This window comes from Ursus arctos, unplaced genomic scaffold (assembly GCF_023065955.2).
Source record: "Ursus arctos isolate Adak ecotype North America unplaced genomic scaffold, UrsArc2.0 scaffold_4, whole genome shotgun sequence".
In the NCBI taxonomy this organism is placed as follows: Eukaryota; Metazoa; Chordata; class Mammalia; order Carnivora; family Ursidae; genus Ursus; species Ursus arctos.
The window spans coordinates 37,109,942-38,106,627 of record NW_026623056.1 but is presented as its reverse complement, the minus strand read 5'-3'; the positions used below and the strand labels follow the sequence as shown (position 1 = coordinate 38,106,627).

General features: G+C 38.3%; 4 protein-coding genes across 54 annotated transcripts; 1 reads left to right on the top strand and 3 right to left on the bottom strand.

Annotated features, from left to right (window-relative positions):
• Window positions 1-14,623: 14,623 nt before the first annotated feature.
• Window positions 14,624-47,395, bottom strand: DRD3 (dopamine receptor D3). Of its 2 annotated transcripts, XM_026500295.3 has the most exons (7): window positions 47,126-47,395; window positions 36,940-37,052; window positions 27,733-27,875; window positions 20,206-20,402; window positions 16,105-16,240; window positions 15,958-16,005; window positions 14,624-14,820 (listed from the first exon to the last, which is right to left on the bottom strand). In XM_026500295.3, the coding sequence occupies exons 1-7, from the start codon at window positions 47,393-47,395 to the stop codon at window positions 14,624-14,626; spliced, it is 1,104 nt and encodes a 367-aa protein (XP_026356080.2). The 2 variants fall into 2 exon arrangements, with proteins under 2 accessions (XP_026356080.2, XP_026356070.2); XM_026500285.3 differs by having other exon boundaries at window positions 15,958-16,240.
• Window positions 47,396-101,715: 54,320 nt separating this feature from the next.
• On the bottom strand, window positions 101,716-102,455 carry ZNF80 (zinc finger protein 80). The gene is given in 5 exon segments (XM_026479794.3): window positions 101,716-101,825; window positions 101,828-102,213; window positions 102,215-102,279; window positions 102,281-102,338; window positions 102,340-102,455. Coding segments are annotated over 5 exon segments (735 nt in total).
• Window positions 102,456-125,243: 22,788 nt separating this feature from the next.
• TIGIT (T cell immunoreceptor with Ig and ITIM domains) lies at window positions 125,244-139,752 on the top strand. Its single transcript, XM_026493708.4, has 4 exons — window positions 125,244-125,380; window positions 126,387-126,716; window positions 128,818-128,924; window positions 137,708-139,752. Exons 1-4 carry the CDS (start codon window positions 125,317-125,319, stop codon window positions 137,942-137,944), a joined length of 738 nt encoding a protein of 245 aa, XP_026349493.3. The 5' UTR covers window positions 125,244-125,316; the 3' UTR covers window positions 137,945-139,752.
• A 5,410-nt stretch (window positions 139,753-145,162) lies between these two features.
• ZBTB20 (zinc finger and BTB domain containing 20) lies at window positions 145,163-926,095 on the bottom strand. Of its 50 annotated transcripts, XM_048215024.2 has the most exons (15): window positions 925,982-926,095; window positions 845,996-846,088; window positions 771,872-771,923; window positions 721,587-721,671; window positions 718,470-718,515; window positions 623,123-623,196; window positions 516,569-516,616; window positions 400,572-400,671; window positions 358,121-358,236; window positions 326,217-326,256; window positions 216,848-216,948; window positions 208,741-208,904; window positions 208,182-208,369; window positions 178,801-180,405; window positions 145,163-168,156 (listed from the first exon to the last, which is right to left on the bottom strand). In XM_048215024.2, exons 12-15 carry the CDS (start codon window positions 208,749-208,751, stop codon window positions 167,735-167,737), a joined length of 2,226 nt encoding a protein of 741 aa, XP_048070981.2. In that variant the 5' UTR covers window positions 208,752-208,904; window positions 216,848-216,948; window positions 326,217-326,256; window positions 358,121-358,236; window positions 400,572-400,671; window positions 516,569-516,616; window positions 623,123-623,196; window positions 718,470-718,515; window positions 721,587-721,671; window positions 771,872-771,923; window positions 845,996-846,088; window positions 925,982-926,095; the 3' UTR covers window positions 145,163-167,734. The 50 variants fall into 50 exon arrangements, 49 of the variants coding, with proteins under 49 accessions (XP_048070981.2, XP_057162637.1, XP_048070980.2 ...); XM_057306654.1 differs by lacking the exons at window positions 358,121-358,236; window positions 400,572-400,671 and adding an exon at window positions 923,867-923,961 and having other exon boundaries at window positions 925,982-926,085; XM_048215023.2 differs by lacking the exons at window positions 400,572-400,671; window positions 721,587-721,671 and adding an exon at window positions 923,867-923,961 and having other exon boundaries at window positions 925,982-926,085.
• Between the last annotated feature and the right edge of the window lie 70,591 nt (window positions 926,096-996,686).

Here is a 996,686-nt window from a genome sequence, read left to right as displayed (position 1 = left end):
TTACACCTCAAGAAGCTGACGCATAGAAAGATTTACTCTTTAGAGTTTGTCAGCAGAAGAAGGTGGACTTTGATTGAAGTTTATAGAAGCAGGTCAGTGAGGAAATGGAAATCCCCAGTTGTCAGGGGTTACAGAGATAGCCACTTCCTTCTAGAAGGGCTTTCTTCCCTTGGCTCCACTCATGAACTTCTCCGGAGGCAATGGCAGGTGAGTTTGCCTGGTACCAACAAAAGCTTGCTCCAGTATATGAAACGGAAAGTATTAAAGCCCAGGGGGCTTACGAGCATCCTGGAAGGAAGTAGGAAAACAACCAGAGGGGAAAAGGACAAGAGGACAGTGGGAGGGGGAAGGAGAATAAGTGACAGAGGAGGAGAAAGGTGCTAAATAATTTGCTCCTAATTGGTCCTTATGAAAATTTGATATATGAAAATTCCTACTTGAAAACGAGATAAATAAAGAGGTAATTATTTGCATTACAAATTAACTCTTCACTTCAAAAGAGTATTTACCACAGGTGTGATTCTGTGATGTGAGAATTTAGAAAGGAATATGACTTGGGGGAGGGAGGAGATTTAAACAATAAAATGCTGATTATATAATATAATAGGAAGTAATCCACAGAAAAAGGGGGAGACATCTAAAGAAAGAGGTGGTTGTACAGGGAGCTCTCTGCAGAGCTCAGGTTTTTTAAAAGGTACATGAACAAAAGACAGAGAGAGGGGATTATAGATAAGCTTGAACACAAAAGGCTATCATGCACCTTCAAGAACAAAATAAAGGAGGCTAAAGTCAGGAATAAACCAAGCTTTACAAAAAGTGCTAAAGACTGCCATAGGATGTAAAAGCTTTGCTTAGAGTCGAGAGAACAAACGTGGGGCAACTTGCTCTTTGAGTAAGTGAGGTGGTGCAGTGTTAACAGAAGTTAGGTAGTTCTTATGTTTTTCTATTATTTATTTTGCTTCTGTCTTTTCCAAGGTGCAAAAAAGAGAGGAAATTGGATTTTTCTTAGAGAGATAGCGTGGAAGGAGTGTATTGATATTAGCCCACCTGGGCAAGGAATGGAGATTCGCAGGGTCTGGGCATCAAGGACAGGAGAAGATGTGGGGCCCCAAGGCCAGATTTGGGAGAAAGGTGGTGAGAAGGCATAGGAGAGGGATAAAGCCAGGAGAACGGTGATCTGCCCCTTCCCTCTTCCACAGTCTGCTCAGATCTTGAGTAAATTCCACTAAAACTTAATTGCTTAGTGTAAGTCAATTTGTTATGGAAATAGAAGATGAAACTCAGCTTGGCTCCCAAGGGGACCTGGGGAAAATGAAAACCAACTTTCAGATACTGGGGCCAGAGGAAAGGGACGGCGGGATATACCACCTTCGATTTTGAAAGGAAGGTGCAGTGAGAATTGAAGTCCCACATGGGTGAGAAAGTAAGAAAACAGGGAACCTCTCTGAATGGATTTAAGTTTCTAGCGCTGGAGGAATTAAATGCCAGGAAATTGAAGTCACGTGCAGCACAGAGGGATTCTCAGAGCCTTTATCAGTAATCTATTGGTGATTACAGCTAATGGAAGAAGTGCCTTAAGGCTGAAGGCTTTTCACAAAGGGGAACAGGTTAGATTCTACCAACTGTGGATGGGTAAGCCCTGACATCCACTCCACTGCAGGTGATTAATGTAAATTTAAGCCAATTGTGGTATTCCATTCCCTTTGCCAGGATGGATTTTAGAGCGCAACAGTGACTTACTCCTTGTTCATGATTCATAAGCAGAAGTCTGCAAGGGGTAACAGGCAAAGAAATGACGCGAAGAGGAGGGGAGTGGGTCTGCTGCTGGTGGACATCGTTGGGTGGGATAGGACTCCTGGAACCACCCCATCATGACCTCGCACTATTGGAGGTGGGGGTGAGGAGCCAGCTTGAGCTCAAAGCCAATACAAGATTCCCCCAGGATCTGAAAGTGGACTATTCCTAAGAAGTCTTTTATAAGCCGACGTGGAGTAATTACCATTAATTTATATAAAAACATTTTGAGCGTTCCCTAACCCCCAAAATAATCTCCCGGGGGGCCCTTTCTGATACCTTAGGACACATCTTGCTAACAGATGCACGAAAGAGATCAAGATAAAACACAGACGCTCACAGGCACCATTCAAAGCTCTGCCGGCTGGATGCTGAGATGCGGCGCAGAGTTCCTGGGGAAGGGGCTTGGCGGGGCCATTCCGGCGGCCCTGAGGGCGTGCAGCCTCTGTAATGGCTGGCTGCAATGCTGTTTCCACTTTTCACCTTTTTTTGTATAAGAGAAAATCTTCTTTGGGTTTTTTTGATTAGCAAAAATATGTACTAACGTAGGTCTTTGTGAAAGCAAAGTGGTGTAACTTGAAGTTTCAAAAAGAGGGGGATACCTGCACTCTGAGGTGAGCAGAGAGGTGAGCTAGAAAGAGCCTAGATCCATGACAACATTGATAAGCCTCTGAATCTGCCAACCTGAAGCTCATACTATTTATAGTGTTCTTCGTAAGTGATAATAGTAAACTTTCTCCTTAAGGCAATTTGTGATAGAGTTTTCTGCCATCTGCGGCAAAGAAATCCCAACTGGTACAATGGTATATATTGAATTCAAGAAAACATTTTACAGATATTTTCACAGCATCCTTGACAGAAAACTAACTTGGGGCTAGACAACAACGGCAGGTGTATTTGTGGATGGCCGTAAGAGTGGTGATAACCTGTGCATATCCTACAAATATTGTTTGAGTCTGAGCATTTGAGCCTCGATGTTTTATCAATAACTTGACCACATTCCCTCTGATATCTTCTTCCATTTGGAGATAATTCAAATTTCAAATCCAGTCTAAGGCAGATGATAGAGTTACAATTCCAAGTGACTTTGCAAGCTGGAATGCTAGGATACAACCAACAAGTTGAATAGATGACAAATACAAGATCCAGCACAGGCTCTAAAAACCTAGGACACATCTTAGGACACAGGAGTTCAAGATGAGGGAGACTTGGTTTAGTAGAACTTTAATGGAAGACATCTAGGAACTTTAGGTGAGTACGGATCGTGGATGTTATTGTCTGCTGTCTAGATTTCTCTTTTAAAACTAAGGCAACAATTCCCGCAGCTGTGGATGTATTGGTGGCTAATGGCCAGTGGCTCTCAGCTGAGTGTCTTTCCGGGCACAGTCCTCAGCTGAGGAGAGCCATGCTCCACAGTCCCCAAGTTGGGCCTCCTCCTTGGAGATAGCTCCTTTTCATACTTGATCAATATGGGTGTATAAAGGCCTGGTCCATGTACTTAAGTGTGGGAGAAGTCTGAAGGGCCGTCTCAGATCCAGAGAACTCTGTATGTGATCTGCTAAAGTCCTTGTTACAATTGAATCAGAGTGACTTGGTTCATATGACCTGGGGAACTCTATGATATAGGAAATATCACTGATACGAAAAATGCCCTATAGATTTTATGGTAAGCCTCAACAGGAAAACCCAAATAGACCTCTAGGATTCAGAAGTGAGGCCAGCTACCTGTAGCAGGGAACTATATACCTTTTGAAAAATAGCTCCTGGGACCCTACTGGTTCTTGACAGAATCAGAGAAACTGACCATGTGATACCAAGCGTTCATGCAGCCAGAACTGCCCACCATAAGTTCTCAGACCCCCAGCAACAATCAAAAGGAAAGAAAGTCGTACGTCTGGGGTCAGGTATGAGCAGAGCCAGAGAGCGATAACAAGCTGCATGGTAGGTGGCCCGGACTTCCATGTCATTCACCACTCTTCACTAATGCTTCATGCTTAGCTCATACTTACGGCTACCTGGGGTGAGGGGAAAAGCTGCATTCGGTTTATGAGTAGGTAAGCTCAGTATGTGGTTGAAACCAAAAGTAGCCTATTGCTGTCCTTCACAGGTGCAGCTCTACTCAGGGATGTCTCTGAAAGATGGGGATGAGGGAGATTCTTTCTAATGGACAAAGCCTGTCAAGAGAGATATTTGAAGTAAGAATGTATACCACTTGTGGGCAGTAGTGAATGACTTGTCCAGTTAACTCTACACAACCTAGGAAACGGAATGTCTTAGCTAGTTGATACCAGCCAACTTCTATCGGTGCTGACATAGTAGGGACATTAAGGGAGAAATGGAGTCACCATCCTAGCAAGGTTAATTGACCTGGATCATCAAGAGAAGGTAGTTCTGCTCTTACATAACAGAGACAGAAAAGAATACTCCCTTGCCCAATTTTGATGGTAAGGGACAAATACAACAAACATGGCCTGAGAAATGGTGACAAGGATGGAGGCTATGTGTGGCCCAAAAATATGGGCTCCTGCTTGCTAAGGCTGATCTAATTACTACTACTGTTGAATATCCAGCCTCCTAGCAACAGACACTTGCACTGGGCTCCCAGTATGGCTCCCGCTCTTGAAAGATCAACCAGCTTCTTAATGGCAAGTTAATTACAACGGGTGCTTCCATATTGTGATTCATCTTGATAAGAATTGACTGGAACTGGCTAATATTCCAATATGGACTTGCCCTTCCTACTCATACAATCTCAGCCAGACAGTGCTTATGTAACATTTGATCCACTGGAATAGAATCCTGCCAGCCATTGCATCAGACCAAGGTAATTGCTTATGTCAATGGAGGTATGGCCATGAGCACATGACCATGAGCTCTACTGCTTCTATTACATGTTACACCTCCCAGAAGCTGCTAGCCTGATGGAATGTGCATCAGCTTTTTGGATGCACAATGGAGGCATCAACTTGGAGATGATACTCTGATGATGCAGCACCAGCCTTTAGACACAGGATACACTCTAAATCAAAGACCATTAATGGTGCTTACGCCATCAGTAGAGCACATGGATCTAGGAAACAAGAAATGGAAGTAGAAGTGCCCCTGCTTAACATTATTTTCCCTGACCCACTTGAGGAATTTTGAACTTCTTGTCTCTGTGCTTTTGGACTCTGCAGATTTAGAGGTCCTTGCTTTTTTTATTTTTTAAATAACTTCATTGAGGCATATTTTACATAGCATATAATTCACCAACTTGAAGTATATAATTCAACGATTTTTAGCTAAGTTTACCAAGTTGTGCAACCAGTTTTTAAAATGTTTGTATTATCCCAATAATATCCTCATGCCCATTCACTGTTAATCCCCATTCCCACCCTCTGCCCTAGGCAACCACTAATCTACTCTCTGTATAAATTTGCCTTTTCTGGACATTTCACATAAATGGCATAATGCAATATATAGTCTCTGGTAGCTTGCTTCTTTCACTTAGTAAAAGTTTCTGAGATTTATCTATGTCATAGTATGTATCATTAATTTGTTACTTTTCATTGTTGAATAGTTTGTTATATGAATACACCACATTTTGTCTATCTGTTCACCAACTGATGGACGTTTGGGCTGCTTCCAACTTTTGGCTATTGTGAATAATGCTATAAAGAATATTAACGTACAAGTCTTTGGGTGGATATTTGTTTTCACTTCTTTTGGGTAGATGCCCAGGATCAGAATCACTGGATGATATGGTAAATCTATTTTTAACTTTCCAAGAGACTGTCAAACCATTTTCCAAAGTGACTGCACCATTTTGCGTTCTTACCAGCAATGTGTGAAGATTCCCATTTCGCTACCCACTTTCTAACATTTGTTATTCTCTGTCTTAAAAAAGAATTTTTTTTAGCCATTCTTGGATTACTAATGATGTTGATCATGTTTTTTATGTGTTTATAAGTGATTTTTATATCTTCTTTACTAAAATGTCCATTAAAATATTTTGCCTTTTTTCGGATTGGGTGATTGGGTTGTTTTGTTATTATTGAATTGTAAATGTTATTTGTATATTCTGTTCTATCTTTTCTTTTTTAAAGATTTTTTATTTATTCATTTGACAGAGAGAGAGACAGCCAGAGAGAGAGGGAACACAAGCAGGGGGAGTGGGAGAGGAAGAAGCAGGCTCCCCGCAGAGCAGGGACCCCAATGTAGTACTCGATCCCAGGGCTCCAGGATCGCGCCCTGAGCCGAAGGGAGACACTTAATGACTGAGCCACCCAGGCGCCCCCCCCCCCTTTCTTAAGTAAGCTCTATGCCCCAGCATGGGGCTTGAATTCATGACTCTGAGATCAAGAATTGCATGTTCTACCGATTGAGCCAGCTAGGCACCCCCTATGTATTCTGGATGCAGTCTTTTATCAGATATGTGTTTTGCAAATATTTTACAAGCTAGTCTTTTGTTTCTAAATGGTGTCTTTTGACATGCAAAATTTTGAGTTTTCATAAGGTCCAATTTATCTTTTCTTTCTTTTTTTATGGTGCTTGTAGTGTCATATCTAAGAAATCTTTGCCTATGTTAAGGTCTCAAAGATTTTCACTTAAGTTTTCTTTTAAAAGTTTTATTGTTTAGCTCTTGTATTTAATTCTATGTTCCATTTTGAGTTAATTTTGGGGTATGGCATGAGGTGGGGTCTAAATTTGTGTTTCTGCATACGAATATTTAATTGTCCTAGCATCATTTATTTAAAAAGCTTTCCTTTCCTCGATTGATTGCCTTTGTTGAAAATCAATTGACTATAGATACAAGGATTTGTTTCTAGACTTTCAGTTCTGTTCCATTGATCTATATATCTATCCTATGCCAATACCATACTCTTGATAACTGTAGCTTTATAGTAAGTTTTGAAATTGGGAAGTAAACGTTCTCCAACTTTGTTCTTCTTTTAAAAACTTATTTTGGCTATTCTGGATTGTTTTCATTTCCATATAAATTTCACAATCTGCCTGTAAGTTTCTGGATGAGGGAGGATCTGTTGGAATTTTGAAAAGGATTTCATTACATATACAGATCAATTTCAAGAGATTTACCATCTTAACAATACTGAGTCTTCCGATCAGAAAACATGGAACCTCTAGGTCCTATTCTTTTTTATTTCTTTTTAAAGTTAAAAAAAATATTAAGGCCAAATTCATATAACATAAAATTAACCATTTTAAAGTGAGCAATTCAGTGGCATTTAGTATCTCTATTATGAGACCACTACCTCTATCTAGTTCCAAACATTTTCATCACCCCCAAAGAAATCATACACCTATTAAGCAGTTACTTTCCATACCCTCCTCTCCTATCTTTGAAAACTACCAATTTACTTTTATCTCTATGGATTTAACTATTCTAGGTATTTCATGTAAATGACATCATACAATCTGTGACATTTTGTGTCTGGCTCCTTACACTTAGCATAATGTTTTTGAGGTTCATCCACATTGTAGCATGTATCAGTACTCCATTCCTTTTTAGGGCCAAATAATATTCCACTGTATGGATATACCACAATTTGTTTATGCATTCATGTGCTGATGGCCTTTTGGATTCTTTCCAAACTTTGGGCTATTATGAATAGTGCTGCTATGAACATTTCTATGCAAGTGGTTTTGTTTTTGTTTTTGAATCCTTGTTTCCAATTATTTGGGATATACACCTAGGGGTGGAATTGTTGGATCATGAAGTAATGCTAGGTTTAACTTTTTGAGATAAAGATCCTTGTTCTTCAAGGAGGAATATATATGTAGTAGGGCGTGAAAACCCCATTAAGCTTTAAGTTATGACTTTCACCTAGTCATTTGGAACTCCTCGTGCCAGGAGACCAACAGATAAGTGATGGAGCCTCCTGGCAAGGATAATTGAATCCTGATAATCAGGAGAAGTTAAGGATGTTGTTACACAATGGGGACGGGGAAGAATACATTTGGTGCCCAGATGATCCACTGAAGTGTCTCTTTTTTATTCCTTTTTTAATTTTACCAGTACATGGATAAGTATAACAGCCAAGGCCTGAGAAGGGCACCATATCCCTCAGGGTCACTTCATCAGATTTGCCCCTTGACCAGGAGAGTGCTAATCAGTAGTGAAAGGAATCTAGAATAGATGACAGAAGAAGGCAATGAAGAGAATTATTTTGGCATTGAGACCAGTTGCTTTGACAGAGATTATAATCCATCCCACTCAACTTCCACAGGAAGAGAGACCAACAAGATTCCTGATGAAGCTGTTTCTAGAATTTATTATAGTAGGACAGTGGAGCCAAATGGCATATGTGGTGTGCACCCAGATCCTCCCTTCAGAATTGAGGAATTTGTTCCCTCCAGTTGCCAGGAGAGTTGACAGTGAAAACTTTCAACTGCACAGAGCTTCCTTGCCTAAGGCACGACACCTTCCCAGGGGTAGTCCACCTCCATTTACTGGCTGGGGCCATAAAAGGCCCCGCCCCCTGAGAAATGCCAGTGAGATTGTCTGAGTTCCTTGTGTGACTACATCACAGTTCAACTCCTCCCTCTGCTGAATCCTATTTCCTTCACACAGAGGGGCCGATTCCTAAGGTTTATCCCATTAAAATTACCCATTCAGTGTGCAAATCTCCTTCTTAGGATTTCAATATGAGCCCTAAGAGTCTGTGTAATTTGTTGGGTCATTAAAAATTGAATATTCCAATCATGCAGAAATGAGTCCATGGTACTCTGAACTGGTTAAACAAACAACGTTTAGAAGATTATATTCTATCTGGGGCCTCATATTTTAAGAGAAACACTAACAACATGGCTACATCCAGAAGAAATCAACAAAAATGGAGAGTGTAAGAAAATGTTACTTGGCGTAAAGAAAGAGGAATTGAGACTTTGGCAAACTGTCTTAATCCCACAAAGGCTGTCATTGGGGAGATGGAATGGAAGTTTCTGTGCTGGAGGAGAGAATAGGGGCGCAAAGGTAGATTTTATAAGAAGGCAGATTTTGGCTGAAAGGAGGGAGGGATTTTCTAAAGGATAACCTGTCACAAGTCTTGGGAAGATGTAATCCAGTTTTTTCATACAGCTGGATGATGATCATGGGTCAGGGATGTTAGAATCTCTGCAATGACATGGAGACTGGGCTAAAGTCCCTTCCAGCTTTCAAATCCCATGATTTCAGGTTGTGATAAATTGCAAGCTTTTCAAGGATCTTTAATATGCAGGATATGGAATCTGCTCAAAGCATAATGCAAGTCTCCATTACGTAAGTTTTTCTTAAAGACAAAACACCATCCTTCACCTTTGCCCGTCTGGAGTGATGCTACTTGAAGTAGGGGAACTATATGATAATTCCTCAGCTCCAATGAGTTTGCTGTTGAGTTCCATTTTATTTTATTTTATTTTATTTTATTTTATTTTATTTTATTTTTTTAAGACAGAAACAACTAAGAATGGTCTTTGAACAGTTCTGACTCTATTAATAAGCATGCTTGTAGGTTTTTAGGGCTCAGAAGATAATTTATGTCCTTCTAGAATTATTTTTAGGTTGTCTTATCATAGCTTAAGAATTCAGACTTATCACTTTTACTGATGAGAAAGTTGAGGGCCAGGAAGTTTGCACACTTAACTCAAACCACTAAAAAGACTACATGCCAAGTCTGGAATCTGACCTCTTACATTCTGAATGACAGAAGTTTTGTGCATTTTCCCATGTCATCCAATTTCCAAGTCCTCTTGCCTTCCAGATTGCTTTCACCATACTTTATGGACTGATTTGTGTCCCCCCAAAAGTTATGTTGAAGTCCTAACCCCCAGAATCTGTAAATGTAAACCTATTTTGAAATAGAGTCTTTGCAGTTGTAATTAAATTAAGATGAGGTCACGGTAGATCAGGGCAGGTTTTAATCTGATGATTTATAAGAACAGGGAAACTTGGACACACACACACAATGGGGGAATACCATGTGCAGATGGAGGAGAGATTGGCGTTATGCCACCCCACTTAGGGACACCAAAGATTGCTGGCAACCACCAGAAGCTAGGAAAGAGGCAAAGAAAGATCTTCCCCTACAGCCTTCAGAGAGAGCATGGCCCTGCCAACACCTTGATTTTGGACTTGGAACTTCCAAAACTAGGAGAGAAGTCTCTAATGTGTTAAGCACACAGTTTGTGGCCGTTTGATACCACAACCCTAGGAAATGAATTCACTATATCCTGTGCCCTTCTCTCAGGAGCAAGAGGAAAGGTGTTAGGCTCAGACATCATGAGGAACAAAGACAGAAAGTCTTGAGGAGTACGTGCATTCTGCTCCCCATTCCCTGGCCAGGAGAGGAACAGAGACCCCCAGGTCCCTGGGGAACAGGTCACCCTTAGCAAGCACACATCTGCCATCAGCCTGGCCTCGGATCATGTTATATTTGGGCACGTGGCTGGGGGAGCAGGGAAGGGGTGTGCTGTTAGGGACTAGCCATTTGCCTAACAACTTCACTACAAATTCAGCCAAGCATCCTGGGCACATGTAGGGAATAAAAGACAAGAGAAAAATCAGATTTCATGTGGGAGGCTGAACAGATTGTGCCTGATAACATGAGACAATTAGAGAATCAGCAAAGAGAAAGAAAGATGGGCTGTGAACCAGATAGGAATAAAAATAGCTGCTTAGGGGGATGATGATGATGATGATGGTGATGATATCAATGATAACAATCTCGCACATTTGCTAGAACTTTATAGTTGGCAAAGCACTTCTAATTCATGACGTCGTCTCATTTTTGTCTAGTGAGGAAGGCCACTGGGGTGTGTGGGTTAAGAGGTCCTGGGACTTGTGCTTGCCACCGACTCCCAGGTTCTGCCTCTGTCAGTGTGTGCGACAGAAGGGAGCTGACACTGGCATCACCCTCCACTGAGTCTCCGTGTCAGGAGGTAGTCATGGAAACCCACTCCCTTCCTAAGCTGATGAGGAGAGAATTAGGTAGAAAGGAGGAATCAAGTTAATTGCCTGTCATCCCCTCTCTGCTCTTTGTGTGTTGATTCAAATTAAGCTTTTTCAGTTTTCTGATGTCAGCAGATACCGAAGTATGAGAGCATAGGCCTGGGAGTCAGGACCTGCAGGAAAGAGCCAGTTCCGAGCAAATCCCTGAGCCTTTCTGCTTCTCTGTTTAGCTCTGACCCAAGCATTCAGGAAAACAAATCTCTTTGACTGACTCCCCCCACCCCTCGATTTCTGACCTAAACTCTCTGCACTGCCTTCATTTTAACCGTTTCTGACTCTACATCCATTCAGCCAGCCATTCCTCCTCTGGCAGAGAAAAGAGCAAAGAATTCAAATTGAATTCTGCATTTATTGAAATTCACTGTAGCTCAGAGGGAACTAATTAAATAAGTCAGTTAAGTAAGTCGTCTGTGATATGTGTTGCCCACATGGAGGGAAGCGGAGGAAAGATCTAGAGGTTTTCTGCAAGTGGTATCACCTCTAGGTCAGTTGTTACGTGAGCAGAGCTGGAGGAGGTCTCCAAAGATGAGGCCCTTTCCTTTGCTGTCCTATGGTCTCTTGTCTACAGCCAGATAGAATTATTTGAGATTCCTTGCACGCTCCTCGCTTGTTCACATCTTCAGCTCTTCAAAGGTTTTCTCTGTCCGGAGCATCCTTCCTACTTTTTAATTATGTCTTAACCCTGACAATACTTGTCTGGGAAGCCCTCTCAGGGCTGAATGTAGGACTTCCAAAAACCATGAATTCCCTTTACTATAGACAAAAAGCAGGTCATCAGTGTACACACAAATTCAACCTCCCCACTGTACCACAAGCTTTGGGGGCAGGGACCCTGTCTCCCTCGATGATGTTTCTCAGCACTAAGTACCATGCCTGGCGCATAGAAGGTGGTAAATCAATATTTATTGAATAAGTGGTTGATTCAGTAAATTGTCGATGAAAGGAGTTTTAGAGGATGGTGTTCTGGAAGAAGGAAATATTTACTCATGATCTAGAGTTGAATGTTGGGTGTAATCTCTCTGGATTTCCATACTACTTGCATTTCACTCAAATAGTATGGTCAGCTCTGAGGCTTCTTTAGGCCCCAGAACAGGTTTGCCCCAAGAACTCCGCCCTGCTTCATTCCTGCCAATGTCTCTCCTGGAAGTTTTGGCCATGCTGGCTCTGAAAGTAGCAAGCTCTGAGGTTAAGTGCTGATTCATGGTGGGAATTACGGAGGTAGAGATGACAGAATGAAGAATTCCAGGATGAAAAGGCTGAAGATAGTGTTTGGAATTCCTCTAGAAAGTTCTTTCTGGATCAGAAGAAAATTCTGGGAAGGGGATGTTGTCTCAGATTAGGGATAAGAGGCTCCTGTCTAGGGAAAAGATCCCTCTCAGTTTAATGGTGAAGGTGACTGGATGACTTTCTCCTCGTATCTATCTGGAGTTTATAGTTTTTATAGAAGAGGTCAGTATATTGGCACGCTTGTCTGTCGAGCGCCGATGGGGACAATAGTAATGGACTTCAGTTTCCTTTTATGTAAATGAAGGAGAGAGTAGAACCAAATACTCTCTAAATTCTGTTGCATGATTCTATACAAACAGATTATGAATTTGCTGTGTGATTCTTCTAGAAGTTGAACATGGCAGAAGAATGAGAGCAGGGCCTTGGGCTGTCTGCTTTAGAAAGTTTAGCGGCAGAGGCAGGTCAAGTAGGCTGAGGCTCTTCCAGGAACCTTGGCTCTGTTTTTTTCTCCCCATCTTTTTCTCCCACCGCTTCCCCTCTCTGGTGGAAGGCAGTGTGTCATGGACGGTTAGTTGCACGGGCTTGTGAATCAGATAGACGTACACTCGAATTTCTGCTCTGCCACTTACTGACTGGGTGTGACCTGGGCCAAATTTCTTGACCTCCCTTAGCCTGTTTCCTCATCTTGAAAACTGAGTTTATCTTCTTAAGGTTATGCTAAGGTTTTAATGATTTGATGTAAAGGAAGGATACACAATATTTGCTATCCTTCCTCCTCATAAATATATTAATACTGGCGCTGTCTATGTTTTTATTTTTAGAACTCTCATTTTGACATGGAATTTTATTAATTTTAACCCACTGTCCTACTGGTTTTCTGTTTATTTTGCATGGAAAAACCTAGGAATCATGTACTTTTACTTCTTCAGATATGTAACAGTCTCAGTCCCCAGTTCTGCTTGCCCTATAAACCTCTTGAGCTAGATGGCATTAGGTACAAGAACTAGTAGGCACACAGGATTTTTCCACTAGAATTACAATATAAATACTGTTCTAGGCAATAAAATTTTTAAAATGCTGGCATTTAAAGCATTCAGGAGTAGCAGGTAACGAAATTGCTGGGCGTATATATTTCCTTCTTACACACTAAAGGGTTAGAGGAGTAAAGATGGGGCAAAGCAGCCTTGGATTCTTCATAAAGTTCTTGTGCACTTTAAATTTTATCAGCATCGCAGTGGGCTTCTGTCACACCTATGCACTAACAGCTCTTAACAGTAAATTTATTGAAGTTCAGGATGATAACACTTCATAAATTATCCATAAATTATATCTGGATTCTCTAGTCAATGAGAAATAGCTTCTGTAGGTAAAAAGGGAAGGGGTGAGAATATTCAAGTTCCTTCTAAATGCAATTTTGAATGACATCAGCACATTATTTTTATTTTGTCTTTCATTTCAGTTGTTGGAGTGGTCCTGTTCGGGTTCTGCGCTAGGCCTTTATGAAGACTGTCCATGCGATGTCTTTGGACAGCAGCTCTGCCTGGTGCCCTCAGTTCTGAGGTCCTCTGGCAGTCTAGGGGAGTCTCTCCCACCCTTACAAGTAAAGGAACAAACACAGGAGCGGGTGGTGGGCTCCTTGAGGGCAGGAGCTATCTTCTTCATTGTCATCAGTCTAGAGACTGGGAGGTGACTGGCACTTTGTAGACACCAAAGACTTAATGGGTTTAGGGTCTGAAAGTATTGGGTCTCTGTGAAGCAGGAGATGAAGGTTCCTGGGTAGGAAAACCTTGCCACGTTATGAAAAGCGTGTCTAAGGCATGTTATGAACCATACGGTTTAAAGTGATACTACAGTGGGAGCCGCCATTCCTTTTTCCCTTAACATTCTCATCCTGAATTACTCTGGAGTTGAGTCTCCGAGAACATGGGAATGGAGCCAGAGTGCCTTCTTAGTGAGAGCTACAACACAGGGGTAGCAAGGTTTGAAAGGAAGCCCAGGTCCCAATGTGGGACCATGTCTCCCTCAGGGTGAGGAATTTCCCTCACCAATTGCAGCCAGATTCAACAGAGAGGTAGAAGCATGGGCCGTGCCTTTACAATTCAGCAGAGCGTGAACAAAAGGAATGACCAAAAGGGCCCACAACAGTACAAGGTCAGCCTGATAGTTTAATTAGAAGCTTGAAGGAAGAGAGACTGGCTATTCTGCAAGACAGTTTACCGGCTGAGATTCCAAGGACCCCGGCGAGTTGACAGTTATGAGATCTGTTCATTTTTCCTTCACTGTGATGAATCATGCCTCTGATGACAACTTTGCGTGTGTGTGTGTAGAGTCATGTTTTATCAGCTTCTTTCTGAATTATTGCTTGTCACTCGGGGACCTCCCAACCACTTGAAGACTGCCAGGATGAAGTCAGATTTTAGCTGGGGGGCTGGGTAGAGCATTCTGTTTAGGAAGAAGCAGTTGGTTACACCTGCTCCTCGGGGAGGTCCTGGCTCCAGGAGTCTTCTTCCTACCCCACGCCAGAGAACACAGCACAGTCGTTCTGAGCAGGCCCTGGCCAGTGGCTCAATGGCCTGGCAGCTAAGGGTGGGCACAGGGAGTATGCTTCCCTCTCCTTCAGCAAGACAGGATCTTGAGGAAGGCCTTACGGAACTCGACATTGAAGGTGGTATAGATCACGGGGTTGAGGGCGCTGTTCACGTAGCCCAGCCACGTGGTGGCGCTGTAAAGCTCTGGGGACACGTGGCAGGCTCCACAGTGGGTATTGAGAACGTGGGTCAAAAAGAAGGGCAGCCAGCAGACAATGAAGGCTCCTGGGTTGCAAAGGAAGAGAGAAACTGGATAAAGGGTTTGCTTACTCCTTTTGTTGTAACATGAAAATGACTCACTGTTGTTTGCTTTGTGCCAGCCGCCATGCTGGAATTTTACAGACCCATTTAATTTTTACACCAACCCTACGAAGTAGGTGTGATTAGCCACTTTTTTTTCCTTTTTCTTTTTGGATGAGAAAATTACATGCTTACATCTTTGATTCATCTCAGGCCTTTGTTCCTAAATCGATTTTCTAGTTTGATATTTAGGTAGCTCTTTACTAGTCTTTTCTACTTCTCAATTCAATTCAAATATTTACTTAATGTCTAGCTGTGCAAGACATGATCCTAGGCACCATTGGGAAGAAGACCTTAAAGACATGACTGACAGTTCCTCCTGTTGAGATTACATCCAGGTGTTCTCATAAAGTCCCTGAGATACAAGAGCGCGAGGTTTGCCAGTGGCAGTGAACAGGAGGAATTGCCTTCACTAACTCTATATGCTCTCTATGACTTATCAATTTTTTTCTTTATTTAAATAAATTTTCTCTTTTTCTACTATAAAACTAACCCTGACTTTGTACATTATGGAAAACTTGGGAAATGCAAGAAAGTAGAAAGAAGAAAAATAACCACCCACCACTCAAAGACAATCACTTTTGACATCTTGGTGAATTAATTTTCATGTTTTTCTTTCTCTGTATTTGAAATAATCTAGATGTTATCACACCATATGACAGCAGTTTTTTGCATCCTTATTTTTTCACTTAATATTTTTGAATAAGTAAGCCTTTATTACATATCCAATATGTGCCAGACACTTTTATTTAATTATTATCTTATTTATTATTTGATTTATCCATTATACTTTCACGTGATAGACAACAAACACAATGGATAAACGCAATTCACTTAGGTCACTTGTCCAATTTTATATTTCATAATTTCAGCCCAGGTCTTTTGAATTTTCACCAGAGTTAACATGCATATGCAAACCCTTCTCAACTGAATCGCAAACATTTATAAATATCACAGTTATTGGATTTCCATTTCTGCCAGCTGCACCAAACTCAACCTAACCCAACCAAATTCAACCCAACTCAACCCAACTCAACCCAACTCAACATGACCCAAACTCACCAAGCACAATGGCCAGCATCTGGGTTGCCTTCTTCTCCCGAAGTGGCACTCCACGAGGCTGCAAGGGCCCCAGCTTTAGAGATGTTGACAACCTGCCATTACTGAGTTTTCGAACCTCTAAGCTGAGCTTGGGTGCCATGGTGGGGCTGAGGGAGTTCCGAGTCCTCCCTTCCCTTTTCAACTCTCCTCCAGCTTCTTGGAAGCCTGGTCGCCCCAATGCAGTATCTTGGCAGATGCTGTAGTAGCGTTTCAGCTCCACGTGTGCCTGGCTAGGGGAGAGTGGCTGCAGGTGGGACAAGAGGGGGTCCTGACATTTCTGGGGATACTGTTTATCTTCCGAATGCTCCTGAAAAGGAAAGAGCATGCAAAGAAGTTTGAGGAAATCATCATTTTGTGAAATCTACTGAGGGCACATCTGAGAGTAAGGGGATCAGGAAAAGTTAAGGTACGTGAAATCTGCTTCTGTCTTCAAAACTAAAAAACACCTACCAGATATAGAACAGTTGAGAATCACAGTAATCCCTTCAGGAGGGTAGTATACGATTATAGCCTGGCCTTTTAGACTTAGAATGAGCTGGATATAGAGAGGAACACGTGAGATGATTCTACTAAGATATAAATCACAAAATCTGGAATGTGGGAAACTCTGTAAGACAAATGACTCAGTTTTTTCCAACAAATAGATTGCGACAACAACAACAATCCCATTTACCAGCTGCAAAGTATGGGTCTTATTTGAATTTTGATTCATATAACCAACTATGAAAAACTTACAAGACAATTGGGATAATGTGAACATTGATTGGATATGTAATGATATTAGGGAGTTATTTATTTGCTTAGGGTGATGTATTGTGATTATACAATTTATGAAGAGTCTTCCTTAGAGAGCGTCACAGAAATATTTTTGCTGAAATGTTATGATGTTTGGGATTTGCTTCATACGAATCCAGTAGGCATGGATGAGGGTAGGTGGGAGTGCAGATGAAATGAAATAAGATTGGCCACAAGTTAATCGCTGAAGCTGGCTCACGGCTACTGAAGGATTTGTTATATTTGTCTTTCTACTTTTTTATTTTTGAAATTTTCCATAATAAAAAGTAAAAGAAAGAAAGGAAAGGAAAGGAAAGGAAAGGAAAGGAAAGGAAAGGAAAGGAAAGGAAAGGAGAGGAAAGGAAAGGAAAAGAAAACCCAGGATTTCCACCTCAACTTTCCTACTTATTAGATGGATCCTTGGACAAGTTAATTAAATATCTTTGAGCCTCATTTGTAAAACAGAAGTTGGGAAAAGAAGAAGTTGGGAAAAATAGGTTTAGGATGAGTGGACCCTGTGAGTATGTGGACGTTTCTGGTATTTGGTGGGGATGTGTGGGTGCTCAACACCTGAACTTCTTTCCATGTTTGAAGAATCAGACACTGTGTCAATCCTGAGTAGCAGGCAGGACCCCTTAGCTCCTATTACTGAAGTCATAAAAGCCATATATTCACTCTCTGCACATCCCCACCAGTCATCTAGAGCTCTGGCACATAAACCAAGCCTAGCCCATTGGAGATTTGCACCTAAGACCTTGAATTGGAGCTGGTGAAGCCTGGACACTTCAGAATTTGTCTAGCAGTGATGGTAGGTCTTCCAACCAGATTCTTCCTTAGGCATGAACAACTTCATCTGAAGTTATTCTCCAGCCTTCTGACTGAGTCTGAGCTACTTGGTACCCTTCCAGTAAATTCCTTTGTCTATATGTTAGTGTCAACAACCAAGAATGCTCACTACTCTCTCCTTAGTTCCAGGAATCACAGTGCTAGTGCACCCTGCACACTCAGAAACACTGTTGAATGAATCAAAGCAATGGGCCTTTTAAAACGATATGACATTTTTAAAATACCATATGCTCTACAGAGGTATTCATTGGGATTCTAGTATAATATAATTTAAAAAATTTTTTTCATTTTGATGGGGTTTTTAAATAATTAATACAAGCATATTGTGTTTTACATGAATGGCCATTTATAACCAAGATTATGATTGTGCTGGCATCTAGTAATCTTCTAAAAGTGTTGATATTTAACTTCAAATGCATTCTTTCGGAAACTAAGGGACTGGAGACAAATTCTTGACTGTCCTTACGAAATCTCAGGTTTAAGAACATTGATCTAGTATAACTTGTCTCTATTTTACAGATGTGGAAATTCAATCCTAAAGAAGAAAATTGATCCTTCCCAGACTATACATTTGTGAGTGTATTTTTCAGCTCTCTGCAAACCTTCATCACTACCTCCATGACTGGCATGAAGAAACACTGGATTCTTTTGGGTCTGGCTGGCAGAGCCCTCCAGTCCCAGATGGTAGGACAGAACCTATTTCTCCAAACTCCTGGCTATGCCAGTCTCTTGCTTCTCTATTCTCTCTTTAGTAGTCTCCACTTTTTTCCTTTTGGCCTCTGCTATAGGCAACTCGAAAATTCTTGCCTATTAAAAAAATTATTTACAGTAAGAATCTCGAACTGCTATAGTGGGCCTGTGTAAAAAGTGGTTAATTAGCTATACAGAGATTGGAAAAAGCTCAGACCTTCATGAGTTCTTAAAATGTTATTCCTAACATTTTCTTGGAGTTCAGGGAGAAGAATATTGATCTTCTAACACTTCCATTCTGCACTCAGCTTGCTTGGGGATGCAGGGCTGGCTTGAATTGAAAGGACAAGGATAAGGGTGACCATGACTTTTTTTTTGGTTTTCCTTCATATATAGTGGGAAATAGAGCACTTGAAAGTCTCACATTAGCCTCTATTCTCTGCTTTTCTTGGCTCTCCCATGTGTGTTCCATTGACACCCTGTTCCCTCTAGGCAAGTGATTCTGGATGGCACCCTCACACCATGTCTAAGAGTCACTGGCTCCAGTCGTTGGGATCTAGCTCAATAGTGATATGCTTTCTGCATATCATTTGGTGATTCCTATTCTGAAGCTCAAATCAGGATCTCACATTTGTTATATACAATAGATACAAGTAAGGGATTGGGGCCATTGCATTTTGGGGTAGAAGTGGAAGCAAGTCAAGTCAGAGTGTTGAGAAAAGTTATCTTATTTTTTTCCTATAATCAAAGATGGCTTACTTACCATTTGCCCCGTGGCATCTGAAGGAAATCTGTCCCTTATTGAAAACTGCCGAATGGGGTGCAGCCTCAGACAGGAAGACTAGGGTGGGTTGAAGGAGAAACAGTGGTAGGTTAAGGTCTACATGGAGGAACCATACAGATGCCAATGTTTTGAATATCCTCAATGTTTGTTCATAACCTCAGTTTCAGGTCCTTACCTCCTGTTTCATGGGAACCAATATTCTAGTTGTACCCAAACCGTGGGACTTCAACTTTGAGAGACTGACTCTCACTCAGGTCATTATAAATTAATCTAGCCATCCAAACTAGACCTGCCTTCAAGATCAAATTCAGTTCTTACTCTGTCCGTGAAGCCCTTTCCTGAGCATATTGACCTCTTCTCTCATAACCTCTATGGCACTTCTATTTCGGTGCTTAATTGTCTTCATCTTATTTCACAAACATCCTGGGGCTGTGAGTTAACTTTGGGTAGAGGGCTGCTTTATCTGCCTGTCTAGATTCTCAACGCCATGAAGGCAGAGGCTGTATAATACTCCTGCTGTCCCTTCCCTAGCAGATTGCAAGCATGTGCCAGACACAGACTTTCCAGCCCAAGCAAAGGGAAGATTGGTGCTGAGGCAGCTCTCCTTCTCAGAGCCTCGAAAGGCCCAAGAACATGCATCATCAGCATTCCATTTCATAAGCTGGTCAGCACTTTGACACAGGGGCAGACCTAGTAAGGAAAAGAGCTTTCCATGGACCCCAGTGATTCTTGGAATAAGTGGTCTCCTAAAAAGCTAATCCTGGGGACCTATCAGCAGTGCATGGTACAGCTGCCACCCTAAAACTGCAAATCCGGTGTGATATTTGTACCGTCGGCCCTTTGGGGGCAATGAAAAACTTTGCTGGAAAGCAGAAGAAGTCCAGAAACTATCCTATCATCTTGCCAAGCAACGTGAGCTCTAGGGAAGACTCACGATGCACCTTTTGGATTTGATTTCCTACTCTGAAGCATAGCCACTATGAGCAGATTAGAAGGTGCGTGTGAGATGTGTGTGTCCAGTGTGGCAGCATGAGCGAAAGCAGGTGCTCTGGACACAAGGTTGGGAAGCTCCAGGGTTGGGCACTGTTTTCCCTCTGCCCCGCCGAGGTGCTTACTTGTTGAGGGAAGCCGGGTCTGACACTGATGCACTGACTGTTCTGTCGAGTGAGGATCCGTTTCCGTCTCCTCTGTCTCAACACCACGTAGATCCTGGCATAGACGAGGACAGTCACGCCAAAGGGCAGGTAGAAGGACACCACTGAAGAGTAGATGACAAAGTCAGGGTTGGAGATGGAGCAGACAGTGGGGTCTCCTGTGAATGAGAGAAAAAGAGAAAGCCAAGCAGGACACATCAGTGGGGAGCACACAATATGGCCCCACACCATGTGTGGTGTCTCCACCATTTAATCCACATGGAGCTTCAGGAAGCAAGAGTTCTGGGTCCCCCTCCCCCCTCCTTGTGTCTCAGTCCACATGCTGTCTCATTGGTGGAGGCTTCTACCAGCTCCTCAGTCAGAAGTGACTCTTGCGTCCCCTGTGCCCCTCCACCCTTGCTTGCCTCCTCAGTGTTGCTAGCACACACGGCTGATTGTTAAGTTGTGGGGATGCAGGATATTATGTTGTCAGTGTCAGTACCCTGAGGGGAGGAGGTCCACTTCATCCTTGTGTTGCTCACAGTTCCCTTAAAAAGAAAATTATGCAGTGATTACATGCCAGACGCTGCTCTACACTGGGCTGCAAACACGTCTGCCCTTGAAGGGCTCAGTCTAGACAGACAGGCTATCTTCCTGAATGCTGCGTTAAGTGTCACAGAGGAATGTGGCCTGGAAGCTGGAGAAGCATCAGACTTAACAGGCCAGAGGCTCCTGGGAGCGAGGCAGCCCCCACAAAAGGGCCTGCTGGTGTGGAGGCATTAAAGGGTTGTTGAAGGCAAAGAGAGGAAGGCTTCTTTGTTGAGAATGCCGGGTCTCCAGTTTGAATCTGAGGTGCAGGGCTGGTGGTGGTGGCTGAATGCAGGCAATTCTGTTTTTTAGGGAATCTCAGGACTGGACAGGGTAGGATGGGGAGAGGGCTGTTAAGGATACTGCCACTGTGGACAATGTGAAATGAGGAGCACCTTTGTCCCTGCTTTATGACCTGAAATGCACCTGTCGCTACACTTTAGAGTCCCTGTGGTTTTGCCTTTTTTGCTAGCAGATGTTGAAACTCCTTTCTTCCCAGAATAGGGCCTGTAACCTGCCTCATCTAGAAGAGAAAAGGGAAGAAAGCTGATATCTTCCAGATGGTGTGCCAAGGACTTTATACACATCATCTTACCTAATCATTGTGGCAACGTTATGCGGCACGGGAGCCATTACTGACTCTATTCTCAAGTGAGCAGACTAAGGCTCAGAGAGGTTCAGTAAGTGGCCCAGCATCCCATAGCTTGAAAGAGGCAGAGCCTGGATATGTTTCTCCAGTTACTGTGACCTTACAACCAATGTTCTTTCTGTGATTTTGACTCGCCTCCCTCTACCACTTTGACTAACCCCCCTCTACCACTGGGAATGGCAAATTTACACTTTGCCCAGCGCTGTCAGCAACGGCTGTTGGCACACCCAACCAATCTTCATAAAGGGCAGGAGATTCTCAACAACCCCAAATCTGGCCTCAGGAGATACAGCCACAGGTGTGAGCTAGCGGGGAGAGGGCGGCAGCCAGCCATATGGGCCCCTCACTGGAGGTAGACAGAGGCCAGGCCTGGGGTGTGAGACCCAGGTCTGCCATTTACTACCTGTGAACCTGGGCACATTCAAGCCTCAGCTTCATTATCTGAAAAGAAGGATAAAAATAAGGTCTCGTGTAGTGGTTGTGAGACTAACTGAGGATAAGCGGTAGCTATTATTATCACTATTTATTCTTTACTATTATTATTTATTATATACCTCCTCTGAGCTGTTTGAACTTAAAAGGCACGGTATCATTTGGAATGGAAACCTGTAGAGAGTTACAAAGAACAGTACCTCTGGGGGAGGGAGAGGAGCAACAGCTAATAGTTAAAAAGAAAAAAAAGCGTACTCCGTTCTCAGCAAGGCATTATAATGACACGAGGGTCTTTAGGAGCTGCTCCCAAAGTTTTTGATTGTCTTGGGAGGAGGGTAAAATTCAGGTAAAATTAATGTCTTCTCACCAAGTCTGCGTCAGCCTCCTTTAGGAGATGGCTTATAAAACTTCGAGCAGTGGTCACCAGGTGGGCATTCTCTGGTGTTCTGGGGGAGATGGGGTTGGAGGTAGGTTAGGGTGGCAGCTGCTGCTCTTTCTGCATCTATAAGGAGTCATGCAGGCAGTGATCGGCCCTCTTCCTGAAATCAGCTCCCCTGTTGTCAGCATCTGACCACGATTTAGACGCCTCCTGTGAGGAGCTGTCTGAGCACGTTTTGCTGGTGAGAAGGGGGCCAGGACGGTGGCAGGGAGAGATACCCGCTGTTCATCTGGTTACCTCTGCTGGTGTGCGAGGTACACCCCCGTCTTCCTCCAGATACACCTTCTGCCCTTCTCTCCTCTCCTCTGGGTCCTGGGAAGCTGACCTCTAGATCTTATATATTAACTCTGACTTTTTTTTTCAAGTTTTTATTTAAATTCCAGTTAGTTAAGGTCCAGTGTAATATTAGCTTCAGGTGTAGAGTTTAGTGACTCATCACTGACATACGACACTGACATACGACACCCAGTGCTCATCCCGACAAGGGCGCTCCTTCATACCCAAGGGTATTAACTCCTACTCTTAAAAAGCCAGGAGCAGAAGTGGGTATAATATGCTTCTACTCATGTAAAAAGTAGCTACACCCACACATGCACACATACTTGTTTCAAGCATTATCTCTAAGATTATCAGTGTTTGCTTCCAGGGACGGTCACGGGGCAGCTCGCGATCTATGGTAGAAGGGAGACCTGCATTTATGTGTGTCTAGATAACCCCTTATACCTTATGTTTTACGGGCAAGTCTTTATTTTTCCTTTAAAATATGGAAAGTGTACACCCAAGAAAGAGCGAAGAGAGAACACAGAGCTATTCCAGAATTGCTGGCCACGAAGGCCCTCCGTGTACCATCACTGAGCCTGTGCAGTCATCCCTGCCTTCCTCTCTTATCCGAGTAAACTGCTGCCCATTCTTAGATTGAGCTCTGTGGCCTCTCCCACAATTTCTCCAGGCCGCGAAGTCCTGCGAGGACTGTCAGCGGGTAAAGTGGCACTGGAGGCTGGTGGCCAGTGAGTGAGGCCCTGTCCTGGATCCCACTGGGCTTGGTCTGGGTATGTGTCCTATTGGTGGGGCAGGAGTTCCAGAAGCTTCTTTCTGCTGTGTCCCAGATGAGGTGGTGAGGGTAGTGAGCACCCCCCCGCCAGGAGATGAGCTGCCTTGTCTTGACTATTTAACCAGAACAGTCCTGTGCTATTAGTACAGTAGTTACTGGATGAATACATGAAGGACGAATACTTGAGGGAAGTGGACAAATGAGCATTTTACATAAGCACATAAGCAGTCACTGGCTGGAAGATAATGGGGGAAACCAGGGGTTTATGCCTCATTCTCTGATATCGAGGATGTTTACCCCAACTAATTTCAACACTTAAGGAAGAAAAGATGATAAGAAGAACTCATCCACTTATTCATTCAACAAAAGTTTATGGAGTACTTAGTCTGTTCCAGGCACCATGCTGGGTGACAAAAACACTAAATAGCTCCGTAAAGGGTTGGAAGAGGCTTTTGTGGGCTAGCCTGGGAACTTGAGTCCCACAGTGATATGAAGGGTAAGACCAAAAGCAGGTTGACTTGACAGGTTCATGAACTAAAACTCATGGAAGGATTTATCTTCCCCTTGTTTGCGAAGACAGGAGAGCCTGATGCATCCGGATTTAGGATGAGCCTGTTATTCTTTTAACGATGTGTTTCTCGACCAGGCTTCCACCAGCTCCGGTGTTCTGAAAGCCAGGTGAGGGATTCTGTTGCTCACATCTAGATAGTACTCCTCCATTTCCTTGTTTCAAAGGAAAACTTAGACTATTAGTCTTGTATCTGTGAAATGAAAGGATTGGGCTGCCCATTCAGGGATTCTTGAGTTTCCTCTAGTACCAATACTCCATGCTGTCAATGAGGGGGTATTTAGCTAGACTGCTGGGCCCCAGCTGGCAGCTGGGGCAACACTGATCAGCCAGGTCCCCCAACCTTGGAACTCTCTGTGACCCAAGGTCCTGCCTTATGTGCATATCCAGAAATGCATGTTGCCCTTTTCTCGGACAATAAGAACAATGCCGAGATGAAGGAAACTGAAGTTCAACTTTTTTTCTGCCTTATGTTGTCTGGCAGCCCACAATCCCACATGGCAGCTCATTTCATTAAAAAGAACTCTGCCAGAAAGTTCCCCTGTGTGGCACTGCTTAGTGAAAATCCATCCACTTCCGCTATCAGGTGTCACTGGTGGTATCCTGCCCTTTTCTCCTCTGTTTTTCTCAGGGTGAGTACAAACAAATGGCTGAGTGAAGTCATTTATATTGGGCTTTCGAATGAACTTGGGAGCTTCCTTATAGATGGAAGAGGTGCTAGAGGAACCCACATCCATCAAGATAATGAAGCTGTACTGTGAAGGTCAGACCGAGGCAGAGAAGGACGACTGGGCTTCCTTGCCTCGAGTTCTGCTCACTAATTCCCTGAACTGTGTCCTAGGATGAGGGGACTGATCTCTATAACCACCAGCAGAACTACTGCTGCTCAGATTTTCTTTGGAGTGGGTGCATAGTTCAATTTTGATGCACAGAAGCCTTTTCTAACACACGGCGATAACAACAATAGCAGTAGCTGATATTCACGGGCCTTTATAATGGACCTGAGACTTGGATGCTAAGACTATAGTCTTATTAATAAACTTAAAAGTAAGAGAGAGAGGGGCACCTGGCTGGCTCAGTCAGAAGAACATGATCTTGGGGTGGTGAGTTCGAGCCCCACGTTGGATGTAGAGATTACTGCAGTCAATCAATCAATCAATCAATCAATCAATGACTTAAAAAAAGTTGCAACAGAATAAATCATGTACATCTTTAAAGTAAGAGACAGACTGAAAGAGATGAGAGAGCAACCAGAGTGTACACGCTGAGCCACGGGCAGTTTTTGCCTTCTCAATTCTATATTTGAAAATGTTTTTGGAGAGACAGTTTTCTGAGTTTTGTTTCTGGAATAATAATGATCTCACTGGTGGCAACAACACTGCAATTAGCTCATCATTCATCTGCACTTTGATGTTGACATTAACTGGGAACTCTGTCTAATGTCAGATTTTGAGACTGTTTTTAACTGTTACTAGGGTGTGTGTGTGCTTGTGTCTGTGAGAATGAGTAGAACAGCCCCCACCAACCTCCCAGAATGAATATGAAGAGCCACGAGGCAGACTGAATGTTGGTGGGGGTTTGCTGCCGGCCACGGGCCAGCAGTGCCTTGGTCTCCCGGGGTAGTGAGTTCCCATACTGCAGATTCCAACTTAGAATAATGTATTTTTGTATAGAAACTAAGATTTAGGGGCGCCTGGGTGGCGTAGTCGTTAAGCGTCTGCCTTCGGCTCAGGGCGTGATCCCGGCATTCCGGGATCGAGCCCCACATTGGGCTCCTCCGCTGGGAGCCTGCTTCTTCCTCTCCCACTCCCCCTGCTTGTGTTCCCTCTCTCGCTGGCTGTCTCTATCTCTGTCCAATAAATAAATAAAATCTTAAAAAAAAAAAAAAGAGAAACTAAGATTTAGAACATGGCTTAGTTAACAGACGGACCCAAAGAGCATATTTAACACTCATCAAAAATAGTATTTTAACGCCAGGCAGCCTCTTAGAGTTGTGTTAGGGAATGTTGCTTTGGGGGGAGTATGTGTGTGTCCATGACCATGTTTGTGTATATAAAGTATCGTTCAGTGAAAACAACAAAGTAACTAAGGGTAATGAGTAATGCAAACATGCTAGTAATATCATATTTTAGGAACACCCTGAGTTAACTAGGCAAATATTCGTTGGATGACTCAGCTACTTAACCCTCAATGTAGCAGACAAAGAAACCCGACCTTGAGCGTGTGGTGTGTGTTTGGCGGGTCTACATATGTTATTCCAATTTAATCCTCACTTAATCATAAAAAAGCTCTATGAAGCAAGTACAGTGGAATTATATCATATGTAGTGTCAGATTCTAAAGTCGGTGATTAAAGTGAACATTACCTAGAGCTGAAATTTGCTTGGAAAAATCTCCTGAAGCACATACAAAGATACACATGGTTTTATTACAGCCCCAAAGAGTAGTAAGTAAAGATGTAGGATACATACATTATTATGTCACGTATCATAAAGAGTTCAAACACAACATGCAGCTTCAGAAATGAAGTTGACGGGCTTATGTGTAGGTGGGGCCATATAAAAAAATAAATGCTGGAAAGTTTCCAACTAAATATATAGACCCAGTCTATATATTTAAATTTGCTCAAGTGTATGCTTCAGTGTATTATTATCCTAAATTTGTCAATAAGAAAACTTAGAAAAGTCAAGTAGCTTGTTCAAGGAGCACGGCTGGTAAGTCGCAGAGCTGAAGTTTGAAGGTAGGTTTTTTTCACTCCAGAGCCTCTATCTGTCTTCCTAAATGTGTTTTGACTTTTATATCATTGGCCAGCAAAGGACTCTTTGATGACTATTCATAAGTTAGGATTTGCCTGTTTTTATATGCAGTATGCTATGTATAATATCTGCATACATATAAATACACAGCTATGTGACTTGTACACATACACCAGCAACTAATGAACTTGGAAGATAGTAGGAATTAAACAAATCCAGGTGAACACTAGAACATGACTCATTTAGTTCTCAGCAAATGCTCAGTGTTTATTGTCAATACCTGTAACTTTATTATATGTGCTAGTAGTTTTCATTCAATGCCTGAAATGTATATGGAACAGCCCAAGAAGGCAGTGATCCATACGAGGTGTAAATCTGGATCAGTGTCTTATGTCTAAAAACCAAACATCTCAGATATTCACATTGTTAATGAATCCATATGTCCATCCATCCATCCAACCATCCGTCCATCCGTCCATCCATCCATCCATCCGTCCAATAGACGATGCACCATGTGCCAACCATCACGGCCAGAATTTTTGTATATTAAGATATAAGAAATATACTCTCCAATAACTTAGGGATCTATACTAGCTCCCAAATGCCAGAAATGGTTTTTGTTTAGTATAAAATCAGAAATATAGATCCCATTTGAGGGCTTTTATAGTATTATTTGCACTGTAAGTCCATTATGAACTGTCATCTTTTCATTAGCAAATCTCACCTGAATTATTAATTTAGCTTAATTTTTTAACTGGCACATCGCTTCCCATGAATACAATGACATTTCTTTCAAAATAAAGGTAGGCCAGACTTTTCACTAACTGGGAAGAACTTCATGCACCAGTAATTGATGAGGTTCCGCTTTGACCTTGAATCAAAACCCAAAGCTTTGCAGTCTATGGCATCCTTATTTGATTCTGAAGTATGCTGATCAGGGTCAGAAATTTCCAGTCTAAGCACCACTCAGAGCCACTCATGCGTGCCGTGAATCACATGGGTGTCGTCAGAGGGCCATCATCGTTACCTGTGGTGTTGAAGCCGAAGAGGAGAGGGCAGGACACGGCAAAGGCCAGTACCCAGACGGCTGTGATCATGAGGGCCACGCGCCGACAGGAGCTCTGTCCTGTGCCATGCTGGTAGTGAACTGGCATGACCACCGCGGTGTACCTGCGAAAGGAAGGGGAGACGGATGGGTATGAAGCGAAGGGATGGGGGAATGGTTCCAATAGTGGACAGAGGTTCCTAGAGAACTAATCTAGGTGATACATGTGGCAGGAAAAAAGAGTTTGGTTGGAGAAAGAGAGAAAAGGTATTTGAGTGAAAATGTAGAAAGGTTGAGCTGAGAGAGATGAAGAACTCCCTGAGCAGGGAAAGGGTGAAAAAACAAAATTAGTAAAGCCACAACCTGGGCCGCTGGCGGGCTTCTCAGCCAGTGGTGGTTGAGGCCCAGCGTGCCTGAAACTTGTACTCGCATACCCGAACCCCCAAGAGTCTGGGTGCTGGCCTGTGTGCCTTTACTCTCTCCCACAGTTTTTCAGATAATGATAGAACTGTGCCCAAAGAGGATGTTTACCCCTGCTTGTATCCTAATATAAATTCTAACCCTCCTGGTGACAACTATTCCAAGTGGTGGAGATTATTTTATTTTATTTTATTTTATTTTATTTATTTACTTATTTTTTTAAGATTTTATTTATTTATGTGACGGAGAGACAGCCAGCGAGAGAGGGAACACAGCAGGGGAGTGGGAGAGGAAGAAGCAGGCTCCCAGCGGAGGAGCCCAACATGGGACTCGATCCTGGAGCGCCACGATCATGCCCTGAGCCGAAGGTCAAGTGGCAGAGATTTTAAAAATAGAGATGAGTAATATCTAGTGAAGGCTTATTTCCAAATCCAGTTTTCATGCTCTCTTCGTCCATTCAGGCTTCTGTATCAAAAACAGCAGAGACTTGGTGGCTTAAACACAAACGTTTACTTCTCACAGTTTAGAAGCTGCGAGGTCCAAGACCAAGGCCCTGGCAGATTCGGTGTCTCGTGAGGGTCTGCTTCCTCGATCATAGATGGCTACTTTCTCACGGTGCCCTCACGGGGCAGAAGGGGTGAAGGAACTCCCCAGGGTCTCCTTTCTAAGGGCACTGATCTCATTCACGAGCGCTTCACCCTCATGCCCTCGTCATCACCCGAAGGTCCCACCTCCTAATACCATCACTTTGGAGGGTAGGATTTCAACATACGAATTGGGGGAGCCACAAACATTTTGTCTATAGCACATGCTCTTGCACGGTCAACGCACAGTTGTGTTATGGGACATTGTCTTTTCTGTGGCAACTCCTCTCACGCATTGCCAGCCACCGAGCAGAAAGATAGCCGGTCCTGTACATTTACTTATGATGTCTTCCCCATTTACCCATGCATCTCTTTCCTACCGGCTGCTCTCCGTGATGGCCACGGCCTCCTGGCTGGTCCCGGATGCCAGGCTCCAAAAGTAGGTATCATCATGTCCTTTCCATCCTGGACCCCCCAGCTGGAAACTGCTTGAGAAAGGCAGATTCTAAGATGGCCTCCAAGTTGCTTGCCCTGTACTATCCCCCACACTGAATGGAGGCTGAACTTGAGAATACCACGTGATGGTACTGCTGTGATTAGATTACTAATCAATAGACTGAATTAATCAAAAGGGGGATTATCCTGGGTGGGCCTGGTTTAACCAGGAACTGGGCAAGTTCAATAATGAGGCAACTGCATGCCTCATGGCCGCAGAGACATAGCTCCCGTACGATTTGTTACTTGATAAATCATGTTGTAGCCTTGGTATTCCTCAGAGGTCCTTCACCACACAAGTAGTAAGAAGCTGTTGATTGCTTGCCTCGTGCATCCCGAAAGCCTTCCACCTAAGAGGACAATTCGAATCCTAGCCAAGCTCAAGGAATCTAGTGTGTATAGCTGTGTCTACACAGGCTCAAGCTTTCTTTGTCTTCTCCGTGTCCGGGGAAGCTAGAGGCCAGATTCAGAGCAGGCTCCTCCTCAGCTCCTCTTGTGTCCCTCAAGGCTTGGCGCTGAGGAAGGGAAGCACAGACCCTGGGCTGGAGCGGGTGGGGCACACACGCCTGCCTAAAGCATCACCTCTTGTGCATCTGGCCCTCAAGTTCATATGTTAGCATTCGTATTCCCACAAGGGCAGCTTCAGAATCAGCTCTGAGCGCCGAGATGGAGGCCGACTCTGCAAGACTTGGCCTTGGTACCATGACGTGTGACGTGGCTTCTTTCTCAAGAGCGAGAAATAGAGATCTTTAATAAGGTCAGATTAAGATCCCATCACCCACCCCAACGGAGGCCCGTGAGACCTCAGTTCCCCTCTTCTGATGCACGTATGTTATAAATCCTCTCTTGAGTCGCTAACTTGGTGATCAAGGAGCAGGCGAGTAGCACCTGGTGTTCCTCTAGGCTTGTCACTCTCCTCAGGACTTCGGACTCTGCTGGGGCAGTGGGCTGGGGCTTTGAGTCAAGGATGTCTGGCCCCTCCCAGTGATACCTGAGGCACCTTGGAAGAGAGGCTGAGCCTGGAACCCACAGGGCTATGGCGACCAAACAGCTGTTGGGAGATGGGGAGGAAAGGTATGACCCACTTCCTTCTCTCCAGACCTAGCGTTGTGCCCCAGCCTTCGATTTACATAATGTCCTTTGGTGAGAAAGAGCCTGACCGCCCCATACATTCCGCCGCGTCCTGCTGAAAGCTGAGAACTGGCTCTCCAGGGGAAAACAGTCCTGATTGGTACCATTTGTCGATTTTCATGGTATAAATACTCCCACCATTGCCCATTTCAAGCTACAAGCACGCCGCTGAGCCCGTCGTTCTAGGTCCGCTTTACTGTTCATCACCTCCTCCCACGCTCCTGTTAACTCAGTACGTGTAAGCACCGCGGGCTGCACTTGACAGAGCAGGAATTGGAGACAGAGCGAGGTTACGTGATGAACCCAAGGTCCCGCAGCTGGTGGTGGAAGAGCCAGGTCTCCCACCTCCAAGGCCAGTGTCTGTCCTGTGTGCCCCACGCCCTCTCCGGGGCACTGTGAAGTCTCTGAGGCCTTGTGGAGACAAGGGCTTCCTCAGGACAGCTGGCATTCAAGGGTGGTGTCTATTTGAGAGCACTTTGGATTCCCAGAATGTTCCCCAATTAGTTCGATTCTATTAATTACGGGGGGGGGGGGGGGCGTCGTCCTGTGAAAATACAGATTTCCAGGCCACGCCTCTGGCTATTCTAATTAGATACTTCCTGAGTGGACCCCAGAAATGTGCGTCTTACAATCCCGCAAATTTGAGAAACTCTGCATTTAGGAAAATTTTGTCAGAAATTCTTGTTAACGTGGGTAAAAAGTGGAAGATGAAACTACATTTACGTTTGATTTTTTTCGTATTGTTTGATTACTGTTACGTTTGATTTTTTTCGTATTGTTTTCTGAACAAGATTAAACTCTTGGAATAAACGAGGCCCCCGAATTCGCCCACCCGCCTGCCCGCCCGCAGGGTTCTACTGCCTGGGAGCCAGCGGCGGGGGTCGGAGACGTAGGTGCCGTTCCCGAACTAGCCAGCGGAGGGCACCCTAATGCAGCGAGAGCTGCCAGCGCGGCCGGGTGAGAAGTTCACCGCTCACCTGCTGGTTCCCCGGGCCCCGTGGGGAGGCAGGGAGGGAAGGCTCGGCCCGGCGGAGTCCCGGAGGCCTGCGGGGACCCTGACTCCTCACCCCGGCAGGCTGCTCCGCCTCTGGTCTCCTCCCGAATGTTCGGCCGCAGGTGACCGGCCGCAGCCAGGGCAGGGCTGGGCGTGGACGCGCGCCGGAGGCTAGCCTGGGGCGTCTGCGGCCGGCCGCTGCGCTCACCGCGCTGTTCCACTCTGCGCGCACCCCTCTCTCTCCCTCGTCTCCTCTCCTGGGAGCTCCTAGTTCGCCGGGTTCCGTCTGGCGTGGCCAGAACACCGGCAGCGTGCAAGGTAGCTAAGTCCGTGGCGGTTGGAAACAGACTGATTAGCGTCTGAATCCCAGTTCTTCCCTTTAGCTGCAATGGCCCTGGGCCAGAGTTTGGCCACCCGGAGACTCAATTTCCTTATCTGTACATTGGGGGTAATGATGCAGCCGGATAGGGCTGTTATGAACGTTAAATAAGATTATCTCTGTGAAGTCTTTTAGCACGACGCCTGGTACCTATTAAGCATTCCAAAAAACGGTGTTATTACTATTGTCATATTATTGTGCTAGCCCGAGGGATCTGTGATTATCCCTATCAGTGTCTGCATGGGTATCTGCCCCTTGTTGCTGGGAACATGAAGAGGAAGATTAAATGTATTTATTTACCAAACAAACAAGTATATAACACTTTCTATAGGCCAGGCAGCTGTTTGAAGTGCTTTACAAATATTAACTCATTTCATCCTTGTAATAACTCAGTTGCTATGATCTCCACTAAACAGTTAAGGGAACCGAGGCCCAGAGTGGTTCACTGACTTGCCAGAAGTCACATTGCTATTAGGTGGTAGAGCCGGGTTTTATAGCCAGGCTGTGGGGGGTTCAGAGCTAGGGGCCCAGGCTGTGGGAGGCGCCCTTGCGTCAGGTCACACGCCATAGAAGAAAGAGGGTGATGGGATTCTTACTCCTGTACCTACCAGTGGTGTGATCTGGGCAAGCTACACGGTCCAGCCTCAGACTCTTCACTGGAAAATGAGCACAATACCCCTATCTTGCTGGGATGCTGTAAGGGTTAGCAAGAATTAAAAGTTCTTAGCTTGGTCATGGTACGTGCTACAGAAATGGTAGCTATTTGATGGTTGCTGCTTTTAGACTCATGCAAGTTCAGATTAGCTCGCAGGAGCCATGGCACTGAAGACATAGGAAATACGCCTTTTTTACTCCAAGGAAACAGCACCAAGAGTGGTGGGCTGCTGGCATGGCCAGGGGCTCGTTCTTGGTGCCCCATCCCTACTTCCACCATGGGGGAGTCAGGGGACTCCGGTTCCAGTCCCAGACCTGTGTCAGAGGCTGTGGGAGCCCCTACAGCATGTGACATTTCTGCACAAATGAGTTAAGCTCTGATGCCCCTTCTGACCCCCAGTTCTGTGACTGGGGGGTTGCAGGCTTGTCTCTCTACTGAGCGTCTCGGGATCCTGGCGGGATGTGACCTCCACCTGAAGCCCTGTCCTAGGCTGGGAGGTGTGTGTGTGGGACTGATGTGGGTGCCCCCGCGGGAAGCTGGCGGTGGGGGAGGAAAGAGCCTGGCCTGGGCGGGAGGGCCTGAGTCTAACTCCCTGCCTGGGTTTAATGAGCCCCAGAGCCCTGTGAGGGCTGCTTTTCACCACCTTTTATTTGGTCAGACAGGGGGCTCAATAAATCTTTAGTTCTGTGGACTCCCCTAGTGGAATTGTTGGAGGATAAAGCTTTTTGCAAATGACTGGAAAGCCCTTTGCAAATATAAAGTGCTTATTTAGATGCAAACTAAAAATCCAAGGTGCCTGTGACTCATCTGGTACCTATTGTGCTGCTGCAAAGACGGGAGGCTTGCCTGTGTGATGGGTGCCATTTGAGAGCCACTTAAAGAACTCCCTGGTGAATGAATTTGGTTGCATTATTCCCGGGCCCCTAGCGGAGGACTCTAATTCTCACCGCTCAGAACGTGTCCTCCTCCTCTGACACTTTCTCAGCCCTCTCCGTGAGCTCGTTCTGACCCAGGATGCTGTGGGAGGGGGCTGGCCCCCTGGGGAGGCAAGGAGCCAAAGGGGTGGGGGTGGGGGGAGTAGGGGCTTGTGCTTTTTAAAGAAGAAAAGGCAGCATTAATTCAGGCATCCCGGGCTATGCCTAAGAATCTAATGACAATAGTATTACTTGCTTTTTTTCAAAACGTCCTTTCCTAGCTCTTACTACCCTGTTACTACATAGCAAGGCTTCACGGCCAAGAAATGCTTGAATCCATTTGGTCAAGTTTGTCAGACTGGCGAGTAGCATTGTGTGCAGACCAAAGGTCTGTGTGAATGATTGCATTTTTAATGAGTTGACCAGCGATTTGGCATCCCATGAACAGAATTTAATGCTGTGCACTGCTCACTGCCCTGAAGGATGGTGGAGACAGCTTTTCCAAGGCCGATTTTCATTCCTGGAACAGAGAAGAGGCTACATCTGAGGTTTGGTGAGGATGGGTTCATGTCGATGTACAAGCCAAGAAGAAAGCATCCTTCTTGACGGGGGTCTAAAGCTTGGCATGTTCCTCAGATTTCAGGTAGTGAGGGCAATGCATTCTGGGGCTTTTCCTCTATGGGACAGAAGCCAATTCAAGGTTTATTCTTGTTGGTTGTGGAAGTGTATGTCAAGCGTGGCTGTGCCCGGTCCAGGGTGCTCTTGTGCAGTTGGAAAGAGGCACCCTCTCCTGGCCAACTCAAGGTTCGCAAAGCTACGCTGGCTGAATCCAGTTCTCAAACGCTTGTGCGGGCACGACCTCACCTGCCAGCTCCACGCGTGTGAATGTGTGTGGGTGGAGTGTGTGGGCACCATCTCAAGCGGGTAGAGTAGGGCTGGGAGCCAGGAGGCAAGGAGGGGGCTGCCCCAGAACCTCTCCTAGTAGCTCTTTATACAGTTCTTGGCTCCCTGCTCCAAGGCTGATCTCACCCACTCGCTCATGTTCTTGCTGAATGTACATAGTTGTACTAGAAACACTGGCTTCCTTCAGGCAAGGACCACTCAGTTCGGGTGATACGCTCTGTTCAACGTCTGTAACAGGCACAGCAGGGAGACGCACAGGTGAAAAGGAGCTAGGACTACTGTACGGGTCTGGGGTGGTCAAGGTGGTGATGAGCAAACCAGAGGCAGTCTGTTTCTTACGTCACTTATATATTTAGGTACTAAGTGTCCAGAAATCACACAAAAGACTTACATGTTCTGAGCAGAGTTCTATTCTCAGAGAGCTAAATATATTATAAAATCCCTAACTATCCCTTCATTTTAAAACAGCTTTATCAAGATATAATTCGCATATCGTACAACTCATTTACTTAAAGTGTACAATTCAGTGTTTTGGGGAGTATTTATAGAATTATGTGACTATCTCCCTTTATTTTTAAACACGTTCTTTAACGGTATAAGTCCCAGTCTTATGGACACGTTCTTTAATTCTCCTTCTCAGTAATAAAAGTCAAAAGACTATCCAGTTGACTGGCTGGTCTGCAGTGGGGGTTAGTCTGCACTAGAAGGTGGGGTTGCAAGTCCATTCTTTGGTTATTGTTCAAGATTCCCATCTCAGCACACAAAAGGGAATTTAGGCTGTTGATAGAGAGGGCACAGCCCTGGGTTGTGCAAACGTCAAACACTGGGAAAGGAGGACCTACTTTAGGACTTCTAGCTAGAGGCAGGCTGGACATGCCTTGAGGTAGTTACAGAGAAAGCACTGTGAGAGTTGAGGGGTGACTGAACCAAGTTGTAGAAAATTTTACAAGGGCTTCGAGGGGCAGGGGGCAGGTGTGGTAGACCTTGAGGCAAGGGAGGAATATGGGGCAACCCAGAAAGAGATGAGATTGAGAAGATGGATGGAGGCCAAAATGCAGAAAACTTTGACTCCTAGGCTGTGAAGGTCATTCTGACATTTATCCTGCAGGCCAAGGAGACACTGATTCTGAGAGTGGCGTGTAGGACCCAGTTAGGAGGCTGTGGCAGAAGTCTGGTGACAGGTCCTAGGGACCTAAAATAAGCAGGCACAGTAAGAAAGGAAAGATGGGGCAAATCTGGGGGGGAAATGGCAAAAAATGGAGTCTATAAGCCTTGGCTACTTCAATGTGGGAGATGAGGAAGAGGAAGGGGACAAAACCTGAGATTATAAGGCAGTGATGTTCCCCATAAGGGATGAGCAAGTCAAGATGGGTTGGTGCTTTGATGGTTTGGCTTTTAATGTTTTGAGGAGCCAATGAGCTATCTAGGTGGTAATATGGTCTGAAACTCAGGGGAGATCTTAAGGGTGTAGCTGGAGATTTGAGGGGGCATAGCGCAAAACCCAAGATTATGAACTTAGAGTCAGAGAGACATGAATTCCAATGCTGGCACTGCTCCATACAAGGCCTGTGACTTTAGGCCAATTCCTTAGTTCCCCTGAGAGCTGGACATGAAGATAACAGTAGCGGCTGAGTTGTGAAGATGGAACGAGCGAGCGCGTGTCAAAGCCTCAGCACAGCGGATAAGTTCTCAGTGATTGCAGACCTTGTTTGGGCTCCCCTGTTCGAGCTAAGGAGAGGGTGGATGGCACTGCTAGGGGGAAGGGCGGAGGAGAGAGAAGAGGTGGACAGTGGAGGGGAGGGAGGCAGGAGGGGACTCAGAGAAGGGAAGGTGGAAGGCTCTTGAGTAGCAAGAGAGGCCTCGGGCTGGAGAGCAAACTCCTTTCCCCAGGGCTCTCTGTGGGCTGGGAAATGTCCAGGGGAGCCATGGGCGAGTCCAAGGCCCAGGCAGGGGAAAGGGGGAAAGAGGTGAGGAAACAAAACAAGAGGGGAAATGAGAAACAGAGGCGCCCATGGCCAGGGCAGCCCGCTCTTCGGGGTGGAACGTCTGCGGATCTGAGTCACAATCACAGAGATCCACTCCAGCAACCGAAAAGCAATTCTAAAGAGACATCATTGTTTACTTGTTTGCCTTAAACTCTATGAAGGCAATAAATAAATAAAGAGATCACAGCCATACTTCCTAAAATTGCCCTTTTCCCCATTCACTTCTCTCCTCTCTCCCTTCCTTGCAAATCCTCCCAAGCTTTTCTCTCTCCTCTCCCTCTTCCTCTTTTCCCTCCTTTCTTCCCCCACATTACCAAAAACAACAAAATAACAGGAAGATTTCCTCCCAACTCTTGTCAGCTCCCCTTCTGTCCTTGTCCATTGGGCCCCCTTTGCTCCCAGTGAGGAATCACAAAAGCCCCGAAAGGATGGTGAAAAGACAAAACCAGAATCCTCTCTAGCGGCCTGGGAGGAAGGAAAGGCTAGGAAACTTATGGGATGATTGCTTATCTTCTGCCGTAGGGGTTTCTTCTCTACTGCAGACCATAGTTAAAAAAAAAGAGAGAGACAGAGAAGAAGATGTCCTCGTGGTTAAGTTCCACTTGGCCGAGACCCCCGTGCCCTCAAATGCAAAGCCTGGGCGCCCGGTATAGCAGGAACAGCTTCCCCACGCTGGTTTCCCACACCACCTGGCTGCCTAGACCTGCCGGCAGGGAAACCCAGCCCTACCTGTCGATGCTGATGGCACAGAGGTTCAGGATGCTGGCGGTACACATCATGACATCCAGGGTGACAAAAACATCGCAGCAAACGCGGCTAAAGTTCCAGACTCCACCCGTCACCTGGGCGGCAGAGACAGGCTGTCAGTGTTTCCCACCCGCGACCCAGTCAGCTCTGCTGTCCTCCCGGGGCTCCCCTGCACATGCGACGTACCCTCCCTGTGGTTGGCACCGTTGTCGCCAAGGGCAGGCAGACACTGGGGGACTGCTGGGCTGCTCAAGATGGTCACCCAAGAAAGGACAAATTTGCGGAATTTCCATTAGAGCTGAAATTCGTCCAGCGTTCTCAAAGTTTCTCAAATGCATCCACAGTGGGGTGCTCATTAAAGATACACCTTTCTGAACGCTTCCCTGGGCCTACTGAGTCAGAATCTCTGAATCTGGAGGGGATGAATTTTCATTTGTAAATACCCCCTCCAGGCCCCCTGCCCCCATGCCCGTACGCCAGGGCCTGAGAATTACAGATCTAGCTCCAACTCAGGGGGCAGCTAGAGCGCCTCGCGGTTAAGTGATAGGCCCACAGACATTCAGCTGGTAGTGGAAGGGCCCGGCTGAGGGACAGTTGTGTGCCCTGTGCCAAAACCGCCTTTCTGAAGCCCTCCGCACAGTGAAGAGCTCACTTATACCCAGGGAATAGCAGAGGACACGTTTTTCATGAAACTTACCTCTAAAATGAAAATCTATCTGGCTTCTGGTTTTAAACTGGGAAGCATTCTGGAACGGTATCTGTAAGAACCTATGTGAAATGAGTCTGTGCCAGCCTGCCTGCCTTGGGCACCCTGGTTTCAGTCACCAGGAGGTGGGGGGAAAGGTGGGTGCAGGGGATTGGAAAGGGGCGCAGGTGCTCTCTACCACTCACAGCACCAAGGAGGACTGTCCCGACCTCACGCATTTACATGTGGGTTCCAAGCTCTGAAGCTTCCTTCCGCTAATGCTTACCGAGCCTCAGGAATTGAAGTAATTTAATTTAGATTCTAGCACATTTCTATTTTATTTTAAAATTTTTTACATAACCTAATCAAACCAGAGAGATGTGTCGGGGAGATTGTCACTTTCAGAGTGTCCATAGACTCCATCCTTGGGTCCCGAGGCTGTAGGGCATTTGCCAGCTTTCTGTGTGTGGGGCCCATGGTTTCAAGGAGAGACCGTGAAGCTCAGTGCCCCTGCGGCAGCTGGGTGCGCGTGATATCCCTGCTGGGCAGGCCCAATGGCTGCTTAAGAGGAAGGGGAGTGAAAAACAGGTACAGTAGCCTCTAACGTAGCTTCTCAAGGGAAAAACAGATGTGGTCCAAATGGGCGATCGCGTAGAGATGGTGGTGTGGCTCCGGTTTGTTTTTGTCCCCCAAGATTCTTGCTACCTGGCCGGGTCCCTTTCCTACTCATTCCTGACTTACTCCACTGAAGAAAGGTTTGGAAAGCCTCTCTTCCCTAATCACTTCTTTCCCCTTCGATTTGTTTCTTTTCGGCATCCGATTTTATCCCTGTGTTTGGTCATCTCCAGGCTCTATTTTGAGAAACCCTGACCAAAGATATTTTGTCTAAAAGCAACAATGCAAAGTTCAAACTAGTGAAGAAGTCATTGTTTTTGTCCATTAGGTTGTGGATTTAATTTCTTTTAGTTCAACCATTTGGCTTTATAGAAATAAGGCCTAATATGAATTTATAGGAATTCTGGGGATGAGAAACTCATAAAAAGGGAGCTGTACTGTCATAAAAGCACACTGATTTAAGGAAACCAGGACGGTTTTCTCGGTACAGAGGATAGTTGTATGCTGCAAAACCCTCTTGCAGAAGCTTTGAATTTTGTATATTAAATCCCATTTTGTTTGTTTGTTTGTTTATTTATTTTAAAGATTTTATTTATTTATTTGTGTGTGAGAGAGAGAGCACCAGCAGAAGGAGCGGCAGGCAGAGGGAGAAGCAGACTCCCTGCTGAGCAGGGAGCCCGACACTGGACTCGGTCCCAGGACCCTGGGATCATGACCTGAGCCGAAGGCAGCTGCTTAACTGACTGAGCCACCCGGGCGCCCCTTAAATCTCATTTTAACATATGTCTGCTATGCAATATGCATCTTAAATTGGGTAAAACCCACTTTTTGTTTTGTAAAACTGTGAATGCCTGTGTCTGTGAGCTGGGGTGAAAATGTAGGGGAGAGAGGATAGTTACAACAACAGCAAACTCCAGTGCTTGCTGGCTGTTTATTTGCTCATTCATTCATTCATTCATTCATAAAGTAAGTAGTTGTGAAGACCCTAATAGTTCATAGAAGGAGGATTTGTTATGTGTTTTAAGAGGTTTTAAGAATGTACTTTGGGCCCTGTCCTTGAAGAACTTATATGATAACTGAGGAGCAAGGCATTCTTAAATAAAACAGCCAGAGATCATCATGAGATCCTAACATTGTTAATTCAATCTAACGTTTATTGAGAACTTGCTTTACATGGGTCACTGGCCCACATGACCCATTTCGGGAATTTCTACAGCTTTGAAACTTCAGATTCTGAAAACTGAATTTGTTTTTTACTGTCCGTGCTCTTAAAGCTCTTTGGGGACAAATTATACACTTATTTGATAGGAACGTAGAGGACTGTTACTTAATTCTACAGGAGCAGGGACTTTGACGTGCTTGCAGCTGCATTCCCGGCTCCTAGAGCTGGGCCCAGCACGCAAATACATTCTGGAAGAGTGAATGGTCTCTGATGTACTCTGTATTAATACTGATAGCTAACATTTATTGAATGCTTACTAAGTCTTGATGTTCTGCAAAGCACTTCACATACCTGGCCTCTATTGTTGCTTATAATCCTATGAGAGGTGGCTACTGTTTTCACAGCAGAGAAAGGGACAAAAACTGGGAAGGGTCAGCACCCCACCCAGGGTGGCCCAGCCAGCAGAGGCAGACAGCGCATAGGAATGTAGGTCACCGCCTGCCCTGCTCTAGGGGTGCATCAAGTCGGGAGGGGCAGGTGTTGGAAAAGGATGGGAATGGACGGACACAAGGGGAAGGGAGGAAACCATGTGCTCATCAAGGATTTTTGTGTGACAAACGGCATCACTTCTCTTCCAGGAAATAAAGCACGCTCTCTCTGATCGCCTCTATCACAGGGTTCCAAAAATAGTGCAAAAGACTGGGGTGGCTGCTGGCCTCGGGGTCTAGTGAAAGCACATATCCAGCAGTTTTTTGGTACCCTGGTTCTTAAGCCCCTCACGACCAAAGCCCTTCAAGCTGTCCCCCTGGCTTCTCATGTGCCCCCCCCCCCCCTTTCTGGCTGTCCTCTTCTCCTGTCTGTAATTCTGCCATCAAAATCCCCATTCTCCTTGATCTCAGCTAAGTGTCAAAAACAAAACAGTCTGGTCAGCGGATTGGAGTAACTCCCACTGCGGGGTGTCACTTAGCCTTCCCTGGCCCTTACTCCTTAATATAAGTCTCTAACTGGTGGGATGTATAATGAAAATACTTATTTTATTTTTTTACTGGAGTCCACATCAAGTCAATATGAGTAAGCAATCAATACAGCTGCAAAGGGCCATGCCCAGGCCTAACTAACTCTCACAGTTGTCTCATAGTAACCCGATGAGATAAATATTATTTCTAATTTATCAGTAAAGAAATGGAGACCGAGAATGGTTGTGTGATTTGCCCAAGGACACAGAGCTAGTAAAAGACGCTGGAATTTCAAACCCTTAATATTAACGATTACTCTATTTTGCCTCTCACAGGTTAGCACCTTGCCGTACCCCTCCTGGGAGGCATACAAGTCCACTCCATTCTACCATTGTAGGAGGGAGGGCAGCTGGCACTGGCCCGTCCATCCACCACACAGCCCGTACTTATTGAGGGCCTGACACTTTGCTTGGGCGAGTATACTGAAATGAGTGAAACCCGTTTTTGTCCCCAGGGCCTCAGCATACAGTGAGCACATTAGAGGGACGCATATGTGAGTGGGTGTGGGTGAACTGAGGGCCCAGGAGAGAGACACCAAGAAATAACTATGATACGATGGGAAAAGGGCTGATGGTAAGGTAAGGACAAAGTGTGGGGGAGCATAAAAGGGAAAGGGAGTTTTGAAATTAGAGCAAAACCAAAAAAAGCAAAACCAAAATCTGATGGATTTAAGGCTCTTTAGAGACATGATTCTACCTTTCTCCTAAATTCTAATGAATAACTCACTATAGGATTCTGCAGCAGCCAGGTGGTGTTACTCTCACTTGCTAGGAATGTAACTAACTCCCGTTGGCAATGCAGAAGGTGGGCGTAAGCAAGAAAGTGTCTTCAGGTGCTGCAGGTGGCTATTGATTTCCAACACACCCAGCCTAAGGCAGCATTTCCCAAATTTACTGATTATAAGGCAGCATTTCCCAAATCACCTGAGGCTCTCGTTAAACAAAATGATTCTCAGGCCCCACTCAGAATAATAAGTCCCTGCAGTGATTCTCTACTGCCTGGGAGGTTTGGGAAATGCTGGTCCGGGGAAATGGGGGTCGAGGTAGGGGGCACGACATTGTCTTCAGAAATGGTCGGGGCTCCTTGACCATTCTGTGTCCCATGGATCCCATGGGACATGGGATAAAATACATGTTCCATGTATTTTAATATACATGCTTCTGTAATAACACATTCAATAACAAAGCCTGGTGGCAGGTCCAATATTCCTGTAATTTCTAAGTACTTGTGAGCGTAAATGGTATTTCAAGGTGTCCACAACAACTGTAATGCTATTTGAAAACATAAAAATCTAAGATTTCTATTGGGGACACTAAGGATTTCTTCTGTTGTGGGTTGATGCCTACATTCATAATTGAAGAAAATGCTAAGTTTTCGTCTAGTGAAAATAAAGAAGTAATTTTATTTACATCCAAGTTGATGGACTCCCCTAAGAATTCCTGCTCTAAGGGATGGATTTTTAGTTGTTTGGGGAGATATCCAAGGTGCAAGAATGGAATTACTTCTCTAGCCTCTGCATTCCATTTTTGTTTGCCACCATTTGGAATCTTTTTAGGGTGCAGGGGTATTGCTGTGAGACAAGACAGGGGATCCAATTATCTGAATCCCAATTTCTTCATCTGTGAAATGGGGGGCAGTTTACAGATTAGTGGTTCCCGAATGTCAGTTTGTAGCAGGTGGCCAGCTGCCTGCACAAATTACCCAAGGTAGGAGTGAAGCTGGTGCAGGGGGGCTGGTACAGTTACTGCAGACATCCAGGGCCACCCCTGGAAGTTCTGGTTTGGTAGATCTGGGGTAGACCCAATAATCTGTGTTTTGAACAAGCAGCTCTCTATAAAAAAGATTTAGCTCAGAACTGCTCAAAGTTTAGATGCCTGAGAGTCATGGAAGAACCCATTGAAAATGCAGACTCTCCTTTATTTTTATAATCAACGTCATTACAAGGGTCAAAGATTCCTCTGTTTCAAAACAGTCATGCTCTTTCCCATCATCACTATGTGACCTTGATCACTGTCTGTGGTGGGTTTCCCTGCCTGAACCATGTCCCTCCCCCACTCTTTTTTGCTTGGTGTATATTACTCAATTCTCATGTCTTTTTTTCCTGTCCACACTGGGACCCAAGCAGTCTGAGTTAGTATTCTAAAGGTTCCTCTGGCTGCTTATGTTGCCTTTCTACCCTGATATAAGTGCATTAAACTTCACAAAAGGTGCTTAACCGAGTGGAACAAAATGGGATGTTTGTGCTTGGAGAGGGAGCTCCACACGGACTGCAGCTTCTAAAGCAGGAAATTAAAAACTTGAGAGGGAATCAGAGATAGAACTATTTGTTATGGCACAGAAAAGAGTTTTCAAGAAAATGCTGCAAACTGAATGAAAGAGACAGCCAGGCCAGAGCCCTCTGAAATATAACCTACTCTGAGATCACCTGCATGATTTTTATCCTCAACTTCTCTGCTAGGGTTGAAGACAAAGAAAACTGAAGAAGATCGTTGACTAGCCCCTGTTTGTCCCCCTGCCCAAGCCCAGGCTCCTCTGTGCCTTAATGATGAGGCCGGTGCCGTGCAAGCCACTGTGGGGTGTACGTGCTGGCTGTCCTCTGCCTTCGTTCCAATAGTCCTTGGATTCCCCTGGGAGTGCATGAAATTCCTAAGCAGAACTTTGATGTGTGCCATGGAAGGACATCATCTCTGCTCAACCGATGCTTCTTTCCAGTGACTGGTTCAGAGAAAATCATGTGCCTGGAGCCAGTCCAATCAAAGTACACCTTAACACTTCTACTGGAAATTCTGGGGCACAGATTTTTCCTCTTGGTGTGAATGGTGTGGTGTACACATGTGAGGCCTATAGCCTACCCTATGCTGTGGATAAGGCCAATACATAGAAGAGAGCTGAGAGAACTGGAGAGAAAAGGAGCTGGAGCTCTGTTCAAACTGTGCCTGCAGCCCACCCTACTATAGGACTTTTAAAGTTCCTGGTGTGGAAGGAAAAGTGCATTCTGTTTATTGCTTAAGTCAATTGGAATTAAGTTTTCTTTTACTTACTACTAAAAGTGTCTTCACCGAGATATTTATAGTTCACACTTTTTAGTTATCAAAGCACTTTCTCAATTGATGACAGTTGAGCTTAACATCAAGCCTATGAGATAGGAACAGTATACTTGTCACCCCCATTTTAGTCACTTGATTCCAGGTCTTCTGACTCCCAGTTCTGAGTCTTTCTCATTGCATAACCCTGTGAAGGAATGAGCTTCATCCCGGTGAATTCCAGAAGCACAATGTTCTGTGACATTTTATTTGCCTATCTCACAACAATTCCTTATACTGCATCTTCTTTTTAAATAAAACCCACATCTTCACTTTCTTTTCTATCCTCCCCTGTATCCTTCCCTTATGATCCAATTTTGGCTAATTACACTTAAATAAAGTCCCTTAGGAGATGCTTTGAGGCACTCCAGGGAAAGGGCTGTTTTCTCTCTTTCTCTGCTGTCCCCACCCATCCTATTTTGGAATACGGGCAAGATGCTGAGGGCCATGGCAGCCATCCTGTGAGCAGCAGTAGGAAATAAGCCAGTTTGCCAAGGATGGAAGAGATTGGTCCTTGATGACACCATGGGGCAGCTGAATCAACACCAATAATCCCCTTCCTCCAGAATTCTGGTCGTGTGAGAAAAGTAACTCCTATTTTTTTAAGCCACAGTGAGTAAAGTTTTCCAATATTTACAGCATACATACTGGCGCCTGGCAAAATTAGGCAATTTTCTTTTGAAGGAAGGTATTTAGCCAGTATGAGCCAATATTTCCTTCAAAGAAGATAGATGTATTCAAATCAAAGCACAGGAAGCTGTGAATTTGGCCACCACACGGTGTTCTTCTCATTTCTGTGCTGTCCTCTTGGGGGCCCTTAAGCCTACAGCAGTCTCTATGCTATGGTCAACACTGCATCCTTTCCTCTTTCCAAGGGAGCCCTTACGTATAATTATGTAATTACTAGACCAGTTACTCAAACTGTCCCACCATTAGGACAAGTTAGTGAGAATAATGCTTTGCTCTTCTCTCTGAGACACATGGACTTACATATTCACAGTCCCTTTAAGGGCTCAAAGTACTCTTTTCTCTCATTGAAATATCCTGTCTGCTTCTGAGGTCCACAGAAAGCAGGCAGGTATTTAAGATGAAGAAAAGTATATACTGAGGTGGGTTAGGGAGACCCTGTCCTTTCGATTATAACCTTCTAATATCTTAACTGGTTTTCTCTTAATTATGGCTGCTTTGAGTCATGTTCTTTTATTGAGACCCTTAGTGGACTGTTGGCAAAAGTGGTACAGAAATATTAAGTTGCATTGACTAGAGCTTTAAAGCAAGTAGGGAAGACCAAAAAGAAGTCCCAAAGCCCATTTCCCAGTGGGGAGATGTCTCCCGAATCTTCTTTATATGATTGTAGACTTATTTGACCATGCTCTTGATTACTGAACACTTGCACCAAATAACCTGTTGGACATAATGCCTATTGGTTTTTATGAGGGGGAAACCAAGAGCTTCACCAGAGCTCATCTCATAGGGGAGACCTCATAGATGCGACCTGCAGAAAGTCCAGTAAGCCTTTGGCAAGATGTCATGCTGGCTCTCTGTGGGCTCAGTTGCTCTTCTATGCTCAGCAGAAGGGGGTCATCATCAATTTTGGCAGTGTGGCTAGCAGGGGATGCCATGGATGTCTAGTGTGGAAAAATCACAATGTCAATATCCTACACCAGTATCTACAGAGATTTTCCAATATGGTCTATCCAGAGTCCTGGAAACAACCCCAAATGGACAGTTGAGGAGGGATCTTGAGTGGCTTTGTTACAGATACCAGCAGACTGGTTTTATCTCAGAGGCAATTAAATGAAAATGTTTATTAGAGTGAAGGTTCTCATCCTATATTTCTTTCTGACATTCAGCCTTCTGAAAGACTTAAGAATCCTTGTAATGTGTAGGGGTGGACAGAAACACTTTGAGGTGCGGGATGGGTGGTGTTATGAATCATTAACTAATTCATACGGGTTTGTAGCACTTTAAATCTGCCTTACTCTTGAGCAGAAATATCATATGTGTCTAACTCCTTTTCAGTCTCATTATTATTGAATGTAAAAAAAATAAACAGTTCATTGAAACAATAGACGTGACTGCAGATGGTATAAGCAGGAATTGCCCATCTAATGCATACATTTCAGAAAAGATCATTTAATCATTCATATAGCAAATATTTATTTAGCACATATTATGTGCCAGGTAGTGTGTTTGGACTACAGGGAAAAAAAAAAAAAAGAACAAAGACATAACTTCTGACTTCAAGGTTGTCTCAGTCAGTTTGGGTTGACAGAAAAGTCAAGATAATTACAAGATCTTTTGCCATAAGGATTATCCTAACTGGGAAAAATTAATGCTTGTTTTTTTTTCTCCAACTCTTCCCTTAGTTTAGCCTTTACATCTATCCCAATCAGCCTAGATGTTTCTCTGCTTTTCCTTTCCTTTTCTATTTTCTTGATTTCTTTCCTTTATGTTTCCCCTTTGAGAGCGTAAGTCTAATTTTAGTTCCCAGTTATTCTTTAATAGGGGTATCAGCCTAGGCAGTCTATGTTTGAGGTTTTTGCTCTCCTGTGATATGTCATACTTAATTAACTGTCACCTTCACTATTAATATTAACTGAGATATTAATTTGATGAATTTTAATTTCTCTTAATCATAGCATCATTTGGATCCTTCACTGGATACCTCTTGAAAATGATACATGATATACAATGCAGGAGAGACGTATTAATAGTACATTAGAGTGTTTTTAAAAAAACTCTTTAGTAATTGCATGTTTTCCTGGGAAGAATATCTGTTTCTTGAACAGGTGTAGGCACCCTGATTCCTTTGTTAGCAAATGGATGTTTTGTCTTGATCACCTCCTGACTCTGTTTTGCACTTTCAAATGAAAATACTTTCAAATTTAAGAAATGTTTCTCTCCAGAAGAATTCTCCAGGGCCTGCTGCATTATCTGACTGGCGAGGGCTCTCTACTATTAATGGAGGCATCAAAAATATAAATGTGAAACTTTGGTCTGTTTGGTAGCAGAGTCTGTAGAGAGCTGGTACCCAGGAGAAAAGAGCTGAGTCCAAGGGTAACTAAACTATCAAAAGAAGTCTGATCTATTTGCAGACTGTTTTTTTTTCTCTTTTCCTCTTATTCATTAAAGAAATTTTTTTTTTTGGTTTTTCTATGATTCCTTCTGCATCGCCCTCCACCCTCACTGTTGTCCTGCATCCTTCTAGCACATTCCCACACCTCTAGATACATTGAAACACCGATGAAGATGCCCACGGACTGCCTCCCTCCACCCCCCACATCTTTGAGACACGATTGGCACAGAGATGATACCTGATGCATTTTTAGGATGAGTTGCATCACTCAAGCCCAGTCATCTGGATGCTGGAGACCCAGGAACACAATCATTCCTGGCTCCTTGGTTCTGATGTGGGTGAGTGATGTCAGATAATGGCTGCTCTCAGGGCTTCAGTTCCCTCAGGAAAGGGAGAATGACAGGAGCTCTCCTTCCTTTCTAGTCCCAGATCGTGGCAGGGAGCATTTTGAGCTCAGAAGGCCAGGAACTCAGGGAAGACAAAGACAAGTACGGTCACACAGGTAGCCTGCAGCTGGGGCTCACTCACCTCCAGGTACACCACCCAGGGCATCACCAAGGTGGCCACCAGCAGGTCTGCCACAGCCAGGCTCACCACCAGGTAGTTGGTGGTGGTCTGCAAAGCCCGTTCCTTCAGCACTGCCACACACACCAGACCATTGCCGAAGACGATGGCCAGGATGAGCGCACAGTAGGAGAGTGCGTAGTAGGTGTGTGGGTGGGCCCGGCTGGCGCCTGTGGAGTTCTCCGCCCCACAGGTGGAGTTGATCTGGCCACTCAGCAGGCTCAGAGGCGCCATAGCCCAGAGGGAGAAGAGTGACCCCAGTGGGTTTCCTGGGAGGAAATAGAAAACAATGTTGGTAAAACTGGACTCTTCTGAGCTTGGCTGCTTGGGTACATTTTTATGTATTGCTTCAACAAATATTTATTGAGCATTTCCTATATGCTTGGTACTGTTCTAAGCACTGGAAATACAGCAATGAGCAAAAGGGATACACATTCCTGCTCTCGTGTTGGAGCCCACTGGGGGAAGAGAATACAGTAAGAAATAAGATAAATAAAGGATGTAGTATGTTTGATAATGATATGCATTTTGGAGAACAATAAATCAGAGAAGGGGTAAGGAGATGGGGAGGATTATGTGTGTGTGCATAGGGTGTCTGAGGGCAATTTTTATTCCGGGTAATCAGGAGGCATTTGTGGAGAAGGTGATAACTGAGTCAAAACCTGGAGGACATGAGGAAGTCAACCATGCAGATATCTGCAGGAAGAGTGGTCCAAGCAGGAGGGATAGCAGGTACAAAGGCAGGACAGGCTGGTGTGCGGAAGGCAGCAGGGAGACCAGAGTTGTTGGACCCAAGTGAGGCAGGTACAGAGTGGAAGGGTGTGATATCGAGAGGCTGTGCAGGACCATTGAAAGAGCAGTGCTTGGACTCTGAGTGAGATGGAGAGCTGTTGCAGGATTAGAATCCCAGGTCTGCCACTTCCTACTGGTGGGCCTTGGGCATGTTACTGCATCTCTCTGAGCTCTATTTTCTTTCTCTGTAAAGTGGAGCAAACAATGGAATCCACCCCATAGGGTTTTTATGAAGATTAATTGATCTATTAAATATGTAGGACATTGAAAGCTATGATACCTAGAAAACTATATAAGTGTGAGCTCTTTTTCTCTTACTGGTCTGTTTCTCCTAGTTTCCCATCCCCCTTTCCTTGTTTTCTCTCTATCCTCCTCTGTTGCCACCATTTGCCTTTTCTCCTGCCTTCCTCTGTCTCTTCCTTTAGTTTCCCATCTCTCTCTTGTATCTTGCATGGGGCATGTTGGGTGTGGGATGCTGGCTTGTGGAAGAAAAACTCAAGAGTAATCGAGTATAGAGACAATGCAGTGGTTTTTATACTTAGGAAAAATCCATGTGTGGAATTTTATTTGAAACCTCCTAATTTTAAAAGGTAGGTTACCAATTGAAAAAATGTGTAAGCCCTATGAAGTCTCTTCTCCCCCCACCCCCAGAATTCCACATCCATGGGCCAATGACCCATGACCGTAAATTTTCAACCTCTGATGTGGTCCAAAGCCCTCACTTTTCAAACAGGGAAATTGAGACCCAGAGAGATGAGTAACACGTCTTAAGTCATAAAGCTTATCAGTGGCAGAACTAGCGTGCAGGCTTTCTGATTCTTCCAAAACTCCGTTTTGGCATCTGAAAGCCATACAACTGTCATGTCATCATTCCACTGGGATGAACTAGTTCTCAAACTGTGGGGACTTTGGACTTAGGGTAGGAAAGGCATCAGAACCCATCAGCTGCCCCTGTGACACCAGCCTGTTGGGGCAGCCCTAAAGAAGGGACTCTGGACTCTCATAGCCAGGTTTGTGTGTGTCCAGGGGGGAGGTGGGGGTGGGGAAGGAAGGAGAAAAAAATCACCATGTTCTGTAGAAAAATATGGAAATGCCTATGCATTAAAGCATTGTGTGCTGGAAGAGGGACTTCTGTCCTGGGATCTGTGCTTTAAAGGGTCCCACTCTGGACCCCCTCTGTTATATCCTTCCCACGGGATGAGGTCATACCCTCCCACAGCGCCAAGGAACAGGTCCACCAAGAATCCACGCTCTCATTCTCAATCACACTCTGGGCACGAAGATCACAGAATTCTCTGCCCAAACTGCATTGAGGCTGTTTCCAAAGCATAGGCCCTATTCTGGATCTATCACCCTGAGGGTAGACCGTGTCATGTATATCTGGGGCCCCTGAGCTCTAGAGGTAGCTCTTTGGGGGAGCTCAGTTGAGTAGCTTGGGTACAGCCTGAAGTGGGGAGAGAAGAGGATGGAGTCCCTGGGGCAGGATTTGGGGTGGAAGGCAGCTTCTCCTACCCTCTCACAATTTATTTTGAACTCATAAGGACCTAGGAATCCTAAATTCAAACCTGGCCTTCCAGATGGTTATGGATGTATATTTTTCAAGGCAGGAGTATTAAACATTTTATTCACTGGTTCGTTGGTTATAACTAAAATACTTAGACATGGAGTATATGGGCCTCCATGGGAACACTTGCTCCCGGCCCTGGCAGGGGTAGAGGCTGGCTTGGTGGCCAGACTTTGCTCTCAGTCCTGGTATCTGCAGCTCTCCGCTGATGAGGGAATTGGCCTAATCATGTATGTCATTTTTGTGCCTCATTTTGAAATGTTTCATCCTGGAATGTGCAAGTGTTAAAATGAACAAATGATTGTAAGGGGCCGACTTGGAATGAATTCAGAGAATTGTTTTAAAGAAAATTGTTCTTTATCTTGGCACACTGTTTGTACTCAATATATTTTAAAACATAATAATAGTTTTTGATAATAATTATAATTTTCTCATTATTTGGAAAGGGCAGCTGCTACCCTGGAGATAGCAAAGCTGCTGCCAAGAGCTTTTTGAAAAATACAATGCTTTCTGATTGTTCACAGATATTTCTACCTTTGAGGCCAGCTCAGACCCAGAACACTTTTCCTTCTGCAACTAGACCAGTTGGGAAAACAGTGGCCAGAAATCAGTCTTTCATGGAGTCTGTAGTTGGCTAATGATGTCTTAGCCTCATCTCACCTGTCAGGTAAGATCGAAGCAGAAAACCTTGGGATATTTGTTACCTCTTGGACTTTTTACTCTGTTGAGGTTTGACAGCTACTTAAAAATAGTACAGCTGAGTGTCAATGGCTAATTAAACAAAAGGAAACCCTCAACTCTGAAAATCGATTGTGAGCCTGATGTTGGAATCATAATTGCATGGATTTCCAATTTATTATTATTATTGCATTGTACCGTATCTGGTCTTAGGTTCTGTGTAGTAGTAGGTGGGTGTAGGCAGTTCCTGAAGAATTGGTGTGGGGGATGGAAGCAGAAGGTGAGTGAGAGGCTAGATTCCTCCCCACCTCTCAGCTAGTTGTTTCAACTCTATCCCTGCTTAGAGCTTTCTTTCGTCTTCTTTTTTTCCTCCTTTAAACCAGCATTGCTTATATAACATAGAGCTGGGTTAGGATTTTTCCTTTATTTTTCCCTCTAATAAATATATTACCAGATAGCAAACTAGTTTTAGGTAGGAAGAAGCAGGAAGTGTGAAGAATTTGTTAACTTAATAATCACTCTTTAAGTAATTCATTCTGATAGCCTGGTCTCCTCGCCAGCAAAATGTGGATATCATACCCACTCCATAGGGTTATTGTGAACATCAAATAATATTATATATGTAAAATCTTGGCACTACTGACAACTGGGCCTGGATAATTCTTTTGTGGGGGGTCATTGTCTTGTGCATTACAGGGTGTTTACTAGCATCCCTGACTTGTACATACTAGTACCAGCAGCACTCCCCTTCCCCAGGTTGTGACAACCAAAAATGTTTCCAGACATGGTCAAATATGCCTTGGGGGACAAAATTGTTCTCTCAGTTGAGAATCATGGCTCTAGCATAAGGTCTGGCACAAGCACTTGAAGTACTGTGGCTTTTATTGTTAAAGGGGAAGTGGGAATAAGTGAAGGGGTCAAGTAAGCTACAGTTGCAGACTGGCTAATGGACTTGGAAATTAGAAGATTACTGGTGACCTCAGCAAAGAGTGTTAGTAGTTAAGGATGGATAAGCGGTGAGAATGTGGAGAAGGCGAGGAGTAGAAGATTATGGCTGGTCTTACTCTTTTAAGATTCATTATACATAACACTACTCACAAATTTTAATGAGCCTTTGAACTTCTTTCAAAGTATTGATTTATCTTGGTCTTTATAGTTTATTCTAGCATCTCTGATAGTGAGTGCATAATTTATTTTAAAAAGCACAGGGACAGACAGTAGTCAGCTCCCCATCATCTATGACATACATCCTGCTTCACTGATATTCAGTCCCTCAGTGCTGAGCTACATTCTGTCTGGAACGTTTGTGGGGTGCCTTGTTGGTACTCGGTTCCCTACTAGGCATGTTAGGAAGATACTCATTAAGGTTTACCAGGTTTTAATTATTTGTTCCCTTTTTGTAAGAATATTGAATTAGGCAAAAAACAAACACAATAAAAACAAAAACACTTGAGTTCTCAATCTCCTTCTGAAGACAGTCGTCACCATCTCTTCTGTTTACTACTGTGTGCCAGACACTAGTGCTTTACATATATCATTTCATTCTAGTATTGATAGCAGCCCTGAAGGTGGATATTGATATCCTCTTTTTATAGATTAAAAAAACCGAGTCAAAGAGAGGTTCCATAAATTTCTCAAGATTATATAATATGTAAGGGGCTGTATTGAGCCTAGCTTTGATCTTGGGTCTTCTTAAATATCAAACACAACTTATTTAATGTGTCTGTACTGGGGGTGGACATTGATGTATGGAGTCGTTTCCAATTAGAAGTGGTTTTTCCTAAACCCAGAACAGAACACCGTAATAGCAGGGTTCTGTGACTAAATCTTCACTTGCATCATAGATCCCTGTGTTTTGCCATCAGTTACATCCTGACCTCTAGTCTGCAAAACTTTTCTGGTTCTGGGCTTCAATTCAGACTTGTTATATTGTCTGAAAAAGTGAATAATTATGGCTGAAATTTATAACTATTATTATATTTAAACCTCACGACAACCTGATAAAGGAAGTAGGTCCTATTATTAAACCCATTTTGCAGATGAAGAAAGTAAGTAATAGAAAGGTTCATTATCTTGCTGGGGTCATACAGCAATAAATGATGGAGTTGATTCAACCCAAGATCTATCTGTTTCTAGACCTTATGTTCTTAACTACTTCACTGTTGGGGTGAGGGAGACAAACTTGAAATGGAGACTCATTTTAAAACCTTGCTTTTTCAGAGCACGTGACCAAGCTCAGTGAAGTCAATGCAGGTGCACACTGCACAGAGAAACAGTGGGAGTTACATTGTCATTATTATTAGAGGTAGTCTTTAGCATTTCTATGGCACTTTATTCTTGAAAATTGCTGTCTAGTGTACTTTCCTAATGAAGATTCACAACTGCATTAAAATACATAGCATATTTATATAGTTGGCATATTTACATTTTTGGCAAATGTACAGAGAAAAACCATAGCTGGCCAATGAGATCCAGTAGCTAAGGTTATATACATTTTTTCCTTTAATTAAACCTGCCCCGTAAAGCAGAGAATCCCCACTTTCCATAACAAGTTTGAATCACCAAGCATTTTATCATTTTAATCAGAGATAAAATGGGAACTCAATGGATCAATCAATAAGCAAATATTAATCAGTGGAAAACTTCAGTGCATTAGATATTGAATTTAATATTGAGTAAGATCTGTTTGGTATTTGCTTTAATTCATATTCCATAAAAAGCAGATTTCTGTATAGATGCTTTAATATCAGGCATTCATTCGGATACTGTCAGTGTTTTCCTTGCTTGACACTCCTGCTCACTGCTAGCCATGCAGACCTTTGAAAATGTTCAACTAAAAATAAACAAGTGTCTGAGCAAGGATCTTTTTCATATCATATTTGCTTCTCTTTGGCTACAAGAGATCCAATGGTGTGTTAAGCAGCGATTCTTCACTCACACCCAAGGACAGACATCTCACTGACCTTTTAGTATCAGTAAGCAAAGGGCTTCCCCTATAAAGTGCAAACAGGCATGCAGAATGAGTTTAGAATCCAAGTTCCACTTTGCTATTGCTGCTTTATTATTTGTGCGTGCATTTTGATAGTATTCGATTAAACTAAATGCACGGACTGGAACAAATGCCTAATTGCAATGACTTCCGTTGACCCAATAAGCTACAAGAAGTAATGAAAGTCCAACAGTTAAAAAACAACAATATCCTCAAAATCATATGCTGTCATTAAAGAAAACATACACAATCATCATCTCAAGTACTGCATATCTCTGTTGGGAATAATTGGATTCTGACTTGGAAACAGCCTGACTTTAAATAGACCATTGAAAACAGTGCCTCTCCAAACCCTCAGCCCTGGATTACCAGGATGCTAAATTGGGGAGTTTAAAATAACGGACCCTTACAATTAAGTAAGACCCTTAAGGGGAATACAATCAACTTCCATACAAATCCCAGGGATAGTAACAGCTTTTTATTTTCCATCTTTTAATTCTGCCTTGATATAGCTTCTAGAGCCCATGAGGATCTAATTTTGGGGGAAAAAGAGAAAGAGAACAGGTTTCTATTGTCAAAAAATGAGGAAAAAATGAAAACAGTTTCCTTAGGGTTTCAGGTTTTTAAATAAGAGAGGGTACAGAGTTTTAATGCATATTCTTAGAGAACCACAGAACCCCAAGCTGGTTAAATAACCTTCCAGGAAAATGCTGTGTATTAAATTAGAAACAAAAAGAAAAATTACTTACCCTGAAAATTTCTTCTGGTTTCTGGAGACTGTGGAGTTTAGCACCTCAGCTCCTGCAGTCATTTACTGACAGCAGACATGCCCAAGCAAAGCAAACTTTGCCTTTCCAAGGACACAGAAACTGTGGAAATGAACAGAAAGAAAATCACCCATTTTTGCCTCTAAGGTGAAATCACTTGTGGGCTGCTCTTACAGCTTTCCTATTAGACCTTACTGCATGCTTCATAGCTGCTTTCAAATTCATAACGTTTTCTCTAAAGGATTTGGGAGGGACCCTAAACTGATCGGTGCTTGGGTCAGCCCTTCAGAGGCTCTGTCCTTGGTGCTGAAAGCGAGGTGTAGCAGGCAGAAGCAGGATCCGTTTTCTATCTCGCTCTCCTCTTTTCCCTCTGAGCATCTATCTGCTGCGTGCTATGCTTTTTTAGTACATGTGTGTTTTCCCCTCAGTGCTCTTTTTCATCCCAGTTATTCCACTGTCTTTCCTTCTATGCTTTAATTTCTCTTGAAATTACCTTCCTCAGCTTAATTGCCAGGGCAGCTTTTGGTGGGTGTAAAGATGATTGGTACAGAAGAAGCAACAGATCAACACATTGATACCACAAGTGGTTAATATAAATCAGTATAATTTAAAACACAATTGACAGAATAATTGAACTTGGAGGTGTAAGCCTGTCTGGGAAAAGAAGGTTAAAGGAAATATATTACAGTGGCAGCAAAACTGAGGCATGGACTATAACTGGTGATAAAAAGATGAGATAAGCGTAATACTGTGAGAAATGTTAAATATTTGTTTAACAGCACTCCTTGCCTTCAGAGAACTCTACAAAAACATTTGCCAGTTCATTCTCACTGCTCTTCTGAGGTATATGTGAGTAAGTTTTCTTAACTCAACTTTAGAACTAGCTGAAGTGGGTTGCAATTAAGGGCCATGTCAGTAAGTCTCTGAAGCAGCATTAGAACTTAATCTTACTATGGTCACTTGTTCATATAACTAACATCTTACCATGGAATCTTAACTATTCCCTCTTCTCTTGTTTTTGAGCTCTTCTTCCTTCAGACAGGGTGGCAATCCTTTCACTCTCTCTCTGCCAATCATGAATGTGCTTGGCAGCTGCAGTGCAGACTGTCATGGGGAAGCTAGTCCTAGTTGGACTCTGATGGAGACCTCTGCTGGCTGAGAAAGAAGCAGCAGCAACAAGGTTTAAATATGGCTATTGCTAACAACCACATTAATTGAGCATATACTATTAATCAGTCACTTTGATGCACTCTCTTTTTTAATCCTTTCAACAATTCCAAAAAGTAGATATTATTTTTACATCCCCAATTTACATATAGGAAAACTGAGGCTTAGAGAGGATAAAATAATTCCTGAAAGTCGCACAGCTAACAAATAGTGGAGCCCGGATTTGGATCCAGACATCTTAATTCTGGAGCATGTTCTCTTAACCACCGTGCTGTAATTCTTCAAAAGGTGAAAATTTTAGATTTCCCAGGAGACTGACAATATGTCACAGAGAATAATAATTATAATGACAAAAATGATGATATCAATGATACAATATTTGTGTGGTGACTTACAATTTATAAAGCATTTTCTCATTCATGTTCTTGTCTGCATCTTACATAAATCCTTATGATGTCCATTTTTACAGAGGCTGTTATGGATTGAATTGTATCCCTCCACCCCCCATTCCCACCCCAAATTCATATATTAAAATCCTTAACTTCAGAACATGACTATATTTAGAGATAAAATCTTAAAAGAGGTGACTAAGTTAAAATGTTGTCCTTAATCCAATCTGACTGGTGTCCTTATAAGAAGTCAAAGAGATACCGGGGAGTCACACAAAGAGAAAAAGCCACAGCAAGAAGGCAGCCATCTGAAAGCCAAGGAAAGAGGCCTCAGGAGAAACCAAACCAGCTGACATGTTGAACTTGGACTTCTAGCCTCCAGAACTGTGAAAAAATTAATTTATGTTGTTTAAGCCAACCAATCTGTGGTATTTTGTTATGTCATCCCTAGGAAACTAATACAGAGGCTTAGAGAGAGTAGACCCCATATTGAAGGTTGCTTTTGATTTATAGGGTATACATACATTGTTATGTGGCATAATGGTATTGAAAGTGCCATAAAACTGGAACTCCCAGCTTGAATGTGAACCCTTAGTCTCTTCCTCTGTGGGTTAGGGGATCAAGAGAATATGTTTTGTCCAGGGTTGGCATGTCTGATACATAAAATCAGAGAGAGTGTGCGAGTAGATTGAAGCAGCAGTGTATTAAAAGTTCAAGGTCTTGGGTGCCTGGGTGGCTCAGTTAGTTAGGCATCTAATTTCTGCTCAGGTCATGATCTCGGGGTCCTGGGATTGAATCACACGTCGGGCTCCCTGCTCAGCGGGTAGTCTGCTTGTCCCTCTGTCTCTTTCCCTCCAACCCTCCCCCCACTTGTGCTCACTCTTTCTCTCTCTGTCAAATAAATAAATAAAACTCATTTTTTAAAAAAAAAAGACTTTAAGGTCTTAACTGCTCATTTTCAGTACCATGGTTCCACCTTTGAGTATCCTATGTTTATTTTCTTTAACATTTGAATTTATTATGTCTAATGATACTGCTGCTCTGATAATGCATGAATGTAGCAGGGAAGGCCACATTTCTAAACTTTTTGTGTTGGGATCCCATGGTGTATCCTCACAGGGCAGCCATAAATGTTGCTGACAAAATTTCCCTCAGCATTTTCGTAATGCCTTTTTTGGGCAAAGTTCAAAGGAAGATAACGAGGGACAACCGTTCTTATTCTAATTCTATATAGGAGCAATGGATAGAGGAGTTAACTGCCATGCCGAAAGTCACAGATCTAGGCAGTCACCTCAGGCTGGAACATGCTGCGGCTTGCTGGTAGACTCCCTGACTGACTGCCTTGGTGAATAGAAGGGGTTTGGTGTAGGAAATGAAAGGGGGTGGTGAGTGAGGCAGTCCTTTCTCTCAGGACATCCGTGTAGGTGAAGATCAGCAATTGCTCCTTTTAATCTGGCACTTTTCATTCATACAACATTGAACAAGTTTAATTATTTTAAGTAAATGGAACTCTTATTCATGATTGGCACTGAAGATTTTGAGATCTGCCTTCTGGGAAGAACTCCAGGACGCCTACAGAACAGACATGCTTGGGCAAAAATCAAGAAAAAAGCAGATCATTTTCCTCGTCTTCCTTCCAGGAACCCATCTCAATAGCATGACTGGAACTTTCTCACGTACCAGCCAACAGTGCTTCATGAGGGAAGGTTTTATCTTCTGAACCTGCAATGGGAGGTTTAGACTAAGAGTTAAGAGGCGGTAGGTTTCTGATATATAGGCGTGCTCAGGGGTTTTGTTTCAAAGGGAATTGGTGTGAAATTTGTGGTAGAAATATTCCCTTCTCATTTTTGCAGTGCTGTTCCAGGCTAATAATTGTTTGGTTTCATCATTGGAATCTTACTTTCAGCACCAAAGATCGAGTGCAACATGGCTTTTTTGCACCACTTTAAACTTGCACGGAGCTCACACTCAGCAAGATAGTGTGGAGACCAAATGTGGAGATGTGAGGAGCCAATTTAGAAGGCCTTGCATGAACAGAAGAACATTTTGTCTCCATGTCTCAACACAAGTAGCATTTCTCACTGTGAACTGGAAGATTTGATTATGATGATCTTAAACTGCGTGAGTACCTATCCAGCCCCTTGGTGTGTTTTTCACTGGAATCAGACCTCATGTTGTAGAGTGCAAATGTAAGTTGGCAAATGCAGTAAGTGGTCTAGACAGTATGGTTGCTTCTTCCTGATCCCAACCCTTATTCCTCTCTAATGACACTGTGGTCTTGCCATAAATGAGAACTGTCTGAGAAAGACTTAGGTCTTACGTTTGAATTCACTCTGCTGCTGCCATAAATTATTTGTAAGAGAAAAATAGCTCAATTCATTTATTACTGGCCAGTATGAGGCTCCAATCTTGATTCCTTTCAACCAGAGAATGGCAGTAAATAACATATTAGGCTTCCCAACCAATCAGATTGGTATCCACTCCACTCTTTTACAGATAGCAGAGTGAGGGTAGGGAAGAAAATGATAGTTTTTTTATATTCAGATCTACTGTTCTATGTGCTTGCATCCTACTTCCTTTTTTATATACACCCGTCTTCACTTTTCCAACTATTTTCTTCCTGTTTTTTTCTTCCGTATATCAGATAATCTTTTATTCTTCCAGCTTTTCCTCAATTTCTTCCAATGTATTCTATACTTCTTTTCTTCTTCCCCCAAAATACATATAAATGGGAATGGAGTTGGGCTAGAATTAGAAAATTTGTATCATGATTAACTTATCATTTGTTCAAAAAGGATTTGGGGTTGATGAGTATGGCAGATTATATTTCCCAAAGATGACCACAATTGTATCTCCCATCCCTCATGCTCTTCTGGAATTTTGTCACTTCACCATCAAAAGGTGCAGTCTCATGTCTCTCTTCTTGAACCTGGCAGGCCTTTGTAACTCCCTTAACTAATAAAGTATGGCAAAGGGACAATTTGTTATTTCTGAGGCCAGGCCATGAAAATGTCATACACTTCCATTTTATTTTCCTGAGACACTTGCTTTTGGAACTCAGTCATGATGCTATGAGAAAGCCCAAGCAGCCCATGGAGGGGCCTACATGGAGAGGAACCAAGATGGTTGTCCTACAGACCTGGCAGAGCTTCCAGCTGAAAGCCAGCTCCAATCTGCCACCCATAAGAGTGAGTCGTTTTGAAAGTGTCTCCTCCAATCTCCAACTGAACTGTCCCAGTTGAGGGCATGTGGAACAGAGACAAGCTGTCATGGCAAAACTCTGCCCAAGTTTCAGGTTCATGAGCAAAATAAATGTTTGATATGGTTTTAATAATTTTATTGTGTAGCAGTAGGTAATAGATACACCAAGACTCCATCTTTCCAGAACTTGTTGATTTAGTGTTCAGGAAACCACATCTCAAATTCTCTCAAATCCCATCACATTTTGAAACAATTACCATTTTGTTATTTAGTGTGTTTTGTTTGAATCTCAGATGCTGTTTCTCTTAGAAGTTTTATAAAACCTTGTTACTCACAGTGTGGACCATGGACCAGGACCAGCAACATCAGCTTCACTTTGGAAGCTGCTAGAAATGGAGAATCTTGGGCCCCACATCAGCCTTACTGAATCCAGAATCTTCATCTTAACAAGATGCCCAGGATATTCATTAAAGTTTGAGAAACACTGGTATAAAGAACAAGCTTGTAAAACAGGTGCAGGTATAGACACTAGACTATTTATTATTTGCTTTTATTGCTACCCTGGAAGTCAGGAGGCTGTAAGTGTGGGAGGTGGGGGATGAAGGAGATGGAGGACAAATGTTACAGCAGAAGTAGAAATGGCTGGGAAAGTGAGGACTTGGCAGCCCAAAAGGGGCCTTGAGACTCTAGACTGTGTGAGCCATGTTTCAATTGTTTTACTCTTGGGGGTTTGGGACTTTATGGGGAAAAAGATGGAGGGATAGGAGAGGTACTTTACTTTTTTCATAATTGACAGCATTCTATTATAGAATAGACTGTGCTTTTCTTGAAAATAATATATACGTTTATTTTGTAAAAATAGTTTTAAAGCCCTTTAGGAATTTCCAGGAGGAAATGTTCTCTGAGATTGGAAATAGACTATTATTATTGTTGCCATAAGTTGGGGTTTGAGTGTTCACACACCATGCCTCTCTTGGATAAGTGACTTTCTAATGGTTTGATCCCTGCCCCAGAGTACAAAGGAGCCCCTTTATCTTCATATCTGATTTTTCAAGATACTCAGCATGTATAAAGTATATCTATAGTTCATTCTCTACAGGTTACATTTTCTAATCCTCAAAAGTTTAGTTCTCACCAGCAGACAGGACTTGTAGAACTTTGTATGTTAATGACAATAATCTTGCATTCAGTGGTAGCTTTTATTCCCTCCACAGCCCCTTAGCAAACTTGTCATTGAGGTCCAGATACTTACTGCACTGCTATGATTGAAATATGGTCACTTCCAGAGAAAAATGACAGACAATTAAAAATTGTCTGGCTTAAAAAAGGACAAATACAACCATCAAAACAAAGGTATTTGGTGTTGTTAGAGCTCTTGAGGGAGTTAAAAACTCAAATTTATTGGGATGGTATCCTTATTCCCGGAAATGGCTATTTCCTCTTCTTTCCTATGTTATTTTCTCTTACGAGAAGATTTTTCTCTTTTAAACTGGTTCCAACTCTTTTGTCATAAATATGCCATATCAAAGGGCTGCTGGTCATCAGGCTCTGATTATATTAGGATACTTAGTAGAACCATAACTGGTAGCTTAGGGAAGTGGATTGTGCTTATATCCATCCTGACCACACCTCTGAAATGAGATGCTAGACAATTTCAATGTAGTCATGCTGCCTATGCCTTAGGAATAGAAAAGGAAAGGAAAATATGCAAGTATATTCTCCTACTCATAAAGGTATCCAAGTGTGCTTTCCAATATACAAAGGGAAGAATCAAGTTTATTATTTTGGCTGAAACTTCGGCAAATAACAGAAAATCCCCCTCTCAACTGAACTAAATGATAAGAAGTTGTTTATCTCACAGAAGAAGTTCAGAGGTAGGTGACTTAACACCAATTCATCAGGAATCATTTCTTTCCTTCTCTTCTGCCAATCTTAGCATATAGGTGTTGTCATACTGGCTTGCCGCATGGTCACAAGATGGCTGCATGAGCTCTAGGTCTTCATATTCTTGCACAACTTCCAGAGGTAGAGAAAAAGACCTGCTTATAGATTGAAGACACATGGGTGGCTCAGTTCAGTTAAGCATCCAACTCTTGATTTCTGCTCAGGTCATGATCTCAGGGTTGTGAGATCCAGCCTGTGTCAGGTTCTGTGCTGGGCAAGGAGCCTGCTTGAGAGTCTCTCTCTCCCTCTGCCCCTCCCCACACTGCACTCACTCTCTTTCTCAAATCTCTCCATAAATAAGTAAATAAATAAATATTAACCAAAAAAAAGATGGAAGAAGCCCTGTCCCAGAAGTTCCTCAGCAAATTCTCTTTGTGTTTCATTTGTCAGGTGTACATCATATGCCCATGCTTGACCCAGTTACTAGCAAAGGGATGAGAACACTGCTATTGATAGATTTATCAGGTCATTCCTGAGTCACAGGGGAAAAGATGGGTACCTGAACAAAACATGATGTTTTGCTAGCGAACAAAAGGGTGGGATGTGGTGAATGGCTACCTTTGAAATTAGAATGGCCCCCTAGCACTGTTGTTAAAGAGAATCACCTAAAATGCTATAAAGAATATTATAGTAGCATTAAAATGATTTTAAAAAGAACAATCATGCCACTCTAATTAATTTCTTTATGCAAATTTCATTCTAGTCTTTGTCCATATGTTGTATACTTTTACATTGTTGAAATCTTAATTTTATAGTCTGTTTACCATGCAAATTATTGTGAATAATATTTGTACACATTTTGCATTATTGTTATCACCTTTAAAGGACTAAATTCTCTTTTATTGAGTTTATTTTAATCCAGACTCTATCATTTGAATGTTTTATTATCATTAATACAACTTTCAGAAACCTTTAAAGGGAATATTTGTATTAAACGAACATGAAGCGTGGGGTTGTTATCAGCACATTAGAAAGAGCAAAGGCAAGTAGCTGAGAGATCATCAGCCTTGGAGTCTGAAATGAGAGTTTTGTCCCAAGCCTGCTACATGTTGGCTGTGACTGGCTTATTAATTTTGTGGGCCTCAGTTTCCTTTCTTGGAAAAAATGAATTTGGAATAAATAACATCTAAGATCATTTCCAGCTCCGGTTGTCCATAATTTTATGAATTCTAAGATCCTCTGAAAAGCCTGAGTGCTTGCGCCTCAGGCTAGAATACTGACATAGTAGAGTCATCAAGATCGAACACTGGTGACCACCTTATGCCTGCAGAAAGCTTGAGTTCAGCCAGCTCATTTTTATGTAAAGTGGATGAAAGTACTTTTTGGTTAGAACGTGCACTATCCATTTAGACCACAGTGTTCTCTGCTGTTGTTTTACATAAGGATGCTTCATAGTCTCATAGTCCTTGTCTTGCCCCTGAAGGGCTTTGAGTTTGCAACCCCTGGAAGAAGGTGAGACTGGTGATTCAATGAGTCACCCACCTGCGCTCAGCACCTAGCTTTCCACGGAAGTTTTCCTTTGGAGTATTGTTGAAAGGCAGCCTTATTTGTTCGCAAGATCAAGTGATGGTTTCCATGTTATGCACATAAACACCTTGTCAGGCACCAGAGACAGGTTGGAGAGGATGATTGATGGGAGTGGGCTTGTGAAATCACACCTGCTGTCACAGCAGATGGGGAAAAAAGCCGGAGTAACCTGTAGAATTGCTGATACTTTTTGAAAATTCACTCCTAAAAACATTATTTTAGTTCTTTTACATACTTTAGAAAGAGCCAGTATCACAAACCAGGCTCTAGGGGAGTGACTACTCTATGAGTTTTCAGGAGTATAATTTTAATAAAATAACAAGAAGCCTTCAACAACCAGGTGAACTGGTGTTTGAGCTCTGAGGTGGTGAGGCAACTCTTTTCTTTGCCAGGCAAAAAAAAAAAAAAAAATCATTCAAACTGCAATTTCTGGCTGGCTGCCCACAGGGCATATAAGCCTATCCTCAGTGAATGTTATCCCCGTCCACCCATAGCAATGCCTTTGGAGCACAGAATGCATCTGAGAGAGAGAGAGAGAGAGAGAGAGAGAGAGATGAAATTGACTTTGTGCAGAGCAAACCAATGAATGGGCAATGGGAAACATAGCTATTTATGCTAACGGGGAATCCATGTGGACCCAAGGAAGTGCTCTGAGGTCACCGTTTTAACTTCATTACGGTTGGCTCTGTCCTGCACAACTTAGCATTATGTTATCCTAATTTTACCTGATAGGCATTAAAAAAATTTATCCAACAAACTAGTTGAGTCTCCACTATATTTACTACACTTTTTATGGAAGGTACAAAGAAGTGCATTTGGGTGGGGAGATTATGCACACGTGCTAAGCTAAGAAGCAAGGGATGAGCTGATCAGGACTAGGCAGCAGGCTGCAAGGGAGAGGCATCAAGGTGGGATGTGATTAAATCCAAAAGAATCTTACAGACAGAGCTGTATGTGAAGAAGGAAAGGCCCATCTTCTGAGTGGAATAAGACTTTCCAGAGAAGTTGGGAATTGATTTGAGTGTTACAGTGCCTAGGAGTAAGGTTTGAGCTAGGGTGCAGTAAGGGAGAAGAGTTTCACATACCAGACTCCAAAGTCTCAGGCAGTTCAATTATTCACTTCCTCAGTCATGCATGCAGATATTCATTCATTTGTTCAACAAATACTCATTAAGCATCAGTTCAATGCCAGGCCTGTTTTAGGATAGGGGATACAGTGGGTAATCATGACAGACAAATCCTGCTCTGATAAGGGAGATAGAGAATAAAACCAGCGAACAAAGGAAAGTTTCAGGTAGTGATTAGCATTATGCAGAGAGAGGTAGAACTGGGTGATGTGACAGTGATTGGGTGACTACAACAGAGTAGGTGCTTTCTTTGCTTCTCTGAAGAGATGATGGCTAACGACAGAAAGCAGCCAGCCGTGCAAAGGTCAGGGTGAAGAGCATTCCTGGCAGAGGGAACAGCTGGTGCAGAGGCCCTGAGATGGGAACATGTTTGGCACATTTGAGGAGGCCAGTGTCACTGGAGTGTAGTGGATGACAGGAGGGGTGGAACAAGGTGGGACTGGAGAGGGAATATGCCAGATGGTATAGGAGTTTGGATTTTATTCTAAGTGGGATGGAAGACATTTGAAGGCTTAAACAGAGAAATGACATATTTAATATGCAGATCCCTCTGGCTGCTATATATGAGAATGGGTCACAAGAGGAAGAAGAGAGGAAGCCAGTGAAGGGGCCAGTGTGGCAATTCAGAAGCACGTTGGAGTTGTTTGGACTCCAGTGGTGATATTGGAGATGGGGAGAAATGACTACATTTGGGTTGTTTTGGATATAGAGTCGACAGGACTTAACCGGATGTGGCCATGAGGGAAATGGATTTACCAAGATAGTGACAGAATTGGACTCACTTATTAAGAATGTTCTGGTTTCTCTGAAATGCTTGTGGAAGCTCTAGCACAGCATCGAGCTCTCCATACAGATGTAAGTATGTTGTGGAAATAAAGACCAAACAAATGAGAAAACCAAAGGTTATTTATTCAGAGCTCTCTAACAGCAAGGGAGTCAGCCACTGTCACTAGTTGTGGCAGAGACTCAAAAGCAGACAGCTTGATAGCGAAAGAAGGGAAGGCTTTAGGTATGCCCTGATCGGAGGTTGTTGATCTGGAGAAGGTCTACATGGGCTGGAGCGGGGTGTCCTGTGTGAATGGTTAGGGGTGCATATTTGGCTTTCTGTGGTTTGTCCTAAGTTGGAAGTGGGGAAAATCATTAGGGAAGTTGAGAGGCCAGTACTAAAATAACTGGAATGAGAAGAGGAATAAAGAGGATACAAACAGTTAATCCTGCCCTGTAGGGTTGGAAACTGGCTGAGCTGACGGAGGAGGGGCTACTTCTCCATCCTGGAAGTCTCCTTCTCCCTACCTCTCAGGAGGGCTCCTGAGTCAACTGAGCCTACACTGGGCTTCTGTTTCTCAAGCTCTACCAACACAGAGCAGCCCTACTGTGTATGAGAGTCTCTTCTGGCTTGGCGGGGGAAGTGAGGTGGGGGAGAGGCAGGAGAGGAACACTCCTTCCTTGTATCCTAATGAGTCATTCTCAAAAACTTGCACCTCCTGTTCTTGGGGTTTGTATGTATCTAATCCTTAGAGTCCTTTACACAAGACATAGAGGGATACAATATCAAAGTCTAGAAAAAAATCTTAAAATAAGCATCTTAAATTTCATTTATTCAGTCTTTCTGTGGATAAATGAATACACACACATAGTATGAATGTTTGAAAAAGTTAGCTTTTTTGTTGAGTTCACTAAGTAGATATAACTTAGATTGTCTTTTTGCCCTATTCCTCTGCCACCATACTCTCAGTCAGTTCTAATTTAAAATATTCTATCCCATAAGTAAATTCATATCTGTCAGATAATGTATTCTGATTTTTGATTTGTAGAATATGGTCAAGGTGTCAATCGGCTTCCATCCCTGTTCACCTCAGTAACTGAGGTAGCATGCCCTAAATGACATCCCAAAATGACACAGTGTGACTTTTTGTCTTCTCCAAGTCCGTGTTTTAGACTCAGTTTCCTCATTGTATTTCCATCTAAATGGTGGTTTTCCTGTCAAGTTGTGTTTCAGAAGGCATGCCCTGGCAGGTTCCCCTAAATCCTGAATCCATTGTACTTTCTGCCCTCCACACCTTCGAAGACGTACCAGAAATGCCAGCATTTCTGATCTTACAAAACTATGGTGCATTGTCATCAGCTTTCCATGAGATGACCTTCGAGTGACTGACTACCTGCTTTTCTCTGTTCCTTTGAAGGAAAGCATGTTGTGTTGTTTCACAAAAGTCACTTCTAATCTTGCTTCCTTCCACCAAAAAGACTAATGTAGTCTTGGAACATAACATATTGCAAAGACATTTTTTTTCTTTTGAGCGTGTGTGTGTGTGTGTGTGTGTGTTTAAATGGGCTCCATGCCCAGTGTGGAGCCCAATGCAGGGCTTGAACTCATGACCCCGAGACAAAGACATGAGCTGAGATCAAGAGTCAGGTTCTCAACAGACTGAGTCACCCAGGTGCCCAGCTCCTGCTTTTTTTCTTTGGAAATCAGTCAAGTAAAACAAAGTCTCCTCTTGCTTTCAAGTCATTTGCCACTAATGTTCAGAGCAAATGATCTGCTTCTTCAAGGACGAACAACTTTCCTAAGATTTGGGGAAGCGTGTCTGCTCTCAATTCTTAGGAAATTCCCCCAGGCAGGTATCTCCAATCAGCTCTGATCTACTCATCAGAGATTTTTCTTCTAAAGGAACCACTTGAGGCCGAGCCAGAGGCTTGTCAAGTGCTTTAGGCCTTTTGGGGAGCATGGAGGAAGGGAAAGAGGGTGGGTGAAGAAGAGGGGCGATGGAGGGGTTTATGAATCTGCTTATAAATACCAGTAAAACCTTTTCTGGAAGAAGACTCCCTGAATTCTAAGAAGGAGAATGTTATTTTATGTAACTTACTTTTGTTTTATTTTTGTCTTGTTTTCAATAACAGGTAAACACATTCCGAAACCTCTGTAAAATGAAGGCCAAGTACATACAGCCCTAGTCTAGTTAAGGGATGCCAAGCTAACATGTCCAAGGGTGATGATGTACCCTAGTAAAAACATGGACATCGAAATGAGGCAGTGTTAAATGTTTGCAATCACATAGTCAGTAAAATGTACATTATGGAAAGACTTCAATTATTTACAAGTTGGCTAAGCAAAGTAACTAAATTCCATACCAGTCTTTATTACTCATGTGGTAAAAGAAACTGGCAAAGAGAGACAATAAGACATAAAGTACTTTTAAAAGTTATTGGCCTTGTGGTTGAAAATCTAGATAGTTTTGCTTTCCAGTTTGAAGTTAATTCAAAGTGGGGACGGGTAGCTAGTATATTGCAATGTTGGTTATTGCAGTTAAGACTCAAAGAATTAAATAGAAAGCATTTCTATTTATACTATAAAACAGTTTAAAATAATAAAATGTCTTAGTTGCATATAAAATATCAATTTATCTAAGTAGAAGATCTGACTTGACCCTACTTATGGGACTAAGACTTTGTGGAGAATGGTTGATGGATCTTAAATTGAAAAAGATTTAGCTGTCTGATTAAAGTAAAGGAAATTCCACAAAACTTCAAAACTATGTGACCTTAGGCTGTATAAGGAAAAGTTTACAAAACCAGGGAGAGAATGTTCTCTTTGTGCTCCAGACTGTCCAGGTAACCTTTGAAGGGTGCAGCCAGAGCACATTTTGAGCAAAATGGTCCTGTTGGTGGGGCTATTCATGATGGAGGACTGACTCCCACAGTGTCTCTCATACTAACTACGCTTCGTGATTACCCCTAATTTTTTTAAAAATTGGAGTATAATTGATGAACTGCCCATATTTGAAGTATGCAGTTTGTTCAGTTTTAACATAAATGTGGCACCCCTGCAAACATTACTATGAAAGATAGTGAACGAATTCATCACCCACAGAGTTTCCTTGTGCCCATTTGTAGTCCTGCCCAACTATCCCCTTCTGAATCCAACCTCCATTCCCAGGCAACCATGTCTATGTTTTCTATCACTACAAAGTATTTTGCATTGTTAAGAATTCTCTTTAAATAGAATCATACAGCATGCATTCTTTTTTGCCTTTCACTCGGCATGGTTATTTTGTACTCATTCGTGTTGTGTGTGTATGAATAATTCATTTCTTTTTAACACCATATAGTATCCCATTATTTATCCATTTCCAGTTTTTTATTATTACAAACAAAGCAGCTATGATCATACGCATACAAGTCTTTGTGTGGGTATGTACTTTATTTCTTACGGATAAATACCGAGGAAGAGTAGAATGGCTGGATTGTGTGGTAGGTGTAAAAGGGTACCATGGTGTCGTCCAGAGCGGCGGTACTATTTTACATTCCCACTGACAGTGTATGAAAGTTCTAGCTCTGCAACATCCTTCCTGATCCTTGTATGGCCACTCTTTTTATTTCAGTCATATCAGTTGATGTGAGGTGATAACTCATTGTGGTTTTAACTTGTGTTTTCTTAGTAAATAATGATGTTGAGCATATTTTCATGTACCTATTTACCATCTGTACGTCTTCATGTCAGCGAAGTGTCCCTTCAAATCTTTTCTTCATTTTATACATTTTATTTTCTGATTTATTGAGTTTTGAAAGTTCTTTATACATTTTGGATACAAGTATTTTACCTGAGGTTTGCTTTGTAATATGTTTTACAGTCTGTGTCTGTTTTTCATTTTTTTTAACAGTGTCTTTTGAAGAGCAAAAGTTAAAAATTTTGATGAAGTCCAATTTATCAATATTCTCTTTTCAGTGGATTGTATTTTGGTGTCTTATATAAGAAATTTTGCTTAACCCAGGTCACAAAGATTTTCTTTTTCTTTTTTTTTTTTCTAGAAGTTTCATAATATTAGGTTGTATAGTTAGGTCTATGATTCTTTTGAGTTAATTTTTGTTTATGGTACAAGACATGGATTGGAGTTCATATTTTTTCTACTACGGTTGTTGAAAAGCTATTTTTTTCTCCATTGAGTTGTTCTTGCCCCTTTGTCAAAAATGAGTCTGTGTGTGTGTGTGTGTGTGTGTGTGTGTGTGTGTGTGTGTTTCTGGATTGTCTGTAATTCCATTAATCTACTTGTTTATCTTGACACCAGGACCACACTGTCTTGATTACCGTAGCTGTATCAGGCTTGAGATCAGGTAGCATCAGACCTCTCTGACTGCTCTTAGTTTTCAAAGTTGTTTGGCTATACGAGGTACTTTGCATTTCCATACAAAGTTTAAAACCAGCGTTCACTTTTTACCAGGCAAGTCTGCAGGGATTTTGATTGTAATTATACATACTCCATAGATCAATTTGGGGTCTTCTTTACAAATCAATATTGAAATTTTCAACACATGAATAAAGATATAGCTCTTCATTTATTTAGGTCTTGTTTATCACAACAATATTTTGTAGTTTTTAGTGTATAGATCTTTCATTTTTGTCAGATGTATCTCTAGGTATTTTATATTCTTAATGCTATTGGCAACGATATTCTATAATTTCAATTTCCAGTTGTTTGTTGGTAATATATAGAAATAGAATTGTTTTTTATATATTGATCTTGTGTCCTGCAGCCCTGAACTTACTAGGTCTAGTACTTTTTAAATGTAGATTCGTTTGGATTTAATAAATAGATGATTGTGTCATTTGAAAATAATGACAGTTTTATTTTTTTCTAATCTGGCTGACTTTTATTTCTCTCTCTCTCTCTAAATAAATAAATAAATATTCATACTGTGTTTCTGTTTTTAATGTCAAGTTTACTAATCTTTTCTTCTGTGATGTCTAATCTGCCATTAATCCCATTCAATACACTTTTTTATCCCCAAATTTGTAGTTTTCATGTCTAGAAATTCAATTTTTTTCCTTTGCATGCCTGTACTTTACTTTCTGAATATCAAGAATGCAGTTGTAATAATGCTTTTAATGTCCTTATCTGCCAAATTTAATATCTGGATCAGTTCTGGGTCATTTTTTATTGATTTTTCCCTCCTTCATTATAGGGAGTTAATAACTATTGGAACTAACCCCTGAGTGACATTTAAAAATTTCCTGGTTTAACAACTGATTAACAGGCCAAAAATTAAACAGTCCAAATTATAATGTAAATCGGAAGAGCCACGAAGAATGTCTTTAAAGAGAGGCATATACATTATGAATTGATTGTTAGGAACCCGGAAGAACAGTATGTTACTGATGAGAAGAAGGTGATGAATGAGAAATGACAAGAGCAGCAAAGACAGAGAAATACAATTAGAAATTCAGAGAAAACTAAGTGCACATGAGAAAGTCATGCTATAACAATGAAGTAAATTACACTGTATGATTTGAGCAATTGATGGAAATGGAAAAGCAGCATTTTCTGAAATAATGGAGCAAAATCTCAGATATTTCAGGAAGATGAAGAGGACCAACTGATGTTTTGTATTCATATGTAGTTTCTTTGGGCTTGTCATAATTACTAGATTTAATAATATTCTGATGATGTGTTTAGTTTTTCCTCTTGAAACTAATTTGTCTTTTTTATAAGCTATGTTTTCTTTCAGAACAACCTGTCCCTATTAATTTCCTCCAAAGTTTCAAGCTTTGTTCTCTTTTTAAATAAAAAAATATTTTTGTTCTTGCTGCTTAATATTAGCGGTATCTTCAGATGCTTAAGAGACATTTGATGAAGTGTTATTTCTGGGAAACTTAAACTCATGCCCATTAAGAAACACATATTGAAAAACTCTCACACAACCACTTAACCCTTTTAATGTTTTTCTCTTAATTTTTTTTTAACATTAAAGAAAAAATTTTTGGATGGAATAGTTCTTGTTTTAAAGAAGTTGGTTTCTGAAGTTCAGTGACGCCTAAGTTTCCTTTTACGTCATTTTTTGTTGTCACTTTGAAATAAAATTATATCGTAGAGCTTTTATTTAAGAAGAAAAGACATATCTATTGACAACTTTTGTGTTGGGTGAGAAATTTATCATTCTTTTGTTTCTTTCCTGTCTCCTCTCCCAAGTCCTAGATTTTATTAATAAAATTGGACATCTTATGTTCAGATTATTTTGTTATCTTTTAGATTATTTATTATCTTTCTGACTAAAGAATTACATTTGACATTACTATTACTTCTAAAAACAGTGAATACCATTCTTTTTTATTAGTACTGTAGGTGGTTTTCCCTGGGAAGCAGACATGGAGATATGGTACAGTTCAACTTGTCCCTCTGCCCAATCCTGCTTTCCAGGACCCTTGTTCCTAGGGAGGATTTCCTACATCTTTCCTTTTATGCTTCTCCCCCAGATGCCACCACGATCGCTGTTGCTTGTAATTGAAATGTTTTCAATTTTGTCTTTCAGCTTTCTGCAATATTCAATCTGTTATTCATTTGTTTTTATGACTGTTTTTAATTCTCACAATCACGGCTTGCTTGTTTTAAGTCTCCATGAAATCTTTCCTTCTTTTATATTCGTTTCTCTTTATTATTATTGATTTTAGTTTCATAAATAAAATGTTCTTTCTCAAGAATTCTAAAAGAAACAAGAAAAAAAAAAAAGAAACAAGAACATTTGGGGGAAATTTCTCCTTCAAAGAAGACTTATTTCCCCTTCCATTTGAGTGATCTTTTTCCTTGGGATTATTTATACATGTTTTAGAATTGCATTTTAATTTTTTATTGGCTTTTAGCAACATGTATTTGTATTGCATTGTATTGGTTGTTTATACATTGGTTTATACACCTGTAACTTTTCATTTTCTGTCTACAATTAATATTAACATGAATAATATTCACTTCACATGAAATGTAAAAATATTTCAACCATAAAGGTCCATTTATTTCCACCCGTATTCCTTAGGCTATGTTTGTTATATGTATTTTCATCTACATACATTATAAACTCCAACAAGGTAATGCTATTGTTTTTGCTTTAAACAATTTGATGTATTTTAAGGAAATGAGAGGAATAAGTAGTCCTGTATATTTACCAGATATTAACAATTTCTAACGCTCTTCATTCCTTGCTGAAGATTTTTATTTCCATTTGGTTTCATTTGCCTTTAGCCTGAAGAACTTGTTTATACTTCCTGATAGCTAACCTCTACTGCAGATTAATTCTTTTAACGTTCTTTATTTTGTCTTCTTTTTTTGAAGGATAATTTTGCTGGATATAGAATCCTGGATTGCGTTTTTTTTTTCTTTCAGTACTTTAAAGTGATTGATTCTGTCTTTATCTTTGATAGTCAGCAGTTTGACTATAATACTGCTACCTATGGTTTTCCTTGTGTTTATTCTGCTTAGAGGTGAATGTGCCTAAAGGTGAGTTTGTAAATTTACATTTTCCACTAACATTGGGAACCTTTAGGCCATTATTTTTTCAAATATTTTTTATTATCCCTTTTCACACTTTCCTCCTTCAGAGACACTAATTATATTTGTGTTAGATTTTTTGATATTGTCCTATGGGTCTCTGAAAGCTCTGTTTATTTTTTTCTTCCAATACTTTTTCTTACGTCTTCAGATAGGATAATTTCTATTCTTACCTTTATTTTTTCCTTTGTCATCTCCATTCTGTTGTTAGGTCCATGCAGTGATTAAAAAAATGTTTTAATCTTTCCGTTCTTAAATTTACATTTGGTTTTTTAAATATAGTTTTTATATGTGTGGTGAGACTTCCTATCATTTTTTTCATTGCAGGCATGGTTTTATTTAACTCATCAAGCGTAGTCATCATAGCTGCTAATCCAACAGTTGGGTCATTTTATAGTTGCTCTTCATTTATTTTTCTCTTGAGAAAAAGTCACATTTTCCAAGGTCTGTGTGTGTTGAGTAACTTCATCCTTGACATTGTGAATGGTAAGTATGGATTCTGTCATATTCTTCTATAAATTTATTTTGCTGGTATTATTTAATTAGGCAAGTGATCTGATTGTACTAAAAATGCAAGTTCTGTCTTTTAGGTGGCAACTCAAATCTTAATTCATTTCTTTTATCTTTAGTTGGAGTTTGCCCCACACATGCGTGGTTCAGGAGTGAACCAGAGATTTAGACTGAATTTACACACAGGCTATGGGCTTCTTCCACTCTGGCTTCTTTTTTTCTGGGATTCATCCCTCAGTTTCCAGTGGCTGTGGTTCTCCAACACTGTCATCTGGTTCTTCAGACCAGACAGATTATTAATTTCTATTGGAGTTTTAGCTGCTCTGAGCAGTTACTCACTGCAGTCTGCCTTCAAGTTAAATACCAAGAAGAGGGGGAAATTTGACATGTACTCATTCCTTTTTATATTCCTTTAACACTCCTCCAGAATCTGCCTGCTTTGTTCATTCTTTGGTGCCTTCAGGTAGTTTACTTTTTGTATTTTGTGCAAAGTTTATAGCTGTCATCTGCAAGAGAATCAGGCTGGTTGGAACTTACTTTGTCATAACCAGAATTGGAACCAAATTCTTTTCTTTTGAATCACAGAATCTTTATAAAGACAGTAATTTTCCTGTGCTTACTCATCTTTAGGAAGTCAATTTATGTTTGACATTTATTAGCTTACTGTAAAGCAATAGTTAGAATGGCTTCTTTAAGAGGTTGATGTGGTCAGTTTCTCAACCCTACCTGCAAAATGAAGAAAAATGTTTAAAGTGAAAGTTGACTTATTTTGTAAATCTGCTCTTAGTGTAGAGATGCTGAAGGCTTAAGGGAGTGAAGACGTAGCTGGAGCCAGGAGCAAACGCTACAGGGAATTTTGCTTCTGTGACAAAGGGTTTCTCTTTTGTGTTTGGTATGGGATAACCTTAGCAGCGTTTCTGATTTTTTGCCTGAGGGCAACCTATACCAGATATTATGTTGGAACATGAGCCTCGCCTATGCCCAGCTCAGAATATGAATTAACTTTCTAACAATTAGAGCTTGCCAGTACTGAGTTTGATCCCACATAGTGAGTTGTTTATCACTGGAATGATTCAAATGGAAGCTTGATGATCATTCATTCTTTCTTACTATGACCTCTACTTTTATTATGAGGGGTGGTGAAAGGATATGTTACTGCGTTCTCCCTGGCACATAGTAGGCACTCAATAACTAAAGGTTGCATAAACAAATAATTATTGAATTCATTGTATGAATGAATTAACAGAGAGGTTTTTTTTCCTTGCCATATGGGTAGGTATTTTACATTTTGAAGAGCAAGGATTGAAGAATGAGGGTAAAAATTGTCTACGTTGTCTAATGTCTTTAGAATATTTTGGTGGATGGGGGCATGAATAGGGTATTAGAACATTTTTTTAAAAAGCAATTATTTGATTACAATCAGTCATTTGAAACAATCAGCATAATATCTGTTTTAAAATAATTTGAAATTATCCCTGTAGGAGCAATTTGAACTGTGATGGGATGGCTCATGGCATGCTCTCAGCACCTAGAAGGGTTCATATGCTCAACTCTTCATCTTTCTTTTGCTAGTTCTTTACGTTCTTAAAGAAAAAGCTGGCTGTTGGAGTGTTACACAATTTGAACACTCAAACAGGTGTTCCTTGCCTTCTGGTCTAGCTATCAGATAATCATCATAAACGGTACCAAAATGAGTCTTATTTCCTATCAAGAAAGGTTAGAACAGACTTGGTGTTCATAATTAGTCATACTCAGGAAGCAGTGTGTTTTATCTAAAGATGCTGGCACAGTCATATTGAGTTTTTAAAAATATTTGTAAGCATAAGGTGATTTGGACACTAGAAACTACCTAGAAGATTTTAATTGCTTTGGGGATTTCATCTAATTCTTACAGTTACTCCAGTCATGGCTATTACTCAATTCATACCTCCCTCTCTTCCCTGTCCCCACTTACTTAGTTGAACAAAGCCAGATTGCATAATAGTACAATAGAAGGCCATTCACATAGTAAGTGTCCATTAAATATTTGCATGGAAAAATGAATGGTCTATTTTATTCATCAGGTACCTGGAAACTAAAGTTAAAGAATTCTTCCCTCATTTAAAGTTGCACAGACAGATGCTTACAAGCTTTGGTAGGAAACTAATAGTGCTCTAAAATAATATTAGCTGCCATTTAATGTACACTTTGATATGTGCCAGGCCCCTTCCTAAATAATTTATATGCATAATTTCATTTATACTTTATAATGCCTTATGGGCTAGGCATTAGAGAGATTGAACAACCAGCTCATAATCACACTATCAAGAAGCAGGAGAGCCAGGATTTGAACCCCAGGACACCTGGCTTCACATTTGAGCCCTTAACCACTGATTTAGATTGCCGTAGGAAAGAAGCCACGGTAGCCGAGCAACTTTAGAACACTGTGGAATGACTTCAAATCCTGAGGGGAAACTGTGATGAAAAGAGGATGATCTAATGAAGGCAAATTTGCTTTTGTATAAATTTTGCCTACCCCCTGAGTTATTGTAGGCAATATGGTAGTCTCTTCCTTAATTCCTTCCCAGATTATTAGAGTTGAGAATTTGTGGAAAATACAGTGCTCCAAAAATGGCCACCAAGGGAATAGCTGTTGGTGGAAGCAAATCTGCCCTCCCCCTTACAATCTCTTTCACATTGCAGATCCATCAGGACCATAGTCCAAGGCATCCGATCTATTGCCTGTATGGCCTCTGCTGATGGTTAAGTATTTAATTCTATAATTTGTTGAGCCGCTACAGTACTATACTGTATTTATTTTTTCTTAAGTTGTGGTAAAATAGATATAACATAAAATTTGCCATTTTAATCAGTTTTAAGTGTATAATTCAATGGTTTTAATTACATTTGTAATGCCATGCAACCATCACCACTCTCTGTTTCTAAAAATCCTTTCATCATCCCACACAAAAACTCTGTACCCCTTGAGCAGTAACTCCCCATTCCTCCCTTCCCCTAGTCCTTGGTAACCTTGAATATACTTTCTGTCTGTATGAATTTGCCTATTCTGTACAAAGGTTCTCATTTCTCCACATCCTTACCAAGATTTATTTCCCTTTTTAAAAAGCGATAGCCAGCTTAGTAGGTATGAAATGGTATCTCATTTTGGTTTTGATTTGCATTTCCCCAATGACTAATGATGTCGAGCATCTTTTTGTGTGCTTATTGGCAACTTGTGTATCTTCTTTGGAGAAACACTTAGTCAAGTGCTTTTGCCCATTTTTAATGGGGTTGTCATCTTTTTGTTGTTGAGCTGTAGGAGTTACATTCTGTATCTTTAATCTTCATCACAGCCCTGCAAATTAGGCGTTATGACTCTAACTTCAAAAAGGAGAAGACCAAGGCTGAGAGAGGTTGGGTTTTTGCCTGAAATTCTACAATAAGTGGCAGAGCCAGAATTTGAACCCATGTGTGGTAGGCAGTCTCAGGATGGCTCCCCATGATGTCCTCCTCCTGGTTATTTATGCCCTTGTGTAATCCTTTCCCCTTGAGTGCAGGCAGATGTTAATGGCTTGTTTCTACTGGAATACAGCAAAAGAGATGGGATGTCCCCTCTGAGATTAGATTGCAGAAAAGTGTGACTTCCACCTTCTCTTTCATTCTCTTGCTTGTTTGCTCTGAGGGAAGCTAATTGCCATGTTGTGAGCTATGTGATACAGAGACTTACGTGGCAAGGAGCTGAGGGAAGCCTAGGGATGATGCCTACAGTCCAGAATACTGTGAGGAACTGAATTCTCACAACAAATGTATGAAGTGCTTAGAAGTGGATCTTCCTTCAGTCAAGCCTTCAGATGAGACCGCAGTCCTAGCCAGCATGTTGATTGCAGTCTTGTGAGAGACCTTGAGATACAGGCTTCTGGCTAATCTATGCGCACATTCTTTTTTTTTTTAAGATTTTATTTATTTATTTGACAGAGAGAGAGAGCAAGAGTGTGCACAAGTAGGGGGAGTGGCAGGCAGAGGGGAGGGAGAAGTAGGCCCCCTGTTGAGCAGGGAGCCTGATGCAGGGCTCAATTCCAGGACCCTGGGATCATGATCTGAGCTGAAGGCAGACGCTTAACTAACTGAGCCACCCAGGTGCCCCTGTGCCCACATTCTTGATCCACAAAAACTATGAGATAGTAAATGTTTGGTGTTTTAAGCTGCTAAATTTTGGAGTAATTACTTATACAGCAATCTATAACTAACATACCATGCTTACTGCTCTTTTCGTAAGGACCTGAAATTGGTTTAAATGCCAGGCAAAGATACTTTAAAGAAAATAATGAGGCAAGTAGTCTCTGTGGACCTGTTTGGGCACAACATCCAGGGCCAACCTAAAGAAGAGCTAAATTGGAAAGTGGGAGTAGTTGAGCTCTCTATGGTCGTGGATAATATACAGAAATATTTTTGTGTATTTATCTCTGATGGTTCAGGTTCAGCCTACACTCTAATCTCCCTAGAAGCACAGAAGAGCTGTCTTCTGAAATATCTTTACCAACTTCTCTGGCGTCTCTTTGTTCTGCCATTGGGTGGAAAGGTACTAAGGAGAGAGATAAGTGGGCTATGATTTCTTCCTACTTTAGAGCTTGTTAGATTGCAACCACGATGTTTATTTACTAGAGTTGTTCAGGCTTTGGGAAGACTGAATTATGCAAGAAGTCAATCCATCATCATCATCATCATCATCATCAACATCAGTAACAACTATTGATGGTGATTAGTATTATGAACCTGTAGTTCTTGAATGAACTATAGGGGGTTCAAAGAAGCCCTTGAAATTTTAAACATGATGGTGTATGTTTGTACAAATGTACATTTTTCTGCAGAGAGGAGCCATAACTTTCACAGATTCTCAAAGGGGTGTGGGATCCTGAAACAGTGAAGAAACACTGCTTGAGTTTCTTATTGGCATGCCTGCTCCTGTCTTGAATCTCAGATCAGGGTGGACTTTTTATGCTGTCTAGAGCCTCCTGTTGTTGTTTTTCAGATCACCAGACTAGACTGTTTGGATACTGACAGCAACCCACCTTGGTCCAATGTAGCCACAGTCTCTCAAGATACTGTGCCTGAGATGGCCAGACACCCTCCTAATAGGACTCCAGGGAATCTAAATCCTTCTCCCTGCTGTAAGTCCCCTTAGTGTTGTTGCTTCTCTTTCTAAATTAATTTACTCTTAAATATACCTGATAATTCCAAGAAAAGACTCTGGCAAATGTGCATCTTTTGTCTAGTGTCAGAATGATAAACAACATTGAATGTAGAAGGCCTCTAGTCCATCATCTCTATTATCTTATCACAATCCCCTTATCACTTTCCAATGTTGAGGAGTTTCTCTCACCAATAGAAAAAGCCTATTCCATTGTTGGACAACTTTTGTTGGAAATGCATTTTTTTTTTTTTTTTAACTTTCAGGTTCTCTGTGTTTTCTGTGACTAACACCCATTGGTATTTGTTCTCTCCCTGGGACAATCCTAGTATTGTTCTTTTTTTTTCTCCCACATTGGCAACCATTTTAATAATTGAAGAACACACTCAAGCTACTTTAAGAATTTGTTTATGTCATGTTTTTGGGCTCCTTCATCTCATCCAACCTGAGAGTGTCTGATTCTCTACAGTTAAGGGGAGTGTTTTTCACTTTATGCTTCTTGAAATGAGTGGCATCCATTAAGTCTCCCTTTCTATCAGTTTGTACTGTGACTTGTCAGTGAGGGGCTTTAGATGCTGGAGAAGATGTTGCTACCATTATATTTACACATATGTGTATATACATGTTCACATATGGTATGTTTATGCACGCACATATGTATACCATTACCAACAAATGTTAACATCTAATTTCCCCTCCCTGTAAAGAGAAGCCAGCACTGTGATAAAGTCCTACTCTACCATCTTATTCTACCATCTCCGTAGAGAGAGCAAAGAACATAGTACATAATTAATCTGAGGGTATCAGAAGGCAGTGTTTATGCTGGGAGTTGATCAGGGTACCCCCAAACTGATTGAAAGTAAACTTCCTGCTTCTCAGGCCAGTGAAAGCTTGGGATAGATTGCACGATTAAAGAAATAAGGAGTTATAACATTATTTAACGACTGGGTGCTGTGGAGTACTTCATACCACCATTTATAATTATTTAGTTGTATCTTTGTTTATGGAAGTTCTTGTACTATATTGTCCAGTTGGAGTTTTGACACTACACCAAGGAGCTTGTCCATTTCAGGCAGGTGTTTAAACAATGATAATCTTTTTGAGAGAGTGTACATTCTGTATTTCCGCAGCTCTTCCCAGCTTATGAAACATTTTTTGTTTCCTCCAATATTCATACAGCACAGGCAGGGATCATTACCCTCTATTGTACAGATGAAGAAGCAGAGCCTCGGAGAGATCAAGGCACTTTCCAAAAGTCATAGGCTTGGTGAGTGGTGGTAGAGGTGGGTGGCGGGGGCTTCTGATGCAGGCTTTAGACTCCAAGTCCTGGGTACCATCTACCAATGCACATAGTGGCGTATAGTGAGCTAGGAATGGAACTTCTGGGCTGCCCTTTTCCAGCTGGTACCAGAAAGATAGGTTGGAGATAAGGAGTATCAAAATTGTCCCTATATTGGCTTCCTGTAAGAGAAACAGAATAGCTTTTTTATAATGAAAGTATAATTTACATACAGTGAAATGCACAGACGCTAAGTGTACAATTTGATCAGTTTTGACAAATGCAGATGTTCATGAAACCCACATGCAATCAAGATGTAGAATATTTCCATCACTCCAGAAACATTTCCATCACTTCAGATCCTTCTCAATCAATCTCCCCCTCCTTCGCCACCAGTCCCCTCAATCACATCCTCCAGCCAAATAACCTCAGTTCTGATCTCTGTCCCACAGATTTGGAGAACTGATTTATGATGGTTCCCTTTTGGTCACCTATGGGAAGAGCTGGACAGGCAGCAATGACTGTGTCATCTCTTTTGGTTGCCATGGTCAATCTGGAACCAGGCTACATGTGAGCCACTTGGATAGGTCTGCCAACTTAATCACTGAACAGAGGCATTGTTTCTGTGACAACAACTCCCTTCTGCATTTACCAGGCAGTGAGTGACATTTAAACAGCTTTGAGACCTTGCCTGAGGCTTTCTTTGGCTCGTATATAACATACCACTGGAATCCAGTTAATGTTGAGACCAAATAAAATATTACATCATCCCATTCCACCTCTGGGGGGGGGGTGGGCTATAAGCACATAGATATTTACTTGGGGGTTCCTCCTCGAGGCACAGACTCTCCCTTGCATAGGGGGATGGGAAGATGAGTTATTCCCTAATGTCCATTAGCCATCATCGTTCTCCTCAGTGACAACCTCCACTACTCCCATTTATTAGTGGTGACTCTGTGCTGATTCTGTCTAGGGTGACATGCATGGGGGGGGGGCACTCCCTTGTGGGAAAGGAAATAGGTTTGAGAAATTGGACAATAGCCAGAAGGTGGCAAGTAAGTGACTGGACCAGACTTAGGAGGTGCTTCTAAGGAGGGATGCCTGGCTTCCCAGTACAATGTCCCATACCTCAGGCTCATTTCTAGCCAGGGAAGCTCGTTGAGAGGGTAGGGTCAGCCAGGATATTTTCCCTCCACCCCAAAACTGTCTTTCTTGCCATTCCTTGAAAGGATATCCTTTGCCTCCTCCACCCACACAGTTAGAGTGAGGCCATTTTGTACTTGGAGCAAGTACTAGCTCATGGTTTTCCCATTCTAGAAGGAGCTCACTCCCTGCCGTCTTAGGAGAGACTGGGTTGTGGAGGACACTGTCCAGCCAAGATGGGGGCAGCAGCAGGAGAGAGCCTTTTTTTTTTTTTTTTTTGAAAATGTTCACTACGTGATCTTCTTGGTCATGCCAGTGAAGTGCAGGGGTGGGGACCAGTTCACCTACACATTCCTGGGCATGAAGGAGAGAATGGATCCAGACGGTGACTTGTTTTCATTTGTCATTGCCTATCTTTGCCTCCAACTGGCAAGCTAGAATGGAGTTGGCACTTGGGCAACAGCAGCAGGGAGTCATAGCCTTTTCACACATGCGTGGAGAAACAAGGCATCAGCAGGTACAGGGCACAACGGCTCTGGTAGGGCACAGGGATTTCATGGCTTTAAAAAAAGATTCTAGATTCTTCTTTTCCCCTGGCTAACTGATAGTTGATTTTCCCAGTTTCTTCTCTGTTGGCCCCCCCACTTATTCAAAACTGCACAATTTCAAATAATCCCACTTCATCTAGACAAAAACATAAAAGGAAAAGACAGTCAATCAAGAATCTGCTTGATTAATGTCTCGGGAGAAAGCTAACACGAGTCTTCAGGGATGAAAATAAATGGCTCTGAGCCTGGGCTGTGGTCATAAGGCTGACCTTGTCACTGCCTAAGCGTGGAAGGCAAAGGAGGGAATTAGAGCTGCCGTCCCAGTGTGATTACAGTTGTACCCTTAACAGGACATGGCGGTGTTTTTTGGCATTCAATTATGTTTGCTATGCGTGCGTGCATACACTCACACACTCACACACACGGAGCTGGAATTGAAATCATCTCAAGTGAGAATTCTTGTGATGCATTTAAGGGCCTGCATTTGACAGGTTGCTACCTAGTTATGGACTAAAATCTCACCAGGCACCCCCATAGCTTATCGCCTGTCATTTCAAAACAAAGACATCCTGCTTCCCCTTTCTGTGTCACATCTCATCGACTCATTCTCGGCAGAATCTTACTTTCATTACAAGCTTGGTGCCACCTCCCTGACTTTCATCAGATGAGAACTTGAAAAAAAAAAAAGAATAAAGAAAAAAAAATCCCGTTCCATGTTTTGACTTGGACTCTAGGTGTTATTCTCTCAGTCCAGCTTGAAAGAAAAGAGCCCACCCCACGAGGGGGCAGGCCCGCTTCCCTGTCTTCTGCCACCACACAGTCTCTGAAGTGTGTGAAGAAGAGAGGAAGAGACAATTAACGCTCAGCACCAATCTGCATTTCCTTTTTAGCTGCCATTTACACGCCGCTCAGGTTTTGAAAACCAGCATTTCATGCTACTCCCCAGAGAGCCCGCACCAGCTTCAGCAGGATCCATCTGCACGGAGCCACATTGCTGAAATCTTCAGCCAGCCCAGAATTCATTTATTTATTTTTTGAAAAATGAAAGAGAGGAAGAGAGCGAGAGCGCGAGCCAGTGAGCCGGGTGAAAAGAATAGATTCGAATCTGGTCCTATTTAACGCACATGCTTGACCAATCCCCGTGCTGGGCTAGGCAGGGGTGAGTCAGTGGAGTCTTTCTTTGATCATCTTCTCGATTAGTGTGAGCAGCGAGTGAATGAGCAAGAGCCGCGTGGCAACAGAGGCTGGCAGGCTGTGAGGGTGGAGGCAGGAAGGACACACTCGATAAGTTTCGGCGCCGCTCATGAGCCTGCGTGTCAGCAGCTCTTGCTGATGGCGAACAGCAGGGAGGAGAGCCGTACTGGGAAGTCACGGCTGGTGTGGGACAAGTTACAGGAGGCTTCTGGAGTGGGGAAATGTGTGTCATCAACTCCTCAGGTCTGGCCCACTTGCTTTATTTCCTCCTGCCCCCGAAGGGTTGGGAATGGAAGCATAATAGCTTTGATAACCTTTGTTATTTTATCATTATTATTTTTTAAACTGAGTTCAGCACCGCAGGAGGTCACAGAGTCAATGGTCACAGCTGGCTTTTAAAAAGGGGTTGAGTCATTTTGTGATTGGTAAACAGAGACTCAGCCTGAGATGAGGGCAATCAAATTTCCTGCTTCGAGGCATCGGTTGATCACTACAGGGGTCAGAAAGAAGTGTTTTTCTCACGCAAGTCCTGGCATGAATATCTAGGTGAATGGGGGGGGGGGTTAGCTTTTTTTTTTTTTTTTGAAGAGGGAGCAGGGCTGAAAAATTGAAAAATCCATCCTTATTTCAGTAGACCAATGAGTTTTCCGATTCCATCTAGCTCTGCTCAAATGACAGTTGTGATGATAGTGTTACAGATGCATTTGCCATCTAAGCAGGGCAAGATGTCCCCGTCTGCATGGGCGCGGATGTATCCGTGGACGCGCACAGGTGTGCTCAGATGGGGACGAAGACCTCAGGGCAGGTTGGAGGTGGAGTGAACATATGGCAGCTGGAATGGAAACTGCTGAGTTAAAAAAAAAAAAGAAAAAAGGCTCAGAAGAAACCCACAGTGATCTATGGATGTAGTTACATGTCAGGTCAAATGATGTTCTCAGGATACAAGGGTGTTTTGAATCTCTCATAATACCAGAGATATGTAACTTGGGTTTCTCAGCCTGCCAGACAGGGCAAAAATAAGGTTATAATAAATAGCTTTTGTTCTTTTGGCTCTTTGGCTTTTGATTGGAGGTGGAACCTCCAATCCTTCATGTTCTCTAACAGTTCTTGGAGGCCCTGGTGCCAAGGATGTCCCTCTTCTACTGTTTTGACCCAGTGCCACTGGAGGTAGACTGCGTGGGTTCCAATCCCAAATCCCATCATTCACAATACACTTGAAAGGAGTGCCCATTATGAACCAGATACTATTCTAGATGCTAAGGAAAAAGCAGTCCAAGCTCTTTTTGTAATTTGGGTTCCAGTGAAAGGAGACAAATATAAATAAATAAGCAACTGAATATATAAGATTCCAGATAGGGATAAACGCTATGGAGAAAAACACATTGGTGTGGGGGCTAGGGAGAACAGGTGGTGAAGGTAATGGTGGTTCAATGTTAGATCAATTAGGCGGTGAAGGGCTCACTTCTTTTTTTTTTAATTGAAGTATAATTGACATACAATATCCTATTAGTTTCAGGTGTACATCACAGTGATTCAATATTTTTATACATTATGAAATGATCCCCACGATAAGTCTAGTTACCATCTGTCACCATACGAAGTTATTACAATATTACTGACTATATTCCCTATGCTGTGCATTACATCCTCGTGACTTATTTATTTTATAACTGGAAATTTACACCTCTTAATCCCCTTAGTTATTTCACCAGGCCCCCAACTCCCCCCTGCCCTGGGAGCCAACAGTTTGTTCCCTGGATCTGTGAGTCTGTTTCTGTTTGGTTAGTTCATTTGTTTTGTTTTTTAGATTCCACGTGGAAGTGAGATCATACGGTATTTGTCTTTCTCCATCTGACTTATTTCACGTAGCATAATACCCTCCAGGGTTGTCTATCCTTGTTGTTACAAATACAAAGCTCACCTCTGCGGTGATTCTTCAGTAGACACTGAAAGGGACAAGCTCTCTGGGGGCCGAATCAAAGAAGAGAGAACAGTAGACACAAAGCCACGGGGGCGGGAGTGTGCTCGGTGTGTCCCAGGAACAGCGAGGAGACCGGTTGACTACATGGGTCTGGATGGCAACGGACAGGTCTAGGCTGGACCTGTCACCTGAGGGATGATTGCAGCTAGAGGAGGGAAAGATCTGAAAACCTAGGAGATGGCAACATCTAACTGTTGAGGGTGACCCTGAGGAATAAGCACAGGAGACTTGGGTGGTCAACGGGTGAGAGCGGTGTCCCGGAACGGAAGGGAAACAAGCATCTTAAGGAAGGTGTGAACACCTGAGTCAAATACTGCTGGCAGTTCAAGTTAGAAGCAGAATTTATCATTGCACTCCGCAATGGGAGGTCATGGGTGCCTTTGACAAGAGCTGTTCCAGGTGAAGGGAGGGAGCACAAGCCTCCTTGGGATGTGTTCAGGAAAAGACAGAAGAAAAGAAGGGGAGAGAGGGCATAAAGACAACCATCTGAAGGAGTTTGTAAAGGGGAACAGAAATGGAGCAGCAGTTTGGCTTAGATGTGGAGTCAGAGGGAGTTGTTTGTTTGTGTTTTTGATTGAAGAAGTAACGTCATGTTTACATGGGGGTTCCAAGGGGAGGAAGCTGGTACTAAAGCTGTATCCTTGGGTGGGCGTGAGGGGGTGGGATCGAGTGCTAAATGGAAGAGTTGGCTTTAGATAGCAGACGGACAGTCCACCCAGAGCAACGAGGGGGCAGGGAAAGCGCATGGGCAGAAATGCAGAAAGACGGGCAGGTGTGACGGTAGAAACTTGTTCGAATTCTTCTGATTGCTCCAGTTTCTCAGTGATGTGGGAGGTGAAGTTATTAGCTGTGAGCTCCTGAGGGGAGAGAGAAGTTGTTGGAGGTTTGGAGGGAGAAGAGGTGGAAGAGTCCTGGGAAGGTGAGTGGACATGGGTAATACTGTAGGCTGCCGGGCGGCACGGGGTCCCCTTGAGGTTTGTGGTAACAACTAAAGGGAGCCCAGTCAGTGTGGTCATTTTCTTCAGTCGTGCTCAGCTGCCTGCATATAGGCACGGAGTAAGGGGGGAGCTGGCTTGAACTCAGCTTAGGGATTTACCCGCTGAGCACGATGAAGGGAGAGTGGGTTGAGACAGGTATACATAAGGAGTAACGCCATGCTCGCCCAGGGAAGTTGGGTTAGGAGTGCAGGAGGTTGTGAAGGGGTGAGGGACAATAAAAGGGTACCAGGAGCCGTGGTTCGTAGGTCCTGGTGTGGTCCAAGAACGGCTGGAGCTGCGACACTGGAAAAGATGAGCCGGAAAGAGAAGAGGCCCTGGTCCGAGAGGGAGATCTGAAGCAGAGCACAGTCGCAGTTGTAGTTGGTGGTGATGTCTAGGCAGCAGATGAATGGGGGGCCAGCTGAGTGGGGTAGAACCAAATCAACTTCCTGTTGTAGTTTACACGGTGGTGTTCCCTGAAGCCCAACTCTGTGAAGTCTCGTTGGATGTGGAAAGCACCAAGAATTGTGATGGAAGTGGCTTTGGAAAGAGTCCAACTAAAGTAGAATCTTCAAAGGGTAAGTGGGAGGGATGCAGAGGCGAGGAATAAGGAGGGAGAGGGACAGCAAAGAGGAAGTCCAGCTCACCGCCGGGCTTGAGAGATGCTTGAGAGAAATGGAAGTGAGGAGGACTCCCTCTGGGGGGAAGCTGGTCCTCCATTTGTTAGTTATGCGGCTCGGGGGAGAGTGACTTCACCTCGTTGCGCCTTAGTTTTTTCAAATGTAAAATGGAGACAGTAACTGCACCTCCCTCACAGGGTTGTTCTGAGGCTTCGATGAGAACGTACGACCTGTGCTTATCACAGATGCCGGCCGGCGCGGGTTTGTGTCTTTGCTCTCAATTGAAGCAGTTTTATCCGCTTCAACCCCGGTCACCAGAGCTCCTGTTTCTTTGAAGGGACAGAGTGAGTCCTCGGCAGGTGCTGAGGAGCTTCTCAGGGAAGGTGAGGTGCGGGCCGAGACGGGGGCCGAGACCAGACTGAGGTGCCGACTGAGCCGCGAGAGGCGCGGTTCAGACAGCAGCGTGAGCGGCGCAGGCCTGCAGCCAAGACGGAGCAATTAAATATGGAGAGGGCTGAGAGGCTTGACAGAAGAAATGGAAGTAAAACATGTTTCTAATCAGAGCCATGACGAGGGCTGCCTGGAGGCTCTATTGGTAATTGATGTGCCTCTGACAATAATTAGAAACAATTTCTGGGGACTTACAGGATCGAGTCACCTAGTGATATTATTTACCATGGAGAGTAGTGTCTGCAGTGGAAATGGATGTTATTGTTTCCTCAGAACACATTAGAAGGTGACTTCATGGTGAATAGATTTTTCAAGATATTTGACATTCACTGACTTTCTATTTAACTCGTCTTAGTCACAGAGGCCATTACCGTAATGACAATACCTGGATTTATCTCTGCTAATGGCAGAAGACATGTGGGAGATAAATCCTCCCTGTGTGGGCCCCCGACTCCCTGAGCTGCTGAGACACCTGAGGGATTCTGGGAGTGCAGGGGCCCAGAGCACAGCCTCAGTCCAAGAGTGACTCACCCACGAAGGCCGAGGGGCGGGATTAGCACAAACCACATTGCCTTTCTCTCATGTGAGCTGTATTTCATGCTGCTTGGGATTAAGAGCAATAATGTCTGTAAAGTGCCAGAGCTTGGCACAGAGCAAGCTCAGAAAGCGTTGGCTCATTAATTATTATTTTCTTGGGCTCCTGTGATAAGACTTAGAGGCCGTTCATATTTGGCATACTTCAAGCCCTGGGGATGGGGGCAGAGAGAGTGGAGAGAGAATCGGTGGCATTATAGGGCTGTGGAACTAGTGGGTTATATTTCCCTGGGGACACCCAAGGTTCAGTGGCTGGGGTTTTTCCTTGAGTTGACTTTTTTAAGCCTGTAGGCAGGATGCCAAATGGCAGCTCACCAGCAAGGGTATGACATGGGGGTTTGAAGTACAAACTTTATAGATCAGACAATATGCTTTTGCCTTCTGCCCCCTCTGAGCTGGTAGCCCAGTGAGCACTTTTGTGGTGCCCAGAGAAGGAGGCACGGAGTGGGGGATCTAGAACTCTAACCCAGCCTCCAGGCTAAAGGGGTAACCCTGACGGCTTACCCCACACGCCCACTAGTTCACCGGGATGGGAAACAATAATAATGCCTTATTGTGGTCCAAGCCCTACAGATGGTTCTCAAGAGGAGTGTTACTGGCATTTGGGGGGGTGGTGACAATTCTTCACTGGGTGGGACTGTCCCAAGCAATGCAGGTTACATGGTACCTGGGGCATGAGCCTCAGTGATGTCAGTAGAGCGTTTTCCCTCGCAGGTGCAGCAGTAACCAAAAGCTTTCTTAACCCCCCCAGGTTGGGGACGACAGTAGGAGGAACTCCAAGCCTGGAGTACACTTTCTGCAGATATGTCTACACACCAGCTAGCTGGCCGGCCGCCTGACCTCAGCTCCGTCACTCTCTGATCCTGTTTTTTTTTTTTTTCTTTTTTTAAAAGATTTTATTTGTCAGAAAGAGAGAGCAAGCAAGAATAAGCAGGGGGAGCAGCAGGCAGAGGGAGAAGCATGTTCTCCACAGAGCAGGGAGCCTGATGCGGGACTTGATTCCAGGACCCTGGGATCATGACCTGAGCCAACGGCAGAGGCTTAACTGACTGAGCCACCCAGTCGTCGCTCCCTGATCCTGGTTCTGAAATGGGGAAGGCTGGCTGAGTGAGTCTCATAGTTGAATGAGTATGTAAAGCTTGCAGGTCCTGACCGTCCCTCCTTGGAGCTGTGACCGTCTCGGAAGGGGCTATATTTGTCACACGACTCCAGCCGTGCAGAAGGGTCCCACCTCATTACGTACCACCAGCCGAGCGGGGCTGGATCCAAGGCTAATGGAGCTTAAGATTCGGAACCTCTTTCAAGGCTCGTGTATGAAAGAAGCTTGATAAGATTCCTAAATCTGAAACAATCCTAAAATTTACGATGACGTTACCAGTAACGCGTCACTTGAGAAGCTTGGCTGTGGGATGATATTAAGAATAGCTACAGGTTATTATGTCTGTGTGCGCCAGGCATGCTGCACCAGGTGCTCTCAACGGTTCTGTGCCTTCTTTTCATTACCCCTACTTTATAATTGAGGAAATCCAGGCACAGAGAGGGTAAGTGCCTTGCTTAAGATCACACAGCCAACAGGGTTAAGAGTCAGGATTCAAACCCCCAACTTTCTGATTCCAGGGTCCCACATGCTCTGCATTTGGCTACACGGCCTTTCAGGCAGGGGGGCTATCTAATACCGGGAGCTGTGTGTCTAGTGAAGGGGTTAGTGTTTATCTGAAGAGTGGGTGTCCCGGCTTGGGCTGACAGCAGAGGGTCCCGAGGAGGTGGGCTTTTGGTGGGCAGGCTGGGGAGTGCGAGCAGGTTAGGGTAGCAGCCACTCAGGAGGGAACTTGGAGAGTCTGAACAGGTCCAACTCAATCTGAAGTTACTCTTTCTGAGAGAACAGTGACCTTGCCCTTCTCTCACTGATCAGAGGCCACGAGTCCTCAGATTCGACAGCTCGGGAGCAGACACGCAGGCCAGGCAGACAAGCAGCGGAATTGGTGGTGAGCTTTCTCTGAGGGAATTGCAGGGAGCAGACATTTGAGGGGATCTGTTGGCAAAGATTTGGTATTTGAAGTAGATGTAGGGAAAGCATAGGTACCAAGAATGTGCATTTTCAGAAAAGAGTATATAAAGTCACATACACCAGATGGGACACACCTCAGTGTGGGCTCACGTGGGGCAGAAGCAGTGGCCAGCAGAGAGAATTCCAGAGAGGCCAGAAAGAGACACATGCTCTTACCCACAGCAAGAGAAGGCATTTCTCCAACGGTTTCTTAGGAAGCGCTTGAAATGTACAAGAGGAGCCCCTTTCATATCACTCATTCAGTGTCATTTACAATGCTTCCTAAGCTATGTGTGATTCTTATTACATAATGCATGTAGCTTCATTCCCAACAATCCCCTCTTTGCCATCATAAAGTAAAGAATTAAAGATCCACTGGGTAATCTGACAATTAGCAAGAAGAAAAATGCACATGCTCTGGGAGCCACTTGTGGGAGTGTGTCTTATAGAACCGCTAGCAAGGGTACATAAAGATATACGGACAAAGATATTTATTGTAGGTCTGGTTGAATAAATTATGGGTCAGCAGACAGTGGATTACTATGCAATCACTAAAAAAAGGCTTGAATAGATGTTGTATTAAGTGGGGGGAAAAAGCAACAGGCAGAATAATCTTATTGCATAATGTGCAAACAAAGGCTTATTATTATTTAAAAATTGCTGCAGGTGTATGTATATACCTACACATATTTGTGTAAACATTAAAGAAGAAAGTCTGGAAAGACAGTGGATACCTTTGAGAGCTAAAGTTAGAGATAAGAAGGAATTTTCAGTTTTTAATTTATACCATTCCCCAAAAGGTAAAAGTAGTGGGGTTGTGGATGACTTTTATTTCCTTTTTGTACCTTTTTGATATTTTTCCAAATTTCCCACAATGGACCTGTGTTGCTTTCATGAGCAAGCTTCGTTTCTGCCGGGGAAGCAGCATGCCACATGTAGGAGCTTGACCACACGTAGAAGCTAAGCATATGGTCGTGGAGTCACAACACCTGAGTTCACAGCCCCGCTCTGCTGCTGTGCAGGGACTGATGACTGTGGATGGATGACGTCACCTCTCTGCATCATAGTTTCCTCTTTTGTAGCACAGAGATAGTAACAGTTTGGACCTCATGAGATTGTTGGGAGGATTCAGGGAGGCCCTTCATGCAGAGGGTCTGGTCAGGATTTAGGAATTGTTGAGTGTGGACCTCCTTATGGGAAAGATCCAGCTCAGGGGCATAAGAGGATGGGTTGGTGTTGAGCAAAGGACTATGTTTCGCTGACTCCATTGAAGATTGGAGGGACAGGACCCCCCTGGAGGCAGAAACATGCCAGTGAGGAGGAGAAAATAGTGTCAGGACACTGCTCAGGGTGCTTTTCCCCTCCCGGTGGAATCACAGGGAAAAGGTCCAGAATAAACCTTCGATTTGAGTCTTTCCCACCTTTCTTGTGGTGTAGTGAGATTTTTCCTTCCTCCTACAGACATCACTTCTGCCTGAGTTCCTGGGACTGAAGTCTGAATGTTGTAGGAGGGGACCTGCTTCACCTTCCTCCGCTGGGAGGCAGGGAGAAAGGGAGCCCACCCTTTCCACCAAGATCTACAGTGCCCTCAGCAACTCTGGTCAGGCCGCACCTGCTACCCAGCCTTACCTCAACTTTCTTCATTCTGAAGCTTGAACAAATGATCAGTCCCGGGAGCTGGGCTCTGCCCATGGTGGAAACTGGTTTCTCAGAACGTACTGTTGGGCCCTAAAACCATGGACACCAAAAATAACTCATGGCCACTGTTGTGATTCCTTTTCAGATAAATCATAAGCCAGACACACCTAGTATGGTTGAAAGTCACAGTGGCCACCGCAGATCTCAGCATATGGAGGCTCTCTGACTTGACTGGTTAATGTAACAGGCCTCCAAGTAAATGCAAAGGTCACTTGGAGGCCGCATAAGGCCAACAGCACACTGAAAACCCCCGAGCACGTGGAAGCTCTGTGTCTGAGAGCACCCTGTTGGTAGGTGAGAGGGCAGCTATGCCAGTTTGCCTCTTGAGATCCCTAACAGCTCTGAGAATACAGAGGAAAGCACAGATGGCCAAGATGCCTTGCAGTCTGGCCCCACTCATTACAGCAAGCCTCACCTCCTACCAATCTCCCTTCCCCGCACTCTGCCCTCTGCCTCCTAGGCTATCTTGAGAGACCTGCTCATCTCTGACACCCAAGCCAGCTCACATTCTCCCATCCACAGTGTTTTTGTGTTGCTTCTCTGATTGGCTAATTCCAGGGCATTCTGAATGACCCATTCTACTATAATCTGCTCTAAATGTCTTTCTGGAGCCTTCTGCGTAGAATTGATTGCCTCCACCTTGGTGTTTCCTAAGCCTTTGTTCATACCTACCTGTCTTCTTTTCTTTTTTATTTTAGTAACGTTTTAAAACTTATTTATTATTTGCTTTTATTATCTATACTTACTTCTCTTATCATGGTGAGTTATATACTTACTCAGTAGCCCTCAAACCTCAGTGGGCAAAAGAATTTAAAAGCAGCAGCAACAATTTATTAAATACCTATAATGTGCAGGCCCAGGTTTGGTAAAACAGTGGACTACCCAAGAGACTGGTCTCAGAATGGATTTTATGCTATTGTGTTCCCTCTTCCGGATGGGACCTCTGATTCTGTAGCTCCACTGTGGAGTGTGGGAATCTGCATGTACTATTTACAACCGTGGGTGATTCTGATTCAAGTGGCTGAGACACACTCTTTGGGGAACAGTGTATAAGCCTAAAGCTTATACAAATATAATGAATATCATTTATAATATTGCTGTAGAATAAATTTGAATCCAAGTGCTTTGAGCCTGGTGTGTGAGAACTAGCCACTTAGTTAGTGAGTAAAGCTAATTAACCACCTAGGACCCTCATCTCAATGATAGTTTGTGGTTCTCTTCCAGTCTTTGAATAAATGGTATAACATTTCCTTAACAAGTATACTGGTGAACCTAATTCTGCAATACATGGGAAAATGTGCTAGGTGCTATAATTGCAAAGTAAAGAAAGTGCTATTGGGCAACAGAAGAGGGAGAAATTAATTTTGACTGGGATAATTAATTTATAGCTAGCAGTTGAATGAAATGCCAAAAGCAAACAAACACACACAGGTGTTCGGGATTGTTTTTCTGACACTATGCGCTATTCATTTGTGTGTTGCTTGCCATGAGCAGGAACACGGGTGTGACTGGAGATCTGTGAATGCCAATCTTCAAGACAAGGAGCTGCCAAGGAGGGCTTTGATATGGCCAAAGAATTTTATTTTGCATTTCAGAAATCTCATTACAATTATGCCTTAATAGACAATAGTGAAATATATTCAGTTCCCAGCCCAGGAAAATCATAACACAGAGAAAAGGCTCTGCAGAGGTTACACAATAACTTACCTTCATGGAATTTTGACATCTCCCAGAGGAAGCATGAAGTTATGCAATTTTTATATGATTGATAGATTCCAGAATTGTCTATTTGTCCAAGTAGTGGACTTTTGGCAATTCTCTCTCTCCCTGTAGTAGTGCTTTGTTGATTGGCTGAGGATTTAGAGAACTGGGGAAAGACCCTGGAGTTTAGCAAGAAACACCGCATTAGGGGCACCTGGGTGGCACAGCAGTTAAGCGTCTGCCTTCGGCTCAGGGCGTGATCCCGGCGTCATGGGATCGAGCCCCACGTCAGGCTCCTCTGCTGTGAGCCTGCTTCTTCCTCTCCCACTCCCCCTGCTTGTGTTCCCTCTCTCGCTGGCTGTCTCTATCTCTGTCGAATAAATAAATAAAAAAAATCTTAAAAAAAAAAAAAAAAGAAACACTGCATTAACATCACATGCTCATGTATTCATTAACAACTTCTAGAACTATTTGTTGAGCATTTACTACATGTCAAACATGCTGTTTAGCACTAGGAGTCAATACTCCGTGAAACAGGCCCTGACCTCACTCTAATGTAGAAACAGTCTAGTGGGAGTGACAGAGAAGTGAAACAGGTAATTATAACACAATGTGACAAACTCCACCTTGGAGTGGACACAGAGAGCTGTGGGCATGGAAGAGGGATATTGATTTAGATTTGAAGGGATTGTTTAAAGTAGTTTAAGACTTTGTTTCATGGCTTAAGAAGCAGGGGTAACAAGGAGTTCGTTGGGAGGGTCCATAAGCTGACTCATGGGGCAAACAAAAAGTGCAGAGTCCATAAATAGGGACAGCAAAAAAGGCCATTGGAGGCAGCAGTTTAAGGCCTGGCCTCTGGGTGATCATTCCCGGGAATGATCCTTTAGTCTGGTGTAAGGCTGGACATGGGCTTGCTGTGTGGCATGGGTGCTGCCCGCGGACTTTAAGGACTCTTAACGGTGCTGACCAGGGACTGATGTTCACAGATGGGAAACTGCCTGGCCCTGGATCACGGTTGAGTAGACCGAACAAGTCTGTGCCTGGTGGCCCAAGGGCGTGCAGTCACTCTGAGCTTTGTATTGGTGAACTCAGCTTCATACAACAGAAACCACTCTAGTGAATTGAAGCAGAAATATTACCGAGACTAATATTACCAGATATTGGCTAGAAGATCTGGTTCTAGGATGAGCTTCCAAGAATGCTTCCAGGCTCCCAAGTCATATAAACATCAGCCATAATCCAAGCAGCTGCATTTCTGCGACAGCAGGCCACTGAATTAGGGCGCTGCTGACTCCAGAAAATGCTGCCTCTGCCTCAGTCCCGGCTGACAAACGGATGGGTGCTTTCTGTCTGCTTCCTTTCAAGTTTATGTGGTGAAACTGGAGTCTTTCTGGAATCCTAGCTGCAAGGGAGCCTGGGAAATACAGTTTTTGGCTTTCTGGACTCTTCAGCACAGGAAAGCATACTGGGAGGAGGTTGGAATAAATCTGGAGCAAGCTAATTACAGTATCTGGTACAGGTGTGTATCCCTCCCAGGTCTAATCAGGTACAACTGGGAGATTTGAAGCCAAAGAACATATTCAACTCCCATTGTTTTAATTAACAGGATGAGGGTCTTGGGGATGGAAACTTAGATCCTTCTGGCCCTGCAGGGTCAGGGATTTGGGTACTTTTTCAAAGGTTGTGGGACCTGGACAAGGACAAGGAGCTGATGAGGATGTGACGGGAAAGGCCAGCCACAGCCAACAGAGAATACTCTGGAGTGCAGTGGGAGATGAGAGAGGAGTACTGTAAGTACAGAATTCAGAGCGGTGGCTGAGCCTCAGAGGCCAGAGAAAGCAGCTGAGATTTCAAGAGCAAGAACTCAGGAATGGCTCACCAGGTTGTTCTAATTGTGCTGGAAGTTATGATGTTGACCAATTACTGAGTTAATTAGGGGTGTGTGTGCATACCACCCAGTGTCTTCCCAACTTTCTGGTAACTCAGTGGTTGATTTTAGCTTCGAGATTTCCTGAGAGACGCAGATCACTCCACCTGATTACCTCACCGAGCAGCTTTCCTCCGAGATGGGCTTTGTCTTTCCCAGTGGGATTGGATTATGAGATCCACCTGCAGGCTCAGTCTGAGCCAGATCCTGAGTCAACTGTGGCAGAGGCAGGAGGTGAAAGAATTCCAGCATCACCATTCAGGAGGATTCAGAGTGAAAACTAGATACCAAGAGACCTGGCATGTGGACAACCGTGGGTTTGTTCCCTTTATTCACTCACTTAACCATACCTGTTGAACTCCTGTCGTGCAGCAGGCGTGTGCACGGCCTGCATGGTGATATAAGGGCAAGCAGTCGTAGGATGGGTCAGCCTCCACTAGGTGAAGTGATGGAAGAGCACATCGTGCAAGAGAGAACAGGATGTGCAAAAGCCTTGTCGCTGAAGTGGAAGTAACGAAAGACAGCGTGGCTGGGAAGATGGGCAGGGGCTGGACAGGCATGGCTTTATTTGCTCCACTAGAGACTTTTGCCTTCTCCTAAGCATATAGGGAAGCCATTGAAAAGGGTTTTAGGTGGGAAGATGGACATGATTAGATGATGCTTTATTATCAGTCCCCTGCTTTCTTTCTTGAGGGATTGAAAAGATGGGGAGGAGCTAAAGTGGGTACAGGGAGATCAGGTAGAAAGCCTCGCAGTAGTAGTGAAGGTAAGAAACGATAATCGGATAGAGGATGGTGGTGGTAAAGAAGAGATATTTAGATATTTAGAGGAGGAAGAAAACAATATAAGAAAGGAGCAGTTTTTGTTCTTTTCTCTCTAGTCATTTCAAACACTATTTTCATTTTTAGACTTGGTTTTCTTTTTTTGTATTTATCTTTTCAACTTATATACTAGCATAAGAAAATCAAAAGGAATGGTTATATTTAAGAAAAGTCACATCACAATATGGATATGCTTACATATAACCCATGCCAAAGACTCTGAAGTCGTGTACAGTCTGTATTATATATAGCACCATGGTTAAGAGCACAGATTTTGTAGTCAGAGTATTATCTATGTGACCCCAGGTGAGCTATTTCACCTTTCCAAGCTTCAGATTCTGTGTCTATAAAATGAGGATTAATAGCACCAAACTCAGTGGGTTGCTCTGAGAATTAAATGAGATAATTCATATAAAGGCATTAGCATAGAGCCTGGCATAATGAAAATGCTCGATGAATGTTAACTAGTATTGTTATTCATGGATATTATCTGACCATCCTCTACCCAGTTGGTTGATGGTCTTGCAGGGCTTCAGAGCCACCACAGAGCACCATACACAACAGTTATTGCAAGACAGCCTTGTGCACAGAATGCAAGGACTCTAAAAGGGTGGCGTAGGATATTCTTTGATTCTGCCTTTTCTCCTAAAGCCTGGTTCTGTCTCTGGGACTGTAGAACGTGTTGGAGAAGCACTGCATGGTAGGAAGGATGGGGAGGAGGGAGACTATGAAGTGGGACACAGGATTTCTGCTCCTGTTGGGTAATGTTGGTAATAATTTCACTGGGGCTCATTTTGTTGTAAAGCTCTGATCTGGTTTCTTATTCCTCACTCACTGAACATTCACAGTGTGCCAAGCACTGTTACAGGTATTCGGGATATCGCCATGAACAAAGTCTCAGCTTCTGTAGAGCTTAAATTTTGGAGGGGTTATCTTTCTTGTCAGCAAATTTTCTTCTCCTGGAAGTCTTAGTTCACCCTAATTTCTTCCTTCGTGATAGGAATGAAAAGATCCAATGAAACACACTTCCTGTTCTAGATCCATAATGGAAAGAGTTTTCTTGTGCGGAGTTTGGTGTTTATTCCTTTTGAGGGAATTCAGTTTGTATTTTGGAAGGGAGGGCCATAATAGAGAAGTTAATCACTCCAGAGAACACTCCTCTTATCAGTCTTCAAAATATCCGCAGATGAAGACAATGAGGCTGAGAGCTAAAGTGAGTTTCCCAAGAGGAGGAGGGACTCAAGATTCAGACTTCACATCCTATGTTTATTTCTGTTTTTCATAAGCTGGGAGTTATTTGCTCAACTGCAAACGAATAAATTTAATGGCATTAGCCCAGTTGCCAGTTGGCTTGATGTTGGTGGTTGGAGTTTCTGGTTAATAGATTTTACGGTGAGTACACTTTCAGATAAAGTAGTTTTCATGGCATCTGACATTGCTTAGTGGTTCCCAATTGCTAAGCCCATGGACCAATGATGGTCTATGACAAAGTTGTCACCAATCTCAGCAAAATGCAAAATAAATTTAAGTTAAAAGCTGTTTCTCTCATAATGTCTTCTCAACTTTTTGTTACGAGATGATGATGAAAGTAAGTGGTAGTTAGGCATTTGTTTGTTTTTAAATTATTATTTTACAAAATAAAAAGTTGGCAAGCTTATGTCTGTCAATTCTTTTTTTGTAACAATTTACTGTTTGGTAAATTCAAAAGGTTGGAGAAACCTGCTGCAGCTAGTGAAAAGAAAATTAGAAGTTCTGTTTCTGGCAATATGGAATACTAGGTGTTAAAAAAAGGTTCCTCTAGTGCAAAATGCCTAAAAAGAAAGTAAAATTGGAAAAAAATTGTATATTAAAAAAATGAATAGTTGTATTGGCAAGAAAGGAAAGTTCTCAACGGACCAAAAATGACAAGAAAGCACGAATCAGAGAAAACTACATTTAGGAAAGACAAGACAAATCTCAAGGTGTGAGCAATGTGGGAGATAGGATCAAAGACTTTTGCCTAAAGCTAGTGCTCCCAAAAGGTGATATCCTTGGTGAAAAGAGGAAGTAGGAAAAAAGTGCCCCTGAGAGGAAGCCCAGTAAATACAATTGCCCGTCTTACTCTTGGGATGCTAAGAAGGATAAATTTCTCCAGAGAAATTCATAACCATGAGTCACTCTCATTGGATTTAAGGTTAGAATTCCCATTACTAATATGAGCTGGAAAATCCCAAGCTGAGAATCCAAAATAGTCTGAGTTGGGTAGTGTCTCCAGGTGCCTGTTAGAAGCAAGTAAATTTTCCCTGAAGGCGTGCTTCTTGATTTCCGGCCTTAAAGAATTCCTACAGATATAATACCAATGAACATTAGCTCAAAATTAAAAATCACAAAATATATGAGGAAATAAGATGTCATGGCTTGAAATCAAGAGAAACCTCAAGACTCGAAATCAGAAGTTTAAAAATTTCAGATATTAGAAATATTGGATACAAAATATAAAAAGAGCTATTAAAAGGGTAAGAAATTACCCAGTATATATATTTTTAAAAGAACCAATTAGTACTTGTATAAATGAAAAATATAACCACTGGCATTTAAAAATTTCACTTATACAGGTAAAGTGAGACTTAATGAACTGGAAGATAGATATGAAATAACTACTCTGAAAGCATAGAAGAACGAGGTTGAAAATATAGGAGGTAGGGTAAGAGGAAAGATAGAGTGAGAAGGTACAATATACATTTAAGTAGAATTACGGAAAATAATAGTAGAGATAATGAAGGAGATGCATGCCCAAAGTTATAATGAAGGAAAAATTTCCAGAACTGTTGAAGTAGAGGAATCTTTAGATTCAGAAATCCTTATGAATACCAAATGCGATAAATTGGAAAGCCACACCTAGACACACTCTAATGAAGTTATAGAATATAAAGATAAACACATCTTGAAAAAGCTACAGAGAAAAGAAAAATAAGCTATGAAGGAATGCTAATAAGTTGATAGCCGACTTAGCAGCAACTATGGAAATTAAGGGAGAGATATACATTCAAAATCCTTCATTGAAAAATAGGTAACGAGCCAAATGTAGTATTTAATGGATTAGCTCTTCAAAAGGCTTGCATAGTGTTAGCCTTAAGAAAACACCTTTTTACCTAAAACTGAAATGAATTGGCCCACAGACTTGAAATACGGAACTTTCCCCCTATATTTTCATGTAGCCACTTGATCACTCTTACGTCCCACGTGCTTCATTATCGTGAAGCTCAGTGTCTTGCTTTTTGGGTTCCCATTCCCCTTAAATTAAATTGTCTAAGGACACTGGGTACTTACTCCAAAGTGGATTAGCCCTCTTCTAATGCCAGATGTAGAGGGAAATGAAATTTGGTCAGTTGATACCACCCCGTGCAGTTACTTTTTCACTGCCCCATGTATTGCAGTTACATTTGGCCTTGAAGAGTTCTGTGGATATTTGTCCGTTACAAGGACCTTTTTATGAGTTTGCATCATTGCATAACCACTTTCACTTATAACTTGAGTGACAGTCATAACCTCCTGGAGAACACTGGGTCGCACTGACTGCCACCACCACCAGCACCATTCTCAGATGCAAAGCTACTCTCCTTATTTCTCAGGGCGGTCACCTTCCTTCTCAGGGTGGAGGCAGAGTTTTAAAACCATAAGAAATACCAAAGATCTTGTATTCATCTCTCCCAGGGCCTGACACCTGTTAGTCTACACTTATATGACCAGGGGGAACTACTCGATAACCCTCATGGGATCTTCTGTAGATGATCATTTCTCCTCTGCTATAGACTGAACATTTGTGTCCCCTCAAAATCCATGTTGAACTCTAATCCCCAGTGTGATGGTATTGGGAAGTGAGGACTTTGGGAGGTAATTAGGTCATGGGGGCGGAAGCCTCATGAATGGGATTGGTGCCCTTGTAAAAGATATCCAAGGAGGCTCCCTTGTTGCTTTCACCATGAGGTCACAGTGAGAAGACAATTGTCTGTGAACCAGGGAGTGGTTCTCACCAGACACCCAATCTGCCGAGGCTTGAATCTTGGACTTGCCAGCTTCCAGAACTGTGAGAAATAAATTTCTGCTGCTTATAAGCCATTCAGCTTATGGTATTTTGTTATAATAACCTGGACTAAGACATTCTTCTAAGCTGGAAGGTCTTTTCACTTCTCCTTCACAGTCCGCTCTCAGCAACTGACCCCAAATGGGCAGAATCTACGTATATGATGACACAGCTGCCAACTTCTCCTGCTAAAGGAGAACAAAACTCACACCGTCAGTTTCTTGTGGGACCATTCTACCAGGCGAACTGCTGCAACTGAAATGCCTGAACAGACTTGTACCTGTGGGTTACAGGTACACTTGTGTGAAAATCTCACTCCTTGCCTATTTCCAAATTGGGAAAGCGTGTCGGAGGGTACGTGATTCCCAGTGCATGATGTTAACAAATATTCACGTGTATTGTGAGGGAGGGTGCAGGCAAATCTTAAGGTATGATCAGTAGATACTCACTTGTTTTCCTTTTTGGAAAAAAGTCTGATTGCTTGGCATGAATATTATGGTAGAAAGAAGCAGCCACACTTCTCTCCATTCAGAACACGGACCCGTATCACGAGGACTGAAAGTAGATCCAGTATACCTAACCACAGTCCCTCTGCGGCAAACATCTAGAAATCAGCTGTGGCCAGCGAACGTGTTTACATTCGTGTGTATATATGTGTGTGTGTACACAAGATACATTGACATTCCTTGCAAGTACTCAGAGTACTTCCCTTGTGATCACCTCCAAGGAGCTAAAAACCCGACACCTAAAATCTAACCACTCGCAAAAGGGCATTTACAAGTTACTAGGATTTTAAAGGAAAATGAATGTTCATTGGAGAGCAGCCTATGCTGAGCTCTTGGTTTTTTTACATGTGTTTTTCTTTTCTTTTCTTTTTTTTTTAAGATTTTATTTATTTATTCGACAGAGATAGAGACAGCCAGCGAGAAAGGGAACACAAGCAGGGGGAGTGGGAGAGGAAGAAGCAGGCTCACAGCAGAGGAGCCTGATGTGGGGCTCGATCCCATAATGCCGGGATCACGCCCTGAGCCAAAGGCAGACACTCAACCGCTGTGCCACCCAGGCGCCCCTTACATGTGTTTTTCTACATGTATGTTGGCTCAATGTTTTTAAGCTACCTTATCATTTATTAAATGTGGTTAAGTAGCTCTGGATCCTTGATCTCAAGGTTTGTTTTTTAAGGCATAATAACACCAGGATTTTGAAAAATCCTGTAGAATCCATGCTTCATAAGAAATAATAGGAGTCAGTTTCTTTCCAAGGGGCCATTTTTATTAAAATATTTGAAACACTTATTACAAAAATAATACATGCTCTTTACTTAAAACTTGCAAATAATATTGAATATGTAAAGTAAAAACTGAAAGTTCCCTACACCCCGGATCCATCCCATTTCTGAGAGCCACTGTTAACAGTATTATGTTTCTCCCTTCAGATCTAGTTTTATTTCTTGCATCCTACTTTTTTACCCAATGCTGTATCTGGGAGATATTTTAACCTCAGTGCACACAGAGATATTTTATCCTTCCACGGTATTTCATAGAACAGATGTGCTGTAATTTATTTCTTTACCAATAGACATTTAGGTTGTTTTCACTGCTTCATATATAAAAACACATTTTTGGCAATTATTTCTGTACACATATCTCTGCACATTTGTCAGTATATTTCTTTTACTAGATTTCTAGAAATTGCATTAATATGTCAAAGGATCTCCAGGTTTTACATTTTAAGACATTGTATTCATTTTTAAAGTTTTTAAATTTTTTCCTGAGTTTTTCATTAGATTAAGTTAGCTCTGTTTTTTTGTTTGGTTGGTTTAGCTCCAGTTCAACCTCTAGAAAACTGCTGACATGGTTTTGGAGAAGCCCCTAGAGAGGACTAAAGAAGCTGAGAAACCCGGTTGGGGGAAGAGGTCAAGCTCACCTGCAAAAGCCACACAGCTCAGGGACCATCCTCGCATCCCTGAGAAAATGAATCAAAACAGGTAGACAGAAGTCAAGAAAAATGGAGAGGGCTGGGTGTTCAAAACCACATGAAGAAAGATTTTTTAAAAAATTAAAACCTTTTTTTTTTTTTAAGATTTTATTTATTTATTTGACAGAGAGAGACAGCCAGTGAGAGAGGGAACACAAGCAGGGGGAGTGGGAGAGAAAGAAGCAGGCTCCCAGTAGAAGAGCCTGATGTGGGGCTCGATCCCAGAACTCCAGGATCACGCCCTGAGCCGAAGGCAGACGCTTAACAACTGAGCCACCCAGGCGCACCTAAAAATTAAAACCTTTTTAAAAAAGATTTTTTATTTGTTTATTTTTGTGAGGGAGAGAAGAGAAAGCATGAGTGAGAGGAGGGGCAGAGGGAGAAGCAGACTCCTGGCTAAGCAGGGAGCCAGATGCAGGACTCGATCCCAGGACCCTGGGATCATGACCTGAGCTGAAGGCAGATGCTTAACCGACTGAGCCACCCAGGCGCCCAAAACCTTCAATAGTCTTAAATGATGCAGGAAGATGTGCTTATTCATACATAGATCCGCATCTCCTTAAATATGAAATGATCTTACGTGGCAGTATTTTTAATATTCTAGCTTCTCACAAACTTCAAGTATTTCATGACTTTAGCCTTCATATTTCTCACAAAGACTTCTGCTCATCAAGACTAGAGACAATGTTTTGCCATAAAGGGTGCTTTCAACAAATCTTTGTAGAGTTGCTCTCCACTGTCCAACTCTCCTGTCACTAGACTTAAGTGAATACAGAGATAAAGGACGAAGAAGGGGCAAGGCCCTGTTAACTTTCAGAGGGCCGCAAAGAAAGAAACATATGCACATTTTCATATGCATGGTTTTCAGAGACATCTAAGAGATGCTGTGCACCCATTTCCTTTTCTTTTCTCTTCTACAGCTCCCTCCAGCTTGTTCTTTGAAATAATCCTGAGACAGCTGAGTGACGCAGCCTATGGGCAGATGTGTGGCTGACCTTTCTTCTAAGTGCGCAATAGCTGAGCTCTCTCTTCTACAGGAATTCTCAGACGCCAAGTACGATGTTTCCTGTGACCTAATGATTTTCCGTAGTTGTTATATTCAAGAGGTCTTTTCCCTGTATAAGGTCTTGGATGTTGACTGAGGTAAGCAGGTGCAAAAGGTCTTCCCACTATCTTACGCTCAAGGTGTTTCTCTCCGGCATGGATTCTTCAATGCTGAGTGAGCGCTGAGCGCAGCTTAAGGCTTTCCTCTACTCACTGCGTTCAGAGTGCTTCTCCCCAGCACCACTCCTCAAGCGTCTAGGGAAAGAAAAGCTGTCACAAAGGCTTTCCCACACTATTTGCACTCAACGTTTCCTTTCTCTAATGTGTATCGTCGTATGCTGGATGAAAGCAAAGTGCTAGGCAAAGGCCTTTCCACACTCACTGCACTCATAGGGCTTCTCTCCAGTGTGACTTATGGTGTGTTGAGTGAGGGAGAAGCTGTAGGAAAAACCTTGCCCACATTCTTACACTCATAGGGCTTTTGTGCTGTGACGGTCTTACCGTGTCAGATAAAGTCAGAGCAGAAGGGGGTCTTTCCACATTTGCTGCCTGTGTAGGGCTTCTCTCTGGTGTGAATCCTCCTGTGTTGAGTTAAGGAAGAGTTGTAGTGAAAGGCTTTCCCACACTCGAAGGGTTTTTCACCATCGCGGGTCATGTTACGCTGGACAAAAACAGAGTGATAGTTGAAGGTCTTTCTACATTCACTGCACTTAGAGGGCTTCCTGCCAGTGTGGATCTGGTGGTGGTGCGTGAGGTGTGGCCTCTGGTTAAAGACCTCCCCACACTCTGTGCATTTATAGAGCTTCTCCCTGGTGTGATTCTTCCTGTGTCGAGCAAAATCTACCTTTTCACATGTGGCAATCCTAAGGCTTCACTCCAGTGTGAACCCGCAGATGTCAAACAAGGTGGCAATTCTCGTTTGAACACTTTCCCGCGTTCTTTGCATTTGTAGAGGGTCTTCCCTGCATGAACCAGTGTCTTTACTTGGTCCCCGTGAGTCACAGTCATGGATAGCATCTCCTGCAGCGTCTTGCTTCTGGAAAACCCTTGAGTGCAGACTCTCATCTGTCCCCAGCCTGTTGTGTTCAAGGCTCATCTTCTCCAGGAGGGTCTCCCTGTGGGAGACTGTAGCTGGTCTCAAGTGCCCTTCCTGCTCTCCAACAACCCTTCCTGATCTCTGGTTTGCCCCAACCTGGAGGACCTGCTGGCTTCCCGAGTCTTCCCTGAAGCAGGCCTTCTAAGACAAAGCGGACTGGTCTTGGGTTTAACCTGTTGCCTGGATGGATGCTTCAGCAAAGACCTCTCTCTGTCTCTTACTGGCGCTTCAAGCTGTTAGGTCTACTCTGGTTTGGGAATTGCATGCTCCAGTGGGACCAGGGGTCTGCAGTCTCCAGTGGTATTTCTCAGAATAGGGTCCGCTGGGCCTGGTCCGGCTGCCCTCAGTCGTTCCAAGTGAAGGTCGTGGACAGGTGCAAACACTGCTCCCCAGAATACCGCCACCATCTAACAAGACAAAAGGTGCACACGGCAGCACTTTCACCAGTGCAGAGCGTGCCTGCGACTACAGATACCAGAGTGCACTGCGCGCAGCCACAGCATTGGGACTACAAGTCCCAGGGGGCTTCAGTTTCACTTTTTTTACTTCTGGGAATTGAATCCTCACTTACCCTGGAGGGAAGATCATTCGAGCGGGAGGAGGTGCCCTCCAGTTGGGTCAGGGAGAACCTCCAAACATGCACTCAAATATGCATGTGAACATGCACGCGAGGAATTTGGTGACACAGGGAATGCTGCTTTATTCTCTGCACTGACCCACGTAAAACTGTACACAGGGGCTGGGTATTAAAGTCAGTCCAGTCCAAATACCGGCTATTGAAGAAGGCATGAAAATTCAAGATCTGTTTTATGTGGTGTATGGTTTTGTCATTATTAGTAAAACTACTTTGAAAAAGTTTGGCTTTGCTTCCTACCAGTCTTTCCAAAGAGAAGTTTTTCCATGCGTGCCACAGGAGACGTGTACAAGAATGTTTACAACAGCAAACACCTGGAGGGAGTCCAGGAAAGAGGATGGGTAAACGGCTTCTCCACAGAATAGAACATTACTTAGCAGTCCAAGAATGTTCTAGCCTAGGCTGTAGCAGGGAATTGGAAGCATCACAGTTGACATTACAGAATCTTGGAAAGTTAAGCGCCCAGCAGTGCCAAGTCCCTCTGGAACTGGTGAGGAGTGGAGGCCACTGTGGGGAGGATGGTGAGAGCAGTTTGAGCAGGACCCTGATCCACTGTCCTCCCCTGCCCAAGCTGGAACTGGTTATGACCGTGAAGAGAGGATCTTGGAATGAGAGAAGGAGAGGCTAATTTGAAGGTTCTGGTAAGATAGAAAGAAGAGGACTGATGGTCATTGACACTCTGAGTGTTGGGACCTCTGCCCATTGTTGCTCTTCTTGCTGTTTGGAATGGTCTTCTCTCAGAGTATGACCAGCTCAAGACAAGAGAGCTAAAGATACTACCATTTTAGGACCCCCAGTGAAATGGCTTGACAGGGTGACCTTCAGCCAATACGTAAACTTTGTTTTATTTTTCTATCTTCTGTGCTGGCCAGAACCTCCATCTACAATGTTGAAGAGAAGGGGGATAGCAGATGCTCTTTTCATTTTCCTGATGTCAAAAAGTAAAATCTAATATTTCATAATTGAGATTGTGTTTAGTATGGATTTTTGTTGATACCACCTGCTTGATCACTTTCATAACATATGTAAATATTAGGGTTGGAGAAATGAAGGACTGGACAAACACATCTCCTGGGGAAAGCCAATAATGTTTTCTCATCCATAGGATTTGTTGGAAGTCAGAGCAGTGACGATATAAGGCAGAGGGGTCAGCTGTATTTTCTAGACAGCGGGACTCTCTCTAGAATGGGAGGCCATAGTGGATGGCCATGATAAAGGCAGCTAGGCACGAGCTGGTCTGCACAGGTGCTGGACTCTCTTGCCCAGGACGGGTGACCCCATCAGTCTCGGGAGGCTGCACACTTGAGACAGAGTTCTTTCCAGAAGTAGTTCTCCAAGTGTGGTCCTTGGTGTCGGTTGTATCCACTTCTAAGAGTTCAAGAAATGCTGACCTCTAAATACTAACATCATAACCATGATAGTGTGGGCAACTACAAAATGAGTTAGCTTTGCTTCTTGAAAAAGTCTATGTTTTTTCTTTAGTGAATCTGCCTTTCAGTATATGGTTTCAATGATACAGAACAGTTTCTGAAATGATTAATACTTGCAGTCATTTGAGCCATCAGTAGCAATGCTTTTAAGTAGCCTGAGTATCTTAGTCGGGACTTGGTACAAATTAGGTCACATCAGAAGCCATGCTGTACTCAAAGTCAGCTACCAGCAGTTCTCAAGGGCTTCTCACGAGGCTGTTTGTCAGCCGGGGCTACTCCAGTCGACAACCATTGTGAGTGCAGACTGTCACCTGTACGTTTGGGTCCTTGGACACGCCCATGGGGAGTGTGTCCACCACTACGCCTCTGTCTCCCTTTGGCACTGTAGTCCACACATGAATATAGACTTTTTCTCTGATATCAGACCAGTCTGTGAGTGTAATAAGACTCTGCTGAAGGCTGGGGATTGCAAGGGGCTTCCACGCAAAGAGTAACTTGTAACTGACCACTAGCTATGGTTGTTCTTAAAGCCCTCAGTTCCTAATCCGTCCTCCTGGGGCCTCCATAGGACTGTATTCTGTTCAGAGCACATTCTTCCCCCTTAAAGAAGAATCCATATTTTCTCTAATACCCCAGAACACCTCAAACATGCCTTAATTCCCCAGAGTCTAGGCCCAAGTCAAGGTGCAGGGAGAGGAAGGAGTTTTCTCTGAATTCCATCTTAGTCCTGTCTTCCCCATTTTCTGTTCCTGTCTTTCGCTTTTAAGGAGAACGGATTGGTGTAGTATCTACTTCTGTTAGTGGAGACTGTGCCCACATTCACACAATAGTACCTGCCTCCATTAGTACCTCCTTTTAGGACAAAATAGAGCACTATTTATATAGAAAATACATACTTACTGTTACAGGTTGATTGCATCTCCTGCAAAAGATGCTGAAATTCTAACCCCCAGTACATGTGAATGTGATTTATTTGGAAATAGGATCTTGGCAAACGATCAAGTTAAGGTTGAGGTCATTAGGGTAGGTCCTAGCCTAATTTGACTTGTCCTTATAAAAAACTGTTAGAAAAAAGAGCTGCTTTTATTAAAAAGAATGATTATAATGGGAAAGAATAATGTTTTCAACAAATGGTACTGGGACAACTGGATCCATGTGCAAAAGAAAGAACCTGGGTTCTTATCTCACATTATATGCAAAAATTTACTCAAGATGGATAGTAGACCAAATGTACAAGCTAAAACAATTAGTCTTAGAAGAAAACGTAGGTGTAAATTTCTGCAATCTTGGTTTAGGTAATGGCTTCTTAGACACGACACTGAAAGCATGAGCAACAAAAGAAAGCATAGATAAATTGGGTTTCATTCAAATTAAGAACTTCTATGCTTCAAAGGACACCACTGATAAAGTGAAAAGACGACCCATAGAATAGGAACAAATATTTACAAATTGTATATTGACGGTTGTATAACTTTTACAACTTAATCATCAAAAGACAAAAAGCCCAATTAAAATGGGCAAAAAATTTGAAAAGCTATTTCTTCACAAAGGATATACAAATAACCAATAGCACGTGAAGAGATGCTCGATGTCATTAGCCATTAAGAAAATGAAAATCAAAACCACAATGAGATACTATTTCACATGTAGTGGGATGACTCAATTGAAAATAACAAGTATTGGTGAGGAGATGGAGCAATTGGAAACCTCATCACTGCTGGTGGGAATGTGAAATGGTGCAGGCATTCTGGAAAATAGTCGTTCCTCAAAAATTGAAACGTGGAGTTACCATTTCAACTTTCCCAAAGGCTAAGTTATTTTGTTTTATTTATCTATTTTTAAATTTTTTTTAAAAAGATTTTATTTATTTAGTTGACAGAGGGAGAGACAGCGAGAGAGGAAAAACAAGCGGGGGCAGGGGGGAGTGGGAGAGGGAGAAGCAGGCTCACTGAGCAGGGAGCCAGACACAGGGCTCGATCCCAGGACCCTGGGATCATGACCTGAGCCGAAAGCAGATGCTTAACAGCTGAGCCACCCAGGCGCCCTGGTTATTTTGTTTTAAATAACACCTGATATAGGACATCCACAGTGTCATCCAGGCTGCATTTCCACAAGCTCTGTGGGGATCTCCTTCCAGAAGCCCTGAGTGAGTGGAGATCATCAGGCTTGCAACTCTTTGAAGAGTCTAAATCCATCCTCAGAAGGGACACATTTCTGCAGACAGTGTCTGCTGAGGTCCCTGTTTGTCTGTTATGCAGATGAAGTTCCATAGCACCACACAGAACATTTAGCTTCTTGGAACCACAGCAGTTCCGTGACCTCTACTTCTCTGTGGTGTCCACTTCTTCTAGAAGGTGTTTCCATATGATGAACTTTCCCTGGTGAACACTGTGTTTCACCTGTTCTAGAAAATACATGTTTTAGTTTTCAGATCTGTTCTGTTGCCAGTTAGCAGAAATAGAAATATTCCCATCATTTCAATTTAGAATCTGATTCCCGGGTCCAGGGCGAGCAGCAAAAGATGGCAGTTCCTTCCCTAAGAAGACCCGGAGCGGGTTCTTTCCACCTGGAAAGTCCCTGAATACGGCAGGATGCCCTTCCACTTCTTTCCATCAGCACCAGCTCCTTCATAGGTTCATCTGTGCTGCTAAGCCTCGAGTCTTCTCCAAATTTATCCTATTCAAATGTGGATGTCAGAAGGATCTGCCTTCACCTCATCAGATCTGTCTACCATGGTTCTGCAGAAAACACAGAGGAGGAGGAGGAGGAAGAGGAACTTAGTGTGAAAACATCCAGGGCCTTGCCGTGGTGCCAAACCTCCTCTCTCCTTTTCACTGTGTGCTGGTTGAGACGAGGGGAGCGGAGGGGCGAGGAATAGGCCTGGGAGATGGAAGAGAACCAGAAGGCTCCCAGCCCTGCTCAGAGCCTCCCTCAGCCGCGGCTAACCCTACACACCCCATGGCCGGGTGGGGCACCCACACCTGCCCTCAGACACACCCACAGATTCCTTGAATGCCCCGAAGTCCCACCCCTCCCACCACAGCAAGCCTGCCTTGCTGCCCTTTCATTGCTTCAGTAAGGAGATGGGCAAGAGCAACTCAAAAAGCTCACGGCATCTGAGCTCTTAGCAACAAGGTCTCCCGACCTGCAGGCAGGAAAATGAAAACCAGAACAGTGACTTTTAAAGAGACTGACACGAGTGATATATTTCACTGCTGGCACGTATTTTGCCTCCAGAAGAAAAGTCCAATGGAAAAGAAAGGTCTCAAATTTTTTTTTTAATAAAAATTTTTTATTATGTTAGTCACCATACAATACATCCTTAGTTTTTGATGTAAAGTTCTGATTCATTATGCTCCATGCTGTATGTGCCCTCCTTAATACCCATCACCGGCCTATCCCAATCCCCCTCGAAATGTTTTTAGAGGTGAGTTCAAACAGCATGAAGCGCTGGGGGTCTTTTGATTGCTCCCCTCCCCCAGCCCAGGCTCCTAGAGGAGGGAAGCCAGGGGAGCTTAAGACTCTTTTTAAAGCAAAAGGAAACAAAGAAACAACTAAATCTCCCCAGGCTCTTCTGGTGGCCAGCCAGATTCTAGAAACTTGTTAACTCAATTTTCTTCTTCCTCCTGTTAGAAAGTACTCATCCTTTCCAGGCTCACATGTGATTTCTTCCTTCACCTCTTTACCTGTGCCTTGTCCCTGCCTGGCAAGTTTCTAGTCCTAAACGTGCGAGGCCCCCCGAAAATGCCCTTCCTCTAAAAACGTGGATTCTCTCTGATTCTCCCCATTAGGAATAAACTCTCCTTTGTATGTCCCTAGTCCTTCAGGCTCTATCTCATGTCACTTTTCACCTTCTGCCTGGTGATGCGGCTCACGTGCTCAGCCTGACCCTCCCCACGACCCCCGGCTCGCCTGAGCAGGCCTCCTGTTGAACTCACCTTTCTAGCTCCTGGAGTAGGAAGCACAGTGCCTGGCACACGGTCCTTGAGTGATTACACGGCGTGTCGAATTTGATTCCTTCTGTAATTCAGAAAAAGGTGTTTTATACCCCTTTTTTCCTGAAGTGTAGTTGTCATGCAATATCCTATTCGTTTCAGGGGCACATCACAGTGATTTGATACTTTCCTACATTACGAAATGTTCCCCACAAAAGTCTCCTGACCATCTGTCACTATAGCAAGCTATTGCGGTATTACCGTCATGCTCCGGAGGCCCAAAGAGGACAATGACCTGCCCACATAGAAGTCTTTCACTACTGCTTACTGCTTCAGGCGATATTCAGTCCCACAGACAACAAAGAAAAATACCAAAACTTAAAACTCAGTAAAGCATAGCCATTGGTTATTTGTCTGGGAAGCCAACTTCCCTTTGTGTGGGATGCTCGGTTTCCGCCTCACCAGGGAGCCCCCCACTTCCAATGCAAGAGCCAATTGTTACTGGTGCCACAGTTGGGACCAGCTCCTCCTTCCCTGCTGTGGGAGTTGCCTCTGGGCCCCGGAGCTGCAGCAGCGAGCTGAACACCTGCCTCTCAGACGCCCAGTGAATTCTGCAGTCCCTCCCCATGGTGGTCGCCGTAGGGAAGGATGAGTTTCTGTTTTCCTCAGAAAATATTCTTTCTGACTGGAGGTTTCCCATGTGCTTCTTGTCTGTTCTACTTGTCTACCATTTGCTGACAGGTTGCCCGACTCCTCAATTATTCATATACGTATATATAAATAAATAAAATTTATTTATTTCTTCATTGGCATGTTTCCCCATTACCAGGCCAACAGCAAATCCTTCACAGGTTGTCATGAGATGTCAAAGTCTCCCTCTGTAATATCCTGCTGAAAAGATTCAGGACTAGGAAACCAGAGAGAAAGCTTTACTGTTTCTTGGTCTAGGAAGGTTTGACAACTCCAAATGGGGAGGTCTAGGTTTGAGATAGGTTGGACTTGCTGGATAACCTCGGGAAATTCACTTCACCCGTCAGTTTCTTCATTTGGAAAATGAGGGATTAGCTCGAATTATCTGGATCTATGAATTTCTCCCTCACCAGTTTTAGGTTATCTCAGTCTTCAGTGAGACTTTGGGATATGGGACATAATGGATCCAAGGGTCAAAAAAATGCATATATCTCAGAATAGGAAGGAGATATTAAAGAGAAAATGCCATCAGAAGCAGAATTCATGAATTCATAAAACCATAACTACATTTATAACTCCAATTTGGGATTTAAAGAACAAATATCCCATGGACCACTGTGTTCTATTTTAATTCAATATATCTCAGGATTCCCCACCTCAAAACTCTCAAAGTCCTTTGCCAAAAAGTCTGGTCCAGTCTTGCCATTTCTAAGTGTCTGCATGGATTATCATTCCACCCTTAAGAACTCATTAACTAACTCCTCCCATTCCCATCCTTCCCAAGCCATCATTCCCAGCCACAGGAGGTGGGCTAGGATAAGGAGGGAGGGATTCTGAATACAGTCTTTACTAAAGCCTAAATGGGGGATTTCCCAAACCATGCTTTCCCAGTCTCGGCTGTCCTAGGCTTCTTGTTTTCTTAGCCATTAAAGGCTGCCCCATACAGTTGCCCAAAGCTGCCAACTTGAAGTCTCTTCTATCAGCAACCGGACAGATGTGGCTGTTACTAGTTGAGACCTTCAACTGTCTTGAAGATTTTTTGGCTTCCCTTTCACAATGGGAGTAAATGGAACTCATCTGGGAATGTCCTAGAACTGTTTTGACCTTTGGTAGAGATAGGACTGATTACCGTGGTGCTGTTCTCTGGAATTAGCCTGATACAAGACAGCCTGATTTATTCCAGCCCACTGTCTCTCTAGAGTCTTCATAAGACAGTGCTCAGTTTCATAGGTTTTTATTTATTGTGCTCACAGTTTGAAATTCTTCCCTAAGAGTTGATAGAGAGTAGCACACTCTAACATTCAGAGTACATCCCAGAGCCCAGACCAGCACTTCCCTGGGGAATCCCCTCTTCAACATTTCCCATAATAGAAAGAGCATAATCCTTCGAAATGCCCAACCGGTGCAGTCTCTAAATATTTCTCAAGAAGTGTCTTTGATTTATTCATTAAAGCTTAATTGATGGACTCTGGTTCTGGCCAAGAAAGGATAGCTCCATTTCTCACTGGGTTTCCCTCTGATAAAAAATTCCTCACATAACACAACACACCCACAGAGACCCTGAAAGGTAAAAGGAAAAGATGTGTTGCCTTGAAACTCAAGACTTGAGAAATGACACAATGGTGAGCTCCCTGGGTTTGTTTGTTTGATTTTGCCTCCAATATATCCCAAACTGCAGGGTGCTGAAGTCTTCAACCTGAAATCCCAACAGGCAACCAAACCAAACCAACCCAATAAACAAACACAAAACCCAAGAAAATTCTTTTTTTAGCCGAAAGAAGAGCCTAATAATATAGAAAATCTTTTTGATGCCACCTGGCTTACTCCAATTAATAAATAGCCAATATGCTGGAAAAAGAACAATCAACTTGAGGTAGTAGGTGTAAAAAGTACAAGAGTGAATGAAGAGAGGTAGACTGCAGATGTCATCAGGACCTACTCACGTGGGGGAGTTGAGTGCTAGATGAAACACCTTTGCTGAAAATCTTTGGACTCTATTTTGTAGATTAAGAGGCACTGCAGACACGATTTAAGGAAATAACAACAGGTTCGTACTGAGTTTTAGGTGGATCAAACCAAGGGCTAACGAGAGGCAACTGAAGTATTCCAAGTGAGAGATGATGAAAGCTTCCATTTTGGCAGGGACATGAGAGATGTGGAAGTGGGGGAAGATTCCAAAAATTTAAGGACTTGGTAATTGGATGTTGGGTAGTGGTAAAGAAAAACCAGGTGTCAAGAATGACTTCTAGGTTCTAACGTGGATGACCGTTTAGATGGATGCCACCAACTAAGAGAGCACAGAAATGAGTGTGTTGGGGTGGAAATGTTGCATTCAGCTTGGAGCATGGTGAGTTTTAGGTGCCTATGGGTCACCCAGGTAGAGAATTCCCCCCCATATCATCAGGTGTCCAGGTCAGAAGTGGGTCTTAAAGTAGGAAGGGAAATAGATCTTTGTATTTATTTTAAGTCTTCTCTCTCACCAGGATCCAGGATCCAGGATCCAGATTATGTCTAAGGGTTCGGAGCCAGGATGGATCCAAGTGGCACATGCCATTTAAGAACTGATAGGAGCGGAGATTCTGATAACTGAGGCTTTGTTCCTAAATCAGACTGCCCGTGCCTTATGCTGTCTTCTCATATGGAGTCTTGTCTCCTGGGCATTCCAGTCTTTTCAGCAAATTTTCTAGTCTTTCTTGGAAGACCTTCCCCACCTGGGTCAGACATACACAAATGCCAATTTTTACAATAAAAAGAAGGGGCTGAGATGGGAGCAGGACAAGTGGCATTCAAGACAGAAAATTGGTAGCTCTGAGATACAGGAGTGACAGGTCAGTGTCCAGTAAAATAGCTCAAAAAGGAAACAGAGGGCATCACAAAATATCTTCCAGACATGATGAAGAGATGGGGTGGGTGTGGAGACTATAGGAAGTCAGGCCTTCCTATGACCTTGCACAGCAGTCAAATTAGCGAACAAGGATCCACTATGCAAAAGTTCGAGTGTTTCGACCACTAGGAAAGATTCTGAAGAATTAATGAGATCAGATGGTAGGTGGGGCCAGAAAGGGACCATTTGGTTCTTATAAACCCTGGTCACCTTCATTAGCCCTCAAGAAGCAGAGAAGAACCCACAAGACTGAAAATAACTATGATGTTTATTGAGCTCTTTTCATTTGTGTCAAGATGACTGAGTGGTAGGAAACTTTATAGATGGTATGGATGAACTATAAATAACTTACAGCAATTTAAAAAATGACCCAACATTCTTTGAGACTCCTTCCATTGAGAGGCGGGGTCTATGTCTCCTCCTCTCAAATCTGGGCAAGTTTGAGACTACTTTGGCCAAAGAGGTAGTGCTCTGTAACTTCTGAGGCTAGGTCATAAAAAGTCATGCCCGGTCCTCTTGAGGTACTAGCATCCGTGTAAAATATCTGACCACCCCGAGATGGCCAGGGTGAGTATGTCAAGCTTGATCTCTGGTCAACAGGCACAGCTGAGCTCAGCCTTCCAGCCGTCCTCACCAAGGCACCAGACATGCAATTGAAGCCATTTTGGACCCTCCAGACCCTCCCATCTGCCAACTGAGTTCCAAGGAATGACATCAGTGATGCACCAGAAGCAAAAAACTTACTGTGATGGCCCAAATTGTATGCCCCTGCCAAATTCAGATGGTGAAATCCTAACCACCATACTTCAGAATGTACCTTAGAATGTGCCTATATTTGGAAAGAGGGTCTTTAAAGTGGAGATAAAGGTAAAATGAGGTTACGTGAGTGGGCCATAATCCAATACGACTGGTGTTCTTTTAAGAAGAGGAGATTAGGATGCAGACACATACAGAGGGAAGGCTATGTGAAGGCCCATGGAGAAGATGGCCACTTACAAGGCAGGAAGAGAGGCCTGTTAAAGAGAATATTTTCAACAGCCAATTTATTGGTCTAGTAGGCTTTTATTCAACGGTTTGTGAATCAGGCAGCATCTAGTCTATAAGCTAGAAAGGAGCTCCAAAGAGTTGTGCAAACGGAGAGGGTTTTTAAAGACCATTGTGAGCAGGAACAAGGACGTTATACTGGGCATTTGCTGACTGGTCAAAACAGAGTTGCTTTCCTTACACGGAGCAAAGATAAATCTTAGAGCCAGGTTGGGTAACTTGTGCTGATTGGTTGATCTAGGCCTTCCTTTTCTGGGAGAGCCTAACAGAAACTTAGTGAAGTTTTGGTTTGCTGATGTGGGGCTTAGCATGAGTGACGCCATCTTGGACCTAACCTGGTTACTTTAATAGGCCTCAGAAAAATATCCACCTTGCCTGACAATACCTTAGTCTTAGACTTCTAGCCTTCAGAATTGTGAGAAAATTAGTTTCGGTTGTTTAAACCACCCACTCTGTGGGACTTTGTTACGGGAGCCCTAGCAAACTAATATACTCACCAGCTATGGATTTCTCACCTTAGAAAAATGGCTGCTGTTTTAAGTCACTGAGTTTTCAGGTAGTTTATCCCACAGCAGTGGGAATAGAAAAAAGTTTGGACTTCTAAAGTTCCTCTTCCTCTAGGGATATCTAGCTTCTAACCACATTGTTCGTTTAGGATGGACCACAGCGGGCAGCCTTCAAAAATTGATACTACCAGAGAGAGAGGATGGGGTGAAAGGTCAGAGCTCAGACTTACGGCTTCAGTGGCATGTGAGAACCAGGAACTTTTAAACAGAGGTCTAAAAATATTTTTTTCATTAGTCTGAGAAAAGTGAAAAACACTGTGCCTAAACTGCAACTTCATATAGCTGTTCTATGGCTCTGTCCTTTGGTCAGGTGGGATTCCTTGGGAGAGGGAATTACAGCACCAGATTGCAGGCCGAGGGCCCCGTCTGACCTAGATTCTGATTTTTTAAAAGAGTGATTATAGCTCTGGAGGCAGGGGTTAAGTCTCATGGTCTCCACCAGGAAGCATTTTTCTTAGCCGTGGGGGATATTACATTACAGCTAATTACAGGCTGTCTGCTAAGATTTTCTAATTACTTCACTTACATTAGTCTTGCTTTCTTAGGGATCCTGTAAGCTTTTGGAAGGCGTCTTGAGGACAGGGGCACACTGCTCTGGGTTTTCTACCCTCTTCAGTACCAGCTACTCCAAAGACACCGGATAGCAGAGGTGGACAGTAAATATGAGTCACTGTAAGCATGGGCTCTGGGGTCAGCCTCGTTGGGTTCAAATCCAAATTTTACTTCTTCTTAGCTTTGTAGCTTCATTCACATTAATAAGATCTCACATTAATAATTATTTTTTAGGGGCACTTGGGTGGCTCTGTCGATTAAGCTCCTGACTCTTGATTTTGGCTCAGGTCATGATCTCAGGGTCGTGGGATCAAGCCCCAGGTAGGACTCTGAGCTGGAAGTGGAGCCTGCTTAAGATTCTTTCTCTCTCTCTCCCTCTGCCCCTCCCCTGCATGCGTGTGTGCGTTCACATGGGCTCATGTGTGTGTGTGCAAATTCTCTCTAAAAATTATACATTTTTTACTTCCATTTGGTTCTAAAAGTTCAAGAGCTTCCACCTCCTCGCTGCTGTCAGGTTTGGGGTTTGCACACGGGGAGGGGAACAGAGCGCAGAAGCAATTGCAGTTCAAGAGTACGGGATTGGGAGGAATCCGAGCTACAGCCTCCCCCTGTATAGGCTGGGCGAATCTGCATTAGCCCATGTCTTCGACATAGGGTCACATGGCAAGGATCCAAGGCATGGCTGTCACTGTTTCTCTCACCCACTGCTCTCATCCCCCAGTGGACAAATCCCAGGTGGCCATCTGCTCCTGTGGCGGGTGAGGGGGTCCCCACCAGAGCCAGAAGGACTGATCTACCGCGGCCGTAGCTGAGGCTTTGAAAAATTAAAAGGGAGCGTGTTAATTAGAGAATGCTTAATTAGGAAACCAGTTCCCTAGAAGAAAGGGAATTAATTGAAAAATAGACCTTCACCAAGAAGTTTTGGGCACAAAAATCCAGCACGGGAGCTGGCTTGTACTGGCTTGTTCGAGACGCTTGGGCACTTTTCAAACTTCACCTTCAGTGACATCATGCTGGCAGCTTGAAATCACCACCGTGGGAGTATTTACACCCGTACCGTTGGCAAAGGCTACAAACCTGGGACTGTTTCTAGGAGCACTGTTGGTTACTATATACTAAGACACAACTGCAAAAGTCTAGCTTGTATTCCTGGTCAGAGGGCCCACGTGTCTCTGGGTCTAGAAACTTGTGGAAGCACGGCCCTTGCAATGTCTCAATTCCTGCAAAGCTGATGTCTGCAACATAATTTGTACAAAATGAGTCACTGCGGTACATAAAGATCTCACATTTGTTATTTCCATATTTTTATGTAACATCTATTTTTTTCTGTTCTCAGGTTTTGTTTTATAATGTATAAAGTATATTACTACGGCCCTATGTGTACATACTTCATATACATTTGGAAGGTCATTGCTTAATTTTTTTTTAACTGATTAAAAGCAAAAACTGTGGAGACCATTGTTTCAGAGTAAAAGGAAAGAGAACTGGTTCTAAGAAATTCAGACAGGATGATGTAGGAGTAGTGTGTTTATGTCGCGGTGGTGGTGGTGGCATTAGAAGTTAGAGCTGAATATCAAAAGCAGAAGAGGTGACCTCATTGCTTTTTAGGGTGGGATATGTTGATGAGCATGCAAGAAGGAAGGTGGGCCGCTGCAGCGATCAAGGCGGTGAGACAGGCTGCTCTCGGATCTGGGAGGACAGTCCATGCAGGAGGATTTCACAACCCGGAGGCCTTGTTACCTGGAGGACTGCTGGTCCCAGCCCCAGAGACTGGGATTCAGTGGGACTGGGCTGGGGCCTGAGAATTTGCATTTCTTCCAAGTTTCAAGCAATGTGCTGCTGCTGGACTAGGCTCACACCCTGAAAACAAGTGACTTAAAGAACCCCTTTTGAGGGTAAAAGGGATCTTTCTGATGACAATCCACGAGACCCAGACGGCAGAATAGAAGCGTTTGGAGTGGGGTGGGCAGGAAGGGTGGGAAATTGGTTCAGATGAAACCCTTAAAGAAAGAAGAGCCCAAGTTACAAGCATTGACCTAGGAGCCTCGGACTTCTGGTGCTGGTTCAGAGAAGCAGGAATATAACAAGCCTTGCTGGGCTTAGCCCTGTCTGCAGTCTTATGATCTTCCCAGCAGATCGTTCTGGTGAGGCAGGAGGTGGTCTGGCTTGGTGGAAGGGCTGGGGAGGGTCCTACCGAAAGCCAAATGGAGCTCTGGAGGCCACACCTCAGTTGTGACCGTTTTCCCCCATGTGGCAGAATTCTACTTGGTTATTCATTCCTCAGATCACGTCTCTCCTTTCTTTTGAAGTCTTCTCGACACTCTGGAAAGGTGGTTTCGATTCCACAAGGCCAAGAGAATGTGCTCCTGTTTTGAGTCACGGTCTGACTCTTCCACTCACCCTCCAGCCCCACGGGAGGCACCGTGTCCCCAGCGCCTTTTAAAGGAGCATCGGGCATCTGTGTTTCCCACTTGCCCTGTTTGCCCAAGGGAGCAGGCCCTGCACAGCGGCCCCTGTGAGATCAGGTGGCACCCTTACGAACCAGTAGTCCCCACTTGTACTGAGACTTCGATCGTATCTTCCCTTGAGCCGGGACACCAGCCACGTCCATGCTGTTTTGTTTGTCCTAGTGTGTGTTTGTAAACATTCAGTCGAAGCATGCCCGAGGGTCCCATCATGTTTCTAAGTGTTGCCTCGGAGCCCACGAGTCTGGGTATGTGAATTAACACTGTCATCGCGACTCTGTCCAGGCATTGGCCGCCTGCCAACACTTGTTACTGCTTCCGCCTGTGCTTTTGTATCATTTAGACGTATCTCCTCGCTCCAAGAGTAGATAGCCTTGCTGCAACCGCACAACTACCTTTTTCCTTTTCTACCCAATACAAATGACTATCCTCTCAGTCTACTTTGCTGGTCTCCACCGTTCGTTCGCACGTAGGGTCAGTCCACCTGCTATTTTACGTTATGTTTGTTTGGGTCTAAGACTTTCTACTAAGACTCCTTAGATAAACTTTTTCTTTTTTGTATCAACCATAATGCCTAGCATAGCAGTTTTGCAAAGTGAGTGCTCAATATTTGTTGATTGATTGACATGCAGAAATGTGTTCGGGCTGCTAGATTTGTTGTGACAGAGAATCAGGCAGCCTTAGCTCAGACTAGGAACTGCCTATCCAATATGAGGAATTTGGCTAAATCCTGAAAAGCTCCTTTACTTATTATGACATTTTAAATTAATTATATATTTCCAACTGTATTTTTCAGTTTCATGCATAATTATTATTATGCTAAATGGTATTTATACTTAAATGTTTGGTAGTTAATGTAAGCGACTGAGATTAGTAATGTTTTACAGCCAAACCAAATTCATTTTTAGTTGTTCTCTTCTCCCAGCCTTCCTATTGGCAATTCCCCTGACTCCATGCACACTTGAATTCTAATCACCCTGTATCACGTACAGGTGGGTTAAAAGACAGAGGCCCCAGGGCTCAATCCTGAAATAGGTGGGGGCTTCCTCATAAGGGGTCTGCCTTCCCTCCCTCCCCAGTACCAACTCTTCGTCCTTGTCCTTGGGCTTCCCCATCCTGCCTGGGCATCCTTCCTGGTGCCCCAGCTACCTTCTCCCGGCTGTACCTGAATGTTACCTGTCCTTCAATTTTGACTTTTTACTATGAATTTTGAATTTATAGAGAAGTAGAAAGATAATACTTAATACCCATATTCCTATCACCTATATTCAACGATCAACATTGTGTACCTTTTTTTAAAAATTATTTTTTAAGGATTTAAAAATCACAGACATTAGGACATTTCACACTTAAAAACTTCAGTAAAAACCTCTAAAAAATTTTCCTATGTAACCACAATGTCATTATCACCCTGTATTAGTTTGCTAGGGCTCGTATAACACCCACAGATACCACGACTGGACGGCTTAAGCAACAGAAATTTATTTTCTCATGGCTCTGGAGGCTAGAAGTCTAAGATCAAGGTGGGGGCAGGTTTGGTTTCTTCTGAGGCTTCTCACTCTGGCTTTCAGGAGATGATCTAAAAGAATATATATATTTGGTTAAATATATGATTTAAAAGAATATATTATATGCATTGACTCCAGAACTCATTCATTCAAGAAAATATATATATTCATATATTATGTATATATGGAAATCATGTATTGATTTAAAATCAACTGTATTGATAGTTCAAATTCGAATTTAACACTACAGGGTTTTATTTGAATTTATACTTCTATTTCCTCTATGCTGAAAATCTTTGTTTCTCACAACATCAATATAATTACTTACTTGTTATGTTGTTTTTTCAAAATAATAAGAAAACTGAATGACCAGAATATATTTGTTTGTCCTAGAATATATCCCACCAAGGAAATACAAAATACTAAGTTTTAAACTCAGTTGACTGTTTTCTCTGTGTGGTTCTGCTATTAATTTTTAATGCGTTAGGTTAATTTGTTTCTTTTTTTCCTTCAATTTTAGGAATGGCCTTTTGTTTTTATTTTTACATAATCTGTATTTTTTTTAGTTATGTAAAACATTTACATCCTAGAAGTTAAAAGCTATACCCAAAGAAGTTTCTCTTCCATCTCAGTCCCCTCCCTCCTCACCCCCTCTTCTGCCATCTGTTAACTAATTAAAAAAAAACTGAGTTCTGATTAATTCTTACAGTGTTTCTTATTACAAACATAGGCAAAATTGTGCTCATATTCTTATTCCCCTTTACCTTTTCCCATGAGAGTTGCATATTATACACGCCTTTTCATTGTGGACCATGCCTTTTCATTTCACACGTCTGCAGATCCCTCCACATTAATACATGGAGACTACTCTCATTCTTTTCACGGTTGCCTCGTTGTGCTTCACATGAGGATGCCATAGGGACTGGGGTCACAGTTTATTCAACTAGACTCTGGTGGACATTTGAGCCATTTCATGTTTATTTGCAAGTACGCATAATGCCTCAGTGAATAACATTGTGCATATGGCATTTTGTATTTGTGAAGTTATAGCCTTAGAATAGATTTCCAGAAGTGGGACTCCTGGGTCAAAGGGTAAACACAGCTGTGACCTTGGTAGATACTGATGAACTCTCCCCCAAAGGAATGATGTCCTTTCGTATTCCCAGCAACATCCTATGGCACTACTCGCTTCTCCACAGCCTCAGGAGTAAAGTGTATTGTTACAATTCTGACTTCACCCAATCCAGTGGGGGATGGAGAGACATGGTATCACAGTGTAGTTTATTTTGTTTTATTTTATTCTTATTTTGGGGGGGGCACACAAGGGGTGAGGGTCAGAGGGAGAGGGAGAGAGAGAATCTCAGTCAGACTCCCCGCTGAGCACAGAGCCCCATGAGGGGATGGAGGGGACCGATCTCAGGACCCTGAGATCATGACCTGAGCCGAAATCGAGAGTCAGACACAGTGACTGAGCCACCCAGGCGCCTCCCAAGTGTAGTTTTAATGCTCATCTCTCCTTTTACAACTGAAGTTGAGGAATTTTCCATCTGTTTAAGGAACATTTGTATTTCTTTTTCTATAAACCGTCGGTTCGTGTATTTTGGCATGTTCAGGGTTGTTGGTCTTTTTTGATTTCTGGGAATTCTTTATGTTAAGGAGATGAGTCATTTGGCTGTGAAATAAGTTCCAAATATTTGTTCCTACTCTGTCATTTGTCTTTTCACCTTTATGATTTTTTTAATGCAAAAGCCTTTTTTTTAAAAAAAATAATTATGTAGTCAAATTCCTCACCAAACCGTATTTATTGATCCTAGATTTTGAGTCACAGTTAAAAAGGTTGTCCTCACTTTCAGGTTTTAAAGGTATTCACCCATGTTTTCTTTTAGTATTTTTATGGTTTAATTTAAAAGTATGTTTGAATATCTCATTCATTTAGGAAGGTTTTTTTTTAGTGTGGTTTTTGTGCATTTCTTGTTAAATTTATTAAATTTATTCCTAAGTATCTTTTTTTTTTTTTTTTTTTTTGCTGCTATTGTGAATGAGGGTTCTTTTCCAAATATCTTCTTAACTGGTTGATAATCATCATCCAGGACGTAGGAAGACTATTTATTTATATTGATTTTATATTTTGCCAATTTGACATGGATAACTAGAGTTTTTATATCTTTATTTTGAATTCTTATGCCTCTAATTTCTCCTCTTATTTAATCAAATTGACTAATACTTTTTTAAAAAGATTTATTTTATTTGTCAGAGGGAGAGGAGAGAGCACAAGCAGGGGGAGTGTCAGGCAGAAGGAGAAGCACGCTCCCTGCTGAGCAGGGGCTGGACCCCAGGACCCTGGCATCATGACCAGAGCCAAAGGCAGACACTCAACCAACTGAGCCATCCGGGCGTTCCTGGCTCATACTTCTGATAAGTGGTTAACTTGTTGCAGTAAGAGTAAGTACCTTGTCTTATTCCTGACTTCAGTGGGAATACCTCTGGTGTCTTCCCATCAAAAAATATGTTGGCTTTGGGGCTGGTGTGTGTGTGTGTGTGTGTGTGTGTGTGTGTAATTACATTAAGAAATAATTTATCGATTTTTATTTTGCTGACTGGTGTTTTTTGTTTTGTTTTGTTTTTTTCTCAGTCAGGGGACTGAATTTTCTTTTCAGCATCAAAGGAAATGACAATTTGCTCTTTCTATGTAGATATAGTACTTAATGTGAATGAATTTTTAGTATTGAATCATCTTTGCAATCATGGAATAGACTGTACCTGGTCCTGTGTATTTTGCTCAATATACTATTGGCATCCGTGAGACAATTTTTATTTAGAATTTTTCCTTCAATATTTATGAGAGATTAGGATCTGATTTTCTTGTATTGTGTGCAATCTTAATCATTTGTCGATCAATTGGAAATTCACTTCAAAACACCTAATTTGGAAGTTTTCTTTCGTGTTGTATGTCTGTATATTTTAAGTAACATTGAAACGATCTGCTCTCGTTTAGGCCTGGCATTCTTTTCAGTGGGGGAGGGAGAGTCCTCGATGGTTAGGAGCTTCTCTGAGTACTGTGTTTTCTTGTATTTCTATTCCCCATCCTCGTTGTCTGGGATGCCGGGGGCTCCCGGTAGCAGGAAGTAGGGGGTAAGGCTCCGGGGGTAGAGGGTACCTTTCTCAAGGCAGACGGGGCCTAGGGCTGGATTGATGGTATGATCACCTCTAGGATGGAGAAGGGACAAGAGGGCAGTGGTGTGGGTGGGTCGGTGGGTGGGTGGGCTGTGAATATATGCCCAGAGGCCCAAGCTGAGGCTAGATCAGCTGCTTCTTCCCAAAGATTTTTTCTTCTGACTCTGCATTCCAGCCTCTCCTGGGGGGTCTCTGTCCTATTTTCACAGCTGAGAAGGCAAAGGAAATTTCCCACCGTTCACTGAACTCCTTGGCAGCCTCTGTGGGGGAGGTCCTCAGAGTCAGCTCACCTGAGGGAGCTTAGACTAACGGTCAGCAATCCCACTCCCCAAATCTCCTCATCTGCACTTGTCCTGAGCCAGTTCAGCCAACAAGCCCTGTGGCTCACAGACTTATTAAAAATCCTGAAGTCACAGACATTCTTTTTATGTTGAATCTCTGATTTTCTGAGGTAGCTCTCTCTGCAGGGGCTCTGGAACGACCACTCCTCTGCTCAGATAGCTCTGCTGTGAGGTGGCTTTGCTATGGCAAATGCTGGAGGGCCTCGGCTCTTCCAGGTGCCCCGAGTGTCCACGCCCCTTTCTTCCCCCCCCCCCCCCCCCCCCGCCCCGCTTCCTGTTTCCCTGCTCCCTCAGCCCTCTGTGCACCTGCAGGAGGCAGGGGTCTCCGTGCCGCCACCCCCTCTCCACAATAGAGCCTACCGCCAGGAGGCGCTAGTCTGTGAGGAAGAGAGTGGGCGCCCCTGGCTAACAAGGTCCCCTCTTCTGCAGCTGCAGGATGTTGCACTTGATTAAAGGCAGGGAAGGGGAGGGAGAGGAACCTGTGGTATCCCTGGAGCTCCCCACCACTTCTGAGCTGGAGGGAAGCCTTCGGAGAGGCTGAAGCTCAAAAGCACCCCTGGGAGATTGTTCTGTGCCCCAGGTGGTGTTTCCTGTGTACAAGCTGTGGGCCTTGAGGAAAGTGGGGCCAGTCTCAGCCCCCTCACCCAGTACGGTGATCCTGCCAGGCCTCTAGGGGGAGCAGGTAGAGCTGGCAGGGGGCTTGCAGGGCGAGGGGAAGGCTGGGCCCTGAGAGCGCTTGGGGCATCTGGGGAATGTTCTACGTTCTAGGCCAGCACTTCTTCCCCCTTTAGATGCAAATGGAGTCCCTTTCCAGCACCTGTACAATTGTACCAGGGCTAACCAAGCTGTGCGGCCCACAACTGTCAAAGTCAGTGGAGAAAAACTATGGTGACTCGTTTCAGAACTTTCGTTTAGAGATGTGAGATAGCATCCGAATGACCACAGAGGTTCACGCCCTGTTACAGGCGCTGGGCTGCAGGGACGGACGACTGGCTCCAAAGGCTCAGGGTGGCCCTGGGAGCTCTCGGCCCAGACCTGTTTCTCACCCCTGGCCGGCTCAGCTCTGGCTGTGGCCGCTGCTGAGTGAGTGGCCATACCGGCTATGTGTCCAGATGAGCCCCGGTAGGAGGTCCAGGAGGGACTTCTGGAAGGTTTCCTGGAGAGACTCTTCTGTCATTCACATTCCTCCAAGGTCTTCTCATGGTCGGCTTGGTATAGTGGCCGTTTTTCTGCAGGCATATTTTATCCTCATATTGGTATATTGTTTGCATATGACAGAATGAAGAGGTTAGGTGGCCTGGCTTTGGGATCCAGAGACCAGGGCTTTATTCCTGCCCAAATGCATGACAGAGAAGAGGGATAGTCTCCCCCAATTTTCGTTTTACTTTAATTAATATTATTATCAATACTATTACTGATATATTGAACCCTTCCTATGTTCCAGGTGCTGTTCTAAACAGCTTGCCAAACAAATGAGTTCCCTGAATCCTCATAAGCCTACAGGGTTTGGCTGGGGGGCAGTGGGCACTATCGTTCTTGTTTACAGAGGAGGAAACTGCGGCTTAAGGAGATTGAGCAATTTTCTAAAGGTCACAAAACCAAACTGAATTTGGACCTATGTATTTTTTTTTTCACCATAAGCTATTACTCATCACCTTCAAATATCTCTGGAAAGCATGACTGGTCAAAATGGGCTTGACTATGTTCCTCTTCAGATGGATTGCTTAGAAACAAATAGAGAAATTCTTTAACCATTTTTTTTAACTTAGTCTAAGTTTCTTGGAATTTCTCATTATATAAGACAGGTCCTGCCTCTATGGCCTTCACCCACCTATACAGACTATGGAAATGTAGGCTGTCGATCTGTTATGGCCTAAACCCCAGTGTCCCTCTCTTCGTGCTCTATTTCCACGAGCCGCTCTCGGCTGTCCCACCCCTGGCTCCTCTGCCTGGCCAGCCAGTTTTGGAAACACTGTGCTGTTCAACCCATATACCCTCCCTGGGACACATAGAAGGGATTACAACTTCTCCCGCTGCGGGCCCCGGGACTATTGGAAGGAGGTGGACGAGATGTCTCTTTTTTTTTTTTTTTTAAAGATTTTATTTATTCATTTGACAGAGATAGAGACAGCCAGCGAGAGAGGGAACACAAGCAGGGGGAGTGGGAGAGGAAGAAGCAGGCTCCCAGCGGAGGAGCCTGATGTGGGGCTCGATCCCAGAACGCTGGGATCACGCCCTGAGCCGAAGGCAGATGCTTAACCACTGAGCCACCCAGGCGCCCCGAGATGTCTCTTGATGTGAGACTTGAGGGACAGGCAGACTGAGGGCAGAGAGAGGTCGGTGAGGCGTATGCTGTCTAAGAGGCTGGAGGTGGGCTGGAGGTGGGTGCATGGGTTATGATGTCCAGTTGGGAATGGGGGGAACCCAGGGAGGAGAGGAAACTGGTGTGAGATGGAGCATCCTACAGGGGGAGGGGGAGGAGGCCCGAAGCCCGGACAGTGTGCTTGCCTGGAATGGAGGCTTTACGTGTTCCCCTGGTACAGCAGCCGAGTTTCAGGACATACACCATGAGACATGCCCACGGTAGCAGAGGCAAGCCCTAGAGGCAGACGAAGAGAGACCCTCCACGTTCTTTCCTCAGAGTGTACTTTACCAGAGAGCAAGTTTTGACTGTCTGATGGCAGGGTCCATGATTATTTACCTTGTCTCCCCAGAGCCTGGTGCTGAATCTGGTGATTTGCAGGCCCTTGGGACTTTCAAATAAATGCAGGAACAGACAGAGGGAGGGAAGGAAGAAGGATGGCTCAGCAGTAGGACTTGATCAGGAGCTGGGGACTCCAGACAAGTGTCAACCAACCCCTTTCCAGGGTCAGGTAACTGGGGCTCACGCTTCTCCGCATGGCTGATTTTCATGGGGGTAACCAGTCACAAGAAAACTCACTCCTCTGGTCTCCTCGGATTCCACTGGGTTAGAGAAACTAAGCCGGAGTTCAATGAAGTCTCAGTCTGGATAAACAAGACAGAAGAAATCCGATTCAAGAAGAGGACCTCATTCAAAGGGAAGTTGCCCTATTTTCCAAGACTTTTTGTCCTGCCTACATCTTGTCTCTGAAGTAAACGCCTCTGGTTCATGGTTCATTAGATTTCAAGCACGGGTCCTGGTCTGTGAGTGTGCCAACTTAGGTTTCTTTTACAGGTGCAGATTCCTTAGCTGGATGAAGCTGGGGGAGCTGAGTGAACTCCATCACTAACCGGTTCTTCAGAATCTCGGGCATTACACAGACACACAGAGCCCTTGAGCTCCTGACACAAAGGCTGATAAAAAACAAGTGCATTAACACAGAACTTAAAAACAGTAGATTGACTAATAGTAACCCAAAGACCAATGTGCCTCTAACCACATTTTTGTTTATTTTTTAGTGTGTTTCCTTCATGGTCTTTCTTGTGGCTCACCCTATGCAGTTTGTGTACTTGTTGAGAGCTTTTTTTCTGTCTCTGACATTGTTTTTGCTGAACTCAGTGTTTCCGAGACCCTCTCTCCTCACAGGCTCAGTTTTGGCCTGCCATCTGCAGTCCTCCAGTTTCAGTGGCAGAAGAGGCCTAGGCTGCTTCCTGTGGGCCCCCAGTTGGGCAGAAGCATGCGGTGGTATCTGCTCCTGATCTGGGTCCAGGGCCTGAGGCAGGCTCCACCCCCAGCCTCAGGTAAGGCCCAACAATCCAGCTTGGACCTGGAGGAAGTGGAGGAGGAAAGGGAGGCTGGGAGTGGAAGGGGGAGTGATGGAAGGAAACGCATGGTTTTCAGAGTCTTGTGTCTCCTCGTGTGAGAAAAGCCAGCCTGTGGGAAGGAGGTCCAGTTCTGTTTTGGGTGGCAGATGAAGTCCTTGGGGTTGGGGTGCCTGACTGGCCAACCCAAGAAAGGAAACAGGGGGAAAGAAAGGGACAAGGAGGAGGGATGATCAGTTTGTTTGTAGAAGTTCACTCGTACTCCATCGTTCTGGTTTCTGTCCCTGAGGAAACTTCTAGAAAGGCGTTGTCTGTTTTCTGTGGATCAAAAATGTCTTCTTCACAGATTCTAGAGATACTACCATTATAGACTGGATTTATGTTAGATATGTTTCCTTCTGTATTAAAAATCATGGACAAGTGCTTCTGAGGTGGCACAAATGCTGAGAAATTATAGTATAATTTAATTATGTTGTTTTTTTGAACCATTTGAGGGTTGAGCTGTGCCCAGGGTGCTGGGGGTGGTCAGCGCTGAGGAGGGTGGTTTTGTCTGGGAGAAACAGTTTCTCTCCAACCCTCCTTTCCTTTGGATTTTGTGGCTTTCCTGAAGGTTTTTCCAGGCACCCCCAAATGGCAGTCAACCAAACAGTCAGGTTTCATTTCAAAGGCTACTGTGCCCAGCACAGAACTGGCTGCTGGAAGATAAAGTGCAACAGAAGTGGTGACTGACAGGGCTTATGCTGCAGGTAGGGAGACAAAATAAGCCCATGGAAATAATCGATGAGCTAGATTGCAGCAGAATATCCTGAGTGGGGCAGGGCCCTGCTGTGCCGCAGTCACAGTCTATGCGGGGAGTGACAGGATGGCAGGAGGGTCTGTCATTCCAGAAGCCAATCCTAGCCTCAAAGCCCTTCGGGACTTCTGTGGGAAGTTTCACGGACAGCTGTTGACCCAGGACTCAGTCACGCTCTCTCCCCTTCCCTAGGAGCTGCATCAGGCAGAATAGTAACAACGGGGAACGTTTCTGCAGAGGAAGGTGGCTCTGTCACCTTGCAATGTCACCTCTCCTCCACCACTGCCAAAGTGACTCAGGTCAACTGGCAGCAGCAGGACCAGCTTCTGGCCGTTCGCCATGCTAACTTGGGGTGGCACATCTACCCAGCCTTCAGGGAGCGAGTGGCCCCCGGCCCCGACCTGGGCCTCACCCTGCAGTCGCTGACCAGGAATGACACCGGGGAGTACTTCTGCACCTATCACACCTACCCTGATGGGATTTACAGGGGGACGCTCTTTCTGGAGGTCCTGCAAAGCTCAGGTATGCCCTCTGGAGCAGGGTGGCTGAGGGACTTCATCCTCCAGAACAGGAAACGGGTTCCTGCCGAACGCTCTGCACGAGCAGGGCCCCTCGCCCTCGGCTCACATTCGAGTCACCAGGGAGCTCTAACGATACTGATGCTGGTGCCCCATCGCAGACCAACTTCATCAGAATCTCCAGGGGCAAAGTTGGGAGGTGGTGGGTTCTAAAAGCCTGGTGATTCAAATGTGCAGCCAGAATTGAGAACCGCTGTTTTGGGTGAGAAGTGCATCTTACGTGGGTTCGTTGGGAAGAAGTCATTAAGGTCATTTGGGGAAGGTTCTCATTTATTAGTTTAGTATCAATCATGCAAATTAGAATTAGCGTCTAAGTTTTATAAAGGATTAAAACACAGTGTGTGCTAAGTGTCAATATACAGTAATTTACATTTGTATGGTACTTCACAGTTTCCAGAATGCTCTCACATTCATTATCTGCCTGAACACTTAAAGCAGTTCTCTGGAAAGTGAGAAAGGATTATTGCATCTAAGAGACAGTATAGCCGAGAGCTCACGAGCTCAAGCTCTGACACCAGCCAGCCTGGGTCCAAATCCTGGTGCTGCTGTTGACTTCAGACAAGATGACTTAGCTTCTCTGTGTATCAGTTTTCTCATCTGAGAAATGAAAATTGATGTCACCTTGTGAGGCGCTACCATAGGATTGAATTCCTGACTATAAGAAAATGCCCTTAAACGGCCTGGGCCGAGGTGAGCCCCAAGCAAGCATCCGCTGTGAACGCCAGCCACTCCCATACCTAATGAGGCAGGGGCTGAGCTCTGCAGCCGCTCCGGGCACGAGATGCTCTGGTTTCACTACCCTACACCCTCCGAACTTCTATCTGCTGCCATCAGTTGTGCTGGAGATGAAGTTTTATGACTGAGCAAAATATGTGTAGAAGGAGAAGATAAAAGGCTATTTGAGTTTCTTTTCAAATGCTTCTTTTTGGCTGGCTCTGACATAGGTCAGTGCCGCATGCGGGTAAGAGCCCATATCTGGTTCTACAGACAGCCCACCGCAGCCCTTCTGCCCCTCGAAGCTGTGTTCTCCATGACCACCTTGCTCCCCATCTGCCCTCTTCCCCCACCTGCGACCAAAGCAAGAGGCTGAGTCTGCAGGGCAGGAGGAACTTGTTCTGGACTGCTCGGGCTCCCTCCCCCTCGTACCCTATGCTACTGGGAGCACTGCCTTGCCCGAGTGACTGCACTCTTTAGACACCTTTCCCACCGTGTAAAGCCTTAGAGGGAAGAGGGCCCAGCCTCTGCTATCCCCTTCTTTCAGGACCTCCCTGGACAGCTGGGATCCACCTGAGCTCCTGGAAAGGAGGCGGGGATGGGACGCGGCAGCCTGGAAACCCTTCTGCCCGGGGCACAGCTCACATCTGGGCCCTTGTCCTGTTTCTCTCACACTCTCCTTGGAGGAGCTATCCCACTTCTCTTCATAACTCCCTTTCTGCTTCTCCTCCTTACATTTTACATCTTGAAAGAAGTTCATTTGTTCATGCTTTAGTTCATACCACAAATATTATTAAGCACCTGCTATGCGCCAGGTGCTGAGAAAAAAAGGATAAAGCTGGAATAATGTGATAGGCTTACGGGGAAAGGTTATATGCTTTTTGCCCCCTTTTTTGTTATTTAATTTAATATTAACTTTATTTTAATTTTTAATTAAACTTTTTTTCTAGTATGATTATAAACATGAAATTTAATAAAAGAAAATGTTCACTTTCTGTTTTTTTTTTTTTTTTTCCTGGGTGTCATTGTTTGTTTCATTTCATGATGATTATAGAAAGCGATTTTGTCGACTAGAGGAAGAGAGTGTTAACCAGGGTCTGCTCTGGGGTCAAATGTGCGAGGTGCACACCGCTCAAGAGCTCAGCCGTTGATTCCACGGCAGGCCAGGCAGGTGCTCTGCCGTCCGGAGGGCTGGGCTTCATGACCCCAGAACTCAGAGGAAGGCCTGGGCAGCCCCCACCTCTGTGCCCTGACACGGAGGCTTCGCGGTGTAATGGTTGCCGTTTGCTTCTGGCTTTCACCCCCTCGTCTTCATTTTGTCACCCCTCCAGTGGCTGAACGCAGTGCTGTGTTCCAGATCCCACTGCTGGGAGCCATGGCCACAGTGCTGGCAGTCATCTGCGCAGCAGTCATCATGGTGGTCACATTGACCAGAAAGGTAATGACTCTGGCTGCACATCTCAGTCATGGGCACCCCCCACCCCCACGTCGTCCTTTCATGTCCCCGTCCTGTCCAGAGAAAGACCAAGATGTGGTCTCCCCTCCTGTGTTTCGTGCTTTTTTATGGTCCTTGCTCTGCCTTTTTGTCAAGTTGTTTATGCTCTTCTGTCCCCTTCCTGGTGTGGGAACCCCACCCAGAAAGGCTGGACCTGTATGCTTCCCATCTTGCTGTCACCTACAGTTCCTAGCTCCTGCCTGTCCCCGAAGCCACTCCCTGGAGAGACTGATTTATCTGTTGTGAGTCTGACGCGTCCGGGGCATCTCCTCTGCGGAGGGAGCTGTGTACGTTAGCCTATTGAATTTTAACCACCTTTCCGTAGGATGAGAAATAAACGCTCCCCAAATTTAGGAGTTAAAGGGACACGGCAAGATCAGTAGGCTGTAAGTCCTCTGTTACTCTAGCTTAAGAGGTCGCGGGCTGAGCACGCGCCGGATGGGGAAGTGGAGGACGTGGTTTCTAGTGTCAGCACTGAGTGATCGCAGGGAAGGTGGCGCATCTCCACGGCCTCCATTTCCTCATATGGCAAGCGCGGATGACGGCGATTCGGCCGGCTCTCCATCACACAGTTGTGCTGAGCAGGTGGCCGTTGCCTGTGAACGCTTTGTAAGCAGTGACGAAAAATATTAATGTGCTTGTGTTGTAGACTGGTAGCTACTGATTAGTGAAAGAATTTCCACCACTTGTTTTGTCTGCCCTTTTGGACTTTTTAAGACATCCCAGGTCACCTTAATTCCACTCACCAAACATTTTGGGGAAGGCAAGATTGGGATTGCCAACATTATTTTCCACCTCATCCTAGACCCCCCTCCCTAGTTCCTGATTCACTTTCCCCCCAACTCTGGTTCCACTCAGTTAACAGCCCGGCTCTTCATCCCCGACTTTTCCTTGTCTGGACAGCGCACTTCCTGCTGTTATTACTGATGTAAGTGGGTTTACAGCCACTGTCTTATTTTCTTCATATTTGTTTTGCCTGTTTTTTCCCCTATTCTTTCTTGCTGTCTTTTGAATTAAGTACTTATTATTATTAAAAAGATCTATTTGGTAGCGACATTTTTTGCTCTTCTTTTAGTGGTCACACTGGAGATGACAAAATATACCCCTGACTTCTTAAAGTCTAGTACAAATTAGTGCTTTTATCATTTCTTGGATTATGCAAGAATCTTAGGACACGGTGACTCTTTTTACTTTCTTTCCCAACTTATTGCTATTATCCTCATGTATTTTAATTTTAAATTTCTTTTAAACCCTGAAAGAAATTACTCTTGAGAGCCAGTACTCACTTAGGTTTACCCTTTCTGTCGCTCTTCCCTTCTTCCTGCATCTCCTTTCTTGTAACCAGGACCACTTTCCTTCTGTCTGAAGAATATTATTTAGTATTTCCTTTTGTGCAGGTGATGCATTATCCTGGTTTTTGTTTGTCTGAAAATATCTTTATTTTTCCTTAACTTAAAAGGGATGTATCTGTTTTGTGCTGTCTACACTTCTGTGTTGGCAAGTGTTTTCTTTCAGCACACGGAGAACATTTTTCCATCGTCTCTGGTTTCTTATATTTCTGTTGAGAAATTATGTGAATCTTATTTTTGCTCCTTTGCAGATAGGGCTTTTTCTCATGGTTCTTTTAAAATTTTCTTTCTCTTTGATTTTCAGCAACCGTACAGTGATATAATTAGGTATAGCAGGGAACGCAGTGCTCTCAAGGTGGGTAGGTTAAGGGCAGTTTAAGACAGACATTTACAAAGGACTGGGCAGCACATAAGGAAACCATTAGGGGAAGTGGAGCAGCGTGTTGGTGTCACCCCTAGTCTTCAGGGGAAAGGAGAGGATGATTATTAGAACCCGGAGAGAGAGAGGTTTGTGGAGGGGACCACCTTGAGAAGTACTGTAATCTTTGAGGGAAGGCTGCAGCCAGTCCAAGGCCACCCTTGGCAGAGAGAATGCCACGGGAGTATAGACCCTCACCTCCCTCTCCTTGCCTCCATTCCCGTACTGTTGCTGCACATTGGCCGAACCCAAACTCAAGCCCGAGGGCAAGGGAGCTCACTGATGCAGGATCTATGGTTCAGTCTCCTTTGGAAACAATCGGGAGAGAAGCAACCAGAAGGCTGGGTGGAGAGTGGAGTTGAGGGGTGAATGGAGATGGTATCCACCCTAGTGCTGCTCACAGACCCGGAAACTGGGCAAGAGACCTTGACATTCCAGGGGGTGCTGGCCTCAGCCTTCTCTCATGTATTCGTGATCTCTTGATTACGTGTACAAGTAACGCCCCTGCTGGCTGTCCATCTCTATTTCTCTTAGGAACACAGCTTTATTAGCCATCTTAATATCCCTGTGGGTCAGGCCTCCCTGGCTGCCATTGCAGTAATTACATCCCCTTTGTTTCTTGAGTTCTGCCATCTGCCCCTGTATTATTTTGGGGTCTCTCATCCGTGTTGCTACCAGGGATCCAGTTCTATAAAAGCATTCCGCCCCAGCACACAGAGGAGAGATACCACCAAGCCTCCTAATGATGCTGATGCTCTCTTCGCTAGCACATTCCTTTCTACCTTTGTAAAAGAGTGCCCCCTGGATCTTCCCTAGAACCGTAATCAGCTATTGGGTTTTCAAAATTATGTAGTACAGGGATTGGCCACGTTTCTCTGTAAAGGGCCAGGTAGTAAATCTTTGAGGCTTCGTGGGCTATGCGGTCTCTGTTGCAACAATTCAACTCTGCCACTGTAGCATGAAAGCCCCACAGACAATATGCAAATGGATGAGTATGGCTGTGTTCCAACAAACTTTTATTTATAAACACTGAAATTTGAATTTCATATAATTTTCATGTGTCATGAAATATTATTCTTCTTTTGAATTTGTTTTCAACCACTTAAAAATATAAAAATCATTTTTAGCTCCCGGGCAGTACAAAAATCTGTGGTGGGCCAGATTTGAGCCATGGGCCTTAGTTTGCCAGTCCCTGATTTAGTAGGTTATATTGGGGAAAACTCTGCTTTTTTCCTCTACTCTTAACACTGCACAGAACACTTCTAAACACCAGATGGGTGGGTTTATTCCCACACTGACCAATTCTTCTACACCATCTGGGTGTCCTACAATCAATGCAATTCTGACACTATCTACTTGGAATTAACATCAGAACCCACAAATTAAGGGCTCAGTCCTACAAGATTGCCCTCCCTGCAGACACCAGCTGCAAGTCCCAGATTGTCACCTGTACTTCTGACTGACCGGCTCTAAACTGAAGTTCCTCCAACCCCCTCCTTGGATTTGTTGAGTTGCTGACAGCTCACAGAGCTCAGAGGAACACTTACTTATATTTCCTAGTTTATTATATAATAAAGATGATGATAAAGGATACAGATGAACAGCCAGACGAAGGAGATACACAGGATGAGGTCAAGAAGGGTCTCAAGCACAGGAGCTTCTGTCCCTGAAGAGTTGGGGTGTGTACCCTCCTGGCATGTGGAGGTTTTCAGCAAACTGGAGGCTCCTAGAACCCCATACGTGGGGGATGTTTGTGGAGACTTCATTGTGTAAGCATGATTGATTATTAACTCATTTTCCAGCCCCTCTCCTCTCTCTGGAGAATGGGAGTGGGGTGAGGCTGAATGTTCCAAGTTTCTAATCACGGCTTGGTCTTTCTGGTCACCAACCTCCATCCAGGAGCCCGCCCAACGTTGCCTCATTGGAACAAAAGACACTTCTGTCACCAGAAGATTCCAAGAGATTTAGAAGCCTTGTGTAAGACATTCCTAGTATTCAGGAAATTATAAGGGTTTAAGGAGCATTGTGTCAGGAACCAGGGTTAAAGACTAAACACTAGTAGAAACTGAGGGTAGAGACCAATATATATATATCCCTTATGATTTCACATACATGCATTATAGCATCCCCACTTCTCTGAGCATTTTGTTTTTTTCTTGCATAATTTGCCAAAGCAGTGTTAGCATCTCTCTCGACAGCAGAGTATCAGCCTTCTTTTCTGGGGTCCTTGTGAGAGTGTTACGTCTTAAGTCATGGATGGGTCCCAATATTGACACGTTACCCCTCGTCCAGTCTCTACTTGCCCAGCCCAGCCCATCACTCTGAGGATTCACTCCCAGACACGTCCTCCCGTTGTTGCCACATCCTTTAGGCACAGCCTCTCTCCCCCCTCAGCATTCCCGGCACTCCCTCAGCTAGTGCAGGCTGTGCTCTTGCCCTAAATACAGGGCTGATGGCTACAGGGGAGGTGGAGACAGGTCCTAACAGGGCCCTAACCTCCATCAAGGGAAAGTGGGCCATTTTTGCCTCTCCACATGTTACAAGAGAAGCAGGCGGCTCCCCAGTGCATCTACCCAGGGAGCCTCCTCCCAGGTCATAGAGGCCCCTCCTTTTCTAGACACAGGAGACTTGCCCAAGCTTGGAATCCTGCCTGTTTGGAAGTTCTGTGTCTCTTACGGTTAGGTCCTGTGCCTGGTCTTCCGTGCTGGAGATGGGTGTTTCTTGAAATGCTGCCAAGTGCTGCTTGCTTCCAGGTGCTGATAGATCTGAGCCTGTCGTGTTCTCTCCTCAGTGCGTCGGGGGGAATGGAGTAAAAGCTACTCGATCCCACGGTTCTTTTTTTTTTTTTTTTTAAGATTTTATTTATTTATTCGACAGAGATAGAGACAGCCAGCGAGAGAGGGAACACAAGCAGGAGGAGTGGGAGAGGAAGAAGCAGGCTCATAGCAGAGGAGCCTGATGTGGGGCTCGATCCCATAACGCCAGGATCACGCCCTGAGCCGAAGGCAGACGCTTAACAGCTGTGCCATCCAGGCGCCCCCGATCCCACAGTTCTAATAATCACTCTTTTCCCGTACTTCTCAAACATCAGAGACATGGCACCAGCTCGGAGTCCCCTTCCATCTGTGTCCCATCCCATCTCACGACCAGTGGGGGGCTTCATATTCCCAACCAGCTGGGGAGGGGTTCCCCTCCACAATCCCATCCCGTTTCTGTTTCTAGGGCCCCTTCCAGGAGCAACTGATTTCTGGAGATCAGGTCCTCAGGAATAGAGCCTGACATGTGAATTCTGGTGAGAGTGATTTATTGGGATGGATTATCAGGGAAGTGTAGTGAGGAGAGCAGGATAGGGCTGAGGGAAGAAAGCTCATCTTGACGTGGTCTCAGCTGGAGACTTGGCTGCAGTAAGAATTGTATGCAGACTTGGTTGTACCTTGAGGTAGGGAGCTGGGTTTTTGAACGCTCAACTCAGTCTTCACCGACCGGCTGCTCACCAGAGAGGGCCCAAGAGCAATTCTCCAGAGAAGGGGCAGCTGTGAGCCACCCGCAACCCATAATCCCAGCATCTGGGGAATGGGAGCACTGGGCAGGTAGGGAGGATCTGAGCGGGGTACCAACAGCATTCCCTACAGACCTGGAGAGCCTGTTGACCGCATTATTTAGGAGCACGGACTTGGCAATCAGACAGACCTAGCTTTGGCTCTACTATTTGAGTTACTATGGTGGTATCTGTAAAGCGGGAATAATTATGATGCTGCATTCCATAGGCTTGTGGGAAAACTCGAGTCAAATAATTCATGTAAGGCACTTGGCATTTTTCCAGGCATATAGTAATAAGTATTGGTTATGAAGTTCCTGTAATTATTATGAATTTTATTTACCGTAACACTTCATAATACGTGGTACTCAAAAATGTTGATACTGCATGGTTGATTACAACTAAGTGAATGGATATTGTTTGCTAAGCAGCTATTGGAAAAGTTCCCCTAGGGGGCCTTCTGTGAGGGAGAGGAGAGATGGGTGTGTCCAGCTCCGTAACCGTGACCACCAACTGTCCGTCCTCCTCCCATTCTCCCGGGGGCAATGTTTGTCCTCCTAGGACCCAGCTGCAACCTCTGTAGCTCCCCTTGGTCCTTCAGGACAACATCAGCCCCGGCTTGTGTCCTATCCTGACAATCACAGAGTCCCCTATGCGGGATGAAATGAAAACTGAACAGCTGAGAGACGCAGCTCAGGCATGTTTACATTTCCCAGAAGACCTTGGAAGCCAAAATGGTTTTAAGATTGCAGGGCAAGGGTGGCCTGTTGAAGAGTGGGAACGAGAACACATCAGCACCAAAGGTCACAGTCTGTTCTTTGAGAAGGAATTGGGTATCTGTTTTTCTTAAATGGACTGGGTTACATCGAGGGATGTAGCACTCTTTTAAGTCCAGCATCCGCATGATCCCTGATGACCACGCTTTTTCTGCATACCGATGGGAAGGGGGCAGCCATTGCTATTGCAAAGGAATGAGCGAAACAGTGGGTGGGGAGAGGCACCTGACTCCTGTGTGTGTGCTTTCGAGGCCACGCCTCTCCGTGGGCCCAGCGCCCCAGGGCCTGCAGGGTGGCGCCGGCCCTAAGTTTGGTATTTGCTCATGACGTACATCCATGCAGCCCCCAGCCCTTGGTCTATACTCGGGCACCGCTGAGCTTGACGCTAGCCAGGCCTGATGCTGATCCTACCCCGGAAGCCACGGCCGCGGGAGTGGTGGGAAGAATATTTGGGCTGTGTTTGTTGTGATTTTCCAAGCCTGCGTGTGGCTTTTTGGGATTCTGTCATCCAGACCTACGGTGGGGGTGAGTGGCATGTTGAGAGCGGTCTCCAGTAAGACCGAGAGGGGTCACCTTTGCATTGGGTGTCATTAGGCATTTCTTCTGCCGTCCTGCCTGTGCCTACTGGTCTTTGAGTTCCTCGGCTTAGCACAACCTGCACCCGCGATGCTCTCCTATGGGGGTAATGGCTGACTTCATACACTCCATGTTCCCAAACAGATTTTGCTGTCTGTCCTATTTTCCCATAAGAGCAATGGTAGTTATCTGACCATGAGTCCCTATTCGGGTTTGGAAAATTCTGTTCTTTGAGGTATGGGGCTGAGGAAGAATGTGTGTACATACATATTTCAGTCCTAAGACATATATTGAATGTCTGCTATGGGCTGTGAGGTTGTAAAGAGGAATACAGCAGCGATCCTACCCTCAGGGAGCTCAGTCTGGGGCCTGAAGAGGTGAGAGGGGTAACAATAAGTTCTGGACAGCATTGAATGTTACACCAGAGAATGTCCAGGAACATATTCTTGCATCCAAGGAGAACGTCACTCCCCCAGAAGGGTCAGAGAAGGCTTCTTGGACAATGTGCTATGGGTCTGAGTCTGGAGAAAGAGTAGACAACTTTTTGGGGAACTACAAGGAGTGGACAGTGGGAGTAGCACATACAGAAGAGGGGAGGTGGGAAATGGTGCATGGCATTTGAGAAGCTGTACGATGAGAGGCAGCCCAGCTGAAGAGAAAGAGCATGGCCTGGCCTCAAGTCAGAACCAGGTCCAGGGAAAGTGGTTTCACCTGTTGGCACCTATTAGCTCATTCAAAAGTAGAAACTTCAATAAGGTTGTTGCTGAGATTACATAAAGGAGCTAGCCCATGCATGCTCAAGCCGCTTCTCCATAAATCGTGTCTCTCTGGCACCCAGGCCCTGTACCAGAAGTTGGGGTGTTGGGTGGGGAAGTACTGCAGGAGATGCCGCTGGAAAGGTGCGTGTGCCCAAATCACAAAATGCGTTTTGGGGGGCATCACACACAGTCTCCTGCGGGGAACGGAGCGAAATTATGGGCTGACTTGTGGGGTTTTACGAACCCCTTGACATCCACCTGTGGCTCCTATAGGAGAGGAAGCACCCTTCGGTAGACAAGGGGAGCCATCGCAGGGCTTGAGGCAGAAGCACGGCATGATCCAACTCCCCGTTCTGAACTGTCGCCATGCTGGTGGCCATGTGGAAGTCAGAGGAGAAGAAAGAGGGCATCCAGAGGCAGGCAGGTGTAGAAGCATGGGGGGAGATGAGACATGGGGGTAGGAACAGAGAGGAAGGGAGCGATTTTAGAGCGAGTAAAATTGGACTATTTGAGGAGTAAAATAGGATGGGATTTTATGGCTGATCGGAATTGAACATTGGGCTTCCGGTTTCTGGCCAGCTGGTGCCACGGACCAGGACAGAGAATGCAGGGACAGGAGCAGTTTGTGGGGGAGGGAACACGATGCTCTCATTTGAGACATGGTGAGTCTGGGCTTGCTGTGATGGCCTAGGTCTGGAGCTCGGGGCAGAGGTTTGGGGGCTTAGTTTGGGCAGAGATCTGGGAATCTTCGGAGGGCAGAGGGTGCTTGCAAGAGGGACATATGGATGAAGTGACTCAGAGAGAGTGTTGAGTGTGAGGAAACAGAGGGCAGAGCTCTGGGGAGCCCCTTTATTTGGGGAGCTCCTGTGGGGGCCCAGCTGAAGGGGAAGGTGTGGGTTCACAGGAAGAGGAGAACCGAGAGAGTGATGCCATGGAGGCCAGGGAAGGAGAACATTGCAAAAAGGCAGGAGTCAATGGTGTCAGATGCAGTAAAGAGAGCAAGAGAGCTGAGGCGAAAGCTGCTTCCCTGGGCTTAGTGAGTCGTGAATAGTAAAGGGTGCAGGGCTCACTGCTCGTGCAGCGAGTGTAGGCTTACCGGAGTGGTTAGTCCCGGAATCTAGTCGTGATGAGGTTGAGCAAATAAGGGTTAGGAGATTGGTGTGGGTAAGAACACAACCTTGTGTGTGTGTGTGTGTGTGTGTGTGTGTGTAAGAAAGGAAGAGAGAGATCATTGTAACCATATGTTAATGTTGGGGAATAACTTCTGAATAACATCCCCACATCCTCACTTAGTCGTTTGTTTGTTTTTAGAAGAAATCTCGCAGAGCCCATTGCGCAGACAGCGGCGTCAGGACAGTGGCGCGTGAGCAGGAGGAGTGGAACCCCCGCACTCTGTCATCCGCCGGCAGCGGCAGCCACGCAGAGACGGCGCCCGTGGGCTTCTACGCAGAGCAGAGAGGGGATGACTACACCGAGCCACATGACTACTTCAACGTCCTGAGTTACAGGAGCCTTGGAAGCTTCGGCTTCCTGGCCGAGACTAGTTAGCGGCCAGAGGCCTCGCCTGGCAGACGCGGTCCTGTCTCTGCCGTTACAGGCGGATGTGGAAGGGTCTGCGGCCTCGTCCCTGCTGTGCATGCGAGTCTATGTTCAGCTGAGTGAATGAATGTCATCCTCTTCTCGTCATTTCCTCTGCCCCTTCCCTTCCCTTGCATTGTGGCAGACCCGGAGCGAGCAGCTTGTATCTTGATTATGAATGCAAAGTTAAAAAAATGATTTGGTTTTGAATGTAGCGGTTGGAGCAGACCCGGGGGTCCTGAGAAATGCCTTCCCCTAGTAGCGCTGGGCGGGGCTTTGGTGGGCGGGGCACTGGCAGAGTTTTGCGGATGATGATGATGAAGATGATGACGACGGCGATGATGGTATGACTCACCTCATTTCTCATGGTCATTTTCATCAACATTCACACATTCAAGGCATTTTATGAACAAGGCATGGTACCGGCTTCCACGACTCGAGCATGACTCAACCGTGCTTTCGGGTCTCAGCCCTTTTAGACCTTACAGTTAAGTGGGATAATGACATTTCCATTAGAGGGAGTAAGAAGACAGGGATACGAGACCCAGGCCTTTGGGAAGAGACGCTGGTGCAGGCCCAGGTGGTCAGGATAGGCTTTGGGGCGAGGTGGCCTGGGAGGACGGAGGGAACAGTGAGCCTAGTGTGGTGAGAGCAGGAATTTTGTCTAGGGAGGGCCGAGAGACTGAACAGAACTGCTGAAATTCCCACACGGAAGATCCCGGCACCGAGGGAGCCAGCAGGCCTTCGGATTTATTCCTCGGGCACAGAGTTCGAGCGTCCTTCTGTTGGGTGTGCTCCGAGTCCGGGGATGGCCAGCTGCAGGGGACCCGAGGCCTTCCAGACGCCCGCCGGGGCCGTGCGCGGGAGTGTGGGGCCCGCTGTGGGAGCTGCCTCCTAGCCCCCGGCCAGGACCCACCTGTTCTCTGTCAACCCACCATTAAGCCCGTGAGAAAAGAATCTGTGTCCCACCAAAAGGAAAACCTTGGATTTTAAAAATAGGGACTCTTCCTGGAGGGGGAGAAAGAGGGTGATAGAGAGTTTAAAGATGGACGCCCTCTCCCTGGCTGTTCAGAACCCTTAAGGTCACCCCCTGAGCTCTTCGCGCTGGGGTTTGGGTGGCATCTAAGCGCTGGTCTCTGTTTAACTGGCATTCAGGCCTTTATTCTACCACTCCCTCTCCTACAGGAGTGGGAAGGGAGGCTGGGCTCCCAGGGGACAGGAGTTCTTTCCTGGGCAGAGGACTTGAGTGAGAATGTGAAGCAAGGCTGTCGTTTGCCAATGGCTGGAATCAAGCACTGCTCGGCTCCCTAAGAAGGAGGCAGGCTGAGCAAGAAGACATTTCAATTCCTACGCCCTGGATTGTGATTTTTTTTTTTCTCACTTCTCTACCAAATGGGTACGTGGTCAGGAGCAATGAGCTGCAATCTGTCCCGAGCGCTAAGTCCTTTGGAAGACAGGTAGATGCGTGTAAAATGCTCTTCTGTGCCACAGCGGTTCACCGCACTCTTGCAGAACTCGTGCCAAGCGCTTGGGGGTAGAACACAATTCATGGATTGGAGATGAACTAAAATGTTCAAAAATGGGAGTGGCAGTTTGATTGGGAGGAGAAGTCCACTGGGTCAAGGCTAGACTGAGAGTTACAGTGTTATTTAATGCGATAATAGTAACAGGGAAGCGTCTACAAATACCATTTGGATGGTGATAAAAGTACAAAAGGACCCACAGATGTGGTAAATGGGTCAGGTACTAAAATGAGATTGAATTAGACAGAAAATAAATTTTAAAGTGGAATTCACCGAACTGGATTTTCCATGGACAACCAGAGAAGACAGGCCCCTAAAAGCCAGGTTCCTGGACACGTGTCCCGTCCAGCCATTCTGCACGTGGAACGGTCTAGTGTGCGAGATGTGGTTAGTCTGCATTGAGATGCACTGTGCTAGACGCGTAACATAAGGGCCAGATTTTGAAGGCTGATTGTGAGTAATATGAAAGTAAACTATCAAGTTAGTAATTTAAAAATATCGATATGTTGAGATGATAGTATTTGGGATATATTGGGTTCAACAAAAATGTTATTAAAATTAATTTCACCTGTTTCTTTTTACTTTCTTAATGCGGCTACTGGAAAATCTAAAATTGCATACGTGGCTCCCATTATATTCTTCTTGGACCATGCAGCACTAGACCCTAAACCCAAGCCAAGCTGGCATCAGGGAAGGGCATCTCTCTGACTGGTAGTCTCTCTCTTTTTCTCTGATTCAAAGTAGGGTTTGAGGAGGCTTTTCCCTCTTACCACGTCTTTTGAAAAACACATAGAAAAGGATTACAGGGTAGAAGATGGTGGGAGATTGGTAAGTGCACACAGGGGGCGATCCTAAGCTCTCTTGGATCCCTTTGGGATTTCATGATAGGAGAAGGGGGTGAATGAATGAAGGCATGAATGAGAATTTGGGGAGGAATAAATATACTGACCCCCACCCTTTATTACCCCACATTCTAAGCCCGAGCCTATACAGTCTGATCTATACTCCAGAGAATTACCCTGAACAAATATGAGAAATTTTGAGTCATGGAGCTTTGAGCTAGATGATCTTCGTGAGGAGACAGGATTTTCCCATGCGATTTTATTTCACAGCTCGTTCCTTCTCACCTGTGAGCCCGTGGAGACGCATCGCCACACACTCAGGTTCATACAGATTCCGTCAGAGCTGAGCTGGACGGGCAGGGTGGCTACGTGTGCTGCATACACGGGGCGGCATTCTGGTGGGCACGCCGCACCCACAAAGAGGAGGGACTCCGCAGCATGGCTGTGGGGGGTGAATTTTATTCCATCTTCTGGTTCTTCCCAGGCCTGCTTCATGGCTGTAACTAGCAAACTTCCACATCCCCTCCAAGGTACACCTGCCAAGAGGCCCAGAGGAGTCTTATGTGTGCAAGAGCCTGAGCTTTCAGGAATTCAGAATTAGGTGTTTTGATGTTTGATGGAATTTCTTTTGCAGAAGGTAGAGTCTAGGACAATAGTATCCAATAGAAGTTTCTGTGATGATAGAAATATTTTGTATCTGTGCCATTAAATACGGCAGCTGCTAGCCACGTGTGGCTATTGAGCACTTAAAATGTGGCTAATGTGACTAAGGAATGGAATTTTAGATTTCATTTCATTTTAATTAACTTAAATGTAAATAATGACATGGCTGGTGTATTAGACATCACAATTCTAGTAATTCCCTTGCATATGGAGAAAACACAGAAGAGGTATGTTTACAAGCCACTGGATGGGTCTACGGATGCTGTGCACTTGGAAGGGCTACCATCAGAAATAAACACGGAGATCCTGTTCTATTTTCCTATGTCCTTTTTTTTTTTCCGTGTTCTTCCTTTAATCAAAACAGAGCATGAGGCCAAAAGCACACTGCGCATTTATTTCAGACTCCTCCCAAAAGCTATCTGAGGTAGCTAAGGGATCCAGTTCATGGAAACAAGATCACTGTTGTCAAGAGGTTTGCAAGTCGTAGGTGTTATGCAAGACCATTTGCCCTGGACTATAGTCATTCTGACTTCATGTGAAGCTTCTTCCTCTGGTGCTAAAAGTCTAATTGATTTTGCAGAGATCCAAAGAGAAGTTGCTAGGATGTGTTGTGGACGGAGAGGATACTTGGTTAAGTGCTAAGTGCTGCTATTTAGCTTTACGGCATCGGATAAGCCACTTAACCTCGTGATCCTCATTATTAATGTGTCCTCATTTGTAAAATGGTGATAATAATATCTACTACTTAAGGTTCTTGGGAAGATGAAGAAAATGTGGTGGAGTCTTTGTAAGCTATAAAATACAGAATTAATGTTCTCATTATTGCGGCTGGCGCTGCTGCTGATGCCACAGAGGTCCCCGAGGGGGCATCAGACCTTGTTGGGAGCAACCTGGGTATCTGGAATTACCAAACTCTTAAAACCTGGGATGCAAGGAATGCTAAAGTTGCAGATATATCGTTGGGGTCTGCAAGTTCTCTGTATTTTAAAATTTTGTGTTTTGAGATAAACTTTTAAGCACACATATCCTGGATATTGATGACTTTTTAAAACAGGGTATTGTCCTTGCCTTCAGTCTCCATATTTGTGTTTACAATTGAGTTGATTTCAAGACATGGAAGTTTAACTAGCAGGTGATTTCTTTGGAATAGTGGAAGGTGGACTAGCGGAAGATTTTGCGATAGTTGAAGTAGTAGGAAAGTGCTAGGACAGCAGAGGTGTCTTTACTTTGCACCCTATGGGGATGCCATCCTCAGAAGGACAAGGGCCAAAGCAGTCCACCTTACTTTGTGAGCAGCAAAGCATCATCTGAATATGGAATTGTTATTTTAAATTATTAAAATAAATAACTCATCAAGATGCTGTTCGAGTTCACAAAAATCAAATATGGGCAAACTGTGCATCGTGAAATGTTTGTTTTTTTATTTTCTACTTCCTAGAGTATCAGGAGAACTTGGGAGTTCAGTGACTGAGTTGCAACAAGTCAATATTTAAATTCAAGGGGTCACCTTTCAGCCCAGAGTTCTCCTTAAGATTCTCCCCATCCCAAGTCCTTGCCTAGGCATTGGTGCTCCTCACACCCTGGTGGGAATGTCCATCCACACTCCCCTCCTCCCACCCAAGGCCTGCAAGTCCTTGGGAGTCCCCAAACTCAACTGCTTATTCCTTGGACCTTTCTCTGACGTACCCTGCCCATATAGCTCTCTGTTTATGAACTGCCATGGCACCAACGGTCTGAGTGGAACAACCTTGCTCTTGATCTTATAGGAATCTTTATTCTGAATTGTTAGATTTCAAGGCTTACCAGGGTTAAAGTAATTTTCTTCATTCCCCTGACAAACTGCACAATGTTGAGTGAAATATAGGTGCTTACTGAAGACTTGGTGAATTTACTTCAGTCGGGTTGACTGCCCTAGGGACAAAGAAGATGTATGTTCTCTCCTATACGCCAGTAATTCCTGTGAAGATCATGAGATTAGAGAGGTCTTATGGGTGGCGATGCATATGAGAAAGGGACTATGGAGCAGATAGGAGCCTCTTGGGGGTCCCCAAAGTCATCAAATGGGGATGTATTTTGAGCCATGAGCTTTCCTTGGATACAAGAGTAGAAGGGCGTAGTGTCACACAGTTATTTCCACAGGAGGCAAATAGATACTAATTTGCACATGGGAAGGGAAAAAAAAGTGAGTCAATCTAGACAGCAGTAAATGAACCACATGATCACATGTGAGTTTTGGACAGGAGGAGGAAAATGCCCAAATTTGCGATTCTGGGATTCTTATGTCTTATACCAAGAGGACTGATGTGTTGAGAATTTCTCTGGCCTTTTCGGTACAATCCTCAATTTGGATAATCTCCACCTCGACCTGGATCACAGGGTATGAGAAAATGTGAAGGACCACCTGAAACAGAAACCCTGCCACAATATAAAGAAGACGCAATAGAAAACCCAGGGAAGAGTTTTTTTTTTTTTTAATTATTCCTTCATATTCAAACTTCACAAACAGTGTGAACTTGTACAATACCTCGGAAAGTGAAACTTACAAAAAAAGTGCTGGTAACATTTAAAAAAAAAACAACAAAAACCCCAAAAAACAAACATCATTCTTAGCAACATCAATTACTCTTCCACACAAAACAGAAACCTTGTAAAATTTATTTTCGTATTTTTAAGGCGTAATACTTCCGTATAAAGTATATGCAAGAGATAAAACTTCACAGTATTCCAAAATGTCACAATAATAATAATAATATAATAGTATAATGAAGCGCTACAGTTAATTTTTCTTTTTTTGAATGTTTTTTTTCCTGTTTAAATAACAAATACAAGTCACAGGTAAATATACGTGAGAAAAATACGAGGCTAATATTAAATGGCAGGTAAGGATACTGTCACTGTAAGAAAAAACTGGCAGGATGTGTGTATTTAGTCTATATTTTAAAGCACTTGATAGAAAAGGCGTATGCAAGGTTTTTCAAAACAATTTTTTGTTTGTTTGATAACTGACAACAATTTAAGAGTATAATGAGGAAAAAAAAAGGAACAAACTCCCTCTCAAAACTATTGACCTGCTCGTCCCAAACCACGTATATACTGATGGATGGATGGATGTGTGTGTTTGTGTATACATGGGTTTATAGGGTACACAGATTGATAAAAGCAGTGTTCCATGCCCACCTGCAAAGATTGGAGGGTATAGTCTCTGCAGTCATCGAGCCCCAGCTCCTGTTGGGAAATTATTCTTTCAACTTAAAGCTTGCTCTTTCCTTGACTTTCCCTCTTTCCAAACTCTTCCCCAGTTCCCAGGTCTTCAGTCTGAAAAGACAATCTGGTTAGAAAAGTTGCCCTCCGTTCAAAGTTCATTGGGAAATAGATACTGCATGAACAGTACACCCACGGACGTTGAAGAGACCACTTGGACGAATGAGGAGGTGCGTGTGCGTACAGTAGCGATTGCAAAAAAGGGACCATATTCCTTTCCATACTAAGATACAATGTGATAAGAAACATTTCTGTGCAGGGAATAGGGTTTCTTTGAATCTTATCACAACACTGTGGCGGGAAAATCAGGAAATGGGTTCACCTTTCGGCAGTCACCACAGTAAACTTCATTGAGGACGCACATGCCCAGACATCTGGTCTGCGCACATGTGTGTGTTAACGGCTAGCCATTCAGCCAACAGGTAACAGAAAGACAGCAGATAGCAAAACACGTCAATAAGGTGCTCAAAGAAAAAAGTGGCACCCACTCCTCGAATGGATGGCCACATTAAGGTGCTTCAAAAAAGTTTTTTGTTTTTTTCAGTTTTTATTTCAAACATTAAGAGAGTACTGATTTGCACATGGTAGTTCTGAGCCAGGCCAAGGGTTTTGAGATTTCTGACATCTTCCATTGAAAAGGGCTTTCACTGTAGTTTTATTCAGTTTGTTGTGGGTCACTTGAGTCTAAAGAATTTTTTTGAATGGCCAAAAACTGAAATCAAATCAACATGACTAAAAGAAATAACAGATGAAATGGTATAGAACATTACTGCATTCCCATTGGATCGAGATGGTTGCGCCCATTTTTCCTCTTTCGCTAACACTGTTCCTTTTTTTTCTTTGTTACAATCCATTCCTTGTGAACATACAGAAGTAACCAAAATCACTGCAAGTGGCTGTTTTTATTTTTTGTGATCTGTTGCAAGAGTCCAACCTTGTTTCCTCTGCTGCTGTTTGTGTAGCATCTGTAATGAGCATCTGGATTTGTTATGTGCATGTGTGTATATATGCACATATACACACCTATACATGTATAATATATACACTATATATATGTGGATATATATAGGAAGTGTGTATACATTTATACATAATATAGTGTATATTGTTTCAACTGGAGATAAACTGAACTGGGTTCAGACACTAGCACATGTTTATCTTTCCCCTGCTCCCTCTGTACATTTTAAACAGTCTGGAGCTTTTATTTATTTTTTAAAGTGCATTTTCAATGCAGAATGACTGTAATCCACTGATTCCTTGGAAAACATTTTTGATGAGAAAAATCTGACAGTTCTCAGCCCCGAGCAAGAGAAACCTGGGTTTGGTCGTGCCGGGGGCTGACGTGGCAGTGCCAGGCTTGTGCCTGAGTGATTACTGGGCATTCTGGACTCCGGGCACCTAGCAGCAGCAGCAGCAGCACCTTTGCGAGAAGGCGGAGATCAAAGAGGAAGAAGGAAGGAAAGCTCAGATGAGGAAGGGTGGGTTTGCGGTGTGTTTGCAGGTCGGAATTGTTCACTTTGTGTGGGTTTGTGCAGTTCCTGCTTGGCTTCGGCTAAGAGATGCCATCTAGTCCCTTCCCAGCCAACTGACACCAACCTCCCAACGCCCCCCGCGCCCACACACTCGAGCATCGCTCTGCTCGAGGGTCCCCACTCCCCAGGCTGACTTCTGTGTCCGTTCCCTGTGGGTATGTGAGTGCCAGCATCAAGTAGGAATAAGGCACCAGAGAAATCAAAATGTTACAAAAAGATGCAAAACCCCGTTTCAAAGAGCCTCTCCCATTGCTCCATTAAAATATTGCATGTGATACCATTCACTTGTGTGTACTTAAAGTGTGTCAAATGCAGTCTCTGGAAGGAACTCGAGGCCCTTCAGCACCAGAGATCTATAGGAATGCACCCTTTATCGAAACACACCCACTCCCCCACCCCCAGGCCCACCCCATGCCACACGCAAAAGCACCAGATCCGGAGAACAAGGCTGCTTGCCATTGCTCACCTCATTTGTGGTAAAAATGAAAGAAGTGTATGAAAGAGAATTGTCAGGAATTGCTCTAAAGTCAAATGGGTTCAGGCTGTCACATATCTGGTTAGGTAATGCTCTAAATGGCCAAAGAGCATCCTGAAGGGGCTGACGTGTCTGTGTTCATATTTAGGGGGAATGTGTTAAATGAAAATTACTTCGCAAGCGATGCCCAAGTCCCACTAACACTTCAACCTCCCCTATTTTTTTTAAGCACTGTAAAAAGGAAGAGGTTCATCTAACTATAAAAGGAAAAAATGAAGGCACATGATTTTATTCGGTCCCACAATCCTTAAGAAAAATGGTATTTTGCAAGTGTGTGTGTGTGCGCGCACGTGTGCACACACGCATGAAATGGGAGTCCAAGGGCCATTGGGGCAGTAGTCCAAGGGAAGTTGGAAAAGGAGAACGAGAGAGAATTTTGAGACAGAGAGAAGAAAGGAGAAAGGAGGAAATGGAGGCCTCTCTTCAGCTTTCTGTCATTGACAGTCTCAAGATTTGGCTGCTTTAGGGTCCAGAACGGAATTCGTTTGTCTTGGTCTAGAAAGTGCCCCCAGTTAAATATCTCCAGTTAATCATGTTACAGCTTTTGGTGTTTCCCTTTTCCCTTCCCTCCAGCCAAATGATTTAAAAAAAAAATCACAGTTTTTAAAAATTATTTTTTCAATGTTGAAAAAATACAGAAAGCTATTGAACAGCCGTAGGGCACTCTGCCTCTCCGTCTTCACAGTGAGCAGATGGGTGGACGATCCACAGAATCAAAGCTGAGGCGGACAAGATCCCTCGTGCTAGAGGGTCCCTTGTCCTACCTTCCCCATTTCTTTCAACTGGATCCTTCCTCCCCCCAGCCCGTCCGTGGAATGCGGGCTGCTGAGAAAGGCAAAGCCATTCTGGAGAGCGACGGTAACAGAAGGGCCTTAGAAGCGGAGGGTGGAGGCGTGGGCAGCCTCTCTCCTCCTCCGGCAGTGGGGCAGCCTGGCCACAGGCCGGGGAAGCCTGGTTGCCCGCTGAGAGGCTGAAGTCCCACTCACATCTGCTCCAGGAGACCTCAACCCTCAGGCTCACCACCTTTCTGCTTCTCTTTGTGTCACAGCTGGCCCCCTGTCCTGAAGAAGGCAATGATCCAAGACGGAGAGGCAGAGCCGACTGGCTGTGTCCTACAAAAAAGGGCCACGGACAGTGGGGTTTCAGAAACAAATTGAACTTTGGTTTTCTGACTTTTTGAACCGTAAAAATTAAAGCAGGGCTTCAGTGGTGTGCATCATCTGAGAGCTGTTCTATTTTTTTCTCATTTGGCAAGGCTAAGGCGGGGGGGAAGAGAAAAGGGGTTTCCCATAATTGGTCGAAGACACAGGGTGGTAAAATGCTTCCACACTTAAACTCACAGTCCAGTGTTTTTGACATTTCATAAATAGCTTTTTTTCTCTAAAAAAAGAATAAAACAAGAACAATCCCTTTACTTACTCATCTGAAACAAAATAAACAGCAGTGGGTACAAACTTCTTCTTGTAACAATTACAAAAAACAACAATATAATCCCAACTTTTAACACGCATCTTGAATCAGTTATTTTTTTTTTTTTAACCTCAAAACTGCAGCATATCCTTAAGGGCAAACTTTTCGATTAGTTTTTTTCTTTTTTTTTTTAAATAATGTCTTCACCAAAAAAACAGTCTTGTACCAATAAAATGCATTCAAAAATAGAAAATATTACACAACAAAAATATGTATCCTTCCTTTCCAAAAAAGATTCTTCACAAAAAAATGTAGAAAAAATTCCAACAATTTTTTTCCTCTCCTAAACATTAACTTTCAGTCTAGGGCACAATTAGTTATTGATTTAAATGTCTGTTTTTGCATAAAACATGGAAGATGCAAAACAATTACTGTATTAGGATTGTGTACTTACATCCACTCCCACCCCGACTCCAAAACAGAACCAAACCAGAAAAACCCAGCAAACGTTAAACAAATGATACAGCCGCTCCGCTACGCAAATTCTGTCTCCCTCTCACTGTGCGTTTGTACGGGTTGACTGGCTCTGCTGGTACCGGGAATGCTGAAGAAGGGGGTGGGCTTGCAGTCAAGAGGTTCTTTAGCATTGGCTGATGTTCTAACGAGTCATGAACGGTCTCTCCCATGTTTCGGGCCCGTCCGCTGAAATCCTCACGGAGAAAAGAAACACGTGAGGTAGTTGGTGGACAGAGACCTGAACTGCGTGCGGCTGTGGACTGTACCCATACCTCCATACAAGCCACCTTCTCAACCATAGCACATCTTCCCCCCGCACCCCCAATGGAGCCCAAGCATAGGATAAAACGGTGATAGTTCCAGAAATGCTGGGTTTATTTCCTCCATAGTTGCCTCTCCCACATTTAACCCCTTTGGCAGTCACTGGAACCAGGGTGAGATCTCAGATCTCAAAGGAATGCCCCATGTCTCCCATCCCCACTGAGCCCAGCTGTCTTCTTTCCAGCATTGTAACTTCTAGGACTTATATTTCTTGTTTGATGATATTTCTCTTTTGTGTGAGATAGATTTTATATGTGTATTCGGTAGGAATAGGTGGTTTTTTCATAGCTTTTTTTTTTTCTGTTGCTTATTTGGTTGCTGGTTTTTTCTTTGTGGTTTTTGTTCTGTTTTGGTTTTGAATTTTTGAACAGTGAAATGTGTCCAATTTTATTTCCAGTGCATTAAACAAATTTTAAATTAAAAAAAAAAGAAATAAAACTTTTCCCCCCATCCTTCTAAAGGAAATGACTGATAAAAGTACAATATAATAAAATCAGGCATCGCCAAAAATAGCATGATGTGCAACCTCAATTACATCAAAGAAAAACAGACAAACAAAAATTATAGAACATAAGCATGAAGGAGCCAAGACTATATAATCCCAACTATGGTATGACTGGCAAGCACTGGTTAAAAATAGGTAAGGCTACTCTTAGATTTCTAACTCAACATAGTTAACCACTGCTCTTCTGTCTTTCCTTCAACTCTTCATCTTTAACTCACTAGTTCTTTATATCTTTAAAATGAGCAAATTTGTTTTTATATTTTTGGTCTACAGTAGAATTACATATTAATAATATAATAAAAAGATATTTCATTAACAGGTTGGTACTGCATCCATGTGGGGAAAATAGAAAAAAAGTACTCAAATAGACATAGCAAATGGACTCTATTCTTATAAAAATAACCGCAAATATAATAGAAATTATAATCAGGGCAACAGATTCAACAGAAAAACAGGCGTAGAAAGCTATATTTTGGATAATACAAACTCTTGACAAGCTATGCCCTAGAATTGCAGCCTCTAAACCTTTTCTGTGATTTCCACCTTCCCATAAGATCACTCAGAATTCAAATGGAAATGAAAACAAAATGAAAATAAAGTGACAGGTGGTTGAGCCAGCCAAAGCTTCCGAGTTATCTTAGTTGACTGGGTCAAGACCAGGTGGACAGCATTTGAGAAACTGGTAGGCTACAGGGGAGCCACTGATGGTACCTGTTTCTGATTTTGGAAGAGTTCCCAGACCACTGATAAAGAGAAAAACCAAGGAACCAAATAATTCTTCTGGTAACATAAATACAAAGATGAAATACAATTCTGAGAGAGGACAAGGGGGTGAGGTGGGAAAGAGGAGAGAGAGGGGAAACAGGCAAACTGTGGACACCACCTTCCTTGTTTTTCTTCAACACGTGGGTTTCCTTCTCTTTCTAAGCATTCGTTGGGATTAATTACAGGCTCCAATGTCCTCTGGACAAATATGTGTCAGCTCAGCTCTCCATAGGAAATCTCTGCTTTTCACCCGTCCTAAGGGCTGGTGGCTCTGGAGGAGCCTCGCCGTCCCCCCCCCTCCCCCCACTGCCTCATGCCCTTGATGACGCAGAGGACGGGTGCAAAGTTGTAATGACAGACGCCCTTTACACTAACCATGCCTACCTGATGGCGAATTCACACTGAAGGTTCAGTGTGGGGAAAAAATAGGAAGGAAAAGAATTGGTTCGAGTTGAGCTTGGTAATCAGCAGGTATGAAGTTCCCTTCCAGGGAAAAGAAGAAGAAGGAGAAGAACAAGAGTAAGGAGAAGAAAAAGAAGAGGCATCAGTTAGAAAATACTGCTTTTGGTTTCTTTTAACATTGAACCATCCTTGGTTTTTCTCTATTCAGTTGCTCCAGTTTAAAGTAGAGTTTAGAATCTAGTGCAAATATCATCAAATCACATCATCCCAGGAGCAATATCCTGTCCCTTCATCCTAAGTGAACACTATCCCTTCAGACCTCCTCAGAAGACTGGGGGTAATGGTCCAGAAAAGCCTAACTGAACAAATTATTCACCGAGTACTTGCTACAAGAAAGGCACTATCACAACAGGGCAGCCTCAGCACTGTCCTTGCCATGGGCTCCGCCAACCACAGCGAAACCCAGAGCGCGGCTGTTTCAATACTTGAATTCACTTGCCAGTTGTCTGACTCGCCCCCGGCCGTTGCTGTGGGTCTGGCCACAAAGAGCAGCGATCCGCTCTGTTGTTTACACTGCCCCACATTTCACCAACGATCCTTGTTTAGTTCTATGTGATTTAGCTCACTCTCTTCCCTGGAAGTTTCTTTCTCTCCATCAGTCTTCAGGTCATGACTCTATTAAAGACTAGTTTACAGTGTCAAGGTACTATTGTTTATTTTTCACCTATCTCTTTAAACCTCTGGCCAAACCCTAAGTCATGAAGACAGTTCGGTAGCTCCTCTAATAACGAGTGTCCTGTAAATATCACCGTGAATACAGTGAAAACCAAAGTGTCATCCCTTGACCACCAAAGCATACCCCTTGAGCCTGTCATATTATTTTTATCTGGGAGAGAGGAGATTAGGCTCCGGTGATTAAAATCTTTGGTGACAAAACTGGAATGGGTATGCAAGTTTCACAAAAGAAGTTGTTTCCCCAAAGCCTCAAGAGAAGTATCCTAGGACAGTTAATGTGAATGTATCTTAAAAGGTCAATTATTTCTTTCTATACCTTTGGTTTGGTGCAGTCAATACCGTCTTAGTGCTTACGCAATACACATCTCTAAGTACCTGTTAATAGCTCTGAATTTAGAGTTTCCTATTTAAAACTGAGATAATGCTTTGAGTGCTTAAGGGATTGCTTACGTTAGTTCTGAAAGCCCTAAGTGGTGTTTTTTTCTGACTCACAAGGCTGACAGTTCCCTTACAAATTTTTTACCTTGTAATAGTAGACTTGGATGGATGCTAAGGAGGAGAGAGAGAGAGAGAAGGAGAGAGAGAGAAGTATCAATATTGTAATCTTAGGAAAGAGACCTCAACTGACAGTTTTCCAAATTGATGTCCCCACATGTGATAGTGTTCAGAGAAATTCAACATTACCCATGTATATGTGTTGTGACCCTTTCTCACAGAACCAGAATCTTCCAAGCTGTCGCCTTGGATTCTGGGAGAGCTCTTCAGCATCTCCACTCTGGTGTTATTGTGCCCTACACAATTGATTGTTTTTCCTGTGGTGCAAGATTCTTTTATTAATAGTCACTGAAGAGCTGTCACACGCTAATTACTTCTCAGGTTTGAAAAGGCAATAAAAAGAAATCCAATAAAAAATTGAAAAAGTTCAGCAACTTCCAAACTAAACTTTTAGGCACTGTTAAGGTCTTCTGCTTAATAAAGGATAGTCTACGATGGAGCAGCTAGTAAGTAGGTTCTGATCAATTCTCCAACCCTTCCTTCAGTTTCAAAGTTGGCCTACCTTGTTTCAAAATAAACCCTTCACCTCACTGGTTTTCAGTGTTTATTGCACTGTTCCCTTACTGCCATCTTAAAGGATTTAACCCCGTGCACGGCCTTCCTCTTTGGTTAGGCTCATCTAGGTCTCACCCAGGGATGGAAAAGCATGCGCAGGCTGAAAGGATGTCTCCAATACAGACAAGGCTGTCTTTTTGTTTTTTGTTTTGTTTTGTTTTGAAAGCAGGACACGCCACCGCCCTCTGCCACACTGGAATGTGGGTCAGCAAGGGGTTTTGTGGTGGAGGCCAAGGTGAAGGCTTCAACCTCACCTCGGCTGGCTCCCTCACCCATTGCAACTCTTACCAGAAGCATAGTTGGAGACAACACTGGGCAAACTTTTCCTTAAACATCTCCAATTTACTGTACCAGCCCAGCTTTTTGACCATAAGACAACAGATCCTATCAGCATGGCAGTTTCTGGGCCTGATCAAGAGTTAGCAGATTCCACAGATTCTCACCAACCCTGCTAAGACCAAGCACGGCGGAAAGAATTCTCCGTTTTTGTGATGCTTCCTGTTTCATAACTGCCTCTTTCTCCCCCATACCTCACACACTCTCTCCCAGCACAAGTAAATACATTTCAGTAGTGCAATGCAGTGCAGTCATATTTAGTGCAAAAAAAAAAAACCAAAACAAAACCCAAAACAAAAAAACAAAACAACCCCCCCCCAAAAAAAAGCCCTAATATAGACCCAAGGTCAACCCTAAACAGTTCTTGCTAAAGGTTACCAGTGCCACACAAGTGGGAAATTCAGTCTTGACCTCACTCTTCAGTGAGTCATTTCTTGTTGCCCCTGTTTGTTTCAGCTCAAAGGAGAGGAACAACTAGCATGCGCCTCTGTATTCTTCTGTAAAATGTTAAAATCAATAGGCAGAAAATAAAGGGAAGTAGATGAGTTGAAACCAGGGCTAGTATTTAGAAGAGGAAAACAGCTATTTAATGCAAAGGTCAGTAGTGGTTTTTACTGAATGGTTTTCATCATGTCAAACGGCTCTGATGCTAAAGAGAATGGGTACAGAAAAAGATAAAACTTTCCTGTTTCCCAAAACATGGTTCTAAATTTAACAGTGCTGGGCTCTTATTTTAGAATAGTGCAATCAACTCTTCCTGGAGGGCTTCTGGCAGCAGCCACCTGACCTAACAGAAATAGGGACACTAGGAGCAGTCCCTTCTTCACATTGACCACCTTCTCCCTCCCCTCGTTCTTCCCCCGTTCATTTTGTTTTTCTGACAACACATAAATACAGATCTACACACACATATGCAGAAATTGCAGAAATTCTCAAGGCCCCTCTCAGGATGACAGATTGAAAATTGGTACTAATAGCTCAACGACACACTCACACAAACAGTACAACTATTAAATATAAAAGTGAATTATAATTACACCCAAATTAAGAATCTGCTTTGTACCTCTTCTTGTATTATTCTGTAAGAAAAAACATTCATAGTAGGATATCTTATGGAGCTTACTTCTCACTTAAGATTAGTCTGGAATTGGTTTGGGATACGGCAGAACTGAGTGATTCTGGAGAAATGATTTGTATTTGATACTCGTGAGAGTTGATGCTTTTGGCTTGTCTGGGTCTCCATTCTCCAAATGGAAACCTGTGTGTCTGCTCAAACGACACACGCGTGCTGGAAGTCTCAGGAGAATCAATCCATAGTTGAGAACAGATTGTAGAAACAAAGGCGTTTGGCATAGTGGGGTCAGCACAGTCAGATTGCTTAAAAACATAAAAGTTCATCATAGGTTTTTCTCTAGCCTATCAGCTTCTTGCCTTTGTGTGCCATGATGAGGATTACTAAGAAATTCTGCTTTCATTTTTCCTGAAAACCACAATCCTTTCAACAAATAGGGCAAAAAGCCAATTTTCATTCAATATACGGAAGTTACCTTTGATTTCTACCTCAGTAGGGCTCCTCAGGAAAACTGAGGTTCAACTCAATGGGATTAAGGAAGGAGCTGAACTGCTGACGATGCTTTTGAGAATTTTCTCCTACGAATCTATTGTAGAGAGGGTTCCAAGTCAAAGTTTGTCCCAAGGACAGCAGGAGCAGAGAAACTGGCCTTATTTTTCAACGAACCCCTTGGCAGTGAACATACACAAAGCACTTGAGACCATGTCTGAGTCTTGTATCAAATTTGAGCCCACACTTCGGTTCCCGGCATCTCTCCGCACGCGCCCTGGAGGAAGCTCAGGCAGAGGTGCCGTCAGGGGTTTGTACCATTTCTCTCAATGTGGGTTTGACAGTAATAAGAAAAGTCTTCAATCATAAGGAAGTGAGGTTTTCTGACCAACTTTTAAGACTCTAATAGTAAGGATGGGCAAGAATGGTAAGGGTGAGTGGTGTTAGCTTTCCCTGGTAACCCTGAGAACTGGCCTTATGAATCCAGAACTGTATCAGATTTAGCCCCATCACATTGCCCTGTCTCCCCTCTTTGCTTTTCCTCTGTTCACTTAATTGAAATTGCAATTATTTTAAAGATTGAGCTAAAAATGCAAATTATAGCACAAAAGACAGGTTATAAAAAGGTTGTCAGGCTATCTGTAAATTGAGTTAAAAACAGTATTCTTTCAAATGAAGCACTACAATTTCCCTTTTTTTTTTTTTCAAAAAAAGTTTCTAATTTGGTTTTTCCTTATCTTGTGGTGGTGGTGGGGTACAGATGGGTGGAGGGCTGGCGATGCGGCACCGGTCTCCCTTGTGACTCTCCCCTCCAGTGCCAGGTGGGGGAGATGAGGAACAATGGAGAAGCGGATGTTTCTCTAGTGAAGACCTCATGGACACATATTTTTGAAATGAGTAGAAGAGAAATCTGAATAATTATAGAAATCTATGGACTGATTGTGCATTTAAGCAGCACCCTTTCTTTGTCTTTTCTGGGTATTCTGCATTAGATATTAGTAAGAAACATCCAAAGCAGATTTTCATTCAGTTATTCCCAGCCTTACTCCAAAAACTGGAGGAGGCAATAAAGATTTGTAGTGTAAAATACAAGACCTTCATCTGCAATCAATTCCCATTCTTTGGCCTCAGACCTGTTAGTTTGGGTAAATGGGGTTTATCTCAAGAAATAGTTTTTATTTTAACGATTCTACCCTCAAAGTGCAGAGAGAATCCCTCTCCTCAAAGCTCTCTCATGCTAACTGTAAAGGAAGATAAGGTTTTCAAGGAGAAAAGACTCTTTAATGGCAGGAAGGAAGGCTCTCATTCTAAAAGGAAAAGCGTATGGTAAGGGTGGGCATTATTTGACTGATACCTATGGCCAGGGACAGTATCAAATTAAAGAATCAAAATCTTTCACTATCTCGAGAAGAAAGAGATAAAGGGAAACAAATAAACTGACAACAAACTTTACTAAAATACACATTCCTCCAGTTTCAGGTTTCTAAAAATAATAATTATGCCTAAGTCAAGGTTTACAGAGAGCAAACAACTGTTTTAATGTGTCAAAGTATTATCCCTTTGCTTTACTATATCAGTTTCACTTTCTTTGAAGGAATTGTATCTGTGCACACTTGTCCTAAAGTCCAGTGCAGAAAATAAACTGGTTCGCTACCAGCTTCAATCTCAGAACATTTCCTAAGCTATATTTGCGAATCCTAAAACTACATATCTGTAAAATGAGATGCAGGCTTTCTGAAATGCATGGTGGTGGTGGGGCGGGGAAGCAAGTTTTTTATGGGGGAAAAGAAGAATGAAATCTCTTCCTATCCTCCCTATTATGTACTATAATGTTTCTGACCATCGTGTTGCTGCATTAGTGACTGGTAGGGCTCTTGCTGCTCCTGACAGATGTCAGTTTCGAAAAGCAGGGGGCTCCTAAGCAATAAGAGAGTCACATCCTGGAGTCTCTAGAATGCTAGCAGGATTTGCACATTAACCTAGACTAATGCAGAGGTTGTGGGGAGAAATCCTGGTCTCAGGGTTAGAGCTCTTCTCGGGGAACCAGAAGGAACAATGTCAAAGAGGCATCCTGGAGAAATCCTTGCGATTAACTGGACCAAACGGGACGTGGCAGAACTGAATCCTCTCCTACGCCACATTACACCTTAAACATTAGTCATTAGGATTTAAAAGAGAGTCTTCTACTGTTTCAGAAGCCAAAGCCTGGGGAGAAGAGTACTTTAGATGAAGAGTCCTTCTACAGAAGAGATAGAGGGAGAACGGACAAAGGAGGAGAGGAAGATGGGATTGACGGGGAAAACGTGCCAAGTGAAGATCGCCACCGTAGGCAACATAAATACTGGCTTGAAGAAACGCTGGGGTCCTACTAGATGTGTAACTCAGGAAGGTTCTGAACTCTCTCTTTATTTCATTGCTTTCTGTGGTGTGAGTTGATGTTATAAATTGGTTTAATTAAGGCAGGAGAGATGGGTCAAGCCTCTCGTCACGTTAGGAATACATTTCTGATACTACATGTTGATTCTGTTTGTCAGTGGGTAAAGCAAGAAATAAAACAGCGCATGTCTGTGCACTCAGAACCAGGTAGTACTCTAAATGCCGCAGAATTTGTCTTCCTGAGAGCCAAGAGGCACTGTAGGAGCATGGCAAGAGTCATGGACTGGAAGTGAGGAAAGCGGGTATTACATTATGAACATTCTGTAACGGACAGATCCAGAACAGTATCAGTCTTTTGGGCAACATTTTGCCAACCAGACAATTATGACTCACTGAAAGGAGATCTAGCATGATGACTAAATTATATGCTGAGTGTTTAGGTACTGGGGAGTACATTACATGGCCCTTCAAGTATCCAGTCAGATATATATATATATATATATATACATATATATATGTATATATATGTATATATATATATATCTAAAAAAAACTGTTTGTAAAATAGACACTTTAGACACTTTACGGATCTTTTCATCCCTCAGTAAATTACTGCTTGAAGTTCCAAATCAATCAACAATTATTTGTTTTTCAAAAAGATAACAAATGAAAAAATTCTTCCTAATTGTTTCCTCCTACTTCAGTGGAAGTGGCTTTACTTGTTTTGAAAGAGTTTACTAAGGCTTGAGCAGTTATCAAAATTATCTTACAATGTTACCTCTTTCTTCAGATTTCTGTAAATCTAGTATGGGGTAAATATGTCATCTGGCTAAATATTAGCAGGACTTGAAACAGCCAACATTGATGATTTTTTTTTCCTCTCAGAAATGGTCTACTCATATCAGAAATTTGAACGCTGTGATATTTAAAGAAAAAAAACCCAGAAAGTATATTTTTTTTCTTTACCTTTGGCCAAATGTGAAGGTGAAAGGAATTAATGACCTCACTAGTACAGCTGACATTTAAAACTGTGACTCAGGTCCTCCCACTCTCAAAAGAATATTGATAACTTTTAAAATTTGAAGGTACAGTGAAGACATTCTTCTTCTTCACTCTGCCTACGAGTCTCAAGTTGATGAGCTGACTCCTGTCAATGCTCTTTAACTGCATAAAACTTAGAGAAGGACATTCGGGAAGGGGGTGGGGGGAAAGGAGGGAAATGAGCACTCAGGGGTCATAATTACTCGAGTTCCTCAGGTGATGAGGAGAAGAAAAGGTAATTTAAAGTAGTCCTAAAGAGAAACAAGAAATAAAAGAACGTGGTTAGGAAAAGGAAAGAGGAAAATAATGAAACTGATACAGTTTGGGTATTATGTGATCACCGGAAAAGGAGCAGCCTCACTGACTCCCAAATCACAATTATGTCCGTCCTGTAGAAATATATTTAGTTGAAAACCATGGAGAAACAGATTCATAATTTTGCTACTAGACTCAATGTTGCCCTTTTGAAGTAGGCTGAAGTAGGTCTGCCAGGCTTCACAAGTGGGGGGCACTGCTGGGAGCTTGAATAAGGGGAGGTTGGGAAAGACTTGTTTCAGGGCTGCGGTTGGGGGAGCACAGCAGAATGGGATGGGATTTGGAAATAAAAATCTATTAGGAGAGACGAAAGGAAGGAATTGGTGTTATAGTCATACTGAGAGGCTTTACTATTGGTCCAGTATGGGAAGGGCTTTCATACTGAGTATCAAAAACTGCTGTCATTTTGTCCTGAATGGAGAACTGAGAGAATGAATCCGGCTCTAGGTCTCCAGGATGGATGTAAAGTTTACCCAACAGTGGAGTTTTCCAGGCACTGGGTTGAGTAGCTAAGAGAAGCCGAAGAAGCTCTTTATCTGAAAATACTACTTAGAAAATATTTCTTGCTAGGAAGACAGGATGCCTCATTCCTGAAGTTTCCATGATGACCTGGCTGGAGAAGAAAGGCACCAAATCCCCACTTTCACAGACGAATGGCGATACGGAGGGCCAGACACCCAAGAGCCACCATTTTATGGATTCTGTGGGCTAAAAAATGAGCTATTTCTCGGTTCTATTTCTATCGGCCTCTGTCATGAAAACGTTCCTCAAATTCTGGTTTTATTTAAGAAAGAAAATCTCCTAGGAAAATGAATGTTATATTGTCAAGCTGCCTCCAGGGGAGCATTGAAGACTAGGTAAAATAATCGTAAAGCACACTGAAAACAAACAGTAGTCCGTAAAGAAGCAGTATGGAAATCAAGGTTTGGAAATCCAGTTGGGACGCTAGGCATTTCATTCCCTTATGAGCAGCCCTTTGAACGGCAGCCTGTAACTGTTGGTCAGATCATACGGAGGTTAAGCAGCCCCTTGGTCATATTTTCTAAAGCAAATATAGACAGTGACAGTCCTCAAAGGGAAAATCACAGATACATTCATATGCACTTCTTTTGTTCTTCAGATATTGAGAGGGTCAGCTAAACAAGACCACTTCGAATATGAACCTCTTTGTATCGGCCACACTGAAAAAAACAAAGTTTTCTTAAAAAAATGTTTTCACTTTCCTACATTTGCTAAGTCTGAGCTTAAAAAAATTCTAAAATCCTGTAAAGACAATACTGAAGCTGATAATATAAAAAGCAAACTAGAGCAGTCGTGATTATTATTAAATGCACCAGATTAACTGCAGCAGGTTGGTGATGGGTGATAAATGCGAAGAAATAATATGTCAATCAACTCATGATCATAGGCGGATTCAAAAGTTAAAATGAATATAATGTAATATATATTTCAATATAGAGTTGTTATATATAATGTGTATGTTCTAGCTTTCAGAAATACTGCAACGTAGTGTACTGTACTTAAGTAAGCATACCTAAATGTAACTCACGTTCTTTCACAGAGTCACTAGTACTGTGAATTAAAAACAACAAAAAAAACCTCATTTTTTTTTTCCAGTAAAAAGAAATACCTATGGTTACAGTCACAGACTTCTTTTGGATATAGAAAGACAATATACATTTTAAAAAATAATAACAATGAAAAGATTCTAACTGTAAGTAGCCTTACTTAATGGGGTAGGGGAAAAGTCACCAAAGTAGAAGAGGAAAGAAAACGTCCTCTGAATTCTGTAAATTAGCAGAAATCATCTACATGTCACAAAAAAAATAATAAGCCACCTACTAAAAGAAGGGCATGGGAGGGAGCAAACTGAATCCGACTGTTTCCAGGCCGTTCTCTAAGGTCAGCTACGAGAGCCAGGTCCATTTGTTCAGAATAGTGTGCAAGAATGGCGTTCTACTTTAATGTGTGAGATGGGCCAGAGCCATCAACTCTTAGAGATTACCAAAAATGATTCCCCCGAGAGTCTACTGGTTTGCTAGACATGGTAAACAACCCACTCCTGGAAAGACTTGGGCAAAGGCCACGTTGGTTTCCGGAGACACAGTTTGGAATTAGGATGACGTCCTGCAGATACAGGCAGGGTCAGGAAGCTTCCGTTTGGGAGTGAGACTTAACAGCCGAGCAGTGTTTGTGGGCACACGCTGGGCTGCACAGAGGAGAGCAATGGAGGCCTTTCAGCCATGGACGGCTCAGATCACAGTTTGTGCGGGTCTTGCCTCCCTGGCCTCGGTGTTCCTCCCTCCCAGAAGACCCGGAGAGGTGCCCCAGACTGCTGCTCTCTGTGTCTGCTCGCCACTTGAGTACTTCTGTTCTACCTTCTTCTGGAGGAAAACAGCCTGTCACCGTAGGATTGCTGTGGATCCAACAAGCTGCCTTTGTTTCTCCCAACTCTGAAACACTCTGAAAAGCAACAGAGTGGGCAGGTGACTGCTTCCCGGGAAGGGAGCCACAAGTCTGGAGCACAACGGTAGGCAGAGGCAACTGCATCTACGCACCAGGACCTGGGCCTGTGTGTGCTTCCTCTGACAGGCACACACACTCCCAGACTACACGTACACACGCAAACCACACGTCCACGCACGCCAGTCAATCCAGTGCAAGTGCGGAGTTCATTAAGAGCGCCCTCCTCCACATGGCATAGTCAAGTTTCTCATGAAACAGGTACATAGAAATTACTGCTGGTTGAGCTCCTTCAGAATGCCCCAGAACCTCATCACAGAGAACGGACGGCACCGGTGCACCCAAAGAAGGCAGAGCAGAAGCAGAGAGGAGATCTGTGAGAGCCCGGACTAGCTCCAAGTTCCAGAATCTATCTTGTCCCTGGGCAATACGAGCGTGGAACAGCTCTGTACTGAGAGCACCTCACCCTGCGTGTGTACGTGCAGAACGTGTGCTCATTTACGGACATTCTGCACAGCAGCTGTGACATAGTAGCTGGGTTAGGTCCTTTTCATTGCTGGAATCTACATATAAATTACAATGATTTTGCTGGGCAATAACAAACTTCTGTTGTAACAGGAGTAGAAACAGATGTCTCTGATGGGGTTAATTTTTTTTTTTTTTCTATTCTAGGTGTATCAGAATCTCATGGAGGCATCTGAACCAAGGAAAGCCCTGAATTTGAAAGAGGGCTAGTAGCAACTTTTTCTACCCTAATTAAGTATCTCAAAAGCCAGGACTCCTGCAAACGTGGCTAGATTTCCTCTATGATCTGCAGATTATGCTCCTTCCTTGAAGATTTGAAAGTCGTGAGTTTGCACTTAAACAAAGAACCACCAGATAAAGCAGATGCTTATGAAAAGTGAGGAAAACCGAGTTTAGAAATATATACCGTACAGGGAAAGAAAGCTTTTGTAGAGACTGTTCTCCCTATGAAGGAAATGAAGAAAACTGACATCCCAGGCACCTGTGACCATGTCTTATGGGATTTGCTCTTTGACTAAGATGATGCCTATTTTACACCCAGCCCAGACCTCTGTCACTGAAATAGGATATGAAAAAAGAGCAACCACTTCCCAAGAACCATCAGTTCCGGACAAGTGTGATGCGTCCCTGCAAAGCCACTGTTTCCATCATCTTCAATCATGAAGAGCGCTCATTCTGATGACGATGCAACCATTAAAAACAAGAAATGTCTATGTCTTCACACACTTCCGACCCCTCTGTCCTCTGTTCTCTTCCCTGGGCTTTCTGATTTAAGGCAATAATTCTACACTGTAAGTGGTGTCTGGTGAAAATCCCTCAACTGAGGTCACTTCAGATCAGATTTTAGTCCGAAGGGTTTCAGTTTATGGAGCACTAGGCTGGGCCTGAGGAACCACCAGAATCCAGGGGTTGCAGTCACTTGCTTCAACCCGGGGCATTTGTACCGCTTTTTCAGTGAAATACACAGTTCTGAAAAAGAACCCGTGTGGTACAACCCTCATCCTCTACGTCTTCATCCTGAAAAGAACTGGAAATAAACCCTGGTGTTCCAAACCATTGTCTGGGATCTGTCAATGTACACCGCTGACCACTGTGGATTCGGGGTTCAAGGGGAAAAAATGTATTCGGAGACTTAGACAAATCTTTGGGGAATTTTGGTTAGGTTAATCAGCTTAATCCCTAGCGCTAGAAACGATGCTTTGGGTTAGCAATTTCCACGTTTTGTGTTTATATGAACACTGAGTCACCACAACTTTTCCTCTTGTGGAGGTTTAAACGGTCTTAGAAATGGCAACTCCACACGGAGAGCCCTTGGGGATACGAGAATATTCTCACTCAAGAGCAAGGGCTCTTCTGTGTCCCTTTTCTTCTCACCATATGCTGCCGGAGCACCAGGGTAGAGATAGCTTTTGAAAGTTTGCCCCATGCAATCTATTTCCTGGGCACCTAAGAGAACAGTCCTTTTCTTCATGTCAACAAGAAGAGAAAGGGGCTGCCGCCAACCCAATGGGGAAGTTATGTGGAGCCCCAGAAAGCCCCGGGGGGCGGGGTCGGCGCAAGCACTCTCTTCAAGCACTGCAGATGGAGAGGCGTTGGGTTGCCTTGCTTTTTCTATGGAATTAGGGACTCTATTGAAATTCTAGTGCACCCTTCCTTTTGTTTGTTACCGGGTCACATGGTTCTGTCTTTAGTGTCCTATTTTTATTTTATTTTTTTTAAATTTCTTTTTCTGGGGGATAAAATTGGCCATTTAAAGAAAGTTCTTTTCTAGTGAGTAAAGAGGTTTCTCAGAGCCAGAAATCACTCAAAAGAAAGTCTGTCGACCCTACTACCCATGGAAAGCCCAGAGATTTCTCTAAATACTTCTTGCCAAACTTCCTAGTGTTGTGATTGGATGTTTTTTGGTTTCGCATTATTGGGTGCTGAATACACTTTGCAGTCCTTTTGTTCTCTTCCCCAGGGCTTCCATTACCCTGGACTTCAACTCATTACTAAATTAAAGAATTCTTTCAGGAGATTTCTTTTAAGAGTCAGGTCACAACAGAAAGGGCACCCTCCCTTCTCCCAAATCCCAAGGGCATCTCAGGTTGTGTCTGCTCTTACATTGTACCTTCATTTTGTTTCTTTCTGCATAGCAGAGGCAGATCTGATTTGGTTATCTGATAACTTTGCTGCAGAATCACGTACCCTCTGCTCCCAGCCTCAGCTAATTAAATAACATCTTCCATAACAGCAGAGGAGGGCTCCTGAATGGGCATGTTGGGTGTGAATCCCAGCCAGATCTAGCTCACTGCCCCCTTTCCTAGGGGCAACAGGTGTTGGGAGCATTATGGAGGAAGCACATGGAGGAAGCGACATGAACCTTTATTATGTTCTGTCAGGGACCTGAGGGATTTTATAAGGGGCACGATTCATTTGATGGAACTGCTGAGGGAAAACAGATTTGGGGTACGTATGGGCTGGCCACACACTGTTGGCGTGCTTATATGATGGAGGTACACGTAGGTCAAGGCATTAGGACTTACTTGCAACACACACGCCCAGAGGAAATCTTGTTCTTCTCCTATCAGAATGCACAAATTCTAACTATTCATGGGTTAAAGGGTTTTCTTGGTCCTTAAAGAATATTGGGATGATACAAAATAAAACCCATGACTTTTCAACAAAGCAAATCCAAGTCTTTTCTTCTAAGGCTGGGAGCTACCGTGACCTCCAAAATGCCTATGAAGAAGGAACGGACTAAAGCTGGAACACGAGAAGGAAGTTATCCACCACACTTACTCATGGCACAAACAGTTTCAGAGAGTTAGGAGTTTGGGCAGGAAAAAGTCTATAAACTATTGTCAGGAGCTGAAGTTTACAACTCAATTAAAATATATAGTAAAAACCGTTTTGCTATCAAGACTTTCATTTCAAATTATCTTTGCCTGGCTTGTTTCTTAATCTTTTCCCATGTGTAGATTTGTATCAGATCCATCTGTTCCAATTCCTTTCTTTTTGAGGGCCATATTTTACCACTTGGGTTCTGTTTTTTTGTTTTTTTAGTATAAATATTTGCATTTATTATAGTAATAGGGGGAAAGTTACCTTCCATGCTGAGATGCTACCAATGTTTTCAGAGCTGGGAAATTTCATTTTTCTTACACTGTATCTAAATGTCTGGACATAAATATTCCCCTTTGACTTTTTTCCTTTCCCTTGTTCAGCTAATCCACTTTTAAATCATAAATTACTAAAAAAAAGTTCTTTTCCAAACTAGTTCTTGTTCCCTGTATTCATCCTAAGAGGTCTTAAATCTGGAACATTTGCTTCCATTTTATCTATTTTTTCCTCTGACTACTGAAAAAAAAATTTTTTTTAGCACTCATAGCATCCTAGCATGAAGTTCTAAATGTAAGAAGATTGTTGGATTTGAAACTAAAAAATAAAAGGATTCATGTTCATCCTCTATTCCTGAAGCAAAATATGTTTCCCCATTTCCTAAGATGTTGGTAATTATTTAATTTAAAAGTAAGGATTGGCAATCTAAAAGCATCTCTATCCTTTAGAAATCGGTCCAGTCTGGTTTAGATCCATGGGGAAAGTTGCCCTTTAAGGAGGTCAGAACATATTGTAATAACCCCACAGCAAGTTCACTGCTCCCCAGATTAGACCTTCCACTGCAGTCTAGCTTCTCCCTCTCTCCAGAGTACAAGTCTGTCAACTATTTTAGACTATGAGTGTTTGAGAGGAATAGACATACGGTAGGAAAAAGTCTACTGCTATGCAAACCTGGAGAGTCCATGTGGTTATAATGACTGCATCACCTCACCACGAATTCTCTGGGAGTTCTCCAACATTTTTTAAAAAGAGATACTTCATTTGAAGGGAAAGGATGAATATTAGTGCTTCAAACCCAACTGGAATTTTTTCCCTCTGTATGTTCTATAACAAAATATGGATTTCGTTTTAACCCAACTGCTTCACTTTTCACATGGCAAATCAACATTAAGGCAAACGGGTTTCCCTCTGATTTGAGAAGCAGATAGCTAAATGGGGCCCAAAATGGCACCCAAGATCAATTTTTTTAGAGGTACTATAAATTCTGCTTACTTTGCGAAGGTTGGAATAAGGACACTATCTTAAATCAGCTACTGTCAAATAATTGAAAATATTTTTAAGTGTCTTTTAGCTCATTTGTATAGTATGCTGAGAGAGTTTATGTCATTTATCCCTCTAGATTGAACAACTTTTTTCCTTAATGTTAATTTTTTCTTTTTTATATATTGGGTTGAATGACTTGTTTTTCAAGATATCAAAACAATCCCAGGACGTGGTTAATTAAGTAACGCCCCCTCTGTTGGTAGTAAGTGGAAATATTAAAGTCTTCCACACTGCTATTTTAAAAAGCAAAATCAGCAAGAGAAAAATGGACTTTTTCTTAGTTTTGAAGCTGTTTCCCACTAACTTCTAAAACAGGTCAATTTTGGACACACCGTTCTTGATATGACTCCTTTTAGAAATCACGATGAGTGACACCCAATAATCAGTTAACCATCCAAGTCTACATTAAACTTCTAGTAAAATATTTACCGAATTGAGGACCGGAGGACCAAATAAAACCCACATGTACTCCAGTTGCACTAACCCTACTAAACATCACCAAGAACGTATGGAAAAGATCCAAGTTAACCAATATCTAAAATATATGAGTAAAACCAATTTAGTCATTATAGAGTTTCTTCCCTTGGAAGATGTCTCCTCATTTGATGCACAGTTTTTGCAAATAAGTTGCTGACAGGAAAATTAAAATGCAAAGTAATTTTGAAACTAAAATTCTGTCTTTGCTTCTTTTTTAAAATTACAGTTTGGTGTTTCTGCTTTGTTTAAAGATTTACTCTTCCCCTTTAAGAGTGTTAAAATATGCCCAGCAATAAAATCACCTTTGGAGTTTTTGTTAAGTGTAAGAATTCTCATAATTGAGTCGGAATCCCTTCAGGACACTGTCTATAATGGAAAAATCCCTATTACAATACTTTGATCAGGACCGAGGAGAGAAATCCCAACTAGGAAGAGAGAGTGGCATCCAGGATGATGCAATGAACTGGTGGCCTTTTGAATGATGGATGTTGGTATCTGAGAAATTTTTGTTAATTTCCTTAAAATCTTTCCAAAAAGCAAGGGTTACTACATCCTCTGAAGGAGGATCATCTCATTAGCCCTCTCAACCACGGTGGAAATAGTCAGAAGGTGATATCTGAAAGGAGGAGAGTAATTTTGGCATCAAGCATCCTGATCTGTACCAGGCTTCTGCTCTCTGCAGCTGTGAAGGGTGAGGAGGCATGAACTCCTCCTCCTGGCTGACCACAGAAGGAAAACCCATTTGTCACGACCTCTAGACTACTAGTGTTTCATTCAAGAAAAGAAGTCAAGTCAAGAGACATTCTAGAATCATAAGACCTCAGTGAACTTTTAGAGAAGCAGGAAATCTGTTTCTGAAAGATAAAGTCCTCCCATGAAAAAGAACAGAATTCTAGATGGATCAGTTGGAAGAAAAAAAAAAGTCAGTGGAGCAACTTAAGCTTGCTAAAAGTCAAAGAACTACATATCAAAATACAAAGCAGCAGTTCAAATTACAGCAGGGATGGGCTGGCCACAGAGGCCCTCATCAACCCAGGCAATACTTAAAATAATAAAAATTAAGAAAAAATAAAAAAAATATGAAGAAAATATCCTTCCTCTCTTTCAAATATAACTTTAATTGCCTTTTATTCTTTCTATCTGGAAGCAGTATCGCTAACCTTAACAGTCTTGACTTACCAAAAAATATATATATGTGTGTGAAATAAAATAAGAGAAGGGATTGGTGGCAGTGTATGCAAAATCAAAACGAAAGAAAATTACTTTTAACAATCTCACTTTTTTTTGTTTTTTTTTTACACAAATACTGTTGTAAATATATTAAAAAAATCAGCATTCTATCTGGTAAACGTCACTTTTGCCCCTCTATAAAATTTTGAATTAAAAAAGCCTCAAGAACTTTTTATTATACCCCCCACCCTCCATTTCTCTTTCTTTTTCTCTTCCACAAGAATATATCCTGACACTTTTTTTTTGTTTTTGTTTTTTGCAAAGATTGTGGGAAATAATCCTTCTCTTGTACCTAGAAACGTAGGTGCAAACCTCTGATATCTTTGTTTTATCTGCATTCCTGCCCTTCATGAAAGTCCCTCTTGATTGTGCTGAGGCTGTGGCTCAGCGAAGACACTGAATAAATACGATAGCCACTGTTGCTTGATGCTTGTCCAAGTCTTCCTGGCTTCTGCTGAAAGGGGGAGACACGGAGGAGGTGGGCCAGGGTGTGTGGACGCGAGCAGAAATCTGGGGGAGAAGCCTGCCATTCGCCTTCCCCACACCACCGGACCCACTGCCCCTTCCCAACCCCCCCAGCCCTTTTATGAAATCAGAAAATGTGGTAGGTGGAAAACAGCAGGGCCTTCCCTCTGGGTTTTCAACCAGAAGTGATATTCCACAGTTTTAACTGGTTACTGTGAAGTCCAAGCGGCCAGAATTGTGAAAATGTCCACTGAAACACTGCAAGCGGTGTACTTAAAGACAGTAGGCCTTTTAGATTTTGTTATATATTTTTGTAGTGCTCTTCACAAGTGAAAAAAAAATTTTTTTTTTTACTTTTTTTTAAGATTTTTTTTTTTTGTTTTTTTTTGTTTTTTGTTTTTTGTAAAGAAGGGTTGTATTTAGAGGCCAGTAGCTAGAGATCCAACCAGTGGACCTCTTGAAGCACTACCAGGCCTTAAGGCCACCATCCGAGGGAGGCTGGGAAAACTATCATTCACCCGAGCCTCCGGAAATGTAATGTACCAGCAGGCAAAAACAGTTCTTCATGTAGTACAAAATGAAACGAAACAAAAACAAAAACAAAGTAAAAACGAAACCAAAACATTTCTTAAATTCTAGTGCCATAGCTTTTGTTTGTTTGTTTCTTTTCTGTCGTTTTTGTTCATAAGAAAGAGAGAAAGGTACTACTTATCCATCAGACACATGCATCCTCATGTGGTCGTTGAACTGCTCGATTTGGTCAAACTTTGCTGGACAGACGGAGCAGACGTAAGTGGTCCCCTCCGTGCAGGCCACCACCCCTGGGGGGCCAGCGCGGGCACCTGGGGGTGTACCCGCGGGAGGGGTCCCGTTGCTGGCACTGTGCAGGGCCACGTGCCGCTCCAGGAGGGTCTTGTGGGAGAACTTCTTTTTGCAGATGTAGCACTCGTAGGACTTCTCCCCGCGGTGGAGGCGCATGTGCACGTTGAGCGAGCTCTTCTGGGTGAAGCGCTTGTTGCAGATGCTGCACTGGTACGCCCTCACTCCCGTGTGCGTCACCATGTGCTTGATAAGGTAATCTTTCAAGGAGAAGGAGCGCCAACAGATGCTGCATTGGTGGGGCTTCTCACCTGTCGAGGGGGGAAGAGACAGCAAGCGGAACAGAGCGAGACACAGCAAGGGAGGGACAATGAGAGACAGAGAAACAAGACGACAAAAAACAAAAACAAAAACATTAAAAAAAAACCCGGTTGGTTCACCCTTGATCGGAAAGATCCAGTCCTTCCTGGCCTCTCATGTCCTGAGAAACCTCGCTTTCGGGTGATGCCAGGACGGGCTCGTCTTCCACCTCCCCATGCCAGAAAATGGCTCTCTTGGAAAGCTACAAGAGACTCCCCACCACAGGTTTGCAAAGGTCATTCTGTGGACAAAAAGGAAGGGCTACGTTTAGGGGGTCATTTTCGTCATCATCATTAATGTGTGGATTTAACTGTGTGTTTCCCACTGATTTTATCAAACACATGTAAGAAATAAGAGACAGGAAAGATCTCCGAAGCATTCAGGCTCTTGAGAATCTTTAGAAACTAAGGTCAGTGGTTACATAGCTTGGCTCTTTGGGGATAGTTTCCATTTCCAGTATTCTGTCTAGTAAATGCAATTTGCCCTGATCGGTCTGGAGGATATTGGCCAACACAGGAGCAAGTCGTTCTGAAGAGCTACACTTTCAATTTTATTTATTTTAGACAGAAATCCTCCTGAAATGTAACCTTAGAGTTGATTGGCTATTCCGTCCTGACTGCCCTGAGCTGCGGACTGGCCTTGTCTGGTGTGGAGGCTGAGTAGCTGGTGGACAACACAATGATCTCAGAGTCAAATGGTCCTGTTCAAATCTGGGCGCCAACCCTCGGCATGGCACTCTGACAAATCTCCAAATGCCTCTGAGGTATATAGTCCTACTTACCTCAGTGTGCTGGTGTTGACATAAATACATATGAAATCACTTTGCAGACCACCAAGGGTGGTGTGGGAATACTTACATGGTATTCTTAGTATAAAACTATCCTCTCCCCCCGCCCCAATTAAATGGTTCCATACGCATTTTTGAACTCTTGGGTCAATTTAAAAAATAGTTTTCTCTTTCTTTGTTCTCAGTCTGTTGGCTGAAACCCTCTTTCTCCTCAATTTACTGCTTTGGTTTGCTGTTGGCTTAGAAACCAAACGTTCAAGTTTGTGAAGAAGAGTAAGGCAAATAAAAATATTTTTACTAACTGACCATATGAAGTATTCCTCTGTAAGTAATGTCCATGGGCCTGTGACATCTCTTTGGGTAAACAGAGCCTTGTTTTGGTTGGTGTTGTTAGTTCTCAGCTCTGCTCTTGACAGGTGAGATGAGATATATTAGGGTGCTTCCATCTGTCCCACCTCATTACTGATTGCCTAGTGGAGGCACCCACCTTGGAGAAGAAAGTCCTTCTCTGTACTCTTCCATAACCCAGCGTAAAGCCCCAAGCCTTTGAAACTCTCTAGGGTCATTGTTCAACATCTGGACTATGTCTCGGGGTAGGAAATCTATTTCTTAAAATTGAGTTAACTTCCAATTAAAATATGGGCCTTGACCGTTTCCCTTTTTCCCATAATGAAGCAGAAGAGGTCCGAGGTGTCATGGTAATAATGGCAATGAAAACAATTGGTGCGTATTCGGTGCTGAGTATGTGTCAGGCTCAGTGCTTCACGTTCATGACCGTTTTATGAACCTTTACCTCACCAGAAACCTTTTTTCACTGTGTTTGTAAACATAAAAGGACATGTTTTGAAGCACATGATGGTTAAGAAATGGCTGTTTTGTTCAGGAATCCCTCCACAAATTCCTTAACCAATGTCATTGGTCTTTGAACTCTTTTTCCCTTAGTTATTCACAAACGTTTTGGCCTAGCTCCCTCTCTTCTCAGCTCTTCTCTGATTTCTTTCCCTTCATTCTCACGGACAGGACAGTATGGTCGGTAGGATCACAGGGTTAGAAGAGAAGGAGTTCACTTCTGGACAAATGGGTGAATTTAGGGCAGCCTCATTCCCAAATGATGCATTTAGGCCAAGCATGGTGTTTATGTAGGCACATTCTTTGGAAATGAGAGATTCCCTAAGAGAGATAGTCATACGTGGTATTTGTAGCTGGAACGTTTCTGTCAGCTGTGAACAGGCTTGGCCTCAGGCTGGTCTTTGCCATCCATGCGCTTTGAATACACTTTGGAGAGGCTATGACAGGCCGGTCAACTAGCTTTTAAAATGTATCCGCCTGTCACCTTTAATGGGCAGCTTGCTTTCTTAAGTTCCAGATGGTATTTTGGCTGCTAGGAAGTTGAAACTTTATGTTAAAATGTTCTTGCTGTTTGAAACTTTCACCTTCTTGCAGTGTGTTTTTCCTCTAGGCAAGGTCATTCTGAAGGCTTTTCGCTTTCACAACCTTCTAATCTGACTAGAAATTGATTCTTCACAGCTGTTATCTTTCCCTTCATAGCATACATCTGTATGTTGTTTGCATGTATGTCGTATTGGTTCAGCTGTTAATTATCTGTGTGACCCTGGGCTTTCTAAGTCTCCCTGGGTTCGTTTCCCCTTCTCCAAGTGAGGAGCTGGACCAAGCACTTGCCACGGCCCTTTGCAGATTTAGTGGCCTTCTGCCCATCCTGACCCCAAACCCCTGAGCACTCTAGTCTAGGCCTTGTCAGCACATGACCTGAGGGCAACCTGCTTCAATCACTCACCGCATTAGCAGTCCCACATTTTAAATAGGACAAAGTACCTTGTTGCCTTCCGTGCCACAGAATATGGTATGATAGTTAATGAGGAAAAAGGTTTGCAAAGCACTTGGGAGCTCCTTAAAGGAAAACGCTCTCTATAATTATTAAGGTGCTGTGTTGGTAGAGCATAGGTATTCCAACAACTGATGAATCAGGCAGCCACAATGTTCACTTATTTATATATGTGTGGATTTGAAACAATATCACTCCGTAGAAATGTTAACATTTTTCTTTCTTGTTATTTTCCTCCATATTGCTAATAGGGACCCCAAAAGGGCTTTCAACATTATACATGAAACAGATGAGGTCTGCTAATTGTTGCTTCCAATGTGGAGAAATGAAGAGTTAAGATGAGTGAAAGGGGATGGCTTTTCAGGTCTGAGCCTACAGCCAGGAATGGCAAGTCCATCGTTGCGTTAGGAAGAGACACAAAGTCCAAAGCAGACACTAGAATTATAACATTAGGGAGAAGCTCATATAAGCCCCTTCACTTTAAACTGCTCCATTTTGGGCTATACAGATGTGGGAGTCAGATATGAATTCCATTTCCTTGGCTGAGTGACTTGGGTATGTTACTTAACCTCTATAAGCCTCAGTTTCCTTATCTGTAACTCAAGAATAATACAATAAGTACCTGTCTTGTGAAGGTATTTTGAAAATTAAAAAGATAAAGCACTTAGCACAGAGTACGTGATCATTTGAAGGAAAAAAAAAATCAACCGTTCTTTTCAGTAGAAAGGAACTGATGATAAATGAAACCAATTGAGAAAACCAATTGCATGACATGGGGAAGCCAACTCAGGATTTAAAAAAAAAACAACAAACCTTTCAGATAATCAATAATTACAAAGCAAGCGATTATATTGCAGCTGCGTGATTCAGCGTTAAGGGTATAGTCTGCTCTCAGTTACACATGCTAATCAAAGCAGTGGTACCGTGAATAAAATGACACAGAGGTCCTGAGCAGAGGGCAACTGAGCTCTGGAGCCTAAGAAACCGCACAGCAAGGGGAAGAACCGAAGGGGTGGCAGTGTCCTTTCCAATGCCAACGGTGTGTGGGGGTGGCCCACGCATATACTTTTCTCCAGTTTTTGATGCCTGTTCTCTAAAGAGCCTCTTTTATTAAACTTCTTCTTGTGGACCAGCACTGACACTCTACCAACACTGACAAGTGAGGAAGAAAAAAAGGAAGAGACAGCCTGTTCGGTTCGTAGATACAGAGGGTCTGCCCAAAGTTCAAGTAAAAGATATCTGACTGGGCTGAGACACCCCAATTCTGAATAGTGACTTCTGTAGTGGGGGCTCAGCAGGAACCCATTATTCTGCTGATTCTTTCTCCTTCTAACCAGGCTCCTCCTAGCTTGCAGAAAGTACAGTGAATGCTGTTACCGGGATGCTTTTCAGAAGCCCTGTTCCCACCTGTCTCTCCCACTCTCTTGGCCTCTGTACCATCTGCTCTAGCACAACACCCTCCTGTTCAGGTGAGTCTGGTGCGGGGCCAGAAGACTAAGACTGGGAGCTTGCGGGGAGGGCAGGTGGCAGGGAAGGAAGAGGAGAGTATGGGTAGGGGAAGGTGGTCACCGGCGAGGAAAGCAGGAGTCCCTGAATGAAGAACATCAAGGTTGGAACAGAAAATGGGAAAGTTTCGGTGGCAAGAATGGAAGGGTGGTCAGACAGGGTCACACGCAGCTTTCACTGGCTGAAGAGTCTGCTCTCCACCAGAGAGGTCTAGTTGAAGGGAGGCCTACACCCCTGCGATACAGCTGGTGTGACTGTCTGCCAGCCTTTCTCCAGTTTTGAGGGTGCGATCCTGGGGCCAGCTTGGACTGTGAGGCTGACTGGGGGAAGGGACTGCCTACTGGGGGACATGCTGCATTCACAAAACATCTGTGGCTTCAGGGACAACTAACATATTTTGGTGTGAGGCAGAATTTTGAAGATCTCAGGGAACTTCATCTATGTTACTTAATTTTTCTCACAACTTTATGAGTGGGGTAGCCATTAATGTCCCCAGAAGATGGTATCTCCATTAGAGAGGTCATCCGACGAGTCAGTAACAGATGAGAGGATGATACCAGCCTAGCCGGATTATCACCTCCTCCTCCCGTTAGCGATTTCCTGCTCTTTCGATTATGCTGCAAGATGTACGATGTTACTATAACATGTATGTTCTTAAATGGCTTTGATAATTTTACAGTATTTATGGGTAAGTGCTTTCACAGAAATAATGTTATCTGATTCTTAGAGCAACCACATAAAGTATTATGAAGATCTACATATTTTGTGGCAAAAACATTAAGGCTCAGATTGACTGCAGAGCTGGTATAAGGTCACTCAGAGGGTGGTAAAACCAAGACTTTCTTACTTCAAATCATATACCTGTTCAGTACTCTACTGGCTTGATATAAATAATAGCCCAAATTCTGTATGAGAATTACCGCATCATTACCTTGATCCCAGTATTTTTACACTCTTTCTGACATTGTTATGTTACTACTATTCCTGTGTCTGTTTATATCAAATTCATGGCTGAAATAGCTGAGCTTCTTAAAGTAACAAACAAAATTATCATCTATGCAGAGGACACTAATGGACCCAAAACAGTCACCAATAAATGCGCTGTTGATAGTATGATTCAGAAAAAAACCCAAACATCTATCATTGTTAGTGAAGAAAACACAAGTAGAAATGCAGATACAATAAATTTTCCAGCAAGAAAAAGAAAGAGAAATTTAAGTCTTGCTAGAAAATAATGCATTTATGTATAAGTCCCTTGAATTAAATTCTCCTGGAAAGCATGCCCACATTTCTGAACATTCATTCACTTACTCAAAAAGTATTTGCTAAGCAACTACCTATGCTAGCCTATATTCATATACAGATTTTATTTATTTATTTATTTATTTATTTATTTATTTATTTTTGGTTTTTTTGTTTTTTAGGTAGACTCCACGCTGGGCACGGAGCCCAAGTGGGGCTTGAACTCATGACCCTGAGATCAAGACCTGAGCTGAGATCGAGAGTTGGATGCTTAACCAACTGAGCCACTCAGGCACCCCCATATATAGATTTTAAAGCAAAAAGTCCTAAGATTGGGTCTTAAAAGAGAGTTCTACCTGGGTAGTATTGCGAGATAAAATGTATGACACCCAGTTAAATCTGACTTTCAGAAAAGCAATGAATAGTGTTTTAGTCTACGCACGTCACAAATACTGCATGAGACATACTTAAGATAAAAATACACTTGTTCTTTATCCACAATTCAAATTTCACTGGACATCCTGTATTTTTGTTTGCTAAATTTGGTAAGCCTATACCTGGTGGTAAATAAATCCTCAAATGCCATCCTGGTTATTTGATTCATTCACTGATGAAATATTTATTGAATGTTTATTATGTGTAAGGTATATCTTTATCTCTATCTATCTATCTACCTATCAATTATTTCTGGCTCACACAGTTCACATTATAATGGGAAGGTGTTGCAACAACCACATAATGATAATACATGTCCGTACTTTAAAGTGCCAGAAGGTGAACATTTGCTGTGGTACTTGTGCAGTTTGAGAGACTTAGCTCACCTTTTGTTCATGAGGTATTTGCCTCATAATATAATTTATCCATTATAAAATCAAGCTGTTATTTTCAACTGGTTTACTTTTTCCAAATGCATAGGTTCTTATGAGTGGAATTTTAGAGAACAATGTTATGTAACAAAAGCAACCTGATGCCACCCTTGTCATCGCCCAGCCTTCTAGGGAAATGATTCCCAACCTACTGTGAATCAGGACTGACTGAAACAACAGAATGCTGGGTTCCATCACAGTGTTTCTGCTTCAGGGCTGGAAGGGCCTGAGAATTTGTATGCTGCTGGTATGGGGATCACACCGTGAGGACCACTGCTCCAGGGTTATCTTCGAATGTTCCCTACTGCTTGCCTTCATATCCACATTGACACCAAAGCTTGTCCTTCTCTGTCCTCTGTCTTTCCCTTCCATTCCCATTCCTTTGACTTTTGTCTTTTCTCTTGAGGGGAGGGGACATAGAGGAGCCTGATTGGTTCCATGACAGGATGGTTTGTGTTATCTGTTTTTCTCTGATTCTCTTATTTTCAAATACGTCCTTAACTCTTGCTTTCATATCTCACAACTTCTATGGAGCTGTAGTAAAGTGAACTTGAGACACTCCTAGGAGAAATGGAGTACCACTGTGGCTTGGTTGGGAGTAGAGTGGTTAGGTGAGGGATTTTTCTTTTACTCTTAAAAAAATCATTAAGAAGTGAAAAAAAAAATGCTGATGTTCAGGGGAAACCCAAGAAGTATCACGTGGCTTCAGTGTTTGAATTCCATAGAGGAAGGAAATCTGTCAAGAGCTTATTATTCAGAGATATGAGATAGCAAAGAAAGGGGACTCGGGTAATAATGACGATGGGTTTTTTTTAAACATTAACTAGTACTTTACCTTTTATGAAAAGCTCTTAAATGCACCATACCTTTACAGCTACTTAAAAGGCAGGAAAATTATGACTTCCAATTATAAACGCAAAGAAACTGAGGGTTATAAAATTAAGTGACTTGCTTAAGGCCACACAGCCAATTAAAGGGACCAAAACTGAACCCAAATAATCGAATTCAACAACTTATGTCGTCACTCTAAGTTTCAGTGTTATAATCATTATGGAATATGCTTTACAGCCAAGGGCTTTCTGGTTCTCTACCGCAGAGCTTAGCTCCAAAGTCAGACTACTCATTTCTTCTCAAACACTTCCTTTCAATGAATATGTGGATCATTAATATAGAGCTTCACAGAATTTTGTCTGGAGCCCATGTCTCAGAATAGATTCTCGGCAATTGTGGATAGTAAGTACTATCGACATTAAAGTTGGAGCAACTGAAATGCAAATCCAGGGAGCAGGCATAATAGTCATGTTGCAGAGAACCCAAATCTCTTTCCTTTCAGCTCTGCCAAGCTATTCTTTATTAGTGAGATTCTTTTAGATTAGAGGTAAGAATACTGAAACCGTCCCTACTCTTCCAAGTATCCCTAGTACTTTCTAGAATCTTTTTAGACTGACATTTAGATTTTTTGCTCTGGATTTTTATCATTTCCACTGGGCTCTTGTGAAGTTGGGAGGCCCTGTTTTTTTTTTTTTTATGTTTTCCCAAGAAATTGGAGAGAACTTTGTTTTGAAATGGAGGCTGCAATGAATCCAGGTTCTGAATTACTTCCATATGCTCAGGCTGTCTTGCCTTTTGAAAAATCTAGACCAATTGTACTTTAACTTTGTAAGGTTATGGACTCCTTCAGCTAGACAAAAGTCTTGATAGACATACGGCCCTTCTAAACTGCCACTGCCAAATAATTCAGGGTGAATGGGAAGAGTTTCACTTCTTTTAAATGAGGTGCTCAAGTGATATCTATAATTAATTGTTCCCAGATGTGGCCATTTTATACATTTCAATACAAAAACTTCATAATTTACTGAGGACCTTCATAGTCTACTAGAGATCTGAAGGCTACACTTTGAGCATAACGCAGATTTATGACTTTACTTGTAACTTTTGTATCTATGATGTCTAAATGTACAAACCCATTGCTGGTTTTCTCATGGACAAATCCAGTTATTTGGATTAACCACAGAATCCTTTAGTGAATCCACTGGACGAATGCGTTTATATGGCAAAAAGACAATTTTTGATAGTGCACTGCAAATCTTATGTTGCAAATTTAAAGCCTTATTTCAATATGCGATCTAATAGAATATGGGAATTTTCCATCCACTAGGTCTACTGGAAGAGATGCATGGGGGCAGGGGGAGGGAGAGTAGAAACAGTTATGGATCCAAGACTAGCAAAGTGAACTTGGGTAAGGAGACACTTCCACAAATGGTCTCTTTTTCCTCCCTAATCTTTAATTTGATGTTTTATATGACAACTATTCAGAAGACGAAAGGACTAACTATGTGAGAGCACTCTGTAAACCATAAAGTGCCACACAACTAGGAATATTACTATTTGATCAGTTTACCAAATAATGATGACATCCATATCACATGGAAAATTGCCCTTGATTGATCTCAGGTTATCAGTGCATTCACATTTACCCTAAATAAACTTAGTGACTTACCACTACCTGATTTTCTTTCTAAATTCAGTAGTGAGTTACTATGTTAATTTGGAGTTGTGCAAACTGTCATCCTTAAGAATAACTGATTCACACAAAGGCACATACACAGATGTACCTAATGTCTTGACTTAAGTTGACTGCGAAGAAGGCAAAGTTCATCATAAGTAACGTTCTGTTTTAGTTGTTCACTTTCCTATTGGGTACCTTGTCTCAGTGTCTGTTATTTTCCTTCCTTTCTATTTACCAAGTTAAATTTATCTGCCTTATGTCCTATCCCCTAGATTCCCGCTAGCTGATCTGAGAAGCAAGGCTGCTCAGAGGAACGAATTTGTTTTTGTGTATTGTAACTCACGATAGGCATTTCAAATATGGTGATCATCACTGGGGCGGGTATTTTCAGATATGAGAGAATCTATGTGAAATCATATTGCATATGTGGTCACTTATATGGAGGAGCATCTGTGAAATTCTCACTTCTATGTCTGTCCCATTACTGAGCTGGAAAAGGCACTAGCTGGGCAGTCAGGAGATCCTAGCTCTAGAATCACAGAATCCGGAGGTGAAACACCATCTCACCCAACTACTCACCAAATGACTGAGGCCCCTCTGCAACATCCCTATGAAATGATCATCCATTCTCTCCTTGAACACCTCTAATTATAGAAACTCAGTCCCTTGGGAGGCTGTCTATCCCATCTTAGAGCAGCTCAGACTGCTAACAAACCTTTTATTTAGTTGAAAGGATCTCCTTTATAGCTTCCAATCATTGGTCCAGTTCTACCTTTTGAAGCCAAACAGAACAAGCTTAATGTCTCTCTCCTCCCAACCATTTAAATAAAGCTCCCAGTGCTAATGTTAGCTACCATTTATAGAGTGCTGATTATGCGCCAGGAACTGTTTTAAGAGTTTCACATATTAATTTCCTTAATCCTGAAATGACACTCTGAGAAAGATATATTACTGTTATCCCCATTAGATAGACAAGGAAACAAGTGTAGAAAGATTAAGTAATTTTCCCAAGGTGACAAAGTTCAGTAGTGGCTAAGTCTGGTTAGACCTGGGCAGTGCGGTTCCAGAGCTCCAGCTGAACTGCTACATTATGCTGCCCTGAAGCTCAGATACTTGGATGTTATATGATGCCTGAGTTTTCTTTTTTGCAGGTCGAACAGCCCTCAGACCTTCAACCGTGCTATGCCATGGCTTTGCATCCCTTCATCATCCTAATTATATTCCTCTGAATGTGTCCCAGTCTATCGTCTTTTTAAAAGGTAGTGCCCAGACCAGACTGTGGGCTCTAGATGCTGAAAATAGAGAATAAGCCATAGAAAATAGAATGAGTCTATCACTTCTCCATTTCAGGGACCATATATGCAGCACAAGCGTGCAACAGCCTTGCTGTGGCCTCTTCAAGCTGATGGCTCATACAGAACTCACTACAGACTAAAACTCTCATCCCTGCTCTGCCTCTATGACTTTGGTCTGTAAAATGAAGTGACTGGAGTATATAATCCCCAAGGACATTTCCAGTTCTAAACACCTGGACCCAGAGAATGTATTACAAAGTTCAAGGTATTTAAGGGATATTGTGCCTGCAAATGCTTTGTCAGACTTTCTCCCGTTTGGCCCTTCTCCATAGGGTTTCTGTGATTTTGTATTTCGGCAGCAGACGCTTCATGCCTACGATGGGGGTACTGCTGGTGTTTCTAGAAGGTGGCTGACAGTGGGGTCTCCGTCAGATCTGAAAGATGACTCCAAACCATCCCCTGCACTTGCTGTCCTGCCCCTCCCTTCCGACAGCCCCCTCACACCCACGGCCTATTTCCAGGCCTCCAGAGGGGCCTGCACACTCACCTGTGTGTACGAACATGTGCTTGACGTAGTTCTGTTTGGCGGTGAAAGTCTTGTTGCAGAGAGTGCACTCGTAAGGCTTTTTTTCGCCCTGCCCACTGGCTGTGCTGTGGCCTGCGGATGGGGCCAGGGGCTGTGGCGCTGGCAGCTGTGCAGTAAAGGTTGACAGGCCAGGCTGGGACACTGTCACAAACTGGGTCTGCTGGCCTGCCAGGGGCTGTGGCAGGCTGAAGAGGAAAGGCTTGGGGCCACTGCCCGCGGGCTGGGTGGTGAAGAGGGCCGGCAGGTAGGTGTTGCCGGCTGTGCCAATGACCTGTGTGTTGCTGGTCAAGGTCAGAGGCATCCTCAAGTTGCTGGTGAGGGTTTCTGTCTGGCGTAAGTAGAGCTGGGTACTTGGCAATGGCTGCCCGATGGACGTGTTCACCGAAGGCTGCTGCAGGACGCTCTTGTCGGAGCTGTTGCTGACAGTGATGACCGTGTTGTCCATCTCCACCTCGTTGCTTCTTTCCGGGGAGGAGGCACCTGTCTCTAGCTGGTGCGGCTGTGGGCCGCCCTCGGCAGGCGCTTCTGCGGCCTGCTCGGCTTGGGCAGGTTCGGCCTGGCCATCCCGCGCCGCCCCGGGCCCGAACTGCTGCTCCACCGAGTCAGGCTCGGTGCCTATGGAGGAACTGACGCCCGAGTCGAAGCTTTCGCCCTTGGGCTCACTCTCAGTGCCCTCCGCCTGGTCGGTGTCTTCCGTGCACTCCTCGGATTCGTTGCGCTCCAGGATCTGCACCCTTTGCTGCCCATAGTAGTCGTAATCGTCCTCCATCTCCTGCTTAATGTGGATGTTGCCCACCAGGGTCTGGATGCGCACAGGCCGGGGCTGCTTGCGGCAGTGCGTGGTCTCGGGGGTGGTGGACAGGTAGCGCTCCATCTGCTGCGAGCGCTCGTGGATGCGCGTGATCCAGCTGGGGTCTTCCATGTGGTGGTCACGGGGCAGGCCGAGTGCAGTCTCGTGGTGGCTGACCACCGCACCGCTGTAGAAGGAGCGCTCCCCGCTGCCGTTCTGCATGGAGCATGCGTAGAGCGCCGAGTAGATCCTGTCCACGCTGTGCTGCGGGTGGCTCTGCAGGTAGCCCGACTCGGTGTCGCTGCTCTGGCCCGATGTGCCTGACTCGGGAGTGCCCCGTGGCGTGTCCTGGCCCGAGTCCTGGATCCCCGGGAACACATCGCCCACGTTCTGCGACACAATGCGCGTGCACTCATCGATGACTGTTTTGATCTGCAGGATGCTGGCGGCCGTGAGGATCTGCAGGGCTTCCGACTGCGAGACGCGCAGCACGCCGCTGTACATGAAGTCAATGAGCTTTTGCACCGACTGCACCGACACCACGGACGGGATCTCGATGTCGCTGTAGCCCAGCAGCAGCTTGTCCTGGAAGAAGGGGCTGCCGGCCGCCAGCACGCAGCGGTGTGCGCGCAGCATGCTCCCGTGGATGCGCACCGTCACGTCACAGAAGTGGCCACGGTTGCGCTGCTCGTTGAGGGTCTCGAGCACGGAATTGCTGAAGTTGTGAAGGTTGATGCTGTGAATGCGCTCGGTCATCCCCTTGCAACTGATGTCACCTGCACGGTGGCAAGACAGACACAAGACAGGGTGTGTGGGTGAGAGCTAGCTGACTGCATTCCTAACACCCAGGTCTCAGGTGGGTCACGCTCATGGCTCTTGGAAGCACCCCCCACCCCCGACCTTGCAGACACAAGCGGGCTCAGTGGCGAGATGGACACGCTTTGCACAGGGATAGGGCTGTGGGTATGATGGTCTATGGGAACGAGGCCTTGAATTTGGCTCCAACAATACCCCAGCTATTTTGGGTATTGAATTCCTATCAATGCCCTAGAGCTTCAGCCAGGGTTGCCAGTTGAAGTAGGACAGCCTAATAAACAGATGGGTCATTTGCCCGCTCTTCCTACAACTTTAGCACATAAAACCTGAGAAACAAATGGAAGATTGGTTCTCATGGAATGCTTTACCTCTACTTTACACAGGTCTAAGCCGAGGTCCTTTGGGAAAGCTTACATTTTCTCCAATTTTTCAAAGTTCCTGATTTTATTCATAGACAGCAACAATCTTCATAGTTAAAAAAATAAACTCCCTTCCTATTTATATGTATATTTCTTTTTTTTTTTTTTAAGATTTTATTTATTTATTTGACAGGATAGAGACAGCCAGCGAGAGAGGGAACACAAGCATGGGGAGTGGGAGAGGAAGAGGGAGGCTCATAGCGGAGGAGCCTGATGTGGGGCTCGATCCCATAACGCCGGGATCACGCCCTGAGCCGAAGGCAGACGCTTAACTGCTGTGCCACCCAGGCGCCCCTATATGTATATTTCTGAGTCCATACCATGTATGCAAAAACCCTTGGAAAATCCAGTCCAGACTAAGATACCCACCAAACAATTGCCACCATGTTTTCCACTTAAGGGACAGGCTTTAGGGTGCAGTCTGCTAGCTAGAGGGGCGCTCACCCACTGCTTCTATATCTATACTGTCTTCTTGTCATCTCCGACAACCCATCTGAGGACCTTCTAAAGTGGTTGTATGTGACATGGGTCGTTTTCTGCATTTCCTGAAGCTTAACGAGGAAGGAATGATAAAAAAGGTCGGAGATGGCAGCACTGACCTGGGAGACTGTAATATACTAGGTGATCATATTTAGTGTTCAAACTGGGCACTTCTGAGAGTGAAAGGGAGCACTGTTAATAATTAGGTGAGGACAGCAGGAGTAAGCCAGGAATGGGCGGTGTGATCACCCTAGGCAATACCGTGTTCTGTGCACTTGCTACAGGGAAGTATCAAACGTCTCCCAGTGGGAAGGCAGCAGTCAGCTACGTGGAGGCTGTCCATAGCCTGACCCATGGCCACCCTTAAACCCCGGGCTCTGCAGACACGTGATAATGGTTACATTTGGATCACCGATGGAGAATTAAAATGGATATAGCTATAACACTAAGGCTTAGGGCTTTCCCGTTTTTTGACCTCACTTCTCAAACAGCTCTAAAGAATCCCTCTCTCCGAACCATTCTTCATTTATATTCTCCATCCTTGCCTTCACAACTGAACAATCAGCTTGAGAGAGGCCAACTAAGTGGGCTTTGACAACCAGGTGGCGCAAGCACTGCTGGCCTGTGACCAGGATTCCTGCGTCTTGTGAGAAGTAGCCCCCGGAGGTAATGACCTGCGGACGGGAGGAATGCCCACCTCCTAGGCTCTCTCTCCTCTGCCTCAGGAGTCTGAGCTCCACGAGCTCTAAACTCCATCTCCTCATGCTGTCTGAGCTCAGTCGGTGTGACCGCATCCTTTTGTATGCTCATTTATGTCCTTTGTTCCCATCTTTCCATTTAGTCAGACTCACATATATCCAGTTAACTTAATACACACCTAGAGGCTCTATTTCAGTCATACGATTTGCACTGATTTTTACATAAGAGATTTCGTTCTTGTTCTGACTTCCATTGGGTCTGTGATGTGCCGAAAATATTGCACTGGGCTACAGTTTCTATTTTTTTTCACTGTTGTAAAAACAAATTGTCATTGCCAGATTAAAGAATCATGGTGAATCCTCTCTAACTGTGCTAATACAAAGTATAGCCCCAGAGGAAGGCCCCAATAAGCCAGGAAGATGTTCAGGAAATCAGTCAGCAGACCGAATTCTAAGTTCTTGCTGAGCCCCCATGTACAGAGAGCATGATAACAACATGAGCAAACATTCCTTTTTTTAACGCTTACCATGTATTACCAGATTATTTCATTTAATCATCACAGCAACCCTTATCGTGTAGGTAGTATTATTAGCCCCCATTTTTCAAACGAGGAAGCTGAGGCCATAGCAAATTAAGAAACTCACTCAAGGCCACATAGGCAATGGGTGATAGAGCTGGCATTTGAACCCAGGCTGTCTGGCTCTAGAGTTTTCACTCCTACCTGCTTCATTGTATTGCATGCTTTGCCCTAAATGAAGTCTGGCCCTTGGGTGTCCATAAATCCACTGTAAAGCTGTGTGAAAACGTCTGTTCAGTATGTTCTCCAGCTGCTTCTACACCTACCCTTGAATTAGCATGGTGTTCACGTTTCTAGGCCTTGGGACGTCAACATAGTCTCAGTAAATCTAACTTAAAGACATCTTTTTTTTTCTTTTTTAAGTTTATAAATGGAACAATGCAAGAGATAAAACAACTTGTCCTGGCACTAAAATGTACAGTTTTCTATATACAGTTTTACTATCACTAAAGTCTTTTTTATTTAAGTAAAACGGTAAGCACTAACACTGGATGAGTCTGATAAAATCACCACCTCTGAGGAGGATAGATTTATTAAGTAACTTTTTTCCACACAGGTGAAAACACTCTTTAGACACACAATTGCTCTTAGCATGAGGCACAGCAACATCACTAGATTTGTCATGATGAAGAGTTGTCTCCTTTCTGATAATTCTGGGGAGAAACTCTATGACAGTTATCCTAATAATCGATATTCATGTAGTATTTCACGGTGTACAAAACTCTTTCACATACAGCATCTTAGTCTTTCCTTAAAACCATCCTATATGTTCTCAGGACAAGTCCTATTATTATTATTTGATGTAAAAAAAGGTTGAGGCTACCAAAGTGTTTAAATGACTTACCCTAAGTTTTATACAACTAGTAAGAGGCAGGGTTGGGATTAGAACCCACACCCCTGGATCCTTTTTCTCAGTCCGTAACACTGGATCATTGAAGAATGAAACTCAGATTGCCTAAAGATCTAAGGCCATCCTAATCCTCAGGACATAGAAGAAAAGATAAAAACACTGTAAGTGATGATGGAGGTTGCTTTAGAGGGAAATGGTCAACAGCAAAAGCTGTCCTCATACTACACACACTCATACACAGACACACACACTCAAAATCTCATGCGAAAAATTCAAAGTGCTTGTTTGACTGAACTGGTTGAGTCTATCTAAACAATCAGGTAACCCTATAGAGATAATCACAAAAAAATTGTGAAATAGTCTGAATTATGATTGTTGCAGTCATGTCACCAACTTCATTAAAAACCACAGAGACAATCTCAAACCTGTACACACGTACAACCTGGCCCGACAAGCCTAGTTGGATTTTTATGGACACAAGTTTTAAACATCTCCCTGAGTACACTGGTCCCACACTGCAGCGAGCAGCCATGAAAGGCTGAATGGGCTTTGCTAATACGAGTACAGATGCGATGGGGGACCCTGCCTCTCCATTCAGGCACGCCTGGTCCCTCCCGCACACAATGCTGAAGCAATTCTTTCCCAGGCTTTCTTTTATATTTAACACTAATACAGTGGGAAAAAGTTTCTGCCACAGCGAGGCAATGTCCAGGCTTTTGTGAAGCAGGTCCTTTCATCCAATGGGCATTAATGTATAGATTCCAATGGAATAAATCTGAAATACTCTACTGTAGAAGATTTGTTCCCCATTGAAAACAAATCTTGATTAGATGGTTATTCAGGGACTGTATAGGAAGGAATGGTGTGAAAATGCTAACTCCATTCTTTCCTAGATTGGCACTGAATAGGCATTTGGGCTATTCAAAAAAAAAAGAAAGAAAGAAAGAAAGAAAGAAAGAAAAAAAAAAAGAAAATACCAACCACCCTCTCAACTCTACAAAACCATACAACTTTACAAAGATTATGTATATTTGGGGATGCCACCTCCCCCAAAAAATACCCCCACGGTGGTGTGAACGTAGAACCAATAGGGTAAAATGAAAAGAGTGATAAAAATGGTTCTCTGTGTGTTTAAAAATAATAACCGACCTCCTTTCCACTAGAGTAAAAATGTAGAGTCAGCCTGAGATGGCATTCACTAGAAACACGCAAGGAATCCTACCACTGAGAGTGGTCATGTATTCTGAATGACTGTGTTCTGTGAGCGAGCACAATACAGATGGGGCTGCAGCGGGGTGAGGACTGAAGGGAAAATCGACTCGTGGTGAAAGAGGTGATGGAGGGCCTGGCTCTGCGTTGTAGGAACCCAGCTCCTGCCTGTCTCTTAAACTGCGGGTGTCCAGGGATAGGACTTAGCATGAGAATAAAAAACTGCTTGTGCGTGAGGGAAAATGAACAAGAAAGGAAACAGCAGGCAATACAATCTCCTTTAATTAGGTGTGAAATTCAGTCCTTTCTCAGCCCGGATATATAAAATGAGACCAGTGCAAGGGTGAGGTGCTACGGAGGGAGATGGGAATTTGAAGTCGCTGTGATTTGGGAGGAAACACCAGCTCTCAAATTAAAACCCACATGAATTTCGGTCAAGTCAACACATCTAAGTCAAATGGCAGGGCCGAAAAGCCCCTGAGCTTTCAATCTGGGCCACCAGGCTCACATGAGGTAAGTGGGTCAGCTCATGAACCAGGGCTGGGGCGGCCAGGCCTCCACAGCCCAGTCTCTCCTATCGCACTCTTTCCCACGTTGCACGTTGATACCTTTACTGTGTTGAGGCTGCCCTTTCACGTATCAGGTGATCAGTGATGGTCCTAGGCTACCGTGTGTTGGTGCTACTTGCCAAGTTGGTCACGCTAGGAAAGACCCATTCCTCTCCGGAGCAAGCAGGGATGCATGTGGCGACGCAGGTCCCTTCCTTCCCAAATCTAAAGCTGTTGCCCCTGCCAGTGCCAAGACCTCGGTCATGCCCACTTCACCTTTATGCCGGCGTGGGGGGCAACTGCTGAGCCTCCGCACGACAGGAGGCTAGAGCTTGCTCGCTCACGGCTTTCACCGTTTGAAGCACATGGCCCTACACGTGCTTTCTACCTCACTGGCATCTTCACAATCTCTGTGAGACAGGGAAACTGAAGGACTCCATAAAAACCTGCTTTTTGCTCCGTTTCCTGCTTCTATTCTTGCTAGGACCTGCACCCCTGCCCTACGCGTGGCTTAATGTATGCCCCCCTTATAAGGGACAAGGAGTTAATGATTTCTTTGGAGTCTCTCAGCACAATAGATAACATCTAAGGAGTGACCAGGCCAGGCCATCGTGTGCGTATTCCAGACCACTGGCACTAGACATCTCGACGCCAAGACCCCCTGGCTCCAGGGAATAAGTGGCTTATGACGGACACCCGGACTCTGTCCTTGTTCTGACCAGTTCCTGGATGCCTGAGAGGACATGTGCATCAGACCACAGTTGTCAGTAAAAAACCCCAGGCCCCAAGCAAAGACAAGACTCCCTCCTTTCCTTTCTGAGTCTCCCAGACACTCTGTACCTGCACTGTCTCTATACCTTCAGTTAACTCTGCTTTTACCTCCTGCTGGCTGGCATTTGATTTCTACCCTGAGCGCAGCCAGGGACCCTCTTGGCTGATCCAAGACTCAGCCCGCTGGCATCATTTGGAGGGCGGCAGGGGGCACTGGGGAAATCACTTACACAAGCGGAGGGTGGCAGGCAGAACAAGACTCTTCCTCTCACCCTGGCTCCACACACCTAGCATAGCCCACTGGAGATGAACCACAGAGGGTCACCAGCCTGCGGGAAGGACAGCTGCACTGCCTTACGCACCCACTCCTGGGTGTAAAGGGGGTGTGTGGGCTGTCTCCCGGTGGTGAGACTTCACCTCTATCATCTATGCCCAAGGTACAGGAATCATTCGAAGCTGCTTTCTTTGTTTTCCTTCTTTTCTCTCTAAGCATTGGTAACAGAATTATTCTCATAAAACATAAATCAGTTGTTCAACTTTCAGAAATTTGACTTTCAAACATATTTTCTGGAAGACACCACCTATGAATGTGGGGAACAGTCTGTATATACTTTTAGTCACTGCTTATTATTTTAGGTGGACAGAAATAGTCAACTTCCTACCTTGCTTCAAGTGTTTATAACACCATTCCTATTTATGATCTCAGTACTGTAGTTGGGCATGACTTTCCTATTCCTTGAACTTTCATTCATACATTTAATGAATTTTCACTCAATCTGGAGTACAGTTTAAGTATCGAAAGGTCCTTAGGAAGTGTATGTATGGGCTTTAGGGGTATCCCCATTTTTTCATGAATGGGCATGTTTCTACTTTCACAGGGATAAGGTCAGTGACTTTCGTTAGAATCTCAAAGAGGTCTGTGTTCCTCCCCAAATTAAGCGCCATGAATTGAGAATCCAGTATCTCTCCTTAGGCTGCTCTTAGCTACTTGGAGTAATCAGAGCCTCTGAAACCAATGCTGCCTTCATGCCTGCATCTGGTAGCAGGCCAGGCTGCCTGACGCTTCCCATTTACTTAAATTATGAGATCAACTCAACAGTCCTAGCCTAACTGACAGCAGTTAGCTTTCTGAAGAGGACTTAAAAATAAAAAGAGGATTGAAAAGGAAGAGGGAAAAACGAGAACAGAAATGATATAGTACTATGCTAGTTGAGATCTGGAGGAATGTAACAGAGCTAGATAGTTTGACAGTTGGTGACGCCAAACACAGGTTTTTATCAGGGTGTATCCCCTTTGACGGGTAACACAAATGCATGGAAGAACTAGGAACATCCTTTAATGTTTTTTGACGGTGAAAAATGAGATATTGTGGTATAAATAAATAAATACAAACTTAACATGACTTCCTTCCTTCCTCTCTCCCTCCCTCCCTTTTTCTTTTCTTTTCGTTTCATTTCTTTTCCTTTTTTTTTTTTTTAAAGTTAATATGTACTTCTAATCTAGCCAACAAGATAGACTTCACCTGCAAGCTCTGTAGTACCTCAAACTGGCGGTTGGCTTTTTCTTTCTTTGTTTTTCTCTCTCCCTCCCTTCTTTCATTCCTCTCTCCTTCCCTCCTTCCCTCCCTTCCTTCCTCTCCTTCCTTCCTTCCTTCCTTCCTTCCTTCCTTCCTTCCTTCCTTCCTTCCTCTTTCCTCCTCTCCATTCCCTCTCTTCCTCTCTCCCTTCTTTCCTTCCGCTACACCATTAAGTTTTCCTAAGCTTCAAGTATGGGGAACAAGGGGGCAAAATTGTGAAGCAGGAACACATTTGCCCTGTGATCTTCAGGCCCATCCCCAAATCTGGACCAAGCCTCTATTCCTGTCATCCTTTCCCTCTCTTCCCTCTACCAAAAAGTAAGAGCCTTACATTTTGTCCGAAGGATAGGAAGAGACTGATGATACTGGTGGGATTTTCAGGGCCAAAGGAAAGTCCCAGGGAAGCCCTTTTACTCGGCTCTGGAGGCTCTCACAGTCTCCCTCAGACAGCCCAGTCCTTTGGTTTGCTTGATTCCACATTCATTCTGCTGTTACCTCCAAGAAGAGACTGAGAAATGCCTGACTATGCATCTAACATTGCAAATACAACGGACTGACATATGAAGTTGTTTGGGTCATTTGAATTTTCACCAATTCATGAGTGAAACATTTACTGAGAATACCCTCATGTAAAGGGATCCGTAAGGCCATAGATGATCTGAAATCTCAAACAGTGGAAGAAATTCATCCATAAGGACCTTTGATATTTGAAATGTACATTAATCAATCAGCTTCTCTCAGACCCCAGTGCCCAGGAGAAGCTGGGTCTATTTTTATCTTTGGGGACCCTGTGAAAATCATACCTGGAGCTCAGAATCAAAATTTAGACGGCATTTCCGCAATGATATGGGACCTCATGGTATGCCTTTCTAAGTAAAATTTACCCCCTAGCCTCATTTGAGTGTCAATTCCTTATTTTACTTCAACGCTGATTTCTTTTTTATCATTATGTATATTTTCCTACGTATTTACTAATATATTGGACTTCCTTTTAGGCCAACTGAAATCCCTTTAGTCATGAGGTGAGGATATAATCAAACAATCAAGAAGTAATTGAACATCAACGTTATGGAACCCATTCTAAGTATAAGTTAAAACTTCAGCTTCGGGTATTATCAAGCTACATGCTTCATGAATTTCTATACTTTGAGCATCTGATTCCAGTGAAACACTGAATGTTCAAACACCTTCTTTATTCTCTTACAGTACAGATTGTGAAAGCTAAGTTTTAACTCTGGGAACAAAGGCATTGGACAGCTATAATTCTAGACAACATTCTGAAAGACACCTATGCCCTCATTCCAAAGCTGAAATGAAATGGCTTCTTCTTGAGGAGGGAGGACCTGCTGGGACTAAGGAGGAAAGTCAATGAAATCTGAGGTTGATGCCTTTAAATCCTCTTATATCATAAACCTTTTGAGACACCTTTTAGGAGTTTGATTTTTTTTATAAAGCTCTTTCCTTACAAATTTAGCTGCTGCCCTATTGTAACCTTTTCTTTTGTTCACTAAATCTGGGGAACAAAAACACAGAGATGCTGCATCCGTGGGCGGGATACAAAAATGAACAAAGGGATCTGCTTAAATTCACAGTGAAAGTATGCCGTTTGAACTTGGCTTTGGATAGGCCTTAGAGAAGGATCTTTATATTCAAATGTACAGCTAATAAGTTTGGTTCTTTTTTTTTTTTTCTGCTTGAAAAGAATCTATAAATTTAAAAAGTGTTTATATAAAAACCAGCACCTTCTTACTTACTAATCTGTTCTTCTTTTGATCTCTATAGCACCATATGGTCATTTTAAATGAAAAATAAAGTTTTATCTTTAGTGAGTTCAAAGATCCAGTGTAACTCCCAGGAATGGCATTCCTTTGGAAAATATCAACTGGTTTTAAAGTATACTTATATAAGAAATTAATTTTTTGACTTTGGGAAAACTTTTATCTGAACTTCAACGAGTGAGAAAACAGAATCCCATAGTGTCATTTTTAAAAAGCTGTTTTACTAAAATAATCACAGAGCTTCCCAAGCCACAGAACTTCCTTTGGTCCTCTGTTGCTGCACTGTTTTGAAACTGCTTTTGAAGCAGATCTTGGGATTTATGCTCAAACGTTCTCTTTACTTATGTCTTCCTAGAAAAAATAAGTTAGTTCCAATGTGACAACTGGTTTTCAAGCATAGTTTGTTGGTAGAAGGGGGCTACACTATATGTCTACAGAGGGCGTGGGCTTGAGCCATGATAGATTGTTTCACTGAGAGAAATGAAGGTCTTCTACCTCAAAGCAATAAGGAAAAGCAAGGACAATTTACCAGGGAAAAAGTAAACTTGTTTCGCTGGATTACTAGTTAAGTGAGAAGCACAGAGGTTGTTTGATGTGCGCTAGTTTAAGACAAGTAGCTGAAACTACATCTCAACAGCCCATCTAGGGTGATCCAGTATAAAACCAGGCACAGGATTTCCTTAAGAAAGAATAAGATGTAAGTCCTTTTGGCTCATGCTAAGATGAAGGAAAAAGAGCCTACATAAATGTCGTCGGAACTCAAAGCCTTGGGGGACACTGGTAAGTAAATGAAGTAGAAGGCATACTTCATAATTATTCTGATAAGGAATAAGATATTTCATTTTTATTGTATTCTTTATATGTTCTTTCATATAATGTTTTTATATTATTTACATGTCATACGAGAAAAGATATTAAGCTGTAAGAGAGTCCTCTACAGCTATAGGTAACATTCTAATCATCTCATCTTACTTCACTGGTTTGATCTTATTTTCTCATTTTCCCAAATAAAATCTCTGCACTGATATAAGAAGTTGGACATTTCGCCATCCCTTACATGTATTGCATTTGTTCTTAATCCTGGTCTTCCACTGAATTTGTCCTGAGTTCTGAAATATTGTGCTTTCTCTACTTACTAAGCCTTATGTACCATTTGAGAGCCCTATTCAAAGTTCTTCCTTCTCTGTGGAGCCTGCTTTGATTGCTGGAGTCCATCCTGAGTTCTTTTCTTAGTTCCAACTGGTTGGTGAGATAATAGAGTGAAACATTAATTTGTTTTGGTCTTTTTCCCCCCACTAAATGAGAAAACTTTCATAAAAATAAGGCAATTAAGAATGGCTAAGTTTGCATATGGTTCTGGGCTCCCTTGCCTCAGGAAGTTGTGGCCTCAGAGTTCGGATCAGAAGTTAAGCCTTAAAGACGAAGCCCCAAGACAGAGGGCTTTGTTTTTGGAATCTAGGCCTTCTAAGGGGAATTAAGCTAAGGCCCTTTCTAGTGTGAGGAGGGGCAGGCTGGTGCTTTGGAGTTAGACTGAGGTGATCTGATGGGAGAAAAAGAATCACCTACCTCTCAAATGGGGACAGTGGTAAAGTTTGAAGTCTCTGCTTACATACAACTCTAGTTGGGGGTAATTTCTTGGTATACTTCTGGAGGCTGGACCTAAAAAGTCACTGCCTTGAGAGGTACAGTGATGATCTTGGGGCAAGGACCACTGTGAGGGGCATCTCGAAACCCAGCTAATGCAGTAGAGCCCGGCAGTCAGATGGACCTGGGTCTTTGTCCGGTAGCGATGTGGATGAAGGAGACCCCAGTGCACTTCGGATCTGACTTCACTCAATTTCACGAGTCCTGTCCAAGTCTGGGGAAGGGAGTGGAGCCCTGAAACTTCACAGAATTTCTTACTAACTTCTTATAGGAGCCTCAGGTTTAATTTGCTTTAGAAATTTAAGGAAATGTTTCTTGCACCTGAATGCTGAGGAAAAAATCTGAGCTTCTTACACACGTACCACATAATTTAGTACATTACTGATTATTGTCTCATTCTCATTCATGCTCATCTATGTCTACAAGAAGACTCCAAGCTTCCTGCAGGCTAGTACTTTACCTTGTTATAACTATAGCTACAAATACAAATTATTGGACCCTTCACACTGCCTAACACATTTCTTTACGTTGAGCAGGTCCTAACTGAGTATTTGTTAGGTCAGGTCTCCACTGAACTTCCCAAACGTGCTGTCAATGTAGCTGGAACTTCCGGTGGCACCTTTTCTCTGAGGTATGTCTGCATGTGATAGTCCCAGGGGGTCTTTCTGACTCTGAAGTTCTGTGTAATGTTCTTCTTTCTCTCCTTTAATATCTACTGCCTCTCATCAGGGAATAGCCATAGTTCTATTTTCAGTATGCATTTAAGGTCTAAGGCAGTTGGTTTTTTATGTGTTCACTGAGTCTCTCACAAACTGTGTTCCTTCATTTATGGTTTCTGACACAGGCCTTGTGTCCCCATCTCCTGGATTCCATTTCTCCCAAGAGACTGCTCATTAGGTCCTCCTGTTAGCCGAGGAGTCAGTGGAGCTCAAAGCAGAGCCAATACCCTATAACCCAAAGTGAGAAGAAACAACCAAGGTCTGATGTGATATAAACATGATCAGGCCAAACTCCCACCACTCTTGCCTAACTTAGGGGAGCTAAACTGCTTGCTCACAGATGTTACAGAGGTATCTGTCAATCAGCTTTGATAACTGGGTATGTATTTTTGCATGAACAGTGTCGGAGATTGTTTAGAATATTTTCACTTGGTGGCCACTGGGTGTCCTCATTTACAAAGTAAATAAGTAAATACACACTATTTACTGTAGGTCACCAAAGGGAATAAAAGACAGTAGGTTTTTCTTTGGCCTTTCACATGCTGGGTATAAATTTATCATTGGACTTAGAGCCAAGTCTGATATCGGTACTGTTTATAAACACTCAGGTAAAACTGGTAAGGTTTATAATCAAAGTAACTTTTGCAGGTTGTAGACAGAATTTACAAGGCCATTTCCTCAACAGAGGGGACTGTGATCCAGCTATTAGAATGAGCTCTTATTTGTTTGAAAATTGGCATGGGATTTTGAATATCTGCTTAGAGAGCCAGGAGAGAGGAGCAGAGAAGGTCTTAATTTATTATTGAAAAGAAAAGAGAACACCAAATTTCTCCATGGGATATTTGTTAGATTCTGTTTTTATCCCAACTTCTCTGAAAACCAATTAAAAATAATAATGAGAAAGATAAAATATGTCCTTTTCCTGGAAACCTAAAATAATGAGGAAAAACAGTATACTGAGCAGGGTCATATAATGATTATGAATCATTTCAAATATAAAGACAAAGAATTAAATGATCTCTTTGTGGACCAGTTATCCCACCTGTAAAATGAAGATGGTTTTGCTTCATAGGGATGTGGTAGGGGAAATAAAACAAAATATGGAGGCATGTAGGGTTCCTAGTAAAAGAAACTGTATACCTGATAGATTTTAGGGCTTTACTAATATTCTAATTGTCGTTGAGTCACAGTTGTGTGTCTCGTCCCTGACGGTAGACGGCAGCAAGTCAAGGCCAGAGCACATGCAGCCAACAAATGTTTACTGACTGAACCACTCTAAAGCACCAGTGTGATACCCTGCTGGGCCATCACTTTGCTCTGTAAAGTGATTTGTGCCTGCCTAGGATTGTCAGTGCTTCTAAACTTCTATTACATATATTTCTGATGAGATTCTTTCCTTGCAAGGCCAAAAGGATTTCCATCTCCCTACCCTGTAAATTTCTCAAACTCGAGATACAGAATTACTGATAAACATAAAACAGTATTTGCCTTCAGATGTTGTACTTAACCAACTAGCTAACCTTTTTCAAAAGCAAAGTTAACTTTGTTGCAATCATTTTCTCCTCTGGTGTATATTCTCAGCTTAATTATTATTCTCTGGCTGTCGTTTTGGTATAGAAATCATCCATACGAGTCTGCGCCATAACCAACAATTTGTACAGATAAGATCAGGGAAACTAGGAAGCTCTGTGAACTACTTGCTGCCTTTCAGAGATGTTCTCTGGTCTTACTGAGCTTTGCTTTAAGCTTTTTTTCTGTTTTTAAAAGACCACCTGCCCACCCCTCTAGTATAGCTGTCTGTAACTCTCAATCAACCATTTAAATGCGCAGCAATGCACAACAGCCAGGTCACTTGCACCCTGAGATTCTACTAAAGGATCACAATGTCCTCAGAGTGTATGGAGTAGTATCTCATTTCTTCTAAAGATCCTTAAATTCATGGGATTTCTAGCATTTTCCAACTCTTTAATTAGTAGATTCATTTTTGAACTACTGTAACCCCAAAGACACATATCTGCAGAGCCCTCCTGATTGTGTTTTTCCCTAAGCCTTTACTCCTTTCAGTTTCCCCAGTTTGCTCCTTTAATTTCGCTTTCAGAACTTCTTGAGGCTCAGTGGCTGAACACCACACAGCGCAGGTTTTATCTGATGTACTGGCGCCTGGTGTGGTCTAAGACACACTGGTGTTTTGTTCTTGAAGTACAGGACTGAAGTTCGGAAACCTAGACTCCAACACAAAGGAGATCATTAGCTCGTTTTAAGTGTCTCTTTTCTTCCCTCCTGGCCCCCTCCTACTCACCCCAGTGCTTCCTTAGTCCTAGGCACTGGCCACAGATGGCAACCATATTCCAAAGCTGAGTATATACAAAATCGTGCCATGGAGAACAGAGAGGCTTCAAAGTTAGCTTTCTATTCAAGTGGGATGGTGGAGACTCTGGAGGAGTGAACTCATCTCTCATTCATTTAATCCTCTATTCACTCAGCCAGGAGTTTGTTTTCCTACACATTCTTCTAGTGTCCAGCCAGTTGAGGGAGGATGGGCGTGAAGAACTCTCTCGAGGGCCCTTCCAGCAGGAGGGCACTGGGATTCTAAGCCAAGCTCTTGTTTTCCTGGGCCAGCTCTGCCTGCTGCTGATCAAATCAGTCCCGTGAAAGGAGCTGGGGAGCACCACGTGGGGGGTGGATTTCCCAAGAGCTGCCTCCTTGCTAGACTGACAGCACATGCTGTGTCCCCTAGACAAGGATTAGACCAGAGAAAAGGGTGAAACAAGGAGGAGGGTGTGGGGTTGCAGAAAACTCTGCAGGATGGTAAAGTAAGGGGAGGTGGGAGTGGGAAAACCTTTCCTTTTTCTTGTTTCAAGGTTTGCTGGAGCTTTCGCCTAATCATCTGTTTGAGCATCTTGAAAATAAGTATCTATTTTCATGATATCTATCAAAAACAGGCACCAGATTATACTACAAAGTTGACCTTAACCCTGCCATATTGTTACTAGAATCAAAACATGTAGCAGCCTACATCCAACAGAAAACCATTCTGTTTTCCCAGCATAAAAACCAGAGGGTATCTCTGATGCACTTTGTTTTGTAGGTCCGCTGAAGGAAAAAAAATCCAGTAAAAAATCCCTACCTGGACTTATACAAATGGGCATAATGCTCAGAAACACGCTCTACCCTTCTCTTTGCTCCTCTTCCCCATCACATTCATTCATTCATTCATTCATTCATTCATTCAACAAATATTTGCTGAGCACTGCTACGGCCAAATACTCTGCTAGGTGCTAATGATCCAGCAGTGAACAAGATAGGATTTCTGCCCTCACAAGTTCTTCTGCCTGGTCCAAATCAGCATTTAATAATTTAAGTGCCAGCACGTTATTTGAGGAACAGGGATGGTTTGTCTTACCTAGAATTTCTTCTGAATCTTTCTCAAACATATTTCTTGAAAGTCCAGACTCCTTCAGCTGAGATGTTCTGTCTTGAATCTCTCTTCTTCTATTGTTATATTCATTCCTTTCTTGGCTACAGTGTTGAGAGTTCAGAGTGCAACTGCTACCTTTTTTCCTTTTCTTTCGGTGGGACTGCAGCCCTGAGGGATTGTTACTTTCTAAGCTACACATATATTTTCTCTGTAAATATTGTACCATCTAATTTGTGTCTTTGGATTCTGCTGATTAGGTGTCAACATGTGATTTAAGGAATACTGCGTATGAGAGGCAGAAATTACAATTCAGTACGTCATTGTTTTAAAACTCTGACTTGGGATTTATACGGACTTCATACAACCTAGGTTAGCCTTTGATCTGCACCTCTTAGTAAGAGACTTATAGCTCAAGGTCTATACCCACGTGTCCCTGGAATGCTATACTCAGCTGCGAAAATGCTCTGGAGTTGAGAGAAGCAAATGTCCAAAACGATCTCCATTACCAAAAACTATGTGGGCACCACAGGACAGGAAAGGCTTACTTGGTACAATGAGCCAATAAGTCTTACTGAATTTCTTAAGATTATATATATATTTTTTCAACTCCTGCAAACTGCTTCGGAATAGAAGAAGGTAAGTGAGCTGGGTGATTCGGAGCAATCCTTCTCTGCAGTGAAACACATTTACTCTTCCAACTTTGCCTCTATTTTCAATTATTTCAAAATACTCTGAAGCCATCAGGCAGACTGTCTTTCAAAAAGATGAAAGATGAGTTTCTTTAGTTGTAAGTAGGTCTCTTTGGAGAGGGCCCTGGGATGTGGTAGCATAGCTGTTTGCCTGTTCTAAGGACCTGCTGTTTTGGCCTTTTCAGCTATCAGTGCTGGGAGGTGGCTCCCGTGGAAGGAGGCTGCACCGCAGGGCTGGGTCCAGCTTCTATGACCACGTATCCTGAGCTAAGACAGCACATAGATCTCTTTCCTATAATTTGAAAGTCCCTCATTGACTGGAACGCACTTGAGGACAAGAAGAAACTTAATAGGTCAATACTATCCTATTGTCCCATCATTTAGTAATATTCTAAACCTTCCCTATACCAAGAAGAAAATGCTCAGAAAGGTTTTTTAACTTGTTTGAGCTGCAGTTTCCTTATCTCTAAAATGGAACGTTTTATAAGAAGGATAGCACTTGACACACAGTGGATGCTTAGTAAATATGAGTCCTCTCCAAATTTTAGAACAAAAACCCACACCGAGACAAAGGAGGGAATGAATGAAGGCAAAAAGATAATGGAGAGGCTTCTCAGTCTACCTGGGCCTGAATCCCAGAAGGGACAAGGAGAGAGGTGCTGGCCTTTTCCTGAGGTAAGGAGGGTCACTGTCCCACGTGCTCTCCTACAGATCTGGGCCTCTTCTCAGTCACTCTCAGGGGGAAGGATGCGGGCCCTGCTGCTATGACATCATCATTTACAGTGCATCAATTTTAGTACATATTTACTTAATAATTTAAAACATTTATACTAGAGCTAATGCTTAAATTCACTGAGTGTTGGCTGTCTTTCTGGTGCTGTTTTAGGAACTTTCCATATAGCATTCCATCTAATCCTTATAATAACCCCAGGAGACAGATACTATTTGCATTCTCATTATGCACAGGAGAAAACGGAGATATAGGGAGGTTAGGTAAAGACACATAAAATGCATTCATAGGGTGAAGTTCAAGTTAAAAAGAGCACATACATAGACCGTGGGGGTGAGAACCCATTTTCTGAGCAACACATGGTCCAAATCTATTCCATTGTCAGATCCTGAAGAAATAGCTCTGGAAATCTGTTATGCCTTCCTCTGCCCCGCAGGCATCTCAAAGGGACTTGAAAGAGCTTTAGGAGCCAGTCCACATTTCGATGTTCACATTGGACTTGCTTTTTAGTTTACTTTTGGGGGCCAGGTTTGAGCATGCAGATTCTGTTTGGAATATATCCTGGGGAAGGTGGCTTTTTCTTTCCTCTTGTTCTTTGACCCCAGCCGAAAGAAAGTGATACACTGTGTCTCAGAACAGTACGCACATAGGCATGTGTGCATATATTCTTAGGAGGTTCATAGACTTGGAGAGGGAGGCCCAGTCATGGTACTTAATACCAGGACTCCAGGTCAACATTTCCTCTTCTACAGGAGTCCTTTGCCTGGAGGGAGAGGGTAGCCTCTGTATGAAGCTTCTTCCTATATCACTGCCCAAGGACAGTGCCCAGGTCTGCTTAGAGGGCCTCTCAGCATGTTAACCCAGGATTAATGTCTACTTCAGAAGCCCAGGACCCAACCAAGCCTCTGGGAACCTTAGGTCAGGAATAAAATGGAATAAACCAGATTTCTGGGTGCTTCCTTAAAATTGGGGAGGGGGGAATCCTAATCATCCGATCCTGCATGCAAAAACCTAAGTATCCCCCTGAGGAAAGGCTATGCATCCTTTCCCCTGGAGTTAACATCTAATGGTTGAAGTTCAGAATTTGTATGTGTATTTTCAGTGAGACATGGAATTATGCTCTGTAGCTCAAATGCATATATACCTTTCTTCTATTGTCTCCTTTATATCTAAGTACCCAGTTGAGATATGAGGCAAAGAGACAATAAGTGAAAAGGAAAAGAAAATGATTACAAAGAAAGTAATGATAAAGTTAATTTCACTACTTGCAATTCTTCATGTGGTGTTCTTCATGCCATGCCAAGCACTCTTAAAAATTATGTATGCCTGGCTGAATACTGCATGAGATCTTGGTATAAAACCGATAACATGAACCACTGAAGATAAATGAGCAGGAAGAAATTCTTTTTTGGAGTTGGAGAGTAAAGGGGAAACTCAAGGTCCATTTTGGCATCAACTAGGAATTTGTTCTTCCTTGTGAAATGACAAGACTCATATTCACAGTTCTTCCATGTGGTTGTTTATATAATTTCAAGTAGTGATAAAATAATTTTCTTATTTGTTTTAGAAGTAATTTAATAGCAGAGGAAAGTAACATTTGATTTAGTTGGTTCCAGAACACTGTCTTGAAGTAGAAGTAATTGCAGATACTGTGTGTCCAGGTGACAGTGGCCTTAGGCATGTCTGCAGCCATCAAAGAGAAGGATACAGACCAAGTAAAAAGTTTAAAAAATCCTCCACAAAATAGTGAACGTGAGGATGTCTTGTGACAATGAAGAAGTACATGAGAACAACACGTAAGTTTGTTGTTAGTCATACAGAGCTACTTGAACTGAACCTATCATAAAAGAATTTCTCAGAATGTGACATTTTCAAAAAGATTATGCTTTAAGAGAACTTGTTTTAAAAATTTTTGGGAAAATTTTAGTGCTCAAAGTATGTGGTCCCTGCCCTCTGGCTAATGCTTAGAGATTACTAAGGATGAGTGACTATCTGTGAAGGCATCCGAAGAAGACATGTACAATTCGTACAGAGCATTCATTCTTATTAGCTAAAAGGAAGAGAAAGCCATGCTTGAAAGGTGTGGGGAAAGAACTAATATAATACAATTACTGTTTTGTTGGGCTTGGGTAGTGACTTCACATTTCTTTTTCATATATTTATCATTCCAAATGCCGTGTACACGGAAGATTTAATTCTCTCTCACCTCGCCTATTTAATTGCAGAGTCTCCCTTAACACTGGTTTTTATTCTTTAGTCTATAAATGGGCTTGAGACTCTTGTCTCATAAAAATATTCCCTACCTGCTTTTGTATTATCTGTTCATTATTTCTTTGTAAAGTACTAAACTTCTTTAAAAAGTAGTGCCAAGTTGCTGCTTTCTCATCCATCTTCTCTCTGCCCTTGAACCCCCTCTTACAGTGTTTTTGGGTTGCATCTGACTCTGCTCTCTTAGCAGCCACCAGGAAGCTACCAATCCTTGGTGTCTGCAGGACCCAGCACTGCTGACCCTTCTCCTGAGGGTCTTTCTGGACTATCCTGATGTTTCTCCTACATCTCAGGCCTTCTTTTCTCCTCCTTGCTGGTTCCACATTCTCTTTCTTATCACTCACTGTAAGTACTCTATGTTTCTTTTCTCTCTCAACAAAGCCTTCTTTGAATTTACTCCCATATTCATGGTGTCAAGATTGGCTTCTTGGTGAAAGCATTCGCTAGCCCTAATTTCAAATCTTCCTGCTGGACTCCACTATTCTATTTGTGCGTTATTTGTCTCTATTGGGTCTATGTTAATTGTCTCCATTGGGTCTACCCCTGGTGTCTCATTCTCTGGCGTTGTTTAAAACTGAACCGTATTCTACTCCTCTAAACATTTCCTTTTGTCTCCTCTTTTTGATATCTTGGAGTTAGCACTGATGATCTCCTCTCTCTTAACCAACATTCGATCAGTTGCTAGAGCTGTCCACCCTCATCCACAAAGTCTGCTGAACCTGGCGCATCTCTAGCCGCCTTCTGGTTACCCAAAGTCTGAACTACTGACAAAGCTTCCCAGGCTCTCTCCTCCCCCCAGCTACCCCTTCTCACATCCACGCACCCTCCACACACTTGCTGCTAAATTAGAGCTTCCTACAGCAAAGTCTTGAGCATGGCAGCCCCTACTTGAAACCTATCCATAGCCTTACACCAAAATGCAGACTCCTTATCCCTTACCCTCGTGCCTTACTTCTGAAGAAATTCTATTTGTTTTTCAAGACAGCTCGAATGGAACCTTTCCTGATCAACTGAACTGGATATTACTATAAACTGGATTATAATGTATTTTATGACTTTTCTAACTTCTATCTCAGATAATGGTGATTTAAGTTTGAAGATTCTTGGTGGCAAGGTCTGGCTGTCTCTACCTTTGTATCCCCATAGATGCCTGTGTAGGTCCAGGCACATAAGATGTACCCTACACACGCTTGCCAGTGAATGAGTCAAGGCTGTGGTGCATCCAGGCGTGTGGGACAGATCTTGAACCACTCTGCAAGGTACTTGTTTGTGAAGGTATCTGATCTTGTCTATGAGATTCCAAATCTCTGTACATAGGGCTCTGGTTTATAAAACTGCATCCTACATAATACATAGGCTCGGTCCTCCACATGGAAAGCATTCAGTAAATTGACAGATGAACAGTCCTGACTCTCTGTTCAGGAAATGTAAGTTCTCCTTGAAGCCAACTGGGTAGCAGGCAGCACAGTATGGTGGGAGAAGGAGTAGGGTTCTGTTTTTGGCTCTTCAACTCATTATGTGGAAACCTTCTGGTAGGACACTTGCCCTCTGTGGGCCTCAGTTTCCTCATCTGAATAATACTGGATTTAGATCAGGTCCTTTCATCCCTTCCAGTGCTGATAAAAAGGACTCACTGGTACACATTCCCTGGAGAGAACAAAGGATACAGAGGCAGGAGAAAAGCGAAAAGTGCTTATTCAGCCGATGAGTTAACCGGGGGCGGGGGGGGGGGGGGTTGACTGTGGTACTTGATGTGAAGTGATTGGTGGAAGGATTTGACTTGAAATTTCTTAAAGCAAGGAATTCCGAGACTCTTCAATGCATGCTCTCAACTGATCCTAAACGATCCTTCTCTGAGGGCAATTTTTGTTTTTTAAGTCAGGATGTGAGAATCCCTGACAGATACGGAGAGACACTAATTTTATATAATGAAATTTGCCACACGTGGAGGAAGCACATATGAAACTGTCACTAGCTGCTGCAGATAAGAATTACAGATGTATTCTAGCAAGATATGGGATGGCAAAATGAAGAACAGAGCCCTGAAAACCAGCAGTAAGTCTTAATAATTATATGTGGACAATTAAAGGCACCTTCATGCAATATTTGGGAGAGCAATATGGCGTGGAGTAGCTTGCGGCAATGGGTCATGAGACCAGACTTGCCAGGGGAACTGGGAGGATTTCAAAAGAGGACAGAGACAGATTGCTAGAACCTGGGGAGACTGCAAGTCATTGACAGAGTTCCAGTGTGACACTTACAGGTAACTCTGTGGCCAAGGATGAACCTTCCTCAAAAAAAAGTTATTTTAAAATCTGTTCATCAATAAATTATTACCAGGTCCCTCAATACTTTCTTATATCCACTGACTAAATCAATTTATAAGTGGGTGTCTTGCTTTATTTTTTAATTGGGAAGGAAATGTCTCTAGAAAAGATATGCAATTCAGCCCAGCTGAATTTTAATGACAGGCAATGTTACCCAAATGTAAAGGGCCCCATGGGTTTATAGTAAAATGAGGTGAAGCCTAAGAAGGTCTCAGTATCATAACTGAACCGCTTTGTTTTCTGAAAACACACTGCCTTTTTTTTTTTTTTTTTTTGTCTCTGTGGCTTTGCTTCTGTTCCTCCCACCTGGAATGCCGTTCCCTCCCTGTTTCACCTTACACACACCTATTCTTTCACGATCCAGGTCTAATGCCCCCTTCCCACTGCTTCAGGCCCCCTCCTCAGGAACACTTTAATACTGCATTTGCACATCCCCCTTTACAGGTTTCTAGTTTTAGCCAGGCGTGTGGGAACACTGAGCTCCTAAAGTGGGGGGACGGCACCTTGTTGGTGTCTTCACCCCAGCCCTCACTGAGGACTTGCCACAGAAGCAGGGGCTCAGTAGCATTTGCTGAATGACTAAAGGAAGGAATGCGTGCATGAATGAGGGACAGGACTATTAGAAATCATTGCATTAAGTGACCACGGAAGACATCTAGTTAAATGAGCAGTGTAGGGACAGAACAAGTTTTATTAAAAGGAAGGACAATTTTATAAAAAGAGGTAGACTATGACATGAAACTTCAAGAAAAAGACTTTTAACAATAAATGTGTCCCCAGACGTGCTAAGTAGTGACTCTAGGAATTACAGCAAATAAAAACATTAACTGGTCTTCCGATGCCCAAGTGCTGGACTAGGCACTGAAACCTCTAAATAAGAGGGCATCAATGGCAATGAAAGTAATTCCAAAGAGGTTATGTATCAATTAACTCAGAGGCAGAAAGGTGACTGTGGATAAAGGGCAAGACTATCTTTAAAGAAATGAATCCACACTTAATAGGTAAGGGGTTTATTTGACTAACGACACAGCAGAAAGATAGTTGAAACCGTTAGCTATGAAAAGGTAAATATGTCATTCTTTATAGGAAGTAGAATACAGAGGGACGCAGGGCACTCTGGGGACAATGAGAACACCAAAGATACTCTATTTACTGTTGAACCGATATGGAATCTACTAGAAAATGAATAGCAAAGCCATAGGATAATAGCTATCTGTGGTTGCTCATTTCAGCCCATTTTGATTATATTTCTTCTGCAAATTAGTGTGACCCCAAAATGTTTTCAGGATTGTCCAACTTGTCCTAAATTCCATAAATAAACTCTTTCAGAGGATGCTGTTTTTTGCCATGTCTCTATTACGGTTCTTCACAGATGGACCATTTTTGTCCTTTCAAAGCCTAAGAATAACTCTCTCAGTTATCAAGACATACCCAAATCCAGTTCAGCTGCTCCTGTGGGATTCCAGTTAGTTTAGACACATCTGCTGAGATACACGCATTTGAATCCAAATGAAGCTTTTGTTTGATTATACATTTTGAACATTTATGGAGGTTTTTTGGGGGCCAAAATGTTTTTCATTTTTTGGCACTCCAAACAGAGATCTTCGGTTATAAACACTGCCTTCGGAGCACCTCCAGCAGAAATCCAATCTTTTCATGTGAACAGGTGCCTCAGGAAGTTTTTGGAAGGTTTTACACGGCATCAGCTTTCTGATTGGAAACTTTCTGAATGCACAGTCAGATTTGCCAAGGAGACCTTCAAACTTGCTTGAGCAGTTTTCACTCACACAGACATACATTCACACATACAGACAGCCCCAGTGAAAGCAAATCAGAGCGCTGTAAAACTGCAGGATCCTTCTTAAAGGTTAAATACCACACGCCACCAAACGGAACAAAAACGGATGTGTGACAGGAGAGAGAACGAACTAATAGCAAGAACAGGGGTGCAAATTCTTCACGAGTGTGATGCTCCCCTTAGGGCATTACTGGACAGTTCAAGCGTCACATCCTCTCGGTAAAACGCTATCTCGCCCAGTTTCGAACGCGTGCCCAAGCATTTGTGATTTTAAACACTGTACCTTCAGCGTCTTGCTACCCATTCCTTTTACTCACAAACTTGTTCAAGCATTTAGTTTGAAACACGTTCTTCTCCAGCACAAACGGGCCAACCAGGTTCAAATCCAGGAAGAGACGATACTATGCTCTAAATCGGGTGCTTCGGCAAAGCCTGTATTTTACCTGATTCCCCACAATGTTTCTTTGCCAGTTTGAATATAAACTGAAGAGTGCAGACAGAGTAAAATAACTTTTCAGCCTGAAGCCTGAAAAGTTATTACCGAGTAAACTTACTCCCCCATTGGGCATGCCCGGAATTCAGGGGGAAATCTGCTTTCAAGTTGTTCCTATAGCCCTGGACCAGATGCTCTAAGGTGGCCAGAAACCTTTGTCTACACCCACTTAGCAGATTTCTGGCTCTTTATCAGGGACTAAGAGGTTTATTTGCAGAAATGAATCATTTCCTTCAAAATATCCTTTACCCTATTTACATGCTTGCATATTCCTTCCATTTTGTTTTCCCCCTACAGCTTTACTAAGGGAATTAATTATCTCGAAGAACAGGAACATACAGTAGGTACATCTGAAATCCAGGATGAGGCGCAGTATGTCATCTATTAGGCCTGGCTAAGACCAGCAGCTGATGCTAAATGGGAAGGAACATGCACCAAATGTTTTTTAATCACAAAGTTAGTAATTAATTGCTCTTTAAAATACATTTTATGCTTCTTTCTGTCTGTGTACATGAAATGCACATTTATTACATGCCAAAAATTACAACATTATGGTTTAAATGTGACTGGCACGGAAGTCCGGAAATCAGAGTTAATGTTCCCACGGCAACTTTAATTCTGTCCGTGTGCACATGTAGGGCCATAACAGTCTTCCGCTCCAGGATAATACGTATAGATGGTCTGGGGAGGGAAGCTAAAGACCCATATCCTCAACTGTAGTTACAGGAAAGAGACAAAGGGTAAAAACCGTGCTCCTTTCCACATACGTGGAGACAAAACAACGTCCCCACGCCCGGCGTTGTGTAATCGGGCAATGAAAGAGGCTGCTGTGGGGCTGGCACTCAAGGGGACAGTTTCTGTTGCTGTGGGAACCTGAACTTTGCATTTCCTGACTTTGGGGTAATTAAAATGTCAGCCTTAATGTGGCATTAATGGAGTTTGCCATAAAAAATCCTTTTTGTTTTGTTCTCTTAAAAAAATTGCTTAAAAGTTCAAACTGAACCAAGTGTACTAAGAATTTTAATCTTGGGGACTTAGCCTGGTGATGGGGGCGGGGGAAAGCGAAGGGTTGGGAGGGGGCGACCGACGAATGTAGAAGGCCAGAGAGAGAAAGGAAGGGCCCGCAGTCTCCTCAGACAGTGCTCAGCCCCTGCAGAGTCACGCTACCTACAGAGCTAAAGTTAAACCCACCCACACAACAGTTTGGTGATGTGTAAAGGTTAAATTAAAAATAAATAAAAACTGTTAATGCATAAGTGCATCTTGGCGAGGACACAAAAAATGAGACAGCCTGCTGAGGCCAGTGCAGAACACCGAAGGTAAGTCACCGCGGCTGTCAGCTTCCAACCGCACAAAGACATCAGAATAGGTGGGTCTAGGGCCGACGGTGGGGAGCACCGCCGAGGGGGGAGAAGCGCTTCTCCCTCCGATGGGAGCCTGATTTGGGGGAAAACAAAGTGGAAGAAGCAGGCAAGTCGTAGTTCTGGTCGAGTCTGTCACATGTACACGACTGTGACGTGCCACAGCTTGATAGTTGTCAAGCTAGGGAGGGCTTCATCTGCTCTGCTGACTTGGTTTGGGCCTGTTTACGAGTCTGAAGAGAGCTTGGCTCGGCTCTTCCTCAGCCTGTTCCCCGGCAGGGAACTGTTCTGTCAAACACCTAGGGCTTTGTACCCTTCGCATTCCAAAACGCATCTCAACGCCTCGCGTTCTCGTCGTGGGAGTTTGTTCACCACTGGACTTTTAGAAATGGTGAAGGGGCCACCAGCTAGGAGGTCACAGGGGATGTCGCTAAGCGGTCACTGTTAGCGGGTGTGCCGTGAAGCGGCACACAATTCCGTAGCAGCATCTACCTCGCCATCTCACAAGGGGAAGCACTCCTCAACCCCATTCCTTCTTGTTTTGGACACTTCTGGGATCTCTGGCAAAATCTGAAGTGGCTCGGCAGGTTAAGTAGACGGATGAGAATTCTAGGGGTCAGGCTTGTCTAAAACATTGGCCTGTGTCCTTCAGCTGTGACAGCGCTATGTCTCACCCACCCTTACCGGTTCGCAGGCAGCAGAGCCGACTCTTCCTTTGTGGGGACGCTGATCTACTGTGTCTTAGAACTCCGTCATCAGTATGAGTGGTTGCACATTTTCAAGAATGCCACTTATGGGCTTGGAACCGAGAATTCAGGCTGCTCACAGGGAGAGCGAATCCATAAACATCCTGCAGTATCTGAACGGGTTAACTCCCGAGCAAGTCATTCATCTACTGAAGTGTCAATTTTCTCAGTTTTCTCATCCATAAATTGGGAAGAATTATCATGACTGACAGGAAATGGGCATTAGAGCATGACTAAGAATAATTTTGCTAAACACATAACAAATAAAAAGGTGCTATAAAAATTCAGGCACTTGTGAAAGCTTGGAACACCACACACTGGTGGAATGTTTCTGAAGTTAAAGAGACTAACAAGTCAAGGGCACTATTTTTAAATGCCCCAAATCTGTTAGTTCTAAATAGGAACAGAATATTTTACCTTAAAGAAATTAGGCTTTTAAATTAATCTATGGTAAGAATGACATTTGAAAGTTAAAAAAAAAAAAATCTTCTTGAATGCAAGAAGAGCATCCAAAAAATTTAACAGCTTAAAATAAACCTCTTTCCTGTCTTCTCTCAAGCAATCTCCAAATGGACAGATTTCTGTGAATCTTTCCTAAAAACAATTTTCTTCTAAGTGTAGGCTCAAATCAGGACAAACTACAATCCAAATATATTTGGAGAAAAGTATAATCGATTTCAACAACAGGTTAGGACAGAGAGGACGTACATAGCTTAATGGCAAAATCAGAATGACTTGCTACGCAGCCGGAGATGAGGTGTCTCCTCCCTATCTGTTCTCCTTCCAACTGCATTCAGACACCTCACTGTGAGCTCTGATCTCCTGGCTCCCTCTGGGTCACGTCTGAGCTGTGTGGCAGCATCACGCTCATACAGTTTCTGGTTCGTATTCCAGGCTAATGCCGAGACCTGGCTGGAGGATGCTTATGGTAAAGTACAATAAATGAAGCTGGTGCCTTCTCTATTCAGCAGAACATTCATTTTGCTGCAACAGGGGATTTCTGGGCTAAGGCCATTCTATGTAATCTTCCCCATAAGGTGTGGCAGAAAGCCAGGTGATGAAGGTGTGTGTGCAGGAGCTCCAGGCCCTTCTCCACAGGAACGGGCTACCTTCCTGGTAGGTAGGGACAGCGCGCACATGCCTGCGGGCGCCGTGCCATGCTATTTTCCAATTCTTCCTGTAATTACTATTAGGCTGGAGACTGCCAGGCAAGAAGGGCCAAGGATGTTACTATTACAACCGTCCACAGAACATAGTCTTTGCTCCTATCCCCAGGTTCTCTACAGAAGCAGCAACTTAGTACAAATCACACGGGCTCTCGACAGTCGGATCCCGTTCTTTCTCGTTTCACTTTCTAGTGACAGCTGGAGCAGGGTCTCAGCCCCGCCACCACAAGAACAAGCTCCTTTCACCCCAGCCTCAACCCCTGGGCTTTGTCCCTTTATTTAAGGCATTATGATGATGAAGCAAGTAGGGAATGGAATCTCCCAGACGCATCCACTTCTTGCCCACTTTGCAGAGTTTTACATTTGTTTTGTCATAAAAATAACAATAGGAGATCTAGACTCTCATTTCCTAATTAATAATGCTTGTGTTCGTGGACAGGATAAAGGGAGTCCCTTTTTGAAAACAAAACTATCTCGATCTTATTCTTCCTCCTTCTAAAGAAGAACATGCCAGCTCTTTGCCTGTTACTAGACAGGCATGTATGGAAATCAGTTCAGAATACTTGTTGGGTATCTTCAGACCAAAAGAAATATTCTTTCAGATCGGACCCCAAAATTATTCCATTCCTTTCCATTGTCACCACACATGTTCCTTTCTCTTTGAAGTATTGGGTTACACTTCAAAAAGAGAAAAGCTCCCAAACATGATTTATCAACTTTCCTAAAATAGAATTTGAAGAAGTGACTCCCAGATTAGTGGGAAGACAGCAAAAATAAACAGCAATGGAGTGATTTCAATGGCGACGATCTCATTAAGCTGCCCATTTCCAAATTTAGCCCGTAGGCAGTTTTTTTAATTAAAAAATATTTTTAACCTGAATTCTTATTGGCTACGTGAAGTCTGGGTGGATTCTGAATTCTTGGAAGCCATTCTCTTTTCTTCTGTAAATTTATGCTATCCTTTAACCACTTCAAAATAAATTAAAAACTGGAAGGACGGAAATTCAGCCAAGCCAAATGAGACTCCAAAAACTAATGCAAAGCTGACTTGTATTATGTAATTTCAAAATGGATGTTTCCTGTGTCTAACTCGCTTTTTGAGGTCCATATTTGGTGGTTCAGTTTAGTCATGGTGGAAGTGCTGTTATTCAGATCGTGGGGACAAAAGAATAATTAGAAAACAGTAACCCAACTTTTTTTTTTTTTTTTTTGAGTGAACATTATGAAAGAAAATGTGGTTCATGTAATGAATCAGGCTTTTGAGGCCAAGTGGCTGGACACCTGGTTTCAAAATACACTCTAGCTTTGAAAATATAGACGTTGGCTGAATCAAAATGGAGGCAGTTCCTTTTGACTACTCTACAAGACTAAACGGAAACGGCTTGTTCGAAACGCAAAAAAAGCCAGAACCCAGGGGAGAAGCACGCTCCAAGCGCCGCGAAGACACCATCACCTTACTGGTGTACTCACAATCAGATGACCCGGTGTGAGCGTGAGAGTTTGTCAGTGAATGTGTTGAGTGGATGAGGGCTGGGTCTGGAGACAAAACAGCTTCAAAGTTCAGGCAGGGAAGGCCCGGCTTGGCGCTGGATCCACCCGGCTGAGTAATCTCATTCTCCTCAGATGCCTTCTGGTTTTCAGCTGTCTTGGGTTTCTTCCTGAAAATAAACAAAGGGCCCTTTGAAGGAACTGACTGCATATTTGGGAAAAGGCATTTTTAGAATCTGTTAAAGATAACTTGATTTTTTTTTTCTGAGGGGGGATGGGAGGGAGTCCAGTATGTCCCTTGTTTTAAAACAAGCTGATTCTTGTTTTTTTCCCTCCAGTAATGGCCTAACTGGGAACACATGAAAGCATATGGGCCAAGCAAACAGCACCACATTTGGACTCTGTTGGCTGCATAAAAAGACCCTGTCCCAGAACTTTAGACAGATTGAGCTACGTATGGCTGACATTATCCAAGAAAGCATCCTTTTTTTCCCCCTTAAGAGTTTTAACATGGTCTGGAAAAATACTAGTGGAGGTTTACCGTTCTAGCATTTGTCAGGAAGCTTAGACACAGGACCCGTGGAGTAATGGGAGGAGCACTGGACTGGGAGTCAGGAGACTTGAGCTATGGTACTAGCTGTGCCTCTAACTTGCTGTGTGGCCTTGGGCACCTCACTTCACCTCTCTGGGCTTCAGTTTCCTCATCTGTAAAATAAAGGGCTTGGATTAGAAGGCCTTAAAGGTTCCTTCCAGCTTGAAGTTTCTATTCATGGAACGCATTATGGAACAATCAACTTTCTTGCTGTTATTAGATTTTACTTTAGATTAACACATAATTTCCAATCACAATCTAAATTTGCAGGCTGTATAGATGAGAGGGTAGTGATAGAGGTTTTTGTTAAAGTAGCAAATGAAAAGTGAAAAAATGAGCTTAGCTTCTAGCAGGTAAAGCGGTCAGGTGTCACAAGGAGATCCTCTATTCCAACTCTTTACTCATCCAAAGCTGAAGATTCCCTTTGTTTGTTGATTTAGTACATGACTCTGGAGTATGGGAGTGTGACTGTGTGTTTGCTGGGGGGGGGGGGGGAGGAAGAGATGGGTGAAGGGAACTAGAATGTAATTACTGCCCACTGCTGCTTGGGGTCAGGAACAGGAAGCAAAAGAGCTTGGGTATGGCTCGGCTCTGGCGTCCTTCCCCTCTGGGACGATGAAACTGACATAAACACAGAAATACTTAGCTTACACTGCATGTACCCTAGGTCCCAGCCAAACTGGGTTATTCGTCATACCCTGAACATGCCCTCCAATTTCCTTGGCTTTGTGCCTCTTTCTATCATTATGTGGATGGTGACCAGAGAAATTATTTTATTTTTTAGTGGAAGACTGTGTGTGCAACAGAATTTGTTGTAAGTAGCTTTGTTTCCATGTTTTTCTTGTTTCTATAAGCCTGGCAATGGACTTGTCATACGGAATATTTTGTATTGGAATTTGTTGTACGGGGTAGTTAAATCTGCCCTCGCAGAATATGGTGTTATGATTAGCATGCTGTGTTTCTGGTCCAACAGGTTGTGAAATCAAATCTGCTTTTTCAGAGGGCAGGAGGCAGAGATGGCATGGTAAAGATGAAGAGAGAGGGGAAGCTTGCAGACACATTTTTCAGTATGGAGGAAGCCAATATAAGAGAAGCAACAAATTGCAGTGCTTTACCAACTGTTTGTTGGATGGGTGACTATGGAACCAACCCCCAAGTCTTGAGTGTCTACATGGACCTCCAAGGGCCTGGTTTCTGGTGTTCAGTTTAAGAAAATATCCAAGATCAACGTCTCCAGAGCTCAACTCTTTTTTAACCTTGGAAACTGGTGCCCCCTCTCAGGCCCCTCCCTATTTCCATCACTGTTGTCTGTCACCAGCTTTGTCATCAGGTTGGAAACTGTAGGTGAGCAACACCTTCCCCTGCCTTAAAGCCAATTCACCAAGTCCTGACAATTCTGTTTCCTTCATATTTTTTCACATCCATGTTTCCTTTCCATTTCCACCACTCTCACCTTAACACTTTTATTTAGACTGTTGTTTATTTACTGGCTCCCTATCCTCCTTGACCCCTCTGAGAAAACCAAGTTAGTCCAGCACTGCAACTGATTCTATATATGCCCTAGCTAAGCTCACACGCCCTATATGTTGGCTGCACAGGACTCTCAAAGTTCTTGAAAATTCCCATAACGTCTTGGGGTATCTACATCCTTGGCTCTACATCTTTGTTTGAGTTAGTTCCCTTGCTTTGAATGTCCCTTTTATAACTCTGCTGAAATGATATTTATCCTTCTTACTTATTGAAGGTTGTCTCCATCTTGTAACTGTCTTGACTTACCTCTACCAGATAGAATGTCTCTCTCTGAAATTCAACTCCGTCCCACCTTTTTCTGAAATTCCAGAAAAATTTTTACTTCTCCCTATTTTACTCACTAAATTTTGTTTCAATAATAGTTATTTATGTGGTTATCCCTCCCATGAGACTGTAAACTCTCTGAGAAAAAATGTCTTAGTTATTTTTTAATTCCCTGTGTTCATCCTTTCTTTCCTTCCTTCTTCCCTCCCACCATTCATCTAGTCACATATTCATCTTAAAATACGATGCACCTATGATGCGCTAGCGTAGGGTAGGGAACACAGCAAACCTGGCTGCTCTCCACCCCGAGTTTGTTCTCTAGTGCGCACTGTTAAGCAGAGTAGCTTAGACAAAGCTGTCATTCAATATTTGTTTGTGGATGGAGTGAAGCGGAATTGAAATCAAGGTATATTTTGAGAATAGTCATAGTCTAAATCCCAATTAAGTTTCCCTACTCTTTTTGTTTCATTTTTATTTATTAGAGAGAGAGAGAGAGAGGGAGAGAGAACAGACAGAGAGTGAGAGGGAGAAGCAGACTCCCCACTGAGCAGAGAGCCTGATGTGGGGCTCAGTCCCAGGACCCTGGGATCGCGACCTGAGCTGAAGGCAGACACTTAACTGACTGAGTCATCCAAGCACCTAAGGTTCCCTACTCTTTATGCAGCAGTGAAATCTACCTTGACTGGCTGCTTTTCCTTTGAATCCATGAAGGGCATTTGATAAGAGTAGGACCATTTTGATAAACAAAGCTGGGCTGGTCCTCATGAGTCCTTTAAATATCAGGATGAAATACTAATGGTAGATATCACTTAACAGAAAAACGATTTCTTTCTTTTTAAAAAAAAAAATATTTATTTCTGATGCTTATAGACAAGGCCTCGGCTAGTTTTGGATTTCTGTTTCAGGAAATTGAAAAAGCCCTCTTTCAAACATGAGTACATGACCAAACAACCAACATGACTCTTTTAACACTGCAACAATGGTACTGTTCTTCCCTAGATTTGATCCTGCTTCCTCCCTGGCATCTTACACCACACTCTCCTGTTTGCTGTCTCAAGGATCACCTATGGAGAACACTCGCAGGACAGAGGCATTGGGAGCCACCTCCACAAAATGAAAATATTAAAAATGCGACCTTCCACCTTACTCCCTCATTTGCTTATCCTGATACCACTGGGCTTTTCCCAACTGCACAGATAACAGAGAGCCACTCACTGTCCTTAGAAGCAATTCATTTCCCATCTCACCCTCTCTGATAGTTTTGTTGGACTCCTTTTTCTGGAGCCAAGAAACACTGAAATGTAGCAGCAGTCTGTCTAGACACGCACAGGTGCTGTTATGTTGACGCCGTTTTTGCAGTTCATAGTTTATTAAGGAGGAAAAAGCAAGTCCTGTCGTAATTAATTGAAAATACTTTCTTTGGTTGTGCAAAAAGAATTATATAAACATGGCACATCTGAGGGCAAGTCTGTCCAAGCCTCTGTGGCTATGCATTATTCCCTGGAGCCTTTAGAGGGCAGCAGCACACAGGCTACTCGGGGCAGCACGGCAGAGAGGCAAACTCCCGACCAGACCAGAACCTTCCTCCCGGTCACCATGCCAAAGGTTGGTTTGCCAAGCTCTGGCCGCTCAGCCTCTTTCTTTCTTTTCAGTTCTCATTCTCTCTCTCTCTCTCTGTCTCTGTCTCTCTCTCTTCTCCCTCTCTCTCTCCTCCCTCCCTCCCTCAATGTTAAAATTATACACTCTGATGAAGTCGCCCCTCAACCGGAAAATGAAAGCTCCAATGAAAAAGTTAGACAAGCCAACAACAACAAAGAAAGAAATCGGGAGAAAGGGGAAAGGGGGCTGGTGAGGGGGAAGGATCTAAGAACAAGAAAAGGGCAGATGTTTCGTAAATATATGCAAAGCAAAACTGGGTGTACCCTGAACACTTCCACAGAGAAACAGACCAATCATTGTGCACTTCCTCCCACCACACTGGTGGAGCCCTGCATTCAAAAAAAAAAAAAAAAAAAAGTGTGTCTGCAGGCACCTGCCTTTCAACGGTCAGTTCTGACATTCTCACTGAATATCTCCCAATTGTCCGAAGAGAACAAAAACATTTTCATCTCCCCACTGCAACACTGCAAACACTTCTCTTATGAGAAAAAGGGCTGCTTCAAGAACTGGAAAGGCGTTTTAAGGTGACTGGTGGCTGGTTTTTAACTCTCATTGTGCTGGTCCTGGCAACAAGTTTTGGGCTGAAACATAGCAGTGAGTGAGGTTGTGGCTGATGTTGGCTCTTTCCTTACTAGACATATTGCATGTGGAAAGAAATTTGCATTGAAACATATTGATGAGATGGTAGGTATTAGGCATGTTAAATGCATGGAAATTAACCAGATCGGTGGCATTTGATGTATATATTTCACACTTCTTTGCACATATTGCACACATACAGTGATGGCAAAGCTTTCTGCAACATATGGAAAATAAATATTTTATCTGTGTGAGCTCTTATCAGGCTCCTGGGGCTGTTGAGAGGAGAGTGCTCTCTTCTATCTCCCTCTCCTAATTTTCTCTCTTCGTTGCCCCCCCCGACCCCCCCCCCCCCCGGCTCTCCTGCACATTAACATGCCTTCCACTTATCAGCCTGTTGGATAGAAAAGAATGAGTCAGAACCTCCTTTTGATAAATAATTACTCAGTCGTTGAATCATGACAATTTAGACCCACGATGCCTTCCCCCCTATTTTTTTATTTTTTATTTTTGAATGGTAACCATTTCTTTATTCTCTTTCCCAACACAACATTGAAAAGGCTCAGGAGAGTGTTTGGTGAGAGAGGAAGAGAGCAGAGGTGTAACACCACCTCCAGTGGAACCCAGCTCTACCATCAAGTAGTCTGTGGCTTGGCAGATGACTGTGCATCTCTGGGTCTCAGTGGAAATAATGGGGTAACAACACCTACCTCCTTGGGCTGGTGTGAGAATTCAATGAGATAATTCATGTCAAGTGACTGGCAGAGCAATGACACATGGTCAGTGCTCAATGATGGTAGCTCTGAGAGAGCATCAGTTCCACGGTTTTCATCAGCGATAAGGAGGCACTTCCTCGACCTTAGTAATCTTTTCTAATGTCTAGACTTTGGCAGGGGCAAATGGCGGTCATTGTAGCAAAGGCCGAAAAGCATGTAAGGATAAGCAGTCTCTTCTTCAGCACCTTGATCTTACCATATCACTGTATCACCCTCCTGACACTGTCTTTCTACTCACGTGTTTGTCATTGCTGCTGCTACACCAAGAGCCCCTCTCGAACTTGAGGGTCAAGCAAGCTACACTTGGGCCATCAAAGCCCACGAAACCTGGGCACCATGGCCTGTGCGTCAAAGCCAACGTTGGCACTCACGCTTATCATGTCTCCTTACAATTTATCCTTTTACTACTTGGTCTAATGTTCTCAGATCAATTTAAGATGTTTTCGTAATTAAAACATTTTATTCTCTCAATTTTTTTAACCTTCTTGGCAAGGCCGATTTATAATGTTTTTCAGTGTATTTCTCCCTCGCTGTATCAGTCAGGATCCTGGCAAGAAACAGCTGGCACGCTCAAAGGTTTTAGCTGGAGAGAGTTTAATGTAAGGACTGTGTAGTGAGGTACAGAGGAGGTAGCGGGGTGCTCAAGGGAGGGCGAAGCACCAGGGCTAGCAGCGGTGCAAAGCTGTGAATGTCAGCTTTCAACTGTTAAACCCAAGGGGCAAGGAAGGCGTGGCATTCTCTGAGTCTAGTCAGAAGGGCAGTTGGGGGCGGGGGCTGGACGAATCAACACCCTGCCCTCACTCTCCTTCTAGGCGCACAACCTTCGCTGATGTTCCTTTAGGCCAAATTCAAAGCGGTAGAGAGCCTGGGAGTGCAGTCCAGAGAGGCCGGCCTCCTGGGCCACATAACAGGGCAGAGAAGGGCTCCGGGGTTTTGTGTGCGTGTAGAGGGGAGACTAATCAGTGGACCTCTTCTTTCCCTTCTCTGTTTCTGTCACCCTTCCCTCTCAATTTTACTTTCCGGAAAGAAAGACACAGCAAAATAAAGTGAAGTCAGTTCTCTCAGCGTCCATGTACCCATTTTGTCTATTTGCCATTTATGCAGGAAGAAAGCTGAATGTGGGCTCCGTGAGAGCAGGGATTTTGTGTGTTTTGTTTGCGGCCACATCCCTAGTCCGCAGAACAGTGTACACATAGTAAATTGCCCAGTGAATCTCAGTCGGTCGAGTAAATGCATTCACTTCTGCTGTGCCGGACATGATACGCGTATTATCTATTTAATTAGCACAACAATCCAGGTAAGTAGGCAGGGCTGCTGACTGTGGTTGTGCAAGTGGTGTGGCAGTGGGTAGGTTTCAAAATCTAACAGTTGTCCCCTCCCTACCTGCCCCCAAGCTTTGAGACCTGGTCCAGGGCACTGGCAACCCAGAGGAAGGGCACATTTTTGTAACTAGTGCACATTTTTATAGTTTATTCACCTTATTGGTTTGGTACCTACCAGATGCATAAACTTTATTGTTGTTTCTTCTTTATATATGAGAAAGCTGAGTTTCTGAAAAGCAGAGCCTGCAAAGATTAGAGCCCAATCTGTCCCTGGTAGGACCTGTGAAGCATGAAAGCAGGCACTGGTGTTGGGCACAGGTAAAATGCTTCCTAGGGCAGAAACAGATGCTCACTGGTGGGCCTCCCTGATTTTCAGGAAACTGTAGGTGCTGATTCCTGGGTCTGGATTTGAGTTCTCTGCAGGAAGGTAGGAGTGGTGAAGACACTTTCCTCTTCCAAAGGCTACAGATCCTGGGGACCCTGGCTACACCCTAGCACAACTGTGCTACTTGCCGCAGCATAGTTAACCTGTAATGCAGAGAAACCCAGAAAACCATCCAGACATGGGAATTTCTAAGGCACTCCTTCCACTTCAACTTGAGGAAGAATGAAGGTGTCTATACAAGCAAGTTCCTTGCATGGGTATGGAGAAACTATTTTTGATCTTCCATCATGTCTTTAGTCCCCAGTCCCTTGAATCCAATAGTACTGCAGATCACTCTGGTGGTCCCCATCTCCATGCTGGCCAGGCAAACCTGCCTGTCACCTACACACCCACTGCCACTAATTACAATCCAGGTGACTAAAAGCATTAAAGGGGAACAGCAATGCAAAACAAAACAAAACAAAGACTCCAGCTTTGTCCCTTTGGGTATGATTTATGCCTGAATAGCTAAAGACATAGAAAATACGAATATGAAAATCCTACCCGAAGGCCTAACAGGGATGTTATTCTCCCAGGGTTAGCGTTTTCCAGCAACAGAGATGTCTATAAAACACCATCCCATGACCCGCCTCATACCATATACAGGAAAACTTGAGAATACAACTAGAACGAGGTTTTGTCTTAAAATGTATAATTAAGTTATTTTGCATGCATAGCCTCTAAATAATTTAACTTTCTGGCTTTCTCAGTAAAAAAAAAAAAAAAAAAAAAAAAGGCATCTCTTCATCTGTTACTTCTAGCAATGGTTAATGAATACTTGATATCAATCTTTCATAAGTCTTGTCCTGTAGGCATCATGCCCCTTAGCCCAACCTATCTGTGCACCTTGCCTTGTAAGGACTGTACTTCTCACACATAAATGCCTGATATTGAGGGAACTCAACCACACGCACAGAGCCGTGCATCCAGAGGGCAGGGCTGAGCTGGAAGCAATGGCTGAGAGATGTGGCTGAAGGAGCCCCACGTCCCCAGGGAGGGTCTTGGCCCCCTAGCAAGGGAGCAAGAGCACTGGCTGAGATGCAACTCAGACAACAGGGAGATGCCGAGGAGGACAGCTGGCCCCGGACATGACCGGGTGCATGAAATGACAAGTAGCAGTGAGATTCAACAGAGTGGCACAGCAGGTGACAACGGGCCAAGAGATGGGGGGGGGGGGGGGCTGTGACTACTTCCGGTGAGGGTGCCGATAACCAAGCAGAACAGCACCAGTCCCTGCAAAGTACACCCGGATCCGGCCCCACCATTGTCTGGCAAGGAGGGCACGCTGCTGCTCCGGGCCGGCGCTGCAGGCTGGCAACCGAGGGCCACGATGGGCACCTCAGCACTGAGTCTCGTGACCTCGCTGCGCTCAAGACATGAGGCCGTCTAAAATTGCATCTGCATTTACGACTGTGTGAGGTGGGGGTTGTTGTGTTGTTGTTGTTGTTTTAATTAAACTAAGTGAACTGAGAAGCCTTTCATTGGGGGCTTAATGTACTCACAGTAGTTTCCAAAGAAATGGTGTCACTCTTCAGGTAAATCACTCCAAGGCTTGGGCGCAGTGCAGATGTTCATTGGGGCAGGGGACAGAGAGCGGCTGCATCTAGAGCAGACAAGGAAGAAAGAGAAGGCGTTAAATGACAGGTGATGGTGACGTTGACGGAGACAGAACCGCGGGACTTGGGCGACGGTCCGGTCCTGCACCTTTGCACCAGACAGCGGCCCACCAGGGGACGCCGAGGCAGAAGAGAGGATGTCGCCTGGCTCCATTCTCAGTCTGTGCACCTGAGGGCGGGGGTGGCATGAGATCTTCAACAGCACCCTGTCTGTGCGGACCGAGTGGATTTCGTGGTGGGGAGATGGGAGCCGAGGTGGAGGGTGGGGGTGGGGGGCAGTGTCCCCAACCTTGCCACAGCCAACGCTTCTGCTGATGTTCTTGACTCCACTGTTGTCTCTCCTGCTTTAGCACCTAGTTCTTACCTGCTCTGAAAACACCGCTGACCTGGCCGAGTTCTGCGCTCCCGCTGGGCCTCTGCCTCTCACTACAAAGTCTCCGCCATCTCCTGTGTCCTCTAACAGTGGCTCCCAGCCTTAGGGGCCGCACGGCTGACCGCTGTCTGTCTCCAGCCTCATACCCAGAGGTCCTCACCCAGGCCTTTCCCTTTTGGCCACGCCAAGCCCCGATGACCACGTTATTCCCAAAACTGTCCTCCCTTCTCACTGGGACCCTGCATTATCTGACTTTCCTTCCACCTCAGCTCTCTCTTCTGCCTCCTTTACTGGCTCATCCTCATTCTCCTATTCCCTAAATGTAGATATTCCTCAAGATTCTCTTCTCAGTCTTTGCCTACACCCACCCTGCATGACCTCAACAATTACTTCTCCATAGAGAACACCCACATGGCTATCTTTAGCGCCTCTTTGTCTGCAGAGCTCCAGATCCACATTCTTAAAAACCTCTGGTTATTGGTTCATTCATTCATCAGCTCATTCATTCATTCATTCATTCAGTGTTTGCACTGCATCTATCAGGCACCTGGAAAAGATGCGTAAGACAGGGCCTCTATCTCTGAGAAGCTCACACCTCCATCAAATGCCTCACAGGCACTTCTAATTTAGAAAGTTTAAAACAGAAATCATTGTCTCTCCCTCAAAATATGTTCCCATTTCCTGCCATGGCCCATTTCTCACCATCTTCACCCAGTTATTTGGTCCTACCATGGAGGAGTCATCTTCAATTCCTCCTTTTCCTTTGCTTCTCATATCCAATCAGCTGCCAAGAGACTGGAGGCTGTGCTTCCTCAATCAGTACCTACTTTCTCTCCCAGCACCTACTTATCCCCTTTGTCACCTGTGCCAGGACTTTCGTGAGAGCCTCCCCATGGTTTCCCTTCTTCCAGGGTTCTTTTTACCTTCAGCTCATCCCTCACCTCAATATCACATTAATTTTTCTTAAGTACCATTCTAAATATATCATTTCTTTGCTCTTTGCCTACTGGACTAAATTCAAACTTCTCAGTTTGGCATTCAAAGCCCCTACGATATAGACACAGTCTAATTTCCACTCTTTACAGTCCATTCCACATTGCAGCAAAGTCCCACTCTTTTCCATCCAAATGCCACATCATTTATGAAGCCTCTCCCAAAGGAAAGTGCCCTGGTTGAGTCCTCCAGCACTTTCTGCACTACTCCCTTGGCCTGTTCTATGGACTCTAACGATCATTTGTGTAATCTGGCTCCCCTCTCCATAAGCCCCTAGGAAGCGGAGACAATGTTTACTTTGTGTGCCCTATAGTATGCAATGCCTTGCACAGAGATTTGTGCTTGGCTGATGTCTCCTGAACCAAAGTTAAAAGGAATCAAGATTCTTGCTTAGAGTCATGGAAACTGAGACTGAATTGGAAAGACCTGAAAGCTCATCGCCTCTCATTTTTCAGATGAGATTAAGGGAACTGACTCGCTCAAGGCCACATCCTTGCTCCTGGCCAAGCAGCAATAACTGATAGAAAAGGTCACAGATCTTTAAATATCCATCAGTGCTTGCTTGACACCAACAGACCCAGCAGACCATCCACGGTGACCAGGCCAAAGAGAATAAGGGGTTCATGGGGTACACAGCCAGCAAGGATACACTGGGGTCAAAAGATAGAGAAATTTGTTTCACTTATTCACTTCAATAAACTGAAATAATAACTATCCTTTTGTAGATAAATAATGTTAAAAAATGAAGGTGGATTTAAAAAACAAGGAGGCAAAAACCTTTCTAACACTGTCAGCAGAAACAATTATGACAATATTGCAAATACCACTGGGGTGATAAACTCAGGGTGAAAACCAGGATGAAGGAATTTCTCATGCTTTAGGAAAGCAGTGGGTTCAGCTGAAGTTCTTGGTGGAAACACGCCACAGCAATTCTATGGTGAAATTCTGACTCTTGGAAGCATAAGCCATTGGTGGTCCTGCTATGATGCGACCCATGTCTGTGCATCTTCTCCACGTAGTTTTGCCTGGGATTGATCCTATAAGTTTGTTTAAATTTTCACTGATTCTTCTTTCACTGTATCACCAATTTACTTGAGGAAATGCATAGACGAGTGCTCCCAAGTCTCTTCCCTTTTCTTCTCTTCTTTACCTCTCATGATAGAGGTGTTCATTGTTAAATCTCCTTTCTATCCTCATCCTCAAACAGAATCCTTTCCTCTCGCCCAGAGATGAAAAGCTCCCCCCCCCCGCAAAAAAAAAAAAACATGTGGGGATAACGGCGTTTACCTAGGTGAGAAAACCAGACTTTTCTAGGGAATCTCAGTAGTGTTTACTTGGCTAGAAAAGCTCAGTTCTTAAATGTTAGCCTACAGTACGACAAGACTTCATCTGCTTTTCCCAGGCGAGTACTTACTTACTGTTACTCACCAGAGGAAAGACTTGGTACTACCAATCAGATTCTTTTTGGCCAGTGTGGAGGAGCCATGCTATGCACTGAGACATCCATTCAATAGCAACACCCCAGTAGCCACATAAACAGCAAATTGGGCTCAAGAACTCTCTATAGTTCTTGCTAAACCATCTTATGGCTGGACAGGTTATCAACACTTCACCAGACACAGCTTCCTTCTCTTTTCTCCCCCTGGCAACTCCATTAAAATGATAAAGGATATCACTGACCGATATGTCTAGTACATTGCAATGAAAAATCACCGGGAAGCATACAAATCCATTGTGTAATTACGGAAGTGTACATTTTAAATATGCCTAACATTTGGTTTAAATTGTGCATTTTATAATTAAATGGAGACATAATCTTTCTGTCCTTTAATCAAACTCCTCCTTCCCAGCCCCACATCCCACTGCTATAATCTTCCTTTCATTTTTTGGCAAACGGTCCCCTCTCCCCTCTCCTTACTTCCCCGCACGCCTCAGCACACACCTAGGGGTCTATTAATCAGAACTACTGCCTAGTGTGTCACGTTTTATTGCTTAAAGGGTGGGTATGCTCTAAAAAAGACTCCGTGAAAATGACTTCATGAGGTTTCATATTTATTCTACTGCAATGACTCCCATATCCAATGTACACAGTTTTTAAGTCAAAAGATAATTCTGAGAGGCTGCTGGGGCTACACATTCTTCCCAGAGTCTGGAAATCCAGCTGTTCTCCCTGCCTCTTACATCATCACTGTAATAAAGAATCTGCTCTTGGAACCCAGCTGGCAACGTTCTTGATGGTGTCAGAGGCAGAGGAGACAGTGGGTCATTTCCATTCCAGTCTGTTTTATTGTTGACGTCTCTGCAGCTCTCTCTTGGAAGCCCTCAGAGAGCAGAGCTGTTATGTAACACACTGCCACACATCACCGCAAGGAATTTTCTGTGGAGGTCTCATTTCAGTGTGGCTCTTTTCATTCTTTGGAAATCACACCAAATCATTCTAAAATGACAGATGGGGCTTTCGTGACGAACGCTTACAAAAAAGGTAATAGTAACAATCATAGCTACCATTTGTTAGATGTCTACATTTTGTCAGGGACTGCATGGGGGAATTTTTACGTGTAAATACATTCTCACTGAATCCTCAGAGCAATGTCAGAGCAAAATTAGCATGCCCATTTTACAGATGAGGAAAAGTGAGATAAAGACAGCTCAAGTATCCATTTTGTGGATAGTGAGGTCAGAATTCAAGGTCAGATCTGAGCCAGATCTCTCTGACTTTAAGTCTGCGGTGGGGGGGTGTTGTTTTTTGTTTGTTTGTTTGTTTGTTTGTTTCTAACTATACAACCACTGTTCCAACACAGCACGACACATTCCTAGTTCCCACTGTGACCTCAGCACAAGAAAGACGCTTATGCTATTCCCATGATGATTCAGACTGGGAGCACAGACCTCAGGTGAAGGAACTCTTTCAGAATCAGGAAGTAGAGCTCCTTTCTAACTCCTTTCTATTTGAAGATAAGAACATCTTTTATCGGTCTTCTCAGACTCTAACGAACAAATGAATCATGCAGGATTTCTGATTCAGCATGTCTGGGATTGAGTCTGTGATTCTGCATTTCTAGAAAGCTCCCAGGTGATACTGATGACACTGGGCTGGGTACCACAGGTCTTATGTCTGACACTCGCCTTCCTACTGTTTTCGAAGGAGCATTTCTGTTGAATAACTTGGCTAACAGCTCACACGGCACGACTGGCTTCTGATTCTGGGCCAGTTTGTCAGGTCATCAGGCATTAGACAGAATTCAAGGAGTTTCTGGCATAGAGCACATTATGGAAAAAAATATGTTCCTAGATCCCCCAGGGCTCTACTAACCCCCACTGGAAATTAAAATGATAATGTCTCTAACATGCAAAGTTCCTATTTTTTACATTATTGTTATTTTTAACAATAATTATCTGGTAATAATTCAAATAACACCTTTCCTCTGAGAGATTCAATGAGCTTTACTAACCTTAATTGTCTAACAGCAATTCCCAGGTGTAGATAAAGCTGTCTCAAAGATCACAGTAAATTTAAAATTGTTCCACTTTCCTCCTTTCTTTGCCCCAAATGTAGTGACGAATTAGTGGCAAAGGTTTACTAATTGGCAAAGACTCACTGTCTCATAATCTGAGGCATTGGAAATTTTGTAAAGGCAGGGTGAGTCTAAGACATAATCAGCAGAGAGGTAGTGGTAGGGCACAAAATATTGGTGAGAGAAAAAAGGAGGGAGAGTTAAGGGGAATAAGAGGATGAAAAGAGAAAGTGATAGAACTAGCTGGATGACCTTGGATGAGACATTTAACCTCTATGTGGCTTAGCTATCCCATCTGTAAGAAAATGTGGATTTTATTATTTTTAAGGGCCCTTAAAACTCTAACAGTCCCCCGAGAAGAAAGACGTGGGAATTAAGTAGCTCATCAACCTGTTAAACCATTACACCGGTAAAGAAATCTATTTGACTTTTAACTTTTTAACTAATTACCTGAAATGAATTCCCAAGTCTACATCACTAACACCACCTCTCTGGAAAGTGGTGAGAAAAACCATTTAATGAAGAAGGCACCAAAGACATCATGGCCAGACAAGCTAATCATCAACCCCATCTTCAGCTTTCCAATGCTATAAGAAATGTTTTACTTTAAAATATTCTAGCTCCTTTAAAAAAATTTAGCTCTTTAATTAACCACTAGTTAATACCCATGTCCAGAAGAAATACCTCTGATGGCTTGAAGACCCCTGGGATGGCCCTGCCAATAGAAGGTCCTGCTGTTTGTCACATTAAATCTATGTTAATTTTCTCCATAGAGACCTCTTGGTTTCTCTTTGACAATTCACAAACCGTTAATAACACTTGCATGTCCCAGGAGACTTAGAGCTATCAGGTACAGTTGATTCTTGTTTTTAAAATAAGAGATCTTTGGCATCAGGTGAGAGATATCTATTTCAATACATACATACATATCATATACACATATGTAGACATACATATACTGATGGTAATAATTTTTCTGGCTTTAATGAATAACTGGTGATGGGAACTCCTTCTCTAAGTCACTTGACACTGGAATCTTCCTGATCACAAAGCCTGCCACAGGTCCTGGTTATAAGGTCATTTTAAACTATGTAATGAGGATTCCAACATGGACACGATTTATGGTACAGCACGTTGTGTTATATCAAAGTTATCTATTCCTTGCTTCTTGCACCGAGTGTGTTTTCTGGACTAGCCATTATTGTTTGTGGCTAAATGGAGAAACAGGTACCAAGAAACATCAAAATGACATTACCCTGGAGAGCACACCGCCACTGTCTCCAAGGTAAACATCATTCTCCTTTTCCTGCTTCTATCACCTCCACAGGACCATTCACTAAATGCTCACTGGGTGGCAGGTATTGTACATGGCACTTGCCATACATTGTTTAACTTTCTTCCTTCCTTCTCTCTCTCTCTCCCTCCCTTCCTTCCTTCCTTCCTTCCTTCCTTCCTTCCTTCCTTCCTTCCTTCCTTCCTTCTTCTTTAAAGATTTTATTTATTTGAGAGAGACAGACAGAGATAGCAACAGAGCGAGAGAATACAAGTGAGGAGGAGAGGGAGAAGCAGGCAGGGAGCAGGGAGCCCAACGCGGGGTTCAATCCCAGGATCCGGGATCGTGACTGGAGCTGAGGGCAGACGCTTCACCAAACGAGCCACCCAGCCGCCCCTGTTTAAGTTTATTTCTTATAAACACCCATTAGGGGGTCGGAATTTTAATCTGATTTTATAGATGAGAAAACTGACATTTAGGAAAGGTAAAAATATTTACCGTAGATCATAAAGCCAGGGGGCAGCAAAGCAAGGCTTTAAGGCCAGGTTTTAAGCACGGTGCTCTATGTCTTAACCTACACCTAGCTTGCGCTCTCCTGCCTGCACCCCACCCCTACTCAGCGAGGTCCTCGCTAGAGGTTTGTGCTAAACTCTCCATCACGGTCCTCTGCTGCCTTCTTGAACCTGTTTTTAACTTTCTCCAAAACCTTCTACATTTGATTTATTTTTTCCTCTCTACGTTGATTGATGCTTCAATATAAAACTCCATTTTCTCCATAGATCTTTACTACTATCCTCTCCAGCTACTTTGTAGCCCTCATCTTCATTCCAATGTACTCTTTCCAAGCTTCACATTTGAGATCAAGTATTCCAGTCACAGCTTGAGAACTCCCCTTCCTCAGTGCCTAAGGAATCCCCTCTTTTCTCCTGGCCCATTAGTTGGCTCCTGCTGGCTTCATTGGATGTCTTTGTCCAGCCTGACCTTACTCCATGATCAACCACTTCAACACTGTTCTCAATAACCCTCCAGATTTCCTTGCTCCCTGACCTTCTGTATACAGGGTCTTTTCTCATGTTCTTCAACCATGAATCCATATCACCACTTAACATTCTCTCCCACTCTCAGTACAAAACCTGACACATGTATGTCATCTGGACCCTCACTTCTGCTTAGGGTTGCTTCTAAATACAAGCCTATGGTAGTTTTTCTTAGTATGTCCTACTTTGTCAAGTAGATATTCATTCTCCATTCTCCAAGTATCCATTCTCTATTCTCTTCTTCAGTTCATGACCTTGCCTCCTACATTGGTAAGACGATCTAGACCACCAAGTGTGGTAAGCTTACTGGCCCTCATCTCCTTGCCCAATATCTCTGAGCTTTCATCATTTTGTTTCCTTGATGTATCTATACCTCTTTCCACATTCTCTTCCTATCTTGGAGGTTACCCTCTTTACTTCTGATCTTTCTCCTTCCCTTGGTTCCATTAATGATATCTTCTCTGTAGTCGATGACATATCCATTCATAATAGTACTAGATTAATCATCACATAGAGTGCTTTGCCCTGCCTTCAACTCCTGCCCTTCAAAATATGGAGTCAAGGCAGCTTGGCTACCAGCAGCACAACATGCGACCCCCCAAACAATGAATTCCATCTTTCCCATAAACTTCTTTTACTGCCACAGCACATAAGAGCACACAGTAACTATCCACCCCAGGCAAGTGCACATTAACCAGATATTAAAGGGCTTTGAGTTTTTCAGATTAGATGTTATCTGAGGTTGGGTCTGAACAGGTTCCCTAAGAGTGAGTTCATAGTGAGGCTAGGACTAGAAATTTTGTCTCTTGATGCCTAGTCAGGGAGTTCTATTATGTGAGAGAAGATAGTACGGCTTTCTTCCTTTAAACTGCAGCAACAAATGATTTTCATGTTTTAGCAAAAGAGGAAATGCATTTAATTAAAGTACAGTCTGGGAAGTATTTTGCTACCTTCCTGGGTAAAAAGTGTTATACAAACAAAAGATTTAGTTAAAAACTATTTATAAATGAGAATGTTTACTTATGTTTACTTTACAATAGGTAGAGACTGTATTATGTAATGTGTGAAAATAGTAGGATAATGGTAAAAATTCTGTACGAGAAAATTCTGTGTTGGTCCTTAGTTAAAATTCCTAAGAATGTATTAGAGTATTTATTAGTAGTAGTAATCAATAAAGGAATATTTTTAAAGCTGGAATTTTTATTGCGGGAGTTAATTGGGTCGGTGAAGCTATATGGCTTTGATATTTTCTGCCATGCTCCTGTTTAGAGTTGTCTTTCTGGACAATTTACACCTTCGAGAGTGAAAATGAATGGTGGGCTGCCTTTTGGGTGTGTGACAGGCCACCGGGTCAAGGCTGCTGTTTTCTGAGAGCCGTGGACAGTTTCTACAGTAAAATATCTTAGTTTCTTCTTTTTGTAGTACAAAAAGGTGTTTACTTTAATGTTCTGGGTCCAGTCTGAGATCTCTGCATCTCTCCCCAGGATGTCACCTGTGGCAGAGACAGGGGGATACTATTGGCCGTGCATTACATTGATTTTGACACATGAAAGGTTATGCGGTATTTTCATACTTTCATGGACACTCTCTGAAAATGAGCTCCCCCCATCATGAGTCACATAGATGGGAAGATTAAAGTGGGGGAGAAAGATTTAAGTGGCCCCGACAATGAGCAGTAAAGCTTACTCTGAAACCTAGGTTTTCAGAAGAAAATCCCCCCCCCTTTTTCCGCTAAAAATACCATGGCTGCCAAAGAGATCTGTGGCAAATCTGAGGAGCAGAGAACTAGGTGCAGAATCAGAAGATCTTGCCTCGTCTTCTGGATCTGATAAGAACTAGCCAGCCGTGTGACCATGGTCAAGTCAATTTTTCTGAACCTTATAAAATCAAGAGCAAGGAATCAATGAATGGCGTAATTACCTTCCAGCTGTAAAACCTCTCACCTGTAAAACAGTATTGATTAAAAATGTGTGCTCTGCCTATCTTATAAAGTTGTGAGGCTAAAGTAAGCTGAGCATGTGGAAGTACTTTGCATTCTGTGAAGTACTGAATCATTGTAGTCTCAAAGAATGAGTACTGGAAGAATTAGGAATGGGTCCCCTGGGTGTGTGGGAGCTGACAGCCTGGTCCATTTCCATTCAGGTTTTGGGAGAAGCTGTCATAAATCAGTCAAATGCCACTCTGTCCCCTCCTCTCCCAGCCCGCTGCAGAGCGTCACTCGAGCAAAGTTACTTGAGTGGGTGAGCCAAACCTCCAAGTTCCAGAGGTTTCTGAGCCAGTGCAGATGACAATCCCTGTTCCTCCAGGTGTATCTGAAACACTGGGGAGACCCTGGGGACAGTATGTCCAGGGAGCTGGGGAGGAAGTTCAGACAGCTCTGCTCCCAAGGCCCGGTTTTCTCTTGCATGCCTCTCCAGCCCACATGATTTTACCTGGCAGCCCCAGGAGACAGGAAAGACCCAGAATGAGCAGGCGCCTCCTCTCCTGATAACCTAAGTGCTGCTCTGATTGAAAGGCAGAGGGTATCAGCAGAATGGCTGTACCGAGTCGGCATTGATTTCTCCAGCCTTTGTCTGCGTCTGGTTTCTGTCTCGTTCGGAGGTGGTTACTGTTACTACAAGCGGCATGAATCATGTCTCTGTTAAAAAACAGAGCTTCAATTGTCTTACATAACCCCTGGTAACTGAACGTCTAATAATAGCAAACCATTTACAGGTAGGGAGTCTGTCTTCCTCCCAGACACACACACACACACACACACACACACACACACACACACACACTCTACTCCCAGTGCCTCACAGTAAAGTGAGACAGACAGGGACGAGGCAGAGGGAGAAAGGGGACAGCACAATTGATTTTTTTTTTTTAAATACACCGAGTAATCATGCATCACAGGGCTTGATGACTGGTATGTTTAACCGAGCTAGTTTAATAAACTGAAGGAAACAAGCATTCTTCTTCAAAGAATTTGAAATAGCAAGAAGCCCTAAACACACCAGACAGATACCTTCTCTACCACTCTACGACTGTATAAAAGCCCCCAAACCCCAAGATAAAGGCAGGGTCTAAGGGGTAGGAGGTGGGCCAGAAGTCTCACTGGATTGGCTACTAGCTAGCACCAGCTAGGTTTAATTTTCAAAGGACTTTTTCTCGTATCCTTTTTGCTTGACCAGAGAGAGATATTCCAAAGGTTCTTGGCTACAGTCATTGCATAAAATTCCAGAGAGTGAAAAGCAACTGGAAACCCAGCTGCAGCGGCCCACTATGGAGGTGATACAGTGTCAGACACTGTAACCTGAGCCGCTTGCTTTGGAGAGAGAACCCTGCATCTGAAGGCTTGTATTTTTCCCATGAGCATGATCTCTGCCTTGTAAGACACGATGAGGTCTTTTCATACACGATCCCCACTCAGCCACCCGTTAAGGTGATTACCAAAAAGCAAGTAATAGGACAGGCTGAAAAAAATGACTCGAAAATTATAAAGGTGAGTTTTCCTTTAAACCACCCATGTCAGGAAAAAAAAAGATTAGGCTCCAGAGAGCAAGTGAAAAGTGCATGAGGGAAAATCATATAAATTTGCAACATGCATGTCTTCAGTTCCTCACTGCCTCATCATGGCCAACCTAAGAACAATCATCCCAGGCATTATTTTTTGAGTGTGCATTCCCAGGAGCCCCATAACTCTAGATATCACGTAAATTGGACCAAGGGAGGACTTCACAGAAAATTACAGATGGTGGCTACATCCTGCCCCTCACTTGGGCCAGGACTACAGAAGGAAAACTTTCTTCTCTGTTTTGATTGTTTGATAACATGAAGCGGTGGACGAGGCTGGTTCAAACCAAAGAATGTCCTTGGAAACACCACTTTGAAGACCAGGGCCTGGCTCTTCTGCTGCTCATCAGTTGTTTAGCGATATAAAAAAGGCATATGGATATAGTTATAGGTCAAAATGGTGTGTCTTCCCTCCAAATAGGAATTACTCTGCCTATTTTCCTTTTAGAATACTTTCTAAGTTCCATAAGCAAAAGAGTTTTAAATAGAAGAAAGAAGAGAAAGAAGAAAAAAGAAGACAAGAGAGAGGAAGAAGAAGGAAAATTACTAATGGTTTCTTATCCCCACTTGCAAACCGGGCTGCAGGGCATAATGAAACCTGCACCGCTGTTCTCTGATGGTCTTTGCTATGCGCCATATGCATGTGGCTTCTGGAGGAAATGAGTTCTAGGTTTTTCTCACAAATACACAAATGCAGAACAACAGAAGGGATCTTCACCACTAAATCACCTCACATAACAACAGGACCACATGGTGGGATGTGGCCGATGGGGCTCGAATCTTCTGCTTATTTCATTCACAATTTACTGAAGTCAATTGATCTTAGAGTTGGTACACGGTTGACTAAATGTTTTAATAAAGACAGCCATGAGACACCACTGTTTTCTTCGTAAAAGTCTTCCCCCTCTAACTACTGTGACTATATCACTGAACGAGTCCTGCTTCTGGAAGAGCCGGGTGTTTGCCTCTTCTCCCCTTGGCCTCACAAACCAGCCTCTCCTACGTGTTTGTGAGGTGATTACACGTACCTGAAATTTCAGGGCACTACGTCAGCCAGTGCCTTCACAGTGGTGTGTTTGGCACTTGAGCAATGACTCGGTGGGCCAGACACATTTAACATGTACAAATGGATTATTATATTGTTTGCATTGCAATAATAAGAGTATTTCTGGATTGTTGCTGACAACTAGATCATAATAACCATATGTGGTGCAATAAACCACATGACATTGTATCAGAAGCTTAGAGTTCATATCTTCAAATGATCTAGAGTTTTTCTTTTTTTTTAAAGAGAAAGGGTGGATGCTCCCCCCACCCCCTTTCATGACGCATTTATTGAATACCTATTGTCAGCGATGTATTCTTTATTCACAGACGGGAGCTGAGCTATGCCAGGCTCTCACCATGCTCTTTCGCCTCTAACACTGAATGAAGTATCAGTAAAACCAAGCATAGCTTTTTTTTTTTTTTTTTTTTTGAACCTGATAGGCAGTCAGTATGCAGTGACTGGCCATGCTGCTGATGGTAGGCGCTGGTGATACCGATGGCAGTGGGGATGACGTCCTTATAAAGGCACAGCAGTTTAAGAACATCTCAGGGACAATTCGGAGGGGGTAAATGAGCAGATCTGGTCTGCTTTACGTACTCCGACAAATGTCTGGAACTCCAGAAACTTTTTAAAATAATATGATCACGCCATGTTTACAGGAATGCTAAGATTCTTATGAAAAAGAGTCATAGATGTTTATCTAGTGAGCTTCTCCCTATTTGTAGAATACTGAGAATACTTCTGAGAACCCATCTTAATTTTTAGAATCATTTATAAGAATCCAACAGTCCATTATTATAAAGTCAACTTCAGTCCAAAGCAATTATCCGAGATGCTCGTTGACAATTAAGAGACACAAAGCAACATTGGTGGGATAAGGCAAAGTTAGAATTCTCTAAACCAGTTTCAGAGAAACTGAAGAAATGGCAGAGTGGCTCAGCTGGAAGACATCTGACTATAAATTAGAGGACCTAGGTCCCCAGCCATGTTTGTCAACTGCTGCATGATCTTACAAGACATGAAACGTCTCTTGAGCCTCACCTCACCTTCCTCATCCGTAAAATGGGAGTGTTGGATTAGATGGTTCTTTAAGTTTCTTTCCAGTTTAACATTTGCTGATTTTTAAGTAAGGCAAGATGACAGAGTGTCCCCCTCCTCTCATTGTGGTGAGCACGTTGCTTTCTCCCGATCTGTGTCTATGTGGTTTGGTTTTGGTTTAGGTTCCTGGGTTCTAGGTGTCACTTTTTTCCTTGTATATGTGGGAAAATGACAGGGGAATAATTCTCCCTTTTTTTCTATGTCAATATCTCTTCTCAGTCAGTTTTACACACTGAATAAAAACATGATCGTCCTGGCTGTGAGGAATGTTCTTCCTCATCCTCATCACAGGCCCTCACTCATGCTCATGCAAGCTTATCTGATTGGGTTATTTCTATATTTATGTCCTGGCTATTTTTTTCTCTTTCAACTTGTTGAAATCCCTGGTAAGCATAAAGCTGCAAAAACAAAAACAAACAAATAAAACAAAACAGCTCTGTTTGAATAATTTACTTCAGTTAAAGCAATGTAAGAAAACACTGTTATACTCAGGGAAAAAGAAAAGCTTTTTAAAATACTCCTGTATCTTAGAAAAGACCAAATAAAATGTTATATCAATGATAGTTTCATCTGTTGTTACTGTTTTTCATTCTCAAAGCGAATGCTACATATTGGGTTTATAGTCTGTGTACAGACGTGGCTATTTCTCCCAATATTCCTCAGGCCACTGCAGCCTGGATGCCAAGGAGGCCCAGAGCTTGCTGAGCCAGCTTTACATAGACAAAGGAGCCACACAGAAAACCCAATACCTGGAGTTTATATCATATCCTGACTAGGCACTGCAGTTACTCATGACTCGCTCTTTTCCATCTCTCTCCTGTTCTTCTGCTGGTCTAATTCCTGTCACCTAGAATGCCCTCCGTTTGCCTCCTTCCCTGCCCAAGATTCCTCCTATCTTTCACGACCCACCTAGCTCATGCCCCATTTCCAAGAAGCAACTTAGGTTGACTCAACTTGGGACCCAGAGATAACTTTCATGGCTGGCGAGTGATAAGTAGCCCACATGATGACTGGAGTTACTGAGGACACCTATCTAGAAAGTGCTCAGAGAACACCAGAGAAAAAGATTGTTTAAAGCTGCAAGGTCCTCATAAAAGGAAAAAGGGCTTTAGGAACAAGTCCAATATAGGAGCCGTGGTACATAAGAAAAAAGTTGTAGCCTTGTAAATAAAAGTTGTGGCCTTGTAAAGGGAAGTTGTAGCCTTGTACAGAAGAGATTGTTTTTGAATGGCCTGACCCTTCTTTTTCCTATTCTTTTTTCTTTTCTTTTCTTTATAAAATAAAATAAAAGAAATACTCTTTCTTAAAAGAAGGAGTTAAGACATTGCATATAGCAACATATAGTGTCATAAAGTTTGACTGTACTAATTATGAAGCTAAAATGTCAAGATTTTAATGGGGAGACTACGGGGCACAGTGAAAATAGGCAGGCAGAGGTATGTGTATAGAATCCGAATTTCATCTGCCCCCAAACCCCCTTGGTCCGATGGCCACGCCATGAATTACGATAAACTCTGACAGTGCCTAGCTGGGCTTAAGTGATGGGCCATGATATATTCTGATAGTAAAAGATAGAATGAAGCTCAGAAATGCTGGATGCTGTTATATATGTATATGATTTTATTTATGTGTGTATTTTTATATCTATATATACAAACATATATATTTGTATGATGTTTGGCAACCTCACTCATGGTATTCCTGTGAAGTAGGCATGTGGTAAACATAATTAGCCCATTAAACAGATGGTAGGGCTCTGGCATATCTCACCATATTCTAAAATGGTGGAGCTGTGAGCAGGAACTGAAGAGAGTGCAGTTTGATGCACGGTTCACTGCAAATCTCTGTGAATTGCTACTTTCCTAAAGACAATCTGGGTAGGCTGTGTTTGGCTGAGAACTGGGGATGGTTTGGGAAGCTTTAAAAATATACAAGGGGACAACTTTTCACATTCATTCAGATATAGTATCTTCATTTTTACTTACTAGGGACATTTTTTGAAAAACAGCTTTTTATCTTAACTCATCTGTGTTCCAAGCAAACTCCCAAATTGCTGAGCAGATTAAAAAAAACAAAAAACCACCCACATGCCAAGTAGAAACACTGGGTAAATGTGTGTGTGTGTGTGTGTGTGTGTGTGTGTGTGTGTGTGTGTGTGTGGTTTTAATTGTCTTTACAAAGTGCACTATTGGAAAGGATAAAGTTGAAAAGAGGTTTGGTCCCATAAACATAAACACACGGCCATCACTGTAGCACAGTGACTACATGCGTGCCAAAGCACGTGTGATCGACGCTTACTTAGCTGATGTATGCGGCCGTGGCATTGCCACGCCACGGTACAGCTGGCTTCAGAGAGCCTGTAATTAAATATTCCAGCCCAATTCTTTGTCCATTGAAACAGGGGCTAGCAGAAGTGAAAGGGTTACTGGAAGTTAAGACTTGAATTTACAAATGTATTTGAACTGGCTTCAAGAAGACATGAAACATCAATACATCTGGAGAATAGAACTTGCACTTGACTGTTCTTTACCATCTGGTCTCAAGAACATTTTCTGCTTGGAAGTTGCATAAGCAATGAAAAAACACACAAACAACTTCCTGTACCATGTTTTTGGTCACTTATAATGACGCATTACAAAGTAAACCAGCTGAATAGGAGCAACTGTGCCTAACTCCAGATGACACCGTACATTATACAACCAAGATCAATGACAGCGAACATCTTTATTTTAAAAGGTCTGGACTTGAAAAAATGTTCAAGAATAAACAGCCTTCCTTCTAAGGTGTTTTTCTTGAGTAGTTCTGGCTAGATTCTAGGCTTTTAATGTCACCGCAAAACTCAATCTTTTTCAAATTGAAAAAAAAAAAAAAGAACAACAACAACAACAACAAACCATACTGGGGAATGAAATGTCCCATATATATATATTTTTTAATGACATAAACTTACCTCTTTAAGCAATAAACCATATTTTATACTTTTTTTCCATGGAAAACTTTTATACATACCTGTTTTTATAAACAGAGATGCTGATATCATTTACATTTTTTCATATGATACAGGGTCATCCTTGTGAATACTCTTTGCTCCTGTTTCTCAGTAATACACCTTCATTTTTCTTGAGAATTGGACCCATCTCTTATTGTTCAGTCTAACGGCCATAGGCTAAGCTGCAGCCCACTGTCCACTGCTGTAGCTCACTGGCGTCACCACCTCCATTTTTAAGAACCTTCTCCTTTCAAACGTCTATGCTAGATATACTTTCTAGTCTACTTTGGGTTGGAATGCCAGGTAAATGAGTGCTACAGAGACAATATTGCTTGAAAGCAGGGTTTGGTCAGAGACTTTGGGACACTCACTTGGGTGTTTGGAGGTCTTTATTTACTGCTTTGTTAAGGGCTGTAATTCAGGAGTCTGAACTGCCAGAAATCAAACTTGGAGGTGTTATTGTGTAACAAGAGTGTGACATTTATGCTCTTTTATTGCAAGCGTTCTTATTTTCAAAGAAGTTGCTCAGTTGGGGTGCCTGGGTGGTTCAGTCGCTTGGGTGACAGACTCTTGGTTTCGGCTCAGGTCATGATCTCAGGGGTGTGGGATCGAGCCCTGTTTTGGGCTCCACACTCCATGGGGAGTGTGGCAAGATTCTCTCTCCTTCTCCCTCTGCCCCTCTCGGCCTCGCGCACTCTCTCTCTCTCAAATAAATAAATAAATCTTAAAAAAAAAAAAAACCCAACAAAGTAATTGTTCAGTAATCCGTTCTTTTTTTATTTTATTTTATTATTTTTTTGAGAGAGAGAGAAGGGGGAGGGGCAAAGGGAGAGGGAGAATCTCAAGCAGGCTCCACGCCGAGCAAGGAGCCCCATGTGGGGCTCGATCTCATTACCCTGAGATCAGAACAAGGCTCAATCTCATGCCCCTGAGTTCATGACCTGAGCTGAAATCAAGAGTCGGCTGCTTAACCAACTGAGCCACCCAGGGGCCCCTCAGTAATCAGTTCTTGTTTACTTTACTTGTAGGTTTCTGATCCATTCCACTTCACTCACTTGATTTATGTAGGCAATGTGACTAACATGATAACTTTGAGAAGTAAAGAGATGTTACACTTTTTATGGCAAGGTGAGAGTCTTGGAAATTCATCATAGGGATGGAAGCAAAAATAAATCATCAAATTAAAACATTTCTCTGGACTTCCAGTTTTTCCATAGATTTTGAACAGGACTCTGGCCTTATTGAATCCCATGAAAAGATTTAAAAAAATTGTGAAGCTATTTATATTAATTTAAGTGTTCAGAAAAGTAACATCTGATCATCTTTTCTCCCTTTCCCCCAAGGGCAAATCAGCATAATTCACAATCTGTGATAGTTAGGATAGGGATTGTGTTGAAATTTACCTTTTCCCTATCTCTGAAAATAGAGATTTTTAAGCAATAGAGATTTTTAGTTCTCTAAGAAAACAGTGTTAAGATTGTTGGGGAAGGAGGGCACCTGGGTGGCTCAGTCCGTTAAGTGTCTGCCTTCAGCTCAGGTCATGATCTCAGGGCCCTGGGATCCAGCCCGGAATCAGGCTCCCTTCTCAGTGGGGAGACTGCTTCTCCCTCTGCCTGCTTGTGCTCTCGCTCTCTCGGTCTCTCTCTCAAATAAATAAATAAAATCTTAAAAAAAAAAAAAAGATAGTTGGGGAAGGAAAAGGGAGAACCATGTTTAACTTATAAGAGGGGGGGAAACTTTTTAAATATTTTAAAATACACATTACTGATAAGCTACTGATAATTCTTATTTTGAAGTCAGTTCTCAAGAGACTCTGTTAACACTTTGAAATCTCAGTTCAGACTACATAAAAGTACTCCACGAGGATTCATACTTTCAGCGAATTCAGATGAGTTGTCTATTTCCTAGTGGGTCTGAACTGGTGAAGTTTTACAAAATAAATATCTTTAGCTTTCTAGAGTTACATTTTTTACTTGTTTGATTTGTTAATTTTTGTAACATGTTTATACAATTAAAAATACTATGTAAGACCTAGGGCTACATGTTACAGATTATTTTTGGATAAAGACAGTTTGCAAGAAAGTGTCTATTTTACAGCAGTCAAGGTTACTGCAGACTAAAGTAGAAATTCAGGCATAAACTGGTCTTCTACCAGTTTTCCACAACATCATCTGAGGACATGGTTAATGAGTTCCAAAATTCATTCACAACATTGTTAATCTTTTAGGAATCTCATAACCTTGCCTGACCTTTCCATAATCGTGAGAGAAAAACCTTGACAAAATTAGAACCAGTTGTCATGTCCTGCCTTCTTCCTTTCTTCTAGTTATTTTTTCTTTCTTTCTTTTCTTTCTTTCTTTCTTTCTTTCTTTCTTTCTTTCTTTCTTTCTTTCTTTTCTTTCTCTTCCTTCCTCCCTCCCTCCCTCCCTCCCTCCCTCCCTCTCTCTCTCTCTCTCTCTCTCTTTCTTTCTTTCTTTCTTTCTTTCTTTCTTTCTTTCTTTCTTTCTTTCTCTCTCTCTCCATCAAAAGACTCCATGTTTTCAAATTCCATAGAAGACTAATGATTGAATAATTTTCTCACATCTCTGTTTGCACTTTCGCAGTCTGGTTGCATTGATTTGTGTCTCATAAGTAGACATTTCCTTTGTTGGTTACAAATCAATGCTATAGAACAAATCTGCCAGCACATTCCCACCTCCCCCGCCCCCCCTTGCAGTTTGAAAAACAAAGCCGTTTTCTTTTTAAAAATTAATTTCATTGGTTAGTAATATACTAAAAGAAGAGAAAGCCCCAGAGTTTAAAAACAAAAAAACACAACAATCCGTGGGAAAAAGAGCTCCTCCCAAGCTGGTCTCTGCTTCTTTCTCACTGCCTAAAGCAGAGAACTGCCTAGTGGGAGAGCAGCGCTCGGCTGCCATGGCTCCTGGTGTGCTCTGTTAACCCAATTAAGGTCCTTGCCTTCATACATCACAGGGCTGCCCAAAGCAACACACTGTGATGTCACAGTCAGATATGATTTCATGGCAGGAAAAAAACAAAAAGGCAGAAAAGGTTGAATGTATTCTGTTTTTATTCAAATCTTCTAAGGGCAAAAGGGAAGATAATTTTTTTTTCCAAGAGAAAAAGAGCACAAGCTTTCTCATGTGAATGTGAAGACTCAGTTCTGAAGATACCTGGTGCTTTTACCCCAAGTGGGTAAGTATGAATAAAGAAGCACAAAGAAGTACTATCATCAATTTGAATGCGCTTGCCTACACTTAGCTACAGGTGGGAAGCAGGCAGGCACGATCTGATTTACCTAGATTAAAAGAGCAATTTTCTGTCCTTTTTTTTTTTTTGCCTTTTAAAAATAGCCAATCGATTTTGGCCTCGGTATTGCTGACTGTACCAGGTCCATTTAAATACACCACTGATTAAATGGTGTGTTCATGGCTGAAGGCACTACAGCAGGCACAAGCAGAAGGGGCCGAAGGAATGGAGACGGGAAAGCAAGCCCACAGCTCCAGAAAGCTGCCAGGCTTACACTATGTCCAGTCCTCCGTGAAGGCCACAAGCACTAGCCCTCCACCAGTGGACTGCAGATAGCATGCTGTAGACTTGAACCAGCTGAAATATGATTCTGGGGGTTGGAAACCTGGAATTCATTTAAGCTTTTTAATTCTGACCTTAGGAATTAAAGGAAAAAAAAAAATCAAAGTCCTTTGATTTTTTAAAAATACGGATGGGGGAATATAATATTGTGTCTTAAGTTCCTTCATTGGAAATGAAGGTGGAAATTGGCTTCGCAGGAACTGGCCCATTAAACTGTACTATGAAAAAGTTAAATTTTCGTTAAGTTACAGAGTTAGGGTCATCTACCCGAAGGGGATCTAGTTAAGAGACCCTGGTTGGTGAAACTGCATGAAAAAGAAGCAAAGAAAGAACACAGGACTTTTATGTAGGGTGACTACTTGATGGGATTCACAGGGCAGCCCACAGAAAAGTGAGAAGATCTCCACTAGTTCTGGGCAATAACCATCTGAATTATTATGAGAAAGTACAACCTTAACCAAAGTGTGTGGCTGGAAAAATATGCTAGGGAGGGACTCCTCTAGGTCACTCTTAAAGAGACCTAATAGTCACAGATGTTTCTTCAGAAAACGCCAAGTCCACCTGACAGGTGAGGCTGCAGTTCCGCAATGGAGACTAGGACACAGGAATTGGATCTGAGAATTTATGAAATCCAGTGTCAAAAAGTGAACCTACTTTTTTTTCTCTCCTTGTGCCTACTGCTTCCTCCCTCCCCCTGCCTCTTTTTTTCTCTCCCATTATTGTTTACTTAATTTGAATCCTGGCCTTAATGGAGACTGAAATGTATTCAGAGGTACTATTAAGATAAGAAATTTCAGGAAGAAAGATTTAATGAGGGGCTTAGGAGTTTTGGGAGGAGGAATAGAAAATTATTTAGAGAGAAATGAGGGAAAAACTAAGTTAAATATCAGAATCAGCACGATGGCTGTCGACTGGCTTGTGAGAGACACAGATGGTCTGCATTCTCCAGAACAAAAACAAACAGGAAGTAACAGGGCCAGAGCCCCCTCTCCCCTTCATTCCTCCCTCTCAGGGAAACTGGAAAAATAAAAACCAAAAACCAAAAAACAAACCCGAAATGTGTTCAGATCAAAGAGTTTTTCCTTTAAACACTGGAAAGTGACCAAAGTAAAAGAAATATGATAGAGCCAGTTCTAGCAGGTAAAATGTCAAAGGGACATCAGATCTGGGGGGGAAGAGAAATCGGGGATTAAACCTGCACGCTTTGGAGGAAAGTCAGACTCGGTAGCTAACTAATGTAGTAGACAGGTGGCAAATGTGAGTTGTGGAGGAGAGGAAGGGCTTCATTTGGCGCAGTCCTGTCTTCTGAAGAAGGGTTGGGAGGTGCTGGGGCAAATGACTACTCCTGGGCTGCAAGGGGGACAAAAGTGACTTGGAGGAGAGCAGCAGAGGTAGTAAACTGGGGAGCTGTCTGGGGCACACTGAGTCTGTTAGGCTTTCAGTTTGGATGGTAACAAGCTCTCAGGACATGGCTGTGACTCCTTGAAAAACTGTCTCTGGAACGGATGGCTATTTGCAGGGTTAAAAACTTCAAGCTCTTCCGTTCCTGAATCTGAATGTCCAAGTTCTGCCTAAAGCAGCAAGCGTGTACACACAGAACAAAACGATCACAAAACGATCGGGGCCAGAGAGGAGGTTCGTGAAACGCACCCGCCACCTCCTTGCCTGCTCACCCGCCCGCAGCCCCGGACAGCAAAGAGCTCTGGCAGGGTAACTGCCAGTGAAACCGGAGATTTACAAGCCTTCCTACAGAGATAAACCACCCCAGGTCCCCTATGACTCCAGGCAGCAGTGAGGACAGTTTTCATGTTCCAAAACTAATTGGACAGTAAGGAGTGTCTGTCCGAGTAAAAGGGGGTGGGAGTGGAGAATGGAAATAAAAGGGGAAAAAAAGTGTCCTTGTTGAAAGTTTTAAATTACAGGCTCAGTAAAAAACTGGCATTCCACCACATCCGGTCTAGTTACCAAATGGAAAAATAGGGTCATTAACATGTTTATTTGAATTACATTAGTCCTTCTCTTTCATATTTAATTTATTCTGTTAGAAAAAAAAAAACACAACACTCTGCATGTTGGTGAAAGGCGGGAGTGTAATGGATCTGAGAGCTGAAACGCAATGATCTTTACCCATTATCTACCCCGCTATGGCTTTTCAGAACTTACTAGTATCATTCAGAGATTCTGCTCCTTAGGAAGAAGGGAAGGGCACAGAAAGATGGAAGGTACAGATGCCTTTCAGTTATTAAAATAACACTGGAACATGTTTGAAGGAGTGGGAGTGGGATCTGACTATGGAAAGGAAGTCAGGAAAAGAAGAAAAGGACTTCCTCTCTGGATTGAATGTCCACACAGAAAGTTGATCCTGGGCTTACTGGATGTTCTCCACAGGGTGTGGATGTTGCAGAACTCAGGGAAATCTCTGTGTTATTGCTATTCTGGGTATTAAACGGTCCCATCTTCAGGATGATCGCATGAGCCTTACCATTGTCCCAAACAGTTCAGATCAAATTTGGTAGAAGCAAGGATAATATGATACATTCAGGGGAAAGTGGAAGAAAGTCTATTGTTGGTGTCCAGAGATGACCTGGTTATCATGTGGTGGTGAAATGAAAAGGACATAAAACTTAGTATTGTGAGATCATCCTTGCACTATGATTTCCTGGCTACACTGGTACACAGAGTTTAATTTAATCAGTTTTCCTCATCCATAAAATGGGCACGTGAACAGAGTTGGGCACATGATCTATGTAAGAGTGTCCTCTAAAGCACTGTACACCTGTAAGACATTCCTATTTCCTGAAGACTATGGTGCCTGGTACAGGCCAAACAGTTTACCAAATATGCTTAGAAACAGGATTGGAAACAAAGCAGAAAAGGCTCTGACAAAGCTCAGGGGGATTCGGATCTCCTTATCTCAGTGCTGACTGGTTGAATGACTTGCTACCAGCAGGGATTTCTCACCGGGGATGTTGACCTTGGGTTCACAGACTGCCTCCACAGTAGGCTGCCGCCCACTCACAATGAGTCACATAAAGTTCAAATCTTACTTCGTGCTAGTGATGCTAATGGAGAGGTAGTTGTAGGGTTTTTAGTGGCAGATTTCTGCTGGCATTGTGGAAATGGTAGCCCCAGCCTCTCCCTGCAACACAGTTCAGCTAGAACCAACCGAACCTTGGTTCTGGGCCCCTGAGAGTGCCAAGTCCAGCTTCCAGTTCCAGTGGGACAAACTGGCGAGGCAAGCATTGCCTTGTAGCTCTTCCTTAGGATCTCCAAAATGAGTGACAATTTCGGTCTCTACCTTTTCCTTAAAGTGAGTTTCTCACTTTGCTACAGACAGAATCACATTTCCTGTTACCATTCTTCCTTTCGGTCATGTTGATTGAACATTTTGCCAGCTGCTTGTAAGCTGAACCTTGGCCCAAATATAATTGCATTCACATCAAGATAATTCTGGTTAGAGCCCAAAGCCTCCTTACGATATAATTTTGACAGAGGAAGGGGAGAGTTAAGTCACAACAGCTCTGGAAGAAGCCAGTGGCAGCCCATTGTGGGACAACGTTTCTGGACGGAGTGCCTCAGTGCGTGCATACACACATACACACGGACAGGAGAAAGCTCAGAATCAATGAGATAACCATGATATAAGACAATGATTTCCATTCCTAATGATCAAATCCAGAAACGGATATGGTACATGTCTATAAGGAAATGAAAGGCTTGGGTAAAGTGAATATAGATTTGTTTATCCAGTTCTAAATATGTGAATTAGAGGTCATCTTATTCCTCTTTAAAAGAAAGCGTTTAAAACGAAGTAAAAAACTACGTGACACAGTAGGCAGAAAACTTATAAAAGTCATTAAAGGTTGATCACAGACACAATATCACAAAGGTTTAGCTAAACTCATGGATAATAATAAGTTGAGAGTGGTTTACTCATGGAAACTAGGATGTCTGGAGGAAAGTCACTCTAATTCTTGAAGTTAGCAACAAGGATAATTGTGTCTTACATCACAAGTTCCTAGGCCTGTAATCAGAAGGTGAATGTTGAGCTGAAAAGTTCAGGGGACTGACCCTGTGGGGGCTTTTCTTACAACCATATGGTCAGAAGAAATTAGGGGCCAACTGAGGTGGGTGCTGACATGCTGGGCCCAGAAGTGCCACAAATTCTTGCACCTACAGCCCCACATGTCATACTGCCTAAGTCACGCCACTCCCTCTCTGTAGCAATTGTGATTATCTCCATGTTACAGATGAGAAAACGAAGGATCAGAGAAGTTCAGACAGGAAAAGTAATTTGACAAAAGTCACACAGCTTCCAAGTAGCAGACCTGGGATTTGAACTCAGGACTATCTGTTTCCAAAATTATGCTACCATACTGCTTCTGTTTTCGTCCCAGGAGCCTGAATAACCTATTAAAGCTATATGAAGTCTTGGTCTTCATTTCCCCCAGTATCTGAACAGTGTGTGCAGTAGCTTCTTGCTAAGAAACCACGTAAACATCTACAGCTTTACCTTAAGCTGTCTCCAGCTCTCACTAAGAGGGAACAAGAGAATCAAGCAGGTCATGAGAAGGTAAAAACATGTAGCTAGCAACACGTGCAGCTGTGGATTGCCATAGAGGACCACAGACTACAACGTAAATGAATAGCTACGTTCTCTGTCAACTCATCTAGAGATTCATTCTTAGTTTTCCTAATCTAAACTCATGTATTTCAGTGAAAGTAACATCCAGGAAGTGAGTACCATGGATCCAAAAACCTCCTTAATTGATGAGTTCTAATGTTGAATGAATTATCAAAATGGAAGACGAAAAGTGCAAGAAATGTCTGGGTGGTGAGGAGAAGCATTGGGAGGAGAAGAGAAATTAGAGAAAAATCCAGAATTTACTTTCCCTGACTCTGGGTGATTTAATCTTCCTGAACTTGGTTTTCTCCATATTTTGAAGAATTGAAATTTAGTTGCAGGAGGTTTTCTGATGCAGGAGTGTTGCTAGCCTAAAGGGTGTGATAACATATTTAAGGAGATTTCTGTCCCTCATAACAAAAATAAAAAGCCTTTCAAAATTATTTATCCCTTTGAATATGTTTGTGAATACTTGTCTCTTAAATTCTGTCCTTGTAAAATGAGGCCATTTTAAAAAATATATTCAAAATTATGGTATATGTTTACAATGAAGCTATTTATGTGTATTATGGAGCTATTTATGTGTATTATGAAAAATTCAGGTAAAAGTAAAGGCATCTGTAATCTTTTTGCAGGGTTCTCTTCCTTTTCCTTCTTTACATTTCTGCTCCCTTTCTTTTCTTCCCCTCACCCCACCCCCACCCCTAGCCCCAGGATTTTAGCACAGGTGGAACAGGTTTCTGTATCACTGACTGGCAACTCATTGCTTTCACCAATTTTCCCTTGGAGCTGGGCTCTCCAAATAGTGACGATCACTGGTCAACGAACAATCAGTGTGGTTTGATATTATTTAGAAAGGACTGAAATAATTCTCTGAGCAGAAATTCTTTCATTCTTTAAAAACACTTCCTACTTGAAGACTTACTTCCCCTCAAACAAACCTGACACTCTCACTACAAGTGAGGCCCGGGATTGTGGCATTACAGAGCCTGGCCAGGCTATGTCATGATGTCACTGCTTAACTGAACTAAAGGAACTGATCAGTGCCAAAGAAGAAAGAGAGTATGAGGAAAATGTCAGGGGTTATTGTCTAGACCCAGAAAAAAACTCCCCAATGAAGGCCTTAAGTGTATTAAAAGGCTCACGACATCATGTACTGATTGGACTCCCTTCTACTTCCAGGCAGCAGTCTTGACTATAATACTTAATTTTCGTAGCCTCTTCCTAATGAGAAAACCCCAATGAAGACTGGTTAGCTCAGACCCTTGGATTGAATCCTGAAAACGCTAAGTTGCTGGGGTTGGTCTCTGCTTAGCTCATGTCCTTTGACTCGGGGGAGGAGGGGTGTCCAGTGGACAGAGCATCAGACTGATGACCAGCAGCTCTGAGCTCTGGGTCTGGCTCTTGATGCTAATTAGATGTGTTGGGCAAAATGGACAAAATGACTGAACTGTCTTGGCTAAATCCTTTCCTCTGCAAAGTGAAGGACTCCTTTCAAATCTAAAGTTCTGATTTTGTGAGTCTTGTCTGGCTGGTTTTCTTGGTTAGAACGTGGGTTTCATGAGGTTAACATCATAAATTCAGTTCTCTTACAAATAAGATGGCCCTGTATAGTGCTTCACACATAGTACTGGCTCAATAGATATCTGTTCAATGAATAAATGTCTTGGTATAAAGAAAAACTCTATTTCATAGTCAAAGATTCTAATTTAGGTTAAAATGGAGAGCTGTCAAGAGAGACCCTAGGGCTTGGTACCAATGCATCTGAGCGCCTGGGGAAAAGAATTCAAAACATGGGTCTCACTGATGTCCAGCCAGTGGTACTGCTATAGCTGGCTGCGGTATAAGAACAAGGTTACCATTTGTTACTCCTCAGATCAGCTGAGAGTATACTTCCCAAAACCCTCTTCTAAAAAGATAGTAATCCAAGACAATTCCCTGAATTTGAGATTACGCGAACAGCTCATCAATTCCTCAAAATGTTCAGCTGACGTGTGCAAATTACAGATACTTTCCTCTCCATTCCTCTCGTGGGAAAAGAGAAGGCTGTTTCCACTGCAGGTCACCTTAGTTACCTACAGACGTGGGAAACAAGTCAACCAGTATTAAAGCTCTACCTCTCTGTAAAATACTTAAGCATAGACTTTGCCTGTGTTCAGGATCCCCAATGGTGGAGGCAGCGATCACGTGCCTCAGCTACTGAGAATCATGTCATAAAAGGACACGCAAACATATACATTAACGGAGACAGTAGTATCAACCACCTGACCAGTGTGGTCAGATATATCATAATTTGAGTTCTTTGGCAATACTTTAAAAACTAACTAAAAAGAATAATTAGAACCGGAAAGATGAAAACTCAAGCATTAGAACAAGTAACCTGGGGTCATAAATGTTCTTTGACATCTTCAGTTTGCTTCCAACAACTAGGGTTTTGTTTGTTTTCTTTTGTTTTGGGTTCCATGAGTGGATTGTGTTCCTCTTCTCTTCTCCTTCCAGAACCTGGCCAAGTATAGACGTGGAGAGTGAAAGCCAGACGCATGGTGCTGACAGAGCTCCTCTCATGGCCTACAGAACAGATCTACTGAGTCTCCCATCTCCTGGTCAGCAGTGACAAGTAAACACTGGCTTTATTTTAGTAGCTCTGCTGTACTTCCGCGGGCAGCTGTCCTTACTGCACACAAGCAGTCCCTCTTCTCAGGGGGTTGTAACTCAACCATCAAAATACCAAAATACGCTCTGGTTTGAAACTTGGTGCACAGAGTCCCAAGCCCCAGAATGACTGTGGTTTGCTTCCAAATTTAAGAAAATATTGAGTTTTGTAGGTTATTTATTTACTGTTTTCAAATATGTTTGAAGAGTCTTTTAAACTTTCCATAGGAAAATGTACTAAAAAAGACATGCCATTTTAATACCTTTAATGATTCATTCTGAATTTCAGCACACCACTGAAAGGACCAAGTGGTGGGGGAAAAAAAAAGAGTTTATTTGTTTTATTTTCTTACCAAATACAGATGTTTTGACCATTTGGGTCCTCATCAGTGTTCAAAATATTGGTGTGTTGTAACATAATAAAATAAAGGCGTTAACTTCTTTGTTTTGTTCCTTTTGGAGATGTGCAGAATGGATTAATGAGTTCTTGTTTTTGGCCCCTGTATAACTCAAAAACTCATTTCAACTTAAATAAATTAAGTAAGTAATTAGTTCATAATATGGCCTAATCACCTCTGGTATTTTGAAACAAACAAAAACACAAAAATGGCTGTTGCACATTTGTACTTAATTACTTCCATATAAAATACCCGCGTGGATTTTATTACAGGTGACATAAATTTCAAGTCTAAGCTCTGTTTGCTATAGAAACCTGGGCTATGGGATTGTGTAGACACTCTACCCTTCCCTATTATTTTCCTAAAGAAAGACAGTCTATGGAACTGCATTCTTGCTTTCTTAATTGGCAAAGGAAAGCACTTTATTTCAAAAACTCTGGAGAATAGGTTACTTCGTACAGAGGCTCAAAGGATGTTAATAGAAAATAGTATCATTTCTAGAATTTTTGCAATGTTCAATTTTTGCTCTTAGAATCTGAACAGTTCTTGTTTGCATACATGTCTATCTGGGGATTGCTCTTGGTGATCGGGAGAGCTTATGGAAATCCTTCCAGATGAATATACCCAATAGAGCAAAAAATTGTGCTATGTCTCTAATGTAAGGGGGAAAAAAGACTTTTTAACAACTGTGTAATTGTGAGTTCTAGCCTTAAAGGAACTTTCTTGGCTTAGATTACTTCCAACCTCCCTCTCAGATACTTAATAATCAAAGTATATGCCAAGAAACTAATGATGCAAACCAGAGTATTGCACATGAACTTGGACCTCTTTTCCATTGTGTAGTGTGTACAGTGTGACTAAGATTGGATCCAGAAAGTCAATGACAGAGAAGAGAGAATACAACATGATATACAGCAAGGTGCCACTATCTTGGGGGAGATTCAAAGGCCCATTTCCTATCCTTCATAAATGGGGATAAAGAGCCCCAATATAGATTCTGAAGTTTCTAGGCTAATCTGACAACCAGCTGCAAAAGGAAGAAGGATCAAGCCTTCATGAGTAAACATCCAGGTCATTTGCTTGGCATGAATCCACTGCCATGTCAGCTGCACACCTCACAGTTCTCTAGGTGATATCGGCTATTATCATGCATTTGTAATGCCTTTGGAGTTCTGACGCAGGAACTTAAGTACAAATAAAAATTCTTTCAAGCTGTAACAGCTTTATGGATGTCACTCATTTTAGAATTCAGACCAACTTTCCTTTGGATGTTTAACCTGGGTAAGCTTCTCCTTTGGCTCTCTGACTCATGCAAATCCATCCAATGCAGTGCTGCAACCTTGGTTAATTGTAGCCATTCATTCACTTAGTGATGCCTTATATATAGTAGAAGCTCGATAAACACTTGCTTTCCAGAATAGAACTAGCTTTATTGTAAAGGAAAGGGGAGTGATACTAGAGTTCTAGATGAACTTGAAGGAGGACTAATAGATGTTGAGTATATTAAAAAAAAAAAAATCAAGCAGTGAAAACAATTGGGTTTTGATACAACTTCCCAGGGGAAGTAGTGGAAGTTTCATTATTCCGGGCATTTTAAACTAGAATAGACAAAACACTAGTGGGGTATGTTGAAATAAAATATGCGTAGTCCGTCTGTGAATTAGTGTTTACTTTCAATATAATTATAAGTGAAGCAACACTGTAATGGGAATTTTTCATACACACGAAAGCTATGGCTACTATGTTTCCACATCGACCATATGTTGCACATATTGGTTGGTGTGGATGTGTATCCCTACTGCCCTCTAGTGGATGAAATGTAAGACCTACCTGATCAGACCGATCTAACAATCTACTATGGCTTGGGGGTATATCAATTCTTAATCATTTAGGGTAGAAAGAAAATAGCTGTGTTGATGCATTTTCCATCAAATTATAAAATTGAAGGGCATTAAAAACAACAGAGTCAAACTCTGTAATTAAGACTGCCATTTAATGTTTGTTCGCACACGGTATTCATTTCTGTGTATCCCTGCCAAAGATCCATTGTGTAATGTTGTCCTCACATGACATTAAAAACACCAGTTCCCTGGAAAATGTAAAAAAGAAACCGTGCTGCCTTGAAATACATGGAGCTTACTTTTGGAAACAGAAAATTAATACAGATGCAGTAAGATAATTTGGAACACAAATAATGGCTAGAAGAAACTTGAATATCAGGACTGCTCCTTAAATCTAAGCAAGCATATTAGCAATCTATGGGTGTGCTGGCTGATACTCAGAAGAGGGCAGGCAAAACAGGCTTCAGAACAGGGAAGCTGATTTGAAAAGGACTGACTAAACACACTCTTATCTATAGTAATGGGGCAGGAAAATAAGTCTAAACACACATTTGGTCCTGGGGTATATATTTAATGCTATCATATGTAGGCTGCTTTTCAGGTATAGAATCCAGAAGTTCTACTCCAGTGAAGAAAGATACGGATCTGTATAGTTCTGCGGCATTTTGTCATTAAGTCACAGGATAAATCTGAAGGCCGATCTCTTTGTATAATAGTGATTATTTTGAAGGATTTAGATTTTGATCACTAAATTTAAGTCTCAAACTTAGCACAGGAAATAATTCTCCTAAAATACTGAGAGGACACAATTGTACAATCTGAGCTGTGAAAACAACTGATATACCGGGTCGAGTAAACGAAATCTGAACAAAGAGAAATATACCCCATACATGCTGAGTGCAGCAAGCCAATGGCCACTACTGTGAATGTGGAGGAAAGAGATGGACTAATTATTTAAATATCATAAATTATTAGAAGCTGGTGATGTGGGGCTAGATGTATAGTTGAGGGGAGGTGAATCTAGTTGGGCATGGAGCCAGATTGCTCCCTTTGAGTGAGTGACAGTTTTCACAGTACATGATCTCGTAAAGAGTGATGGTTTAGCTATCAAAAGTAGATTTCAAAGGACTTCTCCTTTTCAACTTAAAAAAAAAAAAAACAAAACAGACCTACCTAGATAAGGGTGAAAAACAACAGGAAATCTCTCATTACCTGAGTGACCTAGAAGAAAATCTGACCCAATAAATATCCTGGAAGCTTGGTTTTCATCTCAACCAGATTTCCATACAGCAATTAGCGTCTCTATAGACAGGTGACTGGAAGACCCAGGAGAGTTGGGGGTAAGCAATATGGACCACAGGGAAGAGATACAGCCCATTTCCTACTTAGCACCACGGACAGAGCTGTCAGCGGAAAGAAACATCTTTGGAGTTAGACATCTACCCAAAGACATCAGTGCTGCATTTTAAAGATGCTTCTTCTCCCCAGTATGACTGGTTTGTGGAATTGTGTTCCGCTGCCTCCCTGTAGTGCAGGTGTTGGAGCTGAACAGGGTTAGTTCTAAATAAAAAGATGGTCTGCCCACCTGTACACATGGATGAAGGCAAGGCTGACATAGGAGAATGATGTCTCCTCGACCTTTCCCTGTCACTTTCTGGTTTTTGAAAAATCACAGTCTCAAATCATAGTCTCTGAGGAATAATATCCAAGCTTTTCCATGACAAGATGAGGCCACATGCATTTCAGCCTTCAGATCTCTAGGGCACAGAGATTGCTATGAGGCAGAACTAAGGGAGAGAGTAAGTACAGACAACTTTAAAGGAAGTCAAGAGCCTCTGTTCCATCTCTTGTCATGGAAGACCACAAATCAGACCCTTTTTTCCCTCTCAGTTCTGGTCTGGACAGGGTGAAAGGACTGTTTGATTCTGTAACTGAAGAACAGAATCGGGGAAATTAATCCCTCTCACACATGAGCAGTGAGTGGGTCTCCTTTTCTGCCCCTCTGCCCCTTGAGGTAGAGACCTCGTGTTATGAAAGAAAGCATCCTGGCACAAGCTGTCTGGCACTAAATCTCACTGTCACTTGCTGAGGATTTGGAGTCAAAGCTTTTCCCATTTGATTGTTAATCAGAAACTTACTATTTCTGAAAGAATCTGATGGTAGGAAACTTCTGGGTTGCAGTTTTCATATATTTTTTTAGGGTTTTCTTTTCCATCTTTTGCGTCTTAGTCCTTTATGTCCACAAGGAAGCTTATGGAAGGTGTAAAGGGAGTTGGAAACTGGAATATCCGTCAGCTTACTACACGTGTTCACCAAATGGTAAAGTCCTTACTTTAAACCCCAGCAAGACAAGATAAACTCTGTCTGCCCAGCAGCCTTTCAGAGGCATTAAGGGTAAGAGAGAAGGTAAGTAATTCACTATGCGTCCCCATTTCTATAATGGGGAAGGACGTCTTGATACATTTACAATACTCCTCTGGGGATATTTCATCAGTTATACCTAAACTCTAATGGACAATAATTGATTTGAACTTTCCACTTAGCACAGAGCTGTAAACAGCTTCACTGCAGCCGGCAGCAATGAGCCGACGTTTTGTAAAGTGGAGAGAGATTCAGAAAACTTTTGTACTGGGTCAGGCCATAGCCTAACAGCTTTTGTATCCAGGGAAGAAACAGTTTGTCCTCCTGGTTTTAATAGCTGGGCTAATCGAGTTTCAAGCCTGCAGTAGGTATAGGTTATCTTTTGAAGGCGTTCCATTTTAACCCCTCACTATTATGATGGGTTTACAATCCAGCCATAAAAATGCACTCGTGATTTAGACATACATCAAGACACACTCAGAAACATAACTCTCAGAATGCTAATTTCCTGATGAAGGGGGAAAATAAGACATTATAGTCATTTTAAGACTGCAGTTGTTGTTTTTTAAACTCTCTGCGGTTGGTGAACCTCTCAAGGAAAATATTCCCTCTCCCTCAATGTCCCTCATCTGGTTGACATCTGTCTCTTCTCCTCCACCCCCACCCCCACCCCCACTATGCTTCTGCCCGTATCATCATGCACTTTCTCACAGAATGACCCGAAGAACCATCTGCTACAAGGAATGGACCGAGCATGAGTGTATCTCTCTCCCACAGCTTCTGCAGCCCCCTCCCCAGCCCTGTTGAACAGAGAAGTGGACAAAGTTTGGAGGAGTTCTTGCTCTTTTTAAATCAGTTTTCTCTCTCCCTCAGGCATGACAGCAGGGTAAAAAGTGAAGAGAAATAGAAGACTAACTACATTTTGCTTAGGCCACTGTATCTTCTGCTTGAACTGTGGCTTTCCTACCTTGTCCTGGGGATTTCTCACAATGGGATTCAAAGGACACCGCGCAGCTGCTCTAAGACAACAAAGGGCAGAGGCCCCTTTGGAGTTGTTGCTGCCACCTCTCTGGGGTTGAAGATCTACAAACCTCATGGTAGTGAAGTAGGATCTCATACAATCACCAGTGAGGGCTCTGTGAGAGCCATTTTAGTCTGACGTGTGAGGAACCCACAGCAAGAAGGTACATTTTGTGAATATATCATTCTCTGTCATCACCTTATGTGAGTTTGACACACAATAGGAATTTTTTGGTAATGCTGCTGATGAGATTATAAGAGCAAAAACACTTCATTGTCAGAAAATAGGTTTACCCTCTACCCCCAGTTGTAGCTCCCTTTCTAGAAATCTACAGGAAATACAGGGTACAGTCAGACATTTTATAAGATAATGTGCAGATTCTGAAGTGGATTAAAATCCAACTACACATAACTTGCTCCACCTGGCCCTGAAAACAAGGCTCTGTAGATTCTAGACACCAAGCCTGGTTCTGGTCTTCATTTTACTCTTAATTATACAGGTAACAGTAAACAAGGAACTTAACCTGGAGGAGCCTTAGCTTTCCTATTTCACATTTGGGGAGCATGATATCTGTCCATTCATATTCACATACTGATGAAATGAATGAAATTATATGATAGCTACTGGATAAAAAGTTGTTATATATATTTAAGGTCAGTCACAGAGTGTTGTGACCAATGACTGACCAATGACTGGTCAAAGTTCACTGCCATTTCATCCTCTGTTCGGTAGAAATGACGTTTCCTATCTGTCGGCTGCAAGCACCTGGCCCTACCCATAAGGTAAACCCTTTTCTTCCGTGGTCAAAGGGTGACATTTTAATATTCGATTTTTGAATCAAAACTGGCATTTTCAAATTTGGTTTTACCAATGTTTAAAGCTTACTTAGCTTTCAGTTATGTTACCAAGACCCTCTTTCAACATTGAGCTTCCATGGAACGTTCTTGAACCATAAAATTTCATAAATGGTACCCAGTGACTTCGAATTATTTTCTCAATGATTAACAGCTTAACAATTATTAGTTTGTGAGGTGTTTATATTAAAGACCACCACTGTATCAGGTTCAGCTCTCCTAAATTTCACTAATCATAAAATGTGCTTTATAAATACAGTGATGACAAAAGTTAACAAGAAATGGAAAACTTAAATTCACCCTATGTTTTACATCAACCTTGGGATTCAAAGTTCTATAATTAATGGAAATGGGAAGAGCTTAGATAGGGTTCAGGGCAAAGGTCAAAGAACTTTCCCTCCTTCCTTGCCCAAAATATTTTAAGAGGTGATTTGATAATGGTTATCAGTAAGATGATGTGTTAATAGATGTTCTTTATCTATAATTCTGATTAGACATTTAAAAAGGGGGCTTAAGAAGCATTGGGGATTTGGTTTAGCTATAAAATTCTAACATATTTCAGGAGATGTTAAATCCTTATATGAAATATTGTGATGTCCTATTATAAGTTTTATGAAATACATTTTGTCTCCTTTTGTTTGTGACAATTTAGGTAAAGTGTTGCTAGAAGGCAGGGCAGCTGAACCAAATGAGTTCTAGACTTTAAAAATGAGTCGTAGAGCTTATCTTGAAATATTCTTTCACGAAAAGCATATGTGGGACACAATGACTGAAACAGCCTGTATGCTAAGTTTACTACTGTCACAGGGAACCAATCTCATATGAACAGTTTTGATTCCATTATCGATCAGTCTTTATAAATGCTTGGCAGAGGTCAAGGAAACAAATTTAATACCTATAAAACAAATAAGAGATTTCCTTGTTTGCTTTAAAAAATGACATTTACTGATTTTTTCCCCTTTATAGTAATCAGCTGTATGCAGCCATATTATAATTGTCATACAATAACCTTAATTCAGGGGCACATCTTTTAAAACAATGTATTATTCAGCAACCTCAGGTAAACATGTAATTGAGGAGTAGAAAAGATGCACACAGAGACAAGTAATCATAGATACAAAGCATGGTGAATTTCTGTGCCATGCACTTCACACCCCAACTCATTTTGCGGGGAAACTAGAGAAGGGGCAGAACCGTGTCTATTATGATAATTCACAAAGGGAGGCCATATAGATATGCATGCAGAGTCTCTCCCCACCTCCCCACGTACATGCCAGGATTTCAACTCTGCGACACTGAGTCCCTTCATTTAGCCAATTAGTCTTTCCAGCTTCATGTAATGCACGCCAAGAAGAAGGAGAAATAGAAGTGCTGACGTTCACTGCTTTGAAAGTTGCTATTCTAATGCCAAAGCTGCCTCTTGAGCAATTTCCAGAATGTATTAACATGGGAGCAAAGCTCTATTCCTAAAGACATAGATCACATTATGCAGGGGAGCCCCCTTCAAGGTGTCACAGTGGCGCAGCATCTCCTCCATCCCTTGGAAGACCTTAACAGTTGGAGTTAGCATGGCTCGAGTTTATGGTCCTTCCTCAGGCAAAACCTAGGAGGTCTTCCTGAAGAAAAGGGGCCAATTTAAAAATATTTAGCAAGCAAAGCATGTTTTCTGAATTATACATTGGCCGAGCCTTTGCACGGCTGGACTGAAGAAAGCCAGTCAAGGTCCAAAGCAAACCAGTTTCTCAGTTTAAGTTCGAGTGAAGGCTTCTTCAGTGTCTGTCATTTTTGTTTTGTTTTGTTTTAACCAACTAAGTCGGGTTCAATTTTAACTATTCTAACTCAAGCAACCCCTAGAATCTTCCCTCACTATTAAGGACCAAGTTGAAGAGTGATAGTTAGATAAAATGTAAATACGCCTCTGCGCTTGCAAAGCTGGGTCTCTGTGATTCTCTAAGTGCCCTCTTACACACGTGGTATGGATACTTAGCGGGGAATGAGAAGTTGCTCTGAAATACTCTAAAGGATTCATTCCCCTCTTCTGGTGACCATCCTGGCCACAGCTGAGATAGTGACAGAGATTTTAAGATCGCTTTCTCCTTTTCTCTCATCAATGGATATACACAAGTCATTTTGTGTTAGCCCGGCCCCCTACAGATTCAGCCTTTCTTCGTTTCACTCCTGACACTCACGAGAGGTGAGTGGACAAGTCCTTTCCTGAGGCAGCTGAGCACAGTGGCAGGAGACCCTGACCACGATCGGAGACCTCTGTGCCCAAGTCCTGGTTCTTCTACAAGTTACAAATTCTTACACTTCTCTCTCCTAGGCCCCCTTTTCCCCAGACACAGAATATGGGCATTGGCTAAGGTAATCCTGTAAGATTCCTTCAAGCTTGTTTTTCCCCTAAAAAGCTTCTCAAAACGGTTTCTTTTTTTTTGTCTTTGGTTCTATAGTTTAAAATCTTGGCTCAATCTTCAATTATTCCCTCACTCTTCCTCTACTGTCTCCTAAATATACTGTCCCACAACGAGCTCCCACAGCCACAGTATTTTCTTTTGACAGTCATGCATTTGAGGGGTTGGCACACTCCTCTGTCATTTCGTATAGCCTATGTCTATTAGTTAGGGTTAAGTGAATTTGTTAATGCTTCCTCTTCAGAATATCTCTGATCACATCTTCTGCTAACAACTTGAATTCCATCTACAGCATTCTCTCTCTCCTTTGAAATCATTTTACAATCTAAATTCTATATAACCACAGTCTATGACATGATCTAGTGCCCCAAGCTTCTGCTAAACTTACACATTTTAAAATATTTTACTCCTCATATATTAGACAATTGTCAAATACAGAAAATTTCTTTTTTTAAAAGATTTTATATATTCACTTTTTTGAGAGAGAGCCCAAGCGAGAGCAGGGGGAGGGGCAAAGGGAGAAGGACAAGCAGACTCCATGCTGAGCGTGGAGCCGGACATGGGGCTTGATCTCATGACCCTGAGATCATGACCTGAGCTGAAATCAAGAGTCGGATGCTTAACCAACTCAGCCACCCAGGTGCCCCTAGAAAATTTCTTATAATGATGTTAACTCAAATATACATTTTAAAATATCCTTGGGCAGCTTCTGATGACACTGTATCTAAGATGTGAAAATTGCTTCCTCCCGACAGACATATTCTCAGTGGTTTGACTAGCATAGTTCCCTCTTCAGTCCTCCAGTGGATTTCCATCCCACTTCAGATCAATTGTGAATTCTAAACTCCCAGCACTGAAAGCCCTCTCTAGGTTTGCTCATCTGATCTGTCAGAAAATGGTGCCACGAAAGCCCACTTACATTCACGAAGCAAATCTCCTTTGCCTTCTGGCTTCTTGCCACTGAGACTCTTCCCTTTATGTGGGGAAAGTTCATCTCTGAACCTTTCCCCCAAAGCCTGCATCTGTGGCATAATCCCTCATGCACTGAAGAACATCTTTCCTTCCTTCAAATTATAACTTAAACCCTGCTTCTCCTAGAAAGACTTCAAGATTACTTACCAGCCAATGAAAACAAAGTAAAACTGACTCCACCCACCTTATCATACTTAAAAAACTTACTGTATTTTAAATGTATATTGTAGTTGCTTATAAATTCCACTGACAAAGGAAAAATACTATGGGTACTCAACCAATAGTTATGATTAATTTATTGCCTTGCAGCCTTAGGTCTTGATTTCAAAGAGCTATATATAAAAAACCCCAACTGTCCTGTTTTGTTACTTTAAGACCTATGAAGCCATTTAAATCTCCTGATTTTTGAGAACTGTCAACTGCTATGTATGTGGTAGGTATCAGTAAACACTTGATGAATTGGATTGAGGAAGAATCGTCTTAAACAGTTTACTCATGAAGGAAGGAGTAATCAGAAGAAGACTATTAACATAAATATTCCATAACAACATCTAAGTGTAATGAAAAATAATACCCAAATAAGAGTTTCTCAAATTTCTCTTATCCTCTTGATTATTTGATATTATATTGATAAAAATACACTTTTAAAAATAGCTTTGAATTTGAAACACTAAATTTACACACCAAGAATTAGACACTAGCAAAAACTCATAGTCTGATTTATTTCTCTGTAATATATCTGTCTTGAGAACATCAGCAGGAATACACTAAAGAAATATGCCCCTCACGGGATCAACTATATAAAAAGACAGAACACATCATCAGCACAAAAATCATTATCCATCTAATTTCTCCCATTCTCGATGGCTCCGGTGAGCCCCTCCATCATTACTGACTAGGGTTAAGATAGACCTTAATGGATTAATTAAACCAAAGCAGGACTGCATTGCAGGCCAAAGAGGAGGAGATCCTGACACAGACGAGGCAGGAACCCTGTTCTTTCATTCAAATGTGCAAGACTTAGGTACTCCCTAGTGCTGTACATTTATATTATAAAGCAGTCTCCAAAAATAAGATTGGGTGTCTGTTGTCTGGGTCTTCTCCTTGGCAGTCATCAAAATCGAAGACTTGGGTGCTTATCAAAACTTCTCATGGAAGAAATTAAATGTTAAGACTTTCTTTTTCTTCAGGAATGTAGGGAGCATTTGGAAAAGAGATAAATCAATAGAGATGGCATGGTCACTTTGGTAATCAAGAAGCATCAGCGAGGGGAGAAGTTATTGTTTGAATGCCAGTGTGTCTCTGAGAGGGCCAGGACACAGAATATTCACGAAGAGCTGAAAGGAAGATGTGTCCACAACCATAAAGTCACCAGGGACACATCCAAAGGCAACTGTTGGAATGGAAACCTTGAGAATTGTTCATCTAAAGAGGTTTTTGAAATGCAAATGCACAAGGAGAAGCCGATAATCCAAAGGGCACAATTTAGGATTTTTTTCTTTTAGTGAAAGGAAGAGAAAAAAAGGAGAGGGAGGAAAAAAAAAAAAAAAAAAAAAAAAGAAGTGTTACACCATACAGGGCAGTTTGCTGTCTCTTTAATGAGCCAAATCAGTGTATTAATGACATGAAAACCTACCTGCCTGATGAGGACAATCAGGCTCTATCATACACAACATTAAATACACAGGTATTAATAGGAAAAAACCCCACCAGAAACACCCCACTCTGGAAATGGTGGGGCTGACTAAGGCAGACTGTGTCGTTAATGTCAAGCACCAAGCACACCCTGTGAGCCTAGAAAAGCATCTATGAATCTACACTGAAACTGGCAGACCTCACTCCCACCAGTGAGGAGGTGCACTTAAAGGTTCCAGAAGGGGGATCTGGAAGCTTTCTGTCTCCTTTTCGGAATGGCAGAAACAGGGCAGGCTCCCCTGGGGGTCAGGCTGACCGCACCATGTTGAGTCCGTATCTAAATGATAAGCAATTGAAATGAAAAGACAGCTATCTCAATGGCCGCCCTGAATTTTAAAAGCAAGTGTGTTTCCAGCCTCCTAGTAGATTTCATTTGTGATTCTTGCATTAGGGGAAAAACTTGCACAAAGTTCAACAACAGCACATCTCTCAAAAACACATGACATTTCTCACTAGAGAGAAGGAACAGAATTATGGAGTTGGAAGGCTTTCCTACCTTTGTGATTATTTAATCTAATCATCTTGTAAATAAGGAAACTGAGGACTTGCCAATGGTCACAGAGTTAATTATGTAGCTGGCAATTTTATCAGTAATGAGCCCACAGATGGATTCAGGACTATCAGTGATCCAGTGGAATTGGGTCCCTTAAGGTCTTTTATTTAAACAAACAACACACACACACACACACACACACACACACACACACCCCAAGAGGGGGAGAGATCTATAGATATAGATATGTGTGTATAAAATATATTGCTGGGCAGTAAAAATAGGATCCTATACTGTAACATTGTCATTATTGTGGTCAAGAAGCCAGTAGCTAGATTAATTTATTCATTAGACAAACATTTATTGAGCTCCAATTATGTGCAAGTATTATGAAAGTGAAAAGTATATGATTAGGCATGGTTTGTGCTGTTTCAAAGAGTTTTACATCTGCAACACAACCACCTAAAATAATCGAGCAGCCATTCTGGATGAATATAAAACATAATCATTGATTTCTGAATCAGGAGAAAAGGCAAAAACTCTGCATTATACTTTAGGCAGAGACTGGAAATAATTTGGAATGTTTCTAACCCCACAAATCTAGAGGTTGAGCCATTGATTTCAGCTGTTCCCAGCATTTGGCCATGATTTTCCCTTTAGAATCTACCAAATTCACTGCCCTTCGTAGCTTGGAAACAGGGCTCTTTAGGCCTTGCTGCTCTGCTGCTGCCTGGTCTCTGAGAGGGTATTTAGGTCAAGGATGAGGGTGGAACTGGGATGAAGCAAGGAACCTGGCAGAGCCTGCGTCTGTCAGCCCTAGCACACTACCTAAGCTCTAAGCCATCTCACCTACAGCTATATTTTAGCGTACGGCAGAGCACAGTGATTTCCTTTGAGATCAACAGAAACTGAGTGGCTAAAACCTGATGAATATGCTGGGCTGAAGTAATCTGGTTATGGAGAAAAATCACTAATAGTAAGCTTAAGACCAATGAAATGATCATGTCACCCAGGCATTCCTCTTAAAAAGAAGGGAGGAGAGCAATAACATTTGCCTACCATGTTCAGAGCCTATGCTAGGGGATTTACGCATATCATCTCATTTAATCCTAATAAAAACCTTCCAGAGTACAGATTAACATCCCCATTTCTTCAGGGAAAGAAACTGAGGCTCAGCGACATTGCAGTTTGATCAGACTCAAAACGCAGAATGCAATTTATAGCGCTCACGTGTGGATCCCAGTTGTCCGTCTATAAAGCCCGCGTTCTTTGCCAAAGTTTACTAATAGAGGGAAACCCAGAGATGAAACAACTGTGAGTGCCACTGGCAGTATTTTTAGTGCGTGTCTGCTATATGGTGCTAAATTGTGTGCAGACGTTTATAAAATATAAACACACATTTTCTGCCACCTTGACATTTAAATATGCTAACACGAACAAACGGACATTGGACCCACCAAAAAGAATATTAATGTGGAAAATTCAAATGACTCATGTACAAAAGGGTATTTTTTGTTTCATTTATAAAGACAGTCTACCTGGTATTGCAAAGCTTTTGTGCAACTAATGCTTAAAAACATAAACAAACAAAACCCCCCAAATCTTTCAACACCAGAAAGACATGCACAATCCGCACAAAAATCTAGCACAGTCAGTTCTTCATTAATTGCCAATAGATAGGGATTTATCGTCAAAAATATTTAAAGGTGAGCCTATAGTTTGTACTTAAGGCTTCATGTTCAGTCCAGGGTTGACATGATCGCTGCCTCTGCTTACCTTGTCATTTGTAAAGCGTGGAAAGGAAAAGTTTGGGTTTTTCTTCCACATAATAAAGGTTTAGCTGTGGGGAAAGGTTGTTTAAATGAAAACACTGAGTTTCTTTCCTAGTGGTAAGCTGGGGTATTGGGAGATCCCCCTCCAGCCTGGCCCCCTCCACACACACAAGGTTCCTTGCCTCATTTCATGCAGGGTAAAGAAAGAAAGGAAAGGAAAGAAAAGGATGAAAGGTGTAAAAGAGGGAGAAAGAGGAAGGGATAGAGTCATGGGAAGTGGTGGTGATCTCCAGAGGGCTGCAGGAAGTGAAAGTACAAAAAGAGTGAGCTGAGGCAGCAGGGCACCTCCCAGCTCGTTTGAGGGGGAGGGGGGATGGCTGCCTCCATCAGCTCCAGAACTAAAGCCCTCTGTGGCCAGGATGCCACAGAAAGAAGGCAGGCACTGGACAAGAGGATGGAGAGTGCTGCTACAGTTTTCCAGCCCCTCCTATACCACATATAAAAATAATTATTCCGGAAATACTGTAACTTTCTAGAATATCTTCAAATGCAAGAAAAAGGTGCACTCTAAGATGAAATGTGACGTGAGAATAATTTATTATTTATTATGTTACAATCCTTTATTTATAATTATTATCTAACTACGACACTGCAGGCTTTCTCTGCCCCTTGGTAATCAAGAGTTGACAACATACCACTCTCACTGCCTTGTTAAAGAAATAAAAAAGAGCAGTTGAGGTAGACAGAAATTAACTGTATCGCAAGAATAAGAACACATGACCACCAATACTCCAAAATCAACAACAAAAATGTCAATAGCGAGGTCCTAAAACCCTGGGTCTTTGTTTAGTTTTTCCACAGTCAGAGCCAAAGGTGAAATTTAGGTTGTAACAGGCCCTCAAAAGATAGCACTGACGGGCTACTGCACATAAGCCTTTTCTGAATAAAATTTGTGGCTGGGGTTCCAAAGATTCACCCATGCTGGAAACAGCACTCACATTAGCTTAGCACGTGAGCCACATGTGGGAAGGAAAGGGTAGAAAAGGAAGCATTAGCACCAAAAATCTCTAGTCATCTTCGACCATCTTGACACGGGTTAGCTGAAGGCCATGGAGAATAACGGATGTGCAGTCGTCTCTTTCTTACACAGACAGCAGAGGTGGGGGGAAACCACACACTTGTATTTTGCTAATGTAAAAGTCCCAGTGGAAACATTAGCACTCAAAGACATTAATGTGGATTTAGGACACTCCCTGAAGGATTTTGATTCCATTAGAAAAAAAAAAAAAGACGGTGACAGATATAATCCTGCTTTGATATGTTTAATGCCATTTAAAGAGAAACTGCACCCATTTACCTCAGGCCGGGACACCAAGAGTTCAAAAAGTGAAATATCATTTCTCAGTGCAAAGAAAAAGCTTGGAAAATATTATGTGAAAATTAATTTGGCATGCTTCTTTGAAATTTTAGATTTCTGGGATGAGCAAATGGGTACAGTTTTCTTTTAACTGTTTTTGAACACCATGTGTTGAGAAGAAAACAACAGAATGGCAATTGCTCATCCAAAATGCTAACTTGTGGCATGGCACAGTCAAGATGGCCTGCCACAGCCAAAAAGCAGGTGTGCGCTATGCCTCTCACTTCAGTAGCGTGCACGCCACATGGCCCTGCATTCGGCAACCTCTCGCATTTGCTTTTGGAACCTTTCTGAGGGGGACAGTAAACATGACTCAACAGAATGTCTAGCCTAGGAGGGACTGGCTCCCCCGGCTTTCTGTGAGACAGATTCTCTGAGGAAGAACCAAGGAAAAACTGGAATAATTTGTATCTATTTTGGAATTCTTTGCCATATCACGTCCTGTGACCTAGCATGAAAGTGACTGGTGTCAGACCATTTTGTGTGGATGAAATTATGTTTTGATCAAGTTAGGAGAGTAATGGTGATGCTTTTGTGTGGCTGGAGAGAACCTATTAAATCAGCCGTCTCGTTTGGGCTGAGGACACAATTAATGTGGCTGGTACAGATCATATGAACCTAACCTGATAGCTTAGAGTGATAAGCCCCTCACCCCTAAGGTCCATGAAAATGTTCAAAACATAGGATGTATAAAATCATTTGATGTGCTGGGATGCCAAAGCTTCCTCAATCTAATATTATGAATCTATCACGTTTGTTCCAGGAATTAAAAGATTTTTTATACAGACATAGGTTTCATTAAATTATTTCACAGCTCTATGAGGAAGAGGAGACAGGAAAAAAAAAAAAGGAATTTCTTCTGCCCTGTAAGAGGCTTGAGAAAAAGGCCAAACTGAAGCTCATGACCGTTCTTAAGCCTATGCCAGGTACCACTTAGAATGAAATCTCAGGACGTTTGCATTGTGGGGGTTGACAGGGTCTGAACATAAAGATGTAGATGGGGGTCAAAACGATTATTTTAACATAAAGAAATGGGAAGTTGCTGCTTTATTCTATGATTTAAATTAATCAGTCAATAATCACTTATTAAAAACCTACTATGTGCAAATACTGCCAGCCAAGAGGAGGGAAGAATGAAACCTATAAATACTACCTTGGAAAAAAAAATCCTTAAGCTTTACAGATACAGTTGAGTGCTGTTCTCTGTAGGCTAGCTTCTGCGCAGGCATTTACGGAGTTCAAAAAGAGTTTGCTGCCAAATACTTATATGCTATTGTTAATTTGACTCATTAAAATTACTGTATTTACTATGTACCTTTTAATTCTGCTGGTACTTTCTAGGTGTTGGAGGGGATACAAACTGTGTATAAACACAATCTCTGTATTTATGAAGCTTACTGTGCAGTGGTAGGAGGAATGAGACACATATAAACATACTCTAGTAGAGAACAGTATGTAATCAGTGCCACATGAGACATATAAATAAGTGCTTTAACAGTTGGGAAGAAGTAAGACCTTCTGGCTATGGAACAACCCTTCCACAGGCTTACTAAAATGGCTCAGTGCACAAAAAGGAAGGGACCTGGACCAAGCTTCAAGTTAACTAGCCATCAGTGCGCGTAGGGATTTAACTAGGCTGCGAGGGGAGGGCTATGTACTCTTTGTCCGCAACACCTCTCACGCTGAATTGCCCTATAACTAATGTTTACCAAAAGCATGCGTGGATGAAGGAGTCCATATGGATGATAGGCCAGGTCAGTGGTCCTGCATCAGTCCTAGATATTAATGATTATTAATACCCTATTAGAAGTTGGCATTGTAATGACGTGATTTTCTTCCCCTACTAGTGTGAAAACTTTAGTCCCGTATCCACTCTAGAGTGATGGAAGGTACGAGTTGGGGTTTCATCCTGCCAAGTGAGGAAATGCTTTGCCCATGGTACAGGTATCCCAGTTCTGTCAGGACAGCAACAAAGGAGTCCCTGCCAGCCCCTCAGGAGGATGAGTCAGAACGCATGTGCTCTAGAAATAATGACAGTGGAACTGGGGCATGGCATACATGCGGTGGTCCATACAAGAAGGCAGGGCCCATGCAGGAGGAAACAGAATTTGGATGTCCTGGCTTCTAGGTCTAGGTTCTATCTATAGAATCACCTTCTTTTTCAATTTTTCTTCTTCTTGGATACCCTAGCCCTTTGCATCATGAATAGTGGCCTTCCGCAGATGGCGTGTATGTGTGTATATGTGCGCGTGTGTCTATTTAAGGGGGAGGATGGCATGACTGATGTGCTTTTGTAAAGGATTCAAGGTTGTCTGGCTCCTCGAAGAATGCAACTGAAAAAAAAAACCGTTTCTTCAATTCAATGGTGCTTACATTTGGGCAGAGTTTTCTTTTTCCATCTTCAGATACAGTATTTGAGACAATCTACCCACAATGGAAAGCTTTTAGAGCTTCAAAAGTGTAGGCGAACCAAATCAGAATTAATCTCTGTGAAAACAGAGACTTGGGCACATGGAAAAAGTTTAGAAAAGAATCCAGGCAAGAGGCAATCCCACAGAAGGGTGTCTGACATCTTTCCTAATTCCAGGTGAGCTAGAGTAGGACAGGTAAGGAAGTGGCATGGAGAGGTCCAGCCGCTCACATGATCCATTGTCTCACCTGCACCCATAGAACTGGGGTATCTGTTAGCAGAGGGTCCAGCTGATTTACCTCATATATGGCCCATGGCCTGACTGTGTGAACCCAGAGAAGGCTAACTAAGGGAAGTCTAGGCTAACTGGGGCCAAGATAAAGTGGCCAACAGCTATTCACTCAAAAAGAGCTGACCAGATCAGTCTGTAGGATACCTGCATCAGTGTTTGCTTTCTAAAAAAAAAAAAAAAAAAAAAAAAAAAAAAAAAAAAAAGATTTTATCTATGTGAGAGAGAGAGAGAGAAATAGAGCATGAGCAGGGGGGAGGGGCAGAGGAAGAGGGAGACTCCCTGCTGAGCAGGAAGCCCAATCAGGACTGGATCCCAGGACCCTGGGATCATGACCTGAGCCAAAGGCAGATGCTTAACTAACTGAGGCACCCAGGCACCCCTTCGCTTTTATTATCATATTAAAAGCTATGCATTTTACTGAGAAAAAAAAAACTCTTAAAAAAAAAAGGCCTTGCAAACCACAGAAGCAAACATATTAGAAGGGAACAATGATTACCTTTGAATACTCGGGACATGCCCAGCAGTTTTTTTATATGTGGATTTCTCTACATATGCTCTCTATTTGATTCTCATGCGAACTAGGAAAGGTTTAAACTTTGCCCATTTTCTCTGTAAGGAGCGCAGGGTTCAGAGAGGTTAGGTGACTCTCCTCCAGCCACACAGTTAGCAGGGGCTAAGCTGGGATTCCAATCTGAGCAGAGCAGTGGGACACAAAGCCTGTGCTCTTCGCCGTGCCTTGTGCTTTTTGTGGCATGGAATCAGTGTTGGGGGAACTCTGCCCAGCATCTCTGGTTAGCAGAGTGAATCGCTTTTATCATTTGCCAACATGTCATCGAAAAAAAGCAAAACAACAAAAAAATTAAAACTCCCGGCTCTAGGAGATTTCCTCTGCACCACCTGAAGTTTGGCTTCATTTTGTATTATTTGAATATCTGACGATCTTATAGAAAGTCTAACAAGAATAAAGAATTTTTCATTTATGCCAGTTCTTACATTAGTTAAAAAATCTCCTCTTCCTATATAACATTGTGCCTGGGGAACTCTCTCACTGCCAGAAACTCATCTGAAAATGCTGCAAAGTCAGAATTTGGGGCCCATCCGTGGACTAATGTTACCAGCTGTGAGTCGGCTTGAACATCAGTAATATGATATTTCCCGCTACAACTTGATTTGGTTAAAATGTGTTTGAAGTTCACCCTTTTATTAACTAGAATTACCACCTCCTGTAACTGGAGGGCCCCTGAGAGCAGGCTGCTAGTGCAATCCAACCTCCCACCTGCCATCAGCACATTTCCTGGCAACAAATACTATTAAATTGATAACTACAGAAATAGGTCAAAATGTCTTTTCAATAGTTGCTAATGTTCTCCTAATGCTCCATCGCCTGCCTTTGATTCTCCTGCTAACATTTTCTCTCACATCACAGCAGCAACAACTAGTGAAGAGAGAAGACTAGAATGTGGAGAGGCTCACGGAGGCAGAGGGAGGTGCTCTCAGGAGCTCCCCCAAAGGTTGGATAGAAGAGCTACATCTTCCTCGTGGCTGAGGGCCCCAAACTCAGCTCTGCGTGTGAGTTGGGTGACCAGGGGGAAAAAGCCATGTCCCATCTAAGCCTTAATACCCATGCCTGCAAAAGAGGAAACTCAAGGTGACTGATTATTCAAATCTGCAAAATGCTCTGAGTTCACAGGAGGTAGGAGCCTTGATTTATCACAAAGCAGTCAGTTTTAAACTTATTTACTCTACTTTCATAACCATACCCATTAGGGCCTTGACTATCCAAGATAGAAACTTATTTTCATATCAAAAAAAAATGTTACTGTGGCATATTTTTGTAACAGAGACCCTCTGCAATCATCTGGGGTTTGATTATTCACTGTGTAAACCTACATTTCTTTCCCCTCTCTCTCTCCCAGGAAGAGTTTGCTTTTCTGAGTTCACATCACATATGTGACCAAAGATAAAGATGGGGGTGGGTGGGTACAGTTGTATCAGGACGTGGCGGATTCTAGGCAGAGGAGTTTGGCTCAGAAGGGACAGCCACCTACAGTAAGCAAGGAGCACACGCCCCCTTGTTAATGAGGTGCATTTCAATTTCCAACACCTCTTCCGCAATGCAAGCACCCTGTAGGGGGTTAAGCCATTCATGCCTCCTGCTCTAAGCATTTCAACCCCAAGAGGGCTACCTTGGTTTAAAGTAGCTCTGAGCTGGAGCTAGGGGAAGGGATGGGGAGGTAGAAGAAGGAAGTCAGATTAACACAAGGACTTTGGGCCCTGGAGGCAGAGGAAAGGAGGAAGGGAGTGGCAATGACTGAAAAGGACTCAATTTCCTTTGCCATTTTTGCCCTGGGCCTTGTCTGGAGATGCCTTGGTTGATGAGTGAAGCTTTCGGCTTTCTGCTGTGCCATGGCTGTGCTGGTGCTAGACAGAGATCAGCGTTGATTTAAAAACTTGCAAACTTCGGCCCACCTGGTTCAGGCAAGGATGGGTTATTCTAATCTACAGCTTAAACTCGCAAAGACTACACAGTCTAGGACCTCTCCACCAGATTCCTCCCACTCTCCTTCCTTTCACAGGAAGGGAGAATAGACCTGGAGAAAAGAGGGTGGGGGAAGGAGCAGGGAGAGGTGCGGGAAGCTAACCCTCCCAGAGTTTCTGCTCTAAGTGGGGCTTTGCGTTAAGTGAACCTCTCTCTGGATTATCCCAACAACTCTGGAGGCATCATTAGTGGTAGGAAGGATTTTTATAGGTTCAGAGAAGCCAGGAAGCTTCAGGTGACCAGTCAGGTTCTTTTTCACATGTAACTCCCCCTGCACCTAGTTCCTCCTGCACATTTCTTCCTCCTCCTGCTTATGGGCACTTAGAAATTGGTTTGTGGGCCAGTCATTTAGAATAGATCTTTTAGGAACGTTGAGGATGCCCTGAGTCGTCAAAAGCATACCTGGCTAGGAGTCCGGAGACTTGGATTCTTCTGGTGAAAGCCTGGTTCTAAGAAACTGTCACTGTGGACAGGCCCATGCATCTCCATGGGGTCTAATCCAGACCCATCTTACAATTCTGCCATTCACACTCTTCAAGGTGGTAGCAGGGGTTAGTGTGTATGTACAGAATTTAGCAAGAATCACTCTTATAAGCTGCCATTATTAGACTAAAGAGAGGAACTTCATCCTCCTGATGCCAGTTCGGAGTAAGAAGGATGAAGGGATTGCTATGGGCTGAAGGCAGGAGAAGGGAGGAGGGCAGAGGACACAGAGCTATGGTGGCCAGCAGTGGTGGCAGTCTAAGAGACACAAGCCCAGGGCCAGAGCTGCGAGAGTGACCACAAGTATTTTAGAATTCTCTGGTGTGTTTGATCGCACAATGCTTGGGAAGTCCTAGTCTAAGGTAACCTGAATGTTCAATGTTCTTTTCTCAATCTGAATGTAATGGTTGAAGCCTATTTTCATCATCTAATAAAGGGCAAAGTCTTCTCCACCACAACTATTTCTTCCAAGTATCAACCTTTAGCAAAAAGATACTTGGCTGAGACAACTACTACTGAGCTTCTGATTACAAGACAAGACCATCTTGATTATAATCATCTCAAGTTGTCTGGAGGATGGAAGGAGCGATGGGTTCTTCGGAACCACATTATATGGACAGAAATCTTCCAAGTTTAACACAGGAATTAGCTTCTGATGAATCAAAAGAGGATAACTTTCAGTAAGAAAAGACATGTGCCTGTTACCTTCAGTGGGCATGCCAGGAAAATTTAAATTCCAGATAGGACCAGCTACACAATTTGTAGGGCTCGAGGCAAAATAAAAATGTGGGGTCCCTTATTTAAAAATCATTAAGAATTTCAAGACAGCAACAGCAGAGCATTAAACCAAGCACACGGCCCTCCTAATCATGGGACCGTGAGCAACTGTGCGGCTTGCACCTCCCAGGAAGGTGGTCCTCATTCCAGTTACTGTTTTCACTAAGCCATGCCGGTCCCATAGTTACTAAGACTAAAATTAAGAAAGGTGCACCACTGCTCTCAAAACTCTCAGTGAATCCTCTCTTCCTAGGGTAAGGACGCAACTGAATCCTGCAGCAAGGATCAGAAAAATCTGGGGGCTGCCAACATGTTTGATAGATTACAACTGCACTGGCTTCTGCTACATTTGTCACAGGCACTAATCCCCACTTCTGTCACAACCCAAAGATGCCCAGGATATCAATGTCTGGGAATTGAAACATATTTTCTAAAAACACAAATTTCCCTGAAAACACACACACACACACACACACACAAACAAAACAAGCAGAAGTTACTAAAGAGAAGAGGAGTTTCCTGGCTGTAAGTCCTGTCCCTGAGTTCTTTCTGGCCTTACCTTGAGCAGTCCTTGGACAAGTGTACACAGGCTCAAGGCACAGGTGAATTACCACAATGACTCTTTTCAGTTTGGGGAAAAAGAGAGGAAACAGGAGAACCTGGTCATAGCCGGTAGAAACTCCTTGTTTCACTAACAGTATGTTTGCTCCCTCTCTCTCTCCTTATTATGCTAAGTTGGAACTGTGACTTCACTTTCCATGGAAGCCAATTTCTCTTTCCTGGGTGCTTGCAGTGGCCCAGAGAAAAGCTAGTAGAGGGTACCCGTCACGTTGAAAACATCACATTTATTTATCTTCACCTGCCCCCCTCATGTCATTGCCATTCCACTGAGGTCTGCATATAGAAAGCAGAGATGGAACAAGAAGCAAAATGAACACCAAAAAAAAAAAAAAAAAATAGTAGCAGTACAAAATAGATGAAAGTGGCCCCTCTTCCAGTGATCTCAGGGGCTTTATCTATACTGAGTCTGATTCTCATTGGGACAAACCCGTAGCCTGGGCAGATGGCTAGAATGTTCGTATAGGTTGAAGCTTATCCTCTCCTTATCTTTGTCCCGTTTCCTAAAAAATAACTGTCTAATATAGAGGACCAGTGCATTCCTACACTCAGAAATGTGCTTTGATTCTACATCTTGATTAAGAATTTTTTTATTTTTTTACAGTATCTATTGGCAAAGCTAATCCTTTATTTTGCTTTGTAGGCTTGTACTGCCTTTAGTAAGGCCACATGGGTCCATGAGTAGATAGACATGTGTTTGAATCTCTATAATCATGCTTAGATTTCCAAAAGTCTTCCATTTCACAGAGGTGATAGAGGCTCAGTCATCATTTGCAAGTGTTTTAACAATTGGTAATTAGCTAAGCAGGTCTTAAAAAAAAGTGATTGACCTTCACAACAGCTGCATATATGAAATCCCGATTTGTTTATTTTTAAATCATTCTCTCCTGCTGTAAATAGATAGCTATAATATATATATTTATATACATGTGTACAATCAGCCTTAGCAATACCGCTGTGAGGGAGATGAGGATAGATGGCTTTCTATTTATTTGACAAATGCACTATTACATAGCTGGGTTAAGTGATTTGTCCTGTAAGGAAGGGTGGAGCTGGGGAAAAAAACCCTGTCACATCTGCTCTCAGGTTATACCACTCTGGAATCGGGCAGCCACTATTGTTCTCTGGCTACCTGATTGAAAGGTTGGGCAAGGCAATTTTCTGAAAAAAGTTTAACTCTTTCTTCTCTTTCTCATACTTCCTCGCTCTCTCCTCCCTCTGAGATTATTATAAACTATTGATAAACGTGGCTGCTCTATGTTTACCCCTGCTCTTCATGGGCTCTGATGGGTTTTAGCTCTTGATAGGGCATAAGAAAAAAATCACCTCCAAAATGTTATAAAGATAAATAAAGCTGGGATGGTTAGGCTGAGTTTAATGCCCCTCATGAAAGTTGGTATTGGTACAAGTGAGGTCTTGGACTCTCCTTTCACAAGAGCTAGTCCGTGGCTCTGAAGGGTTACAACAGGAGCAAAGGCTTCTCGGAGGCAGGATTTGCTCATCGATACACTCCTGTTCTCTTGGGATCTCGGATGAGGGTCAGAGTTTTGGCTCTTTTTGCTTCAACTTGCAACTGCTTTCTACTGTACATTAGGGCTGCATCCTCTAAGTCCCTGACCTTAGACAGTCTTTCTCTATTTTGGTACATATTTGCATGTCACTTCCAGTGTTATATTTGATTTTAAAAAATGGGCCTGACTGTTATTTGGTCAGAGAAAGGCTATTTCGGTATTCTTTTTTAACTCATTATCTCTTTTGTTGATTATTTGTGGGAATCAAAATATCTTAGGTTTCTTGCCTCTTCTCATGCTTCTGGTTAATGTTTCCCAATGTTATCTGGTACATGCGTAGGGAATACAGTTTTATTTTAATACATTCTAAACAAAACATAATTGTGAAAGAAAACCGAGAGAGAAGAACATAGATAATGAATTTTGAAGCTAGATGTAATAAGTTACTTAATTCTGAAATATCTGCCATTCTCACTTGTTCATGTCATCAGAATGTAACACCGCTGACAAAGTAGTTATCCATATGAAGGTTTTTTTGTTTTTGTTTTTAACGAAGGGACAGAATTATAAGTTTCCTTTCTGGTGATAAGAGCTCTAACCCCTGCAGCACACTAGGCCCTGAGCACCATCTGCTGCGTGAAGCCAGCTTCGGGGACTCCTCCGGGAGGACACCGTACTATCAACATGTTCAAGAAAGCTGCTTCTGTTTAGGACCCAGACTCCAAGAAGGGCGTCCCCGGTCCCCTCAGAACCTCGGCTGGCTGTCATCCCATCAGGTACCCAGTCTGCACTTGCCACTCAGACGCGGAGAGCGTGTGCTGGGACGACACACAATGGGCCAGGAAGGGACACAGTGCTCTGTCGTACCAGTGCATTTATTGTAAGGAACCAGTTACGCTGCAACGGCTTTGCTCTTTTGTATTCCAGGCAACACGCCGGTGAATATAATTCATAATGAACATATTCAACATTTTTCCATCAGTTCAATACATTATTCATAAATATTAGAGATGGAAAAGACCTAGTAGATTACTGAGTCCAAACTGCCTTTCTGCACCTCCATTTCCCCCAACTGTTGATGCTAAGCTCCGAACAACAGCAACAACAACATATCACACAGGGAAAGTAACAAATTCACAGTTTGTACAAGTAAAAAGGAAAGCTCCAAAGAAGAGCCTGTATGGAGAGGGTGGGGAGGTCCGAGGCTTTCCCTTCCTGCTGGTGTGGCTCACTGAGGACTAGGATTCTGGGCGGCTCTCTATGGGGAAGGCCGGCGGAGGGAGGGAAATGCCCGTTTCTCCTCTTGAGAATCCGAATTCAAGGTAAAGTCCAAGAGGCAATACCGTGTCCTGGGCTAAGTGTTTACTATCTGTCTCTACAACCCGGTGTGCACTCAGGCGCTCTTCTCTCCAGTTAAAACTTGAGATACTGACAAGAATGATGAAAAGAAAATGTATAAATAAATAGAAAGTTAAAACTACTAGAGAATGCTCCCTGGGATTATCTGTACTATCAAGATAGGAAAACTTTGCAGATGCTACTGTCTCTCTAGAGGAATAAATGCTTGCATTTTAATATTCTCAGCAGCTGGTTCCTGTTGAATACCATCAGGATGATTCAGCCACCCACCAGGAACACCAGTAACAGCAAGTGCACACACAGAAATCTGCAAAACTTTCTTCTCTTGATGCCAACACCATTACTCTGGCAAAGTCAGAACCTTTATTGAACTACCAGTTCTCCTAAATGCGACCCTTTCCCCTGCTGAATACCAGCACACTCGCAAAGAAATGAAACTTTGGCTGTGTAAGATGCAACATTCTTTCTGACTTGAGCATACCCTGCTGTCAGTCTTGCCTGGGCCATGGTCACGTGATCTGCTCCTTCAAAACGTTCTCATGATTCGCTATAACCTCAAAGGACCAGTAAGTCCGTACACACCTGGGGTCCACCTTGCATGCCGGGCACTACAGCCGAACCTGTGCGTTTAATGCTGGGTCTCTACCCTGACCTGCCTCAAGTTTTTTTCTCACTTCCATTTTTCAGAAGTTTCCCCTTTCCAAAGAATGTGGTTGCATGCCAGGACAAACAGAAACATGTAGATGAACTGCGCTGACCATAGCCATCCACACAGAATTACCATGCCATACTCAAGTTAGATAAAAAGCCCTGTATGTGCCCTCTTCTTCAAACAGACCAGAATAGACATAAAGGGAAAAAATGCCAAAGATGATAGCTAGCTATCAAAATTGTCTCACTGCCTCATTTTCAGGTCCCCAAAGTAAAATCTAAGGACATTCAACACAGATTCAGGTGCTCTCAACAGCCATGAAAATATATGGCTGGAGAGGGAATCTATAAATGTAATGAATACACAATTGGCTTATAACAGATGCAACTAAAATTAAATTCGATATCTTGACCTGCTCTCCAAAGTGAAAGTTTCTAGTTCAGGCTACAGACAGAAGTATAACAATCTCATTAATCACATGAACTAGAACTATAAGCTGACACTTCTGGGGATGCTGCGAAGAGCAATCCTAAGTGTGTGTGTGGGGGGGTCTGTGGGGAACCTGAAAGAGAATGCGGCACTGGCCACAAGCAGCCACTATTCTAAACTCCCAGGAAACAATGTAAGGATCTCCGTAAGGAAGTAATAGACCCTATGAACTTGCACAAGAAAGTTCAATATATTTTTATTCAGTTCCTATTACGGAAAAGTCATTGTGTTTGTGTTTGTTGCTTGAGGAGATAATGAACTCAATGAGATCAGCCTATGACCCCAAGAAGAATGTTGTTGGGAAAGAACTACAGACAAGGGAATATTAATAATAGTAGCAGTAACAACAACAAGGATATTGAATGATGGCCACATGCTAGTCTTTGTGCCAAGCACGTTATACACTCCATTTCATGAAATTCTTACAATATTTCAGCAAGGTAGTTACCATTTTCCTATTTACAGATGTGGATAGTGAGGCCCAGTGAAATTAAGTGCAGTGCCCCAAATTACATAGACCTGTTCCCTCCCTTACAGATAAATACACAGATGACTAATCTATAAGACAGAATATGAGAACAGCCATTAAAAGATAGAGTATTGTAGAAATAAAGAACACCAGGAGAAAAGAAACAGGGATGTGAAAATGTGGTGTGTGCTTAGGAAACAAGGAGTAGCCTGGTCTGTAATCCGTTTAAACTGGTTGACTCAGCAGCCTCTGATTAGAACTCAGACTCTATAAGATAGTAAGATACACCCATTTGTACAAAAAGATTTCTAGGAAGAAGGACTTCTTTCCAAAAAATCTGACTGCAATTTCTCAATTTTTTCCTTTCTCTTTCTTTTCTTCTCCCTTCTCTTCTTCTTTTCTGCTCTTTTCCCTCCCTTCCTTCCTTCTCTTCCTGCCTTCCGTTCCCCTTCCTTCCTTCCGTTCCCCTTCCTTCCCTTCCTCTCCATCCCTCCCTTTTTCTTTCTTTCTTTCTTTCTTTCTTTCTTTCTTTCTTTCTTTCTTTCTTTGTTTCTTTCTTCTTTCTTTTTCGTCTTTCCCCCCCTCTCTCTTTTGGTGGGGGCAGACGGAAGAAGAGAAATGAAATACGAAGTTACCCTGAGTTACCCCGGAGGAGATATGAGTGTGAGGAGAACAGTGTTAACAGCAGAGGGTGTCCAAGGAGTGCAAGATCTGGGTACATTTTCTTTTATTCCCCAGAATGCCTGATCCTTAGCATTCATATTTGCCCCTCCCTGCCCCATTAAGGTAAGATTATTGGTACAGCAGTAGGAACCCGAAAGGCTGAGTTCCTTTGTTCTTTTCCTCAATTACTTCTGGAATATCATCTACTTTTTATTTTTATAAAACTTGTGTTAGGGGTCAGGATGTGGTATAGGAACAGTAGCTAGAAAGCCTGAGTTCTAATACAATTTACCTTTCTCATCTTGAGAAAGTTTTGTCACTTCTCTGTTTAAATTTTCTCATCAGCAAAGTAAATGGTTTCAGCTCAAATAGCATTTCTTAATCTGTTAACCCCCCTGTCCCTTTTGATGAAAATAAAACCTTATGCTTTTCTGAATTTGTTTTCACTCTCCTCTAGTTAGACCCCTGGCTCACAGAATGCACTGTACAGCACCACTAGTCAAGATGAATTTGTGGAGCTACCCTTTCTCGATTTTCTTAAGCTTTCCTTTTCAATTGTTTTCCAAATATAAGTCATTGTAATACATAAAATTTTTTTTCCTCAAATTCTACAGGGTGCTGCAACCAGGTATTCGGTATTTTTTTCTGGAGAGTTTGCTAACCCACTCACCCACATTGAGATATCTAAGTCTCCTTCAAGCTCTAAGATGCAATGATTATGATTCTATGATGCTGACATTTGCTTTGTCGACACTTAAGGCAGAGCTTTTCAACTTCAAACAATAGCATAACAAGTTGCTATAACAATTACACTTATATGAATCTTTAAGCAGACGTGCACAACAGCTCTTTACAACTAGTAACACACCGGACAGCCAAAGCTTTAGGAGGTTGTTAAAATTCTCAGCAAAGGTGAATTCTTCAGTTAATTATATGCTATAGGAGAAAGTATTGCCTTCCTATCTACTTATAAAAGTGACCGACTCTTTTTTTTCGGGATGTTAATTTTCCAGCCAGCCACAGGCTAGAAACATCTCCAGTAACTTTAATCACTAGTGCCCACTCTGTCACAGTTCCTGTGTCTCACCCTCCTAACCCTGCCCGTTGAGTTCATCCTTACTGATGTAATCACACATGCTTCTTTGTAGTGACATTCGTCACAGTGCTCATTTAGAATTATCGTCATTTCTACTGCACCCTAGGTCAGCGGGATTAAACGTGCTTATGCAATTTGTTGTCATTTTAATTTTTTCAGCTAGGGCTTCTTCATCCAGAAGGACAATTTATTTTATCTGATCAATATATAACTAGCCAGTCAAATAACTCTGGAAAATTGGTAGAAAATCACTCAGTGGGGCAAAATCTTATATTTAGAAAGGTTTTTGTAAACCTGGACAGTGGCATTTCACTGACCTTGAATCCACAGGTCCAAAATTTATTAGTGTGAACTTAGTCTTTCAGTCTATTAAAGCACATAAAATATGCATGATTTGTATTTATGTGTGTGTTGAATTTAATAAACTCGTCGAGAGTCAGGTATTCTTAAATCTCTAGCTTGTTCCACATTGACTAATTCACCGATTTTTAGATAGAGCTGAAAATATTGTTTTTTGCTGTGGCTTACACTTTTTTTTAAAAAATAAATAGAGTACATAGACTGTGAAGAAGCAATGTGGCTCACTACGACATTCTACATATTCCTCAACTTTGCTCTTTCTACGGTCAGGGGTCAGGGTATGCACAAATAAATAAATCCACAATAGTTTAAATCTAGGAATTTGGCTGAACTCTGAAAACATAGCCTAATAGACTTGAAAGCTTGGCATCTCATCATTGCTTTATATTATAAGGCTGACAATGCCACCTTATAAAACATATATTCGTTTATTTTCATGTTCGATCAAAAGTGAGGGTTTCAGGAATGGCAATGGATTACAGATCGTTCTCTCCTGGTTATTTTTGGCTTTAAGTATATTGATCATTTTATCATTTTCTTGTTTTAAACTGCTTTAAACACAGCACAAATGTTATTCTCATCATGCCAGAAATGGGTTTGGAATTGATTTTGAGTTTCCATCAATTTTACTCTTTGCTCTCTGTGAGAAGTTTTTCACTTGCTTAAATTCAAAAGGATAGTTCTGTTCAAAAGACGTCAGAGTACAACCTGGAGAGATCCTTAGCTGGACGAGAAAGCTCACATTTTCTACTGTACAAAAGACTAAAAATTGTGAGTTTATTACCATGGACTTTATTGAAATTAGTGAGGAATCATTCATACGAATGCAATTTCAAGGGCTTCCTCCCTCTTTCTCTTCATGTAAGTGTTCGACAAAAGCGTGCATCTTCTGAGAAGCCGGCCTGATTGGTCCAGGTTGGCACTGTTTCAGTGTTTGGCCTACGGCGGCTGCTTAGGAATAATTTTGTCTCATCCTCTCTATTTTCCTGGACCGTATCGGACTCAGACACGTGGTATGCAAAGGAAATCCAAGTCCCTTAAAAATGCTAGTTCTTTGGGTACTAAAGCCAAGCCTAGTTCTACTTTGGCCAAATGATCTTATCAAGATTTAACAAGAGATATGCAGTAATATCTCCAATCTGTGAGCAGGCATTCACTAAGGAAGATCATTTACTACATACAGAATACAGATCTGGAAGCAGGGAGGGACACGATCGAACTTATTCTATTGGTGCTGAGAATAACAACACCGACACGGATTTTATGGCAATTATTCATTTCAGTTAATTTAGAAAGAAATAAACAAGTAGTTCTTTCCATATTAAAGCAGATACTGGAGATCTATTTTCAGTGATTGCTGAAAATATTTTGGCTTCCATAAAGGCACCTTACTAACACAGCTGCTTTGCCCTCCTCTGCGCTGTCACAATTCAGAATTTGTAACATTTCAGCCAGGTTCTCTAGACTAATTGGATGAAACAATTGCATTACAGTGTTAAGATTCCTTTGCAGAATCTAATGAGAGGAGATCTGCACAGTTCAGATAGCCTGGAAGATCTGTAACGAACACGGCCCAAATCCTACATGTTCCATACATTTTTCTGCATTTAAAGGAATAATCACTCGTATAATAAGTGTTAGGATTTAACCCCACACTTAGGACTATCAACAAAGATAGGGAGAAATTTAGATATGTAAACTTCATTTCCCACCCCAGTCTTACTTCTTGCCTGCATTGTGTTTTGTGTTTCAGAACAAATGCTTCATCTCTTTTGAAAAGTGCCAGGAAATCTCTTCTCCAGCTCTCTGGGCCCTTGATTTTACATGTGTAGTAAAGACACACCTTGAAACAGAGAGCCCCACAAACTAGAGTGGGACGTTAATTTAAATACAGACTTAGGGGGAAGAGCTCCATCTACTGCATCAGTTAGCTCATAGTTTGCACCCTACAGTTATCCCATTCACTACTTTCAACCTCTTAGAGGCTCTCAAGAGGATGAAAAAGTTACAGCCCCCAAACCGCTTTGACTCCGAGGCCATTTTGAGTATTTCCCAGATATTCTGAGCCCCTTTCCTTCACCCTTCCCAATCTCCCAAGCTTTCTATGTTTCAGTATGAAAGAAAAATGGGATGCTTTGCTATACAAACCATCCTTGGAAAGAGGCAGGAAGCCATTGATTACTGAAGGAAAAGCCCTAGATAGCTAAGGGGAAAGCAATAGAAAGAAAATCGCTCTACCTGGCCCACGGAGCAGCCCAGGTAAAAAGCAAAGAGAAGTATAGCCTACTTACTCCTCCTGCCTTGCATCATTGCTGAGGAAGTCTGCAGCCACCCAGGATCAGGGCTTCTGGGCTCTCCCCAGCTGCACAGTGTTGTTGTGGCATTGGGAATTTGCTGTGGCTTCGTAAGATTATGGGGATATGCTTCAGCAAGCCAAAAAAGTCACAAACAAAATTCAGGAGAGAAAAAAAAAAAAGTACAAAAACAGCTGATCTTACTGGAGGAGCTCCTGGCATTTGCCTACATATGCCACAATTTTCTTTGGTATTTCCTGGTTCTGTGATCAGAAAAATTATCATATCATGTTTATTATTGTGGTTTTTTTCAGTGTTGCTGGTGGTGAGGGGCGGTACAGGGAAGGCAAACACTGTAGGAGTTTTGGGGAGTAACAAGGTAAAGATTACTTCTCCCACTTGTTTGAAGGCTTTCCAGGACATCACAAGGTTAGAAAGTTTCTTCTTCAGAATACTGAAGATACATAGAAATCATATATAGGGAAAAATGGCCATAGTCTTTCTAGATTGGGAAAGTGAAAAACTTTTTAAAATGGTAACAGATATGGAACAAAGCAAACCACATCTGAATAAACTCGAATGTTAATATAGCTGCATAAAATTCAAGTGTGAAAGACTTATAAAAATACTCTATAAATTAAGATGCCTTATTAGAATACAAATAGACATTAATAAGTATATACATATGTTAAATAATCAGAGGGAGGCAACAGCTAACTGGATTTCTAAATTATAAAAAATGGACTATAATAAATTAATAAAAGTTTGCATTACTGCTAATCCTCTTTGATGTAAAAATAAAATTAATATAAATATAAAGTGGAGTTGTGTCTCTGTGTGTGTATGTGTGTATATGTATGTATATCTGCACAAAGTATTACTGACTGACATTGAAAGGTGATATGCTGCATAGAAATCAAAACTTTGAATTATTTTAAATTGGGCATTTAAAATACCAGCATTAACCTGGCAGTTTTTTTTCTCTTTTTTTTATACATTTAATTTTCAGGTTCTGTTTTAAAACATGAAAAGAAAGACAAATTGGAAAAACATTGCACATCAGTATGTATTTTGTAAAATAATCCTTCTGCATTTATTAAAATATTTAGTTCTCAAAAAAAACCCCAACAAAACGGCTAATTTTTTTTTAAGCCTTTCCAAGACAAGTTCAGTACTGAGTCAAGAACAAGTATGAGAAATTTCACCTCAAAATGAAATTTGTTTGACTAGTTACAAAGGCCTGAAAAACGAGATTATCTCCAGCATAACTATAACAAACAGCTAATGAATAAATATATTCTGGCAAGAATCGATCAGAATTGCAAAGCTTGGGAGGGTCATCGCAGACTTGAGAAAGGTAACCAAGTGAAGAAACATCAAACGGAGTTAATGGAGATAAAGCCCTTCTGAAAAATGGAAAGTGTTAACAATCACTGACAGGAAAGAATATACTTCAACAGCAGTGGCAACAACAAAACAAAACAAAACAGCCCCAAACAACTGGAAACACATATCTCCAGAAACAAAATATGACTGCTTATTAAGCAAGAGGAGAATCTACTTCTTTGTCATTCCCTTTGGAAGCCTGGCTTTAAAAAAAAAAAGGGAAAGAAAAAAAAGGTTGCACAAAAGATACATGTGTTCCTTTTCTGGTATTATTACAGGCCCACCTAGATTTAGCTTTCGATTCCAGATGAGATCAGGCATGTTCAGACTAGCACATCTTTGCTCTGTAAGCACAGAGCTGCTATCATTTTACTGGCAAATTCTCGTATCCCCAAATTTATGCACAATAGATGCCCTTAAAAATCTGCAAATTTCCTCCTTCAGTCAAATACCTCATTGAATAAATTTTCTCCTCATTTACTTTGCTACTATTAAGCCGAAAAGTTAAGGCAAGCGACTCCTATAAGAAAGGAAAGTTGAATAGTACTTACCCTAAGTATAATGTGCAAGCCTTATTGGGGGAATCTACTTTTGCTCTATGATTTTTAGAAGGGAGTCCAGGTCTAAACTCAGCTCTCGCCCTTTTCCCTTCTGGAAAACTGAGTAGACTCACTGAAGGTACCTCTGAGAAAGATCATACCAATCAACAGCCTTACCTGTGGCCATTCAGAAGACTGCACTTTGGTGTGTGTTTAAAACTATGAATAAAGTCAGATACAGCGCATGCTCAGCAGGCGATTTAAAAATATTTATAACATTGTTGTTTCAAAAACAAATTTCCTCAAACAAAGCAAAACTCACATTTCTTATCCATGCCAAGTTTAACGTTCTGAGACAAAGCTGTTTTGGAGTTTTCCGCTGGGGAAAAAAAGGCTTCTAAAATTTTTTGTTGAACGAAAAATAGTTCTCCCTTCCCTTTTGGGTACTCTTAAAGGGGTGGAATAAATTTCCCTCCAAGTTTCAACAGAACTCACCTCTGGCTGAGATTAGCATCAGAAATGTAAGGTCTGTGAAAAATCATTTTAGAGAAAGTAACAAGGAAATAAGAACTATGGGTTTAAAGAATGTAATGGTCATCTGAACGTTCAGAGCAGTCTCCTTGTTACCATATAAAAAAAAATCCTGATACAAACAGGATATATCATGTCATGTACAGATAAGGTACGTCATGATGAGAATAACGTATAGGCAACCAACCGTTTACACACCTAGAGAAGTTACGTTTTTCTTTTGCTAACTAAAATCTGAACTCTCCAAAACTGAAAAAGAAATACATCAAAAATTTAGGAGAAATCCTGTAATAATGTTATTTTAATTCCTCTGTTTTATACAGGAAACATGGGAGGGAAGACAACGCATATCGATTGGCTAAACTGCAAGTCACACAAAATAAAAATTTGATTCACTATGATTCTCAAAGTACTCCATGCAGCAGGAATGCATGTGTTACCCCTGCCTGGGGATTTCTCTCTTTCTCCTTCTTGAGGGTCCCCAAGTATTCCATTTCACCATCTATCACCAAACCCTGCACAGCCCACAGACCTCACAGATCTTATTGAAATCTCCCACTTAATTCTGAAGTCTCTGAATGACTTTCAGACCCTGCTCTACTTTCCAGGGGTGCTCAGCTGACCTCACAAAAGCTCCACAGAAACATCGTTCAAGATCTCTGATGCTTTCAAACTCAACAGAGGGTGCCAAAAAAAAAAAAAAAAAAAAAAAAAAAGCCAACGATTAAAAAAAAGTTTATTAAAGTGAAACTAGGAGTACAGATTTGAAGAAGTTGCTTCTACTTTTATTTCCCTCTGAACTCAGCACAGGTGTTTCCTAACTCACACTGCCGTGCATGCTGATGAAGGGAGGGTTAAGTGAAGGTGAGGGAGTGGGCCAAGGGCCGACCAGCAGGCATTTAGGATCTCTAGCCTCCTGTGTTAATGGACGCGTTTAAAAATGGACCCCCCAAAAAGCCTAGAATGAGGTTTCTTTTTGGCAAATGATTAAACCAGTATACTGACATAATTAAAGCTTTGTCCTTAAATAAAGCATCAGATCAACAGAACAAAAACAAAGATAAAAATTGCACACACATATGCATGCACGCACACACACTCTCTCTCACACACACAGATACACAGAACTAGCGGGTGAGGGGAGAGGGAAATTAAATAAAAGAAAACAAACAGAGTCCTAACAGGCCATTCTCCGAAAAGGAATCTAAATAAAAAGTCATATGATATCTGATAGTGCAGGACACGTCGCCAAGAACTGGAGCGGATTACCTACAGGAAGAAAGGGCCAGTGTATTCCAGCTCAAAGAGCTTTTCTTTCCTCCTCCTCTATTTTTTTTCCCTTTTCTCCTCGACTGTGAATGTGTTACTCTCAGGTCAGATCCACGAAGAATCCCAGAATGACAGCTATCACCTTTCACTGTACTCTTGGCGGCACAACTAGCTGATAGGAGCTGCCTGAGTTGGGATCAAGAGGGGCTAGTGCAGCTTTCAGTAACAGCCTCTTACCATACCCCTTCTGCCCTTTCCATAGACCCCCTTGGTCACATAAAAAAAATAGAGCAAAAAAAAAAAAAAAAAAAAAAAAAAGCAAAAAAAACCCAAAACAAAACAAAAACGAAAAATGTAAGCACAACAGCCCACAGCAACAAAAGAGTTCAGGGGAAAAAAATCAGAAACGAGCCAAAAGGGGGGGAAAAAAAGCTCTTGCCTTCAATATAAAACTTTTTAAAGACTGAGTTTCTTTTATTTTGATGACTTTCTTTTTAAAGATCCTTTTCTCCTGAAGCACTATTAGAAGCATTAAAAATCTTTACAAAAAGATAGAAAAGTCTGGAGGCAATACAAGAATTTTCCCGAAGAAAACACACAACTATAAGAAGGGAGCTACCCTAAAAAATTTTGGATTTGTCAAAAGTTCCCCTAAATCTAACGTCTTTCAGCGAGTTCAAGTGGCCACCTAGCTCTTGTTTTTTCTCTGAGGGTCATTACTGAGGCAACACATACACAGTAAGGTTTCCCGAAAAGACTCCTTGTTATCAAGTTACTTCAAACATAAGGCGCTCACACCTCCCAGCCAGAAGGGTTTACTGACTAGTAGACATCACACTCTGCCCTGATATGTGTTACACTCTTAAGAAGCAGTTACATAAATGCATTCTAAAAATATGGAAAATGTATATATCTATATTTTCCCTACAGTTTTTCTCCCCAGGGCCAGGAATAGATTATATTTTCAGTGAATGGAAAAAAAGAAAAGAAAAGAAAGAAAAGAGTTCCTGAATTTTGAAACAACTGCTGTAGCTCATTTTTACTTAGTAAAATAGTTATCTGTACTTAGGTACTGTACATAATATATATTTAAGCATTTTTCTGGAGCTTTTGCATTTTTCCCCTCGTTCAGTTTTATGTCTATTATGTACCTTAAGATTTCCAAATGACAATCGAGATACAAATGCAGTAGGGGGAGAACTTTTAGAAAGAAAACATTTTCTTGAGTTTATAATTCAAGAATATTAGAATAAAGATATAAATCCATTTATAAATGATGGAATTGTTTAGTACATTTTGCACATACAGTTCACATGCTGATTTCTTTTTCCTTTTGTCAGAGCATTAATTTGAAAATGATAAGCATTCTGGAATGTTTGCTACAAACACAAATTCATGGTAAAAATATACAAGCATAGGCAAAAAATCAAGTGGAGAACACAAAGCTACATGGCAATCAGAATCATAGAAAAATCTCTGTCTAGACTACATTTCGCTTGAACTAGTGTATCATGGTTAGGGCAAGTAATCTCTCTGGGGTTTTTTGTCATTTACGTAATTAGATGGAAACAAAAATAAAATACAAGTATCTGCTCCCTTAGTACCTTTTCTTAATAACTGACAAGTGACACAGGCGGTACCTTTTAAACAGATGGATGCAAGAACTTGGGAGGCTGGATGAACTAATGCACCCCATTGGTATTTGGGGAGCCCAAATTCCTTAATTAACTTTTTACCCAAGTGGCAAAAGTAGAAGATGTTCTCGCCACGACAGTGATTATTTGATGTACTCTCATTCTTTCCTGCCCAGGATTTTGGGGACCCAGAAGATGCATCCGGAGCAACTTTTATTGTGAGTAGAAAAAAATAGCATTGAGTGAGCATAAGAACAGTTGGATTTAGAAAGATTAAAAGAGGAGAAAAGAGCAACATATCCAACTTCATTAGTCTTTTTCCTTTTTCTTTTTTATGTATATATATTGGGGTGATGGGGAGAAAAGATAACTGGATTTCTTTTGAATGTCTTTGTGTCTTTATAGAGTGAATGTTCTGTTCCTGTCTCTTTCTTTTTAGGCGAAAAACTAATAAAAATAGAAAAACATATATCAGACATTAAGCTCACTTCCCCCCCCCCCCTTCCCTTTGTAAAGAACTCTTTGTTCTCTAGTGAAAATGCTGAAAAATCCCCGGGCAGCTACTCCCTGAAACAAGTGCAAAACACTTAGAGGCTTTTGGGCTGGCTGGGAGCCAGGAACCCTCCCGCTGTCTGGTTAGAAGAGGAAAAAAAGAAGAGAGAGGGAGAGGGAGAGAGGGGAAGAGAGATGGGGGGGCAGAGGGAGAGAGAGAGAGAGGGAGAGAGGGGGGGAGAGAGAGAGAAGGGAAGAGAGAGAGAGAGAGAGAGAGAGAGAGAGAGAAATTGGAGCTTCCTTTAATAGACATAGGAAGCAACGTTTTTTTTCTTTTTCTTTTTTTTCAAAACTGGCGGTCAAGCGTTAAGTAACTCCCGTCCAAATCCACCTGCTAGAAATGAACTTGGGTAACCCCCCAGGGGTGCACAAAGACAGGGAAGACAGTAACATACTCCATACTCTTTCCCACCCCCCCGTTGTACTGCTTCCATTCTTTCTGCTCCCATACACAAATGCCCACAGATCTCACGCCACCCCCCTTGCCCCCCAACAACAAACACAGCGAAATACATGCTCCCTCAGTCTCCTTAAAAAAAAAAAAAAGGCTTTTCCATCTCGGTTGCGACACAGTGATAAGGGGTAGCGAACATCTCATACCTGGTGTGAATGCTAATCAGTCAGGAGTTCTCCTTTTCCCAAGACAGGGAACTGTTTCCTTCCAAATTTATTAGAACCTCCTCCACTGCCTCTTTGAAAAACCTTCTTTGTCACCCTCTCCCAAGTCCCGATACTTCTTTAAAAAAAAAATGGCTTCGGAGCTCCTTCTATTCTTGATATTGATTCTCTCTCTCTCCCCCCACCCCTCCTCCTCTCTCCTGTCTGTGTCTCTTCTGAGTGGTCTATTGATAAGTCCCTGGAGGCACTGGGTCAGCCTGCCCGTAGGAAACCAGACACAATGCACAAATCTCCGAGTGCCATTCTGCCATCAGCAAGCAGACCACGTTTAGGAGAGAGAGAGAGGAAAAAAAAAAAACAGTAGAGCAAGAGACAGAGAGAGAGAGAGAGAGAGAGAGACCAACCGAAGGAGGGAGAGAGAGACTGAGAGAGGAAGAGAGAGGGGGGAGAGAGGGAGGGGGGGGAGAGAGAGAGAGGAAGAGAGAGAGAGACACGGAAGGAGAGAGAGAGAGTGTGAGAAAAAGACTGATTGGAACAGGAGGGAGGGAGAGAGAGAAAGGGAGAGGGAGAGAGAGCGCGAGGGAGAGCGACACTGCCAGTCAGGTTAATCATCCCGACTGTAATTAGCTGTTCGGCTTAGACATAAAACAATTGAATTTGAATGATCTGTCAGCAGGCTCGGCTGAACCAAAGGGGAAAAGCGAATATTACAAAAAGACTGTTGGTGTGTTCTGATAAGCAATACTGCTCGTACTGACAAATCCTCAAAGGGGGAACTATTAAAACTTACAACTAAACAAAAAGTGCAAATACAAATGGCACTAGATAGAGGTCTTTTAAAAAATGGAGTTTTCCCCCCAGTTTTATGAACGGTAGATATTTATGTTCAGGTGCCAACATATTAGGGTCTGCGTGTAATATGTGAAAGTTTATTAACGATGGTCTAGGAGTGTAGCAGACAGATGCTGCAGAGAACAAGACAGGTACAGTCAGATGCCGAGTCTAGATCTTGGAGGGGGATGGATGCTGGAAGAAGAGGCACCGTGGCAAGAGATCAGCACAGACAAAGTCAGTGGGCAGACAGGCAGACAGATTTTAGGCACGGCACGATCTCTCGTCTAAAAAGGCAAAAGTTCTGATGCAATAATAGGTGCAAAACAATCCATCCATCCTCTCTCCCGGGAGCACTCTAAGGTACAGTTAAAATGGATTAATCTTTGTGACAAACAGAGCTGGCAAGGCAGACTATGGCAGACACCGAAGGCGATTCGCAGACCCAGAGAATACCAGAGCCGGAAAAAGCCACGGAGATCAATCTCCCCAACGCCCTCATTTAGCAGACGAGGAAACTGAGGCCCAGAGACTCAGGCTAATAAATCACAAAGGCAGTAGCAAAGTCGACACTGGAACCCAGGGCCCCAGAGGCCCACCAGGCTGGTGCTCTTTCTGTTCTACCAGCTAACCTCCAGCTTTCTTCACAGACCCTGGCCCAACAGGTATGGCTATCACCCTGTACCTGGAACAGGATTCCTTCCATCACTATAGTTCGTGCACAAACCTCCAGTTTTTAAGAGGTCTAAACAGCTACGTGGAAATATATTCTGGTCCATTTTGAATTTTAGGGATAGGGATTTAAGTCTTAATTCAGTCTCAGAGCAAAGCAGAAAAATACAGCATTGTAGAGGCCCTGTCTCAGCAACGTAGAGCTGGTCCTGCCACATTCCAAGCTAAAGAAGGCCAGTGGATCCGTCTACAAAGACCTCTCCTGGAGTTCGGGATTCGCTCTCTGTTTATCATCTGCTATACATCACCATGTAGGAAGATGTCGTTCTGTCCCACAACTCATTTTTAAAATATAGGCACACTGTGGGTGAAAGGGATTGAGGCTTTCAGCCTACAATGCCCTTCTATCTAAATCACTGATTATATTTGCTACCTGGGCGATGAGCTGTGGGCAACTTTTCCTGTATATTGCAATTGAAATGAGCTTCTAAAATAGGAAATTTGGGGAAACGGTATTATCTGCCCACATATCCAATGCTATCTTTTTTGGGGGGACATGTATGATCATATTCAGTCAGGATTTCCCTCTTGACAACAGATACTTGAAGGTACATTTTTTTTTAAAGGGGGGAAGAGGTGCTTATGAAGAGAGCAACGCCATCAGATATTACTAGAGAGATTAAGTCTCTTGTCCTGAAACAAGAATCATGGTGTATATAAAAGCGAAAACTCCCTCTCAGTCACACTTCAGTGACGATGTCGCTACTTAGGGTGGAAGAAGAAAACTGAAAGAAATGTCAGGCACCTGGGAGCCCACTGGAGGGCCAGTAAACTGAGAGAAGCCATAGCCAGAGTCGTTTAGCTTATTTGCACATCAACTGCTTTAACAATGGCTGCTGTGACCTGTCTAAAACACATGGTCCACAGTCAGTCAATTTAGGGGGAGGAGGGACAACTGCTTTTGACATTGGTGGGTCCTCCTGCTCAAAGCACCCCATAGGCAAGAGCCAAGAGCAGAGCAGTGAGGCGCTCAGTAAAATTCGTGCTGGGTGAACTGGGTGAAAAAGGGAATGAGCTTTGGAGTGAAACAGACCTTTATAACATTGCAGAAGTCATGGCCACTCTCAGAACCTCAGTTTCCCTATCTGTAAAAGGGGATAATATTAATCCCATAAGGTTTTTTTTTGAGCATGACATGAGCTAACAGATGTAAAGTCCACGGATGATATTACATGGTAATTCCTATTGAGGCAGGCATAAAATGAGGGTGTAAATAAATAGAAGTGCATACTATGGATGTGTCGAGTGTGTCATATTCAAAGCATGTAGGTTCAGGACAGGAATACTCATAGCAAAGCAAGGATCTAATATACAGATTTCTATTAAAAGGGTTGGCAGCAGAGATTATCAAGTTTAGACTCCCAAAGTTCTAGAACTTAAACTTCAAAGATCATCTGAGGATTGTCTGATCTCTTTCTACCCAGACATCAGTGTATTTCCCAGCTCATAATAATAACCAACATATTACCGAGTACCCGATTTGTGTGAAGCACTCTGCTAGGTACTTTACATTTGTGTCCTACTCTGGTGTCACAGCAACCCAAAGAATTAGGCACTAGGAAGCCTCACTTTATAGAAAAGGAAACTGAGGAATAGAAGGGTCAGGTCATGTGCTCAAGAGCTCACAGCTAGTAAGTGTGGAGCTGGGGAGGAAATCCAGGCAATCTGACTCTGAAGCCTGTATCCTCAGCCACGATGCTGGGCGGGGATACGGTAGGTCTCACTCAGTAAATACGTGTTGAATAAATGAGCTAGTGTATAGAACACCAGTGTTTTGATTTCATTAAAAAATAAGTGGAAATCTGGGCACAATCACTGGACAGAATCTAGTGCTCGGATTATACAGTCCGTACCTGTACCTCTTCGGCAGCTCACTTGAGGTGGCAGCCCTGCCTCGGGAGCCAGGGTGAGCCAGGTCCCTGTGTGGTGTTGAGAATGCATGAGGTGACGATTGCTGCCTATGACCACCCTGGGCATTTAAATATCTGACGGCATTTTCAGCACTTTGAGGGTAGTGTTAGCACACGGGTTATTAATTGGCTTAATTCCAGTTCGGATAATTACATCGTGTCTCTTTAATTTTTCCCCGACTATGCCATTCTTCATTTCCTGTCACAAATGTGCTCTTTAAAAAAGCATATGAACACACAAAAACATATAGTTATATTTGAGGTTTGCAGAGCAATAGAGCATGTTCTTTTTTTCCCTAAATGATTACTGTATAGTGGTCATGTAATAAATGAATGAATGGGCAAAAGAACTGAAGTCATTGCAAAATAAAGATAACTAGCTGAAGCTAACATTTGAAATAAACAGATTTTTAAACCATTTCTTTGGTGACAGGATTCCAATCATATTTTTTTTTCTCATGGGCAGATATTTCAAGAGCTGATGACCTGTTCATGATAAGCTGATTTCCTTATACTATATAGTTTCTAGCATAAAAAAAAAAGCAATAAAAATGGATCTTTAAAGTACAAAGTAACACTAGGTTCTGAATGGTATAGTATACTGAACTCATGGGTTTTAGAATAGTCATTAATACAGTTATTAGACCCTGACTTCTTTGGCAGGTTTTTTTCTTCACCAAACATATTACTAGAATAATCTTCAAATTATAGAAGGAAAGGACAAAGGATCTCAACTTAATAAGCTTAGGAAAGTTTGACAGTCATAAACACACACAGCCCTTCTTTTTTTCCCAAAGAATTATTGGTCTTTGAAACACCGACTGTGTCTACATGAGACCGAAGAAAATCTCCTGCAGGCATGTATTTGAATCATGTGCACAAATACTTGAATGTACCCGTGGTAGAGCAAGGTTTATTAGTCCTTTTCAGTGTACATTTGTATGAACAACTCACCAAATATGGGGAACGTAGAAAGTAAGAGACTAAAGGGTTAATTTATTTACTATGCATGAGAGTTTCTAGACCTTTGCTTCTTCGGCTTTTAGTTCAAAATTCCATGCATACTCTGCACATAATAATAAATGCCATAATTCAATGTATGCCATAATTTGATTTACTTTCAAGCACCTTTTCTGGTTCAGCTCTCAAAGCTTTCCTTCCTATAAACTTCCTCCAAATTATTCTTCGTGGCCCTCCGTAAATCATCATTTAAAATGGGTGTTTGTGGGATGACTCTAATGCTGTAGATAGATTTCTATCAAACTAGCCCTATTTCCTTTTGAGAATCAGTGGTCACGTTCCATGCCCTTATCTGAGAAGAAGACAAATTTAAAAAAGTAAAATAAAACCCCAGCCCTTTGCCATCTCTTTGGCCCCTGTAATGATGACAGCAGTCACTCAGTGACTGTCCTCTGGTTTGTCATACATGCCCTGAGACCCACATCTCTGGAACAAGGTCTTTACACTCTGCTTGGCTTATTTAACGTATTGCCCAGGATCGCACCTGCCCATGGTGGTAGACGGTATCTCAGGAGAGCTGGCAGCAACCACTGTTCTCTCTTAGCTCTTTATGTGCAATTACAATGTATTCTTTCTGTGCTTCACGTGTCCAGTATGTACAAGACTGGTGATTTGGTGCTTAGACTAAAGTAATACTATTGGCTAAGGATATTTAAGAATTAACTAGCAAAAAGCACTTGCATTGGTGATTTTGCTAGCCTCGCTACGATTTTTACAGCAAGAAGTCCTCAGATAGCACATTCTAAATTCCAAATTTAAGTGAATTTTGAATTCAAAAGAAAAGTGAACAAGATTTATTTTGAATATTAGAGATGGTAAGCAAGCTTTTGCCTTTAAATTGAAATATCATCTAGAAACAGGTGGATAGATTTAAGAAAGCATAGAAGCTTAGACATAGGAAGTATTTAGGAGATTCTCTGGTTCTGTCAGTTTACAGAGAAGAGCTGAAATATTCTCCAGAGACATTTTGTCATACGAGCTTAAGGTCACACAACTTGGTGGAAGCAAAACTAGTACTAGAACGCAGTTCTTCTGTTTCCTGGTATCATGCCTTCTTCTTTGTTAAAGAACCTCTTCAATACTCATGCTGAGAAAGAAGTACCATATTCTTAATGCAGTCCGAGAAACACATCATGAAGGGATTATGGTAGGCTGAATAATGACCCCACAAAAAAATATCCATGTACTAAACCCCAGAAACTATGACTGTTACCTTATATGGCAAAGGGGTCTTGCAGATGCGGTTAAATTAAGGATACTTAGATGGGGAGATTATCCTGTATTATCTAGGTAGGCTCTAAATGTAATCACAGGGGTTAATATAAGAGAGGGGCAGGAGGATGAGAGCTACTTGTAGGAGATATGATGACGGAGACAAGAGGCTGGCATTACTTGTGGAAGGGGTCACGAGCCAAGGAGTACAGATGGCCTCCAGAAGCTAGAAAAGGCAAGCTTATTCTTTTTTATTTTTAAATATATATTTATATATTTTACATATAATATATATTTTAATATATATATTTAGCAGATGATAAATATATATTTATATTTATATATTTAGCAGATGATAAATATATATATTTATATATTTAGCAGATGTATTACCTTGTTGACTCAAACTGAGCCTGTGATATAAGGACTTCTCACCAGCCATCAGAAAAATATTGCCTAGGATAGGTCAAGAATGGGTTTCTCTCTCTCTTGCCATTAAGAACATCCTTCCAGGTTGACATGGAGAAATCCATCCAAAGATTGTTGATTAATGGATCAGCTGTCTACAGATCCATCTAATCACATTTGTCCACGTCCAGTTTTATAGTGGCTCCTCATTGCTGGGTTGGCAATCATACCTTCAAGTTAATCTTTACAATAGTAGGTTCTAGTTAGAAGCAAACTGAAATGTTTTGCTGTTCAATTCTTTCCTTTTTTTTTTTTTAACGATTTTATTTATTCATTCGACAGAGAGAGAGAGACAGCCAGCGAGAGAGGGAACACAAGCAGGGGGAGTGGGAGAGGAAGAAGCAGGCTCTCAACAGAGGAGCCTGACGTGGGGCTCGATCCCAGAACGCCGGGATCACACCCTGAGCTGAAGGCAGAAGCTTAATGATTGAGCCACCCAGGCGCCCCTGCTGTTCAATTCTTAAGTGCCAGAAGATTTAAACTCATTCTATACAGTGAGGTACATTTTACCAGCTCCTCTCCCCCCATTTCTTCTGCTCTTTCCCAGTGGAGTCAGAAATGGAGAAAAGAATGAGGTGTGAGGCAGCATCATGCAAAATAAACTTCCTTCATATAAGACTCTCTTGCCTTAATGTATCATTGCCTTTCAGTTACTGTATACACTCGGTAGAACAGCACTCCTAAAACAGTGCTCCTTGGCAACATCAGCATTGCCTAGAACATTGTTGGAAAAATAAATTCTTGGGCGAATCAGACACTCAGAAGTGGATATGTCAGTACCTATGTTTTAAAGATCTCTTTAGGTAATTTTAAAGCCTGGCTAAGAACCACTGTCATGGGGCAAATCTATGAGCCTTGGCAAGCCTGGTGAAAAACATGTGCTATGAGTGAGGTCACCTGCTCGCCTGGGTATAACTGTGGCTCTGTCACCCGCGATGTGACCACAGATCATGTTCTTAGTCTGTTTATCTACTCATCTACAAAATGGGAATGATGATGTTGATAATAATAATAATAGCCCTCCTGTCCATGCATAAGGTTACTGTAAGACTTAATAAGATCAGGAATATGAAAACATGTTATAACTGCAGGACTATCATTATGGAAGAAACATTAATTTGGATCGTGAGTGTCCGGAGACCAAGATATTGGGGATATTGCCTTGCTTTTTTGCATTAGCTGGGCTCCGAAGTAATAATAGTAAAAATTCAAGAAGCTCAAGATGCCAGGTCTAATTCTGCAAGCCAAAATGAAGGCTGGAAGTCTGCAGACTTGTAAAGGATGCGGTATTGAATGGAGGAACCACTGACGTTATTAGTTTCTGGAACTAAGTGCTGAATTTCTTGATTTGAAACTCCACCTTTCTATTCATCAGGTAGCAAAATTTAGTGACAGCTCTGAATTCTATATTGCCAATGAAGGCTTGTGGCTTCTGGGATTCAGAACCACACTTCTTTATCAATTCCCAGTGACATTCAGTTTTAGTAAAGTGGCCCAAGATCTCCATCATTTCCATACCATATTTTTAAATAAGTAAGACGCTCCAGGAAGCCAGCTCAAAGACAACTGACTTTATTCACAAAGTTTTCAACAGAAAAGACATAATTTCTGACAGGTGGGAAGGACTATCTAGATCAGAATTTAAACTTTTTTTTAGGGGTGCCTGGGTGGCTCAGGCAGTTAAGCATCTGCCTTTGGCTCAGGTCATGATCCTGGGGTTCTGGGATTGAGCCCCAGGTCAGGCTCTCTGCTCAGTGGAGAGCCTGCTTCTCCCTCTCCCTCTGCCACTACCCCTGCTTATGCTTTCTCTCTCTCTCTCTCTCTAATAAATAAAAATAAAATCTTAAAAAAAAGAGACTTTTTAAAGATATCGAATCCTAAGCTCTTAGGGGGCTGGAAAAAACTGACACAACTAGATCAGACACAACCACGATTTTCGTGGAAAATCACCAGGATTTTATCCATTCAGTAAGTATGAAAATTCTCAGAATTTACCAAGGACTCTGTATAAGGTGGGGGGAAAAAACTCACTTTATAGAAGACAGCTAACCATCTTTTTTCCTTCTCCCATGAAATCACAGCAGGTATGCCTTTTGGCCAGAGAGCTCCTCCATCCTCTGAAGATTTAAGTCTATAGGTTGCACACTGGCAACTCCTGTGTACTTTGCAGGACAGTTGTGGTGAGGCAAAGACTCTGTCTGGGTTGCTGTCTCCTCCGAGCCAGTCAATGGGAGCATCAGAAGCAGCTGTACCTTTTAAGATCTCTGTGTCCTTTAGGAAGTCACTTGTCCTTTTAAACTTCATAGATTTTCTGTTTGTAAAATGTGGATAATACGTGCCTTGCCAATCTCACAGGTTGTTGAGATCACACACTGAGGATCACAAGAGATGATGTATCCAGAATGCTTTGTAAACTAAGGATCCCATTTGCTTGGCATTACTGATGTTATTATTATTTACACTTCAGGTAGAGAAACGTTGGGCATGGTCGTTTGCATATTTCTAGATCATGCATACCTCCACGGTTTTCCCCCCCGAACTTACATGAATCTCTTTGTCAGGTTATGACTAAAGTGGTAACTAATGACGTTATTTCCTTTAAATCCCTGTATGATCTCTGGGTTGATTATGACCACTTATACATTAAATAGAAACTGCTGCAGAATTTATTATGATTGTGTTCTGGCCAACTCTACTTTGAACATATTCCGAGTGAGAACAAATTCAGTATTATAAAACTGAAGAAAGCATGGCATCCAAAGCTGGTATGGAGTAGTGAAAATCTCTTCAAAGGCCATTCCTTGGTCTCTTTAACATCAAACATCTACTTAGAAATATCTGTAGTTCAACCAGCATTCCTGAAGGAAAATTTGTAATAAAGCTACCAGGCGTTCAACATTTAAAAGGACGGGGACAGGGGGCGCCTGGGTAGTGCAGTCGTTAAGCGTCTGCCTTCGGCTCAGGGCATGATCCTGGCGGTCTGGGATCGAGCCCCACATCGGGCTCCTCCGCTAGGAGCCTGCTTCTTCCTCTCCCACTCCCCCTGCTTGTGTTCCCTCTCTCGCTGGCTGTCTCTCTCTCTGTCACATAAATAAATAAAATCTTAAAAAAAAAAAAAAAAAGGACGGGGACATGTATTCTGCCACAAGGCAAATCTGAATTTCCAAATTGTCCAAATTTTGTTTAAACAAATCTGTCACTCAAGTTCGGATGAAGAGCTCATGGATTGTTGTTATTTTGGTGGCTATAGGGATAGATGCTACCCAATCAGTGAGTCCTTCCATTGGAACAGAAATCAACTGTGTGGTATATTTTAATATAAATTATAAATATAATTGTGCCAAAACCATGTGAATACCCTGAACTGTTACTGAAATCTTCAGTTGTTGTGTGCAATTCCACTTTTTCTGTCATGTATCCTTAACTAGACGATCAGCTGCCTGAGGATAAACCCTGCCTTCTACTTCTCTGAAGTTCCAACTGCCTCCAGTACCAGTGGTTTATACGTAGCATTTGCTTCCAACATATCTGCTGTTTAATTGGGTTCACTTCTTATTGGTTTTCCTGGGGGCAATTAAGACACATAAAATGCCCGTAGATTTATCCATAGATAAATGCATCATTATCATTGAGGTAAAAGTTGTGATTCTTATTTTTTTTAATTATGCATTGGGCCACTTATTTTTCCCATGTGACACTTGACCTAATTATGTAAGCAAATAGAAAAACATGATTCTCTTTTAAAGTGCTCACTTTCTGGGGTGCCTGGGTGGCTTAGTCGTTAATCGTCTGCCTTCGGCTCAGGGCGTGATCCTGGCGTTATGGGATCCCACATCAGGCTCCTCCGCTATGAGTCTGCTTCTTCCTCTCCCACTCCCCCTGCCTATGTTCCCTCTCTCTGTCTCTCTCTCTCTGTCAAATAAATAAATAAATAAAATCTTTAAAAAAAAATAAAATAAAGTGCTCATTTTCTGTGCGACGGTTTTAGGAATTCAGCTAATATGTCAAGGAGAGTCATTTGGGGGATGCCTGGGTGGCTCAGTCGGTTGAGCATCTGCCTTTGGCTCAGGTCATGATCCCAGAGTCATGGGATCAAGTCCTGCATTTGGCTTCTTGCTCAGTGGGGAGCCTGCTTCTCCCTCTGCCTGCTGCTCCCCCTGCTTGTGCTCTCTCTTTTTCTCTGACAAATAAATAAAAAAATCTTAAAAAAAAAAAAGCAAAAAAAAAAAAAAAAAAAGGAGAGTCATTTGGTACAACGCTGGTGATGGTGAGGCTCTAAGTACCACAGTTTTGATGGAAAATTTTTTAAATAAAAGCAAGCTACCCATTAACTTACGCAAACATAAATATGCGCTCTCCCACAAACACACACTTGCACATCCTTAAACTTAAAATAATGCAAAGAAAAGATATATTCTTTTGTTGTAGTGGAATACAAATGATGAAGACTAATAAAGGAATAAATAAAGCACCGGGTAACCAAATCAATGTCGGCTCAATTCTGGTCAAGGAGGTGAAGTGAGGTTTCCCTTTGAGTCAGAGAATGTAGTGGATAAAAAGGACGTGAATAGCTGGGGGGATTTCCTGAGGCCATCGCAGACCAGCTCACACACTGTTAAGAGGCTCATTTTCATGAGACTTTTGGTTGCATTTGTAACACTTGCTCTAGGTCCCCCAGAGCATTAAGTGCCACATCACAGCACTACAAGAACAGGACTAAATGTGAGAAGGTACATTATAAGGTTCTTTTTCTTTCAGATCCAAATATCCAGGAGTTTGTAGGTATTTTCATGACCGTTTTTTTCTCCTTTGTTTTTCCTTCTCCCCAACCCCCCTCTGACCCCCACACACTCCTTTCAAGCAGGACTGCATGGAAGGGACTTTTTGTTTTTCAGTGAAAATCTAAATTCTTGTACTTTTAAAAAATGACCAACTGTAAAACCCGTGGACTAGTACAGTTAATTATTTCCATAGGTAGAACATACTTTATTAAAACAAACAAACAAACCTGGTTGGACTGCTAAATTTGTTCTAGGTTAAGGATATAGCCACAATTTGGTTCTCTATTAGGCTTGGTGCATATTAATTGGTACATATTTTAACATTTCACTACTGCATTAAATTATTAATAATTTGAAATTATTAGCTAGTACTGCCACCGTTTCCCCAAAGCAACGCTACCCATTTCTTCTAAGCTTGGTCCAAAGCACGAAGTCTGGAATCTGATTTGTCAAGGAAATAAATGTGAAATTCAGAAAAAGGATAGGAATCACCAAAAGAATGAGATTCAATCTCAAAATGATTAGGGAGAACAAAAGCTCACTTAATCCTCAAAGTGAATGTTAAAGATAGGCGTTCAGATTTTGTAGATGAAAAATCTGAGGCTCAGAGACGTTAAGTAACTTCCTTAATGTGCACAGTTCAGAGGTGGCAGAGTTGTGTGTCAAACCCTCATCTGTCTGACAAAGCCTGTTCTCCCTCTTTTTTTTTTTTTTTAAGATTTTATTTATTTATTTAAAGAGAGAGAGAGCAGGGGTAAGAACTGGATATTTCCACTGGAGCAGCAGGTAGAGGGAGCAGCAGGCAGAGGGAGAAGCAGGCTCCCCACTGAGGAAGGAGCCAGATGTGGGACTCAATCCCAGGACCCTGGGATCATGACCTGAGCCAAAGGCAGACCCTTAACCAACTGAGCCACCCAGGTGTCCCTGTTCTCCTTTCTTTTAAATGTTCCATTCCCAGATACTTAAGGTCTCTGGCTATTTAGGAGTTTCTTTGGCATCTGCCATTGGGTACATGGGGTGAAATAATAATTGAAACAATTATAATATTTGTTAAATATGTATGTATATGTATTATCCATTAAGTATACGAATATATACTTACTATGCATATGATCATGCAGGCTATGTATATACCATATATATGAACACTTAAGAGCCAACACTTATTAGCACTTACAGTGTGCCAGATATTATTCTAAGTACTTTGTTGTTTAGTATTTAGTTCTATTAGTTCTTGGAACATCTCTATAAGTAGAAATCATTATTATCGTCCAGTTTTACAGATGAGAAAACTAAGGCATACAACTAGTAAGTGGCACAGCCCAGGGTACTTTCCATTACCCCCACCTTTCTCGGACGCCTTTACTTATCTGTTACCTCCTTGAGAACATACCTGACATCTGGTCTATTCTTTTAAGACTTTGTTTCCTTTTAGGTGATAATGAGTGAATCTTAGAAGGTAGGGGAACTCAAGTATTAACTAGTTAATAGTTTATTGCTAGGGAACAAAAAGACACAACATAGTGGAAAATCCCCATTTGTAGAAGAGAAAGTCCCTAAAGCAAGATATCATGGCTCAGAAAGTAGAGGAGACATTGGATGGATGGACTTTCTGGGTCTTTCAAATTATAACACTTGTACAGCCATTAATACATAAACACAATTTAATTTATTACACAAAACCAATTTAATAGTTAATGAGGACCTGCTATGAGCCAAGGACTCTGCTAGGATCTAAGCTCCAGAAAATAGCTCCAAAGATAAATAAGAAACCATAAACCCAATATTTAAAATCCAGAAGAAAATAAGCACCACATAACTAAAATACAATATAAAATAAAGCAAATACCATAAAAGGTTGCTAACAGAAATCTGTAGGTTTAGTCGCTTAAGGAATACTGTTGGATGATGGACACTGAAGTAAGTTATCTGGAGAAGGCAGTATTTGAGATAGACTTTGGAATATGGGGAAAATTCCAACAGTTAGAATTTGGAAAGAGAGGTGTTAGGCAAGGGACACAGAATAAAAGCATGGGGATAGGAAAGAACAAGGTGTATTTGGGGTTGTTTTGACTACTTCTAGAATACTCAAAGGATAGCAGCAGGAGTTTGAAATGTTGTGGGTGGCACATCCAGTGGCAGCTGGAAACCCATCTTTGTAGTACTAGAATTGACAGATTAGAACTAGATACTCGGATCTTTAGGGAGGTGATATGAATGTCTGGTTGCAGCTGTATGGGTTCCATGAAACTGCTCACAGACTTTAAGAATGCAGTCAGGGAAGAAAGAAGGGCACACTTACATTGTGTGGGCACATGAAGGGAGACTGGATAAAGGAGCAAGAAGGATCATTCATGTGAGTAAGAGAATTATGAAAACAGATGCGGTGGAGCCCAAAGGGAAAGAACGCTCTAGAGAAGTGGAGATAGATGGACGAAACATCCAAATCAGAAACAGTAAAGCCAGCACTGCCAGGAGGGAGAGGTATATTTAAGAGGTGGAGTCTTCATTGCTGCACCCATCCTTGAAAGGACCACCTCTTATTCCTTTATACTTTTTCCCCAAACTCATACACATGTACTCAACCACACACATAAACAAACATTTCCCTTTTCTGGAAAAAAAAGTTATGACATTATTAACTCAAACTATATTTGGAAGTTTTATGAGTGAAGTCCGAATTTTTTTGCTCAAGTTTTATTTAAAAGGTGACTGAGTTTTTGACATGTGGGTCAATTGTTCCTTGGTGGGAGTGCAAATTTATTCATATTTTATTCAACAAATACTTTTTCAGGCTTTTTGATTTGCCAGGCACTGTGCTAAGTGCTGGCATCAGAAGAATTTCCATAAATGTGTAGACAGCTTTTACTTGCGAGCTTTGCTTCCTATGGGTAGCCGAATGCTACAAAATTGATGACTTTGTGATGATGAGTTTCAGTTCCGGCCCCCTAAGAGTTCTTATGTTCATGTTATTAAGTGCATATTTATGTGTATTTTTCTGTTCCAAGACCTTTTTAAAAATTTTTGAATAACTTTTGGTATTAGCAAAAGATTCCATAGAAGAACAAACCCACTCCAGGCCAACACAGGAACTGGTTCTCTTGCTTTACCATGATGATAGTTTAGTATGTGGTCAAGCCAAGTATTTAAAGTAACTATGGAAATCTTATTCTTGATCGTATCCTCTAAAGTATAAAGGCAAAACAAAAATCAGCTTTACAAAGAAAATTGAAAAATAGCTCCATATATGTTCCAACTGTTGGGTCAAAATGGAATAAGGAAGCCTTGGGGAAGGGAATCTATAAAAGCTACCTTTGCGGCTTATTTATTAGCTTATTTGCATATGTATATATTTTTCTAATACTGCCCTGAGACATCACTTTAACCCTTTTCTTACATGCAAAATTTTTTCCTATAAAATAGGAATCTTGCTGTAGACATTGTTTTGTAACCTGCATTCTTTTAAGACATGTATTTTTAAGTCTTGCATAGTATTCCATCCTATAGATACATCAACATATATTTAAGCAATTCCCTAATTTTGGACACTTTGGTTACATTCCAATTTTTATCATTTTCAATAATGCTTTGTTGATTACCATTGTGCATAGCATTTGCAACACTATTATTTGCTGGAAACAAATTTTTGGAAGCTTTAAATCTCAATACCACAAGCAAAGAAAGCAAAGAACTTGCTTACATATCCACCATAAACAAAGAAAGAAAAGTCAAGCGCTTCTAGGAGCCAGGGTGATAGAGTAAATGAATAAAGTGGGTATGGCATAAAATATGGGGTGATAGGGACTTTGTCAAACTGAAAAGGACATGGCTTGTCTGCAGGGAGCAGCCCTTGCTCGGGTCCAGATATTGGTGTCATGAAAGAATGTAGATCTAATACTGCCAGATCTCCAAATTATCAGAAGTTGAAAAAAAGCTGGATTTTTTTGGGTAAGATCTGTTGATCTTTAAAAGGTTGGCTCAAACTCTCAGATTATTTTAAGATACTCGATACCAGTCCCCCTCCCCCCGCCCTAGTCTATGGGCTAGCTAGATGCAGCTCCCAGGCCCCTGGTTTATAACCTTCAAATTAAAGAAAGGGAAACATGGTGTTTGGAAAACATTTCTATATAGGGAGTGTATCGGGAGTTAAGCAAATGAAGTTTTGCTTCAAGTTTTTCCAGTAACAAGGGATGCAATGTGGAGAAACTGAACCTCAATTTGCAAATCTTGGAAGATGTGTAAATATTGCTTCCCATTAACTAGAAGCTTCTAAAATGTTTCAAACTTCTCGAGGAAACATGCTTTAATTACACAAAACTTTAACCCAGTGCTCTGTATTATCACATCTAATGCTAATTTCCCTTCATTTTCCATCTGAACAAACATTTCCCATTAACATCCACCTGCACTACTGCCTTTCGTAAAGAGGAGGTGGTATTTGGCTCTGCTCTGGTTCTGATTCATGAGAAATCAGCCCAAGCCCAACATTTCTGTTCTTAACAGATTTTGGTTTTTAAATCTGTAGAACACAATGTTTCCCTGGGCTGAGTTCTAGCATGCCAAGTTTTGGCTGGCCACAGACTTTGACATCTGAGTGAAAAATCTTTCAACAATGGCATTTAAACTGAAGAATCAACAGACCTTTAATTCTAACACTGCCTGTAATCCCCCTCCCACTTTATCATGATGTTCAAATTGCCTCAACTCACTAACTGCACGGACAGCATGTTATTCATTTGCCATTGGAAATATCATAATTTGGAAACTCTGTGACTTGAGATTGTGTATTAATTTTTGAAAAATCGGTATGACTTTATTCACCATAAATTAAAGAGGCATATAGAAGGCAAGTCAAAATTACTGATTCATTAGAAATAAAAAACAAAACTACTCAGCATACAATTTCTCAACTTATCTAAAATGTTCAAGATTTATTTAGATAAGAGTAATATTTCTACTTGGAAATTAGGCATTAAATATATCGAAATACAGAGTTTCTTCTTTGTGAGGTTTCACTAAGTGCCTCCATATTTCTCCATAAAATGTTAACTGACCATTTTTTATGGCTTTTTTATGACACAGCTTCAGATCACCCTATGTTTCCCTTATATACAAAAGATACTTCTGTACTGCTGACGTACACCAGGAATCCTTTGAAAACTTTCTTTTTAGAAGTCAATGTTGCAAAATACTTAGTTTATATTCAACCTGTCTATCTGAATACATTTATTGGGCAAATTGAGATCGAAAATGTAAATGTGGAAAACATTTATTTCCATTTTAGTTAAACCCTACATAAGTTAAGTTTTCGTTTGTTTTTCAATACAGAGCCTGGCTATATGGAATGTGGGCATAATTTCAGTCCCTTTTCATCTTGAAGAGAAACCCGGCTCTAGATTTCCAGAAAACGTATTTATTTAGACCAAACAACATGCCAAGCTTTTATACATAATTTCTAATCTTCATAATATGTGTGCAAGATGGATATCATTAATCTTGGTCAAAATTATTTGATTTATCAGAGCCTCAGTTTCTTTATCAGTAGCAGATTAATGATAGGAGGCGTGGAATCTTTTTCTTCCATAGATTTTAAGCTGGTGGAGTTTTGAGGCAGCCCCAGATCTGACTTCAAAGCCTCTGCTTTCTCTTTTGGTGGAAGAAGTGTCTCCCTGAAATGTAGACACTTTTCCGTGTGTAATCGACCTTGCTTTCTTGATATGAAAAGTTATCAGAGAGGTCACATTCTTAATTATAGCACTACCTTGTGATTCTGAAATTCATCTTCGTCCAGAGTATAACATTCATATTCCAAGAAAAGATGCAGAAGCCATAAGTCTCTGATTTCCTGCACAGACCTGGTTTCAAATCCTACCTTTTATTATACCCACAGATTTGTTTATACTTATAAAATTATGTCCTGTCTACGTTCAGAAAATAAGGTCTCTCATCATCTACTTTGTGTGTAAAGCCAAAAAGGTCCAGAAAACTAGTTCTGACCAGTACAGAACACTAAAGAATTGGATCCTCCAAGGTAGAACCAGTAGAGGGAATCCAAATCAAAGTTGTTGAGGGGAGTGGAGATGATAAATAATATTAATAGTAGTAACAACATGTACTGGAGACTTAACAAAATGTTGCTGAACCTATGTATCATATTTAATCTTCACAATATGCCCATTTTACATATGAGAAAACAGAGGCTTAGATGATGATAATTAACTTGCTTATATTCATGTGCCTAGTGAGTAGCATCTGCCTCCAGTGTTTAAGCCTCACTTATTTTCTAAACTATCTCCCAAAGCAGGAGAACAAGATTTAAAAAGGTAAATTGAAAGAGCAGTTGTAAGATTATAAATAGGAGATGGAGCATGACTCGGGATTCATAGTGGGGACACAGTAGGAACGAAGGTGGTGATTCCAGCATGGTGGAGGTCAGCAGGTGTCTGATGTAGGTAGGTCATGAGGGCAGATAAAGGGGTGTCACGTGACATTAAAAGTATAGCAACACGCAGAGGAGAGAGGGAAGGAGAGAGAACAGGTGGTGGTGGTAGATAAGATAAATTGGGATGCGTGGCTGATTGCCTATGTTGTTCTCTTTTACAAATGTAAGTAAAGATTTGTGTGTTGGGGGACAGAAGGCAAAGAGGATGTATCCGAGAGACAGACTCAGAAACATCTCTTTTCACGTGTCACTGACTGGAGGGGGAAGAAACCCAGCTGTCTAAGGAGCTTCTTTTTTAAAATACAAATTTCTCCAAGAGGGTCAAATGTCACTCACACCTTGGAGTAAACTACTTTAATGAGGTTACCAGACCACCTGAGTGTAATTAAAGTCTCGAAGCCAGTTTGGGGAGAGGTAAGAGGTAAGGATAACTAGACCTAAGCATGGAAGAAGGGTCTGGGCAGTGATACAAATGAGAAGGATTTCCCTAGGGGAATGTGAGGGCACCACATATAATTCAGTGCAAATACTGTTAAGATCTATGTAAAGTACTAGCACCATTATCATTATTTCTACTCTGTACTTATGTTTAGAAGTTTGGTAGCATCCAGTGCGAAATCAAAATCACAATCAGTTGCTGATTTCTGATGTAAATACCGAGCAGAATGCCCTAGTTGTATCGGTTCCTCAGTAAATAATTGTTGAGCAAATGGGATGTCCCAATTAGTCTGGAAGCTGGAAGCTCCCAAATTCCAACCCGTTCCTCCAGTCTGGGTTAACCTGGCCCAATCTGTCAGGTGCAGCAATCTGTTTCCTCAGTGGGAGGAAGGGAGAAAGAATATAGAAAGTGGAGAAAGAATTGATACCTCAGCCCTCCTTCTTTCCACCTCTGTGGCCTAGTACGGCATGCTCGAGATTTTGTGGGACTTCAGAATGTAGCGCCTATGAATGCCGAGGCAATGCTGTAATAACAGGGCTACGTAAAAGTTAAATTGTGAGGTGTATGATGAAAACCAAACAAAGGGATACATTAAAGACAAGCCCATTAATGAGAAAGCTCATCTGCCCCCGTGAGAATTTTATTATGCTCCTCTATTCCAGTCTGGACATGTGCTGGGCCCGGACTACGGCGTGCATGTTTGAGTCCCCCCAAATTCACATGATGGAAACCTGATCCCCCGTGTCATGGTGTTAGGAAGTGAGGCCTTTGGAAGGTGCTCAGGTCACGAGGGCAGAACTCTCCTGAACGGGATTCATGTTCTTACCAAAGAGGCCCCACAGACCTCCCTAGCCCTTTCTGCCAGCTGAGGATACAAACAGAAGTCTTCCACCCAGAAGAGGGCCATCACCAGACCTTGCTGGCACCCTGATCTCAGACTCGCAGCCTCTGTAACTGTGAGAATTCTATACATTTCTGTTTTCATCAGCCACCCAGTCTGAGCTCTTTTGTTACAGCAGCCTGCACGACTAAGTCCGCACAGGGACTTCAGAAGTGCATATATATATGATCTGACAGGTACGATCAGAGGCAGCACAGGGACCCCACGCTTCAACAAGCACAGCGGGAGCATTAAAACCAACTCCTGAGCATGGGCAGACTTGAATTCTGGGTATGTGCATGATCCCCGGATGTGGCCGCGGGCGAGCGCGCTGTGCCTGCGCACGGTCGTATCCTCCTTGGTTTTCTTCCCCGTCCATCTTCCCATACACACAGCTTTCACATTTTATAACATCACAGGAGACTTCTAAATTCAGTGCTTTTCAAATACACTTTATATTTTACTCCTAACTTAAAGGGGAGAGGGGGAGTATTTTGTTATAGATGAACTGAATCTGACAGTAAATTTGTTATTTTGGATTCTTATTTGTGAGTTGTGGCTAAAAAAGCACACTCAGTCTAAATATTGAGAACACTTGAGAATGTAAGAGCTGAGAAGCCTAGCTCAGTGCTTACCAACCCAGGCTGTGTATTAGAACCATCGAGGGAGGCTTAAAAAATACAGATCCTGAGTCTTGGCCTCCTCCCCTCTCTTCTCCAAGTGATTCTGATATAATGTCAGTTTTGGCAGCTGGCAGCCAGTTATGGGGACTGAGGATCTTCGTCAACCTTTTCATTTAACTGACGAGGGATCTGAGACCCAGAGAAGAACAGTGACTTCTCTAAGGTCACACAGGAATATATTATGTATGAAGATAAAAGACTGCGGCTAATGTGAAACTGACCCCATTAGCTATATTGCAAATTACTTCCTTACTTTAGATTATATTTTGTATGTTTTTACGTATAATGCAGCAATTCCTTCATACGCAAGACATTTATGTGGCATTCCAAATCTGGTTAAGAGGAAGGATGTGAAAAGACCCACAAGCAGCCCAAAGTGGCATAAGGGAAATCACACAGAAAACCTCACGTGTCTCTGATGGGCTCTGCCTCTTATGTCTTTGTCCTCTTTGTCTTTGAGACAGAGATGGCTCAACAACTCCATCTCCGAGCCTGACTTTCTGCTGCCCTGTAGTCTCGTGTCTCCAAAAGCCCAGAGGATCTCTCATGGATCCCCAGTCAGTACCTTCACTCAGTGTGCTCAAAATTAAACTTGCGTCTTCCTCTCCCATACCTGCCCCTGCTCCGTAGCCCTCTGCTTCTGTTTATGGTCCCACTCTGGCTCAAAATCATAGCCATGTCTTCGGTGCTTTCCTCCCTCTTGCTCCCCACATATGATGCATTAATCGTCTTTGTGCCATGTCTCATAAATCAGCTCACCAGCTCTGTTCACTCCCTCTGCCTCTGCCCTAGTTAGGGCCCTCACTGCCTTTTCCTGGACTGCTGTGATGATCTCCTACCTGACCTGTGTCCTCTGGTCACTCCCTACTCAGATCCACTTTATTCACTCTTGCCAGATTAATCTTTCTGAGACACAGCTCTGATTATGTTACTCTCCTGCTAAAAACTTTCAATAGCTCCCCGTTGTCTACTGAATAAGTCCAAATTCCTTGGCCTACTAATCAAGCCCTCTCACTTACTGGTCTTGATCTGCTTTCACCACTTTATTTCCCACTACTCGCCTCTACACGCGACATGCTCTAGTTAAACTCAACCACTTCTCTGCAGAATCTTTCCCCTCTGATTCTTCCAGGCATTGCTCATGATTTCAGAAATGTTCTTTTTCTCTGTCTTTGTGTGCTCAAATCCTCCTTGCCTTTCAAGACCCAAATCCAGTATCAGCTCTTCTGGTAGAGCCCAGCACCTACCACTATGGATGCTAGCAAAGTAGGCCCATGTCTCACCTTTGCTGCTAGATTAAAGCTCACTGAGGGCAGGGTCGATGTCTTGTTTGTCTGTGTATCCTTTCCATTGCTGAAGACATAGTGCCCTGCTCACAAATATTTGTCCAGTAAAGGAGTGAATGCACGGGCTTTACATGCAACCTAAACAATGTTGGTTGGTTGTTTCCCTAGACCAAACCGAATTAGAAGTAGTGCATTCCAGAAGGAATGAGGATCTTAGAGGCTTGAACAACAAGAAGTAACTTAATAGCTAAAGAAGATAAATAAAAACTATTAAAAGAAGAGACGAGGACTAAAAATATTATAGCAGTCTGGGGGTAAATAAACACAGAAGCAAATAATCTTATACACTAAGGACCAATGGTTAATGCCACGTGGAACTGCTTGGAAACCACAAAACAGTAGTCAAATATACAGCATTATTTTTGTACTTCCACGTTCCCATTAGCACCAGTAGACACACAACACAATTATTGTTTAAAATGATGACCCTAAAGATAAATTAAAAATAAATAAATAAATAAATAAATAAATAAATAAATAAAATGATGACCCTGAGTCATTAAGAAATGTTTGAATTATGATAAGCATATGATCATAAAGCTGGATATGCACGTAAATTTAAGACACTACACATCAAATCCTAACAGTAAAAGTAGAAAAAAATTTTTTGACAACTAAGAGGAGATAAACTTCTGTTTAGCGGTTACATGGAATATTCTGTACATAAACTGATTTCCATAGTGAAGTCAGATAAGTAATCTCTCTCTTTACACATGAGTACACCTATATTTTCCTGAATATTGGAGAAATAATTTTTGTATTAAAAATGAAATATGTCCATGATAGGTAATTTCAGAAATGTCAGAAAGTAGTAAGACAAAACAAAAAATCTTAGGTTTCCAAGATCCACAATCTATTATTTAAAATAAGTAGTTGGATTATACAATATGTAAATTATGTATGTCATCTTTTCATTAAAATGTAGCATAAAAAGTCCAGTTATTATAAGCTCTTTATCAACATTTTAATGGCTCAAAAAATTCTATCTAGTGGATACGTCATAATACATCTAACCAGTTTCCTAGAGTTGAATATATAGTTTATTTCCAGTTTTATAATATAGATCTATCTAACAAGATTCACTGTGTGCTGCTAAATTGTGGAAGCTGAGCGAGGAACTCATGAGGGGTCACTATGATGTTCCTCCTACTTGGGTAAATGTTTGAAATGTCTACAATAAGAAGGTAAAAAATATATTTATCTATGATAAGCATCTGGTTTCTGTTTATTTATAATTATTTTCTTAGAGTTTTTACTAGCTGGCTGGTTCAAAGTCTGACTCCACTATTGTGTAGTTGTGAAACTGTGGCAGGCGGCTAATGCCTTCTCAACTTCAGCTCCCCCATCTGCAAAATGGGTACAGTAATGGTAACTGAGAAGACTGTTGTAAGCATCACATGAGATGGTATGCATCGAATGGCTTCACAGTGCCTGGCACGCTGTTAGTGGGTAATGAATATCACCTTGAAAAGACAAAACGCTGGTTGCGTCATGGTATGTGTGGTGGTAATAAAAAAAATCATCATGTATAAACTGAGAAACATAGTAGAAACAACTAAAGTGTGCATCACCTCCGCGACCAGGTGAGGCACTTACTCCAAAGATACTGTCAAGGCTAAAATAATCTGGATGAATAATGACCCTTACGGAACATGTTCTGTGTAGCTGATTCTGGACTAAATGCTTCACAAGGATCATCTCATTTAATCTTCACAGGAGTTTTGTGAAGGAATTACTATTACTCTTCTTATTTTATAGCTCAGGGAATTGAGGTTTAAAGATTAATCGGCTTGTCCCGAAGGACACAGGGACAGGCAGGGCCTGTTGTCAAACACAACTCCGAGCCCCTGGAATTTGTCCCTGAGCTATTGGAAATGCCCTTTGGACCTTGGGCTCTTTTGCACAGACCTCAGCGTTTCTACTCGGTATCCTTTAGAGGCCAGATTTGAATTTGGGACAACATTTTGGCCCCATTTTGGAAGTTAAACTGGATCTGTGGTCGGAGTACATTTTTCCTTCCTTTCACTTTAATCAGTATTATTTGTTTTAAAAATTTTATTCTAGAAAATAATTTTAGAGAAAAAAAAGGGGTACTCCATAAAATAAGCTGCCCTTTCAAGAATGTGAATCTCATGGTCCAGAAAGATTACTGTCCATCTTGGTTTTGAACCATGATTTCCCATCGGCCTGATTATCTTATGTTCATTGTAAAATAGTTCGTTACCCAACACACACCTATACGTGCTCTTTAGGAAACCTCTCAAGTGGTCCGTATTGACACATTTCACTTTCAATATGTAGTCTGTAAATGTGCGTGCTTATGTGTGTCTAAGACAAAGACAGTGAAAGTCTGAATTTTGAAGATGCTGTGAAAGTCTGAAAAAGGTTGTTTCCTACAAAGACGATGAAAATGAAGTCACAGGTCGTAATTAAAAAAAAAAAAAACACAGTCCAAGTCTTTTATTCTGGGTCGGGGGAGGCTACTCCTGCGCAATATACTCTAGACAAGAAACACCAGAGGGGCTGCTGCCGCCCCTCTGCCTCAGACAGCACATTTCTGCATCTGTATTATAAAAAATGTGCCAGCTCTAGCAAGCTCACAGTACTGAGCAAAGTGCCACCGTTACAGCTGGGGATTTGTCTTTCAGGGCTGGCTCTATTTACTGGTTGTTTTTTACTGGTCTGTTCCTCCTGGGGGGCCGCAGTGGGGGTGTTTTTGGTGGGGTGGGGGCTTGAAAGAGGGAGTTTTTGTGAGTTCTATTTTGGATTTTGGTGAATAAGAAAGCAGGGAATTTGCCAGCCTGTTACTCAGTTATATTGAAACATGATACAAACTGCCTCAATTTGGAGCACAGAAGGTGCTGAAAAATTTTTCTGAGGAGGTCTTGAAATATCGAAGCCTGTCTTCAAGGAAGGACTTGTTTCTCTCAAAAAATCACCCCGTCAATAATAGAGGTGTGCTGTCGTCTCCTCTCCATCCCTGGTCCCCGAAGTCACTACCCCAGGTACCACAATCTAAAGGTAGCCAATATGCTATGAAAAAAAAAATCACATTGTGTTCTTTATTCTCCGGGGGAGTAATAAAGGGGTGATGCTTGAATGGGGGCCTTCTTTACAAAGTCACTTCTCCGGGAGGTGCTTAGAAGCAGGGGCTGCACGTGTTTGAACAAGCTGTACTTGCTAGGTGTGCACGGTCCACTCTGTTTTCTTGTTTGCTATTTGCCTGAATCTGCCTGAACAGAGATGTCCAGTATAAACCTACGATTGCGTGGACACGTCTGTGTGTGTTTCCAATTCCATACTATCTTGAAAATGGTTCAGCTTTCTAGAAACACAGCCATGTGATTTGTTCTGACTTGAAACACTGCTCAGCAACTGCATGCTGGTCATCACGGCAGGTACCAGACCATTTGTCGCCGGGCTGAAACAAATAGAAAACAAAGTCCTGGACAGCATCACAGAGTGGAACTTCCTTGTGAGATCCTCTTGGCTAAAGAAAGATCGCCTGAGACAATAACGAAACAGAGACGTGTAGGCTTTTCAAACAGTAACAACCAGCTCAGGGTTAGCAGCCTTTCTAGGCCTTGATGGTCAATGATATTCTCAACCTTCGCTTTCAGACACTGGATTGCTGCTTAAGTAGCCTTTATCATCCCCCCCCCCCGCCCCCCACCTAAGTTTTGGTGAGGATGCCCTTGAAATTAGATCATATTTGTTCCTGACAAAGCATATGCATATTGTGGTATCACTCTAAAACCAACGATTGGTTTTAGCTCTATGAAGAAAAAAAATATTCCAACAACCTTTCATGCTGAGATTTCTCATGTTAGTTCTCAGCACAGAAGTGATTTTTTTTTTTTTAAGTTGCATAAAGCCTAGCAAGGTTTAAGTTTTCCCAGCAAGGAGAAAGTGTTTTTCAGCTGTTAAATTTTTCAGATGCTTTTTTTGAATTTGGATAAAACTCAAAAACATGTTTGTTTTAAAATGTAAACCTTTTTATGTACAGAGGTTTGCATATAGAGAAATGCCATTACTATGTTTAAAGGTACTTGCTTTTGAAATAAAGAAGTCACAGGCATTTAAATATAATAAACTGTATGTTGCATTAAGAACATCTCCTTGAGCGCTAACATAAATACGATGTTCCAGAGGACCGCTGATACATGCTCGCTGACAGGATCACGTATAATCCTGCTAGGGAATGTATTTCTGTGTGAGAGCAAAGGGTGGCCAGGTTTGAACTGAAGAGCATCTTTATAGTCAGTATGCTTTTGAAAGACCTTTCACTCCAGTTGCATGAGACTTCTTGGCCCCAAACCTGCTTGCTTCTTCAGCTTCTTGACTGGGCCAAAGTTGGTACAACATATGGTATTTCAAGCACAAAAACGATGAAGAAACACATTGAGGTATAGCAGCAAGGCAGAGATGAGGGTAAATCATCAGAAGGCCTGCCACCTGCCATTTTTAATGGGCCTAGTTGCTCTTCAATTTTAAACAAAATTGTAGATAGCTGAATGGGAAAAGATATGATCTGCCTATTTTTTTTTGAAACATTATTATTGTAGGTTTTACACTGTGATCCACTGATTGTTTATACACATACATGGATATCTATCTATCTATCTATCTATCTATCTATCTATCTATCTATCCATCCATCCATCCATCCATCCATCCATCCATCTAGATCTATCTCATTAAAACAAGGATGTATGTATGTACGTATGTACGTATGTATGTATGTATGTATGTATGTGTGTGTGTATGTGTTTCAGAGGCAGAAAGTAACTGATCTACTCAAATTTTAAATCTTAAAAGATTCATCATAATTCTACTGAGTATTTTATTGTTTGGAGAGTTAAATATCAAAGTCTAAAAATTCAGCACACATCAAACTTCTGATCAAGGACTTTCCAAAATTAAGACAAGTATCTGATCTTCTGGTTTAATCTTTGAAATGCCAACAAATTCATTTTTTCCCTATTCATTCATAATTTATTAATTTATTTATTTTCCAAACATTTACTGATAGCCAACTATATGCCTCACACTACATACCTGCAACATATTTCTAGCCCAGTTACTCTAACAGTTGCTTTAGGAATTATGGCAGGGTTGGCCAGATGGTTCTTGAAAAGGAAAATCTTCCTGAGTAAAACAACCTGTTCACAGTGTTTCCTATCTAGCAACCAAGAGCCCTGGTAGCATCTCTTCTAACCTCTTACTATGGTTCTAGTATAAAATCAGAAGTCTAGTTATATTTACTTTGCATATTTAAGCTTAATTAAAAGTACTGAGTGCAATCATGAGTTTTTACTGTCAGAATATTCAAAAACAACTTTCCCATAAGGTCTTCCTCACATATGATATATAGAGAAAATTTATACAATTTTTTTTTGTGCTACAGAAATGCAGAAAATTGACCATTACCTCTTTTACAGTGATTTTGAAAATAAATGAGCAAAAGCATGTCAAGTTCTAAGAAGTAAATAAACAGATCATGCTAGTGCCATCAGACAGTGTGTCTGCTCCCCTCTTGATGAGGACAGTATGTATACAGTAAGAAGACAGGTCCTAAATATTTATTACTACACCTTCTTTAGGTGGCCATGCCCTCCTATTCCAGTATAGTATACGGTGAGAGCCCAATTCAATTATTTACATGGCCTTTCCAGAAAATGGTTAATGCTACAGACTAAAGACAGAAAATGTAGAAGACTGAACAATACATAAGTGGGTGATACATTCATTTCTCTCTTCATGATGTAGGTCATGGTTCAAGGTCATGGAATTAATAGTAGGAGTTGCTACTTTTGAAGAGTGAAATGCTTTGAGGCATTTAGGGGAATTTATTTATTTTTAAAGACAATTTATTTATTTTAGAGAGAGAGAAAGAGAGAGACAGTGAGCGAGAGGGGCAGAGGGTAAGGGAGAGAGAGAGAATCTCAAACAGACTCCATGCTGAGCACAGAGCCCAATGTGGGGCTCGATCCCACGACCCTGAGACCATGACCTGAGCCGAAACCAAGAGTCAGATGCTCAACTGCCTGCACCACCCAGGCACCTCTTTTAAGGGAATTTTAAGTAAATTAACTTTATGTTTTGGAAATTATGATTTGAGCATTATTAAAGTATTATAATTGGACATGGGTTCATAAACATAATTACAGGCCACCTTTTCAGAAGACCTTCTTAATAATTCTTTCAATTTTTTTATGGGTATAGTTAGTTGTCTTTCTAAAGTTATTCCATTTTCCAAAGCTTCTTACTGTCTGCGCAATTGACAAATTGGCACGCGCACACTGGCACAGGGAAAGAAGTAACTGCTAAGGTCACATAAGTAGGGATATGACAGGCTTCAAGCACTGGAGGCCAAAGGCATCAGAAACATGGGCAGACAGCTTAAAATTGTCCTTTCTCATGTTTGTGCATTGTTTCTATATGGAAAATTACATTTCTCTGAGAGTATATGTGTAAATATGCATCTGCTAGTGTTTTGGCAACTCTAAGTTACCTAAATTAGTTTTGATCAACACTGTCGGATTTTTAAACCCACCAACGTAATAAAAGCAAGTTTAAAAAAACACAAACAAACCCTACAGTACATTGTGTGCTCTGCTGTTCCAAGCCTCAGCTTCAAGACAAAAGGAGAGTGAGACTTTGTCATTTGCTGGCTGTTAATAATCAAGAGAAGATCTGCCAGACAAGCTCTTCGAGGGCTCTGTCTGTCTGGACCAGGTATATACTGCAACACACAAAGGGCTTTGCAGGGGGAGAAAAATGAGTGTTCATGGACAATGATGCAGCTTTCTTAATTAAGATTTTCATTACTGATACATACATTAAGTTCTGCAACTGCAAGAGCCAAAGCACTGTCATGTGCAGGTAGATGTCCCTGATTCCATCTTCAGGCAGTAAAGCTAAAACATATTAAATGTGCACCCAGCAAACGTTGTGGGAGCCAGGAGAGATCCAGAAATATTTCTGTTGGAATGCAGAGAGGCCCCATTAAAAGCAAATTTGTAATGCATCTAATAGGCAGGAGAAAAGCTCATATCAGTAGACAGGGTGTGTGTGTGTCTGTGTGTGTGCCTGTGTTCCTGTATGGGACTGCTTGGAGGTCCTGAGCCACAGAAAAAGGTAGTTGCAGCTGACCTAGAAATAGTCTCTATATAAATACATCAATAGCTCAGGCCTTAAAAGGAACTTTGATCTTTAAGTTTTCCAATGCCTATTGTTGGGAAAGGAAATAAATGGCTGATTTTGGGTAGGTTTTGGAAGATGGTGAAGACTCCTGTCCACAGCTGGCCCCGACTCTGTCCCTCTGGGTCACTCAGTCTATTTTCCCTGGATCCTCAGGCTGGTCCACAAGTCAGTGTGGTCTGCCAATGGGTGTACTGTTCCCATGAAATAATCTGACTGTGGTGTGGGGAAATCTTTCTTCTTAGATCAAGTTATTTTTACAAAAAGAATTTTGCTAAGAGTTGAGAAGAAACGAAACTCTGCACAAGCCTCGAAACGGATGAATATCTAGAGTTCATGTTTTTTATTCCACCTTAACTAAAGCCCAATTCATTTTAGGGTTGCTGGTGCTATTAACGTGCACACAGTGCTCTGTTGTTTTTCTGGTTTCTAGTTGCATCCCTTCCTGTTTTAAAGTTCACATGCATTTGGGGAGCTACCCTCTCTGTCTCCTCTCTAAAGAAGACCTTCATCCCTTCATCTCTTGGTCATCCAAGAGTAGAGATGGGTGTTAGATGCTGTACTTCATGAAAGATCATTTTATTACAACAGTCAAAAATTACACATCCGTTTCTTATTAGGTAAAAACATTTATCTGGAATTTAAATGTAATCCCCCATTTTCTAAGAAGGCATAAACCAGAATCCAACACCAAAATGGCTCAAAAGGAATTCTTCTAAGTATTTTGGCTGTAGTTCCTTGTTGTTTGGGTAAAAGGGAAAAATTCCAAATAATAGTGGCCAAGAAGATTTCTCTTGGATTCCTGCACCAAGATTCAGATCTCTGAAGTAGTTTTCTGGATGTTAGCGTACATTTCTGAAACTCTCCTAGGTATATTACAAAGCTAGGGCAGAGTGGTAAACACACAGCCTACTACAAAGTGGCATGCCTCACCTATTCTAGATGAGTGATGTTAATGACTGGTGGTAATAAGATGATGAAGAAATTGATTCTTTATGCATACAGGGATAGTACGCAGACATCCTGTTAACAGATACTTCATGCATTTTGGGAAAAGTAAACAGTATTAAGATTCTTTCTAATGTTTACTGAAATGTACTGTTATAAAACTGGTTAGAGGAATATGTGGAAGCTATTAGTGAAGAACCAATGTAGTGGACATTATTCAAGCCCTGCGATGATGGAAACAAGAAAGGGAAACAAATCCCAGGAGAGGATCTTATTTTATTTTTTAAAGATTCATTTATTTATTTGAGGGGGGAGGGGCAGAGGGAGAATGAGAAAGAGAATCTTAAACATACTCTCGGCTGAGCATGGAGCCTGATGTGGGGCTCAATCCCATGACCCCGAGATCACGACCTGAGTCAAAACCAAAAGTCAGATGCCTACCCGACTGTGCCCCCGGGCACCCCCAGAAGAGGATTTTAACTGGAGATTTCCTATTACTTCTCTTACACATCCTTGCCTTGCTTGTGAAGACCAGACCAAAGGACGTTATTAAAGGATTTAGGCGTACCTTTTATTCAAATTCTGTCATAAGACACATGCTTCTCTTCCCAAAATACAGGGTTAATTTTAAGTTAGAGGTGATAATTATTTTCCACATACCAAAAGCCTAGAAATTTACAAGGAGGAACTAAAGGTGGAATCCATTTTAGCCTACCAAAGTGTGCGGGGTATGGTGGCCCATTCTAAATAAATACCTGGAAATGATTCTCTGGGATAAGGATGTTATGCCTGATTTGTCTTCAGTATCCCCACATTATGAGAAATGAGGAATTACAAACAGACTAGAGAAAGAATGCATAAATGAAAAAAAAATCTTAATTTTATCACCACAAAGATCTCTTATACAAGATGCCTCTGCAAGTGCCCTAGTAGACAGCTTCTTTGAATAAGTAGGTTGTGTAGGTACCATCTATATATGTAATATCTATCTATCTATCTATCTATCTATCTATCTATCTATCTATTCATCCCTCCCCAGGTTTGAGCCGGCAGCCATGATGTTTGGGAAGGAAAAGAGAACGGTGATAAACACCAAGAGGAATACTCATAATGTTATTTAATAGCATTCAACATTATTCAACATTAATCATCATTACTGTGTCCCCATTTGGCCTCTGAGTATAAGCTATTTATAGAGGCAGGTGTATAATAGGTGAAGTTTCCTAAGAGCACAAGAAAGCCAGACATTCAGTACTCTGAGCCCTGGGTACACTGAGCCAGCTGGATGGCCTCTAACTGCACCAGGCACCACTGACACCTGGCTCTTAACCACATCCTCACACTTCCTAGGGAGTTTGACTGTTCAGGTAGAGAACAAGCTGTTGACTAGGCCTGGCTCCCACTGTTCACCTTCGTCTGTGGTTGGCCTAAAGGGGCTTCCATATAATCTTTAACATGTTTTGCCTCCCTTCCTTCTTTCTGGACACTGTCTAAGGATTTAAGGCACACACAACTTTCTTGTACACAGTTTTTTTTGCCGAAGATGGAGAAAGAATGCCCTGGAGCACATGTCATCCCTTATCATCTGCAAATGAACTTCTCGTGCTGAAAGAATGCTCCAGTTACCACTCAGAACAGCTTTGCACAACTCCTGCTCCTCTGAAAGACTCAGGGAACTCACTCCAAGAACCCAGACGCTCCCTATCCCAAAACACAGGGAAGACGCCTTGTCACAGTTTGTACTGTGGAGGCAAGGGCTGATGCTGTCAGTGTGGCATTTCTGCCTCTCCAGCGTCTTTCACTTTCCCTGAAGTTGCTGAAAAATATTCCATGTCATTAAATATGTAGTAATACACATGGGAGTCAGAAAGAGAGAGGGAAAGGTGGAGGACATTGATGACATGGCCTCTAGCACTTTATTTATGAGAACATCCAGAAATCTCTATCTACATCTGGTAGAAGAATAGTGTCAATTCTGCCCTGGAGACATGGATCAGGCAATGTTGCCAGTGTGTATTTTTCCCTTCCCGATAATTTACTGATTTTGGAGTCTGATGGCAGAGCTCAGATGATCATTTTTACACTCATGTGAGTGAACAATTAGCTTGCCTCTTTGGAGGATGATGATGTCAAATAAATATAAATATATGTAATCAAGGGAAGTACTAACTGTCCCCCGCCCAGAGATCCTCAGGTCCCCTGACTGGTGCTTTGCTCCCCACCATATTTCCCAGGGGGGCAGTGAGGGTGGGTGATGCCACCAGGGCATAGCAAACAGCACTGGAGGTGCCCTCATAGGACTTCAGGGAGCACTGATTTTGCAGTAAAGAATTAGACTAAGCAGCTAAACATGTGTTAGATTGCTTGTTTGCCCTTCCACATTTCTATTGTGTCATTCACCTTTTCATTGCTGATTTATAACCACTCTTAAAATATTAGGGATATGTCACAATTTTTTTCCCAGTTAAAAAAATTTTTTTCTACCACAGTCATTTTTATTTTCATATAATAAAATTTAACATATTTTCTTTAAGATTTTAGACTTTGGGGTGCCTGGGTGGCTCAGTTGGTTAAGTATCTGGCTCTTGATTTTGGCTCAGGTCATGATCTCAGGGTTGTGAGATTGAGCCCCATGTTGGGCTCCACGATGGGCATGGAGTCTGCATAAGATCTGTTCTCTCCCTCTCCCTGAGCCCCTCCCCCTCTAAAAAATAAATTAAATAAATAATAGATTTTAGACTTTGGTTTCATGCTTGGAAAAAGCATCCCGTACCCCCAACATGAAAATATTCACTTACATGCAAAAATTATAAAAACTGGCATTTACAAAATTAGTGAAGATGCAGGGAAATGGGAAATCTCTTTTTTCACTGGGGGGGGGGTATAATTTGATATAAGTTTACTGGAGGACAGTTTAGCAATAGATAAATTTTACTTTGACAGTTCCACTACTAGAAATTTATCCTAAGGAGATAATTAGGAAAGAGCATTTAAAAAATGTATATGTGTATAAAAATAGTTATTGTAGCCTTGTTTAGTTAGGAAAAAACATCCAAATATCCTAAATGTCCATCAATAAGTGACTGACTCAATAAATTATCCATAAACTGGAGTACAATGTAGCTATCAAAAAGATAATATACCAATGTTTATAGCAGCAATGTCCACAATAGCCATACTATGGAAAGAGCCTAGATGTCCATCAACAGATGAATGGATAAAGAAGATGTGGTATATATATACACATATATACAATGGAATATTATGCAGCCCTCAAAAAATGAAATCTCGCCATTTGCAATGACATGGATGGGACTAGAGGCTATTATGCTAAGCGAAATAAGTCAATCAGAGAAAGACAATTATCATATGATCTCACTGATATGTGGAATTTGAGAAACAAGGCAGAGGATCATTGGGGAAGAGAGGAAAAAAATGAAACAAGATGAAACCAGAGAGGGAGACAAACCTTAAGAGACTCTTAATCTCAGGAAACAAACTGAGGGTTGCTGGAGTGGAGGGGGATGGGAGGGATGGGGTGGCTGGGTGATGGACTTTGGAGAGGGTATGTGCTATGGTGAGTGCTGTGAATTGTGTAAAACTGATGAATCACAGACCTGTACCCCTGAAACAAATAATATATTATAATATGTTAATAAAAATAAATTATTAAAAAATTAAAAAAAGACAATGTAGATAATATACCTATGAAATGGAAAATGCCTATTATGATGTTGAATAAAATTCAGGCAGATTACCAGACAGCAAGCAACTCCGCCTTTCATTTTGGATAGAGAAAGACAAAGAGAAAGAAAAAGAGACAGATGGATAGATAAGTATGGAAATATATTTCCCAAAGCGTTAATAGTGGTTCTCTCTGGGCAGTGAGATTTTGAATGGATTTTACGTTCTTCTTTTTATATCATCCTTGTAACAAATTCAAACAAAACTAAGTGTGTACTCTTTAGAAATAAAAGTCAGAACTTTTACTTTGGGGAGAAAAGAGCTTAGATAAACCCTGCAACGGCTACTTAAAAATTCAAATATGAGTTTATTGTCATTAGCAATTAGTAACTCTCTTAATAGGATGGCATCACTGCCTGACCATTTTCCTGATGGGTGACATCACTGCCTGCCTCAACTTTCCTCCAGGTTGGACAACTGCAGGTGAGACACTGTAGTTCCTGCCTAATAGGACTTTAAAACTGAAATACTGGAAATAACCCATATATCTATATCGAGGGCACAGTTCAGTAAATTCTAGGGGGTTATATGATTGCTAAAAATTTTTTCAGGTATTTCAGTGGCATTTAAAAAAAGAGTTCGTAATTACACCAAAAGCACTTGTATAATATTTAATTTAAAAATAGGATACAGCTCTATACATACAATGTATGCCCAATTATGTTAAAATCCAGAGAAGGTGATCTAAAAAATTGTCAATAATAGTTGTTTCTGTATAGTGGCATTATAGATGTTTTCTCTGTACTCTATAGTTTCTTAATATTTTGCAGTATGTGTGAATTATAGAGTCATGAAAGAAGTAAATATTAAAAAAAATACAGCTGCTTTGCTCAACAGCTGCCAAGTCCTACCCCAGATGTATCTGCAATTTAGTTTTGAGTCAAATGGCCCTAATGTCATTTCCTAAAGGAATCTAGCAGAAAGGAATGTGTTCAAATAAAGGAAAGCCACCATTGCCACCACCTATTTCTCTTACCATTTCTTAATGCTTAGAATAAATCTGAGTAAGCAAAATCCTACTTCTACTGGAAATTAGGAATTTCCACGTTCTTCAGGTCTTCTTCATATCTTGTGTTATGTTGCCAGATGCTGGAATTTAATTATTCTATAGTTTTCTGGTATGTCCCCATGTCTGAAAGTTGTTTTGGGAGGTTGACGGTGTAGGTCAACACTAGAAATGGAGGCTCAATTATTCATTTCAAATGGGAGTTCTTTGAAAAACAAGGATGGTTTGCTACATAAGATCTTCTGTAGTTAATTAGTTTTTTCTTCTTTCCTTCACTGCCTTCCCTCTTCCTTCCTTCCCTCTTTCTGTCCTTTGTCAACTTACCTACCCACTCTCCCCTCCCTCCCTCTTTTAAATAAACAGCCTTTCTGTACAGTTAGATGCCACGTCTTAAAATTTAGAGGAAATTGACGCAGTACCAATACCATACTTCAAATAGATCATCTAATTGTTCCTAAATGATCATATTTTAGGCAAATGAAGATGGGAGAAGTCAGAATTGTCACTGATATGTATACGATGCATGTTAGAAGCTTGGCAATAAGGCAGGCAGTAGATAGTTTTTGAGAAAGCAAGAACGTAACTAGGTAATGCCAGGATGGGAGGAAAGAGCAGGCAGAAGAAAGAAGGATCAATGTGGGTTTCTGTGTCTTTTGACAAAAGTTGTCTAACCACATGTTCCTGGCCTTTTGGATCAAATGGCAACCTTCAAACTTTGCATTACTACGAGCTACTTGAGGGCAGGGATGGTACCTCTTTCACCTCTGTTTTTTCTCTATGCAACACAGTGGCTGGTGTAATGTAGGGCTCACTAGCTATCTGGAGAATTGAACTGAACCTTTTTACTGCCTTTTATTTTAGCCTTGGCTAAAAAAAAAAAAAAAGAAAAAAAGAAAAAGAAAAAGAAAAAAAAGACAGACAGACAGAAAGAAAGAAAGAAAAAGAAAACAAAAGAAAAAAAAAGAAAAGGAACTAAAACCCCCTAATGTCTTTTCACACATTTTGGATAAAACCCCATTTTAATTTTCTGAGCTTTCACCTTGGTCACTGAACTGCTGGAAAAAATCACCCAATGCAGATGGGTATCAACATTAACCCACCAGATTCACCCAGGGCTTCCATATTGCCAAGGAGAATCTCTGGTCAACTTGCTTCTCATTTGTCCAAAGAACTATTTTAAACTTTCACTTTCCTCAAATCATCACCTCACTTATTCTTAGCAGGACCCTGTCCCCTAGGAGCTATCATTTGGGAAACCACTCAACCTCTCAGTGTGTGGTGTGTATCTGCCTCCATCCTTCCATCTTCTTTCTTGTAACAATGGGAGATGTCCCTCCTGCAATACCTCCATTTATGCTCAGGATTCCAAGTCTCTAGCCTTACCAGGAATCTTACACTACTAATCATCCCAAACCTCTTTTCTCTTCCATAAACCAAATCTCTCCTTGCTACTGTATGCTTCCCAAATGCATACAAAAACACCAATATTTCCATTTTTCTCAAACAGTCATTTGACCTCACGCCCTCATTCCCAAGTCATTACACTAGCTCATTCCCCTTTTCTCTACAGGAAAACTTCTAAGAGTTATCCATAATTGTGGTCTCTATTTTTTCACCTCTCACTCTTTCCCCATACCATTACAAACAGGTTATTGCTTCTACCACTTCAACAAAACGGCTTTTGCCAAAGTCAACAACAACCTCCACATTAATATATTAAATGCATTTTCTCAGTTCCTGACTGACTTGACTTCTCAGCAGCACGTCTCACTACTGACTACCGTCTTTGAAACACTCTCTTCTCTTGGCTTCTGTGCCAGTGTGTTCTGGTTTTCCTCCTACCCCCTTAGCTGTTCCTTCTGAAGCTATTTCACAGCCCCAGTCTTTGCTCCCAGCTGATTAAATAGTAAGAGTTCCTTATTTCAGTTTGGGCCTTCTCCTCAAGCTACCCCTAGCCCTAGGCAGTATCATCCATGACAAAAGCCTCATTTGCTTTCACTTTACTTCTGATTTCCAATTGTATATATTCAACTGCCTAGTCAATATGCTCACTTATCTTTATCAAAAACACCTTGCACTAAACATCTCAAAAATAGATCTTGTAATCTTCCCTCAATTCCCATTCTCCTTCGGTATTTCATATAACTGTGAATGGCACTAACCTCCATACAGTTTTATGAGTATAAAACCAGCAGTCACAGTTGCTGTTTCTCTCTCCTCCATCTCTCACAGCCAGTCCATGAGAATATCCTGTATATCTTGTTTCTGTATTATCTCTCGGTTCCAGTTCTTTTTCTTCCATTCTAGGTCATTAGCCTAGTCTATGTCTTACCTGCTAAGCTACAATAGCTTCCTTACTTTAGCCCTGCAAAACCACTCACCACAATGGACTACTCGATCTTTTTTGTTTTTAACATTTAATTTTTAAGATTATTGCAGATTAGCATGCAGTTGTAAGAGCTAATACAGAGAGATCTGGTATACCCTTTGCCCAGTTTCACCCAATAGGAATATCTTATATAACCATAGTAGAATATCACAACCAGGAAACTGACCTTGGTTTTACAATGGTACAATCCATCCACCTTATTCAGCTTTCACCAGTTTTATACGCACGTGTGTGTGTGTGTGCACGCATATGTATATTTAGTTCTATGCAACTGTATCACCTATATAGATTTGCATCATCACCACCACAGTCAAGATACAGAATAGTGGCATCATAAGGCTATCTCGTGCTATCCTTGATAGCCATAGGGAGCTCCATCTCTCCCCTGCTCCATAACCTTTGTCAACCACTAATCTATTCCTCATCTTTATAGTTTTGTTATTTCAAGAATGCCATATAAATAGAATCATAAAGTATGTAATCTTGAGATTGGCATTTTTCACTCAGCATAATACCTTTGTGATTAATCCAAATTATATGTATCGAGGGTTACTCTTTAATGCTGAGAAGTATTCCATGGTATGGATATACCACAGTTTGTTTAACCACTCACTCATTGAAGGTAATTTGGGTTGTTTCCAGTGTGGGGATATTATGAAAAAAGCTGTTATAAACACTGGTGTACAGGTTTTTGTGTGGATGTTTCCATCTGTCTGTGATAAATGTGCAAGAGTAGCATGATCTTTTTAGAATACAAAGTTGAGGGGCGCCTGGGTGGCACAGCGGTTAAGCGTCTGCCTTCGGCTCAGGGCGTGATCCCGGCGTTGTGGGATCGAGCCCCACATCAGGCTCCTCTGCTGTGAGCCTGCTTCTTCCTCTCCCACTCCCCCTGCTTGTGTTCCCTCTCTCGCTGGCTGTCTCTATCTCTGTTGAATAAATAAATAAAATCTTAAAAAAAAAAAAAAGAATACAAAGTTGATTATGCTACCTTTCTTCTTAAGTTTGCTTTCCCATCGTCCTTAAGAAGGTCTTTAATGTGGCCTATAAAGATCCTGACATCATCATATACCTTTTCAACCTCAATCTGGGCTGCTCTTCACCAAATTCTCCCCATCCAGCTATATTTGATGCCTTCAGCTATGCTGTACCCTCTGCTTAGAAACCTCTACCACCACCTAATCTCATTTCTTGTTTTTCATCTTCAGACGTTAGCTCAAATATCACTTCCCAGGAAGCTCCTCGCAAACTTCTAGACTCACTTAGATTCCCCCCTTAAATTTGCTCCTAGAGTTCCTGGAACTTTTATTTCATGGCAGCAAGTACAGTTTGTAATTGTAAGTTCTCTTGTGCGTCCATTTGATTAATATGTCTTCCACCCCCCAGGTTGTAAATCGAGTAGGGCAGAGACCATACCTGTCTTGCTTGCCATCATATCTTTGGCATTTAGTAGACATTCACTTTGTGTTTGATGAAATTTGGCCGAGGCTTTTAAGACAGATAGTTTTGGATTCGGGTTCTGTATTAATTACTAGGCATCCTTGAAAAAATGACTCAAACATGCTTAATCTCTGTTTCGTCTTCAAAAATGGGATTACAATAGCATCTACTGAATAAGAGTAGTTTTTTTTTATTATGTTATGTTAGTTACCATACGGTACTTCATTAGTTTTTGATGTAGTGTTCCATGCTTCATTGTTTGCGTATAACACCCAGTGCTCATTGTAATATGCGCTCTCCTTAATACCCATCACCATGTTTTTTTTTTTAAAGATTTTATTTATTTATGTGACAGAGAGACAGCCAGCGAGAGAGGGAACACAGCAGGGGGAGTGGGAGAGGAAGAAGCAGGCTCATAGCGGAGGAGCCTGATGTGGGACTCGATCCCGGAACGCCAGGATCACGCCCTGAGCTGAAGGCAGACGCTTAACGACTGCGCTACCCAGGCGCCCCTACCCATCACCATGTTAACCCATTCCTCCCCTCCCCTCTGAAATCCTCAGTTTGTTTCCTGGAGTCCATAGTCTCTCATGGTTCATCTACCCCTCTGATTTCCCCCCCTTCATTTTTCCCTTCCTTCTCCTGATGTCCTCCATGCTATTCCTTATGTTCCACATATAAATGAAACCAGATGATAATTATCTTTCTCTGCTTGACTTACTGCCACTTTGGAAAACAGTATGGAGGTTCCTCAGAAAGTTAAAAATAGAGCTACCCTATGACCCGGCAATTGCACTACTGGGTATTTACCCCAAAGATACAGAGGTTGTGAAAAGAAGGGGCATATGCATCCCAATGTTCATAGCAGCAATGTCCACGATAGCTAAACTGTGGAAGGAGCCAAGATGCCCTTCAACAGATGAATGGATAAAGAAGATGCGGTCCATATATACAATGGAATATTACTCAGCCATCAGAAAGGATGAATACCCACCATTTGCACTGCCATGGATGGAACTGGAGGGGATTATGCTTAGTGAAATAAGAGTAGTTTTAAAGGTTAAATCAGGTAGCTGTTAAAAGTATTTTGTCCAGTGCCTCAAGCAAGGCAAGCACTCAACACATGCTATTTCTTATTGTGATTATTAGTTTAACCAAAGATAAGAGTTTTTGTATTTTTTCCCAATGAGGTTTTAGTCCATTATCTTAATTTCTTGCCTGTTCCCTGGGGTTCTAATTCGGGTAATTCTGAAAGTCAGAAAAGAAACCCTCAATTTAGGTCTCCAATAATTCTATGACTACAGGTTCCAACCTCAGATATGTCTCCTTAGATGAGTACCTTGTTTGGCCTCTTGGCTATGGTTCTCATTTTCATCTCACTCAGTACTTCCTCTTCTTGTTTTCCAGCCTGTGGATCAGAAGACTGGTAGGAATGCCTCTTCCCGACTTCTAGTTTCCAGAAAGAAGTTTTCTAAACACAACTTGTCTCTGTCTCATTCCTTATACTTTCCCATGGAGGTGAATCATCCTATTGATATGACAGCCCTTGTTCCATGTCTCTTAATTAGGGGAATGGATCTATTGAGGTTTGCAAGGGCGGGAGGTTAGTCTCTTTCTCCTTCTTTTCCTACTTAGACAAGTGTGAGTTAGTGACCTAGAAGAGCAATGCTCTTATGCAGATCCAAATTTTCCCTTGGGAGGGCTTTTCTAAAGTTTAGATAGAAGGGAAGGGAGTCAATGAGCCCATTTTACCTCTCATACATCCTTCAACCAAGCCTTATCAAAAATTTTTGTTCCCCAGCTATCAGTTCTTTTGTCTTATTTTTCAATGGGTTTAGAACTTGAGTGGGAAAAAAGAGTGCCATTTATTGGAGCCCCTCAAAGATTCTAACACTTAAGTTTACGCCTTTGCTTGGGATATCATTCTTTTGCTCTTCATCTTTTTAATATTCTAGCCATTTTTCAAGACCCAGCTAAATCACATTTTCATGAAGCTTTCCAGCCCTCAAGGTTCTCTTTCATGAATGAAATCCTGTAGTACTTACTGGACTGTATCATTCCTTTTGGAATTGTTACTTATTGTCTCATATGCATATGGAATACTCAACAGTATAACTTCTTTTCCTAATCTAATTTTGAGTTCCTTAAGAGCAAGCGAGGGCAATGTCCTAGATTTATCTTTTAGCTCCCTACTAAACACGATTCCTTTTGTGTAGTAAGTGCTTAATAATATCTTATGGGATGATTGTGCCTGAGGCTGGCCCACTGATCAGGCTGTGATTTGAAGGATCAACTTACAATTAATATGGTTTAGTGGTTGGATGGTTTCTGAAGGAGTGGTGGCAGTGGCCAAAGGAAAAAAAAAAGGTTATTACCAGTATGTCCCTGAGCTGTGTACAAGCACAGTCTGGATACATATAGGTAGTGAAGCTTAATCCTATTATGTGCTGAGTTTCCATCCTGGTAATATACTCCCCCATTTTCCTTTATGAAAAGCATATGGAACGCATGGTCTGATAGGCAGAAAGGCTAAAGGAAATGCAAGCAGAGGGAGGTAATGCTCTTAGGTGTGGTAGGCTGGTCTGCAGAGTGTTTTGATTCTCTGAATTAGTCAAAAGATTGAAAAAAAAATAGCCACTACTACCAAAGGAAAAAAATTAGAAGGAAGGGTCCTGAAAATGGTATCTGAGCAATGAAAGACAGTGAATATTTTAAAGATCACTGAATTTAATTTATTCAACCTACATGCATAAAAGTACAGGTGGGGACATTATTTATGCAGGTATATGCAAATCACTTTATAAAATAGGCAAAGCCCTTCTGCTTTTTATAAGTTGCCAAGGTGGTTCCTGATATTTTAAAAGCTATGCACCTTTAATGTAATTTCCTAAGAGTTGGAATCCCTCTCTTGGAATCACAGTCATTGTCAGAGCAAGTTTATTTTTTTTTCTTTCCTCTGGGACTTCTACAAGGCTCTCATAACCATCACAAAAAGGGTGGTTTCCACAGAGATATGACTAGAAAAATCACTTGGAAATCACTGAGGAGCAAGTCACAATGTTCAAAGCAGAGAACAGGGGCTTTGAAAACATGAACCCATCTGACCTCTTGAATTTAGTACAGTGAATTCCTGAGCTCTGAAACATGGGGCCCGGCTGTGCATGCCATATTGGTGCTATAAGACTGGCAGTAGGTTGGCTGTGGCATGGTCTATTTCAAACTCCTTCACAGTGCCCAGTGTTGCATGTTCCCAGATGACATTTGGTTGGCAGAAGCTGGGCTTCCAAAGCTGGCAGTCTGGAATGCAGCCCACTATGTTTTGACAAACACATAATTGACCATCTGATCACCAGCCTACAGTCTGCATTCAGGTCAGTGGGGGGACCTGGGCTTTCAATAGGTCCCTACTCCTCATCTTGTTCATCTTCTCAAACCTTTCTCCAGAAAGCAATATAGAGAAGACTTAAACACACCCACACATACCCTCCCCTTTACAAAAGAGAATATGGTCCATGAAATATAAGCTATTGAAAATATCCTTTAAATTGTCCTGGCAGCCCAAAGTGAACAAGAGAAAAGCACATTTATGGTGAACTCTAATTCAGAAAGAAGTAAGAGACATACTGAACTGTTGCAACACCAGTGGTATATACGTTGCCATTCAACTCAATGGCTTGGAACTTCTTAGAAAAAGACAGCATAGGGAGATGACAGAAAATTGGGTATTGCTTGACTTTAGGGGGATATTATTAAGAAATATTTCAATTTCATGTGAAATAAATGAAAAGCAGGACTTGGAAATGGCTTCTTCCTTACCTTCCTGATGGTCCCCCAAATCTACTGAGGAGTCACACCTCTCTGGAGACCTGCAGGCAGCAGCTCAGAATGAGGTCAGATTCAAATTCTGGTCCCCTGTAAAGCTCTTGTAAAGAGTGTTTTGGTCTGAAATTTGGCCCTACACAACACAGCAACCTTTCTCCTAGAAGGCAAGGATTGTGCACTAGGCCAAGATATGCTGGCATCACACAGATGTCAGTGTCTATGTCAACACAACCAGAGAGCGTCTCCTCTCCACTCCCACCCCCACTGCACAGTCCAAGCTCTTGGTTTTTACTTTTGACCTGGTGTCCCTTTTCTCAATCATTCATCTCTACATGGCCAGAGTGCTCCTTTTGTTCCTTTTCTAAAACATAAATCTGCCTAAAATTCTTCAAAGCCTCCTCAAACCTGCCACATCACATCCAAACTCCCTCGCGTGACTTCCAAGACGCTCCACAATCTACCTCCTACCTACTTTCCAGCCTCATCTCCCAGGCTCCCCTTTCAACCACCATGCTCCAGCCACGCAGAACTACTGTCCTCCAGAGCTGGCTGATGCTCGACACCTCCTGACTTTGAAAATATTCTTGCTTTTTTCATATTATGATCCCCTTTTCTTTCCCTTCCCCTACATTGACTCGGTAAATTTCAATACTTTCTGTAGACTTTTAGACCTAGCTTGCAGGTGGGCACTCCTTTCTTGTTCCTCTTGCTACATCTTGTTTATGCCTCCATTCCAGTGTCCATCACATCCTAAAGCCTTTATTTACTATTTATCACCCCTACCAGACTATGAGATTCTTAGCAACAGGGAGCATTTCTTATTTATCTTGGAGTTCCAGGAACCAAGCATAGTGACTAGCTTTCCGTAAATGTTTGTTGACTGAAAACCGAATAAAGAGCTGTGCATGATAATTAATCAAAACTAAGCCAAGCAGTAGCATTAGCTTCTACAAGCTAAGCATGGAGCCTATTAGCAATCTAATGAAGGCAGAAGATCGCAGCAGTAAGGCACTTTCTGACGGTTATCACGGGGTGAAAGGAAGAGTGAGGGATAGAGGATGTGATGGAGGAATGTCTTGTTAGCAGAGGATGTCACTGAGGCCATGAATTTTCAGCTTTTTCAATACTGAGTTTTCAATACTGAAAGGTATCGTTCTGAGAATGAATCTGAGCCTGAACTGTAGAGAGGTCTAATTTACAATAACTTGGTTTCTCAAACAGGCTAAGTCTGTGCTACCTGCTTTAAGGCAGTGTGGCAGGCTACAGTGGGCTCCTCTTTGTTTCTGCTAAAGAGTAATGGGATGGAAAACTCTTGGGGGGAACATCTGGAAGCTATTCAGTTCCCAGTGAAATCTGTGTCAAATCCAGGTTGGGACTTTGGACTAAATGCAGTGCCAGGGAGAGAAGGCAGAATTCTGCACCTGTCTGGAGAAGGCCATTGAAGAGGCACTAGGAGCTAGAAACACTGGGGAGATAATGTTCTGATCTGTTCCCAAGAAACTTTTCTTTCCCTTTGATAGGTATCTGGGGCACCACCCCTGGAGCCATCAGCTGTGTCTGTGGGGCACTTGAGGACAGCAGGACTGTCACAGGCCCTGTCACCCTTGAAACGAAAGTAGCCTCAGGATTTGGAACAACCCGAGCAAGCATGAAGGCTGGCCCGGGGGTGGGACAAGGTTAGTGGGCATAGGAATGGGCTGTCAGCCCATTACAGGTCATTCTCAGCCCTGTCTCTGGTTCAAAACTAGGATCTCTCTAGAAGCTGCCTGATTAATGGTTGATGTAGCATAGAATCAGTTTCACATTTTCCTATGAGCCAGAAACAGCCTTTCAATTATGTTTTTATCTCAAAGGTCTCCCCCTTGATTTCTAATCTGTGACACAGGTCTCCAGTCCCCTGTACTGCTTGTCTGAGGCTTGCCCTACAGTGCTGACGTCATAATAGCTGAGCCGTGCGGGCAGGAGTGCACTGTGCTGACTCATCCCCGGTGATGTGAGGATTAATGCCTTGTCTAACACGGAGCTATTATGTGAACTGTTTTTACACAAAAGAACTGTAACGAAAATGATTTGCCAGTCGGAGGACGAGAAATACGCAGTGCTAGGTAACTGAAGTAGGGACGCGGAAACGTAGAGTGGTAACCATAAGCATGCACACTGACACCCTCCAAAGCATTGACAGACCCGCGCTATCAACACAGAGAATACGGAATAACAAGACTTGTCAGGGGCAGGCAGGATCCACCCCTGCTGTATAAATGCATTACACACAGTCCCTGCCGTCTTTGGGGAGTTTCACCAATCTCCTTTCTCTGTCAAATGGCTGTCACTTTGGACTTTAGCCTTACGGTCCATCCTTTGGGGGATTCTGCTCCCCTGAATATATTTGCAACTAGCTTCTAGGAATGTTAGTGGAAGCCCCACACATGCAAGCGAACCAGGGGAACCCCCTTTCTGTGTAAATGATTACCACACAAGAAATACCTCAGACTGAGAAGTCGCTGAAGTAAGACATGTTGCGAGTAAGGGACAGCATCCACCAGAGAGCTCAAAGCAGCTGGGAAGATGCTGGTGATTATTTATCACAGAAGGTGACCGCCCCTACCTGTAGTATGTCTCGGGCGGTGTCTCATGCGGTGAGCCACTATGATTATTTGGGGTCATTGCTGCAGAATCTCTTACAAGCAGCCTGAGGTAAAACTTATCCAACCCGTTCCGTGCAGCCTGGTTTGGGCTTTAAACAACAAATATTCTCTCTTTTCATCTAAAATCAAGTTTTCCCTCTCTTTTTATTCTCCCTTTTCACATGACTTCCCATCTTTTCTAAAAAAGGACAGTACCTTCTAGAAACCTCTTGGCACACATAATCCCGGATTTCTCTCTTTCTCCCTCTTTTTTTTTTTTTTCCTGGACTTGCGATGACAGACAAAATTTTATCCTAAGTGGATCAAGCCTTATAGTCCACGCTCGTACTTCTTGAGTAAAAGGGTATTGGAAATTTTGTCCATAAATGAAAGCTCTGACCCAGAAGTTGAAATTAAAAACTATTGGACCTAGAGATGGGTGTGTAACTGAAGAATAAATAATTGCCCATTGACTGACTGTGGAGCAGAAGCCCGACTGTTGCGGGTGTCCGGCTGAAGAACGTAAGCTCTACTGGAGAGGAGCAGTGACTCCCGCAAACAGCAGCTGCGGCTGAGTAAACGGCGGTCTTTATAGGAGTCCAGTGCCTGAGGCCCCGCTCTTCTCAGGCCCCCTCATGGATGGCAACGACTACCACCACCACCAACACTGATTCCAAACCCAAAGGAAGCTAAGATGTAGCAAAGAAGTACTGGAAACCACAACAAAGTCAACGAGAAAACATGCCAACAAAGATCCAAATTTCCCAAATACGACGCCTTCTTGAAAAGTAAAGAAACCACTCTTACTTACATAAAGAGAAGGGTCAGGCCACAGACTGATGGTCACGGAACTGAAAAACAAAAACAAGGAATTAAAAATAAACCCAGTGATACTATAGGGAGAAGGAAAACCAATCTAAGGTATAGACAGAACTGTTTGCTCCTGAGGATGGGCAGTAGGGGCCTGTTTTATTACCTGTAGCCTGAGGGGAAAAAAAGAGATCAGTCCCATAAAATTTTCCAAAGGTGCGACTCCTGCTATATGACCAACACAGTATTTCCAGGCACAAGGAGTGCCAACCTCTTTCTTTGTTAACGTCATTCTGATCCGAATGGTATAGGTATTTTCTAGAGCTGTGCTCTTTAATACAATAGCCACTATCTATACTTATCTATTTCAATTAGTTAAACTTGAATAAAAAAACAGGAACGTTCAGTTCCTTAGTCACACTAGCCACATTTCAAGGGCTCAAGAGCCACCTGCAGCTGGTGGCCGCCTTAGAGGTAGAACATTCCCTATCACTGCATAGACATCTACTGGGCAGCATTGACCAGAACAGGTCAAGGCTCTACTGTGTAGTACAGGGCAAATTTTAACTAATTTTGACAAAGATGAATAAAACTCTGATAAACTTTGGCTCTTCTAAGGGTAAATTCAGTATGTTTAACGCCCAGAAGATCCTCTGGACAGCCGTAACACCCACATGCATCATCGCCCCTCAGCTGACAACCTGACGCGAGGCAGCCTCGTGTTGGCTTGGTGCAGACTGAGGACCATATACCGCTTTCTCTGCCCCTTGTCTCCAGCCTAGGAGTGTCCCCTCTGACAAAATGATTTCAAAGGAAAACATCTGTCTCCCAAAACACATCTCTAACGATGAAAACCTCAGGTTTGTGGGGAGTTGATCTTAACAGTTTCTCCTGTATTTCAACTCAGGTAATTCTCCTTTGTAATCCTCAACTCACAAGCCAAATGAGCTATGATGTCACTGGCCTGCTCACCACTGTTTTGACAGCTTCTCTTACAGAAAAATAAAACTGAAGTAGCAGAAGAGCCGTGAGAGATTAATAAACCAAATGGGGACACTGAAAGAACAAAGCATGTCTCTCTACCCACACCCCACTCAAATATATCAAGGACTATTAATATATGCTGATCGAATTCTTGCCTCTCTGACACCATGATTTTAACTGCTTCATAGGAGGCCTCCAGAAGTGTGCAAAACAAATCCTACTAAAAGAGATCAAGTGGAGGGATCTGATTATATAACTTAGCATAGAATAAGCCTAAAGCAAACACAAACAAACCCGTCGATTAAAGAGATTTCACTTCTCAACAAGTTTTCTAGACAAGCGCACATTCATAGAGGTTCCTCCAAAGGAAGAGTTTCCTCTTCATGGCACGTGTAAGTGTGAGGGATGGTGTTCCCCCCCTTGAACAATAAGAGTTAAGATGAAAATCTGCAGCCTGGATCATAATGTATGCTAACGCAAGAGAAGCTGGAAGCTTTCAAGTTATTTCACAAAATTGATGAGTTTAATGAAAACTTTAAGCAAGATAATGAGATTATGTATGATTCATTGGAAGTACACACAAACTTGAAATATAAAGATTGACTAGTCTTCAAAGACTTTAAAGTTCTAAGTTTTGCTACGTTCTAGTCCCTTCTACAAGCCAGGATCCTAGACCACTGCACCAGTCTATTTTTTAAATCTCCTTCTTTCCTCCCTCCCTGCTCCCTCCCTTCTTTTTTTCCCTCCTAACTTTTTTGAGCTTGCTTTTCCCCCCAAACTTCGGGAGAAAGGAGAAAAATGTGATTAGTGGTTATCTATGAAATATGCTCACTTATCATTTCTCTGTTGCACGTTATAAACCCAATAACTCTCAATAAGACATTATGCTTTTTAAAAACTATACCTAGCATTTGTGTTCTTATATCTGAGCACATAACTTTCCATTTCAAATTTTAAGGAGCATTTATTCATAAAAGTTAATCAGTCAAAGTTAAATTCTTGATGTGATCAAAAGAGATCAATGTAAATTGTACCCAGATTGACTAATACACGCAAGGTCTGGAATGAAGAAGAAATATCCTTCCCCGATGTCAAGTGACACACAGGCTGTCAATGACAGGAATCCAAGATAGGGAGAAAAATCACAGTGTGTATGTCACAGTCTAAGACAAATTAAAGCCAAGTTAAATTGAAGATTTTATTGGATATAATTGTCGTCCTTATATATTAATGAAAAACAATAATACCTATCCCAAATGTAATACTAAGGCTAAAAATTTAATCTCAGAGTTCTTATACAATTTATAAATGTTCATAAACGTCAAAAGGCCCCTACTTCTTGATTGAATTACAATCTGCAATTTTGAGAATATGTATTAATCTACATAGGTTTATTCCTGTTCAGTTCAAATTGTTATTTTATTGATATGTGTGCTCTTTCCGCCTAAGTGATATTCACCTTATATGTCTGTAAGTTGTTTTCATCTGAAATGCAAAGAATTATCTACGATAGTTTTGCATATGATGAAAAACATTTGCATTAAGCATTCTAGGCTCAAAGCATAAATACCTAGCAAAGAATATATAACTGTAAAGCCCAAAAGAATCAGGACCTTAAAACATGGCAGGGGAAGCAAGAGTAGAAGGGGGAAAAGGGGTGGTTTATGGTGAAGTCTAATTGTGTTCTGTGATTTCCCAGTAGAAATTATTGTATAGTGTCAACCTCTAAAGAACTAAACGTGTTATTAATTAAATGTATTATTAATAAAGATTAGTCAATTCTGATTTCAGTTTATGTAATGTTCAAGGGCAATGGTTTCCAACATTTTGAGGTGATACGGATCCCTATGAGAATCCCTCCCCCAAAAAACTCCTTAAAAACACCAAGTTTCAAGAATCTTCCAGACTCCATGAAGGTCATTCATGAATTCCAGTTTAGCCACCCTTAGCCTAGGGGAGAGGGGAGAAAATGCCCGTGTGATCCCACTGCTTATCAGCTCCAGGAAGCTGAACAAGTCCCTGTAAGCTGGAGCCAGGAGCAAACAAAACATATAGGAAATAGAGCTCTACATGGACACGTGTGGCTAGTGACACACAGACTCCTCTAAAGGCCTCCCAGACTCTGGTTTACCTAGTTCTTTACAATTTCTTTTTTTAAAAAAGTCCACAGAGGCTTAGGAACAGTGACGTAGAGGAGTAGTGAGCAGAGAAACGAGAGGAGTCGCTATTTAGTCAGCACCTTCTGTGGCTGCAGGCATCCTGCTCAGTAAATGCTTCTCCAATTTGAAGGTGGGCATACCCAGGGATGTGGAGCAACGTAACAGGAGCGCACCAGGCCACGGAATAAATCATAAAGATATGGCTGTCTTCTTGGAGAGTCAGTTGTCCTTGTGGCTAAGTAGTTTAAACTCTTATTTGTGCATACGTTTATTTATCTGATAACTATTTCTTGGATGTTACAGAAGAAATAAAACAGCCCCTGTTCTTGTCCTTGTGGAACTTCTGGTTCAGTGAAACAAATAAGAACATGTTGAGGAGGTGAATGCAAAATATGCATGTATCTGCAGGATGAACGCTGAGACCTCTGAAAAGTCTCACGTGTGGCAGACTGCTTCCGGCAACGGCCCGCACCCTGAGGACTGACTGGATCACTCACTCTAACCTGAGGATCACCTATGCAGAAGAGTTTGAAAAGCGTCATTAGCACTAGATTATTTCACCCTGACTAGAAGAGCAAATACTGTTAACTCCAATTTACTACAGAACCAGGGAGATTTGAGAAATTAGGAAACTTACCCCAAATCCCACAGCTGTTGGGATCTGAATAAGTTTGTACCATTCCAAAGTCTACATATTTTTAACCACTAAATTACACTACATCTAGGTATTTCCCATTTTATGTTTCCCCTTGAAATCTGGGCTCATTCAGGATTTTGTAGGCTAGTTTAAGCTTCTCCTTTGGAAGGAGACAGGTTTGGCTTGATTTGTATTCTAAATATTTCACAGTGGTAAGGGAAAGCTATTATTATACCCATTTTATGGTGCGGAAGCTGAGCCACTTGCCAGCTGAGGTATCTGGCTGGGTTAAAAACGGAATCGGGTTGTCAGTCTTTCATTCCTCTCCACTGACTGAAGCCTAGGCAGCAGTACTGTCCAAAGGCTTTTCTGTACATGGGATTCACACTGGCGGAGAGAGTGAGAGAAACTTTGCAAAGGGAAAATAATAGCGCAATACAAAAATGGAAAATAAGTAATCATAACTCACTCACAAAAATTGGTTACTTTTAGCACTGTGAATAGAAAAGAGAGAGCTTATTCATCACAAATGAATCAGAAAATTAGAATGTGTCACAGCATTGATGATAGGGCTGAGGAATTCAGATGAACTGAAGCTCAACACCTATCCTTCTATCTGAAGAGGGTAAACGGTGTGACAACAGGGCAGAAATGACCTCTTACATGTGCCTTTAATCTTTCCAATCTTTTCAACCCTCTCTCTAGAAGTTAGGTGGGTTTGTATCTTTGTTTTCTATGGGTAGAGATAACATTTTAACATCCTTTTAATGTTCTAGAAGTATTGTGTTAATTAATTCTTATGTGGGAGTCATTCCAAATAGTAGGATGAAGATTTTTACCTTATTGATTTTTCTAATACCTTTCTGGCTTCCGTGTTTTCAAAGGCTGAGGCACTATTGGATTTTTAGATTCATATGTCTCTCAGAATAAGTGCCAGCTTCATAGGTTCCTGTCAATTGATATTCCATCTTCTCTATGGATACATGATTTCCTTTATCTGACAGATTCAAGAAATTTTATGCTAGATTTAATGACATTTCATGCGCCCTGAATTCAGAGGTTTTTAATTCTCTATTTTCGATCTGGCAAAAGGTTTACAAGTCAAAGTCAGATGGAAGGGTTATTCGGATGTGCATACAGAGCATGTGCAATCTCCCACTAGCTAGATTTTGGGGTCTCCTGAAGACAAGTCTCTTGAAGTATTTTCATTCCTCTTGGTCAGTCTTAAGAAGGCTATAAATGCCACAAATCATTCATATCTTAGGGTCTGCTTTTCAAGACCACCCATTTTTTTGGATCCACCTTGAGGAGAGTGATAAGGAAATCAATGATGCCTTACCTCTCCTTAATATGCTATGTTCAATCTGAAAAATGTCTACCTTAAAAAATTTAGATGATGAAATAATGATCAATAAAAAGAGAGAATTCAAAAGCGAAAGTTCAGCATTTAGGTCTAGGACTGTTTCTAGGTCTGAGACATTGCTAAGACAACTTGACACTCCACCCCACCCCATACAAATCCTCCCGAGTCTTCCTGATTCTTACAGGTATAGGACCTGAAAGATAAGAATGAAATAAAAGCTGGAGAGCTGGGCGGGTGGCAGGGCAGGGCAGGAGATAGTGTCAGGCACTGAATTTGTTTAATACGTTCAGGATGATTTCTTACAGCTCCTGAATTAGATCTAACTCTGTTATGAAGACAGTTAAGAGCTCTCTACAATCTGATCCCAAACAACTTTTCCTTCTATATCCCAAACTCCTGAAACTGTAGCTTCATGGGTTTCAAACAGATTGGTATACCAGGACCTTTTACTATAGTACACTGATATCCTTTAGGGGATGCTAAAAAGGTCTGGCATTGTTATCATGTGGTCCAATCAATTAGAAATACCTGGTCATAATGTTGCTCACAGACCACCATTAATGCCATTTAGCAAAAAGGTTGTGTCTGTTATAAGGGAAACTCATCCTGAGATTCCTCAGTGTGTAAACACAGAAAGTGACATGTTAGTGGTACAGAGGGCTTTGGAATAAATACGGGCACAGCAGGAGAAAGAAAGATCCAGATCAGTGTGAACAGAAGGCTGTCTTTACTCAAATGGTTCCCTCAAATGTTTTTTTCTTTTTAATTCAAAGGGAAAAATCATGACATAAAATTTATACCAAAGGATATAAATTAAGCAGGTACTTATACCCAGTGATCTGTTAGATACTAAACCAAGAACACAGCATGGGCACAGTATGTGTTTTAAAGACTTGGAAAGAGCTTTCCACAGTATAGATTGAAAAATGTTACTTTTGTCCTTGTCACCATCAACTATTTGCTTAAGAGAATCCAAGATCTTTCACAATCTGGCCCCAATCCACCTCTCTTGGTGTTTGTTTGTTTGTTTGTTTGTTTCTTTGTTTCGGGCTTCTCTCCCCACCCCCAGCACCGCTTCCTTATATTCTGTGACAGGCTATTGGCTCCTCCCTGAACATGCCTAGGACATCTTTGTCTTTGAGTCTTTGCTAACAGTTCACACTTGAATCTCCCAAGCCTAGCATAGTGTCCTAAACACAGCATGACACTCCAACATTTGTTGAATAAATGCTGTCTGTCTATTTTAGGAGACAAAGATGATAGAAAAAAGTTGTTAAATCAGTAAATAAATAGCACAAGAGAGAGGTCAAGGAAAAGTTAATTTTAGTGCGTTTTAGGAGTGGGGGCAAGATGAGCTTTAAGATTAGGAAAACTGATGCTCTTTATTCTTGGGTCTAGCCAATGCTATGAGTCAGTTACTTTTTTGGGAACAAGTTTCAACCTCAAGGTTAAATGAACACAAACGCTCTGTCCATCAGCATATAATGAAAAAGCTGTGGCTATTTCCACATCAGCACAGAGAAATTAAAATATGCAGTGTCTTTCTCAGAGGCATCATATATGACAGAACTTTTTAAAATAGTCCCCTTTGCCACTCTCATACAGAAAGAGCTATAAAAATAAAAGTAAATGTTTAAAAAAACACTGAGATAATTTTGCTTCAGAATGAAAAAGTTGAGGTATATTTTCATGGTTTTCTGACTGTAAGAGTTGTTATAAAGAAGATAATGATCGACATTTTTGTCCTAGGGCATAACGATATTAAACTGTCCAGTGAAGAATTTAAGTTAAGACTTAAAGATGAACATCCTAAATGTGCAAGTGGTAAATAATCAAATAGATTGCTAAGAGCAGTTATGAAATTTCTATCTTCATGGCTATTTAAAAATAGGAAAGATCTTCATCTATTTTGGATGGAATAAATGCAGCTCTGCCTCCAGTCAGGAGATGCATTCAATAACTTCTCTCATCGTGATTAGCTCTTTATGACTACAAAATCCTATAACATGTTGATCCTAAAAATTGTACAGAATCACAACACAGTTGAGTAAAATACATTCTACAGTTTGAAGAGGATTAGGCAACACAAAAAAAAAAAATCTGTAAGTTACTAAATTCAAAATCGGATCTATAATGTTTACGTCTCAATTCAATTTGCCAAGTGTATATGTCACAAATAGAATTGAGGAAAAATGTACTTGAACGTACTGTAGTTTAAACATATGATTAGCTAGAGTAAAACATTCTAACAATTAATTCTTTCATGTCTAAGAAATTTAGCTGAATATTTAATAAACCTGGTATGAATATGCATATAAACCCAATCTCCAATTTAAAGAAAGTTAGAAAAGACCAGAAAAATAATATAAGAACTCACTATTATTATTCCCAGGACAATCTTCAAAGACATCAGGAGAACCAGTGAACAAGCCCTTTTAAATGACCAACATGGGCCCCATATGATTAAGAATGTAAATCTAATAACAGACTTAGAGAAAGCTCTCACAGGGATGGCAAGTTACTGGCTTTCTTGTCTATTTACCTTGCAGTTTTGGAGCTCAGCAGTAGTGTCCATTACATACAGCACACAGGGTTAGATGAAGAGTTCCAACGACCTTGTCTGAACCAACTTCATTTAAAGCAGTTTGCTACATTTCTTAAATAGAAGATGAGCCTATTCTATCTATGGCCCACATTTGGACTGGATCACTGAACTATTGCCCAACTCTTATAAGCAAAGCACTAACATGTACCAATCAACAGGCAGCCCATAGCAGAGACATCAGGAAGGTCAAAATACACACACATAAGAAATTGGCAGTACATTATAGAAGAAAGCTATTTCTAAAGATGGACTTTGGCTACTAAAGCCTTTGAGTGTTATTCAACCTTTGTTAGGAAAAAAATCAGTCCAAATGTAACTTGTAATAATCTGGTTAAAAAAAAAAGATTGGGAGAAAGAAATATAGTTTTATTTTGCAACACATTATTTTCATAACAACATGAATCAAAGAGATAAACTATGCCAATTTCTTCATAGCTAACTCATTATAGGATATTGTTCTAATCTTCACTAATGACTTTTTATGAGGTTAGTTATGCTGTGATCAGAACTTGGAAGAATAGAGGCCTAAGACCTTTCAAAAGAAATGTTTCAAAAATGTTTCAAAAAATGTTTCAAAAGAAACATTTTTGTTGTTGTTGTTGTTCAGTATCACTACCAAAAAAAAAAAAAAAAAAAAGCATTAAGCTGACTTTGACAACCTAACTAGGCTAATGGTTGCTTCATGTAGTCGTTGCTTATGCTGTTTTAAATGACAGGAATGAACTGAACAGCCAAGGTGTCAAGCTAACCATCAACTTGAATTTTGAAAAGTTACGGTACAATAAGCATTAACATCAGTTGTTAGAATTCATAAAACTTACACCAAAACTTATGGACACAGCAAAAGCAGTTCTGTTAGAAAAGTTCACAGTGATAAATGCCTACCTCAAGAAATAAGAAAAATCTCAAACAAGAAAAATCTCAAATAAATGACCTAACTTTAAGGGACTAGAAAAAGAACAAACAGAGCCTCAAGTTAGTAGAAGAAAGGAAATAGCAAAGATCAAAACAGAAATAAATGAAATAGAGACAAAAAGAAAACATAGAAAAGATCAATACAACCAAGAGCTGGTTCTTTGAAAAGATAAACAAAGTTGACAATCTTTACTTAGATTCACTAAGAAAAAAGAGAGAGGGCTCAAATAAAATCAGAAAGGAAAGAGGAGACAGTAAAACTGATACCACAGAAATACAAAGGACCTAGGTGGCTACTATGAACACTTATATGCCAACAAGTTGGACAACCTAGAAAAAATGGATAAATTTCTGGAAATATACAACCTGAATCATGAAGAAATAGAAAATCCAAACAGACCAATTACTAGTAAGGAGATTAAATCAGTAATTTAAAAACTCCCTACAAACAAAAGTCCACAACCAAACAGTATCACTGGTGAATTCTACCAAACATTCAAAGAAAAATTAATACTGGTTCTTCTCAAACTCTTTCAAAAAATAGAAAAGGAGGGAACATTTCAAAACTCATTTTATGAGGCCAACATTACCCTGATATCAAAACCAGACAAAGATACCACAAGAAAAGAAAATTACAGGCCAATATACCTGATGAACATAGACTAAAAATTCCTCAACAAAATGTTAGCAAACCTAATTCAACAATATATTAAAAGGTTCATTCACCATAACCAGGTAGGATTTATTTCAGGGATGCAAGGATGGTTCAATATCTGCAAATCAATCAGTGTGATACACCATATTAACAAAATAAAGGATAAAAATTGTATGATCATCTCAATAGATGCAGCTGAAAGCTTTTCTTCTAGAATGAGGAACAAAACAAGGATGTGACACTTTTATTCAACATAGTATTGGAAATTCTAGCCAGAGCAATCAGTCAAGAAAAAGAAATAAAAGGCAACTATATTGGAGAAGAAGAAGTAAAACTGTCACTATTTGCAGATGACATGATACTATACATAGAAAATCCTAAAGACTCCACTAGAAAACAAAACAAAAAAACTATTAGAACTAATAGTGAATTCAGTAAAGTTGCAGGATATAAAATCAGTACACAGAAATCAGTTGCATTTCTATACACTAAAAACAAACTATCAGAGAAAGTAAGGAAACAATCCCATTTATAGTTGCATTAAAAAGAATAAAACACCCAGGAATAAATTTAACCAAGAAAGTGAAAGACCTGTACACTGAAAACCAAAAGATATTGATGAAAGAAATTGAAGACACAAATAATGGTAAGATATTCTGTGCTTGTGGATTATAATAATTAATATTGTTAAAATGTCCATACTACCCAAAGCAATCTACAGATTCAATGCAATCTCATAAAATCTGCAATGGAATTTTTCACAGAAATAGAAGAAAGACTTCTGAAATTTGTATGGAAATATGAAGACTCCCAACAACCAAAGAAATCTGGAGAAAGAAGAACAAAGTCGGAGGCATCAAGGTTCTTGATTTCAAACTCTATTACAAAGCTATAATAATCAAAACAGTATGGTATTGGCATTAAAAGAGACAAATAGATTAACAGAACAGAATAGAGAGCCCAGAAATAAACTCACCCACATATGGTCAATTAATTTATGACAAAGGAGCCAAGAATATGCAATGGGGAAAGGACAGTCACTTCAATAGATGGTGTTGGGCAAACTGGATAGCCACACACAACAGAATGAAGCTAGACTACTATCTTATACCATATACAAAAATTAATTCAAAATAGACTAAAGACTTGAATTTAGAAGAAAACATAGGTGGTAAGCTCCTTGACATTGGTCTTGGCGATGACTTTTTGAATTTGATACCGAAAGCAAAGGCAACAGAAGCTAAAATAAACAAGTGGGACTATGTCAAACTAAAAATACTCTGCACAGCAAAGAAAACCATCAAGAAAATGAAAAGGCAACTTACTGAATGGCAGAAAATATTTGCCAATTATATATCCGATCTGATAAGGGGTTGATATCCAAAATATATAAAGAACTAATATAATTTAATAGTAAAGAAATCTGATTTAAAAAATGGGCAGAGGATTTGAACAGACATTTATCTTTTTCTCTTTTTTAAAAGATATTATTTATTTGAGAGAGAGGAGGAGAGAGTGTGTGTGCACAGGTGTAGGCGTGAGGGGGAGGGGCAGAGGGGGACTGAAAGAATCTCAAGGGGACTTCATGCTGAGCGCAGGACCCAACACGGGGCTCAATCTCATGACTCTGAGATCATGACCTGAGCTGAAACCAAGAGTCAGACACTTAACCAACTGAGCCACCCAGGCTCCCCGAATAGACATTTTTTTCTAAAGAAGACATGCAGATGGCCAATAGGATACAAAGAAATGATGCTCAATGTCACTAATCATCAAGAAAATGCAAATCAAAACCACAATTAAATATCACCTCACATCTGTTAGAATGGTAATTTATCAAAATGATAAGAAATAAGTGTTGGCATAGATGTGGGGAAAAGGGAACCATTGTGCACTGTTGGTGGGAATGCAAATTAGAATAGTCATTATGGAAACTAGCATGAAGTTTCCTCAAAAAATTAAAAATAGGACTACTATATGATCAGCAATTCTACTTCTGGGTATTTATCTGAAGAAAATGAAAATACTAACTCAAAAATATATATGTATGCCCAAGTTCAATGCAGTATTTTTTTACAACAGCCAAGATATGAAAACAACCTGAGTGTCCATCAGTGGATGAATGAATAAAGAAGATGTGGTATATTTTCACAATGGAATATTATTCAGTCATCTCAAAAATTGACATTTGTGACAACATAGATGAACCTTGAGGGCTTTATGCTAAGTGAAATAAAACAAATAAGAAAAGGACAAATACCGTATGATCTCACTTACATGTGGTATTCAAAAAACAAAAAACAAAAACAAAACAAAAATCAAGCTCATAAATACAAAGAACAGATTGGTGATTGCCAGAGGGCAAAATGGGTGCAGGTAGTCAAAAGGTACACTGTTCCATTTATACAATAAATAAGTGATAGGGATATAATGAATAGCATGGTAACTATAGTTAATCATACTCTACTGAATATTTGGAAGTTGCTAAGAGAGTAAATCTTAAAAGTTCTTATCTTAAAAAAAAATTTGTAACTACACATGGTGACAGGTGTTAACTAAACTTGTGGTGATCATTTTGCAATATATATATATATATATATATATATATATATATATATATATATATATATATACACAAACATTGAATCACCATGTTGTATACCTGAAACCAATATATTATTCTAATATAATGTATGTCAATTAATCCTCAATAAAAGAAAAAGAATTCATAGAATTTACTCATGGCCTGTCTCCCTCCATCTCTTCTTATTTCCACATCCATATTTTCACCTCTACATGCCTATCATATCAGGCAGTTGAAGAAAAAGAAATAAATGTGACTGGGACTGCCTCTGTGGGGACACTCTCAGTCAGCTGTCTTCCAGAAGTCCAACTTGCTCTCGGTTATCTGAAAAATCTATTTATTTAATTCAATACTTCCTCTCCAGGGAATCTGCATTTTCTTAACTGTCTTTACAAGATCTAGATTCAGGTTTTTCCACAGGCCATGGAGGAAGTATGGCAATTATGTTTGTATGTGGTGGTGGTGGTGGTGGTCGTGGTGGATTCTGCTTTAGACTTTTCAAATTTTTCAATTTTACTGCTTCTCCAACTCAAGAAGCAAATGTTGCTTATACTTTAAATGCAAGTAAAGATATATACATACGTGTGCACGAACCACATATATTTATTTTTCTCTCAAAAGTTATAATACATATTTGGGGATTTTTCTGTCCATACACTCCATGAATGGTTGTTCCTACTGATGTTAGAGTGGTTTAGGCAGAAGCAGAAGAAAACAGGACTGTTTTGCACTGACACTTCACTAGCATATTCTTCAGCAGTGATCTCCTCACAGTAATCTCCACTGGCTTCCGGCCCTTGGTTAGCATAGGCTCAAGGAGTCTTTTTTACAATCTCTCTCTTCCCTAGAAAACCCTGCCTGTGAAATTTCCTTATAAATACCTAAATTCTCAGATTTACCTATTAACGATCTAGGCACCGAGGATGTTTCCTGCCTGCTCTTTCACCTCCTACTTCAGGAAGGACTTAAGACTGTAAATAAGCTAGTAGGGATCCTCTAGGCCATGGTGGAGCTGATCTCAGTAGCCAGGGAACCTGTGGCAGTCTGTGAAATACAATCAGGAAAACAGAAAGGATTCGCCCATACTTTCAGGAAGAAAGTATGTTGTTTCCAAGATGAGACCCAGAAAATAAGGCATATCAAAGAAAGCGAGCAAGATAATACGATTTTAAAGAGTCCAGCAGAGGTCAATTGCAAAAAGTACAGATTTGCCAAGATTTTCTCAACTGCAGCTTCATTTGCAGTGCCCAACAGTGGCCTACACCAGACACTTTGAGGGAAGTCCATTCTTTTTTGACCAGTGAAGCCTTAAATACTCGTTGTGCAAAAGGGTTTCTTTCGTGTCTCCAAAAGCAATCAATTTGTGCCCCCAGAGTCTGAGGGTTCATAGCTTTCTTTTAATTTTACAAGTCTGCACGTGCATGGTTCCTCCTGCATGATTTGGTCCTGAGGAAGTGACCCACCCACAACTCCACAGAGCTAATTAACCCCATACTGAGTGGTTTTTTCCCCTCATTTCACACATCCACTCAATGCTTTAAATGACCCAGCAGTAGCATGATCAGATGATTTTTTTTTTCTTCTCAGTGAGGAAAGCACAGTAATGGGAGAGCTAGGATATATCTGCTGTAATTCAAAACGGCAGTGTAACCCAAAAGTACTACCAAATAACATTTTATCAGAGGGTGCAGAAATGCTCAAAAATGCTTGAATTAAACACTTTCATGTTACTCATTCAATGTACTGAGGTTTCTATTTTAAATAACAAATAATATATAGTAAATACTGAGGTAGAGAAGTTTGATCTATAGCCACAATTTTTTTTAACATCTCATTTTACTAGAAAAGATAAAAAAGATCCAGCCTCCCTCCTTGTCTTTAACAGCTTCAAGAAAAGGGCCAATGAGAAGAATGATACAACCATCTTTTTTTTTTTTTCACTTTAAGGAATAGGCTCAGGTTTTTCCAGATTTATTTTTGCCTAAGTGAATGCCTTGAAAACTCCAATATGATCACTGGTTTCTAACTTTTCAAAAAAGAAAAAAGTGAACATGATGGTGGTGGGTGATTTAATGGAATCAGCTTGTCAATGTGATGAAACTGAAAACGCTTTTACAGAATATGTCCACATGCTAAAATAAAAAAAAGTCTTTAACATAATGTATATAGCGTAGAGTTTTTGTCATGGCAAAAGATAGGAGTATCATTAATTTAGACAGTAAATGTAAGGTTCTGCTAGAGACCCTCATGGATAAATCTCGGAAATACTTCTTGGGCAGACAAATGGAGCCAGACAAGTCCCAGTTCTTTTAGAAGCTATCGAAAGAGCCATCGGATTTTGTCTGTCATCTCTGCTACATGATAAGAAAAATTCTGGGGTATTTCCTTCACTTATACTAGTCTATGGCTTCAGAATTTTAAAGATTTATACATAAATGGACAAGAAAATGACCTCCCCTGAACGACCCATCTTAGGCAAACTATCAGCTCTTTCACATTCTCAAAAGCACGTGTGCCAAATTGGCTCATTCTGATATGACTTGGTCATAGAGCATGCACGTCTTGTGTGAACTTTCAACCTCTCTTTCCTCTGCAAAGTGATTTATGCACACACTAGTAAATGCCCAAGAATTCCATAGTTCTTAGCACAGCAGACAGTCAGTACAAGGGGAAACCTATCTAATATTTAAAATTCTTGTTTGAAGTGTCTTAAAAACTGTGCTTTGGAACCAAAGACCTTATGAAAGTTCTAAAACACATTCCCTATCACTCCCTAAGCTTTTCGTAGGTATGGCTGTCAACCGGGAGTGTTAGGTGGGTTAAACTGATTCAGTAGGCAAAGAAGGGGGTCCAATGAGGCACAGCTTGTTTTATTTTATCTACAGTGGTCAGAAATTTTATATTTGACATGTAGCCTAAATCAAGCTCTTACATGTGTGGCTCCAGACTTTGGCTGAAACTGCTTCATCTGGTAATCCTACAATTGGGTTGTTGTGATTTCAGAGACTCCCATCAGACTTTTCCAGCCTCACTGATAGCTTGGGATTCTGAAGCCCTTACCATGGCCTATGAAGCCCAACCCCTCACTACCTTTCTGAATTCATTTCCCATTACTTTTCATGCAAAATTGGTCCAACTACCAATAGAATGTGGTTACCTAGGTGGGTGAACAAGAACAGGAATGTGAATGGGATTAAAATGAATAAATCAATAAAAATTAGTGACTTTATTCCCTTGTTAAAATTCAACTATCTCACTGGAGAACCTAACAAAGTTTTTGAACTTTTCTTGAGAATTGGTTGGATAAGAGAGACTACGCAAAGAACTGCCCAGATGGAGTCATGTATTAATTCATTAATTTAACAAATGTTTTTTCAGAGTCTATTATTAATCACTCTGCTAACTGGACTCTACACCTGCTCTCAAGGACCTTTCATTCTAACGTATGTTTTAGAAAGTTATGCCTCCATTATCACTGACAGGTTATCAGCCCACTTAGGTAATTTATCATAAACATAACAACCTCTCTTCTTGTTCCTTATTCATTTTTTCCAATTGCTCTGTGATATCCACGAAGGCCTCATGAATGACCTCTTTATGGTCTATATTATCAACTCTGCTAATTCCTACTTAAGAAAGAAACCCCTTCCCCACCACCAAGTACATTTTCTTTCTCAAACAGCTGAGAAAACATTATAAAAATCTGCCTAGAACTATTTAAGTGTTAGAAATTGGTCCTTACAAACTTATTTGAAACATTTTTTTTTCTTTTTTGGAACAATTAATGGGGCCTCAGCCCCTAGGAAGCATATCTTGAGTTACAGGCAAATTACGAGTCAGGTCTGCCAGACACAGCACTCACGACTCTCCAGGGTAGGACATTTCAGCACCCAAAAGAGGATCCTAGTCTTATTCAAGTAATCTCAATCTCAGAGAGGATTTAATGGAGCACATGTCTCTGGTCTCTATGCTCCTTATAAGGAGGCATCCCTCCATCATATTTTAGTCTTTTCTAAACTTAGCAATCTTAGGTCAGTGTCAGTGAACATGATATAAAGAACACTAACTCCTCCTCAACTTATTAAAATTTTTCCTCCTCATACGCCTTTTAAACAAAATTGGAAGAATTTAATATATGTACAGTGCAGCAAGTGTTCTCTCCCCTCTTCTTTTCAGATATTTCCTTTTTATTATAAACAGTGCTGATGGAATTATACATACCATTGTTTTACCTCCATGTTAATACTCATTATCTTGCATAAACAGAAGTGAACAAATGCGTACATGACACCAATCAATCCCTTCTTTAAAAATGCAGTTTTCATCTTTCTAAATAGTAGAGGAAGAATTAATGAATTCAACTTGTAGTTTACCTGTTTATATTTTGAATGTTAATAAAGTAAAACCAAATTATTGTCGAGTTCTTTTCAGATTTACATCAGCCATTAACACTCTCCATGCCAGGACAGGATAGGGGGAGGGAGGAACTAATGACAATGGGTCCAAGTCCCCAAAGTCAGCAGGTAAGGGGCTGGAGGGGCTGGAAAGAATGTTAAGCTGCTAGAGCAGGAGATTCGACCTATTGGGTAGGTAGGAGATATTTGCTGGCAGTGAAAAGATTATTTTTGCAGAACAAATGGCTAGGAGGAGGTCATTTGGGGCATCAGGCAAGAGGAATATCAAAACCAAACATAAAAGCACTATTAGGGGATTAGGGAAAAGGGAAATCAATAGTGTTCCATCTCTTCATTGGTTTTCCTTCTTCCCTAGTGTGCTTTCTCTTTCCATCACTACATACTCTCTCCCCTCCATTCTTCAAGTTCTTTCCTTTACCTCTTTATAACAGAGAAACACGTAGGGACAATTTTAGAGACAGTAAAACCAAAAAAAGAATTTAGAAAAGACTTGTGACAATATACATTATATATACAAGCAAATATAACCTATATTTGATTGACCAAGAACTAGAAGCTGGGACTTTTGAGATTTAAAAAATTCATGGTATGTCTGGTCATATTAATCTCTAGACCAGCTGGTTTTTAGCAGTGCTGGAAAGAGCTTTAATAGAGTCATGAGTAGGGGAAAAAATGGAATTTTATAGGGATTTATATTTGTAAGGAAAAAAGGAACTTCTTTGGGGTTATTTATTGAAATTCCCCCAAAGTTATTTTTTGAACTTATAGATAGACAATATCAAGAGAAGGAGCTTAAAAATTCTCACAGGGTTTCGGAAACTACTAAACCCAGTGTATTATGTTCATGACAGTCACTCAAGCAAGTAGAGGATAACTAGAGCATGGTATCTCACAGTGAATAACATGGTTGGCTACTTTGCCAGTCTGACATATAGAGACTAAGTCCACAGGAACAGGGCTCTCCTTTGGAATACCATAGAGAGATACCTAAGTCATCTGAATGCATATGGCATGAGGGTTTAGCTGTACAGTGTCATCTGGGAGGTACCTAAGAGTATTCTCTAACCAAGCACCAACTTTTTAGCCCTGTCTTCTTGGAAAAAAAAAATACAATCCAAAGCTTATGAGAATACTTTATTTGGTCACTGGGTGGGGAGAATGCTGTTGAGACAAACCACCACATTCAATGTGTAAAGGCAGGAAGAAACAAGGAAAAAGAGACACAAAAAGGGAGAAGTGAGTGCCAAAGGAGTGAGTGCCAGCTCTGGAGACCTACTAACAGAATAAACAGAGAATCTTAGAATGAGAGAAATAAACAAGTGTGCTTTGAGGGAAATATCAGTACACTTTTGGAATCTGAGGCAAAAAGTTAAACATATTTGCCTCTTGTCAATTATCACCATTGACCCATTTATTCTACTTTTATATACACAAGTAACACCCTTTTCCTAAGGATCTGCAAACTGCAACAATGGTAGTAATGATGGCAAAGTCATTAAGTTACATGAAATTAAGTTATTCGGCAGAGTTAGGAATGAAATCCTAACCTGCAGGCCTTTTCTGGGTCTAGTCTATGCCCTCCAAAGTGTTCAGTCTACTTTCTGTGATTTCTTTCAGATCGGTGTCAAAAGACATGTGTGGTAGGGACAGGCTTCCTTATTGGGATATACATGGCTCCAGAAAAAAGTACTCTACCTTCTTACCAAAATCTTTCTGACTTTCACTTTCTCCCTCTTCTTTTCCCCCAGACTATCAATCTCCAACTTCTTCTCTACCATCCAGGACCCCAAGGTTGTAAACTTTAAAGACATCTACTAGCTTCATTAATTCCCTCATCTACGGTTCTCAAGTGTACCTAGCTAGTTCTTGAGCCCAGATGAACGCACTCATGCGTGTTGTCCTCAGCTCCCCGGCTGCTGAACAATGCTGGACTTCCCGAACTGTACAGCGTGGGGCCTCTCCAGAATCCTGGTTTCTCGCTGGTGTTTCAGAACTACTTTACAGTTCTTTTATTGTTCCCAGTCATTTTCCTTTTTTATCCCCCATCTTCCATTTATCACTCTAACTCCTTCTAACTTACCTTCTACTATTCATTCTCAACTAACCTGTCTCTCTCTTCACAGAGAAACAGAGATCATCAAATAGCATCTCCTCCCTTCACCTCTGTCAGACCCACCCATCACATCTCAGAGACCTTTCTCTCTAGTACTGATGATGATCTGCTCCAGGGTCTTATTATATCAATTACTCCTTTCTTCTGTCTTTACTTTTTTTTTTTTTTTTTTTAGTGCCTGCCAACATGACCTCATTTAAAACAAACAATAGCAACCATAACAAATTAATGAATAACAAACCGTCTTCCGTGGACCTGATCTTTCCCTCCTTTGTACCTTCTTCAAGCTTCCTAAAACCCAGATTTAGGGGCGCCTGGGTGGCTCAGTCACTAAGCGTCTGCCTTCGGCCCAGGGCGTGATCCCAGGGTCCTGGGATCAAGCCCCACATCGGGCTCCCTGCTCCCCTGGGAGCCTGCTTCTTCCTCTCTCACTCCCCCTGCTTGTGTTCCCTCTCTTGCTGGCTGTCTCTCTCTCTCTGTCAGATAAATAAATAAAATCTTTAAAAAAAAAATAAATAAATAAATAAATAAATAAACCCCAGATTTATTCATCAATGCATTAAAATCTGGTTTCTCTAGCTGTTTCTAATTAAACTGCCAAGGTCACCAAAAACCTCTGAACTGCTAGTTCCCAAGATCCATTCTTCAACCTCATCATTTTACTTCTTTCTTTTTAAAGTCAGGTTCCTTGATGAATAATTTACAAATGATTCACCCTTTTTATACCCTTCCATAGTTCAATAAGTTTTGAATTCTGTGCTGGTTCCTTGATGTCTGTAAAATAAAGACCAAATGCCTTTGATTCATATACAGTTTCCTTCAGAATCTTTAGCAGTCTTCCCCATAAAACTGATTGTTGGTCACACATTATTCAACAAAATGTGCTATGAACATTCATGCCTCTTGGACTTTCTTCATGTTCCCTCTTTATATTATAAACATACAAGTTTTTGTGTAATATAGTAGATGCTATTAATATCATTATACCAATTTCCATACAGACTCATGAAACTAGATGTTATTTTGATAAGCTGATGTTTTCAAAATAGAAATTAATCATCAAAATAATACTATCCGAAGATTTGTTATTTTAGTGTTACTGGGTTGAATTGTGTCCTCCCCAAATTCATATATTGAAGTTCTAGTCCTAGTACCACAGAACATGATTATATTTGGGAATAAGGTCATTGCATATGTGACTAATAAAGTTAAGATCGGGTAATACTGGCGTGGGGTGGGCCCCTAATCAAATATGTGGGGTCCTTATAAAAAGGGAAATTTGGACTTGAACATGAACATAGGGAGAACACTATGTGAAGGTGAAGGGAGAGATCAGGGTGCTGCTTCTATAAGCCAAAAAATATCAAGATTGCCAGCAAACCACAAGAAGTTAGGAGAGAGGCATGGGCAGATTCTTCTTAGAGCCCTCAGAAGGAACCAACCCTGTGGATACTTTGATCTTGGGTGTCTAGCTCTAGAACTGTGAGACATAATTTTCTGTTGTTTAAGCCACCAGTTTATGGCACTTTGTCATAGCAGCCCTAGTAAATGGACACACTTAGTAAATGAACCATCTTTGAGTATATGTGAATATTCATTACCTCATTCACTTATCAAATACTGAATGCCTACTATGTGTTAGACACTCTTCTAGATGTTAGGATGCATGGCATCAAAATATATTTGTTGAATGAATGAATAAGGACTTGATGGTGTTCCTGCATTTTTGATGCAGTAATAAGCAATTAATCTACCAATCAACATAGGATTGATTTAATGAATGCTTACACTTATTCCTTCAACAAATATTTACTGAATACTTATTATGTGTCAAATACCATTCTGGGCACAGAGAATAAAGTTATTGAGAGGACAAGTCCTCCACCTTCATGGAGCTTAAAATCTAGTGAGAGAAACAGATATCAACCAAGAAAACTAGTAAATAAATCACATTAATTTCTGTCTGGGCAATTATACACACTTATCCTCTAAACCCTGTAATTCTAAAAAAACAATAAAAAAAATAAACCCTGTAATTCTTGAGCAATGTGCAGGGCATCAGTAATACTTTAAAATACTCCTAAATACCATGCCCTGCTCTTTCCCTTACATTCCTACAATCTCTAAATAAGCCTGAAATATCCCTAAGATTAATGAATTTAAGCTGTTCTTTAGACTTTTTGATATAAGCGTGATTGTAGGAATTTACACGTTACTTTAGGGTCTATAAGCTAATGATCAACACGATAAAGTCTGATAGTGGGGGTAGGGTAATCCACAGGCAGTGCATGGGATAAGTGTATGGGCAGGACATCGCAAAAGCTGAGTTTCTCAGTCAGTCAACACGTATTTCTTAAGCTCTTGCTGTGTGCCAGCCCCTGTGCTGAAGACAGTAGAACTGTGGGTAGAACAAGCAACATGCTGAGCCACACTGAACTTATAGTCGACAGGGAAACAACTGAACAACTAATTTCACAGTCCGTTCCTTAATTTTGATTATGATAAAGATACATGAAGAGTGTTAGGAGAACAACTGGGGTGGAGGACTTTGCCATGAGGGTTTTGTGAGAAGGCTTCCTTGAGGAAGTGATGCCTGAACACTGCTTAGGGGCTGGGGTAGGGGTATTTGTTTGATCAGGGATCACGAAGTCTTAATGTTTCTTCTTCCTCATCTCCTTTCATCCACGTGCACACATTTCAAACACTTAAAAGCATTCTTCAAATGCTAAGACTAAGAACACCAAAACTAAACACAAGAGAAGGACTCTCCAGAGGAAAGAGGCCAAAAATAGAAGGAAAAAAACCCCTAATCTCACCATTTGTTTTGAAAACACCCAAAATGATTAAAACATATTATAAACTAAAACATATGAACTAATCACTTGCCAAGTTTCATTTTTAAATCAGTGCCGTTTTTGAGGTTCATAAACTGAGAAAGAGTCTTCAAATATGAACTTGGTTTTTCTTTTGCTGGCCCTCAGTTGGCTTGAAGCATTTGCTGTTAGGCTGTGTCGAGGCAAAGGGTTCTGCTGGTTAGGAGCACGTGGCTCGCATCCACTAGAATGTAAGCTCCAGGAGATCAGGGCTTTCTTTGTTCATCATTGCATCCCTGATACACAAAAGAGCGCCTGGAAGGTAGTCAAGATTCAGCAAGTATGTGCTAAGTATCCACTGAACGAATATTCGGGGCCTTTGAAGGAATTCTCACATCTTGTTTTAGGTTTGTACCCTGGGGCAATTTTTGCCCCCACCAGGGGAAATCTGGCAGCGTCTAGAGACATTTGGGTCATCAAGACTGAAGAAGTTGCTACTGGCGTTTAGTGGGTAGAGGTCAGAGATGCTGCTATACAACTTACAATGTACAGGACGGTCCTGCCCCACAAAGATTTACCTGGCTCCAAATGTCAACAGGGCCAAGGTTGTAAAATGCTGCTTTAGGCCTTTGTTTCTATTAGGTTGTACCTGGGAGTCCAATTCTGCACATATTTGAGAGGAAGCTGAGTCGTAGAGGAAGAAACCAAAAGAGCTTTCTTGCTTCGTTCTCCTTCCTTCTTCCCAACAGAACTGCCTCCACCCTAAGGGATATTGGGAGACAGCCATTTTGCCTTTCGCTCCCACTGGGTCAATATGCAGTTGTTGGGGGAAATCACCTGAAAAAGTCTGCCTCTACAATGATAGTGAATAATTTTTATAGCTTACTGGTAAAATTTCCCTGAGTTTACCTAAGAATATATCCTAATTTCAGTAAAATTAGCTTGTTTACAGTCTAGTCACATATCTCTAAGAATAAGGAATACCATCCTCCCCAAACTCAACCAGTTTATCCATGTCTGGTCAGAAGCTATGCACCAGTCTAGCTGTATTTATGAAAAATAAGATCAACTTCAGAAATTCCAACAAAACCCAATAACGTGCCTGTAGAAAGACTGGGTTCATAGCATTTCCTCTGCCCCCTTCCTTGCCCTGCATATTAAAATAGTACTATCTGATTCCAGTTTCAATGGGGAAACCTCCATAGTGCCAAAGGAGTGCATGTGCCGATTTCCCCACTATGATGGTTGCTCCAGTAATCTTGGTATTGTGGAATGTGTCCCAGTTACCATAGAGACTGCATACACTAACAGTGTAGCATTAAGACTGGTGGGGAAGACACATTTCACAGAAGCTTTTTTGGAGGGATAAAGATAAGACACAAGAAAGAAAGTGAGAGTGCCAATAAAGAGGCACAGAAAAGAGGAGTCCCTGACAATCACAGATTCTAGAAATTCGGGACAACAGAGATTACAACTACTACTCTAAAACCAACATACACTTTCCATTCAAAGGCTGCCTCTGTCAAGAAAATTTCAAGTATGAGGGGAAAGAACAGATACAAAATATTCTAAAATAAAAAGGTAAATAAATGAACCTACCAAGGTATAGAGGTGACAAAAGTGGTATGGCCAGAAAACATATTTAAATAATTCAAGGCAAGGAAAAAATAAGTAATCTAGGAGCACAATAAAACTGGAAGTTATATTTCCGTAGGATGGCTGACTTACAGGGACACTGGCCCTCAGAGAGTAACTTCAGTTCTGAATGCCTCTGTTTCCTTCACTGCAAGTGGAAAGAAAAAAAGTAAAGATTATCTCCCTCTCATTTGTTAACAGAGGTCTTCTTAAATATCCCAATGGTTTGTATTATGACAGATGAATATGATCCATGCCAGTCAAAGAAAATCTGACAAAAACTCAGCGAATATATAAATTAGGGGACATTGTTCATGAGGCAAATAGGCTTACTCCATAGTTTCTTAAAATAATGAGAGCTTAGAGTTCACTAATGGTGTGATCTTATGTATGTTCTTTTTCTCTGCATTCACCTTTGAGGTATCCTGTTGTTACAGAGATCAGGCATGGATGCAAAGTAAAGGGTTCAGGTGTTGAAATGTAGATGTTTTTAAATAAAAAGAAGGTTGGGGATAGGATGTGGGCTGGTGTAGGGGAGGCGTGGGAGTGCATTTAAGAGGAAATTAGTCTAGGAAAATGTCAGATACGTGATTAGAAGTTCCTTCATGTCCAGATCACATCTGGCAATGTTTTATTACACATACTTCACACTACTATGTCCACTGCCCACTGGATACCCATGATTCCCAGTTTTAATTATCATCAATATGTTAATATCTCTCAAATCTGTATCTTGAGCCATTAGTTCTCTCCTGACCTCTAGTCCTCTATATCAAAAGACCTACGGACAACTCCAGTTGGATATCTCAACATGTCCAAAGCTGAATCATCTTCTCCTTCCAAGTTTCTCTTCTTATGTTCCTTATGTGAGCAAATAGCATCACCATTCACCCATCTGCCCAAGCCCCATACCTGGGAACCATCTGTTGCTTTTTCATCACCCCTCAAATAATCACCAGATTTGTAATTCTAATGTAATTTCTTTTAATAACTGAGGGAGGATTTTGTGCATAGAAAGCGATATTTACAGTTAATTGGGTTTAAAACTATTGTGTGTGTACCTCTCTGTACACATATACATTACTCTATGGGTCTAGTAATATCAGTATAAAATAAGAAAAAAAAAACTTTCAGGAAGGGTGAGGTCACTAAGTAGAAAATTTAGAACCTCAAACTATTTCAACTGTCAGTCAGGGGGTTGGAAGAATGAGAGTTAGGGCCTACTCTGGGAATACCTTCTGGAATGATTCTAACAAGGTCACCAATGAACATAACTGAATATTTTTGTAGTAACTGTAACAATGAGGGATTCTAAGTCTATATCCTACAAAAGGACTTTTACAACTCATGTCTTCTAAGTTCAAGTTCCACTCTTACCTACTTCTTTCACAATCACTTTCCACTTTATAGCCTGGTAAAGATAGGCAGCATTTTGTTTTCCCCATCAAACAGGTTTCTCCATTCTAGGGACCTTTTACTTACTGATGTTTCTCACATTTCTAGGTCTCTTGTTCCCATTGCACCACATTAGCTCAGGCCTCCATTATCTGTCACTTGTGATATTGTAACAGTCCATTGTACTATATTCTCTTATGTTTCTGAGCCTTTGCACGTGTGACTACCTGTGTCTAGAATGCTCATATTCCCTGATAAACATTTACCACATGAAAAAAATAATAAGTACTTTAGATGTTGCTGCTTTGGGCGCTAAACAGAAATAGTGGCCTATCTAATATTCTGGATAAACCTGCACAAAGTGCACTTACTTTCAAAATTAATTTTGAAGAATCTGAAAATTTTGCCATGGAGAATCAGGGGGCCCATGCCACAATATTAAGTTTTGCATTTAACAAAAACACCTGCAAACTCCGGGAAAGAAACACTCATTCTTTCTTCATTCATCCAGCAAATATTTACTGAGGACCTTTATACACTAAGGAATGTTCTAGACACTAGGAGGATTTCTTAAATTACAAAACAGACAAAAACCCTGAAAACGATACAACAAAACCCTGCAATCATTAGACTTATATTCCATCATAGGGGGAAGTAAATATGTAAATAAAACATATATCTGAAGGGAGTTAAGTGCTGTGAAGAGAAATGAAGCAAAGTGGGGGGGAGAGTATAATTTTAAATATGGTAGTTATGAAAGCCTTACTTAGAAATGAAAATTGAGGTGGCTCGGTTGGTTAAGTGTCTGCTTTCAGCTCAGGTCATGGGTCCTGGGGATCTAGCCAGCATAGGGCTCTCTACTCAGCGGGGAGCCTGCTTTTCCTTCTACCCCTCCCCCCCGTTAATACTCTCTCTCTCTCTCTCTCTCTCTCAAATAAATGAACAAAATCTTAAAAAAAAAATGAAAATTGAGCAAAGACCTGAGGGTGGTGAGCAAACAAAAATCTTCTGGGAAAAGCATTATGGGCAGTGAAAAAAGCCAGTGCAAAGGCCCTGAGGTGAAATCACATACAGTAGGTATGGAAGCCAAAGAAGTCAATGAAGCTTGAGAGGAGTGAGTGAGGGATCAAGTGCTAAAGAAAGACACAGAAGTTAACAGGGGAAACACTATGTAGGGCCTTTTGGAACACCATAAAGACTTTGGCTTTTCCTTTGAGTAGATGGGGACTATTAGAGAGTTCTGAGCAGAGGAGTGAGACAGTATGACTTATATTACATTACATACATTACAAAGAATCACTCTGGCTACTGTTTTGTGAATAAACTGTAAGTGGCAAGGTCAGAAGCAGGGAAGATAATTAGGAGGCTACTCCAATAATCCAGGCAAGAGATGGTAGTAGCTTGAATCGGGATAGTAGCGGTGATAAGGATAAGAAGTGGTAAGATTCTGAATGTATTTTGGAGGTAGAACTGCAAAATTCATTGATAAGTTGAATTTGTGACTGAAATAAAAAGCTGGGAGAGAAATAAACTTTTGACTTGAGCAACTCTGAGGATGGAGGTGCTATTTACTAAGGTGGGGAAAACCATATTCTCTGAATACAATAAGGAATTCCACTGGGGGATGCTGGGTCCCCAATGTCCTTTAGGCTCATAGTGGAGATGTTGAGTAGGCAGACCTAGACATGTGAACCTGGAACCTGTGAACCTGGGATTCAGGGTAAAGGCCTGGACCAGAGGTGCAAGCTTGAACCATAAGCTGGGGTGTGACTCTGAAGGAAGTGAATGGAGATAAAGAGGAGAGGAGGTTCAAGAATTGAGCTCTAGGACCTCCTGGTGTTTACATGGTACAGAGATAAGAGTACACTAGCAAAGGAGACTGAGAAAGAATGGTCTGGGAGGTGGGGGAAAAAAATCAAGCGAATGTGGGGGGACTGAAAGCCAACCAAGGAAAGAAAGTGTTTTAATGGTGAAAGAAGAAGGAGCCATGGAAAACAATGCTGGCAGATGGGGAAAGATGAAGACTGAATTAGTTAATGGATTTGGCAACTTGGAAGTTACTGGTGAATCTTAATGGTGGGTGCAGATGCTAATTAGAGAAGGACCAAGAGAGAATTAGGAAGTAGAAGTAGAGAGTGTTTGTAGTGAGTACAGGCATTTCTTCAGAACCTTGGCTACAGTGGGAATCCAAGAAATGGGTTAGTAGCTGGCAGGGAGTGTGGGGTTAGAAAAGGGTTTTTTTTGGATTAAGAGAATTTACAACATGTTTGTATTTGGAAGATAGGGAAAAATTGGTAAAGTAAGAGAAAGACGGGAGATTCTGCAGGAGCACTGTGTACGAGTGTGTGAACGGGGTGGGACTGACTGAAGGCACAGTGAGGGGTGGGCTGAGACAGGAACACACAGGGTTTATCCATAGTTATAGGGGAGAAGGCAGTGTGTGGGCATGCATGCAGATGGGAGGGTAGGTGTGCTGGAGAGCCAGTGCTCATGCAAATTCTTTTTTGACTGTTTCTATTTTCTCTGTGAAGTAGGAAGGAGGGTCATAAGTTGAGAGTAAGAATAGGGAAGGAGATGTTGGAAGTTTGAGAGAGGGAAACATATGAAATCCTCTTGTGGATATATGGGGAAGTGAATGGACAGGGAAGCACAACATTATTGCAGGGCAGCACTGAGAACCTCTTGGAGTGATCAGGAGTTTACAGTATGAGTCATCAGTTTACTTGTGTGTTTTTCTCCATCCACAGTCAGCTGGCATGTAGGCTACAGCAGGCATGGAGTTGCATATGATCATGATGGTTGGGATCTGCCAGGAAAGGTCAGTGAGGCAAAAGATGGTCAAGGAAGATAAGGGTGTGTGAAAGAAAAAGATTACAATCATTGTCCAAGGAATCTAAACTATATAAGGAAGTGAGAATATGAGGGACTAAGGGTAGAACTGATGAATGAGAGGTCCCAGTAGGTTCTGGAGTTGTTGCAATAAGGGAACTGCAAAAATACAACGTGGTGGTTAAAGAGTGGGATGCTTGAAATTGAGATTATGGAAAAGTGATTATTTGTAATGACAAGGTCAAAAGTGTAACCATAGAAGTGAATAGTTATGTTAGGGTGGAGGACAGATCATGAGACAGTCAAGGAATTGAGACCCAAGGTGTTGGGAGGATTATATATTTTAACACAGAAATGACCAGGAATTGTGATGAGGGAAAAACAAAAAGAGTGCTAGCGAGTCAGTGGCTAAAATCTGTAAGAAACTGGAGGTGGCAACCAAGGCTTAGTGGATCACCGTAAGAAGGAGGGACTATGGGAGCAGGGAGTTTTTCCTCCCTTACTTTCTATCTTCCCAGTTTATATGACTGGCATTAGCAAACTTCTATTTTCCCGACCTGGATAGCTATAATCACCTGTGTAAATCACCCTTTGTAATTTCTCTTTTAATTATATCCAGGTCCTAAGAATTTTCACTTTCAAATATTTACTCTTTTCTCGCCATTTTGGGCCATCACGACTCTTGCCAGTCATGCTCTTTTCTATCACTCACTTTAATGTTTTTCATGGCACTAATCACTCTCTGAAATTATCTTGTTCATTTATTTGTTCACTTTTTGCTGGAGGGGGTTCTATTTTCCTTCATTAGAATGTAAGCTCCCTAAGGGGAAGAGCCTTCTCTATTTTGTGCTTGAAACACAATATACCCTGGATAAATGTTTCTAGAATGAATTTATCGGTGGCCCCATCACATTCTGAGGAATCCTCATTGTCTCAGGTTCACACACTGGCCCGACTTTACCATCCTACCTGTTTCTCCTTACTGTCCTGCTCAAACCATCCATCTCACTCGGCAGGGGTATATTACAGCCCCCTCCCCCAAACACCCTGTTGATATCCACCCAGACAATTTCATCATGTTTCTCTCTGTTTTTAATGTCAGTTCCACATACACTGATTTTTCAAGTCTCAGCTTGGGTCTCATCTCCTGGATGGCTTTTCCATGATTACTCTAAGGCCGGCTGATTTCTCTCTTCCAGAAAATTCTGCTATGCCTAGTAACATCAGCAGCCTTATCTTTTCTAATTGCTGAAGGTGTGTCAATCTTATCTTTTCACTTTGAACATAGGTTTATTTTTGGCTCAGGGGTCCTGACTTACATCTATAGTACACTCCCAAATAACTAACATAATGTAGGACAGATAAGGAATGTTCAAAAAAATACCATAGCTTCACTGGATAGTTTCACTGACTTCTGTCTTCCTCAACAGTCTGACAAACTTGACTTCTGTTCCACCTTTTACTTCTGCATTTAGCTAAATCTGACTGTTCTTCCTGCTACATAGATACAGTGTTCAAGACCCAGCCCTCCATCCATCACACAGAATTCTACACCCTTGCATTGCAGTTTCCCTAACTAAATCATTGTCTTTGCCATTATTGTTCCTGGAGCCTCTTGGCAATTTTAGTATATTCAGGACAGAGCTGCCAAGATCATCTTTCTTCTTGGTTGATTCTTTCTTAAAAAAAAAAACTAAACAAAACAAAAAAAACCCTTGCAATTCTTTTTCATCAAACTTTATGTATCCCCTTGGGGTTTATTTTTCCTTGGCTCCATCCTTGGTCTGGTTCTCCTCCACTTTTTCTAACTATGTTCGGTCCCTGCTTTTCACTCGATTGCCCTTTGTCTCATTTGAAGGAATCAGCTTTCACACCTTCCTTCAAACCACCCTGTATATTTAGAATAGTTTCTCAAATAATATAAAATTTATAATATTTATGAATAAATGACACAATGCCAAGATATTCTGTCTCTTCTTTCAAATAACATCTGAAGAGGCACCTGCACCACTGAGTTCTATATTTAAGATATTGAATAAGTATCATTCATCCATCTGTTTTCATTCTGTCTTGCATTTTTCAGGACCTGCTTAAGAGTTGTATTGTGAGGTCTTTGGGGCTAGAGACTGTCTGGCATAGTTCACAAACTGGCCTTTGCTCTGTATATGCATGTTTCTTTGACAAATAATAAATAATAATAATAGCCCACTGCGCATTTTTACATTCCACTCCTAAGTCCCTGGAAAAAGGAAAACTAATAAACAGGGATTATAATAGAAACACTGAGACAAAACTAACCTCTTACCAGGTTTTGCTACAGTAACATAGACTTCTATAGACCGATATTCTAATAAATAATTACCTACTTAAGTCATTTGTAAATTGTTCCTTTGCCAACATTATGTATCATATCAAATGCCTATGTGGTTTATAGGACAGGGAAAAACAAGTAGAACATTACAGCTATGTGGGGGATCAGAGCAAAAGCAGCAAAATAAGAGGTTTACTCTGCTGGGTGCACAGTTTGTAAGAATTAGTCTCACAAGTAGAACTACTTGACAGAAAATGTGCCTGCTCTCCAGCTTCCCCTCTCCCCTCCCCTTCCCTTCAGCACTCCACAGTTCTTTTCAATAATAAAAGACTTCTTCCTTCCTTCCACCCTCCCTCCCTCCCTTCCTTCCTCCCCTCCCTTCCTTCCTTCCTCTCCTCTCTCCCTTCCTTCCTTCCTTCCTCTCCTCTCTCCCTTCCTTCCTTCCTCCCTCCCTCCCTTCTTTCCTCCCTCTCTCCCTTCCCTCCCTTCCCTTCCCTCCCCTCCCTTTCCCTCCCTCTCTCTTTCCCTTCCTTCCCCCTCCTTCCCCTCTCCTTCTCTCTCTTCTCTTTCTCTCTCTTGATCTCTTCTTTCTTAAATTTCAGGTGGGAAGTATAAAATTTTGTGTGAAAAATCTGTTTTCCTGTGAATATAACAAATGTTCTGCTTGAAGATGCTCTGTTAAAATGGCAGTATGTCTGACAAAAAAAGAGGGGACTCTGCCTAATGGCTGGAGAGCCTCCCTATTTATCTGCAGGTGAGCCACATTTAAACTCCAGTCTACAAGTGAAGACCAAAATGTGCCGATTGCCTTGTTACTGCAGTGGCCACTAGATGGCAGGCCCAAAAATCTGACTGGGGCCTCACAGGAGGGCAATTCTTACATGAGAAATAGAAAGTTCCGGCACTCAATGTGGTATTGGTTTATCAATAAGCCTCTTCTCTTTGCCAAAACATTGGGTGGATAAGACAATATCCACATTACTTCACAGGGAAGCGTTTTAACAGCAAGGTCTGTAGGAGCACTGTCATCATAATACTCACATATCCAGATGCAGCTGGGTCTTGAGACTTCCATCAACAAACACTCTCAGATCTGGTGTTTATAAATGTTAAGCTGTATTTCATTATCTAATGGTCTTTGCAATACCTTGCCATAATCTCAGAGGTATAAAAAGTAGTTGTCTAATCTGCCTCCGTAGAAACACATGGAGAAGACTCTCAAAAAGGCTGGGGGGCACACATAGCTGGACTCTGTACCACTTAATGTATATCTACAAGTAGGTCCAATTGAGTATTTTATATCTCTGTATATACCTATCTAGATCTGTACCTGTATCTATATCTCTTTTTTTCTCTAAAGATTTTATTTATTTATTTATTTGAGAGAGAATGAGAATGATCAGGAGGGAGAGAGAATCTTAAGCAGACTCCATGCTGAGTACAGAGCCGCACGTGGGGCTCCATCCCATGACAGCGAGATCATGACCTGAGCAGAAACCAAAAGTCGGACGCTTAACTGAGCCACCCAGGCGTTGCTATGTATATATTTTCTATACCAGTGGCTGACCATATATTCGCCTTGTTTTGGAAAAGAGAATGTTTATAAATGAGACCTATTATTTAATAGAAAAAAAAATAACTAAGCCTCATGACTGAAACTGACATGAGTAAATTTAGGACAAATTCTTTGTTGTACCCAGTATCATTGCCAATTTTTTTTGCACTGAAAGGCAGTCTTCGAAAAGTGGATCTTATGAGACCATAAAAGAAGTCATTCTGAGGTGAATTATTATGAAGATAGATTGAATCCCTCCCTTCATAATTTTTTTTCTTTATCTTTTTTTTTTTTTTTTGGTTAGCAGATTATCCTGATACAAGTGATTTGACTACATGGGCACTGAGCACTTAATTAAAGAACTGACCTTATGATTTTTAAAAGTAAAGAATCACAAGTTCTGAGATAATTTATCATTATCACTTAAGAAAATATGTTCTAACGTCAATTGTATTTTTGTACAAAAGTTGTGACGTGCATTCTGATATACATTTAAGCATTGATGCCAATTAAAATTTTATAACAATGTAAGCAGCACAAACTCAATTATAGCCATCCAACTCACTCACCACTGACCTCTGGTTCCCTCTTCCCTTTAAAATTGAGGTAAAAGACTAACATTAAACATGCTGATTTCATCTACGCTGGTTCTGTATATTTGCACATGAGACATGAGAAGAGGAGGACATAAACACTGGCCTTCAGATTAAAAAAACAAGATTTTTTTCCCCATAAGAAGTACATATGGACTATCCTGATGACCACAGAAGAGATTTTACATCAGCACTAGCTCACTTCCTTTAGTTTGGCAGTGGAATTTAAAATATGATGACAGAAACAATTTATGATGAAGCTCCATGGTTATTTCTACATAATTGTGGTGATTGGAATTTAACCCTTGCCCCTCCCCTACAAAGATGCTACAGCTTGTACCTACCTTATAGAAAGAGCTCTGGAACGGCAGCTGAGGCCTGAGTTCTACTCTGGTTTCGACAGTGCCTCACAGGATGAGACCCAGGGGGCATGGGCTCTCTGGACTCTTTTTCCTTACCTCTGAAATGAATTTTAAGGAGAAAGCCTATGATTCCTTTGGCTTTAACATTTAATATCAGTGAAGTAAATTAGTATGCACTGCAGATTTTTCTCTGAAATAGACGAATTCTCTCAGATGAGAGAACGATGTTGTCAAGGAGCTTATATTGAAAGCTAACATGTCCCTACTGCCATTGTGACCCTACCTATGTAGGTCTAAATCTTACCTTAGGACCCTCCCTGAGCCCAGGCAGTCACTGGCTAATATGAAAAAAAGCCCTTTACTTTTCCTCTTGGGCACATAGCTCAACTCCATTTCCCAGCCCTCTGTGCAGATGGCTACAGCCTTGTGACCAAATTCTGGCCAGTGGGATGTCAGCAGACATGACACAAGCTGCTCCTGCCCTGGACCAAAAAACATTCCTTTGTAATTATTGCTCTTTCTCTTTAACAGTTTTCTGACTGGAAATCACACACAAGGTGACCTTGGAGGCTATGTGCTGAAGATGACGGAACCTCTGCCAACCTGGATCCTTGGCCAGTCTTCACATGAGCAAAAGAGACACTTCTATTATATTAAGCCACTAAGATTTGGAGGTTTAGGTCTCATAAAAAACAATATTAGCTTAACTAAGTACTCCCCTAAACCAGAGATTGGCTCTCTCTCCAAGATACTTTATTTATGTTTCTTTGACCACGTTGTCACCATGTAATGAATTCTTTACTGGTGTGTAAGATTTTCGAGGACAGTACATGTTTTATTCACTTTCTCACCCTCCATAGAACACTAGTTGAAAAAATGTTGACTAGAACATAACTGGTTTGGAAATTATAGAAGGTGGTAAAAAAAAATCCCAGCTTTTTCTCTTGTTCCATTTAGGTAGAAGATAGGGATAATGGGTTTTTCTGGTGTAGAAATGTTATTACGATATCCACAGCCTTTTAATATACTTTGTGGACTACCTTCCTAAGAACTGTGTTCCCCAAATAAAGTCCACATTAAATATTTTGAAAAGTTAAAACAATACCAAAGGGAGGGATAAGTGAAGAGGTAAACTGAGGAATATGAGAACTAAGGGATTATAAAAAAATGTCATGAGTTCTATGGGACATCTACCACCACTACTACTAATGAAATTATCGCTATAAACTATTATCTCAAATAGAGCGCTGCACTTTTGGTACCTTATACTCAGTGTCAGTATTAACCTCTTTTGAGCCAAATTCCTTAGACATTTTCTGTTTTATTTTTAGTTGGCCTTACCACAACCCCTCCCTGCAACACCTCACCCTTGGTTTCCTCAATACTGGCCTCGTTTTCCCACTCTCTGTCACTAACAGTCCTCTCTTGTCTTTTCTTTGGCTCCACTTTCTTGTCCACTCCTTGAATACTGGAATTTCCTTGTATCCTGCACTGGGTTTTCTCCTCACAACTTCTAGAATCATGTCATCCAGTCTTATATGGTTTCACCTACCACTTCCTGACAAGTAACTCTTGAATCTTTACCTCTAGCCCAGCATTTTCTCTGGAGCTCCAGATCTGAATTGTCTATGGTTCCTGGATAGTTTGAGAAAATCTAAACATCTTGCAGCAACCTTAAACACAAGTCCCAAATCAAAAGCATTACTTGCTTTTCTTGGCAAACCCTTCTTTTTCCTCCCATGTTACCTCTCTTGGCAGCTGACATCAAGTTAGACACTTTAAACTTTCCTTATCCTCCTCTTCTGTCCCTTATCTAAATTAGCTAATTAAGTTCTAAATCCTAATAAGTGTCTTTATAGTTCTTTTGAGACTTTTAGCCTCGGTTTGAAGACTGGAGAGTTGAAGGCCAATTAAAAATAGGACTTCCTTTACCACAGTGTCAGAGACTTACTACTATAAATTTCTTCACACAAACATATAAAAAAGGCAAGAAGTATGGAACGACAAAAAGAAGATTTTCATACCCTTCCATCACAACTGAGTTACACTATAAACCAGCAGAGAACCATGAGAGTGAACATGCTCACATTCCATTTCCCAAAATTGGGACTGTTTTAAAACAAAATTGAATCAACGAAAGGAAGAATTTTTGCAGAGGTGATGGGATCTGTGCTCATCGTCATTCCTTTGGTAACCTTTGCAAAAAAGATTTAAAGGAATGTCTCTAATGACTAAACCTACAGAACCTCTAGGCCCATGGTTTTCATTCATTCTTGGATCTATAAAGGCTCACATTTATTTTAAGTGTTATGTTTTCCATTGACATTCAAATGAGATTTCCCTTCACCTAATCAGTTGCTTTGATTTCTTGGTCCTAAAATTCATTCTTCAATGTTTTCCACAATTCTTCAACATTAGTAATAACTTCCTATAGCAACTGCAGCCCTTTTTCTTTCCTTGGTGATACATTTATCATCTATTACACAAACCTCCTCTTTGCTTCCTCCCTTTGCACCACCAGCTCTAACATCTTAAATTTTCATTTGACATACTGCTTACCTAAATTATTTCATGTGTGTTCCCATCCATGGAAATTCATTTTTGTGTGACATAAATCCCTACCCTATTCTATTTCACAGTAATAAAACTTTATACTGAATTGCCAAAGAGATAGGTAACCAAGCACGCAGTTTAAATTAAGTGCAAGATACACATGTTTGAATATTCTGCTCTCTGTCTAAGATGTGTAGAGACAGGTCCTGTTTGTGTCTGAGCATTCTGTCATCTGACTCAAACTGTTGGAGTTAAATCATGTAAAAACAGTTTTCTTACTTTGACTCAATAGTAACTTCTGCTATGGGAAAAAAAAAAAGCAGCACAGTAAGGAAATAATATGTATATTAAAAAATCTCTTCTAAATAATGATTACAGTTGAATTCAGTCTATGAAAGGTGCTCCATGACTCAAGCTCATGCCAGTGAGATTAAAACTCTTCCAGGATTGGCATTCTCATTGATTGTTGGCCTTCAGTACCTTTAATGGTTTCTAGTCCTTGTCCATGCTAACCTTTGCTAGTTGTTGTAGCCATGGTAAATATCCTATTTATTGGATTTTATTAGCATTTCAAATTTTGACATTTGGAAAAGCACAGTCCTCCTTCTTTTTCATCCTGTCATTTTTAATGTATAAGTGTCCAGGCTTTTTCCACTTTCAAGTTTCTCTTTCCTAGCTTCAGAAGATTGTAATTTTGGCAAGTCAGAATTACTTTGTTAGTCTCTGGCCCAGACATTACAATTCCATACAAGAACATTTCAGTCAGAGGCATTATTCATGTGATTTAAGCATCAATGTTTACTTCTGCCACAATTATTTGGCATTTTGGGTGAAATAAGTTTTGGTTGAATCACCTATTGAATTATGTTGATTCTCTACCATTTTTGGTGATATGATAGTTATAACTTAACTAGACATTTACATAGCACCGTAAAGTTTTCAAAGTGCTGCCACAGACATAGTTCTGATTTGACTCTCAGTATACATTGTGGCACAAACAATCAAACAGTACACCCATTTTATAGATAAAGAAACACAGGAAGAGAATATTACTCTGGAGCATGCATGGTAAGTAGCCAAGGCCAGAACGAACTCCTATTCCAGCATTCTTTCCTCTACATCATGTTAATATTGTTTACTTATTTTTGCGTTTCAAATATCCTACCATTAGGCCCTCCTCCTCTGCACTGCACTGATATCATTCCTGTCATACGTACTTGATCTCTTTCTAGATTGCGTCCACCCTTCTGGTTCACACAGCTCTCACTAGAGCTACTCAAGGACAATGTTTCATCCATGTTTGTACCTTGAAGCCTCTGGTGAGGTCCTACTACGTGTTTGCCCAGTGACTCTGGCTATAAGTGTTCATCTTCTCTCAATTATAAACTGTTTTTGACCCATGCTTTTTAAGAATATGTTATAAACGTTCATATTATTAGAGGGGAAGACATTTTATCCATGTCACAAGTAGAAGAAGTGGAAAATCAGGACAGTGAACAGCTTATCTGAGAGTATCAAGTGAATCAGTGACAGAGACCTGAAGAAGCAAAAAACGTAGCCAGGGATCCTCATGTTCAGGCTGCCTCTGTGCCACACGGTCAGCAGTACTGGAACTCAGCAGCCTGTGAGGGCTGTGTGAGCGGCGTGGACAGTGCTGCCACATCCCTTGCGCAGGCTACAATTATTTGAAAGAACTGTGGCAAACTGGACATTTTGTTCCCTTCTACTTTATCTGTGTTCCTGTAGCCGTGTCTCCACTTCTAAACACTAATCACTTCTCTAGGTGAGCTTAAGTACCTAATTATTAAGAGCCCTCCAAATTTCTAGTGCCATCTTCAATACAGTTAGTGCCCTTTCTGTCCCATTTGCCCCCTGTGCTTGGTACTGAATCAGAACAGCAAATATCCCTAATGAGGAATCATGATACAGGATTAAATTTACAAATTAAGCAATTCCTTTAGTTTTTTTTAATGTCAATTCCTTTCATCTTGGAATCCCCACCCTCCATTTGCTTAAAATACATCCCACTGTGAAACTAAAAAAAAATGATGCTGTTATGACAATTCAAAGAGAAATACTGAAAGCTAGAAGAGACTCTTGTCACCTGTAAGCTCTGGCATATAGCATCAGATAACCTAGGCTCCCAGGGAATGGTAGGACAATACATTAGCAGATTTAACATTAATCTCCAGAATCCCAGATTTATTTCCTGTCCAGGTTAAGTGCTCTTTTGGTTATTATAGCAAAAAATAATACAAAAAATCGATTACAACCATTAATGGAGGCTTAAAATATTAACTTCCATAGCTTTAACCCAATATCTATAATTAAATGCAAAAAAGCTAAGTTAATGCAATGTGAAGGTTGAGCTTCTAATTGCACAAAAGTCATGAAATTTAAAATTAAGGTTTCTAGTGCCACTCTCTGTCAGTTCTACAACATTCCTCACATGATTTTTTACAATATATGTTTAACTAAAATGTGTCAGTGATGGAGTTCCTTGGAAAGAATATACAACACAATAGATTAGGATTGAACTTGTAGATGTCTGCTTAGAGTTTTATGTAACCAACAACACTGGGAAAGTGCAATTATTTTTAAATTATGATGCCCCATTTGAGTGATTACCATACTCCTGTTTAGGAATTTACCAATTTCCCCTATAAATCCTTTAACGTTAGCTTCTGATTACAAACTAGGCATCCCTGGGAGAAGGAAAGAGAATTTATATTTAAAAAAATAAAGAAAACAACCTGTAGGCTGTGATAGTACATGTGGGCCAGTTCTTTCAACAATGACAAAAGGTATTCATGGGGGACTATTACTCAAGAAGAATAAGTAACTCAGACTATTGAGGTTTATGGGTACATCTAATAGAATAAGCCAAGGCTCTAGAGATGGGTAGATAGGGATTCAAATCCTTCTAATGCTAATTACCAGCCAAGGTGACTTTGAGCAAATTACTTGCCAGCCAAGGTGACTTTGAGCAAGTTACAAGAGTAATCATACCCACTTTGTAGAGTGGGTATGAAGATGAAATGAAGTAATATATGTGAGACAGGCTTTGCAAAGTTCTCTTGGAGTTTATAGCACCATATGGCTATTACCACTAAAGAATGAATAACCATAATTTAACTATCATGTAGCTATCCACAGGTACTTCTGAAACCCAAAACAATGATCACTGAAAATTCATTTTATTAAAAGGTACACAGATTTTTTTCATAATAGTTTCCTAAGGTTAGGTGTGTGTCTATGGCTTATTATTGACTGTCCAGATATGTTCAATACATAATGCATTGAGGTACATCAGCTACTTCCGAAGGCAGGTGAATGAAATGAATTCTTGAATATTGGGCTGCCGGTCCAACATTTTCTTCAGATTTTAGGTAGCATATTTGTCTAAACAGAGAATATGCTGGGGAAATTCTAGTCCAACATGCAATTTCGACAGAAAGTTATAAATCATAAATATAAGGGCTTAAAGCTAAAGTGCCACCTCAACCAAAACAATAATAAAAACTCCTAAGTGCATTCTGGCAGGAATAAATACAAGCAGCCAAGCCTGTTGTGGACGATGCAGAGCCCAGGAAGGTAACCAAGTGAGTAAACAGCTAAGGCAGGATTATCCTCATTTGGGAGGAATCCATTCCAGACAGGAATTAAAGGGGAGGGGGTTCAGGAGGGAGAAAGGAGGTTGGGGGGAAGGGCTTTTGCATCTGAAAGCGGCTAAGTTATCCCGTGGAATGAAAAGGAAATTTGTTTTTCCCTGTCAACAGTAATCTTGTTTGAGGTCTAGCAGACTGGTACACAAAAGATACATGTGTTCCACCTACTTGGTTTTTCTCCTTTGGCAGTGAGGTACACAGGCTGGGTTCAGGTGAATCAGACCCACTCAGAATAACACAGCCAAATTCCCTTCCAAATGTATAAATACTGATTCCTCAATAGCTTTATTCAATAGACAGATAACTTATTGCTTAGTTCCTGGCACATTCACAGCCAGGATTTGCTCCTGGGTACAGTGCAAAAAAAAAGGGGGGGGGGTGCTTAAATGAAAGGCAGAGATATCTATACTGAAACCATGAATCACTACTGATAACAATGACTGAAACCAAAAAATCTCACACACATTTAATACCCAGAAAAACATAAATAATCAATAATTTCTGAGTCCTATTGGCTTTTCCTATCTTAAATAAATGGTGTAGAGGAGATTTTGAACAGAGGAACAGGGGGAAGAATTGGATCGGTGAGGTCAGCATCACGTATCATCTCTTGACTACCTATGATATAGACCAAGGTGCCTACTTTCTTGACACTTCATTTTCTAAACAACATGTAGTGAATTACTATAAAACCTTTAGGTGATATAAATTCTATTAGAAAATGGGCTGTTTCCAGAATAAACCAAGGACTACAGCTGTCTACACCCAAAGACTTATATTTCCCAAGCTTTTTAACAACATCTGCATTTATTTATAATAAACAGTTTACACGTTTAAGACCAAGAAAAAAAGGTAAGGTTTCAATGGTCATAAAAACAAAAATGAAAGTAACAACTATTTTCTAAGAAAGGAAAGAGTTCTCTTTTTATAATAGCTTAACTCAAAAGTCTTTTGAAGTCTTCTTTAAAGATTTTCATGCAAAATTTACTTTTGAGAGCAAGTATGAAAAGTCTCAGAAAATAGATATTGTTAATTTAAACACTTCCCTCCTCACTCTAGGAAACCTTACAAAACTAAATGACAAACAAATTAGAAGCGATTCATTCATTCATTCATTCATTCATTCATTCAGCAACTGTTCATTGAGCACCTACTATGTCTGGCACCAGGCAAGGCAGTGAACAAGAAGGTCCAGGTTTCCGCTTTCACAGAGAGTATACGATACAATCTCCTACCATCACTGGGGGAAGACTAGCCATAGTTAGGCTTATTGAGTTTGGTCATAGAGATAAATGAAGTTCAAAACAGTAAGCATTTATGTTTCACCTCATTAAAGAATTTTTGAAATAATAGTTTACTTATATCATTTTAAGTGTTTGTTTACAAATTATCTTCTCACTAATATTCTGAGCATTAATGAATAGAGCCATTTTTGAAATAATGAAAGTAAATCAATTAAAAAAAAAACAATGATTTGGGGGGAAGAAATCTACTTTATAAAAAAGGCACATTACCTAAGGCCAATAAAATTATGTGATGTGCTCTTAAAAACTAGATTTTCAAATGTGAAGGGTATCTTCCAACTATGTTAAAAACTGTGACTCATTCATTCAATCTGTGTTTACTTAGTATCTAGAACATGGGAGATAGTATCTCTAGGAGCTAATTTTATCCAACCATAAATTTAGAAGAACTACTACCTATTTCATGCGGCTATCATGAAGAAATCCTGTCAGAAAACTAAAATGAAATGGCTCATGAAGTTGATGCATATATTAAAATACAAGAATTCTGCTCACACCTGTTCTTTCTCCTTGGGATGGCATTATCCATAAGTGTCCCTGTATACAAAGGAGGGAAAACCGATTTTGGATTATACTCCTTGCTAGGCTAGTCAAAAAGGAATAGGAATTCTGTTGTTACTGGATGGTCTGGATGCCACAGAAGACAACTTATGGCCTTTTGTATATAACCAAAAGGGCTGCTAGTATCTTTAAACTGTTCAGAATAGAAGCCACTTATAAAAGCTCTTTTCAGGCTAATTTGGAAATTGTCCTCAGGACGTTAAGTCTCCTACATAAACTACCATTTGTATGCCACTTTATAGCTTGTAAAATGCTTTCATGTTCATTGTGTTGTTTAATTGGAAGGCAGGAGTGTGGGGATTCAGAGCACTGGCATTGGCACCAGAGAGATCAGGGTATTTATCAAAGACACCTACATACTTGTATACCGTGTGTAAGCCACTTGACCGCTTTGAGCCCTGATTTTCTTATTTATTAGTTGGGGACAATAATACCTACCTTCCAGTGAAGCAGAAGTTAGATATGGTATAAAGTGTTATTATCACTGATAATCCATACCATGGGCACCAAGGTTTTCTCAAGAGTCTGCTTTTCTTCATCAGGTTGGAGGAAGGTGATCTTTGTCATTACTTAATACATAATCCAAACCTCTAGTTAAGATAATGGTCTCTTCAAATCTTAGATCTGAACCATCTTCCGAAAATGGCTCTTTAACTCATGGCCAAAAAGGCCTTTCCATATACTCTCAGAAAGACAGTTTTTTTTGGGGGGGGGAGCAAGATATAAAATTTAACTCTAGTTCTTCTTTAACCTTAAAACTATGTTCCCTGAAGCAATCCATGCACTGCCATCAGCTTTTATTAGGTGGGCTAAAACAGAGTCAGAAGGAGATTTCCTTACATAACAGTTGTCCCCATGGGACCTCCAGGAAGTCTGTTAAAATCTTCTAATGAAGAATGTTTGAGATACGTAATATTGATGGCCTCTCTCCTTTCCTGATTCATTGATAAATCTCAAACACTGGGCTGGCACAACGAGAGCAAAATAGTACATTTTGCACAGTGTAAAGTGGTGGGTGTGGATGTTTTGGGAGCCAGTCAGTCTCTGGCAGCTGACTGAGTCACACTTGTGCTTTGTTGCCCACTTACATCTTCAGAGAGCAGCTTGGGTGGGGATGCTCGTCAGATGTGCTCATTTAAGGAGAAACCCATCTGAATATGATCGCAACGTTTGGCAAGCTTCCTCTACCAAATAGTGAACCTGCCCCACTGCCTCTGAGCACTATTGCTTGTCCAGGAAACATAGGACCTTTGAAGTTCTTCACAGAGTAGAACACATTCAAGGCCCTCCAACTCAATACCCTGCCTAAGAGTCCTGAATGCTTTACCTGTTCCTCAAACATTTTTAAGCTCCTGGTCTGAACCAATAGGTTATGGATGTACTGAGTCCTTACGTAACATACAACTATTTTTTAATCACAACTGAAGAATCCAATGTCTCATTGAGACCTAATGGTCACATATTTCATTAAGAAGTCAGCAGCAAACATTTACTGAAGTTTTTTTATGCAGAGTTCTGTATCACACTTAAGAAAATGCTCTCTACTCCCTTAAGAGACTTATAATCTTGCTGGGAGTGAGGAAATAACATAATTTATACAGGCAAAACTGCCTAACACTTCCAGAGCAACACAAAAGTGAGTGCACACAGAATATATTAAGTCTTTAGGGTAATAAATAGGATAAAAAATGTGGAAGGAGTGGTGGATATATGTTTTCTGAAGTGAAAGACAAGAGCATCATGGAGTGGAGAGACAGCATTAACAAGGACAGGGAAGTGAGAAAGGGTGAGTCCCCCAACTTGGCTAAAGCAGGGTAACGAGAAACAGGAGCGTCACTGCAGGTGCATGGAGCTATATGAGGGACTGGCTCATGCTCACAATGACTACCACGATGTCCAACTGAAGCCCTTGTTCATTCTACTTTAGAGGAAACAGAAGTTGATGAGGACCTTGGAGTTTGGGAAGAAAAAGAGGCCAAGGAGAATAACTCATAATAGAGGAACATTAGAGCCAGATGAGGAATTTGGATTTTAATTTCCAGGTAGAATGAAGCAGTGTATTCCTAGGTCAAGAAATGAGATGAGGAAAATGCTGGTGGGAACAATTACTCTAGATGCTTAAAGGTTTTATGAAAACATCCTGAAGGAAGGGTGGCCTATTTCTAAATTCAGAAAGGGATAAGGGCCACCCTTTCCAAGGCCCACTCGGATGTGCTGGAAATGAAAAGGAAGAGGCCAATTGAAAAGATATTGTTGAGGGAGAACTGGCAGAATTTAGTAATCGACTGAATGGGAAGTGAGGGGCGAGAGAAGAGACTTCTAAAATAATCCTAGTGCTAGGGCCTAAGGAAAGGGTCTCATGGACAGTAACTGGGAAAGAAAATGGATGGCTGAAGTGGCAGATGCTTGGGGCAGTGATGGGATATTCAAATGATTAGGGACACGTGTGTGTATGTGTGTGTGTGTAAACTATAGACATGCAGGTCAGATTTAGGGCTAATACCTCCTCTTCCCTAATGTTATGTAACAGCTTACAGCTTTCATTAAATTACCTAATTCTTTATTAAACAAGCATTTATTAAGTACATATACTTTATGTAAGGTTTACAAGAAGATGATGTTTAAGGCTTACAATAAGGAGATACAAAAATTCCACCACTAAGTGGAAAATGTTACCTATTGCAACATTATTTAAAAGGTGCATTTTCATTTTTTATATTATTTTCTATTGTTTGTAATTCTTAAGCCAAAGATATAGTAGTGCTTTCATCAATGATAGATGTGCCATCTCAGGACAATTTATAATCTAGTAATTTTTCTTAGGGTACTTGGATATCTTCTTTTTTTCCTCAAATAGCATTTATGCATTTACATGAAACCAGTGAAGAAGGTGCCTCTACAGCAGGTTTAAATTTACACGCAGATCAGTCCTGATCAAAAACCATGTGGTTCCCTGGAAGCGATACATGTGTATGTGTATATTCTATGCCTTACTCAGGTTTTGGGCTTATTGCCATGGAATCAGAACTACTGTTGATTATATTGGGGATTCCTGCTTATTTGGGGGTGAGAGGCAAAAGGAAAATTCATGCTCATTTTGCACAAAGCACTGTGCAGGAATCCAATGGCTGTAGCTTCCGTTCATTCTTTATCAGGTACGATGAAAACTTGTGGGAAGTCTGCCTGCAGTATTGATCTCTTACATCATCTCACTTTTCTCATGCAATTGATATCTAAGGAACGAGAGAGGTGCAGGAGATCAGTTAGTCTCAAAATTCAGTTCATCTACAAGTGCACCAAGAGGAAACCAAGTTTTAAAAACATGGCTGTATTATTTCTTAAACAATAATATAAAGCAAAAGAAGCACAGAAAATGTTTGCAGGAATCTAATTTCTTCCTAATTATTAAGACCTGAAACCTACTTCGAAGAAAATCAGTCATGGATAAGAAAATCACTTCTTCATAGTGGTTAAAGGAAAAAGTACCCAAAGAAAGAAAGAAACATATGAAAGCCTCTTAATATACCAAAGCATTATTATATTTATTTCTGACCTTTGGCTACTGAGAAAACACAGGGGATGACAATTCTATAGCTATTCTATATAATGGCAGATGTTCCTCTTATTCAAGGAAACAAAATCCTTTGAAGAATTTTCACTAAATATTTATCCAACCAAAGAGAATTTTGTGCTCATTTTAGATAGTCTTGTTCACCAGTCCTTGTAACTACAAATAATACCTTTTCTTAAGCAGGCCATGTTGTGTGTTAGTGTTAATTTTGTAGCATATGACCTAGTAGAGTGGGACAATTATATGCAACAATTCTTCTATCAGTCCTATATTTCTACCTACTTTACCAGAATATTATGAAATTAATGGCAAATCCTGTTAAATGTTCAATATATAGCTTCGCTGCTGAATTTTTTCACCATGGTAGTATTACTAGTACCACGATGGCTCTTCATATCTTGAATCCATGCAGTACAATCCATTCTCTACTACAGTATCATTTTCTTTTTGTAAACATAAATTTGGCTTTCACACAGCAATTTCCACCAAACTATAAAAGTGCTAATGATGCCCGATTTAGGACATAAACAATTTACTGCTGTCCTCCTTTGAGCCTTCTCTTTTTTTCATTTCTCTAATCATCATACTAAGAATATTCTTTCCTAGAAAGCTGTGGGCAGGGTTGATTCCATAACGAGTTATAAGTTGATTATTTTTAATTTTTTTTTCACTGATGCTGGTATTCGACTTTGGTGAACCTGTAAGTTAAGCAGTGTACCTCAAATCTGATATTTTTCTTGTTTGAGTGATGGACCCCAACCACTCCGTTTCTACTATTTTGCTTTTATCCGTGTGCTTCCTCAATTTTCCCTCCATAAAATATTCTTTCTACTTCTATATAACTATATCTTCTTTAATTATTTTTCCCTCACTTATCACATTCAATCTTATTTTTCTTATGCAATTAAAGTATTTCCTGGGTACATTTTGGTTCAGTGGTTTGTTGTATTTACATCACTATTCCATAGTTTGGTTGAAATCTTGCATAGAACATATACATTTATCAAACTGATTCACATTCACTGCAAATGGATTGAAATCCAAACTGCAAGTCACTTTGTCCATAGCTTTGTGTAGGCATGATACCAGACAAGTCTGCCATTCTTCAGTTTTATTTCTTCTTCATTTATGGAGAAAGCCTTGAAGACAAGTAGGTTGTTTTAGCTTTCTAGTTTTTCTTTTTCTTTTCATCTTTCTTTCTTTCTTTCTTTCTTTCTTTCTTTCTTTTTTCTTTCTTTTTCTTTCTTTCTTTCTTTTTCTTTCTTTCTTTTTCTTTGTGTGTGTGTGTGTTGTTGTTGTTGTTGTCTTTAAGGATTTTCATTCGCCCTTCAGGAAGAAAATTATGATTTCTTATTTTCTGGTCCTATTCTTAATCTCTTAATTTTCTTCCAGTTTGTGTACTTGTTATCTTTTTTAAGAGTCATAATTTATGAGTTATCTTTTGAACATATGGGGTCTTAAGATGATTTTTTAAAAGAGGATCTGGAGTAAAAGATGCCTGAGCATCTGAAACAAAGGGAGCTTGTAGACTCATAAGGATTAAAAATTATTTTTATTGTCTAATTTTGAATTTAAAGATGTTTTTATTTATCAGTCTGTCTTATAAGTAGTATTGGAAATTCTCAAGAAAAATTTCTGTTTCCAATGAAAGAGATTCAATTTGAGTTATAATATTTATTGGGAATCTCCTCTAAGACTTTATAGCAAGTAAAGTTATTTCACTTGAGGAATCATACTTCATAGGGGGATTAGACAAATTACAGATGATGATGCAAATTAAGTATTAAGTTTCATAGAAGAAAATTTCACCAAAATTTTGTTGGGGGGCATTTGTAGGAAGAATGACTTTTGCTACAGAGAGAGGTGAAGAGAAGGAGGTAGAAAGGTTTCATAAAAGGAGTGGCATTTGAAATGGGTCGGAAGGATAGCTAACATTTGATAGAGAGAAATGAAGATAGACGTTTATACAAACAACCTAGTAAAGAGTGTTAGATCACAAGTGGGCTATTCAGGGGGGAAAAATGCTCTTCTATGGAAACCATAGATAATATTTTGGATTTTATTCTTACAAATTATCCTAAGCAAAGTTGCCACTCATCCCATGGTATTCAATGTAAAATATTCTTCCAGCCTATAATGGCATTACGTTTGAAGTCAGAAAGGACGTAAGTAGATGTAACAATGTGACTAGACAAACCCTGATTGTGTCCAGATGTTTTTGTAAACTTTTCAATATGGTCTTCAAGGAAATACGGCTTACAGAACTTTTATTGTTTTAGAACATTATTTTTCAAGATTTTATTTATTTATTTGACAGAGAGAGAGACAGCGAGAGAAGGAACCTAAGCAGGGGGAGTGGGAGAGGGAGAAGGAGAAGCAGGCTTCCCACTGAGCAGGGAGCCCGATGCAAGGCTCGATCCCAGGACCCTGGGATCACGACCTGAGCTGAAGGCAGACGCTTAACAACTGAGCCACCCAGGTGCCCTAGAACACTTTTAATTCATAAATAAATGGAAACTCATCTGCTCCTAAAAACATGGACATTCTAGATACCTGGGTATCTATTTACTATTACAGCTTAACCATATCTCTTTATTATTTTGTCCGTAGTTAAAGTTCTCTGGGAATGGACATCAAGGATTATCAAATCTAATCCAAAAAGATCATGAAGTCAAGGACAGTGGTACCTTTTTGAAGTTTCACTTGACTCCTCCTGGTTTTTTATCTCTTTTAGTCATTCACTAATCAATTCTACATTAGAACCACTGAAATAATAGAAAAGTTACAGAGACTCAAATAAATATTCCTATGGCCAGTTTCCAAACAGCCCCAAATTAATGGAGGAAATGGTTAAAGTCAAAAGAGCTTTTTCTGAACGTGGATTTCTAAACAATGTAATTATGGATCACTCCATGGTTATGAACTTTAGGAGCTCCCACAAAAAAGACTTTGCTGCAGATGTGGCCGCTGGCTGCTCTATCAGGCAATTTGATCCATGTTTGTAGTTGTTTTAAAGCACACACACACACACATACACACTCACATACAATCTTCTTGTGTTTGATAGAGTAAGACAAAGCTAGGCGCAAAGGTCAGGTATTCCAATATCGTCTCTCTCTACTTGCTCTCAAGGCAGAAGCTTAGAAGTTTGATACATATGAACATGGTGCCTATTACTTTGTATTAGATTTTTGCCCTCAGAATTATTGTTTTCAATAACACTATTTAATAGAAACACAGAAAGTAAGTCCAAATCGGACTACCAATATTGGGTCACTTAAAGGTATGTTCTTTTTTTAAATTAATTAATTAATTAATTAATTAGACAGAGATAGACAGCCAGCAAGAGAGGGAACACAAGCAGGGGGAGTGGGAGAGGAAGAAGCAGGCTCCCAGCGGAGGGGCCCGATGTGGGACTCGATCCCAGAATGCCGGGATCACACCCTGAGCCGAAGGCAGACGCCTAACGACTGCGCTACCCAGGCGCCCCACTTAAAGGTATGTTCTTAAGGTAGTTTCAAAAATTTACCTTCTCCAAATTATTTCATGAGACAGTTATATGGTATCTTGCCAATAAAACAACTGGGAGTAATGCCTCATGTTCAATTCATTTAGACTTGAGAAGCAATCCAGTCCAAGACCTTACCATAGGACTGCCAAAACAAATGGATATTAGTAACACATAAAAGACTTTAAGAGCTCCACTACGCTGTATTCTATATAGATGTATGATGTGGTATGCAAAGTGTTAATCAACACTTTATGAGTACAGTAGCTCAACTTTTATCAATTTCTGGCATGTACATTAAGTTATTTTGTAGGAAAAATATAACAGATTAAAGCATAATTTAACTTTACTTTTCCCAAACACATAACCTCTTCTTACCATCCTTCTTAAAGTATTTCTTTGATCTTTGGCATTTCAGGGAAAACAGAATTTTGTGTTTGATTACGTGTACATTTACTACAGATACGGACTTCCTTTTTCTGATGCTATTAGAAATGGATTCTAGCTTTCCTAACCCAAACTTACTATTTAGGCTGGTCCAATTTATTATTTAAAATGAACACCATAAATTCACGGCATAACTTATCTGGTACATTCCTTCTACCTGTAGTTTGAAAATGTGCTGTTCAGGACTGAAATGACTCAAATATAAAAAGATTTTATTTCGAGAGAAGCAAAGACTCCATCATCAGTTAACTTTGCCCTAATGGAATTAATACAGTATACAAGTTCAGGAATGGGTAGATGATAAGAGGAAGGGAGAATGAAACTTACTCACTCCCTTCCTAGGTTCTGCAAAATAGCTTCCTTATTCCCACAATGTGACATTTCTCTTCCTTATTTCTAGCACAAAGTCAGTAGCTTTAAAAATCTACATAGAGGTTTGTGACTTCCCCTCTTTATAAAAACATAAAGATGAGCTTGCGAAAAAAGATGTCTCCTGCGAAACCGTAGTATCAGATTGAACAGTTACCAAGCACAGTTTTGAGGAGGTAGTCATAACTTTGTAGTACCTTTCTATCTTTGTCTGCTTCACAGATTTGAGGATGGGGGTCACAGCTAGCTTATCCCTTTGGGTTAGAAAGCCTTTCCAGATGAGGTCATCATTTTCATTACTCTGTTTCTTTCTCTCTCACTAGAGTGTCTTTCTAGAGGCAACTGAGGACCTCTTTAGTGAAATATTGAAGGCAGGGGATGCCTGGAATGATTAAAAGAAACAAAGCTTTCCCATAGCACTTGTCCTTTTCTCTGTAAGGAGATGAGGTAATATATAATCTCCTTCCTATATTACTACCACAAGGGCAATTTGTGGGAGGAAGAGATGGATTTCTGGGAGTGAAATCCTACTGCATAGCCAGGGCTATTTTCAGAAGGGCTTATCTTCAATACCCTCATTTCAGAATTGGTCTCTTTGCTCAGAGCAGTACCTTGAGCAGCACCGAGAAACCCTATCCTCAAAGTAAGAATGAAAGTCATTTCCTTGCTGTTGGAATATCTGATGAAGAAAAAGGAAGATGAAAAAAAAAAAACCAAGAGATTCTGCTAATAAAAGGTGATGCATATGAATAAATGTCAAATCTTTCCTCTATTTCTCACGTGGTTTGTGGGTAACACCTCTATTTGATCTTTTGCTCTGCAGTTCCCACCACCTGACCACCCGCACATGTAATCTGGACAGACAGCTAGTTTGCTTATATGAGAAGTAAACAGCCTCAAGTGCCAGTAGACCTCTGCATCTTTTTAATACCCCCATAACTGCTTCAAGTAGGAACAGTTACAGAGAACCTTACTGTAGGACATGGAATTCACACTTGCCAAAGAAATCACTGCACGTGTAAATTAGAAACTAATCATCACTTCCTCTCTGGATACAGTGGCAGCTTTGCCTCAGAGTTTATGTTGAAATATACATTTTTATGAAATATTTCTCACTGTAGTCAGCATCAATTTAGGAGTATCAAACACTGAGTCCCAGTTCTAGCACACCAGAAAACCAGAGAGGGAACAACTGAAAAAACGCAATTGACAAAGGCCTGGACTTTTCTTACACTTTAAGAAGCTAATTGTATTTGTAAATGCCTGGTTAAAAACCTGACAATTGTCAGTGACAACTGTCACTGCCAGGCTATTCCTGGGTTTCTTCATCATATATTTTTCCCCAAAGTCTCTCATAGAACTGAAGGGCTTCCAGAGATGAAAATGAACTTGACAATCATGTTGCAACTCAAACAGATACTGATTCTTTTCGTCACTTTTTAATTCATTGCAGATGGTGTAAATAGGATGTTTACTGGCTGGCAGGTAATGAGTCTTGTTGTAGATAATAGTGATGGACGGAATCTCATGCCTGTTGACAGCCTAGCATCTCAGCAGCTGTATGTGGCTATCACCCATTGCGTGGCAGCACATACAATATCGTGACAGGATGCAAAGTCAAGTCCATTTCCCCCAACAGAAATGATGATTGGTACACCTGAATCTCACTGGGTCACATACGAGTTGCTCTGATTTCATCCTCACTGTCCACATGGGTAGACAGTCTAAGATGTGATCTAATGTCTACTGCTCTAAAAGGAAAATGTAATCTGTTTAAACATCCAAACACTCCTCTTCCCAGGTACCGCCATTCATCACAACTGTCAGTGCTTCTGTGGAAGAGTAATGACCCTCAGGCATGGGATAATGCTCCATAGGGGCCTTATGAATGCCACTGCCAAGCACAGAAATTGATCGGTTTTCAGAGGGGCTGGTATGTGCATCATGAAAGACCTGCACTCACTCACTAAATTACAAGTGGCTGTTTACCCCTTATACAATAAAGCCTGGGTTAGGGAGCCACAGACCCTGCTGATTTTAATTGTCCAAAACATGTGAGCACTAGATTTGGACCCGTCAGTGAGATAGATTTAAACAGCTTGAAACTGAAGTTAGATCAGAGTCATTCAAAAATACGTTGGAAGATAACACAGGTATTGTTGCCTTCCACTCCTTCTGCTTTTCCTTTTTTTATCCTCTCTCAATGGAAGGTAACAACATCCCACCATCCAATATAAACATAATTTTTTTTTAAAGACCAGAATAAGCATGCCAGAGAGAAGTTAACTGTTTCCTTCCTGTGGGCTTTCCTCCACCTCTGGATTTGTTCACACATCGTTTCTACAAAGTAGGATAAAGATGAACAGTTATGTAATATGAACTCATGATTTTCAAAGTATCTCCCACAGGTCTGTTTCCTCATCTAACCTATGTTGACCTTTTTCTTTCAATCCTTCCTACCCTCCTAATCTCAACTGCATTTATTATTAAATCTTGTTGGGAGATAGGCTATCTTGCACTCTATAGACTATTTGTACCTTGGTAAATGCTCTATCATTATGAAAGTTTCATGCAAAATATAGCTCCTCCTCAGCTCTCAGACATCCTTCTGAAAGTTGGATATTCTCTTGTGATCTCTCTTTTGATCCCATCTCCCTTAGTTCTAGTAGTAGTACTATATCTTCAGGGCTTTTAGATTCTAGAAAGGGCACCATATTTTTCATATTTCTGTGATGTGATTTCCTAATATATTTTTGACTTCTAATCCCAGTCCAATCTTTTTTGTTAACAACTTTGATAGTATTAAACACTCAATGACTACAGTTTAATTTTTAGTAAATAAATTTTGAAAATCCTGTTATTTTATTAGATCATAATATTTTTATGCTTTTCCTTTTTTAGGGGGTAAAATAGAGACAGCCAAAACTGAAGAGAAAATAAACGATACTTAGCATCTATATTAACACACAAAACATTAGTTGGTCTTGCCTGGGGAATTATTTTCCAACCTGTATGAATGGAATGGCTCAACATAAATAAATGAAGGAAACCGAATCTTTTACTCACATTGATTCATTCCATTTTTAATAAAATTTACTAAGTAATGAATCACCCTTACGAAATCATTACAGTTCAAAGAGGTTTTTTACTTGGGAGATCTCTGTTCCCTTGGCAGTTCAGAGTTATGCCCAACTTAACTATACTTTGGGTGTTCACAAAATTCAGCTTATTAATATCTCTAATGATGAGACTCAGACACTTTCTTGGGAAGAGAAACTTACAATTAGAGAGATCTTAATAATTAATGAAATATACCAACGAGATAATGAAATTGGGAACTCTCAGTATACCGCCAGGGATGAAGAAATCTTTTTGAGAATTAGGAATATGCTAGAAGACAATAAAAAAGATCAGATAGTGAACTGAGCAAAATGACCTTTGATGTAAAGCGTCAGCTAGAAATGTCAATCCAATTCAGGATTGGATACAAAGGGACATTGTGTTGCTGAGCAGAGAGGTATTAAGTTACCTGATTATCTTCTCTGGAAGAATGCATTATGGTTTAGACACTTTTATTACCTGAAAGATGTAGACAAATCAGGGAAGATTAACAACCAGTTTTATTAGGAGGTAGCAGATGAGCTGGCATGAATAGTACTGGTTGTTAAGAGTTCTGTATTCTCTTCTCAGCTTTGATATTCTCTCACACGGGAATAGTCATTCTCAAAATTTAGATAGGATAATTTATATTCTGTTCCCCAGAGAAAGGGCAGTTTGGGAACTGGAGGGAGGGAAAGGTTTAAAACAGCATAAATACCTGAGGTGGCAAAAGGGCAGGAAATTCTATTATAATACTTCAGCTTTAATTTAAACAACAACAACCAACAACAGTAATAACCATTTGTTAAGCCTTCACTTAACGTAATCTCCATGCATGTTGTATTTGCAACAGGTCTTTCATATATAGTACCTAATTGTTTTTGGTCCATGGACTATGGCTATTCCATAATACTATACTATCACACTCATATTTCCCTGGAAATATAATTTGCATTTTTTCATTCTAGGAACTCTGATTATGAAATTCAACAGCACTTTCAGTTGGTTCCCCTTCACTCTAGGGCAGTTTTCTCACACTGAACCCTGAAGCTGTAACTTACAGTCTCATAGGAATGTCAGTTGGAAAAGGCTCCTGCCCCTTGTCTTTTGAATGATTTTCTAAATATCTTTTTATATATAGTTGCATATTTTACCAATTTGCATTACTTATGAATGTCATTGAGCAATGAATTATATAATTTTCTAACTTATTAGTGAAAATAAGTTGTCCATAAGCTAACACTACATCACTATTTTTATATAGGTCATTATTCCTGGGGGTATCTATCACAGTTCGCCATTTATTAAAGGATTTCAATTGGTTGACAAAGTATAATTGAACTATACTTCTTTCAGGTAATGTCGGTGACTCACTAAAGCCCCAATACATTGCACAAATATCTAATTCTATTGGGAAACTCAAGAACAACGGAATTTCTTCCTTTCCTGACGTTCATTCAAGTCACATTACATTTGCCCCTAATCCCTGTAGTGATCTTCTCTGTAGACTACTTTGAGGGGTAGATGGTGGTGAGAAGCAGGACATTTAAATCTATATTTATTTTATTTTATTTTAAGATTTTATTTATTTGTTTGTTTGTTTATAGACCACAAGCAGGCGGAGGGGCAGAGGGAGAGGAAGAGAGAGAATCTCAAGCAGATTCCATGCTGAGGGTGGAGCCTGATGTGGGGCTTGATCTCAGGACCCAGAGATCATGATCTGAGCTGAAATCAAGAGTCTGATGCTTAACTGACAGAGCCACCCAGGTGCCCCTAAACCCATATTTAAAAGGGGCAGAAGAGAGTTCAGAAGACTTGTGATCTTAAGCTCATCTCAGGAAAACAGAAGAAGCAGACTTGTAAGGAACCTTAGTGAAATGGGCCCAAACCCTCAATAACACCCTTATCTATTGAGGTTCCTGGTTGCTGGTGACTTTCTCAGTTACCTCAACAATCCTCTCCCCACCAAGTAACTGCTTCATTTGCCAATATCATTAGACTGTTGTGCTCAGATTTCCTTTTCCTCTTCCTCTCAGGAAGAACATTTTTAGGCCAAAACAATCCTTTAATAGACCAAAAACATAAGAGATGCTATACTTCATAAATCAGTTTCTGCTCTCTTGGCTTCTCAACATGAGACATCTCAAATCTTCTATGAGGTAATAATATATTATGTGGCCATGAGGCTACTTGCTATCTTCAGCTTTGGGCATCTTCTTAACTATTAGTTGGGTTTACTTCTCTTCTTGCTCCTTTATACTCCTTTCTCTATACAGCAATGATAATGATTTCTTTGTATGTGTAATCAGACCCTTCCATATCAATCTCTGATGACTGCCCTTTGCAACTAGAATAAAATCTGAACTGTTCAGCATGAAGCCTGTATAATCTGGATCCTGACTCTTCTCTGATCACCTTTCTAATATACTTCTATGCACTGACCTTCTTTCATAATTCACATGCTTAGCTCATTTTAATTTCAGAGTCTTTATAGTTGCTATTCCACTCTACCTGAAATGCTTTTCCTCCAGATTTTCAAGTGGCTGGTTTTTAACATCATTCAAGTCTCAGCCACATGCCACCTGCTTACATGCTATTTCTTTTTTTATTTTTTTTATTTTTTATTATGTTGTGTTAGTCACCATATAGTACATCATTAGTTTTTGATGTAGTGTTCCAGAATTCATTGTTTGCATATAACACCCAGTGCTCCATGCAATACGTGCCCTCCTTAATACCCATCACCGACCTATCCCAATCCCCCACCTACCTCCCCTCTGAAGCCCTCAGTTTGTTTCCCAGAGTCCATAGTCTTTCGTGGTTCATTCCCCCTTCTGTTTAACCCCCTTCATTCTTCCCTTCCTTCTCCTACCGATCTTCCTGCTATTTCTTTTACATGCTATTTCTATTAGGTTATACTCTTGTTTTCTTCTTTTCATCCATTGGTGTGTGTTAGTATAGTATTTACATATTTATTAAGTATTTTCTCTATCTAGAATGTTCCCTGAGGAAAGAGGACCTTGTGAGTCCTGCTCACTATCATATTCCCAGTACCTATAAACAGTAAGGGCTCAATAAACACTTGCAGAATGAATGAATAAATAAATGACTAAATGATAAAAGAATGGACAGCAAGCAAGAGCAATACCAGTGTTTTTCAGGTGGTCTTTAAATGCACCTCAAATGTTTTAAAAACAAAAATGTACTTTCCTAGCACATTAGCACCAGAAGTACTAATTTTACTAATTAAAAGCCTGGACCTTGGTGTACATTGATGACTGGTCCAAAATCATGTGGTAAATAAGTATCACATAATTCTGGTCTTAAATCATGTCAGACCAGTCAGTCCCACAGTGTTTTTCTTGGAACACAATTGTAAACCAAGGGTAATTAATCTGAGGTCCATCAATAGGCTTGAGAGGGCCTGTGAATCCTTTGACAAGATGCTGTCCTTTTGTGGGGAGAGGGTTCACAGCTTTCATGAGATTATTGGTGGAAGCCTTAAAGCAAAGAAGCTAGAAATCCTTTAAGCAATACCATTCTAAAGTACTTGCTAGGCTATCTTCCTCTGTGGTAGTATATGCTCTTTTGAATACACAGATGCTAGGTAGCAAGTTTCAATCATTGTCTTTGTCTATTTGGGTTATGCTCACTTTACCCTACAGCTTTCTCATGACTCAAGCTGTCACTTTGTGGAATAGCACGGGAGACACATGTCTGCATCCTCAACTCTGCAAAAAACACCTCTGGCCAGTTGGGATTTAATCTCATTTTTACCTGAATGTTGCACATAAGCATTTTATTAGCCCGACATAACTCTGACATTTATTAATTTTATAATCTTGGAAGAAATTTTTAATTTTAGTCCTAGAAGGTTTAAATGAGATAACACTGGGTATGTGGGACCACATGAAATTGCCATTTCTGGAGGTGGAAATTGACAAAGAGAAATGATTCAACCTGTGGTTATGTGTTCAAATGTTAACTGCTGTTTTTGGGGAAATTATTTTCACCTTATAGTCTTCCCTTCCTGTAAATATTTCTACTCATGTGGAATGTATTATTGGAGGGTGGGCGGGGTTGAATTTGCCCATGATTTTAATTTATAATACATAGGCAGGTACCTCCAAGTGACACCACAGAGACAGCCTGGAGAATGGGCTTTAGGAGATGAAATTCATAGAGGCTGGTTGTTTTTCTCATCCCCAGATGCACTTTTAGCTAGACTACTTTTACATGGAGATGAAATCCACAGAGCAGATTCACAGGTTCTATATTGGTTTCCTATTCTGCTCATGGCCTACAAAACAGGAATGATTACAGTTCTGGAAGTCAGAAGTCCTTAAATAAAGGTGCAGGACTGCATTTGTTTTGGAGACTCCAGAGGAGACTCCCCTTCTTGTCTCCAGCTTCTAGACACAGCCTGCATTCCTTGGCTCGTGGCTGTTTCCCCATTTGCAGAGGCAACAGTACCACATCTTTTGTCTCATTTTCTCTGAGATTCTGCTTCACTGTCACATCTTCTCTGACTCTGACCCTACTGCTTCCTTCTTCCTCTTATAAGGATTGTTGTGATTAATTAGGACCACCCAGATAATCTAGGATCATCTTCCCATCTCAAGATCCTTAACTAACATCTGCAAAGTCTCTTTTGTCATGTAAGGCAACACATTCACAGGTTCTGAGGATTAGGATGGGGAAGGGGTTATCATTCTGTGTACCACAGGGATCGAAATCTTCCAGGTACCCAAATTTCAAATAGCAAGCAAGAGAGTATTTTATTTCTTTAAAGCTCATATCACGGTAAACTGCATAGAAGTATTCGCACATACCCTCACATAATTTTTAGGAGATAGCAATTTACAACTCCCCAGCTTCCCTTTTGGCCCATGCGTATGGAAATCATAGTCTTAGTTTTGGTTTGCAGAATCTTATTTTGCTCCTTTACCCAGTTTTAGTTAATCCTTCTTATATTCCAACTTGTCCTTTTCGCAGAATTCATACTGCTATCCCCAGCCAAAGAATGATTAGTATGGCAAATTCTCTCAGCACTACCTTCTACCAACTTCAGGAATAAAAGGTCCAGGTTTTCAGCCAAAAGCCAACCAGGACAGAGTTCCAATACAGCTTATCATACCTTTCTTGTGCCCTTCCCTCAGGCACGATGTCTATACGACCTGCTCCATAGGCTCACCAGCATTTTCGGGTGTTAACACAAATGACTACACCATAAGAAATCCCCTTTCAGTTCCTTGTTTGGATAAATGTAACTCAAACGTCTTCCTTCTCCTCTCACCTAAAATATCTGCTTCCCTGACCTACATCTCCCCTGTCCACTACCTCCTGTGAATATGAGCCCTCCAACACTGAAGCCTCGGCAGCACAGGCCCATCGTGACAGCCTAACATCCTTGTCCTGCTGGAAACTATTCAGCATCCAGAGGACCATCTTTATGCTGATAACACTAAAATATAAAATAATGCCAACAGCTGGTGCTACAAATGGCTTTTAAAAACGATGTTCATTCACTAAAATTCCTCTTGCTACTTTTGACATGAAACACGCAGTCTCTAATTATTCTGATCAAGACGGTGAAATACAAAAACAAACTTTAATTGTGTTTAACAGATATTTAATCAGGACTCACTGAACTACAGATTAAAGCTGAAATTCATAAACCATAATTACCCGATTGTCGCAATCTTTTGGTCCACATTCTCCTTCCGTCTGGGCGTCTGGCACCTTGCCCCGAATTTCTTTTACTGTCTTCTCAGCTTCGTTACTGTTCATGTTTTCCAGCAGAGATTTAGCACAGATTACAAAATATCTGTTCTTGGCAACTTTCTTCATTAGCTTTTTTTCCCCCTTGCAAAAAAGTTTATTTTTTTTTTTTTCCTACCAGAGTAGCTGGAACAGGCATACGTTTAGGGTGCTTTTGTGACACAAACTAATTATATAGTTATCAGGAGATAATACGGTAGTGATAACTAGAGTTACTATAGTTATCACGTAGGTATCATGCAATTTCTCCAGTATGCCATGCGGTGTGTCCCAGTCACCATGTAATTACCTCATGTCACTACTGCATTGTTTTATGGAAAATGCTTTTCTCTCCCTAACAAAACCTTTCCACCACATTTGAAAAAAAAAAAAAAAGAAGTGGAATTCTTAGTTCTCATTTCTAGTACTGCTTTTTCCCAGTAAGATGTCATGTGAATTAAGAGAAACACCTGTCCTCTCTTAAAATTTGGTTAAGGAGCAAATGGAGCAATTCTGTTTTCTTTTGCTTCATTCCACCCAGGTGAGGAAGTAATTACCAACAATACATTTTCTTTCTTTCTTTTTTCTTTCTTTTTTTTTCTAAAAAGGCAAAGTAACAAACAAACAAAAAAATACCAAAAAAAAAAAAAACCACACACACACAAAAAAACACCCACCACCCCACCCCACCCCACCCTATTTACTTAGGATTCGTTTAGTCTGGCACTTCCCCCCTACTCTTCCCTTTCAAATCTCAGTCACTCACATTTGTTTTTTCCTCGAATTATGGTGTAAATCATTCTTAACAAGCTAGCTTGAAACTTGTCTCACTCAGTAGAAACATATAACGCCACTGTAATTGAAACATGGAACTGCAAGCTTGAAACTCTTTCTAACTATTTTTTGGGGCCAGTCTTCAGAAGGACACACAGAGCTTCCCTTGCAGTGCGTGACCCCTGTGTCACACAGTGAAGATAACATCACAGACCAAGGCAAGAGGATAAAGAGAAGGCTCTGGCAAGAGAAGAGGTGGGTGGTTCCTTTATTCCCCCCAGTTGGGCAGAAAACCCTCTGAAGCAAGGACTGTAGTTCCTACTTATTTATCTCCAGTTGATGGCTTGAAGTCTGACCTCACGAAGACCTCTGGGTATGATATCCCACCTGAGAGTTCCAGTTTAGAACAGGATGGAGGGGCTTACTTTGCAGCACAGATGAAAGCCGTTTCCAATGTGGCTTTTATTAGTCACCTCCCAATCTGATAGCTGCCCCTGCAGTTGTACACTTAACTCAAGTTGGGGTAAAAGTCACCCCCAGGTTTCGAAGGGCTGGAAAAATTGCTATTCCATCCTAGAGCATTGTTCTTCAATCACAGAGTTCCTCTAAATACAGCTGACAGCCTTTGAGATGCAAAATGCATCACTTTAATGTAGTAGAGGTCCCCTTCACTGCATTGCCAAATCTATTTAGCAGAATCTTCTTGGAATAATCTGTCCCTAGACCTGAGGATGCGCAGCGATTTTAAGCATTTTAAGCTAACGATAATGGTTAGTGCTGAGAACAGATGTACCTGGCTGTGATGTGATCTCTTCCAGTAGGCTTTTATGAGCTGTTCATTCCTATTGACTTAGCATTTTATGTCTGTGCTTTTGCCTGGTGTGATGGTTGCATAGGGGTGTCATGTGTGTATTTTCCTGATGTGTGATGGCTGCACAGGGGGCTGTGTGTATTTTCTCAGTGCAATGGCTACACAGGGTGTTGTGTGTGTGTTTGCCTAGAGTTATAGCTGCACGTGTTATTGTGTGACTCCTACCCCCGTCTGATGCCTGCTTGCAGGGTCCTATGTGTATCTTTTTCCTAGTGTGATGGTTGCACTCGTTGCTCTGCTAATGATGGACATTTCTAGCAATTATCTATCTACAGGGTCCTGGGGAAAGAACTGCAGTAAAATCAATAAACAGTGCTAGACAGGCCCTTGTAAACATGAAATGACACCCCTGCATAAATGCCTTTTCCTACCATAGCATGTTAAAATCCAAGTGCTGTTACCTTATTGGCATTGGGATAAAATGTCTATTGGTCTCTCCATTTCTTTCATATATTGCGGTCATTTGGGGGAGTTTGAGATTACTGCTGTTTGGAGGGCTTTTATACATGAATCCATCTAATGACACTTTTCACTACATTGTCCTACACATCACCTCTTTTACTCCACCCTGACTTGCTCCAGTACAATAGCTGATGTTCTGAAAGTGAATATGCCTTTCATTTATTCCTGCAGTCTCACCAAGCCCTCCCCACATGCCCCCTACATCACGCGCACACTACCCCCTCCCTCGCCTCTCTGTAGTCTCTGTATCCCTCCTGTGTTCACCAAATGGAACTGACAAAGGAGAGAACCAATGAGGTTAAAGTCTTTTGAAACCCCTGGAATACAGATGAGCTGGGAGGCATCTGGAAACAAAACCAGACACTTGAAATCAAAGAGACAAGTAAATTACTATCCTAATCTAGGAAGAATAACTAAAGGTGTCAGTGGGGTTCCATTGATAGCACTTGGCCCTGGGCCAGAATGCCAAGGGTTCAAACTCCACACCAGCTTTGGGCTCGGGCCCAAGACTTGCCACTGCAGGGCGCAGCAGCATGTGCGGCAGTGTTAAAGGTGTCAGCCTTCTGCAGAGAGGTTAAGTCCAAGTCCTTCTGCCTGCTTGTCATTACGCCCCAGAGGGATGCCGAGATAACCCTAGCTTCCTCTCCAGTGCCTTTCTCAACAGGACGGGCTGTGGAGGAGCTAGTACTCAGCAGCAGTATTTGCTAATATCACTGTTGTATACTCAGTGGAACGCCCCTTTTCTCATGAGGCTGCCTGGAGAAATAAAGTATGTGCAAGAAAATCCAACTCCCCACCAGAAAACCTGATGTCTGGCCTAAAGATTCTTCCATCAATGCAAAGAGCTAAGTTTGGAAACCTAAAACCACGTGTCTAAATGAAAGGAAATGTTTTCATTGGAACAGCTTACATGTCTGGTACACTTGCATAAAAACTATTGCATAGCATTTTGGAGCTAAAATTGCTATAAAATGCTTAATACAGTAAGAATAATTATGAGATTTTGCACGCACAGCTGGTATACAACTAAAGTCTCAGCTACAGATTCAATGGAGCATGGGAAAACCATTTATAAAAATTCCTGGTATGCCAGTTTAACTCACCAACAGCCCATCAACACTTCCTCCATTCTTTAGGTGGAAGGGGAAGATATTTACCTATTAAATGCTTTATTTCTTCTTTCATGGATGTCGTTAATAATTGATTCAAGGAATTCTAGTTATTGCTTGACAGTAGCAATATAAATTATATCAGGACACGAATGACCTGAACCCAAGGTTTCCTTCCCCACTGAGCACAAGGGTTACAAACACAGTAAATAATGAAGCAAAAGACCAAATTATGAAGTCTACCTGCAGCACCCACCCCCCCCCCTTTTACTTCTTCTTTCTATCCCTTCACCTCTTCTTCTCTCCCCTGTTCTCTGAGATTCAAATCTCTCAGTGACTTGCTGAGTACTCTGGATCTCCTCTCCCCCATCACAGCCTACCCAGCCTTGCCTTGACCTAGTTAACATCTCAAGGACAGAACTCTTCCTTCTCTTTCTCCAGTCAAATTATAATGGTTCTTTCTTCTCCATTCCTTTTAGCTCCAATTAATCACTTGAAAGGAGCTAAAGTAGTTTGAATGAGCTTTTTATGGTTAATAATAATTTAATATAGATTATTTCTTGATTAAAAAAATGAATTTAAGAGTCAAAGGAAGAATCTCTTTATTGAAGCCTCTTAGGCTCTAAGGAAAATGCCAGACAAGGTGAGAAGATTCTAATCAGAGGCATTGCTGGATGTCCCATTGCACTGTCTTGTCAAAAGAAGAGAAGCCACTTCAGATATATGGGAACCTCCAGGGGGACAGTCTGCTAACACAAAGGCAATATGGTACAATATAAACTGAATTGGACCAGAATCAGGAAACCGAAGTTTGAGTATCAATAAACTTTGTCACCAAATGTTTGGGGAAATCATTCATTTCCTTCAGCTGGGAAGTGAGGACCCTGTATTAACAAATCTCTATGGTTCTTGCAGCTCTATGAAGGTCAGGTCATGGCTCTCTGACTGAGGATCAGTTGGCTCTTCTGGTTTTGCTGCTTTCTCCAGAGAAAATTAGAGGCTCTGAATAAAAATGACTACCAGTAGTTCCACACGGAGCCCTCCTAACTAAAGGAGTATTGACACCCCTCAGTAAGTTTTAAGCTCTCTGCTTACTATCTGCATACACCTCTTTTGAGCTGGCTCCTTTATGCTATACGGATATTTTCTTAGCATTTTGTTCCTCCCCATGTATTAATTCAACAATCATTTATTGAACACTTTCTATATATGAAACATAGAGCTCATCACTGACGATAGGACTGAACAAGATAGCTTCTCTGCTTCCTAAGAAGCACAAATGAATCTACTGTTCTTGTCCATTCTCTCTCTCTCCCCTTCACTTCTATGCATAAACACATATACTTCTAAAACTACAAGGTTAGTATAGAAAAAATAAGAGGAACTGGATTTATGTAATCTGTACCCAGGCCAAAGTACTGTTTATCTTCAACAAAAGAATATGATAATAATTTGTATTAGAAAATTATAGTCATTCAAATATGCACTTCAAAAGTATAAATGGTATTTCTCAACATGTGTTTTGAGGTCACTGATTTACATTAAGGACAACAATTTGGGTGGCAAGAAAATTATAAAGGTAAAACTCTCTCTTCTGCAGATAAAATTCTGGGATAAAATCCGAGATGCCTGTAAATAGCCTCTGAGAATGTGAAAATACAGAATATTTTTGTTTGGTCTTTTTTCCTCAGCAGATTTAGGGTTCTTATCCCTTCAAACTTTCTTTCTTAATAATAATAAATGTCTTTTGTTGAGTACATACTAAATTCCAGACACTTCCAATACATCATTGAATGTTAAGAAAGCAATGCTGCAATGTAGATATTATTACCCTCACTTTACAGATGTGAAAACTGAGGCTCAGGGAGGTGAAATAATTTGTCAAAGATCATACAGACAGTATGCAGGGTTGGGATTTAAACTCAGGTCTGTCTTTGTGCAAATAGCTCCATAAGCATTTCTTGGTTCTATCAAGTCTAACTTTATTTAAAAAAAAATCCTGCTTGAATGCTTTGTTAGCAAACAAGGAAAACACCCTTTATATTCTTTCTTCACATTCATTCATTGCATTACATATACCACAATGAAAATAGGAGATGGTTAAGATTTTTCTAAGAAGGTCTGGCTACCTTTTCATATTTATTTGGACTGAGATGAATAATTAAATTTGGGGCTCTCAATCAAAGGAAAAGAATGAGCTATCTGCTATCTGAATGTGTATTTGTTATTAATTGATCAGACATGGATAAGGTGTATTATTACGACTATATTTGTGAGCTATGATTTATGTTGTTCTACTGCATATTACTCTGTGCTGTTTTTCATTTTCCTGCACTTTGGACTTTTTGTTTTGTTTTTATGAATTTAGTCACAGTTGGTTGTGTTTTGAACTTTGTAAAAATGTAATACTCAGAAAATTTAAAAAAGAAAAAGAAAATATTTTCAAAATGATGTCAAAATCAAATCTACCCTCACTAATTTGATTTGTAGGAAATAGAGAACAAAGTATTGCAAGCAGAATGCTTTTAAATACATCCTAATTACTTCAATGTGCAAATGCATCGACTACATCAAAGCATGCATTTAACACTTTGCACTTCAATTGTGCTTATTCATCTAAGTTCTATAGATAGCAATTCCACAAAAAAAACAAAAAACAAACAAACAAAAAAAACAAAAAAACAAACCCAGGAGGTAAACTTCACTACAGCCAATTATTTTACAGTTATTGGAGGAAAACTATTGTTTGAAAGTTCAAGCTTACCTGTCACATCAGCTCAGTTTTGGACTAATGCAAAAGACCATTAGTCCAACTAATACAAAATAAATAATTTACTGCAGCTACTCAAGTTCTCCTGACTGACTTTGTCTTTCCTATTCTTACCTTCCACTTTCAATGGGATAGGACCACGAAGGAGTGGGGGCAGCAAAGCCACGTAAGTATTCATCAGGGTAAGTCCTGGGGAATGATGCTATAGGGCTGGAGGTGATATGCAACTGAGTCTGGGATGGAGTCATGATGGCAGGGTTACCTAGAGTTTGGTCTGGGACCAGCTATACAAGAATCACCTGAGGAGGATGTTAAAAAGACATATATCAGGGTCACACCCCAGAGCAAATCAACTGAATTAGTATGTCTTGAGGTGGAACTCAACGATCTACCTTTTAAATGCACTTCCCAAGTAATTCTTAGGCTCTAAAGCCTGAAATGCACTGGCATAGGCACTTAAGCTCTCTGATTCCAGTGTGAGCCCTACTGGTATACCTACCCTCTGTCCCAGTGGTCAAGATACATGTGCAAGTAAAACCAGCTGTCCTGGGAGGAATTAATTCTAGTAATAATAGCCCAAGGGCTTAGCCAGGCATGATGCTATCTGATATGCAAGATCTCATCCAGTCTCCAGAGCAAGGGCTATACGGTAAGCATTATTACTATTCCCATCTTTCAGATGAAGAAATTGAGTTTCAGAGATTGAGTAGCTTATTGTGGGTTTCATACCAGTCATTGCAAGAGCTCTTAAAAACTACACTACTTTAACTCTTAGTCTAATGCCTTGCAGAAAAATACATGTTTGTTTGTTTTTTTTAAGATTTGCTTATTTATTTTGGTGGGGGGGGGGAGAGGGAGAGAAATCCTTAAGGAGGACTCTGAGTGTAGAGCCCGATGCGGGGCTCGATCCCAGGACCGTGAGATCTTGACCTGAGCCAAAATCAAGAGTCAGCCCCTTAACTGATCACTTAACCAGAAGCCACATTGCAAGATGTTTACTCCCAAAGATGTTCCTGATTTGGTCATAGTATCACTGTAAAAGAACTTGCCTAAATGCTAGTGAGATTGGTTATATAATAATACATAGGGTGCGAACATTTGAAACCAAATTAACTTTTCCTTCATTTATCTTTATAGATACTAAAATCATCTAAAGTAAGCTGCCAATCTTTCATTAGTTCATTCAACAATCATGCACTTTGCCAGAACCTGAGGTAACAAAGGTAAATAGGACATAACTTCTACTTTCACTGGAATTACTGTTCTGAAAAAGAGATGAACTTGCGTATAAATAGTTCTATGTTAACTTGTAGTCAGTGGAGGCCTGAGCTGGAGAAAGAGTGGTTCATTCTCCTGGCAGAAGGGAAAGAGGGTGCGGTCTGGAAATGTTTAGTTACTCCAGTACTTTGCCATTGGCTAGTGTAAGGAATTTAGATTTTAAAAAAGATTACATTTTTACTTAAGCAGTTTTGTTAGAAAAGGAGTGGACTAAGTTACTTGTGTATTTTGAGCCAATAAAACTTTATCTGGTTCATTCTTTCTGGCATCTAACTGGGTTTCTTTTTTGGCTAAGTTCTGTGTACAGAGCTAAGTAAGTTGTTATGTTTATTCATTCTTACACAGAGTAGCCAAGATTCTATTCTTGAGATGGGTGCCTGATAAATTTTATCGGTAGTAGTTTATTCTACCAATAAAAGTGACTTTATACTGACATATTGGCTGTGTCCTTTACTTCATTTTCATGTGTCTCAATTACTCAAAAAGCTATTATTATTAGATTATGAAACTTTTACAGGATGAGAAATTTAGAAGTTAAAACAATTGAAAACATAAAGAGTGATCTAGATTTCTTCCCTTATAATAATTTTGTATACATGTGCATGTGCTTTGAGTGTATTAATGTCAGAACTGACTGATGGACTAAAGAAAATGAGGTTCTAGAATGTCAGAGCACAAGCTGATAACCTGAGGCAAATGTACAAGGATCCAAAAAAACAAAACACAAAAAAGCAAAACAGATACTCTGAGAAGCACTGGGCACAACAGAAACAACGTTGTCTGATTCAGAAAATACATGCCATATCATATTCAATATGATATGGTTCCAAAAATCTGTATCACAGATATTTCAAAAGCTTAATAAATTGGAAAAGCAAAACATTTAATTCCATTAAGGGGTGATAAATACATGATAAACATGTATTCATCTCTTGAATTATCATCAAATTTGGAATTAATATTATTTACCTTATTTGCTGTTTGCTTAAAATTTTTATTTTTCTAATTATTATAGTATTTTTAGAACATTTAGAAAGTTTAAGAAAAAGGAGAAATATCACTTAATTATACCATACAGATGTTTTTCACATTTTAAGGTATTTCCTTCAATTATAACCATATATTTTAATGTTTCAAATTTAGGATCATGTTAGGTGTACAAGTTTCTTTCTGTTGCATTATTTCATGAGCATTTCCCAGTAAAAGAATTTTTAAAAATATCTTTAATAAGTATACATGCAATGATATCTATGGATGTCCCACAATTTGTTTAATAATCTCTCCAAATAAATATTTAGGATTGTTTTTCTCTTTTTCCACTTTTGTAAATGAACATTGTGATGAACATCTTTATACATAAATCTCAGTCTCGAGTTTCTATTCTGGATAGATAGATTCCTATTAGTAAAATTACTGAGCCAAAAAGATACATTTTTAAAGAAAGTTTCTTGATAATATAATGCCATTTTACATTGTGGAATTTTGTGTCAATACATATCCTCACCATCATTATATGAGTGCCAGTTTTACTGCACACCTACTAGCATTGAGAAGTATTATTTTTATAAATAATGCCTTGAAGTGCTAGCGAGTTATAATACCTTTTCATATGTTCGTTAGACATTCGTATTTCCTCTTTTATGATTTTCCTTTTCATAATCTTTTTAGATTTTTTTAAGCAAATATTTATCTCAGTATCTTCATATCTTTTGCTTCTACTCTATGTCTGATGTTATCACTACATTCTGGACTCTCCTTATGTCATCCTGAACCATGGCATCATTCTGCTGGTCTCTATTCCAGATTTCTTCCATTCTAATCCATTCTATACATTGCTGCCTAACAGTACTTTTGAAAATATCATGCTGCTTTTATCCAGATCAAGAACCTACTGTAGCTTCCAGTTATTTATTCATCAGCTAAATTTAACTGCTTTATTCAGGAGAAAATTAATCCTATTCTTGGATATTTCTTTATGAATTCTGTTGAATAACTTAGGTTGTTGATGTACGGAACCTATATGCAGTTAAGTTTTTATATGTGGATATTTATACATAATAGAGAGAGATACAGACAGATACAATGCTGAATATTAGACATGAAAACTGGAAGGGGCTTTACAGAGCATCAGGTCCAATTCTTTATATTTATAAATAAAAAAACTGGCTCAAAGAATTCAATAAATTACTCAAGAGAATAGAGCTAGTTAAATGACAGAACTGGGACCAGAAACTAAGTCTCCTGATTCCCAGATCAGTGACTTTTAAATAGAGAATAATAAAAGTCATTTTTACAATTTAAAGAATAGAAACAGCCAGGAAGACAGTTTAATTTCAATCTGTTCTTACATATAAAAGATTGTTAAAATCATGCCACATAGGAAGCTTGAGTGTTCTTATAAACACAAATATGCACTTCTTATAAATTGATCAAATGTGCCATAAAATTTCCATAAAATTTGCACATCAGCAATGACCCAGTTTACACAAGTTTGCTTTTTTCTTGTTAATCTACATTGTTCTATTTAATATACTTTGCTACAATAGAAGCATCATATTTTTTTAGCATGTTACAGATCATCATTAAGTTTCTTGTTAATATCTAGTGGTATTCAAAGGAAAATCCAATTTTCTTAGCATCTTCTACAAAGAATTTCCTTTGACTATAATTGGAGATTTTAAGAACTATCCTTAAAAAATAAAGCAATAAGAACTACTTCAAAATGCTTCTATTTAAAGAGTAAACAACATGAAGTATTCTGGAAGAACATGGGCTATTAGCAATTGAATATGATACAATTATTGATATTTAATCACTATTTCCCATTCAAGAATCACACAGTATCTGGCAAATGAAAACTTAAGAGTAGTTGCTGATGTGAGAATGGAAGTTGCCAGGTATCTTTATTATTTGTAGGGGTAGGATGGGATAGAAGGGGCAAAGATGGAACTAGCTATGAGTGGGACTAACTTGGATAGAGGCACATTGATTGCAAAGGGTTGTTTCACAAAGCATGTGTTTGCCTAACAAAAGAATTGAAAGAAAGAGTACTTATTAAATCATATGGTGGCCCAACAGTTTATAAAATCCAAAGTTTAAATGAATAGGTGGGTCATCTAGAAGTAGAGGGATACTCTAATGACATTTCAGCTGTTTTCTTTCTCTGTATGCACGTGTATATACATAAAAAAGGTACATTCATTTCATACTCAATACATATTTGGTTAAGTACCTACTTTGTGTTAGAAGCTCTCTGTTACCCAAATAAGTGATTTAGCTTTTTGTGATTATCCTCTCTTACAGCTGTATTGTAAAACTAATAATAATCTATAACTGACATAATGTATTATAACAAAAAATGGGAAACTGAATAGGAGGAGAAATGAAGAAACAGCATCCTAAATTTCTCATTTCATACAGCATACAATTTCATTAATGATGATAATTAAAGAAAACAGGACTGGATTTTAAAAAATAATAGTAATCATTATTAGAAAAATAGACTATGCTTTATAACTTCTAAATTGCTAGATTAATAACAAATAGAGCCATCATATATCAAAAGAGGAAGAAAAGAGAGAGAGGGAGAGAAGAAAAGAGGGGGACAGAGACATGACCAAGGATGTATAAAAACACAAACAATATAAAATAAATTTTTTGAGGTAGGACCAGACATATTTTTACAAAAATAAATAATAGTTAATTTATTAAAAATAAAAAACAAACACCATAGCATAGTTTTTTTTTTTTAAACACAAAATCTATCTATAGAATACTATTTTAAGAGCACTAGTTTTGGTAGTGGAGAAACTTGAGTTCAAATCTTACTTCTGCCATTTACTAGTTATAACCTCTTTCCTACGGGGGAGTTTATTTAGCCTATTTGCCTCAATTTTCTAGTTTATACAGTGGTAATAAAAATAACTGATTATAGAGAGGATTGAATAAGATAATTATCTATAAAGTTCAGTGTCTAGTCCAGCTAAACATTCAATAATAACTTTTATTTATAATATTTGTTTTAAAATGATATATCTAAATAAAAGAGAGGTGAAAACCAAAGGAGTGTCACTTAAGAGATACTATTAACTAAAAAAATTAATACAGTATAAAATGAGAAAACTGAAGAAGCAGAGTGAAATTTAAAAAAGAAAGTGACTATATTTACAAAGAAACTAAAAGCAGCAAAGGGGGCTGAAGCCATAAGCCTGCTAAAATCTGGACCCAGAAACACACAGAGGTGGGTGGAAGTCTAGCTCTTGGAGTAATGAGGATAAAAGGCTCCGTATGATATGATGGACCTGAGCTTAGCTCACTACTTCAGCAAGAGGCTGCAAAAAATTTGGCGAACTGCTACTTGGTGCAATAGCTTATAGAGCTGTAGGCACTGAGAGATGGAAGGATAAAGACACAGCCTCATGATCAAATACCCTTAAAGAGAAAAAGCTGAAAGCTACCACTACAACATTTGGATTGGGACTAGGAGCTGAGGAATCCCAATAGAGGCAACTGTAAAACCACTAGTCAAGGATGTATGAACAAAGAAAAAGAGAGGAAGAAAGAAAACCCAGAGACAAGTCAAAAAAATACTTATGACCCACATTAACCTGCAAAACAAAATTCTAAAACATAGTAAGAAATCTAATGATAAGAAAAACAACCAACAAAATTAATAATTATAATATTCACTGCAGGTGAATTTGATTTTATAGAATTGTCTGACAATGACCTCAACATGAATATGTTTGTAATGCTCAAGATAAAAAATCATACTTATAAGAGAATAAGAAATTATTAAATAACAACAGAGAGCAGTAAGATAAGAATAGGTAAATAAAGAACCAATCAGAAATCTTAAAAATGAAAAACAGGTTCATTGACATTAAAAATGCAATAGATAGGGTGATTTAAGATTGGGCAGTTTCAAGGAGAGCATTAGTGAGTTGGAAGGTAATATTAAGGAATGCACTTAGAAAAAGAATCACAGAAAGTAAAATATATTTTTAGAAAATGAAAGAGCAATTGAGATATGTAAATTGACTAGGAAACACCAATATATATCTTATAAGAATCCCTGAAGAAAATGGAGGTAATAACAAAGAAACAATAAAGGAAAAGATAATAACTGAGAATTTTCTAGCATTACAGTCCTGAGATTAGAAAGTATACCCTGAGTTCATGACTGATAATTCAAAATAAATCCATATCTAGACACATTTGAGAGAAACTATAAGACATCAAGGATATAGAAAAACTTTTAAAAGTCACCAGAGGGAAAAGGCAGACTACCTACAAAGAGATGAAAACTAGATTGATAGCAGATTTCTCTTAAGTAATGATAGTTGAAGAACAATTGGGTAAGATTAATTGAGTAATATCCTCAACTGCTGAACAAAAATACCCAGATAAATTGCTATTTAAGATAAAAGATAAAATAAAAACATTTTTAGATATATAAAAAGAGTATACTCCCCAGGGCTCTCCTAAAAGATGTAATTCAACACGAAGAAAAGTGAACCCAGAAAGGAAGCCACATCATCCAAGAATAATGGTGGACACAGCAATAGCTAAAATATATGAGTAAATATAATTAGGCATTAACTATAAAAATCAATGATAACCATTTTTGCATATATTTAAAACAAACAGGTAAAACTAAAACTTCATTCAATAATTATAACAGATTGATAATTAGTAAGTAGGTAAAACATGCTAGTCACCTTTTTTTTTACATTAAGGAGAAAGCCAGAAATACTAAAAGACGGATTATTTTTTATTAGAAAAATATATAGTTAGGTATACAAACAAATATTTTAATATGAGCACTGCAGAAACCAAAAAGCCACCTACATATTTCAAGTCAGCAGTAAAATCCATGTCCCAGGTCACAAAAAAAGCTAAAAAATTTTTTTAATTGAACGCATATAAAACACATCCTCTCATTATAATGCAATTGTATTCTGAATCAGTAATAAAAATAGAGTAAATTTATGTTTAGAAAGTAAAAACATACACTTTCAAGTAATCAAAGGGTTAAAAATAAATCAAGCAGACATTACAAAATATTTAAAATTGAACAAAAGTACATATCAAAGCAAGCTATGCAGCTAATTAAAACCTTGGAAGAAAACTTAGTAAAATTCATTTTTGAAAATAAGAAAAACCATCAAAATTAAATGAGTAAAAATTTAACACAGGAATCTAGAAAAAGAAAAAAACGATCTTGTATTTCTATAAGACAGTAGCCTCAAGAAAATAATGTTGATAAAAGCACAAAGTAATGATATAGAATACAAAGACACAATAAAGTAGATTAACAAAATCAAAAGACAGGTTTTAAAAAAAGTAAATGACACAGAAGAATGTCTAACAATGAGTAAGAAAAAAGACTCAGCTAAATAATATTAGGAATAAGAGGGGGACATATTAAAGATAAAATTAAAAATCATGACACCATTATGCCAATAAGTTTGAAAGTGTAGATTAACCATTCATTGTATATTTTTCTAAAAAAACTTACTAAAATTGACTTAAGATGAAATAGAACACTTGAATAAACCAATAACCATGGAAGAAAGTGAACTGATAATTAGAAATCCACCCTAATCTATCTTCCCACTACGGACAGAAGATACCAGGTCTAGATGATTTTTCAGGCAAGTTTAACAACATTTTCAGAATAGGTAATCCCTATTAATATGACAACTATTTCAGAAATAGAAAAAAAAAAGAGAAAGAAATGAATGTTGCTCAATTTATTTTATGAGCTAATATCACCATGACACCAAAACTCTACAATAACAGTTTAAGAAAGGAAAATTAAAGACTAATCTCCCTGTACAAACATATTACATAAAATACCAGCAAATTAAACTCAACAGTGGATTAAAAAAACACATCAGGGGGCGCCTGGGTGGCTCAGTTGTTAAGCATCTGCCTTCAGCTCAGGTCATGATCCCAGGTTCCTGGGATCGATCCCCGCATGGGCTCCCTGCTCAGCAGGAAGCCTGCTTCTCCCTCTCCCACTCCCCCTGCTGGTGTTCCCTCTCTTGCTGTGTCTCTGTCCGATAAATAAGTAAAATCTTTAAAAGAAAATAAATAAATAAATAACACACCAGGACCAAATAAAGTTTTTTTCCAGGAATGTAAGAAATGTTTAATATCAGGAAAGGTATTAATATATAAAATATTAACATTTTTAAAAATATTTAATTATTTATTTGACTGAGAGAGAGAGAGATAGCCAGCAAGAGAGGGAACACAAGCAGAGGGAGTGGGAGAGGAAGAAGCAGGCTCATAGCACAGGAGCCTGATGTGGGGCTCGATCCCACAACACCGGGATCACGCCCTGAGCCGAACGCAGACGCTTAACCGCTGTGCCACCCAGGCGCCCCTAAAATATTAACATATTAATGGGCAACTATATCATATTATTATACAGAAAAAGAATTCGATAAAATTTGACTAGTATTCCTGATTAAAAGTGCATTGCAAACTATAAATAGATGGTGGAAACTTCTTTAACATAATGATTTCAATTTATCAAAATGCTAAGCAGATGTCACATTCCCCAAATTACCATTAAAGTAAGAAACAGAACAGATATTCATATCATTGCTTTTATTCAATACTCTATAGAGGGCTTAGTCATGCAATATGACAGGAAAAAGAAATTGAACACTTAAGAATTAGAATTTAAGAGAAAAGCTGTCATTATCTACATATGATATACATGCCTATGTAAAAAATCTAGGAGAATTTTCAGTTTAGTCATTAGAACTAATAAGAGAGTTCAGCAAAGTTGCTGAATATATACCAATAATAACCAATAAACAATGAAATGGAAAACAGACTCTATACATAAAAGAACAAAAATCTAAGTAATACAAGAAGAAATCTAACAAAATAGGTTCTAGCAAAACCTTTATGGTAAAACTTATAAAACATTACTAAAGAACATGAGGAAGATCTGATTTAGTAGAGGAATATAGTCTGTTAATGGGTAGAGAGACACAATTTTATAAAAATGTCAATTCTCCCCCAGATTATTCTCTCAAGTTAATGTAATTACAAATAAAAATCAACAAGTCTTTTGTAAAACTTGACCAACTAATCCTAAAATTTATATTGAATAGCAAAAGGCAAGGGGAGCCAAGAGAATTTTATAAAACAATGTAGAGAGATTTGCCTTACCAGATAGCAAGAATATTAGAAAGCTATGATAATTAAGGCACTGTGGTATTAGCACAAGAATAGAGAAACAGTTCACTAGTTGAAGTAAAGACCCTAAAAAACATTTAATGTAAGCAAGAGATGGCATTACAAATTAGTGGGTAAGGATGGCTAACTTGTTAAATGGTGCTGGGATAATTGGGTTATCCATGGAAAAAGAATAAAATAGGGTTCATGTAAGATATCACATACAAAAATAAATGCCAAGAAGTTTAGAGATCTAAATGTAAAAGGCCAAACTTTTAAACTGTTAGAAGAAAATAAAGGAATGAAGAAAATAAAGGAAAGTTGTCCTATGGAAGGATTTCTTAAGTGACATAAAAGCACTATCTCTATCTATCTATCTATCTATCTATCTATCTATCTATCTATCCATCTATCTATCTATCATCTATCCATTTTTTAAGTAGGTTCCATACACAGCATGGGGCTTGAACTCACTACCCTGAGATCAAGAGTTGCATGCTCTGCTGACTGAACCAGTCAGGTGCCCTAGCACAAACTATAACGGTTAAAATATCAATAACCTAGCTGCATTAAAATTAGAAACTTTTCAAAATAAGCTACTACAGACACAGATTAGGAAAATATATTTGTAATCTCTATTGCCCAAAGGATGAGAATCCAGAATACTACAAACAAAACCAAAACCAAAACCGGTCCAAATAACAATAGCAAAACAAATAACCTAATAGAATGATGGCTAAGGATATAAACAGGCAACACACACAAGAAAATCCCAACGGTTTATAAGTAAAAAAATTTTAAATGAGATACTATTTAATACCTATCAAATTGACAAAACATTTGAAAGTCTAGCCATCCCAAATGTTATGAAGTATGTGGAGATGTTCTCACAGATGGCTAATGAGAATATAAATTACTACTACAACTTTGGAGAGAAATTTTACATTCCTAGTGAAACTGAAAATGCATGTTTCTTATAGTTAAGCAATTCCTCCTCCATGTAAAAACATGTATAAAAATGTTAACTGCAGTATTAGTTATGATTGGGAAATACCAGAAATAACATCTAACAATGAGAGACTCAACAAACAAATTTTCGTGATATCTACAGTAGAATACATTTTATATAGGCCACACTACGGCTTGTGGCTTATGTAAAACTAATGATAATGATAGAGGGTCAGAACAGTTTTGCTTGTTTTTTTTTTTTTAAAGATTTTATTTATTTATTTGACAGAGATAGAGACAGCCAGCGAGAGAGGGAACACAAGCAGGGGGAGTGGGAGAGGAAGAAGCAGGCTCATAGCGGAGGAGCCTGATGTGGGGCTCGATCCCACAGCGCCGGGATCACGCCCTGAGCCGAAGGCAGACGCTTAACCGCTGTGCCACCCAGGAGCCCCAGTGTTGCTTGTTTTTAACCTTTTGTTAAAGGTTTGGAGGATATCACACTCAAGAGGGCACAAAGAACTCTTCCTAGGTATTGTGAATATTTTGTACCTTGGATTGGATATTGTCATACCTACATAAAAGCTCATCAAGCTACATACTTAATTTGTGCACATCGTTTTATGTAACTTAGAATAATAAAAGACAAAAAACAGGTTTAGAAATAAGAGTGCCAAAGATTTGTTTAATTTGGGTGTGGACTCTTGCGTGTTCACATTACTCTTTATATTTTTATGTGCTTGAAGTATTTTACTTTAAAATAATTGATAAGACAGAGACTACTGCTTTTCCCAACTAGAATTAATCCAGGTGAGAGAAAGCTCTACTGCCACCTTCTTTTCACTGTCCCTGACAATAGATCCCGATACTCCAGGAATCAGCAAACACTTCACAGCCTAACATACTTACAAAGGGTTCGTTTTGTCAAAGCAAAAGCAAAACTTTCAATTCATCTCTTAACTATGTGTAGAGTCTAGGCTTTCTTAAGTGACTGACCAGCAGCACATGCTGTTGATATGATGCTACCAACGCACAGAGATCATCTAGTCAGGTTTTCAAATGACTAAGTGGGGGGTGCCTTGCCAAGGACTATTCTGATATGAATCAACAGGTGGTTTGGCACCAACATTGCTATTTACTCGTGCGTTTCACCTCTGGTTTCAGAAAAGAAAAAAGAGACGATACCTTTTCAATGCTGTATTTCAAGTCGACCATATGGAAGGCAAGGTTTTATTCCAGCCAATTCTCTTTCTCTCAAAGCGTGGAGGAAAAGTGCCAGCCACTGCTACTCTCGCCACGGTACAGATGTTTGGAAAATGCAAAAACGGAGAAATGAAACAAAAAGAAAACCCTCAAAAATAAAGTTTTGCATAAATGAAAAATAGAGTATATAATTATCATGGCTGCAAAAAGGTAAATGCATTTTTTATTTTCCCCTTGTGCTAAACTAAAAGAACCAAAACACACAAAAACATTGATGTTTTAACTTAATCAGTGTTTTGTTCAAACTGACAATTAACAAGGACCACCTCAAACATGGCTAAAAGTGGGAATAAAAACCAGATTTCTTTTAATCTGATAAAAGATTTTTTATCTCCAAGAATGTTAGAATATGACCTACTTAAATGAATACTTATTAAAGGAACAGACCCATTTAAAAATATATGTTTTCAGAGGCGCCTGGGTGGCTCAGTGGTTAAGCGTCTGCCTTCGGCCCAGGGCGTGATCCCGGCGTTCTGGGATCGAGCCCCACATCAGGCTCCACTGCTGGGAGCCTGCTTCTTCCTCTACCACTCCCTCTGCTTGTGTTCCCTCTCTCGCTGGCCGTCTCTCTCTCTGTCAAATAAATAAATAAAATCATTAAAAAAAAGAATTAAAAAAATTATATATATGTTTTCAGCTGCCAAAATGGGAATGGGGAAAGTGTTTCTTTGAAATCTTATAAGAGAAAAAATTTAATTGAAATTGTAATGGTTCCTTACGTGACTCAGGTAAAATACAGCTTAGGAAGAAATGTCGCCAAACTATTCAAATATATATCCCTAAATTGGCTTAGCCAGGACACAACCCCAGTTATTCCAAAAACGAAAGCCCTATTAGACTTAAGTACATCAATGTGAATTATTCAAATGAGACTGTTTGTTAAAAAGAAATTTTTAGGCCTAGCTCTGCTACAATCTTGTGTATCTTTGTTCACGTTATTAAACATCTTTGGGTCTCAGTATCCACATATCCAAGCGCGAGTGTGATACAAAGTCAGAGACTATCATCGAGTTCCTTTCCAGTCCTAAAACCCTATGAATCTGATGAGATTACTCCAGCATAAGAATTTTTATTTTCTCTCTTCCTTCCTTTCTTAAAATAAATAGACAAATAAGCAAGCAAATAAGTAAATACATATTAAAAACACATACACATACACTAATCAGCTATCCCTCAGACTATGAAGAGAGAACATTTTTTATTGTTGGTGCCATTATCTATTCCCTGATGTGTATTTAAAAAGAGAGTTCCCATAAAAAAAAGACTTTGTTTTTTTCCTGAATCAAAAATAGCATATTATTTCTTTGCCATTTAAGTTCTATTAAAAAAATAAAACACAAAGTCATTACAGAAATCCTATTAGGAACTTTAAAAAGAAAGAAAAAGTCACTAGAACTCCATTTAAAATTCAAGTAGTTCATTCACATGTGTTCTTTTACAGAAAATATAAGTGCCCTGCCTCAAACTACCTCCACCTCCTTTTCCAGAGGTAATATCCTTAACTGTGAAAAACACAGGACCCTCTCTCATACCCTTCCCACCTGTCTTCTGAGGTAACAAAGCAGAGGTATAGATTGCAGTGTGAGATATTTGGGATGGGAGTAGCACATTTCATTTGGGAGACAGTACTGTGCTCAGTTCACCAAATCTAAGAGAAATGTAAGCCCCATCACTACTTTGTCAAGAAATATGGGTTCTCATGGCTGAACGATGATAACCACTTTTACACAAGACTTTCAAAAATGAAAGCACCTAAGCCAACAGCAGAAAATAAGTCTGAGAATGCAAGTTTTTCTCGTCGATATTTAAACCAGACAAAACAATACCAATGCACCTTTAACCAAGGGTCTAAAAATAATACCGGGCACCTGACACCTTGATGAGTAAGAGACGCTCAGCTTTATGAAAAGGCTTAGGGCGAAGGCTCCATTGTTCCCAGTGCTGATACGCCCAAGGCACCAGCAGAGGCAGAACACTCTGGCACAACAGGCCAGGCTCCTGTTACAGGCTCCAGATCAGGTCTGTATGCTGATAAGCCTGGGACCCCCACACTGCACACCCAAGGAACACCAAGGGTGGATCCCCCAAGGGAGGAGGGCTACTCAAACAGCAAGGCAAGAACTGGAAGTTGCACAGCGTATGAGCACTCCCTGCTGGCAGCTGAGGTTGGAGATGAAGCGGTGGTGTGTTAGAGAGGGCTGTTGAAGGTTTCTGTGAGGAGGCTAATGGACTTACCTGACTTTTCAGGGACAAGAGCATCGCTCTGACTAGGTCTAGAGAGTTCCAGATGCTATCCTGAATGAGGAGGACGTTAGGAGAAAGGCTACTGATGGGAGGAACTCCAAGAACTGGCAAAAACTAGGTTTGAAGCAGGTATACACTTTTCATTAACTTTCCCAGCTTTATAAAGTATATACGGGTCCCCCAATGTATGTGGGGGATGGAGGAGGTGCAGTAGGGAATAATTTCTGTGCAGCTCCCTTTATTCCAGCAAGAGAATCCTTGGGACAGTGCAGTGTGTTTGCAACGCTTATGTTTTCCAGGGAAATGCTATCCATAACCTGAATAGAATTGCCTGGTGTGTCCCTTATACCGCTGCGCCTAAGTTCCAAATAGGTGGTCCTTGTTTATCTGTATAGCCTGGGGCAACAATACTGCTATCTCCCCAGTGCTCTGCTCTGCTGGGGTTCTCCTATAGTAGAAGACGAAGGTCAAGATGGCAGCCCGCTAAAAGCAGCAGTATTTCAGCTGCAGGAATAACTTGCTTGTCATCAACTTGTTAATGCAATAGTCAAACATTTCTTTGACATGTACAGTATCAGCTAACTTCAGCAGATAAAGGGTCTAGAACGGGAAGATGCTGCAGATGCTTTAGCTCCGAGGAAGGCTTAGCAGAGCCAAAACGTCAGCAGGGCCTGTTTGTTCCATCCTTTCCATCGGGCTCTGTGAAAGAAATGTTAGATTACTGCAATGACAAGTTTGTGACAAGCAAGTCATTTGTGCAACTGGTGCGCTCCTGTTTTTATCTGTTTACCATTCAGACTTGTGAATGCCATTTCAAGCACTTACAGGATTTCTGGCTCCCATTAAGGGGAAATGGTTCCTCCATGTTTAGAATTTTCTGCCTCAAAGAGAATTACTAAGCAATTATTTATTCCTGTGGTCACAGTGTCACACAAAAGCACTCTTGAGTTGTTTAGTTGGACTCTGAATCATGAAATGGAGTCCTGCAGACTGGATAGCTTGGAGCATCAGAAATTTCTCGTCTAGTTTATTGGAATGACTACAAAGCAGGCCTGTGAGAGTCAATAAAATTGTGGCCAGCTTGAAATACCTTGCTCTTTTGCTCTGGGATCATATATCAAGGCCATATGCTTCAAGGCACATAAATTCACTTGTAATGAGTGGATCCTGAGAAGCCAAGGCCTGACTATGTCACAGACACTGACATGTGATCTAACATATGATAGTTTTGGTGACAAGGACTGCTTTAACTGTTGAGAAGGAAACTTACACTGCTTTCTCCCTCTATTCTGTGGGTAATCAGAGGGCCAGTCCAAATCCAGAAAACATTTTAAGCATGTAGTAAAAAAAAAAAAAAAGTAATATCATAATATAAAATTTACTGGGGATCATCCTCTCTCGGCTGACTTTTTCTCAGTAAATGGAGACCCTGGCAGATTTTAGATCAAGATTTCCAGACTGATTCATTGGATTCCTCATCTGAGATCACTGAGCGACTTTTGCTGAGTCATTTTAACCTCCTGGGAAGAGGGTATAAAATAATACCTTGTTCACTCAACATGAATTGGGCCCAGGGTCAATATTATCAGAGATGAAGAGTGCCTTCAGAGCTCAAGAACAAGAAGAGTATTTCCTAAAAGCACGTATTTTTTATGATTTAAAATATTTGCACACTGTTAGTACTGAATTTACAAATAATTGCAGGTAGACCTTTCAAAGGACACAGGAGCATGAAGTTTTGAAGCAGAGAGATATCATAGTATCTGGGGAAGTAGGTCAAAGCTGAAACAGTGTGGAATGTCAAGGACCAGACAGAAAGTAATGACGTAAAATGAAGCAGAGCTTGGTATGGGTGACCAGACGTTATGGAAATGGATGACAATCCTCACTGAATAAAAATTTCATTATCAATAATTATTTGCCAAAACTACATGTGTTACACAGTTTACATGTGTAATAGAGTCTCTACAGGAGCTCAATGGTGTATGCATTATCATTTTTTTAACATGTGGAAATTAAAACTTAGAGAAATTTAAATATGTTACCATAAATCTGTTAAGTAGCCGAGATTTGAAACTAGCTTTCCTCACTCTTAAGCCCTTATATTCTTAACCACTGGAGAACTAAAGTCATTTCCACTGCTTTCAGAAGACTTTTCTCTCTCTGGTGTACTGGAAAACATTTTAATCTGTAAATGTAGATATTCACGATTTCATATAAAAGGACCAGTGAGAATATTCTGGTTCTAGCTGTACTGCCACCTTTCTTAGGCCCCTGGGAAAGCTGAGCCTCGTCAAGATGCCATTCCTTTTGCCCCAACCTGACCTATTCCTACTTGCATACCCTGGGGAAGAGGTGAAAGTGATTCTAACCTAATCACGTATCTCTGCTGTGAATGCAGAGTGTTTGGCCACATGTCCTGTGTCCATGCCAACCCCTTTCTCTCTCTTCGTGTGTACAGTCTTTAGTTCCCCTACTCCTTGCTCCTGGTGTTACCTCCAGGGAGCCTCCTTTTGTCACTTTCTGTTATTCTTTTTAGGTGGGGGAAGGGGTGGACGCCTTTCTTACCATGACAAGGCTCACCGAGACAGTATAAACTTCAAACTTTGCACAGAATGTATCCTTTGTTCAATCTTCTGCTTTGTATCTCTTTAATGATAGCTTTGCCACCAGTCCCATTCCTACGTAACTTGGAACTATGCAAATCAAACTGGTAAGCAAGACTTCTCTGCAACTTAGTCTTCAAATGAGTATGTGTCCAAGAGGTAGGGACCTCTGAGGGAGATGTGTCTTCTGAATATGTGTTTAGTAGCTCCTTTCCTTGTAATAAGAGTGGCAAAGAATAAGCTCTACGAGATCTATATTGACATTCCCTGGTCTCTTTTTAGTGTATGTCCAGAGTGGGTCACAAGAGCATTTAGCTCATACAAACTGTGTTTTGTTTGTTCTATTTGTTTTTCATGATATTTCTACCTTTTGTTTTTTTCTTGTTTTGTTTTGTTTTTTTAGCGTCTAGGCATTTTCCCAAGCATAGGATTCTTACTTAAAAGCTACTCAAAAAGACCCCATGCATAATGTAAAATCATAGGATCGGCAATGTGTACAGAACCCTAAATAATCAGCGGCCCGAGTTTTGACCTTGTGACTGAGTTTGCTCATGGGCCATTCAGCCTTTGCTGCACATCAACAGGGGCATAGGGCTCCCAGCCTCACGGGCAACTCAATCCTGCTTTCGAACCCTTCTGTACAAAATTTGGCACCAAATAAGATTCCTTATGTTGAACCTTAAGCTGTCTTTCTAAAATTTCCTCCATGGCTTCTAGTCTTTACTCACACCACCTTTCAATCCTGAGAGCTTTAGGGGATCCATAATTTAATGGCTTATTTAAAGACACCCCTTGTGCATATCATATACCAATAAGTGGGTTTCGATTGTCCTGTTTTGCCCTTCTCCCCTCACCGCACATGAGTTAAAATCCCACTCTATTCCTCTGACAATGCTGGAAGAAATGAAAGTCAGCCAGTCTACTAAGTTTTTCATTTCCATTTGGATGTAGACAACCTGTGTGGCAAAGAATTCTTAATCTCTTTGATTTTCTGTCCTAATCTGTGGAAAATCTTGCTAGACAACCCCAGGCAGATTTGATGGTTATAGCTATTTATAGGGTAACCATATAATTTGTTGTCCAAACCAGGACATATTTTGTGAAAGGCCCCTGTGAATAATTATACCAAGACCATAGGCACGAGCCAGAATTGTCCCAGGCAAATCTGTATAGTACCTTGCACATGCCTTTACTCCAATGCATATCTCTTTGTACCAGAGTTACCTATTTACTTGTCCGCTTCCCTCACTATGAGCACTCTTTACTGATGGAAACTTATTTACTTGTGTATCTCCAGTTCCTGGATGAGTGCAGGGCAAGTAGAAAGAGTATGGAAGATTTTTTTTTTTTTCCTAATTGAGGATGTCTTTTCCCTAATTGTATTCTGTGGGCCCCTGCCCTTTTTTATAGCAAATACCACCAACACTTACTGGGGGATGAATCAAAAACACTTCATTTAGTATAGTAGCAAGGGAATGGTGTAAGTTTAATGGTAATGGGTTTGGCTTTGAGTACTGACAGCAACAAGCAGAGGGTGAAATGTGATAACTTTTCCACTAAAAGTTTATAACTTTTTACAGAACACTGAACGATATGCTCTAATCTCTTTGTTCACAAGCAAATTTTTTTCAGCAGCTATACCCACCGTTCCAAGTTTGTAGTAAATCAGTTGTTATAGGAAATGACCAGAACACAGTGTGATGGATACATATGTGACTATATGTAACAAAGGGTAACATCCTGTGATTCCTGAGAATTGTCCACTAAAACCTTGGTGGCACTGCTATGGCTTTAACATATGCCAAGCATATTTAGAAGTCCCTGTAGCTTCCAGCAGTTTTTGCCTTTGAATAATAACAGCGACTTTAAAAAGAGAGAGAAGTTGGGGCGCCTGGATGGCTCAGTCAGTTAAGCTTCTGACTCTTAATTTTGGCTCGGGTCATGATCTCAGGGTTGTGAGATCGAGCCCCACCCAGTGTGGAGCCTGCATAAGATTCCTCCTGAGAAATCATTCCTTCTCTTCTCCCTGACACATGTTTGAGGAAGACGTGAATCTATCCAGTTTAAGCTAAAGAGCTTCACAGAAGACAGTCCCACAACTTCCCTTTCAGTATTCAGAAGCCTCATTATCAAGAACCTACCTCATTATCAAACCTATACATTTTCTGTCACAGGATAAGTGTATTTTATTACTATGGGTCCTCAGTGAAGAAAAGAGAGAAAGTCTCATTTCTTATTTCCCTTAACTTGCCTAAAAACTGGTATTAGCTCAGCGTCTCAACCTTCCTTTTTCTAAGATGAGTAAAAAAGTCTCAATGTCTTTGACTTTTCCTTAAAGAATTCTTTTTCTCAAAATGTTACATTTAAATTTTATTGGGAGGGGTTTTATAACTCTCTCTGTAAGATGCTCATTCAAATTTTAGTGAACTCAGAACAAGCATGATTAAGTGTCTGATCTATGCTCAGAGGAAATAGTAGAAATGTCTATATTCTGCATGCTTCTTACACATTTCACTATTACAGCTATTTTTAAATTTCTGTTTTACCTTTCACACTCTTGGTTAACTTTCTATGCTCTACTTCTAGATGTTATTTTGCCCACAGAGCTAGTCATTCTTTATTTTCAGTCCATCAGTGACATTTACCAAACCATCATCAGTAATGGAAAACACAAGACTTAGAAGAAGATTCAGAAGAAACACAGTTATATGTCTTCCCTTGCAGACTCTTTAATTTGTGAAGAGAGAAGAAATGTCCCACATAGAGTAAGCAACATGGATATATGCGTTCAGGTGTGTGGTATTAGTTTAGCAGTTATTAACATATGCAAGCTAGTGCAGTTATTATGAAATTCTGTCTTTATATATATCTATATGTGCTGAGGGAGTAGAGGAATGAACTGCCCCTTGGGAGGTTTGCTTTCCCTCCTGTGAAGAATGCTGATATTAATCGTTATTTAATGACATTCTGTTTATTTACTGTTTTACTGAGTGTTTATTTTAAATGATTGTCCTCTATCTGAAGTCTCAAATTATTGCTATTTGGCCACTGTGCATAAAAGCACTATACTTTGAAAGCACACATTCCCTGTTCTCGACATCTAAAATAGTGATTTACAACCATTTAGAATCTCTGGTGTCCTGTTGTTAATGTGATTTTGCATCACTTTCCCTGCTTACTCCTTCTTAAAATATAATTTTAAATAAAATGGATTTTGTTTTGACATATTGAGATGCTGCTACCACTAATTTAGACCACACTGAGTTTGTTCGTATTGGAAACCATGTGTCTAAATAATCAAGGTAATCAAGGACCAGAATCCAGGACAGACACCAATGGCATACCACTTCTCCATATTGACTGGTCCCCTAACAAACATTTCTTCAGAATTCTGACGTGCTTGGTACCAAATAAATAGATTAGAAATTTGATTGATTGATTGTCATTTGAGACAAAATTTAAAGCTCTGCTAGTTAAGTGGAGTGAGATCATAACTCTAGCTTTGCCTTCGTTCACCAGAACTCTCATTGTGCCAAGAAACAAAACATATTAGGACGGCATTGTGTTGGTTATTACCTGGTGCCCTAGCATTGTCAGGACTGGCAAATCAGTTTACCAGGGTTTACCTGGGATATTTCCTTGCATGGAGGTTACATTCGATGTCAGATAGAAGTATTAAAATGGTTGTTTTCAGGCACAGTTTCCCAAATAGTGAATTTCATTTTGGCAGAGAAGAGACAATGAAGGTAGATGTGAAAGTACCATCTCCCACAAGCTGAGCTAGAGCATAACTGCAGCCTTCCTGGGTGATCAGCCACAGAGCACCACTTATGGCCAAGAGTTTGAATTTCTATATTGATCTTATTTTTAAACTACATTAAATATAAATATAACAATGTTTTTAATAAGCAGCTCATTTATTAAATTTCTAGAGAATCTTCCTCTAAAATACTTAGTCCTATCTATTCCTTTATCCAAACTATTCTCAATTTTTGACTAGCCTATTGTTTTTATAGAATTTTATTCTATAGAAGTCTATAGTGTATATTTTCTAAAGGTACAATCTATTCTTATAACCGTTATAATTTACTTAATCTATTAATCTAAACCCTAATCTAGTCTATTCCCAGTGTACAATTCTTTTTTTTTTTTTAAAGATTTTATTTATTTATTCGACAGGATAGAGACAGCCAGCGAGAGAGGGAACACAAGCAGGGGGAGTGGGAGAGGAAGAAGCAGGCTCACAGCAGAGGAGCCCGATGTGGGGCTTGATCCCGTAACGCCAGGATCACGCCCTGAGCCGAAAGCAGACGCTTAACCGCTGTGCCACCCAGGCGCCCCCCCCAGTGTACAATTCTAAGAGATTCACCTACAAAACTGAATATTCGTTACTTCTAGATACATAAATGGTCACTGGATCCATGACTGCTAGTTAAGCACGTAGCTTTTAAGTCACTATTACATGAGTAGAAACTGAGAAGTATATACTTTACAATTATTGGGGAAAAGAGGGCATAGGTTATAGAGAACCATATAGTTATTTCAAAAGCTCATTTTTTTTTCTAAAAGAACAAAGGCAATGGCCCCCATTCTGTTGTATGTATATTCAAAATTCAGTATTTGCTTTTTCTTTACACTAGATCTGGAGGTGAGTCCTAAAAAGCACTCCTTTAGTAATAAAACACTTCTTACTTGGGGTCCTTTTAAGTTGAAAGTTGGCAAATAGACTTCTTAGGAAGGTCAAGGTAGTAATCATTATATAAATCATTCAATCATTCATAAACTGAGAGTAACAATTTATTGCCCAAAAAATAAAGGGAGACAGATTTCTGAGCAAAGATATCCCTCAGATGGGATCATAACAAAACTAAAACTAGATAGGCCATTTACCTCTTGTGCCATTTGGGGTGGGGGTTGTGGGTCTGTCTTTGACTGATATCTATCACCAACATGCCTCATCTCCATAACAATGATAGATTTCACTTTATGTTAAGATAGACCTTGTAAACAACCCCTTCAAGTATTCTGTTGCTTATTAGCCATCCAGTCAGGCAGCTATTTCTTTTCTGCCATGGGTAGCCAATGCTGAAGAGTCAATTTATGCACCTTCCCTGATGAGGTGGGATCAGAGGTATTTTCTCAGCACTTCTGTCCCACTGTCCTCATTTCTGTCGCTTCATTCTGTTATCAGAAGACAAAATATACACCAGCGAAGAAAGAGCTGAAGAAGTTGCTAGGATTTCTAAGGAAGAAGAATCCAAATCTTTCCTGCTTTAGGCAAGAAAACATTTTAGTATTAATGGAAAGAGATGGTTAAATTGCAGCCCATCAAATTTCAACTACAGTTCCAAAGTGTGTCTAAAGTAATCCAAAAGAAAACAAAATTCCTTCTGTCCTTAGCTATAAATTCTGCAGGATGATTCTATGTTCTCATCTTATTCTGCTTTCTTCCCCGGCCCCAGAAAGGATTAGTGTCTAACATTAAACAAACAGTATATAATAAAGAACAGATATAATGTATATTCATAAAATTCTGAATCCACAGCAAGAGGAGGTTAAGATCTTAGCCTAGCAGATAAGTCTTACTGATAGTAATAGAGATGTTTCTAATTCGTTCATGGAAGGTGCTGAAAATGTTCTCTATTAAATCTTGAAGTTTTGGTATAAAAATCTTCTGATTACTGCCATATATTGTATTTTTCCCTTCCTCTGTGAGACCACAAAAACAATCTCAGTATAGACAGAGGCAGGAGGGCATTTTATTTCTTATACTGGATCCGTACATGTTACTATATTTTTTGGTAAATGAATTATGAAGAAAAATACTAAATTCCTTGACGCAGGCCATGTTACAAACTCATGCACACCTATGCTTTCCTTTTTCCTCTTCTCTCAATCCTTGTGCCTATGTTTTCCTTTTTGAATTCAAGACCTGCACTAAAGTGTCAGATGATTTTTGGTGGTTGGAATCCTTGTAACATTTCTTTGTCCATCCATGCTGTCTAGTTTAATACGACACTCCCAAGAGGCCTTCATCCTATCAAAGATGATGACTGATTGGACTTAAACAACGATTTACATATTATGACATAAAATCTGGAGGCAGCATTTATAGCTGATCAAGGGAACTTTTAGCCTTACATATGATTTATAATTCTGAGGCAAATAAATATGTGTATTTCCTTTTCTGAAATATAAGTAAAGGCCCTAGAAGGCCTGAGTTTGTGATAAGTTGTACTGAAACTGCATTAATACTGTTCATTAGGTACTTTTTTTTTTTAGTCCTAACAAGAAAATTTGCCATGGTATATAGCAGATCCTATATGAATGCAAGTACTCATATGTTAGGGACCTGAATAGAAGATCCAGAATGGGAAAGATCCTTGAATGAAATGAAGCTTGGGTGAATTCATTCAACTCAGGAGTTATTACTGGTCCAACGAGTCCAAGGAAGCAGCAGTTAATAATTCTATCCAGGGGCATTAATAGTTCCAGAATAGTCTCTTGGATATAGGAAACCTGGATTATTTAATCTGAGCATGACCTAAAGCTTGCAAATCCTTCTGTACTTATCCTAGGTTGGATGCAGATCCTCAAGGTAAGACTGGTTGCTGGTAAACTCTCATCTTCCATGTTCCTTTCTTTAAAGTCCAGATTCCTGACATATTCTTATTATAGGATATGGTCATGAGTACACATGGGTTGAGAGCACACAATATTTCAGTAACTAAAATGTTGCCCTGCTATTGGTCTCTCTCACAAACCTTGAAAGGCCAATATGCTATTATCTAGACATTTCATGGGAAAGTTGACATAATAATGCTTTAATGATTTAACTTATAAATGGGCCATTTCACTGATGAGTAGAAAGGATAACTGAGAAATGTTTGAAAATATAAATTGTTTTTGTTTCAGAGAATAATCTTCTCTCTCCAACCTAATAATATTTCTTCTGTATGTAGCTAAATCTCTATCACATGAGACTCATACATAAACTATGGAGACTTCACCTATAAAGTCTCAACATATATATTTCTACCATAAAATAGCAACAACTATTTTGGTCCAAATATAACCCAAACAAGAAAGAAATACCTAGAATATAATAAAGACTGTATTGCCTATGCATATAGCTATATACTATAAAACCCACCTAATCATGATTGTACAATGATGCCATTTATTTCAGTTTCATAATAGCATGTTTTAGAGATTCCTATTTTTGTACATAGAGGGGGAAATGACATCATATAAATGAAGCACACAAACACAAAGGTGCAGCAGGCAAATGCAAGATGCCCATATACTGTCAACAAAGTCTTGCCAGTTGTAAAAGAAGTTGACATGCTAATATCCATTCGTTCGGACTCGTTACTGAGACACCAGGAGAGTGATGGCTGGCAGGCAATGCATTTAAGTGCGGTTATTGAGGCCCCCAAATATTGACAGAGTGCCAGATTCCAAGAAACTATTGATGTACACAGCCAGCCACAGCTCCAGACACCTCTCAGACAGAGTCTTTAAATGTCACAGATAAATGAATTTTCATGAAACTGGGAGAGAGAAAGGAAGAGCAAGAAGAGAAAAAGAACACAGAATGAGAGGCAGGATAAGAAAGAAGAAAAAAGAAAATCTCTTCCATACCACTGGCATGAAAGCATGTGGCATCTCATCTCTAAAGCGCCTGCAAACGATGTGAGATCAAACTTTGTGAATGCGTTGTGTGTTACCGAAGCACTCAAATGCCTTTAATAATTTCATTGCGTATTTAAAAAGTTAAGGTGGATACTTGTTTTAGAATAGCTTCAACAAACTGTTTCTGAACAAAATAGGATTCAAATATAAATACTGCAAAGCTCAATCTTAGAAAAAAATCAAAATAAAGGAACCACAGGCACAAATAAACACGAGAAAGTCTCCTAAGCAGTTCTCCATGTATTTTAGAGGCTAAAAGTCAAGGTGCCATGAAATCTAATTTTTGCCAAGACACAGACATGTCCTCTGACAGTTTCCTTTCCAGAGTCCCACTGAAAGCAGTGACACCTAGTGGGTTTGTAACAAGATATTAAGGAATACCTTCCTCCACCTCTTTCTCCCTACCTTTCCACAGAAAACACCTCCCAGGGAAGCATATGCGGTGAGTCAGTTACTTGATGCATGATTACAGAAATGAACCATGGCTATAACTAGAACAACCAAGTGTTCCTCAGAAATCATGTGAAACGCAATGTATTTTAAATGTAAATGAAGCTTTTTCACTTTGAAAGTCTTCCATCTGCTGAGGGCACCTTCTCTTGACCTTGATGCACTGTGTCATTAAAAGCAACCACATATTCAAGGTTAGAATATGGCTTGCTTGCGCATTTTCTCTTCTGTACTAGAGTTGTGCAATCTCCACATTTTACATAGAGCAATCATGCCAATGCCCACAAACAAAATTCTTCCTTTTATTCAAAAGCACACAGGTTATTTTTTTTTCAACCTGCAGCAATATGGTTTCAAAAAGCTTCAACTGCCTTTTTACTGGCCTTACAATAAGTCTTGGTATGAATTATTTTCCTGCATCTGGCTCCGTCTTGGGTATCTGGGACCTTAGCAAGTACTTGGAGAATAAAGTTATGTAGCTTATACATTCAAAAGGGGTTTTGTTTTTGCATCAACTTTTTAATGATTTCTTAGTAGTTTTCTTTGTTTATGTTAGGAGATAAAATGAAAGGAATTACTTCCTGTCATGGGAATAAAATTATTTTCTGTTTTTAGAGACTTATTTATTTATTTTTCTTGAGATATAATTGGCATACATTATTATATTAGTTTTAGGTGTACAACATGGTGATTTGACATCTCTATACATTGGAAATGTTCACCACAATAAGTCTAGTTACCATCTGTCACCATACAAAATTAATACAATGTTATTGACTATATTCTCTATGCTTTACATTACATCCCCATGCCATTTAATTTATAACTAGAAGTTTGTACTTCTTGATCCCCTTCACCCACACCTTCTGGCAACCACCAACCTGTGCTCTGTATCTATAGACTGAGTTTTGTTTAGTTTGTTTTGCTTTTTGGATTCTACATTCAAGGGAAATCTTGTGATATCTGTCTTTCTCTGACTGACTTCTTCCACTTGGCATAATACCCTCAAGGTCCATCCATGCTGTTGCAAATGGTAAGATTTTATTTTTTTATGGTTGAGTAGTATTCCATCATGTATCCCTACCACATCTTCTTTACTCATTTATCTATGGATGGACGCAGGTTGCTTCCATGTTCAGCTATTATAAATAATGCTGCAATAAACATAATGGTGCTTGTATCTCTTTGTGTTACTGTTTTTGTTTTCTTCAGAGAGATACTTTGGATAGATAGTATATATGCTGGATCATATAGTAACTCTATTTTTAATTTTTTGAGGAAACTTCATATTGTTTTCCATAGTGGCTGTACCAATTTACATTCCCACCAACATTGCACGAGGGTTCCATTTTCTCCATATTCTAGCCAACACTTGTTATTTCTTATCCTTTTTATAATTGCCATTCTAATAGATGTAAGGTGATATTTTGTGGTTTTGATTTGCATCTCCCTGATGATTAGCGATTGAATATCTTTTCATTCACCTGTTGTCCATCTGTATATCTTCTTTAGAAAATATCTATTTAGGTCCTCTGCCCATTTTTAAATTATATTTTTTATTTTATTGTTATTGAGATGTATGAGTTCTTTATATATTTTGGACACTAACCCCTTATTGGACATATGATTTGCAAACATCTCCCATTCAGTAAGTTGCCTTTTATTGTTGATGGTTTCTTTACTCTGCAGAAGCTTTTTAGTTTGATATAGTCCCATTTGTTTCCTTTGCCTTTGGAGTCAGATCCAAAAAACCATCACTAGGACCAATGTCAAGGAACTTACTGCCTATGTTTTCCTCTAGAAATTTTATGGTTTCAGGTCTTAGATTCAAGTCTTTAATCCATTTTAACTTTTGTATATAGTGTAAGATAATGGTCCAGTTTCATTTGTTTGCATGTAGCTGTCCAGTTTTCCTAACACCATTTATTGAACAAACCATCCTTTCCCTGTTGTATATTCTTGCCTCCTTTATTGTAGATTAATTGACCATATACATGTGGGTTTATTTTTGGGCTCTCTTATTCTGTTTCATTGATTTATGTGTCTGTTTTTATGCCAATATCATATCGCTTTGTTCTTCTTTCTCAAGATTTCTTTGGTTATTCAGGGTCTTTTGTGGTTCCATATGAATTTTAGAATTATTTGTTCTAGTTCTGTGAAAAAACGCCTTGGAAATTTTAATAGGGATTGCACTGAATCTGTAGATTGCTTTGAATAGTATGCACATTTTAACAATATTAATTTTCTCAATCCACAAGCACAGAATATCTTTCCATTTATTTGTGTCTCTTTCAATTTCTTTCATCAGTGTTTTACAGTTTTCAATGTATAGGTCTTTCATCTCCTTGGTTAAATTTATGCCTAGGTATTTATTCTTTTTGATGAGATTTTGAATGGTATTGTTCTCTTGATTTTGGTTTCTGGTATTTCATTATTAGTGTATAGAAATACAACAATTTTGTATATTGATTTTGTATCCTGCAATCTGACTGAATTCATTCATTAGTTCTAATAGTTTTTTTTTTTTTTTTAAAGATTTACTTATTTACTTTGGAGAGAGAGAAAGAGAGAGTGCAAGCAGGGGGAGGAGCAAAGGGGGAGGGAGGAGCGGGAGGGGTTAAGAATCCCAAGTAGACTCCTTGCTGAGCACTGAGCACTCAATCTCACGACCCTGAGATCATGACCTGAGCTGAAACCAAGAGTTGGATGATTAACTGACTGAACCACCCAGGTGCCCCATAGGTTTTTTTGTTTGTTTGTTGTTTGTTTAGTTTTTGGTGGAGTCTTTAGGATTTTCTATATATAGCAAAGAAATTTGCACACTGGCAATTTTACTTCTTCCTTTCTAAATTGGATACCTTTTATTTCTTTTTCTTGCCTAATTTCTCTGACTAGGACTTGCCATAGTATATTCAATAAAAGTAAGGAGAATAGGCATCTTTGTCTTGTTCCTGTTCTTAGAGGATAAGTATTTATCTTCTTACCATTGAGTATAACATTAGTTGTGGGCTTGTCATATAAGGTTTTATGTTGAGGTATGTTCTGTCTATAACCACTTTGTAGAGGGTTTTTACCACAAATGAATGTTGAATTTTGTTAAATGCAATCTCTGCATGTACTGAGATGATCATATGATTTTTATCCTTCATTTTGTTAAAGTGTTGTATCATGTTGATTGATTTGTAGGTGTTGAACCATCCTTGCATCCTTGGAATAAATCCCACTTGATCATGATGTATGTATGATCTCTTTAATGCATTATTGAATTTGGTTTGCTAATATTTTATTCAGGATTTCTGCATCTATTGTTAATCAGGGATATTCACCTCTAACTTTCTTCCTTTTCCTTTTTCTCTCCTCTCCCCTCTCCTTTTCTTTTTCTTCTTCCTTTTTTTTTTTTTTTTTTTTTTTTTTTTTTGATATCCCTGTCTGCTTTTGGTTTCAGGGTAATGGGGCCTCAAAAAATGAGTTTGGAAATGTTTGCTCTTATTCTCTTTTTTGGGGAGAGTTTGAGAAAAATCAGTATTAATTATTCTTTGAATGTTTCATAGAATTCCCAGTGAAACTGTCTAGTCTTGAACTTTTGTTTTTTGGAAGGCTTTTTACTACTAATTCAATCTCTTAACTAATAATTAGTCTGTTCAGATTTTCTACTTCTTCATGATTCAGTCTGAGAAGACTAAGTTTCTAGGAATTTATCCATTTCTCCTAGGTCATGCAAATTGTTTGCTTATAGTTGTTTACAGTAGTCTTATGATCCTTTGTATTTCTCTGATATCAGTTGTAATGTCTCCTCTATAACTTGATTTTATTTATTTGCACCTTCTCTCTTTTTCTTGGTGAGTCTAGTGAAAGATTGTCACTTTTGTTTATCTTTTCAGAGAACCAGCTCTTAGTTTTGGTGATCTTTTCTATTCCCCTTTTTGTCTTTATTTCATTTATTTCTATACCAACTAATTATTTCCTTCCCTCTATTAACTCTGGGCTTTATTTGTTCTTTTTATAGTGCCTTTAGGTGTGAAAAATTATTTATTTAAAATTTTTCTTATTTCTGAAAGTAGGATTGTGTTGTTAAGAACTTCCCTCATAGAACCACTTTTGCTGCATCACATAGATTTTAGTGTGTCTGTTTAGTATTTCCGTTTTCATTTGTTTCTAGATATGTTTTGATTTCTTCTATGACCCCATAGTTGTAGTTGTTCTTGTTAAACAAACAACATGTTGTTTAGTCTCCATGTACTTGTAGTTTCTTTAGTTTTCCTGTAACTGATATCATTGTGGTCCAAAAAGATTTCTGACATGATTTCAATCTTCTTTAATTTAATGAGGCTTGTTTTGTGGCCTGACATATGATCTATCCTTGAGAATATTCCATGTGCAATTAAGAAGAGTGTGTATTCTGTTGCTTTTGGATAGAATGTTCTGTATATATGTATTAAGTCTATCTGGTCTAATGTGTTATTTAAGGCCAATGTTTCCCTATTGATTTTCTGTCTGGATAATCTATTAATTGATGTAGGTGGGGATGTTAAAGTACCCTACTATTATTGTATTACTGCCAAATTCTCCCTTTAGGTCTGTTAATATTTGATTTATATATTTTGTTGTTCCTATGTTAGGTTCATATACACATTTGATGGGTTTATAAGCTGGGTTGACCCCTTTGTTTTTCATTATGTACCACCCTGCCACTCTTTGTCTTTGATTACAGTCTTTGTTTTAAAGTCCATCCTGTCTGATATGGGTATAGAAATACCAGCTCTCTTTTAATTTTTATTTGCATGGAATATCTTTTTCCATTGTCAGTCTGTGTGTGTCTTTACACTGAAGTGAGTCTCTTGTAGGCACATACAGATGGGTCTTTTTTTTTTTTAATTCATTAATCCATTTTTTGTCTTCCGATTGGAGAATTTAGTCCATTTACATTTAAAGTAATTATTTATAGGTATATCCTTATTGCCATCTTGTTAAATTTTTCTGGTTGTTTTATAGTTCTTCTGTTCCTTTCTTCTCTTGCTCTCTTCCTTTGTGGTTTGATGACTTTCTTTGGTGGTATGCGTAGATTCTTTTCTCATAATCTTTTGTGTATCTACTATAAATCTTTGCTTTGTGGTTACCATGAAGCTTACAGAAACAACCTATATGTGTAACAGTCTACTTAAAGTTTAACAACTTAAGTTTAAACACATTCTAAAGTTCTGTATTTTTATATCCCACCATTTCATATTTTTGATGTTACATTTTATATCATTTTATTTATGTCTTCCCTAACTAATTATTATAATTTTAATTTTACTATTTTGTCCTCTAACTTTCATAGTCTCTTTGTAAGGGATTAACCCACTACTTCACTATATATTTGTCTTTTCCAGTGAGATTTTTACTTTCATAGATTTTCTTGTTATTAATTAGTGCCATTTCATTGTAGCTTAAAGTCCCTTTAACCTTGCTAGTAAGGCCAGTTTAGTAGTGGCAAACTCCTTTAGCTTTTGCTTATCTCTTTATCTCTCTTTTGCTTCTCAATGATAGTCACGCTGGGTAGAGTATTCTCGGTTGGAAATGTTTTCCTTTCAGCACTTTGAGAATATGTTATTCCAGTCTACAGCCATACCACCCTGAACGTGCCTGATCTCGTCTGAGAATATGTTATTCCACTCTCTTCTGATGTGCAAAATTTCTACTAAGAAATCTGGCAATAGCCTTATGGGGTTTCCCTTGTATGTTACTGTTTTTCTCTTGCTGCTTTTAAGATTCTCTTTATCATTAACTTCTGACATTTTATTTATAATGTGTTGGTGTGACTCTTTTTGGGTTCTCTTATTTTGAACTCCCTGGGCTTCCTCGACCTGGATGTCTGTTTCTTCCCTAGGTTAGGGAAATTTTCAACCATTATTTCTTCAAATAAGTTTTCTGTCCCTTTCTCTCCTCTTTCTGGGACCCCTATAATGCACATGTTATTCTGCTTGATGTTGTCCTGTAGGCCCCTTAAGTTGTCATAATTTATTTTTTTTTTCTTTTTGCTGCTCAGTTTGGGTGATTCCATGCTTTGTCTTTTACCTCACTGATCCATTCTTCTGTTTCATCCAGTCTGCTGTTGAATCCCTATAGTGTATTTTTCAGTTCAGCTTTTGTATTCTTGAGCTCTGTGACTTCTGTTTGGTACTTTCTTATATTTTTTATATCTTTGTTAAAGTTCTCAGTATGTTCATCCAGTCTTTCCCCATTTGGTAAGCATCTTTATGACCATTACTTTGAATTCTTTATCAGGTAGATTACTTATCTACCTTCATTAAGGTCTCTTTCTGGGGTTTTGTATTGCTCTTTCATTGAAATACTTTCTCTGTTACTTCATTTTGGTTGACTCTCTGTGCTTGTTTTTATGTATAGGCAAAACAGCTATCTCCCTCAGTCTTGAAGGAGTGGCCTATGTGGATAATGAACTTTATTGTTCAACTTTACCCTAGTTCTTGGTTGTCCTTCAAACATTTGTGATTATCTAAACCACTTGATTTTCTTGATATGTTCCCATTGTTGAAAGAATGCCAAGACCTGTGAGTGTTCCAAGGGGAGGAATTTAACTGAGCACTTAGTTTCAGGATGACTGAAAGCCAGACCCTCAGGCAGTAGCTTTTAAAGTATATAAACATGTGCAGTCCTTTGGCTCTGCAATCATAATCCCTGCTGGCCTCCAGACCAGGAGTTCTGGAGGTGTCTTCTGGGCAACAGTTGCAAAATTGGGGATCCAAATGTGTGCACAGGCTCCTTTCTGGGGTCTTGTCAATCTGTAGTGAGGCCAAGGGGGTGTACAAGGATGGTGCTTTCCTGCTTACATTCCCTGGAAGCACCATATTAGTTTCTAGATGTGGAGGAAAACTAAAGCCTATCCTTAGGCTGAAGCTCCAGGCTAAGTATATAGGCCTTTTACACAGGAAGACTGGGACTGTGTTTTAGTCTGTCTATTCAGTGCCCTGGCGGTGGTGGACCATCAAGAACTGTCTTTCTGAATCCATGGAGCTCAAGAATGCCAGCACCCTTGGCCTCCAGGGCCAGGCCATTAAGGGGCATCCCCTGTGTGGATTGGTACATCCACTGGCTTTAGTTAGGCAGCTGCAGAGTGTAAGGGCAGGGCATACTTGCCAGCTTCAGAGAGGCAGCAGATAAATGTCCTGACTGGGTCCACCCATGGCCTCAATAATGCAGTGGAGCAGTGTCTTGTCTGTGTGCCAACTTTAGGCTGAGAGTATATTGCAACTGTGCTCACCAGCCCCAGCCTGGGAGTGAGGTAGTCCTGCAACCACCCGCACTCTTCTGCTTCAGCAAGGCAGCAGAATAGTGCTGTGACCACTTGCCTTGCCTGTCTTATCAAGATGGTTGGAGGATGCCACGTCGGAGCTCACCTGCCTGTGCCACAGGGTAGGTGGAAAGTGTAAAAATAGTATCTACCAGGGCCTCCAACAGGCCGTGTTTCAAGTGACCCCCACTGCTCTAGCATAGGATTTTAAGTTAGCAAATAAATGTCCTTTACTTATAGTCCAGGTGCTTTTCAAACTGCTGTTTTTCCTCTGGATCTCAGGGCAAGTGAGACAGCATGGGAACCCTTTAAAAGGGTCAGCCTTGTTGGTTTTCTAAGCCAGAAATGTTGGGGACTCATCTCTCTGGTACAGATCCCAGGGGCTGGAGCATCTGATGTGGGGAACCAACCCCTCACTCCTCCAGGAGAAGTTCCAGACCGGTGAGATCCCTCTGGGTTGCTACACCAGCAGTGGGGTTTTGGGTGAGACTATGCCTCTGCCTCTCTTATCCATCTCAATGTGGCCCTTTTATCCTTTTTTGTAGAGAACAGTTAATACAATCTTCAGACCTTTTTCAGAGGGAAATGATCCACATAAAGCTGTGGATTTGATGTGCCCATAGGAGGAAGTGAGTTCAGGATCTTCCTACACTGCCATCTTGCAGAAGTCCAAAGACTTGTTTTGAAGACAAAATGAGTTTTAACTCAATGGAAATTGCAGTAAAATCTCAGCCACTGTAATCAGTGACTGCATTAAAACTCTCTAGAAGTATGCCAACTTCCATGTGAAGCCACAATTCAGCCAGGATTACAAAGAAACATTATCCACTTTGCCTGTGGCCATTCTGACATCTTATACTATAAAATTATTAGATCAAGGCAATCATCTCTAATATCTTACACACATACATACATACATACATACACATACAGTGATTTTTCTCCTGTGACCATATAATAAATAGAAAGGTTTTAGTTTACTCTAGGATAAGGTCTAGCAAACACATAAAAAAAGCATATTAAGTTTTTCTGATCATAAATGTAATAGTGTTCACCAAATATTCAGTGACTGGTTAAACAACTGTGGTACACCCCTATAAGGAATACTATGAAGTTGCCAAAAAAGAATAAGATAAATTTATATGTTATGTGATAAGATATATGACATATATAATAAATCCGCTTGCATGAATAAAATGAAGACATCTGTGTATATATACCGGCATATACATGAAAATTTTTTTCATGGAGAACACACAAGACACTTTTGATTGGAGGGACAAGGAGATATTTACTTTTGATTACACATATTTTTTCTATTCTGTTTGAATTTCCAATTATATGCTTAAAAAATAATGCCAGTAAGAATATTTGAATGGCAAGGTTATGAGGAATTTTATTTTTCCTCTGCATTAAAAAACTTATATGATATTTTAAAATGAATCACCTCTAAAATAGATTATATAAAAGTAATTCATGTTATAAAAAAATTGAAAGCACTAAAAAGAGCCTTTAAAAAAGCCTTGTAATTCTCTGGCTCAACAATAACCACTGTTGAATTTTTGGTGGGTTATGTCCAGTTTGTGAAGTCTTTTCTCCCCTCAACTTTGGGGAAAGTAAAAAGATTCTTTACATTCTTTTAGGTGGAGGGGCCCAAAACAGCATTATGAGCTGTTCTGCTATATATCTTCCTGGACACCCTCCATCAGCACACTGATTTTGATTGCTAGGACGCTGTTGGAGCAGCACAGGCTATATGTGGCACTTCTCAAAATTAGATAGGTCTTCCTTCCTGGTATTCTCCCTGAAATGCATGATCTCTGCACCATTTCAGAATAGTATCTGGAATCTCTATATAGAGATCTTGTGATCTCCATGGAGTTGGAAGCAAAAGTAGCCTCATGATGCTCTACAATTATTATAGTGCTTGCACCAGAATAGTTTCTGGAGGGCTCAGAAATGCTCTGTTTTTCTGAACATATAGAGATGCTTCCCTGCAAGGTACTTGTGCCTTAGAATTTCTTCAAAGCTAAGGAAGTTGAAAGAAGAACATAGAGAGGTGATATACTTGGTATTATTTCTTAGGTAATTGACTTATAGATTATAACACCTTTCAATACTTTATTTGTTGAGGATTATTTTCTGAGGTAGGGTATTGACTCTTTCTTCCATGCAAACACCTGGGTGTTACCAGTCATCTTTTAAGTACCTTTCCTCTTTTCAACAAATTTAAGAATTTTCCCACCTTTGTTGCTGCTGTTTTTGAAAATAAGATAATAATGATAATCATTATTTTTATTTTGGCTAACGTTCATTGACTGATTTTATGGGTTGGGCAGTTTACTTACACTATTTGTATTTAATTCTTAAAATACCACTATTGTTGTTGTTCTTATTGTTATTTTTATGTATGAGAAAACCAAGACTTAGAAATGCTGAAAAACTTGTCAAATGACACAAATTCATTAACAGGCAGATAAGACTCAGATTTACCTTGGACTTATTGAAACCTCCCTTAAGATAATTTTTAAGAGTAGGTTTACAGGAGTTCTTACTCAGAAGTGCAAACCATGCCCAGAGCTTCCTTTTTGCTTTCTTATCTATTATTGCGTGTGTGTGCGTGTGTGTGTGTGTGTGTGTGTGTGTGTATGAAAGAGAACTCCAAATAAAATGTTATAAAATTTCTTTCTCTAGGACTCCATTTTCCTCACCTCTTAAATGGATAGTACCTATCTCAGAGATTTATTACGGGGACCAAATGAGATAATATACATGAAAGCACTTAGTACACCTAAAATAAAACATTATCATTATTGCCATACATGTTTCCCTCCTTTGCATAATGGATGTGTTCTGGAGAAGGTGATTATGGAAATATATAGGCTTAACTTCTATTATCAAATCACAGAGCAATTACATTATAAAATCATAGAAAAAGATTCCTAACAGATTGTGATGAAGACTTGATGTAAGGCAGGGGTTCAGGTGAAGGTTGTGCCTATGTGTTATACTAGAAGCAGTCTGTGTGTTGGCATCACTTTCTAGAACCTCTTGTCTCCCTCTCCTCAGCCTCCTTGTTCTGGTAATTCCTAAATGTAATCCATCAGTTTCCAGAGATTATTTCATTCTTTTCTTTTCGCTGGTTATGCGGTCCAGTGGAATTTGTATGAAACAATAATACTTCACCTGATGGCCTATCCCACACATGATACAGAACAGAAAATTCCTTTGAGATTTCCAATTAGATAAATTAATTAGTAACCTACTTACTTTGTATGTTTGGTTATAAGTTTCAGTAATATGTATTACTAATATATATATTAATATGTATTAATAATACTTGTAGTAGATTCATCATATTCATTATATTGAAAGGCTTCTGGAACCACGTCTTCTACTTTCTTGGAAACCCTATACTTACTAATGAGTCCTATAAATAAAATGAAACTTTAAATAGTACTGACTTCACCTTCAACTCATAACTAAACCTGACTCTGGGCTTGAAGTGCTATTTTCTCTCTCTAGTCTCATCAGACATGAGTGTGTTATGTTCCTGACTGAGGCCAAGCTATATGCTCCCACAAGGCACTTCTTTCTAACAACCAGCTGCATCTTGGTGCTTGCTTTTTCATGAAGAACTGGGACTCATGTTTAAATTAATGTCTCAATTCTTCTTCTCTCAGGACATCCTTTATTTGTGGAAAATATTCAGAAAGAATGGAATTTTAAAAATAAACCATCTGTTGCTCAGATCCTGAGAAAAGCAGCAATGTTTGAAAACACTAGATTCAACTAATCAGGAGCACAAAGCCTTATTAAATGTATGAGCTTTCTTATGTTTAGAGCTCAGGTAGGAAATAAGATCCAACCTTAGCATGCCAACAGGTATCAAGTGAGAGAGGTCAGCAGAGTCTATACCCTTATGAGGTAGCTTAGACATATCAGCTAGAAGTATACTTTATAAATTTTAAGAGGAAACCTTGTTCCAGATTATTTTACACAAGACAGCAGCATGGGAAACCACTAGATAGCCTCCCTGGTTCTAGACCAATTCAAACAAGGTACATTTACATTTTATTTAATATTTAATACATTACATTTCATTTAATATTTTCTCATAACCAGACTATAGGATCTACTCAAGATCACCTTTAATTACTACTCATTCATATTTCCATAGCTGTCCTCTATCTCCATTTCACCATTCATCCATTTATTCATTATACAATAAATACCAAGTACCTTAGGAGAATGAGTAGATAGACATATGATAGATGGTTGATAAACAGATTGATAGATGGGTAAATAGATAAATAATAGCTAACTAGATTAAATATGTATTAATCATGACCTTAAGAAATGGCTAAGGAAGGAAATTCCAGATGCAGAAGTACTGAAGAATAGACGGGATTTCAAAATATGGAAAGGAAAGAGAAAGCATTTCAAGCAGAATAAACCACATGAACAAAAAGGTCATCATGCATTGGGTAAAGCAAATAATTTAGTTTGTGAAAGGGAGTAGCAAGAAATAAAATTGATAATTTTTAGGTAAATTAGGACTAGATAACAGGGGAACTTAAGTGCCAACCAAAGAACATTACTCTGTCAAGAATATAAATCTAAAGAAAGTTCAGTAAACAACTTACTAGCATCATAATTTCAGTAGAGAGTAACCTGTCACAGCCTCTGAGGTTTTGGACTTCATAGGGAGATGCTACATTAGTGGTAGAGAAAAGGTCTTCACATCTAATGAGTCTTATTCCAGCTGAGATTATTGTGCTCCATCTACTGAGGTTAATCACATCACATGACTTAAACAAGACTCTCATCAGTGCCTAATCACGTCAGCATCGGTCCTTTGTTCTCAGTAACAAATCCTATAGAGTTGCTTAAGGGCTGATGGTGAGTCTGGCTCAGACGAGAGAGATGGTATCTGTGTACTTGTAAAATATTTGTAGAAAAGTTTGATGTAAGCTGTCATCTGACCTTATATATTCATTAACGATTGGTTACTTACCTATATTTAGTTCTGGTTCTCCCTATGATGCAATCATTTCAGTGTATTTGGAACCCTGAGATGTCCTTTAAGGCCCACTGCTAAATGTGTAGAATTCTTTGGTTCTAGATATCATAGAAATATCTCTTTCACAACACTTCCCATCTCCTTCCCTCTTTATTGCTCACTATTGCATTTATTGACTTCTAATATACTTAATATTTTATGTATTTGTTTATTTTCTGCCCTTCCCCTCCAGATCCTAGCACCTTGAAAATCATGACTTTTTTTGTATTTGTCTAATTTGTTTACCCCAGAACCTAGAACAGATACTTTTTGGAAGACTACTTTTGAAAATGAAAGCAAAATATAGAAGACAGTAAGCAAATATTAACTGGAGTATGGGGGAAAAAAGCTTTCTAACTAAAACCTCCTTCCAAAAATTCATATATCATATAATTTGAAAATATCAACTAATAACTTCATGAACTAATTTTCTGTAGAACTCAAAGCACTTTCTAAAATGCACCTATTTGCTTTCTTACTGTTATTGAAATAATGATCTCATTCTTTCCATTTTATACAGATGGAAATCATGGCAAAGAGACATGTTCTGGTATACAGCAAATGAATTCAGGGCCTCTGGCTCCAAGGGCTAGGTTCTATAACTATTTTATACCAGTTTGTATTTTACAAGCAATAGGGGTTTAGAGCTAAATTGCATAATATACTAGAATTTGAAACCAATAAATAATGCCATTAGCTTATGGCCTCTCTCCTAGTAGACCGCCTTCTCACAGAAATGATGAAACAAAGAATAAAACAAAGAGCAATATAGAAAAAGAAGAAAGGTGAACACCTCAAAAGGCTAAACATGGTCATTTTTAAGTTTAATTTTAAAATCCAGATAGTTCTTTTTCATCATAATTATATTGTATCTTATTGGCAGAAAGGAATGAGATTTAGTATACTATGCAAACGATAGTAGGTCAGCCACAGCTCAGTAAGCTCTGGGTACATTATGGCTTCTCTTTCCTCAGAGCCTCCTTTATCCTGAAAATATCTTCTGGATTAAAAATCTCATTAAATAAATCATATTTTTCAATATAAAAATCCGAACTATCAAAGTACTAAAAGAAAACATTGGTAAATCCCTTCATAATCTTGGCATGGGGAAGGGTTTTTTACCTATGGCTTAATATCTAGAAGTCATAATAGAAAAGATTGCATTAAAAAAAACCTCCGGTATGGCAAAAATATATGCACCATAAACAGAGAAGTTTTTTAAAAAGTAAACTAGGAAAGATATTTGCAAAATTTTCATGTAGATAAAGGAATTTTCAATATTCACATAGGTGACCGGATTATCTCCTTAATGTATAAATAGCAAGAAATCAATAAGAAAAAGACTAAGAATCCAACAGAAAGAAGTAAAGGAAATAAACAGACACATTATAGAAAAATAAACACCCAAATTATCAAACACATTAAAAGATGCTCAGAATCAATCATAATACGGAAAATGCAAATTAAACATATAGTGAGATATCATCTTTTACCTATACAACTGGCAAAAATCCAGTCTAAAAGACACTATTTTGTTGAGACTGGGGGTAAAAGGATACTTCCACATATTAGCATTGGGACTGCTCATTTATATGACCCTTCTGGAAATCAATGTGGCAAAATTTCTCAAAATTTAAGATGAATGTAACCCTTTGAACCAGCAATTTTACTTCTGAGAATTTATCCTGCTGAAAACCAACACATCTACAAAATGATTAATGTACAAAGTTTTTCACTGGAGCATTGTTTACAATCATGAAAACTGTTTCTAAGTAGGGACTGGTACAATAAACTATGACACATTTATGTAATGGAATACTGTGCAGCTGAATAAAAAGTTAAGGTAGCTCTCCCTGTTTTGATATGGAAAGATCTCCACGATACACTGGAGAACGTAAGATTGAGAACTGTATTGAAAAATGTGAGATTGACCAATTCAAGAATAATCTCATATGAAATTAAAATGAAAGTTTCATGGCAATGATAAAATGGTTCCTGAGCTCCCCCATCTTGTAGCCACTGGTGCAACCAATATTTCAGCCGATGTGGTAAACCAGTATTTGGCTTCCTTGGGACTCTATCACCTTGAACCATAAAATGCTTCAGGTTCTTCCCTCTCTAGCTCAATAGCATTCTTATGATGTTATTAAATAGCTACTCCTTTCTAGACCCAATGGAGTTACTAGTCAAATCTAAAATGACATTAAAATGTTGCAATCATGGCACTATTAACAATAGCCAAATTATGGAAAGAACCCAAATGTCCATCGACTAATGAATGGATAAAGAAGATGTAGTCAGCCATCAAGATGAATGAGATCTTGCCATTTCCAATAATGTGGATAGAGCTAGACTGTATTATGCTAAGTGAAATAAGTCAGCCAGAGAAAGACAAATACCATGATTCTTCCCATAACATGGAATTTAAGAAACAAAACAGATGAACATAGGGGAAGGGCAAAAAAAAAAAAAAAAAAAAAAAAAGAGAGAGAGAGAGAGAGGGAGGGAGGCAAACCATAAGAGACTCTTAACTATAAAGAACAAACTGAGGGTTTCTGGAGGGGAGAGGGACAGGGGATGGGCTAAGTGGGTGACGGGGATTAAGGAGAGAACTTGTGATGAGCACTGGGTGTTGTATGTATGTGATGAATCACTAAATTTTATTCTTAAAACCGATATTACACTATATGTTAGCTAGCTAGAATAAAAAAAAAAATAAATAAAATGTAATCATGAACTTGTTGGGATAAATTCCATTTAAAAGCCCACGGTGAGGGGCGCCTGGGAGACTCAGTTGGTTAAGGGGCTGACTTTTGATTTTAGTTCAGATCATGGTCTCATGGATCATGAGATCACTGATCATGCTCAGTGCTCAGAGGGAAGTCTGCTTGAAGATTCTCTCCCTCTGCCTTTCCCCCCTGCTCGCACTCTCCCCCTTCAAATAAATAAATAAATAAATAAATAAATAAATCTTTAAAAAGAAAAAGCCTGGGGTGATTCTCCATATGATCTACTTTCCATGTGTTGAATGGAGATCTGGTTACCTACCTGTTGCTGTATAAGAAGAAAACACATTTCTGTAGGAGTTTAAATGTATGAGACTATTAAAAATAATGAGTATAATATATTCATTGCTAGATAATATTTATCAAGATTCTAAGGTACTCAGGTGGTATATTCAGTATGTATAAGATTATTAACATGAGGCAAAATACAGCATCAGGCTGATGATTATGTTGAATACATGGGGGTTCCTAATGGAGAAGCCTATATAAACAGTATATTATAATTAATTGTAAGTTTAATAACAGCAGCCTAATTTTTGTATAATAAGCAACACATTTATTCACTGGTCAGAAATTATAGCCTTAGCCCAACAAGCTGTTTCCCCAGAGGTTTCCTCATTTACAGCCAGAGTGTTATCTGGAACAATCTATAAAATCTCTTAAATTTGATTCCCCATTTCTTTTGTCCCATTAATTTTTTGGTAAACAGGTAACTGATGAGTTATCCATTCTGTGTAAGAATTTCTTCTTCTGGGTTGTTACTTATTTCAGGCAGTCATTTTAAAACATGGAGAAAAAAAATAAAACATGGAGGAACATAGGAAGGAAGTATTGATTGATTGATTCTTTATTAATAAACATCCAAAATGTTCTGGGTATTTTGCTAGCATTAAAAATACAGAGATAAGGAAACATAGTCCCTGCCCTCAAATATTTCAGTCTTTTGGGAAGAAAGGAAAGTAAATCCAACTAATTATGACATAGGATGATAGCTGCTATACTTGAATTCAGCATAAATAGCTATGTGAGAACAAGGCATGGGACCCTAACCTTTAATGAGAAGGCTCATTAAGTGTAGAGGAGATGATGCCTGAGCTGAAACTTGTACGATGGGAGGAACTGATCTGGCAAAGACCAGAGAGGATGGAAAGAGATACCAGGTAATAGTAAGAGCAAAAGTACAAAATATAAAACATAAAATTAATTTTTTTTTAAATTACAGAGAAAGGCAGAGTATAATCCATTCAAGGAACTACAGGTGGTTCCCGACAGAGTACTAGGTGATATTTGGGAATAGCAGGAAATGAGCTTCCAGAAGTGGGTAGGGCCCACCCAGGTTGTGATGGAAGCACCACTTTAGATAAGATGGTCAGGGAGGGCTGAGACCTAGGTGAAGAGAAAGAGCCAGCTATGCAAAGCTCAGGGAGAAGAGCATTCCCAGCAGAGAAGAGCACTCAGTATATAGATAAGTCTATTCCAAAGAGTGGTTAAAGAGCTAGGGGCACTGATTCCTGGGTGTCAGAGATGAGCAGAACAATTCCAAATACTATTCCCCTGACTATTATCTAATCTCTTTTGTTGTCTCTGGAACCATGGCTCTTTCCCATCAATGAATTCATTCAGTCCCTGTAATCAACTCTGATTAGTGTTGTTTAACATCAATCTTTTCTACTTTTTTTCAAAGAAAGATACCAATCAGTTCTGCACACCCCTGCTTGTTAAAAGCAGCACCTCTCCTGCTGACTTACCGTTCTCTTAATCAAAAGGGCAGGAGGAAGCAGTTGGGATTCACTTTTCTTTTTTTTTCTTTCAAAGTACACAAATGTCAACTTCCTCAAGGATGTTTGGCATAGCTGAGTTCAGTCATGTAATGTACAAAGTCAGCTGCATCAAAAGGCTGCAGGCTGCCCACTGCTAAAATGGAGGGAGAAAAGGAAACCAAGGGCTTCTCTGAAGTGTGAATGAGTGCATAGGCCACTGTCACATGTGTATTTACACTGAGGACATGCTGAGCTGACAAGGGAGTTTAGGAAACGTAAACCTCTACCACTACACTTCTCTGTTTTCACCTTCAGAACTCTGGAGCAGCATTTTCTCCCTTTCCTATTTTTTACAGTTGCACCCAGCCACACAGTTTTCATATGGCTTTGTAACAATCCCAAGCCTTGGCCATTTATATGTATTTAAAAATTATTGTCACTACCAATCCTCCAACATTTAGCTGAAGGATCTAATTCTCCATACCTCTATAGACTTGAAAGTGTTAGCTCCTAGAAGAGGCACCTGCACCAGGTTGTTCGTTCATTTTTCTTTCTTTCTTTCTTTCTTTCTTTCTTTCTTTCTTTCTTTCTTTCTTTCTTTCTTTCTTTCTTTCTTTCTTTCAATTCTCTTACTCTCTTAACATATCACTAACCATCATGTGGCTTCAATATGACAAGCCCTTGTCAATAATTCCCCCTGGAAGATACTTCTAACAGTTAGAAGCAGAATGTAAGTTTTCCAAAGAGTTTATTATCTTATTTTTTTAAAGATTTACTTATTTATTTTAGAGAGAGAGAGTGTGTGTGCATGAGTGGGGGCAGGGGCAGAGAGAGAGCAAGACAAGCAGACTCCCTGCTGAGCAGGGAGCCTGATGTGGGGCTGGAGTCCAGGTCCTGAGATCATGACCTGAGCCAAAACCAAGAGTCAAATGCTTAACCAACTGAGCCACCCAGGCACCCAAGTTTATTATCTTAAACTGTAATTTAACTTAGGTTCAGAAATAGGTAAAAAGTGGAAATAATATTTACACATGTCTAAACCTGAACACACATTTCCATCAAGCACAAAAATCGTCATTTATGGTTATGGTCCCTAAACAAAGTTACAACTTTGTTGTTATTTATTATTTGTAACAATGTCAAGGTGGTAATCGTTCACAAATAACATTTTGTGCAACCTCATCATTGTTCTAATGTGAACACTTAAGTTATGCAGAGGTATAGGTCACATAGCTCAGAGTTTCAGCCAGAACTAGAATTCAAGCTCCAAATTCCTAATCTAGGAACTTCTATTTTACATGATGATCATTTATTAGGTAGGGATGAGGAGTAGAAAGGAGGGGGATACAAAGTCTTAGGGTCACTAATATGGAGGGACAAGGAGAGATATGAGATGCTATAAGAAAACAAAACAAAACAAAACAAAACCCTGGCCTAGAGAAACACTCACTTGAAATGCCTCTGAATTCCTGAGAAGAACACAGGAGAAAGGTATATAGGGATCACTTTAATATCGAATAAATTGATACGTCATTCCCTTTTTCCATGTGTCTTAAAAAAATCTCTTAGAGTAGTGTTTCCCAAACTTCCCTGATCCTACTGATTGACTAGGTTTTTTATGTCAGATACAAATACCAAGACTGTTCCATGTAAGTTTCCGATTCTCTGTCTGAGGTGGGATCCACAAATGTGCATATTTCACAGGTAACCCCGATGATTCTGAGGATCAAGGACACACTTGGGAAACACTGTCCCAGAGAAACCTTTGCGACAGCAGCTAAAAAATTCTTCATTCCTAATGAATCATTCCATTTCAACATGTTAAGCAGGTGCAGACTGTTAGAGCAAAGCTACAAACTCATATGCTCCTTTAAAATAACGTAAGACATATTTCTGAGTTGTAGGACTTTTAGCAAAAGCAAAAAGCCAAATGGGGCTCTTAACTAGCTCACTCCCACTGAAGCATCAACTTCTAACTCCCAAATATCAATCTCTAATTAATTTAAAAAAAAGCCTGTGCTCAGTAAACATCCTTAATTGTAAACAGAGTTTCTTTTTTTTGTTTTGTTTTGTTTTTATTTAATTGTCTGTCAATCTGGTGGATCAAATTACTAATTTCTATCCTTTTGGAGGTGATCTTCAGAAAAATCAGTCTGCTTTTGTTACATCCCAGACATATTAACAATAGTAATAAGAAGAAAACAAACCAAACAAAAATAACTCAGAATAGAAACCTCTACATTGGAGCCCAGTGCCCTTCCTGCTCAGTGAAACATCTGTCTTTCACCTTTTTGACACTCAGAAATAAGCCCTTTACATCATCTCACCTCTCTCTGATGAGTTATTCTCTTTCCTTCCAAATTCTGGCTGAGACAAAACTCTTCTGCTCTTCCAACTACCTTTTGGTAAAAGGCACAGTCAGAAAACACTCTCTAAGATGAGCTCCCTTCCTTGTGTCTTTCAGTCAGACTCTTACTAAATGGATACCAAGCAAACCAACCAAAAAACAAAAATACTCCTGTCACTTCTTTTGCAATAATTCCACAATCTTGAGGAAAATTGAATTTTGGGGAAAAGAATGGTCCATGCCCTCTTATAAGCTTGAGAGGGAGGGGCAATGACTGTAAAGAATGTCCTTTAATTGTGGTTGTACTGTAGTTATATTAAGAATTGCACAATTAATTCCCACTATCAAATTAAACTGGTAAACGGGCCTAGATTAAAAACACAAGTTTGCTCTGCTTATTTTCCTCAGTTATATACAAAGTAATAATAAATTCAGTTTGCCATCACGACTATGTTGTTACTTCGGAGGAAAAAAGTATTTTTCTGTTTCTTAGTATTGCGTATTGAGATGATCAAGACCACGCTCACTGATGTATGTATTTGCAGGGGTGTGGCTGCTTCTTAAATAAGCACCTAGTTCAGTAGACTATTTCCCTTAGAAACTTGAAACGCAATAATTTTTTCCAACTGCGAGAGGGTGTGTCTCGAAGTAGAGGCTAAGAGACAGAGAGTGGCACAGCCTGCAGCAGGAAATGCACTTGACTCAGAACCCGGGAGGATCAGACAGCATCAGAACAGCATTAGAGACAGTGCCTGGAGGTAGCAGTGAGGTAGGGACTCTCGAGGCACAACTGAAAGATTATAGATGGTAGGTGGCCATAGCTTTAAGAGTCCATCTCCACTTGTCCAATATTGGCAGTCAACATTTGCAAGGTCTCTTTAATTATGACAGTGACCAGAGCTGGCCTCTCAGATTAGGCTAGAATGACAACTGACAAGCTGCCCCTAGCCTCCTTTGGGACTCCAATGATAGAGCCACAGCAGCAGCAGGAGCAGCAGAAGTAGCAGCAGCAGCAGCAGCAGCAGCAGCAGCAGCAGCAAGAGCAAGAGCACAGCTTTGACCTGCAGTTCTTGCCCATCAAAGAGCTTGCCCTGTCTGCTCCCACTGACAGGCAGATAAATACAGAGATCTGTCAGCAAGTACATATTTATGTATATCTACGGCTCCTTCATACAGACCTACAGAGAATGCATAACAACTTCCAGTGGTGTAACACATTCACCCACTAATGGGGTGAGACCCATTACTCACAAATGGGTGAAAAGAAGCATCAATATTCAGGTCTTAACCCCAGTTTGTGGGCAGAAACCTGTCATTCCATTGCAGGCCGATAGGTCTCCTATTCAGACAGTCCTTGTTTAATTTTCTAAACACCCTTCCTCTAAATGGTGCTACTCTACACTGTGCAGACAGACAGGTTTGACAAGCAGAGTCATCGATTTCGCATTCCCTATGCCAACTGCTGGGAAAAATTAGACCTAGTATGTATCTGGGACTGCTGGCTGGGGAGGCAAGAGAGTTTGATACTTAGGAGGTATTTTCTACATTAGAGACTCAAAACTTCATGGAGGGTTGTCCCTGTTCAAAATATGAAATCAGGACACCTGGCTGGCTCACTCAGTAGAGCATGAGACTTGATCTTGGGGTTGTGAGTTTAAGCCCCACGCTGGGTATAGAGTTTACTTTAAAAAATGCATGAAATCCGGAGTGTCCAAGAATGTACACTGGTGGTCTACCATGGGGCATACATTATGCTAAACCCAAAAGGCAGAAAAATAAGGCATGGTCTTACCTGAAAGGAGCTCTGAGTAGGCAAGAAAATACTCAAATAACTATAGTATAAAATGGGGCCCTTACTTTAAGAATAGAACATAGCAATGCATACACACAATTTTTGGTCAACGGAAAGTTGAATATAGATGTGATATACTGGCCAAATTGTTACTCTTCAAGAAGTGTCAGAACCGTCCAAAGAAAGGCCAACTGGGAACATGATTGATAATGATGGGTGAACTAGGCACACAGTAAAGGACAAGTTAAAGAGAATTGTTTCTCAAAACAAAGTATGAGAATACCCTTGGGATCTCTGAGATTGCTTCCAGGGTGAAGACAATGCTTGCAATTGTCTTGAGATTTCTGCTAGCATACAGTCTTTTGGTATTGATCTGGTTGAACTGAAGAAGGAAGGGAGAAAAATGGAGGAAAATGTTTCTATTGTTATTTAGGAGTCAGGCAGTGAGAGCTGGGAACTATATAGAACCTTCCCCCTTGGGGGGCAGGGGGAGCATAGAGATGGATAGAACAGAAACAAAACAAAACAAAACCACCACCACCACAACAAAAAAAACCCAAAAGAACCTTCCTCCTGAACCCCCCAAGCATGTCAGAACTTTATGATATTTGAGATTTCCTGCAGAGTTGTGCACATCCAGGACTCACAAATGGGAACCCAGAGGAATTTGTGTGTTTCCTGAGTTTATTCCCTGAGCAGTCAAACGTTGAGAGCATATTATGTTGTTCAGGGATATAATAAAGCCCTCACTGGTCAGAGGCTTGAGTGACCCTGAGGGTCCATTCCCCAATCTGGTTCTGCCTTATAAGTAGTAACCAAATTCACTAAAATCAAACCAAAAGGTAAGGAGGACCCCACATTTAGGAGATATTTTCCAGTTAAAGTTATGGTTAGGTGAGACTAGAGTTAGGGCTGGCAGGGAAGAGACAACGAGAGTGCTGTTAATGTGTTTTTGAAATATCTATCTCCCCCCTTTAAAAAAAAAATCTCCACAGTCATGACTACATTTGAGTTTTGATTGCTCTACATCTGAGTGACTGCAATTTTCTCCCAGCTGGCATCTCTGACTAGACCCATCCCTCTCAAAGCACTCTGCACACGATAGCCAGGTCAACTTCTAAAACACTGCTTTCATTATTTTTGCTTGCTCAATTATTCAGCAAACCCTTACTGAGTTTTAATTGTACAACTGTATGTTCTCATCACCCACAAAGATTCTGGATTCCATCTGCCTTTCCAAATTCATATCTTAATTTTCACCAACATGGATCTCATCTCTAATTTCATTACTTCCTGTGCACACCAACTTCATTCCCACTGCCATGCTTTCTCCTTGTTTGAAAGTTTTCTTCATTCTCACTACTTCTCTGTTTTCTGATATCACACCATGGCAGTCCATCTTTCCTTCTCCCCAAAAGACCCTTTTCCCTCCATTCTTCAATGCTCAGCTTTTATATCTACAACTACGTCTACCTCTACATACACAGCTAAAGCTCTCCCTCTACTATGAAGCCTTCCATGTGCTAGTAGAGGCCACCCCGACGTGAATTTTTGTAGCATTGACTACCTTTCTTCATTGTCCATTTTGGTGCATAATAATAGACTAGTAATTTCCACTTAATTAGTTTTAGGATCTAATTACTAATCTCTGCAACGAGCCTATACAAACTATAAGCTCCTTGTGAGCAGCTATTGTATCTTGGATAGTCAGTAACACTGTTAACTACTGTGACAGGTACTAATTAAGATTATCATCATAATTGTTTCTAAATTTAAACTGTACCTCTTCCCCTTTTTTTAAGAGTCAAAAAAATAGTGACAATAAAGGGAACACAATAAATATATCAACATACCATGGTAAATGGTCTTTACTGGCTGCAACAATGTTGCATTTTGCTGTTAGTTCTTTTCCTTCTCACATGTGATATTTACTATTGGACACACTTTACACTAATGCCAACATCGCCCAATTAAATTCTACATTAATTAATATTTGGATGTTTTTAGCACCAGCCTAGAGGTAGAGCAGCCATAGAGCAACTGAGACCAAGTTCAAGATACACAATCTCTGAAAATTCATCAAGGAGCTAAGATAAGGACCACTGTGGGAAGCATAGCAAATGGTACAACACTCAGTCTGCCAAGGTTGTTGAATGCTATTTCTTACAGATAGGGCTTGATATCAGCGTTCACTTACTTATTATTGATATAAGCATATTTTTCTCAAAATATAATAAATACAGAAAGGGGTATGTGAACAACATGATATGAAGATCAAAATCAAGGTTAGAACTAAGGACATCAGATTAAAATGTGAATGGAAAATGAATCACTTGTAAGATTAAAATTCAAATTTCAAATGGGAAAAAGGCACAGAGAGAGGCATAAAGAACACAATTCTAAAGATGGTGTTCATGGCTCCATGAAGGAAAAAATGAAGCAGATAGAGGGGTAGGCCTATTATATTTTTTGGATATGAGTATTCAGAGTTTTAAATCAGGCAAGAAGACAAAATAACTAGGAGAGTCTGGACTGGAAGACTGAGAATAATAGTTAGGGATAGTGAATACAGTGACCTAGGTAGACAATGAGGTCAGCAGTTAGAACATCGGGTAGCCAGGACTAGGACCTAAGTGAAAAGGCTGTAAGTAGAATATTCATTCATTCATTCATTCATTCATTCATTCATCCTACAATTATTGACTGAGCTGATACAATAATTTATTGAGCTATAATGGTGAACTGATCAAGAGATCAGGACTAGACTGTGCTTAACAGAATCTATAGTTTAGAAAGGACTTAAGTGATAGATGAGAGGAACTGGAGGGAGTAGGTAATAGGAGTCCAGCATCTAAGTAATTCTGCATCAAGTACTTGAAACCAGTGTTAAGGCTAAACTTAGACCCAAACCCTCTGCATCCAAGGTATGAGTTCCTCATTATATTCTCCACTTAAGAAGACATTGAGCTTAACATGAAGGTGAAGCTTAAGCCCACAGCTGGGGTAAGCAAGCCTTCCTAGGAGGATGGGGTGTGTGCATGTGTATTTGTATATGTGGGCAGGCACACACTTGTGTAGGTTTTTTCCTAACAGGTATTAACCATGACTTTACAGGAAAGGAATAAATGATGAGGAGGATGATAATGGTGATTATAACAACAGCTAATGTTTATTGAGTGCTTCCTGTATACCAGATATTGGTTGAAATATTTTACATTCATTAGATCATTTACTCCCCACAATAATTTTATGATGATGGTATCATTATCCCCATTTTACAGAATAAGAAACTGAGGTACTGAGAATTAGTTTTTCCAAGCTCACATAGCTAGTGAATGGTAGAACCCAGGCAGTCTGTCCTCTTAATCACTCTGCTATGCTGCCTAAATCCAGAGGAGCAATAGAAGGATTGTACTATCTCAGGTCAGAGCTTGTCTATGCCTACATAATATCTTTTTATACTCCTATAAATGATCTGAGGGTACTCTTACTAGAGCAGTAGCCCTGCTCAGGAATGTTTAACAATGGCATATTATGTTGTTCAAGAATATAATGAAAGTATAGTGGTAACAGATGAGAGAGATTTGGCTCTCAAAGACTTTAATTTTTATTATACTATTTAAACAATAAAGAAATACTGCACTGAGGTGGTAGAACAATAGGCCAGTTGATATGGAAAGTGACAATTTTAGTTTCAGTCAGCCACTATGTGTGGGTCCAGCTCTCCACCTCCTCATCCTCCACTTCTCTACAGGGTGACATAAGGGTTAATAAGATGACTATAGAACACATTTACCTTACAAGGAATCATAAGTTCTATTCTTACCATGATTTTCTTAGCCATGATAATTCTGCAGGAATTTCTTATTAAGACGGCATGATGAATCCCAACCCCAGGAATGAGAGTGACCAAATAAAATACCAGCACCATACTGGCTGAAGAAGTTTGAACTCCAGTGTCCAATTTTGTAGTGTCTACTCTTGACAAAGTTGACTGTTAGCGTAGGGTTATGAACATGAAATTTTCATTAAAAAACAAACAAACAAAAATCCATACTTAGCTCTGACTTTTTCTTTTTTTGGTCTCCTGGAATCAATTCTAAAGCATCATAGACATTCAAGTCAATTATTACGGCTTCTAACTTTCAGCTTGATTATATCTCAAGACAAAAAATGTCCCCTTTAGACATCTAGGGAATCACTTCCATGGGGTACTATATAACCTGTATCTTCCTGGGTATAAGACTATTCAGTACTATTATTTTCATAAGTGATCTGCGTCAAAACAGAGAGGGGGAAAAAGTAAACCAAGGACCTATTGGCTGTAAACCCAGCTGTATGCATAAGTCTATAATCCCTACTTTCTGGCCTCAACATACTAGAAGACCGTGACCTTAAATTTGGTAGAGAATATCTTGTAAGCAAGATAAACAGGAACCCCCAATCCCTGAACTCATCAGGGGTTTCTGGCCCCTTTTAGCATTTGACCTTCAACGAATAATATAGCTGCTTTTGGCCCTTAGCCTGTATTAGCTACAAAGGTGACTGATACCTGCCATATTTTAGGACAGCTTATCACTTCAGCCCCTGGAGTGATTGAGTATTTATAGACACAAAGATAGAAATATAAAGCACATATGTATAGGCAGGAGTCCCCTGGAGGTGGCGATTAGGACCAGGCAGTAATTTTAGCTTGAAGTTCCTATGACTTAAATAGCCACTTGAGCTCTGCTCTTGCAGTTTACGATGTCAATAGAACCCCTAAATGAAATTACAGCCTTCTGATACGCAGCAGGATATCCTTTCTTTGCCATGCAATATACACGGCCAGGAGAAATTGCTCTGTATATGGAGTTTCACTAAAGCAGAATTTATCATAAGGCTGCTCTGCTAAAATATCATTATGCTGTTATTCACTGGATAACACATCTAATGACTCGGGGTGCACTTGATAGCCATGTTTCAGTGAACACAGACGCACGCCCTGATGTGAACTGGGCACTCCAGTGCTTCAAAGCGCTATCGATTTCAATTCTACCATAATTTACACCTGGCTTGTTTTGCCAATAGCTTGAACCCATGCTAACAGTGGAACATACACATATGAGTATTAGAGAAATCAGGAATGAACTGTATAGCAAAAATGCATGCAGCAAACATTCTCGGATTCTGCCTTTATAATAATCTCCTTTGATGCTAATTAAGTATTCCGCACAACTTTCTCTGGGGATTTGGGAAATGGGCATTTCCTCTGCTAGCACTGTCCCAGGCTGCTGGTGATAGTAAGGATAACCTCTTCCATTTGTACAAACTGTGGGTGCCAGTCATCTTGGTTCCCCCACCATTTGGCACAACGACTGGCTTATGATAGCTGCTCATAATAATAATCTTCTCTAAGGATCCTCTTCCTCTCTCTGTTCATAAATGTAGTATACTCTAAGGATCTGCTCCCTTTGCTTTCTGTCAATAAATTTTCCTTGAGAAAAGTCCACTCCATAATTTTAACTGCTACTGTGATGCTGACAATTCAGATGGCTGCCCAACTTCTGTCTCTCACTGACCTGTCCTCAGCTTTCCTGACTAAATCCAGCAGCCTACCAGAAGTCTGGATGCCCCCCCCATCTCAAAATAAACACATTCAAAAGCAAATCTATCATCTTCCCCTGTCTACAAAACCTGCTCCTTCTCCTCAGAGCTTTCCTCGCTTAGTTGTGTAAGGCAGAAACCTGGGAGCAATCCAAAATGCCTTCTTCTCTCGATACCCAGCCCAAAGGTTATTAGATTGTGCTCATTCTGCTTCTTATCTCTTGAACATGTCTCCTTCTCTCTATTCCCACAGTTACTGTCCTAGTTCAGGGCTTCATTGTTTCCTGTCTGACAATTTCAGTTGCCTCCTAACTCATTTTCCTGCCTCCACTCTCCCATCCCTCCAATCCATCCTCCAGCCTGCTGCCAGGGCGAGCTTCCATAACACAATTTGATCATTAACCTTCCCTACTTAAAACTTTCAATGGCTCCCCAAATGCCACAAGATGAAGTTAAAACTTCTTTGCATGGTGATCGGGGCCCAACATGATTGTTCCCTGACTACCTCTACAGCATCATTTCTCCCCCCCTCCCTGCTCTGCTAAACATCAGTGACACGGATCCCCAACTCGCCACGCAATTTCCTCTTGAAGTGCCTTTGCCCCTGCAGCCTTTCCTCTCTCTGACCATCTTGGAAAATCCCTCAAGGCCCAGCACGGATTCATTAGCTCTTCTGTGAGGCTTTCCCTGACCCTGGGCCCCAAGGTACATTCAGCTGAACACACTCTCTTGCGCCTCCAAAGTTCCTTGAACATCATTCAATTATGATACTTAGCATATAGCATCATCCCAACTTGTTTGCCTATCTGTCTCCCCTGTGGAGCAACTTGAGGTCATGTCTTATTCATGTTTGTATTGTCACTGACGAAGTCAAAACCCTCACGACAGCATATAAAGGCCTACATGCTCGGGCCCCACTGCCTGCCCTACAGTATCCCCAACCACGTTTTCCTTGCCTACCCTGATCCTGCCACAAAGACTACTCGGTTATCACTCAAACTTGCCAGATACATTCTTGTCCAGGACCTTTGCATTTGGTGCCACTGTCAAAAATGCTCTTGCCTAGATATCTATAAATTTTGCTTTCTCTCTTTTCTCAAATGTTGCCCCCTCAATGAGGCATTCCCTCTCTCCAGTTTAAAATTGCAACCTCACCCCTCACACACATACTCTCACTCTCTTTCCTCCTTCACTTTTCTCCGTAGCAGTTATCACTATCCAACATGATATATTTGACATATGTACTTGCTTATCATTTTTCTCCCCTGACTAAAAAGTAAGCATTACAAAAACAGAGACTTCTTTTTGTTTTGTTTACTGTAGTATCCCCAGCCCTTGCAAAAGCTCTGGGTGTACAGTATGTGCTCCCCTATAAATACTTGTTAATAAATGCATCAATCTTTAGTTTCTAGAATAATACCTGACACAGAGTAGGGGTTCAAAATGTTTCTTGAATTAATAAATAAACGAGTGAGTGAATGAATTAATGTTAAATCCATGCTTTATGAATGTGTTGAAGAACAGTCTTTGTAATCTGATCCTCATAACAACACCAGTAAGTAAGTTGAGTGGGTAGTATTATTCTCGTTAGACAAATGAAGCAACTGAAAGTTTAGGAGCCTAAATTAAGACTGCATGGGTAGTTTAAGGTTTGCTACTCTTTTCATTTCAGTATTAAAAGGTAAAGACAATTCTCTGAACTCTGCTCATGATGTAGCTTTAACATTTATTACACTATTTTGGTTCCTCTTGACTAAGAAGGCAATTAACTGGAGGTGCAAGGTGCTAATACCTTTTATTACAATTTGTGTCTTTCCTTATTAGGTGCCTTTCATAAAACAGATCCTTTTCTTTCATTTTCAAAAGTGGATTAGGCACTCATACAATTTTGCCCCTCAGAGTGGTTTGTACATGGCTACCCAAGAGGACATCAGGCTACAAATCCTGCCAGAATTAACTGGAAGGTGAGTGTGGCATTTGTATCTTGAGGATGAACAGGTTGTTTGATGCCACGTTTGTGCTAACGGAGGTGTCCTTAATGTGTTAACACCCAAAGGAGGGCAAATTCAACAACAAAACATTTCAGTTTTTGGCATGTCTATGGAGAGTTAACTTTCCATTGTTCAAGGGTTAATTATCCATTATGTGAACCACTTCTCTTTCTCCCTCTGGCTGCTTACATCTAGGAATTCAGTTTACTAAAGGATAAGTAGGGAAAATAGATGGAAATGAAACTAGTACATTTCATTTATATATATTTGAAGATCTGGAAAAGAATTCAGTGTAGAAGACAGAATTAAATGTAGTTTGAGGACGGCCAAGGTGACTGATCACTGACAACAGACTAAAGCACATTTTATACAGTATCTTGGTTTCTTTCAGTTATTGTTTATCAGGGTTGGTTTATAGTATATGAAGTTACTCCCTAAATGTAATTCATGTCAGCCACTTGCCATGTAAGGTGCTGGAATTTCTCTTCTTTGATGCCCCAGAGCACTAACGGTGCCTTAGTGTCCTGTGGCTTAATGACTGAAGCAGCACCAAGAGATCCCACCAATTTCTCTACTCATCCATGAGAAACAATTGCACTTAGCTATTTTCAGCTATTATTTCCCTAAAAAGGGGCACTTAATTAGTGCCTGTTAAAATAGGGCGAATGATTTGGCTGCCTGTCCTTTTGCCCCTGTCTTTATTGTGCTGTCTGTCTTCCCCTCACCCCCACTACTGTCTAGTTCACAGGGCATTCAGAGGCAGTCTTGACATCAGCCTATCCACATCTGACATCAGGCGGAGCTCCTTAGATGTTGGCTCTGAGGAAAGGAAGAACCACTGATTGACTGAGTTACTGGCAAGCTGGAGAGGCCTTTGGTCAATATGATAAATTCTAGGTGAGTCTGGTCCTGTCAGACTGTGTGAGCGCAACAAGCTGGGTATGTGGCCCCCTCAAGAGTCCTGGAAAATGAATGGAACGACTGCAAGCTCAAGACCCCATGTTCTGTCAGGAATATCCTGTGCGTTGTGGAAATTTGAGAAGGCACCTCTGTAGATAGTGGCAGGTGCCGTCAGTGAGTCCGAAGATCTGATATGGGAATTTAAGGGGTTCAGATAGAGAAGAATCTATTGATTTGCTTTCTGGACATACTCCTTTTGTTATGATAAGTAAAACATATACACTGAATGCGCTGACATACAGATATTCCTTAATCACCTACTCACTGATCTTCCACTCAGACTGAGCAGTTTGACACTGGTTGGGAGGGAGACAAACATGAAATGCACTACCTGCCTTCTAACCACCTGTAGTTTCATACCTACAAAAAACTTCAGTTCAAAGCAGTATATGATAAGTGCCAACTGAAACCTAGAGATTTTTAAAATGCTATCCATGTCAGAAGGGGAAGTTAACTTTTAGTTTGGGTTATCATAAACAACTTCAGAGAAACAAGTGTGACTGGGCAAGGATATGATCTGGTGGGGTGTCTTGAAAAGGTGTCTGGAAAATTATAGTTGCTGATGCTGATATGTAAATACAGCATCAAAGTATTTAGCATACACCTAAGTAACTGAGAAACTGGAATAAATTGGGAATTTGTACATAAATTCATTCTTACAAAATAAAGCAAATTCATTAAATATAGCCTCAATTTTAAGATAATTAATAGCAATTTAATTACTTTCTACTTATTTTAACTACTTTATACATATAGCGATTATTATTTTGAGACTGTGCATAATAGAATTTACATTTATAATCTAACATGTATATTTGATGAAGGATAATTACTAATCTTATTGGCTAACCAAATCTCACCTTTTATAGATACTGTTCATAAATATTTGTACAAAATTTCTGTGTTGTCAGTGCGATAAAATGTCAACTACACTTCATTTAAGGTCAATTTGTAAAACATCTGGTTGAATTCAAAGGCAAGTAAACCTAGGTAGTAGTCAGTCATATTTTCAATAGTTGAGTATAGGTATGCCATAATGCAAGTATATATGCACTTACAAGCTAACATACATACACAGTCACACATGATACAATGAATCAACTTCTTTTTAACTTTCAAAAATATGTATCTTTTTAAAGGAATCATAAATATCAAAAAGCATTTTTATATAAATAAGAAAGAATAATTTCTTATTGGTGTAATCATAATTCTGTTATTTAGTGATGTCATTTTTGTCTAATTCTGACTGCCTAATTAAATGAATGTAACATGCAGGAAGCACTAATAGCTAAAATGTGCATGCAGGAAAGTATACATTCTACAGCATGCATCCTCTGAAATGACATTACAAATTTTTGAGATGAGCCTGAAAAACTGAATTAATGATAGTACACTATTAAGGTTTATAACACAGGTATTGAAACAAAATCAGGTATTAATACAATTTAAGCAGAAAGAAACACATCATTATCTTGCCTTCCAGAGATGTACTGATCATATTCAGATGTATATACTCCAACTTTGCCGTTGAATTCTTCCATAGCCATGTGGACCTCCAGATCTTGCCAATAATAAGGAAAATCTCTCTGGCAGGTTATATTTTTAAAATGTCATCTCTTGGGATATACTCTGAGATATTCATATTTACCTATTCTCTGCTTACAGATGCTCAGAAAGTTTTATATATTAGATGTAGGAGATTTCAACATCAAAATGTTTTTGAAGTGTTGGAGATCCAGCCTGCCTTTGGTATAGCCCTAATAGACATCCTTACAGATAATTCTCCTGGGAGTCTACAGCCTGAGTGTTAACTGAGTGAAGCACAACCTCCTACGTAGGTCTTGGTGGTAATGGGCTAAAAGCTAGTTACATTTTTATACCATATTTTTAAAATTTTAACACCATTTTCCTATTCAACCTCTTTCTTTAGAAAACAAGAGACTAATGGAAAATCCCCAAGAGACATTATAACATACAAATAGTATGGCCATAACTAGCATGCCTAACTGAAATAGGCAAACTTTACTGTTATATATCACTGAAATGTTTATCATACTCATCCTAATAAAACGTGGAGACCGCTTCCTGTCATGATGACAGGTGAGGAATTTGATGTGCCTCACAAATTATAGGTATCATGATACAAGCCTGATTCTGTTGTAGAGGTCATGACAGACCTTGATGAGGCTGTAGCAGGGGTCAGTCTCTGCAGAGAACTTGGGATATTTGAGCATGTGTGAGTTCTCTGGTTAAGAATCTGAATCGTCCAGAGTAGCAAACAAAATTTCAAAGCTAAGTATCAGTGTAATGTGTTGGATGACTGCACCAGCTTGGACAAGAGTGCACACAACAGGCACACACAATACACATCTGGTTCAACATAAAATCAACTATTGCTAAAGCATTTTTGACTTTTAGGAGGAATCTATTGGCAATGTGTTAACAGCAAGGACAACTAAAACAATAAAATAGCATCTCTTTCCAAATATTTAAGAACATCTAGTAAGTGCCCCTTAGGCTGGATTGTGGTTCTTGAAAGTTTTAGCGTATGAGAACCATATTGGGGACATCAAAGACTCCTCCCTCTTTCCAAAGAGCAATTTACTTCAGATGCTGCCACACACTCAAATGCTTTTATGGCTACCATGTTTTTTTGTTTGTTTGTTTGTTTGTTTTTTGTTTTTTCCACTTTAAATATTTTGGAATATGCCAGATTCTTGAAATTGGAAGGAAGACAAGAAAACATGGTAAGATCAAATACCTTTGTAAGAGCAGTTTAGTAGTCACCTGATGGCAAAGGGCAAATATACATTTCAGCTGAAATTCCACTTCCGGGGAGAGTGTGAGTTATCAGTAAGGACATGGAAGGCACACATTGGCTCTGAAAGCTCGTCTGTTGACTCCTCTGCTAGTCTCATATCAAACAGGATGCAACCACCCCCATTCCATTCCTTCGACAACTTCCCAGAGCACACTCAATCAGAGTCTTTTATATTGAGGGCAATACTATATTTGGGTTTAATACTGTGAGGACAGTCATCTAGTTTTCCTATGTCAGGATGATAAATTTCCCTGGAACCAAATAAGGATTCTCACTGCATTCTTCTATTCGATACCATGAATGCAGAAGAATAAAGAAGAGGGTGTGACAAATAATATTTTCCAAAGGTCGGGTGAGGGGAGTTTCCCTCACATTTAAAAGCAACCAGTTCTTAGCAAAGTGATCTTTAGAAAAACAGTATTAACAATATTCCTTTGGTATGCATCTACTTTTCTTTCCCGTTTAGCTGGGGACGTTAAATATTCTGAGCAGAATGTAAATGTCCAGAATAGCGATGCGTGAAGTTGGTAGAGAGAAACTCCAAATGAACGAAGAGTCCCACTTTCATTTCCCCCTCTTACCACCCCGAAAGCTACCTCCCTGCCCTCACACACTCACCTACCTTCCTCCTCCCACAAGCATGTTTGCTAGGCATGTCAAGGCTGACATCCATCGGTGGCAGCATGAAACCTATGCCTGCAGGATCCTCCTGAGAACGGACTCAAGGCTCTGCCATTGTCCATAGAGTGCTCTCAGCTGTGAACACTAAAATCTTCATCATTCCGTTGGATTGTTTGGTAGCGTTTTAAAAAAATTGTATTTTTTTTTAAACACCCTTTATTTCCTGACTGCCTCAGAGACACCAAGAATAGAATCCTTGACACATCAAATTCTGGAACCTCACCACTCACCAGGACTGTGGTTCCTGATCCAAGGAGTGTCGACTGAGAATCAGCACAGTCTCTTGAGAGTGTCCAGGCCTGGCTGCTAAGCTCCCTGCTCTGATTAGTTTGTCGAGTTCACAGTGTTCCAGAGTGCTGAAGCACAGAAATTAGGGAGGGGAGGTGGAAGGAAAATCACTGGAGCCTCTTACGATCTAACTTCCACTAACTGAGAGGAAATGTCTTATAAATAAACAACAGCAAGAGAAACAAAAAAAACCCCATCCCGTTCTGCCAGAGGAATGTACATTATTGTCTCCCGACGGAAAACTTTACACCACACCAGAATGCAGCCATGTCTCCTGAAACTACCTCCCTCAAAACAGAAAGAAAAAGAGAATCAAGAAGGGAAAAAAAACAACAACAACACCACCAAAAATGATTTTTTTCATCCCCTTGAATTCTGTTGGGAAGTTCATGTGAGTTCCCAGTAGACAAGCTAAACGAAGCAGTTTCAACAGTGTCACTGTTCCAGGATTTCTTGCAGAGGCTGCCTATTAGCAAAATTTCATTTCTGCCCAGATCATTGCTGTGCCATCCGGACATTTTCAGAAGGGAAGTTCAGGGAAGCGGGGGAGGGTACGATCGTGGAGGAGAGGAAGAAGAGAGGACAAAGGAACACTCCTGATGAACCGGAATGCCCTGGCCACGGCCATGAGAAAGCCGGCCCCCACCCACCACCCCACCACTGCTTGTTGAGGACTTGGTGATGCAGTGTGTGTGATCTACTTACTCTTTCTGCTCGGGAGGCTGAGGTTCCTACATTTCCAGCTCATGCTGGACTGTACCGTAAGCAACAAGTGAAATGAGTTCAGTGATCTCATTCTAGTCCTTCGACTCCTGTCCACATCGCTAAGCGACTGCACAGCTTGGCACAGGCCAGGATGAGTCAGCAGTCTCTGGTCATGAGAGGCCAGGCCTGGAATAGCAGGGGGGTTTAGGTCAGGAGCAAAATGAAGCAGAAAGGCAGTCTAGATGGCAGCGCTCGGCTCTGCAATACACGGAGATACTGCAGGTCAAAATGAAAGAGCCTCCACGGCTGGGGGGTGAAGACTGTAGGATTGCAGAAAAAGGAGCAGCCGGGGAAAAACTTCGAACAGCTGCCTACCAAACATAACAAGAACAAATCAGAGTACCACAGGCAGGAAAAAAGGGCACTGTGAGAGCCCTGGAGGAGAATAGAGGTTCATTAAGATTTCTGGAATACTTTTTTTTTTCCATGTGCTTCTGCACTTGATTTAAGAAACAGTGGTTACCTATATACTATCCTGGCATTTTGGTATTGCTTTCCCAATTTGGTAAGTAGCAAAACAAACATATAAAAGCAAAGCACTGCTGTTAAATAACAAGAAGCCTCCTACTCCATAAAAGAATGCAATTATAAATAAAAGACATATCTCAAAGATGTACATTTGAGTCAATAGTGTCTTTGTATAACCTGCAAAATACTGATCACAAAATGGCTAAAGAGAAGTACTCCTTAAGTCGAGCTTGAGTGGAGGTAGAGAAGAGCTGAGAGAAAAGAGAGGGCCAAGTTCAATGGTGAAACGCAAAGGACATATGATATGGTGTCCGTACATATACTCAATGGGGTCAGCATAGATGTCCATCAGAAATAGAGGCTTCCCACCAACAGACTTTCCAACATCTCTCCCTCTGCAGTGTTGCCGTAATACAGCAAGAGGAGAGGGAAAATAAAATATCAGAGGGAAAAACAAGGTTCAACATAACAAATCAGTCAGAGGCAAATTGCCCTATGAGCCAATGGATAAGGAAAAATCTTAATATCTGAAACAACCTTAGAGGAACCGTATCTGGATAAGGAGACTGAGGTGGAGACTGAGAATTATCAGCAAATAATAGTGATGACCTCATAAAAAGGAAGAAAGCAATCTCACGTCAGATAGTGTGCAGCAAGAATGGCATGGAAAGAGAGTAAGATCTGCAGAGCTCGGAAACACTAGTAAAAGACTTCTTTAGACAGGGAATAATAAGGACCCACTATACATTACTAATTGGTATCTCTTAGAGATGCATACGTATGTAAGATATGTCAGAACATGGAGAGTAAATTTTATTTAGTTTTCATTCCAGAGTGTACTAAATTATTTCAACACATCTTTATTAAATACTCAGCCTTAGGCAGATGAACTCTCTAGCCTCGATTGTCTTGTCTTTGAAATGGAGTATTATCACCCTTGTTGAAATATTTATAAGGACTGAATCAGTGTTTGTCAGTCCTTATCAGAGCAGTGTCTGTCACATGGTGAGCACTCAATAAATTGCTGTTGTTTTTATTTGATTATCATATCTTCCTAAGTGCCCACTGAAAGAGTCATTTCCAGTGTTGTTCCCCTGGATTGAGTAGAACCCGTACGAAGGCTCCAGTAAAATGAGTTGAGTAACACTCCTCAGAGACGCTGCTTTAAAAAGCTCATTTCTGTCTGGGTGTGTTAGACATTATACTTGAACACAGAGGATGCTGAGAATCTATTATGTTAAAGTCCCAATTTGGGGTATCTATATTGTCAAAGCAGCTTGAAGCTTAACAGTGTCCAGTAACTAGGAGCCTAAAAAAGAAAAGAGGGATTTTTAGAAGGTTCTCCAAAAGCAACAGGATAAAAGTGCTATTGGCCTTGACCACATGATGAGGGTTTTTTACCAAAGGGGAAAACTTAGTCCAGTTGATCATCCCAGCCTAATTGATTAATTGTGGGTCTGACCATCTGGCTGATGAATGCTGACACCCAGCAGTGATTACTGTGTAACACAAATCCGGATGTGCTCTCCCTGATGCCTCCCACAATAATGGCAACTCTGAACTTAAGGTTAGTTTATTCAGGCCTCTTGGCTCAATCTCTTCATGGAACAGTGGTTGTGGCAGGGAATATTTTACTAGACCTGGTCAAGCATTATCTTCTCTTATTTCAGTTACCCCCTCCTTCCCAACTCCACGCCTACCCTGTCCTGAGCCCTCTCTTGTCTATAATCACTTTTCATGCAAAGCATTCCATCTGTAGTTTTCATCATACTGTCTGATTCTCTCATTTCCGGTTGCTCTATTCTGAAAAATATTTGGTTTAAAAGACCTGTACTGCTATTTCACAGGGAATCCTATTGAGACATTTTTATTGTATCTTCTTTGCTACTCTTTTGCTTTAAATTAATCTGTGCTTCCAAATTCTACATATATATACATATATATATATGTATGTGTGTGTATATATATATATATATATTTTTTTTTTCACCTAACTCATGAGCCTGATTAAAAGGCCCATATATTGCTCAAGTTCTCCATGTGGTTAACAGAACACAAGGGTTAATAGAAGACAGTTCTTCTATCTTGAACTTACATCTGATTCTCAGTTCGGAGTGTCCTATGGAGAAGACTCTGGAACATATTTCACTGCTAGAGAAGGAAAGTTGGGCTCCTGTAAATCACAGGGATCAATAGCACTGCCATCAATCCATACCTGGAGATAACCTGCACGCAGGACAGTTTCCCAAGGAAATCAAATCTGAATGCATAAATATAAACCCTGGAGGATTATAACCGAAGGTTTTATTATTTTTTGTGGGAAGGCACGGGGGAGTAAACGGACACAAAATGTCTTGCACAAGCTTGGCCAATGAGTCACAACCAAGCAGGATCATCCATTTCCCCTCTCTTTTTCCCAGACTGATTTCCATCTCAAAATTCATCATGTTTCTTGTTCCATACAGATGCTGAATTCTTCTATGTTCCAGGCTGGGTTAGTGTTAATTTTCAGTAGAGGATGGCAATAGCACGCTGAACTGCAGAGTTCCAGACTGGGAACTGGGAAATGTTTTTGGCCTGACTGTCAGTAAACAACTATGTGTCTAGGGCAAGTCAAGTCCCTTAACTCCCCATGTCTCAGTCTCTTCATTGAAAAATGATAGGGTAGGACCACATGAACTCCATAGTCTCTGCCAACACTAAGATTCTATGGTCCTATAGCTCATTTCCTTTTTCTCTCTGGCATCAACTGCTCAACCACTCTGCTTATAGTCCTTTCTCTGCTCCCAGTTACTGATGGAAAAATATCTCCCTCATTTCCTATCCAGTATTTTGTATTTGTAACCCCCCCTCTTTTTATTTTTTTTTCTTTTGGTGCTAGATATTTGGAGTCAGAAACATGAACCTAACCAGATAGATGCTTTAAATGTGAAGGCGTTTGAGGAGAATAGCTTTCCCATTGTAGAGCATTTAGTGTAGCTCGGCCTGGAGGAAGCCAGCCATCCAAAAGTGGAGCAAAGGGGCCAATTCACAAATGAGAGGAAGCCTTTCATAATAAGAGTCTCCAGACTCTTCAGTTTCGATAAAGCTAAATGCTACCACATTCTAACTACTTTTCCAATCAATCTCAGACATCATCACAGACACTTAGGACTACAAATTTGAGGCCCAGCACTGGCAGTGATGCAGTTCTTATTTCACCTCCACCATGTATTGCCAAGTAGGATTTAGGATGGCATAGTAATAAGAGCCAAGAGGACAATCTGTCATTTATTTTCCTCCAAACTTTTCGAAATTTCCCATTTGGGCTCTGTTTCCCAGTTTTAATTTGGTAACTGCCATTTTTCAGCATTTCTTTTAACAGGTTACTAATAATTTCTGATACAGGATCTCATATTTCATTTTGTGCTGCTAGAACTGCTGTTAATATTTCATCTGCCTTCACTTCGGCTCTGAATAAAGGCTGCTAGGTTTTTGATACACTGTTAACACTTTGATTCTGGGGGATTGGATCACCAGTGTTCCTCCAGTTTTGTCCATATCTTGTTGAGTACAAGTGAGAGATTACCTGTCTCAGAAATAGCTCAAAGCGTGGCGTACATTCTAGGGATACTTCAGAGTTTTGTTTTGTTTTTTTTTCCTGGATATTTGATGAAAACAAGAAAAGCAAGTTTTTGTGTTTGTTCTCCCGGGTAACTTGCTATCTGCTTCAGTGGTAGTGTTCTAGAAGCAAAGGGCAGTGGTTAAGAACCAGGGCTCGCAGGAAAATCTAGGTTCAAATCCTAGCTCTGAAGCTTACCACACATATCATGTTAGGCCAGTTCCTTAACCTTTCCAAGCCTGTTTTCCCCCTGGTAAAATGGGGATAATAATAGTGCCCACCTCTATTGCTATGAAGATTCCATAAATTAATGTAAAGTGCTAAGGACTTTCTGAGTTCTCAGGAACTGATGGGTATCATTATTATCCTAGCATTAATAATCTACCAATTCACATCATAGTGTTATTTTGCAACATCTTTTCAAGGTCAATGAATTACTTTTGAGTCTAGACCTTTGCGGTTTGCTTTATTATAGTTCACATATAAGAAATCCTCAGTGAAATCTAGTAAAATATTTTTAAAATGGTCCTTAAAACAATGCATAGTTAAAAATAGTATATAACATCATATTATTACATCATCTTTCAATCTAGCACCAGATTCTCAAAAGTTTATTTTTTTAAGATTCTATTTCTTTATTTGACAGAGAGAGAGCGAGCACAAGTTGGGGGAGTGGCAGAAAGAGAGGGAGAAGTAGGCTTCCTACCACCCAGGCACCCTCTCAAAAGTTTTTGTTCATCTAATAGCCAGGCCTAGATAAGGTGCCCTGTACCAATGCTAATCCATTCCATAAAGAGATGGCTTATCGTATTTACTTTTCCATATTCCCAAAGAATATAGATTATTCTAATATTCTTTGGGTATGTATTAGTCAGGGTCCATTAGGAGAGAGAAACCACACAGCAATTTGAACAGGAAAAGTTTAATATAAAGAATTATTAACTATAACAGCGGATTGCAGTAATGAGGGAGTAGCTAGTAAGAAGTAAAGAGAATTCTAAATTATATAAGAATAGCAAATATAAGGAGCAACCATTACTTGTAGGGCTGAGATACAGTGCCCAAGGAAGAGTCCCCTCCAGCCCTGGAGTGGGATCCAGATCTTGGACCAGGCACAGATATTGATGAATGAACAGCAGGGAAATTGCTAGAGAGCTGCATTAGCAGATCTTGCTGGAAATCTGCACTCTAGGGAGCAGGGAGGCTGTTCATAGGGAGGTGTCTCATCGGAGGCACTCCACTACACAAACCACCCAATGTGTGTGTGTGAGCGCATGTGTACATGCATGTGCGTGCATACATGTGTGGTGGGTCCTGGGGGAGGCTGCTGGTCGCTGGGCCCTGGAGAAGCTACATGTTCTCCAGCTGCTGGACACCAAAGCAGCTGCGTGTGCTGCAGCAGCCAGGCCCTGGAGAAACTATGCATACTGCTGGAATCTGCCAAAGGAATACCCAGGAACCAGCAAGAAAAACCTCTTCTTCCTGTAATGTCTCTCCGAACCCCCTACTGACAAAGTGCACTCACACCAGCTTGGAAAATAAATATATTTAAAGGACTCAGATACGTTTTTGTAGAGAAGGTAAAGAAAGGTAAATCTGGACTGGAGTGGCAATGCGTTGATAACTCAAAGTTATCATTATGTGCTCACATACTTTATAAAAATACCCACTTTGCTGATTATAATCCAATGTTCTCAACTTAACTATAATACTGTTCACCTTTACTAATAAATTGACTCTGCATAGCTAAATAAATACTGCTAGAATTAAGGAAAATAAGATTCTATTAAAAGTAGCAATACTTGGGGCGCCTGGTTGGCTCAGTCAGTTAAGCATCTGCCTTGGGCTCAGGTCATGATCTCAGGGTCCTGGGATTGAGCCCTGCATCAGGCTCCCTGCTCCTCGGGGAGTCTGTTTCTCCCTCTCCCTCTGCCCCTCCACGCACTACTCTCTCTCTGTCTCAAATAAATAAATAAAATCTTTTTTTAAAAAGTAATAATACTAGTATTTGTATAATAACCTTTTTCCCTCAAGTGCTGCCCATGTGTGTTTTGTTTATAATTTACAGATTAAGAAAAAGATGTACAGAAATACTAAACTATTTTTTTATATTTTTATCTTTATTTGATTTTATTTTTAAAAAATTTTTTATTACACAGAAATACCAAACTATTAACCCAAATTAATGCATCAGTGATCCCAGTCCAGAATTTCAGCTAAACGGATAATCAGAGAGTCATTACTAATGACCCACAACTTCAAGGGAGGTAAAAATTGTCTTAATTACCATTTTTTTTCCTTTTCTTTTTATGACTCCAGAATCCATGTTTACTGTTGACTCATTTTTTGGGGGGGGGCTGTTAAGTATAGGTTGCTATTTTTCAGAAAAATGTATCATATATTTAGTAGGAAATTTTTCCTATGGTTCCTATCTTATATTGTTATATCCTTAATATCAAACAGAGAAACATCAGGAAATGACCAATTTGGTACATTCCTCAAGGTATACAGTGATCACTCTCAGAACTGGTTTTACATATAGACAAGGAGGTATCTTGCAGAAATACTGACCCTGGTTTACCTAATTCCTTAATTCCTTTAAAAAGAGGCCTGGGGGCACCTGGGGTGGCTCAGTTGGTTAAGGGTTTGATTCTTGGTTTCAGCTCAGGTCATGATCTCAGGGTCCTGGGATGGAGCCCTGCATCAGGTTCCCTGCTCAGCTGGGAGTCTCCCTCTCCCTCTGCCCCTCCCCTCCGCAGCCTCCCCACCCCCATTTGCATGCTCGCTCTCTCTCTCAAATAAACACATAAATCTTTAAAAAATAATAATAAAAATAAAAAGAGGTCTGAACCTTTTATTCTCTAATCAGAGGTAGGTTTTTAAAACACAAACTGTTGACATTAGGAAAGGTTGTGTTAGTGAGAGGCCAAAAGCACAGAAAGCAGTTCTGTGAGAAGAGGGTCCTCTGGAGAGGAGACTATCTCTAGGCTAAGGCCACAAAGTCTGCATCTCACTCATTTACCCAGTTTTCCCCATGCCTGGCCAAAAGTAGTACTGTCTGTGCTTGATGTTATGGAAAGGACCTGCTTGCTTCCTCACGGTTGCGTTTTCTGAAAACCAGTGGTTCATGGAGCAAAGCAAGCCTCGTCAGCCTGTCTCACAATCACTGGCGGCATCGCTGCCAGCTGCAGGCAGTTGTCTTTGGGATGTTCGTCCTTTGTGTTGTGTGTAAGGACTGAGGATAAGCCTAATGACCCTACATACGTTTGAGCCCTACCTCCCCAACAAACACAGACACACACCTCTCCCTGGTGATTCCCGAGTCCAGAGGGGGATGATGACAAAGGAGAGCCGTGAGCCCATGTGAGTCAGGCAGGCGAGTCCGTTTTATTTTAGTTTGCCCTTCTGTTCAGCAGGCTTTTCTGCTCTGACCCACTATACTTACCCTGTCGGCTGCTCTTACTAGCAACATGCCTTTTTAATCAGCCTTCCTGGGGTCTGCATTTGATTACAGCATTTGTGTTCTATTTTGATTCTTTTGTACTGTGCCCTGTGGTGTTAGCTTGAAAGGTGTTATTTATAAAATGAAATTCTATTGTATTGCCACTTGGATTCAAAGAGGACATATAATATTAATGCAGAATGTATTTAATAATATCTTGAATCTATTAAATCAATTTCTTCATGAGAACACAGAAATGGGGGGAGGCAAGTTGGTTAGTAACCAGGTAATAAGATTTAAGAATTACCTGAACTTTCCTTTACAAGCACTTGTAAAAGTCGACACAAGAATCATTCTCTTAACGTCAGGGTTTCCAGAAGGAGGAGACTACCTTTCCTCAGCCAGCCTAGTGCGGTGTGCACCTGTTTAAACATTGAATTGTGAAGGCCAAACATTTTCCTAGGCCTTAGATGCAAATTTTTTGACTAAGGAAACCATGAGAAGAAACATGGATATGACTTTTTTACTACCTAGGAAGATTTAGGTAAAGAAGGAAATATAATCACCTGTTTCCAAGGAGCTGCTTGCAAGATTTGTTTAAAAAAAAAAAAAAGGAAATTTCTTACGTAGAGTTTTCAGGATGGAATGTTTAGAATGATGTTCTCACTTAGCGTAAGTATAGGTTTCTTTATGGCTGCTGGGCCTCTGTAGTCTGATTAGAGTGATGAAGGAGTGCCCAACTTCTTTTCACTCCTAATTTTATTTTATTTTTAAAAAAGATTTTATTTGAGAGAGAGGGAGAGTGTGCACCAGCAGGGGGCAGGGGCAGGGGGAGAGAGAGAAGTAGACTCCCCGCTGAGCAGGGAGCCCAATGAGAAGCTGATCCCAGGACCCTGGGATCATGACCTGAGGACCCTGAGACACTTAACTGACTGAGCCACCCAGGCATCCCCTTTTCACTTCTAATTTTAATGTACACCCAACACTGAAACATTATATCATGGTATCACTGCTTGCTTATCACAAGTGTTGCTGCACACAGCCATTCTTCCCTTAAACTTTTTTTCCCCCTGTTGATACAACTGAAATCATCAATGGCTAAGCTGCTGTTTGAACAGGGACTAAGGAAGGATCTGGTGTGGAGGACAATGTAGCCGTCAGGCCCTACAGAACTTGCTAAAAGAAACTGTCGCACCCAAGTGAAGTTGGCTGTGCAGGCCTGAATGACAGCGCCTAAATAATCATGTGTTCTCACTCACTGGCTCAGTACAGAACTCCAGGAAACCCTGGATCCAGGTTCTAATCACAAAAATGGGAATAACTATATTTATCCTTTTCTACATGCATTGGGCTTCTTTAGGGACAGATGAGATAATAGTTCTGAAATGCTCTAAATTCTCTGAAGTAAAGGTGGGATACAAATGCACGATATTATTAACATGATAGTTCAGACCCTTTTTTCGGTTCTTCAAATCTAGATATGAGAAACATTGACAGATGACTAAATTTGCACCCCTTTGGGAATAAATTATATACCCTTGTTCATAAATGACATCTCAAACATAAGGAGCTAGGATGTGTTGGGAAATAGACACCTCAACCTTGAATGCATCAAATTGTAAGATACTTACATAAAAAGATCATGTTATTCACCTCTGTATCCATCTAGATTCCACCATATTGGTTTGCATTATGTAAGTGTTCCACTAATATTTCTTGAATTGAACGGAAGAATGAGGTCATACAATTTTAGAGCCAAAAGTAGCTAGAAATCGCAGAAGTCCAGTTAACTCATTTGGCAGATGATAAAACTGATGCCCAGATTAATTAAGTAACTTATTCAAGTACAATATTAGCAATGTTACAAGACTTTAGAGGAGTTGTTAAAGATCTGCCACTGAAAATATATCACTCAATCAATTAAAACAAAATAGATGTTCCTTTGTCAAATAAGAAGTACTCTTCAGCTCAAATAAATCTGAAGTCTTCTAATCTAAACAGGGAGGCTGAAGCTTAAAGTAACAAGTAAACTTCATTAAATGGCCATAGACCATAAGTGTGCTAGAAATGCCAAGTAACTAAGGCTGCCTATTTTAATACTATACCTATCGCCCAATCTGTTGGCATATTTCTCAGGTAAAATCAAGGTTGTACAAACGAAAGGTAATGTCAAATCTTTGAAATTATGTGGGATTCATGAAGGTGCAATTCAAAAATGAAATTATTTTTATCTATTATTTCAGTCTACTATTAAGCCATATTGTAGATTGTAAAGTAGATTTAAATTCTACATTGTTAAATTAAAAAAAAAAAAAAGGCAGGCCTATAGTGAGAAAGGCAATTTCCCTTTGGTGGAAGTTACTTGTATAGTATTTGCAGAAACAAGTTTGTTTAACTCTTGGCTCAGATGTTTGGTTAAATTAGCACAATAACAATAAAAGCCAGTCAAATTATCCTTTTGATTGATTTGATTTCTTCTTTCTTGGGGGGCAGTATTAAAATTTTTTTCCTTTCTTTTATCTTAAATCAATCAAAACATTTAAATTATTAATTAGAATGTAAACAATTTGTAGTCAGGGTTATTTTCATAATCTCCTAAAAACTGCAGCAGGGTGACTGGCATACAACAGACACCGAATAAATGTAAAATTTCTATTGTTGTAGAGTAGTCATCTAGGAAATCTCCAATGAGCTACTTTTCATTTTTCCAAAGCTCCTAGTGCACTGGAAATCCCTGAAGGTCACAGAGAGCAGAACTTGGAGCAAAAGGAGTAAACGACAGCAGCAGGCTTGGTGCTTCTAACGCATGGAGGGCCTGGCGGGCACTGCTGTTTGTGTATTACCAAAATTGGATTCCACAAACATAATCAGGCTTTCACAGATCAAGTTCAATTTATTAACTTGGCATTTCGCCTCCACTTCTTGCTCTACCTTGCTTAGGCATCCCAGGTTCAAATCCTTCCCAACAAGTATTCTAAAGTATAGCCGGACTGTATTAGTGTTTGCCTTTATCCTGGTATTGTCAAGGGAGTCCTAAATTTTAAATTTTCTTTTCTGTTATCTCCATAATTTGTGAAGTCATGTCTGGACTTCTGGGTTGGAATATTACGCATTCATTTACTATGATTCAATAAGCATCTACTGTGTGTGAGACACTAGGAAATAAATGGAAATAAGGCTTACTTCCTGCCTTCAAAGAACTAAGGAATTCACAATGCAGTGGTTACTTCGCAAATATAGCATATATGTTCCTGCTTTTAAGCTTTTGTTCTTCCCTTAGTTGGAGTGTCCTATTGTTATTCTTTATTGATCTAATTGCTTTAGTTATCCTGTGTTCTACCTCCATATAAATCATTTTGTAGTTTTTGTGGTCCACATTAACTTTCCTTTTGTTTTGCCTACACAGCTAGAGTTGACACTCTTGCCTACCCAATACCCATTCCCCCAGTTCTTCCTAGCTACAGACCCCTATTTTGTTCAGAATGGCAATGTGCCCAGTCCGGCATGATGCGTTATGATATTTCTGAGCCAATTATGACAAATCTGTTCCCTGATTTCCTTGCCTCCCTAGCAACCAAGGGTGGCTTTGGGACCCGGTTCTACTAAGATCTATGTGGCAATCTGCTGGCTTCTGAGAAAGCGTTTTCTTTTTTGATAAAGATAGAGGTAAAAGGCCAATCCTTTGGCATCTCCCTTCTTCCCTCTTTTTTTTTTTTAAGTTGGTATTTAAGTTCCAGTTAGTTGACACACAGTGTAATATTAGTTCCAGGTGTACGATCTAGTGATTCAACACTTCCTTACAACACCTGATACCCCTACCCCTCTTCCTTCTTTGACCATAGACATGATGCTTGGAGTTGCAGCAACTATTTGGTGATACTAAAGCAACAAGCATGAACAAAAGGCAAAGAGAACCCCAGAGATGTTGGCCCTGACTTTATCACACACCAGTGACCCCCTACCTCTGGACTTCCTGTTCTGTGAGAAACACAAACCACTATTTGTTTAAGCCACTCAACTCAGGATTTCTGCTACTGAACATTTTTCTTTTTTTTTTTTTTAAAGAATTTATTTATTTATTCGACAGAGATAGAGACAGCCAGCGAGAGAGGGAACACAAGCAGGGGGAGTGGGAGAGGAAGAAGCAGGTTCACAGCGGAGGAGCCTGATGTGGGGCTCGATCCCATAACGCTGGGATCACGCCCTGAGCCGAAGGCAGACGCTTAACCGCTGTGCCACCCAGGCGCCCCTGAACATTTTTCTAACCAAGAAATAACTTTCATAATTTAAATTATCCAAACTATTCTTCTTAACCAAATGGCAAACATCGGTTACATTCTTGGCATTTAATAAATACTCATTTGCTTCACATCTTGATTATATATACTACACATTCAATACATGTAATGAAATTCTCACTCTGAAAGCAAATGGGAAAATTGTAATTGTACTAAGAAAAGAGAATTAAACCAGGTCAAAAAAGAAAAAAAATCCAGTCTAAAGAAGTTCTATGAGAAGAATTTGTTACAACCTAGTTCAGTTACTCATATAATAAAAGAAACTTTTAAAAGTTTTCCAAAATTAGTAGAAATTTATTTTAAGTAAGAAATAAAACATTAGAATAGCCCCAAAGGGATAGATGTTTTAAAGAAGAGATCATATAAACAAGATTTCTATTAAATACAAAGAACACAATGCAATGCAGTTCCAGCTGCATCAAAACTGAGGAACCAGCCCTTATTAAATATCACTTGCAAGGAGACACTTTCTCTGTCCCTCAGGTAGCATGAATGTGACTCACCCAGATACTCAAGTCCTTAGCATGCTAATTAGCTTCCAAAATCTTTCACCTGAGGTTTAACCCATGAGTGAGGAAATTGTTATAGAACTTGCTTTTGGAGAAAAGACTACAGAAGTTGGGACAGAAGCTATTTTCAAGCCTTCCAAATATTACAAGTAATGGGGAACTGTTGAAAGAAACAAGTAGCTTTGAGTCATTTTAGGTCAGTGACCTTAAATATAAGGTGTGATTTAATAAGAAGCCAGAATAATCATAGCAGGAGGTGAGGAGAGAGACTCCGAACTGCCTGGAGTTAGGGAGGACTTTGGTGGCTGTTTTCAGCTGGAGCTCAAACTGCAGGATTCTGTCAGAGGCTCCACAAACAAAGGGCTGCATTATGTAATGCATCTTGTATTCCTTTGTGAACTATTCCACAACAAAGTTTCATTAGTCCCCCCCCCCCCCCGATATTTTACCACTTCCAGGCTGCAATATGTCCAGAAGGGAAACTTTCTACCTCAAATAAATTTTAAAGTGCAAGGAAAAAAAAAAAAAGACTTTTTTTTTCAGGAACCAAATGAAATTAATTTGAACTTTATACGGACTGGGAAAATACTTCTTAAACTAGGTGAAGAAAATTAATCTCATTTGAAAAACTTCCAAATAGTTCAGCAACAATTAGCAATAATTCAAACTCTCTCTCTTGATCTATCATTTTCTGGTAGTCTTACCCTGTTGATGGTACCACTCTCTGAGGGTCACCTTTCAATACAGCATTTTATAGGCAAAGAAGACTGTTACACTGATGATGCATAACAATACATTCTCATAAATAGTGTCTTTTTTCAAATTAAAATTTATTTTTGTTCCTGTTACAAAGATGTTCTAAGATTAAACACAGTTCTATGCTACTGTATTTAGTTTTGGTATATAAAAATCTACTTTTTAGCAGTATAATTATTTTTATTAATTATTAACTTAAGACCCTTCCATTATATAATCTTATTTTGATCAGCTGTAAAAATGATTAAACGGCTGAATAGATTTTCCCTTTTAACATTTCAAATGTTGGTTTAATGTTTGTCACTTAGACTCCCATAAAAGTGGCTAAAGTTTTCTGAGGAATACTGCATAGAACATGTCTTTTGATCTGAGAGTCTGGGTTATGCATAGTCAAAGCTTAGATGGGAGCCCCCAGCTCCTGAGTGGTATAAAAAAATTAGGGTTTGAGTCTCAGCAGGTGATACTTTTCCTTCTGACTTGGTCTTAAACGGATGCAACAATCCATCACCTCTTGGGCAGAACATGAGACTGAAGTGTTGGGTAGTGCTTACTAAGAACCAACTTCAGGGGAGCTGGAAATCAAGACAAGTTATAGGTCAGATACAAGATTTTCATTCTGTGGTCTTTTTTCACTCAAAACACATCACTCTCAGACTCAGGATTATGTCTTGTTAAGTTGGGTAACCATATCTCCCAGTTTACTCAGAATAATTCTAGTTCCAACTGTTCAAGTACAATTATTAGTAGTGGTCACTTTTACTCTCAAAAGTGCCCAGTTTGGATGATAAATTATGGGGCTATCCTACAAAGAAGTTTTAAGAGAAGTTATTTATAGCACCATTTGCAGTGATAATCACTCTCTTTAGGGCAAATTAAAATAATCACTATTGGTCAAGTTCTGTAAAGAGAGAAATAACTAAGAGTTTATTACTTTAATCCCAATGATTCAGCCAGAGAGATTTTGCCATCTAAAAGTTTATTGTAAGATGAGAGTAATTTTGGGAAATCATATTTCAATGAATTATTTAGGATTCCTAATTTTAGGTAGTATTGGCTTTTTTGTTAGCCCTATTTCAAACAAGAAGGCTTATTTCCCCTTAAAATTTGTTATAATAAAAAAAGCACAAGATCTGAAATGAAATTCTTTGAATCTTGGATTTAAATCCTAACTCAACTATTTGCTCAATTGGCAAATTCAAATAATCTCTGTGAACATCATTATTATTAACCCCTTCCAAATGGTCTTTAAGGACATTTTAGAAACCAGAAGTGAAAGAGCTATAAATACTGTAAAAAGGTAACCTATTTTCAACAGTTACTATTTTTCTTAAATAATAAAACCAGCTTTTCCCTTTGCAACTTCTAGGACACTTGTATGACTGAAGAAAAACTGCCAACAGTAGCTAATATTGAGCCACAGGTGAGAGGGCAGGGGTCTTTGGTTGGACTCTCTGCTGACATAGTTTCATCACATTTCTGGGTGACCCCTGTACTGTGCACGGACATTGATGGCCCACAAAGATCAAAGGAGAAAAGACTAAGGACCTTATGTACTGAGGCCAGAAAATGAAAGGCTGAACTTTACTTTCTTTAAAAGATTTTATTTGAGAGAGAGAGAGAGAGAGAGAGAGAGAAGGCACAGAGGGAGAATGAGGGGAGAAGCAGACTGCCCACTGAGCAGGGAGCCCAATGTGGGGCTCGATCTCAGGCTGAACTTGAAAACACAGGACTCTGGTCAAAAGTTGTACTACATGTTTCATGAGTTTCTGACATAGATAATCTTTTCTCAAAAGAAAAGGGAAACGTGGCAGTAAGAGGGGCTGGAGGAGAAAGGCTAGTTCATGGAGCAGAGAGCTTTTCTTATTAGCTGGCACATTTTTCTAAGATATTCCTGGATCTCTGTACATAACACTCCTCTTTCTTCTAAGATGTTCATGTTCTGCTCTTTCTTCTCTGAAACTCTAAATTCTCTGGCCCAGCAAAACATTTGGGTGTTCTGACTTAATTCCTTTAATCTACCTGACATAAAAAATTATATGGGGAGTGTTTTTAGTTTTTCAGTTAGTTTTTAGTTTTTCATCTATATGAATGTAATCAATGATTTTATTTTTTAAAAAACTCTCTGAGTTTCCCCCACCTTGCCACTGACTAGAAGAGATTTCTTTAGAGCTTTCAGTAATTGCAGGAAAAGTTCTTACGAATTATTCTTCAGCCCAATAATTAAACAGGTAAATACCCTAAAAGGGGAGCTAATCCGATAATGCAGGGCATTTTTGCATGTTTAAACTGACTCCTATGAGATTGGGGCTCTTGTACCTAATTTGAGGCCTCAAAGATCTTTTGGTTTGTACAAGGTTCTATCAATTAACCCTCTAACCAATGAGTCTCAATTTTAAATATACTCTGCTTGCAAAGGTAGTAGGACAAAAAGAGGAGTGAATGGCAAGAGACTGCAGAGAGGAATAGGTATCCCTGGGCTAAAAAAGAGCTCTAGATATCTTCCCCCACCCCTTGGAGAGAAAGATCTCTCTCACACATTCTATCTATTAGAAGTTCATTTGTGTTTAACAAGACCCTCTTTTAAAATGCAAATCTGCCTTGTGAACCTGTAAACCTCCTTCACACCTTATTGTTAATTACTCTGATTTTCTAGAATATGATCAACACTTAACTGATATTGGCAATCCAGGAATGAACAAATAGCTCAGAGTGGAAAAGGGAAATTTTGGTGGAGTGGGACTGAAGGCAGCAGCGTAAGGATTTCATCTGTGAGCAACAGGGCACCCTGATATTTTGTAGTTTTCATCTAGGAGAGTGGCAGTAATTGGAGTACCACAAAAGGAACATTTTTCTTGATTGCCAATGTCTGGCTGAGATCAGAGCAGGTTGGAAAACTGCAAACTTCAGGTTTTAAATACTTAGCCAAGCAAGTTAATTGAGTTTAGTCTTTATTCTAGAAACCTTTCTAGCTAATTTTTACTATCTCTTAAAACTTGGCAACCCTGGGTTCTAAAACTCTTCTGGTTCAACCTCCCAGATTTGAAGGTCACCAGATAAATGAATTCCAAAAATAAGTGAATGTGGGCCAGTCCTTTTTCATTGTCTTCTTAGTCATTCACTTCTTTGGAGATTACGGTATGTAATCCTAGAACATACTGTAAACAATTTCAGAAGAATTTAAGATATGTTATTTCCATATCTGTTTTAGTAAGTGGTACTTGATCTGATACCAAAAGGCTACAAAATTCGAATTAGACTTCAAGTGACTTAAGGTACAAGTCTTAGCTAAGAAAAAATTCAAGGAAAAATATTTTATGACATCTTACAACATCATTAATCATCTCTCCATTTATATGAAAAATAAATATGCTAAAATCTTCACTGTTAAGAAAAGGGGTCATCTTTCCCGCCAAAATGGCTATTTTTAGTTTTCATGTGGTTGGATACATTTATAAACGATTACATAAAAACATATGGTTGGAACATGCTTATTCCTTCATGAGTATTCCTCTTTTGAGGCTACAGAATTTTCTTAGTTGTTCCATGTGCTTTTTTGTTGTGCTGATGGCTTCTTGTTCTGAATAATTTTCTTCCTATTCTATTGTTAATGAAATGAATTCTAATAAGGAAAAAAAGAAACCCTTTAATGAAAACCCCTTTCTTCATAGATGTGGGCTGGAAGGGATATAGGACACTGGGGGACAATAAATACATTGCACGTTCTTCAATTGATCCCTCTGTGGTTTATTCACCTGAATGCATTGTGAAAAGCGTGAAGCAATAGTGGGAGAGGGACTCTTTGTGTGGCTAATTTCAGTTACTGAAAAAGTACTAGACAAGTTTGTCTTGTTATCAAACATAAATATACACACATTTTTATGTTCCATCAGATCACTGAACCCCCATTTTAAGGTATTTCACCCATAAGGAGGAGTGAAAAGTCCCAGAGGTATTAAAATTTCACAAAGCCTGAACCTGGAGTTTTGTTACATGATTCACAGTTGACCTTTAAGTGTGACAGTCAACTACTGAATTGGCATGGTTGAAGTATAGTTCTTTCAAATAGTTCTTACAAATCCTCAAAAAGGATAGTAAAACAACTGAGAATCTTTCCAGCTATTTAATTTGATTTTTTACTTTATATTTTGCCCTTACTTTCCCTTGTAACACTCCACCTCTTTTCCCTACATATTTTCACTCCCATACATTCCCAATTCTGCTTGACAGTGAGACTAGTTTTGGCACATGATGGGTTCTCTACAAATGTGTATTGAATGCATGGAAAACCACCTGGGTAAATGTTATGAAGTGAACAGTAGGAAACTTTTAATTAGGCAAATTAATACATCTATAGTTTGAAGGGACATCCATGATAACAGCAAAATGATTAATAATTCTAAGGATATTTAGGAAAGATGTAACCTAGAAGGTTAAAAATGAGAAATTCTAGAATTGGAAAAGAAAAAAATAATAATAGCGCAACATAATTGAAAGCACATGCAGAAGAAACCTACTATATTGTTTATTAAAACATTAAATGGAAAGACTGAAATGAGAATGCTAGCTGGTATTATTATATCAAAGCAGAAAGTTATTTCTTGTTGCTATAACTCTGGAGAGAATAAATTCTCCAAAGCCACCAAGAACAGAATAGGAGAAATGTTTGGAATTTAAGAGTTGCAGTAGATAAAAAAGCTAGATATTCAAGGTTTGATTTGTGTGGTAGCCAGCTTCCAAGATCACCCCCTCTGATCCCTGCCTCCTGGCATTCACACGCTTGCATATTTTGCCTAATTGTACCAGGTTGGCCCGAGTAACCAATATAATGTGGTAAGAGTGGTGGTATGTGACTCTCAGTGCTGGGTCAGAAAAACCATTACTGTGTCTTCCTAGTTGTTTCGATCATTCACTCTGGAGAAGCCAACCCCTAATGTCATGATCCTATAGAAAGGTTCACATGGTAAGGAACTGAGCCCAACAGTCAACATTAACTTATGAGCCTTGTGAGTGAGTCACCATGGAAGCGGATCCTTTAGCCCCATTCTAGCCTTCAGATGACTACAACCCTTGCTGACATCTTGCCTGCAACATCATGAAAGGTTTGAAACCAGTACCACTTCACTAAGCTACTTTTGAATTCCTGATAATGAGAGATAATACATGCTTATTACTCGAAGTCACTAGGTTTTGAGTTTTTTTTTTGTTTGTTTGTTTTTTTTGTAGCAACAGATAACTAATGGAGTGATTATGGCTTCCCCCCACCCCCACCCCTCAGGTGCACAGAATTGGATTGATCATAATCCTTGGCACATGACGCATACTCATTATTGGTCCATGCTGGCCTACTTTAATTCATATAGTTGGCTATTTTTTTTTAATGAATTAATAAACACCAGCAAACTAAGTCCCTAAAAGAAAAACTAGGAGCTTTATAATAACCTTTCCATCTTTCCATACAGTTTGCCCCATCTCATATTCTTGCCTCTCGCACCTAAGATAACCATTATCCTGATTCTTATGTTTACTATTTATTTGTTTTCCTTTCCATATAGTTTTATCATGTCTACAGGTATGCCTAAATTTATGTTTGTGTATATACATATATCTATATATAATATGTATCTAATATGTATACATTTTGATTGCTTTTAACTTTATAAAATGCTATTATGCTGCATATAATGCTTTGAGATTTAATTATTTTTACTAATATTATATTGTTAAGGTTTATCCACATTGTTGCATATCACTGCAGTTCATTTTGTGTCTAATTATTGATGTTGCCAAGGTAGTTAGTAATACAGAAAAACAAGACTAATAAGGCTTTACATCACAGAATTATGTAGTTGTGGGTGGGCAGGATAAAGCATATTTAGGATATAATTTAAATAAATTCATGAGCTCTAAGCATAAAAAAACAACCCAGAAAATTACTTTAGAAGTTAAAAAATTCTTTCCTTATGGATAATAGCATGCTTTAGTAATGTATACACATTCATTTCAAATATAATACAATTTATTACACACACACATACAAGCTATGGATTCTAAAGATGTTTGTTGAAGTGAATTTTTTTTTAAGATTTTATTTATTTATTTGAGCGAGAGAGTGAGAGAGGGCGTGCCCTTGTGTACAGGAACGGTGGGGGAAGGGCAGAAAGAGAGGGAGAAGGTGTAGAGGGAGAGGGAGAAGCAGGCTCCCCACTGAGCAAGGATCCTCATGCGGGGCTCGATCCCTGGGATCATGACCTGAGCCAAAGGCAGACACTTAACTGACTGAGCCACACAGGCGCCCCATGTTGAAGTGAATATTATAAAGTTCAAAGACCTATGAAAATATCGTAAGAGTTGCCTATATAAAAATAAAATGCTAGTGTTCCAAAGGACTCATTGCTAGAGACTACACTGGTGAGTGAATACCAAAGATGATCTATCTTTTCTTTAAGAATTCATATAATACATTTGTATGTAAATAATATTTATGTACAGGAATTTTCTTTACTACCAACTATTCTCAAACACACATACATTATCAAAGAATTCTAAATATGATTACTTAATGTCTACCTCAAATCTTTACAAATACAATTTAAAATATTACTGACAAATCTAATTAATTATATATCCAAATGGTGAGGGTCCCTCAATCTCACCTCTTAGCTTCTTGCCAGTCATTCAAAGAGCATATTCCTTTGTCTTGGCAGCACTATCCAGAAATGAGCCTTATTTTTTAATTCCAGAAACAAGTATATTTGTGTTAGCCAACTATTTTCTGGTATCTTTCTGGCTGACATCAGTTTACAATGGATAGTATTGTTGAATGTCAAAGTTATTTTATTTTAGTATTATCATTAGTACTCCTGCATCCCCCACCCCTGCCACCGGTGCCCCATGGAGGTATGTTGATTCATGGAGATTTAATAAGTCTCCTTAAGCTAAACAGACTTCCAGTACAAGTAAACCTTTGCTATATAGTAGCCAAATTAACTTTATCCATTAAATCAGGATCACTTTAGCCATTTGGCTTCAGCAAACGGACACACTTTTCTCTGACTTCACACAATTACTAAGAATGTATGTGAAAACTATCCATAAAGCAAGAGATATTTCATTCTCAGTTCTTTACTAGCAAATGATGTAGCTTTAAGGAATAGAAGGAAAAGAAATATTGATGAAATAGAACACTCAACTCTAGCACAAAGTCCAAAGCATGGAGCAAGTCAGAAAAGAATGCAGAGGATTAGCAGAATTACTGAAGGTGATCAGAAGTGCTGACAGAGAAGAGCCACCATTTTTTCCTTATTCATTTCCTTAAGACCCTTTATAAAAAAAAAAAAAAGGGGGCATACACATTTTAAGAATACATTTTTCTAACTGGGGATGTACTTTACGGTGACTAATATAACAAAATAAAAATTATTTTTAAAAAAAGAATACATTTTTCTCAAATTTCTCAGTTTTCCAAAATCTCTACACAAGAAAGGAGGACTATTTGAAAACCAGCTAAGTGGGAGGATGATAGCAGTCTGTAGGCCACAAAGGAGGCTACCCGAACCAGCTCTTGCCTTGATGCCTTCCCTCAGTAGGCTTGTGGTAGATGGGAGAAATTTGGAAAATTTTCATGAGGGAATGAAAACAAGTGGAAGCCCTGATTCAAAGACAGTGAAAGACGTATCTTTTCTTCCTTGTACTAGAGTTTGTATTTGGCGGAGGAAAAGTCTACTTCCTTCTAATGAAAACTTCTTCCTAATGAACACTCAACTGAGAACATTTGCAAATAGCCAAGGCACAAGGCAACAGCCAATGGCAATGGGAAAGAGAGACCAGGTTTAAGATTTGCTTTGGAGGTCGATGTGGTAAAAATAAGCTATATTGTACAATAAGCCAAAAAAGAGAATAATCTCTTTCTTCAAGTCTATTGTATAATTGAGAGTTTGTTGACTTTTATACTGTAAATGTAAAAAACCCCAAAAGTTTCATTCATCCTCTTGTAATGACACCAATCTAATTTGCTATTAAATTTCCTTTCAAATGCTCTATTTTGTTTAGTTATAAGGGATTTGATCCCCTTAAACTTTCCCAGAAAGTTTGTATGGAAGTCAGTTGCTAAGGACATTCTTAGGGGAACCTACAAAATGTTGCAAGATAAATAACCTCAGTACAATATGAAGATTAAGTAAAAGGGAAGGTTTAAGAGTTACCTTGGAAAGGAAAAGAAAAGATTTAGAATTCTGGACTAGAACTGCTAGTCAATCACTGATGGAAAGGAGCTTAGTCAAGACAGTTTTACACTTTCCAGGAAGGGAGGACTTCTACATTTTTCCTCTTGGGAATAAAGGTAAGAGTTTTATCATGGAGAGGAAGTCAGAGAGGAATGTTCATCATCTCTCTCCCCAACGCTACCTCCAAAAACACATACACACAGACACACACACGCACACACACCCTTCCTTTTCTTCTTCCTTCCACTTCCACAGCTCTTCCTTTGGTGACCGAAAGATAAAAGACCTTAAAATAATAAGCCATAGGGGACAACTGGGAAGTCTCAGTAGTCTAACGTGAAGTTTAACGTCTGGAAAAGGCTTTTGGCAATTTACTTTGGTTGAGTGAAAAAGCAACATGATAGGAAAAGCATAGATTTAGGATCAGGCTGCCATGAGTTTGAAGCCGTGAGTTTAAACTTCAGTTTAGTCATCTCTAAAATGATGATTACCTATGGAATCTGTGTTCCATATACCATGCAGGTACTCAGTCAGTACTCAGTATTTCTCTAGTAGCTCTCCAAACTGCATCTGGAGTAAGGAGCTAGTAAACAACACATTTATGTGGAAGAAAGGAAAGAGATTTAATCCTGAGAGCATTCGCTGTCTGTAACAGTCATTTGATGATTGACTAGATGGTACTTTGTTGACATCTCTTCATTTACTAATTGATGAAATGTTAGGAGTGGAAGAAAAAAGATTAATCTCTAATTTCTATCAATTGAAAAAAACTAACGATCAGAACTAAGAAACAGAAGACAATAGTAGATTATTTTTAAGGGTAATCCTTCAGAGATTTTTCACAAACATATGGTGTTTAGTGTTCTCACATTACAGAAGATATTCTCTACTTATACTTTGATCTGGTTGTCCACCAGAAGAGTAAAAAGTATATTAAGTGTAAATTTTAACTAAATTTTGTGTTATGTTTTGATTAGTTGTTTTACCTGTACTATTGGATTCGCTATGACATTCCCTCCATTATTATCTTAATAAAAAATGTACCAAGGCACCTATTAATTAACATAATTAATATTTGTTATTTATTATATACTAGATATTGTACTCATCACACTATTAGTATTTTTAATATAATTAAGAGCTATACATATATTATGTATAATAATAATAGGAACTATTTATCTAATGCTTATTGTGCACCACATTTTGCTAAGCATTTTGTATACATTTTCAGTTAATACTGTGAAAGACCTAATGAGCTAAGTAGAAGCAAATAAATGAAGAGACATGACAATCTTTTCTTGTTAAAGGAAAACTCACCATATCCAGTCTTTCAAGCACTGATAGAATAGAATGGTAATATCTTAAATTTAGAAAGTGTCATTCATAAAAGTGTACTGTTAACTACTTTACTAGCTTGTGCTATATGCAATAATAATCTTACATTACACAGGACTGAAAGGCTGCTCCTAAAAGATAGCATTTGATAAATTGTACACAAGAATCCATTAGAATAACAGCTTAATAGAGGAACGAAATTCCATCTGAAATATAGAATTTAGAAAAACCAAATACTTTAGGTTAACTGAAATTTGTCCCAATCTACTTCAGAGTTCATAAATATAACAGGCAAAGATCATTGACATTGTCAGGGGATTATCATTAAGTTTCAACCCAAAGGCAACAAGCTGAAGTAATGCAGACATAGAAAGTAGTGCCTCCTAAAATAAAAGTAAAGCAAATATCATGACTTATTCCAGCTCTTACTCTTTTGACTAATCGGCAGGCTCAGAAATTAAATATTTAAAGATTTAAAAATAATACAACTTTAAGAAGTTGACCAATATGTTACTAAATAAAATAATCCTCATTACATCTGAAGTGCCTTACAGTTCAAAAATTTAACCTATACTCATCCATTTCCTATCTCCCCAAATAATATAAGAACTTGATTATTCCATGGTGTAATCTGGCAGAGGAATCAAAGAAAATATGATATTCTTTCATTGTTACTTTACATTAGGGTAAGGAAAACAACATAAACTTTATGGAAAATCTGGGGTGTGTGTGTGTGTGTGTGTGTGTGTGTGTGTGTGTGTGTGTGTTCACCACCATGCTTGTATAAGTAACTCTCTTGCTAACTGAATACAAAATGTTACCATTCAATCACATGAGTCTCCATGAAGTTAGTAACATTCAAGTGAAATTTATAAAATAAAGAAGATAAATAGACATCAGAATTTCCAGTTCTTGAGAAGCTGAATATACACAAAGGACTATTAAAAGTGAAAGGGTTAAAAAAAAGTGAAAGGGTTAGTAGAAAATCTTCTGAGCCCATTTAATAAGAGAATGTGCAATTCCATGAGATTCTTTTCTAAAGAAACCACTAACAATGCTGTACATCTACAAAACCTACAAGAGTACACAATGGACTTGAGCCCCTGCTTTGTGACTCATGAGTATACTTCAGCAGGATGTACTTCCTCTTTTTGAGGGTCATATAGGTGAATAAGCCGACAAAGCCTACAGAGAAAGAAATTCCACATGTGTCATAGGGAGAAAATGTATTTGATCTCAAGTTCCATATACTTATAAAAAAACAAATTCTGATCCAAACCTTAATGAATTCAATACCATTGTTGGTCTTTTTTTTTCTGCCTCTAGACTATAACTCAAATTTATTAAACTTTAACACTAGGTAAAAAATAGATAAAAGTAAGTTTACACTAGGTAGATTGCATATTTCTCAAATCTTTTTTTTAATTTTAATTTTTAAATTTTTATTTTTTTCTCAAATCTTTTATAAAAAAGATATGCTAAATGAGATAACTTCTAAAGGACAGTCGAAGATTTCCTTTTGAAAGTAGTAATAATAACAACAATACTAATACAGTAATAATGAATAACTGAATACATACCACATATCAGGTACTTTGCTGAGAGTTTTACATGCATTAATAAATTAATACAGCAATCAATGCTTTTGAGAACCTACTCCAGACTAGGCACCATACAAAATGTGTCATTATACACACACCCACAAAAGACAGAAGCAATTTTAATTATATAACAGAGCTAGAAAATATAATGGATAAGAATATCACGGGGGATTTTTGGTAAAACTGAATAGATCTTTTCATATTTCTCTGTTTGAATCTCTCCAAATATCTCTAATGTCTGCTTTTAAAAAGAAAAAACTATAATAATTTTGAAAAAAGTATTCACAAAGAAAACTGCCACTCTTATATAAAAGCAATGATGGTTAACTTTTTAAGACACACAATATTCTCTACCATTTCTGAAAAATCATTGACAAGTAGCCATAAAAACCTAAATAATAACTGAAAATATTCTTCAGAGATCAATAGGCCAGGAAGAATTCTTATAATATGCATTGGCTTCCACCCAAATTTCTCAATGTCATATACTTTTATCCATCAAAAATTTCTTCTGTTATTTTTCATATCCCTAGATTAAGGAATATCAGTATTTATTTACAGAAATATCCTGAGAGTGTGCCTACAAATGCATATTCCTATGAACCCAAGAAAACAAGAAGAAAGCATGAAAGTTAAAGTATTCTGATGTCCTTTTATTTTTTCTTCTTTTTCTTATTACCATTTTTAGGCCTATCGCCTATTTCTAATAGGCTGCATCTTTCATTAGACCCGAAATACAAGTCTCTTTATTTAGGAGTTGGACATAAATATCAATTGCTCAGTTGTTATTTTCATGATCATTTTTTAAGTTATTTCAACCATAAATGCTTTAATTCCCTGAATATCCCAAAGCTGTCTAAGTACAAATATACTCCCACCACATTCCTCTGTGCTAATATAGCAATGCAGTTGGAGTAAAGTTTCATTAAAATATATGAGGGAAATTGGTACTTCATTAACATTTAAAAATTAAACAATATACAAGATAGTTACAGGACATAAGATATAGTCAGGTCTTCAGAACTTCTGATGCATCATTTTAAAACATCATTTATCATTTTGATAAAGCTGAGGTCAAGTTTCTAAAATGCAACTTGTTAAAAGCAGGAATAAATGAATGAGGGATGAGTCAGCTCATTTGACGGAAAGGGTAAAAAAAATACTTCAAAAGCATACCACATGACTTGGTAAATATTCAGTGTATCAAAATGTAGTTGCCATCTGGCGTTGATAGACTGGGCTAGAATATGTGTTAAAAAAAAAAAAAAGAAAAGAAAGGACATAACTCAGCCAGGTTAATGTGCTCTTGTCTACATTTCATAATTCAGGTACTAAGTGCTTTAATAAATATTCACTACCAAAGAAAGGCTGCATTACAAGTCAGACTTGGACATTGTTTGTTAAAGACATTCATAGATTTGTTGGGGTGGGTGGAGAAGAGTAAAATCAGACAAGACCTGATGACACCTATAGAAGCTGAAAACAAAAAAGGGTTTTAGGTAAAGCAGAATTCTCAAGTATGATGATACTGCCAGAATACCAGCTTCACAGTTAAACACAGGGAAGTGGTAAGCCTACATTTGGAGGAAAAAACCTGAAATCTTGTTTATTGTCAGTTTTGAATATTCAATTATTCTTTTCTTTGACTATGACTATTTTAAAGTATAGAGTAAACCAGGGAATAAACAAAACTAATGGTTGGATAGTAGAAAGAAGGAAAAATTTGAAAACCCTGACATTCTTTGAAGTTTTTAAGCTAGAGTTTGCTATTAACTTTGCAATATGTTCAAACAAAAAGTAAATGTGAAGGACTTTATTCTTCTTGCTCAAGAAATGAATGAGGCACATTTAGAAAACAATATCGTCTGCAAGGGGGAAAAAAAAAACTGAACATGAGCAGTGAAAACTTGCCTGAAGTAGCAATGCCTGTCCAAATCCATGTCTGGGTTTGTTATTAGATACTTCTTTCCTTAACCCTGAACATTCCCTGGGTTTCCACATCTTGACAATTTATGTTCTACCCACATCTCTTGCATTCAAGGCAGTAGGCAGAAAATAAAAGTTTTCATATACCTTTGCAGGTCAGTTAAAACAGGGTCCAGGAAAACTGTTAGCAAAATGGATGAAATACTTTCAGGAGAAAGCTGTTTAGGGTCAAGCATTGGGGGTTTTGTTTTGTTTTTAAATGAGGTAAAATTTATATAAAACAACATTCACAGATTTTAAAGTGTATAACACAGAATTCTGATAAATGTATACACCTGTATAATCACCATCCTAACAAAGATTTAGAAAGTTCCTTTGTGCCCACTTCAGGTCAACTCCCATCTCTCATAAACAACCAACATTCTCATTTTTAATACCATAGATTAGTTTTGCCTTCATACAATAAAATCATATAATGTGTAGTTTTTTGGGTCCTGGCTTCTTCTGCACAACATGTTTCTGAAATTTATCCACATTGTCTGTATTATATTTTGTTTTGTTTGCTTATTAGTATTCTGTTCTATGAATACACCACAATTTGTATGTCCATTTTCTACATTGGGGTGTTTCCCTTTTTAGGCAATTATGAAAAAAGTTAATATAAACATTCTTGTATAAGTCTTTTTGAGGGCACAGTTTTCATTTCCTTTTGTTAAATACTCAGGAACACAATACCCAAATCATACGGTAGATATATGCATTTAATTTTATAAGATTATTTACCCAGTTTTCCAAATTGGAACTTTCCCCACTAGCAAATGTAATAAGAATGCCAAGTATTCTACATCTTTGCCAACACTTTAATGTGTCAGTCTTTTTTCTTCCAGTCATTCTGGTAAGCATGAACTATAATCTTCCTGTGCTTTTGATCTGAATTTCCCTGATGATTAATGATATTGAGCACCTTTCTTTATGAGTTTAATGGCCATGCCTAGATCTTCTATTATGAAGTGCCTATTTAGGTCATTTGCCCATTCTTAAACTTTGTCTATTTGTTATTGACGTGTAGGCATTCCTTACATATTCTAGATATGAGTCTTTTGTTGATATATTTTACAAATATTTTCACCTAGTCTGTTGTTTGCCTTTTCATTTTCTTTTTTCTCTTTCTTTCTTTCTTTTTCTTTCTTTCTTTCTTTCTTTCTTTCTTTCTTTCTTTCTTTCTTTCTTTCTTTTCTTTCTTTCTCTTTCTTTCTTTCTTTCTTTCTTTCTTTCTTTCTTTCTTTCTCTCTTTTTTAAAGATTTTATATATTTGAGAGAGAGAGAGAGCACAAGTGGGGTGAGGGGCAGAGAGAGAAGCAGACTCCCCACTGAGCAGAGAGCACCGTGGGGCTCAATCCCAGGACTCCAGGACCATGACCTGAGCCAAAGGCAGACATTTAACCGACTGAGCCACCCAGGCACCTCACGCTTTCATTTTCTTAACAGTGTTTTTTGATAACCAGAAGTTTTTAATTTGGATAAGATCTGACTTAATATTTTTTTTCTTTTATGTTTAGGGCTTCCTGTGTCCTCTAAACAATTTTTACCTATCCCAAACTCATGACATTTTGTTCCCTATGCATCATTCTAGAAGCATTATCTTAGTTCTTGCAGGTTTAATACATATCAAATTATAGTGTGTAGTGTGAGACAGAGGCCAAGTTTTAATTTTTTCCCATATTTTTTTCCAGTTGTTCAAGCACCATTTGTTGAAAAGATTTTGCTTCTCCCAATTAAATTATGTTGTCACCTTTGTTGATTATCAATTGACTACATACTTAGAGCCGATACCTGGGGGGAAGTTGGTATAATCTGTCTTTATTACTACATATTTATAGAAAGTCTTGAAATTAGACAGTGTGAGCACTCCAACTTTGTTCTTGTTTTTCTAGGTTATTTGCAATTTCACATGAATTTAAAAATCAACTTAACAGCTTTTCCAAAAATTAGGGGAAAAAAACACCCATTGAGATCTTGACTCAGACTGTATTCACCCCTAAGATCAATTTAGAGAGAAATGACACTTTAACAACCTGAGTGCTCATCCAAGAACAATGGATATTTCTCTAAGGCCTTTTTAGTTTTGAGAGTATAGGCCTTTTGAAGGCCTATAGGCCTAAGTATTTTATGTTTTTTGCTACTGTAAATTGACTTTAAAAATTCATATTCAGATTATTTGTCACTACTGTATAAAAATATAATCAATTTTTAAAAATCCTGTGACCTTGCTAAATGCACTTATTAGCTCCAGTAGTTGTTTTGTATATTCTTTAAGATTTCTAATGTAAACAATTATGGTATATGTGCATACAGACAGTTTTACTTCCTTTCCTATCCTTACACCTTTCATTTATTTTTCTTGCTTTATTACCTTGGATAGGTTCTTCAGTACAATGTTGAACAGAAATAGTAAAAATAGATATCCTTGCCTTATACTAAATCTTAAGTGGAAAGCATTCATTTAGTCTTTCATCATTAAGTATGATATTAATTGTAGGTTTTCACAGAAGCTCTTCATCAGATTGAGGAAGTTTCTATCTCATCTAGTTTCCTGAAAGTTTTTATTATGAATGCCTATTAAATTATTTCAAATGCTTTTTCAAAAAAGATCATATTTTTCTTTTTTATTCTAGTAATATGGTGAATTTACATTGATTTACTTTCAAATGTTACACTAAACTTGAATACCTGAGATAAAGTCCAGTTGGTTATGAGTTATTATCCATTTTGCATATTGCTGGACTTTACTTGCTAATTTTTTAAAAGATTATTGTGTCCAGATAGATGAGGAATACCGGCCTGTAATTTTCTGATAGTATCTTTTTCAGGTTTTGCTAATAGGATTATTCTGGCCTCATAAAACATTTCAGTAAGTGTTTTCTCCTACCATATTTTCTTAAAGAATTTGTGTAGGATTAATATTATTTCCTCCTTTAATGTTTTATACAATTCTCCATTGAAACTATCTGGGCCTGGGGTTTTCTTTTTAGGAGTGATTTTGATAACAAATTCAATTTCTTTAATAAATATAGTGGTATTCAAATTTTCTGTGTTTCTTGTGTCAGTTTTGGCAACATGTTTTTCAAGGAACTTACCTATTTCATTAAAGTTGCTGAAATTACTGGCATAATGTTTCCATAAATTCCCTTCAATATCTGTGTGATATGTAATGCTATCTATCCCTTCTTTCATTACTGATATTGGTTTTTTATATCTTTTCTTCTTGGTCATTTTTGCTAGAGGTTATCAGTTTTATTTATCTTTTCAAAGAATAAAGTTTTGCCTTTGTAAATCTTTATTGTTTGTTTTTAATTTTCTGGATTTTTGCCTTTACTATTTCTTTTCTTCTACTACTTTAGAGTTTAACACAATTATATATATATACATTTTACTTAACTAAAGTGGAAACCTACATGGTTGATTTTAAACCTTTCTTTCTTCTGATTTGGGAATAAAAACTCTAGATTTCTACTAAGCCCTTCTTTAACCCATACTGAATTTTCAATATAACTTGGCTTAAAATATTTTATAATTCCTCTCATTACTTTATCCATGCAAGCATTTAGAACTCATTTATTCAATTTCCAAATGGTCTTTTCTAGATACTTTATTGTTTTTTATTTCTAGTTTAATTGCATTCTGATCAAGGAACACATTTTATAGTATCTCATTCTTTTGAAAAATATTTGAAACTCATTTGATGGCCAAGATTTTATCTACCCTAATGAAAGTTTCATGTGTAGGGGAGTCTGGGTGGCTCAGTCAGTTAAGCATCTGCCTTCAGCTCAGGTTATCATCCCAGGGTCCTGGGATTGAGCCCTGGCACTGGCTCCCTGATTAGCAGGGAGCCTTCTCTTCCCTCTGCCAGCTTCTTCTCCCCCTGCTTTTGCTCTCACTCTGTCAAATAAATAAATAAATAAAATCTTTAAAAAAATAAAAAGAAAGTTCCATGTGTAGAGAATGTACATTATAAAGAAGGTATATCTTTGTATATTTTGTAAATGTACAAAATAATGTATATTTTGCAAGTGGGAATAATTGTCTATAAACATCAAAAGTCAAGGTGTTTATGGTGTTTTTATTTGTTTTTTATTTTTTAATTTTTTTTAAAGATTTTATTTATTTATTTGAGAGAGGGAGAATGAGAGAGAGAGAGCATGAGATGCGGGAAGGTAAGAGTGAGAAGCAGAGTCCCTGCTGAGCAGGGAGCCCAACACAGGACTGGATCCTGGGACTCCAGGATTATAACCTGAGCCAAAGTCAGTCACTTAACCAACTGAGCCACCCAGGTGCCCCTATGGTGTTTTTAATATCTTGTATATCTTTCTTGATTTTCTGTCTATTATTTATTCAAGTATTGGGAGAAGGATGTTAAAATCTCCAATAGTTATTATGGATTTCTCTATTTCTCTTTTCCTGACAGTTTCGGTATACATGCTTATTACTCGTGTCTTCATGATAATTTAACACATATCATTATAAAATATCCCTCTTTAGGGCCACCTGGGTGGCTCAGTCATCAAGGGTCTGCCTTCGGCTCATGTCATGATCCCAGGGTCCTGGAATTGAGCCCCCACATCGGGCTCCCTGCTCAGTGGGAAGCCTGCTTCTCCCTCTCACACTCCCCCTGCTGGTGTTCCCTCTCTCGCTGTGTCTCTCTGTCCAATAAATAAAAAAATTTTTTTTTAAAAATAGAATAAAATAAAACCCTCGTTAACTTGAATAATACTCCTTGTTTTAAAGTTTACTCTAATATTAATGTAGCCAATCCAGCCTTCATATGTGTACTATTTATATTGTATATAGCTCCACATCATTGCACTCTCAAGATATTTTATATCTTTATACTTTAAGTGCATTACTTGTAGATAGTATATAGTTGAGTTTTACTTTTTAAATTCAGTCTGACAGTCTCTGCCTTTTAATTGTTGTGTTTATACCATTTACATTGAATGACATTATTGCTATGGTTGAGTTTAAATTTTCCATCTCATTATTTACTTTTTCTTTCTTTTCTCTTTTTTCTTTTCTCTTCTTTCTTTCTTTCTTTCTTTCTTTCTTTCTTTCTTTCTTTCTTTCTTTCTTTCTTTCTTCCTTCCTTCCTTCCTTCCTTCCTTCCTTCCTCCCTCCCTCCCTCCCTTCCTCCCTTCTTTCCTTTCTTTCTTTCTTTCTTTCTTTCTTTCTTTCTTTCTTTCTTTCTTTCTTTCTTTCTTTCTTTCTTTCTTTCTTTCTTGTTCCTTGGCTTTTCTTTCCTCTTTTAATGGATTAAAATTTAATATTCTGTTCAAAATCCACTACTGGCTTGTTAGCTATATCTTTTGTAGTAGTTTGAAACAGTTGTTCTAGGGATTACACTAGGCTTCTTTATCACTGTGTACTCAGAATTAATATCGTACTGCTTCTGGTAAACATGTGAGTCTTACAATTGTATAATTCTATTTACCACCACTCTGTCTTTTGTAGTATTTTCTTATATATTTTAAATCTATAAATATTATAGACCCATGATAAAATGTTATAATTTATGCATTAAATGGTCAATTAAAATATTAACAGAATAAAAAAGGATATTGTTTTACATGTACTTAGATTGACAATTTTTAGTGCTTTTTATTCTTTAAAAAAAAAAAAACTTTTGCCATCTGATTCTATTTCCCTTCAGCCTGAAGAACTTCCTTTCACATTCCTTATAAGAGTTTTGCTGACAGGGGCGCCTGGGTGGCACAGTCGTTAAGCGTCTGCCTTGGGCTCAGGGCATGATCCCAGCGCTCTGGGATTGAGCCCCACGTCAGGCTCCTCTGCTGAGAGCCTGCTTCTTCCTCTCCCATTCCCCCTGCTTGTGTTCCCTCTCTCCCTGGCTGTCTCTCTCTCTGTCAAATAAATAAATAAATAAATAAATAAATAAATAAATAAATAAAATCTTTAAAAAAAAGAGTTTTGCTGACAAAGTTTGGTTCATATGAAAATTCTTTTTTCATTATTGGAAGATATCTTTGCTATATATAGAATTCTGGGTTGACAGTTTTTTAAATATTTTTTTTAAATGGCATTCCATTGTTTCTAGCCTCCATCATTTATGATGAGGAATCAGTTGACATTTACTTAATTATTCCTCTATAGGCAATCTACTCCCCATATCTTTTTCATGATTTTTCTTTTTATCTTCGGCTTATAGAAGTTTGAAAACAATGTCTGCATGTGATTTTTCTTGTATACTTTTGCTTTTTTACCAAATTTTGGATATTTGCAACTATCTTTTCTTTATCATTTTTGTTCCATTCTCTCTTCTACCATCTCCAATCTGCTACTGAGTCTTCTCAATGAATTATTTTTATTTCAACACTCATACTTTAACCCTTCGGTTCTTTTTAATAATTTCATTCATTTTACATTCTTCTGAGGTATTCCAAGAATAGTAGACTCTGATATCATTCTATAGATCATTAACAGCACATTTTTTTAGTTTTTTTTCTTTCTGTTCTTTAATAATTTCCATTGATCTGTAGTCAAATTTATTGATATTTTCTTCTGTCATCTCCAATATGTTGTTAAGCCCCTCTAATTATTTTTGTTTATTTCAAATATTATACCTTAACTTTTTGACTCTTTTTAATAACTTCCATTTCTCTGCTTATTTTCTCATCTGTTCCCTCATTATAATCATATTTTCATTTAGGTCCTGAATACATTTATAACTTTTGCTTTATAGTCCTTGTCTGTTAATTTGAACATCTGGATAATCCAGGGATTTGTTTCTATTAACTGTTTTTTTTTTTTTTAAGTTAGAGGTTACATTTTCCTGTTTCCATGTCCAGTTATTATTCAATTGCATTTGGGCCTTGTGTGTGATATGTTGTAGAAGACTCTCTGTTCTGTTATATTTCCCTAAATAATGTATTTTTATTCTAGCAAACAATTAAATTAGTGGTTGACCACTTTGACATTCTGGTGGCTTAGTTTTATGCTTTGTTAGAGCCTTTCAATGTTGCAATTTCATCCTTTCTTCTTGAATTTATTTCTTAGCCCTGAGTAATCATCTATATTCCTAAGGCATGGCCCTTCTGGATTTTAAGTAAAGCCTTAGACATTTACCAAATCCTTCTACCTTAGTAAAACTCAAACTCCTAGTTTTGTCTCCGTTCATCAGATATATTTGCTCAGCTCTTTCAGCCTTCCAGGTGTTCCTTTTCTCCAGGTTCTTATAGCCTCCCCTCTACATGCACAGTTCACAAATCAAACAAGACATTAGAAGAGTTTATTTGCAGATTTATAGGTAACCTCCCTCTGTGGCTCCATTCTTTCCAAGATTTCCTCCCTCCATTTCAGTTACTCTGTCAACTCTAAACTCAATCTTCTGGCACCTCAAATCAATAAGATTGTAAGTTGCTTCTCAAATTCTAACTGCCCCACATCACACAGACTGGAAAGTTTCTTGGAGGAAAAGCTGTGAGAAATGTGGATTCCACCCAGAACAGTTTACTCCAGATTTTGTCTGCCTTTGGTCCCTCTCCAATGCCTTCAAATAATTCTTTGTTCGTTTTTAATTGCAATGTAGTTGTTTTTAAAGAATCATAACCAGGGTTTGGTATTGCTATCTGAGGAAATGTTTGTCCTGGAATAGTACAAGTTATTCCTCCATTACCAAAAACAGAACTATGAAAATAATTGTTTTATGGTAGATAGTATTTTGAAGTTGATTTGGAAAATTGCACTAAAATCAGTGTCAATAGGATTTCCTCTACTAATAGACTGCTTTTTGAGCAAATTCTATTTTGAGTATTTTCTCAAAATACTCAAAGAGAGTATTACTATTGAGAAAATACTATTTATATGTTTCCACTTACTAAGTAAGGCCAATGAATATCTTTATAGTTAAATTAAACAGAATAATCTAGATAAGTGAAATGAAATAGAGTTACAAGTAAAGAAAATCACCTTAAGGAACATGCTTGGGAGATTAATGGTATGTGATATTTCTGGTTATAACAGAGAATCTGAAAAATGTGGTATACCTATCCAGGGAAAATGGGTAACTCTATCCTCACCATTTTTAAAGCCTTATTCTAAGACAGGCATTTGTTAAGTAATTTGTATAGATGAACTTCTAAAGTAGCCCAGGTAGTCAGACTCCAAATTAAATTCTAACCATTCCCTCTTCTTGCCTACTCAGAATTAAGATCAAACTCATTCACAACACTCATCGCTAGTTCTGACAATATGTATCTCCTATTAATATTCTTCCCATCTCCTATGCTAGCAACTTGCATCCCCTGTCATGCAAACTTGCTCTTCATCCTTTCTGTACAATTCTTGCTCATTTCATGAAGCAGCAGTACAATGGAGATCTCAGATTGAAGCAGTGAGTGGTTTTCAATGAACCTGAAACACCTTGTCTAGCTCTGCCCACCTCTCCTGTCCTTTAGAATCAGTTTGGAATTCATCTCTTCCAGAGAGCCTCCAGTGTTTAGCCTGGAACCACCTACCACTCCATCTGACCAATTACCCTGGCAAATTGATATCACAGGGCAATTATTAATTGTTTAATTTTATTATTTTTATTTTTTTAAAAAGATTTTATTTATTTATTCGACAGAGATAGAGACAGCCAGCGAGAGAGGGAACACAAGTAGGGGGAGTGGGAGAGGAAGAAGCAGGCTCATAGCAGAGGAGCCTGATGTGGGGCTCGATCCCATAATGCCGGGATCACGCCCTAAGCCGAAGGCAGACGCTTAACCGCTGTGCCACCCAGGCGCCCCTAATTGTTTAATTTTATGTTTCAACAATATTCAAGGTGCTGTGTGGAAAACAAATGAAGAACAAGACAAAGTCCTTAGCTATGAGCACAATATACTTTGGTTAGGAAAATTTTATTCATCACCTACAGTGTAAATTTCATCTGACTTATTTTATCAGTCTCTATGTATACATATATTCCAATATGTCGTTTTACTTCTCTTCCTTCTTTGTAATGATTTCATGCAAGCTATTCATTTCAAGAACCTCACTGACTTCCTATTGGTACCCAACCCTTTAACCCTAAGGACTGAGGGAAAAATGGAGACATGTGACTCCTACCAGGTCTCTGCTGCAACTAGTCCTTGCTGCCTCATCCAACCTTCCTCACTCAGCTTGTAATCAACTTAACTTTTAAAGTCTTTGTACACATTAGGTAATATTTGTCCTCTGTACTCCCAGGGGACTGTGGTCACTGCCCAGCTAGGAAGCCCTACCCTTCATTATTCAGCAACAGCTTGAAGAGTATTCTAATTCTAACCTTCCGCCCTCTGACGGACCAGCTGCATCAAAGGCTGTGTTCCCTTGTTTGTTTGTTTTTTCCCTGAAGCAGAATCACGATTTCAAACTAAGTCATATATTAGAAGAGTAAAGAGTCTGGGTCCAGATTTTCAAAACATGGCTCTTCTCTGAACCACAGCAAATCCAAACTGGATTATGCCTTATGTTAGAGTCAGAACTCATGTGGTCCCCTTTTCTCTGCCCCTCTGGATCCCTGCATGCTGTTCAGGGGAAGTTGCTGGCTTTTGAACTGACAGTTTGGAAATGAAGGCATTTTTCTTTTAGGGAGAATAGTCCTTCAGTGATTCAAACAACGAGCCTTGTGATCAAAATAATTCATAAAGGAAAAGATTTATGAAGTGACTTCACTAGCACACAATGCATTTTTTAAACTTTGTTTTTAAAATAAATCTGTCAGTACACAAGCCAAGACAACACATCTGAATGCAATATCAGTGGACACACCCTGAATCTCTTCTTTGCTTGTCCAAGACTGTGGCAGGAAAGGAAAATGCTTCTCTTTGTCTTTTTAAATTTAATATTAGTTTTTTAATTAAAAAATGCTAATTCAATGAAAAGACTTAAAAATTGTGCATACTATCATTTCCTACATAAAACCTGCCTTAAAAAAGTGTATTTTCCATCTACTACTGAGCTTGTTTTAAAAAAAATAATAAATAAATAAATAAAAAAGTCCGACTTATAATGAATTCCTCTGGCATAAGGAAATCTGTTCTAATCTCCCTTTATCAGGTTTGATTGATAGTTCTGCTCAACGAGTATTGACAGGGCCGTCCTGTTTCTCAGGCTTTCGTTTTCCTCAGTTGGAGAAGGATACAGTGCATTTTCACATTCTCAGAGTCTGCAGTTGTTTTTATATAAGAAGCAATTTGCTTGGGTCACGTCAGGTCGAATGGGATGCCTGCCCAGCTCTTGGTTTTAAAGGAAAAACATACAGAAAGACACAAAAACACAGCAGTTTCCTTCATTAAATTCCACTCTACCTGCCATGGGCTTCTAGCCACAATGGAATTTCCCACCCTGGCCTAGTCTAGCCTAACTTTTATTTTTAGGTTTTTTTTTTTTTCCCCTTAAACCTTATGAGTTTTCTTTCAAGTGAACTTTGAGGTAAGGATTATTAAATGATAGAGTAATTGCCTGGTTTAAAAAGAATCAGACATAAGAGACAAATGCCTGGTGACCTTCCATAATATTGTTGGATAACCACCCTCTAGATGTCAGCCTTTCAAAAAACTGTTCATAATCAGCACAAGATAGGTAATGTAATTCAAAATCAAAACCTGAATCATGAAGTGAAGTAGGAAACAGCACCTTCTCAGTAATACCCTCTACTTACCGTTATATTAGATAGAATTTTAGAGGAAAAAATGGAACTGAGTAACTGAAAAACAAGGAAATATACAGATAAAGAAGAGAGAAGAAAGTAGAGGAGAGAGAGAGAAATAGAGAGAGAAGGAGAGAGGGAGAGGGGGGTGCAGAGGGAGAGGGAGAAAGAAAGAGAGAGACACATATAGAGACAGGCTTTAGGACCATTTTCTCCTAAAAACCATTTATGCTTTTGTCCATAGCCTGGGGGTAACTGATTTAATCAGGATTGTTCACATGGATTATCTAAACTATGAAAAGCAACAAGGAGAACTTCCCAAGAAATCCAGGCTGGGTCTGGTGCAAAATACTTGGGTTGGGGCCTGGAGCTAAGCAGACTGTTCACATTGTATTCAGGGTCCTAAGGAAAGTGGCTCAATGCCTCTATAATTCTTTGTCCCTTTGATCTACCTCACCATTTGGTGTCTCTTGGCATTGTGAATGCTCTCAAAAATGACCCTGCCTAGTTAACTGATTTACAGTCTGGGAACAAAAAAAGGAAAGAAAGAAAAAGAAGTCTGGTAATGAGGGAGGAAAATACACCTTCTTCCTATCTTTGCTCAGCATAAATAAAAATTGAAAGATGTGATTTTGGGGGATGTGAACTCCACTCTCTCCACATTTAGCAATAGCACTGTCAGAGCCAAATTGACGCCTTCTCTCAACTAACTCTCTTTAAAACATACCAAGTTGGCCTTCTCGTTCACTATTTTCAAGCTGTGTTTTACATAATCTTTCTTCGAATGATGAAGTTTACATTTCAGGCATGTCATTTGCTGTTAGCATTGTTGTTCTTTACCCGTTGCTTCTTACCCTCCAACCCCTGATTTCTTGTTAAAGTTGATTGTTAATGTAGCCATTCTTTAGCATCACAGCACATTTATAAACCAAAGATGAGTTCGCGCTCTCTGATTTCCAAAGCCATTTGCTGCTGGAGACCATTTCATGAGTTTGTCTACTCGTGTGAATAAACAAAATGTGTCCATAATGTGAATTTGGAAAAGGACGGAACAAGAGTCTCCAGAGGCCAAAATTACTGCCACAGGTTTCATGGATGCTGCCCTGGCATGTGCTATTCCACATTAACTCTATCTTAGATTTTAGAGTTTTGCTTCTTAATCGATGCCATTTTCCTCCAATAAAACCATGTGGTTTACCCTGACATTTAATAGTGATTTAGTGATTTTAGAGTTTCTTCTAACTCAAAAGTAAATGTTCATGAGACTCATGAACTTGAATCTAGGCAATTAATCTGAACATTTTAGCAGTTCCCTGAGGCTGCATATAATCTCCCACAATCCCTTGCAAAACCTGAGATTTTGAACCACTGTCTAGTTTGTGGTTGCACTGCCAAGGAATAAAGCAAAATCATTACTTATGGCGACTCCCTCTCAAGCACTGCAGTGAACTGAAGCACAAGGAAACCTTTACTATACTTTAGACAGAACATTAGGATTGATGCTAAACACCAAGTAACTAAGAGCCTAAAAATATACCAACTTCAAGAAGAAGAAATTAAACAATACTGGAGTTTAGAAACAAACGTACTGAATCAATATATTACTATGCAGCCCATCATTACAACAAAACTAACCAAAGGACAGCCTCAGCACCGATGGAGGAACACTTGTGTATAATTCTTGAAGCACTACTTAAACTGGATTTGTGGGAAACAATTCTCAGAGGTTTACTACTCACCCTTCTTCCGAACACGCACGTGCATGCACACACACACACACAAATGCACCCATCCACACGCATCCACATATAGTACTAGACTAGGCTTGTGGCTCCTGAGTTAAATTTATGTCTGTGAGCCACTAAGCAGCTGCTTTATATATACACTGAGAAGGTCAAAGTGAGAAAAGTGGTGTCACCATGGTTTTGTATAATATTGCAAGGAAACAAAATAAGCTTAGAGCAAGTTAAAGGTAAATGGACAATGGTGAACATAGAGAACAAGTTACAATTCCTTAGGAATTGGTAATAGGTCTAACCTTGCTTAACGCATTTATAAATGACTTGGTCACCCCAGCATCTCATATTTTGCCTGGCATATAGTGGAAACTCAATTAAGTTTTGCTGAATGCATGGATGAATAATCTGGAACAAGAAGTCCACAATAAATTATCCAAGTATGGATATACTTGGACAGAATTGAACTTCCCTTGGCAGAAAAAAGGTAAGCTGAGGGGGCACAGTACTTGTCCAAGTGTGCAGAAAGGTAGCAGTGTGAACACAGACAACCAAAATATCCAAATATATAAAAGGGATAGCTGTAAGTCTTAACTAGGAAAGGGACTTGAAGGCCACTGAGCTCTTTCAGGCAAAAAGGCCTTGAAAATTTTAGTCACTGTTAAGAGAAGTAAAGAAAATAAAAGTTATACTTCCTTTATATAAAACCCTCTGCTCTTAGAGTACCATGATCCTATGACATAACATTCCAGAGCTTCTTACACAGGGCAGTCATTAAAGAATTCAAATTGGATTGATATAAGCTGGTAGAGAACAAGTTATTTTGCCACATTTTTTTTTAAAAGATTTTATTTATTTATTTATTTGACAGAGATAGAGACAGCCAGCGAGAGAGGGAACACAAGCAGGGGGAGTGGGAGAGGAAGAAGCAGGCTCATAGCGGAGGAGCCTGACGTGGGGCTCAATCCCGTAACGCCGGGATCACGCCCTGAGCCGGGGGCAGACGCTCAACCACTGTGCCACCCAGGCGCCCCTATTTTGCCACATTATAACAATTTATTGATTACAAGAAACATGCAAATGATGTGGTTGTTAATAAAAGTTATTTAGCAGATGTCATATTGACATTTCTTAATAATTGGCTACCATGGCATCTTCTTAGTAAGTCTGATTTTCTCCATTATCTGGGTTTATGGACTAGTGATCTTGCAGCTTTGGGTGTTTATGTTTATTAACCCACTCAACAAACTTTTATTGAGTTCTTCCTACAGCTGTACCAGCCGGAGGAGATCAGACTGGATCCTTTAGATATTGTCACTATCCTAAATGGACCTCATGCCTCCTTTGTCCCTTAAATTCCCTGATTTTTACTTGTGGTAATCTATCATGATTACACATCCAGATCCTTGATTTCTTTCCCACTTATTTTCCTTGATTTATTTCCTTTTACCCTATGTCTCTCTTCCTATGAGAAGTAGAGAGGCTGTCTAGTTCTTAGCAGGGGTCATAATGCTATCTAGAGTGGACTTCCATAAGCCCCAAACACATTGCCTTGTTGAAGAGATACAATATACTTTCCGCAGTCAAGAATGATTGATTTCCTCTGCCTCGGTAGATATATTACAAATTAACAGTGGTTCTCCTGTTATAAACCACAATAGCAATCTACTCACCAACATCGGTTACTAAATTGTATCCTGATAGAATTCCAAAATACCCATTAGACTTTTTTTCTACAAGTTCCCTATTTCTTCTGGATATAGTTAATTCACCTAACAAGGATTAATTAGCCACTTCTTTCTGTAGGCAGACAGAAAGAAGTACGATTTTCTTTGCTTATAAAAACTTCTGGTAAGTGGTGATAGGTTTCAAAACCCTCCTCTTATTTGGCAACCATGGCTCAATTATCAGGAACTCCGAGTTCAGAATCTGAGAACAGTGATTCTGTTCTGTGATTTTACACATGCTAGGGATTGGTAAATTGCTGAAGACTTCTTAAATAAAAGAGGAGACAATGTTCTCTTCATCTGCAAGGAACAAGCAGGCATCTTAAATGGGGTTTTAGAGTATCTGGAATACATGATAAACTCTTGGCTTTCTTTTTAAAAACTATCCATGAGGTTCTCTTTAGAAATAGGACAGACTCTGGTGAGTACGGTATCTCACTCATTTCCATGGGTAGAAATCCCATCTGTAACAATGCTTTACAAAGAGACATACTAGCAATACCTTTTCCAGTGAGATACAAATACTAAAAACAGATATAAGATGGGCAAGATAATTTAAAAATATAGGTAGAAAATAATCAAAGCTACTGTGATAGCTTAGATTACCTATGAAATATATGAAAGAATAAAATGAAAAGTTCTTTATTGTTTTAAGCTACATCAGAATTTCCCTCCTGCACGATAATCACGTCTCTTAAATTTATCAAAAGTAACTTTGCTAGGTTCATGAAGAATGGCCTTGATAAGCACAGCACAACCGTAGGCAAAATAACTTCCAAAAGAATGAGTCTACATATATAATTTCATCATTTCTAGAAACATGGATGTCATTAGACTTGAAGGTAACCAATGGATTGGATCAGCTTATTCTGATATCAACCAAAATGTGATCTAATTGCACGCTGCTGTCATCAAACACATTTGGAAAGAAATGGGTCTACTCTATGCTTCTGAAACTTCCCACCCCTCTGCTCCTCTCTCAGCACAAAATATGGCAGCCTTACGTCCAGCCAATAAATTGGAGAAGAGGGTAAAGCATCATTTTGGCATTATTTTTTAAAAATGACAAATAATCAAAAGAGGTGACCCAAATGTTTTAGTGAATGTTACAGGACATAAATTAAGAACTAAGGGTATTTACCTATTTCTAATATTGATGCTTAGAAAATTGTTAAGTATGAAGATAATTTTTCAACCACAGTGTTCCAGACCTATGAATGTTTTAGTGGGCACAGTATATTTAAAAAGGTGCTTGGAAATTCATAATTAAAAAAAGATAATGGCATCTGACTTCTTTATGGTCTAAGTTCTTGTGTTTTCTGGAAAAAGTATCTATGACAGATAGCATTATCTGACAGTTAATGAAAGAGACGAAATTATCTGTTACAGGCCAACCAGGCTCAAAAGCAAAATAATCTCTCAATCTGCAGATGGAAATGGGGCATTAGAAAACACTTTGAGATTCTGTGGACCGAACAGATATTCTACGAAAATTTTGTAAATATTATATATTTTAAAAAATAGTGTCATATGATAACATAGCTGATTATTAAGTATGTAAGTAGCCCTTTTTCTTGATCATCTCCCTCCCCTAAATCTGAAGGGTCAATTTTCTTCATTTATTCTTTTGCATAAATATCCTGTTCATGGATGCTTGAAATATCAGCCCATCAGTTTACCTTTCAACTCTGAAATAACGGTCTTCAGAAGACCAACAACTATGGAGTACTGGCTAATTTGGAACTTTCATCTACTTCTTGCAGGCTGTGTGACTTTGAGCAAGCCACTGACCTCAGTAGCCCAACGTCCTCATCTGTGAGAATGGCATAACAACAGTGCAGGCCTCCCATGCTTACTGTGAGGGCTGAGTTTTATACAGTCAATATGAGGCTGCCTCTCTGAAATCAGGTTACTGAAATCAGGTTAGTTAAGTTAAGCAAAACTTTGGTCTCTTTGTTTGGCCAGGGATCTCCAAATTTCGCTGCTGGTCTCTGACCTTCTGAAATGAGTGGAGCGAATCTCTGCTTGTGTATTTGCCATCTTTCTGTCTCAAGGCCGGGATGGGCTGACCGGTCGGCTTTAGTTTTCACTGAATCTCTCTTTAGCTACATGCTACTAAGGGTAAAATATCAACTATTAAACTGTTTGAAGCAAGTCAATGTTGAAAAGGGAATTTAGTTAAGTCAATAGCAGTGTGCCAGCTTGATCTGCCTTTCAGAAAGATCACCATAATAAGGAGACCAATAAATAAATAAAAAGAATAAAATATACATCTATGTCGAATCTTAGAACCCTTTCTCTAACACATATCATTAAAGGCAACTCTGAGTCCTGCCTATGTAATTTGACATTTAAAATAGAACCCATCACAGTTCTATGGAAGAAATCCACAGCTGAGAACTACCAACTTTTTTCATTCAGATCCTAAGTTTCTACACTCTCTTAAAAACAAAAACAAAAACAAATCAACAACAAAAAACGTGGTTCTGGTTGTATGTAATGCATACTGCTAATTCAGTGGTTTTTAACCAGGGGACAATTTTGCCCCCTCCCTCCTAAGGCACAATTGACAATGTCGGGAAACAATTTTGATGATCACAAGTGAAGGGTGCTATTGGCACCTGGTGGGTAGAAGCCAGGAAGACTGCTAAATGTCTGCAATGCACAGAACAGCACTCGCCCACACACCAAAAAGAATTACCTAGTCCAAAATGGCCACAGAGCTGCTGTTGAGAAACCTTGTACTAACCTGTTACCCCAAAGACACTGGCTTTAAACTACACTGACCACATCAACATTTAAGAGATTCAATCTATGGGATAGTCTAACAGATGAAGAAGATGCCTATAAGGAGCACCACTTCAAATATACAACTTGACAAATCTGGATATGGTGCTAAGGAAAGAACTGGTAAAATGAGTTGTTTGGTAGATAATTATGTCAAATATTACAAACAGATAATTTTATATTACTGAGTCAACAATATTAACATCCTTTTTTAATTATATGGAGTCTAAAAATATGAAGTGATGGACTAATGCAATGTTATCCTGATACAGAGATCTTTTGAAATGGTTTCTAAAAAGCAGTGAAAACACGGGGGAAAAAAAAGATGGCAAAATGAGTTCTGAAAAGTTAGGAGTCATTTGTCTATGGTAGGTTATTCTATGCACAGTATTTTCTATACGTATCACAAGCATACGTTTGTGTAGACCGCAGCCCCATATTGCAACACTGCTTCTCTCAGAAGACAAATGAGGCTAAAGCTCAGAGTCTGAGAACGGTTTCCGTGCAAGGTCTTTTTCAGCAAAGGGAATACAATATGAGCTCTAAGGTAGGTGTGAAATTTATTTTTTCAGTGAGTCACAACTATTCTGCAAACATTTAACTCCTTGCTACTGTTAAAGGATGCTGATTACATATAAAAGGAAGAACCAATAAAAATGAAATTTGAAAATGAAGAAAATAAAATATGTGAAAATTATTTTTAATATGGTTAATATCCAAACATGTGCCATTTTATATTTTAAGGGGGCTTCTTGTCCAAGGCAACACATGTTTTTCTGATGAAAGAGGATGCCTGAAACTGACATTCAGATGAGCATTTGGGGGGTGAGGTTGTACATTTTTACTCACCTCTGCAATCACCCTCTTGCTTTTGAATTTTATTTTGGTCAGTGGTAACAGAAATTAAAATGTATTGAGGGCCTCAGAATAATTGGCTTTTATTTCTTATCTCTTAGAACCCCAAGAATTTGCTTCCTAGGCAGGCACTTCACACTGATGAGGAAACAAGAGGTGAAACTGGCTTAGCCACACAGAGAATGGAAACTCACCAATTTCTGAGCGGCCAGTATCTTTTCCTCTCCTTGTTTTCCATTTTAATTTCTAGATTTAGCTCCAAGACATTTGTTTTTTTCTCCCTTAAGGGGAAGTTCTAGAGTCAGAAGAATAGTAGCGGGGAGGGTAGAGATGGTTATAGGTTTTCATAGCAGGTCAATTTAAAACTGTTAAATACCCCCTTTCAAGAGATCATGACTAACAATTACTTCTAGAACTAAGCGAAAGAAGAGATTTTAAATTAGGAAAAAATAGAAAGGAAACAGCACTGTCCTGGCACTGTGAAAGATTCAGGGGGAAAAATCTGATTTCTGCTCTCATGATGCTTACTATCATGTTCTATTGAGAAAAGATGAATTAAAATAACTGGAGAACAATACGAAACAGTACAATTAAGTGTAAAAATGGGTGGTGGAAGCAAAATGCTGTGGGAAAGCCATGGCTCTTACATGTTTTCCAACTCAGAGGGAAGAGACAATGGGTCAAAAGCAACCTACTCTAGTTTCTGATATTAGTTTCATAATTCAGCTATAATCCCATTACAAAGAACTTCAAGGAACTGTTGACATTTTTTGCTGCCCTGTAGTTTATTGTCTCAAGTATTGCTTGAAATACCAAGCTACACACAGAGATGTCTGCTCTAATGGTATTTGTTGACCTGCATTAGGTTAGGGTTAACCTCAATAAACAGAGATGAACATCACAGGGAACCAGTTAGTCAAATTGTTTTTAAGTAGGCTTGTTCTTTTTTTTAGAATGTTTTATTACTTTTAATCTAAAGACTAGACATTTAAAGAATGTTATCCTCAAATAATCTTGTTATTACATAAAACAGTAATATTTTAATATTAATAAATATAATAAATAAAGCCCAAAATGGGGATGTACAGAGGTGGATTTACTGGGAATTTAATAAAGTTTAAACTTCAGGGCCCTCACTTGCATGGCCCTTTGCAAATGCCTGTAGGTTAATTTGTAATTATAATTTTGTATTCTTTTTCTTAATGAGAATCCCCTAAACAGTTTAAGCTTCTGGCAAAATCCTGATTCACCCTGAGTATAAAATAACCTTGAAGGGATCAAACCTGACAGTCTTGAAAGGCCAACTCTGAGAAGGGTACAAAATGTATTTTTACAGGGATATATAAATCACATTTCCAAACATATCCCTCCTATTGTCTCTGCCATCCACTCCTGCCAAAGAATAGATGCCATCTTACCCCACTGTTACAAGGTTACTAGATTCTTTTAAACTCTGTCTGTTTCATGACTGGGAATAATCACAGTGTTGTTTGTTGTTGTTCTTGTTGTTTTAACAAGATAAAAATTTCAGAGATAGAAGATAATTCCTAAGAATAAAAGGTATGTTGGAGACTCACAAAATTTTTCACTAAAACAGTAATAATTATTATTCCTAGCTAAAGGATACATGCATTTGAGAAGAGGAAGGATAGGGAAATTCTCTCAGTACAATTTACAGTAGTCTCTACTGAAAAATATGGTGAGTTTAAGCAGTGTGTGGGAATTTTTACCATGAGGAACACCACGTGTCTGTTTTCTGGTTTCTGAAAACCCCAAACAAGCACCTCTAAACCCCACCACAGAATTCTGACACTTCTGAGTAAGAGGTTCAGAACAAAATAAAATCTTTAGATGCACTATGTCTGTCTGCAGTTTTTCCTATAATGCCTTGTCCCAGTTTTTGAAGAAAACTGAATAAAAATTAATTCAAGAAAAAATGAGTGAAATTACCCCAAATGGAATACTAAATTGAAAAATAATAGTTAAATTGTTCATAACCATTTCCTGTTATATTTTTTTCTCTCTTAGAAATGGAGTAAGAATGCTTCAAATAAAAAATGTAAAACCCATCCCATCCCATAAACGGCCCACTCACGTAAACAGGAAGCTTATTAAAAGAGCTTTTCTTGGTTTTCTGGCAAAGCCCACTTTTTATTTTGGTGGCAGCACCTACTAAGGAGAGGACTCTTTTTGTGGGCTGGGTGAAAAATCAAAACATTGCAAATCCATCAGGCACCCGCTGGATTAGAGTTAGTTGACTGACTTCTTGGCTACAAGGAGCAAAATGGCTCTGAGATCAAGGAACAGGCTGCGTTCAGCCTAACCATGCCCCATAGATGCTGGTCTTCCCAGTGCAGGCATCACACAAATCAACTTGAGGTTCTACAGGAGCCAGCAGACACCAGTCTATAATAATGCAAAATGTTTAACAGGCACATTGAACTAACCTCTCCTTTCCTTTCCATTTAAATCCCATTTTATTTATTTCTGGGATTTCCCTTTCTGGGAAGCATTGTAGCATAATCAAAAGAACACAGGTTTTGGAATCTGAAAACTTGGTTTCTAGTTCCAGCTGTGCCAAATACAGTGACATGCTGCCTTCCTGAGTCATCAGTTTTCTCATGCGCGGAACAGGGACTAATAATTCTTCCCCAATAAGCTCAGGTTTCTCAAAGCATGGGAAAGCGTCACCTGTCTCTAAATCACCAGAGGTGAAAATACAGATTCCAAGGGCTCCTTTCTGACTTACCAAATTAGACTCTTTGTGAGCTAGAAAGCCTTGGAATCTTCATTTGAAATCCACTTCCCAAATAATTTTTGCACATTAGTTTTAGAGCCACATTCTAACTTGTCTTGAGTCAGGATTAAATGAAATCGATTTGGTGAACCATGTCTGTGAACTGCTCTCACTACTGTTATTTTCCAGGGTAGCTCAAAGCACCAAAGCCAGGACACAGGGCCATCTTCCCAAAGATCTCGCTGGGAGCCATACCCTGCCAGGCCACAAGTATTCCACTTTATCTTCGGTTAGGCAGGATAGGTGCATTGGGGGTAGGAGGAAGTAGAGCTCAGTTGTGACACAGGCGGGATTTCCGTAGAATTTCATTTATGTGACAGTACCTACCCCACAGGGCGATATAAGGATTAATTCCTATTTGGTAATTTACTGTGTGTAAAATGCCTCAAGCCCCTTGGAGGAAAGTGCTATATAAATGTAAAATAATAATTATAATAATAATAACCTTGACTATTTAACTGATCAGTGAATTAGCTAGAAGATTTAGGCTGCCAAGGGACAAGGCAGAAACCATTTTAAGTAGAAACACTGTACATCATCATATCTCATAACTGTTATCACAAAAAGGGGAAACAAAAGTTGAAAATTAAGATAAATCCATATTCTTCACTGATGACAGAGGGTCACTAGTCTTGTTTCACGAAAGCCAGGAAATGCAGAAGTGACAGGTGCATTATAATTCTAACCCAGGCATACATTCTGAGGTCTAATACACTTTGGTCTTTTATTTATATAGACTATATCTCATTGGTGCAACATCTAAAATTTTGCATGAGTAAGGCACCTGACTACAATTTTGCTTAGTTGGAATATGTTCATAATTTACCCCTATTGGTAGGTAATGGTTTTTCTATCTGAAAAGGTACTGATGTTATTCTATGAAGTTCCAGATAATATTTGAAGCAGCTGTTTACTAAATTTGATTCCTGTGTATCCTCCTAAGAAAACTAGGGTGTATTTTTATTTCTGAATTTAGGAAACTACAACATATGAGAGGTATCTTTTCTTCCCAGGAAAAAAATATTTTGGAGCATATACTCACACGAGCTCAACTGCCCTCAGTTCTTACATTATTTGTTTTATTTATTAGATTCATGGAGACCCTCCCACCAAAAACTCAAGGGGCTGAACCCAGAACTTTCATATACCGAACATGAATCACTTCTTAAACCACAAAAAGCAAAAGAAAAGGCTATAGACATCTTAATGGGCAAGCTTCAGATGCTCAAAAGCAATTGTTCAGTTACTCTACTTAGTTATGCATCGTTCAAAACACTTTCTAAATCGGGTAAAAAAGGTTCTTTGTGAAGAACAGGCTTTGGGGCCTTGGACAAGTTTTAATTCTAGTTGTTTTATAGCTCACACACAAAGTAGTTTGTATGTAAAGAGGTACTGTACTTCCATGCAATAAAGTTTGCAGTTGAGTATTTTGAAAGGGAAAGAAAGCAAGCAAGGAGAGGAATGAATATGTGGTACCTTGCTCTATTTTTAATTATTAACTCATAGCCTCAAAGATTTACACTTTTAAAAAATCCAGTACTGAGTAAAAACAGGTGCAGACTAAGGTGAATGAGTACCAGAAAATAAAGTTAAAACTCAAATTACCTCAAATTACATTGTAAATACTGAAATTAAGCTTTACTCTGTTTATAGGGTAGGGAAAGAAAGAAAGACAAAATGGCAGAAAGACAGAAAGTCAAAAATCTAAAAGCCAGAGTTCCAACTGCTTTTCTTTACATGAAGTAGTAAATATTAAAAATTCCTTTTAATTTATAAAAAGTCAAATGATACACAATACCCAGCACAGCAAAATATTCCAAATGTGATGTGTGTCTAAACACATTCATGCAAACACACACGCATACACACACACGTCAAAAATATGGGTGTTCTGGTATAGCTTTCTGGCTTCAAAGGGCCTCTAAAAAGCACAGAAGAAAAAGGGTTTCTGATAAACTGCTTCTACCAGGGTCACTAGCAGAGAACAAGTCCAGCCAAGTGCTGCCAATAATCATTTCTGTTATAACATTTTAAAAATCCACCTTTCCTTTAAGATACTTTTCCTTCCATATAGCTAATATGGTAGCCAGTACCCTGGTCCTTCAGCCACACTGGAATTTCTTGCCCTGCATCACAAGCCCAGCTGTACTCATCAAAGTAGAAAAACTGACAGCATTGTCTGAAAGACACAGCTTGGGATAATTGCTCCTTGTAGTTCCCCTGTCAATGAATATTATCATATTCTTCTCACGAATAAGGTTACTGTACTTTTTTTTTTTATTTCTACACACTTAGCCACTAAGCACATTACTGTTCATGTAATGAAATGGACCAAACGTGACAGTGTGAGCTGTGGTTTAGCATCCCCAAGATTCTGTTCTAAGGTTTCTGTGTGCGCATTTTTAAAAACAATCTTTATATGTCCAGAAGAAGTAAAAATGACAATAATTTTTTATTTGATATTACTGTTTTCTTAAGAAGGCTAACAGAAATATCAATGGACTGGCACAAAGCAAAGCAAAAAAAAAAACAAAAACACATGAGGCTACCAAACATACCCTCTTACTGAATTTCTTTCACCCAAATATACAAAGGAATCTCTGACATAATGCGTTTTCTTTTCCCATCATGTTAGACTGAAACTTAATTATTTGGTTGAAAGTAGAAAAAAATACGCTTTAAGTCTTCTAATAATCTACACCTTTGAAATATTAGTCTCTCCTTAAATTCTGAGTGCCAACTTATTAAGAAGGAAAATATTTCAAAGTATTGCGGTCACTACTAACAACAGCAAAGCTAACATTTATTGAACTCGTAGGTGTTCTTGGTACCACTATAATCACACATCTTGACTGACTCATTAAATCTTTACAACTCTATAAGATAATGCTATTATTACATCCATTTTATAGATACAGAAATACAGGCACAGAGAGATTAAAAACTTGCCCAAGATCACACAGCCAGTGAGTAGAGGAGGCAGGATGCAAACTGAGGGAGCCAGATGCTGCTACACAGTGAATATTTGGTCCCTACAGCCCAGTGCTCCTTACTTCTCCTGAAGCAATTCCTCAGCTAAGCAGCTCTCAGTGTTCACTTTCCCTTCTGAACACTTACACACCTGTTTGCACATAGCTGCCTTTGAATATCACAGTAGTGTAATGCTCAGGCTCTGGAGACAGATAAAAGGGTCTATCTCCACATACCAGCAGTGTTTAACTCTACTGATACCTGTGCTTCAGTTTCCTCCTGTGTAAAGCAGGAATAATAATACCAATTTCATGTAGTTGTGAGAGTTAAGCAGGAGAATGCCCATTTGAGCTCAGTGGAGGGTCAATGATGTTTAATAATTGCTACCTTTGTTATCACTGATTGTAATCTCTTAATAGATATGATCCCTTTCCTCCATTAGACTGTATTTGTGTTCAGAAAAATTATCAATATGAATCCTCATTGTTTTGTGTATGGTTTTCCAGATGCTTAATATATGTTGTTGAACTCTTTAGATGTCCTGGACGCCACCATAATAACATGTATTAATTCATTAAATCTTCATAACAATTCTATCAGGACATATATTTATTCAGAATATTATAAGTAATGTAATATTTATAGCAATATCTAAAATTTAGTGAACCTTATTGTGTGTCAGGAGCTCTTCCAAGTGCATGATGGCATTGTCTCATGTAACTCTCCCCATAATCCTCTGAATGAGGGACTTTCAAAATCTTCACCTTACACAGGAGGAAACCAAGGCTCAAAGAGATTGCATACACCTAAGTGTTCAAAAATGTGAACCTTTGGCCACAACCCTCTACTACCTTCTAAAGAATGAATTCAGAGCAGGTGTTCATAAATATTTGGTCTTGATGGTGAATCAACTGAGTCACTTCCTTCTGTCACCAGAAATTCTGTGCTTATAGCGAACTAATGTGGCCTGTGCAATATCATTCATTCATTAGTTAACTATTAAAAAGAGATTATTGTGTGCCAGGCACATGCCAAGTACTGGCAATAAAAAAAACACTATGGATCTAAAATTTCCTCATCAAAAGCAATTAAAATTTAATGTAATTTCATGACCTCCATTTGCTATGCCTACTCTTAGAAAAATCGAACCTCCTCTCTCCCTTTCCTTCCCTGCCCACTCCTTCTTATTCTTTCTTTTAAACCCAAGTTTCATAGTATTAAATTTATACAGATTTTTGCCCATAAGAAGCTTATATGTCAAGGCAAGGAACCATTTTAATTATATTTACTCTTCATTTTGAGTATATTTCCTTTTCATATCTCACAAAGACTTTTGAAGTGACTAAAGAAAGGCAAAGCAACCTGATTTTTTTTAAAAAAAATTCTTTCATGTACAATCTTTTGTCTGTAATATTCTCATAATGGCCTAGAAATTTTAAAAGAAGGTTTTAGCTATTTTTGTTCTTTTCAAATTGGCAAAATTTGAATTTTTTTTCTTCACATGTTTAGATTGGCTTTAAAATCAACAAACCAGAAAATAAGAACATATTCAGCTTAAAAAACACGCCCTTCATGGGTGCTTGGCGTCTTCAACTAGTGTCAGCATCACTCTGAAAACTGGGTTTCTATTCTGTTTTTAAAAAGAGGTTGAAAAAAAAAAAGTTGAAAAATGCATGTGTAGGACTCACACAACACCAAGCCTGCTGTCTTAAAGAGAGAAAACGTTTCAGGGCAATGGAAACCATAACCATTGCTGTAACAAACTCTCCAATCAGCTAGCAGACCTTGTCAATACTTCCTCGCCTCCACACTGAAGGTACAGGTGGCATTTTGTCTGTGACCTTAAAAAATATCTACTTAGGGTTTGGAGTGGATAATTCTAAAACTGGTAGTGTTTAGATATACTTTGAAGAATCATTATTTGCTATGTATGACTTTAGGTTGTATGGAGCTGATAATTTCAAAGGGAGGGACTTTTGGTTAAAGAAAGCTCTCCTGAAATTCTGTAATAAAATAGTTCAATTCAGCAGAATTTAATTAAAATATAATGCCAAAGAAATGCATTTTGTATTTAGAGTACATGAGCATAAGAATGCTCTTCAGAAGTTAGCATGATTTGTTAATTCATTAAAGATACATTTATTATGTACTTACTGTATGCTAGGCATTCTAATAGACAAGGACAATACAAAGAACAAACAACTAGATCTGAAAAATAGTAGCAGGGGTATAAATGGGGCTGGTGAGAGAGAACAGGGAAGAGATAATAAAGTGATTACAATCATAATTGCCACGAGCTGAGGGCCTGTCATGTATCAAGGTAATGTATAAGGTGCTTTATATGAACCACTTCATACCAACCCTACAGGACAGGTATAATCTTCTCATAGATGTGAAAAATCAAAGTGTTGATTGATTGTAAAGGGCTTTGTAATGCTATATAATAAAATTTATATTTTATTTTATAAGTAATGAAGAAACATTTTTAAGGTAAGAAATGATATGATGACTTTTCTAGAAAGGTAAGTTCGGTGTTGAGTGCGTTCTGATATAGCATCACTATATTACCCCACGAGGATGTGATGTTTTGGGTAGAACTGTGATTCTCTAACTGATCCAGAGTTCATCGCCAATGGAGACCACTATGAATTAAGTAGTATCTGGCTTCTGAAAAATACAGATTGGATTCCACTACTCTTTACTTTAAAAAAACAAGTCATCTCTAATGATTTCCCTGAACCTAGTTAGAAATTCCTTCTGAGGCATCCATGATCTGCTCCTGAAAAATGTACAGCCTCATCCCCTAAATTCCGTAATGCCTTAATATCTTGCCACACTAGTCCTTTCCTCACCATTCCAGATTCTAAAAATGTCTTCATGCCTCAGTTCCCCTGACATTCCCTCAGTCTACATTCTTCTACCAGGTGAAAAACTCATTCATTCTCCAACAGATCACAGCCTTCCTGAGTTTTCCTTCTCATTCACCTTCGATTCAACCACTTTCTCTGGTTTCCCACAGCATTTCACCTATCCTTCTACATCAGTGTCTTTTTTGTTCTAATTTATACTGAAGCTCTTTGTTTCCAAGTCTCTCTCCTAGAATCTAGAAGGTTAACAATCGAGGGTATTGACCTTAATCTTTCACCTAAATTTTACAAAGAAAAAAGGAAAGGAAGCATTAAGTATTGATACACTTGGCCAAGTAATGATATCCAGACACTACACTGCCATAACCAATGCTCAATAACTGTTAGATGGATAAGATACAGTCACTCATTCAATCATTCACTCACTCACTCATTTTGTATTCATTCATTAATTCTACATGCTCACAAAAGAAACTAAAGACTGCTTTATAAAAAAGTTCTCTGTTCATTTCAAGAAAAATCTCTTACAAATCAACAGGCTAAAAAAGAGAAGTCTATTATATTATGATTACTATTATCGAATCAAATAAACAATGGGTACATCTAAAGAGTACATTCCAAGCTAGAGTCAGGAAAACTGGTTATAAACTATAGAAAACTGAGAAATGTACCAGTTCACCACTTAACATCACTGCCTCCATATAGCCTATAAGTATTTACTATCTCATACTAATATAAGAGTGCCTGTGGTACTGGCAAAAGTAGATGAATTGTCTGCCCAGAGATGCTACTGAAAGGAAATAAGACAATTTCATAGCAATACAAGGGAGAAAAGACTAACATTTACAAAGTTATTTATTGTCTAAGCCAGGCAGTAGATTCCAAACATATATTATCTCATTTAATTCCTCATAAAAACACTAAAATGGCTAGTATTTATCCATTTTAAATAAAAACATAACTGAATGTGAGAATCTTAACTAAATTCCCAGAGGCCACACTACTAAGAAGCTGGGGGAGCCAGAATTATAAAGCTGAAAACCCTTAGTCTTTTCCATTTATATTAAATTACTTCTTAGAACCTACTTTTAAACCAAAAAATTGAAATCAATGTGGATTTATATTTTAATGGAAAGTTTTATGGAACACTTTAATGTAGGCATCAAAAGACAGAAAATTAGATCTAATATTTATTGAATACTACTTTTCTAAACATTTTGGATGTATTCACTCATTTAATCCTTACAACAATATTTTTGGAGTGAGTACTATTACTGTTGTTATCACTTTAAAGTATGGAAACTGAGCCAAAGAGAAGACAATAAACTTTCACAAAGTCACAAAGCTAGTAAGTGGCTGTGCAGTCAGACTACAGACCACAGTATTTAACCATCATGTATACTGCTCATTAGGCTAAAAGGTTATTTTTTAAAATGTTTATTTACATTTATTTATTTATTTATTTATTTATTTATTTATTTATTTATTTTAGAGAGAGTGAGAGTGGGGGGAGAGTTGCAGAGGGGGAGCAAGGGAGCATCTTAAGTAGACTTTGTCCTGAGCGGGGAGCCCAACACGGGGTGCACAGCCCAACTTGGGGTTCAATCTCACGACCTTAGATCACGACCCAAGCTGAAACCAAGAGTCAGTTGCCCAACCAACTGTGCCACCCAGGGGCCCTAGGCTAGAAGGTTATTCAATGAGACAGCTTAAGTAAAGTTCCAAGAATAGGGCATGCCACAGAGTAGGCCTTTATTAAATGTTACTATCCCTCTTTTTCTTCAATCTCTAAAATTTTATAATTATAATAATGATACCTTTATTTTTTAAGTATATTCTGCTTTTTAAAGACTTAAAAATATCTGATTTCACAAAAATAGGGCACTGAATAAAGAATACAGTAAACTAGTATTAAAATGGTCTTGAAAAGTATTTAACATTCTGCTAAACATTACTCATAATATAGATTTAAATGACAAAGTATGATTCCAAACGGTGTATATAGTGTTTTACCAAAAATAAAAAGGCACAGAAACAACAACAACAACAACAACAACTGGAAAGGTATATCCCCAAAGTTTAAAGGAAATTATTTCTGGATGATTGTGAATGATTTTAATTGTCCTCTTATATTTTATTCTCTATATTCTACCATGTCTATGTATGCTTTTATAATAAGAACATTTTTTAAAAAACTGGGACAGAAACATTCCTAATTAATTGCTATAACACTGGGCAGCAACATTAGTAGAATTGTGTAAGATTCCACACTTATTTAGAGATGGAGCTTGAATAGAACCCAAGGGTCCTCATTTCTAACCCAGTGTGTTTTCTCTTACACTCTATTCTCTACTCAGTGGTTATCATTATAAGGAATTCAAAAGTAACCTATGAAGAAGACCCCTTTGGAGGGTGGTTAGAGATACTGTGATTGTGAATGTGCTATGAGTGCACACACACACACACACACACACATGCAGTGTTCTAGCACATCAGGCTTCTTAAGTTGCTTACGCTATGGTGTAAGCTATTTGTTTCTGAGTCCAAACTGATACTATATATGGCAGACTGATTTTCTCTACTTCTTCACACTCTTTCTATAATAGAACTATACATCCACACATACCACATGACTTTACTATAACTCTCGGTACTGTTTGTTAATGTGGGAGCAGAGTATAACTCTGTCCCCTCGCTTTGAGTTTGGTCAAGTCACTTACTTTGACCAATGGAATGTTGGTGGAAATGTATGAGTAGTGATTTGGCTTGGCTTCTTATGCCCATGGAATTTGCAATAAGAAAACTTTGTCTCAAGTATCTGGGCTCTTCATCCTGAGTCCCAGAATAAGAAGCATGTGGAGAAGATATGAACCCAAATGCAGCCTGAAAGAGAGGTACCCAGATGCCACATAGACCTATAAGTGAGAAATAAATGCTTACAATTATAAGCCACATAAATTTGGGGGTTATTTGTTATGCAGCATTATCACAGCAATAGCAAACTAATATACAAACAAGTATAAATGCGATCCATGGTGGCAGGTTTTGTACTATATAGTATATATTACATATATATTATTGTTATTATATATACTATATATATAGTATACATCTACTGTCTCTCTCTCTATATATATACATATACATATATATATATATATATGTATATGTATATATATACACACACACACCACAAGTGTAGAAAACCTGCCACTATAGATAAGCATATATATTCACATATATAAGAGAAAAGGTTGTCAGTTGAAAGTTCATAAGTGGAGAAGCTACTATGCCTTTTAGTTAGCCATGTATGTGCTTCTCACATTTCACTGCATAGAAAAAATCATCTGGGATCTTATTAAAATGCATATTCTCATTCCGTAGGTCTGGAGTGAGGCCTCAGATTCTGTACTTCAAACAAGTTCCTAGGTGGTACTGATATTACTAATACTACTGTACTCTGAGTAGCAAAGGCACAAAGGACAGATAGTGGTAGCCCTATGGAGGAAACAGCCACAAACAGGGAAGACAGTCTGGAAGAGTATGCAGCTAAGAACGGAAATAATTTTGATTAAATGTTTATCTTTATCTTATAACGAAACAATTCACAGATAGGACAGTCAAAGGAAAGGGCCTTGCAAACAAATCAAATGACAGGCTTCATGTTAATGGTGAGTATAGATTCCCAGTCACATATATATATACATGCCTGCTAATGACTTGTACTAGATTCCCACACAAGCAGTGCGAATGCAGCATCCCAGGACACTCTGTATGAATAAATATACTGATAAACTTATGACTTTGCAGTATTCGCTTATGGAAAAACCTTACATACATGTTTACTTTCTGAAGTGTAGCTTTCTAACAGCAAACGTGTCTTTATTTCTCTATTTTCTCCTTTCCATACGTCTACTCCACTAAAATCCATTAGATTAGTTGTCTTAGCTGGCTCAGGCTGCCATAATAAAATCCCATAGACTTGTTAGCTTAAACAGCAGAAATTTATTTCTCTCAGCTCTGGAGGATGAGAAGCCCAAGATCAAGATGCTGGCATGGTTGAGTTCTGGTGAGGGGCCTCCTTCCAGTCTGCAATGGCCACTTTCTTACCATTCCTCACATGGCACAGAGAGAGGAAGCTCTGGTGCTTCCTCCTCTTCTCATAAGGGCACTAATCCCCGCATGGAGGCGCCACACTCATAACCTCATCTAAACCTAATTGCCCCCCAAAGGTCCCACCTGCTAATACCATCACATGGGGGTTGGGAGTAGGGCTTCTACATATGAATTTTGGGAGGACACAGACATTCAATCCATAACACTAGTAGTACTTCTCAAATTTTTTCAGGTCATGGCATACATAGAAAAGGGTAGGGGCACATGGGTGGTTCAGTCAGTTAAGCATCTAATCTTGGTTTTGGCTCAGGGTTGTGAGATTGAGCCCCATGTGGGGCTCCACACTGAGCACAGAGTCTGCTTGAGTTTCTCTCTCCCTCTCCCCTTGCCCCTCCCACTTGTGCTCTTTCTAAAATAAGTAAATAACTCTTTAAAAAAAGAAAGCAAAGGGTGATATTGTCTTATTCACTGGGATAAACTAGGAGAGATTTGGAGCTTTAGAGGAGGCTCTGCTGGGCTATATATGAGTAACCCTTGGGCTCCAGCTGTCACTAGGCAGGCCTCTCTGAGGAGATCCATATCCATCCCACGTAAGTTGGCAAACTACACACTGGATACAACCACAAACTCTACAGAACTCAAACAGTATCACCAATTACCATCACTGCTCTGAGCCTCATTTCGGATCTTTCATAACTGAGCTGATATTTTCTGGAAAACAACACTGGTGTGTAAAGGGGCTTCCTAGGCAGTTGATCAATAACCACTAAAGAAAAGATGAGAGTATTTAGAAAATTATGCTGGAAGGCATAGTATAAATTCTAAATAAGGCCACTTTAGGAAACAGCAGATGAGACAGTTGACTTTGCTTGAAGAATATGTTTTTAAGTTTTTATAACTTTAGACATCTCCAGGTGTCACAATAGATGCTAATAAAGTAAATAGGAATCATCATTTCTTCCTGAGACAGACACTTGTTTTCTTTTTTGGGACAAATTCAGGAACTGCCAATAGTTTATCTTCCCAGAATAAATGCTTAAAATTTTTTCTGAAAGTAGGGAAGAAAATATTTTTTTCCACAGGAATATAGCTAACATGCAACATCAGGTTCTTTGGTACTCCCCTGGGGACAAGACACACTACTTGGAAAATTGAGACGTCTTTTCCTGGAGTATTCTTCATCCTTTGCCTTCTTCAGTCCAGACTGGGTCATTGGGTAACAAGGAGGAGGCTTGTGGTGTTAGGGTGATCTTCTTGGTCACCACACCCTGGAAATAGCTTTAAAATTGGACACTGAGAAGCAGGAAGAGAGTTTCAAACTTTCCATCTCATTGTTATTTGTGTTCTGGAGCCTCATTAACTTCTCTCACAGACGGTAGACTCTTCCCCAGTGCTGATCATAGATATAGTGGATCTTACATTTCTGTCTAGAAAACAGGCACCAAGAGGACTTCACCATGTCTGACTCCAGAATGGACTCACATGATCATAGCTATAAATATCCTCAAACAAGAGTCATTCAAAAGCCTATTGAATTTGACTAGATACTTCAAATTGTAGCAGATACTGTCACCATTCCTACAGTATGACCCTGAAGTCCTCAACTTTTTTTTCTCCACCTTGATGTACAAAGAAAGATGATATTTAGATTCCAACACATTCTCATGGATTTGCCTAGAGTTATTGGCAACTTCTGGAGTACAAACTAAAACATTACCCATTGGCTCCCACTTTATAAAGCATGTTAGAAAACACAAGTATATGAGTAAAACTTCATTATAGGAAAAATCTTGTGTTTGTTTTAATTTAATTTTTAAAAGAGTGAATCAAATACTTATACTTCATAAGTTTATTATTCATAACAAATTTATTGTAACACATCTCACACTTGATTGAAACGCATGAGTATTTCTTATTACCTACAATACAACTCACTGACTGGTATAAATTATGCATTATTCACTCATCCAACAAACATTAATTGAGCACTTACTATGTATCAAGACAGTGCTAGATACAGGAGACCACAGATGAATAAAACAATGTCTCTCTCTTCAAGTGTTAACAACTATTGATGTGAGTAATTGGGCTTCTATTGGACTTTGGGAACCAGGATATGAATGGGCAATGATTCACTGGAAGTAGTACAGAGCAGAGAAGAGGATGCTGTGAACTGACTAATTCAAACAAACAAACAAACAAACAATCTGAGTACCCATCTCATTTTGGGTTCCTTCCAAAGAAGAGTCTGAAACAAGGATCTGGGTACAGGTTGTAATTTGGAAGGTGATCGTAGAAGGCAGGCATGAAGGAATGGTGAGTGAGTCAGAGCAGAGGACAAGGCAATGATAAAAATGTGTCAAAGGGGCCGGCCACCAGTGTACCAACGGGAACATAATTCAACCAGCATCTCTGAGACTTGTGCATAGTGTCTCCAGAGGTATCCTAGGTATCCATCTGAAAGAAACAGAGGCTGAAACATTTTTTTCTCCACTTCCGTTCCTCCTTTGCTTGAGAGTTGCTCCAGCGCATTAAGCGGCCAAGCCCCTCTCTCCCCTATCTAATGTAGATTTATTGAGCTCCCCCAGCCATGGAAAAGGTCCTGGGAAAAGCACTCCTGAGGTGGAGTCTGGACTAATACAGAATTGCTTCAAGTGGAGCTGAAATCAGAGGTGAGCTGAGGGGCTGAGATAAGTGTCAGACACATCTGCTAGAGTAGCCTACAAAGACTTCTGGGGAGTGGGGAAAAATATATTGCCGTCTGATCTAGCAGCCCCTAAAGGATGGTCTGGGGAAGGTTAGAATGACATCTTTTTACTAATTATATTCCACATAAAGTGTCTCTGACTCCTGTAAGAAGTCAAACTTTGCGACAGTAAATCTTGACACTGCTCAGGTAAGAAATAGAAAAATGATGATTTGCTAATCGGCTTACCTGATTCTCTGGCTAGGATGTCAAGACTGGACTCTGCAGTTCTTGTGAAAATCCTGACACTCATTCACCAATTATCCCCTAGAAGTTGATATGTATCGATCTCCCTGTGTTTCAGGGAAGAAATCTTTGAACTGCTCTAAGGAGCTTTTCCAAAAATGGTGATACATTTTTGCATCATTTTGTCACGACGGGCCTATTGAAAAACTTCCTGGCATTCTGAATTCACGGCAATAATATCTATGTTGTTGTATTTGGCTTGCATTTTTGCTTTGTTTTGTTTTGTATTAAAGCAGAGGAGAAATGGGTAAAGGTTAAAAACTGCACCTAAATATATTAAGCTTGAAGGCTTTGAACATAAATGAGAAGGTTTACAGGAAGTTATTCAGACCTTTAAGCCTCTATAAACACTTCATCATTGCTGACAAGATCCACTTTAGGTAACCCTGCCCAAGCAGTTCCTGTGTTGCTGTAAGGATGAAGGTGAATTTATTTTGCAATTCACCTAGCAGTGTAGGAGTTTTCTGGGGACTTTTGGTCTGGGGGCCCAGAGTCTAAGGTTAAACAATAGATATGTTGTGGTTACAGGAGAAGAATTGATAGACCCCTCATTCTTCTATTATAATGTATAAAGGAAAAACTGGATTCCTAATCCCTAGAAAAGGGGGTGGTGGTAGTAGGTAGGTTATGGTCCCTTATATCAGCATATGTAGCTTCCCTCTGACAAGTGGGCAAGTCTTTAAAAAAGTTCCGAAAAAGAAAAAGAAAAGCCCCAGGGACCATTTAGACTCTGCCAGTGAGTTCCATCCCAAGACATCAAATCCAGTTGCACAGAAACCAAAACGTCAATATTTACAAAGCTCTTTCCATCGTATATCCTGCTTCCTTTTTTTTTTTTTTACGCCTTTTCTTCTCCTTTTCCTTCCTCCCGATTCCCTTGATCCTCTACTTCACCCTTTCTCCCATTTGCGCTCACTTCCCCCACCCCCATTAGTCAGGCCTACCATCCTTTCATCCCGAAAGAGGCTTCAGTGATGGAAAGGAAAGGACTTCAAACAAAGCCACCGTCCAACACAGGGAGCTCCAGAGGCTGGGGAACTGTGACTGGAGCAAAGCCTGAGGAGGGGCGCTCACCCCTCTGAGGCTCTTCACCCAAAAGGCGATTAGGCTTCAGCTGGCTTGATAGCTGTATGGAGCCTCATGATTTCAAAGCTTTCAGGGGCTGACAAGGACTTGCTAATTTCAAACTTTCTAACCAATTACAATCACAAAGAACTCAGGACAATAATCAGTGAGCAACATGAAACTGCTGGAGTGAAGCAGCCCTAGCAGGTTTCACTCTTGTGGCTCTGCCACACCATGTGCAGCTGGGACTCTGCTTCCACAAGCAAATAAAAATACATTATAAAATAAAAACATGCACAATGGGTCCCTCTTGCTGTCTTGTTCCCGGTAGTTGGGTCTGGAGGAACCCTGTCCTGCATGTAGCCCATTAATTTCTGATGGTGTTAATTAAAAACTTTTGATGCTGGTTTGAATGGAAAATACCTCAAACAGTGTTTCCTTTATTGAAACACCAAGTTCCAAGTCTTGGATTATTAGGTTAAGTTCTGTCACAGCAGTCAGACCAACGAATGCTTTTCATACCGTCTGACTACTACTACTACTACTACTAATTAATAATAACAAATGAAAAGAAAGAGGAGAAACTGTTTAGGTTGAAACTCCCTTATTTCAACCTATTTTGTTTTGTTTTTAGAACTAAATTGAAAATCCGGGTCCCTGAATGTAGAACATATGATATTTTAAAAATCTTTTTTCAAATCCTTACAGAACATTCAAATCACCCAATGTTCCAGGACCTGAATTTTTTATATTTTAAAATGGGGAAAGCTGCTTAAAATAAATGAATCAGCTGCTAAGTGATTTCTCTCTGTCTCTTCCCCTACTCTCTTTTGAGAGGCTGAAAAAATGCTTAAAATGGTATATGCAATTGATATGTGCTGCTTAAGAAGCTTAATATAATTACTGAGGACTCAGACTTTCTATTTAAAATGAAGATAGGCTGGGGCAATAGAAACTATGAGTTGTGAGTATTCATCCCTCGTGACGTGTGGAAAATGTTTCCAAATGTTAGTCCACTGAGCGAGGTAAGGGGTGTCAAGCAGTTATCCACAGGGGCTCTCTGTCCTCCCAGAAACCTAGGGAAACCGAGGAAATCCTGACAGCAACGTAAGGAGCCAGCGTGACAGATGCCGTGCAGGAAGCCAGCAAATAAAAATGCATCTCTGCAATCCGACGCTTTTGTGAAGTGCTAAGCAAACCACCAAAACATTCTGATTGGTTTCTAAGACTCTCCTCCAGTTTGATTTTTTAACCATTCTTCCCTCTCCTGCAGGCGTCTGAAGCCCCGGACACCCCGTGAGAGAGGCCCCACAAATGTCGATTCACGGACGCCCTTTTCTCTTTTGTGCTCTCGTGTACTTCACTTTCTCTCCCATTTTTCATCTCCCAATCTGTTTATTCATGCTGTCTGCAACATCAGCTGAATCCTTGAGGGACGACAAAACTTTCCTTTTTTTACCCTGAAGGTCTTCATCAGTCTTATTCTTGTTTTGATCTACGCATCCCTAAAGCGGATGAAGTTCTGCATAAAGAAAGGCAAAGCGTTCTGGCAAATCTCCTTTCCTTCCCTCCCTAACCGCAGGCTGCATTGACCTCACCCTCTCGCAACAGTTTGCAGAACTGGCCTCCCGGCCTGATGTGACATGATGGTGATCCCTCAACAACATCAACAACCACCACAACAGACAACCCGCGCTGTAAAGCACGCGAGGGTAATATGTAGAGCAACTGAAAGAACTAAAACTTCAAAAGGGACGTAGGCCTGAGCAAACCGCAGCATGAGTCTATTTGTTCACAAAATTTATGAATTTTCCCAAGTAAATTGACAGGCGGTATTGTCTACAAAGGACTAGTAAATGTAAATTAACTAACAGATATGTAGCAAATGAGTGCATTTAAAGATGATTTCCAGCTGAAATGATTTTTCTTCCGAGAGACCAAGTTTTTGTTAAACTTAATCCTACTCTCTTCCCTCTCCAGCAGCAGAAACATCTGGTCGGTTTTAGATTCCCCTTGGATTTCCAACTTCAAAGGGAATTATAAAGAATAACAAATTCATGTACCGGCACTAAAAAAAATTAGAGCAGCAGGAGAGAATGGTAAAATTGTCCTTATTTGACTGCTAGTGACAGGCGCCACAGGCAGAACTATAAGACAAGACAAAGGCAAGATCACCAGTTGACAACCAGAGTTCCTAGAAGGGACAGAATCTTTGGCTACATGCAGATATGCACAGGGCCCTTAGCAATCCATAAGGAGATTTCTCCTTGCTTAAATGAAGAAAAAAAATTAAGGACTTAGAAGGTAAGAGAGAGAGAGAGAGAAAGAAAGAACAAGAAAGAAAGAGAGAGAGAGAGAGAGAGACAGCAAGAAAGAAAGAAAGAAAGAAAGAAAGAAAGAGAAAGAAAGAACAAGAAAGAAAGAGAGAAAGGGAGAAAGAAAGTTGGTTAGTTCACATTTACCTGGCACATAGTAAGAAGCATCAGCAGAAGTTTGTTCAAACAATAACCTGGAGAAAACCTTAAGGATTCAGCCCCTGGGTTTTTTTATTTGATCTATAGAAAACTTGAGTTCTGATTCTACCAAGAGCTAGATACGCCATCTCAGAAGTAACTCAGGCTCCTGAGAATCCACTAGAACCATCATCTCCTCCTAAAAGATTAGACCTCCAAGAGTCTCTTCCTTGATCTGGATCTTTATCAAAGGATGGCCAGAAATCAAAGTCCTCCAGGAGTGGAGGGATAGGGTTTGAATGAACTATTGATATTTGTAGTTGTGCCAACTTACGCTTGACATAACTTTATAGAACTGGATTTATCTTTCTCCTCTGTCATGTACTAGCAAAACTGAAACACACTTCTTAAAGTGCAGGTCTTGATATAATCAAAAAGAAAATAAGAACAGTTATTGAAAGTACAATTTTGCCATTATAATTAGCGCTTATAAACAGCTCTTCTCTTTCCTGTTTCATGTACAATGTGTACAGCAGTCACAATAAAAATACACAAGACATGATTAACCAATCAACTTGTTCATGGACACAGAGAGAGTTAAGGGCTAAAATGTCTTTAAATAATTAATTATAAAAGTCTTTAAATAGTGTTCAGAGGTTACAGATCCCCACACCACAAATACATTAGGTTGATTCACAGAGTGGCCATCAAAAAACAGAAAGCAAATTAACTTTTGACTGAAAAGTATATATCAACAGCATGTTAAGAATATTTCAGAGTAGGATAGAACAAGCAGAACCAACTCTCTGTGGACCTTAGCATGGTTTGCAAATGGAGCAGTCCCCCAAAGAGAAGACCATCTCCAGAGTATATTGTCTATATCACAGGCTTTGAAAAATCTTTAACGAAGGAAGAAAAAATTAAGACTTCTTTTCAGCATTTCCAATGTAAAAGGACTGAGCTGGCTGCAAAAGCATCTTGAATGTCTGTCTTGAACAGGGTTTTCAATCTTCCCTTACTGCTCCAGGTAAAGCAGGATCACCCAAGTGGTCTCACTAAGAGAATGCCATAATTCCTATCCTGATTTAATTGCATATGATGACGTATTACACATCCGATAAAGTTTATCCAGAAAATACGCCAACTTCATGAAACATGGATCTGATGATATGAATAAACCATTTTATTCTTTTGCAACTATCTGTATCTTTGGTCTAAAATTAAAATCCTGGCTTGACATAGGCATTTACAAAGGATTCCCTGCCCTGTATAAGCAGAATCATCCAATGATGATTCTGAACTTACCTAGGGAGAAGGAAGTAGATGATATGGAATACTACTTTATTCCAAGAAATGCTGTTTTATAGCTTGAGGATACAGATAGTCACAAATAACAACAATTGAACAAACACCAGACCCAAAGGCCGAGCATAAGGAAACCCCACACACATATACCAAGAAGCAACCGCTATCATTAATAATAATAATTATTATTATAGCTATTATCAGGATGACGCATTGATGGTTCACTTGGGTATAATGTATAATACATCAGCTAGAAAGAACCAAGGGTAAACTTACTCTTATCTTTAAAAGGCAGTTTATATTCTGGTTTATAGGACATGAGCTACATAATTAACACATATGAGAAAAGGATGCAGGAAGAGATGAAGACTTACGTCTTTATTACAGTTTTTGTATAGTTAATATCAATCTTAAAAATAATGATGAAAAGGTTAGCAGTTTTAAAAGATGGGTGTTATGAGGTGTGTAGCTTTAAAATAGTGGCACAAAATATATATTTAAATTATAGAACTTGTCTTTGGACATTTCTGTCTATAAATGAATGAGAAAATAAATATACAAAATAAAAAAAAAATGGTTAGTGGCCAGATCCTAACCATCTTTCCTTGGAATGCCTGTCTCAATGCCAAGCCATCAGATCCTTTCCTGACCTTTTGAGGGAGGACATTTTAACGGTGGTAACACCAAGCCAGGGTAAAGGAGAAATAGAGAGGATCAGAAGACTGAGAGGAGAAAAAATGAAATGGAAAGAAAGAAAGTTTGTATTGTTTACACCATCAAGTCTGGCAAATTTTACAGATGCTTTCTGTTTGCTTGGAATAGTTTATTGCTTATGTTATTTCTTTTCTTTTCTTTTCTTTTTCCCCTCCATGTGCTTTCCTCTACCAACTTTGGCTGAAAATACTTTATATGTGTCCATACTGTAAGCCCTCATATTTTTGTAGAGATTTAGTATAGTGGAGAAGCACTTTTTTTTTTCTTCCCCAAGGGTTAGGCACATCAATATTCTAGCTACTCACTTTCGAGGCCAATGGAAAATGTGCTCCTAAGATTAAATAGACCTGAGTAACACATAAATCCAGTTTATACTGATGCAGTATGTTACATAGTTACTCACATCCTGAATTTCTGATGAGCGGAATACACCTTTTGGACAACACACTACTACTGAACCGTCACTGACGGCAATTCAAAGACGGTGAGGCAAGACTAAACCTTAACTATAGGTTCTTTATGGAGAGCCTAATTTGCACAGAGCCCTCTTCATCTGTGGAGCTCTGCGTGCAAAGGATCTAGTCTAGCCACAGAAAACTAGGTCCTTTAAATATTCTTAGAGTAAACTAGAGCAATACTTACAAGCACGTAGGGAGTGCCCTTTGTTCGACAATATACTGTCTCTTTTGACCCTCACTTCCCCAAACAGTGCTTTTCTTTTTTTAATTATTCAGACTATTAATATATAATTCCTCCCTTTTCAGACTTCCTAAGTGCCCCTTTAGGAAGAAACCTTTCCTTTCTGCCAATAAATCTTTTAAAAACGATGCTTTTAAGTCCAGTGTTACGTTTGGTTTAAGTAGGTTGGCCATATTTATCCACTATGGGTTAGTGGCAGCCACACTGGGCTTCTAAAGTAGTCAGAGCACTACGTTTTCCTTTTACCTCAGATACAGAATTGTATATAACACAGTGTATATCCCATAATGATAAAACTAGCAGTATATTATCATTCTGACACAAGTAAAAATAGTGCCAAAAAAAAAAAAAGTCCCCGAGAAGCCTAGCCAAATCTGTCAAATGTCTCTCTGGTCAACCAAATTGCCCTTTGGATAACAGATATACCTAAGAATATTATGAAACACTCTGACAAGACTTTATGATCAATTGTTACATTTTAGGAAATATAATGGCAGTACACTTAGAAGAAAAATCCTCCTGTATACAATGATTAGAACTATTTATCTAAATGTTTATACCATTAACATGTGAAAGAGTCCTTCTGTGTTTGAAATCTTGATGGACTAAATGCTGTGATGTCTGGGGTTTGCATCAAAATAATATGGTAGTAGCATGGGAAATGGCGGGCCAGGAGTTCAACATTGAACAAACCTGGGGATGGGTCCATGGGAGTTCACTGGAGTAACGTATCTATGTTCATGTATTTGAAAGATTTCATAATAAAAATTCAAAAATATATACTAATTTGAACTTTCACTCCTTTAGTCATTATTGATTGATTCATTTACTTTTTATATGCAAGACATTGTGGGGACATAAAAAGTGAAACTGTTAAAACAAAACAAAAACTCCCAAAAATGCTCTTGTTGCCCATTTAGATTAAATAAGCTATTCCTCTTCAGGAATTATATATATTTACGTAAAATAACGTTTATAAGAACCACGTAATTACATGTAAAATTCTTAGGTTAAATTTTGAAAGCAGGACACAAAATTATGTACAAAGTATGTTTACAACATGTTTTAAAAAAATATATCCTCAGGGAAAAATGAGAGTAAAGAAATACATCAAATGGTTATTAATGATTGTATTTAAATTATAGAAATAATTACTTGTATTTTTCTTCATTTTACTCCTATGTGTTTTTCCAAATTATTTTTAATGAGCATGTATCATTTTAAAATGAAAATAAATTTTTATTCATTAACGGATAAGATGTGCTCTCCTTTCCTGAGGAGCTTTTCACTAAAACAGAGAAACTACAAACACACAGCTTTGCCCAGATACTTTAAATCTTCATACCTAGAAGTGAAATACACCCTAGGAAAAGAAACGTCAATACAGATTTTTATCTGATCATAGAAACATAAAGAGCTTTCTGTGTGTCGGACAGAAATAGGGGAGGAACCGGCTTCTCTGCAAGCCAGAAAGAGTGTGAAATTCAGACCATTTTGTGATGAGATCCTTTTGCGATGAAAGCAATGGGAGCAACAAATTAAAGCTACCAAGTAAGCCTGTCAGCTGAGTCTTGACGCTCACACTGACGGGAGTTTCTAGCATAACAAATAAAGCATGGGAGTGGGAGTGGGAGTGGGGTGGTGGGAGTGGTTACAATCCTAAAGGCTCGAGGCCTTCACTGGTGAGATGGATATGTTCAGAGGGACAGAGGTAGATATGTGACAGAATTAGAAACAAAAATTCAGTGACAACTATGGATTATGTGCAATGGATATGGAAAGTCCCTGTTAGAAAGCTATCTTTATTACCCCAAGAGATTATTTTCCTCATTTTATGCACATTCATATAAAGTGAAGTCAAGAGTGTAACTTTTAAAGGTTTGGATGAAAAGATGCTCATGACTAAATAGGCCTTGCTGGAGCCAGGCAGAATATCACCAGATGCCAGGCAGGTCCCCCCCTCAGTCCCCCTCCCTCTCCAGTACACTTGCCAGGACATTTCCAGGCCGGCCAACCTCTAGCAAACGCAGCTCTTTTAGGCTCTTTCTGACTTGATGATGCTCTGCAAACAGACCCTTAGTCCTGACCTGCACTCTCCTCCCAGCCACTGAAATCTCAAGAATTCTAGAAGGCCACAATACCAAACTTTTTGAAACTTCACCATTTTCCACTAAAAGACACACAGACCTCAAAGCTTTCAAAGCTAGGCTCACTTGCAGCTCTTGTCTTGGTCCTCTTAGCTTGTAAAAGAGGTGGCTATCTATATTCATGCTCCTACAGGACATTTTCCCTTCCATTTGTACACAAGAGCAATCATGTCTGATTTTAAGATTGAATCAAATGAAGCAAATGCATTTCAAATTTTTAGCATATCACAGAATAATAAGTAGTTCAAAGCATCACAAAATGTGTCTGGAAAATTCTGTGTTTGCTTGTTTAATGCCAAAGCATCCAATGTTCCACATGGGGAACATCAGTTTCCAACTTCACCACATCACCCTCTCTGTCCATTCAGGCATCTCCTTTGGAAATCTGTATCTCTGGAGAGTCCTGCCAAACAAGTCCTTTGAATACTTCCACCTCCATGTGGCAAAATCATTGTGAAATGTTTGTTGAAATCTGTGATCACAGGTCCTTGGGATCATGTTTCTAATCATTCTAAATGATGGTATTTCAAATGAACAAACCCGATATAAAATCTGTACCCTTCACCAACGTCAAAACACATCCTATTCCAATTTAGTACTTGAGGTGGTGGACACACCACAGCCTTTAGGTTGAATTCTTTCAGCATCTGGTAGAAACACACTTCACTTCTTGGCACCTTAATATTGCAGACTGCCATTTAGGGATAATGAAAGTTACTCACCGGACAGCAAAGTTGTGAGGAATATCCAGTTAGTGATGGCGATACATTCTGAAATGAAAAGAATATCATAAATGTTGGGCATTTAATAAATGCGTGACAACACAGTGATCATGGAAAATAACCCATTCACTTCACACCTTGGGACGCTGACTCAGTGATACCCTACAGAGAGTAAAGGAGACTTCCTTTTAGGAGGGAACATACAAGTGTGCACTGGGAAAGCGGCATGGACAGCTGTTTGCATGTTCAGCTTTAAGGGCTCGAACCAGTTGCAACCAGTTGTGAATGACTTGCTGCCCACTTTTGCAATTCACTGTAACTTGTATTGGGAAAGTTATGTTTTATGGTTAATTATCCATGGTCTGTTTGAAAAAATAAATCAAACCATTGTGAACCACCAGGATTTGCAGCTCCATTTGAACTTTACTGTACTTTTGATTAAACATTTTATAAATAAAAACAAACTGGTTTCTTCTTGTTTTTGGTTGTTTGTTACTTGTGTTCTGGATATAAATATTGTGGCAATGGTGGGAGAACAAGTTATGGATTATTTACCCCTGGTTTCATGAGTTGTGAGTTACTGGCCTTATTCTCCTTCATGAGTATAAATAAATGTATAGTATTATATTCCAAGTCCTGTAAGACAAATGAATGACTGAACTGAAACCTTTTAAAACCAAAACCTTTTATGCTAAGTCACAGAGCAACAAAACAAACCCCAAATTAACATTTAAAAAGCTTCTACTGTGGAGCAACAAAATCCCCCAATATTATATAATCTGCATTTTAAAAACTGCTTGCCTAACGAGCAGCAGTCTATCAATAATTCCACGTGTTTGTCTTTTCACTGCTTTTATAATTTAGAAGCCATAGATGGTTTACCGGAGATCACCTCCCACCCCTAATATCACCACCAGAATGAAGCCTTGTAAATAACCAGCATAACTAACTGAAGTCAAAACTGATTTAGAAAGATCCGGAATTATTGTAACTAAAAGTAATGAAACTCCATGTAAAGGAAGAACTTTATATAAATTTGTCTATAGTCATCATCTTAACACTTACATAGATAAAAGGAGTCTAAAACACAACAGTCAGGGAAAATGAGAAAAGCCAAGATTCAAAGGATCCTGTGGCAAAGGGCAAAAGGAGTATGTTTGAGACCCAGAATCTGAAGTTCCTAACACATTTGCATATGAAACGTAATGAGGACCACCAAAGCAGCTTGCCAAAAATTATGTTTTTTAAAATGATCCACTGTTCTTTGCAGCACTGACCACTGAAAAAGACCTCTAGGAAACATAAAATTGCCTTCTGTGATTTGTTACTTTTATAAAGACAGAGACAGGATAATAAGGGCTTTCTTATAAAATGGGGTGATCTGTCCATTGCTGGGACCTGAAGAGCACTGCATCTGATTTCATCTTACCCCTTTTTTCCTCTCAAGGCTTACTGCTCACCTGCATAAGCACTGTGAAGGAACAACCATGGAAGGTTCCTCACAAGCTCACGAAAACGTGGTAAAATATTTATGAAGGGGCTACTATATGCTAGGCACAACTGGAGTAATTCTGCTCGGTAAGGTAAGCCAGTGGCTTAGATTCATGTCGCAACATTTAAAAATACCTGTTACTACTTCCAACAGTGAGGAGAAGCTAGGCTGAAAGAGGTATGAAGGACTTCTGAAAAATTAGAAACTGTTTAAAACTCTCCCTGGCTTCTTGGATGCCCTGGGAACGGAAGGTTTAGGCCTGCCGGCCCTTCAAAGCCTGGATCCCACATTACCAAAGACAAACTAGAAGTAGCCTATATGTTTCCGGGGTCCTGGTTACAACTGAAAATGAGGGCTGACCAGAATCAGCTGGCAGCCATCGGACGCTGAAAGGTCAATTCTGCCCTAAGTATGGTTCAGAGAGTGTAAAAACCCATCGAGATGAAAACAGAAGCTATTCTGAGAAACGGGCAGAAAAAAAATTCAAAGATATTTTACTTGAAGACATTTTCCTCTATTTGTTTTATAACGCATGCCTCCAACTCTTTTTGACAACCAAGAAAATGCTCTATCTAAAGTGTTCTAAGTTTTCTTTTAAATCCAGGCAACCCATTTGAAAATCAGGATGCACAAAATGACTCCCTGTATATGGAACTGCCCCCCAAAAATAAGTGCTTGGTTACAGATGAATAATCATCAATTGTATTCAAGTTGTATTATAAAGTATGGTATTTTACATGATGCAGGTATATACATACAGAATTGCATCCTGGAATCCAAACTCAGCCATAACACATGGAGAGGGACACTCAGAAAATGTATACATAGGAATATGATTTCCTGGTGAAAGACCAGAGCATTCTGATCAACTTTCCTTATTTTTCCCACAAACAAATCTACCTGAGCTATAGATCCTCTTAAGAAAAAAACCAAGAAGCATACTGATAAAATACTTAAAAAGTATATACTAGCTTACTTATTATTCATTAAGACAACTAAAGATGTCCCCATGTCATCACAGATACAGAGACATGATAATCCCAATACTCTTAATCACTCGGTTGTTGAGAGAGAGACACACATTGAGGCAATGAGACCTTAAAAACCAGATAGAACTCTTCTGGCTTTGATTTTTGTCTTTATGCACCAGATTTTTCCATACAAAGGGAATCCTTAATTTAATAGCTAACGCGTAAGTGAAAGGTAAACAAACTAGGACATAGCCAAAATCTTTTTTTAAAAAAGTGAAGAACACTCAGCTCTTACCTTCAGTAAAACCAAATGAACCAATTTCATCTGGCTTTTCTATCCAGGAAAAGAGTATGACCTGAAGGAATGTTCCTGACCTCCAGTACAAGGAGATTCATCTCCTTGCCTCCCCGTCTCGGATTGCGTTACGAAAGAATATGACCGGAACTACCACCAGCACTTCCCCTCACACACCTGATCTTACTTTCTCTAGCAGATACCCAACAGTGCCTAGTCCTGTGCGCCCATTTTATGACCATTCAATAGCCAGAAACTACAAAGGAAGCATAAAACAAAACCAAAAGTCCTCCAACGTCCCTCATCAGGTGCATATCTGATTCCCGCAGGACATCAGTCTGTTAAATGAAATAAAATATTATAAACAGGGACAGAAGACTGATAGACCTCAGACAAATCTCATGGTGTTCCCACTTAGGCTGGGAGGGGGGCTATTCTGGTGAAAAAGTGGGGGTGTGGGAAAGGGTGATCAGCTACAAATGGACAAAGAGACTTAAAGGTGGTGCAATGAATTCCCTGTGCCAGGGAAGAGTGTGACAGAAAGTTCTAAATGAAAATTCCAGAAACTACAGGCTCCTAAGTGGAACTGTTGTCTAGGGGATGAATTCTATAGGGAGTTTGAATTAAGTGTCTGTGCTATAGCATCTAGATGTTTTCTGTATCATTAAGACTTTGGAGTTTGTCACGAGAAAAAGAAAAAAAAAAATTAGAGCTTTTTACACCCCCAAAGTAAAAGGCGAGAGAAAGACAGGGTTTATATAACTGGCTTTTTACATAAATATTACATCAGGATACATTTCAAATGAAAACACACACACACACACACACACACACACACACACACAGCCGGCTTCCTTATTCTCTATTTTAAAATTCATTTCATACTTTAAATGTTGTTGATTTTTCACAAAACAAGTAAAAACCAAGTCAGCATTAAACACCTCAGAATAACTTCAGTCTTATATTACTTGAAAATTCGCCACATCATGGAGGGTCACAAAATCCTGTTTTAAAGTCACTGACAATTATGGGATGTTTTGCTGCAGCCTAGGGCAACTAGAAATGGCCACGGATGTTAACTAACTCCCTCCTCAACAGTCTGAGAAAAGGGAAAAAAAAAACTGTAAGTTTCCCCATCTGTTATTTCCTTTTTTTTTTCTTTTTGGCTGTGGAAAAGTAAAATTATGCAAGAGCTTTTGAATGTAAAGGCTGTGTGTGCTTTTTCCCTTTTTGTCTCTGTGTACCGGTTATGTGATGTTGCGTAACTGAGTACAGAGTAGGCGGGTAGCGTTTACTATTGATTTACACTATGCCATCTAATGAATTCATAGCACTAAAAAGAAAGGAACGAGAGGGGGAGGGAGGAAAAAGAAAGGAGAGAACGGCGGGGAGGAGAAAGGAGGAACAGAGGAAAGAGAGAAAGAGCTCATTTAGAGAAACAGTTCTAAAGCCTAGGACAGTTTCGTTCCTATTCCCTTGAGCTCTGACTTCTGGTTATTGTTCAGACCTCAGAAAAATGGACTTTGAGCTAGTGACCCCAATATTCCACTCTTATTTCTAATGAGGATTACTGGCAGGTGAATGTCTGAAAGTACTAATGTGTCAAATTACTTGAAAGCAATTCCACTCGACTGTCAGACTTCTCCGTATGCACCTATTTATCATTCTCTCTATGCATTTGTGACTCCGTATCTGTGATAGCCGATGCGACAGTCCAACTAGTTTACCTAGTCGCAAATACTATTTGAAAGACACACAAGGCAAAGAGAAACACGTTCTACCTTACCCATATCCTTTTAAAAATTGCCTGAAGAATGCACTTAGAAATCTTTGAAAATGTCACTATTTTACTTTGGAAGAAGATAGGCCACAAATTATTTGGCTACACAGAGCTGCCTAATACAGGATAATCAAAGAGAAATGGGCAAAATGAGGAAAGATTCTAAACTGATGAACAACACTTGAAAAAGAAATTTAAGTAATTTCTTACATTATGCCCATGGAGAGCACTTAAAATTTAACTTTTGATCAGGACGATGATAGACATTCCTAGCCCTCAGTGTTTCCCATGCCGTACCGTGAGTTCCCAGATCACAGGCCAGCAAGTAAGGGTGAAGTTGGTTCTGCTGCTAGGCACGGGACCTTCCTGTGCCTGAGTGCCCTACTATGGCTGAGAACAACTAGTAAGGTGAGGAAGAGAAATAGAAGTTCTTTTTATTAGCAGGCAGCTCAAGGGCAGGACAGGCAGCTTGTTTCCTTCCTGAATGTGGGTTTGTAAATGGTGACTAGGAAAAATCATATCCAAAAGAAAGTACAATCCAAAATCACATCATTTCTGATCATCCAATCATCTCTTTTCACCCAGTTCAGCGTATTAAATATTAAGCAGATGCCTACTCATCCATTTGTCAGGGATGCTTTAATAATCGATGTTGTGTGTTGAGCACCTAGCACAGCGCTTGGCACATTCTCTGTGCTCAGCAAGTATTTGTTGAAACACCAAAATGATGATGGGAGAAACATCTCTGTAAGACAAGTAGCTAGGAAAGCCTCAGAAAAACATATTCCCATGATTTACAGGAAATCTTAAGCTGTATTACTCTATCGTTTATCTGTAGACACAAAATGATGGTGTAGAGGAAGTATCAGACAGTTATTTGGGGACAGTTGAGTTCAGTTCCATTTTATTGGAAAAAAACTTAACAAAAATTATAATGCTGATAGCATCAGCAAAGTTTTGTGTTCATTTCCACTAGCCCTTTTGGACTATTTTTCATTTCAGTCTTGGGCACAGAAAAGTCCATTTTAATTTCCAGGGACACATTCTAAAGGAAAAGTCATGGGATATCAACATAATTCATTTTTTAAAAAATACTGAGAAGAATGTAGCCATTTAGTAATGGGAGAGAATATAGCTTTTTGTTGAAGGGCAAGGCAGGTTGAGTTTTGATTAGGTTATGCAAATTTAAATTAATAGCAGGGCAACCAAGAATGTACTGATTTCCATTTTCTTGGTTAAACAGGAGTTTTATAAGAAAAAAAAAATTCTGGATTAGAAAGTCAGAAATGCCATCTTTCAGTGAATTGGGGAATGAGACCTTTAGAGGAAAAGTTGCATGGCCAATCTCTCAAAAATTCCAGTTGAAGATTCAACTAACTAAAAGCGTGTTTGGCAGTGGCAGCCATAGTAATTTTTAAATCGTGGGGCTACCATCTTGCTAATTCATCTAGGACGAGGCATATACATTTCAGCCAAAACCTTTAAAAGTTCTGTTGTTGTTGTTGTTGTTGTTGTTGTTGTTTAACTTTGATCAATGATATGCTCTAATCAAATTCAGCAACTTCCTTAAATAAGCATCCTGGAAGTATGTTGACAAACCATCCCACATGCTATTTCATTTCATGGATTCTAAAAAATGAATGAGCACTTGCCTGGATCCCTCATTCTATTCATGAAGATTCTGAAGCTCAGAAAGTAATCTTCTCAGGGATATATATTTTGAGACAAAGCTGGGACCAGTGTTTAAAGCTCCCAGTTTCTTTCTCCATAGCATAGAATAAGTTAATAATGTATAAACTGAATCTTATTTTATTTTATTTTTTGGCTTTTTTTTTCTTTTTCAAGTTTATATTTAAATTCCTATTTGTTTACATATACCATAATATTAGTTTCAGGATGAATCTAATTTTAAATGCCACAGAGAAAGATTTGAAAAGATTCTTTTATAAGATAAGGAATCCTACATTATGTAACAATGTTCACCTTAAAGCTATTTTATACTTCATTTTTTATCTTTAATCTTTCCTCCTCTTTCCATTCTCCCTTTTATTCTTTGGCTCTTGGATAGAGTCACTTTTAACTCTGTTTCTAGTTCACTTATGCCCATTCCTGACCTCAAATTCTTCCCTTTCTCTCACTTTGCATCTTTTTCTCCAACTTTTATTTATAACTCTTCCTCATAAAAATTATTGTTTTGTTAATGTGCTTTGAAATCCTCAGAAGTCATAAAGGAAGAAAAACTTTAAACATTATACAATAAATAGGCTTTTGGCATATACTCAAATTAAAAAATAAAATCTGCAAGAACATACTGACAACGTGTAGGCTTTGCTGTAGGATACTGCGGCTGTCTAGATCCCAGCCCTGTCAATGAGACTGCAGCCTATGTCACAGGAATCTCATCAGATGGAGAGCAAAGCTCACAATCTCCAGACCACTCATTTTCCACTTCACCATGTCACCTTTCTTTTCCCTGTTCTTTCTTTCCATTCCAGAGATACAACTATTTTCGGAGTGATTATGGCATAGCAGAAGAAGGTCCAGAGAAATCCGAGTGGCTTAATGTGGCTTCATGATACTGGCCAAACTCTCTCAATTCCAAAAAAAAAGTCAGAAAGAGCTGCATACAAAAATTGCAGCCACACGGAAAGTGAAGTCTGAGGAGGTTAAAAAGGGAACTTGGACATGAGAAAGAGGTCCCTGGATAACAGGAATGTTGCTGCCAGACTCATTGTAATTAAGATTGTGTCATTGTTTCCCTTATAAAATGTTAACTCTTGTGGGGTTTACAAGTCAGCTAAAATGATCAGCTCTAGGCTGAAGACAGCTCCAAATATTTTCGAGTGGGAAGTATTTTTTTTCCCCTCCTTATTCCTTAAAAGAGAAAACATAAAGCAACTATTCAGAAATTTCAATGACATTTGGGTTCTGACCACATACCTTTCTCCAAAAAAGACTAGGTGCTGGGGCGCCTGGGTGGCTCAGCTGGTTGTGTCCAACTCCTGATTTTGGCTCAGGTCATGATCTCAGGGTTGTGAGATCGAGCCCTGCATCAGGCTCTGCCCTGAGCATGGAGCCTACTCAGGATTCTCCCTCTCCCCTTGCCCCTCCCAGCCCCTCTCTCTCACAAATAAATCAATCTTTTTTTTTTTTTTTTTTTTAGGAGTAGGTGCTAGTTAAGGAGCCTAATCTGCGGTGAGCTAAGGTGAACAGCATCCACTGTGGATGAAAGCCATTAACCTGGTATATGAGTGGGAAATAAAATAAAAAGATGTCCTATTTTTTAAAAGGTTTAATGTGCATCATTTGGATACATATTTCATTTCCATTTTATTGACGTGAATAGGATTTTGGCAACACTGTGTTGAAAAGTCTTCCACTCCTGTTTGCTAACTAGAAAAACATAATTATAGGAGGCAGGAATTCCCGATGGTCTCCTTAGATCTCTTCCCTCATACACCCATTTTCAGGGTGGGTATTAGATAATTAATAATTTTTTAAAATTCATTTTTCCTATTTCTCTAGCATTGGCCATGATGTCTAACGGCTACAGTACAATGCTCTGCCACAGTGGTGAGAAGAGACAGGAGGAGGAAATCACAGACCTACATTAAAATTAATAGGTCAGGAGGAAACTAGCATTCCTTAAGTACATATTAGATACATATTACATCCCATGTACTTCATTAACATTATTCCATTTAATGCAAACCCCCTGTGAAGTAAATAAGATTGGCCGAAGTTTCATAGATTAGCACCCTAGCTACAGAGCTGTTAGCTAACCTGCTTAAGGACAGAGAGCTAATTAAAAAGTTGTACAGGGGAGGATCAGGACCTATTTGACTCCCAGGCCCACGAGGTACTGTAATGCACCACAAAGTCAGGAGCAGAATACGAAGCCATCTAGAAAATAAAACAAAACAAAACAAAAAAACAACCTGCATGCCAATGATAAGAGTACATGCTCCAAGTAGGCGATGGGCAGGGTAAATGACTCCTAAAAAGAAACAGGTTTTTGCTTTGCTCTTGCTTCTGATAAATCCCCGTTTTTTAACTGTATATTTGGAAAATGTTTTTTTGGTCATAGATAAGAAAATGCACAATTTCCCAGGAACTTTTAAATCAGACCAATATTGAGTGTTTATAAAAATCCCTTTAAAGATTTATACTAAATAACTAGATAATAGTTTAAAAATATAATGCATATTAAATCAGATGATTAGTACATTAACAATTTTAATATGACTGTGCGTATGTGTGTGTAAATGGGTGTATATAATATGATGTGTGTATGTGTATATAGATTTTTTTTCCTTGTCAAAATTTCTGGTAATTTACTATATAAAGTGCTTGACAAAAGCTAAACAGTAAATACGTTAAGGCAGGAGAAAAGGAAAGAACAAAGAAAAGAGGAGTGTGTGAGTGCGTGTGTGTGTGAGTGCGTGTGTGTGTGTGTGATGTCCTATCCTATTCCCAAGACCACTGGGACGTTTTTTAAAATATATTTTAAAATCATCATTTGGTGAAGAACTTAATAACAAAGTAATAGTAGCCAAACGGATTTGAAAGGATGAATTAACAGTTCTTTAGGCAGCACTAATTTATTCCTCAACTTTTAATACATCCTTATTGCTTTGTCCTTCCCTCCTTTTGGGCTTTAAGTCTAAATTTGATTGGGAGGAGGAAGGAAGAAACACTAACTTCTGGCTTAGCAAGAGCACAAAAGAGCAGAGAACTAGAACATCTTCCTGGCCTTCTTTTCTCATCCTTATAAGGAAAAGCAATAGTAAACTAAACAACAGAGAAAGCAACAACAACTTTGACAGTTTTGCTTAGGCAAAACCAAGACTTGTTTCAGCACAACTTCAAGGGCTTTCTTCAAATTTGAGCTTCTCTCGATGGTCTTACAACAAAGCTGAAGAAGAGACGCGATCTATTTAGGGAAATAGATGAGATTTGGGGGGAAATAGGAGGCACTCCTTATTTTCAAACAGTATTTAAATGCATGACCAAGATATAACTCGTAACGTTAAAAAAAAAATTACACAGTTAACTCAAACCTGCTAAAAATAACTCACAATACCCTCTCCACTAAAACAAAACAAAATAAAGCAAAAACTCACAATTATTTTGACTGGTGAAAACAGTGACATGAAACTAACAGATGGAAGCCCAGTTTTACTCACACAACACACTCACTAAACACAATTGCAAGCGTCCCCACAAAAATAACTCAACAAGGGTGACTTTTGCCTTGTGCTTCAAAATATCTCCCTTAGGTGCGTTTCCTTACAGACTTCAAGGGGCATGTGAAAAATAACGTGAAACCAACTGTCTGTCCGGACCTAAAAACAGGAAAGGGCTGCCAATCACAGCCTGCAAACAAAAGCGATCTTGTCACCTTCATCAAGTCCTTTCTCAGGACTGGAATAGGTGTTCTTTCCCTATGTATGATTGCTTGTTGCCTGGTAGTATTTTTAGGAAAGGTGACATATCTGTGCTCTTAATAAACACCACACTACATAGCATCTAAAAACTTTCATAAATCAAATAATTAAAAGTAACAAATCTTCCTGCTAATTGCTCCTCAAAGTTGAAAGACAGGTTATTTTCTTACCTTACACTGTGCCTTCTGATCTGACAGTGTCATTCAATCAATAATTTCAATGTCAGTTACTGATTTTCAACTCTTTTATTACAAAGACTTCACGCAATAATGAAATGGTGCTGATCTGCTTGCTTTCACTCTATATAACATCTATATTTATATGCTTTGCTTCTATTTGGATCTATATTTATCTGCTTTATCTGCCTACAGTGCATCTGTTTCTCATACACACAGACATATATTTATATATATACACACATACTGTATATATATAGGTTATATATAAACACACATACCCACAAAAAATGTATGAATGTATGCTAGTGTGCTTCTTTCAACAAGCACGCAGGTGCATAAATACTCAGACACATGACAAATAGACCAAGAACATAAATGTACATGTAAACATAGTTGTACAAGGGAAAAGCATATCTCGACAATAGGCCTGTCTACAATCCTTGAGACTTACACACTCAGCAGTGACAGCCATAGACTACTCTGGGAAGAAGAAAAACTCTTCAGAAAGCAAAACTATATAATGAAATAGAGATCATGCGTTCTGACTCACTTATTTTAAAGACGAGGAACAGAGACACTGAGGCTCAGAGAGAGGGTCTGCCAGCTTTCTGGTGGCAGATCTGGAAGTAGCACCCAGGCCTCTGCCTTTGAGATAAATCCTGCACTATGCTGGCTTGAAACGATGAAAACATTTTTCTTAGACCCAATATCATCTTTTAATTTCCACCCTTTCTATTTTTCCCCCTTCTTTGCTACATGAAATGGAAGCAACCAACATTCAATGAGAGTCAGGAATGGTTCCAAATGTTTTAAATGTGCTCTGTCATTTCATCTGTATCAAGCAGGTATTCTTGTTCATGCCCATTTTACAGAGAAAACATCTGAGGCCTGGTTGTTAAATAACTCATTCAAAGCTACACAGCTAGTGAGCAAAGAAGCCGAGCTCCTCTGATACTCCACAGCCTGTGTTTTTCCTGCTAGATCATGACGCTTCCCTTAATACACATCAGAATGCCCTGCAAACTCCCCAGGACCACAGCCTAAACATATGAATCTAACAACTGGACTGCTTCAGGATACATAATAAGCCTAAAGCAGAGGTTCTGTCAGGCTGAGAGAAAAATAAAGGGAGTGGAACAAGTACCAGTTCCACATCCCCAGTATACAGTGCAAACCCTCGAAGAGAAAACCGAAACATGCAAAATTCAGGACAAAAAAAAAAAAAAAAAAAAAAAAAAAAAAAAAAATATATATATATATATATATATATATATATATCACCCCAAGGGTAATCTTATGTGATTTAAAGTCTTAATAACTTCTAGTGTATGAACATTTTATGTCTTTTTCATCAAAAGATTATAGCAAACTGATAAAATTGAATCAGATGGGAAACAGAGGCACAAGTAGGCAAAGGGAGGGTAGCAAAAGAAAGAACGAACCACCCCTCTTCTTCTCTTGGGACAACACTTCCCAAAATAAACATCAATCAAAAAATACAAAGCCAGCACCAAAAATTGGTATTTCACCCCCACTTAAGTGTTACGAACAAATTCAGAAACGCAACCATGTCTATGGTGATTTCATACAGATTTCCTCAGATAGTAACCAGTGGCGAGCTATCCCAACACACAGGAGTTTGACTCGTTCAGCTTACACAGAACGCAGCACTAGGAGATGCCATGTGGATCTGTGAAACTCCCCGGGGCATACTGCATCCATAAGCCAAGGAACAGAAATTACACTGATCCATACATGCAGCTTTTCATCTGTGACATATTGATAATTACTCTTTATTTGTGAATTAAATCCAAGTTATAAAAACAAGTTTCAGACATTTGTCACAAACAGGGTGCATTTTACTTAACTCTTTCAGAACACCATCTCGCTACTGTCTCCAGGAAATGGGAGCTATCCTTGAAAGGGCCTGATAGTGTGGAAGGATTATGGCCTTGAGAGAGAGAGAGAGAGACTGACTTGAATTTGAATCCCAAGTCTTCCACTGATTAACAATATAGATTTAAGCGCATCACTTAAATGGATCTGAATCTCAGTTTCATTACCTGTGGAATGAAGAATAAAACCACCGATTTTGCAGGAACATTGTGAGGATTAGACATAGTCCCACAGCAATGTCCCTCTCATAAAGGGGGCCATTAAATATTAACTATTATATGTTTAAGGAGACCTTTTGACTGTGGCTTTCTATTGCATAAATGATAAACAGTTCTTCTGGGAGTAAAAGAACATGTGAGGTCCTTTTTAGGCTGGATTAATCAAAGACAAACTTTCTGGTGATCAGGTATGTTCCAAGTAATGATAGAAATAAAAGCACTTCATGGCGTAACATTTTCACTGGAAGACCTTACAGCACTTAATAACCCTTGACTTCTGTGATTGTGGCTACTCTCATTTAACAACTGGGACAAATGAAGCTCAGAGATACATCCCCCAGACGAATAATAATTTTTTAAAAATCACCGCCAGGGGTGAGTAGAATTTCTGTCTTTAACAACTAAGCCACACAGTGTCCAGCTGAGCGATAACTGTGGCAAGGTCACAGATACAAAGGGCCATGGTTCCCCAGAGCTCTTTGAGATTATTCACTGAGGCCAGAACCATTAGGTAATGCTGTGTACATCTGCTGAGATAACAAGGGTGAGTCAGGGTTAGGTCAGGGTTTCAGGTTATAGGGGTGGGGTGAAGAGTGGCTTTCACATCGAATGCTGAGAGTGCTTTCATTTCAGCAGCAAACAAGCCATATAGTATTTAATGTAGGAGGAAAGAAAAGAAGAGGCAGCCACTGGCAAGAGATGGTGGGTGGGAGCAGGGACCCGGTGGGGCTCCAGCAGGGAACTGTGTCTCAAAGAGAAGACCCTCCCACGTGCACACACACTGAGAAGCGGACAAAAAAGCCCAGGGTGCAGCATAAATCCTGCTATCCCAATAACACACACAGATGTTCCACCATTGTTTTCTTTTATGCACATTTTAATTAAGAGATCAGAATCAAGCATTAAAATGTTATTAAATGGCTTGTTTACATTTTCACTATATGTCATTTATTATGCATTTTCAAAATGTGTATCTATGCAGAAGGGCTATTTGGAATTTTTATGTCACTGTTACAATCGTCCCCCTAACTCACACCAGTGTTAGCTAACCCAGGAACTGTCAGAAAGCCTGATCCATGCAATGGGATAGGCACTCCGGCTTCTTTAATTCTCAATCAAGCAACCGTCAGCCCCCTCACACCTCCCTGCAGTGTGACCAAGCACACTGGCTCCACGGTACGGGCTCTCCAGGATGTCCCAGGTCCACGGCAACCATTCTGATTATTCACGAGAGGCCCAGTTTTAAATATCGTCCCACTGTCCTCACAAGAAAACAGTGTCTATATTCATGCCATTCCCTTCCCTGAGCAGTTTTGAAACCTCAGGAACTCAAAGCTACCACACGGAGGAACCTGGCCTCCTCCCAGTGGCACAGACTACCCTGGAGGGGACACAGTGGGAAAACTGGGAACGAGATTTTTTTTTCTCTCCCCATGCCATCACTTATTTCTAGTCTACACTTAACTCTACTTACCCCTGCACGAATCCCTTGAATTTTCTCTATTATTATAGAATTGAAACATATACCCAAACTTCCCTTCTCCCAGACTCCACAGATAGGAAGACTTATTCACACAGTCCACCTGCAAGTGTGGAGCACAGGTGTCTTGTAGTCAGCCTGTCCCATATGGCCTAGAAGCCCACTTTCATGTGATGCCTTATGAATCACGGTGCACGGAATTGTAAGGCAGAGGGCAGGACTCATGTCTCATGCATGTTCAGTTCAGTGCCTAACATACTGTGAGCGCTCAATCAGTCCAAATGAGAGACATTTGGACTTCTTCCCTCCCTCCTTCCAACTCTCCCTCCCTTCTTCCATTGCTCCCTCCCTCCCTCCTTCCTCCCTCCCTCTCTCTTTCCTTTGTTCCTTCCTTCCTTTTCTTGTGTTGCCTTGGCTTGGCTGCCTTTCCTTTTCTTTCTTTCTCCATTCCTCCCCTCCCTCTCTCCCTCCCTCCCTCCCTCTCTCCCTCCTCTCTTCCCCCCTTTCTCTTTGTCTGATTGTTATACAGGATAAGCAGAATGCTTGCACACAGCAGGCACAAGACAGGAACACATTCTAATCCACTGTCAGATTATATTACTTAAGTTGTCTCATATGTAGCATTACTAATCTACAAACATGTTTCCATAACTTTAAATATAACCTTGAGGTAAAAGTTGAGTTGAGTCTGCTGTAACTGGCGGACCAGAGAGAATCCTGAAAAAACTAATGGCACAGCTTTAAATGGAATTTTCTTTTAAAAGGCAAGTTTAAGATGTTACCACAGAAAGAATAAAATTGGCACAACTCTCTGGAGAGCACCTTAGCAACATGCACCAAAAACTTAAAAAGACATGAAATATTAACAACCCAGAAATTTCACATCTAGCAGTTTATCTAAAAGATATAACCGAAGATCTACACAAAGATTTAGAAGCAAAAGTTTTTACCATGGCAGTATTTACCATTGTGAAAATTTGGAATCTTTGTCTGACAACAGAAAGTTAAGTAAGTAAATGATTGTACAGCTGTATATTAGAATACTATGCAGTTATTAAATATTATATTTTGAATACTACTTGATGACATGAAAAATGTTTTTGGAATATTGTTAAATTAAAAGGTGTATTAGTCAACAACATGGAAAGGTTGATCTATTATTTAAGTAAATCCTGCAAAGTTAAATATTTTTTAAGATATGATAAATGTGTACACACATAGTGAAAAAAGGCTAGAAAATACATATGAAAACATTAAAAGTAGTTGTTTCTGGGTAGGACAATTTTAAATAATTTTTGTTTCTTTCGAACTTTTCCATAATGAAAGCATATTACTTGTACAGCAAAATATTACTTAAAATAGTAATCTACATAAAACGTCCTTCCCTAAATGCCTAAAAAGTGACTTTCTATGTGCATTTTTATACCTAGGAGTCTTCCCTCTCCTGTTTTTATAGGTATTATGTGTTGCTTTCAAACATCTAAAGTGTTTGAGACTACATAATTATGATATATACTCTATCTCTTAATTAGAAACCTATAATAGTCAACGATTTTAGTCTTAGGCTTCTCCTTAGAAAACAATACCAATGATGTGGAACCTTATGAATCAGAACAGGGCTACTCTATCTATTTCTCCTGAAATCCTACATTTTGTCTTCAATTTAGGCTCCATAATAGCAATTCATATCGCTAAGTTATATTACTTAGGCCTGCAGCATAACACTTTGCCCTTTTTGATTTCCAAACTCTTGTTTATTTCACCAGGGAGATATCTGTTTCATAGATGCCGATGCTATAGAGAATACGTGAAACATAGAGTCAGTCATTCAGGAAAAATCACCATAGGTTTGGCCAAGTAAGGAAAAATTCAGTTGAATGCAGTCTAATTCCCTATGCAGTGCTTGATGTAATAATCACGGTGTTTCTTGCACCCACAGGTCCTTGTAAGAGATACTGCTCCTTCCAGTTTTTACTCACCCGTATACCCACACCCAGCTATAGGTTACTGTGCAAGGGACTATTAAGGAGAAAGAAAATGGAGGAGCCATAGCAGGTCACAGGTGATCTCAAGTCATAAAACAAGAAAAGGACGTATAGTCTATTAGTACTAACAGAAGAATTGGCCAGAGATGTGAAGAAAAGCCAAGCCTTGATACCCAGTCGACCAATGTCCCACGAAGCCCTCCCGCAAAGGTCCCTGGAACAGCCTTGCATCTGGAATGGCCTCAACAGAACCTCTCCTTAGAACTCCTTTATTGTGCCATGTATATCTCAAAGACATATCCCCATCACTGAGCAAACTGACTCTCTATTCCTCTAAAGAAAATAATAATACCAATAACATCTGACATCCAAACTTTGAGATTTCAATAGAATCCAAAACACAGACTTCTTTAAGTCTGAGTTTCTGATTTCACCATGGAAATTTCAAATAGCTAAAGTGGAGCATCACAAGTTTCTATGTCAAATCTATGGAATTATAGATTTAGGTGTAAATGATGTACAAGTGACGTAGGGCAGTATGACAACCACTTACTAAAGCAGGAAGTTACTCTTGAAACAAATTTGCAGACTTCTGGGTTCCCACCGGAAAATGGCAGCAAACTAAATTTGAACTTTCCAAATATTCTCTACAAGTAATGTAGATCACAAGGGAGAGAAAATAAAACAACTTCTGTCTATAGCATAACTAAAAGACAGAGAAAGCTATAAGCTTCAATTTCTGCATGAGTAGTGAAATAAACATGCAGAAACCAGAAGAGCCAGCTTGGGAGCCTCCACCAGAATAGTGACTGGAGAGAACTCTACATAGGAGTCCATAAGGTCTATTTTATCTAAGAAATAATCAAAGCTTTAGGAAGGAGGTACGTTTCGGAACAAGCTCCCTGTGAAAAATACAAATGCCAAGGACCTTCCAAGACCTATGGAATCAGAATTTCCAGAAGTGATATCCAGGCATCCACATTTCAAAACTCCAAAAGTGATTCCGAAATACCCTAGAGATGAGGACCAGTGCGCCACTGGTAAATTCAACCTTTATAAATCATCTTCCCTAACTTCACAAACACAAAAATTCTGCTCTTGCCAAGCAAGTCTCCATCCTTGCTTTCCCCCAAAGAGAAAGTGAATTTATGTCTTCATACATCTGCTCCCGACTTCCCCGATCTGAAATACTGTGCATGTTCCTTACTGCCTGTTTAAATTCTCCCCACTTCCAAAATTGGGTTCAAGTTTTACCTCCCTTCTAACTCACATGCATTCCACCTCCATTAATAAACTACAGAGTATGTGCTTTCCCCTCCGTCTTATATCATTATGGAAACAATAATTTATGCTTGTCTTACATCGCAGTGAGATCATAAACCATATAAGTCCTCAGGAAGTCTTCATATGTTTTCATTGGGACCTCTTTGCTATATACATCAGGGACTTTCCAAAGACAGCAGAAAGAATAAAGGAGCACGGTGTATTCATCATTAAATAACATAGGGGATACATATTTACCTCAAAAACTACTCAGAATCCATGCCTTGTAAGCTTGTATTCTAAAGAAAATACATATGTAGACATGGATGGGGCTGGAGGAGATTATGCTAAATGAAATAAGTCAAGCAGAGAAAGACAACTATCATATGGTTTCACTCATTTATGGAACATAAGAAATAGCAGGAAGATCGGTAGGAGAAGGAAGGGAAGAATGAAGGGGGGGTAAATAGAAGGGGGAATGAACCATGAGAGACTATGGACTCTGAGAAACAAACTGAGGGCTTCAGAGGGGGAGGGTTGGGGGATTGGGATAGCCCCGTGATGGGTATTAAGGAGGGTACGTATTGTATGGAGCACTGGGTGTTATACGCAAACAATGAATCATGAAACACTACATCAAAAACCAAGGATGTACTGTATGGTGACTAACATAACATAATAAAAAATTATTACATAAAAAAAGAAAATACATATGTAGAAGTGAAAAAAAAAGATAACCAAGGGTTTGTATCTCTAGCACTAATCCTTCTTCTGAGTTCCTGGGTCATATATCCAAATGCCTACTCAATTTCCTCACTTGGACAAGAACTGCAAAGTCAACATGTCCCGAATTAATTCATAATTATCTCTGCCCCCAAATCTGCTCTTTCCTCCATATCCCCCCATAGCTCCCAACTTCATGGAGTTCACGATAATGCCATTCATCCAGTTGCTCAGGGCAAACATCTAGAACTCACCACACCTCATGTATCTCTTTCTAATCCAGACCACGTCAAGACCCTCAGCAATTGCTTTCAAATTACATCAAATTATTCAGAATTGAACTACTTCCCTATTCTCCGCTGCCATTGCCATCACATACTGGGCTCCTACAGTAACTCCTGACTGGTCTTCCTACTCTGCCTTTGACCCTTGTAGCCTATTCTCCACAGAGTAGCCACAGATCTCTTTTAATTTATAAACTAGAACACGTACCATTTTTAAAAAAGATTTATTTTTACTTATTTTAGAGAGAGAGAAAGCACAAGCAGAAGGGGCAGAGAGAATCTCAAGCAAACCCCATACCAAGCATGGAGCTCGATGTGGGGCTCGGTTCCATGACCCTGAGATCACGACCTGAGCTGAAACCAAGAGTCAGATGCTCAACCCACTGCACCACCCAGGAACCCCAAGAGCACATACCCTTTTTAAAACCTGCTAACAGCTTCCTGTTGGTCTTTATCATAGCCTATGTGATCTGATCCATACCTAGCTGTGTGATCATTCTTGCTTTACTTCACTTGAGCCACACATTTCTTCTTGCTCTTCCTGGAATATTTCAAGTTGTTACTTGAAATTACTTACTTTATAGCATCTATTCTCTCTGCCCCAAATCCTCTTCCTCCTGATCACGACATGCGTAGTTCCTTCTCATTATTTTAATCTTTCCTCAAATATCCCTTGCTGGCGAGACCTTCACTACCTGCCCTATCTCAAAGGGCACTCTCTCTATCATCCATTTTTTACCCCATATGCTGTTTTCTGCCCAGATCATATCATTATTTAAAATGATATATTTTTGCTTACTTAATTATTGGTTTTCTCTTCTTTCATTATAAATAAGCTTCCTAGGGGACTTCAGTTAATTTTTCACTATATCCCCAGTAATTAGAACAATGTCTGAAACATTATAGGTAGCTGATAGATATTAAATGACTGAATGAATAAGTGGATGAATTAAGTGTTCCAAATCTCATCCCAGTCATATCATCTTTAAATAGAAAATTTTTATTCTGCATGGTGTAGTGGCTGCTCTGGATTGTCCCAGACGCCTCTGTTCTTTCCATCTGACTGCACAAGCCAATCTGGGTACCCACCTACATGCTACAGCTCAGGTCTTAGAATACAGTTCTTGGGAAAAGTGCAGTGAAATTAGATAGTTAACTAAAAATAATGTCTCCTTTGAGTCTATAAAGGGAGACTTTTCCCAGCCCAACTGGTCCTCGTGTCTTAGACTGGCGTGAAATTCTGAAGTGGCAATCTTGCACTTGAAGGACTCCCAATCTGGAAAGGGAGTGGGGGTATCCTTTTGTACTCTCTATTTTGTGAAACTACCAAGGATGACTCATCTTTGTATCCACAATGTTCAGAACATTGCTGAGCAGATAGTAGAGCTTCAATAAATGTTTATTAAACAAATGAACAGACCAATCCATGAAACAAACAATAACAATTTTAAGTGCTAGTCTTCTGTCTTAAGCTTTGTGATAGTATTAACTAATCTCAATGCCTCAATTAGACAGATACTTTATAAAACTCATTCTCGCAGCTTCATAGGTTAAGCTGAAAAACTTCTTATGAAGGACCATGTCTTATCCATCTTGTATCCTTGGTTCTTAGCAGGATGTCTGGCTGTAAAAGGAGAAAAACTCCAAAGCAAAGGATAGAGAAGTTAGAAGTCCTGGCAGGAATCAGTGAGTATTAAAGAATGCCAGTCTGACACGATTATCAGATGTTAGGTGATGAAAATCATGCCAACTAACATATGGATTCCTACCCTGTTTCTATGGAAGACTTGAGCTCTAAAATTATTTCCTGAACACAGGGGATCAGAGCTGATGCTGATTATTTACTATGAGACTGCTACTTTCCAGAATATTGCTGATCAAAGTGCTAGACATTCAATACATGAAAGTCTATACCTCTTTACTCAACTCTCCTATAGTGAGGTAAAATGCTTCAGCAAATGGATGTTATAAAAAAAACAATAGCTCCTAACAGCAGGTTGTTCACTAAATATAAAAGCCTTTTCAAACACAACATGAAATATATAATACAACTATTAAATCAATAGGCCTTAGGGTAACTGACTGCCTTAGTTTACCCGAGACAAATAAGACTCCTAGGATGTGGGACTTTCCGTGTTAAAACAGAAAGTTCTGGGCTAGCCAAGATGAGCTGGTCACCTAATCGTGACATAACTTGTTAATTTAATTATCAGGTGTTCATATATATCTATGTGTAGGATTTATCCTGTGTGTAGACATACATATCATAGACACTGGAACATTGTCGGGCCACAAACATGAGAGGATTAAGGAGGAGTGGGCCTGCGCTGTCCCAGTGTACTGTATGAAGTGCAAATCCCTTTTTTTATTTTCTGTCCATGGCCCCCTTATGTTGGAGCTCTTTCTTATGTTTTAAAAATTCTATGCTTGTATTGATTCTATTACGGTCAAAGGATATTAATTTGGGGTGTTAGGACAACTTCCTTTTCTCTAGAAGAAAGGGAAAAGTGAGAGCAGCAATGGAGACTGGTCTCCATTGACGCATGGGCTCATCTGTTTTTTACAACCCCAAATGTGGTAATTTATGATGGTGATGTCACTGTAGGGAATTAAAATTTTCCTAACCCAGAGTGTGTGTTTTCTACATATTCCAGAACTGAACACATGCAGATTAAGTTTTAAAATCCAAGGTGAGATCTACCAAAAGGATCCCAGCCTGAATTCTGCTGAGGTTTTATTGTAACGCAAACTGGGACAGCCCCTCATGGTTTCCTCCAAATCCTTATGGCCCCCTCACAAGCATCATCTGGCCTTAGGGAGGTCCAAAATAGTAGCCAGTTTTGGGCAAGGAATAGTCATCAGAATCTGGATTACAGTCTGAAAAGTATCGCATTTTGCAGTGTTTACAATGCCAGGCTTTAAACATTGAAGGGCAATATCTTCTTTCTAAATATCTCTGGTCAGTCTTAGCAACTAGACCTACTTTTGAGGCTCCATTTCTTTTATGTCTTTTAAATTTAATGATAAAGAGGAAAGATCTAAATTTATAATACACATGAAACAGTGAAATTAGGAAAAAAATTCTATTTGATGTGAGCCTGTTTTTTTAAGCTCCCATGACTAAAAAGATCAACAGTTACCTACATTTGTAATATTTATGCCTCCCAGACTCAGTGTAATGAGTTTCATCTCTGATCGAATTTTTATAACTGACTTTCATTTACCTGTGAAATAGAAAGCTTTGGTAGGCTCTTGCCCTAAAGAATCAGATGCAAAAGTTAGTTCTATTGCAAGGAACAGCAGGGAAAAAAAAAATCACCCTAATATTCTGCTCCTGTATTCCTCTGCTTTTTGCAGGAAAAGAAAGCCATGGCTCTAGATGCCAATACTGACATAAAGTACAGAGGACCGATGAAGCAAAACCTGAGAAACAGAGTCTTCAGCTCTCTTCCATGAAACTGTCGGGTGTCCTCTTCACTTTGGCCAAGTGCCCAGCTAAGAGAATTCTCCCACGACATGAGCATGTTTCAGAGCAAACCCTTATCCTAACTGTTGGTTTCAAAAAGCTCAACCTTATATTTTGTTCGGGGCTTTGGTGAAGTAGGTAAGCCAAAACAGAGGAGCACGACTTCCTCCATTAAACTGGCTAGAACCCAGGTTATACTAATTCAGTCTAAATAGAAAACCTCTGCTTTTCAATCCCTTTGTTCTCTTGGATGTCACAGCTCCCTGCTCTATTCGCTTCCTTTTATAGTCTTTCCTCACCAAGCATTTCAGGAAAAAAAAAAAAAAAGCTAAATAAAGATCACAGCCTGTTCCATTGTGTCCCCTTCTTCTTCATCATCTTCTTTTCCATTTGTGCAATGTTGTGGCACCTATTAACTACCAATGTTTTCAGAATGACATTATACAAGGTGCAGGCTGTACCACTGTGCCCTAAAAATATCAACAACTGCATTAGTCTCACAATAATTAATGGCAGGCATTATGCAAATGACAACTTTTTCGCTGCAAAATAATGACATTTCTTCATTTTGAGCAGAGTTATGCAAAACAATGAATTTAGGATGATAAATCACACAGGAGAATTAAGAAAGCCATAACGTTCCTGCCCAGGCAGGCAGAAAGATAGACAGACCAACAATTTAGAAGACATTGTTTGTTCTCACACCACTATAAAAAATCATAGCCAGTCGGCCATTAATGTGTGTGGGTTTTTTTCCTTCTCCCCTTTAGGCAACAATGCATAAGGGGATGCTAAATTCTAGCAATTGGATCATTACAAGTCACAAGCAAATTTTTCTTTATTAACCTTAATAAGTCATTCACTCAGAGACTATAGTCATCAGGCAAATAAAAAGTATCACATGCCATTCTGCTACACATTAACTAATTCCTTATGCAAACATCACAACATATAGCAATTACTGCCGCTCAAAAAAACAAAGTCATTTTCAATTTATTTTATTGCTTTTATACTTGGCCATTTCCTGTAGCACATTATCGTTTCTTTCCATAACAACCCGAGGTGGAATGGAGAAGAATTTCAGTAGCAATGAGCACTTCCTCTAGCCACCTTTGTCATACCTTTTCTCCCCTTCAGAGGCTGCTAAAACAGGTTGGGGCTAGGGTGGGTGTGCATGTGCTCCTTCACAGCACATCTCCACTGCTCTAATGGGAATAGCACTTTCGGCCCCCAGCCCTGTGACAAAGTGGGTAGGGAGTCGGCAGAATGGGTCTAACTATCTCCCACATTTGCTACCATAATGCTGATGGCTCCCCTTGATTCTGTAGAAACAGTACACGTGCAGGTTTCGATCTGCCACTAACAGGTGAACATTAAAGTCAATATATTCAATGTTAACCTGAGAGACGCCTGTTATGGTTAATGAGAATCATGAGGCTAGTTCGTCATGCGCCACTCAGCGCATAACCTGTCCCTTCAAGAGTTCTAAGTGAAGAGCAATTATAAATATTAAAACCCCACCCTCCAATGTCAAATAGGAGTTCTTTGTTTCTTCTATTTTATTCCACTGCACCATATCCAAGCTCTCAGGATGTGATACAAATGCTAAGTAAACCTTACAGGTGGCCAGTAGATTTTTTTTTTTAGCCCATTTTACAGATTGACAAGTGGCTTCCAAGCAACTAGGGGCTTTTCACAAAGTTGGACAATGAAACAGATCAGATCCTACTAACTCTCCAATGTTCTAACCTCTGAGGCCATGGCCTCTTTCTCATAATCATAAGCATTCTTTCCTGCTGGTAAACAATTATGCTGAAAACATACATGTCCCTGTTCACACAATAGGATCATCATCTCCCTGTGTTCTCCTAAATCCACAATCCATTCCCCCCTTTTAAAGGTAGAACATTTCCAAAATACACGAGGGAAAAGCTCCCTTTTCCGTTTCTCTTCCTGAAGGTAATAACATTTTGCAGTTCTCCTTAAATAAAATCCAGCCCATGCTGGATCAATAAGAATGATGCCCATTTCCCTAATGGCAGCCGATTGCCATTTGCTATTCAAATCAGACTAGATAAATTACAGTACATGCCAGGGAACAGGCCAGTGAATTAAGACAGGCCTCCAGAGGACCAGCGATATTATTAATCTTTTAAGACACTATCATATTTCTTCTTGACAGTGTGCGTAGACTCACAGACACACTGCACCCAGATTGAAATATCAGCTGCTGAAAAAATCAATAGTGTTAGAAACACAATAATTTTTGGTCTGCAGGGCCTACACTAAGCAACACTTGTACCCCTCTATGCCATCTCTTCTCCTACTTCCCATTTCCCATTTTCTCCTCCTTTCTTGCTCTTCCCTTCCCATTCTTTGGTTTTAAAAGCTAGTAAGGCCAAATGACAAGATAATACGAAGGGGTTTCCACCATGAACACTGGTCATTGTGGTCAGAGTGTTGATTTTCCATGAGCTGTTTGAAACAGAGGATCACTAGACTAGTAAAAGGTTTTGGTGTAGGATTGTTCTTCCAATGCACTTAATACAGACCACCAATCCTATGCATTTGGTTCTGTTTTATGGAGAAATGCAGATATTTAGGGAGCTGGTCAGACTCAGAAATCCCTGGGGAAGCAGAATGGAAAGAAATAAAAATAATGGAAATTGGATCAAAAAAATTTTTGAAAAGGGGATTCGCTGAAAAGTGAGGGAGAAAAGCAAAACAAAACACTACAGGGGAAGTAGAGAGGGAGAAGAATTATGGGGTGGGAAGAACCTCTGAATTACATCCTAAAAATCTGGGTTTCAGTCCTGCCTCTGCTAATGACACACTGTATGACTTTGCCAGCTACTTAATCTTTCAGAGCCTTGGTTTCCTTACCTGATAAGTAAAACAATATAACCATCTACCTTGTAGCAGTCTTGTGAGGGTTAACTAACAAGATGTGAGTGCTTTCTAAATAATACAGAGCTTTATCAATGGTTAAAAATGATATAAATTTTATTTCTATTAGAGAAGGATTTCTGAAATATGTTATTTTTTCCTTTCTGGAACTAGAATATCATAAATGGACTTTAGATGTTATCAATAAATAAGTAGGCTGATACAGAAATGTTATTTAGGGCCATTATTACTGGTAGCTGATAGAAATTGACCTAGAACCAAAATCTTGGCCAATACCTTTTACATTTTACCAGACTGATTTTGCCTTTTTCATCTCTTTTTACTCCAGATTTGAGGCTTTGATTCTTATTTGTGTTGTTTTTCAACTGGGAAAGCAGATTAAGCAAACACAAAACATAAAACAAAACAAGAAACTGCTATTCTTTGTGCATCTTTATATGATACTCTCTTGATTCCAAGTCTCTCTCCAGTTACCTTCCATTTGTCTTCTTCCTCTCCTGGCAAAATTTATTAAAAGAATTATCTATATTATAGATTACCATATCTTCACTTTCTATTCTTTCCTCAACCAACTCCAATGAAGCTTTTATCCATTCTACTCTACCATGTCTGCTCTTGCCAAATCCAATGTTCACATTTTCATTCTCATTTTACTCAACTTCTCAACAGCAATTTAACGTGGTTTAACATGTCCTCCTACTTGAAACACTGTGGCTATCTTCTGGGACACCTCTCTTTCTAGTTTTTCCTACTACCTTATTGGTCACTTAAAACCTAATGTTTAAGTCTCTTCAAATTTGAAATATATTACTTACAATTCTATCTCAAGTGACTTCTGATTTGGGATAAACACAGCATATCTGGCAAAACAACAAACTCTTAGAAGGTGCTTGTGAAATATCTGGGTTTTGAATGTCTGGCTTTATGATTCTGAAATACAGAAAACAGCAGAAAATCTACTTCTTGTTTTGGTTTCAAGTCTGTTTACTCTTATAGCAAAAATTATTAACAACTGACTTCCGAATTTCCATAAATGATACTTCAACTAGAACTTGCCAAACAGATTTCTACATATGGCCAACACACCGAGTATTTTCAATGGCACAGAATTTCAGAGAACTCCATGTTAAACTTGAAGTTCCCATATATGCAGCCTCTTATAGTTCTACCAGATTTACTTAATTGCCCCACCCAGTTTCTCCAACAATTGCTCCTTGAGGTCTACATTGCAAGAAGCTGAATACTTCTCCCAAGTAAACCAAAGTAACCTGAATACGGTTTCAGTTCTAGGTTGTACCCATGAACCCTAGCAAAAGCATGGCAATTTCTCATTTGAACACAAGATATGCTCTAGCAATCATCAAATGGAGCTTGAGTTTGTCTTTGTCTCAGGAGAAGAAACAGTCCTTTCTGAATTATAAATATGGCTGAAGGGCAACACCTGAAAAGAGTGATTTCTCCCTGTATCTATCTCTAAGTTTTGATAATGTTGTACCATATAAGGTCACTGACAAGGCAAAATATCACAAGATAGCACAGGACGGATCAAAGCCTAAAATTATCCAATATGCTATTTGGAGAGAATCCCACAACTTCCTCTGAATGTGATATTACCCAGAATATGAATAAAGGGTATCTTCTTAAGGAAAAAAAGGGATGTTCTCATTATTTGCATGTAATTTGCCACCCAGGAGTAGACTCTGGCTTCCCTTTCTGCTTAAATTCTTCCACAGAGTCGGCTTGCCAGGCCTATAACCAAGGTCTTTCCTTTATCTAGACTAGAACAAATATTCCATTTTGAGTCATGAAAACATATCAGCAAAATTCCCAGAGTTAATACTTTTATTTAATTATATACATATATTTATTATTTTTTATGAGCTGTTCCACTGAGTTAAACTTTAACCATATTAATCCAGGGGAAAAAAATCCCTGATTGCCAACCAACAATTTTGTAAACAGTTATCTCATGAGTTAAATATTAACTTGAAAAATTTAACTCAAGACTCCAAACAAGCAGGAGGAGCCAAAAGACCAGTAGGAAGAAGGAAAGATTTTACTGCCTCTGGGATATCAGATCCCCTTGGAAGAGAGTGGCAGAATTAGGCAAGGGAGTATTTTGGTGGCAGCTGGATGACGTGTAGAATTGGGGGTGAGGTATCAGGAATCAAGAAAGGAGTCTGAAAGACACCTACTACTTATCATCAAAATCTCAAAACTTAGAGCAATGAGGTCAGACCTCCTGGAACAGAAAATTAATGGGAATATGAATACACTGATAATGTCCACAGGAATTCAGGGACAGTAAAGGTATGTGTTTGAAGAATACAGACACATTTTTTTTTAAACATAGGTAAGCTAGCCAATACAAGGCTGGCTGGCCCATACTGCCTGCCTGCCACTGAACCTCAAGCGGAACATTCTGAAACCACTCTCTCATTAGAAACCATGGAATAAAGACTGATCTGCCTGTCCTGGTTCCATCTGATAATAATAAAAGAAAGCTGAAATGTCTTTGTGAATACTGGGTTGTTAGGGCCTGTGATTTCAAGTTCTGATTAATAGAAACATACCACCTAAGGAAAAATTGGATGTAGGCAGTTGGACCAATGTCTGAATATCATAAATATTGTCCTCTGCTTAGATTTTTGACTCAAAAATTTCAAGAAAATCCACATGGTTAGATAATCTGCACAATCTTGATCTTTGTGCTGTAGGATAGAGTTGATTTATTTTTCATGCTGTTCCAGGAGTGGTTAGAAACTGCTAGGATTCTTCCTGTCAGTCTGTTAAAATCAGTCCTGTTTGCTGATTTAAAAAAAAGTCATTAAGAAACACTGTTTCTAGGGGCACCTGGATGGCTCAGTTGGTTAAACATCCAACTCTTGATTTTGGCTCAGGTCATGATCTCATGGTCCTAAGATCAAGCCCACTTCCGGCTTCCTGCTCCCTGCTCCCTGTTTAGTGGGCGGTCTGCATCCCCAATCCCTCTCCTTTTGCCCCTCCCCTATTCATGCACATTTTCTCTCTCTAAAGTAAATAACTAAATCTTAAAAAAAAAATACTCTTTCTAGTGGAGGTCTTTTAAGGAAGACTCCTATCTGCCCTCTGGATGGGGTGAGGTCAAATAATGTGAGTTACTCAAGAGAAGAGTGGGATTACATGAAAAAAAGAAGAGATATAAAAATATAGAAGAAACAATCCTTACATACACATGTATATCTTATTTAGATAAAAGAAATATGATACAGCTTGTCAGACCTGACTACTGATATTTTTAATTATGTATTTAATACATGACTACATGCTTACTGGAAAATATTTAGACACTATAGACTATACCTTATGGTTGTACGGCTTTTTGCAGTTTATGAGATAGTGTCATATACTGTCAAATACTGTCATATACATATACTGTCATTTGTGACAACTCCAAAAAGCAAAAGAGCAGGTTCTATCATTTCTGTTCTATAGATAAGTTACCCTAGCATTGATGTAGTTGGGACAGAATGAACTAGAATAGGAAGAACCAGAACCTATTAGCAGTCTAAGAGTGAACATGATGAGCGAAGGGATGACTGTGGAATGGAAAGACATTATAAGTGAGTGATCAGAGAAGGGGAGCAAGGAGGGAGAAGTTTTAAAATATTCAAAAACCGACAGGCTCTAGGAATAAAGGACAAATTCAGAGGGATTTGTGAGAAAGAAAAGGTGGTTAGAGGAAGAAAGGAACTCCAAATTCAGACCTCTTACTCATTTGGCATATATTCATTTATACTTACTATGCTTGAGTTTCTCTGGATACCGCCGGGCAAACAATGATATGTATTGAGACACTGACCTATGTCTGAGGTACTTAATATCTAATTATTGAGATAATGTCAAAAAAATAACTGCAATACAAGGCGATTCAGTATCCACAATAGGGATTTAGAGAGAACCGTCTCATATCAAGGAGGACAATGGAAAGCTTCACTACAGTGAAAAAATACAGTTGAACTAAGAAAAATGTGTAAGATTGGGGAAGTGATAAGAAGACTCAGGTTAAGTGAAGGGCCTGAGAAAAGACATGGAAGCAGAAAAATGAAAGACATATCTGGGAGCAACAAATAAACAAGTTAGTGGGAACTGGAATAGGAAATAATGTTGGAAAGATAAATTGGGCCTGGAATTTGAAGGGGTTCCTTGAATATTGGACTGTCTAATCCACTCTATCCTGTGGGCAAAAGAGGTCTATTAAAGATTTATAAGTAGGGCACTGGCATCATCACAGTGGTATTTTAGTATAAGTAACTGGGAAAGGTGGACAGAATAACTTGAGAAAGGGAGAACCCAGAGATAATGACAGAGAAAGAGAGAAAACCATTGCAATGACCCAGGCACTGTAAGTATCTGACCTCGGCAGCATTGGTAGAAATAGAAAAGAAATAAAATGTTCTAGAGACGCTGTAAAGGAAGAAAGGATAATATTTATTAAACCTCTACTATGTACCAGGAACTAGACTGTGTGCTTTATATAGATTAACCTATTCGATCTGCATGTTAACCCTAAAAGGCAAGCCACTTTATTGTTTCTCTTTTAAAGATGAGGGTTAAGCAACTTTTTCAAGTTTATACAGTCAATAAGTGATAAGGCCATGATTAAACCCAGGTCATCTGACTCCAGAGCCTGCCTGCTTAACCTTGATACTTCAGGGCCTTGATGATGGGTCATATATGGCAAATTATGATGATTGGAAATATATGATATATAATATATATATATAATCAATCGGAAGAACTTTTTCTTGGGAATTTTGATTCTGAGATTTTGGGGTGATGGGTAGAATGGTGATACTATGAATAAAAACAGAGAAATAGAAAACACCTTCTGGACTTCATATTTTACATTTGTTCTTCACGGTCCAATTGCTCTTTGGATTTAAAATGTCAATTTACAATAAAAGTCACACAAGCAACTGAACCACCAAACTTAAAAGTCTTTGAAGACAGATACTAGCTGATTCTTCCAAGTTTCACTAATGTATATGTGGAGTATAACACACTGCTTGGCATACAGGAGGTGCTCAGCAATGTGTTAAATGAATTAATTGGAGGGGTATTAACCATAAATTAGTGAGACTAAAGGAGGAAGGAGAGTAGAGTCAAAAAAGTATGACTCAGGTTAGATAAATCTTGGTTCAAATCCTGGCTCAGCCACTATCTAACTAACGGAATTAGGGCAAGTCACCTTTAACATTTTGTATAAGATAGGGTAACAATTCACAGGGAAGCCAGGTACCTTTCTGGATTCAGTGCTTCTATGTAAGGCAGTGGGTCCATGCAAACCTAGAAAGAATGCCTGCAAAGGCCATTATCTTTGACAGAAAAAATCTGAACCCTCTTCTCTTATTGAGTTTAATTTACAAATTTATGTTGAGGCTCATAGAAAAAAAAATCTGTCAAGTAATTGCCAGTTTTAAAAGAAAAATTATTTTCAGAGAAGCAAAAACGATAGAGTTTCAACTGAAGGGGAGATTTTAATTGCAGAGAGACATATCAGCTGAATGGTTTAGCTTGGACTTGTGGGATCAGGAGCAGCCAGTGGGATATATATTAAAGAAAAACCAAGTTTAATTAGCCTTAAGATTTTATACAGCTTGGCGCTTCCCTCCCACACCTGGTCTGATTCCTTCAGGTCAATCTCCCTTTCAATCACACGCTCTCCCATCCTTTTCTCAGTTGCTTCCATGACAAGCCAATAGGAGAATGACATACAGATGAAAACAAGGTTTGAATAATTACTGCACTGCGGCTGGTTGTTGTTTGAGCATCATTTTATTTCTTCCAATCACACAGGTCCTTGGACTTCACAGCTCCATGTTTCAGATGGGGGTGATACTGATTATATTATGACATTACAGCAAAGACAGGCAGATCAGACAAAGTGAATTTCACTCAGTAATTAAACTGCAGTATCTTTCGTCTAAAGTCCAGAGCAGGATTAATCGAAAGGTAGCTCTTTATCATCTCGATTAGTGCTGGGATTTGAAGAGTGAGCTCTGATTTGATAGCTAGCCCTGAGTTGGGCTGACTAGTGGCCCCATATCTGTCTAACTTGCAAAAATAATATCAGATCAAGATACATTTGCAAGGTTATGCCCTTCCCTTTTATTTTATTTTTATCTGAAGGAAATGTAGATAGATTAAAATATGCTGCTATTTCCATTACCCTGTTTTCTATTACAAAAATGTCTATTAAAAAGAACAGGTCCTTCCAAACCCCACAGCATTTTACAGATGGTTTCCCATAATTCCACTTAGTACCATGCTCTAATGGCTTCTTATTTCTTGCCTTTTCATTATCTGAGAGTCAAATCTGAATATTTGGATAGCCCAAGCAACAGCTTCTCAAGCTGCTCACAAGTCCCACTTTTATTTCAAAGGACTCACTGTAGGATTTATGGAGGGATTTTGCTTCCTTCAATTGTTCTTTTAATGTATAAGATATTCTCAAATTCTTTATTGAGTAATGAGTTAGATCAGTGATTCTCAATCCTGGATGCCTATAGAAGCACTTGTGAGGCTTTATAAACAATCAGCGTCTAACCCCCACTCCAGACCCAATGATTCAGTAACTGTAGGAGTTAGACCTATGCATCTGTGTGTTTTTAAAAGTCCATAGGTGATGTGAATGTGCTGCCAAGGTTAAGAACCACTGAGTCAGCTCTACAGTGTACCAGCTGTATTTGCAGAAGATTTATCAAAACAAATCATTGTTGAGGGAAATGAAGCCTGATATTGTTGTAGAAAATCCCTTAATAAAATGATAAAAAGCTTTTTCTAGTAACCTTTGCATAGAATATATATCAGGTCTCTTAAGAACAAGAGAAGACAAAGAAGACTATAAAACAGGTTTATGTTGACATGCTTCCATTGATCCATCCGATAACATTGAAGGTGATGGTTTACTGACTAAACCCTTCAGCTACCAACAAATAATTTAAGATGACTGCTGACTAACATCATAATATCTCAGAGTTTGGACACAAACTTGGAATTAGCTGTTGTCACCTTTACTACACAGCTGTCTTTTTTTAGAAAGAGAAAAGGCAGGATTGAAAAGATCTGATTTCAAATTGTGACTCAGTCCTGTTTTGGAGTTTAAGAACACACATTTTGGAGTCAAACTTAATCTAATTATTAGTTGGGTGGCCTTCAGAAAAGTAATTACTTCTCTAAGCCTCAATGATCACATCTTTAAAATGGGGCCAAGAATACTTACATCACAGAACAATCTGGGTTTTGAGTTGATTAATTTAGATAAGAGTATGTGCCAAACAAAAGTATCAAAACCAAATAAAAGTCTGCTGAAGGCAAATATAATAATAACTTAAGGTTGTCACCAAGGCTCTGTGCCTAAAAGACATCAGTTTTGAGACTCACTGCTTAGTTTTCTGGAAGATTTGATCCCTCAGAGAGAAAAAAGGAATGCAAATAAGAATGACTTTCAAAAATAAATAAATAAATAAACCAACCAACCAAACAAACAAAAAACAACAACAACAAAAAGAATGACTTTCAAATTTAATTGTGCATTCCCATCACCTGGAAGTGACTGTTACAATTGTTAACTTGCTGGGTTCCAATCCCAGAGATTGGAATTCAGTATGTAGGGGTGGAACTCAAGAAAATGCATTTTAGCAGCCATCCACGTGATTTTGGCTCAGGATCAACGATCCCCACTTTGATAAAACAGCTATATAAAGGAAGAGAAATTGGCCAAATATTTATCCCCCAAATAGCCACACAGTGTGGCCTGACCTGGAAGAGGCAATGCTTTCTTTTCCTTAGGTCAGAATTCAGTCAGGTGAATTTAAATTATGCACAAATATAACATGTTCACAGAGTATGTTATGCTTACAGATTTAAAAAAAAAAAGCAAAACACTTTTTTTTTCAATTAAAATACAACTTTCTGAATAATTAGCATTTAGCTAATATTATCTTCAATTTTTTTCATCACCACTGGGTACATGCAAGTATACAGGCATGGGTCAGATTCATTTTCAACTCATCGTTTTTCTTCTTACAAAACAATAAACTAACATCCTGAAAACTGGTAAATTCTTTAAATAACAGGAGTAGCTATTTCCTCCTTTAAAGCCATTATAAAATATTCTTGAAATGCATTTATCAAAATTGATGATAAAAATCAATGCACAATGGTGAGTTAAATATTCTAAATGCAATCAATAAATTAATTTGCTAAACTAAAGATACTCAACCTATAAATGGAGACTGTTCTGGATCTAAAAGGAAATTTTAAACCTTTCACTTTCAAGATTTTCCTAAGGAAAAGACAAATTCCAGAAATGTGTTTAGAATTTATAGTACAATATGCTAACAGATGTGCATTAATTCTCTATATTCTAAAAGTTATTGTAAAGATAAGGGAATTATGGTCTTTAATTCTAAAATCGGGCATACATTTAAGCTGTGGAGAAAAAACATACCAACATGAGAGAAGTTTATCACTATTACTAGATAATACAGCCTAGTGGTGAAGTGTAAGGCTAAAGGAGAATCTTCTCTTTGATACATACTGTGTGAGCTAGAGTAAGCTACTTAAGATCTCAGAAACTCAGGCACAGTACTTCTGTCAGAAGGCTATGGTGACCATCGTGGTACTGAATAAATGCAAGCTGTTGTTTCTTGCAACAGTTGACAGTTTATTATACAAGATATGTCACGGATAAGACTTAGATGAATGGTACAGACATCGAGAGCTAAAGAAACCCAAAATTGAGAGAATGTTGACATGACCAGTGAAGTTTTTGCAAGGAGTGATACTTGAGTTGGATAATTCAGACTAAGTAAGGTTTGTCTAGAAAGAGAGATAGATCATTTTTGGAAGGAGTGGGGGAGATGTTGGTATGAACTCAGGTCAGAGGTAAAAAGAGTTAAATAGTTCAGGATAAAACAATAAAAGATAATTTGGGGTAAAACAATAGAAGGTTCTAAATTTCAAAAGTCACTTTTGGTTTTTGGTAGAATTTTTAATTGCTCAAATATTTTCCCAGTGTAATTCAACATCTTTTAAGAATGGTGGTTCTCAAATTTTGTTAGTATCAGAATCACCTGGAGGACTTATTCAGGCACAAATTGCTGTACTCCACCCCAAAGTTTCCATTCAGGAGGTTGGGGTGAGGCCCAGGAGTTTGGGTTATAATATATTCCCAGGTGTACAAATGCTGCTGGTCACTTTGAGAACCACTGCTTTAGAAGATGATCACAGTTAGATGGGCGGGGGCGGGGGGGGGGGGTCCTCAATGTGAGAAATAACTGGATAACCGAATAACCTTCTTTATTTCCTGTAAAATTTCATTCCCACTTGAACACCAAGTCACAGAACCTACACGGAGGTTACCTAAGGAAAAACAAATGCTTTCTTTGACCTCCTACTCTCACTACTGGATTCAGGTCTTTAACTATGGGAATGAGGAGACCCACGATCCACGAGGCCCCGGGCCAATCAGCTTGGAAACTTCATGTGCATTAAGAATATTCAAGAATTGAAAATAATAGAGCCAAGGGATTAAAGACAGTGGGTGGACTTTTTATTCCAAAGAGCCTCTATCAATCCATGCTGCACATTTTGTACTTCGGTTATGCTTGATTGCCTGCCCCATAATCCACAAACTATTTTCAACCCCCTCAGGTTACCCTTCACCTTTCTCTTTTCTTCAACAGAAAATCAGGAGTGAGAGGGGGCAACAAGACCTCTCTACTTCAGCCTGGGTCACTGTTCAAGTATTTCCACCTCCTGCTTCAAACTCTTTCTCCTAAACAAACTTCCACTATTTAGTAACTATACTTTGAGAAATATTTCAAAAGGCAGAAAGAGGAAATGAGAGGCTCTGACTCTATTTTCTCATGCATGACTCTAAGGGCACCATCTCACTAGTTAGTATTTTATTTTTAATGGCAGACCAAAAAAAAAAAAAAAGTTCTGTTTGAAGATTCATGCAGAAGTCTTTGTGAAAAAAGGCCAAAAGTGGATTTAAAATGTTTGACTCCACAAATCTCTCAATAACAGCAGCTTGTTTATTTTTTAGCCATTTATCTTTCCTTAAAATAAGAAGCTATATAATTACAAAATATAATTAATAACAATAACAACAATTACCACAAGTACAACGGAAATAATGATAGTAAGCACCATGGGCCCAGATCCCCATAGTTACAAAGGGTAAGAATTTGTCTTAGTATTTTCAAGAACAGACAGCAGCCCAATAACACGGGGAAAAAAACTGAAAGGAAAAAAATCTTTTCTACATTCCCTGGAAAGTACCACAGAAAAATAGACAATAAACTTTAATGCCTCTTGCTAAAGATCTTCATTTTACAGATCAGTTCAGGCAATTTAAATAGACAAAAACATGAGGCCTCTAACGTCTCTTAGGAAACAGTATCAACGTTAATTCCTGGCTGGTCCCAATTCCATTTCTAGTTAAGCATCCCCATCCACTCATAAGAAGAAAGAAATAGCATTTGTATAGTGTTTTACAGTTTATCAGGCACTTTCACAAACATCATATTATTTGATTGTCTCAACAATCCCATGGGATAGGTAAGTAGGAAAAGTATTAATATTATACCCATCAGAAGGTGAGAGAATTAAGGATCAAAGAAGGAAATAAATTACATTGGGTCAAATTCTGTGCAGACCTGAAAAGAAACCCAGAGTTTTACATAACATGAAATAGGCTCAAAGAATCTGAAACCTGCTCAAGGTCACAAATGGCAGAGCTAGGGAGCTAGAATGCAGGTAATCCAGCTCAAGATGCCATGCTCTTTCCAAACTATAGACTTGACTCTCAGTTGTAAATGTCTAGTTATAGTAACTGGCCCTCTCAAGAGGAAGTCTGTTCGAATGCCAATGTTACAACCACTACTAGTGTCCAGGTTTTTTGCTTGTTTTTAGTTAACCTGACAAAAAAGGTACACACTCCTTGAGAAGATGTACAACTTTATAATATTACTTAGTCAAGAGAAAAAGAAGAGAATGTATTATTTCACTGGCTTAGAATACTAACTTTTAAAAGTCACTCCAACTATCCACAGACACAAAAGACAACAGCCCTATTTCCACTGAAATAGTCATTACACAAAAGACAAAGCAAAAGACTAACCAACCTCAAAGGCTGGCTTCTGGCACAGGCTCAACTTTAAAATATTAGTTTCTTTCTTTTTCTTTCTTTCTTTCTTTCTTTCTTTCTTTCTTTTTCTTTCTTTCTTTCTTTCTTTCTTTCTTTCTTTCTTTCTTTCTTTCTTTCTTTCTTTCTTTCTTTCTTTCTAGATTTTATTTATTTATTTGAGAGAAAGAGGGAGAGAGGACACAAGCATGGGAGGGGCAGAGGGAGAGGGAGAAGTAGGCTCCCTGCTGAGCAGGGAGCCCAACACAGGGCTCAACCCCAGGATCCCGGGATCATGACTTGAGCCAAAGGCAGAAGCTTAACCGACTAAGCCACCCAGGCGCCCCCAAACTATTAGTTTCTAAATATGTGATGGCCAATACCTATGCATATTAAAGTGAGGAAAAACAGCATAAGATGTATGAACAAATTAAATCGTTCATTTTGTTGTTCTGAACTCGAGTCTCAAAGCTATAGATTCAGACTTTGAAACTTCTGGACTAAATTACTATACCTCTTTCTGTTTCTAGTTTTTACATGCAGTTTCTTGTACAAATTGCCTGTGTGTTTTTTGTTTTAAGATAGTTATATTCTCCTTCATTTACGTATGTGCAACCTCTGACTTAGAGCATTTAAAGGTTTGGCAAAGCAATGTCTTCCCACAAAAGACACAGAGGTTTTACCTAGAATGCATCTTGGGAATTTGTGCTGAAGAAGTTAAGGGAGGTCTAGCATATGAGTAAATATTTGTGAAATTAGACTGAAATTCTGAATACTAAATGAAAACATTTATTAAAGAAGATTGTTGTAAGTAGTGAACACTACCTCACAACTGAGCATTTTCAGAGCATTGCAGAATTTCAGACTTGATGCTCCACTGGAGATTTTATTTTTATAATGACAGAATATTAGTGTTGGAGTTCATTAAAATTATATATTACGATTATCTGTCTATGGCTTTAACACCCTATAAAATATCCCTGTAAAGCGGCTGTCCATGCTTAAACATCCTGGTCTGAGGGACTTAATATTTGTTGATATTAGGGACTGTTATGGACTGAATATGACCCCTCCTCCACCTCCCAATTCACATGTTGAAGTCCTAACCCCCAATATCACTGTATTTGGAGATAGGATCTTTGAAGAGATAAATGCAGTTAAATGATGCCATAAGGGTGGGGTACTCATCCAATAGGACTACTGTCCTCATAAAAAGAGGAAGAGACACCAGGGCTGAGGAGACACAGAGAGAAGATGGCCATGTACAAACCAACGGGAGAGACCACATGAAAAATCAACTCTGCTGACACCTTGATTCCTGGACTTCTGACCTCCCAAACTGAGGAAAACATTAAGTCACCAGTCCATGATGTTTTGTGATGGCAGTCCTAGCAAACTAATACGGGTACTAAAGTTCTACAACTTGCCAAGTAGGAATTGGTTAAATCTACTTTATAGGTACAGAAACAGATTATGGGACACTCAAAACATGTCTCAAGAGACACAGAATCAGTAAGTGGCATAACCAAGTTATAATCTAAGTTTGTCCTGCAGACTAGTATTTTTTCCTTCTTGTCTGTTTTCCACCTTTGACCACATAAGGATGTAAAAAGTTAGTTTTTATATTGACCTGAATATGTTATTCTTGTATGTTTTATCACTGGCTTGTGTTCTACTTGGAGTCACAGAAAACAACATAATTTATCTTCTATGTGACAGTCCTTAATATACTTGCACGTAGTTATCATACTCATTCTTTGTGAATCGCTAAACAATCCCAGTTACATTAACCATTCCTCATATCACACATTTCATTTCCCTACCCTCCTGGTCACTTTCCTCTGATGATGTTCCTATTCACTTAGATTTCTCGTACTGACTTGTTAAGTCATATATCACTCATATAGTTCATGAACAGTCTTTTAAAAATATAAAGACAAAAATCTTGCCTTTATCCATTTTAGAAATTTCCTCTGGTTAGATGTATCCCATCGCTCTCATTTTTCAAGATGTTTGGAACATGATTACTTAATTCAACAACTTTTCTATGTATTTGGATTCATGTTATCTGCAACTCTGATGGATGTGCTTTCATCCAAGTAATTGGGGAAAAAATGGTGGCCAAGATAAGGCTTAGGATACTCCTGACTTATTCCATAGGACTCCCTTCTACTATGACATTGAGCCATTTGTCTGCACTTAAAAGTGTGGTCATTCAATCGGTTACTAATCCATCCGTAGGTCTAACCAGGTAAGATCAGATCACGTATTGGAGAGGCGCTTTCACTGAAGCCATTCCGGTTTTCAGCAAGCACCGCTTCTTTCAGGGTAGTCATAAACCACTGGTTTATGCTTTACTGTTTGAATAATACATCTAGGCCTTTGCTCAGGACTGACATACTGTTGTTTGTCCTTATAAACTACCTTCTTATTCTTTCTAAAAATCAGAACAGTTTTTTACACGCCTAGTCATTTTTTTTTTTTTTTTGCTTGTCCTCAGATATGAATGGCAATAATTAGTAATCTTCTTGGCAAATCCTCTCACTAGCTTATGGCTCTCTAGCCCTATTTTCAGGCTCTTCTCCTTTTCCTTTTTCCTGTTTCCTGCCAAGGAATAGAGTCACTCATGTGTAATCATGGACTGCATCCAGAGATGGCATGCTGGTCAGAGGTAGATCTGCAAACTGGAAGAGCAAGGAGAACTTGAGGTGTTGTCCTTGGGCCTGGCTGTGCTGGCAGAGGCGAATGGGCTGTGATTAGGTGAGGCTTTGCCTTCATCTCTATGCATGGCTCTGCCTGGCTTCTGTTTTTGACTTGTAGCTGTGCACCTGGACAGGGTTACATCCTTTTCGTATTCACTCTGGATGATTTCCTTTGCCAAAGATTCAAGACAGCTTTATATTTTTCAGTCTGTAACTGAGAAAGGTTGTGATATATAATACTTTTATTTTCCCATGAAGACTTTCTCTGAGGCAGGCATGTACCCCGACCTTTACCTAATCAAGAAAAGTTGTTTGGGGGGATGGGAAATGGGAAGGCAGGTTGGACTTCGAATGCACAAATCACTTCTAATAAAAACACTAAGATTCAGGTGCCTGAGGTTAGAAATACTGGAGGGAATTCAATTACACTAATTAATATTTAAGAAGGGCTAGAGATCACATACTGAATGTGGGAAACTAGGCCACTCAGACATGAGCATATGGGGAGGGCAAGATCAACAGATAAAAGTAACAAACAAATCATACATAAATGCTGCAACAGGAATGAAATAGAGAATATAAAATAAATGTTTCAACAGATTCTGCAGAGGAGGTAAATGGTCTACCACATGAAAGCAAAATGTTCTAACACACACAAGACATTTTATTGGTTTTATGTAAACACCTATATTCTAGAAACTGATTTTTTTTTCAAGTAAGTTAGTAGAAATGTTACCCATTTGTAAAAACAGACTTAGTATGGATTCTGTGAATTCACAGCACACTATATTTTCTTCCATTTCCTCACTGGTTTGTTAAGTAGTGGTCTCAGTAAGGCATGACTTTCATATTAGGGAGTTCCCTAATGGCCAAGCCTACCTGACACCCAAAACCTGGTGGAAGGTTGAAAAGCAGAAGAGTATTCTGGGTTCTACACACATTTTTCTTGTTCTGGTTCTGATGTCATTTGGTTGGTGTCACAGCTTATACCACATTCTCTCTTTAGACTTGATTTTTTATTTGTGGCCCAGATGGTCAATTCTGATTTTTGATCACTCTTTTGTACACTTCAAAGCTTTTAAAGAAGGCACTAATAGTACCAGAACTATCTTGCCTCTAGCATGTGAATGGTTCCTTCTTCATCACCAGCATTTACCTAACCTTTTCATTTCTTCTCCACCTCGAAGCCTCCTCTCCCTCCTTCCCTTTGCTCTGGTTCATCAGCAGAAGGTCCTGTCCCTGAACCTTGTTCTACCACTCTACCACTCTTATTCTTTCCAAGTCCCACCCTGTAAAAGCCACAATTTGTCAATTCACAGGCCCATCTTGGGGGCTCTGAAAACCAGAAGCCCAGAGAATTCACTGAACTGTTTTTGTTATCAACATCATCATGTAGAAACACAAGTAGAGAAACATAGAGTGACAGATAAGAGGAGGACTGAGACTAGGATTTGGGCCCTTTTTTTCAAATTCTCTAGTGTGCACAGATGGTAACTAGTGACTGGGCAAACCCGTGTCTATGCACAATATTAGTCTTGTGAAGAGAACAAAGCAAAAAAAAAACAAAAAACAAAAAACAAAAACAAGATTTGTGCCCTTTAGAACGCAAACCTCTATTGAAGAAAGAATTTAAATATATCAAAACCCACACAAAAAAAATCCCCGAAGGGCTGAACTGTCCTTAAATAATAGAGGAACAGAGAGAAAAAACAAGGTTATTTCCTAAAATTTTGAACCAAAGTAGTAGTTTTCAAACTATGCTTCATGGTCCCCAAGCTCACAAACAGATGATTACAAAGAGATGACTGAGCAGTTAAATATTTAATTAAAATGTAAATGTTAAAAATTATATATTTGTATTAACTTAGAATTGTGATAAAAATGACATGCAGATTAAACGTATTATTTAGTTTTTTTCTCCTTTTTCAAGTTTTTATTTAGATTCCAGTTAACATACAATGTAATATTAGTTTCAGGTATAGAATTTAGTGATTCATCACTTAAATTCAACAACCAGTGCTCATCACAAGTACCCTCCTTAATACCCATCACCCATTTAACCAGAAAACAGACTCTTAAGTATAGAGAACAAACTGAGTGTTGCTAGAGGGGAAGTGGGCAGGGGGCTGGGTTAAATGTATTGTAATTTTAAAAAACATATTGGAGACTGACATGTTGCTAATAGTTAAATGTGTACATAGGTTTAACTAGTTTTCATGTAGGCCTCAAATTAAGGCCCTGAGATTGGAAGGCAAGCTGTTTAAAAACAAACGAAAAACTGTTGATACATGCAACTGCTTATGTGTCTCATGATTTTCTGGACACCATGTAGTACTCCACCCCTCATACAATAATACACTGAGCTTCAGCCAATATAATAATCCAGTTCTGAGTTTCCATTTCTTTGCATATTCACCTTTATATTCTTAGTAACTGACTTTTATAATATTTAATATGATAAACAATTTAATTTATAAAATGAGTTTAATAAAATACTACTCTTACTAGTTCATATATAAAGGCTCCAATCATATTTATTTTTAAAAGAGGATGCTGCTGTTTATTTTTTATTTATTTTTGTTTAAATTCAATTTTGCTAACATATAGTGTATTATTAGTTTCAGGGGTAGAATTTAATGATTCATCAGTTGCATATAACACCCAGTGCTAGAGGATTGTTGTTTAAAAGAAATATGAAAAAACCTCTGGATCAAAATATTTGCATGATCCCTCTAATTCGAGGTTGTATAATTCTCATGATTCTGGTTCCAGACTGCCCGACTTCTGAATTCACTGACTTGCTAGCTTAAACCACTGTATACAGCAGATATATTGGGCCCCAAACTAGATTTCATATACTGGCTACTATCCCTTCAAACTTAAAAAACATAATATTTTTATATTGAGGAATAGATTATTTATCATGAAAATATCATGCATCAAAAGACGTCACCTTGTCTTAAGTTTACTCAGTACAGAATGCCAGATTATCAGAATGTAATATATTGGTTTAAACAATACTAACCAAAAAATCTAAGTCAATGGAAACTTCTTTACTTAAGAAGCACTGCTTTTATTAATTACATAATACATGGACATTTATTCATTTATTTTACATTTACCCAAAATGTGTTATATCAAAAAATTCCAGAAGACTTTTTCCTAACATTAATCGGTCATTATTTAATGTTAAAAAAAGAGTGAGCCAAAAATGATTTTCCACCACTACAGAGAATGAAACTAGCAAACCTGATTTGAAAGAACCATTTTCCAAAACCTGAACTACAGAAATGTTTCAAACTTTCTTAACACTGAAGTATAAGTCAATAATAAACTGACTTGAGGTCTTTCATGGTCCCTATTACAAGCCAGAATTTTTTTTTAAACCAGAATTTTTGCCTGTATTTATTTTTTAAAGGCTGTGACTTGAAAGGTACCATAGTATACAGGTTACAAATGTACCTGAGTCTCTTCAGGTTCCACAGTCCTAGCTATGAGACCTTGGGCACATTACTTAAAGTGCCTAAGCCTCAGCTTTCACTTCTGTAAAATGGAATAAATAATAAAAATACTGATTCTCATAGATCTGTAGTAAGAAATATATGAATGTATAAAATAATGAACGAAAGTTGCTTAACATGTTGCCTAGCACATAAAACACTCTTAATAAATATTAACTGTAATTATTAAAATTGCTAAGCACCGAAAAGCCAGTTGTTTGCTTCTGATTTTTCCTATGACCTGATTTTACTCACAACTTATTGACTATCTGTCCTTCCCTTTTGGAATGATGTTCTATTTAGATTTCTTTTTGTTTCTAGAATGTTCTCTGGCTAATATCTCACCACCTGCACCCCAGTTATCAGATAAGATTGCAGGGCTTCATTTTGGTAGTTCTGTATTTGCTTTTCTGTCACTGCTTGTGTCATTTTCTTGTTCCTACTCAGTGGTTTAAAAAGTAAAACTCAAAGAAGAACTAAACATTATGAGGAATTTATTAAGACTAATGGTTATCAAAATTGGGCAAAAAGGATGTTATTAAAAATACACCAAGGGAGAGCAGCTGATGACAGCAGCTGTGAAATGGCTGTACATGGTGGGAATCAGTGAACCCCAAAGAAACAAAAGAAAAAAATGGAAGGCCATGAAACTTATGTGATTTACAAGATAAGCCTAAGCTTAATGAACAGACTATTTTTTTTTTTAAAGATTATTTATTTATTTATTTGACAGAGAGAGAGACAGCCAGCGAGAGAGGGAACACAAGCAGGGGGAGTGGGAGAGGAAGAAGCAGGCTCACAGCGGAGGAGCCTGACGTGGGGCTCGATCCCACAACGCCCGGATCACGCCCTGAGCCAAAGGCAGATGCTTAACCGCTGTGCCACCCAGGCGCCCCTGAACAGACTCTTTAGACTATAGGAGCCAGGGAAGTCATTTCCGGATGAATATTTGCACAAGATAGTAACACTGAAAGGACTGGTGTTCTCTGATCAAATGGAAACTATGGTTAAGAACAGAATGAGAAATAAGACAAATGAAAATTTTTACTGCATTTGATTTCATTACTGCATCACCTGCATTGAGGAGACATCTTCGTGGATGTTGATACAGATGGGATGCCTAAAAAATGCTTGGTGATGATGGCAATAGCAATGAGAATGATATATTTTTAAGAGCCAAAGTTAGAAATTCATGGGCAAGATAAATTAAAATTAGAACCCATTCAGCAGACATCGCGACTGGGTATTCTATGACACGAAAGCTTTTCTTAAATAGGACTCTAAGAGTTTAGTGATTTGAAAAATATTTCACCTAGGCAATAACAACAGCAAACAAATCGTTGGCTTACTGCAAAGATGCATACAGAATTATAGCTTTTTGCTTTGTGCCTAGATATGGACCTGTCTCTCAACCTCCAAAAGCACTAAATTCAGATAAAAACTAAAACCAAAAATACTGCTGAGGAAATTGAGATGGTCCTACAACATCATGCCTGAGAGAAAAAGCTGTCAAGGCAATGAGCAAAACCAGCTGAAATGGGACTAGCAAACTTAACCCAAGTCAAGGAAGCTGTTCTAGTGTTAAAACAAAAATACTGCTAAGCAGAACCAAAGTTGCTACTCATGGGAATTACGAGTGAATTTTTTTCTCAGAATCTATGCAGATAACTCCTATGGGATTACCCCAAATGTGGGGATTCTTTGCAGAGCTGCCCTTGTTCTGAAATGAAATTTAAAGACATTTGTTGAAACATGTGAAACCTTATCAAAAACAAATTACCAAAAACAAAAGGCTAGCCTAACTAAGAAAACAATTCACTCACAAATGTTGGATAACACTGACTTAGAGAGACATAGTTGGAAGTATTTCCATTAAAGCCCTGATAGATTCCCTTCTTCAGAAGAAATCACTCTTCTCTCCTAAAAAACCATATTTAATTATAAACCAGTACTCAATGTATGTTCACTTGAAATCTCTACTTAGAAAAAAACAAACAAAACACCAAAACTGATTCATCCCCATTCTAATGTGAGCTATGTAAACTCCTAAAATCATCTTAAAAAGAAAAACAACACTCTCTCTTCTAATTAAGTATTCTTGCTTTTTTTCTGTAGTTGGACATTTTAAAAATAACAATATGCAAGAGTATGATGTCATAGTGAATATAAGCACCAGGTCAATATGATAATTTATTGTATGACTTCAAAATTGAGCTTTCCTTTAATCTTACGATTCTATAAATAACTTCTCTATTCTGCCATACTTAAAATACCTTTTCATCAAATTTGATATAAATGCACCAGATATGGTAACTATATTTCTGGCTTAAAATGACAACAATGCAAATTATATGATAAAGACTATATCATTGTCCCATTTTCATTTTGATAAAATCTCTTTTTAGGTGATATCATTTCATGTTAGGCTTTTTTGTGCTGCTTAATATTATAATTAATAATTCATATTTTTGTCTTTCCCCTCTCACTCTGACAACTTTTATTTTTAATCGGTGGGCATGTGCCAAATTGGTTTGTTATTTATTTATAATGTAAAATGACAAGGAAATTGAATATGTGGAATAAGAGAGAGATTTTCTTTCATATGACAAAAAAATTCTTAGTAATGGGGATATATCTTGCTTATCCTTATGGACTCAAGAATTTTAGAGGGGTTAGATCAGATGGGACCAGTACCTCATATGACAACATGTAATAAACATATTAAATGGAACTGTTCATTTATGTTTTTAAAATTCATTTTAGTTTTGTGAAGACAGCTGGGCACATGCATAAAAAGAGGACCAAAAAATAACAAAATTTGTAAAAGACTCCTTATTCTGATAAATCCTATAGTGCCAAATTAAGTAAAAATTCTGACCAAACAGATCTATTTGTATTCTTTCCTAAATGCTAAACCATGCAAATTTAGTAGGAACAAACACAGAGAATTTCAAAGATATAGAATTTCCATTTAAACAAATAAAAAGTTCTGTCTTGTAGGGCTTTGCAGAGCATTATAGGACTCCTTCAGTTTTCCCCCTAACCTGAAGCCAATTTGAAGGCTAGAGCACCGAATAGCTATGGCGGGAAACTCAGAGAGTGGTCTCGGGACATCAGGAACCAAATCACCAGAGGAGCTGGTTAGAATGAAGCATCACAAGTCCGCCCAAGAGCTACTGTGGAATCAGAATCTGTAGGTATATGACCCTAGAATCTGCATTTGCAGCCAGCCTCTGAAGTAGAATTAAGTTTGAGAATATCTTATGCCAAAACCCCTGCTTCTCACCAGACGTTCCCCTTGTCAGGTAAGCCTTTTCGACTCATCCTTCAAGTTGAACAGTGGAGAATTCATGAAACGTAACACATATGATCAAATAATATGCTTCCTCAAAGATTCCAGCATCTCCCATTTCTCCTATTAATTTAAGGACCATAGTCCACGTCACTGCCCTGCCTAAGGCAGCCCCTTCTCTCTGGCTCTACCTTTGTTGTCAACCTGTGCAAAATATTCAGGCTTTGACATCACCCAATTAGTCTCCTCATTTGGAACAAGGAAACTTTTCCCAAGGATTTGGTCCCAATTCCCATTTAAAACTTGACCATTAACAGACTGTATTTGTATATAATATTGGATACTTCAAAATAATTTGATAGCCTTAATTATTTTGATCATTATTAAAGTGTAGGAGGTTGTAGGTGGACATGAGCCAGACTTGGGAACTGATGTACAGGGAAGTTAAATCCTTTAACTGAGGTTAACTCATTAAGTGGTAGCATCTGCACTAGAGCACAGGCATTCTAACATTGTACCACTCAGACTTTCAACCTGTTCCTTGAGCAAACCTTCTCCTGTCTTTATAGAAAAATGCCCATTTTATAGCCTCTGTAGCTCTGAGAGATTTCATCTACACTTTTTTTGTACTGATGTTTATCTTTCAAAAGGCATTATGAAAAAAACCTAATTTTACCGTGTTACCGTAGGATTTTGCAATCTGGGGTGGTCCAGTTTAAAATAGCAACAACAGCAATGCTGGTGCCAGTGTTGTGAGGTACTATTTCTGACCTGGTAAGAGCTTGATTTTAAAAAACTTATCATTTTGAATTTCCATAATTCACTTTAAGGTTTGGTGCTAGTGTGGATTTAAAAAAGAAAATATAACTGCTGCCATGTTGAATGTGTATCAAAAAATTACTAATAGCCTTGACTACTAGTTGGTTAGCTGTATTTCGGTATGTGAATGTAACCATGGAAAGTGGTGTTCTAGAATCTCATTCATAATAAGTGTCATATAATGAAAAGAAAGAGAAACTATCAGCATAGGTATAATGTTAACGAACTGGTGAATTTTCAATAGAGCTTTATCAGACCAGATTATTTGAAAAATGTTCCCTGTCAGTAGGAAGAACACACCACACACACACACACACACACACACACACACAAGCATACCTCAGAATGTTCATATTTAAGTTTTCAGGGAAGAAGACCAATAAATCTGTTTGTCAAGCACTTTTACTTAAGTGGCATTATAGGATCTTTCACAAATGGGAGTAGATTTAGATTTTAGTATATTTTGATCCCCGGAGGTTAGAGCAGGGGGTAAGCTAAGGAAAAGGAGAGCAGGTAGAGAATGTGTGTGTATGCGAGGGGAGCTTGGAGTGTGTGCACTTGTGTGAATTTAAGCACCCTGAATTTAATGAAGAAAAATGTCATTATTCTGTGTTTATATATCTTTGTGTGAAACAAGTACTTTTCTCCATAACTGGAGTTTACATAGGCTCTATCGTAACACCCTTTGAGAATTCCTTTAAACATCAAAATGGATTTTTCCAAATAAAAAATCCCATGATTTAGCTTTATTAACATCCGAACGAATGTTTCCATTGATTTGTCCAGAAGAGGGAACCGAGTACGGTGTAGAAAGCAATCTTTTTCATGATGATCGGTAGCAATGTTTCCCTTCTATCCGAAAGCAAGCTATAGAAACACAAAGCATTAGATATACACCTAGATAAAAATAATATTGCAGAGTCCAACTGGTATCTGAGAGGTGAGGACAGGCTGAGATGGACTCCTTGGCTTCCTTCTGTCCAAAAATTTTCTGTTTCCTTATTTCCTATGGTTACCACCATGGAACATGTTAAAATCTCAGTAGGGACTCTGTTTCAACTTTTCCTTTCAAAACACAGTGAAAAAGCTTAATGGAAAAAAATGTCCTTCCTATCTCCATGCCAGGCACAGTGTAAGATCCACAAACTTAAAAGCCAGGCAAACAGTCTTTTATGTGCCCCAAAGCTCCGCAAGTGACCTAGTGCTACAAAAATTCCCAAATAGGCATGTGACCTGACTAATGTGTGCTGTGAGATGAGTCAAGGAAAATGGAACCATCTGTACTTTTATTGGACAGTCAAATAATTCCTCTTTGTCCATCCAAAAACATAAGTTGTATATTTTAAGGGAGAAACAAGGGGAGTTTTTTCAAAAGGGATCTAATTTTTTGAACTGGTGTTATAAAATGATCTCAAATGTATAACCTAGTCAACACAGGTAAAGACAAGCAAACAGGCTTAGAAAAACCATGGCTGCCGTTAGAAATTGTCATTAAGGCTTCTTTTAGACTTTACAGGAAGAAATCAGGGGAAATGAAGGGAATTAAAACTGCAATCTTTAAGAAGTGGGGTGTGGATACCCTTCCTCCTCTGTGACAAAAGCTACCAGTGATTGAACTCCTTGAGTGGGTGATGGCAGAAAACTGGAAGGCCATGTTTTTGTACATGTTCACAAAGTTTTTCCATTTGTTTCTTAAACCTATTTGTCAACCACACATCATACCTCTATTACCCCATATGGAATTTCAGTGGATTTGTTCTGTTTTTCAAGTTTTTAGTATTGATAGGAAGGAGGAGGACAGACTAGTAATAGTTGATAAAATATAATAATAAAGACTGAGTCTCAAAGACTACGCCTAACAAAACATGTATATTTAGGGAATAAAAGGGCAAGACGGACAGGAGCAGGATACTATGGATAAGGCAACAGACAAGCATTTAAATAGAGAATCCTAAAATACCTGTTCTCCATTTAATAAGTTAAACCCCCCCCCCCGCCCACTGTACAGATAAGGAAATCAAAGAACATTGTAACATTCACAGCAGCTAACATGTAAATAGGTCCTTACCACAAGACAGGAATTACGTCAAACATTTCAACATAGTTTCTCATTTAATGCTCACAAATATCTTACAAAGCAAGTGTTATAGTTGACAGAGATTAAATAACTTGTTCAAGGTTGCAGAGTAACAAAGTAGAAGCACCAAGATATGAATTCAGATCCCTCTGATTTCAAAATCTAGGCTCTTAAACACTAGGCCAGTAGTTTTTAGCCCAGATTACATACTTGAATCATCTGGGAAGCTTTTAAAGACTCTTGGTGCTCAGACCCTACCCCCAGAACTATTTATCAGAAATTCTTGCACGTGGGGCCCAGATGCAGGTGTTTGTTTTGGAGCTCCCCTAGATGACTGTAATGCACAGCCTGGATTGCGAACCACTGCTGTGCTATCCTGCTCCCCGTGAAGATCAGCAGACCCATGCCAGGATGAGGTAGCCCTGGAAGCAGTGTCCTCAATCTCCTTGCAGTGGCTTTGCCCCCTGCATCACCATGTATTCCTAGCCACATCCGTTCATCAGGACTATCTGAAGAAGTAATATACAGGAGGAAACTTTTCAAAGCATTGTCACAGCAGATTATGGTCATAAGTCCACCAAAGAGAACCTGTTCATATCTATCTATGGGCTATGATGAATGAACACAAAGAAGACTCAAGTTTATTACTCTTATCCCCAAAATGGAAGTATAAGGCTGGTTTTAAAAGCCCTTCATACCAAAGCAAGTTACTAAAATTTGGAATGGCCTCCTCCCCTCTTTTCACAAATCCAATAAGAATAGCTACTAGATCCAAGGGGAAAAGATCCAATTACCATCCCTTTACAAAGCTATTTCACTCAGGATCTCAAGGCAACTGAAAGTCATTCAAAACATAAAAGTAGTACAAGTCAAGAAAAATGTGTGTAATAGAAAGATAGTAAGATTTCAAGTCAGGGGTCCTAGGTTTTTGACTGTACTCTGCCACTTTACTGCCATGACTTGAGACACTGGGCCTCGATTTCCTTTTCTGTACGTAAGCTACATCTCTCTTAGTGATTTTAAAAGCGTGGTTCCCACCAGCATCATCTGGAAATTTGTTAGAAATGCAAATCATCAGTCCCTACCCTAGACTCAGAATCAGAAACTCTAGGAGGGGGGCCCAGCAGTCCCTGTTTTAACAAGCACTCCAAGTGATTCTGATGCATCCACTTCCACAGGGCTGTTGTCTAAGGATAAGAAGAGATGGAGCATACACTTGTTAGTTTTTATTACTGTCTGCTTAAGTCAAAAATCTCAAACTCTCTCACAGAAATATATAGAGAAATAATGTTATAGCCTACATTAGTTAGATTAATAACCTCACTTCTGAATTTCACTTTGAATGTGTAGACGAGGAACAAGTCAACCAGAGGTTATGCAATTAGCTTAGAGTCAAAGAGAAAGCAAGGAGTAGAACTGAGAAGGAAACCCCAGAGTGAACTTGACTTTAATTCAATCAAACTGTTCAGGTACCAACCACGCACTTTCATCTATAATCACAATGAACCTTTTATAAACAAATCTCGATCTTAGCTTAAAAAATTTTTTTAACAGTACCTTTTCGAATTTTAAAACGGATTGACTTCTATGATTCTGGGCTAGAGGCAGCTCAAGAAGCAATAAGAAGTCATCAGCTTTCCACAGTGAGAAGGTGCAACTGCCCAGACCCCTCCATGTGTGAAGTGCAGACCTTACTCCCCTTGCTCACCTCCTATTTCTGATCATTGCAATGATGGAAACCATGATAAATAAAAGTGCATAGCTAGTGGTTGGGTTCAATCTGTAATGTTTCTATAATTTCTATAATTATTTCTGTAATGTTATTATTTGGATACTACAAAACATAAACTGGATTTTAGGAGATGCTTGGGGATGGTTTTCTCTCCCACGCTTCTGTCAGCAGTACTCTATCTTTTTACTGTAATTTATCTGATATAGCTACTAAGATGCTTGATACTTTCACATGCAAGGGTGCAGAAAAACAGAGAGAGCGAACGGGTTGTTAATGAAATTCTCTGATTGTAAAAAGCACTTTGCAATGATCAGGTGGTAAATAATAATAAGAGGAAATAACATAAAGTGCCTAGATGCCACAGCAATAGTCACTATATAAATGCAGAAGAGATCAGACATGAATAGAATTTGCATTTTATGCAGCTTCTGCAAGTGTATATGGAATATACAGTTGCTAATTCTTCCATAATACTGGCAAAATATTGTTCAAAATCTATTCTCACTATCTCATCACTTTAAATGACATCATATAGAAACACCCATCTGTCCTAATGAAATGGGGAATGTGTTAAAGAGGCTAGAGAAAGAGCCTCTGTGAGCACATGAAAAGCAAAAAAAAAAAAAAAAAAAGAACTCAAATAAGAGGAGAGAATGAAGAAGAGGGAATAGTAACAGTGGCAGGACAGCTTTGGAGACATGCGCAAAGGTGATCTTTGAGAAACATGAGGAATAAGTAACTCTGTTAATGTATGGCAGAGTACCTACAATGAAGATACACGACGGTCAGGGAGCAAAAATACAGAGCCGTGCTATCTCTTTGCTGGGCTGTTGTTGCAGTAGTGGTTCTTTTTAAATGGAATGGGGAGAGGGGAGTGACAAGTATGGGTTTTTGTTTGTTGTTATTATTGCTGTTTAGTTTAGCTCTATCACTAACACCAACTCTGTACCAGGGTTTTCCAACAGTTTCCCAACCTCCGTGCTTATCATGAAATTGCCTTCGATTTTTCACGTTATTTTCCCTTAGTACTTGTTCATAACCCAAGGCACATTCTTTGGGAAAATTAAATCCCAGCCCATGGTTACTCTACTTTTGAAGACATGGAGAAGATGCTAAGAGATGGGGAGGTTCTCTTAGTCATGGGGGAAGAGTCTGATTAGGATTATGAGAAAGCAGAGACCTTGATAAAAACACCACTAGCCAAACAATACTGAGCAGTGAAAACTTAATCAGCCAAAAAACACAGTTCTCTCCCTTCCTTTGTCCTCTCCCTTTGTCAAATAACAGATTGTTTCTAAAATCTTTCCTGTCTCTGGTCTTAAAAAGCAGGATTGGACTTGCACATACAGCTATATTTCAAAATATCTCAAATTTCCAACTTGGAAGAAGACACATAAACTTTCTCAGAGAAACTCAGAGAAAGCAACTCTGCATATTCACAAAACTTTCACTTACTTCTAGAATAGAACAGAAAAATGGAGAGAGAACTACCAGCATAAGAAAGGAGCAATATTATTAATAATGATATTAATACGAGGACTTGGGATCCTAGAGCATGTTTTAGCACAAAGATTCACCTGTATTAAGGGAGACTCCAGGACAAGGAGGTCGTTACGGTTATAGTTCTATCTTCAGGATTCAGCCAAAGTCAGACTCTCCGGAAAGCTGTAAATGCTCTCAGAACAGACTTTTGTAATGAGATTGGAACGAATGCTGGGACCGTGGCATAAAAGCATCTTCCTGTCCCTTGTTCTAAAAGTTAACTATTAAACCATATGTTGTTCATCCTGATTTGTTTTACTCAACTCTAGAAACAAGGACACTCTGATCAGATTGCCCTGGGCAACTGAATACCTAGTGAAGCCTTTTTGAAGACAGTGTTCTTCCCACCAACCTTACCCAAAGGGCTTCTATTATCAATTTTGTGTTACTGGTGAAGGAAGGAAGGAAAGTATCTTTTTTTGAAGAACAAGTTCTTTCTCTCCCTGAGTTTTCTGCTCTTTGGTACATTCAACATTTTAAGTACTTGATCTCCTTCCCACCCAACCCCCATTCCCTTTTTTCTACTCTAGCTTATTCTTTTAATTATTTACAGACTTGCTTGTCTGGACACTTCGTTTTAGTAGAAGTTGGCTGATTTTTTTTCAACACCTTTTAGTGGAATGCAATAATAGACGCATAGAGAGGGAATCGGTCTTAATGGTATTTTTAGTTGTTTTTTTTTTTTCTTTTCTGTGACAGAGATCTTCTCCCTTTATTGATTTTCCCCCGTGGACTGTCCACTCTACAGCCTGAAATGGCTACAATGGTGTCTGAAAAATTGGTTGTTAGTCACTGTTCAAGCCATTTTTCAAAACGGCTCTTGTAAGCCCCATTTTACTCTGCTTTAAGGAGGGTTTTGTTAGGGCTGGTTTCATTTTCTTTGAGGAGTCATGCTGGCAGAGAAACACAGTCTAGAACTCTGCTTTTAAATGTGGCATGATTGGGATTATAACCATATTGAATCTATATTCAAAATGTATTACATTGAGCCTGTGCAGCTAAAAGGAAAAAGAGGTCATAAGTCTTCAAGATTTTTCACAAACATGAACACCAAGGGATGCAAATGCTAGAGTTCACAAGCACAACATGATACCCCATTGTTGGAAAGATACTGTCTTATGTCAAAATGCACTGTGGGGGAAGGACATCTACACGTGGGATTTTCCTCCATATTTTTAATAATGGATACCTGGGAATATGCCTTATGTCTATGTAATATCTACTCAATATCACATTTGTGAAAATGATACAAACAGCATGACAGGAAGCCCATTTTGAAAACAACTGAAAATATCTCTTTCCTATGCTCATCTTCTAAAACTGTTAATTTTCACTTAATCAGGACTCCGTGCTTTCCAGAGAAGAATAAAATTTGAAGAATCTGGGAACTAAGAGAAAGGGTGAAAATAGGCAAAGGTATTCTGATTTATAGAAAATGGCAATATTTGTTTAAAAAACCAGCATTTGGGGCCAAGTTTTACAGTGAGTATCGATAAACATAATAAAACTTTCTGAATATTCAAAAAGTAAAAGAATGAATCATCTACCACATTTTAAATTTAGAGTAATAAATAATAGTGAGGACACAAATTGAAATTGACAATGGCTCAAATTTGAGAGAAGGACATTGAAACATTCATTGCCACTGGAGGAAAGGTGAACATGAGAGATACAGCCCAGGAAAAACTTCTTGATGTATAATCCAAAATTCAGCATCGTATAATAAAGTTTGTCTGTTTTTTTTTTTTTTTCAGGGAAGTATTTGAAGAAAGATTATTTTGTGGTTTTTTGTTGTAGTTTCTTTCTTTTCTTTCTTTTTTTCTTTCTTTTTTTCTTTCTTTCTTTCTTTCTTTCTTTCTTTCTTTCTTTCTTCTTTTTTTTTTTTTTTTTTTTTCTAAAATATCATTCTAAATTCTAGGGAAATTTCAGGAGCTTCTCTTAGAAGATCTGACCCAGATGAATTAAGTGGTTGTGGTAAAGTGATAAACTCAGCCAATCTTTGCTAAGCCCCAAGTCCCTGCTTAAAGCAAGTTTTGGGGCTTAGAGTGCAAACCGGTACTCAGTGGTCCAACTGCACAAGCGCAAATTAGAAAATTAGGTCTATGGGGCGCCTGGTTGGCTCAGTTGGTTAAGCCTCTGACTCTAGGTTTTGGCTCAGGTTCTGATCTCGTGGTTCTGTGAGATGGAGTCCAGAACCGGGCTCATGCTTAGCAGGGAGTCTGCTTGTCCCTCTCCCTCCCCCCTGCTCCTCCTCCTACTCTCTTTCTCTCTTATTCTCTCTCTCTCTCTAAAATAAATGAATAAATAAAATCTTAAAAAAAAGAAAAGAAAAGAAAATCAGGCTTGAGTACCACCCTGGAAAATAAAGATTCTCAATCTGAAGGGTAGTCCTCCCATTGCTTTACTGTATGTGGAAATCGTGGCTAAATTATATATCTCTATTTTCAGTGAACCTAAGGAAAAAACAATGTGCTATTTTTTTGTATATATTTTCCAAGCTGTGAACTGTAAGAGGCATCTAAAAGTAAAGTGATATTAATGCCTCATAAGAGAAACATATAGAATGGTGATGAGTGGATTAAAAATGTTTTAAATGTTTGCTTTGTAAAAATGTTAAATACTACTAGCACTACTACTATTACTACTACTAATCCTTTCAGAAAGTTGGTGGGGAAAAGGTCCGCAGAATACAATTGTTGGGAAGAATCAACGGATTTTAATTTTGGAGAAAAAGATGAGGACAAGACACAGAAGGCCTTTCATGGGAAGTCAAACCCCCTGGTCTACGAGAACTAGTAATAACCTGTCTCCTAAAACTAAAGGAGGCAGTAAAGAAAGCTGCCTGGACTCCTGTGCTTCACCCTTCTGGAGATCCAAGGAATCCATAGCCTTGGGTTCATATTTCAAATAAATTGATAACACAGTAAAATCTCATCATCACTTTGTTTGCTTTGATGAAATCGGCCATGCCCCCAATTAAATTACACTACAAACTTCTTTCCCACTACCAACAAGGTAAACATAAAACCAGACACAAGCATTCGGTAATGGAGAAAGGATGGGTTTTAGAGTCTTAGAATCTTGAGTTTGTATCCTATTTCCACCCTTTAACAAGTCATTTAACCTCTCTAGGTCAAAGTTTTCTTATCTGTTAAGTAAAGATAATGGTACCTATCTCACAGGATTATTTTAAGAATTAAATGTAAAATGTTTGGTATGGAGAGGTCACTCAGTAAAAGGCAGCCAAACCACTGCCTGAAGTAAAATCCAGATAAAACATATTTGCCGGGACTATTGCTCTGGGAGGTAGATCTGCTATCCATGCTACAAAATTCACGAAGCTGAGATAATTTGGTCATTTTCACATTACTCTTTAGAGTTTTTTTTTTAAGTGACATTTCCCAAAAGTCAAGCTAACTTGTGGTTATATGGAATTGCTGCATTTAAAAGGGGGCTTTCTTCAGTTCATAAAATTGTGTATCTGGTTTGTTCCCCCAAATCTGTGATCATAGAGACCTTCAACCATAAAAGAGTGACAGTTAGAAAACCATGTTTCTTAAAAGTATGGTAGGAAATGAATGCAGATGATCAGGATGACAGGAAGTGCCCCCAAGTCAAAGCAACATGGAGAAAAAATCTGCCCTGCAGATGAAGAAGAATGGAGTGACACTTGAAGCACTTGTGAGGAACGGAGGAGTAAAGAACAATATCGAGTCCTAGAAGACTGTTAAGAAGTGATCGAAACTCTGACTCTGAGGTGAGAGATAAGGATTCAAGAATACATACCTGTGGGAAGAAAAGCAGTGAGAGCAAAATTCCTAGGAACTGAGAAACATTTAGGAATAAAATCCTTAAGTGGATGTTCCAAGGTGGTGCTAGCTTCAGAAAATACAAATATTGATGGGTTAAATCAGGACTGAGGAAAATAAAAAACCAAATATGGGCAGCTCAGAGGGAAAAAAATAGGCAGCTTGGGACTCAACTGTCATCACAATTCATTTGTGTTTCACATCCCACTGTTTGTGACATTAACAGAATTTCGAATTTAGCAATGAACTATTTTTGTATTGTGAATCTCTGCAGCCATTTTCCATATGTAGCTACCACTGCAATGAGCAATAATAGCCTTTTGATCTTTAAAATACTTCCAATTAAAACTATTCAAATTAGGGGTCACCTTAGAGTTTCTCACGTTAATTCACTTTTTCTTCTATTTGAAGTGGAGTGTTATCCCTGCTCTTTACTTGCATCAAGTCCAAATTATTTGACTATTTTAGTAACAAATCCTTCGGTCTCTTTCACTTTTATTGTCATTTTTTTTTTCAAAAGATAAAGTTAGTTTTAGATTTTTGCATTCTATTTTCACTTAACTAGAATAGCTAAAGCAAATCTTTGCATGAAGGCATTTAAACAGGTAAAATTTACTCACAGAGTTCCTACTGTGTGTCAAACATTAAGCAAGATGATTTTAAGTATTAGTGTTTTTATATTAATGAGTATGAATTACATGTATATAATTCATACACACACATACACGGGGAGATAGATAGATAGATATATATATATATATATATATGATGAGTTTATATTCATTGCACACAGGGCTTTTATGTCATCTTCTTTTTATTGCTGTAATTAATGGATATCATCTATTGAATATCAATTATATTCCAAGAACTCTTGTAGGCACTGTACACACATACTGTGTAATGAGGCCACTATTGCTCCATTTTCCATCTGAGGTCTGAGACACAAGAAATAGCATATCCATGAGCATATGATTTGAATGGTGGAGGTGGTAACCAAAAACATGGCTGTGCAACTACAGAATCTACATTCTTTTCACTATGTAGTTCTGCCTACAGGCAAGCCTACAGTTTTAGAAAGTTACCATAATGTGTTGTCAAGATTTCACACAACTGCTTTGTTCTCATACAATGTTATTCCACTGTGTCCTCATTCTCTTAAAATCATTTACACTTCCACAGAACATCTACACTGACGTTCACATGCCTTTTCTTTTTAAATGTAATTCAATTTAAAACATCCTTTAAGCACCTACTATGTGGCACATGCTAGGCTAGATATCTTTGTTCACTGTCATGTTAAAATACAGATCTACAATGTAGAATCTTTTCCTTCCTGAAGATGCCTCTTTAGCTAAAATTGTATTTCTCCTCCTTTTCTGTCACTGATGGTCTAAAGAAATGTGGAACCATGTGAAAAACATGAGCTTTAGACTTAAAAGTTCCTTTTAATAAAACAAACCTAGTTAGTCACAAATTGTTGAAACAAAATCTGTAACATGAAGGTCATTTAAGGCAGATTTAAACATCATTTCTACCTAGAAACAGAAAATTAGTCTGCATAATGTCATTTATCTACTGAGCTAAATTGTATTATAATTTTCAGCTATAAACCCAGATTCTTAATGTGTGTCTCAAAGATGATATCTCTGACCTACCCCCAGTAGGAAATGTGTTTTGAGTTGTTTTGTCAGTATTGATAATGGAGTTGCACTGGACAAAATATATTTTCAGCAAGTTTCCTTGGTAATGAAAATAATTGTAATAGTAATAATAATAATAATAATAATAATAATAATAATAATAATAAAAGCATCATAATAATGATACCATTTGGTGAATACTTTACTATGTGCCAAGTACTGTGATTAACACTTTACATGCATTATTTTATTCATTTCTCAAAATATCTCATGAGGTATACACTATTAATAACCCAATTTAACAGAGAAGGACACTGAGACAGGGAGAGGTCAAATAACCTGCCCAAGATCACACAGATGGAGAGGAAGCAGGGCCATACTTTGAACCCAATGAGTCTGTCTCTCACACCTACATTAGGTGTGGGTAATAGCAGGTGCTATGATGTGTGTGCCCGAGAACACTGCATTTGTGCTGTCCTGTCTACATCAACTAGAACTGGGACCCAGCTGGTTTGTAAGCCCAAATCTGAAGACAGCTAACAGGAGTTAAAATTTGAGTTGCTGCTATTCATACTGCCTGCTAATTAAAATGCTCCCTTCTGAGAAGACAGTGGCTGGTTGGCATAACCCTAGAACATAATATATGTTCAAAAAAGGATCTGATAATGTTAACAATGGTTTCTCTAAGTGCTGAGCTAATAGGTGATTTCCCTTTCCACCCTCTTTTTAAGAAAATATGTTGTCCAAGTGTCCAAAATATTTTCACCAAGGACATATGGTACTTGGGTGAGAAGTAAAAAATTAGAACTTTACTTTAAAAAATTCTTTGTGTTTTGTTTTACTAGTAGGGTGTTAGTCTCAGTTAAATAATGCTTCCCTCTGGGAAATCTTTCTAGTTGCTCTACTCCCTGATCTATTCTAGGACAGTACTCTTTACTCTGTCCTCTATAGAACTTTATGAAAGCCACATACTACTGTTAACTGTTTGTCACCTATCTTTAGTCCCGTGAAGACTGACTTCATAATTTATTTACCTCTTAGACTCCTAGGTATCTAGGGTGACTTGCATTCAGTTCATTAAAAGCCTACAAACAAACAACCCAGAACACACTTACACACACACACACACACACGCATGCACACAAACAAGCAAAAAAAATGAAAAATAATTATCTTGTGGTTGACTGCACACTCTTTGGTCCTTGCACGTGTCTTGTTTCTCCCTTTACATTATGTGCAGGTCTCCATGAAAAAGCGCTTCCCACAAGAAGTATCCTAAATTGACTGGTCTGTTCCCAGAGAAGTTTATGAATGCATTAAGGTACACACACACACACACACACACACACACACACACACACACACAAAAACACATTATGAAATATCATGAATATAACTGGGAGTCATGGAAAATACAAGGAGGCAATGTCTCAAAATGAAGCATATTTTTATCTTTATATTACTTTACATTTTACATTTAGTAATTTTACTTTCTATCCCCAATATACTCTACACCCTAATATAAACTTCATGAAGGTATAAACTTTGTTTTATTCACCACTATATCTTGAGTTCCTAGAAGAGAACATGGCGCTAAATATTCAAGAAGTGTATGTTTTTTAAAAAAGGAAGAAAAAGATATAGAAGTTCTCACAATATTTCTCATATTGTTCTGGAAATAATAAAAGGGGTGGGTGTTTTCAGTACTCTTCCAGAAAAATATGAATCAGCAATGAAATTGCAAGCTCTCATCCTGTTCTTCAGACCAACTACCAAATTCCTTCATGTACAATATGTCCCTGCTAGCTTACTGATACCCAGTTCCTGGAGCTACTGAGTACTAGCTGAGAGCAGCTTGAGAGTCTCTATATTTTGCCCTACCTGCCAACTATGGAGGCTGCTGCCATGTAGACTCCAGCACTTCCTACGAGTCAGCTGAGCCCCGAGAGGGGCAATGCAAAAAGATACAGAAGTTTTCCTATTATCAGGTACACTTGCTAACACCTCCTCTCAAAGAGGATAGTAGTAACAAATCACTGGGTGATGATGATAAAAATGGAATTAGAAGGTCCCAGTGATGCCTCCCATCCCAGTCTTGGGGGATACAGTCTCCTGTTGAAAGGGAAGATGGAGGACCCTACAAGGTTTATTTATGTTTTGCAGCTTCCAAATTGTGGCAGGATCCTACTATGTGAAATAGCTATTAGCAAATGTATACTTATTCTGATATAATACAATGAAAATCTTGAGTTTTACTCAAGAGGAGAGTGTGTGGCAATTCCCTAGTATGGAGAATATTCTAAATATTCTAAATTATCCTAGATTTTGAGGTTTTTCAGACAACCAACTGTCTCATTCCTATTCATCTTTGTATCTCTAGTACCCAGCCTCAACATATGACTTAGCATATAGTAGTTTTCAATAAATGATAGCTAAACAAATTAAAGAATGTTTTATACAACGCTGAGATATGACTTAAAGGGTCAAACAAAAGCAGAGTTTTTCTAAGCTTGATCTTTCCAGTTTTATTAGCAAGACAATCATCACATACTATTGAACATGCATTAGTGTCTTAGTGTTAAAACAATAAACTTTCATAAACTGTGGTATGGAAATCCTACCATTTTATGTTCATATACCAGAAATTTTAAAGTCGAAATCTTGAAACAGTGGTTTTTAAACTTGCATGTGCATTACTAAGCTGGGTAACTTTCTAAATTTTAGATCCCCAGACTCCCTCCTCAGAGCTTCTAATTCAGAAATTCTGGAATGAGGCCCAGGAATCTTCATTTTGACAGGCAGCCTAGGAAATTCTGATACAGGTGGTCCTTGGACAACTTACTATGGATTGGGTTACAAAGATAACATGGAAAAAAAACTCTTATGCTTCACCTTTTCAATATGGAGAAAAGACTTGCCTATTTAATGTGACTCAACCATCAAATTTACCTGTGAAAAGACCAGGCAGTTCACTAAGTCTTTTGAAAATGAACCAAGGGAGGATGCAAGGGCAAGAAACACTACATTTTAAGCTAGAAAGGGTTCTTTTTAAATCTTGACAAAGACTGGCAGGGCGCTTAAAGTAAAAACAGAAGAATGGCAGCAGTTTCACAATCAACTCAGGGAAGCATGTTGATTCAAGAGGTTTACTTGGTAAAATGTGTTTTAATGGCTTTTATAAACGTGGATGCCTTCTAAATCTTTGGTTTACTCTTAAAATAGATACATACATATTTATATGAAATAATTTTAAAATTCCCTCTTTAATTCCTAATTTGCCATAAGACCATGGTCTTGCTAACATCACTGCACTAATTGTGGCTCCTCCCCCACCCCCCTGAAATTTATGCCCTGGGATTTAAAGATTAGTCTACTCCTCCACACATGTCCCAGGGAAGGTATGGCTTCTGCTCCTGCCCTGACCTTTAGGTCTCTGCAGCTCTAATTATTGTCAATTGGAGTTGTCTTACCACTAAGCTCTTTAAAAACTCAGAGTTTGTCATTTTTTAAGAGCTTTAGTGATAAATGATGGAAATTATTTTATTATTCTTATGAATGTTGTAAATTGTATGACTTGTCATGGTTTTCGCTTTGCTTGTCTGCAAGGAAGTTTAAAGGCAAATGTATGATACTCCACTGAATGTAATTTGTATGCTGACTTTACTCCTGACTCTGCTTTTATGTCCTTGCCCTTGTTTATGGTTTTGTTTTATTTTGTTTATTTTTCTTACCTACTTCTAATTCATGTATTTCACTGTACTATCTGTTTCGTTTCCTTCGTCAGCCATTTTAATTCCCTCATTGGAACAAGGTGGCAGAAAAAAATGAAGAAAACAAAACAAAAAGTGTGTGTGTGTGTATGTATGTTATATATATATATATATATATATATATATATCAAACCCACCCAAAATATAAAATAAAAATAATGGAGACATTTTGTAGTCTTTGGGGTAATAGATTCACTTGATTACTTGCAGGATTGCAACTTAGGGAGGCATAAAATTAAAATACCTCTAAGAGAAAATTCATATGAAATTCAACATAGGTATTCTCAGCACCAGATCATTAAATCTGACATCCTTCAAGTACTGAAAGCCAACTATAGCTATGTTAAAATACATGTGTTCAGTCTTTAGACTGACTGTACAAGAAACAGTCCTAGGCTTAATCAGTCTAACAAAGTGCACAATTCTGAAAACATTTTTCTTTTAAAAAATCATATATGGATACATGTAATAATATGTGTGTACATGTATTATTTCCTTATATGTATTTTACATACACACACATACATTTTACTTAGACTCTTCAAACCAAACACCTCAGTTCTTTGCCTCCATTGTAATTTTCTTTAATTAAATAGTTTTCATTAAAGCAACAAAGAAGGATAAGTCATCTCAACACTGAAAGCTCATCCTCAAGCTGGTATGGTCTATTTTTTGCATTTCCTCTGATAATGATCCAGCTAGTCTCAGACTGATTTTAGTAAAATGTAGGCAAAGTTAAGAGAACTCTAACTGGGCACGAGACATCTTAACGATGCTACTCATCTTGATTTGTCTTTATGTGATGGCTCTGGGCTGAAATACTATTATGTTTGGGATTTAAATGTGATTTTTGTTCTTGTATTAATTTCTAGATCTCATATTCTTCCAGACACCAAAGGAATATAGTACTACCCTGGAATAATGTCAAGTATGCTCATTTTGGGGGGAGTGGGCTCCCCCCAGCATGGGCAACCAATAGCTGATTCATACTTCCATTACATCACAATTGGATTACAGAAGTGCTCTCTAGTCTGACCTCTGCATGTGTCTTGCAACTCATTTGTAGATAGTCCAGAAGCTAGCAGCTGGACTTCATTTTTGTTCCAGCAGTCACCATTTTGTTTCTCCAATTCACTGAGAGTTTCATTATTGACAAGTCCACCCCAAATTCCAAAAGGCACTTAAATTTAGTGGGTTAAATCAGAGAGAAAATATTACCATTACCTTTCCATAGGTTCATGTCATTCAACTACATTTTGCCATGCATTCCTTATATATCAAAAGAGTATAATGATACTATTCTCCCATAGTAGACTAATGAAAATACTTAGCAAAAGTAAGTTGTTGCAAAACACTTTTAAAATCAAAGTGCTGTAGTTTTTTTATTTTTTTTAATCTTGCATAGAACTCTGGTTCAATTTTTGAGCGTTTCCAAGTCCTCATAATTCTGTGGTATTCATAATAAAACCAGCAGATGGTTTAGTCTCTGAACATATGCTTTAAATGCCCCCTTTGCTATTTCAAAATAATGGACCAAATTGTGCCCTCAAATAGTCACAAGAAACTTTAAGGAGGAAAACCGAGGACAGAATGTTATCCAGTGGGAATTAAAACTTAAAAAATATATTTTCTAAACTTTCTTAGGGGCTCTATTCTAAGACAAACTATACTAAGACAAACTATACTTTTTAATAAAACAATATAGTAAGGAAAAATCCTGACCAGCACAATATTGCATGGTTCAAGGAATAGATTAGAAGTTTTACATATTTATATTTTAAATTTCTGATTCTCTAAAACTTTATGAGAGTCATTTGATCTAATTTCTGGGTGATTGCCAGATTTTCCATTTTTATTATTATTCTGACTATTATTACTATCATGTAGATGTTCTATTGTTAAAGCACTTTGCAATTATTAATTAGCTAATTTAGTTTAAATTATATTTATGCCTTTGTTTTAAATCCATGTTATTCATAGTTATTATAACCCTAAAATGCTATTTCGCCAGCCAATTATTCTCATTTCAAAAACAGCTTGTTGTCAATGAAAGCAAATTTTCTAGGTTTTCAGAATATGAAATTTACCTTCAGTGGATATGTATGTTTTGATAACACTGTTCACATAACCCTGCTATACTTAGGAGAATATATCTTTTTCTTACTGTCTATATTTTATACATAGAATGAGCCTTTATTTCCACACTTAATATTTTAATGTGTTCAAGTCTGATTTTGAAATAGCCTCTAAACTACTCTCACTTATTTCACAATGTCCACAAAACTCAGTAATCTGATCAACATTTCAGATAAAAAGACCGCACAACTGATAATAAGGACACTTTTGTTATTACAGATGCCTGGAGTTTAAGTAATTATTTCAGAACTGTAACGTCCCTTTCGAAATTCTGAACAAGGACTAGCTTGGTGCAAATGGAAAACCAAGTTTACTTGGAAAAATAAATGCAAGAGTTGTACCCAAATGTTTTTGGGACACTGTTAAAACAGGTCATATTTAAATGTTGAGAATAACTAAAGAACCCTAACTCAGGAGGTAATTTTACACATTTATCCACAAATACCCAAGCAAAATTTATAACTATTATTGGGGCAAAACATTAACATATCCTTCTGCTGATAAAGACATAAAGTAACTCTGAGAAAACCCTCTCTCTCGTTTCTCTAACTTTCACAGTAAATGCAGCACTGAAACTAAATTCTCAGTCAACTTAGAAATACGCCGAGCAGTATTTCAATAAACAACAAATTGATTCTCAAAAACCCACCAGATTAAAAACTCCCCCCATCTTTCCCTTGCATCCCCTTGTTCTTTCACTTTCCATGCACACACAATCACACTTACCTGCACAAGTCTGAAACATCAGTCTATGTATTTTTTTTGAAATGTACTCTGTACCGATGCATTTTTCTGTGTTTCTTTCTAACCCTCGGGAATGTTAAGAATTTAGGAAGAGAGCCACAGCTTAAGAGAGCAATTATTTGCCAGTAAATACTCAATTTGCTTGTCCTGTGATTTTTCTTCTAACTTGCATATTCAATAATCCGTCCCTGACTGCGTCACGAGCACAAAAAGTCTTTTCTCCAAAGGAGAACACTTTCGCCAATCAACCTTCAGCCATGCCAGGGCACAGCTCGTCAGGGTGATTTGTTAGCTTTAATTAATAATTCCTCACGCTGGCCATTTTAACAAATAACGCAGGGAGACTGGGACGCTGGATGGCTATGATTCAGGCCGATAAAACTACAGTGGAAGAGGGTGGGGAGGGGTGTGCGGGGGAAAATCAGACGCCGTTTATAAACACCTCTAATCATACTCTTTCAGTTTACAATATAGAGGACATCTCAGCTGAATTACCACGTTATGTCCACCAATTTGTATTCAGATGGGAGCCATATGTTCCTCCACTTTATCTGTTAAGGCCTCCTCGGTGCCAATGCAGTTCGGGCAGACAACATTTACAAAAGAGGTCTCTAGCCTCCAGATTGCAAAAGTTTACTGCAGGGTGAAGTTGAGAAATCAGACATATAAGGCACTTCTCAGTGAGCCTGCGTGACAGTCTAGAAACACAGAGGTAAGAATTATGAGTATCAGATTCACTCTTATCCTGCTGGGCATTTCATTTCGTCTTTTTAAAAAAAATCTCATACCTCATCCTCAAAACAGTTAATAATAATGGCTGATTTGTTCATGCATTCCACAAACATTTATTGAATCCCAACTATATGCCAACCACTATATTAAATGCTGAGAATTTTTTATGGAAGCAAGACTTTTCCAGCAAAGTGACACAATCCATGTATTTTTTTTTACACAAACAGATAACGTGCTTGAACAAAGCCACCAAACAGCGTGCAAATAAAAATAAAGATTCGTAACACTGTCTGTGTGTTTTAACCAAGTAATCAGTACTCGACAGCACACTTGAGTCCACGTGCAAAAGAAACGCTCATTGTAAAAACAAAGAATATGAACAGGTAAAAACAGGTTTTTTTCAAAGATTAGAAAATTTCCCTCAACATTAGTAGAGAACTCAGAAACATACCAATCTGTTCATAAGCAAGTTCAAACATTCATAAGCAGCTGAGAAACACACATAGGAAATTTTATTCATGACCCTGATCGAATGTGTGTGTGTATGTGTCTGATTGCAAGTTCATTAATTTACTGGATACATATTTGTTGAATACCTAATTTATTTTAGGAACCACTAAGAAATACTGGGTACCCAGAGATTAAAAACAAACACACAGCCCTTGCCTTCAAGAAGCTCACAATTTAGTCACTAGACTCTAAAACAGAAAAAGCGTATCTAAACAGAAAACACGAGAATACAACATAGCAAGAGCAATGGCACAAATACGCATAAAAGTAGGAGGCAGAACTCCTAGAAGTAATACACAGACTACTTCTAAAGGTAGAGTGGGAATATCACTGGTAGGAAGAATATTCTAGGGAAAGACAAACATTTGAACCCCTTCTAAAACTCTTACTGGAATTAGATGACCAGTTAGAAACTGTGGTATTTAAAGCATGATAATTTCAGATCCATAACAGCAAACATTTCAGGATTTCAAAATATATTTCCTAAGAAAAAAATGCTCCCCCAAACTCTAATATCTGGATGTCATCAGAAAAGTATGCAGCATCTCCAGAACTGGAACAAATCATGACAATAGATGTCTTTCTTACTTTCAGTGTGTTACTTTCAGTGAGTGTCGGTTGGGGCAGACAAGTAGGAAGCATTCGTGACAGACATTGCCTTTTTGTTTCTTCCAGGCCATTTATCTTCTTTTACTGTACATACTTGTATAGCTTCTGTTCTCATTGTACCATAAGATAAATCATATCCACATGACCATTAAAGGAAGGGGAAAATCTATATCCATTTAGTGGTCACACATATAATTCTAGTCACAAAAGGCATGCTATACAGTACTAAGGGCGAAAATCTTGGGGAAAAGAAATGATAACCCCACCCCCCAAAAAGGCTCTTTCAGAATCAATAAATGCTCCTGCAAATTGTGTATAATTCTTAATGACATTGAACGTCTTATTTTATATTAAATTCAACAGTGTGAGGCCGAATAGTGCATTTACCATAGATAAGTAACCCATAGCCAGCTTTAAGAACTGATTCAATGTATTAATCCATTCAATACATATTTATTGAGCACCTGCTATGGATCAAGTGCGTACCAGTAATTATCTGGTTTTTATTTCTGTAATGTTCATATATAGTAATAGTTTTTACCACTGAGTGTTTATTATTTGTTAGGAACTGATCTAAGAATTATATATGTATTATCTCATTTAATCTTCACAATGATATTATGAAGTAGGTACTAGTATCGTCTCCATTTAACAGATTATGAAACTCATCGGTAGTGAATCTCGATATGCACTATGTGGATTCATTGTAAACTACCAGACAAGTGCCAATAACACCCACCAAAAATCAGTTCCATTACCTTACAGTTATATAGTCACATGTAGGCTTATGTTATTATTTTTAATCTAGCAAAATTAAGGTGGTTTTGAGGTTAATTTGAGAATTAAGCTAAACCGTATCTACTGTGAGGCATGTCTCACAAAATAAGACTTAGAAAATAGTGTTTATGGTATCAACAGTCTCGTGGGCTGCACTGAGAGATTAAATGACAACAAGCTTGAATCAAGCATGTTTTATGTGATAAAAACTAGCACCATAAAACCATATGCTATGGCAGCCCCCTTCTCTCTTATTAAAACTCCATAGACCCGTAGAAGGTAATTCAGAATCTTCTCCATCTTTAGAAGCAGACTGAGTGAGTGGTTTAAAAAGAGGGGAGAGGACTTTGAGTCTGAAAGGCTTATGTTTAAACCCTAGTTTGGCGACTTACTAGCGGTACATCCTCCCAAATTATTTAGGTTCTCTGAGGCTCAATTTTCTCATCTCTGAAACGGTTTGTTGGGGAAAATTAAAGGAGATAATGTACATAAGGTACATAGCCTAGAAACTAGCTCTGAATAGATGCACAATATATAGCATTTCAAGTATCCAGAGTTAAAGCTTATCAGCTACAACTAAGATTTACTATTTCTGGACCAAATAACACATGTATTATCTAAGCCTGCCTTAGACAATAAATGTAAATAAGTCTTAGCTAACGCAAATCGGAGTTGGTAATCTGGCAGAATTTCCTTTGAGAATGTTTATAATATAGCTGAATGGTTATGTTTAAGAAAACAGCTGACAGAAAAATAGATGACACGGGAGTTTACCAGTTAATAATAGAAAAACTTCTCACTTTTCCCAGTGTTTAATACAATATTACATTTTATTTCATGGAGACGGAAAACCCTATTTGGCCTTCACCGAGGAAGCCAGCACTCAGCACAGTCACTTGCGCTCCTCAGATAACCCGATGCTGCTAACGTGACTATCAGCCTTCTTCAACTCCAGGCGCTCTGATGCCCTCTCCCCATACTTTCTTCTTTCTCGGACCTTCTTTAAGTCCAGCCATCTCCCGTTCCTGCCCTATTGGAGCAAATATTATTGGAACACATATTTATTGATGGTGATAAAGCTGGTTCTAGGTGACATGGAGTATTTCTTCATGGAGGAGTCACTGGGGGGCTTCACAAAGGCTCTTCTCACTTACTCGAATGTGTATGTAAAGTTTCTCCTTTGGAGATTTCTTTGGAATAAGGGACTGCTTAGACCCTGTGTTATTGGTCCTTAGCCTATGGACTCTGGCTGAGACCAGGTTTGTATGGGAAAACTAGCAGATGAGTTAGTGAGCATAGGGACTGCCTGCACCACACTAACCTGGGCAGCCAGAGCTTTCTAGAATCTGCTCATTTCTCAGCTGGAAATCCTCACTGGTTGAAAGTTAAAGTATGGAAAACCACTTCATGTGCTCTTTCTCTAGACTGGTAACAATGACTTAGTACAATTTTGGCCTGGTTGGATCCCTGCTTCCTTACTAACTGCTTGAGTCTCCAGCCTCATATCAGAAATTTAATCTTCTGGTCAAAAATGATGACAACTGGAAGTTATTACAGAAACATCTCAAAGTAGATGCTATTTTTTATTACCTTTTTCCAAATAAATCCCATATATTTTATAGTTTACAAACTTACACATTTTTGCATACATCTATAAATACCTGATACCTAAATGTTTTCTAAGTGATAACTAGATAATGAAGGAGGGGAAAGATGATTTACTTTCAGTTTCAAATTTAGATTTCTGTCTAAGCAAGAATTTTAGAATTCTAACATTCTGAAATTGTTAAATGTTGATCAATATAGTTGGCTGTACTTAGGCTGAGGTTAAAAACCTTAAATTTTTTCAAAAGTTCCTAGTCTCTTGAGGCATTGCTTTCTCAGTGAAAATCTCCAACCTTTACAAATGTGAAAATTGGGATTCCCTGAAGGAGAAAAATGTTTCTTGTCAGAGAACTAGTCATGGCTAGTACACAGAGTGAAGGAGTCCCAGATCTTATCAGCTTTCCTGTGACCTTGCTGTGTGATTTGCTACAAGTCATTTAATATTCTCCTATGTCTCAATTTTCTGTCTTCTTTTTAAAAAAAGATTTATTTATTTATTTGAGAGAGAGAGATAGTGTGAGAGGGAGGGGGAGAGAGAGAACCCCCAGGCAGACTCCCCACCACATGCGGAGCCCAGTGTGGGGCTATATCTCACAACCCTGAGAGTTGTGACCTGAGTCAAAATCAAGAGTCAGTCGCTTAACTAACTGAGCCACCCAGGCACCCCTCAATTTTCTGTCTTCTTATCTACATTACCCAAATGACATTATGAATATAATGTGGATCCAATATTTTGATCATCTCATAGAGCATAAGCTAAAACCGTAAATTCCAGAATATCTGAATGACGCTACCAGTATCAAAGTGGCAGACATTAACACTTTGTACAATCTTAAATAACATATTTAGGTCCTCAGTGTCTCTAGTCTTTCAGCTATAAAATGGGTATAGTCACATTTACATTTTCCATCAGCGTACTGCAATGGAAAAACTATTGCATAATCTATTAAAACTTTCAACACAAATTTCATACAATGTAAAAATTTTGACCAATATCATCAAGCCACTAAAATTGATTTTCAAATATAGCAGAGAAATTGATTTTAAAATATTGAGGCATAAAATGAAGTAAATGTTTCCAAGCATGTTCAGATACTTAAGAAACAAGACTATTAAAAGAATGGAAGAAACCTTTCATTTGTGTGGCTGCATTTTATGGTAGATCCTAGACTCCAGGAATGAGAAAACAGAATCAAGAAAGGTGATTTTTAGCAGACTGCTGAATGATATAGAAAATAAAATGTATTCACTAATGGGTTGGCAGAAATGTTATACATGTGCTTGTAGAACCAGAACTGTTTAAGCAGCTTTTCATACTTGGCAGTGTTTCTGAAGTGTCCCCTCACAACTCCCTCCCACCTCTCATTTTTTTGTCCTATAGTGCCAGGTGGGCACAATAATGACCAAAGGGAGGGGCAAACCAACAGAGGCACTCACTGTAGCAAGAGCCACTCCAAGGATCAAAGTACCGATTTGGCTCTGCCTGCCAAAACTAGAGTCAGCCACAGTGGGTGGCTCATCAGCATGGTGCCCTGAGAACTACATGGGCCATTCCTGGTAGGTCTGCACCTGGGGGTGCAAGCCCCTCATCCTGCTTAGGAGGACTACCTGCTAAAAACTGAATGTGAACATTTCCTTACCCACTCACAGCATTAGACTTCAACACAATTCTGTGCTAGTATTGTATATATTGAATGTTTTCAGTATAATAGACACTATACAAATCACACAAAAGCATAATTCCTTTCTACTGAGATTTTACACCTTACAGGATTCTAAGTAGAACTCTAATTTTCCTACATTAACAGGTAAAGTCTTGGGCAGCTAGTAGTCAAGATAATTCAACTTCCAATACTTTTATCAGATATATTTCTTTTTTTATCAGATATATTTCTTTAGTTTTCATATCTCTCATGAGAAAATATTACATTAATGCCTCAATTATCCAGCATGCTCATATTCACTTATAGGCTTGTCTCAATTTAACATGGCCAACAACCCACAAAAGAGAAAATAGAGCCCTTGAAAAACCTTTAAAGATGTTATAAAATATACACTATTTGCCAAATCCATCTTTACTCGTCAGTGAGACTTTACCTTGGAGCCAATATATTCCTCCTTAATGCACAGTAACAGTTATTGGGACCTCTCCATTCATGTTAAATGGGAAGAAAGCACAGTGATAACTGTAAGCAGTAACCACCCTGTATCTCTGAATAAAGAGGAGACACAGAGGGGAGGAGAGGGGAGGGGAGGAATGAAGTATCCAAAGCTGAGAGCTATGTACACTTTGTAAACATGCCTATAACTGAATCTCTCAGAAATCAATGTGGTAGAGCTTTACACAAAAAAATATTGTTCAAAATTCTTATGGATTGAGTTGTGTCCCCTCTAAATTCATACGTTGAAGTTCTAACCCCCACTACTTTAGAATGTGCCCTTATTTGGAAATAGGGTCATTGCAGATATAATGAGTTAAGAAGAGGTTATATGGGAGAAGGGTAGTCTCCTAATTCAATATAAATGATATCCTTGTAAAAAGGGGGGTTTTGGATCTAGACACACAAAAATGGAGAACTCTTTATGAAGATGAAGGAAGAGATCAGGGAGATGTTTCTACAGGCCAAAGAACACCAAAGATTGCCAGCAAACCATTGGAAGTTAGGTGTGAGGCATGGGACAGATTCTCTCTCCCAGGCCTCAGAAGGAACCAGCCCTGCTGACACCTTCATCTTGGTCGTCCAGCCACCAGAACTCAGACACAATACATTTCTGTTGTTCGAGGCACCCAGTGTGTGGTACTTTATTTTAGCAGCCCTAGGAAACTAAGACAAGAATGATGATTGGGGGATCATTATGTGAAGATCAAATCATGTTCAGAACACTTTGTTTAAGAAGGTAAAAAAAAATAGAAGATTGTCTGCAGAAAAAGTGTCATTAATATGCTTTAAATAAATAAGTCCTTTAATGTTTGAGTGATTACTAGATGACTAATATACATGGAACGCACAGTTTTTAATGTATGTTAATTCAACAAAATATTGCCACCTTCACTAAAAAGACAAGTGGCATGTACTCTATAGAAGACACCAAAGAAAGAGTCCCCAACCTCTAATGAGCATCTCAACTAGCAAGGTAGATAAATATTAACTTATTTTTATTTATTTGTTTAAAATACATAGTCTAATGAGGGTGGAATGGATACCAAGAGAAGTTATTGGTACAGAAGAGGCTGCCTAAATAGAAGGGAATTATTAAGAAATGGAATTTGAGTTTAGATCAAAATTAAGAGATATTCATGAAGATGAGAAGCTACAGACAATCTTACATATGAGGAAGACTGGGGAAAAATAAGGAAACTGAGGCAAAGGAAGGGTAAGGAGGAAGAATGGAAACAATAGTAGAGAGAAAGAAGGCTAGCTGATATTGAGAGTAAAACAATCTGAAATGGGCACAGAAAATGATAAAAAGCCCTGAGGTGGTAACAAAGACAAGAAGTGGTAGTCCTCCTGTATTCTGAGCAGGAAGAGAGTCAAAAACATCTAGCCTAAGAATTAAGCTTTCTTTAAAACTAGTGCTCTGAATGCTTTTGTGTGAAAAAGAAAGACTGTAGCTTGATTTTTCTTCAAAAGGATTCAATTGTGGAATGGAAACTTTTTTTCTCTTTAAGTATAAACTCAGCAGTTATGGCAGGTAGGTCAAGGAAGAAATACTTCATGGAACAGGAAAGTATAACTTTATACAATGTGTTCCCTAGAGAAGTTACAAAAAATAAAAATAAAAAATGGACAAGGACAAAATAGTCCCATAAAGTTTGTTTGTTGTGTTAAATGGCTTTAGACTCTTACCTCTCTTAATCATTCCTAACATTTTATTCAGCCAGTTATCAACTTAATCTGGGGAAAGAAAAATCAACTTGACTTTTTGATAGCCAAGTCAATCCAACTGGAAAATTCAAATCCTACAAGAACAGGGTGCAGGGAAAACTCTGCACAGCAACATTTTCAACTGCCAACAGAAATCCATAATAACAATCATCTTTTTCTTTCTTTCCCAAACTCATTCTCTCTAAAAAAAACATTAATGATGGTACAGAGATGTTCTTGGATGACATGAAAAAGTGTAGAGAGATATTCACTCTTTATGGTAATAGTAAGTTGTTACTCAGGATGGTCAAAACTGTAATCTTTTTCTATTCTTCATAGAACTTGGAGCTGGCCCTGTCCACATCTCAAAAATAACTCAATTATATCATTAAATAGAAGAATTACAGTTTAATTTAATCAATTTTCTATGTTAAACAATTCACAAATCAATTTGATTATTTGTTTTATTTTTTTCATTGGGAAAAATTTTAGCTTAGATAATGATGTTCAAATAGGGAGTGAAAATGTTGAAAAGGAAGGTAAGGGATATTTTTTATGTGGGTATTACCTTTTCTTTCTACTGATTTCTAAATGATTTCTGCTATAGAAATGCCTTCTGCCGAGCATCACTACTTCTGGTGGGTAGAAAAGAATGCTCTCCAAACTGAGATGGTAGTAAAATAAATAAGTTCACATCAATGGGAAAAGAAATGAGAAGGGAATGAGCAAAGAGATAATGTTACAGCATTAAAAAAATGGTTTTAGCCATTACTGAAAATAATGCTTGCCTAAGCTTTCTCCTCTGAAGAGGAGTAATTGAAAAGAGAAAGGGGAAGGAAGGAAGGAAGGAAGGAAGGAAGGAAGGAAGGAAGGAAGGAAGGAAGGAAGGAAGGAAGGAAAAAAGGAAGGAAAGGAGGAAGGGAGGGAAGGAGGGAGGGAGGGGACTATGATCGAGTGATTAAGCATAAAATCAAGAAAGTAAGAAGATGAGAACGTGGGAAAGAAGGAAAGAAAGAGAGAAAGTCACAAATAGAGGTACTCTTTCATCCTTTTCTTAGTTGCTGGCCCTCTAATCTTCTTCCTCACTTCCTTCCTCACCAATCCAAATCTTTGGAACACAACTGGGATAGTTGAAAAGGCAATGGGGGAAGAAAATTTCTCCTTTCAATTAATGTTCACTTAGGTATAAAATTTGTAATGCAGTGGGTTCATGTGTTTTTAAGTTCATGTGCCCCTTTGAGAATAAAAAAAGCTATGAACCTCTCTAAGGGAGAAAGAAAGGGCACATATATAAATGCATAAAAAGGATACATACACATTTCATATACATACATATAAAGTATATTTGCATATATTTTCAAAGGGCTCATATAAACTCTGAACTGATCCCTGCACTCCAACCATCCATTAGTTCAATGTAAAGAACCACTGGCTCTAGAATCAGGACCAAGCCGAAATACACAGGTGAGGATGGGGGCATGAAGAAAGGGGAAATAAAACCAACCAACAAGCACACACATAAAAAAGGTGTCAAATTTGGTCCCCAACTCAACTCTTAAGCTTCCGACTGTCTTCATTATTTTTGGAACTTAGAACACAGAAAATTATGACTTGACTAAAGAACTATTTAACAAAAATAAAGAAAAGCATGGAGCAAGATATATAATATTATAGTGACTCTGCATGTTTTTAATCATTAATTTTACATTCCTCCCTGTTAATTGCCTTTGGTAATACACTGACATGTAATACTGTCCAGATTTTGAACATTAGCTCTCACATATACAATAGTGTTGAAAACCAGGGCTACTTACTATTGTAAATAGCAACTCACCAAACACACAAGAAGTGACATGAAGATTTAGCAATGAAAATGAAAAAAAAAAAAGGAATAATAAACCAATTTCAACATATTAATTAGACTGTGCATATTTGAAGACAAAGACCATGCCACAACTGTAATAATGAAAATTATTGATATTTGTTTAAAACATAATACTTTTCATAGTATTTCATAATCTTTAAATGCCTTAGGGTATCTTTAGCTCATCTGATTTGGGTATCAACACTGGAAGTAAATAGGAGCGATATCTTGATTTTATAAGTGATAAAACAGAGGCTATAAATGATTAAATGACATGTTTAGTATCACATATGTAACATGTGGCAAAGCTAAGACTAGAAGCTCAGTATTTTGATTTTTCTACTATCCTATACTTCACTCAAAATATGTCCATTACACATAACTCACGTAGGCACCAATGATGTCTTACTCTGAAAATGAGGAAAATGCTATATACCCTCAAATGAGTTCATATCCCTGCCATTTGTTTCCCACACCAGGATTTGGTGGATCCAAAAGAGTGAAACAGAAAGTATATTAGCTATTTTAGAGGTGCACATAGATATATTTAAATGTATACTGAATATGTTATGTAAACTCTCTACAGTGGATACATGTATGTGTGTGTGTCCAGGCATATGTGTGTGGAAATTAATGTGTATTTAATCATCCTATTAGAAAACAATACTGTTAAGTTAAACTTGCACTTTATTATTAATCTTGCATCAGTAGTGGCACATGTTGACAAATAATTTACAAATGTGTCTTACATCCCAGATATCAGAACCCACCTGGAGAAAAATTGTGAAGTCAGTCTTCCCTTCCTCCCTCCCTTCCTCCCTTCCTTCCTTCCTTCCTTCCTTCCTTCCTTCCTTCCTTCCTTCCTTCTTCCCTTCCTTCCTTCCATCTTTCTCTCTCTCTTTTTGAGAGAGAGAGAGAGAGAGAGAGAGTGTGTGTGTGTGTGTGTGTGTGTATTTATGCACGCGTGAGGGGGGACGGGGTGGCAGAGGAAGAGCGAGGAGAGAATCTTAAGCAGGCTCCATACTCAGCATGGAGGCGACATGGGACTCAATCTCATGACCCTGAGATCATGACCTGAGCTGAAATCAAGAGTTGGACACTTAACCAACGGAGCCACTCGAGCACCCCCAAAAATATGAAGTGTAGATGAACCTTGTCCCCAGTTACTCTCCCTTATCTCCCTTTGACCCTCTTTCCTTTTCATCTTTTTAGTCCTTCCTTCAAACTTATCAAAAGATTTATTTTTGGTCTCTTTTCTCTGGGGTGCTCCCTCTTTCACTACAGCTGTAAACTGAGGTCCTTATTTAACTTGGATTCCTACTACTATGTCCTTAGCCCAACTTGCCAATCCCTGAATTGAAGTGCTGCCATCTATCTGACTAATTACACTCTGCCTTGTGTCATGCCTGCACTTACCAGAGCACACTTTCTTAGATATCGGTGAAAGACTTGAGATTTTCCTCTTTTCCGGCAAGCATTTATCTCAGTCCTCCACATAAATCATCTCTACTAATATTTCAGTAATCCCATTTCTAGTTCATTCAATCTTGGCTTACTCCCCTTTCCCAGTTGGGCTACCACTGTGGTTCTAGCATGCTTTGTGGAGAATAAAAGGGTGCTGATTAATAAAATCTGTACCACAAGCCAGAAAACCTCTAGTTTAGCTCAGTTCCTAATGGTCAGCTTGGTTTCCTGTGCCCTAGTTGTTCTATTTATCAGGTGAAAAAAAAAATACTATTACCAAATTCCATGAGATATATAAGGAGCAATGTTTAAATTGTTAGGAGAAAATGTACTAACATATTTTGTAAGTGCTCATACTGAGTCTTTTCCTCTGCTTCTAGAGAAAAAAAAAAAAAAAACAACCTCAGAGTACTCTAGAAATATATAACAGAGGTGACCCATTCTAGAATTCATCTGTGGTAGGCAAAATAATTGCACCCCAAAACTGTCCACCAGTCTAATACCCAGAACCTCCAATACATGGCAAAACATTACACTACATGGAAAAGGGGACATTGCAGATATAAAGATTGTGGACCTTAAAATAGGGAAAATATCCTAGGTTATCCAGATGGGTCCAATCTAATTATCTTACAGCAGAGAACATTTTCTGGCTGGAATTTGGGGAAAAGGGCTGTGGTAAAGGGAAAGTCAGAGAGATTCCAAGTGTGATTCAAGGCACTCTTGCTGGCCTTGAGATGCAGGGACCTGTGTGCAAGAAACGAAGGATGTCCTCCTGCTCACAGTCATAAAGAGATGGCGATCATAGTCCTACTACCACAAGGAAATGAATGAGCTTGGAAGCAGATTCTTCCCAGAGCTTCTAGTTAAGAAGCCAGCCATCTGACACCGTAATTTTCATCTCATGAAATCTGGAGCAGAGAAATCTGTTGAGCAAACCCAAACTTCTGGTCTGCAGAACTGTGAAATAACAAAATTTGTGGCATTATAAGCTGCTAAATTTGTGGTCATTTGTTACAGCAGCAATAGAAAAGAAACAGACCATTCTAATTCAATGACAGATACAATAGTTTAAAATTATATGGTAAAGAGTTGGAACAGGAACTACTATTATGGACACCATAGGTTCTTGGTATACTATAAATGCATCCTTTTCTTGATTTTCTTTTTTATAGTCACATCCTTAGAGAAAGTGAAATAATACAGGACTGAAGGACAAAGATCATGAGGAGTATATATCTACTTAATGCCAAATGTCCTCACCGAGAAGCTTCACAGATATGCCTTTTCCTCACAGGCCAGAATACTATCCCAATAATGCTATATCACTCATACCAACTAAATCCATTGTCTTGAAAAATGAAAATAAAAATCTTAGAATAGTCAAGGGTTTATGAAGACATGATGATAATGGTCATTTAAAAGACAACAAAAAGAAGGTAAAGAAAATCCAGACAGCCATGTCCAAAATTCACAGGCTATATGTATACTAGGGTGTTCCCCATGAGTTACCTTATAACCATACATTTAAAGGAAATCATTTTCAAAACTACAATTCTGTATTTTTATATGGCATCACCAGAGCTATTTTCCAAAGTACCTTCCCAAATTATTTTTCTTTCTTATTCATATTTTTTTCTAAAGCCAGATTGTGGCCTCAACAGAATATAACAATATTGGAAGAAAGGCAATAATTTCCAATGACTTTTTTAGCATGGAAGGTTGAGAACTTGACTTTCGAAGACTTACTCAAGTTCATAACCTAAAATTCTTTGAGGTATAACAACAACAAGCTGAAAATGGATACTTTTGTAATCAACTAGAAATGATTCTCATGGTAAAGGGTAAATTCTCAGCAGGTTGTACATATCCTACTTTATAATTATATCACAGTATGAAATAATACAAAAGAAAATAGGAGGAAAAACAAATATAGTGATTAAAAATTCTTGTAGAAACAGGATAAATGCGGTTAATTGTTTTTTTCTGTAGAGACAGAAAATACACTAAAAATTACTAACGACACACTGTGCAGCTTTCCTTTTGTATTCCATGAGGCCACAACAGGGAGCACAGTCATACTGGCGTGGTTAAGAGCAATGCAGGTTGGAGAAGGCCACTGGAGGGAAAAAAACATACCTCCCTCCTCTTGTGAACACTACATTCTGCTTCCTACAAACCACCAAAAACTTATTAAAAACTTTGGTCATTTTATAAGGAAATATCATAATTTCGAGGGACTTTGAGGCTCACACACAGCAAATTAATCCCCATTTTATGTCTGTCCCAATTTAGTATTTCTAAAGGCGATGGATAATAAATCCCGCCAACTCTCTTTTTTTAGGGCTATTCAGATACTAAATAAACCAGGAACATTTTAAAATCCAATCTCACAAAAATCTGCTTTGCTTAACCTTCTCTCCTTCTTTAAAAAATAAGAAAGGCATGATGTTCTTTTTTTTTGTTAATTAATTCACTTTAGACAATTCCTTAAATTTTCATTTTAATAAATTTTTGTGTGGGTGCATTAATTACTTTCAAAGACGCTTTACAACTGTTACCTATTAAAAGCCTTTGTTAGTGAATAAAAAAAAAATAGAAAAAACTTCCAGCATGCCCCCTCCCTTCTCCATTCTAAGCAGGTCCTTGCTATCAACTGCTGGAGTATGCTCGCTTTGCACCTAGAGCTATAATTATTTTGCTTTAATTTTACAAAACCTTTTGTTCCATTCCCACGAGCCCACCTGATCCTTATATTACACTCGCTCTATTAAAACACTCATGCAGAACAAAGCATGGCTGTACTGATTCATAAGTAACTTTTTTTTCTCAGTAAAATGCCACTGGCTAGGGTTTGGGACATAGTCCTGAGCTTCACCCTCCTCTGCCAGTTTTCATGTATTAGAGCAAAAAAATACGTTGTTTCAGAGTGTTGTATTCTTCCTCAACATCCTGTCTTTGCCCGGCTGGTTTCTGGTGTGTGTTTTAAAAACTGTTTTGTTACACTTCATTTTACTCTGTAGCAATAGAAGTGATACAATGTTGCAGATTTCTTTTATTCATATGGTTAAATTCTTTTTAAAATCACTTGCTTTGCCTTCTTTAATTTTCCTTCTCTTTCCTTACTCCACCCCTTTTCCTTGAGATCTTGCAACACATGTGGGGTTTTGGCAGAAAAAAATTGCAGTGACTCATCAAGAGAATTGTTTGTTTGCTCTGAGGAGCACCCTGAGGACCCTCTGGGCTGCACACGGAGCCCTTTGATCCTAGGAAATTTATTTCTTCCAGATGTTTTCCCCACAGCCACCTTTCTGCAATGTCCCTCTTCATTATGTAGCATAAGAATAAACACTCAAGACCCACTGCTACAGCATACAGTTTTCCTGAATGGAGTGTGACAGGGAATTGACATCTGATTGAGCTGTTGGGATGTCCTTGCCGTAGGCACAATGATGGAGGAAGGTTAACACTGAGGAAGGCAGACTGGGTCTCTTTAGGCAAGTGTCCCTAGAATTAAGATGGAAATTATGTGAACCGTGCCAAAGAAAATATACAAATCTGCAGACCACTGCTCACAGACCTAGTTTTACCCAATCCTATAGTAGTATGAATATTTGTTCCATCTGAAGTAGAAAGTACAAAGAGTGGCCAGGAAAGTATAGTCTTTGGATATCTCTTGTATTTTCTTATATTTTCTTGGCCTGGCTAAGGATGCTAATAGACATGAGAAGGGAGAAAGGCAGGAAATGGAAAGTAGGTACACAGTTAAAGATGACGTGCTGGACTGAACAATGCCCTGTCCCCACAATGGTGTCCACATCCTCATCCCTGAAACCTGTGACTGTTACCTTATACGGAAAAAAAGGACTTTACAGGTGTAATTAAGTTAAGGATTTTGAGCTGGGGAAATTATCTAGATGGGCCCTAAATGTAATCACATGTAACCTTATAACAGGGAGATTTCACACAGACACAGAGCGGAGATTGAAGTGATGAAGCCACAAGCCAAGAAATGTCAGTCATCAGAATCTGGAAAAGGCAAGGATGTGCATTTTTCCCCAGAGCCTCCAGAAAAAATACATCTTGACTTCAGCCCAGCAATACTAATTTTGGACTTCTGGCCTCCAGAACTTGAGAGAATAAATTTCTGATGTTTCAAAGTCACCAGTGTTGTAGTAATTTGTTCAAGTAACCATGGGGAAACTAATACAGAGGATAACTTTAAGACTCCCCTGTTGGGCACATTCCTGAGATCACTAAAGTCTTGGGTTCAAGGAGGAGTGGAAAACAGGGTCTCAAGATTTTAAGTCAAAATTCTTTATAGGAATGCTAGAGTTCTTAAGAATACTCTTGATCTACAGCAAGTCGTAAGTGAAAATAAATAGGGCAAAAAGAGTATGTGGGGGCATTTAACAGATGGTATGGATTGTGAATGTAAATGCTCCAATTTTCTAATATGAATTTGCATATTTTGTGAAGGACAAGTCTATCGTATTTTCCCTTTAAATGTTTATATATAATGTGTTACCAGTCATTTTTCTCCCCAAATCATTAGTACAGTGAATTTTAGTAACCCTGCTTTGGCATGAATACACTGTATTTGGCACATATATACTATGCTATAAAAGTGAAGATCCTCTGTCAGCACTTGAGGTAACTTTCCTTTAGCTATTCAAAAGACAATAAGTTTTTAAAGATTAACCCAGAGATCATCCGGTGCCTAAACCCAAGAATTTTTAAATAGATGTTTTAAAACAATAACTTAAATCTCAAAAAGTCCAATAGCAAAATGATTATTGTATGACCAAATCACCCAGTTTACCACTTTTACTAAATCATCAGAAAAAATCTGTAGAAGCTGCATCATTAAAAAGGACAAGGAACACTCAGTTCCCATGATTCTTTCAGCTATTGGGCTTTTCAACAACCAAATCATTAATCTTCATAACCAACATGACGTCTGTAGACCACTGATACAGATGAAGAAAAAAGTTCTGGAGGACCTGAAGAGATTCTAGATCAATCAGCAAATGAGCAGAACTGAGAAAATTAAGTAGAAACGCTGACTCTATTCTCTAATACCTTCAAAAAGCAAATAGAGATTGAGTTCCCCTTTTGAGGATAACACTCCAAAGACTGAATATATACAAGATTGTCGTTTATTTCTTGCTACTTTCATATAGTTACCACAGAGCATTCATTGGACAATGGGTTTAAAAACAGAAAGAACTCTAGTTTTTAACAACATAAGCAAATGATAATCTGATCATTAAAACAACTATTGTGCTGAAGAAATATATCCCAAGGCATTCAAACTACCAGGAGGCTAAAGAAACCAGTAGTTATCCCCATGCACATGCATTTGGGGAAGCATCAATAATGAGAATCTCAGTGCATTGCTGTTTTCCATTCGCTACCACTACTAGCTGTGTCCTGACCTGAGGCAGTTCAAGGTCTCTGGACTTCAGTGTTGTGATCTGGAATGAACTGCAATCAATATAAATTCCACCTTCATACTTCCATGCCTCATTGTTTTATTTATTTTAACACTATGTACACCTTAACTTTGGAAGAACAGAATGCATATCTTTGTTTTGAGTATGGTGCAGGTTTTCACAGTACCATATACCACAGTTACTCTACTCACTTACTAACCCTCCAACAACACAGAAGGCAATTGTTAACATTCTCATTCAGCAGCACCCCACCTGTTTCTCTAAGATCTTAAAGAGCAGGTAATATATATTTTTTAATTTTAACTAGCTCCCCTTAGCTCTACAATATCTAGAAAATTCTTATATAACTTAAGGCACAGGTATATGGGTGGCCAGGATCAGTTGGGATTGGCCCATTTGGCTTTGCAAACTTTGTAATAAAACACTGGAGTGCTGAAGAGATCAAACACGTAAGGATTTTTTAAAATCCTAATACAAAAGTACTTTAACTCCCTTGGCATTTATTATAATTATGAAAGCTAATAATCTGTACTGCTCCATAACAAATATACTGTGCCACAACAAATATAGGAGGATGAGTTTGGTGTGATAGTTTGCTATGGTGGGGAAATGGTTGAGATGAATGGGGCTTTAAAAATCAAGAGTCAAGGACATTTAGGAAGATATAAGATGCACTTGGGTAGCTTTTAAAAGGACATGGGCTCGTCTCTAGTATTTTAGTCATCATGTTCCTGGGACCTGAATTAATCAAAGTCCCAGGTTATCAGTTACTTAATATGAATTTTCCAATAAACACCCCTTGATTATGCACTTAGATCTTCAAATTGGGTGGATTTATACAGCCCCTTGTACATAGGCAAATTGCATACATACACAAAAAAGTAAAGCTAACATGTTTTTCTTTGAAGCTGTTTAGTGAATTTTAAAAAAACCATAATGAAGAAAATCAGACTTTAAATTTTGGGTAAAGATGTTCTACATCAATGACTGTCACAATGTGTCTTGATTATAGATTACTGTATTTTTTCTTAATAAAATGGGATCTCCATCAAATATATAGATAGATCAGTCTTCCCATAGGGAACTTTAAGATCATCTAATCCAATGCCTCATTTTACAGATGAAGAAACAATATGTGACTGTTTTAACAAAGCCTATTTGAATCTTCAAATTGTATTTGTATTGAGACAAAATGGCTGTTACATGAAGAGAAAAGCAGAAAAAGACTTTACAGTAGAAGTTAAAGAAGGAGAGAGGAAAAAGAAAAGTGAAGGGCTTTTTCATGGAGTAGAGCATTAAGCAGAGATTCATTCTCTAACATGCATCCAGGTCTTTGCTGGAGACTGCCTTGTATATTACAAAGATGGTAGCATCTGTTTTCTTTTAAAAGAATTGCTTAGATTATTAACATATGAACAGTTTAGACAGTTTTACCTCTCAGAATCACATGACTCCTTAAAAATAAGCAAGCATGTTCTATATTTCTAACATGGTAACTGTTGATTCATTTATACCGTATATCACCACTCACTTCTCCAGTACATGTAAATTGAAGGGAAACACAATGACCATGTTCAAAATCTATTTTAAAAATACAGGTTATCCCACAAAAACAGAGAAATGTGAATACTTTTCAGTGTTGCATAAGGAAAAATTTTAATTTGGATACTTGGCTACTGAGGAGAATATAAACTTGTTAAAAGTGCAAACTCTGGAATCAGACTTCCTGGGACTGAATTTTGGCTTTGTCACCTACTTGGCCTTGAGCAAGGAGCAAGTTTATTCCTCTGTGCCTCAGTTTTCTCACCAGTAAAATTAGAATAACAATAGCAACTATTTAAAAGAGCTGTAGTGAGACTGGAATCATAGATCTTTACATACAAATGAACAGGGACTGGCACATACTAATTACTCAATAAATAGCTGTTACTACTAATGTATACAAGGCTGTTAAAAATTTTCAGGGGGTAAGGGTATTCTCATTAATGAGACTTGTTAAGTATTCTGTGTTTCAGTGTGTTGCCTTATTTAATGTATGCCAATATTCCATCTCAGTATGAATAATGAAATAGTATGAGGAAAAGCCTCAGTTTAGTTTGCTTAGATGTGTTTGAGACAGGGATTATCAACCTTTTGAAAGGAATAAGCTAAAAGGCTGCATTTGGTTCTGGCTTAAAGTAACCGAGAGGTGATTCTTAGAAGGCAAAGGAAAAAATGAGGGAACAGGGGAGGCTTAGTAGGATGCATGTATCTTCTGATGTTGTGGGAGCATGACAGAACACTCTTAGAAAAAAATGAAGGTGCTGACTCTGACAAGCGAATGCCCCACTTACATGACCCACAGTATCTTATGCATGTCTCAAAGCAATTAACCTTCTACATAATTATCTGTTTACATTTTTTTCTTCGATCATACAGTGATCTACTTGAGGACAAAAATTGTTCCATTTATTTTTGTTCAATAGTTGCTTAGTAAAATATTCACTGAATGAATGACTTAACTAGTTAATTAACTAGTTAATAGTGTAACAGGAGAGCTAAGGCTCTCACAGGTACTCCTACTCAATGGGAGGAAGTGTTGAGGTAGAAGTGACTGGTCATTATGGATCCCTGACCTCTGTGCTGGAAACAAATGCTCTCAGTAAGCATAAAATACATTTGAAGTTTAAACTTCTATAAGTTTTGCAAGTTTTTTTTAACAATAACTTTCTTTTTAAAACATTTCACAAATATTTGAGAATCTACTATGTAACACTTTACAAGGCAGAAGAACTAAGCTCAACATGAGGTACAAATATAATCAGACTGTCAAACCATGGCAAATGTCTGAAAGCAAATTCAGTAAAAGAGTCCTAGATAATGTTTTGTAGTAGATCAGAGAATTAAGTAACTACTTATACCTGGAAGAATCAAAATAATTTTAGTACAGGGGGTAATATTTGAGCTCGATCTTGATGATAATAATGAATCTAAACCTGTGAAAATAGAGCATTATACCCTTACTCTAGAAACTGAATGATGCACAGATACACATGAAAATACCCGTGATCGAACAACATAAACATCAAAGGCATTCCCAACTCAAAGTATCAGTGTATATGAAAAACTGGCTATTAGTAGATATATATGTCTCTGTAATGGCAATCAGCCTAGTAAATAAAATAATAATAATGCCCCTTAGAAAATTCATCAATTAATGAATACATCCATTCATTCTTTCAACCTAATACAAGGACCTACTGCATATCAGATTTTGAATTATGCGAGTACATTGGATATAATGGTGGTTAAGACAGAATAGGCTCTCTGCCCAAGAAGTAGATTCAGACAATTCAATTAATAATTACAATATGATATATTCTATGTTAGGTGAAGAACTGGATGTTATGGGAAAACATACTTGTAAGCTATTTATACTTTAACTCATTCCAGAAATATGGCAGAACTGTATTGGGGCAAATATAAAGTGCTAGTGATTTTTATTGACCTTGGATTTCTTCTGATTTGGTGTTGCTTATCTACAGAGTAGACTGCCATATGTGGGTCTTACACAATATTTGCTATTCAAAATCTTGCCTTTTGAACTACCTATCTAATTATGGATATATCAAGCACAAAGACATTTGTTTTCTTAATCTCTTCAAGACTAAGCATGGCAGCATTTTTTCTACCTTGGTGTTTCTTTTTTCTGTTAAGGTACATCTTTTATTATAAATGACAGCAACCTCAAGAAGATGATGGTGACAATGTATGAAACAGAAAAAAAATATGCTCTCTTTTGTGAAATTATACCTACAGGCCTAAGAAAATTAACATCTTGTTTGGACTGTTAAATTGAACAAACACAACATAGGAGGCAGAGAAAGCAATTATAGGCAACACCAATTCTTATCATTTTAGTAAGTAAAGGTTTGAGATGGTCTCTTTGTTTGTGATTCTTCTTCAAATTCAAGTTATAACCTATACCTTATAACAATTATTTCCCCCAAAATTGTCATCCATACAGTGGGTCTGCCTTAGAAACCCAAACTCAAGATTTATTAAAGCAGACAATATGTGGTCCTAAACTGGCTTTTTTTTTTTCTTTGCATGAAAAAGTATACTTAACTAGAGCTGCCATGGGCTGGGGGACTAACAGGTAAAATACTAAATGATTTAATACATAGGGCATTTATCTCACTGGATTTCATCTAGCTTGGCATCATGGCTTTGTAGTCTAAGCAGTAGATAAAAAGCATCAATAAGCTGGGCAAATAATGTTTTATGTGAATAGCATAGAAAAGAATGAATAGAAGTATAACACTTCACCATTACACAGAATACAATTAAATATGATTATTTAAAAAAAAGAGAAGAACAACAGCAGCCGACCCTCTGCCCCATCACTGAAAGAAACGTGACCAGTTCAAGTAGTCTTAAATATGGTGAAAATGTCCATAGGACATGCAGGATGAGAGAGCAAAAAAGTCTTACTCTTCTTTGTTGGGCTCAGGGCCAATGTCCTGTGTGGCTGTCATTTAACTGTTCTGTATTTAAGTTTTTCTCAATCCTATAAATTATGTATGCATGTTTGTATTTTAGAAGTTCATAATTTTTTGGATTAACTTGTGGAGCTATTGTAAAGGATGAACAAATCGTGCTGCAAGAATGAGAATGTGAATAAATGCCAATTCTTTCCCAGATGGGAGATGGAATACCCTCACTCCTCTTAAAAGAAAATGAAAGATAGGATCAGATATGGGTTAGTATCTCCTTTTAAGGATTGCCTACTAATTAAATACATTGACACTGATTGTCACAGTAACAATTACTGAGCAATAACCATGTGCAAGGCACTATTGCAATCATTTCACATATATTATCTCATTTCACGATCACAACAACACTATATTACAGATAAGGAAACTGAGGCAAAGAGAAGTTAAGTAACTTGCTGAAGATTAACAGGCTAGTAAAAAGTGGAGTTAGGAAACAAACTAGACATTACAGAGTCCATACAATATTAGAATATTTGGACCCAAAGAGATGAAAGGGGTCTAACCAATACCTTAGAAACATTATTAAACTTTTCTGGGCTTTAGGTCCTTCACTTAGAATAGGGGTGGATGCATGTTTTCTATAAAGAGCCAAATCATAAATTTTCTAGGTTTGTGGGTCAAGAGGCAAAATCAGGAATGTTTTATTATATTGGTACTTATATAATAAGTAAGAAAACAGATCACATTATATTTTTTAAATAAAATTATTTCATTAAAAATTTTTAATTTAATTTTAAATAAAGTTATGTCACATAAATCACACTGTTATTTTATTAACAAAATTTAAAATATAATAATAATTAAATACATAAATATTTTTTGTCATTCAGGTCTACTAGTGATAACAGAATTCTTTATTAAAGGATAACATTTGCTTAATTGGGCTTCAAAGATAGTGTCCCTAGCATGAAATCAGTTGCAAATGTTCATTTATAAAAACCATTCTTACCTCATAGGCCATACACAAACAAGTACCAAGTTGGATTCGGCTTATCAGCCACAGTTTACCAACCCCTGGTCTAGAAAACAAAGTCACTGTACTGGATTATTTCTCAGAACTCTTCCAACTTCAAGATTTTATAGTACTATCTTACTTTAAAAGCATAATAATTTTGATGTTCAGTGCCTTCAGTACATTTCAAAAAAAAGTAAAATCTATAAATCCTATCTATACTCTACATGTTCTAATAATTAAGTAGACAGATGAATGTAACTGTAGCATCAAATACTTGTATCTGCCTTGCAGATTACTGTTGTCTTAATTTTCTCAGGACAATTTAGATTTCACTGAACTTCCACAGGCCCCTGTCATTACAGAGAAATAAGTTTTCTGTTGAAAAAGCATTTGAGTGGTATGTTAGAGGCAGGGAGAAAATCAGCTTAGCCTTACGGAGAAACAAAAGAGTAAATACAACATACAGATAGTTTCCCTACTGAAGGGAATCTCCATATGATTTAATTCTGTGTTTCTATACTAATATTTGGTATCTTAAACTAATAATCCAAATTCATACTTCACATGAATTGGTGCTGGATTTGCCAACTGTGGTTGTTACATTGTTTTATTATTATATTGTTGTTGGTGTTATTATTACTATTATTATTGAAACTCCTATTGTTAGTCACGTGAATTTCCCAAGAAGCTTCTAGGCTCCTTGTCAGTTTTCATAGGAGGTAGTAAAAACAGATGCTTCCAGCATACACAGAATCTTTTCAACACAAACCAAAAGAAGTAGAGATTTCTTGCCCTTACTTAGAGCAAAAATATCAAGAACTTACTTTCACACGTTCATTTAGTCTCAACTTCATATTTAAAAAAATTAAAAAGTCAATCTATGATACTTGAGGTCAAATGCCACATGATTTGTCAATCATTGAAGGTGTAAGTAAGCACTTCTGTAATAATCAAAATAACAGAAAATTAACAATTCTGGAAGACTTATTAGAAAGTTATAAGTGTAGTAAGTTTCTGGTATCTGTTTCCTGATTGAGTTAAAGATCTACAAAATGGTGCTATTATGCAAATTTTTTATGGTCCTAAATAAGGTTGGTCCTGGCAAAATTGTTAAGGGTTCAAAAAGCTTCACTTACTTTAAATTCAATTTTATATTTTCCTCAAATACTAAATTTTATTTTCCCAGGTAAAATGAATCATCAAATTAATTAATGCTATTTTGTGTATATTTCCTAATGGCTCTTCCAAGGCAACATCTTAAATTTTGACAGGGGCTTTTTTAACTTAAAAAAGCTTTTATTTGAAACTATTGAAAACTGTCCCTCCTCCTATAAACATACAAAGATACAATTTAAAAAAAAATACAAACAATCCCACCATTAAAAATAAATTTTAACAAGAAGCAACAGAATCTCACTCTGTACCTTCAGTCTTTCTCAGTCACGACTTAAGATAACCAGTTTGGAATATACTCTTCCCACATCTTTCAGACAGTTGTATTTCACTCTATATGGAGGTTAAGATAAGTAAATTACCTATATTAACCTACAACTTCCTATTTCAACTTAAAATACTTTATGCAAATCTCTTCAGAGCAGTATATATGGATCTATTTTATGCTTTATAATAGTTTGATATAGCTTAATATAACAATGTTTTCAACCATTTATCTTTTGATGGAAATCGAGTATGTTTTGAAATGTTTGCTATTATGAATAAAGCTGCAATGAAAACTGTGATGTATGTGCAAGTATTTCTTACGGAAAGATTTCTACAAGTGGATTACTGGGTCTTAAGATATATTTCTTTGAGAAACCTTTTTTGACAGTGGATTCTTTAAACATTTACAACACCAAGCAATTTTGTCAATAAAATAATGACCATTATTTAGTACCTAACATTCTAGGCAGTGTGACATGCCCTTTAAATGCATGAATACATTTCAGTATGTGAAGTTTATTATATATAGAAATTCTACTGGTTGAATTCTGAAGGACCTTAATTATCACACTTTGGACTTGGATGGTACCTCCACAAGCAATGAGGAGTCAGTGAAAGTTTCTGAATAAAAGAATGGTCCATTTTCATCACTCAGAATTGATCATTTCTAGGAAGGAAAGAGAGGAAAGAGACCCCTTCAGCTGGAGGAGACATATTAAAGAATATCTAGTGAGCTTGGGACTAGACAATAAAGACCAATTTCTGCAAAGGGCTAACATGAAAAAGGCTTAACACAGAGTCAACTTCTTCTGTACTGAAAACTAAAGCAAAATGGCAGCCTTAGCAGGAAAAAGCATCTCCCTTCAAGTATTATCCGTCAGTTAGACAATGGCAACTTGCTCAGAGCAAAAGCAGATTATGAACATGCTTTCCCATCCTGCCTGTTGTTTCCAGTGGCCCCCAGAGGGCCGCTATTAAATTGAAGAAGGCAGGGATGGGAGAGCACAGGGCCTGTTTAAAAATAAACACAGAGCTTTCAGGCTTAAAAACTATGCCTAGTTGAGAGTTTCTGCTGTGGTTACTCACATACAGAAATTACCTGAAACAAATGGACCAGACCAACTAAGTTTTTGAGGAAACTGTATTGCCAAAGATATAAAAATAAGAAAAAAAATATGAGATATAGCATAACCGGAGCAGGCCTCTTCCAGCAGGATGGTACCATTCACCAGAGATAGGGAGAAGAATTAAGATCTTTTACTAAATCAAGATCTCTTACTAAATTTAAGATGCCTAGAGGGCCATCCAGTGGAAGACAGCAAGTAAATGGTTGCTTTTATGTCTGGAGCCCAGGTGATAGGTTAAGGTCACACTTGAGATAAATATCTGGTATCATCAGCATATAAAGAGTATTTAAAGCTACTGGATTGGATGAGCTCATCTGGGGTATATAATGGAGAAGAGGAGGATCTAACACAAGAGACTGACAAATCAGTAAGGTAGGAGGGAAATCACGAGAGTGTGAAGTCATAGAAGCCAAGGGTAGATATTATCACACATGCACACACCTGCTCACAAAAGGATTAGATCACATTTTGAAATGCTTCTGAGAGGCTGAATAAGATGAGAATAGGCCTCTGTATCAGGGTACAGACAATGACCTGTAGCAAGGAATAAGAAACAAATTAGTTAATTATGCTACATTATGATATAAAGTAAATATTTGTTAAGAACAATAAAAATGTTGCCTTTCTTGTCATCACTGCTAGCTAGATGTAAATCCTGGAAAGACACAATGTTAGTTTTTAATTTTTAAGCTGGAGAGAATTTTATAGACAAGGAAATAAATTTGGAGAAGGGAAATATACCTTGCCCCAGCAACTAAGCTACAAAGTGGCAGAAGTGGAGGGGTGATGCAGGTCTTCTAATTCCCAGAACAGGGCTCTTTTTTCTAAAAGAAAATGTGTGCTCATTAACATAAATTTGTTTTCATTTTTCCAAAATGTTAAAGTAGAGACTAAGACCCATTCAACACCTGATGTGCTTATCTTGAAGAATTTTATTTCAGGAACCACATTCTCAAATATAATTTGCCTCAACATTAGAAGTACAAACAGAGGGGGCCTGGTTGGCTCAGTCATTAAGCGTCTGCCTTCGGCTCAGGGCGTCATCCCCGTGTTCTGGGATCGAACCCCACATCAGGCTCCTCTGCTGGGAGCCTGCTTCTTCCTCTCCCACTCCCCCTGCCTGTGTTCCCTTTCTTGCTGGCTGTCTCTATCTCTGTCAAATAAATAAATAAAGTCTTTTTTAAAAAAAAAAAGTAGTACAAACAGAACTATAATTTGTTTTGTTTTGTTTTTTTCAGATTGCCCTTTCCTGTTGTATCATATATTATTCACCTGACTGGCCAAGGTATAGCAAACATTCAAAAAACATGTACTGAATGAGTACAGTAATTTTCTAATACCTCATAGTTAGCATTTATATAGGTACATGCACTATTTTTAAGCTAGGTTAGAATTTAGAATGAAGAGGCAATTTTTTTTTAGATTTTCAAGAAAGAAATTTCTGAAAAATTAAATGAATGTTCTATCATTGGGAAAAATAGCAATTCTGAGAAGAGTAGGGGAGAAGTAACAGTATCAGAAATCTAAAAATAATAGACCACACTTTCCTTTCCTGTGGGGAAAAAAGTACATAGGAATAGAACATCTCTAAAAATAGAAGTCAGGAAAGATTATGGCCCCAGAATCGCATTGTCATCTATAGCTTTAAAATATGCGGTCAAAATGAAAAAAGTGTTTCCACTCCACATCTACTACAATGACTAAGATAATAAAAATACTGACAATACCAGGTGTTGTCAAGGTTGTGGAGCAACTGGAACTCTTATCCATTTCTGATGGGAATACGAAACAAAATAGCCACTTGGCAAAACAGTTCGGCAGTTTCTTATAAAATTAAATATACATATATCATCTGACCTGACTTCTGGGTATTTACCCTAGAGAGTGAAAATTTATGCCTGCACTAAATCCTGTACACAAATGTTTATAGCAATTCTATGATAATTGCCCTCAAATGAAACAAACAAACAACTAAATGTTTTTCAGTGGATGAATGGATAAGCAGTCTGGTACAATTATATGAGGTAATGCTACTCAGCAATAAAAAGAAACAAACCATTAATACATGCAGCAACATGGGTGAATCTTAAATATGCTAAGTGAAAGAAGCCAGTCTCCAAAGGTTACATGCTATATGACTCCATTTATGTGAATGACAATTCTCAGAAAGACAAAACTATAGTGATAAAGGAGAGTTCTGTGGTTGCAGGAGTTGGTGGTTGGGGGAGGGATAAAGAGCATAAAGTTCTTTGGGGTGATGGAACAGCTCTGTATCCTGACAGTGGTGGCAGCTGTGACACAAATCTATACATTAAAATTCACAGAATTATAAACCAAGAAATTTATAAAAATTAACAAAAATGTTCAACATTTTCAGGAGAAAACAAGGAAGCAACTGGCTTACTTACTGCATTATTGGAAAATAAAGAATATTTTAAAAATATAGAGTCACACAAAGCCCTGGCTTTTCCTACCAAGAAAATAATTTGGTAAGGGATAGTACTGTTGGTGAAAAAGAAACCTGCAGCTCTGCCTCTCCCATCAGTTAACAAAAATGAGAATTCTACTACAGCTACAAGCATTTAATAATAATCTTATTTATTTAGAATTTAGTCTCTGTAGTTTATTACAGTCATTACTGCTTATGAATCAAGGATAATATCAGCACTTGAATATTATACATATGACAGGCCTCAATAGCAAAATAAAGATTATTACTTAAACTAATAAATTTTTATATTTCCTAAGATGAAGTGAATAATGAATCTGTGAATAGACTACTCATTTCTTTTTTTAAGAAAAAGATTTTATTTATTTATTTATTTGAAAGAGAGAGAGAGTGCGCGCGAACACACAAGAGTTGGGGGGTCAGAGGGAGACGCAGAATCCCCGAAGATCAGAGAGCCCAATGCAGGGCTCAATCCTGGGACTCCAGGATCATGACCTGCAAGCCAAAGGCAGACGCTTAACCAACTGAGCCACCCAGGTGCCCGAGACTACCCATTTTAACTGTGCCTCTGAACCCGGTAACTACAACCCATTTTTACTGAAACACCATAAGAGTTTTTAAATGTACATCCCTTTATTTATTCCTTTATTTATTTATTTATTTATTTATTTATTCATTCATTCATTCATTCATTCATTCATTCATTTATATTCCTTCTATTTTATTTAGTGGTAATATATATAACATAAAATTTACCATTTTAACCATTTTTAGGTATATAGTTCAGTGGCATTAAGTAGATCCACACTGTTGTGCAACCATCACCACCATCCATCCCCAGAATGTTTTAATCTCTCAAAACGAAACTCTGTACCCATTAAATAATAACTCCCCACTCTTCCCTCCTTCTAGCCCCTGGTAGCCTCTATTCTACTTTCTTTCTGTATGAATTTGACTATTTCAGGTACCTCATATAAATGAAATCATCCAGTATTTGCCTTCTTATGTCTGGCTTATTTCACTTAGCATAATGTTTTCCAGGTTTACCCATGTTATAGCATGTGTTAGAATGTCATTCCTTTTTAAGGCTGAATACTATTCTGCTGTATTTATATGCCGTATTTTGTTTATCTATTCACCTGTCAATGTTCACTTGATGTGTTTCCACCTTCTGACTATCAAAGGTACATCCCTTTGACATTGTTGTGAGCCATCATTTCCCCCCATAAGTCAGACTCAAGGCATATTCTGATACCCTTTAGCAATGCAAGACATTTCATTTAAAATACTCAGGTTTAAAGAGAACTTTTAAAATTTGGTCAGCTATATTTAGTTTCTAACTAATTATTATGGTAATAGCAATTCTATGTTTATCAAATATTTGTTCAAGTTTGGTCATTAGCTTAATGTGTGTATGACATGCATGTCTGTGAGACGCATACAGCCATATTATGCATAATGTTAAAGCTTTATTATTGTCTGGTTAGGAACGTCGTTGTTAGCTAAAAAATGGTTTTCTAGAGTGAAGCAGCAGGTTAAACCAAACCCGAAATAAAAATTTTGAGGTAAAATAAGAGTTTTGTCATTTTAAAGGTGTAACTTGCTGCTAAACTCCACCTTTGACAAATGAAAACAGAATATTGGGGTGGGGCCAATGCCTTGTTTTTGTTTTGTGTTTCATTTTTTGGTGTTTGTGTGTGTTTGTTTTTGTTTTTTACTTTATAGGTGATTTTAATATGCAGCGAGGATTAGGAAACTCTGAGCTAAAGAAAGAGATCCCAAGTTAGGAAGAGCTAAGAGTAATCAAGTGAAACCACCTGTAAAAAGCAGTTGGGGCCTGGAGCATCAAAATGGAGGGAAGAGAAACTCAGAATTGTGAGTGGCAGAAGAATCACTCAAATAGGGAGACATTAAGTAGCCTTTTAGTTAAAAACAGAAGAGCAGGAGAGGTGTCAATTATAAGAATAATTAACATCTAGGTTCTAAAGAGCTCCAGGACCTAAACTAGAACATAAGCCATGAAAATGGTTTGAGAAAGTCATAAGGTGAGAACAAGATAAATAGGTAAATATTTAGAGGAACAGGAGATTATAGAGTTTGGGAAATATCAACTTTCTTGATTGTATATAGTTTTTGTTCCATTTAAATGTTTGTACTAACTGAACTTTATAGGTGTCATGTGAAGTAATTTATCATCTGACTAAACATTTATTTTATATACAAAAGCATAGTTGGAATATATCTATTGATCTACCTTGTTTCTTTGGGCATCTCATAGGTGAAGTGATAAGAGTCCTGTTTGTGCTAAACTAATCCATTACAAGTAACTAGATAATGAGTAATCTCCCTCACAACCTTCTTCCCCCAATCATTCCACCAGAGGTGGAGGGTTGCTTGAGCATTAAAAATGATCAGAACATTATACCACAATAGCAGCCTATAAAAAATTCTCAGCAACAGTATCATGTCATTCAAATTTGAGGTGAAATCTCTTCATTATAAGAGTTACCAATATTAAAATTAACATTGATCAAAAGCAAAGAAACAAAATTACAAATAAGGATGGGATAACCCAAGAGCACTTTTCCTTTTCTTTAGAGTGTGTATGTGTGTGTGTGTGTGTGTGTGTGTGTGTGACATTCTGGAAAATGAAAAGAATGGAAAAGAAATGAATAATGACCTCTCAGAAATGAACACTAACACATATTTTGTGTCTTGCTTTTTTTCCACTTAAACATCACATAAGCATTTCTTGTCTCATTAAAATCTCTTCATAAACACTATTTGTTTTTCTAATCATACCTCTATTATCTGACATCATTCTAGCTAGAGTTACTGTTCTCACCAGACTATTGGGGCACACGTAGGAGTCACATAACAGAGAAGAATCACATTCTTTGTGTAAATCCCCTAAACTGGATGCATACGGCAGAGAAGGGGCCTTACACCTTTGGGCAAGCTTTCCATGTCCAGCTGCTTATTGACTTCTTCAGCTCCTTGGAGTTAGAAGCAACAAACATAATCGTGAGCATATTCTAGAGATCTCCCCACACCTGTAAATGGTTTACTCTGAATCAGCACTCTCTAAATGGAAGGAGAAGATAGCTGGATGGCTGGAAGTGCCAAGCAGAGCCAGCCCACCCAGGGTAGGACCCATGAGGGGACCAGGGAAGATTTGTGCAGATGTAAAGAAATGGCTGGGGAGTGTCAAAATACATTTTGTTTTATTTTTTCATGCTTCCTAATCTCCTAACCAATGACCTTCTCCCACTCTCCACCCACTCTCATTTTTATTTGGGAGGAGGGATTCTCTTTCTTTCTCTCTCTGTCTGCCTGTGTCTGTCTGTCTCTCTCTCTCTCTCTCTTTTTCCCCTCCCTCCCTTCATTCCTCTCTCTCTCTCTCTCTCCATTCCTCCCTCTCCCTCCCTCCTTTGTCATAAAGCCTCTATCATAACTGGCTATAACATGAAGTAAAGTATGCATGCCTGTGTATCATTAGTTGTGGTTATCATATTACAACTTTCCTGTGTTTTAAATTTAGCTTATGGTACCTCTGTTCTCTATCTGTAAAAGGTCAGTCATTGTCAGGACTTCTCCGTGATGGGGCATAGAATGTACTGACTCTGGGAAATATAGTATCTCAGACTGTACAGTACTGTCTTGCTTGGCTCCAATTTGGATATTCTGCCCAACTTATAGGCTCAAGTCTATTTAAGTACCCTCTAAAGGGGGCCTTCAGGGCTTATCTTTAACCTAAGGTTTCTAGGTCTGCCCCTTTGATTACTTAAAACTCCTGTGAAGTTTCCAATGGGAATATAGTCCTGAGACCTTATCTTGCAGAGGTGTTTTTCTTTTCTTTTCTCTATTTTTTCTTCCTTCCTTCCTTCCTTCCTGCCTGCCTGCCTGCCTACCTTTTCTTTCTTTCTTTCTTTCTTTCTTTCTTTCTTTCTTTCTTTCTTTCTTTCTTTCTTTCTTTCTTTCCTCTCCATCTCTCCCTCTCTCCCTCTTTTCTTTTCTTTTTCTTTTCTTCTTCCTTCCTTCTTTGTCTTCCTCAGTGAGTGAAAGAAGCGTGAAAGTCTAGTGAGATTACTATCAGAAAGGGAAGAAAAAGACAGATCCAGAAAGGAGTTGGGAAGTGAGCAGAAAAGTTAATTGACCTAGGCCAAGGAGGGTTAGTGAGAGCTCTTGAAGACGAGAGAGGGAAAGGCAGCAGGAACTTCAGGGCAGCTATTGTGAGAGATGTATTGTGGATGACAGAGATGGCCAAAACACAAAAAACAAAATAACAAAAAAACAAAACCAAAATAAAACAAAAAAAAAACCAACCAAACCCCAAAAAGTTTTTTGGTGAATTTTTAGGTTGTATATTCAGAGGAAACTATACTAAAGACTCAAATTACTTTCAACAACTTTTGCTTGTTCAACTATTAGTTCTCTGCATATAATTCTGTGTATGAACTGGCATCATGAAAGAGCTCAGCTTTACACACACACACACACACACACACACACACACACACACACATCATACTTATTAAGAACTAGGAACTAGTACCATCATAGAGCTCAGGAAATATTTGTTGAGTCAATGTGTCACTCTATTTAGAGTATGTGCTTTACTCTCCGTATTATGGAAGTTAAGGCAATTACAATGAAATTAAAAGTTCTGTGTGGTGATTATTTTTCTCAGGCTGATTTTCCAAGAAACAAAAGGTAGGAATTTAAAAAATAATTTTATATATTCATTTTCAAACTTACTTTCATAAAGATATTCCCCAATGAAACAATAAAAAATGCTTAAAGAAAAAAATCAGTAATCTTCCATCAGTCCTTTTTTATTCTCAACCCTGTGAGACGACCATTGTGAAGAATATGGTCATAGAACACGCACAACAAATTTATTCATAAATATTCATTACCCTGAAAATTTGCTCTTTTCACTTAATAAATTATGGTCATCCTACAGTACATCCCTGGTTTCCGATGTAAGGCTCGATGATTCATTAGTTGTGTATAGCACCCAGTGCACCATGCAATACGTGCCCTCCTTACTACCCATCACCGGCACCGGGGATGTACTGTATGGTGACTAACATAATATAATAAAAAATCATTAAAAAAAAAAAAAAATAAATAAATAAATTATGGTCATCCTCCCAGATCAATACCAATAGATATAATTCATTCTTTTTCAAATGGCTGTATAATCTTCAATAACATCTGTCCAATTCATATGGCATATATGTAGTCAAATTAATAAATTCAATATCCTTTTCAAAAAATGTTTATTAAAATTTTACTAAATTTTTACACAAGATACTCAACAAACACTGAATATCTATCTGGTACCAGTTTTAGTAACTGAGAAAACTAGTAACTTACTCATGGTTCTTTACCTCAAGAAATTGACTCTCTAATATGAGAGAGAGAACAGTTAATTTTTCTTTTTAATTTAAGAGAAACTGCTGAGAGAATTTATAGTAAAGAATGCCTTTAGGGTGGGGGAATGGGATAGGCCAGTGATGGGTAGTAAGGAGGGCACGTAATGCATGGTGCACTGGGTGTTATACACAACTAATGAATCATCGAGCCTTACATCGGAAACCGGGGATGTATTGTATGGTGACTAACATAATAAAATAAAAAATCATTATAAAAAAAAAAGAATGCCTTTAAAATAAATCTTTAAAAGGAATAACATATTAAAAAATAATAAAGAAAAATTTAAAAAATAAAAAGAGTAACATATTACTGGCAATTCATTCTTAGTCATTGCTTCCAATGTATGAACAGTGCTTAGCAGCAACAGAGTCCCTCCCTATATGGCAACTCAAAAAACAAACTAATTTCTAGGCAGGAAGACCTCAGATGAAGCACCTTACTCCGGAGACCTCAAAGTGATTTATAATTCTGCTAATACTTTTACTGTAATAGTACTACATGATATTTATGAACTACCTTTATTTCATAGAGCTCTAAATACTTCATATATATCATTTGGCTTCTTTGTAAAATGTCTGCACGGATCGACAAAACTGTCCCCTACAGATAAGGAAAATGATCTTAAGACAAAACCATTTGACAATGCCTGAATCAAATCTCCAGAGAGTCAGCCCCATGCTTTTTCCTTTCCATTACACTTGCTGCCTCCCTCGTGGTAACTGCAATGATAATGTGGATAGTATGATGCAATCAATCAGAAAGTCTCATGAAGCATGAGGGAGTCAGTACTTATTAAAAAACAAGGGTTTTTCATGCAAACTATTTCTCTATCTGCTAAAAGAGCTTATGAATAAAGCTTCACTGACAAGTTTTCTAGGTGAATCTAGGTTAACTTACAGAGCAGCCAGTCTAGTTGGCCCCTCCCACTTTCCAGGGCTGCAAGAAGGTAAGACAGACAGTAAAATGTGTAACCCAGGTTCTCAGCTGTTCCTGCCAGCCCTAGTCCAGAGAAGAAAACAGAATTCTGATAGCAACAACAGTGGCAATGATAACAATGTTAGACATATATTGGTTATTTAAGAGAGTCCTACAATTTTCAACTAAGTTAAGCGAAGAATAGTTCAGTAAAATTATAGCAAAGGTTAAGCAAATTTCATATGGTCGTTTAGTGCAATTGCAAACAAGTAAATGACTGTCAAGAATCTTAATCTTCTAGTACTTATAACTATCAACACGAGCAAACTCATTTGCCTATATCTTTGAGGACATTTTACCATAGGAGGTTTATAATTCTGAGAATCTGATACTAACCATTAGACTGAGTTCATTCTGTATTCATGACCTCCTGAAAGAATGTCAGTTTAGCATGGCCTCCTCCCTTCTCCACTTGACTCAAAGAATGTTGCTTTCACATTGCCATTTGGGACACATGAAGGGGTGCATTTAGAGCCAAGGTGCTCCAACCTGAAGTGTAAAACTCCAATTCCCTGGAATTTACTGTTTCAAAGAGTCAAAAGTCTCCTGATTGCTTCCCACCAGTCTCTAGATAAGCTTCCCCCCGCCCCTTACAAAAGCTTTTCTTCATTCAAAATTCCTTTGAGAACAAAACATTGAACCAGAATTGGATTTTTAACAAAATGTTACAAGATTGTCAAAAATATTTTTTTTTCTCCTGATGAGACCCAGCAGTTCAAAGGATGTATTAATGTGCTTTCTGATTTAGGGCTACTAGCAACATATTGCAAAGTGCAAGGATGGGCCAAAGAACGAAGTCCCTTCCGCAAAGTAGGAAAGATGGTTTTCACAGAGTTATTTTAAAAGACTTGAATGGACCCTTTCACACAGAAAGACTTGGAAGTCAAACTCAAGAAACAGAGAGGATAAAGTAACAGCTGTAGAATGCTAACAGGTAAGCATCACTTCTAATCACCATAAATTTGTTAGTATATTGGTGCCATTCCATAGTGACAATTGGTTTTAGAATAATTGTTCAAGTGTACTATCTAATAATAGAAAATGACCTTCTCAGACATGAAGGTGTATACATGCAGTGCTGCTAAAGTTGACACATAGAAGGAAATTCAGGATCATGTCTGAGTGGGAGCTGCCATTAAAAAACTGTTTCCAATCTCTTCCTCCTCTCCTATTTCCCCCTTCCTCTTACCCACCCACCCTTCCTCCGTCCCTCTCCCTGTCTCACTCTCTTGCTTTTACCAAGAAGTTTGCTTCTCGTGTAGTCCTCACTGGTCATTAGAAAACAATCTAACAATTCATAAGTATGTTTGGATTTCCAGTTTTGCACTTTTTCTAGAAGCAGTCAACAATGAGTTCTTTCATTGACCTATATCTCTAATCAGACTTCCAAGGCTTCAAATAAGTTAGTTTTGAGAAGGAAAACATAAAACTTCTTCCTTCATATTGGCCTCATAAATACAATAATTTTACTTCTTTTATTTTTCAAAGGTGTATGGAAGTATGATATAGGTTAGTAGTACCTTTACTTGTGATATGATTAGGGTCTTGGGCACAGATACAGAGTGAATCAAGGTAATGTAGAGATGAAAGAGTAATGTCACAGATTCCACCTATCTTCCTAGCTCCTCATTTCTCAAAGGAGGAAACATATAGGGGGCACTGTATTTATTTCCAGACAAGGTAATATAACTTAATTATAAAAGCACCCTCTCAACACACTCTCTTGCTTCTTGGGAAGTCTACGAGAGCATGCATTACAATTCTGCTTTGCCAGATAAGGAGCTGAGGTGTGAGGACTGTAGAAGACTAACCAGCACCCAGGAGAAGAGCAGACTTGGAGGTTGATGGAACAATGGAAAGAACACCTAGGATCAGACAGATCTGTGTTAGAATTCTGGCTCAAGCTTTTACTAAGATGTATGGGGCAATTTCATCTCAGTGAACCTTGGTTTTCTAAATTTTAAACTAAGGATTATAACATTGATCTTGAGGTACTGTTGATGGAATTAAATGTGAAGAACTTAATGCAGAGAGGGCATCTGCTAAATCTAACTTTCTTTTCTTCCTAACTTTCTTTTCAAAGTTTGGGCTATTAGAGAACTAATGACCTGTGTGACCACATGAGCTAAGGCGATAACAAAATGCAATAGGTAAAAACACCAAGCAGGAGATAGTACAGTTTGAATCAGTTAGGCCTGGCATCAATACAAATTCACTTACTGGCTTTGCAATCTTGGATGTTACTTAATCTTTCTGGAGCTCAGTATTCTCATTATAAAATGGAAATGATTCCTACTTTACAGAGTGGTTGCTGAGTGTGGTAGCAAGGATTAAAGACAACTTTCACAAAGCATCTGGTACATTAAGTAAACAGATTGTGAGTAATACATATTGTTCAGATTTTTATTAATTAAAGCTTGTCTGTAGACTCATCTCCTGTACTTAATATTCTTTTTTTCCACCTAAGACCTTGAAGGGTTATGGTAGGGTGTTGATCACTGATTAGCTGGTCTAGTTCTGTTAATCTACCTCCTAAGAACTAGGGTTACAGTTCCAGCCCTGCCATTAACTATTTAACTGTATGTCTCAAAAAGGAATTCTAGGCCTGAATTTTGTTCATCTCTAAAATGAGAAGGCTGGAATAAATAATTCCTAAGTTTCCTTGTCACTATAATATGTTAAGATTCTAGTGTCTTTTTACTGAGTTATAGCAGTAAACTCTATCTTTAGAGTTTAACCTATTTCTCTATGGTTTAATTTTCACATTCCCTCTACTGTATTTCTTTTTCCTTTTTTCTTCTCTTTTCTTTTTTTCTTTTGGCAAAAAGGGATAATGTCCTATCATTTTGTAAACAAACCAATATCTCCATTCTGACTTAGTGGTATTCCATGATATTAATGCATCATACTTTAAAATAATCTGGATTGTTTTTAATCCCAAAATTCAGTAATAATGAAGGTAGTAATAATGAGGATAATGATGATTCATTTCAAGGCTTTCTATGCCTCCAGGACCCTGGTCATTGCACATGATAAAATACACCAAAATTTAAAAAAAGATTAAGGTTTAACATGTTAAAAATACATCCTAGGAGTAAAACACTTGGTACTCATTCCCACATTGTGCAATGAGCACTTAAAAATAAACAAAAATAAGAGATTCATTAACCAACAACAGAATCTTAATAATTATTAACTAGAAAGGAAATAAAATTAACTTGACCTTATCTTAGAAGGTTGTTGGGAATCTGCTTTGGTTATGCAGATGAGAAATATGTTGTGAGGGGCGCCTGGGTGGCACAGCGATTAAGCGTCTGCCTTCGGCTCAGGGTGTGATCCCGGCTTTATGGGATCGAGCCCCACGTCAGGCTCCTCCACTATGAGCCTGCTTCTTCCTCTCCCACTCCCCCTGCTTGTGTTCCCTCTCTCTCTGGCTGTTTCTATCTCTGTCAAATAAATAAATAAATAAATAATCTTAAAAAAAAAAAAGAAATATGTTGTGAACTATTAGACCTCAGTTTCAGAAATCCAAACCCCCTCAAACTTAGAAGTGAACCTTTGACAAAGGTTCAAAATAAACGTATAGTTACTATGAGCTTGTATATACCATTTACCTTTGAATTATTTTCATCTTGTTCTATTCAATTAATTAATTGATTGATTTAATATATACACCTATTATGTGTTTTCCAGTGTATTCAAAATAAAATCCAAATTCCTCACCCTGGCTACTCCTCTGACTTCACTTCCAATTATTCTCTTCCTTTGTTTACTTTCCTCTAGCCACTCTGGAATTCTTTTATTTCCTTGAATACACAAAGTTTGTCTTTGCCTCAGGGCATTGTCCATGCTGTTTCTGTCTGGAGCTTTCTCTTCCTTGCATGTTTCTATCCCCACCTCAAATTCTTCACCTACCTGGTTCTTCCATGCTTCAACTAAATTACCTTAAATTACCCTTTCTATGAGAATTCTTTCCTGACTACTCAGCAGGTAGCATAACAGATTTTCCCCATGCATTTCTGTCTTGCTTATCTATTAGCTCTTTTCATGCACTACAGTTAATAATTTTGTAATTTTTTGTTTACTTATTTAATGTCTGATTCCCTTAGGACACTATAAATTCCATGAGAGCCTAAGGGATCATTTCTATATTCCCTGGATTAAGCATGGATGGGTAATGAATTAATGATTCTACCGTGGTAGATTTTGTAGAGTTTAGAAATGTTAATTAAATATGGACTCTATCCCTAGAGAATTTATTTTCTAGTAAAGGGATAAAGTCTGCACATAAGTATCATTTAAAAATATAGAAAGTAATTCAAGTCTCAAAAAAAGTGTAGATAAATGCTACATTAGTTTCTAAGGCTATTGTGACAAATTACCAAAAACTTGTTGACTTACCAGAAATATATTCTCTCACAATTTTGAATGCTAGAAGTCCAAAATCAAATTGTCAGCAGAGCCACTACAGGTGCTAAGTGAGTTTGTTAAGCAGAGGAGAGTGGATTATTTCTGGGTAGGTGAAAGAGGGAAGCTTTTGTGGAATTAATAGCATTTAAAATAGACCCAGAAGGATGGGTTAGATTTGCATATGGAAAAACAGAATAATGGACATTCTAGATAGCAGGAGCAATATTAATAAAGAGGGGATGGTGATAGTGGTAAGGAAATTTGGCCTGAGTGTTTGGTATATTAAACCATAAGAATAAGTCAGAAATGAGGTCAGAATTAGATTTTAGATGGTCAAAATATTGGTTAGAAATTAATTGTTACTAAAGTTTTGTCTGAACAAAGGTGACATAATCTTAGGGCTCTTGCTTCAGGAAACCTAATGAGGCAGCAGTGTTTAGGATGAACGGGGCTCCCTTCCCCCTATCTCTCTCAATTAGGAGATTATTGTAGGCAAAAGAAGATGAAAACCTAAGACAGAGGTACCAAGGAAGGATAATTAATAAGACCTGGCCATTTACTGGACACCTGGGGGGTGGGAGGAAAGCAAGAATGATACATTTTGAGTCAGGATGACCTGGACAATTGAGATGAAGAAAATTAGTATAGTCAAAAGGAGGATGATTAATTTTCACTAGGAGGATAAATTCAATTTTGATGTACTGACTTGAAGAAAACTAGTGTGGTATCTATTTGAAGATTTAAATAAGGACATTAGAAATATAGGACTGAAATTTGGGAGAGAGATCAGGACTAGAGATATAAATGTGTGAGTTATCAGTAGTGTAATAACTGAAGTCATACAACCTTGGAAAGCAGTGGCAGATCATGGGAAGAGTATGAATATGGAGTCTGACAGACATAGTCACATTCTATCTTTTACACTCACCTGTTGTATGACCTGGGACAAATTGCTTAATGCCTACACTTTCTCATATATAAAGAGGGAGAAAATAATATTATCCCTTAGTTAGGATTATGTGAGTTAGTATTTAAAAGACCAATCTTCTTTATATCTGCTTTCATATTTTGGTGGCATGATTCCCAGTAAGAAATATATTTATTTTGCAATCCATTATCTTAAAAATATGTAACTCACTCTTTTTTATAAATTTTCCCCTTTGATACTATTTCATTAAAAGCATATTGACTGTGATCCTCTAAACTGATTCCATGACGGATGAATGGTTTGCAACCCACACTTTGGAAAACACTGGCTCCAACCAGCATCCTATCCTCAGATCACACCATGACTATTCACGGCTCCTTCAACTTTCATTTTCATTACTCTCTCTACTTTGGCAACTGGTGAATATCAGATAATTTCTTGATGGTCCAAAAGAAATGATAACTATTCACTTACTCTACTGTACCCATACAACATTCTGTCTTTAAGAAAGATGTATTTATTGCCCAAACAGATTATGAACTCCTTGATGGTAGGAAGTATAAGTTATTTACCCTGGTAAAAAGATTTGTTCATAAGAGGCACAGAAAAAACTTTAATTTATTATTAAAGAGGGAAGAGTTCTGAAGAGATAACCTTGTTGGGCACCTACATCCAAGTCCCTGCTCTGGCATCCTCATGCTTCAGTTCTTCCTTCTCTATATGCCGAAGCTTCCATGGATTTTTTTAAGGGAGAACACTGTCTCCTCATTTGGGACACAAAGACATAAGAACTAATATTTTGTACATAGAAACTCGAGCTTCTTCACAGTGGGGATGGGAAGGTTGGGAGGGTATAAAATAAATTTGAGGAAGAAACTAAGATATATCCAGGATTTAGCTCTGGGTGAAATAATAGAAAAGTTCCTACACTGGTCTCTTCGGATTGCTAAATGACAGAATCCAATAAAGGCAACCTGAAATAAATTACTAGGGCAAGTAATTCATTTTAAATTATTAAAGTTTATTTCATTTTTTTCAGACCCTGAAAAACTTTTCTCTGACAGAAATGACCCCTGGCAACAGTGACATTCTGACACCAGGCACGATGCACACTCTTGGGAAGTCTGAATTCCATGTCACAATGGCTCTGTTCTGATTACTGGTTTTATCATGCCTATAAGCGCAATTAAACTACTGAAGTTTCTAATGGTCTTCTGTCCATTTTGAAAATCATCATAAAGAATATTAAGTCAACCAAATAAATCTGCTTCTATGTGACTCATTGCACAACCAGAGGTATCATATCAAAATGCACAGAAAAAATGAAAAAAAAAAAACAAAAACCTTTTTTGATAACAACGAATGTTTCCAGAATACCCCTTATATATTAATTTTGGGCAAGTCTGTGGTGGGGAGTACAGTTCAATGGGTCTCATAAATGAGCCTAAGGCAATTTGTTCCTCAGAAAACACTGCTCAGACCCTGAGTGTAAAGGAAAGATCAAAGCCCCAGAGTCTAAATTTGGGTCTGTTCTCAGGCCTAGATGACTAAAGGATGATCTGCATTGGTGGTCATTATGGCTTGGGTAACTTGCATGCCCTACCATGGGCCTCAATATACTTACTTCAAAATGAGATTATTAGGACTTCTGCTTCTTACAGCCTCTGCACCTGTAATGTTTGATGAAGCTCTACCCTTAAATCCCTTTCACCTCAGTTTTGTAATCTTAAAAAATATGAAATGTGTTTATAAAGTTCTTTGATGTCCTTAAATGTTATTCAACATGATAACAGTACAATTCACTAAGCCTAAGTTTTATCATTTTAGTTTTGCCTCAGAGGCCACGTTTTATGAAAGCTTTAATTTGCATCAGCAGCAGCTGATTTAACAAAAACAAAGGGACCCCTTTTGGAAATAAATTAAAATTGGTGGGGGAGGGCAGAGGACTTTATGCAAAAAACAAACAAAAAAACAAAAACAACAAAAACCAAAAAACCCAAAAACCACCAGGAAGCTAAATGCTGAAGGGGTCATAAGGGGTCAAACGGTTCTGAGTTCTAAAGAATATTGTGGTCTTATTCATGCTGAGAAACTGAGAAACTGGTCCTGGCTTTTTATGCACTGAAAGTTGAAGCTTCTAATCGCAACTTCCCCGGGCTGATTGCCCCAATACCTATCGTACCATGTGCCTCTCCGTGCCTCTTTCCTTGAAACACAATTCACTGCATGACAATTAGACCAACAGGTGAAGAGCCTATCCTGCAGTCAAGTAGATTTATCTTTGGAGACAACTCCAGTGTATGGGATCTAAGACACTCAAGTTAATTGGAAAATTACTGGAGATTGTTTCACAGAAAAAAGGAAATGGTATGAACAGGCCGTCCTCATCTTGGTGGTGAGAAAGAAGTGAGAGACGTATGCCTATTGTGATGTGATGAACAGCTGGTTTGCCTTTGACAAATTCCTTTAAAATTGTATTCCTGACTGTCAAGAACTTTATTCAACCCCTCTTCACAATAAATATTCTCTGACAGAATAAATCCTAAAGTTCTAACTATTAACGCATTTTGTAATTGTATTAATAACAATAACTATTTCGTCATTGCTATCATTATGCCAAGCACTAGAGATTAAAAAACCGAGTAAGAAACAGACCCTGCTTTGTAGACCTTCCTGTCTATGGGTTTGAACTATTGTGGTTATGACAAAAATAACAATAAGCATCATTTATTCCCTCATACCAGCCAAGCACTGTGCTCAGTGGGCACCATGCATAAGCTCCCTTTCCACTCATCAGATACCCTGACGGTGAAGTGATCTTGTTCTGTCCATGCATCGTCTCTCTCCTCCCACCAAAAGATGGACCTAGCAGAAATTCAGACCATATGTAGAGATATTTAAACACCTTCTGGACTATCTGCAGTCAACACACAAGCACTGTAGCCAATGATGCAAGAGTACAGTGAACCAAAGTGAAAATGGAAGAAAGTGAATCACCTTTAGTGCACTCTGTGGGACAGACATGGTGGCACTCTGAAAACCACGATGCAGTAGACCCCACATCCAGCCTTCCAACAATGACTCAAGGAGATGGATGTTATTTCGGTGTTTTAAGACTGTCTAAGGAACGACCTTGCAACACATTAAACTCCAAAACTTAGGAAGACATCATAACCTTCTGGATTTCATTACCAAAACATACGTTTTGATCTAAAATTAAAAAAAAAAAGATTGACTTTTCTCGTAGTATTTCACAACCTTTGAATGCAGCATTAAAATGCTTTTCTTCTTTCCCCCACCAACTATAAGCTTCTGTTTTCTTACCCTGGGCGTCTGAATCTTTTATATGCTCGGGTTCTATTCACTGCCTGTTATTCAGACATTGAAATCCCAAGTGTTAATTGTTCTTCCAAGTACATTGACAAAACAGCAGCTAAATAAGGGTAGACCAGACTGTGGTAGACTCTGACATGCATTTATGGAACAATGGGGCTCTGAGAGACAGCCTTGTAGCTCACGGGAAGACATAAGATGTGCTATTTTGACTGCTTCATAGCAGAATGGGGAACACACGCACACAAGGGAATTATGCATTTTACTTAGTTTTGCCCAAAGTCCTCAAGGCAACAGAATCTTGTGATGTCATCATGAACTTTTTTCTCTCCATTTCCATTGACACAAAGGCTAAAAATTTCTAATGACATCACAAAGGAAAAAGGAATCTACTTTGACTCCATAAGAAATCCGTTACCTTCTATGAGATTTGAACAAAAATGTGAGAATCCCTCTTGTCACGGTGTATGTCACTGTGCGGATGCACAGTGGGTGACACCCTCCCTAATGCAATTCAAACCAGGCGAAAAAAAAAAGGATTCACAATTTAGGTTGAATAAAAAAGACATACTGAATATTGAGCCCAACAAATTTTCTTTTTTTATAGAAGGAAATCATTTAAGCATATATTTCTTCAGGGATATTCAAATTTTTACTCATGCCTGGTTACTATGTTACCAATGTTTTTGTCTTTTCTTGGGTTGGTCACAAAATCACAGAGGAAGAAGGTACAGGAAGCTTTCACTTACAGGAATGCAGTGCAGCTCAATCTTTTGTTTTTAAGGTGCAGTGATTTCAGTCTCTAAATGTAACTTCAGGCAGTCTGAAAAGAAACAGGTTAAAATCTCTTTCAGTTATAATTGGTATTTCAGATTTAATTAAAAATTAAACTTTCATAATGTTTCACCATCCAAAGCAATGCATTATCAGTCAAGCGTGGCTTTTTTTTTTTTTTTCTGTTAAGGAAAAAAAAAAAAAACCCTCTTCCCAGAGTAGTTTTTTAATGAAAAGAAAAGGATCTAAAGAGGAAAAAAAAAAAGCAATTCTGAAAAACAAAATATGCCTCCCTGTTTAGGACTTCATAATGATATGACTAGAAGCTCAGTGCCTCTGAATTTCAGCTAAATTCTATCTGATTTTTAAAAAACTCCTCAACAACAATTTCACAGCCTAAAGATTACATAAAATGTTAATTTTAGAGAATAAAGAAGAAAATCTATTATCTGAATATACATGTTGAAGGGAAATTATGACTTCAAATAGAATTGGAAAAAAAATGTTAGATCTACTACTTTCAAGTGGCTGCATCAGTGGCGGGGCAGATGGTGAAGTAGAGGTAAATGAACATATTTAGCAAAACAGAACGCCCATTGCAATGTATGGTGGGCTTCGCATGCCGGACACCACATCATATATACATATATCTTATCAGATGCAGCCACTGCTGTGTGAAGCAGCACGAGAAGACCATCAGGATTTGAACTGGACCTCCTGGTTTTAAATAACTGAACACATTTTTTAATATGTACTTTTAATCTTCAAATTAAGAGTCCAGGCATTAAAATCTCCAACTATGTTATAAATATTTGGGCTTAAAATGTCACACTATTTTTCAATCCCTTCTTTCTTCATACAACACCATCTCTAAATAAGATAACTGTTAAAAAAAAACAGACTAGATTAAGTCATCCCTATTTTTAGCTTTAGATAACTGACACTACAGGATATAGAAAAATATAGCTTTTTTTTTTTCGTGTAAAATGAAGATAATACAATTATCTTTCTTTTACTTCACAGCATGGCAGTACTTTTTTTATATATATTTGTAGCACTAAATGTGGTATGTTTATGTCCACCTTCACGTTAGTGCAAGGTAATATTTTAATATCTCCACATATGAGAGCATGATCATAAATCACCCCTGAAATTGCATCTATTATTAGAAAATGCAACTCGTCTGACTTATGAATTCTATTTTCTTTTTCCCTTCAAGTATATGGAAGAATATTTTAGGTATTGTGTCTATTTGATATATATAGATTTTATATGCAGACTGGTGCAGATTCACGGAATCCATCCATGAATGGATCAGAAAAAAAATCACTGACATTGACTAACTAAACTTTTCCCCTGCTTCACACATGCCTGAATTAGACTAAAAATGCACCAGTGTAAAGACAGAAATTATGGAGGCGTCACCAGGGACAACTGAATGAGAGGAGGGGAGTGCACATATTTCCTTATAAGGTAACAAAACATTCATAAAAGAAACTGACAAAAATAACTCATGCTCGGAAATTATATGGAATAACAATAATCCCCAATAAACAATTCAGAAATATGAAAACTGTCCACCTCTATATAAATCTGAATCACTGATTGGTATTGTTCTACTCACCGCTCAAATATGGTTAGTGAAAAACTGATTCACTATCTAGTTCATACAGGAAAATGTGATGGAAACTAGGCTGCATATTTATATATAAACTATTTAACTGACAACTAGCAGTTCAATTTAATCAGTCAGATTTCCTTTTCCTCAATTCACCAGATGTTGAGTTAACTGAACTATCAGTTCAAAATAATAAAGTAATTTCTATGAATCGTCAGTCTGCTGCGTTACATTCTTCTCGGCTCCTCATGTATTCCTCATCCTCCTTGACCTTTCTCTTCACTTCTGTTTCTGCATGTTTCTTCCTTACTTTCACTTTCTTCCTTATTTTTTCCCTCTCTTTTTTTTCCCCTTGGTGAGGGTAATGAAGCTCAAAAATAACATCTTGTATCCTGTTGAGGGAAACTTGGTCACAACTATCCTTCCAGATGACAAACTCATTCTTAAATGTCTGTTTCCCAATCCAAAGAAAACAGAGCAATTGAGAAAATAGAGACGCAACATCACTTACCACTACCAACACCACCACTTTTAATTCCCATGCTACATTCATCACAAGGAGGACTGAAGTTTATTTATATTATCCCCTAACCTCAAATAGGACCACAAATAAGACTAATAACAGGACCATTTTGTGGCACTCAGGCAAACGGCTGGGCAAAACAGATGGATCCTACTTTGCGCCAGGACTCAAAAAATACAGTCGCCAACTCACTGTTGGCGACTACATATCTTGGCCCAAAGATGGACCTGGAAGTGGGACCAGTTGTCTTTGATATGAATACTGTTCCTATTCATATCTGCCTCATGAGATAATCATTAACTCTGTCACTATGTAGTGGGGGTAAGTATTGGATAGAAACTGGAAAAATGGTCATCAAGGAAGTGAAATATTCTGAAGGCATGTCGGATTAGATTAGGGAGAACAAAGTCAGGGCTAGAACATTTTTGGCAATACTGTCTATTTTTCAACTTCCTGTTTTTTACAAGTTCAGTACTGTACACTGTACCCACCTTTAAAATAGTAGATTTCCAGAGTATGTGTAATCAATAAGAATAACTTGCTCTTGACTTTTCAGGTCCCAAAATCTGTTGAAATTTTTTAAAGTCAACCAGATCGATCTTGGTCATTATTAAAATTGACCACCAGTGTCAGACTTCTTTAATCAGGACAAAACTATGTAAGGCTTTATAGATTACAGTCAACACCCAGCGATGCACTGGGAAACAGCTCAGTCAGTAATCAATGCAAATTACAAAGCCCGGAAGAATGCTTCTCTTGGCAGAGGCCCTTTAGCAAAAGAGTTGTACATTCTGCACTAGTTAGAGATTCTGAATGGCTTTCCAGAGAAGTGGCAAATGTATTATATTACAGTAACCTATCCTGTAACTCACAAGACCAAAAAACAAAGCCCCAGACAATAAAGAAAACTGAAGGCGGTGAGGAACTATAGATCATAACACTGACTAGTAACACAGGGCTGCTTCTGATCACACTCTACTTTTTAAAAAATCCTCACATGAGTAAGAGTTTTCGATACCACCAGGTCACAAAACTTCAAGAAAAGAACAACAAAGCACTCTAGTTTAGGAGTTCTATGCTAATTCAGGCGTTGCTCTTAATGTTCTCCCAACTATTCAGCATCGATTGTATCTTGCTCAGATTGTTTTTGAGAGTTCACTCACCTCTCTTATAATTTACTCATTCTGACATTGCTCAGATGATTTTTAAGAGACAAGCCCTGCCTGTGGTCAGTGTAGATGGAAATTATAATATTTTAATTATTTCTCTTAGTCTTTTTTTTCTTTTCACTTCAAAAAAATTTTATTATGGAAAATCTCAAACACATGCAAGAGTAGAGAGCATAATAAAATGAGCTACCAGGTACTCATCACCCATGGGCCATCTTTTTTCTTTTTTTATCTGTAGTCACCTATAGTCATCTATAGTTACTTTTTCTTCTACTAGCTCATTTTAAAGACAATTCCAGATATATCATTCTATCCACAAATATGTTAGTATGTAGTACTAAAAAATAATGGCCTCTGAAAATCATAATATCATCACCCACATCAAAAATAATAGCAATTCTTTAATGTTATTAAATATCTTAGGTCAAATGATTGATTTTTGAATGCTTTTTGCTTTCTGTTCATTTTTATAGCTGGTTAGTATGAATTATAAACAAGATCCACACACTACATTTAAATCATAATTCTCTTTTAACTGATAAATCCCCCATTCCTTTTTCTTAAATTACTTTTTATTCCGGAACAATTTCATATTTATCAAAAAGTTATAAAGATAGCACAGAGAACTCCTGTATTTTCTTCACTACTTAACATTAACATCTTATGTAACGATGGCAAATTTGTCAAAGGAAGAAATGAACATTGATACAATACTATTAACTACGTACTTTATTCAGATGTTACCAGTTTTTCCATTAATATATTTATTCCGTTCCAAGGGTTTAATCTAGGATACCACATTGCATTTAGTTGCCATTTCTCCCAACTCTTCTCTGATTTGTGACAATTTCTCAGTCTTCTCTTTTTATGACCCTGATAGTTTTGAAGAGTAGTGGTCAGATATTTTTTGTACTAATCTAAATACACAAGTAATAAATCATGGAAATTTAATTAAAAAAATTTTTGGGGGGGTGCCTTGGTGGCACAGTCGTTAAGTGTCTGCCTTCGGCTCAGGGTGTGATCCCAGCGTTGTGGGATCGAGCCCCACATCAGGCTCCTCCGCTAAGAGCCTGCTTCTTCCTCTCCCACTCCCCCTGCTTGTGTTCCCTCTCTCGCTGGCTGTCTCTGTCAAATAAACAAATAAAATCTTTAAAAAAAAAGTTTTTTTGGCATAAAATTAAGTTAAAAAATTTAAAAAAATAAATAGTAATTTGGATTTATCTGATGTTTCTCATAATTAGATTGGGATTAGAGTTTTAGAGAAGAATGCAAATGAATGAAGAGCTCTTCTTGTAACATCATATCGGGGGGTACATGATATCCGTATGACTTATCACTGGGGATGTTAATCTTGGTCATTTGGTTAAGGGAGTGCCTGCCAGGTTTTTCTCTTCTTAGTTTTAATTAGCATAATTTCACTTTTAACAGTCTATTGAGGTATAATTTACATAACATAAAATTCACCCTTTTAAGTGTACAACTTAAGGATTTTAAATAAATTTAGAGTGATCATCATCACAGTCCAGTTTTAGAACATTTCTGTCACCCCAGAAAGATCTTTCATGTCCTTAGGTAGTCAACCTACCCTTACCCCCAGCCCCAAACAATAATCAGTTTTCTGTCTCTAAACATTTACCTTTTCTGGACATTTCATATAAGTGCAATCATACAATATGCAGTGTCATGCATGTGGCTTATCATAATATTTTTCAGATTCATCTATGTTGTGGTATGTAGCAGATGCCTGTTCCCTTTTATTGACAAATGGTATTCCATTGTGTGGATGTACATTTTGTTTATCCACTCATCAGTTGATGAACACATGGATTGTTTTTAGCTTTGACTATTACAAATAATTCTTCTCTGAACACTGACATATATACAAGTCTGCATGTGGACGCATGTTTTTATTTCTCGAGTAGATATCTAGAAGTGAAATTTCTCGGTCATAAAGGTAAGTTTATTTTAGCTTTTTTTAGATTTATTTTTTAAAGATTATTTATTTATTTTCAGACACAGAGAGAGAGAGAGAGAGAGAGAGAGAGGCAGGAGCAGAGGGAGAGAGAATCCCAAGCAGACTCCACACTGAGTGCAGAACTCAACACGGGCTCAATCTTGAAACCTGAGCTGAAACCGAGAGTCAGAGACTCAACCAACTGTGCCACCCAGGTGCCCAGTTTATTTAAACTTTTAAGAACTGCTAAGCCATTTTCTAGAGTGACTGTACCATTTTAAATTTCAACCAGCAATGTATGAGGGTTCCAATTTCTCAGCATCTTCACTGATACTTGTAATTGCATGCCAATTTTTATCTTATTTACTCTAGTTAGCATAAAGCAGTATCTCTCTATGGTTTTAATATACTTTTCTAAGGATTAATGATTTTGAGCATCTTTTCATATTCTTATTACTGATTCTTCTATCTTCGTTGGTGAAATATTTATTCAAACATTTTGCCCAATTTTTAATTGGGTTGTTTGTCTTTTTGTTATTGAAGAATTCTTTATATATTGTGAGGACAAAGATCCTTTATCAGATACATATTTGCAAATAATAAATCTTGCAGGGGCACCTGGGTGGCATAGTCAGTTAAGCGACTGACTCTTGATTTCAGCTCAGGTCATGACCTCAAGGTCATGAGATCGAGCCCCACGTTGGGTTCCCTGCTCAGTGGGGAATCTGCTTCTTTCCCTCTTCCTCTCCCTCTGCCCCTCCCTGTGCTTACCCTCATGTTCTCTTTCTAAAAATAAATAAAATCTGAAATAAATAAATAAATAAATAAATCATGCAAATTTTCTCCCACTCTTTTCTTTAGTGATATCTTTTGAAGTATTAAAGTTTTTAATTTTATTGAAATCCAAATTATCATGTTTTTTATTTTTTGTATCATGCTTTGGTGCCATATCTAAGAACCTATCTAACTCAAGGTCATGAAGATCTTCTCCTGCTTTCTTATAGAAGTCTTATAGTTTTAGCTCTTACATTTAGGTCGATGATCCATTTTGAATTAATCTTTGTATATGGTGTGAGGTAAGGATATAAAGGTTTTTTTTTTTCATATAGTTCTAGCACCATGGATATTCATTTATATTTCATATAGTCCTAGCACCAATTGTTCTAATATTATTTATTGAAAATGACAACAACAAAACTATTCCTTCCCTACCACATTGCTTTGGCACCTTTGTCAAAACCAATTGACAAAAAACATAAAGGTTAATTTTCTGAATTTACAACTTCATTCCATTGATTTATATGCCAGTACTATACTCTTCTTTCTATAGTTTTTATAGTAAATTTTAAAATCGGGAGCATAGGTCATCTAACTTTGTTTTCCTTTTCAGAATTATTTTCACCGTTCTGGATCCTTTGCATTTTCATATAAATTTTAGGATCAGCTTGTCAATTTCTACAAAAATGCCTTTATTCTTTTTGATGCTACTGTGAATAGAATTTTTTTTTTAAATTTCATTGTTCACTGCTAGTATATAGAAATACAATTAATTTTTGCATAATTACAAAATAATATATATTTTGTATTATAATATATAATTTTGTATAATTACAAAATAAAATATAATTTGTAAACTTGCTTAACTCTTTTGTGTGTGTGAATGCATTCCTTCAGCTTTTCTACATAACTTATTTTCTGCAAATAAAAAGTGTTAACTTTTTACTTTCTAATCTGGATGCCTTTGATTTCTTTCTCTTCTGTTTTTTTTTTTTTTCTTCTTCTCTCCTTTTCTTGCTTTCTTTTCTTTTTCTTTATATTTATTTATTTATTTTTATCTTTCTGGACAGACACCCCAGTACAATGTTGAATAGACGCGGTAAGATCTAACAACCTTGCCTTGTTCCCAATCTTACAGTTAAACCAGTTAGTCTTTCATCATTAAGTATGATGTTAGTTGTTGATTTTGCATAGATGCCCTTTATCAGGTTATAGAAGTCTCTTCTAGTCCTAGTTTGTTGAAAGTTTTTGTCATGGATGGTGGATCTTCTCAAATGTTTTTCGTGTACCTAGTGCAATAGTCACAAGGTTGTCTCTTTTATTCTACCAATATGGTATATTACATTAATTAATTAACTAATTAATTAATTACTGAATGTTTACTAAACTTGCATTCTTAGGATAAATCCTACTTGGTCAAGGTTATAGTACATTTAAGGATTGTTGTATTTGATTTGTGAATATTTTGTTGAGGACTTTGGGGTCTATATTCATGAGGGATAATGGTTTCTTATGCTTGTCTAGCTTTGGTCTCAGTATAATATTATTGTCATAGAATGAATTTTAAAAATGTTCCTTCTCCATTTTCTGAAAAAGTTTGTGAGATATTGGTATTGCTTCTCTTTAAATAATGGATAGGATGCAGTGAAGATATCTGCATCTAAACTTTTCTTTGTGGGATGACATAATTAAAAATTCCATCTCTTTGCTATTATAGATCTATTCAGATTCTCAATTTCTTCTTCAATCACTTTCAGTAATTTGTGCATTTCCAGCAATTAGAAAATTTTACCTAAGTTGTCTTAAGAATATATTTGTTCATAGTATTACTTTTAATCTTTTTAATTTCTATGGGGTTGGTAGTGATGTCCTGCTTTTATTCTTGATTTCAGTAATCTGTTATCTTCTGTACTTTTTCCTTGGTCATTCTAGCTATACATCTGTCAATTTTGTTGGTCTTTGCAAAGAATCAACTTTTGTTTTCATTGATTTTTCTCTACGATTTTATTGTTTTCTATTTCATTGACTTCTGGCCTAACTATATTATTTTCTTCCTTTTTCTTGAATTGAATTTTATTATATACTTATACCATATCTATATTTATCTACATAATAATAAAAGTGCAATGTATTTCTTTGGGTGGATTTTAGTCACTGCTATCATTTCCTTTCAGTCTAAATGATTTCCTTTAGTATTTCTTGTAAGGCAGGTCTGCTACCAACAAGTTGCCTCAGTCTTTGTTTACCTTGGAATATCTTTCTTTTATCTTCATTTTGAAGAACAGTTTTGCTGTATATAAAATTCTTGATAGTCACTTTAAAAATCTTTTTTCCTTCAGCACTTTGACTTAATTATTTCTGATGAGAAGTCAAATGTTAATCAGAATGTTGTTTCCTGTAGTGAGCCTTTTTTCTCTTGGTGCTTTCAAGAATTTATCTTTTTCTTTGGCTTTCAAAGACACATAGAATGTGTCTATGTGTGGATCCTTTTGCATTTATCATACTTGGAGTCTGTTGAGCTTCTCAGATGTGTAGATTAATGTTATTCATCATATTTGGCAAATTTGGGGCCATTATTACTTCAAATATCTTTTTTCTGCCCTTTCTTTTTCTTCTTCTCTCCTTTCCTGTTACACACATGTTAGTATGCTTGCTGGTATCTCAGATCTCTGAAGCTCTGTTTATTTTCTTCATTTTTTTCCCCCATTTTTCAGATTAGATAATTTCTACTGATTTATCTTCAAGTTCACTAATTCTTTGTTCTGCCGTCTCAGATCTGCTGTTGAGTCCTTCTAGAATATTTTTCATTTTAGTTACTGTGCTTTCAAACTCCAGAATTTTTATTTCTTTTAAAAATAATTGCTATCTCTATATTGATATTTTTTATTTTAAAAGTAATTATATTAATATTTTATTTAATTATTTAACATGGTTTCCTTTAGTTATTTGAATATATTTATAATAGCTGCTTTCAAGTCTTTGCTAAATTTGACATCTGCTCTTCCCTCTCCAACATAGAGAGAGTTTCCACTGACTGCTTTTGTAACTGTGTATTGGTCACACTCCTGTTTCTTTACATGTCTTATAATTTTTTTTCTTGCAAGTTGACACTTTATACAATATATTATAGCACCTCTGGCTTCTGATTTTTCCCTCCAGGAGACTGTTGCTGTTATTGCTACTTATTTGTTTGTTTAGTGATCAATCTAATTCTGTGGGGTCTGTCTTCCTATGCTGTACAGCTGCTGATGTCTCTGGTCAGTTTTTATAATACTATTTTATTTTTTAGCTAAGCCTTGCCCCTATGTCAGGCATAGTTTGCAGTTCACATCTAATGATTGGTCTGGAGTTCTACTCAAACATCTTGAGGGCAATAAGCTAACATCCTTTGCTGATATATATGTATGGGTTGGAAATGCAAAGTTCAGGCACTTTACATGTCTTCTTTGGCTCTTACTTTTTACTGGGATCACTCTTCTTTCCTCTTTGTACAAGGCTTTAGGGTCAGCCTTGGGTATGTGGATATCTTGGACCCTCTCTGGTCTTTCCTGGAATATATGCAGACTTCCAAACCACCAGGGATACAATTTTCCAGTCCATTGCCTGCCCCAACCTGAACTGCAACTTCAGGCTAGCTGTAATATTTATCCTCTCTGTTTATTTACCACTGAGATTGCTACTATTTGTGACACCTAGGGACATGTGGTTTTTCATGTTCTACTCCATCAAGGCAGCCCATTTCAGCAGGAAGTTTGGAGTTTTCGTGGCTTGTCCTGCCCTTTTAGATCTATTGTGCCAATGGAGTTTGGGGAAGGGTAAGCAGTGGAGGTAGTCCCAGCCAAAATACCAGATCTCACTTATGCCTGTCATATAACAATAATCTTTAATACGTCCCCTTTTACTCTCAGAAGTATCCAGTTCGGGTGATATAATTTATGAACTCCGTTTATATAGTGAGCATAAAAACTTATGATATTCCTTCAGCAAATAACCATTGCCTAATTCTATTCCTTGTAATGCAAGATTTGGAGGCCCAGCTGCAGGGGTGTGTATGGGTGGGTGGGGAGGTCCAACTGCCTTTGAATGAGAGTTTCCATAATGGTTACATGTGTATAGGAAATCCTCAACTGCCTGTTCCACTACATCTCTAGAAAGTCTAAAAATTCTGGAGATTAGAAATTTCTGCCAATCATGAGGACTGGGAGGTAGATGGAGGATGAGTATGAGGGTGCAATACTTCCCCCACGGGAGATGAAGAATTCTGCATGACTTTACAGAGCTGAGAGAAACCACACAATGAGAAGAGCTAGCATTTCATGGTTCATAATTAGTTGCTAGAAAATTTGGAGCTGGACTGAGCTAGAATAAACCCATTCCAAGCAATTGTAGAGGACATGTCATCTAGACTTAATCTCATACCAAATAGTAGCTAAGCAATCTCTCTAAATAGGTCCAAATACTTAAGTGAATCAAGTTAGTATTTTCCAACTTATTTCCTCGCAGTTTCATGGCATGCCCAGGCTATATCTCCTCAGGAACATACCAAAGGGATATGCTTCTCTGGGCACTTAAATAACTTGTAAATCAGAAAGTTACCATATTGAAATAGGGAGTAATATGCACTTTAAAAATGATTTTTGCTTTACATAATGATCCACAATAAAATTCCCTTGAGAATAGATTCTCCTAGAGCCTTTAAATTATGAATAGATTTACAAAATCACTCATCACATAAAATGAGATAAACATGTAGTATCTGCTTCTAGGATTTTCAAAACTTTTTTTTTTCTTCATAGAGACTGAAAGGAATGGGAAAATCAGCAAACTTTGTGCAGTAGAAATTCAGAATGTATGATGCATTAACTTTGAATATCTTACTGATATTTTTGGATCGACATTAATCCTTCACATTTACAAAGTGTCAAAGAAATCAAAGTATTCACCAAACCTCATCTCACGAAAATGTCGTAATAATTCACCTTTAAGTCAAGAGCCTGTAACAGCAAATACTACTACTTCTATTTGGAAAACAAGGAATCTAATCCATAAAATAAAGCATAGAACATCACATAAATTGCTTAAGGACACAAGGAAGTCTGGTAATGCAGTATGTGATAAAATTCCCTCACCTTGTAATATGAAACTTAGGTAATACTCGGTCTACAGCAAAGAAATTGGAGCCTCCATCTCCCACTGTCTGCATATTAGAGCAGAATGAAAACAGATGTTTAAAGAGATTTTTTTGGTCCTATGAAATGACACTTCTCCAGCTAATTTCTCAGGTAAAGCAAGTGGACATTTTTTTTTGGCTGTGCGCTTTTGCGAGTCTTTGCAATTTCTAGAAGAGGATTTCAACCCAACCCCTAACTTGATTACTGCTTCTGCTATTAATTAACAAAAATAGCTGTTTTCCAGTAATACAATCTAGCATTCACTGTTATCTAATAACAATTAGAGGCATAACTTAGAAAAACAATATAAATTGCAGTTCTTCCATTGGAGGTTAGATCAGATATAATCTAAAATCTTTCTTTGACTTATATCAGATTAGAGTTTCATCTACCTGGTCTGTATCATGTAAGACTAAGAATATCAAATCGCACATCACTGAGATGTTATTAATCTATACTGAGAGCTATAATAGAAGTATACCTACAAAATATTCTTTGTTTCTCATAAAAGTGAATATTGATCATGATATTCATGGTGTAATATAGTGACCCCTTTATATACTGAAGAACACCAGAGGAAGATAGTTCTTTCTAGTCTGAGTATCAGCAATGTATTTCTTCAAAACATACGGTTAAGAACCCAATTTGTAAATGTATATAAGACTCTTTATAGGATTTTTTTTTAATATATAGGTCTATTTCTTATATTTTCCCCTTATGTTTTCAGTTTTCAATTACTTCATTTATATCATATACTTCATTTATACTTTATTTACTTTCAAATATATGTATACATATATTTATAACATATATCTATGTATCCTTTTAAACCATCTTTCTTTCTTTTCAGAACAAGATGTCCTTCTGTGCCTCTTTTTATCTACCCTTTTGTATATCAAGCCATCCGAACTTATAATAAGATACCCCAAAATTTTAGATGCAATTTCAAAATGCAACCTAGATCATCCAGGAGCCAGACTTGATAAACTCATCTATGTTTTTGTGGTGACTTTAGTTCATTTCCTTCTACCCTGGGTGCTATTCAAATCAGATGTCTGAACCAAAGTAATAGATTTGTATCATTAGGGTCCCAGGCTACTTTAAAGCTTAGATAAGCATATTTTTGCTAAGTCACCTGAAGGTGATCCTTGGCTTTCTGTGCAAGAGAAGAACACTTTGGAACCTATGGAGCAACTATTTTCAAATACTTAATAAAACATATAACATATGGCAGCTATGGTTGAGTGTGCAGGTTATGCCTTGTACAAGGGCACCCAATCTATGGGTGTGCTCCACTCTAGAAGCTATGCTCCCTGGCCCAAGCTACACCAGTTGGAGCAAATTATTTTTATAATTTGCACAAAGGTGCTGAAAGAGGTCACATTTTTCTAAGTTGTACTAACCCTCTATGAAAGTAAGAGGCCCAGTATAACATATTTCTATAGTATTTCTAACAAAATGTAATTAATTCCATTAATATTTAGGGGCTCTCTAACTGCTACATGTTACATAAATATTCAGGTAAGCCTCCTAGTAATGCCCTTACCACATGAACTTGAGTCTCCATGACCTGGGCTAAACAAGATGTTAATTATATATACAGTTCTCCTCAGGGAGACTGACTTTGAAACGGAGCAGGAGAAAAAGGATACTTTTAACACTGTCTTTCTCCATAGCTGAAAACAACATATATCAGATCATATTTTCAACTTAGTGAAGTTTTTCTTCCTAGGTGGAGTCAAAAAGTGGGTGTGGAACATGTTACTCCTATTATTACTATTTCCTTAATTAAGTTGTCTCCAGTTTTGAATTTTCAAACAACAAGAAAGTGATAACAAAAATTTAATAAGTTCTAAGACAATGGGTTATTTGTGTAATAGAATACTTTGCCTTTAAATTTAGCTTGTGGCTTCCACTCTCCCTGGGAGACTTTATACAGTTCACTCAATGAATTATTTGCAAATGGGGATAACACATAATACATAACACATTTTTACATTAACTTTTTCTGACTACAAAATTAACACATGCCCATTGGAAATAGAAAAAAAAAGGAAAATACAGGAAAGTATAAGAAAAAAGCTACAAACACCAGAAAGTCTGATCACAGAGATAATCAATTACTACTGGCATGTCAGCACTTCATTCAAACGTGACAAATTTTAATCCCAGTTTGGCTTCTTCTTTTTCTCCTGCACATCACTCAGTTGCCTCCTATTCCCACTATTTGGGATATACTCAAGCAATAACAGTTATTTTCTACAAACTAATTTAGCAATTAACAAAGTACCATTGTATTTCATAGGTCTGCTACTGGTTATTATTCATGCTTATTATTATTCATTCTTATTGCTCATCATTACATGAGTTAGGTTTTATCAAATCATGCCCTATGAAGATTATGTTATATATAATGAAGTACGACACTACACAAGTGTTAGACCATTTCCACTCCATAATGTGGATGTTAGAAATAGCTTCCTTAATCCATGGAAAACAAAAATAAAATGGTAAATTTGATGTCAAAAAGTCAGGTGATGGGTAGTAAGGAGGGCATGTATTGCATGGTGCACTGGATGTTATACACAACTAATGAATCATCGAACTTTACATCAGAAACCAGGGATGTACTGTATGGTGACTAACATAATATAATAAAAAAACATTAAAGTCAAATATTGTATACGGAGGCCAAAGAGAAATTACTTTAGATAACAAAGTTGTTTATTTTTATTTTTACTATATTTACTACAATACTATAATATTAATATGGAAAACTGAAAGTTAGCTATGCTTATAAAGGCAAAGCACTATAAAAGCCCAAAAGCATATATCTCAAGAGTCTATTCCAATTCTATCTTTGGAGCTATCCTCTTTCTGTGAGCTCTGTCATGTAGAATTACATCATCTCCCATGGCGCAGATTATCTCCAATTCATAAAATGCTTTAACAAAAACTGTTATGAAGTGGGTTCTATTATATATTCACATAACTTCCTTCTCACTTTGGTTTAGCACGGAAATACACAATACATCAATATGTGTTTCATTAAGACAGTTGTTTCAATATAGTAACAAGCTGGGCAAATAGAGGAAGTGTGCTGGGTGTAATTTATTTACATTTTAATAAGACCTCAGATGAATGATACCACACAGGAAGCTCAAAGTGAGGTTAGGGAGAATGGTGGCTGAAAAAATGCCTTGAAGTTTGGAAGCTGTATTACTTAATCAATAGTATTACTTTTGAATTAAGATAGAATAACAGTTCCACAGGGATGGGTATTGTGGTCTGTGACAAACATTATGCAACGCTGGCATTAAAAATTGAGGCAGATATAAATTTTCCAAATATGATAAAATTTTAAGGTTATAACTTGAACATAGATCAAATGACAAAATTTAAAATAGATGTTCCCATGATATAAAAAACTCATCAAAGCCCAAAGAATAGGACTCTACTTCCTTAAAATACCAAAGATTACTGCTAAAATTCCCATTTAGTAGAGATGCTAACTTCATGTTAGCGTTTAGATTTCTCCTACTTTACATGTTAATTCTTTTGTGAATGGTTCTAAAAATCAGGGCAAGTTTTTTAATGAAATAAGAAATTCAGAAAGCAATGATTTTCAGTCTACAATTATAGTAGCCTGTTCTACTCCTATTTCCAAATGCTGAGCAGGGTCACCTTTGTGTGCGACAAGTTATCACCGGTAATATTTCAGAAATTAATGTGCATGACATTTGTCTATCTGGTGTTGTTCCAAAGAGAATTTTAAAAATCTTGCAAAAGTAAATACAATTTTTAAGCAGCAAGTGAAGAAATAATTGTAAAGGTACAATAGTATAGGACAAGCATGAAGAAGCCAGGGTGAGGTCAATATATAAAAGGTATGCTGTGAATTCTAATACATTTGCTTAAACATAAAACAAGAATATGGCTGTATTTATATTAGCCACTATAAAAATAAATATTTCATGAGGATGTGTTGTTTTTGCATTTTTCCTTGTTTGTATCTTATGTACCAACTAGAAAGTAAGTTCTCTGACAGTATGTGATTTATGTTTTTCTGTACTATAATTCATAACAACTAGCATGATGCTAACTAGAAAATTGATTCTTGATCAATATTGGCTGTTTTGATTTGAGTGAAATATAATCAGGTCAAAGGGTATAGTTTTAAATATCACATCTTCATGCATATTGTATAAAAGAACAAAATAAAGAATTCTAAAAAATAAAATAAATTATAATACTAGATGGGAAAATCTAGATAGATTATGCTAAACTACATTGAAGCAATAAAATTAATACAAAAAAAACCCCTTCAATTGAAAATAAATCAATGTAAATGCATACTTAAATCCCACAGATAATGCAGAAGACCCCCAGAGAAATGAAAACGCAATGTTGGCATCATGAAAGTGATGGGTCCCAATATCTCATATCATTTCTGTCATACGCTATACGAAGTGATAAATTATGTTTGGAAATTCCAATTTCCTGATTATATAGAATGTAAACAATCTATATTATAGAGAACTATGAATTTCCCGAGACATTATCAAGCTTTACAGATGTTCTTCATTAGAATCTGAACACTATTACTTCAGATATAAAAACCCATAAGTTTGATTGTAAATAATAATTTTACTTTTAGCAATTTTTAAAATCCACATTTTGACATGGTATACAATTAGGTTATAAAAGCCTTCAAAGTGTTCTTCATAAAATACTAAATATGATGTTTTTTGAGTAATGCAAGGGCAATTTAATAATGGGAAATCAATTACTATACATCCCTTGCTGAATTATCATGCTCTGAATAATCCTATATTTTTAAAGAAAGGGAATATGCATCTGAATTCCAATGCCCAGCAAACAATTTCTGGCACATAGTAAGTACTGTATAAATGTGTGTTAGAACTGATCTGAATTGAAAAAGACATCACAACAAAAGTCTATGTCCATCAGTTAGAGTTTAAAAATATTTATCCAAAAAGGCATGTAATGTACTTCAACACTCATTCTTAATAAACAAAGAAAGGGTTAGAAGTAGTATTCTAACCCAATATGACAAAGAATATCTGTCTTAAATCAACAACAAACACACACCTTAAAACTGTGAAAAAAAAAAAAAAAACTAGAGACATTACCACACAATCAAGAACAAGGATACTTCCTATCTTCATGGTTACTTAGCTATTTGGAAATTCTAGTCAATGAAGTAGGACATTAAACAGAAATAAGAAGGAAAAAAAGAAGATAAAGTCATCGTTGTTTGCAGATAATTTAATAACCTTAAAAACTTGAGAGAACTTCTAAAAAATTACTAAAATTATTAAGAAAGTTGAATAAAGTAGTTAAATAATAAATATCATACACTGTTATATGATGTATAGGAATGTTGTTAAGACAATAAATCCTAAGAATTTTCATCACAAAGAAATGTTTTTTTGCATTTTCTTTCTTGTCTTTTTATTGTGTCTATGAAAAGATGGATGTCAGCTGAACCTATTGTGGTAATCATTTTAAAATTTATGTAAATCAAATCATAACAAAACTATTATAAAGAAGATATGGCTTTTCTACCAAACAATTAGAAAACGGAATATTCACAATTAAGGACGATAACAAGAACACAGCATGCCTATACTTAAAAATAATAAAGAAAAAAATACATATAATAAAGAATTTGGGGACCTACATGAATAGAAAGACATAATTTATTTGTGTATAAAACATTACATAAATAGAAACTATGATGTTTCTGAATGTGAAAACTGAATATCACAAAGATACTAATACTAATTTATAGGTTTAATAAAATTCCAATAAAAATTCCATTGGAACATTTTTATGAATGAATGAGGTAAATTAATCTTGAAGAATAAGTAGGTGACAACAGCAAATGTATTTTTGAAAAAAGAAAAATAAGGAAGGATTGACTTAGTGGATGTGTAAACTTACTGTGAAGCTCTAATGGAAACTGTATGGAATCAGTGAAAGAACAGATAATTCAAAAATAGATCTTAATGTTGACAAAAATTAGTAAGCAATAAAGATGGCACCAATGGGGAAAAGGTGTTGGGACAACTGATTAACTATTGGGAGCAAAATCAAGATGCTTATCACATACCTTAGGCTAAAATAAATTCTGGAAGGAATAGAGTTAAAAATACAAAATAAAGCCATGATGATACTAGAAAAATGGCGTATTTTTATCTGACTTCAAGCTGATAAAAAAAGAAGATAAAAGAAAGGCCATAGTCATAGGGGAAAAAATACAATAGAATTGACTGTACAAATATTTAACATTTTCAGGGTGCCGGGGTGGCACAGTCTGTTGATCATCTGATTTTTGGTTTGGGCTCCGGTGGTGATCTCAGGCTCGTGATCCCAAGGTCATGAGATAGAGCCCAGTGTCAGGCTCCCCACTCAGCGCGGAGTCTGCTTAGGACTCTCTCTCCCTCTCCCTCTGCCCCTCCCTGCTGTGCACTAGCATGCACGCTCTCTCTCTCTCTCTCTTTCAAATAAATAAATAAATCTTAAAAAAAAAAATACTTAACACTTTCTCACATCAAAAACAACAAAAACAATTTAATGGCTTATGAAAACTGGGAGAACTGTCTCAGGTTTGACAAAAGTAGTGATTTAACATTTCAAAAATCTTGCAAGTCATCAAGACAACATGAGTAAAGAACATGAGCAAACGATTTATAGAAAGAAGAAAACAATGAAAAATAAGCACATGAAAGACATTCCAGCTCCGTATTAATCAAACTGATGCAAATTAAAATAAAATAAGCCAGGTTTTTGTTGCCTGCTAAATTACCAAATATTTATAAGATAATACTATTTAAAGCAGGTTAGAGTGTACTTAGAAAAGCACTCTCACATACAATTTGGGAGGAGCTGACAAGAGAACCTTGAGAAGTTTACATCCTCTAACCGAGAAATCAACCTTTTAAAAAACATGCTGAAAACATAATCCAAGATAAAAGTGTATATATAAGAATGGTCCTTAGAGCAGTAAGAATACCAGTGGAAAATGACCTACATATCAAATATGGAGAAGTTTAAAATTTTTTGGTACATAAATAAGGTATAATATTATGCAACCATTAAAAATGAGTATTTTAAGACTGAGAACTAATAATAAAATTAATGCTAATTGAAGAAAGCAGAATATAGACTATATGATCCAAATTCTTACTTAAAAATAGATACACATCCACTTAGAAATGTACAAAAAATTTTAAGGAGCATACTTTACCTTTTAATCTGAAAAAAAAAAAAACCACCCTTTATTTTACACCTAAAATGAATTTATATGTGTTCAGTCAGAACCCACTCAGGGGGAAAAAAATCAAACACCAATAAAAACCACTTTTCCTATACATATGGAATTACTTTGCTCATTCATCTGTGGATCTCCATAATCTCTACTGAGATATTTGACTTTCTTATTTTTATTTCCAAAGAACATAATACTTTCCCTGAATTAAAAACCAAAGAAAATAAAGTCACCCTTAAGTACCATATTTGACCTCAGTGTTCTTCCAGTGCTTTGATGGTACTTTCTCTCACCACTTCTAGATGAAGTTTACTTATTTTGTTAATAACTATTTTGGGACCAAGTTCAGTAATATTCAGTCTGAGAATGTTTATTTAGCCCATTTAGCCAACACCAAGGAGTCACCTTCAACCAACTGTGACCAACACAGTGAATAGTGCATTTGATTTTCACATCTCCTTTGCCTGGAACACCAACCATGCTGAATATTCTGAGAGTAACAATGGATGGGACTTGGATTTTTCATCAGTGCTTAAAAAATAGCTGCCAAAGTCAAGACATGCAATAACCTTCTAAGTAAGTTTGCTGGCTCCATATTGTGTTTGAAGGCACACCCCCTCCAAACGTCTGCACTCACCATCTGCTACTCAACTGCAGAATAATGCACTCAAGTCTGGTGTTGCTTGGCATAGGCAAGGATAGTCAATGTCCAACTCCATTCAGACATGTGCACCATATCAGGAACCTTATGACACAGTCCTCAACATCAATGCAGCACTTTCAAGCCCCACTGCACATCAATCAAGTATGTATGACAGTCAAGCTGATAGACAAAATCTAAGCCAACCTTAAACACCTACTGTGCATGGATCTCTCCAGTTTGCCTGCAGCTCACCTTCTATTAAGATGATAGCTTTGGCCTAGTCTTCCATGCCAAAACAAGTCCACGGAGTCACTCTGGCAAGAAGAAGGGTCTATATCAATGTCAACAAGCAAGTTCCTTGCTGCCGACCCTACCATCTGTGCTCCTGCTTCCCACCTACCTTACTTTATGTGGACCTTGATGAATGGGATTCTAATAGTCCAAGATTCTAGTTTAGCCAGCCTTTGCAGATGGGGTCAACATGACTGCCCTCTGGCCAAACACCCAGGGTGACATAGCTGAAGGTTACCTGGAGAGTGCCTTTTTGCACATTTGATATCAGAAAGAAAGCAAATAAAGATGTTCCTATCAGTTTTTGAGTTTTGGGTTTGTGAAAAGAATGATATGTTCAGTGCTTAAAATGAAGATGATTTCCCTTTAAATTTTTTGGAAATATTAAAAATGCTAAATGATAAATTCCATTTCAACACTATGGATAAGAGAAATAATATAAATAAAAATAAAACTGAGGTTGTTTTAAAGTATTTACAAAGTAGGTTTGAGAAAATGACTTGAAAAAATCTCAGAAATATGTAGAAATAAGATTTTATAATGTACTATTAATAGAGAAATAGAACATTTCAATAGGCATTAGATGCAACAATATTAGAGAATAGTGCACATGCTAAATGGAGAATAATAGCTTTCAGACCTATTCTCCAGAAGTTGTATAGTACTTACAGTCTTCATGGTTGAACAGCAGAATTTGACATAATTTTAAATAAGAGCAGCTTCTGGAGAAATCAAATTTTTTTTATCTTAAAAAAGACATTATATGAAACGTAATAAATCAATATTGCCTTAAAGTTGTAAATAAATTATTTTTGTGAACATGTTGACAAATCTTTTCAATTAGGTTATTAAAAATGCACTTTAGACTGAGCCTAGTGACATACAAAACCAACAGAAAATCTCAGGAAATACCGCTGTTTCCAACCCAATTCAACTTAATATAATGATACAATGATAGGCCTTTATCATTCATTCAAGGGAAACTAAATGTATTTCTAGACTCGTCTCTGGACTCACCAAAAACAAAACTGTACCCCAAATGCAAAATACAGCATCACCTAGGCTTTTAAATAAGTAATAATTATAAGGTAAATCTTTACCACACAAATAAGATAATGAATGTGAAAATATGTTACACATCATAAAGCATCATACACAGAATTACTCAGAGCATCTATCTCAGTGCTTTGTACATAGTAAGCACTTACTAAACGTTTGTAGAATTGATTAGAATTTAATTGAAAAGAGAGGTATAATGAGACTTCTACAAGTAGAATTCAGATCCTTTCAAGATCATGGGAAAAAGTTCAATCAAATTATATTACTAGGTACATCAGTTGTCTTTGATGTTATGAATCAAGATGAGCTTCTATTGTATCTAAAGAAAATTTCTGTAGGATTCTCTTTGGAGAAAGCACAGTGGAATAAAAAGCATGATTATTTTTAATTTCTAAATATATCCAAATTTTCGAGCATTCTTTGGTCAAATAAGATAATGCTATAGAAATTTACATAAAACCCGAGTTTACAATGTCCTGGCCTAATCATCTGGATAATCTCTTTGAATTTTCCTAAAATATGCTCCCATCCCATTTTCTATGGGAATTCTCCCACTGATTAACACAGAGAATGAGAATTTGGCCTGTGCTCTATAGACACCATTGAAATGTGGCCACCTGAGGCATGTAGGGAGGGCATCCAGCTGGCACGCCACATGTTGCCCTGGAGTAGAGTACAATGAGAGGGATATTTTGGCTAAGACTACCTGGACAATCTCTACAAAGGCCCTGATTATGAAAAGGACTTCAGTATCATCATTGTCTCTTGAGCGTAATATGAGCCAAGGAAACTTCTCTTTCTAAGTTTATATATTTTACCCAAAAAAGCACTTACAAGAAAAACCAAAGAAAGCTGGGCCATAGATACCAGAATCTGAGCAGTATCCATATCACCGGGGGAAACTTTTTTGAGACTCCCAGACACTTTAAATTTGAGGCTAAAACACATTACAAACTTGACCATAAACTACAACGTAGTAAACTCTGTAAGGCAAAGGATACAAAAACACAGAATTAAAATTTGTCTGTAGTGCAGTTGTTAGATTACATATTACAAAAATCAGTTAAGTTTATGTACTACCCATTTAAGAAACATTTGCTGATTTTATTTTTACTTTATGCAACTTGTAGGAAGGAAAAGCCATGCATTTGAACTGCAATGCCAATGAAATAATTTTGTCAATTTTGAATCCTTTTTTTCAAAACACCATACGTGATCAGAACACATAATAATACACTACTATTTTTTTTTTGCCAATTTTTGTTTTAAAACCAAAGTTCTTTTGTATTACATAAGCACAAAATCAGAATTTCAAAACCAGCAAACATATTTAGGGGTGAGTTTTAAATTAAACCTACTTGATTCTTTGTTAGATTAACTTTGAGAGCCAGGAACATTTTTGTAAAATTCCACTGGGGTAAATAGGGTAGCTAGGAAACGCTCCTCATAGTAAGAAGAAGCATATGCATTATTTTTCAAGTTTTCTTTAGAGTTTTCATCCTCCTACTGAATGGTTCTAGTAACATTTACAATACAATATGAGTATAAATCTTAAGGGATTTATGATGTCCCCAAATGCTGAGAAACAATTACAGCTGGGATTTACATTTGTGTTTATGTATTATTTTGCCTATAGATTCCAAAAACCAATGAAGAAAACTTTGATACAAAACATATCCTGGAACTGAAAGACAGATTCCATCTATCATTATAACCAGTTGATAGTATTTCTAAGACAGAGTTTGACAGTAAGTGAAACAAACAAACATAATGGTTTAAATATGCCACTTCAGCCACTAGAGCTGTCAGTCAAGAGGCTTTTTTTGTATCATTAATTCAATGCCACACAAATAGGAATTCTTACTTTTCAATAAATTTTGGTGACAAGTTGTCTACACAAAGGAAATCAACACCTATAGGGAAACTTTTAATTTGTCATCATGTATGTCTATTTGAACTTACTGAAAATATTATAATTGTGGGCTTAATTTACATCCATTTTTTTCCCTACCAGCTCAAGAAAATCACAATGATCACAGTGTTCCTAAGACTAATGAGTCCCAATTTATGACAGAGAAAATAGAAGCTCAGAGAAATAAAGAGTATTGGAAAGGATCATACTGCAAGTCCAGCAATATATTCAGTGCAGTCACTTGGAATTTTAATAAAACCATAAAAATTACCATTTTACATTTTTTCATTAACTTATCATTTTACTTAATTCAAAATATTGTGCAGAAAAGTTTTACTGCTGACTTAGGTAACTGAACATTTTTATTAATTTAACTGGTTTTTGCAATTTGTGACCAATAAGGTTTGGCTTACATCTTGCCTTTTTCTTTAGAAATTTAGAGACTTCACACATCTTAATACCCTGATGGCTACTTAAGTCTTATGCGGCTAGGAAATAATGAGATTGAATTCGGCCCCTCTTCCATCCTTATTGACAGATAGCCCCAGTGCCAAAAGCGAGCGCTGCTGGTTGTCCATCATCATATCTAAATATTGATTTTCCTAAAACTTGTATTTTGAGACTTTCTTCATTTTAGAATTACAGGTAAAGTCACTTCCCTTTGATATAAACTGCATGCAATAAAGAAGGAGGCAGTCCTACACAATAAATATGTAGGGAATGGTTTTCCACCTCTGCATGCTGCAGAAAATCCCACTGAGTTAAGTAGGGTTCTACCAAGGCCACTTAAACATATTAGCCTATTATGCTCCACATTTCTTTATTGTTCTCAAAAAGCTAATGAAATGTTCCAATGTAATGTTTATGCTGGAGCACTTTTAAAGGCATTTTAGAAGTGATATTTCTCTCATAACTCCAGAAGGGGGTTCCACTTCCTAGAAGTATTTAGTAGACCATGCAGAGACCATGTAGTCTCATTACGCAGACTGTTTAGTTGCATGGCTGGAGAAGAATTCTTAAAGATAATCACTTAAGAGTTTCAGTATGGGCTTTAACATCATTGTAAAGTGACAGGAATTACAAAATTGACAAGCATATGTGGCCTACTGTCCTACTTGAATAGATAGGCTTAAAATACTGTGTATGATCTATTCACAGATAACATTGATTTATATTGTCAATCCATTGATTCAGAGTATCAATGTAAAATTAAACAATCAATTGAACAGATCCAATTTTTTTTTAGAAAAATAAGAAACTATGATCTTTTAGAACTAAAATAGTCAGTATGTAGAATAAAACCCCAGCAGTCATCTTTGCTGTTAGGGTGTCAGTTTCTTCATCTGTCCAATGAAGGAATCAGAGCTGTTGATCTCTATGATCTCTTCCCATTCTAATATATGCTGATTTTATGATTCTAAATACCAACACTGAGTGTTGAGAAGTAGCAAAGTAGGCAAAGAGCAAGGAACAAAACTTTATTAAATTATTAACTTTTTTTAAAAGATTTTATTTATTTATTTATTTGACAGAGAGAAACAGCCAGCGAGAGAGGGAACACAAGCAGGGGAGTGGGAGAGGAAGAGGCAGGCTCCCAGTGGAGGAGCCTGATGCGGGGCTCGATCCCAGGGATCCGGGATCACGCCCTGAGCCAAAGGCAGACGCTCAACGACTCAGCCACCCAGGCGCCCCTAAATTATTAACTTTATAGCAAAATTAAAGTTACGTAATTGTGCCTTGAGTTACCATACACAGCCACCTCATCTACTAAACAACATCAACAATGTGAATGAAAGGTTGAATATTAAGGTCATGTGTGGTAAGATGAAAGTTAAAGCCAAGATTAAAAATATAATAATTAATTGAGAAATGAGAAAAGTATAAACTTCCACCAAGATAATATGTGATATGCCTTGACAAATGGCAATTTCTTATACAATCATTCTCAATTAAAAACAATAACCTGCAGAGATCTTCGAATTTTTTTGTTTTTATTTTCAAGAAATCAGACTATAATCCTAAAAAGTATTTAACAGAGATCCTAGCTCTGACTTCAACTGGAAAATCCTAAGAATGTGGTATTCTTATTTTTATTCTTTTTAAAAAATAGATATTAACATTTAATACAGATACTGCATTGAATTAATAACAACTATATTTCACATGCTTTATTTGCATTCACTCATGCAATCCTTCCATCAACACTAGGGAGTAAGTACTATTAGAACACAGAATCATGGAGGTGGTTATCAGTAATGCTAGACTATCAAACTGACTTATAGGTCCCCCATTTTTTTTTTTTAATTTTTGTAAAGATTTTATTTATTTATTTGACAGAGAGAAAGAGATCACAAGCAGGCAGAGTGGCAGGCAGAGGGAGAGGGAGAAGCAGGCTTCCCACTGAGCAGAGAGCCTGATGTGGGACTTGATCCTGGTACCCTGGGATCATGACCTGAGCCGAAGGCAGATGCTTAACCGACTGAGCCACCCAGGTCCCCGCCCCCCCGCCATTTTTTTCTTTTCACTGTGCAAAGTTAACACAGCATGGCACCATGTTTCAAGAATAATATCAGTCATATCTAATGATTATGTTTTTGTATTCTTCCCAATAGTAACCGAAAGAGTAACTTATTCTTCCATACATAGAGATAGAAAAAGGATGAAATTAGAAAGAACACACTTTTTCTCACTATCAGTGTGAAGACATATCTATAAATTATTAGAGTCATAAAAACCAATAACCAATGAGAATGAAATGGTTTGAAATTACATTGTAAGCTCTTTAATAAGTGGATTCTTACAGCATAATGAACACTAGAATGGGCACAAGGGACCTATATTTTAGTCCTGAAGCTGCCACTATCAGATTGTATAATTTTGGGCAAGTTACTTAACATTTAAGTGCATCCATTTGGTTTTGCTTTTTTTTTCCTAATATGGGGAGATTCTGATCTCAAAGTTTCCTTCCAACAATAGCATTCTATAGCATGCTATCTACAAAACCAAGTAGTGATTTGCTTTGTTTCATTTATTACATAACAGTTATTAATGTAAATGAGTTGTATTATATTCACAGCTTTAACTAATTTACAGCAAAGATTGGGCCTGCTTTGTAATCATCTCTCTAACTGCAGCTCTGATATAATAAGGTGCTATCCTGAGCATTGTGGGGTATGTCATTTTCATTCCTGCTCAAGATTTAAGCAAAAATATATCTTGGCAGTAATCAGATAATATAAAAACTCAGAAGTGCATGAATACTTGGACTTAATCTTCTTGACCTCTCCTATAATTTTTGACCTCTACTTACTATCTCAGCCTGCTCCCCTTGACCTCTAATATGCCAAGTACTAAAGAAGTTCCTGGATATAGTGTATCCGAACCAAGAGTGGCAAGCATAAGACAGGTGGAGGTAGGGGCAGGAGTATTATCATTCAGTACCATTTTTCATGCTTCCCACTATTCATTTAGTTGTATTTGTTCCAGAAACTATTTTAACATATGACTATAAGAGAAGTCATGAGCATCAGGCTGGTATTGTAAGTAAAATTTAAAAAATCATGGGAACATCGAATATTAGGTTCTAGCGTTTAAGCATTTCTACCACTAGAAGTACTTGACAAGCATACCTCTTTTGTTGTAATATGGAAATTGTTTGAAGTTGTTTGAAGATAAAATCAGATAGTAGAAATCCAGTTTCTATATTGTGGGTGATCAAAGGTCATTTTAAAGGAGAGCTGAGGTCAAGAGCAAACCCCTTAGGTCTACTCCAGAAATTTCACTAGAGGGTGCTCTTGGGCTTTTATGAGTTGTCAGTTCTCCAATAAGAAAACCAAGTATTGCTTAGAAAATGTTCTGCCTTAGCATAAGTTGAACTCCATCATGGAACCCATATCCAATACTTCAATATAGATGTAAGGATATCTCAAGCAAATCTCAAGCCTGGTTCTTATTTTCCTTTGAAGTTGACTGTTTCTACTGGTATTAAACTTGTAGGCTTCACAAATGTAAGACCCACAAGAGATCTCAGAGGTCTTCAAAAATCTGCATTCTAATTACGTAACTACAGAAACTTCCTGAGAAATCAAAATGAGCTTAAATGGGGTTAACTGATGAAGCTATTTTTGCAAATGTATTTTTGCAAACACGATTTTGATCTTGTAATTGGTTGATAATTTATATATCTACTGAAAGGATTTTCATTATTATATAGGACCTGTAGATGTAATCTTACTGTCAAATAGAATCAATCTGAGGCAACTATTTATGTATTTATTATCTATATTAATCACAACATTAAATATTGAACATTGAATAAGTACTCAATAAATGTCTGTATCTTTGACTGCACACAGAAATTTCTGTAGTATATTCCTGATCAGATGTCATATAATTAAATCTTAATCTCTACCCCATATGTTAGACAATTTTCTATAACTATAGTTTTCACCTTTCTTGAATTTATATTAAATGACTTATTCTAATTATTCCTGATGATAGCTTCTTTCTACATGCTTCCTGTTTCTGCTACATTCTTAAGAGAAAATGGAACATGGAAATTGTTTTCTGTGATTAACTTTTAATGTTTATTTCTTATTTATTAGGAAGACTGAGCAGGTTTTTTGCCTACACATTAAAAAGTTGGCAATGGCCTATAGCCATACATGGCAATATTCCTCTTAAGAATCAAAATGGAAGTCTAAGTAAAATTCTTCTTCACCTTTGGAACGTAAAGAGTTCTGAACCACTGATGGTCACTGGCCATTATGCCCAGCATCATGATGACCTCTCATCACACATGCTTACAATCTTGGTGATTTTAGCATCTTTAGATCATTCTGAAGATGATTATGGACTACTAAGGCTTTGTCTGCATTTTCAATCTGGTTATATTTGAAGTCTCATTATTCTTTAATTGAATTAAGCTTAACGGTATCTCTCAAAAATTGGCTTGAAGCTTCTGACAAATAAGAAATTCAGGGCTGAATAGTAGCCCTTTTTAATGCATGAATCTATATAGAAATGTGCTTTAAATTCTCATTTGATGAAAGATAAGTCAGTGCCATTTATGAATTCTGGCTCCTTTCAACATCCTGCATGGATTGCAACCAGCATAAAAAGTTAGGAAAATTCCAAGTGGATTCTGAGCTCTTAAGGGGCCCTCTTTGAGAAGCACCAGATAGTTTAAGCATGACCATCTGATGCATGGTATTCCTCCACTCAACTTGCAGAGGATAGAGTCCCCAGTATATATTCAAAGTATGCTTCATCCAAGTTGGTTATAAATGAGTTTAAAGCACTCTATAAAGAATTGGCAAAAATCCATGAATACTGTGAAAATAAAGGGAATTAATGAAAAGACATAATTATTTTAACCCTAGATGTAATTAATTTGTGAGTGAGGTCATTTTCTCTCAAATACATTCAAGTTTCTCCAAACACAGGTCAATGTTTGCTGGCTGATGGGAGAAAAGACTTATTTGGTTTGAGTTTGCCCACGTTCATATTCATTTCTATATCATAGCAAAATAAAATGTCTTATAAATCTTCACATCTGCAAAAGAGGGTTCAAGCTGAGGCAGAGTGACAAGTATTGCTGATTGGCAATAAGAAAACCTCTTAACTATTCATAAGTGTTCTTTCTATGATTTCCTATTCTAGTCTTTCTATTGGAAAGAAACAAAATAGTTCCACCTCATATTATGAATCAGATGCACTAAAATGTTTAGTTAGATGTTACACAGCAGATCTAAGTCTAACCTGATTATTTTACAGCTAGGACACTAAGACACAGGACAAATAAGTGGCATCCTATCCCATGCCATGCAGTTAGTACATGGCAGGTCTTACTCAGAGAGCCTAACCCGGTGATCTTTCTATTGCACAGTCTGCCAATGCTGTTTAGTTTTTCCCAAAGGATCTATGTATCATATCGTAATTTCATGTTGACTTCCACTGAAATTTCAGAGGAAGAAAAAGAGATATGGGGAAAATTATTTTTAAGTACCCAACTCTTCAATTTAGGCAACATCCCTATGTGCAACAGTCCAGTGGTCAGCTGACCTATATGAGCTTGCATGCTCATTAAAAATGTATGCATCATAAAGTACAATTAATGTTCTCCCTGACTACAGCACCCTCAGTATGTTTTAGCAGTTACCCAGCCTATGCCTTTCTGAATCCTGGAGGCACCCCTATTTCCCCGAAAGTCAGCCCAGCATGAAAATCCTGCTACCTTGTGGGCAGAAGAGTGCAGGTGTACTCTTTGCTTTAAGAAGACTCAATAAGCCAAATTCTGAACTTACCAAAGAGATAAATTAGGAGGTGATTATTCACATTATAAAAGCATTCACCACAGGATGCTTTTAAATCATAAGCTGCTCTACTGCATTCAAAATAAGTCGTATTACAAAGCTTCCTTTATGAGCACTTTTCACATTCCAGAGTCCATGGCCCCTTATCCAAAGGCAGTGAAAGACTGGTGGCCATGAAGTCGTACCACTTATTACCTGCTAGGCCAAGCTTCCTTTTCCATATGAAAGAGTAATTAGCACTGTAGTTCATCTTTGAAAAATGTAATGAATCTCTCACTCTGAGCACTTACTATGTGCCTGGCACAGTGCTAAGCATTTTATGTAATGATCTGAATTACTCCTCCTCACCACAAGTCTAGGAGATTAATACAATTTCTCAATTATAGATGAGGAAATGGGGATTCAGGAAAGTTAGATTCATAGTACTTAGTAAATAATTTGACTGAGTTCATGCACCTATTAAAATGTTGCTGCCAGAATTCAATGCCAGATCCATCTAGAGCTCTGGCCCTTACATTCTTTACAACATTGTTTCTGATGAAATTTAATGTCGCCCCTGACCTCTCACTTAACTGAGCATAACTGTACTCTGATGTACTATCCCAGTGCAGCAAGCTTGTCTATAGCAAGAGGAACCAGACATGCAGCCTGTATACACAGAGAGGGGACTCACTACCAAGGCTGCTTATTCTGATTTCTGCCCTGCTTTATTGAGCCAGAACCTATCTCCTTATAATTCCCACCCATTGGCCCTAGCTTTGCTCTGTTGTCATTGAAAATGGTTAGAATCCCATTTCCTCATAGCTATCACATTGTTCCTATGGTTTCTTCTTTTGTAAGTAAAATTCTCCAGTTCTTCAAACCCTTTATTTTATATAATGGTTATGTCTGCTGTTCACATATATTCTATTCTTTCTTGAAACTGGTTCTTCTAGAGAGTGAGAACTTATCCATGCTATTTCTAAACAGGCATGTAACTAATAAATGCCTGGGAGGCTGCATAGCACAGTGGTTAAGGGCAGAAGCTCTGGTACCCAGACTGCCTGGGTTCCAACCCAAGCTTTACCACTTAATGGGTCTGTTTCCTTGCTGAATTTACTCAATGTCCTGTGCTTCAGTTTCCTTCTTCAGTTATGAAATGAAAATAGCAATGGTACCCACTTTATAAGTCTCTTATGAAGATTTAAGTGAGAGACTGTAAGTAAAACAATTAGGGTCCTTCTTAGCAGGTTGTAAGTTCTGTAAATGTCTGCTATTATTATTCATGCTATAAGAGTGGGTGAACACTTAATTGCCTAGAAAAAATATATGGCCAATATCATTCTATGATATTGACTTTATTGTCCAGATATAAAAAAGTCAAGCTCTACTAGAATATGCACTCAACTAGAGACCAGAGACCTGCTTCTAGTTCTAGCTCTTCCATATACTCCAAGTTAAAGATCTTGGTCTAGTCATTTACCCACCTCAGCTTTTACACAGAGGAATAGGACTACCCTTCTACCTCTAAAAGAATATGATTTTTTTTCCCTAGGATTGTACAGTTCTATTCTCCCAGGCCCTGCTTAAATTTCATTACTAATTATGTCTGAAAACTACCATTAAAATACTAACTTTTTATCTGAACATTTATATTAATCTGTTGAGATTTCAAGCAGCTTAACTGCAGTATTTCCATGAAAGAGAATAAGCCTCTTAGATTCTATAGACGGGTCTCCTGGAAAATGAAAGATGTTATAATTGCATAGAAAGGGATTTAATGTTATTTTGGAGGTGATAACCTGAAACCCTGTTCTGCCAGGTCAGCAGAATCCTGACCTCTCTCTGCCCCACCTGGCCCAGTCCACTCTCAGTCATTTTGCTGAATCTCAGAGCAGCCCCTTGGATAAACACAATCCCAGGTTTGGTAGGAATGCCAAACTAATACACAGTCATTAGTGTTCTTTTCCACAAAAGTGCATCCAGTTTGGACAACTTCTTCCCTCCCCAAAATCACTTCATTCTATAATATACATAATGTTCAGCTAATTTTGTTACGGCTGAATGTACCAGTGCTACTCACATAACTTATTGTTTATCTCTAATGAAGGCATGATGACAGGTGTCAATATCAAATCAATTGTCTTTCAAAGAGTGTGACAATCTAGTCGATCAAAGTAAATTCCAAAAGGTGGCAAAGGGCAACAACCCCAAATTCACAAGTGGCAAAATCTTTGACATTTTGTAACTAAGCATAATGCATTCTTCTATCAATAAAAACATCACTGTATTCCTAAAAGTTATGAAACAGTATCTTCCCTATTTCTAAAATTATCTATGTTCAAAGTGAATAATTAAGTTTAATTAAGTGTTCTTAATTGCATGGACAGCAATGATGTTTCAAATCTTAAATACTAAATCCATGTATTACACTACCCTGCCCCACTTAGGTATGACCATTCTTGTTCCTACATAAAACAGATGAATATTTTAGGCCAGCATGCTGTTTTGTTTGGTTATCTGTTTGTGTGTGTTTGTGTGTGTGTGTGTGTGTGTGTGTGTGTGTGTTCTGTTTTGATAACTGACTTATAGCACCTGCTTGAGCAGGTAGAAAGGTGACAACTTATTTCAGGATATCTACAATTTTGTAACACTAATATGGCCTTTAAATAATTCTGCTTAAATAATGTTTAAGTCTCATTCTATCTGTAGCCCTTGAATTGTGAAGAAAAGTTTGAAGCTGAAGTAAAGATTTTAGTAAAAAGGATCTGAACTTTATATTCTGTGAAGTAGAAATGTTAGAAAAATCAAAGAAATGAAATTAGAGATTTTGGAATTTCTGGTTTTATTTCTTTCTATACATAAGAAAATAGTCTGACATATATACATTCACCAAAAAAATCATTACAATATTACTCAGTTTGTCTAATACTAATTTTGCTATACCAGCTTTGTTTTGGTTAATGTTTCCATGATAACTGATGATGCTTTAGCAGAATGCTCAGCAGAAACAGAGTCATTTTTACATATATTGCATTACATATGTACAAAGCCATCCCTTAAAATGCAACACTGCTGCCTTTAGAAATAGAATTTATATAATATTCGTCAAAAAGTTTAAATCAACATTATCATAGCACTTTAAGCTTCCCTTCTAGAACTTCATTATTTCACTGAATGGTTAGAGACCCTTATAGATAGGTATTGTTAACCCCACTTGACAGATAAAAAGAAAAAATAAGGCACAGAAGGTTAAAATGAGTAGCATAAGGCCAACAACCGGCAAGTAGAATGAAACCAGACTTTGAACTTAGATCATTGGAATCTCAGTGCTCTTCCTATTATTCCCGAAGCAGCATTATTAATGTGTATTTTAGACTGCACTGACATACTAAAGATAAAGGAAACCCATTATCCCTGTATAACTATTGCCCCTTGAAAATACAGAAAGGTATTAAAAACACTATCCCCTCAGAGTTTGGTAACACCTATTAAACATTTTAAAACTCAGCTACATTGTAAAGTATTTTAAATCTTGAAGACTTAAGGAAAAATAGCACCAAATTTGCATCCTTTCACATTTGTAACCCTCAGAAATCTAAAATAAATTTCTAACTCCTGACTTATAACCCCTCAAGGAGGAAACTTATAACAAAACCAGAAACAAGCCCTTCATTAAGGGTGCCTATGACGCCATGGATATACAGATCTGCCCCGTTTTACAGTACACAAAGAAGACTGGAATTCAACTGTTATCAGAGATAATAATAAACTTCTGCTGGTGAGTCAGTCTCTTAGCCTCAGATTTACATTCCCACTGTCAACAAGAGTTTTTCAGTTAAACACTTTTTAAAAGTAAAAATTCAATAAACAATGTTTATATTACCAAAAGAATGTATTATCATTGCTTTGGTGCTGACATAGCTGATTCTTTTTGACTTTGTTCTCATCTTTCTCTCTTTCGCCCATCTCTTAGCTCCTTCACTCCAACCCTTGCCCCTCTGCATACTTGTCTCTCTGAACCTTCAGGGAAGAGGGCTGCACACCGCCAGGATGCCTGGACCCTCACGCTTCTGAGATTAAACCCAGACCCACCCATGGCATGGGTCCCGTTCTTTGTCTGAAGTCAGTGTCTGATAGAGTCAGATATGGAGTTATTATCAAATTGAACAGCAAGCCCATATTTTTTACTGTGTAAAAACGTATGATATTTGTATATAAAAATGTCCATCTAATAAACTCTCTCAAAGAAAATAGTCTTAAAATTTTCACCTTATTTTCTCATTCTACTCTTAAAGTCACAGTGAGAGGAAAATTATTGTGGTCACTCCAAAATATTCTTTCCATTTCCAGTTAAGATCTGGTTTCGACAAAGCTAAGCAGTAATTTCTAGTTTGTAGTTAAGGACGCTAGTTACTGTTTACCTATAGATGTTTATTTGGACCTAATGGGGGAGGGGAGGTTATCCTTGGAGTGACAACTAAAGCTTGCCATTTCCTTGGCATTATGTTGTAGGTGTCAGGAGGGTTTTTGTAAAGCTAATTTTCTCCCAATACCACTTTATTCCCCCAGGGAGTGAGCAAGATGGAAGAGTTCCTTTTCCTCAAAATAAGGCTTATAGCATTGACCAGGGCATTTAAATGTATCTTCACAATTCCCAACTTGGTCTCCCAGGAGCAGCTTTTATAGATTTAGATTTTTTTGTCATAAAGTATTCTATTTATTTCTCAGCAGCTGGTGTCAAAAAAGTTGTTGTTGTGTTTTTTTAATATTCCTTTTAAATAAATAAAATCTGTTTTCATATTGCGTAAAATTAGTTTTGCCTGCTGTGAGTTTGTGGCATTATGAAGTGATCATTTCTTCCCATGAATTATTTAAAGTGAGGATATCAAAATCTGATGGAACAATGCAATGTACTATACAATACAATTTAATTTTATAATATACCAGTTCATACTAGTATCTTACAATGCACAGCAGTTATAATACATTGGCTCAGAATTAGCAGATCAAGACTATGCCCCTCAGTTTCATATTTTAGTATCTGAGAGTCAATTCTAAATTTCCCAGCATGCTAGAGAATCACTCCATATTTGGCAGCACAAAGATACCTAAAGACATTTTTGCTAACTCTTCATGCAGGGCACTGATGTTCAAATAGCCTGGATGAAATTTAGCTTTTTTTTCTTTTTTTAAAATTCTGTAAGACACTGAGTTTTATAGTTGTTCACTTTCTCATTACTGTTGGCATTGTTAGCATTTCCTCTGGAGTTTTTGGATCACTTTGTCTTATGGGCCAAATGTATGTATGTAACTGTAGTTATTATAGAATTTGTAGAGGAAGGGAAAAATGATCCACTCAAATCCCCCACTGCGTTTATGGAAGTTTTAGCAAAGATGTGACAAATTTTTAAGGTGAGTGGGGTGGCATGAAGAAATCACTAATGAATAGGGAAAGGCATGATTAGAAGCTATAACAAAGTCTGGATCAAGGAGACATCACTGACTTGTATTTGATATTTATGTTATGTAATATTTATGTAATGTGGTATTTATGTTATGATACATTATAACCAAAATACTGCATTGATTTTTTTCCTCAGTGGATTTTGTAGCACTTATAGAGAAATTATGGCTGATTAACTCACTGTATTGAAAGGATGGAGTCAGTGTATGCTACGTAAGCATTCAAATAGCCTATGACAAAATTCAACCACACAGACTACAAAAGAAAAACAAAACTTAGGAGGAATAAAGATACTATGGAATGTTAGAGGTGGCTTTCCAGAGTAAGAAACTGGCTTAAAGAACAAAATAGAGATTAATGAGCACTTCTCCTGCTAGTTCCACATAACACATACAAAACCAAACTCCTGATTTCATAGTACCACCTCCAATCAAACTGTACTTCCTCAGTGAAAGGTGCGACCATCCATCCAGTTGATCAGGCCAGACATTAGAAGCCTTGGAATTCCTTTTGCCTGACCTTACATATCTAATCCACCAATAATCACCATTAACTCAACCCCAAAACTACACTCCAAACCCAACCATTTCTCATCTCTGCTATGACCAACTTAAATCACGATTATCTCTTATTTGATCTCCTAATTGATTTCTCTGCTTCCATTCTTGCCTCTTAAAATCTATTTTCAAAACAGAAGCCAGAGTGAGCTTAAAATGAAAAACAGATCATATTATTCCCTTATACAAAATCCACAATGTATATATGTTGCAATAAGAATGAAATTCAAAATCAAAATGATGATCAGTAAATCCTTCCATTATCTTTCCTGCGCACCTGTCTGATGTCATCTCCTACCACTCTTCTTTTATTTACCGTGCTTCTGCCTCAGTGGCCCATTCTGTCCCTCACACAAGCCAAGCCTATTCCTACTATCCCTACTCTAGCTATCTCCTCTAGCAGGACTATCCTGCCCCTATATCTTCACCTGACTGATATCTTCTCATTACCTTCAGCTAAAATGTTACCTTCACAAAGAGATCTTTCTTTCCTTGACCACGATATCCAAAGCACTCCCAATTTATTTTCCTCTTGGAATAACTACTATCATCTTCACTCACACATTGTGTGTATGTTTGCATGTGTGTGTAGCCTCTGTTATAGTCTAAGGTCCATGAGAGTAAGGTTCTTAGCCATATTGCTATATTAATTATCTATTACGATGGAAGAACTTATCCTAAACTTTGTAGCTAAAAAAAACCAAACATTTATTATCTCATAGCTTTTGTGAGTCAGGAATCTGGGAGCAGCCTGGGTAAGTCTAGGTCAAAGCCTCCGGGTCAAAGTCCCTCATTAGGGTGTGATCAAACTCAAGCATGCCTATGGTTTCATCTGAACTAGAATGGAAGATCCAATTCCAAATTCATTCACTTGGTTCCTAGCAGGGCTTGATCCCTTGCCAATTGGGTTTACCTGCAGAGCTGCCTCATGACAAGGCATTTGGCTTTTCCCAGAGAAAACGACCCAAGAGAGTATGAAAGAAGTACCCAAGATGAAAGCCACAGTCTTTTTTTTAACTTAATCTTGGAAGTGACAGCCTATCGCTTTTGTCCCTTTAGAAACAAGTCACTAGATCTAGTCAATACTAAAGGATAGGGAATTACACAAAAAGGTGGGACATAGGATATGGAGATCACTGGGGGTCATCTTAGAAGCACTGCTTACCACTATATTCTCAGTGTGCAGAACAGTTCCTGAAATTTAGTGAATGAATGAATAATAAATGATTTTCCCATGGATTAGTACTTGAACCTATCCTAATTCAACATTATGCCAATGATCAAAAAGAGAAGGAGTAGATAAAATCTTACTCAAAGTAGTGGCATTCAAACCATTCAAACCAAAGAGATAACCAGTAGGAAGATTAGGTTGTTTGAATGGCAAAAAGTAGCAGCAATACAGCCTCAGTTTCTTCATTTGTAAAATATAGGAAGTAGTTCTACCATCTTGTTGGAGCTTTAATGAGGTAGTTCATATGGAATGTTTAATATAGAGCCTCACAAATCAAATACATTGGATAAATGTTGGCTATTATTCTTTTTGTTGTTGTTGTTGTTTGTTGGCTATTATTTTTAATGAGAATAAATGCAAGCCAAACATTTTGGGAGAAAATAACACAAGTTATATTTTTAAGATGATGGTGTTTGAGACATTAGATACAACTCAAAAAAGAGTCTATGAATCACTTTGAAATAGTAGCTTAATATGAACCTGTGGCCAAAAAGCTTAATAAAGCATGCTGAAAACAAGCTAGAAAGGTTTTTCCATTTTTATGTAAAATTAAGACATCTTTGAACATGTGTAATGACTCATTTCCAGTCTGAACAACCCATGAAAGCTTAAATGGAGATGGACGTGTGCAGCTTTGGAATTGGAATATCCACAGTATGACCTGGGGTTGAACTTTCGGAAAAGTTAAAGGAAGGGCACTGAACCCTGATCTATTACATAATGGGTTATAAAAGTTATAAAGACGGTAAGCACAGAATTATTTATGAAATCCCAGAATATTAACACTAGAGGACAAACTTTAAGTTTGGGGAAGCACAAATAGGGTCAGAAGATGAAATGCTATTCCATATTTTAAAGAATGCCTACCTTGAAAGGTAGTAGAGAATAAAAGATTAAGTAGTTGGAGAAATTCATAGAAGATGTACCAAAATAGACGATGATGGTATATAGATTTGAGATTGGCATCAGGGAGGGAAACTAGATGTCTTTCAACATATTTATTGAGGTCTCCATTTGCAACCAAATAGGCAAGATGGGTCACAGCTTTAGTGAAGCCCCTCCAAAAGCATAAACAGCATCCTGTCAGATGTTATCATTCTTGTCCTAGTAGTGAGAGAGAGACACTCACTATTCTGCTGGTCTTGATGGAAAATCAGCATCAACTAGCCATTTGCAAATATCTGTATATATAAGTGAAATTTAGCTTTCTGCATTTTGACTAGTAAATATTCCAAGGATATATCTTCTGTTCTGAGAGCAAAACAGTTCCTACAATACCCAGTATATTAGGTTGAATGATGGCTACTTAAAAGATACCTCTAGGGGTGCCTGGGTGGCGCAGTCATTAAGCGTCTACCTTTGGCTCAGGGCGTGATCCTGGGGTCCTGGGATCAAGCCCCACATCAGGCTCCTCTGCTGGGAGCCTGCCTCTTCCTCTCTCACTACCCCTGCTTGTGTTCCCTCTCTCGCTGGCTTTCTCTCTGTGTCAAATAAATAAATAAATAAATAATCTTTAAAAAAATAAATAAATAAAAGATACATCTACATCTTAATCCCCCAAACTTGTGAATGTGATCTTATTTGAAAAAAGGGTCTTTGCAGATCTAACTATGTTAAGGATCTCTAGATGAGATCACTCTGGATTATCCAGATAGGACCTAATTATAAGGACAAGTCCTTATAAAAGACAGAGGAAGAGATAACATAGACATAGAGGAGAAGGCCACGTGAAGATGGAGGCAGAGACTGTAGTTATGCAGCCACAAGCCAAGGAAGAGCTGGAGCCACCAGAAGCTGGAAGAGCAAGGAAGGAGTCTCCCCTAGAGTTTTTGGAGGCGTTGCAGCCCTGGTGATTTGTTGATTTCATATTTGTGATTTCTGGGTTCCAGAACTGTGAGAATATTTCTGTTGTTCTAAGCCATCAGGTCTGTGGCAATTTCCTACAGCAACCCTGGTAAACTAACATACCCAGAACAAGTCATTGTTTCACAGAGAGGTAATGAAATGGAGTAGAAAAAATATTTAAGCAAGATAGATTCAGATTTAAACCTGGGTTTCCTTTATGTGAGTTGTGTGATATTAAAAACAAGTTACTTTATATCTTTGGGGCACCTGGGTGGCGCAGTCGTTAAGCGTCTGCCTTCGGCTCAGGGTGTGATCCCGGCGTTATGGGATCGAGCCCCACATGAGGCTCCTCCGCTATGAGCCTGCTTCTTCCTCTCCCACTCCCCCTGCTTGTGTTCCCTCTCTCGCTGTCTGTCTCTATCTCTGTCAAATAAATAAATAAAAGCTTAAAAAAAAGTTACTTTATATCTTTGATCTTCAGGATCCTCATTAGTAAAATGATAAGTTCTCATTGTAGGATCACTGTGAGATATGGAGGTATGTAAAGTGCCTCGCTCACTGGAGGCATTCTGACAGCACAATATTATTCTGCTCAATATTCAATATTCAATTAACCTGTTAATAATAAATTGAAAAGTGTGTCAGATACCTATAAAAGTTAAGAACTGTTGTTTTTCTTGAGAATCAACATTTTAGCACGGTATTAATTAAAGCATAAGGGATTTATTAATGTGGAAACGGGTTGTGCGATACCAAATGTCTTAACGAACCTTTACTGCAAACTGACTATGCCATTTTAAGCAACCTCCTCGGTTGTCAGTGGAACCATATTCTGTCAGGTTCCTCATTGTCTCATCTTTAATATCCTCCCTAGACTCTTATAGACAAATAACAGAAAGCAATGCCAGAGTATTATTGAAAAATGTTTCCATCTAGCTGGGGCTTAAGTCAGCCAGATATAGAGGCAAAGACTGTGATAATAGAATTTTCCTAAATGTTAGTCTAAGAAAATTGATAACAGCATAATAGTCTCTTGGACAAAGTTGTCAAATTCGTACCAATCATGGACACCTTCAGTTATCCCTAACATTAAGGCAGATAAAAAAAATAAATAAAAGGAGTTCTAACAATAATTTTTCTAGGGAAAATGATAGGAATCATGTAGTTCAGGTATTTCATATTCTGGAATAACCCTTAATGCCAGAAAATTGAGACTAGTGAGATCCATTCAAAATACATATAATAAAGTGAAACAAATTTTCAAGAAATGCTGGTTTGTTTGTTTTTACTTTTCTAGGGACAAACTGGGCAAATATTATAAAAAATAAAAAATTAAAGTGAAAAATGTAATGGATTAGACGTAACATTATTTGTGCCTATTAAATTTACTTATTTATATACTCATGTACTCATTCATTCACTCAACAAATATTTATTAAATGCCTAATCAATACCAGGCATTGTGTTAGGCACCATAGACACAACCTTGAAGGAGATTACTATTCCCTATCTTAAAGGTTAGGATCTAGGCAAAAAAATCAATAAAAATAAAGCATGAATCATAGGAGTACAATGTAAGGCAATTCTAATTAGTTGGGGAATTAGAGAAAGCATCCCAGAGAAAATGAGATTTAGAGTTGAGATTTGCTAAGTTATTTTAGTGTATCTGAGCAGAGAAGGGGAAAGAAGGGAGGAATGGAGGATATTCCAAACAAGGGAAAGGACATAAGCAAAGGCCAGAAATGAGAGTGCACTGAAGACACCAGAAGAAGTTCTGCATGACTGGAGCACAGAATGCTAGAGAAAAGGCTATCTGAGTCAGGCTAGAACCAGAGACAGGAACCAGCGTATTAAGATTAATATTAAGGAAATCAGGAGAATGTTGCAATAATTTTGGTGAGAAAGATGATATTGTAGATCAGCATGGTAGCTTTGGTATGGAGAGGAGGGAACAGATTTAAAGAACACTTAGGAGGAAGCATTAGTAGGGCTCAGAGAGAAGTCTGAACTGGAGAGAAAAATGTGGTGGTCATCTATATAAAGATACTAATCAAAGCTATGGAAGTTAATGAGATTGACCAGGAGGACTGTCCAGAGAGAAGAGAGAGCCTAAGAGAGAGTCCTGAGAACATCAATTTTTAATAATGCAGTGGTTAAGTAAGATTGCCTTTATGGGACCTTGTCACCCTTCATAACAAACCCTTACCTTCCCATAGCATTTCAACACTTACTCTTACATCCATTCTCACTTTTGGCTCTCAAACAAGACTATGGAAGAAGCAGGGCAGGCAGTATAACTCTTTATTATATCAGAATCTAGGTTCCAAGAGGTTGGACCTGAGGTCATCGTATGCCAATGTTAAGACTGGAAGTAGGGCCTCTTTTTTTCAGTTTCAATTTCTTTCCATGACACTACTCTACGTCCAAGCATCAGTGGCTTACGGCTTCATTCCTTAGTGTCAGCGTGGCAATAGCATAGGTGTCGATTCTGAAAGTGTTAAGCTTTATGCACAGATCACATCACGAAGCTCTCCATTTGGAACTGCTCTTGGGACAGAAGGCTAACCCGAGGCAAACTACGAAGTGGGAGAACTGTTTCTTGGCACTTGGAGTTCCCTACCTTCTCCATCTCTACCTTTTCTTCTCTAAGGACATTTATTCATTCACTCAACAATTAGCTAGTAAGCCAGATACTTTGTGGATACAGGAATTAACAAGTCATACCCACTCTCTCCCTGAAGTTTTGAGTTTTGAAAGTTCTTCATATTTTCTGGATACAAATCCTTCATCAGATATATTCTTTGCAAATGTAATCCTACAGTCTGCAGCTTGCCTTTTCTTCTCTTAATAATTTTTTTAAAGAGCAGAAGTTTTTAATTTTGATAAAGTCCAATTTATTCTTTTATGGATCATGAGTAAATGGGTCATGCACTTATCAACTCCTAATATACTTCATCTTTTCACTGGTGGATCCCAAGTATCTAGAATGGTACCTGAATACACAGTAGGTATTCAATAAATATTTGATGAATAAATAAAAATTTCAAGGAGTGAAATGTAATTGTGGAAACTTAGTTTGTAGGCCCCATAGAAAATAAAGTAGTCTTAAGTGCAAAGTCATGTTCAATTTTTGTTATCTGATCCAGTATAAAATTGTATTGATATAAAGACCCAAATGTATTAAGTTCTCTCCGTTAAAGAACCTGGTGGTTTTCCTGGAGATAATTCTTTCTCTCCCAAAATATTAATTTGAAATTCTGTAGAACTTCAATGTAAAGCAGAAAAGTTCCCTACCCATTTCCATTCTCCACCTCCTCAATAACTCAAATACTATATTAATCCCTGTAAATAAATCAAAGCTGCTGAATTCTCGAAAACTCTAATTGTGCCAATTATAAATAAGCCTCAGGATGGATTTCAACCAGCAGCGTCCCCAAAACCATTATCTGCAACTATAATCCATTATTTTTTCTTTCATAATTAATTTTTCTAAGTAGGTCAGTACTATTCGTTTTATTTAAGTGCTGTTCCAGCAATCCCATTTTCCCAACAACCAGAGTCAACTCTAACTATATACATATTTTTATTAAATACACCAAAACATTCTTATATTATGCAAAACACTACAGTAGGCAATAAAGTGTTTTCTAATAAGTAGTAAGGTAATGTACTATATTGGTCTTCAATTACACGTCTTGACCATATGAAATCTGGTGGAATCTTGAATAAGCACCTGGAGGACTTCCAGATATGTGATGCTTAAATAGATACACTCCCTGCGCTGCACCCCCACCAAGGGCTTCTTTTCATAAATTTTAGCATCTAAATAACTAAGAACAATTAGAGGAGATGTAAATAGGTAGACAGATAAATACACAATGTTATAGGCATACATATTATATAGCATATAATAGGTTTTATAGGTGCAACTATACATACTAATACAGTATGTGTGTATTTGAAATGAAAACTGAACTCACTGGAACACAGGAGAGAAAATGGTCAGGCAATCAACAGAACTTACCACACTGATGAGCTTGACTCCTAAGAGAGCTCCTCACACCCTCACTCAGAGTCTATATAGTATCCATTTTAGACATAATTCTAAAAACTTTGGGTATCTGCTTTTCCTTCAACAACAGATCAAATTCAAGAGTGTAGATGAGCTTGAGGATGCTAGTAGCTGCAAGCAGCTTAATGTGGGGAGAAATGAGAGCTCTGACAGAGCCCATCCAGGTAGTATTCTGGAGGGAGCACTGAAGCCTGCTTGTCAGAAGAAGGCCTAGTGGACATGGGCAAAATCTGTTGCATGAAGGATAATTAATCAGGGAGTCCCTTTGGATGAAACCTTTGAGAACTCAGTGGCAAGGGGATATGGATCCAATAGGAGACTAATAACAAATACAAATTAATTATCTTGTTATACAGTGCTGGTTGCTTTTTTTTTCTTTTTTTAAAAGATTTTATTTACTTATTTGATAGAGAGAGAGAGAGAGTGAGCACGAGCAGGGGGAGTGGTGGGCATAGTGAGAGGGAGAAGCAGGCTCCCACTGAGCCAGGAGCCCGACGCAGGGCTCAATCCCAGGACCCTGAGATCATGACCTGAACCAAAGGCAAACACTTAAATGACTGAGCCACCCAGATAACCCAGTGCTGGTTGTTTTTTAAATGAGTGTCTCCCTATCAATATTACCACCAGGTATTTGTGAACCATTCTGAGTGAATTCATTACTGTCTGAATTTTTTAAACCACTTTTGACACTATAAATTAGCTAAATCTTTCTTAAAAGATAATGAGAAGATAGGGTTTTGCATTTCTCATAAAAGGAAAAGAATACCACAAATGTACCCACTACACATCATTGAGGCATGAACACAGGAAAAATTAGGTTGAATACAGAATTACTATCCTAACTTTCTGAATACCCTCTGAGCTATTACCAGAGTTCTTAATTCAAATACGTATTCTGGATCTAAAAACTATGCTAGTCCAAGAAACCAAATGATTACCCCACAGCTGAAAGCATATTTAGTGATTTAGTGAGGTAGAAGAAGTTTCATTTCACTCAAGCAAATGGTTTTGGTATTCCAGCCAAAGGACAGCTTGCTCACATGGGAACCATCATTATAAAGGGATATGACTGGATTTTTTAAATGTATTATAACATAGACCACTAATAAAGGCTATTTTTCATAGTGGTCATCCTGGGAGAAACTTCCTCCAGGGATGCTGTCATTATTTGAAAGATGGGGCACTTGTCTTTAGAATTAGTTCATGAGAAAAACCAGTTCCTTCTGCTTCATAGTTACCTTTTCTCTACCACTACATGGCCCTGGCTTCCCGACTTTGAATGTGCCTCGTTTACACTGATCAATGAAAACCCTCCTCCCAGGGACTGGTATCATAGACTATTTCTCCCTGGCTTTGCTGGGCGTCAGGGGTTGAAGAGGGTTTCTGGGAATTAAGAAAAGTCTATTTTTTAGCATTGCATTTGCATGGCATACCAAACTCCTTTGGCCAAAAAAGCAATAGAAAACTAAGACTATCCAGAGGTTGTTATCCCTGGGACTAGCAAATGGGAAAAATTCTCTATGACCAAATAGAGGACTTCTAGGTACCATGTCTCTTCTGAATGTGTGTGTGTGTCTGGGTTGTCTCTTTATTGAACTGCTCAACCAGGATCTATACAGACATTTGGTATCCGGAGTCTGAGAGAAAACTTCAGCCTCACCCAGGCGGTTGCTCAGTAACACAGTAAATAACGCACAATGAATTAAGTTTAAGCACCTAGTGTGGGGTTCTGTGTACCGTGTGGGTCTTCATTATATTTCTGTTGATTGACTGAATGTCTGGTTCAGTATGGATGTGAATAAAACACACACACATCTTGCTTTTAAAATAAAACAATGAACACCAATGCTAACTTCCCGTAAGTCAAGTCACAAATTGGCAGAAACACTCTCACCCTTCCTGATCCCCACTCCCTCCAACCAATTCAAAGGAAGAGAAGTAACATGAAGGGAAAATGAACATAAGAAAAACAATTAGCCAATGCACTCTGCAAAGCCTGTAACATTATCTAGAATGACAGTATAGCCATTGTTCCGGCTGCCAGAGCCCTGCGTGCTCGCTAGCTCACCCGAGGCCCTGGGAGGAGATAAACTAAGCAGATGAGATGGAGACTGATGCCTCCACGCCGCCACCACCTCACACACCACGCACACTGTTCTGAGTGTCTGGACACATGCAGGCAGGTAAACCTAGAGAATGGGCACTCCATGTTGGCGGGAGGGGAAAAGGCTGCCAACAAACAGGGCCTGTTTATTATTTAACAGTTGGTACCGCTAGAGGCCTGGCACTGCTATAGAGCGCTCTCTGTTTCAGTGCAAGTCAGCCTGATTATGAGAGCGTGTGAGCCAAATCATGTTTACCATAGTCTGTGAGAGCCTCAGTGCCCCCAACAGACATGGAAATTCTTACAATAGCTCTTGTCCAAACAGAGGAAAGCATTCTGAGATGGAGGTAAAGGGCTCCACGTACCGAAAACTTGTCTAGGACCATCTGCTTAGTGTCTCAGCATATACCTGCTTTTCCCCGGCTCAAGACCTGTCATTACTCTGCAGTGATACAGTTTCTACTCCTCTGCGTTTGGTTACTTTGCTTAGGACCTAACTCAACCAAATAATGTGTGAATCACCCATCTACTAATGTTGCTCTTGCTGTCCTGTATGATTTGGCTTTCCAGCAAAAGAATCTGCTACCCAGGACAGCTACCTCCTGTTTGGCCAGGACTGCCTCACAGCAAGTCTCTTCTCTGCCAACGTGGCCACAGGTGGATGCCTTCCTACAAATCCAATCAGCAGGATAATGTGCTACTATCACAAGAGTGGACCTTAATGACAAAGAGCCCTGCTTAGATGGTCACCCCATTAACTTTGATTTGATTATTCTGCCCCAACAGAACACTTGGCTTCGAAACCACAGATGGCACCAGCCCAACATAAAACCTGTAGAGAAAGTAGTCATGGTGGGTTTATATATTTTCAAAATATTAAATTTGATGTAAAAAAATAATAAACATGAGATAGTATTGAGATAGTCTCTGGCTCCCCAGAAAAGCACTAACTGTGTTTTTTAAAAAAATAAACTGAGGTCAGAGCAGATGAGACAATTGTGATAACTAGGCAACACAGATAATCTAATCATTTCCTTTGAAATTCAACATAAATCAACATTTCTTTTCATGTAAGAACCTTGGCTTTTATCTTCGATATACAACCAAGGCAGCCTTTGATACTTTATGTGACTCTTTTCTATACAACTGTTTATAAATTCGAGATAAAATTGGCTCCATGTAAGCTAGTTCAGTATTTTGAAACTTAATTGTTCCTTGGATACACTTTCTCTATGACCATGAGTAAATCACCAAATGCTCTCTACCAAAGAGGATAAAGACATAGCAAACTATATGTCTTACTTGAAACTGTATATGCTAATTTTTTTGTTTTTGTTTTCCAATTGACAGTTGATATTTATATGCTTATATAATCTCTAAACTTTAAATGCCCCTCAAAAAAATACATGGTGAATATAGTTAAAATCATAATTTTATATTTTCACTTTACTGTGAAACACAGTTACTGTGTTTTTCTAAGAAAGTAGTTATCCTTAGGTCATAGATTATATACACATACATAATAAATAAAACTTTACAAAAATGGAGAAAGTATGAAAAAAATAATTCCCTTTTTAAAATGAAGTTAATCCCTAGTTTACTCTAACTGCTTCCTCTACTGATCAGATATGCTTAATCAACAACCCCAAATTAAGGAAGGAAATTCTAGAATTAAAAGGCTTCTTCTAAAACATCCTGCATACAACAAGGCTCATAACTACTCGTTAACAGCAGAGCAATGGATCCAATCACAGGTTCACACAGGGAATGGTGCTACATCGGCCATGACCAAAACGTGAAGAGAGATGGTTCACAATGAGTAGATTAAAGACAAGTGATGTTTGTTTATCCCTGTGCTAACACACCTCACAACTGGTAGGCAGACACACTATAGTTCACATTTGTGGAGAGCGTCCTCTGTGCTACGGCACTCTTCTAAGAGCTTCACACATACCACACAGAAACGTACTTATTTAACTGCAGCCCCCCCCCCCCCAACAACCCTATGAAGTGGGTACCACTGTTTTCTCCATTTTACAGATGAGGAAACTGAGGCACAGAGAAGTTAAGTAACTTGCTTAAGGTCTTGTAGTCAGTAAATAAAGGGGCTGAAATGTAAACTACAGCAGTCTAGCTCCAGAGTCGAACTGCAATCACCATGTTTGTTCTGCTTTTCACAATGATAATCATTCCATCTGAGGCTCGTGTTCACTTTAAAGCTGTGCAGTCCCTGAGGCTTATAAAGCAATTTAAAATTGTCTACTGCATGGCTCTAGAATCCTCTCCTTGGCCCTGCCATGGGCAGAGCATGTCTGGCATACCAGCCTGACTTTTATGCCCTAATCCTGAGCTGAGGAAATAAATGCACAGGAGTCAAAAGAGATGAGTTTATATCCGATTGTACATAAATGACTTTTTTTTTCTTTTTGGTGCAATAAAGTTTATTTTGGCAGAAGGAGGAAGTGACTATTGGGTGTGGGAGGGTTTGTGTAAAAGGCGAATGGGATCCTTTCAACAACCACACCTCTCACCTAGGTCCAAAAAAAAAAAAAAAAAAACTCTCCAGGTGTGGAGAGGAGATCTGGGAAGACTGTGAAGCCCCCCAATTTTGTGGATAGATACAGCTTCCTGGGAAAAGAATATGAACCAGGAATCTAGTCCAAATCCCTTCGTTGAGAGATTTAAAACAAAAAACAAAAAACGCCACGGAGCAATGAATGCAAATGTTACATATTATTAGGAGGGAGTAGCAGAACCAAACCTAGAAACCAAGGCTTTTCTCATTATCCTCTCAGTCCTAACTCCCCCAGCCGGCGGGCCTTTGAGGCAGAAGAAACCTGAGTGAAGGACACAGCGAACGAGTGCCTCTACTGGGCTCCCCCCAACTCTGTTAAGCAAAACAATGAGAAAAGATGTCCTCTCATGCGAAAGAAAAGAACAGAAATGCCAGAGGAGTCTGTACCTGACTACTCAGTGCTAACAGAAAAAAAAGCTGAGGATACATTCAGGAGATAAAAAGGAAAAAAATTCTCTTAACAAAGTTGACAAATTGATTTGTTTAGCAAATACATACACACACATACACATGCACACACTTTATTTGGTGCTAGCCCTGAAACTTTCTAAATTTCTATTTCTCTTAGATCAATTTATATTTACCTAGAAATCATCCATTGTATCTAAAATTTTCAAATTTATCCATATTCATTATAATTATTTTAATTTCCTCTATTTCTATGGTTACTTCCCCTTCTGTATTTCTAATTTTGTGCAGTTGTGGCCTTTCTCCTTTAGTAAACCATGTGATGTTGATTTATTTATTGCTTTGTTATTCTCTCTGAAAAACCCAAGTCTTTGATTTATTAGTGTCTCTTTTCTGTTTCCTAATTCATTAATTTCTGATTTTGTTTTTATTAGTTCTTTATTTCTGCTTTGCAGATTTGTTTTTTTTCTTTTAACCAACTTTCTGACATAAATGGTAATATATTAACAATTATTTTTTTCACATCATTTTAGTATTTTAAAGCTATGGATTTTCCTTTGAACACTGTTCTATCTCCATTTGTGCTTATTTTCTGTAAATTCTGTAATCTCTCTTTAATTCAAACATGGATTTTGAAAGTTTAAATTTTACAGAGATATTATTAAATTTTTCTTTCCAATATTAATCTCTAACTCATTACACCATGATAGAATATGGCTTGAATTTTTTCAAATGTCTTTTACGCACCATGTTTTTTTTTCTTTTTTGATATGGTTAATTGTAGTGGTAGACTTCCTAATAATAAACCATATATTTTTAAAAGGTGACTTTAGCCTTATGCTTATTGCTATAAAATATATGTTTGATCTTAATTCTGTCATTCTACTTTACAGTATTTTTAAAATCGCTTCATTTCTTTCCTAATGATTTGCTTTATTACTGTGAGTTTTCTTCCTAATAGTTTGGCAATTGTTTCATAGATTAATTCTTCTAATGCAGGGTTTCTCAGACCTAGAGAATTTATTGAAAACACAGATTCCAAGCCTCATTCCTCTGCACCCTAAGAATGCAGTAGGTCTGATTGAGATACCTCTGTAATACTCATTCCATCGGTCTGATGACCCAACTCGAGTACACTGTTCTAATGGTTAACTTAATATATTTTAATAAGGGAAGTAAGGTCCTGTTTTTGATTTGATGACTTTAAAATACAACTTCGGATTCTCTAGAAAATTATGAAAATACTCCCTTACACTTCCTTTTGTCCTCCACTCTTTCCTTCCTCTTCACCACCAGACCTGGGTTGAATTTTTACTTTTAATTCTTCATGTGGCCATCCTCACAGCTTTAGGTAACACATCGATATCTCTGTTCTGTAGTTCACCAGCTCTGGACAGTACTGACCCCTCATTCCCTGCCATGAAACACAAGCAATCAGTGCACACTTTCTTCCTCCTACCTCCTCTTTACCTTTCAAACGTTTCAGGTTCTGCCATATTATTATTTCCATATCATCAAGATTTATACCATTTACATTCCATTCTGTGACATAGTCCCCACTGACCTCCACTGTTTAGGTCAGAAGTCTAGTTTCAAGTTGCCTCAATCCACTTATTTATCACGGCTTCTCTCAATCTTTCGGTAGCCTAAATTTATCATTCAACATTTTGCTTTGTTTTACTTGTTTACCAGGATAGTTCATGGTGTTATAGTCTCTGAGCAATTGCAGTTTAAAATTTTGAGGCAAATCCAGTCTTTCCCTTTTTAATATTTTTTCCTGTATGCTTTCTTTCTAGGTTTCTTTCTTCAGTCCTGAAGTGCTGTAACTTTATCAAGATAGGCCTCAGTGCTTATTGCTCAGTACCACAATTTTGCTGGAATGCAGTGTATCCTTTCAATATAAAGATTCAGGACTACCTTTACTCCAGAAAAATTGTATTCTTTTACACATTGAAATTGTTTTCCATGTGTTCTTTCCTTTACAAATATCAGTTGTCCCTATATTTCCTTTGCCTGCCAAAGGTTTAACATAAAATTTTCATTTATTCAATTTTAGTAGATAACACAGTCACATGATTCCAAAATACAAATGCATGAAATGATATATGGTAAAAAGTCTTTTACCCTGTTTTCTGTCAACCCAGTTCTCACACCATTTTCTGACAGATAACCACTGCTATTACTTTGTTGCTTTTTAAAAAAAGATATGCAAAAATTAAAATAAAAAAAAAACAGATATGTCATGAAAATAAAAATATATTCTTTATGTGTATATTTTTACATTTTACACCCTGCTCCATACCTTGAATTTTCACTTAAAGTATATTGATTGGATGGATATTCAGAAGTTAATTAATCTAGTCACCTATTGACAAACATTCACATTGTTTCCAATATTTCCAACAACAAACGATACTGTAGTGAATAATCTTGTGCAGATATTATTTTACTCATGTAGAATAAGTTCTTAAAAGCAGGATAGGTCAAAGAGTATATGTACTTGTGATTTTAGCAGATATTATAACATTTACCTCAATTCGAAGTTGTTATTTTTGGCGTTTTGATAGATGAAAATGCATCTTGATGTATTTCTAATTTGCATTTCTTATCATGCATAATTTAATCTTTATTTCTCTCATTATATATGAATTAAATATCTATTAATATGTTTAAGAGCCATTTGGATATCTTGTGCCAGTTTTCTCTTGAATTGCTGGTCTTTTTCTTATCTATTTGCAGGAACTCTGATTTATTACAGAGATAATGTTTTTATCTGAGATATGAGTTGCCAATCATAATTATCACTTTATCCCATCATTTTAAAAAACTATTTTTAAATTCTTTATTATTTTTTAAAAATTTTCCTCCCCACAGTTCTGGTGGTATTGTTAGTTCTTTCCTTCTACTTTCCACATCTAATGTGGCTTTTTGTTCTAAAACAGTTTTATTTTTCTCTTCCATTTCTTTCCTGTTCTTTCACAGCTTATTTTATTTCTCTTTTTGTTGTCTTATCTCTTTGATACTGTATATTTGATCTTTGACTTCTTCATCTTTTTTTTTTTTTTTTTTTTTTTTTGAGAGTGTGGGAGAGAGGGAGAGGGAGGGTGGGAAAGGGGCAGAGGAAGAGAGAGTATCTTGGGGTTCGATCTCACAACCCTGAGATCATGACCTGAAGTCAAGAGTCAGATGCTTAACCAACTGAGACACCCAGGTGCCCCTCTTTGACTTCTTATTTTAAAGATGCTACAATTTCTTCTATTTCTTTGCTACTATGGAAAATATATATTATTATCTAGTACAACTCTTCTCCTAGTATATATCTTGATCTTTTCCTAATGTTACTTTTGTGTTATAATTAGGTAAGTGTGGGTCCAATGCTGGTTTCTTTTGATTATTTCTCAATTTTGAGTCAATTTGATCAGTTGTTTGCTGAGTAAGAGAGGCTGGGGGAGTGAACTGCAGCAGTAAGGAGTTTCATTTTGGTGATGTATTTCTTAGTACATTATAGCTTTCTCACTAACTCCACTATGTCCATTGCTCAAGGGATACCCCTCTGCTCATTGATTTCCCCACTTGGGTTAACAGCAGCCCAAAAGGATTTTCATGAAGTCCTGTATATTACACATCTCACAGGTCATGATTTAGTGTTTCCTTTTCTCCTCCTGAACGTGATCAACATGGCAAAGTTGATTTTTATCCCCACCTTGCCACACTCACATACCACCTCACAAGTGGTTTCTTATCCCCACCTTTCCACCCTCACATGCCAATTCTGGTACATGTGGCAAGCTGATGCCATTTCTCATTCACTGCCACCTTCTCTGTTAACCTCTGCTGTAGAATAAGGCCCACAGATGATTCCACAGACTACCTGTGGCCTCAGACTTTCCTGTTCCATAAAAGTAATTGTAGCATGTGTCTCTTGTGGTTGTTCCATTTATTTTTGGAGGTTCTGCCTTCTGCATGTATTTAATTTACTCTCAACATTCCCCCCTTGACTTGGTCTAAATTTCATAGTATTCCATGGTTTGTGATTTGGGATTGTGCCTGCTTCTAAAGGAAGAGACTTTTTATGTGTGTCGTTTTTCTTTGTTTGCTTGATTGTTTGCGTTTTGCACAAGAAGATACAAAATGGGATTGCTTTTTTTTCCCATGTATGTCCTTTTAATTGACAAAAGCAGGACTTCACTTATTAGCTCCTCTCTAACCCTTTCCTCAATTAAGTACTTGGCCATCCCTGTCCCCAAAACTGGACTAATACATTGTAAGCTGTCAACTACAGTATTCAAAGTAGTTGACCGTTACATGTCTCCTTTCATGGGCATATTTGCATTTAAATAGGGAACTTTAAACCCTATGCTAAACTTTGGCCTTCCAGATAAGGCTATGAAATGAAGTTATGGTTGTAGAATGACAAGAAATATGGAAGATGTAGGAAAGAAGTAGAAAACCCCAATTAGTAGCTGTAACATTATCTCATGTGGGCAAGTGATAAAGTTGTTTGAGTTGCTTTCATCTCTTGACTTTGCTACTGCACTGCCTTATTTTCTTTCTATAATAGAAGAATAACGGCAGAAAGTAAGTTTTCTAGTTGACTGAACAGCTTCCTTTTAAATATTAGGTGTAAATCTTTATAATTATTTCCTATTTTTTAAAACAAAGAAATGACTTGACAGAGTGAAAGTACATTGGAGTTAAGTACACTGGACTTCTAAGCACTGTGGAAAACAAAATTTTGGCAAATTACTTAAGCTACCCAAGCCTCAGTTTTCCCATCTGTAAAATGGGTATAGCAGTCCTCCTTTCCTACCATATAGGTTTTCTGTGAGTGGCAAATGAAATAGTGTACATCAAAATGCTTTATAAACTAATAAACAACCAGAAAATTATAAGGGACTTAATAATAAAAGATTATCCAAATAAAAATAAGGACCTTCAATACTATCAAAGATAATACAAGTATACAGGGCAGTTTACCCTACACAACTTGATATGATTTTGTGATCTTTTTGTGTACCCTAATTGTTCAGCTAAACTCTATACCATTTCACTTCTCGCTGCTTTCTGTGAGTCTGCCTCCAGGAACAACACTTTCTCTCTTCCTGCTTCCTTTTTCCCAGTACATTTATATAGCTCTGTTTGTTTATTTCTTTGTTTTTTTTTTTTCATTGCCTTAAATCTGCCCTGAAAGGTAGTACTGAGTAATAAAGAAGAGAATGAAGTTTTGGAGTCAGACAGACATGGTTTGAATCCTGGTGTTTGGTCCTTGTGCTCATCAGTTAACATCCCCGAATCTGTTCTCTCATCCATAAAATGAACATTATGAGTATTGTTATGAGAAAAATTAGATCATATCTACATAAGTTCTGCTACATAGGTTGGGCTCCATAAACAGGTCTTAAAATCAGGGATTCCCTGAAGGGCTATCTAATATATGAAGTTTTTAGACTTTATCAAATCCCATTTGCTTTCTTAAAAGCCTGTTTTGTTTATTTCTATGTTCTTGAGATTTCATGACACTTGACAACTGATCTATTGCCATGCTTTGACTAATAGCTTTTCTATTCCATGAACCATTCCCCTTTCTTCTAAATGGCACCATAGAATCAACTTTTCCTTAAGATCTACTATCTGTTGATGTCCTTAACTAATTTTATAGTTTCCAAAGTTCCTGTTTCAATTAACATCTTTTGTCTTAATTAACTTTTTTTTCTCTTATAAAATAATATATCCTAATTTTAACCTTCAGGACAAAGACCATATTGTCTCTGTTCATAATGCACTGGCTATTCTGTAAAAACTATACCACTCTTAGGTAATGATTATACATGTGAATGTTCTCGATTGCACAGAATTTATCCACTCTGTCTGAGCTCATGCCTTTTCATTCCTAGAAGATCACAGAATATTATTATATAGCAATTATATAATCCTTTGTCATTTTGCAAGCATTTCATAATCATTTAATGGAGGTCTTCAACACACTAGTATAGATTGATCTTGTTATTACTATTGGCAAGAAGAGGGAAACAAAGATGGAATGATAAAAACGTGTCAGGTATCACATCCCATGCCACCAGGAAAAACAGGAGTAGCACTCAGTCTCTTATTCTCTACTCTGCCGATACCCTGTCGAGCTAGGGTTCCCTTAGCATCAGAGGAAGAAACAGATCGATTCATTTCCAAATATTATTATTCGGAAAAGGTCTGTTCAGTATTAAAGAGGCGGTTCTCTTTATTTTCAAAATAAGTAAAAAGCAAATCCCAGTAATTCTTTGGACTCGGGGTTGGGAAGGGGCAGCAAAAACACAGACCAGGTCCAGAGAGCAGGAAGAAGGTAAGGGAGATAAAATTGGTTGTGGGTGAATCCTCATCCATCATTATATGGGAGAGAGATTTAAAGAGGAAGGCCACTATCTTCTCTCATCTGAGGCTTCCTCCAGAACCCGTAGGAGAGGAAGACATACTGCTGAGTCTTCATTTGGGGAGCAGCAGGACAAAGCAGTTTTTCCTTAGCCGAATGGACCCCTTCCTGACAGCTGTGGGGAAATGTGTTTGTGCCACCAAGTCCCTTTGAAAATTACTCCTAAAATTATTAAGTCAATTAAATTATTAGCCAATTAAAAAAACCCAGCTTCAAAAGGAAAACAATGTGGAGAGTAATAACATACCAAACTTAATGTGACCTCTCAGCATTTTTGTAGGGTGGCTTAGGGTAGAGAGTGGAAAACACCCAGAGTTGGGATTTAGGAGTCCTGATTTTAGTTTCAGCAGTTTCATGATATGGCTGTGTGACCTCAGACAAGTGGCTTAACCTCTCTGGACTTCTGATCCTTCATATTTAAAATGAAGGAGGTGGATATTAAGTGATGTCTAAGAGCCCTTCTAGAGGTAAAAATTCCCCAATTCATAATAGTAATAATTAACATTTGATGGTGCTTTACCACCTACAAATGGTTTCTACATACATTAGCTAATTTGATCCTTATGCCAGTTCTGAGGTAGTATTGTTATGATTATGCCCATTTTTAGAAGAGAGACTCAGAAACCACAAAATGGCAGAGTTGGCATTGAACAGATGTTCCCAAAGGAAAATATCCCTTCAGTAAAAGAAGCAGCTGGTGCCAACAAGGATAAGCAATAGCAGATAATTTAGGCCGTGAGCTCTTGTTTAGGGGTGCAACAGGATTTCTGGAGGCCGCGTTGGGGTAATGATAATCCACCATGTGGAATGTTATCTGATGATGTATTTATCAAAAAAACTAATAAAAAGAAAATTAAAAAAAGATACAATAATTGTTACTGCACTACACCCTAATGAATTATTGTGTTCAAGGTTCCTACAAAAAAAAAAGTAATATTATACTCGGCTTATGTTTTAATTGATTTATTAATATTTTATCACAGGAATGTAATTTAAGCTCCTCATGATTTAGATCTCATAAACCTTTAGCATTTTGCAAATTCAAATTCCAATTTAAAGCCAGGGCGAGCAATTAACTTTTCTATCATCTTGTCAGGGGAGAAGGTTCGTGTTTAATTTGAGACAAAGTGACAGAAATATATATACACTGTATGTATTACTTCAATTTAATTTATGAGTCAGCACCATCCACCTTCAAAATGTAGATTTAATAGAAGGGGAGGAAGAAAAGGCCGTGCTGTCATGATAGGGCTGTGATATCTGCCCTGAATTTCATATATATATATATATATATATATATATATACATATATATATATAGTCCCAGGTTTGTTGGGATATCAGGCTAGATTGATTGCGGGCCTATTTCCAACCCTTTTGTTTTAAATTAATTTAGTAATTATTTGCTCATATAGCATACAATCTCATGGATATCACGGGGAGCTCCTACCCCTGTTTCCATGCCTACTCCTACCCCCTCCTCCCTTCTCAGTTTCATGGAGAGCTGCCCCTCCAGGTTTATCCTAAGCTCGATAAGCGAGACACACTGTGGAAAATATTGCCTTCGGTCATTTCTTCATCCCCTTTCTCATTTTCCAAAGCGATCTTTCAAATGCTGTCTACCTAAAACAAAGAAGCAGACCAAAAAAACACACAAAAAAACAAAAAAATCTCTCCACGACTTTATATTTTAATTTATAGGATATGCATGACAAGTTAAAACAGTGGTACTTTCCAGGGATCCTTTACAAAACATTTAAGGACAGGATCAGAAGAAATGAGCTCAAACCACATAAGATAGTCAGGTGAACTGAAGGGAAGTACTTCCCTTTGGTGGTTATTAAGCACTGGAACAGGGCTGCAGAGAGAGGTTAAGGAATTCTTCCTAGCTCTGTTATCCTATAATTCACCAAAGGCGCACAATGCTCTATGCTGATGAGATGAGTTACATGACATCTCCTCCCTGGTTCAATCAAAGGGAAGCAATTTACATCTCAAACCAGTTCTCTCATCAGTGGGACATAAAGACTGCAGAACAGAGACACAGCAAATGTGCTTATTTATACAGCATCGACTCAGTTGCCACTGTTCTTTATTATTTTCGTTTGCTCCCTCCTCCTCTGTATGGTGGCCATTTTGAATAGGATGCTTTAAATTCTAAAGTGAGAGAAACACAGGACTAAGAACAATTCAGGACCAAAATTTACTAAAGATTTCTTGTGATTCTGACAATCACTGGCCTTTGTGATGCTAGGCCAATCCCTTTGTTCCATTTAAAAATAAAATCGGATTCCCTTTGCAGACCACAAGAAGGGAATTAGAAGACGGGTTAATGGAAAACTCTGGAAGGTAGCCTGACAAATGTTTATTCACTTTCCAGGCATACAATTCTGTGCTACATAAGTGAATGCAGTGCATTTGTCAAAGAAAGGCTATGTTGAATGAGTGTGAGGTCTTCATTCATAAAACAAGCTTATTTTACTAATAGTCTCTATTAATCTCAGCTTAATTATGTCAGACGTTTTGCACTTGCATACAACAGTGAAAATCGCCAAAAATGCATTTACTGCACCTGCTTAAATGCAGTCATATCCCTAAAAACTATTGCAGGGAAGGAGGAAAAGCTCCCACAGACATGGCTTTTAGGCAGAATATGGGATTATGGCAGAGGGGTTTAAATACATGAGGTAAAAATGGTAATCATATTCATCAAGTACACAAAGAAGTAAAAACAAGAAGCTCTAGATAATTCTTTTTAGTGGACTCACTAAAATAACAATAACAGCTTGATGAAGAGAACATGATTGTCGAAAGCTTGTCCATTTTACATTTTCTCTTTACATAGTGCAATAAAAAGGGAGCACCTGCAGTTTCTACTTGCGTGGGTTTTTTTTTTTTCCTTCTTCTTCTGATGTTAAAAGAAATCATGGGACATCATATTTGTTTTAGGAGCTACTAGTCTAATGTCTGTCTAGTACGCTCCCTACCATAAAGTTATGTTTGAGCCCTCTGGGAATACCTGTGCTGTGCAGACAGTCTGCAGCCTCAAAGTACAGTCTTTGCCTCACACCCTTTTCCTTCATTCAAACACATCAGCCCTTCATCACTTTGGAAATTCAGCTAAAACAGACTTCTCTGTCACGGACCTTTTTTGACAAATTACAACAGAATGTGTTGTAATGTCCATTACCTGGTTGCATCTACTTTACTAGAGACACCAGCCACTGTGGCATCACTGTTGTGGTGTCCTAATACTTATCTAAAAAAATTACTGTTAACTACACATTGTGGATATTTGAAAGTGCCTAAGAAAGCCATAAACTTAATTACATTGGAGGGCTGGTGTGAGCTCACATGAAATTTGAGCTATCCTTATTAAAAACAGAAATTGCATTTACTTAATGCTTCTTACAATATACCAGCCAACTTTAAACTTTCAAGGTTTTATAATGAGAAAAAACAATATTTAAAAAAAGAACAGGGGCGCCTGGGTGGCACAGCGGTTAAGCGTCTGCCTTCGGCTCAGGGCGTGATCCCGGCGTTACGGGATCGAGCCCCACGTCAGGCTCCTCTGCTATGAGCCTGCTTCTTCCTCTCCCACTCCCCCTGCTTGTGTTCCCTCTCTCGCTGGCTGTCTCTATCTCTGTCAAATAAATAAATAAAATCTTTTAAAAAAAATAAAAATAAAAATAATTAAAAAAGAACAGAACATGTCTGAAGAATTTGATAGAAACATTCTACATGCCAAGAGAAGCATTCTTCCTCTTTCCCCCTTTTTTACCTTTCTCTCTTTTCTTTCCTCTGTCCCTCTCCTCCTCTTCCTTCCTTCTTTCCCTCCCTCCTTCATCCCCCTACCCTCCCTTCTCTAGTTTGGGAGAAGTGGTATTAAACTTTGAATAAGGAAATAATATTTTTGTTTCAGAATCCATGTGCTTTTACTACTCAAAGCACTGATTTAGAGGGGAATTTTGGGTGAATTCTTATGGCATTCTTTTTTTTCCCCCCTTGGAGTCTACAGCTATCCTTCAGGTATCAAGCTATTTCCAAACATTCCTATAACAGCCTCCAATATTCCACACTGCAGTCTGTGATATACCCTAGCAAGGTAGTCTTTTATGAAAGACTGCAATAGCCAGTGAAGAACTATTTTTTTTTTTCAATTACTTTTGTAAAGGCACAGAGTAAATGACAGTGGAGTTCGAGAACGCAAGGTTCAAACTGCACTTCACAACTACAGGGCTACTCATGACGTCAGCCCCTTGCTGTTCTACATATCTAGATTCAAGTCTGCGGCTTTAAACAGCCTTTAATAGACAAAACAGGACAAGGGACTACCCTGCCTTTCGTGTTCCAATACCATAGAAGGTACTGGAGAAAAATCTGTTTCCACAGATGTCTGTCACTGTGAATACCTAAGATACAAAATTCTGAAATTATGACAAAGTGAGGATCTGACTTATGTGTTTCACAACATGACTTGCCATAGGCCTCCACTGAGGAGACAGCAACTCCAAGTATGTCAAAATTTCATTTTCTTCTATTTTCATAAAGCTTTTTAAGAAAGGTTGTCATAATATAAGCAATGCCAGTATTTTCAGAAGACTCAGAGGTTTCCCGAGGCAGAACAACACTACAGATTACAACATTACAACAGACATTCCTCCCACTCCTGCATCAGTGAAACCAATGGGCAGGAGGTGCTTATCAGTGATTGTGAGGGTAGATGTCTTCTAAATGGAAAGGCTAAAAAATAAAGAAACACCTACAGTGCTGTGCGTTCATCTATTTTGCCCTGCAGTCACCCTGCATCTCTCACCGGTGATGCAGGGTTAATCTCGCCCGTGTAAGAGATGCATTAACTGTCTCGTGGCATTACTTTCCAAAGCACTTCCAGAGGAGTAGATTTAGTCCTGTGCCACTTGACTGAAGGCATTTAGTTCTGTGATTTTTCTAAAATCAAAAGTAGCATGAAGATGCCTTAAAATCCAAGACTGAAACTTATGGCAAGGATGCCTTAATGTCCTCCCGCCCTGGAAGTTGTATAAGGAAAATGAAGTGTGCATCATATACCTCGTTCTACAGGATTTCAAAGATTGTCAAAGTTCGTAAAGTGTTTCTTCTTTCCTGGGACACACCAAACTAAGTCCCACCTCAGGCCCTGAGAACTTCATCTTACTTATGCCTGGAATGTTCTTTCTCCAGAGTCTGGCATGTTCACTCTCTTTTATTCTGGTCTTTATTAAAATATTACCTTTTCAGGAGACCTATACTGAACATAATATCTAAAAGAGCTTGCCACTCCCACCCTACCCAACCCTCCTTTGTTTTCTTCATAGTATTTATTCTTTCCTGAAATTACCTATTTATCTGCTTACCATCTGTCTTCCGTACTAAAATATAAGCTGAGTGAGCCAGACTTTATCTTAGTCCCTGTGGTATCACTAGTGCTGAGAACTATGCCTGATATATATGGTAGGTAGTCACTATATATTTGTCAAGTAAATAAAACTTACAGCCAAAATACTTGGCTTTAAATTTTACAATTTAAACTCATTTCATCTCCTGAAGAGTGAGCATCACATACAATGACCCTTCAGTCTAGATAATGTATGAAGTCAACATGCAAGAATCACTATTCTGGGAAGAGTGTGTTCAGACCTGGTTTAAAATCAGAGCCTGTTGCTGTGTGACATTTAGTCTGCCATTTTAGCTAGACCACTGAATGGATGGAGTTAACCAAAGAGCTGACAAGACACTCACACACACACACACCAAACAAACAAACAAACAAACAAACAAACAAACCAAACCAAAGCCCTCCTTACTGTGGGAATTGGAGTGGACTGCTACTTACTCCAAGCCAGCAACAGCTAAAGAAGAGAGGTGATAACCAGAAGACCTTTGGAAACCATTTCACCAGAGCTGCCACCTGTCATTTATGTTAAAAGAAGCAGTCACCCATCTGTCCAGACTGGAGAATCACAAAGTCCTAAACACCATTTACTTACCCCAAACTAGTGATTCCTTAGAAATTTTGTATAGCATGTAATAATGAAATGACATATCTTTATTTGTTTTCCTTTAGATACACATTGAACATTTTCTTTAAGGTGGCATTCGACTTTTAAAATACAAACACCAATTAACTGAAGTATTTTTTGGTAGAGGAAAAATGTCTATCATAATTTTAGTGGCAGTAATAGTTCTGTACATTTCTCTTAGCAAATTTAACCTCAGATTTCTAAGCACTATGCAAACATTAATTTACTAAGTTCTGCTGTGTTCTCCATGTGAATTAGAATATTATCACATCTTCATTATTTTCGGGTGAGAATCACATGGAAGGACCCATAATTTGCCAAGACCAAACAGCAAAAATAAATAAATAAGTAAGTAAGTAAGTAAAGAGCAAGATCCTTCCATTTAGAAAGTGGGTGCCCAGGGAAGATTAATGAATTAAAGTAAGAATATACCTAAACTAACATAAGCTGATAACTCAATACAGAGGCTAAGGACTCTGAATAAACACCCCTGCAAAGAGTAGAGTCAATCTTTAAAAACAGCAGTCAGCAATTATTGAGCATTCACTATGTGTTGGGCACTGTTCTAAGAGTTAGTGGAAACAGGGACTTTGCTTCTTATTCACTGCTGTTTCCCGAGAGCTAGAACAGTTCACCACTGTTTCCTGAGAGCTAGAACAGTGCCCAGGCCAGAATGCATGCTGAATCTATACTTGTAATAAATGTATGAATGACAGATGCATTCTTGGTTCCAAATGACTAAACTGTCCAAATTTTTTAACACAACCTGTTTGTAAGTTGGGAACAGCCTATATAAACGCTTACTCTTAGTGGAGAAACAAGGAAGAAGTTTGACTTGAACCAGTGTGTAACTAAATCTAGGGTAACGATGAGCCTTTTTACAATAGAGTTCATTTATTTAACAAACATCCATAGAACACACACTATATGCCAGGTATTGTAAGAGGTTCTAGAAATAAAGACAAGGTGCTTGTTGTTGCAGAGCTTAAATTATTGTTTATGTGTCTGAGAGGAGGATGTCTTTGTATATAATGTAATTATGAGGCAAGAACTTTCTATAAACCAGTGATTCTTGTTTGTTTGTTTTTATCATTTTACCATCCTAACTTGCTAATGCTTTGATAATTCAGCCTGTGAGGAAACTATAGCAAAATGTAGGTGTACTGATTAATTAAAACATATATCCATAAAGAGGAGTGGTTATCTGACAATTACGTAGACAGACCAATCACTGTATGAAAAGTGGATTCTGGCATCAGGCTGAGTTCTGGAAGGTATGAGTTATCTATTTTAGCTATCTATGTTGTCTATTCTCAACTTTATCTACACAAGTCTTCAGCTTCATTTGGGCTGCCCCAAACTGGAATCCAGGTGCAGTTATTAATGGATAAGTTCAAGAATAATACCATTTCAATGAAAAGAAATGAAGAAGTACACAAAATAATACAATATAAATAAGGTCTTACCAACTCCCTATCATTCATGGACTAATTAGAAAAGTTACTGCTACAAAGGTGGCAGTCTCACCTGTGTTTCCCCTCTGGGACTGTAACACGTGCTCCTTCTGTCCACTACATAAATTCTCTCAAAGCCTAACTGACCAAAGTATAGCTTGTGGAGGAGCGTGCATACTTGAATTTATTTCACTCTGATAATCCACTTTAAATGTCTGGCTTCTCTAAAATAATCTCAGTTCTTTTGGCTTTATTTTTACATGAAATCAAAGTTTTGCAAAGATTTCTGTTTGTAAACTGACCCTTCAGGTATGCTGTGGAAGCTGAGTTCTGTAAGAAAACCAAGGAGTCCAAGGCAACCTAAGTTCAATGTTTAATCATTGCTAGCAACCTACTTAAGGTTAATTCCTCCTCTAAAAATAAAGCCGAATTATATATTTTAGCTGGGAATTCAGCAATGCTGGGAAAACATTCTAAACCCTTGTTGGCAAAGGAAGAAAAGAAAAAAATACATTGATATCTTTGATTATCAGTATACTGAAATCAAGAACTAAATACAGGTAACAGATCTGCTTCAACCTGCTGCTCTATGCACTTATAAAACTGAAATATGATATCTAAAAATCACTCTTCTATTCAGAATTACTCAACATTCCCTTTCTGTTTATACACATTTATGTCAATGATACAACAGCCCCAGGCATTCCACTACCAATCTCCCTGTACATGTCCATTGACATTGTCTCTATCAAATTCAACCCAATAAAATTAAATGGAATTAAATAAAGTTGTCTGCTTGAACCTCAGTTTTTCTCATCTCTTATTGTATTGTACTTCTTATCATTTCTTATTTATTTAGCTGAGGCAAAAAGGTTTCCAGACACAATTACATTTTCCTTCCTGGTCTCCTATTTCTGAAGTATTTTTTTTCTTTGTGTGATGTAGTTCATGTCAGTTGCCAAAAATAAATAAATAAATAAATAATCCTTATAATTCTATGAAAATAAAACGGGTATCATAAAGTAACCACTGCCTCATAGCAGAGAAGACATTTCCATCTGATGTTTATCGTAAAATTTTCATCTGATTCCATTAGTTTTCACATAACAATATCCACAACTATTGCCTACTTTCAGAAGATTCCAAATTGTAGGAGGCACATGGGTGGTAGGTAGCTCCAGGAGAAACCTGTTAAGGAATGATTCCAGCTCTGGCTTCAGGAGATAAATTTAAAAACAAATTAAAGAGAATACAAAAGTGTTGAGGATGATATGCAACTGGCTTCCAGTTTCTCCCCCTTCTCTCAGACAAGAGGGTGCCCCACATTTCTCGCCTTCATTTCTGCATTCCCTTCAACCTGCACATGTGTTTTATGATTCCCTTTCAAGGCTGCCTTTAATAATAATTTTAACCTGATTTCATGTGTAAATAAACATTTTGGAGTGAGGGAGAAAATAAGACACACAATGATTTTCTCTGGAGTTCTCTTTCCATAAGTAACATCCAGATGACAACCAACCTCTCATTAATCTCTTGGAAAAAAAGTCAGTAAGTTTCTTATGTCCTTCATAGTGGATTGCTGCTTATTATAAATTGTGCTGAAGGACCCCACACAGAGCAAACTGAAGCATGTGGCATTTAATCCATCACACAGAAGGATCAAGGATTGAGTCAATACTTCTACGGCTTCTACCCCCCCAACTATGCATTTCCATGGTGCCCATTTCCATGGTGTTTAGACCTTCAAACAAACACATTTGTCTAAAAACAAATACATATGTAGGAAAACAGTTCTCCAGGGCTCTTGCCTTTCAGCTGCTTTTGGTTGACAGATGAGAAGTCAGATACAACATTCTGAAATTCTGAGTCTTATTGTCTTATATACTGGAGAGAGAAGTATTTGGTTCCAGGTAGTGGACCTTTCATGGCTTTTCATCCCACAATGGACTCCTTCTTGGCTTCCTTTCACCTCCTATCCATTGGTTTCAACTTCATTTTGAGGATATATACAATTATTCTAAATGAAAAACATTTTTATTTTCTCTCTCTTTCAAAAAAAGTTTTCTAAGAAATTTGTTTCAAAACAATTCTATCTGTAATATGTTAATGTACTTTTGATACTTTTCTAGATTTCATAAATCTCACCCATCTTAGAATAGCTGGGATAATTCAAGGGCACCTGAAGAAATCTCTCCTCTACAGTCTTCCTGTACTTGAAATTCTACCACTTAGAATTTATGGATGAAGACAATATCCCTAGAAATGTTTTGATTCTTTGTTACTCTGGGAAGGGTACTATTTTATGTCTATTTTAGAGATGAGGAAACTAAGACATAGAGTAGTTATGTAACTTGCCTAAAGTCTTCTGGTAAGTGAAAGAGCCAGGATTTGAACTCATGGAGTCTAACACTAGAGCCTTAACCATCTACATTACACTGCTTCCCTGTAAAGTAAAGATGAGCAGAGAGGAATGCCTAAATGCCTCATTTTGGGGTCAGAGAGCGTAAGTTCAAATCCCAATTTCGCCACTTACTAGCTGTGTGTCCTTAGGCAACAACCTTAACCTCTCTGAACCTTTATTTCCTTGTGCATATAAAAAGTAGCTAGCCTTCACTGAGTACTAATTTATGTTCCAGTCTTCAAAGCTAAGTGTTTTATATGTATTATTTCATTTAATTCTCTCAATAACCCAACAAGGTATATAATACTATTTATCCCCAATTGAGAGATGAAGAAACCGAGGTTAAATAACTTGCACACTGTCATACACTAAGTGGTGGAGACAGAATTTAACTGATGGGCAATCTCACTACAGAAACCATACATTTAATCATTAAATTTGTTGATAACCAATAGTATTTACTCATGGAGTTTGGGGCTGTATTTTGGTCAGGATTAAATTAGGTAAACCATGTGTGTGATGGTTACTTTTATGTGTCAGCCTCACTGGGCCCCAGAATACCCAGATACTTAGGCTAACATTACTCTGTGTATCTATGAGAGTGTTTCTGGAGGAGATTAACATTTGAATTGGTAGACTGAATAAAGCAGATTCCCTCCCTAATGTGGGTGGGCCACATCCAATCAGTTGAAGGACTGAATAGAACAAAAAGGCAGATCCTCCTTGGTGTAAGGGAAATCCCCCTGACTAACTGCCTTTGAGCTACGACATCAGTTTTTTCCTTCCTTTGGATTCCAACTAAAACAGTGGTCCTTCCTGAGTATTGAGTCTACCGGCCTTTGGACTAAAACTACATCATTGGTTTCCTGGGTCTCCAACTTGCCAACTGCAGAGCTAGGAACTTATCAGACTTCATAATCATGTGAACTAATGCCTTAAAATAACTATATATGTATAAAGTTGTAAAATCTCCTATTGGTTCTGTTTCTCTGCAGAACCCTGACCAATATGGTATGTAGAGAACCTAGTGTCTGACATACAGAAATAGTCAATAAATGTTTCTTAAATTGCTTTTCCAAGAAAGGCTCACATAAAAGGAATTATAAGATGATAAAGCCTCCTTCAATAAGGACAGTAAGACAGGTCCAGAGGAAAAGGATAAATAGTCTGTGGGCCCTGGACTCTTAAGAATGGAGTGGGGGAGATTTTAAAACACAATCTGCAGCAGGTCAGATGATCAGCATCTTTGTGTAAAATAAGAGACGGTAGAGAAACTTTGATCTGGACTTCAAGAATAAAAGCTACTTGCATCTTTCCCTAAGTAACTTGGAAGGGAATTTTGGTTCTTCACCATAATGGCAAGCTCAGTAGGAAAACAGATGTGAACTTCTCCTTGGAGAGGTAAAAGGTTATAGGGAAAGTGAAAGAATTGACAGAAAAGGTCAGGTTTGTTTAATGCCTGACTTACAGTGCACTAATCCAACCAATCCAACTCTACATATGTACTTTGTTTCCAGCTATAAAGTATGGGGAATAAAAAGACTTCGCGGGCGCCTGGGTGGCGCAGTCGTTAAGCGTCTCCTTCGGCTCAGGGCGTGATCCCAGCGTTGCAGGATCGAGTCCCACATAGGGCTCCTCCGCTGGGAGCCTGCTTCTTCCTCTCCCACTCCCCCTGCTTGTGTTCCCTCTCTCGCTGGCTGTCTCTCTGTTACACAAATAAATTAAAATCCTAAAAAAAAAAAAAAAAAAAAAAGACTTCTTCACGGAGGTTAGGCCCCCAAGTTTTTCAGCTAAAAGAATCCTAGAAATGGCAAACTCAAGTTTCCTAATGCATGTGATTTACACTGATACCCCTGAAATACTGATTTAATTACTCCTATCCACTGCGGCCATCACTCACGAACATCCCTCCCGGAACATCTCCTTCTAAGTATCGTTCTTCAGTTAGGGTTAGCCAGTAATGTGACTTCAAGGAGCTCACACACGGAGAAAATAAGTGGGTTTTTCTCTTAAGAGAACATGTGTTTCTCCCATCATCTGAGTTAAAAACCAAGGAAGCTGCAACAGCTGGGAAAAGAAGGAAAAGCAAATTTAATTTTTAAAGAAAATAGAAAATAAAAGCAATTTGTCCAATTCCAATGTGTGGCATCTATGCTGATTTTCTCAAGGAAAAGTGCTTATTGTCACCCAAATCCCCAGAGTAACCACAGCTGACACACTTCTCAGCATTAGAGCACTTGGCAACTGGCAATAAGGCCTGTTCCTTTCCCAGGCAGATGAAAAGCCAGGCACTCCCCAAACAAAACCAATGCAGCTTTTCTTGACTCTTCAGCTGCCTTCATGTCTTCTGAACATAGCATTTTGTTCTGTGCAATGGGAGGCTCATGGAGCAAATCTATTTCACCCAAAGCACCAAAACCAGTACAATGAATATTTCTATTCTTCTGGCTACTTTGATTAAAGAACCTACTCTTACTTGCACACTCAAATGCTGCCACTGCTGATGTACACATAATTGTACAAAGATCTGAGGAGTACTGTCAATAAACAGAAAAATAAGTCCTGCTAAAGAATGCCTAAACATGCAAAGGAATGCAAATATAAGCCCTCTACCATACACAGGATCTTTGTTTATACCAGTTGCACATGGTCAATAGAAGAGGACATGCAAAACACTTTTTAATAAATAAATTGTCATCTTGCATTAGCTTATATCAATAGAATTCTTCCAAGTATTTTTTTTCATAATAAAGTGTGTATAGATTGGTTTGGTTATTTTTCATTCTCATCAGAGAAAAAAAAATCATGTGACTTAAAGTGTTTCCACTTATGTGAAAGCAGGAAGCCAATTTCAAAGGCTACCATTTTAATAACAAATGCCTTCATTTATATTTTTGTTAAGAAACAAGACTATTCCTTTATCTAAGTTCTATGAAAGTCTTTCTACTTTTCTCACATTAAACTACATGTGTGAAATTCCATCAGTGTTATTACCAATATTTACTCCTGATGGCCACAGCTTTTCTAATCCTTGTGTAGCCATATGTTTAATGTTACATAATCCAGTGGGAATCCCTTTTTTAAAAACAATAAAATAAATGTGGATTTTTAAAATTGTGTTCCTTTTTTCATGCCAAAAGTAAAAACAAAAGAAAATTTCCAAAATGGACATTAGATAATGTACACAATTCACCTTATAAAAAATATTATTTATGTCAGCAAGTCTTCACACAGTCCTGGAAATCCCAGCCCTGGGGTGGCACCAAGTTCCCAGACACATCAACTGAAGCATGTCCACATATGTCAGTAGTCAATCTTACAGAGAATGATTCCATGACACAACACTTACCCTGGTTGAACCATATCTAATTCCTAAATAACAATGATGACTAACAGTGCTTTATTGGATAGTGTTTACTTGCTAACATTTCTTTTTTTTTTTTTTTAAGATTTTATTTATTTATTCGACAGAGATAGAGACAGCCAGTGAGAGAGGGAACACAAGCAGGGGGAGTGGGAGAGGAAGAAGCAGGCTCATAGCGGAAGAGCCTGATGTGGGGCTCGATCCCATAACGCTGGGATCACACCCTGAGCCGAAGGCAGACGCTTAACCGCTGTGCCACCCAGGCGCCCCAACTTGCTAACATTTCTTATAGAAATCTTGATTACTTGCCTCTCTAATCTTCCAAGGATTATTCCAAAACATAGTAGTGTCTGAGATGTAGAGTGTTCTCCTCTGAACCTAAGCACAAATTTGTTGTGGTTAATATGAAATTTGTTGCAGATCTGACCACTAACAAGTAAAAAAACATGAATTAAGATCAACATGTAGGTGAAATGTACTAGAAATTAGGCCATTTAATATGAATCACGTACTGGTTAGCCATCATCTTTACTTCTGTATTTTTCTGGAATTAACATCAAGAACAACTGATAAACACAGCATAAATCGCAGAAGTCTACAGATTCCTGAACACTGGGATAATTCTGAGCCTCACTTCTTCACTGTGTTGTGTTGGTAATGGAGGTGGGAATGTGAGAACAAAATTGTGGCCCAGGTTTTATCTAATTTGATCCAAAAAATAGCTGCCAAGGCTAAAAACATATTAAAAACAAAACAAAACAATCCATTTTGTTTAGTTACTCAAAAAAGCACCAAAAAGAGGTAGAGAAGAATCCTTCCCCTCTGTCTTGGGCACATTGAATATGGTCACCAATTGTGCCTCAGAAACTCTCTCTACTCACTTCACCTCCCAGCCCAGACCTCTCTCCATCCTGTCTATCCTTCATAAGCAGCCCCCATGCCTGTTCATTGTTCTTCCTGTCTCTGTTCTTTTCCTCTTACTCTAGTAAAATCCTCCCGCTTTAGGATAAGTTATCTGCCCCCTCCTCCAGCCAAGGTCACTTTCCCAGTTGTTTTCCATTCCCCTGGTTCTACCTTACCAAAGTCCTGACACTTCGGCAGCATGAATAGAATTCTCAGAAGGAAGTGAAGGAGGAGAACTGAGAGGAGTCCTCCTCGTGGTAGAAGAAAGTCACGGGATATAAGCCCTTACATGAAAACATGCACGCCTTGAAGCTTTGCAAACCACGTGCCAGTGCCCTCTTATTTTCTCCTCTGCACATCTCCTCCCCTGTCTCATATTTTGGTTAGTTATCAGTCATAGGAGTTAACTTTCAACATACAGGGTAGAGAAGTTAGTATACTCTCTGCTCTCTTTTTTTTTTTTTCTTTTCCTTTTTTTTTTTTTTTTTTTTTTTTCAGGTCTGTGGGTCTATGTCCATCTCCCAGGGCAAAAATCTGTTAAACACATCTTTCAGTATCTCTGCCTTCGTACAGTCTTCTGATAGCCATAATTTTACTTTTATCTTTAGAGAACCTTTTTCTGGTCAGAACATTATTATTCTTATTCATCTTCCTTTTCTTCCCAAATATCCTACCTCTGGCTTAACCTAACTGTAGCACAAAATTCACCTTTCTTGTTCAACAAGAGCAATCTCTGAGATCCAACGCATTCAAAACAAAAGCCCTCTTTAATTATAATCAATAGAAGTGACTTAAACTCATATACATTTAAATGAGAGGTAGAAAGTGATATGAAAGGATATATGATTCAGGAAGATGAAGTGAATTATTTAAGGTCATAAAACAAGTATGGAATTGAATGTGGATTGGATTCAGACCTTCTTTCTGACATGATCCCTCATTGCTTTTTTCCTGCATTCATTGATGGCTAAATCTTACCATTTCTTTTTTCACACACAAAAAGCTAATGTCTATATTCTTGCAACACAGTGTTCTCTTAACCAAATATACACTTATGTTGGAAAGCTAAGATTATTCACACAAAACACTGAACAACTCACAGGTCCTTCAGAATATTCTCCCAACTTAACTTTTGTCTTCCTTTCTGTCACCTGATCCTGTCTTCTTGCCACCAATCAACTGTTTGTACACATTAAGCTCTATGTCTGTATAAAACTTATTTATTCTGGGGCGCCTGGGTGGCGCAGTCATTAAGTGCCTGCCTTCGGCTCAGGGCGTGATCCCGGCGTTCTGGGATCAAGCCCCACATCAGGCTCCTCCACTAGGAGCCTGCTTCTTCCTCTCCTACTCCCCCTGCTTGTGTTCCCTCTCTCGCTGGCTGTCTCTCTCTTTCAAATAAATAAATAAAATCTTTAAAAAAAAAAACAAAACAAACTTATTTATTCTTCCCTCTTTCCACCAAGAAAAAGAAATTAAGAACTTCTTATAAAGTAGGCAAACTCAGACATCATTTGCTCTTGGAAGCCTTCCCAATATCTACTCCATGAAGCTTTCAACATCTCCACTTCCTTACCACTTCCCCCACTAGTAGATCACATGTGCTACTGCTTTAAAATTCTTGCCTCTTGTTAGGATGTGGGATTCTTCTTGATACAGCACATGTTAAATATTCGGAATACAAGAATTAAAGACACTAACCTTGCCCTCAAGAAGTTTCCAGTACAGTTAAGAAGTCAAAATCATAAACAAATATAGTTCAGCTCTGAGGTAGACAGCATATTTCTATATAATTGACTGGAATTATAGTTGCACATATATATTGTTGTTGTAATCAAGGCTATATTACATATGGTAAATATAAGTACTCCAAAATTGACTCACAAAAAGCAGGGAAGTAGTCAATGTACATAAGAAGGACAGCAAGGAGAAATAAACTATAAAGATGTAATGGGAGACAAGAAAAAATACCGAGTTAATTGAAGTACAGGCTTAATCCAAGAAAAAGCAGCTTGGGGAAAGGAAGTTGAATTAGTTCAAGATATTTTTGGTAGCAAGAGCCAGAAAGGCTACAGTTGCCAGAAATGAAAAAGGGACTGACTATGGAGCAAAGCTATGCTCCAGTGTGCCACTGGGCATTGAGTTCAATGATTTATATAGTTTATTTCAACTAATACTCATAACCACCCTATGAGGTAGGAACTATGAGGAAACAGAGGCTCAAAGCAGTTATGACTCGCTCAGCTAGTAACTGAAAGAGCTAGGATTCAAACTCAGGAAGAGTAAATTCCAAAGTCCACTCTTCATCTATTCAATTTTGGCCCAAATCCAAGGAGGCTGTGTCCACAAAATTAGCCAAAAATTGCCTTATTTCCTCAAAGATCAAAGTCTAAGAGAGACTGCATATGATCCCAAGGCTCTTCATATGGTAATAAAGAATAAATTCATTTTATAGTATAATCAGCTAATAAACTCTAACATAGCATATCTGAGAGGAAGATACCTTGGAAACCATCTAGCGCAACCTCTTATTTTGCAAATATTGAAGATACTAATGCCAACTAATTGAATCATATAGATTACTAAGGAGAAAAGTTTTGAGAAGGAATAAAGTACAAACTTTTTGTTCCTAAATCTGAAGATCATGAGAAAAATACCATCTTATCCTGTGTGGGTGAGCTCCATAATGCTAGGCACTTGTTTCTTTTTGAATAATTGTATCTCCATTTTCTAGGACAGTAAACAGTATTGTTACTAGCACATGGTACCCATTTTACAAAAGGAGGTGCCCAAATAATATTAGTTTCATGAAGGGATGAGTGGGTTTGTGTGGGAGAGTGTGTGTGATATGGGTGCAAGTATGATATGGGTGCAAGTGTGTGATATGGATGCAAGAGTTTGGACATATTAGTTGGATATTACTAAATTAATTTTTGTCTACCATTTGGTTCACATCATCTTCTCCTTGAAATTTTCCAGCAACATCTTAAATGCCTTACATAGCAAGATCTTTGCTTTCAAATGACTTCATCAGAAATCAAGAGTTTAGTATACCATCAATGAATGGAATTTGCATGGTGTCCTTTGGGTAGAATCATCAGAAATTTTTTTAACTTATCTAGAAATAACTCAAAAGATTTTGATAAAGTGGTAATATGAACATTTCATCTTTATCTTAGTTTTAGGGGGGTGGGAAACACAGAAGCAATATTTCATTTCTAAAACCATGTTCCCATGAAGCTGAGCAGAAGGACTGCTTATAACAGAATTTTCCAGCCAAATTCTCAGAGGGCCCCCAACAGGCTTTCTCAATTTGTGGGCGCTGTCCTCTAACAATCTATTCCTTTCCAGACTCTCCTTGGAAACCAAAGATTTATGTCATTCTCTTCATATTTTAAAATGAAATTGGTCCTGGTTAAAACAAAAATGAAAACTGAAGGCCTGTCTTTATTCCAAATACCAGTGCTGTCTGGACAAATGCCTCATTAATATGCCCTATTTTGAAGACACCACCAATGACTTTGCCTCTGCAGGAGTTTTAGCATTATTTGGACATTTCCAGAAATCAAGCTCACTTACAGGCATTCATGAAGATGAGTTGTACTTAGGCAGAGGTCTGAAAAGGAAAAGTAAATAAACCCCAGGTTGGAAAGGGGAAACCAGACCCTCCTTTTTATAAATGACTTATAAATCTCCTACTCAAATTCTGGAGTCAAAGAAAAGTCACATGGACTGAATGCATTTCTTTTAAAAAATGAATATTCACTTAATAATCCTGAAATGCTTTCTGCTCTTTGAATACATTCAAACAAGTAGGTATCGCAGCATTTCACTGATAGCTTATCAAACCACAGAATAGAACAGGAGGAGTGAATCAAAAGGGCTTTCCTAGGGGAGCTCCATGGTCATTGTTCTATAAAAACATATGAACATATTGCTATAAACTCATCTTCACAGGAAGTCACCCAGCTTAATAAGCACAGACCTGCAAGTTAATATTAAAATTCACTTTGATTTCAGCAGCAACAAAGCTGATCCAACTAGGAGCTATTACATAAAACTCTTATTGTCATATTCGTCATCACCACTCTCAGTGGAGACCACTGCCAGCACCACAAAGCCCTCAGTTCACCTCAGGAAACCTGCTACACAGACGGCCATCCCAATAACAGTGCGGTGCTGAGATGGCCCTGTTTATTTTATCAGAGTGGCACTCCTTTAATTTTTCAATTCTCTTTATTGATGTCCTCTTTCATGTATAGGTCTATTAGATTCTACTTCCTCTACTGTCCTCCCAGGAATTGGTGCTTGCCAACTACAATAAGTTGTTTTGACAACTTGTCTAGCTATACAATACTCTGTTTCTTTCCCTCTGCAGTCTTTTTGGCTTCAAATGAGTGCCTTCAAAATATAGCAGAGACTATCCAACCAAACTATGCAACAGGGGGAAAAACAGCTTTCTATGCGTAAGCACCGTCCTGCCAAAACCACAATCTTCTGTGTGCTCATAGTTCTCTTTCCTTTCCTCCTTATTTTTATGGATAAATCCCCCTTGCTATCTTGTCTACTCCTATCTTAATAAGGAATGACTGCCGTGACTACCCCCATCAACCAACGCCATTCACCGCCAGCACCTCTGCTCTCCTCGTGTGCTTCAAGAAGAACTGATTAGCACTTTGCATAATTAACCTGATTAGCACTGTGCATAATCAAACTGATTAGCACTTTGCATAATTAAAAAGAAATAATAATAATAACAATAATAAGCACTAAGTAATATCAAAAGCTGTTAGTCCCACAGCCCTTTGGTTACCTCCAAGATGAGTTTGGTGCGGCATATTTTGCACTTTCACATTGAAATCTTTTCTTTAACTCAAAAGTCAAGAAAATAAATTAAAATGCTTTCAATCCATAGATCCATCTTGATTTTCATATCCATATCAGTTATCAAAATAATCATTCTTGCCCATGTGTGCCTTCCTCAGTTTCAGTCTTGCATTACCCATATCAATAAAAAATATTTGTGATCAAACTAGAATCAGGATGTATACTCCTTATATAGCTATAGAGTTATCCTATGCATTGTTTTGGGTGATAATGAGGTATATGAAAGGAACTGGACAGCCTTTCAGGAAAACCTGGCTCTGACATTTACTGTGCGACCTTGGCTAAGTCACTTAATTAATCAGAACTTCAGTTCCCTCACCTGTGAACTGGAAATAAATAAAGTCAGTTCTGAAGCTTCAAGAGCTGTTGTGATAGAATAAAACAGTAATTTAGGAGGGTACTTTGTAAACTATAAGGTACTTCATATATGACATATCCCATTCTAGGTCTCCAAACCTCTTATCCCCTAAATTTTATTTCCTACCATGGACAGCCTTAGACATTATGAACAATAATAAAATTTTATATTTTTAATGTCTTGGAATGAAAGAGTTATAAAATTCTTTTGCATACTTTACCTTATTTCCTATTCAATAGCTGAATGTGATTAAAATTTTGACTTGAAGTTATAATTTAACTTTAGTCCTTATTGTATCCATCACAGCCCTCATTTGTGTTTCCACAGAGGTTAAAATCAAGCTGTTGTTGGAAATTCATAAGAGAATAGAAGAAAATCTAGTATGTTTCTATTAACTGGGGACTGCAACGAGGAGAATTCTGCAACTCTGCTTTTCTCCACCCACCATAGCCAACCATCTGCTCCTGACGACCTTCAAGGCTTTGTTCAGTCCCACGTTCCTCCAGGAACCTACCTCAGACACTCTTCAGTTCGAATTTCTCTCTTTTTTTTTCTGGTGCTCCCAGACAATTTTATCTTTTATCTGTAACTTTACTGTGTACGGTTTGCTGTGTTTTAAGTTGGTATGTGTTTGATTCCTCTGGAAGATGAGAAGCTCCCAGAGAGAAACCACCATGCCTTTTCACCTTTGCCCCCACAATAGCTGCCACAATGAGTGATGCACTTGGTGAGCACTGAACACACTTGTTATGGTGGACTTGAGGAAACTGGACAGTAAAGTACGTTTTCCACTGTACCCCTACCATGTAACTGCTATATGCTAATCAGCCATTGCTTCACTAACTGTTTGCAAAGATCTTTGACATACCCATGACCACTTTACTGACCATTAAAATGTCTAACGTATGTCAAGTTACTTTTTCTTTATTTACTCAATTATGCACGTAATCATTCAAAAACAAATGTGAGTGCCTAGTATGTGCTAAGCAGTGTGTTAAACATTCAGTACAGCACTGATCAAACTCAAAAGGAACTCTTGGTTCCTCTAAAGAAGTTTATAGTCTACATATCTCTTAAGGAGCCTAGAGTAGCCTTTATAAGGCCAGAGTGGAGTAGTGTGGAAGGGGAACCTTAAAGTAGCCAAGATCATCAGTTGCAAGCTACCTACCATGGAGCCATAAGCCTCTCCATCTAAAGGAAAGGAACCCACATAAGCAGTCAGTGTTCCTGAGCCAATCATCCATTTTACAATTCATTTAATTCAAGAAAGAAAATGCTGCTGTGGAGATTATTCAAGTCCAAATGTTCCTGGTGAAGGTGCTTCCAGTAATTCTGGGAAAGAAGCCAATCTCCTAGTTTTATATGTAAATATTTAAAAAACACACACATATATATAAGCACAAAGGAAAGGTCAGGAAGACGTAAGTCTTTTAAAAATCTATTTTAATAATTTTTTTCTATAACTGTCCACAAAAGTTTGGGCTTTTTTGTAGCCTTACATTTTCTTTTACACAATACACCTGCTTTTTTTTTCTAAACTAAATATTTCTTCCATCTAATGACTCTCTTTATTAGACAGCATCTAATTTGCATACATTTACATACAATTTAACTGCTAGCTTGTGAGAACAAAGAAATGGCTCTGTATTGTACTGAAGGACAATACGCAGTAAAGGAAGGTATAAAAACCAACCAGCTCAGTGACTGTGTAAGCTCTTTGTTTCAGATATACCAGGCCTTTTTTTTTTAACATACCAGTTAAAAGGGGCAAAAATTATTTCATCAAACAATGAAAGATACAGCACTACTTTGTTTAACTGCCCATTTCCTCCCCAGCTTGGTTACTACAATTCAGGGGTCCGAGTTCCCTGAATCTACTACAATTTTCTTCATTAGATTTGATGGATTCAATCCCTTCACATATTTTTGTTTCGAGTCTTATTCCTAAAACAACCTGGGATTCCGCTGTGATAAAGCTCTATTCCGATGCTCATTTGTGTTGCCACCTGCCTTGTTCCACTAAGGGACAAGGTAGATATGACATCCTGTTCTCCAGTGAAAAATGCATACCCTTACCCTTAGTAAGAACAGATTTTACTGAGACTTCTGGTCTTTATGTTATGAACCAACTCTTCAAAAGAAACGGTTTCCAGCATCCACTGGGGAGGAGATGGGAAAGGAGGACCTGAACATAGGGAGTATATACTGAAGGAGAAATAAAGAGTTGAATCAACTGTTTCTCCAACTTTGCAACGCCACCCCTCTGTAAGTCTCCAAACCCAGACGACTACTGGGAGATTTAAAAAAGAGAAGAAGAAAAAAAAAAGAACTGGAAACCAGGGTCCTTGATCTTCATTTGAAAGTGAATTCCTATACTCTGTGACACAGGGTGAGTCACTATGACTCTTCAGTGTACCTCTCATCTTTGATGCATGGAGAGGGAAATTATAGAATGCAATCTTGAAGAGTTTGTTCAGTATTTTGAAAATATTAACTATTGAAAACACATGAAATAAGTAATAAAGCGGCAGTCACAACCAACAAAACTAAACACTAGAGGGATCCGAGTTTCTGAAATGCCATGTGTAAAATACCACAAAAAATGAAATATGGTATATAAAAATGCTTCGAAATTACAACAAGTGATACAGATATAAGGCAAAATACTAGGACAAACTAAAAAACAAAGCCACATTTGAATTGGCCCCACAGGCTCAATGGAAATATAATTCATAAGTGGATGCTAGAACTGGTCTTGGAAGATGCATTTTCTTAGAAATATATTTAATATCATTAGTTTGGCCTATTTTCTGCATCTGATAATGCAGATTTACAATTTTAATGACCAAAAGAGGTGTGAACTTGTCAGTGATAAGTGAAGAAATTCTACCACTCTGTGGGGCTGCAGAATGCCCACATGGTTTGGAACCTTCAGCAGCCAAACAGATTGCACAATCTCTACCAGCGATCTTGAAGCATGTCTGATTTTCCACCTGGTGAGAAGAAGCCTGAGTTAGAGACTTGTATTAATGCTGGAGTGCTGGCATAGACCAAGTCTGCCAACTTCCTAACCCATAAGCTATTCTGAATAATGATCCAAAATTGAACTTAAAAGAAATGATTAGACACTGTCCTTTCAAACTTTCCTTTTAAAATTAGACACTGTCCCCTAGGTACAGACTAGATTCTGGTCCCTAAAATGAGAAGAAAGGAAGGTGTTGATGGTCCTCTGAAAATCATGGCTTAGCTCTAAAAACATCCTTAAATTCCAGGGAAACTGACCCTGACCCCTTGCTGGATGACAGACCGAGGCAATCACCTCATGAGGGATTGTCAGTAAGTTCTACATGAACTGAAATGAAATGAAAGTTCTGTTTCTAAGGCTTGTTAGATCTCTCTTGCTGATATAAATTTGAGGTTGTACTTATTTTTCATGTCATAGAATATTATCTGTTGGTACCCGGCACCAGACCTATTTTCTACACTTTAACAGATTAAATTCTGCCTTGTTTGTTTGTAAAGCATCTCTTAGTACCAACTCAGCCAACATCACCTGTGCTGGAGGTGGTTAAGATCCACCTCCCCAAAGCATGTTACCACGGTGACAAAGTAGTGACCTAATTTGCACACACCTGCTGGGTTAATTGGGCCAAAATGAAAGATGATATATATGCTCAAAATCCAAAACTGATTTTTTCCTCAAAATTAAATATTTGATTTTTTTAAATTAGCAGTTTCTAAAGCTAAGTAACATTCTCCAGGTGTGCATTTGCCAGTTAATATACCCTGAATGTTTCATGACACTTGAGGAGCAAAACATATTGAGTGATGAATACAAATCTTTTATGTATTTTCTGTGTGCAATGATTAGTATGAGTAAGTGGTCTCAATCACTGAATACATGGGGTGTGCCTGAAGGGTCAGGCCATTGCCTCAAAGCAAATAAGGACATTTCAACTGTGCCAAGTTAACAGAGTCTGAGCTGTTCCTGAAAATGCAAGCTCATTTTGGAGCTGCTCTCCGTAGCCTGGGGCAGCCTGCAACATCTCCTAGACAAAAACATCACTTAACTCTGCTTGACCTCTTCCTACCTCGTTGTACTCATCCTTCTCAGACCACTGATAGCTTTTCTTTGGGCCATATAAAGTTACAGACCAAGAACCAATGGAGATATGAGCAGGCACTTGAAGGTGAAGCCACAGCAACATGTAAGTGGTAGAGCTAAAGGCATCAAAAGCTTGACAGTCGCATATATCTATGACTCAACTATTCTGCTTATAGTATTTATCCTAAGGACATAATCAGAGATGTTCATAAAAATCTGTACACAATGATATTTGTCATATGTTTTCCAACAGAGAAAAACTGGAAGCAACTTACATATCCAAGAATAAGAATTGGCTAAATTATTATAACACATCCATTGTGTGGAATACTATATAATCAATAAAAAAATCATGCCACAGAAAAATTATTTATTAACACAAACAAGTGTTCACCATATATTGCTAGTTGAAAAATCAGAATCTACAATCATGCAGAGGATAATCCTACATTTTTGCATGTACACATACATACACACATCATAATGTTAATAATGATCTTTCTCTAAATGGGAATAGTAACATCAAGGGTGATTTTATTGTCTTTTTTCTGCTTTTCTTGTGTTTTCCAAGTTTTACCATGCTGCTGTATTACTTTTATCACTGAAAAATGATTACTCTGTTAAAAATAAAGGGTAGGAAAAAGTTAAATTACATTTCCTGATTCCTCTCCCTCACTTAGATTTCACATCTCACCTGTCCTCACCTCTCTCCTTGTCAATTCTAGTCAAGAATATAATAGATGTTAAATAGAATAATGTTCTTTTATTGATAAATATTTCACTTTCCTAGCTGAATGGATCCTTTACTTATTTACAAACTTTACAAAAATGTCAGCCATGAGAGCCAGTGTAGTCTCCAAGCTGCTTCTTGAGCTTAGAAAACCAAACGAAGTAACTGCCCTTCTGTAATGAGGATGACTTGAAGTGAACTTTTCAAGGTACAAATATGTCTATTTATCACCTGGCTATTGCATCCTGCTTAAATTACAACATTCACATTTTGATTTTATTTGTACAGTTATAAGGTCTTACTGATAGGTAAGTGCTTCTCTTAAGTAAGTAAAATTAACATTACCATACGAACTAGAATTGCTGTTAAAAGTATCTCGCTAGGGGTTTGATTTATGCTATGATACTTTCACTGATTTAATCATTGCTTAGATTATCAAAATACAATAATTAATTCTCATAAGTAAAAAAGTTTCTTGGGATTTTCTTATGTCATAAACAATAGACATCAGTGATTGATAAATAAAAGAAAAATATGCCAATTTTGACATTTCAGTTCTTACTCTAGCACTTTTTTTTTTTACTTAGTGCTTTGTGCTTCCTAAAAAAGTTCATGCAACAAAAAAGTGATTCTTTTATTTCAAATAATGAAATAAAAAGTTTATTTTCATGCCCCAAAATAAGTGTTAATAAATATTTTTAAAATATATGGTATATAAAAATAAATTTTTGTTGAATTAAAGGTGGAGATTTTAAAAGAAATTGAATCACCAATGTGCTAGAAAAATACATGGATAATTTTTTGATGAGTTTTCTATATCCCAAAGGAAACGACCAATAAACACAGCCACATAAAAAGTCTATAGTAAAAGTCAAAAAGCAAATTAAAAACTAAAAAATATTTTAAGCATCTCTAACAGAAACTGTTATTTTCCATTAATATAAAGAGGTTATACAAATCAACAGAAGATTAGAAAGAACCTCTATAGAAAAAGTTAAAAATATTTACTAGGCAATTCACAGAAAAAGAAATATAAATGGCTAGTAAAATTTTTAAATTTTTTTTTAATCTAACTCATAAATTAAAAATGGAAATCAAAATAATGATAGAATGTCATTTTCACTTTTCAGATTAGAAAAAAAAATGTTAGAACTCAGTTTTGGTCAGGCTGTGGGAAAGCAGGAATTCTAATACACTATTGCTAGAAATATATATTAGAATAATGTTTATGAGGGAAAATTTTTAATAGCTATAAACATTTTAACTATACAAATATTCTAGGAAATTATGTATATTAAAATGAGTACAAAATATACTTAGAAGGTTGTTTATTGCAATATTTTTTGAATAGAAAAGGAATTAGAAATAACCAAATGTCCATAAATTAGGCAGTGGTTAAATACATTTTGTTATATCTATAAAATGGAAATATTAGGCAGCTATTAAAAAAAGATGATACAGCATAATATACTATAGTATAAATATGATAAAATCTCTGAGATATGGTATTAAGAAAACAAAACACAAAGAAAACTTGAACGGTATGATTCTCTTTTCATTTTTATTTTTTTCCCCTCTCTGTTTTTAAAATGCAGGTATACTGGTAAACTTCTGTACACAAATATACTTGGAATTTTTTATTTCTGGTAATTGCACTATAAGTTGGTGAAGAAACACTTTTCATTTTATAGCTTGAATACCATTTTATTTTCAAAAGTGTTTTACCGTGTGCATGCATTTTTAAGATAAAAACAACAAAAACAATTGTTCAGTGTAGTGATAAATGGTGAAAAGTACTCTATAAGGAAGTAGAGTACCGCATCACTGGATCCCTCACTGTACTTGGCTACACCTATTTATTGTTTCCATTTCCTCTTCTGTAAAATAATTGAATTACACTAAAAAAATAGTATGTAAATTATCTTATAATTCCACAGATTGTATTTTTATGTCTTAAGAATCGAGTACAGAAGAGTGGAAAAATATGTTTGAGATTTCAGTCTCTACTTTGAGCACCTATAGCTACTACGATTAACAAACCTCTATTTGGTACTTTGTAGACAGACTGTTGTCAGGTCTTTATGATGACAGAGAACAATGTATAATGCTGAAAATTTTGACAAGCTGAATAAACTAAATATACGCACTGTACAAGTAGTGCTTCTGGGTCTCAACAGGTCTCAAGGTGTTGAAACATGCCAAACAAGACTGATCAGAAATGTATTTCTTATGTACTTTACTGCCAACTTCTAACCTTGGCCCAGGTGTTTACTTGAATTTATCCTTGATCTATGCTCTCAAATACATAACTTGAGTAGAACAAAATGTCAAAATGGTTTATAATTTCAGGTATATATTGTCATATGCGTTCTTTAAAAGTTTGTGATATTCTATAACATTATAGTGCATGCTCACAAGTTATAAGAAGTGCTCTGTATCTTTTTAATTTGTGGTATTTGAAGCTTCAGTATGATAATGATCTTCCATTGTGACTTAAGATTCTCGTCATTTGGATTGTTGTTTTTAAAAGCAAAACCTCTCAAAAATTAAAAATTAAAAAAAAAAACTCTCAGTCACGGTTTGAATGGCAAAGAATATGCTCACTTAAGTTACACAGTGGAAATTTCGCACTGTATTTCTGAGAAAGGAGTTCTTTCCTCCATTTCTGGTTTCCATGACTGTGATAAGAACAGAACCATGATTCAATGGTATAACTGATAACAATGTTGTATTATCAATCACATCATAGTTTGTTTTATAAATTGGAAAAAAGGTAAAGCCTATCAAAAATTATATTGAGAGGTTTTTTTTCTTTTAGTTTTTCTAGTGAAAAAAATTAAGCCCTCTCATCTAAAAACTTAATAATTTCTGAAAATGTTATTTGGCTCCATTTTTCAAATGCCCACAGTAGACTGTCTACTTCCTTGTGCATTTTTTCATATAGTATCAGCCTGGGTCATGGTAATGCTGTCATCTGTTACAGCAGCAAGCAATGGGAAAATAATAGTGCCGTGAGTGCAATGTTGATTAGACACATTAAACTCAGGAAAATTCAATCAAATCTCATCAATTTCAATAATTTACCACCACACGTCCTTGTCTAGTTAGAGATAAACAATTTAATTTTGAATGAAGCATTTGGAGAAATTTCTACTTCAGAATGAAAGTAAAGATGAAAAGAACAGATTTCTGTGCTCATCTCAAATGGAAAGTTAACTACATATTCCTAAAAAGTTCTGTGCTTAATCTTGGCCAGCTGTGAAACTAATACTTAAAAAAATTTAAATCTAAAGATATTCGGTTTGACCTTCCATTTTCATTTACAGCCTGGATACATGGAAAAAGCAGAAAGGGGGTGATATTACTCCTAGAAAAAATTATTTGCCGAAGGAGAAATGATGGTTCAAGAATCCCTGTAGCTCCTCTACCAATCCCTGGCACACGCGTAGGCAATGGAATTGACAAGGACAGCTAAGAACAGCAATGAATCTAATCCCTCTGTGGCCAAACTAATTTTGGCTTTCATAAACAACAAGTTTGTTTAATTTTAGGGAGATATAGTTGACCATCTTTAGTCCATTTCCGAATGCTTATTATTGCTGTGTTTACTATCAGGATAAAGAGGAGCATCAACGGTTGTCCCTGAAGCAGACCTCTTAATTGTACATTGTTAATAGCTAACAGTCAGGTCATGCATCCCCTTGTCCCTCTATTCTAATACACATACACCTTGGGACCAAAATCCTGAGCAACCTGTAAGAATATAGAGATCATATTTAGATTAATTTAGTTCTGGTACTATTTCCTCAGAAAGCCCACCCATGACCACTTCCCACCCCCCAGCGTTTCTCTATCCTATTTTTTGTTGTTATACTTCTTGCAAAGCAAACACCACTTCCTAAGCATCTTATTTATGTATTTGTAAATTTGTTTATGGCCTCCGCCCATACACACACACTACCACCACCGCCATTTTAACTTCATGAGGTACAGAATTGGGGTCTTCTTGTTCAGAGCTCTATCTCTAGTGCCTAGAACTAGATCTGACTTTCTCTGTGGTGTAAGAGTGATCCATACCAGAGAGAAATCTGTGATTTAGCAGAAGGAGACTTTCTTCTTTTCGGTTCTTACAGTAACAGGAAAAACACAAACTAGATGGGTTAATTCAATTAATGTATTTTGGGTGCTAATCACAGTTTTGTAAATCACAACCACATTTTTACCTTTAACTATATCACTATTTCAGAGATTATTTAATTTTCATTTTCATTTCTATTTAATCCTTATTTTTTTCTGGTAAGGAAGTCTAATACTTATTTCTAAATTTTCCTATCCCATGAGCATACTATTATGCGCACCATAATTATGTGCACCAGAACAAAAGTGCACCATAAGAACTGCAACTTTAAAGAATTGCCCAATAGATAAGACTAGTCATAATTCATATAATTATGAATTCATATTTCATATAATTCATATAGCCACTCTACTAATAGATATATTTTTAAAATTCAAGTTTTTGGTTTATTGAGTATTCTTAAAAAAAACATACCTGAAATAGTCCATAATCATGAGGTGGGAAGGACCAACAAATGCTTCCAATTCTATTCCAATTCTTTTAGGAATGGCTCTACTTTGCTCCTTCTGTAAACCCTTACCTTAATAGTAGTCTACTCCTTATGAGAAACAAAAAATACTTTCAACAACTTGAGAATCAACTTGAGAGAAGTACAAAAAAATGGAGGCATTTCATTGGGCAGAGCTGAGCTTTAATTCTGTCTTGGTCACTAAATGACTACATAAAGTTTGAAATTGACCTTTCCGAGCTGAGACCTGCTTTTTCAATCTGGTCCTGGATACTCATGACTTCCAGTTATCGCTGAATGGACGTGTATTTCTATAGATAGCCAGATTCATAACTCTCTAATAAAGACCTTGCCTGTGCTAAATATAGAGAGGTAAGTTTAGCTATCTCATGGTTTCAACAGCTAAAACCTAGCACAATGTCTTTGTCATTCTACAACACTAAATTTCAGGTGCATACTTGGCTTACAGAATCTGGAGACCATTATGAAAAAATTTTCTACAACTAATGATTTAGTTTATAAGTAAAGTTATTTTAAAGTTCTATGTGCTTCACGAGATATTTGGTATCTCAACACACACGGCTTCACAAAAAAGCTGAATGATACCACAGTCAGTTTTGAATTTTGCACTGACTGTAACCCTGTTAATTACCTATTCTATGCCTCAAGCTTAGCATTTATAATAAAAAGAAGTTTCAGTAGTTTAAAAGAATATGCAAGAGAATGACTCATGATTCAATTAAATCCATAAAAAACAATAAGGTGCTAAGGCAACAAGTATTCTATAAATGTTGACCAGATAAAATGTGTCAACTACAGAGAGGAGAAAGGATTAATATGTAAATTTGTAAATAAGACTTCCATAGATTTTACTATAGAAAAATAAAGTTACTCTCTCTAGTAGGTTGAACAGTGTCCCTCACAATTTCATGTCTATTTGGGTCCTCAGAATATGATATTACTAGGAAATGAGGCCTTTGTAGATGTAACTAGTTAAGCCCCTTGAGATGATATCATCTTGGATTTAAGGTGAGCCCTAAATCCAATGACTGATGTCCTTATAAGAGGAGAAGAAAACAGAGAGACACAGACAGAGGAAATGGACATATAAAGATGGAGGCAGAGTTTGAGGTTATACTGCCAAAAGCCAAGGGACACCTGGGGCCACTAGAAATTGTAAGAGGCAAGAAAGATTCTTACCTAGAGCTTTCAAAGGGATTGTGGCCGTGCCGGACCTTGCTTTTGGACTTCTAGAACTACGAGAGAATAAATTTGTTTTAAGCCACCCAGTTCGTGGCAATTTGTTATAGCGTCCTAAGAAACAAATACACTCTCTCTGTACTCGAACAAAGTGGAAGCTGATACAGCAGTTTCAGAAGTGTAAATGGTGACGTCAAAGTGTCCAGCTGATAGGAACATACAAGTATAAGGAAAGAACAAAGAGAAAATTTACTGGGCGGTTGCAGTGATGATTGCTAGTAGTAGTGGAATATACTGCCCTCTATTTGGAGTTGTTCCCTCTTAAATCCTACAGATAGATGCTACCCTAAAGTAATGTAAATCCCATACTTTCTAATCCCATACTTTCAAGAAAGTCAAAGACCGGTCTAAACAGGTATTGGTCATTTTTTTTTAAGAAAATGATGAGATTTTAAATACATAGATAAATATTAAAAAAGAAAATTATGACATTTATATTTTTCAGAAAACCAAGTGAAATACTGACATGAATAAATACTAAATATTTTATGATGGTACATGATCAATAGCAAAGGTATTCTTAAAATCACTTAAGTGAACACCCAGTGTGGAGCCCAATGCAGGGCTTGAACTCATGACCCTAAGATCAAGACCTGACCTGAGATCAAGAGTCAACCGCTTAACCTACTGAGCCACCCAGGTGCCCCAAGTGAACATAATGCAAATAAGCCAACAAATTAAAAATTATTTATGTTGTCGAATAACTGGATTCAGAAAGTAAATATACCCATTTTTTATTAATGGAAATTTAAGTATGACATCAAGTGACAAATACACAGGGGAAAAAATAAATTTTCTTTTGGCCTACGGTATATCTTATCCTGACATTGGCAAAGATACCAGGAAGTATACATTGCTTTGCTTAAGGCGTCAGACCAGCATGATTAAAAATTATGTTTGTCTCTTAATACCCAAAATTAACCATTCAGTAATACTGAACTCAGCTATCCAATTTGCTATATAAATTTAAGACATTATAAAAGCAACATTTTTAGATAATTGTCAGTGTACCTATTTTTTCTGTATGCAGCATTATGTTTCTATACTTACTTAAATCTCAAAATTCAAAAGACCCTAATTCACTTACATTTTTTATCAAAAAGTTATGACCTATAGTACAATTCTATTTTGATCTTCTTAACAAAGAATGAGAATCAAATAGTGTAAAAGTTTCAAATACTTTAAAGAAAATACATTTTGAGAGATAAAAGATCTATTCACACATTTTACCCCCAATACACAGAAATGCATATATTCAAAAAATTAGAAATTATTTTCGAAAATTCCCTTAAAGACCCTCAAAATCATGATGGCACACATAGATATCCATCATTAAATGTTATATGTTCAAAGAAGGAAATATTGAAGGAATTATCCTTCTAGGAAACAGCAAACATCAATTGTTATTTTTTCTTTTTTTTTAATCTGAGAAATGTGCAGTAACTGACTATTAGTAAATGAACTTGTTTCTGTAGTTAATACATTCTAGTTAGCCAACCTTCTAATCAATCTTCTAGTCACCAAATATACTAAAGGTGGGAATAAATGGTTCTAACAACTCAGGGATGAGTCTATTTATATTCTAATTGTTTTTAGAGACATTGGTCTCCTAACAGTTTATAAGCTCAGCAAGATATAGATAATTAAGGTATTTATACAATCAGGTGGAAAGTGAATACAGTTACATCAATAGCTAGAACAATTTCCATTGAATTAATGAATAAATAAAACACAAAAAGGCAATGTTTAAAATGGATCAATATAAAAAATTTAAAAAATTTAAAAATAAAATGGTCAATATAAAAGTTACTTTAAATATATAAATTATTAATATCAAATAATTATATTTTAAAGGAAAGAGAAAATTGGTATCAAGCAAATGATCCAACAATAAATATTAGTAAGGACTAGGTTATGGAGTGTTTCTTGAATTCTTGCTTCTTTTTTAGGTAAGTGTAATTAATGCTCAATTCATAGTGCAAAATAAAATGGTGAGAGCTAGAGCAAATAATAAAAACGGTAGAGAAAGAAGGATCTATACAGTAACCATGCTAAACAATTTAGTACATGGTTTCAGGGTATACTTATGATAATGAGGATAAAGGAAAAGAAAGACTAGGAGGAAGAAGGGAAGAGGAGGAAGGAGAAGGGCTAATTGTATTTTTAAAGTACTTCGGTATACTGTCATCTCTAATATACAGATGAGCAAACTGAGCCTAAAAGGACATGAGGACCTGCCCAATATCTACTAGTCAATAAAGGTGTGGTGCAGAAACTTAAATCCAGATCTTCTATTTCTTTTTTTTTTTTTAAGATTTTATTTATTTATTTATTTAGAGCACGCACTTGCCAGTGGGGGAAGGAGCAAAGCAGGAGGGAGAGAGATGGGAAAAGAATTTCAAGCAGACTCTGTGCTGAGCTGATACATTTCATCATTATGTCTGAGGTATACCCAAGCCCGACCTGGGTTTGATCCCATGACCCCAAGATTAAGACCTGAGCTGAAACCATGAGTAGAACACTCAACTGGGTGACTGAGCCACCCAGATGCCCCCCAGATCTACTTCTAAACCTCATATTCCTTCCACTATAATGTATTGTCTCTTTGTTCCCTGAAATGAGAAATATGTAGCAAAAAAATCTCCCCCCAAAATAAAAATATTTTTTAAATTAATAAACTAAAATCTCCCAAATTAGTGTTGAGAGTGCCACAGTATTGCTAAAAACAAAAATCAGGTTTTAAAAAGTTGTTGTTACATAAATTTATAGAGAACAAAGTCCTCTTTGAATCACCCTCAATTTTAAATATAGAATATTGGCAGTGAGAAAGTGCTCCCCAAACCATCAGGTGAATTATATACTACGAAGGAAAAAATTAAGAACCTATAGAAATGTAGGAGAGCCTAATTCAGATAGGAGGAGTCAATGAAGTTCTCCCTAAGAAGGTATTTTATAATAAACAATAATATAATACTTCATGGAATTTGTAGTATAGCAGAGGAGAAAAATGTTCAACTAATAATTACATAACTCCTTATATATTTATAACTGAGGACTATTTATTATCCTTGATAATTCACACAATTCCATATTTAACTCATTTGTTTATATGACTTCTCAGCCTGAAAATGATATCCTTTCTCCTTTCAAATGTCTTATGTCCTATGTTTCACGTTATTTCAAGGCCTAGTTCAAGTCCCATTTCTTACTTGCACCTCACTGAGCACTCTATCTCCATGGAATATCTTTAGTACTTAATGACTTATTCAGCAAGAGCAAATGAGTTTCATTTTACATCCAACTTCCATCAATTGGTAATGGTTGTCAAAAGTGTTGTCTTCAGGAGGAGTCTTCGATCAAGTTCTGGTTTAGTGGCAGAGAGAACCATGATGTCCTTCATGGGCACTGAAGGGGAGCAGGACATCAGGTCCAGGGCATTCATTTGACAGGAGTGCTGATACTTTCACTTTTACAGCATTCATTTGACACCAAATCCAGGTCTACAGCATGCATTTAATACAGTGGCTTATTTTATATTTTATTTTATTTTTAAATTTATATCATGTCTCTACAAGAACACCATAAGATTCCTACAGTCAAGGACCATATAGAACTCTTTATGTCCATAGTGTATAGGCATGCCTTGCAAAGTAGGCATCTGCTTATGATAATGAAATGACTTTTTTGGAATTCACTCTTATTACTATTATTCGTAAACTCAATTTGTCTCTTGGTTTCTCTCAAAAGATTATCAACGCCAAAACCATGTCAGAAAGAATTCTGTTACATAAACTATAAACTTTAAGAAATACACTGTCTTTGTCATCTCCAGGTTCAAATGAAACATTAGGAAATTGGCAATATTTGAAGGTTAAATATATGTCTACCAAATAATACAGTGGGATGAAGAGAAGAGAAAGTAAATACACATTTTTAAGTGAATTTAAACAGTTTTAAAAAATTCCAAATCTGTGTCTTTTAAAATATATTTTATATATTTAGTATGTCCTAGAATTTTCATCCTTTTTTAGTAGACTGCATCTTCCTTCACATAATAAGTGTTGAAGAAATCCATGTCGATTAGTTTAGAGTTACATTAGAGAAATAGTTCCATTTTACGACCCCCCTGCTAAGCAAATGTATTTATCATATTCCATAACAGCTCACAGTTTGTTATACATTAACTGCTCATTCTCTGTGCCAATAAGACTGTGCTGGAACAGCAAATGAATTTGGTGCGTTCATTTAAATGATTCTGCAAACCACAGGCTACCCAGTTGTCTAATGATAAGAGAGCCCCAAAGCCACCTGATCACCATTATACTCCCTTATTTTTTTGGACTAGCATGGTCAGTACTGTCAGGATCTCAATTTCGAGAAGAGTGAGAAGGAAAAGTATACCTCAGACATAATGATGAAAGGGGGCTATATTAATTCAGGCACCAATGATGATGTGGCAAGATTGGAAGGAGAATGGAATATAGGGTCTGAAGTGCTTTATCTGCTCCAAGACCAATGCTGGTTTTGGCACTTCTCTCACTCTAGTGAGTTGCAAAAAAACAAGCAGGTGCTAGCAATCTGAGAGACCACATGCCAGCTACAGCTGCTTCAAACTGATTCAATTACATCTGCCTGAATAGTCCCAGGACATCAAACCAGTTGAAGAGATCCATAGGTTGCAAGGAGACCTAGTCTGTCCTGAGACAACCACCTGCAATTCGCCAGGTTTGGATATGAGTGATCATTCTATTCCCAGGCATAGGGAAAAAACGGGTGGGTGTGGGAAAGAGGAATGTGATTTTAAATCACTTTAAAATTAAAAGTCGGTTGGAGCCAGCACAAAAGGCCCCTTCTAATTTTCATGTTTAAAATCTGACAGTAGCTGAGGTCTTAAGGATACCTTGAAACAGCCTGATTTTGTGAGAACATTTCCCAAATCATTGGGTACAGCACATTTACAGAACATGCTCTTGGGATCCGGACTTCGCTCCAAACCTTGTTTGTACAAAAAGGGGCCAAGCAGCTGGGAAATTCTGGAGTGGAGTGTGTCCTCATTAGTTCCCATCTGCCACCAGAACTCAGCTCATGGCAAGTTTGGCTAAGTCCTGGTGTACTCAGGTCCAAATGTGGGTCAGTTTTAATTACACTATACAGAATTCAGTGTGCAGTTTTTAAATCCTTATTATACAGCACAGAGGAATGGGCAGCTCTCCAGCTAATCAATTTTTTAAAAGTACATATATAAAATTTTTAAACCAGGGTAGACAGACAGTGGGTGGAAAAAAAATCTTATAAATGAGAACAAGGGTTACTTAAGAGAATTATTAGCGAAATTGGGTCATGAGCAAGTTCTGTTTTTAAAACTTCAAAGTCAGAAACAAACTGTTCCGTTGGTAAGATAGGAAACTTAAATAAGGTACACAATGCCCCTTGCTCTTTAGTTTGAATAAGTAACAAGGCTGCAGCCAGTTTACGGTAAACACCTACAGGGGCACTAGCTTTCACAGAAGCAGAGCTATTTCCTATTCTGTCATTCTTCACACCTCATCCCTTTCAATGTTTATCACTCATAGCAGGGACAGTAGAAAAGAAAAAAAAATCACAAACTACCTGTTAAGAGTGAAAAACAAAGATGAGGGAGAAGAAAGAGAGAAAGGAGAGCAGAGTGCACATGTGCTGAGTAGCAGACCCTGGGCATGACTTGGCTCTCAGCACCATCCACACCAACTGGGGCCAGAATCAACCCATGCAGTCTATGTTCAGAATCCATCCTGTCCAAAAGCTTCATCAGGTGCAGGAGAGCTAAAACACTAAGCCTTCAAAGACAACTATCAGCAAAAAATCCAGAAGTGAAGACGCAGGCAGTCAATGGTAGGCATTTAGCAATAGCACAATGCGCCATTTTTGATGGATAAAATGTTCTTTGGCACAAGCCCTAACGATGATCCCCCCTCAAAAAAGGACCTTAAGTGAATGCTCAAAGTATTTTGGGGGCTTTTGACTGAGTTGTTATAAAGCTCATCCATTAAAAATGCAGCATGGAATTCTATGGGTTCAAATATTAGCAATTTAACATGTACTAGCTGTGTGATCTTGGACATATTGTTTCTTCTGAGTTTAAGTTTTCTCATCTGTAAAATGGGGAATAACATCCACCTAAGATCGTTGTAAGCATTATCATTAATACAGATAAAACATCTGGAATACAAAAGTCACTCAATAAATGTTAGCTATTAACCCAACTGTTATGAATTAAATTGAGCCCTCCCCTCAAAAAACAAAAAATATGTTGGAGTCCTAACCAAAGTAAAATGGGTCCCACAAAATGAGACCTTATTTGGAGACAGGGTTTTTACAGAAGTAATCAAGTTGAAATAAGATAATTAGGGAGGTCCCTAATCCCGTATGACTAGTGTCCTTATAAAAAAGGGAAATTTGGACACACAGATAATCATGAAGACATGAGAATGTGAAAAGACACAGAGAGAAGATGGCCATCTCTAAGTGTGTAAGAGAGAAGCCTGGAACAGATCCTTCCCTCACAGCCCTCAGAAGGAAGTGGCCCTGCCAAAACACTGATATTGAACTTCTGGACTATGAGAACCAAATTTCTCTTGTTTAAGCTGCCCAGTTTGTGATGCAGCCTAGCAAACTAATACCCAACTAAAAAAAAAAATCTCATTAATCATCAATGTTTACCTTGACTCATCACGGTCAAAGATGTACATCTGACGTTAGGCAAGACAACTTTATGAACTTTGCTGAGTAATAGTCTATTCCGTATATTATCTGGAGTTTTTTCCTTCTTTCCTGATTGCTGTTTAGGCAGATACTGCTACAACATAAACAGGATGGCAGGAAAAAACTGGTTTACTATAATTAAGATCATCTAGTTTTTATTAAAGATAATTAAGGTAAAATCATACACACAAATTCATAATCCACTTTTCCACTGTTGAGGGAGTTTGCACAGGAGAGTATCAGGACAGTTTCCCACACTAATTCCCTTCTGGAATCAAGAAAAAAAGAAAGACTTATACAGCCATTTACTCATTGCCAACTATGCTCCCTAAATCTGAGGCTGCTTAGATTGTGACAACCTTCCCAAAAGAACCACCTAATTCCCTAGGACGCATGGAAGAGTACATGGTTTAATTGGGGAGGATGGGTTCTTCATTGTTTGCAAGAGGTTGGTTTTCAGGGTATCTGACTTTCAAAAGAGGGGTGATAGTTGTCTGGGAGTTGCATCAAAGCCCTTCCATTGAAAGGTACATTTCCATAATCACAGACATTAAAGTGGATGTGATTATCCTCATCTTGTTTTTCTTTAAATAGCCCCAGCCCCAGATATGTAGCATGTGTATTTAGAAATAGTGAGTCTAGGGGTGCCTGGGTGACTCAGTCATTAAGAGACCTAGTCTTCGTTTCAGCTCAGGTCATGATCTCATGGGTCATAAGCTCGAGCTCCATGTCAGACTCCGTGGTCAAGGGGAAATCTTGGGATTCTCACCCTTTACCCCTCCCCCCACTTATGCCTGCATGCCTTTCTCTCTCTCGCTCTCTCAAATAAACAAATAAATAAATAAATAAAATCTTAAAAAAAAAACAAGAGGGGAAAGTAGAAAATTAATATGTAGGGAATACTAATGAATGTAGTGCACCGAATAAAGGATTTTGTATACCTAATCTACTTTAATCCTCACATCTATCATTTAAAAGACAGATGCTCTTATCACCACATTTTAGACAAAAATGAGGTTTAGTAAGGTTAGGCAACCTTGGTCAGGTCACATAGCTACTGCAGTGTAGAACTGGGATTTCAATGCAGGCCATCTGGACTCCAAAGCTCCTAAATTCAAACTCAGGCAAGAGAGTTAGAATCCAGATATCCTAAAAGGTATCTGCAATTCACAGACCCCTTTAAAGCATCTGAAGTCACATAGACAGTAGATGTCTTGCTAAATCTGACTCGGTTTATTCTCCTTAAGAAGAAATCAGTTATTTACAAACACAAACTTCAATCAACTTGGATAAAATTAACCCCAGCATAAGAATACCTGAAGGTCTTTTAGATTCAGTATAGTGATAGCTTTTTTATGATTCGTATTCCAGCAACTTGACATAGTCCATTTACTTCTTGGAGATAAGCAATCAACTCTCAAATCTCCAGTAGGAAGGTATTCCACATGAGGTATCTTACACTAGACCAAGAATCAAGAGCTCCAGGTTCGACTTCTGTATCTCTCACCTACTAGACTGCATAACACTGACAAGTACATGAACTTTTCTGAGCTTCTTTCCTCACCATGGATACAAAAATGATGTTAGATAGATGACATTAAGGTCCCTTCAAGTTCTAACACTACATGATGTTTAGAATCTCTTCTAAAGTATAAGAAGCAGAGGTAACATAGGCTAAAACCTCTAAGACAATCTATGTGACAATGTCCAGGCCAGGATCTCTGATCTCAGGCAATCAGATGGTCTTTCTTCAGTATCTAAGTTATAGTCGTGATGGTACTGATAGAAATAATAGTAGTATAGCTAAGATTTATTGAGTACTTGCCATGTGCAAACCACCAAACTAAGAATTTTGTATGTATTGTCTGATATTAACCTCAATAGATGAGGTAGACATTATTATTTTTCCAATTTTCCAAAGAAGTAACAAAGGAACAGAAAGATTACATAAGTTGATTGGGTCTATAGTCATAGTAAGTGGTGAAACCAAAAAGAGCTCTATTGACATATCTTTGTTTCCTGTACTAGTCTGTGCATTCTCTGAAGACAAAAACTTTGCTTTATTCATTTAGCTTAGCACTGTTGTCTGGCAAATAGTGAGCCTCCATTTACTGTGTAGAATTAAAAGAAGAAAGAAAGTGAGGAGGGGAGGGTGGAGGGGAAGAAAGGGGAAAAAGAAAGTATATTTAGACATGCTATGTTCTTAATAAATGTTAATTTTCTTCCTTTATTTCTTTAACCCTGAAATCACAGAAAAATCCACAGTTATGCCCAGGCATCCTAGGGCTTGGCAATTTCTCCTTCCTGGGGATTTTACACTATACTTTCTAGTACAAGTCAGTGAAGCAGCTACTGTTATCTGGTTTGGTATTCTAGATAACTGATATTCTTGCCTCGTCTCTTAATTTCTAAAGTTGAGACTAACAGAGGAATATAGTTTATTCTACCTCACTAATGTTCTGGGAAAAAAAGAATGCCCTTGATACTGGCCTCTCACCCACTGGTATAAACTAAGGTGCAAGAAAAACTGTTCTCAGAAGAAAGGTACTTCCAGGCCTAAAGGTACCCAACAATAACATTAACAAGTGGTATCAAAATTTGAGAACCCTAAAAAAAATGTTTTGATGCACTAGACACTGGCACATTCTGCAGCCTCTGCCATTGTCATATGACTGCCACATGTGGCACAAAATGTATCTCTAGACAGGCCTATCCAAAGCATGTCTTAACTATCCTATTTTGACTTTACCTCTACTTGGCTTCATCTCTACTTATTTACAGTTAGAATTTAGTGAATAGCAGAAACCATAATTATAAACATGTATACAGTAAACACAGGGCCCATTACTTATGTTTAGCAAAAACAGTTACAGATTTTTAATATAATCTGATCTTATACAAAGAAAGTTAACATAAATTTCATTTTTGTGTTTTCAGTGAAGTAGAGATTGGGAAAGACGGTGGAGGGAGGCAGGCGATTGACAGAAAGATGGAGAGGGAGAGATGGAGAGAGTGATTGCTCGGAAAACCAAGGGCACTGATCATAGTAACAAAGAAGATTTGTTTATTCCTATGCTGCAAAGTATTTCTAAAGTGAGAACTAACTTAGTCATTGACTATCTCAGCATTGTGTGAAAAATAGGTATAAAGACTTTTCTCATAGTCAGCAAAAATAAATATAAAGCATATTGCAAATAGTGTTATGTAAATTCTTGATTATAATGAGGATCAATTCTTACATATTCATTTCTCATTTTAAGGACAGAATTTATCAGTAGTCTCATCTCTGTCTAATCAGCAGTATGAGAACTAAAGGAAGTCCGAAGACCCATCCAGAATATATAACAAGTAACAAACTTCTAAGACTTTCTATTTCTCTATTTCTAATACAACTCCAGACATGTTTTATTCATTCAACATGCATTCACTCAACATTTACTCACCACCTACTCTGTATAAAGCATTGTACTAAAAGGCTGTGGATAGTCCTCTACTTATCAGGTACCTGTGTTTCCTACTCTCACAGAGGTTAAATTCATACTACAGTGATTTAAAAAAAAAAAAAGCAGATTAAATGGAACAATAAAAAGAAAAGATACACCAGCTCTAAGATTTTTGTTACCAAATACTAATGGCAACTTCTTAGCCTTTTATTAATATAGCATTGTTAAGGAAAGTAATGCAAGTTATTTGAATAAGTTTTCAATATCAGGAATTTGAGACTACCAAATACATTATTTACTTAAATACTTTTTATATTAAGTTGCCACTTTTTATATTGCACTTAAAGAACTTGACCTAATTACTATAAGCTATATTCTCTAAAAGCTTGTCTATGCTAAAAATGTAGATATTTATCAGAAAATAGGTAGAGCTATTAACATTTAAAACATCAACTCCTAGGAAAAAATACCAGGTGACAAGGATTTGTCAAAAGTAAAGGTTAATATTCCAGCCTTAAAATCTACATCCGGATTTTAGACCCTTTTCTAGGACAACCATTAAGTAAGTTTTACTTTTTTTCCTCTCTCACTTCCCCCCAACTGCAACAGACACATGCACAAATCAAGAAATCATCTTACAATATACACTTAAATTTTCTGAATATGCCCCATGTGTCCACTAATAGCCAAATGCTTTCAAATCTGTTCAGCTAAATGGATCAATAACTACATCCAGTCTCACATTGTGGGGTTGCCAACATGGTGAAACTAAGCCAAACACAAAATGTCTGCACCAGGACAAAAATTATTATCCACCCAGTAATCTAGAGAGATCTATTTTCCCCAGGTATCCTTTAGAGAAGTTAACATGCACATCATCTAGGGCAGTCAAGAGCTATTAAAAAAAAAAAAAAGTTGAGACTCAGGACAAAGGATTTGGAGAAAATAGTGAGTTTTATAATAAACCAATGTAATAGTTTAACGTCTGCATCAAATAAAAATCTTTCAAACTCAGAATACACAAAATTCGTAACAGCTAGAGCAAACTGCTAACAAGCTTCTCTGTGCACTCACTCATATGACACAGCTGCAAGAAACAATTGAGCAGGTGCAACCAAGCTTTTGAGAATTCCTGCCTGTTGCCCAGGAACCACAACACCGCACAGTTGAGATTTTAAACAGGTGCAAACATTTTTTTCCCATTCCTCTAGTGCTTGAGACAGTGCAGCAGACAGTACATCTGCAACCATTCCTTACCTAAAACAACCACCATAGAAAATAAACTCCAAAGCGGCAAAAAAAAGTTTGAAAATAAAACAATAATGTAAAAAACAGTGGTTTTGCAATAGTCTCTGACCCCATATCAGCAGTCGCTTTAATAATACAGTTCCATAAAACACTCTCTAATCTCTTCACCAGATGAATGCTTTGTAATTAAAATTATTCTGCCTCATCAAATCTTAGAAATGTTTATTTGATTCTTACAATAGAGTGAAATGCAAGGTATGTATAAAATGCACTCTCCTTTGAAGCTGTCAATATTTATAAGTACTCAAAAATTAACATTTTCACATTATGAAATCTGTAAGCAATTTTAGTACACAAAACTAGTAACTCGTCAGTTAATACACAGATTTACATAACTATAGGTAATTCATATACATACCTGTGCAGCTAGGGGGCACAGACAGACGTGCAATTTATCAGGCACTCTGAAATGCAAAACAAAGATATCATATAAGTAAAAATTAATTTTGTAAGTGGAGCCAGTATTTACGCTGAGGCAGTTTCTGCAGAGAAGTAGAAAAGACTGCAATCCTTAAAGAGGTGAATAATTTTATATCTATATTTTCCCTAGCGGATATTTCAGACCACACCAAATTCATATGTGTGAATAAACACACACAGAGAGTCCCTTGGCAGTGTTATCAAAAACAAGTACCAGGCAAGGGACGATGACTCACAAGGCCCCTAAAATGAAAATGCTTTCACTAGAGGACAAAGCAAACACTTAAAAATGATTTTTTTTTGTATACTTCCAACACAATTGCCTTCCTAGAACAAATATGACTGCTACTGTCTAAAATGAAACCACTCAGATTCATCTGCACTCAGTTTGGATAGAACACTGGTGAGGAACAAAGGTGCTTGTGTAGAGCAATCCACAAACATGCATGCATGCATACATACATATATACATATATACATACATACATACATACATAAAAGTAAACTTTGAATGTTCATTAGCTTCAGGTTACAAGAGCAAATAGAAATGAGATTGTTTTGATACAAGAGGGAATGCTGAAGTCACACCAGATATAATGCCTCAACCAAGCGCACCCAGAAAACTGCCAGTGAAGTAGGTATCAATACAGAAGACAAAGTAAATCCAGCTCAAAGCACGCAGAGTTTACAATTAGACCTGAAACATATTTGTATGTAGGTGGAAAGGGCATTGCAGCATGTGGCCTCTGGACTACTTGGACCCTTCAAAATATTCCACAATTCTTTCTGAAAGCAAACTGAAGTGTTTCATTTATATACTCCTAAGCATAGTTAATGAAGGTAACATATTAAAGCCAGTAGGTCTACACACATGCTTCAAAGTGTGTAGAGAAAATAATCAATTTTGATGGTGATTCAGTGAAACACCATCTACATACACTTCTGATGGGACTGTGAATTGCTAAGAACTTTCTGGGAAACTATTGGGCAATGTGTATCAAGAATTTAAAGTTCAAAATTTTTACTCAGCAATTTTAGTTCTAGGAATCTATCTCATATGACTGAAATCCATAAATCTACAAAAAAAAAATGTTTATGATAGCAAGAAAAACACTAAAAGCACACTAAATATCCAACACTGAAAAAGTAATTAAATAAAGCATAGCACATCCATGTAAAGGAGTATTTTGCAACAATCCATAAGGTAACTTGTGGTACTATAATGTTATATAAACATGTAGGGTGCCAATTGCGTGGACATAATGAAATTGTGTAGATGAGGAAAAAACAGAAAGAACATACAAAAATATTAAAAATGATTATATCTTAGATAATTGGATTGTAGATAATTTTAATTTTTGCTTTTTACTTTTGCATATAGTCTCCCCAGTAAACATTACTTTTATAACAAGGAAAAAAATATTAGCTGGCAGGATAGGAATAAAAGAAAAAAGTTATAGAGTGCCATATGGAAATCATAAATCTAACCTTCCTAAGTGAAATAAATTAATTCAGTCACACATAAAATCCACTAAGTATACCTACAGTGAGAAACTCATCTTCATTGCTTCCTCAGAGGGGTACAGCCAGGGTCTCTTTCAGCCCACTGCTTTAGAATCTACACCAGTAATTCAATAACACATTTTTAATCATCTTAGTTAAACTTCTTTAATTATGCAGAGTGAAATGATGGCAAGAACAATTTAGGAATGCAAATCTGTTCAACCTATTACAGACTAATTTATTCACTAAGTCAACAATATTTAGTGAGCATCTAGTACATGCAAAGTGTTGTATTTGGCATTATGATATGCTAAAAGATAAAACAGAATATACCTTACCCTCATAGAGCTAACTACTTAAACGTGCTAAAAAATATGCTCATATACCTTCCTATTAATTTTGCTGGAAACCCAAAACTGTTCTTAAAAAATAAAGTCTTAAAAACAAAAAACCAAAGTAAGAAATATGTACATGCAGCTCACACAGAGATATAAACATAATACAGTTTAAGGTGTTTGTGACAGATATGGTACATTTTAAAGCAAGAAAACATGTATCAGTCTTATTCTTTCATATTATTGCACAAAAACTGATATTTAGGAAACATTCAAGAAAGAGTCATGAGTACATAAGTGTATATACCTTACAAAATGCCCTAATAAATTCCTTTAAGTATTAATTTTGTTTCTTATACGATCTACTTTTTGTTAATAGAGAATTATATAAAGGAGATCAGGTATGAAGACATATTAACCCAACCTCAGATGCCAGATGTCTAAGCCTGTCTTAGATTATCTAAGGCCACACAAAACATATGCACAATTATTAACAGGTTATAGTTAATTTATTGGCAACCAAAGTAAGTAAGTGGTTACTTGCTAACCTTGCCAAAAACACTGTTGTGAAACTACCAGGGAAAGGAAAGGAGATAGGAGTGGACAGACGAAAGCTGAGGGATCTCTAACAGCCAAAGGTGGTGATGGGGGTGGGTGAGACCATTCTTGTCGTGCAGATAAAGTGATGCAGCATAGAGCTTCACTTAACAGCAGTTCAGCTTCCTTTTGGCCCGTAACCGTAATGTAACCAGCACTTGCCCCTCTGAAGCAACACGCAATGGTTTTAAGGTTTGGTCAGTGGGGTCAGCTTGCGCGAAGTGGTCACAATAATGAAGAGAAGCTACTCATGTGATCAGTGATCTACTGATCTGGAGCTCACAGAGTTCAGCACAGCAGCAGTTGTGTGAGGGAGCACAGTGGTTAAGTGATTAGTTTTTGCAATCAGACAAACGTGGAATCGAATTCCAGCACACTCTCTTCAATCGTGTGGTCCTGAGCAAGTGACATTTTCCGTCAGTAAAATGAAGATCATGTTACCTATCCTATAGGATTGTTAACAGGCATGTAAAGGAACTAGCCTAGTGCCTGCTATAAAGTAAGCATTGTTGAAGCACTATTAGTACTGCTCTAGTTGTTTGAGAAAAGGAGAGGATATCTGTCCCTTTAAGCTAAAGTGCTAACCTAAGCAGGAGTAAGGAGATAGAAAGATGGCTTACTCAAGATATCACTCTATATTCCACAGCTCATCCAAGAGCCAGTCAGGTGCTGGATGTTCACAGAGTACCTCTGAGTCAGGAAACACTGTAACAATAATAAGAGCCACAATAAGCAACCCTAACCAGCTTTCTGAAGCACCATTCTAATTACTGAAGAGGAAGACAGTAGAATCTCAGTATTATGTGCAGCAATACCGCCCATTTTTCTGAGTGAAAAGTGAAGGCTTATTTCCCATACTTTACTGAAACAATCAGGGACAAGAAAATAAGGAAGAAATAAATGTAATTATTCAACGGGAATGAGGCCAAGGTGTTGTGGGCTCCTTAACAGTCAGTCACAAGTGGCAGAATCACATTTTATGTTTTCTAAAGAGATCCTGCAAATGACCTGAGCTTACAAATAATACAAGATTCGCAAATAGAAGTAAAAAATATTATAATCAGTTTTTCTCTCCTGGTTTGGAATATACAAGTGAAGGAATAATGATGTTGTTCTGACAGTTCTTATTTCTGTTTTGATTTGGAGGACAGCACAGATCCAGAATTGTTAAATGGTGTCTTCGGAATCCCATGCAGATATAATCCCTAGAATAGTTTGGGTCACATGAGGGTGAAGTTGCTATCAGCACCATTCCAGATGGAGATATACTATAGAGGATTTGTGTTAAGTTCTTTTTACTTCCAGGTTGGCACAGCTGTATTCCCCAATGGGAACTGAGTAAGTCCAATTCTGTGCTGTGAAGTGCAGGAAAGTTTATCTTCCCTCCATACTGGTTAGGCTTGGCTAGAAATGGCAGAGGGGGGTACTCGTGGGCCATTAATAAATCGAATAGCCAATTCATTTAAGGCACTGAAAAGGGCCTCAGCAGGGTCTGCAGGGGCCAGTGGCTCCATAAAAGAGCTCTGTACCTAAATTTAAACCACAAACTACTTCCCCAGTGACCAAGTGAGCATCCTTAGGAACATTTTAAGTGCTTTACATTTTAAGTTTAACCTATTTTGAGAAAAGACACTTTGTAAACCAAAATATTTTTATTTTATTTCATATGTGTTTACTTCTGGACCCACTACTGAGCCAAGCTGAGTGCTCTATCATTATTATATTGTTATCATAAAATGTTGAATTTAATCATCAATAAAGCCAATTTCATTTTTTAAATTGAGGTGTCCTAATTTCTGTCGTTTTATCTGAACAGAAAGCCTATGAAGGGTAAGAGGAATTATAATTTTAAAAGTAGACTTGAAAAACTAGTTAATTATGCTTATTTTTATAAATTACTAAGCTAGATTTAGCCCTTCACACTTAAACAAATCTCTCTTCCTATCAGAAAGAGAAAGTATGAGAAGGAACAGTTATCTATGTATCAACCCTGTGAACTGGAAATAGATAAAGGGCAATAAGGAAGGAAAAGGAAATCATACGATAAATACCTGTTAGGCCAAGAGCACAGTTGGTCTGTCTACACCTTAGGTCAGACTGGCTATAATAAAGCCACTAAATGTATGAAAAACTAAGCTTATTTTAAAAATGCTAGGTTTGAATTTTCTAGTATTAATGGCTATGAAACAATTTAATATCAAAGTTTAGAAACTTTGATATTAAATAACATTAAATAACATTATAAACATGATGAATTTGAACTCTCACAAAGAAATCTGATCTATAATGTACTGTAAATAACTATTTATTCTGTAATCCACACTTCACAGTACATTAAAGAGAAAATAGTTTTATTAAATAGATGATATTTTAAAACTTTAATTCTTATATCAAAATTTAAGAGATAGTCAAGAAAATGAACCAAACTAGAATTTAGATAAACATTAAGAATTATATCCTTGTATATAAGTTGAAGTTATGATAATGGAAAGGATTATTCTCAGGCAATGTGAAAATTCTACTGACCTGCATGTACACATCCCCGGGGTATCAGTTTAGATATTTTCCTCCTCCAGCATCTGATGACCTGTCCTTAATCTTGTCATAATAATCGTAACATTGCATTGTAATTGTCTTTTACATAAGACTATAGGCATGTTAACAGGGGTTTTTGTCTTATTCACTATTACATCTCTAGTCCTTAGCACAATACCTAAAAAATAGTAGGTATGGCTTAAATACTAGTTAAAGAAATGTTGAATGAATTGTGTTACCATCTATTCCTGAAGATTAAGGAAATTCATGCTGTATAAAAAAATTAGGAATTACATTCTTAAATTATTTTTCAACATTTGAAGGACTGACCTTCTGAACCTCTTTTCTTTTACTTTCCATCCTACTTTTCCTCTTAATCAGTACAAAACCAAATGATGAGAGTCCTAGTCTCAAATGTTCACAACAGATTAGAAAGCCTGCTTGGTCTGGCCCCAGGGTGGGCAGAGGTGAGTGCTCCAAATGTCTCTTGTTAACAGACAGCTGGTATGGTATGATAGAAGCTGAGTCAGAGTTCCCTGAAAGAGATCTGCAGTCCCCGACCAATTGTGTGGTTCTTCTACTCTCTCTGAGGGGCCACCTCCAACTGATGACAGATCTCACCATTATTTTATTCTTTTGTAGCATTTATGACAGTTTGAATTATTCGTGTGGTTATTGGTTTATGTGTTTATTCTCTTTCACCCCACTAGGTCGTACACTCCATAGAGGCCACATTATTTTGTTTGGCACTCTATATCTAGGGTCTAGTTTAGTGCCTGACACACAATAAACACTCAATAACTATTAGTCAGATGCATAAATATGAGGTTTGGAGCAGCAGCTTTCAATCGAAAGAGACTGTAAAATTAGGTAGGTAACAGCTACCCCTACCGTTGTTTTTCCTACATTCCAACTCTGTCTACCACATGGAAACCTCAGTGCTGTAAGAACGCTTTTATTATAAATCCCATTCAATCAATGGCAAATCAGGAAAACTTCAAAAGCAATTCTAGGTAGGCTGAAGGTGGAATATCTAGGAGAAGCAAAGGAATTATAATGAGAACAGCAACCACTTCCAATTAGAAGTTTGGGGTTTGAATTCCAGCTTACTAAGTGTGTATCCTAGGGGAACTTACATAATCTCCCTAATACTCAGTTTCATCTTATTTAAAATGGGGAGATTTTATCTAACACACAGAGTTGTTAATGGTGATTGAATGAGATTATATATGTAAAAGCAGCTGGTAGTATAATTTATGGCATTTAGGAAAAGAGGCTCAATTACAAATTAGTTCTTTTGCATTGGCCAGCCAGTCTGCAGCAAGATAGAGAGATGATTTGACTAAAAGCCCAGGAACAGACATCTTAGATAAAGAAAAATGGAAGAAACAAGAATTTAAAGGAAGAAAAAAAGTAGGTGCTAGGGACTATAACTAAAAAACATAAGACAGAGTAGTAGGAATATAATAACAGTTAGAAATGGAAGAGATTTTAACATGATAGAAAAATTACCAAGAAATCTATTACCTTTTCCCTTAGGTGACACAGCCTTCCCCACATATAAATAAAATAATTGCTACTATTATAGTTAGGAGAAAAATCAACTGAAATGTACATTAAACACATATTAGAGGTTTAACATTCTTCCCATGATTTCACATGCTGGAAACTCAGCCTGTGTAAATATAGCCATGAACTTTATTATTTACTATGATAAAGTAACAGCATATCCTCCTGTATGTACTACCTGCAGAGTTATAAAAGGCAAATGTGTACTTGCTCTTTAGGTACAATTACAAGGCAGCAGAATGTAGAGTTAGGCCCTTTCTTTGCATTCTCTGCTTATCAGACAGTGGTTACCAACACTGAAGAAGAAAACTTGGTATCATGAAAACTTTATTGGAAATTCTTTTTTCACACTTCAGTGCTTTCATTTTTTTCACTGTTTTAGTCAAACTTATGTCAGCTCCCTCAGTAAAATGATTCTCTAAATCATTATTTTCTTGTCTGTGTGTGTGTGTGTGTGTGTGTGTGTGTATTCTTTGGTCTGTTTCTACATAAAGAAAGAGGAAAGAGGTCTTAGATGCATTGCATATCAAAAGTAACCACCATGCCTCCATACTTCCACCTCAAGAAATGCCCATCTGGTATCAAAAAGTTCATCAAAAGAGCCATTAGAATTTATAGTCTTTGCCCACCTGTGGTGATAAAATGGTTTTTTAAGTCTATGTTCTCTTCAAGTCATTTTTCTAGGTAGTGAAGATAAAGGAATGAACAAAATAGATGAAAACTTCTGACCATAAGCAAGAAAAAGAACTAAAATATATAGAATGATAGACAATGGTCCATGCTAAGGGAGTAAAATAAAGCTAAGAAGGGAGAAATAAATGTTGGAATGGGGGATTTGGGGGTGAAATTTTAGATAAGGTAACCGGTGATGATATCATTGAAAGATCACATTCAGGTAAAGACCTGAAACAAATAAGGGAATTAATTAGGAAGATATTCTTGGAGAAAAGGTATTCAAGCCAAAGGAATAGAAGTAGAAAGGGCCTCTGGGAAGAGTATGCTCTTCTGTTTGCTATAAAATATCAGGCTAGATTCATAGAGAAATATTCCTTTTAAAACACAGAGGTGCTATTTTAAAAGAGAAAACACACAAACACATATATAAACAAAATTTTTTAAATGTTTGATCTCATGAGAAAGACATTAAAATTCCAAAATTATAGAAAGAAAAAGGAATATAAATGATGGTGCATTTGGCATATTATTACAATGCTACCACAACACCCAGGCATGTTATCCAATTCAGCAATAGTCAGGATATCTCAGGGACACAAAGCAGGTTTTCAATAACTGTGGTCACAGAGAACGGCAACCAAGTAATATACCTGGAGTACCTAGAAGAAGCAAAATCTGCTCTGTGAGGACACCTTCAACAACCCAGTCCATGTTGGAGTCTCATAGAAAAAGCACACCACGATGAAGAAGAACTCACATATCAAAAATATCAAACACATGAAGAAAGTTTTTTCCATAAATAAGTCAGCAGATACAAAAGTTTTATATCAAACTTTTATATCGAACATGAACATTAAGTTAGAAAATGAACAGAGCATAGTCTTAAGATCTGAAGTGACAGGATATCTATCTCAGACTTTAGTGGGGTAAACATTTAAAATGATAAGAAATTTTAAAAGAAAAAGGAAAAAAAATAAGAAGAAAAAAACAAACAAGGCAGATTTGATTAAAAAAGGAAGACATTCATAGAATTGAATTTTTATTAAAATTAATACCCAGAACGAGGCTATATCAAATTAGATGCAGCTAAAGGAAGCATTACTGAACTCAAAGATAATTCCAAGGAATTTACTCAATAAAAAGATGAAAAACATAAAAAAAATTAAGGGATTTAAAAGAAAATAAAAAGATCTACCATGTGTCTAAAAAGTATTTGAGAACAAGGGCAGTTCAAATTTTGAAAAGTCCTATTACATGCTATTTATGAGAGACTTAGCTAATATATGAGAGAGAATGTTTGCAACTACAAGAATAGTAAAAACTTAAGGTAGGCATATTAATGTTTAATAAACTAGATTCTAAGTAAAAGCATTATTAAAGAATAAAGATGGTCATTAAATAATGAAAGTGAAATGGTTCATCAACAAGATACAGTAAACTGTCTAAGCATCTAACAGCATAGATGCAAAATACTTAAAACACAAAGAGCAAAATTCTCAATCATAATAGAAAACTTGGTCATATTTCTATCATTAATTGCAAGAGTAAGCACATCAAAAAAAGTAATGCTAATTTAATAAGGCAAATATAATTAACAAATATAAAGCCCTGAACCTAAGAATTAAAAGATATTCATGTCTTCCAAACACATATGAAAAATGTACAATAATTGACCCTATATCAAGCCACAAAGTAAGTCTCAACACATACTAAAGAATTAAAATCATTATATTACCTCCTCTAAGCACAGTTAAGCTCAGATTTTAATAACAAAAACATGCTCTTCCCCTGAATTACCTCCAGTAATTAGAATTTTTTCTTAAAGCTTCATATAAATCACAGGTCAAAGAATAGTGAAAATTTTTAAATTATAGAAAATATGTAGAACTTAATGAAAATGAACACAACATATAACAAAACTCAAGGGATGCAAAGGAAGCAAAGGAAATATACAGCTCTAGATTTTTATGAACAGGAAGAAATCAGAGATGGAGACAAACCATGAGAGACTCTCAGCGCCAGGAAACAAACTGAGGGTTACAGAGGGGAAGGGGGGGGGGTAAGGGAATGGGGTGACCAGATGATGGGTATTCAGGAGGGCACGTGTTGGGATATGCACTGGGTGTTAGATGCAACTGATAAATCATTGAACACTACATCAAAAACTAATGATGTACTATATGCTGGCTAACTGAACATAATAAAAAAATAAATAACTTAAAAATTTTAAAAAGAAAAGGAAAAGGAAAATGTACAGCTTTAGATTTTTATGTTAAAAAGAAAAAACTAAAAATTATCAATTAGAAAAGGTACAATAAAGTAAAACCAAAATGTAAAAGCAGGAAAATAATAAAATAATATCAGAAATAAGTGAAATTAAAAAAAAAAACAGACCTAACAACAGTTAGCAAAATAAAATTTGGTTCTTTGAAAAGACTAATAAAAAAATTGTTGGGAAGTTTTTTAAAAAGAGAAGGTATGAATAAGCAGCATTAAAAAGGAAAAAAAAAAAACAAATCTGTTTAGAGATTTAAAAATAATTACTGAATACTATGTACAACTTTATGCTATTATTTAAGCTAAATATTCAAACTATTTTAGAACTTATATGAAAAGACAAGTTTATTGAAAAATATAACCGGCAGGAGCCTGGGTGGCTCAGTGGGTTAAAGTCTGATACTTGATTCCAGCTCAGGTCATGATCTCAGGGTTGTGAGATCAAGCCCCGCCTCAGTCTCGGCAGTGGGTGTGAAGCCTGCTTAAAATTTTCCCTCTCCCTCTGCCCCTCTCCCCACTCAAAAAAAAAAAAAAAGAAAAGAAAAGAAAAGAAAAATATAACTGGCTTGGGAGGAGCTAGAAAACCTAAATAGACTACTATAAATAAAAACGTTACATAATTAGTTAGAAACCTACATAAACACACACACACACACACACACACACACATACACATAAACACCAGGCCTGAATACATTTGAAGACATCTAATAAACCTTCAAACCTAGTTATGGTCTGTGTTATAAAAACTACCAGAGAAAACAGGAAAGTATCTCAACTCATTGTATAAGACTATTAAAAATCAATATCAAAACTAGATAAAGGTGTCATGAGAATGGAAATTATTTGCAATAAAGAACATTAAGAGGTACAACCAAGCAAAGAACACTCAGGGAAAAAAAGATAACAATAGCTATCATTTATATTCCTCCTAAGAGGTGCTTTGCCAAGAGTTTTTTATATATAATTTAATCTGTACATTAGCCCGGTGAGGTAGTTTTATTTTCATCTTTATCACAATTTTATAAAAGAAGAAAGTGATGCTAAGGGAGGCTCTTCAAATCTATTACTTAAATACTACCTTCTACTGTTTCCTCATCTTTTTAAACGTACATTCAATTAGAACTTATGTTTTTATAACACTAAATCTGATTTTTTAATACAATATAATTTTTATTTTCAGCAGTTTTATTACAATATTCCTAGCATTATTTTCTTCAAATTTATTGTTTGGAGTTCACTAAATTTGAATCTATGTATGTCTTTTACAGGGAAGTTTTTTGTTTTATTCTTAAAATATTAAAATATTTTTTTCTGCCTCATTCTTATTCTTCAATTACCTATATGCTAGATCTTTTTAAATGTCCTTCAGTCGTCTGAGAGTCTACTTATTTTTTCCATTCTTTCTTTAACTCCTTTTTAGATAGGATGCTTTTTGTTGCTCTATCTTCAAGTTCACCAACTTCTTCTGTCACCTCCATTATGCTATTAAGCCTATTAATACTTTATTTCAGATAATGTATTTTTCTATTCTAAGCTTTCCATTTGGTTATATGTTCATATATGTTCATATATATATTTCTCTTTCAGATTTCCTATCTTTTTAGTCATTTCAACAATATTTTCTTTTACCTCATTAAGCATAGTTTGTAGTAGCTACTTTAATTTTCTTGCCTGATAATTCCAACATCTGGGTCCTTTCAGGATTGTCATCTGTAGATTTTCCTTTCTCTTGAGAAACAGAATTTGTTGTTGGGTTTTTTTTTTTTTATTTGAACTAATTTGGGGTTTTATCTTGGACACTGTCAATGTTAATTGTGGATACTCTGAATTCTGTTATACAGAGCCAGAGAGTACTGATATTTTTGTTTTAGCAGGCCATTAACTTGGCTAGTCTCAAATTGCAAACTCTGTTCTATTCTGTTCTCAGTTGATTGCTTTCAGTATGTCCTATATATATGTTGTTCAGGAGTCAGCCAGAGTTAGGCACAGTTTATATACAGAATTTGAGGTCCCTCCTCTCTATCTCTTTCCTTTCCTGAGTTGCCCCTCACTCTCTGGCATCTGTACTCTTTGCCAGGTTTCCTCCAATCAGAAAGCAGTGGGCTTTCTTTTGAAGTTTAGTTGCCCTATTGCCACTACAACTGCAGATACCCTAAGAAAAAGCCACAAAAATGTAAAAGTCACCCCACTCCATGCCAGTTGCTTAATCCAAGTTTCAGCTCTCTTCTAAAATCTTCCTACTATTGTCCACTCTCCAAAACCTTCAGATCATTGTATTGTGTTTTATTTATTTTGCTTTTGTTCTGAGTTTATGGTTGTTATTTGCAAGTGAGTTGTTCGTTAGAAGTTTAGTTCTCCATACAAGAAGCAAAACTCTTATTATTAATTGGGGTAACAGAAAGCTCTAAAAAAGTATCAGGAAGTATAGATAAAAATTATACTAAATAGGCTAGAAATATGTCACTTGCTTCTGGGAGAGACCTGAACACATGAAGAAAGGGGCAATAAACTGGGTAATAAATTTAAAGAAATACGTGCCACCAAATGAGTAAGAATAACAGTGAAATTCAAATACATCAAATCCTCAAAAGTTTTGGAAGCGGAAAAAAATGTCAGTCAAATGTTGCAAGACCAACATTTTTCATCAGATCTCAGAACCAAAGTAGGAAAAACAAATAGATAAAAGAACCTCTGTTCAAAATTGTGTTTTTTTGTTTTTTGGGGTTTTTTTGGCCAACATTTACAGTAACCCACAACACTTCCCAAAGCTTGAAAAACTATCTCAAGAACTGACAATGATTAAGTTCCCAACTAAATTATATTTTCTAAATTAAAAACAAGCACACACTCAAATGTAACTTTTTTAAAAATGAAACTAAAACACATTCACTTTATAGATGAAAACAGAGCCCATACATCTTTATCACTACAAGATCTGTTTTCAGACTTGATACATTATAGGACATGATAACATCAGATAGTAAGAAAAAAAAATCTCATTGAAAACTCAGCAAGAATCTAATTTCTGCAAGAGATCTATCATTTGAAGTAATTTTATTATATTCTTTTCTCCTTTGGTATGCCTCTGGATCTAATTCCATCAGGGTACAATGAAAAACAATAGCATTCCTTCAGCCATCAGAAGATATGGTTCTACCATTGAGGATCTGTGGGATCTTGGACAAGTCCCTTCACCTATCAAGGCTTCAGTTTGCTTATATGAAATGTGAGGCTAGAATAGGTGGTTTCCATTCTCCAACTGTAGCATTCTCTGACTATACATAGCCTTATTTCTGGATTCTTCGATGTTTTAGGCATTATTGTATGATTTCTGCCTAACAGATCTGGCAAATTCCTCAGACCCCTGGCCTATGGAAGAGATTTCAGAGGAGATAGATTATCCTCTTTAGAAAAGTGAAGACAAGAAAAAAAAAATGCAGGCTCCCACATCCAATTTCAAGTAAATCATCAACTGACATCTGAAGTTGTCATACCTACAAAGGCAGGAACCATATTCACGTCAGTACTTCAGGTGACTGGGATAATTTTGTGAATGGTGTGTTAAAATAATTTTAAATGTGAAGGTTAGGCAATTGGAAATTTGTTATGAATTTCAAGAAAAAGATGCTATAATATTATTTAAGATTCTGAGAACATTAGATATATCTCGTTATAAAAACTCTGCTGAGAAACAAAAAATGGGATGATAAGTAGTGCAATGCTCTTTACAACTGCCTAGATTATATTCATCCAAATAACCTTAATAAATATGCATTAAATACCTGGTTGGTACAAGGTGCTCTACTGTCCACTGTTAGACACATACATATAAGAAAGAATTTTACATCTGCCTTTAGGGAGTTTATAATTTATCAGAAGCAATACATACTAGAAGACATACAGACATAAATAATAATAGTGCATAGCAGGAAGAAGTAAACACTATGAACAAGGAAAAGAGAGCCCTGTGCTTCAGGCTTTCCTCCCAGCAGAGAACTAAGCTAGTGGGGACCACACTGCAGGAGGTGCTAACTACACAGCCTGAAGGACACTCAGAGTTAACTAGTGAAGCAGGAGACAGTGGAATGGCTAGAGGAGCCTGGAGAAACATAGGCAGAGCTGTGGACCTAGAGGACCAGTAATCAGTTGATGATCTAACAAGTGTCCACTTAGAAGATAAAATTCCTTTATTACTATCCTGAAGTGACACAAGGTTGATTCTGTGCAGCTGGAAGTTGAGAAAGGAGAGAAGTGGAGTCAGTTTTCTATTATGGGAAAAAGGCTCTTCCAAGGTGAGGAAATAAGACCAAAACCATAGAGGAGGAATTTTGAGTTTGTCTAGTTTTCCGCCTCATGAACATGTCAATATAAGCAGAAATTATATGAACAAGTAACAATTTTTATCAGTTTACAAATTCTGGCAGGCTAAATTAAACCTGAAGATGAGGACAAAATTACCTTCAAGTTCCTGTTTATAACTTCCTATTCCCTAAAAGGCTATTTATATAGTTCATATGTGCAATTCAGTTGCATCCTTTCTAAATCATTCTATTTAAGTGTGAAATGGTTGGAATCAAATATCACTGGTCTTCATTTTGTTCTGAAAGGGCAGTAAGAACAAATTAATGTATAATCACACTAATGATAAGAATAAGAATTTTAACTCCTTCCTTTGAAATGAAGAGGCAAATACTTTAGCCAAGAGCTTGCAAGTTTAATTTACAATTCACAAAAATCTACAAACATAAATTATGTGGTGAAAATTTCCCTATTCTTACTTGAATATAACTGTAATATTTTGAACATCAGCTTTAACAAAATGAATAAGAGCGCAACAGAGTTCAGATGAAGCTTATTTCTTGCCAAACTCCACATGAATGCCAAATACCTTCCAAGCAGATTGTGTGGCTACTTAGTACAAATGAATCCTCTTGCACTCCATTCAAACTAAAAAATATTTCCTCAGATTAGACAATTGTCACTAAGTTACAGTCTCCCTAGTCACTGCCTCACAGTGAGAAAGACCTAAGGGAGACATAGTGAACCCTTGAGAACACTAGGGTACTATATTGTGGGTTACCTATGTTGTGCTTCTTCAGAAAAAAGCTATAATACCAGAAAGAGAAAGTATGTTATACATAGTCCATGAATCTTGCTTTATAGGATAGAGGAAGGAAGAATGAAAGAAAGGAAACCAATATTTAGTTATACTCTACTTTGGTCTAGGCACTTAGCAAATGTTTTACTATTTAGTCTTGTCACAATCAAATGAGGCATTAACACCATGTGATGCAAAAAAGGAGTGGAGTTCAAAAATGCAAAGTTATTTTTGGGACATCATGTGTCACCTAACTGATGACCCCGTGACTTGATTCCAGTTTGACTCTGAAATCGTCTGTTCTTTCCCATACATCTTCTTTTTGTTCATGTCCCACTTTTAAAAGGTGGCATACTTCCTTAGGATTACAGCTCTGGTAGGCAGGAAATTTCCCTCAAGCTGTTTTTGGGGAAATTTGTTTGTCAGGGGTTATGTACCGACTGTGTTAATGGTCACCTCCTCTTCAGAGCTAGTGCCATGACTCAGCTATAACAAAACAAGTTGAAGGAGTGTTTGCCTAAAGTACAACCCAGAGAACTGACTTCAAAAGTGGTGAGTCTCACAACTAAGATGGTGGCAGCAGCCTGTCCAGAGGCTGATCAAGGAAATCTTGTTCTTCTTCCACTGATGTTTGCTCTTTGGAGTCCCCGGGTGCACTCTACCATTGTTGGACCTACAACTGTAGTCTCCTTTCCTTCCAGGCTTCTCTCCAAGCCAAACTTACCATGTCTAGTTCTTTGGTTATCATAGGTACTGTCAAACCCTAGACCTCACAAAGTTTCTACTCTTTGAACCCCTTTAATATTGTCTTTATAACCTAGTGCCAACCCCATGACCCATCACTTTCTTCTTTTGTTAATATTCTCAATTCACTTTCTGGTTTTGCTCGGTCTCATTTACCAAGCTCTCTTGGTTGAGATCCTAAGATGAGGATTTTAGCATAAGTAGTTTATATGGGGCATAACCCTAGGAAACATGAGTAAGGAATAAAGGAAGTGAGGCAGAGTAGGGAACTAAAATAGACTGTCAGCAAAGATAACCATCCACAGTTCCTCAGATCCCTGTTCTTAGATATTGTGTCTCACATCAAGAGGCAGAGTTTGCTTCCCTCCATCTTGGACCTGGGTTGGACTTTCACTTTTTGACCACAGAGTGCAGCACAGGTCACACTATGCCAGTTCTGAACAAAGGTTGAGAGAATCCTGGCAGCCTCCTCTTTCACTCTCTTGAGACACAGACCCTGTGTGAAGAAGCTCTGAGTAGATTGGTGAATAAGAAACCATGTGGACAGAAAGAGCCCAGACAGAACCCAGCTATTCCACCCATTGCACGAGGCCTCAGACCTATAAGTAAAGCCAGGGTAGACCTTCCTGACTGAAACAAGCTTGCAGTCAAGTGCAGCTACATGAGTGACCTCTGGTATTACTAGGCAGAGCAGAAAAATACCCCAGCTAAGTCCAGTCACCCCACAGAACTGTGAGAAATAACAAATCCTTATTGTTTAAAGCAACTGAGTTTGGGGGTAGTTTGTTACACAGCCATAAATAAAACATGTAGGAAGTCACTAAGGGGTATATTTATTAAGCAGCTTACTGCTATGGCGAACTAGAGCTTGATCCTACTGGACTATGCTGGCAAACAGTGCAGAACACGCCTCACAGTTAACCCATGTAAAGGGGGAGGATGCTAGGGTATTTATCCACTAAGTTGCCACCAGTTATTTGCTCAAGGCTTCTTCTAGTGACATGAACTCTTTGACACTTCAAACCTGCCCAAAACCTGAGCCAAATTTGCTAAAAATCCAGAAAAAAAGCACTCAGACAGAAAGTCACAAGTATCAGCTGTAAGTCCTCAGTGACAAGAGATGAGCGGTATGGAGAAACAGAAACACTGGTGAAGACCCAATGCTGGAGCACCTGCCTTCTCCACTCCTAGAGCTCAGGAGCAGCAGAGGCCCTTACAAACACACAGAATGTAACTGCTATGCATCCTCGGCCCCCACACTTAGCTGGGCCCAAAGTGCCTTAACAAATCTCCTCAATTTCCCTAAGCAACTCTCTCCACTTCTGCATATGACATCTATTTCAAATCTTCCCTCTTTTCCACTCCACCCCCTGCCCACTCAGTATCTGCCCATTCAGTGAGAAAGTCAAGACCATTTGATCTACTTTTTGGTACCTTACTTACAAACTAACTGCATTCATAACCATCTATTTCCCCTTTCCTGCTAATGCTACAGGAAAGGATCAACCTCAATCCTGCATTCATCCACTCACCTCACTATCACTGAAACACCCTGCCTTAGGACTTCTGCCCCTCTTACATAATTGCCTAATCTCTCTCTCTCTCTCTCTCTCTCTCTCTCTCTCTTAACACACAAATCTGGTCAAGCCACTGAATTACTGAAATCCTACATACTGTTTTCATTGCCTGAAATATACTCTTTTCTTCCTCACCCATCCCCCAGATGCTTCCCTGGCAAACTCCTCTCCATCCTTTAGGTTTTTTTTTTTTTTTTTAATTATGTTATGTTATTCACCATACAGTATATCCTTAGTTTTTAATGTAGTGTTCCATGATTCATTATTTGCATATAACACCCAGTGCTCCATGCAATATGTGCCCTCCTTAATACCCATCACAGGCCCATCCCAATGCCCCACCCCCCTCCCCTCTGAAGCCCTCAGTTTGTTTCCCAGAGTCCACAGTGTCTCATGGTTCATTCCCCCTTCTGTTTACCCCCCCCTTCATTCTTCCCTTCCTTCTCCTACCAATCTTCCTGCTATTTCTTATGTTCCATAAATGAGTGAAACCATATGATCATTGTCTTTCTCTGCTCGACTTATTTCACCCAGCATAATCTCCTCCAGTCCCATCCATGTTGCTGCAAATGCTGGGTAATTGTTCTTTCTGATGGCTGAGTAATATTCCATTGTATATATGGACAACATCTACTTTATCCATTCATCTGTTGAAGGGCATCTGGGCTCCTTCCACAATGTAGCTATTGTGGACAATGCTGCTATGAACACCCTTTAGGTTTTAACTTAGCTATTTCCTCCTCAGGAAAGCCTTCTCTAACCTTGCTGTCTACCACTCCCCCAATCCACGCTTACTCCCATCACAGCAGTTTGCTTTATGCTGAAATTGCAAGTCCCCTTTCCTGATATTCTCCCTTTTCCTCCCAGTGAATATAAGGTCCTCCAAATCAGATATTTGTCTTATAAATTTTTGAACCACAGTCTCTCTACCTGGAATACATTTGGTGCATAATAAATATTTATTGGATAAGTAAATGAGTGGGACCCTTTTATTCTCCTCTTCTCACCATTCCAGAGTAACTTTAATGAAAGATGCATGCAGGATATAAGCATATTGTGGCCCTTCTTTTTTCCATTCTCTCTCTCTTTTTTTTTTTTAGTCTTCTATAAAAAGGTATCCTACTGACACCTTCTTTTCAATTTGCACAGTTCAGTAAAAAAAAAATCAAATAAAATAAAAACAGAGCAAAATGCACTTGCTTATTTGCTGACGCTCAGTAATTCCTTACTAACTCAGGACTTTTTGTCCTGTTATAATGCTATGGGGAAACGGACTTCAACACTGGCTTCTAAAATGGAATCTGTATTTCTCAACATCAAAATTTCACAATTTCTTGAGTTTTAAAAGGATTTTCATAGGTAAGAACATATACTTGTATATTCACAGTGAGCTTGTTTGAGAAAATGTTTCTAAAAAATATAAAACAACCTCCTTTTTTTGTAGTCAGATTGATGGGCCTGTCAACATCAGTTTTTACAGGTATGGTTTTTATTTTCATCAAAAAATGAACCATCAAACTTAAAAGAAATGAAAAAAAATTTGTGGGTTTATGGTCATTTGGGAGCCCTCCTTCCTAGTCCTAGAGCCATTTCTTACACCATAGGCCAGATTTCCTGGGAAAGGATTTGGAACAAAGAATATATTCTCTTTGCCTCCTTCTCACTACATTCTTAGTGATTGGGAATGTGAAATATTTTAAGTCATTAATATGAATTAAAGCTCACTGCTTTAGAATACCTGGAATCTGTTCAGAGTGATTCTCACCTTCTCCTTTCCCCATCATGCCACCTTTTGGAATAGATGAGGGAGGTGAGCTGGCTTTTACAGACTGGTCTTCAGGGAGATAAGAACATTGAAATTCCATTCCAATTATTTTTATTTCCTACCCCCTCGAATCCAGAGTATTTGTGACATTATGGAGTCTTTGTGCTCTTCACTAAAAACACCCTGCCAATTCAGATTTTTAAAATTTACATTAAAGCAAAAGTGAAAAAAAAAGTGATATCAGATTAGCAAACCATCTGAAAAGCATTGTCGTTTATAAAAGTTGGTAAAATGTAGGAAGAAGCATATTTCCTACTCTGTTTTCTTGGTCTGTGCATACCTGAAACATAATTCAGTTTTCCATCCCCTGTTCCCTGATCAACTCACTCTTTGTTCAGCTCTATCTTCAGTCTGGCATATAATTACTTCTTTAGCTCCTGTGCTATTTGGTTTTAAGCACCTCTTACCCCCAAGCCTCATGGCTCTAAAGGCTTGTTGAATTTAAACAAGCACGTTTAAATCTTTGTCTTTAAATGAGTACAATAAAAGTCTTCACACCTAACACAGAGTACGCTTCTATCCACCTACACTCTAAATGTGCATGTGTTATAATTGTCTACCAGATCATAATGAGCATCTATCCATCCCCAAAATCAGAGAAAGGAGAATTCATTCTAGAGGTAAATTTACAATAAATGGTTTTATTCTTGATTAGCTATGTGTGTTTGGGGACACAGAGATTGGCACGTGCATAATTTAACCTAATAAGTATTAGATGATCAGGGACACCTTAGAAATAGATGTGGGGAAAAGATACTGGAAGAAAAACAAAAGAAAAAAGCAAGATTACTAACAGGAAAAAATATAAGAAAACAAAGTGAAGAAATGTTAAGCCTTACCTCTCACCCAGCAAACTTCACACACTTACACACATCCGCACACTCATGTGTGTGGATGCATAGGCACATGCACATGCATACATACACACACATTTTAATCACAAAAATGTTAAAAACGATATGCCTTTCCTAGAGACATACAGGAGACCTGGATTCTACTACTGCTGCTGTTGGAAAATCATAAATAGCATCTACAGTTTTAGTTTAGTCTTGAGTAAATGAGTGATCATGATATTTGTTCCTTGTTCTTAATTTACCTCAACTACTAGTAAATGAGTATTGAATGAGACTCTCATTTAAATACACTGTCAAAAAAAGTGATTAGAAAGAAGCATTATAAATATAAATTATATGAAAAGTTTTTTAGTGAAATAAATGAATAAATTTTAAAAGATCTCAAATGGAAAATAAAGGATATTTAATTTCATGAAGGAAACAGAAATTTTAAAAGTGAAATACCATACTTTTATCTATCAAATCAATGAGAGTTAAATTTACATAAAAAAAAAAAAAAAAGGAAAGAAAAATCCAGTGTTGAAAAAATGCACTCAGTGAGGATGGAAATTGGTACAAAGTTTTTTGAAAGAAAATTAAGCACTATGTATCAAGAGCCAGAGTAATGATTATATACTGTGTCAGTTTAGGTCCTCTGGTGCCAACACCAATTAGGTATGTAAAATGTTTACTGGGACAATAAACTGTGAGTGATAAGAGGGAGGAACTTAGGCAAGGAAAATTCTCAGACCATGATGCAAGTCTGACACCTATGAAAGGAAAGAGGGAAGAAGAGTTTCAAATGCAGAGCAGCTCTGATAAAGTCTCAGCCAGGTTGGTAGGGAGTCCTTGAGCCAAAATCACCCCTTAGAAGAATCTCATGTTGTGCAGGAGTGCTTCTGATAAGCTCGGTCATTGCCTAGGAGCAGCCCCGGAGAAGCATGTGGATGCCTGAATGCTGTAGTGAATCTAAAGGTATGGCAGCTGGAAGCTGTCAATTATCTATGCTCTCCAAAACAGCTTGTCTTGAAAGGCGATCTAGGGACACCTGGGTGGGGTTAAGTGGCCAACTCTTGATTTGGGCTCAGGTCATGATCTCGGGGTCCTGAGATGGAGCCCCATGACGGGCTCCGTGCATAGCATGGAGTCTGCTTGTCCCTCTCCTCTGCTTTTACCTCCCCTTCTTTCTCAAATAAATTAATTAAACCTTTAAATAAAATAATTTTTTTTTTAAAAAGGGCACTACCATAGTCACTACATGTGGTTTTACTCCAAATCTAGGAATTTATCTCAAGGAAATATTCTAAATGCTAGGAGGGAAAAAAGCTTTATACACAAAAAGGTCATCACATCTTTTTTAAAAATAGCTGAAGCTGGAAACAATGTAAATATCCAAATATAATGATTAAGTCACTATGGTATATCTACTCAATAGAGTATGCTATAATTATTAAAATGGAAAAGGTACTTATATATTAAGTAAAATTAAAAAATAAGATACAACATAGTATAATCATTAAAATTAAAACCTTTGAAAAGACTGGGAGAAAGAGAGCCAATATGGTAATATAAATATTTTCCTTATTTCAGCCTTTTAAATTTTCCTAAATTTTCTTTTATAAAGAAACCTTTATTTGGAGGAATGAGGTATGAAAAATGAAAGAAAAAAAACATAATATTTTGGGGCACCTGGGTGGCTCAGTCGTTAGACGTCTGCCTTTGGCTCAGGGCATGATCCTGGCATTCTGGGATCGAGCCCCGCATCAGGCTCCTCTGCTTGGAGCCTGCTTCTTCCTCTCCCATTCCCCCTGCTTATGTTCCCTCTCTCACTGCCCGTCTCTCTCTCCATCAAATAAATAAATAAATAAAAATCTTTAAAAAAAACCCCGACATAATATTTAAATAATTTAGAATGGAAAGTAAATAAGAAAAACATGAAGATATGGAAGAAAAAAAGAAAACAAATAAAAATTTGAAGAATATTGTCTTTAAGAATTCTAGAAAATGGCTTCATGATCCAACATACTATCAAACAAAGCCAAGATGGGACTTGAAAGGGAAATTGGACAGCTATATGCAAAAGAATGAAACTTGACCATTCTCTCATGCCATACACAAAGATAAACTCCAAATGGTTGAAAGACCTCGATGTGAGACAGGAATCCATCAAAATCCTAGAGAAGAACATAGGCTGCAACCTCTTTGACATCAGCCACAGCAACTTCTTTCATGACACATCTCCAAAGGCAAGAGAAACAAAAGAAAAAATGAACTTGTGGGACTTCATCAAGATAAACAGCTTCTGCACAGCCAAGGAAACAGTCAAAAAAAAATTAAGAGGCAGCCCACGGAATGGGAGAAGGTATTTGCAAATGACACTACAGATGAAAGGGGAAGGTTTTTATGGTATTGGGTATTTGAATGAAAACTGATGTTCCATTCACCCTTCTATGATTACTCGGTATAGGTGGTCTACCATCACTGTAAGGAGTATCTTCTGCATATGTACATGTGTGTGTTCACTAGTGCATTCATTTTTCAACATACAATTGAACAATTTTCTGAGAGTCATCATATGCCAGGCACTATGCAAGTAAATCAAAGGTTACAGAGTAATGTGACAAAATGTTTGCTTTAGCGTTATACAGGCATATTTTGTTTTATTGTGTTTCACTTTATTGTGCCTCACAGATACTGCGGTTTTTATAAATTGAAAATTTGTGGCAACACCACATTTAGCATATCTATCAGTGCCATTTTTCTGACACCATTTTCTTACTTCATGTCTCTGTGTCAAATTTTGGTAATTCTTGCAAGATTTCAAAATTTTTCCATTATTATTATATTTGTTGATCTGTGATCAGTGATCTTTAATGATACTATTGTAATTCTTTTGGGTTGCCACAAACTGCACCCGTGTAAGACAGAAACAATAATTGATAAATGTTGAGTTCCGACTGCTTCACTGACCAACCATTCCCCCATCTCTCTCCCTTTCCTTGGGCCTCCCTATTCCCCAAGAGAAATTAGGCCAATTAATACCATCACAATGGCCTCTAAATGTTCAAATGAAGAGAAGAGTTGCATGTCTCTCACTTTAAATCAAAAGCTAGAAATGATTAAGCTTAGTGAGGAAGTCATGTCAAAGGTCAAGATAGGCCAAAAGCTAGGCCTCTTGCATTGAACAGTTAGCTAAATTGTGGATACAAACTAAAAGTTCTTGAAGGAAATTAAAAATACTACTCCAGTATTAAGCCAAAGCCTAATCCACAGCAGGACCCTAACTCTCTCCAATTCTAGAAGGCTAAGACAGGTGAGGAAGATACAGAAGAAGAAAAGTCTGAAGCTATAAGGTTGGTTCATGAAGTTTAAGGAAAGATGACATCTTTCCCTGCAAGGGGAAGCAGCAAGTGCTGATGTAGAAGCTGCAGGAAGTTATCCATAAGATCTAGCTAAGATAATTCATGAGGGTGGCTACCTTAAATAACAGATTTTCAATGTAGACAAAACAGCCTTCTATTGGAAGAAGATGCCATCTAGGAGTTTCATACCTAAAAAGGAGAAGCCAATGCCTGAAAGCTTCAAAGAACAGGTTGAATTTCTTGTTAGGGACTAAGGCAGCCAGTGACTTTAAGTTGCAGCCAATGCTCATTTACCATTCCAAAAAATCTATAGCCCTTAAGAATTCTGCTAAATATACTCTGCTTATACTCCGTAAAAAGGACAACAAAGCCTGGATGACAGCATATCTGCTTACAACTATGTTGTGAATATTTTAAACCCGTGCTGAGATCTACTGCTCAGGGAAAAAAAAAAAATAGTACTTTCAAAATATTACTCCTTATTGACAATGCACCTGGTCACCCAAGAGCTCTGACGGGGATGGACAATGAAATTAATGTTGTTTTCATGCCTGCTAACACAGCATCCATTCTGCGGCCCATGGATCAAGGAGTCATTTTGACTTTCAAGTTTTATTATTTAAGAAATGCATTTTGAGGGGCGCCTGAGTGGCACAGCGGTTAAGCGTCTGCCTTCGGCTCAGGGCGTGATCCTGGCGTTATGGGATCGAGCCCCACATCAGGCTCCTCTGCTATGAGCCTGCTTCTTCCTCTCCCACTCCCCCTGCTGTGTTCCCTCTCTCGCTGGCTGTCTCTGTCGAATAAATAAATTTAAAAAAAAAAAAAATGCATTTTGGGGATGGCTGGGTGGATCAGTTGGTTAAGTGTCTGCTGTTCGGCTCAGGTCATGATCCCAGAGTCCTGGGATCGAGTCCCACATGGGGGTCCTTGCTCAGTGGGGAGCCTGCTTCTCCCTTTGCCTGCCACTACCTCTGCTTGTGCTCTCTCTCTCTCCGACAAATAGATAAATAAAATATTTTTTTAAAAAAAGAAATACATTTTGTAAGGCTATAGCTACCGTAGATACTGATTCCTCTGATGGATATGGGCAAAGTAAATTGAAAACCTTCTGGAAAGGATTAATCATTCTAGATGCCATTAAGAACATTTGTGATTGGGATGCCTGGGTGGCTCAGTCGGTTAAGCATCTAACTTCAGCTCAGGTCATGATCCCAGGGTCTTGGGACAGACCCCTGGATCAGGCTCCCTGCAGGGCGGGAAGTCGGTTTCTCCCTCTCCCTCTCCCTGCTGCTCTCCCTGCTTGTGCTCCCTCTCTCTCTCTCTCTCTGTCAAATAAATAAATAAAATCTTTATTAAAAAAAGAACATTTGTGATTTATGGAAAGAGGTCAAAATATCAACATTAACAGGAGTTAGGAAGAAATCAATTCCAACCCTCATGGATGACCTTGAGAGGTTCAACACTTTAGTGGAGGAAGTAATAGTAGGTATGGTAGAAATGGCAAAAGAACTAGAATTAGAAGTGGAGCCAGAAGATATGACTGAATTGCTACAATCTCATGATACAATTTGAATGGATGAGGAGTTGCTTCTTAGGGATCACTAAAGAAAGTGGTTTCTTGAGATGGGATCCACTCCTCATAATGACACAAAGAAGATCGTTGAAACAACAATGAAGGATTTAGAATACTACATAAACTTGGTTGATAAACAGCAGCAGGATTTGAGAGGACTGACTCCAATTTTGCAAAAAGTTCTACTCTGGGTAAAATGCTATTACACAGCATTGCATGCTACAGAGACTGCTCATGAAAGGGAGATGCAGAGGCTTCATTGTGGTCGTATTTTCAGAAATTGCCACAGCCATCCAAACCTTCAGCAGCTACCACTCTGATCAGTCAGCAGCCATTATCGAGGCAAGACCTTCCACCAGCAAAAAGATTACAAAGATTATCTGAAAGCTCAGAGCAGGGCTAACGTTTTTTAGCAATAAAATAACATAAATTAAGGTACATATATTATTTTTTCAGACATAATGTATTATACACTTAATAGACTACTATATAGTGTAAACCTAACTTTTATATGCACTGGGAAATAAAAACAATTCATTTGGCTCTCTTTATTGCAATATTTGCTTTATGTGGTGGCCTAGAACCAAACCCGCAATGACTCTGAGACATGCCTGTATTCTAAAATTGTTTATAGGCAATACATATTTCAAATTTATATATCCATATCCTCAGAATATCCGTCCATTTGAATACAATGCATTTCATTGCTTTTCAGATTTTCTATAATACTCACATGAGTGACAGAACCTGATTACAATTTGATTAATTCATATAAATGAAGAAAGGAAGACATTATCCATTCATTTCTGACTCTCTTTTGACTGTGAAAAGTATCCTGAAACCTGCTATAGTGAGCCAAACCCTCTCAGGGTAGACAGAACTCTGTTTACTCACAAACACTGGTTTCATAGATTGCTGTCATGCTCCCTAATTTAACAAGTAAGTTTTCTAAGTATACTTGCATGACATCTCTGATGTAATGCATACCTATATTCTTATTCAGCATGCTTTTTATTTCCATTTAAAATCCATCAACTAATGATCTGTGATCTTCAAGTAATTAATTTAATGATTACATGAATTAATATAATGCACATCCCTTTAAAGAAGTTAATATTTTCTATGTTTATGTTACAAAATTGGCCTTGTGTGAATATCATCCATCCCCTGCATTTCATAATGGTTCAAGGATAAACTATTTCCCCTTTTTAATTCGGTAAGTTTGTTCCAAAGGACCCTATTGCTTCTCCACTCAACAATGAGTAAAATGCATTCAGAGACCTTAGGGGACCTATTCTTAATAACATAGAGTTCTGTCCCAGTTTGTTAAATTCACTGAATTTATAACTCATTGTTACTGTCAAAGAAGTAATCCAAACATGTTACTGGATTGATCTCCTAAAATCCACAAAGCAAATTTGGAGGCATTTTTTAAAGCAAATAGAATAACAGAAACAAAAATACACTGGACAGTAATAAGTTACAGATAGGAAGGCAGACTTTACACTTATCAAAAGAAAAACTATGGAAAATTTGTCTCAACTGTTTTATGCTTTTGAGCAATGTTATAGACCTCCATAATCATGGGCCCCCAATAATGATGAGGATAACAAAAAGAACCTCCTCAATTTGCATAATAGTTTTACTTTGGGAAAAGATTTTCATATACAACTTTTCATCTGGTCCTTGTAATGACTCTGAGAATGTAAGGTAAATGCTTTATAATGTCTCATTTTATGAAGGAGGAAATTGGAGTCCAGAGAAGATAAGAGCCTCACCTGACAGCAACATGTACCTGGAGCTAGGTCATTGGCTACTTGACTCCTACTTCCAGGTTTGTTTTTTAATACTTTCAAATCAAAAGAATCCATGATTTGCAATGCCTTTCTAAATTATGTATAAACAATTTAGAACTAAAAATGTGTATGGGCATAGCAGTTTATGATACAGACAAAAGATAGAAAGATAGAAATAAAGATATGTCTCTGTTTGGCAGGGCCAGATGGAAGATAAGTCACAAGATACCTAAGGATTCTATAGCCCCTGAAATAATTACTTGGTACTTTTATTTATTTTTTATTCTTTGTTTCAGAAAGTATTTAACTTTTGAGGCTTTCATTACTATAAAATACAATGGGTTATTAATAACAATAAGTAAATCTTCATGCTGTCTAAATAGTAAGCTTCTCCAGGTCCTTACTGTTCAATTCTCGTTATAACGGTTTCATTTTATCCAAGTTTCCAGTACTGGAAGTACTAGGACAAATACTGGTATGTTGGCTGATGATGATTTTACTAACTGAATATTACATTCATCACATTATCCAGGGAGACAAGAAAATTTCAGGAAAATAAATGGGTAAATCAAAATAGTTTCAAAAATTCTTTATACCCTATTTACAAAGCTATTTTCTATGCTTAGTTATTCACTGCTATCACCATAAGATATCCATGAATGGGAGTTTTTAAATAACATTGACTTCCCTTTATAAACCCCTTAACCCATTGTAAAAGGAAACTGGCACCAGTTTATTAAAAAGGAAAACATTAATCGTGATTTACAACAGTGGGGAAGTGGAGAAGAATATTATAGCTCACTAAAACTATCGTCATTATTTGGATTCTCAGAATGCATGCAATTACCTAAACTAGAAGTTATCCTTTGTACCACCAGGTATAACAAACTTTCTTTCAGAAAACAGCAATGGTATTTTTGGTGATTTTTAAATTTCAAAATAGATTTAACTAGGGAGATTAATATAACTATTCAAATGGAGACTGATCAATTTATACAAGTCAAATGGACTTCACTAACAAAACTTTTGCACTTTTAAGTACTGAAGAAATAATACTTAGGTCCAAATAGATGTAAGGAACTCATGTAAAAGGGGGTATAAATACATTTGAAAGTAGCACTATATCTTCATAAATTACTTCATAAAGTAATGAAATAGTTAAATCCCATGCACTCCCAAATAAACTGTTAACCAAAATGGCATCAGGGGAGGGCCTCCAGTTCTACCATGATAGGGTGGCTTATATCAAAACACCCATTCTGCTGAGAAAAACTATACAAGCTAAATAAAAATTATTTGAAAAACTGTTTGATGAAGGGACCAGGAACCAACTAAAATTGTTTTAACTTAAAATTCAAGATATTGTGAAGGGAAAAACAATAACTTAAGTCCTGTCTATGATGTCTACCACTTTTGCATTTAGTGATCCTAAGTAGCACTGGGCTGAGGCATAGAACACAAAGCTCTGGATCAGAGTATTAAGTATTCTAGTGGAGTGAAAACAAAAAATATACTTGGGAGCTGTCAAGATAGCCATAACTTGGGGAGCAAAGATCCTGGACAGTAGGTAAACGCAGTAGGGTGAAAACTACATTGTTTCACACTTTTAACCCTTGAGGCATTTTCAGATTCCCTTTCAAGTGGTGAAAAGCACTCTCCCCTGAAAAAAAGAAAAAAAAGAGCAGAAAGCATCAACCTGGATACTAGAAAATTAAACAGAATGTTTAGTGTTGAGTTCTTATGGTCTTATGGTATCAAGAAGGCAAAAACTGGAGTTTAGGGACCTCTTCAAAATCATTCCAGAATTTTATTTGAATCTCTAAATGGTTATTTATAGGAGTAAGGGCCAAACAGAGAGAAGCTAGCTATCACAAAGATAGAAACCCACCTTCAAATTATCAATTCCTGATCAGATCAAGGTGAATTAACTTTACTCTAATTATCTGCAAGAAGAAAATTAAACCATCCTTGGAAAAACACAATATCACACAAAGCCTTCTCAATTTTCATATGCAAAGATCATCATCAGGCAAGACAGAAGCTATGACTGAATAACCAAGAACCAAGGAAAAAAATAAACATAAACTCGAAAAAATGTAACAGATGAGAGACTCATCAGGCAGAAACTTTTAAATATTGTGATTAATGTGGTTTTAAAAGTAGAAGAAAAGATTGAGAATTACCAGAGAAATGGGATCTATAAAAAACCAAATGATATTCTAGAATTAAAAATAAAATAACTGAAATCAAGAACTCAATAGATGGGGCTAATGCAGATTAGACAAAACAGAAGAAGAGATTCATGAACTTGAAAATAAATCAACAGAAAATAGCCAGACTGTGGCGCCTGGATGGCCCAGTTGGTTAAGTGTCTGACTCTTGATTTCAGCGTAGGTCATGACATCAGGATAATGGAATTGAGCCCCATGTTGGGCTCCACCCTCAGTGTGGAGTCTGCTTTGGGATTTTCTCTCTCCCTCTGCCCCTTTCCTGCTTGCTTGCTCTCTCACTCTCTAAAATAAATGAACAAAATCTTAAAAAAAAAAAAAGACTAAAACAGAGAAATAATGAAAAATACAGAAAAAATACACATGGAACATGGTTAGAAAACAAGTGTTTCACATACAAATGTTTATAGTTTCAGAAGGAAAGGGTAGAGAGAATGTGCAGAAGCAAAATTCAAAGTAATAATGGCTGAGAATTCTCCCAAATTGACAAGATATCAAGCCACAAATTTAAGAATCTCTAAGTTACCCCAAGCAGGATAAACACAATGAAACTGACACAAGAAGACAAAAGGGTTTTTTTTTTATTGTTGTTGTTTTAAACTGCTTAAAATAAAATACAGTTAAAAAAGAAATCTCAAAAGTGCCAGAGGAATAAAAATGCATTACTTTCCAAGGAGTAATAAGTCTGACAGCTGATTTCTCATGAAAAACAATGGAAATCAGTGAACAAAGCAATGATAACTTTAAAGTGCTTTAAGAAAGTAATTACCCCCCTAGAATTCTATAACCAATGAGACTATTCTTCAAAATGAAGGCAAAATAAAAAATGTTTTCAGAAAAATAAAACTGGAAAAAAATTTCACCAATAGATTCTTACTATAAAGAATAATAAAGGATATCTTTCAGGTATAAGGAAAATTGGCTAACAGTGATATGGAAATTTAGGAAGAAATGAAGTACACCAAAAAGGCTAATATCTGAGTAACTACAAAACAATCTATACAGGCAGAAAAATAATAATAATAATTTCTTATAGGATTTAGGGCACCAGAAGGATTCTAATACAGGACAACAACAGTACAAATGGTGAGATAGAGACAAATGCAATCTCCTTGCTGGAAAAAGATAAAAAGTATAATTTATAGTAGGCTTTATTTGGATAATCATTAAAAAATGAAAAATATATAATTAGCAAGGTAAAATGTAGAGAATGTGTTGACCAGTAACAGAATTTAAGAGAGAAGAATTGGCAAACATAAAACAGGTAGAAAAATATAGTAAGACGATAGAATTAAATCCACAAATATTATTAATTGCATTCAATGTAAATAGACTAACTATTATACTTGGAAGACAAACACTGTCAGAATGAAAGTTAAAAACAACAACAATACGCTGTTCACAAGAAACACACCTCAAATATAAATACACAGAAAAACTGAAAGTAAAAGGATAAAAAAGAATTTACCAAACATTTGCTTTTAGAAAGCTAGTGTAACTATACATTATAACATCAGTCTAAGTAGAATTTATATCTAATCAAGATATAGTAGAAGAAAAGAATTTAGTAATGGTAAGTTCTAGTTAACCTACTAAAATGGATCACAACTCTAAATTAGTACACAACTAATAATATAGCCTTCAAAAGCAAAAACTGACAGAACTAAAAGGAGAAATAGACAAATCCACAATCATAATAGTAAATTTTAAATGATAAATCTCAGTAAATGATAAAATACAGGGGTAAAAATAGCAATAGAGAAATAAAAGTTTTGAGCACCAAGATTTAACAAATTTAATCTAATTGATATGTATAGAACCCTACACCCAACAACTATAAAATACACATTATTTTCGGTATTTATAGAACATTTACTAAAATTTTCCTTAAATTGGGGTAGAAAACAAGTCTGAATAAATTTCAAAGTATTTAAATGATTTAGCATGTGTTCTCTGACCATAAACTCAAAATTAATAACAAAATGTTAATCACAAAATATCCCAAGTATTTTGAATTAAAGCAATAAAAGAAGAAATCTAAAAATTTCTTTTTTAAAAAGACAAATAAAAGTAATAATCCTCTAGAAATTGATTTTAAAGCAAAGAGAAATAGGCACAAATAACCTTGGTAGGAATGAAAAATGAGGCATTACTATAGATGCTACAGACATTACAAAGATAAGAAGATATGATGAACAATTTCACATTGACAAATTTGAAAACCCAGATGAAAAAGAGGTTATTACAAAGACAATAAGAGGATATGGTAAACAACTTATCAATTAATTTGAAAATTAGACAAAATGGATAAATCTTTTGAAAAACACATATTACCAAAATGGACACAAGAAGAAATGGAAAAACCGCATATTTCAAAATCTTTCCACAAAGAAAGAAACCGAATATTTAATTTAAGATCTTTCCACAGGGAAAACTTCTGGCCCAATAGCTTTACAGGTAAATTCTTTCTGGAAAAAACAGCACCAATCATACATAAACTTTCCCAAGGGTAGAAAAAGAGGAATACTTTCTAAATTGTTTTGTGAGAATACTATATCTGTAACCAAAACCTGACAAGAACATAGTATCTATATATATATCCTTTTTTTAAAGATTCTATTTGTTTATTTATTTGAGAGAGAGAGAGAGAGAGAGAAAGAGAGAGAGAGAACGTGGGAGAGAGCACAAACAGGGAGAGGGGCAGCAAGAGAGGGAGAAGCAGACTCCCCGCTGAGCAGGGAGTCTGACTTGGGGCTGGATCCCAAGACCCTGGGATCGCGACCTGAGCAGAAGACAGATGCTTAACCGAATGAGCCACCCAGTCACCCCTATATATATATTTATATGTGTATTTTAAAACATATTATAGGTAAATCTCTTGTTTTGAATCCAGACAAAAATATCTTAAGGAAAATATTAGCAAACTCAATCCAGTTTCCCATAAAAAAAAGGATAACACATCAACATCAAGTTGGGTTTATTCCAGAAATGCAAGAGTGGATTAACATTCAAAAATAAATTATTTTAATTTAAGTGTTAATATATTAAAGGGAAAAAAAAAGGATTTCAATATATCCAGAAAAGAATGTGATAAAATTCAAAACCCCTTGATGATTTAAACACACACATTCACATAAAGCCAACTTAGAAAACTGAGAAATTTAAAAAAAAAAAAAAAAAAAAACAACCTTCTTTAATTTGATAACAGGCATTTGCAATGAAAAAACAAACAAACAAAACAACCTAATGCAGGGGCACCTGGGTGGCTCAGTCGTTTAGTGTCTGCCTTCAGCTCAGGTCATGATTCCAGGGTCCTGGGATTGAGCCCTGCATCTGGCTCTCTGCTCAGCAGGAAGCCTGCTTCTCCCTCTCCCACCCCCCTGCCTGTGTTTGCTCTCTCACTGTGTCTCTCTCTGTCAAATAAATAAAATCTTTAAAAAAAAAACAAAAACAAAAAATCCTAGTGCAAATATTATGCTTTTATTTGATATTGTAATAGAGGTCCTAGCTAATGTAACAAGAAATAGAAATTAAAGGTATATGGAGGACACGGACTTCAGTTATAAGAAAAATAACTTCTGAGGATATAATATAACAATACTGTATTGTATACTTGAAAGTTGCTGAGAGTAAATCTTAAATGGTCTTATCTCAAAAAAGAAATGATAATTATGCCAGATTTCAGAGGTGTTAACTAATCCTGCTGTGGTAATCATTTTCCACCATAAAAGGGTATAAACCATCACATTGTACACCTTAACTTTATACCATGCTATATATCAATTATATCTCAATAAATCTGGAAAAATAAGATAAAGTTAGACAGGAAAGGTAGGAATAAAACTGTAATTATTCACACAAAACATGATTGTTTTAATAAAACTCCAAGGGAACCCACGAAATCTAACAGAATTAATAAGTGAATTTAGCAAATCCCTGGCTACAAGGTAAATCAATATATATAAATGAATGGTTTTCTCATATACTAGCAAACAGACATTTAGAAAATGAAACTTAAGACACAATTTATGAGATCATAAAATAAAATCAAATACTAGAAATCAATCCAACAAAAAGTATGCAATCTTCTGCATAGAAAACTCTAAAACATTACTAAGAGAAATTAAAGAAGACTAAAATAAGTGGGAAATACAATGCATTTAGAGACTGGATATCAATTTTCCCAAAATACAATCTCAATCAAAATCCCAGAAAATATCATTTTGTAGATACTGACAAGCAGATTCTAAAATTTTTATGGAAACACAAAGGACCAAGAATAACCAAAACAATCTAAAAGAAGAATATATGTAAAGGATTTACACCACCCGATACGAAATTTCTTCTAAATCTACAGTAATAAGCAATGTATTATTGGTACAGGGATGGACACACAGACTGATGGAACAGAATAGAACATCCAGAAATAGGTCCACTATTTATGTAAGCACTTGATTTATGATAAATTTACTGCTGAAGTTATCTGGGGAAAGAACCACCTTTCAACAAATGGTGCTTGATCAATTAGACATCTACATTAATAAATACATAAAATTAAATGAATCTTGTATACCCAACCCCCAGCTCACACTTAATACAAAAAATACCTTCCAGGGAAAATTCAGACCTAAATGTTAATGGCAAACAATAAAGCTTCCAGAAGATAACAACAGAGAATGTCTTCATGATCTTGTGGTAGGCGGAGGTTTTTCTTTTTAAAACAGGATATTTAAAAAGATGACTATAAAAAGAGATTGACACTTTGAATTTTATTAAAATGAAAACTTTTGTTTATTAAAAGACAACTATAACACAATGAAAAGACAAACCTGAGAGTAAGAGAAGATATCTGTAATATGTGTATTTGACAAAGACATACATCCAGACCCCATATAAAGGAACACCAACAATTCAGTAACAGAAACAGTAACAAGCCCAAGTACAAAATGGGCAATGAACATCAAAATGCACATTACAAAAGAGGATATCTAACTGGAAAATAAATACATGAAAAAATACATAATTTCACAAGTCATTAGAGAAATGCAAACTAATGCCATAATGGTCTACCATGTCACACATTCTAGAAAAGCTAAAATGAAAAAGACAGTGTAGCTACTACAAAAATGCTCTAACAAGAAACAGTCTTGTAATAGAAAAATAAAATAAACAACAAAAATATCACAGATACTTTCAATGACAAAATGAAGATGACAGAGAAAAGAGTCATGAACTTTAGGATAGATCAATTGAAATGATCTAATATGAAGAACAAAGAGAAAAAAATTAACAAGACTAGGGGATCTATGAGGTAATAACAAGAAGTCTAACATTCCTGTCATTAGAGTATCAGAGGAAAGCAGAAAAAGTAGAGTGCTGAAAAAAATATCTGAAAAGTATTTGGAAATTTCCAAATTTTGTGAAATAGATAAACCTACAGATTCTAGAAGTGTAGTAAGCTCAAATAGGATAAAAACAAAAATAATCCATGCCCATTACAGCATTTAAATTTATCTGAACATTAAAGCATGGAAACTGAAGATAAGAAAAAAATATCTTGGAAGCATCCAGAGGAAATCACACATCACCTATAGGAGACTGACAATTCAAATGACTGTAGATTTCTCATCAGAAACCATAGAAGCCAAGGGTGCCTGGGTGGCTGCTGTTTAAGCATCTGACTCTTGATTTCAGCTCAGATCATGATCTCAGGGTCATGAGATCGAGCCCCATGAGCCCCACAAGGCCCACGTTGGGCTCCACACTAGGCAGGGAGTCTGCTTGAGCTTCTCTCTCTCCCTCTCCCTCTCTCCCTTCTCCCCACCACTGCACCCTCTCTCAAAAATAAATAAATAAATCTTTAAAAAAAGAAAAAAAAAGAAATTATAGAAGCCAGAAGGAAATGACACACCTTTTTTAAAGTGCTGAGAGGAAGAAAATGTCAACAAAGAATCTATACCCAATAAAAATATATTTTCAGAATGAAGTGAAATAGACTTTCTCAGATTAAATCAAAACTAAGAAAATTTGTTGATTGGAGAACTGTTCTAAAAGAATTACTAAAGGAAGTTCTCCAGACAGAAAGAAAATGATACTAGAAAGAAATTTTATACATCAAGAATAAAGAGAAAGCAAGAGAAATGATAAACGTGTAAGTAAAAATAATAAATTATTATTCTGCTTGAGTTCTTTAAAATATGTTTAAGAGTTAAAACTGAAAATATAACATTATCTGATGGGGTTTCAATGTATGTAGATAGAATACAGGACAACAATAATGCAAAACTGGGAGCGTAAATGAACTTACATGGTGGCAAGATTTCTATATTCAACTTGAAGTGATAAAATACGGATTCTAAGAAGACTGAAAACTTAAGTATGTATATTGGAAACCTCAGAACCCCTAAAAAAACTATACAAAGATATATAGTCAAAAGCATAATCAATAAATTAAAATGGAATACTAAAAAAATATTCAAGTAACCCAAAACAAGGCAGGGAATGGGAAATGGAGGAATGGAAAAGAGACAGAAAAAAACAGGAAGCAAAATATAAGACATAATTCAAACATGTCAGTAGTTACACTAAGTGTAAATGTAATTATTGCTACATACACACACACACACACACACACACACTCACACTCTTACAATTTCCTAGAGCTATATATGTTAAGGAGGAAATAACCATGCTACTGTGGTATGGATTAACAAGAGGGTCTTACCTTAGAATAATCTGAGAAAATTGCTTTGGAGAGGTATCTTTTAAGCTGAGACTGTGGAGTCAAGATGGATCCACCCAAGCAAAGAGTGGGTTTAAGAAGTGCCAGTTCCAGCATGCTTCAATAAGAATGCTGAGAGAAAGTGAAAACTGAATAATCACACGTCTCTTCCAAAGTAAAAGAATGTTTGTGACACCTCAAGTACACTCAACAGCAAATACTATGAAAAGCCATTTGCTGAGAGAAATAGCAGAGGAATAGATACTGGGTCCTGGCTGGAACAACATCTTATGAAGCTAGGTAGATTTTACCCTGACCTGTCTAATACTGGGAAACAAGGGAAACAAAGCTGCCTTCAATTGCAGCTGCCATTGCTGCAGATAAAGTTCCTTTATCTATAGAAAGGCTAATAGTCATTCCAAAGGAAACCACTTTTACCATTACTGACAAGTGGGAGTCTTCGACTATGCTTCATCCCACACAACGATCCCACCTATCCCACCAGAGCAGGTGGGTCAAGTACTACTGCTACTATGGTTACCTGGATGTTGGAGATCAAGCATTCTGCCCCTCACCAGCCCAGGGTAACTAGTACAGTAGCATTAGCCATCCTGTGACTGAATGAATTCTGACAACTCCGGCCCCAGAGACTTCTGGGCAAGTCCCTAAATGGCAATAGCCAGCAACAAGATAGCTGTACCTCCTGCTATCTGCCTCTACACTCTAACTAAAAGTAAGCTATCCATCCGTGCACCAAGTGGTTGAGGACCAAAATAAACAGGATACAGTTTCCTGAGCTCTGTTCATAGAGTTCACTCAGATCCTACAGATATAAATCTCCAATTCATTACTTAATCCATTCTACAATTGTCACTGGATGAACATAACGAAATCAAGGATGAAGCTAAATCCCAGCCTTTTCAGTCATGCAGGTAGACAAATGCTCATGAGAATAGCACATGAACCAGAAAGATGATAGCAGAAAATTGCCCATGCTCAATTCACCTCCATGTGACTAAATGTTGTTCTGCCTGTTTCCTGATGACTTAAGAGAACAGGGCAGGTATCCTGGAGAGCCAAATAATGGTCCTTTACTAGGAAGACGTATTAAAATCATTACAAAAGCTGCTTTTTTTTTTCCAATTAACCTTTCCCTCCCTTAGCTGAGAACAGTGGACTAGATTTAATTGGCATAATCACTTCAGGTGAAGGACATGAAGAAAATTAAGGCACAATGGCTTGCCATCAGTAACTATGCCCCTTAAAAATACTCTGAGAAGCCAATATTCTGACAATATTCTAAGAAGCCAAGAATTTTGTTAAGTTTATACAACCATGATAAATTGGGCACTGCACCAAAACATGCAGACTACTTGACTTCACATTTGTTTCAATCAACAACATGCAAGGGAGACGCCCAATATGCCAAGTCACCATCCCACAACTTAGGGATGACTCACTTTGACAGGAAGAGCAGAGTGTTTCACTCTCATCTCATTGAATCCTGTTCATTTTAACATAAATACCACATAGTTCCTAATATGCACCATGGAGGCAACTTTGAGTCTTTGGATCCAAATGCTGTGAGTGAACTGGGATAGTGTTCTCAGGGTCTCTTTCCTCATTGTCATGGCAACAGAGGGCAAAGGAAGCAATTAGGCTTCATACCTAGATGGCTGCATATGGGGCCAGCTTCTCCTAAAACAAAATTGGACCATAGTCACACGTGGAAATTTTAAGCTCTGGTTGGGATAAAAGGAAACCAAGTCATGTTAGAGGCAATTCTTCAGTTATTTTGTCTTTATCTTGTTCTTACCAGGAAATGTAAAGATCTCCACAACACTGTTTTTCAAATTGTAGGGTATACTATAAGTGGTCTTGAAATTAAGATAGTGGGTTGTGGACTTTTAAAGAAAAGGAAAAAATAGCATAAGGTAGAATGAGATAAAATAGGATAGAATGTAACATATTTGTAGGCATCACACACAGGAAGTGTAAATACTGTCTTGTGAAATTTTTATTTCAATTATATATGTCTGTGTGTACTAGGTTATGATTTAATTGTATTTCTTTCAGTGGGTTATTATGAAAATGTTTGAAAATTACTGCTAAAAGGATACCTATCTGAATGCCCAAATAGCATTTCTCTACAAGAATGCTGGCTTTGAGAGCTGGTCAAGTCTCCCTTCTAAGTAATCAGTCGACATAACATAGGACTTAGTCATCTCTTTACCCTATCCACTAAAATACAATAGTGCTTCCAGGTCACTGTAACACCACACATTTCTAAATGCTACCTAGGAGGTGATGTCACCCTCTGTAAAGAAAGACCACAGACAAAAGGTTACTAGTTCAATTCAGACTTGATAAGAAGCACGTGTTTCCACCTATCCTTTTGTCTCTAGAGCTTGACCCCCAATAAAGATCACTTTGTAGGCCTTTAGTTGGGATATGTATGCTGCTCTAACTACTTCTGCAAATTGTCTTCTGTTCCAAGCACCCATCAATCTGATACTAAATTCATTAGCAAAATAAAATGAAAAGAACACAACATACATTGCTATTAATGGACTTCCATGCATGTCACTCCCCACACAATGTACTAAAAATGGATTCATCTCTATTTGAGTGCCTCCACACAAATATCTGTGCTTTTCAATACATAACATTTCAGGAGAGAGATTTTTCCTAAAGCCTAACCAAGATTCGTTATTTTTAAAGCCCCCTTTAAAAGTGAAACTTTAGGAATTTTTTACCATCAATCTATGTTGACTATTTACTCTTTGGTGGATCTTCTACACAAAAGATCCATGGAGAAACCATGGTTTCTAGTATAAAGGATTTATACTGTAATATTTTTTTAGAGTTCAAATATTTTTTACTTCCTGCGACCGACTTTGTGTGACAGTGATAAACAGCTCATAATGCTTCATCTGCCATCCTTACACACAGAATCAAGGAACAGTATAATATATAAAAATTTTTAAAAGAAGCTGAAATCAGCTGGTAGCTTCCTATTGCAGCATAATACTTACATTTGCACTTGAGTGGGGGAACTTTTCTTATTTAGAGCAGAATAAGGTCTTTATTCTACAGATTTCAAGTTTAAAATAATAGACATTTTGAAAATATCAAGAGAAATAATCTGAATTTATAAACTAGGCAGAAATGGTAAACTTGCACTTAATTTTTTTTATAAACTCTCCCATTTCTGGCAAGCTTGGGACCAAACTATGTGTAACTATAATTTAAAGAGGCCATAAGCTAAAAGTCATAAATACTCTTAATTATTCAGCTCTTTTCCTTCCAGAACCTAAGACGAACTGATTTCTCACTTCCTCTAAAGAACACTAATGGACAATTAGTTAGAGATAGAGAGCAAAGCTTAAGGGAGTATTTTTAAAACAGAAAATCATACAAGTTGCTCAACCATTTACTTTTTTATACAATAAAATGTCAAGGACCAAAAACTGAGCACAAAGGAAGAGAAAAATGGAAATGGAGAATATCACACTGTATGCTTAAATGATAAAAACAAAGAAATATGAGAGAAAGACCATTTATTTTTCAAATGGAAAAATTTCTCAGATGACTAAAAGAAGGCCACAGAGTGGAAGGTCTGAGGGGATAATCCAGGTATATTGCATATTGCAAGAGTGTAGTAAAAATTATCCTAAGGGAGAAAAAAGCATCTGTTAGATGTTGGGTAAGGTAAATAAATAAAAAAAATGAGGCTAAATTTACAAGGGACACCAATACCAATACCAAGTGAGTTTTCTTTTGTTGTCGTTGTTTCAGTTTTGTTTTGTTTTGTTTTGGTATGCCAAAGTAATAAATTAGCTACCAATAAGTAGGAAAATTTGAAGATTAGTTTTACTAAATTAATAACAAAAAATAAATATGTATGTACAACACACACACACACATAGTAGGAAAACATTAAGGAGATTCCCACACCTCAAATATATTTTGAGCATACAAATTAGGAGAGTCTAGTATCAAATAATAACAAATACAAAGGTAATTTCAAAATTAATTAATAAGCTAAATGTAAATAAATCATTAGCATCAAATGGGCACTGACCAAGGATAATACTGTGCCCTGAATATCTAACTTAACCTGTCCTTAAAGTGGCTGTTTTCACAGAGTACTGAAAGTACATTGGCAATGTGAACCAGTCACAATAGGCAAGTTTAAAAGCAACATTGGGGGGCGCCTGGGCGGCTCAGTCGTTAAGCGTCTGCCTTCAGCTCAGGGTGCGATCCCGGCGTTATGGGATCGAGCCCCGCATCAGGCTCCTCTGCTGGGAGCCTGCTTCTTCCTCTCCCACTCCCCCTGCTTGTGTTCCCTCTCTCTCTGGCTGTCTCTCTCTCTCCATCAAATAAATAAATAAATAAAAATCTTTAAAAATAAATAAATAAATAAACAAATAAATAAATAAATAAAAGCAACATTGGTAACCAAAGACAGACAAGGGAAATATGTACAAAAGGGTAAGATCCCCCAAAAACTTAAGCCACAGGTGGTTAATTGGACATCTTACATCTGGGCTTCCTGTGGGGTTAAATAAGCATCTGTAAGTGCAATAACCAGAATACACAATCTATTCAGATGGTCAAAAAGCTTCTGATAAAATATCATGGCAAAAACTGTCTAAAATTTTTTAAAGTAAACATGGAATTAGAAATATATAAAGGAAGCAATGTATGAAGTGCAGATGTGGAAAAGGCAGTTAAATATTTTATAAACTTTGACTATGGAATTCAAAGTGTCATCTGAACATCGTTTAGAGTTCACTATCCTTTTCAAGTTGTAAAATATCAAACCACAGCATCACGAAATCTTAGAGCTGGGATGGCTGCCCATATACCACTGATTAAGAAACTGAGATTCAAGGAGGATTAATCATTGCCTAAGGTTAAGACATAAACATCAGGAAGCTTTTATAGGATGTACAGTTACAACCAAATTTACCATATGGGTTCCCCTATGGCATGTGTTGAGAACTGTACATCACTTATAATAAAGAATAAAATAATATGTATTTAAATATAACCTTTGAAACATGGTCCTCCAAAAAGAACTTTAAAAGACTTATGGTACATTCCCTGAAAACATCTCAATGTTTTGTGACTACAAAGATACCCAAAATGCTGGGCATCAACGGAAGGGCTTTGAATCTAATCTTGAGGATTACCACCATTTAATAGCTGGATATGGGAGAATATGCCTACAAAGGAAATATCTGGGAATAATAAAGGGCATAGGAAAAAAATCAGGAGGGCATGATGCCAGGAAAATATGGGCAGAAAAGGCATTTCAAAAAGAAGGAAGTGATCAGCAAGATCAAATGTCCAAAGAGATCTGAATAAGAGTTTGGTGAAGTGATGAGGTCTCTGAAACAGACAAGATGAACCTGGTGAATGTATTGGCGAGGAAATGGGAATGGAGAATATAAACATCTCTGGAGAAATTTAAGTGTAGTTGGGAAAAAAGAGAGGGTAATAGCCAATAGCATTTTCTATCTTTTTATAAATGACACTAAAACTCACCGAAGCCAGAAAGCTGGCTCATTCATGACTCCTCCACCACCCTCCATACCTATTTGAATATTATGTGGTATAGATTTGGTCACCACTTTCTTGGATATATCATCTTACATTCATCTCACAGTGATAAGGTAAAATTCAATCTCCTTAGTGTAGGATTTATGGCCTTTTATAATCTGACCAATATTACTTCCACCCTAAGATGAAGTTGAATGAGTCAGGTTTTCCCATTCCTCCCAGCTTTCTTGCACATTGTTAACGTCTTCCTAGAATGTTGCCCAATACAACCACTTCCCCTCCCCCTTGCCCACTTTCATGTATCACACTCCTATTCACCTTTCAAATCTCCATTCCAGTATTATCTTTATGAATTCTCCCTTGATCTCCTACTATGTTCCCATAGTAACCTTTTTAGTCCTCTCTTAAGGTATTAATACTCACAGAATTCTTTTGTATTTGAGACTCCAGCAGCCCATAGGTGTCTTGAGAGCAAACACCCTATATTTTCATCTGTATGCTTCACACATAGTTAGCATTAATAAATGTTTTTAAATGAATGAAAGGATGGATTTGTTACTAAGGACATAGTACAAACCCAAAGTATAACTAGCTTTAGATTAGGTCATAGGTGGGCTATACATAATTGGCTACTAGGGGAAACTAGTGATTTGTGAGTCACAGGTGAAGTTATTTCCTTGAAAATTTTATGTATTTGAAAATTAAGATGAATCACATTCTGATATTTAAAAAGTTCACTGAATTACCTTTCAATTTGGTGACTCTCCTCACTGACCTCAGCCTGTCCACATTAAAAACAAGAATCACCTAAAAATGCACTACATACCTACAATATCCACAGCACTGATGAGGATATAAAGTTATAAATAATACATTCCTTGCTCCCAGTTTATAATCTGGTGGGGGATTTAAGACATGCAGAAATATATACTGCTTTGAGCCACCTTCCAGTGCTATTTAGGTAGTAAGTGCCTTATAAAAAGCAAAAGAAAAAAAAAGAAAAAAGAAAGAAAGAGAAAGAAAAGTATATAGAGTGATGGCTCTTTAGTATATAGATGGCTTGGTGAATGTCCCTAAAATGAGAAGACATTTCATCCTAGAATTCAAAGCCAAAGAATCTCCTGACTCCAGACAAGGATATCTCTCCTATTTTTAATAGGTTTTAAGTATCCTCCTACTTAGAGATAGAATAGCCGCAAGTTAAATCACTTTGCCTATCTTTCTAGCATCCAACTTGAAACGTATAATACAAAACACTGGAAATTAAAAACAAATAAGCAAGTAAATAACAACTTTTTAAAAGGATTCAGTTTAAATGTTTTAAGGTACAAAACAGTTTTGTCCTGTCCTATTACTATGCAGGATAGGTGGTGATTAGGAGGAGTTTAATGATTTTTTTTTTTTTTTTGTAGCTCATTCAGAAAACTTGGCTTGCCTTTACATGTGTTTAAACTTCAAAAGTAGCAGCCTTTTTTTCTTCCTTAGAGCTTATATGTTATTAGGGATTTTGTTGGTTTTTTCACTGAACTCCCAAACTCAGTGTCTGTTAAGATAAGACAGGAAGATACGATGGAGGGTAAGGGGAAATTCTGCAATAATAAAATCTCTAATCTATTCTCTCTATTTAAACTTCAAAAGAATAAAAGCAGCTAAATTATCAATTGGTCAAACTGTTTTCTAGTATCCTTGACTCTTAGACAAGTATCCACACCAATAATTGTCCATTTGGGGGAGGTTCATGTGAAGACCCGAGGTGATTTTGATCTCTACTTCCTCCACTTTCAGAATCGCTGTTCTTATTCAGGCAGCTGATATATTGCAAGTGTAGTGACTCACCTACCCTCTTTTTAACAGTGTTATTTTTATTCTTTGGACTTAAAATTTTATCCCAAGCTGTAGGAAAACAAAAAACAAAACACAAAAAAATAGATAACCACTGATCAATCTAAAAGTCCAGGCCCAATGAGTTTAAGAGGAGATTCTTTATTACCCATAATCACGCTTTTTTCACCGTAATTCCCGGTCAGACCCGTCATAAGCCTGGGGAGAAGATCTCAGGAGGACTTACTTAGAGCCGCCTTCTTTAGGATATGGAAAATAAAAGGCACCCAGTTTGCAGTAGGACTATAGACCTTGCAAGACTTTTGCATTTTGGCTTAATCAAAGATTTTCCAGAAATCTAAAATGATTATGCATCTAAAAAAAAAAAATAAGAGAACTATACAGCTAACTAGTTCTGTAAACCAAGGGAAAAACAATGATCTTAAGAGATGCCTTATGGGATCATTGTTTCACATGATAAAATGAGAAGACTTGGCGGGGTGGGGGGACAAGTCACAGAAGTCTTGGATCATTCGAACTGTTCTAACTGATGAATCTTCTTCAAGGAAAAAAGTGGGCTCCATTTCTGTTTTTAACAATCCAGAGTGTCTGTAATAGTGCAACTAATGACAACCTTCCCGTTATTCTCACTTAAGAGGAAACCCTATAATAAGAGCTTCCCAAAATGTCAAATAATACTTGTCTCATAACAGGGCTTCTTTGTTCATTCACCATGTCTCTTTTGATATGCATAGATAATAAAAGTTCATGTAAAACTAAAGGTAATATAGAGCAGAAGCCAACACTAATTCTGTATAAATATGTCTGATTAATAAGAGTGCCATTGTTATGGTTATTTCGTAATGTCACGATTGTTACAAGAACAGAGGATAGAAGTACTCTTACTCTCACTGTTTTTGTTCATCCTCTGTCATCCAACCAGTTTGTGAATTTTTGTTCAATGGGGGAAATGAAGGATAGATTTTTGTCCATTAATTATTTCTGTTTCATTAGTTCATCTCGAGAGCTGTGAAACTAGCTTTAAATTCATGGGAAAAAATTAAGGGTTTTATTCTAAAATTAAACTTCACATCCTCTTAAAAAAATGAATACTTTTTTTTTTTTTCCAGGCTTAATTTCTAGGCTCCCTTTTTCACATGCACAGCTACTATATTGCTCTGGTGCTCATGAGCACCTGAAAGATAAAATTTAGCATGAGAGCACTAGACCTGGCTAGGAGCCTAAAATGTTGAACCTAAACTCTGGTTTAATACTACAGCCATAAGCAAAGTTGTAGGTCGGATTCAGTTCCAAAAATAAGAACCCCACCCTGGTGAAGAAATAAGAAAGTCCATGAATGAGTATAGTATATGGTTCCTTATTGAAAAGGAAACAGAAAACAAGTAGAAAACAGAATACATTCATGGCAAGCAAGACAGGCTGAGAGATTTTGAAGACAATTTTAAGGCTGGTAGATAAGTTTGTATTGTCATTACTTTGCTTTTCTCTTTAAATTCTTATCTCCCAGATCCTGGCCTACCCCCTTGGGGCAGCAGTATAATATAAAAACTTAACAGTCGATCTTAAATTTACCTGACATTTTTATATCCTTCACAACATACTCTTTAGATTGCACCCAAGAAGGAGATTATTAAATAGTAGCAGGAGACCAGTTACCAGACCATTTTGACCGAACAAAAAACAGCACTATGCCTTCTCACTGACAAGTCTAACAACATTTATATAATCATTATAATCAATTTCATAAATAAAGAGCTATTAATGACTAGGGGAAAAAAAGGAAAGAAATTCTATTTCTCCCGGGTCCCTTCATTGGCTCCTCAAACCCCACATTAGATTCAGCGGTGGGGGAACCTTTGCATGAAAAAAGAGTACTCAGCTAAGCAGGAGTCTCCTGTGAAGCAGATTCTGTCAGTCAGAAGGCAAGGACACATTTCTGTGATTATTTCAGCCTATTTTTTTGTAGTAATTAGCCAGAGTTCCATTTTGCTGGGGTTGGCATTGCTCACAGCTCCCTTATTTTTTTTTTAATTTAGGCTTTTCTTTCCTTTTTATAAAGTAAATTTACATATTTTCAGTCTCTCAATCCCCTCTATGTTTTATTTATGAATATAGCCCTTCTTGATGGTAACTTTAATGTGAAAGAGGTAGTAATTAATGTCCCAATCTGCTAGGTTAATCCCTTTCCACACTCTCTACAGAGAAGTTTAAGGTAAGTAACAGTTTACAGTCAATATTAGGTTTAATTATGCTTAATGAGAGTTAGTGTCTCTGTTTACTAACTGCATTTAGGTGTGTGGATCCTAGATGAGTTTTCCCTTGGCCTCATTCTGATTTGTTAATAGTGCCACTGTGTACCGTATACTCAGTGCTTAAATCTATAAAGCCGCTCCTGGAGAACAAAGCAAGTAAGGTACCTGTTTCAGTTGAGACACCATTAAATGAGCACAGCCTGAACACAGCAGCATCTTTCTTTGGGAAGGGAGCTATTATTTTATAATGCTTTCCAAACAGATCCATTTGAGAGGCTAATTATTGCCTAAATTTCAGACCCTGTGTAAGTCTATACATATACAAAGCTGTTTCAAACTAAGTATAATCATCAATAGTGATAACTATAAAATTCTAGAGTATTAAACACTCTGAAGACTTTCTGTATTAATCCTTCCATTTCCATGTTATCTCACTTGTGAAGATCTAAAACTCCTTTGACAAGTCACTGGTTTGGTCCTCCTTTTTTTCCCCCTAATAAACGCCTTTTGTCTTAAAGTTGTACTTAACTTTATCACAGCATATAGGACACAACTTTTGTTTCCTTACTGAGCTACAGAAATAAGCACCAAAACAAATACTCAGACCTAAAGGAAATCATGTAGTGACACAAAGGAAATTTAGTACACATATTTTTTAAAGGATCCCTTTTTGCTGTTTGTGTTGTGAATAAATTCTGAGTACAACTAATGATATAGTTTCTCTAAGTCTATGGATAGACTAACCAATTCGAGAAGTATTTATTGAGTACCTGGTCTAAGCCAAACACAAAGATGAAAAAGGCATATTCCCTCGCTCAAGAAGCTTACCATCTGGGAAAGGAGACACGCATAAGTAAAAACTAACTATGATATAGTGTAGTAAGTGTTATATTCATGTGAGCAAATGTGAAGGAAATGCCAAGAAAAGAGATGTCGATGCTGTATTTGAGGATAAATAAAGCATTTTTCTAGGCCACATAAAGGCCACAGCAGGCTGACCGAACCATAAGGGCAAAGACATAAAACGTGGCAGGACATAGTGTGTTAAGAAGACAGCAAACAGTGCAGTGTGGGTGGAAAGAATTGCATGCTTAGGGAAAGAAGGTGAGGCAGGATAGGAAAAGTGGGAAAGAAGTTTGGAAATTAGGGGCTCAGGATGTAGATTGGGACCTAAATAAAAATAATTTTCAATGTCATCCTGTACTAGCTTTTAAGTGATATGAAGAACAAGAAAAGGTGAATAGATATCTTTATCAAACAAAGATGAGGTCAGTATAAAATGTGAAAATTAAACTGAATTTTTCTCGGCGTACTGCTCTCTGAAAACTATTTTCAAATTTCATAATCTCCATGGTATATTTACAAGCCCTTACATTTAATACAAAGAATTATTTTTTTTCTGCCATGAGAAAATAAAATTCCTAAAATGTGTCTATCTAAAAGATTGTTTGATTATGTATTAATGGAAGCTAGTGGGGAGAAATCTAGTAGATTCATATCCCAGGACATTCTGGGAAATCTGAAAATGATTAAATTTACTTAGTAAAATAAAAATTTGCTTACAACTAATTTCAGAAATTTTCTGTCTTTTGAAAATTCTACATTTAGTTAGTATATACTGCCTTTACTTTTTCTTTTGGAAAAAAATAGAGATAAATATTTCCTTAAAAATCACAAATAATTGGTCTAAAGGGAAACAAATACAATCTAAGCTATATACTTAATCAGAAAAAGATCCATACATCTGGATATCTTTCTCCACTTAGCTAAACCAACCTTTCTGCTATGTCTTTTTCATCTCAGTACCTTGAGCTACACCCATCTATGAAAATCACCTGACCAGTTTATATTCTCCCTCATCACGCTACTTTGCATCTAGAGGACTTTCAAATTACTGTCAGACACCGGGCGCTCATAGGTATGTACCCACCTCTGTACCCTTGGTCAAGGAAAAGAAAAGAGAAAAGCCTAGATTCAAATAAAGTCTCTGTCACCCTGATAAACATATTTAAAAAGTCACTCTCCTCCTCATACCAGAGTTATATAAAATAAGTATGATCTTAGTGTTCACTCACAGGTTATAATAGAAAAATCTTTATGGGTATGTATAACAGATTTAATGTAGTGGTAAAAATATGCATAAATACACTTGATTATGGCATGATTATGCAAGTTAGCAATTTATTATATTTATATACAATATTTATATTCAAATATAATAGCTATTATATATAACATATTTATCTATAATATTTAATAAATACAAAAACTAAATATATACGTAAACACACATACATACATTTACATTTCAGCATCTATTCCTGAAAGTTAAAGGAAAAAAATACTTAAACTGTTTTCATAACACAAATTCTAACTGAAATAAAATGTCCTTTAAAAACTGTAATTAATGGCTGCTGTGTCAAACAGTGAACCAAAGGGTCAAACCTTATAATTCACAGTTTGAGAGGTCATAGCTCAAATTATAACTTTAAAAAACTGATTATCTGTGAGTAATTTGACAAATCCATCTAATATACTCTGAATGCATATAAAATCTTTTTGAGAGTAAAAAGGATGTATGTCCAAGTGGACAGCTGATGGAGGAAATGGCCTTTTTACTGAACAAGGCTGAAGTCCAGCATAATGACTTGGAATGCCTTTGAATGAGCATGCAAGGCTGGAAGGCCAAACAGTACACACATCCAAAGGGAGCATAATGAACAATCTGATCAGAAGACAAAAATACTCCACACACGTATCCAAAGAGAGAAAGGAAAAATATACATTTCTATCACCTATTACTTTATCACCATTACTACAACCCAATTCACAGGTAAACTCTGGACTATTAATGAACAATCCTTATAAGAGAGAATATTTTGTCATTTAAAAAACTCCTATGATTTTTCAATCTGAGATTTGAAAACACATATTAAGGTCACCTACATCATATATAGTAAGCCAGGTTTATGAAACTGGTTTCTTTATGACTCACCTTGAAAGCAAGTATTGCTTTATCTATCTTCATCCCAAGGCCCCACCCCATAAAACATAATCTGAAATAATCTGGCAAACCTGCACTTTTTTAATCTAGAAGTGATCTACTATTATTAATATGTCAGGTCATTGAAGATAATTACTCCACTATAAATTCCCTAACTCATGCCAGAATTGAGGAGTTCAGCAAAATAAGCCATTTAATTACATATCTATGTTTGTAATGTTTATTTATGTGTTTATTATATTTTCCTATTAGACAGAAAGCCCCGCAAGAATAAAGACTATGTCTCTATTGTTCAGCAGTTATATCTAGCACCTAGGAAGTTCCTAAATATCTGCTGGAGTTTGGAAAGAAGGCATGGAGAGAAAGAAGATGGGAGGCCTATGGTTAGCTAATATTCTCTCCATTATTTGTGTAGCTGAGAAAAATCTTTTAAAAATGTACATTCTATTTATTTTTTTAAGATTTTATTTATTTATTAGACAGAGAGAGAGCACAAGTAGGCGGGGCAGCAGGCAGAGGGAGAGGGAGAGGGAGAAGCAGGCTCCCCGCTGAACAGAGAGCTCTACAGGGGCTCGATCCCAGGACCCTGAGATCATGACGTGAGCCGAAGGCAGACGCTTAACCAACTGAGCCACCCAGGCGCCCCCCCAAAATGTACATTCTATTTAGTCAGTTTACCTACCCAGCAATTCACTAACCCATCTATCTATCCCAGAAACCATGAAGATTTAAAACGGCTTCCAAAAGTACCTACTTGCAAAATAAGATAAAATAAATGCAAATAGAAATTACAGTAGGAAACAAGATATTTATAAATGTATACATGTAAAGACAATTAAATCACAGGAAAGGAAGGGAATTTGTTTTCTCTATTTCTTCACTTTAAGTTAATCTTATTATAACCACTATTGTAATGCTCTTATTGTAAGAAAACACTTAAAGAATATTTACTAGTCCCCCATCTGGCCATACACTATAACAACCTCTACATAACCAGGTTCCTTATATCATAAGCCATAGTAGAGTCTATTGGGGGAGACAAATATTCAATTAAAATAAAACGTAATAATTAAGCTGTAACAGTAAACACATAGGTTTTTGTGAGAGAACAAAGCAGGATTCTTCTCTGAACCAGCAAAAATGCTTACATAGTAATGCATTACTTTGATGCCACTATGTCCTGTTCCAAGAGACTTTTCTGATACATATAAACACTCCTGTCTCTTGATATACAGGGAGCTATATGCTTTTGAATGTTACTAGTACAAATGAGGTCTGAACATGTAAATCACTATTATCATAAGAAAACACATTTGAAAAATGGCCTTTTTCTTATAAGTGAAAACCTAACTCTGATTCCACTTAGCCTGGTAATATGCTTCTGTCATTCCGTTGGACCAGCCCACACATACTGGGTTCTTGATAGGTCCTGGGCTCGGCCATCTGGCCCTTTATTTACTTAATTCTTTTTTAATACTGACAAGTGTATTAGTAACACTTCCTTGATCACTGGTAAATATAGAGCCACCACACAACCAATATTTTCCCTAATTCTGAAAGTCACTAATTAGTTGTGGGTAGAGGTTGGGGAGTATTACAAAGATACGTCGAGCAGTACTATAATAAGTAATCTAAATCCCAAGAAGAAAGCATGTTAATCTGTTTCCCACTTCATTAGAGGAATAAAAAACATCTTGTCATCACTAAAGGATACAAAGAGAAACCTGGATATTAGGGGGGATGGTAGATAGGGAGGAAGAATGAAAGCAGCATTTAAGCAGGAAACACAAATCCCCTACATATCTTGGACAATGATCACGGTTTTTCTTGATATCTTTTGATTGATCTATTTAGCAGTGTGTTTCATGAGTGTAGTTTATTCATTAATAAACACAAGCTTGCAAAGGAAATGAAGGTAAATGAATCCTATTGAGAGAAACTGATCATTCTACTGGTACTTATGTCATACAGTAGGCAATTCCGGAAGCTGCCTTAATCTTTTCAAACCAGTAAGGTCTCAATTACTTGAGCTTGCAGAGTAAAACAATGTGAGCTTAAAGGAGAGAACACAGTTTCCAAAAGGACTAAAAAGTCATTTAGAGAGAAGGTATGGTCAAATTATAAGTACTAAAGCTGGAAATTTACATATATTAAGTCCATTAGAAAACATATTTATTTTTAGGTTTTGGGGTTTTGTTTTTTTTTTTCTGTTGGATGAGAGATAATCTAACGGGTTTAAATTTCCATAAGGTTTAGATTTTTCAAAGAACATCAGCTGATTGTTGTGTGTGTTCACACCAGCATAAAGTTTAAAAAATCAACTCCAACTTCCTGAAACTAAAGACTCTTAACTGTATAAGGTTTGGTCAGCTGTCCTCATTTCTAGGATCAAACATTGTCACATCAAGCAAAAGTCTTTTAAGATTATTTTGGGTTTAGTCTACCTCCTTTGTTCATAAACATTTTTGGGGAAATGATAACATTCTCTTAAAGTATTGACCCAAATAACTAGAATCTCAATGAGAAACTTACGAAGTTGTGAATTGTGAGGTAGGTGTTAGTATTTCCTTGACCAAATCCTGTAACTAATGAATAAAAGTTAATTGCTTTGTATATGGAAGTAAAGTGGTGAAAGGCAGAAGGATATAATCAACAAGGCGGGAAAGTACATTGTTTAATATGTAATTGAAGAATTGTCAAAGAAGTGTGGCATGTCTTATTTATCAGTATTTGAAAAAAGAAGAATAGATGCTTTGGTATACAAATAAATGCAGGTATAGAAACATAATAGAAGCTTTGTGCTACAGAGGAACTTAAACTTCTCTGGGCAGTGATGAGCTAAGAAGGAACAGAGACGGTGAATGCAATGATTAACTAGCTGACAAATCTATTATTCATGGCAGGTATGTAAAGCAGTCAGGGCAGCGATGTTGGTGGCCCCTACTGATCAAGCAGCTTTGCCAGTACAGACTGGATGTCTGGAACCAGACAATACACAAAAACAATAAAACCTATGGCCAGCTAAAAGAAGATTCAACACAATCCATCTCCAATTTTAAACAGTACCAGAAATCTCCATTGAAGAATGTTTCTCCTTGGGATTAGCATAATTGTATTTACAAGATGTTGACCAACATTTACCTCTATTTATCTTACTATGCATAGCAACATGCCTGAAACACCTATCTAGGAATTCCTAGCATCTTACCACCACCAACAACAACAAAAAAGGTGATTTTAACATTAGTTGGCAGAAATTTCTGTTGATAGGTATGGCCATCATGTTGTTATATGAACAGATGGTCAAAGTGTGTCCATTTCACTGATAGTGCATTATGTGGGTCTTTTTATCCCTGAACAACCAAACCAAACAAAAGCACAACACAGAAGAGGCCATTGTGCCTTCCCTCATTTGGTTGGCAGCTTCATCTGTGAAATATGAAAACAAAAAACCAACACAGACTATAATTCCTGCATAGTACTATTTCTGCATAACATTTAATCAAATAATTAAGTATTCATATCCAAAATTTATCCTGATATTTGTGAAGATGGAAAAATAATGGAATCTTTAAAATTCTTTTAACTCCATAATCTTCAGTAAAAGGGGGAAAATAGTCATACTTGTTAATCATTAGCATTTTTTTTTAATCTAACCAACAGTTCATAGGAAAAAAGCAAATTACAACTCTTTATTGGTATTCAGGTCTTTTAATGAAACCTCAGGAAAAAAACGTTGAGAAAAATGTAAATCCCCATATTAAAATCTATTTCCCTTTGAAATAGAGGTGCTCTCCTTTTGTATTTAATACTTTTACTAAATAATTTTTAAATATTCCAGCTGAAATACTCATAACCAAATGAATTAACAGTCTAACAGATATCCAGTCGCAAACTACTACATTTTATACCATGAGATCTCTTGAAATACACACACACACACACACACACACACACACACACACACACACGTACGTTGCTGTTTGGATGCTTAATGTGGTAGCTTCATCTCTACAACCAACCAAAAATATAGTTTACCTTGATTTAGTGAAATAAAAATAAATAATATCGTGAGGAAAAGGAAAGATTAAAAATTATGAATACATTTCTATCTATAACAGCTAGTAGTAAAAACAACAGCTGAGAATTATATTGCTAAAACACATCTACATATGTGGCTATGGAAACTGTGCAAGAATAATGCTGTTACCCACCTTCAAAAAGAGCTGATGAAGTATGAGGTTTAAGAGTACATCTTTAGTACTTCTGTACCTTAAAATATTGCCGAGTATTAATTTTTCATCAAGTTGTCATTTTCTCTGACATTTGGTTTTATTAATCAAGGCATTTATCATTAATTTGTAGAAAATATCGTAATTAAGCCAAATAAAATAAAATCCTTAAAAGGTTAAAATTAGAAAGCAGGTGAATTAGAACTTTGACATTACCCTGTTGACATACTGGAGCATTTTGAAAGCATAGGAATCAAGTTTTTGCAGTGAGTTTGGTGCCTCAATCTTGGGGCTGGCTGGTTTTTAAAAAATGTTATAAAGATTTGATTTAAAGCTCTCTGACAGTTTTGACATTCAGGTGAAAGTACTGCTGCTGCATTTGGAACAATTTGCATATCCCACTGCTAAACGGAATGTTTGAGGTGTGCACTGGTGTAAAGAAATTAAAAACAAGCTATCACACATGCTTAAGTGTATGTATTCACAAAACTGATGGTTGGATCGCAGCACCCCATCCCCCTCCAATGTAATCTGTGATTTACTCTTCTATAATAAATTACCCTACCATGTTATTCTCGCTGGAAGATCTAACCATGCATGTAAGAAGCAAAGTAATTACAGCCCCTTCTTGTCTCAGAAACCTTCTTCAATGCCTATGAGCTCTTTATACACAATGAAACAACACAAGTCTATTGTACTCTTCTTGCCTGAAATTCTGGACTTCTGACTACAAGTAGCCACTAAATTTCATCTGCATGATTTCCTGCATGGTTTTGTTGTCTGTAACAAACGTATTTTTATCTCATACAGTTAGTTATAAAGCTCGTCCTGAGGAGGAATGGGTGCTAACTTTTTGGCTTTGAGCCAATATGTCTATTTAAGAAAAGGGAAAGGTATAAAACCAGAAGAGTTCCAAACTGATTTCAAAAACAGGGAAGGGCCATAATCCAATCCCATATAGAAGGAAGAAGAGGTACAGCAACACCCAATTAGGCTGAGACATTCTGACATGACACAAGGGTTCTTCTTTTTTGACTTATAATTTCAGATTATTTTTTAGGTAGACATAGAAAAAGATATTTAATGTGTTAAAGGGCAAGAAAGATCTGAGGCAGTAAACCCAAGTCCTTAAATACTGTGAAACTTTTCAAGAAGACAAAACACTTTCAAGAAAATATCACTGGACATTACCTTCAGTCTTCAGAGTCTTAAAAGGCAATCCTTAATACTTCTTTTTGTGTGACTGTAAAAAGGAAATACTTAAAATTAGAAATCTTCCAAGGAAGCAATTTACGTTTCCATAGCATGTCTATAACTAGTCATGAGATGTAGGTAGCTGAGTTTGTGTGTGTCAACTAATATCTATAGTTTTCAAAAAGAAAAAAAAAGGTAACACATTCATTTCTGTATGTGCAGTGCAAGTACAAAGTAAAGTATAGCACAAATATATGCTTTAAATCACTGCGTGTACAGGGTTTAGAATATAGACCAGGGTATTACAGTATTATTAGAAGCGTTGAGAAACAAACTGAGGGCTTCAGAGGGGAGGGGGTGGGGGAATGGGATAGGCTGGTGATGGGTAGTAAGGAGGGCACGTATTGCATGGTGCACTGGGTGTTATACGCAACTAATGAATCATCGAACTTTACATCAAAAACCAGGGATGTACTGTATGGTGACTAACATAATATAATAAAAAAACATTTAAAAAAATCAGCTTTCTTAATTTACACAATTAAGGTTTTACATTTATGTTCGTATAATCGAAAAAAAACTAATCCCAAATAGTTTTATCCCATGTATTTATCTATTCTTAATTATCAGAGATTTTGTAAAGATCTACTGTGTATAATATAGTGGTAAGTACTGATGAGTTAAGAAAAACAAAAACAGAAAACACAGGCCTTATCCTCAAAATAATGAGTGATATTAAAGAGATTTGCATAAAGGAAGATAGTCCAGAGAATGAAAAGTAAATGGATGGAAAGAAACAGGGAACAGAGGGTAACATGTTCAATATGCTTGAACTGGTATATAGCACCTAATACACCGACATTAGAACATGGCTTTATGTTTCCTGTCTCAGCAAGCAAGGCTATTATTGTAGGGTCCTACTCAGATTTGGAGGCAGGGATATCAAACAAATGGATGAATCAGTTTTAAATTCTTTTCCATCCACATGCATTTGATAGTATATACTCAAAGCTAGGACTGGGAGCAGTAAAGCAGGCAAGATGTTGAGGTGCCTTTAAGGCCAATTTGGTGAGTCTGAATATAAAAAAAAAAAATTTACTAGAAACAATTCTCCTATTAAAAATTGAATTTGATACTTTATGTCCTTCAAAAATTACCCCTCTAAATTTGCCCTGAAATCTCAATGATGACCTTGATGTCATATTTACTAATAATCTCCACAGAGATTCAGCCATTCAAAATCTTAAAAGCAGTTTTACTAATGGAAATGCATACATAAACATAAGCCAATCCTATCAGCCAGTGCATCTACAGAAAAAAAAATTTTAAATAAAAAAATATTAAAATGAAAAAGATCTAAGGATTTTAATTGATTGGATCTTTAATATGCATAAATAATATTTTATGAAGGGAAAACAAAGAATCAAACAGCAAACTATACCAGTAAACCAAAACAAACCTGAGTTTAAGCTGTACTGATAAATGGGATTGAGGAAAGGAAGGTGCTTATAGTCAGGATATCTGAGTAATATCACATTTACCCTGCAACACCAAACTTTAGAAAATTAGAATCTTTTAGAAGGAGTGTGATTAGAACCGTTAATCATGGATAAACAGAAAATAACTAAAACTAGAAAAAAATGTTCAGATTGTAGGGATGAGGTGGAGAAATTTAATTTGGAGAAAATTAATTTGGCCATTACATGATATATTATAAAAGTAATTTTTATTTATCTCTTGTCTGCCCCACTAGAATGGAAGTGCCATAAGGGCAGACACTGTCTTTTTTCATGAAGAGTGTCCACCATATACTAAGATCAGTGAATATTTATTGAATGAAAGCATGAACAGACTGACCAACCTATAAGACAAGCACTAAGTCTGCATCCATTTACAGATAAAGAAATCTGGACTTAAAGAAGTTAAATTTTATAAAACTTTGCTCTTTCACAACTACAAACTTCTACAACTTAAACTTATAATGTCATATAATTAAGTACCATGAGTGCAAACAGTAAATTAACGGCATTGAGAGTGACATGGGCAGATATTTTAAATTGGTTTGGACAGGAAAGCTTCTCCGAGGAGGTGACAATAAGAAAAAGTGTGCATGAAGTGAGACAGAGTCAAAAAAAGTATCTAGGGGATTAGATGGGCTATTATAAGAGGTAAATGAGTTAATATATATTACCTCGCTTTGTACAATGCACACAGCAAACAACACTCTTAATATCTATTATTTTATTATATTGCTATTATTTTATAAATAATGAATTTCTCCCACTAAAATATAAATTTGTCAAAGACATTCATTTTTCTTTCCTTATGGCTCCTTAAGTAGTGCCTAGCACAAATTCAATAAAAATTTACAGAACTGAAAATAGGAAGACACAATTATCAGTTCATTAGAAAAAAACAGACTACATGAATATGAAAAATGTCATCATACTTCATATGCCTGAGTCAATCTAACTCTGTTAAACCAATGTCACTTAATCTTTTCTGGGTTTAAAAGAAAAAAGAAAAGCATATAAAATGGCTAGAGTCAATATGTCGTAGATTAAAAAAAAGTGAAAAAGAATCAGAAAAAATAAAGTTATCAATATTAGGCCACTATCTTGACCATTTACACACTTTGTCTGCCTCCATCACATTAATACATTTTTCTAGCACAGGATTCTACCATACAGGTTTCCAATTCATTTATGTGTTCCTAATACAAGCACAGGGACTGGTATATAGCAAACATTCAGTAAATCTTGTTGAACTATATTGAACTAAAATTATCTTTAGTAGGGGCGCCTGGGTGGCACAGCGGTTAAGCGTCTGCCTTCGGCTCAGGGCGTGATCCCGGCGTTCTGGGATCAAGCCCCACATCGGGCTTCTCTGCTATGAGCCTGCTTCTTCCTCTCCCACTCCCCCTGCTTGTGTTCCCTCTCTCGCTGGCTGTCTCTATCTCTGTCAAATAAATAAATAAAATCTTTAAAAATAAATAAATAAATAAAATTATCTTTAGTAGTTCTAATGCTTCATAGTTAGTTCAAATTTTAAAAAATAAAACCAAATAGGAGGTTACAACAGAAAAAAACATCAAGTATTGGTTTTTGACCCTGCAGCAAAGGAGTAGAGAACAAGGTTAGTTTTCACCAAAGATTGAAATATAGATGACAGTGTGATATTGGCAGTGAAAGAGACAGATCAGTAGAATAGACCACAAGGACTCTAATATGGTGTAAGTCTTACAGGTAGCATTTTCATAGTGTTGAGACTAATTATATAGGAAAAGAATTTTTTTTGTTCCTTACCTCTTACCAGGCACCAAAATATAAAACAGATTGATACTTCTGAATATAATAAGTAATCAAAGAGCTGTAAAAAAACCTTTGTATATAATTTTCTGAATTCCAAGGTGAGAATGCCTTTTAAGACACAAGACAGTAGTAGAATATAACATAAGCATAAAGATTCATGAATTTCACTACTTAAAATTAAAAATTTTTCAAAGTCAAAAAATATCTTGAATAAATATGAGGCCAACAATAAAACAGATCAATATTTTAATGTATATGACACCATAGTTAATAATCCATAAATACATAAATGAAACAAAGTTCTCATTTTTTTCAAATGAATAGGCAATTTGCAATAGAAGAACACAAGATAAGATATATGTAAAATAATATTAATCTGTAATAGATAATTATCTGTAATGAATATTCTGTAATAATTAATCTGTACTGAAAGGAATGGAAATTAAAATAGCCTAAATAGTCTAAACAGTGAACTGGTTAAATAAATGATATGTGATATAATGGCCAGCTTTCATTAAATATAGCAAGTGAAAATTTACAAAGCATCATTAAGCTTAAAAAGCAGATTGCAAAATGTTACTAATCATAACAATTTTTAATGATTTTGTGTATACTATATACATATATAGACCAAACATTGCATATATGCAATGTTTGGTTCTGTGAATAAATGTAGATCTGCATGTATGTGTCTATCTATGTATCAGAAAAAACATGTATGCATTAGAAAAAGCATGTAAGGACCTATATACTAAATTATTCCTAGCGCTAATCTCAGATATTAAGATTACAGCAGATATTTTTCTTCTTGTGATTTCTTTACGAATTTTCTATAATAAACACAAATTATTTTTATAAACATTAAAGTCACTAAAACAAGACCTAGTCTATATTGCAGAAAAAAGATTAGATGACATATTACTAGATTTCCTGAATGTTAAGAAAGCCAGTTGAAAGGTATATCTATCTCTATTTTTGAAGGCCACCTTTATTTTAAAAAAATAAAAATAAAAGAGGAAGGAAGGAAAGAAGATGGAGCAAGGAGGGAGGTAAGAAGAAGAAAGAAAATTCAAAAAAAGAAAAGAAAGAAAAATAAGATTTGTCAAAAACAAAAAGAGCAACCACCTATAATTATATCTCTTAGATTCCTAGGAGCCAAATTTTAATCGATCACATCTTTAACTTAATTTTCAAAGAAATGCACAGCCTGGAATGTAGAAAACTTGAGAAGTTTGAGGCTATATTTATATAGTAAGCATACTATTTATTATAAAAGAAAGCAAGTAGAACATGCATCAATTTCAGTTATAGGACCACTATATTTTCAATTTCAAATAAATAAAAATTAAGAGCAAGCAAATGATAACCTTACAGCAAAACAAATAGAAACTGCTAAAGGCTATCCCATACTGATATTATAGAAAATAAGTCTTCACTAAATAAAAATTTAAATATGAAGTTTGATTGTATCTCATCGAAAATGGCAAATGAAAACCAATTTATAATCCTTAAAGAACCTCAGGAAGAACCTATACATACATGGTCAAGAGGACAAGATGCAGTCCCTCGAATACTGAAAAAGGCTAATTCAGTTCTAGTCCATAATTGGGTGCTTCTTAGAATGAAGATACACATTCTGGCTTTGAATATTACCAGAGTTTTTAAAGCACCAGAGAATCTGATAAGTTCTATGGTAGACTTCTCCAAGAATCCATTAAAGTGACCAGACCAAACCCCATAATGAAGCCATCTAAGATCAAATCAAGTTCCACTGAACCAGGCTCTAGGACAACAACAAAAGACTATTCACTTGACTCAGTCATACTTGCTGTTAGGTATTTCAGTTTCCCCTCCAAACAGAGGGGAAAAGTTCAGAAAGATTATGTACTAAATACTTCTTTTAATCCTAAAATCCAGTCAATTTCTTTTTTTGTCACTTGTCTCTTTAAAAGTAACCCAATCCCTTTCTTATATTATGTGCAGCTTTACTCTGTTCATTTTTATTTCCCAATAGCAGAATGCCTTAAATAAATTCTTAAAAACCAACACACCAACAAATAAATAAATTAAAACTCAATGACTATAAAAAGTACACAGTCTAACCTGCTTAATTATTAACAGGTAAACAGAATGCATTTCTGAATTATTTACTTAAACTCCTTCAACTAAAAACTTTAAAGTTTTTGAGCTTGGAATGTGTACCCTTTCTAAGAATTCATAAATCAATTATTTTAAAATATTCTCTTAAGCCATATTAATAAAAGCAATTAAAAAACATCAAAGTTAATGTGAATTTAAACATTAGCACAGTGCATAAGAAATACAACACATTTTTAAGATTTCAGAGGTCAGTAAAATTCCCTTCTTTCCAACTATCCCCTGTCCTGTTTCAGATACTTTATTCCACAATACATTTGGACTGAATGAGTATAAATATTCTCTACTAAATTGTATTAATAAGATAGATATAATAATGATTTTGGAGCATTTATATAATGTTCTTATTCCTAAGCATATCATAAGAAATATACAATTACAAAACTATGGAAAATGTTAATAATTCCAAAACTAGAAGAACAGAAAAGAAAGAATTAACAGTAAATAAAATTCATCATTTTCTCTGGATGAAATACTAGCTCAGCTAATATATTGAAGAATGACTGCTGCTTGGTACAAGTAAACATTGATTACCTGGAATGCTGGTTAATTAAATTCTGGTTAGCTAAGGGTTCACCAGAAACAATAACGTTTTTGCCTTGATTCTTTCAACTAAAAACCTAAGATATACTAGCAGATTTTCCTGCCTTGGTAAATAGGATTTTATAATTTTATCTTCATTAAAGATGAAAAACTTATTCTGCCACAGAGGATGGTTCTTTTTTTTTTTTTAAAGATTTTATTTATTTATTCGACAGAGATAGAGACAGCCAGTGAGAGAGGGAACACAAGCAGGGAGAGTGGGAGAGGAAGAAGCAGGCTCATAGCAGAGGAGCCTGATGTGGGGCTCCATCCCATAACGCTGGGATCACGCCCTGAGCCGAAAGCAGACGCTTAACCGCTGTGCCACCCAGGCGCCCCATTGAGGATGGTTCTTAATCTTTTGGGGGGTCATAAGTCCCTCTGAGAAGATGACAGAAAATCACGGGTCTCTTTCTTTAGAAAGATGTACATGTTCACAGTATTTTTTTATATTTCTAGGAGTCCAGGTGATGTGGGAAACAATGGGAAAAGAAAAAATTTAATTCCCTTATTGCCTATAGCCATTGACAAGTCCTTAAAACTGGTAGAGTGACCTTCCTCTAGGAACTCAATTGCCTCGATGTTGACACTATGCTAAGGGCAAAAGGCAAGCTTAGCTTAACATTATCCTGACCTGCCCCCCAGGATCCTGTAAGTCTACTTTAACATATAAAACATACACAAATTTCTTTTGGAAAATTCCTTTATCTCTATCCCCCATCCCACCCCAGGATATATCTTGGCAATCATCCTCCAAGCATATGGCCCACTCATACACATCTGAAGGATCTCATGACTAAGGTTTTATTAGACAGTATTAAGTGACCTTTTCCTAACAATAGCTAGTCCCATCAAGGTCCTGGAAACCTTGCTTCCAAAATTCCTTAGAGACTTACACTATCCCTAACCCCCTCCCAACTTGAAAGTATATTAATCAGTCCTGTCACAACCCCAGTGCTGCTCTTTCTGCCCCTGGGTCCTGTTCCTGTGCTTTAATAAAATCACCTTTTGCACCGAAACGTCTCAAGAATTCTTTCTGAAAGTTCAGCCCAAACCCCAACATTTTCACACCACAGGGACCCACCAAAAGATTGTTTGCCCTCTAATTTTACAAAACTGTAAATGCATAGACATTGGAGATTGTACTGACAACACAGCGACCCCAGGCATAACAAGGATGTTTAAAGTTGCTTTTTGAAGACATCTCTAATAATGAAGTATTTTCTTATGATTTGTTTCCTTTTAAAAGGGGAGTGTAAAAACAACTTTGCTTAATTTAGTCTTGGTTAAAGGTTAAGTATGTTTCCTTTTAGCATAATTGCACTACCAGAGCTTGAGCTTTAAAACAAAATAGTGCTGTTTTCAAATCATTCCACATTCTAGAAGTGGCAACAATCTTCTTACAGTTTTGTAACTCTTGGAGGAGGTAAGGTGAGAGAGAAAGCTCTTTAATGTTCACCTTTACTTCTAAAGATTATCAGAAAATTGCAAAAATATAAACCTTCCCTGTATTCAGGTTTTATTCTAAGTACTTTTATGTATATTTGCTTATTTAAAACTCAAAAACTAGGAGGTGGGTAGCTAGATATCAGACGTCATTACCCTCATTTTATTAATATGTAAACTGAGGCATAGAGAGATTATGTGATTTCCCAAAGATCGCCTCTCTACTGAATGGCAGAACCAGGATTCACACCTAGTCAATCAGGCCAGAGTATGCACTTCTACAAACAATTATTACGTTTTCTGTTTCAGTCATGAGCTGATGGTTTTTCTTACACGGTTTTATAAGTAACACAAGTCCACCTCTTCACTGCTATGCAAGACATTCATACTGTTTTTTCCCAGACATATACCTTTGGGGAGTAGTTCATAAGTTGCTGACAAAACTGGCACCACCTTTATGCAGCTGGCAGTTATATCATTGTTAATTTCCCAGACTCAAATGCCCAAATGGGAAAAAAAAGGCACCACTATCTCAGTAAACGTGGAACCCTACAATGAAAGCTGACCCTTCATTACCTTTTGGAAATAGTTCTGGTGAGATACAAAATTGAGTGATTATATACTCTATGTGCAACCAAGACAACAGGATAAATGGCCCATATTGTCATAATAACAGTTCACTAAGGTGAGGGCCGACAAGTTGCTTTTGTGGCCAAAGTTGCAACAACGTGAAAATTTTCTTGGTGTATCCTTCTCACCAAGGGATTGCGTGCTCCCAGAGATAGCAACAAATTTGTATCTCATTTGCTTTCAGTGCACCAACCTTAATATTTTCAGTAATCCCATAAAGAGCAAAGGCTGGAAAGAGAGAGAGAGAGAGAGAGAGAGAAAGACAGAGAGAGGGATGGAGAGGGAGGGAGGGAAGAAAGGAAGGAAGGAAGGAAGGAAGGAAGGAAGGAAGGAAGGAAGGAAGGAAGGAAGGAAGGAAGGAAGGAAGGAAAAGAAAGTAAGAAAGAAAGAAAAAGAAAGAAAGAAAGGAAGGAAAGAAGGAAGGAAGGAAGGAAGAAAGAAAGAAAGAAAGAAAGAAAGAAAGAAAGAAAGAAAGAAAGAAAGAAAGAAAAAGAAAGAAAGGAAGGAAGGAAGGAAGGAAGAACCTTTTTTATAGTTTGTACAGAAACATTTTCAGTTATAAATTTATTCCATTTAATTTTTATTGAATTACTTCCTACATATAAATGCAATCAAGCAGATACCAGTAAGATACAAATATAAAAGGGCAAAATAAGGCAGAATGTTCAGAGTCTTGAAAATGGTTAAAGATCAGATAAACAGGAAACAAAGCAGGGCAAGGGCAAACAGGAATATAGAAGCAAGAAGGCAAAACAAGAAAGAACCTTGGTAACTGAGGCAGCTTTTCTTCGTTAGATCCAGGGACTTTTAATAAAGTAATGAATTCCAATGCAGCCAAGCCAGGCTGGGAATGAAAACCTGGTTAAAATAAGAGGTATATCTGGAATAAAATACCATCTTCAGCTCCTTTGTCTCTAACTCATCCTACATACCATAATAAAACAAACATTTGGAAATCATCTAGCTATACCCTATTCTCTATAATGATTCCCAATCACTTACACTATCAAATCCAATGTGTTTGGTTTGCAAAGTCCTCCATAATCTGGTTCTACTGTGTATCCTCTCTTCCAATTAATGCAGAAATTGTACCCTCCAATCCAATCAGAAATTGTACCCTCCAATGCAATCAGATTAAACCAGTATACATTGATTCAGCAAACATTTATTGAGGCCTATAATATGTTAAGGATCATTCACGTAATTGAAATCTACATGGTCTTGGAGCCAAAGAACAAATGCTAATCTCCAATTTCTCCAAAACTCTATCTCAATGCTTTCCCTTCTCACTCTTCTCCTATTCTTATCCAGAAAACTATGCATAGTCTTCCTTCGGATTCAATAAAAATTGATTCAGATATAATCAGTTCAATCGCTCTCATTTTAGCTCACTTACATTTCAGTTTTGAAAATATGATCAAACTAAAAATATATACACAGGGCTAACCGCATGTGCTCTTCCCACTAACACTCTCACAAACACAAAACATGGTGGATCTTAAATTAACACAACACACACAAACTCTTACTAGGATCCACATTTGTCTTCTTCTATTCCTTTATCAGGCCACACTTGGTGGGGGCTTTTGAACTTGTTCTTCTAAAGCTCTTCTCCAAGATCATTACATGATGGCTTCCCCTTCTCATCATTCAATCTCAGCTCAAATGGCACCTCGTAACTCTTTATCCCCCAAGTCACTCTGCCCCAAGTCACTCTTGATTCTACTACCTAGCTTTCTTTTTTCCACAGGTTATCACTCTCTGCAATCATTTTGTTTATTTATAAACTCATTCACTGTCTATCTTCCTACGTTAGGGATCCTATCAGTTTAGCTACATATAATTCAGTGACAAATTGCTTGCCCCTAGGCATTATGCCTGGCATACACTAAGCACTCAAATATCTGAATAATAAATACAAACAAAAATAATTATTAATATTCAATCCATAAATATTTATCAAGCATTTACAGTGAACAAGATGATTTTTTTAAGTTAATTCCCAGGCTGAGGAATGTTCTGCCCCTAACATAATTACATTTGGGAAAAAGATCCAAGATAAATTTGGTGACAGAGAGTTCTTTTTGTGTGTTTTTTTTTTTAAGATTTTATTTATTTGTTTGAAAGAGAGAGAGAGAGCAAGAGAGAGAGAGCACAAGTAGGGGGGAGGAGCAGAGGTAGAGGAAGAAGCAGACTCCCCACTTAGTAAGGAGCCCAATGCGGGGCTCGATTCCAGAACCCTGAGATCATGACCTGAGCCCAAGATAAATGGCAGATGCTTAATTGACTGAGCCACACAGGCACCCCCACTTAGAGAGTTCTAAACAAAATAAATTGTCAGAGAATTAAACCTAGCCTGTCTTGATACTTAAGATTAACATCATTGTTTTTCTCAATCACACTTCCCTTCACATTCCCCCATTAAACCTACTGATACATCATCATCAACTTTTATAATGTCAAGAACGGTTGAATGAAACTGAATGAAGGCATTGACAGTGTCACATATCTCATTTTGGATATTTATTGCCGAAATGGATGAGTCGGTATCCATGAAACATGGAAGAGTCAGGATACAACTAAGAGTAGTAAAATGTACAGATTCACTGCCTCCTTCATACAGTGTACAAACATGCTCAGATTTGACAATTCTAAATGTTTCTAAAGGTTAAAAAAAAGCATTAATTTAAACTAGGGTCGGAAAACTTTTTGTAAAAGGCCAAATGATAAATATTTAAGGCTTTGTAGGTCATACAGTTTCTGTCTCAATTACTTAACTGTGCTATCATCTCATGAAAGCAGCCATGGGCAATAAATACATAAACAAATGAGCATGCCTATATTTCAATAAAACTTTACTTACAAAAACCATGGGATCATCAGGGAAATGCAAAGCAAAACCAAATCACCCCACACCTGTTAGAATGGCTATTTTCAAAAAGACAAGAAATACGAAGCATTGGTGAGTATGTGGAGAAAAAGAAACCTTTGTGCACTGTTGGTGGGAATATAAATTGGTGCAGCCACTATGGAAAACAATATAGACGTTCCTCAAAAACTTAAAAATAGAACTACTATTTGATCCAGCATTTCCACTTCTGAGTATATACCAAAGGAAATGAAATCACTATCTCAATAAGATATTTGCAACCCAATGTTTACTGTAGCATTATTTACAATAGCTAAGACTTCCTGGAAATAATCTAAGTGTTGACAGATGGATGAATGCATTTAAAAAAAAAGTGGCATGTATATGCAATGGACTATTATTCAACCATCAAAAAAGAAGGAAATCCTGCTATTTGCAACAACATGGATAGATCTTGAAGGCATTATAAGCTAAGCAAAATAAGTCAGAAAGACAAATACTGTATGATCTTACTTACATCTAATGGAATCTTATGGAATCTAAAAAACAAATAAGCAAACAAACAAACAAAAACAACAAAAGAACTGAACTCATAGATACAAAGAACAGATTGGTAGTTGCCAGGGTGCAAGGGAGGGGTGAAGAGGGTTGGGTTGTATGTGAAATATGGGTGAAGATGGTCTAAAGGTACAAACTTCTAATTATAAAATAAATAAGCCCTAGGAATGTAAATGTTCATCATGGTGACTATAGTTAAAAATATACTGTAGATTTGAGAGTGGCTAAGAGAGTAGATCTTAAAAGTTCTCACCACACACACAATATTGTAACTACGTGTGGTGATGGATGTTAACTAGACTTATTGGTGGTGATGTTTTGCAATATATACATATATGAAATCATGTTTCACCTGAAACTTACATACTGTTACTTATCAATTATGTCCCAACTAAAAAAGAAAAACACGAGGACAGATTTGTTGACTTCTGGTCTAAATTCATCAGTAAAGCCTACAGAATTTCTATATAGGGGAGATTAAGCAACAAAATTTAATTATAAGGGCTATTATGAGGACTTGTATTAGAAGATGTTTTTGCGAGATATGCAAGTTGCTTTTACATGAATTAAAATACTTTTGGGGGATTGATGGGAATTACAGGGACCTAAGCCCCTTAGGTCACCCTTGTCACTGCCACCTAATCCCACAATCAATTTAGGCATATTCTTGGCATTACATTTTGGCCTTATACAGAATCATCATCTTTCCATAAATATCCAATCCATCATATTATTTGTATCCTAACATTAAAATTATTTTTGAAAAGCCACAATAAATACTTGGTTGAAGTTTAAAAAATACATTCCCTTTATCCATGCTAATTTTGCAATTCTATTTTAAACAACTATTAATTTTGTCAGGCATGATTTGTTTGTAATAAACTCATTTTGTTCATTGCTCATGATTCCTTTGTCTTCAAGATGTTTACTGATTTCTCTTCCAGTGTTTTATTGAAAATGTTGTCAGGCCATTTCAAGTTACATTTTCATTACATCTATTACAAGAATTGTTTCTTCCTCAAAATTTTTTAGGTCCTCTAAAATTCTCAAGTAAAACACACCTTCATATATCCAAAGTACTAAATACCCTTTTACTTGATTCTGGTTGATAACTACTTTCAAAAGGCATTCTAAAACTCATTTTATGCTTCTCAAAACTGTATTCCAACACCAAAATAGCTACACAATTAAACTAAAATTTGGTTTGTAAAGATTTTAAATGATAGTATGTTGATCCACATTGTCATGAGATAACTTATTTATTAATTAGTAGCACTATCATTTTCTCTTCTCCACTTTACAGTTGCTATAATAAATTCTACCGCCAATCAGCTTTCATTAAGTTATCAGCCCTTCTATTTGTGATAATCAATACTCTACCTTTCTGCCATCCAATTCTACTTTATCTCTTCTGGCTACATAAATCTCTAGAGCCTATGGTGTCAAAATATTTTTTTAGCTTCAACCAGACTTCTGTAAAAACGTGAAAGCTACAACATTTAAATGCAAAGTTTGCTATTAAGTTACATCACATGTCACACAACCATGAATCTTAAAATAAAATGAGAAAATATAAGAACTTAGATAATATTATAAAAACTGCTTCAGTTGGATTCGCTATTCAATAAATGAAAACACTTGAGAATTCTAGTAAAAATAAACCTTGAGATGGTTGAAATATCCATTCTAAATAATGGGAACATTTAGGTAATTGTCTATACAAAACAAGGATCAGACTTTTTGAGGTCATAAAAAGCTTGACCTTCCGGGATAAGATGAATGCAGAAAGCGTACCACTAACTTACACAATAGGGATAAGATTGTTGAATCTATCTGCAAAATAACATTTTCAAAAGCTTCATAAAGTAACTGATTCATTAAAGAAATAACTGAAGATTCTTTCTCTTTTCTGATGAAAGATCACAAAACATTGCAATATTTGCAAAAGAGGACGAAGTGCTCGTGTCTCACTTGTGAGACATGAATACCTCCTTTATTACCTATGTTCTTGCTATGTATTGAGAATGTTGAAGAAAAGCAGTTCCAAAAGAACACAGGTTTGCTGATCCTCGGTTCCTGTTAATATCACGATATAACAGAAGCTTTCACATAACATCAGGGTGACAGTTACTTGCTCTGTACTCAGAGGGACCAATTTTCCCCTATAGACATGAACACAGCACAAATCACAAAGAACCAAAATTGAGTGTAAGTGCAATCCTCTCAATGTCACTCAGGTATCAGCAAAAAGGACCAGTTTGGCTATCTAGGAAAAGAAGTCAGGTCCAAGGAGTTGAAGGGGAGGGCAGATTGGCATTGGGATAATTTATCTGCCTCTACGATAGTTCATCTGTCTCCCTGAAAAGAATTAAACCAACCTTGCCAAAGATTTGTCTCGTTTAGCTACAAGCTGTCTCATTGTATTCTCACCCACTTCCCATCCCCTCCTCAACTATTGTTTTCTTTGGAACAGTTTCTTTTCCCACTTAAACCCTTTAACTTCTCTTTTACTCTCCCTCTCCCTCCCTCCCACCACACACACACACATACACACACAGAGAAATACACACTGCATGATGTTAATTGTTAACTTAAAGGATATTTTCTTTGGAAAAAATCACAAATGATTATTGATATGACAGCACAGAAGGATGTCAGCCTGTGAAGAAATAGGGCAACATGATCTAAATCAAGTGCTAGATACATTAGTATACTTACTGTGCATCTTCCATAAGGGGATTACCATGCTATAAACAAACTTGACAAGGATTCACATAAAGATCCTAACGGACCTTTCGGAAGTAAAGTCAGGCTACTATGAAATGCTATTAATTGCAGTAAACATGTCAGATTCTACTAACGTGATCCTATCTCTCTTTCACGTCAAATACACAGATATTTAGGATAATTTGGTAATTATAAACTGAGCCAAGTTAGAATAAAACATAGACAGGAACATCTATGAGTGTCAGAAAAAAGAACTCAAAGCCAGAGCGAAGGGGGGAGGCGGGGGCGGAAGACTTACTGGACCCTAGGGCATCATATTCACATATACCCAGATATTTAGGATGATATATAGAATAGTAACACCAATGTGTAGACAACAGACAAGACCTAAAGCCAAAGAGAGGCATGGAGGAACAACTGGGACATGCTTATTAATGGATGCCCAATCCATCAGATTACAAGTAGAAAAAATTCTACAGACTAGCATGAAGAAGCAGTAAAAATTAACACTTGAATTCTTCTTAGGGCTCTAGGTGGTAAAAAGTCACATGAAAGAAATGTGAAACCCAGATATGTTCTATGGGCACCTTAGGAATCAGCATTTACACTTTATTCTTAGAACATAAAATCCAAGCTTAAAAACTAATGCAAAAAGAATGTGGATTTCTTTAGACTCTTATGGGCACAGATCTACGGTCACAGGATAGAAGGGAATGCTAAAACACTTTGCAAGGAGCTACAGAACTCTCATGTAACAACCCCCTTCAACTAAAAAGAAGCTCACCATAATATCAGAAACAGCTCTTCTTTTGTTCATTCAGTCAACAACTATATATGAAATGCCTGTTGAAGGCAAGTATGATTAGACCCAAAAGATACAGTAGTGAATAGAACATCATTCCTGTCTTTAGCAAGTTTATGTTCTAGTAAGGGAGACAATGTATATAAAATATAAAATACAAGGTCCTGTACAGAAAAATGCCAAAAGTAAAAAGCAGGGCAAGGGAAAAGAGAGCGTAGATCTGATGATGCAGGTATTTTAGATAGAGTGCTGACAAAAAGGCATTCTAAAAAATTCTGGCAGAACTCTAAACAAAGTAAAAGAGTGAATCATGAGGCAAAAGATACTTCAAGAGATGAGGCAAAAAAAATTAGTAAATATATAGGAGATTTAAGTATAACTAATAATTTTGAACTAGCTGATGTGTAGAAACTCTTCCCCTCAAGGATTGCATGTTCTTGCCAAACTAACGTGTAGTATTTATAAAATTCAATGATTACTGATCTATAAAATAAGTTTCAACAAACACCAAAGAAGGCATATCATACAAAGCATGTTATCTGACCACAGTGCAGTAATATCAGGAATTAAGGCAAAAAAGCCAGTTTAAAAATCCCTATATGTTTGGAAACTAAAAAATACATTTATAAATATTCCATGAGTAAAAAAAATCATAATGGAAATATTAAATATTTTAAAGTAAACAACAATAAAGACACTACATATCAAAACCTGTGGGATGCAGCTAAAGTGGTACTTAGTAGAAAATTTATGGCTTTAAATGCATATATTACATGTTAAAAAGTTGTAAAATTAATTAGTTAAAGATTAACTTAGCAAGTTAAAAAATAACAGCAGAATAAAGCCAAATAAAGGAGAAGGAAATAAATAATAAAGATTATAACAAAAATTAACGGCATAGAACTTACATACAATAGAGAGCAAAAATGGGTTCTTTGGAAAGCCAAAATGGTTCTTTAAAAAGACAATAAAATATATAGGGGAAGAAAGGGATAAAGAAAGGGGGGGTAATCAGAAGGGGGAATGAAACATGAGAGACTATGGACTATGAGAAACAAACTGAGGGCTACAGAGGGGAGGGGGTTGGGGGAATGGGATAGACCGGTGATGGGTAGTAAGGAGGGCACATATTGCATGGTGCACTGGGTGTTATACACAACTAATGAATCATCGAGCCTTACATCGAAAACCGGGGATGTACTGTATGGTGACTAACATAATATAATAAAAAATCATTATTAAAAAAAAAAGACAATAAAATATTGGTGTAAACCATGTGAAATTATCAAAATTCATCCTAATAATAAAATCTATACTGATCAAAATATTATTAATCATTAAATATTAAGCAAGAAAAAGGCACTAATTAATTAGAAACTTTAGGAATGAGAAGAATATATCTCTAAAGATAAAGGAAACATTAAAATATTATGAGAGAATATACTAAACAATGAAAGGCTAATCAACTTACAAACTGAAATGAAATGGGCAATTTCCCAGAAAAGTGCAACATAACAAAATCAACACAATGAGAAATAGAAAACCTGAGTAACTTTATGATCAATTGATAGCAAAATTGATATTAAAAAAGAGAACACAAGAAAGGAAACATATATGCTAATCTCACTTAAGAATTTAGATGCAAAAATTCTAAAGGAAATAGCAAACCAAATGAGCAAAATGCATGTGCATTTGTGTACATATACATAACTACATAACAATTATAGAATATTTATTCCAAGAATGTAAGAATTGTTTAACATCACAAAATATAAATACAAAAACATTAATTCAAAAAGATACATGCACTCCTGTGTTCACTGCAGCATTATTTACAATAGCTAATATATGGGAAGAACCTAAGTGTCCATCGATGGAGGAATGGATAAAGATGTGGTGTATATTCACAATGGAATACTACTCTGCCATTAAAAAGAAAGAAATCTTGCCATTTGACACAACACAGATAGACCTGGAGGGTATTATACTAAGTAAAATAAGTCAGATGGAGAAAGACAAATATCCTATGATTTCAACTTATACACAGAATCTAAAAAACAAAACAAAAGTTCATAATATGGAGAACAGATTGGTGACTATCAGAGGGGAAGGGGTTGTGCAAAATGAGTCAAAGGGCTCAATTTTAAGGTGATGTAGTAACTAGACTTATCACAGCGATCACTTTGGAGTGTATATAGATATCAAATTATAATGTTGTACACCTGACACTTATATAATCTCATATACCAATTTTACATCAATAAAAAAGAAGATATATTAAGTGATACACACCATATTCAGAGATTAAATGAGAAATACCATCAATCTCTCAATATAAAGAAACAAAAAAACTCCAAACTTTATAAACATGGGTAAAAGACATGAAATAGACTAAGAAAAAATATTTGCAACATACATAACCAGTGAAGCATTTCTCTCCCCCCCCCCGGGTAAATGTGCACTTTTATTTTATTTTTTTTTAATTTTTTATTATGTTATGTTAGTCACCATACAGTACATCCTTAGTTTTTGATGAAGTATTCCATGATTCGTTGTTTGCGTATAACACCCAGTGCTCCATGCAATCTGTGCCCTCCTTAATATCCATCACCGGCCTATTCCAAATCCCACACCCCCCCTCCCCTCTGAAGCCCTCAGTTTGTTTCCCAGAGTCCACAGTCTCTCATGGTTCATTCCCCCTCCACTGAAGCATTTCTATTCAGAATATATAACAAGCTGCAACAAATCAATAAAAAAAATAAGCATTATAACTTTAAAAAGTGCTGAGAGAATACAATTGAAAAAATCAGAGAAAATAACACCTGATTGGCCAGTAAGAATATGAAGAGAAGCTCAACTTTTTAAAAAAGATAAAATTCAAGTAGCACATAGATATGTAAGAGAAGCTCAACTTTTTAAAAAAGATAAAATTCAAGTAGCAGATAGATATGTAAGAGAAGCTCAACTTTTTAAAAAAGATAAAATTCAAGTAGCACATAGATACACTACTCCAATCTTCTTATCAAAAGTTTAAAAGTCTATCAATATCTATTATTGGAAAAAAATTTGGAGACCAATTTTCCATTACCTTGTAAAGTTAAAAATGTATATTCTCTAAACCCAGCAAATTCAAATACAGAAATTCCCTCACATTTACACAAGGAGATATTTACAAAGATATCTACTGTGACACTGACTGTAATAGAAAAGTAAAAAAGAAGAAAGAAAAAAGGAAGGAAGGAAGGAAATGAAGAAAAGAGTGAAGTGAGAGGAATGAAGGGGATGGGAAGGGAAGAGAAGAAACACTTAAATGTGCATCAGCAGGAAATGGATATATTGTGGCTCAGTCACACAATGGAATAACACACAGCACTATATACAGCAGCTAAAATGCCTTGGGTCCGTGCGTACCAAAACAGATAATCATGAACATAATGTTAAGTGAAACCAAAATATGCTAGAGAATGACCTAGTATTTCTCAGTTCACAAGAGCTCTCAGTGTCTCATTATTATTTTTTAACAGAGCCCTTAGTGTCCTAGTAATGTTTTCTCAGCAAACTTAGCCTAAAAATATATCTAATAGAACCATTTAGTTTGTAGTTTAGTTCTAAACAGCTCAATAAGTATTTATGTCCCAGTCACTTAGTGGTCATACAAAAAAATAATAAACACAAATTGCAAGGAAAATACTATTTTAATTCAATGCTTACATAACCATCCTTAAATTAGTTATTATTGGGATGTGTGTGCCTGTTGAGCACTTCACAACTTCTCAAACCTTGAAATCAGATTGGACACTGCCACCTTTTTTCCCTGTTGTGTACTGACTTTCACACAATCTTCACACTGCTTTCTATGACAACACTTACCAAAACACCAGCTTCTCACAGACATAACACTATCAAGAAGAATGTGCTGAAATTAAAATGTTGAAATTGTGAACTACCTCAAGCTAGAGGCTGATCTGGTATCTGAAAGACGTTAAACACTGCAATGTTTCTCTTGAAATTTTAAAATATCTCACAGCACACCTGTAAGTTCACTGTGGCACTTTAGGAGCACCTTGGTATCTAGATTGGAAAACATGACATTGGAAACCATGAGGTATGATGTATATAAATGTTTTTTGGTATCCAAAACTACCCCAAATTTTCATGGGGTCACACAGGCAAAATTACAATATAAAAATAGTAGAAAATATGGACTGAAAGCATATATATTAAACTCAGGAGAATAGTTGCCTCTGAGTACAAAAATGGGGAAATGTAAACAGGAGGGGACTTAAACTATTTCTGTAATGATTAATTTCTGTAAAAATTTTCTTAAGCAAATATGGTAAATGCTAACATTTTTTAAATGAGTGATGGTATTTGGTATTTATATTAATTCTGTGCTTTACTGTATTTTTGAAATAGTTCATAAAAGAACATAAGAAATGACAAACATTGTAAGTTTTCAAAGACTTTATACAGGCAGCTACTTTTAGAATACCATTCTAAATCCCAGGACATCTGGTTACTCTTAGACCTGCTTTTCCACAGGTTCCATTTAGAATCATTAAACTATTCACTGGCAGTAGTCTAACATTTAAAGAAAAAAAAAATCAGTGCAAAGACCTCTATTTCCTAAGCTTCACCCTAAGTCACAAATGTTGTTTTTATTTAATAACTTTGGGAAGACTCTCAGCAGAAATGGGATGTAAGCATTTTTTACCCTCTTCCTTCAAAATATAATTATTTGCTCATTTTACTTACTGCAGATAATGTCACATGTGATAGAATATAACACTTATTCATTTAGTACTATCACAAACCCCACAGATGTCTGGCCTATTGCAAGATATACACCTATTCCCAACCTTAGTTTTAATCTGTTTATTTTCTTGGATACTGGCAAGTTCAGAAGTGCAACTGTAGTGAATCAACTGATGCTTTATGGTTATGTTGGGTGGACATTAAGTTTCTGTTAGTTGTAATTCCCCACATTCATCTTCCCTTTGCCTTCCTCCAGCCACAATATTTTTTTAAAAAAATTATTATTATTCCTTAGAAGCAGGAAACTACAGATATTGTGGGAGTGTTGGGAATGTTGACAGATTTCAGAATTTCTGTGTATCAATCAAGGCCTTATGATCAATAACATCAGCCATAGTAATAAAGAAGATAGCAATTATCCCATGTGCACTAGCCAGACCACACAGCCTGTGTCTTACTCAAGACAGTCCCTTTTGATAAGGACGTGGTCATATCAAAAGCCTATAAAGAAAAACATGGAGGCATGCCTGGGTGGCTCAATAGATTAAGCCTGCCTTCAGCTCAGGTCAAGATCCCAGGGTCCTGGGATTGAGTCCTGCATCAGGCTCCTTGCTCAGCAGGGAGACTGCTTCTCCTTCTGCCTGCTTCACCCTCTGCCTGCCGCTCCCCCTGCTTGTGCACGCTCTCTCTCTCTCTGACAAATTAATCAATAAAATCTTTAAAAAAAAATCATGGAGAATGGTGAGAAGTCCTGAAAGAGTAGGGGTGGCTGAAACAACTAGGGAGAGTTGGCTTGAAAAAGAGAAGACAAAGACAGAAATCTCCAGCATCAACATATTTTTGATAGAGCATTATGTAGACAGAGGAGCAGTCAGTTATAAAATCACTGGAGTATCATAGCCTGGATCTCCAGGAATGACTTCAGGGACTACACTGCGGAATCTTCGGGGTGGTGAAAATGTTGTAGAATTAGACTGTGGTGATGTTTGCACAACTTCCTGAACATACTAAAAGCCACCAAACTGAACACTTTGGGTGAAATTTTATGATATGTGAATTATATGTTAACTTTTCAAAAAGGTATCCATTAAATTTAGTAATATAGATAGTATAATCAAAAGAATAAGTGAGAAGTCAAGAAATAAAAACAATGATTTCAAAATAGGAGAAAAGAAATAGGGTAACAGCTCCTCTTTCAATACTAGCAGTATTGAAGGAAGTACTTATGTCTACATTTAAGTGAACTAGCTTACACTTTTATGTGTTCCCAACCTTTGATGATTACTAGGAAGAAATGATGTCTAGAGTTGCCCTCTCTAATCCTGGTATCATTTCCCACAAATCAAAAAACCACAGGAACCTATGTTCCAAAATATTACCAGTGTTGTAGAATTCTGGAAAAAAAAAATTGTACTCTTCAGTGTTTTCCAGGTTTGTTGAAATGAGTACTTTAATTTTTCTTTAAATAAAGTATTATAAGATAAATTATAGCCTGCTATTTTTCTTTTTAAGAAAAAGTCAGAACTACTCTTTTATTTCCAATAGAATTTATGAATATAATGTGGTTGGAAATATATCATGCCATATTTGATATACATTCCAGAATAATGTTCAAGTGTGAAAATGAAAATATGAGACTGTGACCAATGGCAGTATCATGAATGTATTATGGGAGGCTGTTTCTTTTCTAGTAACATATAAAATAGGACAATCAGGAACCATACAAAAGCAAAGAGTAATTGAGTGTATTTATACTAGTTTAGGGATTTTTTTTAAGAGAAAGCAAGAGTCAGTCATTAAAAGTATCCAAGACTCAATTGCTTTTTAATATACCATAGATTAACTACTGAAATTTGAAAGTAAAAGCACAAAAATATTTAAATTAGCACCAAAAAATTAAATAAATTTGAAAGTAAAAGCACAAAAATATTTAAATTAGCACCAAAATATTAAATAAATTCCAAGATCCATATGAGGAAAACTACAAAATTTGGGTGAAAGGAATCAAAGAACAAAATAAATGAAGAGATATTCCATGTTCATGGATAGGAAGACTCAATATTGTCAAGATGTCAGTTCTTTCAACTTGATCTTTTGAGTCAATGCAATCTCAATCAAAATTCCAGCAAGTTATTCTGTAAATATCAACAAACTGATTCTATGGAGGGGCAAAAGACTTAACACTGAAGAACAAAATCAGGACTGACACTACCTGACGTCAAACTGACAATAAAGCTACAGACAAGATGGTACTGGTGAAAAAATAGACAAATCAATGGAACAGAATAGACAGAAATAGACCTACATAAATATATTCAATTGATCTTTGACAAAAAAGCAAAGGCAATACACTAAAGCAAAAATAGTCTTTTCAACAAACAGTGCTGGAACAACTGGCATCCGCATGCATAAATAAATAAATCAATCTAGACACTAATATTATACCTGTCAAAAACTATCTCAAAATGGATCATTGACCTATATGTATAAAATACAAAACTATAAAACTTCTAGAAGATCAAAACATAGGAGAAAATCTAGGTGATGTTGAGCCTGGCAATTAATGTTTAGATATAACACCAAAAGCATGATCCATGAAAGAAATAATTGATAAATTGGACTTTATTAAAATTTCAAACTTCCATTCTGTGAAAGACAGTTATAGACCAAAAGAAAATATCTGCAAATCACATTTCTGATAAAGGACTGGTATCCAAAATATACAAAGAACTCTTAAAACTCAACAATAAGAAAAACAACTCAGTTTAAAAATGGGCAAAAGATCTGAACAAACACCTAACCAAAGAAAACAGATGGCAAATAAGCACATGAAAAGATGCCCGATGTCATATGTTATTAAAGAACTACAAATGAAAACAACAATGAGATAACACTACACACCTATTAGAAGGACTAAAATCCAAAACAACTGACAATACCAGATGCTAGCGAGGATGTGAAGCAATGAGAACTCCCATTCATTGCTAGTGGGAATGCAAAATAGTACAGCCACTTTGGAATACAGTTTGGCAATTTGTTCCAGAGTTGAACATAGTGTTTCCATATGATCCAGCAATAATGCTTCTTGGTGTGTACCCAAATTAGGTGAAACTTATATCCACACAAAAACCTGCACATAAATGTTTATACAGATTTATTTATAACTGCCAAACATTGAAACTAACCAAGGTATCTTCCTTTTAGCAGCTGAATGGATAAACAAACCATGGTGCATCCATACAATGGCCTATTATTTTGCAATAAAAAGAAATGAGCTATCAAACCACAAAAAGATATGGAGAAATCTTAAATACATACTGCTAAATGAAAGAAGCCAGTCTGAAAAGGCTATATACTGTATGATTGCAAGTATATGACATTCTGAAAGGTAAAACTCTAGAGACTGTATAAAGGTTACCAGGGGTTTGGAGGCATGGAAAGGAGGAGTGTAGGGGAGATGGATAAATAGGTGGAGCACAGAGAATTTTTAAGTCAGTGAAACTATTCTGTATAATACTGTAATGGTGGACACACGACATTATGTATTTGTAAAAACCCATAGAACAATACAACACAGAGTGAACACTAATGTAAACTATGTACTTTAGTTAATAATAATATATCAATATTGGTTAATCAACTGAATTAAATTGAGGCAAACTCTATAGTGCTGGTAAAGTTGAAAATATTATAGTTTTTACTATTACTAGAAAGTAAAAATTTCATTTTTTGAAAGACATAAACTATGCTCTACAGTTGAAAGAGTTACTTCTTCCTAGAATGTCCTTTTTTCCATCCCCACCTGCCAAGGTTTCCATCTGTGTCCTAACTGCCATGCCCTAGTTAAAACGAATCCCTCCCTCTCCTGTATTTATGTAGTGCTTTGTCACTCCAAGAGAACACTTACATCTATCTTGCAGTAGAGTCATTGAAGAGTATCCCCCCCCCCCCGCCATTGAAGGGTATTTTTTCCTTTGCATTTTTGCCTCAGTGCTTTCTACAGTGTTTTGCATAATATACATGCTCAGTAAGTATTTACTGTCCTGAACTGAAGGTACATATCAGGAATCCAAAAATCAAAGACTTAAATATCCTCTGTTGCAGTGAGGGTACTACCTTTATTTCATAATTCTATCATTCTCAAAACACTGTAAGTTATATCTCTTTTGAAATTGCCCTTAGAGCCTGCACAAAGTCACACAAGATAAATGGCTTTATAAATTCTATAATTTTTTTAATGCCCTTGTTGATCATGTAAAACAGGCCATAGTCCTAGAATTCTAAGAGTACTGTGAATGGAGTGGATGTGACAAAGGGCACTCAATTGGAGTAGGTTGTAGAGTTGTAGGTGAGGAAATGATAAGGGATTTACAGAACTGTCAGAATAGGCCAGGTTTTGCTATGGCAATAAACTTGGTTCTATTCAGTAAACATGGTTCTAAATTACTCTTGACTATTTCTAAAAATCAAATCAAATTAAAAAGTAGTTGTCAATGAAAATATTCAATAGGATAGGCTGTTGGCTCTACAGGCAATTCCAACACATTAGAATGTTTAGAGCAATGGCTCTACTATTTAATAAAGAAATATCTCCCAAGGTGACTACTTTGCAAAGAATAATACTAATTTGGATACATAAAGTTCCATTACATAACAGACTATTGCATTTGTTTAAAAAAAATAGGAGTTTTAGAATATGGAGTTGATTCTTTTTATATGTTAAATAAGTATAAATCAAATTTTATAATGAAATTATACTTTTAAAATATTTTGCTAACCATAATTCCATAAACACCATTCCATAAACCACCATTCCTTAATTTATCTATTTTTGCAAATCCTAACTTTTAATAAATTAGGTTTTTAAAAATGGAGATCACCTGAATTATTATGTGGAAAAATTCTAATCTTTTGGATAAATGTCTCTTACCTCTTATTCAAAATATTTTGAATACTGTGTCTTAAAGGCCAAAATACTGCCGCTATTCAGAAACAAAGTTTCAAAATGCAGTGAATTCCTAAAATTGTTCTACCGATGTGTAAATTGCATATTTATTTTGATCTGAAAGTCTAGCCATGTTTAAAATGTCTCTTCTCAGTTTTCTTTTTTTTTTTTAATGAGGACAAAGACAACATTCTCTGTGGAAATGTGTGAAACATTTAACATAATATTTAGTTTAACAAAGATACAAACATTTAATTTTAAGAATATACCTTTTTTAAGTGATGGTGACTTTTGAGTATGGACCAGAGTAAACTGAATTGTAAAAGTAGAACTTAGTGATGACAGAACAGAATGATGGCATTATCCTTTTTACAGGACTGCCTGGTTTGTATAGTAGAACACATACAAATATGTTCATTTTTAATAGGGTTCATGTTTGCATTAATTACACAAAAATTTTTCAACAAATTTTAACAATATAAGACATCATTGAAAAGAGCAGTTTCATTACGCAGAAACTTCATTTAGTAATATTTTTAGTGTTACATAAATGTAGGTTTTAATAAACTGTATGTGTGTATACATATAAAATATTGGAAAATACATATACTGTCCCCATCTTTACAGTAAGCTGTTAGAAAATAATAGTGCTCTTTCAGTAAATAAGGTTGCTTTTGTCTTTGATGCCAAACTTCATAGGTTTTAAACCTCTTTTTTTTTTAAAGGTTTTATTTATTTATTTGACAGAGAGAGACAGCCAGCGAGAGAGGGAACACAAGCAGGGGGAGTGGGAGAGGAAGAAGCAGGCTCCTAGCGGAGAAGCCTGATGTGGGGCTCAATCCCAGAACACCGGGATCACGCCCTGAGCAGAAGGCAGACGCTTAACGACTGTGCCACCCAGGCGCCCCTAAACCTCTTTTCAAAGAGAAATCAGAACGATTATATTCAAAGTTCAAACATGAAGTTCTTTATACTCATGCAAGCTATTATCCAGGAAAAGAACATTTAAAGATTTCCCCTAAAAATAGCATACATTACAAATGGCATTACACATATATGAAGGAAGAATCAAATAACCCACAAAATGTAACGTTGACTTTTGTCATAAGATAAAAATTGCCTATTAAAGTACAAATTCTAGAAATAACTAAGAGATAAAAAAAAACCTGCAGTCCATGACTGCATTCTGTCCTTTACTCAATCTAACAGCCTGCAAAAATTTAAATTAACTAAGAGTTCTACAACCAATAGGACATCCCACCATACAAAGTTACACGGTAGCAATAATGTTCTGCCTCATTCCAGTATTAAAAGAAATTCCCCTTTAATAGAAGGAAAGTCTTTCATTTGTAATAAAACTATTTGGTGTAAAATCAATCCACCCTAAACAAATATTTCAATAAATGTTTTAAAAGACTTACTATATGAGCATAAATGGAAAAGATTATGACATGCTTTCATATAGAAAAAGTATATATTATATGTACAATATATGTTCATTTAAAGAAAGAGGTGAATCAATCTGAAGAAGTAGAATAGATTTATGTATAAGGCAGGAGACAGAATATAATGAGTACAGTACAATGAAGTCTCTACATTTCATCTTTTCTTTATCACCCTTAAAAAAGACAATTAAATGTTTTAAAAAGAAAAAGGAGAGAAAAAATATTTCTTCATTGAGCTGCTTTCAAGATTCCTTTACTCAAAGTTAAAGACTGTGGCTGCCATCAACTAGTCGGGTCATTAATTTATCTAAATCTGTCTAGACCTCACTACAGTGTTTCTCATTATGTGTCTCCGAATTCATTATCATTTGCAAAAATCTGAAACCTTTGTCACTGAAACCACTTTCATGGGATTTAACAAAACATTTTGAAGGGTTTTTAAAATATGGAAACTAAACTGACTTTGTTGATTGACTATTATTGATATTATTTTTGGTACTCTATAGATGCAGCATAACCATGCTCACATACATATCAATTTTAAAATGTCATTTGTCTTTCCTGTATATTCCATAAAACACAACAGCTCATACGCATATTACATAAGGCCCTGGGTGCTTCGGGTGGCTGAAAACATGTGGCTTTCAGCTTTTTACTTCAAAATACATTTGCAAAAGTGCAACTAATCCTGGTAGGAAGTTGTGTTCCCCCGTAATGCCTTACCCGTCAACTAAAACCAAATACTTCATTTCCAATCATGTTGTCTGCTTCTTGCACACACAAGTTTAAAATCCTTTTTCAGCTGGACTGCTCTGCATCGACATCCCCTGAATTTTTGTTGTTCCTATTTTTGTTGAGGCACCTGATTTCTTCTCTAATTATTTCTCGCTCCTCCCCGCATTTTTCTTTTATTTGCTCAATTTTTCCTTCTACTGCTTCTGTACCACCTCTTCAGAGCTCTCTGTCTGACCAGAATTTTCTTTGCAGTTTTATATAACCACATGGACTCTTCCTGTCGCTTTTGGAAGCCTGGACCTTAGTAGGAAGAGACTGCACTTTGTTCCATAAATGTTCCTCAAACAACTTCCACCTGCATTCAGTATATAACCAGACTTTATTTCACATTCCTCCAAATTCCCTTTCCGCCCTCAATCCATTAATTTTGTAATATAACTTTTATATGAAACAAATGTTCCTAGGCACACTGAAGACTAAAAGAATGAATAAGGTACTCAGATACCCTCTACTTTTCCATGGGTCTAATGTTAACATTGAGACCATTTCAATTTCTATTAAGTCTGTAACTTGTTTTTATTGTGTGTACAGCATGAATATTTGCTGCTTAAAAACTAAAAAACAGATTGGGCATGCACTAAGTGCCTCAGGGCACCCCATATTAGATACTTCAGTTCACTAAATCCCAGACAATTCTCAGCCTTCATTTTGTTTAAAATACAGTAATTTCTTTTGGTGAATCATAATTCTCTTTTTATTTCTGAATATGATCATTAATGATTCATCAACAAACTATCTAGGTTCGAAATTAATCCATCGCAAATTGTTTTCTCTGTCAAGAAGAAGGACGGATTTAAACTGCTATCTAAAAGACAGATAACGTAACTAAAGCATTGGGGAATAAAAGATTTTTCTTCTTTGTGGCAGTACTTACAAAGTATTTAGTCATAAATGAGTAAACAACGAAGGTCTAAACTATAATTTGACCTCAGCTCAAAGGACAAAAATCACACAATCTGGAGGGGAGAAAAGTTAACACTATACTAAAATTGTCAAGCAACTTTTAAACTAGATCAATTGCCTTCATAATATTCTCAGAACAAAATGTTCTCTAAGAGCAGATCTGATATGAAGAGCCAAAAAATGGAAAACATTCGCTACCAGTTTATTGCAGTCACCCATAAACTATTACAGGAACATTATGTATTGGGGTTTAAGCCAGCAAGCTATTAAAGCGAACTGCCCTGGTGTCTTTTCATTTTACTTTAATGCTACCAAAGCATTAATAAGTCCTCAGGGAATTGTAGTTATGTTGAAACAGTCTTATCATGTAATCAATTTTTCAAATATTCCAAGACTTTTAAGATGAGCTTTGTTTCTTTTGTTTCTTATTGGTCAATGTCATTCCACCTTCACAAATGCCATCATGATTTTTTGTTTGCTCCAAGTCATGCTTTCATTTTGGAAATATATCAATCTAAATGGTGCTAATTGCCATAGCTAATGAGTGCCAAGACATCTAGCACCCTTGGCCCTATCGCCACTTTATAAGCTTCTCCTCATGTAGAGATCAAAGAACAAAGGACGGAAAGAATCATCTTCAAAAAATAAGAAGATGCCACATACACATCTTTTTTGGTTTGTTTGTTTGTGTTAAACTTTGATTGAGGGCATAAATAATCCTGCTTAAATTACTTTCCTTTATTGTCCCTGGTTAATTTTAACTTGTTAAAAATTTTCTAACTTAAATTTTTTTCTTATTTAAAGGATAGTAATGATACTCTAGCAGAACATAATTAACCCAATGATCTAACGCTTTAACTCACTATTCACTGTTTTCCCTGCATAAATTCCAGGCAACTGAGGCATCTTTTAGTAATAACGGAAAATACTAGTGCTTATAAACTTCCTACAAAATAAGACGTCTCTGTAACTTTCATGGATACAAATCAGCAATGATTCAATTTGTAATTGAAACTGTAAGAGGAAAAAAAAGCTTTAGGCATAAAAAAACTTTACGCATTTTTTTAAAAGTCATTGAAATATGAATTCCAATGAGCTAGATACAAAACTAACCCCAGTGCAAAACTAACCACAATTTAGTAGCATTACCTAGAAGTAAATATTAATATATTTTTTATTATTTAATGTTTACGTGCATATGTGTGTGTGGAAATATACATATCTATCTCAATTAGGCTATAAGATCCACAAGCCATGCTTCATTTTATCACACTGTATCTCCAAATTCAAGCACAGAGCCTATAGCACAGTATTTACTCAACATACATTTGTTGAAACAATTGTAAGTAGGTAATAATACAAATGCAATAGTGCACAATTTAAAATTTTAAAATCCTTAATATAAAAGAAATCCCAGGGAAACATTAGTGATAACATACTTCCTCAATATGTAGTTCAATTTACACCTCTCTGTGACAGCTTATTGTTGTCTTTTTCTTGGCCTAGTGCAACAAAGATTGCCATCTTAAACTATTAATTTATACCATAAACTATTCTTGAAGATATTTATTGGCAATTCAGTCCAAAAAAACTTTATCAACCCTATCATACAGTAATGAAACAGTATGTTTCTTTATCTGTGCACAAACCATACTTTATTTTTACCTCATACTGATTATCTTAATTAGCAGATCTAGAATATCCTTGTTTTATGTTTCTTGTATAACTCTCTTATGTAATTAGTCACAATCCAATCAAACTTACATTAAAATAATAAGCAATGATTTCCACCTGCAATAGGGTATAGGGCATCTGAGACCCATCACACAGCAGGTAAATAAACAGAGCTCTAGCTAAACTTCTCCCTACTTCTTCCATGTTATGCCCCTCATAAAAGAACTACAAGATGTGATGTCATTAAAACAGCCAATAAGGTTTTCAGTGAAGTTCTTTCCACAGGCTCTTATAAATGACTGCAACTTTATAAATTTATAAGAGAGACCGTACAATGAAGAGCTAATTTTTTTGTCTTGTTTTGTTTTGTTTCACCAGACTCCTTGACAAGATGCTTACACCAATGTTTTAATGAGAAACATGTTAAACCTCAAATGAATAACAAAAATTAAACAGAAACAACAAAACAAAAAAGAACGAAACATTCTTTGATCAACAGACACTTTGAACTTTAGATCCACCTCAAAGTTAAACACTAGACTATAAGCTCCATGAGAGCACTATCTTGGTTCACTGCAATAACTGCATTACCTAGAAAACCCTATGATTCACACTAAAACCTCTATAAATATTTATTAAAATGAATTAATTTGTATACATACTTTAATGACAAAAGTACAACAGACCAGGGCCTAAAGGAGGTAGCAGTTTGAAACTGCAAATGCTCTCTGTTCCTCTACTTTCTGTGTATTCCCATTGGACAAATTCATAAAATAGGCTATAGATGAACTGGAGTGGTAATCTAACTTAAAGCCAACAAAGAGACTTTCTCTAGAAACCTTTAGAAACTATACCTGAGGGGCGCCTGGGTGGCACAGCGGTTAAGCGTCTGCCTTCGGCTCAGGGCGTGATCCCGGCTATCTGGGATCGAGCCCCACATCAGGCTCTTCTGCTATGAGCCTGCTTCTTCCTCTCCCACTTCCCCTGCTTGTGTTCCCTCTCTCGCTGGCTGTCTCTATCTCTGTCAAATAAATAAATAAAATCTTAAAAAAAAAAAAAAGAAACTATACCTGAAATGCTAACATGTTTATGAATGAATTTCTATGACATCCTGGACTGGCTTCAAAATAACTGGGGGGTAGATGTGGTTTGTTGGCCTCTTATCAACAATTATCGAAGCTATGTGATGTACACGTATTGATCTGTTATATCATTCTTTTGTGTAAATTTGAGATTTTTCATAATAAATCTTTTTTTAATGAGAATACCTACATTGTGTATTTATTATCTTCAAAATAAATAAAATGAATTTGGAGGCTTCCGAGAGAACTTTTCTCAGTTCCCCAAAGAAAATAATTGCCAGCAGTAATTAATAAAAGGAAGGGACCAACTTCCTTAATTGTTGAAAAGTGGCAGCCAAGGAAAAAGAGACAACTAATACACCTCCTAATTTGCAACATTCTCTCATATCAGAAATAGTTTTAAAAAATGAGTGGGCAAAATCCTAACCAAAACTTTACTAACAGCCCCCACTTTGGAGAAACATTTAATGAGAAATGTGAAAACCTTATTATGAGAGTATAGGTATTTGAGAGAGAGACAGAGAGAAAGGACTAGAAATCCCTTTTAACTTCCTTAGCTGGGAAAGGTAAATGGTCAATGTTCACAATTTGTTTTTTCTTTACTGGGAAGAAAGTAGGAAAGGGAAAGCAAAACCATGATAATTTCCCAAAGCTGATTACCTTTACTAATAAATAGGCACTTAGAATGTAAAACAAAGAGAAAAATAAATAACACAGAGTAGTCTGAGGAAAAAGGAGGCTAGAAGGAAGAGCCACATGAGCAGGCACAAACAGAGCCCCTACTTGCCATTTCTAGACTGTTGTGAACTGAATGTCTGTGTCTCTTCCAAATCTCTTCCAAGCTGAAATACTAACCCTCAATATGACGGTATTAGAAGGTGGGGCCTTTGGAAGGTAATCAGGTCATGAGGGTGCAGCCCTCATGAATGGGATCAGTGCCCTTATAAGATGAGGCCAGAGAGCTAGCTTGCTTTTCCTCCATGGGAGGGTACAATGAAAAGTCAGTGGCTTGAAACCCAGAAGAGGGTTCTCACAATAACCAGACCCTGCTGGCACAATGATCTCAGACTTTATGCCTCCAAGACTGTGAGACGTAAATTTCTGTTAAGAAGCCAACCTGTGTACGGCATTTTCTTATAGCAGCCCAAGCTAAGACAGAGTATAATTATAATAGCAAAGCCCAATGATTTTTACCTGATTTGTCCTCACTGCCTGAGAAAGGCTGAGACAGTGTGGTGGGGAGAACAAATGAACAGGAAAATACAAACACCTGGGCTGATTGGCTCTGTCAAAGTAAAATTCTGGTCCTCAACCAAAAGCTCAGAAGATATGTTAACATGTTTGGATTCAGATAGGATGGGGAGAGCATCAAAGAATGTTTACCCACACAATTTTTAAATATAAATTAAAGACTATACAGTGATTTGTGTACTTCATATTAAATGAAACAAATATTTAAAAATAGTCCCAAGAAAAAATAATTAGCCTGAAAAAATGTATCTGAAGAATATGTTCCACAAGAAAAATTAAGAAACATAAGAAAATTCAAGAAGGAAAAATATAAATAACCCCGTAGAAAAGCAAAGAATATGAAAACATGAGTCATTGAAAAAAAATATATGTGTCCAAGAAACATATGAAAATATGTTCAATCTTACAGATATACCATTTTCCTTTATCAGACTGACAAACTTTTTAAAACTGGATAATATTCAGGGTTAGTAACCATATAGGAAATAGATATCATACATGGTGGGTGAGTATGCAAACAGTGTCAAGTTTTTGGAGAGTAATTTAAAAGAACTCTCAAATTTTGTAATGTAGGCTAAATTCCACTAGCAGAAATTCATATATATATATATATATATATATATATACTGTGTTTAGACTCTGCCTCCTATACTCTTATGCCTTGATTTATCCCCTACCAAAAAAAAAAAAAGTTTGTCATCACATAGGTAAGGAGGAATTAGTTATTTCTAATATTAAAGAGATACAAAAATTATAGAAGTGAATTTAGACTTTAATCCATGTTCTTTCATTATCTTGTTTTCATGTTAAATATTCACCTCCCCTCTCTAGGGCTGTTTCTCCATATGTAAGGTTAATGGGTGGGATTTTTAGAATGCTCAAGGACCCTTCCACCTCTCAAAGATTCAATGTTACAGAGAATTGTTTTTAACCTACTTATTATCAGGAGCATTTTCGTGGTTATTTTGCCAATATTGGTGGGATGTTGATGGCAAATTTCCTCTAATAGAGACATACGTTCTCTCCTGGCTCTGCCTTTGATCCCAGCATACAGATCTACAAGGCAAGTGTAGGGAAATAAAAGAAAGGGAAAATTCAGGTTCTTCCAAACCACCTTGGTGGACGATGGTGCCATTCTAAGAGATGGAAAGGATAGGAGAAATATAACATTTTAGAGTGAAGATAAATATCCGCAGTTTGAGACATGTTAAGTTTGAAGTGCCTATGAAATGAACATTCAGCTGAAAATATCCAGTGGCCAGGTGTAAGTGTAAGTCTGGAGAGGGATGATGGGGCTGACATATGTGCTGGAGCTATAGATCTGAAAGTCATCAAAATAAAGATGACAGTTGAAACAAAAGATGTGAATATAATCACCCAAGAAGAGGTATTATGTGAAAGCAAGAGAGGGAAAGAGGAGGAGGAGGAGAGAGATGGGAGATGAAGGAAGAGAAAGAGAAAAGAAGGAAAAGGAGAGAAAAAAGAAAGAGAAGGAGGGCGAGGAGGAGGAAGAAATGTAGGGGCAGAAAGAAGAAGACACCTGCAAAGGAAACTTAAGAGAGGACAGAGAGAGGAGAAAACCAAAAAGTATCATGAAACCAATGGGAAGACACAGCTGCAAAAGAAAGTTGTCAAAAGCATTAAAAACATCCAAGAAATAAAGTAAGGTAAGACTAAATATATTCTATTGGATTTGACAATTTCATGATTTATAATCTTGGTGGTAATACTTTAAATTACATTTCAAGGACAGAAGTCAGTTTTCAGTGGGCTGTAAAGAAGATGAGAGGTGAAGAAGTAAAAGTTCTTTCCTGAAGTTTTGAATAGAAATGAAAGAAAAGAAAGTAGTAACAGAGCAAATCTTCCAAAAAAAAAAAAAAAAGAAAAGAAAAAGAAAAGGCTTCCCTTCTTCTTATTTTGTTGTTTGAGTTGGTTTTTTTTTTAATATTTGATGGGAGAGATACTTGCACAAGTTTATATGCTAAGAAGAAGGAGCTAATAGAGAAGAAAAGGTTCAGTACAGAGTTGATAAAAAAGAATAAGTAATAGAACAATAGCAAGTGTTGTAAAGTATCTACTCTACAGCTAATTGTGAGTTAGCAGAGTCCTGGCAAATGAAAGTGTCATGGCATTCAGAACACACATAGCACACTTTATTTAAAATATTCTCTAATTTTCTTTTCTTTCCTTCTCTTTCTTTTCCCTTTCTCTTTTCTTTTTTCGATTTCAGAAAATGGTATTCTTCCATTATTCAAATTTAGTAGGCATTATTTGGTAAACTAAGTGATGAAGCACATATAGGAAAAAATATCTGAAGAAGAGGCTGAAGTCATAAATGATACTTCAATTGATTTAATCAATAAAATGGACCTGTTTTTCAGAGGAACCAAGAAGAACATAAATTTATTTAAGAAACATACTTAAAACATTGAACTGAAATGTACTTAAAACATTGAACCGATTCTGATATAAATTCAATGACTGGCTGAAAGAATGGAATTGGCACAATGAGAGATGGAAACAAATACAAATGGAAACATTTTGCAGAAAATTTCCAAAAACTCCTACTCTCAGCATTAAGTTTACTAACAATCAAAAAGACTGAATCAAAAAGAAACTTTCTAATATTGTTCCACTAATCCAGAGGAAAAGTCACCTTGAGTTTCTAAATAAAAAGAAACAACAAAATTAGGTTAAACTGAAAGGATTTCAAACTAATCTAAGGGCATAAATAGTGAAAATTCAACAGACAGGAGAAACTTGGAATGATTTAACACCTACAACTCTAAACATAAATGTCAGACTACCAAAATACATTAAGATTTAGACGGGTTTCCTTGCCAGGTGTTTAGTTCCTTGGACCTAGTAATGTCCAAGCATGGTCCCCATGACCACTTGGTGGAGGATTTGTAGAGAAGGCTCAGGTCCCAGGGGGGTAATGGGAATAGATGGAGTTGAAGGGGCCTCCATGACACTATGATTTTATGATTGTTTGAGATATTTTTCTAACATAAAGCTACAATATATTTTGGGTTGGCCAAGCAGGAAGATGACATGTTCTTAGCAAAGAAAACTATTCAAAGGAAATAAAAGAAGTGACATAATTTCACATATTGCAAACTTCACTAAAGGACAACCAAAATAAACAAAATGGTAAAGAATATATATATATTGCTAAGTGGATAAATTTTATGACTACAAATCTAATTAATATGAAAATATATTTATTTATTTATTTAGTCGGTCATTTATTTATCCAGCAAATATTTACTGAGCATCTACAGTGCTGAACACTGTATAAGAGTAACAAATAAAACAATATTTCTGTCCTCAAAAAGATTTCAGTGTACTGTGGGGAAAAGGGAAGAATAGATGGTAAACCAACCAAATGGTGAATTAAAAATTAAGAAGGTCCTCTAACAATAACTAACAAAGATCCAGGCAAGGTGGAGAGGGTTTCTGTTTTAAGTGGTGGTATTTCAGTTGAGACTTCAAGAATGAGAAGAATGTGATGATGCGAAGGCTAGAGCAGGGAACAGTATGTATGAATGCTCCAAAGAAGAGAAGCACTTGACATTGCCTAGGAACAAAAAGGACATCATTGTGGCTAGAATATCCTGAGTGAAAAGGACAGTGGATTTGAGATGAGGTTAAAGAGAAATGGAGAGAGACCATAAAGAATGTTACTCTAAGTGAAATGGGAAGCCACTGGAATTCATGGACATAATTCAAGAATAAAAGTGCTCTTCACGCAGAATGGTTGAAGGCAGCAAGACAGTTAGTGAAGAAACAAGTTAGGAAGACTAATTCAGTGGTCCCAGATGGAGATCATGGTAACTCCCACTAAAGCAGCAGCAGTGGAGACAGAGAAGTGAACAAAGGTTTGTCAGGTCCTGAGTCACCTTAGTTGTTACCTACTCTCTCTGAACCTCAATTTCATCTTCTATAAACAGGAGTTAATTACATTAATGCAAAGAGAAGTTCAGAGCATTATGTAAGACAAGGCATGACAAGTACATGGAATGAGTAGGTTGCAATAAATCTCAGTTCCTTACAAATATCTATTTAAAAACAATGATCACCCCAAGTTTAAAACAGTGATAGCAACTAAATATCCAGTCGGATATGAACTTTTTGGCTTTAAAACATGTGTCATTTCTGAAATAACAATGGAAAATGTTTAGATTTTTGATTCATAAAATATTTGGGGTCATTCAAAAGTTAAATAGACATTAACTCAATGCCCAAGTGGTTACAACAAAAAATAAACCAAAAAGGTGGAAATTTCTACTTAGTTTCAACAACATTGTAGTAAACCTTTTCAAAACATATTAAAAGTGTAGAATTAAAAACAAATTCTTCAGAATAAAATCCTTCCCTAGAAATGTGCCTATTGGTTCAAATGCAACGACTGCCCTTTTTCCCTCTGTCTCTATTTCTCCTACACACACACACACACACACACACACACAGAGTGAGCTTTTAGCAACCTTGTTTAACATTTGGAAAGGAATAGCTGACACAACAGAGGGGGGGATAAGTAAATACATTGCATGGCTGTATATAATTGAACATTCTTCAAATTCTTTAAACAGAAATTTCAGTACCATGGAGATCCTTGAAATAAAGACAGATAAATGTGACCAATTATAACCAAATATCTCTTGCCAAAAATTTAGAGAAATCTTCCATGAAAATGACAAGTAAATTAAAATCTCACTTTGGAATTGCGTTATAAATTGTGTCCCTCAGTTCAAGAAATATTATACCCTTTAAAATAGAGCAAAAGAAAAATGGCTGCATTCTGTGTGAGAAGAAAACACAGAATCCTCATCTCTGAACAAAGAAAGAAATGGAACCCAAGGAAGGGGACTGTGGCAAATGAAAGACCCTCTTCTTTTTTTGTCTTTCCTTTATTAATGTATAAAACTGAAATAAGAAAAGAAGCATGAACCCCAGGGCTTATTATACTATACAGAAACTTGTTTTCTCAGAGTTAGTGTCAGATCTTGCCACTTAAGCCCCCAATAGCTATCTTTCTGCTTCCTAGACAGAGAGAGGGAAAGAGAGGAAGGAAGGAAATAAGGAAGGGAGAGAGGGAGGGAGGGAGGAAATAACAATGTAGAAAAGGAGGAAAAAACACCTTTCACCTGATGTTTGAAAATACTTCCTATAGACAAACTCAACTTGGGTAAACTTTTACAGTATGGAGTTTCCAACAACTCCTCTTTGTACTTCTTTTCATTCCTTTCTTCTTCTCTCTCATTTCTTTGTACTATCTCCAAATTTTATACTTTTTTCCCCTCCCTCCCTTTCCTTTCTCTCCTTCCTAATATTACATGACACTGCTGATGGGCACAGAGAAGGGGAAAAATGACAATAAAAAAGGCAAATATTATTTTCAACAGAACATTACTAAACAGTATTTCCAAGCATTGCCAGTTCAACAGTTAGGATTTTAAAAATGATTCCAAATTATCTCTCCCTTCTGAATCAAATATTAAATGACTAGTAGTTTGGAAATAAACATATTTTATTAAATTATTTTTTAGAGAAACCAAGTCATTTATATTTGTTATCTACATTCTATTTCCTAACTATGCTGCACTGATTCAGAGTACACAGAAAGTTTCTGTAGCTCTCCCCTTCTTGCAGGACTAAATCAGAGGACTACTGTTGCCAGAAGGCAATATTGGTCAAGGCAAAAAAATGAACCTGATGGTGTTTGTCTTCAGACCCTCCCTTTTTCTTTCTTGTAATAAACCTGATCTCCCAGATCCCCTTTTTTCTTTCATTCATTTGATAAATATTTGTTGAACCCTAACTATTTGCCAGGAACTGTGGTAGGTGCTATTAATTAGGCCTTCTCTGACATAGAGAAGTTTACACCTAGGTGGAGAGGCAGGAACAGAACTGCAATATAATAATTTGATAAGGCCCTTAATGATAAGAACAGATTGCTTTCCCCATTATGCATCTGGCTAGTCAGAGTCCTCTATTTTATTTCTTGGATTTTCCCTGTACTTGCAACCCACCTCTCTTGTTCTTGTTAAAACTTAACTGTTGGTTAAGCCCATTTTCCCACAAGGTACACCTCTTGGACAGGTGTCTTGGGAAAACAATCTCACAAATTAACTCACACTGGATATTAAACGAGTAAAGCATGTACATCACATCTCTTTTGCACTTTAATGAGTCACTCCATTTGAAAAGAACTGGTTGCTAAATAGTGGGGATAACAAGAACTGTACAGAAATCTGTTAGGAGAAAAAATTTAGGAAGAACTTCCTTATACATTTCAATCATGACAACAAGGGGTTAACTCTTCTACATAAAATTTCCCTTTATATAGCCTTGACATTATTATTTTTTAAACAACACAGCATGCTACATACTTGTTCACTTAAGAAATACGATTGAATCTGATTACTACTGTTAGTAGTAGTAGTAGTTACTATTAGAAACTACTGTTACTAAAATGGGGATTGTAATTATCAAAGTTGCCCTTATTCTTTGATGTTATTATGAAGGTTTACATCAGATACATAAAAATAACCTAGGATTGTTTTCTAATTACAAATACATGATTCTGCAATAATAGAAAGAAAAAAATTAGACATATTTAAATATATCAAGAAAAACAATTCACAGAATCACAAAATCAAAATGTACCTATCGAGAAAAACAAGGATTATTTGCTATAATATCTATAGGAAAAAATAATTTAATATCTATGAACCTGGGTTTCCTCCCCTGTAAAATGAAGGGCTTAAATCAGAATAAACTCTATGTTTGTTTCCAGGCTTGATACATGTGTGAATACTTGCATAAAGATATCGCAATTCTTCTCTGACATGAAATTTTATAGATACTGCAATATCATAATTGAAGAGTCTGCATAAATAATAGGAACCTCTTTTATATTTGTGTCCCCAATATTAACAAAATGCCTAAACCAAAGTAAGTGGCTTAATAAAATTTAGCTGGATAGATTGAAGATTACATGAATAGAAAAACACATTAATGTAAATGAATGTTGCAAAGTCAGGAGCATAACTAAATATCTAGAGACATTTAAGAGACATACGGAAGGTGCAAGAATTAATATTTTTGCAGATTTCAAGGCTCTATGGAAAGTTTAATAAATAACTAACACTTAATGGTTTGGGGGGCAAGGCATGAAACTTAGAAATGGAGAAAACTGAAGTAAGTTAAATAAGGTCCATTTTGACTAGGAGTATTTATGACAATACCCCCTCATCCACTTTCTACATGTTCACTGTACTGCACTTACTGATGATCTATCTATCCCAAATTACTCATGATAGTTTGAAATCATTTCATCTATAATGTATATTTGCCTCACTTACCTCAACTGCACAAATCCAACATCTCATCTCACCAAAGTACTCTGAAAATTGTTTTTCACCTACATATTTAAAACTAAATTCTCCCACCTGTAGAACAACAATACCTATATTACAGATGCACTCAATGGATATCATAATTTCATTTATTTATCTTCCAACCCACAATCACTATTCTTCTACTTGAGGCCACCCCCTCCACTTGATTTTTGTATCTCCTAAAGTTTCTAGGACTTTGCTCTATCAATCATCACTTCTTTCTCCTTATCCTCAATGTCTTCTCCACTGGCTCTTTATTTTCAGAACATATAAATCACCTTCACTCGGATACAAATCTCCCTTGACCCAGTGCTTCTCTTTAGAAACAGCTCTTCCTCCTATTCTCACCTCTGTTCATTGATTAAACAAAATAAATTCAAAGAACTTACTTTAAGATATTTTGTTTATTTATTTGAGAGAGAGAAAGCACACACAGGGAGGGGCAGAGGACAGGGTGAGAGATACTTTAGCAAAATCCTCATTGAGCTCAGAGCACAATGCAGGGCTCCATCTCAGCACCCTGAGATCACAACCTGAGTCAAAACCAAGGGTCTGATGCTTACCCGACTGCACTACCTAGGGGCCCCTCAAAGGATTTACTTTTTTATATAAAAACATATGTGGGTTTTTAAAAAGGAAAAGAGAATGAAAAGCAACAGTAACAATAGCAAAAACAAAACAAAACAACAACAACAACAAACACCTGTTGTCAACTGCAGGCATTTCTCTCCAGGTTAATATATAGCTACATAGAACATTACTGGACCCATCGTCTAAAGTTTTGGATCCCAATATTTCCACCTAACAAACTTATATGTCAGTTTTCCCAAAACAATTCATAAATTCAATGCAACCCTTATCAGAAGTCCAATGAAACTGAAGGCTATACAAGAGGGAACAGAGGGAGCTTGATTAATTCATTCTAAAGTTCTTATGGAAGATCAACCAGATAAGAATAGTTAGTAATCTTTTAAAATGAAAAATAATAAAAGGAAGCTCTCATTAATAGGTTTAAGCTGTATTGTAAAAGCCACAACAACTAAAATAGCATAGTCCAAATAAATAATACAGAAACTGATAGAACTTAAGAGAAAAAACAGAAAGGCTGGAAATCGAATAGAAGGCATGAAACAAATCCATTTGTAAATTAAGTATTTAGCATATGATAAATAATGCATATCAAATCAACGAGGAAAACAGAGATTTTTCAATTGATGGTGCTGGGACAACTGGTTAAATATTTAGAACAGAGTAAATTTAGAGCCTATCTCACACTGTATATCAAAATAAAATTCCAGATGGCTTAAAGAGTTATATGTAAACAATGAAACCATAAAAGAACTAGAAGCAAATATAGGAAAATTTTTAATCTAAGTTGGAGAAGGTCTTTCTAAGCACAAAAGCAAAGGCAGAAGCCATAAAGAAAAATGTAATAGATTTTTTTAAATAGCAGATTTGAACACATAAAACAAAGAAAAGGTCTACATAGCAAAAACAAATGAAATTAAAAGGCAAACAATAAATTCAGGAAAATCATTTGAAACATATGACAGAATACCATGTACCAATTTTTAAATGTCTTATGAAAAATAACTAAGGACCTGAGAAACATGATCAGCATATACTATTAAATGAAGAAAGCATTACAAAACAGTATATACATTATGAGCCCAGCTTTGTAAAATATCTGTTATGTTTGGGTATAATGACTTCCCCCACACACTATGTTGTTCATAATCTCCATAGTTTTACTCTTGAAGTTCCCTCTGACCAAAGAGATCGTCTCTCTCTCATTGTCCAGTCATCTCATATTAATTTTTCAAGGACCATTTCAGACATCTTTTCAGACATCAAGAACTTCTGCCTGAATTATCAGGTTACAATAGGTGCCCTTTGTTTGCTCATAGCTCAATGTTGCACACTATTAAATTAGTGTCCTATAATATTATCTGTTTATATATGTCACTCTACACAATTAAAGTTCCTCAAGAGTTAAAAAAAACTATATTCTACTCTCTCTGCATCACTAGTATTTGTTACTATATTATCATGTAGTTCACATTTAAAAATCGATTTGAATTATTGTTAAAATCTCTTCTAATCAAGAATATTCCAAAACAGAGCTAATGTCAACAGGAAGCTAAACAGTATAAGAAGGATCAAACAGTATAAGAAGGCTAAAAGAAAAAAAAAATAGACATAGCTATTTAATGAGAATTTATTCCATACATCTTTCCAGCTTCCTCCAGGGTACAACTAAATGAGTCACCCTAGAGTATTCCGGTATATATTGATCTTTTCAAAAATCTAAAGACATATACTACTCACAGACTGTGTCCCACAATTTATCACCTAAACTTTATTGTTATTTAATTATTTCTCATTTATGAATCTTTTCTTTATCATCAAATGTCAATCTCTGTTACAGGAAGAGGCCATGTCTTATTCTACTTAGGTATCCTATAATATATTTAGCTAAATAGCTTAGTACTTTAATAAACATCCAATATATATTTATTTTATTTGTAGCTTTGACTGATTTTCTATGTTATATATATATATATATATATATATATATATATATATATATATATACTTACCTAATTCTCTAGGATAGGAAGAGTCAACTCCAATTTCTTCCTTTATCTAGTAACATTCAGAATAGTGGATATATACTGAGTATTACAGAAATACTTTCACTTACTGAGGAAACCTGATATTACCTAGTCGGAAGAACAGTTTCAACTGTGCTTACTCCTAGCTGTGCCAGACCACAAAGCTTTCTTAGTTCTCATGAATTAGAGGAGGTAATGTCACCTCACTTTTCTAGTAAGAATATATGAGAATATTTAAATTAGCTCGTCTCTCTACAATAAAAAGAATAATTTTCACTAATACGTATTCAATAGTAGGTCTTCCTGAGCTAAATCATGAGAAGACATACTAGAGAAGACTTTTTTTATAACTCAAACTTTTTTTTACATATAGCTTAGTATATACAATACCTAAAAATGCACAATCTTATTTACATTTAATGTTAGTTTACTACCACATTGTCTGATATATTCCAAAGTTTTCCAATAAGCTATTTGACCTCCTATAGACTGAAAATAAAATCATTAGATTTAAATTATTTAATGCCAAAGAAGAAAGTCATCTTTTTCTCCTTCTTATGTCTTTCTTTCACAAAACTATTATCAGAGAGGCCATGCAAACAACTAAAAACAAAAAATTATATGGTGTAGTTAATTGAAAAAATGCTTTTGTTGCACAGAGAAATTGACACTAAGTGCTGTATTAGCAGGAAATCAGTGATTTTCAATTGACATTGCACAGGAAATCGTTTAGTGTCAATTGATATTAAATGGGCAAAATTGTACTGAATTAGTACAAAATGATTTGGTGGAAAGAAATGTGCTTCCATCAGGTGACTTGGTATTAAGTGGGCTCAAATGTAATACATTTTAGAGGTCACTAGTCAACAAAAATTAGGACATGCTATCCAACCCTGAGTACATCAGACTGGTTGCTTTTAACATACTTATCAAAAGATAAGGTAGTGTCATATTATCAGAACAAAATCGTCTTCCTATGAGCTTCCAGGGAAGTGGGAAAATTTAAATTGTTTAAACAAGTTAAATTCAACAGTGGTAAGAATCGTAACCTCTTTGGCCTATTTAGTGGTACTATTTCTTTAAAAACCAAACAATATATATAATACATTATAGAACTTTTAGCATCAAATAAAAGGCAAAATAATAGCATCTATTTTATGTAATATAGTGCAGAATGAATTCTCTCTATAAAATGGCCTTGACAGTAAGCACATAATAAATTATTGGTTGAATGAATTATATCACTGGTTATTATGAACAAATCACTTAAAGGTCCTCAGAGGAACCAACATTTTTAAATCTGAGTAATGGGGAAAGGAAAGTGTGTTGATGCAGGAGATATGGGGAGGGGGGAAAGGCAGGATAAGATGTGTTATACAGTCACTACAAAGAGAGCAAGGTACATAAAATATTTTAGATATTTGCTGGGAATAAAAATGGGAATGTTTGAGGTATAAAAAGCTATCACATCACTTGTGTTAGTAATACAAAAAAATAATTATGGAGTAATGGCATACACAGAACTCTCTGCTCAACCACAAAAAATATACATTCTTCTCAAGTGCACATGGGTCATTTTCCAGTATAGATCATACATTAGGCCACAAGTTAAGTCTCAACAGATGTAAGAAGACAGATACCAGGGGCACCTGAGTGGCTCAGTCAGTTGAGCATCTGCCTTCTACTCAGGTCATGATCCTGGCCTCCTGGGATCTAGTCCTGCATTGGGCTCCTTGCTCAGTGGGGAGTCTGCTTCTCCCTCTGCCTCTGTCTCTCCCCCGCTCATGCTCTCTCTCTCTCTCTCTCAAATAAATAAAATAAAATAAAATAAAAAGAAGACAGATACCATACAGAGTATCTTCTCCTCATTCCATGAGGAAAAGATAGTCTTTTCAATCAGTGGTGCTAGGAAAACACACAAAAGAATGAAGCTGGACCCTTACCTAACACCATATATGAAAATTAACGCAAAATGGATCCATGACTTATGGATACAAGACCTAAAACTATAAAACTCTTAGAAGAAAACATAAAATAAAAGCTTCACAATATTGGATTTGGCAGTGATTTCTTGTATAAGACACCAAAAGCAACAAAAGAAAAAATAGACAAATTGAACTTCATGAAAAAATTTAAAATTTATGTATCAAAAGGTATGATCAACCGAGTAAAAAAGTACTCACAGAATGAGAGAAAATATTTGCAAATTATGTATCTGATAAGGGATTAGCATCTAAAATACAGAAAAAAACACTTAAAACTCAACAATAAAAAAAACAAACAACCTGGTTGAAAAATAGGCAAAGGGCTTGAATAGACATTTCTCAAAAGAATAGATACAAATGGCCAATAAATACATGAAAAAGATGTTTAACACCATTAATCATTAAGGAAATGCAAATCAAAATGATGAGATACCACTTTATACCCATTAGGATGGCTATAGGAAAGAAAGAGAAAGATAAAAGAGAGAGGAAGGAAGGAAGGAAGGAAGGAAGGAAGGAAGGAAGGGGGAGAAAGAAAGAAAGAAAGAAAGAAAGAAAGAAAGAAAGAAAGAAAGAAAGAAAGAAAGAAGATAGATGATAGATAGAAAACAGCGTTGACAAGGATGTGGAGAAGTTAGAACCCCTGTACACTACTCGTGGGAAGAAAATGTTACAACCACTGTGGAAAACAGCACAACAGTTCCTCAAAAAATTGAAAATAGAATTACCATATGATCCAGCAATTCCACTTCTGAGTATATACTAAAAAGAATGGAAAGCCAGATCTCAAAGAGATATTTGTATACTCATGTTCATAGCATCATTATTCACAATAACAAAAACAAAGAAGCAACCCAAGTGTCCATGTATGGACGAATGGATAAGCAAAATTTGGTATATGCATACAATGTGATATTATTCAGCCTTAAAAAGGAAGGAAATTCTCACATATGCTACAACATGGATGAACCTTGAGGATATTATGCTAAATGAAATAAGCCAATCACAAAAAGATAAATACTGTATGACTCCCCTTATATAAGGTACTTAGAGTAGTCAAAATCATACAGACAGAATGTAATTTGGCAGTTTCCAGAAGCTAGGGGGAGAGGAGAATGGGAAGCTATTGCTTAATGGGTAGAGTTACAGTTTTTCAAGATGAAAAGAGTTCTGGAGATGAATGTTGGTGTTGGTTGCACAACAATATGTGTGCCATTTAAGAATGGTTAAGATAGCAAATATGTTATGAGTATTTTATCACAGTTTTTAAAATGGGAAAAAAAATAGTAGCAAAGCTTTGTAACTTTTTACTTGCTGTTTCCCAAGGAAAAGAAAATTGTGGAGAACTCACACTGCTAAGCATCAGGCTGAAGAAACAGTAATGATTTTCTTTTTCTAATTTGGCCTAGAGAATGAAAAAAAATACCCTCTGAAAGAACCCAAAGACCTCAGAGAATTTATCATGAAGCACATAAATAAATAAATAAATAAATAAATAAATAAATAAATAAAATTAAACTAAGAACATTCCGTAGAATTAACAGCAAGCAATCCAAAACAAAACTCAGCTTCATCACCCAAGGAAGTGTACAAGAAAACAGAAGTGCATCAGGATAATTGTAAAAGGATGGGCGTTACTGATTCAAATAGATGACACAGAGAGAAATCTGATTGGACAGTAATATAGTTATGATTATTACTATTCATTGAGCTCTTACTAATGGCAAACACAATGTTCAGCATTCTTTATAAAATATTACAATTTTTTCTCTTAACAGCCTGATGAAATCTGATGATTTTAGAAACAAAGATCATGAGATCAAGAAAACTGACTAAAGTGCTTCTTAAAAACTACATCTATCTGAATCCAAAGTCAAGGATTTTAACTAGGTAAAGAGGACTTTTAGGTGGTAGTTTAAAATAAAAATCCTCTTGCAAGAACACCTGAAGCTAAAGTGTTCTAAAGAACAACCAGAGCTGCCTGCATACAAGCCTTGAGTACTTGTATCAATACATTGAACAATTTCATTGGGGGGGGGGGGGAGATTAGGGGGGAAGTTTAAGCAGTGATTAATAGATTACTGCAAAAAAAAAAAAAACATAGCTGTACCTCAATGTGGCTATTCCAAAATCTTGCTTTGTGTGTTATTTTTTTTAGATAAAGATATCCACTAGAAAACATTTCTTCTTTGTCATCTTTTTAAAGATTTTATTTACTTATTTGAGAGAGAGAGAGACAGAGAAAGAGCAGGTGCACGCATGCATATGAGCAGGGGGAGGAGCAGAAGGTAAGGGCCGTAGGCAGAGGGAGAGGGACTAGACGACTCCATGCTGAGTGTGGAGCTGGTCTTAAGGCTCCATCTCATGACCCTGAGATCATGACCTGAGCCGAAATCAATGAAATGAAGAGTTAGAGGCTTAACTGAGCAACCCAGGCACCCCTATTCTTTGTCATTTTAATACAGAGGATTCTATTTTAACTTATAAGCAGCACAAATGAGCTGAAAATTATAATTAAATAATTAATTTAGCTAACTATAGAAAAATTTTTTCTAACTATAAAAAATTAAGCTATATTCAAACAATGAAATTTCTCACATGTGCCACTACCACTGACACAGTCACACATTATCAGGTTACAGTCAAATGTACTTTTTTTAAAAAAAAAAAAAGCAGCTTTGAGGGTTAAACTTCCAATTTAAAGCCCATGCATTACAATAAATGTCATAGGTTCAAAGACCTACAAGGAAAATTTATGTAAGCTTTAAGGTTGGTTAACCAGCACATACTAATCCAAGATGCATTTGTTAAGAGCAAGGTGGGTACTACACACCCTGCATTCTGAAGGTGCTCACAAACCCAGTTAACAATTCTTCGATAACAAAACTTGCTCCTTGTGTGCATAACCCCATAAAATTCTATAAGAGTAAGTACAACACAAGAAGAAAACTGTCTTGGCTCTACAGATTTTACAATAGAAAGTTAAAAAATCACAAATAAATAGATGGAAACACAAGCAGCCAAATGAGTAAATACACTGCACATACTCAGTAAATTATTAAGTATTTAAGAAAGTAAGGAACGAAAATAACATACATAATTGTTTAATGGACTAAACTCATCCCAGTAAAGTTTCCTTACTATATTTTTACTATGATTTACATAGTAGAATTTTTATTATAAAATCAAAGGTATATCTTCCTGAAACAAGTTTCCCTATATAAAGAATTCATCCAACCTTACAGAAATCACAAATTTCATAAAAATAGATGTTCTGATAAACTATTAACACTTGTTATATTAAAATGAAATGCCAAAAACGACATTTAAATTAGACAGTAATTCTAAAATCTATAATACTATCAACATTTGCTTAACATGTCTGCAATATAAATGCAGCAAAATCTAAAGGTTTAGCATATTTTCAATAGCTTTTAGCCATTTTATCATATTTTTATTTAGTTCACACAATTTTCACCCTTTTGTTTAACATATTTTTTTTCTTTTTTTTTTGCATTCTCTCTCTTTGCTGAAGATCACTGGCTTCTTCTCTGAAATCATTGTTAGATAATATCTCAGTGACCTGTTACTGTATCCTTGAATAGGAAGAGATAGTATCTCCAGTAAGGTCAATATGACTCAACCATGTGATATGGACATTAAAAAAATCAGATTAAATCTTCAACTGTACTAGCAGAATAAGATTATCTAGAATGAGGGAGTTAGTAGTCCGACTCTTATCAGCAATGGTCAGATGACATGATCAATATCGTGATACAGAATTACCCAGAATCACTGTAATATTCTAAGAAAGGAGACAAGGAAGGGTGCAAAACTAGAATTATGGAATGGTGGAAAGAACCAAGGGTACTGCATGTTACTACCTATGGGATTGGGGGAATAATTAGAGTAGAACATTTTCAAATGTTTGAAAACTTCATATTAGATTTATTCTGCATGGTATCAAGGGATATACTAAAATAATGGGCTGGTAATACTGGAGACAGATTTCAATTCAAAGTAAATAAGAACTTAACATCATAAGTTGCTCACAGAGATATTAGTATAAGCGACTGGAGGCGTTTATTCAAAAAGTGGGCAGTTGGGCTACATTACCCTTAAGAGCAATTTTTCCATATGACTCAATGATTCTTCTCAAAGCTAAGAACTAAATTATTTACTCTTGTTGAGCTATAGATGTTTTTCTGATGCTGCCTGGAGTCTGCAGTTATCAATCTACTATTGTTTGATTTTTATTAGTAAAATATTAAAAAGTTGTCCTTTCCTCAAGTTAATAAGTAGTTTATGCAATAGTGATTGCTTTTCAAACGTTGTGGGGTGTTTTTTTTTCTACTTCAAGAAATACAGCCTGACAAAGTTCTAAATGACTCACTGACTGAATCATTCAGTCAGTCATTCGACAAATATGTATTCAGAGCCTGATGTGTGCCAAAGACTCCAAGGTGGCAGACAAAAAGAACAAGAGAGGGCCTCTGCTTATAATCTACTAGGTTAAGCAGACACACAAAAATCATTTTATAAAGTATTGGATCTTATTCTAGAAGCATGTGCTCTGGAAGTACACTGAAATGGTGTTTAACTTTCCCAGGAGAATCAGGGAAGACTTTACAGAGGAGGTGGGATTTGAGCTGGATTTTACAAGTTTATTAGGATTTCACTGGCTAGTAAGGGAAGAGAATGGTATTTTAGGCAGAGGAAGCATCATGTGGTCTGAGGCATGGAAGTACATAGCATGTTTAGGAGAAATGGCAAAAAATGTGGTAAGGCTAAAGTATAAGATATGGAGTAAGGAGAAAATATAAATAAAATTGGCAAAGCAGTTTATGGTTAAATACCTTTGGACAATATAAGGATTTGGGTTTATCTTGAATGCAAAGGGAAGACATTTCCAGGTAGAAGGGTGACATAACCAGATTTGCATTTTAGAAAATTTATGAGCATCAGTGTGAGGAATCCATTTCCTTCAAATATTAATTTTTGCTTTGAAACATATTTCAGGGGGAGTTGAGTTCTCCAACTACCGGCACCAGCAAGGGTATGTTAGTAAGTGCCAAATGGCAGCACGAAGCACCCAATTCTTTATAATATCGGTTATTATTTCTGAACCTGTATTTTGACTTAAATAATTCCTTTATTCAAAAATTCCATAAATGAGTGAACACTATTTAGACTGATTGGTATGAAGTAGATTACCGTAAAAAGAATAAGCATTTTTGAAGAGTTAAAGACTGCATTGGTGCACAATAGGGAAAAGGCAGTTAACTCAAGAAAGATAAAAATATCTGGATCAAATTAGAAATACAACCTTGAGCTCAATGGGCTTCTAAATTTCTCTTGCAGAAGTTTCCATTTATTTTGAAATTAGAATAATACATCTATGTATATACCACCTAAAATTTGTAAAGCAATTTCATATTACCATATCTCCTCTCTGCCTTGATCCCCACCATGACCACATGAATAAACTGAGGCTTATAAAAATTAAATTACCTGCCCAGTTTATATGTTACAGTTAATAAATGATAGTGTCAAAATCAAACTTCTAGTTTGTGATTATAAGTCCAGTCCTCAGTTCACTTTTTCATGCTTCACAACTGAAAAACAGTTGAAAACTATGACATGGGTAAGACAAGGAGAGGACAGAACCAAATGATTCTATGCAATTCTATGGAAAAGAGAGAGAAAGAGAATGCAAATACTATAAATTGGATTGCATGCTTTTCTGAGAATCATTTTGGAAGAATTTTCATGCACAGAAAATGATGACCAATATTTAGGGCCATCAGGGAATTTACTAGAGAAGCTCTTTACATTTGGCGGGGTGGAGTTGATAATTTGTTGACGAGATAATTAGCAAAACAGATAAATGATTTGTAACTTAGGACCAAAAAAACTTCAAATGACTATAAATTCCTTATGGAGAAATCAGTTCTCCTTGTCCCATATCATCATACCTTTAAATTTACGTGCAAAAATTTGAATAGTTAACAGTGAAACTGTATATTTAGTAGTGTAGAAGGTTTCCTTTCCTATTTCCTATGGGGAAGAAACTATAATAACTCATCCTGGATTATGAAAAAGAGTTCTTTCTTTTCTGAGAGTTTATTCCAGCAATAAGAGGTAACCTTTTTTGAACATTTGAAAAATGTCATTCTCTACACCAGGAAGCTACACCTTTTCCACGCTTTATCACCATACTCCACTTTTGCAACTAAACAAACAAAAAAAGGTCATGCAAAGATGAACAGAGACGACTATTATTAGATCATAAGTGTTGTAATCAAAGTTAACTCTAACCTTTTGGTTTTAACACAAAAAGAGAAAATAATTAACTGAAAACATGTCATTTGAAAATTTTTCATTACCTTCTATCTCCAGAAATTCTGGTTTTCCCAGTTTTTGGCCGCATCTTTCTAGAAATGTACATCCTTTTCCTTGCCTCACTCTGAAAATAGTGTTTCTATCCATAAAGTCTTATGTTAACAACATTTCACATCTTGACTTACAAATTTTCTATGATATCACAATGAATCAGCACATCTTATATGTGGTAGATTTTAAGACAAATATTTTAACCTGGAAATACATTCTCTGAAAAGGTTGACAACTTCCTTAAATGAAATGCAAAAAGGTAGCTGGAACCGGAAAAGAAGAGATCACCAACCACATCGAAATAGTTTTGAGATAATTTTAGTTCACACTTTCTTTGTCTCTTATCCCTCCTCCATCATTTCTACTGTCTTGAATTCATGAGCCTTACTTTCAGGATTTACTCTCCAAGAGATTTCATATAATGTAATACTGAACTTTGGCATGTTGTTGCCAGCCAGGCTGGTTTACCCTCTTTTATTCCCCAGTGAGAAAAAAAAAATCACTTAATCCATAAAGCTGGTTTTGATTTACAGGGTTAACAGTCATTTTATTTATAAGTATCACACATACTTTTCTCTAAGATTCAGACCTTAAATGAGAAGTTAAAGCCTAATGTGTTTCAGTCCTACTACCAGGTTAATCTAAAAGGCAAAAATAAACAACATTAAAAAAATTTTAAATACTTAAAAAAAAACAGCTAAACCAAATGACATTTGTTTGTGGACATTAAGGAATATTTATTAAAATTGTTTGAGGGGGCGCATGGGTGGCTCAGTCGTTAAGCGTCTGCCTTCAGCTCAGGGCGTGATCCCGGCGGTCTGGGATCGAGCCCCGCATCAGGCTCCTCTGCTGGGAGCCTGCTTCTCCCTCTCCCACTCCCCCTGCTTGTGTTCCCTCTCTCGCTGGCTGTCTCTCTCTGTCAAATAAATAAATAAAATCTTCAAAAAAAAATAGTGGACCATGAAAGCAATTTCATAGATCTTTTAAAAAAATAAATTAAAATAATTAAATAAATAAATAAAATTGTTTGAAAAATGAAATTACTTTGGTCATTATCTACATCAGTGATTTCAAATTGCAGCTAACCATAAGGAATCACTTGGAACCTTTTAAAACATACTAATGCCAGAGCCCCACCCTATACTGATTGAATCTCAATCGGCAGAGCCAAGTTTTAAGCATACCTGGGATAGCATTTTGTTGTTGCTACTGACTATTTAGCGGTTATTAAAAACACAGCCTGCTTTTAACCTATAAAACTGTCAGTTTCTTCAACTCCAAAATAGACATAATGATTATATTATATGGATATTATGAGGGTTAAATGAAATAATGCTTGTAAGGAGCCTAAAACAGTAACACAATATGCACGCAAGTATTTGTTGGTGCTGTTAGAGCTCTTGCTGTTCTGCATGGATATAGGGCCTAACGGTGCAACAGAAGGGACACGGTGTTCCTGTGAATAAGAAGTAAGAATATTCTTCCAACATCAATCTCAGAAAGCAGTGTGCTATACCAGGAGACAGGGGGAAAAGCAGCAAATCATATTTTGGGCTTCCTCTGATAGATGTTACCTCACTGAAGTATCTTCATGCCACATATAGGGTCACAAAAAGCTCTGTGGGACTCAGGGTTCTATGTTCTGGAAGAACTGATCAATCCCATTCATTCAGTTAGTCATCTTGAACATTCTTCCTCTATCTCTTTATATCAAAGTTCAACCAACCACAAAACATACAGCGTATGATCCTATTTTTGTATATGCATATATAAAATATATATGTTTATATATGCATATATAGATTTTTCTTTTGCCTATATAACTTTTTGTAGCAGCTTCATTTTGTACAAGAAGCACACACCATTATTATAAGTAAAACAACAGTTACTGTCATTTGAATTAAACAAATAATATTTATATCCACTAAAAAATACAAAGAAACTATACTTTTCTAAAACTAAATTTCTAAAGAAGAAATTAGCACCAGGTTTTGTACTCTAAAAAAGTTCTGCTTTCTCATCTCAACTAAAAATCATGTTCACTTTAGATCCGGAGTTAAGATGGCGGAGGAGTAGGAGACACCGTTTTCAGCCGGTCCTCCGAGTCGAGCTGGATCGGTACCAGACCAGCCTAAACAACCACGGAACCAGCCTGAGACGCAGGAAGACGCATCTGGATCTCTACAAATGAACATCTCCAGCGCTGAGTATTGAGGTACGAAGCGGGGAGCCGTGAAACCGCGCACAGATATCGGAAGATAAACGGAAGGGGGAGGGAGCCGCCGCGTTCTGGCGCCGGGAAGCGGCAGCCACTTGCACGGGGGAGCGGGCGGGGCTCACGGTCGGCACCCGCAAAACAGCAGACTGAGACCGTGAGCCGGGTGCGCGCGCCACCAGGCATCTCGCGGAACACCGGAATCCCGGTGCGCTCACTGGATCCAGACTGAGACCGGGAGATCCGGGAGCGCGCGCGGGGCGGCTGGCGGCTGGCGGCATTAGAAACACAAAGGACAGAGACGCGCCGGCCCTGGAAGTGAGGGCTGGGACGCCGGGTGTGGGGCGCACATCCCGGGACGCTGCAGGGTTGAGCAGCACCAACAGAAACAGAGTTAAAGTGGCCAGAACATTAGTAGAGAACAGGCCGCAATCCTTCTGTTCCGTGACAGAGGCTGAAATTCGGCCGCTGCTGCTCTGACTCTCAGAAGAGGCACAGCAAACCGCCAGGGAAAGCCGCCAGAGAACAAAAGCCTGGAAATACCGGCTCAGGGAGTGCCCAACCCCATCCTCCCTCGCAGGGGACGCCGAGACTCTACCCAAACAGGGCTGCCTGAGTATCGGTGCGGCAGGCCCCTCCCCCAGAAGGCAGGCTGAAAAATCAAGAAGCCCACAACCCGAGGCGCCGGGGTGGCGCAGTCATTGAGCGCCTGCCTTCGGCTTAGGGCGTGATCCCGGCGTTCCGGAAAGGAGTCCCTCATCGGGCTCCTCCGCTGGGAGCCTGCTTCTTCCTCTCCCACTCCCCTGCTTCTGTTCCCTCTCTCGCTGGTTGGCTGCCACATAAATAAATAAATAAAATCTTTAAAGAAGCCCACATCCCTAAGATCCCTATAAAACAAGGGGCACGGCCTGGGACCCAGTCAATAATTTGGGCTCTGGAAACCCCGCAACCTCTCTTCATCAGAATGACAAGAAGGAGAAGCCCCCCCCAGCAAAGAAAAGACAGTGAGTCTGTGGCCTCTGCCACAGAAATAATGGATATGGATGTAACCAAATTATCAGAAATGGAATTCAGAGTAACGATGGTCAAAATGATGAGTAGAATTGAAAAAACTATTAACGAAAAGGTTACTGAGAATATAGAATCCTTAAGGACAGAAATGAGAGCGAATCTGACAGAAATTAAAAATTCTATGAGCCAAATGCAGGCAAAACTAGAGGCTCTGACGGCCAGGGTCGCAGAAGCAGAGGAACGGGTTAGTGAATTGGAGGATGGGTTAATAGAGGAAAAAATGAAAATAGAAGATGGTCTTAAAAAAATCCACGCCCACGAATGTAGGTTACGGGAGATTACTGACTCAATGAAACGATCCAATGTTAGAATCATCGGCATCCCCGAGGGGGTGGAGAAAAACAGTGGTCTAGAAGAGATATTTGAACAAATTGTAGCTGAAAACTTCCCTAATCTAGCAAGGGAAACAAACATTCGTGTCCAAGAGGCAGAGAGGACCCCTCCCAAGCTCAACCATGACAAACCTACGCCACGTCACGTCATAGTGCAATTCGCAAATATTAGATGCAAGGATACAGTATTGAAAGCGGCCAGGGCAAAGAAATTTCTCACGTACCAAGGCAAAAGCATCAGAATTACGTCAGACCTGTCTACACAGACCTGGAATGAGAGAAAGGGTTGGGGGAGCATATTTAAAGCTCTTTCAGAGAAAAACATGCAGCCAAGGATCCTTTATCCAGCAAGGCTGTCATTCAGAATTGATGGAGAAATAAAGACATTTCAGAATCGCCAGTCACTAACCAATTTTGTAACCACGAAACCAGCCCTACAGGAGATATTACGGGGGGTTCTATAAAAGTAAAAAGGCCCCAAGAGTGATACAGAACAGAAAGTCACAGCCAATACAAACAAAGACTTTACTGGCAACATGGCAACATTAAAATCATATCTCTCAGTACTCAGTCTTAATGTAAATGGTTTGAACCATCCCATAAAACGCCACAGGGTTGCAGATTGGATAAAAAGAAATGACCCATCCATTTGCTGTCTACAAGAGACTCATTTCAAACCCAAAGATGCATTCAGACTGAGAGTAAGGGGTTGGAGTACCATCTTTCACGCAAATGGACCTCAAAAGAAAGCTGGGGTAGCAATTCTCATATCAGATAAATTGGATTTTAAACTACAGACTATAGTTAGAGATGCAGAAGGGCACTATATTATTCTTAAGGGAAATATTCAACAAGTGGATATGACAATTATAAATATATATGCCCCCAACAGGGGAGCAGCAAGATACACAAGCCAACTCTTAACCAGAATAAAGAGACACATAGATAAAAATACATTAATAGTAGGGGACCTCAACACTCCACTATCAGAAATAGACAGAACCCCCTGGCAAAAACTAAGCAAAGAATCAAAGGCTTTGAATGCCATACTCGACGAGTTGGACCTCATAGATATATATAGAACACTACACCCCAGAACCAAAGAATACTCATTCTATTCTAATGCCCATGGAACATTCTCAAGAATAGACCATGTTCTGGGACACAAAACAGGTCTCAATCGATACCAAAAGATTGAAATTATCCCCTGCATATTCTCAGACCACAACGCTCTGAAATTGGAACTCAACCACAAGGAAAAATTTGGAAGAAACTCAAACACTTGGAGACTAAGAACCATCCTGCTCAGGAATGACTCGATAAACCAGGAAATCAAAAATCAAATTAAACAATTTATGGAGACCAATGAGAATGAAAATACAACAGTCCAAAACCTATGGGATACTGCAAAGGCAGTCCTAAGGGGGAAATACATAGCCATCCAAGCCTCACTCAAAAGAATAGAAAAATCTAAAATGCAGTTTTTATATTCTCACCTCAAGAAGCTGGAACAGCAACAGAGGGACAGGCCTAATCCACGCACGAGGAAGCAGTTGACCAAAATTAGAGCTGAAATCAATCAAGCAGAAACCAGAAGTACAGTAGAGCAGATCAACAGGACTAGAAGCTGGTTCTTTGAGAGAATCAATAAAATTGACAGACCACTGGCAAGACTTATCCAAAAGAAAAGAGAAAGGACCCAGATTATTAAAATTATGAATGAAAAAGGAGAGGTCACGACGAGCACCATTGAAATTGGAAGGATTATTAGAAATTTTTATTAACAGCTATATGCCAATAAACTAAGCAATCTGGAAGAGATGGAATCCTTCCTGGAAACCTATAAACTACCAAGATTGAAACCGGAAGAAATTGATTCCTTAAACAGGCCAATTAATTATGAAGAAATTGAGTCAGTGATAAACAACCTTCCAAATAACAAAACTCCAGGCCCGGACGGTTTTCCTGGGGAATTCTACCAAACATTCAAAGAAGAAATAATACCTATTCTCCTAAAGCTATTTCAAAAAATAGAAACAGAAGGAAAGCTACCAAACTCATTCTATGAGGCCAATATTACCTTGATCCCCAAACCAGGCAAAGACCCCATCAAAAAGGAGAATTACAGACCGATTTCCCTAATGAATATGGACGCCAAAATCCTCAACAAGATACTTGCTAATAGAATCCAACAATACATTAAAAGGATTATCCATCACGATCAAGTGGGATTCATACCTGGGATGCAAGCGTGGTTCAATATTCGCAAATCAATCAGCGTGATACATCATATCAACAAGAAAAGACTCAGGAACCATATGATCCTCTCAATCGATGCCGAAAAAGCATTTGACAAAATACAGCATCCTTTCCTGATAAAAACCCTTCAGAGTGTAGGAATAGAAGGTACATTTCTCAATCTCATAAAAGCCATCTATGAAAAGCCTACTGCGAATATTATTCTCAATGGGGAAAAGCTGGAAGCCTTTCCCTTAAGATCAGGAACACGACAAGGATGCCCACTCTCGCCACTATTATTCAACATAGTACTAGAAGTCCTTGCAACAGCAATCAGACGACAAAAAGGGATCAAAGGTATTCAAATTGGCAAAGAAGAAGTCAAAATGTCTCTCTTCGCAGATGACATGATACTCTATATGGAAAACCCAAAAGAAGCCACTCCCAAATTATTAGAAGTTATAGAGCAATTCAGTAACGTGGCAGGATACAAAATAAATGCTCAGAAATCAGTTGCATTTCTATACACGAATAACGAGACCGAAGAAAGAGAAATTAGGGAATCCATCCCATTTACAATAGCACCAAAAACCATACGTTACCTTGGAATTAACTTAACCAGAGACGTAAAGGACCTATATTCTAGAAACTATAAATCACTCTTGAAAGACATTGAGGAAGACATAAAAAGATGGAAAGATATTCCATGCTCATGGATCGGAAGAATTAACATAGTTAAAATGTCCATGCTACCCAGAGCAATCTACACTTTCAATGCTATCCCGATCAAAATACCAAGGACATTTTTCAAAGAACTGGAACAAACAGTCCTTAAATTTGTATGGAAACAGAAAAGGCCCCGAATCTCCAAGGAACTGTTGAAAAGGAAAAACAAAGCTGGGGGCATCACAATGCCGGATTTCGAGCTGTACTACAAAGCTGTGATCACAAAGACAGCATGGTACTGGCACAAAAACAGACACATAGACCAGTGGAACAGAATAGAGAGCCCAGAAATGGACCCTCGGCTCTTTGGGCAACTAATATTTGATAAAGCAGGAAAAAACATCCGGTGGGAAAAAGACAGTCTCTTCAATAAATGGTGCTGGGAAAATTGGACAGCTACATGCAAGAGAATGAAACTTGACCACTATCTCACACCATACACAAAAATAAACTCCAAATGGACGAAAGACCTCGATGTGAGACAGGAATCCATCAAAATTCTAGAGGAGAACATAGGCAACAACCTCTACGACATCGGCCAAAGCAACCTTTTTCATGACACATCCCCAAAGGCAAGAGAAACAAAAGATAAAATGAATTTATGGGACTTCATCAAGATTAAAAGTTTCTGCACAGCCAAGGAAACAGTCAGAAAAACTAAGAGGCAGCCCACGGAATGGGAGAATATATTTGCAAATGACACTACAGATAAAGGACTGGTATCCAAGATCTACAAAGAACTTCTCAAACTCAATACACGAGAAACAAATAAACAAATCAAAAAATGGGCAGAAGATATGAACAGACACTTTTCCAATGAAGACATACAAATGGCTAACAGACACATGAAAAAATGTTCAAAATCATTAGCCATCAAGGAAATTCAAATCAAAACCACACTGAGATACCACCTTACGCCAGTTAGAATGGCAAAAATAGACAAGGCAAGAAACAACAATTGTTGGAGAGGATGTGGAGAAAGGGGATCCCTCCTACATTGTTGGTGGGAATGCAAGTTGGTACAGCCACTCTGGAAAACCGTGTGGAGGTCCCTTAAAAAGTTAAAAATTGAGCTACCCTATGATCCAGCCATTGCACTACTGGGTGTTTACCCCAAAGATACAGACGTAGTGAAGAGAAGGGCCATATGCGCCCCAATGTTCATAGCAGCAATGTCCACAATAGCCAAATCGTGGAAGGAGCCGAGATGCCCTTCAACAGATGACTGGATTAAGAAGTTGTGGTCCATATATACAATGGAATATTACTCAGCTATCAGAAAGAACGAGTTCTCAACATTTGCTACAACATGGACAGCACTGGAGGAGATAATGCTAAGTGAAATAAGTCAAGCAGAGAAAGACAACTATCATATGATTTCTCTCATCTATGGAACATAAGAACTAGGATGATCAGTAGGGGAAGAAAGGGATAAAGAAAGGGGGGGTAATCAGAAGGGGGAATGAAACATGAGAGACTATGGACTATGAGAAACAAACTGAGGACTTCAGAGGGGAGGGGGGCGGGGGAATGGGATAGACCGGTGATGGGTAGTAAAGAGGGCACGTATTGCATGGTGCACTGGGTGTTATACAGAACTAATGAATCATTGAGCCTTACATTGGAAACCGGGGATGTACTGTATGGTGACTAACATAATATAATAAAAAATCATTAAAAAACAAAAAAAAACAAAAAAAAACAAAACAGTGAACTGGAAAAAAAAAAAAAATCATGTTCACTTTAAATTAATAAGTTAAGGCTATTTAAGAACTGATACATACAACTTAATGATATTACTTGCAATTATAGGAATAGTCTTTATAGGCATTATTAGTATTATGAAGAATTATTTCTCTTCCTCATTCGTACTTGCCAAGGTAGTTTATGAATTGAATTTCAAGAGAAACCATTTTGATTCATGTATAACAAAACTTCACCTTGCTATGGGCAAGATTCCCTGCTCCCTGCTGTAACAATGACACTTCCAGTAAACATCACAGCTCAGAAAATCATTATTAAAAACAAACACAAATCTCTATTGTAGAATATGGGGTTTTAGTGATAAGCAGAACAAAAAGTCATCAAGCACTTCTCCCTCAGATATTCTTGGCACAAATGCCAAGAGCTGATTTAGACCTTCCAACTTGAAATTTAATTATCTGCTAGCACATACATTAGACAGTATCTATTTTTCCACAACGCATTAATGTGCTGATGTAATCCAAAATCAAACAATGTGGTTTGATAAAGGAATCTTATCAACAGTTTCTTCTCCTTTGTCTTGAAGCTGATTTGCCACTAACTTTAAGGTTGATTTACCAGGTTTTAAAGCAATCCTGTGCATTACTTGTATCTGTTTTTGCTTTGAGGAGTACCACTCTGAATTAAGCCTTTGTAGTTTTGATCTTTTCACCCTTGGCAACAAAAGTCATCAAGTTTTTTGTACCAGAAACCATTAAAAAGGACAAAAAAGTTTCAGTAGCTTCCTTTGATTATCTGACAAAGTTTGAGAGAGACAACACTAGGAACTAGGAGGAGAGAACTGCTGATACTCATCATTAGGCTCTTCCACTTGTATTTTTAAAGTACTTGTATGAAATCATCACACCCCCATGTTCACTTTACCAACATATACCAAATATACATTCAATATTGTTCCAGAATATTCACTATATTTATAATGTTATTATTATTATTTAAAATTTTCACCTATTTTTATATTTCAATGAACCTAATTTTAACTACTAATAAATTTTTGTGAACTGGGACTATAAGAGAAAAATAACAACAATCTGAAACTTTCATAAAGACATCTTAGCTAAGATATGACATATACTGTATCCCACTATTAGTTGAGATAAACTCTTTGCAATATGAATATGTGAACAATATATATGTACATATACAAAAGCTTGTGAAAATATAATTTATGTTGTGAAATGATTGCGAAATGAACCTGAACAAACTTATTTCATTGCTTTTTTTTTTTCTCTAAAACTACCGAAATTCATGGGCCCCTTGATAAATTGTCAGGTCCACAGGCAACAAATGAGGGAAACTCTTATAAAAGGACAAAAACTCTAAGTCTGAGTTAGGACAGGTGATGCAGGGAAGACAGATCTTTATTGCACATTAAAAAAGTAAGTAAGTAATTGAGACACTTTCAGTAGCAACCCATTCACATCATAAACAGTCCTCCTTGCCTTTATCTGTGACTGAGAAACATGCTTCATCCAAATACTTTGTTATGAAACACTGAAAGAAAGCACCAGACATAATCACATTCAATGGATCTCTTGAGTAATAAAACTCAGATGCAGTCTAGTCTAGTCTATATAAAAGTGGGCTTCCTTGGTACAGAATGGCTTGTATGGTATCTGAAAAGGACTTCTCTTGAGCAATAGCTCAAACAAACAAGCAGAACAGAATACCGCATCATAGATATGATTTCAGAAGATTTTCTTCCCAAATGTTAGTTTTATTTTACAGCAAACTCATGCATGTGTGTGGCACCTGAAGATACAAATCTGAATGTAAATTCCCACTTTCTAATAGCCACACACTTCAGTCACAGTACCATGACTTCTTTAAACATAGTGCAAAATGGGAGGCCAAGAGGCTATGGTAGTAGAACCAAGAGCAAAGAAGATTATAGATATGAAGTGGGAGTTCTTTCAAAACCAATAGGTACTTTCCTTCTCCCTTGGTATTACTTTTCATCAATTCTTTTCTTCATTTTTTTTTCTACTGCAGTATTGATATAATGTTTGAATTGTTAATGAAGTACTCACTAACGGGACACTGTAAGAGGTTCTGTTTTTGGGAATGCAAGACTTTTCTGTCCCACATGTGGATGTTCTATAGACAGGTAGTGGGAAAATATAACCTCCTATTCTCCTGCTGATTTTGCTTACTCTATACATACTGCAACCAAAATTGCCTTAGAAAGAAATGTACTCAAGAGTACAGACTATGACTTATGTCCCTACTTACTAAATTCTGAGGGTTTTCTGATATAAGGTTGGAATTCTTATAATTTATAGGAAACACTCGGAAAAACAAAGAGTATGAAAAAAAAGAAAAAGAATATAGACCTATGTCAGAATGTTGTCACAATTTACTCAACACAAACAAATCATGATTTAATTGGTGGTAAATAGTTTGCTCTTATACATATGTTTACCTTACATATGATGGAATTGGATGTTTACAAGTCTTGGTGCCTGTGTAGTTACTTGGAATTGTGGCAATTCCCTGATCCCAGAGACAGTACTGGTAGGAGTTAGTTGGACAATTAGGTAGTCAGGGCCAGGGTCCCCAACAAGAAGGTATAGAGTAGGGACAGCTAAGTCAAAACAGCACTGGCATCCTGTTTTACAGCTTAGACAAGACCACAATAGCATCCTGTCTAGCATCCTCTGCAGAAATGACTTCTGCAAAACATCCTGAGACAAAAAAATTAACCATAAAACATTGGACACTGTCACAAGTTGAGGCAGTTAGTCACCAAATGTCAGCTCAAAAGACTATCAACACATGAACAATAACCCAATAGGTGGATGGGTGTGTGATCAAAGCCCTGATTGGCATGCCTTAGCAACAAATCCACAAGAGGCCCACACCTGGATGCTAGGATAATTCCACAAAAGAGCTCATAAGAACACCTAGATTTAACCGCCAAAAAAGCAACCCTCTCAGGTCCCATCCCTCTTTGGGGAGCTTTGTACTATCACTCAATAAACTTTGCGTTGTTGCCCACCACTCTTCATCTTGCCTACCTTTTCATTCTTCGAAGTAGCGTGCCCAAGAACCTCAGGTACTGAGGGAATAGAAATCCTGTAACATTGTGATCATGATGTTGGAATAAACCAAACAAATAATTATTAATAGCTGATAAAATTTTTATATCAAATACCAATTCTCTTTTTACTTGAAGTTTATCCACACACATAAGAAAAATCTATTATTTTTATTTCAATCCAATTAATCTTTATTCCTGAATTAGTTTGGCTAAAAGAAAAAAGTCCTCAGCATAAGTGTGTCCATTCTGAGACAACCTCAAGTCCTTTTATTTTTTAATTTTATTTTTCAAAATTATGCAACCAGATTTATTAAATGGACACAAGTCAATGAGAGTTGATATAGGGAACAGTTTCTTGCCCATCTCCCCTCCCCAATGCGTTCAATAATATGAAGCTCTTATTCTTCATTTTTCCATCTCCTGTTTTCCTGGGTCTTTTTTAGGATCAGTGATGGAGGTAGGCAGGCAAGTAAAAGGAAAGGGGCAAAATTCTTTTGCTTATCTGGGTGCTGCTTATTCAGCTCTCTCTGGGTTCTTAATGATGTCCGTGTGTGACATGCTTACTTATATCTTTCTCCCTGCAAGCTGCTCTTGTGGGTTCTTTAGAGGACTTTCATTAAGGCCTCTCTGCTTCATTGTTCTTTGATAACCTCTGAGCTCCTTCTCCTGGAGGCTGACCCCACAAAACCTGTTACTGAGTCAGCCCTTAATTTTTTTTTTTACTTTAGTATAATTAACATACAGTGTTATATTAGTTTCAGGTGTACAATATAATGATCCAATAATTCTATACATTACTCATCATGGTTAAGTGTACTCTTAATCCCCTTATCTATTTCACCCTACTTAATATGGTTTAAAGCCTATGCCAAAGTCAGGGCCTTGGGTTCATATGTAAATGATAATGATAATTGTAATAATATCCCAACAGAAGTGTCTGTTTTGTCGGGTAAAATAAATAATCTTGGCTGAATTAAACCAAATGTTGAGATGATTATTACTGTGTACGTTTCAAAGCAGCCATAAGTTTCACAAAATGAATCAAACTCAACAACTGTTACTATCACAGAGTTTAAGTATTAAGGACTACTGTGAAAGGTCATTCATCAGTCTTTGCTCACATACATAGGAAGTAAAACCAATAATCTGCCCTTTGTAACGATGTGACTACTTTTAAATTTTTATTTACATTTTAATTGAGCATTTCTTAAACACTTGTCTTAAAATAGCAATTTTGAATGATCTACAAGAATATACATTAAAGATTTCTATCTAAAAAGGGATTTATAGTAACCCATGCATGTTCTAGCTTACGTCTATAACTTCATCTTTCACACGTTCACACACTCTCACCTGCAAACTTCACTCCAGCTACATTGAAGAGTCTGCACACCAATGAACCTGTCACACACTCTGTTTTGTTTATGTTTTGTTTTGTTTTTGGTCTTTTTTCTTTTTTTTTTTTTTAATTTCCAAGCTTTTGAACAAGCTATTTCTTCTTCCTATAGTACCGTTAACACTTCCTCCTCTGGCTAATTTCGACTTACCTTTTCAGTGCCATTTTGCCCATCATGTCCTATAGGAAGATTTTCCTGGCTTGGGTTAGGTGCCCATCCTATATGCCTCTATACCTCTCTGTAGTAATTTGCTTCAATAGCAATTACTGTACAGTATTGAAAATATCTGATGACCTACCAGTCTCTCCCTCTATACCACATGTTCTCTGAGGACAGGGAGCATTTGGTGATTACTTTTATACCTCTAGCATCTGGACAAATAGGAAGTAATGACTAAATATGGTAAATATCAGGATACGAGGCAAACTGTTTACTCAACATTATTTCTCAGAAGAGAGGTTCCATATTATGAAACACATTCCCAATTACTTTATTTTAAACAACAAACTACTATTTGGGAAAGAGATATTAGCTAGAAATGACTTCAATCGGTTTTAGTTTTGGATGGTCTTACAGGTCACTCTGATAGAATAGTTAAAAAATGAAGACAGGGGCGCCTGGGTGGCACAGCGGTTAAGCGTCTGCCTTCGGCTCAGGGCGTGATCCCAGCGTTATGGGATGGAGCCCCACATCAGGCTCCTCTGCTATGAGCCTGCTTCTTCCTCTCCCACTCCCCCTGCTTGTGTTCCCTCTCTCGCTGGCTGTCTCTATCTCTGTCAAATAAATAAATAAAATCTTTTAAAAAAAAATGAAGACAAAAAAAATTAATGCATGTTTAGTGTTTCTTCCTGGCAATTTAATTTACAAATGTATTAGATGTCAATGTAAATAAGACTTTCAAACATCACTTAGAAAAGCAAAGAATTATATTGTTACCTCATAGAGGTCATGATATGAACTTGAGGGACAGTGTTAAAAAGAATCCCCTAGGGTTATGCAAATGGCATTTGTGTCTTATGATAACATTTTAAGTGATAGCATCACATCTGGATTTAAAATATGCTATAACTAAATTAAACTTAAGTAAAACTAAAGATAGACAAGAAAATTTTGAAAAAGATGCTAATTTTAAAAATGTGAAGAATGTGAATATAACTTCTATAAAATTAGAAAAGAAAAAATAATATTGATATAATTTATGTGACACTATTTTTAATTATACATATGTTACTAAATTAGCATGGTAGTCAAGTAAACATTTATTTATTGCATCAAAAGTTCCCCCCCAAAGTTTTCTTTTTCCATGATAAAAAAGGGAATCCACTGACTTACAATCAGATATCTTACTTGGGGGTATCTATGGAATTTGACAACTATATGATTAAATAAGTGAGTGAATGAACTAAGTTCTCTTCCATCCTCTCTTTGAAATCAAAATTTGTATTACATTATCAAACAAGTTATGCAAAGACAATTTATAATACATTTTACAAATTAAGATAACTTGGGAATATGTGCATTTACATGATCGATCCTCTACATCTCACAATCATTTCACTTTCTATAATCCCTGCCATAAAGATTCAAGCACATACCATCCCACAAATATAGGCTAATTAGCATATAAATTTAGGGAACTTTTTAACAAAATTTTTATGTATGGATGCTAGTTCTGATTAAAGGCTATGATTAATACATCAACTAATATGGACATATGCCTAGAATATTACTATGTAGTTTTATCTACAGAAAAGAGTAACAATAAAAGGATGGTAATAAAATGACAGTTACTACAAAATTCAATTAGAACAACAAAAAGCTAAAGTCAATCCAAAACCATAGGAAGATAAATATTTTGTTCACATTTTCATACATTATCTGCTTATTTACTGGATGAAAGAGGTTTTTATGTTCTTTATAGATTTTGGATTGTAACCCTTTATCACATTTGTCATTTGCAAATATCTTCTCCCATTCCATAGGCTGCCTTTTAGTTTTGATTGTTTCCCTTGCTTCTGGAAGCATGTGTAGTGAGAAGTTGCTACCGCAGGCGGGGGGGAGGAGTCAGAGGAGGAGACAAACCGTGAGAGACTATGGACTCCAGGAAACAAACTGAGGGTTTCAGAGGGAAGGGGGATGGGGGGATGGGTTAGCCCGGTGATGGTATTAAGGAGGGAACGTATTGCAATGAGCACTGGGTGTTATACGCAAACAATGAAGTATGGAACACTACATCAAAAACTAATGAAGTACTATATGGTGACTAACATAATATTTAAAAAAAGAAGGAGAAGGAGAAGGATAGGAAGAAGAAGAAGAAGAAGAAGAAGAAGAAGAAGAAGAAGAAGAAGAAGAAGAAGAAGAAGAAGAAGAAGAAGAAGAAGAAGGAGAAGAAGAAGAAGAAGCAGCAGCAGCTACAGCCACTGTCAAAGAGGTTGCTGTCTGTGTTCTCTGCTAGGATTTTGATGGTTCCCTATCTCACATTTAGATTTTTCATCCATTTTGAAGTTATTTGTGTGTATGACGTAAGAAAGTGGTCCAGTTTTCCCAACACTATTTGTTGAAGAGACTTTTTTCCACTGGATATTCTTCCCTGCTTTGTCGAAGATTAGTTGACCATGTAGCTGTGGGTCCATTTCTGGGTTTTCTATTCTGTTCCATTGATCTATATGTCTGTTTTGTGCCAGTACCCATACTGTATTAATCACTAAAGCTTTGTCATATAGTTGAAGTCTGGAATTGTGATGCCTCCAGCTTTTCCTTTCTTTTTCAAGATTGCTTTGGCTATTCAGGGTCTTTTGTGGTTCTACACAAAATTTAGGATTGTTTGTTCTAGCTCTGTGAAAAATGCTGGTGGTATTTTGATAAGGATTACTTAAATGTGTCGATTGCTTTGGTTAATAGAGACATTTTAACAATATTTGTTCTTCCAACCCATGAGCAAGGAATGTTTTTGCATTTCTTTGTGTCATAAGTGTTCTATAGTTTTCAGAGCACAGATCTTTTACCGGTTTGGTTAGGTTTATTCCTAGCTCTCTTATGGTTTTTGGTGCAATTGTAAATGGGATTGATTTCTTGATTTATCCTTCTGCTCCTTCGTTATTGGTGTATAGAAATGCCACAGATTTCTGTTTGTTGATTTTGTATCCTGCTACTTGACTGAATTCATGTATCAGTTCTAGCAAATTTTTGGTGGAGTCTTTGGATTTTCTCCAGAGGATCACGTCATCTGCAAATAGTGAAAGTTTGACCTCTTCCTTGTCAATCTGGATGACTTTTATTTCTTTTTGTTGTCTGATTGCTGGGGCTAGGACTTCCAGTACTATGTTAAATAAGTGGTGAGAATGGACATCCCTGTCTTGTCCCTGAACATAGAGAAAAAGCTCTCAGTTTTTCCCCACTGAGGACTGTATTAGCTGTGGGTCTTTCATATTTGGCCTTTATAATGTTGTTATGTTCTGTCTATCCATACTTTGTTGAGGGTTTTTATCAAGAATGGATTCTGTACTTTGTCAAATGCTTTTCTGTATCTGTTGGAAGGATCATATGGTACTTATCCTTTCTTTTATTAATGTGGTATATCACATTGATTGATTTGCAAATATTGAACCACCCTTGCAACCCAGGAATAAATCTCACTTGATCGTGGTAAATGATTCTTTTAATGTACTGTTGGATCTGATTTGCTAATATTTGTTGAGAATTTTTGCATCCATGTTCATCAGGGATACTGGTCTGTAATTATCCTTTTTAATGGAGTCTTTGTCTAGTTTTGGAATCGTAATTCTGGCCTTGTAGAATGAGTTTGGTAGTTTTCTTTCCACTTCTATTTTTTGGAACAGTTCGAGAAGAACAGGTGTTAAATCTTCTTTAAATGTTTGGTAGAATTCCCCTGTGAAGCCATATGGCCCTGGACTTTTGTTCATTGGGAGATTTTTGATTACTGATTCGATTTCTTTGCTGTCTATTCATCTGTTCAAGTATTCTATTTCTTCCTGTTTCAGTTTTGGTAGTTTATATGTTTCTAGGAATTTATCCATTTTTTTCCAGATTGCCCAATTTGTTGGCATATAATTTTTTCATAATATTCTGTATAATTGTTTGTATTTCTGTGGTGTTGGTGGTGATCTCTCCTATCCCATTCATGATTTTATTTGTTTGGATCCTTTCTCTATTTGATAAGTCTGGCTAGGGGCTTATTAATTTTATTAATTTTTCAAAGAACTAGCTCCTTGTTTCATTGATCTGTCCTACTGTGGGGTTTTTTGTTTGTTTCTATATCATTTATTTCTGCCCTAATCTTTATTATTTCCCTTCTTCTGCTGGCTTTAGGCTTCATTTGTTGTTCTTTTTCTAGCTCCTTTTGGTATAAAGTTAGGTTGTGTATTTGAGATTTTTCTTGCTTCTTGAAGTAGGCCTATATTGCTATATACTTCCCTCTTATGACCACTTTTGCTGCATCCCAAAAGTTTTGGGCCATCATGTTTTCATTTTCACTTGGTTCCATGTTTTTTTTAAATTTCTTCTTTAATTTCCTGGTTGACCATTCATTTTAGTAGGATATAATTTTTTTCTTGTGGTTGACTTCAAGTTTCATAGCATTGTGGTCAGAAAATATGCATGGTATGAGCTGAATCTTTTTGTACTTGTTGAGGCCTAATTTTTGACCTAGTGTGTGATCTATTCTGGAGAATATCTCAGGTGCACTCGAAAAGAATGTGTATCCTGCTGCTTTATGATGAAATGTTCTGAATATATCTGTTAAGTCCATCTGGTTCAGTGTGTCATTCAAAGCCATTGTTTCCTTGCTGATTTTCTGCTTAGATGATCTGTCCATTGATATAAGTAGGGTATTAAAGTCCCCTACTATTATTGTATTATTATCAATGATTTCCTCTCTGTTTATTATTGTTTTATATATTTGGGTGCTCCCAAGTTGGGAGAATAAATGTTTACAATTGTTAAATCTTCTTGTTTGACAGACCCCTTTATTATGATATAGTGTCCTTCTTCATCTCTTATTACAGTCTTTGGTTTAAAATCTAGTTTGTCTGATACAAGTATTGTTACTCTGGCTTTCTTCGGATGTCTATTACCATGATAAATGGTTCTCCATCCCTTGCTTTCAATCTGCAGGTGTCTTTAGGTCTAAAATGAGTCTCTTGGAGGCAGCACATAGATAGGTCTTGTTTTTCTATCCATTTTGACACCTATGTCTTTTGATTGGAGCAGTTAGTCCATTTACATTCAGAGTGATTATTGATAGATATGAATTTAGTGTCATTTTATTACTTGTTTTGTCATTGTTTCTGGAGATTGTCTCTGTTCCTTTTTAGGCTTTGTCACTTTTGGTCTTTCTTTCCCACTCAAAGGAGTCTCCAATATTTCTTGCAGGGCTGATTTAGTGGTCACAAACTCCTTTAGGTTTTTGTTTGTCTGGGAAACTTTTTATCTCTCCTTCTATTCTGAATGATAACCTTGCTGGATAGAGCATTCTTGGCTGCATAGTTTTCCCATTCAGTACATTGAATATATCATGCCACTCTCTTCTTGCCTGCCAAGTTTCTGTGGCTAGATCTGTTGCTAACCTTATTTGTCTCCCCTTGTTAAGTTAGGGACTTTTCTGTCTTGTGGCTTTTAGAATTTTTTATCTCTATATTTTGCAAATTTAATTACAATATGTCTTGGAGTTGGCCTGCTTTTGTTGATTTTGATGGGAGTTCTCTGTGCCTCCTGGATTTGGATGTCTGTTTCCTTCCCAAGATTAAGGAAGTTTTCAGCTATAATTTGCTCAAATAAACCTTCTGCCCCTTTCTTTCTTTCTTTCTTTCTTTCTTTCTTTCTTTCTTTCTTTCTTTCTTCTTCTTCTTCTTCTTCTTCTTCTTCTTCTTCCTCTTCTTCGGGGACTCTTATGATATGAATATTACTATGCTACATGGAGTCACTGAGTTCCCCAAGTCTACATTCCAATATTTTTCCTTCCTTCTTCTTTTCAGCTTCATTATTTTCCATAATTTTATCTTCTATATCACTTATTCATTCTGTCATTAAATCCAGTTTGTTTCGAATCTCAGCTATTGCGATTTTCATTTCGGCTTGACTAGTGTTTAGACTCTTTATCTCTGTGGTAAGGGATTCCCTGGTGTCTTCTATGCTTTTCTCAAGCCCACCTAGTATCCTTATGATTGTTGCTTTAAATTCTGGATCAGGCATATTACTTACATCTGTTTCAATTAGATCCCTGGCCATGACCTTTTCCTGTTCTTTCTTTTGGGATGAATTCCTCTGTCTTGGCATTTTGTCTAAGTTTCTGTCTTCTTCTGTGTTTTAGGAAAGCCCATTAAATTTACTGCTCCTGAGACTAATGGCTTTATGAAGAAAGTCATATACTGTTCAGGGCCTGGTGCTTTAGGAGGTGTCTCTGGAGTATGTTGTGTGCATTCTGCTGCTGTGTTTTAGCTGCTTTTTTCCTCAGGTCGGTTCTCTGCAGTTTCCTTTGCCTGCAGTGGCAGTTTGGACCTTGGCCAGAGTGTGGTGAGTTTTAACTAGGTGTGCTCTGGTCTGCTGTTAAAAGAGATCTGATGCCATTTTCAGTAGAGCTGAAGCCTTGCAGAACTCTATGGTCAGTAGACATGGTACCCACAGAGGAAGGGGGGGGTGTTTGTGTTGGTCTTCTGGGGAGGGGCCCAGTGCTCCAGTTCTCAGGCACACTTATGCAAGAAAAGCAGTGCCAGCAGAGTGCAGGGTGGCCAGGCTTGGTGTTAGCAATTTAGACTTGCCACTGTTGGTGCTGTGCTGCTTACTGAAGTTAGTTTATGCTAAGGGGCAGGGGAGGGAATTGGAGTCTGCCGACTCTTTTGTCCCCAGAGAGGTAATGCCACCTCTCCCAGGTGCACTCCAAGAAAGGGGAACCTTCTCTCCCAGTACATCCCAGGGGATCCTCAGATCGTGCCACCTGCCCCCAGGTGATCTGCCCTCCTCCATAGGAGCACGGCAGTGCCCTTAGGGCTCGAAAACAGCCATGCCATGGACCTCCAAAACTTCAGTCTTTGAGCCCTGATGGTTGTCAAAACTCTCGAAAATCAGCCTCTCTCATTTTCCCAGTCAATAGCTTTGGGAAGGTGTTTTTCTTGTGCAATTCCCCACATGTTCCTCTCTCTCTCTCCCACTCTCTCTCTTTCTCATGCATGCCTCTCTGCAACAAGGGGTCCCTCCTCTCTTCAGCACTTGCAATCTGTTTCTCCCCCAAACCATGCCTCCACAACTCCTACCTTCTATGATGTGGCCTCTTCTCTCCCTCTAGTTGTGCAGTTTGTTCTGCACAAAATCAATCCTCAAATTGATTTCTTGGGTATTCAGAATGATTTGGTATTTACCCAGCTGTATTTGAGGGACAAGAAAAGCCTAGGGTCCCCCTAGTATTCTACCATCTCAGCCCTTCCCACCTTTCTCTATGCTTTTCATTTCTAAATTAATTCTGTTCTGTATAAACAATATATTTGATTTCAATCATTTAAAATTTATCGAGACTTGCTTTAAGGCCCAGCATATGATCATCTTGGTGAATGTTCCATGTGTACTTCAAAAGAATGTGTATTTTGCTACTGCAGGATGTAAGATTCTATAAATGGAGATTAAATCAAATTGGTTGATTCTGTTATTTAAGTCTTTTACATCTTTACTGTTTTCTTCTATATTTACTCTATCAATTACTGAGAAGTGTGTTTAAATCTCCAAGTATAATTATCCATTTTTTCTCTCATTTTCATTAGTTTTTGTTACCCTTATTTTGAAGCTGTTATTAGATGCATACATTTTTAGGATATGCATGTCCTCTTTATCTATGGCAATATTCTTTGTCCTGAACTGTACTTTTTTCTGTTATTAATATAGCTACTCCAGCTTTCTTATGATTAATGTTTGTTTGGTATATTTTTTCCCATCCTTTCATTTTTAATCTATCTCTATTTTTCTATGTACTATAGTAATCTTATAAACAGCATATGGTTGGCTATTTTTTTTCTAGTCTATATCTTTTAATTGAACTGTTTAAAGCATTCAATGATATTTAATTGACATGGATGAACTGATTAATTCACTTCAGAATTTTGCCAGAGATAAAGTTAACTCCGTAGATTACAGAATTCATCTTTATTTTACCTTTAAGATTTTACACATTTGCTTATATCTGGTATTTTATACATTGCAACTCTCCAAATGTGATCATGTCTAGAAGCCATGAATTTCAGTGGAAAAAGCATAGCCTTTGGAGAAAAATGCCCCAGGTTTGGATTTCAGGTGCTCTGATGGATAGCTATGAGTTAAAAAAATGTATTTAAATTCAGCTAACATCTATAAATGGAAATAATAGTGTCTTCTTGGGTATAGTGAATAATAAATGAGAGTTAATAAAAAGGTATGACCTAGTGTCTGCTCTTCAAAGTAGTAGTGGCTACTTCTCAGGATCACTATAAGGATGTAGTGAAAATATATGTTGACAACACTGAAAAAAACATTATATAAATGTGCGGGGTGCTTTTTTTTTTTTTTTCCAAAAATTATGGTTAGTATTATCATTCTGGAATAGAATTTGCCAAACCCTCTGGACTTTGATTTTAAATTTGCCAAAATAACCCCTTAGCAATTAATTCAATCATTAATTTCCATTTCCTTCTTCCAATTTGAAGATTTTTTCCTCTTAGCAGAAAAAATATAAACAAAGTAAATGTTCATCAGTTCTTCCTTCTCTGTATCACCTCTTAAAATTATGCCATATTCTTCCAGATAATGGCTCTATTTAGTATGAGGTGACTTTTCATATCCCTTATAAAATTTATGATTCTAAAAGAATAAATTAGAGTGTTATTGGATATACAGAAAAAAAGCTGAAAAAAATGGAACAGATTTTCACAAATAGCAGAAAATGTTTAATTAGGATAACCTAAAAGATCAATAATTAAGTATAATGAACACTAAAAGATAATTATTTATGATGGAAATATTTCAGTTTACTTGTATCTGAGTATCTACTGAACTTTTTTTAGGCTATAAACAGCCCCTTCTACCAACCACTACATAAAAACTAAATAATATGCACTCTATGCCACAAAAAAGAGATTATATCTATATCTATATCTATATCTATCTATCTTCCCATCTCTATTAATTGACCAGAAAGTACTTTCTGACCCTGAACTTAGACTGACCATAATACAGAAGTTGTCATTAAGTGTTCAGTTCACACACATAGACTCCAAACTGGTCCAACAACTTCTATTATGCCAGTTACCAGCATTGCCAGCCCCTTTGCCCTTCACTGCCTGGAGAATGTCCATCAGAAACAGGGAAGCAGAGCAAGCTGCCACAATGCACCATTGATGTTTGAGCAAGGCTGCCCAAGCAGCTGCAACAACAGGGCAACTCTTCAAAGTGTCAGCATTGAAACTTAGAATTCTTCCTCCCATACAACCATCAATGCAAACCTTTATAAGCTACAATCAATTATAAAATAAATCTTTGAGACAAATCATGTTCTTTCTTCATTACTTCTCTCTTCCTCCTCCTCTCAACACCAAATGTCCTTGGTTTAAAAAAAAAAAAATCAAGGAGAAATTCCCTTTTTCTACCTCGGTCTCTGTTTCTGCCTCTCTTATGTTCTAAAAATTCTTTCAAGGAGGTTTAAGAATGTCTGCTAAACCCTTTTGTTTACAAGACATGTTCTGGGGGGTTTTGTTTGTTTATTGTTGGGTTTTGTTGTTGAAGCTTTTTATTTAAAAACTTCAAAAGGCACTTGATATTTTGAGCACACTCATATTGGATTTTTGGCAAAGCATTTTTTTATTATTGAAAGATAATCTAAATTTTGAACTGCATGCACTGAATCACATAACCTCCATATTTTTGTAAACCACAGCAAAAGTGGTTTTACATTAGCTATAGATGAATAGGTAATGAGTCAGTGAACAGTTAAAAGCATTCCATGAGAATGCATGAACTAGCCATGTGAAGTTTTGATAGGAAAAAATCTTAAGTATTTAGACTACTTGGAATGAGGGGACACTATTCTTTGCTAAACAGATAAACTATATTTAATTTGCCCTATACGACTATATCTACCAAACTTCAAATGGAAGTTTACCCATGGTGTTTCTATTTCTCCATACCCCTTAGTAACACTAACTGTCTTTTATTTGGAACATATACTTCAGGTCTGAGAATTGTAGCAACAACTTTAAGATTTCTCACCATAACTTTCACCATGCAAACAGTATGTGTACCTTGCTTGTAGGGATAAGAGGAAACCCCTCCGAATAATATTCTCAAGAAACAGAATGGCCAAATGTTAGCAATGGCAAGGTATAAACTATTTAGTTCCTCCAGATAACTAAAATATTTATACTTCATCAAGAGTTACTCTTCTATATGAAGAAAATCAAAACTCAAAATACTTCTAATCTAAATTTTAAAATTATAATTTCTCATTGTTTCCAAAGTAGTACGTCCAAATAGTTTACTATATAGTACCACAAGATTTAAAAAGAAAAATGGCAGCCCATATCCCAACCTTTGAGATTCCCCGTCAAAATTATTTCTAGTGTTACTCTCTTTATCTCTAAATAATATAATTATATTCTTAATTTTTATTTGTATGTTATAGACAATCTATTACTTTCCTATCACAAAAGATAAAGACTTAGCTCTCTTATAAACCCACTTTCCTTCCTTTCATCCTCCCAATATTCAGCCAGCTAGTACATTTTTAATACATTTCCTTCCTTAAGTAACAATGTATCCTTCCTACAGTTAATACTGCCACTTTCACCCCATTCCAAGCCTCTACAACGTGTCTGAATATATTTCACACCCTTCAGATGAAGCATCCTGTCAATTCTAATTCTTCCTTCTGAACATATCCATTTCTGAAGTTTTTCATCTTCCTGCCCAACTAAGGGGACTGGTTACTCTTTAGACCAATGCACGGCTTTGTCAATTCTTGACCTTTCTCACCTCATTATCATCATCTATTTCCTGAATCCTCTGTCTTCCTCTTTCCTTCTCAGTTTCTCCTCATTTGGATGTAGCACATCCTCCAAAAGATTCCTGAGAAAGCAATAATGGAAGGTAAAATTTGAGGATCAGTTGTCTAAAAATGTCTTTTTCCTGCTCTCACATCTAATTAATAGTTTGACTAGATATAGAATTACAAGTTAAAAGTGATTTTCCCTCAGAATTTTAAAGCCACATCTGCCAGCTTTGAATGTAGCTATAAAAAAAAAAAAAAAAAAAAAAAAGTCAGATACTAGTCTCATTCTTAAGCCAAGGTGTAAGGTCTATATTTTCTAACTATAAGCTTCTACTATGTATATATTGCTGATAGTCTAAAATCTTCCAGTTATAGACCTTGATATAGATCTGCTTTACATTTTTTATGGGCACCCAGCAAACTCTCTCAAACTAGAAACTAATGTCCTTCAATTCTGAAAGTTTTTATAATATAATTTTATGACCATTCCTTCCTTATAATTTTCTTTGCTCTCTCCTATTTTCTGGAACTATTAATCAGATTTGGGGCTTGTTATATTATTTGTCTGATTTTATGTTTTCTCTCCATTTTCCATTTATTTCATTTTTTTGCTCTATTTTCAGGAAAATTTCAATCCTCTTATTAAAGTTATTTCATCAGTATTATAAGAATGTTTATTCTCTAATTATTCTTTTTTTTTTATCATCCTGTCATGTTTCATGGAAGTACTACCTTTCCTATCTCTCTGAGTACATTAATTATAATTTATTTTTACTTCAGCTATTGTCTTTCAATTCTTGAGCCAGTTCTGGAGCATGAACTGACTTGTTTTCTCCTTGGCATAACACTCTCCAAGCATCTTAGCTTTCTCAGTTCTACTAATTCTTCCATCCCCTTTATATATTCCAAAAATTCTATCTCTTTCCTATGTTGCTTCCTCTTCCTTATGCTTAATACATTTCTTTTAGTCCTTTATTTTTTAGTCTACTATTTATAATTTTAGTTCCTTACTAGGAGGAAACAAGGAAAAATGTGTTCAATCACCAGGTGTCACTGGAAGTCGTTTGTTAAAGTTTCCAAAGATGGTAATCCTATAGGTGTAGTTATGCTATTCACAGGGTCATAAAATCATAGGATTTTTACTGATAAAAGGTTTTCAGAGATCATCTGATTCAACCCTCTATTAGAGGTGAGAAAATGGAAACTCAAAAAAGTTAAGTAGTTTGTACAAGGTTATTTAACTAGCAATTCATATGGCTAATACTTGAACTTGCCTTCATTTCCATCCTGACTCCTCACATAAAGAACTCCTTAAAGTAGCTGCTCCCTGAGGACTCCCAGACACATCGTAAGGTTAAAACATTTAACCAAAACCATAAGCTTCTGGGTAGCAGAAATGGGGAAAGCTGTCATTAAGGAAAATCTGGCAAACAATGATTATAAGAATAAAGACCAGATTCTAAACTTTCTATTTTCCATTAGAATTCCCTAATTAATACTCTCCCATGAAATTCACTCTCCTTAGCCTGCTTCAGCATGGCAGACTTATCACAATTTTTACTCTTTCAGGTCACCGGTTCACACCACAGTTTCTCAAAGTAAAGTAAATTTATGTTGGAAGTTCAACTAAATTATATCCTTCCTTATCTCCCGCCCTCACCTTCTCCCTGACCTCAGAATGGCCAGCAACCTGTGTCTCCTAAAATAATCCTTTCCTCCATGAACAGCACTACTCAGGTCCTCAAACAAAAATCTTAAGAGTCACCCTAAACTTCTCTTTTTCCTTAATGGCACCCAACTCCCATCTAGGCAGTCCCCAAATTCCACCTTCTAAAAATCAATGCCACTTACTAAAAATCTCTAGAATCCATCCTTCTTGATGTTCCTCACAGCTTCATAGCTACTGTTTCAGTTGAGGCCCACACTGTACTTCATCCTGATTACTGTTAATTGTCTGGTCTCACAGACTCTAGTCCCTTCACTTTACGTGAAATGTTTTTGTTTTTGTTTGTTTGTTTGTTTGTTTTTCTCAACAGAACTAAGTTTTCATTTCCTCACTTAAAACCCTTTAGTGGATCCTACCTCATTTCTAGCTCCTTAGCATGGCGTATATATGATGAAGATATTTCACAGTAGGCACCTGCATGTCTTTCCACCTTCACCTCCTATGGCTCCTAATCTTGCATTTTATAGAACTAGAAACCAGGCGGAAGCCAAAAGACTTCTGTTGGGTTTTCTATTCACACTGGATTTTCACTACGAAATGTCAATTTTCCTTTCCCATCTCCTCTCCCAAATAAAGAAGGAATCAGATGAAAGGAAAGAGGGTGATATGATTAAAAATCAGTATTAAATCTATAAAAAGTATTTGATAAAGTTGCTTACCATAATATTTTATATTTATATTTATAATATTTTACTGTATCTTTTAGGGATTATAATCTGTTTAAAGGTATTAGCATTACATTAAATTCAGTATACAGAACACTAAAATACAAATTAAAAATCTGATCATAAGAACAATATTTAGACCCCTTGCATGTAAAATAGTTAAGGGACCAACATATTATTACAGTAAAGGCCAAATCTAAGAATGTTTTATATAAAAGCCACTAGACTATATATTTTAGTAGGCAGGGATGATGTCTTAATCATCTTTGCTTTCCCTACTGTGCCACATACAATCCCCAACATAATAGGTACCCAGTGAAAGAATGAATGAATGAATGCATGAATGAATGATTAAATAAAATTATAGATAACATCAGGCCGACAAACTCAGGTAGCAATAGCTTATCTGCAATTTGATAACCCAAATAATTCAAAGGAACTTAATATCTGATCAACTTGGTCAAATGTTATAAATATGTATTTTTTAGAAGTATGTATATATATCCAGCAGATCTTTACAAGAAACATCAATCTGATCTTTATTTGAACATCTGTTCAATCATTCAATAGATAACAAAGCAAAATTTCAATATAACAAAAAAATATACTATTTGAAAAACAAGTGAAAGAACAATGTTCTCATTGCTAATATTCTTACTTTAGATTGTCCTCTCTACATCTCTACAATACGGAGAGATAAGAACTTAGCTAGAACTTTGATCAAGTTACTGCCTTTCATATTTCATACCATTTGCAAGGATATCCAAACTTCCTTCTAAACAAAATAGAAATAGCACCACTGTATATGTACATAAGCCTAATTTTACATTTCTTCTACCATATCAACTTCATGATCCATGATATTCTGACCACTATTATTCACTAATGTCAACTTGCTTACCTACCTCAATTTTAGTGTCACAGGAAATCACTGCTAATGAGGTATTAATCCATCACCTGGGGTTTAGTAAAGCATCCCAAGTCAGTTACAGAAATACCTTAATCCACAACCTAAAATTTAAACTATCAAGGGGCTGGTCCCCAGGGAGATGAGTGAAGAACAGTGCACTCTGAACATATCCAAACTGAGGCTGACTCTTTTCTCTGCCTAGGAAGGTGCCTGGCAAGGGGTTCTGAATATCATTTTGACAGACAGGAATTTCATATGAAGAAAGAAATTCTTTTGAATTCTACCTCCTTAATAATATCTTGTATAACAGGAGGGTATAATGGGTAGATCCTCACTGCATAGAAGCCTGAATACCTAGCTTATTCTTCTATTTTCTGGGATACTGCCTAGTTTTTATAAATTCTACTACTGTCTTCATGTAAAATAACTCTATGGAAATAGTATAGCTAAAGAAAAAAAGTGGGTGAAATTTAAATCAACAAACTAAGGAATAAAAGTGTAGGTTAGAAAGAGGGATACAAGTTAACAAATGACTATACACAGAAAAGCAAGAAATATATATATGAATACACACCTGAGGGCAAAAGGCTGGGGACAGCTGAAATTGGAAGGACATATAATAATTGAAATGAAGGCACAGGAAAGACAGAGTAGAGGAGAAATTTGAATACTATTCATGGGTAAAAAAATGTATGTTGTATGAGCTGAGGTAATCCCAATGTTAGGTTGAGCCATGAAGTAGAAAAACAATATTTATTTTTCTACTTCCATTGCACCCTTGCAATGGGCTACAATATGAAAAGCAAATAGACCTAATTCCATAATAGCCATTGAAAGTGACCAACAGTGCTATTTGTACTATTTTAAAACACAAAAGGGTACTTAATAACTTTAGATTATACCACTTAAAATTTTTTCAACTTTGGAAAATGTCTTAAATTCCACGTTGCTTCCACTGTTAATACATAAATCATTAACGGAAGGTGAATTATATAACTTAATTTGAATAACAATAATAATAATAATAAATGGTTGATAATGTATTCACTCTAATGGCACTGGAATCACTATAACATCCAAACCAAGGGGGAAACCATCAGCGGTGTTGGTGTTGTCTCTGACCCTGAAGTACGAGCAAAGTACAAGCTTCTTTCCTATAAGGAGCACATTCTTAGGTAGAAAAACAGGATGTGAAATGATATGAAAATGTGTGTGCCGACAGTCAGAAAGAAAGCAGGTAAAAGCTTAATTCTCCTCTAAAAAGCAATTTCTAAATGTGGATTCAATAATGAAAACCTATAACCTACCAGTTAGCAGAAGCATTTAGGAATTGCGGGCATAGAGTGGAGTGCAACTGTTGCAGTCAGTATTTGACTACCACACAACTACTCGAGTTTAACTAATAGGTTTTTTTGTCACTCTTTTTTTCTTTTTTTCCTTTTCCTCTGTTTGCTATTTACAATTGTGAGAGGACTGCAATCATGAAGTTTAGCGTTCATTTCAGTGAAATGAAATGGGCTAGATCTAGGCTCCACAGGGGGAGGAGGTACTGTGTACGCATTCCACACCACTCCACCAATACACGATAAACTCTCCATTTGATGGTCTTCAGCTGAGACTACACCTAGCCCTTTCACCATAGTTTCAGATCTTAGCATCTCCTGAGAACAGACAGATATAGTCTAATTTCCTCTTCCCATAAATCCTGAAAAAAAGGATGCAATGGAAGTAGGAAATGAATAGTTTTGCTGATAACCCAAACAGAATTATTATGTCTTGCTACTAAAATACTCCAATCACTGGCAGGAGTGATCCAGAAATTATGTGTTTAATATAAATATACATGACCTACAGGAGACAATCTCAGATGATGATGATGAAGATAGACAACTTTTTTAGTACTTGTGACCAACATTGTTCTGGGTGTTATGCATGTACTATTCATTTAATCCGCACACACACCAAAAAATCCTTGTTAGGTAAAATTATTTTTATCTTCATTTTACATAGGACACTGAGACATAGAAAGAAGTCAGTTAAAGCAATTTTAACATATTTAGTTTTTTTAAAGGTAAAACATAAAACTTTACACCTGTAAAGTTCAAACCTTTCGATGAAGGACCAAGGGCTGTCACTGACTCCTGGTCTGCTAAGTCACATTATTCTTCTTGCTTAAACTGTACCACATCATATCATCTATTTAAAGTCAGTGAGAGTTTAAAGGTTTGGGATTACTTAAAGTCTGTGAGAGATTAAAGGGACTTGCAAAGCAAATTCAGTGCAAGATCCTTCCAGATTTTTTACCTTTGTCCCCTACCCCAACCTGGGCAATCTTACACAGTTACTTACACACCTATTTAGATTGTAATCTGTTTTAGTGATTCAACTTTAAAAAGTCTTTCCAAAGCATCTAACTTAGGTTTCATAAAATCAACAACACTTTATACTTGTTTTACTATTTCATCAGTTTGCATAATTAAATTACAACTGCACATTCAACAGGCATAAAAAATTTGGAAACAAACACAAATGACTCTAGGTAAGCATACCAGCAAGTAAACAAGATAAACAAAATACATCATTTTTCAGAGAGTATCTTATTCGCTTGAAGCAGGATTGGCTAAGATGGCTTCTATTATATTCATATCTTTCCTAACTGCAAACAATACTATTTAATAGGTATATGGGTATATTAGGTTTCTGGCAGAATGGATTTACAATTGAAAAATACATTTAAATCTGATAGAGGGGTTCACAATAACACCAAAATTCTATACTAGAAAGGTAACACATTCCTTCTTATCTTTCTTAATTAGAAATCCTAGGAGACTCCTTCACTGATAAAACTAGGGTGACAAATTGTATCCCAAATTCAATTAAGTACAAGGAAGCCCCTTCCCAAAGCATGAACATACACACTTACACACACAAAAACTTTTAAATAATCAATGAAGAAATTTAGGTTTAAGAAAGAAACTTTCTCCCTACTAGAGGAAAAATTCTGAATTTAAAGTTCAGGTTCAGCCAGTTACCACTTACTTAAATGATGTGGGTTAAGTCATTTCACCTCCCTGAGCTGCAGTACCTCTATCTGCAAAAGGAGATCCACCACCACACATCTATGGTCAGAATTATATAAAATAAAATATATGAAAACATTCTGCAGACTATCAATCATCACATACATATAAATTACTACTACTTGAAATCCTAGTTTGTATTTTGGACACAGAACTTCAGAGTCAGGGGAGGTCATTTCACAAATGACGAGGCTGAGAGCCAAAAACCTAAATTACTTTCCTACTTACAGTGGCATGGATGACAGAGCAGAAATAGAGAATTCTTGATTAACCAGGAAAAGAATATCACAGTCATGGGAGTGGGATCAATTGGAGATTGAAGGAAACCAAAGTGCCCAGAATGAACTAATGCTGCAGTGTAGACTGTGAACAGAGATAAATATTTAAAGGCTGAGCAGTTTCATACAATAAGTCCTGGCAGTGACTTTGGTGAAGATATTAGGAAAGAGACAGATTAACAGCAACAACAAAAGTTGAACTCTACCAAATACATTATTATTTCATCTTATATAACAAAATTTTGATGGCTTGTCAAACTAAAGAAAACAGGGAATTTAGGATAATTCTCTTATTTATGTTAGTCCTTTCTACTGGTCAGAATAATTAACCATAGGTTAGGAAGTTAAGACAACAGTAGGATGGACGTCAGTGAAGTTCAAGTACTTTAATTGGACTGCTCCGGGTACAGTTTGTTTCCCTTTTTCTCTGGCCATTAATCCAGCAGAGGAAAGTGATCTAACACAGCACCATGGCACGAAGGGATGGACCCTAGAGCCTGTCTCTCTATGATGACTGTTCTTGTGCATCCAGACTGCCTATTGAAACTAACAATGCCTGCTGCTGCTGCTGAAGAGGATCATCCAAACTCTGAAAATGAAACACATCACACAAAGGGATGAAAGAATTCTTATTCCACAGGGCTTAGCTTGCAGCTGGTCATGCATGCCAGAGGGATGTGCCATGAGGATGAGAAAGAAGCTTCCAAAGAGAATGGCTGGGGCAGCCAGTTGAACATTTTGAAATACTTAGGGAACTATTCTTTTGAAACTTAGGCAAATAACTAGACTTTTTAATAGCTGAACTTCAGAGTCAGGATTTTTTAATCTCTGCAATTCACTTAGGTGTGAATATTCTTGCAAGCAAAAGAAACTTAGTTTTCTAATTGCTTATACATTTGGGGAGTTCCCCACTCATTGTAAGAGATCATACTACATATTGTTTTCCCTCTCTGGGCTATAGCTCCATGTTACTTTGGAGTTTAACACTGCAGGAATAGGTGTTGGGTTTTTCTGCAAGTGATGCAAGTATACTGAATAATATGCTTGTTATACAAAATAGCACAGTGGTTAAGACCATGGACATTGAGGTCATATCAGTGGTGACGATGATGCAGCACTCATTACACGGTATCAGGTCCCATGGGCTCTAACAGAGTAACTTTACCCACAAAAGGTATTGCAAATAGAGTTAAAAGTTTTAAGAAAACTTCCCTGTGGCCACCATTGCTCCTGGCCTCTCAACTGGCCTTAGCAAGGCATAATGCTGTTTTTCAGGTGCCCTGGCCATCACTGTCTAACAGAGTGCCAAAAGCAATAACTATGCTTTGGAAGTTTCAACAAGCCACCGTGAAGCATTAGCCTTCTCATTCTCTGATAAATTTACACTGTTAAAAACACAAACATCTGCCCTTCCTTCTTGGCCCTTTTCCACTCCTGTTCCAAAAAGCTCATCTTCCTCTGTTTATTGGATAAAAGTGAGAAACGCCTTTCATCAGACATAGCAGTACACAAACCAGACTTCAATCCATTTTCACCTATTATACCACTAATTCCAAATAATTCCACTATAACTAGATGTGTAGCCTTATGAAAGTTACTCAATCTAATTTAGCCTTTGATTCTTCATTGATAAAATGTAAATAATATCTGCCTTATGAGATTTTTTGTGAAGAATAAGATAATATTTACCTCATAGTTCAGTTACCAGCACAAAGGGTGATGCAATAAATAATAGTCATTGTCTTTGCCATTCTCTATAACAGGAGTAAGAAATAGTTCACATCAGAAACTGAAATGAGAAATGGAATCTAATATTAAAAATATTCCCCTACCTTTTCAGGATGCTATTGTTGATTTGAACAGTGTGTCATTTTTTCCTAGGTTAGATCATCCTTCTTAAGAAGCATTACTTCCTAGGAGGATTATGCCAAAGTGAATAGAACTCATTGGAAGAACGATTTCACATATTCAACCCATTAGTTCTAACTAATGTCCACATATTCAACCCATTAGTTCTAACTAATGTCCTTCAGACCACTGTTAACATGTTCTTGTTACAACTGTCTTAACTTTTCAAAAAAGTACTATTATACTGTATACATAAATGTTGGCACTGGGAGGTTTCCATAATTGTTTTAATGTTTCTTGTTCTCCCCCACTTCTACCACTGCTTCCACTCTCTCATTAGCTCTTCTAACTTCTCTCAAAAAGAGAAGACATTTGGATGAGAAGTGGTATTAAAAAATCAAGGTTAAAATATTTTTGAGAAAAATTAATTCCCACTCTAAGTCATTCTACAGGTATTATCCCACTCAACTGCATAAAATGAACTTTTAGCCCTGAGTTCATCACCAACAACATATTCTAAAGACGAGAAGAAGCAATCTTTCAGAAAAAGAAAACTAACAGGAAAGATATTTCATTCCAAAGAAAAGGGATCATGGGTGCCTGGGTGGCTCAGTCAGTTAAGCATCTGCCTTTGGCTCAGGTCATGATGCCAGGGTCCTGGGATCAAGTCCTGCATCAGGTTCCCTGCTCCACAGGGAGTCTGCTTCTCCCTCTGCCCCTCCCCCCACTTGTTCTCTCACTCTCTCTCTCAAATAAATAAAATCCTTTTTAAAAAAGGGATTATAATGAGGAAAATGTATATAGAGACAATGATATTTATAGTATAACAGAAAATTAGCCCTACATAAGAAAATAAAATCCATAATCCATTTTTCCCTTAAGAATTATAAAATATCTTAAATTCAGGCTCTAGTCTAGTAAAAAACTAAAACAGAATTTACATAAACCCTTACCATTAATTACATTATGTCTTTACACTGTGAAATTTTGTTCACAAATTTTTACACTAAAATCCTTTAACTAGGTGCCAAAGAAGACAAAATAACCTAGTATTTCATTTTAAAGGAATTGATCAACAATTTGTGAAAACAAGTCATCATTCTCCTCACCATTCCTTTTAGCAGCACCCATCCGAACAGTCCCCAGATCCTGCCAATACTCTTTCTCTTCCCACTGTTATTGCTTAAAATCCTAAGTAATCTAATTACTTTCAACCTCTAACGTTTTCATCCATCTTTATCCTTCTAGAGTTATCTTATATTAAAACAACAACAACAACAACAACAACAACAACATAAAGGCTCAAGGAATTTACCTCACAAATCCTGAGTGATTTAGTACTGAATAAAATCTGAATTCTAGTGTAGTATTCAAAGTATTTCACAGTATGGCACAAAACTACAAATCGTAGTAATTAAATTGAAAGTAAAAGATACCCATTAACTGCCTGCTATGTGCCAGACTCCGAAGAGTAGTGGGTTGGTAGCAGAGATAAAGATGAACCAGATTTAGTGCCTGTGCTCAAAGAGCCAGCACAAATGAAGATACAGATAAGCTAGCTAAAAATTGTAATGCAGTGTATTAAGTACAGAACAAGGTAACCAGCTACTGGGTGCTAATACAATTAGACGATAGGTTCCAAACTCAAAGAGGAGAAAAGTGAAAATAATATGTTGGTCATCTAGCTTCTCAAAATGATAAAGTAACAGAAACAGGACTTAGTCTCCTGCCTCAAACTACTAAAAACTAGACAAAATAATGGTTTACAGACATTGGACAACAGGCATCACATGCCATGGTCAGCCCCACAACTGCTGTAACTTACTGCCTAGAGAGAGTTACCAGACTACATCTCAGATGGAGAGAACATGAACAGAGCCTGCTTTGCCCAGGGCCACACTGTTAACAAGTGGGGCTGGGCTTCAGAAATGAGTCTTTCTGATTGCAAAGTCCCAGAAGTTTTATTTTTTTACTTCTCTACCACTTTTAAATCTTTGCTTAGACCATTTGCTCAACCTAGAAATCAACTCACCCATACCCATGCATTCTTCCCTGCCCTATAGAAATTATGCTTCAAGGTTTTAGTTTACCTCATCTAATAAAGCTCCTCTAATTTCATTCTCCCAGCCATAGTGAATATTACTACTATCATCTTCTACAATACTGCATTACTTTGTTTTTATTGTTTTACAGCATTAATTTTATTCTGTTCTACATAATAATATTAACGTTAACCAACATTTATTGAGAGCTTTTGTTATTGCTCTAAATTCTGTGCCTGTACCCAATCATTGAATCTTCAGGACAATCCTAAACAGTAAGTACTATTTTCAGTCTCTTTTTGTAGGTAAAGAAACTGAAACACAGATAGGCTAAATAACTCGCCTAAAGTTACACAACTAGTATCAGAGCAGGGATTCAAACCAAATAATCTGGCTCCAAAATCCTTGCACATAATCTCCTTTCCTGTCTGAACAGCCTACTAGACTTCTTGAATAGAGACAGTTCATGTAACTAATCTTGCTACTTGTATATCTCATCCTACCCAGAACAATGTTTTATACTGAATACATACTCTATGCTATTTTCCGTATGAATGAATGAACAAAGGAGTTCTATGGGGCTGTGGAGGAGTAATTATACTGAGTGCTAAGCCAGAACTTCAGAAAACTCTAACCTGTAGACAAAATGTACCTATAATTCTTCGACAGAAATCATTCTTCATCCTTGCAGCTCCTCAGAAATTTCATCCACAAGCAATGCAGGCTTTCGTATCCTCCAGCTATGGAGTTCTTACTTCCACCTTAGCTAATTTCAATATTGAAAAATTGTATAAAATATATTATTTTATGTTTATTTTTTAATGGCCATTATGAGACACGTTTCCTACATTTATTCTAACCATAGAACAACACTCCTAGTAGGATTATATCTAGTTGCAAAATATGCATGTGGGGGTGAGAGTGAAAAGTCAGCCAACGTAATAATAAAATAAAAATAACAAAAACAGCTACCATATTCAAACACTTAACATGAGCCAGGCACCTGCCTTAACATCATTATTAACAGCATTATAACGCCCATGTGTTATCTCATTTAACACTCAAAACAGCCATGAGGTAGGAGTAAAATGAGCCCTGAAATTCTGGCATTTTCATTTCTTAGCAATAGATTGTGGCAGCTGAATTAAGAGTCTATTTGCTAAGTTAGTCCATTTTGTTAAATTATAGATGTTGAGAAGTCATGGATGAACTACATTTTTATCAATTATTGTTTTTTCATCAACTTCATGACAAGTGTTATATAATGGACCAGCAAACACTATTATTCTGCTTACATCAATAATATATGTTCCATATTTATTCCACAAACGTTCATTCACAAGTTAGTTCACTGTTTACTAAGTAATGTTACCAGATTTTTGAGGTAGAACATAATGGTTACAGGACTTTAAATTAGATGCTCACATCCACTTACGTAATTAATAAGTCCTAGAATCAATGTACTCCATGAATTGGTCTGAATAATCACTCTAGATGATCAAGAAGTTCCCTCCACTTACTCTCCAGGGCTAAGGAGTCACGCATACAATAATCATAATTAAAGAAGAAGTAATGGAAATACACATGCACAGCTATGAAATACCTTAACCTCAGAATTGAGTACCTACTACATGTTGGGCAAAATATTAGGTGCTTTACTATATGATCTCATTTAGTCTCCATCAGTCTGGGGGTTTGGGATTTTCTTGTCTGTGCTCTATAGAGAGTAAAATGGCTCAGAATAATTTGTCCATAGTCTCATAGATACTGTTCTAGAAGCAGGGCTCAAATCCACCTCAGGCTACTATAAATAATAAGAGAATTTTGCAAAGAGGGAGTTTGCAAAATTAACATACAAAAATCAATAGCCTTCCTATACAGAAACAAAAAGCCACTTAGAAAATATTATGGAAGAGAAGATTCTGTTTAGGATACCAAGTCTATAAAAAAAAATTAATAACCAGTTAAATAAACAAATAAATAGAACACCAAAGAACAAACTTAGGAACAAATGTTTAAGACCTCTATAAGGAGAAAAAGTATAACACTTTTGAAAGATACAAAAGTTACTGAACAAATGGAAAGAAGAAGCAGGTTCTTGAATAAGAGGACTCAACCCCATAAAGACATTAATTGTCCTTATGTTAATTCATGAATTTATCATAATTCCAATAAAAATACCATCAAGATTTTTCCCCCCTCAAGGCCTACTACTTGATTATGAAGTTCATCTGGAATAACAAGAAAGCAAGAAAGTCAGCAAAGCCCTGAAAAAGAAGTGTGCTGGTGGGGGTGAGGGGGGAGGCTAATACTTCAGATATTAACACATAATCTAAAATCTCTATAATTAAAATAATGCAATCATGGCATATGAATGGACAGACCCATGGCACAGAATAGAAAATCTAAAAACATGTATGACTGCATAGGAAAATTTCCAATAGGAAACCATGCAAGTACCGGAAGAAAGCTTCGATGGATTCCTTTACAAACTACAAGTGGGAAAAACTTGCAGTAAAATTATGTCTCAATGACATAAGTCCCAACAAATTCAAGTAAATATTATTAATGGCAAATGCCTCTCTCGGTCAGATGATCATCATTCTTGTGGACTGTATGGAAAGCAAAATCCACCATACCTCTGGGAATCACAGAAATTGCAGAATCGTTCAGTACAATAAATGCTAATACCTTCTCTTACTTCATCATCATTTTTAAACCCCAGCAGAGATTGTATTAATATAACCAAAACCTGGGAAAACCTAAACCACATCTGTTGGATTTAGTTAGAAATAAAGTGTGAGGGGTGCCTGGGTGGCACAGCGGTTGAGCGTCTGCCTTCGGCTCAGGGCGTGATCCCGGCGTTACGGGATCGAGCCCCACATCAGGCTCCTCCGCTATGAGCCTGCTTCTTCCTCTCCCACTCCCCCTGCTTGTGTTCCCTCTCTCGCTGGCTGTCTCTCTCTCTCTCGAATAAATAAAATCTTTAAAAAAAAAAAGAGAGAAATAAAGTGTGATACCTCATATCCCAATTCATATCCAAGACTTTCTGGATTTCAGCACTATACTTAACTTTTAAAAGGGATTACATCCTGAATATCTTAACCCACTATTTATATGAACAAATGTATAAGTAATTTCTATGTGGTACAGGGTAAGGGCCCTTAATAGATATTTAGATTTATCCTATAATTTAAAAAAATAATAATGCAAATGTAGGCCAAAGCTCTGTAAACAATATCTTCAAAAAATTTGTTGTGGAGAAGGACCCCTGGTGTCCAGCTGGATTCCAGCCAGCCTATAGTGTGGCTGTTGACTGCATAGCATTTGAGTCCATGATGAGACAGCATCTTTGCTTACTTTGGGATATTTTACTTCACTATCAAAGAAGTGAAGCCTCTAAAATTTGTAAAGATGGTGTTTAGGAAGAAATATCTTGGTTGTTTTTTCCCAATAAACATTTCAAGAAGCAAAAGACAAATTCTTGGGACACCAAATACGCCATGACTGACTGGTAGGAATGTATCTCAGACACAATAGTTACAGTGTCTGATTGGTATCTCCAGAATATATAGGTAACACCTACATTTATAAAAATGAGTTCTATCTCCACAACTAGCTTCTGAAAAAGCTTTTTAAAAAACAACATAAAAAATGGTACACTGGCAAAAGACACGATCACAGCCTTGCTGTACACTAACATTGCCTTGCAAATGAAAACCTGCAGTATTCCTTATGATCAGGGTTTCACCCATTTATTTGGTTAATCATTCAAATGGCTAAACAGACCTCTAATTTGAAAATAAAAACCAATTGATGCAATCACAAACAAGTTCTAAAATTGCGGTTTATAAAAATTGAAATCTTGTTCTAAGCCAAAACACACACACAGTTACCTTTTCCTAATCAGAGCATTCATTTCTCCTCATTATGATCTCACAAGCACATTAAAATCTTATTAACATTAATTACTTCTGAGCGCCTATGCATGAGCAGTGACAGTCGTGAGCGTGCGCGTGTCTGGATCATATCTACATTTATATACCTTGCTGCACTTTGCTTATAAAACATGTGAAAATATTTCTGCTAACACCAATTAGCTAATTTCACACACACAGATAGTAAACTGCTGTCTCACTGCAGAGCCTACCAGAGACCCGTAAACATATGGACAAACGGACAAGAAAGAAAACAGAAACACCTCTTGAATGTGAGAAATAAAACACCTTATACTTGAGCCTTAATTCTTGAGGTACAAACAAGTTGAAAGAATAAAAACAACAAAAAAATTTAAAATAATTTAAAAATTTACAAACAAAGCATCCTATTTTCTACCCAGATGGAGTCAATGATAAAAATGATAGACACAAAGAAAAACTGGCAAGCAAAAAGCAGCTGACACAGGAGAGATAGAAAGAGACAGATAAACAAAGAGACGGAAGTGAAAGTGTCCTTCTTGACATGTGTACACATGCACACACACACTAACACATCTGCTCCACTTAATTATACTTAATTTGAACAAAAACAATATAAACTTTACATTGACCATAAGGTAAGAATAATAGCACACCACACCTCAAAATCAAACAGGTCTATCTATACAAGCAAATAAAATTCCTGCTCAACCCAAATGATTTATGAATCCTACTTATACCAAGAATGTCATATATAGGAGCCATTCATCCCTACAACAGAAACTCAGTGTAAGTGCAGAAAAGTAGGCAATTATAGCCACAAAACCACATGTAATCCTTATCTCTTTTCTTCACTCTCTCCTCTCAACATGCAACTATTTTACCATTCACACACACATTCCACCAAATTGTCCTTCTTTCCCCCATCTGTCCTTTAGTAAAAATTTTCATAAAGAATTAACCATTGATCATTACAGCCACACTTTCTTGTGGATCCATGTGTCTATCTTCTATTTATATAAACAGCCTACAGTTTATATAAATCCAAAGACCTATGAAATACCATTGTATCTATATCCACACATTCTATCCTGAGTCTTTCTGCCATCTTTAATTTCTTTGTTACTACTGACCACTATACTGACACTATATTATTTTCCCAAAGAAAATATTCCCAAATTCCTATGGACAACAGCAGGCATCAGCCAAAAAAAAAAAAAAAAATTCATGTTTAATTCCATAATGACTTTTTCAGTCATCAAAAAACATTTAATTTCATTGGGTCACAATACCTATGTTTGCGGGAAAAGAGAAATAATATAACTTAATCCTAAGAGTATTTTAACAATTGATTATACACATTAAATGATTTTTTAGAATGTTTCACTAAGAATGAAATATAGAGAGAATAGGAGACGTTCAACCATCCAGCATAATTAATGTTTAAGTCGATTTAAGCACTTATAACTCGTTCTAAAATTCCAAAGTTCTACCTATTGTCTAGCAGCTTCATTGGTCTATTATGGGGGCCAATGACATATAGCAATACAAGTGTGCACTCTACAGGTACGCTATGTAACAAAAGTCTAAGTGCATATTAGAGAAGAAATGGTAGAGAGTAGATTTTTGAATCTTTATGAAATAGTATTTAAAATATATGACATTGGTATCAATATAAAGTTGAAATGGTAGCCAAGAATACAAAATTTTATTTTAATTTAATGTTTTATTTATTTTAATTTAATGTTATTCAACATGCTCATAACTCAAAACAAAATTTAGTGGACATTCTGTAGGAAACTTAAAACATGCTAATATAAACATCATTAGCAAGTGAAGTGTTAAAAGTTTTTTTTTAAATAAACTAGAGGATAATAAAATAGGGCTGAATACAGTAAAATGGTATTTAAAGATGAACAAGAGTTATTTCAAGTAATTACAAACTTGCCACAATTAAAAATAAAATAAATTATCATCCCTATGAAGTTTACATAGACTTTACATATGTCAACAGCTATTGTTATAGTACTATTTATGACTTGCAAATATTCTGCCTTACCAGATTTATCAAACGGAATCAAGTGTGCCCTTTACAAGAAAGTCTAGAGAACTGAGAAAACAAAAAATTGAAACCTAAAAATCTAGTGGTTACCTATCAGAACACAAGAGAACTCTATGTTTTAAAAGTACATTCATTTTTAATTAATAAACACTTAAATATTTGTTAATAGGTCACTGATAGCTTAACAGATTCTGGGAATCAAAAATTAAAGTATTAGCAATCACTGCCAAATGAAGATCAATTTGATTTTATTTTTAAATCTCTAAATTTAAAGATCACTAGAAAAATATGAGCTATATCCAAAAAAAAATCAATTCACATTGACATTCTCAAGAAAATATTGCATTAGGATTGACCCCTAATGATCAGAAAAGTATGGATAAAGAGGAGGCAGCAAAGAAATAATTTTGGGTAGACACCAAAAAACCCCACAATGCTATATTATCAGTCTGCATGTTGCAGGTAGCTTTACAATGATTAACTGACATATGACCATGACAGAACTAGCAAAAAGTGCAAAAATAGGTTGAGACTTAGGACCCACCTTCCCTCTCATAAATATCATATCACAAACTACAGAGATTAGGTGGCCAAATTTCAACATCAAAGGTATACTTGGCATTTGAACCAGATCTAAGAATTATGGCCTTTGTTTTCCAGTTAAAGCTAATAAGCTGAGATTCACTTAACTCTTTCCTGTTGGTTTTATTTTTTTTTTTCTTGAGCTTCTCAAGGATTACTGAAATTGAAGACTACATATGAAAAAGATAGTTCATCATTTCCAAAAAAGATATTCATCCAGATTGCCCTCCAATCCGTGAAATCTGAGATGCCTAAGGAGTCTTCTTTGTGAAAGCCTTACAAATATATCCAAAGATGGTGAGTCCCATATGGCTCTGATAAATGAAACCCGTTATTGTGAATTTCAAGCTCTTCTTTAAAACAAAACACTACTGGGTGAATTTGGTGCTCATGAAATAAAGCACTAATTGCGTGGCCTAACAACACTCTGAATCCTCTCCCTAGCAGACATTTTAAGTTGTGCCAAATTGGTTTTGGGATGTGAACAAATATCCTGGAGCCAGACTCTCACATGCACGCACTACTCCCTGGAAGTAAGTTGGACACTCTTGGAAATTGCATTAACTCTTTCAGGCCACCAGGGAACCTAACTCTCACTAAATGAAAGGCCTCTTTTAAGAGGAAAACAAGTCATTCAGTCTAAAAGTTAAACCCAAGAATGGTGAAATAGCAAAAATTGATTTGGGGCCATTTTGACACTAACATATCCATAGATATTAGATAGCCCCTACACCCCAATGGATGCTTATTCAAATGTATCCAGAAAATCTTATTCTTCTTTTCCTATGTGTGCATAATTTCCAAGACATTAATAAGAGTTGTGTGCATTCAGGAGAGGAGAATTCATTTTAAGCTTAATATGCCACATTTGCCTCAGGCACAGTGATAAGAAACTTTTGTTTCTTTGGTAACCACTTTCACCTTATTAGAACAGAAAACTTCTTGACTTTGTGTCTCACAACATGAAATATAATTTCCACACTATAATTTTTTCTATAGTCTTTCCATCCTGGTTCAGAAGGATGACTACAAATCTGGAACTGCATATTTAAATGGCAATTAATCTATTCCCATCTCCCTCTCACTCAAATTTAGGAATTAATAAAAACAATTTTTAAAAAAAATTAAAAGCACCTACATGTAAAAAAAATATTTATAACTACCAGCTTTCTCCTTTCTTTCTTTCTTTCTTTCTTTCTTTCTTTCTTTCTTTCTTTCTTTCTTTTTCTTTTTTTTTCTACTTTTAATTTGTTTAGAAGCAAAATAATTTAAGAACAAGTTATTATATTTTTAAGGAATTTTAATTAAGCATTTTATTTGCAGTATGCTGAAAACAGCATTTCCCCTTTTAGCTCACTGATAAATATCCTGGGTTATATGTGCTCTAAAGATTATCCAAACTCCACTAAGTATAATTTTACACTTCTAGTCACTGTCATTCTGTGGCTGCCACTCTCCCCTTTCACCTAAAGACTTAGTAAAGATACAGATAAAAGAAAAATTACTTTTGGGGGGGTAGAAAATAACTAAATGTCTATGAAGAAGGGTTTTTTTTAACCACTTCTAGTTTAAGCCTTCTGTGATATATTTCCTAGAGAACCATATTCAATTTCCTGCCAATTGGTGTGAATTTAAGACTATTTCCAAAAGCCTATGTTCCATTTCTAACAAAGCTTTATATTCTAACAATTAGCCTGTGTGTGCTGCTGCCAAAGACTCTTATTACTAAGATATAAACAACAACAACCACCTTATCAGACCCTAAAAGGAAATAAGCTGCTATTTACAAGTAGATAGGACACATTTGGTGAATCAAATGTGTAGCTGCTTCTGACCTCGATTACTTCAAACTGCAATTCTTAGAATAAAACCCAAGTCTGCGGATGTGTCAACATAAGGACATATACCTTACTTACCCTGGGGTATTGGTATTCTGAATAACTCCTAAATATTTCTGAATAAAGATTTACAGGACTTGTTAGTGCACTGGGCCCTGTTTGTAGCAGGTCTGATATCATGACATCATTTCTATGCTCTGTTGTATACTTGTTTAATTCGTTGCAGATAACCAAATACAACTCATATTCTAGTTGAGTTTGTTTGGAATCTAGAACCATATTAATGGCATTAAAAGGCAGTTGGTAATACTCAACAGGCACCTCAACATCAAAAAACTTTTATCTATTTTTAAAGCAAATATTTATTTTATCAGTGAGAAATTGACTCAGTACATACCCACTATATCAGCAAAGTAGTACTAGGGCCAAGAAGCAATTTTCCCATGGGGTCCAAACAGAGGAGATATTTGGGGCAGTTATAAACCCTATATGGAAGACTAAGGTTGTGATTCATATTTCTACTCAGGTCCCCTTTTCCACCCTAAATTCATATATTAACATCAATTTAGGAGAAAAAGCATTAAAATGTAGCATATGTTCATTTAAATCCTATGATAAATTGTAATTAGGACTTACAAAATAATGCCTTTCTTTAGTAGTATCCTTATATTTCTTTTTTTATTAAGTTTTTTTATTTTAATTCATTATAATATACAGTGTTACATTAGTTTCAAGGGTACACTATAGCGATTCAACAATTCTATACATTACTCAGTGCTCATCATGATAGGTGTACTTGTATGCTTAGATTTCTTTCTCTTTATCTTTTGTGTATTTACTATACATAAATGTATACCTCATGGTAACTCACAAAAGACAAGGGGAAAGGAATAGAAGTATACAACTAAAAATCAAGCCAAAAAGGAAGAGCAAGAGAAGAAGAAATATAAAAGAACTACAAAAATAGCTAGAAATAATTAACAAAATGGCAATAAGCACATATCTATCAATAATTACTTTAAATGTAAATGGAATAAATTCTCCAAACAAAAGACACAGAGTAGCTGAATGGATTAAAAAAACAAGACCCATCTATAGGCTGTCTACGAGAAACTCACTGTAGACATAAGGACACATACAGATGGAAAGTGAAAGGATGGAAAAAGATATTCCATGCAAATAGAAACTAAAAGAAAGCTGGAGTAGCTATACTGATATCAGACAAAATAGACTTTGAAACAAAGACTGTAGTAAGAGACAAAGAGGGGCATTACATAATGATAAAAAGGTCAATCCACCAAGAAAATATAACATTTATAAATATTTATGTACCCTACATAGAACACCTAAATATATAAAGCAAATATTAACAGACCTTAAGAGAGAAATAGACAACAATACAATAACAGTAGGGGACTTTAATACCCCACTTACATCAATGGATAGATCATTCAGATAGAGAATTAAAAAGGAAACATCAGCCATAAATGACATATAAGACCTGATGAAGTTAATGAATATTTATGGAACATCATATCCAAAGCAACAGAATACACATTCTTCTCAAGTACACATGAAACATTTTCCAAGATAGAGAATATATTAAGACACAAAACAAGTCTTAATAAAATTAAGAGGATTAAAATCCTATCAAGCATCTTTTCTGACCACAATGGTATGAAACTAGAAAGGAATTACACAAAGTAAACTAGAACATTCACAAATATCTGCAGATTAAACAACATGCTACTGAATACCCAATGGGTGATCAAAGAAGAAATCAAAAGAGAAATCAAAAAAATACCATGAGACAGCTGAAATGTAACATATGGAAATGTAACATATCAAAATTTATGGGCTACAGTAAGAGCAGTTCTAAGAGGGAAGTCATAGCCTTAATGCATACCTTAAGAAACAAGAGGAGTCTCAAATAAACAACTTAACTTTATACCTCAAGTAATTAGAAAAAAGAACAAACAAAATTAGAAGAAAAGAAGTAACCAAGATCAGAGCAGAAATAAATGAAATAGACCCTAAAAAGACAATAAAAAAGATCAATGAAACTCAAAGCTGGCTCTTTGAAAAGATAAACAAAATTGACAAACTTTTAGCTCGGCTCACCAAGAAAGAGAGGATTCAAATAAATAAAATCAGAAATGAAAGAGGAGATGTTACAACTGATACCACAGAAATACAAAAGATCATAAGAGACTACTTTTGAACAATTATACTAACAAACTGTGCAACCTATAAGAAATGGATAAATTCATAAAAACATACAACCTACCAACACTGAAGCATGATGAAATAAAAAATCTGAACAGACTCATTACTAGCAAAGAGGCCAAGTCAGTAATCAAAAACCTCCCCAGAAACAAAGTCTAAGACCAGAAAAAGTTTCACTGGTGAATTCTGTAAAACGCTCAAAGATGAATTAATGCCAATTCTCCTCAAACTCTTCCAATAATAGAAGAGGAGAGAACTCTTCCAGACTCATTTTATAAGGCCAGCATTACCTTAATACCAAAACCAGACAAGAATGGCACAAGAAAAGAAAATTATAGGTCAATATCCCTGATGAACATAGATGCAAAATTCCTCAACAAAATATTAGCAAACCAAATTCAACAATACATTAAAAGGATCATACACCATGGTCAAGGGAGATTTATTCAAGGGATTCAAGGATATTTCAACATCTGCAAATCAATGTGATATACAACTGTAACAAAAGATTAAAATCATATGATCATCTCAAAAGATACAGAAAAAGCATTTGATAAAATTCAACATTCATTTATGATAAAAACTCTCAAAGTGGGGGGCGCCTGGGTGGCACAGCGGTTAAGCGTCTGCCTTCAGCTCAGGGCATGATCCCGGCGTTGTGGGATCGAGCCCCACATCAGGCTCCTCCGTTATGAGCCTGCTTCTTCCTCTCCCACTCCCCCTGCTTGTGTTCCCTCTCTCGCTGGCTGTCTCTATCTATGTCAAATAAATAAATAAATAAAATCTTTAAAAAAAAAAACTCTCAAAGTGGGTATACAGGGAACATACCTCAACATAATATATGGTATGACAAGCCCACAGCCAACATCATAAAGGTTTTCCACTGAGATCACAAGACAGGGATGCCTACTCTCACCACTTTTATTCAATATATTATCGGAAGTCCTAGCTAGAGCAATGAGGCAATAAAAAGAAATAAAAGGCATCCAAAATGGAAAGGAAGAAGTAAAACTGTCACTATTTGCAGATGACACAATAGAAAAGCACTAAAGAAAGCCCTAAAGACTTCATCAAAAAAACTCTCAGAATTGGGATACCTGGGTGGCACAGTCAGTTAAATGGCCAACTCTTGGTTTCAGATCAGGTCTTGATCTCAGGGTCATGAAATTGAGCCCCGCATCAGGCTCTGTGCTCAGTGTGATCTGCTTAAGACTCTCTCCCTCTCCCTCAGCCCTTCCACCCTGCGTGCACTCTCTCTCTCTCAAATAAATAAATGAATCTTTTTTAAAAACTGTCAGAATTTAAACAAATTCAGTAAAGTTGCAGAATACAAATCAGCACACAAAAATCTATTGTTAATACACACGAATAATGAACTATCAGAATGAGAAATTAAGAAAACAATCTCTTTTAAAATTGTACAAAAAATATCTGGAATAAATTTAACCAAGGAGGTGAAAGACCTAGAAGTTGAAAACTATAAGGCATGAATGAAAGAAACTTAGAAAGACACAGATAAATTGAAAGATATTCCAAACTTATGAAGACACAAATAAATTGAAAGATATTCTAATTGGAAGAATTAGTATTGTTAAAATGCCCATACCATCCAAAGGAATATACAGATTCAGTGTAATCCCTATCGAAATTCCAATGACATATTCCAAGATACAGAATATCCTAAAATTTGAATGGAATCATAAAAGACCCTGAATAGTCAAAGCAATTTTGAGAAAGAGGAACAAAGCTGGAGGCATCATGCTTCCTGATTTCAAACTATATTACAAAGCTATAGTAATTAAAACAGTATTGTATTGGCATAAAAATCAATACATAGATCAACAGAACAGAAAGCCCAGAAATAAACCTACATATATATGATCAATTAATTTATGACAAAGAAGCCAAGAATATATAATAGGGAAAGGAGAGTCTCTTCAATAAATGGTGCTAGGAAAATTGGACATATGCAAAAGGATGAAACTGGACACTATCATACACCATACATAAAAATGAACTCAAAATGGAATAAGGACTTGAACATAAGACTTGAAACCATAAAACTCCTAGAAGAAAACATAAGCAGTAAACTTTCTGACATTGGTCTTGGTGATGATTTTTAATGTGACACCAAAAACAAAATCAACAAAAGCAGAAATAAGTAAGTGGGACTATGTCAAATTAAAGAACTTCTGTACAGAACAGGAAACCATCAACAAAATGAAAAGGCAACTTACTGAATGGGAGAAAATATTTGCAAACCATAGATCTGATAGGGGGTTAATACCCAAAATATATAAAGAACTCAAAAGCAAAAAAACCCTAAATAATCCAATTTAAAAATGGGCAGATCTGAATATAAACATTTTTCCAAAGAAGACACACAGATGGCCAGTAGGTACATGAAAAGATGCTTTATATCATTAATCATCAGGAAAATACAAATCAAAACCACAATGAGATATCACCTCACATCTGTTAGAATGGCTATTATCAAAAAGACCCATAGAAATAATCATTGGCAAGACGTGGAGAAAAGGGAACCCTGGTGTACTGTTGGTGGGAATGTAAATTGGTACATCCATTATGAAAAACACTATGGTGGTTCCTCAAATAAATGAAAATAAACTACCATAATATGATCCAGTAATTCCACTTCTGGGTATTCATTCAAAGACAATGAAAACATTAATCCAAAAAGATATATGCACCCCCATGTTCACTGCAACATTATTTACAATGGCCAAGATATGGAAACAACCTAAAGGTCCATTGATGAAAATGAATAAAGAGGCTGTGGTATATAAAATGGATTATTATTATTTGGCCATAAAAAAATGAAATTGTGCCATTTGAGACATGAATGGACCTCTAGGGCATTATGCTAAGTGAAATAAGTCAGACAGAGAAAGATAAATACCATATGATCTCTCTTATATGTGGAATCTAAAAAACATTTTTAAATTAAGAAAAACAAAACTCAGGGCGCCTGGGTGGCTCAGTCATTAAGCGTCTGCCTTCCGCTCAGGGCATGATCCCAGGGTCCTGGGATCCAGCCCCGCATCAGGCTCCCTGCTCTGCTGGGAGCCTGCTTCTTCCTCTCCCACTCCCCCTGCTTGTGTTTCCTCTCTCACTGGCTGTCTCTCTCTATGTGTCAAATAAATAAATAAAATCTTTAAAAAATAAATAAATAAAAATTAAAAAAACAAAACTAAGCTTATAGATAGAACAGCTTGCCAGAGGTGGGGGATGGGGGGGAAATGGTTAAACTTTTTTTGCTTTTTTGTTGTTGTTATTTAAACAAACTGAAAAATAATTTTTAAAAACCTAAGGAAATTTGAATTAACTATGGGTATTAGTTAATAATAATGTATCAATATCACTTCATTAATTTTAACAAATGGACTGTATTAATGTAAATGTTACTAAAGGTGAATCCATGGTTGGGAGGGGGAATAATAAGCAGATTCTGTACTATCTACTCAAATTTTTTTTTGTAAATCTAGAAACAAACAAAAAAACAATGGCTTATCTTTTATTAGGTGCCCACCACATTTTTACATGTTTAGAAGTGTGCCCTGAGCTCAGAACTAATTTATTAAGACCATTTTTTTCTGTTCCATGTTCATTACCCACGTACACCAATAATGTAGAGGCAGAAAGCTTGACATGATACACACCGCCCTTACAGGTCAGCTAGTTCAAAATGGTCTTAATAGTCAAAATATATTTGTTCAACCAGCTTCTAACCCTGAAATTATAAGCAGAACAATTTTTTAGATGTTAAAAAATAGTAGTCCTCCCCCCCCAAAAAAGAGGAGGAAAGTAAAAGAGAATAGAGATATTAGAAGGACATCTTGATCTACAGATACTGGACTGACCAATTGTCTTATTGAAGCAATGAGTAACCTAGTTCCCAAGACGGACTCCAACACCGGAAACCACTGTGTAACTTTAGCCAACTTATTTAACCGCTATTGGCATCTATTTCCTAATCTGTAAAACAGGGGTAAATTTCAGACACCAACTGCTTTCTGTAGCCCTACACTGGCTAGGATCTTTTAAAATTTATTCCCTGAGCCAAAACCTCACCCACATGCCATCCGTTATTTTCCCTCCTTTTTCCTGTCTCCTTTGCCTCTGCAGAGAAATAAAATTAGCAGTCAAAATTAAACAAGCCCGGTGGGCAAGACAGGCTTTGGTTTAAGGAAAGGGATGGAGTAAGTTGTGTGAAATTGCTTATTTGGCCCCAAAAGGTTCATTGTTGGGATATTACCTCCCACAACTAGCTCCACTGGAATTTTTCTCAGGAAAATGGAGAACTGTTTTAAGATAGACATGCCCTTTAAGCTGGTCTCAAATCAAAATAAATTTAGGATATTCAAAAACACCCTACAGGATTTTCCCTGTGGAGTCTAAATAAATCACTGACCAAATTTTCCAATTTATGCTCTACTGCTAAATGGGACTTTCTAAAAAATCATGTTTTAATTTCTACATATGAAAAAGGAGTATAGGTAACCTTCTTCACTATATATTTTCACCCTTCTTTCTTCACGGTAGCATTCATTTGCTTGATAGAATTTAAAAGAATGCCATTTGGGAAAAGACCACCCTTAGAGAAGAAAGTTAAAATAGAACCCAAATTTCTAATAAACTGGAAAGTCAACTAAAAACAACATTATATCCCCTGGTTAGTGGGTCTTTTAAAAAAATATATCTTTTAAAATATAATCATAGAGGCATTAAGAATATCTCCCAAATATATGCATATTAAACTTTATAAAATCATAAGTAGTTTTACACCTAAAAATGCATTTTAGAGCTCCTTTAAATTATTAATACCTCTACTGTATTTAAAATATCATTAAATCTATAAAAATGTATACGTAACATTTTTAACAATTCATTTACTTAGTAAATGACAAATTGTATTAGTTTGTACACTACACTGTGTACCTAGGCTGTCATTTTATACTATGAGGTGCTTTTTTTTTAAAAAAAAGAATATCAAAAATACTCAGGAATCAGTTTTTCGATTTTCAGAAGCACTGTGGCATTGACACTATTTACATTTGCTTTGGACCTTAAATATAAATAAATAATTTTAAGACCAACAGCAATGGCTATGCTATGAAATTATTGTATTTCATGGCATGTCATAATAGATAAGATTAAAATTTTCATTCAAATAATCTGTTCCATCAAAGAGTTTCAACTCACAAATAAAAATATAAACAAAAGATTGTTCACTTCAGTGGATTTTCCCTAAAGTATTAGGTATTATTAACACCAAACTTTATAAGACTTAAAAAAAAATTACTGGATTAATTAAGTGTGGCAAATGGTTTGTTCCCTAGAAAGGAAATGAATTTAAGTCCCACAAAGATTAATTAGTATTTAGTGGCTTGACTTACCAAACAGAGGAACAGCCTGACTCTGAAGGTTAACTGTACAGTCAGAAATTACATCTATCGGTGGTTAAGAGCACCAACTGCTGTCAAATTTAGATTGAACTAGAGTTCAATCCTGGTTCTGCCACTTAGGGGACTGCAATCTTCAGTAAGTCACTTAACCATCCCAATTCAGACTTTCCTCATCTATAAACTAGGTTAAGAAACTCCTCATAGCAAAGATATGGGGATTAAAGGAGATCCCACAGACAATGTTCTTTAACAGTTCAATAATTATGATTATTATTACTACTTAGACCCCTTCTGATCATTCAGAAAACTTGAATTCTACCTCCGGATAAAAGTTATTTCTCAATGGCAGAATAAGAAATATATATATATATATATATATACACACACACACACACACACACACACACACACACACACATATATATCAATTTATTTTACATGGTGAAAGTAATAATTATTATACCATATTGGTAATACACTTTGTGGCCCTCAAGGCTAGACATTATCATTTACCATAATAGGAATATGGTAAAGATTTATTGATTAGGGGAAAATAATGATATAGTAGAAAAGAGTGTAGGCTCTGAATCTAGCTTTGATTTTTAACAGCTGTTTGAAACTGGCTATCTACTCTTGAGCTTCATGGTTTTTTTTGTGTGTTTTTTTTGTGGGGTTTTTTTGTCTGTAGCAGAGGCAGAAAACCGATGTATATAACAGAGTTGTAAAGACTAAATGAAGCAACTTAGGTGAAAGGTGCTCAGTAACTTCTCTTTTCCTTAATTCTAGGGTTATAGGGGCAAGAGTGGTAATTGTTTTTCCAGGCTGAACTTTTCTTACACAGATGTAATCAACTTTGTCCTTCTATGTCAAATGAGATTATATTTCATTAGGGAATAATGTGAATTATGTGAACTCAGATGCAACAGTAAATATAGTTGAACAATATACCATAAAAACAAAAGCAGATTTTGCAATTTTACCAGAAACTGTGAAGTAGTTTTTATAAAACATTGATGCCCAAATCTAGATCTAAAGATTCCGACTTAGGATATCTGGGAGTAGAAGCTAGAAATCTGTTCATTTAAAAAGCCCCCAGCTGATTATGATGTACAACAGCCAAGGAAAGTGGTGTTTTCTAACCTGTGTGAACCATGTAGAACCCAAGATGCCTGAGTTCCATCCCACACCTATTAGAGAGGGAGCTTAGAAATCTGAATTGTAACAAATACCCTAGGTAATTTTAGAGTACACTAAAGTTAAAAAACCACTAGACTGGAGTGAAATACCACAATATCAAAAAGGTATATAAAATTTTTCATCCTATTTGGTTATTTTAAATTTTTTCCCTTCTATTTTAATAAATTTATCACCATCAAAAATGAACTTATGAATGATAGGTAAAAAAATCTATCCAAAGAAAACATGAATTTTAGATTCATAAACACTATCATTATTATTATTACAGGTTTTTAAACCAAAATATAGGTAATTGGGTAAACATAACATCTATTTCCAGAGCCTACAAGCACCGAGAAACACTCCAACTAAGAGATGCCATTAGTTTCAGTGTTTTAAAAATTCATCTGTGTGCTTTTGCTTTGACTTAGGTTTCTATTATCCAATCCTCCTTTAATTAGAACAGTAATAATGATAAATATTATCATTATCAAAAATTAATATTGGTATAGGGCATTACTATTTATGAAGAAATTCCATATACATGAATTCCTTTCATCCTCACAGTTACCTTGTGAGGTAGATATGAAGGGTAATATTTATTACTACCTCTCTGCAAATAAGCAAAAACGCTGAAGCAACTTGCCCAAAGTCTGATTGGTGTTTGCTGCTGTTTGGGGTAATACATGGACTGAAATTCCAGATGTAAATTCCACGCAAAAATTCTGAAATTTAAAATTTAGTACTCATTTGTATTACTAAAAAAAAAATTCAAAATAGCATGAAAGAGTCTTTAAATTGCAAATAGTCTATAGACCCATATCGAAGCATAAAGTTATTGTAATTTATTTATTTTACGGATAAAGGATAGAAGAAAAGTGTAGCTCAAATAATCAAAATCAAATAAACAAAAAAGTTAAACAAAAAATTACAATTCACCCTGCCTACTTGCAATTCAGCCCTCTGTAAGAAAAACTTCTGTGTTTTAATTTCCTCTTCCAAAACTGGAATATCAAATAGCACTTTCAAAGGCTAGCCATTTAATTTTCATCTATCGTGGTACTTTAAAAACAGTTAAACCAAATATACAGCTAGAGTAGTACTAACATGTGTCCAACCCCTACAAAAACCCTGAGTCCGAAGTACCTTAAGATCAACTAGTCCAGCCTGCTTGTTTTATGCATGGGAAACAGACCCAGAAAGGTTAAGTAACTTACTCCATATAACATAGCAAATTTGCTATAAAGCTAAAACTAGAAATTAAGTATCTTTACCCCAGAGTCAACTACAATATACACTTGTGAATAGGCAATGCAATTTCTTCTTAATCAAAAACAGAAACAGTCATTTTAATGTGAGAGAAAGTAAATTTGTAAAGGGAAATTTGAAGAGGAGCTGGTATCAGAAGTATTTTTCCAAAGAGAAAAGGCCCTAATATCATTTAAAACCAAAAAAGTAAAAATAAAAATAAAACAAATAAGAAGTTAAAACCAGCCAGACATAATCATTCATTCAGATCTCAAACATCAGATTTCCTCTGGGCTGAATGCCACAGAAAGTTCTGGAGGCAGAAGGATGAATAAGACACAGACTCTATCCTTGAGAAGCTCATGGTTTAGCTGGAAGATACGCTTACAAACAAGACAAAACAATACAAAAATGTATTATAAGCAATACAATGTGAAAGTGATATTACCAGAGCATATAAAAGTTGCTCTAAGAATGAGCAAGAAGGAGCACCTCACTGTCTGGAATGATTGGCCGAAGGCTTTCTAAGTGGTTAGATTAGGCGAATATCTCTGACAATCCCTGACTTCTTCATCCCCAATTCCAACTAAACACATCCCTGTTTGTGCCTGTAATTTTTTAAGTATTTTTAATACACAGTGGGATGAAGGAAGGTGTAAAGTGCACACATCCTAATTTCTCCTTGGGTAGTAAGAATTGCCAAACACACCAAAACATAGATTTTTGTGCAGCTACTGCAAAAGCAGAGCTTGAAACAATTTGCCAAATTTTTGCAAATGTCCTGTTCTTTCCTTTTTACTGGCTCATGCATCAGGGACACAAGGTGGCACTGTCGTGCTGACATTCATTTCAGGGCCCTTTCTAAATGGACAATTTGGAAAGAGGCAAAAGGCCCTACGGTGACAACTAAAACCAGAGTGGTATTACTGGCCTTCTCATTGGTTTACCAGCATTAACGGTGGCTGAGGAAGGAGTAAATCGTTTTACATTTCATGAATATCACATGATGCCTGTACAGAAGAGAACATATTCTCTGATGGTTTCTGCAAAGTGTCATGTTGCGTGTTCATGGAAATGTCCAAAGGAATATAGTGCCCCTCTGCCAGTGGAAAGTCAGAAGTGAACTGTTTACCATGGGCAAGACCGTGGACATGGACCACCTCTCCATCTAGTGGCCAGAGCAGAGGAATGGAACCATAGTGTTTCACTCAGTTAAAAGCAGCCCCTTTATCAAACCAACCATAGGCAATTATGTTACTTTGTCTGACAAATGGCAATTTGGGGTTTATTGCATTCATTCAATCATTAAATAGACCTAATAATGCATTGTGACATCCACTTAAGCTAAAGACAACAACGACCAAAAATATAAAGTACATGTGCTCTCTCAGATCAACTAAAATCCCTTTATTCTTCCATCATTACCAACCTAACCTTCTCTCCAGATGTTTATGATTTATAGGTAGAAAATGCAAGCAGAATTACCTACATATATAGCTATTTAAAATAAAATCATACATTCTTTAAGATAAAAGAAAATCTAAAAAGGAGCTTTTCCCTTCATTTTATAAGCAAGGAATCTGAGGAACAGAGAGATTATGATTTATTCAAAGTCATTATAGTCAGGACTAGAAACCAGGCCTCCAGATTTAACCACTTTAAATCCTTTTTGGCATTAATTAATGCCTCCTGTTCTCCAAGGCAGTGCTTTTTTTTTTTTTTTTTTTTTAACCACACCATAGTGTTTCTCTCAACATACTAGGAAAATAATTAGTTTCCAAAACTTTTATTCATATATTTTCATGCTAAGTTGATAGGATTGAAGCTATTGTATATAAGTCCTAATACACCTTCACGGATATATTCTGAGCCTCTTATAAGAACATGCTTCTTTCTTTCTTTTTTTTTTTTTTTAACTAACAAATTATTCACATTCATTCAACATTTAGAAAGCAAAGTAGCAAGTGGGCTGGGAATAGAGTAGAATGTGCTGGTCAAACCCACTAGAGAAAAATGGTTTCAGAAAGCCATTTTGTAAAAAGAAACCTAAATCCATTCAGCCTGACAGGAAGTTTAGAGTTGTTTTTTGTTTTGTTTTATATAAAAAGTATTTGACTTCATTTTATTTTAAGAGAGGAAACACACACACACACAAACTTACACAGTCGATCACTTCATCCATTTTAATTAAACTCTCATGATGCTGTTTTGCCGCATGCTTTGGGAATGCTTTGTTAGGAAGGCTTCTTATCAAAACAAATGAAATCTGTCCACCAACTATGAAAATCTGCTCACAACTCCAAACCTAAGGCTTCAAAGGCAAAAGGTATGAAGAAATCCCGGCAGTGAATACAGTAGAAATGTGAGATGTTATGACTTCCTCTTATATGATCTTTCGGTGGCACCTTTGGAATCTATCTTGGAGTGGAGGAGGAATTTAACAGACCTACTGTCAAGAGGTATAGGAAGACGGTAGTGAGTGCTTTGTTGGACAGATCAGATGGCTTCTATTGGGGGTTGGGAAGAAAGTCTTCTTCTTTCATTATAAATTTAGAAGCTTCAAAAGCACCTACCCCTCCACCCGCAGCTTTACTTTTATTCTTGTCTCTATTTGCTTCTCAATTATGTCTATTCTTCTCCCCTCTCCAGATGAGGGGAGGTGATAAAACCACTGTTGATTTGAGGAACTAGATAAAGTAAGAACTGTTCCAGCTCTTTTGACCCAACCTAAAGTGCAGGTGGTAGGTGCATTTGACTAAGAAGATGGAGACATCAGTAAATACATGCAGACCCAAACTACCAGTCCAAAAGTCATTGTAGTGTGTTCAGTATTTAAAAACAAAATGAAACAAAACAAAAAACCCAAGAGTATAAAGCCACCCTTGCAACTATATTTGTCTAGATCCTATTTAAACATAAAAGAGAGGATAACATTTTCACTGTTTAAATGCTTTGGTGTTTTTGTTTGTTTGCAATAGTAGCCATACAGTCTTCATATACATACATCCATCTACCAGAAAAATTACATAGCCTAGAACATTTGTAGTTTCCTGCTAGTAAGTTTTTTCTAAGTTTTAATTTGGTACCTGAGCAAACTGACAACATTGCTTTAATTTTCTCCCAGTTGCATTTCATTTACTGGAAAGAAGCTCATGCTATAAAAGGAATTTGCCAACAACAAATCACAATTTGATTACAACAGTAATTCAGAGAACATTTCTGAAAGGAAAGGTAAAAATAGCAAATATCCAGGCTCATTTAGTAAAAAACTAAAGGCTTCTAACCATTAGCTAGAATTAAAATTTAAATAATTTAAATTCAAACCTGGTTTTTAAAAAGTTTAGATTAAGAATTTTTGATGAACAGAACAATAGCATTATGTATAAAATTCATAATTATTACCATTTTTTGTTTCAATTTATTGGAAATCTACTTAATTTTCAAAAACTCCAAATTCCATTAAGTAGTTTTATATGTATTGAATGCAAATCTTTACATTAGTTTCTTAATATTGTAAGTTTTCAAATAAATTCTTAACATTTTACACGTATAACATAAGATATGTACACTAAATTCATCATACCTTGAGACACAGAGGTATTCAATGCTAAATTACTTCTGATATCATGGAGGTAAACACATTATGCTATAATGACCACCCTTTCCATCAGTTTCAAAGATAAGACTGAATATTCAGAAATTAATAATAATATCTTCAGTTTCCATCTAGTAACTGGGTGGGCCAATGAATTCAGCCCTTGCTCCTTGTCCCAATATTTTTATTTGGAAGTCAGTAGTTAACTTTCCCTGAGTTAAAGCAGGTATAAAAGCATCGCATTGGTTAACGGAACTACAAAACACCCCCGGCTGGAGTTTCACTTAAGTATCAAAAGACTCCATAAAGGCAAGCACCATGTCCTCAAGCTGATCACTTTCAAGTGAACTGTAGAATCACCGAAGGCTGGATCCTAGAGTAGATGACAGGTTATGAAGCCAAAGTTGAGCATAATTTGCACACCACTTAATTATTATTACAGTTGAACAGCTAGAGTGGCAGAAAAGCCCTTTTTTCTTATGGGCCCTTGAATGTTGTTCCCAACATCTGTTATAGTGGTTACTACATACATGACAGTAATGATAGATGGCATTATTTCTTCCCACAGCCTCAAAAGCTTGCCTTTGTTGAAATCAGAAGTAAAAGAGTTCAAATAATATAATTTTGATACAGTAAATGTAATTGGCATCAATGTTATTTGATGATTAAATGTATAATAACTGTTACCGGAAAATACACAAATTCAGGCATTCTCTAGAATTTCTAGATATAGATATTGCCCTTGGGTTTTTGATAAAGAATTAAAAGGATTTTACTAGCTATTTGACATTGACTATAATCTCAGAGGATTCTGCAAAATGCTAGAAATTATTTAAGAGTTGGAAATGTATGAAACATAAGTTTGAAAGAAAATTGTAAGTTTCAAGTTTGCCAAACACCTAAGAATCCTAAACGGGATTTGAAAGTTTGGAGCAAAGAAATAGCCAGTGATGACTCCTGAATCATTATAAATAATACCTAATGATTGTATGAGGTTCTAAAATAGCTTATACAATATGAAAAAAAATCATTTAAAAGAGTTGATTTCTAATTTAACAATAACTCTTGTATGTATGCACTTGCTCAACTGCTAGTGTTTATTGTCCTTGATGAAGATGAACTATTCCTATTGTGATATTTGACTTCTGTAATTTGCTTACAATAGTTAAACACAGCCATACAAACAAAAATACTCAGATTTTCTTTTCAGCTCTATGCAACCTTTCATGCTAATAAGATTCTCACTGGTTAAGGAACTTGGGATGTACATACTATTTTACTTCTTTCGTACAAGTTCAGTATATATTCCCCTGAAAAATGTAGTTTGTTAAAATACATTTCTAAAGTGGCCTCCAAGGCAAGTCCGCTTTAATATCCATTATCAACTTTTAGACCTAAAGAGGCTACCCCTAGAACTGAAGAAGACTGGAACTAGCAGCATTCAAAGAATGTCAACATCAGTCCTTCCTTTGCCAGAAAGGGTCACTACTTAGCAATAGTAGCAATATGCAACTTCCACACACCTTGCCAGGCCCTGGGACAATACATTTGCTCAGGGTCTGAACTTGGTTTCCTGCATGGCAGCATGGCCAGCCCCTACTCAGGCTTGGGCAAGGCCATGAACACATCCACTGATAATTTCTATATTTATAGACAGCCAGGACATGTGTAGATAATCACACAATTGGATATTTATGAAGTGCCAGATTTTATGAATACGGGAATTTGTTAATTAGCACAAGGACTAATCATTAAAATTCAAAAATAGATAAATAAACAGGAATGCCATTTATTTGTTCACATTTCAGGGGAAAGTATGCAGCTGTGATCCTTTTGATGAATGTAGGCTTCTGGAGAAAAATGTGAAGAAGAAAAGTATCTGCAAGTTTTGAAATCTTAATTAGTAAAATCCAGGAAATTACCATATAGTCTTTATATTAAAAATAATCATAGTAATTCTTCCCTTAACTTAAAAAAAAAAAGTTTAAACCAGCATATGCTTAGCATTTGAATTATACTGTCTTGCTATTCCACTGTTTTGGTCCTTTTCAAGAAGCCAAAGCTGATTTTTACCGGATAGAAGTTAAAAAGCACACACACGTCACTCAGTACCAAATTGTTTTAGCTACAGGGCATGGCAAAGCATGAAATAACTGCTTTAGAGCACTTCCTCATGTGGGTGAGTTAGATAACTGTCCGCTCCAATATTAAAATGAAACCCATTGTGACCTGACCAAGACTTCGGGGCTCTCAAAAGAATTCATGTGCTGATAGGACAGGCCCACCATAAGCAGTGAGGCTAGTTAATGACTTTTTCTGGCACACTATAGCCCTCCTGTGACACAAGCCTTTCAGCTTCCCAAAGCCCTATAAGTTTACTTATGCACATTTTACAATGTCCTGCAGTATTTAGATTGTGACAGTCCCTCCCAAAAGAGGCCAAGATTACTCTTCATACTAAAAATATTTTAAATCTACTGAAGGTTAAGAATTATAATGCAAAAGAAAAATATACATATTCTAAAAATCAAGCCAACCATAAATATGACTAAATTTTTACTTTCTTTTATTCTTTCTAGAAGGTTAAAAGAAATTTTCATCTTCTCCTAAAAGCCTCTCCATTTTTTATTTGTTTCTCATTAACATAAATATGCTTAACATGAAATTTTTTTAAATGACATATCTGCAAAGAATCTGTGATTTCTTTACCCATACATGTGTGAGAATATATACATACATTCACATATATGCATATAGATATCCCCACATGTACATGTATACAGAAAAAGAGAATTGTTGATCAAGAGATACATCAAAGATTTCTTTTGAAAACAAGGGTAGAATTTTAGATAGTCCTCACAACGTTAATATAGAAAATGACAGGTGCATGAGACATGTACACTTTTAACATGTTAGTTTTAAAACAAATTTTGGGGTCAAGAGTTTAAAATGGAGAAAATCACATTTGAAATACCATATACTATGTACCCACATTAACACACGCTTTCATTAGACTCCCCCAAAAGTTTCCCTTTAGATCTTTGAGGGAGAAAAATCTCTGACAGGACCTGAGTGTACTTAGTATTTGTTCTGTTCTTGGTCAAAGCTGTCCTTTCCAGCTTAAAAGACACTTTAGGCAATAGAAGCAAATTAAAAGTCTCCAAATAAATTTTTTAAAAGAAAGGGGAAAAAAAGACTTTTAGCAGCAAAAGTTCACCACCCTCTTGGAATAATGGATTTTTAATAAACATTTTACTAGGTCTGAACCTTGAGAATATGTTTGGGAATCTGCTCTAGCGTCCCAGGTGGCTTAAGAATATTGCTTTATGGACTTCTTTGTGTTGTCAGAGAGGCCTAATGGAATTAAAAAAAAAAAAAAGTCTGCCACTTCTATTAAATAAATAATTTATTACGAAAAAGGTGATTGTTATTATCAAAGATCCCTATAGATCAGCATCCATTTTTTATCATTCCTCCTGTATATGCTCAAAACATCTGCATATCTTACTATCTGACTTAATTTTTATCAAATGAATGGCAGTTTTACTTTCCGACAAATCCAAATAAAACTCCATTAAGAGTCCATTTCGAATGGACCTATTTAACTACTCCTTTGAATTTCGAAGAACACTGTTCTGGGAAAACTGTTCAACAATGTCAGCTAGTTGTGAAATGCAACTTTTCCCACCATAAAAAAGAAAAAAAAATAAAGGAAAAACAAAGCACCTCAGAACTATGTTTGAAATAACAAATCCATTATTTATAGTCCCCGAAATGTTAAATGAATACTTGCAGTTGTTGCATAAGATGGCCTGATACACTTCATAGCTTCCACTTCATAAAAAGATGGCCAGCCCCCACCTCTCCCTCCCCAAGCATAAATAAACAGTAACATACTAAAAAGAAACTGTGCTAGGATAAAAACTGTTTGTTAAGAAAGTTTGCATTCTTACTAATCCCAGTGATATCCCTATAAATGCAAAAGTCCATCTGCAAAATAAAAGTTACAAAACAAGAGTACCTTGTTCCTTTTAAAATCCACCCCCCAGATGTAATATAGAAGAGTGTGTGATGATAAAAATAATTACTAGATTCTTACCCACCCTCAGTGACTACCCCTCACTTTACAGCCAATGCCATCAAATAAATATGCTGGCAAAAAGTACTCAACCTGCTTGAAGGATTTAAACTGTAAATATGGACTTTAAACTTGAATGTAAAACAAAGAACAAGAGTCTCACTTTAGTAATACCCGCACTGGCACTGCAGCTAAAACTCATTGGCACATAACTAACAAAACCCAGTTAGCAATAAATAAGGACAACATGATATATAGACAGACAGATGGAATTGCATAAACAGACAAGAAAAGCAAAGAGACTAACAAACATACGGAGGGGTTTGTTATAAAAGAGTGAAAGATACTGATTTATTTGGTACTTTAGTGAGAAAAATAGGTTTGTTTGCAATTATTTTTAAAGTAATTAAACTGAATCACAAGGGCACACCCTTAAATAAGTAGGAAGAAAATTAGTAGAGGCTAGGCCTCCTATAAATGTTCCAAATTTTAAGCTAGCAACAGCTCTGTCAAACTTAAATCTGGAAAATTAAAATTCAAGGAAGAAAGAATAAAAGCATTGGGGGCTAAAGGAGATGATAGGTAGAGGGGGGATTGAGGAAGCAGGATTTTTTTTTTATGAAAGTTGTCTGCCCTACCTTCTTCCCCAGCGCTGAGTTTCTCTTCTCATAATCGGTGTCTCCCTGGAAGTACAGTGTGAGTGGTAATGACTGCCTGCCTCCCTAATGAGTCCATTTTCCTGCTCTTGATGTTGTGTATATACACACACTGCAACCTACCTTACAAACCACAGAGACGGGAAGAGAGAGAGAGAGCAAGAGAGAGAGGGAGGGGGGGCAAAGAGGGAGAGAGAGACAGAGACAGAGCAAGCGAGTGAGAGAGAGAGAGAGAAGAGGAGGAGAGAGAAAGAAAAACAGAAAGAAACAGAGAGAGAAAGGCACAGACAAAGCCCTCCTACCAGACAGCAGACAGCCCTCCTTCCCCTATCCAGCAAAAGGCAACTCGTCTAATGCAGCAACAGGTTCAGTATTGCCAGACTAACAGAGTGAAAAAGGTATATTCTCTATATCATTACTGCTTGCAAATAAACAGTTTAAGAGCAGCTGGCTCCACCTTCTTTATTTATGCTCCATTATGAGGAATGTATTGTTTCAGTTCTGGCACACAGTACATGTAATTATCATAAATACATTTTTGCATATTAGCAGGAAATAGTGCAATGCATAGCTTATTTGTGCAATCTTTTAAATTTTTTTTTAATGTGAGAGAGTGTCAACAAATCTGCTCTGACAAAAGCCTAGTAATGATTTTAAAGTCAGAGGCAGTCTTAAAGGAGGCTCTGAAAGAAAGACTCCATACAATAGGAAAACTGATCTCAGACAAAACTGATAACTGCAAAGAAGAAATCATTGCTCAGTAAATAAATCAAGACCATATGCAAAATTGCAGACAAAAACAGAATTAAGTTTAATTAAGTAACTAATAGACTAGTACTCTAGAAGAGACAGATTGGTTTCTTATTTGAAGCATCTATCTGTACAAATATCACAATGCAATGTACTCTGTGTGAACAGGTGCAATGCATATAGTAGATAATGTTACAACAACAAAAATAAATCCCGTAAGGAGCTTCTGTCATAAGCAGGACAAGATTTCAGAGAATATGGGTCTGAAATCATAGCAGAAACCCCTTGTTCTTTTATTAGGAGGGGAAAATAAAATTAATCAATGCTTCTAAATAAACCTCCCTTAAAAGGAAAAAAAAAAAAAACCTGTTTTTCTTTGTCTGATACCTCTAACCATTTTTTCATTTGCTAGAACCAAAATAATGCTGGTATTACACTCCCCACCACATCACGTGATCCCCACCCCTTTTCCCCACTTCCAGGTGCCTTTCTCTCCCATAAGTGATATATTTGCAGCTACGGAATTACAAACATCAGAAAACAGAACAAGTTTCAAGCTCTTCTTGTCCCCCAATTTTTTAAAACTAGACTCTGCTTGTCTACCTAGACAACCACCTTCCTTAAAATATTTCTGTACAGTTTGGCTGTGTGTCATTTAGACGGGACTTAGGAACATCACAATAGAGGATAAATATTCTAAAGAAAATTTACATAAAAATGAAAGCTATGAATGCATCTGACCCATTCAAACCCTGAATCTGAGCACCAATAATTAATTGTATATTAAGTGTATTAATTTTAAAATCATCCCTTTTATATGGTTTAGTGTTTTACCATACTTCAAACATTAGAATGTGTTCCTTTGCATTAAAAAAACTGTATTATATAAGCATTAATTCCTTCCCTTAAAAGCCAGTTTTTAGTTAATAAAATACAACTTAATTACTTCAATATATAACTTACAGATCAACTATATCTTCACCTGACTCACAAAAATCTTTTAGAAAATCAGTTACATCTTGGATCATGCTCAGAACAGAGATCAGTATTGTTTTAGCTGTTTCAAGAGTAGATAACCTATAGCATAGAAATGAGAAGATGATGTCTAGCCACACATTGCGTAAAATGTCCTGGGAAAATTCTAGTAGGAAACCAAGATTCCAACCCTCTACTCTCATTATAAACCACTAATTCCAAATTCTCAGGTGCTGCAATAGTGCTTTACCCCCCTCAAGGATGGTTGCTTAATAAAGAGGGGACAGATAACACATGAAAGGGGATGCAATAAAATAAAGGGAATATGCTTTGGGTCACACGTCTTAAGAAAAACCTTTCTAAAATACACTTAGTGTGCCTGAGGTACCAGCATGCATCTCGCCCCTTACTGCTCAGCCTGGCAGTTCTGTTTTTCTACTATTGCCCTATTGTTTCTCTAAAGCCTTATTCAAATGTTTGAAGAAAAATGCCACTTAAAAAAGCACACAAGCCTCACAGTTTGACAGACTAATTCGAATTAGATATTACTATGTCCTGATTTTTAAAATAAGGTTCTAGGTATTTTTGTTTTGTTTCATTCTGTTTTAACCCAAGGAGAATAAGAAGACATTATTTGAGTTCTACCAGCAGGAGTCAAAAGGAACGTAAAGGACCGTGAAAGCTATTCACCTTTTCTAAACAACAACTAGCTAGCTGAATTTAAAAAAGAAAAACAAATATTTTGGCTTAGTGAAAAATGCGTAACACCTCAACGCTTTCTCTGTACCTGCACACTTTACTAGATTCCAAGCACACTAAGTGGCACATTCTTGGTACTTTCTAGAGTTCAAGATACACTCTTCTTGCTGGGACAGGAGACACATGTATTGAAACAATAATCCTAATTGACTATCAGAAACAATAATCCTAATTGACCATCAGACTCCGGAAGTTATAGTTATTAAATTAAGTGGTTTTGTATGTTGATATGCCATGGGGCAATTTCATCCGGTAGAAAGATCCTAGTGGGAGTTAAAAACTGGTTTTGGTCAAAGCATTGCCACAAGCAGTTTGTATACCCTGCACAAGCCATGTAACCGTCCTGAGTTTTCATTTCTTCACATAAAAAAATAATAAAATTAAATTTAAAAGGAAAGAACTTAGTGGATAACATAATAATTATGATGATGATAGCTAATGCTTAGGTGCTTACTATTGCCAGGCCCTCTTCAAAGTACTTTTCATTAACTCATTAAATCCTAGTGACCCTATGAAGTAGAGATTATTTTTAGTGGCACTCTAAGGTAAAGAAACAGAGAGGTTAAGTGATTTGCTTGAGGTCACACAGCATAGCAGTAATAGGATTTGAACCCAGCCTGTCTGGCTTAGAGCTCATGTGCTTAATCCCTGCACCCTATTCTCTCCCAGTATCTAATGACAGATAAGGTCCCATCTATCCATAAGATTCTGTGCTTACAAGTCAAACCGAACACATCCTGACGACTTCTCATACCTCACTTAATACGGTATAGTGCAAATTTGCTCTTCTAATTTACAGAGTTCTCAATACATTTAGTGTTAGAGTCTAGCAACTCTATTTAAAAGTTTACATACTCCATTCAATCACCTTTGTTTCCAAATTTCCATAAATATGCGCTTCCATTTGCTTGAACTGAAAAACAACCTATAATCAATAGAGCTATCAATGTATAAAGCCTACTTGCATAATATATAGTTCCCATAGATTATTTGTTTAAATGCCCTGTGTTTAAAAATACAAACAAAATTAAAAAAAAAAAAAACCTACATAGTCCTTAAAGGTTCCTTAGTTCAAGTATCCAGTATCTAATACTAATGCAAATAATTGTTTAAAGAACTAAATAAATAATAAATCAAATCAAATAAAAAATATCCTGTTTCCCAATAGCCTGACAAAAGCATGGAAAAAGCAAGGATTCAATTATAAATGATTTGTAAGAGATGCTGAATAATACCATCATTTGATTTTATACACTTGGTTTTAACTTTGAATTATTTAGAGATATATTCTGAACACGTTGATACTAATGACTCATTCTGCAAGAAAGAATTTGCCCTTGCTCTGATCTTTGTGCATTAACGAAACGTGGATTGTGTGCCCATTATGTGCCATTCACAATACTTTGGGGTGAAAGAGAAGATAAAACATATGACATAGTTCATGCTTTTGAAGACTCCACAGGTTGGTGGTAGACAGGCATGTAAACAATATTGGTGTAAGCAAATAATCTTGCCACTCCATAATGTGATATGCCATGTAATGCAGTACCTTAAACTCTGTGCTTCTCCCTCAGAAAGCTAAAAATGAAATCCAACAAAATAAATATAAATACCTAAATTCAATATGTGGCTTATGAAAGATGTGTATGTGCGTGAGCGCAAGGAGTAGGGAGATGTCCTGAGGTTAGACTGGAGACAAATGTGGAGCATGGGGAGGTACTGAGGTTAGATTGGAGACAAATAGTTTATTCTCTAGCAGTGTGGTTTATAGTCCAATTGAGCCCACTTTATCCATTGCCCCCAACGTGCCTAGTAAAGTGTCTTCTACAAATACACAGTACATAAAAATCTTAAATGATTGTGGAAATCAGTGATAGCTATTAACGTGGAACATGAAATGTCATTAATTTTAGAGTTATAGAGTACTTTGTCAAATGAATACTTCCAAAAGTACACGAAGGGTGAATCTTTTTTTTTTTTTTTAATTTGGAAAGAAAAAAAGTCAACCAATTTCAAAAGCATTTACCACTATCCCAAATATAATTTTGCCAAGTCCTTTTTCAGGCATCATTAATATTTTTACATCATGTGAGGCTAAACAGAAGAAAATGTTGAAATAGTTTAAGATTGTTCATAAGAACATTCCCAAAAGAAAAAAGCGGAGTAGTTAAAAAAAAAAAAAAAAAAGAGTGATGCTGCAATGAAGGACAGAACAGGAGTTTCAGCCCCAGCACATGGGTGGAAAAGCAAAGACTGGGGTTAATGGATCAAAATGAGTAAGTGCTATACTAAGTACTGACTATGTCATAAAGTCAATTCTGTGCGGCATAATTAGGTAATATCCTTAATTTGGGTTATCTGTTTTAAAATTGTATCCCATTAGTCCCAAGGAAAACTAGAAGAGATTGTAGATAAATCATAGTTTACCAATAGTAGGCCAGTAGTATGATCCTTACGTGGGAAGAATGCATTTCAATTCTAGTCAACAAATACTTAAGTTATAAACAACAACACAAAAACATTACATGAAAACTACATCACTGGGAGTACCTTTATATGCCCTTTGCAGTACTATCTATAGTCATCTGTCCTTTAATATGCCTCCCATTACCACTGGACTGAGGGACCCACTAGAACAGGGGCTCTATTTATTAAGTCATGACAGCCTACTATCTGGAAGAATACCTGAAACATAATTAAAGCTCAATAGAGTTTTCTTGAATGAATGAATAAAGGAATGAAAGGAATGAATGAACAAATGAAAGAAGCAATAATACATGGAATTTATAAAACTTGGTTAATTAAAAACTTTAATAAATTTGAGTTTTAAGGATGATATAAACCTCTAAATAGCATTTAAATGTTTTTTAAATTACATATAAAGCATATTCTTACTTTAAGATCTTGTGAAAAACAAAAATGGTTTTAACAGACCAAAAAGTAATACTCTTAAACTTTTTTCTGTGTATGAAAAATTTCATAATAAAATGTTGGGGGGCAAGTATTGCCCTATAGCTAGCAGAATTTTAATTTGCATTATCTCTGAGAAGAAAATTCAGTTTGCCTTCACATTTCATGTACCCATTATTTCTTTCGCTTCTATTGCAAAAGTGTTCAAGTTGGAAGTTGGCCCTAAAATTCACCATAGGAGAAGAACTGTCCCCTGTGAAGAAAAATACCTTGGTAAGCTGGCTAGGTTCAGAAAGTGGGACCTGAATAATTCTTCCTGTGGGGTCAAAGTGTGCTGCGTAAGAAATTAGTAACAATTTGAAGGTAGGGGAGCATAGAGATAAGAGAGGAGGAGGAAGAAAGGAGAATGACAAGAAAGAAAGGTGGGCAGTGAGAAATTCCCAATATCAAGGTGGCCAAAAGATTTTTTTTAAGACAGTGATGCCTAATATTAACTTACAAGATATTTACATTTTTGCGATGCAAGTCTTCTCTTAAAACCTTCTGGAAAGCTTGATATATTGTACGGCTTTGTTTAGTAGTGTAATGAGGAGTACAATGATGGAAAAATGAAGGTATGCCATAAAATCACCCATACGTAGCTCTTATAAACATAGAAGCCTCTTAATGGAAGAGACGGGAGTCCAAGGAGTGACCAGCGGCACTGTGAATAGTGGCTAATAAATAGTGAATGATGAATAGCAAAAGTCAAAAGTATCTTTACCACAGAATTATTCAGATATGGATATTAGTCAATCACCTTTTTCCACAAATATACAGGAGAAATATGGTCATATGGAGAAGAAACATAGATAAATGTCTGAATTACAATTTTGTTGTAATTTCATTGTTGTTACTACCTCCATAAACTGATCTTAAATGATATGAATATCTTCAGAAACATAGGGGAAGAGAGTACTTTCATGACACAATAAATTTTGAATCAAAGGATTAAAAAACATAAAAATGTCATTCGTAATATCTCCCTGGCTCTAGAAAAATGTACTAGACATATATACTACATGAACTCTTCCTGCTCCCTACTCAATCCTCTCTCCCAAACAATCTAGGACAGTGCTGGCAACTGTCTTTAAAGTTTCAACACTTACAAAATAATTTATTCATATGCACAGGCTATATTCAATACCCAAGGAAAAAGAAACAGAAACTATCGAGTGTATTCTATAGGAAAAATAAAAGTCACATAGAAGATACATAGAAGAGGCATCTTAATTGCTATGGCTGTTATTCGTCCAACAGATTGGTAAGATCCCCATTGTCCTGCTTGGTGATTCTATATGTGAAACTCAGTCTCCATATTCTTCCTATCTACAAAAGCTGCTACTATTTGTAAAGATTCAGTCTTAAAAGTTACCACTACTAGCTGTGTCAGGAACTGTGCTTAGTGCCACATACACTGTCATTTAATCCTCCCAACAGCCTTGTAAGAAAGATAATATTAATGTTTTCATTTATAGATGAGGACACTGAGGCCCAAAGTCTCATAGCTAATAGGGTGGTACAAGTCAGGCCTAAAATCAATCCAAATGGAATCAGGGAGGGATAAAGGAAGGGGCTTGATGAAACTACTGTAAAAATTTTCTAGAATAATAAACTGGTGAGATTAGGAAGAAATTTTGATAAAAGACTAATGATGGGAAACAGGTTTGAGAGCATATGGATTCTCCAGATAATTTCAATACGTTATTTAACATATATTTGAGAATAATCATATTAACTATCTCAAAGTTATCCTTTAAAGAAAGGATAATGAAGAAAAGCAGCATATAAACAAACTTCTAAAGTGACGAAAGAAACATACCATGAACCAGTTTGATTAAAGAGTTGGAAACATTAATAACAATCTGTCCAGTAATATTGAAGCCAGTTATTAATAATAGAGTCAGCATGATAACAGCCTGCTAACTCCTCTGAGGCAACAGGCCATAGGGATGATTCAAAATGGGTAGAAACAATATCTCTAATTTTTATTTAAGAAAGCTCATTTAGCCCCAATAACGCATAGGTTTACAACCATAACCTTTTAAACATATAAGGACACATCAAGTTTTTGGAAAACAATCTCTATAAAATCTCCATCTTTTTCATTTCTATGAAGAACAAATACAGAAATATCTCATTAATCAGAGTACATAGATATATAGATAGAATAGACTGTATAATGTTTTACAGGATTCTTATGAAATAGAAATATTGAAATGAATTATATTTTGTTTTAATAATTATATCAGGTATTTCAAAATTATCAAATTATCAAAAAATTCTATTTCATGTTGAAAATCCATAAATTTAGACTTATCACTAAATTAAGTAAAATGTCCTATGCTATTTCAAACTGATGACATTATGCTACTTAAAATGTAATAATGGAACCTTTCGCAACACAAATAATATTCCCAACATCTGTTAAACCTATGTAAAATATGAACATAAAAGAAGTGTCTCACCAGTTGAGGAAATAGTTTTATTAGTAATCAATAAGAGAAGAACACTGCCCCTAATTAAATCTGTATTAATTATGAAAAGAGCTATGAAAGAAATGAATCATCATTATGGAGTTCATTTTAGAAATTTAATGGTCTGGGACTCCAATACACACTTCTTATGATGTCATATCTGCAATTGAAATAAACTGAAAACCACTCTAATATTTTAATAAAATTCATGTGGTTTTTGCCTAAAATAATTCAACTTCACCTAAACTCTCTCCACCAATAAATGCATTAATTCAGTGTGCCATTAAATAATTAATTTGTGCTTTAGCAGTTTAATCAGATATTAAAATGTATTTTACAATAAAATAGTAGACATTATGAAATATAATATTAGATATTATAAATGAAGCAAATTCTGAAGTCTTCCAGGTGCTACATCTTCACTGTTACTATTATTTTAAAAGTTAAATTAATAATTATAAAGAAATAATAAATCAGAGCAGATTTTACAAAGTTGTGGGTGATATACAAAATATTTATAGCTGATAAGTCATGGGCATAGACCAGTAAGAAATGTCACTGTAACTAATCAAAACAGATACTGGCTGTAAATAAATGATACAGTGCCAGTGTTTACTTCCTGAGTAACAACCCTAGCTTTAGATAACAAACCAGAATCCATCTTCTAAAACAAGTTAATAAAATTTGAAGATGTAGTTTACTACTGCTATACTCTAGAGCAACGGATTCTCCAATTTTTAAAAATTATATCTTCCATCATTAAAAATATTTGAAGTCTACGAAGATCACTTATCTATCTGTTGGTTCTCAACTCCATTCCCACACGTTCCATACTCTTCTGTGGTGCAACCTGAAAACCACATTTCCCACATTGCTTTGCCAGAATGAGAAGCACTGGCAAAAGATCAAAGAGATTTTTTTTTTCTCCTTCTGCTTTTGGAACTAGCAACCTCGGCAATGGTGCTTCAGCAGCCTCTGCAGCTCAGAGCTCTTGGGATCTGGCTCTTAGGACTGCTGATGGCAGCAATGGTACTGCAGTTGCAGAACAGCAGCAAAGCTCTAACAGCCCTGGCAAGTACAACGGCATCGGTGGAACTGTGGGCTGATGGGCTCTTGCCAGGGCGGCAGGAGTGCGGGTGCCTGGCTTCCTGCAAAGCAGTGGCAATGGTGATTCCAACAGCTACAGCAGTGGTGCTCCAGCTGCCTCAGCAGCACCGTGCTTATCAGCTCTGGATAACAAAACTGGCCCGTGCTTTCCACAGATATTCGTTGCTAAGTATCACTGCCACCTTCTTTCCTTTCCACCAGATTTTCCAACACATTTGCAACCAATTCTTTGGGTTAAGGTCCCCCTATTTTGAGTCACTTCTGTTTTTCTGACTGGGCACTGGTTAGTACAAGCCCACACCTCAATATATATAATTATTTATAAGTTATAGACATAGACTACCATGTTACATACATTACAGAACATATGAACAGCCACTTTAAAGGATGAGAAAAGAAGAAATAAATGATATTTTTTAATGTTTTAATTTTGTTGTATTTATTAGCAATTTTAAAATATTTTTGCCCTCACTAAAAAAATTTTAGAGTAATTTGGTTAAATATTTACCATTCTTTATATCTTGGCTTGGTTTTACACTTTGTAAAATAGTCATTTGAAAATTTGGTTATACATTCAGGTTATTGTGATACTTGCTGTAATGGCCATCATGGTGGGAGAAAAGCCTCACAAAATACTAGTTCCAAATGGAAGTAGAGCATCATTGGCTGCACTTATTAAGTCACAATACTCAATTTGCAATCCCAACCACCAATTACGTAAAAGATTTTCTTGAACTTTGTCTAGTAAATTTTCATCTTTCCAGACGTCGGTTGTTCTTATAAACTAAAAGGTATATGTAGTATTTTCTTAATTTTTTAACAAAATAATTTTAAAACCTAATTAAAGGTTTCATTTGGAAGATTTAAAACAAGTTATAAAATTCTATTCCAAGCTTTAAAAAGTATTCAGATACTGTTTTTATACAGTTTTTCAATTATGCACAAACTAGAGTTTTACAATTGCATTGGTTTTGGCAACAAAATTACATTATAATGAAAATAACTACAAACATTCAATATGAAGATGTTCTCCCCAAAAGTGATCAAGTATGTTTCTTTTTTTCCAAAAATGTATGTTAGAGAGCATAGTATAGTCAGCCACCTGTCCGACAGAAAAGGTCAGCAAAATTAGAACTCTTGTCATTCTGTAAATGAAAAATGCATAACTGTCATGGATTTCATATTGCTTCCCAATACTCTGCCACTGAATAACCAGTGAAACTCCATTCACGGCTATTCTCTGTCTTATTACAAAGTATTGTAAAACTTCTACTAAAATTTTAAGAATCTTCCATATTTGATTCTGTGTTTTCTACTAGATTGTAAAGTGTTTGTTAAAAAGAATTTAACCACATCAATAACATCCTACAGCACTTGTGTGTACTTTTGACTTTAACTGATGTGCTAAAATAGCTTGCTCATAAATGATGAGCAAATGAATTTCATGTGTAGAAGTACCTCTCTAATCTTAACCAGAAATCTTTTCCACTTTACCCAAGCCATCCACTCCAAAGCTCCAAAACTATGTTAACATGGTTTTTTCCAGAATGCATTACTTTACTTAGAGTATTTTGATGTCTAACAGGTATTTCCCCCAGTAACCCTTCTAGTGATTCATTAAAATGTAGTTCTTTGTATTAGTGAAATACAGCCTAACAAATACCATTGGTTGAAATATTAGAAATATTGGTACTTTCATTTAAGTAAGTTTCATTTCAGTAAGTCTTTTTTAAAGATTTACTTTTTAAAATCTTCAGCATTGTTTTCTATGCATCTTCTTTTTTTTAATGTTTTTTTATTATATTATGTTAGTCATCATACAGTACATCCCTAGTTTTTGATGTAAAGTTCGATGATTCATTAGTTGCGTATAACACCCAGTGCACCATGCAATACGTGCCCTCCTTACTACTCATCACCAGCCTATCCCATTCCCCCACCCCCTCCCCTCTGAAGCCCTCAGTTTGTTTCTCAGAGTCCATAGTCTCTCATGCTTCATTCCCCCTTCTGATTACCCACCCTTTCTTTATCCCTTTCTTCCCCTACCGATCTTCTTAGTTCTTATGTTCCATAGATGATCTTCTAACAGCATTTGCTGACAAATTAATGTGATATAGTTTGTTGCCCCTTATTTTTTATGCATTACTTCAGCCACTTTGGCTCAGGGTACATTATACACTAAGGGTGAGGTTCATCCTTAATGAGAGTGAATACAAATCCACATTTCAAATAGACTTCTTGATCGTTATTTTTGGCTGACTTATTGTCAAATATGATTCATTCATCATTGTCTTTACTTCGTAATATAGCTGACAACATGTTCATAACATGTATTACAGAAATTCTTGTTCAAATATGCTTGACTATAATTCCATCTTTATTCTATTTTTTTTTTAGTCAGTTGTGTTTTGTAAGAGTTAGTTTAGTTAAAACTGTATAGTTTAGTCTGTGACTTCTCATAACAAGGCACAGATAAAATACAGTACCCTCAAATCAACTTCCATTCTCCCTTCAGGATGCTTTGTATAACATACAATGCATGTGAATGATACTTTGACATTGCCAGCAACAACTTACACACTAAACATTAGTAAACTTTAACTAAACATTAGTAAACATTAACCTTTGTTTTGTTAAGTAAAAAATACCCATAAAAATTTTTATATCTTCTCAAACCCTAATATGTCCCCTTGCATATTTCCTAGGGCACATGCCCACTATTTTTGAGACCAATGTTCAACAGGATGGGCACTGGAGTCAAATCTGAAAAATACTGGCTATGTATCCTTAAGCAAGTTACTTATCCATGTCTTTGTATAGTTCATCTATAAAATGAGAATAAGAATAGCTATCTCATAGAATTGTTTTGATGATTATATTAGACTGATAAGAATAACAGATAGTATTTGTTGAGCACCTACAAAGTGGAAAGCATTACTCAAAGCCCACTGAATGTATTAATTCTTGAGTACAGTCTCTATACATAACAAACACGTGATAAAAAGTTAGTTTTCTTCCCCAGGAAAGAAAGAGATTAATTGTACAAAATCAAGAGTATTTATTAGGGCAAATAGAGTTAGTTGTTTACAGGCTTATCTGTTCTATAAAATTTCAAGTCTCCTGGAGGCAAAGTTATGTTGTAGCCATCCTTATATCTTAATAAAGTGCAAAACAGAATGCTTTGAATATATTAAGTGCTCAATAATTAAATAAATGTTGTTGAATAAATGTACATAGGGTGCCACCATAACTTGCTGTTTATTGTTTGTAAAAATTCGGGCAACTCCATTACTGACAGAAATGATCAATCAACTGCACATGCATTGCAAAACATGCTATTGTTTTTATACATACTCCATTATACCTTTGCAGTAAGGGTAACACTCTCCAGAGCTTTTGAAAATTCAATAACCCTTGATTATTTGTATAAACAGATGTAAAGTAAGGTATTGATAATCCAAAAGTAATTTCTACTTGGATTTTGAAATGTGTTTCTATATTTATGTTAGACTATGAATATGCCTAATGTTCTTTACAAGAGAATGCACTTGAAACAAAATAAGCTACACTATGAAAAGCTGATTTAGAAAGAAGTTGAATGCAATTCGGTTTCTATGATCCTACCCCTTTACTTAACTCTTCTGTGTAACCTACCACCACTTTGATTACTCAAACTACATGGAAGTTTCCATTTCTCAAACCCTCCCCAGAGGACAAGGAACATTTAAATGTTGATTTTCTTGGGGATATTTTCTGTATAAAGCAGGCAATTCTCATCTGTGAATTTGAAATCATGACTGCCTAGGTATTACAAAAAATCAATGAAAAGACATGAAATATACCATTTGCTTCACTAAAATTAAGATTTTTCATCTTTTGTAAAATATTTTATTCATTTGTGAAATGCATTATAAACCACTAATGTTCTTCATGACTTTTTTTTTTCAGGTAAGTGACCTGAGGTAGAGAAAAATCAGCTGGTGATATACTTAATCACATATGAAATCTCACAAAGTTCTCTACCCAACTCATAGTGCTGTTATAAAGAAAAAATAAGCAAATCATTTTGAAATATTTAGAGAAAGTAAAGGAGCGAATAATAAATGTAAGGCATCACTGTATCTTAATGAGAACCTGAAAGATTAGCTTTTCATCTTTCTCTTAATTATTCATGAATGGTACACTCCATCTCTAAGTGTACAGACAACAGAGTGTTTGGGTAGAAAGAACATGGGTTTTAAAGTCAAACAAGCCTGGGTTTGAATCAAGCTTCCACGTTCACTAGTTCTGACCTGAAATAATTCACTCATTTTCCTTGTATTTCAGTTTCTTCATTAGGAAAAATTGAGCAAAAATATTCAATAAAAACAGATATAAAGTGTTTGACCTGTAGTGAAAATTCATTAAATGATAATCCATTTCCTCTTTTTATTCCTAAACCAGAGGTTCTCAATTTTTTTTTATTATGGAACTCTTCTAGCAATGATTCACATGAACAATTTATATTTATCTGGTTACCATGTAACAGCTTAAAACAATTCTTCACATCAACTATTGAATTTAATTTTCACTGCTACCCTATGAAGTATTTAGATATTATCCTAATATTATACAGTAATAAATTGAGCTTCAAAGAGAGTAAATAATTCATATAAGATCTTGCATGTAGTAAGTTCCAAATTGAACCTTCACCTACCATTCCATCAAGGCTGGTTACCCAATTACTGAAAAAAAAAAAAAGTCCTAGCTAGAACTAACAAAAAGAATGTTTTATACTAAGAAAGTTAAATCTAATGATAATACATATTATTAAACTACTTACTTAGGCCCAAAGTACACTACAGATATAATCCCATTTTTAACACTAATGGTTCTAGTGGTGCAGCCAAATATTTTTGTAAAACTTTTGTAACACGTTCCTAGAAAATAGCTTTTTATGAAAAAAACAGTGAATTAACAAATATACACCTATATGAAAACTTACAATAGCTAGTCTGGTTGTTCAGGGTGGAGAATGACTTTCAAATAAAATTTAGAGTGTAATTTTATATTTTTCAGTAATACACTAAATTTCCTCAGTAATCAATATATTTCTTCCTAAATGACATTATAAGATGAATACGTTCTGGGGATAGAATGTACAGAATACTGATTAAAGTTAATAATACTGTATTGTATATTTCTAATTTAGGAAGAAAGTACATCTTAAGTGTTCTCACCACAAAGGAAAAAAGAAAAGGTAACTATGTGAGGTGACAGGTATGTTAATTACCTTGATTGTAGTTATCATTTAACAATATATACATATATTAAATCATCATATTGTACCTCTTTTTAAAAAAATCATGTTCTGCAACCTAAATATGCATAATTCTTATTGTCAATCATAACTTATAAAGCTGGGGAAAAAATTAAAATAGTAAAAAGTACAAATAATCTTTTTTAAAAAGCTGTTGTCTCTGAGTACTGAAATCGTCCACTTTTTTCTATACACTTTTCTATATTTTCAAAACGTTCTGTGTAGTACATATATTATTTTTGTAGTTATAAAATATCTTAGTAATTACCTACTCATCCAAAAAAAAAATCCCACAAAATAATATTGGAAAAATAGCTATGTCTAAATTGGGTGGGCCGTTAAAACAAGATCACCATTTCACCCAACCAACTCTGAAAGTACAGCTGATTAATCACTTGGATATTTCAGACTCTCAAAACTACACTTAAAGACTCAATTCTTTAAGCCCTTACAGTCCCTTGTGTCTGTTTCTTGTTAATTAGGAGGAAATAGAGCATAAAAATTAAAGGTATGTGGGTTCTAGATTCTGACTGCTTAAGTTCAAATCCCTACTACTTTAGACAAAGACCTTAATTTTATTAAGCCTTTTTCCCTCTTCTTTAAATTAGGGAAAATAAAAGTACCTATAGCACAAGGTTTTTCTAATGATTAAATTAAATAACCCAAATATTGGTAATAAGTAACATTTATCAAGCATTTTACCATATAATGAACACTGCTAAACATTCTTCATATATATTATCTCATTTAGTAAACACAAAACCCTATAAGTAAGTACTATTACTATCCCTTTTATAGATGAAAAAAGTGAGGTCCAAGGTCCCATAACTAGTACACTAAACCAGGATTTATCCAGCAGACTAAATTCAATAAGCTCAATGCCAGGCACATAGTAAGCATTTAATAAATCTTGGCTTGTGTTTTGTGTTTCTTTCTACTTTACCTGAGTGTCAATTTCTTATTTAACAGTTCTAAACTGAATGAAGTAGCTCTCAAATACTGCACTTTCAGGATTCCCTGTTCTTACCCTACTGAACACCATCATTCTAAAAAAGGATTTTTAGGGCAGTGAAAATACTCTGCATTATATTATGATGAGGAATATATAACATTGTACATTTGTCCAAACCCACAGAACAACACCAAGAGTGAACCCTAAAGTAAAAAGTGGACTTTGGGTAATTATGATGTGTCCGTGTAGGTTCATGCTTGGTTAAAAAAAAAGTACTATTCTGGTGAGTGATGATAATGGGGGAGGAGGCCATGCATTTGTGGGGCAGGGGTATATGGGGAATCTCTGTACCTTCTTCTCAATTTTACTGCAAACCAAAAACTGTTTTAAATATATAAAGTCTTCAAATGTAATGTGGTATCCTGAACGGGATCCTAGACCAGAAAACGACATTAAGTAAAAAATAAGGAAATCCGAATAAAACATGGACTTCACTTAATAATAATGTAAACACTGGTTCATTAGTTGTGGCAAATATACCATACTAATGCAAAATATTAATAAAACCTGGGTATGGGATATATGAGAACTCTGTACTATGTTCTCATTTTTTTCTATAAATCTAAAACTGTTCTAAAAAAGTATCTATTTGAAAAAAAATTCAATCAAAAAAGTCAATGGAAGTTGTTTTGGGAATATAAACATATAAGATGAAGACTTGAAGGGATGTGACCACCAGGATGCATTTAAGTCAGACGGGCAAATGACAGAGTGTCAGGGCCTTAATCTAAGAAAGGCATTTTTTTTTAAAGTAGTTTTGAATGGTTAAAAGTCCCCAAATGACAAACTAAAGAGAAATTCAGATTAGAAGGTTTTAAAAAGTGAAATAATTACCCAGAGTCATCAAGCTAGTTCATGGAAAGCTGGGACTAAAAACTATGGACTCCCAATCCAGTGCTCTTTCTACTGTAACACAGTAGTCATCAAGCTAGTTCATGGAAAGCTAGGACTAAAAACTATGGACTTCCAATCCAGTGCTCTTTCTACTGTAACACATTACATGTTTGACTTAAGGCAATAATTAGGTAAACTGAAGGGAAAAAAGCAACAAAATGGAAAACCTTTGAATGAGACTCAAGTATTCTTGTTAGTATGGCAAGGAACAGCCACAAATGGCTTTAACAAGAAGAGAAACAAAACAGACTAGACATTTGACAAGGGAAGAAACGTCAGAATTAAGGGGAAGTGATAGTAAGCTCCCTTGGTGGTTTCAGATCCAAACTTTTGCCTTTCAGGTAATAATTCAAAGCGCTTAAAGCCTGGACTGACCATACTAAATAAAATAAATTATAACCTGTTGAGATAAGGTCAATTTTATAGTCTGTACCCTGAAATTCCTGAATTCATATCTAGTTCTAACTGGGCAACAAACTCATTGTTGGTTGGGCTAATTTGTTTTATTCTTCTGACTTTTTCTGACTGCATCTAAAAAATATATTATGAAAATTTTCAAGCATACAAAAATAACATACAATGAAGGAATTCTCTTGTACCCATTATCCAATTTCAATAATTCACAACATTCTACCTTTCACATTTTGCCTATTTGCCACCACCACCTATCCCCCCCACTCCCCGAACTGACTGAACTGATTTAAGATGAAGAACAGAACCACCTTGGGAAAAAAGAAAAAGAAAAGATCAAGCAATATTTTCAGTCTGTTACCCACTGAGACTTAAACCAGAAAGGTTCCAGATTGTGAGGCAAATAAAAACAAGCCAGGGACAATAAAGTGAAAATCTGTTAGAAGGATAGTCTAAATATGTTAGTTGACAATCAATGGAACTATTGTCTATGTGGAAAGAGGTATTTTAAAGAATTATTTTCTGACTTTTTTCAGTTTGACACAAAGAAGTAGGGCAAGATGATTGTATAGCTTCACTGAGAATATAGTTTCTAAAGATGAATTTAGATTTGAGGAACACAAAGTTTGATTTCATAATGTTTACATTCACACAATCACAAACCTTCCATTTCCAATAAGCACCTATACAAAGAATAATTGGCACTATTGACAAAATTTCAATATCACCAAGACTCAGTTAATTTTGAAAGTTCAGTTTATTTTTATAAACATTTTATTTCCCATGAAGTCTCTGTGTGCTTGAGTTATTCCATTTTTAGATTTTTTAATTTTTTAATTAGAATATAAAGTGACTTTGTCAAATTCAGTGGTCTTTTTATAATCTTAATGAAAGTACATATTTCTGGACCCTGGAGGACTCTTCCACACATTAGAATTTCACTTCAGTTTCTTGTCTAAATGTCGAAGACAGAGACTATTAGCAGCTAGCTGTGCGGCAAATACAAGTACATCTAAAACATCTTCACTGAAAAGAAAAGATGAACAACATTATCCTGAACTGTTTCAATTTTCATCATGAAACAAAAGGCAAAAATAGGCAGGTAGAGATGGGAAATGATGAGAAAAGGGAAGTTAAAATGACATAATTAGCAAGGTCCAACTGAAGTTTTAAAGCATGTATCTAAATATCAAGATATAGGTGGGTGTTTTGGCAGGAAGCGTGGGGTGGGCTGGACAATGAGAGCGTCCACTGTCTGAGTCAATAAAGCTACACTGGTTTTGAAAAATAAGTAAATACATACGTAAATATCAAGATACACATTCTCCTCAAATTTGAACCCTCCCAATTGACTTTAGATTGCAGATGCAATGAACAGAAACTAATTCTTTTCTCCATCTTCATTAGCAAAATGTTAGCATGTAGCTGTTTCTTGCTCTCCATTCTCTCTTAAACTATAAAAATTTCCTCAATCAAAAAATTCCTTCCTATATTTCATATAAATTAAGTTTTATCTCTGTACATTTCTGAGGATATCCTTAGTTCTCTATAGATTTTAATTCATTCAAAAGTTGCACAACCTCATAATGGTTTATATGCCCTGCCTTCCCAAAAAGTCTAAACTGAGGCTTTTCCAAAGAACATTTGTTTAAAAAGACCATCCACATATTGATCCTATTCTTCATTCTTTCTGACCACACATCCTACAATTGCTATGCATTCTAATATATTTCTGCCCCTCATAGGTTATATCCCATTTTACTCATCTCAAGTGTCCATTCCATGCTGACAATCACCTTTCCACTCACATAGCTAGATCACTTTCCAACTACTGCTTACCCCTCTAAATTCTGCTTCACTACACACTAATTTCTAATACCAAATACCCACTCCTGAGACAAAAATATATCAGTTAAAGGTCAAGTCCTAGTAATTTATCTCAAAATTCCAATCATCATGAAAAACATGTATGACTTTCCATAAAGTTCTAACTCTTGCTCCTTTCTAAATGATCTGTCATAGGCTAGTTCTGTGTACTGTCCTATCCTACATTTCTCCCTGTTGCATCCATTGTGACTCAGTGAAGGTTCTTGCCTCCGCTTTCCTAAATCTACATCCCCCGAAGATATCTGGCCAGCACACAGTAAAAATTATTAAAACTACCATATATCGGCTCTTTGTCACCATGTCTTAATATTTTTGAGCACCTATTTTCATTCCATTACATAGAAACTTCTTTCTCCTTAACGTTTGCCTTTCACATAATTTAACAAATATCTAGAATAGCAGATTAATAGTTGAATATGTTTTCATATATGAGTTACTGATAAAACATGATTATTTACCTATCTGATTGTATATTTTTATCTTAAAAATCAAAATAGAGACAGAGAAAAGGAAACAAAAGAAATACACATTCTAGAAACACAAAGGATTAAGAAGGGAGACAGATTAAATTGTCAAAGAAGTGTGTCTTTACTAGAAACATTAAGCAGAATATTTGTCAATCCTCTGACAAATACACCACTGTACAAGCTCTGGACATCTGAGAAGGGAAAAAGGCAAATGAGTAAGATAGCCAAAGCTAAATTGTTATTAATTCATTTTTTATAGGTAATGTTTTTTATATCTTTTAATGTGGCTTACACTGGAGTTGATTTTTGTACCTTATGTAGAGGTTAAAGTGTAAGTTGTTCTCTAAAGGGTTAAAAATCATGATTTTTCTATTCATTAGGATACCCTAAAAGAAATGAAAAGACAAGCTATGAGTCAGGAGAAGAAATTAGTATCTAGAATATATAAAGAACTCATGCAAATCAATAAAAAGGCCCATAAAAAATTAAATGAAGAAAATGGGCAAAAGACACAAACAACTATTTTACAGAAGAGAAAAGACATATACATGTTCACAGCTTCATGGTCAACTAGAAAATGCAAATCATGACCACAGTGAGATATTTTTTATCCACTCAGGTAGCAAGAATTAATAAATCTGACAAAATACTATGGGTAAAAGAGAATATGGATTAACAGAGATATCTTATACATCACTGGTGAGAGTATAAATGGGTAATACAATTTTGGAAAAATAATTTGACTGTCTCTTGCAAAGTTGGGCAATTATATACCTTACGATCCAGCAATTCAAATCTCAGTAGACACTCAAGAGAATGTCTTGCAAACATAACCAAGAAACATACACAAAAATGTTTATACCAGCACTCTTCATATTAACAAAAAAATGAAAAACCCAAATGCCCATTAATTGCAGAAAGGATAGATATACTTTGGCATTGTCATAAATATCATATAAAAGTGAAAGTTAACCATATGAATTATAATTACTTACAAAAACATGCATGTGTAATCTTAATAACTTAATGTTGAGAGATAAATACAGCATATTAATATATTATTTAGTCACAACTTTATAAGTGGTATAGCTATATATATTGTTTTTTGAAAAAACAATGGAAAATAAACAAAAATTCAGAATGGTGGTTACTTCTCGTTGGGGAGTATCAATGTGAGTAGGGGAAGAGTATACAGATGGATGTAAATTGTTAATGTTCTAATTCTTTGGTTGAATCTTGGGTAGGTATTTATTTTGATTAAAAATAATGCATGAATGAATGTAATAAAAGAGGATAATAAATGGAACAATGACTTTGAATCATAATTAACCAATTCTGTGCACATTAAGTCCAACTGAAAAATGACAACACTTTAGGAATACTTTTCAAACTTTAATGTACATATGAATAACTTGAGATCTTATTAAAAATGAAGATGATGATTAATTAGGACTGGGCAGAATTTGAGATTCTGCATTTTAAGCTCCCACATGTGGATGCTGCTGGTTTTACAGACTATATCTATACTATTCACTGATTTCCAACTATGAAGTACAATGGAAGCTAAAAAGATTGATACACTCAAGGCAACAGTAAATGTAAAGCCTGTCATATAATGCTTTAAACATGTAAGCATTTTATTTGGTCAAATTAAAACTCACTTTAAAAAAAAATAAGCAGAAAAAATATAAATAACCTTGGTTTTAAGACTGAGCATCAGTGACTCAATAAATTCAGAGACTTGAAAGAATAAACTAAATAAACTGACCTGACCACTGAATGGAATGATAGGTGGCATATTTTGGAAAGTTGATTATGCTATTAAGAAATAATGATTGGGCTTCACCCAATTCCAAAGTGAAGCAGAAGATACTGATAAAAGGTACTGGGTTCACGTTGAAGTGAAAGAAACTTCTTTCCTGAGTTATAAGAAACTGAAAGAATGTTAAGAATTAAGGAAAGATCACTTTGGTTTCTTTAGGATGAGAATAAAAGGTTACTTTTTCCCTCACTGTTCTCTATCAAACTTCAACCTGCATTTGAGGGAGTAATCACTGGTGATCAGAAATTTTCTTAAAAGGAGGCAGAAAAACAATTAAAAGATGACTTCAATGGCATATACGTCTAAGAATGCATGCAGCATATTCTAAAGTACTTCTGCTCTAGCAACACTAGTATTGCTAAACAAGAGTAGAGAGATATATTAAAAAATATATCACAATTGCTGTTAATTTCATATTTAATAAAGATAATCAATACACAGAAAGAGTAAATATGCCTGATTAGAATGATTTCATTAAGTGAAATACATTGTATCAAAAAGAATCAATTCAGGTAGTTTTTACTACTAGTGTCACAGAAGGTCTGTTCAAAAAAATGCAAAGATCGTTATCTCTTCTAAGCTTTCTTATAACACTGTCTCCAATACAGGAAGAACCATAGAGAAACAGAAGGAAATTAGACCAGTGAAATAGCAAGAATATTTATAGAGAAAGGAAAAGCCAAATTATTGGGGCAAGAAAATTTTAAAATAAGGATGTATTCTTGGAAAGAGTCAGGTATAAAAATATATTTGGACTTAGAAAAACACGTTCATGTACTCCATTTTCTCCAAACCAGAATTTAGGTATCTTTAATAGTATTCTACAGTATAGATTCTAGAAAATTTAATAAGACTATACTTATGTTTCTATAATAAAAGGATGTAAATGTGTTTTTTGTTGTGTTGTTTCTAACTAATAAATTATAATGTACGTATTTCCTGATTGTTGCATACTCTCAAAAATTAGCCAATGGCAAATATGGTGTCTGGCGACTAAACGATAATAAAGATTTTACTATTAAAGTATTCATGCTATAGTCAATAGTAATTACAGCTATAAATTACTAGGAATTTGTAATAAAATATAACAACAGACTACATAGCTGTGCTTAGCTATTCAAGGCCATTTATTAAGTCAAAACACAATGCAACATTACCATTATGTCCAGATGTGATGAAGGCACAGACATCCCACAAAATATTAATATCTCTATATTAGAACAAGAGATAATCAGGAGACATACCTGAGTAAACAATTTCCCACAATCACCAGGAAAGTAAACAAAGAAATTCTGGAGACTCATCTTGGACTTTAAGCAATTAAATGTATTCACACCTTCCATGGATCCCACTGTTTTGTCTGGCTGAGGCTTTGATAGCTTTATCAGTAATATGTTCTATTATTGAAATGTCAAGAGGCTTAACATCAAACATGCAACTTGAAATATATATATATAATAAAATATGTCTCTTAAATATAAAATATGACTGCCCTCAGACTTTTATTATCATCATTTTTTGTACAATGCATTATGTTTTTCAAAGCACTTAAACATTTATTACTTCATTTGACCTAAAGACTGTTAAATAGGTGAGGAAAATACGCTATTTTAAATATTAAGATTCTGAGACACAGAAGTCATTTGCCTAAAAATCATATATATGCTGACTTTTAGTTTCACTTTTAAATACCCTTAAATCCTTTTATTTCCACATTTGTTACCTTGTTAAAATCACTACTATACCTAAAATATTATGTCAAGTCAGCAGGTATTTAATAAGCAACTTCTATGTGCAAGACTTCCAATCATGCATAACTGTTGTTATACTTAATTTGTAACATTGACAGGGGTAATATTAAAAATGCTTAACAACTAACAACAGAAGGTACTAAAGTACTTTGGTTAGTACCAAAGAAAATGAACACTTGAACAAATTGAAACGTATCACCTAAGTTTTACCAAAGGATATCAGCTGCATGTCAGCCCTGACATGGACAGGACTCAGGCTTTGATGTGATCTCAAACTACCAATCATTTGTAGACAAGTTTATTTGGCCTGAAATGCTCAATTATATAAAGATTTCTTAGAATATGTAGAAAATTCTGGAAGTACGTGGTATAAAATTGAAGAAATCATAAATGTAAAGAAAAAAATCACTTCCCAGGTGCCAATATTTAGAAATATGAAGTCATTACCACCAAATTAGTCATAGTATTTATAAACATTTTAATTTAATCTTTTCATACATATATATTCAAATTTAATTAATTTTATTATAAAGCATAAGTGGGATTTTGAATATCCTCTTAGTACAATTTTTCTTTTCCTGTCATTGCTTGACTATCTATTATTCTCCCTCTACATTTCCTCTCATCCAAAGGAATCCATTTTAACAACTTAGTACATTCCACTTTCATATTCTTCTCCCTTTGCAAATAACTTTGCTATAAAGCAGATATATACATATCTGCTGTAAACATATCTTACATATAAAACACATATTCAGGGATTTTTGTCATTATACAAAAATTTAATGTTATACACACTTTCTATACCTTGCTCTTCTTGCTCATCAGTGATTCCTGGAAATTCTTCCAGATCACCTGAGATAACTATAATTCACATCTTTTGGTGACTGCATTATAATCCATGGTGTAAATTCCCATTATTTATTAGCATTACTTTATTAATGGAATTACTATTTCTTCCACTCTTACCACTACAAACAAGCTGTAACAACATTGAAATAAAAAAAAAGTATGTCCTTAAATATTGATACTTACATTTCTATGGGATATATTCCCAAGGATGAGATTGTTAAATCAAACAATATTATGAAGTGAAATTTTTAACAGATGTTACCAGATTGCGTTTCAAAACAGGTAACACACACCACATTTCTACCAGCAACAAATAAGAGTTACCTCCCCAAATCTCTACTGGCAGTAAATGTTAACCCCATCAGATTAACGCAAATTTTAAATGCTAAGACACATTACCTCGCTGTTACTTAAATTTGAATTTCCCTAATTCCTAGTGAAATTGAGCATCTTCTCATATGTTAACCAACAGAATTTGCTTTCCTGTGAAATGTCTTTTCTTTTTATATTGGATTGTTTCGTAACTTTTTTCTTAACATCAAACAGATCTTGGATATTAACCTTTCCTGATAACATAGATTACAAATACTTTTCCAAACCTATATTTTCCTAATGACTTTTATTATTTTTATATAAAAGGTCTTTATTTTTATGTAATTAAGTTAACTCAAACTTTCTCAGTTTTCACTCTTGTTAAAAAGATTTTAGGGGTACCTGGGTGACTCGGTTAAGCATCTGGTCCTTGATTTCAGCTCAGGTTTTTGTTTTTGTTTTAAGATTTTATTAATTTATTTGAGAGAGAGAGAAAGCCAGACACAGGGCATGAGCTGAAGGGGAGGGACAGAGGAAGAGGGAAAGCAGACTCCCCACTGAGCAGGGAACTCCAGAACCCTGGGATCAAGACCTGAGCTGAAGGTAGATGCTTAACCAAAATGAGCCACCCAGGTGCCCCTCAGTTCAGGTCTTGATCTCAGGGTCATGAGTTCAAACCCCACGCTGGGTGTGGAGGCCACTTTAAAAAAAAAATGTTTTATAGTTTCCTAGATTTTTTGGCAAGTTTTCTGTTTGTTTTCATTTAAGCCTTTCATCTTAAATTATTTTTGTTTAATGTGCAAAATGGAAATATACTTTCACTCTTTTCCATAAAGATAACCTATTATGCCAATCCTATTAATTAAATGATCCATTATTTTCCAACTAAATTGTCATCTGTTTTAGGATTCTCTAATCTGTTCAATGGATCTATTTGTCTATTCCTATGCTGTTACCATATTGTTTTGGTTAGCTGGCTTTGGAGTAAGTTCTACCATGTTTTAGCATCTCACTATTCTTTTTCAAGTTTTCTTGCTTTTTGCTAGCACTTAATCTTCCACGTAATTTTTTTTATTATGTTATGTTAGTCACCATACAGTACTTCATTAGTTTTTGATATAGTGTTCCATGATTCACTGTTTGCGTGTAACACCCACTGCTCACTGCAATATGTGCCCTCCTTAATACCCATCACCAGGCTAACCCATTCCCCCACCCCTCTCCCCTCTGACACCCTCAGTTTGTTTCCCCAAGTCCACAGTTTCTCATGGTTCGTCTCCCTCTCTCATTCCCCCCCCTTCATTTTTCCCTTCCTTCTCCTAATGTCCTCCATGCTATTCTTTATGTTCCACATATAAGTGAAACCATATGATAATTGTCTTTCTCTGCTTGCCTTATACCACTGGGCATAATCCCATTCAGTTCTATTCTTTATGTTCCACATATAAGTGAAACCATATGATAATTGTCTTTCTCTGCTTGCCTTATACCACTGGGCATAATCCCATTCAGTTCCACCCATTTCAGTGCAAATGGTGGGTATTCATCCTTTCTGATGGCTGAGTAATATTTCATTATATATATGGACAGCATCTTCTTTATCCATTCATTTGTTGAAGGGCATCTCAGCTCCTTCCAGTTTGGCTATAGTGGACATTGCTGCTATGAACACTGGGGTGCATGTGCCCCTTCTTTCCACTACATCTGTATCTTTGGGATAAATACCCAGTAGTGCGATTGCTGGGTCATAGGGTAGCTCTATTCTTAACTATTTGAGGACACTCCATACTGTTTTCCAAAGTGGCTGTACCAACTTACATTATCACCAACAGTGTAAGAGGGCTCCCCTTTCTCCACATCCTCTCCAACATTTGTTGTTTCCTGCCTCGTTAATTTTTGCCATTCTAACTGGTGGAAGGTGGTATCTCAATGTGGTTTTGATTTGAATTTCCCTGATGGCTAATGATGTTGAACATTTTTTCTTGTGTCTGTTAGCCATTCATATGTCTTCTTTGGAGAAGTGTCTGTTCATGTTCTCCCCTTTTTTTGACTTATTTGTTTTTGGGTGTTGAGTGTGAGAAGTTTCTTTATAGATCTTAGATACCAGCCCTTTATCTGTAGTGTCATTTGCAAATATCTTCTCCCGCTCAGTGGGTTGCCTCTGTTTTGTTGACTGTTTCCTTTGCTGTGCAGAAGCTTGTTATCTTGATGAAGTCCCAAAGTTCATTTTTGTTTTTGTTTCCCTTGCCTTTGGGGACGTGTCTTGAAAGACGTTGCTATGGCCAGTGTCGAAGAGGTTACTGCCTATGTTCTTCTCTAGGATTTTGATGGATTCCTGTCTCACATTGATGTCTTTCATCTATTTATAGTTTATCTTTGTGTATGGTGTATATAGCCTCTGTAATATACTTCATTTGTCTGTATATAGCTGTCCAAATTTCCCAGCACCATTTATTGAAGAGACTTTTTTCCATTGGATATTTTTTCCTGCTTTGTCGAAGATTAGTTGACCATAGAGTTGACAGTCCATATCTGGGCTCTCTATTGTGTTCCGTTGATCTTTGTGTCTGTATTTGTGCCAGTACCATGCTGTCTTGGTGATCACAGCTTTGTAATATAGCTTGAAATCAGGCAACTTGATGCCCCCAGCTTTTTCTTTTTCAACATTTCCTTGGTGATTTGGGGTCTTTTTTCCATACAAATTTTAGGATTGTTTGTTCTAGCTCTTTGAAAAATGCCACTGGTATTTTGATCAGGATGGCACTGAAAGTATAGATTGCTCTGTCTTCCATATAATTTTGAAAAAGATTTTTAATTAAAAAAAATCCTCCTTGAGAATCTAATTATAATTGCATTACATATATATACTTAATACATAAGCATAAAATGACTGGAAAAACTAACATTTTGCTATTGTTGTCCCATACAAAAATATGATCTGTGCTTCCTTTAATCAGATCATGTCCTTAAATAAGCTGTTACCCTTTTTTTATATAGATCCTATATAATTTTTCATAATTTTATTAATAAGCATTTGGTAACTTTTGTTTCTATGGGAAATGAAATATTTTTTTCCTATTGGTAAAAAAGAACTTCCCTAGATGCCTATTACTTCCTATTGATTTTCATTCAATTATCTTCCATCCAACTGCCTTTCACTTAACCTTAGTAATTTTTCTAGATTCTTAAAGTTCTAGAATTTTTTAAGTTGAGAGATCAGTCCAAAAGACACTGTAAACTCTTCTCTACAACTATTAGTGTCACCTGTATCATCTGCCTACTGTATCTGCTAAGCCCTCCTCATTAGTGTTAATAACTGTGATAAATGGTTCCTTATCTAGTTACTGATGTTAATTGAAATATTTTTGGGATTTAACCATTTTGGATTACATTTTCTGTTAGGTGTGAATGAAAATACTTTATTATATTCAAGCAATTCTATTGAAGATGAATGTATTTCTCATTGGTGATATAATGAACTATGCTGATATATTTCCTATTGTTGAATCTGCTTGAATTCTTACTTAAACACACACAAGCAAAATTTTAGGTCCTGCTGTATCATCCTTCTGATCCATTGCTGATATTAGTTGCTAGTATTTTATGTAGAAATTTTGCATTTATTTCATAAGTGAGATTGGACTATAATTTATTTCTGTACAATCTTCATCAGTTAGGTTTTAAGTAAAATTAGGAGAGGCTTCAATATTTTTCAATGACCTAGAATAATTTAAATTATCAAAATTATTTATTCCTTTAAGTGCCCACATTTGGTCATCTTTCTAACCTCTTCTATGCTAATAGGTATCTGTTTTCTACTTCTTCTTAGGTCAATTTTATAATTTGCATTTGAATAAAAGATATTCTACTTCTTATCGATTTCAAATTTATTGCCAGACAGTTGCATTTAGATTTCTTTTAAAATTCTTCTCATATTTCAGTTTTATCTACTTTTTCATTCCCAATTAGTGTCTAGTTTTGCTCAGTCTCTTTTCCATAAACTTTATTATTATTATTATCATCGAGATAAAATTTACATAACACAAACTTCACCATTTTAACTATGTTAAAGTGTACACTTTGGTTGCTTTCAGTACATTCACAAGGTTGTATAAACATCACCAACTGATTCCAGAATATTTCATCACCACAAAAGGAAATCCTATACCCATTAAGCAGTCACTCCCCATCCTGCCTTCCCCCAGGCCCAGGCAACCACTAATCTACTCTCTGTTGCTATGGATTTGCCTATTTTGGACATTTCATATAACTGGAATCATGCAATATGTGGCCTTTTATATCTGGATTCTTCCACTTAGCATAATGTTTTCAAAGTTCATTCATGTTGTAGCATGTATCAATACTTCATTCCTTTTTATGGCTGAATAATACTCTATTGTATGGACACACCACATTTTTGTTTATCCATACATACAACAGTTGATGGACATTTGAATTGCTTCTACTTTTTGGCTACTATGAATAGTGCTGTTAGGAACATTTGCTTTATGTGAACACAAGTTTTATGTGAACATATGCTTTCAATTATCTCCCACATAGAATTGCTGGGCCCGTTTTCTTTTTTGTTTTTTCATCTTCATGTATTGTATTTGTCTTTCCAAAGAACCAGCTTTTAGATTGATTTTATTATATTTTGTTTTCCATTTAATTAATTTCATCTTTTAAGAATTCTCACTTCCTCTTTTATCCCCCTCTTCTATCTTAAATTATTCTGTATTCTAATTTCTTAAAGTTATTAGATTGCCCCTTATTTTCTATTTTTCTTACTAACAAAGGCATATAAGGCTATCAACTCTCCTCTGACACCTTTAGCTATTTTCCATAGGTTTTTATATAAAATAGTCTCCTTTTCATTGTTTTTCAAGTGACTTCCTCTTTAACCAAGGGTTATGTAGTATTTTAATTTCTAAGTAGTTAATAATTTTTGTTACCTTTTAAATTCTATTTACACTAGCTTATAATCAGCAAATGTGCTTGTAAAAATCTTCCTAAAATTTATAAATTTTTCTTTGTACCTAAACACAGATGTTCAAAAGAAATATTTAAAGAACATCAGATTTTACATATACATTATTTTTATGAATTATATTCCATTTCTCTTAGTCATTATTTCTATGTGTTTAACAGAACTGTCTGGACCTTTCCAGTTTTTGCTTTATGTACTTATTTACTATAAATAAACCTGCTGTATACAGATTTATGTGGTTATTTTCTTCATAAACTGTGCCTTTTATCAGTACAGTATCTCTTTAGTATCAATGCTGTCACCTTTTTTTTTCTGTTTTCCTTTTGTTTGCATTGGTCTGATGTCTCTTACGTCCACCATTTTACAAAGCCTTCTCTTTAACTTTGTCGTAGGCGTTATTCCTGTAATATAACTTGAGTGGTTTATGTATTTAAACTCATTCTGACATCTGTCTTTAATGGGAGTATTTTGTCCATCCACATTAAACATAATTGATGCATTTATTTTTATCTCTTCTAATTACTTCTATTTTCTTATTTTACACTATTGTTTCCTACTACCTTTTTCATGTTTTATTTGATCAAGTGGCTCTGCATTCTATTTTCTCCTTGCTAATATTGAGGTTCTATAGGATGCACTATTGTATTCCCTTCTTTACCTCCCTTTTCTGCTCTAATGAACAGACACTTTTTTGCCACCATGAGATTCTATCCCCTTTCCGCCTAAATAGATGAGATCTTTAGGATACATTCACTTTCCTCCCACTTCTCATCCTTGTGTCTCTCATCTCCACTACTCTTTTTCCTCCTCTTTTACTTTCCTCCTGCCCATTCCCCCATCAACTAAGTTTTCTTCTAAAAAAAACAAAACAAAACAAGATTTTATTTATTTGAGAGAGAGAGAGAGGGAGAGAGAGAGCACAAAGGGGGAGGAGTAGGGGGGGAGGGAAAAGCAGGCTCCCCACTGAGCAGGGACTCCATCCCAGGACCCTGAGATCATAACCCAAGCCTAAGGCCGATGCTTAGCTGACTGAGCCACCCAGCCACCCCCAACTAAGTTTTCATGAGACAGTTTAGTACTTTAAAAAGTTTCTCTATAGAAATTTGATCTTTTTATTTCAAAAGTCTGAAATTTCATTACATATTTACTAGTCATCTATCTTTATCACTTTTTTAAATAGTTTTTATTTATAGTTTTACTTAAGTAATCTCTATGCCCAACATGGGGCTTGGATTCATAACCCTGAGATCAGGAGTCACATGCGCTACTAACTGACCCAGTCAGGTGCCCCTATCTTTCTCTCTTAAATGAAATTATACACACACACACACACACACACACACACACACTCAATAACATTAAAATGCTTATTATTCACCAGTATATTCCTTTCTTCTTCATCTTCTTCATCTTGAAGTCTTTGTTCTGGTTTGTTATTTGCTTATAATCTATTCTCAGGCATTTTTTTTCAGATGGGGTATAGTAATTACATGTTCTGAGTTCTTATTTATCCCTAAATGTATTTCTTTCACCTTCACTAGCAAATGGTAATTTTCGGGGTGTTGATTCTTGGATTGTAGTCATTTTTCTTTTGTAGTCTGTAGATGCCATTTCACTATCTTCTAACTTGCTATGTTGCAGATAAGAAGTTCTATGATACTTTGATATTTTCCCTTTTGTAGAAATTTTGCTCTTTCTATTGGGAGCTTATAACACAGTTCAACTTGTTGTTAGAGTTCAGAACTTTTATCACGATATCCCTGTGTGTGTCTTTTCTTTCAATCAAGACCATAAATCAGTAAACCCTTTCAATCCACAGATTCTGATCTTTCTTAATCTCGGAAAAATTTTCTTCTATCATTTAATTTACCTCTCCTCCATCTATTCTTTTCTTTCCCTCTGTAATTTCTATTATTCACATATTTTGACTTCTGATCTGACCTCAAAGACTCATCCTTTTTATTCAAGATTTTCACATTTTACCTCTGTTCTATTTCTTGCACTTGGTCTTTCAGTTCACTGAATCACGTTTCAAGGCGATCATATTCTCCTTCAATTTTTCCACTGAGTTGTTCAATTGAGGTAAGTGTTTTATTAGTATCTGAAATTCTTTTTTGTTCTGAATTTGAGTTTCCTTAAATGTTTTTTTTTCTTTTCCCAAATTCAGGTTGCACTTATTTTTGCCAACAGCACTAGTTGCTTAGAGTATGTACTCTCATTTTCCTACCTGATCTTCCTATCTCCCTCACTACTAGGTCCCCTTAAATGGATTGTTATTTTTCACTGATAGCTCACTGGAGCTCAGTTCTGGTTGTTGCAGCATCTTCAACGGCAGACACACTCGGTGAAATGCAAAGGTAGAGTCTGTCAGTTCCCTGCCAAGGCACGAGGAGGAAGATCTTTGTTGTCCTATCTATTTCTTTGCAGTCTCAGGGACACAGAAAACTCAGCCAGCACATTCAGCAACTTTGGCATATTAGTCAGGTGGGGAGACTTAAATACTTAAATGAGAAATACTGGTTTTTCTCCCCTAGTGGTTCACACATCTCTGAAGCCCAAGCTCTTCTTCTCAATTTCTACTGTTTTCTGGTCTTTATCTATGAACTCCAGTACTGTTCTCTAGTTGTTTGCCCAAGTGAAAGTAGACATTTCAAAGCAGTGTCTCCACCTGAGGTATCATGGCAATTGTATTCAGAAAGGCAGTCAGGAATTGGAAGTGAAGGGGAAGATAGCCATATGCGTAGATCACTTTGTTTTCAGAATCCTTAATTTAAAAAATGTTACAGGAAGGGAGGTGTGTGGATCTGGGGTGTGTTTGGGACTTTATTATACTGATTCTCAAGAATTAATACTTTCCTCAGAAAGCATTATTCCTAAATATATAAAAATGACAATGTGTTTGTTCTCTTCATGCTTTTAGATACAGATCCCAAAATATACTACAGCTATTAATCACTTGAAGTAAGCTTTAATGCAATTCCAGCTTTAATTATTTCAGGACATAATTATCTTTTGTTTTAGAAACAACTTCAAATCAATGTGTTGTAGTTTCCATTAGTACAAAGACAAATTATGACTTTGCACAATCATGAAAGTTTCCCAAAATCCAACTAGCAAGTTTTATAAATGAAAAAGCATGTCAGAGTTATATAGGAATTAAATGTGCATCCTGCACGGTGGCTTACATCACATTACCTTCCCTATTGTTCACAGCCCAATAACCCTTTTTGCTTTCTAAAAGAGCTAATGATATCACCTAACATTAAAGTGTTTCTCTGGACTAGACTTCTAAACAACTGAGATAATAAGGTAAAATAGGCTAACAGTCTATTTTTTAATTGTATGAGCTTTTATGTACATTTTTTTTAAAAAGTAAGAAGCTCATATAAAATGTTCAAAAGCTCAATTGCAATCTACTAAGTGCAAAAAATTCTGTGGGTTATTTGTCCTACTATCCAGATAGGAATCATATAGGATATGAAATTTGGGTTTCATCCTTGAATCACTAGGTAATGTAATTCTGTGTACTCTATTCAACACAATATCCTGAATTGATTGTAGTAGATTTGCTTTACCATTGATGGGTGATATCTGATATAGTTCTTTTCTGAATCACAGTAAATATAATTTTATATTGAAACTTCTGCCATGACAGAATTTCATTAAGTATCTAAAAGAATGAAAGATCATGAGCATGTATAAAATGTTTGGGTCTTAGAAAGTACAGAGAAGGCCTATAATAGGTAATAACAATTGTGACAATGCTAAATTTGAACTGGTCAACAGAAAATAAGGGGAAAGATAGCCTGGTAAGCAAGGATCCAAGTAATCTTCCTAGGACAGCTACAAAGAGCCTGATCAACATTGAATCCGTCCAGTGTACCAAGTACTATATTCAGCACTAGGGCTTTAAAGATGAATAAAACATGGTACTTGCCCTTAAAGAAGCACAGTTCAGTGTAGTAGAATTCTAAATGCTACCTTTCCTGAGCAATGATTATCAAAGAATTTGAGTCATGAGTTAAACTGCATATAAAACATGAAACTGACATTTACTTTATACTGGATGTACCCATTTTTGCATAATAAAACTCATCATTACACAAAAAATAGAAACAAAGGTATTATGCATAACATGAAATTACAGAAAAGCAACAACCATTTATTTTTGGCTTTTATATACTTTGGAAATTCACTTTACGACAAATGTTGAGAATATAATGTAGAATATCTGAATCAGAAGAGCCTGGAATCCTGTTCATTTTTTTTCCATACTGTATATCAGCTCAAATCACCCATTTCAACACAGTATTGCCTTGTTCTCAACACTTTACTAGAACAAGAAGGATTATTGAGAGCATAAGTTTCCAAAGGTATAATTCTAAGGGTCATATATATAAAGGAAGGTCAGATGCAAACAACATAGCTGTTAAAAAGACTAGGTACCAAAAGATGCCAGAAGAACAAGAACAAGAGTACCAATGACAATGAACCTGAAGGGGAAAGGTGTCATGCATAAACTGAGTATATCTTTCTACCTTCACAGTATATTTTTCTTAGTGATGTATCCATTTAAAACACGCAAAATGATTACTGTACTATATTACCTAGTGCACTGAAGAGTCTGAAGATCAGAGATATTGTCATAAAGAACAGTAAAAACATATAAGTAGTGGTACAGCACTTTCATTATTCTTTGTCTCCATTCTGATGACCCAACATATAATATAGCTCAACAATGAATATTATCTCTTAAAAACTTTTGAAGTCTCTAGTACCTTGTAGACAAAGGGCATGGCACACATAGCTGTTTGTAATCGGTTTGATGTCTTCAAAATTATTTGAAATAACAAAAATTCACTTAAAAGTTGCTGTAATTCCCTTTTCATTAACTCATGTTGACTATCCTAAATATAATCCAAACTCATGTATGCTGACTTTACTGTGGCTGATCATTTGAGCCTATTACTGACAGAAATGCATTTATCCCATCAAATAAAAATTGAACCTTTCTTTCAGTATAGTGACAAATTAAGGAAAAGTTACAGTTACATAAGAGAAGTCTAGACTCTATTCCACCTTAAGCTTTGTGGAGCCTGGTTTAAAACTCCAGTACTGTGGAAAGGAGGAGATCAAAAGCTAAGTTACATAATGAAATGAAATAAAATTACAGTAGAAGTTATTTCACCATTCATACTCTTAGAAAAGCTAACAGGTGTTTTCTTATATTTGAAAACTGTACAGAAGGCAGCAAATAAATGTCCCTGGAAACAAGTGATTTCAGAATTGAGTGGCACACAGTAGACACTTAACGACAGCTATTCTCAGGTTTACCACAGTTTTCTGTGCTAAACTGCATTTCTTTGTAATAGACCTAAACTTACTGCCTAATTCTTATTATTGATGACCATGTTTTTTTGTAGTGCCAAAACCACAGCAATCTTTGTATCCTAAACTCTGGGTGGCCCCTATTTAAGCCAGCTGTTGGTTTCTGAAACAAACGAAGGGGACAAACAACATATGTAAGGGCCTTCCAAAGTCAGTAGAATCTGTCCCACTTTCGAAGATACTGTTTCTGTTCTGCCTCATCCTTTTTTTTTCTGTATGATCCCTAGTTCTTGATTACTCAATAGCTGCTTAGATTTAGTTCTCCTTTGTGACCTCTACCTTCCAGGATTCCCAGTATCTAACGCTTCCTTTGACATGCTCCTACTCAGAATTTCCTCAGCCTCTTTTAACATCTGTTACCCAGCTCCACTGTTGTCCACAGAACCAAATCAGGCAGCAGCTCCCCAGTCCATCCATTGTAAAACCTTTAGACAAAGTCCCTCTCAGCATTTGTAATTCTAGACTAGAGAGTTACATTTTAAAAACAGACTCTTCCATAGCAACCATCCCTCCCACTTATAGCTCTTTCACCTTGTGCCCTTCTCTGAAGCCTTCTCCAAATCCACTATGCCTTTCTTGAAATAAAATAACCAGTACTAATCTGGGCAAGCACTGAGTGAAAATGGTCCCAGAATAGAGTCACGGTGGGGTGATGTTTAAGAATTTAGGTTATCTAGAGTTGAACCTGAGTTTGAATCCCCAGCTGTTATATACTAGCTGTGTGTCTATGAACAAGTTACTTAACTTTGCTGAGCCTCAGCTTGCTTACCTTTAAAAATGCCATAATAAAAGTACATGTCTCATAGGATTATGGAATTAATGGGAGAATATGCAGCTATAACCAATTCCTGGTACACAGTAAGTGCTCAATAAATGCTGGCTGCTGTTGTTATTATTGTTTTTGTACAAGGACAGATATATTTTATTTCATTTTCACTATGTTTCCCACCAAAAATTTTGCTACTCTTTTGGCACAGTGCCTTTAGAACAGAGTTTACATTAATTCCTTGATGTATGTCTGGGTTTCAGTTAAGTAACAGTATAAAATCAGCTTCCCTTCTAAATATCCCTTAGAAAATTTTTCCCCTATTTGCATGCATTGAAGCACTCATATCACCTTTTGGGCCCTATGGTGGATCTAATAATTTTCTGGCCATGTCTTGGTTAGATATTTGGTAGGCCAGAATAGCTTGGCATTACCTACTATATTAGACAGTACACACATTCTGCCTCTGAGGAGATTTATAAAATGTTTATAATTAGTACCAGAGCATCTACAGCTATGGGTTGGGTAGAGGGAAGAGGAAGGATCCTGGGATTGTATAGCTTTCTCCAGACTGCTGTTTCCATTTGTGAATAGGTAAAGTATGTGATGCTTTTGAGCCTCTCACTACCATTCATACCAGCAAAAAAAAAAACATGTGAGTCAATTAAAAAGAAACTGAGAGTGAAATTTTAAATGAAAACTTTGAGGTTATCCTTAAATAAATACCTACAAGTAGGTACAAATGAATTGTGTATGGCTGTTTGTTTCTATATATGACAGTACAGTATTTACAAGGTCTTTTCTAACACAGAGTCTTTCAGCTTTTCTTCATCAAGTAAGTCAACTTTGTCTCCCTTGCTTCCTTTCTATGTATATCTATCCCTGGATAGGTACAATGTAGGATCAAAAATCAAATGCGGTAGTAAAAATTATAATGGCTCCCGAGTACTCAGAGTATATTTTTTGCTTTGAGAAGCACAAAAACCAAGTTTACCTTTTTTCTTTGAAAAATATATCTATTTCTCTACATATTTCACAGAATTAGAAAATGACTCTGAGTTAATTCATTCTGTTATTACCCACTTTCTCCAGTTAAGCAACTCTATGTGGAATAAAATGCAAGGAATCCTGTTTATAAATTCTATTAGCAACATACCTTCATGAATGAAAATGAACCGGTGAAACATTTATGAAAAATAGTAAGTTTATTAAGTTATGAACTACAAAAGATTTTAAGTACTTAATTTTTATACATCTATACTTACACAGATACACTATATTTGAAAGCAAGTATCACTAAAAGGAAACCTGTATCAAGGACTAAAATTAAAAAGCAAAGTCAAATATTTTACGCATGCTCTTTCCCAGTACTTTACATATCACTTCCAGTCATATCACCTAAAGCTAAAATAAGGATCCAAGTGTCAAAAGAAAGATACTTATCAGAGCTGAAAGAGACCCTGAAGATGAAGAAGGCAGAGATTCAGATTATGAGACATGCCCAAGATGACACAACTGCTGGCAGCACTAGGCCCGGAACAATCTCTCCTAACTCACATCTGAGATTTCTGACAACGTGCAATAAAATAAAAACTAAATCTAAGAGATGAGGGATTAATTAAAAGATTAGATGTTGTCCCCTCAAGTTGAAAACCTTTGGATTTAATAACTTTTACTTACATGATTTTCTATTAGTAGGAAAATAAATTTTAAATAACATAAAATTGTAAAGACTGACAAATAATGAAAACTACAAAGAAAATTTATGCTTTTCCTTAAATCAGAACCATGGAAACGGATATTTTTTAATGTCTAAAAAAAGCCAGAGATTTATTGGTTGTGTGTGCATGTATGGTAGTAGTGGGTTTTGTTTGTCTTGTATTGTTTTGTTTTGCAAATTGTTAGAGGGTCTTCCAATTTCCCTGTGCAATGGTAATCTGTGTTCCAAAAATGGGGGTACATTTAAATAAATTTCTTATAATTAATTATAAAGTACTTAACTATGGACACATAAGCCTCTAGAAACTTACTAAAGACAGTAAGAAAATGGTACCAAGAATTTCAAAAATAAAACCCAGATCTTTTTAATATTATCTCAATTAGAAATAAAGAACATCTTTTAAAAAGTCAAAAGTAATTGAAAAAGAGATTAAATCAGTAAACCAATTGTGTACATTTTTCCTGAAGTGCATATTCATGAGCTGACAGTAGAAACAGGCTGGCTGCTTTGTTTGACTATAGTTCTGTTTACCTCATACTGTCAAGAATGGATTTTGACACTCACAGTATTAATATTGCTATTTTTATTGATATAATTAGCACTGCTATAAATAATTCCTCAGTCTGCTATATCTAAGTATATCATTACAATCAGCAATATTAGGGCTTCTTTTTCCTATATGATGCTTTGGAAATAGACTGCTGGCCCAAAGAACCACAGTAACCTCATAATGTGGAAGGTATGGAAAAAAACACTGCCCTGTCAATAGAGACTACTGTTTTGTGTATGACTTCACTAAACAAACTAGTTTATATTTGTTTGAAACTAAAGTTTCTCACCAATCTGCTGTTTCAATTTCACATCACACCATATTGTACCTAAAACAGGCAATCTGGATTCCTGTTGCTACTTCCCCCCCCACCCCCAGCCCCAAACAGCTCAGGAATGGGTTTGAAATACAAGGCTTGAATATATAAAGCAAAAGAGTTAAGACACCCAAAATTCAGAATGGGTGGGTGAAAATAAGTGTGCTTGAAGTCATTTGTATAACTGCTAGTGGGTGGCCCACTTGTGAGTTTTTGATCATCACATGAAAGTAAAATCAAAACATATTTTATCATGCCTCTGGATCACATCAGCTGCAATGATAACCTTATCTAGACCTTGAATAGTTTGTTCATAAAACAAAGTGGGGTGACTGACCCAGTGCATATTCAACACAGAGTATGAAGGCCAAAACAAAATGACAATACAATTCAAAACAAGTTTGTAGATATTTTAGACTAGTATATTAAACCTTTCTTTGTCTCTATCACTTGACAGATGGTTAGCCTTCACACAGCCTAGTATCTCTGGCAAAGAAATGACTGTGTCTAGCCAATAACACCCCAAATTTTTATTTAAAATGCAGTGTACACATACTTACACTTACCTTAAAAATATGAATATTAATAGATTAGTCATTTTACTTTATTGCTTATTTTATTACTATAAGAATCTGACAGATATCAAGATTTGTCTTTTGCCCTATGAATACCCCTTTCTGAAACTTTCAACTGTCTTATGTGGATCCGGGGTTCTAAGAACTCTTCACTTTAGATTTCATTCATTTCAAAGGGTTGCTTCTAATCATGCTTCAAAAAAAAAAAAAAAACTTCCAATAACTTTTAATCCAAAATTATTACAAAATTTACAAAGATTTAATTAGCTTATGTTTCTATGTTGCTTGGAGCAAAGTTTTGGTAAGTAACAGTGAGTTAAACAAAATCACTGGGGAACATGTCAAGGACCACAAGGCAGGACTGAAATTATTTACCCAATACTGAAATATGCCTTTATTCAAAAATGCTCATATAAAAATGTATACTCACATACACATAAACACACATTGATCAACCATTAGAATTAGGAAAAGCTCTTCGTTTTTAACATTCTAGCAACATTCTTCCACTTTGCTGTTTAAAAAAAGATTTCACCTAAGACAATATATTCCATTAGTATAGTCTCTGCTTTTCTTCCTAAATCTTCCTATTTATAGCTTTCAGATGCTGGCAGGTCTGTATACAAATAGGCAGAAGCAACCTCAACTGTTCTATAAAGTACATTAATACGTACCCTTTCTGGAAGAGGTGATTACGCTACAAATTAGCATAAATAGAGATCTAATGTAGGTATAGAAATTCAAGCCCTTCACAGCAGGGGATGGGAGGACTGCCGGTGGGAGAATTGTGTTAAAAAAAAAAAAATTATCCTACTTAAGAACTGAATACCGATTTGGCTAACAAAATAAGACTCACTGTGACAGAGAAAAATAACAAAAATCAGAACTTGTTATTTGAGAACTATGAACTAGGTTTTGGAAAGGTGAGACACCCACTACTTAAAGCAACAAACTCGGCATTAAATCATATACTCCGTTAACCAAGCACCAAGTTTCCTTCTGTTAGAAACCTAGGATTTTTACACCTACAGACTAAATGATTAAAGTAATGCTAAAATCTTCTGTAATGTTCCTCTTGCATTACAAATGGTCTATTAAATCAGAGAAGTGCCAATCAAACGCTTTTGTAGTTTGAAAGAAAGGTTTAAATAACAAAGCATTTTTTGCAGGCCTTTCTCTCTTTAATGTCACCTATAAATTAATTACAACAAATTCCCATCTTCTCTTGATAAAACCACAACTGAAAAAGATTTAGGCACTTAATTTTTCAGACATACTCCTAAAACAAATTCTTACTAAAAAATTAAGATATTTTAGTTTATGTTTTACCACGATTTGCTAACAAGACAAAAAGCTCCATCGGAATTTTACAGTAAATTCCAAGACACAGATTTTTTTTTAATATAAAGTAACATTTTATTTATTTCAAAGGCATGCTCAAAATTATGAAAAAATAAAACCTCTATTAGTTAAAAAGACCTACTGAAATGTATGGAGAATGTTTCATGACAATAACAAAGGGTACAAATAAAGTTAGCTCTTCCTTTCTTATCATTGGCAATTAGTAAAGACCTCCCTGCTCCTCGAACTTCTGTAAATTCTTTCAAATTGCACTCTCTTAAGTGAAAAAACTGCTAGGTTTTAAAATTTCATACAAAAATCTCTTCTCCTGGCAATCTGAAGTATGCAAACTATATGTGACATTAGAACATAAACTCCACAAAGGCAGGTTATTTTATCTCTTGTTCACTGTTACATCCCAAGTGTCTAGAACAATTTCATGAATTTAAACATCCATTTCAGAAAAGCATGATTATTTCAGAGAATAAAGCAGAGCCCATCAAGCTCCACTTCTGTATTCCAAATGTTTTAGAGAAGTCTCTATGTGTCACTCATTCTAAAATATTTTAAATAATTTTAATTTACTTATAAATTTTAGATCCTTTACAGTAACTAAATTGTATCTTTTTGTGCTCTTCTAAATTGACCGATATTCAGTCATGCCTTTTTTTCTGGGAAGTCCAATTGGTTAGAAAGCCCTCTTCAGATTTTCAGTACTGAGATAAAAATAATTCATTTAAAATGGCTTCTTCCTTAGATTTTTATTCCTATACCAAGTAGTCAAATTCATATTAATTTGACAGCAAGATTAGTTGGATATCTGTGGGTCACAAAAACTTTCTGAACTAACTACATAGTTAACTGGCATCACATCTAGTAGTTCTAAACATACCCCCCAAAATTATAACTTTCACATACAAGTTTTTTCTTTTCTCTAAACTCATATTGTCTTTCAGTAGCTAGTGAGTATACACATGAACTATCTGTATCTTCTTGCTGTAGTAGCAATCTTAAAATACTGGCATCTTAATTGAACTAGACAGACAAGCATAGACTTCTTCCCAAAAATGGATAAAATTAGATAACTTTTTAATCTTAAACTTTTCTCTTTAGTCTGTTAAAATTGGGACCTCACCATGAAAGGGCGTATTGCTTTGGAGGCTGGTACACAGTTAACTTGTCACCTGATCTTCATAGGCAAAAGGCCTGTATTCCACTGGTCTGTGAGATCTGAAATCACAAAACCAAAAATACCCAACTGCTGGACTCACTGAGCAGCTAATATATTTCTAGAAAATTTGCTTTTCTTCTTCCTCTCACCTGTTTACTTGAGCACCATATATTGTTAAACCTAAAGCCTCCAAAAGTGAGCTCAATGGAAATCACAACCACAATCTTAGGAATTAAACCTTGAGCACTGAACAATGAGTAACATCGGCAATTCTACAAGGGTAATTCCAAAAGCTTTTTTGAGAGAAGACCATTCCCAAGAGGGCACAATGGTATCACCATGCACTGTGCATCAACTTTGCTACATTCTGATTAAGAATGAGAAGAGCAAAGACTTGAAAAATCAATGTAAATTGTTTTTTCCCCCCTAGAAATATAGAAATATCTACATGTAAAGCTGAAATGCAGAAAGTAGCCAAACCTGGACTGGTCAAACTTTTATGAGGGGCAGTGGAGGGTATATTTTAACTATTCCCATGTGACAGCAAATGTATCTGGGATTACGAGCAACAGGTAAGAAAGTAAACCATTTATGAACTGAATTTGCTATGTTACTGCTTATCATCTAAAGGTAATGTTCACAGCTATGGAATTTATTTACAAAATGGTCGTTACAATTTGTTTTAAAACTTTCGATAGCAACAAGTTACGATAGTAACTTTAGGATAGAACTCGCTTGAAAACATGGGGGAACGAGTGGCCTCTGCTAATTTTATTAGCTGAAACTCAGACACGACCACGCAGTGAGAAACTCTAACCTTTACTTCATCTTGGTATTTTTAATGGCTAGAAGTAATGGAAGACAATTTTCACACGTCTAGAAAGTTAACGTGTTCAATTTAGTTTAGGCCATGCTGATTCTGAGGATATTATTTAACCCACAGGCTTCCAAATTACTTCCTGTTTCATTGAGATTTTTATTAGAGAACTGTCATCCTGCTACTGACCCCATTCAACTGGGTTCAGTGTTAAGAGATCAGCGGATTACCGCGCTAGGTAGTGTAGCTGTACGCCATATTGTGTTTTTCGCTAATGTTTATAGTTTATGTGTGTGCCTAGCATATGTTTGTGCAAGTGTGTTTATCAATAGAACTTTTAGAAAATCCCTGCCTCCTGCCTCTTCAGCATCCTTAAAAAGGATAACAGCTGCGGGGGGAGTGGTGCGGGGGGGGCGGGGGGAGGGAGCGCGGGGGGCGTGGGGTGGGTGGTGGAAGAGGACCAGAAAGCCACACAGACAGTAATGCATTAAACAGTGTAGGAGAGTGCGTTTCTTTTAAACTTTCAAAAAGCTTCCAACTGTTCTATCTCAGCTATCGAAACGCGTAAACATGTTTTAATGTTTCCAAAGGGGCCCAAAGGAGGAGAGAAAGAAGGAAAGGCGTGTCTTCCCTTCCCAAGCCCCCTCCTCTAGAGTCGCAGCAGCGAAGCAGGCGGGGGCCGGTAGCTTCGGTGTCTGGAAGGGCGTCCAGCGGCTCTGGGGCCAGGACACCTCCCGCCCCCCCAGTTCTCTGAAGACGCTCCAGAGACCGCGAGAGCCACGGCAAGCGGGGGAGGGCGAAGAGGGAGGGGGCGGAAGACAAGCCGGCGCCTCTAGCAGCTCCTGAGCCCCGGCTAGTCCCCCTCAGCTCCTCTTCTTGGAAGCGGCAACTCCAGGCGCAGGGAGTAGAGAAAAGAAGGCAGAAGACACATTTCCAGCTGCGGGACGGCCCGCCCGCTCCAGGGACCCTCCCGTGCTCCCTCCTCCCAGCCGGGTCGCGCGAGGCCGCAGCCGCCGCCCGGCGCAAGGAGGGGCGCCCGGGGGGAGGGGGCGCGGGCGGGGCGGGGCGCGGGGGCGCGCGCGCTCGGCCGGCCGGCGGCCCGCGGGCTCGCCAGTCTACTCGCTCCCTCAACCCCACCCCAGTCCCCTCCTTTCCCGTCCCGTCGCCCCTACTCCAGTGCCTCGCAGACGCCTCATCCCTCTCGCACGCACACACCCCTCCCTCCCGCCCGCCCCACAACAAATTAGAGTTTTTGGGGTTACCTCCTCGCGCTCTTTAATCTTCTTTCCTCAACTCCTAAACTTCCCCCCGCCCCTACTTCTTCGGCAGAAGGCCCACATTGGGTGCCTCACGCCGCGAACCCTCTATCTTTACCCGTTATTGGGTTATTCTTATGTCACTCTTGACTTCAGTGAGCCAATAAGAGTGGGACGCCCCTCGTGAGGTTGCCGCCCATAAACAAAATGCACTCTTCCTCCTCCTCTCCCTTGTCCCCGCCCCCATCTCCTTCTTTCCTCATCTCTACCACCTTCGATTGGGCTAGAAGAGGCCCAATCCGCTATCTCAAACACCCATTGGGGAGCGGAAACTTCGCTCAGAGAATTGTTAACAGGCGATTGGTCGACAGTCTTCCCACTCCCCCCACCTCTGCCGCACCTTCGCCCACTCTGGAGAGGTCAATCGTATCTCGTTGTTCAGTGATCCGAGAGGTGGAAGGCTATTGGTTGAGACAACCCGTCAGACCGGATTGGAGTGAGTCATGATTGGTCAGCACCGACACGATCAGGTTTGGTTGTGTACTCCTCCGCTCCTCCTCCTCTTTTCCTCCACATCCCCGCCCCCTCCCGACTGCTTTTACTTTCTACGCATTTCTATTTCCTCCTTTATTTATTTATTTGTGATAAACTTAAATGACCCGGCGACGGAGGCGGGACTCGCGGCGAGGCAGAGGATGACGAGGCACGGCCTGGGGCCAATTGCCGAGGGGGCTGCGGGGTGAGGGGCAGCTTCGGTGGCCAGTGAGAGGCAGGTGTCTGGAGCGCGCTAGGCCTGTGGAGCCGGGATGCCCCAGCGGAGGCGGCGGTTACCCGCTGTCTGGCGCGGCGAGCTGGCGGGGGGAGCCGCGGAGGGGAGGAGGGGGTGTCGCTGTCGCAGACAGCTGAGGCAGCAGGATGGAAGCGGATCTAGGGCGGTGGAAGGAGAGCAGGAGCGAGGGTCTGGCGAGGCGGTGGCGCGCAAGGCCACACTGGGTCAGGCTTGATTCCTGCGGGGTAGGCTGCAGGTTGCCAAGCCAGGAGGTCAGCAGAGGCCGCCGAAGCAATGCCAGGGCTCAGAGAGAAAATTGGTCCGTTCAGGAGGTTTAGAAAAACACTGTGTAAAACAGTTCGTAGTAAGCCGCCCTTAATAAAAATGAGGATATTATCCTAACGGGAAAAACAGATTATGTTTCTTATTACTAAACGCCTGAAGTACCAGCAACACAACCGGAGCCCACAGAATTCAATATCCTGAGGGCTAGAAGGAACAAATAAAGCAACACGGAAAATTAAATGCGGTTCAGACGCTTCAATAAAACCTTCATCCTCATCCATTTGTCACTCAACATAGCACTCCCCAGTGCCAAATTCTTACCAAGTGTTAGTCCAACACTTAGGCATTGGGGAAAAAAATGAAGCTCAAGGCCAGCAAGATGCTCAGGAAGGATTCCTAAAAAGGGGTAAGATGGGGGGAGGGAGGAGGAATTTCCTTTCACTATACAAAGGAAAAAAATTTTTTCTGTGAAAAAAAAGTTGCACTCTTTTAGGGAACTCATAATAATTTATCACAAATTAAGGGACTTTATGAAAAATACCATGCATGCAAAAAATTTATTTGCAGTTTGAAAACTATTTTTTATGGAACGTGCGTTTGATGTTAAGATCTCTGAATATTATCTTAGACTTCCCTGGGACATACAGCATGCATTAAAGAAAAGGTTATTCATGACACTTGTTAGAGGTGGTTAAGCCGACTTTATTCAGGACCACTGAGATAGATAGATAGGACCACTGTGATAGAATTTTGCAGTGGGAGCAGATTGGGCTGAACTCCAGCTGCATCATGGGCAAGTGTGAATTTTAGCCAAGGAGCAAGGTGAAGGTCAGTGGATGGAAAATTACTACAAAGCAACATTAGTGAGTGGGAATTTTGGCTAAACCAACCTAAAAGGATTCTTGCTGGAGACAGGCCAGAGTGATCACACATCACCTGAAGAATGGTGAAGGATGAGGAACCTGATCATAAATGAAGAGTGATGAGATTGGGGGCCAGGGGTAGGTTCTTGCTAAACTGACAGAGAAGGGTTCTTGCTAAAACAGGATTTTACAAGGAAGCACACAGATGCCTGCCTTTGGTTAGGGGCTTTGGTGGGACCTAAGCAAAATAAATTGGCCCCGGTGAAAAAATATGTACAAAGCCTTGACCTCATAAGTACAATTAAATCTATCTTTTGAGGAAAATATGAGCATCTCAGAATCTATAAAAATATTGAATCAGGTGTCAAGTCTGAAGTCCACTAAAGTATACAAATTGCTATTGAATCTGGAAGCTAAAATATTTTAGAATTTATGTATAAATCTTAGCTGAAAAGTCATGTACTGGCTGTAACAAGTGTTCCATACAGAAAAATCAGTTTTACATGAGAAAATTCAGTAAAATGTAACAAAGGTGTCTAAATAGTTAATCCCTTAACTTTTTCTAAGGGACAATGGCCACTCCCTCTATGTACTACTTAAAACTCATCCTTTTCAACAAGTTTTTAAAGGTATTATTCAATGTACTGGCATGAGACTTGTTAGGATTATAATGATAAATCATTAGGAAAGCAGTGTAAAAATGCTAATATTCTAATTTTTAAATATAAAATAGTCTAATTTATATCCAGTTTTCCTGATGTGAGAATCTGGGGGTTAGAATGCTCTGTCTATAAGGAACACCTCAGTTGTATATTTATATTGCACACCCACAGACCTCAGCCACCAACCCCAGCCCCCATACACACACACAGATATACAAACATCCCAAAAGATGCAGCAAGAATTCCATAATTGTATCAAAGGGCAACAAAGATGTTTTCTTGGTTTAGCAATTAGCAGAACGGAGGAAAAGGAAACAATAAGAATTATGTGGTAACAAAGAATGCAAGGGGGATGATTGATAGAAAATGAAAATAAAAATGATTCCTTAGAGAAGAGTTTTATAAGGAATTTCTTTCAGGACCCTAACCTGTTGCCTTCACAGATCTTAAATAGTATATATTCCCTAAAGTTTCAAAGTGCATTACAAGAGGCCAAACTAGCAGTAAGTGAATTCTTCCTAGGTTACAAATGAGGACACTTAGACTTTGAATGCTTTATCCGCATCACAAGTGGCAGAGCTTGTTTTCAAACTCAAGTCTCTTTTCCTTTTTTCACTATACCATTTACTCATCCATCCATTCAAGAAATATTAAGTGCATTTCCTCATTAACAATATATTTATGAGTATTTAAAATCCCCAGGAACTGAAAAACTAAAGATACACAAGATTTGGCAATTTTCTCCAAAGAGTTTACTGTGTATTAGGAGAGAAGTAAAGGAATAAATTACTATGCTGTGTACATATGTCATATATACAATGTGGGAATACTGAAGAAAGAATGCTTAACTCTTAAGATAAATTTGGGAATATTTGCAATACACTGAACTCATCACTATACTGAATACGAAAGTTAACCAAATTAGATCATGCTCTCAAGGGACTTAGATTCTAATAAGGGCACTAATTAGACATAAACATTAAAACACTATATTACTAGCCAAAACAAGAAGAGTCTTGATGGAATAAATAAAGTGTTACGGGACGTCAGAAAAAAAAATACTGTTTACATTTTGAGGAATGGGGAGTAGGAAATTAGGAAAATCTTAATGGAAGAAGTGACTTTTGAGATGGTGTTTTGAAGGATCTGTTAGAGAACTCAGCACCTTTCCTCACATAAAATCGCATATGAAATACACTTGATATTTTTTTGCCGTTTACTCAAAGACAAGTACTACTTTTCTATATATGTGCTCACCATTAATCTGAGCAGATAATAGCCAATAAAAATATTAAAAGAAAAATGACTCTTTCATAATGAAATAAAGTGGAGGTAAACATCAAAATGTGTTAGGACAACAATGCCAGTTATGAAGGTTAGACAATTCCATCCAAAGCAGCTAAAGGGAGAGTTCTATAAATCCAGTTAACTCAAGTGTGATAGAAATTATTCAGGCCCTGGATGCTTATTTAAAATTTGCCTTGACGTGCCCCCCCCCAATATGGTAGAAACATGAAGCTCTTTATAATTATTTGACTGGATTTGCAGGGGCTTGTGTTTTCCTAAGTTCCTGTACCCAGGCACTCACTTCCTTGCATATTTTCTCTTTCACCCCAAACCATTGATTTAACTCACAGCAGAGCCATGAGTTTCCACCAAAACCTCATTTACATAATGAAAATAGAATGGACTTGGCTAAAGATTGTGATATTAGGGAAAGGAAAGTAGAGGGAGTGGAAAAGAAGAAACCTACTAACTAGTATGGAGTTGGCCCAGGATAGGCAAACCAAACAAGGGAACAGAAGGAACCCAGAAACAGACTCATGCTTATGCATAAATGGCCTTTTGATAATGTTACATACGATCAACACAGATTACTGGGAGAAAAGAGACATTCAATAAGTGGCATTAGGAAAATAGGGGATAAAGGAAATTGAATCTCAAGTTTACAAAAGATATAAAAATCAGGAGCACCTGGGTGGCTCAGTCAGTTAAGCATCTGCCTTTGGCTCAGGTCATGATCTGGGGGTCCTGGGATTGAGCCCCTTGTCAAGTCAGCCTCCCTGCTCAGCAAGGAGTCTACTTCTTCCTCTCCCTCTGCACCCCCCCACTCATGTGCCCGCGCACACATGTGCTCTCTCTCTCTCTCAAATGAATAAAATCTTTAAAAAAAAAAAAAGGTAGAAAAATCAATTTCAGGTCCTAATAGGGACTAGATTATGTATTCCACCTGCAAATGGGAGGTGGGCACTATAATTGATGGTTCTGTCTGAATTACATGACTGGATTCTGGGAGCAACGGTCCCGAAAAGGAGCACAGGATAAACAAAAACAATAAATGTACAGCATAGCAAAAAGTTCAGGGATTTCCTTAAGTCCCTAGACCCAGTTGTGCCTGGGACCAACTATATCCTTATCATTCTCTATTATCACAAGTCAATGATTTTCTTTTAATTAGTTAAGGTGATTTGAATTGGGTTTGTGTAATTTACAATAAGTCTTAGTTGATGTCCATTGGTAATTTTATAGTTTTATTTACATAGATGACACAAAATTTCATCGTTACCACTGAAACCAGTTTATAGTTGTTTTCCACAATTGTAAACAGGGATATTTTTTCCACTACCAATTTTTATTACTGACATGTAGAAAAACTATTTGTGTTTGCATATTGAGTTCATATGCAGACATCATAGCAAACACTTAACAGTTACCAGTTATTTCTCTTGATTTTATGTCAACATTCATATCATCTTCTAATAGTGATAATTTTTCTCTTTTTTCAGTGTTATCTACTGTTTCTTTTTCTTATTTTATTTTGTTGACCAGACTGAGAGCAAAATGTTGAATAGTAGTTATGGTATGTGCATCTTTGTCTTATTTCTGAATTTTTGACATTGTCCCTTTCTGTTTCTTGCTGAAAGTTCTGTTAAAGCAGTTGCTGTATATTCATAGTTTCCAAAGTATTGTATCTTAAAAATCATGAATGAGTATTGAATTTTATCAAATATCTTTTCTAAATGTATAAAATAATCATGTTTTCCCTTTATTCTGTTAATGCATTGAATTACAATGATAGATCTACTTGTGCCGAACAATTCTTCCATTTCCAAATAAATTGTTTAATTTTATTACTGTTTAAAAAAGAATATTTAATTTACTAATATTTTTATTTTGGAATTTGCAAACTTCAGAGATTGATGTTCATAAGTAGGATGAACCTTGTTCAGCCTTTATCTAATTTTGAGATTTTTATTGGGCTAGCCTTATAGATTTAGTTGGGAAAATTATGTCTTTTACCATACTTATGGTTTTTATTCTTTTTTTTAAAAGGATAGATCTTCATCTATTTTCTCAATTCTATAGTCTTTAGTCACTATACCTATCTAACTCCTCCTGAGTCATTTTGATAATTTAAATTTCCTTAGAAAAGTATTCCTTTCCCAAATCCAATTTTTTTTCAAATTTTCAAATTTACTTTTTAATTTGCATAGTGTTATTTTATTTTTTAATCACTCATCTTTTTTAAGTGGCCATAACCAGTGTCTTTGACAGCACCACATTTATTTCTCTGTGAGCAGATGATTTTGTTTATGTATTTGTTTATGTAATTGTGTTTGCAGTTTGATTTCTTTAGCTGCAGACATCTGAATCATCTTCCTACACGAGGGAATTTTAGAATTTTGTACCTTATCTATTACTATGTAACAAACTATTCTAAAACTTATGGCTTAAAACAAACACCGTTTTATTTGCTCCTGATTATATGAGTTAGTAATTTGGGCTAGGTTCAGCTGAGTGGCCTTCTACTGGACTTCCCAGCTATTGTTTGGGGCTTCACTCTAGATCACACAAATGTCAAATGCTCCACTTGTTTCCCCTTTACGTTAATAGACTCACTCTATCTATGGCAGGCCTTATTCTCAGTATATGCATAGACACAACAGATATTTCCCAGGAAAAAGTAGTTGGCAATTCAGCTTACCCAAGAGAAGCTCTTTTCTCTCTGGTATTTTAGTTCCTCAATTCTTCTTTGTATCCACAAGTCTCTGGTGTTTTTAAAAATACAGTTCTGTAATTTATGTGATTTTTTTTTTCCTAGTTCAAATGGGAGTTATGGCCTGTTACTATCTCTGCATCCTGCCTGAAGGCAGAAATTTAACATTTTAGTTTTAATTTCAGCTATTTTTCAGTTGTAGAATTTCCGTTTGATACTTTTTGATGGAGTCATGTCTATGCTGAAATTCTCCAGCTTTTCCCCTTACTCTAAACATATGAAACTTATTTAGTAAAACATACTTATTTAAGTAAAACTCCCACACCTGTGGACCTGTTCCTGTTGTTTTTCTCTTGGTTTGAGTCATTCATTCCTGTTTTTTTAGTATGTCATATAATTTTTTACTGAATGCTGTTATTGTGATGAACAATTATGGAGATTAAGTTTTCTCCTGGGAGGCGGAAGAGTGCAGGCAGAGCGCTTTGATCCTGACGCAGTCTGGTGTTAGCGTTTATTCGAGAACGTCTCTTTGAGGCGGATTTATTTCCACAGGCAGAGCCTTTCTGGGGGCTCAAACGAAAGCCTGGGTATTTACAGGTTCTCCTCCATTAGCAATCTTTGAACTCCATCCTCTGTCTTCCAAACAATTTTCTGCTCAGCTCTAGCCTCATAGCTGCTGTTTTCTGGTAGATTTCTTGGAGTTACTCTCTGCATCTATAGCTTAAAAGTTCAGGCTTCTCAAGGTAAATTGAATGCATAGTTTTGGCCTTCCCTGGGTCATTCCTTCCTCTCTGAAATTCTGCCCCTCGAGTTTCAACCACTTTGGCAGAGTTAAACCCTGTCCTCTTTCCTGTAGCTCTCTACTCAGGCTCTGTCCTCCACTTTGTGAACTAGCCAATGCTTCAGGGAAAAGGCCAGATTGACTTTAGAGCTCACCTTGTACCTCTCTTCTCTCAGGAATCATAGCCCTTCAAACCCTGTCTGCATCAGTTGTCTTCAAGTATTTTATGTATTTATAATTTATTCAGTTTGTATAGGTGTTTCTGGCACAGAATTAGTCTAATCAAAGTTACTCCATCAAAACTGGAACTCCTATGAATAATGTCATTTTACTATGTTGAGCTTATAAAACCAGGTTACCTGTCCTTTACTATTCAAATTAAATATTCATAATCATCATCTAATAGAGTATGTCCTTCATTCCAATTCAGGATGTCCCAATGATAAGTCTAAGATTCTCAGAGATGCTTATTAAGTCAAGGCAGTCATTCCTACTGATTTTATCATGCCCAAAATAACCGATTTACTCACTAGGGCAGGTTTCTACTGATTCTGTTTCTATCCAGCATCTTTGTGAAAACTCATGGGTCTCTCTCTAAGGTAGATAATGCTTTAGTACAAAACACATACGTCACTACAGCTGGCCCCACTTCGGTTTCTTAGGAGTCAGGCCTGGTGTTCAAACCCCTTTCCCCATGTTAGTATCATTTATGGACCCACAAGCCTGGGCTTCAAATCTTATTGTGATTTTTTTCTAGAGATCTTTCCAAAAAAATGAATGAAAGTTTATTCTTGGCATCTACGCAATGGATGGGTGGTGGCATCAGAAAGATTTCTTGCCTCATCCACTTGTGGGGCCAGAACAAGCCCTTTCCTCCAAACTGTGTGTCCTAATCATCAAGTAAGGAATGAAATTATTTTCTTCGCTGTCCTAAGGTCTACTGTAATTTCTGTCCCTAGATAAGTCACATTTTTGGCTAGGGAAAAATGTACAATAATGCTAAAGAACAATCATTTAAATGTGATTTACCCGGTAAAGTTCTCCCTCTTGGAGGTTCCATTTTTCAGTGAATGCCTCAGTGTTGACATGTGGACCATTTTAAAGTTAAAGAATGTCCATAGATCTGGTATACATTGGGAAGCTACTATTGCTTTTGTAACAAATTATCACAAACTTAGTGGCTTCAAAAACAAAAATTTATTATCTTACAGTTCTGGACATGAGAAGTCCAGAATCAGTCACAGTGGGCTAAAATCAAGGTTGTCACCAGCCTTGTTCTTTCTGGAGGTTCTAGGGGAAAACCCATTTCCTTGCCTTTTCTAATTTCCAGAGGCCACCTGCATTTCTTGGCTCATGGCCCCATCTTCCATCTTCAAAGCCAGCATCATAGCATTTTCCAATCTCTCTCTACTTCTAATATCTTCTTGTTTTTACTCTGACCCTCTTGTCTTCCTCCTGTGAAGATCCTTGTAACTATATTGAGCTATCTGGATAAACCAGGGTAATTTTCCCATCTCAAGATTCTTAATCACATCTACAAAGTCTCCTTTGTTATGTCACACATTCAGAGGTTCTAAGGATTAGATTATAGAACTCTCTGGCAGAGGGATAAATATTCATCTTATCACAGAAGGCCTCTTACCACTATCATCCTCATACTCTCAAAAAGCCTAAGGAATATAGGAATTGCATTTTAAAAATCCGACTTAAGAGTCTAAACATAACTTCCTAAATCTTAGCAACAGTCCTTGAGTAAATATTTTTTATACAGCAATTCCAAAACCCAAAAACTGAGTTACTCAATTTCTATATAGTTCAAGGGTTTCTGGACTAGTTCCTAAGGTGTAGACATTAGGGTGGATGAGGTAGAGATGGCAAGTAGGATTTCTCCATTGCTAAACGTTTTGTAGAGAACAGTCCTAAAATCTGTTCTTTTAAGATCTTTCAAAACCATGCAACAGTCTGGAAATAGCTCAGTTTATCAAAGATTAATTACACCCCTCTCACAGGCCAATGGAAAATGGATTGGTGTCTAATCCAGAATCACAGCTAGGAAGCTAGAGTCAGAAGAAAGCCTATGAGCTTCACCAAGGTCCTTCTTTGTCCCCTTTGCAAATTCAGACAAGTATGCTCTAAGACAAAGCTATTTTATTTTTTGTCTATCTGTAATTTGCAGAAAGAAACAAAAAGACCTTTAGTGACTTGTTTTTTTCTTGAAAAAATATGACTTTATGAGAGAGGTCACTGTCTTTGTGAACCCTGCAGAAAGTGAACCATGCCTCTAGGTAAAGAAATACTAAAGTCATCACCAAGTAAGAAAAAGCAGAAAGGAAATTAGAATTTTTTTATTTTCAAATTGTGCATCTCCAAACTCTTTGTGCAGAAAATTAATCTGCTCTGTATTAAATCTCCAGAGAAGATTGGTTTAAAACTTTTTAGTAACTCCATTGTTTCTTGAACATCTTAGTTAGAATTTTCATGGTTTGAGGTTTATGAAATATACCTCAATGAATGATCTTCAAAATGCCAAGGACATTTTGGGTTTCTTCTTTCTTTTTTCTTTTTTTTTTCATTTTGAGTTTCAAAACAAGATGCCTTCCTGAAATCGGGATTAAACAGCTATCCTCATAAAAATCTTTGGCAAGTACAGAAGCCACAAGGGGAAATGACAATAAACTTTTCAGTTTGAAGGCTGGCTATTTGAAAATATGGTACCTATTTTCAGCACCTTTTATAGATATACAATAAACTTGGTTGTTTAAGGATATGCAAGCACATAATGTTTAACTTGATTTTTTCGGCCTATTTAGAGATCATAAATCCCCCAAAAAAGGTAAGATTTTTTTTCTACTTTTTAAATAAGTCATCATGAAAAATGTTTTCCTTGCCCTCTAATTTTACTATTTCCTTCAAGCCTCTGTAGCCTATACACTTTGCAAATAATGTTGAACATTGTGAGACCGTTGGACTGTCATTCTGAATGAAAAATTTTCAGTGGATCCATACACATCTGTCATTATGGGTGGCGCTAAGAAGCTCACCCTGGGAGGGGCAAGGAGGGTTTCAGAGCATAAAGATTTACAATTGTTCAAGGATTTCATTGAAAGACTGGTACTGTTGAAAGATTGTAAGAACTAAACACTTGCCATAAGTGATCGTATTCTCAGAAACTTGGGATTATTTCAATTTGGGGGACAAGCAAATAAATGGTTGCTTATAAATAAAAGGTCCAGGAGCATAGAATCACAATCCTTGCTAGCTCTTCTACTTCTTGTCAATCCTCAGACATTTTAGCGCTTCCCATCAGTAGTGTAAGAGAAGTAGTACATATGCATGAGATAAATTTATGTTTCTTCATAGAGGGCCAGAGACCAAGGGAAAGAAAAGGAAAGGCATAGACCTATTTCCTGATTCTCATTATGAACAATCTCATTTACTTTAAGCTGTTCATACTGGATCAGTGCTTGCATACTTTGTTGTCCATACTACCTACCCTTCAAATCAGAGATGATGTAAAATTTGAATTTGTTAAGAATGCAAGGCATAAATCCTGAAAATTATCACATTATTACATTGTTATTTGAATTTATATATTATGATTTAAATATGATTTGTATATCACTTAAAATATCTGTAAGGCATCTCCCTCACGGCCAATCAAAGTTTAAACTCTAAACATTCAGTTATTTATGTATAGACATATGTTTATTGAGAACTTACTAATTTTGCTAAATACTGTATGCATTTATACAAATTACTAATATTCATGAATCTCTACCCTCATGCAGTCTATGATAGTCCATAGTAGTCTACCTATCACACAGTCTAGTGAAAGAAGCATGTTAATTCTACTGCCATCTAATAAGGACCATGGTGGAGGTATGCCTTAAACCAAACATTTATTGAATGTTTACTGTATGCTTAAGGACTATATATACAGTTAATTTTTCCATAGCTTTATGAGTTAAGTACAATTATTATCTCTGTTAAAACAGAAAAGAATTGAGGCTTAGCAAGCTTAAAAGCATAGTGAATTCTCGGGGAATGTCAAATAGTTTACTGTGACTGACATCTAGGTTACCATTGAGATATCCTTTATTGTGGGATTGAATTGATTCATGAGATGTCTTTTGATAGTCTGGTTGAAATATCATCTAATACAGCTTCGCTCTCTTTCAACCTGTATTTTAATCATTGAGCTTATGGCCTTCTTGTCTGACTCCTTTGACGTTCTGTCCATTGGTGAGGAGGCCTAAGGGTGGTGGGAGTAGAAAAATTATTGGGAAGATGGGTCCAAAACTCCTGTGACAGTAATAGATGCATGGAAGAAAAGAAAAGTCCAGAATAGGATCCCCCCATAAAGATAGCACCCAAAGAGGAGATTTCAAAAAGATAAGTGTGGAGAGAGGAATGAAGCCATAGCAATGTCAAACCTCTTGTTTCATATTGGAAGTTTCATCCCTTAGCACTGGAGTCCAGCAGAACTCTTAGCCTTGATTCATGCAGTCTTTCTTTATTCATTGTGGTGGTGGAGAGAGAGGAAGCCTTGACCCTCCTTTGCAGCCTGGAGTATAAAATAGACAATAATCACCCAAAGGGAGCATATAGGATGAGGACCTAGTGAGGTATTGAGAGGGTAATGTAATTTATCTAAGCCATTTTTGAACTTTTTCTGTACTATCCCTTAAAGTAGCAAATTGGTGATTTTGCCTGAATAACAACTTAAATTAAGGTTTTCTGACCAATGGTTATATTATATTCAACTTAGTTCTGAAAGATCATAATATTTGTTTCATCTCTGTTTTGTTTTCAAATCTCGCTCTTATGATAGCCCTTTCAATGGACTGGGAATGCAGTCTGAGCCAATAAATTGTACAAATCAGAAACACTGCTGAATTAGTCAGGAGTCCGCATTCACAAGTAGAAGGAATCCAGTTCAGGTCAATTTAAATAAGAAAGGATGCTATATTAATTTACATATGAAGAAGGAACCTCATTGCTGTTACCAACAATCAGTCTCTCCTGCTCTCTTTCCTGGCTCTTCTTTCTTCACTTTGGCTTTATTCTCAGGTGGGCTATCTCCATGTAACAGCAGAAATGGTAAAATGGTAAGTGAAAACTTCAGGCATACATGATCCTAAGCACGAACTGGTTTAAATAATAAATGTACTGGATCACATAACAGGTAGAACTCCAGACGTAGTGCAGTTTGGGATGTGGTTCAGACTCTCTGGGATTTTCTTAGCCCTTCTTAGGGTCCTAGCCTCACAGATGCATAGCACGTCAGTCAGAGTAAGAGAACAAATCTTTCCCCTCAATTATTGGATGGAAATCCTGTATTTCATTCTGTGAGGACTAGCTTATGTCATCGCCCATCCTGGAACAAATACCTTGGGCTAAACACATAGGAATTCTTCTGATTGGCTCATACTAATCAGGACCCATGTCTGGAGTTGGGGTTGGTAAAGGTCCCATCCAAGCCAAATGCCTGCTATGTAACAGGTGGCAAGTGAGATGGATACTGGAAAAGGTAATATCCACAACGACAGGACAGAATGCATATTTCTTTACTGTTCCAGCAAAAGTTTTGAAGGAGTTTTCTATTGGAGAGTTCCATTGTCTCAGGCCCCACTAGACCGAAAGACGAGAGAGTGAGTATGTCTTCACAAGCAGAGACGAGTTTTGGCAGCAGGCCAAACAATAGCTGTGTACTATAAAATACTTCCGAATCACATCTCCAGTTGTTCTATTTTAACTTCTAGATGGAAGTTGGTCTTGTCTCCTGCCATAGACACACAGGCTAATAAAATAACATTTTAAACTTCTTGAGTACTAACAGCTGAATTTTTATTTAGAGTATGAAAAGATTAGGTAATATTTTCCAGTGGAGGGGGAAATTGAGATTTATAGCAATAGCATTTCTTACACAGAAAGAAGCAATGTCTGGCTTTCTGGAAACAAAAGCTAGAAGAGAATAAATCATGTTTTAGGAAAAATTGGTAGGAAATGACAGTTTCTCCCAATCCTTTCATAAAATGCAAGAATTAGCATGCTTTTCAAAGGGTAGAAATGCAGTGATGGCTGGTGGAGGGACTTAATTCTAATGAACGGACGTACAGGATAGTCTCTGCTTTTTTGCAATTTTTTTTCTTTTTATTAATTAGGAAAAACAGTACAAGTAATTCGATCCTGAATACATTTTAAAAATACATGGTTGTTTTTCTTGCATCTTTATCGAGTATTTTAAAAGTTAAAGTTAAAGCTTTAAAATTTTGTGAAAGTTGCAGATTCAAGTATAGACTTCCAGGGAAGGATCAAAGTATGAGATGTAATTTAAGAATATTGCTAAATAAAATCCTTCCAAGGTAACCTGCCTTTGATTTATCTTTTCTATTAAAGATTAATCGTTTGAAATGTCAAAACATCACAGACTTGAGGAAAACTAAAGCCTTGTAGAGTTAGTCTGTAAACTTATATATAATGAGCCTCTAGTGTGTTGTCAGACTGCAGTGTAGAGATGAAGGCTGAGAGATAATACCCCATTCTCTGCTTCTATTCCCCAAGGTGGGTGTGGCTAATGGTGGGCAGTTCAAACAGCTGAGGATACACGTACCTGATACTTTTTTGGCTCACTCTCTTTTCTCACTCTTCCTCTCCATGGCATTTTTTCACCTCCAGGTATGATTTTTATCTGTGCAAAGAACCAAGGGATGAAAAGTTTTGCCAGCAGAACATTTGGTGCCATGCATACATAGTAGTGGTTTAAGGAAGTTGTTGGCTGATTCTCTGTCTCTAGTGTAAGTAAATTAAATGCAGGAGAAAATAATAGATTTGATAAACTGTTCTGCTCTTTCTGCTGTCTGGGAAGAAGTCTTGTAGGACATCCTACATCTGAAAGAAAGAATTCAGTTGTTATTATTGAAAATAACATATAACGTACATTTAGAATAATTTTTAAATTGGTTTTAGAAACAACGTTGGGATTGGATGTCACTCCAATTTAATATGTTCTTCCTGGGGGTCTCAGTGTGTCTGAAGACTGGACTAGCTCCTTTGGGAAGATACATAATGTCTCTGCTTCAAAGAGCTTATAGTCTCAGTAAATAAAAAGACAAGCATGCAATTTGCAATAAAAACACGGGAGAGCATATAATAAATGGCTAGTGTTTTAGTTAGTTATTTTCATTTCCAGTCCTAGAGACTCACTGAGGGCTTTCATTAGAATTCATGTTATAAGAGAGATGGGATCTCATGGAACTCCAGGATAAAGATCCATGCCATGGTATCATAGGAAGATAAGGGCTGGAGACTTGTCCTGGATTCAAGGCAACGGGTAGGACCCCAGCACCAATGGTCTACCATTCATTAATGGGTTATGACTACTCTCTGGGTCTATTTTTCTCTTTGTCTTTCTCTCTGTCCCCTCTTTTCTAGAGTTTGAGTTCAAATTCCTGAGAGAGAATCTATTTGACTTAGCTAATTAATTCAAACTTCTTTCAGCTTGAGTTCTTCTCACCCAGCCATTAGCTAAAGGGTACACGAGCCAGCTGTTTGTTGGAGTGGAGGGGAGGAGTGACCTGTGAAGGACACTCCTCCCTTGAGCTGCCTCTTCCACAAGGCGTTGTGAGTGTGTGGCAGGGGGCAGCATGAACAACGTGAAAACAGCAGTTAAGCATATTGCTAATAAATGTGGTGTAAGATCAAAGAAGAGAGTACTTAATGTGGAATTCTTGGCCTAGTGAGACTTCATGGCAAATAGGGATTTGAATTTTGTCCTGAATGGTGAGCAAGAATCTTAGTTTGTAGAGAGTAGGGAGAAGGGATTCTAAAATTAAAGTGTTGGGCTGTCTGAATAATAGCTACAAAACAGCCTTTATCTTTACCCGTAATAACTGGGACACATTTTTAATATAACTTTAAAAATTTTGACTGTGAGCCCAAAAACACTTATAGCATTTAATTAGTCTGATTAAGGACTAATTTTCTAGTTGTGGAGGTGAAGCCAGGAGCAGTTTTTTCCCCTACTAATTGAGTGGGTCTTTATGCAGAGATGTGATCTCCATGTGGAGATAAGCATACTCTGACTACATTGCCATCCTCACATGAGCTGAAAGGGAGGAAGTGGGAGAATTCCCAGCAAAGAGAAGGAATTAGGAAGTACAGTTTCTTACTTCTCCAGGAAAAGTACAGAGAAATTTCCTTGGCTTCCCTATCCATTGATAGAAACTATATTTGCCAACACATGTGTACTATGGTTAGGCCAGGCACGTTAGATGGGAAATATTCTATTTATATCTCTGATACAAATTTTCAGAACAAAAGCTCCCCCAAAAGTCTATCCCAGAACAAATCAAGGAGATAGATTCCATTTTAGAAATGAAGCATCTAAAGAAAAAAAGAGAAGAAAAGAAAGAAAAGAAAAAGAAAATGAAGCATCTTTCTCTTTGCAAGTTTATTGTTCCAGTGGTGGAGGGAAGGAATACTGTGCAGATGCAAGAAAAATGTTCATTTTAATTTTCCCTTTCACACCAAGGAAATTATCAAGCCTCTCTTCTCAGATGGGGCTTAGTTTTGGTTTCCCTCCCTTCAAAATCTGAACTGCTGATATGCTTAGCTGAAATTCTCTAGGATTGAATACTGAAGAAAGTTTGTGAGGGAACCTAGACTGTAATTCTGATTGCACCTCCACATTGTTCAGAATTGTAGGATACCCCAGGGACCATCAAGAATACTGTATACTTGTCCTTTCAAGAGGTCTTTCAGTGACCTCTGGTATATGTTGGAAGTTAGGCAGGATTCTGTACCATTCCTGGGCATTTTGTCAACAGAGGCATGACTTCTAGTATGAGGAAAAGAACCTGTTTGTCTGTACAGATTTCCATTTTCTTCATTGTTCTTTGTAAGTTGCCAGAGAGAACCATCATCTTCATTTATAGGGGAAAGTAACTAAAACCCAACATTAAAGTTTCATGGAAACCTTTTGTTCATCAGTTTTGGTCTACTTCCTCCGGCCCTTTTCAGAAAAAGTGACTGACCCCAGTTTTAAGCACATAATATTTATCTATTTGAATTATCACAACAATCTTATGTGGTAGATACAATTTTTTCCATTGCTATTTTACAAATGACAAAACGAGACACAGAAAGGTTTAAAAACTTCCCCAACATCACATAGCTAGTGACTGTTAGAGAACTAGGCTTATTCCTCTCAGAATTTTGAAATATTAGTCAGATCTAATGTGCATTAAGATCCTAATAATAATAGTTACAATTAATAAAGAACATATATGAGGGCTGTATAGCTGCTGTTGGATCAGATGCTAATTTGTAACTCGGTGATTCAAAGGTAGTGTAATCCTGGGATTCACCGCAAGGTAATTTGTGGGTAAGGAAAAGTGTGATAAATTGTGGCTGTGTGATAAATTGTATTAATGGCTCTGGTTCTTTACCTTTCCCTGTATTTGTGCTGTTTGCCATAAGACTTCACATTATTCCTGCTAAAAAAGTACAATATATTTTCTCATTCTTTGATTTTGGATGCTGTGGCCATGTGACTTATTTTGGCCAGAAGAATGAGGCGGAAGTGGCAATATGCCTTTGGTAAGCCCAGGTCAAGAGGACTTGCATTTGTTTTTGGTTTTGTTTTTTTATCTTTGTGTGCTTCTGTCATTGCCATGGCAAAACAGACCTGGGCCATTCTTCTGGACCCAGGAAAAGAATGAGAGACTTGCAGAGGCTGAGTGCCCGAACTGGCTCACTCCCCTCGGCTCATTCTAGATCAGTCAACCCCTTGTCAACCACGTGAGCTAAATAAATGTTGCTGAGATTTAGAGGTTCTTTGTCACACAGCAAGAGCTAACTGACAGGCAGATTTCTTCAACATAAGTCTGTGGACATGGAAGCTTTAACCAGAATGGGGTTGTGGGAATGGCAGGCACTCAAAGTGCCACAGACTTCCCTTATTTCTTCAAAATAAGTTTGAGGAAGTGGAAGCTTCAACTACAATGGGGTTGTGGGAATGGCTTAAAGTGCCACAGACTTCCTTCCAGAAGTGGTTCCCTTAAAGCCCAAGACAAAGAAATTGCAAACAACTCAAAAGACTGATCAAACAAAAAAATTCCAATAGAGAAGAATGTGTTTTCTTCTGTGAGTACACACAATATACAGAAATCTCAATCCCTGGTACTCTAAACTTTAAGTATGGTTAATAAGTCCAATGCAATGGTTACAAAACCGGGCAGTATAACCACCGGGAAGGTGTGCCAGGTGTCTTTTGGAAGGGCAAATCTACCATTAGCCAAGACTTTCTCATACCTTTCCATAATGTTAAACAACACTCATGGAGAGCTGTAGAAAATACAAGACAACATAGATACTCAGTGGGATTAGGAAGTGCAAATGGAATTTCAGATGTGACTTGGGCCAGAATCCAGGATCCAAGAACAGGATTTCCTCTGGGGAAAGATCTTGGCTTTATAAGTCTGGCTGGGAATGTCAGTATAGCTGTTAACAGTATCCTGGAGAAGGTTGAGACCACACAGAGGCTCTTCATACCCACCGCTTCTCATGGCACAGGGCAAGAATGACCACCATTGCTATGTTTGGGGTATTTGTAAGCATGATAGCCACTACTGCAATTTTCCTCTCACATACCACGTAGTACTTTTAGCTTGCTTTTATTTAATTAACGCCTTTTGGTACACTATGGTTAATGTGTCTTCAAGAAAAAGAGAAGAGTACATATAAAGCTTTCTGACATGTAGAATGAGATTTTTTCAGACATAAAGTATGGCTCAAACCTGCAGAAGTACGTGATGCTTAGAGCTATAAAGAACAATGTACAACATTTTCTCTGTCTTCTATGTGTTTACCCTTAGTTGAAGAGACAAAATTCTTTTTTTTTTTTATTAATAATGATTTTTTATTATATTATGTTAGTCACCATACAGTACATCCCCGGTTTTCGATGTAAGGCTCGATGATTCATTAGTTGTGTATAACACCCAGTGCACCATGCAATATGTGCCCTCCTTACTACCCATCACCGGTCTATCCCATTCCCCCACCCCCCTCCCCTCTGTAGAAGAGACAAAATTCTTATATAAAAGCAATTATTGGGGCGCCTGGGTGGCACAGCGGTTAAGCTTCTGCCATTGGCTCAGGGCGTGGTCCCGGTGTTAAGGGATCGGGCCCCACATCAGGCTCCTCCACTATGAGCCTGCTTCTTCCTCTCCCACTCCCCGTGCTTGTGTTCCCTCTCTCGCTGGCTGTCTCTATCTCTGTCAAATAAATAAATGAAATATTTTTTTAAAAAAGCAATTATTAATATGGGAAAATGTTAACTGAGGAAATTCCTAGCAAAGTCTTAGTCCATAAAATCTTTTAGGATAATATTTAGCATAATAGAGGTACAGTTGTTACAATAGAACTTTTTTTCCCTTTAAACTGGTAAATATGTTAGAAACCATAAACTATATTATAGCCTAGGACAAACTGTACTATTAATTCCTTAAAAGCTTTTTAATTTATGAGTAGGCCCTGGCAATCTGGTCAAATAAAGACTCATATAGGTATGAGTCAGACAATCAAGCATTATTATTCTTAATTTATTATGCTTTTATGACCATACACATAATTTTATTTGAAAATGCTAAATTTATAATGGTGCAGAAAGGATTTCATCCTTTAAGACGTTGATTCTGGGGGCGCCTGGGTGGCTCAGTCAGTTAAGTGTCTGCCTTCGACTCAGGTCAGGATCTCAGAGTCCTGGGATCGAGCTCTGAGCTCCCTAGCAGGCTGGTGGGGGTCCCTACTCTGGGGAACCTGCTCCTTCCTCTCCCTCGACTGCTCCCCCTGCTTGTGCTCTCTCTCTCTCTCAAATAAATAAATGAAAGTCTTTTTTAAAAGTCTTTAAAAAGATATTGATTCTGAAAATTTTAGGCTTTAAGAAATAATTCTGGCACTTATGAAATGGAAAAGTTTTCTTGGTTCTTTTTATATTGTTAGTATATGTAGTATGGTACACTACTACAGAAGTGTCTCTTTTTAGACATGTAAATAACAACAAATAGTACTGTAATAACCACCTTGAAGTGAATTTTTAATTGGTTTGATGACTATAGTAGCGACTCCCAAAATATGCTAGCTCTGTTTACTTTCAATTTTATTCAGCATATGGACATAGGAAAGCATTAGCATTTTCCAATTCCAAGGATGAATGTGTTTAATGTTAAAATAACTCAGAACAGTTTTATGTTTTTCATCATAAAGTTCAAGCAAGAAATATAAATACAGAAACTTGGTTCTGCTGCAGTTATTCTCTATAAAGTTGGTCAGGCTGTCAAGGATGTGATCATAGTGACCTTATGTATCAACTATTTGGGCTTCCCCAACCATCAACTCAGTTGAACACACAATACAATATTGTTTCCACCAGTAATCCAGTTATTTGAAAACATTCATACTGTGTAGACATGTTTTTACCTCGATTTTATCCATCATCAGTTCTGAAGATCCTTTTCATGGAGGCTAGAGCCACAGCGACTGGGGCCGTACCTTGTGGTAGAGTATCAGAAAATGTCAGGAGTTTGGGTTTGAGTCTCAGTCCTCACAGCCAGCTTGCAAGAAATATAAATTTCATCTCTTACTTCTCAACTGAACTTAATTTCAACTTTCAGACTCCATTCTGCCGGAAGTGCTCAGTGTTGGACAGTGTGTAGTGAAGTGGGCTGTCTTATATAATAAAGGTGAACTTTTAGCCAAAAAAACCCTCTGATATCACATCAAGAGCCTTAAAAATATCCAGATATTTCAAAAAATATATCCAGAAATTCTACTTCTGTTAATTTTTTTCAAAAAAATTCAAAAATGGTGATAATTCATGCAAGATTATTTCTAAAGGGAAAGACTGAGGAGAACACAAGAATTATGGAAGTGGTGGGACTCATTCTAAAATCTCTATAAAATTTATGTTCATATATAAGGAAATAGTATACACCATCAAAATGTTTACAAATAGTTTCTAATAGCAAGGGGAAATGATTCTGATCACTAAGCTTAAAAAAACATATTATAAAATTAATATACCTTGTAATATATTTTTACACAATTAAGATATTATATTATATTATATGTAATACTAAGATCATATTATAATATATAGTATATAATTAATATACATTATATAATTAATATAATATATTATATAATAGGATATATACTATATGTTATATTAAGGTCATATAATATATAGCATATAATTAATAGATATTATATAATTAATATTTATTATAATAATTATATTATATATTAACATAAATATTAATTATATAATATCTATTAATTATATACTGTATGTTATAATATGACCTTAATATAATATATAGTATATATCCTATTATAATATTCATATTATATTTATAATATATTATGAATTACATATCCATATATATTATATTATGACCTTAATATTATATATAGTATTATAATATGACCTTAATTGTGTAAAAATGTGCATTAAAAATACAGAAATTATATCAAGATAAAAGCAGTGTTTGTCTCTGAGCGGTCGGTGCTTCTTTTTCCAACTTTCTACATGGTCAGCACATTTCCAGCTTGTGACTCCATAACAAGATGTATTTTCTATAGCATCACCCTCAATTACAAAATATTTCAGCACTATAATAGATGGTGATGACTGAACCGGAAGTCACAATATAGTCTTACTTCCCACCCACACCACCTTTTTCCCTGACAAATGATCTCTTTAAGAAATGTTATAGTGTTCATGTTAAGAAAAAGTCTATTTTAGCTGTTTTAAAATGTTGAAAAAATATGGCAGCAGAAATTATGAAATAGTGCCCAGAGTAGGGGTTTCAGAGTAAAGTGTGTTTCTGAGACCAGCAGCATCAGCATCACCAGGAAACTTGCTAGAAATGCAGTCCTCGAGCCCCTCCAGAGACCTACCTCATCAGTAAATGAAGATGCAGAACTAGAAATCTGTGCTTTAGCAAGCCCCCCAGGTGATTCTGATGCATGGGCAAATGTGAGAGCTACTGGCCTGATGCAGGACTGGGCAAAGCATAGCCCAAAGACCCAATCTGCCCACCTATTATAGATGGAATATTACTGGAACACAGCTTTGCTCATTGTTTATGGCTGCCTGTGGTGGGCTACAACAGCAGACTGGAGTAGTTTCAATACAGTAAGCCCCACAAAGACTAAAATATTTACTGTCTTATCCTTTACAAAAAATTTGCCAACCCCTGGTCAAGAAAAGAGACATGTCTTAAATTTTAGCTCCTACGAGCACTGGGTATTGCATAAGACTGATGAATCACAGACCTGTACCCCTGAAACAAATAATACATTACATGGTAATTAATTGAATTTAAATTTTAAAAAATTTAAAAAATTTAGCTTGTATGTATTTTTTCTCCATTGCAAGTATAGAGTCTGTCTTAAGCATTTATCCCATGACAAGTGTCATATGACGAAGCATCTGTGAACTTAAAACTTCAACAGAATAAGCTGATGTGCATTCTATTAACGTAGAGACTTTTTTGGAATGTGGAATGACCATTCTTGCCTACTATCGCTTACTTCTGTTCTAGAAATGAATATTAAGTGAAAGAAAAAATAATTCTTAAATATGAAAAATCACGACGAATATATTGCTGTTAAAGTAAGAAGACAAAATAAATCTAAAGGGTTCCACCTGCTGGTGGAAATAAAAACTGACTACAAATTAAAATAAAAATTACCTGGTAAGTCAAAGGTGATTGTCACAGAGGTTTAGACTGAAAGGACAATCACCAAGTTTCTTTATTTTAAAAAAGGAATTGATATTAATATGAAAATAAAATTCAAATCCATTTGTAATACAGTATACATAGCATACAGATAATAAGCAGTTTTTTAGACTATAAGCTTTGTGATAACCTTCACAAAGCCTTGTTGATTTTGTTCATTAGGATACTCCCATCCCTAAGTAAGGTGCTTTGCAAATATGTATAAATAATTTTGTCACATGATTTAGAGTTGCATGAAACACTAAACCGTTACAGAAAGTTTTGTATTTTTAATTTAAAGAACCATAAAGTTATGAAACTACAAAAAAATACATTTAATAACAATTTACTCCTTAAATGAAAATTTTTCATGGAAGAATTTAACATAAGTATGTCATAATACATTTTATTTCTTAGAAAAATAAATGTGCCAGTCAGGATAGGTTCTATTATGCCCAAATCTTGGTGGCTTGTAACAACAAAGTTGTTTTCTTGTTCACATCCATCATGGTTTGCTTACAGCTCTGCCCCACATATGTCTTCATTTTGCAAGCCAGGCTGTTGAAATAGCATTTATCTGGAACGTAAATGGTCATCTTGATACAAAGAAGAGAAACTACACCACACACAGACTTTTTGCTTTTTAAAAACAGCTTTATTGGGGCGCCTGGGTGGCACAGCGGTTAAGCGGCTGCCTTTGGCTCAGGGCGGGATCCCGGCGTTATGGGATCGAGCCCCATATCAGGCTCCTCCGCTATAAGCCTGCTTCTTCCTCTCCCACTCCCCCTGCTTGTGTTCCCTCTTTCACTGGCTGTCTCTATCTCTGTCGAATAAATAAATAAAATCTTAAAAAAAAAAAAAAACAGCTTTATTGAGGTATAATTTCTTTTCCATAAATTCACCCGTTCTAAGTGTATAATTTAATGATTTTTAGTAAATTTACAGAGCTGTACAACTGATCACTGCAATCCAGTTTTAGAACATTTCATTTTTATCACTCCCAAGAAATCTCTAGTCCTCGTTTACAGTGAACCCACATTTCTACCCCCAGCCCTCAGCAACAATTAATCTGCTTTCTGTCCAGAAATTTGCCTTTTATGGACATTCTGTATTAAGGGGGCATACAGTATATACCACATCTGATTTCTTTCGCTTACCCTGTATTGTATTGTTAGTTTGCTTCCTTTTATTACTAAATAATTTTCTGTTATATGGATGTATCACATTTGTATCTGTTCATCAGTTGATGGACACTTGTATTGTTTCAGGTTTTTGGCTATTGCCTGCAAAGCTGCTGCATACCTCAATGCACAAGATTTGTGTGGACAAATCTTGTTTTTATCTATCTTGGGTAGGTACCTAAGAGTAGAGGTGCTGGGTTGTAAGATAAATTCATGCGTAACTTTTAAGAAACTGCCAAACTTTTACAAAGTGACTAGCCATTTTACATTCCCACCAGCAATACACCAGGGTTCCACTTTCTCCATATTTTGCCAACAGTTGTTATTGTTTGTTTTTTTATTCTAGCCATTCCAGTGGATAGAGCGCTGTATTTTGTTGCTGTTTTAATTTATATTTTCTAGTTCAAATAACTACTGTGATTAAGCATCTTTTCATGTGCTTATTAACCATATCTTTGGTGAAATATCTATTCATATCTTTCACCAGTTTTTTAAGTTGTCTTCTTCTTACTGAATTTTAAGAGTTATTTATATATTCTGCATAAAATCTCCATCAGATATATGGTAGGCAGATTTTCCCGGTCTGTACCTTTTTTTTTCATTGTCAAAAGCATTTCATTGTCACAAGATTTTACAAAATCCAATTTATCAACTTTTTTTCTCTTTTATAAAGTATGCTTTTGGTGTCACATCTAAGAACTCTGTGCCTAACCCAAGGTCATAAAGATTTTCTATTACATCTTCCTCTAGAAGTTTTATATTTTTAGTTCTTTTATTTAGGTCTAAAATCCATTTTGAGTTAATTGTGTGTTTAGTATGAGGAAAGCTGTACCATTCTTCATTCTCCCCATTAAATTCTAACAAGTTTGCCAGTCTATTCCTTGCCCTAACCTTAACCACAACTTTAGTCTACCTGGAGCTTGCCCCAGTTGTCACCAAGATCACTATTGTTTTTGATAGTGTCCTGGACATGGAGATTTTCTACTCTATTCCAAATCAATCCGGTCCACTTTGGCTGTGAAGATGATAGCGTTCATGGCCAGCCTATCCTGGGGGTGGTGTTGGAGCATCTCCTGGCTAACATGCCATAAACTCCACTGTACTTACCACGGGTTTGATAGTTTTTCTTGAGTAGATGTTTCTTAATTGTATGCCTTTGGTTAATTTTCATCGTTGAGAATTTTTTTTTCCAAATGTCTATATTTTTTGTTGCTTTTTGAGGAGAGGATTTGCCAAACTACTCACTCCACCATTCTAGAAGTCCCAGCCTCTCTGAGGCAGTTTTTATAACATAGGGTTTTAAATGTTTGAAAACATTATAAAATGTGCTATTTCTGTCTGGATTACATGAGCCAAAGCAAGTAACATGGTCACTTCTTTGTTCAGCAATATAGGGCTGTATAATCCTCCTATAGCAGAACATCACAGAGATCATATGGTGGGCAGCTTCTGAAATGGTTCCTAATGGTCTTGCTCTCTGGTACTTACACCCTGTGTCATCCCTTCCCTTGGAGTGTGGACTGGATTTTGTGACTGGCTCCTCATAAATAGAATTCAGCAAAAATAATGGGATAGGCCTTCCATAATTAAGTTATACAAAACTGTTACTTCTATCTTGCTAGTACTCTTTCTCTTGCGAGAACGTTCTCATTCTTTCTCTTGCTTTCTTGGGTTGTTCACATTGACGAAGCAAGATGCCATGTTGGAGAAGCCCGTGTAACTAGGAAATAAGAGTGACCTCCGGCCAACAGCCAGCATAGAACTGAGATCCTCCCAGTAAGTACAACAGCTAACAACGAACTGGTTCCTGCCAACAACCACTGAGTGAACTTGGAAGCAGATTTGCCTTCAGTTGAATCTTGAGATGACTTCAGCTCTGGCGGACAACTTGATTGCTGCCCAGTGTGAGACCCTAAACAGAAGACCCAGCTGAGCCATCACATTCCTGATCCACAGAAACTGTGAGATATTAAATGTTTATTGTTTTAAGCCACTAAGTTGTGTGGGTAATCTCTTATGTAGCAATAGATAACTAATACAAAGGAACTGAAACATTCGGTGAAGAGTCAAATAATCTACCACAATAAGCACCTTAGGCACATAGCTGGATAAGTTGCTTTTTGTTCATATACAGGATCAGTGCTTCTAAATGAATCAAATTTTATTCAAAGTGGCTTTCCTTGGGACTTATAACCGGGCATTTGCCATGAATTTTTATTCTTATTTTATAAAATCATTAAATATTGGCATCACAATTTCAGTATTTCCAGAAATTATAGAAATACTGCTAAACCACAGCAAACTAAGTCTATTTTTGTAAAATGAGATTAAAAAATTAGATTTCCTCAAGCATTATTTATGCGAATACTTTAATTTCTCTTTGATATTTTATAAATGATAAATGTTTTGATAACTGTTTACTTTAAAATAGTATATAAATGCTGAAGTCGATAATGTTCAATTATATAAAAAATATTCAGTTAAAAATATAAAAGGAGATTCTTCCAAGGAGTAGGTGGTATGGAAAAGGAGACGAATTTGACAGTAGAGGAACATGACTAACACTACCTCAAGCCAGGTGACCCAGGTTAACATCAATATTGATAAATCATATCGGCAGTGTGTGCCCTTGATATGATGTGACAAGAATGCCACTTAAGCTCTGTGGATTCCTTCCCTAAAACACATTACCCTAATGTAATCAATGATTAGAGAAGAACGTCAGACAAATATTACCTGAGGGACATTCTACAAAATTCCTGACCAGTATCCTCAAAACCGTCGAGGTCATCAAACCCAAGGAAAGTTTGAGAAACCATCACAACCAAGAGGAGCCAAAGGAGACATGACTACTGATTATAATGTGGTATCCTGGAACAGAAAAAAAGACATAGGTAAGAGCAAAGGAAACCTAAATAAAGCATGGTTTTTAGTTAATGATGACATACTTGTATCAGTTCACTAATTGTGACAAACGAACCGTACTAATATAAGATGTTAATAATAGAGGGAACAGAATGTGAGGTAAAGAAGAACTCTATTATCTTCATGATAAATTATTTAAATGTAAAACTTCACTAAATAAAATGGTTTATTATAAAATATTATAAGAAAGATCTCATTCTTAAAAACAACAAACCTACAAAATTTCTCAAAATTAAAAAAATATGCAGGATCTATATGAACAATTTTTCTAATTAAACAAGGAGGTAAAAGAAGACTTGAATAATGCAGAGCATGTCATTCTCCTGGGTCAGAGAGCCAAATATCAAGTTGTCTTTTCTGGCCATATGTTTTTATAGTTTCAAAGTCATTCCAAGTATACCAATAATATTTCTTCTTGAACTGGACAAAATGTCTTATCTGTTAAAATAAATAGGCAAAGATACTCAAGCTACATTTTAAAAATAAAATCAATTTGATAATTATCCAGCCAGATTTTACAACATATTATAAAACAGTTATTTAAAAAGTGTAGCACTAGTTAAATAATATGCTCTCCCTTTTCCTTTTAATACATACTATTGATCACTTTGGTAGGAGGAGGTCAAGCATTATAGCTGCCCTCTCGGAGTTTACAGTCTGTTGGAGAAGGTAGCTATTGTTTACAACAATGACAACACAATTGTACTGAGTGAGTTAGAGAAGACTTAGTGGAGGAAATGGCATTTCAGTGACAACCTCAAGGATTTTATGTAGGTAGGTATAGGAGGGAAAAGAGTTAAAAAGACCACAGTGGGGAGACAGTCCATGTGAAGGTCATCTGTGGAAAGATGTTAAGCCAACTAGAAATAGAAACCAGTGGGGAGTGTGATGGGATAGGTAGAGTTAGGCAAGTACCATACTGCATACCCTCTTTTTTTTTTTATAAAAATTTTTTATTATGTTATGTTAGTCACTGTACAGTACATCCCAGGTTTTTTTTTTTTTTTTTTTAGATTTTATTTATTTATGTGACAGAGAGACAGCCAGCAAGAGAGGGAACACAAGCAGGGGGAGTGGGAGAGGAAGAAGCAGGCTCTTAGCGGAGGAGCCTGATGTGGGACTCAATCCCGGAACGCCAGGATCACGCCCTGAGCCGAAGGCAGACGCTTAATGACTACGCTACCCAGGCGCCCCATCCCAAGTTTTTTATGTAAAGTTCCATGATTCATTACTTGCGTATAACACCCAGTGCACCATGCAATATGTGCCCTCCTTAATACCCATCACCAGCCTATCTTGATCCCCCACCCCCCTCCCCTCTGAAGCCCTCAGTTTGTTTCCCAGAGTCCATAGTCTCTTATGGTTCATTCCCCCTTCTGTTTACCCTGCCCTTCCTTCTTCCCTTTTTTCTCCTACCTATCTTCCTACTTCTTATGTTCCATCATACTGCATACCCTGTGAAGAATTTTAGTTTTTACCCTGAGGGCAGTAGGATGTCATTGGGGAATTTTAAACTGGGGAAAGACACAATCAGATTAACACAGGTAAAAAGATTTCTGTGATTTCCCTGAGAAAAATAAATTAGGATGGAACCAGAAAGGTATGCTGGGAGGTAGGAAACTATTGTGATGGATGAGATTATAAAGATTTAACTATAAAGGCAAGAATAGAAAGATGATGGAGATTTGAGTGTGATTAAGAGAAATGGACAAATAAGAAGATTGTTTAGGAAAATTTAGCCTGTATTGTAGTAAGAGAAAATCTTTCAAAGGATTTTGGCAATAAACAAACCGAAATAATTAGACTACATTAAAATTTATTTTTAATTTTGTACATAAAAAATTTTAGGCATATGGTAAACAATTCAGAGAAAGAAAGTAATATTTGTAATAAAATCAGAACAAGATGAATACTCTAAGGAAAAATAGACAAAGAACATTAACAGGCATTTTGTAAAATGAGATTTATGAGCAGTTGAGAAATATATAAAATATTAAAACCCAGTAATGATAATTGCTATTATAATCAATAACCAAAGAAATGTAGGTTTAAAAATAATTTAGTTCTAATTTCAATTTCTGGAATAGGCAAATTAAAAACAGGGAGAATTCCCAATGTTGGTGAGGATGTGAAGAAAACAATCATCTCACAATTGAAATGTGAGTTCTGTTGAAAGTTTAAATCAGAGCTCTTTTTACAGAAGACATTTTGACCATCTATCTGTATAAAGAGCTTTTAACAACATTCATATCTTTTTAACTCAAAATAATTCTGGAAATTTAACCTGAGGAATTAATCTGTGATGTGAAGAAGTATTTATGTAATAAGATATTTTCACTAAAATATTAGTTACAATAGCAAAACCAAATTTAACAATATAAATGCCCAATAATAGGAAAATGTTTAATGGCAAGTGAGAAATTACTTGCAGTCACTGAAAATAATATATTTGAAAAAATTTAATGACACAGGAAAATATTTAGAACTAATTTTAAAAGAATGAAGAAAGTTATTACACAATGTTATACAAGAATATCCCAAATATATAATGACCAGTTTATATCACAAAGAAGGCAAGAAGTTGGACAAGTGGAGATGAAAGTTGTAAACACTCCAGTGTTCAAGTGAAGACCTTGAACAAAAACACAGAAGTTGAGAAGTGTAGAATGCACTTGGAGTGTAGAAAGCCGTTCCGTTTGCTGGAGTTTGAAGATGACTAATTGAAAAAATTGTAAAATGATACTAATATTAAAATTAAGTTGATGATGATTGGTGGTTGACCTGCAATAGTGTTGGTGAAGATCAAGAGGGAATGTTGGGTGTTACAGATATTGAGGAGGTAAAATCAATAGAATTTAGCGATCAGATCTACAGACACTGGGAACTAGAGGGATTTTTAGAAGGTTATTAGAAGGGTGATGCCTTAGTCTGTTCGAGCTGCTATAACAGAATACCACAGACTGGGTTGCTAATAAACAACAGAAATTTACTTCTCACAGTTCTGCAGGTTGGAAGCCCACCATTAAGGTGTCAGCAGATTTGGTGTCTGGTGGGAGTCTTGTTCTTCATTCATAGACTTTTTTCTTCTCACTGTGTTCTCACCCGGAAAGGAAACAACAGAGCTCTCTGGGGTCTCTTTTGTAAGGGCACTTATTACATTCTTGAGGGCTTCGCCCTCCTGACCATAATCATGTCTGAAAGGCCCCATCTCCAAATAGCATTACATTGGGGGATTGGGTTTCCATACGGATTTGGGGGAGATATATTCAGTCTATAGTCGATGGTATTGCCATCCAGGAAAATGGAGGAGATTTGGCTTGTCGTAGGGGGAAGTTGATGAATACTTTTAGACATTTTGAATTAGGTGTGCTAATGGAGAACACCAAGTGGAGAAATCCATCATGCAGTTGGAAATGTCAGGTTTGGCTGTGAGACAAGTGGGACCAGGAATAAAGGTGCTCTCCCTCTCCTCCCAGCCTACCATGAAGCCTGGGAGGAGTTGGAGTTAGCAAAGGAGTCAGCATGGAAGAACAAAAGTGATACCAGAAAACTATGAAATGGACTACATTTAAGGGGAGGAGGGAAAAGACAAGCAGAAGGGAAAAGAGAGCAGAAACCCAAGGCCAGAAAAGGGTGGAGAGAACTCTGTCTGAGCCTGAGCCTCTGTCTACAACATTGAGAATTGGGGCCTGGTTAGAGCAAGGAATGGAGGGAGAAAAATGGAAAAATAAATAGGATTTTATGTATTTATGACTTAATTTGATGGTGAGTATGATATAGGATGAAAACAGAGTGGACAGCAGGCGTTCTAAAAATTGCTGTTAAAAAAATGCACCACTAAATAAGCTTTTATATTTTCCTACAATTCCTAGTTTCACTCCTTTATCATCTGAGTTAATTTCTCAGTATTAGTCAATAGTGTATGGCATACATCTTTTTTGGGAGGCAAATGTGATATAAGGGACGAGGAACAGCCCTACTTAGCTAATATATTTCATCTGTAAAATGGGGATAATAATACTTGTCATCAGCTGATCTCAGAGAATTGTTACGTGAGTTAATTGAAAAGAACTATGCCGCATTGCACGAATGTAAAAGCTGCAATAATGTACAACAGAATTAATATTTAGGGATTTTTTTTGTGTGTGCTTCTGATCTTATGCTGGTAAAATTGTCATTACTTTAAATAAGCCATAAATATCTATTTTTTGCTCTATGTTCAGTAAACAAATGTTCTCGTATTTCTTACACTTATAAATTTACTGTGATTTTGCCTTCTGTGAGATGTTTGCATTTATCTTATTTTTGCCCGCTTCTGCTCCGGCAAATACGTGCCAAATAAAATGTTAGTATCAGCAAACAAACATTTTTGTTGGGTGTGTCCTCACTGTCCAAATGTTTGTTTTTAGTCAGAGCTATTTGTTTCTAAAGCTTTCATGAAATATGCATTTGTTTTTGAACCATCCCAACAGCTCGGATATTCCTGACTACATTTCCTTAGGTCACCTTCTACTCAGCACTTCTTTCTTATGAATTCTCCTGTTGGCCAGAATTTTTTCTGAGGCTTCAGTAGTTGCCTAGTAGGAATGCTTGTGAAAACATTTGTGGATAGCCCAAACATTTTCAATAACATTTGCTTGGAAAAATTTTACTGGCAGTCAGGACACATTATTTAAACATATTTCAAAATATTTATGCCTCCCTGCAATACTTTGGCGGTGTCTGTATAGCAAGGCTGAATTGATGGTTTTCTAGTTAAGTCTTTTTGTTTGTTTGTTTTTGGTCATTCATAATGGTTGATTGATGAGTGTTTGATAGAATTTCCATGCTGTTGATTTGATTAACTCGATAATAGGGTGACTATAACAACCAATGGTGTTTGAACTTTCTCCCTTCTCAGAGAAGGGAACTTCATAAACAAATTAGATTAGCTTTACTGTAATCTCTTCAGATGCTTGATTCCCAGTTGTTATTTTAGCTCTTCCCTTCATCTCCTTCCCAGCAGTAATTTAGAAAATGGTAGATTTGTTAGGATGATTTTGGCATTAGGATTTAGTAAAATGAGCAGCTTTAGTGAGACCTATGGTTCTCTCTATAGGATTTACATCTTTTTTTAAAGTTTTCATGTTTCATAACTATGTCTAAATGAAGAAAGAAAATGAATACATTATGTGTGTATTTATGTGGAACAGCTAAAACAAGAATTTAGTGTATGTGTTATTAGTAGGGTACCTCTTTGTGTTTTTTCAAAATGAAGAGGGAAATCTAAGTCTGTGATTATATCTTGATTTTAGATCATCTGATCTGCCTAAGAAAAAGCAGGACATATTAACTTTGGCTACAAGGGATGATGAGGCCACATATATTTAAAAGGCCTTAGTAAGTATATCTTTAAAAAACTATATTATAGGGTTTTAATTCACGAAAGCCACCTCTCTGATTTTGCCTACCTTCATGTTGCTAAGTCTACTTTCTGCATATCTTTTCTTGCATCTCTCTGTTCTGTATTTTTGTGCATAGATTTTTTCCCCCACATGTTTGTGCTGTAATTTTTTAGGTGACTTTCTCTCTCTAGACCACTGTGTATATTCATCTTACTATCACTTTCTGTGCCTAAGCATGTGTGCCTGGTCTGCTTTTTCTTCGGGCGTCTCCATTTACTTTTGATCTCTGCCTGTGCTTTTATCAGTGCAACTCTCCATGTGTCTCTGTGTCTGTGTGTTTATGTAGATATACATGGGGCTGTGTTCTCGATTTCTATGCCCATTTCAGTGTATCCCTCTGCTTATATGACTTTGTTCTTCTCTCTCACTCTCTTTCTCTGTGTTTCATTATATGTGGCTTTTTCAACTTTTATTTGATTTCAGTTTGTTATAAATAACTTCCATCTTTAATGATTTATATGGTATTTTATTTACTAATTAGAATTTAAAATTTCCTGTGACATGCCACTAGAAAAACAAACAGGCAATTCATAAAAAAAATAAGTGGGCTAATAAATTTATAAAATGGATATATTCTTATTAGTAATTAGGTATACACAAATTTAAATAATGAGATTATATTTACTATCAGATTGACAAAGATAGCCATTGTGGGAGAATAGTCAGTTATAAATGGCATTGGATCAACATTTTAGGAAGACAAGATGTATTAAAGTTTTAAATGTATATAAACTTTGATTCAGCAATTCCAGTTTAGGAATTTGTCCCCTCAAAAACCAGACAATTGTTTGGTGGTTTATTTCAGAATTGCCTTTAGCGCTATAAGTTGAAAGTAAATGACCATTAGCAGGGGCTTGCTTAAGTGAATTATGACACATCAAATACAATAGAATATTAGATTTTTACTGCTCCAGAAAAATTCTATGGTATATTGATAACTGGAAAATAATCAGTTTCAAGAAAGTGTGTAAAAATGTACACATTATATATGCCATTTATTTATTCAAACTATATATATATTTACATATATAGAGAGAGAGAGTGAGAGAGAGTGTGTACTTGCTATGTGCTAAGCACTGTTAAGGCACTATAGAAATATTCATATTATTTTATATGGGATGTAAGATAATAAGAGAACTTCTACCTTCTTTATTGTGGCTTTAACAAGCATATGTTATAAAAAATAATAAAGTTGCCTCAGTTTTTAAAGAAGAGTTTTCTTAAATTTGTAAAAAGATAAATAGTTTTCTACTTTAAAATATTAAATTAAGTTGATGTCTTCTTTTTCTGGTTTTTCTTTCCTTTTTTCCTCCCTCCCCAACACTGTGGCTCAGTGATCCTCTATAAAAAGTGATCCCTAATCCTGCCAAGGCAATATTCTTTGGTGTTCTGGAAGTGCTAGGCCTTGGTCCATATTGTCTTAATGAGTTATCAAGAAGAAATATTCATTTAAAGCTTTTGGAAAAATAGGAAAAAAAATTAAGCCACGTACTTGTCAAAATGTCATTCCAGTGTGAAGCATGGAGACTCTGGACAAATACAATGTGAAAAAATAAAGGTAAACTCTTTGCTCAGTCATTGGAAATTGACACTAACGTCAATGGAAAACCAAACTTGAAAATCTAATGTTTAATACAGTAATTTTCCTTCTTTAGTGTGATAAGACTCACCTATTTTAAAAGCAGATTCTTGGACCCCACCCTCAGAGATTCTGATTTGGTAGGTCTGGTCCTGTAGTTTAATAAGCTTCCCAGGTGATTCTAATAGAAGAGGTTTAAGGGCCACATTTCAACAAACAGTGCTAATGAGTAAGTTTCAATAGCTTTAAAAAGTTGACATATTTTCCTTAAATCATATCTACTAGGTATATTTCTAAGAGAATTTTTTGGACATGACTATTTAAGGGATCATGGAAGTAGTTTGAGTTGTTTGTGAGTTCATTGGCAGGTTACATTCCATTTCAAGACCCATTGGCTTTCTGGACCACAATTCTAAGCCAAAATTTTAATGAGCTGCCAATGTTTACTTCCATCAAATAACAATTGTCATGCCTTTTCCTCAAAAAATAGCATTAATATTTATAGGTTTCCTCTCATTCCTATTATTTTTATAATTGGTAGATAGTGTGAGATTTCAAGAATAATGTCATAAAAGTATGACAAAAAAGTATAAATAATAGAATACTACAAATGCAGAATTCTGATCAATGAAAGCAGTTATGTAGTGTAAATAAAAGACTATAGCACATGGACACAATCAAAATATCAAATCTATGAGTCTTACAAGACTGCATGATATACAATAAATATATTGATCACCAGAGGAGAAGTTTGTCTGAAGAGTAATTCTGAACTTCCTGGAAAGAAGGGTCACAAGATCTATAGCAAGACGTTTATCATGTTTCTACAAGATACAATCTACCCGTGTATAATCAAGGTGTACACTAAACACACAATTTAACTATTTATGATCATTTAATACAAAACCATTTGTAATTCTTTTTTTTTTTTTTTTTAAGAAGGCTCCACATGCAGCATAGAGCCCAGTGTGGGGCTTGAGCTCATGACCCTGAGATCAAGACCTGAGCTGAAATCAAGAGTCAGACACTTACCTGACTGAGCCACCGGCACCCCTGTAATTCTTTTTTTTTTTTCTTATAAAGAGAAAGAGAAAGAGAGCACAGGCAGGGAGGGGCAGAGGGAGAGGGAGAGAGAGAATCTTAAGCAGGCTCCATGCTCAGGACTGAGCCCAATGCGGGGCTTAATCTCAGGACCCGAAGATCATGACCTGAGCTAAAATCAAGAGTTGGACACTCAACTGACTGAGCCATCCAGGCACTCCCCACCTCCCATAATTCTATTTTAAATAAAATTTATATGGGTAGGAATCCAAAGAACCTTCCTCAATGTAGCTGATAGATGAAACACCTGACCAGTTTAGATAATCATTTAATTCTGTGTTTCTCAAACTTTAATGTGCCTATGAATCATGTGGGAATCTTGTTAAAATGAAAATTCTGAATGATAGTCTAGAGTGTGCGACCTGAGATTCACATTCCAAATAAGCTGTTGGTCCAAGGACCACCCTTTTAAGAGCAAAGATTTATTTCAACTTCCTGTTTAATAGATGAAGGAATTGAATGTGGGAAGACATGACTTTGCAAGGCATTACTCGGACCCTGGTAGACTTAACGTCATTGAACTGAATGGTATTAATGGTATCAAACTCTTACCACTAAGGTGAAGCCTTGTGCTGCCCTTCCTGAGTGGAGATTTCAACTTTTTCTTTCATTCTGTGAGGGAACCAAAAGATTCCTTTCAATTCATGTCCTCTTTTTGTTTGCACTTTCTAGAGACAGTTTCTGATGCCTGCAATCAAAAGAATGTAGCTATTACAGGCTCTGTGTTGGGACTTGCATTGCAAAGAAATATACCATATTTACATCACAAGGAAATAAATTCTTCCCTGGAAACATTGTAACAAATATATTTTCTTAAAAGTTTGTACAAGACCAGTGGTGACTCTCAAATATCTCTCCCCAGCCTGACTCTCCCCTCATCTTCCAGGCTCTATCCAACTTCCTAACTGATATCTTCATCTGAATGTCTAATAGGCATCTCAAAGTTAACATACTCAAAATCCAAAACTGAGCCTCCCAAACTTGATATTTCTGTAGCAAATGGCTCATCTTCTCATGCAGTTGCTCAGGTAAAGACCTAGGAATCCTCCCCAATCTCTTTTATTCCCTTCTCACATTCAATACATTAACAAGTTCTGTCAGTTCTGCCTTAAAAATCAAGTCAGAAATCAACCACTTTGCATCTCAACTGCTTTTCATCTCATTCTAGGCTAAAACTATACCATCTTTCCTTGGTCAACTGCAGGGGTTTCCTAATCCTTTCTGCTTCCACTCTAGCTTTTCCACATAGCAGAGTGATTCTTTTAAAATGTAAACCAGATCAAGTTACTTTCGTGTTCAGAACTGCTCAGCAGCTTCCCATCCCACGGAGAATAAAATCCAAACTCCCTACCATGATCTACATGGCCTTATGTGATCTGACCCTTTACTAAATCTCTCTTACTTCATCTTATTTCACCTTCCTCCATGTACACACTGCTTCAGCTATATTGCTCTCTCTAATAACTCTTCTATTAGAATTAAGTCCCAAGGACAAGGATTCTGTTTACTCACTGTTGTGTCCCTAGTACTTAGAATAATGTTTAGCATAGACTAGATTTCAATTACTAGTTTGTGAACGAATGAATGAATGAATGAATGAAGAACTATATAATCAATAAAATCAATTAGGCACAGTAAACAAGATAGACCCATGGAAGTGAGATGAGATCTCAGTTATTAGTACTAATTTATTACTACTGCTTATACTACTAACCACTTATACCACTAATTATCTATACATGAAATTACCCCCAATTTTGAAGTTCAAGGCCCTTCCCAAAGAACTTAGGGTCAGACTAGCAGTAAGGTAGGTTGGCTGTCATCTGAGCCTCTCGATTTTTCCCAGTGAGAGAAAAAATATACATCTTCGTGGCCTTCAAGTGACCTTAGCAGGGTGTAGAAGGGAGATGTCAAGGCAAGCAGCCAGATAGATGATTATGCTGTTGTTGGCGACTAAATGTTTGTGTCCTCCAAAATTTGTATTTTGAAATCCTATTCCTCAATATGATAGTATGAGAATGTGAGGACTTTGGAAAGTAATTAGGTCTTGAGAATGGCGGCCTCACGCATGAGATTGGTACCCTTAAAAGAAGCAGTATAAGATTTTGCGTTCTGTCTCTCTCTGCAGTATGGGAGGATATGAAGAGAAGACAACCATTTGTAAACCATTGAGTGGCTCTCACCAGAACTGAAAATGCCTGCACCTTGATCTTGGAGTTTCCAGCCTCCAGACTGTGGGAAATACACATTTTTGTTTAAGCTATCCAACCTCTGGTAATTTGTTAGAGCAGGCTGAACTAAGATACTTGCTGTTACTATAGATAGAGTTACCATGGATAGCTTGTGTACCTTCAGTAAAGAAATAGACTGGGTACCTTGCAATATATCAATTAACCTAATGAATCGCTTATCACTCATGTTTAAGCCTGTTCTCAGGAGGGGAATACAGACACAAAACATTCATAAAAACTTTATATACTTTATATACTTTATAAAGGGAGTTGTAGCTGAGAAGTCTTATAATTAGAAGATGTGGGAGTGTTCACAGGATAGAGATTTTCTTTTTAACCGCTCAGTACACCTCTGCCGTGGAAAGATAGCATCTAGTTTCTGTGAAGTAGTATCTGTGAGTTCTGTAGGCATGTGAGTATCTTCTCGTCCTTTTGCCTTCATTTACTCTGGGATATAAATTGCTTAGGTCTTGCTTTCTCAGTCTTGTCCATTTCCAAGCTCTAATGCCCTTTCTCCAACAGGCTCACTTCTGCAACTACCTGAGCCAGTGGAAACCAGACTTTAATTGCTCAAATTAACAAGTGAATAGGGTCTGGAAATAATCTGTGGCCTTCAGTCTGAGTTTTTGTCTCCTGGGCAAAGCTCATTGCCACCTGCTTTTGCAGTGAGGGGCAGTCTGCCCAGTAATGTTCAACATATGTAACTAGTCCATATGCCAGGGTTTCTGCTTCCTTTTTGGGGTGCAGTCCAGCTTCCTGCTGGGATGGTAGCCTTGGCTTAACCTCTACGCTATTTATCTGGAGCTCTGATCCTCTTTCTTTTTTCTGTTAATCTGCTTTTCCTGGGGGGTCAGCTCTTACTTTCAGGCCCTCTTTCAACCTGGACTAACCTAACTACAACCAAAATATTTGCCCAATGATCCAGGGACTCTCCGTATAGTTCCTTGTCTTCTTCATCCCTAAGCATATCTGCATAAGCCAGGACTAGGTTTGAATTTATACTCCTCTTTGAAACCAGCCCTACTGCCACACTAATTCCCTTTACCCAATTCTCTGCTCTCGCTAACTCTTTCATTGCCCTTTTGTCCACTATTTAGAGAATTGCACACCTGAGCACAGAGTCTGTGTGGGTTGGGACACATTCCTGAAGGTCTGAGAAAGAATGAGATAACAAAAATACCTGTGAATGCTGCTGTGCTGTGGGATTGAACCTGTTACACAATTGTGTGTTCTGGGAAAGGAGGTAGAACGCTGATGGAAATGAAAGCTTTATATGGCTCTGCGAGGACTTCTAAAAGTCCAAGCTTTTACCTGTTGGTTTACTACAAGTGAAGCAGTCATAATAGAGATAAATTTCTACTCTCAAATGTGTAGAATAATAATGCTGATTTATGGAAGGGCTAGAAATCTCCTAGTTGAGATGAAACTATTCTTTTTTCTCTTACAGTGGAACTTGAGATTTTCTCACTTAGAGATTAGAGGATTGGAGTCCTGTTCTAGTGAACCCAGTTTCACTAATTTATTACCAACATTAACAAAAAAGAAATGATAGAGAGGGCAGGGATAGACATTTGTCATAGAAGGAAAGACTGCTAACTGAGTTGATACGTAGACAATTCCAGGATGCATATGAAACCTGCGTGGATTAGGATATCAACAAAGGGTAAATTTAATAACTCAAATGGGAGTAATTAGTTGATAAGACAGTATAGTATTCCTCAGTGGATTGCTTGGTCAAAGGGCATATACTTTTCCAATTTTGATTGAACTGTTGAAAAGTTCTCCATAGAGGAAAATGATCTTTTAATGCTGGATTTTAAGAAACTACTGTTATCAGGGAGTATCTATCGCTGCTAATCAAATTAAGAACAATTTGGAAGGCTATGTCTACTCTCTGGAATAATGACAAGTGGGAGATAGATATCAGATATCAGTGTAGAGGAGAAGTTTTTCTAAAATAGTGCCTAAGGTTTTGAGTAGGTGACAATTACCACCACTTTCATACAAACTAGAAAAAGTGGAAACATGTAATCTTGTTACTAATAAGATAAATATATATCTCTGGGATTTCATGGTTACATAGATTGTATACATTTTATGGGCTTTGGGCCAAAAGGTATCCTGCACTGTGACTAAGGTTTTCTTCCTTCCATATCAGAAAGTGGAATGAACACAAAAAGAAAAATACTCCATCAAGCTACTACATGACCCTAGCTGTTCAAAAAATGTTTTAAGAAATCTGTTCATTCATTCATTCATTTATTCATTCAACATGTATGGATAGGGGACTTACTACTAGGAGCTGTATAAGTCACTCTAAACAAAGGGAAACAAAACAGTAATGGTTCCTGACAGCTCGCGGATTATAATCTGGTGGGGCGTTTAACACACAATAAAATACTAATAATTATAATTGCAAATGGTGCTAAGAGGTCAAGACAACAGAGTCTATTAGAAAAGCAACATGGTCTTGTAACTGATTTTGTGAGGTGGGGAGCAAGGCAAGCCTCTTTGAGAAAGGAACATTTAAGTTAAACCTGAAAGATGCAGAAGTTAACCAGAAAAAGAGTGAAGGCTGGAGGGACTCAGGCAGGAAGATCAGCATGAGGGAAAGCTCTGAGGCAGGGGAGAGGGCTTAGTGTGTTCTCGGAAGTGAAGGGCCAGTGTGCTTAGGACAGAGAGTGAGGGTGATAATGGTTCCAAGTATGGTTGGAGATGTAGGCAGGGACCTGATTCTTGCAGAGCTTTGTGGCTGTGATAAGAAGTTTATGTTTTAAACACAATAGGAAGCTAATAAAACGCAGACTGATTTGTGGATGGGAAATCATACAGACGTTATCCCTCTACCACATGCTGTACCCAGCCCCCACCCCCAAAAGGCAGATTAATTCAGTTGGAATAAATTTATTGAATTATCAACTAAAGACCTAAGTAGAGCAATGCTTTATAGTGTGTGTCCTGTTTTTTCCTTGTTTCCTTTTAGAGAACCCATTATTTTTGGCCTCAGACCTACATAGTAGGTATTTCCAAATATATTTCTATGTATTTGGCAATGTGTTAGTCTGGTTCCTCCAAGACACAGAGGACAAGAAGGAATTCATTAAATGTATTTAATCAGGGAAATGGCTGGTGTGAGAAATGGTGGGGGAGCTATCATAAGAGATGCCAGTCTGACTCTAAGTGAAGGACGAAGGAAGAAAGTTTGATGAAAGCATCCGGAACTGCAGAACAGCCTAAGCAAGACCCACTGGGGAGTTCCAGAGCCGAAGTGGGCTTGCAGATGCAGGAATGGACCTGTTAGTGTCCCTACCAGTTCAGTCTGGCTGGAAATAGCCCTTGGGAAGCATGGCCTCAGGGCAGCCACAGAGGGGGATCTCAGAACATTGCAGCAGGACCCTGGGTGGGTAGTTACATGCCCGATGGTTGGAGGTGGAGGCCTGTGAGGCACATCTGAAGGCCACCACAGAGAACTGTTTTTAAAAAACAACCTTTTTTTTTTTCTTTTTCTTTTGAGGCTTTTACAATTTGAGAAGATGCTCCAAGAATTTAAAGAGGATCTATAACTTTTAAAGTAATGTGTGAAGTGGGCTAGATCTCTGAGAGAATAACGAAGTGATGAATGATGCAAAATGGTCCTGCCTGGCTAAATTCTTTTTTTTTTTTTTTTAATGAGGAAGAGGAGAAGAAAAAGATTGTAAAGTAAAGGGGTTCCAAACACCTGCAAAACAAATATCCATAATTGGACACACACATCTCTGAGGAAGAAATAGTGATGTTATTAAATGAAGTAACTGAACTTTAGGGGTTTTTTTTTTAGTCATCAAATAATGGAACAATTGATATTATGTAATACAAAATATATAATACAAAAATACTGTGCTGAGCATACACAGAAAGTGAAAATGTTAAGAAAATCTATACAAAGGGGCGCCTGGGTGGTGCAGTGGTTGTGCGTCTGCCTTCGGCTCAGGGCGTGATCCCGGCGTTATGGGATCGAGCCCCACATCAGGCTCCTCTGCTGTGAGCCTGCTTCTTCCTCTCTCACTCCCCCTGCTTGTGTTCTCTCTCTCGCTGTCTGTCTCTATCTCTGTCAAATAAATAAATAAAAATCTTTAAAAAAAAAAAAAAAAGAAAAAAAAAGAAAACCTATACATGGACTAAAATAAAGTATAAAGACTACTATTATAAACAAACAAAAATTACATTTTGGTTTACAAAAACAAAGTAATGAAAGAAAAAAAAAACAGAACAGGAAAGAAAGGAAAGAAGGAAGAAAAGAGAGAAAAAGAAAGAAAGAAAGAAAAAAAGAAACCAGAAACTGACCTGAAGATAATTGGGAATACTGGAGGAAGAAAAACAATTCTAGAACATGGAAACTATATTACAAAATCACCAAATGCCGTTTTTATTTAAATAAAAGATATCTCAAGATTTGATTTCCAATCAGAAGATATTCTCAACAAAAGACTTCCTACACATTCAATTTTTTTTTAAAAAGATTTTATTTATTTATTTGTCAGAGAGAGAGAAAGCGCGAATGCACACATGAGCGCACAAGCAGGGGGAGCCGCAGGCAGAGGGAGAAGCAAGTTCCTGGCTGAGCAGGGAGCCTGATGATACAGGGCTGGATCCCAGGAGTCTGGGGTCATGACCTGAGCCTAAGAGAGCCGCTTACCCGACACAGCCACCCAGGCATCCTTACATACTCAATTCTTATGTCTTTAATATTTAAAAGATGTATTTCAATCTGCTAAGTAGAAAAAACTGTATAGATACAAAGATTACAATGATTTTGAATCTCATTCTTGGAGTAAAGGGGGGGAATACATGAAGCTTCATTTTTCTTAGGTAATTTCAACTAAACTAACTTTTTGTTCTGAAGGTAGAAAAAATATTTTACTCCAGAGACATATGAAATAATTTTTCAACACATCCCAGAGCCAAAAAGATCAGTTTAAGGAAAAATAGAAACTTGAGAACAAATCAAAGTTGTTTCTAAGGTGATTAGAATATTAACATTGATTTTGCAATTAGATGCTTTATCATGAGAACCTTAAGAAATTTTCCAAAAGAGTAGCCAACTTCCAAAATATAAGAAGAGAGAATGTGAAATTATAGATGCTCTCTTTTAAGAAACTAAAAAGTTACTAAGTTCATAATAAGTTTGAATATATAATTTAGTCATTATTATAGCAACTCTATTAACCCTTGATAAAAGTTGAGAAATTAATCATTTTAAAATACAGTAAATGGTTACATAGTTCTTATTATGTACCAAGTCTTGTTCTAAGTTCTTTACAAACGTTAACTGACTTAATCTGCAAACAGCCTGGTGAGGTAGGTTCTAATATTGTCCCAATTGCACAGGTGAGGAAACGGTTAAGTACTTTTACACCAGGCCACATAGTAAGTGGTGGAGCTAGCATCTGAACCAGGCAGTCTGTTTCATTCTTTTACTCTGCTAAAGTGCCATCCCAATTTCGTGATAATGTTTCTATAGGGTTAAGCTAAATAAGTCTCAGTAACATTGTTTTTTTTTTTTTTTTTTTAAAGATTTTATTTATTTATTCGACAGAGAGAGAGACAGCCAGCGAGAGAGGGAACACAAGCAGGGGGAGTGGGAGAGGAAGAAGCAGGCTCATAGCAGAGGAGCCTGATGTGGGGCTCGATCCCAGAACGCCGGGATCACGCCCTGAGCCAAAGGCAGACGCTTAACCGCTGTGCCACCCAGGCGCCCCAACATTGTTTTTTTTTAATAAAAAAAAAAAAACAAAACACTTGGGGCTCCTGGGTTGGCTCAGTTGGTTAAGAGTCTGACTCTTGGTTTCAACGAAGATCATGATCTTGGGGTCATGAAATGGAGCCCCACCTCAGGGTCTGTGCTCAGCAGGGAGTCTGCTTGGGGATTCTCTCTCCCTCTTCCCCCCCTCCCCCATACTAACGGGTGTGCGACTCTCTCTCTCAAATAAAATAAACAAAAAATCTTCTAAAGAAACCCATTTTATTATTTTTTAAATGGCTGCCTTTTTAAAGTGATTACTGTAAGTGCTTTATCATGCATTATCTCCTTTAATTCTCAGAATCACCACCATTAAAAAGTTATCATTATTATCCTATTTTGCAGATGAGAAAAAGCCCAGAAAAATGAGTAACTTATCTGAGATCACAAAGAAGTAACACTGAAATGTGTACTCAAGCAGTCTGGTTATAGGACTAGCTTTTTAAACAATGGGCTATACTGCTTCTTTGGTTGTAAAATTAACATGTTCATTGTACAAAAGCAATGTTAACTGAAGAATATAATAATTGTTCTTAGCTTCTTGGAGGATATGTGATTTTCTGAAAATTTAACCTGAAACAAACAAATGAACCTATATCTATGGAGAGTGTATGCCCATTGTTTTCTTCAAATAACATTCGGCTAAGTTGAGAGCTCTGTGTATGGTTAAGCTCTGGTAAAAATCTTTTAGTCATGTAGTCTAGGTTGGCAATCAAATAATCCACACACTAGTTGGTGAATTTGTGTTAGATATGTTGAATTTGAAGGCATTAGAGGAGATCTATATTGAATCATTCTAGATTGTCCTGGGGGGAAACATACTCAGAATTTAAAATCTAGAGTGTTGTTCATAAGGCTGGCATTACTCAAGCAAGGAGGGAGTGTTCACAGCCAAGGGCCAGGAACTATCGTACCCTAGTTCCTTAAAACACCCAGATTGCATGCTTTATTTTTATACTAAACTATATCCTCAGGCTTCCCTGAGAATTGGTTTGTATTAGGCGTGGTGGGTGGTGGTGGTGGGGGGAGCTCTCCTGAAACATTCAGGGGGGAAATATGGAACCAAATGGCTACTCAATAGCAAAGGAGAAAAGGACTTTGTTACAGGTAAGCAAACTTCAATTGTCTTTTTGTAAAGGGTACTGACCACATACATTCAAAAGTATGTTGGGATATAAGGGCACATATAAATAGAAATATTGTTTCTCTAAGAATTTATAGCAGTTTCCCAGGAGACTACAGATACTGAAGATCGTTTTTAGCTGTGACTGACATTTTTAGAACATGTGATATGAAGGCCTAATGATCCTGGAGGGGCTGATTTCCTCATCAGTAGGTGTTCTGGAGATTTGGGTCTGGAATGCAAGAGGGGCCAGAGATGAAGATGCAGACCAGAGAAGGATTATCATAGAGATGATGATTAAAAGCACACCGATTGATAAACTGACCCAGGAAAGAGTGAACGGTGGCTCCGTTTGGGCTGCCGTTAGGATCATCTGGAGAACTTTTAGAAACTGCTGAGTCAGGTCCCACTCCCAGAGATTCTACTTAGTTGGTTTAAGGGACTGGGCATCAGAGTTTCCTAATGCTCTCCAGGTGATCGTTATATGCACTCAGAGCTGAAAAGCTCCGTAGAGGTAGAGATGAACTAACAATAAGTTGCAGTGATGTAGAATGTGTTAGGCAAAATTTTGGCCCCCATGATGACCTTCACTCCCTGGGGTTACTCGTGTGAATTTTTTACCTTAGGTAGCAAAAACAGATTTTGAAGAGGTAATTTTGGCTCGTAATCAGCTGGTCTTAATATAGGTAGCTTATTCCGATATCCAGGTGGATCTAATCTAAACCTAGGCTCCCTTAGAAAGACTGAGCATGCTCTTTCTGATAGAAGGGGGAAGTTAGATGCTCCAAGCCAAAGAAGGGTTAGAAATGCTGGTGTGGGTATAAAGATGAAGGGGTTTGTCTGCCAAGAAAACAGGGAACTGGGTCCCTCCAGGCACAAGGAACTAAATTCTGTCAACAACCAAAATGAGTTTGGAAGTGGAATATTCTCCTGAGCCTTCAGGTAAGAGTTGAGCCTGACCCCTTGATTTCTGCCTTGTGAGGCTCTGAGCAGAGAATCCTGGTAGGCTATTCTGTGCCCAGACCTCTGACCCACTCATTTCGAGGTAATAAAAGGGTGTTATTTTAAGCAACTAAGTTTGTGGCAATTTGTTGTGACAGCTATGGAAAACTAATACCCCAAGGAGAACTAGTAGAGTCTAGTATCACAAAAGCCAATGTAGATACTTGTCCATTTAGAAGTTGTTGACTTCTGAGAAAGTAGTTCCTTCCCTTAATAAATAAAGTGTGCTTATGACCAGGGCTAGTTTTAGTAACCACCATGGCTGATACATCCTTGATTTGAAATACAATGCCCATTGACAGTCTAATACATGAACTATTTCTTCTACATAGCATTTTATTTTTTCTAATGCACTTAAAGCACTTTAGTTGGGTACTGGGTCTTTTCACAATTACAGTGGTCTCAGCTGTAGCAATACCAGTTCTTACTGTGGCATTTTGCTGTGTGGCTAGGGTCTAGAGGTAAGAGTGGGGACTGAATGTGGTGATAGAGGGGCTGAGAAAGGAGGTAAGGATAGAAGCAAATCTTTGGGAGTGAGGATGGGACACAAAGGAAGACTGTTCACCTAAATTTGTCAGGCAGTAAGCAAACACATTTATTTGGATCAAAGAATTGCAATTCAGGGTGCACAAAATTGGGCAGCAACCCACATAGTAATCCCCTAGAGAGCAAAAGTCAGGGGATTTTTACTGACAAAAGGCGAATGCTTGTAAATGTTGTTTACAAAGAATTTGTATGTTCGTGACAGAAAACTAACCCTGTCTAAATCTAATTGGTTGATAAGGCTCTCACTAAGCAAAAAGTCTGTTACTGTAGCAAGTTGCAGGTGTCTGTGCGGACTCTTTGGCGTGTTTTCAGTTTGGTCCAGTTCAAAAGTTCGTGGTTCTACCTGGTGAGGACGTGCATTAGGCACACCTCTTAATTGGCTTCTGAGCTTCATTTTAAAACCCCTGACATAAGTGACTATTTAATTTCAGGTTTTACAAGACGAAAGGCCAGTGGGAGCAGAGTCTTGTGACAGAAGAGTGGGCAAAAGCCTGCGTGCGGCAGGAGGCAGGAACTCCTCCCACTTTCTGCCCAATCGAGGCAGAGAGGTGTGTTCTGGAGTGTGATACTGGGATTTATAATAAGAACTATGTATTTGGTCTTCATCCTGTTTCTGGCACAGAGCGCCTAAAAGCCTTGGGATTTCCTAAGTGAGCTTACAAAGGTGTCTTGTTATGTTAATGAGGCTGCTTTTGGATCCCACCTAAGGATGGGGGCTGTTGCCAGAACTAACCACGTGAATGGAGGGTTGGAACTTTCAGTCCCACCCCCTGACCTCCGGGCTGGAGGTTGAATCAATCACGGATGGCCAATGATTGAATCAGTGGTGCCTCTGTTATGAAGCCTCCATATAAACCGAAAAGGACAGGGTTCGGAAAGCTTCCAGGTTGGTGAACACGGGGTGCAGGGAGAGCGGCGCACGTGCAGAGGGCATGGAAGTGACCCTCGCCACATACCTCCTCCTCTGCCTCTTTTCCCTCCGGATGTTCATCTGTATCCTCGATCGTTCTTCCGCAAGAAACCCGCACACGTAAGTAAACTGTTCTCCGAAGTCTGCGAGCTGCTCTAGCAAGCTAAATGAACCTGAGGAGGGGCTCGTGGGTACCTCTGATCGGTAGCCTGTTGGTCAGAAGCCCAGGTAACAATAACCGAGGCTTGTGACTGACCTCTGAAGTGTGTGTGTGAGGGAATGGGGGACACGGGCACGCGTGCCGCCAGCAGCGGTCTTGTAGAACTGAACCCTCTGGAATCTGACGCGGTCTCTGGGCAGATAGTGTCAGAACGGAGTTGAAGGGTAGGACACCCAGCTGGTGTTGGAGAATTGCTTATTGCTGCGGGGACACCCCCCATTCCTCGCATGTTGGAATTGGGTCCAGGAACCTAGAAGATGGAGTCTCTGAGGGGTGGTGGGAAGCCAGCAGTGTTTTGAAGTGAGGATGGGGAGAGGGTTTGACCCCTGGGAGAGTTGCTGGGATGCCAGTGGGGGGACTACAGTTCTTGAAAGATCTTCAAATAGTGAACCTCTCGAGGGCCAGAATTGCAGTTGACCCTTAGAACAACATGGGGCTTAGTGCAGACCCCGTGCAGTCAGAACTCCATGTAAATTTGACTCCCCAAAACCCATGTTGTTCAAGGGTCAACAGTATATCTAGTTACCTTCGTTTACTAAAGGAAGCATTCAGTTTCTAGCTGGAATTAATGGTGATTTGGTGTATGTCTCCTACTACTGATGTTTCTCCTGTAAAATGTGCATGTTTGGGGGCGCCTAGCTGGCCTAGTCGGTAGAGCATACAACTCTTGATCTCAGGGTCGTGAGTTTGAGCCCTACGTTGGGGGCGAAGCTTACTTGAAAAATTTTTTAAAATAAAATCTTTAAAAAAAAAATGCATGTTTGCTACTAAAAGTGTGGCCCATAGACCATTATCCAGTTATGGGCATCACCCAGAGCCTCTGAGAAACGTGGACTCTCAGGCTCCAGACTTGGTGAATCAGGATCTGCCTTTTAACAAGATCCCATGTAGTTCCTATTTACAATACAGTCTGAGAAACGCTGACATGGGAGATAATCCACCTAATACGTTTTTCCCCCGCATTCGAGACGTACAGACCCCTTGCCAGTTGTTTCCCATAGGTACTCTGATGGCATATACAGCTTTAGGACTTGGTAAGCTTTTCCCGCCATCCAGAAAAAGCTTGCCTTACATAACAAAGTCCGTTACTCTGAACAAATCATTTATTAAAGGAATTTATGCACCTGAATCTAGGTAACATTCAAATGGTGGATTCTCTAAAGTAAGCTTAAAGCAGCTGCCCTCCAGCTGGGAGGTGGCCTTGCTTATCATGGCCCTGACCTTTTGCGTGGACAGTTGTGGCATTTGCGTTGGCCTCTCAGCCTTCTCCAGTGAAAATCTTTTTGTTGTTGTTGTTATCTGTTCTTTTCTACAGGGATACTTATCTTGTGTTGCTTCTGTTACTCTTATTGTCTTTGAAAGCTTACTCTAATTTCCCATTTTCTTATATTCTTTACAATTCTATTCATCCATCACACTGTCCTTAATATAGTCTAATCTTTTACTCAACTCTTGTCTCAAGAATATTAATGAGATAAACCTGAAAGGCTGCATATCAACAATTTCATGGTCCTTTGTTTGTTCTTTAGTTCTGTTCAATTATTCCAGAGTCTTGAACAGTGTACCACATCTTTATATATCTCCTGACCCCTTTGTATCTTTTCATATGTTTGCATTGTTATTAAGTATTTATGTTTGGGCATCATTGTATTTTCTGGAATTGTGTTCCTCTACCTTGAGCAATGTTCCTCTTTGCTTTGAGGACTTGATTATTCTCCAAAAGCAGACTTATAACTTGAGGTTTAAGCTCCTGTTTTTCAAGGTGGCCTTTCTTATGCTTAAAATACTCCAGATTTTTCTTGAATAGCATCATCTCCAGTTTATTTTTTTATAGCAATTAGTTCGTATTGTTTCTCTTAGCTTCTGCAAATTTAATAACATCCTTCCTTCTAAAATATCCTTTCCTTCTTGTACCTTTCAACACAGGCCAAAGCATTTTTGTTTGCTCTTCCATAATTTTCCTCCAGTGTGTCAGAGGACACGTCCTGTTAGAGCTAACCAGTCCGTCACAAAGGGCTTAAAGTCTCCTCAGAGTCCTTTCCTTTAAAACTTTATGGTCCAACAACACAATGTGGTTAAGTAAGGTAAAAGGAAGGCAGGGGAGAAAACAGGAAATTATACTATCACAGGAAATTGTAGTAATAAAGTGAAAAGCCAAGAAAGCAACTGGCCAGCAAGTCATAAAATTCTGATCATGCAGCAGGGATAAATTGAACCTCTGCTCACTGGCTGGCAGAGTTTTGTATTGTTCTTTTAGTCTTTATTCACATCTAAGTGTTTACCTATGTGACTTAGAGGCTATCTGGTCATTTTACAGTTGAAGTAACTAAGAGCTGTTGAGTGATGTAGTAAGGTTCCGCCATAATGGCCGGCAGAACCGGGTCTAGGATTTGGGTCCTCTGACTGAAAGCAGGATATTTTTCCTAACCTAGGATATTTCTGAAATTTATTAAAGAGACAAGTTGCCAGGTCCTGTCCTCTTTGCATTTTAATGTAGCAAATCCTTCCCACAAAACCATGAAGTCGACTTCTCCGATTTTACAGAGGAGAAATTTGAGGTTGTGGGAGGCAAACTTGAGGTTCTTTACTGTGAAAGTGTTCTCCTTCACCCCTGCAGATGGACTCACATGCATGAAATGACTTTCCCAAGTCAGCAACAGTATCTTAGGGACCTGGGGCGGGGGGGGAAGATGAACAAGCCTTCCCCAAGGATAGGTGCTCTGTAGCTGCTGTAACACCAGGGGGCTGAAGCCAGACTTTCCTGCTAGAGATTTGTATATATGGATTTTTAGATGTCTGACCAGTAGCTGGAAGAGTCTGATTAGTTTTGTTAATTAAAGCAGACGTATCCTAAATGGGGGTGGGTGGGGGGATAAGGACTCTAGGAAATACGCAAGTCCGTCTCCTGGAATTCGAGAAAAATATTGTTTAAAAATCTATTTTAGTGAGGTATAATATATAGGTAAAGTGCACATATCCTAAGTGTATAGCTTAATGAATTATTACAAACTAAATACATTTGCCTAGCCAGCATCAAGATCAAGAAATAAAACCGTAGTAGTATTCTAGAAGTCACCCCTATTTTTCCTTCTAGTCAGTAGTGCACCCCCCCCCGCAAGATAATCACAGTCCTGATTCCTAATACTATACGTTAGTTTTGCCCGTTTTTGGTTTTTACATCAATGGAATCCTACAGAAATGCACTCTTTCGTGTCTAGTTTATTTCACTCGGTGTTATGCCTGTGTTTTGCATGACTAAGTTTTTTTATCTCCATTTTTTTGGTGTGTATATTTGAATAGAGAATAGTTCAGTAGTAGATCTGTGTAATCTATAAATAAGCATAACATTTATTGGAAATGTGTGCTCAGAGTTTAGAATTCCTGGTTTAAAGCATGACACTACTTATGTGAGTATCCTGACTTTAAGGCCCAAATGGACTCCTCTTTGCTCAGAGAACCGTTCTTAACTAGACTATGATCTTGACCTTAGCTAGACATTTGCTTTCAGTGAACATATTTTTTGAGCACTCTGTGCACAAATATAGGTACTCTGACACTTAGGCAAAAAAAAAAAGACGTGGCCCAGGCTCACGGGGAGCCTATCACCAGGGGAAGAAACCCGAGTAGTGAACTCAGATAATTATTCCAGGCAGAATTGAGTCTATAAAAAGTGCAACTAAAATGAGGTAGGAGGCTGGACGAAGGATGACCAATCTTCCAGGAAGGTAGAAAAGGCCCATTAAAATCTTATTGGATGAACTTTGAGCCCCCTTCTGCTTTCCAGTTGCTAAGATTTAATCAGATTTCCCACAACAGAAATAGGATCTTTATTCCCACAGTCTATCCATTGCGTCAGTTTTCAGGTTTAAGGCTTATGGTATATATGGCTCTTAACAGTCAAAAGGGGGCAGCATTCACCCTCTTTCTGAAAATCAGTCCTTTGGCCACATCCCTTTCTTTCTAGGAAAAGAATACTTTGATCAGATAGCATTTTAGAACATACATATATTTTAAGCCCCGTGTTTTAATTGTTCATTTGCAGAGATAGCAGCTGATTTGCACCTTCGTGTCATTGAGACCAATCTATTACACTTCTATAAATAAAGCCGGGCTGCCTCGGTGCCCAGAGTTCCCCTATTTCTGCCTTTGTCCCATGATTGGGCGTGGCAGTCTTGCTCAGACTCAGATTGCTAAAGGGCGGTGGCTGGAATGAACAAAAGGAATCAGACCTCTACTTTTACCCTGAGAAAAAGATTGCCAGGGGAAGCCTGGGGAGAGAGGAATGCTGTGTGCCTCCATTATTGTTTGAATTGCCAAATGCTGCTCTTCCCCCCCCCCCCCCCCCCGCCTTCTGAATTTTTACCCTTTAAAAAAATCTTTTTTTATGAGCATAAAGATTGTATTAAAGGTGAACAAGCTATGTGCAATATGGGGCTCTATGACTGTGCTCAGTCTTCAGGGCATTCTTCCCTTTATTAGCCAAGTAACCTTCCGAGTTTAATGCGTACTTGCCTGCAGGTCCCTTCTTGCTGATGCAGTAGCAGAGGGTGTAGTGGTGGAAAACGAGAGGTTTAATGCTAAAACTGTCAGACTGAGTATCTCTATGACCTCTAACCAGCAGACCACCAGATGACGGATTCTGTTTTGTTAGTCACAACACCGATTTTAATGACTGACTTATATTGCCTCTGTGTTCTACTTGGTTGGTTTTGAGAAAATTGATGTTTGATGGCCAAAATTCAAAACTATCCCTTTCTAGATTTCATCATATTGTATGCAGCACTAAACAGCACCCTGACTCCTTTTTTAAAAAGATTAGACCTTAACCAAATGTCCCTGAATGATAAAGGACACTTGCCCACCCCATAATTAGCTTTTGTAAATATCAAGTCAAAGGTCAGAGCAAAGGTCATCTGATTTCTCTTTTGTGAAGAAAACAAGGGTTTTAGTCACTATGACTGATTTCAGAATAGTAGCTAAGGATGAGGTCATTGCTTCCTTTCAGAGTGGAGACTAGGAATACATTTGGAAGAGTCACAGAAACTTGTTAATATCAAGAACAACTGGTCATTTTTGTAGCAGTTACAAATACCTGTGACCTTTCGTTTTAGATTTAGTGAAGTGCTTTGCCCTGTCAGATAAATGATGCTGGCAGAACAGCTCTTGGGAAGATTGCTGATGACGTCATGTTACTGTGTTTTGCCACTTGTAGAAGATGCCATGCCACATGGGGTCAAAACACACTGTGTGGTTCATCCAAGAATTTCACAAGGCAAAATAAAAGCTCAACCTTTGACTCTGTTAATTTAGGCAAATGAGTGCTAACAAACATTGAACAGTTGGGATGCCTGGGTGACTCAGTCGGTTAAGTGTCTGCCTTCAGCTCAGGTCATGATCCCAGGGTCTTGGGATCAAGTCCTGCATTGGGCTCCTTGCTCAACAGGGAGCCTGCTTCCCCAGCTTGTGTGCTCACACGTGCGCGCGCGTTCTCTCTGACAAATTAAAAAAAAAAATCTTTGAAAATAAAAAAAAAATGAACAATTAAAAAGAAAAAAAACTAAAGCCCATGTGAGATAGAAGACAAAAATGTTTGCATTTCTGTGGAATTAAACATCATGATGTGGAGGTTGTTGCCATTTAAGCCAAACATAAATTTAAACGTGTGTATCAAGTGAAGAGTTAGGGTGCCCTCACAGACCAGCGGAGAAAGATGGGTGACCACCTTTCTTAGGCTGCCAGGAACTGAGGGGATCTCTAGGATGTGAAGCTTTCAACTTTAAATCAGGACCACCTCTGGCAAACTGGGAAAAGTTGGTTGCCCTAGCTGGAGGACATCTTTGAGGACACCTAGTCCCATTACCTTATTTTACAGTGGAGAAAAATGAGGGCTATGGAATCTTTTTTTTTTTTTAAACCTAAAGATCTCTGCAGAATCCTTTTTCTCCCTAATACTTGTCAATGTCTTATCTTTTCCCAGTTTTATAGGTAACATGGTAAATTTAGACCATAGAATCATGCAATAGAAACGGCCCCTCTCATCAAGGGGATCTGGGAAGGGGCTGAGCTTGCGACTGAGTAGCTCCGAGAGTATTCATAGATCTGAAGGTCCCTTGGCTGGCTGTGGGAATGCCTGGCTATTCTGCCAGGGGAGTGGAAAACGCCCTTATCAATAGCTTGAACGCTATTCTAGACTTTTCTTCTGAGTGACACAGCAGAGTACCAAAGACCGAAGTGAAGCCTTCACAGTCACAGAGCAGGGGAAACCAGGTCCTGAGTCTTGGGCTATATCAGGAATTCAGCCTTTCCAAAGTAGGGGATAGTTTGCTGACACCTGTTCATCAGGGTCCTAAGGAAAGCACAAGATGTCATTAGATCATTTGGCCAGATTCATTCACTCCTAGGAGGATTTGCCTTTCCAAATGAGGACCATAGAGGGTAATCATTACTTGAATGAATGAAGAGGCTGAGTGGGAGGCATAATATAGCTGTGTGTGTTGATGAGTTAGGTGGTAGAGTGGGATAAAGACTGCTTTCAGCATTTTCTTCAAGTCCTACAGGGATGAGTGCCTTCATCAGAAAGAAAAGAAGAACTAACAGTATTTCATTTTCATTCATCAAGCAGAGTAATTACAGAACTGAGAGAACAAACATTGTAAAAACATGGTACAAATAAGGTAAAACATGCTCAAAACAGAACAGATGGGGGCCTGGATAGTCAAAGCCACTCAGAATCCTGGTACAACTCTGGTTATCTTCCACTGAAATAGACGTCTGGCTCTTCCATCCCTGTTTCACCTGCCAAATACAGAACCCCTATCTCGTTTCACTGGACTCACCTGTACTCATTCTTAGTTCTCAGAGTGAATATTACCCCTTAGCAAAGCCTCCCCTCACCCTCTAATTTTATAGGTCCCCCTGTTAAATGCATTAAATGTATTCTGTACCTTTTTTTTTTTTTACCATGATTTGATATAAAAATGAAACAGTATGAATTAACTAAATTTATACTTACAATAATGTCTATATCCCTGCTAGACTGAAATTCTGTATAGGCAGAGACCATATCTTGGTCACTGAGGCTCCTGGCATGTAGTAAGCACTCAGTTATGCTGAGTTAATAAACCAACCACTTGGAATGAGTTCAGGTTTTCAGATTTTATGTAGGCTTCCTACTGTATGGATTTGTAATATGTGGAAAAATCAACAAAATGTATTCTACACAAAAGCATTGCCAATGTGTATATATAGTGTTGCTGTTGAGAACTGGCTCTATAGAGAGACAACTGGATCCAAATGTTGGCTCTTCTACCTCTAGAAAGTTGTTCTGGAAAGACTTTATTTCCCTCATTTGCAAAATAGGGATAATTGTGTCTACTTCACAAGGTTCCTCTGAGGATTAAATGAGATAATACAGAACAAACATTAAAGTGCCTGGAACACATTTTCCATAATTATTAGGTTATTAATGTGAGTAAAAATATAGAAATAGGCAAATGCTCCAAATTTTTCAAGATGGTGGAAAACGTAAATGGCTATGTGACTAGAAACAAGGATTTAGTTCTCATTTTTCCATTGAGTCATCCTATGATCTTAGGCAAATTACGAATACCTCTAGGCCTAAGATTCTGCAAAATGAGAGAATTAAACTGTTCTCTTAGGGTTCATGGTGAGAATCTGAGTGCTCTGTATGTCCTAAATTTTATAAAATTGAATGTTTATTATTCTAAGCAAAGTTATATCTTTTAATAGATTCTTAAAGAAATTGTATCACAGGTCCAGTTCCTAGGAAGCAGACTCTGGAATGGAGGTTAGTGTGCAGAAAGTATACCAAGAAGTGCTCTCAGCATTTACACCTGTTGGGGAAGGGAAGGAAATAGGGTTGGGCAGAGAGAGAAGCAAGCAGTCACAACCAAGGTCTTGGCCAAATCTCTGGTGGACATTTTGCTAGATTCTATAGGATGAACAGGACGAGTATGACAAACATCATGACTTCAGCACTTTCATGAAGCGCTGTTTAGAAGAGTGTATGGTAGATACTTTTGGTACCATCTTCCCAACATCCATCCCCCCATGAACTGTTCCTTGTCTCATTCCAACCATGGAATTTATGGGGTAGATGCCATATTCTTACATACTCAGCTCCAGGGTTGAGTGCCTAACTTAAACCATGGGTCAGTTTGAGTCAGTTTTACTTGAGAAAGAGTCATTCTTTGACAATGAGGGCCAACATGTGAAACTCAGGGTCTGGCATTTCTCTTGACGTCAGAGTGAGGAAATCATAATGGACTTTAAAACTACTCGTGCACATTACATAATGACAAAGAATTCAATCTCTAAGAAGTCCTGACAATCCTAAATATATATGTACCTAACACATCTCAGTTTACATGAAGCAAAAGTTGCTAGAACTGAAAGCAAATATAGATAAATCTACAATTATAGCTGGAGAAGTCAATACTCTGTAATTGAGAGAAGATAAAATCACTAAGGATATAGAAGACATGAACACTATAAACCAGCTTGACCTAGCTGACATTTATAGCACTTTCTACCTAACAACAGAAGAATATGCATACTGTTCAAATGCATATGAAACCTCCATCAAGGTAGATAGTGTTCTGGGCTATTAAAACACACCTAAAGAAATTTAAAAGATTGAAATTACAGAGTATATTCTCTAACCATAATGGGACTAAGTTAGAAATCCGTAACAGGAAGATATCTGGAAAATCCACACATTTTAGAAAGTAAACACCACTTCTAGATAATCACGGGTTAAAGATAAAGTCAGAAAGGAAATGAGAAGATCTTTTGAATTAAACGAAAATAATGCAACACATGAAAATGTGTGGGGTGTGTCTAGAGCAATACTATATGTGCAATTTATAGAATGAAATGCTTATATTATAAAAGAAAGGTCTTAAATCCATGATCTAAGCCTAAGAATCTAGAAAAAGAAAAGTTAAACCTCAAAGCAAACAGAATGAAGGGAAAAATAAAAAGTAGAAATCAAAGATATTAAAAACGAGAAAGTAGAGAATCAATGAAACAAAAAGCTGGTACTTTAAAAAGATCAATAGAATTGATAAACACAATCTGAACCAAGGGGAGGGGAAGAGAGAAGACGAAAAAAATGAGTAATATCAGCAATGAAAGAGGAAGTGTTACTATTCTATAGACATGAAAAGGATGAGGGATTATTACAAACAACTCTGTCCATATAATCAATAACTGAATGATGTAGTTTTTGTCTTGCAAGTCTACCGAAACTCGTTCAAGAATAGATAACCCGAATAATCTTGTATCTACTAAAATGTAGTACGTTAACTTTTAGGAAAGAAATAATACCAAATCTACACACTCCCAGAAAATAGATGAGGGGACATTTGTCAACTCATTCTACCGTGATACCAAAACCAGACAAAATATTACCAATAAACTAAAATTACTCCTCGTGAACAGATGCTAAAATCATCAAAATATTAGAAAATTAAATCCATTATATGAAAAAGGGTAATACATTATGACTAATGGGGTTTATCCTGTAAATGCAAGGCTGGTTCAACATTTGAAAATGAATTCATATAATTCATCGTATCAGCAGACTAATGAAAAAACTGTATTTACAAGTTATAAACTACAAAATTCAATATACATTTGTGGTTTATAAAACAAAAACTCTCAGCAAACTAGGTAGAGAAGGAGACTTAATCCACCCCATGAAGGCCATGTACAAAAAAAATGAACAGCTAATATTGTACTTAGTAGCGAATTACTGAATGCTTTTCAAGATTGAGAAAGAAAGCAATGATCTCCACTCATGCCACTCCTGTTCAAAACATCGCATAGGAGCTCCTAGTTAATAGGGCAGGATCAAGAAACTATTGATAGGCGCAACATCATGGATAAATCTTCTAGACCATTATGCTCAGTGAAAAGTCAGACTCAAAAGACTACATACTGTGTGGTTTCATATGACATTCTGGAAAAGGCAAAACTGGGGAGAGAAAGTAGATCAGTGGTTGCCTGGAGCTTGAGTTTGCGTACAGCGGCATGGGGATGGTTTTGGAGGGTGATCAAACTATTCTATACTTTGCTTATAATGGTGGTTTTAGGGCTGTATGTATTTGTCACCACTCCTAGAACTGTTTAACAAAAACAGGTATAGTACATACACCTCACAGAGAAAAGGAAATCCCACCCCCAGAGAAAAATTGTGATGCAGGTTTGTCTTTGGAACGAAATTCTGAAGGCGTTTTTGTCTGTAGTTGCAATTTTTTCCCCCAGAAGTCTAGATTTATCTCTGGTATTTTTGAAGTTTGATTATTTAGCCTATGAATTACAGGAGTGACCCAGGATATTTCCAATTTAATCTCCATATTTTTTACCCAAGCAAGTTCAAATCCAGTGTCTATCACCTGCAACAGCCAGTTCTGAGTAACACATGGAAATACACTTGTGCAAGTATTTGTTATATGAGGATGTGTGGAGTGCTATAATAGAGGTAAAAAGTATAGGGGAGCAGAGAGGGGAAAGTGATTATGTTTAGGGATATCAAGAATAGATAGTAATTGAGTTGGCCTTGAAGATTTTTTGCAGTTAGAGTCAGGGGAAGCCTGTCTCATTTTGAGCATATGATGTGGTTAAACAGACCGACTGGATGAGAATGTGTGGGGTCTTCAGGTGTATGAGGTGCAGTAGGGCTGAAATGTAGAGACTATGGAACCAGGCAAATGGTGGAAGATAAACTTGGAAAGGTAGACCCTTAGGAGACAGAGTAGACCTTCCTGAATGCAAGTGTTTGAACTTTATTCTACAGAGTAAGTGAGTGACATGCTCAGATAAGCATTTGTGAAAGGTAACTCAGATGCAGTTTGAAGAATTAGCAGATGGAGTTAGAGAGAGGTCAGTGAAGAGGCAGTTGCTGGAGATTAGAAGCCTAAAGATGACATGCCTTGAATAGGTAGAAAGGGTGCAATGCTATTCATGTAATTATAGCAGTTACCACTCTTTCATCACTTCCTATGAGCCAGGCATTGTGCTGAAGTGCTTTAAATATGCTATGTCATTTCATCCCGACAATCATATAAGGCAGTTGTTATTATGCCAGTGTAGTAACCAATGATTTTTCACTTAGGCCATATGGGTGAAGCTGACCCATTGCCTTTTCCATTTTCCTAGAGGTGGGAACATTAGGGATGGGCATGTGTTTTAGGCCATCTAACAAACATACTTTTTTTTTTTTTTTTTTTTTTTTAACCTCTCACCACAGCAAATAGTGAGGGACAGGAATATAACTCATCATATTTATTTAGATAATTCCTACCAAAGTCGTGGGACTAATTAGTAAGATTAATTTCATCTGCTTTTGGTAAAGAATGGAAGAGTTGTCTGGAATCATTTGTTAATTCTTTGTCCCTGTGTTTACCAGTGGGTTTTCTTTGAACATTGTCCTAAGAAATATTCAGTGAAAGAGTGTTCTATTTTATACATTACCTGGGAAAACATTTCATAGAAATCCCCCTCAGAACATATTAAAGACTCTAGAAATCCAGGAATCTATTAAACTTTGTTTAATTCAGCTTTCTCAAAGTTATGCGATGAAGGTGCCCCTTTCACACATTTATTGATTACATCTACCACATTTTGGGAAATACAGCTGTTGGAATTTATCTTCCAAATTGTAGTTAAACCATTCAAGATTTTAATAGCTGGATAAAGGCCTGGCTCACCTTATCTCCCATATCTCTTGAGGCAGCATTTCTCAGCCTTTTTTCCTCTAACACTTACAAAGGTGCACATCATGATCTGAAAATAAATTGTAAAATGTAAGAGCCAGGGGCATGTTTTGGTCAATTTGGACTTATGCAATCCCATATAACACCATTCCACTGCCTTCAGGAGACTCCAGAATTCATCACTTGACAACTGTGGAGAAGAGTGTTGAATTTGGCTTATAATCATGCCCTAGACTCCCAAACATGACACCTAACCAGATTTCTTAAGAAAATGAAGGGTTATTGAATGATGTGAGGTAGAAGTAAAGTTTACACTCTCTGCAGCACAGTTACCCGAGAGTCTCATTTTGAAATCTGGAATGTGAAAACAGGCTTAAGGAGTAATTGAGAAAATGCCCAGCATGCCTGGCATAGTGCTGGGTGTGGTAAATATGGCAGTAAAAAGATCCAATATTGTTTTCATGGAGCATTCTTGTTGTAGCTTCAAGTGATATCTTTGAGAAACCTCCCATCAACTTATAAGGAAGGGAATTTGAGGTAAATTAATAATATTTGATGCAGTGATACATAAAATGCAATGAAAGTGAGAAAAGATCAACATAATTCCTAAAAGAGAAGCATTTCACAAGATCTAAAAGGTACATAGGAAAGGTCATCTGTGGGCCACCTGTGACTAACATATGATCTGAAATAACCATTATAATTACAAACATTTCTTAGGCATTTCAAATGCATAGGAACTCTTCTCAGGAAACTTCACAGTGTTTTGCTGATGACAAACTGGTGTAATAAAAATAAAGACACACTGAAATGGAATTTTTACAATTGTGATTCTTAAACACTTAGCACTGCTGGGGAAAAAAATACAATACACTTTAACATACCCTAGCTATCTTATTTTAGCACTGTTTTACAAACAATTGAGAAGTCTTAACGATCAATCCATGTTAAAATTAGCTCAAAACATGTGCTCTCTGAATGAATTACATTGAACATGCTCAGGGAATCCAAGATAATTTCAGTTTTTCATTTAGGAAAACCCACAACTAGTGTTTCTCATTATCCTGTTTAGTAGCTTTTTTGCTTACCAGAAGGGTTGGGAATTATAGAAACTTCTAGAAGTTACACATGTCTTAGAGATGATGATTTTGACGCTGAAACAATATGGGGGACAGAAAAGACAATGGGTAGTGTTTGAAGGGCAGTATATAATATGTGCTCTAAAAGAGCTTCCAATTTATTGGGTGGGAAATCATCATGTATACAACTGAATACAATTAGGGGCATTGTGGAGTGAGAATGGAAACCATCCACAGAATTTATTTCTACAATAACCTGACTTTACTCTTGGCTTTTGTCATCAGTATTACATTATCCCTGTGTAAGGGAAGAAACTTTTTTCCCTCTACCCTCCTAGGTTCTCCAGCTGAGGCCCTGTAAATTAGACCAACAAAAGATATTAAATGGAGAAAACAAAAGTTTGTTTTGTATTTGCATTTCACTTACAAATGGAAGCACTTAAATTAGTAACTCAAAGTGGGTGGTTAGAACTTGGGCTTAGGTAGTGTCTCAACAAAAGAACAGTGAATTTTTAGAAGAATGACAACATGAAGATCTTTGAGGTTCTAGGGGAAGCAAACTGTGGGGAGGTAGATACATGAGGACATTAAAGATAAGGGCTAGTTAGTAAAGTTATGTAGATTCCTCTGGTGCCATCTCTGCACTGTAAGTCTAGAGTTGTCTCCAGTGACCGTAATACAAATTATTTATTACTTTTAGACAAATGGGGGCAGGAAAGAGGGCTTATCTTTGTATCTGCTTCTTCTCCATTGCCTTCAGCTCAAAATAATACTCATGCCAAAGTGCCATGTTTTGTGGTAACACATTCTACTCTTCACCAAGATGCTCTTGTTCTGGAAGACAAAAGTTATAACTTTATTGTTCATTCCAGGAGCTTCCTGAAAGACACATCAACTCTTTAATAGAAAATATCAAAGACCATTTACACCTCAAGACCTCAGAAGTCCTCACTTTAAAATACCTGTTTTGCTTTGTCTACCAGCCCTAAACCACAATATGATGATTCCTATGCAGTTCTAACCAAGCCTCTTCACTGAAGGATCTGCTTTAACCAGACTAAAATCTCAATAAATCTAGCTTCTCTTTCCCCTCTTAATGCTACTAAGACTGTCAAGGCAGTTTTCTCCCTTACCAAAGTGAGATTTGTTTTATTAACATGTTATCTGGGTAATATTTTGAATATTTGGGGGACAGAGCATTTGAAAATCTTGGCGGCTCCAGGAGATCCAGTTGAAATGGGGGTGCTTTAACACTCAGTTTTGACCTGAACATACCTTTTCCCCATGGCCCTTCAAGCCTTTTCTGACTTCACCCTGAGGGGAGGCTCACAATGGATCAACTTTGGTTTCTTTTCAGTGAGCACCTGAAATATTTGGGTTTATTTTTAAGTTTAGGAGTAACCCCTTTCAAGAATCTTCTTGATTATCTGATCATATTTGAAAAAACTGTTATCTGTGGTGGAAATCTGCCTTATTACCAGTAACACTGCTCTTTGTCTCTGTCTGTGGTTTACATTTTGCTCTTTCCCTTCTAAGATAGAGATCATTATTACCACTCCTTTACTACAGAGGCCCAGACTGCTAGTGCTGGTGTCCACAAGGGAATAGGAGGGCAGAGTGAAAGCCTGCTGGAGCAAAGAGTTGATGAAAACACATATGGAATGATGAGCCTCATCATTCACTCCTTCGCCCTGCCCCCTCCCTGGGGAGATTGTTCCCTTCCCATGCTATCCGCAGATGGTGAAAACTTGAGATTCTTTTCTAAAGGTATGATAGCAAACAGTGAATAAAAGTTTGCTGGGTATGGTCATGTAGCGTGGTTATGTCTTAGTCTGCTTAGGCTGCTTTAACAAATACCATAGATTGGATAACTAAACAAATTCCTTACAGTTCCAGTGCCTGGGAAGTCTGAGATTAGGGTGTCAGCATGGTTGGGTTCTGGTGAGAACTCTTTGGGGCTTGTAGGTGGTGCCTTCTTTCTGTATCCTCAACATGGCAGGGAGGGTAGGAGGTGTGGGGAGGGAGCAAGCTCTCTGGTCTTTTATAAGGATATGAATCTCATCATGAGGACCCCACCCTCATGACTTCATCTAAATCTAGTTATCTCCCCAAGGCCCCAGCTCTGAAAGCCATCACATTGGGAGTTAGTGTTTCAACCTATGAATTGGGGGGTGGAAGGTCTAGTTCAGCCCGTAGCAGGCTATAACCAGTAACTGTGATCATTTGGTTTCTCCTTCACTAATCCGTCCCTGCACCCTCCTTCATATCTCTGATGACTTCCAGCACCATAGGCCCATCGATGGGGTATTAGGTCTCACTAGGTACTAGGTAGGTATAGCTACATAGCCTGGAGCTTTGGTGGCCACAAACGCTATGATCCCTGGGATAGGTTTTAAGAGAAGGGCTGGATCACTTAGCTAAAAGGTAAAGCAAGAAAGAAAGAACTAGTTTCAGATGCTTGGAAAGGCACAGATGGTCTTCTGCTCTGAGAACGGGGTAAGGGATGTTGAAGGCTACAATGCAGGATTTGTAATAGTCAGGGAGTTGGAACCATTCAGAAATAAGTCCTTTTTAGGTAACAGGTTTATCTGCTTAAAATTTTATGTAAAACTTAAGGTCTTTATTAAGGAAATGTTTCTAAAATGGATTGTACACTTTGCTGCCTTCTTAATTAAAGAAGGCTGAACATTATTTAACCTTTTCTTGATGACTCCAGGTCCTCCTTGTGCACATCAATGATTATTCTGCAGAGCAGTGATGCCCTCAAGGGCCATCAGGGTATACCAGGCACTCATTTCTACATTACTCTTTCTAGATTGCTATGATATTTGAATGTGTATCCACTCTTAATTGTCTTTCATTTTGCAGCACGACACACATACCTTTTCTCACCACTATCAGTGTATAGTATATGATCAAGTAGGTCCTCTTGCTGATAAAAATGTGTTACTTATAGTGTACTGTGGTCTTACAAACCACAAAGACAGACTTGTTGGAATTGTACACAAACAGAATGATTAGGTTTTGATTGGCATGCTAGAATAAGAGTGCTCTGGCTCACGGGATTTAGTGACAATAACTTTGATCATTCCTTTTTCCTCCCCTGTATATACCAATCCCACTCCAGGTATGGTTAAAAAAAAAAAAAAAAAAAAAAAAAAAAAAAAAAAAAAAAGCTGATGTTATATTCCTGATAGGTGAGATTGCTGGGTTTATTGCACCAACTTGAGTAAGAGCCCAGCATCCCTTTGCTTGGACTGTTAGCCTAAGTTTCCATTTAAGTCTCTGAATTTAAAAAAAAAAAAAAACAAAAACAAAAACAAAAAAAAACGAAGGGGCACCTGGGTGGCTCAGTAGGTTAAGCATCTGCCTTCAGCTCAGATCGTGATCCCAGGGTCCAGGGATTGAGTCCTACATCTGGCTCCCTGCTCAGTGGAGAGCCTGCTTCTCCCTCTGTGCCTCCCCCCTTCTTGTGGTCAGTCTCTCTCCCCCCCCCCCCCCCTCTCTCTCTTTCTCTCGTGCGCAGGTGTGTACGCGTGCAAAAATAAAATCTTTTAAAAAATGAAGGTAAAAATGATAGCAAATGTATTAATTTGGTACCATTATTTGCACTTCAATGACATTTCCTCCCTTTATTTGAATCACTTCAGTTTCCAGAGTATGTTGTATGTCTTCCTTGATTTTTACTACCACCTTCTGGGGCAGAACTGCCCACAACCTGGTGCTCACTCAGGGCCATTTATTTCCCAACAGACAGGCTGTACAGATTCTCTCTTAAGCTCAATGTCTCTGAGATCCTTCCTGAATGTCAATGAGGAACCATTGCAAGCAGTTGTAGCAGTCGTCTCCCTCAGAGGTAACAGATACACTCATTAAAAAATTGCTGAGGACAAGGGCACAAACCTTGAAAGCCTCCATCAAAAATAAATACATAAAATTATCATGCATACTTGTTTAGAAGCCTCTGGGGAATTCTCAACAAATGAATGACTATCTCATAGCAGCCTAGCTGCATTCTTCAGTAATATTTTAAATAATCTTCAGCATAAAGGTCGTAAAAAGCAAGGAACATTTATTCGCAAGAAGGAAAGCCACTTTTACTCTTTTGCTTTTTCAGTTCAACCGCTCAGCCTGTGCTTCTGCAATGCAGCACATTTGTTGAGCTTATGATTGCCTTCTCTTGTGTGAAGGACCCCCCATTTTAAATCAGTATGCATGAACACAAAAGGAGCCCTGTATCTTGGCATTAAAGCAGCTTGCTGTGTTCAAATTCGTGCTCCTCTGAAGTAGTTTCTGTATGGTCAACACATTTCCTGAGCTCCTAATGCTGGGCTAGGCACTGTTCTAGGTGATGGGGCTTCAGCAGCAAACCAGAGATGAAGGCTGGAGGCTGGAAAAGCCTAGCAAGTTCTCCTGACCTGCACTGTACGGGTTAGTTTATAGCCCCCTTCTGACTTGTGGTGGTAGGAACAGATAAGAAAACCAAGCATCAAAACAGATCACTTCTTTTTTTGCCTTTAGTTTCACATGGGTTTAGGAGAGTCTGGAGGAATGGAATTGCTCAAGATTTTACTTCCTTCAGTGGGTATCAGGACTTGCTTCTTGCTCCTTCGTGGATTTGCACTAATGAAGCTTTAAATGTGGGCTTTTAAGATGGTGCTGGTTGTGGTGCAGGTCATCAGAGTCAGCTGACCAGAGTGAAGCCCCAGGTTTGGAAGACTCCGTGATTTGGGGCGAAGATTGAAGGCTTTGGGGTCAGACAGATTTTATTTGCAGCCAGGCTCCCTGACTTCCTTAGTGGGTGACCAAATTACTTAAACATTCCGAACTTTTGTACCCTCTTCTATAAAAGGAGTATTGTAGTACTTAGCAGAATTATGAGTATTAAATGAGATTTATATAAATGGGTCTCATTCTAGCTAATATTTCTTGTTACTAGCTGGGGTGTGTGTATGTGTGTGTGTGTGTGTGTGTGTGTGTACGTACTTTGAAATTATTTTAATATCTCTGGAGGTGCAGATGGTGGCTAGATAGTTCTTCCAGCATTGTCAGACGTGACTATGGCAGTAAGTTCTATGATGTATATGAATGGGTCACGTGTTGAATAAGCCGAGTGGTTTAGGTGTGCCATCTCAGGATTGATTCATACCATGGAAATCCAGGGATGGATGGATGATCCATGTACTATTTTGGATGAGTAAAAATTGACTAAAGATTATAGGAAGTGTGGTATGTACTGTTTAGTAAATTTGTTGGTTTTAGTGATGATAAAATGCTGTGCTAGCGTAACTCTGTTGGGTCTCTTCCTTCTACCTAAAATGCATGATGCTGTTCTGGGGAAAAGTGGTCAAAATAAATCTAGTCATCTCAACTGGGATGTGGGAATACATATTATGGTTTTTCATTGTTGAAGTCACAGGATTTAGAATGTGAAAAAGACAAGTGTAAGCATGGATTGGATTACTTAAAATTTTTAAGTGGTTTTAAACAATGAATGGATATGTTGCACTTAAACTTAAGCCAACAGGGTGCTCATTCAGTAATTTAAGGCATCAGTAACTTAACAGTGTTTATTCAGAATAGAAACGTTTCTCTCCTCCTCTTGCCTAAAAATACGTGAAAACTTTAGCTATTACTTTATGAGGGATGGAAACACTTATTACATTCTGTAGTTATGTGCATAACTATTTTGAGACAAACATGGGGTTCAGGAAGACAGGGAGCCAATCAGGATGTCCTTCTAGGGGCCCTCCTGAATCAAGGATTCCGAGTGACCTGAAGGGAGAGTGGCAGATAGAGGGGAGTGATTGGCCTGTCTCCCTGGCTGGTTATGCCTGACGGGAAAGAACTGGGTATGTTCACAGCAATGAGTAAGGAGTGGCGGAGAGGTTATCAGTTCAGGTCAGAACAGTGGTTCTCAACTTCTCTATCAAGTGGTTGAGAAAGGGGAGGGTGTTGCAGAGGTGTTTCGGAGCTGGCTCATTTCAGTTCATGAGAGTAAATTGTGAAGTTTTTAGGAATCTTGTGATCAGCTAGTACAACTTCATTTTTAGTAATGGCTGGCGTGCAGTTAAAGTGGAGGAAAACAAACGCAATACATACTCAAAACTCATCACTTCTTGTTTTACAGCATTTCACTTATGCTGTTATTTACGTTTACTATTTTGGGTATGTTGGAAATGCTATCTGAGTAGTGTGTTCCTGCATTTTTCCCAACTCTGAATTCAGTGATATCACATTGGTAATTTGGAATTGGCCATGGGAGTATTTACACTACGAAAATTGGCTAATGCTTCAAACGAGGGCTTTCTTTTTCTTTTTTTTTTTTCTTTTTTTCCTGCTATAAAGCTGGTTTGCAAACATTTACTAGCACACCACTGGTATGAGAATGAAGTTTTAGATAGGGTTGAACTGAATTTAGAAAAATACTTTAGGAAAAATTTCAAATATACACAAAAATGGAATGATAGAATACCTGTATACCTATTTTCCAACTTTAGTGATTATCAATATATTATCTGAAGTATTATAAATCAAATCCCAGGTATCTTATAGCTTTTATCTAAAAACACTGCTTTATATATCTCTAATGTATAGGAATTTAAAGATATAATCACAATTTTATTATACTAAGTAGTTAACAATAATTTCATGATATTCTTTAGTACCAGTGTATGGTCAAATTTTTTGACTATTTCAAAGATGTATTTTTTATTTATTTTTTAAATTTATTTTTAATTCTTTTTTTTATGGTAGATGAATTTTTTATTCATAGTTTCAGATGAGCATACTGGACTTTCCAAAAATGTTTTAATGAAATTATTTCCAGGTCTCTTAAAGAACAAATGAGAAAGAATGCACAATAAAACTAATTAATTTTTCAGAAAAATATGATAGAAACTACATCATGATAAAAAGGTGAAAGAACTACAGAAATGATCAGTGCAATGGGCATATTTATAATTAGTCAAATTCTCTGTAAATCAGCAAGAACATAATTCTTTTTTTCCTATTCCCTGTATCAAAGATGTATTTTTTAGAGTTGGTTTGTTTGAATTGGGAACCAAGCAACTGAACTGGTCTTTTTAATAACCGGAAGAGAGCAGAAAGCTATAAAATCTGAGATGTCATTAAAGAGCAGGAAAGGAAGATTTGACAGAACATAGTTCAAAGTAAGGATTAGAGAAAAATAAAACTGTTTCATGTTTATGCCCTGCTGAGATCAGACTCTTCAATAAACTGGTTATACAAAAAAGCACACAGTATATTCGGTGCCCTTAAAAAGCTCATGTTTTAGGGCAGTGGTGGTTATTTAACTTTTTTTAGGTCGTAGACACCTTTGAGAGCTGATGAAAGTTATCTGTATATGTGGACCCACATTCGTACACAGAATTATGCATGCTATTTGGGTGTGGCCCAGTTGGTTAAGCGTCTGCCTTCTGCCCAGGTCATGATCCCAGGGTCCTGGGATCGAGTCCTGCATTGGGCTCCTTGCTCAGCGGGGAGCCTGTTTCTTCTGCCTGCTCTGCCTGCCGCTCCGCTGCTTACGCGCTTGCTCTAAGACGAGTAAATAAATAAAATCTTTAAAAACAAACAAACAAACAAACAAACATGCTATTTGAAAGCACATGGAACCTCCCCGTCCCCCACAAAAAAAACAAAAACTCCTGGAGCCAGTGGAACCAGAATTAAGACCTAGGATTTGAGGGGTAGGAGGAGGGCGTGTTAATGAATAATTACAATCAATAGCAATAATGTTAGAACCTAACATATTCCAAGTGCTTTTTGAACACAGAGCAAAAGAGTGGCTAATTCCTTTTAAGGCACAGGGAAATTGACATTGGAAGTGGAGTTTGACATTTTGAGTAAGAGTTTCTCAATCGGAGATGGTAATTAAGGCTGGCGTGCTGAAGTTGGGGGTGACTAGATGATGCTAAACAGACAGCTTAGCAAGGGGGTCAAGAACTGTACGAAGAATTAGAGCTGTACTAAGGAATTAGAGTTTCAGTTGGTTTGTCATTGCAGGATTTTAAACTGGGGAGCAGCATGACCGGATTCGTGTGTGGGAAAGTTCAGTGCAGCAACAGTGTAGGCGGGGATTCCAGGTGGAGACTGAGTGCAATGATGCCTAGTAGCAACTATTATAACAGTTGAAATTAAAGATGACAAGGTCTGGACTATGGCACAATCAATGGGGTCAGAAAAGAAGGAAGGAACTTAAGAGGTATTTAGGAGATAGAATGAAGGTGTGTGTGTGTGTGTGTGTGTGTGTGTGTGTGTGTGTGTGTGTAGAAATCTAGGAGAACAAAGATTCCTAGCTTTCAGACTCTGGTAGAGAAGGTAATGCTATTCATTGAAATAAATATGAGATGCATGGCTGTGGTCTGGGAGGGAGAGGGGACAGAAAAAGGCCATTGGTTTGAAGCATGTTGGATATGAGGCATCTATGGAACAAACAGGAAGGGATTCCGTAAGAGATTAGAAAGTGAAGATACCCTCTGGGAGCTGAGCCAATGCTTTAGGTGTAGAATGAGCGTGAGCAGGCTTAGTCTAGTTTGGGGGTCGTTTCTGGTTTGAAGTTGTGTTTATGGTCTGATATAGACCATGATTATGGGACCCAGTGAACCTTCAGGGCTTCCTCATGACCAAAATTTTATCCCTCAAAACTTTGCCCAAGAAGCACTTTGTATTAAAAAAAAAAAAAAGTTAATCTCACTATATTTTCTTCTTCTTCAATCCAGTTTCATTTCCAAATGGCAGATCTTTCCAAATATAAATCTGGTCATATCCCCTGCCTGCTTAAAACCTTTAAATGGTCTCCATTGCCCAGGACAAATCTCAAACTCCTCCTTACCCTCTCCTACTTGATGATGATGATGATGATGATGATGATGATGATGATTTTTTCATGTGGATAGTAATTCATCCAGGGAACCTTTTCTCATCCTTCAGGGCCAGGTCTCAGTGATGTAGAAAGTATTGTAGATAAGTTAAAAGTTGATTACATTTCCCTCTACTAAGCACCTTGTTTTCAGTGACCACTGTCACTGATTAGGAAGAAGGTGGCACTGTGGAGCGGAATTGAAGTCCTACTGTGTGCTGGGCAGTTTGAAAGGGGTTGAAACTACAGTGGTGAGGCAACAGAAGTATAAGCTCCCAATCGCATTGTCTCGATTCTGTATTGTGCCTTGGAGAGATTACAATGCTAAACTTCGTGTTTAGGCATAGGATAATCATGTTCCTGGCCATTTTTCCTGGGTTGATCACAGAATTTTTTGTGGCTTTAGAATTGGATGCTTTTTGTTGGCCAGTTTCTGCCCTCTGCTGACTCCTAGCAATATTATTCTTTAACTTGTCCTCAATTTGATTTTCTTATCCAAAAATAAGAAATGGGACTCTTAATTTAGAGTCTAAGATGAAGGTGAGAAAGAAGGCATAGACACTGGGTGAGAGAGAAACACACAACGTGTAATTTTTTACTTGGAAAGGCAGCAAGTGAAATGAGCAAAAGAATAGGCTCTTTGAGTCATGTTAAACTCTGTGCTGTGCTATGTAAACACATCACGAGAAAAGTGTTAATCTAATGCTAAGCACACTATGAAAATCTGTCAGTCCAAAACTATGTTCCATTTTCAAGGGACTAGAGTGTTTGCATTTCTTGGAAGCATTGATCAGTGTAAGTGCAGGTCGATCCAGGCTTTTGTGTTTGCATTTAAATGTTAATCAATCACATTTTATTAAAAATTTAAGGCAAGAGTGAGAATGGAAAAGTGTATGGGTCTGTACTTACGACAAAGAAGTCAAGTCGAGATTCATTCTGAAATGACTTGAGATTTCATAATGTGTAGAATATTAGGGGCCCATCTGGACAACAGATACTGGTTGCAGTAATGATGCGCAGGGGTTGGGGTTGAGACTAATGAACATTTATTGACAATCTCTACTTTGTAAGATGAGAAACAAAGTGCCTCCCGTGATGTCTGGACAAATGAACAGTGCATCCAGGCATCCCATTAATCATTCCATACATAGTTATAGTAATAATTATCATTTTAAGTGTTTTGAATACACCATTTAAAAAGCTATCTTCTATTGTGGTAACATATATATGTGTTTATATATATGTTTATAAACATAAACATTTACCATTTTAGCCATTTTCAGTGTGTGGTTCTGTGTCATTAAGCACATTCACATTGTTTTGCGACCACCGCCACCATCCATCTCTAGAATTTTTGCCTTTCCAAACTGAAACTCCATATTCATCATATAATAACTCTCCATTGTCTCCTCTCCTGAACCCCTGGCAATTACCTTTTTTTTTTTTCCTATTTCTTTATTTGACTACTCTATCTCAAATAAGTGGAAATTTATAGTATTTGTCTTTTTGTGACTAGCTTATTTCACTTCTAATGTCCTCGGGGTTCATCCATGTTGTAGCATGTGTCAGAATTTCCTTCTTAAGGCTAAATAATATTCCATTGTATGTATGGACCCTATTTTGTTTGTTCCTTCATTCATCAACGGACCCTTCAGTTGTTTCCATCTTTTGGTTATGGCAAATAATGCTGTAACATGCATATACAAACATCTGTTCAATCCCTGCGCCCAGTTCTTTGGGGGATATACCCCGAAGTGGAATTGCCGGATTGCATGTTAATTCTCTGTTTAACTGTATGAGAGACCACCATTCTCCACAGTGGCTGCGTCCTTTTCTGTTCCAGCCAATAACGCGCAAGTGTTCCAAAACAACCATATTTTTATTTTTATTTATTTATTTATTTATTTATTTATTTATTTAAAGATTTTATTTATTTATTCGACAGAGATAGAGACAGCCAGCGAGAGAGGGAACACAAGCAGGGGGAGTGGGAGAGGAAGAAGCAGGCTCATAGCAGAGGAGCCTGATGTGGGGCTCGATCCCAGAACGCCAGTCACGCCCTGAGCCGAAGGCAGCTGCTCAACCGCTGTGCCACCCAGGCACCCCTAAAACAACCATATTTTTAAAACGGAAAACTAATAGGAAAAACACTGAAAAATGTTGAAAAGAAAAGCTGGGGAACAAAAAGCCACATGGAAGAAGGTTAACTTGTTCTCCCTTTTTAATTCTCTAAACCAGAAGAGCTTCCCATCTGAGGAGCTTCAGCTATGCCCTTATGTGGATCCCCTGAGCTCTTGAGAGGGGCAGGCTGTGGGTGATGAGGTCCTGGGACATTAGGCAGGGCCTGGGGCTCACCTGGAGTTAACAGTCTGGAACAGTCTCCCCTGTTTACTACAAAGTACCTTATGAACCCAGTCATTTTCTCCGTCGGCTAGTATTTGGAAAAGGTTAGGAAACATTGCTCTAAACTATAGGGGTAAAGCCAAGATTCAAATCAGGAAGAGATGGAGAAGCATAAAACAAACTTATTTATTGAGCACCTTCTGCATTCCAGAGCCTAGGTCAGACTGTGGGGATACCTAGCGGATACTGTGGGGTAAATAAGGTAGAATCATTATACTTTCAAAGTGCTCGGTCCCTTGAAGGTGAGGGATAAGTAAAGAAGCAATGACAACGTAACTTCGAAAGTAATCTGCTGAGGGGTGAGGGAACTACATGGTTCTGTATATATCTCCCAACCAACAGCCCCTACCTCTGCAGGTCTTGAGGTATGAAAAGAGAGTTCTCTGAAGTCTTCTCATTTTCCCTGCCATGGGAGGCTAAAGG

Bases quoted from the DNA above. Each gene is read 5' to 3' on its own strand.
- DRD3 (XM_026500285.3), bottom strand. From the start codon at position 47,395: ATGGCGCCTCTGAGCCTGCTGAGTGGCCAGATCAACTCCACCTGTGGG. The intron at 16,241-20,205 runs GTAAGCACCTCG...TCCCACCTGCAG, and splicing joins GACCCGGCTTCCCTCAACAA to CCACTCTCCCCTAGCCAGGC. The intron at 14,821-15,957 runs GTGAGTTTGGGT...TTTGCAACCCAG, and splicing joins GATGCTGGCCATTGTGCTTG to GAGCCTTCATTGTCTGCTGG.
- TIGIT (XM_026493708.4), top strand. From the start codon at position 125,317: ATGCGGTGGTATCTGCTCCTGATCTGGGTCCAGGGCCTGAGGCAGGCT. The intron at 125,381-126,386 runs GTAAGGCCCAAC...CCCCTTCCCTAG, and splicing joins GGCTCCACCCCCAGCCTCAG to GAGCTGCATCAGGCAGAATA. The intron at 128,925-137,707 runs GTAATGACTCTG...GTTTGTTTTTAG, and splicing joins TGGTCACATTGACCAGAAAG to AAGAAATCTCGCAGAGCCCA.
- ZBTB20 (XM_048215038.2), bottom strand. The intron at 180,406-208,181 runs GTGAGTACACCA...GCCACCGTGCAG, and splicing joins TCACACCGGGTCATCTGATT to GTGACATCAGTTGCAAGGGG. The intron at 168,157-178,800 runs GTGAGTGTGCAG...CCCCCTCGACAG, and splicing joins GCACATGTTCGTACACACAG to GTGAGAAGCCCCACCAATGC.